The 1,075,616-nt window shown below is 50.8% G+C and overlaps 373 protein-coding genes across 373 annotated transcripts in view; 190 read left to right on the forward strand and 183 right to left on the reverse strand.

Moving 5' to 3' along the window:
* Positions 1-1,506: 1,506 nt before the first annotated feature.
* Positions 1,507-2,050, forward strand: TRIVIDRAFT_60996 (uncharacterized protein; the record flags this gene model as incomplete). Its single annotated transcript, XM_014102927.1, has 2 exons — positions 1,507-1,695; positions 1,760-2,050. 2 exons carry the CDS (start codon positions 1,507-1,509, stop codon positions 2,048-2,050), a joined length of 480 nt encoding a protein of 159 aa, XP_013958402.1.
* Positions 2,051-2,203: 153 nt separating this feature from the next.
* TRIVIDRAFT_229769 (uncharacterized protein) lies at positions 2,204-6,065 on the reverse strand (the record flags this gene model as incomplete). Its single annotated transcript, XM_014102928.1, has 9 exons — positions 2,204-2,636; positions 2,713-3,121; positions 3,180-3,541; positions 4,531-4,730; positions 4,800-4,901; positions 4,963-5,334; positions 5,390-5,728; positions 5,789-5,853; positions 5,962-6,065. 3 exons carry the CDS (start codon positions 3,514-3,516, stop codon positions 2,204-2,206), a joined length of 1,179 nt encoding a protein of 392 aa, XP_013958403.1.
* Positions 4,527-5,872, reverse strand: TRIVIDRAFT_189583 (uncharacterized protein; the record flags this gene model as incomplete). Its single annotated transcript, XM_014102929.1, has 5 exons — positions 4,527-4,730; positions 4,800-4,901; positions 4,963-5,334; positions 5,390-5,728; positions 5,789-5,872. The coding sequence occupies 5 exons, from the start codon at positions 5,870-5,872 to the stop codon at positions 4,527-4,529; spliced, it is 1,101 nt and encodes a 366-aa protein (XP_013958404.1).
* Positions 6,066-9,327: 3,262 nt separating the features above from the next.
* On the forward strand, positions 9,328-10,363 carry TRIVIDRAFT_110629 (uncharacterized protein; the record flags this gene model as incomplete). The annotated part of the gene is made up of 2 exons (XM_014102930.1): positions 9,328-9,703; positions 9,773-10,363. 2 exons carry the CDS (start codon positions 9,384-9,386, stop codon positions 10,251-10,253), a joined length of 801 nt encoding a protein of 266 aa, XP_013958405.1.
* A 2,247-nt stretch (positions 10,364-12,610) lies between these two features.
* TRIVIDRAFT_71600 (glycoside hydrolase family 92 protein) lies at positions 12,611-15,444 on the forward strand (the record flags this gene model as incomplete). The annotated part of the gene is made up of 7 exons (XM_014102931.1): positions 12,611-12,734; positions 12,792-12,821; positions 12,895-12,966; positions 13,026-13,066; positions 13,126-13,921; positions 13,976-14,284; positions 14,346-15,444. The coding sequence occupies 7 exons, from the start codon at positions 12,611-12,613 to the stop codon at positions 15,392-15,394; spliced, it is 2,421 nt and encodes an 806-aa protein (XP_013958406.1).
* Positions 15,445-16,172: 728 nt separating this feature from the next.
* TRIVIDRAFT_31415 (uncharacterized protein) lies at positions 16,173-17,255 on the reverse strand (the record flags this gene model as incomplete). Its single annotated transcript, XM_014102932.1, has 1 exon — positions 16,173-17,255. The coding sequence occupies one exon, from the start codon at positions 17,253-17,255 to the stop codon at positions 16,173-16,175; it is 1,083 nt and encodes a 360-aa protein (XP_013958407.1).
* A 2,142-nt stretch (positions 17,256-19,397) lies between these two features.
* TRIVIDRAFT_31390 (uncharacterized protein) lies at positions 19,398-20,773 on the forward strand (the record flags this gene model as incomplete). Its single annotated transcript, XM_014102933.1, has 3 exons — positions 19,398-20,249; positions 20,330-20,662; positions 20,729-20,773. The coding sequence occupies 3 exons, from the start codon at positions 19,398-19,400 to the stop codon at positions 20,771-20,773; spliced, it is 1,230 nt and encodes a 409-aa protein (XP_013958408.1).
* Positions 20,774-21,387: 614 nt separating this feature from the next.
* On the forward strand, positions 21,388-22,978 carry TRIVIDRAFT_78959 (uncharacterized protein; the record flags this gene model as incomplete). Its single annotated transcript, XM_014102934.1, has 5 exons — positions 21,388-21,526; positions 21,583-21,818; positions 21,880-22,073; positions 22,135-22,477; positions 22,571-22,978. The coding sequence occupies 5 exons, from the start codon at positions 21,388-21,390 to the stop codon at positions 22,883-22,885; spliced, it is 1,227 nt and encodes a 408-aa protein (XP_013958409.1).
* A 91-nt stretch (positions 22,979-23,069) lies between these two features.
* On the reverse strand, positions 23,070-24,679 carry TRIVIDRAFT_71604 (glycoside hydrolase family 79 protein; the record flags this gene model as incomplete). Its single annotated transcript, XM_014102935.1, has 3 exons — positions 23,070-24,318; positions 24,384-24,483; positions 24,562-24,679. The coding sequence occupies 3 exons, from the start codon at positions 24,677-24,679 to the stop codon at positions 23,070-23,072; spliced, it is 1,467 nt and encodes a 488-aa protein (XP_013958410.1).
* A 1,304-nt stretch (positions 24,680-25,983) lies between these two features.
* Positions 25,984-28,301, reverse strand: TRIVIDRAFT_30358 (uncharacterized protein; the record flags this gene model as incomplete). The annotated part of the gene is made up of 5 exons (XM_014102936.1): positions 25,984-26,187; positions 26,251-26,563; positions 26,623-26,691; positions 26,797-27,863; positions 27,987-28,301. The coding sequence occupies 5 exons, from the start codon at positions 28,299-28,301 to the stop codon at positions 25,984-25,986; spliced, it is 1,968 nt and encodes a 655-aa protein (XP_013958411.1).
* An 821-nt stretch (positions 28,302-29,122) lies between these two features.
* Positions 29,123-32,418, reverse strand: TRIVIDRAFT_146529 (uncharacterized protein; the record flags this gene model as incomplete). Its single annotated transcript, XM_014102937.1, has 4 exons — positions 29,123-32,048; positions 32,114-32,233; positions 32,289-32,336; positions 32,378-32,418. 4 exons carry the CDS (start codon positions 32,416-32,418, stop codon positions 29,123-29,125), a joined length of 3,135 nt encoding a protein of 1,044 aa, XP_013958412.1.
* Positions 32,419-33,616: 1,198 nt separating this feature from the next.
* Positions 33,617-35,020, reverse strand: TRIVIDRAFT_71606 (uncharacterized protein; the record flags this gene model as incomplete). The annotated part of the gene is made up of 3 exons (XM_014102938.1): positions 33,617-34,618; positions 34,713-34,811; positions 34,885-35,020. The coding sequence occupies 3 exons, from the start codon at positions 34,949-34,951 to the stop codon at positions 33,873-33,875; spliced, it is 912 nt and encodes a 303-aa protein (XP_013958413.1).
* A 1,288-nt stretch (positions 35,021-36,308) lies between these two features.
* TRIVIDRAFT_146135 (uncharacterized protein) lies at positions 36,309-37,390 on the reverse strand (the record flags this gene model as incomplete). The annotated part of the gene is made up of 3 exons (XM_014102939.1): positions 36,309-36,746; positions 36,804-36,911; positions 36,971-37,390. 3 exons carry the CDS (start codon positions 37,388-37,390, stop codon positions 36,309-36,311), a joined length of 966 nt encoding a protein of 321 aa, XP_013958414.1.
* Positions 37,391-38,571: 1,181 nt separating this feature from the next.
* On the forward strand, positions 38,572-39,924 carry TRIVIDRAFT_61007 (uncharacterized protein; the record flags this gene model as incomplete). The annotated part of the gene is made up of 1 exon (XM_014102940.1): positions 38,572-39,924. The coding sequence occupies one exon, from the start codon at positions 38,572-38,574 to the stop codon at positions 39,922-39,924; it is 1,353 nt and encodes a 450-aa protein (XP_013958415.1).
* A 638-nt stretch (positions 39,925-40,562) lies between these two features.
* On the reverse strand, positions 40,563-42,412 carry TRIVIDRAFT_219660 (uncharacterized protein; the record flags this gene model as incomplete). The annotated part of the gene is made up of 5 exons (XM_014102941.1): positions 40,563-40,635; positions 40,700-41,392; positions 41,451-41,559; positions 41,622-41,756; positions 42,154-42,412. 5 exons carry the CDS (start codon positions 42,410-42,412, stop codon positions 40,563-40,565), a joined length of 1,269 nt encoding a protein of 422 aa, XP_013958416.1.
* A 1,923-nt stretch (positions 42,413-44,335) lies between these two features.
* TRIVIDRAFT_118304 (uncharacterized protein) lies at positions 44,336-45,503 on the reverse strand (the record flags this gene model as incomplete). Its single annotated transcript, XM_014102942.1, has 3 exons — positions 44,336-44,471; positions 44,547-44,869; positions 44,940-45,503. Coding segments are annotated over 3 exons (1,023 nt in total), but the record flags the coding sequence as incomplete, so codon positions are not given.
* Positions 45,504-47,515: 2,012 nt separating this feature from the next.
* Positions 47,516-48,905, forward strand: TRIVIDRAFT_61010 (uncharacterized protein; the record flags this gene model as incomplete). Its single annotated transcript, XM_014102943.1, has 4 exons — positions 47,516-47,689; positions 47,763-47,887; positions 47,949-48,336; positions 48,411-48,905. 4 exons carry the CDS (start codon positions 47,516-47,518, stop codon positions 48,903-48,905), a joined length of 1,182 nt encoding a protein of 393 aa, XP_013958418.1.
* A 651-nt stretch (positions 48,906-49,556) lies between these two features.
* Positions 49,557-50,203, reverse strand: TRIVIDRAFT_61011 (uncharacterized protein; the record flags this gene model as incomplete). Its single annotated transcript, XM_014102944.1, has 2 exons — positions 49,557-49,991; positions 50,183-50,203. The coding sequence occupies 2 exons, from the start codon at positions 50,201-50,203 to the stop codon at positions 49,557-49,559; spliced, it is 456 nt and encodes a 151-aa protein (XP_013958419.1).
* A 196-nt stretch (positions 50,204-50,399) lies between these two features.
* On the forward strand, positions 50,400-52,068 carry TRIVIDRAFT_110631 (uncharacterized protein; the record flags this gene model as incomplete). Its single annotated transcript, XM_014102945.1, has 2 exons — positions 50,400-50,994; positions 51,339-52,068. The coding sequence occupies 2 exons, from the start codon at positions 50,547-50,549 to the stop codon at positions 51,515-51,517; spliced, it is 627 nt and encodes a 208-aa protein (XP_013958420.1).
* Positions 52,069-52,939: 871 nt separating this feature from the next.
* TRIVIDRAFT_177836 (uncharacterized protein) lies at positions 52,940-55,058 on the forward strand (the record flags this gene model as incomplete). The annotated part of the gene is made up of 2 exons (XM_014102946.1): positions 52,940-53,914; positions 53,975-55,058. 2 exons carry the CDS (start codon positions 53,214-53,216, stop codon positions 54,789-54,791), a joined length of 1,518 nt encoding a protein of 505 aa, XP_013958421.1.
* Positions 55,059-55,203: 145 nt separating this feature from the next.
* On the reverse strand, positions 55,204-55,987 carry TRIVIDRAFT_29946 (uncharacterized protein; the record flags this gene model as incomplete). Its single annotated transcript, XM_014102947.1, has 3 exons — positions 55,204-55,521; positions 55,592-55,714; positions 55,835-55,987. 3 exons carry the CDS (start codon positions 55,985-55,987, stop codon positions 55,204-55,206), a joined length of 594 nt encoding a protein of 197 aa, XP_013958422.1.
* Positions 55,988-57,145: 1,158 nt separating this feature from the next.
* TRIVIDRAFT_219667 (uncharacterized protein) lies at positions 57,146-57,915 on the reverse strand (the record flags this gene model as incomplete). The annotated part of the gene is made up of 2 exons (XM_014102948.1): positions 57,146-57,391; positions 57,454-57,915. The coding sequence occupies 2 exons, from the start codon at positions 57,913-57,915 to the stop codon at positions 57,146-57,148; spliced, it is 708 nt and encodes a 235-aa protein (XP_013958423.1).
* Positions 57,916-62,291: 4,376 nt separating this feature from the next.
* On the forward strand, positions 62,292-63,385 carry TRIVIDRAFT_146143 (uncharacterized protein; the record flags this gene model as incomplete). The annotated part of the gene is made up of 2 exons (XM_014102949.1): positions 62,292-62,403; positions 62,469-63,385. Coding segments are annotated over 2 exons (1,029 nt in total), but the record flags the coding sequence as incomplete, so codon positions are not given.
* Positions 63,386-64,027: 642 nt separating this feature from the next.
* On the forward strand, positions 64,028-64,849 carry TRIVIDRAFT_30440 (uncharacterized protein; the record flags this gene model as incomplete). The annotated part of the gene is made up of 1 exon (XM_014102950.1): positions 64,028-64,849. The coding sequence occupies one exon, from the start codon at positions 64,028-64,030 to the stop codon at positions 64,847-64,849; it is 822 nt and encodes a 273-aa protein (XP_013958425.1).
* Positions 64,850-65,128: 279 nt separating this feature from the next.
* TRIVIDRAFT_229777 (uncharacterized protein) lies at positions 65,129-68,643 on the reverse strand (the record flags this gene model as incomplete). Its single annotated transcript, XM_014102951.1, has 1 exon — positions 65,129-68,643. The coding sequence occupies one exon, from the start codon at positions 68,641-68,643 to the stop codon at positions 65,380-65,382; it is 3,264 nt and encodes a 1,087-aa protein (XP_013958426.1).
* A 610-nt stretch (positions 68,644-69,253) lies between these two features.
* On the reverse strand, positions 69,254-72,689 carry TRIVIDRAFT_61018 (uncharacterized protein; the record flags this gene model as incomplete). Its single annotated transcript, XM_014102952.1, has 4 exons — positions 69,254-70,129; positions 70,203-72,147; positions 72,210-72,570; positions 72,641-72,689. The coding sequence occupies 4 exons, from the start codon at positions 72,687-72,689 to the stop codon at positions 69,254-69,256; spliced, it is 3,231 nt and encodes a 1,076-aa protein (XP_013958427.1).
* Positions 72,690-74,405: 1,716 nt separating this feature from the next.
* TRIVIDRAFT_30124 (uncharacterized protein) lies at positions 74,406-76,338 on the forward strand (the record flags this gene model as incomplete). The annotated part of the gene is made up of 4 exons (XM_014102953.1): positions 74,406-74,961; positions 75,018-75,146; positions 75,194-75,452; positions 75,528-76,338. The coding sequence occupies 4 exons, from the start codon at positions 74,406-74,408 to the stop codon at positions 76,336-76,338; spliced, it is 1,755 nt and encodes a 584-aa protein (XP_013958428.1).
* Positions 76,339-79,427: 3,089 nt separating this feature from the next.
* Positions 79,428-81,050, forward strand: TRIVIDRAFT_61020 (uncharacterized protein; the record flags this gene model as incomplete). Its single annotated transcript, XM_014102954.1, has 1 exon — positions 79,428-81,050. The coding sequence occupies one exon, from the start codon at positions 79,428-79,430 to the stop codon at positions 81,048-81,050; it is 1,623 nt and encodes a 540-aa protein (XP_013958429.1).
* A 239-nt stretch (positions 81,051-81,289) lies between these two features.
* Positions 81,290-82,810, reverse strand: TRIVIDRAFT_215538 (uncharacterized protein; the record flags this gene model as incomplete). Its single annotated transcript, XM_014102955.1, has 1 exon — positions 81,290-82,810. The coding sequence occupies one exon, from the start codon at positions 82,750-82,752 to the stop codon at positions 81,397-81,399; it is 1,356 nt and encodes a 451-aa protein (XP_013958430.1).
* Positions 82,811-83,360: 550 nt separating this feature from the next.
* TRIVIDRAFT_145979 (uncharacterized protein) lies at positions 83,361-85,176 on the reverse strand (the record flags this gene model as incomplete). The annotated part of the gene is made up of 4 exons (XM_014102956.1): positions 83,361-84,302; positions 84,355-84,524; positions 84,584-84,684; positions 84,764-85,176. 4 exons carry the CDS (start codon positions 85,174-85,176, stop codon positions 83,361-83,363), a joined length of 1,626 nt encoding a protein of 541 aa, XP_013958431.1.
* A 2,429-nt stretch (positions 85,177-87,605) lies between these two features.
* Positions 87,606-88,555, forward strand: TRIVIDRAFT_61023 (uncharacterized protein; the record flags this gene model as incomplete). The annotated part of the gene is made up of 2 exons (XM_014102957.1): positions 87,606-87,744; positions 87,834-88,555. 2 exons carry the CDS (start codon positions 87,606-87,608, stop codon positions 88,553-88,555), a joined length of 861 nt encoding a protein of 286 aa, XP_013958432.1.
* Positions 88,556-90,531: 1,976 nt separating this feature from the next.
* TRIVIDRAFT_212123 (uncharacterized protein) lies at positions 90,532-90,947 on the reverse strand (the record flags this gene model as incomplete). The annotated part of the gene is made up of 1 exon (XM_014102958.1): positions 90,532-90,947. One exon carries the CDS (start codon positions 90,938-90,940, stop codon positions 90,746-90,748), a length of 195 nt encoding a protein of 64 aa, XP_013958433.1.
* Positions 90,948-96,286: 5,339 nt separating this feature from the next.
* TRIVIDRAFT_219677 (uncharacterized protein) lies at positions 96,287-97,192 on the reverse strand (the record flags this gene model as incomplete). The annotated part of the gene is made up of 2 exons (XM_014102959.1): positions 96,287-96,374; positions 97,128-97,192. 2 exons carry the CDS (start codon positions 97,190-97,192, stop codon positions 96,287-96,289), a joined length of 153 nt encoding a protein of 50 aa, XP_013958434.1.
* A 1,280-nt stretch (positions 97,193-98,472) lies between these two features.
* Positions 98,473-100,350, forward strand: TRIVIDRAFT_208410 (uncharacterized protein; the record flags this gene model as incomplete). The annotated part of the gene is made up of 1 exon (XM_014102960.1): positions 98,473-100,350. The coding sequence occupies one exon, from the start codon at positions 98,734-98,736 to the stop codon at positions 100,348-100,350; it is 1,617 nt and encodes a 538-aa protein (XP_013958435.1).
* Positions 100,351-108,671: 8,321 nt separating this feature from the next.
* On the reverse strand, positions 108,672-109,238 carry TRIVIDRAFT_30183 (uncharacterized protein; the record flags this gene model as incomplete). Its single annotated transcript, XM_014102961.1, has 1 exon — positions 108,672-109,238. One exon carries the CDS (start codon positions 109,236-109,238, stop codon positions 108,672-108,674), a length of 567 nt encoding a protein of 188 aa, XP_013958436.1.
* A 1,635-nt stretch (positions 109,239-110,873) lies between these two features.
* TRIVIDRAFT_29842 (expansin-like protein) lies at positions 110,874-111,254 on the forward strand (the record flags this gene model as incomplete). The annotated part of the gene is made up of 1 exon (XM_014103767.1): positions 110,874-111,254. The coding sequence occupies one exon, from the start codon at positions 110,874-110,876 to the stop codon at positions 111,252-111,254; it is 381 nt and encodes a 126-aa protein (XP_013959242.1).
* Positions 111,255-113,892: 2,638 nt separating this feature from the next.
* PRP4 (serine/threonine protein kinase, PRP4 pre-messenger RNA processing 4) lies at positions 113,893-116,532 on the reverse strand (the record flags this gene model as incomplete). The annotated part of the gene is made up of 3 exons (XM_014102906.2): positions 113,893-114,483; positions 114,553-115,454; positions 115,503-116,532. The coding sequence occupies 3 exons, from the start codon at positions 116,530-116,532 to the stop codon at positions 113,893-113,895; spliced, it is 2,523 nt and encodes an 840-aa protein (XP_013958381.1).
* A 492-nt stretch (positions 116,533-117,024) lies between these two features.
* Positions 117,025-117,698, forward strand: TRIVIDRAFT_81772 (uncharacterized protein; the record flags this gene model as incomplete). Its single annotated transcript, XM_014102962.1, has 3 exons — positions 117,025-117,148; positions 117,232-117,321; positions 117,397-117,698. The coding sequence occupies 3 exons, from the start codon at positions 117,127-117,129 to the stop codon at positions 117,489-117,491; spliced, it is 207 nt and encodes a 68-aa protein (XP_013958437.1).
* A 701-nt stretch (positions 117,699-118,399) lies between these two features.
* On the forward strand, positions 118,400-119,463 carry TRIVIDRAFT_30459 (mPR-like GPCR protein; the record flags this gene model as incomplete). The annotated part of the gene is made up of 3 exons (XM_014102963.1): positions 118,400-118,945; positions 119,004-119,234; positions 119,302-119,463. The coding sequence occupies 3 exons, from the start codon at positions 118,400-118,402 to the stop codon at positions 119,461-119,463; spliced, it is 939 nt and encodes a 312-aa protein (XP_013958438.1).
* Positions 119,464-119,626: 163 nt separating this feature from the next.
* On the reverse strand, positions 119,627-121,844 carry TRIVIDRAFT_124124 (uncharacterized protein; the record flags this gene model as incomplete). Its single annotated transcript, XM_014102964.1, has 2 exons — positions 119,627-120,591; positions 120,674-121,844. Coding segments are annotated over 2 exons (2,136 nt in total), but the record flags the coding sequence as incomplete, so codon positions are not given.
* A 445-nt stretch (positions 121,845-122,289) lies between these two features.
* Positions 122,290-123,869, forward strand: TRIVIDRAFT_146019 (uncharacterized protein; the record flags this gene model as incomplete). The annotated part of the gene is made up of 4 exons (XM_014102965.1): positions 122,290-122,359; positions 122,492-122,541; positions 122,626-123,609; positions 123,678-123,869. 4 exons carry the CDS (start codon positions 122,290-122,292, stop codon positions 123,867-123,869), a joined length of 1,296 nt encoding a protein of 431 aa, XP_013958440.1.
* A 521-nt stretch (positions 123,870-124,390) lies between these two features.
* On the forward strand, positions 124,391-125,455 carry TRIVIDRAFT_78965 (uncharacterized protein; the record flags this gene model as incomplete). The annotated part of the gene is made up of 2 exons (XM_014102966.1): positions 124,391-124,609; positions 124,710-125,455. 2 exons carry the CDS (start codon positions 124,444-124,446, stop codon positions 125,402-125,404), a joined length of 861 nt encoding a protein of 286 aa, XP_013958441.1.
* Positions 125,456-125,460: 5 nt separating this feature from the next.
* Positions 125,461-126,509, reverse strand: TRIVIDRAFT_84289 (glycosyltransferase family 2 protein; the record flags this gene model as incomplete). The annotated part of the gene is made up of 2 exons (XM_014102967.1): positions 125,461-126,249; positions 126,314-126,509. The coding sequence occupies 2 exons, from the start codon at positions 126,424-126,426 to the stop codon at positions 125,631-125,633; spliced, it is 732 nt and encodes a 243-aa protein (XP_013958442.1).
* Positions 126,510-127,915: 1,406 nt separating this feature from the next.
* Positions 127,916-129,031, forward strand: TRIVIDRAFT_78967 (uncharacterized protein; the record flags this gene model as incomplete). Its single annotated transcript, XM_014102968.1, has 2 exons — positions 127,916-128,097; positions 128,253-129,031. The coding sequence occupies 2 exons, from the start codon at positions 128,064-128,066 to the stop codon at positions 129,029-129,031; spliced, it is 813 nt and encodes a 270-aa protein (XP_013958443.1).
* A 4,913-nt stretch (positions 129,032-133,944) lies between these two features.
* On the forward strand, positions 133,945-137,165 carry TRIVIDRAFT_30589 (uncharacterized protein; the record flags this gene model as incomplete). The annotated part of the gene is made up of 5 exons (XM_014102969.1): positions 133,945-134,070; positions 134,134-134,691; positions 134,754-136,463; positions 136,506-136,895; positions 136,980-137,165. 5 exons carry the CDS (start codon positions 133,945-133,947, stop codon positions 137,163-137,165), a joined length of 2,970 nt encoding a protein of 989 aa, XP_013958444.1.
* Positions 137,166-137,446: 281 nt separating this feature from the next.
* On the reverse strand, positions 137,447-139,131 carry TRIVIDRAFT_177862 (uncharacterized protein; the record flags this gene model as incomplete). The annotated part of the gene is made up of 1 exon (XM_014102970.1): positions 137,447-139,131. The coding sequence occupies one exon, from the start codon at positions 138,961-138,963 to the stop codon at positions 137,671-137,673; it is 1,293 nt and encodes a 430-aa protein (XP_013958445.1).
* Positions 139,132-141,716: 2,585 nt separating this feature from the next.
* Positions 141,717-145,430, forward strand: TRIVIDRAFT_31324 (uncharacterized protein; the record flags this gene model as incomplete). The annotated part of the gene is made up of 3 exons (XM_014102971.1): positions 141,717-142,405; positions 142,454-144,599; positions 144,681-145,430. The coding sequence occupies 3 exons, from the start codon at positions 141,717-141,719 to the stop codon at positions 145,428-145,430; spliced, it is 3,585 nt and encodes a 1,194-aa protein (XP_013958446.1).
* A 514-nt stretch (positions 145,431-145,944) lies between these two features.
* On the reverse strand, positions 145,945-146,802 carry TRIVIDRAFT_30292 (uncharacterized protein; the record flags this gene model as incomplete). Its single annotated transcript, XM_014102972.1, has 2 exons — positions 145,945-146,645; positions 146,730-146,802. 2 exons carry the CDS (start codon positions 146,800-146,802, stop codon positions 145,945-145,947), a joined length of 774 nt encoding a protein of 257 aa, XP_013958447.1.
* A 984-nt stretch (positions 146,803-147,786) lies between these two features.
* Positions 147,787-148,355, forward strand: TRIVIDRAFT_29990 (uncharacterized protein; the record flags this gene model as incomplete). The annotated part of the gene is made up of 2 exons (XM_014102973.1): positions 147,787-147,810; positions 147,900-148,355. 2 exons carry the CDS (start codon positions 147,787-147,789, stop codon positions 148,353-148,355), a joined length of 480 nt encoding a protein of 159 aa, XP_013958448.1.
* A 1,434-nt stretch (positions 148,356-149,789) lies between these two features.
* TRIVIDRAFT_61039 (uncharacterized protein) lies at positions 149,790-153,017 on the reverse strand (the record flags this gene model as incomplete). The annotated part of the gene is made up of 1 exon (XM_014102974.1): positions 149,790-153,017. One exon carries the CDS (start codon positions 153,015-153,017, stop codon positions 149,790-149,792), a length of 3,228 nt encoding a protein of 1,075 aa, XP_013958449.1.
* Positions 153,018-162,724: 9,707 nt separating this feature from the next.
* Positions 162,725-163,258, reverse strand: TRIVIDRAFT_26811 (uncharacterized protein; the record flags this gene model as incomplete). The annotated part of the gene is made up of 1 exon (XM_014102975.1): positions 162,725-163,258. A coding segment is annotated over one exon (534 nt), but the record flags the coding sequence as incomplete, so codon positions are not given.
* A 958-nt stretch (positions 163,259-164,216) lies between these two features.
* On the forward strand, positions 164,217-164,527 carry TRIVIDRAFT_54347 (uncharacterized protein; the record flags this gene model as incomplete). The annotated part of the gene is made up of 2 exons (XM_014102976.1): positions 164,217-164,434; positions 164,503-164,527. 2 exons carry the CDS (start codon positions 164,217-164,219, stop codon positions 164,525-164,527), a joined length of 243 nt encoding a protein of 80 aa, XP_013958451.1.
* Positions 164,528-164,704: 177 nt separating this feature from the next.
* On the reverse strand, positions 164,705-166,189 carry TRIVIDRAFT_185925 (uncharacterized protein; the record flags this gene model as incomplete). Its single annotated transcript, XM_014102977.1, has 1 exon — positions 164,705-166,189. One exon carries the CDS (start codon positions 165,959-165,961, stop codon positions 164,876-164,878), a length of 1,086 nt encoding a protein of 361 aa, XP_013958452.1.
* Positions 166,190-166,580: 391 nt separating this feature from the next.
* TRIVIDRAFT_145919 (uncharacterized protein) lies at positions 166,581-168,975 on the reverse strand (the record flags this gene model as incomplete). Its single annotated transcript, XM_014102978.1, has 6 exons — positions 166,581-167,123; positions 167,252-168,168; positions 168,226-168,506; positions 168,576-168,706; positions 168,770-168,896; positions 168,953-168,975. 6 exons carry the CDS (start codon positions 168,973-168,975, stop codon positions 166,581-166,583), a joined length of 2,022 nt encoding a protein of 673 aa, XP_013958453.1.
* A 601-nt stretch (positions 168,976-169,576) lies between these two features.
* On the forward strand, positions 169,577-175,801 carry TRIVIDRAFT_61044 (uncharacterized protein; the record flags this gene model as incomplete). The annotated part of the gene is made up of 4 exons (XM_014102979.1): positions 169,577-169,579; positions 169,642-169,716; positions 169,780-173,807; positions 173,875-175,801. 4 exons carry the CDS (start codon positions 169,577-169,579, stop codon positions 175,799-175,801), a joined length of 6,033 nt encoding a protein of 2,010 aa, XP_013958454.1.
* A 549-nt stretch (positions 175,802-176,350) lies between these two features.
* TRIVIDRAFT_31450 (uncharacterized protein) lies at positions 176,351-177,862 on the reverse strand (the record flags this gene model as incomplete). Its single annotated transcript, XM_014102980.1, has 2 exons — positions 176,351-177,607; positions 177,680-177,862. 2 exons carry the CDS (start codon positions 177,860-177,862, stop codon positions 176,351-176,353), a joined length of 1,440 nt encoding a protein of 479 aa, XP_013958455.1.
* A 508-nt stretch (positions 177,863-178,370) lies between these two features.
* On the forward strand, positions 178,371-179,812 carry TRIVIDRAFT_30695 (uncharacterized protein; the record flags this gene model as incomplete). The annotated part of the gene is made up of 2 exons (XM_014102981.1): positions 178,371-178,802; positions 178,853-179,812. 2 exons carry the CDS (start codon positions 178,371-178,373, stop codon positions 179,810-179,812), a joined length of 1,392 nt encoding a protein of 463 aa, XP_013958456.1.
* A 255-nt stretch (positions 179,813-180,067) lies between these two features.
* On the reverse strand, positions 180,068-181,617 carry TRIVIDRAFT_126561 (uncharacterized protein; the record flags this gene model as incomplete). The annotated part of the gene is made up of 2 exons (XM_014102982.1): positions 180,068-181,365; positions 181,434-181,617. Coding segments are annotated over 2 exons (1,482 nt in total), but the record flags the coding sequence as incomplete, so codon positions are not given.
* Positions 181,618-182,324: 707 nt separating this feature from the next.
* On the reverse strand, positions 182,325-182,855 carry TRIVIDRAFT_8848 (uncharacterized protein; the record flags this gene model as incomplete). The annotated part of the gene is made up of 1 exon (XM_014102912.1): positions 182,325-182,855. A coding segment is annotated over one exon (531 nt), but the record flags the coding sequence as incomplete, so codon positions are not given.
* Positions 182,856-184,296: 1,441 nt separating this feature from the next.
* Positions 184,297-186,980, forward strand: TRIVIDRAFT_61048 (uncharacterized protein; the record flags this gene model as incomplete). Its single annotated transcript, XM_014102983.1, has 8 exons — positions 184,297-184,671; positions 184,727-184,793; positions 184,987-185,162; positions 185,236-185,392; positions 185,454-186,553; positions 186,592-186,741; positions 186,872-186,884; positions 186,955-186,980. The coding sequence occupies 8 exons, from the start codon at positions 184,297-184,299 to the stop codon at positions 186,978-186,980; spliced, it is 2,064 nt and encodes a 687-aa protein (XP_013958458.1).
* Positions 186,981-187,550: 570 nt separating this feature from the next.
* Positions 187,551-188,708, reverse strand: TRIVIDRAFT_31141 (uncharacterized protein; the record flags this gene model as incomplete). The annotated part of the gene is made up of 1 exon (XM_014102984.1): positions 187,551-188,708. The coding sequence occupies one exon, from the start codon at positions 188,706-188,708 to the stop codon at positions 187,551-187,553; it is 1,158 nt and encodes a 385-aa protein (XP_013958459.1).
* A 791-nt stretch (positions 188,709-189,499) lies between these two features.
* TRIVIDRAFT_84300 (uncharacterized protein) lies at positions 189,500-191,335 on the reverse strand (the record flags this gene model as incomplete). The annotated part of the gene is made up of 2 exons (XM_014102985.1): positions 189,500-190,505; positions 190,575-191,335. 2 exons carry the CDS (start codon positions 190,680-190,682, stop codon positions 189,597-189,599), a joined length of 1,017 nt encoding a protein of 338 aa, XP_013958460.1.
* A 1,053-nt stretch (positions 191,336-192,388) lies between these two features.
* Positions 192,389-192,709, forward strand: TRIVIDRAFT_219707 (uncharacterized protein; the record flags this gene model as incomplete). Its single annotated transcript, XM_014102986.1, has 2 exons — positions 192,389-192,470; positions 192,540-192,709. 2 exons carry the CDS (start codon positions 192,389-192,391, stop codon positions 192,707-192,709), a joined length of 252 nt encoding a protein of 83 aa, XP_013958461.1.
* An 818-nt stretch (positions 192,710-193,527) lies between these two features.
* Positions 193,528-194,130, reverse strand: TRIVIDRAFT_219708 (uncharacterized protein; the record flags this gene model as incomplete). The annotated part of the gene is made up of 1 exon (XM_014102987.1): positions 193,528-194,130. The coding sequence occupies one exon, from the start codon at positions 194,128-194,130 to the stop codon at positions 193,528-193,530; it is 603 nt and encodes a 200-aa protein (XP_013958462.1).
* An 810-nt stretch (positions 194,131-194,940) lies between these two features.
* On the reverse strand, positions 194,941-195,822 carry TRIVIDRAFT_61051 (uncharacterized protein; the record flags this gene model as incomplete). Its single annotated transcript, XM_014102988.1, has 2 exons — positions 194,941-195,353; positions 195,423-195,822. 2 exons carry the CDS (start codon positions 195,820-195,822, stop codon positions 194,941-194,943), a joined length of 813 nt encoding a protein of 270 aa, XP_013958463.1.
* Positions 195,823-196,458: 636 nt separating this feature from the next.
* TRIVIDRAFT_219710 (uncharacterized protein) lies at positions 196,459-196,928 on the forward strand (the record flags this gene model as incomplete). Its single annotated transcript, XM_014102989.1, has 2 exons — positions 196,459-196,614; positions 196,674-196,928. The coding sequence occupies 2 exons, from the start codon at positions 196,459-196,461 to the stop codon at positions 196,926-196,928; spliced, it is 411 nt and encodes a 136-aa protein (XP_013958464.1).
* A 2,664-nt stretch (positions 196,929-199,592) lies between these two features.
* Positions 199,593-200,193, forward strand: TRIVIDRAFT_219711 (uncharacterized protein; the record flags this gene model as incomplete). The annotated part of the gene is made up of 3 exons (XM_014102990.1): positions 199,593-199,811; positions 199,872-200,060; positions 200,158-200,193. 3 exons carry the CDS (start codon positions 199,593-199,595, stop codon positions 200,191-200,193), a joined length of 444 nt encoding a protein of 147 aa, XP_013958465.1.
* A 146-nt stretch (positions 200,194-200,339) lies between these two features.
* Positions 200,340-201,873, reverse strand: TRIVIDRAFT_81777 (uncharacterized protein; the record flags this gene model as incomplete). Its single annotated transcript, XM_014102991.1, has 2 exons — positions 200,340-201,019; positions 201,097-201,873. The coding sequence occupies 2 exons, from the start codon at positions 201,815-201,817 to the stop codon at positions 200,526-200,528; spliced, it is 1,215 nt and encodes a 404-aa protein (XP_013958466.1).
* Positions 201,874-203,243: 1,370 nt separating this feature from the next.
* TRIVIDRAFT_61055 (uncharacterized protein) lies at positions 203,244-205,283 on the forward strand (the record flags this gene model as incomplete). The annotated part of the gene is made up of 7 exons (XM_014102992.1): positions 203,244-203,427; positions 203,496-203,625; positions 203,742-203,927; positions 203,983-204,372; positions 204,695-204,758; positions 205,004-205,119; positions 205,265-205,283. 7 exons carry the CDS (start codon positions 203,244-203,246, stop codon positions 205,281-205,283), a joined length of 1,089 nt encoding a protein of 362 aa, XP_013958467.1.
* A 360-nt stretch (positions 205,284-205,643) lies between these two features.
* Positions 205,644-206,166, forward strand: TRIVIDRAFT_61056 (uncharacterized protein; the record flags this gene model as incomplete). Its single annotated transcript, XM_014102993.1, has 3 exons — positions 205,644-205,654; positions 205,773-205,929; positions 206,017-206,166. The coding sequence occupies 3 exons, from the start codon at positions 205,644-205,646 to the stop codon at positions 206,164-206,166; spliced, it is 318 nt and encodes a 105-aa protein (XP_013958468.1).
* A 173-nt stretch (positions 206,167-206,339) lies between these two features.
* TRIVIDRAFT_124308 (uncharacterized protein) lies at positions 206,340-208,382 on the reverse strand (the record flags this gene model as incomplete). The annotated part of the gene is made up of 2 exons (XM_014102994.1): positions 206,340-207,259; positions 207,326-208,382. Coding segments are annotated over 2 exons (1,977 nt in total), but the record flags the coding sequence as incomplete, so codon positions are not given.
* Positions 208,383-209,784: 1,402 nt separating this feature from the next.
* On the forward strand, positions 209,785-210,439 carry TRIVIDRAFT_31329 (uncharacterized protein; the record flags this gene model as incomplete). The annotated part of the gene is made up of 2 exons (XM_014102995.1): positions 209,785-209,866; positions 209,940-210,439. 2 exons carry the CDS (start codon positions 209,785-209,787, stop codon positions 210,437-210,439), a joined length of 582 nt encoding a protein of 193 aa, XP_013958470.1.
* Positions 210,440-210,542: 103 nt separating this feature from the next.
* On the reverse strand, positions 210,543-211,237 carry TRIVIDRAFT_215549 (uncharacterized protein; the record flags this gene model as incomplete). The annotated part of the gene is made up of 1 exon (XM_014102996.1): positions 210,543-211,237. The coding sequence occupies one exon, from the start codon at positions 210,930-210,932 to the stop codon at positions 210,690-210,692; it is 243 nt and encodes an 80-aa protein (XP_013958471.1).
* Positions 211,238-211,316: 79 nt separating this feature from the next.
* Positions 211,317-212,485, reverse strand: TRIVIDRAFT_229793 (uncharacterized protein; the record flags this gene model as incomplete). The annotated part of the gene is made up of 1 exon (XM_014102997.1): positions 211,317-212,485. One exon carries the CDS (start codon positions 212,241-212,243, stop codon positions 211,317-211,319), a length of 927 nt encoding a protein of 308 aa, XP_013958472.1.
* Positions 212,486-214,124: 1,639 nt separating this feature from the next.
* Positions 214,125-215,351, reverse strand: TRIVIDRAFT_219716 (uncharacterized protein; the record flags this gene model as incomplete). The annotated part of the gene is made up of 6 exons (XM_014102998.1): positions 214,125-214,213; positions 214,266-214,443; positions 214,501-214,619; positions 214,676-214,937; positions 215,003-215,221; positions 215,286-215,351. 6 exons carry the CDS (start codon positions 215,349-215,351, stop codon positions 214,125-214,127), a joined length of 933 nt encoding a protein of 310 aa, XP_013958473.1.
* A 468-nt stretch (positions 215,352-215,819) lies between these two features.
* TRIVIDRAFT_61061 (uncharacterized protein) lies at positions 215,820-216,207 on the reverse strand (the record flags this gene model as incomplete). Its single annotated transcript, XM_014102999.1, has 2 exons — positions 215,820-216,029; positions 216,112-216,207. 2 exons carry the CDS (start codon positions 216,205-216,207, stop codon positions 215,820-215,822), a joined length of 306 nt encoding a protein of 101 aa, XP_013958474.1.
* Positions 216,208-216,782: 575 nt separating this feature from the next.
* TRIVIDRAFT_61062 (catalytic subunit SEC11 of the signal peptidase complex) lies at positions 216,783-217,435 on the forward strand (the record flags this gene model as incomplete). Its single annotated transcript, XM_014103000.1, has 3 exons — positions 216,783-216,863; positions 216,947-217,161; positions 217,213-217,435. The coding sequence occupies 3 exons, from the start codon at positions 216,783-216,785 to the stop codon at positions 217,433-217,435; spliced, it is 519 nt and encodes a 172-aa protein (XP_013958475.1).
* A 696-nt stretch (positions 217,436-218,131) lies between these two features.
* On the forward strand, positions 218,132-219,482 carry TRIVIDRAFT_215551 (uncharacterized protein; the record flags this gene model as incomplete). The annotated part of the gene is made up of 2 exons (XM_014103001.1): positions 218,132-218,686; positions 218,752-219,482. 2 exons carry the CDS (start codon positions 218,378-218,380, stop codon positions 219,289-219,291), a joined length of 849 nt encoding a protein of 282 aa, XP_013958476.1.
* An 838-nt stretch (positions 219,483-220,320) lies between these two features.
* TRIVIDRAFT_54358 (uncharacterized protein) lies at positions 220,321-221,382 on the forward strand (the record flags this gene model as incomplete). The annotated part of the gene is made up of 2 exons (XM_014103002.1): positions 220,321-220,668; positions 220,738-221,382. The coding sequence occupies 2 exons, from the start codon at positions 220,321-220,323 to the stop codon at positions 221,380-221,382; spliced, it is 993 nt and encodes a 330-aa protein (XP_013958477.1).
* Positions 221,383-221,533: 151 nt separating this feature from the next.
* On the reverse strand, positions 221,534-224,465 carry TRIVIDRAFT_177878 (uncharacterized protein; the record flags this gene model as incomplete). Its single annotated transcript, XM_014103003.1, has 4 exons — positions 221,534-222,829; positions 222,901-223,486; positions 223,733-224,070; positions 224,133-224,465. The coding sequence occupies 4 exons, from the start codon at positions 224,463-224,465 to the stop codon at positions 221,867-221,869; spliced, it is 2,220 nt and encodes a 739-aa protein (XP_013958478.1).
* Positions 224,466-225,079: 614 nt separating this feature from the next.
* Positions 225,080-226,256, reverse strand: TRIVIDRAFT_198888 (uncharacterized protein; the record flags this gene model as incomplete). The annotated part of the gene is made up of 2 exons (XM_014103004.1): positions 225,080-225,258; positions 225,551-226,256. 2 exons carry the CDS (start codon positions 226,254-226,256, stop codon positions 225,080-225,082), a joined length of 885 nt encoding a protein of 294 aa, XP_013958479.1.
* Positions 226,257-228,044: 1,788 nt separating this feature from the next.
* TRIVIDRAFT_229796 (uncharacterized protein) lies at positions 228,045-229,522 on the forward strand (the record flags this gene model as incomplete). The annotated part of the gene is made up of 3 exons (XM_014103005.1): positions 228,045-228,688; positions 228,748-228,882; positions 228,967-229,522. 3 exons carry the CDS (start codon positions 228,151-228,153, stop codon positions 229,260-229,262), a joined length of 969 nt encoding a protein of 322 aa, XP_013958480.1.
* Positions 229,523-231,979: 2,457 nt separating this feature from the next.
* Positions 231,980-233,367, forward strand: TRIVIDRAFT_219724 (uncharacterized protein; the record flags this gene model as incomplete). The annotated part of the gene is made up of 4 exons (XM_014103006.1): positions 231,980-232,638; positions 232,708-232,814; positions 232,872-233,003; positions 233,063-233,367. 4 exons carry the CDS (start codon positions 231,980-231,982, stop codon positions 233,365-233,367), a joined length of 1,203 nt encoding a protein of 400 aa, XP_013958481.1.
* A 2,330-nt stretch (positions 233,368-235,697) lies between these two features.
* TRIVIDRAFT_71643 (uncharacterized protein) lies at positions 235,698-239,538 on the forward strand (the record flags this gene model as incomplete). Its single annotated transcript, XM_014103007.1, has 2 exons — positions 235,698-238,801; positions 238,864-239,538. The coding sequence occupies 2 exons, from the start codon at positions 235,698-235,700 to the stop codon at positions 239,213-239,215; spliced, it is 3,456 nt and encodes a 1,151-aa protein (XP_013958482.1).
* Positions 239,539-239,784: 246 nt separating this feature from the next.
* On the forward strand, positions 239,785-240,604 carry TRIVIDRAFT_31580 (uncharacterized protein; the record flags this gene model as incomplete). Its single annotated transcript, XM_014103008.1, has 2 exons — positions 239,785-239,853; positions 239,987-240,604. The coding sequence occupies 2 exons, from the start codon at positions 239,785-239,787 to the stop codon at positions 240,602-240,604; spliced, it is 687 nt and encodes a 228-aa protein (XP_013958483.1).
* A 307-nt stretch (positions 240,605-240,911) lies between these two features.
* Positions 240,912-241,865, reverse strand: TRIVIDRAFT_219728 (uncharacterized protein; the record flags this gene model as incomplete). The annotated part of the gene is made up of 3 exons (XM_014103009.1): positions 240,912-241,029; positions 241,085-241,705; positions 241,783-241,865. The coding sequence occupies 3 exons, from the start codon at positions 241,863-241,865 to the stop codon at positions 240,912-240,914; spliced, it is 822 nt and encodes a 273-aa protein (XP_013958484.1).
* A 2,919-nt stretch (positions 241,866-244,784) lies between these two features.
* TRIVIDRAFT_71646 (uncharacterized protein) lies at positions 244,785-246,364 on the forward strand (the record flags this gene model as incomplete). Its single annotated transcript, XM_014103010.1, has 2 exons — positions 244,785-245,286; positions 245,427-246,364. The coding sequence occupies 2 exons, from the start codon at positions 244,947-244,949 to the stop codon at positions 246,275-246,277; spliced, it is 1,191 nt and encodes a 396-aa protein (XP_013958485.1).
* An 84-nt stretch (positions 246,365-246,448) lies between these two features.
* TRIVIDRAFT_71648 (uncharacterized protein) lies at positions 246,449-248,560 on the reverse strand (the record flags this gene model as incomplete). Its single annotated transcript, XM_014103011.1, has 3 exons — positions 246,449-246,709; positions 246,763-247,805; positions 247,860-248,560. 3 exons carry the CDS (start codon positions 248,311-248,313, stop codon positions 246,449-246,451), a joined length of 1,758 nt encoding a protein of 585 aa, XP_013958486.1.
* A 2,561-nt stretch (positions 248,561-251,121) lies between these two features.
* TRIVIDRAFT_30335 (uncharacterized protein) lies at positions 251,122-251,779 on the forward strand (the record flags this gene model as incomplete). Its single annotated transcript, XM_014103012.1, has 2 exons — positions 251,122-251,380; positions 251,466-251,779. Coding segments are annotated over 2 exons (573 nt in total), but the record flags the coding sequence as incomplete, so codon positions are not given.
* Positions 251,780-252,418: 639 nt separating this feature from the next.
* Positions 252,419-254,021, forward strand: TRIVIDRAFT_31549 (uncharacterized protein; the record flags this gene model as incomplete). The annotated part of the gene is made up of 3 exons (XM_014103013.1): positions 252,419-252,719; positions 252,906-253,067; positions 253,141-254,021. The coding sequence occupies 3 exons, from the start codon at positions 252,419-252,421 to the stop codon at positions 254,019-254,021; spliced, it is 1,344 nt and encodes a 447-aa protein (XP_013958488.1).
* A 2,854-nt stretch (positions 254,022-256,875) lies between these two features.
* Positions 256,876-257,502, reverse strand: TRIVIDRAFT_61076 (uncharacterized protein; the record flags this gene model as incomplete). Its single annotated transcript, XM_014103014.1, has 3 exons — positions 256,876-257,051; positions 257,187-257,421; positions 257,455-257,502. 3 exons carry the CDS (start codon positions 257,500-257,502, stop codon positions 256,876-256,878), a joined length of 459 nt encoding a protein of 152 aa, XP_013958489.1.
* A 146-nt stretch (positions 257,503-257,648) lies between these two features.
* TRIVIDRAFT_110650 (uncharacterized protein) lies at positions 257,649-258,984 on the forward strand (the record flags this gene model as incomplete). Its single annotated transcript, XM_014103015.1, has 2 exons — positions 257,649-258,051; positions 258,120-258,984. 2 exons carry the CDS (start codon positions 257,788-257,790, stop codon positions 258,552-258,554), a joined length of 699 nt encoding a protein of 232 aa, XP_013958490.1.
* Positions 258,985-259,120: 136 nt separating this feature from the next.
* TRIVIDRAFT_121357 (uncharacterized protein) lies at positions 259,121-259,681 on the reverse strand (the record flags this gene model as incomplete). Its single annotated transcript, XM_014103016.1, has 2 exons — positions 259,121-259,295; positions 259,386-259,681. Coding segments are annotated over 2 exons (471 nt in total), but the record flags the coding sequence as incomplete, so codon positions are not given.
* Positions 259,682-262,096: 2,415 nt separating this feature from the next.
* On the reverse strand, positions 262,097-263,174 carry TRIVIDRAFT_110651 (uncharacterized protein; the record flags this gene model as incomplete). The annotated part of the gene is made up of 2 exons (XM_014103017.1): positions 262,097-263,062; positions 263,131-263,174. One exon carries the CDS (start codon positions 262,840-262,842, stop codon positions 262,189-262,191), a length of 654 nt encoding a protein of 217 aa, XP_013958492.1.
* A 729-nt stretch (positions 263,175-263,903) lies between these two features.
* Positions 263,904-264,941, forward strand: TRIVIDRAFT_54366 (uncharacterized protein; the record flags this gene model as incomplete). The annotated part of the gene is made up of 4 exons (XM_014103018.1): positions 263,904-264,029; positions 264,079-264,196; positions 264,379-264,696; positions 264,733-264,941. The coding sequence occupies 4 exons, from the start codon at positions 263,904-263,906 to the stop codon at positions 264,939-264,941; spliced, it is 771 nt and encodes a 256-aa protein (XP_013958493.1).
* A 957-nt stretch (positions 264,942-265,898) lies between these two features.
* On the forward strand, positions 265,899-266,295 carry TRIVIDRAFT_30418 (uncharacterized protein; the record flags this gene model as incomplete). The annotated part of the gene is made up of 3 exons (XM_014103019.1): positions 265,899-266,006; positions 266,072-266,163; positions 266,223-266,295. The coding sequence occupies 3 exons, from the start codon at positions 265,899-265,901 to the stop codon at positions 266,293-266,295; spliced, it is 273 nt and encodes a 90-aa protein (XP_013958494.1).
* Positions 266,296-267,683: 1,388 nt separating this feature from the next.
* On the forward strand, positions 267,684-269,596 carry TRIVIDRAFT_215557 (uncharacterized protein; the record flags this gene model as incomplete). The annotated part of the gene is made up of 1 exon (XM_014103020.1): positions 267,684-269,596. One exon carries the CDS (start codon positions 268,055-268,057, stop codon positions 268,910-268,912), a length of 858 nt encoding a protein of 285 aa, XP_013958495.1.
* Positions 269,597-270,346: 750 nt separating this feature from the next.
* Positions 270,347-270,992, forward strand: TRIVIDRAFT_61082 (uncharacterized protein; the record flags this gene model as incomplete). The annotated part of the gene is made up of 3 exons (XM_014103021.1): positions 270,347-270,513; positions 270,572-270,708; positions 270,826-270,992. 3 exons carry the CDS (start codon positions 270,347-270,349, stop codon positions 270,990-270,992), a joined length of 471 nt encoding a protein of 156 aa, XP_013958496.1.
* Positions 270,993-273,398: 2,406 nt separating this feature from the next.
* Positions 273,399-276,986, forward strand: TRIVIDRAFT_219740 (uncharacterized protein; the record flags this gene model as incomplete). Its single annotated transcript, XM_014103022.1, has 6 exons — positions 273,399-273,437; positions 273,635-273,852; positions 273,948-274,243; positions 274,303-275,472; positions 275,536-275,931; positions 276,001-276,986. 6 exons carry the CDS (start codon positions 273,399-273,401, stop codon positions 276,984-276,986), a joined length of 3,105 nt encoding a protein of 1,034 aa, XP_013958497.1.
* A 420-nt stretch (positions 276,987-277,406) lies between these two features.
* On the forward strand, positions 277,407-278,293 carry TRIVIDRAFT_31322 (uncharacterized protein; the record flags this gene model as incomplete). Its single annotated transcript, XM_014103023.1, has 2 exons — positions 277,407-277,720; positions 277,780-278,293. The coding sequence occupies 2 exons, from the start codon at positions 277,407-277,409 to the stop codon at positions 278,291-278,293; spliced, it is 828 nt and encodes a 275-aa protein (XP_013958498.1).
* Positions 278,294-278,474: 181 nt separating this feature from the next.
* On the reverse strand, positions 278,475-279,984 carry TRIVIDRAFT_134787 (disulfide isomerase related protein; the record flags this gene model as incomplete). The annotated part of the gene is made up of 2 exons (XM_014103024.1): positions 278,475-279,680; positions 279,835-279,984. Coding segments are annotated over 2 exons (1,356 nt in total), but the record flags the coding sequence as incomplete, so codon positions are not given.
* An 840-nt stretch (positions 279,985-280,824) lies between these two features.
* On the forward strand, positions 280,825-282,040 carry TRIVIDRAFT_31101 (uncharacterized protein; the record flags this gene model as incomplete). The annotated part of the gene is made up of 3 exons (XM_014103025.1): positions 280,825-280,927; positions 280,981-281,209; positions 281,278-282,040. The coding sequence occupies 3 exons, from the start codon at positions 280,825-280,827 to the stop codon at positions 282,038-282,040; spliced, it is 1,095 nt and encodes a 364-aa protein (XP_013958500.1).
* Positions 282,041-282,132: 92 nt separating this feature from the next.
* Positions 282,133-283,974, reverse strand: TRIVIDRAFT_177900 (uncharacterized protein; the record flags this gene model as incomplete). The annotated part of the gene is made up of 1 exon (XM_014103026.1): positions 282,133-283,974. The coding sequence occupies one exon, from the start codon at positions 283,510-283,512 to the stop codon at positions 282,415-282,417; it is 1,098 nt and encodes a 365-aa protein (XP_013958501.1).
* A 517-nt stretch (positions 283,975-284,491) lies between these two features.
* Positions 284,492-286,131, forward strand: TRIVIDRAFT_30939 (uncharacterized protein; the record flags this gene model as incomplete). The annotated part of the gene is made up of 2 exons (XM_014103027.1): positions 284,492-285,451; positions 285,511-286,131. 2 exons carry the CDS (start codon positions 284,492-284,494, stop codon positions 286,129-286,131), a joined length of 1,581 nt encoding a protein of 526 aa, XP_013958502.1.
* Positions 286,132-286,887: 756 nt separating this feature from the next.
* Positions 286,888-287,716, reverse strand: TRIVIDRAFT_61089 (uncharacterized protein; the record flags this gene model as incomplete). Its single annotated transcript, XM_014103028.1, has 3 exons — positions 286,888-287,140; positions 287,206-287,656; positions 287,710-287,716. 3 exons carry the CDS (start codon positions 287,714-287,716, stop codon positions 286,888-286,890), a joined length of 711 nt encoding a protein of 236 aa, XP_013958503.1.
* Positions 287,717-288,157: 441 nt separating this feature from the next.
* Positions 288,158-290,240, reverse strand: TRIVIDRAFT_81786 (uncharacterized protein; the record flags this gene model as incomplete). The annotated part of the gene is made up of 1 exon (XM_014103029.1): positions 288,158-290,240. One exon carries the CDS (start codon positions 290,132-290,134, stop codon positions 288,389-288,391), a length of 1,746 nt encoding a protein of 581 aa, XP_013958504.1.
* Positions 290,241-291,253: 1,013 nt separating this feature from the next.
* Positions 291,254-291,679, reverse strand: TRIVIDRAFT_219748 (uncharacterized protein; the record flags this gene model as incomplete). Its single annotated transcript, XM_014103030.1, has 1 exon — positions 291,254-291,679. One exon carries the CDS (start codon positions 291,677-291,679, stop codon positions 291,254-291,256), a length of 426 nt encoding a protein of 141 aa, XP_013958505.1.
* A 5,638-nt stretch (positions 291,680-297,317) lies between these two features.
* Positions 297,318-297,737, reverse strand: TRIVIDRAFT_14853 (uncharacterized protein; the record flags this gene model as incomplete). The annotated part of the gene is made up of 1 exon (XM_014102916.1): positions 297,318-297,737. A coding segment is annotated over one exon (420 nt), but the record flags the coding sequence as incomplete, so codon positions are not given.
* A 2,051-nt stretch (positions 297,738-299,788) lies between these two features.
* On the forward strand, positions 299,789-300,546 carry TRIVIDRAFT_145240 (uncharacterized protein; the record flags this gene model as incomplete). The annotated part of the gene is made up of 2 exons (XM_014103031.1): positions 299,789-300,078; positions 300,147-300,546. The coding sequence occupies 2 exons, from the start codon at positions 299,789-299,791 to the stop codon at positions 300,544-300,546; spliced, it is 690 nt and encodes a 229-aa protein (XP_013958506.1).
* A 573-nt stretch (positions 300,547-301,119) lies between these two features.
* TRIVIDRAFT_198914 (uncharacterized protein) lies at positions 301,120-302,129 on the reverse strand (the record flags this gene model as incomplete). The annotated part of the gene is made up of 3 exons (XM_014103032.1): positions 301,120-301,427; positions 301,476-301,740; positions 301,800-302,129. 3 exons carry the CDS (start codon positions 302,127-302,129, stop codon positions 301,120-301,122), a joined length of 903 nt encoding a protein of 300 aa, XP_013958507.1.
* Positions 302,130-303,745: 1,616 nt separating this feature from the next.
* On the forward strand, positions 303,746-304,404 carry TRIVIDRAFT_219752 (uncharacterized protein; the record flags this gene model as incomplete). Its single annotated transcript, XM_014103033.1, has 2 exons — positions 303,746-304,041; positions 304,152-304,404. 2 exons carry the CDS (start codon positions 303,746-303,748, stop codon positions 304,402-304,404), a joined length of 549 nt encoding a protein of 182 aa, XP_013958508.1.
* Positions 304,405-305,593: 1,189 nt separating this feature from the next.
* Positions 305,594-306,502, forward strand: TRIVIDRAFT_146879 (uncharacterized protein; the record flags this gene model as incomplete). The annotated part of the gene is made up of 3 exons (XM_014103034.1): positions 305,594-305,897; positions 305,958-306,203; positions 306,267-306,502. 3 exons carry the CDS (start codon positions 305,594-305,596, stop codon positions 306,500-306,502), a joined length of 786 nt encoding a protein of 261 aa, XP_013958509.1.
* A 354-nt stretch (positions 306,503-306,856) lies between these two features.
* On the forward strand, positions 306,857-308,415 carry TRIVIDRAFT_219754 (uncharacterized protein; the record flags this gene model as incomplete). The annotated part of the gene is made up of 4 exons (XM_014103035.1): positions 306,857-307,148; positions 307,202-307,491; positions 307,547-307,662; positions 307,719-308,415. The coding sequence occupies 4 exons, from the start codon at positions 306,857-306,859 to the stop codon at positions 308,413-308,415; spliced, it is 1,395 nt and encodes a 464-aa protein (XP_013958510.1).
* A 692-nt stretch (positions 308,416-309,107) lies between these two features.
* On the forward strand, positions 309,108-309,991 carry TRIVIDRAFT_215558 (uncharacterized protein; the record flags this gene model as incomplete). Its single annotated transcript, XM_014103036.1, has 1 exon — positions 309,108-309,991. The coding sequence occupies one exon, from the start codon at positions 309,350-309,352 to the stop codon at positions 309,896-309,898; it is 549 nt and encodes a 182-aa protein (XP_013958511.1).
* On the reverse strand, positions 309,984-311,958 carry TRIVIDRAFT_71661 (ras-related GTPase, Rho2 subfamily; the record flags this gene model as incomplete). Its single annotated transcript, XM_014103783.1, has 5 exons — positions 309,984-311,063; positions 311,128-311,319; positions 311,376-311,381; positions 311,442-311,520; positions 311,663-311,958. The coding sequence occupies 5 exons, from the start codon at positions 311,695-311,697 to the stop codon at positions 310,773-310,775; spliced, it is 603 nt and encodes a 200-aa protein (XP_013959258.1).
* Positions 311,959-312,630: 672 nt separating this feature from the next.
* Positions 312,631-313,699, reverse strand: TRIVIDRAFT_61099 (uncharacterized protein; the record flags this gene model as incomplete). Its single annotated transcript, XM_014103778.1, has 3 exons — positions 312,631-313,218; positions 313,452-313,472; positions 313,628-313,699. 3 exons carry the CDS (start codon positions 313,697-313,699, stop codon positions 312,631-312,633), a joined length of 681 nt encoding a protein of 226 aa, XP_013959253.1.
* Positions 313,700-315,446: 1,747 nt separating this feature from the next.
* On the forward strand, positions 315,447-319,202 carry TRIVIDRAFT_30653 (uncharacterized protein; the record flags this gene model as incomplete). The annotated part of the gene is made up of 2 exons (XM_014103037.1): positions 315,447-315,960; positions 316,018-319,202. The coding sequence occupies 2 exons, from the start codon at positions 315,447-315,449 to the stop codon at positions 319,200-319,202; spliced, it is 3,699 nt and encodes a 1,232-aa protein (XP_013958512.1).
* An 857-nt stretch (positions 319,203-320,059) lies between these two features.
* Positions 320,060-321,483, reverse strand: TRIVIDRAFT_78984 (uncharacterized protein; the record flags this gene model as incomplete). Its single annotated transcript, XM_014103771.1, has 1 exon — positions 320,060-321,483. One exon carries the CDS (start codon positions 321,316-321,318, stop codon positions 320,524-320,526), a length of 795 nt encoding a protein of 264 aa, XP_013959246.1.
* Positions 321,484-323,245: 1,762 nt separating this feature from the next.
* Positions 323,246-323,836, forward strand: TRIVIDRAFT_84335 (uncharacterized protein; the record flags this gene model as incomplete). Its single annotated transcript, XM_014103038.1, has 2 exons — positions 323,246-323,408; positions 323,558-323,836. The coding sequence occupies 2 exons, from the start codon at positions 323,301-323,303 to the stop codon at positions 323,693-323,695; spliced, it is 246 nt and encodes an 81-aa protein (XP_013958513.1).
* A 362-nt stretch (positions 323,837-324,198) lies between these two features.
* Positions 324,199-324,925, forward strand: TRIVIDRAFT_54377 (uncharacterized protein; the record flags this gene model as incomplete). Its single annotated transcript, XM_014103039.1, has 2 exons — positions 324,199-324,212; positions 324,334-324,925. 2 exons carry the CDS (start codon positions 324,199-324,201, stop codon positions 324,923-324,925), a joined length of 606 nt encoding a protein of 201 aa, XP_013958514.1.
* Positions 324,926-325,624: 699 nt separating this feature from the next.
* TRIVIDRAFT_30536 (uncharacterized protein) lies at positions 325,625-326,845 on the reverse strand (the record flags this gene model as incomplete). Its single annotated transcript, XM_014103040.1, has 1 exon — positions 325,625-326,845. One exon carries the CDS (start codon positions 326,843-326,845, stop codon positions 325,625-325,627), a length of 1,221 nt encoding a protein of 406 aa, XP_013958515.1.
* A 1,867-nt stretch (positions 326,846-328,712) lies between these two features.
* Positions 328,713-330,844, forward strand: TRIVIDRAFT_189668 (uncharacterized protein; the record flags this gene model as incomplete). The annotated part of the gene is made up of 3 exons (XM_014103041.1): positions 328,713-329,031; positions 329,098-329,701; positions 329,803-330,844. The coding sequence occupies 3 exons, from the start codon at positions 328,713-328,715 to the stop codon at positions 330,842-330,844; spliced, it is 1,965 nt and encodes a 654-aa protein (XP_013958516.1).
* A 1,165-nt stretch (positions 330,845-332,009) lies between these two features.
* Positions 332,010-332,547, forward strand: TRIVIDRAFT_219763 (uncharacterized protein; the record flags this gene model as incomplete). Its single annotated transcript, XM_014103042.1, has 4 exons — positions 332,010-332,096; positions 332,159-332,244; positions 332,302-332,361; positions 332,418-332,547. 4 exons carry the CDS (start codon positions 332,010-332,012, stop codon positions 332,545-332,547), a joined length of 363 nt encoding a protein of 120 aa, XP_013958517.1.
* A 2,562-nt stretch (positions 332,548-335,109) lies between these two features.
* On the forward strand, positions 335,110-336,057 carry TRIVIDRAFT_129988 (carbohydrate esterase family 5 protein; the record flags this gene model as incomplete). Its single annotated transcript, XM_014103043.1, has 4 exons — positions 335,110-335,433; positions 335,523-335,613; positions 335,710-335,789; positions 335,863-336,057. Coding segments are annotated over 4 exons (690 nt in total), but the record flags the coding sequence as incomplete, so codon positions are not given.
* A 1,918-nt stretch (positions 336,058-337,975) lies between these two features.
* On the forward strand, positions 337,976-339,650 carry TRIVIDRAFT_61106 (uncharacterized protein; the record flags this gene model as incomplete). Its single annotated transcript, XM_014103044.1, has 2 exons — positions 337,976-338,982; positions 339,050-339,650. The coding sequence occupies 2 exons, from the start codon at positions 337,976-337,978 to the stop codon at positions 339,648-339,650; spliced, it is 1,608 nt and encodes a 535-aa protein (XP_013958519.1).
* A 638-nt stretch (positions 339,651-340,288) lies between these two features.
* Positions 340,289-342,954, reverse strand: TRIVIDRAFT_198928 (uncharacterized protein; the record flags this gene model as incomplete). The annotated part of the gene is made up of 7 exons (XM_014103045.1): positions 340,289-340,561; positions 340,669-340,824; positions 340,969-341,315; positions 341,382-341,549; positions 341,597-342,598; positions 342,737-342,767; positions 342,865-342,954. 7 exons carry the CDS (start codon positions 342,952-342,954, stop codon positions 340,289-340,291), a joined length of 2,067 nt encoding a protein of 688 aa, XP_013958520.1.
* An 819-nt stretch (positions 342,955-343,773) lies between these two features.
* Positions 343,774-348,685, forward strand: TRIVIDRAFT_219767 (uncharacterized protein; the record flags this gene model as incomplete). The annotated part of the gene is made up of 4 exons (XM_014103046.1): positions 343,774-344,140; positions 344,221-344,418; positions 344,476-347,003; positions 347,084-348,685. The coding sequence occupies 4 exons, from the start codon at positions 343,774-343,776 to the stop codon at positions 348,683-348,685; spliced, it is 4,695 nt and encodes a 1,564-aa protein (XP_013958521.1).
* A 1,769-nt stretch (positions 348,686-350,454) lies between these two features.
* On the forward strand, positions 350,455-351,936 carry TRIVIDRAFT_31570 (uncharacterized protein; the record flags this gene model as incomplete). Its single annotated transcript, XM_014103047.1, has 1 exon — positions 350,455-351,936. One exon carries the CDS (start codon positions 350,455-350,457, stop codon positions 351,934-351,936), a length of 1,482 nt encoding a protein of 493 aa, XP_013958522.1.
* Positions 351,937-351,987: 51 nt separating this feature from the next.
* On the reverse strand, positions 351,988-353,032 carry TRIVIDRAFT_61110 (uncharacterized protein; the record flags this gene model as incomplete). Its single annotated transcript, XM_014103048.1, has 3 exons — positions 351,988-352,014; positions 352,216-352,622; positions 352,690-353,032. The coding sequence occupies 3 exons, from the start codon at positions 353,030-353,032 to the stop codon at positions 351,988-351,990; spliced, it is 777 nt and encodes a 258-aa protein (XP_013958523.1).
* A 692-nt stretch (positions 353,033-353,724) lies between these two features.
* On the reverse strand, positions 353,725-354,751 carry TRIVIDRAFT_61111 (uncharacterized protein; the record flags this gene model as incomplete). The annotated part of the gene is made up of 4 exons (XM_014103049.1): positions 353,725-353,760; positions 353,968-354,323; positions 354,415-354,559; positions 354,677-354,751. 4 exons carry the CDS (start codon positions 354,749-354,751, stop codon positions 353,725-353,727), a joined length of 612 nt encoding a protein of 203 aa, XP_013958524.1.
* Positions 354,752-354,945: 194 nt separating this feature from the next.
* Positions 354,946-357,576, reverse strand: TRIVIDRAFT_71670 (uncharacterized protein; the record flags this gene model as incomplete). The annotated part of the gene is made up of 4 exons (XM_014103050.1): positions 354,946-355,383; positions 355,443-357,134; positions 357,224-357,291; positions 357,409-357,576. 4 exons carry the CDS (start codon positions 357,417-357,419, stop codon positions 355,325-355,327), a joined length of 1,830 nt encoding a protein of 609 aa, XP_013958525.1.
* A 3,650-nt stretch (positions 357,577-361,226) lies between these two features.
* On the reverse strand, positions 361,227-363,115 carry TRIVIDRAFT_30573 (uncharacterized protein; the record flags this gene model as incomplete). The annotated part of the gene is made up of 3 exons (XM_014103051.1): positions 361,227-361,368; positions 361,510-362,917; positions 362,974-363,115. The coding sequence occupies 3 exons, from the start codon at positions 363,113-363,115 to the stop codon at positions 361,227-361,229; spliced, it is 1,692 nt and encodes a 563-aa protein (XP_013958526.1).
* Positions 363,116-366,085: 2,970 nt separating this feature from the next.
* TRIVIDRAFT_61114 (uncharacterized protein) lies at positions 366,086-367,221 on the reverse strand (the record flags this gene model as incomplete). Its single annotated transcript, XM_014103052.1, has 2 exons — positions 366,086-366,214; positions 366,559-367,221. 2 exons carry the CDS (start codon positions 367,219-367,221, stop codon positions 366,086-366,088), a joined length of 792 nt encoding a protein of 263 aa, XP_013958527.1.
* Positions 367,222-372,548: 5,327 nt separating this feature from the next.
* Positions 372,549-373,886, reverse strand: TRIVIDRAFT_125918 (uncharacterized protein; the record flags this gene model as incomplete). The annotated part of the gene is made up of 2 exons (XM_014103053.1): positions 372,549-373,615; positions 373,718-373,886. Coding segments are annotated over 2 exons (1,236 nt in total), but the record flags the coding sequence as incomplete, so codon positions are not given.
* A 4,267-nt stretch (positions 373,887-378,153) lies between these two features.
* TRIVIDRAFT_110657 (uncharacterized protein) lies at positions 378,154-379,148 on the forward strand (the record flags this gene model as incomplete). Its single annotated transcript, XM_014103054.1, has 3 exons — positions 378,154-378,494; positions 378,554-378,808; positions 379,006-379,148. One exon carries the CDS (start codon positions 378,305-378,307, stop codon positions 378,461-378,463), a length of 159 nt encoding a protein of 52 aa, XP_013958529.1.
* A 4,163-nt stretch (positions 379,149-383,311) lies between these two features.
* TRIVIDRAFT_229813 (uncharacterized protein) lies at positions 383,312-385,416 on the reverse strand (the record flags this gene model as incomplete). The annotated part of the gene is made up of 2 exons (XM_014103055.1): positions 383,312-384,494; positions 384,782-385,416. The coding sequence occupies 2 exons, from the start codon at positions 385,414-385,416 to the stop codon at positions 383,549-383,551; spliced, it is 1,581 nt and encodes a 526-aa protein (XP_013958530.1).
* Positions 385,417-386,770: 1,354 nt separating this feature from the next.
* Positions 386,771-387,745, forward strand: TRIVIDRAFT_61117 (uncharacterized protein; the record flags this gene model as incomplete). Its single annotated transcript, XM_014103056.1, has 1 exon — positions 386,771-387,745. The coding sequence occupies one exon, from the start codon at positions 386,771-386,773 to the stop codon at positions 387,743-387,745; it is 975 nt and encodes a 324-aa protein (XP_013958531.1).
* Positions 387,746-391,220: 3,475 nt separating this feature from the next.
* On the forward strand, positions 391,221-392,782 carry TRIVIDRAFT_3339 (uncharacterized protein; the record flags this gene model as incomplete). Its single annotated transcript, XM_014102907.2, has 2 exons — positions 391,221-391,757; positions 391,895-392,782. Coding segments are annotated over 2 exons (1,425 nt in total), but the record flags the coding sequence as incomplete, so codon positions are not given.
* A 586-nt stretch (positions 392,783-393,368) lies between these two features.
* On the forward strand, positions 393,369-395,146 carry TRIVIDRAFT_215566 (uncharacterized protein; the record flags this gene model as incomplete). The annotated part of the gene is made up of 3 exons (XM_014103057.1): positions 393,369-393,539; positions 393,730-394,739; positions 394,823-395,146. The coding sequence occupies 3 exons, from the start codon at positions 393,537-393,539 to the stop codon at positions 394,890-394,892; spliced, it is 1,083 nt and encodes a 360-aa protein (XP_013958532.1).
* Positions 395,147-396,014: 868 nt separating this feature from the next.
* TRIVIDRAFT_122868 (uncharacterized protein) lies at positions 396,015-399,714 on the reverse strand (the record flags this gene model as incomplete). Its single annotated transcript, XM_014103058.1, has 9 exons — positions 396,015-396,112; positions 396,287-396,548; positions 396,618-396,970; positions 397,025-397,167; positions 397,237-397,267; positions 397,330-397,490; positions 397,557-398,776; positions 398,944-399,159; positions 399,304-399,714. Coding segments are annotated over 9 exons (2,895 nt in total), but the record flags the coding sequence as incomplete, so codon positions are not given.
* A 4,372-nt stretch (positions 399,715-404,086) lies between these two features.
* TRIVIDRAFT_189679 (uncharacterized protein) lies at positions 404,087-405,592 on the forward strand (the record flags this gene model as incomplete). The annotated part of the gene is made up of 2 exons (XM_014103059.1): positions 404,087-404,123; positions 404,793-405,592. 2 exons carry the CDS (start codon positions 404,087-404,089, stop codon positions 405,590-405,592), a joined length of 837 nt encoding a protein of 278 aa, XP_013958534.1.
* A 3,403-nt stretch (positions 405,593-408,995) lies between these two features.
* TRIVIDRAFT_215567 (uncharacterized protein) lies at positions 408,996-410,371 on the forward strand (the record flags this gene model as incomplete). The annotated part of the gene is made up of 1 exon (XM_014103060.1): positions 408,996-410,371. The coding sequence occupies one exon, from the start codon at positions 409,216-409,218 to the stop codon at positions 410,146-410,148; it is 933 nt and encodes a 310-aa protein (XP_013958535.1).
* Positions 410,372-410,983: 612 nt separating this feature from the next.
* On the forward strand, positions 410,984-413,911 carry TRIVIDRAFT_31438 (uncharacterized protein; the record flags this gene model as incomplete). The annotated part of the gene is made up of 4 exons (XM_014103061.1): positions 410,984-411,117; positions 411,221-413,465; positions 413,532-413,678; positions 413,747-413,911. 4 exons carry the CDS (start codon positions 410,984-410,986, stop codon positions 413,909-413,911), a joined length of 2,691 nt encoding a protein of 896 aa, XP_013958536.1.
* Positions 413,912-415,281: 1,370 nt separating this feature from the next.
* Positions 415,282-418,451, forward strand: TRIVIDRAFT_78989 (uncharacterized protein; the record flags this gene model as incomplete). The annotated part of the gene is made up of 2 exons (XM_014103062.1): positions 415,282-418,177; positions 418,269-418,451. 2 exons carry the CDS (start codon positions 415,646-415,648, stop codon positions 418,449-418,451), a joined length of 2,715 nt encoding a protein of 904 aa, XP_013958537.1.
* A 602-nt stretch (positions 418,452-419,053) lies between these two features.
* Positions 419,054-419,977, reverse strand: TRIVIDRAFT_177937 (uncharacterized protein; the record flags this gene model as incomplete). Its single annotated transcript, XM_014103063.1, has 2 exons — positions 419,054-419,716; positions 419,780-419,977. The coding sequence occupies 2 exons, from the start codon at positions 419,830-419,832 to the stop codon at positions 419,239-419,241; spliced, it is 531 nt and encodes a 176-aa protein (XP_013958538.1).
* Positions 419,978-420,449: 472 nt separating this feature from the next.
* TRIVIDRAFT_212164 (uncharacterized protein) lies at positions 420,450-421,591 on the reverse strand (the record flags this gene model as incomplete). The annotated part of the gene is made up of 2 exons (XM_014103064.1): positions 420,450-421,394; positions 421,449-421,591. The coding sequence occupies 2 exons, from the start codon at positions 421,560-421,562 to the stop codon at positions 420,765-420,767; spliced, it is 744 nt and encodes a 247-aa protein (XP_013958539.1).
* Positions 421,592-421,935: 344 nt separating this feature from the next.
* TRIVIDRAFT_146683 (uncharacterized protein) lies at positions 421,936-423,906 on the forward strand (the record flags this gene model as incomplete). The annotated part of the gene is made up of 3 exons (XM_014103065.1): positions 421,936-423,035; positions 423,096-423,583; positions 423,653-423,906. The coding sequence occupies 3 exons, from the start codon at positions 421,936-421,938 to the stop codon at positions 423,904-423,906; spliced, it is 1,842 nt and encodes a 613-aa protein (XP_013958540.1).
* A 752-nt stretch (positions 423,907-424,658) lies between these two features.
* TRIVIDRAFT_78991 (glycoside hydrolase family 2 protein) lies at positions 424,659-427,057 on the reverse strand (the record flags this gene model as incomplete). The annotated part of the gene is made up of 3 exons (XM_014103066.1): positions 424,659-424,955; positions 425,011-425,406; positions 425,481-427,057. 3 exons carry the CDS (start codon positions 427,055-427,057, stop codon positions 424,829-424,831), a joined length of 2,100 nt encoding a protein of 699 aa, XP_013958541.1.
* Positions 427,058-429,733: 2,676 nt separating this feature from the next.
* On the forward strand, positions 429,734-430,773 carry TRIVIDRAFT_71692 (uncharacterized protein; the record flags this gene model as incomplete). Its single annotated transcript, XM_014103784.1, has 1 exon — positions 429,734-430,773. One exon carries the CDS (start codon positions 429,864-429,866, stop codon positions 430,449-430,451), a length of 588 nt encoding a protein of 195 aa, XP_013959259.1.
* Positions 430,774-433,138: 2,365 nt separating this feature from the next.
* On the forward strand, positions 433,139-434,769 carry TRIVIDRAFT_177947 (uncharacterized protein; the record flags this gene model as incomplete). Its single annotated transcript, XM_014103067.1, has 2 exons — positions 433,139-434,217; positions 434,280-434,769. The coding sequence occupies 2 exons, from the start codon at positions 433,181-433,183 to the stop codon at positions 434,656-434,658; spliced, it is 1,416 nt and encodes a 471-aa protein (XP_013958542.1).
* Positions 434,770-435,333: 564 nt separating this feature from the next.
* On the reverse strand, positions 435,334-437,310 carry TRIVIDRAFT_198948 (uncharacterized protein; the record flags this gene model as incomplete). Its single annotated transcript, XM_014103068.1, has 5 exons — positions 435,334-435,450; positions 435,534-435,620; positions 435,679-435,708; positions 435,892-437,023; positions 437,075-437,310. 5 exons carry the CDS (start codon positions 437,308-437,310, stop codon positions 435,334-435,336), a joined length of 1,602 nt encoding a protein of 533 aa, XP_013958543.1.
* Positions 437,311-440,062: 2,752 nt separating this feature from the next.
* On the forward strand, positions 440,063-441,919 carry TRIVIDRAFT_84367 (uncharacterized protein; the record flags this gene model as incomplete). Its single annotated transcript, XM_014103069.1, has 3 exons — positions 440,063-440,390; positions 440,458-440,745; positions 440,817-441,919. The coding sequence occupies 3 exons, from the start codon at positions 440,204-440,206 to the stop codon at positions 441,824-441,826; spliced, it is 1,485 nt and encodes a 494-aa protein (XP_013958544.1).
* A 1,276-nt stretch (positions 441,920-443,195) lies between these two features.
* Positions 443,196-444,547, reverse strand: TRIVIDRAFT_198950 (uncharacterized protein; the record flags this gene model as incomplete). Its single annotated transcript, XM_014103070.1, has 2 exons — positions 443,196-443,387; positions 443,420-444,547. The coding sequence occupies 2 exons, from the start codon at positions 444,545-444,547 to the stop codon at positions 443,196-443,198; spliced, it is 1,320 nt and encodes a 439-aa protein (XP_013958545.1).
* A 1,280-nt stretch (positions 444,548-445,827) lies between these two features.
* On the forward strand, positions 445,828-447,591 carry TRIVIDRAFT_146090 (uncharacterized protein; the record flags this gene model as incomplete). Its single annotated transcript, XM_014103071.1, has 6 exons — positions 445,828-446,460; positions 446,519-446,590; positions 446,697-446,831; positions 446,890-447,216; positions 447,294-447,385; positions 447,462-447,591. 6 exons carry the CDS (start codon positions 445,828-445,830, stop codon positions 447,589-447,591), a joined length of 1,389 nt encoding a protein of 462 aa, XP_013958546.1.
* A 467-nt stretch (positions 447,592-448,058) lies between these two features.
* Positions 448,059-448,772, forward strand: TRIVIDRAFT_215571 (uncharacterized protein; the record flags this gene model as incomplete). Its single annotated transcript, XM_014103072.1, has 2 exons — positions 448,059-448,130; positions 448,207-448,772. 2 exons carry the CDS (start codon positions 448,100-448,102, stop codon positions 448,716-448,718), a joined length of 543 nt encoding a protein of 180 aa, XP_013958547.1.
* TRIVIDRAFT_177956 (uncharacterized protein) lies at positions 448,771-449,968 on the reverse strand (the record flags this gene model as incomplete). Its single annotated transcript, XM_014103073.1, has 1 exon — positions 448,771-449,968. The coding sequence occupies one exon, from the start codon at positions 449,905-449,907 to the stop codon at positions 448,771-448,773; it is 1,137 nt and encodes a 378-aa protein (XP_013958548.1).
* Positions 449,969-450,171: 203 nt separating this feature from the next.
* TRIVIDRAFT_71705 (uncharacterized protein) lies at positions 450,172-451,741 on the reverse strand (the record flags this gene model as incomplete). The annotated part of the gene is made up of 4 exons (XM_014103074.1): positions 450,172-450,650; positions 450,708-450,844; positions 450,898-451,550; positions 451,610-451,741. The coding sequence occupies 4 exons, from the start codon at positions 451,665-451,667 to the stop codon at positions 450,392-450,394; spliced, it is 1,107 nt and encodes a 368-aa protein (XP_013958549.1).
* Positions 451,742-453,475: 1,734 nt separating this feature from the next.
* Positions 453,476-456,363, forward strand: TRIVIDRAFT_71706 (uncharacterized protein; the record flags this gene model as incomplete). The annotated part of the gene is made up of 4 exons (XM_014103075.1): positions 453,476-453,559; positions 453,666-454,283; positions 454,341-455,406; positions 455,465-456,363. The coding sequence occupies 4 exons, from the start codon at positions 453,476-453,478 to the stop codon at positions 456,082-456,084; spliced, it is 2,388 nt and encodes a 795-aa protein (XP_013958550.1).
* A 338-nt stretch (positions 456,364-456,701) lies between these two features.
* On the reverse strand, positions 456,702-459,172 carry TRIVIDRAFT_229827 (uncharacterized protein; the record flags this gene model as incomplete). Its single annotated transcript, XM_014103076.1, has 3 exons — positions 456,702-457,871; positions 457,933-458,830; positions 458,903-459,172. 3 exons carry the CDS (start codon positions 459,170-459,172, stop codon positions 457,015-457,017), a joined length of 2,025 nt encoding a protein of 674 aa, XP_013958551.1.
* Positions 459,173-459,775: 603 nt separating this feature from the next.
* Positions 459,776-460,711, forward strand: TRIVIDRAFT_30624 (uncharacterized protein; the record flags this gene model as incomplete). The annotated part of the gene is made up of 3 exons (XM_014103077.1): positions 459,776-459,871; positions 459,962-460,443; positions 460,513-460,711. The coding sequence occupies 3 exons, from the start codon at positions 459,776-459,778 to the stop codon at positions 460,709-460,711; spliced, it is 777 nt and encodes a 258-aa protein (XP_013958552.1).
* Positions 460,712-461,282: 571 nt separating this feature from the next.
* Positions 461,283-462,745, forward strand: TRIVIDRAFT_29989 (uncharacterized protein; the record flags this gene model as incomplete). The annotated part of the gene is made up of 4 exons (XM_014103078.1): positions 461,283-461,434; positions 461,501-461,909; positions 461,977-462,371; positions 462,436-462,745. 4 exons carry the CDS (start codon positions 461,283-461,285, stop codon positions 462,743-462,745), a joined length of 1,266 nt encoding a protein of 421 aa, XP_013958553.1.
* A 388-nt stretch (positions 462,746-463,133) lies between these two features.
* On the forward strand, positions 463,134-466,293 carry TRIVIDRAFT_229828 (uncharacterized protein; the record flags this gene model as incomplete). The annotated part of the gene is made up of 3 exons (XM_014103079.1): positions 463,134-464,089; positions 464,148-464,270; positions 464,343-466,293. 3 exons carry the CDS (start codon positions 463,134-463,136, stop codon positions 465,451-465,453), a joined length of 2,190 nt encoding a protein of 729 aa, XP_013958554.1.
* Positions 465,729-467,446, reverse strand: TRIVIDRAFT_125179 (uncharacterized protein; the record flags this gene model as incomplete). Its single annotated transcript, XM_014103080.1, has 4 exons — positions 465,729-465,860; positions 465,909-466,469; positions 466,537-466,905; positions 466,964-467,446. Coding segments are annotated over 4 exons (1,545 nt in total), but the record flags the coding sequence as incomplete, so codon positions are not given.
* Positions 467,447-468,622: 1,176 nt separating this feature from the next.
* Positions 468,623-469,459, forward strand: TRIVIDRAFT_29941 (uncharacterized protein; the record flags this gene model as incomplete). The annotated part of the gene is made up of 1 exon (XM_014103081.1): positions 468,623-469,459. One exon carries the CDS (start codon positions 468,623-468,625, stop codon positions 469,457-469,459), a length of 837 nt encoding a protein of 278 aa, XP_013958556.1.
* A 245-nt stretch (positions 469,460-469,704) lies between these two features.
* TRIVIDRAFT_31206 (uncharacterized protein) lies at positions 469,705-470,911 on the forward strand (the record flags this gene model as incomplete). The annotated part of the gene is made up of 3 exons (XM_014103082.1): positions 469,705-470,457; positions 470,546-470,672; positions 470,715-470,911. 3 exons carry the CDS (start codon positions 469,705-469,707, stop codon positions 470,909-470,911), a joined length of 1,077 nt encoding a protein of 358 aa, XP_013958557.1.
* A 183-nt stretch (positions 470,912-471,094) lies between these two features.
* TRIVIDRAFT_30212 (uncharacterized protein) lies at positions 471,095-471,532 on the reverse strand (the record flags this gene model as incomplete). Its single annotated transcript, XM_014103083.1, has 1 exon — positions 471,095-471,532. One exon carries the CDS (start codon positions 471,530-471,532, stop codon positions 471,095-471,097), a length of 438 nt encoding a protein of 145 aa, XP_013958558.1.
* Positions 471,533-472,766: 1,234 nt separating this feature from the next.
* On the reverse strand, positions 472,767-473,672 carry TRIVIDRAFT_31055 (uncharacterized protein; the record flags this gene model as incomplete). The annotated part of the gene is made up of 1 exon (XM_014103084.1): positions 472,767-473,672. The coding sequence occupies one exon, from the start codon at positions 473,670-473,672 to the stop codon at positions 472,767-472,769; it is 906 nt and encodes a 301-aa protein (XP_013958559.1).
* Positions 473,673-474,322: 650 nt separating this feature from the next.
* TRIVIDRAFT_61145 (uncharacterized protein) lies at positions 474,323-474,979 on the forward strand (the record flags this gene model as incomplete). The annotated part of the gene is made up of 1 exon (XM_014103085.1): positions 474,323-474,979. One exon carries the CDS (start codon positions 474,323-474,325, stop codon positions 474,977-474,979), a length of 657 nt encoding a protein of 218 aa, XP_013958560.1.
* A 153-nt stretch (positions 474,980-475,132) lies between these two features.
* On the reverse strand, positions 475,133-476,721 carry TRIVIDRAFT_29905 (uncharacterized protein; the record flags this gene model as incomplete). The annotated part of the gene is made up of 4 exons (XM_014103086.1): positions 475,133-476,073; positions 476,154-476,319; positions 476,463-476,495; positions 476,563-476,721. The coding sequence occupies 4 exons, from the start codon at positions 476,719-476,721 to the stop codon at positions 475,133-475,135; spliced, it is 1,299 nt and encodes a 432-aa protein (XP_013958561.1).
* Positions 476,722-476,817: 96 nt separating this feature from the next.
* TRIVIDRAFT_168222 (uncharacterized protein) lies at positions 476,818-477,848 on the reverse strand (the record flags this gene model as incomplete). Its single annotated transcript, XM_014103087.1, has 2 exons — positions 476,818-477,388; positions 477,443-477,848. 2 exons carry the CDS (start codon positions 477,718-477,720, stop codon positions 477,049-477,051), a joined length of 618 nt encoding a protein of 205 aa, XP_013958562.1.
* Positions 477,849-479,798: 1,950 nt separating this feature from the next.
* Positions 479,799-482,500, forward strand: TRIVIDRAFT_168226 (uncharacterized protein; the record flags this gene model as incomplete). Its single annotated transcript, XM_014103088.1, has 2 exons — positions 479,799-480,045; positions 480,110-482,500. The coding sequence occupies 2 exons, from the start codon at positions 479,905-479,907 to the stop codon at positions 482,276-482,278; spliced, it is 2,310 nt and encodes a 769-aa protein (XP_013958563.1).
* Positions 482,501-484,635: 2,135 nt separating this feature from the next.
* Positions 484,636-486,084, reverse strand: TRIVIDRAFT_61148 (uncharacterized protein; the record flags this gene model as incomplete). The annotated part of the gene is made up of 3 exons (XM_014103089.1): positions 484,636-485,163; positions 485,614-485,780; positions 485,973-486,084. The coding sequence occupies 3 exons, from the start codon at positions 486,082-486,084 to the stop codon at positions 484,636-484,638; spliced, it is 807 nt and encodes a 268-aa protein (XP_013958564.1).
* Positions 486,085-487,900: 1,816 nt separating this feature from the next.
* Positions 487,901-490,595, forward strand: TRIVIDRAFT_145407 (uncharacterized protein; the record flags this gene model as incomplete). Its single annotated transcript, XM_014103090.1, has 3 exons — positions 487,901-488,085; positions 488,544-488,696; positions 488,975-490,595. 3 exons carry the CDS (start codon positions 487,901-487,903, stop codon positions 490,593-490,595), a joined length of 1,959 nt encoding a protein of 652 aa, XP_013958565.1.
* Positions 490,596-494,504: 3,909 nt separating this feature from the next.
* Positions 494,505-496,680, forward strand: TRIVIDRAFT_177974 (uncharacterized protein; the record flags this gene model as incomplete). The annotated part of the gene is made up of 3 exons (XM_014103091.1): positions 494,505-494,963; positions 495,229-495,384; positions 495,468-496,680. The coding sequence occupies 3 exons, from the start codon at positions 494,565-494,567 to the stop codon at positions 496,443-496,445; spliced, it is 1,533 nt and encodes a 510-aa protein (XP_013958566.1).
* Positions 496,681-496,932: 252 nt separating this feature from the next.
* On the reverse strand, positions 496,933-497,873 carry TRIVIDRAFT_215543 (uncharacterized protein; the record flags this gene model as incomplete). Its single annotated transcript, XM_014103092.1, has 3 exons — positions 496,933-497,134; positions 497,198-497,580; positions 497,651-497,873. 3 exons carry the CDS (start codon positions 497,771-497,773, stop codon positions 497,056-497,058), a joined length of 585 nt encoding a protein of 194 aa, XP_013958567.1.
* A 1,574-nt stretch (positions 497,874-499,447) lies between these two features.
* TRIVIDRAFT_146702 (uncharacterized protein) lies at positions 499,448-500,260 on the reverse strand (the record flags this gene model as incomplete). Its single annotated transcript, XM_014103093.1, has 1 exon — positions 499,448-500,260. One exon carries the CDS (start codon positions 500,258-500,260, stop codon positions 499,448-499,450), a length of 813 nt encoding a protein of 270 aa, XP_013958568.1.
* Positions 500,261-500,585: 325 nt separating this feature from the next.
* Positions 500,586-501,977, reverse strand: TRIVIDRAFT_229834 (uncharacterized protein; the record flags this gene model as incomplete). Its single annotated transcript, XM_014103094.1, has 2 exons — positions 500,586-501,774; positions 501,830-501,977. 2 exons carry the CDS (start codon positions 501,844-501,846, stop codon positions 500,952-500,954), a joined length of 840 nt encoding a protein of 279 aa, XP_013958569.1.
* Positions 501,978-502,486: 509 nt separating this feature from the next.
* TRIVIDRAFT_145502 (uncharacterized protein) lies at positions 502,487-503,705 on the forward strand (the record flags this gene model as incomplete). The annotated part of the gene is made up of 2 exons (XM_014103095.1): positions 502,487-502,591; positions 502,956-503,705. 2 exons carry the CDS (start codon positions 502,487-502,489, stop codon positions 503,703-503,705), a joined length of 855 nt encoding a protein of 284 aa, XP_013958570.1.
* A 264-nt stretch (positions 503,706-503,969) lies between these two features.
* TRIVIDRAFT_133401 (uncharacterized protein) lies at positions 503,970-505,734 on the reverse strand (the record flags this gene model as incomplete). Its single annotated transcript, XM_014103096.1, has 4 exons — positions 503,970-504,228; positions 504,293-505,103; positions 505,245-505,469; positions 505,527-505,734. Coding segments are annotated over 4 exons (1,503 nt in total), but the record flags the coding sequence as incomplete, so codon positions are not given.
* Positions 505,735-508,343: 2,609 nt separating this feature from the next.
* On the forward strand, positions 508,344-509,842 carry TRIVIDRAFT_145760 (uncharacterized protein; the record flags this gene model as incomplete). The annotated part of the gene is made up of 4 exons (XM_014103097.1): positions 508,344-508,564; positions 508,624-508,879; positions 508,940-509,248; positions 509,384-509,842. The coding sequence occupies 4 exons, from the start codon at positions 508,344-508,346 to the stop codon at positions 509,840-509,842; spliced, it is 1,245 nt and encodes a 414-aa protein (XP_013958572.1).
* Positions 509,843-510,009: 167 nt separating this feature from the next.
* TRIVIDRAFT_61157 (uncharacterized protein) lies at positions 510,010-510,681 on the reverse strand (the record flags this gene model as incomplete). The annotated part of the gene is made up of 1 exon (XM_014103098.1): positions 510,010-510,681. One exon carries the CDS (start codon positions 510,679-510,681, stop codon positions 510,010-510,012), a length of 672 nt encoding a protein of 223 aa, XP_013958573.1.
* A 1,165-nt stretch (positions 510,682-511,846) lies between these two features.
* TRIVIDRAFT_112473 (uncharacterized protein) lies at positions 511,847-517,507 on the reverse strand (the record flags this gene model as incomplete). Its single annotated transcript, XM_014103099.1, has 7 exons — positions 511,847-512,065; positions 513,445-513,752; positions 514,047-514,229; positions 514,473-515,569; positions 515,617-516,439; positions 516,493-516,890; positions 516,921-517,507. Coding segments are annotated over 7 exons (3,615 nt in total), but the record flags the coding sequence as incomplete, so codon positions are not given.
* Positions 517,508-519,495: 1,988 nt separating this feature from the next.
* On the forward strand, positions 519,496-520,420 carry TRIVIDRAFT_30927 (uncharacterized protein; the record flags this gene model as incomplete). Its single annotated transcript, XM_014103100.1, has 2 exons — positions 519,496-520,049; positions 520,144-520,420. The coding sequence occupies 2 exons, from the start codon at positions 519,496-519,498 to the stop codon at positions 520,418-520,420; spliced, it is 831 nt and encodes a 276-aa protein (XP_013958575.1).
* Positions 520,421-520,482: 62 nt separating this feature from the next.
* TRIVIDRAFT_219820 (uncharacterized protein) lies at positions 520,483-521,562 on the reverse strand (the record flags this gene model as incomplete). Its single annotated transcript, XM_014103101.1, has 3 exons — positions 520,483-521,100; positions 521,172-521,496; positions 521,552-521,562. The coding sequence occupies 3 exons, from the start codon at positions 521,560-521,562 to the stop codon at positions 520,483-520,485; spliced, it is 954 nt and encodes a 317-aa protein (XP_013958576.1).
* Positions 521,563-524,676: 3,114 nt separating this feature from the next.
* On the forward strand, positions 524,677-526,569 carry TRIVIDRAFT_31219 (uncharacterized protein; the record flags this gene model as incomplete). Its single annotated transcript, XM_014103102.1, has 3 exons — positions 524,677-524,985; positions 525,053-525,164; positions 525,224-526,569. The coding sequence occupies 3 exons, from the start codon at positions 524,677-524,679 to the stop codon at positions 526,567-526,569; spliced, it is 1,767 nt and encodes a 588-aa protein (XP_013958577.1).
* Positions 526,570-527,750: 1,181 nt separating this feature from the next.
* On the forward strand, positions 527,751-528,851 carry TRIVIDRAFT_31331 (uncharacterized protein; the record flags this gene model as incomplete). Its single annotated transcript, XM_014103103.1, has 1 exon — positions 527,751-528,851. One exon carries the CDS (start codon positions 527,751-527,753, stop codon positions 528,849-528,851), a length of 1,101 nt encoding a protein of 366 aa, XP_013958578.1.
* A 112-nt stretch (positions 528,852-528,963) lies between these two features.
* On the reverse strand, positions 528,964-531,765 carry TRIVIDRAFT_71725 (uncharacterized protein; the record flags this gene model as incomplete). Its single annotated transcript, XM_014103104.1, has 3 exons — positions 528,964-529,588; positions 529,669-531,523; positions 531,587-531,765. 3 exons carry the CDS (start codon positions 531,763-531,765, stop codon positions 529,121-529,123), a joined length of 2,502 nt encoding a protein of 833 aa, XP_013958579.1.
* Positions 531,766-532,322: 557 nt separating this feature from the next.
* Positions 532,323-533,003, forward strand: TRIVIDRAFT_31286 (uncharacterized protein; the record flags this gene model as incomplete). Its single annotated transcript, XM_014103105.1, has 1 exon — positions 532,323-533,003. The coding sequence occupies one exon, from the start codon at positions 532,323-532,325 to the stop codon at positions 533,001-533,003; it is 681 nt and encodes a 226-aa protein (XP_013958580.1).
* Positions 533,004-533,378: 375 nt separating this feature from the next.
* TRIVIDRAFT_198983 (uncharacterized protein) lies at positions 533,379-534,204 on the forward strand (the record flags this gene model as incomplete). Its single annotated transcript, XM_014103106.1, has 4 exons — positions 533,379-533,549; positions 533,623-533,939; positions 533,996-534,082; positions 534,201-534,204. The coding sequence occupies 4 exons, from the start codon at positions 533,379-533,381 to the stop codon at positions 534,202-534,204; spliced, it is 579 nt and encodes a 192-aa protein (XP_013958581.1).
* A 1,183-nt stretch (positions 534,205-535,387) lies between these two features.
* Positions 535,388-540,363, forward strand: TRIVIDRAFT_229836 (uncharacterized protein; the record flags this gene model as incomplete). Its single annotated transcript, XM_014103107.1, has 4 exons — positions 535,388-535,497; positions 535,753-536,152; positions 536,219-539,813; positions 539,879-540,363. 4 exons carry the CDS (start codon positions 535,388-535,390, stop codon positions 540,184-540,186), a joined length of 4,413 nt encoding a protein of 1,470 aa, XP_013958582.1.
* Positions 540,364-540,606: 243 nt separating this feature from the next.
* Positions 540,607-543,588, reverse strand: TRIVIDRAFT_113044 (uncharacterized protein; the record flags this gene model as incomplete). The annotated part of the gene is made up of 2 exons (XM_014103108.1): positions 540,607-541,493; positions 541,563-543,588. Coding segments are annotated over 2 exons (2,913 nt in total), but the record flags the coding sequence as incomplete, so codon positions are not given.
* Positions 543,589-547,879: 4,291 nt separating this feature from the next.
* On the forward strand, positions 547,880-549,921 carry TRIVIDRAFT_81799 (uncharacterized protein; the record flags this gene model as incomplete). Its single annotated transcript, XM_014103109.1, has 2 exons — positions 547,880-548,373; positions 548,489-549,921. 2 exons carry the CDS (start codon positions 547,880-547,882, stop codon positions 549,669-549,671), a joined length of 1,677 nt encoding a protein of 558 aa, XP_013958584.1.
* A 2,331-nt stretch (positions 549,922-552,252) lies between these two features.
* Positions 552,253-553,616, forward strand: TRIVIDRAFT_61168 (uncharacterized protein; the record flags this gene model as incomplete). Its single annotated transcript, XM_014103110.1, has 3 exons — positions 552,253-552,870; positions 552,906-552,990; positions 553,282-553,616. The coding sequence occupies 3 exons, from the start codon at positions 552,253-552,255 to the stop codon at positions 553,614-553,616; spliced, it is 1,038 nt and encodes a 345-aa protein (XP_013958585.1).
* Positions 553,617-554,091: 475 nt separating this feature from the next.
* TRIVIDRAFT_84401 (uncharacterized protein) lies at positions 554,092-558,115 on the reverse strand (the record flags this gene model as incomplete). Its single annotated transcript, XM_014103111.1, has 3 exons — positions 554,092-554,484; positions 554,556-557,512; positions 557,770-558,115. 3 exons carry the CDS (start codon positions 557,919-557,921, stop codon positions 554,426-554,428), a joined length of 3,168 nt encoding a protein of 1,055 aa, XP_013958586.1.
* Positions 558,116-561,131: 3,016 nt separating this feature from the next.
* Positions 561,132-562,879, forward strand: TRIVIDRAFT_219831 (uncharacterized protein; the record flags this gene model as incomplete). Its single annotated transcript, XM_014103112.1, has 2 exons — positions 561,132-561,831; positions 562,728-562,879. 2 exons carry the CDS (start codon positions 561,132-561,134, stop codon positions 562,877-562,879), a joined length of 852 nt encoding a protein of 283 aa, XP_013958587.1.
* A 1,899-nt stretch (positions 562,880-564,778) lies between these two features.
* Positions 564,779-565,544, forward strand: TRIVIDRAFT_61171 (uncharacterized protein; the record flags this gene model as incomplete). Its single annotated transcript, XM_014103113.1, has 2 exons — positions 564,779-565,410; positions 565,484-565,544. 2 exons carry the CDS (start codon positions 564,779-564,781, stop codon positions 565,542-565,544), a joined length of 693 nt encoding a protein of 230 aa, XP_013958588.1.
* Positions 565,545-566,017: 473 nt separating this feature from the next.
* TRIVIDRAFT_198991 (calcium permeable channel) lies at positions 566,018-569,060 on the reverse strand (the record flags this gene model as incomplete). Its single annotated transcript, XM_014103775.1, has 5 exons — positions 566,018-567,433; positions 567,491-568,418; positions 568,475-568,590; positions 568,654-568,865; positions 568,958-569,060. The coding sequence occupies 5 exons, from the start codon at positions 569,058-569,060 to the stop codon at positions 566,018-566,020; spliced, it is 2,775 nt and encodes a 924-aa protein (XP_013959250.1).
* Positions 569,061-570,222: 1,162 nt separating this feature from the next.
* TRIVIDRAFT_61173 (uncharacterized protein) lies at positions 570,223-573,639 on the forward strand (the record flags this gene model as incomplete). Its single annotated transcript, XM_014103114.1, has 9 exons — positions 570,223-570,265; positions 570,325-570,418; positions 570,516-570,550; positions 570,724-570,732; positions 571,059-571,734; positions 571,807-572,515; positions 572,687-572,813; positions 572,944-573,236; positions 573,295-573,639. The coding sequence occupies 9 exons, from the start codon at positions 570,223-570,225 to the stop codon at positions 573,637-573,639; spliced, it is 2,331 nt and encodes a 776-aa protein (XP_013958589.1).
* A 2,685-nt stretch (positions 573,640-576,324) lies between these two features.
* TRIVIDRAFT_71735 (uncharacterized protein) lies at positions 576,325-577,676 on the forward strand (the record flags this gene model as incomplete). Its single annotated transcript, XM_014103770.1, has 1 exon — positions 576,325-577,676. The coding sequence occupies one exon, from the start codon at positions 576,541-576,543 to the stop codon at positions 577,420-577,422; it is 882 nt and encodes a 293-aa protein (XP_013959245.1).
* Positions 577,677-579,432: 1,756 nt separating this feature from the next.
* Positions 579,433-580,992, forward strand: TRIVIDRAFT_30063 (uncharacterized protein; the record flags this gene model as incomplete). The annotated part of the gene is made up of 1 exon (XM_014103115.1): positions 579,433-580,992. One exon carries the CDS (start codon positions 579,433-579,435, stop codon positions 580,990-580,992), a length of 1,560 nt encoding a protein of 519 aa, XP_013958590.1.
* A 216-nt stretch (positions 580,993-581,208) lies between these two features.
* On the reverse strand, positions 581,209-582,329 carry TRIVIDRAFT_61176 (uncharacterized protein; the record flags this gene model as incomplete). The annotated part of the gene is made up of 2 exons (XM_014103116.1): positions 581,209-582,147; positions 582,204-582,329. The coding sequence occupies 2 exons, from the start codon at positions 582,327-582,329 to the stop codon at positions 581,209-581,211; spliced, it is 1,065 nt and encodes a 354-aa protein (XP_013958591.1).
* Positions 582,330-583,261: 932 nt separating this feature from the next.
* On the reverse strand, positions 583,262-583,573 carry TRIVIDRAFT_31265 (uncharacterized protein; the record flags this gene model as incomplete). Its single annotated transcript, XM_014103117.1, has 1 exon — positions 583,262-583,573. The coding sequence occupies one exon, from the start codon at positions 583,571-583,573 to the stop codon at positions 583,262-583,264; it is 312 nt and encodes a 103-aa protein (XP_013958592.1).
* Positions 583,574-584,098: 525 nt separating this feature from the next.
* Positions 584,099-586,537, reverse strand: TRIVIDRAFT_168247 (uncharacterized protein; the record flags this gene model as incomplete). Its single annotated transcript, XM_014103118.1, has 3 exons — positions 584,099-585,912; positions 585,971-586,232; positions 586,323-586,537. The coding sequence occupies 3 exons, from the start codon at positions 586,370-586,372 to the stop codon at positions 584,173-584,175; spliced, it is 2,052 nt and encodes a 683-aa protein (XP_013958593.1).
* A 2,944-nt stretch (positions 586,538-589,481) lies between these two features.
* On the reverse strand, positions 589,482-590,135 carry TRIVIDRAFT_185961 (uncharacterized protein; the record flags this gene model as incomplete). Its single annotated transcript, XM_014103119.1, has 1 exon — positions 589,482-590,135. The coding sequence occupies one exon, from the start codon at positions 589,715-589,717 to the stop codon at positions 589,559-589,561; it is 159 nt and encodes a 52-aa protein (XP_013958594.1).
* TRIVIDRAFT_71742 (uncharacterized protein) lies at positions 590,128-591,310 on the reverse strand (the record flags this gene model as incomplete). The annotated part of the gene is made up of 2 exons (XM_014103120.1): positions 590,128-590,616; positions 591,016-591,310. 2 exons carry the CDS (start codon positions 591,253-591,255, stop codon positions 590,128-590,130), a joined length of 729 nt encoding a protein of 242 aa, XP_013958595.1.
* A 4,616-nt stretch (positions 591,311-595,926) lies between these two features.
* On the forward strand, positions 595,927-597,590 carry TRIVIDRAFT_61180 (uncharacterized protein; the record flags this gene model as incomplete). Its single annotated transcript, XM_014103121.1, has 5 exons — positions 595,927-596,021; positions 596,061-596,259; positions 596,826-596,909; positions 596,952-597,043; positions 597,116-597,590. The coding sequence occupies 5 exons, from the start codon at positions 595,927-595,929 to the stop codon at positions 597,588-597,590; spliced, it is 945 nt and encodes a 314-aa protein (XP_013958596.1).
* A 3,901-nt stretch (positions 597,591-601,491) lies between these two features.
* Positions 601,492-601,770, forward strand: TRIVIDRAFT_9220 (uncharacterized protein; the record flags this gene model as incomplete). The annotated part of the gene is made up of 1 exon (XM_014102913.1): positions 601,492-601,770. A coding segment is annotated over one exon (279 nt), but the record flags the coding sequence as incomplete, so codon positions are not given.
* Positions 601,771-603,553: 1,783 nt separating this feature from the next.
* On the reverse strand, positions 603,554-604,216 carry TRIVIDRAFT_145960 (uncharacterized protein; the record flags this gene model as incomplete). The annotated part of the gene is made up of 1 exon (XM_014103122.1): positions 603,554-604,216. One exon carries the CDS (start codon positions 604,214-604,216, stop codon positions 603,554-603,556), a length of 663 nt encoding a protein of 220 aa, XP_013958597.1.
* A 1,039-nt stretch (positions 604,217-605,255) lies between these two features.
* Positions 605,256-606,737, reverse strand: TRIVIDRAFT_79012 (uncharacterized protein; the record flags this gene model as incomplete). Its single annotated transcript, XM_014103123.1, has 3 exons — positions 605,256-606,008; positions 606,082-606,519; positions 606,585-606,737. The coding sequence occupies 3 exons, from the start codon at positions 606,646-606,648 to the stop codon at positions 605,338-605,340; spliced, it is 1,173 nt and encodes a 390-aa protein (XP_013958598.1).
* Positions 606,738-607,544: 807 nt separating this feature from the next.
* TRIVIDRAFT_54409 (uncharacterized protein) lies at positions 607,545-608,550 on the forward strand (the record flags this gene model as incomplete). Its single annotated transcript, XM_014103124.1, has 2 exons — positions 607,545-607,814; positions 607,888-608,550. The coding sequence occupies 2 exons, from the start codon at positions 607,545-607,547 to the stop codon at positions 608,548-608,550; spliced, it is 933 nt and encodes a 310-aa protein (XP_013958599.1).
* Positions 608,551-608,703: 153 nt separating this feature from the next.
* Positions 608,704-609,884, reverse strand: TRIVIDRAFT_30687 (uncharacterized protein; the record flags this gene model as incomplete). The annotated part of the gene is made up of 3 exons (XM_014103125.1): positions 608,704-608,769; positions 608,834-609,613; positions 609,669-609,884. 3 exons carry the CDS (start codon positions 609,882-609,884, stop codon positions 608,704-608,706), a joined length of 1,062 nt encoding a protein of 353 aa, XP_013958600.1.
* Positions 609,885-610,701: 817 nt separating this feature from the next.
* Positions 610,702-617,376, forward strand: TRIVIDRAFT_189731 (uncharacterized protein; the record flags this gene model as incomplete). The annotated part of the gene is made up of 4 exons (XM_014103126.1): positions 610,702-610,754; positions 610,841-612,797; positions 612,828-614,807; positions 614,869-617,376. The coding sequence occupies 4 exons, from the start codon at positions 610,702-610,704 to the stop codon at positions 617,374-617,376; spliced, it is 6,498 nt and encodes a 2,165-aa protein (XP_013958601.1).
* Positions 617,377-618,149: 773 nt separating this feature from the next.
* Positions 618,150-618,582, forward strand: TRIVIDRAFT_30851 (uncharacterized protein; the record flags this gene model as incomplete). The annotated part of the gene is made up of 3 exons (XM_014103127.1): positions 618,150-618,239; positions 618,309-618,371; positions 618,439-618,582. 3 exons carry the CDS (start codon positions 618,150-618,152, stop codon positions 618,580-618,582), a joined length of 297 nt encoding a protein of 98 aa, XP_013958602.1.
* An 847-nt stretch (positions 618,583-619,429) lies between these two features.
* TRIVIDRAFT_31417 (uncharacterized protein) lies at positions 619,430-620,437 on the reverse strand (the record flags this gene model as incomplete). The annotated part of the gene is made up of 3 exons (XM_014103128.1): positions 619,430-619,792; positions 619,875-620,078; positions 620,195-620,437. 3 exons carry the CDS (start codon positions 620,435-620,437, stop codon positions 619,430-619,432), a joined length of 810 nt encoding a protein of 269 aa, XP_013958603.1.
* Positions 620,438-621,137: 700 nt separating this feature from the next.
* On the forward strand, positions 621,138-621,819 carry TRIVIDRAFT_61187 (uncharacterized protein; the record flags this gene model as incomplete). Its single annotated transcript, XM_014103129.1, has 4 exons — positions 621,138-621,258; positions 621,329-621,377; positions 621,607-621,747; positions 621,798-621,819. The coding sequence occupies 4 exons, from the start codon at positions 621,138-621,140 to the stop codon at positions 621,817-621,819; spliced, it is 333 nt and encodes a 110-aa protein (XP_013958604.1).
* Positions 621,820-622,629: 810 nt separating this feature from the next.
* TRIVIDRAFT_212189 (uncharacterized protein) lies at positions 622,630-624,578 on the forward strand (the record flags this gene model as incomplete). Its single annotated transcript, XM_014103130.1, has 3 exons — positions 622,630-622,688; positions 622,759-622,860; positions 622,919-624,578. 3 exons carry the CDS (start codon positions 622,641-622,643, stop codon positions 624,455-624,457), a joined length of 1,689 nt encoding a protein of 562 aa, XP_013958605.1.
* An 854-nt stretch (positions 624,579-625,432) lies between these two features.
* TRIVIDRAFT_168260 (uncharacterized protein) lies at positions 625,433-626,797 on the forward strand (the record flags this gene model as incomplete). Its single annotated transcript, XM_014103131.1, has 2 exons — positions 625,433-625,534; positions 625,597-626,797. 2 exons carry the CDS (start codon positions 625,436-625,438, stop codon positions 626,608-626,610), a joined length of 1,113 nt encoding a protein of 370 aa, XP_013958606.1.
* A 144-nt stretch (positions 626,798-626,941) lies between these two features.
* Positions 626,942-627,568, reverse strand: TRIVIDRAFT_30704 (uncharacterized protein; the record flags this gene model as incomplete). The annotated part of the gene is made up of 1 exon (XM_014103132.1): positions 626,942-627,568. The coding sequence occupies one exon, from the start codon at positions 627,566-627,568 to the stop codon at positions 626,942-626,944; it is 627 nt and encodes a 208-aa protein (XP_013958607.1).
* A 710-nt stretch (positions 627,569-628,278) lies between these two features.
* Positions 628,279-631,853, reverse strand: TRIVIDRAFT_10464 (uncharacterized protein; the record flags this gene model as incomplete). The annotated part of the gene is made up of 4 exons (XM_014102914.1): positions 628,279-629,944; positions 630,040-630,643; positions 630,697-631,330; positions 631,407-631,853. Coding segments are annotated over 4 exons (3,351 nt in total), but the record flags the coding sequence as incomplete, so codon positions are not given.
* Positions 631,854-632,682: 829 nt separating this feature from the next.
* On the reverse strand, positions 632,683-633,146 carry TRIVIDRAFT_61191 (uncharacterized protein; the record flags this gene model as incomplete). Its single annotated transcript, XM_014103779.1, has 2 exons — positions 632,683-633,072; positions 633,126-633,146. The coding sequence occupies 2 exons, from the start codon at positions 633,144-633,146 to the stop codon at positions 632,683-632,685; spliced, it is 411 nt and encodes a 136-aa protein (XP_013959254.1).
* A 1,437-nt stretch (positions 633,147-634,583) lies between these two features.
* TRIVIDRAFT_115816 (uncharacterized protein) lies at positions 634,584-636,282 on the reverse strand (the record flags this gene model as incomplete). The annotated part of the gene is made up of 3 exons (XM_014103133.2): positions 634,584-634,974; positions 635,035-635,993; positions 636,055-636,282. Coding segments are annotated over 3 exons (1,578 nt in total), but the record flags the coding sequence as incomplete, so codon positions are not given.
* Positions 636,283-638,895: 2,613 nt separating this feature from the next.
* TRIVIDRAFT_30676 (uncharacterized protein) lies at positions 638,896-644,494 on the forward strand (the record flags this gene model as incomplete). The annotated part of the gene is made up of 2 exons (XM_014103134.1): positions 638,896-640,149; positions 640,211-644,494. 2 exons carry the CDS (start codon positions 638,896-638,898, stop codon positions 644,492-644,494), a joined length of 5,538 nt encoding a protein of 1,845 aa, XP_013958609.1.
* A 324-nt stretch (positions 644,495-644,818) lies between these two features.
* TRIVIDRAFT_118220 (uncharacterized protein) lies at positions 644,819-646,018 on the reverse strand (the record flags this gene model as incomplete). Its single annotated transcript, XM_014103135.2, has 2 exons — positions 644,819-645,786; positions 645,868-646,018. 2 exons carry the CDS (start codon positions 646,016-646,018, stop codon positions 644,819-644,821), a joined length of 1,119 nt encoding a protein of 372 aa, XP_013958610.1.
* A 360-nt stretch (positions 646,019-646,378) lies between these two features.
* Positions 646,379-647,608, forward strand: TRIVIDRAFT_71751 (uncharacterized protein; the record flags this gene model as incomplete). Its single annotated transcript, XM_014103136.1, has 2 exons — positions 646,379-646,663; positions 646,747-647,608. 2 exons carry the CDS (start codon positions 646,535-646,537, stop codon positions 647,422-647,424), a joined length of 807 nt encoding a protein of 268 aa, XP_013958611.1.
* A 371-nt stretch (positions 647,609-647,979) lies between these two features.
* Positions 647,980-649,704, reverse strand: TRIVIDRAFT_212193 (uncharacterized protein; the record flags this gene model as incomplete). The annotated part of the gene is made up of 4 exons (XM_014103137.1): positions 647,980-648,160; positions 648,248-648,757; positions 648,814-649,383; positions 649,550-649,704. The coding sequence occupies 4 exons, from the start codon at positions 649,615-649,617 to the stop codon at positions 647,980-647,982; spliced, it is 1,329 nt and encodes a 442-aa protein (XP_013958612.1).
* A 265-nt stretch (positions 649,705-649,969) lies between these two features.
* On the forward strand, positions 649,970-651,124 carry TRIVIDRAFT_71755 (uncharacterized protein; the record flags this gene model as incomplete). The annotated part of the gene is made up of 4 exons (XM_014103138.1): positions 649,970-650,125; positions 650,177-650,229; positions 650,290-650,531; positions 650,589-651,124. 4 exons carry the CDS (start codon positions 649,970-649,972, stop codon positions 651,122-651,124), a joined length of 987 nt encoding a protein of 328 aa, XP_013958613.1.
* A 2,885-nt stretch (positions 651,125-654,009) lies between these two features.
* Positions 654,010-655,344, forward strand: TRIVIDRAFT_178019 (glycoside hydrolase family 18 protein; the record flags this gene model as incomplete). The annotated part of the gene is made up of 4 exons (XM_014103139.1): positions 654,010-654,109; positions 654,176-654,232; positions 654,310-654,442; positions 654,503-655,344. 4 exons carry the CDS (start codon positions 654,010-654,012, stop codon positions 655,176-655,178), a joined length of 966 nt encoding a protein of 321 aa, XP_013958614.1.
* Positions 655,345-655,510: 166 nt separating this feature from the next.
* Positions 655,511-656,437, reverse strand: TRIVIDRAFT_30959 (uncharacterized protein; the record flags this gene model as incomplete). Its single annotated transcript, XM_014103140.1, has 2 exons — positions 655,511-656,125; positions 656,237-656,437. 2 exons carry the CDS (start codon positions 656,435-656,437, stop codon positions 655,511-655,513), a joined length of 816 nt encoding a protein of 271 aa, XP_013958615.1.
* A 2,364-nt stretch (positions 656,438-658,801) lies between these two features.
* TRIVIDRAFT_134886 (uncharacterized protein) lies at positions 658,802-660,159 on the forward strand (the record flags this gene model as incomplete). The annotated part of the gene is made up of 9 exons (XM_014103141.1): positions 658,802-658,871; positions 658,950-659,003; positions 659,073-659,212; positions 659,331-659,360; positions 659,419-659,528; positions 659,581-659,708; positions 659,764-659,872; positions 659,936-660,006; positions 660,068-660,159. Coding segments are annotated over 9 exons (804 nt in total), but the record flags the coding sequence as incomplete, so codon positions are not given.
* A 603-nt stretch (positions 660,160-660,762) lies between these two features.
* TRIVIDRAFT_208476 (uncharacterized protein) lies at positions 660,763-662,812 on the reverse strand (the record flags this gene model as incomplete). The annotated part of the gene is made up of 1 exon (XM_014103142.1): positions 660,763-662,812. The coding sequence occupies one exon, from the start codon at positions 662,542-662,544 to the stop codon at positions 661,204-661,206; it is 1,341 nt and encodes a 446-aa protein (XP_013958617.1).
* Positions 662,813-668,381: 5,569 nt separating this feature from the next.
* Positions 668,382-670,473, forward strand: TRIVIDRAFT_208477 (uncharacterized protein; the record flags this gene model as incomplete). The annotated part of the gene is made up of 6 exons (XM_014103143.1): positions 668,382-668,695; positions 668,767-668,853; positions 668,929-669,063; positions 669,136-669,640; positions 669,696-669,978; positions 670,296-670,473. 6 exons carry the CDS (start codon positions 668,399-668,401, stop codon positions 670,471-670,473), a joined length of 1,485 nt encoding a protein of 494 aa, XP_013958618.1.
* An 898-nt stretch (positions 670,474-671,371) lies between these two features.
* On the forward strand, positions 671,372-672,277 carry TRIVIDRAFT_61203 (uncharacterized protein; the record flags this gene model as incomplete). The annotated part of the gene is made up of 1 exon (XM_014103144.1): positions 671,372-672,277. The coding sequence occupies one exon, from the start codon at positions 671,372-671,374 to the stop codon at positions 672,275-672,277; it is 906 nt and encodes a 301-aa protein (XP_013958619.1).
* A 202-nt stretch (positions 672,278-672,479) lies between these two features.
* TRIVIDRAFT_29877 (uncharacterized protein) lies at positions 672,480-674,578 on the reverse strand (the record flags this gene model as incomplete). The annotated part of the gene is made up of 4 exons (XM_014103145.1): positions 672,480-673,048; positions 673,104-673,696; positions 673,749-673,938; positions 674,002-674,578. 4 exons carry the CDS (start codon positions 674,576-674,578, stop codon positions 672,480-672,482), a joined length of 1,929 nt encoding a protein of 642 aa, XP_013958620.1.
* A 666-nt stretch (positions 674,579-675,244) lies between these two features.
* On the forward strand, positions 675,245-675,871 carry TRIVIDRAFT_71761 (uncharacterized protein; the record flags this gene model as incomplete). The annotated part of the gene is made up of 3 exons (XM_014103146.1): positions 675,245-675,322; positions 675,453-675,567; positions 675,624-675,871. The coding sequence occupies 3 exons, from the start codon at positions 675,291-675,293 to the stop codon at positions 675,696-675,698; spliced, it is 222 nt and encodes a 73-aa protein (XP_013958621.1).
* A 473-nt stretch (positions 675,872-676,344) lies between these two features.
* Positions 676,345-679,013, forward strand: TRIVIDRAFT_229853 (uncharacterized protein; the record flags this gene model as incomplete). The annotated part of the gene is made up of 7 exons (XM_014103147.1): positions 676,345-676,375; positions 676,450-676,569; positions 676,621-676,688; positions 676,746-676,874; positions 676,930-677,160; positions 677,216-677,677; positions 677,733-679,013. 7 exons carry the CDS (start codon positions 676,345-676,347, stop codon positions 678,969-678,971), a joined length of 2,280 nt encoding a protein of 759 aa, XP_013958622.1.
* Positions 679,006-680,618, reverse strand: TRIVIDRAFT_71765 (uncharacterized protein; the record flags this gene model as incomplete). The annotated part of the gene is made up of 3 exons (XM_014103148.1): positions 679,006-679,477; positions 679,549-680,279; positions 680,385-680,618. The coding sequence occupies 3 exons, from the start codon at positions 680,471-680,473 to the stop codon at positions 679,365-679,367; spliced, it is 933 nt and encodes a 310-aa protein (XP_013958623.1).
* A 6,283-nt stretch (positions 680,619-686,901) lies between these two features.
* Positions 686,902-688,590, reverse strand: TRIVIDRAFT_84438 (uncharacterized protein; the record flags this gene model as incomplete). The annotated part of the gene is made up of 3 exons (XM_014103149.1): positions 686,902-688,028; positions 688,114-688,196; positions 688,249-688,590. 3 exons carry the CDS (start codon positions 688,428-688,430, stop codon positions 687,022-687,024), a joined length of 1,272 nt encoding a protein of 423 aa, XP_013958624.1.
* Positions 688,591-688,969: 379 nt separating this feature from the next.
* TRIVIDRAFT_71772 (uncharacterized protein) lies at positions 688,970-690,345 on the forward strand (the record flags this gene model as incomplete). Its single annotated transcript, XM_014103150.1, has 2 exons — positions 688,970-689,314; positions 689,398-690,345. The coding sequence occupies 2 exons, from the start codon at positions 689,012-689,014 to the stop codon at positions 689,839-689,841; spliced, it is 747 nt and encodes a 248-aa protein (XP_013958625.1).
* A 24-nt stretch (positions 690,346-690,369) lies between these two features.
* Positions 690,370-694,148, reverse strand: TRIVIDRAFT_168290 (uncharacterized protein; the record flags this gene model as incomplete). The annotated part of the gene is made up of 5 exons (XM_014103151.1): positions 690,370-690,955; positions 691,032-693,665; positions 693,737-693,775; positions 693,828-693,870; positions 693,921-694,148. The coding sequence occupies 5 exons, from the start codon at positions 694,018-694,020 to the stop codon at positions 690,634-690,636; spliced, it is 3,138 nt and encodes a 1,045-aa protein (XP_013958626.1).
* Positions 694,149-694,418: 270 nt separating this feature from the next.
* TRIVIDRAFT_84445 (uncharacterized protein) lies at positions 694,419-695,382 on the forward strand (the record flags this gene model as incomplete). The annotated part of the gene is made up of 3 exons (XM_014103152.1): positions 694,419-694,850; positions 694,909-695,050; positions 695,106-695,382. The coding sequence occupies 3 exons, from the start codon at positions 694,419-694,421 to the stop codon at positions 695,288-695,290; spliced, it is 759 nt and encodes a 252-aa protein (XP_013958627.1).
* Positions 695,383-695,741: 359 nt separating this feature from the next.
* Positions 695,742-697,087, forward strand: TRIVIDRAFT_178042 (uncharacterized protein; the record flags this gene model as incomplete). The annotated part of the gene is made up of 3 exons (XM_014103153.1): positions 695,742-695,867; positions 695,921-696,543; positions 696,607-697,087. The coding sequence occupies 3 exons, from the start codon at positions 695,781-695,783 to the stop codon at positions 696,953-696,955; spliced, it is 1,059 nt and encodes a 352-aa protein (XP_013958628.1).
* A 269-nt stretch (positions 697,088-697,356) lies between these two features.
* Positions 697,357-698,581, forward strand: TRIVIDRAFT_219877 (uncharacterized protein; the record flags this gene model as incomplete). The annotated part of the gene is made up of 2 exons (XM_014103154.1): positions 697,357-697,854; positions 697,904-698,581. The coding sequence occupies 2 exons, from the start codon at positions 697,357-697,359 to the stop codon at positions 698,579-698,581; spliced, it is 1,176 nt and encodes a 391-aa protein (XP_013958629.1).
* A 2,842-nt stretch (positions 698,582-701,423) lies between these two features.
* TRIVIDRAFT_84449 (uncharacterized protein) lies at positions 701,424-704,598 on the forward strand (the record flags this gene model as incomplete). The annotated part of the gene is made up of 7 exons (XM_014103155.1): positions 701,424-701,807; positions 701,888-701,911; positions 702,028-702,054; positions 702,267-703,429; positions 703,520-703,780; positions 703,848-704,252; positions 704,323-704,598. The coding sequence occupies 7 exons, from the start codon at positions 701,756-701,758 to the stop codon at positions 704,383-704,385; spliced, it is 1,995 nt and encodes a 664-aa protein (XP_013958630.1).
* Positions 704,599-706,908: 2,310 nt separating this feature from the next.
* TRIVIDRAFT_219879 (uncharacterized protein) lies at positions 706,909-709,407 on the forward strand (the record flags this gene model as incomplete). Its single annotated transcript, XM_014103156.1, has 2 exons — positions 706,909-706,975; positions 707,066-709,407. The coding sequence occupies 2 exons, from the start codon at positions 706,909-706,911 to the stop codon at positions 709,405-709,407; spliced, it is 2,409 nt and encodes an 802-aa protein (XP_013958631.1).
* Positions 709,408-709,961: 554 nt separating this feature from the next.
* On the reverse strand, positions 709,962-710,806 carry TRIVIDRAFT_219880 (uncharacterized protein; the record flags this gene model as incomplete). Its single annotated transcript, XM_014103157.1, has 3 exons — positions 709,962-710,123; positions 710,219-710,378; positions 710,460-710,806. The coding sequence occupies 3 exons, from the start codon at positions 710,804-710,806 to the stop codon at positions 709,962-709,964; spliced, it is 669 nt and encodes a 222-aa protein (XP_013958632.1).
* A 783-nt stretch (positions 710,807-711,589) lies between these two features.
* Positions 711,590-712,496, reverse strand: TRIVIDRAFT_215589 (uncharacterized protein; the record flags this gene model as incomplete). Its single annotated transcript, XM_014103158.1, has 2 exons — positions 711,590-712,349; positions 712,427-712,496. The coding sequence occupies one exon, from the start codon at positions 712,207-712,209 to the stop codon at positions 711,829-711,831; it is 381 nt and encodes a 126-aa protein (XP_013958633.1).
* TRIVIDRAFT_212206 (uncharacterized protein) lies at positions 711,590-714,758 on the reverse strand (the record flags this gene model as incomplete). The annotated part of the gene is made up of 6 exons (XM_014103159.1): positions 711,590-712,349; positions 712,427-712,861; positions 712,921-713,779; positions 713,810-714,066; positions 714,239-714,399; positions 714,680-714,758. 6 exons carry the CDS (start codon positions 714,756-714,758, stop codon positions 712,311-712,313), a joined length of 1,830 nt encoding a protein of 609 aa, XP_013958634.1.
* A 2,843-nt stretch (positions 714,759-717,601) lies between these two features.
* On the forward strand, positions 717,602-718,711 carry TRIVIDRAFT_61218 (uncharacterized protein; the record flags this gene model as incomplete). The annotated part of the gene is made up of 3 exons (XM_014103160.1): positions 717,602-717,648; positions 717,812-718,054; positions 718,222-718,711. 3 exons carry the CDS (start codon positions 717,602-717,604, stop codon positions 718,709-718,711), a joined length of 780 nt encoding a protein of 259 aa, XP_013958635.1.
* Positions 718,712-719,253: 542 nt separating this feature from the next.
* Positions 719,254-721,171, forward strand: TRIVIDRAFT_84455 (uncharacterized protein; the record flags this gene model as incomplete). Its single annotated transcript, XM_014103161.1, has 2 exons — positions 719,254-719,801; positions 719,882-721,171. The coding sequence occupies 2 exons, from the start codon at positions 719,425-719,427 to the stop codon at positions 720,591-720,593; spliced, it is 1,089 nt and encodes a 362-aa protein (XP_013958636.1).
* A 6,072-nt stretch (positions 721,172-727,243) lies between these two features.
* On the forward strand, positions 727,244-730,499 carry TRIVIDRAFT_208488 (uncharacterized protein; the record flags this gene model as incomplete). Its single annotated transcript, XM_014103162.1, has 7 exons — positions 727,244-727,391; positions 727,458-727,661; positions 727,721-727,803; positions 727,872-728,051; positions 728,110-728,202; positions 728,257-728,658; positions 728,730-730,499. 7 exons carry the CDS (start codon positions 727,244-727,246, stop codon positions 730,221-730,223), a joined length of 2,604 nt encoding a protein of 867 aa, XP_013958637.1.
* Positions 730,500-730,795: 296 nt separating this feature from the next.
* TRIVIDRAFT_79029 (uncharacterized protein) lies at positions 730,796-732,511 on the forward strand (the record flags this gene model as incomplete). Its single annotated transcript, XM_014103163.1, has 5 exons — positions 730,796-730,844; positions 730,906-730,991; positions 731,081-731,237; positions 731,292-731,965; positions 732,028-732,511. The coding sequence occupies 5 exons, from the start codon at positions 730,839-730,841 to the stop codon at positions 732,278-732,280; spliced, it is 1,176 nt and encodes a 391-aa protein (XP_013958638.1).
* A 436-nt stretch (positions 732,512-732,947) lies between these two features.
* TRIVIDRAFT_8643 (uncharacterized protein) lies at positions 732,948-733,639 on the forward strand (the record flags this gene model as incomplete). The annotated part of the gene is made up of 2 exons (XM_014102911.2): positions 732,948-733,263; positions 733,389-733,639. Coding segments are annotated over 2 exons (567 nt in total), but the record flags the coding sequence as incomplete, so codon positions are not given.
* A 631-nt stretch (positions 733,640-734,270) lies between these two features.
* TRIVIDRAFT_61223 (uncharacterized protein) lies at positions 734,271-735,319 on the forward strand (the record flags this gene model as incomplete). Its single annotated transcript, XM_014103164.1, has 2 exons — positions 734,271-734,360; positions 734,420-735,319. The coding sequence occupies 2 exons, from the start codon at positions 734,271-734,273 to the stop codon at positions 735,317-735,319; spliced, it is 990 nt and encodes a 329-aa protein (XP_013958639.1).
* Positions 735,320-736,382: 1,063 nt separating this feature from the next.
* TRIVIDRAFT_30731 (uncharacterized protein) lies at positions 736,383-740,264 on the forward strand (the record flags this gene model as incomplete). Its single annotated transcript, XM_014103165.1, has 4 exons — positions 736,383-736,462; positions 736,540-737,343; positions 737,449-739,494; positions 739,688-740,264. 4 exons carry the CDS (start codon positions 736,383-736,385, stop codon positions 740,262-740,264), a joined length of 3,507 nt encoding a protein of 1,168 aa, XP_013958640.1.
* A 3,771-nt stretch (positions 740,265-744,035) lies between these two features.
* On the forward strand, positions 744,036-745,424 carry TRIVIDRAFT_30657 (uncharacterized protein; the record flags this gene model as incomplete). The annotated part of the gene is made up of 1 exon (XM_014103166.1): positions 744,036-745,424. The coding sequence occupies one exon, from the start codon at positions 744,036-744,038 to the stop codon at positions 745,422-745,424; it is 1,389 nt and encodes a 462-aa protein (XP_013958641.1).
* Positions 745,425-745,937: 513 nt separating this feature from the next.
* Positions 745,938-747,942, reverse strand: TRIVIDRAFT_84460 (uncharacterized protein; the record flags this gene model as incomplete). Its single annotated transcript, XM_014103167.1, has 3 exons — positions 745,938-746,132; positions 746,204-747,635; positions 747,772-747,942. 3 exons carry the CDS (start codon positions 747,781-747,783, stop codon positions 745,996-745,998), a joined length of 1,581 nt encoding a protein of 526 aa, XP_013958642.1.
* A 422-nt stretch (positions 747,943-748,364) lies between these two features.
* TRIVIDRAFT_54429 (uncharacterized protein) lies at positions 748,365-750,193 on the forward strand (the record flags this gene model as incomplete). The annotated part of the gene is made up of 3 exons (XM_014103168.1): positions 748,365-748,427; positions 748,518-748,815; positions 748,866-750,193. The coding sequence occupies 3 exons, from the start codon at positions 748,365-748,367 to the stop codon at positions 750,191-750,193; spliced, it is 1,689 nt and encodes a 562-aa protein (XP_013958643.1).
* Positions 750,194-752,470: 2,277 nt separating this feature from the next.
* On the forward strand, positions 752,471-754,581 carry TRIVIDRAFT_29880 (uncharacterized protein; the record flags this gene model as incomplete). The annotated part of the gene is made up of 3 exons (XM_014103169.1): positions 752,471-753,026; positions 753,137-753,961; positions 754,022-754,581. The coding sequence occupies 3 exons, from the start codon at positions 752,471-752,473 to the stop codon at positions 754,579-754,581; spliced, it is 1,941 nt and encodes a 646-aa protein (XP_013958644.1).
* Positions 754,582-755,431: 850 nt separating this feature from the next.
* On the reverse strand, positions 755,432-758,992 carry TRIVIDRAFT_29820 (uncharacterized protein; the record flags this gene model as incomplete). Its single annotated transcript, XM_014103170.1, has 3 exons — positions 755,432-755,898; positions 755,957-758,257; positions 758,320-758,992. 3 exons carry the CDS (start codon positions 758,990-758,992, stop codon positions 755,432-755,434), a joined length of 3,441 nt encoding a protein of 1,146 aa, XP_013958645.1.
* Positions 758,993-764,832: 5,840 nt separating this feature from the next.
* On the reverse strand, positions 764,833-765,851 carry TRIVIDRAFT_219893 (uncharacterized protein; the record flags this gene model as incomplete). The annotated part of the gene is made up of 2 exons (XM_014103171.1): positions 764,833-765,721; positions 765,781-765,851. The coding sequence occupies 2 exons, from the start codon at positions 765,849-765,851 to the stop codon at positions 764,833-764,835; spliced, it is 960 nt and encodes a 319-aa protein (XP_013958646.1).
* Positions 765,852-766,349: 498 nt separating this feature from the next.
* Positions 766,350-767,588, forward strand: TRIVIDRAFT_168316 (uncharacterized protein; the record flags this gene model as incomplete). The annotated part of the gene is made up of 3 exons (XM_014103172.1): positions 766,350-766,739; positions 766,793-767,035; positions 767,090-767,588. The coding sequence occupies 3 exons, from the start codon at positions 766,476-766,478 to the stop codon at positions 767,468-767,470; spliced, it is 888 nt and encodes a 295-aa protein (XP_013958647.1).
* Positions 767,589-768,151: 563 nt separating this feature from the next.
* TRIVIDRAFT_219895 (uncharacterized protein) lies at positions 768,152-770,204 on the reverse strand (the record flags this gene model as incomplete). Its single annotated transcript, XM_014103173.1, has 9 exons — positions 768,152-768,175; positions 768,238-768,445; positions 768,498-768,839; positions 768,904-769,112; positions 769,171-769,344; positions 769,424-769,476; positions 769,540-769,561; positions 769,710-769,930; positions 770,009-770,204. The coding sequence occupies 9 exons, from the start codon at positions 770,202-770,204 to the stop codon at positions 768,152-768,154; spliced, it is 1,449 nt and encodes a 482-aa protein (XP_013958648.1).
* A 1,249-nt stretch (positions 770,205-771,453) lies between these two features.
* Positions 771,454-772,452, forward strand: TRIVIDRAFT_30402 (uncharacterized protein; the record flags this gene model as incomplete). The annotated part of the gene is made up of 2 exons (XM_014103174.1): positions 771,454-772,208; positions 772,272-772,452. 2 exons carry the CDS (start codon positions 771,454-771,456, stop codon positions 772,450-772,452), a joined length of 936 nt encoding a protein of 311 aa, XP_013958649.1.
* A 90-nt stretch (positions 772,453-772,542) lies between these two features.
* Positions 772,543-773,834, reverse strand: TRIVIDRAFT_84464 (uncharacterized protein; the record flags this gene model as incomplete). The annotated part of the gene is made up of 4 exons (XM_014103175.1): positions 772,543-772,685; positions 772,763-773,450; positions 773,508-773,624; positions 773,673-773,834. The coding sequence occupies 4 exons, from the start codon at positions 773,832-773,834 to the stop codon at positions 772,642-772,644; spliced, it is 1,011 nt and encodes a 336-aa protein (XP_013958650.1).
* A 612-nt stretch (positions 773,835-774,446) lies between these two features.
* On the reverse strand, positions 774,447-775,495 carry TRIVIDRAFT_215593 (uncharacterized protein; the record flags this gene model as incomplete). The annotated part of the gene is made up of 1 exon (XM_014103176.1): positions 774,447-775,495. The coding sequence occupies one exon, from the start codon at positions 775,426-775,428 to the stop codon at positions 774,652-774,654; it is 777 nt and encodes a 258-aa protein (XP_013958651.1).
* A 2,572-nt stretch (positions 775,496-778,067) lies between these two features.
* On the forward strand, positions 778,068-781,298 carry TRIVIDRAFT_178072 (uncharacterized protein; the record flags this gene model as incomplete). The annotated part of the gene is made up of 3 exons (XM_014103177.1): positions 778,068-779,117; positions 779,230-780,192; positions 780,330-781,298. 3 exons carry the CDS (start codon positions 778,310-778,312, stop codon positions 781,157-781,159), a joined length of 2,601 nt encoding a protein of 866 aa, XP_013958652.1.
* A 529-nt stretch (positions 781,299-781,827) lies between these two features.
* TRIVIDRAFT_219900 (uncharacterized protein) lies at positions 781,828-783,884 on the reverse strand (the record flags this gene model as incomplete). The annotated part of the gene is made up of 2 exons (XM_014103178.1): positions 781,828-783,005; positions 783,077-783,884. 2 exons carry the CDS (start codon positions 783,882-783,884, stop codon positions 781,828-781,830), a joined length of 1,986 nt encoding a protein of 661 aa, XP_013958653.1.
* A 2,508-nt stretch (positions 783,885-786,392) lies between these two features.
* TRIVIDRAFT_54436 (glycoside hydrolase family 15 protein) lies at positions 786,393-788,541 on the forward strand (the record flags this gene model as incomplete). The annotated part of the gene is made up of 5 exons (XM_014103777.1): positions 786,393-786,630; positions 786,701-787,070; positions 787,133-787,206; positions 787,271-787,399; positions 787,457-788,541. 5 exons carry the CDS (start codon positions 786,393-786,395, stop codon positions 788,539-788,541), a joined length of 1,896 nt encoding a protein of 631 aa, XP_013959252.1.
* On the reverse strand, positions 787,994-790,257 carry TRIVIDRAFT_178078 (uncharacterized protein; the record flags this gene model as incomplete). Its single annotated transcript, XM_014103179.1, has 4 exons — positions 787,994-789,478; positions 789,557-789,869; positions 789,985-790,108; positions 790,180-790,257. The coding sequence occupies 4 exons, from the start codon at positions 790,207-790,209 to the stop codon at positions 789,064-789,066; spliced, it is 882 nt and encodes a 293-aa protein (XP_013958654.1).
* A 395-nt stretch (positions 790,258-790,652) lies between these two features.
* Positions 790,653-791,231, forward strand: TRIVIDRAFT_31613 (uncharacterized protein; the record flags this gene model as incomplete). The annotated part of the gene is made up of 1 exon (XM_014103180.1): positions 790,653-791,231. The coding sequence occupies one exon, from the start codon at positions 790,653-790,655 to the stop codon at positions 791,229-791,231; it is 579 nt and encodes a 192-aa protein (XP_013958655.1).
* A 307-nt stretch (positions 791,232-791,538) lies between these two features.
* Positions 791,539-792,142, reverse strand: TRIVIDRAFT_19035 (uncharacterized protein; the record flags this gene model as incomplete). Its single annotated transcript, XM_014102923.2, has 2 exons — positions 791,539-791,819; positions 791,944-792,142. The coding sequence occupies 2 exons, from the start codon at positions 792,140-792,142 to the stop codon at positions 791,539-791,541; spliced, it is 480 nt and encodes a 159-aa protein (XP_013958398.1).
* Positions 792,143-792,676: 534 nt separating this feature from the next.
* Positions 792,677-794,896, reverse strand: TRIVIDRAFT_31454 (uncharacterized protein; the record flags this gene model as incomplete). The annotated part of the gene is made up of 2 exons (XM_014103181.1): positions 792,677-794,310; positions 794,386-794,896. 2 exons carry the CDS (start codon positions 794,894-794,896, stop codon positions 792,677-792,679), a joined length of 2,145 nt encoding a protein of 714 aa, XP_013958656.1.
* Positions 794,897-795,571: 675 nt separating this feature from the next.
* On the forward strand, positions 795,572-796,051 carry TRIVIDRAFT_29850 (uncharacterized protein; the record flags this gene model as incomplete). The annotated part of the gene is made up of 1 exon (XM_014103182.1): positions 795,572-796,051. A coding segment is annotated over one exon (480 nt), but the record flags the coding sequence as incomplete, so codon positions are not given.
* Positions 796,052-796,390: 339 nt separating this feature from the next.
* TRIVIDRAFT_122664 (uncharacterized protein) lies at positions 796,391-800,034 on the reverse strand (the record flags this gene model as incomplete). The annotated part of the gene is made up of 3 exons (XM_014103183.2): positions 796,391-797,310; positions 797,364-798,797; positions 798,834-800,034. Coding segments are annotated over 3 exons (3,555 nt in total), but the record flags the coding sequence as incomplete, so codon positions are not given.
* An 874-nt stretch (positions 800,035-800,908) lies between these two features.
* TRIVIDRAFT_110679 (uncharacterized protein) lies at positions 800,909-802,738 on the reverse strand (the record flags this gene model as incomplete). Its single annotated transcript, XM_014103184.1, has 2 exons — positions 800,909-802,187; positions 802,256-802,738. The coding sequence occupies 2 exons, from the start codon at positions 802,571-802,573 to the stop codon at positions 801,129-801,131; spliced, it is 1,377 nt and encodes a 458-aa protein (XP_013958659.1).
* Positions 802,739-805,887: 3,149 nt separating this feature from the next.
* TRIVIDRAFT_61246 (uncharacterized protein) lies at positions 805,888-806,566 on the forward strand (the record flags this gene model as incomplete). Its single annotated transcript, XM_014103185.1, has 3 exons — positions 805,888-806,145; positions 806,401-806,429; positions 806,488-806,566. 3 exons carry the CDS (start codon positions 805,888-805,890, stop codon positions 806,564-806,566), a joined length of 366 nt encoding a protein of 121 aa, XP_013958660.1.
* Positions 806,567-807,115: 549 nt separating this feature from the next.
* TRIVIDRAFT_61247 (uncharacterized protein) lies at positions 807,116-807,991 on the forward strand (the record flags this gene model as incomplete). The annotated part of the gene is made up of 1 exon (XM_014103186.1): positions 807,116-807,991. The coding sequence occupies one exon, from the start codon at positions 807,116-807,118 to the stop codon at positions 807,989-807,991; it is 876 nt and encodes a 291-aa protein (XP_013958661.1).
* Positions 807,992-808,293: 302 nt separating this feature from the next.
* Positions 808,294-811,105, reverse strand: TRIVIDRAFT_84484 (uncharacterized protein; the record flags this gene model as incomplete). The annotated part of the gene is made up of 6 exons (XM_014103187.1): positions 808,294-808,548; positions 808,662-810,566; positions 810,636-810,650; positions 810,719-810,770; positions 810,841-810,864; positions 810,926-811,105. 6 exons carry the CDS (start codon positions 811,038-811,040, stop codon positions 808,431-808,433), a joined length of 2,229 nt encoding a protein of 742 aa, XP_013958662.1.
* Positions 811,106-811,563: 458 nt separating this feature from the next.
* TRIVIDRAFT_178086 (uncharacterized protein) lies at positions 811,564-813,575 on the reverse strand (the record flags this gene model as incomplete). Its single annotated transcript, XM_014103188.1, has 2 exons — positions 811,564-812,542; positions 812,601-813,575. 2 exons carry the CDS (start codon positions 813,573-813,575, stop codon positions 811,613-811,615), a joined length of 1,905 nt encoding a protein of 634 aa, XP_013958663.1.
* A 1,252-nt stretch (positions 813,576-814,827) lies between these two features.
* Positions 814,828-815,849, forward strand: TRIVIDRAFT_54441 (uncharacterized protein; the record flags this gene model as incomplete). The annotated part of the gene is made up of 3 exons (XM_014103189.1): positions 814,828-814,878; positions 814,952-815,072; positions 815,140-815,849. The coding sequence occupies 3 exons, from the start codon at positions 814,828-814,830 to the stop codon at positions 815,847-815,849; spliced, it is 882 nt and encodes a 293-aa protein (XP_013958664.1).
* Positions 815,850-816,378: 529 nt separating this feature from the next.
* TRIVIDRAFT_30389 (uncharacterized protein) lies at positions 816,379-817,555 on the reverse strand (the record flags this gene model as incomplete). Its single annotated transcript, XM_014103190.1, has 3 exons — positions 816,379-817,116; positions 817,182-817,363; positions 817,414-817,555. The coding sequence occupies 3 exons, from the start codon at positions 817,553-817,555 to the stop codon at positions 816,379-816,381; spliced, it is 1,062 nt and encodes a 353-aa protein (XP_013958665.1).
* A 2,933-nt stretch (positions 817,556-820,488) lies between these two features.
* On the forward strand, positions 820,489-823,738 carry TRIVIDRAFT_189787 (uncharacterized protein; the record flags this gene model as incomplete). Its single annotated transcript, XM_014103191.1, has 3 exons — positions 820,489-820,495; positions 821,015-823,090; positions 823,149-823,738. 3 exons carry the CDS (start codon positions 820,489-820,491, stop codon positions 823,736-823,738), a joined length of 2,673 nt encoding a protein of 890 aa, XP_013958666.1.
* Positions 823,739-824,838: 1,100 nt separating this feature from the next.
* TRIVIDRAFT_8634 (uncharacterized protein) lies at positions 824,839-825,567 on the forward strand (the record flags this gene model as incomplete). The annotated part of the gene is made up of 2 exons (XM_014102910.1): positions 824,839-824,949; positions 825,031-825,567. Coding segments are annotated over 2 exons (648 nt in total), but the record flags the coding sequence as incomplete, so codon positions are not given.
* A 48-nt stretch (positions 825,568-825,615) lies between these two features.
* On the reverse strand, positions 825,616-827,217 carry TRIVIDRAFT_84490 (uncharacterized protein; the record flags this gene model as incomplete). The annotated part of the gene is made up of 7 exons (XM_014103192.1): positions 825,616-826,039; positions 826,103-826,151; positions 826,214-826,281; positions 826,360-826,555; positions 826,781-826,791; positions 826,875-826,942; positions 827,105-827,217. 6 exons carry the CDS (start codon positions 826,875-826,877, stop codon positions 825,899-825,901), a joined length of 468 nt encoding a protein of 155 aa, XP_013958667.1.
* A 673-nt stretch (positions 827,218-827,890) lies between these two features.
* TRIVIDRAFT_79041 (uncharacterized protein) lies at positions 827,891-830,218 on the reverse strand (the record flags this gene model as incomplete). Its single annotated transcript, XM_014103193.1, has 3 exons — positions 827,891-829,702; positions 829,775-829,916; positions 829,974-830,218. The coding sequence occupies 3 exons, from the start codon at positions 830,076-830,078 to the stop codon at positions 828,198-828,200; spliced, it is 1,752 nt and encodes a 583-aa protein (XP_013958668.1).
* Positions 830,219-831,058: 840 nt separating this feature from the next.
* Positions 831,059-834,552, reverse strand: TRIVIDRAFT_199076 (uncharacterized protein; the record flags this gene model as incomplete). The annotated part of the gene is made up of 6 exons (XM_014103194.1): positions 831,059-831,127; positions 831,197-831,694; positions 831,752-832,365; positions 832,438-832,706; positions 833,370-833,378; positions 833,576-834,552. The coding sequence occupies 6 exons, from the start codon at positions 834,550-834,552 to the stop codon at positions 831,059-831,061; spliced, it is 2,436 nt and encodes an 811-aa protein (XP_013958669.1).
* Positions 834,553-835,668: 1,116 nt separating this feature from the next.
* Positions 835,669-836,228, reverse strand: TRIVIDRAFT_29950 (uncharacterized protein; the record flags this gene model as incomplete). Its single annotated transcript, XM_014103195.1, has 3 exons — positions 835,669-835,981; positions 836,045-836,097; positions 836,157-836,228. 3 exons carry the CDS (start codon positions 836,226-836,228, stop codon positions 835,669-835,671), a joined length of 438 nt encoding a protein of 145 aa, XP_013958670.1.
* Positions 836,229-837,537: 1,309 nt separating this feature from the next.
* TRIVIDRAFT_31507 (uncharacterized protein) lies at positions 837,538-837,960 on the reverse strand (the record flags this gene model as incomplete). Its single annotated transcript, XM_014103196.1, has 1 exon — positions 837,538-837,960. One exon carries the CDS (start codon positions 837,958-837,960, stop codon positions 837,538-837,540), a length of 423 nt encoding a protein of 140 aa, XP_013958671.1.
* A 760-nt stretch (positions 837,961-838,720) lies between these two features.
* On the reverse strand, positions 838,721-839,226 carry TRIVIDRAFT_61259 (uncharacterized protein; the record flags this gene model as incomplete). Its single annotated transcript, XM_014103197.1, has 2 exons — positions 838,721-839,017; positions 839,089-839,226. 2 exons carry the CDS (start codon positions 839,224-839,226, stop codon positions 838,721-838,723), a joined length of 435 nt encoding a protein of 144 aa, XP_013958672.1.
* Positions 839,227-839,946: 720 nt separating this feature from the next.
* Positions 839,947-841,138, reverse strand: TRIVIDRAFT_84494 (uncharacterized protein; the record flags this gene model as incomplete). The annotated part of the gene is made up of 3 exons (XM_014103198.1): positions 839,947-840,713; positions 840,771-841,007; positions 841,067-841,138. 3 exons carry the CDS (start codon positions 841,136-841,138, stop codon positions 840,363-840,365), a joined length of 660 nt encoding a protein of 219 aa, XP_013958673.1.
* A 3,259-nt stretch (positions 841,139-844,397) lies between these two features.
* On the forward strand, positions 844,398-845,746 carry TRIVIDRAFT_219923 (uncharacterized protein; the record flags this gene model as incomplete). Its single annotated transcript, XM_014103199.1, has 3 exons — positions 844,398-844,549; positions 844,929-845,663; positions 845,719-845,746. 3 exons carry the CDS (start codon positions 844,398-844,400, stop codon positions 845,744-845,746), a joined length of 915 nt encoding a protein of 304 aa, XP_013958674.1.
* Positions 845,747-846,687: 941 nt separating this feature from the next.
* On the forward strand, positions 846,688-848,453 carry TRIVIDRAFT_30862 (uncharacterized protein; the record flags this gene model as incomplete). The annotated part of the gene is made up of 3 exons (XM_014103200.1): positions 846,688-846,883; positions 847,907-848,132; positions 848,198-848,453. The coding sequence occupies 3 exons, from the start codon at positions 846,688-846,690 to the stop codon at positions 848,451-848,453; spliced, it is 678 nt and encodes a 225-aa protein (XP_013958675.1).
* A 347-nt stretch (positions 848,454-848,800) lies between these two features.
* TRIVIDRAFT_61263 (uncharacterized protein) lies at positions 848,801-850,438 on the forward strand (the record flags this gene model as incomplete). Its single annotated transcript, XM_014103201.1, has 8 exons — positions 848,801-848,830; positions 849,023-849,069; positions 849,212-849,334; positions 849,461-849,592; positions 849,709-849,768; positions 849,828-849,986; positions 850,052-850,177; positions 850,218-850,438. Coding segments are annotated over 8 exons (898 nt in total), but the record flags the coding sequence as incomplete, so codon positions are not given.
* A 1,098-nt stretch (positions 850,439-851,536) lies between these two features.
* On the forward strand, positions 851,537-852,249 carry TRIVIDRAFT_219926 (uncharacterized protein; the record flags this gene model as incomplete). Its single annotated transcript, XM_014103202.1, has 3 exons — positions 851,537-851,697; positions 851,785-852,060; positions 852,177-852,249. The coding sequence occupies 3 exons, from the start codon at positions 851,537-851,539 to the stop codon at positions 852,247-852,249; spliced, it is 510 nt and encodes a 169-aa protein (XP_013958677.1).
* A 454-nt stretch (positions 852,250-852,703) lies between these two features.
* Positions 852,704-854,272, reverse strand: TRIVIDRAFT_71825 (uncharacterized protein; the record flags this gene model as incomplete). Its single annotated transcript, XM_014103203.1, has 3 exons — positions 852,704-853,636; positions 853,698-854,012; positions 854,072-854,272. 3 exons carry the CDS (start codon positions 854,072-854,074, stop codon positions 852,824-852,826), a joined length of 1,131 nt encoding a protein of 376 aa, XP_013958678.1.
* Positions 854,273-854,569: 297 nt separating this feature from the next.
* Positions 854,570-857,016, forward strand: TRIVIDRAFT_208503 (uncharacterized protein; the record flags this gene model as incomplete). The annotated part of the gene is made up of 2 exons (XM_014103204.1): positions 854,570-855,965; positions 856,129-857,016. The coding sequence occupies 2 exons, from the start codon at positions 854,570-854,572 to the stop codon at positions 856,842-856,844; spliced, it is 2,112 nt and encodes a 703-aa protein (XP_013958679.1).
* Positions 857,017-857,932: 916 nt separating this feature from the next.
* Positions 857,933-859,802, forward strand: TRIVIDRAFT_79043 (uncharacterized protein; the record flags this gene model as incomplete). Its single annotated transcript, XM_014103205.1, has 4 exons — positions 857,933-857,971; positions 858,221-858,365; positions 858,724-859,408; positions 859,476-859,802. The coding sequence occupies 3 exons, from the start codon at positions 858,237-858,239 to the stop codon at positions 859,676-859,678; spliced, it is 1,017 nt and encodes a 338-aa protein (XP_013958680.1).
* Positions 859,803-861,088: 1,286 nt separating this feature from the next.
* Positions 861,089-863,555, reverse strand: TRIVIDRAFT_113752 (uncharacterized protein; the record flags this gene model as incomplete). Its single annotated transcript, XM_014103206.1, has 2 exons — positions 861,089-862,934; positions 863,011-863,555. Coding segments are annotated over 2 exons (2,391 nt in total), but the record flags the coding sequence as incomplete, so codon positions are not given.
* Positions 863,556-865,872: 2,317 nt separating this feature from the next.
* Positions 865,873-868,515, reverse strand: TRIVIDRAFT_11899 (uncharacterized protein; the record flags this gene model as incomplete). The annotated part of the gene is made up of 3 exons (XM_014102915.1): positions 865,873-866,836; positions 867,458-868,229; positions 868,308-868,515. Coding segments are annotated over 3 exons (1,944 nt in total), but the record flags the coding sequence as incomplete, so codon positions are not given.
* A 1,427-nt stretch (positions 868,516-869,942) lies between these two features.
* TRIVIDRAFT_212224 (uncharacterized protein) lies at positions 869,943-871,725 on the forward strand (the record flags this gene model as incomplete). Its single annotated transcript, XM_014103207.1, has 3 exons — positions 869,943-869,951; positions 870,045-870,244; positions 870,333-871,725. The coding sequence occupies 3 exons, from the start codon at positions 869,943-869,945 to the stop codon at positions 871,531-871,533; spliced, it is 1,410 nt and encodes a 469-aa protein (XP_013958682.1).
* Positions 871,726-871,815: 90 nt separating this feature from the next.
* On the reverse strand, positions 871,816-872,352 carry TRIVIDRAFT_219933 (uncharacterized protein; the record flags this gene model as incomplete). Its single annotated transcript, XM_014103208.1, has 2 exons — positions 871,816-872,146; positions 872,312-872,352. The coding sequence occupies 2 exons, from the start codon at positions 872,350-872,352 to the stop codon at positions 871,816-871,818; spliced, it is 372 nt and encodes a 123-aa protein (XP_013958683.1).
* Positions 872,353-872,956: 604 nt separating this feature from the next.
* TRIVIDRAFT_61271 (uncharacterized protein) lies at positions 872,957-874,045 on the forward strand (the record flags this gene model as incomplete). Its single annotated transcript, XM_014103209.1, has 6 exons — positions 872,957-872,967; positions 873,005-873,019; positions 873,334-873,343; positions 873,463-873,878; positions 873,933-873,945; positions 873,980-874,045. The coding sequence occupies 6 exons, from the start codon at positions 872,957-872,959 to the stop codon at positions 874,043-874,045; spliced, it is 531 nt and encodes a 176-aa protein (XP_013958684.1).
* A 444-nt stretch (positions 874,046-874,489) lies between these two features.
* TRIVIDRAFT_61272 (uncharacterized protein) lies at positions 874,490-876,084 on the forward strand (the record flags this gene model as incomplete). Its single annotated transcript, XM_014103210.1, has 8 exons — positions 874,490-874,515; positions 874,788-874,848; positions 875,062-875,158; positions 875,220-875,275; positions 875,481-875,539; positions 875,674-875,765; positions 875,839-875,853; positions 876,017-876,084. The coding sequence occupies 8 exons, from the start codon at positions 874,490-874,492 to the stop codon at positions 876,082-876,084; spliced, it is 474 nt and encodes a 157-aa protein (XP_013958685.1).
* A 439-nt stretch (positions 876,085-876,523) lies between these two features.
* TRIVIDRAFT_30516 (uncharacterized protein) lies at positions 876,524-877,501 on the reverse strand (the record flags this gene model as incomplete). The annotated part of the gene is made up of 2 exons (XM_014103211.1): positions 876,524-877,346; positions 877,398-877,501. The coding sequence occupies 2 exons, from the start codon at positions 877,499-877,501 to the stop codon at positions 876,524-876,526; spliced, it is 927 nt and encodes a 308-aa protein (XP_013958686.1).
* Positions 877,502-877,961: 460 nt separating this feature from the next.
* Positions 877,962-878,752, reverse strand: TRIVIDRAFT_61274 (uncharacterized protein; the record flags this gene model as incomplete). Its single annotated transcript, XM_014103212.1, has 2 exons — positions 877,962-878,625; positions 878,703-878,752. The coding sequence occupies 2 exons, from the start codon at positions 878,750-878,752 to the stop codon at positions 877,962-877,964; spliced, it is 714 nt and encodes a 237-aa protein (XP_013958687.1).
* A 514-nt stretch (positions 878,753-879,266) lies between these two features.
* TRIVIDRAFT_61275 (uncharacterized protein) lies at positions 879,267-880,116 on the reverse strand (the record flags this gene model as incomplete). Its single annotated transcript, XM_014103213.1, has 2 exons — positions 879,267-879,978; positions 880,046-880,116. The coding sequence occupies 2 exons, from the start codon at positions 880,114-880,116 to the stop codon at positions 879,267-879,269; spliced, it is 783 nt and encodes a 260-aa protein (XP_013958688.1).
* Positions 880,117-881,376: 1,260 nt separating this feature from the next.
* On the forward strand, positions 881,377-882,225 carry TRIVIDRAFT_199094 (uncharacterized protein; the record flags this gene model as incomplete). Its single annotated transcript, XM_014103214.1, has 2 exons — positions 881,377-881,489; positions 881,544-882,225. The coding sequence occupies 2 exons, from the start codon at positions 881,377-881,379 to the stop codon at positions 882,223-882,225; spliced, it is 795 nt and encodes a 264-aa protein (XP_013958689.1).
* Positions 882,226-883,018: 793 nt separating this feature from the next.
* On the reverse strand, positions 883,019-883,560 carry TRIVIDRAFT_54449 (uncharacterized protein; the record flags this gene model as incomplete). The annotated part of the gene is made up of 2 exons (XM_014103215.1): positions 883,019-883,435; positions 883,522-883,560. 2 exons carry the CDS (start codon positions 883,558-883,560, stop codon positions 883,019-883,021), a joined length of 456 nt encoding a protein of 151 aa, XP_013958690.1.
* A 308-nt stretch (positions 883,561-883,868) lies between these two features.
* Positions 883,869-885,053, forward strand: TRIVIDRAFT_215604 (uncharacterized protein; the record flags this gene model as incomplete). Its single annotated transcript, XM_014103216.1, has 1 exon — positions 883,869-885,053. One exon carries the CDS (start codon positions 884,069-884,071, stop codon positions 884,918-884,920), a length of 852 nt encoding a protein of 283 aa, XP_013958691.1.
* Positions 885,054-885,159: 106 nt separating this feature from the next.
* Positions 885,160-886,032, reverse strand: TRIVIDRAFT_185984 (uncharacterized protein; the record flags this gene model as incomplete). Its single annotated transcript, XM_014103217.1, has 4 exons — positions 885,160-885,319; positions 885,375-885,438; positions 885,502-885,615; positions 885,919-886,032. 4 exons carry the CDS (start codon positions 885,973-885,975, stop codon positions 885,285-885,287), a joined length of 270 nt encoding a protein of 89 aa, XP_013958692.1.
* Positions 886,033-886,205: 173 nt separating this feature from the next.
* TRIVIDRAFT_84510 (uncharacterized protein) lies at positions 886,206-887,051 on the forward strand (the record flags this gene model as incomplete). Its single annotated transcript, XM_014103218.1, has 4 exons — positions 886,206-886,359; positions 886,422-886,437; positions 886,511-886,573; positions 886,644-887,051. 4 exons carry the CDS (start codon positions 886,297-886,299, stop codon positions 886,781-886,783), a joined length of 282 nt encoding a protein of 93 aa, XP_013958693.1.
* A 36-nt stretch (positions 887,052-887,087) lies between these two features.
* Positions 887,088-887,599, reverse strand: TRIVIDRAFT_30906 (uncharacterized protein; the record flags this gene model as incomplete). Its single annotated transcript, XM_014103219.1, has 2 exons — positions 887,088-887,213; positions 887,279-887,599. 2 exons carry the CDS (start codon positions 887,597-887,599, stop codon positions 887,088-887,090), a joined length of 447 nt encoding a protein of 148 aa, XP_013958694.1.
* Positions 887,600-888,229: 630 nt separating this feature from the next.
* Positions 888,230-888,696, reverse strand: TRIVIDRAFT_61281 (uncharacterized protein; the record flags this gene model as incomplete). The annotated part of the gene is made up of 2 exons (XM_014103220.1): positions 888,230-888,302; positions 888,362-888,696. 2 exons carry the CDS (start codon positions 888,694-888,696, stop codon positions 888,230-888,232), a joined length of 408 nt encoding a protein of 135 aa, XP_013958695.1.
* Positions 888,697-889,071: 375 nt separating this feature from the next.
* On the reverse strand, positions 889,072-893,115 carry TRIVIDRAFT_84515 (COPII component protein; the record flags this gene model as incomplete). Its single annotated transcript, XM_014103221.1, has 3 exons — positions 889,072-889,266; positions 889,333-892,852; positions 892,907-893,115. The coding sequence occupies 3 exons, from the start codon at positions 893,113-893,115 to the stop codon at positions 889,222-889,224; spliced, it is 3,774 nt and encodes a 1,257-aa protein (XP_013958696.1).
* A 987-nt stretch (positions 893,116-894,102) lies between these two features.
* Positions 894,103-895,872, forward strand: TRIVIDRAFT_31465 (uncharacterized protein; the record flags this gene model as incomplete). The annotated part of the gene is made up of 5 exons (XM_014103222.1): positions 894,103-894,162; positions 894,226-894,329; positions 894,402-894,789; positions 894,854-895,000; positions 895,075-895,872. 5 exons carry the CDS (start codon positions 894,103-894,105, stop codon positions 895,870-895,872), a joined length of 1,497 nt encoding a protein of 498 aa, XP_013958697.1.
* A 535-nt stretch (positions 895,873-896,407) lies between these two features.
* On the reverse strand, positions 896,408-897,416 carry TRIVIDRAFT_189800 (uncharacterized protein; the record flags this gene model as incomplete). The annotated part of the gene is made up of 3 exons (XM_014103223.1): positions 896,408-896,972; positions 897,028-897,325; positions 897,401-897,416. 3 exons carry the CDS (start codon positions 897,414-897,416, stop codon positions 896,408-896,410), a joined length of 879 nt encoding a protein of 292 aa, XP_013958698.1.
* A 1,134-nt stretch (positions 897,417-898,550) lies between these two features.
* Positions 898,551-899,378, reverse strand: TRIVIDRAFT_119111 (uncharacterized protein; the record flags this gene model as incomplete). The annotated part of the gene is made up of 1 exon (XM_014103224.1): positions 898,551-899,378. A coding segment is annotated over one exon (828 nt), but the record flags the coding sequence as incomplete, so codon positions are not given.
* A 710-nt stretch (positions 899,379-900,088) lies between these two features.
* TRIVIDRAFT_139570 (uncharacterized protein) lies at positions 900,089-900,489 on the forward strand (the record flags this gene model as incomplete). The annotated part of the gene is made up of 3 exons (XM_014103225.1): positions 900,089-900,127; positions 900,183-900,388; positions 900,444-900,489. Coding segments are annotated over 3 exons (291 nt in total), but the record flags the coding sequence as incomplete, so codon positions are not given.
* A 1,503-nt stretch (positions 900,490-901,992) lies between these two features.
* On the forward strand, positions 901,993-904,611 carry TRIVIDRAFT_189802 (uncharacterized protein; the record flags this gene model as incomplete). Its single annotated transcript, XM_014103226.1, has 4 exons — positions 901,993-902,055; positions 902,114-903,748; positions 903,810-904,290; positions 904,574-904,611. 4 exons carry the CDS (start codon positions 901,993-901,995, stop codon positions 904,609-904,611), a joined length of 2,217 nt encoding a protein of 738 aa, XP_013958701.1.
* Positions 904,612-905,279: 668 nt separating this feature from the next.
* On the reverse strand, positions 905,280-906,270 carry TRIVIDRAFT_229887 (uncharacterized protein; the record flags this gene model as incomplete). Its single annotated transcript, XM_014103227.1, has 3 exons — positions 905,280-905,444; positions 905,516-905,926; positions 906,020-906,270. 3 exons carry the CDS (start codon positions 906,134-906,136, stop codon positions 905,280-905,282), a joined length of 693 nt encoding a protein of 230 aa, XP_013958702.1.
* A 657-nt stretch (positions 906,271-906,927) lies between these two features.
* On the reverse strand, positions 906,928-908,348 carry TRIVIDRAFT_30070 (uncharacterized protein; the record flags this gene model as incomplete). Its single annotated transcript, XM_014103228.1, has 2 exons — positions 906,928-908,225; positions 908,300-908,348. The coding sequence occupies 2 exons, from the start codon at positions 908,346-908,348 to the stop codon at positions 906,928-906,930; spliced, it is 1,347 nt and encodes a 448-aa protein (XP_013958703.1).
* Positions 908,349-911,503: 3,155 nt separating this feature from the next.
* On the forward strand, positions 911,504-913,377 carry TRIVIDRAFT_145130 (uncharacterized protein; the record flags this gene model as incomplete). Its single annotated transcript, XM_014103229.1, has 4 exons — positions 911,504-911,809; positions 912,051-912,112; positions 912,213-912,483; positions 912,532-913,377. 4 exons carry the CDS (start codon positions 911,504-911,506, stop codon positions 913,375-913,377), a joined length of 1,485 nt encoding a protein of 494 aa, XP_013958704.1.
* Positions 913,378-913,607: 230 nt separating this feature from the next.
* On the reverse strand, positions 913,608-914,676 carry TRIVIDRAFT_118868 (uncharacterized protein; the record flags this gene model as incomplete). The annotated part of the gene is made up of 2 exons (XM_014103230.1): positions 913,608-914,413; positions 914,517-914,676. Coding segments are annotated over 2 exons (966 nt in total), but the record flags the coding sequence as incomplete, so codon positions are not given.
* A 1,256-nt stretch (positions 914,677-915,932) lies between these two features.
* On the forward strand, positions 915,933-918,325 carry TRIVIDRAFT_84520 (uncharacterized protein; the record flags this gene model as incomplete). Its single annotated transcript, XM_014103231.1, has 3 exons — positions 915,933-916,598; positions 916,675-917,682; positions 917,748-918,325. The coding sequence occupies 3 exons, from the start codon at positions 915,988-915,990 to the stop codon at positions 917,866-917,868; spliced, it is 1,740 nt and encodes a 579-aa protein (XP_013958706.1).
* Positions 918,326-919,195: 870 nt separating this feature from the next.
* TRIVIDRAFT_30913 (uncharacterized protein) lies at positions 919,196-920,894 on the reverse strand (the record flags this gene model as incomplete). The annotated part of the gene is made up of 8 exons (XM_014103232.1): positions 919,196-919,360; positions 919,440-919,669; positions 919,733-919,775; positions 919,836-920,094; positions 920,165-920,314; positions 920,459-920,612; positions 920,664-920,703; positions 920,769-920,894. 8 exons carry the CDS (start codon positions 920,892-920,894, stop codon positions 919,196-919,198), a joined length of 1,167 nt encoding a protein of 388 aa, XP_013958707.1.
* Positions 920,895-923,035: 2,141 nt separating this feature from the next.
* TRIVIDRAFT_31493 (uncharacterized protein) lies at positions 923,036-923,931 on the forward strand (the record flags this gene model as incomplete). Its single annotated transcript, XM_014103233.1, has 2 exons — positions 923,036-923,290; positions 923,368-923,931. The coding sequence occupies 2 exons, from the start codon at positions 923,036-923,038 to the stop codon at positions 923,929-923,931; spliced, it is 819 nt and encodes a 272-aa protein (XP_013958708.1).
* A 1,462-nt stretch (positions 923,932-925,393) lies between these two features.
* TRIVIDRAFT_145582 (uncharacterized protein) lies at positions 925,394-928,375 on the forward strand (the record flags this gene model as incomplete). The annotated part of the gene is made up of 3 exons (XM_014103234.1): positions 925,394-925,546; positions 925,603-928,212; positions 928,283-928,375. 3 exons carry the CDS (start codon positions 925,394-925,396, stop codon positions 928,373-928,375), a joined length of 2,856 nt encoding a protein of 951 aa, XP_013958709.1.
* Positions 928,376-930,189: 1,814 nt separating this feature from the next.
* Positions 930,190-932,166, reverse strand: TRIVIDRAFT_31170 (cAMP-mediated signaling protein SOK1; the record flags this gene model as incomplete). Its single annotated transcript, XM_014103235.1, has 1 exon — positions 930,190-932,166. A coding segment is annotated over one exon (1,977 nt), but the record flags the coding sequence as incomplete, so codon positions are not given.
* Positions 932,167-943,746: 11,580 nt separating this feature from the next.
* TRIVIDRAFT_84522 (uncharacterized protein) lies at positions 943,747-944,686 on the reverse strand (the record flags this gene model as incomplete). The annotated part of the gene is made up of 4 exons (XM_014103236.1): positions 943,747-944,257; positions 944,313-944,394; positions 944,460-944,569; positions 944,650-944,686. 4 exons carry the CDS (start codon positions 944,650-944,652, stop codon positions 944,237-944,239), a joined length of 216 nt encoding a protein of 71 aa, XP_013958711.1.
* Positions 944,687-944,921: 235 nt separating this feature from the next.
* TRIVIDRAFT_84525 (uncharacterized protein) lies at positions 944,922-945,822 on the forward strand (the record flags this gene model as incomplete). Its single annotated transcript, XM_014103237.1, has 2 exons — positions 944,922-945,092; positions 945,195-945,822. 2 exons carry the CDS (start codon positions 945,032-945,034, stop codon positions 945,599-945,601), a joined length of 468 nt encoding a protein of 155 aa, XP_013958712.1.
* A 1,074-nt stretch (positions 945,823-946,896) lies between these two features.
* Positions 946,897-947,931, forward strand: TRIVIDRAFT_23701 (uncharacterized protein; the record flags this gene model as incomplete). Its single annotated transcript, XM_014102926.1, has 1 exon — positions 946,897-947,931. A coding segment is annotated over one exon (1,035 nt), but the record flags the coding sequence as incomplete, so codon positions are not given.
* Positions 947,932-948,444: 513 nt separating this feature from the next.
* TRIVIDRAFT_84527 (uncharacterized protein) lies at positions 948,445-950,494 on the forward strand (the record flags this gene model as incomplete). The annotated part of the gene is made up of 4 exons (XM_014103238.1): positions 948,445-948,725; positions 948,804-949,571; positions 949,650-949,981; positions 950,057-950,494. The coding sequence occupies 4 exons, from the start codon at positions 948,582-948,584 to the stop codon at positions 950,184-950,186; spliced, it is 1,374 nt and encodes a 457-aa protein (XP_013958713.1).
* Positions 950,495-952,962: 2,468 nt separating this feature from the next.
* On the forward strand, positions 952,963-953,184 carry TRIVIDRAFT_19877 (uncharacterized protein; the record flags this gene model as incomplete). Its single annotated transcript, XM_014102924.1, has 1 exon — positions 952,963-953,184. A coding segment is annotated over one exon (222 nt), but the record flags the coding sequence as incomplete, so codon positions are not given.
* Positions 953,185-955,196: 2,012 nt separating this feature from the next.
* Positions 955,197-959,309, forward strand: TRIVIDRAFT_30893 (uncharacterized protein; the record flags this gene model as incomplete). The annotated part of the gene is made up of 2 exons (XM_014103239.1): positions 955,197-955,610; positions 955,662-959,309. 2 exons carry the CDS (start codon positions 955,197-955,199, stop codon positions 959,307-959,309), a joined length of 4,062 nt encoding a protein of 1,353 aa, XP_013958714.1.
* A 695-nt stretch (positions 959,310-960,004) lies between these two features.
* TRIVIDRAFT_30854 (signal recognition particle, Sec65/Srp19 subunit) lies at positions 960,005-960,862 on the reverse strand (the record flags this gene model as incomplete). The annotated part of the gene is made up of 1 exon (XM_014103240.1): positions 960,005-960,862. One exon carries the CDS (start codon positions 960,860-960,862, stop codon positions 960,005-960,007), a length of 858 nt encoding a protein of 285 aa, XP_013958715.1.
* A 390-nt stretch (positions 960,863-961,252) lies between these two features.
* TRIVIDRAFT_215613 (uncharacterized protein) lies at positions 961,253-961,981 on the reverse strand (the record flags this gene model as incomplete). The annotated part of the gene is made up of 2 exons (XM_014103241.1): positions 961,253-961,731; positions 961,802-961,981. A coding segment is annotated over one exon (234 nt), but the record flags the coding sequence as incomplete, so codon positions are not given.
* On the reverse strand, positions 961,624-963,651 carry TRIVIDRAFT_146317 (uncharacterized protein; the record flags this gene model as incomplete). Its single annotated transcript, XM_014103242.1, has 7 exons — positions 961,624-961,731; positions 961,802-962,122; positions 962,156-962,619; positions 962,698-962,983; positions 963,038-963,082; positions 963,150-963,338; positions 963,559-963,651. 7 exons carry the CDS (start codon positions 963,649-963,651, stop codon positions 961,624-961,626), a joined length of 1,506 nt encoding a protein of 501 aa, XP_013958717.1.
* A 1,256-nt stretch (positions 963,652-964,907) lies between these two features.
* Positions 964,908-967,691, reverse strand: TRIVIDRAFT_229893 (uncharacterized protein; the record flags this gene model as incomplete). Its single annotated transcript, XM_014103243.1, has 5 exons — positions 964,908-965,829; positions 965,913-966,449; positions 966,525-966,682; positions 966,755-967,522; positions 967,584-967,691. 5 exons carry the CDS (start codon positions 967,689-967,691, stop codon positions 965,157-965,159), a joined length of 2,244 nt encoding a protein of 747 aa, XP_013958718.1.
* Positions 967,692-968,714: 1,023 nt separating this feature from the next.
* Positions 968,715-970,304, reverse strand: TRIVIDRAFT_178135 (uncharacterized protein; the record flags this gene model as incomplete). The annotated part of the gene is made up of 1 exon (XM_014103244.1): positions 968,715-970,304. The coding sequence occupies one exon, from the start codon at positions 970,201-970,203 to the stop codon at positions 969,055-969,057; it is 1,149 nt and encodes a 382-aa protein (XP_013958719.1).
* Positions 970,305-975,003: 4,699 nt separating this feature from the next.
* Positions 975,004-978,298, reverse strand: TRIVIDRAFT_229895 (uncharacterized protein; the record flags this gene model as incomplete). Its single annotated transcript, XM_014103245.1, has 15 exons — positions 975,004-975,223; positions 975,283-975,419; positions 975,476-975,516; positions 975,575-975,625; positions 975,682-975,752; positions 975,890-975,956; positions 976,018-976,161; positions 976,233-976,640; positions 976,733-976,766; positions 976,868-977,163; positions 977,219-977,355; positions 977,468-977,668; positions 977,790-977,993; positions 978,081-978,193; positions 978,254-978,298. The coding sequence occupies 15 exons, from the start codon at positions 978,296-978,298 to the stop codon at positions 975,040-975,042; spliced, it is 2,133 nt and encodes a 710-aa protein (XP_013958720.1).
* A 1,887-nt stretch (positions 978,299-980,185) lies between these two features.
* Positions 980,186-981,529, forward strand: TRIVIDRAFT_71870 (uncharacterized protein; the record flags this gene model as incomplete). Its single annotated transcript, XM_014103246.1, has 3 exons — positions 980,186-980,608; positions 980,691-981,067; positions 981,140-981,529. The coding sequence occupies 3 exons, from the start codon at positions 980,437-980,439 to the stop codon at positions 981,527-981,529; spliced, it is 939 nt and encodes a 312-aa protein (XP_013958721.1).
* A 933-nt stretch (positions 981,530-982,462) lies between these two features.
* On the reverse strand, positions 982,463-984,589 carry TRIVIDRAFT_30456 (uncharacterized protein; the record flags this gene model as incomplete). The annotated part of the gene is made up of 5 exons (XM_014103247.1): positions 982,463-982,700; positions 982,760-982,985; positions 983,054-983,630; positions 983,692-984,186; positions 984,248-984,589. 5 exons carry the CDS (start codon positions 984,587-984,589, stop codon positions 982,463-982,465), a joined length of 1,878 nt encoding a protein of 625 aa, XP_013958722.1.
* A 1,856-nt stretch (positions 984,590-986,445) lies between these two features.
* On the forward strand, positions 986,446-987,759 carry TRIVIDRAFT_30803 (uncharacterized protein; the record flags this gene model as incomplete). Its single annotated transcript, XM_014103248.1, has 4 exons — positions 986,446-986,601; positions 986,691-987,105; positions 987,207-987,400; positions 987,472-987,759. 4 exons carry the CDS (start codon positions 986,446-986,448, stop codon positions 987,757-987,759), a joined length of 1,053 nt encoding a protein of 350 aa, XP_013958723.1.
* A 29-nt stretch (positions 987,760-987,788) lies between these two features.
* On the reverse strand, positions 987,789-989,717 carry TRIVIDRAFT_229897 (uncharacterized protein; the record flags this gene model as incomplete). Its single annotated transcript, XM_014103249.1, has 3 exons — positions 987,789-988,642; positions 988,707-989,545; positions 989,641-989,717. 3 exons carry the CDS (start codon positions 989,715-989,717, stop codon positions 988,047-988,049), a joined length of 1,512 nt encoding a protein of 503 aa, XP_013958724.1.
* Positions 989,718-990,907: 1,190 nt separating this feature from the next.
* Positions 990,908-992,733, forward strand: TRIVIDRAFT_189826 (uncharacterized protein; the record flags this gene model as incomplete). The annotated part of the gene is made up of 2 exons (XM_014103250.1): positions 990,908-991,020; positions 991,062-992,733. 2 exons carry the CDS (start codon positions 990,908-990,910, stop codon positions 992,731-992,733), a joined length of 1,785 nt encoding a protein of 594 aa, XP_013958725.1.
* A 457-nt stretch (positions 992,734-993,190) lies between these two features.
* On the reverse strand, positions 993,191-995,961 carry TRIVIDRAFT_71874 (uncharacterized protein; the record flags this gene model as incomplete). The annotated part of the gene is made up of 5 exons (XM_014103251.1): positions 993,191-994,198; positions 994,256-995,472; positions 995,536-995,696; positions 995,758-995,785; positions 995,845-995,961. The coding sequence occupies 5 exons, from the start codon at positions 995,959-995,961 to the stop codon at positions 993,424-993,426; spliced, it is 2,298 nt and encodes a 765-aa protein (XP_013958726.1).
* Positions 995,962-997,219: 1,258 nt separating this feature from the next.
* On the forward strand, positions 997,220-999,009 carry TRIVIDRAFT_110700 (uncharacterized protein; the record flags this gene model as incomplete). Its single annotated transcript, XM_014103252.1, has 2 exons — positions 997,220-998,158; positions 998,218-999,009. The coding sequence occupies 2 exons, from the start codon at positions 997,419-997,421 to the stop codon at positions 998,609-998,611; spliced, it is 1,134 nt and encodes a 377-aa protein (XP_013958727.1).
* Positions 999,010-999,239: 230 nt separating this feature from the next.
* On the forward strand, positions 999,240-1,001,756 carry TRIVIDRAFT_71881 (uncharacterized protein; the record flags this gene model as incomplete). The annotated part of the gene is made up of 5 exons (XM_014103253.1): positions 999,240-1,000,063; positions 1,000,125-1,000,433; positions 1,000,510-1,000,977; positions 1,001,036-1,001,339; positions 1,001,397-1,001,756. 4 exons carry the CDS (start codon positions 999,384-999,386, stop codon positions 1,001,292-1,001,294), a joined length of 1,716 nt encoding a protein of 571 aa, XP_013958728.1.
* A 1,317-nt stretch (positions 1,001,757-1,003,073) lies between these two features.
* TRIVIDRAFT_31597 (uncharacterized protein) lies at positions 1,003,074-1,005,328 on the forward strand (the record flags this gene model as incomplete). Its single annotated transcript, XM_014103254.1, has 4 exons — positions 1,003,074-1,003,151; positions 1,003,209-1,003,673; positions 1,003,735-1,004,806; positions 1,004,874-1,005,328. 4 exons carry the CDS (start codon positions 1,003,074-1,003,076, stop codon positions 1,005,326-1,005,328), a joined length of 2,070 nt encoding a protein of 689 aa, XP_013958729.1.
* Positions 1,005,329-1,006,148: 820 nt separating this feature from the next.
* On the reverse strand, positions 1,006,149-1,006,943 carry TRIVIDRAFT_30642 (uncharacterized protein; the record flags this gene model as incomplete). Its single annotated transcript, XM_014103255.1, has 1 exon — positions 1,006,149-1,006,943. One exon carries the CDS (start codon positions 1,006,941-1,006,943, stop codon positions 1,006,149-1,006,151), a length of 795 nt encoding a protein of 264 aa, XP_013958730.1.
* A 1,677-nt stretch (positions 1,006,944-1,008,620) lies between these two features.
* Positions 1,008,621-1,011,055, reverse strand: TRIVIDRAFT_71882 (uncharacterized protein; the record flags this gene model as incomplete). The annotated part of the gene is made up of 8 exons (XM_014103256.1): positions 1,008,621-1,008,910; positions 1,008,971-1,009,201; positions 1,009,267-1,009,346; positions 1,009,400-1,009,523; positions 1,009,586-1,009,598; positions 1,009,662-1,010,025; positions 1,010,089-1,010,564; positions 1,010,962-1,011,055. The coding sequence occupies 8 exons, from the start codon at positions 1,011,053-1,011,055 to the stop codon at positions 1,008,892-1,008,894; spliced, it is 1,401 nt and encodes a 466-aa protein (XP_013958731.1).
* Positions 1,011,056-1,013,367: 2,312 nt separating this feature from the next.
* TRIVIDRAFT_208525 (uncharacterized protein) lies at positions 1,013,368-1,014,897 on the forward strand (the record flags this gene model as incomplete). The annotated part of the gene is made up of 1 exon (XM_014103257.1): positions 1,013,368-1,014,897. One exon carries the CDS (start codon positions 1,013,632-1,013,634, stop codon positions 1,014,085-1,014,087), a length of 456 nt encoding a protein of 151 aa, XP_013958732.1.
* On the reverse strand, positions 1,014,542-1,015,895 carry TRIVIDRAFT_119501 (uncharacterized protein; the record flags this gene model as incomplete). Its single annotated transcript, XM_014103258.1, has 2 exons — positions 1,014,542-1,014,972; positions 1,015,598-1,015,895. Coding segments are annotated over 2 exons (729 nt in total), but the record flags the coding sequence as incomplete, so codon positions are not given.
* Positions 1,015,896-1,020,767: 4,872 nt separating this feature from the next.
* TRIVIDRAFT_178163 (uncharacterized protein) lies at positions 1,020,768-1,022,560 on the forward strand (the record flags this gene model as incomplete). The annotated part of the gene is made up of 1 exon (XM_014103259.1): positions 1,020,768-1,022,560. One exon carries the CDS (start codon positions 1,020,844-1,020,846, stop codon positions 1,022,509-1,022,511), a length of 1,668 nt encoding a protein of 555 aa, XP_013958734.1.
* A 1,299-nt stretch (positions 1,022,561-1,023,859) lies between these two features.
* On the forward strand, positions 1,023,860-1,026,268 carry TRIVIDRAFT_168419 (uncharacterized protein; the record flags this gene model as incomplete). Its single annotated transcript, XM_014103260.1, has 1 exon — positions 1,023,860-1,026,268. The coding sequence occupies one exon, from the start codon at positions 1,024,101-1,024,103 to the stop codon at positions 1,025,907-1,025,909; it is 1,809 nt and encodes a 602-aa protein (XP_013958735.1).
* A 94-nt stretch (positions 1,026,269-1,026,362) lies between these two features.
* TRIVIDRAFT_199137 (uncharacterized protein) lies at positions 1,026,363-1,027,820 on the reverse strand (the record flags this gene model as incomplete). Its single annotated transcript, XM_014103261.1, has 1 exon — positions 1,026,363-1,027,820. One exon carries the CDS (start codon positions 1,027,818-1,027,820, stop codon positions 1,026,363-1,026,365), a length of 1,458 nt encoding a protein of 485 aa, XP_013958736.1.
* Positions 1,027,821-1,028,804: 984 nt separating this feature from the next.
* On the reverse strand, positions 1,028,805-1,029,569 carry TRIVIDRAFT_54471 (uncharacterized protein; the record flags this gene model as incomplete). The annotated part of the gene is made up of 2 exons (XM_014103262.1): positions 1,028,805-1,029,491; positions 1,029,558-1,029,569. 2 exons carry the CDS (start codon positions 1,029,567-1,029,569, stop codon positions 1,028,805-1,028,807), a joined length of 699 nt encoding a protein of 232 aa, XP_013958737.1.
* An 885-nt stretch (positions 1,029,570-1,030,454) lies between these two features.
* TRIVIDRAFT_145722 (uncharacterized protein) lies at positions 1,030,455-1,032,350 on the reverse strand (the record flags this gene model as incomplete). Its single annotated transcript, XM_014103263.1, has 1 exon — positions 1,030,455-1,032,350. The coding sequence occupies one exon, from the start codon at positions 1,032,348-1,032,350 to the stop codon at positions 1,030,455-1,030,457; it is 1,896 nt and encodes a 631-aa protein (XP_013958738.1).
* A 1,075-nt stretch (positions 1,032,351-1,033,425) lies between these two features.
* TRIVIDRAFT_30581 (uncharacterized protein) lies at positions 1,033,426-1,034,822 on the reverse strand (the record flags this gene model as incomplete). Its single annotated transcript, XM_014103264.1, has 4 exons — positions 1,033,426-1,034,230; positions 1,034,280-1,034,388; positions 1,034,436-1,034,574; positions 1,034,631-1,034,822. The coding sequence occupies 4 exons, from the start codon at positions 1,034,820-1,034,822 to the stop codon at positions 1,033,426-1,033,428; spliced, it is 1,245 nt and encodes a 414-aa protein (XP_013958739.1).
* Positions 1,034,823-1,035,226: 404 nt separating this feature from the next.
* TRIVIDRAFT_30174 (uncharacterized protein) lies at positions 1,035,227-1,036,318 on the reverse strand (the record flags this gene model as incomplete). The annotated part of the gene is made up of 1 exon (XM_014103265.1): positions 1,035,227-1,036,318. The coding sequence occupies one exon, from the start codon at positions 1,036,316-1,036,318 to the stop codon at positions 1,035,227-1,035,229; it is 1,092 nt and encodes a 363-aa protein (XP_013958740.1).
* Positions 1,036,319-1,037,498: 1,180 nt separating this feature from the next.
* TRIVIDRAFT_61324 (uncharacterized protein) lies at positions 1,037,499-1,038,683 on the forward strand (the record flags this gene model as incomplete). Its single annotated transcript, XM_014103266.1, has 1 exon — positions 1,037,499-1,038,683. One exon carries the CDS (start codon positions 1,037,499-1,037,501, stop codon positions 1,038,681-1,038,683), a length of 1,185 nt encoding a protein of 394 aa, XP_013958741.1.
* A 240-nt stretch (positions 1,038,684-1,038,923) lies between these two features.
* Positions 1,038,924-1,040,372, reverse strand: TRIVIDRAFT_30436 (uncharacterized protein; the record flags this gene model as incomplete). The annotated part of the gene is made up of 1 exon (XM_014103267.1): positions 1,038,924-1,040,372. One exon carries the CDS (start codon positions 1,040,370-1,040,372, stop codon positions 1,038,924-1,038,926), a length of 1,449 nt encoding a protein of 482 aa, XP_013958742.1.
* Positions 1,040,373-1,042,249: 1,877 nt separating this feature from the next.
* On the forward strand, positions 1,042,250-1,044,036 carry TRIVIDRAFT_189843 (uncharacterized protein; the record flags this gene model as incomplete). Its single annotated transcript, XM_014103268.1, has 5 exons — positions 1,042,250-1,042,327; positions 1,042,450-1,042,869; positions 1,043,131-1,043,381; positions 1,043,469-1,043,683; positions 1,043,768-1,044,036. The coding sequence occupies 5 exons, from the start codon at positions 1,042,250-1,042,252 to the stop codon at positions 1,044,034-1,044,036; spliced, it is 1,233 nt and encodes a 410-aa protein (XP_013958743.1).
* A 1,692-nt stretch (positions 1,044,037-1,045,728) lies between these two features.
* On the forward strand, positions 1,045,729-1,047,172 carry TRIVIDRAFT_61327 (uncharacterized protein; the record flags this gene model as incomplete). Its single annotated transcript, XM_014103269.1, has 2 exons — positions 1,045,729-1,046,091; positions 1,046,162-1,047,172. The coding sequence occupies 2 exons, from the start codon at positions 1,045,729-1,045,731 to the stop codon at positions 1,047,170-1,047,172; spliced, it is 1,374 nt and encodes a 457-aa protein (XP_013958744.1).
* Positions 1,047,173-1,047,818: 646 nt separating this feature from the next.
* On the forward strand, positions 1,047,819-1,049,939 carry TRIVIDRAFT_61328 (uncharacterized protein; the record flags this gene model as incomplete). Its single annotated transcript, XM_014103270.1, has 4 exons — positions 1,047,819-1,048,072; positions 1,048,138-1,048,552; positions 1,048,645-1,049,066; positions 1,049,120-1,049,939. The coding sequence occupies 4 exons, from the start codon at positions 1,047,819-1,047,821 to the stop codon at positions 1,049,937-1,049,939; spliced, it is 1,911 nt and encodes a 636-aa protein (XP_013958745.1).
* Positions 1,049,940-1,050,145: 206 nt separating this feature from the next.
* TRIVIDRAFT_219995 (uncharacterized protein) lies at positions 1,050,146-1,051,285 on the reverse strand (the record flags this gene model as incomplete). Its single annotated transcript, XM_014103271.1, has 2 exons — positions 1,050,146-1,050,933; positions 1,050,994-1,051,285. The coding sequence occupies 2 exons, from the start codon at positions 1,051,283-1,051,285 to the stop codon at positions 1,050,146-1,050,148; spliced, it is 1,080 nt and encodes a 359-aa protein (XP_013958746.1).
* Positions 1,051,286-1,051,316: 31 nt separating this feature from the next.
* TRIVIDRAFT_219996 (uncharacterized protein) lies at positions 1,051,317-1,051,724 on the reverse strand (the record flags this gene model as incomplete). The annotated part of the gene is made up of 1 exon (XM_014103272.1): positions 1,051,317-1,051,724. The coding sequence occupies one exon, from the start codon at positions 1,051,722-1,051,724 to the stop codon at positions 1,051,317-1,051,319; it is 408 nt and encodes a 135-aa protein (XP_013958747.1).
* Positions 1,051,725-1,052,276: 552 nt separating this feature from the next.
* On the forward strand, positions 1,052,277-1,053,375 carry TRIVIDRAFT_31354 (uncharacterized protein; the record flags this gene model as incomplete). The annotated part of the gene is made up of 3 exons (XM_014103273.1): positions 1,052,277-1,052,674; positions 1,052,735-1,053,062; positions 1,053,133-1,053,375. The coding sequence occupies 3 exons, from the start codon at positions 1,052,277-1,052,279 to the stop codon at positions 1,053,373-1,053,375; spliced, it is 969 nt and encodes a 322-aa protein (XP_013958748.1).
* Positions 1,053,376-1,057,083: 3,708 nt separating this feature from the next.
* Positions 1,057,084-1,059,489, reverse strand: TRIVIDRAFT_219998 (uncharacterized protein; the record flags this gene model as incomplete). Its single annotated transcript, XM_014103274.1, has 3 exons — positions 1,057,084-1,058,098; positions 1,058,157-1,059,370; positions 1,059,439-1,059,489. The coding sequence occupies 3 exons, from the start codon at positions 1,059,487-1,059,489 to the stop codon at positions 1,057,084-1,057,086; spliced, it is 2,280 nt and encodes a 759-aa protein (XP_013958749.1).
* A 195-nt stretch (positions 1,059,490-1,059,684) lies between these two features.
* TRIVIDRAFT_219999 (uncharacterized protein) lies at positions 1,059,685-1,061,418 on the forward strand (the record flags this gene model as incomplete). The annotated part of the gene is made up of 4 exons (XM_014103275.1): positions 1,059,685-1,060,005; positions 1,060,305-1,061,166; positions 1,061,225-1,061,337; positions 1,061,404-1,061,418. 4 exons carry the CDS (start codon positions 1,059,685-1,059,687, stop codon positions 1,061,416-1,061,418), a joined length of 1,311 nt encoding a protein of 436 aa, XP_013958750.1.
* An 863-nt stretch (positions 1,061,419-1,062,281) lies between these two features.
* On the forward strand, positions 1,062,282-1,063,811 carry TRIVIDRAFT_31506 (uncharacterized protein; the record flags this gene model as incomplete). The annotated part of the gene is made up of 4 exons (XM_014103276.1): positions 1,062,282-1,062,476; positions 1,062,550-1,063,422; positions 1,063,487-1,063,580; positions 1,063,651-1,063,811. 4 exons carry the CDS (start codon positions 1,062,282-1,062,284, stop codon positions 1,063,809-1,063,811), a joined length of 1,323 nt encoding a protein of 440 aa, XP_013958751.1.
* A 3,039-nt stretch (positions 1,063,812-1,066,850) lies between these two features.
* On the reverse strand, positions 1,066,851-1,068,138 carry TRIVIDRAFT_215619 (uncharacterized protein; the record flags this gene model as incomplete). Its single annotated transcript, XM_014103277.1, has 1 exon — positions 1,066,851-1,068,138. One exon carries the CDS (start codon positions 1,067,952-1,067,954, stop codon positions 1,067,265-1,067,267), a length of 690 nt encoding a protein of 229 aa, XP_013958752.1.
* A 6,810-nt stretch (positions 1,068,139-1,074,948) lies between these two features.
* Positions 1,074,949-1,075,616, reverse strand: part of TRIVIDRAFT_30234 (uncharacterized protein) — a gene marked incomplete at both ends in the record, with an annotated part of 1,635 nt that continues 967 nt past the window's right edge. Inside the window, one exon of the mRNA XM_014103278.1 lies at positions 1,074,949-1,075,616. This exon is cut by the window's right edge and continues 967 nt beyond it. Coding sequence (XP_013958753.1) covers positions 1,074,949-1,075,616 — 668 coding nt within the window.

Here is a 1,075,616-nt window from a genome sequence, read left to right on the forward strand (position 1 = left end):
AATAATATTTTTTTTAATTTTTAATAAATATTTTTATATAACTTAAATAATATAAAAAATATTTAAAAATTATATAAATATTTTATTATAAATTATTTTAAAATATAATAAAAAATTTTAAAATTTTTTATTTTTTTAATATTATATATAATTTAATTTTATAATAATATTTAATATTTTAATAATTATATTATTAATATTATTTTTATATTATTTAATATATTTTTTATATATTAAATTATTATAAATTTAATTATATTTTTTAAATTAATATTAAATTTATTATTATTTTATATCATTTTTTAAATAATTATTTATATATTAAATTTTTAAAAAATTTACTTTAAATTAATCAAATTTTATATTAAATTATATACTTAAATATATAAAATATATTTATAATTTTATTTAAAAAATTTTTTTTAAAAAAAATATAAAAAATTATATTTTTTTTTAAATATTAATATATTAATATTTTAAAAAAAAATTTTATATATTATTTTTTTATAAAATAATTAAATTAAAAATTAATTTTTTTTTTAATATTAATATTTTATAAATATTTAATTATTTTATATTTCTTTTATAATTTTATAATAAATAAAATATATTTTTTTAATTTTTTAATAATTAAATTATTTTATTTTATAATAATAAAAAAATACTTTAATATTAAAATATTTTTTAATAATTAAATTTTATTTTTTTATATTTTTAAAATTATTTAATTTTTATTAATAAAATATAGGTTTTTTAAAATAAATTTATTTTATATTTTTATTTTTATTTTATTAATTTTTTTATTTTTTTTAAAAAAAAAAAATTTATTAAAAAGTTAAAGTATAAAAAAAAAATAATAAAATTAAAGAAAGGAATAAATAGTAAATTAACTACTATATTATAGCTAAATATTTAATAATAATTATATTTATCTCTAAACCTCTGTTTAACAAAAAGGGAAACCTCTCCTTTTATAATTTCCTTTTAAGCCACAGAGCTTTAGCTGGGAACTAGGCGCTTTTTTTCAGCGTTCTAGCTTCTAGGCGCCTAACACTAATACACTGTCAAGAGACCGTTACACTATGTCAGAGCCCCTCATTTTCCCGCTCAACGCTCATAGTCTAACGGTCTATCTGGTTCTGTTCTCCTAGCTGCATAGCGTCAATATTACTTCACAAAGCTTTATAAGACCGATACTATACCCAGCATTTCGCTGTAAGGTTTCGCTAATTTTGATTGGCAGCTACTAATTTGATTATTTGTTCTATCTAACCCACTCGACCTCTGGTCCATTTCGTGACTCCTATTACTCGTATAAACTAAGCCATAGTACTGGCCCTGCGCTCACGTCGGCTTAATCCCAACATCGGACTAACCCTTGTGTCAGCACTCTTAGTTCTTGACAAACGCCTTGGATTAGACTTTTTCATTCCAACCTCAACTCCGACTGAACATATACCGAAGTTTCTGGCTTAACGTGAACAGCTACAACAATAGCCGGGCAAAATGAACACACTCTCCGTGCCAGAGCTGAACCGACAAGTCATCACTCGGTATTTCCAGGAGTTCTGGACCAATGGGAATCTAGACATCATTGATGAGCTTTGTGATGACAACGTGACAATTTTCTATCCCATGCATGGGCGAATGGTGGGAAAAGCGGCTGCCAAAGAGACCCTAGCCAAGTTCAAACAAGTTCGTTTAAGCATAACCCCAATCCTAGGCGACTTGACATGCTGACAATATGTGGCTCATCTAGGCGTTTCCGGACGTATCGTTTAGATTGCTATCTCCTTTCCCATTAATTGCTGAAGAAAATTACGTGGTGGCGCGCTGGTTTGGTGGTGGTAAACATACCGGACCGGCGTTTTACGAGCTTCCTGTTGGAAACTTACCCGAGCCTAACAGCGGTAAAGAAATGAGATTTTCTGGCACAACAATCTATAAGCTGGAGAACGGCAAAATCTTGGAAGAGACTGGAGAGGAATCTGGTTTGGTGGCGATGCAGCAGCTGGGATTCATCAAATTAAATGATGGCTTTGCTCCATGAGCTCAATGTACATAGCTATATAGCCCTTCACCAATTTCAGGAGAATGTGTTACATCTGCAAAATACACCCCACTACGCTATTGTGCGGAGATCTAGGTCATCGTATCATTAAAAAGATGTTATATCATTAAATTTACAAATTCTTTCCCCTCATCATATTAGTCCAGCTAATAGCTCATTCACTTTGTCATGTCCAATGCGCTGTAGCAATTCTGCAAACCTAGCGACGAAGAAGGCGCTGTGATCGATTCGTCGGCTCCTTGAGGCTGCAACGAAGTACACCCACGTCAAAGAGTTCTCTCCCAAGGAAAATGGAGGAATCTTGCGCACAGTGATCTGAAGTTTGTCCAACAATCTGTTGAGATCGTCGGATGAATCCGAATCCGAGCCGCTGCTTTCATGCGGACTGCTGGTAGTCGGTAGTGTGTATATATGGCATGCTTGTGCCATGGCACTTTCCATTGAGTAGAAGACTTCGTATAAATCTTTTTGGCTGAGAGACAGTGCTTGTTTACCATCCGTGGCTTGGCGGTCTTTGCTCAGGAGCTTGTTGAATTGGTAAAGAGGACAAACGACCGCTTTCAATCTATCGCCGTGGAATGATGTGTTAGCAAAAGCTGCATAAATTGAGGAATATATGTATAGCGCAGGTTGCTACATACAGTTGCACTTGGTCTAATAGGAATCGACGCGTTGCCTTCTCAACAGGGTCAGTGCTAAAGGGACAGTCTTTTCGAACCCAGAATTCGGCAAGCTTAAGCAAAGCAGGGCACTCTCTGTGGCCGCATATCATATCGTCAATCATCAGTCCTAGGATTGTGGCAAGTGGTGCACAAGAATCCGTTTCTGGTCGTGCTGAAATTTGTCTCAGCTCAGCAATTGCTGTTGACCTGTAGTTGAGTCTGTCGACCATGGATTTTGAGCCTTGAGTAATTTGTATATGGCTCGCAGATGCTGCCAGTAAGGAACTTCGAACCATCTGATGCTTGAAGGCAAGTGGAATAATGTGTTTAGAATAGCCTTGGTTGGTTGACTCCGTCACGTCCAGCGTGGGAATGACATTCTCATAGACTGAACAGACAGTCAGCGAACAATTTCGACACTGGAAAGCAAAGAATTTCCAACATACAATTCCTCAAGAGAAACTCTTCCGAGGCATCTTCAATATTAATATGTGGTATCATATCCATACTAGGATATATCATTGCCTGCTGTTGATATGCTTGCCACTGGTACTCGTGGCTCATAAAGAGTGCCGGATCACCGATCGTCATATCGGTGTCAGAGCTTGATACCGACCAGAGGAATATGCCAGGCCCAAACTGCGATATTTGGTTTATGTTCAATATCGGCGTGTTACCTGATTTAACTAAGGCCATGGCACATTTCTTCCAGTTGCTAGCTATTTGGTTCAGGCGATCACCCTCTGCTCGGAGACGTAAGACCTCTTGCTCAAGAGCATCCATGTAATCCTTTGTCCTTTTTCGATGACTTCTGTAACAGAATTAGCTTTTTGCAACATGATTTAGCAAAAATCAAGGCCAACATGCCTCTGTGCTCGCAAGATCTGCTGTTTCCTCTTTTTGGGGGGCTGACCCTTTTCGGGCGCCGCGGTATTAGCCACAATTCCATCATCAGGCACCAATGGAGGCAAGAATGAAAAGGTGCCTAAGATGTTTCTCTGGCGACTTTTGATAGAATTATATGAGTTTGTATTCTCCATCTTGACAACAGCAGGTTCTAGTCTGAAGCTGTCACTGCTTGGCGTTCCTTCGTAGATGAACATCGGACAATCGGCTTATTTGCTCTTCTGGGACTGATCATGTGACTTGGGCGCGCGAGAAGCTTGCTATTGTCAGCTTTACCAAAGCAAGTATATCTCGGCAGTTGTAACGTTCGATAGCCCTGGTAATCGCATACGGAGTGCAGCAAAAGTGCGTGAGGAATATCACTAGATAGAGCTATACATTGCAGATATTCTTTGAGATAATGACCAGGGAGTTAGACTCAAGATAGGTTGTGTGGATAACGCAGCTTGTACTGTGAAACTGACTCAGGGAACCCAGGCAAGCTTATACCAGGATCCGAGTCACACTGTGCCAATTCGCAGCAATTCAGATGACAAATGCGTATTTCCTAAATGAGAACCTGTACTAGGATAGCATTTGACGCAAAACATTGCGGCAGCGCATCCGGATGGTGGCTGCATTAATCAGCTCCTATGGAGTATGGTGGTGTATTGCGGAGTACTCCGTAGCTCGTGTGGGATTTGAAATCGGGACGTTTAGCAGTTTACGTCCATCCTGAATACAGAGTGGCATTTCACGAGGACTTCTGCCTAAAGGGTCGACCGACACGAAAGAGAAAATCCGTTTTCCACCATGCAGTCTCGGAAATATGTTCCCATTCTTCCTACAGACACTACAGTATATCTAGTCGTATTCTAGCCAATCATCTCAACTCTACTCTGTAACTCTCACCACACCGACTCAAGTCCATTAATGCCTGATGGCTTGTCCGCCTGAGTTGTTAGTCGGACTCCATGGCGGAGCCCCTCCTGCGGGTTATGAATGTCGAAGTCCGAGATAGCAGTATGGGCAGTAACGCGGTTATCCCATAGCGCAACCGTGCCCTCCTCCCATTTGACGCGAACCTGGAAATCTTGGCCAAGTGCGATATGCTGTGTTTGAAGGGGAAAAGTCAGCCACATGAATATAATGTGTCGGCAGATTTTGTATCCGATGCTTACGTTGAACAGCAGCTGCAAAAGAGCGTCCGACTCTTCATGCTGGAGGCCAATGATGCGCTTTGTAAAGCCCTTGTTGACAAAGAGAGCCTTTTCACCCGTCGCCTGTTAACCGATAATTAGTACAATCACGTATGTCGCATCTTAGTCTATATGATGTACTTACTGGATGGACCCTCACAATGGGGTGCTCCGACTTCACTGGCTCTCGGCGGACATATTTTCCATCACGGCGGGCATTCTCTGCCTGGTTGAAGCCGCTGTGTTCAGCACGCAGACCCTCGAGCAGTGTCTTGATGGGCTGTGACAAGCGGGCGTATGCTGCAGTTTGCGATGCCCATGCGGTATCTCCACCGGTTGGAGGGACGGACAGAAGGGTGAGAATCGTAATGCCAGGCGGCTGATGTTCGTATGAAACGTCGGAATGATATCCGGTGGTCGTCAGTCTTTCCCTTCGCTGCCTTGCTCGATATTCATTATCGGGACCAAGGTAGATGTTGTGATACTCGAGGTGGTCCTTAACATGAGCTCCAACGGGCTGAGAAGTCAGTCAATATGTGCACTGTTACATCTGTATGTTTGAGGCTACTGACATGAACGTGCAGTGGTCCGAAATATCTCGCGAATTCCTTCTGTTTCTCCGGTCCGATATCCTTGAAGTCTTGCCCACGGAATATGACCACACCTCTCTCTGCAATCAGCAGCGCAAGTTCATTCTTCTGCGTGTCATTTAATTGAGAGAGTTGAAGACCTCTGATTTCGGTGCCAATAACTGGGGTGAGTTTGGAGACCTTGAGATCTGGATTGGTACTAGACAGCAGAGCAGGCTTGGCTTTGTCCGCTGCCAGTCCCCGATCCGTGAACTCAAATGGTTGGATCGGGTCAAAGTGAGTCTCTTCGTCATAAACGGGGAGATACTCATGATATTTGTACTGTGGACAATTGGGTTAGAACTTGTAATGCCATCAAGGATACGCAGTCATAGAGCCTACCTTTTGGTGGATTGCATCATCATATGCAAGCGTGAGCTTCCCGATAGCAGTATCTGACTGCGTCACTGTCTTTGTTGCTGACATCTTGAGTTAGAACTGATTCTATGGACGTACAGGTTGACGAATGTATGGTGGCCAAAGTGCTCTATGCAACAATGATCCAAATATCCTACATTCTCGAATGGACGGCGTCGCTCATTATATAGTTCCGACAAGCCATGAAAATGATTTCTTCTGATGTTCTGTGTTCGGCACGTCGGCACCATACATCAACATTTCTCCCGATGGCGGCACATCAAGTCTTAATCGTGATCCATCTCCAATATGATGAGCTGCGGGGTTTTTCAAGTGCGGAAGGTCTGTGAAAGCTCGCAACATACGTCTTGTGTGTGTGATGATCACGCCTTACACCTACCAAAGATAGCAATCGTGGGGGCCTAAGGTGTCAACCCCGGATTCCGATAACGCTCAAAGTGGGTTTTATTTGAGCATCATATTAAAAAAACGGATATCTTTGATCTTATCAAGTAGTGCTGAACATTTACGATACCATGGACTATCGGGGCTGTTGCAGAAATATGAATATCGGCTAAAGCTGATTCGCGAGTCGTGATTTAGACCAAGATGACGACAGCGGGATGCTTCAGGGAGTAATCGAACCAATTGGCCAGATGCTTAGTAATGAATGATACAATTAACAAACGATATTGCATGCGACATATTGAAATGGCACACGATATTTTACTCTTCCATTATGTCCGAAATAAATAAAAACGCAGCCATGCTGCTGAGTATGAGAAGCTGTACTTTACTCTGCTAGTATCTCATATACTGTGCCACTCAAGCAAGGAAGTAGAACGCCGACGTATAAAGCGTCTTTAAACAAGTGAAAGTGAATTTTATATATGCCTATTTTCCAATACTGATTCTTTTCTTCGCATAATTGAGTTGCCGCGTTCGCTACTCCGTACCAGCTCGAGAACTACTGATATGGCCATCTCCAGCTGGGTGTCTCCATAATTCATCGTCTTGCTGTTCTAATATATCCTTTTAGTCAACTTCATGTGATTATATTTTTGCTAGGAAAATTTCAGATATCATACTAAATTGAAATGCTCTCTTGACACCCCCCCGCCTACATCTCAGCAACTCTTGGGACGTCTGTCATAGCTGACCGTCGAATCATCTCAGATTGAGTCTACTATTCACTTCATATCTAAACATTGTCCCTCGTCGCCATCTTTTCCTTGACTTAATGTTCACATATAATTAAGGTAAGTTATCTGCTATGCATGTGATTCCAAATGTTTCTAGTACAAAGCATAAGCTTAACCCAGGTAGGACTGTAGCCAAGCAAGAAAGATACCGTTATAACATTGTGGGATGAGCACACGAAAATACCATCAATAAAATATCTGTTAAGCTTGATCTAAACAGTACGATACGTGTAGGTGATTATGTGAACAACACAACCCAAGATTGGAAGGCAGAGGATTAAACTGACCTGAAATAAATGAAGGGCAACATGGTAACAGATGGGAACGAGGTGGATGTGAGCTACTATGCACAAATACTCATTGACAAGTTCATAATATTAATATACCCATGTCTGAGATAAGTTACAGGCTTGTAAAGGTCAATTCAATGAAAGTTCTTGTCATAATTCAATCGAGTATTCACCTTTATACCCACCTTAGGAATCGTTCATTTGTAGTTTGAGTATAGAAGTTAAATTTAATATCAGCATGAGAGGCTCAAAAATGCTGTAACAGCTAGTTCAAGGAAAGGCTATTCCCCAGCCTTTGGTTCAAAGTTCATAATCAATCCATAGCTCAATCCAATCAGTAACAGCCGATCAAGTAATTTGAGTATTTTTAATTTTTTCAGAATATATTTGCATTTATCCTGACTTATTTGGAAGCTTCTTCCTGATTGGCTCGATACCCCCGATATTGATTGCGCATTGGGCTTCCTAGAGAGTACAGCTCTAGACTTGCAACAACCGGTCGCTGATAATACGATACGGGGTGTAGCCACGGTGTCTGCTTAATTTGTTCTCTGACGCCGATCTCTGAAAGGGAGTTCAATAGTCTAGATTGTGTCAAGAATGAAAGGCGACGGAACTCAAGTGAGTGGTTAATATTTCTGCAGGCGTTCGTTATATCATCCATACGTCGCTGATGATTTGGATTGTCCAGATAGAGTGCCATTTTTTAAGGACGTTCCGGTGCCTCCGTATTGCTTAACTGACTTTTGTATCATCACTTCTAGAGAACATTATTCATTGCCATTGCCATTGCCATTGCCATTTCCCTACTTCTTGATTCCTTTATTTAGCCAGACTACCCTTCAACATCTTGGAGAATGCGCTGCTCTTTCTGTTTTCATAGAGGCGGATAGATACGTACGATAAACAACTATACAATGACTTATGTTGATATAAGTTTGCTGCTCTGGCGGCCGATGGTTAGAAAATACAGAACTGGAGACAAGATCAGGTCATATCTATATTTACACACAATTGGTTAGGGAGTGGATCGTTCTACGGAGTAGTGGCGCGATATAATGGGCATTTGCAAATCTTGCCTATTGCAGCGAACACGAAATGCTGTGAGCACTACTAACTAGGTGGGCAACTGATCGCCCACAACGGGACTTTTGGGGAGATGTCTCTGGGCAATCTAACGGGACATCGACAAAGCGACGACTATTGTGACGGTATGCGATGACACAAATGCATCACAAAGCATAGAACCGTCCTTTTCAATGCTTATTCAATTGCTGGTAAGCAACTCAAACTTCGGCAATTAATCCAAGGTGAGGGACATGTTTGGAGCCAAGCCCGACAAATGTGGGCATACGGATCCGGGAGGTGGGGTAAATGGAGACGATAACGGAGCGAGGGAATGATGACGTTGTGGTGGTGACATGCATCACGAGAATGTGGACGAAGCAATTTATTGCTGGTATGACATGGAGATTCCAGATCGTCTGAGCGATTGAGCAATGATTGCAAGGAAGAGGGTGAAAGGTAAGGAATCAAACCCAAATAGTTGGGAGTTTATGCTGGTTTGTTGCCTATCCTCTTAGCACATCTAAGTCTGAGTCCAGTCCTTAGTCCCTGCTACACGTTTGTCCAGCTCTCAAGGTGCTTGTATCGAAGAGAGGAAGCTCCCGTTCTCCGCATGAACCATGACATCATGGCTTCCTCATGCCACAGCCTATCCGGCTACCTCCTGATTGCCCTGCGAAGCCACACTGGATGCTATCCAGTCATTCTCTGCAACCGGGCATCCTGGATATGAGACACGTACCCACACGGGCAACGCCACTTGCTTCCAACGAATCCCATGGCGTGCCTTGCTGAGGGACCAAGATGAGGAGAAAGAAACTCAATCTCTTCGCATGCAACGGGTTATCTTATTTTTTTTGTTTCATAATTCAAGCTCCATTTGTATCCCGTCATCATATAAATAAAGTAAGGATATCCCGTCAGCAGCCGCTCCCTTCTTATCCCGTCTCACCACCATCCATTGAGATCGATCGACTCTTCTGAAAACACCCAACCCAACATACCACACAAGTGCTGCCCGTCATGCTTCAAACTATCCCCACAGCCAGTCGTCTCAGCGACCTCTTCAGCTTGAAAGGCAAGGTAGTTGTCGTCACCGGAGCTTCCGGGCCCCGAGGCATGGGAATTGAAGCTGCGCGCGGCTGCGCCGAGATGGGCGCTGACCTGGCCATCACCTATTCGTCTCGCAAGGAGGGCGCAGAGAAGAATGCTGTGGAACTGGCCAAAGAATATGGCGTCAAGGTCAAGGTGTACAAGATCAATGTGAGCGAGTACAACGACGTTGAACGCTTTGTGAATCAGGTGGTTTCCGATTTTGGCAAGATTGATGCTTTTATTGCCAAGTACGTCTCCCTTCATTCCCAACAGCTATGATCCATATTGCTAACATTTTTTTCCCTTTCTCCTACCAGCGCCGGTGCTACAGCCAACAGCGGTGTTGTTGATGGCAGTTCTAGCGATTGGGATCATGTCATCCAGATCGATCTGAACGGCACTGCGTATTGTGCAAAGGCCGTCGGTGCTCACTTCAGGAAGCAGGGCCATGGATCATTTGTCATAACAGCCTCAATGTCTGGCCACGTTGCAAATTTCCCTCAGGAACAGACCTCATACAACGTTGCCAAGGCGGGCTGCATCCATCTTGCGCGCTCCCTGGCCAACGAATGGCGCGATTTTGCTCGAGTCAATAGCATCTCACCTGGCTATATCGATACAGGTCTGTCCGACTTTATCGATCCCAAAACACAAGAGCTATGGAGAAGCATGATCCCAATGGGACGCAATGGCGATGCCAAAGAACTCAAAGGCGCGTATGTTTATTTAGTCAGCGATGCTAGTTCATATACAACCGGAGCCGACATTGTAATCGACGGAGGTTATACTACCCGATAGAGAAACATTCTTCTTCCTTTTAACGCGAACTGTACTGTTCGAAACTTCTCTGTACTATAATTATGGCCTTATCGTATCAACAGAGATGAGAAACTTTGAGCAAGGGATCTTAAACTCCCTGTATTCAATTCCCTGATGTGAGATAAACAACGATGAGCTCCACCAGTGAGACCATCGCCCTGTAATGCTTCCTAGACTGCCCTTTTTTTCTCCTTTTTTTTTCTTTACCTCTCTTCTTCTTCTCTTGGACATCTTGCTCTCACATTGGTACGTCGCGCCATTCAAGGCTCTGTGATGAACCCTTGTAGCTGCTTCTACTATGCGGATATGACCCGATGCCGGGGTTTGGCATTTAGCCGTCGCTGAAGTGCCGTTGGCAAATTGCAATAACATCCATCCACAGCATTACAGGGAACAGAAGCACATGCGATGAGGTAACACAATTAATGGTCTAAAGTAAGCAATAAGCAGTATGTTGCAAGAAGAATGGATATCATCATCTCGTGTCTTAGCTGCATTAGACAAGTCCAGCTCTAGACTCCGAAAACTCCGACCGATTTCTCTTTCGCCCTTCGCCAAAAAAAAAAAACCCTTGCCGCTGCGCAATTTCTCATCACTGTTTCCCCGCGATCTGGGCCGTCGTTCCCCCACCGATGGATCTAATCCCAAACATGGGTCACTGACAGAAGTACCCGACAGTAGTGCGATCGCCCCTTCGGCTTCACTGTGGCGTCGGTTCATCGGAATTTAGGACAAGTGCCGAGTAGTCCTTTGGCAGTTCGCGACAATATTACTGTGTTGTAAATGTGCCTCATGAGGGGGCCATGGAATAGTTGTGTGAGGGAACAAACAATGCTAGATACATATATAGAGAATTGAGATGTTCTTGGAAGACGGAGATGAGTGTTGGTCGACGACGCCGATCAGCTATACCAAAAAAAAAAAAAAAAAAAAACCCCATGCCAACTGAATGTATGCATACTATACCTCATGCTAGGGCAATTGGCTTTCAAGCTTCTTCAATAGCCTATATGGGATCTCGCCCCATCTCTTTCCAATTTATCCTGCTTCCAAATTCTGTTTCTCTTCCCTGGAACAGCTTTCCTGGAATAGCCCTTAGACATGCTCTTTCCCCCCGAAGTCCGACGGCTCGAAACATAGTTCGTACGCATCTCGCAACTGCAGATCTTACCGGCGGCATTAAACATTATTCACATGTACTTTACGAAGCACAGACAAGCATTTCTACCCTGAAAACTCCACGGGCCCCTTGTACTCAAGGCGAGCTCGAATGAGCTTCCCTCGCCAAGATACCGTCCACCTACCTAAATGATCGAGACATTAATGTCCCATACGTGATGGCATGGCTATTGGGTAGCATTGGCTGCGGATAGTTGCTGATTGTCTTCCGTCTCTTCCCCCTAAGGCCACGGAAACTCATGATGGGGCCATCGGATAACATAACTATTGGCCTAGGCAGACGTGGTTACCGTCCTTTCTTTACGTGTACGGAGTACAACTATGCATATCGTATGAGCATCGCGATCCACAAATGAGGGGGAGTTACATTCAGATGTAACCATCGTCAAGCTGCGGCACAAGCAATTGGCATACTAGGCACTTTAGACAGGGGTTCATCCATGTGGGTCCGGAACATTGGCCATTAATATTAAAAGCTGCTGAAGGATGATATCAGAGACCTCAAACTTCCATGTCAGCTGGCTTTATCCTGGTAACGGACATCTCCGCCAGCCTCATCATGGTGACTAGGAGCTCTTATTTTCCTGGAATAACAATAATTTTTGGAAGGAATACCGACGGATATTTGAAGCGAATTCCATCTACCCAATCATGGCAAAGATGGAATCACCAGGAACCAACAACCTTGATCGCCTGCTGTGTTTAAGGTGACATAGTGTCTTGAACCTGCAGCAGGCGTTTCCACTTCAAGAAATGATCACTGACAAAGTGGTATTACCCGGAGCTTCCCCCGCCATCTCTACGCTTTGTGAGACCATGAAGCTGCGGGGATGGATAGTAATCTAGGCGGAGCGCTCCTCTGCGAGATCGCTGTCTTAGAATTATCCAACCATGTGAAGATGGCCACGAGATGCCCAACAAAGGAGGTCGGACGATACTACATAAATGGCAATCTCCGCAACATGAATCACCATTGCTACTCACAGGGCGAGCCTCTTCACGTGAAATCCTCCGGGGTGGTACGAGAGCTACCTGCCTTGCTTCCAAGTCCCCTCAGTCGCAGCTTCTTCTGGTGTTAGTGCTCTGTTTCCTCCCATAAATGAAAAGCACATGCATTCTCACAGAGAGTTCAGGCGCTTCGACACCTTGACAACAGTATGCATATTCAACGATTGGCGGCCTCCTGGCCACTGTTGCTTGGATTGAGCCAAGCAGCGGATCAGCACTCATCTTTCGATGTCCTGGATTATATCGATCCATTAATCGGTACTGCCAATGGAGGTACGAGATTTCTTTTTCTAAAATAACCAGAAGCCGGGCTAATGAATTGCATTATAGGCCATGTCTTCCCTGGCGCGAGCCTTCCGTGTTAGTATTCCTCGATGAACATCCTGTCCATCCAGTGCGTGCGGAAAGCTGATTTCGATTGAAAACACAACAGATGGTATGGCAAAGAGTGTAGCAGATGGCAATAAGGAGATTCAAGGAGGCTATGCCTCAAACGATGGTCTGAGTATGCGGCTCCGTAATATATTGTCCTTGTAACAAACGACGGCTGACCAATTTCAATAGTCACTGGATTCTCTCACATGCATGACAGTGGAACGGGTGGTGTAAGTTTTATTCGAATTGCTCACAGAATGCCAGAGATTCTAATTTCCACGCGGCGCAGGGCGCATCTTTGGGAAATTTTCCTCTCTTTGCTCAGACGGGCTGTGTCAATGACGATATCAATCGCTGCTACTTTCCTTCAGCCCTAAGAGCATCAGAGAAGATTAACAGCACAGTTGTGGCGAAGCCAGGCTACTTTGCTTTACAGCTTAACACTTCAGTCAAGGCTGAAATGACCGTCACCAACCACACTGCCTTATACCGATTCTCATTCCCAACTGATGGCACCCCAACTAAACTTCCAGCTGATGGGAAGACGCCCTACAGTCCCCTAATTTTGGCTGATCTAGCTGATCTCTCTGGTTCGCGAAGTGATGCGATTATCTCAGTTGATGCTCACACTGGTCGTATCTCAGGTAATGGTACCTTTAGGCCCTCCTTTGGCATTGGCACCTACAAGCTCTATTTCTGCACGGATTTCCACGGTGCCCAACTCCGCAACACAGGCATATTCATCAACAATCGAGCCGGGAGCGACCGCAAGAGCTTCCGTGCTTATGATGACGGCCAAAACCCAATTCTGCCAGCAGGTGCTTGGGCTCAGTTCCATCCTCCAGCCAATAATCAGATTCTGGCTCGAGTTGGTCTCTCATTCATCAGCACTGATCAGGCCTGCCACAATGCCGAGAAAGAAATCCCCAACTTCAACTTCGAGTCCGTCAGATCTGATGCTGAGGATGCATGGCGCAAGAAGCTTAGCGTCATCAAGGTCGATAACACAGGTGTAAGCGACTCGCTTCAGAGAACATTCTGGAGTGGCATTTATCGTACTCTTCTTTCGCCTCAGGACTATACAGGTAAGATAATTGATGTGCCAATAATTATAGAGTAATTTCTCACCGTGATTGTAGGCGAAAATCCCCTGTGGAAGAGCAACGAACCCTACTTCGACTCGTATTACTGCATCTGGGATAGCTTCCGAAGCACACATCCCCTTCTTACCTTGGTCGACCCTCACGCTCAAGCTATGATGGTTCGCAGTCTCATCGACATATATCGCCATGAGGGCAAGCTACCGGATTGCCGCATGTCGCTCTGCAAGGGATTTACCCAAGGTGGCAGCAACGCTGACAATCTATTGGCGGATTCGTACTTGAAGGGCTTGAAAGACGGTATTGATTGGGATACCGGTTATAAGGCAGTTGTATCTGATGCTGAAGGTAACATTCTTACCCAATTTCACTTTCAATGGCCAGTTGCTGACGCCTATTATTAAAATAGAGGAAGGTCAAATTTGGACTGTCGAAGGTCGTGGAGGATTGCAAAGCTGGAAGACTCTGGGCTACATCCCAACCGATGATTGGGATCCCAATGGCTATGGTCTTTTCACTCGGTCCATCTCCAGAACCATTGAGTACTCATACAACGACTTTTGCATTGCCGAGATGGCTCGTGACCTTGGAAAGCACGCCGATGCGGAGAAGTATCTGAAGCGCTCCGGCAACTGGAAGAACATGTTTGATCCACAATCGCGATCTAAGCTGAACCTAACTGGAACTAAGGACTACAACCAGTTTACCGACAGTGGATTCTCTGGTTTCTTGCAGCCTCGTTACCTTAATGGCACTTTTGGCTTTCAGGAGCCAGCCATCTGTACTGACTTGTACAACTTTGAGGGCTGTTATCTCAACCCAGGCGGACATGAGACCTACGAAGCAGGCTCTTGGCTTTACACCTTTTACGTACCTCACGACCAGGCGACTCTAATCACCACGTTGGGTGGCCCAGATCAGTTTGTCCGTCGCCTTGAGTATATGCACGATACCCCTGGCTTATTCTACATCGGCGATGAGCAAGCTTATCTTCTTCTCTTCATCTTCCACTATGCTGGACGCCCCGGCCTCTCCTCTAAATACGCGCACAAGTATATCCCCAGTGCCTTCAACGACACTACGAGTGGCCTTCCAGGAAACGATGACTCAGGCGCAATGGGCAGCTTCACAGCCCTTACCATGATGGGCCTGTACCCCATGAGCGGACAAGATGTCTACATCATCATTCCACCTTTCTTCCCCGAAGTTAAGTTCACTGATCCACGGTCCGGAAAAACAGCTACCATTCGAAACATCAATTTTGATGCTTCGTACAACAACATCTACATCCAGAGCGCCAAATTAAATGGCAAGCCATACAACAAGGGCTGGGTGACGCATAGTTTCTTTGTCGATGGCGGGGTTCTGGAATTAACTCTTGGACCTAAGGAGAATACGAAGTTCGGAACTGCCAAGGCAGATTTCCCACCGAGCGCGTCAACACATTTCTGGGAATAGACAGGGCGAAGAGATAAGTGAAGTATGATTAGTAAATGCTGAAAGATTTAATCAGTTGATACCAATAGCTGCAACCTAGCAGTGCTGCCTGATCTGTATTCTATTGTACGTGACTTGCTCAGCAACTTGTTGTTAGGATTGAATGGCCAGCGACTATTTGGGAACTCACATGGCAAGCTTGACATTCTTACAGCATTCATGTGCCCAGGCTTATAACGCCATATTTCTTCCAGAATATCACCCCTGGTTGTACTTTACCCAAGACTTCATCTATCTCTGCTTTCAGCACCGAGCTGATTCATTTATATCTCATCTTCTCTTGCCTTTCGAGTAGAAGCTTTTGGACTGTGTAGTTATCTCGTAATTTGGTCCATGTTGGAGGAAGATCAGCCGCGCGTTTGCGATTATATGACACAATTACATCTCCGCATGTAATCCTCGTCTCAAGCAAACCCAGCTTGGTGGGGCGATGGGCCTTTCAGTTCATCATCTATTTTGGGTGCTGACGGACGCCAAGCCGCGATGATCGTCACTAAGCCCACATCCTATCTATATATTACGACGAATTCACATAAGCCTCAAGGAAGGCCCGCAGTGCTACGGAGACTAGACTGTGATATACGTGTATTTATCTCGTGGATGGGGCCTGGACTTTCCATTTATGAGCGAGTCAAGTTTACTTAGCAAGGGAGATGTAAACGTTTATCCATTTCATTAATGCATCGCTGAATGGCTACCAGAGCGTCTATAATATCTAAATGAATCCATGCTGAACTACCTATGCCTTTGCCTTTAATAGAGTGAATTGCTCGCTAAAAGGGAAATCATGGAAGCCCTTATCCAACTTGGGAGTGAAAAACGTCTCACGTTGATACGGCGTGAGCTCAATTCCCTCCTTGAAGCGAAACGGAAGGTCTGGATTAGAGGTGTAAGGACGGCCGATGCCAACAACGACATCGTACTCGCTGTAATCCTCATCGACAGCTTTCTTGCTTGACTCCAGCTGAAAGCCTCCAGCCACAATGACAGGACCAGCGTTGCCATAGGCCTTGATGATTGGCGACAGGTCGTTGCCCTTCTCACGGGACTCAACGAATGAGATGTATGCCAGGTTGAGCAGCTTCAGCTGCTCAACAAGGTACAGATACTGGGGAACGGGATCGTACTTGAGCTCGGCCAGCATATCTGCAAATGGACTGAAGCGGATTCCGGTACGGTCAGCTCCGACAGCTGCAACAACAGACTTAGTCACCTCGAGGGCGAAGCGAGCGCGGTTCTCAATGCTTCCGCCCCAGGCATCTGTTCGCTTGTTGGAGGCTTCCTGGATGAATTGCTCAAGCAAGTAGCCATTAGCAGCGTGAATCTCAACACCGTCAAAGCCGGCGGCAATGGCATTTTTGGCGGCCTGTGTATAGTCCTGGATGTATTGATGAATCTCTTCCTCAGTAAGGGGGCGCGGCTTTCCGCCATTGGCTTCGGGAATATCGCTGGCAGAGACCAAATCGGCACCGCTCTCCTCCTTCAAAACCTCAGCTTTGGCAGCTCGTCCCAGCGCCCACAGCTGGAGATAGATGTATGAACCCTGCTCGTGGACAGCATCGACAGTGTTCTTCCAAGCATCGATTTGCTCTTGTGTGTAAATTCCGGGAACATTGCTGTAGCCACCAGCCTTCTGGGTGATGAAGGTGGCCTCGGAGATGGCCAAAGAGCCAGGAACAGCAGTTCTCTGTGCATAATATTCCTTTACTGTAGGTAGAGGCACATGGTTATCGTCGGCCCTGAAACGGGTCATAGGTGCCATAGCGATTCGGTGGGCGAGTTCGATGCGGCCCACCTTGAGAGGAGTGAAGAGTTTAGACATGATGAGTTGATTACTTATGTCTCTGTGCTTTAGTTGCTACTCAAAGAAAGAACAGTTGATGCTAGTAGCACAACAAGACGAAACACTCTCTTCTTATTGTCCTTTATATATTTCATAATTCCCGCCCTCCGAGCGTGTACCACACATTGCACCATAGTGCAGATTAGAAATCCAAAACCCAGACACAAACCCCACAGCTGCTGTGTAAGTGCTGCACTAGGACTCCATTAGTCAACCCTCGGCATTGTTCCCCCTTGAGTCAACTGGTGTGACAAAGTATGCTGAGATTGAGATATAGCAAGCCACGTGAAGTGAGGTGTTCGATTTAGCTAACTGGGCGAAATATGGTTACATTCATAGCCAATTGAGGTACAGACAAGATGCTGAGGGCTATTGCACGACTCGTAACTATCCTGCGACAGAGTCTCTGATATTGTCACTCTGTGTTCATCTCTATTAGGTGACAAAAATATCTGCTCAATTCCACTTTTTTACGGAATTAGAGGGTTGTTTGGGGTATTGTTTAAGTTTGTCACACTGTTGAAACTTTCTAGATCTATCAGATACGAGTCTGTGCCGAGATAGGGGTTACAGGTGTCCCGCGCCTGAAGGAGTCTCCTCTCATAAAACATCCCATGTACCACTTCTTTTGTCACCCCATATTTACTTGATGAGATGACAAAATAAGCTGTGCAGGCCTCCCTGTCGAGCCTTGGCGCCAAAGTGGAAAGTGGGATTCCATGTGGAGGTAATTTTGTCACTCAGAGTCATAGTTTGGCTATACGTATGAGGTGACAAAAGGATCTGCTCAGATCCACTTTCACTAGCGCTTGGAAAGTAACAGGGATAAGCGCACGACTTAGTACGAGTATTCTGTCTTCTAATTGATTCCATATGACCAAGAAAAAAGAAGCAGAAACAAGTACGCAATTATTCCACCACTCCATCATAATTGGTACAAGCATTGGCAAGGAGCAAGGCAGCGATAAATGCTTCACCATCTTGTCCCTCCGTTGCCATATCTGTTACGAAAAACCCCGGGTTTTTGCTTTTACCTCTCTTACAATGAGGTGGTCTGTCACCGAATCAACCCATGGAGCAAAAAGTCTTCTATTTTAGTCAGTTATCAGCGCCGGTCTAGCTGGCAACTATGAGCGACACTCTTAGTAATGAGCTAATACGCTAACAGCCACAAGCGCCCATCCCAAAATGATAGGATTGAGAAAGAGAGAGAGAAAGAAAAACGAACGTTCCTTGACACCTTTTGAAGATTGTAAAGAGTAGGAACGGAGAGCTGCATACTCGTACAAGTCCTGCGGATCGTTGTTTATCCGTCTTGCAAAAGAGCGCTGTAAGTTAGCACCGATCTCATGAATCTGAAAAGACCATTTATCTGCCAGACGGAAACGGAGCGGAGTGCATTAAGTCATAGCCTCCTGTTGTGGACAACTTTACAATGCCGAATTCCGTATCCACGCACAATACTTAGATACACTAGCTTACAAATTTGATCTTCTCTCATGCGGAGAAGAAAACATGGACTTTTCAAAAGAACAAACAACAATGAGTAATCCGTGGACCAACCTAACGGCTATCAACGAAATGTGTCGCCGACGACCCATCTCAAAAAGAAGGATCAAAAGGTAGTGGGTGAATAGCCTAAAGCAGACTGTCTAGCCAACGATGTAGTGCCTATCCTGCGCCAATTTTTGTTTCATTTTACCCAATGGGAGAACATAGACCGCGCATACCTCGTAATTCACATCAGTAAGATTTAGTTATTAGGTATACTTGATAAATCCTCTCAAAATAATTTGGTTAATGGAAATTTCACCTTCCAGAGATCTCTTGCTAGACTTCACTCGCGTCTTGCATTTCTTTCAAAATTGGAGGTCCAAACTCCGCCGAGCGATCTCCGCGCGCTACGGAGCACACCGACTCGGCATTGTAAATTGAGCCGAGGCTGCGATCATATCGATCAGGGGTGGATAGAAGGCAAAAAAAAAAAAAAAAAAATTAAGAAAAAAGTTCAGTTGTTATTTGTTTATAAAGACGGCAGTTTCGAGACATTGGTTAGTCTATATGCGTCGAATAGATCAAGAGAAAGTCAGCCAGAACTCCAAATCACCATAAATAGTCATCATGACAGTTTCGGAACTCAAACTCCAAGAGCCCATCACGCTCCCATGTGGTCTCACACTCCCCAATCGACTGTCCAAAGCCGCCATGGCTGAAAGCTGGGCAGATAAAGACTATTTGCCTGGCCAGAGAATATTCAAGATTTATGAAAACTGGGCTGATGGCGGATGGGGATCGGTCCTCACAGGCAATGTGCAAGTCGATGTCAGATATCTGGGCAGTCCTGCCGATATGAGCCCCAACGAGAACGTTGATAGAGGGAAAATCCTGGATTCATGGAAAAAATGGGCAGAGGCGAGCTCCAAAAACGGCACTCCTGTGATTATGCAAATCAACCACCCAGGACGACAAAGCCCTGCCGGCGCCGGCACCAGGGGGTACTTTGAGAAATCAATTGCTCCAAGTGCAATTCCATTGCACCTAGGCAATGGCATTCTAGCCAGGCTTGCCAGAGCATTCGTCTTCGGATCACCCAGGGAGATGAGTGTTGAGGACATCCAGCGCGTCGTTACTCAATTTGCAGAGACCGCCAAGCTGGCCGCGGAGGCCGGTTTTGCTGGTGTTGAGCTCCACGGAGCGCACGGCTACTTACTGTCTCAGTTTTTGAACCCTGCGTCTAACCAACGCCAGGATCAATATGGTGGATCTGCCAAAGCTCGCGCAAAGATTGTCGTCGACATCATCAAGGCCGTGAGAGAGGCTGTTCCAAAGGGTTTCTGTGTCGGCATCAAACTGAACAGCGCAGACTTCAAAGACAAAGAGCAGCTTGCCGCTTGTATCGAACAGCTCAAGGAAATCACAGACGCCGGCGTCGACTTCCTTGAGATCAGTGGTGGTTCCTATGAAGACCCTTCAGTAAGCTTATACAGCTCTGCGCTCCAAGCCCCCGTGCATGGATAGTACAGAATAACATAACTGACTTGTTCTCCGCCTAGATGATGCAGGCATCCAGGTCCGCAAGTACTCTGGCCCGCGAGGCCTTTTTCCTCGACTTTGCAAAAGAGATCCGTGACAGGTTCAGGCACGTTCCCTTGATGGTGACAGGCGGCTTCCGGACACGCGAAGGCATGGAGGCAGCGCTTCGTGAGGATGCTTGCGATATTGTCGGCATTGGCCGACCTGCCGCTCTTAATCCTTCATTGCCTAAGAATTTGATCTTCAACAAAGAAATCAAGAACGAAGATGCTAGGGCGTTTACGAGAAAGGCGCCGGACTTGTTGCTGCCAAAGTTGCTCGGCATCAAGGTCATGGCCGGTGGAGCAGAGACTGTAAGTGGTTCCTTTGAAATGATTCATACACTGCGCAGAAAAGGTTTGACTGACTAAAAATTACAGTCTTGGTACATGAAGCAAATGCGGTCGATGCCAACCTCAGTTTAGTGCTACTATCAATGCGGCGCGCGTATTGTTTTTCATCATATTATCATTTCGGAAGGGGTGCCTTCGATACCCCAAAACCTACTTAATCTATAGGTACTCATGTATTACCTCCATCTCCAGCCATACATCACTAGACAGAACATATAATATAACCATGATCGTGTATAATGGCGTCATTTTATCTGCAACCTTCTCATGCGGAGTAGTCCGAATGCAGCCTCCAATGCAACAGTGCTGCTCTATAATCGCCAGGGATATTCCAATTCAGTCAGCACTCGCCTCCCTCTGGATTCTATGCCATTAAACTCTTGTGACCAACGCCTGAACAGTATAACAATGCCGCCATTTTAGCGTTGATGTTGGAAAACTAGGATGGCCACAGGCGACTTGACCTTCACGCGGCTTGAGCTTTATGCATGATCATGGGCCATTGCACCATCGGTAGACTTGGAGGCGCAGTGTTGCATTTTTGATCGGGTACCCGTGTCTATTCACAAGTTGTCTATATGCTTGCTTGTGTAATAAGCTTAAAAGATGTCTGAGCCTACAAATTCTCTGTCGGCATTTCTTTTTCTTTCTCTCCATTTCGTCGCTCATTGTTAGCTCTTCCAATCATGAAAGCCTCTCTATTATCAACGTGGGCACTCTGCCTCATCGGCGCATCTGCAGCACCTCAAATTCAGAAGCGGAGTGACGGGGGATTCTCTGACGGGCAGCCCATCAGCCCAGATGGGAAAGGAGGACCCTTTTCAGGTATACCCTTTAGATTTTACAAAAAAGAAATGAAATTCTCTAACACGAGATGTAAGGCGGCACAAACCACCAGCTGGACTTGCAAAATCCCAATAACCTGGGCGAGCAATCCACCGATAATGGAGTCGTTCCAAATCTCAAATGGAGCTTCTCCGACTCTAGGACACGAATCTTGAAAGGTGGTTGGGTTCGGGAGCAAGTAGTTACAGATCTGCCTGCAAGTCACGACATTGCTGCTGCCCAGCTGCATTTAAAGAAAGGGGCCATTCGAGAACTACACTGGCACCGAGTAGTAAGCATTGGCTTCTTTTATTCCCCAATTTATCTTCGTTGTTATTAATCTCATATGATAGGCCGAATGGGGCATCGTCTATGCTGGCCGTATTACCGTGTCTGCCGTCGATGAGAACGGCCACTATGAAGTCTCAGAGCTCGGTTACGGCGATATTTGGTATTTTCCCAAGGGAGTTCCTCATACAATGCAAGGTCTTGAGGACGAAAACGAATTGCTTCTAGTTTTCGACGACGCAGACTTTGACAAGATCGGGTAAGAGGAACAGCATCCACCCATTTAAATGGAGGAACTCTTCAAAAGCTAACCGTCTAAGCACCACTTTCAACGTTGACGACTGGATCGCTCACACCCCCCGCTCCGTTCTCGCCAAGAATTTTGGGGTCGATGAATCCGTTTTCGATTCCATCCCTCCCGCTGATCCATACATCATCAATGGGACGGTTAGCACGCATAATGTCACGGGAAATGCCCCTTCGCTTTCTGGGGACAGCTCCTTCGTCTACCGCACGCTGCAGCATCCGCCCGAGAAGATTGGCGGAACTGGCGGCGAATTTCGCAAGATTGACTCGACCAATTTCCCAATCAGCAAGACAATTGCTGCGACGTTCGTGACACTGAAGCCTGGTGCTTTGAGGGAGCTGCACTGGCATCCAAACGTGAGTGTCTCGCTCTACCTTTGCCTCACATTATTGTGTCTATGTACAACATCTGCGGTATGATGGACTGCAAACTAACAGCCAGATACATAGGCTGAGGAATGGCTCTACTTCCACAAGGGCACTGCCCAAGCCACCGTCTTTATCGGTAGTGCTGCCGCCCGAACCTTCAATTTCCGCGCCGGCGACACGGCCGTCTTCCCGGACAATTCGGGACATTACATTGAAAATACTTCAGAGACAGAAGATCTCGTGTGGGTGGAGATATACAAATCGGATCGTGTAGCGGATATTCCTCTTACGCAATGGCTTGCGCTTACACCGCCAGATATCGTTGCACAGACGCTGAGAGTGCCGCTGGAGTTTGTGGAGAAATTGAAGAAAGAAAAGCAAGTTTTGATTCAATAGATGCCCAGAACAATTAATCCGTCACGTATTGGATAGCATCGGAGAGAAATATAGATGCATCATCATCAATATCATAATTATTCATTTGCCTCTATCTCATATATACAATGTACACCGCAATTGGGTACCGAGATTGATCCCGCAAAAAAATCCATACCATTTCATTGTACAACTACATTTTTCTTTAGTTCTTCAGCAGAACAATTGCCTCAGAATCCTGGACAGTAAATGTAATGTTACCGCTGCGGTCAGCCTTGATGACCTTGCCCGATTCCTGGCCGTTAACACGCTTTGCTAAACCGTTAGAGTTAGCATCGTAAGAATATCCGTTAAAAGTGACACCAGTCTTGTCGGTGGCACCAGCTGCAGTAAGGCGCTGAGATCTCCAAGAAGATCCAGGGGCAACCTTGACGGTGTAGGTCTGGCTTCCACGGGTACCAGAGCCAGAGTTGTACTGCCTCAAGTTAAGAACCGCGACGCGGCGCAAATCACCGTTCACGTAAGCGCCATATCCAGAGTCCTTGTCAGCATCCTTGTTCAAGGCAATAGTCTTGACGTCAATGGTGTGGGAGTGAGCCAAGAACGTGCTTGCTGCAAGCTTTCCGTAGTACGGAGCATTAGTCGCAAGAGTTCCCGAGGGAACCCAGGCGGCATAAGGTGAGCCCACCGACTGGTGGAAGTGAATTCGCTTGATAACGCCGGTGGAAGCAGCATAGAGGGAGAATTCCATGGCCCAGAGAGCAGCTCCAAAGACGTCAGAGAGACCTGCAGCACCACCTCCGTACAAGCTGTTGTGCTCGCCGATGATGTAGTCGGCATCGAGAATAGAAGTCTTGGCGTAGTTGACGTGGTTGGTAATCGAGTTAACAACGGCAGTGTGGCTCATCAGGGTGTTTTGCAGGGTAACACCAGGAACACTGGCACCATTCATGTAGTTGTGCACAGAGACTTGGGTAATCTTCTCTGTGGCGTTGCCCTCGTCGGGGAATATGTCGGCAATGTGCAGCCTAGCACCAGGAGAACTCAAAGACGGGGCAATATACTTGACGTCGCGAGCAAGCTCGGGGCAGGCTTTGTGGAGGTAGCTCTCAAAGTGCTCCGTTGTGTTCAGCCACTCGTTGGCGTACTGAGAAGCATTGTACGTGCTGGGACGTCTGCTTCCGGTAAACAGATCGGGCTCGTTTCCAACTTCCCAGTACTCAAGCTGGCCTGCAAGCGCCTTGCAGGCAAGTGGCACCGTAGCCTCGAGAGTGTTCCATCCGGATGAATTGTATGCACCGAGGTTGAATTGATGAGAGTAGCGGGTGCCAGCGGGAAAGCCGCCATATGATTCGAAGTAAGTCTTGCCAATGCATTGCCACGCACCGGGATCGGCGTTGGGGCACGCGCTGGCTGTAGAGGTGGTCAAGGTTGAATCGTAAATGGCACGATCACTGTTGAAAAGATTAGTTACGCCAAACAAGGTAAGGAATCTCATCGTAATGTAATCGGTACTCACCCAGAGTTTCCACCAACTCGCACAACGATGCCGCTGCCTTGAAGCTCGGCCAAGTTGTGCATCAGGTTGTGGGAGAAGGCATTAGGCTGGCTCCTTGTTCCTAAAATCAGAAGCAAGATTGTGTCAGTTTACTTAAACATCGCCAACACGATTCAGAAACTCGAGTCCCGGAACTTACCCGCAAATGTAGGAAAGCCAATGAGCTCGAATGACAAGCTCACATACGAGTCAAACAGACTCGCGGCCGCAATCGACTGCGACAGCAGCACAGACGCCGGAACCAAGTACTTTACCATTGTAGCTTGCCTCTTTGTTTAACCAGAATCTACAAAGAAAAAACTGAGTCCAACAATCCTTCACGGGGAGCTCCTGAAAACAAGAAATGTTCGTCCCAGCCCCATATATACAAGTATCTGTCATGTCGTCATGCGATGTTACGTTGTCCAGGCACCCCAACTCCTGAGTCCCTGGATCTAATGCAGGCCCTTCATCTGATGACATGACCAAAGGCTCGCCGGACCCAAGATCAGTTAATCCATCTATAGGAACAATTTTCTTGTGACCGCCGTCAAACGGCCTTGCCTGTTTCAGCAGGAGAAGCTGCTGCCGAGCTTGTTCTATGCGCAGGGATTATCGGTCCTACCCTTGTCCTTTCCCCCACAATCTCGAGGCGTATACCCCGTAGTGCTGATGCGGCCGTGTTCGGATAGAATTTCCCGGCATTGTTGTCAGTAAGGAGGAGTACGCACGAGCTGCCATTGTGTACGAGTCTTACTATATTATTACTATTACTATTTTTGTAAGATGACCAAGTACTCCGTACTCCCAGTGATATTTCGGGGTCAAGAGCAGGATCTGCCTTACAGCTGAGGTATTCGTAAGACGAGGCCCATAAAGGATCGACGACCGGATATTCGGATCGGCTTTCTCTGCCCTAATAGTATCCCTTGCCTCCTTATTCAAATCTAACCATAACAAATCTTCTATTCCCCCGCATTCAAGGCGGCCGTAACTGAGGAGCCTTGGAGCCGTCAATGCTAGGAGCTAGCATGAAATATGGGGTACCATTCCGGGCCGACTAGTGTTGCTCCATGTACCTGATTTGGTTCAACGAGGAAAGCAACAGTATCCAATAATGTCAAGTTCGCTGCAGCTTCAGGCATCGATGGAGGCTTCATCGGGACTGAACTAGACCGTTCGACCGCTGATTGCCCAGAAATTCCGTAATTAGTCCTTAGTTAGTATGGAGCATCCACCCCGCCCATCATACCATCAGATAGGTTGTTGCTCCTCCGGCTAGAGAATTCCATCCCTTGCTTCTACTAGTACCAGACCGCAACTACATCCGAGATGTCAACATAACTAGACTATTGAATCCGGAGACCATCACTCCGGGCACCGTTCGAATTTTGTTTATTCCACTCCAGGCAAAAAGCCGTGAAACCGAGGGAGAACACTGAGTGAAGCCGCCCCTTCCATTCCCATGAACAATATTCGACAAAGAACCCCGGCCATCACGTCTATCATTACGCCGTTGACGACACCAATCCTAGTGCCATACCTTCTAATAATTTTTTCTAACGGAACCTGAAGCATGCCGTCAAACCCAGTGCGCCAAATCAATACCGCCTCCCGCCTCCATCAATGGAAACAAATTTAGAGCAGAATTCGGATCGCTGTCGTTGCCGACGATCCCATCCCAGAATGTAGTGTCAGGTGTATGCAGCATCGACTCCGACAGTCCCAGGAACACGGAATCCATCTCGCCCAATCGTGGAGATGGCCCACTCGGTAAGCCTTGGTGCTGTAGAAGCGATCTATCCATCGAACTGCGGCTCCTAGTCATGGTCGTATCCGGTGTGCTGACTCGCAAATCAATATCCCTCAGCGGTGCCGGAGATTTATTTAAAGGAGATCTTGCATCAGGTGCCACCAAACCGAACAACTGACTCGAATTTTCTGTGCGTCGCATCCGTTCTTGAAGATCCTGCCGTTCCAAATGCTCCAATGCTGTCGTGAGCAATGACTGAGCAATCAAGGAGTATTGCCGGGCATGGGCGTCGTTCTTGGCAAAGTGATCCATTGTTTGTATGGACATTCGAGTATACTTTTCCAGTATACGGCCGAATCCGCCCAAGAGACCAACTCCAAGAACCAACGAAGCGGCAAAAAGCCACGATCTACAAACTATTAGTCCATAATTCTGTGCCCGAAATACACTGAGATTTATATTACTCACACAAGTAGAGGAGCCTTCCCCTTCAACACACCCCTCTCGATCAAATCCAAGACCGGATCCACCATCAAACTTGCGGCGTCGATGCATGCGTCTGCCAACTTTGATCTTCCTGATGCCAATACCGGTCTGCTAGGTGCAGCCGAGCCATCGACGAGCCGCTGAAATAGCTCATACATCAAGAATGGCCGTGAAACAAGCATCACCGCATAGTAGTACGATGATAGCACCTGGCAGGCTCCTGTGACCTGAGCTTCGTTGCGAGCGGCGGGCTGTGCAATGACTTCTTTCAGTAGACTGAGCCATCTCCCAGACCACTCACGCAGCTTAAGGGATATCCCTTCAGTCAACTGCATAGAAATCTTCTTACGCCCGTATACTTCCAAGATGATGTATTCTAGTATAAGGAGGATCTGAACAGAGGCATTGAGCAGGTCAAGCACCTCATTTCCATCAGTGCCTACCGCGCGGTAAGGAACCGTGCAATCTACATCCGAAGTGGCGGGAGGGCGCCCCATGGAGCTGCTGAGAAACAGGTCCAGCACCCGTAGACTTTTCCACAGTCGGTCTCTCTGCTGGTGAATTTCGTGACCAAATCGGGCGTTTACCTCAGTTCGATGGAGGCCAATTGAGTAAGCGGCTCTCGCAGCAATGCCAAAGAAGAGAAAGGCTCCATTGATCTGACAGGAACACAGCATGTAAACCGTAACCAAGATGAACGCTTGCACCGTCTCAACACCAAGACTGTCGCTCAGATCCGTGTACGCCAAATCGCGAGCATACTCGAAATACTGCTGAGACAGCACGTCGTCATCCGCCTGTAGCCCGATGGCAAGAACAAGAAAGTGAATAATAGTCGTCACATTATCTGGCTTGTGGGTCAGATTCGCCCATATCATCAAATCATCCAGCAGCTTCGCGCGGTCAAACAAGTCCACTAAACTCGCCGTTGTCGATAGATACGCCGAAACCGCAGGCGTAACGTCCTCAGGCCGGACTTCGGGCATCCTTGGATCTCTTAATGACCTCTTGGATTGCCGTGCCGGCGCATTTTCCAGGACTGAGAATCGACTCGTTTGCGGTGCAAAGGCATTCTGGCCTACTCGATTGGTCACAAGCCTGCGCACCGATTGGAAGAAGGACAGTGGCGCACAATCCCCGATAAAGGTCAGTTTTCCATGAGCGTCACACAGCAACCGAGCCTCTCGCGGCACTTCGGTCTCGTCCTCAGCCACGGACGACTCCTGAGCCTGGTTCAACGCGGATGCCGACGATAGCAGCCGGTGCCGCCTCTCGCTCCCCATTGCCGGAGACGACACAGAAGCAGGCGCAGACGCAGACGCAGACGACACACCCATCCCAACCACCGAAGACACGCGCCTCGAAGTCGGCGTCTGAGTCGGCGACGGCGACCTCACCGACGAAGCGTCCCTGGTAGACCGATCCCTATCCCGATCCCGCGACTCCCGCACAGACGGCGGCGGCGACCTCGGCAGCTTCTGCGACTGTCTCCGTCTCCTCTGCGGCGAGTAATGGCACATTTGTGCCCTCTGCCGCGCAACACAGAAGCCGCACGGCAGCTTCCCGTCGCACTTGACCTTGCGCGCCTTGCACCCGTCGCAGGCATTGGCGATGCGGCTGCGGATGTAGCGAACGGGCTCTGATCCCGAGCCATGGTCCATGTCCATCTGATAGCAAGGGAGGCGATTGATGCTCGTAGCAGTCTGGATTGGCCAATGCGACGCTGCGGATGCACGGCCGACAAAAAACCCAGTCGCCAGTGGTTTGTTCTACTTCTTCAAGGTGTAAAAGGAGCGGGACGGCGGATGACGGAAGTGCGGATGTCAGAGTTGCTAAATTCTGAGGTTATACGAAGTTGATGGACGGTGGACACAAACCAAAAAGCGGAAGCACTGTGCTAAGACAGACAAGTTAGACAATTTTATACCGTGTGTATATCATCAAAAGCATACTGTAATGCTCAAGGAAGCCCCTCGCCAAAACTGTCTCTTCAATTGCCAAACATGAAGCAGGGCATAGCTACGGCATATATACAAGTAGATTAACATACAAGATTATTACTTACCTAGGCGAGACAAACTCAATCACAGGTATCAGATAAATCGTACAGTATTCATATCATCATCATCAATCTCAACGTGGGCAAAAGAGGAACGCCTAAAAGGAAGAAACACAAAAAGGAATCAGATTTCTAAGCCAGCTCTATGCCACTCATATGCATACAACAAGTCATACACAAAACTTTCGGGCCCATACGCCAGTTCCATGGCCCAGTTGTTCTCCCAGACGCCAATACTCATATATGTCATGTCGTGACCAGAGAAAATGCAGCATACCGTAACGCCGTTTGTTGCTTTATCGGGTGAAAACACAAAAGAAAGAGAAAAGACCAACCCTTGAAGCAGAATATAGAGCGCTGAAGAATATTAAGGAACAGGCAATATATAAAAAGAAAAGAAAGCGATCGCCATCAGTATAGCCGTCATCTTATCGGCATACCTCCTCGGCTATCCAATCTTCGGTGTGCAGAAATACCTGCGGCGGCAGCGCCCGTCGCGACGTTAATTGTGACATGGCGAGGACCCTCCAGGCCAACTCCGTCACGTTGGGCCGCACCGAGATTCTCCAGTCGCAGGTTACCCCCCATGTTCATCCGCCTCGCCTGGCCGGCAGTGAGGTGATTGTCTGACATTAGTTCTGGCGGTGAGCACAACAGCGGCGGGCTCTTTCGGAGCTCCAAGCTTCCCCTGCGAATGCGTGAGATCCCGTGGGTGGTTCTGGCCAATATGGGCATACTGGATCGTGAAGGTGGTCTCTCGGTGGCAGCAGGGGCGATCGAAGTCACCCGTCTGGCAACAGGGACTGAAGTTTGGCCCACGAGGCTCATTCGCCGGGGCTTCTTCGAAGCAATCACGCTACGAAGCTTGCGCATATCAATCGCGCTAGACTCAGAGTCGGATCCAGAGGCTTCCGGTGGGTTGTTCTCATCCATGACCGACTGCAGTTGGTGATATTGGGGACTCGGCCGGGGAACTTTACTAAAGGACAGCGGAGATGAATTGTCGGTCTTGGTGCCATCTACAGATCTCAAAGGTGGCGTTCTGGCCACATCGGGAGAACTCGAGGAGCGGAGATGCATGCTCAAAGTAGGGGGTGACGAGGACACAGGCAGGCCACTACCTACAGATGAGAATCGCGTACCTCTTGAGAGGAAGCCGGCTTGAAACCTACCGGGCTTAGCGATTGAAAGGCTCGGCGCGTCTGACATCTCTAGGCTTATCGAGGAGTCATCGTTTGAAGCATCATCCTTAGTGGCGCTGCTGAACTGCGGCGGGGAGGGAATCTTGCTCTTAGCTACTGGCGATGGCTGCGTAGGAGGAGAGCTGAAAAGTTTCTGTGGTGTCTTCTCAAAGTCCTCCAGCGTTCCGTCCTCCGTCTCATCGTCCCTCCACCTGACCCCTCGGGACTTGACTGCCCGTTTGACCGGCGTAAAACTGACACCCTTCTTTGGCATGCCGAGGGCCTTACGCCGTCTCGGTGATGACTTCATGGGGCTTGCAAACACATGTTCGTTTTGTACGGCCACAATGGCCGGAGGCACAAGTGGTCTGTAGCCAGGCAAGGACTTCCTTTTTCTTAGCGTTCGCCGTGTTGACGGAAGAGCGTCGGGCATAGCAGCCAGAGAACCATCTGGCTTGACCACTTGGGATGCGGCGGTGAGGCCAGTCTGGAGCAGGCGAGAAATGGCCTCTTTGGCGTGCGCCACAGCGCTGTCTTCGCCCATCATCATGACTCCAGAAAGGGAGGAAATCATTTCAAACTGGGCGGTGAGAAGCATCTGCATCATCGCAGCATCACCCGCCTTCTCCTGTTCCAAAACTTCGCGATAGGCCTCGCGATTGAAATCGGACTTGAGAAGTTCAGCCTCGCGTGTCAGGCTTTCAATTTCGCCAGTATCAGCACCCTCGGCAAGCTCAAGTTGTCTGATGCCGTGAGCCAAAGCTGTATCCAGATGGCGCTCCCAGGCCGATTTATCCAGCTTTTGATGAATATGGTGTCTGCTGTTCTCCAGCTCCAGAAGAATCCCCTGCGCAGTTTTTCTAATGGCCGCGAGACTTTGCGGCACTTCTGCCCCGTCCTCCCTCTGGCTGTCAACAGCATCAAAGGCTGCAATCCACGCAGACAGCAGACTGATGCGCCTCTCAAAATGCTTCAGTTTTCTCATAGAGGTGATTCGCTCCTGACGCTCGGCACCTGCATTATCATATGCAGCCCGAAGCCTCTGGGCGGCCTCTCTTGCAATGCCGTCGCGCTTTTCGTACTGCTTTCGGAACTTGGCGAAGCTAGCCTTCTCAGACTCTCTCTGCTGCGCTCTCAGCTCGTTGATCAACGCCATTTGCTCGTCAATCTTGATCAAAAAGTCTTTCACGTGGCGGTTAACATTGAAAACATTGCGAGTGACCTTGGTCTGGATGTTCTTGGCCCTGTTGGCATAACGCAAGGTGTTTTGGGTCTCATCGTAGTGAGCACTCGATGGTGAGACGCAAACAATCATGACAGTCTTGCAGTTGCCGCCCAGAGAGAATTTGAGGAGTCGGGTAAGCTTGCTGTTGCGGTACGGCACGTGTGTCTTTCCTCGTGGATCGCAGAGAGCGTTGATGCAGCCTCCCAGAGCGAGAAGCGACTTGTTGATGTTGGCACCCTCCGTCAGGCGCTCACCCCGATTTTTTGTGACGGAAGCACGTTCGGAGCCCGCTAGGTCGATAATGCTGAGAGTCGCCATCGTATGAGGCTCGTTGACGTCAGCATTCCTGTCCTTTTGCGCAATGTTAATCTGGAGCACGGCATGGGATCGTGACGAGGTTGCGTTTGCTTCTGTTGGTGATACGGTTCGATACTCGTTGCCCTGGACAATCATGTCCATGACCTCTTGGACATCTCGAGGACGATGGCTGGTCAGGCCAGGCACAGCAACTGCCTGGTTGCTGTCCTCGCGAAGAGGCAGGCCAGCCTTGCTGCCACCGGGCACCAGCAAATCTCGGATCGTTTCGTTGTAGATCTCCAGGTAGCTCAGCGACAACTCTGTCGACTTCTCTTGGCTACGTTCCTCGATTTTCTCAAACAGCTCTTGCATCGTCAGGAAGATAATGCCTGGATGCTGTGCTGTGCCGGTGATTGTATGTGTCTTGCCGCATCCAGTTGCGCCGTAGGCAAAAACAGTCGCATTATATCCATCCAAGACGCTATCAAGCAAGCCTCGAGTCGTGCCTTCGTACACCTCGGCCTGCGTTGTGTTGTCGTCAAACACTCGATCAAAGGCAAACACTTGATCTTTTACTTTTTTCGAGCAGGGAACGACGGTTCGGGAGAATTTCTGGACGGGGCTTTCCTCTGGTGGATCGAATATTCTGTGGCAGAAACAAGAGTCAGTCGATGGAAACCCCCACCAATGGCGTTCGGTAAGGATGCATACAGGCAACGATCATCGATTACTTTGATCACATTTCGGATGCCTCGCTGGTGAAGTTTGGGAGTCGGTGCCGAGGCGAAGGAGCCGTCGCCGAGAAAAATCGTGCCATCGTCGTTCCGCTGCCTAGAGTGGGAGTCAGGTTAGCATCGATTCAATCGCCAGGAGTACCAAGCCCTACAATTGAGCAGCTTCCCGGATGGTAAAGGGTCGGACTCGGACTGAGACACTGTCAGTAAGCCGTTGTCTCTGATGGAATGGGCCATGCACATACCGGCCACTGTGATGGACGACTGCCCCGAGTCGGCCATGGTTCACCGCTTCCCTTGCTTGACTTCCTTACTGTCTCAACTCAAGGCTGCCCTGTTTTTTGAGGTCGTGCAAACTGTTGGATTGTTCGACAGAGGTTCAATTCCCAATCTCAACAGGTCGTCAGTGCGCACGATGTCTGGCCAAATCGGTGCCGAGCGATCTAGAAAATCGGTGACCAGGGGAGGGGGGGCTGGCAGAGCTGAGATGGAGAAATGCTAGCAGGACAAGAACAAAGACACAACCAGCCCCGGGATCAGATTAATACGAGCAGTAGTCGCAGTATTTCGTATGAGATGTCGAATAGTCAAACACAATGGCTGCAAGCAAAAATGCAAAAATGCAAAACGGAGAGAGCGAATGGCCCGGTTGATATCCCGTGGAAGCTCAACATGTACGAATAGGACAGGTCTAGCTGGAAAGTGACGTGCCAATCAATCGGGTTTATTTGTTGACCCTTGTCAGGAGGGAAAATGGCAGTGTTGTCGTGACAACGTCTAGCGTCACGGGAAGCTCCACCCGCACCAGCCTAGGAACAAAGTTTCGCTGCAAGCTACCCTGTAAACTCTGGAGATTTGCCGGGATTAGCTTCAAGAAGCGCCAAATCAACAGCCAAGTGCTCATGAGAAAGGCGGTCAGATGGATTACGTAGTATAACAGATATATCATCTTCAGTTGATGAAGTGAAGGTGAGGGCTGGCGGCGAGTCGGTGACGAGTAACGTGAGGAGTGATTGGACGCAGAGACGATGTACGTACTCCCTCTGCCGCCTTTTTACTCTCCTATAGCCTATCAGCTCGAAAATGACTGGCACACGTGGGGTGAGGCAACAGGACAGCATCGCACCCATGACATGGTCAGAACAGGGAATATGTAGATCGATTCGAACAGTAACGCGGCTACAGTACATCGACTTGAATATCTGGTATCTACCCCCCCTCCCCCCCCCCCCCCCCCCCTTTTTTTTTTTTGTACAGAATAAGCTTCATTGTTCCATTGCTTAAGTTCTTCGTCGATGCTGAATCAGTATGGGATGGGCACAACCTGAATATCATTTCCAGCACCAAACAACTGGCGCCTGATACTGGAACGCCGTCATCACACGCACAACGTCAAGAATCTTGATCGTCTAATCTACCCGTATAAAGCCAGACCTCGCCCAAGCCACCTATCCACTCGATACAAAGAGCAAGGAGCATTCGAAAGCTTATGGTTATTATCGTGACGTGGGAATCATCCTAATATCTCCACATCAGATCTACCCACATCAAAGTCTGCAGAAGAATGAAAAAAAATTCCGTTGTAGTATTATACACAATCCCTGACGCCTACCCTTGTGAAAGTGCCTTCAACCAGCATTTGTAAAGCAAGTTCTGCAGCTCGTGTACCCGTTCCCCATCTGAGAGGAGCTCTCCTTTTGCTGCTCAAAGTACCCAATAGCCTTCATGCACAGATATTAAGTTCCAACTGGCGGTATGTACGCATAGCGAGGCAGAGCTGCCATCTTTTCCTCGGGACTGAATTCCGCATCATCGTAGACCATCCGACCCTTTTTGTCCTTGTCTTTTTTGCCCTTGCCATCACCTGCCTCCTCACCCTCTTCCGGCCTCTTCTGCGGCTTGACACCAGCTTCAGCCATACGGATTAATTGATCAATCTCATCGCCAGAAGCGGTAGCTTGAGCTGAGCTACCCCAGAATCCGGCCTGTGTGGGCCGTTGGGGCAAGCCCGGTGCTCCAACCAAACCTGAAGAAGGTCGCGCCGGAAGAGAGTCTGCGGAGAATCCGTAAGCAGCTTGTCCATGCGGTTGTTGTCCAGGGAAGCCGGGCTGGTTGAATGTTTGCTGAGGGAAAGCTGTGCCTGTCTGCACGACGCCGTCCATACTCCCACCACTTGCTAACACCGCTTTTCGCTGAGCGCGATACTCGGCAAATCTCTTTAGGAGCTCCTCCGCTGTCTCAATCTTGATCTTCTTTCTTGGGTTCTTCGATTGGCCGGGCGGGGGATTGCCAGTGGCAATTCTGCGGTCCTCCTGCGCCTGGTAGAAGTTTTGGATGATGCGATTCCGATGCTGTTCGAGCACTTCTTGTGGAATACCCTCCATGCCGAAAATTTCGACCTCGAGTCCTTGTCTATTGGGCAGCGCATTTTCAACCTGGCTGAGCGTCTCTTTGTGAACCTGGTTCAAGTGGACGGAGAGACCTATGAGCGTGCCAATTGTTAGCCAGTCTCCTCTCCCTCGCTAGCGAAGCCGAATCAATTCTATCCGGTAAGAGTCGCACGATTAGAGACGTACCTCCCGCAGTGTTTAGTCGTCGGCCACAACGGTCGCATTTGAAGTGCTTGGCCTTTTGGTGGGAAATGAGGAGCTTCAGATCTTCGAAATCACGCTCGCCTGTGGAGGAGACAACGGTTAGAGGTGTGAAAGACGAGACGCCTCGGAGCAGAGGGATGGATTGTGCACACACAGTAATAACACCATGGTCGCGAGAGGATTTCCTCGACATCGGGATGGCCGCGCTTCTTTTTGCCCATCTTGGTGCACTGCTCTTGAAGCGGAAAACAAACAACGGATGCGGCGCGTGGATTGCCGGCTGCAGAACTGATAGCCCGGAGTTTGGACGGGAGCAAACGCGACCGAGAGAGAGTGCAATGCTGAGGATGGACTTTGTGCTGTAGCGGTTTGGATGTTGGAGCTTAGTGGTTGTGAGCTCACTGTTGGCTGCGGTGGATAATGGGCCGGTTGAATTTCGGGTACAGGTAGGCACATATCATGGGTGACTTACAGTGAGGTGCTCTAGCCTTGGGCACTGTACTGTAATTCCCCAAAGTGCCCAAGACATTACAGTTGAGGTAGAGGGAATACACCAAATATTTCAGTATGGACCTACCTTATCAATGGAAGCTGAGTTGTTCATGTTCGGACGGAGTGCAATTGCATGCATGGGCTCTTCAAGAGAGGCCACAGGTACCTGGCACCAGACTCCAGCGATTCCAGTTCAAGTGTCAGTGAGATGGATGGAGAGGAAGCACTGCTACTACCTATCTGCTACCCACTACATGTACATGTGCCTTTTCTGACGACCTCGCTTTACACGAAGAAAGTCCATGGAGACATCTTAGCATTTTAAGCATGATCGAAACTTGGGAGGAGGGTTTTAAAGCATTTTCTCGTATTTTCTGCGTACCGCAGGAAATTCACCTCGAGACCTACAAGAGACCAAAGGATCTGGGAGTAACCCACGACTTGATGACGATAACGAATACTTTACTTAAGATACCCGTGCACATGTTTCATCCATCTTGTATTGCTAATGCCCTAGCAACATCCATATTTGCTCAATTCCAACAGTATTGATCCCACTGCAAGCCTTCACCAGGCCCTAATCTTCCAGAGACAGCCTCAAGATGCTCTTCTACCGTTAGCAATAATTGGGTCAGACAGAGACAGACAAAGAGCGTTACCACTTGATGGCTCTCACATGAGAGTACATATGAAGCGACTATTTTGTTCATTCTTATGAGTTCTTGCAGCTTGCATCATCAATATCGCCAGAAAGCAAATTCCTTCGCGCATTATTATATGTGGCGTCCAAATCATCGGCCCAGATCCATCGCATTCGATCCTGCAGAGTTTGTTTTAGACGTTCCTGAAACATCGAATCTTCAAATGTACCTGATTTAATGTGTAAGTTATTTCCGTTCTCTCTCGATGTTGCCTGTACTCTCTGTGCCCGGGGAAGTCGAACTAATTGGTAGACATTTGTCAACCAATCATCTAGAGTGCGAGAGCTTGGGTCATTCAGATAGTCCTTCAAGCATTGCCCGAGGATATACCCATCTTCTATGGCTTGACCAACGCCAGCACCTCCTAACTGTCAGTAGATGATGCTCAATATGTCTTACAACGCATACCTTGATGGGGGACCATAGCGTGGGCTGCGTCCCCAAGCAGTGCTACTTTACCATTCGCAAATACCCACTTGTCACAAAGAGGTCGATCATACAGGATCCATTTGAGTGGATTTTCGTCCAAATGTTGAATAAGACGTTTAACCGTAGGGTCGAAATCCGAGTAATCTTTCTCCAGATCGAATCTGTCCCCTCTCAATGTCCAGCTTTCCGTCTTTCTCTTAAGTGATTTGCCATCAGTCGCGACGAATGCTCCAATATTCAACAAAGCTCCATCGCTAACAGGGTAGACAATAAAGTATCTGTTGGGACCAACCCAGATGGGTGAGTATGTGTCTAGGGGCCACCAGTCCTTGACAGCAGTCGTTGGAACCAAGCCTCGATATACAACCATCTCTCCCAGTTGGGCATTATCGTTCTAGTAGAATTAGTTCTCAATGTAGTGTTGCATGCGGCTTTGGTAAATGTAGCGTACATGGTAGTTTTGGCGTATACGAGAGTGAATGCCATCAGCTGCAACCACAAAGCCTGCCGTAGCCATTGTGCCGTCTGCAAAATTCAGGACGATGGCATCATTATTATCCTAGCGCTGTAGTATTAGATACAATTTACAGCAGTCTTCGGCGCGTTAAACGGTCTTACCTCTATTGTCATGCATTTTTTGTTGGGATGAAGAGTTGCAGCTGCTCTGTCTTTAATCGCACGTACGAGGAGAGCCAATAACTCGGCTCTGTGTACCGGAAGATGTGATGGTTCGTCACCATCTGCCTTGATTCTCACAATCTCTTCACCATTGTCGTAGCGCCGAGCCGACAACCAGATATCAGTCTTGCCCGCTATCGCAAGGATTTGTTCATAGAGTCCAATTTGTTTGATGACTCTCAGAGTATTTCTGCCAAGGCTGACACCTGCACCAATCTCTTTATACTCTAGAGCCTGCTCATAGACATCAACTTGAAGTTCACCTTGATCGCAGAATGAATGAATGCAGAGGGCTGCCATCAGACCACCAAGTCCTCCCCCGACGATGGCAACTCTCAAAGTCTTGGAGGGTGCAGACATTGTTGTAAATTGAGATACTTGTCACTTCAGTTAAGGGTTGTTCTTATTTGCCTGATGGTCGATGGTAGCACAAATAACGTCTGTGAGTTTTGAAGAGAGAGGGGCCTTTTATTACAGAAATACATAGTTGTAGTGTAAGGTACCATACTGGTCCTCGAAGGGTCTTTCCAAGCTCACTGTATCCTAGAAGCATCCTCTTTGACACCCAATTCGGCTTCCACGGCGCTACCATATCCATATTTACCTCGTATACCCCCTGTAAGTCTTATTACAATCATGAACGGCTTCTTCGGCATCTGAGAATACTCGTTTATATGGTGGTTGGACTCGTCATCATTTCATGAGCCCGATGTCCACAGTGCTAATGTACGATTCTGCCTTACAAGTACTATAATTGCATTACTTGCTCTGATAATCATCTGCAACTACGATTAGAAATGCACACTTGAACTAGCGCTCCATCGAAAATACCGATCATTGACGTATCTCTGCAGCAAGGACAGCCGCTCCAACAGGAAAGACAGCCGATAATTCTGCCCGCTACAAGAACTGTAATAACTACGTTGCTCTCTCTAGCAGTAGGTCGATCAATAGTATGGAAGGCGTATCAACTCTTACAAAACACTCAACACTGTGGTTACACTGGCTGTAATACTCATTATAAACCGCAATTAAGACATATTTATTTACAACAATAGCCATCTAAAGGTCAATCCTATAGAATAAATGTTTCAGGTCGTTCTTTAGGTTGTAGTCGAAAGAAAGCCTTCGTAATTAATCCTGGGAAGCCAGAGTTGTGCTGACCCATAATTATCTCCGTGTGGATTGCGATAGCCTTCGAATCCGGTACCCATGGTTGTGTGAATAGACTCACGTGTAAGCTGTAAACCTCGCAGCGGGCGGAGCTTCGATTAGAAAAGAGCATGTGTTCGGATTCATGTATGTAGGGGGCTAATTGTGTTCAGAGGCGAGACGTAGCCCAAGACCACCCTGTTGACAGATCACCTGAGACACATTATGCAGCTATGCTAGGATTGCTCACCAACGTATTAGCCTTTAAATGAACCAGGAGGCGAAATAGCACTCTTTGGAAGTATAAAGAGGATGGTGATCACCATTGAGACTTGACTTGTCATGGTCTCTTCACTGCCTTATTCTGGCTATCATAATATTCTCACAAAATGGAAAAACAACTTCGTCAGCCTGGGATTTTTGGGCAGCTCGGCTGGGATACCTACACTGTAGTTGTTCTCGGGTTTCCAAACCAGCCTGGAGTGCAGCAAGATGAGGTCATGACGGCACTTGACAAGGCTGCCATGAAGCTTCTGGAGGCTTTTCCATTCCTCGCCGGTCAGGTCGTCAAAAGAGGGCAGTCAGCTACGAGATCCGGTAGATATGAAATCATTCCGTATCCGCCTCATGATGGAAAATCTCCCGTACGCCGAAAAGACTGTACCGAATTATGCCCTTCTTACGAACAGATCCTCAGCGCGAATGCACCTTTTGCCATGCTAGACGGCGATGTCCTATGCCCCAAGAAAGGCATGGGCTATCAGTATTCTGAAGAAAGCGAGCGACCAGTCTTCATTATACAAGCCAATTTTATAAAAGGAGGACTGCTTCTATGCTTCGCGTCTATGCACAACGCTCTTGATATGAACGGACAGGGCATTGTCCTCAAGATGTTCGCTACCGCTGCACGTGGGGAAGAGCTGGATGTGGAGCTGGTAAAGGCAGGGAATCGAGACGCTGACACCATTGTGCCGCTGCTGAAACCAGATGAGATTGGCCTTGATCACAGTGACCTGAGAAAGCCATCATCCTTGGGGCAGTCAGGCCATCACGGCGCACCGGGTAAAGCTCCGTGGAATTACTGGCGCTTCCCGGCCGATAAACTTGCAAAGCTCAAGGAAATTGCTTCGACTGGGCGTACTTGGATCTCTACAAATGATGCTATTACGGCTTTCTACATCCAGCGACTTACTGCGGTCCGCTTGGCTGCGAACCGCGTGGCAGCAAGCGAAGATGTTCACTGCCTTCGAGCAGTTGACGGGAGACGAAAGCTAGATCCACCAGTCAGCGAAGGATATCTTGGCCATCTATGTGGCCTCTCTGATACAGCTTGGCCTACGGCTCGTGAGCTTGTTGATGGTTCGCTTGCCGATGCTGCTATCAGTATTAGAGAATCACTCAACCGGATTGACGACCTCTATATGCGCAGTCTCGCGACGCTCATTAACAACACAGAGTATAAGACTACAATCTTTTATGGAGCCAAGAAGAGACTTGGAAAGGATATATTAATCTCATCGTGGGTGCAGCTGCATTGGCTAGCGAGCTGCAGCTTTGGTGCGGCGATTGGCGTGCCCGATTTTGTCCGTAGAGCTAGGTTACCGGAACTTCCAGATCTAGTGTACATGATGCCGAAGAATAAAGAAGGGCACATGGATCTTGGTATGAGCTTGTTTCACGAGGATTTTGTTGGTCTAGCGAATGATGCAATTTGGAGAGATTTCACTGAGTTGATCGGCTAGGATGTGGGCAACAAGACAAAAAGCATACAAGAAAACTAAACCGCTGTAGTGCATGTTTAGATAGATTGAGAATGCTAAACTATACGCTTTAAAAAAGATTGTTGAAACCTAAACGAGAAACCGCTTCGCGGCCATCTTTTGCCATAGCTCTGTTGGGTGAAAGAAAGCTTTGCTGTAACCGTAGTATACGGGCTGACGATGCACTGAATGGACACAGCCGCGGAACAAATACGGCGCATGTAATAGCCTGGGAAACCGAGGTTGAAGAGCGTCTCAGACAACGAGAAAGACACAGAGCCTGTTTCACGGAGTGTCATGAGAACCTGAGTGTCAAGCTGTCAAAGGGAGATGTTCTTTGAGAGTTCACCATCGTAGGCTGGAGTATTCTAGAAGGCGGCCTCCATGCGGCGAAGATCGAGAGACAATTGTTGAGCGGCGAGCAAGCCATTACAGCTTGAATCCTAATCTCCACCATGTCGTAGAAACATCGCCGACGTACGAGCGTCACGTTCGAAGCGGAATGCCCGCTTTGTATGGCGGCACATGCCTGCAGTAATCGAGTATAGATCAAAGTATAATGTTCGCAGCTGTCCTTCCAGACAGATATACAGACGGTCGTTGGTATACTTGGAACAGGGTCAAGTCTCCGCCTCAGTCGCGTGAGCCACCTCATTCTTTTGCATCTCCAACTCCCGAGCATATTCACCCAGCCTGTGAGCTGACAATCAATATTCGTTATAAACTATAAAAATGGTAACAGTGCTGTTATTTATACATTTTGTGCTTATCGATGATGTCCCCAAGTAGTCGGAGGGCATTTGCGTATGGGGGTATATTATGACAAATCATGCTCTCCGCCAAAGCAACAAGGAACTGCTTAAGAACGACTTTATCCGACTTCAGTTCTCTGACGTCTGCGGAGACTCCTAAGCACAATGCACAGCTAAGCGCAACGTGAATGAAGATCCACGACCGTCTAATAGGGCAGTTCAAGCTGAGAAGCTCGAGGTATGTACGCAAAACAGAGCGGCAACGGCTCATATGAAGATTGTTAAGTTCTTGATCATATTCATGATGGCCTGACAATATAGCGGGACGACACAAACATAGCATGATCGAATCTGAGAACATTCGAAAGAAGAAGTGCTGGAAATAATCAGCCTTGTTCTGACATTTCGTCACATCTTGTATGTGAGGAAGTGAGCGGGTCTCAATTTGGTTGATCAGGTTCTTGAAATCGAGTATGTTTAATAGTGGTAGACGCTCTTTTGCAATTTTTGCACCGTGAAGAGCCTGGCCGATCTTATTCGCAACCATAAAGAGATTATGGCAACTGTCCAAAAAAGAGTCGAAGCGTTTTTCGTTTAGACCAGCCGGAGCAGTTATTGCTATATCTTCGAGGATAGTAATTCCCAATGGTCGGGCATAACACAATGAAATTAGTGTATCTTGCCACATTAATGAGCGCCTATATCATAATTGTTGATGTTAGTGAGGAGTTTGAGCACATTAATGATACATCTCACCAGATATGTTTGTGAACAAGGGTCTCATCTCGCTCGTTCTTGTCGGATAAACCTTCTGGGTCCGACGAACAATGGATCCCAATGGTCTGAGCAAGTCGTATAGCCAGCCCTAAGAGCACGTTTTGTGTAAGCATGTTATATAAAACGTGAAGATGCAACTAATACACGTACCGAGTAGTGACCAAGAAGCACCTGCATCCGCCTGGTTTCTGAGAAAGTTGACCAACAATATCAGTGTCTGGATAGTCTCAGTATTAGGAAAAGAGAGAAAATTGCTGAATCGCAGGCATTGGAATGCGCAGCAGGCTAAAAGCAAGTTAGACTCGCTCTATATAAAAGGCAGAAGGTTCTTAGTCTTCAATATGCGTCTCACCGAAAACACGAGCTTTCAGTATTTCAGAATCTATGTCCGAAGAGGCAAGTTGTACCCCACATGCTAATATGCTAAACAGAAGGGCAAACCACGAGGGTGTACAGTCTAATGGAGGATTCGACAACGCATCTGATCTTGACTTTGTTCTTTCACAGAGAAACTGCGAAAGTGTGGCTTCGAATTGCGGGAATTGTATTATTGGTGGCAAGAGACTGAACAAAGATTCCTGGCAAAACCGAAGATGACTTCGAAATCATTAGCTGTAATAAATGCTGAACTAAGAAAAAAAGGTCACTTGCCTCAATAAAGCCTCGTCTTCAGGCAATGCACCATAAACTTTGTCCGGGCCATCTTCAGGTGCCCAAATATTCGTGAAAGGAAACATTGTGCTCGAATCTTGAAGGCACAAGAGCTCAAAGACAGTCTGCGGGCTTGTTGTTGGCCCAAGAGTCCACTTCTTTTGAACCGGCTGTGGCTGGTCCGCACTTGTGGTTTGGTAAATGGAGACAAGACTGGGAAGGGACTCATAGCCCAGATGCACCCTAGTCTTGTAGGCCGAAAGAGGGTCCAGATAGAGCCCTTGATCCATATTGACACTTTCTGTCCTTTCATCAGTGACACTAGATGCCTGCTCTCCGTCGCGGGTGTTCTGAGATTGGCCAAGTCGCTCTCCACCAAGACTTTGGACGCTATAATCGCAAAGATCTGGGTGGCCCCGGATATTACAACTACCACAAGGTTGCTTGAGATTACATTTGACTTTTCGTCGCCTACAGGGATAGCACGCTTTGGCTGCACGGAGACGACGTCTTGAATAGAGTAGCATATCAAGGTCACGCGCCGGCATGTTCTTGGTCCCTTCGCCGTTTGTTATTCTTGTAGAAGGTTGTGTTAGACGCGCTAATAATGATGATGAGTTTTGAATAACATACTTCTCTCCCATTCTCAAATTAGTGTGTTTATCCTCTAACGAGCCGATATAAAGGGAGATGCGTTTCAAGCTTATCCGCAAACACTGCTCAGGCGGCATAAAACAACGAGACGCGGTCAACTCCGAGCTCCTTCGCCAGGATATCAATAAAAACACTAAAAATAAGAAAAATATGAAGCGTTTCCTGATTAATATGCAGTATGAGCATGTTTGAGAAACAGCAATGAGGTTGTTCCTTATTTGGCAAAATCTAGATGATAACGTGTCACCACGTAGGTTAGTAGCCGGCAAAGTAAAGGATCAGCAAGCCCAGACAGGAATAAGCATTATAGAGAAAGCGGGATAGTGCGACTTTTTTCTCAAAACGCAGACAAGTATTGGCAAATGGTCATGTGGCTGCTGTTTCATATTGTCAGACTGAATACAAGCCAAAGTTGACGCGGAAGCTAGGTCAAAAGAATAGAACTGTTTCTGAGTCGCTGCCAATTCACCCCCTCTAGCACGCCGTAGTTTCCGCGGTTGGCGCTGATATTGAACTCGTTGACAAAGGTGAACCTACACACTCTCCCATTAATGCGTGTGCCGTAGCTCCTCCCTAAGCTAAGCTCTGTTCCGCTATTCTAAGTTAACCCCAGTATCCTGAGCTTCTACTATCATTGTTGATTATTCTAACTTGTAGGAATACAAGGAGCTTATGTGGAATCCTTGCGAATGGCGATTGCGGCCCGCACGGGCTGATCACAATCTTAGCGTTATGTGCTGCGTAGCGAGCTGGATCTACTCCTCGTACTCCGTATTAGCCTGCCTACCTGTACATATGCGACGCATCTAACACGGGGTTAATTGTGGAACATCTGACAGCATGTGTTGGCCCCACGCCATAATGGCACAGTCGGTGAATACAGCGGGCAACCTTCCGGTAATGAGGCTACATGGATGTATTTTACAAGAGTAAGAGGATTTCTATAGAATTCGAGGACACTAACGCGACAATCTGTTTTGTCGAATTCGTCATTGCGGGTACGGGACTCTGGCACAGCAAATAATGCAGGGGCATCCCTAAGCGATGTTCCGGTCAAGATTTGAAAGCAGTGAATCACCATGTCAAGGGGTTGGGAATCAACTTGAACGATTTATAAGCATCATATGTGAATCTATGGTTGAGTTCCGTGTAAGCATCTCCTTCGGTGGACTCCCGGCATATCGTCCTTTCGACATTCGTCATGTAGTATCATCGTAGAGTGGCATGCGGAGCTCGCCGTTGAACAAGAACGTACAAGTACAAAATCCAAGTTCGTATTTGCCCCAAGCATAACCCGATGTATGCCATGCCAATCTTACCTTGGCTCTACAAACGTCCCCCCAGCGCCAGACACAGATGTTGTAGGGTGACAAGTGCTCTTATACCAATGCAGACCGAAATGCCGATGGCTCGCAGCACGATATACACATATATACCAACAACTATGAAAGCGTGTATCCATAGTTACTTGACAGACGGCGGGTGCTGCACTTCTTTGCAAACACTCCCTAATACCAAAGTCTTCATTTCATACCGTAACCAGCTTTTTACATATGACCTCTCAACTCAGACTGCGCTATCATCCATTCAATACCTTCTCGTAAATCATTATCCCAAGCTTTATTGGCCGGACAATTCGGAAATCGACGAAAGAAGTGAGGATATCCTGGATATATATGGAGCTTGGTCGGGATACTAGAGGTGGGAAGCGAGTCAGCAACAGGCGTTCACAAAAGAATCCCTATTGAGTAGACAGACAACTTTACTTACTGCAAACGATCAAGTTTCTGTTTCATGAGCATGCCATGGTCGCGGAGAGGATCCTCACCGCAGACCATTATATGAGAGGGCGGCAGATTTGTAACAGCCTGTTCGTCAAACAAGAGGGGATTGATCACTGGGCAGTCCCTATGCGACTCCGGTGTATCCAGCATATCCCCGTATTTTATAACCCAGCTATATGGAAGTAATGCCGCATCTTTGCATTGAATTGGTGAAGCTTTGTCTGGGAGAATCTGTTCGAAAGGAAATTTTTCAGGTAGGCACAGCCATGGTACACAGAGGCTTTGGCCCTTGATAATTTCCTCACCTGCCTAGATGGGACATTAGAATGCTGCTCAAGTCTTGATAGCATGTTGCAAATGAACAGGATACGAGACATACCATCCTCTCACGAATAACAAGGCTTGCAGCCAAACACGCACCAGCGCTGATCCCCATTACATAGAGATTGAAGGTGGGAGAGAGCCCAAGAGCTTCTGCATTCTGTATTACCCAACAACGGACATCCCAGGCATCTTGAAACTGCGTTGGTGCCTTCCATTCTGGTGTCAGTCGATAACCAACACTGACCACAGTAAGTCCACAGCTCCGAGCCAAATTCATGCACGCAGCGTCGTCTGTAGACAGCGATCCGGAGAAAAACCCGCCACCATAAAAGTATAGCAGGACTGACGCAGGACTTCTCGGCTTGGGCGGATTATACAGTCGAACAGGTATTTCGAGATAGTCTTGGGTGATAACCATCATAGTTTCGCATTTGACACCATGGCCCTCCATCGCTTTCAACTCTTCATTCCTTGAGAGGAACCTCTGAGAATTGATAGTTTGGCGAATGGCTTTCATATCGAGGTTGGCTGTAATATTTGGCCGGGGCGGTAGAGACAACTGCTTCGAGAATTCTAGCCATTCTGCAGAGGGACCGCCAAGTTGACTGAAATCCGCCATCCTGAGATGTTGGTGCAAAGTGGGAACAAACCAAGAAGATGTAATACTCAGGGTTATCCCCTGGGGTTTGGTATATTTGAGAAAGAAGATGGGACAGTGACGCTCTTAGTGACGAATATGCAGCTATATGTCCGAGACAAACACCCTGGAGTAGACAGCGTGAATTGGACGACTGCCATTCTTCCAATTCCGGTAATATTATCTCCGGACTTACTCGTGAATGGAGACAGGTTGATTCCAGTCACCGACAAAGCCGGAATACGATTATTTAAGTCCGTCATGCATAGTTAGGGTAATTCTTTCACTAGTCTAGTGTGTGTTGGCAATTCACATGCATCGGCGTGAATGCAGGGTACATGTATTCGCAGTAGATGACATGGACAATCACGGTCGCCAGTCAAGTGACTCGCACTGCATACCCTAAGCCAAATGCCACCCCTCCAAGTAGAAATTCTTCATTTAGTACAAACTGAGCTTAAGTGAAGTTAAAGAGGCGTGAATACTTTAGATTGCCAGAAATCAGGTTGTGTGCTAACAGATATCGCATCACCACACGGCCCGTAACAACTCAAAGCCGCACCCTCGCATATAGGCTTGAATCCAGCGGCAATAAGACGCCCGCCTCTCTCATAGAGCGATAAATGCCAAGAGTTCAACGGTAACGCTAGACAAAATTGCCTGTTTGAGTTGTTGGAGGGGTGTGCCAACTGAGCTGAAAATCAGGCCGTGAAGCCACCTTACATGCAAGGGAGATATTCCTTCCCGCAAGTATTCAGATTCTTTGGCTGCTGAACGAAAGGAGTGACCAGCTCATTTAACTGCGACTACTTTGCACATTTGAGAAAAAATGACGGGCGAGGACGTACGTGGCCATTATGTTTATACATGGTACCACTGCTGTTGCGCGACAATAAGGATAACTGCGTGTATGTAGTGAAGAATAACTCCAGCTGCCTTGGCATATACATGATTTAATAATGCAATAATCTGAGCAGCTTCCGATAGATGGGCTTCCTTGTAATAGCCACGATACCCGTTAGTAGCCATGGGGTCTTACACTCAGCCCCCACAAACTTGGTATAACGAAATGCCCGACTCACAGCACTGGTTGATCACTCCCTTGATAAAACGAGATCTCAATCTCATTCAGAAAATTGGGAGATCGGAGCGCCATTACTGGTGGCCTTGCGTCTGGAAGCATCCACGATCCGAGCCGAACCGAAATGACAGCTGCCTATTCCAACCCGACTTGTGCCACGCAAGCCATAGTCTCAGACACAGAAATTCAGGACGGCCCTTTCTTGATACATTCAGGCTACGGGCCTTCCCTGCAGATACGGGATGTTTCTAATTGGATAAACCTCCGTTGCGCTCGATATGCGAGACATTTGCGCCCCCTTCTCGCATCCACTTATGATGCCCAAACTCGTCGACCACTTACAAAAGAACAAGGCCTTTCTCCGAGGGAATACTATTCAGATGAGATTTGTTCCAGTACAGGGTCATCGGGAGGATCCTAGCGTGTCTTTCATCATCTTGGCACAATCACGCCTTTACCGACGCTTTGCGAGACCGGAACTGTCATGTTACGACTTCTTGTATGTCCTCATTTGGCAGGTTTCATTTGCTCCACGCATCCGAAAGTACGGATTTTGGGCCTCAATGGCATAAAATGGAGTTTTTATTAATCTCGAATCAGCATATCCCTTACATACATGCGGAGGGGCGGTGTATCAAGCAGTTTTCTTTTTTACGTGTTGTTCATGACGCAAATGTGTCAATATCAGGCGGATGACTAGCCCTTTTTCGTGTTCATACTTGTAGCCACTCATAACATTGCTATCCAGGGATATACCACGAATAGACGAGTAATAGGAGAGAGTAAATATGAGAGAAAGAGAGGGAGAAGAAAAACTATATAATGCCAGGCTATAGACCGAGTTAAAGCCCGTCTAGTTCCTCACCAACCTTTATCCTTCATCCACGAACCCAAGAGTTCCAGAGTTGACATCATGAAGCATTCATTCTCTTCACTGACCGCGTTGGTCTTAACATTATCCACATCAGTTGCTGCCTCTCCAACGCCTCAACTGGTACCTGGTATCGTCGATACTACCACTTGCCTTGCTGTAAATGTCATCGCCGAACTTCTTCTTGGAGACCCCTTGGCTATTGCCTTTTGCGCTGTAAGTGATCACCTAGCACGTTAAATTCCAAATGAATCGGACTGAAATAACTAACACGAAGCCTCATACATAGGCCGTAGTTCCCCTTCCCTCAGTCATCAGGTCAAAAACCACTACCGTCGTGCGGCCAACTACCGTGACTGTGACGACGACCATCCCCAACGCAGTCCGTCCTACCATTACAAGCCACACCACTGTGTATGTATGCGCCCTTCGTGTATATCTTCCACTACATCAATCTAATATCACACAATCACAGGACTACCACCATCAGCTCTTGCACAGCCAGTGCCACGCCATTCAAGCGACACTTTGCACCCGGCGATGGATACATTCCGCCAATCCCAGACTGCGTCACCCAATACCCGACTCCAGACATCACCGAGGCGTGTAGCTGCATCAGCCTACCAACTCCTACATTCACATCCACCAGGACAGTCACCATTTCTCCCACAATCACTATAACCAAGACTACTGGTGGCCGTGTCGGAGGTGTCCCAGTTGTAACGACGTCCACAGCTACGCGGACCATTACAACAAGAGCTTGTCCCGCACCCTCTCCTTGCGGAAACCAGGGCATCGAATTCGCCTACTATGAAAGAACCGCCGGTGGTGAATTTGCAGACTTCCATCCCGAAGAATATAAGGTATGTTACCAAACACAGCGATTATTCGCCTCCCTCTCGATTCCATCAGCGCTAATACGGGCTTCACTACATAGACAATCCAGCCCGATTACCAAAACGTCACCAACGTCATCGGCGGCATCAGCTTCCAAGACAGCGCCCCAAAGAGCATCTACGGCTCTCCTCCGCTCCCCGAGTCTGACTTTGTCCTTAACCACCGCGGCTACATTTACGCTCGCGAGACAGGCACCTACACATTTACCCTTAACCTGGTTGACGATGCCGCTTTCATTTGGGTCGGCGCCGCGGCCTACTCTGGCTGGACTGCCGCAAATGCGGATGCAAAGGCCGTCTATGATAACGGACCTGCAACGGGCACTTACACGGTCAACCTTCAAGAAGGCCAGTACTATCCCTTCCGTATTTTTTACGGCCAGGGACCTCGTATTGCCGAGTTCGACATCACAGTCAGCGCACCAGATGGCACCACTTTCCTGTCGTCTTCCACATCTGGGTCGCCGTATCTCGTCCGGTTCTCTTGTGACCGATCTACCGCACCTCGATTCAGTGCCTTTGGATTTGAGTTTTAGATGCGCAAGATTCTCTTTTCTCCAGTTCTTCATGAGGAGGAAGCGTGGATGTGGCCATGAAACTTGGACGTATAACTAGTAAATGATGGGGTGGATATACCGGGACTGGCTAACGTTTTTTTAATTTGTTTCGTTCCTCCTGTCTCAGCCATGTAGGTTTGTGGCGGAGGCCCCTTTTACCGTAGATGCCGATTATGATTCCGCGGCTGAATATAATGTCGTTCTGCTTTAGCTTTTCTTGTTTCCACTGTTGAGTCAATTCGCCGTATCATTCAAAGTCTAGCAGTAAACAAACATGTAAAGCCAACTCATTTGACCGAAGAGGGGGCGCATCTCCCACGGCAACGGCGGCCAGGCGCACCCGCCGAATCATGAAAACAAACGGTCAACGTCTTGTTATGAACTCAAATAGTCCCTAAGTAGTAGGTATTGTCATTTCCTCCTCCACTCCAAGCGCCATGAAAAGCTTGCGAGAGGCCCCCGCGCGTATTCCCAACTTTAAGTAAGAGCTCTTTCGTAACGACGAGGTGGCTGATGTAGCTCAAGCTCAAAGGCACACAGTGCTATTGGAGGTTGAGCGCGATGATTCGAGAGATATCTCGAGCATTCCGTGTAATACAGTTCTTCGATACAGGTAATCCAACCATCCTCTCAAGGCCTTTGCTCGTAGAGCTCTTCGTCCTCCTGCGGCCACTCGACTTCAAACACAGCATCTCCCTCTTCGGCGTCCATATCGTCCTCATCATCGGGTGCAAACGCAAAGGCAACGATGCTATTATCCTTGATGCCACACTTGCTAGGAGTGTTTGTAGCGTCCTCTCCAAGTTTCAGGGGCTTCCATCCCTTAGAGGGATCGGTAGGTACACGGAGAACGCCATAGGTGAGATTTGCCGCATCCGGCACAGGCGTCCTCTCATCTGGTGTTGCGCTTGACTTGGTGAGGCCGTCAGGGTACCTATCCTTGAGAACCTCGAGCAGATCTTGCGTGACGGATGAGAAGGGAGCTAGTGCGTCGATGAAGAGGAAGATGGTGTGGATGCCGTACTTGAAGCGCACGGATATGTGTGCATCGTCGACATCGGTTGGCTGCTGCACTTAGTATTTCGTCACAGATGCCCGCGAGGAGGTTGATTCACCATCTTGGTGCGATTTTGGCTTTTCGCCCTTCTGTTTACCTATAGAATTGATTGACACCTCTGTAAAATCTCCTTTTTGAGCCGTTGGAGTCAGGACTCTCTTCTCTTCTCAGTCGATTAAAGTGTTGTGTATGTACTTACTAAGGCAAGGCCAGGCAGCATGTGGATGAGACTGGAGACGTGCAAAGTGCAGCGCTGCCCCGCGATTTTAGTGAGCGCGAGACCACGTGAGCTCGCGTTAAGTGATTTAGCTGGCCACCAGCATCCGGAAAAACATGCGATACGGAGTGGCAGAGGCTACGGATAAGGGACTTGAGTATAGCTTCATGTTCACCACAGCTGCGATTCAACGACAGGATGCAACCCCTGTAGCACATCAGATCCAGCAAATCTATTGAGCGGATAACTCCAATTCCTCCAGAGATCCCTTTTGCGCCTGGGGAGCGGGCTTGTGCTTGCAAGCTACGAATACGCCTCCCAAGATACAGACTCTTGACTCTTCATCATGGCGAGAACCTCAAGCAGCGATGGGCTTTTCCTCAGCGCGCCTCGGTCGGACCCCGTCAACCATCCCGTCTTCCCGGCCGACTCGCATCCCCGGCTGGCCATCATGACTCCCACGAGGCTGCTGCTCGGCTCCGTAGCCTCCAGCCTGGTCGGAGCCTCTCTCGGAGCTGTTCAAGGTGGCCAGATGGCGCAGCTGCGCTTCCGGGCTGAGCACGCGCACAAGATGCCCGACACAACGGCGGGCTGGTATCTGTATCACAAGTCCAAGAACTACCACGCCATGCAGGGGGGCATCCGCGAAGGCTTCCGCATGGGCTTCAAGACGGGCTTCTGGAGTCTGATGGCCTTGTCCTTGGAGAGCACCGTCGACCGCTATCGGGGGAGCAGCGACATGTTTTCGACTGTGGTGGCGACGCTTACCGTCGCAGGCGCATTTTCGCTCTGGCGTGAGTTGATTTTCATTTTCATTTCATTGTCTCGACTATTATTATTATTTTATTATTATTTCATTTTTTCTATTTTCTCTTCTTTCACTGGCTCTTCTTTGGCTTTCGCAAATTCTTCATCGTCTGCCGTTTGTCCAAAACAGGTGAAGGGAATCAGGCTAGCCAGGTCTGGCTTTCACCGGCTTTGAGCTTGTGCTTGTCATGTCTCTCTGCTTCCCCACGCCCCTACTGGCAAGTGTCGGATCAAGATGGCGAGACTCCCCAAAAGGGCAAAAAAAAACATTAAGACGGTGGGAACCATTAGCTAACAGAAAGCCGATCTTCGGCCGGCACTGGGCTTATAGATCGATTCTCGCTTTCCACCGCCGCGCGCACTGCAAAGTACGGGCTGGTCTTTGGCCTGGCCTACGGAGGCGTCCAGGATCTGGTGGGCTTAGCCCGTGGCAGACCGATTGGGTATGTGGAGATGATCCGACGTCGGTTTGGCTCTGGCGCTCGGTCACGCGAAGGCGACGACGTCTAGAGGCAAACCTGCGCCGTCAGCAGCCGCTTTCGTTTGCATCTCAGCACAAGGCAGTGGAGATGGTCTCATTTCCTCTTGGCGGTATCAGCCAACGGAGCACGGAGCATTGCTTGGGATAGATGCATTACTAAAGCCCTGAAAGAAGTAAAGAAGGGAAGGGGGTGGGAGATGAGCAAACAAGAGACGACCAAAGTCGACGGCCGCGTCCTCTAGACGGACGAGCCAAGAACCCCCCACGGTAACATGTAAGCTCAACCTCACGACACTTGAGTCGGGCCTCACTTATTCCGACATCATATGGCTACATATACTGCTAGCTACAGGATGGATGAAACCAGACCAGATTGGAACAAGAAGAAGAAGAAGAAGAAGCCAAGAGGAAAAGAGAAGGCTCAACTTGTTGTATATACAAACACTAGTGCAACGCGCTACTCTCGCATCATATTATGATCATGATATCATTCCAGAGAGAGGGGAAAGAGGGCAAGAATTGGCGATTGGACGCTCCCCCTCGATTCATGCATAATCAAAATCCAACGCGAGTTCACCTGACAATGCCGTGCATGTCCTCATGATGCACATGACAAGAGGCCGTATCGGAGCCCGCCCTCAGCTCGAGCGCAGCACAGCATATTATCGTAACGTACAGACGAAGCAAGCCGGGGGAAGCGGCGTGGGGGGCCACAACACCAGCATTGCTCGAGCCACATGCAATTTACTTGCCCACGACGGGACCAGGGCCGTTGAATCCAAACTCAGTCAATTTTCCTAGTGTCATCGTAATCTACGGAGTACATACAGTAGCGCAGCTTGCGTAGCTCCAAATCCTAGTCTGCGGCTACTCTCGGCTGCTCCATCGTCAAAAATCCCCCATGAGGGGCGCCACGTGATGCCATATCGCCCCTCTCCCTCCAACCAAACTCGCAGCTTATCAATGAATCTCGCCTACTGCCAGCCAGCATCGCCAGATTACCAGCACTCGTTCAATGGCTGGCGCATTCCAGCTCCCCTCTGCAGCGGCCTGATACGGAGTTTTGCGGAGAAGCAAAAGCCTCTCTTCCCACCCCCCGGTTCTCTGGGCCCGTACTTGCATTGATGTCTTGAGGTCACGTACTATGTACATTTCCATGCTTTTTGTTAGACGCAGTACTTCCCGAGCCTGCGACGATATGGTGGCAGCACCGGCAACGGAGGTGTAATCGCATCCCATCGTATCAAGTTCCGTGTCCCTGAACAATTAGATCTCGCCTCTCTTCGGCCCTCCGTAGCTGCCGGGTGGCTCCATGTCCGGGCTCATAGATAGCGTCCTTTCCATTGTGCCTGTCCTGATGGAAGATTAATAAATTCATTCTCTTCCCCCTGGTGTCAACCCTCTCTGCCATCTGTTCACATTCACACCCTTTCCTCTCTGCAGATCTTTTGCAAGATAACTTCCCCATCATCATCATCCAACTTACGTATCATCCCCGTTATCTAATATTCGGCTTCAATCGCTTTTACAAGCCACACGGGTAGATAGGCAGTGGACGCCACTTTTGTCTGTTTGTGTCGCGCTACCAAAGCAAGCAAGCCTCGTCTTACACAAATCTCGTCTGATCTGACCAAGATCTTTATACAACCATCAGAAGCATCCATCCATTGTAGTTCATTATTCACCTATAGCACTACCCGTCTGTTTCTGCGTGCTCAGCCAAAGATGCTTTCCGTCCCAGGTCGACAGGCAATGCGCCTGCCCGGCCACCGGACTCCCCTTTCCTCGCCTCTCTATCTCTCTCATCTCCGAACCTCATCAGCATCATGCTCTTCATCACGACTTCTCGCCACACAAAGCTCCGTCAGCCTAAATTCACGGCACCAGCGCCGCAGCATACACTCCTCCGAGCGGCGAACCTCGACAGTGGCAGACCTGCCCGGTTCCATGCCGCCTGTGCCACCGCAAAACATGGACGCAAACCGTGCGCCTCTCTCAGTCCTGCCGCTCAGCATGATCCTCCGCTCGCTGGCAACGACAGTGGTCTCTTCTTCCCCCATCCTGCTGCCGCCCTCACTGCGCATCATGGTGGCGCTGGCTCATGCCAAGTCCCCCATTCTCAACCCCGACAGGAATCCCCTTTTGCGGTTCTTCTTGAAAAAGTCCTTTTACGCCCAGTTCTGCGCCGGTGAGAATGCGGCCGAGGTGCGGCAAACAGTTGGCCGGTTGAAGAACATTGGCTTCACCGGCGTCATTCTGGGTTACGCCAAGGAGGTTGTCTTGGACAAGTCAGATGCCAAGGACATGACCATGGCCAATCTGGGCAAGGAAACGGCACGCGACATCGAGAAGGAGATCAACCCCTGGAGAGACGGCACCTTGGAGACTGTTCGATTGGCTGATCCTGGTGATTTTGTTGCACTCAAGTACGTTTTGGTCCCTTTGAGCCCTTCCTTAATGAAGAATCATCGCTAATCATCGTCTAGATTCACTGGTGCCGGTAGCCTAGCCCTCAATCAGCTCAAGAACGGCCTTCCACCCTCTCAACATCTGAGTGAATCGATTGACGCCATCTGCCAGCTCGCTCGTGATCGCGGCGTGCGCCTCCTCTTCGATGCCGAACAGGACATGCTGCAAGACGGCATCGACGACTGGACCATGCAATTCGCTCGCAAGTACAACGACTCTCCGGACACCGCCACCATCTATGGTACGTACCAGGCATACAAGAAGAACTGTCCTGCGGTGGTATCACGGCACCTGGCCGACGCCCAGAGAGAGGGCTTCACCCTCGGCATTAAGCTGGTGCGCGGTGCCTACCTGGGCTCAGATCCGCGAGAGTGCTTCCACGATACCAAGGAGGGTACAGATGCGTGCTACAACAGCATTGCAGCCAGTGTCTTGACTAGGCAATGGTCCGCTGCTGTTCAGGGCCAGGGCGAATTCCCCAATGCTCACATCGTGCTGGCAACTCACAACGTCGAATCCGTACGCCGCGCCAGAGCCATTTGCGACGCTGGCGGCGCCAAGTCGGACATCGCATTCGCCCAACTCCAGGGCATGGCAGACGAGGTGAGCTGCGAGCTTGTCGAGGCCAGCCAGTCGGCCCAAAAGGACAATGCCAACGCCCGCCCACTACCAGTTTACAAGTACCTTGTCTGGGGCACTACTGGAGAGTGCATGAAGTATCTCTTACGCCGCGCTCAGGAGAACAAGGATGCCGTTCAGCGAACGAGAAACGGAAGAGATGCTATGTGGGCAGAGCTGGTCAGGCGGTGCAAGACCGTTGTTGGCATGGCCTGAACAAACAAGTAAAGAGATGATGAGATGATGAGGTCAGAGGAAGAGAGCAGGGGAGAAACTGCGTTGGTTTACACCTATGAATGTGCTTAAATAGCTGGCCAAGGCCTGTCTTTCGGATACCTGCGACACTGCACGGTTTGGAGTTTTGCAAGTTTAGTTTTGAGAAATTGATGATAGAAACGGTTCTTAGAGTATCTAGCATTGGATGTGAATAACTGGCGGGAGATGACGGGAAATTTACAGAGTATTTGACTTACTGGTTCACCCAAACTAAATTCTGACGCATTATGTGCCTTTGATGCGCTTCTTTTTCTTCTCTGTTCTCTTTCTTCTTCTTGAGCATGATTACATGCACATTTGTAGCCGAATTATATCGACTCCTAGCCACGCCGAGTAGTGAACCCTTCTTGCCTCATACGCCCCGTAGTGCCATGCCCCCAAGAACAAGCCTTTCAATTTCTTTGCGCTTCACCAATTCGTCCTTGATATTGTCCAACCACGCCAGACCGTTGAGCTTATAGCTCTTGCGAACAGTGCGAACGTCTGTAATCGTCTCGATAGTGTCGTCGGTAGCGGGTACGGCATCTCCCTCGACGTTGTCTGTGAGATGCTGCGAAATAGCGTCGGCGGATGGAGGTACGGGGTTGCTGTCGCTCGGAAACGCAATCTTGACGACGAATAGATCGGTGGTGGACGGCGAAACGCCGAAGCGTCGATATGCGTCGGCAATCTGGATGCCCATGATCAATTCTCTGGAAGCATAGTTGGCGCAGCTTTTGAGTGAGAGACTTCACACTCACATTACTTGAGGAACTTAGCGATACGACTGTTTCTGAATGGACGTTTGGCGTTCGTAGCGCCCCGTTCACTGAGCTGTTCACTGCCTTGAAGACGGCCGAAAGAAGATGGATGCGCGAGACGATCTGCGAGCACACAACGGTCAGCAACGGGTCAAACCATCGCCTCATCCGATCATATCAGGCTCTTCGCTAATCTCGGCGAGATAAATGCAGCAAGCCGTGCAGCGGTCGATTTCAGCATACCGTCGAAGCATCGATAAAGGCATATTCGAACCCGGCGTTGCGCGCGAGGAGCTGCTGATGCAAGAAGGCGGCGTTTTTCACATTGCGGAAGAGGGCGAGGTAGATTCGGTACGACGACGGCACATGCTCGAGCTCTACGGTTTCGACGGCCATGGTGAGAAAATGGGACGTAGTAGGTAAGGGAATCTATAGGATTATGTGGGCAATGATGTCGAAGCTGCTGCGCCGTGGTGGGATAAAGTTCCAATCTTATCGCTCTCCGTGCGTATAATCTTTTGAATGGATATTAGCACTGTATTTCGCTCTGCCAGCTGCGGCCAGCTGTTGGAGACAACATCAATTCCAAAGATTGATACTACAAAGATCATCGCAGCAAGACGAAGAGGAATGTCCAGCTGTACTTAATTTTCCAAGAACCCATAAAATACCTAGTAGCTACTTTTAAGTACGTCAGGTTAGTAGAATAAGTATCGTGCTAGTATTTAGAAGGTAGCTACCCCTTAGGGGCTCTCAACAAGCAGAGCTACGACGAAAGTCTTGCAAAGTTGTAACCTGAGCGAGGAGCTTCTAGATTTGCTTCATTAATCGGCAAATCTGTATTTACAAACTACATATTCAATACTGCCTTTCAATGAATCTTTCTTTTCTCTCTTTTTCTTTTTCTCTCTTCTTTCTTTCTTTCTTTACTTTTTTGGCCGCTCACACCACCCGTAATGTAACACCGTTGGCGTTGCTTTTCTGGTGTTGCTACACCATCAAGGTCACTATCGCAATGTTCCTACGTATCAAGAACTCCGTGGGGAAAAGCCTGCTGTTAGTGCTTCCCAAAGGGCAGAATTAAAGTCCCCTTTTTTAGTCAATTTAGGTGGCCACGATCAATCCAAGTGATCGCGTTCCATCGACGCGTCAGCTTTGCTTGCCCCTCTGAAAGCCTAATCCAGAATGAGATGTGTAAACAGCTACAAATATTTAATGTAATCAGTAGATAATTTGGGACCTGAAATACCGAACCTTGGTGATTGAAATAATAGATACTTTTTGAATAATAATAGCTGAATTACCTATCTAATAATGAGGTGAAGATCCATGCATCCTCATCAAAAATTATGATCCAAAATCACCCAAACTCCGGGTATAAGCACCACCGCTATGAGATGAATATAATGAAAGAAAAGAAAAAGAATCCAAAATACCAAATAAACCAGAGACAAAATCTGCGGGTGTCGTGTCTCAAGCACAGACGCTTATACTGCCGAGGCGCTGATTGGACCAATCCAAAACCAAAATGACTATCAACCAAGATAGATGCGCTCATCGCCTGTTCACCAACTCTGCAAGCTCTGCTGGTATTCCTGGGAGGCCCACCCCAAGAGCCTTACACCTATCTTCTAGGAGTTTGCACCAAGTCAGGAGCGCCGTATTTCGATCCACCAAACTGTTTGCCTCCGCTCGAAGCATTCTCCCCCTGATGTGTGGATCTTTTTCCCAGCACTCTTCTCCTACAGTTGCGCAGCGTTGACAACCATTAAGGTTATCATCACACTTGAGCTTGTGAATCTATGAAAAAGTTAGTGATCCAATGTCTATCAAGCTGGGGGTATCTCGGACTATTTACGAACCGTGCACCGCTCACAAGACTTCACTGACCGCCTGTAGCCTCGGGGATTTCTAACCACACGACGAGGCGGTGTCAGGGGCGGCGATGGTTCGATTCGCCAGTTGGTACCTGTTTGAGCCGGAACAGGGAGTGCCACATTGGTGGAAGTGGCTATTTGTCCCATGGGAACAGTGTGAAAGACATCCCCTTGTTGGAATGTATTAGGAGCCACGATATCTTGCCCCATCGGTTGAGGGGCATTGGTTCCTGTTTGCTGGGGGCTAAGAGGAGGAATGGTGGCCAAGAACTCCATTTGTAGTTGCTGGTACTCTGGAGCAGACAACGTTGACTGCGGATCCGGGAACTCTGGAGCATAAAACATTGACTCCCAATCCGGCAACTCATTGGTCTCTGTTGGTATGTTTGTCTGGCCAGGATAGTTCTCAAACCAGTCGTTTTGCTGGTAAGGAATAAAATTATCCATTGTTGGCAAAGATGAGACAACGGAGAGGAATATCTGGAGTGGTAATGGGGTATGATCGAAGTAGTGGTTCTCTTTGATAGATAGTGGCAGAGTTTGTGAGCGTTGTGTGTGGGATGTGCGAGTGTTGTGATGGAGGGAGAGAAGGAGAGAAGGGGATAAACATAGGCAAGGCCTGCCATATATAGCAGCCCATAAACATAGCCGCGTGTTAAGGTTGAAAGGAGAAAACCATAATTCAGTCTTTTTCTTTGATCACGATGAAACTCAGTCTACATAGAAACGTTAAACGGTCCGACTTTTGACTATACCTCGGCGCCATTTTTTATCCCAAAGTCAAGAAGGTGATACCGACACGATACCTGGTAGATATGTTAAATATGAAACGCAGAATCGGCACAGAAACAATGGTATCCAGCTTTTAAAAGCCTTCTTCCAAAGCAGCGTCCCTCACTATGGCGATTTCCTCGGTGACGCTGATACGGATGCAGAGAGATATTACAGCTTCGGTAACCTACTAAAGATACAAAAAAGGGTAGGTGGCCTACATTGCCCTCCTGATGGCAGTGTAATACAAAGGTTTACTAGAAGGTTTCCCGCCGTTCAATAACTGTTTATTGTGAACCATAAATAAAACTCCCTCGGTGGCAGAAGATGTGCGGCGAGATAACGACTGAGTGATAGCGTCACATTCTATCTCTTAACTCATAGCCACAAAGTCAGTGCCGAATGCATATTTGAATACTTGGGTTCTATTCGTATTTGGGACTCGTAATTTACATCCACCTTCCGCCAAAGATGGAATATGGTAGAAGGGTGTCCCTTGAGAAAGCAGATGAGAGGATTCTGGAAATACGTGTCTTCCTCTAGCCTTGAATTTTGTTCTCAAGGGTCATTTGATATCATTCATCCAAGATCCATTACAATTCACCATCTTTATCATTGTTATATGAGTTCGTTGCGTATAGAAGCGCGTGACTTGACAATATAGAAGCTCAAAGTTTTCCTGCTGCTAATAGTCCGGCGGCGACGAAGAGAAGAAACCTTGATTAGCGCGGAAAAAATATTTTGCCTAATAGATAAAGAATTGCGCTTACATTGCAAGCACAGTATCTGTAGTACTCTTATTGTATTGATATACATTTGCGGACGTAGTTCCCTGCCCCCTTGCCTCCCACAACCCGGGAGATATATGGTGGAGCTACCTGCATATTCACCCGCGATCTCGGCCTTATGAGATTGCGCACCAAAACTCTGTACTAAAAAAGTCTTTATTAAGTCTCTCTATTCAGAGTTGTTTCCATTGCTCAGGATCCAAATTTGTTGCTCTGGGCATTTCGTGGTGTATTGTAGTCATTTTATGGTTGCTCCACTGCACGGTTACCCGCCACAACGGCTTTAATTTGAGCATAAAGGAGCGCATTTACCTCGCCCTTTTGCGACTCATTTACGACCATTCCAGTTTCTGCGTGACCACTCGGGCCTAGGCAGACAATCGATCTATTGTATATGTGATTTTAAAATATACGCTACCTTTGCAGCTCGAAACGATCATCCTGTTCGTTTCTAACCCGTTGCCGTTGAGACGGGTGACTAGTTTAGAGCCCGTTTCCATGCCATTTCACTCTAGGTTTTCCACAGTTCAAAGTTTGACAGTGGCAGGTCCGGGGAAGTGTGATCTCGCAAAATACCGAATGGGCCTCCGACTCTCGTGACAGAATAGGACTGTGCAAGATTGGCAAGCAATTAATATCGATCATGTTGTCCAGCACAAGTCGCGCAGATCCGATTCTCACTTCACACGAGATGCCTACGCGGATAAGTATGAGATGAGTGCATCGAGCAAGTAAATAGGTATGGTATCTAGGTACCTAGACATAGAACTGGGTACCTATCCACTTGGTTGAGTATTTCCAAATTGAGAATATTGGCCAATGAGAAAGCAAGTACAAATGCCGATGAAGTGGCGCTTCTCAAAGGCAATCAAGCAAGCCTCTTGAACTCTGCTTCTCTCTGGGCAACACACGTTATTATTCTTCATCGGGCCCATCTGGTATCAACAGGAGCTGGAACTTTCGAGGTTTGAATCGGAGCGAGATGTTGCATGGACAGTGCGTATTAGACCGAGATGGGTAGCTTTCGGATTTACGCTCGCCATCTGCCGATCCGTAGATACACATACTTTGATCTGTAAACTGATTATGAAACGGCTGAAAATGATGTATGTTGTATTACAGCTCACAAGATCTCTAGGAAGGCGACGCTTGGCTGATGAAAGGTAACAGTATGCCGCGTAGATGATTAAGGAAGAATAGAAATGAGCTTCTCGTGGGTACATATGGATTGTAAGGCAATGGCTACTTCCATCTATAACAATAATTATATTGACTGTCTAATTTGAGGTCGAGATGAATGTATTAATACACAGTCTCAATTAATATCTCTAGTTTTCTTTATTAAACTATCTTAATCAGCCACATTGATAGCGTCGACGAAACTAAACGCAAAACAATGAAGAGCAGGTACATATACTCGTGCTATCAGACACTACCGCGACGCCAATCTTTTGTTTACTTTGTTGACCTTGAAAGGTAGGACGCGAGCGTTACGTGGACGCTTCTTATTTTTGCCGGCGTTCGCCTATAGATCGTAGCTTTCTTAGCTCGATGGCTCTACTTGGCCCTGATCAATGTGATGTTTTGTAGAGCAGTGACTAGATCTCGCGCGATCCACCGCTCAAGTCCTATCCCAGATGCTACAGCTGACTACATGTACCTGGTAGCATCATAGCAAAAAATGCAGGCGAATATACATTTGATTAATGCATGCATGCATTAATTTTTCTCCTTGTGCCGAGCGGCAGTTGAGTCACCGGCCAGAGCAAATCCAGCGCTCTGGTTGGACGACGCCTCGCAGGCAGCCACAAGGCATTTTCAAGGCAGAAACCAAACACATGCATATAAGCCATCGGAACATTGTGTCCTACGTAGCACGGTGTATATAAGCTGCATGTTTAGGCGTTTGCAAAATAAACAAGTGAAAAAATTCTGACTCTGTCTTTCGTGTTTGTCGCCGAGACGCGAGAATCCAAGGCCATTCATTTACAAGACTACAAACACTCATTTGCCGCCATGCGTCTTCGCGACATCAAAGACATTGACCGCGAGGCCATTTCCGACTTTGCCTGGAAATGGCGCTGCAAAATCTTTCCCGTAAAAGAGGCAACCTTCTCTAAAGAAGCCGCAAATGGCAAGGACGCGGCCGTCTTGGAGGGCGATGACTCCAAGGCTGGCGCTGCTGCGAACAACGACAAAGACGCCAACTTTGGCTCAAGCCCAATCATCAAAACGCTCTACGACAAGAACACTTCCGACACGTACTCGCCTCACGAATGGGTGGATTATCCGCCCAAGCAAATGTCCAAATCGGCGGCTCGTGCCCAGGACCGAGTCGCCATCAAGGTGTACAAGGTCAGAGACCATCGCAAGCCTTGCATCTCGGGACGAATCCCTCTCAAATACCACAAGATTGAGGTGCAGAATCTTACTCTGGTAGCCGCACTGGCGCCAATTGTGAAGAAGGAGAATCTTCATCTCGATGTCAACGAGGCCGCCACCTTTGAGGAGCCCTTTCGCAGCCTTTGGTTCTGTCAGGATGATATCAGGGAGCTGCACAAGAAGACGGAATCATCCGACCCATTGAAGTCCTATGTGAAGCTTTTCATCCAAGTTTTGGATGATATGTTCCGCGAGATGATCGTCAAGCGACGAAATATCCAGACCAGTCGTCTGGTCGACTTTAGGACGGCCTGGACCCTGTTCCCACGAGGTTCGACCGTATACAGTTTTGGCATTAATGCAGAATTCTTTGCCAAGGTCGACAGCACAGTCTACGTGAACAAAAACTCTGGCAATGCGCTACACGTCAAGACCAAGGTTCTCAAGTTCAACGGCGAAAAATTTGTCTGGCAAGAGCACCTACTCTTGATTGAGGAGTTTGAGGGGAATAAACCCATCCTCGAGTTGGGACATTACCCGCTCGAATTTCATCAAGATCCAGAAGCTGTCAAGCAACGCCTGACGGTCCGTGGCCGCAAAGTTCTCGATCTTCAGGGCCTTCAATATCGCCTGTATAACGGAATTGCTCTCCACGACACCGGGAAAGACTGCATCGAGAAGCACAACGTCGAAGGCCGCATTCTCCTCGATGCCGTTGGCTACAACAAGTATCACTTGGCCAAAGGCAAGCGAGAAAACGACAAGAAAGATGACGAGTCGTTGGGTGGCTGGAGGCTGTTTGACTCGGACTCTAGCTCGAGTTCGGATTCTGACACGGATTCTCTAAACGAGACTTCAGCCAAGCGGACTGTGGTGCGCCGACTGGGAGAAAAGGACTTTTTGCAAAACAAGCAGCACATGGAGTCCCGAGAAGAGGATCTGTGCTTTATTTCTGGAATGTTGGGCGGATACGCTTTGAAGAACAAGATATGGAGTAAGTCTCGATCCATCTCTTGCCTTGGTTTGATCGAACCAATACTAACTACGCAATTTACATAGTGGAATTTTACGTTGAGGACGTCGAGCCAATGATTTGGAACGACACAGCCTATTCTCATCTTGTCTATGACGATCAGCAAAAGGATCTTGTTCTCTCCTTTGTTCAAAACCACAATCCTCACCGCGTCGCTTCAGCAGCACCAACCGCATCATCCTCAGCTTCAACAACATCGGCCTCTGGAACTCCCGCACCAATGGAAGATGTCATCGTCGGCAAAGGTCAAGGACTCATCATTCTGCTCTCAGGCCCTCCCGGCACTGGCAAGACGCTCACAGCAGAAGCCGTTGCGGACCGTACCCACCGACCGCTCTTCTATCTCCAGGCTGAAGATCTCGGAATCAACGCAGCTTCTCTCGGCGCCAACGTCAAGCGCGTGTTCGAAATGGCCACTGAATGGAACGCCGTCATCCTACTGGACGAGGCCGACGTGTTCATGGCCGAACGCAATCCCAACGACATCCATCGAAACGAGCTGGTCAGCATCTTCCTCCGAGAGCTAGAATATTTCCGCGGCATCATCTTCCTCACCACAAATCTATATCACACCATCGACGCAGCTTTCCGCAGCAGAGTCAGCTTACATCTTCTCTTCCAGTCGCTGAGCAGGGAGGCGCGCGAGACTGTCTGGCGAAAGTTCTTGCAGCGACTGCCGGAGCAAAAGGGACTTGAGCTACCGCCTAATGAAGGCACGGAGGAAGTTGTAGAGGCTAAAACACCCCTTGGAGATGCCGAGATCCGCCAGCTGTCACTATGGCAGCTGAATGGGCGAGAGATCAAGAACGCAGTCCGCATGGTGAAGAGCTGGTGCGATCACAAGGGCTATGTCATGACGCTGGAGAGGCTGGAGAGCGGAATCAAAGTAACGAGCCCTCATGCGACCAAAGAAGGTGACATTGACAAAGATTTGTACGAGTAGATGGGATATTGGGGCATCAGAGGGGACCTCGGGTTTTCGGGCTACCATGGATCTTCTTGTTAGTTTTCGGAGGAGCAACAAAGCGGGTTTGCGCCGTGAGAGGGTTTTCGTTTTTAATTCCGGAATATTTCCTAGGCATACATCTCTGTAGTAATAATTTCATTTGTTTTCCATTTCCCTTTTTTTAAATGATGTTGTCAGTCGTTACAGCCAGGGGATCACTTCGGGTTTCACTCGACCTTTGATCTCAACTGCCGCACTTGATCCCTCCTTTTGCAACTCAACCATCCCGCATGCAGTAACAAACTCCGATTCATTACCAAATTGGAAATGGATGCATGGATACGTCCCTTTGTAATGAAACGAAGATATCAACAGATGTTCATCATGTCCAACTTGAGGGCGTCGCATCTCCGATATCGGCCCCCTGTCCAGTATAAGTACTTCGTACCGTGAGGCTGAAGAGCAGCATGTAAGAGCCAAATCTCCAAATCCCAAGCGGCCAAAAAGTATATCTCATATTGGTCAGCACCATCTAGCTAGCCTAGATCTATATAGCATCATCGCCTGCTATCCTGTTCTTTGCCTCCTCATCCGTTCACTTCCCTTGCGTCGCTTCACACACTTCAAAAAACCACCATCATGTCCAAGACTGAAGGCGCCACTTACACGCATGGCCACCATGCCTCTGTTCTGCGCTCTCACACCTGGCGCACTGCGGCCAACTCGGCAGCCTATCTCCTGCCCCATCTCAAGCCCGACATGAAGATTCTTGACGTTGGCTGTGGCCCTGGAACAATCACCGTTGATCTGGCCGCAAACTATGTGCCGCAGGGCCACATCACGGGGCTCGAGAATGCTGCCGGAGTGCTGGTGCAAGCTCGCGACCTGGCCAAGGAGAAGGGCGTGACGAATGTAGATTTCGTCGATGGCGATGCCAATGCGCTCGAGTTTGCAGACGAGACATTTGACGTCGTCGTTTGCCACCAGGTGCTGCAGCACGTCAAGGATCCTGTGGGCATCTTGCGGGAGATGCGACGAGTGGCCAAGACGGGCGGCATCGTTGCTGCCAGAGAGTCCGACTTTGGCGGCTTCATCTGGTATCCCGAGGTCGACGGCATGGACGACTGGCTGGCGTTTTACTCGGCCAACGCGCGATCTAACGGCGGCGAGCCCAATGCCGGCCGCCGCCTCCATACCTGGGCCAAGCAGGCGGGCTTCTCGCCTGCGGCCGTGACCAGCGGCTCGAGCACTTGGTGCTACAGCACAGAGACGGAGATTGCGTGGTGGAGCGGATTGTGGGCAGAGCGGACGGTAGCCTCGTCGTTTGCGAAGACGGCGATTGAGAACGGCACAGGAACCAAGGAGAGGCTGGATAAGGCGGCTGAGGCGTGGAAGCGATGGGGCAAGGAGGAGGAGGCGTGGTTTTCGGTTCTGCATGGAGAGGTGATATGCCGCAAGTAATGGGGTACTGGTAGATGAGCTGATGAATTAGGATGGATGAAGTAACGAAGTCTATGTTTTCATAGGTGGCGATATGCTGCAAGTAACGGGGAATATACTCGTATATGAGTTGATCGGACAGAATGGATATAGGAATGGACACGAGGCAGAATGAATCAAGTCATGGAAATCATCTCTCTCTGTTGATGATGGGCTGGAAATTATGGAGGAATAGAGATGATGTGACGTGAGAACAGCGTAGAAAATTCACCAAGACAAAGGATAAATGAATGCATATGACACAGAATGAATCTAGTCTCGAAAGCCCTTCTTTTCTTTGTTTTCCCCCGTCTATATATAATGTCGTCACCATTGACATCAAGTAGAACACACGATATCCACTCTCTTAAAAGAAAACCGTTTGCGCCATAGTGAGAGCAAATAATACATGTTAACCCGGGCAGCTAGCCTTTTGAAGGATGGAGTTCATCCATATCATGCATGCTATGCCCAAACCCATTTCAAGCATCCAAACATATCGAGTATCCTGGTCATCTCTTAGAGCGTTTACCGTATGTTTTTTGCCGTACCGTCCTTCTTCCATCGGATATCATATCAAAAAGAGTTTTTGGTGCAGGGGGAGGCTGCTCCACTTGCTTCGCCCTTGTGCTCTCATCTAGCGCCTCTCCTGAAAGCCGTGGGTGTCTATGAAGCTGGGGAGATGGTTCAGTAACCGTCTTTGGTTCCGTTAATGTAGAACTAAGCGGCATCGCCCAGGTCACGGATAATCGCTTGCGCGCAGTGTCATTCGCTGCCACTGCGTCTCCCAGTTCCTCCACGCTAGGCAATTCATCTTCCCGAGTGTCTCCACGTGTTTCGTCTTCGCCAACAACATCTTCCATCGTCGTGCTGTTATCCGTGCGTTTTCTTTTAGCAGCTGGCTCTTCTTCCTCTTCCTGAGCTTCCGACTGAACATTTCGCCCATGCTCCTCAGCTAAGTCAACAGTAGCAATGGCCTTTGGTGGCCTGCCACGTTTCTTTGCTGAGGCTGTGACAAGAATATCCATCACAGAGGGAGCTTTGTCCACAGCTGCTGCCTTCGGCCTTCCCCGTTTCTTTGCAGGTGCTACCTCTATATCCTCCTGTGCCGGTGTTGAGACTGTTTCGCCCACGGCATAGTCTTCCCAGACGTCAACTGTAGGTTTTGATGGCTTGTGTGGCTCGGCTTCTTCCTGAGAATCCGTACCAAGACCTGGCTCTACAGTTGTATTGGGCAAATCTGCAGGTAACAATGTTTCGCTCTTGGGAGGTCTACCCCTGCCCCGTTTCTTGGTAGATTGCGGAGTTGGAGAGACAGCTCGTTCTTCTAATGTATCAGCTTGTCGAGGAGGTCGACCTCGCCGACCAATAGATTTCACGGTAGGCGAGTCCGTTGTCTGGGGTGCCTCTGCTATTGGCAAAATTCCATTTTCTATAGGCATTAATGGCCCGGCGTTCTTTGGAGGTCTTCCGCGCTTGCCGGGCGTAGTCGTCGGGATTGAGGTATTCGGGATTGCGTTCAGTGGTGGTCGTCTTTCGCCTGAAGCCGGAGTTGTGGCGACTGATGCTTCAACCACAGGTAACTGAGCTTCGTAGATGGATGCTTGCATAGGTGTAGCGCCCATCATGTCGCTCTTCCCAGGTCTCCCTCTTTTACCCGAAGCCGGTGTTGCAGTTACCGGTGCCTCAACTGAGGATAGTTGAGACTCTTCATTAGAGACTTGGGTTGCGTCGATAGTATCACTTTTCCGAGGCCGTCCTCTTTTGCTCAAGCTTCGTGCTGGAGTTGTTGCTGTTTCCTGAGCTGCATTGCTCGAGGATGGCGCTGCATCCAACACATCACTCTTTCGGGGCCGCCCTCTCTTGCCCGACGAAACTTCAGTTTCTGCTACCTCAACTGCGAGTAAGTCAACTTCGGTGGAGGCCTGTGCTGCGTCTGTCACATCACTTTTCCGAGGCCGTCCTCTTTTGCTCGAGCTTCGTGCTGGAGTTGTTGCTGTTTCCTGAACTGCATTGCTCGAGGATGGTGCTGCATCCAATACATCACTCTTTCGGGGCCGCCCTCTTTTGCCCGACGACATTCCTGTTTCTGCTACTCCAACTACAGGCAGCCGAGCTGAGCTGGCAGGGGTCTGCGCGGCGTCCATCGCATCGCTTTTCCGTGGTCGCCCTCGTTTGCTTGGAACCGGTGTTCCGACTGTAGACAATTCGGGGGCGACTGCGGGCCTTTGTGTTGCATCTGCAATGCTACTCTTCCGGGGTCGCCCTCGTTTGCCTGGAGCTGGTATTGCGGCTGGTGCTTCGACTGCAGACAATTCGAGGGTGACTGCGGACATTTGCGCTGCGTCTGCCATACTATTTTTCCGTGGCCGCCCTCGTTTCCCAGCAGCAGGCGTCGATTCCTGAATTAACTGGAGATCTGTCACTTTTGGTGGTCGACCAGGCCCTCGCTTTGCTGGGGTTGGTGCTGCCGGTGTCACCGGCTCTGAAATCTCACTTTTGCGCGGCCTTCCACGTTTTCTCTCAGTCGGCACTTCCTCCGCTCTGTCAATATCAGCGTCATCCGTCGCAGCTGGTTCCACGGCTTCATTTTCGCCACGGCTGTCCTTCTCGTGTACAGCTATCTGATCGGGTATAGGTCGTTCTGTTGCTGGAGCTGGTGGCGCTTCCTCCGCATCGCTCCTCCGCGGGCGCCCTCGTTTTCTCGGTGTTTGCTGAAGAAGCGGCAATTCCCTCTCATCATCGTCTATTATCGATCGTTCATTGGACTCCATTATGAGCTGCTGTTGCGCTCCGGTATCCGGTGTAGGTTCCTCCTCGTCTGTTTCGTCTCTTTCCATCCCTTCCCTTTCGCCTTCTTCCATTTCTCCTCTTTCGTCTCCTTCCATTTGTCCTTGTTCCCTTTCGTCTTTTTCTCCTTGTTCCCTTTCATCTTCTTCTATTTCTTCCATTTCGTCTTCTTCCATTCCTTCCCTTTCTCCTCCTTCGCCTTCTTCTGCTGTGCGGGCGTTTTTAGGTTCGTCGTCAAAACGCTGCGCATCAGCCTCCATCGATGGCTCTTTCTCTTGTTCTGCATGATCAGACCTTTCCACGCTGACAGAACGGGACTCAGATTGGGGCGGCGTCAGCTGAGGTGCCTGTGATTGTAGCGCTTGCAGATTCACGGCCTCTTCAGTCGGCGTCCCCGCATATGAGCGACTTAGCACTCCGTTCACCACGCGGCTAGCCGTCATTGCCGCACTCATCTCAATCTCATGAGTGTATGAGCTTTGGTGAGTAGCCTCCACTTCCACAGGCACGTTCAGCATAGAGCTGAAGTCTTCAGGCACGTAGTGCTCTCTTGATAGCGCAGTCGGTTCTTCGATCCCAGCCATACCACTTGATGCCTGTCCCTGGGCTTCTGGCTCAAAGTCGTACTCCGATGCGGCGCTTTCCTCCAACATCTGAGCGCCGCGGTCATGATCCTCCATCAGGCCCCGAAACGACTCTGCTGGCTCCATCGGATGGGTGGTTGAGTACTGAGACTGGGGCGACGATCGGCTCTCACTGTACATGTAATTTGCCACCATGGCCGGCTCATTCACTTCGATGCCCTCTCCGTAGTCATAGCCGGACTTGGCCTGCAGCACCTGAGTGGCCAAGCTCGCAATCGTGGCGGCATCCTCGTTGTCCAGGTCATCGGTTGTCTGCCAGTAGTCCCTGAGCGGAGTGTCTTCGTCCATGGGGTTGAAGTCCATCATGTAAGTGTAGCGGGGGAAATCATCGCCCCTAGACATTGGGAATAAGGTGCAGCCGTCATAAAGACAGCGGTTCTGGGCGTGAGAGCTGCAGCAGATGCTGGCGGCAGATGACAAAGACACGGATATGCATGCGCCCAGCTCTGAAACATGGAGTTGCCCTCGTGGTGTAAATTTAATATGAACGCGTGTTTTGATGATACGGGGCCAAAGGGAGGACGCGCTCATTTGGTGAGCTGGTCACGTGATGCACAAATGACGTCGGGGCCGTTGATTGTGACCATGAAATGGCTTCCTTCACTTTTCACTTTTGCGTGACAAGCTGTTTTTTTTTTCCCATTGCGTGACTCCGGTTATTGCCACTACCTAGACTATCCATTGATTCAGTCACTTGTTGACCGTTTCATGGGTTTATTCTCCTTTACACAGCAATGCTTCATCTTGACGAGGCTGACTCCCCGAGGCTGCAGGTACAGGCAACTGCTTGCAACAATCCAAATTGGTATTATATTTCTTTAAACTACGGAGTACCAAGCACCGAATATCAGGATTACATGCCCGCTAACTAGAAATTAAATCACAAAAGAAAACTGAAGAACAGAAGCTGCTTCACAACTCTTCCCAAGCTAGTGTCAAGCCGTCGCAGCAACTAGGTGAAAATCTCAGCAGCGTACCGCGTCTTCTCAAAGCGCTTGAACCACTCCTGCGGCGTGAATTCCTTTTGCGCGTCCATCGGCTCAGCCGTGTACACAAGATTTGCTACCAAGTCCTTCACCTGAGAAGCCATTTTCACACTTCCGCAGACATAAACCTTTGCTCCAGCATTCCACAGCTGGACGAACACATCTTTTTCTGCCTGCAAACTATCCTGGACGTATCCCTTCCTGGTGTTGGACTTGGAGCCCACGTCTTCTCTGCTGTAGGCGCGGAACACGCGAATGACTCCTGACGATTCAAAAGCATCAAGCTCGCTGCGATACAAATCATCATGTGACGATCTACATCCGAAAAACAGAGCGGCGGGTGCCAGCTGAACTCCATTTTGCTGCTGGTAAGCTCGCTCTTGGATGAATCCCCTAAACGGCGCGAGACCAGCCCCTGCTGCAATCATGATGGTTGGTGCTTTGGACAAATCGGCGGGCATCTGGAAAATCCCTTTCACTGGGCGTGTGGCCACGTGGATCAGATCCCCTGGCGTCAAACCGGCAAGATGATTAGAAGCTACACCTAAATAGCGTTTAGATCCGGGTGTAGTTGCCGGCTCGTCCAGAACTGAGAGCGTCAACGTAGCACGACTCGAGTTCCAGGATGGCGATGATGAAATAGAGTATGTGCGTAGACGAAGAGATGGCAAAAGGGTCAAATAGGTTCCAAACGCGATGGAAATCTCTGGAAACTTCTCTAGAAGATCGAGTAAAGAAGTTTTCTTTTCTTGGATGTCCTCAAGGTAGGATGTGGTTGCCAGGTTGTTCAACACCTGCTTAGTCGCTTCATCCTCAGCCGCAGCCGCAAGGACCCGGATGTCCTGCACGTAGTCAGCATAAAGGGCTCTAGAAGTGGAGGATTCGATTAACGATAGAGAAAGAGAAGCAACTTACCCTCGGGGTCGCCGGCTGAGCCAGCTCAAAGTATGAACTCAGCAACTCGTGTACTGTCATGGCTGTTTCGATCGGTATGCGAACAGATTCGTTTCCAGATGCTCGCACAATGGTGTCCCACGTCAAGTGGAAGCGCGATAGAACACGCTTAACATTTCTTATTGGATTTACAGGCAGCACAAGAAGATGGTCGCCAGGATGATATGATACTCCTGAAGGAAGCTGGATATCAACGTGCATCTTCTTGCCAATAGCAGAAGGTGTTGTCAGACTCCGTGATTCCATCACTGTTGCCTCTACGAGGTGGGAATACTGCTGCAGTTGGCGCGGCTGAGAAAACTCGACTTTGAGCAGCGAGCTGATCAATTTGCCTTCTCCATCGTTATCCTGTTTTCCATCCGTCTGCGAAATAGCTGGCCAAACGGAATCGGTGGTCCATTTTTCGAGTTCCACAAAGAGGTCCATCACTGCTGAGTCTGCAAGGCCCCTATTCGCAAATCGTTCGGCACCGGCCCTCTGCAGAAGATCGTCTATGAGAATGGGAACTCGTTGAAATGTTGCGACCCAGTCGCGATGTCCACAGCCAAACACTGAGTACGAAACTCCTTTCAAGGAGTCCTTTTCAGCCGTGTTCAGCCAGTCAAAGAACTCTTCGGCGTTGTCTGACGGCAAACCATCATAAGATGCAGCAAGAATGATGACGGGTTCTGATTTGGGGAGGCTGTTACGGGCTGCGTTCAAGGGTGCAATCTTCCGAGCGTAGAATCCGTGGAGAGTGGCATCAGATGCCAGCCTGTATGCCAAAGCCTCGCATGTGCCACTGTTCGACCCGTAAAGAATTGTGAGCGGCTTCTTATCGCCTCCGCCAGTCTGTGCTGAAGTAACTGAGGGAGTAGAGCTCAGTTTGGCACCCACCGAGCCCAGGGACTGTAATTCGCGCTGAAAATCCGTGGCAGTGCCCCCTCTCCTGAGCTTAGCTTTCATGCGAAAGTTGTCTGGCTTGACTGTCAGGGTCTCTTTAATTTTGAGCTTGTATCCAGGATCCGCCATCTCAAATGTGAAGCTCTGCAGCAGCATCGCCACAATCAACAGTGCCTCTTGGGTTGCAAAGGCTCTACCTATGCATCCCCTCATTCCATTGCCGAACGGCTTCCAGGAATTAGGAGGCAGCTTATTGAAGTTTTCGTCCAGCATTCTCTCCGGCTTAAACTCGGCGGCGTCCTCGCCGTAAACGGCCTTATCCAGATGAACCATATGAAGTAGAACCCCAATAGGGATATTCGCTGGGATGAGATACTTTCCACCAATAATCTCATCCTTAGGTGAGCTTAAGATGAAGCCAGGAGCTGTGGGCTGAAGACGGAGCGTCTCCTTGAGAACCGCGTTGAGATACGGCAGTTTGGAGAGGTGCTCAACCGCAATTGGGGAGCCTTGGCTAACTTCGTCAACCTCTTGGCGTGCCTTTTCCATCGTCTGTGGGTTTGCCAGCAAGTAGTACATGGCAAATGATAGGAGTCCCGAAGTGGTCTCGTGGCCAGCGATAAGAAACGTGAGCATATTGTCGATGATGGAATCGTCAGACAGTCCCTCGCCAGTCTTGGGGTCACGGCCCCGCAGGAGTGCTGCCAACAGGTCGTGAGAATCTGTGTCCGTCTGACTTTTTCTTTTATCAATGATGTCTTGACACAATTTTCTCATAAAGGCCGTATCTTTCTCGTACCGGCGCCAGGACTTCTTTCGGAGGGAGTTGATGAAGTTTGGCAAAGCCGCTTGAACACTGGCCTCTTTCAATGTCCTCACCATGCTGTCGACGAAGGGATGCAGGACTGTTCCGTTGTGGAAACTGTTGAATCTGAAGCCCATGGTGCACAGCGCAAGCGTATCGAGGGTGAGCCGAGTGAAATCGGCTGTGACATCAATCACGTACTCTTCGCCATAGCGAGCCCTGTTTCTCATCCGGTCAGCGCAACCAAAGCAAACACAGCATCGAGTCCAGGAAAAGCGAACCATTTTAGACACAGTTGCTGCGCCAGATCTTTCATTTCAGGAAACATTTCACGAATCTTGATCGTGCCAAAAACCGGCATCAGGATCCTGTGAGCAATTTCCCAATTGCGCTCCTCATTCCTCGCGGTGAACAGCCCATCGTGGACAACATGGCGCAGCTTCTCGAGCTCTGCTGTTACGATTTTTTGGAATCTTGACTCGTCGCAAAGCTCATTCAAGAGCTCAATACTTGACACGAAGATGTTGAGCTCGCTTCCAAATGTGAGCTGGCAGATGGGCCCCAATGGCTGAATCAACTCTATCAATGAGAACAGCGGCGACTCGAGATCGATATGGTGTAGACTGCCAATCACCGGGAGGCCTTATTGGCGAATCCAGATCAGCATTTTCCGCCCGCACTATCCGCGAAGAAATGATTTGGCTGTACTTACCTTTGGGCTTTGGAATCTCAACCAAGTTTGGGTTTTTGGCGGGCTTCATTTTGCGTTCGCTATCGCGCTTCTTTGGTGGCTCAATCGCCTTATCCAGGCCGTTTTCCCCTCCATCTTGACCTCCCAACTTCGTCTTGAGTGTTTTTATATATCTCATTTTCGGTGATGAAGCAATACTATCGCGCAAACGGAGCTGGATGGTTTCTCCGTCGACTCCGCGACATCCTTACAGATGAAATGAATTGCAAGTCAAGAGATGAATCTGACAGCTGTTGTATCAATACGAGGTAAGGTTTCCATCCCGAATAACCCATGTTTCGTCATCAGCACTTGTTTCAGCCACATGTGAATATGCATCGAACTATGCCTTGCTACAGCGAATAGAGCTGACGCCAACCACGCGATCACCCACGCGGCGTAGTTGTCATTAGTGGAACCCGCGGATTCCGCCTAAATGAGCCAATCCAACGGCAACAATGTTAAGTGATGTGTAAGATGGATTGCTCGTAGGATGTGCCAAGATAATACCCTGTAAGATCACCCAACTGCCCACAGAATTGTTGCTTTCAAAGGATGGAGCCTAAGTTCCGTTCTATCTCTTCCTGGAGCTATTTCAAATGCCGTCTCCGCGGATACCGTTGCCGAATGGTGACACCGCGCTTCTCGGATAGTGGCGTCACCACGTAATCCTGTATAAACGCGCAAAACATATGTAGGCTGCCGTATTGACGACTTTCGTCTCTACACTGTATAATCTTTTCTGATATATAGCGTCCGATCAGGCGTTTTCCCAGGATTACTATCCAGAAGTCTGTCGCTCTAATAAGGAGAACATCCATGTGTGCCGACCTCCTTTTTAAAGTTGCGCGCCTATGTCTGATGTCAGACTCCATCGTGTCTCTAGTACCAACAATATCTCAAACCTAGTGTTATCATCTTGCTCATTGCGATTTAGCCTGACCAGACCCATCTCAAGTCTCTTGAGTTGGTAATATGTCATTACTAAGAGTGGAAGATCCGGTGATCTTTGCGGACCAGTTACCATTGTTATGCCAGGGGCGGTTGGCGCATCGGATTTCTCAAAAGCAAAAAGGAGTATGCCATCGCCTTTGTTTGCGTATTCAAATGATATAGGCGTAGAAAACAATTATTCACGTTACTTGATACAATCACCTAGATGAACGAATGAAGTTTTTGTTGTAATAGAGACTCGTGTTAAAGAATGGCTGCAGGTACCCTAGAGAGAATACGTGAATTTGCATTGCTACATGGTACACGTGCGCGGGTAGTTAGTTCTTCAGGTCTCTTTGTTAATTATTTCCCTTTTCATATCTTTGATACACATAATGTAGTTTCGTAGCTTTTCTTTATGCTTTTAAGATATATTATGCTCAATCTCTTTATTGCTAGAAGCGTCAACAAGCTCCGTCTAGAGGCCGTCACAAAACTAGTGGAGATCAGATCCTACGATCAGATATACCAGGATCGAATACTACAATCCATATTCTATCATATAATATGTTCAATCACGGTAATTTTACTCTTGAATGGCCATCTCAACACAATCCGTGATCGCCAAACAAATGTCCGTCGACGGAATAACATCTCCAGCGGACAATCTACGGCGACAACAATGTCCGCTTAATCGCCGTCATGAGTCCAACACCTGAGCAACTGCTATATAAAAGCCCTGGATAGAGAGTTATTCTACCGCACATATTCTCTAGAAACCAGCATCTTTCTATAACAGCTACAACTCATTCAAATGTGGACCTTACAGTCGTTTCTAGTCGTAATTGCGGCACTGGGCTCCGGCTCACTTGCGCAAACGGACCAGGTGCGACTAGGGCCTCCTCTCGAGCCACCAACTCATCTTTCAACTCAAGCAGTGGTTCGAGAGGCTGTTTTGAACATTACAAACTTACTCAACAATGCCATTCTCACTGGAGAAAGCCAATATGGCAGCTTCAACAGCTGCACGACATCTTTTTCCTTGACTGCTGTTGCGCAGCAAGACTCTGCCCCCATAATTGACTTCCATCACACATCTGGCTTTCTCAATGTATCTGCCGGAAGCACGTCGAGGGTGACGGCTGATACAGTCTATCGAATCGGCAGCGTGTCAAAACTCTTTACCGTTTACTCCCTGCTCCTGAACAACGGTACCAGCTACTGGAATCGCCCTGTCACCGATTTTGTACCAGAACTGCGCCAAGCTGTTCAACACTCATCACGCAAATTGTCGGTTATCGATTCTGTTCAATGGGATCAAGTCACGGTTGGTGCTCTTGCATCGCAGCTTTCTGGCATGGGACGAGATTGTACGTTTTCCGCTTCACTATCATCGCAGTTTGTACTCATACCAATGGAATTACAGATGGTTCAGCAGATTTATCGGTTCAAGATTTCCCCGTGACAGAGCTCGGGCTTCCTATTCTCCCTCCTCAAGATATTCCTACTTGTGGTATAAATGATGGCCAATTACCATGTGCGCGCAATGGTAAGAGTATGCACTGAGAATGTCTACTGTCTTAGATTAACAATGGGTTCCAGAATACTTTTCAGGTTTGATCCAGAGACACCCCGTTTTCCCATCATACTCAAAGCCTTTGTATTCCAATGCGGCCTTCAGGATTCTCGCATACGTACTTGAAGAAATTACTGGGAAGTCGTACGATGAAGTAGTCATGAATGAGGTTTTTGAGCCGCTAGGCATGAAGCATTCAAGTTCACTGCCACCATCTGGCAAAGGGGCTGGTGTAATTCCTGACGGAGATGCAGGATGGAATAGAAATTATGGTGATGAGGTTGCGTAAGTCAAACAACAATTGTCACCGAACACAGTATTGTTCACAGCTCAAGTTCCGTATCTAATTAAATACCACAGCACTGGCGGCCTCCTTTCTTCAACAAACGATCTGGTTAAATTCGGACGCGCAATATTCGCCAACAAACAACTCAGCTTCATGGAGACACTTCGCTGGATGAAGCCCGCTTCGTTCACAACTTCGCCATCTCTCTCCATAGGCGCGCCATGGGAAATTGTGCGAACTCGAAGCGGCATCACGACTGGCCGCCTCGTTGATCTCTATACCAAGTCTGGTAGCGTCGGTGTCTACAACTCGCTACTTATTCTTATCCCCGATTATCAAGTTACCTTGGCCATTCTCGCTGCTGGACCTGACAGTGGTGCAGCATTGCAAGTTGCCACCGAGATCGCGATTCAAACACTTGTCCCTGCGCTGGAAAAGGCGGCGAAAGAAGAGACATGCAACAAGCGCTGTGGAAAATACGCACCGGCAGGCGCTGAGAACACTTCATCCCTTGTCATCACTGTCGACGACGGACCTGGTCTGCTACTCAAAGAGTGGACTCATCAGGGCCACGACATCATTGCCGCCGGACAGGCTTACGCGAACGCCACACGCAGCGGCATTATCAATTCTGTGAGACTGTTTCCTACAGGTTTGCAGACAGAGAATCAGGCTGCGTATCGGGCGCTATTCGAGACGGTTCCGAGCCAATACAATCCATCAGTCCATATGGTGTTTGATCCAGCGGCAGGGATCTGGGGGACGCCGGATTCGCTCATGTATGGGGAGATCGCGGTAGACGAATTTGTGTTTCATCTTAACGCCGGGGGCAGTTCAGCTGCAGTTGAGCCGCGGGTGCTGAGAGAGGTCTATAACAAAGTATAGACAATGAACCTAGAGCGCAAGGATTAAGCGCTGTTGGGAGGCTCGTACTTGAACAGTTAGTAGTTGAGATTGTTCTGTTTCTATTCGTGTATTCGCAGGAAATCATTTTTTTAGACAGCCCAATTTACAAGGGAGGCGTAGCATCCCGATACCCCTACCATCTAGCTTGACGCCGACGACATGCATTGTAGCTGGTATTGACAGGGCAATGTGAGTGTAGCGAAGTGTCAGGCCAAGAATTAGAATGGTTCGCTTGTTGCAAAAGCAAAAAGAGAAAACAATTTTGCTTCAGTCTAGGGTCGTTTATGATATATCAACTTCAAGCAATACCTATATATAGCCGGGAGTGCAAGGGACTACAATGATGCCCCAGCTTCGTATCGGGGGAGCGGATACATGTATCTTGCAATCTTGCAGCGGCTCGGATTTATTCTCCGCAACGGGGCCGTCGGGAGAAGGATCCCCAGAGCTGACATGCCAGGATTTGGAATTGCGCCAGTCTCTCTCTCGAGGCCCGATGTCACCCGTCCTAGCGCGTTCAGGTATGGAACATTGTGACGAAGTGAAGCAGGGAGAAGGGCTTGTTCGGTGTTCTATGGGGTCGCTACTGTGTTCTTGCCGCCGTCTGAGATCATGATAATCTTGGTATCTTGCCTTTTACGGAGTAGTCTGCGCTTTGTTCTGGAGAGGAGCACAGACAGAATGCCACCTTCAGAGGGACATGGCTTGAGACTCGGGTGCTTTGACACGTCGTCCACCTTGCATTCGCTCCCAGGAACAATCCGAGTCTCAGAGAAATTCCATCGTGAGTGGAGTTGCCAACGTGGTAGAAGCAAACACAGCGCCACCTAATAATAGCAGCCCCCAGACAGCCCGTACGAGCGGCCATACAGGCGTCTTTACATCGATGTGTGCCTGTCCACCACTGCCAGCAGACGAGAGACATTCAAACGAGACCAGCCACCGCACTAAGGCACACGTCAAGGAGCACGTAGCGCGGAAATTGCTGGAAGAGGGCCGATTGAGATGCGGCTGAGTGCATCCCCGGACGGACTCTAATGGCAGCTACAGGGGCTCTCCATGTCGTGAGGCTGTTCCGCGGAAACATTTTTGGGCTTTTTTTTTTATGCTTTTTGTCTCTAGGGTTTTTTTTTTTTTTTTTTTTTTTCTTTTTGTCTTGAGCAAAATTGTACCATGCATCCGGCCCTCATCCGGTCAGATTTTCTTTCCGCTTCGCTTTGTTCCCGGGCCATGCAACGTTGGAGGGGGAACAACAACTGCGTCCAATAGGGCCTTGTTCAGTCAATTGATACCTCACATCATGTCATTTATCACAAAGCAAAAAGAAAAGCAAAAGAGGGCTGCAAAGCATGCCAGGGATGACAGGTAAGACATCCACGGCTTAGCGTCTGACTTGGCAATCCTCCGGAGCAAGAAGCAGTTTGCCGCAGGCCGGATGCACGCGACGCTCTGCTTGTACTTGGCATATTGTTAAAGTTGTGTTTCTCAGATCGGGTACGATATATGTAACAAAAGACAGATCCGTTGCCGCCGATTTGAAGTTGCATCTTCCCCGGGTTGGACTCGGATCCCTGGCAGCGACGACGCTCCAATCGGAGCCCATGCAGGAGATGAGATGCCCGTTCTCGTGCATACATACATGTATCAAGCAAGGCTCTGGACGCGCTCAACACGTCTTGGACTGAGGAAGAAAAGAAAGAGATACGTGGGCAAGCATCCGTCTGTTCCCACACAGCTCACGCTTCTACCAATCCTGAGACTCCCGGTTTCCATCTTGCCTCCCCCTTACATGTTTCTCATGGGACCTTGCCGGTGTGGCTGTTTTTTCCCGCCTTCTCCTCCCATTGACCTCAACTGCTCACACAGGACCCCCCCAGCTTGTGAGACCTGCCTGTTATGCAGGGAGACTCCCAACCCAACCGGATGGGGTTCCGGACAGCCCCCAAGCCCACTCTCACTCTGCTGCTGCTTGGAGATTGCGCAAGAATCGTCCACTGTACCGCAACTGTCCAAGGAGACATGTAAAAGATAGAGGAGAAAAGCCGCGGCAATGCTTCGTACGTCTTCCGGTAGTTTTCGTCCTCGCCCTGGGGCCCATTTATCCTGGGATCGACGAGACAGGCACCGGCTTGCCCACATGGTTGCACCAAGCATGGGGATGTCTCTGCTGGCCGAATCCATCGGGGGCCAGCTCCGCGGCCGCTCGTGGCCGAATCAGAGGCCCGTCCATGTCAGGTTTCGTCGAATAGGCATTCACGATTCTCTATCAATACCCTATTTGGACGGCTTGTTTTCTCGCAGACTCGTATTCAAAGTCATATGCAGGCACTGGTGCTGAAGCGAAGACCGAACAACTCCAGCCAAGCTGCAAAGGCAAAGGCCACAGTGAAAAAAGCAGCAGGCAACATGCATGAAGAGCCACTTTCACAAGAGCAAACTCAACTGGACGATTCTGTCATGTTGCAGCCTCTCAGTAGCCGAAGTCTCTGCTGAGGGTTCCCCTCTTCTCCCCTTTTCCTTTTCCTCCTCGTCTCCAGTCCAGCCATCAGGGCTACGTATTCACTCCCTGTGCCGGAGTTTGGAATTGGCGTTTGTGTGGTCCTCGACTTGGGACGAAAACGACTATTCACCCACCTGGACCCAGCTATTCAACTGCCTGGCAGTCCCCCGGTTTCTCGAGAGTGAATGATTTGTGAATTTTCTCTCAAACACCGCTCGTCTATTTAATCACCTCGCACCCCCGTCCTTCTTTTTTTGCTGATTCTTCCACTTGGCAACATTCATCAGCGATCATATCAGCAGTTGCACATTTGTCTTTGCTTCATTCTCTTCTCACTCGCTGCCTTTGGCTTGCTTGCTTTAGCTCTTGTCACTAAAAGTTTGTGCTCTTCTCTCTGCTCACAGCTCCGTTTGCCATTCCGCATCATTCACTGAGGTCGTCTTCTAGAGCCTTCTAGGGCTCAATAGGGCTTGTTGCATCCCACATGCCGGTTTGATAGCTATTCTTGCTCAGCACAACCGTCCTTGACGCCGACGCATCCTGCTTTTCCAAGCCATCAGACTTCACCATGGGTTCTGCAGCCTATCACGACTTCAACGCCGACGGCTGCGGCGTCGACGAAGTCCCCAGGTTCAGTCTCTCTCACTCTCCCGAGAGTCTCAGGACAGCCACCACTCCAGGCACCCCAGACGACATCCAAAGCGAGTTTGGCGAGGCAGTTAATGCTGCCCAAGCCTCCTCTTCTTCCGCCGCCAGAGCCACTTCGGCTCTCAGGGTATTCACCCACCAGCCCAACGACTCCATCTCGTCAATCAGCGACTTTGTCATGGCCACCAACGGCCCCAAGCCCATCTTGGGCGCCGATATTCCTCGCTTTGGCAACAACCTTGGCGCTGGAAGCCGTGCTGCTCAGATCTGGGCACCGCCGTCGGTGCCTCTCGACCGCAGCGCTGCCGTTGAGAGACAGAATGCTGCACACTTCCGTTGGGGCTCGTTGGACACCCGCAGGAGCTTGGTTGCTGGTCATGAGAACCCATTGGCGCGTTTGCCGCCTTTCTTGACCAACCAGCGCCAGCTTTCTGCTGTGGTTGACAACCCCAACGTAGGTCGTCCATTCAGCTCTGAAACTGTTGCTTCTGAGCAACCGTTTCCCCGCCAGCCATTCACGCAGCCCAATGTCAATGTGCCTCGCCAGTATCACCATGACGACCAAGGGCTCCCCGTGAGACGATATATCCCTCCATCCAGCAACAGCAACTCTTCTTTCGACCTCTCGGGTCTCCACGGCGCCTTGCTGAGCTCGACTGCCTCCGCCTCCGAAGCTGACGATACTCAGCCTCTTGGAATCGACATCCTGCGTCTGTCCCCTCCCAGGATTCAGCCTGTCCGACAGCCTATCCCTCCTCCTGCTCCGGTCCAGGTTCCTCCCAATGGGCAGCCTCATGGCTTCTTGCCCATGCAGGCTGTGATGCAGCAAACTCCCCCTGGAGTCTTTGCCCACGAATCCTGCATCGACGCCTTTGGTTCGTCCAAGTTCTCGACTCGATATCACGGTATGCACACCGAGACCAATGCCAGCGCCGAGCATCTAACTCCAGAGCAAAACTGTGCTCTCTGGCTCACGAACCTCCCCCCTGGAGTGTCTACCCACGAGCTTCTCTCCGCCATCCGCAACGTTGGCCGCGTCTGGTGCAGCTACGTCAACTATCCCGACTACGTGACCCATCAAACCGCCGCCGCAAAGGTCGTCTTCTTCACTGCCGAAGCCGCCCAGCAGCTCCTCAGTGTCTCCTGGACCCGTGGCCTCTTCATTCAAGGCTACCGCGTCAAGGTCTCGCACAACCGAATCAAATACGGCAGCCATGCCATCACTGGCAAAATGTCACGATGCCTCATCATCACGGGCCATGCCGACTTTGTCAACGAGGCCAGTCTCACCAAGTTCTTCAAAGATCGCTTCATCTTCCAGGTCGACGAGGTGGTCGAGCTGATCAAGGCGGGAGGCCGGGCTGTTGTGGAGTTCAAGTTTGGAAGTTATCGCTGCCAGTCGCAGATGGGCAAGATGTCCCTGGAAAAGGATCGCCCCGCTGGCTTCGAGAAGGTTGAGTTTGGAGACGATCCTTGCGAGGTTGGCGATACCATGGCGTCGTATGGGATTGCTGCAGAGAGAATCCAAGGCAGAGGTCTTTGACTGACCAAATGAGGTTGGCCCGCTTGGGTATGAATGGAAGATTTGAAGGGATATGGTTTGGAATGATTCATCATGGAAATATTTTCTCTTGTTTTCTTTTTCTGTTTAGCACCGACAACTTTCTCAGGGTGGACATTGCTCTAAATTGCAAATGCTTTTTGTTGGTTCACAGGTTGGATGTTGATGGATTTATCTTGCTCGACAGGAATTCAGGCATCAGTTCGTAAGGACATATCAGGGACAAGAAACTCGGATGATTTATTAGCTTGCTCCGACGCTATTTAGCACACAACTCGTCAGATTACATTACTCAGTGTATGAAAACAATTTAATTCGCAGACCTCATTTACCGTCGTCCACCAAACCCTCCCAGCCATGACGCTCTCTTTGCCCTTCGTCTCCTATCAATCCCCTCTTGTTGATCTCTTTCTTGCGCCCTCTTGACCATGTCAGCCTGTAGCAGCATCACCTTCTCCTCAATCTGGCTTTCCGTTAACCAGCCTCTGCCTCCATCCGGCGCTGTGTCCTTGTCTTGTACACCGCTATAGCTGCCTTGACTGACTCCCAGCAAAACACTCAGCCCCTCTGACTTTTTCATTAGCCACTCGCCATGGACCAGCCCATCCCTCCAGTGTGGCGGCAAGACTTTGTAGCCCAAATACGCGCCAAGCAGAGCACCAGCAAAGCATGCATTCGTATCAGCGTCGCCGCCTTGCATAATGAGATCGGTAATGAGTCGTTCGAAGATGGTTCTCTGTGTTGAAAGACGGCCCTCAGGAGCAGCAAGCGCTCTCATAGCGAGGCGGAGAAGATAAACGCCGGACCCAAAAGTCTTGTATGTGTATCCGATTTTGTACATGTCGTCGAGCTCAAGTTCAGAGATATCGCTTACTTTGACATGCCTGTTGAGCTCTTCCAGATCCAGCTCTGGCTCGTCTTTGCAACTGGCGTCTTTTTCTATCTGGCGCAGCCGGTAAGTGGAATACCATGCGATTGCCTTGCTGACGATGTCGTCAATGTGTTCTTCGTTGTATATCTCCTGCCGCACAAGTCCTCTAATGAGCGCTGTTCCGATGGCGCATGAAATAATGCATCGTGGGTCGACGTGTGTAACGACGGAGTAGTCAGCAGCAATCTGGAATGTTTCGTCGAGCGACTTGTGAATGCACATGAGACCCAGCGGATGTGTTCTCATGATGCTTCCATTAGGTGCAATCTTGCAGTTGGAATTCCGCCAGTGTGTTCTCGCAGTTCCTTCTGGATCGTCGAGGTATGTCTTACTCCTCACAATGGCACCAACAGTTCGGCCCAAGCCTAACGGCAAGGTATCCAACGCGCGAAGGCCCATTCTAACCCAGATGTGCAGGCGAGAGGCAAAGTCACGAGGGTCCATTTCTTTGCCGTCTTTATGGAGATATGATAGCAAGATGCACATGGCGTGATCTGTGTCGTCAGTCCATTCTCCAGGCACGTTGGGGTCGCGATGCGCGTCTCGACGAAAGGGAGTGGCTTCAGATCGAGGACAGAGAGTAAATTTTTGGGATAAATATGCGAGTCGTGCCGTGTCTCCGGAGAGAAACTCGGTATATAGTCCTATAGCATCGCCCAGGGCTGATCCGAAGAGACAGCCAACGATGCGATCATGCATCGCCTCTCTAGCCAAAGCTTCGAGAGCATGTTGTGAGAGTGGTAACGTCGTCATTGTAAGAGCTGTGAATAGGTGCAAGAGACAGGACAAGATAATGATCGTTTTTTTAATGAGAATATGAACTTCTTTAATAATTAAACAAAGGATAGAGTTCCAAAGCTGTCTTCACAGAGTCACAACGGGAGAGCCCAACCAACGTAGCACAGCCTCTTTCAGCCGAGACACTAAGACGCCAATCATTGCCCTTTGATTCGCAGGCAGACAAATAGTCACCCAAATGCCGGTAAGGTTAAACATTAGGCAGACCTGCTAAAAGTACAGCTGAGATTCTGACATCTCGTGAGCGGCTTGTGGTGGCAATTGCTGTTTGCTCAAGTCCCTGCGCCGGGTGCCTGGATCCGTATGACCAGGGTTCTCTCCGAAGGCCCACCTCAGCACCAGGCAGCCAGGGGCTCGCTGATGCACTCGATCTCATTCAATGAATCAATAGGAGATTAAGATGATCTCTATGTATTAGATTAATTGTTCTTCTCAATCGCTCTTGATGAAATCGCAAATCGAGAAGCAAACCAGCTATGCAAATGGTACCTGATCTGTAATATCAACAGCTCATAACCCCAGCGCAAAGTGAAACATCAAAGATGAAACCAAATCTCGCACTACTACTCCATGTCATCCAATTCTCCCTCCAAGAACACCTCATGCCCGCTGCCATCATGCATTCCCATCGCGGTCCCACACGCCAGAGCTGACATGGCCGCAACTCCCCACCAGCCCCATGCCACCATGCCGATATCCAGCCCGTAGCCGTACCACCAGCCTCCAATCACGGGCCCAACTGTCCGGAAGAGTGCAGATACGCTCTGCCCTAAGCCGTGGATCGTGCCAAGCACGCTCGGATGCGGGCTGCAGTTGTTGAGCAGGATGATGCTCGCTGGAAGGGTGAATGTGCGAGCCATTACCTGGAGAAACAAGACGCCAATAATTCCCACCCAGATGAAGCCTCCCGACGCTGGCTCGGGAGGTGGCGACCAAGACGGCAGTATTGAGAGATAGGGGGCGGCAAAATATGCAACTGGGAAGAGAAACAGAAACCACTGAAAGGACCTCATCGTGCCGAGACGGGCTTGAACGGGAGGATACAGAGTCACTTGTAGTAGCATCCCCAGGGATCCTAGAAAAGACGTCGCAAAGCCGACCGTCGACGCAGGCATGCCCATTCCACCAGTAAACAGGAGAGGAAGATATCGGCGCAGAGGTTCGGATGCCTCTAAGCTTCTCTTCGTCGGAACAAGATACCGAGGAGTTGATAAGAATAGCGACCACATATTGCCAAAGGCACCGAGATGGAAGTCATAAAAGGCTCCAGTCAATAGTGTAAACAAGACGTTTCGTGTCCAAAGTCGGCGGAAGGGGAGCTGGCTCAGCGATGGGGTAGGCGTTTCTGCCGGGATATGCTTGTCTTCAAAATTATCCATGGCACGGTCCTCCCAGGCAGGAACCCGAGCGTAGTCATCAGTTTGCTTGTCACCAAACATGGTGGCTTTAAGCCGAGACCCAAGATGGAGACCAAAGTCAAATTTGTGTTGTCGTGATCTTGATGTCTGTATTTGAATGTCAGCCAAACCATCTTGTCAAGAAAAGGGCAACTCTCACCTCCTCCAAGAAGAGAAACACTATCACTGTTACAATGGATAAGCTAACAGCATTGATGAGACTCGGTAAGGCGTACGGATAGTCTCGTATCCACTGAAATCCAAAGACAGCCTTGTCTCCAAACAAACCAGGAAGTGTCTTGCTCGAGTCGGCCAACATGCCTCCCATGACTGTACAAAACCATCTTGTCAGCGAGCCAGCTCAGGGCATCCCGTTTAGTCTTGCTCACTTGGGCCCAAGATTCCCGCAACGTTGAAACTCATGGGAAGAATTAGAAACGCTCGAGATTGGTACTTTTTCTCTTTCGTGATTTCGGCAATCATAGTACGACTATCGTTTCCGTCTTCTTCGTCAGCCGTCTTTTCTTGTTCAGCTTCTCACTTCTTTCCCGGCATAGGGAGCAACTCACATAATGCCTACAGTCCCATTAATTGCACCACCAAAGGCCCTCCAAAACGCCGCCCAAAAGAAAGTCGTCGCAAACCCATAACCCAGACACGATATCGCCGTCCCCGCGAGTCCAATCACCAGCACCCATTTGCGACCACACCAGCTTGCATCAGCGGCTTTACCCCATAAAATGGCCGTCATCACCTGGGCGCCCGTGAAGCAACCCTGCAGGATCCCGGCCTGCTGAGAAATATGGGCATCTGAAAGAGAGTCGTCGAAGGTCTTGAGTTGGTAGAAGACATATGCCTGGAGAGACGCGACCTGCAAGAAGTCGACAAATCGCGAGAGAAAAAGAATGAAGAGCTGGTCTTTTCGAGGAAGAGACATCCATGTGACTGGGCCTGAAGCAGTTTTGGCTTGTGTCTTTTCCATCAGCGTCACCAGAGCGAGCGGCCGCTGCGACTCGCAATCATGACTGGAGTGGCTATTAGCATCATCTACCTCGTCGAGAGTTGGAATCGACCGCTCATTCGGGAGCCATGTTGCATCTGGTTGATCTTGGGTCTTTCGCGGTCGCAGGGGATCTAACAGCACGCTCGAGGTAAAGTCGTTGCTGGAGGATCTGGCATGTGAAGGCGCCATGACAAGGTGGACGACGCCAACTCAAGGGACAAAGAAAAAGAAACCAAAAAATGAGCGGCGTACAACAAAGTGCTGTATCATGAACACAGAAAGAACAGAAAGAATGCAAAAATAATTATAAAGTTGAAATGAAGCGATGAACAAGAAGTGGTTGTGACACTAGGAAGAGAACTGGGTGAGCGCATGATGCATGGAAAGAGGTGACGACACTGCATCGGGTCCGAAAGTTCCGACTTCCACTCAGTTTAGTTTATTCATTTCCGTTTTTTCCTTCATCTTCTAATCGGAAAAGGTAGGCCCGCAAGAGTTTTACTCGCCAGAATTGGTGCGTGTGACGCGCAACTTGCTGTGTATGGGAACCAGGCGGAAGATCACTTGCGACGCATGGATAATATGGATACATGATTTGAAGATAGAGGCAATTCCGCTTTGCAGTTCAAAAAGAAAGCGGCAGCTGGGATGGGTTTAAAAGTCTTGGCATTCAAGCTTAAGAAATTGAGGTTCCGATTGTGCGGTTATTAACATGGTATCAAGGAGATGGTAGGGAGTATCTACAGTACTTGGTTGCGTGCTGATCATTTCGTCTTCGGACTATCGGTGATTCCCAAGTGTCCAGTATCTCTTGTAACAGTATTTTTGTGTAATAAACTCTTCTTCTTTGCTCACGAGTTACATAGGCGACGATCCGAAATCCCATGGGCGTGTGTGACGTTGAAATGGGGCGTTTCTGCATCCAGTGCTGCACAGTTTAGGAAAATGATGATCAGGGGCACCACGTGTGGATAAGAACAGGGCGCTTTATCCATGTAGTTAAGAGAGATGAAAATTGTTATTAACAATGAAAAAACTTAGCAGCCAACTATACTTTATTCACTCATGCATAATTGGGCTGGTTGCCACAAAAAGAATCACGACCTATTGCGCAAGATCGCAAAAACCGCAGAGAGAGTTCTGGTATGTTTAACCAAAGCTAGCAAATGTATTACGATGCACTTTAATAGATATTAGTTGACTTGTTATTTTCGTTATATATCTTCAGTGTCCAGTTTATTCGATTCATAACTCCTTTACCGCGTAAACGGTGACGCAAGCGGGCAGACGCAATGGCTCACAGCCCATGTTCTATATCAAGGCACCGACATGTGGGCCAGCAACAGATGCAAGCCAGCTTGCCAGCTTCATGCGCAAACGTTTTCGAAAATATCTCATCATCTCTCCTATTTTATGAAACAAGTCCAACTAAAATATCCATTCGGCCACGTAAGCTGTCGTTGTATAAATGCCGATCTCTTTGTGGCGATGTATAGTGTGGAACTTGGTGGCCGACGAACCGACGGTGTTTCTTGACGGTGGATCATCTTGATATAGTAGAACAACGAAACTAGAAGAGATTTTTGGCTTGTAATCAACTGCATTATACCCTTCTATTCCCGTCCCTGATGATCGTTCTTGGCCTCAACGATCAACATCAATCGCTGCCCATGAGCATGCTAATGTCTAATGGACCGGTGGGCATTGTGCTTAGGTCTCCAGAGAAGATCGCCCGAATTCAATTTCCAGGAGCATATGCAAAGGAATAGCTGTATCTAATTCGCTTCCAACTCTTGTTTAACCACTGCTCGCAACGTCTTAAACTAGAGGCCATATGTTATTATGGATAACTTCCCTGTAACATAGCCCCCATAATGTGGGCATGAGGAGCACCCAAATCCAGGAGCATCCTACCTGGGTTGAAACTTCTCAAACTGTGCGATACGGTCAAATGTATAACGTGATTAGAAGAACCCTTCGTACTATGGCTAATGAGTCGACACTGGGTTCTATGATTAGCAGACGGTAGTTTGAGTTCGATGCCAACTTACTACACAACTCGGTTATACTGCTTTGTCTAGATCCCCCCTAATACTTGGATCTGCAAAATGCAATATCCATTTCCTGAAAGATAGCCTGCGGCTTTCCCCATTTGACATAGATCCTTGTTGAAAGCGGTTTAAACATGCCATCCTATCATTCAGTGCTGAGGCATAAAGTTTGCTACATCCCTTGATATCTTGAGCAACTTCGTCGTCGTTCACTCATTACAGATTCATCATTCAGTTGTCGTTCCTTTATTTTTTTGAACAACCGTCCTTCATTATAGCATCTGCATCTTTTTCAAACAACATTCTCTTATAATACATTAGATTCACAAGGACTCTGCATAATATACAACGACCAAGATGGCGTATTCTTCCAAGTACACGTCTCGTCCTCGGACCGACATTTTTACCAGCGACACTGATATCAACCGCCGCAAACTTGGCCGCGTGGTGCCCATGAAAGTCCTCATTCTGGGCCTAGGACGCACTGGTACTGCCTGTACGTGTATCCCACTTGAGCCAAGTCTCCCATACCGAGATCCTCTTCCACGATTTGTAATGTGATCCAGATATCTAACTCCCAAGAAGCCATGCGAGCGGCCATGAAACAGCTCGGTTATGTAGATACATACCACATGATGAACTGCTCCATTGAAAACCCTCCCGATGCCCTCATGTGGATGGATGCTCTCTGCGCCAAATATGACAAGCAAGGCAAACCTTTCACCCGCGAGGACTGGGACCAGCTTCTCGGTACTTCACAGGCCGTGTGCGATTGGCCAGCCATTGCTTTCGCTAAAGAGCTCATCGAGGCCTATCCGGAAGCAAAAGTCGTCTTGACCAATCGAGACGTCGACTCGTGGCACGCTTCAACCATGAAGACGGTATACTGGCGAGCGACAGACCAAGAGTTGCGCTGGCTCTCCAATTTCGACTGGGCAGCCAGCATGTACTATCCCATGCTGAAGAAGTTTTTCGACACCTTTTTTGAAGGCGACTTTCCCAACCGTGGCAAAGATGTGTTCCAGAAGCACTATGAAGAGGTCAGAAGCCTTGTGCCGAAGGATCGGCTGCTGGAGTATAAAGTCACCGATGGATGGGGGCCTCTCTGCAAGTTCTTGGGCGAGGCCATCCCCAAGGATTCTCCGTTCCCTAATGTCAACGACAACTCAGACTTTGTAACCCGATCTCGGCGTCGCAACCGTAACCAGATGAAGAATGTCGCATTCCGATACTTGGTCAACTTCATCATCGTCATCGTCTCTACAGTCGCGCTGCATCGACTGGCAGTGGCGTTGGGACCTTTCTAAAACTATAGTTGAGCATATTCAAGTATTTCTTTTTTGATTATTTATCCACAAATGGGATGGGAGTTTAGGTTTGTCCAATAGGTCCAAGGAACTCTGAATATCTGTTGTATACTTAATATGAGGTGCCATACTTATGGTTCCACGGGAGTTGGGAGTTCTCTCTATTCACCTCATAGATAGTATATTAGATATTATATCATGGTCTTTTTACTCATATTTCTGATGTCATTTCCATCTTCGCGATTTTCTAGAAGACAAAACAAGACGTGATGAGTGAAAGCCGACGAGTTATGGCAAATAGATCAGCTTTCATGATTTCGTGTCTTACTCTAGGCTAATGTAGTTCTACCAAGGTCATATTAATACCAAGGTCATATTAATACCAAGGTCATATTAATACCAAGGTCATATTAATACCAAGGTCATATTAATACCAAGGTCATATAACCAGAACAGACAAGTATAGTAATGGCAATTATGTATGCAAAGACGAAAAGAGTCGATGTATAAATCTACAAGATATCGGCAGAATACTCTCGGAGAGCCAAGCAGCTGCATAGTCAAAGATCCGGCTGTCTTATTGCCATACTTTCCGCATGAAGTTTGTTTGTAATGTCTTGACATTCAAGTGGTTAATATTGTATAAGATTATATACAAAATAATAGATATTTCAATAACTGAGGATATACGATGCCTCATTTAAGTCATGACTTCACTTTACAGGTAGGTATGTATCATTCATTATTCTCAAGGGTTTCAAGAATAAGTATTTAATAAACAAAATGACTTAATGCATATATAGCAAGCTTAAATTATATATTTACAGATCATTAGCTATTACACAATCGGTAGGATACCCCCCGTCCAATTGCCAAGATCCCTCTCATCAATCTCTCTACGTTGTTCACTTTAGAAATGCTGATATCCCTGCTATACGGTGGGTTCTTTACACATATCCATGTCAACCATGAAAACTCTAATACATCAAAATTCTGGCATCTGCATCAGTCACAAGCTATTCGTGAATGACAGGCCATCAGGTTTAGCATTACTTTCGAACTCGGCCCGGCTGCCGGCGTCCCCCGGTTACGATTCCGAGGATATGTCACAAAGCATCCGGTTGGCAAGGATATCGATTCATCTCTCATATGATCAATACCTTTGACTTTTTACAAACGATACCATCGTCAAAACGCTGCGGTTTTGGTAGATGGCCTCGGACATGCTGAGAAATTTTGCTTACACGTGAACGAGCCGGGGCCCCCCGCGTCGTATGACTTCCCTTTCGGACAATATCTGCTTCGGAGCGAGCCTAGTTCTCGAGATCTGACACCTTTTTTGCAAGGCTTACCATCATACGATCAAGGTCAAGGCCCTGAGCGGAGCAGAGGGATCGGTTACTACCGGGCCGGTAAGGGATGTGCCAGATCACCTCACTCATCATGCGATCTCCCTACCAGGATAAGAATGTCAGTGCAACAGCAATTCCCGGATCCGGCCGGCATCACTATCTTGCCTAATCAAGGCCTTTGCATTAATGGAGTAGAAGTTCCAATTAATTAATGTGGGATTCCCCGTGGGAAAGAAAAATTCTCTCGCGTGGAGGCCCTCCTCTCTGACAACGTGGGTATCACCTCACCTCACCGTCAAAACAGGTTTCCAGTTGTAGGCGTCAATCGCTAGCTTTCTATTGGATTTACGTTCGAATAGGCCGTGTGACTACCGATGTTCAGCTTGCAGATTCTTGAATGATTTTCAGACCGTGATGCGGAGATGCCGACGAACAGCTCTTTGCCCAGACCTTGGGTACCTTCCCTCGCACCTCAGATGATCTGAAATCATGCCATTCCCAGTATTGATGCTCTTCAATGCTACCATACTAACAGCAATGACAATGGCCCTTATTTCAAGCTAGCACTGACGCATGGACTCAATAATGGAGTGGATAAGCAGACTATTGTGCCATCACTGCTTCCACACCAAACTATTGATGAATGCTAAAGTAGCATCGACAGCCACTCGGATCACGGATACCGTATCATTAATCGCAAATTTGGCCGTGGGATCTCCTGAGATGTGGTTTCAAGCGGTGTTAGAGAATTAGCCCATGAATCATTAAGCGCTTCTAGTTAATTATGCCGTATAGTGCAACATTAATCCGATATCACAGCACCATTTATGTTTCATTACTATTGGATAAATGTTAATGCGAAGCCAATTATCCATCCTTCTACATTGGCTAGGCACAGGCTTGTTAAAACCGAGGGTATTGGGTTTGCCATACGTGATGAATAGACGAGCACTGATGGTTTCATCGCCATCAATGCGTTGCTAACGAGCCCTGTCCGGACTCCATCAGACCACACTCCACGGAAGTAGCCCATGAGCGGGATTTCGTCATGGGCCGTCGCAAGTGTTTTATTCATGTATCACCAAACAAGTGAGGTTTTATCATAGCTATTGCTTTGTGATGGGCATTGGATCGTCCCACCGGGGTAATAGATAAGCGAACTCTTCACAGCTAGTCTTTGGTTGGTTCCCACATCTTTGAAGCACAACAGAGTTCAGGCCACTCGGGTCTTTTCTATACCAAGAGAAGCCACAACTCAATTGGTAATGGCTGGTTTGTTTTACAAAGGGGGATCTGTAAGCAAGAGAGCGTTATGTCATGTTAGAACAGAGTAATCCATTCACCGACAGCCGTTGGGTTGCCACAACCAACAACTAGCTTCCTCTCAGGACCACAGCTCTTAACGTCTAACGCCTCTAATCAGGAACTAGGCTCTTGGATAACAAAGCATTGGTATTTGTACGGAGCAATTCTCCATCTAAATCGCGATCTGCCATCTACCCCGCCGTCGCCGTCTGGTCCTTTTACTTCAGTGGCGTTCGAGTTCGACCCGGACCTGGGAAGTCTACTGCCACCGCTCTGGCATTCGGTATCTCCAGGTTATGGCCCATCAACCGATGAGCAGAATTAGGTTTAAGCGAGGGGAGCTCAGGCCAACTCTTGATTGTCCCGAGGGAGCTCTCCTCGTACAGCCCTGAAAGGCTGATCGGGCTGTGGCTTTCTCATTGCCGGCGTGCGCCATCGCAAAGCTCCAGTAGCTCTCGGTGAACCCTCAGCTGTTCCATAGTTGCCAAGCATTGGCTATAGCTAAGCCTCTTTTCGAGTTATTCCGTAATGGATTGGAGGCGTGGGATGAATCATCCGACTTATTCCAGGGTAGGTCATTGTCTCATGAACGGCGTCATGTGGATTCTCGAACTTGATATCAGCTTCCATGTCAGCAGCCTGTTTGGCATTACCCGAAAGTTAAACCCAAGTAGCGCTTCAAGAGGGATGTTCTTATCAATGACTTGCCAACAGAGTGCCCTCTCAGCTCTAACCAATCTGATACAAAGTTGTCCAGAACCGAAAATTGCGCACGTAGTTCAGTCGCAATCCAAATGCTTCGACGTCATTTGCTGTTGGATCCTACAAGCTAACACCCACGAGCCAGCAAGTAAAGTTATTTCCCTCCCTTTCTTTGTTTATACATGGTACGTCTCCCTTTACGTGCTTGAGCATCGCCCGGCCCGATAGAATCATGGCAAACACATTCCAGAGGTTCAATCCAGACGCATATCGGATTCTCCGGCCCCGCATTCCCGGTCTCCGCCGTCCGTGTTCGTGGTATTCCGAGACGGACAACAGTTGGAGCTAGGGAGCAGCGCAGACCGCGGCAAAGCCATGTCGAGTGAGCAAGGGCAAATGCCACCCCAGGAGATGAAAATCTCGGCAGCAAAAAAAGAAAAGAAAAAAACTGGCTGGGTCATGCACACTCGAAACAATGGACAGCTGAGCTATCGACAGGGCGGATGCACTAAGGCAGCTAGTGGAAACTGTGATTTCCATCCTGCACCTAGCGGCCGCTATGGAGTTGTAAAAACGGCATTACCGGTGCGGCTCATGAAGAAGAGGTGACGCCGTCACAGAGGCTGTAAGCAGTCTAAAGGCAGAGCGCTTGCTCGTGCTGCTCAGTGAGACTGTGGCCCCGGCGAGATGCCGAGAGGAGTGGCGTGCCTGGATGACTTGCAGGCAGCCGCAGAGACTAGCTATGCATGAGCCTCCTCCTCCGCATTGCCTTTTTGCCTCCTGGGCGTTTCTCCAGGCGCCGAGCCATATTGAGTAGCAGTGTTGGATGCTCAATATTGATCCCTTGGGCTTTATTGGCCATCAGACATTCCTAAAAAAAAACACGAGTTTGTGACTGTGGATGCCTGCTTGTAGCCCTGTTTATGCAGTGCCGCCATGTGGTTGTCTCACTTTTTGGTAGCGGCATGGAGGCAAAACGAAAATTTGGATCGAGGGCATGACCCTGTGCACATGTACTGAAGTGTGATAGCACTGGCAGCATGCAGGGTTGCTGCAGGCAGCGGACTAGCAGTGGTAAAACTCTGCATGTAGATTAAACGGCTTGATGAGCAAGACTGCTGGCGGCTGGAGAGCTGCATGTCTGTGTAATGGTGGTTAGTCTGCTTGTCTGCCCAGTTGGACAAGGCGGACTCCCGACTCCGCATCGGCTCATCCGCCACCGGTCTCTATCGAGTCTTGCAGACGGTTGAGAAGAAGGACAGAGAAAGACGAAGAAAAAAACAAGCTCTGTATCAGGTATGTGGATCACTCACAGGAGCCTTTCATCACCCGCAATGATCGATCGGCCTGTTTGAAGATCCATGCTTGCTGTTTCGCCTCAAGTAAACTACTGTACCCTGATGAGAGATGTGATAGTCTAGATGGCGAGACAATCATCAGTCGATCTACTTGGTAGCGCACAATGAGAAACCTGCTGACAAAGGCCGGCTGGAGAGTTGGTCGCCGGATCCCTAGCCGCCGTCATCTCTCCCGAAACTTGGACCTGGGATGGTGCGCAGATGGCGTTGCTCAGCTGAGAGCCGGTTTGCCACGATATGTGCAAAGCCACCATTTGAAAGAGATAGTGGGCGGCATCTCATTGGATCCCCAAGCCGCCTTCCCAACTCGCCTTGTGTTGCTCCCGGTTTTACCAGATCCAATCATCCAACACTTGTTTGGCTCTAGTACGTGTGGTTGCAAGAGGCAGCAAAAGCTGCTGGGATGGGATATTGTGTTTCCCCCTTTCTTTGATATCGGGACCAGGCAGGGGCAGGACAGACACTGTGTCTCTGAGCAGGTTTGGCCTCAGGCCACCCCCAAAAAAACCAATCTTGATGTCACATTGATGGATTCGAGCCAGGGCCATGTCATGTCCGAACCATCCTAAGCGGAATATGCTCCGTGGACCCAGGCGAAAAGGGCTGGTAGGCAATCTATTGAATGTGCACACATGGGCTCGTAATGCTGCTAGCAGCTGGGTAGACTCCGTTCTAGTTGCTTCCAGTACCTTGTAAAATAGAAGCTGGACCAAGCCAGCCCGGAGAGATGGAGCATGTGAGCATGTATAGTGGCAGTCAATGGCAAATTACGTGGTGGTATAGGGTATGCCGGCAGAGCGAAACATGGATCCGAGTTTGGTATCGTATGAGTCTGGTATGAGTCCAACGAAATGGCCACCTTCGCACCAAGTGCTGTACACGTAATGAGTCGCACGAAGATGCTGGAGTAGTCTTGTTAAGCGCCCTGCCTGTTTCACTCTTCAAGACAGCAAACATGGCCACATAGCCCTGCATAATTGTACAGTATTCGACATGCCACTCCCACTGCTCTCCGTACCGCACCGTACGAAGAAGGGCGATCGAAAAAAACCATGAAACCATCGGCTATCAGTGTCCTCTAGAGTGATGGATCGCCGTGCGGATCGCAATGCAAGCTCAAAGGCCCGTGTTCGCTGGCCAGGGATCCGCTAGGCGAGCAGCAAAGCCGAGAGCCCGTGCTCTGTCGTCCATGCAAGTAGACACACTGCTGCCAACTTCAAGAGTGTCATGGCCAGTGGCACGGCAGGATGAGATCGGCGGATCCCAGCAGAGAACAGCAAGTCAAAGGATTCAGGCCGAGTCAAAAGGAAGCACAGGCCACGCAACAAGGACAGCCCTTGCACCAGAGGCCAGATCCAGGTCTTGCGTTGCCAGGGATGCTATACCGAAGCCGGCTAGGAGCGGGCCATCCGCTGTGACATGGCGCAGAGACAAGAAAATCCTGGTCCAGAGGGTCCAGAGGGTCGAGAGGCAGGGCGAATGTCGTAGACTAGAAGAAAAAAAAAGGGGACTGAGACGAGTTGATTTCAGAAGATGCAGAACAAACACCAGACCGCCTGTTTGCGCTGGCCCGTACTGGGTACCTATGCTACGTGCGGATTGCGGATTAGCCGCACGGACCGTAGTCTGGACTCGCAGCGGAGAATCAACGGCCGCAAACTGTGTACGTGGCCAGCACGTGTACAAGTACCTCGTATCCCTTGCACCAGGCAGTGGCACTCAGGCCGTAGCGAGCCAATCAGGGCGCCTGGACGGCCCGTCCTTTGGCCCAGGGTTCTATCAAGATCTAGACAAACTCTATCGAGTCACGACGTGCACAAGGACTATTGACAACAACACCGGCCACCTCGATGAATGTGTGCATGTGTGAATGTGTGCTTGGAGGCATCACGCGGGCGTTCATCTCCGAGACAAGAGGCCACCGCGAGGGAAGCGGCGCCGGGGAGCTTTGAGGCCTTGCCGTGGAGATGGATGGAACGATGACTGGTGGATGGATGGATGAATGGATGGGTGGGTTGGTGGATGGATGAGAGACGGATGGATGGCCGACGCAACAACGGCAGAAGTAAACAACAGAAACAAAAACAGCAACGACGAAAAACAACAGCGACTATCAATCAATCACACCCCCTTGCTTCTCTCTGCTCCAACACAATCGAATCATCACGGCCATTGGACCGCCTTGGCCTCACTGACGGACAAGCCACCAGCCCTCCATCTCTGCCGCTTTGCTGCACCAATCCTGCTTGGAAGTGCTTGGAAGGGCGTCGTGAAATCTGCAGGCTAGTACCAACCGCGGCTGCCAAGTGCATCAGGTTGACTGCGCAATATCCCACTTCTGCTTCTGACGGCGCTTCCATTGGACGCCTCCTTCTTCATCTCCATATCGTGGACGCAGCACAAGCAAATGCAACGCAACGGGCCCGGAGAACAGCCTCACTGCTCGGCTTAGGGGTGGGACCTCTGCTCCCTTGTCCTCTTGAGATTGCCATTGCTCCAACGGAAAACAAGGCTGGGCCAGGCATTGCATAATGGCTCCAAGCCAGACTCGGGTGGGGACCTGTTGTGACAGTGGCGGGTGATTGGTCTGGTGCAGCTCTGCTTCTCTGTGTCTTTGCGGTGCCTCATCACGTCCCAATCAGACGACGACGCCACAAGCGGATGCAAGCCTCCGCTTTTGGCCCAGCGCCCGTGCGGTCCATCATCGGCTGAGCAGTTGGCTCATCTCTGCTGCGGGCGATATTGGCCACGTTTACTCCGTGCTCACACGGGCTCTGTTGCCGCTGGTTTTCTTCCTAATGTGCGGCCCCGGGGTGTTTAGTTCAGCACGGCATGTATGATGTATGGTGGACAGCCGACTGAGCGAGTAAACGACAGGACGGTGGCGACACTTCTACGGCTCTCATGCTCGTTGTACGGAGTACAGTGTATGCACACTCCAGCGGATTCTGGCCATGCTCGCTTCCCCCAAACACCAGTTGTTGATGCTTATCCCCCTTTGGCTCGTCTTGCCTTCATCCAACTGTGTCTACGTCCACTAGACTGCCAGCGCAGAGGGACATCGTGATGCCAACACCGGCCGAGTTGTCGACCACATGGCGCCTAAGTATTATTAGCAGCTGCATTGCATTCCTCAGAATTGCCATTGGCCAACTCTTCGCTGTGTTTCCGACCAGACAAACGCTGCTCAGGTTAATCCAGAAACCTCAGGCCCCCTGAATCCTACTGTCTGACCGGCAGAGTCTGCACACAAACACTCCCAACGTGGCGATTCATACTGTGCTGGCAGACCACTGCGGCACCGTGCCAGGGTATGGACTTGGGTCCGCATAACAACTTGGCCAGTCACGTAGCAGCAGCCATCACCATCCGTTTCCTGCATAACTTCTCAAGGCTGGCTTTGCTATTGGCTTGCGGTGGCCTCAATATCACCAACGATGGGGAATGTAATGCACAGATGCATTGCACAGCGGAGAAGACACAGTGCCAACTGAGAATTACGCACCCACGGGCTGTTCTTCTCGTCCATGTTACTGTTTTGGTTGCAGGTGGCAGAGAGCTGCAATGCAGCTTTCCTGCCCATTGAACTGATACTGGCCCAATCTCCTGCAACGCTTGCTGTCAACTTGAAATGGCCGCTTGCAGTCATTGATCTGCACAAGCAGCCGTCCCCGCTCCAGCCAAGTAGCAGATGGCGAAATGGCTACGCGAGGTACAGGTAGCCTCTGTGTCAGAATGACTATTGATCACCAGCCAGACAGAACGATGGGCATGCAGAGGTGGCCTGGGCAGGTTGGCAGGCAGGCGGGCAGGCAGCATTGCTTCATGCATTTCGGTCTGGCTTGCTGCCTATACCCACCAGACGCCCAGATGAGGGTCAGCGTGTTGTTGTGCGTGCTTCGCTGGAAGACACCAGACATGGAGAACGAGTAGACGGGGGCCCGGCCAGTGATCGAGCGCATTGACTGTTGCCATTGCTCCAGCAGCCTGAAGTGGGAGCGAGGTACAGACTACTCAACAGAAAACAGCTGCTAGCAGCAAGCAGCGGAGTACACCGTACTAAGTCGCCCACCCGTTTCTTTCAACCAGCATTTGCCTCCGCCACAGAAACTTTGGTCGGTGGCCTGACAGATCCGTCCCCGTTCCAGCAGTCACCCAAGTCGCCTTAGAGCGCGGGCGAGTCAAGCCTTTCCTTATTGACTTTCGCACATAACGGAAATGTCATGTCAGTCACGCGGCCGACCATGACGCTTTTGCCAGGCAGTGAGCGAGTGGGTGGTGGGAAGCACGCCAGCCAGTCAAGTCGAGCTGTGCAAGTGGCACGGCTTGGTTGATGAAAGGGTGTTGACCTGCTGTGGCCCGCCGCAGATCCGACGTCCTCGCCCCATTACGGCGGTTCAACCTTTCACTGTGACACCGTCGAAGCCGACTGGATCGGGGGGGCTGGAATCGCCTAGGTGTTTTCCTTTGGCCACTATGTTGACGTTGTGAGTGGGACCAAGGGTCGCTAGTGCAAGCCGAGCAGAAGGGGTGTGTTGTGTGAGGGAGGGCGAGCAGCGGATGACACACAAGTCACAGCGAACCGCTTCATTTGGTGTGTCAGAGTATGCTCGCTCTCGTATATTGCTCAGCGTCGCGCTACGATCCCTGCTTCGCTAGTCCGGTGCCCACCCAAGGCTGTCGACGAACCTTGCAGCGCTGGTTAAGAATAGCTGGCACATTAGCCCCCCCACCCCTGGCCGCCTAAGACAACGCCCATGCCATTCATCTCTTCCAACAGGACCAGGGTCTGATGAGCTTTCCACCAGTGGGTCTCTTGGGTGTGGATGCTCCGCGCAATTCGCAGGCCCCCGAGACGAAAGAGACGGGGTACGTATTCACTGGGTCTGAAGAGTCGCCCGCCTCGCTCTCCAAGGTCTAGTCAGAGATCCACGCCGTGGCCAAGGTCCGGTTTGATATCTACCTCTTGTTGCCCACTCTCGGCCGAGGGTCAATTACACGCATCACCACGTTCACGACATTCCTTCAACGTCCATCTTCCTCTCTCCCATCAATTCAAGTTTTCTTTCTGGATTCCAGGATTCCAGGCCCCGTCTCACCTCTCTCATACTATTCTCCATTATTAGTCCGGTACCCTCGACACCCCGAAGCCGTTGACAATTCAACGCCGTTCTTGACCCGTTCGTTCGGCCGTTCGAGAACTTTTTCTTTGCTTTATGCGGCTGCTTCTGGTATCCCATTGGAACTTCGGCCTGTGATTTATACGGGACCCTCCACACACGTCGACAACTTCCAAAGGAAAACACCCCCAATCAACTCACTCCGCCCAAAGGATCCTTTTCTTTTTTTTCTTTATTCTTTTTTGTTAATCTAATTCTCCTGTCTCCTTCGGATCTGGTACTTGACCTGAACCCTTGAGGACCACCGAACTTTTGGAGAGCCCCCCTACAAGTCGCTTAACATGCAGCACCATGCCCCGTACGGATATCCCACTCCCCCGGCCTCTCCCGCGTACGACAACCCCAAGTGCAACGTCCAACAGCCCTTTGCGACACGCACTTTCCAGCCCCGATGTGTACCCCTTGCCCCAGAGCAGCGTTTAGGACGTCTTCTCGAGGGTAAGCTTCAGCTCACTGATATCCTGGGTACCGGCGCATATGGTGTCGTCTACACTGCCCTGGATATCAACACTGGAGTTAGGTATGCTGTCAAGTGCCTGAGCAAGTACAATGCCGACGGAACACCACTGGAACGCCGCCAGATTGCCTACCAGCAGCGAGAGATTCGCCTGCACTACCATGCATCGGCACACCCAAATGTGGTGTCCATGTTGAAGATTGTCGATGATCCTGACTGCATCTATGTTATTCTAGAGTACTGCCCTGAGGGTGATCTATTCTTGAATATCACTGAGCGCGGCCAGTACGTTGGTAAGGATGAACTCTCTAAGAAGGTGTTCCTTCAGATTCTGGATGCCGTTGAGCACTGCCACAACTTGGGTATCTACCACCGGGACCTTAAGCCTGAAAACATTCTGGTCACCGACAATGGAGAGACCGTCAAGCTGGCCGACTTTGGACTGGCCACCAGCGAGGACCGCTCCGAGGACTACGGATGCGGCTCAACTTTTTACATGAGCCCAGGTAAATATAATCAACCATTTCACCAAGACGACAACACGCAATTGGCTAACGGAGACGACTTTGCAGAGTGCTTGGACCCTTCCGCGAGAAAGCCCTACTACATGTGTGCCCCCAATGACGTCTGGAGTCTAGGAGTCATCCTAGTTAACCTGACTTGCGGACGCAACCCATGGAAGCAGGCTTCCTTTCAAGACTCCACCTACCGCGCATATGTTCGCTCACAGGACTTTCTCAAGACAATTCTCCCCTTGACTGATGAGCTCAATGACATTTTGGGACGCATCTTCAACCCCAACCCCGAGCACCGGGTGACTCTCTCTGAGCTGCGCAACAGGATCATTGCTTGTTCCCAGTTCACCGTGCCAGCAGTGCCCACCATGACCCTGCCCACACCCACTTCCACCCAAGACCAATACGTTTCCAACGAGGACGCCATAGTCGATGACTATGACTGCGACTCGGCCCTCTCGCCTGTTTCGACGTCGTCTAACGAAGGCTCACTCATCTCGAGTGTGTCGACCCTTGATGACCTTGATGAGGATGATGAGGATGAAGACTGCATGGCAGATCAGCAGGACTTGCCTCGGGAATACATTCCCCAAACATACGAGCCAGAGGACTTTGGCGAGCAGCAACCCGTGTACCACGGCCACGAGTACGTCCCACAGCAGTACACTGGCCCTGTGCCCGTCCCTGTTCTGCATGCTCCCATTGTTCCCGTCCCTGTGGTGGCAGCGCCCATACAGCACATGCCCTGCCAGCAAGTCCCGATTCCCATTCAGGCACCCATTCCTGTACAACCTGCTTGCCAACCCAAGTCCTTCTTCCCACTATGGGAAGTGGTCAAATACGTTCAGCAGGTGCCAATGATGCAGCATCCTGTACCTTTCCACCAACAGGTGTCTTTCTTATCATCCCTCCCTGGCTGCTACTAAAGACTTACACTTTGGCGAGGCCGTATCGACATTGTAATACTTGTCGGCCTTGCCATTCAACTTTCTTTTCAAGAAATTTTTCTGGCTTCATTGAACATAATGTTACCGCTACCTTTTCATCGGCCTCAACGACCAAAGGCTTGAAGCCAAAGAGCCGATCTTACATCTTTTTTTAATGCTATACGCATCCGGAACAAACGGGAAAAAAAGGCGTCTTGACAAATTTTACAGCGACAAAATTGGATACCTCATTTTGAGGTGTCACGGCTTAATATTCGATTCACAAATTGTATCTATCCAACTTTTTTTTTTTCTACTATTCGCCTTTGCCGCACTGGATCTTTCCTTTTTAGCGGGGAGTTTTTTGTTCTTTTTTTAATCTAAAGGATGAGGAGTTTGGGAAGCGTGTCCTTCGTACCCGAGGCATCAGTACCGGCGCAAAGAAATTTGTATGGGGAGAAAGAACGCATACAATGCAGTGGCTTTTTGATTTGTTTTTGGAGAACGAAAGATGGGGAGTTATTTGCGAACTTTTTTTATGGAAATGAGATGGAAACGACGTTTGACGAAGAAAAACAACCTGATTATGAGAAGGCTCGCTTCGGAGCTGGATCTACGCATTCATTCGTTATGGGACGGCAAAGGAACAAATCCGCATTGCCTTTTTTTTTTTTTTTTTTTTTTTTTTTGGGAAAGATTTTGGACTGGGGAATTGTAAGACTCGGCTCCTGGTTTTGGTGTTCTGCTTGTGAGAGATCACACAAAGATAGAAGATTTTGGGCTCAATAGCCCTCGCGGACTTGCTAAAATTGCTACCGCAACACGTTTTAACTAAGAAGAGAGGAAGGCCGGCTAATAGCCACTGCTTTCAAAACCAAATATACGTTTTATCAGACACCAGAATAACATATGTTTCCAACCTTTGTGCCTTTGTGTTTTGACTTCTTCACTCTTCAGTTCTACTCGACATTCATTGTCGCAGGGGACCAGAGCAGCCTCCTCGACACGCAGGGTCTACTACGAGTACGTCTACTACGATCTACTTGGAAACTGAAACGGGGACGAGATACTAGCCATGGGTGGTATCTCGGAGGACACTGAGCATCGATGATGAAGCGAACGATGGGTAGCCAATTTTACTACCTGACCAACCTACCATGACTCTTGAATGGGTAACATGTGGTGCCAACGCCAGCGAGCCAGTTCATCCCCTGAGCTAGTGGCCGCAGGTTCCGGGATCCAGTCACAGATTGACAAGATACAGGTATAGAAAGAACGCGCCATTTTTGGAGTGGGCAAGGGGTGTGAGGAGCAAACACGCATTAGTCAACTTTTTTTTTTGTCTCATGAGTCTATCGGCAGTCCTACGACTGGGACTGCGTGCTCATGAGATGGAAGTAGTGGGGACGGGCGAAGAAGAAAGAGGGGAACGTGTTGATTCTAATCGTGGACTTGCGTGGCGCCAGTCTATTCTTTCTCATTCTATCTCAGTCCCTTTGGAAGGGATGGAAGATGTGGATGACGCCAAGGCAATGAAGCTACGATAAACGAATACTAGCGCATCAATGATGTGGAGGCTGACGGGATTCTAGGTGCTTTGTTTGGGAGAACGTGACGGTTAGTGGATGGGGGCCACTGCCACTAGCAAGTTGTCTGAAGCAAAAGGGAAAAGGCAAAAAGAGGAGAAGTTCTAGCAGGATTGGCTAGCCCAAGGTTAGGTAGGAAAGGCAGAAATTGGCTTTCTCGGTTCTTCCTGGCTCGATGTGACGCTGTGGGGTGGGAGGAGCCGAAATTCGACATGGATTGGTGATGAAATGCACTTGGACGAGGCGGGATTAGCCCAAGAGGGTGGGCAGAGACGACGCTTGGGAGGGGATGGGAAGGATTAGATGGGCTGCTATTAGAGGAGATTGCAGATGATGATGATGATGTGAGCGAGGAGCCAATGGCTTGGATAGGCGTCGATGCGTGTGGAGATGGCCCAAGAGGCCAAGCAACTTGGTATCCGGGCAGTGTTGGATGGATCATTGAAGGGGGTCTCGACTGGAAGCAAGACCTTCTACTGGTTAGACGGAACGCCTGTTTCGGGCATAGACTTGGAGAAGCTGCTTCATGCTTGATGAGGTGGTGTGGTGAGGTGGTATTTTGGCTGCGGGCAGGGGTTGGGGGATGCAGACGAGCAATCAACGGCATCTTGTTTCGTACTAGCATTAGGTAGCGTCGATGCGGGAAACGAATGGGATTGGAGCAACGACTTGCAGGAATCGAGGCAGAGCCGGAGATTGCGAGCTTTGCCCGCACAAGTTAACGGGAAAATGGCATGAGAATGGGAAGAAAAAGGTGTGGCGAAGACTGTGCCTAGCGTTTGAGGAGCACATGCATTAGATGAGAGGGGCGGTTGGTCTCTTGTGTTTGTTATCCCGAACCTGACAAATGAATGTGAGGAGAGATTTGGGTGTGAGGCGGCAGACGATGATTGGGGCGATTTGGTAGCTCTGCCAAGGGTCGGGTTCATAAGGATGGGCGCGAATACGTGTTAGTGATGAAGCTCATGATGCTCGGAAAGGCGGCGGATGCGGTCATGGGCGTTTGGAGATTGCAATTTGGTGGGCCGAGACGGCATCTAACTGGAGATGATGAGGCCCGGATTTGGGCAACGAAGATGCCGGAGGACTGATTCTGATTTGATGGCCGAGACGAAACTTGTCTGGAAACTTGATTCGGGAGCAGAGGCATTGCCCAACGATCGAGCGTGTCTTTCCTCTAAGACGTGTGAGGCAGGGCGAAGTAGAAGCAAGGGGACGTTGACGCAGGCAGAACAAGATGCAGGGAAGCGTCATCCATCGCAAAAGGTCACAGACATGATCCTGGGAACCGGCCTTTCTGTTTTTTTTTGCCCCAGAATATTGGGATCAAGGCTGAATGCTCCGTCCCGAATATCTGAGCTGCCCTGGCCATCCCATTAAGGCGTCATCAGACAAGAATAGTAAGCCCGAACTAGCAGTTATCAAGCCTGGCCTGGAATCTTAGTGGCAGAGGGGAATAACAAGGCAACGCGAGTTGTGTTAGACGCAGGGCGAAGGAGGATTTTAGTGGCTGGGGGGAAAACTAGCAGGCATTGAATGGTTATTCTCGAGCCGCTGTCGGGTCATCTTGCATGGGGTTTCCTTTGCTTGGTATGGGATGATACTGTAAAGGAAGCAATGAATCCTCGTACTGTGGCATGTAAGAGGAGCGAGGATCGGGGCTGTGGTTGATTCTTTTTCTGGCTGCCAGGGCTATCCTGGAGAACCCTTGGCAAGCAGTCTTTTCTGCCTCGATATGGATATGCCTTGATTGCAGGGTAACGGGACTAACAGACACCACATGTGGCTGCGAAGAGAAACAAGAGGCGTCATGATGGGAATCTCCCTTGGCCGGGTGTCATCCAAAGCTGCAAGGTGTAAGCCGGCTCTGTTCCGGTAGCGCCATCTCTCTCCTCTCCTCTTTACTGGCCAGTCACTCAGCCGTTTTACGCCAAGGCATGATTATCACGGCACGAAAAAAAAAACACATCACAGAAGCCAAACAAAGAGAAACACACCCCCGTTTTGTGATAGAACCTCACGGGACCATGAGACACGGCAGCATGGGTGACTAGCAAGGTCGGTCTCTGCATCGGTCTACTTCTGACCGGGGTGAACTGAGATTTTTGGCTGAGATGATGACTGCTGAACTTTTCTTTTTTTCCTCCTCCCTTTTGTCGTTGGTCACACCCCTGTCGCGCCGCTTCATGCCTCATGGCAGCCTAGTAGAATAAGAAAAAGCACGGACTCGAACAAGCAAGACAGAATGTCCAATCATAGCATGGCGTCGAGCTATTCCTGGGCACTCGGCAGAAAAAAGGGCAATGGTTCCATGTCAATTGTCATCTGTCTTACTCGATGATGGGCTAGAGTAGCTTGATCACACCGCTTTTGCTCGCGAGCTGAAAAAAAAAAGAGAGAAAGGATAGAATAGAAACTACAATGGCCGGGATGATGCTAGTACGAGCAGCCTAGGAAGCGGATATTCTTGGTGGCAGCCCAGCTGAAAGCGCCAGGAATGACGGGCTGACAATAATGCTGGGCGCCATGAGCAATAAGCGTCGTGCCTCGCTCACCGAAATCGCGGGGCGACTGAGTCCCGGCTGGTCAGGATTTGCTGAGGCTTGAGAGAGGCTTACCGCTGTGTTGTATTTTTGCTGAGCAGGATTCATTTCAGTTGGGCATTGGATCCTTGCTTGCTTGTGTATGAGCCCAGGTACGGAGTTGAAATCATGCCGTGCCGCCTGTAAGATACCGAGCGACACTGCATGATACAATATTATGTAGGTCTACGGAATAGCTGCTTGAGAGACGCGGCATAGGGCCGAGAGCGTTGGTCAAGGCTCAGATCGAGGCAGAAAGATGCGGAGACAGAGGCCGAGGGCGAGGAGGAATGGGCAGCAGACTCGTTCACTCACTCAACTCTCCCATCCCACACTCTGAGTCTCGACTCAAGCTCACGCACACGGCCGAGTCCATTTCCGTCCTTGCAGGAAATTTGCATGAATCCAATGCAACTCCTCCCCACTGTCGGTCCTCAGGCAACAGAGCGAAAAAAAGGGCTCATGGCCACCATTCGCTTGCGTCTGGCTTCTCTGCCACCGCCACGTATCGCATGTATGCGCATGTCCCAATAGCGCCACTGCCAGCATGCATGTCTCTCCAGAAGCGGGAGGCTAAAATCCGCCATGTGCGAAGAGGCAGACGAAGCTGGATGGCCCTTATCCTTGCCGGGTTACTTCGTCTGGACTGTACTACCCGTAGGTGGCATCAGGGCTGCTGCTGCTAGCATGTATGAGTACCACAATGCATGCAGAGAACCTCGGCCATGTACAAGTACAGTATCGTATGGCCTTCTGAATAAGATGAGTGGACGAAGACGAGCAACAAGAGGGTCAGGCGGCATTTGGGCTTGCGCTACTGCTGGTGACACGAAAGAGCACACAGTCACATGCGGTGCTTACTGCTTGTGGGAAATAGTGGACTGTTTCTCTGTCTTGTCCTTTTTCCTTTTGTGAGCTCTCATATTGGCTGTTGCTGTGGTGAGAGGGAACAAAAAGGTGAGAGTTGATAGGGTCGACAGGTTCGCTTGGGGCCCTTTTTTTGCTTGGGCTGCTGTGCATGCCAAGTTTGGGCTACGACTCAATAACTTGTTTTTGTTCGTGCTTTGTATTTACCCATGCTTATTTTTTGTTTGTTTGTTTTCAGGGCACCGTCGTGATGATTGGTTTGCCATCTGCCAGGGCCAAGACGGAATGACTCTCACTTGCAGTATCAGGCACAAGTGTCATTTCTATTCTTCGTGATTTGCCGTTAGATGAAGCTCACGCCTGCATCGATGCAGTGAGAAGACGGCTCGGAGAGCGCCTGAAAGGGGGGTATCACGGAGGACTCCGTACGGAGTACAACCAACATGCCGTCCACTCTGGGGGGTTGCATCCAAAACACGGCAAGCATGCGGTCAGAAAGATCTCATGTTACAGGTAATTTTTCTCCTTGTTCTTGGACATGCAACCTGAGTCCCCTTAGCAGCAAGGAACGAAATCAAGAAATATGAACTACTATCTGCAACTGCCGGGACTCTCCACAATTCGCGGAAGGATGTCGGTCTCTATGTTACATTTACATGCCATGACCCTGAACTAGTTAAAGCAATGAGAAAAGCCGTAGGTTATTTGACTGCTGACTGCCTTTCGTTTTGTGCTTGTGCCGCCGAGATCGACGCGCTCCACCGGCAGTTGATCGTGTAGTTCGTTTACAGAGCACTGTATGATAGTAGCCGAGTTTGTAATCCTAGATGGGCCGGGATTTCGTGAGATTGAAAGGGACGACGCGATTTTAGGCCTGTCTGAAGCTCAGCTGGCAGAATGACACTAGTACGCCCATTGGTAGGTTTACACGTAGCTAATCGTTGTTTCGTCCGCCGACGACGACAAGCGCCGATGCCCTTTAGCGTTGGTATCGGCGATACTGTTTTCTGTAATACTCCGTTTGATGTACTTGTCTCTTGGCCTAGACTTGGGCATCGTGCCGGCGTTGGGCTGCAAAACACGGTACACGGCCGGTGTCTGATACAAAGCAAGGGCGGTTTGCTTTTTGGCTCTCGGCATCTGATTCCATTGGCACAGTTTCGGCCGTCGGGCACGGAGGATCAGCGGGCCCCCAAAACGCCAAAGTTGTTGTGTGGGATTGGCAAACGCAAAAGGTTCAAGCCTGACCCGATGCCATTGCGTTGGAATGGAGCCAAGAGGGGGTTGGTGATGGCAACACAATTTGCCTACTCCGTGCTGTATCTACTAAGCTGGCATTGGTCTAGGTCCCCAAGCCACTTGTGAGATTGTGTGATTGATCGGGAGACGATCCAGCTGGTGTTTCAGTGGTGGCAGTGTATCAGATGTAAGGATACTGTCCATGTACCGCAAGAAGCAAACAAACAGCGCCGGCTATCGCTCAAAAGTCAAACTGCCTTGCCAAGCACGGGATGGCGTTTGACCTTGCGTGTCAAGTTGGGCCGAGAAGCTGAAATGAGCCCATTTTCATTGTATCTTCTCGCACGGAGGCTCCAGAGCCAAGCGGTGGCAAGGTTTATTGTTGGATCGGTCACGGGGATTTTGGTGGAATGGCCGACGCCGCTCCGGGATGCGGGCGGCCGACCCGGTATTGCCGGGAGTTGCGTAAGCAATGTTTCGCCGCGGAGGAAGCAAGAGTATACGTAGTAGGAGCAAAAGCAGTAACAGACTTGCAATCCCGGAGCTATGGAATGTGGATTGAGACTTGCGAGATCCGACGAGGGTATACCGGACGGGATGGGATTTAGCATAGTGGTATGACATGACTTGCGAGACTGGATCGGGTTGACTAAGTTTGAAAGAAGATCTGATGCTCCGCGGCCGGAAACTTTTACCATCTCAGCTGAAATCTGACAAGGTATTCTGCTTACACTTTGACGGCGATAGATACCTACGACACTTGTTTGCCACTGTGGGAATCTTGGGGAATGTTTCCATCGGTCAACTGTCAAAGAACCGCTGATGCTAGATGGTGGAGATCAAACTAGTATACCTGCCGAGGCTCAAACAACTCATGAGTTTCTACTCCGTAAACCTCATCTACTGCCATCGGCCATCCGCTCATTGACTCGCCGACACAGTTTCTGCGCATTCCATCTACAAGAAAGGGGGAAAAAACTCATTACGGAACCAAACGGATCCCGATGAACATCCAACATGCCGTCCCCTTTCCGCGTAACCGGAGTAAACGGAGCAAAAAGTTTTTTCAAGGCAGCATTGCCGTAGCTCGAAACTGAACCGCCGCCCCAACGTTGCGTAATCCTGAAATGACACTCCACGACATTCCGCGGGCAACGGGATCTGTCACCTTGGTTCCTATTTTGGATTGAGCAGTTTCCCATCACGGTATCTACGGCCCACGTCTTATGCCAAAATCTCGGCCTCTTCGGAATCCGATGGCAAAAGAGGCCTCGATATGCTTAATCAGGAGGAATGGCTGCCTGGATGATGTGTAACCATAAGTCTTCGGAACCAGTGAACTATCCGATGCCACTGGGGAAGGACGGAAGCCAAGGGTTCTAGGCATCCCGTGTGGTAGAGGAGAAAGTGATGAGGCATGCTGAGGGTCAAGCAAGATACCTTTTTGCTATTGCCACGGCTCAACACTAGGCTTTACCGGAATGTGCTGCTTGAGGAGTGATGATGACGAGGCAAGCAACATGTGATGGATTTGGAAGAAGAATGTTTTGTCATGATACATGCCGCCTTACAAACGCCATTGTGTTGAGGCTGGATCGCCAAAGACTTGGGTCAGCGGCTTCTGATCATGTGGGTTCTCGAGGTTTGCAAGACCCAAACTCCGATGACGAGAAATCATTCGTTTATGTAATCATCAGCTTATTAAATATTGAAGCCTCGGGACTCTCAGCCACCGGAAGCTGTGATGGTTCGGCGCCGGAGAGAATCGGCGCTGAAAACCGGGGTGGGGCCGGGTCTTAGTGCCAGTGTAATGGTTGAGATATCGGGCAGTGGTGGTTGAATGTTGAATAGATGACTATGTGAAGCTGTTTGTAGATTGAGGGAAAAGATGATTTGCATTCGCCAGAATGACCATCTAGCCCCTTATAACGGTGAGGAATGAGTGGCATGTCTTTGCTCATGTTGCCAATTCCGAAATGGAAGTTGACGTAATTTTAATCCATCTACCTTTATTCGCTCAATATACACACATCATCTTCTGTCAACCTTATACCAGACTCTTGACAAAGAAGGAACAGTCATGCTTGGTTCCGCTTGACGACTTTGCATACTCAGGGCAAATACCCCATTCCGTCCATCCATTCCGCAAGTAAAACTGCCTCGCCGGGGTCTCCTTCGATGTGTCCAGCAACAACAACTCTAGCGCAAACTCCTCTCGCGCGACTCTTTCAACCTCGTCCATCATCCGTCGTCCCAGGCCATGCCGTCGATAATCGGGATGTACCATCAGCTTCCTGATCTCGCCCTTGTAAGAATGTGTCTCCTTGGCCATCCTTGCGAGCTGCACCGTGGCAACGACCTCGTTGCTGCCGGGAGCCGTCGCTATCAACAGCGTTGTTGTTGCGCCAGGCCCAATGACTGAAGGCAGGAGTTCAAGCCAGTAGCTGATGGCCGTGTGGTCCGTCAACGGCGCCAGGAAGCCGAGCGACGAAATTTCCGGCTCATCGTTGATGCAATGCTGGAGGAGCTCTCGCAGCGATGTGAGGTGTTTCTCCACAGCTGAAGCGTCTGTCACTGGGGAGATGACGAATGCAGGGTCCTTGTTGCTGCCCATGTTTGGTGCTTGAGAAGGCTTTAAAGACCTCTTGATGCTGATGTTGTTGGACCTTGTCAGAGGCGCCGTGTGAGGCTATCGATGATGTGTATATGGATTAATTCGCTGCGGTTGAATCAAACTTGTCTTGGAGCTGTCGTCGGCCCGAAATTTTGACTCATTCAGCCGTTGCCCGGTATACCATGTATGTCATTTCAATATCGAGTCATCACAGATATTTTCATCTCCGGGTTTGATAAGAGATATGTCAATATTTTATTATTAAATCGACGTTATCAAACCCATAAAGAAGCATAAAAAAATGAAAAAGACTCATGACTGACGATAAGAGACCCGTTGCCAGCACTTATTCGGGGTCCCGAAAAATCGGCCGGACCAAGTGGAGGCGGCTGGTCCCTAGACGGCATCAAAAGCCGCATTGATGCGGGGATCGTTATCGGAGACTGTTCATTTGCTGAAATGCACATGTATCGACTTATTCGGCAGGAAGGGCGTGTTTGACTGCTGTAGCTGTAGAATATGGGAGTTCCCTTGTAACACAAGCACACGATGAGTTGCTGTAGGCGGAAGTAGCGGCAGTCTCGCCATCACTATCACCGTCATTATCAACCCTGAATATCAACAATAGCTGTTTGATCAAGCAAAGCACGGCTGCCAAGATCCGCCTCCAACTTGATCCATCGTAGCAAACTCTCCACCTTGAAGACCGCTGGTTCTGCAAACCGCTCTGCAACGCTGATGCTGTCTCATATCTGCATTATATCACCACACGGGCTTTCGTATAGAATGAATATTTGCTTAACAGGGCATTTTAGTAGCTCTCTAAAGATGCCTTGTTTGCTAAATTGACCTGCTGGGAGTCCGTGCCTGTCGATTTTGATCCTGGTGCACATGGTTTACCGACATGTGGTGTCTTGAAAGTAGAGCTTGGACTCGGTATTAATGCTCTCCGTTTCCAGTACGTACAGTGATATTCGATACTTTATATGCTAACTTGAAAACTTTTCCACAGATTCGGTGTGACTTATAGATCTAAAGGCATCAGACACCGGCATTGAGCATCGCCGTACCGACTTGGCATTCATTAAGAATAGAGTCGACATCACCGCTTTGACTCACATACACCCATCTCTCATATAATTGCCAGTGACAATGGAAAACATGGCAAACTCAATGGCAAAGCCTAGCTCTTACAATCATGGAGGCAGCGCTGTCTGTATTTGCTACCCACCCCAACAGCCAATTTCCTAAAATCTCAAAGTAATCACTCAGTGTGAAACAGTGTCTCATCCTCATTTTGAGGCTCCTGAATAGAGACAAAACCCACAAACACCACATCTAGATGTTGGAAACCCCAGTTCGTTCGTGATGGCCAACAGAACCAAGCTTTCTACTACACCGCTGTGAGGCCCAAACATGGGATCAAGACTCAACACACCGCTCACGAAGCAACACTGCAAGCAAACATGAGAGAGAAAGCCAGCTACAGAGTACTCAGTTTGACTATAAAGCTTCCTTGAAATCCTACGAGAACTTTTCTTTTCTCCTCACCAAGTTCTCTCGCACACCAGCACTGCAGAATTCACCATTCTTCTCTCAGCAATTCTAAATACTTCCATTTGCAAATCTTTCGAAATGGTTTCCTTCATTGCGACCGCTCTCTCTGCCATTTGCATGGCCCTCACTACTTCCGCTGCTCCCACTGAAGCTGAGGCTCGCGAGGCTTCTGCCCACAGCGGCTCCATCACCTGGTACAACACCGGCCTCGGCGCCTGCGGTCACGTCAACAACGACAACGAGCTCGTTGCCGCCGTCTCGCACTCTCTCTACGACCGCGAGCACCCCTGTGGCCGCCAGATCCGCGTCAATTACAAGGGGCGATCTGAAGTCGTCACTGTTGTCGACCGCTGCGAGGGATGCGCCGAGAACGACCTTGATCTCTCGCCGGCTGCTTTCCGAGGCGTCGTTGGCGATCTTGGAGTTGGCCGTACCACTGCTACTTGGGACTGGGCTTAAATTGGCTCGAGTATTTGCTAGGCAAGCTGGGTTTCCTTGTTGAAAGGGTTTGGTGCATGGGGAGGATTCAGCACAAGGGAAGATAGCAAGGAAACAATCATCATGGCGTTATGAAAGCTATGAACTTCGATATATATTAGCATGAATTGAGCGAATTGAAACACACTTGAATCCATACAACTCGTAGGCCAATTTAATCATTGTAGTTCTCTGTGCCCTGAGGATTTGCGGCACTTCCTACTGTTTTGCTTCAAACAGCCATTGACAGCCTCGTCTTGTAGGATGGCTTACATTTATTACTCTACTTTAACAAATTGTATAACACCCACTCATATCATTCCTGTGAGAACTGCATAAACCGTCGTCCAACGCCCGACGCTTCGGCCCGTCCAACCCCACCACCGAGCCCCTGAGCCGGACACACCCGGGACCAATGGCATGCCGGAAGAGAGTGACAACAATAGAGTAGGCACCAAGCTTTATTTGGTAGGATTCATCGTATCGCTATACTGAGAAATGTACAACAGTTGAGGATCTCATCTTGCCCAATCAATCAGCTATCCTGTGGAAGAATCGCAACAATGGCGTCCTTGGCGATAACGCAATTGACTACGTGTAATTCTGACGCTGAGTATTAATTTATATGGTATTACTTGAATATATACTATGATTCCGACTGGGAGACTCTCTCTTTCTAGTGCCCATTTAGAAAATCTCTTGGCACGGCAGCATCATCCTCGTTGTCAGCCTATTCATGCATATACAGCACCACGATTCACCACCAACTTCTAGACACTCACTGAACTTGGCTGCTGCAAGTTAGCAAGCTGGCAAGATCCCTTTACGTGAAGCACCGGGATTATACTGGCTTCCATGTTTGCCGGTTACAGGGTTTTAGGAAGCCCCGTTCGAATCCATTCTCAACTCTAGGCATTACTTTGGGATCTAATGTACACCATCATACTTCATTATCTGCGTAGAAATCAAATGAATGGGACACTCTACTCTTCTATGTCATGCCCTTGTCACCGAGAACAAGTTTACCCTTGTGGTCTACCAGCTCCATGACATACCCAACCTGAAACCCTAACGTCATTTCCTGAGAAACAACCACGATGATACCAGAGGCAGCAAAGATCAGACCATGTCACATAGTGTTAATATTGCTACCACACCCAGAATTTGAAGTGGCAAGCAAGTGGCAAGACAAAAGCACCAGCTAGCTCCCCTCGCTTCCACACAGGCCCCGGCACTAAACCCATGATCAGCGCTGCTCCATGACATCAACCATATAAGCTCCCCTGCACATATCCATGACGACGAATTGTATCATAATCATCTTCAAGAATGTACTGCACTGTAAATGCAAAGATCTCATCTTCTAGTCTAATCGATCGAAAATCACAAATCACAAAATGACTACAGACCTAGTAGATAGTTACCACTTAACCCGGCTATCATTCCTTACACACACAAAACTTCAATCCTACACCCACTCCCCATCAAACACCAAAGCCTCTTGCCTCTCGCAATTCTCAAGACTTACCCTCCCACTCCCACCCCCTTTCACGATATCACCTCGTCCCGTCCCCCCTTCTTCCATCTCATCTCCATCTCACACTCCCCTATCACAAGCGAACCCCCCAAGCCTTGCTTTTCCACCATCAAAACCCATCCCATTAATCCCTCAATACAACACAACACAAACCTCCCCCTAGTGGAACACCAAAGCAAACCCTCCCATCGGAATAAAAATCCCCAATCCTACTTCTCAGCTCCCCCACCTCAAAAACGATACAGCCCCCAGTCGCCTCTGCCGTCACACAAAACACAACGACTTGCTAAAGCCTAACGCGACCCAAGACATTTACCGAAAAGGATCAACGAAAAAGAAAAAAAGGCCCTCCCGGAAAGCGGCGAGGTTGACAACGTGTCACTTCTCACATGGGACCAGCTGTGAGGCGTGTTGCACAAAGAATGCCCGTTTTATGCCGCTCTGCAGGCTTACGTCGTACAAACAATCTCATCCTCGACATTCCTCATATGCGCCATCGCATGCATCTTCTCGTAGTACAGATTTCCGTATGATTTATCATGTACTACATTATGGTAGTCTATGGAGCAATCGTACACACACCGGCGGAAACTATACATGGCCGCCACACGTAAGCAAGAGAGATGTATCTTATATGCCTCTCAATCTTTGCAACAAAGCGTAATTGAGTAATCCGTATATCCACGAGGCTTATGAAGAAGAAATTAGAGAAATTATAGCCACCATCAGCCAAGGTGAAGCATCATGGGCCTTGATATCAATCGATGGCAGGAAGCCCGTCCGGTATCCATATGAATCCCCAGCCTTTTTGGTATAACGAAAACAAAGGTATCCTCTCATTAGGTCACAAAATGGCACATAACACACGCGGGCAGCCTAGTTACATTTAATGTTAGCGACAAGATGCCATTGGAGTTCGCCATGAAGCAGCTGGACAGTGTATAAAACGTACAGTTCAAACGTAGGTAGGCAAAGCAATATGAACAGCCATCAAAAGGAGCAAGAAACTTGAGAAATTAAACCATGTGGAAGAACAGTAACATGCTTTATGCCCTCTTCACTCAACACCTACACCCGTTGGCCCTACCGCCGCGGTGCTCCAGAGCGAGTGGTGAAGAAGGGGTGCTTGAGCGCGTCCGCCGGTTTGATTCTCTTGTCAGGATTCAAGGCCAGGCAATGATCCAACAGGTCGATGAAGTGATTGAGCTCCCTGCTTTCTGCGTCGTTCATACCGCCCGAGGCAGCGAGGAGTCGTGTGCGTAGATCCCGTGTCGGCTTAACAATGTTGAGCGTCCGTAGTGCCGTCTTGCCAAGTACCTTGTCGCGCTCGACGCTGACAAACTGCCCCTGGTCGTCAAAATGGACACCTGATAGCTGACCTCGTTTATAGAGCTTCGGCGTGATTCGACCGCGAATCTCCATGATGGCCTTGAGCATCTGGTTGTTACTGTCTCCGGCGAATAGAATCTTGCCCGTGTAGAGCTCGTACAGGGTACAGCCTATAGACCACATGTCCACGCCGTAGTCATATGGCATGCCTAGAATGATCTCGGGGGCTCTGTAGAAACGGCTCACAAGGTACGGAGTGATCTCCGTATGTGCGGTTGCAGCATCAGAACGGTCGATTGCCGTTCCCAGATCGCATATCTTGAGAATGCTTCGAGTCTCATTGACCTAGTGTGTCCCAAGTCAGTCATGAATCACTGGAGAAGGAGGAAGAAAAAAAAAAGAAATCACACTCACCAAGATATTGTCAGGCTTCAGATCGGCATGAATGATGCTGCATTTGCGCATGTGAGCCAGCGCGACAAAGGATTGGTACGCATATGCTTTTGTCGCTTTCAAGTTGATGCCCACGTTGTTGCCAAATTTACGCAAGACTTCGCGCAAGTTCATACTCAGATTCTCAAAGGCCATACAAAGATGTCCTCGGTGGTCAAAGGAACGCTCAAACTTGACAATATGCCGCTTGTTTTCAGGATCAGCGTCGTTGAGTTTCTGAAGGATGGCGATTTCCGTATAACCTCCCTTGCGCAGGGCGTCATTGTTCCGCATCATCTTGATGGCGACAAGCTGTTTGGTAGTGATGTCAACGGCGCGTGCAACTCCTGAGAACATACCCCTGCCAAGCGTGGCCTGGACCTGATAACGACCGTTGAGGACTTCACCAATACGGATCTTGTAATATCCGTCCTTATCATCGCCTTCGAGAATGCCTCCCTTATCAACGGCTTCTACCGCCTCTGTTGCTTCATCGGGCGCTGCCGTTTCGGTGACCTGGGCTTTGCTTGCGTACTTTTCCTCGTTGAAATCCTCTGCAAACATGTCAAAGTCGTCATCTTCGTCTCCGTCGCCTGCAGGCGGCTTCTGTGGCGACGCACTGGGTGCTTCTTTGGCAGGGTTCTGCTCAATCGCCGCCGCAGGTTCAGGCTCGCCGTGGATGACGACTTGTCCATGACGCAGTTCGTCTCTACGTCCATCTTCCATCATGTCGACGGTCGGATCATAATCAGCAGCAGAGGGGCCATCTTCGTCGTTGGCTTTGACTGCTCCATGTGAGTTTACGAGATCTTTGCCATCAAAGACATCCATTGCTCCGGGAGACGGCGCGTCGTGTGACAGAGGCGATCCAGGTGAGGCAAAGTCTATCAAGTTAGTCGTTGTCGATAAGTGAGGATCAGAACGAGACTTACTTGACCGCGGAGACTGGGACATTTTGCTGTCTGACCGTTGAGATACTTGCGGCGTGTCGGATTGAAAAGAGGCAGGCGACAGTGCTTGTGCTTTGGATGTGGCAGCTCCGACAGCGTGAAGGAGGAGGGGCGTTGCTGAGCTGGATTTCGCCATGAGCTCCTCACGCCTCTTGCGGCGGCGTTCGATCTCTGCTTCCTCGTCAAATTCTTCCGGCTCTTCGTAGTCATCCATTGGAACATCTCTGGCCTCTGTGTTAGCTTTTATTTTTTTGATTGTCTTTACAAAAGAGAGAAAGTGTTCAACCCACCTCGACGTAGCTGTAGCAGCTGAATCGCCGTTTTCAGTAGTATCCTTGTCAGATTTAGCATGACCTTTCAGTGCCTGGTTTGAATCTCCTACGGAGGCTTTCCTAGCTGCAAAATTGTTGCCTCGAGCGCCTACATCGGCGTCATCGTACCGCAGTTCCCTTGAATCGCGCCGGTCAGAGTAGCCTTCCCGGACAAATCGATCGCCAGCTCGCTTGTCTCCCCGACGGTATTGGCGAGGGGAAGGGCTTCGAGGGCGAGGCGATGAACGTTCAGAATATCGGTCTCGGCCGCGGTGGTATCGATCCCGTTCGCGACTCCGATCGCGCTCTCGGTCCCTACGACTGCGCCAGTCGTAGCCTTGGTTCGAAGTGCGTGGCGCTGGGCGGTCGAGATCGTCATATGCGAGGCGCGATCTTTTGTGCTCATCCCTCCTATAGTCGTCGTAGGCGCCGCGATCATGGCGAGAATCTTGATCTCGGGCTCTGGCAGGAGGGAACTGATCCCTATCATCGCGCGACCGCTTGTATCCTCGTGGGGGCGAGCGGCTTCGTCGAGACGAGTTGCTGTATCTGGATGTCGTATCGAAGTCGGGCGAGGAATATCTATTCCGCTGTCTATCCTGACGGTCAACACCGTTTCTCTCTGCGTGCGACAGTGAAGTTGCCTTCAAATCCCCAGCTCTCTGCTCAACAATTTCACCCTCATCAGAGCTCGCCGTCATCTTGATGCCCTTTATTTATTTCTTCCGCCTCAGGACCTCTTATGTGCTCCCTTTCAGTGTCGACAGAAAAAGTGTCAGTAATGGACCAAGGCAATGGATGTGTGTGGCAGGCAAAGAGTCCAACCAGGTCAACGTTTTGACTCGCCCAAAGTGCAGGCAGCACGATAGCTTCGGGGGGGGGGGGGATCTGCCGGGAGTTTGAGAAGATTGGAAGAGTGAAATGGAAGAGAAAAAGTCACTGGAATGACGAGATCAAAGAGAAAACACGGAGCGTCAGCCAGTCGATGGTGAGATGCAGAGTGACGGCGATGGTCTCGAGATGATGGCAAATGGGTTTCAGATTCGCTCCAGACCGGATTTTGGAGTAGCAGGCAGGGGTCTGTTCGCCTCCAGCCTAGCGCTGGCGGGTGACTAAGCAAATCTGCAGCCTGACCCTGGACAAAGAACTCAGCCTTGGAGGCCTTTTCTGCCAGCCACCACCGACTTTTGTCAAACAAAGTCTCGCTCTTTGTCGAGTGTCGTCTGCAATCAACTCTGCATCTTATATCTTACTTTTCATTTCTCTCTACAACAAAGCTCTACAGCAAATTCACTATGGGTGGTTCTAACCGAGAAGGTGATTTTCCTCCCATTCTGCCATCTACGGCCCCGCCAAACCACCCCTCTACGAGTGTCGAGACTGACGGATGAGATTTCTAGGCGGCAAGGCCAAGCCCTTGAAGGCCCCGAAGAAGCAGAACAAGGATCTTGACGATGATGACTTGGCTTACCTCGAGAAGAAGAAGGCCGGTACGACTCTCCCGACGCTCGATTAAACGCTGCGAAAGCGAAGCCGACAACGACTGACTGACTGACCGTTTGTAGATGAGAAGGCGCGCAAGGAGATGGCCGCCAAGGCCGGCGGCAAGGGACCTCTGAATACCGGCGCCCAGGGCATCAAGAAGAGCGGCAAGAAATAGACGAAAGACGACGAAGCGATGCGCTATTGGGAACATGACACAAGACTACTGCTTCTTGTAGGCGATAATAGGGAAAGCCAGGGCGGTTGATTTCGGTGGCGACGTCTGTTGGATCAGGCTGAAAGGCTACATCTGCTCTTTGGGACAAGGTCTGTAGACTGCACGGCGAATATCACTAGGCGTTAGGAAATATATCTTTTTACTTGTACCATCTGGACATGTATTGGGGATTTGCCGTATGCTCATGATGGCATATGGTGTAAGCGAAGCACGTTGCGCTTATACCTGACATATTGTGTGCCAGCCATTCAAATATAGAAGCGATATCAAGGATCTGAATGCCGTATTTGCCTCAGAGAATAGCAAGCCATGATGGATGTACGTGTATTTTTATTTTTATTTTTTATTGACAGGTGGGTATCCAAGATTTTATGTCATCTTGCGTCTAGTGCTAAATATGAGGATATTTTAACGGGGCCGGCACTTCAGCAGCGAAAAGCGGCATCACATGTCTGCAACAGCGACCATCCCAACACCTAGACCAGCGTCCATCCCGCATGCTTAAAACAGCATATTGAACCTACGGAATCAGAACAGTCCCCCAAACAAATAAAATATTTCTCCTCCTAGCGCATGCGCTACCAGTCTCAGGACCCTGAACTTGATCTGTCATTCGAGTCCAGCAGTGCCGAGCCCCAACCATTCCACCAAAACAGGTCCACTCCAAGCTGGAGCATCTCACAGTTGAAGACGAACCCCAACAACTTACACAGGCTCTCTCGCCCAACATGAGAATGAATAAATATATTGAATGAATCATATTTCCCCCATGAAAATCACTTGCCTTGTAAACTAGAAGCAAACATAAAATAATAAGAAGAAGAAAACAAAGAAAACAAAGAGCCACCATGGCCGCAGACTCGTCTCTCCGCAACCGCCGCCTCTCCGTCTCAGACTCCCTCCTCACAGCCGTCAAACAAGCCGAGCGCAAAGTCGAGCAAAAGCTCCTCCTCCTCTGGGACGACCTCCCCTCCTGGCGCCGCGACAACGCCTTCATCCGCTCCGGCTACCGCCCCATCCGCCCGTCCTACGCCGAGTCCGCCCGCTCGCTCTTCTACCTGCACAACGAGTTCGTCAACATCTGGTCGCATCTCGCCGGCGCCGTCGTCGCCATTCTCACCGCGCTGTACGTCTATGTCGTGGTCCGCCCGCGCTATGAGGCCGCCAATTCGTCCGATGTGCTCGTCTTCGCGTGCTTCTTTGGAAGTGCCGTCACATGTCTGGGCATGAGCGCCACGTATCATGCCTTGACGGATCACAGCCAGGAGGTCGCCAAGTGGGGGAACAAGCTTGATTACACAGGCATCGTGGCCTTGATCGTGGGAAGCTATGTGCCGGCTCTGTATTACGGGTTCTTCTGCCATCCCGTCTTAATGGCCGAGTATCTAAACCTGGTGAGTTTGATCTGAGAGAGGGCTTGCATGTGATAGAGGGTCTAACAACAACTGTCAGATATGTCTCCTTGGCCTTGGATGCATCATCGTCTCCTGGGTCGAAAGGTTTAGAACGCCCGCTTGGAGGCCCTACCGCGCTCTCATGTTTGTCAGCCTGGGCCTCTCTGGCATCATTCCAATAGGCCATGGGCTGCTCAAGTTCGGCTACCAGGCCCTCGAGGACAGGATGAGCCTCAGCTGGGTCGTTTTGCACGGCATCATGTACATATTCGGTGCATTTCTCTATGCGGTTTGTTCCCTCATCTAACCCACGACGAGAGCAGCTTACACGTTTTCTAACACATGGATTCACACAGATTCGCTGGCCAGAGAGAAGCAATCCCGGCGCATTTGACATCTGGGGCCATTCCCATCAGATATTCCACATGTTTGTTGTACTTGCGGCGGCAACCCATTTCTACGGCATGGCCAAGGCCTTTGATCATCACCATCAAGGCATGGGCTCGCAGTGCTTATAATAGACGATATCCATAGAATAGGCAGAGCACTGGTACTTGCCTGTGCATAGGTATATACATAAATTACATACAGTTTTTAGACGGAACCACTGCTACATTTAGAGTGGGCTTTCTTGTCGCCTAATACAATGCCGAATCACGCCGTGCCCTCGGGATATTTCTCCAGTCCTAAATCAATTACTCTTACAAGACCCGACCCCATGGCTACCGCTGCCCAGCACCCATAGTCCTGATTTGGATTCCACTCAATGGTGGTAATTCTCGTCAGCGCCTCATGCAGAGTAGCTCGGGATGGGTCTGTCAAATCGCCAGCTTCATCATCGTCCTCTTCCCCTTCCCCTTCTCGCCCTCCCTCCGCAGCCTCGGCCGGTTCCTTGGCTCGCAGCTTCTTGCCCTTCTTTGCAGCAGGCTTGGCCTCGGGCTTCGAGTTTCGATTCCGGTCTACTGCAAAACCGTGCAAGATGCGACAGACACCTCGAGCAGCCACAGGAGAATCGGGAGGGAACAGACGCCCTGGCCGATGCTCATGTTGCAAGACCCGTATCTTGTCTGTCGATTCGTGCCGGTTGCTAAACACCTCAGTCTGGGAGTTGAGACACCACAGCGAGCCATCAGTTGCGCCAATGAGCAGAAAAGGGTGAAGCCGCCCGACAGCCAAGGACGTGAGAAAACTATCCCCAGTGAATACTCTCCTGCAAACGGGGAAATGTGCATGGTGTAAAAACCCAATAATCGTATTCAGCGCACTAGCAGAAGGATATATGGATAAGAAACCAAGAAGATGGTCACTGTACGTCAAGAGACCCGGCTGTGTATGCACCAAAGGTCTCTGGGCTTCGGTAGTTTCGTAGCTCGGAGCTTGAAGATCAATAACTCGGGCGGTGCCACCTACGGGGATTGAAGCAATAATGGTTGGCATAGTCGGATATCCCGATACCATATCGATGATGTCGTTGTGATGAACGGGGTGTCGAGACAAGAGACGCTGCGGATAGAGGGACCAAAGAGCAATGGATCCATCTGAATAGCCAACAGCCATTCGATTGCAGTTGATCCATGCTACTGCTGTCGCTTTGATGCCGTACTCATCGAGCAAGCTGAGTACTGCAAGCGGTCTCTGCAGTTTATCTGTTGTTTCATTAGCCAAAAGAGAGTCGCAAACAAATGCAAATGTCCTGGCCGAGCTTACAGTAAATGCCCTGTTCTTCACCGTCGAGATCCCCAGCGTCAGCGACGTATACGTTGCCATCACCACAAAGAAGTGCAATGTGATTGCAGGATGGGCTCCATCTAACTCTTCTGATCCTTCCGTAGTCCACGCAAAGGGTTTTGCGCAGGGTTGCAGGCTCACTTGACGGCCGAATGAACTGCTCGTCTGTTTTGGTGCTTCGAAATTCCCAAATCTGAATGATTCCTTGCTTCTGGAAATCCGGTTTCACTGATTCTTCCTCGTAATTATACATTTCCTGATCGAATTGGGGTATGATTGACAGAGCAAGCAGCTGTTTGGGGTTCTTGTCTCGCCGAGGCGCCCAGTCCATGCCCAACACGATGCCGCCCACGTCCAGCATCCATCCGCTCTGCACCTTGTCTTCATCCTTGTCTTGGTCAAACGGTAGATTACTCTGTGACATAGAATAGCAGTGTCCGGGCTCCATTGACACCTCCTGCTGCTTCTCGTGCGGGCCCGTCAAGACAGGCATACTTAGCTGCGGAAATCGATACATTTCAGACTCTGGGAAAGAAATTTCTGACCAGGCATCGTCGGATGGCAGCGCCCTGCTCAATTGCGCATGCCACTGTTTGGCAAGCCGAGCTTCTTTTTCGAAACCGCCAGGAGACCAAAAGCCCTTGTCCGTCGGTTCGTCCTCGTCTTGCGGCACCTTTGGGGGAAATATCGTCCACCCGCTCCACCTCTCCAGCAGCTCGTGAGCCATGGCTATGCGCTCAGCATTGGGGCCATACAAGGTCCTCACAAGAGCTTTGCCGCGCATGCCTCGTTCATAAGGCCCGACATAGCCCTTGTGCTGGCCCTCCGGGGGGATGAGTTCAATATCCAGATACCCCGTCACCACCATATCACCCACATCAGATGGCTTCGCAGGCTTCGTCTGCTTTGGCTGCTTCGTCTGCCTGGAGCGCTGGCGAGAAGGCTTCTCCGCTACATTTGTGTCGCTTGCGCTGTCGTTCATCTGCACATCCTCCTCGTCCTCATCTTCTTCCTCTCCAGCGCTCCGCTCCTCAGCGGCTGCGTCGAAGTTGTCGTCATTGTCATCAGCAGTTTTGCGACGCTTTCGAGACTGGTCTTCGTCTCCAGAACTCAGGAAATCGTACTTGTCGAGAGTATATTGTTTTGTACGATTCGCCCTTCTGGTTCTCATGGTGCGTCGCGAGTGAGAGAGCGGTTCATGCAAGTTTTGAGTCTGCGTCTGAGTACCACGACTTGGTGGAGCCTGGAGTGCAGAAAGTATACATTCCTTTTGGTAGCCAGCTGGCAGGCGAGCATCGGCCTCGTCAGGTATCCGGGAATTTGCACGTTATGTGTTCATCAATGATTATTTTTTTTTCTCCTACTTTTTTGATACAGTCATTATAATTCTGGATCAAGACATGCAAGGTGCATCATTACATGCAGGTTGATGAATTTGGTCTCTGTTTCTAGTCTCTTAGAATGAAAGAGGGTTGGCCGAGGATTATCCGGCGATCCCTACGACCACCATGCGCCTCTAACTCATCACATACCAGACACATGTGCTGACCCTCTGCGATAAACTAAACCCAGCAACATTTAATCCCCAATAAATATTTCAGCATCAGCCATATATAATGAGTGAACCACTGAGTGTCCCTACACAGGATCAAGGCCACAAAAGAAACAAACCGTCCATAACTCGGTGTATGTGCTCCTTATGATGAGTCAAGTTCCGGGCAAATACCCCCAACTTTATAGGCAGTGGCCCCTCCATCACTGTCGATGATGCACAAGTATATGAGAATCTGAATTACATATGCTGACATTCACACCCAGCAACGAGACCGAGGTCCTCTACCAAGGGGCCTCTAGACGCCGATAAGTCAGTATACAATTTGGACATGACCAAACCCTCTGTCTAACCAGCTGTCAGTGGACTGTTGACATCTCCAACGGCTTCAACCCCTCAGCTCAGCCCGTCTCTCCAGCCGCCATCACGATCTCCCTCAGCCACCAACACATCACAGCCTCGGCCTCCGCCGTCTCCGACACCTCAGCTGGGAGAGGCGAGACCCAAGGACTTCTCATTCCTCTTGCAGCCCGAGATTTACCATCCCCTGAATGTTCAAAACATCCCTCCTGCGTTCCGAAACTCATCAAAGCAGCCCAATTCGGAGACACCCATAGATGAGCTGTTAGCCAAGGGTCACTTCCGAGCGGCAGCCATTGCAGCAGCTCAAGAACTAACAGGCTCAACCATAAACGGCAGCAGCGTCGATCCTCAAGATGCCAATAGGATCTTTAGGCTTCTCTATACTCGGCTTGCGTGCCTTACCCTGATCGACGCCACCTCACTTGCAGCGCAGGAAGCCAAAGCGCTGGAAGACCTGAATGACGCCCGTAGATACATTGATGACAGTACAAACGAACATCTTGTGCCGTGGGAGTTGCGCGTGCTGCACGTCCGTCTACAGGCCCTGGGCTTTGGAGATCCTCGCCGTGCTGTCATGAGCTATCATGATCTGGCCAGAGAGGCTAGAGATCGCATCAGAAAAGCATCTCTGTCACATGACAACTCTGCTAGAGAGCTGTGGAAGTCGCGTCTCCATGAGTTGGGCATCAAAGTCGCTGGGGCTTTGATTGAGATGGACGATCTCTCTGGCGCGGCGCACCATCTTGCCAGTCTAAGAGATCGGGGCGATGGTAAGCTGGCGCTATCTAAAGCGCTACTTTGGCTGCATCTTGGCGATACAGGGAATGCAAAGTCTTGCGCAAGCCAGTGCTCCGAGGATGCTGAGAACGTTGAGAAGATCATTCTTGCCTTGTGTGACATGGCAGATTCCAACTATGAGACTGCATTGCAGAAATGGCAAGAGTTTGACATTACATTACCGGATGAGATGATTGGTGTGAACCAGGCCGTGTGTCTAATCTATCTTGGACGCATTCAAGAGGTGAATATTGCTATATACCATTCATGGGTTGCTGATATGGCAAAACAGTTTATTGACATGTTCTGCAGGGACGAAATATTTTAGAGAAGTTGGTCGATTCGGGCTTCTCGTCACATACCTTGCTATTCAATCTCTCGACGACATACGAACTATGCTCGGAAAGGAACCGGATTTTGAAGGCAAGGCTTACGGAAAAGGTGGCTAGCATGGAGCAATCGCCATTTGGATGGGAGAAGACGAACGCCGACTTTAAGCTCTGAAGAATAGGCAATTGCATTTGATAGAAGACTACATCAGCCAAGAATAGGTTTACAATTAAAGCACTAATAAATGGTTCTGATGAATGGAAAGTAATTTGTATGTATATGATGGACCTATTTTAGAAAAGAAGCATAATTAATGTTCTTCTAGATTTAACATGAAGCCATCAATTTACATACTTTATTCTGTTGAAGAACAATGTCTTTACAACATAGGAAACAGCACCGATCTAAAAGCCCCATATAATACAAACAACAGCAATACTCTGAAATGATATGGGGTGAACGAGGAAAAATAATATGGAAGTCATCTTCCTTCCATCGAAGCTACCGGGTATTCCAACGCTACCAACCCCACACTTTAGGTACCTACTAGGTACGTGTAGCGCCGTCCCCCGTTTTCCTAATCCAGCGACCCGCGAACCGAACCTCGGTATATATCCAAGCGGTAGTATATCAACGACACTGATATACTCTCTCTACTTCTCTTCAATCCTCTACACAAATCTCATCCTCTTACTCAAAAAAAGCACGTTTCAAATTCCCAATTCCCAATTCCAGTATACTGCCCAAAATGTCAGACAGAGTCTCCCAAGTCGTAGGCCACCTCAACTACCCCAAGGGCCTCCTCGCCAACCAGACCGCCATCATCACCGGCGCTGGCCAGGGCATCGGCGCGGAAACAGCCATTCTCTTTGCCAACGAAGGCGCAAAAGTCGTCGTCGCAGACATTGACGCCAGTACGTTACACCCCAAAGCCAAAAAAAAAAAAAAAAAAAAAAAAAAAAAAAAAAAAAAATAGCCCTCATATGTTAATGTTGAAATTTCGAATCCCCGTAGAAAAGTCCAATGAGGTAGTTGAATCCATCCGCAGCAACGGCGGCCAAGCAATCGCCGTGCCAGGCGATGTCCTTGACCCGGCCTACATCAAAACCCTCATCGCCAAAGCCGCCGAGTTTGGCAACGGCAAGATCCACATCATCGTGGCCTCAGCAGGCTACACCTACGACGGCGTCATCCATAAGATGACCGACAAGCAGTGGGAGACCATGATCGCCCTCCACTGCACCGCGCCCTTCAACATGGTGCGCGAGGCCGCGCCGTACTTCCGCGTCAAGGACGGCGAGCCGCGCAACATCATCACCGTCTCGTCCACGTCTGGCATCCATGGAAACGCCGGCCAGATCAACTACGCGCTGGCAAAGTCTGGCCTCGTCGGCTTCACAAAGACCATTGCAAAGGAATGGGGCCCTGCGTTTGGCGTCCGGGCTAACGCCGTTGCCTTTGGCTACATCCAGACTCGTCTGACGGCAGCCAAGGAGGACGGCGGCTTCGTGATTGGGCCGGATGGCGAAAAGATTGCCATTGGCGTCCCGGGTAGAAAGCCTGGTGCTGCTACTGGTCCTTCTGATATTCCTCTGGGTCGGCCGGGAACTGCCAAGGAGGCTGCAAGCTCTATCCTGGCCGTGGCGAGTCCGCTGTTCTCATACGTAACAGGCCAGACCATTATGGTAACCGGAGGTAGGAACATGTAGTCTGCGAAAAGACAGATATAATGTATGATGATGATGATGTTATGCTGCAAGAACATGACAAAAAAAATGGCAATGGTATATTGAATTAATTGTGAGGCGGAACTTTGTACTCTTCTCCGCCATATCAACGCCGGTCCACCCCAGTTCTGAACAGTTTCTTATAAATTCATCCATGATCTCGTCCCTTTTTACCTAGCACCCCTCTCCCTTGTGCCTGCCTGCTTGCTTAAACCTTGAGCCACAGAGAAAACACTCCCTTGGCGTACTCGACAATCTCGTCACCACCCAGCTTGCTCTCGCCGTACACTCGGTCCACGAAAGAAATGGGCACCTCAGCGACGGTGCATCCCATGGCTTTGGCGCGAACCATCATCTCCATCTGGAACGTGTATCCCTTGCTCTCGGTGCTCGCAATGACCTTCTCCAGCACGCTCTTCTTATACAAGCGGAAGCTTCCCGTGAGGTCGCTGACGCCCGGTCGCAGAACGGTATCGGCAAACAGGTTGGCGCCGCGGCTGACAAACTTGCGCTTCAGGTCCCAGCCAAAGACGCCGCCGTTGCCAGCGTAGCGCGTGCCGGTGACGATGTCGTAGCCGCCCTTCTTCTGCAGGGCGATCATCTGCGGGATGAACTTGGGGTGGTGGCTAAAGTCGGCGTCCATGATGATGACAAAGTTGCCTGTGACAAACTGCAGGCCGTGGACATAGGCCGTTCCGAGGCCCAGCTTGCCAGTGCGAGTCTTGAGGACGACGTGGGGAGCGTAGGCCTTGACGAGCTGGTTGGCCACCTCTTGTGTTCCGTCGGGCGAGCCGTCGTCGACGATGATGAGTTCCCAATCCAGCTGGCTACAAACAAAGCAAGAGCTGTCAGCTTGACTGGGCATGATTTTGGAGGAGAAGAAAGGCCTACTTCTCTGTAAAGGTGCGGTTCAGCAGCCAGGCCACAATGGGGAGGTTCTTCCTCTCATTGTACGTCGGCAGAATGACCGAGAATTTGTCCTTGGAGCTCTTTGCAGGGGCCATGGTGTAAGTTGTTGTGCTGGAAAGAAACGCGTAATTGGAGATAAAGGAGTGTGCTGAAGTTGGGTTTTCGCGTCTTTGCAGCTTCAATGATAGTTGTCCTTCGGAAAGCTGGCGTTTGGCCGAAAAGTGGCAGTTTAGGGGGTCGCTGGCGGTGGATGACTAAGCATGGCAGTGCTATTAATCTGGGAGCATTGAGCGGTTCAACGCATCACCTTCTGAGGTGCGAGAGTGGCTGAAAACTGAGGACATTTTGGGATTATTGATAATGGGGAGATTCTGTGAAATAGAACAAGAGTAAATAATGGGACACAAGGAGTTGGAAGGCCGGGGCCGGGACGGGGGTAGGAATTGAATATGTACATGTACTATCGGGACAGGATCCGGAGGGCCGGTCCGGAATCATAGGGCAAAGGACCTCGTCAGGAGACATATCGGGTTTTGTTGTGAGATTATATATAAGTATACAAGTAGCCAATGGGTTATTCCATGTAAAGTGATGGTATACAGATGGTAACCGGGAAAAGGGAGATGGTAGATGCAGACAATGCACGCGCATGATGCCTCGACACAGCATTCATCAACATGTAGCGACATGTAGATGATGATACATGTATGCATGCAAGCAAGCTGCCGTACTGCAGCCCTTGATTCTCACGGGAGCATGATATAAAGCGAGTAATAGGCTCGTAATTACGACACTCCAGTTCATCGTAGCTCCAGGTCGGGCTTCCTCACTAAGATACGAGGGCGAGTTCTGTAGCCCCCCCCAGCCCCCTCCTCCAAATGCACCCATTCCAGGCACGCTCCAATAAGCATTTCCACCCAACCACCTCCAGAAAGGCAAAAGCAAACAGAAGCCAAACAGACGTGCATTGCATCGGTACATGATCGGTGCCGCCCCGCCGTCGATGTCGTGACTGGACGAATCCGGAGCTGAAGGGCCTCTTGGTGGCGTCTGTCCATGTAACCGGGGATTGCTAGCCAATGCTTGCTGCAGCTTAATGCTTCTTCCCCGCAAGAGTTGCTCGTTTCAACCCACGGTCCCGATGGCGACAATTCACACCGTCCTGGGCCTCAACGCGGCTCGAACGCTGCGGTCCTCGGCCAGCGTCCCCAGCACTGTGCCGCCTCGCGTTCATGACGAATCTGCTTGTCTGACTGCTTCCTTACGAGAACTGTACTGTACAGAACGCAGACGTACCCACACGGCGCCGCCGGCATGGCCTTTCCTTGCTCTCCCCCCATGCCATAACCATCCATGGCTTGCTTCAACGGCAAAACGCAACAGGTTCCCTGCCACGGTAAACTGGCGGGCGCGCGACTTCATCTCGGAACAATTAGATATTACCAGCGTGCTCCTACATGTAGTAATCGCCCGTCTGTGGAACCACTGCTTCTGCTTCTGCTTCTGCGTCTGCTTCTGCGTCTGACCCTTCCTCTGCTTCCTCCTCCCTCTCAATCTCAAGCATCGTCCTTTGCCGCCCTTCACCACCACCAGTCCATGTTCCTGTTCTCTGCTTGCCAGCGCGCATCTCCTCCACCAGCTTCACCTGCGTCTTGCCCGCGCTTCTGATCCAGCCCCAAGCTGCCATTGCGCGCGACACCCGCCTCGATTCTTACGTCATCAACACTGTATCATGTCTGACGGCATTGCTCCAGCTGTTGACAAAGGTACTGCTGCCAGCTGTTGTGCGCGACTCTCCAATTGATGCTATCCGTGCCATTGAAAGCAACACATGCTCCTCCCTTGACTGTGCTTCTCAAAGACCCCATCGCTTCCCAGAGTGTTGAGAAAGCATCCTGCTGACTTGGACCTCCAACAACAGTCGGTCCGCCCGTGTCGACAGCTCCCGAAGCTCAAGCTGGAGCTCCGACTGTGGACATGGACCCGGACACTGCCAAACCAGAAGCCTCTGTGAATCTCCCAACTGCTCTTGAAAAGCCCAAAGAGCCTCCCATCATCGCTGAAACCAAGGCTCCCGAGGAGGCAAAGCCGACAGAGGAGCCCCTCAAGATCAGTGAGGCCTTCAAGCTAGTCCATAAAATCCCACGGCCCGTCGAAGTCCAATCCGTCCCCGAGACTCCCGTCAACCTGGCGACTCCTGTAAATGGGTCACCACGGCCGGAGCTGAACATTCCCATTGAGCCAGAAGAGCCTGAGAAGCCACAGGAAGACCCCGTCATCATCACCGAGGTCGAGGAGCCGCTGCCAACTCCTACGGCTTCCGCTCCTGGTAGTGACGTTGGGCCCGACTCCATTGTTGACAAGCCCGTGACTCCTAATGGCGAATCAAAGCCCGCTGAGTTAATGGCGGGTGCTCTTCAGACCAGCACCGCAGACGCCAAGTCCGAGACGTCGGAAACGGCCACTGGCGAGAAGCGCAAGGCCGATGCTGCCGCTGCGACCGCGACTGACGAGCCAGCAGCCGAAAAAGAAGACTCTGAAGAGAGCGAGCCCGCAGACAAAAAGGCCAAAATTGACAATGGCAAAACGACCAACGGCGGAGCTCGGAAGCCGGGCCGCCCCAAGAAGGACAAGAAGGCTGCTCCAGTCGTTGGCAAAACCTTGCGCAAGACTCGGAGTCAGGGACCTGTGGAGATTTAAGGCAGAACCGGGTTAAAAAAAAAAAAGCGACTCTGTTGCCAATGCCTTTCTTTTTTTTTTTTTTTTTCCCCTTCCTCTTCATTCTTATCAATTCTTTCCTTAAGGCGAAATGGCTCGCTTGGATTGATGGGAGTGTTTGGTTTTCTGGGTCATCGCTGTATATTGTTCCCACGCAAAAATCTTGTGCCAAAATGGATGAATGGTATGACTTGCCTGTTGGGTATACCTATATCATTGGCATGTTTTGTTGTATTTCATTTTATTTTAGTTTCTTTTTCTTGGTAGTTTTCGATTACAATGGAAAGCTATATGACATAAACTTGCACAGGACGTGACATAACATCGTCTTAGTCCCCGTGAACCCGTAAAGAGCTGCGCAAGCAGTTTGTGTCGTCGCAACCCAAAAATAGAACATATCAAAGCAGGGGAGAATACGCAATTACCCATATCATCCCTTAATACCACGACTCCAATGCCTCAGCCACTCATATCTCCACAAGAAGTGTTGACATATGACTCTTGAAGGCCGGTCTCGCCGTAGATAACCCATCAAACTTCAACATATTCCAGAAGTCAAAGTCAACTTTTTACAAGACCATACGGGAATATCGCCAATTATTGTGGCTCGCTGGTATAATACCCAGCACCAGTCCATATTTGCTACGATCAACTGAACGTTCCCTATGTGCAACACTGTGGATATCCTGTAGGTATGGCAATTTTCAGGAATGATACTAAATCTCTTATTCTAAAAGGAACACTGCTCTAACGTGTCGGTGAATAGTCCTTCGGAAAGATAGGTGTAAGGGCATATATTGGTTGTGTCTGCCACGGACCTTTGATGCCTCAGCTCTAGTTGGGCTTTTTAGAGACGGTTTCGTTGTTACCGCAGAGAGCATGAGGCATCAATAGCTCAGGATGGTATCCTTGTATTTGGGAGAGGACTATACAGAGACTAACAAACATGTAGAGGACTTCGAGGTCCATTCTGACTGCGAGCTTGGAGAAACCCTGTGTTTCGGGGTGCAGTACACGATCTTCGGTAACAGCAGGTTGGAACTGCGAATTTACAGTTTTTGTTTCCGATGTATTCTGAGCCGACATTTAATATTTCGGCCCATGTTGCTAAGATTCTTACGGCTCAAGGGCTTGTATCGTACGGCGAGCTTAACTCATCCGAATGAAGGTTGGCTCCATATATCGAATCGTTCCGTTACTAATTTGGCTATATGGCATGGTGTTGCATTGATATTTTTACTTTGCGGTATCCCTAAACTCTCTATCTCCTAACACGGCGACTACCAACATACACGTACATGGGCATGTGCAAGTACAGGTATCACAGCGCTGGTAATGAGGCCCATTGCCGCGAGGAGTCACTCGGAACACTTTGCAACGAGAGTAGGTCAAAGGTCAAAATATGTGGAACTCTGGGAATGCTCTATTCAAAGGCTATACAAAATAAGATACCTTAAAAGAAAGACACATCATCCGATGGGCTATTCTTGTCCTCATCCTTTCTTATCTCATACAGGATGTGGATGGACCAGGTAGGTCAGATAAGGTACATGTACCTAAAGGCTCAACAAGCACGCCTCAGCTGCCTGCTTAGATACATGCAGGAAAGATGAATATAGATAGGTACACTACATGCAGAATATGCTTATCAGCCCGTATTCTTTCTATATAAAGCCTCAACCCAAGCTGACGTGCATCAAATATTATCGCCAGCTCCCGGAACAGACTCTCCCGTATCCATACGAGTGAGTACGGAGTACTTGCACTTGGACTGTCCAGGGCACGACAATTTCAGCATCTCAGGTCCCCTGTTCTCCCCGGATAACCGGGCATTCCAGCACTCCGTAGTGGAGTGATTGGGTCTTGGCCTCCACTAAACGCAATGCACGGGCTTGGCTGCACGCTGTGGCCAGGATCACAGATTCAGGGGGAAGAATTCGCCGTGCCTGGAGTCTCGTCCCATGGAGCGACCGTTGCTTTCCATTGGATCTGGGCATGGATTTGATGCGAATAAACGATTGCATCACTAATGTTCGCCGTGGCAGACGATGCTCGTATATAGTTTGCCGTCCTAAGCCTACCTACGAAAATGGAGGCCTCTCCATCTACCTATTCTGCACATGTACAAATCGCAGCGAGAGATTGAATTGCAATGCGTTGATGTCGCGTGACAGGAGAGCAGACTTTGTTGCCCGGAAGTTTCCTAAATAGATATTACTAAGACGATGAGATGAGGTCCTCCAACTGCATGACCACATTAACCGTGCAAGGATTGTAAGCCCCAATTTGAGCTCGAAACCCGCGATTACAGGCCAGGTACGAGTGCTCGTACTGATGATGCATTCACCAGTCGCGGAGTTGAGGTTCAACTTGTGCTTTGTGCTTGTGCTTGTGCTTCTCTCTTTTTCGAGACTCTATCTAGTACGAAACTGGCATCAAGATTCAATTGGAATGCAGCGATGGCCCCGGCACATCCAGGGATCGTCGCTGTCTGTGGCGAAGCACAGATCGGCTATAGCCGTCCAACTCTTGGCCCTACCGCTAGACCCGAGTCTTTTGCGGTACGTGCTTAATCCAGCATTTAGAGCCCGGCCCGTGTGTGTGCGTGTGTGTGTATTTTAAGCATTCTTTAATTTACAAAGTACGGAGTACGAAGTGCGCTGATGGAAGACGTGGAAATACCCCGATCGTGATCACGATGTTGGTGTCTAGTGTCAACCAGAACCCGCTGGTGGCAAAAATAGCAACTTGGGCACTCATCCCAGCGAGGATCACTCAAAAGATCCCCGCAGCGACGATGATCATTACTGCTTGAATTGGTTTTGTCAGCAGATCGCAGAGAGGGCATGTCCATACATACAGTACTCGTACAGTCATAGACTAGACATTTTCGTGTTTGAGGCGAGAGTCGAAATGAGCTACGGAGTACGAAGCTGCATGCATGAAAGAAGCAAATACGACGGATGCACAAGAACGGCTAAGGTACTCCGTAGGGCACCTAAGGTAGGTAGGTGTATGCATGCATGCATGTATGGCGCGAGGATAAAAATACCAAAGATGGACAGTGGTTGGCGTGAGAAGCTGCTCCAGATGATTGAATGGGTGTTGTAATACTCACTCATTTACTCACTCACTCGATCACACATTCTCTTTGTTGAGTAGTAGTTTTTTTTCATCATCTCGACTCAACTCACTTCATACATGTATAGTGCCTGACACACAGCAATAAATGTTCTCTCTAGTGCTTATAAGGCTCTGCTTAGCAGCTTCGCTCGCCGTGTCAAGTTGCCCTGCTGCCAGTGTTTTGGCTGCTGCCATGGCTCGTATTCTCTCACTTCCTCCACCGCCAATGGCCCACTCCGCCGGTTCCTGGCATCAAGCAGCCACCACTCAGGTTCCGCGTGCTAACAGCCGCTAACGCTGCAGTGGCTTTAAGGGGTTGCAAAAATAGCAGTCGAGCTTCTTGGGGACAAAGGCAAAGAGCCACTCCGCGACTTAGTGGCCACTGAGGCCTCTTGAAGCGTCTTGGGGCCCAGCCTTTGCAAGCCTTTGCCAGCCCACAAGGGGCAACGCCGACAGGGGGTCGGGCCAATGGGAAGCGCGGCGGCGAAGCAGGTTGAGCGTTTGAGCGCTGGGCGAAGAAAAAACCTGGAAGGAAAAAGAAAAAAATTGCCTGCTGAAACACAGGTCCCCAGTTATCTGTGTCTGGAGTTGAGGCCACTAGACTGGGTAGGGCATACTGTATATACAAGGCTGGGAAAGACGGAGTGGCACTGTAAGTAGGAAGATTGAAGATTGAAGATTGAGATTGATGAACGGATGCTTTTCATGTTATGGGAAGCCTGAAATCTTTTTGGGGGGAAATGCTACCAACGTGTAGTAGAGTACATGTAGTCATTTGATAGAGGCTGCATCACTACATGCGGAATACAGGCACTGATCACCAGATGCCCGCGTCGCCCTGTGGTACTCGGCAGGTCAAGAACTAACTACCTATGTACCTACCTAACCGCATCTCCGTGCTGCTATCGATTACTGTACGAGTACCGCGCTCTGGCATGTGCGCATCACTCATTCACACCCATCTACAGTACTCACCACTCACTCCAAGATGCTCCCATTTCTCCATTCTTGTCCAGCGGCCTCTTTTAGGCCCGGATACGGCGTCAGATGCATCCATTTTAACGGCCCTGGACCCTCCCTGGCGTGTCTCGCTTCTCCATCCGAGCTTGGGCCCCGATGCCATCTGTGATCCTCGACGCAACACTGGCAGCACACGCGGGCACACCATCCCCATCCAGGCATCGCCCTGGTTCCCTCTTTTCCTGCTCACCTGGCCACTCCAATCCCCATCTGATGACCCCTGGTCGACTCGAGCCTTTCCTCTTCTTCCTTCTTTTTTCTCTCTTCTTCCCTCCAAAAGCCCTGCTCGTCTGCGATTCTCTAGCAGACAGCGTCCCTCGTTTGTGCGTCTCGATTTTTGCTTGGGGTTTCGTCCACGCTCGTTTTTGTTTTCCCGCCCTTCGCTCGCTGCTCCATCTGGCGACTTGGACTTGGCACCGACAGGCATCATCCGAAGCGACATTGCCCCTGACATCACGCTGGTGACGCAACACTCGGATTGCGGATTGCGGATTGCGGATTGCGGATTCGTCCTGGGGACGCGTTCCTTGGCCAGCCTTGAAAACTCTTGATTGAGCCACGACCGGCCCTGTATCCGCTGCTCGGCGCAAAAAGTCACCACGCTACCCGTCTCGAGCGCTCTCGTTGTCTGGTAGAAATTCACCCATTGCCGGAATTGCGCCCTGCTTTTCTTCTTCTTGCCTCTTTCCTTTTTTAATTTTCAGTGGACAAGTAACAGGCCTTCTGCCCTCGGTGGGCGCCCAATCTGCATAATGACCTTTCAAGAGCCTATTATACAATGGCTGCGGGCGCGCGACGACAGCAACACCCCCAGCTCCGATAGCAACAATCCTGCGAACCAGCTGCTAAATCTACTCAAAGATCCTTTCTCAGGCACGGTCAGTCAACGTCGCTTAGTCGGCACAACGTCCCTTCATAATTCTAACTTGGCAACCTTGTAGCTTGCGTCCGCCTCCGTCTTCTCTGCCTTGGGCATTTCTCTCGGCATCACAGCCTTTGTCGCCCTCGTCTTCTCCTTCATCAGACCGTACAACCAGTCGGTGTACGCCCCGAAACTGAAACATGTCGACGACAGGCACGCTCCGCCCCCCTTGGGCAAGAAGCCGTGGTCATGGATCTTGCCCTTGATGCGCACCCAAGAAGAGGAGTTGATTCAACAGATCGGCATGGACGCCACCGTCTTCTTGCGCGTGATGCGCATGTGTCGCAACATGTTCTTGGTCCTCGCCATCATTGGCATTAGTGTCCTCGTCCCGGTCCACTACACCAAGTCTGTCAAGTTCCCAGGCGAATCATCCGACTCCAACGGCTGGATTCAGAACATTACTCCATTGAATGTCTATGGCAAGTTCATATGGCCACAGGTAGTTATTGCCTGGCTCTTTGACATCATCGTCTGCGGCTTTCTTTGGTGGAACTATCGCAGGATTATGCAGCTTCGTCGCAAGTACTTTGAGGGTGAAGACTATCAAACCAGTCTGCACTCGCGAACGCTAATGGTAAGTTCTCCGCCGCTTTCTTTTCCTAGATGACAAAACCAGCTAACTGGTCATGAAATCAGCTATACGACATTCCCAAGCAAGGCTGCTCTGATGAGGGCATTGCGCGCATCATTGACGGCGTCGCTCCTAACTCGTCTTTCGCGCGAACCGCTATTGCTCGAAACGTCAAAGACCTCCCCGACCTTATTGCGCAGCACGATCGAGCGGTTCGGAAACTGGAAAAGGTCCTAGCCATCTATCTCAAGAATCCCCAAAACCTACCGCCGCGACCAACCTGCAAGCCTTCCAGAAAGGACCGCTCATACGGTACTTATCCGAAAGGCCAGCGACTGGATGCCATTGAGTATTACACCCAACGCATTCGAGAACTCGAGGTGGAGATCAAAGAGGTCAGGGCCAGTGTCGACAAGCGGAGCTCCATGCCTTTCGGATTTGCCAGTTACTCGGACGTTTCTGAGGCGCACGAGATTGCCTACCTCACTCGCGGGAAGAAGCCCCATGGCACAACTATCAAGTTGGCGCCAAAGCCACTCGACATCATCTGGCAAAACATGCCGCTGTCCAGCGCTACACGAAGCCGCAGGCGGTGGATCAACAGTTTCTGGATTGTCCTTTTGACCTTTCTTTGGATTGCGCCCAACGCCATGATTGCTATCTTCCTCGTCAACTTGGGAAACCTGGGCAAGGTTTGGCACGGATTTCAAGTGTCCCTGGAAAGGGAAACCACCTTTTGGGGCATTGTACAGGGTATTGCTTCTCCCGCCATCACATCGGGCGTCTATCTGGCTCTCCCCATCATTTTCCGTCGCCTGTCCATCAGGGCAGGAGACAAGACAAAGACTGGACGTGAGAGACACGTCATGGCCAAGCTCTACTCCTTCTTCGTCTTCAACAACCTCATCGTCTTCTCCTTCTTCAGCGTCATCTGGTCCTTTGTTGCTGCCGTCATCACCGACGCCGACTCCGGTCTCAACGCGTGGGATGCTATCGTCAAGGAAAACATTGCACTCGGTATCTTCACTGCCTTTTGCAAAAACAGCCCCTTTTGGATTACGTATCTTCTGCAGCGACAGCTCGGTGCCGCCATTGATCTCGCCCAGCTCTGGCCGCTCATCAGCGCTTTTTTCCTCAAGAGATTCTCCAGCCCCACGCCGCGAGAGCTCATTGACTTGACGGCCCCGCCGGCGTTTGATTATGCCAGTTACTACTGCTACTTCCTCTACTACTCGACCGTCACGCTTTGCTTTGCCGGTATTCAGCCCCTCGTCCTTCTGGCGACGGCACTGTACTTTTGCATCGATTCCTTCTTGAAGAAGTACTTGATCTTGTACCGCTTTGTTACCAAGACGGAGTCTGGTGGCTTGTTCTGGCGCGTTATTTTTAACCGCTTCATCTTCGGCACCATCTTGTCCAATGGTGTTGTGTTGCTGACGTGCTGGGTGCGCGGAGACGGCAATCACTATCAGTTCTATGCCGTGTGCCCCTTGCCTATTCTCCTGATCCTCTTCAAGATTTACTGTGGAAGAACCTTTGACGACAGGATCCGATACTACAGAATATCTGCTTCCAAAAAGCAAGGTCCCGGTGCTATGCAGAAGGAGAGCCGCCTCCGAAGTGAGAAGCTGGCCAGTCGCTTTGGCCATCCAGCTCTGTATAAGCCGCTCATTACTCCCATGGTTCACCAGAAGGCGCAGAACCTGCTTCCATCCGTTTACTCGGGACGGCTGACTGATGGTAGAGATGGTGGGAACAATGCAGACCTGATGACCGTCAGCGGCTATTCGGACGTGTACGCCCTCAACGCCATGCAGGGTGGTAAGCCTGGCAAGGCTGCTGATGGGGTGCCTGGATTCGAGTACGTCTCGGAGGCGCACATGGACTTTGAGTATTACAAGAACCGGGCAGAGTTTACTGAAGAGCACGGAGGCGGTGAAATGTATGGCAAGGAAACTGATAGCTACCGGCCCGGAACGCCCGGTTCACTCGACAGCGGCTCCAGACCAGGAACACCGTCCAACCGCCACGCCACGCCGTTTTCCCCCGGAAACGTGAGGCTGCCGCCGCCGCAAGAAACAAGCTATCAGTCCTACAGGCCCAGCCCCTATGCAGACGACTCCATCGGCCGCCATCGCAGTCCACTCTATGCCCAGGACAATGGCAGCTCGTCCGGCCTAGTAAGCAACGCTGCAGGTCCAGCCATGGTGCCACCCGCGTCGTATCGGGACGTGTCTCAAGAACGGTCACGGAGCCCTGCATTGGGCATGCCTCTGGCAGGCTATCAGGAGGTGCCACTTGATCGGACCCGGAGTCCAGCAGTCGGTTCGCCAGCCACAACGCCTGGCGCGGGGATGGGCGGACCGCGGGGATACAGTGGCCTCCCCCAACAAGAGGAACAAGATGCCGACCCAATGCAGTATAACTATTTCAGGGGAGGATCTCGACCAACCAAGCCTCCCGGACAGGGCTGGTAAGGAGACGAGGGACATGTGACGAGAAACAATGGCTAACCGCTGTCCCAAACAAGAGGAGGACTCGGATGATGAGGCGGCATATATTTTGTGTTTGACAAGGGGGCAATGCAAGGCGTTAACGGGTTTTAGACTAGATGGCTGAGACCATTGGACATTGAGATGAGAGGCATGGCACCTTTTGACATTTTTTGAATACTTTTGAGTTGTTTGGACAAGATGTCCGATCCTTGTCTTTTTTTTTTCTTGGATAGGATATGAAAGAAATATTACGAAGCTTTGTTGTATATGGAACTTTTTTTTTCTTGGCTAAAGTATATATCATATTATTATTATTATTATCATAGTGTCGAGTGTTGAAATTTTGTATTTTCTGATCCTTTGCCCTATCCAGTATTTCATGGTCCAAGCTGTAAGATGTAATTATTAGTAGTCTTTAGAAATAACATTGCCATTTTCTTCTCCTTCTTTCTTTCCTTTTTGTTATTTAAATGAAAATAATGCCAATCTAGACAAATGACTTGCCAGTCTCATGGAACTTTGCAGCATATGAAGTCAGATCTTTGGCCAACTGGTCCATCAGCTCCTCTTTCACCACGGCATCTTGCCACGACAGGCCAATTGTGAGCTTGGACCCGGCCACGCTCGCAACGTTGATGCCCATCGCCGGACCGGCAGCCATGGCTCCATTCGTGAAGAGCATGCGCGTTGCACGAGGAACCTCCGCCTGTACGTCTGGGTTCTTGAGCACGCCAATGTTGCTAATCTCCCACGATTCTGTGCGCGGCCTGCCGTCCCTGCCACGCCAGAAGGAGACCCAGTCGCTGATGAATTTGAGCATAGCCATGATGTCATCCTTGGGCATGGAGTTGAGCTTGGTGGTGAGTTCGCCCTTGACTTGCTGGGCGTTTTGCCAGATCAGGGCAGTGGTGTCGGCATTTGGGGCGCGCAGGGCGGACACAGACTCGGGCGAGAAGTGATGTGTCGTGGCGGCGACGAGGCAACGGAGAGACGACACATAGGCGGGATCCATGGAGGGAGAAGTGAAGGGCCGGAGGTTGATGGGCGTGGAGGATGCAAAGGCGGGCGCTTCAGTTGGGGAGGGGATGCGGGATGCCAGAGAGGCGAGGACGAAGGAGTGCAGGAGAGCCGTGATGGTGACGGAGTGGCTTCTGCAGGCGGAGAGAAGCGTCGACAGGGCCTCGGGCGAGATGTCGACGGGCTTGACGCGCGTCTTGTAGGGCAGCGAGAGGTCGATGGGGATGGCGCCCCAGATGGGCTGCTTGGGGGCTTGGAGGAACCTTGGGCCGAGGGCAGTCCACAGCGTGCGAACGGTGTAGCCGACGGAGAGGGTGAAGTTGACGACTTGCTCCTGGGCTTCGGGGAGTGACGATGGCGGCTCTGGAAAGGAGAGGACGTGCTCTGGCTCGGCTGGTACTTGCTGGCCCTGGTAAGCAGGCGTTGCGAGAAGCATCTCGTGGAAGCGGCGACCACTGGTTCCGTCCAGAAGAGAGTGATGGAACGCAAAGAAGACGTCTTCCTGCCCCCTGAGCTGCTCCACGACATCGGCATTGTCGCTGCTGGGCCTCAAGATGGTGATTCTCCAGGGAGGCCGCACAGCCAAGTCCTGGTACTTCTGGTCATGCTCCCAGCCCTGGTGCTCAGCGATTTTGTCCTCGTACTCCTGGACGGACTGGCAGGGGACGGCAATGACGGAGACGTGGCTGCGCAGGTCGATGGAGGGGATATGCGTGAAGTGGGCGTTGTTTGTCTCGTCGCCTGTGATGCCGACACGCAGCATGGGCTGGTCCTTGACGACGGCTGCGAGAGCGGCGAAGAACAAGGGGCTGATGGAGGTGCCGTCTGGGTGAGAGGATGGAGGGTGGATGTAGCGACATGATACGGTGACGCAGCGGTAGATACCGAGATGGTGACGGGAGGTGGAGAAGTGTTCGCTGGAAGAGAGAGGTGAGTATTTTGATGTGTGTAGCTGTAGCTTTGGATGATGTTGAGATGAGAAGAGGTGAAGGGAGGTGAGTGAGAGGCTTACTTGTCTCCGAGTTTGCGGAGGATGTGGGGAGTTGTGGCAGAGGCCATTGTGATTGCCGTTCTATGATTGAATGATTGATTGCTTGATGAATTGGGCTGAGATAGAGGGACAGCGGTGGTCAATGGGAGATGCAATTGTATGTGGTTGTTGCCAGGTGGTTTTGATTGATGCCTAGGGTGGTGATGAGTGGCAGCCTCGTAGAACACGTTACTTATTGCTCCCGACGTATGTATATTATTATATGATGGGATAATATGAATCAAATCCGTAATGGAAGAAGCAGAAGAGAGAACAGAGAAATACTCCGTTTAAAGGGAATGGCAAGACGGGAGGATGAATAATATAAATACCAAATGCCCAAGTATCGTACTCCGGACTAGAGGCTGTTTCAAGGGCGCCCTTGTCTATTGGCTTCCATGTCTATTGGCTCACCAGCGGAGGATGCCATGTGCTAAAGAGGTAACCAATCGAACTAATAATAGGGAAACGCGTCACACTCTTCGGGGCTAATCCTCGGGCCTCGCAAATAATTCCATCGTCCGAGCCCGAAGACAGCACGTTAGGCCTTTAGAGGGCAATCCACGGAGGTTTCATTGGCATTGATGTAGCATTCGCGGCCTTTTGGGGCTAGGATGTGTCTTCCTTCCATTGTCTGATGGACCGTGCTACGGCGATACTGTACGATTCATTGCAGGCAGTGAACGCTAAATGTCTGGAACGAGTTAGTTAATGCGATGGTGGGAAAAACTATGATGGTATGGGCAAGGGGAAGAGACAATGCCCGTAAATGGCGATGGATTCGAGGAGAATAATCAGGTCGAATGACAATGGCAGTTTAGCGAAGAAAAGATGCCGCCTCCATTCCATAGGTAGCTTGATTAGTAGTATTTGGCTGATTCTAGTGAGGAGCTTGGATGGCAGTGCGCAAGCCCCAATTACGTATTTACTCTACATAGAGGCTTCAAGCCCAAGAGCAAAACAATGATGAACGCATTCAGAAGCTGAATCTTCCCCAGATATAACACTGGGCTGAAGATTTCTCTAGAGCCAACACCAACAACAATGCTAAAACGGGCGATTGTAGTGTGGTGGCTGCTGTCTCATTGGCTGCGGACAAGCTGACTTGGAGGTGGCACTATATTTGATGGTTCGGATTTTAAGTTTGCAGTAAGCTGGCCATTGATGATTTAAAGAGGTGTACTTTGTTGGTACGATGAGTGTCATATGGGCAATTTCATCCAATTGTATTGTGTATTGTATCTGTAGTATTATCGTGTTGTTATTGGTTAACAAAACATTGGTAGATTCGTGTATTGCCTTACTGAGTCGCTGAGAGATGCTGTTGCTGCTTTGATGCTTGCTGAGAGCCTCGGTAATCTCACCTCTCCACGTATTACCCAGGACGGGCCTGGAATACAAATCAAATATACCAAATACGGCTGTAATGCATAACCCAATGGATATCACCACCAGCCTTGCAAATGCGTACCTTTTATTCCAAGTGATGTGGTCAAAAGTCGGCACATGTGCTCCGTCGAAGCTACACCGACTGATAAGATGCGATGCAGGCTTAGCATCAAGTTAGTCACGTATGCTAAAACTCATGGACCCTATTTGAATGAGTTTACAGATGAGACAGCTTCTATACAGGCTCGTACTCATATGCCCAAGAAAATCCATCATAGCTTTCTTTTTACTTCGTCATAGTATCAATATTGTACAACTCAACTCGACCTCATCTCGGACTGAAAGGACCGAAACTCCGTCCACCCTGGTCATAGTCAAGGCTCGTGAAATCGGCAAACCCTGTCCGTGCATCTGACGACACTTACAGCACAGCACACACGGGCCACGGCGACTTTCTCAAGCTCAGCCAAACAGCCAAAAAGACAGCAAACATGTTCACTCTGTCTAGCTGTGTATCTACCTAGTAGTATTGCTTAAACCAAATTATAGACCTAATCAAGTGCATCTTCACTTCCAATTGACTTCCAACTACCGCTCCATCAAGTACCATCAAGTACCGCCCACAGCCAAAAACTACCCGCTAGTATACCCCGACGCACAGACCAGTGACAGCAAGCACATGTCCCAAAAAAGTCACAGAATCGCCCCCTGTCGAATCGACCGCTAGTCGCCAGAACGCGCCTCTCCTTCAAATCTTCTTCCCTTTTGCCTTTTGCCCTTTGCGTTTCCTTTTGCTTTTCGCTTCTCCAGCGCCCGACTTATCGATTCCAGGCAGACGGAATAGCTTCGCCTCGCACGGGCAATTGCGATTCATTCCCTACAGATACTCGTTACATCTCCATCTTCATCTTCCACAGCTTCTCGCCAGCTCTTCATCTTGATACTCCCGTCGCAAACAAAGGGCCATGACGCGCCTCGACTGAATCACGATTCACCGGCAAAAGAACCACCGCCTGCTGCAGTAACCATGCGCCTTTCCACCGCTGCATTCAATTCCGTCGATTCGTCTTTATTACAATAGTCAGAAAGAGCTTGCAATGCAAGAACCCCACGCAATTGGCGTCCGCCCAAATGGACGTCCCCAATCATTCCATGTGAATCACGACAGCCGGAAGCCGTTATTCGGACGGCCAGAGGACAACAATGAAAATGGATTACATCTATACACGGCGAGGACACCGGGCTTTTCGAGGATAGGAATGGGAGCGTCTGCGAACGTGGGCGGCGACAACAACGCGACGGCGCTGCGGAAGCCGAGGCCCATCTCCGAGAACTTCACCTCGACCCGAGACCAGGCAAATGCTAATGCCAATTCCAGCGTGCTCTCTTCTGGAGGCACCCGAATCCCCCGACTCAACAGCCTGTCGCAGACGCGCCGAAAGCCCATATCTCTGCGCAAGGCCATGGAGCTCGCAGAAGGCGAGGAAGAAGCAGCAAAGCTGATGCTCGAGGCGGGCCTCGATGATCCAGTTGCTGTCGAAGGCTCGCCCAGTCCAGCGCCGAGGCCTTGGAGGATGAGGACCGCCTCAGAAGTATCGGAGATGCAGCGAGTGCTCGGGGCCGACCATCTGGACACTAAGGGGCGCAGCAAGATTCCGTCGGCGCGCAACTCCAACCTCAGCGCAACACTTGTGGGAGGCAGGGAAGGAGCAATATCGCCAGCCAGGGCCTCAGGAGCCACCCGCCTCAACGGCAGCGACGGCCTCATGCGACAACGATCCACCGAGTTTGTCAGCCCTGCCATCCGCAATGCTCTGCGGTCCGGAGCAAACAGAGACGCCACCGCTACCACCGCCAGCGGCACCAGCGGGCTTCCTGAACTGGTCCCCGGCATCGAGGATATCCCACTAACTTCGATCGATCCTGCCCTCTCCGCGGCAACGCTCGTCCAGCGATCTTCCCCGGATAAGAGCTTCGCCTGGCAGATGGATGAAGATTTCACCGAAGGCGAGTTGCAAATATCCGACAGTCCACGCGTTAGGGTCGGGACTCGGCCATTTGCAAGTCGCCTCGGATTCCGCGAGGATGGAAAGCAAGACTTTGATAGCCTGCCCCGTCTCGCCAACCCGGGGTCTCGCAACAACAAACTCGACGAAATCAGGTCGCTCGAGCTCCGCACAAACGGTAGCCAGATACCGCTGGCAAGCCCAGCACGACTGAGACCACCAAATACAAAACTAGACGACATACGCACAAGGGAAAGCCAGGTAGAGCGGCAGATCCCGCTCGCCAGCCGACACCTTGACGGACTAAGAAACAACACCAAAATAGACGACATCCGCCAGCGAGAGGCCGACGGGGTGTCGAAGCGGGCATTTGCAGCCGCCCGCCTCCAGGAAATCAAGGAGCAGAATTCCATGGCACGTCCTCGCTCCCCCGACGAAGAGTCCAAGCCTCGCCCAACTTTTGGACTGGCGCGACGACGTCTGGCAAGGCAAGAGGCAGTTGACGAGGTAAAGAAGGAGGAATTGCCACCACTGTTGCGCCCAAGGACGTCTTTTGGAGGGGCTGAGGCTGGCCGGCAGATACGAGATACACCCGTGACAATCTTTAGCCGGGATGTGAGGCGCGTAGAAGAGGAGGTGGGCAGGGATAACGCAGCATTACGATTCCAGGAGCCAGAGAAAAAGCTGGACAGCTGGGAGCAGAAATGGGAGAGTCTGCTGGCAAAGCCCAAAGCCTATGAAAGGCAGCCTGATGACCGAGAGCTGCTGCGCCGGCTGGCAAGGGCTGCCAGCGCCAGCCCGCCACCTGAAGACGAGCCCAGAACAAAACAGCTACCCACTCCTCCGCCAGGCGACGAAGAAGTCAAACAAACCACCACCAAATCAATCGCCGACAGGATCGCGTCTCGCCTGTTTTCGAGACGTGCTTCTACCGGTGATAAATCCGCTGCTGAGACAACAACTACTACTACGGCGACAACGACCGACATCAAGGATTCCGAAAAGTCAAAGCCTACCGTGGGATTCACTGGCCTGCAGCGCTCGCGATCAGTTGAATCCGCTAAGAGCAAACGATCCAGCATGCAGTCAGAACCAGACCCGACGGCTAGGATAGAGGCGGAGATGAAGTTGTTTGCGCCATCAGACAACCAATCTGAACGAGGCTCGATACGTGCGCCATCTCCGCCTCCTGACGACTCGGACGAGGGCGACAATGGGCTAAGCAAGGCTCCAGCGTTGGAACTGACTCCAAAGCCCTCCAAACCTGACCCCTTGTCCATGCCGACCCCGAGAGTCACGGGCGCCTATGTCGAAACGCCGGTGTCGATCAAGACCGAAAAGCTAGAGCTGAAGCCCGAACTGCCTGCTCCAAAGCTGCAATTAGAGGGCAAGGCACCTGTAAAGACATCTGCAGAGCCTCCCGCTCCGCTCTTCCGGGACAGGAAGCCAAGCTTCTCCTCATGGAGGAGCAAGGAGAGAAGCCAAGATCAGGACACGGCTTCAGATCCTGGCACGACTGACGATGGCGGCGATATTGCGTTGGCGTTGGCGGCAGCAAAGAAACCGCGGGCGAAATCGCTGCCTCGGCGCAGGCCGCCCATGAAGAATTCGGCCAGGCCTCCCTCTGCCAAAGATGATCTGATGGAGCTGCGCCGCGAATACGACATGGAGGACTCGACATTTGACGACCTGGACGAGTTTATTGCCAACGCCAAAAGGGCAGCCCAGCTGGCCGTGCCAAAGAGCGATCCCCTTCCTCTATCCACAGCAACCGACGACCTTGATCTGGAACTTGAATCAGAGTCTGACCCCTCTGATGCGATTAAGAGCGAGGACCAAAAGGACGGCGAGATGGCTGCCTTTGAGAGAATGAACAAGTCTCTGCAAACAGGCCTCTTGAGGATCCGTTCGGCCAAGCAGGGCATAGAGCGCTTCGAGGATCGCTTCGATCGCTACTCCCGAGCTCAGTCGGCGGTGCAAGAGAAGAAAGATGCAAAGACACTGCCTCAGGAGAAGGAGAAGGAGACAAAAGCACTGCCTCAACCTCAACAGAAGGACACAAAACCCGTGGCGCCACAGAAGAAAATTACAAGAACCTTGACCCAAGCACCCAAGGGCCACGCGCATCACAACCACAAGAGTCCCACAGAAGGTTGTCCGTACTGTAAATCATCGTCATCAACGGGCTCTTCCACCGCCGTCACGTATCTTCATCTCGCATTGCCGCGGCTGTTCCACCGAACTCCTACCTTTCATCTTACTTGGCTGGGCGTGTTCACCCTGATCCTCTCCATGTGGTATGCTGCCGAGTCAACCATGTGCTCCATGTACTGCCGCCCAACAACCTGTCCCGCCTCCAAGTCGCCCTGCGTCTGGTCCTTTGACGACCCGACGGATTTCGGAACGGCCTTGCCCATTAAGCTCGACCAATGGATCACTGGCGGACAAGGACGTCAGCTGGCATCATTCGCATACGAGGAAACGTACGACTGGATTGCCGACATGCAGGACCTCGCTCTGGGACGCGACGCCACCAAGGTGGACATGGAGACGCTCTCTCCTGAGCAGAAGCGCCGACATAGACGTCGTCTCCGGAAGAAGGGCCTCGTGGCTTCTGCCAGAGAACCACTGCCGGAGGAGAAGGCGAAGTGGGACGAGTGGCGAGCGGCACGGCTGGCGAAGCAAAAGGCTGAGGAGACGAGGCAGAAGGGCCATGTAGTGAATGACGAGAAGCCCAAGTCCAAGCCTAAACCTGCGGACCAAGAGGAGGAGCAGGGATGGGTGAAGATCAAGGGATGGAGGTGAAGAGGAGAATTCACGACGAGATTCCGGTGGCAGTTTTGGTGGGAGTTTCTCTTTCATTACTTGCTTTCTTTCTTTCCTTCTTTTTCTTTTTCCTTTTTGATATATATTACATATAATAATCGTTACCGACGAGATAATGATGAGGAGCAGGGAAACTGAAAAATGGAGTATGGAGCATAATACAGTCATGATGCATTAGCTTTGGTGTACCTTGGTAGGGTAGCATGGGTGGCCGATATTGAACATTGAATATAGGTAGTAATGAAGAAGGCGGGTTTGTTTCATCACATTGGATATCGTGTTTTTGTGAATTAAGGTTTGAGTGTTGATGGACTTTGTACGATTGTGTATGTATGTATATACTCTTCTTTTTTGGGGATGCAATATCTGAAATTGAACCAAGATTTCTTGTAAACGCCAGACACCTTTTTTTCGTATCATCCACCGCAATGGTATACACAGAAACAGAAAACCAAAAAAAGCAAGCCAAAACGACGCCCTCCCTCTCTCGTCATTAATTGTCTATGCCACCCCATTCGTCGTCCTCATCGTCCTCGGCACCATCCATCTCTTCATCTTCATCCTCCTCCTTCTTCTCCACCCACGGCAATCTCTCGTCGTCGTAGCTGTCCAGCGCACGCTGTCGCACCGACTTGACAGGACACTTCTTGAGACTCTCCACCAGCGCTCCAATCTCCTTCACAAACGCCTTTGCATGCTCGTCCTCAGCCGCAGCCGCAAGCGCTCCCTCACGCTCCAGCTCATCCACCCAAACATCCAGCACGTGCAACCGAAGTCCCAGCGCAACCTTGTTCTCGTCCTCGGCGTCAAAGCACCACTGCGCAAACACACGCACCACCTGCGCCGCCAAGTCGCCCTGAAAACCCTTCTCGCGAACAAGCTTCACGTGCGCGGCAAACACCCTTCTGACGAGCAGCAGGAACTTGTCGAGGCGCAGGGCCTCGATGTGCGGCCACTGGACGCCGAGGACGGACCAGAAGGCCGCCAGCCAGGGCTCGACGCAGGCGGGCTGCAGGTCGAAGACGAGGTTGGCGAGGTCTGCGGCGAGGGCCTGCTGCGGGCGCGGGCGGTCGGTCATCCAGAGGGCGTAGTAGAGGCCTGTCCAGAGCTTGCGGGCGTCGAGGGGGGTGATGGAGCGGCGGGAGGAGAGGAATGCTTGGAGGGAGGAGAGGGATTGGGTGCGGAGTTTGCGGTCTTGAAGAGGGAGGGTTAGTAATGGTTATGTCTTGGGGGACGTTTATAATTGAGTAAATGAGAGAGAGAAAGAGAGAGACGGACCGCTTGAGGCGAGGTTCTTGATAAAGGGCATCTGCTGCGCTTCTTGCGCAGAGACGGCAGCGGAGGCAGCCATGGCTGATATGAGATTTGTATCTGCGTATGTATATGTGTGTATATGTATAAATATATATTCGTCTGGAATTAAGTCGAGAATTGGGCTATAAGAGGAGCGTAAATGGCGTGTGTATGTCGCCAATGAATGATGCAGTCCAGTGGTTGCTGGTAAAAAGTTGGGAAATTTTGAAAGCGCTTGGAAAAAATCGAGGTGAAGCTTCGGTGTGTGTCTCGGTGAAGGGAAGAGGGTGCCCCACCTGGAGAGCGCTGTTGACCGAGATTTTAGTACCTGGTGCTGCTGCTTTTGCTGCCTTGCAGCGGGTTGGTACTTGTTGGTACTTGTTACTAAGGTATTACCTGCTGCCCTGCACTTGGACTTTTAACCATATCAACACATACGAGTATAGCGTGGATGAGTTAACGATAATCATTTTGGGATATATAAAAGTTAGAGGCACTTCCCGTTGACACCAGCAATACTGCAGCCTCGTACCTGTACCTGCCATCATTCCGCCTGCCCCGCCATCTGGTACGTACCCGGTACCTGAGCTTGTAACAAAACCCCACATCCGTCATTACTGTCAGAGTCACAGGCGCTCAGCAGGGAAAGCACAGCGATTCTTCATTTCCACATCCTTCACTCTTCCGCATCGTCTGGTTTTCTTCTTTTTCTTTTTCTGCTTCTTCCTCTTGTCGACGCTCGGCCATCCCGCCCTTGATTCACCCGCAAATACGAAGAAACGGAGCTCTGCTTTCCCCATCTTTTGTTGCTGTTGTGCCAACGACGTCACGGCTGCTGCCCCCTTCGACTATTGCCCGTACCAACGAGCGAGCGAAACAGAAGAAGAAGACAGAAGAACAGTTTCAGTCTGCTGCATCGTGGCGGGATAGAATTTGACGCCGTTCTTGTTGTCATCCATCTAGAGAAGAGGAATCCGAACCCGTCCATCCTGAGCTTCAGCAACTTTGTGCACTCCATACAACAACAAATACAACCACCATCATGTCGACCAAACGCATCTCCAAGGTAAGCTGCCACTCTCCCATCCGCCCTCACCGCCATCCTCCTCCTCCTCCTCCTCTTCTTCTCCAATACTCACATCTCCCTCCACCCAGGAATTCGCCGAAGTCTCCCAGCAACCCCCCGAGGGCTTCATCGTCACGCTCCCCCCCAACGACTCCGTCCACACCTGGCACATCACCCTCCAGCCTCCCCCCTCAACCACCTTCTACCCGGGCCGCTTCGGCATCGTCCTCAGCCTCCCCACCGACTACCCCTTCAAGCCTCCCGTCGTCAAGTTCATCACCCGCGTCTACCACCCAAACATCACAAACGACTCCCTCGGCAACGTCTGCCTCGCCATCCTCAAGCCCGAGAACTGGAAGCCCAGCACAAAGATCGCCTCCGTCCTCGAGGCCCTGCGTAATCTGCTCATCGAGCCCCAGCCCGACGACCCCCTCGAGGAGCGCATCGCAGACGAGTACCGCAACGACAGGGCCTCGTGGGAGGCAAAGGCAAAGGCCGCCGTCACTAAGTATGCCCTTGAAGACCCAATCTTTCCGGCATCATAAAACGCTTTTTTTTTTTTTTTTTTCGTATTATTACAAGGATAAGAGAGGAGATGCGGACAGCAAAGTCGCAAGTCGGCGTACTCCTACTGGTAGAGGTACATACATAGGCGCATGTATAGCATGGAATAAACTCTGGGTCGCGGGCGAGTCTTGTCGGGATGTTGCGGCCGTTTAGTGCTTTGCAGGATGAAGAAGATGCGTAACAGGCGTTTACAAGATTGCAAGAGCAACGACATAGCTAGGAATATGGTATCCGTTATCAAGTTGGAACGAAAGCAAGAGTTGATGCCGGGCTGAGTGTTAGGAGTACCAAAAACATTTTCATCTTATTCTTCCCAAGTCTTTTTACATTATCCATACTTTAAAAAAGAAAAAAAGTGATACAGCATTAAACCTTACCCTTTCTTTCACAGCATAAACAAGACACTCGGCTTAAAGGAATATGCTTAATTACTATTACCTAGGATTGGCCAAGAAAGATACAGCAAATGGAACAATTCATCACAATCACGCTCAAAGCACACACACGCACACAAGCACACAAGTCAAAAAAGGCTTTCGTTTCAAGAATTCATCATTGGCCGCGCCACAAAAACAAATTGTGTACACGCCAGTGGGTGTTTGCCAATTACTCCCTCGTTCCCCCCCAAGATTTTGTGTCCTATTCTATCCAAGTCGAGTCAAAAACAAACAAAGAGATTTTTGTACATGCCCATCCTTCTATGCTGCGCACCACAGATGTAGAAATAAAAGGAAAAAAACAAGGTAAAAAAAGATGTAAAAACAAAAAAAAAAAAAAAAAAAAAACAAGGATAGAAAAGAAAAAGAAAAAGAACAGCACGTATCCTTCTTTTTTTTTCTTCCCCGGCGCTTTCTTTGGCCAAAAAGCACACCCTTTTCTTTTTTTTTTGTTCGCAACAAGCATTCCGTCTCTAGTTCCTCTAACAAGGGACCTGCCACAGGTTGCAGCCGTAACCGTCGTCATGGTATTTTGAAACAAAGGGGGATAAATAAAGCGCCCATTTTGTAATCCGCGCACCCCATATGAAGAAGTTTTAAAAAAAAAAGTAATAAGCAAAAAAGAAGAAGGGAAAAAAGCGGGATAAAGAGAGTTAAAAGTAGGGGACAAAGGAGAAAGTGTGTAGTAGTTGGAGAAATAGTTGGCGAGAAAAGAAGAGAAAAAAAGGGGGGTTGAATGAAAATGCTAATGCTTCATGCAGATGCATCGTGGCCATTCTCCCAGGCCACTACCTGACATCTCCCTCAAACGCCTGCCGTGCTATGAATCGAAATGATGAAAATGGGAAAAAGAGAATTATAGCATATGAGAATAGAAGGTGATGAAAATGAAGAAGGAAGAAGAAGAAGAAGAAAAAGAAAGACACAAGTGGTATCAATGCAAACTCAAACCACCACCCCTGGTATTAACGCTGTTTATTTCTTCAGCCCAAACAGGCTGCCGCCCTTTCGCTCTCCGTCGGCTTCCCTGCCAGTCGCCCCGGTTGTCGCAGCTTTACTGCGCGATCGTAGGAGAAGGTCTTGTTGGGCCTTGTCTCGCCTCTCTTGCCGGCGTTCCTCAATCACCTCTTGGCTGAGATGGTTGAAGCCGTTACGCCTCTTGAAACACGTCTCCAAGACTTTGTTCGCGTCGAGCATCTTCCTAGGCAGCGACTGGACCACGCCAAACATCTCCATCGGGTCTCCAATCGCCTTGATCTCGTTCTCTCCCAGCTTGAAGATGGCCAGGGCGACGCGGAAAAGCGTCTTGGATCCTTCGTAGAAGAAGACGTCCCACACGCGCAGCGTCGTCTCAATGGGGAGCGTACCGATGTAGCAACTCATGAACCACGCCGTCATGCAGAGGGTGATTGGAGGAAGCCGCTCAGACGACAGTGCTGCGTGAATCTCCTTTCGCTTCAGTCGAGGCGTCAGCGGGTTCAGCGGGTTTCGCACAGACTTGCTAGTCATTGGTCGCGACAGCGGCTCGCCGCTATCCAGCTCTCCCCCAATCTTGTCCCACACAGCAGGCATTGTATCGCGGAGCTCCGTCATCAAAACGCCAAGGTCAACCTTGGAGCCCTCAAGGCTCATTTCGTGCGTGCCGGGAAGATAGATGTGTGTAATCACGTTGAGCAGCCAAAACGCCTGTTCCTCCGTGTCCACAAAGAGGAGCAAGAGGCCGGCAATAAAGTTGAGGCTTTGGCAGTATCCGATGCGAGGGTTGTAGACGGCGAATGCGAGCAAGACGCGGCGAAGAGATGCAATCAGCGGCGGCTCGCCTTCCAGCCCAACGGGGCCAGGTCCGCTGCCGTCTAAGGCCGCTCCCCTTACCGTGGATTGGCTTGCCCGCTCGCTGCTAGTGGTGGTGTCGAGCATGTCGGCCGTAGCTTGTGAGGGCTTGAACTGGATGTTGTCGGGGAAAGTTCGGTGCAGGTCACGCTCGATAGCCTCGATATCGACATGCTTGGCTTGTCTCAGCAACAGCTTGTCGTAGAGACCTCCATGCTTGGCCAGAATAGCAGGTCCGCCTGCGTAGTAGAACCATGCAGCACCGCGCCAATCCGGCGGAATGCCTTTGCGCACAAACCGCTTCGTCTTAGCATTGGGGGCGGGGAATCGTTGCGGACGGTCAGTCATCAGGGCACTGTCCTTGAGGTACGAGGTCCACTTCTTGCGCCGGCGCGCGAGGTATTGAGAGTATGTTTTATCCCAGGCATCGTACTGTTGTCGGGTGATGAACTGGTTTTCCTTCTTGAAACCATACCGATCGCGCGCACCTGGCTTCTCAGGCTCGGGAGCGGGGAGGTGCACTGATGGGGAAGGCGATACTGATCGAGACTCAAGCATCGAGGGGGGTGAAATGCGCGAGGGACTCGGGCTGGGCGTGGCTCTTCTCGCGTCGGGTCGGACACCGTCCGAGTCCACAGAAGGCGCAGATTCCACTGTCCTGGACGAGTCGCGCTTTTCCGGAAACTCCAGGTCGTGTTCTGGGTCGTGGTCGAGATCATGGTCGTGGGTGAGGGCAGGCACCGTTGACGTGAAGGCAGCGCTGGAAAAGAGCATTTTGGATTGCCTGATTTCCATGTCGAGAGCGGAATGGGTGGCGGGCACCGGAGGCACCGGGTCGGCATCGAAATCGTCGTTGTGAGTGCGCTCAGGGCCCGGCTCGGACCTGGCGGTCACAGGACGGTGCATGACGCTAATCATGTTGTCGGGGACAGTGTCGTCTTCGGCAGATTCTTCTTCTTCTACTTCTTCGTCATGAGTAGGCAGAGGCGCGCGTCCGTGCTCAAGGCTGCGTCCGTGCTCCTGCTTGTGCTCCTGATCCTGATCCTGTTGGCGCTCCTGTTGGCGCTCCTGCTCCTGCTCACGCACGCGCTCTGGTTCCTGCTCTAGCTCTGGCTCTGGCTCTAGCTCTAGCTCCGACTCTGGGATGCGTGGATACGAATCGTCGTATGGAGCAGCGCCGTAGCCAACGTTGTATTGGTCGTCGTATGGGTAGTGGTGGTGGTCGTATGGGTGTTGGTGGTGTTCTTCGTTGTAATTGTTGTTGTAGGGATCAGGGTATTCGTTTTCAGGGAATTGGTCGTCGTCGTCGTCACAGAAGCCTCTTTCGTACATGCCCATAACATCTTCCAGACTCGGCTCGTCGGCGTCGTCTGCCTCTGCCTGAGCCTCTGCCTCGTTCTCGTTTTCGTTGCCGTAGAGCGACAGGACGCTGCTGTCCTTGGTCAGGACGCTGCTTCGCTCGGTGATGGCAGTGCCAAACGCGGACGATGATGTAAGCTGGGACCTGTAACTTGATCGCAGTTCGTCGTCGCTCATCCAAGGAGCTGGCCCACCGGGCGTGGGAGCAAAGGCCGGACTGTCAATGCGGTTGTGGTAGCCCAGCTGGGGGCGATGGCCAGCAATTGGAGGTTGTGCGCTCGCGCTTCTCGACGCTCTCGATTCGAGGTACTCGGCAGTAGGGGGGAAAGATGGAGAGGCAGCATAGGAGAGTGAAGATTTTGAGGAGACGGAAGGACGTCGGGGGCGCTGCCAGGAGGGCGTGGAAGAAGGTGAAACGCTGGTCATCTCCGGCATGCGATCCGAGGGAGGGAGGGAGGCCAGCCGGAGGTTACCTGGGCCGACAGGGGGCGACCTAATACTGGTACTTTGCTTCCGGGGTCTAGAAAAGTTCTCGACGGCAGGGGTCTCTGGCGTGCGTACTTGTACTTCGGTGCGCATGGACTTTGTCATCAGGGCGCTCGCCGAGTCCAGCTGCAGAGGCTCTGGAGGTCGTCTCTTGCCCGTCGACGCTGGAAACGGACGATATGGGCTGGCGGCTGGCGGCTGCTGCTGTGGCTGGTGTTGTGGCGACGCCGCCTCGTCCAGCTGGCCGTACCGCTCATACCAGCTGTTCTGCGAGGGCGATTGCGGAGGGAGAGGGGACACTGGGCTACGCAGCAGCATGTTGGAGCCATTTGAGAGCGAGTCCCAGCGAGGGGACACGGGCATGGGCGAGAGCTGAGGAGGTCGATGGCGGCCGTCGTTTGCTGCAGCGAGCGAGGTGAGAGGCGGAGGAGGAGGTTTCATGCGGGATGCGTAGAGCGACGTCTGCTTGGTGATGCTCGGCTGGCGGCCGTGTTCGCCGCCGGTCTGAGAGACGGTCATTGAATTCATGATATGATGGGGCTTTGATTAGTTCTTTTTGCCTGGTTCCGCGAGCCCAGCAGCGAGCGGCCGGGCTCTATGAAGCACGTGAGGCCGTGTGCTGGATGCCGTGAACGAGCGAGCTGAAGCCAGGCCGTGACAGCGACATTCGCGGATTGGAGTCGTCAATACTGGGGGTGAAGAGGGCGCCGCCCCGTGCCATTGCCGCCTGCGCACGCAAACTTGGGATCCTTTACGGATGATGAATCGGAAGATGAATCGGAACCAGAATCCAGGCCGTTCGTTGGAAAGACGGTGTTCGGCTCCAAATGCACCCAGCCTAGCTAGTCTCAGAAGAGCATGCAGCTGGGAGGCGACCGGCAGGCTTGCTTGCAGGCTGGAAAAAAAAAAAAAAAGAGTGAATCTAGACCTGTCACGAAAACAATCCCCACCAGACAAACAGAGAATGGAAAGGATCGATCAACGAGGCGGTCGTGCTATACAGGACGGAGCTTCCCCAGACAAAAAGAGCGGTAGCGGACAAGCAGCTACAGAGACGACTCCAGAGTCGAGGCGGAAACGCCGAGTTTCCCCCACAGCAGCTGAACGGGAATCCCGTATGGAATGCAAAAGACGCAGCTCGCTGCAGTCTGTCAGTCTGTCAGTACGGGCAGCGGCAGAAACGCTGGTGTTGCGGCGGGTGGTTTGTCGTTGTTCGGCGAGCTGTGTCGAGCTTCCAGTCCAGTGCAGGGATGACGAAAGGATCCGTCATCGAAAGTCTACAACCCCGGCCGACAAGAGAAGGAAAAAAATTGGAACACTATTAGGGAGCCCGCTGTCAGGCAATCAGGGACCCGACAGCGTCCGCAGCGCCTCAGACCGCGATGGGCAGTCTATGAGGAGGATTTGGAGAAGCAGAGGGAGTTGGCGAGCAGAAGAGCGTCTTGCTTTTGAGGGGTTCTGGTCTGATGTGGTGTGCTCAGGGCAGAATGCAGGCTGAAGGGCAATTCCGTCCAATATCGCCGCCCATTCGCTGAGGAGGGCCCAACTACGTACATACATGCGCCGAGAAAAAGGAATGCCACACCTGCAGGCTGCATCTGGTAGCGGGTGGCGGCTCCCTACAGCAAGCAAGCAGCTCCCTAGGGAGGCGGGCTGGCTGGCTGGCTGGGGGGGCCAGGGCCAGGTACCACTGAGAGTGCACGTACTAAGTGACGGGCTGAATGCGATGGCTTGCTTGGGCACTGGCTTGGGCACTATTCTACTACGCCACCACTACTCCAGCTCCCTCCAGCTACATAGCCTACTAACGTATTACAGCAACAATCCAGAACATTGATTGATCAATGCAATCACAGGTGGTGCGCAGTTCAGCAGCACAGGTTTGCATTCTGCTAGTATTAGGCGAGATCAATGCTGGCCCCCCCTGGAGAAGGAACCCACAGTAAAAAAAAAAAAAAAGAGAGGCCCCGGCCCCAGTCAAAAACGGTGGACCACAAAAAGGATCAAATGGAAGATTGGAACACTTGACCGAGTTTGCAGCGTGCATGAATAGCCGCTGATGCCTGTAAGCTCTAGCGCATCGGACCCCTCCCATCCGGCCATCCGACCGCTGCGGCCCTTCTGAGAGATCCTGGGACCTGCATTGGGCTGCCACTACAAGCAGTATAACCATAACTGCTAGCCAGGGCCGTGACACCGGCACCTCTGCCATGTTGCCGCCTAGCGTGGCCACGCAAATTGAGGCCAGCCGTCGTCCCATGGAATACGAAGGCGGAGCACACGGGATATGGAGAAGTGTCAAGGGCAGAGACAACATTAATGTAAAAGAAGGAAAAAATTGCTTCCAATGACTCCTCCACTGGTTAGTACTGTCTCAACTCCGTACAAGTACTACAGTACTGAATAAATCCGCACGAGAACAGCAACATAATCATGACGCAAAGTTCCTCCGTTCTGCCCACCCACTTCCTGCTCAATGCAAACGCATCCGCCTCGGCACTTGCAACTTGCATCTGCCAGCATTGCTCTCACTCGTGCTAGCCACGGAGCAAGGCCACGTTTCGAAACAAAAAATCTCCGCCTGATCTCCAGAAAGCTCATGCGTCAACCTCAGCTGAGGGCGATTGGCGCGCATTCCGCCTCAGCTGCGTTATCACTACAGTAGCAGCAGCTTTTTCCACGCTGTCTCCGTCGTCGCCGTCGGCGGTACCCAGCTGGCTGGCTTCTATGTCGATCCCAGGACTCTCTCCTTTCGGATGTCGTTGAGTCCTTCGGCCATGCCTTGAGAGGAGACCAGACAAGGGACCAAAGCATTGATCCTATAGGTACATAAGCAAAGTACCGTTCTGTGCAGTACATCACCTGAAAGCTGCTTGTTGGTCTCTCGACGCAGCCTTACGGGGGTCCGTTGGTTTGTCTCGTCTCGTCTCTCTTGTCTGGCACCTCTTCGGTTTGAGGCGCGGTTTGAAGACCAGAAATGGGAAGACGAAACACAACGTCTTATTCTCTCGTAACCATTATCTCATCATTTTGATAATTGGTCTGGGAGTCAGTAGGAAAGAAGAAGAAAAGTTCCAGCAAGCCTCTGCCGACTCCTGGCCCGTCTCATTTGCCCGGCTTGCGTGGGCCCCTGTCCGGGCTCAATTTGCTTGTGATGATTCCCGGCCGTGTTCCCCATACCCAGCTCCTCCGTACAGTACAAGCGCAACCAGTACCAGGCATATGGGTGAATTGTCATCAAGGAGCTTAAAAACATCTGGAATCGCAAATGGTAGCACATGTATGCAAGGCACAGACTCCCTGCATGCACGTCCGATGCAGCATTGTCGTGTCAGAACTCGAGGCCGTGCGTTGCGGGAGCTGTCATCGGCCCATTGTTTACAAGTAGTACATGCCCGTAGTTTACTTGCCCTCCCCAAGGAAAAGAAAGACCTGAGATGCGTTCCAGAGGCCAAGACAGCGGCCACCACGGGTAACCGCATTCCTGTTTTGTCTTATTGTCTTATGTCTAGTCTTTGGAGTTTGTCAGCTTCACCCTGGCCTGCTCATGGCTACATTATATTACCTTCCTGTAAGCCGTCTCGGCACAACCGCAAGTTGGGTGAGTACTCGTACATGTATCAGGTCAATACTATATGCACCAGCTGTATGCGGAAAATTGCCGAGTTGGCGTACAAAGCGCCCCGCAGCCTCATGGCCCTTTTCCAGTCTTTTTTTTTTTTTTTTTCCTTTCCATTCCCTTCCCCTGTTGAGATTTCCTCCCCCTTCCCTTCACACTACTGCAGCATCCTTGACAGGGAAATTTCCTGCCCAGGTGAGCTGCAGGTACGCGGAGAATCTCATCTCAAGAGTATGTACTTGTACCTACCTAGGTACGTATGGGTATCCAAATCACGGGCAATTCCCTTTTCATCTTTCCTCGTCCCAGGTACTTTATACTGTGCTCCAGTGATGTGATACCTCTAGTACCCAGGCCGTATGTAAGATCCAAAGCGAGACCAGGATCCGGCTGTCGCTGCCAGCAATCGGCTAAGGCACCGCTACCTCACGGTATTTACCTAAAGCGTCCACAACCTGAAGTAGGAACCCGTCTCATATGCTCGCTCTGCAAGCTCCTTTCTGCATGCGTTGTTCCTTTTTTGTTTTCTCACCAAGCCGCCTGAGGCAACACCTGACTCGTACTCGTACCTTGGCTGCAAAGTGAGGGCAATTTCTTCTCCCTCGCATCGTTAGGGGCTTTTGCACTTTTGCAGAATAGAGGCAGTCAGCCACCGCGGCTCCATTGACACTTTTTCCATAGGTACACGTATTACTGCTTATAGCATTGAGCTTGAATACCTCTGTGGACAGGCAGCTTCGCACATGCACTTACATGAAGTGCCAAGCAGGTAGTACGAGGCGGTACATCTGCCTACATGTGCTTGGTTAGGTAATATGCGACGGATGCGCGAAATTCATTTCCATTCAACAAGGTAATTGTTTGTTTCTCAGCCCACCGCTTCTCTGAATGGCAACTAGCCGCAACAAGACGATGAGTCGAGCCGCAGAGCATGAACATGCAATCTGGGGTCACCAGATTGTAATTTGTGCTCGACACCACCATTATAGCCCCAGACGAGGCTTCAATTCCTTTCCTTCCCCTCCCCCACCTCCTTGAGAGACATCAATGCTGCGTGTCTCATCTCGGCTGGCGTCGCCTCTCGTCGCCCAGATTTCGGCCCAATTTGACACAAGAGAAAACGCATAATAAAAGCAATAATGCTCCTCAGGTTACTCTGATGCCACGGCTCTTATCCCGCCGCCTGCTCTGATGCTGCCATTCAAAATGGCTTGGGAAACCCCCCTCCCTCACAGTCTCTACCTAGCGGTGCGGCTCTCCCTTGCATATTAGAGCTCCCAATCACCGCGTCCAAGTGCTTCAACCCCGCCTCGGCTCCTTTTCGATCGTGTCCAGTCGTCGACACCGTCCTTGTTCTGCAGCCGCATCAGGCCATGGGCAGGATCTCTGGCGAATGGCCGGCGAGGCCCCTTAAGGCCGGTCCTGCTTGGCTCTGACATGATTGGGCAAACAAGTTGCCATTGCCACCGGGATAGGTGCCGCGGTGTCTGAGCGTTTCATTTTTAACGAGCGGGCTGCTTTTATATGCATGTTTCACTTGTTGGGCGCAAATAAAGAGACAAGAGAGAAAGCAAAAAGCAAACAGTGAAGCCACAATCCCTCTGCCTCTCAATGACACGCCAATTACAAAGGCATACGCCGTCACGTTGCCAATCCGTGTTTCCACGACGTTGCTTTGGCTGCCCCCCCAAAAAAGCAATATCACGACGGGAGCCTCTGCGGAATACTACTCGAGGGGAGTAGCGCATTGTTCATGCCACCCGAAATTCATCACAATCTTCTTTTAGTATTGTCACTGGGAACTTGCCACGGTTATGCGATCAAAGGAGTGTCTGCCAATTGTCTAGTTGACAGCCCTTTGTGATTTTCGTTGACGAGCGCTCAGGCAGTTTTTGGTAGTGGGCTACTGTAGCGACAGGAGGCCAATTTCCGTCTGGTGACTACATAGTAATTTGCGACTTCTACTTCACAGGGACGTGATTTGTTCAATGCTCAATCTAACATGATTTGCAAAGGAAACTCGAAAGTGTGGTATTTAATCGATTCGCAGCATCCAGCAGGTGTGATGTGGCTGCGGTCGCGTGCTATGGCCAACTTGAACCGCGATGGCATAATTTCACACTTGCAAAAATGAGATCACACCGGAACAAAGACGCTCGTCTTGAGATCTTTGGACTTAATCGCCTTGTTTCGAACTCGTCTGTTAGGCGGTACACTGTATAATCCACCTGTCAAAGGCTTCATGACGATTTTGGTACTTTTTTCTTTATCCAGTTTTGGACGAAGCAGTTGTACATTTCTCACCAACGCATTCCATCACGCTCAAGGTAAACGTAGCATGTACTGCCGTGGGGTAGATTGACTTTCCGCTCTCCCCCTCTCTCTTTTTTCCCCCTTTTGTTGTGAAGGGCCGTAGGGTCGTGATTGCGTATTGTTATCATCTGCGAGAGGATCCAAAATGAGAGGCTCAAGGCATCTGGTAAGCCTAGCACCGCCAAGATATTGCGCCTTGGCAATTCGGCATATTCATCCACTTGTATCAGGAGCCTTACAACTAAAATACCCGATGCGTTCTATTCATGATGTGCGCCTATCAACTCACAGCGGCAATCTCAACTTGCCACACATGTGCCACGATATAAGAGCGTAAACATCAAAGATTGCAGTAGAAGAATCCTACCTGTCTATTAGCGCGCGAGTCTCGCGTTTTTACTAAACTTTTCATTTTCCGGGGCATTGCGTTGACACAGTTTGCCTTTTTCTTCCGACAAAGGAGCAAAAAGGCGTCAAACGAATTCATTCACACAATGCAAATCAGAACCAGGAACATGGTTTAGAATAAATAAAGATATCCAAATGAATCAATTCGCCAAGTCGCAGCACATTCCAGTAGCCAAACAAGAGGAAATCCGCGAGCGATTACCCCAGAATGTATGGCAGACCGTGTTGCAAGTGGATCTCTTTATAGTGTCGCTGACGGCCGAATCGCAGAGAATGTGGTGTCTAGAAGGGGAAATCGGCCAGGACAACGTGCATTGGTGCGGCCCGACGATAGGCGACCCATTTTGCGCTTCGATCAGGGGTGCGACGAAAGAGAGAGAAGAAGAGAGCGAGAGAGAGAGAAAGAGAGAGGCCCCCCCCACAAGAGATTTGTTTCTGGGGGACAGATATGCCGCCCACTCACTCCATCACGCCCCTCTCACTCATCGGTGCTTTTTCTTTCTTTCTTCGCTTGTCCCGTCCCGTCTTTGACCCTGTTGTTTGTGCTGTTGGATGTCGGCGAATGGGATCAGATGGCGGTTGAGATGGACTGAGGCTGAGGCTGGGCGTTGCGGGCGAGGAATTAGCAGTTGGGAGGAGAGGCTGATCTGCTCAATGATCTGCATCTCCCACGCTCAAAGCTTCAAGGCAACAAAGAGGGAGATGAGGGAGAGTTTGCGGGCGTCACGTGTGGATGATACAATCCGTTGATCGATGACGCCCGGCCATGACAAACCTGGGAAGACACGCGGGCTGCTGGTACGTACTCACGTACTGAAGCGAAGCTGTCCCGTCTCTAGAACGTCAAGTTACATAGTACATCAGCTGCCGTACCTCTGCGAAGCCGGAGCTTACCTGTACGCTGCTGGATGGGGATGGGGCCTGAGCTGCTGAGAAGAGCAGCACCGCGAGGTACCTGTACAGTACCAGATGGCTCCCAAGCACAGGACTGACGGCACTGACCCCATCCGCGATGGACGCATGCCTCGCCGCGAGTTCCAAAAGGTTCAGACGCTTTGGGCCTAGAGCTGGAGCGCACGGGGCGTGGCTGTATCTCCCACGCACCTCTTAGCCTACGCGGAGCTCACCCTAGACTGCCTGCATCGATCTTGATTGGCCTCGATAGCTTGCTGGCTACTGTCCCCGAGCTCCAGCCACACTATTCGCACGCCCCCTTGAGAGGGCCGCAGGATTTTGTTTGCTCCGGGCCTCAGCCAGAGTTTCTCGCTGTGCGGTCGCATCGCAGTACAGGTACATGCCGTAAAAACGAAGGCTGGGCTGGGCTGGGCTTGGCTGGGCGACTTGGGCGACTCCCCTCGGCCTGCTCACGCCTCTTGCGCGCCTCTCGCTCATCTTTGTCTCTGCCTTGTCCACCCTAAGCATCGGGCAAGTCACCGGAGATGCTGAGCTGCCGTTGCCGACGCCCGTCTCGCTGCGCAATGCCGCTGCAGCGACCCCCAGCGGTACCTCGCCTCCGTTATGGCGGTACATGGAGGCTCGCTGGCAAGCTATGGCGACAGAGCTGCAACTGACGGTTGTAGCTCCCCTACCTAACTGTACCTTAGTTCAGTACCTACAGTACAGTAGCAGTAGGCCCAGTTGGAGTAAGACTGGATGGACTGGCCTCCCCCTCCCTCTAGCTGTCGCGCGCGCGGGCTCTCTCTCTCTCTCGCTCTCGCAGTCTGTCACTCCCCTACCTTGTCTTTCTTTTTCCTCCCCTTCCTCTTTCTCTTACTCTCTTTCTCTCTTTCTCTCTTGTCCCTCCTCACATATAAAAGGCATCCATTCCCCCCTCCAGGACTGCCCAGCGTCCCTCGACCAAGACCTGCCCTCTCCAATTGCGAGTCCACAGCACCTGTCCGTCTTACACACAGCCCACACCATGTCCAGCCGAAAGCGCACCCGTGACGAGGAGGACGAGGAGGAGCTCGTCTCCCTCCCCGAAGAGGACGATGGAGAAGAGGAAGAAGAGTAAGTGATGACAAGACTCTGCTTTAGCTGCTGGCCATGCTTTGGCCAATGTGCGAGATGCGCCCGGTGCCAATTGAACGTTGCTGCCGCTGGAGTTTCGCACACCCCACGTCGCACTCTGGCACCCGCTGGAGAGCTGCGAGACACTGCACTCTAGTCGCAAGACTGCAAAACACCCGGTGGATGGACTGTGCTAACATTTTTCTGCAAGATACATCTCCACTGGAGACGAAGAAGAGAACGAAGATGACGATGGAGAAGAAGAGGAGGAGGAGGAAGGTGACGAGGAAGAGGAAGAAGGAGACGCCGAAGAGGGAGCTGAAGCTGCGGATGCTCCAGTGAACGGTGAGTTGAAGCCACTCCAATATCCAATATCCATCATCAAAGTCGCCCCCCTTCTCCCGGTAGCAGCAGAGTGCTTTTTCAGGGTTGTCACAAGACGTCGCATTGCCCCAGGTCACTGCTGCTACCTCACACTCCCCCAAGATGAAGATGATGAAGCAAACGTTGCCATTACTAACAAAACAAACAGGCGCCCAGCCACCTCACAAGAAGCGCAAGACGGTTGAGGAAGAGGTTGCTAATGGCGAGGGCGCCGATGAGGAAGATGCAGAGGAGCAAGAGGAAGAAGAAGCAGCAGAGGACGATGCTGAAGAGGCCGACGAAGATGAGGCTGAAGAAGAGGCTACCGAAGCCGCCGAAGCTGCCGCAGCCAAGCCTGTCAAGGCTGCCGAGGTGTCTCAGGCCACAGACACACCAGAGCCCAAGGCGGTAACTGCTGGAGGCGATGAGTAAAGAGACTTTTGATTATTGTTTTGGTCCTTAAAGCTGCTCGCACTAGGCAGACAGAATGGGAGTACCTCGGTGTCCTACGTTTGGCAATATCGGGGGAGTACATCTGGATATGGATGGGTTTGGACGGGCACAACAGGGCCCTAGTCAATAATGTGATTCTCATCCCACACGGTGCCTCGCCACACCTGGTATAATGTCATGGCTTTTGCTTTGGGCGTGCGCATTGCCTCTGCAAGTAGTGAATGCAAATCCTTCGGCGTTTGAGTTTCATAGGATATCTTTTGCCGCGTATCCGTCGAGCGCGCGTTGCTACTACCTGCCTGGTATAGTAGTGATGCCCAGCTGCCTTGTCGCGTATGATTTCGGGCCGTTCCGTGCAAATGTCCGGGCGTCGGGACGAGGATTGGCGAAAATACGTGTTGATGCCGTATTTGTGTCTCCATACCTACTGAATTAAATACGTTTTTTTTTTTTTACCTGAACAATGGAAGCTTGGACGGTGCTGAAGGTCGTGTAGTACCAAATCGCAGTTTGTCAACAGCCGGTCGCTCGAAAGATGGCCCGAAGCTCTCGGCTTTATTATTGCAGGTTATTTCCATTTTCTTTGCGCAGTCAGTCTCCCTCGATGTAACCCGCATTGCGAAGGGGACCAGCAACGTTTATGAGAGAGATCCGAATAGTAATTTGATTGAGATTTGTTTGTTTGGGTTGGTTGTTTATTGGCGTTGATGATGGTGTTTGCCGTTTACTGCTACCTACTGGTACCTTATTGTGCGCGGCGAGTAAAAGCAAGACATTGATTGGCTTCTTATTCGAAAAAAAAAAAAAAAAAAAAAAAAAAGACATTTATATACCACTGTTTAAAGTACATTCGATAGAAACTCCATCTAGCTCGGCGCCCAGCGTTGACGAGAACATGGTCTAGTCTTAAATGCAGCGCAGTTCTAATCGCTCTCTAGGCTCTGCCGTCAAATGTATGCCGCTCTCAAGACGAAAGAAATACAGAAACCAAAAACCAAAAATAATCAATGGGAATAAATCGCACAGAGTCCTCGTTTTATAGCTTTTGCTTCGGCGGCTTGCTCTCCGACTCTTCCTGCTCCTCCCTCAGAATATCGGCAATCTGCTGCCGCAGCTCCTCGGCCAGATGCTCCGCCTCGTCCTCGTCCAGCTCTTCCCTCTGGCCCCGGCCAAACATGGTGAAGCTCTCGCGGAAGCGCCCGCTGGCACGAATCTCGGGCCGCGGGATCAAATGGTAGTGCATATGCGGTACGACCTGCGCCGCGGCCGCGCCGTTGTTCTGCACCACGTTCCAGTCGGCGATGCCCGTGGCGCGCACCAGCGCCGCGGACAGCAGGCGGACGTAGCCGCCGAGGTCGCGCGCCTCGGGGTTCGTCACGTCCGTCAGCTTGGGCCGGTGGGCGCGCGTGCACAGCAGCAGGTGGCCGTGGCTGAGAGGCAGGATGTCGAGGAAGGCGATGAGCGCGGGCGTGGACAGGACGACAAACGACGACGGCTCCGTCCGATTCGAAGGGAACGGGTGCGGAGGCTCGATGGGGCTGAAGGGAGGGTGGGCGGCGGCGATTGCGCAGAAGGGACAGTCTTCTTCGCGGATCGTGGGAGGGGGGAGCGACGGGTCGAACGAGGTGTGCATTTTCGTTGAGATTCTTTGTTCTTGTCTTGTCTGTTGTCTCTCGTAGCTTATGGTGGTGATACAGAGCGTGGGTAGGGGGTATATAGAATTGAACGAATTCGCACACGAGAAAAAAAAGAAGAAGGAATTGAGTCGTCTAATTCCTTCTGCTGCTCTGCTTTCTTCGCTTGGGTCCAAGACAACGGTCAGCTAGAATCACAGGGCATGGTATCCGAACCGGCGGAAAACGAAGCCGTAATCGACTGATCCCAGCAAAAAGATCAAAACCCGCTAATTTGACTGCGGCTAAATCACCAGAATGGATCTCGCAAGGCCTCGGTCTGCAGCTAGAAATGCCGGATTTCTCACAAGCCAATGATGATGATTTGTTCAAAGGACCATATGCGCTGCAGTAGCCAATCGGTTGTAGGAAATAATCATAAGATTGGCGTGAGAGTGAGAATGTATGGGCTTGTCCAGGCAAGTAAATCAGTTACCGAGGTATGTTTGAGCGTTCGTGGAAGAGCTGTGATTACTTAATACTTGAAGGCTGCTGGTGCAAGACCTGGAACTAACCTGGACAGACAATTCGCGAAAAAATTGTGAGACTACGAGTAGGTAGTAAGAATTGACAGTAAAGAAATTAATTTTCAATTGTCTTGGATTATTATCACTGTGATGGCCTTGTGTCATGAATTCAGTCAGTTGCTTTGAAAATCTCCAAGACGGAAAAGGTCGCTGTTCGCCTTGGAAGCGTAAAGCTCACCCATTAACTCATCATCGCTCCTCCACCGCCCAATTCTGCCGGACAAAATTCTCCTCCACCGCCACTATTTTCTCTCCCCTTCCATCTCCCATCATCCACTCTCGCAACCACACAATCCGCCCTTACAACTCACTCCCACATCCCCCCCGGCCTCAAAACCACCGTCGATATCGAACAGCAGCCATGCCTCGCGAAGAGTACCAGGTCCCCACCGCTTCTGGCGCCGGCACCTCGGCCGGAGGCATCTCGCGCGGCGCGACAGGCGGCGAGCGTCACGAGAGCCGGTCCGTCATGACGTACATCTGCGGCGACTGCGGCGGCAACGTCACCCTTAGCAAGGATGCGCTGGTTGCCTGCCCGCATTGCGCTGGCAGAGTTCTGTACAAGGAGCGTACCAAGCGGTGAGTTGCCGACTCTCGTTGCGCGGCTTGTGCTGGGAGCGAGGTTTTGCTGACGTTTTGTGGTGTAGAATGGTGCAGTTCGAGGCCCGATAGGCGCGTGAATGAGCAGAATAACTCTCGGCGAGATGAGGGGATGAAAGGACCACAATAAAGAACAAAGTCAAAAGCAACATATCATAGACCACACTCGAGGAGTTTTGGGAGACAATCAGGGATCATCAAGAGTACAAAGGGAGTCAGATGTTATTACCAAAGGGGAAATTTTTGATATTACTTGTTATGCATTGCGCGCCCCAAAGGCCGCATGGATTTTTCTTATCTTTTAAGCACCTCAAATGATTAAAACTTCGCATAGCCAAGTTCCTTTGCACCCATGTGTTCACCTGGTTTCCAAAACGCCTAAACTACCTGTACGCCTCCAAAAGCCCACACACGTTGCGTTTACCGCTGCATGTGCAGGTATTTCGCAAAGCTCGCGTCGCCTAAGATGCCTTCGTCCTTGCCTTCCATGGCAGCGGCATATCTCGCCTGTAGGCCCTCCCTGGTTGTTTCGTCATCCTCATCGTCATCATCGTCGTTATCGCTTGGGACATCCACATCGTCATCATCATTGGTGACTTTGATGGGTCGCTTTTCGGCCACGTTGTTGACGTCAACCGACATACCCTGCATCATCTTGTCCAACTCCTGCTCACGAGTCTTCTTCTTCCGCTCTTCCCTCTCTTCCCTTCGTCGCTCCAGCTCGGGTAGATAGTCTTCCAAGAACTCTTTCCTCTTTTCTTCAACGGCCTCAAAGAACTCATCGATACCCGTTCCAACCCGCGAGCTAACACCCACCATACTCAGATGCGAGTAGAACTCCTCCAGCACCAGACTCATTGAGTTGAGCAGGCTACCCATGTAACCACTTCCGCCGCTTCCAAAACCTTCTTGGCCTCCAAATGTGTCGGAATTCTCGTCGCGTCGCAGAGCATCTTGGAATGCTTCGAAATCCGTCATCCACTCCTTGGCGAATGAGGCATCCTTGACGTCGGTCTTATTGAAGACCAGGATCATGGGAAGCTTCGTCTTGTAGAGAATGGAGCAGGCATAAAGCATGTTGGACATGAATGTAGATGTCGAGGCAGTCCGTGGTGTATCGATGATGTAGGCAATAATAGTGGGAAAGGATGATGCGAGAGATTCCAGCAAGATAGTTCCCGAAGCGGACCATACAAAGGCCTCGATTTGTCCAGGCGTGTCGACCAAAATTCGGTCGATGGGCTTGCGATCGGGGTTTTCGGGATCGGGCTTTGAGCGCTTCTCCAGTAGATTGACAATCTGGTCGACCTTTGTGGCAAAGAGGTTGAGCGACGTTAGAATTCCTCCGTTGGGCCCTAGGTTGTACTGCTTCATGACCTCCTCATAATTGACCGAGTCCCGAATATCGATGTTGCTTTCGAAGGGAACGTTGAGAACCGCGGGGTCGAGGTTGATGACATAGGGAGGCGTGTTCTTTGAATGGAGATGGGCGTTGATTCTCTGCATAAAAGTCGTCTTGCCCGAGCCTACAATTTGGCACAGCAGGCGTCAGATAGTTGTAGCATGAGTGAGGGCTCACCGTTACGGAAGCTTACCAGCCATGCCAACGCAGACGATGGCGGGGGGCGACGACGCCGATATCGAAGGGGCGCCGCCAGTAGATGATGAGGCCATTTTGAAAAGCAACACAGCTGTAGTGTATCGTATAAAGACGCCGAAAGAAACGAGAATTTGCAGTCAGGGGTGCAGATGCTTAGAAATGAAGTTGAGAGAAAGGGCGAAAAGCTACTGGTAGGTTGCGGGTCGAAATTTTGGATAGCGGAAAGTTTCAGCACCTTCAGCGATAAAGAGCTGCCCCGCCTGCTAACAAAATCCCTACACGGAACAGCCCCGCGGTGACGTGAATAAAGTTGATGCAGGAAAGCTCCTTGTAATTATATAAGCAGCCTCAACTTCTACTACCACCACTCAGTCAAGGCATTATTGCATGCTGTTTATAATATCATACGAAATGCTGCCCTCTGCTAATCGCCAGGTTTCAATATGCCCCCCTTTTAAATCCTCCAGATTCCCCTTCCAAATTGACCCCAGCCACTTCCCCCTTTTGCAGCAACCCCTCTCCATATTAACCATCTGTGCCGCTGCTGCGGAATGTTGCGCAAAGAGCCGCGTAGTGGTGCGTCAGATCAAGCACATGTTGTGGGAGGCTTGTTGCCTGAATGATGCTCCTGACTTTGACGGCACCTTCGTCCTCAATCAAGGTCCGGATAGTGTGCAGCAGCTCCGGACTGAACTCGCTGTACCACCTGTACTGCCAGGTAACCAGTCGAATCACTGCCGCCACCGTCTCTCTAGTGCTCTTGGTCTTCTCAAAGACGCGCAGCACGCCAGCCAGGGCCTTGGGGCTGAAGCGCAGGGACAGGCAGGCCCGGTATGCCTCAGCGGCTTCGTCAAAGTGCTGCAGACGTTCCGCAAGCGAGCCGAGAATCTCCCACTCCTCCGCTGACTTCTTGTATTGTATCTGCTGGGCACGGTACTGGGCCATCTGCGTGCGCCAGATTGTGTAGACCCGTAAATCTTCATATAGAACCATGAACAGGCTATCCAGCCAACGCTCACACAGCCGCTTGGTGTTCAATTTGGAGAGATGGTCATCGGCATTGGTACCCTACACCCTCGATGTGTCAATAAACAGCAATGACTCACGACTTGCACAAGGGAGATTTCATCTCGACTCACATTCTCATTATCGGCTTTGACCTCATCTGGGTCCGCTGTACTGGAAGGCTTCTCAACTCCGCTGTTCTCCCCATTGGGGGCCAATTTCGATGCAGCTGGTTCTGAGGGCTTCTCATTCTCATCGTCTGAGCCCTCCTCTCCATTCGTGGTGGGGTCTGGTGTGCCACGGAGGCCATCCATGCTTGGACTCCGCATCGGCTGGGCAGCCTGGGTAGCTTCTTGCTTCTCGGTACGGTACTCATCCTCCATGACGAAGACATTGCTGCGGATCTTTAAAAGTTGATCCCAACCAATCTTGGCCGTCATTTCCGTCAATATGCTGTACGCCTTCTTGAATGTGCCACGATAAGATGCTGCCCTCAGGCTCAGCAAACTCGGGTCGACTTGTTCCGCATATCTTGACTCTGGCTCGCTGTCAATCTCATCAAGGCGCGTTTCGGGAAGGGTGGGAAGGTGAACGTCTCTCGGCTCGGGCATCAAGGGAGAATCCTTGTCCTGGTACGTGAACATGGGGCACGAGTTGAGGATTGTCAAAGCATTCTCCCAGTCCTCCATGGCGACATATACCTGAGCCAATCTAGCCCAAGTGCTAAACTCGCTTGGCGCAGCAATGGTGCTGCGGTCTGCACAACCGAGAGCCATCTTTAGTCTCTCTTCCTTCAATTCCGGCGTTTCGGCTTTCGTGGCCTTCTTCAAGAGGAAGTCTGCCTGTGTGTCGAGCATGACATAGTCCATTGGGGTTTGTTGAAGCGATTGATACAGCACTTTTACTCCCGACACTTCTTCATGGCCCATGAACAATACTTTTGCTAGCAGCGAGGCAACCTCGACGCTCTGGGTGCGAAGCTTCTCGAAGAGGTTGATACCGGATGTATAGCGGCCTGTAGTCTCGAGATACTTGAGCAGTCCAGTGGTGAGATGATTTGACACGTTGGTAGGGACCTGAACAATCGAATCGGATCCTAGCTGCCACCCTGCAATGGAGTTAGCCTGCTGTCATAATTAATTACAACTTTTTTGAATCCCCATACCCCTGAAGAAGAGCTGTTCGGCCGCATTCAGGAAGCGATGCTCAGTCTCTGTGTTAGTGACAGGGTTGAATCTTCGGACGCCGACAATCTTGCGGATGCTATCGCCACTACCATCGTCGGCGTACGAGTACGCTCTTAGGACGCTGCAAAGATATGTCTCTAGCCACAGATCGTCCGATGCCTTTCGCTTTTCGCCTCGCTCGTCAACACAGTAGCTCTCGACGGTTCCGGGAATGGACACATGCACCCGCATGTCTAATCGTGAGAAAGCATTGTAGCAACTTTGCCACCGTTAGCACATCCTCTTGTTTCGCGAACAGCGGTCGCATATAGTAGTCTCTGCCACCTACCAGTATACACCCTCGACGATCCTGGTAGTTGTGTTTGGGTCATGGTCTCTGTACGTCAATGTGTTGATGTAGGCCGCCAGGCTTGCCGAAGACGACGCATCGACGCCGGTAACGTGATGGTAGACGCCGGCCTGTTATTCCACCTGACTTTTAGCTGTCTTGTCTCGTGCTCCGGGATTGTCGCTATCGCTAACCTGCTTTCCTGGATTGCGCACTGCTTGCTTCACCAGATGCACAAGATCCGGTGGGCCCAGCTCTCGCAATGCTGCAAGTGATTCTGTCCTGGCATCGATCGACTCGTGGAGGACGTCCTCGGATAATCTGATGAATAGTTAGACGGCGTCGTCTGAAGCTGTCCGTCATGGCGGGAGGCTCACTCAGGCACTGCTGGCGCAACCATGGCGGCGAGCAGGCGCACGTAATTGCGCGGTCAATGGGATGGAGCTGAATTCGAGAGATTGAGGCTTCTATCAGGCATGCAAAGCAGCCGTGCAGAGTAGGAATCGTTGCGCAAACAGTGGGATTGGAGGAGCTATCGAGCTTCGAACAAGGATTCGTGACCACGTATGACCAGCCTCGCTGCGCCTGCACGTGGAGCCAGCCACAAGGTACCGGGCATGTACCAAGGTACGGGTACGGGGGGTTCCGGAGATTCTACAGGCCTGATAGCGATCCGCAACAGGTCTTGACATGCCTAAATTTGGCCCCTGGCTGCGGGTCTTAGTCAGCTACTGGGAGCGCCACCTCCCGTTTACAGCGACCGCTCAGCGCTGAGCTTGACGCAGTGCAGTGCTGTGCTGCAGGTCACTTGGATACAGGACACGACAGGCATTGATGGCTTAATCTTATCGCCTCGGGCCAATTGAATTAACGCGACGCGCCAGGTTGAGTGAGCGTCGAAACGTCATTCAAGGGCCAGATGAAGCCTCAGCTTCCACCATCCCACAACACAAAACACCGCGAATGCTGGTCCCATCAGCGCTCGCATATCGCTTGCGATCATGGTGCGTCCAATTGCTTTGCTCCCCTGATTAGCCACATGCTAACCCTTAACCCTTTGCCGCAGCCCGCCTTCCAGGCCATCAACCTTGAGCCGGAGGAAAACAACGAGGAGCAGATCGATACCACCAAGGAGCTTCACGTGAGTTGCACACATGAATGAGATTAATACCACGGGGCTTTTGGATGCTGACGTCTGCTGCAGGTCGACGAAGCCCTCAAGCGCTTTCAGAATGCGTTAAAGCTCCACGCGCAAGGCATACGGTCCCGCGAGGCGGCCAGTGCAGCCTACGACGAGCTTTTTGAGTCAGAGATATTCAAGTATCGAGAAGCGAGAACCGACTACGAGCGAGCGGAGCTACAGACCGATAGCCAGGCAGCAACCTCAGCACCCGAATCGTTTGCCGATGGACTCGATGTGGCCGCAGGCGGTGCCGATGGAGTGGCTGCTAGTCTTGCACTTGCGCTTTACCTCTCATACAAGAACTATGGGCAATTTTATCTGGATAAGCTGAAAGATGAACGAATTTTAAACCCTGAATGGAGCAACAAGCTCCAGATATACTATCGCAGCGACCAGGGAAAGAATGTTCTTGACAGCTGGACTGCTGCGCTGGATCAAGACCCCTCAGATCCAGAGCTATGGAGAAAAATGGCGAGATTTGCTGGCGCATTGAATAGCGGAAGAATCAAACGATACTGTCTGGAGGCTGCAATAGAGCTAGATGATGATCCGGCTGTAATGGAGGTTGAACCCCCCTCTCTCGCAGAGAGCTTGGCTGGGGAGCAGCTCAAGATGTACTTGAATCTCCTCGGCGACGACATGGCATTGTCACACCCTGCCATGGCGCCCTGGTTAAAGAAAAATTTACCGTCAATCTTGAAACGTCATCTTGACCCCATCCCGTTCTTGCCAGACCCGACTTCGACTCTCTCAGTTCCACCTGAGCTGCAGATTAGCAAACAGCTGCTGCAAATCGACAATGTTGATGAAACTATATCCGTGTTGAGCGATGCGGAATCGTCGAGCAAGAATGTTGGGTCGTGGTCCGATCTTGGGTTTGAGCTCATGAAATGTGTTGAGAGCACAAAGGATGCTTTGGAAGTTTGCAGACTAATCTTGCAAACAGCCAAGCAGGATACGGAAATGGATGAATTGCGAGATGAGGCTGCCAATGAGGGCGAGAATGGTATTCTTTCCGAGGGCAAAAACACTGCAGATACAAATGGCCACGACGAGAAAGCATCTGCATCGCCGCCACTCGAGTCGAAAGGGAGCCGGGCATCCGAGACTGCGGATGACGCTGCCAAAGGCTCTGACGGGACACAAAAGGAGTCCAACGTGCCGCAATCAGCTAGAAAGCGATCACAATCTACCGCGGGACTACCAGACGGCGCCGACGAAGAGAATGTGACTGAAAAGAGAAGCAAAAGAGTCCGCAGGAGAGCAGAAACCTCTCAGGTCGAAGAAGCCCCTGATCCGAATACTCTTATAGCTAATCAACTTCGCCCGTTTCAAGAAGCTGATCAGCACCTCTTTACCATGACAAAGAACTTACTCGAGACCATTGGAGTTGAGGATAAAGCAACGTTTGAGTACCTCGACGAGGTTCTAAACCTGTGCGTCGCAGAAGATCGGTCGTCCAAATTTACTCGTGTTGGGGCCAAAGACTTGCGCACGCTGATAGCCGACTTCAAAGAGGACGTTGCCATGGTTTTTCTTAACAAGAAAGAGCAAGCAACTTTGGGGCTCTCTTCTTTCTTGGAGCATGCCAAGACAGGGTCTGAGGATCAAGCCGTGAATATTCCTTTCAACGAAGCCAAAGGTTTGAGAGATTTCGCAGAGAGAGTGGAGAAGAGGCATGAGCATATGACAAGTGATGATATTGTTTTTGAGTGGATGAAAACGATAAGCTCCAGCTATACTTCCTTTAAGTGGTCAGATATTATGAAGACTGCGGTGGTCCAGATGCTGAACACGACCGACTCATCGTTATACAAACTGGTCTCGGAGGAGCTGCAGAAGTATTCTTCTCCCGAAGAACTCGCTCATCTGGAAGCCCTAATCCCTATGATATTTGAACTCTACATTGACATTTACGAGCGGATCACAAACCCTAGCAGCGCCGTTGATTATGCAACCCGCATGGAGACCAAATATCGACTTCAGCGATGGCTGGATTTAGCATCAGCCTATGTGCGCCTGATGGACCGGCCACCAACCGACCCCCTATGTGTCAGGTTCTTGTGGGCGTCTGTCTTGGTGTCATCGCTCTCGGACAATCCAGTTAGAGAGCATATTCTCTTGTTGTGGACATCACTTCGTGATTTTCTGTCGGAGTCGGAAGTAGACACATTGGCTCTACCAAACAATGTGGTCATGCCAACCATCTCTCCGGCGGCCGCAGATCGAGAGATATCTAAACTTACAACCATGGACTTTTTCCTCAGCCTTTTCCAAGAAGGGATGGAGAGTCCGGTTCACGTTATTGAAACCTTGGAGCCTGTTCTTAACCCTTCATCCGTTTGTATATCCGTGGAGAAGCCGGACGATTCGGCGGACTCGGATGCATCTTCCTCGGCCGATCTGGACCAGCAGAAAAACAAGCAGAGTATCTCGGATTGTGCAACCCAAGGCATGCGCGACCTGTGGAAATTTCTGCGTAGCAGCAGCACTGAGCTGAGGCTGTTTCTGTGGTCACGACTTGGAGATGCATATGAAGCGATAAAGTACACAACCAAGAAGTTCTCATGTCACCTCAGAAGCATTGAACTTATTGTTGCGGATCTGGAGAGCGAAAAGTACGCCAAGCTGCCTGACGAGTCTCGCCTGCTCCTTTATATGAGGACTTTGAAGTCACTCGACGAATTACTGATCCAGGCGCTAACATTGGCCTTGAATGACCCCTCTGCATTTGACATTATCGACGATGATCACCTCAAGTCAAGCTGCAGTGCTCTTGCCAAGGTGAATTCTATTCTTCACGTTGCATTCTTGTGCGAAGACGAGGTCAAGATAGGAGCCAAGACGGCACCGTCTTCAAATTCCACTTTCCAGTCTCTCATCACCAAATTGCGGGAAATGCAAGTACGCACTTGGTGTCTTCAGTTCACCATGTTTAGAGCAGGGCTGCCTCTCCAAGAGTCCATTGCTCCGGAAAAGGATCTGGCCGACTTCCTCGCCGCCATCCACCAGGTTATTGGTCTTCGAAAATGCTGTAAGGCGTCCAACAAGATCTTTCTTAAAGTCATGCGCATGGAGCTGCTCAAGAATAAAAATATTGAAAATTGGGAAGACTATCTGGGGCAGGTGGTCTATGATTTGTATGGACTTAAACTGGGGGTTGGAGTGTGGGAAGTCCAAGATCATGGCTGTCCGCATGAGAAGCTCGAGAAGCGCCAGACGATGCAACTGGTTGAAAAGGTTATGATTCTAGCAAACCGCATGCCGATGAAGGATCTTTTGAAGTCGGATCTCAAGACAGCCATTGACCATATGCAACAAACTATTGGACAGCCAAAGTCTACACCACAAATGATTCACAACCTGCGCAACTTCACAGAACTCGTCAAAAAGCCCATTCATCCCCTTCGACTCTATCAAGCGTTGGTTGGAGAAGTGTCAGTTGATGCAGTATCGACAAACACGCCGGAAGCTGCACTAGCAAAACACGGCTGGTTTTTCTTGCTTGGAATGATAGCACTGACCAAGTTTAAGGCCGTTGATTTGAACCGACGTCAGACGCCGGGTGCAACAGATGACCTTCGCATTGGAGCAACCTTCCTGAGGCTACAATTACAATTCAGTTCAGATAGCTGGGAGTCGTGGTTCCGGCTGGCCGAATGCTTTGATTACGATCTAGACGAAGCAGTGCTATGGACTGCCGACAAAATGAACAAGGATCGAGCAGAACTGGTCAAGTTTCAGAGAAATGCAATCCACTGTTACACGTTGGCCTTGTCGCATTCAAGGTATCAAGAGATAGAAGCCACCGACGAAGATCCGCTACATGACTTGTACCATAAGTTTGGAATGCGTCTGTACGCTTCGAGTCGAGAGCCATTTGCCATGGAGCCATTTCAACATTCCGACCAGGAACGGTTCTTTATCCAGAACATGGGCGCTGGAACGTTCAAAAGGATTCTACATGAGCAGATGACGGAGTACAAAGTATGGAAGTTTGCTGCCAAGCTGTTCAGAATGGCCATAGAGCGCAAGCCTGGGAACTGGAAGTGAGTATCTTGTCTGGCAGATTGTATGAGGTTTGAGATTGTGAAATGATGCTAATTGTTGGTATAGGAACCCATACATGCTGGCCAAGTGTTATTGGAAGATGTACCAGACGCCAGATGAAGATCTCGACAGCTCAGATAGGGACACCAAGATCGGGGTCCAAACGGTGCTCAAGGCGCTGAAAGACGCCGTCAATGTGGCCCATAAAGCGAGAAAATCTCGCAACAGTGACCCTATTCTCGAGCCGCATTACAAGATTGTGTCTATAGTGCACAAACTTGTGATGCGAGGGGATCTACCTGCCAAAGAAGCAGCCGAACTTTTGTCGGAGCAACCCTTTGGCGTGCAAGTTAAACCGGATGATCACTTTGCCGCGTTCACCGAACCTGAAGACTGGGAGGAGTACATTATTCCGACGTTGGTGAAGCTCAAGGAGAAAGATAAGTCTAACTGGCAGCACCGGATTGTGGCACGCCATGCCAAGATTCTGTTTGATGAGAGCAGCTTGGAACAAGCTACTGACCTCAAGGTGGCGGCACAGGCTGCTTTTGCGATCTTGAGAGAAAATATGTTTACCAAGACAATGGTTATGAATGTGTGGAAATGTGACGCTGAGCGCCCGGGTCGTCACCATGTCTTCACCGAACAATATGTGCGGTTTATGACCAATCTTCTTGTGATAATGTCCGACAAGACCAATTTGGAGCAGCTGCTTCGCCGTCTCCGGAAGAAAGGCGCAGATTTCTATCACTTTGTCGACTTGTGGCAGTCTTGTTGCATGGCTTATCTGAAGCTGTTGAGAGACGCACACAATATCCCGCATCCTACCGATGATGCATTCAAGGCGCTGTCTACCGAGGAGTTTGAAATCATCAGCGAAAGGATCACTGAGTGGGCTGCTCGCGACGAGGCAAACATTCCAGCTTTCATCTGCATGAAGGAGGCTATCGAATTGAAGAAGCTTAATGCCAATCTGATGAAGGCTGCCGGAATTGATGACTTGATCAATGATTGCTACTCGAAGATTTATGTCGATGTGGCTGGAACGTTACCAGGACAGGAACCAAGCAAGATTATCGAAGAGCGCAACCAAGCCAAAGAGATTGCAGCCAAGCTTGAGGCTGCGGCTGCGGCTGCGGCTCAAGCTGATGCCAAACCAACCAATTCCCTCAGCAATATACTCAACCCCCCAAGCACTCATGAGAGCCTCCCCGGCACTGCGACGCCGCTAGAGGGAGAGAAGTCTGAGGCAGCACCGCGGACTCGAAAGACTGGAGTCCGTAGGCCGGACGTCCTTCGTAAGGCGGAACAGGCTGTCACTCGCTCTCTGGAAATTCCCAAGTTGGCTCTCCCAAGAAGCCGGGTTGGAAGTATGTCAAGTGCAAAACGCGAAAGCCAAACGCCTAATGCGGGTGCCAGTGACGCCGACAGCGACGACGAAGGGCCTGATGCACAAGTTAGAAGAGAAGCTGGGGAAGATACTGATATGCCAGACACGCATGCATACGAGGAAGATGGCCATGATGGCCACGACGACTCCAAACTGGAGGACAAGGAAGAGCTTGAGAGCGATGACGCGCATAGTCTTGACGATTCCGCTGAGGAGAGCGACCTAAGCGATGTTCCGGATGACTATGAAGAGGACGTCCCACCGAGCCTGATGTTCCCACACCTGGGACGCACTATTCAGAGCGGCGAAACTAGTGGTGAAGACGCTGATAGTGAAAGCGAAGGTGATGAAGATGAGGACGAGGACGAGGAAGAAGAAGATGATGAGGAGCACGGAGACGATGAGGCTGAAGAAGCTGAAGAGGGCGAGGAGGAGCATGATGAAGGTGATCACAGCAAAGAGATGCACGAAGATGGTGAAGAGGAAGAAGAGGAAGATGAAGAAGAAGGCCATGGAAATGAACACGACGAGGACGCTGAGATGGCAGATCCACATACGCCGGCTCGAGCAGATGGGGATGAATCGGTAGATATGGGAACGTAAGCTTGACTTTTGTGGAAAACCTTGATATCCTTTTTTGGGATGGGCGAGAAGAAGAAGGATTTTCTTTACAATTTAGCATCACTATTGTCATAAGGGCTTTCTGAGAATAAGATGGGAGGTTGACGCATTTGCTATTGGATTGGGTAGTTGGAAGGGGTATGGTTCAGGATGCGTCTTTCTTGGCTTGGACAATTCTGGCGTACTTGTTTAGTAAAACATGTGGACTATTGCATTATTACAAGTCGTAATTATTGAAGACAATGGTGATGCTATATGTGCTTATTTCGAATACTTTTCATCTTCCTGCTTGAGCCGAGTAGATCCTACAATCTCACTTTCATGTTTGAGCTTTATTGGTTGGAGAAAATTGTCAAATCAATTAAGAAAAAATAACGTACTCCATCCCCCAAAGTTGACACTAATGAGATAAAATTGCACCTTGAAACACCCGTTCTGTTTGCCTTTTTAAACACCCATTGTTCCGCACAAACTTTTAATATCTTGTCTTTTTTTTTTCCGATTTTTCCTTCTAAAGAAAATCAAGTCTCTTTAACCCTCCTCCTCGTCCATGTTATCTCGTCTTCTCTTAGGTCCGGCCGTCTTTCCTTTTCCTTTGCCCTTCTTATCTTTACTTTCAAGGAAAGCCTTCATCTCCACTCTGGTTTCCCTCTGAGCCTCCTCGACTCTGCTCTGGAAAGCCATGACCTCCTCCTTTTCGGTTGGGTAGGTTTCAAGCTGCTTGCCTAGCGCAGCCTCGATGCGCTGGTAGATTTCAACATCGTACTGCGTAACGATGCTGATGGCGATACCGGATTTACCGGCACGGGCCGTTCGACCGACACGATGGATGTATGTCTTAGAGTCCTGAGGAAGGTCAAGGTTGAGCACCACATCGACGGCAGGAATATCCAGACCACGAGCAGCGACGTCGGTGGCTACGAGGATTTCGCGTGATCCTCCCTTGAACTTGTTCAGGGCACCGAGACGAGATGACTGCGACAGCTGTCCGTGGAGTGGGATGGCGCCGAAACCAAGGGTTCGCAGCAGGATGGCTATTCTCTGTGTTTCAAACACTGTGCGAGTGAAGATGATGATGGACTTTCCGGCAAACTCGTTGACCAGATAGATGAGATATGTGTCCTTCCGCTTGTGGGGCACAAAGATGTAGTGCTGAAGCAAGGTTGACACTGTCTGGTACTTGCTTGAGCTGACGCTGACACGAACAGGGTCTCGTAAACTGGCTCTCTGGAGACTCTCTACCTTGGAGCTTAGGGTTGCGGAGAAGAGGTATGTGCGGCGCTCACGAGGGATGAACTTGAGGATCTTGTCGATACTAGGACCAAAGTCCATGTCCAGCAAACGATCGGCTTCGTCCATGACCAAGTACTTGAGGGATCTCAGGGAGAAGCCCTTTGTCTTTTCCAGGTGGTCTACCAGTCTACCGGGCGTTGCAACGATGATATGGGGCTTCTTTCCGAGGGCAATGGCTTGGGGAACCATGTCCAGACCTCCAACGATGACGGCACATCTCAGCGAGATGAGGGCTCCTAGAGCTTCGAACGACTGTCCGATCTGGGCAGCGAGTTCTCGAGTGGGGGCGAGGACGAGTCCGAATAGAGGCTGGGGCTTCTCGAGAAGTGCTTGCAATATGGGCAGAGCAAATGCGGCTGTCTTTCCGCTACCCGTCTCGGCGAGGCCAATGACGTCGCGGCCTTGGAGGGCAACGGGAATGGATTTTGCTTGGATGGATGTGGGGTGCTTGTAGTTGAGAGACTCGCAGGCTTCGCATAATGAATCGACAATACCCTAAAAAGAGAAGAAAACTGGTAAGCCTTGCGGGGTTCTGTTTCAATATTTGAGCCACGTCTTGTCTCTTACCAGCTCTTTGAACGTCTTGGGCTCCTCTGGTGCATCTGCAGCGTCAGCAGAGGAAGCGACATCGAGAGTCGCGGATTCTTCTTCAGTGGGAGGATCAGGAGATGCCTGAGAGGCACTGGCTTCTGCTTTCTGGCGCTTGGCCGGCGCATCGTGCGCGGTCTTTTGCCTCTTTGCGCCGCTCATTGTTGCTTTGATTTTGCTTTGATTTTGCTAGACGTAGAAAGGACGAAGCCTTGCCAGTAACTTTTTTTTTGGAGTCGACTTCCCAGCAGCAAATCAGGACGCAGTGAGATGAACCCCTGTCGAAGTCGATGTTGGAGAGTGGAGGCTTGCAGGGATGTTGAAAAATTACGTATATATCAGGTTCTGTGCGCAAAAAAGGGTTTCGAATTGGTTGCATATCTCTATCAAGAATGTTTTCAATTGTTGCATCTATCTGCGTATTGCAGTAAGAAATTGCGTAATGCTCTTAAAGCGAATGCTCGGAACAATCTTTCTCCCCTCGAGAGCTGCCTATGTGCATAAGTGGGCTGCTCTAGAAAAAGTTGGTGGGGCGTTGTATCTGCGATAAGCTCTTATCGCCCAAGCCTGGCCGAACTTTTTTTTCCTCTTGTTATTGGCATACTCAATTGGACTTGCAACAAAACGTGGTGATTCTTGGATTCTCGATCAACTACAAAATCAATCAGCCATGGCGAAACGAAGAGTCAAGAAGCGAACCCATATGGGCGCAAACAACCCTCAGCCTGCGTCTGCTGGTCATGCCTCCGCTCGTGATCCCAAGAGCATGGTTATCAGAATCGGCGCTGGAGAAGTTGGTTCAAGCATCAGCCAGCTCGCAGCAGATGTCCGGAAAGTCATGGAGCCTGGGACTGCTAGCAGGCTGAAAGAGCGAAGGGGAAACCGGTTGAAGGACTACGTTGTCATGTGCGGTCCTCTGGGAGTGACGCATCTGCTGCTGTTTTCGCGATCAGAGGGAGGCAACACTAACATGAGAGTTGCGCTGGCACCTCGAGGACCGACGCTGAACTTTCGAGTCGAGAAGTATTCGCTGTGCAAGGATATACAGAAGATTCAGAGACATCCCAAGGGCATGGGCAAGGAATTTCTTGCTGCTCCTCTGGTAAGGACACCGCTACAGCTTAAGCTCAGCTGCGTGCTAACAATTATCAGCTGGTCATGAACGGATTCTCTCGGCCCGGCTCGACTGCCAAATCAAAGGTTCCCAAGCATCTCGAATCATTAGCCACCACCGTCTTCTCATCCATGTTCCCCCCGATTAACCCCCAAACTACACCGATCAAGACGATTCGCAGAGTGCTACTCCTGAACCGAGAGCAGTCAAAGGAGGACGACGGCACCTTTATTCTCAACTTTAGGCACTATGCCATCACCACTAGACGCTCAGGTGTTTCAAAGCAGCTGCGTCGGATTAACGCGGCTGAGCAGTTCCTGAACACCAAGACCAGCCGACGCAGCAACATGCCCAATTTGGGCAAGCTTGAAGATATCGCAGACTACATGATTGGCGGCGAGGGTGGCGATGGTTATGTCTCTGACGCAACGAGCGGCAGCGAGGTCGACACAGATGCCGAAGTTGAAGTCCAGGACACAGCCTCTCGGAAAGTTCTGTCCGCTAAGGCCCGAGCTGCTGCTGCAGAGAATGGTGAAGATGAGGAACTGGAAGAAGCAAACGTGGAAAAGCACGTGGTCAAACTTGTTGAGCTCGGACCGCGCATGCGACTCCGTTTGACCAAGGTCGAGGAGGGAATGTGCTCGGGCAAGGTCATGTGGCACGAGTACATACACAAGTCAGCCGGTGAAATCAAGGAGCTGGAGAAGCGATGGGAGAAGCGAATGCAGGAGAAGGAAGCTCGACGACGCGAGCAGAAGGCCAATGTGGAGAAGAAGAAGGCGGCTAAGGAGGCTCAGAAGGCATCCCAGAAGGGTGGAAAGGGCAATGACGAGGAGGAGGAGGAGGAGGAGGAGGATGACTACGAATACTACAGCGATATGGATGTGGACGAGTTTGATAGCGAAGGATTGGCCGGAGACGCTGAGTTCAAGGTGAACGAGAAGAAGGAAGAGGATGGCGAATGGGAAGACCAGGAAGAGGAGATTGGTAATAACTGAGTTGGATGATGTCAAGGATATCCTTGTTTCGGGGGAGGGACATTTGTATGACACATATATGGCGCATGGGTGTTTATCTTGAAAGTCAAAATGGCTACAGTTTATAATGTACATGTTGATATGCCATTCTTTGTTTACATGAGATTATGATGTGAAATGATTGTGAAGACTCTACAAGTGTATAGGCATTTTATCTTTGTCTAGGATCGATAGGTAATACTGTGTAGCAGTCTCGTGTGTAATGGAATATTAAATAGATACCAATGGAATATTTCTCAATGCTCGATGTCCCTCGCTGCCCTCCATCAACTTATTGATAGGCTCGTCACCGTCTTTCAATGCTCTCCATTTCCATGCCTTGATAGCAGGACGTTCCAATCCAACACCCTCAATAACATCAACAACCCATTTGCCTATGCTGGGGAGAAACTTGAATGCATGTCCACTTCCCCCCGTGGCGCACACGAGGCCCTCATATCCAGGGACATGGTCGATCACGTAGTGGTTATCAAAGGAATCTGTGTACCAACAGAGGCGACTTTCTGAGATGTGAATTCCGGAGTTTCCCAACTCAGGGAGATATTCATCCAGGAACTTGGTGACCACTTTGTGGGCCTGTTGGGGAACTTGGTTTATTATCGGGGTTGAAGTTGAGGCTAAGCTGCCGCTCCATCTAGTCACGGGTACGCTGCGCTCTTGTCCATCGGATTGCTGCTGAGGATTTGTATACTTGGTTCCCCTGTATCCAATCTTGAGGATGCCGTCTTCATCGATGGGGAAACCGTAAAGACCTCCGTCAGCACCATGTTCACGCATATTGAACGACCATGAAGGAAAACGGGAATGGTGTAAGCGCTGGCGAAGAGGTGACGATTCCGGAATACGAAGCATGAAGACGGAACCTGCGGTCGTTTCGCAAAGAGAGTCGAGTGACGGGAGAAGCGACGGTGTCCAACTGCCGCAGCAGATGAAGACAAGAGCTGCTACATGAGATTTGCCGTCCGCAGTGGTGATGCCGGTAATGTGTTTGGTAGCAGAATCCGATACTGGATTGTAGGTGAAGGAGGTGAATAGCCCTGATGTGGGATCCAGGATGAAGCGGACGCCGAGTTTCTTTGCTTTGTGAAGAGCAAAAAGACAGGCTTTGTCGGCAAGGGCGTGACCGCCTGTGGTATCGAGAACGCCAAGGACGTCTTTGCTGAATGGTTGGAGAGAAGATTGAAGGCCCTTTTGAGAGGCGAGCTGGATATCGGTTTCCTTGTTATTGATGAGCTGCGTGCCGTAAAGTCCGGCCCTCTCCATGTTTTCAATAGTTGCAATCTCAAAGTCTGGGAGTATTGTGGAATCGCTGCAATTAAGGTAGCCGTTTTGAATGAAGAGCTGGTCGGTGGTAGTTATCTTGGAGGCTAAGGAGGCTTCATCTCCACCTTGTTTACCATCATTAAAATCCTTGAATTCTGCATTCCAGGCGGCCCAAGCAGAGAGAGCTTCGGTGCTGAGATCCTGGTATTCTGTTTGAGACCCATAAGCTGAGCGAATAATCTTATTTATGTCTATAAGGAGTGTTAGTCGGAGAACAGTTGACTTGGCAATGTTTTCGCAAAGGAGTGGAGTGACCGACCAGAGGATGCAGAGTCACAGCCCTGGAAGTATGAGTATAGCGTCTCATGATAGGGCTTCTTGTCAAAGACTGTGATGTTTTTGTAACCTCTTTGGGCAAGATGGATGGATGTGCTGAGACCAAATACGCCTGCCCCAATAATGATGATGGGAGAGTCTTTAGAGGGTGGTGAATGTTGAGTCATTGTTGGAGATTTATTTGGAATGAGATGAATGAAATGAGATGAATGAAATGAGATGTGTGAGAGATTGAGATTGTAGTTGATTGTTGATGATGATTGGAAGAATTGATCTACAGTCTGTTGGTTCCACAGTAGCGCAGCATTGCAACATCGAGATAAGTGCGTGTAAGTCGCATTGGATTGGCTGCATTAGTTTGAGGGATTAGCCTAATTACCATCGATCTCAATTCGTTGTCACCACTAAGATTACTCATTTTACCAGATTTCTGAGTTAATTATATTTCTTCATTACATTAATGGTATACTAGAAGCGTTTTCGAGAGGTGAGCTAAATATCGGCTTACTCAGTATTGGCGAGCCGTGTGTTGCCATCCGGTAAACACCACGGGTACATGTTAATGAATAAATGTAAAGTCGTTGGGATTACTCCTGGGGAGTAGATAATTAATGCTGCTTCCGTCTTGATTACTGATATTAGACGCCTTGAGTTGTGTTCGAGGTGGCTCAGACAAAGCATTTTCGATGAGATCCTAGTGTTCACCTAGTTCAGGGATCGCTATATGAGCGAATACATGCAACCTTGTTTACCTCTATCTACCTAGTAGAGCATAAGACACCATATTTCAACGACACCTAGACAGTAGGAATAATACGTTACCAGTACTCTCAGCCATATTGAGGTTGGATCAAACAGGTGAATTAACTCCCGACTTGTTCTTATGTCGAAGTGCCCATATAAGCTGCCAAATTAATACAAAGGACGGAATCGCCAATAATAACACCCATATTGAAGCAGATATAAAAATCACACCAAGTGAAAATACCAAGAAGATATTCCCAATTACTTTACCAACTGGCTCTGGTATACCCACATCGCTCAGATCGGTAGAGAGAATGACCTGCATCGCCGACAAGGCCAGCGAGAGTATTGCGAATGAGAAAAGCAAAGGCGCGGTTGCAGCTTGCACATGTCTTGATATTGACGATTCAGAAAGAGCATAAAACCATCTTGTTTCAGTACCCCGAGGATTGAATATACGGACAGCCCAGTTTAGTCTTGAAAGCCGCAACTGGCCATGTTTGTATCGATTTGCAACACCGGAGTCTTCTAAGTATCGGAATGGGGTAATGAATTTGTCCCATTGTTCCCATCCTAGTGTATTTGGAAGGAGAAACGACTCTTGGGCAAGGATAAGGTCCAGCGGATGCCGAACCAGAAGAGCGTAAGACCGAAGAAACCCGCTTATAATGCCAGATGTAGTGATTTGTATACCAGAAGACTGTTTATGATCGAGAATTGACCTGAGAAGTGACTCGAACATTCGTTTTACAAAAACACAGTCGTATCTCCATACCAGATGGAGATGTGCTTCTTCCGTGGCCATGATTTGCCTCCCATTTGATCGATGATGGTTGAGACTGTTAATGTGACTACCTTGTCCCCGAGAAAAAATAAAGAGCTTGGGATATAATTCATCTAAAACATGTGTCGCGAGATCCTCTTCGAGCTCGCTATATTCCTCGGGTGGAAGAGCGACGTAAGGGAGCTGCGATATCCCATTTTCAGCTTGCCCGGCATTTGACTGATACGAGTCAAGACTAATTCTTGGGTGGGCAGGGCCATGAATATTATATGACGGTCGCATGGTAGTTTTGTTTTGTTGCACAATGAGGATTGAGATGTAGAGATCACAGGGATCACAGGGATCACAGGGATTGATTATCTCGTCGAGCAATTTTGAGATTCGATAGAGGCGTGGCTAAGATTGGGAGCAAGGCAATTTAAGTTATATAATGATGAAATATAAATTAAGTTGACGCAATCCCAGCTCCTGGGTAATTATTTATTCATATACCAAGATAGATTTTGTTTGTCATTGTGCAAACAATTCATGAGTTTATCTCGCGGAGAGCCGCTCGCTATTTAACATGTCTGGGAACCTCATTCCGTGTAATTGATAGAAATGATTGGGCCATGCAATAAATGACGTGGCATGTTCTGTGTTGTCATTATGCATTGCTATTTGTATAGGCAGCCTTGTATACCTATATAAGGCTACCTATAGGTACATGTGCATATCATAAGGAACATGAGGCTCTGCTTGTACTGGCCTAAGCCTGCATAGCTGCCCGAGCAAACCATGTACCCCTCCAGAACTGCCTGCATTCATGTTGTTTTATCCCAGATTTAACACTGTCAAATCATCGATTTCTTCCCCATCACCTTAGTAGCCGATCTCCTATATTCCAATATTATTCAAGCATATCAATTACTTCTGGGCAGAAAGTATAGAAAAACGCCACTATAAACCCAATTGCAGGATTTCGCATGTACTTCAATTGCTTTTATCGCCGCTGGTTACCTAGAAGTGCGCCATAAGCCATATGGAAAGGCAAGAGAGGCTAAGCAATCAGGCTGATCGTAACGATCGAAATGGCTTGCTCATCACTGATGCACTTGTAGCCATCTTTATCTTCATGTCACCTTGGATCGACTTCTGCTGGAGACTGATTGTCATTAGTTTCTATTTCACCTATCGTTATTTTATCTTCTTCGAAGAACAATTTCTTCGAGAGCAGCACCCAAGCCGTCCTGTTTCAGCTCTCTTGCATACTGTTATTTTGGCAGTATCAACCTTGTGGTGCATATCGATCACACATGTACATGTGTTTGTGCCAAATATGATGGACTTCTTAACTCCGCATGTTATGCGCCCTACTTTCAAGGCTTCTGAAATTATGTACGATAATGGAAAAGACGCAGCCTTTGAGTACGTTGAATTTCAAACTGGAAGCTTTGTTATGAAGGGACTGCTAATGAGAAGAAGTATTTTTGCAATTCATGGACTCGGCTCAAATCCTGAAACCGCTTGGGCTTATCAGAGGAATGATTCTAGGGTGTATTGGCTAAGAGACTTTTTGCCCAAGGCACGGGGACTCTCGGACATCAGAGTCATCATGGTCAATCATCAAACACGATGGGACTCAAATACTGCTTATTTGGGATTTCATGATCATGCATCTGAACTTCTAGAAGAAATCCAAAACTTGCACAGGGTGGGTTGCCTGAACCGATAATCTGATGCTCGTGACTAAGAAAAGGGGTATCTAGGCCAATCCTGAGCGCCCAATCATCTTTATAGCACATAGCTTTGGTGGAATATTGCTGAAGAAGGCAAGTAATTACATATTCTCCATCATCAGAAGGCCCTATTCAGTCAAGCTAATCGAGCAAGGCTTTACTTCTTGCGAAAGGCCGCTCAGAGGATGTAGCGGCAATAACTAAAGGGATTATGTTTCTCGGAGTCCCTCATCTGGGTAGTCATGCTGCATTTATTGCATCTTGCTTATCCTGTATGACTTTCTTTCGAGGATCGTCCTCAGAGTTGCTGGAGCTCCTGATGATAGATGGTCCCGCCCTTCTAGACCTTGAATCGGAATTTTACGACGCATATGTAGACCGATATCGCTTTCGAGGGTTCCAGCCGTTTATTTGCGATTTCTATGAAATGAGACCAGAAAGGATCGGCAAACTTGTTCTGGGCTCAGTAAGTGAAGACTTTTCCCTCTACACTGGGATACAATATACATTTACTAAGCTCTCCAATTTACTCAACACAGATGGTCGGGAAAAGTAACAGGCAGCCGCGTCATGGTTTAGTCAAGTATCTTGACACTGATCATCGTGGACTGAACAAATTCCAATCTCACGACGACCCAAATTTCCAGACATTTGTGACAGTTCTGCGTTGGGTGTTGGATTACGCACTACTAGCCAGTAAGTTTTCAGTTGCGACTGAATTCTCTCAAGTACATGTACTAATTGGCTACTCATCCAGATAATTCACCAGGGGACTTATGCCCACATCCATCTATTCCTGTTACCAACTCCGTACCTGTCACCGACTCTGTTCCTGTTACCAACAACGTACCAGTTGTCGATGCTGTTTCTATTACTGACTCGGTGTCTATTATTGAGGCGGTGCCCGTTGTTGATGATCTACCTGGAGACGATGTCGTGCCTGTTACCGATTCAGCGCCTGTTAACAAGACTATACCTATTGCCGGCACCGTGCTCGTTTCTCCGGCGCTGCCTGTTCCAAATGCCGTGCCTATTGCCGGCGTTCTACTACTTGTCGCTGATGCCGTGCCTCCTGGCGCTGTACCTATTGCTGGGATTATGCCTGTTACCAATGCCGTTCCTGCCACCGAGGCTGCATCTATCTCTGGCACTGTACCTGTTACTAAGACTATGCCTGTTGCTGACACGGTGTTTATTGCCCCGGCAGTGCCTGTACCAAGCGTCGTACCAGTTGCCGGCTCCGTGGTTGTCACTGAGGTTATACCCGCTGCTGCTATACCCGCTGCTGCTATACCTGTTGCCGGCGTTATGCTTATTGCTGATGCCGTGCCTCCTACTGAGGCTGTGTCTACTTCCAGCTCCGTGCTTATCCCCAACGCCATACCTGTTGCCAGTTTCATGCCAGCTACCAAGACTGAACCTGTTGCTGCGACTGTGCCTGTTGCCGCCGCTATGCCTGTTGCCGGCGCTGTGCCTATTGCTGTCAACTTGTCTGTGTTTGTGGCCATACCTGCTACTGCGGCCAAGTCTATTGCCAAGGCCGTGCCTGTTCTTCAACCAGTTGGCCTTCTTGAAAGATTAGCAACAACGCTGCTCTATATAGTGTGGATGGCACCGAATGTAGTTTTTGTTGGAGCTCTTGCTGGCTTGCGAGAACTGTATGTCTCTTGGCTGGATGAGTACTACGAAAGTCACCGAAGCAGCAGTGCAACCTTACGGTTGGTTATGATAGCTGCCTATGACACTCTCATTAATTTACCCCTTGGACATTTCTTGATCTGGGTTATTGAGAAAACACCCAGTGGCCACACGAGTCTGTGGGTTAAGATCTTACAGATAATTGTTAGCAATATAGTTGTGAGCGAAATCTTCATGCGTATTAATTTACTCCTTAGATTAACCTATGTCAGATCACCCCTATCCAAAACTTTGTCTACCTGGCCGGTATGGCCTACATTGCTGGTGCACGGAACTACGACCAGTTCTACGGGATAATTCAGTCTCGCTTCTTTAAGCTTACATGGATAAACTGGTTCACATTATCTGTGTGCATTGTCTATGCACAAAAACTCTTTCTAGGGCGTGGCTGGTTCTTATTTTTTATTTTCATTGGTTTCATTATCAGAGTCAATGATATTATTGTAAAACGAGTGTGTAATATAGCGGGAGCGGTAGGGTTATAAGTCAGGTATGACTTATAAGTAAAATAACTCATCCTGAGCAAACTATCAGAGCAAGTACTACTATATAGAAAATAGATGATGTCAAATTTTACATATCATAGTTGTTAGAGAATACATGTTGTTGCTGTAGCATGTTTCGTAAGACGGATGTATGCACTCCAAACTAAGGCTACAAAAGCCTGCTCCAATGATAATGAGGGGATCTTGGCAGAGCAGCGGAACTGAGTCATTGTTTCATGGATATAATTGATGAGATGGATGAAATGGAATCGTAATCTATTGTTTGATTGGAAGACGTGATTGGCAATCTACTGGACCTATAGTGTCACGATCTCGCCAATGACAGACATTCCTTTATAGCTATGGTCCTGCCATATTGGTTGCTAAAATCGGATCATTCGCCCAATTATTTGCCTAAGGGCGCGTTTGGTTACATATAATAGTTTAGCATCAAGACGCAAGTGTGCATGAGTCTCATTGGATTGGCTGCATTAGTTTGGAGAATTCGCTTAAATACCGTTCACTGTAATTCATGGGGACAGCTGAGACTGTTTATCCACGGGATTCTGGCATAGGCATATACATTTCCTCGGCACATTAACACATATCTTGTAGCGTAAATAGCTTAATTATTGGTCATATTCGTCGTATACTCTCTAACATACACATCTCTACTCGGGATAGGCGGGGAAATCCCACGGCACCGCGTTTGCCAACAGCTCGTAATCCAATCCCTTTGCTCCACCATTCAAATACAAAAACTTTGTAAACGGTACTGTAGCATAATATTCGAATCGAGTACCAGAAGGAATAAATGCCACGTCTCCCGGGAGCAGATACTCTGTCTTGTAGCCTTGGATGGTCAGAGCAAGCTGGCCTTCGTCCATCTGAATCGCAAAGTGGTGAGGCAGCTTGGCGACGTTCGTCTTGTCGCCCTCGAGCTTTGGAGACAGCGTGAGAGTGCCAATAGTAAAGTTCTTGTTGGGCGTCTGCTCGGCCGTGAGGAGCGGCTGGATGACCTTGTAGCCATTTTCGCTATTGAGATACTTTGGCCCGTAGTCTTTGGCGACGTAGTACGGATCTGTAGGATCGCTGGACAGCGAGTTGTTGCCATTGTGCCAATTGTTGCTGTTGTGCCAGTTGATGCTGGGATCGCCAGCAGTGCCGTTGACAAAGTCTCGTCGCGGCACATAGACGTCAGCCTTGGCCACGTACAAGTCAAGAGAGTTGAGCAGGGCTTCCTGTTCAGGTGTGACATCGCCAAAAGGCTGCTGGTCGTCCCCTATAAGCTGATATGGTGACCCATGGGGAGAAACAAAGTCTCCGATGCTGAAGACGTTGTACAGCTCCTCGAACCCGGCTGGGTTGTAGATGTGCGTAAGCTGACTGTCTGGATCTGTGTGCTGAAAGGTGTGAATCGTGCCTGGCGGAGCAGTACCGAAATCACCCAAAGTGAGCACTCGAGCCTCATCGATGGCGCCCGTCACGTTCTTCTTGGTCCAGAGCTCGACTCTCCCCTTGGAGCAGTAGAAATGCTCGTGGGCCTCCTGATGAGTGTGAGGGCGCGCAGAGGTCCAGCCGGTCCATTTGCTCGTGTGTTGGACAACGGCAAAGGCGCCATCAGAAGAGTTTGTGGTGATGGAGAAGCGGATGATTTGGCCAGAAGTGGTGAGCTTGATGGCATGGCCCTTGTAACGAGGGAGGATATAGGGGCGGAGATGGTCGGGAGCTACATCGACGACAAGGGGAGGAGGAGAATAAGAAGCCGCCGTTGATGAGGCGGTTGAGAGGAGGGAGAGTGATAGCGAGGTGAGAGTAGAGGCCTTCATCGTGGAAGGAGTTGACAGAATTGACTATGCTTCAACTTGGGGATACACAATTGATTCAAATCTTGGAATCTATATATACATACAGGTTTGGTGAGATGTATGATCTATCATATCAAATAGAACAATTAAAGAAGTAGCCAGCAACGGCGGTTTGCCAAAACAAGAAGTTCATCTTCATCTGCTGCATATTGACGGTCAAGACCCAATCAACAAGCCCACTAATCAAGCAAGATTTGAACATTATCTTCCATTTTAGTTCTCTCACCTTCTCTCTACTACCCTTTCACCGACTAGTTTTCGCAAGCACCCGTATCCCGCAAACTACTTCTTCCTGTCCTGCCTATTTCGTCCATTGTACATATGGAATGCAACCCTCCAAGGCGCCAAAAACTCGCCCATTGACGCAATGACTTGATCGGTTTCTCTCCGAGCGCTAAGCAGAGGGTCCAGGGCCGGCAAGAGTTGAAACAAATCCCCTGTGGAAACAAGCTTGTCCGGGGGGTGGCATGGGTTTAACGTTGAATGGGGCTAGCTTTGGCTGGGGTGATTGACTGGGGTTGGATTGTCGAAGATGATTCATGGGCTCTACAAGTGGTAGATAAGAGGCTTACTGTTTTGATTGGATGGTCGCAAACGGCAATTAGATAGAAACAGGATGTTGTATTCGGCATTGTAAGAAGGGTTTGGAGCTACATATACTCACATTAGAGATTTGAAGGAAAGATACAGGTACATAGCATTGACACTGCACATTGCAGACTTGTGCTTTTTATAGGTAAGGCAACCGTAGTGATTGATGAGTCTTCAATGTTGTATTTGACCTCAGTACGACTGTCCTATCTAGGCATCACCATCCTGTTCCTATCAGCACTCTCAGACCTCCCTCGTTCACACTTCATTCACTGGTGCTGCCGGCCTCCCCTCCCTCTTCCACCTCAAGACATTTTCAAAACACTCTTTCTCGGCCCTACGAATCGCCTCCTCCGTCCAGCCCCCCATATGCGGCTGCAAAACCACTTTGTCACACGTCCTAAAGTACGGATTGATGTTGGGCTCGTTATTGAACACATCCAATCCCGCCCTTTCAACTTTTCCGCTCTCCAATGCCTCAATCAGGGCCTCTTCATCGACAATGGGCCCTCGTGCCGTGTTTATGAGAAAGACGCCGTCCTTCATCATTTTGAACTCGGCGTGCGAAATGAGATTCCGCGTAGCCGGTGTAAGAGGGCAATTTATCGATACGACATCTGCTTGAGATAGCAGCTCCTCCAGCGAAGAGCAGTATTCAGCATGGCACGCCTCTTCAATCTCGGAGCTGAGCCTCGTCCGGTTGTAGTACTTGACCTTCATCTTGAACGTCTGCGCTTTGACGGACAGATACCGGCCAATACTCCCCATGCCCACGATGCCCAGCGTCATTCCCGTCGGATCTCTAGTTGGCACAATACCGTCATACCACTTGCCCTCACGGATTCTCTTCTCCGCAACATACGCGTTCCTCACCACCGCCAGAGTCAAAAAGATGGCCATATCAGCCGTTGCTTCAGCCACAGCATCGACAGTGTTGCAGAACCAGATGCCTTGGCTGGTCATCCATGAGACGTCAAACTCGTTGTAGCCCGCCCATGCAGAGGCAATGACGCGACAGTGAGGAGTAAGAGCGGAAAGCAGCTCTCCATTGAGAGGCTTGAAGGGAGGCGTATCTGTGATGGAGATGAAGGCGTCTATTGGGCCTGACTGGGCGATGAGACGAGGCAGCTCCTCTTGAAGCTGCTGTCGGTTGGAGGATTGAAGAAACTAACACAAACGATCGTTCCCAAGTCATTTAAAAGATCAATGAGAGATTTTGATAGTTTCAAAACTCACCTCGACATCCAGCTCCGCTTTGACGCCCTCCAAGTACTCGTCACTAACATATTTGACATCCCCCAGAACTGCCACACGGGGCTTCTTATTCAGTGTCACAGAGCTCATTGATTCTTCCGGATAGCACAAAAGAGAGTAGAATCAGCAGTAAAGACGGGATTCTGAACAAGCAGAAGGCGAGAACATGGGCAGCGCCTCATCTTATTGCCGTGTTAGAGGGGCAACAAGGCCCAAGCCTTGAAAATACCCCAACTTTCCATTATTATGACAAGCTGGGCATTATGTCAGCCCCCACCATCCCACTATCCTGCGGATCTGCGGCCGTAAAATGCCCCAGAATACTCCGTAGATGAATGAATCATACGGAGAACAAGACCGACTGCAGGTAACAACCGCCGTCCGAAGTGGTCCTCAACTCATCCACCGTCTTTGCCTTGGCGGACAGCCGCGCGGCGTCTCTTCGGCCTCGGTAAAGACGTCGAGCATCTCCAAGTCGGCGCGATCCTACTCGGGCAGGGCGGTGCTGCACTCAGCCATGATGATGCGGAGGAGGTCGCCGAAGCTGTTGCCGGTCCTGAAGTTGGGCCGCCATGAGGGCGCGCAGGGCCGGGGCGTAGTTCAAGCTGTCATGATTCAGGTTGAATGTTGAAGCGCATCTTTTACAGACGTGTGTCAAAGATTGTCTTCTGCTTGTTCGCTTTCTAGATGAAAGCAGGTGATTGATGACGGAAATACTGAGTGTGCAACTAAATGAATATTTGAGGCCTTCAGGTAGGTACTCTCACTAGAAAACTGGCGGGGTTGATTGCAGGAGTTGTACCAACTGCCGTGCTACATATGGATAGGTATTATTAGATTAATTAATGAACATGTCTGGAAATTATTTGCACCGAATAATAGAAACCCCCTGGGCGATAAATTCCTGTTGCGGCTGTGAAAGGCTCAATCCGTCCACACGCGAGCGCCGGTAGCCTCCGAAATCTCCTGACTGAGCGAAATCACGACTCCCGTTTTTACTGCTTGGAGAGTGCCGGCCCCCACGAGCAACAACACCAGGGACGAAAGGATTCCAAAAATGGCGTGAGCGGATGCTATATCTGGCCCAATACGGTTTCTCGCATTACGTCGTTCATCAGCCAGGTCAACCCATTTTCGGCAAAGTCCTATTAGCCTCCGTCAAATCTACGCTGGCTCCCGACCAAGATGGCCATTTGATCTGCTGAAAGAAGAGAGAGAGCCTAATCCAGTCGCAAATGGCGCTGCTTACACTACGGACCAGTTCGCTATATCCCGGACAGGAATCATTCGACAGGCCGGGCGATGTAGCACCCAAAATCCCAATCTGCCCCAATCCCTGCACGTGTTCCAATGATTCTTCACAAGGCGAACCAATGGGGCGTCGCACGAAGAGAGAAAACGGCCTAATAGGGTCAGATCTTATTCCTTATACGAGCAAAACAGGGGTTCTGGGCGCTGCAAGATCAAATTTGACAGCTTTGCAGCAGCGCTGTTTGGGTGGTGAGAAGTGAGCAGACGGCGCCGCCAAATCACACCACTGCGGCTGAACACCGCACCACCCTCGAACTATCGACAGACAACTTGACGAAACCAAGACACCACGCTCGGGAGAAGCAGGCAAGACGTGTTTTATAAATGCTAAAGATGGAATCTCAGATGCGCTCCAGTCTGCATCGCCATCAGCGCACAAAAGCAACATCTTGTCCAGTCTTGAGTGTTTCAATTACAACAGCTCGGCTCAGCTCAAATCAAACCTCCAAGCTCAATATCATCAACACAACACAAAACCCGCCAAAATGGTCACTCAGCCAGTTAAGATCCCCACCACCAACCCGGCCGTTGCCAGGGTTCTCCCCGTCGTCATGACCGTCGGCATTGGTAAGTCATCCATCAACTCAACTTCAGCCTGACTATACCCTACAGTCCACTAACACCACGACCCTTCAGTCTCTGCCATCGCAATGAACGTCCGCTCGCAACTCAAGACCCATTCCGCAACCCAAGACCGCTTCTTCGCCCAGTACAAGAACCCCCAGAGCGAAGCCGTTCGCCAAAAGGTGTTCGATGGCGCTGTGGAGGACCCCCGCAAGAGCTGGTTCAATGTTCTGGGCTGGTGACTATTTGAGGATTAATTGGGGATTGGGGATTCAGATACAATCACATTTCTGGGCGTTTACTTTTTTTCCGGAGGAGTTGGAAGGGATATTTGTTTGTTGGTGAAGGCGTCATGCATCAGTCTGTTGCAATGCGGCCACCCGGTGTAAATTGAGAGGAAGTCGTCGAGGGTCCCGAGCATTGATACCAGTCTTATTTAGATCGCACTTTTAATCACTGAAAAGATTCATGAGTCTTTGAATATTCTCCTACTTGCATTGCTACCTCTGTTGTTCCCAAATGCTGAAGCTGGGTATGCGTTTTAATTCTTAAGACAGTCGACTACTGTGTCCGTCTGATCCTCATTCCGTATTTCTTCATTCACCGGCCGTCTGATCATCATTGCTTGCTAGCAAGACCAAAGGTCCGAAAGAGCTCTTATTTTCTCATCTGACTCTGCGAAACCGCCCTTTTTTGTTGGTTCCACCGAGATACACAAGTATTCGCTCTTCCAGTGCACTTGAAACATCCCCCCTTGAAGGCGCCAGCTCGGCCCTGCGTCTGAGCAACCATGTCGTAACATGATCAAGAGGAACCATCTTTTATTTACAAGTAGGCACCTGGATTTTTTAGCACGTGCTACTCTCGCTAGGTAGACCAAAATGCTTCATACACGTGACTAAAAAATACCGACAACTCCATCATCGGGTGGTTTCTCTTATTTATGAATGGAATCCGGCTGTTGAGCTCCGGGAAACAGCAACCTAAACAACCGACGCCCTTGCTCCTCGGCGTTTTGCTTCCGTCGTTCACGGTTTTTCCATAAACAGCTGCCTAGTTCCTAATCTGTAGGATCGTACTGGTCAAGGGGTGCAGCAGGTTGTGTCTCCGGTATGAGAGTGCAGATTTGAGCCGCACGCAGATGAGTAAGTAGATCGTCCCTGCTCCAAAATCTCTTTTTGCAACGTGGACAACGAATGCGACCCTCGTGGGACTGGCGAATATGACGTTTCAGACGCGGGATGATAGTAAATCGCTCTGTAGAGCACGCAAGGCCAGTTGGGTTCAGTTTAAAAAATGGACATGCCAGCGGGGGTTTACGGTTCCGTCTCCGATGTGGCATATTGTCAGGGCTGTCGATGTTGGAATCAACGGAACCACTATCGTCATCATTAACGGAGGCAGTGGTATCTGCTACATTACCGTCATCTCTGTTAAGAATACTCGACAACGCCATGGAGAAGGCTGAGCGTGGAGAGCCATCGGATAGTGGTGAGCTCAACACTTGCTTTGCATTCGAACTAAGCGTGTTCACAGTATACCGTGGAGTCAAATTCGGCAGTTGGCCATTGGATTCTCGAGGATTTCGAGCATCTTTCTGGTAAGGAGAAGACAGGTTTGTGCTGTCGGCCGCAGAGGCATCTCGATTTTTGTCCTTGGCCATGCTGAGAATGCCAGCTAAGTGATATGTATGGGTAGTTTGGTGCGTAGAAATGCAAGAGCAGAGGCTCGCATTTATGATAAACGCATGTTGTTGATGGTGCAGCTCTGGGCAGAGGCGTAAACGAGAGGAGATGTAGCTTTGGGTGGAATGGGAGGTACAGATGACTTGACTCCAAGTACAGAGGTATAAAAATGGAAGGGCTATCTAGCACCCCAGCGAATAAGAATAGTTTTGAATGTCGTAACAACGTAGGTATAAATTATAATGAAGATCTTTGATCACCATTGCTTAAATGTGTAGATACACAGGTCCTGGAGTATCTGCTACTATGGCTACTATCCATACTGTATATTCCTCTAGTATCTGCCATCATTACTACGTGTACCCAGGCCGCTTTAAATTTAAGAAATGGGATGGATGGGTGCTGAATAGCGAATGTGGGATGCTGAATCCAGGCAGTCACTCACTATTAAAAACCCTCCAGCTAGATTGATGGTACGCCAGGCTGCATGCATGTATGTATGTGTGCACGGATTTCAATCCAGTAAATAATACTATCTCAGGTAGAGGTAAAGAGACGACTTAATCATAACTATCTATATAAACATAGGAAATACAAAAATTTCAAAGTAGGCAGTAATGACTGTAAAATACATAAGAGATCCATCGCTCTATTCTGGTATATGCGCTTCCAATTGAGACCATCGCAGTTGTCCTTCTCTTTGAACCTTTAAAGCTGTTAGGCAAATCATCGATCCATGTGTCGATATACATCTGTGTAATTCAACATAAACACATTAGGTATATATTCTAAGCCGCGTAAATGGAATCTGGAGGCAGGTAGCCCGGAAAGACGGCCTTGAACAATTCCATCCAGCGTTCTTCCTCGGATTTTCCCGGGTTGGCCCGCTGCCCAATGATGACGTTCTGCTCCTTGTTTTCAGGATTGTAACCATTCATCTCCTTGAATTCCCGGAGATGGCAGATGATGGGTTGGCGAAGATGAGCATCAAATTCCCGTCGCGTGCGGAATCTCGTCAAGTAGCAGCGGGGGCAGTAGATTGGGTTGCAGTGCTTTTTGCGAACATGCTCTTTTACTCGTGAAAAGTTTTCAAAGTCTTTGTCAAGGCACGTAGGCGGCTGTCCTTCTGGGCTGCATTTGGAGAATATACACGCCAGACGTCGCGGAGCCCCATTAGAAGCTGGTGGTCGTACTACCGGCGCTGCATAACAAAAATGGGCGCCGTTAGTATGAACAAATGGGGAGCGCCAAAGACATCAGGTATACATACTGCTCATGTTAGGGGCGCCAATAATATCAAGGCTGTCATCAGGGCTGCTCGCCTGTGTTGGATGCGGGTTGACGAATGGGGGAACCTGGCTGAATGCGGCACAGTCTCTTGCGGGTGCAACCCCAAGATTGGAGGGATCTAAATCCACGGGCAGTTGGTTGCTCGAGTGCATGCTGTTGTTACACACGGGATGGTCTGGAGCCGGATGCTGAGATTGGACAAAAGTTGTACCATTCAAGAAGTCCAACATGCCCTTTTCAGAGAAGTCAGGGAAGTCCAACGGGGCCAAGTCAGAGAAGTCCAACGGGGCCTCGTCAGGCACACCAGTCACTTGCATGCTGTCGCTCATTGGGGAGGCCGCATAGGAGCTGCTGTCGCGGTGCAAGTTCGTCTTATCCATGCTGTGGAATGTTCTATAAAATTGATGGGTGTTTTTTCTATGAGAGTGCGTTGTCAGAACCGACTCTGCCAGGTTACTCAAGCAGGTATTTATAATTGCAGCCAACTATTCAGTAACCCAATTTCCTGGCCTGCATAGCTGTGCTTTACCGCCGTTTAAAGAAAGCACCTGCACCGTTGGGCCGGAATTGTCATTTCATGGAAGCTATTCCCATGGCCCAATATGAAAACCTTGAATGCTGCCTATTTCATAGTGCAAACGCCCACAGAGCTCCTGAAGAGTGAACTGCTTTGTGTAACGCAAAATCAACCTCGAGAATCGCCACGCTCATTTAGGAATATCCACAGTGGGCCGGCAGATGCTGGAAAGACAATGTCGCAGGTTGTTGATATTTACAATGCATTTGCATTGGTGTGCGTCTGGGTTGTGGCAGGGGGGCCTGGTTGGTTTGCGGCAACATCCATGTACATATGCACTATTTAGATGCTGACAGGCACTGAGAGTTGCTTCGCTTCTGCGTGTAAACACTATGCCATGTGCCAGCTCATGGATATTATTTCAAGAAAGCAGGATTTAATATAAATCACTGGCCTTCAATCGCCTTCGATTATGCAGCTGTGAACCTCTGCACACACAATGCCTGCTACAAACATGTGCACGATCAATCCTGAGAGCACTGTCATTCAGCCTACAGCTCTAGCTCCCGTTCATCACTATAATCCGGAAGCCGGGATATCCTTGGATCCCCCTCAACTCAACCACCAGACTGCGGTCTGCACTCGTGACATTCTTGTAAGGAGCACTCTTCCGGCAATGCCACACACGGGTAGCACGCTAAATATTACTTCAAGACACAAGCCAGAGCCCAGACGGCAAAAGTCTGCCGACGGGAATGGCAATTCTTTGTCCGCGTTACGGTGGCTCTTCTTTCCATTGCGTCTGCGTATCTCGGAGGGTTTCTCTGTCACGATGCTAACTTGGGCATCAAAATCGGGGCTGTGCTGGCGCTTTCGACGGCCATCTTTGAAGTCCTAGAGAAGATGCTGTATCGAGGACCGGCACGAGATTCCGACTCAAGGGATCAGATATTAGCCCGCCTCTGTTAATATAGCATCACAGCCATCATCAGTATCCACTGTTCCCATATATCTGTAAAACTAGGAGGTTTTAGGTAGACTAGGTTCTCTAGCGCAAGGAAATATTAACCTTAATACTACGATCACTCAAAATAGAGAAAACATCAGCACGTAATCCCGATCCATGCCATCACAATCGACAATCGAGTAAATACGCAGGATAAATGAGCTGGCATGGTGCTAGTATCATCTGACTGTCTCGACTGGGATTCATTGCCGAGCCGTCAAATGCAGTGCCCTTGATGAAGCGCCATGTTCACTCACAGTCTCACACGGGCTCTGGGATTGTATAACCAGCTGATTGAGGGCAGCAAACAATGCGCATGGCTTGTAGGCTTAGCAATAACCGTGGCAGAAGCCAGAGGCGCAGCAGAACTTACACTTTTGATGGAAATTCTCCGTGGAGGTACCCATATTTGCCTTGAACGTCACGGATTGAACCGCAGCACGTGGCGGGTAGCCCGGATCTCCTTCCGGCCGGGAGAGGGAACCACACGAGTCGTGGCTGGGGAGAGGAGCCGGCATGCAAGCCGCTGTACAGGCCATCTTCGAGATTCTCAGGCAGAAAACTCATCCACGACGACGACTGCTCAACTAGCCCTGGTGGGCCTCTATAGGCTAAAACCGGAGGGAGCCGGTCTTCTGAACTTCTACCTTGTAAATCAGGCATCTTTAATCTGCTGTGAAGGCTAGTGAGGATAGCGTTTAAACAAATATCTCCTAATGCTAAAGCGAGATGTGTTATGTTAAACACAACAATGTTAAGAAAATATGACGAATTTACAAACAAGTATAATACATCTCACATTAGCTGTTACAACTCTGCTTTACTCAATAAGCTCAAAAAGTGTTATAATCTGAATAAAATCTTCATGTTCAGTCTTACCAACGGACTAGATATGCGTCTTTTCAATTCCTCATAATTGTTGATACCTTCATGTATGTACTCATATCCAACCTACATAAGCGTGGATGTATATCTGCCAGCGCCCAGAGACATAATCTGACGTCTGTCTTCTAACCGGGACACTGAATTGCGCAGTCTCCAGTTTGTTACAGATAACTTAGAGAATCGGTCTTGCATATCGCCACGCTTACAAGAACATTACTGCGCATCCACAGCGAGCGTATGAGGTATGTTAAACAATGTACATGCCAGGGAATCTCGTCGATTCATACGTTAATGCGAGTGCGCTTTATTACCCAAGATGTTGCATGTGCCACACCAAATTACCGTTTCAGTCCCGATGAACAGACTAAATATACGAGGTCCCAAGCTGGTAGATCTGTGCTAGATTTCGACAAACGCAGAGACAGTGCCCAAACTGCGCATGGATCAAGGACGCGTCATGCTCCTAGCCGTGCACTAAATCAGGCTCATGTCAAGCGTTTCTCTTCGTCCAAACTGCACAGAAGATTGGAACCCACTCCAGCTCAAGTCTCCAGCAGTTATCCGTTGAAGTGGGCTCTTTTGGACAGGACTCTAATTGGATATTTCACTACTTAGGTACATAGGTAGGCAAGTAATAGGCTCCATCTCTTTTCAAATGAACCATTTCCACTGGGTAGTAACCATGACATGTGTAGCAGCTTGCTGGTTTTCATCGTATAACACAGGACGGAGGCCGGGAATGGGAGAGTAACAAAGACACGGCCTAAAAACACACAGTTGGCGAAGGTAGCCATCTTTTCACGCATAGTGGTAAAAGTACTTCTTATTCAGTGATAACCACCAATCCAACAACGTCTCTCAGATCCTGGCATAGATGTGCGAAAAGGCAAGCTAATACCATGCCGCGTTTGCCAATATCCGCCTCCTAATATCATCCATAACCGCTCAGGTGTGCCTTTAAGTGTTTGTTTGTTTTTTCTCTACCCACCAAAGCACTTACAAGTGTATGCAACGAGCCGGTGCCGTTTCTTTGCTCGAATTAGGGGAGTTCTATTCGGCAGTTGGCACTGCTATGGCGCATTTTAGCGGCCGTGAGGGCTTGTGTACCACACTATGTTACTGTTTTGATGGATTACGATTTCAGACTGATCCAACCCCAAGTTACGATAATCGGTCAAGAGACATCAAATACACTCCAAGCTTCTCTCTTGCAGCAAAATGGAAATTAGCTCAGCAGAAAGCTGGCAGAGAGATGACTGGCAGTAAGAATTGGTATTCTACTCCATATATTTCTGTTTATAACCCGTCTACCTGAAGCTCTCACATGACAAAAAAAGAAATCCGATGTTTGCCGTTGCTTGGGAGAACCACGAGCATCATTTGTGTAAATTCAGAATATTCCATCAGACGTCGTTTGACTCTGGGATAAGCCGTGATTTGTAGCTCCACTTCTCTCCGTGGACGACGGAACGGGGAATAGCCAGCCGTAGGAGTAGTAGCCAGCCCTGGGGTGGCTAACAGAGGCGTGTCTCCATGAAGATGCCCATCAAGCCCATTCTGATGTCCTCAGAGTTCCAAAGTCCTTTCATGTTAAACGACTATAAATCACCCGTCTGTCCCGGTCAGTTACTCAATTTGCCTGTCCTTATCCATGGTTTACTCGATCTACTTTCTATTCACCTTCTTTATTAATCTACGTTTCCATCTTGGTTGAACCATTCTTTGTTCAACCAATCCTCATTATGGCCACTATTACAACCGTTGCCAAGAGTCTTCGTACCAAAGACTCTTCTTCCACAGAGGACGCCATACTACCATCCGAACCAGCCCCCGCCCAACTTTCTCGCATTGAGGCAGTTCCTGCTCAGGCATATCTTGCTGAGGCACCTCCTGCTCAAACCCTTTCCAGCCAACCACCGGCCAACCCTCAAACTACAATGGGTCCGAACAACTCAATCACAGTAAGTACTACCCCTCTAATAAATACTCAAGTAAAACAGCATGCTAAACCCAAATATCAGGTCATGCTCAAATACATCAAACTCACTGGCGCCTTCATCCGGGAGGAGTGGCATTATTACATCAACCTCGAAATTCTACTCCTAGCCGTTGGCGCCGGCTGCCTTGCAGGTTTCCTTCGCCACGATGCAAACTTAGGCGGGGGAGTAGGCGCGGCTGTGTTGGCTGTACTGATGGCCATCCTCTACATCGTGAAGAAGAAGAGACTATGCTGTCCACGACGACGGCGGTCCTCCTGGCCAGATTCCATGGCCTAAAGCAAAGAGACCCGTCGTTAAGCTTCTATAGAAGTATCGGGCAACCCACTTTGCTAGCAAAGGGTAGTGATGGTGATGGATTCTATGCTGATTTCTTTCAATTATTATGCGAGATGAGCTACGTTAATAACCATGATACCAAAGCCTATAATTCATCTCGCATTTTACAATTCCATTTCAATTCATCAATTTAAGCTCAAAGTGTTCCAAGTTAAATAAAAACTTCTTTGTTTTGTTTCGCTATGTGCTAAATTCCCAAGGCTACGAGTATATACAACATGATGTCGTATTTACAAATCATGAGAGCCATATATAGTCTCCCCCATTTTTTTGTTTCATCCCTTCAATTCATAAACCTTCATAAGAAAAAGAAAACCCAATCATTCCTTCATTCCCAGCTTATTTCTGAGCCCAGCCCAGACGCTCGTTGCCGAGGTCAAAGACAACCAGGGCAGCCTTGAGGGCGACATCACCGAAGATGTTGATGCCGATATCAGCGCTGCTCTGGAGACCACCGAAGCAGGTGGAGCTGCCGTCAGAGACGGGGGTGAGGTTGATCAGGCTACCGGGGATGGTGATGGTAGTGCCACCAACGCCGAAGCTGAATGAGGGGAGATCCTCAGAGCAGTCAAAGACAACACCCTGCTGAGAGTCGTCATACTGAGCAGACTCGACGTTGTTGTAGTAGGCGTTGACAACGTCGTCGTCGAGGAGGAGCAGGGTGGTGCCAGTGTCGGCAATACCAGTGATGGAGTTGCGGTTGAGCTTGGCACCGCCAACGGAGTAACCGGTGGCAGTGAAGCCCCAGTAACCCTCGCTGCCGTCAGCGGGAGTGTAGCCAATGGGGCCCTTGGCGAGAGTGGTGTCAATGAAGCCAAAGTTGTAGCTTCCGGCTATTTGTTTGGCTCACGTTAGTTTACTAATATCATATATAGAAGAAAAGGGGGAACTCCAAGTATTGGTTACTTACTTTGCTGGTGCTTCAAGTCGGCAGTGAAGAGGGGCTGGGCCAGGCTGTTGGCAGCGTTGGAGAACCAAGTCTTCTGGGCACGGGGCTTGACAGTGTTGCCAACGTCGAAACCGAGACCAAGGAGGCCAGAGATGACGGTGTCCTGGACGAACTGGGTGGAAACCTTGGTGGCAGACTCGACGGCCTGGGAGCTGACGCTGAAGCCGCCAACGGTGACCTTGTCGGTGTAAACATCACCGCTGGAGCTGCTGTGGTCACCGTAGGTGATGGACCAGGAAGCGCCAGAGAGCTTCTTGGCAGTGGAAGACTTGGAAGGGCTGTAGGTAACGTGTCCAGAGGCCGAAGACTTGGGAGTCTCGGAGCTGAAGACCCAAAGGTCGGAGGAACCGGTATCAAAGTCCAGGGGGAGGACCTGGGCGGGAGTGCCAATGGAGACGTTGGTGATGTACTCATCATCGGCGCTGTCGCTGGGGTTGGTGTTGGCAGAGCCGGTCTGGCGCTTGGTCAGGGCCTTCTTGGCAGCCACGGCAGCGTGGAGCTTCTCGCTGATGGGAGCGTTGTACTTTCTCTTGGCCTTGAAGAGAGCGGTAGGACCGTGGGGAACGTAGTGCTTGTTGTAAGAGACCTCAATGGAAGCGGTCTTCTGTCCCTCAGCAGGGAGAGCCGCAGCCAAGCCGCTGGCGGCGAGGAAGGAAACGAGGAAAGCACCAAAGGTCTGCATTTTGAAGGATGACTTGTCGAAGAAAGCTGCTCAGGAGTAGACTAGATTTGTTGTCTTGAAGGCTGATGAGACAAAGCTCCAACATCAGATCGAGGGAAGATGGATGCCTTTATATCCATCAACTCTTGTGCCGGTCCGCCTTTGAAGATAAAGATGATGTCGATGTTGCCCAGCTCTAAGACATTGTTGACGGCTTCAACTGTATGGTTTAGGAAGGTCATTTTTTGCGCCATCATCCCGGGTCTTCGCACACCTGCTGGGGCATGGTGATGGGAAGAGGAGTCACGATGGTGGAATTGACATCAGTATCCAGCCTTGATAGCTGGCGCCTCGTGGAAACGGGCGAATCAAAGACTCACGTCCAGGTGTGGAGAGGGCGCCTGGTTTCCTAGCCCAGAGAGAGAGGCCAGCCGAGAGTGTATTGCCATTTCTGCCTTGCTTCAATGGAGACACTGGGAACCTTTGTCGATCACGTATCGTCCTTGATCCCAAGATAGAAGTCCAGAGTATTAGTTCATGGCCGCAGTTACTGGTTTGGGGCCGGCGCAACATGGCGGTCTCCAGAGGGGCGTAGCACAGGTAGTCCTTTGGACAATAGTTCTCGCCACTACAGCCGCCCCGTCCAATCCGGGGTTATTGCTGTCTGTGCGGCTTTAACGATGGGGAATCTGGGTAGAACGGTCCTTGAAACGAGCATTGGCCAACGCCGATCTTGGTCTATCAGGCGCCTGTCTGCCTGGCACTTGAATCGTAGTCCGTGCTTCGTATCATGACTTGAGCGTGGGAGAGAAGCGGGCCGTCGCGACTTCGGCGACAATGCTGCGCCGCAGACTTTGCTGCGATGAAAGCTGATCCGGAAACAGATGAAGCAGCTAGCCCAACTCCCCCAGGTGATGTTGCAATCATGATCATGTTCCACTGTTTCCCGCAGCCAGCGGGCTGCTCAGTCCCCCATCGGTCAGCCATCCAGCCATAAACACACGCAGCAATTCCCATAACAAACTCACTTCAGCATCCAGCCAAGCCAGCCAAGACGTGTCATGCCGTGCTTCGTGCCTCGGATCTGTCCCGTGCTCCGTACTCCGTACAGAACAAAGCACCGCACTAGCGGAATCCGCCAGGGATCAACCGCCAAGCAACCTCATTAAGTTTAATCCCTTAGTTAATGTTAAACCGCCAACCCATCAATCAGAGAGGCCTGGTGACCGGGAAATAACAGCCCAATCTGCTGTAAGCTCCGATCCGGGGGGTCGCTTGAGGGCCTCGCACCTCTTGGCTCAGGCACTAGGCACTACTGGCCAAGGGCATCGACTTGGCATCCGGCAGTCAGGGGTGGGAACTTGTGCCAGAATCGCCATCTGCAATCTCCTCCGCTCCAGCCACTGCGCGCAGAAGTTCGTTACAGCCAGCTCAAGCCCAGAGCGGCATGTCCAAAAGGCCCAACGGCGCCTTTGTAGCTGCCGGACAGGGGCCAGAATCCGCCCCAAGAGTCGCCGTTGGCTCTTGGAGGCTCTGGGCCCTTGTCTGCGGCCGGGTATTCGGCATGGAGCTGACGGGTCCTGGAATCGCAAGAGGGATCGCTGCCGGGCGTCACGGCCATGATTGGCTATGTGTTGCGGCCTTCTGTCCAGCTGCTGCTAGCAGACTTGTGCCTGCACGAGTAATTGGGAGTGATTAGGCTCTCGGAGCGAAGAGGCATGCGGAACCGGCCGAAGTAGGAGGCTGTCATGTCACGGAAGTTGGACGAAGTACGGAGCAGCAATAACTGTTTTGTCTCTCGTGAATGCGACGCTGCAATACGAGTTGAGGTTTGTATGTACAGTATCGCCCACGGCACGTGATGGCTGCGATAAGACTTGGTCCGTGAATCTGGCGTCATCTTGCTCTGTATCGTCTCAATGCCAGTGCTTCTCCCATTCTACAGGTTTCCAGGCACGCAACCATCACGGCCAGTAGCTTCTAGATGCCGTGCTGCCCTGACAGAAATCACGTCCCTGCCCAGACCATCCAAGCCGACAGCCGATCCCGTCACACGCATCGCCAAGAAAATGTGCCATAATGCCGGCAGTACAGCAAAATGCAACTGGCAGGTCTTGGCCTACATCGCTGTGTGAGTAGGGACTCGATGCTGGAAGGCTTGGAAAGCTTAAACATACAGCATCCAGCCCAACCCCATGCCGCCAATCTGCTTCAGCGCTGGCGTCTTCCTTGTTGAGCCCGACCCCGGCCCCTGTCCACACGACGCCACCCGGAGACCAAGACAGCTCTGGAAGGTGGCTCATGAGGCATCAACAAGCTCAGCTCGCGTTTCAACGCAGACAAGAACGATCAGCGAAATGGCTCCCGGTGGCAGCGTCAAAAGGCCCCGGGCTTCGGGCTGTTATCAACGTCGCTCCTCGAGAGCCAATAGACATCCTTACCGACCTCCCAAAACGGGAAGCATTTGGCAAAGGGCCCTCTCTTGCGGCCGCTTGTTTATTGCGTTTACTTCAGCCTCTGCTCTCGTGCCTCGTATCTCTTCAGCCCCATCCCCCGCGAGACCGGCAGGGACAAGGGTACGCTAGCCGTTCCGAATTAGATCGCATGTGATAGACCTTATTTGAGACTGCCGCGCCTGTCACGACCAATGATGCAATCGTCAACTACCACCAGACTCATGGGCGCCTTCTGAGTGGAAGATGACCGAGCTGTTCGGTGGGAAAGGCGGACAATCATCCGGCGTAATACCAGATTAGAAGTTACCAGGCAATATGAAGCAACACATCCGGCTGACTGTCAGGCGTCACTCAGCATATAGAGAGGAACACGAGTCGGCGATAAGAGCATGTCTCAATGCCGTGGTGTAGTAGAGGATAAGATACGAGGCACCATAGACAGCAGAATCGGGGCATTCAAAGACACACCATACACATCGATAGATTTGCAACTTGTTGCGGACGAGGTAAGCTACCGCGAGGCTAAATGCACCATATCCTCTAGGTACGCAAAGGTACCCCGATTTCCTTACTTTGGCAAATTCGGAAGCGCCTTTTGAGCGTACAAACGCGCCTTTGATCTACACGCTAAAGTAATCGACGCCAGAGCGTGTTCTAGCGCCCATTATGGCCGAGGAGAGTGAAGCGGCTCATTGTACGGATGCGGAATGTGAAAGTGTTTCAAGAATAAACAAGCTATGCTGTCAACTAGGGCACACTAAGCTCCCAACTCCGCGGACGTGCATGGCAAGATTACTCGTACAAGATTACACTCATAGCATTAGCAAATCGTCTTGTTCTTGATTACAGCGAAATATTGCCTGTAAGGTGAGTTTATCAAGGTGTTTTCTTCTTGTCCATGTTCATGTGGAGCTTATTGACTTCCACCTGCTCTCCGCTCCCGGAATCCACAAGATAGATAGCACCGTGACACATTCGTATTTCAAATCGATATTATTGATTTACAAAATAGTGTCAAAAAGATTATCTAAACTATACTAAAAAATTCTACTTCTTAATATAGGGTAGGTTGCATCGAGTGCTACGCAGCTACTGCAAAATATGTTGCATTTTGAGATCTAGTGCGGCCTTTTCCCTCCTAATATGGAATTGACAGAGTACTGGGTAGGTAAGGTATGATTATGATGTGCATTCTTAACAAGCATCAGCATGTCCGAGCGCTGATTTATATGGCATCACCCATATCTTGGTCGTCTTTACCTCTTTACTAAATACCACGACATCTCCTTCTGTTGGACTGCTGTCTGCTTTTCCCTCAATCCATTTTCCCCTGGCCCCATTTTGCTTGGTAGGTAATACGTATCAAAGGTTATATGAGCTAGACCTCCAAAATGTCTTACCCGTTAGACATACGGAGTACATTTCATTGTGACCATGTCTCACATCCGTCCCTCCATGTCTTAGAACTGCATACGGAGCATTTATTTTGCTCTGACTGCACACCCTCTTCTCGCGATTAGTTCAAACCACCCTATCAACGCAGTTAGTCTTCTCCAAAGAGATACCCCTTTCGGAAACATCCTCTTCTTAGCCGCTGCTTCGGAAGCTTCCGTATTTTACCTAAAAAGAGTGAGGGCGCTGAAAAGTGCAAAGGTCAGCTTGAATGACGACATCCGTGTAAGTGCTGTGATGATGAGCTAGTGATGATACGCCAGTGTTTACAAAGTACGACATGATACTTATTACATAATAATATATTAATAGACAAGGACAGGCGTGTACCATAAGATCATGGAGACCATATATTCCCCTGCTCAAGTGTATCAATACCAGTTACCACCTGTTACTTGCAAATGGTGCATATATGTCCCCCAAAAAACGCCGCGAACAAGCGTGGCCAAATCTAAACGCTAAATGCCTCCAAATATCCGCTGATCCTCCAAATATATCGATCCCCCCAAAGGTATTGAACTTCCACGCTCAATGCATGCCTCTTAGTCATCCTCCAATCCATATTCATTGTCCATCTCAGGATCATCCTCATCGTACCCTCCCTCGTATTCACCACCCCCTCCAAATTCCTCGCCATCGCCAAACTCCTCCGGCTCCTCATAGTCTTCCTCCTCAACATGCTCCTGCACATCATCGCCGGCGACACTCTCATCAAGTGCCTCACTCGCGTCGTCGTCGGCACCAAAGGTACTGCCAGCTATGCTAGTCTTCCTGCTGGTTGCCGCAGATCCAAGGCCAGCGTTTGGTATGTCGAAAATACTGCGGATAGCATCGTAGTTAATCCTCTTGGACCAAGCTCGGTCCTTGGCCACGCCGATTGCGGCTTCGGCTGCAGAGCTAGCGGGACTTGTTTGGCCCTCTCCCATTCTAGCACGCTTTCTCCTCTTGCGAGTTTGTTTGGGTCGCTCCGCCTCCATCTTCCGTCGGAACACCTTCTCTTGGTGTTTCCTGAGCCAATCCTTGTTCTGGTTCACCCAGATAATCTCTTTGATACGTGCTTCTTCCGGTGATAATAGACAATTAATGACCTCTGGGTCGTCAGCAAACTCATCCTCGGTAACATCGGCCGCCATAGACACCTCTTTTTGAGGCTGCTGTTGACGAGCCCAGAGGGAGTGGATTCGAGCTCGCTGCTCGGCATTCGAATATGCAAGCGCGTGTTCATAAGTAAGAGGATCATTGAAAATCTCTTCAATGACTCCTTCGAGTTCCTGCTCATCCTGCTCCCATTCTTCGTTGATCGGAAGCTGAGGCTTGGCCCGTTTGCCTTTGCCCCGGCCATCAGTTTCTTGGTCAGCAGTTTCTTCATCTAATGCATCGCCAAATTCCTCGGCAAGATCCTCCAAGCCTTGAACTTCGTCTTTGTTTTCATTCTTTGATGGATTAAGATTGATGTTTCCTTGGGGAATCTGTGAGGGTAATGGGGGGATGATGAAACCATCAGCATCTCGGCGATAGTTGACCTCGGGCGCTTTGGAAAGATCTGCCCCTCCCTCTACATGTCGCTTGGCTGGTACATGTTCTAGGCTGGGTTGCTCAGGATCTTCGCCAGTAATCCCACGCTTGCGTTTTCGTGATCTCTCTTCCGCCTTCTTTCTATATTCATCCGATTTTCGGTAGAATGAAGGTGGATCATGTGAACTCTCCAGGAAATCCTGTTTCAAAAAGTCTTCTACTGACATGCGACTTGACTCGGTGTTGTTGAATTCTTGTAATCGGTTCTGGATAGTATGGTTCGTCACCTTGACGATGTAGACGACTTCGCGAATTGTCCGTCGGAAGTTGTGCATACGTGCAGCCATGAGCAGACAGGCGCCGCAGATGCCAGAGGGTCGACGGCCCATGACCATCCAATCCCTGCTCATCCGCTTGACCAGTCGAACTGCATCTTCGGCGACCTTGGCTGTGTCTTGGTGGAACTCCATCTTTGTGGCAAATCGCCAAATGAGATCCTCGGGGTATACCGGGATCAGTCCATCGGTTCCAATTGGTACCACTTCATTCAGCTTCTTGAAGATTCGTCCCAGCTTAAACACATTGAGCTGAACCAAATCGGCCAAATCGATAAGCATGACCTTACAAGGTGGCTCGGCACGGCAAGCAGCATAAAGGCAGACAGCCGCAACGCTCGCCAGCGTGCGTCCCTGAATGAAGTTGGCGCTAGATGCAAGCTTGAAGACTTGTGTGCCTGCAGTAACGAGACTGTCGCTAATGTTGAGCTGCTGGGCATAACCTTGCATGAGACCTCGCGCCTCCCTGATGCTCTTTTCTCTGTCTTCGCTGCCACCTACTCTCCTAAAAGCAGGGCCCATGCCCCTAACACCAGCCTGATCAGCGCCGACAAAGGTTCCCTGAACCATGGCAGCACCGGATGACGTCTCGCCGAATTGTACCTCGGACACGATGTTGCTATCATCAGCGACACGACCGCAAGTCTGGCAAGTTCCGTCAACAACATTGGGTTTGGGACAGGCCTTGTTGGCGCACTGCTGGTGAGCGGGAGTGACAACGCCTGGCCTCTGCGTCGATGAAAGCCGTGTTGCTGTTGCGGCCGCATGACGGCGTTCCTCACGTTCACGGAGGGCCCGGACGGGATTTGGTCTAGCAAAGCGAGGTTTTGAAGGGCCACCGCCGGGGGCCACTGGCCGTTTTGTTGGCAGTGGTGTGAGAAACGACATGGCGGCTGTCGCGATGCTGGTGAAAGCCGTGTCTCAATATAAAGCGATGCGTAGATGAGATGATGGATGAGTCGCGATAAGAAAAAAAGTTGTAAGTGAGCAGCGAATATCGATAAACAAAAAAATTCCGGTCCACAGCAGAAATTGCTCTTCTCCCGTCCACCGCGCAAAGTCTCTTCTCACGGTAAACTGTCTATCCTCTGGAGGAATCGTCCTGTCTGTTCATCAAGGAACATGAGCGCAAGCGATAGAAGCAATTCCAGAGACCAAAAAAAATGCTGCGTCGTGAATCCCGATGATAATAGTAGAAAAAATCCGTATGCGCGCTCTGGTGGGTAGAAGAAAATGAAGAAAAAAAAAGTTGGGCGGGGCCTCGCGGGATTGTGGTTATGGCGGGATTAGTGGCCGAGTGGGGAAGAGGCACGAAAAAATTAATTTTCTGGATTTCGCAGCAGAGTTCCAGTCGTGGCAGTGGACGTGGTTCGAGGCAGCCGCCGGTTCGAATCTCGGAGCCTCAAAGTTTTTTTCAAGATCGCAAAAAACCGTAAACTGCGCTATTCGAGGTTCGAGAAAGCATCAAACAATAGCTGTCACAATTTTGTTGCGCAGAATCTCGCAGCAGCAGCCTCTTGGCAGAGGAAAAGGCGAAATCCTCTCAGCCCAAGGCAAAGTTTTGACTCTTTGCTCAGAGACTTTGGTCGGTCCGACCGCTTAATCGTCGGCTGAATCATCTTGCCATGACTCCCATCTCACGGCCTCTGTCCCCCGCATGCGTCATTCGCGCTGCTGTTTTTGCCGGTTTGGGGCATGTCTGCTGAGGTTTTTGCCAGTTTGGGCATGTTCGCTGTGGCTGTGTTCCGAAATGACAAGACACATTGCAGCGAAAGACATGTCGCAACGTTGCCAGAAGTCGAAATTACGAGCGGCTGCAAATTAGAGGATGATGTTCTCCAGCTGCTCGGCTGCTCCCCGACATTCCCCGTCGAAACGTGATTCGTATACTCCATGCTCCCCCACCTTATCCATTTTCCCGATCATGAGCTGCGAGGTGCCCAGAAGCTAAAGAGGACCTAAATGTTGAAGAGCAACAGTGTAGAGTTGCGGAGTATTTGTCAATGAATTGGCATTAGAGGCCGGTGAAATAATATCTGGCACATGGATCTAGCCTTACGAAATATCCCGGGCTATAGGCTGCAGATATGAGGCAACTCCATCAGCTCGTGTTATAAAAGCTCATAATCCATCCCCTCTTGGTCTCTCTACTCCTGCACACTAAATCCTCTGTAATTCTACCTTGTTCATCATCGTATCGCTCATAACCAACTCAGCGTAAATCCTCATCATGGCTGCCTCTGCTTTTACCTTTTCCGCCCCGGCAGACACCGACGTCTGGAAGAAGCCCCCTTCTCATGACGTCTTCACCGGTAACCTCTCCACCACAATGTCCATCCCACATATGTCCAGTATACAGATAGCTAACTCAACCTCTCCATCCAGCCCCCTACAAATCCCTCTCCAAAAATGCCTTCCCCCAGTTCAAATCCGCTTCCATCACCTTCACATCAACCTACACCCACCAGTTCGACCAAGCCGGCATCGTCCTCGTCTTCACCAAGCCATCCCTCCCCCGCAAGTGGATAAAGGCCGGCGTCGAGCTCTTCAACGGTCAGCCTCGCCTGTCCACCGTCTGCTGCGACAACTGGGCCGACTGGAGCGTCGCCAACGCCAACTCGGCTGAGGAGATCCAGGCAGGACGCAAGGCCGTGACCATCTTGGTCGAGAGGCTTGATGCTCACGATGGTTCGTGCTTGTGGGTTTATCGCGTCGATGGCGAGGAAAAGATTCCCATGAGGGAGATTTGCTGGCCTTATGGAGACAATGGCGGCCAGGGCTGGGAGCTGGAGATCGGTGCTCTGGTTGCTAGACCGACCAAGGATACGACCGACGACTTGGAGGCCAAGTTCCAAGATTTCCAGGTCAAATGGGATTCTGCCTAAACTATTACAGCCTACATGTAGCTATATTATACAAATACTAAGCGTGATTTTACAATTTTTCATATCAGAAACATGACAGTCACGTTGGCAAGGAACAGAACATGTGAGGTGCAAAATTGTCTCATTAACCTCGACCCTGACGCGGAGCTCAAAGTCAGGGAGGACCGCTAGCGACCCTGTAAAATAAATTTTCTCTTTTTTTTGGCCTGCGTTGCGCCCCCAGGGCTGTGCAGCGTTTCTCATGTCTTCGTCAAAAGGAAAAAAGAAGAAAGAAGCAAAAGCCAGAAGCACGCTCTGATTTCCAATCTTGTCCGAGATGTAATACCAACAATACTCGATCCGTAAGCAAATGCCTTGTGTCCAGGTAATCTTCCATTTTATCCATTTCGTAAATTGTATCCAAAGCCCAAAAAGAAACCGTAATGCTGAAGCAAACCAAGTAGACCCCGTTCTGAAAAGCCTCCCGGGCTGTCATTTCCCCATCTTTTTCCATGGTGCTGTAGATTTATCAAATCCGACTTGGCATAAACACCAGGACGCGATCTAGCGCCGTAGAAATGAAAGCAGAGTGGAGTTCCGAGACTTGGAATAAAGCCAAGAAAATGTGCAAAACACACTCAATGCAAGCAGTCCGTACAAAAAAAGATTGCGGCCCGTAGATGAAGCAATTATAAGACTCCCGTAATTCGCACTCATCAGAACACCGAACAACAAAAAGCGGTAAAGAGCAATGAAAAAGCAACCAAATGCTTGCTCGCGCTAATATTGATCTGATTTATTATTTTGATTCTTTGATTTGTTGTTTGTTTTTGTTTTTTTCATCCTCCGCTTTCCAACGGCGGGATTACTCAGCCCGTGCCGAAAGCTGAAGTTGTTCTTATACCGTCTTGGGTGAACGGTTATTGGTGACATCAATGACGTCGTCCAAGTGGTTGCACATGGCGACGAACAGGTCGAAGAACAATTTGCTGCCGCCAGCCTCCATCTCAGCTTGCATGGTGCCGCTACGCTTGAACGTCTTGCGGCAGCGGATGATTAGAGCAAGGTAATGAGCACGGAGGCGGCTGTCCGTGTCGGGCGTGTTGGCGTAGGCGTACTGGGCGGACCGCAGGATGGTGCCGACGTCAATGCCGGCATGCAGCCCTTGCTTGCGCAAAGCCAGACGCTTAAGCTCCTCGAGGCCGTACCTGTCCGCGGCGCAGTAGATGACTGTGTCACGCAGGATCTCGGCCCCCACGCTGGAGAGATAGACGGCGGCATCGGAGCCCGTGCCGGCGCTGTCAGGGGTTGGTGGTGGCTTTTGAGGAGTCCTCATGCGGTCCTCGAGCTCCCAGGAATTACGGTGCCTGTTGTGAACCAGGCGCGGGTAGTAATCCCCCTTGTAGAGATACTCGAGCACGGCCGAGAAGATCTCGGGCTCCTCGTCAGGAAGGGAGATTCTCTTGTTGAGGGCATCAGACGAGTCCTTGCTGCAGGCCGCCTCAAAGAAAGGCGACTGGCTGAGGACGTCCTCATGTGCCGCAAACAGACGCCCCTCACGGCCAATAGTAAGAGTGACAATCGGCGAGGGCGTGATGTTGATGGGCTGAGTAGGTGCCGCTTCGTGCTCTATGATAGAGCTCTGCAGCTTAGACACCTTTGCTTTGACATGCTCCTTGGCGGAGCCTGGCTTCTTTAGTCTTTGCGACTTGTCCACCCGGTTCTGGTCCTGGGACCGGAATGCGCGCTTGAACATTTTGGCGGGTATGTATTTGAAGTGACTAAAGAATGAGGTATCTTTGTGGGAGTTGTGATGGCTGTGCATAAGATGAGGCACGGCAAGACGCTCTCTCACGGTCTGCAGAAGACTAGCATATATATTGACTAAGAGAGCGACGAATAAAGGAATGAGCGGAAGGATTGAGAGCTGTTGAGCTGTTGAGAATGATGAGATGAATGAGTGAATGACGCACAAAAGAAAAACGATTGTCGGGGTCCGGGCGCGGAAAGACCACCTTCTTATAATCAAGAAGATGATCTCTTCGCGAGAGCTTTGCGACCCTATTTGGCTTGCGTGTGGGGAGGAGAGGAAGCGGAACAGAAACAGAGCAGCGCAGAACGGGCACGGCTCCACTATTTGTACCTCTGCAGGCCCCCAACAGGTACCGATTGACCGTGAATCTCGCTGCCAGAATGGGTGTCTCAGCCACGGCGGCAGCCAGCAGCAGAGCAGGTACTGAGTACCTGAAGCGCCGTGGGAAAGCTACCAGCGGGCGGGTTGCCGACACCTGGGCGTGGCCATGCATGTCGACATCATCCAATGGGCAGGGCTGGCCAGATGACTGGACGGCAGCTCGAGGCATCGCCCCCCTCACGGATGAATACAGTACACTACAGTGCAGTACAGCAGACGGCAGAGATAAGTGAACCTAGTTGCTGCTCACCAATCGGGGAACCGGAGGCGCTGAATAAGACGGCAAGTCAAATCAGTGGGCAACAAGTGTCGTGAACAAGAGCACGCCCAATCTGAGCACCGAATCAGGGGAATGTCTCGCCCTCTTCTCTCCTTGCATTCATTACATTACAAGTACATTGGTGGTATCTCGGGTCACCTACAGGTCACATTGGGGGACTCGGTCATTTGTCGCTCCGAATAACGCTCTCCTTTCTTCTTTTTTTTTTTTTTTTTTTTTTTTTTTTTTTTTTTTTGTTGCATCATTTATTCCCTATTTTGGATGTGTACCATACTCTTCTCCTCTTCGTGACCACGAATCATCTGCCACCTTAAGACTCGAAGCGTTTCTTTTTTCCAAGCCTAATTATAGGCAAATTGCAACTCGCTCTCCCATCGAAGCGACCCACTACAACAGCCTTCCAAGGTTGTTTACTTCTTCCGTAGTATAGTGGTCAGTATGCAAGCTTGTCACGCTTGAGACCCGGGTTCAATTCCCGGCGGGAGAGAAGAAACCGCCAGCTTCGAAATCTTTTTTGGCCTTTTTTCTTATTTTTGCTCATCAAAGCCATAGCATTCAGTGTTATTCCGTCTCATTTTTGGCCGTTATTCCCCCTCCTTGATTTGGAAATGGCACGCGCTACATTGGGCGGAATCTTGCTGGTACCGCTACCACGTGGTTCCGCCAAACCCCTCTTTCAACAAGGTAGAGGCAAAGTACCTGTGACGTGTTCCATGGAGGGGTTCAGCTCCAGAGGCCTCAACCTCCTATCGCCTCACTCTGAATCGCCCATGGCAACGTTTCGTCCCCTGCGATCCAAACGCCATCTGCCACGCAGACACCCATCTCGACGTGACCAAACAGATGACCAGATGCAATGGGCGTGTCGACGTGTACCCGTCATCTCCACAAACTGTTTCAACTCCCATCCCCATCTCCTACGGGGAACCCCTTACAAGGAGCACAACATGTCAGCAGTAGAAGATTGTGGATTGGTTCTAGTCAGGAACGCAAGCACTTCTAAAATTGGTTCTAGGTTAAAGAGAATACTCTAGAGCTGCTCTCCCCACACTGACAACTCATCAATGAGGCTTTTTCATAGGGCGAAACCATTACCGCCGAGTATCGGTCAAGACCCTTGATGCGTCACACTACCAAAGGATGCCTCCGATTCATCCAGACTCGAGGAGTCACGATCGTTACCCCTCCATCCAGTGTTGCCATCATCATTACCCCTCCATCGATCTCTGCATCTAGGCCCCAAGAGGGGCTTCTTGAATGATGACGTGGGGTCGAACGAGCGTCTCTCGCACGCCAACGAAGCCCTGCATGAAGATGAACACTGTAACCATTGTTAATCTCTCAACGCAGAGGCGGCAGTTGCAAGGCCTTACTAATTGGGGCCAGAAGGACGAAGCCGATGCAGTATGCCGTTACCGCTTCTTGGGAGCCAACCTCTGCTTCATCAAGCCAGAAGAAGGGGTACACGCCAGTGGCGGCATGCCCAATGATGGCCCAACCGAGGTAGAGGCCAGCTAACACAACAAGGGCGAAGAGATAGGCGCCAATGGTCTATAGAGTCACGTCAGTTGGGCATCTGACAGCAGTGCCTCTCATTTTCCAACTCACAAAGGGGCGTTTGATACTGTTGAGAAAGAGTATCTCAATCACCATGATGATTGACGTGATCCCATACAAGTTGACAATGGCAAAGGCTTTGAGCCACCCTTGTCCAAAAAGATCACTGACTAGAAGGCTATGTTAGCAGAGCCTTGTGCCCGAGGTCATGAAAAAATCTTCCTACATGGTGCTGCCGCTACTGCAAGCAGTCTTCCATCGTTGCCGTCGTCATCGTTCACCAAGTCGTGCGGCCGCGTGATGAACCAGTAAATTGCCGTATTCATAAAAGAGAAGACGACAGTAGTAAAGTAAAACAGGGTAAAGTAAAACTGCTTGCGCAAGCTGGCCAGGTTTCTGGGCAGAGACATGAGACTAACGACCCACCATTCAATACCTCCATCGATTTCATCGGCATCTGGATAGTACAAGTGGGTGAAAGTCCACGACTGATGTCAAAAAGCCCAACGTTAGACGTTTGTGACAACTCGAAGGGGCTGTGCATTTGACCTACAAACGTGATTAAAAAGTACAAGAGAACCAAGGCGCCGCTGATGATGGCAAAATCGAAGAAGAGTCGAACGTTTGTCTCAGTTGTAGCCTGCGTAGTCTCGTAGTTCAAAACCAAGATGGCAGCGGCGATGAGATAGGCAAGGATGAGGCCGCGGAAGAAGACGAGCACGTTTTGCGGTATGAAGCACCACGGAGAATGGCTGGCGCGTAGAAAAACGGGCTGCTCACAACGGCTCATTAGCAGAGAGCCGATACTGTGTGAATGCTGCGCTGCGTGTACTCACATGGTCCTGTAGAAGAGCTGGGCCTGCGAGGCCGTTGCTGCCAGCGAGTAAAGGCGTGGAGTCCATTGTTTTATTGCAATAGTATACCGACAAATATGGAATATATGCGTGAACACGGTAATGCCGTAATGATGCTTCAGAGAATAAGCTCCGTTTTGGTCAATTCGTGGAGCTGAGGAGGTGAATAAGAGGAGATTGTATGCGATAGGTTGAGCTCCAACAGCGCGAGAAGGGGGAGATGCTATGTGTTGTTACGGGTGAAGTTGCAAAGTGGCTTTCATCTCCGATTGAAATACGACAGTACACATAAACAAAGCTGGTTTGGACTGGGAAAGAGAGCTGCGATACCTTGTAGATGGGAAGGCTCAAAGGCAAATAATATCTTCCACCAACCACCAAAATGGAAAGCGAGCTTCAACTCTTCAGCCATTGTTTTTTATTGCATTTGTTTTCCTTGTTTACATTTGTTATACATTCAGTAGCATCGTAACTGGTCGGTCCAGATGGTTCAGCGGCAGGTCAAGTCCGTTGCCTTCAGTCATTCCTCTTATGCGAACTTGCCGCGCCCTCCTTCTGCATGCCCTCACACCCAGTCAACTTCCCAGCCCACTCTTCGGCCTTTCCATATCCTTGATTTGGGTCTCTCTTCTCGCCAGCCTTTCTCATGGCGTCGAGGGCAGCCGCTTTGTCATGTGCTCCTGAAGCTGACCAAGACTGCGAGCCGCTGATGCTGCCAATGGTAGCCTGTAAGTGCATGAATGGTTAGCAGATGATGAGAATGATGGGGAGGATCAATGCAGCATCTTGGGGAGCATTGACTCCATACCTCTCCGACACCTTTGAGATACTGAGCATGAGCGCCCATCAGGCCCGTTTCCGGCTGCTGCGGCTGCTGGTTACTGTTGTTGCCGCTGCCCTCCATGATTGCAATTGGAATATCCGGGTCTAGGGTAGGTATGCAATTGAACTGGTATACTTTGGTTTTGATGTGACGGAATTCGTTGCAATTCTCTGTTCCGCGGTTGAAGATGGTATCTTAGCAGCGACCGGAGCAGCTGGAAGAACCACAGATGCCTCCCCTTAATTTATACCATCCTCCCAACCTCTAGATTACAAGCGATGACATACAAGCTTTCAATGGCTTCCTTGTCCATGACATCAGATCGGCCCCCGCAGATCGAACTTGACAAGCTTGAATCCCGAAGCCTCCCAAAAACAGCCCGAGGTACGTACCGACCAGAAGCTCCAAGCACTGGTGGGGCTGATGGCCCAGCTCGGCGTCTGATTGGCTTGGGAGCTTCCAAAGAGCCACCATGTCCATATCGTGTCCATCGATTTTGGGCCCATCAAATGCCTGCAATTGCCATCTGGCCATCACATAAACAACCAAATAAACAAACAAACAACCGCCTTGTCTGCATCTTGGCCCGTCTGGCGACTCTCCCTCCGAATCGGCAATCAGAATCTCCAACCCGAATCACTGCGAATAGAGGCGCAATGTTTGCAGGTCTCCAGAACCCGCGGAATTTTGCCGCCCAGCTCATGAACTTTGGGCTGGTGCTGTCCACGGCATTCATGGTGCGTTGCTCTATTCTATTCTGTTGTATTCTATACCATTACAGACGTGGAAGATGAGATGAATCTGACTGCTTGCATAATAGATGTGGAAAGGTCTCTCCATTATCTCCGATTCTCCCTCTCCCATCGTCGTCGTCCTCAGTGGCAGCATGGAGCCGGCATTCCAACGAGGCGATCTGCTCTTACTATGGAACCGCGAACTGATTAGCGAAACCTCTGTCGGCGAGATTGTTGTTTATAATGTCAAGGATAAGGAGATTCCAATTGTTCATCGAGTCGTGCGGAAATTCGGTCATGGGTTGGTAATGCCTTGCTTCGACAGGGTGACATTTGCTAACCCTTTTTCTAGTGACAAGGCAAAGTTTCTCACAAAAGGAGACAACAACGTAGCAGACGATACTGAACTCTTTGCCAAGGGCCAGGACTACCTGGAGCGCTCCGATATTATCGGCAGTGTGGTTGCATATGTACCTTTTGTGGGCTATGTCACCATCCTGCTCTCGGAGTACCCATGGCTGAAGACGGTAATGCTGGGCATAATGGGCCTCATGGTAGTGTTACAACGGGAATAAAAATATTATGCCAAGTATATGGCGAATTTGAAGAAGAAGAAATATTGGACCGCAGTCAAGACAGGGAAGATGACCGGTATGCCCGCCATTTTCGATATTCTCGTGACAGGTGCTAAAGATTTCCCAGGTGGCTCCGGGTCTAAAGTGGCAATGAGTAAAAGGATAGATTTTGAGGCTATGCTGTGATGATCCGGAAATGGAAATGGCCGAGTCAAATGGCAAAGCCGCTCTCCAACCCTTTGAGACTCTCCTTTATACCCCAAACCCGGTATGGGCCATGAAGGAGAATCTCAGACATTTGGGTAGTGGTTTTGGTATTTGAAGTGGTGCTTCTATTTTCTGCACTGCTGTTGCTCAGACTTGATACTGATTGCAGTATTGCCCCGAGCTGTGTCAGTTGGTGACACTGGCCTATTCTTTTTTTACTCCCAGTTCTCCATAATTGCTGGATGCCGCCTCTTAGCTGCACATGCACAGACTAGAATCACATTAGCTGCGGCTAAGAGCTGCGGTTGGCGACAGGAGGCGCATCATGGATGTGGATCCTCCTCGCCACCATTCTCGTGCACTTTTTGCTAGCTCTAACAGAAAACACATGGGGGTGGCCTTGGCCAATTTCCCCGTTTTGCTGTGATGTCGCTGCCTTTATTAGCCTGGGCGCCAACCCTCTCTTGAATGTTGATTGCTTTTCTCTCCCGTAGTCATTCGCTTTGTCGTTCGTTTTCGCAGCGCAAACATACACACTCGCTTTTGTGCCACTTTTGGTTACAGTCCGTCGTTTTGAATACCCTTCGTTTCTCTACGCATTTTCTCGATAGTTAATTTTACCGTCTGAGGAGATTAGCGCAGCTTCTACACACCAGCACACATTCGTTTTTTCTTCGCGACTCTTTGCCAATTTAACTCATAATTTCGTCGACAAACCCGAGACATTTTGTCGTTATGGCTTCCCAGGAGACCCCCCAAGTCACCGAAAAGACGGTTCAGAACACTGCAGTCCCCGTTGTTGCAATGCCCGTTCCGGCGCATTCGCTTCCCCAGGAGCTGGTTGCTACTGGATACCAGCCTTACTACCAACCTTATCCAGGCCAGCAGCCCGTGTCACAACCGCCAGTTGAGTCGCGAATGGATGGGTTCACGAGACTGGGATTCCATGGCGCTGGTGTTCTTTTAGGCGCCATCGGCTTGGGCCTCTCTTTGGGGTCTCTGCAGGGTGGCAACATCAGTGGTGCTATTGCCGCAGCCCCTCCTGTATGTTTGGCCCTCTCGATTATCTCACACGATTTGTATGAATGATGCTGACTTGGATACCCTAGGCTGGTATTGCTATGGTATGGAGTCTTGCAGAGGTGATCACTAGGGCCGTTCGGAAATTTAAGTCTGGTATTCACCCTGGTGCACATGTCGGCGTGTGCCTCATCCTCTGGATGCTTTCCAGCGTCATGGGCGGCATTCTCTGCACATACGTCGCCCTGAATCCCTACCGAGATGACCAAGACTGCGGCACCTATACTTATACGGACAGCTACGGAAACCGGCACACATCCAGCAGCTACTGTGATGAGTATTCGGATCCCTATCCTCGGGGCAAACTCCTCGGCGCAGCCGTCATCACTTGCCTCATCTTTGGGCTGTACTTTGGCCTCTTCATCGACGCCTGCATCAACACGCACAGACGCAATGTCGCCGCCAAGCGCCCCATCATGATGATTGCACAGCCGCAGAACTGGCCTGCTGCTGCTCAGGGATGGCAGCCGATGCAGAACGTTGCGTCTACGGAGGCTGTTCAGATGCAGACTCCTGCTGCTGCCGCCACACAGGCCCCAGTGATTAGGGAGTATTATGCCCCGGCTTAAAGGAAGAGAATCTATCTAGGCTGAGAAGCGAGACAAGAGATGGAAATGGTCATGTAATGGAGACTTTTTTGTTTTTCGAGTTTATTGGCGATATGATTCTACGAAGTGCTTGGCCTGGGCTGGCTACAACTTAGACCACGTACACCACTATAATGATACCTAATACCTTGCAACGAGCCTGAAACTGAATCAGCCTTTCAACAGTGTCTCTTTTCGTAACTATCTGCCGAGTCGCTATCTATCCCATTTTTTTTCTCTTCAGCCCGATGGGGCCTCTTGCTGCCTATTCACCGGGCACCCTGCAACACGACTCCATCCAGACCCTCTCTCAGACCATTGGAAAATTAAGCTACCCCTGGCTCCTTTCCAAAACAGGAAATAGCCGAATCAAGGTTGTCTCTCAATCTGGATATTACCCAGCCAATGGGCGCTCAAGCAGCGCCATTCGCACCAATCACGTCAATTGTAGCGATAGAACGACACAACCCTTGATGGACAGGGGTTCGTCTTGGGTCTTACACAGATGTTACCGCACGTACTTGTACGGAGCAGTTCCTCTTTTTTATTATTTAGCGAAGTGCCGGTCTGGAGGGCTGAGTCGGCTTTAGTGTCTTGGGAGAAGAAGTTCGATACGAGACACCTCGTGAGTCAACCAAGTTTTATTTCCCTTGTTTAATGCTTGGGGTTGTCATCACTGGCTTCTTTTTCTCTTGGCACGATTCGTATTGGAAGGGTTTACGTGGTGTTTTTTTGTGTTGGCTTTGGCGCATTGTTGCTTGTTGCCTGTTGCATTGGTTTAAACGCCGATGGCGATATAACTCGGTGAATATTTATTCTGTTTGGAAAGGGCGCTTTCGCTTTGTCCCGCCGCTGTTCGAAGGCGACACATTCGCTCATTTCAACCCATTCCGCCTTTTTCGCTCCTTCGAATCGAGGAGCAGGAGTTGACCTAAGGAGAACAACCTCATCCGACTCAATCTCCCGCATCAAACCTTCGGAATTCCATCCTCAATTCCAACTACCGCAACAATGTCTTCCGCCTCCTCCTCCCAGCAGGCTCCTCCTCCTCCTCCCCCAGAGCCGCAGACGCTCCCTCCCCCTCCCGCGCAGCCACCCGTCGCGATGCCGCCCTTTGGCCAGATGCCTTTGCCGCAGGGCTTCCAGCCGTACGTGTACGCCGCGACCAACGCAGTGTCGTATGTGCCGCAGCAGGCCTTTGAGACGCCGAAGCCGAAGCCGAACAAGGCCTGGGAGATTATCAAGATGGCGCTCCATATTTTGTCCGCTGCTCTCGGGGCGGCGGGAGTGGGATTGGGCTTTAGCAGTCTCAACTTTACGTATTTCACTTACACCGTCGTCATAGCCACCGCTCCTCCTGTAAGTTTCAATTCATCTCTCTCTTTTCAAATTCCTCATAACAAAACTAACTCAATTCGAAAACAACAGTGCATCATCGCTCTCGTCTGGAGCATCTCAGAACTCATCACCCGCGTAGCCCGCAAACTCAAAAGCGGTATCCATCCCGCCGCCCACATCGCCCTCTGCCTCATCATCTTCCTCGTCGCAACGATCCTCACCTCCCTCTTCGGCCCCTGGTTCCAGAGCTCATGGGGCAGCTACGACGACCCCAGCTCCAGCTCCCAGAGCTGCGGCTACCGCTACAACGCCACGCTCGACACAATGGTCTACTCGTGCACCGGCGATAGCAGCGACGATGAGGCTGCGCAGCGCGTGTTTGACCATGAGAGGAGCGTTTCGATTGCTGCGGCGGTTGTCACGTATCTTATTGCTGCAATCAATTTCGCGCTGTTTGTGGGCGCTTGTGTGGATACGTCGAGGGCGAATACTGTTGCGTCGCGACCTATCTATGTTATTGCGCAGCCGCAGATGATGCAGGGATGGCAGCCGATTCCACAGGTTCCTATCCAGTATCCGCCTGCTGTTCAGCAGCCTCCAGCTCGGGATGTGGCCCCTACAGAGAGCGAGAGCGAGAGCGAGAGCCAAAACAAGAGCAAGAACAAGGGCAAGGGCAAGGAGCCTGCGCTGAATGATATCGTGGAGCAGAATGAACCCAGCGGTTCGCAAGCATGAAGAAGTGGTCAAGGAGAGGGATGTAAAGTTGGATAATAATGGTGAGGACGAGTGAATTTCTTGGAGAAATAATAAGGCGTTGGTTGTGCTCAGCATGTTGAATATACCCGTAAGTTCATAAAGTACAAGTCTCTTACATATAGAAACCCATGATAGATACTAGTAATTAATACAATAATGTCCTGCAAGTCAATAATAAACAGGAATACTATGTCCATGCGATCAATCCATACAATTTAAATCAACAAAAACAAAAACCATAAGAAATAAGAAACACCCAATAAACCTTGCACTCCCACATCGCCAAAATCCTGAATCATGGGTATCTCATCCCTTTCCCCCCAAACCCATATTTCTTTTTCTTTTATACCTAGGTCGTGGCATCGTCATTTTTCCAATTATACTGCAAAGCAGTTTGTGTTCAAGAACATGTATGTCCAGAAGAAAGTAGAAGCAGCGCAAGAACAAGCCTGCATCGATCCATTTATACATCATCCGGGTCATCCCAGCGCCTCGCCACCAGTCTTCGCACCTTCTTAGGACTGCTAGGCCCGTTACGAGCTCCGTCGGCGCTGATCTTTATGCGTTCAAACTTGCGGCTGATGCTCGACACACTGTCGGGCTTGGATGGGCCGCCGTTGTTACCGGGCATGGCAAAGTCCTCGCGCTCCTCCAGGGGCTTCCGCTTGCTGGGACTGCGGTTTGCGAGCTCCCTCTTAAGGATGATGTTTTCACGCCGCAGACGCTCGACTTCCTGTGTGAGATTCTCCACCAGCACGTTTTCTTTGTCGAAATCTTCCTCAAAGCCCGTGTCCAGGCCGCGCTCCAAGATGTCAACCTTGCGGTCCCAGTGCTCCTCATGGCGTTCCTTTTCGATCTGCATAGATGCTTTGAATCGAGCCAGCTCGGTGGCAAGGCGCTGCTCGAATTCAAGCGCACATTCCTCTCGGACGGCTGCTTCCATGTCAATCATGCGATCCTCCATACTAAGGAGGTGAGCCTCGGCCACAATACGGGCTTCACTCTGCATTTCGCTTTCTTGGCGCAGCTGCTCAATCTCTTCGCTCATCCTCGCGATTTCCAACGCGGCGATCTCCATGGTTACTCTCTCGTCGGTGGCATTAAAGGGCGAAACGTGGCTTCTCATAGATCCAAAGCCAGCGTTACCAAACGGCCGGTTGTGGTGCGTAGAATTCGTGGGACTCGGCGCTAGCATATTGCCAGTAAATGATGGCGCACGGGGAACAGTGACGTCCCGAGCAAGAGCGCTGTAGCGAAGGATCTGGGATGTTGCGTTGAAGTCGCCCAGAGGATCAGCCGTAACAATCATGATACCTCGTTGGGGGTTTCGGCGAGGGTGAGAGTAAGAACCCGCTGTGGATGGGAACGAGTTGGAGAAGAGGATCTCGGTAAGCTTGCATTGTCTGTAAGGGACAACATTGGCCTGCTGCAGAGTTAGAAACTTCCTCTTGGGTTTCATGTCTATAAGGGGGGAACCATAGAAGTAGAAAAACCTACCCTGCCAGCGCTGATCTCACTTTGGCTTTGAAGACACTGGCCAAGGTACATGAGACTCTCGTTAATCTTTCCCGCTTCCACCAATGTCGCGCCTTGAGTCTTTGCATCCCTCGCCCTCTCACTTCCTGCGAGATCGACAATGGTAAGCTTGCTTCCACTCCACGAGTTGTTCTTCCAGCCAAAGGTCCTCTTCTTGACTTCGAAGCAGAAGAAGCCATGGCTCCTGCTCGAGACACTATTGCTCCCCGTACCAGCCACTCGTCTTTCCTGCAGACCAGCCTCAAGCACCAGGAGGGCTTCTCGAACATCGGTACAGACCACCTTGCGAAGACCGGCAACTACCTTGCGATCAGGGGACAGCTCAGTAGGTTTGAACAAAAGAGGTCGGCGGCGGTAGTCTTTGTTGGACCCGGATTGGCTGGACGGGGTGAGGAGGTCGTAGATGCGGTCGTTGTGAACTTCGTACATTGATACAATGACAACGTATTCGGCGGCGGTATCGCAAGGCACAACGAAGTCGCTAACGTCGGGAGAATAGGGAAGCGAATTGAGTAGGGTTGAATTTCGGCGCAGGGTTCGTCGTTGACTCGAGACAAACGTCGTACTTTCGCCCTTTATGTTTTGTTTAGCTGTTGTCTTGAGACGACTGGCGGCTGTCAATGACATGAATGGCCGCTCCAACGCCCGCTTGGGCGACGGAATACGGGCAGTTGTGCTGGATCTGCTTATTCCCAGAGACTGCTGCGCCGAGCAATCCTACTGCCCCTTGGCATGCAGCGTCTCCTCAGCCTCGCTGACAGGCCTGACACTTTTCGGGCTTGTCATTACCGACTCGGGAAAGGATCCAGGCATTTGCTGTATTCTTCGCGGAACTTTACTGGGAGTGGACGTCTTGGCAGACGAAAGGGTTGACTGGGTTCGTACCATCATGGGCGTGGTTGATCTGGAGCCGGAGCCACGATATGTCGTCTGTCCCGCATCCCCGTTCATCCCATCGAGAAAGTACGGTGCCGTGATGAGGGTAGATTCGGACGCATCACATGCTTGCAGAGAGTCGAGGGTTGGCGACTGGGCAGACTCGACCATGTTGTCGCTGATTGATCGGAAGACGACGTCCACGGCCAGCTGAGTGAGGCCTCGCTGGTTGCGGCTGCCAAGGATCGTATGCGTCTGCCACGAGGTTAGATGGACAAGGACGCATAGCGTTGCATCTCCCGCCGCTCTCTGCGTACCTTGCCTGAGCCCGTGACACCAAGCGTGGCCACGACAGCATCTGTCCCATCGCCGCCCTGGGGCGCCAGCACGCCCTCAATCAGCGACGATGTATCCGTGTCGTGGAAGACATCGAGCTGGCCGGCGTCCTCTTCAAAGACCTGCGTGAAGCCAAACCGTTCGATGGCCCTCCGTCGATCCGGTGGTGGGTTGAGCGTGATGTGGGACGGATGCAGATTGTCTCCAGCGGGCTCAACGTCAAGGATGCGCTCTGTCTGCGGCGCCCCTGGATACGGCGGGCGAAGTCGAAGATAGACCTGGAACAGGTTTTGGGATCTGGATGCTGGGTCCATACCGATGCCTCGCGTCGAAAGGAAAAGCAAAGAGAAAATGATGCTGCAGGCGCTGATAGCGGGAGACTCGTTTGACGAGGTTCTGATGATGCACCCCCCTGGGCCCGGATTATTCTTGTATGCGATGCTCCACTGTTTATTATGCTGTCAACCGCTTTTAGGGGACCGCTGGCCCGGCAACGCCGCCAAGCGCCACTCCGCTTAGACGCGCGGGTGAGGCGCACGCTGCCGGACTTTAGCCTGCTGCCACCAGCCCCAAAGTTCAAGCCTCAGGCCGTCTTTCTAGGCCTAGAGTGGCCTGTGCCTCTCGGTCCCGAAGCGGCGCAGCAGGACAGGCAAAGCAGCGGGAGCTTCCACCTGGCAGCCTGACTCCACCCCCTCATTTCACAATCTAGGACTTTCATCTCTCATGCACATGCATGTGCTTCAACTCGGCCGTCAACTCAACTCAACAGCGTCGCTGTGCTTCGCGCCTCATCATCGACCAGACGGAAGATGCTGGAATCTTCTCTCTCTCATCAAATGCCTCATTTCTGCGCTCTACGCTCTCCTGAAACGATCCTTCAAAGGGCGCGCGACTTGTCCAGTCGGCTTGTCGTTCATGATGCTCGTCATTAGGCAGACTCAGCAGCGGCTGGCTTGGATTGGATAATGGTGCCTAGCGTTTGAGGAACCATGTCCTCCCAAGACACCTGACCACCAAAGTTGGCGGACTGCAACTCATTTGAGCGAGCCTTTCCATGCTTTTCGCCACTCTTCCAATTCAACAAGGGCTGAGAAGATGCGTTCATTACTATTACTCAAGTCTGAAAGTGGTTACAGGTCGCTGCGCGAAACACAAAAGATTCCCTGCAATCAACTCGGTCACGTCACTCAACAAAAAACGCCATACACCATACGCCGTTCCCATTGTCGTCACAGATAGCCATCTGCCCACCTTTTCTTCTTCTCTCTTTACGGGTCAACGCTGTCACTTGTCTACTACTTGAATTTCATTCGCTCAATGTATGCCATCGCATACTCCACTATCGAGAGTCAGTATGCACCACTCAAGTGATTGGGCTCACCCCCTAGAAGTGGCTTACATTGTGTGTCCATCTTCTCATGTCCTGCCATATGCCACGTTTCATTGATTCTGCCCTCCTCATCAACGCAGCAGGGACAGAACTCGAAGTGGGTTGGCATTGGTGAGAGCTCGGGCATCGGCAACAGCCGGTCCCGTGGTGTGCTGGGTGCATTGGATCTGTTTGATCTCCTGCTCTGTGCAAACTCTTCATCGTCATAGGGAGTTTCGGCAAGAAGTTCTTGCTGAGGCACTGCGATTGGATCACACCAAGCGCCAAATCCTCGAAGATCGCGACTTCTCTCTGTTCTGGTGGCGCTGGGGAAGGGCTCAACTTGGCCACGGCGATATCGTTGAGACTCATCAGGGGGAGGGGAGGGCAGATGATGTTTCCTGGACTTTCTGGGCTCTCTAGCCAACTCCTGACTTCTAACTCCCCTTGAGCTTGAAGACACTGACGGCTGTACTAGGACGGAATCGAGTTCACGTGACGAGCGATGTGATGAGGAGTACTGGTCAGCAGCTTCATACTCTTCTGAGTAGCGACGACGCTTCGTTGAATGAGCTGAGCGATAATCTCTGTGGCTCTTATGCGGCATGAGATCATCAATGGCGGCGTTGTGGATTCGAGACTCCATATGGCTGTCTCGGGTCCTCCTGGGGTCGGCCCTGTGATAGTCAAGGCTCATGACAAGGTCCCTAGGGGAACACAGCGACATCCTGTCCATGTTGATGGAGCTCATGGTTCTATCGATGGTTCGAGTTGCTATGCTGGCAGCTTCTTGGAGTTGGACCTATCCTTGGTTGCATCGGCAGGCAGTGGTAGGCAAGGGGGGAGGCGACGGCGAGGTGTTGTCCGAGAACTAATAGGAGGAAGATGTATAGGGGGATGCAACAGCAAGACTCTGTGAGATGAAAGTCTGAAAGATGTTTTGATGTTGGATTCTGTTGAGATTGGAGTTGTCGAGTGTGAAGAGGGGAGAGTAACGGGGAGGAGGGTAGTCGGGAGGGGACGGCTTTTATACCCTGGGACCCCGAGGAGGCCCCTCGCTGTCAGCCAATGAGGGCTCCCTATCTGACACTACCTCCCCCGACCTGCCTCATCCTCCTGACATCTCTGCACATGCTACCCTTTGTCATCACCATCATTTACTTGCATCAACTCCCCAGACATGCTGGCTCTCCATTATTTGGACTATTCCCATCGTCGGCCGTCATATCCCCCCTGATGCATACACACACACACACACACACACACATACATGGCACACTCTTGGGCAGCTGGCCGTCGCTGGCATCAAGACTCAGTTCATCAAGGATGAAGATGCCGAAAGAGGATTCTGCTGTTGCAAGTGTTGATTTACTTGCTTTTACATTCCGTGCAGGCATGCAAACCTTTTTTTCCTCGTCACAGTCGTGCCGTTCTGCCAGGGGCATCTCCTACCATCTCCCCCAAAGTCCTAGACACTTTCTTGTGCTACGACGTTTGGTTTACAATGTAGCCTTGCAATTTCCTTGCTCTATTGGCCAATTGGGGTCGAGTTTCGGCCATGCCAGTGTCGCGTGCTGCCAAACGTGCCAAACGCATTCCCCGGAAGCCTGGCATCGCTTAGATGCAATGAGGCCTTTTCTCCCTCATGCATAACACATCATACCCTGACACCACCCATTTGGCTATTCCCATGCCGTCGGCTTCAACCCAATCAAATAATTGCCTCTGTTGTCATTGCTCACAATTCATGTTCTGGATTCTCTTCCATTGTCGTCGCCTTGCTCAGTCAATGGCAACCGTAGGCTTGTCGTACCAGGACAGCATCATCGAATTGGACGATTCCCGTCTTTTACAGTACTTCATAGTAAACAAGTATCTAAATCAATTAAATCAATTGACATTGACTATATACAAACTAAGTGAAGTATCTCTGTGAAAACAGTTGGGCGTCGTCCATGGTCAAGTGTCATGAGGTCCTCCAGCTCGCTGAGTCATCCATGCAGGTCGCCCTGTGACTTAGTCAGCGCCCTCTAGTGCGACCCGCATACGACGCATCCACGCAATCATTGACCTTTTCAATGCAGACGCGACACGGCATTTGTCCTAAAATAGAGAGAAAGGATTCTCCTGCCCTCCATCCGAAGCTTCCAGCCGAAACAGAAACAGCTGGCGCGAATAAATGGGCGCTTAAAAGAACAAAAAAACAAGTTTGGTTGAAAAGTGAGGCTCTTTTAAGCGGAGGCCGCAGCGCAGCGCAGAACGGAGAGAGAAAAAACCGGGGAAGAAGAAAAAAAGACGGCAGTTCGAATGCGCCCCGGCTAATTCAGGGAACGCCTGTGCTAGCAAATTTCAATCAATTTCAATTGCATGGGGGAGTGCTTGAGTGGGTTGGGAAGAGCCACAGTGTGGCTGGAGTGAGCACAGAGATGGGCGCGTGCCTGAATTGGTTTGATGAATGGCTGACGCGCCGGAGATTTTTGTGAGAGAAGAGGCAGCTTGGATTTGCTGCTCTTGTTAACGGCTGGCTGTGATTTGGATGGATCTTGAGTGGTAGATTTGCTTTTCACTTTTCACTTTCTTCTTTTTATCAGCTTCTTTTTTTATTTATTTATTTTTACGACAGATTAAACATGCCTCCTCGGAAGCGCACCAGAGACGACGGCGATGCTGCTGAGCCTGTTGCTAAGCGACGCTCGTCACGACAGGCGGCTGCATCAATCAAAAAAGCCGAGCAAGAGGAGCAGGTTGAGACAGAAGTGAAGAAAGCCGCGCCAGCAAAGAAGCGTGCCGTCACTGCAAAGGAATCCAAGAGCAAGAGTGACAAGGTCAACAAGACTGCAGCTACAGCGAAATCTTCTGACACAACAGAGGAAAAGAAGAAGAAGAAGCCTGCTAAAAAGAGTGCAAAGGAACAAGATGATGATGAAAAGGAAGCGAAACCATCAGCAGGTGGTGACAAAGCCAAGAGCGACGCCCAAACCTCGCGTGCCGTGTCCGAAGACCCAGACATTGACTCCATCCCGGCAGTCAACCCAGATGCGCCGCGCCATGACGGCGAGTGGTACTGGCTGATGAAGGCTGAGCCGGAGACGCGCTATGAGAACGGCATTGACGTCAGGTTCTCAATTGACGATTTGCGGGCCAAGGAGAAGCCCGAAGGATGGGATGGTGAGTTTCTTCTATGCTCTAGTAGTTGGATGATGGCAAGATGCTGATTGAGAGCTTAGGAATAAGAGCGTATGCGGCGCGCAATCACATGAGGAACATGAACCAGGGCGATAAAGCATTCTTCTACCATTCCAACTGCAAGGAGCCCGGCATCGCGGGCATCATGGAGATTGTCAAGGAGTATTCCGAAGACAGCAAGTTTCCCTCCCTCTATCACATACTCATCTTTTTGTCATCACACCCCCTCATAAGAAGCTAACACCAATCCTTCCTCACAGAAAACGCTCGTCGCCCAGGAACGCCTTACTACGACCCGCAATCCTCAAAGGACAATGTCCGCTGGAGCCTGGTCCACGTCGAGTTCAGAAAGAAGTTCGCCGTGCCGATTGGTCTCAAGGAGCTGCGCGAGTTGGGCAAGCCGGGTGGCCCGTTGGAGAACATGCAGATGCTGAAGCAGAGCCGGTTGAGCGTGAGCAGGGTCAGTGCAGAGGAGTGGAAGGCCCTTTGTGAGATTGCAGATAAAAAGGCCGAGGAAGCCGGACTTGAGCATGAGACAACCAAGTTGGTCAAATGAGCTTTGGGCTTGGATTTTGAGTTTTTGATGGAATGATGATTGTGAAAGGAGTTGAGTTGAGCGTCTAATAGAGGATGAACCATGAGGACAAAAAAGTACGGTGAAGTGAAAACTTTTGACCGTCTTTTCAGGTTGCTCATGGGCAATATCGTGTGTTCTAGCAAGTGGATTTTGATATGCTGAGCGACACGTTGGCAGTTTTTTTTTTTCTTTCTTTCTTTACAGCTGTAACATTACCTTAATACGAAGAGAACTTCACGAAACACTACGGCCTGCATATCTCTCTCAAGACAGGAGGCGAGCACGCCTATTACGCACTTTTGCTGACTCACATCTCATCATTTGCCGCAATTTTTCGTCTTCAGACCGCCAAAGTGAAAAAAAAAAAAAAAAAAAAAAAAAAGCCTTTGCATGGTGCATATCCCGTTGACAATGCGTGTCCTCTCAGACTCAGCCCCTCTTTCAGACGCAGTCGTACAGATTCGTTTTAACCCCTCCAGAAACCAGTCATACGCATCAAATATTAGACTGCCTCGGATTAAGCTAGATGGAATTGCGTTTGGTAGCACGGAGTCGGGTGTAGTCGGCTTCTCCTTCGTTGCATAGAGGCAGAGCTTGGGAGATGGCAAAAAGAGAGGCGAGAGTAGTCTGGTGGATGGTCTGAATAGCTTCATCCGACGGCTCTTTGCGTGGAGTCCCGGAGATTCTCATGGAAAGGTGTGCTTTGTGCATTTGTTTGACTTGAATAGTTGATGGGTCGCACGCACGGTAGTCAGTCCAGTGTGAATGGCCAACGGCTTCACGAGATAATCCATCACGTCATGCTGCTTCATGCGTTGTCCGAAGTTGGCTGTGATGGGGGAAGAGTATGAACATCCCGATAGGAGGAGTCATGTCCAGTTTGAAGTGAGGGGGCGAACTTGTATGGCGAGTGAGCCTGAAGAGGTCAAATGATGAAGGCGTGTTGAGAATCGGTGCTATCATTGGGTGACCAGTTGCCTTCAGCAATGTAGCCGTTGAGTGTCTCATGGTCTCGCGATATGGCTCAGCCCATTGGTTCAGAGGCACTCATGATCCAACATTCGACCATTGGATAGTCATGTAAGCGTTAGGGAACATCAGGTTATCGTCCCTTGCGTATGCTTTGGAAGGCCGGCCCCTTTGCTTAGGGGTATGAAATGCAATCGAGATCCAAGGTTGGTTTTAGCTGAAAATCTGCGAGATCTTGCTTTAGATATAGTCCACTAGATCTGTCATCGAGCAGCAAGGGCAGATCCCGCGATGATAGCCAAAATAGCCGATGAAGCTTCCCGTCATCCCTCATCACCAGCATCGGCCTTTGGCGTAGGGATCGATCATCCCTGGTGTCGGTATGTACATAGACACTTTCCTTTCACCCCAACCTTGTCTAACATCAGTTCGAGTAGCACGTCTCTTATCTTTCATTCGTTCTCCATTTCGGTTAGTCCTTGGGTTGCTCAAACGCTAAATTTTGACATCAGGTTGGATCATCCAAAGCCCATCTTTTATTGTTTAAGCGGCCAATGAACACTCACCACATCGGCGCCTATTGTACACCGCAGCCAACTTCATTGCAGCTTGTGTCTCCTGGGCACTCAGCTTCGCCTGCCCCAGTCCCAGTCCCAGTCCCAGTCCCAGCGCAAGCTTGCAGGGGAATAAAAACAATAGATGTAGCTGTATCATGACGTCCGTGTGGCATGGACTGCTGCGGAAAAGAGAGCAGATAGTGGAGACTTGATAATTCAACACCATTCCATGATTAGCCCGGCAGAGCAAGTCGATACCTCTAAAGAGAAGTGGTCTGATGCTAGGTAGCTCACCGAGACTTGGGCTGTGAATGGCTGCATATCCATCACGGTGGAAGCCCTATAGTTGGGTGTGACAGCATGACAGAGTAGACTAGGAGATGGGCAAATTGAATACCGTCCTGAAAACGGATATGGGATTCATCCTTCGCCACTGACACAGCTTAACCGGACATGACCGGCCCTCTAGCTTCATACGCAAGACAGTTGAATATCGAGGCGGTCAGTGGATATGAGTTGCTAAGAATTATATCAATAATTATTCTTGACATTTTGGCAATGGGAGCGTTACTGTTTCAATGTTGCGCTGAGAAGCGCATAGATTAAGCAACTTATCTGTTTGTCCCGCCTTTTGTCTCTTTTCATCTCTCCTTATGTGATTTAGGTGTGATATCTTCCTTGTCGACTTATCACTTCACGCATTGCTATCTCAGACCGCCCCCAAGCTCGTTTAACAGAAGGTGATACAGCCCCATCCACGAGGCCCCGCAATGCTTAAAACCACAAGAGATTTATTGTTGCACAGATTTTTGAGTGAGCATACCTGGTTGGGAATTGCCTCTTCAGAAGGCAGAGCTGTGGCCACCGCATTCAACGAAGGATAACTGCGCCTGAGAAGGCTTGGTGAGCTTGGTGCCACTTTGGGTAACCTCGCGCGGAGATGCGTAAATGGCGGTCGGGTGTTGGGTTGAAGAATTTGAGGAGGCATGTGAAGCTCTCGCAGCTTATATTGATGCTTCAAATGGTTTATATTCGCCCCATACTCCCTCCGAAGCCTTTATGTTGTAGTCGAGCAGATAATTCAGCCGCCTACCTCATATAAACTTACCCAGAACAAGACAGCCGGCTTCTCACATAACCTCTCACACACTTCCCCTTCAAAGAGAGAAGATGGCCGTCGTCAAGGTCGCAAACAAGTCTATAGACGTAGCCCGTCACCTCATTCCCAAGGCGCGTGCTGCCTCAACATCAGCGTTGATTGCGCAGACAGCCTCAAGTCCTAACATGCCCCCAGGCTTCACAGCCAAGGTCGGAAGGCTAGAGACTTTTATCCTGCCTGAAAAGGTTTCAGGGTCTGTGTCCGACAAGGCCATCGCAGATGCCATGATTGGCGCCTGGCGCAGGGACGGCATTCTGCAGATTGGCATGTCCAAGTCACAGCAGAGACTCTACCAAGCCGCCAACGCAGCAAGCAGGCGCTTCTTCGCTCAGCCACATGCGTCGAAACAGGCCTGTGTAGACGACATGAGCTACTCAGGATACATTGCCTCCGGTGAGGAGATCACTGACGGAATTGCCGACTACTCAGAGATCTTCACCGTGACCAAGGATCTTCCACACACTGACCAGAGAGTCGCTCAAGGCTGGCCTTGCCATGGCCCTTGCCCCTGGCTGGATCAGGATATGAAAGCCATCATGAGCAATTACATGGATGACTTGGCTGTATCAGGAGAGAAACTCCTTCAGCTGATCGAAATGGGACTGGATGTCCCCACAGGATCTCTTACGAGATACACAAAGGATGGGTGGCACCACATGCGTGTCCTAAGGTAGGTAGCCATACAGTCCCTCATCTTGATTGAGATGGTGTAGCCGTAACTGATTGGGCAACCAAATAGGTTTCCGCAGAACAATAGAACCAATGGCAAAGGCAAAAAGGGACGAGGTATTGGCTCCCACACAGACTACGGCTTGCTTGTCATTGCGGCTCAGGATGACGTTGGAGGTATGTAGCTCTCACCACACACCTGTCGATCTGCAGATCTAACGAGACATGCTCCAGGACTTTTTGTGCGGCCACCTCATGAAAATGAACAGTTCTCCAATTGGGAAAAGAGTTCAGCTGGACTACGGGAAAATGAGGCAGGATGGGTGTATGTGCCTCCCGTTGATGGGACGTTTACAGTCTTTCCAGGTGAGCTACCTTGACGAATCCTCTTCGAGAGAAGTCGTAGCTCACGAATTCCGTCTCAGGTGATATGATGCAGTACATGACCAATAATCTTCTGCAGTCAACACCACATAAAGTTGGGCTCAACGTTCGTGAACGATTCGCATTTGCGTACTTTCATGAGCCCAACTTTCGTTCCGTAGTACGGCCGCTGCCAGGTTACAATGCTGGACAATCGCCAATCGAGGGAATCCATTACGGCACGCATTTCACCAACATGTTTCTAAGGAATTATCCCGACCGCGTCACCACCGCTCGGCTTCGAGAGGAGGGCCGATATCAGCTACTTGGGTTGGAGGAGCTGCGGGATGATGATGGCGTACTATGAGATGGTGTGTGTCACGGTAGCTAGATGGTTGGTCGGCGCAGCTGCTTTTCTTTGTTTTGGTAGCAATTGATACCTCTTGTGATTTTATTGCAGATGAAAACAAACATGAGCCTTTGAAAATACATGTAGAGTAGCAATCGGCGGCGCGTACTCGGATGTGTATCTCGGCTTTATGCCGCCAAGTTGCATCAGATGCGGCAGACGATCCAGTGAATGTAACCTGGCCCCATATTAGTGCGCCAAAAGCTACGAGATATCAGATGCAGGATAAGATCCGCATTTTAGTTGGATAGATGGCCTCGTCGAATTCTTATCAGAAGATTCCAGACATCAATACTATAACCAGATACTCTAGGATGAGTGTCGGATAAATGAGAAATAAGCATGACGTTGTATCAGCAATCCTACGCCAGCGGATTATGTTGCATCAAGGATCTAACATCCTCCGGGTTAACGGCCGAGAAGGCTCGGAGTTTTGCGTTAAGTAAGCGGTAATTTGTATGAGGCATAGCGGCGTAATCATTGCTCCAAGGAATGCTGTAATTGCTTACCTAGGTACTAGGCAGTCAGTTGCGAGCATCGTTAACCGTTGAAGATCAACAAGCCACGATTTGCCAACGGTTGTCAGCGGCAAGCACGAACCAATGATGGAATGAATATGATATCCTTCGACGTATCGCAAGCAATACAGTAGTCAAACGCCTTGCCACCTCACCGCATGTTGAATTCGGACAAATCTTGGCGATAATTGGTGCGCTGACACTGCCAACATCGTTTTCTCCTCAGAGTAGACACATAACATTGGTGCTCGTAATACTGTCACTTTCTGCAAGGTGGCAATGCAACATACCACTCTAGCTATGCAACTGTCATGCCAGGCCCGCATCAACGAGTTACTATTACTCGTACTGTTTGCGCAGAGGAGGAGGTGCTGCATGAAGCGGCATCGCGGATGCTCGTGCCTGTTCTCGTGCAGCTTTCGCCCGGCCGGTGGGGGATGAGACCTTCTGTTCAAGGCTGAGCAAACTGATGAGTCGGTTCACAACAATTGACTTCTCGTCCATCGCTCACGTCTTCTTTGCATCTCCAGCCTGGTAAAATGCTACAGTAGGATCCCAGCGGAATCCACCGAGCCTATCCGTCCATGCTTAGGTATAGACCAGGGAGGCCGTGCGGGTCTCGGGCCCGCCGTTGGGCGTAGACGAAGGGCTAGCAGCGACTTAAGTAGAAGGCTATGAGCCGTCGATATAAAACTGAGCTTCCAGGACGAACAAAAGATGCGCTTCTCTCGGGCTGTTCGTTTGGCCGGTCGAGCTGTAAGTCGTGTCTCTCGGTGCATCTGGCGGTACAAGTTGAAGCCAGCAATCACAGAGTTCGGGCGATCTCAAGCAGCCCAGAAACGCCACGTGCCGCCAACCTTGTGCCTGCGTGCCTTATCGGGTTCGTACTCGTATATCGTTCGGTCGCTCGGTCCTAGGACCAAAAAAAAAGGGCCCCGCAAAAAAAGAAACACCACCCGACTACGAGTACTACTCGTACACTAATAATTTCAATTTCATCATCCACCATTTTTCGAGCCAACCGCAACTGTAACACTGGACAAATCAGATCTCACGATTGGGCTGCCGCTTTGCTCTGATTTGGCAACGTCGTGTCGAGCGCCCCACGATCAACCGACTGGATTCGCTTTAGGCCAAGCGCAGACCCCAAATTTATTACCTGATTAGGTGGCCCGTTTTGGAGAATTAATTTGCACTGGTTCCTATCAGCATTCTCTGGGGCTCTTTTGCTCTTTGCCATCAGGGGAGCTTCAGTGGCCGATATTTTCCCTGCTCGCCGCTACTTATTTCTCTCGACGTTAAAGAAAGGGGAACGCTGCCCGCTTCGTTCTTTTCCTCTCACCATCTGCTGAGTCCTGGAGGCAGACTAGGTGCTGTGGCTGAGCGCTTCCCACGCCCTCGTCATTCTTAGTCGAACCTGATCATCATCAATTGCTGTCAGCATCCTATTGTTCTTGAGGCGCCGCCCACCACACCGAATACGGCAATCCCCTCAACGAGGCTGGCTCTGTGCTTTCAACAGCAGGCCAAACGTCCGTGAGTCCAATCCCCCGGCTTTCCCCAGGCCTCCTGTCCCTATATATCTGTGCCCATGCCGCCCAGCTTCCCCTCCCGTCACTGCGAGATCTTGATAACTGTTCTACCGTACTGCGAGATGCTAACAAGATCTTGTGGGTCACAGACCGCACAAAGGTAGTCGACATCGTACGATAGACCTGCCAATGGAATAGCTGCAAGTCGACAACGAAAGTACCTCTTCTATCCATCGACATGAATCCCTCCACGTTGCTCCCCCGCCGCTTTCGCGGGGAGCCTGCTCCAAGCCAAGCTGCTGCCCCCTCGCGCCTCAACAAGAGGCTCACGCCGCTGATCCAGTTCCTGGCCAAGCTCGCTACCTCTCATCCTATACAAACCATTAGTGTCATTGCTCTCTTGGCCAGCACCTCCTACGTTGGCCTGCTGCAAGAGACTCTGATGGGTGGTGCTGCCAGTGTGAGCAAGGCAGAATGGACATCGCTAGCGGAAGGCAGCAGAGATTTGATAGCTGGTCCCCAGACCGGCTGGGAATGGCAAAACGTAGAGCAGAGCTCTGGTCTCTCTGATGAAGCTGACCACCTTGCCCTCCTGACACTTGTCTTCCCCGAGATCGTCTCTACGGATGCGGTTGTTGCTGCTCCTGATTCTCATGCTGTGCCCACTCCCTCAAACCTCTCCATCAATGCCCTTCCAGCCACGATCAATTCCTTTGCTGCATATGCGCGTGACAGTGTTTTGGCTTATTCTGTTCCTTACGAGCAGGCACCAGAGTTCATCGCCGCTGCGCAAGAGATTCCTCTCGAGAATGCCCAGGAGGTTGAGACTCAGCATGGCCGTGAGAAGAAGATGTGGATCATGAAGGCTGCCAAGGTCAATGCCGGAAACAACCTCGTGCTGTGGGTTCGCAATTCTTGGTCCAAGTTCCTCGACCTGTTGAAGAACGCTGGCGCACTGGACATTACCATCATGGTCCTTGGCTACCTGGCCATGCATATCACTTTTGTTTCTCTCTTCTTGTCTATGCGTCGCCTTGGTTCCAACTTTTGGCTGGGCACCACCACGCTCTTCTCCTCTATTTTTGCTTTCCTTTTCGGCTTGGCCGTTACCACCAGCCTTGGTATTCCCATTAGCGTTCTTCTCCTCTCCGAAGGTCTCCCCTTCTTGGTCGTTACCATTGGTTTTGAGAAGAACATTGTCCTCACCAAGGCTGTGCTGAGCCACGCTATCGAGCACCGAGCCCAGGAGACGAAGAAGGGAAAGCAGGTCGAGCAGGAAAATGTCATCTCATATGCCGTTCAGGCTGCCATCAAGGAAAAGGGCTACGATATCATCTGTGACTATGCCATTGAGATTTCCATCCTTAGTCTTGGTGCTGCCTCTGGCGTTCAGGGTGGTCTCCAGCAGTTCTGTTTCCTGGCCGCCTGGATTCTCTTCTTCGACTGCATTCTGCTCTTCACTTTCTACACCGCCATCCTGAGCATCAAGCTCGTCATCAACCGCATCAAGCGACACGTTGAGATGCGCATGGTCTTGGAAGCTGATGGCGTTAGCCGCCGTGTCGCGGAGAATGCCGCCACAAGTGCTGATGGAACCAACTCCAAGGAGGCTTCGCTATTTGGCGGAAGTGTCAAGAGCAGCAGTGTTCCCAAGTTCAAGGGCCTGATGGTTTCCGGTTTCATTTTGGTCAACCTCATCAACGTCGTCACCATTCTGTTCCGTAACGGCGCTTCCTTTTCCAACATTCGTTTAATGGTTGGCGGGCTCAGCGGTGTTGTTACTACGCCTGCCATTGATCCGTTCAAGGTCGCATCCAACGGTCTCGATGCCATTTTGGAGATTGCCAAGGCCAAGGGCTCTGCCGTTCTTGTTAGCATCGTCACACCCATCAAGTATGAGCTCGAGTACCCTTCGGTCCACTACGCCCTGCCTTCAGCTACTGCACCATCTGAGGACAAACTCTTTGGTGTCGGTGGCCGCGTTGTTGGAGGTCTTCTCAGCAGCTTGGAGGACCCTGTGCTCTCAAAGTGGATCGTGGCCGCTCTCGCCCTCAGCGTCGGTCTCAATGGCTACCTCTTCAATGCGGCCAGGTGGACCATCAAGGACCCCAACACTCCAGACCACCAAATTGACCGCAATGACCTTGCTCGTGCCCAGCGCTTCAACGATACTCCTACCGCTACTTTGCCTCTTGGCGAATACGTGCCACCAACCCCTCAGCAGACTCAGCCGGCTACTCCTGCCATTACGGATGACGAGAGTGATACCGAGGAGAAGGCGAAGCCCAAGGTCGAGGTTGAGAACCGTAGCATGGCCGTCTTGGAGAAGATGCTTGCTGAGAAGCGCATCACCGAAATGACGGACGAAGAGGTTGTCGAGCTGTCGATGCGCGGCAAGATCCCTGGTTATGCTCTCGAAAAGACTCTCAAGAACTTCACTCGTGCCGTCAAGGTTCGCAGGACCATCATCTCTCGCACCCGCGCCACCTCTGAGATCACCAGTGTTTTGGAGAACTCTAAGCTACCCTACAGGCACTATGACTGGGAGCGTGTGTTTGGCGCTTGCTGCGAGAACGTCATCGGTTATATGCCCATCCCTGTCGGTGTTGCTGGTCCTCTTGTCATTGATGGACAGAGCTTCTTCATCCCCATGGCCACCACTGAGGGTGTCCTTGTCGCCAGCACTAGCCGAGGCTGCAAGGCCATCAACTCTGGAGGCGGTGCTGTAACTGTTCTGACTGCTGATGGTATGACCCGTGGACCCGTTGTTAGCTTCGACACTCTGGACCGTGCCGGTGCCGCCAAGCTGTGGCTTGACTCTGAAGAGGGTCAGAACACGATGAAGGCCGCTTTCAACTCGACCAGCCGATTTGCCCGACTACAGACGATGAAGACTGCCATTGCCGGCACCAACCTGTACATCCGCTTCAAGACTACCACTGGTGACGCCATGGGCATGAACATGATCTCCAAGGGCTGCGAGCACGCTCTCAACGTAATGCAAAACGAGGCAGGCTTTGATGACATGATTATTGTCTCTCTCTCTGGTAACTACTGTATGGATAAGAAGCCGGCTGCTATCAACTGGATTGAGGGCCGTGGCAAGAGCGTTGTTGCTGAGGCCATCATCCCTGGCGAAGTTGTCCGAAGTGTCCTTAAGACGGATGTCGATTCTCTGGTTGAGCTCAACACGGCCAAGAACATGATTGGATCTGCCATGGCTGGTTCGATGGGTGGTTTCAACGCCCACGCCGCCAACATTGTTGCTGCTATGTTCCTCGCCACTGGTCAGGATCCCGCCCAAGTCGTCGAGAGCGCCAACTGTATCACCATTATGAAGAAGTAAGTGTCTTACTTTTATGTCTTCCTCTTCCATTTTAACAGGTATGCTAACCATCATCCAGTCTCCGTGGCTCTCTCCAAATCTCCGTCTCCATGCCTTCTCTGGAAGTCGGCACTCTCGGCGGTGGCACCATTCTGGACCCGCAAGGCTCCATGCTTGAGCTGCTCGGCGTTCGAGGATCTCATCCCACCAACCCTGGAGACAACGCCCGCCGACTTGCCCGCATCATTGCCGCGGCTGTCCTGGCTGGTGAACTGTCCCTCTGCAGTGCTCTCGCTGCCGGCCACTTGGTCAAGGCTCACATGGCGCACAACCGAAGTGCCGCGCCTTCAGGGGCCCCCTCAAGGGCTATGACCCCCGCCCCATCGTCAGTATCCTTGGCCATGTCCAACGGATCTGCGACCCGGAGGTGAATGATGATGAATGGTTTTTTCATGTTGGGTAATGTCAAAGAAATCAAGCGCAGTAAAAAAAAAAAAGGTCGCGCGGCCAGGTGTTGGTATTAACGGAGTTTCTTTTTTTGGGAAGATATGGGCTCAGGGCAATGCAAACGGCATGGCTCTATAGACGATATATGTGCGAGATATATAGTTGCGAAGGGGGGGCGAATAGCATTGCTTCGATATCCACGGATAGCCGACTGTTTAATCAATCTGTACTCTGTATCGTTTTGAAGGTTTATACTTGGGTTAGCAAAGAAAGTAATACGCATCATTGATGGCGACTTTGTAAGACGAATAATCTGGTGGCTTCTTCTTCTGTGTAATTACCTTGATCGCTGATTGTAGCATTTGGCTTATTAGCCGATGTCAGTGAGATAAGCCACTGATCGCCGAGGTGGGGCCGATCCAGGCACCGTGATTAAAGCATCACTGAATATGTAACTCAGAGTTGCTTTACCTCATTTCTCTCTCTCAACGCAGCTCCAGCTTCATTTCGGCATTCCGTTTTATTTCTGATATTAATTGGTTCGCGCGTCACCATGACTGTCGATTTGGAGTTCAAACCCGCGCTCATTATCGTTGATTTCCAGGAGGATTTCTGCCCGCCAGTGAGTTGGTCTTTTCATTAGCTTCACATGCCATCTCGAGTGAGAGCATCATCTCTCTATCAGATCTGTCATGAAATTCTCCCAATACAATACCTGTTTTAGTATCTTTACTTTTACTCATTCATCTTCACAGAATGGCTCTCTCGCAGTCCCCGAAGGCCGCGACATCGCCCCCGTCGTAAACTCCCTCCTCTCACTCCCCTTCACCATCAAAATCGCCACCCGCGACAGCCATCCCCAGAACCACATCTCCTTCGCCGAAAACCATCCTGGCGCCGTCCCTCTGAAATCGTACCACACCATCGTCCACCCCACAGATCCAACAAAGAGCGACACCACGCTCCTGTGGCCAACGCACTGCGTTCAAGGGACCACGGGTTCAGCCCTCGTACCCGAGCTGGACGCTGCAAAGGTTGATGTCGTGGTGGACAAGGGAATAGATGCAAGGGTGGAAATGTACTCTGCGTTTTACGATCCCATGAGGGTGAGTGTGAGTGAGCTGGGGGAGAAGCTGAGGGAGAAGGGCGTGACGGATGTCTTTGTGGTTGGGCTGGCGGCGGATTTTTGCGTGCGGGCGACGGCGGAGTCGGCGGTGGAGGAAGGGTATAGGACATATATCGTAGAGGAGGGCACGAGGGCTGTGATGCGGGAGACGTGGGAGGCGGAGGGGAAGAAGGCGGTTGAAGGGAAGGGCGTGAGGATTGTGAGCGTGGATGGGGAGGAGGTTGCGAGGGTGCGGGAGTTGGCATGATGCTGGAGTTGGTGAGAGTGTGAGGGTTCATCTTCGTCTCGATCTCGTTGTGATCGAGCTGGACAATGAATGACGTTTAATGATATGAGGCAACAAGGTACAGCCGCGAGTTATTTTGAACCGAAGCAGAGGATTCTTACATAGGTAATACAATCTAGTCTTGAGAAAATCATCCATCGCTTTCCATTATCATATTCATGCACAGCCTCTAATGCAACGCCTTGCATAACAATAAGTAGAGTTACAATTCTCATCGTTTTGCTAACGAAATGGCCCATGAGACAGACATCATCCTGCCATCTCTACATCACTTCGACTCCGGCAGCTCTGGTGTCCTCTTCCGCCGACGGACAGTCTTGTGAATGCGCGGCTGCTTCCCCACGCGCCACTTGCTATGCCTGTCGCAACCTCTCACCCTACGACGCCTACATCGTTGCCTGTTAGTGATGGATCGGTGTCGACGAGCCTGTTAATACATACATCAGGATGTGTCCCATTTCAAGGTCCTCATCAAAAGCTTCTGAATTTATGGGATGGGATTCATTGCTAGCCGGGGCGTCTTTTGGCTTGACGAGAGCCACGTCAGTCTGGCTTAATCCCGCCAAACTAGGAGCCATGTCATGGCTTGAGAAAGACGTCATGGTAAGCAGTGCTGAGGCAGCGTCGTTGATATCATGTGCTCTAATGGGTTCCGGCGACGCGTCGGAAGGTGTAGATGTCGCTGTTGTCGTCGTCGATCCCTGACAGCCTCTATCGTCGCAGTCTGTCACTGTGCCGCGAGTGGCTTCCGCCTGGGACACATCGCTTTCAACGTTCTGTATAATGCCTGGGAGGTATCTCCTGACAGTCGCCTTATTTATTCCCAAGGGATGCATGCCAAGGGGAAAGCGCTCGTGATAGTGCTCTTCCGCCAAATAGCGTTCTAGGCGAAGTACCGAGAGCGATGAAGATTCAGCACCATCATCCGAGGGAAGTGTGCCAGCAAATGGGTCCTCTACAGTGTACGTGTTAGGCAAATCGAGAGGCATCATTAAGAATAGCCCTGAAGTCACCGGGCCGTACACCTCTCTCTGTGGATGGCGTGTAGTGTAAAGATCGGACCTGCTTATGCCAATTACCAGAATTGCAGTTAGAAAATGACTTCTAGAGAAAACGGAACGTCAGAGACACAAACTTACCTTGAAATCAGTCCGATCTCATCATCCAAGCTAATGCTGCTGCCACGGCTTGGTTGGCCATCTTGCGGTATCTGGTTCTCCATGCTAAACAAAGTGTAGATGGACGGCTCAAAAGTCGAAAACCAGTCTTCAGCTCGAAAACCCCGGATGAAATAGAGATAGAACTTGGGAAGTGACTCTTGCAGGGCCTTCGGTCTCCTATTTTAAATAAATCACTGGGCTACCCGAACAAAACGCGGCAGAGAGACAATGTCTAGCACATTGTATGCCCATACCATGCAGCACGGCCCGCGAACCACCCACACGCCTTACCCAGGAACCTGGAACTGATACAACATCAACCAGCATCGAAAATCACGGCGTTGCATTGACATGCCAATGTACACGCCCCCTCTTTGTTCACCGGTCTCGTAGAAATGCTGCAAAGTTCCTATTTTCCAGTGTTGACACCCCCCAGTTTCCAGCTACTAAGAAGCAGCCACAAGGGGCCCCGGGAGAAAGCAAACCGGGCGTGGGGGGTGCGGAAATCATCCAATCCGGAATCGACTCATTAATATTTCTTTTTCCTTTCTTTTTCTCATATTGTTTCTTTTCTTTTTGCCCCTCTCCTTTTCTTTTTCTCCTTTTGCTTTAGTATTCCTCTTTTTTTTCCCTCATCGCAATTTTCTCATGGTCCTGTTTCCCCGATCCTTTTCTCGCTCGACAAGAGGCGTACACTAGCCCGTCGTGTTTTCTATCGGCAGGGAGAGAGTGGTTGGGAGTCTGTTTGTTACTCGGGGAAACGGCAGGCGGACGCGAAGAAGAGAGCCGAAACGGGGATAGTAATTTCGCCATGCCCTATAGAGGCCAGGCACTGCAGAGAGCCGAGAGGTATGGGCGAGTCCAGGTCTGTCCATAGGATCGAGCGCGTAACTGCAGCTGATCTCGAGCATGTCGGCGGTTGCTCATCCGCAGCGTCGCCCGACATCCCAATCATGCTCATTTTGCCGGTGTCCCAGGGCGATGGATGCACTAATGCATCTCTTGTTTCCAACGGCTGCAACCCGCAAAGCGTCGAGGGGTTATAAAGGAAACCGGTCTACCGGTTCCGTCGTGTTTTGCAGGTAACAACACGTCTGTATGGATGGACGCCTTGACTATATCCCATATTAGAAATAGCTGCAGGACGCTAATACCAATGGTTGCTGGCAGCTGAGGAACGGAACGAGGTCCGATGACCATGCAAAGATATAAATGGGTCGAGGGGCGGTTTCGCATTTAAACACAACCCGGACTCTACTGTACAGCATTTAATATCCGTTTTGGCGTGTACTCGCATCTCTCGGTCCCTGCTGCAAGATCTCTGCCCTGGCTGAGGAGGGAGGGACGGATGCTGGACCGCTGGCTCCGCGGACACATGGATGGCATTTTGGCAGGCTGAGAAGGTTTCGAAGCGGAGGAACTTGGCGCCAAGATTGGAGCATCGCATCGCATCATCCATCTGTATCTGTATCTTCATGACGATTTGTGTGGCCAACCGAGAAGCTGTGCTGTTGTTTGCCGGGAGACTCTCTCTATACTAGCTTACTCGTCGCTCTGGTCGGGTTACCTGTGCGCTCACTCACCTCGTAAAGCCGACGATAAAATGAATCCGCGCCGAGAGGGGAAAGACGGAGACGACTCCGTACTAACAACCAACAAAAACTTCCGGGAAGCTGATTTGACGGATCGGTCCAGGGTCGCGTTACCCGTGGCTGCTTAAGATCCCGGCCGCTTGGTCGGCTCCAAGCTGGCGGTATTCACCGTTGGACATCATCTTGAGTTTGTGGCAGTGGCATTGCTATCAGGCTGCGGGCCGTTATTACTATCGCCACCCTCCCCTGGGATGTCTGCTCTACCGTAAATGAAATGTGAAATGTGATTTCCAAGTAGGCGAGTGCCAATCCAATGCCATAAGTAGACGGGTGCAGCTCGGCCAAATGATCCTGGACGTCGGCTGAAGTTGAACAAATACTGTAGCTGAGGAAAAAGAAAAGAAGAAAAAACAAAGAGACAGAATCTTCAGACAGACACAGGGAACAGACGGCCCCCAATCACCGAATGTAGAGAATATAGACGACTCGGCCAATTACACCATCATCAACTGGCGACGATATCACATCTCAAAGACTCTGGCATCGTGGGGGAACCGCACGTGCTGTGTATACGGTGCACCCATATCTGCGACTGCTCTGAGGCGGCCAGCTATGTTGCAGGTCACATAATTCCTGTCTCAAGCCACATTGATGCCTGACCTGCTGGGGATGTGATGCTTGCGAAGCTGAATTGACGGATTTGATGACGTTGGTGGCCCATCCAGTTGGGACAGGCGACAGGATTCATGCCATCTGCATGGCAATAAGGTTCTTGGAAGAATCCGCGAAGGATCTATGCATGTATGGAAAGATTGGAGTTGGTGTGGCTGGAACTCGGGATATTCTCGACGGTCTGATATTGGGCCTGGCTCATTCTAGGCGCCCATTGTCCAGGTGAGGAAAGGATGTGCGTCAACCACGCTTGTACACGTACGTTAGTTGCTGCAGGCAGAAATGGAAGAAGGATAGCCTGTGCGGATTCATATGCCTTTGTTTCACTATCAATAAATTAGCATTCTAGAAGCAAAAATGTCGACGCCTTGTTTAGTATGTGGGCGTGACCATAACGAATGAGGCAAAAGTTCCGACACAAGAACCCCTTCAACCTGATTAGTGACCGCTTTTTCAGGTTGCTGAGCCACATCAGCATGGTGACAATCTCCAGAATCTCACAGGTGGAGATATTTGTGCTGAGAGTTGCTGTGTGTCAGAATAAAGTCTGGGGAAGGCAGAGAAAAGAGGCTTCTAGAACAGTTTCACTACGCCTGTTACCCTAGAGCCCGTTTGGGAGCTTAGCGGGCAGGGGTCTCCACACCTTTTGATCACCACAAGGCGCGGGAAGCATTTTGACGCCATCGAGAAGTGTGATGAGATAAGCTTGTCAAGGCAGCAGCAAGGCAGCAGTTTTGTTGCCGAGTTTCTTCTGTTTGCTGTGCTTTTAGAATAAAAAGGGTGGCATTGTCTGTCTTCAATTGTATTGTTGTTGAGCAGTCGAGACTCAATTCAACCCCGCAGATAGAGAGAGAGAGAGGGAAACATCACCCCCCAAAAATGGCCGCCTTATCGACAACCCTCCCCCTGACCCGCGACTCCGTCTTCTGGGCGCACAAAGTCGTCAAGAATCATGTGCATCGCACCCCAGTGGTGACCAATCAGACGCTTTCCGAGCTTGCATCGACTCCAAGGACGGCTGAAGACCTACAGGGCACTCGATTCGCCGGCCGCACGCCTGCAAAGCCCGTGCTGAGGCTGTGGTTCAAGTGCGAGAACTTGCAGCGCATCGGAGCCTTCAAGGTGCGCGGAGCGTTTTATGCGCTTCACAAACTGGCTGAGGAGCCGGGATGGCTGGAGGGAGGTGGAAAGGAAAAGGGCGTGGTGACGCATAGCTCTGGTAAGATGATCTCCTGTCTTGGTCTCATTACGATCGATCCTTGTGTCGAGCATGGGTATTATCTGGGGCGGAACTCGAGATTCACTTTTATTAGCATCTATTATCTCAGATTAAGACAGTCACTTACATACAAACTACAGGCAATCATGCACAGGCTCTCGCTCTCGCAGCCAGGGAAAACGGCATCAAGGCTCACATCGTGATGCCCGAAATCTCCATCCCGGCCAAGATTGCCGCCACAAAGGGCTATGGCGCCAACGTAGTCTTCAGTGGCAGCACCAGTGTTGAGCGTGAGGCTGTCACCGAAAAGGTCATTGCTGAGACCGGCGCACGGCTAGTTCCACCTTATGACCACCCCGATATCATGCTTGGCCAGGGTACCCTCGGGCTGGAATTGCAAGACCAAGTAGAGAGCAGCATTGCCTCGTCGGTCAATTCTGCTGGGCAGGCCCTTAGGGGTGTGTATGCGGCCGCGGCGAACAAGACAAAGGGAAATGTGCAAGGGCTCGATGCCATCATCACTCCATGCGGCGGCGGAGGCATGCTCTCCGGTGTGGCGCTGAGCTGCGAGGGCACAGGCATCCGTGTCTTTGGAGCTGAGCCTTCGTTTCAGGGAGCTGACGATGCCAAGCGGGGATATGAGTCGGGCGAACGCATCCCAGCCGTGTCTTCGCTCACTGTTGCCGACGGACTACGAACTCCAGTGGGTGTGCACCCCTGGAGTGTCATCTACGAACGACGTTTAGTGAGCGGCATGTTTAGCGTAACGGATGAAGAGATTCTCAAGACAATGAAGCTTGTATATGAGCGGATGAAGCTGGTGGTCGAGCCGAGCGCATGTGTTCCGCTGGCGGTTGCGCTGTTCGATGAGGATTTCAGAAGCCTCGTGGAGAAGGAGGCTGGCGAAGAGGGATGGGACTTGGGCCTTGTGTTTAGCGGTGGAAACGTTGCTGTTGAATCACTTGGGAAACTCCTCTCTAGAGAGAAATGAGAGGCGAGATTGATGATTTATAGACAAGTTCAATGATGAAGTAGAGTAGTATGGCTTCAAAGTTGTGCTGAATGACGTCTCCCTTTACACATATACATGTACTTGGAATCCAGAGATCATGGCAGAGCGTTTAAAATGAAAATACATAACTGCTAGGGTATCACAAACTCATTATATCTTCTTCAACGCCTCGTCCATCTCCTTCCTCCACCGAGGCGCATTCCTCCTTAACGTCCAAATGCCAATATAACCGGCAACCATACAAAACAAAGCCACGGTGGTAAATACCCAGCCTACACCGATAGCGTTAATCCAGGGCGCCGCGACGATGACGCCGACACAGCTGAGAATATTGCGAACGAAATTGTTGACGGCAACACCAGCAGAGCTCTTCTTGCGTACGAATTCTGTGAGCATGGTGGTGGCAGCAGACTAATATGAGGTTAGTATGTCGACTTGACAGTAGGTGAAAAGAGGAAGCTTACAAAGACAAGCATGGATGACGCGCCAAAGATGAAGCTGCCGATGGCAGGGACAATGAAAATGACACCATAGTTGAGCGTCCATCCGTAAATCAGCAATCCAATAGGGTACATGGTATTCGCCAGCCACATGTTCTCCCTGAAGCGATCCTCAGGTAAGAGGATGAGCTTGCCATTTTCGTCGTATCGATTTGCCTTAATGGCCTGTCTGGCCATAATCTTGTCGATCCATCTGCCTCCAAAGAGGGAGGCGATAAAGTAGCCCAGGCCCGCGGGGAGATAGAGCAGCCCGACGATAATCTCGCTGTAGTTGTAAGGGGGTTGTGAGAACTTTTGCTGGATGGAAATGTTGGAGATGAAGAGCGCGCCAAAGGCAATCGCAGCGGTGAAGACGGTGATGAAGACTGGGGGGAAGCGGAGGAAGAGGAGTACACTAAGGGGATCAATGAATACTCGTTTGGCACTTGCAGCGAGTTTCCTGGTCTGAACCTTGGCGGACTCGGCGGTTGTCATGCGACGAATCGATTCAGGGGCAGGTTCTTCAACGGGTTCCTCAGCCTTCTTTCGCGCCAGCGTCTCGGGTAAGAAGAAGATCAACATGGCCAAGATGATGAACCCGTAAATTGCAAGAAACCACATGGTAGATTTCCATCCGAATCCCTGAGCCAAAGCTCCTCCCACGATGGGCGCAATCAGGGGCGCAAGCAGCGGTCCGAGGTAAAACATGCTCATGGCACGGCCTCGCTCATGAGACTCCCAGATGTCGGCAATGGTGCCGGCGCCAACCGCCTGGACGGAGGCGGAAGCTCCACCAGTGAAGATGCGGAAGACGATGAGCATGGCGATGTTGGTGGAGACTGCGGAGAGGATGGCGAAGATGAGGAAGAGGGCGAAGGAGATGATGTAGATGGAGCGGCGGCCGAATTGCTCCGAAAAGGACGACCACCAGAGGGGGAAGATGGACATGGAGATCATGTATAGGGCGACGGAGAGGTTGGCAATGTCTTCGGTGGTGTTGAGACTTTTGGTCATTTCGGGAAGAGCAGCTATAAGTCGTTAGTACAGATTTCTGTTAATCTTGGGTATTAATGTTTGCGTACGGTAAAAGATGGAGGAGCCGAGAGGAGCAGCAGCAGTTGCGAGAGCAATAGTCAAGGTGATGCCCCATTTCGTCGAGTTCTTGTAATCATAGGGACGGTCAACCTCAGGAACAACGGCGAGACGGCCCAAAAGCCCACGGCGCTGAGAGCGAGGAACGACATTGAGAGTCTTGGATCGAGTAGTTGAAGCACGGGATCTGGAGCGGCCAGCTTCTTGCCCGGTTGCGTCGCTTATGGGCTGCGCTGCCGTTGCTAAGCTGACGGTTGGGACAAGGGCGTCATGATGAGGCTCAGATTCATCCTCGAGGGTTTGATTGCGGATCGTTTTCTTTTCGTGGCTAATGTCTTGTTCTTCTGATTGCGCTGTGGTAATGGTGTCGTTGGAGGAACGAATAGACGGAGGGGAGGATGATGGGGAGCCCTCTCCCTTTTCGGGATCGGGTATTGAAGCCATCGTGAATGATATAATGTGAGAGTGATGCTGTGATGAGTATCTGGTGTTGTGACGAACAAATCGGTGTGAGACAGAGACCCCCGAGCCTTAGTCGGCGATACGAGAAAGGGGAGCACGTTATGAATAATACGTCGTCTTTCTTCTATGAAATCATATCACATGTACGATCGTGACAGCATAAAATAAACCAATCCTTAGTAAAAAGAAGAATAAAGAAAGAAAGGAGCCATCAGAATGGTTCTCATCGCCATGCATTAATACACCAAGGAAAGGAGAAGAAGAGAGCAACCTGAGCGCAGGACGGTGAGCAGCACCAGGGTATTTGAATACCAACACACGGCCAAACTTTTTTTTCCTGCAATCCCTCCTTCGATCCTACCCCATGTCGATTTCCACTTTGTTACGGCAGAAATTGCCCTTCTCCGTAACAAGTGGGCCTTTCCGGATAGGCACCGGCTCAGATTCGATGGCCGAGGTCCGCGACCCGGGACCGGGAGCTGATTAGGGGATATAGCTTAGAAGGGGAGTTGTAAGTTGTTGATGCTTGTATCACTGTCGTGTTGTCAAGATCACTTACTGCTCTGTGTTACTGTGAAACACAGCAACTTGAAGCCGGTCAGAATCATCATTATTGTCCAACAGTATACGTACTGCCATGTATACTCATATAGCCGATCTAAACAAGCCGTGAATGATGCATTCAACATGCAGGCCACCGCCGCCAAGCAGGGGCACCGGCTCGATCCTCCCGCTGGGAATTAGCCGGGCAACGAACGAGTTCTTGCAAAGATTTACCAAGTATGTGTGGGGCGAGACATGGAAATCAGACTGACGATTGGTGGAAACGACAGCAACGCCCTATTAGTCATAAACTATTGGGGTAAATAACAAGGTTTGGGGTAAATTGAATTGGGGTGAAATGGAAGTTGTTTGTGTTATTGAGCTGGGTTGAGTTGGAGGCTTTGTGGCGATTGAGTGGTTGAGGTGAGTCAGTGGTGGATTGGATCGGATATTGGTGCCTTATTGCAACGTGATTATGAGCGGATACGGATATGATAGGCGTGGTGCATGGATGCTGAGTTGTTTAACTGCAGGGCGTCGGTGACTACTGACGCCAGGATGGTTGCATTTTGGGAATCTCGGATGACTAGATTGGTGTAAGTGGGTGAACCAAACATTAACAGCAGTAACCAATTTCTAGCCAACTACAATATAACTACATGTTGTGCATGTTCATGATTTGGTTTTCAGCTAAGTCGACATTACCTCAATACCAGGAATGATGCATGATGTACTGCTCTCTCATATTATCTTCACTTAAGATACCATGGGCAAGTTACAACGCAAGCATGCACGTTCACGCATGTGGAGCCATCGCCCCCTTACGGCTAGAATTACTGCCTTTGGCAGTTCATCCCAGTATTGACTAACACTACAGCTCAGAAGAGCCGGCCTTTTGTTCGAGTTTCACATCGATTATGGACTAGACAGGTTATCTTGATGCATGATGCTATGGATCTACTGCTTTTGAGAATCCTCCGGGGTGCTTGTGAGGTGGTGCGCCGACATCGGACTTATAAGTGATGCATAGATCTCTATCTTGAATAGTCTTGTTCGTATTCTATTCAGATGTTGAACTAATGCAATCCTACTGCAGCCACCGCTGCCGTGGTTGTACCAATCTGTAACCTGCGTAGCGCTTCCATATGTCATAATTAAATCTTGGAAGGTATGTGGTATATATCCACCTACAAGGTAATGTACGCATTGTGAAAGTACATTTGTCAAAACACGGGGATGATCGAGAAGTTGTACGGTACAGGGAGGTATTCTAGAGAAGAAGACTCAATTGAACGCTACCATAGTTACGATTCATTTCTAGTGTTTCCTTGAGCAAGCTAAGGCGAGAAATGGCATTGCCTGATAGATGATAGCCGTGGAAATGGCGACTTTTGACACCAGTCAAGAATATTTCGACACGATCGATTAGAGTCATGGGCACCAAGATGAAGCTCAAAAAGGAATTAACAGGTCCTTCAACGACGGGAAAAGACGATTAAGAGGCGGTGAATGAGGCTGGCCATGTCAAACCTCCGCTCAACTATCACCAGCTAGAAAATCTCCTTCTCCCAGCTGCTACGCGGTGTCATGGACGCGATAATCAGAGAAATGGAAAACTGCAGAAATCGAGGCCCAAACGGCACAATGTCTATCCTTCATTTGTGTTTTCCGTTTGTTCGGTAGCTGGAGCAACAGGGTACATCACGTAGGTACCTTCACCATTCCCGGAAGAAAGGAGGGAAGAAGACTTGATGGCAGCTCCTCGAGCTTCGGACCGTATGTATTTCCAAGTCCCGTGATGCAGTGAATATGTGCTGCACATTGACTTTTCTTTGTCATTTGATTATCAACCTCACCATACCTTGGGTATAATTACCACCTACGCAAGCGATTATAGGCAGTTTGATACCCTTCTTCTTCTTCTTCTTCTTCTTCTTCTTCTTCTTCTTCTTCTTCTTCTTCTTCTTCTTCTTCTTCTTCTTCTTCTTCTTCTTCTTCTTCTTCTTCTTCTTCTTCTTCTTCTTCTTCTTCTTCTTCTTCTTCTTCTTCTTCTTCTTCTTCTCCTTCTCCTTCTCCTTCTCCTTCTCCTTCTCTCCAAATTGGAGCTGTGATCCACAAAGCGACTTCGGGGACAACACGATGGGTGATATCTACGACGAAGATCAACACTCCGATACTCTCGACTGGGCTATTCACGGGTGTGCCACCTGCTCTATTTGTCTGTTTGCGGATGGATCGCGAGGCTAACACTGGCACAGGTCCTTCAATACCAAGCTGCATGCAGATGTCAGTATCCGTCTTGGCGATATTGAACTTCCGGCACATGGCATCGTGCTCGCCTCCCAGAGTGAATATTTCAAGAAGGCTTTGCAGTCTTCTATGAAAGAGGGCATCGAGAAGAAGTTTGAGTTTAGCGAGGGTAGCATGCATGCGCACTGGAGGATGTTTGAGTACATCTACAGAGGACGATACTGTCACGACGCCGAACCACTGCTGGGCTCGATAGGTTAGCATCTACCATGCGTACCTTGCACAGCACTCACTATGCCTTTGTACATGACTGATTTCGGATTTTCTAGCCGACGACGAAGACCTCTTAAAAGACATCCGCGTTTACCAGCTAGCAGATTACTTTCAAATCCCGAATTTGAAGAATTACGCAATGCGAAGCCTCAAGTTGAGATTGAAGAAACTATACGTCAGCGAGAACTTTGTTGGTTGCATACGAGAGGTGTATGGGATGTCGATCGAGGTAAGCCACGACATGAGGAAGGAGATTTCGGATATTGCGCGAACTCATTTGACGGAGCTTTGGGACAAGAAGTCTTTCCGCGCACTCCTTCGTGAGGGAGGAGATTTTGTAATGGACATACTGAAAGTCGTAGCCGCTGATGGTTATCAATAACGGAGCAATTCTGCAGGCGTTGCGGAAGAGGTGCCAGAGGTTTGGCTGAAGAAGGACAAAATTTGCATGGGTGGCAATGTGCCTTGACTATGGGCGGTTTCCCCAGATGATTGATATGCAAAATCATAAAGATAGATGAATAAGATCAAGAGAAAAATTGAAGGCCATCTAATTGCAAGAGTACCTTTGGTTGGAACTGTAAGTATGCAAGGTTGCAGAGATTGTTAGGCGTCGAATTCTGCAGACTATCAAGGGTGCGATATCGGAAACTCTGTGTTGTATGTATCAGCCAAGAAAAACAGGAGCATCAAGCAAACGTGGCCAAGCAAAATTCAATTTGATTTCAAAAAGATGTTTAAAATGCAATTGATATTTACAAGATGAATCAGATATTTTGTTTGTAATCCAGTGGCGCTTTCGGTGACGGTCGCCACAGCGATTACTGGACTAGGCAATGCGTGGGCCCCGATCGGAGCAGAAAATCAGATCTGACTGTACCTGACTCGGCTGATCTCATAATCAGAATCTCATACCTCAACGCCCATTTCATCCAGACAATTCATCTCAAGCAACGGCATCCAGTGACAGAGAAAAAAGAGAAAAGAGTACAACGTCGAGCAAAAGCAAATCACCAGGACAATGTCCCTCACAAACGGCTCCCCCGAGGCCGCCGCCACGGCCGCCAAAACCGCCTCCTTCACCCTCGCCTCACTCCCGGCATCAGCCCGCAACGAGGCTCTCGAGGCCATCCACGCGGCTCTGACGGCTTCCAAGGACGAGATCTTGGCAGCCAATGCTCGCGATCTGGAGCTTGCGCGGAAGGCGGCGGCAGACGGAACGCTGACGCAGGCGCTTGTGTCGAGGCTGGATCTGGGCAAGAAGGGCAAGTGGGATGACATGCTGCAGGGGATATTGGATGTGAGAGACTTGGAAGATCCGGGTATGTGGATGCCTATTTTTTGGATGATTTTATTGTTTTCGTATATGCGTGGCCATTGTCTTGTTCTTGTTGCCCTGTCTCTCTGCTGCTGCTCGAGAACTAGCCATCTCAAGTGAGATGTTCCTCTTGGCTATACAACTTACAAATCAACTCAAATGCTAACCTATACTCTTTTTTCGCCACCAGTTGGCAAGGTACAGCTGCGAACAAAGCTCGATGACGGCCTCATTCTCGAGCGGGTGTCATGCCCCATTGGCGTCCTCCTCATCATTTTTGAGGCACGTCCCGAGGTCATTGCCAATATTGCCAGTTTGGCGATTAAATCCGGCAATGCTGCTATTCTCAAGGGTAGGCCTCTATCTATCTATCTCACACTACCCTATAAGACCCGATTACTTACTCAGATATCATCTCGCAATAGGAGGTAAAGAGTCCACAGAATCTTTCATCGCCATCTCACAAGTCATCTCCTCCGCCCTCTCCAAAACTCAGGTCCCCAACTCGGCCATCCAGCTTGTCACCACCCGCGATGTGATTCTCCAGCTTCTGAGCCAGGATCGCAGCATCGATCTGGTCATCCCCCGTGGCTCCAACGACCTTGTTCGCTACATCAAGGAAAACACAAAGATTCCCGTCCTGGGCCATGCCGATGGCCTCTGCAGCATCTATCTCACTGCCACAGCAGACAAGGAGAAGGCCGCCGTCGCCATCGTCGACTCCAAGACGAGTTATCCTGCCGCTTGTAACAGCTTGGAGACGCTACTCGTCCAGGACAAAGCCCTCGACACCATCTTCCCTGGTGTGGCTGCTGCTCTGGCTGAGAAAGGTGTGACACTCCGCCTTGATGCTGCCAGCAAGGCTGCCCTCTCATCCACCTCTCTCCCAGAGGGCACCATTCTGGATGCTACTCCCGAAGACTACGATACGGAGCACCTTAATCTCACCTTGGCCGTCAAGACTGTATCCTCCGTCGACGAGGCCATTACCCACATCAACACCCACGGCTCTCACCACACAGACTCCATTCTCACCTCAGACGAGACCGAAGCCGAGCACTTCATGAACCAAGTGGACTCGGCCGGCGTGTACTGGAACGCCTCAACGCGACTGGCCGACGGTATGCGCTACGGCTTCGGAACAGAGGTCGGCATCAGCACCAACAAGATCCACTCGCGCGGACCGGTGGGCCTGGACGGGCTCACGATTTACAAATACAAGATTAGGGGAAATTACCAGCCGACGACGGGATACGGCGAGGGCGAGGGAAAGAGGCCGTGGAAGCACGAGAAGCTGTCTTTCTAAGGAGGGTCGATATAGGGCTAGCGAGCATGACGGGGGGAATAAGGAAGCGAGGCACTCTCCCCGAGAAAGGAAAGATAAAGAACGACGTGGAATACAAAAAAGAACGGGGTATCGGATCCTGCCAGGGGCAACCAAAAAAAAAAGGCTATCGAGTGGATGAGTGTTTGTTTGTTTGTTTTTGCCTCTCCCTGTTGGCCAGATCGCGGTGAAGTAGATCGGCGAAGAAAGACGACGCGGAGAGAAATCTCCTTGACTAGGGATGCCCGAAAGACATAGTATGGGGTAGCATGTAGCATCTGTATAGGTACAGATAGATGTCTATGAGCATTATGGTCTGATTATAATAGTCGTTCCCCCTTATTCAGACAGGAAGGAAGGTGATTGCTCATCATGCCCGAGTCAGGAAAAGAAGAAGAAGCAGAAGCCTGCTAAGCTGATGCCCCCCTTGTTCTGCGGACAAGGGCCCTGTCGCGACGGCGACACCCGGGAGTCCGTTTTGGTTGGCGGAATAGGATATCGGTCTGCATTGCTCGTACAGCACGAGTACCTGTACTTGTCCAATGGCACCATCGACATGTTGGAAAAAAAAAAAAAAAAAAAACTGATGCTGCATGGCTTAGCTCGCCGACCTTGTGATCTTTTTTCTCATCTGGTGATTTTTCCCACGATGCCCTCATCCGACCCGGGGTCCTTTTCTCCAGACTCAAAACTTGTGCCTCGGGCCTACGGCTTCTTCTATTTTTATCATATGATGTTTTTCCGGCGCCGTAGCTACTGTAATAAGCCAAATCTATTTTAAAAATTAAAGCATAAAGTAGTATTGCATGAAGCAGCGTGCATAGCCAGAGTCGCATCTGCATCTTGACATTACTCGGACGTGCCGCCGCATCGTATCACACCAAAAAAAGGAAGAAAAAAAAAAAAGTACCCGTTACCTACGGGCGAGTGCTGGCACCCCGCCTTTTCGCAGTACTAGTAACAGCGGAGCTAGTGAAAAGCCAAGCCCAAGCTCAATCTAATAAATTGCCCTTGCTTGCAAATGTACGATAGTCCCCTATTATTTTTGGAATACGAGGGGGAGAGAAGATAGCAAAATAAAGAGAGAGAGAGAGAAAAAAAAAACCACAAGGCCCAATATCCCGGCCTGGTATGCTCCTTCGTGTCAAATAGTCTTCACCTGACTATTCTAGCTGGGCGCGTCCGTATTTTAGCGATTGGGAGCACTATATTTTCTGTGTGTGTGTGTGTGTCGTGTGTGTGTGTCTTTTCTTTTACGAGTGCTCGTATAATACCACTTAGTCCTGACTCACTCTATCTTGTCTTATCGGTCTCTTGTTCCTGGGCAAATGTCTTAGACGCATGTTATGTATGTCGATGGAGCTGGACTTGCACACCGTTTTTGTTTTTCCGTCAAAGAGTGGACCCGGCGCTGTGATATCACATCACCGCCTCTTGACAGCCCGTCCTGCAGAATCCGCGAAAAGACAAAGAAAAAAGAAAAGAGCGATAGAAACAAACAAACAAACAAACAAACAATGGAAAACCCTATTTAGATGCTGGGGTCGATCTTTTCCGCATAATAATAGCAACATACGAGCACAAGGTGACATGGTCAATGCAAATTAATAAAGAGGGCGGCGGCATGTCGGGGGGAATTCAAGCTGCTGTAAGCGGGATCCATGCCCGCAACCCCCATTAAGGCCATACGCTGGATGCCTCAGAAAGACAGCTTTTTCGGCCCTAGCAGGCTTAAGAGTCTGACTGGCGATCAAAGAAGGGAAGGCGATTACCAGTGATATGGCCGATGTGATCTTATGGCGTGTATACATACCTAGTAGTAGTCCTCGTACTGCACTGTACAAGTCAATGGACATTACCCAAGGCATGGTAGCTATCCTCATGTACTCGTACTTGCACATGCTGCCTCAATACACTCGTATGCTCGTATACCTACAGCTAAATGAGTGATTCAAACAACGCATTGCATTGCCGCCTTACAGCAAGGTGACAGCTAGACCCATGTGATCGTATCATCTTTTTTTTCCCTCTCGCCCAGGCCAATTCCTGTCCCAACACTGCCGCGCTATTGATACGGATGCATCATAGTCGAAAGCTCGCCTTGCTCGAAATGGAACGATACGAGGGCACGTTTGCGCCTTGCTTGGGCTCGACTTGCCACTGGATTCGGCTTGGGCTCGTCTGTATGTTGGCAGTTAGTGGGCGGGAATGGCAATGTCTTTTTTTGGAAAGCCATGGCGTCACCATTTGTCGTTGTGGAATGAGCTTTTTTTGTTCGTCCACCTTGGTTTGTGTAAATCTTGTAACCTTTTTGCCATCTCGCCCAGTTATTCCATGGAACACAGTGCGTAGGGCTTGCGGTTTAGTGGAGGGATCATCGGGCAGAGATGGGACTTACGGGTGGAAAAACAGTGTGTGGCTGTGCCTCGCCTCGCGCACTGTACGGCGAAACGTTGCGTCGTGAGTGTGATGAGCCCAGCGCCGAACAGATTCTCCGGGGCGGCTTGCCGGTACGTACCAACCACCTGCCTGGAGACCCGACAAAACGTGGAGTTGCGAATGGGGGCATTGCGGCGCTATGACGTATTTTTGGCCAATGACAGCCCGCCATTGCAGTCATCCTTCCAGAAGAGGCTTAGCCCGCTCTGTCTCAGAACCAGTCAGCTGTGAGGGGAAAAGAAGAAAAAAAAACGGGGGAAGCACAACCACCGCGCTTTTTCGCTGCTACTAGCCACACTTGATCCTCGTCCAGCGAATCGAGCGCCAGGAAAGCTCGTATTGCTTGGTGTCTCGCCATTTTTTTTTTCTGCTCTTCTCACTCTTTTTCCCTCTTCGATTAGAATTGTGTGGCGCCGGCCGCTGCACCACGTTGCCGCAGTAGCCACACCTGTATTCTTGTTCGTCCTTGGCGCCTGTTATCGCTGGCTGGGCCTCGAGCCACGCGTGGCTGGCTGGGTACCGCTACCTCCGAGTACAGCCCGCCGCCAGTGGACGCGGACTGTCGGCCAAGTACTTGTACAGACCAGGTACCGCTACTCAGCTACGGGTGGGACGACGCCAGACAGGACCCCTGGTTAGCACCGTCATGGTTGGGCCCGACGGTGCTGCAAGCTCCCTTTCCGCTGGCTCTGCGGTGCGTGGACATACATAGTAGAATACGAAGAGCTACTGCTTCTGCGTCTGGACCTCCCCGGCTCTGATAGTCACGCCTGAGCTGCTGTTCTGCTCCTCCGGGGGTCCATCTCGACGGGCTAGCAGTGATACGAGTGAGCAATGGCCGGTACCGAGTACGCGCGCAGTACATCCGGCCACCACAACGAGACACAATGAGACCGGGCCAGGAGGGATCGGCCTGCGCCAACGGCTTGTCACTCGGCGGCCGCTATCCCCAAAGCGCAGGTACCAGCACTCGTACCTGTACTTGGTACTCGGCAGTCGAGGGACCCTGGCCGCCTCCCTGCATGTTGCCTTGTTTGGGTTGCTGGGACAAGAACAACCTCGTATCAAAGGCTCTTCCAGCTTGCAGTGCTCCGTAGACGGGCTGCATGTATATAATCGTGTCGTGTCCGCCGCACTCCTCTTTCTTCTGTTTCTGGCCCATCCCAACAACTACTACACTCGCTAGTTTTTACGCTCAGCTTCAGCTGTACTCTCGTTCAACGACCCAAATATCTACATCCGCCTAATATCTAATACCACCCTCACACCCGTTTTTACACCTATAAAAACAGAAAAACCAAATTTCAAAATGAAGACCTCTGCCATCATCGTCGCCGTCACCGCCGCTCTTGTCAGCGCTCAGGCTCCCCCCGAGGGCACCAACAAGGTGTCCTGCGCCAAGCCCAACGCCAACTACTGCCTGGGCGGCGACATCATCATCCGCTGCGATGCCAACAGCGTCGGTGTTGCCGGCCGCTGCTCCGACAACGTTGCCGGATACCCTCCTCTGGGCGGTGTTGCTGAGTGCTACCAGAGCTCTGAGACCGCTGGTGACGCTGCTTGCCAGAAGAACGTAAGTGAAGCTCTATACTATACAACACTGCCACAAGATGATCATGAAAAGCTAACAACCACCACCAGTGCGTCGTCTATGCTCAGCCTTCTTTCACCCTGCCTGCTTCTCAGTGCACTCCCAGCTTCACTGCCTCTGCCACCGCCTCTGTTGCCACTACCCTGAGCAGCTCTGTTGTTGAGAGCAGCAGCGTCAGCGTCATCTACACCACCGTTGTCAACGGAACCGTCACCACCACTGTTCCTTGCACCACCGTCCCCGTTGTTCCCTCCACCACCCCTGCTGGTCCTGTCAAGACCACCACTCCCGCCGGCCCTGCTGGTACTGGTGTCCCTCCTCCTCCTCCTGCTGGCGGCAACAACGGCACTGCTCCCTCCGGCACCAACACCCCCGTTGGCCCTACCTCTGCCGGCCCCAGCACCATCCCTACCAACGCTGCCGTTGCCAACCGCGCCACCGGCGCTCTGGCCGTCATGGGTCTCGTTGCCGCTGCTTTCCTCTAAGCGAGTGGCTTTTCTTCCTTGATCTGTCAAGTGGAATAACGTTTACGACTGATTTCAAAAAATCTCATGAGTTTGAGCATGATTATATATGAAATGTCTGGCGCCGACAGGGAAAAACGAGAACTTTAATGTTGATGGTTATGAAGGGGGGAAATTGGGATGTCACTCACGTCTGACTCGGTCATGCTCTTTTTCATTATTCCTTTGCGAAAGGTTGTATATAACGTGGTAGCAAAAGAAGAAAGAAAGAAAACAAGCCATGATTGGAGGGGAGATTTATTATACCTTGGGAAGTTAATCTTTTGGATCTCGGGAGTTTGCTTTTTTATTTTATTAGATATTGAAGTATGATGGGGGGGATATACGCATTATACCTTTTAGCATGTGCGATGTCATGCCTTGGCAACGGAATACTATTACTTTCATTAAATCATTTTGTGTCTTCGTCTTGCTTGTGTCTTAATTGATGTGATATTATAAAATGTATCTATGTAATGGTATATGTGAATGTATGTCTGTCGCTTTAAAGTACCCAAAAGTCATCGCTGCTGTGCCCATCGCTTCGAATTCATAACCCACAACTGCGGCGCCTCGCCTTCTCCGCTATAGATATAACTCAAATACAATGAATAGCGAAACAGCGCCTGCCGTAGCGTCTCCTCTGTGAGCTCATCCATACCAATACTACGTCCAAAGTCCCTAGCCGTGACGCTCATCTCGGAGCCCACGTCGCTCTCTTCACTATCGCTCCAGGCCCCACTAGCCGACGACACGGACGAGGCTCTGGACGAGGCTCTGGACGAGGCTCTTGATGTAGCCGGACTGGGACACGGCGTGCCGCGGAGCGCAACGTGCATTGCGAAGAGGAAGCTTTCCGGGACGGGAAGGCCCTTGGGGACGGAGCAGCCGGGGGACCAGATTGCCTTGGGGCGGCGGCTGAGGTCGGCGGCCATCTTCTCGATGGTTTCCTGGGCGATGGCGGGGTCGATGAATGTGGCGAGGGTTGTGAATGTTGGTTTTGCGAGGGCGGCGTTGAAGGCTTGGCAGGTGAGGCGGGCGGATTTGTAGTCGCCTTGGGGGAGGTTCTGGAGGATTTGGGAGACGAGCTCGAAAGGAAGAGAGTCCATTGTTGCTATTGATGTTGCGAGGTTGGATTGAGATGTATGGGTATCAAGTTTGGTGTTGTATGTATATGTGTGTAGTATCTATTATAACAAAGGGTATCGTGAATTGAGCAGGTGAGATGATGTATGTGTATGTGAGATGTCGTCCGTGTAGGATTGAGTGGGTATCGTGAATATCGTGAATGCCGTGGGTGGGTAGGAGAGAATGGTGATGTGCTTTAATACGTTGTTCGTGCAAGGCTGACAAGAGTCTATTGGAAATATTAAGTATTGGTGATTCACGACATCATAAGAGGCATAAGATCGTCAAAGGGGGAGAGAAATGAAACAGATCAGACCCAACAGCGAGAAACACGGTCAGATATATACCTGTGCTGCCAAAGCCAAAGCCACCTCGTGAGCCTTACCCTCAAGGTTCACACCCTCAAGGTTCGCACCCCCAACGGCACACAGCACGACCGGGAATCGGATCCGAGGGCAGATCCATTCATTCTTTGCGGAGAGCATCCAGGCTGGCTGACTGTTATCTGGCCAAGCCTGAGCGCCCCCCCCTATTGCTACCTGTCGCCCCTGAAACTACCTCGGGGCTGCACATTGGGAATCCTGACGTGAGACGAGACTGCCCTACCTTTAGTCCGCCTTGGTGTTATTACTAGCAAAGGGACGAATCCTAACGTCGTTCCAATCCACTGATTCATGCCCGCTCCCGCTCCCGCAAGCGGACTCGGACTCGGATTTGCTGAGTCAGTGCCTGTCATTTCAAGCCTCCTTAGGGCTGACCGGATTCCCTTTAGGAAAACAAGTCGTTGCTCGACTCCGTAATGGTTCCGAGGTTTTGCTGACCGGGAGATTTTAGCTAATGGGCGTGGGTCTGGCTGACGCGAGGAACTGCTGAGAGGCTTTTGGGGCATTTTCTATTTGTATTAAGCTCCGATAAAGCCAAAACGCGCATGCCACGCACCTGTAATTGGATCCCGATAAACCAAAAAAAGCAGTTAGAGGGAGGGGCGTGCGAATAAGCGAATGCGAATTGGGCTGTGTTTGAATGGTTCTTCTCCCAAAGCTCATCTATTTGCGGCATCTTGCGGGCTGGAACTAAAAAATAACACGGCTAATCGTTTTCTCCGCGGCTATCCAACAGGCCATCACGAGAACGCTTTATTTTATTGTTATTCCAAATAGAACCACTGTACAATAGGAATTCCAAAGAAGAGTGGCCCTGCTAGAAAAGTGCCGACGTCGCCGGTTCTCGGGTCAAAGCGCGCGTGGCTTGAGAGGCACGAGGGGGGAACAAGGGCTAGGATTCCAACCCATTCATGTTTGTATGAAGGGGCCAGATCCGGAAGGTTTTCGCGAATTGGAACGGCTAGAATCGCATCTTGTTTCCTTTCCCTTTTTTTTTTTTTTTTGGTCTTTTGTTTGACTGGTGGTAGATCATCGCTACGTGGCAGACGGATGCAATGACTCGTAAAGTGTCTGCTGGCCTGGACACGCGCGAATGGTGCCAAGCCTGCAGGAATCTCGAGGCGATTATAATCAAACTGATGGCTTTGCCTCTCCTTGCTTTTAGCACAGTATACGTGGCAGTAGTCGCTCCAGTTGATTTGATATGATCTCGCCTCTGACCAAGCTGAACATGCATATGTCAAACAAAGCACATTGGACATTCAAGTAGGGCTTAGCCACGCAACCACGCTCTGGATTCGCCATCTCTCTTTACTCAATCGAGGCGCATGGGGGCGAGTTGCATCGAGAACGTCCGTCAATCAAATGACGATTCCGCCCCCAGACAATGGCAAGATCCACTACTCCGCAGAATCTGGAAAACCCGTTAGTGGGTAATTCGAGCCCGGCTATGTCGCGTCCGGCTAAGTGGGAACTGGGAACTTTGGACGGCTCAATTTGTTAGCTGAGTGCCGGGCTGATGGCTGCTTTATCTGTCGAGGCTTAATCAGATGGTGTTGTGCAGCAGTTGCCACGGCAGGCGGTCATGAGTAGTAGAAGTCGGCTGTTATTATACCGGAACCGGAGTTGATAGAGAAAGGCTCATGTGCTCGCTGGAACCCACCTGTTGGAATCAGATTGTATTGACGGCGTTACTTGAGTCGAACATCTTACCGACCTAGCAATGAACCGTCGGATATCTTCTCATTCGTGCTGTAGAAGTGAGTCATCCACTAGAGCAGTTCAAGAAAATCCCTTAGTTAGCCTATACCTGTCGAGATGTGAATAATTCATGAGTTCACGTAAAGTCATTTCATTAATCTGCCTGTAGGGGAAGATCTGGTAGTCGTCCTCAAAAATAGAGAAGGCGAATCCCTTTGAGGAGACATGATTCACATTCAGTCGATGCAAGATCAAATGTAGGCAGATGGTCTAATTCACTACCTAGTACCTAGACAATTTGAAGTATATAATGTCATCAAGAGATTCGAATTCATCATCATTGACATATAATCTAACGTAAACTCTATACAGCAACAATTGTTATATCCCCCCATCTATTTCACTCACAATGTCCATGTTCCCAGTCCCTCTTCCTCAACTCCTTCCGTCTCCTGTCGCCACCACTCCTGCATCAGCCTCATCCTCTCCGTCCTCTCTCGCGCCATCTCCCTCCCCACATCCGTCTTCATCATCGTCTCCAGCTTGAGCAGCTTCTCCTCAAAGTGTCCGATCGAATCCCCCAAGCCCCTGCCCTTGGCTCCACCAAACGTAAATGCTCGTCCAATGCCCACCGCTCCAATGGCATCCAGCCGATCAGCATCCTGTACAACAGCAAGTTCCGGGTGTTGCTTAATAAGATTCTGCACGCGTGCCAGGTCCTTGATCTCGCTCGAGTAGCTCACGCCGAGACAAATCGTCTGAATCTTCTCCGCCAAATCCTCCTCCGCGCCGAGAGACGTGAGGGCCGTAAAGATCATGCGCGAGGCGTCTTCTCCAGGCTTGAGGTACTTCCTGTCGCCTACGTCGTGCATCAGGGCCGCAAGGGTGACGATGTCGCGGTTCGTGTTCGGCACTTTGGCCTGAATCGTCTGTGCAAGATGCACCACGCGCTTGATATGGCTGTAGTCGTGCGAAGGGTCATAGTTGGCCATGTAGGCCTTGATGTAGTCGGTCACTTTGGCAATGAGCGCCGGGTCCACGGTGATGGGGGAGCTCATGATTGACACTGGCAATGATGGAGATTGTGAAATCTATATGTGTGTGGCTTCTGAATTCCCTCTGCCAGTGGTAGAGGATGTGTCTTTTTTTTGTTCTTGTTCTTTTTATTTAGATAACACGATGTTTCCGCAGCCAAAGTCTTTGTCCTTGCTTTTTGCCAATATGGACTTGTCCAATTTACTAGCTTGGTCTGTCACAGCCGACCAAACCGTCCAATGTCTGTCAACTTAATGTTAGAATATCTTCACTTTCTAGAGCTAGGGGCGGATGACTGCTGCATTATATACATGGAGGGTTGATGCCTGTGTAAATCCTGATGAGGTGCGTTTTGCTTGTTTGGGCTCGCCGAGAGAAAGATAAGGTAGGCATTTATCAGCAGCCAAGGCTGGTACCTAGCGGTGAGTCAGCCGGCGTTGGCCCACGTGACTTCGTGTCTTCCGTATTGACTACTAGTATTTCGGTTTGGAGTTGCAGTGAAGATAACGCTGCACGTATTTTCGAGAGATGCAACCTAGGTATGTAATATCATCGTGTAATCAAGAAAAAATTTGTATTTTACGGCTGGCTCAGTTGTGATGGAGGGAAAGATGATTCATATGATGCAACATGGGGCCTATTGGTTCACGCATGCTTAGGTAGGTTGGCTTGCCTTTATATTGCCAATCAATCTACGCGGTGAAATGATCAAAGGAACATCTCGCAATTTTTACTCAATTACATGAAGAGAAACTTTCCTCAAGTAATCAAACTTCCAATATGCTCCAAATATTTGGGGAAAACCACTCTTTACCGTTGTTTCCAGCTCCATGTCAAAGAGCAGCCCGGAATAACTCCGGCCATCACACAGGATCTCCACTTTTGTGCTTAGTCACCACGAAAGATACTCTCTTCTTGGATCCCGATCTCGGTGGAGAAAAAACTCGAGTTGCAGGCAATATTCATCTCCACCCGTGCCACCATCCACGAGCCGTCTTCGATCTAGCGTCAAGCCAATCGCCTAACCCGCTAAAGCCTGCAAGCCATCATGGTGGTAGTACATGCCGGTGTCGACTTCAAGAGCATGCTGCGCTCTGGGCAGTTTTCTGACCTGACGTTGGTATGCCAGGGCAAAGAATTCAAGATTCACAAAGTGGTTGCATGCCCACAGTCGCCTGTGTTTTCCGCTGCCGTCAGTGGAGAGTTCAAGGTAAGCAGGGAGGCATTCTTCGTAGAACAGGCGCTGAATCTGGACGCAGGAGAGCCAGACAGGTGTGATCGAGATTGAGCTCTTCGATAGCGAGACGGTGAGGCGTATGGTCGAATTCTTGTACACTGGAAATTATGACTGCAACCAACCTCAAGAACAGAATACAGGTTTGTTCATGTCATAGACTGGAACAAATGTACCCGCTGGTGATTCTAATCTGTACCTGTACTAGCTGCTACTACAGATGCTGCGACACCCGCTACCGTGAAGAGCACAAGCAGCTCATCTTCAACGACAACGGATGTAGCCCTCCCAGTCCCTACTGCTGCTACTACTACAAGCACTCAAGACACGCTGACTCATGTGCGAGTAAATGCAATTGCCGACTACTACGGTATTCACCGTCTCACGCTGCTTGCCAATCAAAAGATCCAGCAAGTATACCAGGACAAGTGGAATGCCAAGGCTTTTCTAGCGTCAACGAGAGAGGCTCTCGACAACACTGGCGACAAAAAGCTGCATAGCGTGATGGCACTTCTAGCGGCGCAGCATCTGGAAGAGCTGATGGCATCCTCCAAGATGGCTGACTTGGTTGGCGACTTTGCTGCCGAAGTCCTGCGTTACCACGCCCTCAAGTTTGAAGCGACTAAACAAGAGCAACACCAAAGTATCCAATTGGAGCAAGCCGCTGCCCAGCAGCGAGAGGCGGCTGTTCTGGCCACAACCCAGGCTGCCGAGGCCAAGACTGCCCGCGTCATTGCGAACATCGACAGACTTGTCACTACAATGTGTGATAGGGAGTACTGTCGGAATACTGCTTGTGAAATGGAGTTTGGCTGCCATATTGAGAAACTTGCGGGCGACGAGCCCAACTACGTTCTTCGGTGTTCTTACTGTCGATGCAGGCACTAACTGCCTATCTTCTCCGAGGTGGAGAGGGATCGAGTGGGCCATTGAAACATGTTTTGTACATTTCCAAGTACCATAGAAAGTCAGTCTGTCATATACAAGTAGTAGGCCATTTGCCGCCGACGCTAGAGACATGTCACACCTACCTAGTTCTACATAGCACCTATGCATCCGATTAATGGAAATTACAGTATGACCATCAAATTACCAGCGTTGGAACGGAAATTGAATGAATCATCATCCTGGGTAGGACACCGAAGAAGAGGGGAATATGCAAGGGAGATGCTGCACGGGAGCACAAGACATGAGCAAAGCCACTTTACTTTAGTCTGGCGGTCGCCATGATGGGCCGCAGGAGGATGCCGTGATGCCCTTCTATCCGTGAGGATGGTGCGGAGTCTTTCGCCCGTGTCATGCCTTGGTAGACAAACTAAACGCCGTCAACCGCAAACTAGTTGATTCTAGCAGTGGGCAATGCGACGGAGGCCATGAGAATCAGAACATGATCCATGTTATCGTGCCGTCATGGGCCATCACAACTTTGTAAATCCTATCACGCTTACTCTACAGGTTGGTCGCTTCTCATGCGGCCTCGACGGGGAGATGCGGATGATGCCGTGGTTGGTCTGGTTAAGCGGCCGCTGGAGGCCCGTCTGATGGCCGAGCCATGAGGTGGAAGCCTGCTTTTACCGGGTGTTGAGTGTGATGTGACCAGGTGCGGCTGGAGACAGACAGGGATCAACGTAGTTTGGGGATTTGGAGATATATGCTGTTATCGAGGGTATAGCAATATCGGCCATATGCATTTTTCAGTCGTAGCAGCTTAGCTCTAGCAGCCGAGAATCAGCCGTCGAGCTTGGTGGGGCGGTCTGGTCTTGTCTGGCATCTCGTCACGAAACTTTCAGCCTCGTGATAGCGTGCCTCTCTTCGAAACCCTACGCATCGACACCAGCAGACAAGATGAGCTTCGTGCCGGTCAACCCGCGGCCTATGCTGCAAGATCTCGTCGACAAGACGGTCCTCGTCCGCCTGAAGTGGGGAGAGACAGAGTACAAGGGCAGACTGGTGGTGAGTAGAGCATGGGCGAGGAGGCGGTCCGCTGGATTATGCTAATTGCGCTTTGCTATCTCTAGTCCATCGACAGCTACATGAACCTGCAGCTATCCAACACCGAGGAGTACCTAAACGACAAGCTTACCGGCGAGCTGGGTCAGGTTCTGATCAGGTAGGACGCGCTTTTCAGGCTCTACTTTGTTCCATGGGGTTTTAACGATTACGGCACAGGTGCAACAACGTTCTTTACATTCGCGGAGCCGATCAAAAGGAAAGTGGTGGAGATACTAGAATGGAGGACTGAAGAGGGGATACATAAGAGCAAGACGCAGACTCTTCCGCTGAGCATTGGAACAAGGCGTTGAGGGCTGATTCGCTGCTGGGATGAGGGATGGGAAGCTGTACAGACTATCACACGGAACATTATTCAGGGAAAGAAAGCTTCACGATGGGAACGAATCAGATCGGCCTCGATGTCGACCTGCAGTCGAAAGAATGATACACCGGGGCGTACAACAGACGGGATAGGGAAGCCGCGAATTGTAAATGGCGACATCTTTCGAAATATTTAGCTATCCATTAATCAGCATCAGACTTTTTATTCTCGGCCTGAGTTTTTTCAAACGTTGTCGCTACATGAAGATTTGGGTTATCGGCAGTTGGAATATTGGCCTCGCCGTGGTCTTGCGAGGTTGTTCTAGGCGACTGCACTGGTATCGACTGGACGGCACTGGTGATACCCTGGAGTCGATTTTGGAGCCGGAGATGTGATGTCAGCTCACGAGGCTACCAATTAATCAACCAACTATGTACATCTATGCTATGGTACCTATCATATCATACTACGGAGCAGTATCACTCAACCTGCCTTCTAGCTGATCCACATTGACTCCAACAACAGGGCCATCACCAAGCAGAGCATACGGCCGGTTAGATGCATACTGACTTCCGTCGCACAGACGGTATGAACCAAGTGAGGCTTTGCAGCTCGGCGCCGTTACTGTATCCACCGCCATTGTGTGATCAAAAAACTGCTTCTGCAGTTTTAGTCTGTTTGTTTGTTTGTTTGTTCGCCTATATGCACTTGTCGATACTACCTTGGTCCACCCGCAAGCGCTTCGACGAATCACGGACGGCTCGGCCGGGCACCAAGAGGGCACCATGAGGGTACCAAGAGGTTACTATGAGGGTACCAAAAGGGCACCGGCGTGCGTAATTACGGCTGCAATCAGACGACGAGCCAGTGAGAGCGAGCAGAGGCCCCGCGTCCTGATCTGCAGGTGACGAGACTTGCGGGCGGCAGTCCAATCAAGCGCCGCATCTAGACGCCGGCAGCGCTGTGGATGGGCGCCACACATGAGTGGTTAACTGAGTGCTTAACCGCCCGACCCCTGCCGGGTGAGGAGACGGACGCCGAGATGCATGCAGAAGCGGCCTTGGTGTGTGCCTTTGCCGCGTTATTGGCCCGCCGTCATGGCACATTCATGGCTCATCCATGGCAGCAGGCCGAAGAGGTTGCAGTGGTTGCAGACACGGCTCACTTCCCTTGCCTCTTGGGGCCTGGTCTAGGCAATGGCTGGATCAAGTGTCATGACGGCCTCTCCCTTGGGCCCGCGCCTGGCAAAACGTATATCAAGGCGACCAACACCCGTCTGATGTTTTTCTTTTTTTCTTGTTCCTCAGCAAGTTCTGCCAACCTCAAATCCACCTTTCTGTTTTTTCCCCCTTGTTTGTTTTTGTTTTTTTGTTCTGGAGCTGGTCTCCCTTTTATCTTCTAATACACAATCTCGTCTTCACTTACACAATCCCCCAACACGTCAACTACACCATCAAACATCTCAGTTGCCGGTCAGCTTGAGACGAGATAATTTTTACATTGAATTTTTTGCATTTTTTTTTTTTTTTTTACGCATCACGACATCTTAATTGATACCCCCCTTAATAACAGAATTGTGGATTTCACTTGCTCGCTGGCGATCACCATTTTTACACTTTTGCCCAAGAATCACTAAAACTTCTACAAGCATCTCCCTAATCACAACAACTTAATCACACTAATCAACATGTCTGCTATCCAACTCTCTTTCTCTCTTCGCGTCTCTTCTGGCGTCAAGACCGTCCACCTTCTCGGCTCTTGGGACAACTACGTCGGTCAGCTCCCCCTTGCCAAGGACAAGTCCTCCAAGTCCGGCACCTGGAAGGGTACCTTCAGATTCCAGAACTCTACCCTTGAGGCTGGCAAGCGATACTGGTACTACTACATCATCGACGGCTACCACATCGCCCACAACCCTTCCGTTGAGTCCACCACCGAGCCCACCACCGGCCGAGAGCTGAACATCCTCGATGTCACCGAGGACGGTTCCAAGTCATCACACAAGTCAAGCAGCAAGAGCTCCCGACACTCTTCATCCAAGGACAAGGACGGCAAGTCTTCTCGCCACCGTGCTTCCCTGACGGTCGACATCCCCAAGGGTCGACCCCTCTCCATCTCTCAGATCAAGGCCCCCAAGCCCATGTCTCCTCATGCCACCAAGCACATCCTCGAGTCCGACTTCTACGGCAACGAGGAACTTGAGGAGCTCACTGCCCGCTTTGGCAGCGCCGGCCTTGATGATGATGTCCTCACCGACTTCAGCACCTCTCCCGTCTCCTCCAACGGCTCCAGCCTCTCGTACCGCTCCGACAGCTCATCCCCCAGCTCCTCGCTCTCCGGCTACAGCACCCCCAGCTCCGACTGCAGCTCCTGCACTTGCGAGCGCTACGGAATCACCCGCAAGGGCGAGCGTGTCAAGATCGACTGTGGTGGATCCCGATGCGGCTACGATGAGTCTAGCTCCGACTGCGCTAGCGACGTCAGTGATGACGAGGAGGCCGACTACGAGGTCTCTACCCGCCGCAACGGCATCATTGTTGGTTGAGAGACTTGGTCAATGCCTGATGATAATGATGGATGAAAAGCCTGTTTCGAAGAGAACAAGGCCAGCATGTTTTTTCCCCACGACAGGCGGACGCATTGCATAATGAACCTGCAACGTCTGTGCCTGCTCGGTGACACACATTAATGTTGTTGTGTGGTAATGTATATACAAGCACACTCGCTTTTATACAATCATTCCCCACCGTGCCCCATAGGGCGGATCACACAGCACTCCAAGCTGGTCTTGGATAACGGTGCTATGATCTCGCATCCGAGGGCGCGAGTGATGACCATTGGGTCGATGCTACGGCCCCTCGTGGAGTGGTCCCTCCCGCTCCGCGAGCAGTTTGTTTTGTTGATTCTTGAGCATCTTTTGAAAGAGTCGGATATGCACCACTCTTGACATTCAGCCAAGACCGGAGTATCATTCCTTTCGCTTCTCTCGTAGAAGATACAGAGAAGGAAAGGGATTGTCCAGCTCCGGACAACATTTTGCGACAAGGTCATGGATGTGGCTTTCGGATCAGGTTATGTACAATGATTCCGGGGGCTAGCCAGGAAAAAAAAAGGATCCGTGGATGAGGGGGAGGATTATGGCAGATGGTTAAGGATTACTGCCGCGTTAGATACTAGATAGATGACTATACTGAATCTACAAGTACTGACTGATGAGGGAAATACTTTGAACTTTGTCTTGATATTGTGACAATGATGAATTTGCTGTGTATCTGTGGAATTGTAGACGCCCCTGACATAAAAGCTATCCTGAGTGGATAGTATTAGCTGAAGCATACGATGAACTTGATGCTTCTGTGGATGCAAATTGAGATCCGCTGTATCCATTCGGTGACTCAACCTGAAAAATCCTCCAGCTTTGAGGCGCCAGATGTAGCCTCCGAAAAGGAGCCTCAATCACTTGGATCGAGTTTTTCACTTAGCAGAGCCTTGTACCTCTTCCTGAAGTATTCCTCCTGGCAGAGCTAGCAACGCCAAACAGGAGATCGGCGTGGATGTGGCTGGATATAAAGTGAATATAAAAGCTTATTTGGCCGTATTCGAAAAGGACTGGACAATATTCGATGCAGAATTTTGCCCAAATAATATTCCACATGCAATAGCTGAATACCACAATCCTGTATAGCCTAGTGCACGGGAAACAATCTGATGCCTAGAAAGATGAGTTTGCCATGAGGTAGGCAAATTTGACAATGCTTGCGCGGCTGCTTTTTTCGACGAGGCGATTTTCTTCATTTAAACTTCACTTTTTTTCGTGGTCCCAATAAAACGACTTTTACATATATCTTATACTTTCTTTCTCCTTCCCTTCTCTCTCTCTCTCCCTCTCTCGTTTTCTTCAATTTTCCTCTGCACTCTTCTCCAAGGACGAACGTCATAGATTCCATCACTCTCCGCGTTAACGGCAGAGGCCTTCATTATGGAGGACCCGAAGAGAGGAAAAGCTCCCGCGTACGAGACTTGGCCACAGAGAAAAGAGCAGAAGAAGATGCTCTGTTCGCGACGAGAGGCTACCTTGCGGGCAACTAGGCTGCTGTGCGAAAAGGAAGGGGAGAGCAGCAAGGAGAGAAAGGAGAAAGCGAATATGTTGGTCTCTCTATTTTCTTGCATTTGAGGACTGCGCTCATTGACTCGGGGGGTTTAGGCAGCAGAATGCTCTGGATACACCGCCTGCGGCGAATGAGGCTGGCAAGGCAGAGTCAGATTGGCGGAAGAAGAAGGCAATCGAGGTAGATATCCTCGTGTTAAATCAGTGGAAAGTGCTTTATGACCAGAAGTATAGTAAGTGGCTGCATATAACTACAGAGACCTATGTATTCTGCATCCACTCCGGGATCGTCGAAAGCGAACGCGTGCTCTAACATAAGAAAGGGCCATCTCAAACTCCATATTACTCAGATATCCCTGACGCGATGGAGCAGCTCGAGCTCGAAGAGAAGCAAGGCCAAGACGAGGAGAGGGAAAGGGAGAGCCAAAAAGTGCCAGAGGACGACTGGGTTGTTGTCGCGGATGATTTTGGCATATTGGTCTTTAAGGATGATGGTCCAGACGAGCTAAAGATTTAGAGGGATGATTTCGCGGTGGATATTTTTTTCTCCTTCTCTTTCCTTTCCAAGGGTTACTACAGAAGTAGTTTCGAGGGTTTTTCTTTTCTTTGGAGTACTGGATATTGGGTTGAGCGATGGGCTTTGACGGCGTACGGAATATCTGGGTTGGTGGAATTGAAGGATGTTTATTCAAAGCAGCAATTAAGCTACTACGGAGGGCAAACTACAGCTAGCTGAATTGAGGATCTTCTTTTTCTTCTTCCTTTCTTTTTGGCCTCTTTTCCCCCACTGCCTGTAGTTGTAATACTTGATCACAGCCTAGGGCTGAAGCTGACTCGAGCTGCATACCCAAATCTGACTAGGTGCAAGGATTATACGCGGTAGGATCAGAGACAGCCTCATGCAAATCAGCCAGTATCATGCAGAATATGATCTGTACATGTATACTCCGTAGACCGACAGCTGAATGGCCAAGAAACCCATATAAACAGCATGTCACCAGTCATGAATCGTCTCCTCCATTGGCATCCCTTCGTATCCATGACAAGGCCGTCCCTACCCTGGTCGCCCTCCCTCCTCGACGGTGTAGCGCCGGGTGACGATGGGGCCTTGAGTTCAGCTCGCCACTTTTCAAGGGACTAGACCGGATGAAGCAGAGCCTTGCCCTGGGCTCAGGAACGGCCGTGTATTTGGGAGGAGAAGTTCGCTAACCGTTGGATGAGAGGCGTTTGTGTCTCCACGCCGCTATTCGGTGTCTCGGCAATACTGCATTAATGTATCAATAAATACGGAGTAGATAAGGGTAAAGCGCGAAGATGCAGGAAAAAGGAAAAGGAAAAAAAAAAGGACCAAAAGTTGAGGACATACTGTACAGATACTTGCATCTCAGATCCGCGATTGGGGGAGACGAGGAGACGGACGCGCTTTGTCTTTTGGGGACGCAAGGAGGGGGAGGCCGTCTGACACGTCATTTTCGAGTTGAGATGGACAAGACCCAAGGGCAGTTCTAGATCCATTAGTTACAGGTGCGGTCTGACGACAGATGGTGTCACTGCATCTTGTGCGAGGCCCAGACTGGGCATAAGATTTCCATGTTCCATGGTGTTTTCTGGGCAAGAGGCTGATAATCAACTGGATGGAGGTTGTACAATACGAGTGCAGGCATCAGTGCTGAATCATGCCTGCATTTAGGCGCCTGTAAGTGCTGTAAACTGCCCGTAAATTCCCCGTTGCCAACCACTGCGCCCTGTAACCAAAGGCTGTACAGTATGAGCACCTGAGCATATTGAGATTCTGTTAATATTCCAAGGTTCAGAAAAAAACAATCTCCCCTCGCCCTCTCTCGACTTTCCCACTTCCTGTCACCGCATCATTCAACGTCTTCCCTGAGACAATTCCCCTCTAGCGCTGCATCGCCATTCGCTACCCCGAACCGAACAAATCATCCCAGCAGGCATCATTGCCTCTTGTCTTGCAGCTGTCCAGTAGCGGCCCGCCAACATCATCCGGACTGATTCTCGCCTCACCTCTCTCCACCAGACCCGCCATCGCTACGAACCGTCAGAGCCCACTTGCACGAGTAGTAGTAGTATTACTGCTAGTACTGCTAGTACCTGATGCCTTCGTCTCCTACTAACAGCACAAGCACATGTTCCTGTAGCCCTGCGATGGGGCTGGACGCTGGCTGGAATTAGCCCGAGCCCTGTCGCTGTCGCTGGGCCACGCCGACGAGAAAATGTGCCGATCGCTTGCTGAATCCGGCTGCCCATTGGCCCTCTCCTCATAATGGCACCCAAGACACTGAGCCGTATCTGCATTTCCGATTGGCGATAGCCAACAGGGGGGATCCTGGAGGCCGTGGTGGCCACGTACGGGTCGAAGAGCCTCGCCTGCGCTGTCGCTGCTGCTGTTAGCACCAAATATTATTGCCCCCTTTGATTACCATCCACTTCCGAAAGTGCAAAATGGGGCAACTCTGGCGGCCTTGTGAGGTTGTGAGGGGGCGGAAGAGGCTGACTTCCATCCATCGCTCCTCTCCCCTCTTGTCAAAGACTGCCAGCCTGCCCCCGGCACGTCCCAGCTCGGACCCTGCTCCGTGTCCCCAGTTGGCAGCCCTGGCTAAAAGCAATTTTTGCGTGGTTGCTCATGACGGCGTTGTGCAGAAGACGACGAGTACTTGTACAAGTCCAACGCCAACTGGGCTTGTGTGCGGTCGGCTCGTCTTGACTTTGCTGCCGCATTGGCTGGTTGACAGTTCGATTTGATTCCGTTGCTGTGCCTCGCCCGCATTGAATCCCTTGCCAACGGCACGCGGACAAGATACACAAGATCCGCCTGTTGACTTCTTCTCAGCGGTGAAGATGTCTTGCCCCTGCGATGCCTGAGCTTCAGTCTCGTTCCCATCGCCAGCTTGTCGATATCGCCATGTCATGGCACGAGCTCCTTGTGAGGGGCATTACACTGGTACGTCACATTAAATAGTCCCGGCTGATTTGCTATTATCGCGCCTCCAGTCTCGCTTCTATCCACCGCATTGCAGGCGGCGCTGCACCTGAAGAGCTGAAGCGGGACGCGGCAGCAATGGATCCAGCCACAACTTGAATCGTGCTGTGTACCGTTTACTCTTGTCTAATCATTTGATCTGATTCCCTTTGCCATAGCCCGATGACTCTCGAGTTGGGTCTGGCCGCGATGGCTCTGACGGTGGCACTCTAAGCACGGCAAATGGCAACAAGTCGAATTCTCTGTCTAAACTTGGTGCTACCTTTGCGCCTGTCGCCATATACCTGGGCCTGTGCTTGACCTGCTTCCTTTTGCTGCGGCCTCGTTCCAGACGAGTTTATGCCCCAAGAACTATTCCCGGCCTTCGGTATCCAGAGTATGTATCTCTCCATCTCTCCACCATTTCCCGTTTGTTCTCAAAACCATTAAACTTGCAATACCGGAACCACTATCTCATATAAGATATTATAGGAATCCCACTCCCGAACTACCTTCTGGCCTCTTTAATTGGTTCATTCCCTTTCTCAAGATTCCAGACACTTACATTCTCAACAATGGCTCCCTTGATGCCTACTTTTTCCTCCGCTATCTCAAGGTCCTACGAAACATTAGCCTTGTTGGTTGCTGCATTGTGTGGCCAATCCTCCTTCCAGTACACGGCACTGGCGGTCATGACCTCGGGCAGCTGGAACAATTGACTATTGGTAACATCACCTCCGGATCCTCGAGGCTATGGGCCCATGCCGTGGTTGCTTGGCTGTTCTTTGGTAAGATTATATTGGCCCATGTCCAATGCTACACCACCCCTATTAACATGCAGTTGAAGGATTCGTGCTCTTTACAGTTGTTCGAGAGTGTATTTACTTCGTCAACCTGCGCCAAGCATATCTATCATCGCCTTATTATGCTGATCGACTGTCGTCTAAAACACTGCTCTTGCTGTGTATCCCCAAGCCTTATCGCGATGAAGCTAGACTTCGAAAACTCTACGGCGATTCCGCAAAGCGCATCTTCATTCCTCGCACAAGTAAAGATCTTGCGAATCTGGTCAAGGAGAGAGAGCAAACCGCTATGCGACTGGAAAAGGCTGAGATTGCTCTTATTAAGAAGGCCAACGTCGCTCGCAACAAATACCTCCGCAAGCACCCACAAGCTATCAATGCCTTTAATCAAATTCCTAAACAAGCGACCGAGACGTCATCACATAACGATGTTACCACTCTAGATAGTGGCGAAACCGTCCAGCAATCTAACGGCCCGCTCGAGGTGACCTTGCCAGGGTCTCAACTTGAAGTGGATATTGAAAATCAGGCAGGCTATAGCAGCGTTGAAGGGGGCACCAAGCAGGTCAACCTTGAGGAAGAGGAAGAAATCAAAGCAGAGGACTTGGACTACGTGCATCCATATGGCCTCAGACCCAACTTGCCAGATGTCAGAGGCTCCGTCGCAGCCCAATGGATACCAGCAGAAGCCCGGCCACATCATCGGCCCATTGGTAACTTTGGCCGTCGAGTCGATACAATCAGGTGGACTCGCATGCGGCTCAAGGAGCTGAACCTCCAAATTTACAAATTGCGACGTCAAATCAAGAGGGGCGATGCCGAACCACTTCCGGCTGCCTTTATCGAATTTGATACTCAGGAGGCTGCCCATGCCGCACAGCAAGTTGTTGTGCATCACTTACCGCTGCAGATGGCTCCCGGGCTACTTGGTATTCGCCCGGATGAGGTTATTTGGGAATCTTTGAGGATGAAATGGTGGGAACGCATTATTCGACGCCTCTTGATTCTCAGCGGCATCACCGCCGCCATCATCTTCTGGTCTATCCCCTCCGCTCTTATCGGCATAGTGTCCCAAGTAGACTTTTTAACGGAGAAAGTTCCATTTCTCCACTGGATCAACAAGTTGCCCGACTTTATCATAGGCATTATTAGCGGTCTTCTTCCACCATTTGCTTTGTCCGTACTCATGGCGTTGGTGCCAATCTTATTGAGAAGTAAGATATCCCTTCATTTACAAATTCTGTCAAGTATATGGTAGACTGACGCTCCTTTCTCAGTTTGCGCTGCGCAAGCCGGTATCCCCTCGCTCATCATTGGAGAGCTCTTTACGCAAAATGCATATTTTGCGTTCCAAGTTGTCCAAGTCTTCTTGGTCACCACCATCACTTCGGCCGCCTCGAGTGCTCTGGAGAGCATTATCCAAAACCCCCTCGGCATCCAATCGCTTCTCGCACAGAACTTACCCAAAGCGTCAAATTTTTACTTGTCTTACATCTTGATCCAGTGCTTGGCTTCTGGTGGAACTCAGTTGCTGCAAGTGTTTTCCGTGATCCGCCACCACATCGTGGCAAAAACGTCTGATATACCAAGGAGACGATTCGAAACCTGGCGTAAGCTTCGTCCAGCTCGATGGGGTGGCATCTTCCCTGTGTTTACAAACATGGGAGTAATCGGTACGTTTCGCATTCAATTCATTCCCTTTGGAAGAGGAAATATTGTACTAATGGAGATGAGTTTTGTAGCGCTTTCATATGCCTGCATTGCGCCATTGATCCTCATATTTTGCGCTGGAGGCATGGCATTTATGGGACTTGTTTGGAAGTACAATTTGATCTATGTTTTCGACACCACAACGGACAGCAAGGGACTCTTCTATCCGCGCGCCCTACAGCAACTGATTATTGGACTTTACCTGGCAGAGATCTGTCTGATTGGTCTCTTAATTTTGAATCATGCATTCGGGCCCATGGGCTTTGTCATCACCCTCCTTCTCCTGACGGGCTTGGTTCATTTCCTTCTTAGAGACGCCATTTCGCGCCTCATGTGGAGCTTGCCGCAGACGTTGGCGGTGGAAGAACAGATCCAAGAAGAGGAAAAAGCAAAGCTCGCAGATCACAACGATGGAGAAGCACCCGGAAATGATGCCGGCGGCGCAGCTGCAAGCTACTTTGACGTGGAACAAGCATTCGGTGACGAAGAGATCGAAATAGAAGAGATTGACGAAGACGATCACCACGTTGTCTCCAATAGGGCCCTCGAAGGCGCCAGCAGTATCCGGCTTGCCATGACAGCGTGGATTAAGTCCGCTGCCATAGCAAAAGTCAAGGAGGAGATGGAAAGGTCCGGGCTTAACGCGATGCTGGACAGAGTATTCGCATTTGCGAAGAGCGGAGATGGAGAAGGGCCACCCGGCTTTCTTGCCCGGTGGCTGCACCCAGAGGAGCACGAAGACTTTGTGGCATTACGCAAAATGATTCCCACGGAGGACCGGCCGCCTATTTCGTACACGGATGGAGACAAATATGCTACTTATCAACCCCCAGAGCTCTGGATGCCGAAGCCAATACTCTGGATACCGAGGGACGAAGCTAGAGTGAGTAGGCAGGAGGTGGCACATACTCGGCTTTCCACGCCGATATCTGATCTGGGTGCAACATTAAACGAAAAGGGACGGATTAGTGTTGATCTTGACGCGGCCCCGTTTGAAGAGCATAGAATGTTATTGTAGCGAGCGTGTTATCGTTGTGTCTTTTGCGTTACCTACTAGGTACCTAGTAGTATTTACTATACCCGGCTACGGTTGAATATACGTGGCCACTATGGAAATAATATAATGATTGAATTTATGATAAAATCAGTCCATGTTTCTTATTCTCTTGTTAACGAAGTTTGGGTTATTTGCTTCCTTGTTTATGCCTGTATAGGTAGGTAGTCTACTATATATGCTGTAGGTCAACGCCACACAATTGGCCAGTCAGCCACACCCGTAGCTCACACTAACCCCACTACACTACAAAGCTCCAAAATTTCTTGGTCTCTTGCAGACCTTGAACTGCCATCTTGAACTGGGATTTGTCGCATGACAAGCTATTATTTCCTCGGTACTTTTCTGTCATAACTGCTCAATTCACATCTTCGAGCAACCGCAATGCCTCTCGACACTTCAACATACTCCCTGGCGCTTCTGCGCATTGACGGCCGACGATGGAACGACCTCCGCCGCCTGCACGCCCAGATTCACACCCAAGACGCGGCAGACGGATCGTCATACCTTGAGATGGGCCACACAAAGGTCATGTGCGTGGTGACTGGCCCGGCAGAGCCGCAGGCAGGTCAGCAGAAGAGGGGGACTGGCGGTGGCGGCCAGGCTGGTGGACAAAAGGACGGAGCGAGCATCGTGGTGAACGTGGTGGTGGCTGGCTTTTCAAGCGTGGATCGCAAGAGGAGGGGGAGAAATGATAGGTGAGAGGCGATTGATGGCACAAAACAGGAGATGCGGAGACTGACTGAAGAGCTTGTAGGCGCATCCAAGAGATGGAGATTACGATTCAGAAAGCGCTGGCGGCCAACTTACACGTCCATCTTTTCCCACACTCGACGATTACGGTGTCTTTGCATGTTCTGTCTCAGGACGGCTCGCTTCTGGCCGCGTTGATCAATGCGACGACCCTTGCGCTCATCGATGCTGGTATCCCTATGACAGACTACATTACGGCTTGTACCGCGGGCTCAACGTCATCCTATGCCGCTGGCGACGATTCAGCCGACCCTCTGCTCGACCTGAACACCCAAGAGGAGCAAGAGCTGCCTTATTTGACGGTTGCCACTCTGGGAGACTCTGACAAGGTTGCGGTGCTGGTGTGCGAGAGCCGTGTTCAGGTGAGTCGGCTGGAGGGTATGCTGGTGGTGGGCGTTGATGGGTGTAGACAAGTGAGGAAGCTGTTGGATGGAATCGTGAGGCAGAAAGGCAGCAAGATGATTAAGGAAGGCGCGGTGCAGAGGAGCGACATGATGGCTGTGAGCTTGGAGGATTAAGTGGTGGGTGTTTTGGACTGCGAGTTTGTATGGGCAAAACGATAATTGTTTTTTTTCTGAATGATACCAGGTACGTTTGCGCGAAAGTTTTTATAATGACTATATTCAATCTTGTTTGTTATTCTGTCTTACTAATTTGGTTGTATTTACTATATAGCTGGCAAATTTGCTTCCTCTAGAGCTCATCGTGAGCAGACTCTTCGGCTGCCTCCTCAGCTGCCGGGGCTTCAGTCTCAGCCTTTGCCTCTTCGGTAGTCTCGGGCTTCTCAACAATAACTCCCTTGGGAAGCTTCTGCTTCTCGCCCTCGCCCATTCGGACGGAGTCGATCCAGGACTCGACGCTGTGGACGTTGAACTCGCCTTCCTCGTAACGCCTCCACCAGCCGCGGCGGGCGTTGAGGGCGATGAGCTCGATTTTGCCCGAGAGACCGAGGGCTTCCTTCAGAGCAGCAGAGCCTTCGACATTGCTGTCGACGGAGAAGAAGGGGAAGTGGCGCTTTCCGTGGACGTACTTGGTGTGGAGCTGGGAGACGGACGAGAGGATCTTGTTGCGCATCTCCGAGGGGGGTGCGGGGACAAGCGCAAGGACACATGTGTGAGACTTGGACTGGAGGCAGTGCTCTTCGAGTTCGGCCTTGGAAGCAAGGGCGGGGATATCGATGAGGGTGGGTTCCGACGCGGCGGTCTCAGAGGAAGCGGTGGACGGCTCGGCCTTGGGGGCTTCTTTGCTGGCCTTATCCTTGGAGGAAGACGCCGCCTTCTTGCCAGGCTTGGCACTAGAGGGAGCTGTTTCGGGGTTGGGCTCGGCGACTTGCTTCAGGAACTCGACCATGTCCTTCTTGTTGAGCTCTCCGCTGTAAGTGATGGGCTCCTTGCCACTTCCGGGAATGAGAACGAAGGATGGGAATGAAGAGATGCCAAACTTTTCCACGGTGGCTGTTTCCTTGTCCCTGACCTGGCCGACTGTGATGGCGTCGAGGAAATCAATGGCAATGCTCCTGAGCAGCGCACTCGTAGTTCCTTTCTCCGTGAACAAGATGGCCTTTGGCTTCTCCTCATCCTTCTCCAAGAAGCCGTCAATCTCCTTGTCCGTCAGCTTGACAACGTGGTTGTTGATCTTGGCCACCACGGCGTCGACAATGGCTCCGGCGGTGCGCTGGCCCTGGTAATCCTCGACAACAGGGCGGCCAAACTTCTTGCCGGGGCGGACAATCTTGAGGGTGGGGAAGCCCTTGACGCCCATGTTGCCGCAGAAGGCCTTGTTGGCGTCATCGTCGCAGTCGACGGCGGCGACCTTGGCGAGGCCATCGAGGTTCTTGGCTGCCTTTTCGTAGGCGGGCTTGAGGTTTTGGCAGTGGCCGCACCAGGGGGCGTAGAATTCGACAATCTGGGGAAGGGCAGACGGTTAGTTCTAAGTGTATGTATGTAGGTATTTCATTTCATTTTGGTCCCATTTGCTCTTGTATATGATATGCTTGTTTTACATGATGGAAATCTTGACAGTGTTTGATGAGATGTGAGGTTGTGTTGGGCAAACTTACAGACGTGTGATTGGACTTTGCGATGAGGCGGTCGTATGATTTGGCGTCTACCTGCAGGACCGGAGAGTTTTGGGTGTAGAGGCCAGCCTGGGCGACGGGAAGGGCCGCAAGGACGGCTGAGAGGGTGGCAAGGAGAGTTTGTTGATGCATGGCTACTGATTTTTTCGTGTAAGTTGATAGGATGAAAGCCTTTGAGTACCTAAGTGGAGTGAGACTGAGAAAAAGGCCTGATATCTCCAAAAGGCGCTTCTCACGAACTCTTCCCTTTGAATGATGATTGATGCTATACAAGGAGAAAGAAAGGTGGTGTGAGCAAGAGGGTGAGGATTTAGCCAAAAGGAAATGTTGCAATGTGGCTGCGAATGCTGGTCCTTGAGATTTTTATAGCTGGGTTTATTGGGCTTATGACGATGGTCTGGGCTTGGGATTTTTGGAAAAGGCCACGCTGGAGAGAGATGCACAGTGTGAGGTGTGGCTTATGGTGTGTCGTGGTGGGTTGGTGGATGTGTTTTTCTTTATTTATTTATTTTTCTTTTTTTTGGTTAGATGAATGAAGTTATGTAGTATGTATCAATGATTTATTTCTGCTGTTGAGAATGCAGACTTAACATTGTGAAAGAACAAAAACTCTTGAGAGAGTATCGGCTAGTAACATCATTCATTCAGCGTGGTGACAAATTCAATACCTACACAGTGCTATATCAGCATCCACCATTTCCAGCTTCCAAATCAGTCTCGTTGTGGCGCGACCTTGGGCGGGGCAGTCGCTGTGGTGGCTTGTGCATGGAGCATGTATCATGTATCGTCTAGTCAAGGCCGCAGCTTCATGTGGGGGAAGCAATCGTCACCTGCGATTACGTCGATGCGCCCATTTGGATAAAGCGCTTCTTCCAATCCGCCTCTTCTTTTCTTCCTTCGTTTCACTCTGCTGCTAATCTACCCAGCATCAAACAACATAAACTAGGCGGATAAATTCATTGCTGAATCGCAATGGCCGAGCCAATCCCCGCTCCGCTCAAGATCCCCGAAGTCAGTCGGTTTCTCAACCGCGCGAACCAGCTGCGCGCCTTCAAGCCTGCCATCTCATACTGGTGTATGTGGGATCCTACGAGCTGAAAAATCACATCTCTTACCAAATATGTATAGGCGAATACCATGCCGTCAACCAGATTGTGGGAAAGAACCTGCACACCACCGACGATGAGTGCTTCAACTTCACAAAGACGCTGCTGGAGCGTCTCGAGGCAACAAAGGTCGAGCGTCCGGACGACGATGCCATCATGGATAATACCGCGGGTCAGGCCTATGTCGAGCAGTTTGCGCAGGAGACGTTTGATCGTGCAGAGCGCACCATGAAGGCGAACAAAGTGACGAGGTAAGGAGGGACAAACACCAAGACATGTCCGTCTCTGAACCGGATGCTGACTCTTATGTCGCGGCTAGACAAACTGCCGACACATTTGATGCCGCAGCCACCTTTTTCGATCTCACCCACGAATGGGGAACTCCCGAGCCAGACGTCCTCCAAAAGATCAAGTTCGCAAAATGGAACGCCGCCCGCATCCTAAAGGCCATCCGCGAGGGCAACGACCCCAATGAATCCAACCCCAAGCCCCGCGAAGTCGAAGACGAACCAGCCCTCGACGCCCTCGATCCCGCCGTCCAGCAATTCACCAGCCCCTTCTCGCCGCCGCAAGCTGCCTACGCCGAAGACGTCCCCGATGGAGGCGAGCCGTCGCGCCAGGAGCCCGTGCAGGAAGGGTATTTCCCCCCTACTCAGGCGGCCGAACCCGACAATGAGCCATTCGTCCCTTCGCCCATGAGCGCCAGCCCTCCACCGGCGGAGTCGCTTCCGACACAACCCCCGCACTCTACGCCTCAGCTTCCACCGCAGTTTACTTCCTATGCGCCTCCTCCCCAGCATCCCCAACCCGTCAATCCCTCTGTTCCTCCCAGCTGGACCGCTCCCTCGGTTGCTGTCCCTCCTGCTGTCGCATCACCAGCTGACGCCCCAATTCCCGTCGCAGCGCCCATCGTACCACCGGTTACAAACGTCAGCGGTGGCGGGCGGATAGTGGCCGATCAGAAGAGCATGGCGCAGGCTCAGAAACATGCCAAGTGGGCGATATCGGCTCTGAATTTCGACGACGTGCCCACCGCCGTGCAGGAACTAAGGAATGCGCTCGCTACTCTTGGGGCGCTGTGAGAGGAATTACTGGGATATTTTACGTTGTACATGAGATACCTAATGAGAATGAAACGAGTGTCAAAAGATGAAAGGGCTTCGGTTTTTCTTTTGTTTCAGGAGTAGTAATTTGCCTATAGAAAGAGCGGCATGTTTGAGCTACCTATGCAGAGATAGAGAAAAGGAGTGCTGACATTGGAGCTCTGAAGTTGTAAAACAAGAGCCAACATGAAATAAGGGTTGAAGAAAAAAAAAAATTTAACAAAAATAAAAATAAGAGTTAAAAAAAAAGCGCCAAGTCCAATCAGTCGGATCCATCGTCAAAGTCATTCCACAAGGTGTCGTACACAAAAAATCCCATTCCCATTGCTCCATGCCAATCCATGCTGTATGTATTACGCCACAACCATGATGTTGTGCGAGTTTCCGAACCCCTGGATCGGAACGCTCTCAAGAGGTCTATTCGGATCAGGCCCGGCAACAGTCGCCGTTAATTCCTCTTCCTCATCCGCGTCAGTCCAGCCACGCTCGGGCCCCCATCGGATCGTCACGCCATTGGCTTCGGCAGCGACCTTGATGAGGCCGGACATCATGTTGCCCTTCTTCTTGACGCTGGACCAGGCGTCGAACTCGACCGTGCTTACGGCCGGCAACGAAGCAATGACGTTGCCAAGAAGAGTGCGACTAAAGGCCTCGTAGAAGCCCTCGGAGCGACGGAAACCCTTGAAGATGCCGTCGCTGGGGTCGCATTCCACAAGGACCTTGAGCTTGTGCACATTGATGCAGTCCTTTAGCCCGAGCGCATCGTTGACAGCCCACCCTTTGGGTGGCGCATTCCACCCAGGCCCGAGGCGCAATTCCAGGGTCGTGAGGCATTCGCGCTGGCGGGGCTTGAGGCGGGCGAGCAAGGGCCGCTTGCTCTTAAAGTACTTGCCCGGATACGTGGGGAAGAGGCGAAAGGTCCGGGTGCCGTAGTAGTAGTACGTTGCCTCTTCATGGAGCAGCCTGCAGACGCGCATGAGGCCGAGCTTCTTGTGGATGCGCTTGTAGTTTTCGGGAGACAGGTCCAGGACCTCGCCGTCGTCTTCGAAGTAGTATTCGTATATCTTGACGCGCAGCTCCGAGGGCAAGGAAAGGAAGTGGAACGGCGTTGCAGGAACACGCGGCGCCTTCTTCCGGAGCGGGATCAATGGGGTGTCGAGAGTAAGAGAAGCAATTGATATATTGTTGATTTCATCGTCGATGCTGCCGGGAGCAGGCGCTTGTGGCTCTTGCTCCGGCGGTTGAAGATCCTGTTCTGGCGACTGGGGGCTTGTTGCCAGCGCCTGAGGCTTCTGCATCGTAGCTTGCGGCTTGCCCATTATAACGTGCGACTTATGCGCCGCTACTTGCGACTTCTTGGCCGTGGCCTGGGCCTTTCTCGGCGCTGCCGGCGGAGGAGGCTTGGTAAGAGATGGTCGTCGACCAGTACTCTTGGAAGGATGCTCGGACATGGTGAAATGATGAAACGAGGAGATGTTATGTCGGTTTCCAATCTCGAGGAGCGAAGAACAGTGGTGCAAACAGAGTCGTTATTCTGTAGTATTTCCCAATCTTGGTCTTGCGCGCATGCCACACCGGCGGTTAAATAGGACGGGTAGAGTCAGTCAATCAATCACAAAGGAACGAGGAGCCTCGTCGAGGGTGGTTCCATGGCGAGGTGACAGTACTCGAGATGAACCACCCTCTAGATTGCACCAAACGCAAAGGCCATGATATTGATTGGACTGATTGGCGGACCGGTTTCGCTTGGGGAGATCAGCCGATGTCGAAGGAATGGCGACTGTTCCAGAGCGGAGTGAAACAGGGACAGGGTTGAATGTGACGAGAGTCTCAGGAACAGTAAGATTAATGACAGCGGCAATAGGAGGAGGAGTGAAACAAGGGTTTGCTCGCGTGAGGGGGAGAGACAAAAGACGGGAGAAAAGCTGGGGAAAGGCAACTCTGGTGTCTATGACAAACCGGGAATCTACTTGAGAGGCAAAGTACTCGGTACAAGCCGGAGGTTTTGGAGATTTGACATTCCCCAATTGGCACTTTCACGTGAGCCGCTCGATTGCGCGCTAGTCCGCAGACGGCAGTGAGGGGCCCAAACGGGGCAAATGCAACGGACCCCACCACGGAAGAAGAACATGCCAGAATCGTGTAAACTTCGGCTGAAACAATCCCGGCAAAAAAATTCTGGATGACGGTGGCGGGTCAATAACTCGTATGCAAGAGGAGAGAAGACGACTTGACTTTGCGTTGAGCCACTAAACGTATCGTTCCATGAACTATTTCCTGACGTCGACCGTCTGAACCAGCCAACCAAGAGCCTTGGATCCGGCGGCATCGAGATCAACGTCGAGCGACCGGGACATGCGCAATTGAAGCGTCTCGCATCTGTCTTGAGGCCTTTGCACCGTCCATCCCACTTGCAGTCGCATCTCCACGATGCTCTCCAGAGTAGCTCAAGCCTCGCGGCTGGGGCTGGCGGCCAGCCGGCTACCACGAACAGCCGTGCGTCAGCCGATCCGATTCCCGGCAGCTGCTTCTCCGGCCTCGCAATTCCTCCGTACCTATGCGAACAAGAAGTCCAGCCCCGAAGAGACTCCCCGACCAGCTCCGAAGCAGCCCTCACCCGGACCAAAGGACCCCGCCGCAGAAAGCTCACCAGCGCAAGAGCCAGCCGAGCAGAAGCCCGCCGAGTCTGCTGAGCCGGAACCCATACCCTTCCACAAGCTTCCCGATCTCACCCAGGGCATTCCCTCGACATTGGAGGCCGAGCTCGAGCAGAGAGCCGGCAAGTCGCCCTCGTCTCTGACGCTCGGCGAAGAGGAGGCCGCTGCTGGCGGAGGAGGAGGCCGAAGCCGAGGACCAAGGGAAGAGTATGTCTCTACCAGCGAGCGCAACCGCAAGTGGTGGACTCGCTTCATGTTGGCCGTCGCGGGTTCGGGATCGCTGGTGGGCATCGCATACATGGGTCGCAACTGGGAAGACACCATCGAGGCAGAGCGCCACCCCGATATTCCCAATGGCTGGAGCCCTGCGCTGTGGTGGCAGCGCACCAGAGCTCGATGGGGAGAGTCTGTGTCGTACTACCAGGACCCTGCCTTTGAGAAGCTACTACCTGACCCCGACCCGAGCTTCGAGCGCCCGTACACCCTCTGTATCAGTCTGGACGACATGCTCATCCACAGCGAATGGACCCGAGAGCATGGTTGGAGAGTGGCCAAGCGCCCTGGAATGGACTATTTCGTCCGATACCTGAGTCAATACTACGAGCTTGTGCTCTTCACCACTTCCCCCTATGGCATGGCAGAACCAGTGGTTCGGAAATTGGATCCTTTCCGCTTCATCATGTGGCCCCTCTATCGCGAGGCGACTAAATATGAGGATGGAGAAATTGTCAAGGTAAGCCTTTAGCACTAGTCAAGCTCAACACAGCGTAACTAAACTCGTGCTCAAAATAGGATCTCTCCTACCTCAACCGTGACCTTTCCAAGGTCATCATCCTCGACACCAATGCATCCCATGTCCGCAAGCAGCCTGAAAACGCCGTCATTCTAGAGCCTTGGAAGGGTGATGCAAACGATAAGGAGCTTGTCGCCCTGATTCCTTTCCTCGAGTATATCCACACCATGCAATACTCGGACGTTCGAAAAGTTCTCAAGTCTTTCGAAGGAAAGCACATTCCTACCGAGTTTGCCCGCCGAGAAGCTATTGCTCGAAGAGAGTTCAACAAGCAGCGAGCTGAAAAGTCGAAGCATGGAAAGCCTTCCGGCATGGGTGCTCTTGGCAACCTCCTTGGCCTGAAGCCTAGCAAGATGAGCATGACGGTGCCCATTGACGGAGAGCAGGATCCTACCGAAGCTTATGCTCAGGGCAAGATGCTTCAGGACATTGCCCGCGAGAGAGGCCAGCGTAACTACATGGTTCTTGAGAAGGAGATTCGCGAGAACGGTGAGAAGTGGCTCAAGGAGGAGCAGCAAGCTATGGAGAAGGCCCAGCAGGAAATGATGAGCAGCATGATGGGTTCCTTTTCCGGCATGTTTGGCCCCAAGAAGGAGGGCGGCGACGGCACCAAGGCATGAGTCGCCTTACCAGAATGAAGAAAGGTAAAAAGAACAAAAAAAAAATGGTGATGGATACGACGTTTCTCTCTCTCTCTCTCCGCTACATAATTGCTTCAACCACATAATAATTGTAAAAACACCAAAAGGGGGAAACGAACGTGGCAAGGTTATGGTCCTCGGATTCGTCCACCGAGAACGGGATTATTTGCATATAGAAATTTTTCGGCATCATCGGCAGGGGGGCCAACGAGCCTTTTTTTGGCTGAGAGGGCGATTAAAGGGAGGGGAGGGGCGCGAGGTGATCTCTTTGATCATGTTTTGTATTTGCTACGAACAAGAAGGATGAAAAAATACTTCTGTGTAACTTGACTTGTATACTAGAGGATGTATGAGACGACGATGGATTATGTTGAACAGGAGCAAATGTAAGAGAGTGTCTGAGTGCAGAGCCGTGATGTGATTGATGTGAGGACTTGGTATTATTAGTAGGTATTAATTGTGTGTATCTAGCCTCCTGTTTCTCCTTTTGGTTCTGGTAATCCAAACAAACAGAGTGTAAAGAATGCTTGCTTCTGACTTGCGAATACCTCACAAGGTAGAGGCGAGTCTTGTTAACAAGCCGTTTTCAAATCATCCTGAAGCAGAATTAAGCCCTTCGGATTTCACCACACACCATCATCCCATTAAGTGCCAATTCTCCTAAACTTTCCAAACACGCCTCATCACTCGGTCGTAACTCCACCGCCGCCCAACTACCTCATGGAAAAAGACATATCACATAGGCGTTACGGAAACAGTCACCAAGCTCGTCCGCGTCAAAGTAACGAACCTCGTCGTCGTTATCTGAGAAGGCTCCACGACCACGACATGCATCGTGCCGTCCGAGGAAGTAAAATACGTTCCTGGCAGAAGCGTCATGTAGTCTGTGCTGAAGAGCTTCGTCGCGGGAGGAATTGGGTGGGTTGTTGTGGTGGTGATGTTGATCCAGCAGTGGTCGCAGCGGGGGTTGGTGACGCATTGGAAGTATCTGTAATGATGAATTTTTTATTAGAAGAATGTTTATTGAGGTAGTATGTGAAGGTGTTATCTTACTCTTCGCCGTTTTTGTCTTGGATGCGTGTGCAGTCGCATTCAGCACCGGGTTTACACATGTCTTTCCAGGGATCTGAAGTCGTTGTGGGTGTTGGGAACGACGTTGTTGGAGGCAGTGGTAGAGGAATTGGATGAATGGTAGTTGGAGGAGGATCAATTTCCACACTTCGGTTGTGATAATGAGTATGTGTGAGAATTTGGGGGAATGAAAGGGCCACAGGGAAGTGGAAGAAGATGGCGATGAGAACGCGTAGGAGCATCATTTTGACCGAGAGAATAGCGCGGTAGGAGAAGATCGTTGGTATCGAAGCATCCATTGTCTGTATGAAGGCTTTGAGAAGAGAGGAGAAAGAGAAGGATAACGACATATAAGAGGGAGCCCGTAGAGTTTTTATCGCCTTAGTTACAGTGGGAGAAATGGAAAGAACAAGATGGCCTTGTGGCACAAGATCTAGCCATCCGTCAAGCTTCTCGGGAACTATATCAAAGTGTTTGTTTGCTCACGGGCCATTTTCTAACGGATGATTGCATCTCAGCTATATCGAATCTTGCAACACCACGATTCAACATTACACCAAGCCATACTCCACCAACTCGTACTCCCTCAATGGAAGAGACAAGTTTGCTCACACATAATCAAAATAATGACATATAACTCGGTCCACCTCAACGGCTACAAAATCCCGGGCTTTAGTGTAACTCGGTAGAGACATGCTTGAATATCGTATACGTTACTCGGCAGCGGCAAACACTGGATCGGCATCTTGTGCATGGCTCCTGCAGATGAAGTCGCACAACAGAATGATGAGATGATCAAACTCAAACCCTAATGTCTTTGAACAATTTTCCAGAAGGCTATGCTTCAGAAGTTCATTGGCAGTGGTTCTAGCACAAGGCTTAACCTCATCCACATTCGTAAACTCCCCTGGCCAATATAAAGAATGGCATAGATCAAAGCAACAAACTCATTTTCATAAAGTACCCAAAAGAAATCCATATCATCCTAAATTTGTAAAGATAACAGCCCCCGGCTATGCATTCACAAGCCATGCGTTCCTTGACCATTACAAAGAGAAGCCCAGCAAACACGTAACAAGAATCCCCACCCCCAATTCATGCGTATGCTACATAAACACGTCTATTATCGTACAAGAAAACGTTGGGTATTCGCTACCATATCCAATCACCCCTTTATCCTAGCATGTCCGTTCTGTGACGCCGCGTCATCTCTCTTCTGATACCACCAGGGAGCAATCTTGCGTCCTCCCCAGGCAACCCCCTGAAAGAAGCGTGCATCCACATCAACTCCCACGAATCCCAAAATGCTCACCAGGATGTACACCACAAAGGCGACGACGACTCCTAAATCCAGAAAGTGAACGAACCACCAAAAGTGCTGTGTGCCCAGACGACAGTTGACAAACTCGTACTCCCACTCCCACGTCTCCTGGTTGAACCACATGCTGAGAAGGCCGGCATTGCCGCTAAAGTCGCCCATCATGCTACGCACGGTAATCTCTCGGCGGCCTGGGACACCTGAAGAGGTCAGGTTTGGCAGTCCTCGAGCCTGGGCATCACGCCATCTTGCCACTTCCCAGAAGCGCTCACTTGGGTCTGTGCCGTTTGTCTGGTTGATGAAATGGTATGTATCACAACCCTCGTGATCGTGTCCGTTGAGAATCAAGCCTTTGCGGCCTCGTCCGCCAGCGGCTGCGTTGGGGTCTTTGTTCATGCCGTAGAATCCCTCGAGGAAGCCTTTGCTTGCGTCCGCACTCAACAGATACTGCTCCTTCACACCACCTCCATCCTCTGGGCCGTGGAAGTCGAAAAAGGGTGCATCGACGCAGATGCCTTCGGGTTTGTACAGAGGAATATGGGTCAAGACGAGGGTGAAGATGCCTGAGTATTCGACAGCGGCCGAGGTTCCAATGACAGTGTTGATGAACTTGTACGTCGCATCTTGCAGGTCTGTGTCCTTCGCAGGAGTGTCGAGGTTCATATCATTGAGAACGACGATGCGGATCTCGGGCTCCAATCGATTCGACTCGGGGTTCCTTTGGTCGTGGTGAATAGTAGCTAACACATCTGTGTCGTTGATTGGAATTCCGAATCGAAGCTCGTAATTGACTTTACCAAAGACACGCTCGAACCGCTCTAGGCGCTCCGGCGTCAAGTCTCCGGCATATCCAATATCGTGGTTGCCAGCAACGTTGATAATTCGCTTTGTCCAAATCTCTTCCGCCTCGGATCCATCCAACATGCCCGTCAAATCATATTCGTGTGCCGGCCACGTGGCGACATCATCGGGAACTCTCTCTCCGCCGCGGAAAGCTCTCTGCCAGAACCTCTGACCTCTCTCCTCGAATTCATCGTCTTCTATCCATTGACTGCCCAAGAGATCTCCAAGAACACTAACGTGTGTTGGACGTGACCACCAGTGTAGGGTTCTGTAGATGTGGGCGAGGTAGAAGTCGTTGCCGAAGAGGTCCAATCGCTTGCGCCAGGAGTCGAGATAATATGGAATGTCTTCGAAGATGACGTCGACGATATCGTGCACCGTCCAGCGGATGCGCTCTCGGAACGACCAGTGCGGCGTCTGAAAGGTGAGATGCTTGTAGATGCTGATTACGTGGGGGAACGTGCCCAAGAGGACCGTCGGAATCGAAGTGTCGCCCTCGAGCTGGGGATCGCCCAGAGCAAGCAGTCGGAAGGGAGCCAATTGAGTTGGCACATGGTCTGGATCGGATTCGGTCTCGTTGAAGGGCCAATGCAGCCGTTTCGTTGCTTCAAAGGCTTCGTGGGCGTCTCTCGAGGGCAGGGGAAACGCGCAGCCGCCGAACAGGGGATAAAGATACAGGTAGATCGTGCAGGCTATCGCCAGAGGCACCAAGAGGCCCAAGCCATTGCGCAAGAAAGCCGCGACTAACATGTAGCCAGCCTCATGTGCAAAGAGCACGCCAGAAAGGAACAAGTAGAAGAGCAAGGAGGAAAGGAGAGATGATGTTTTGGCCAGAGGTTTCAGTTGGCGATGTGCTGCCAAACTACGGGTTATTTGGGCGTAGGCTTTTCAGGGGTCCAACTCGCCTTAACAGCAGGAGCCACGAGTACTTGCGTTTGCGCTAAAGTAGCGTGCAATCTTGAGTATCTGCTAGTGCCCCGCATTAGTGCCTGACCATCCCCTAATTGTTCCACGTGAAGAATCCATGGACGCATCTTGTAGTCTAGATGTCAATGGTTTGGAGTGAGATCTACATGTATTCAAGCCGGTGGAAAGCATACCGTACAGAGTATCTATCTTGAGGGCCGTGTATTCTATTAGGTATTTATTCAGTCTGTTGGGTAATGCAGAATTTATGGACATAAGCACTTGCACTAGTGCTGAATCGGTTGACGGAAAACAGATGAACAGTTACAAATTCAGTTCGTACTAAGAAAGACTGCTTCAACGTGTACTGAAACAAAACAAAACCAAAAAAAAACATCAAATCCATATCCATTTCCAGCCATTCCATTATTCCGTCATAGTCATTTCGTCGTAACCCAAACAAATGCAATGAATCGTCAATGAGGGTCCAAACGCTGCACAACTTCGGCTGATCCGAAAGAGTTGGACATTTCACCATCGATCAAAATGGCAACATCTCCCAGACCAAGGCCTCTCCATATTCGTTAAAAGCAATGATTTGGCTCAGGGGCATCATGTGAATCCATTTCTGCAACCATCTCTTCAAATCATTTGCCAATTCCGATACAGAGACTGTGATCTGCCACTTGTTGTCTCAGTCTGCCGGGACTCCCTCGAGTTTCCATAGTATGCTTGGTTGTAGCCTCACCTGAGGACTGTGCAATAAGAACAATCAACAAATTCTCGTTTTTTCTTGTTTTTCCTTTTAATTTTTTTTCTTTTCTTTTCTTCGTATCATAAAAAAGGTGGCTCAACCCCCGCTCCCATTCTAATCATTCTGAAACTCTTTCCTTCGGCAAATCTCCATCAGAATCAAGGCGGCTAACACATATAAAAACAAAGCCTGGCGAAACCCGGCAATCCTCAAGGGGCTTGAGGGGGGGTCTCAAAAAGGAGATATCTCAAATAAGCGGCAGCGGTGGCTGCTGCATTTTTATGCCAATCGTCATTCTTGTGCGAGTCTGCATAGTCGCAGATTCCTCGAATGACCAAGCAGCCTTTGGTCACCATCACACCAGTAGCCTCCATCTCAATGCAGATCGCTCCCGTTTCAGCTCCTATGCTGTCTCTGAGGGCAGCGTTCTTTACAACCTGACTTCCGGTGGCAATAGTACCGTAATGAATATGTGGCGTTCGGGTCCGAGGTTTTCTATTGATCTCAGGACCTCTACAGTCTTGACACCCAGAAGTGACTGTTTGAATACTGGAATCGGCCGATGAGTGCGAGCTTGACTGATGACTACCTGAAGCTCCTTTGTAACATGGCAAGGCGAAGTAGCCCGAAGCCATGGTGTCATCAAAAGTCGAGTACCCAAGCCTGAAATCTGGGTAATTGGCCATAATTCCGTTTTGGACAACCAAATCAAGTATCTCTTGGCAGGCGACGTCATCTTTTGACACAAACATGACAGTGGGGTATGCCCGCTTAGCCCGCTTTCCAACCATATGCAGTCTTATTAAAATAGGAAAAGTTGTCGGGGGGCGATGTTCGTCCAAGAGCTTGCAAATAGACTGCTTGAGGTTGTTTTCGTATACTTCTCTAACCTCCCCTATGGCTTCCCAATAAAATATACTACCCCGCTGCCTTACTTCTAAAGTTCCTAATAGCTTTCCAACGGAATCTAGGGCTGAGTTCTGTGCGTATGGAGAAATATATCGTTGCGGTGGATTATTATTCATCGTGGCGCTTTTTTTTTTTTTAGCTGCATTCACTGGGATAGCCAAGTTTGCTGATTTGCTGTTGGAAAATTTAGGGATGGCGAAGCTTTGAAGAGCAACAGAAGAGAAAAGCCTAGCAAGTAAGGCTTTCGGCGTGTAATAATTATGTTATTAAAAAAAGGTGTTTAATATTGAGCACACCAACTTGGGTGTTATATTGAATCGGTGAAAGTTTTTGGTTATATCGTTAAAATATGGCTGCAAGAGCTCTTATATATATACAATCTACGAGATTCGCAAATAGATATTTGTCAGGGACAATCCTAGTAAACATTAAATCGGGCTTAGATATGAAGAGTCGGGGGAAAGAGAAGGATGGCAAGGTCTTGGCAATGCTTGTGATGCCTAATATCCGCATCAACTATTGGACGAGAGATTTTTGTGCACTGCCTCGATATGCATATGCGGACAAGGTAAAGCAACAAGGCTCACAAGCGGTTTCACATGCTGCAACTCGGGATATATTAGCCGCCGATAGTCTCATCTCGGCCATGAGCGGGCTGGGTACATGTAACAATGCGTCAATGCCTCTTGAAACTATGCGTAATACTGCTAAAGATGGATTGAATTCTTGAACATGAATGCACGTAGCATCAAGGCAACTCAGGCATCACATAGCAATCCCATTTTCTAACTAAATTAATCCCATTCTAGAAGTATACTTCGCCCTTGATATGAGGCTTTTAATTCCAACTGTAACTAGGCGGTCGTACAAAGTGCCGAGATTGGATGGTTGCACAACTGATGGATAGTAAACACTCGTATGGAGTATACGCGCCCGGCTTGCTACAGTAAGCTATAAGGTCTATTTTAATCGAATACGAAGTCTATGTGAAAACCTCCCTTTCAATAATGCTTAATGAAAGATGGTATTTGCCCAAAATTTCTAGCTCATTATCCATACCGATACACCTAGATGCGATGAACATCCTAGGCACCGAGAATTCTCCTCGAAGACCTGGCGTATCAGATTTTGCCACGTCTTATATAAATATTAACTTGACTATTTTGTAAACATGAGTAGAAAAGTCGAGTCGTGGCCGCCGTTGACTCACGCAGTGAGCTTGAATTTAGAGATGGCATCGCTTTCAAGATAGCTGCGGAGCGTAGAGAGACCCGTCACGTGCGATATCCCACAAGTACCTAGAACCTCATGTTTAAATAAGAGCCAAGTTGACTTTAACAAGTGCCCACAAGCGCATGCTTAGATTCTTGATAGCATCATCTACTGTTGAGCGTCCATTCTCCCCATATGCGTCCACAGACAATGTTGATAGGCTCCCAAGGAAGGTCAAATGCTGCAGTTTGGAGTATTTTTGCCACCAAAGTTTCATCAGAGAGATATTTAAACAGTATTTCACTTGCGTAACGGCACAAACCTGCATGCTGCCGCCTAAATCTGCGGATGTGTGCATAAGCGCCTTGATAATGAGTTTATGCTAACACCGGCTGCCTCTCAATTTGGGGGCCATATCTTCTCTTTGGCTTTTTCCACGTGAAATCTAGGTACTCCTAGCTCCTGTTGTGAGACTTTTGATTGCTATACTTGATTGAAGTACCTGCTAGTGCCTGACCATCCCCCTAAGTGTTCCATGGATGTTGTAGGATGTAGCAGTACCTATGCAGTATGCCGGTTCAAGTCGCTGTGATGCTCTAGAAGAAGCAAGATATTAAGTCATTTTTCGCCTTGAGTGTTTTGGCCGGCCGTTGTATACATCACTTTTATTGTTTATCTAGTTATAAAGGACATGCAAAGTTCGTAGATATTCGCACTTATTAAACTAGCGCTGAAGCGTGACATAGACCAAGTTCAATAACTATTATATAGTTCAATTTATCCAAGATAGACCACCTGCACGGACGAAGAATATTTCTTTATTGATTACCGAACCAAAAAACAACGCCTAGCTACTATTCCATATCCAGCCGGTTCAATCATTCCGTCGTATCCCAAGTATATATCATGAATCATTAACCTTCGCCAACGTTGGTTGATCTGAAGAACAAGGTGTTGCCGAGTAAATGAGCATAGCGCCAAACTAAGGAGATGTGGAAATTCATCTCTCAAAAGTGTTCTGGGGTCGGCCGTTGTGCTGTTTAGTCTGTCAGGACACCTTCAATTTACCATAGTATCCGTGTCTACAACCTTCCGATCTAAAGAATGAGGTTTTCCAGGAGACATTGCTGCCAAAACAAACTACTTTGAGTGGAGCTGTTTGAGCAAAACATTGGACGACCGTTAGTGCCGACAATTGTTAAGCAATGATGTCGTTTTCAGGTATGCTTGTCGTTCGATCCAATAGTTTCTGATTTTTTTTTTCCCCTTTTTTTCTTTTTATTTTTTGCTCAGGTTATTGATTTGATCTTCGTCCCAGTGCCCCATGTGGGCTATCTCGCAATCGACGATGGGGGCATTGGCTGTGCCATACGAAGACGGATCAGCCTTGTAGTACGAAGCGTCCATGCTAGAATGGCTGCCCTCAACCGTGAGCGAGATAGTAGTGGAAGTGTTATTGGCGGCGGGGGTCCTGTCAAATATAGAGGCTAAGCGAGTAGCGAATTCTTGCTTGGCTGTGGTTGAGTGTTGTTCGTTAATAATAATATTGTTGGTATCGTTGGTGCTTTCGCTACCAATAGTATGAAGGCCGGTGGCAGAAGTGGTGGTTGTAGTCTGACTATAACCGCCTTCGATGCCCGGTCCATCTCTATTCCAGACGTGGTCCCACTCACGCTGAGCTGGTAAGAACAAGAGAGAATCTTTGACAGTGTCGGTGACGACTGAGAATGGCTCACGGATGGCATGCTCATTGTTTTCAGTGTTGGAGCTTTGTGGGTTTCGGGCTGCGGCGGAAGTAGAGGAGAGGTCGACTGCCTTCGGGTACGACGGCTGAGCAGAGCCATGAGAGGTAGTCAGATTGCTGCAATCCATGCATAGAGGTTTTTCCGCGAGACTTTGAGAATACAAACCCAAACTACTTTGGGTGGAGCAGTTGGAGCAAATGATCTGGTGGATATCAGAACTGTCATCAACCGTTTGCGTAGAGCTTGAAGACTCCGGTATATCTGAATTCATTACCGTGTCTTCCTTGTCGTCACATTCCATGTCTGAGGAGCCGCCATTTGTGTCTGCACTTGTGCCACCGGCTTCAGGGACAACTCGCCCATGTTTGCCAACTCGCACCTCACAACACCAGTCTTTGAGCTTTTCTGTCAGCGGTGTTCCGCTGTCACCGGTATGTGATTTCCCGGTGGCCGGGTCTCTGATATGCCTAAGATATAAGTGGGCTATTGCCCGATTCAAAGAGGTGTATTGTTTCTGTGCTAGGCAGGGTTCACACTTGAATAGTGGATTGATGGCCTGGACATCAGATCTGATACCAACGGAGGCGGGGTCGCGGCATATGAATGTCTTGGATATCTTTTGATCATCATGTCGAAGCATATGACGATCGAGCTCGTGAGGCCCTCGGAAGCCATCTGGGTGGTCGTTACAGACAGTGCAAAAGACCCTAGATGCTTTGCGCCTCTGGTATGAGTTTGAACGTCCGCTTGAATGGCTAGCGGTCGCTTTCCGTGGCTTGGTGATAGGGGCCACTGTTGGGCTATCTTCATCAATATTCATCTCTGTGACTGGAACTGAGGATAAGTTGGTTGAAGTGAGCGCTGGGGATGTTAATGGGGAGAAATATGCCCCTTGAACCGAATCAAAGCCAACAAATGGAACGAGTGATGGTGATACTAATGGTGTAAAACACGTATCATAAGACGAACCAGAAGCGACTGATATCTCTGGTGCGTACCCAGTTGACGGGACAGAAGAAGATGCCCACGGCTCCAGAAGTGGTTGATATGTTGCCATTAGGGGATCGCGACGGTCTATTTCATACGCGCTCCTCGCTAGTTCCCCCCGCCTCTCAGGAACGATATGCCATTTCATCTCCTTCATAGGCTCTTTAGTAGAACCGGCAACTTCTTCAAAAGAATTGTCAAGTTGAAGTCTGAGCCGAACAAAATTCTACCGCTCAAGGTCAGCGCGTATAAAAAATAAATTGCCGAAATGATGAAGCCAATTACTAACCTGCCAACCATCAGCCTCATGCAGGAGGCGATAGTAAGGATGACTATTCTTAATAAAGGTAAAGATGCCATCTATATCAAGCTCGCCGTTAGGCGCATTAAGAATGGCTTGCGTTATCAGCTGAGTATAGCTGTACTGTGGATTGATGTGTTGGTTGTTGTAGAGAGCAAAGTCGTCGTCACTGACTTCAGGAAGAGCCCCTGGAGTGCTCGCTGTTACAGGAGACTTTGCAATCGTCGATGTACTCGGCCCCTTCATATCTGCCTTAACCAGAGAACTGGGAGCTAAACTGGAAACCTCGGTAATGAATGTGGATAGCGCGCCCGTTTCATTCAAAAAGTAAAGAAAGTCAATATCCCAAGATTGGGATGGTGATACATGAGAATTGACGTTAATTAGCTGATAAGGGGAGTCGGAAGATGAACTGGGAGTCATAGTCGACAATGAATTTGGCGAGAAACTGAATCCGAGTGGCGATGTATTCAAGGATTGGGGTAGAGGTGCCAAGAGGCCGACAGTCTCCTTGCTAGAATTGGAGAGAATCCGATCTTTTAGAGGATGAAATGATGGCGCAGAGGGGTCGGTGTTGGAATCAGGAAGATATTCATTGGTTGAAAGGAAGTCTTCGACCGGGGTGTCATTGTCCGCACCAATTGAACCAGGAGATTCATCGGCCTCAACCTCTTCAAACCATAACCGAAGTTGAGACATAAGTGGCCAATTACCATTTGTCTTACCTCTACTTTTATTCATGTGGCCTGAAATCCCTAGTGGCCGCCGTTGCCTGAAATGTATCCGCCGAAGATGAGCTGCCGCGTTATAATATGCACCATATTTCTTCTTAGATGAACAGGCTCGGCAACGGGAGAGAGGATAATCAGGCTTTAGCTCGGAATAAAGACCTGCAGTAGCTGGATCCCGGCAGACGTATTTTTTGATGGGTTTAGACTGCGTGGGCTCTTTATCGTTTCCTGGTCCAAAAATGCCCGGGATGATATTTGGAAGGTGTTGTGAAATTTTGGTCATTGAAGGTTTTGCCGAGCCATATGTGCTGTCGTGATCATCCTCTACACTCTGCAATACCAGGTTTTCGAGTTCTTGATCAGACTCTAGGGACTCTACCAATGGAAATTGTTGATCCAACTGAGTCCGAGCGTGTTCAAAAACAAGCTTGGCGGGCATGATGGCAGTCAAGCCATTGGGGAGATTGCCCGCAAAGACATGCCCAAAAAGACGACCAGTCACTTCGTCTCTAACCCAGCTTCCGCAGTCTCCGGGGCCGAGGGATCCAAAGAATCTCGCGGTATATACCTCGACGAACTCTGTAAACTGAGGAAGCCGTACGGTGAGAGTATCCTCTGACATGACTCCACGAACGGTATCACCATTTGAAGTCATTGCCTTCACATCTGTCTTCCGGGGACCAGACTCGACCTTGTCGAGATCAGTAAGTGAAATGGCGTTGTTGAATAAGGCGGCGGAAGGGGAGATTATATCCACTTCAAAGAGGGCATAGTCAAGCGATTCTTCGCAGAGAACGGGACTGACTTTGCCGACTAACCGCCTTTCCGATAAAAAGGATTCTTGTGGAGAGATGGGGGATCTCCGTTGAGAATTTCCATCGCTTTCTGAGGCTGAGATGGGGGTATCTGAGTCGCCAATCTCGGATTCCTTACTCTCGTCCACATCAGAAATGCTACCTTGTCTTACTGTTTCAACAAATTCTGTGTCTGTATCATCGTCATCGTCATCGTCGAAATCGCCTAGACCTGTGATTTCGCAATCGCTGATCTGGTTCGCCTCGGCAATGTGCACTGGCAACTCGATAGTTGGTGGATCTTTGAGGAAATGGCTAACGGTGAGCAGCATATGTCTCCTTCCATAGCTTACAACACCACCAGCAGTAGCCAGTCGAAGCGGCTTTTCGGAATCGGAAGACGGGCGATATGCCAATTGGCAGCAGTCTGAAGCATCTTCGCGCTGAGCCGTAAAGGCGAAGACCGTCTCGTCTGCCCAAGCCATGAGCTTTTCAAAGTCTGAGTGCCCAAGTTCGAAGCCTGGGTATTTAGTCATAATGTCGCTTTTAATAATTAAATCATATGCTTCCTTGCGGGCGACTTTATCGTCTGACACGAACATGACAACAGGCTTTGCTCGCTTTGCCCGCTTTCCAACCATAAAAAGCGGTATAGAAAGGTAGCTGCCAGACTCTTGCGCCTTGTCGCTGTGTTCAATCAAATATTCGAGAATAGTCTTTTTAAGGTCGCTTTCGAATAACCTTCGAGCCTCCCCCTTGGCCTCCCAACAAAGAATGTCACCTAGCAGCCCTGGATGTAGAGTTCCTAATAACTTTCCAACTGAGTCCTGTGCCGAACTTTGCGCGTATGGCCACGTCTTTGGACTTCGCGAAACGATATTCATCGCGGCGCTCTTTAGTGGCTGTTTTTACCAGGACAGTCAAGCAGAGTTGTTGGCCGTTGACTCATTTGGTGTATTTAGAGATGGCGGAGCTTTGAAGTGTAATAGAAGGGAGATGCCTGGCAAGTGCACATGTAATTTTCGGTAGGCATGGATGGCATTGTTTAAAAAGGGTGTTAGCTAGACTTGGGTTTGAAACGCGGGAAAGGAGAAGGATGGTAACATTTTGGCCATGTTTATGATTCCTGATGTCATCCGCGTCAACTATTGGACGCGAGATATTCGTGCACTGCCTCGATATGCGTATGCAGACAAGGTTGATAGAGCGGCAGGGCTCACAACTAGGCTCACATGCTGCATTTTGGAGCATTTTAGCCGCCGATAGTCCTACCAGCTATTTGTAGAGGGTTGCGGGCAGTAAACAATGCATCTATGAGACCGTGGGCCTATGTGGAATACGGCAGAAGATGGATCAAGCTCTGAAATCCAAAAATGAATTCGCATGACATAGAAGTGGCTCCCCATGCATCACTTGGTGATTATATTTTCTTTCTGGATTTCTTCAATTCTAGGTGTGCTTTTCGCCCTTCTTGTGAGGCCTTATTTCCAATATTTTGTTCTTAGTGGCTTTTTGAAGGCTGTGTCCGCCTTACCTATTCCGCCACGAATCCTGGTATAAGTGAGGGTGACATTCAAAAGCCCCAGCAATGAACCTCTCAAATCGCCCCATAGGTAGGAGAATGAACAAAATTCAATGATTCTATCTATCCCTAAGTCCCTGTAACCTATAAATCTCATCTATTTCTGATGCTATCGCGATGAACCCCAACGTCACTCAAATTTCGCAGGTGGAGGCTTTGAACGAGCCGCTGCAGAAATTCCCTATCTCATCGTCAATACAGGAGGGGCTACTCGAGGCACTATGGCAGGCCTCAGACCGTCATGGTAGCATGTCGCCTTATTTCAAATATTATTCTAAGCGTATCCAACGTCTACGACTCGATGGCTGTGACGGATTTTGTGCCGACTCTCACGCAGACATTACCTCGATTGCTAAAAGAATCCTGTCTGGGGCTCCCAGGGATGATATATTTCAGCAAGTGGCCTTTGAAGCCAAATGCACATCTGAATCTGCAGCTGTGGATGTCAACCATGGCATAGACATGTGCGCGAGCTTGCTTGTCATGACGGAGATTGAACTTAATGGGAGCTCAGCTGGCCTATCCGGATTGACTGCTGTACCATGGAAGAATGGGTCGTTGAATGAAGCTTTGGCATGTTATTTCTGTCCTCAAAAGACGCTGCAAGCGGATCGGCCTAAACTTGGCAAAGTATTCACAGCTCGAAATTTGAGTCGCATAGCAGGCATTGAGATTCGTTGGACAACAAATTTGGCCGACCATCTTCGTCTTGTAGACGATGACCAGGTTGTCTTTATTTTTCACTGCGCGAGTTTTCTTCAGCTGCAAAAGAGGTAAGAAAACAACCAGAAAAAATACAGCAAAACGTAGATGAGAGGCGCCAAACTAACCGACCGCACAGTCTCGATAAGAGCCCATTTCCGGATTCATTTCTCCAAGAAACGCTAGACACTCTCGCGCTTCTCTTCCCTTCCTCAGATAATGAGACTACAAACTGGCTAAAGAGCCTTACAAAGATTGATCCACGACTAGCAAGATGTGGTTCTCTTCGTACTCGCGAGCGCAGGCTTGAGAACTTCAATTACTGGCATGATCAGCTAGTCATTTTGAAGCAGGCGTTTGATGAATCTAGCCCTCGAAATATATCACAATGGTGGTTTGACAGGAGGAATGGCGTTCAATGGTATACATTTTGGATAGCAATACTCGTTTTTGTGGTTACAATATTCTTTGGTATTGTGCAGAGCATTGAAGGTGCATTGCAGGTGTACCTTTCTTATAAGAGCATCCAATCCGGTTAGTGATGCACATCGGATTTGGAGAGAAATTTATGAGCAAATGTCTACACGATATATTTATCTACTACGTAATATAATTTAGATACTTACCGGAGGTTTTTTTATATTATAATTGAGGACAGAAAGGTTCTATTCTACATATGAAGAATAAGTAATGAGTATAATCGTAAAAACGATTTTTATTAATTTCTGCTACCTGAAAGAGATGTATTCAATATATGTTAAATTGTTAATCTTGATGGGTGGTTTTTTTTTTTTTTTTTAATTATAACTGTTATCTTTTCCCAAAAAATGAAGATGTGTTTATCAAGGAGAGGTGCGTTAGTTGTACAAGTTGCTAGGATTGGATGCACATATATAAAGATATGTTGGTTTACTATCCTAAGCTGCAATTGACGGTCTGATGTGGTTGAACATAAAGTCTGTGTGAAACCCCCTATTGAAAGAGCATATGGTGAAATGGTGTTTAAAAGAAACGCTGCCTCGTCGTCCATGCTGATACTCCTTAGGACTTGGGTGAATTCAGAGGCGTTGAACATCTTGGTTCACCTGAAGGTTCCGGTATATCGGACTTCATCACTTGTTGCCACAGTCCATACCCACCGAGCCGCCCTCAGAGCCCGCACTTGCGCCCCCAACCTTAATGAGGATTTGCCCGTCTTTGCCAGCTTGCACTTCATGCAACTGATTCTTGTGCTTTCTTTCCTGTAACTTGGTGAGAGCATGTTCGAAGACATCTTTAGCGGGCATAATGAGAGTATTGGCAGAGAGATTAGAGCATTGACCTATTATATGTCCGAAGAGGCGGCCGGTCGTTCTGTCTCTGACCCAACATCCGCCGTCTCCAAAGATGATAGGGTTGGCGAATTCCGCGGCATACAACTCTATATTAAGGGTATCTCCATCATCTATTACTGTAGTTGCTGACATACGCCCGTAAACAACCCCACCGTTTGGAGTTACAGTCATAACATCTGTTTCCCGGGCACCAGGCTCAATTCGACTAAGATCGTCCAGCGGAATTGCATCATTGTATAACGAGTCTGAGCAGGAAACTAAATCCATTTCGAAAAGGGCGTACCAAAGTCTATGATCCCGAAGAACTGGCTTAGTTTTGCCAATTAATAGCCCACGGAGTTCTCCTCTTGCGTAAAGTTGATCGACCGCTTTTGAAGATTTCCGTCGCCTCTCTTGCGACTATCTGAGTTGTTAATGTCGGATACCTTAGCCACATCCACGTCGTGGATACCACCCACCCTCATCGATTTAAAAAGTCTTATAGCAGTATCGTCATTATCGTCGCCATCGTTGCGTTCATAATTATCACTATCACTCTCGTCATTTTCGTTATCGTTTGAACAATCCTTTAGGAGCAGTAGTTCAGATTCTCTTTCTTTGGGCGCCCTCAAGAAATTGTCAGAGCCGAGTAACATAACTTTCCCATTGAAAATTATGGCGCCACCAGCAGCACCGCTTTGCGGCTGTTGTTTGGAATCGAGCGATGAGTGCCTAGTAAATCGGTAGCACTCCGAGCCAAATTCATGCTTGGCCAGAAAGACGGAGATTTCTTCATCGACCCATGCCATATTTTTTCGAATTATGAGTAAATGATTTAGAGCTTTGGGTGTTTTGCTGCGATGGTGTGTCTAAAAATCAGATCAAGTGCTTTTATGTGGGCGCCTTTATAATCGGCATAATATGACTAGAGGCTTTGCTCACTTTATTCGCTTTGCCCGGTTCCTAATTTTAAACAAAGAGATAAAAAATTAATTAGCCGCTTCTCGCGCTTGTCGTTTTGTTCTCGTAGGTACTTAAAAAGTTTCCCTTTGAGCTTACTTCTAAACAATGTCCGGGTCTCCCCATTGGTCTCCTAACAAAGAACTTGCCTACCAACCTTTGATAATAGGTTGCTGATGGATTCCCCATAAAATCCTTTGTGGCATCTTATTTGCATGGCAACCACATACTTAAGATTCGCAACAAAGTCACCCTGGTGCTTATGGGTTTTCGGGGGTTGTAATTCTTAGAACGCCTAAGCCGAATTGCTGACCGTTTCGTTTAGAGAACATGTATCCATCTATGGAAGGATATGAAAGAGATAAGACGATGAATTTGGGCAGATGCTTAGTAGTAAAGATGATCCACAATAAATACCTAAGGATTTCATTATTTAAAAAAAAGGGTTAGTTAGACTTGAGATAAGCGCTCCGGAAAGGCGAGTAGCACTTGGCATTCTCGGACTTGCCGACATCTGCGGCCTGGGTGTATTTGTCTAAGCAAATCCCATCTCTGTCGATTCTAGAAATTTTAATAAATGTGGCAAAACCCACATGGCCAGTGAATCAATCTCGGAGTCACAAAGGACAGAGTCAGAAGCAGGCTCATAACGTATAGTTCGGTACGAGGCATCAATGCAGGCACCGGTTTTTTTTTTGCTTTGTTTGTTTTCTCTTTGTTCAGCAAATGAGAAACCTAGCCAATAGTTGACCAAGGAAACATGTCTTCCATCGGTAGAGGATTCTAATCCTTGTATTATTGCCGCCGTCATCAACTGTTGAATGCTAGATATTCTTTCACTATCCTGGTGTACATGTATGAATAGAAGAATGATAGGTTCACAGGCCAGCACAAATATTGCAGTTGGGAGTAGAGGAGGGAGTAGTTACACTCGAGGCCCCCTTGAATCTTTCCATGAACGGGAGCACCTGGATAAGGAAATGCATAAAAGGGCGTGATTTTGCCTTCCAGATTCCTCCAGCCTCTTCCAGCCTCTTCCAACGGCTTGTAACTCAAATTTCCACCCAAATCTGATAATACCACAATGAGCCTCACTCTTTTTGGCAGTTATCATCTCAATTCGCTGAAGGCGTTGCTGGGAGGCCTCCCGTCTGAGACAGCGCAGGCGGTGATACTCGACAAGCTATGGACGGCCTCAGACCGTCAAGACAGCATGCGTGCGTATTTTAATTATTACGAATCGCGCACTAATCAGCTGGTAGGTCCATTGAGGTATTCGTGGGGTGCCACTTTTAGCCCCCGTAAATTCTACTCTCTCAATCATTCAGATGTTGTCAAATGCGTCGAACATATCTTGTCTGGGGATTCGAGGCACGTGGTATTTCAGCATGTTGCCCAGAATATGTCTAGGTCGAGTAAAGCTCAAAAAAATCGATTCATAGACATGTGCGCATGCTTGGTTGCCATGGCGGAGATTGAGCTCAATGAAAATAACCCCAGACATGGAAGCAATCTTGCAATTATATCGTGGAACGATGGAGCCTTAAAGAAGACTCTTGAAGACTACTTCCGTCCCCAGGATGCACTATCAGCGAGAAACCTTGAGCTCGATACATTGTTTATGGCTCGAAACTTGAAGGCAGCGGGCATCAATATCAAATGGACGCATAATTTGGTAAGCCATCTTAATCTTGGCTGTTATTATGGTGTCCCGACCGTCGAAATTTTTTATTGCATGAGCTTTCTCGAGATTCAGAAAAGGTGAGAAGAAGAAAAAGAAGGGAGGTAGGAGAAGGAGATGATGATAATGGAGGGAAATGAGCTACAAATGGGAAATGCGAATGACAAACGGCAGACTAACGATCAAACAGTTCAGTTAAAAAGCTGTACCCTGCATCTCTTATTCAGGAAACCCTAGACGCCCTCCATCTTCTCTTTCCCGCATCAGACAAGGAGACCAAAGATTGGTTACAAGACTATAGACCTATTGGGAAACTTGATCCGCGACTTGCATGCAATGATCTGAAAGATCAGGATCGCAAATTTGAGCATTTTAGGTATTGGCATGATCGACTAGTCCTCTTGAAGCGGGCGTTTGATGAGAACTATCAAGAAGTCAATTAAAAAGTCCGGCAGGATGGCGAATGATTGTCCTATCGAGAAGAGGAATGATTATCCTATCGAGAAGGCGATTGGCAAGTACTAGCCCCAGAATTATTTCTTAATGTGCTGTGACAGAGGGAATATCTTTCAATTGGTCAACTTCTGGGTATGAGTACCTCTTTTGGCGGCGATCAAAGTCTTTGGCATTAACTGAAGTATTCAGGGTGCAGTGTGGGGTGTATCTGTCATTTGGGAAGTCATGTATGAGAGAATAATTGCGCTTCATCTCCATTAGGGTCTGTTAAAATTTGTTATAGGATCTTTTACTGTATGTTTGAGCAAATGAAAGAGAATTTTGTATTACAGACATAGTACACAACCAACGAGTATACTTTGGGGAACAATTCTTTACTTTTCTGCGAAGAAAACTTCTACATTTACGATATAATCCATATAGAGGCCCTTTATTTCTTCTCATTATATTTTAATTGATCATTTGATGCGCTTGCAATACAGGAAGAGTTTTCTTACATGATGCCGGCATTAGAGACCGTGTTGATTATATTCGCGTATTGGCACCTGCACTATGTAAGCTGTATTCAAAGCTTAATTTTATCGAAAAGAATCCCCTGTTTTAAGAGACTGTGATGAAATGGGATGTTCAAAGGATTCTGGTTCGTTCCCCAAGTTGACACTCGTCAACAACAAACACTCGGACGAACTCGGATATCGTGAAGACCTGATTCTAGGCTTGATGCAGACAAGGATGTCCTTTTTCCATTCTTGGAATAGCATGTGGATCTGATCTCTGGCATCGGGTCCACATAATGCTAGTGCAGACATGGTTCTCTTATTTCCATTTTCGTCGAAGGCAGTCTGCTAGCTCGGAGATTGAAGTCATTTACACCTTGTGAACCGTTCATTATGGGCTTCGAGTATCTCAAGCATTTCGTGATGATTCGATTTGCGAAAGAGTAGCTGTCATATTAGCCCATTTATTGCCTATATTACAAATCAGCAAGCGTACGTACGACTGACTCATGTGGCTATGGAAAATGGAGTCTGTCAAGAACAAAGGAAAGAGCAACCAGACCTCTCCCTGGGAACGAATATAAATACAACCTTCATCTCTTCTTATAAGCTCCTCATCTTGAACATTCAATCTCAAAAATACAGTCTCTTCATTACTCTTCTCTCATAACTACCTACAATGTCAACTGCAGACTCCCTTTCCCTCGCTGGCAAGACAGCCATCGTCACTGGTTCCGGCAAGGAGAACGGCATCGGAGCCGCAATCGCCCTTGCTCTCGCCCGGAATGGTGCTCGCGTTGTTATCAATTACGTTTCAGAAGCTACTACTCCTCGAGCTGCAAAAGTTGTAGAGAGTATTGAACAAGTTGCCGGCAAGGGCAGCGTTATAGTCGTTCAGCAGGATGTAACTACTCCCGAGGGAACGAAGAAACTAGTCGATGAAGCTATCAAGGGATTTGGGGTTGAGCGTATCGATATCCTCGGTAAGGATTTGCTCTTTATGGCAGTATCGAGGTCTTGGGCTAACAATCTTCCTCGTCTAGTTAACAATGCTGCATGGGCTTCGCAAGAGCCTGTCTTGACTGCGAGCCGCGAAAATGTTGAACGGACATTTAATACTTGTGTTTTAGGGCCATTCTATCTCATTCAAGCTACAGTTCCATACATGCCACAAGGTGGAAGGATCATCAACGTTGGCAGCGTAGCTTCAAAGCTTGGAATCGAGCCCGTTTACGGAGCTGCAAAGGCAGCCATGGACGCTCTGACGTACAGTCTCGCAAGAGATGTAAGTACACGTATAAGCTCCATGAGAGTCGTTCACAGAATGCTAACAACAAATAAGCTGGGACAAGACGGCAAACGCATCACCATCAACACCGTGATGCCCGGCCCTGTGCTCACAGACTCACTGCCGCCAACCCCCGAGGTTGAGGTGCTGAAGGAGCGACTACTCCACCTGACACGGGCGGAGAGGCGATTTGGAAACGTTGAGGATATCGCAGACTCGGTGTTGCTTCTTGTAAATGAGAAGAGCCGATGGATTACGGGAGAGTGCATCTCCGTTAGTGGCGGCATCACAGGCAATTAGACAATTACTCCTGGCAACTCGGGCAAATTCATCTCCCGCAAGGAAAGGGCATCGATCCAAGATGTATTTAGCAATTCCATCCTAAATTAGTTTCTACGATCTTACAAAACCCTTATTCCGTATTTCCTACGGTGACGTTTCCTCCGCATTGGTCCGGGTTCCGATCTGTGGAGCGGCAAGCCCACCGACTAGGATTGGTGCTAGTAACAAGGAGACATTTCCCGGCTAGCCAGCCGGGGATTTATTAATGCATGCTCCATCTTCGAACCCGTGTGATTAAGCTTCTTCTCTTTAAGTTGCCATCTTGCATACAAGCCCATCTTGTTTCAGTAAAACTCGTCAATAATTATCGCTATGGGATCCAGACAATTCTCCTTCGTCAACATCTCACACCCAGAAGAGGGCCGAAGCCGCCACAACTTGGCCTCTGTTCGCCGCCATGTCATGGCAGATGTCGGCCGTTCCAGGCGCAAAAAGCCAAAGTATAGGGTCGTTCCCCTTCAAATCGTTACTAGGGAAGATGACTCTAGTGTGAAGACAGTGAATACCGCGACGGCTGAGTCAACTCCTCTTGGGAGAATGCCGCCGTCCTTTCAGACCCATCTCATCGACACTAATGCTCGTGCTTGCGAACTGATAAGCTACAGTAAGTGTCCAGTCCGCATGTGTTGGAAGAACTATTCTTACTTAATGTTGCAGTGGCTGCTGAGGCCGACTATGTATATCGACCGTTTCGCACCTCATGGGTTCAAATTGGCCTCTCCGATGCAACAGCGTTTGATCTATGGCTTGCACAGACCATTGTGATTCGAGATAGCGTCGTACATAAAGGTGTTGCAACGTGCTCCAATGCAGAGTATTTAAATAATTCCGAGGCGAATAAATACTACAGCAAATCACTCAGTCGTCTGTCTCGTCGGCTGAGCAATCGCGAAGAATGCGTAAGCAGCAGCGTTATAGCGATCATTATGGGATTTATATGTATCGACGTAAGGAATCCTTAGTGGCTGTTTCTCTTCGACCTAAGAACTCACCCAAGTCTAGACACGCGTTGGAAATTGGGATCGATATTCTATGCATATGAATGGTTTGGAGCGAATATTTCATCTCCGTAAGGGGTTCGATGAATTGGACGCCGATATTCCATTGATGGCATTTTTGTGAGTATTCTGTCATATTGGATTCGATATTTCCATGTCTGCTAACAAAGAAGTAGAGTTGATTTAATGGGTGCCTCCATGCTCAATCGTTATCCGCGATTTCCCATCCCAAAGCAATTCAATAATCCTTATTCAAAGGATTGTGAAGACGATATACCTCACATATTACGCAATTTGCTTCATAGCGCTGAAAGACTAGTTCCTCAAGGAAAACGGATATACGCCATGTTGAGAGTGGTGGCATCTGTCATTGCGTGGGTAAATCACGCCGATGATCCTCAATTTTGGACTCGAGATGCGACTCTGGTCAAAAAACTGGGACTTGCGAGCCATTTCATACTATCAGTACCCAAATCTCCAGAAGATGATCCGCATGTGGATGACTCCGTCTTCTTGGTACAGAGAATGGTACAGCTCGCGTGCTTGATGATCATGTCAAAGTTGAAGCAATTGGCATCTTTCCATTGGGCCGATATGGATCCTCTTGGAGACCGCTTCAGAGAACTGTTAAAGGAACCTTATTACGAGATTCCCGTGCATCTCAAAGAACTACGCCTCTGGGCGATCATGACTGCTTGTTCATTGGTGGACGCAGAAGTACAAGGCCCGTTTCTTGTTGAAGTGAAGCGGTCAATAGGAATACTGGGCTATCACACGGCTGAACAGGCAATTGACTATGTCAAAAGCCTTCTTTGGCTTGACAGCATAGACATAGTTTCAGCGGAGAGTCTATATGGATGCTGCAATGTATGACCTCTGCCTCGACTGGAGAAGCAAAAAGCGCCACAAGGGGGGACAGACTGTTTTTTTCGGTATCCTTTGGGACAATAACCTATAATATTGCATCTAGCCGAAAGGATAGAACAGAAGTATCACCAAACTTCAATAGAGCCATTATGTATACTTTACGCAACTCAGGTACCCTTTAGCAACAATCCTCTTAACAGAGAAGCAATGGAAACGGTTTGGTCATTACAATTGGAGAGAGAGGGTATATAACTCAAATAATAGACGATTTACGGAGAATTCATGACAGTAATAGATTACGAGCGAATTGCTTTTAATTTCGCTCTAAATAATGTTGAAAGCATTGTGTATACATGTACTTTGTGTTGCGTTGAAGAGACGGCCAATATGTTGGACGGAATAGCCAAAAGCCATTCACAGTTGGGTCGGCTTCACAACAACAATGAGAGCATCAATTAAAAATAAGTAAAATAAAAGATCTTTGAATCCTTTAATAAAAAAGAGAAAAATTAATAAAACAGAATTAATAAACGCATTCTTTCGCAGAAAATCCTTTGCTGCGTCGCTCATCGGGAGACTTCCAGCAGAATGGTTTGGTCGGATTTATGTTTATCCGTGTGCGCACTTCTCGTTCGCACCATCATCGCATTTTCTCTGGCGATAGGATCAAGTAAAGCTTCGGCAGACCCCCGAGCAAACGACAAACAGCTCCGTTCCCGCTGTCTCTTCCCATCCCAACCCGATAAATAGAAGGAGGGAGGAATTGAGTCGAGCCTCATTCTAGACGCCCCCAATTCGGATTCAAGGAGCGAACGTCCAACTATCTTCACCTCGATCATCCCGCGAAGATTCGGAACACCAAGCCGATATTCGATCGCCTCACTCTCTCGAGAGATAACAACGATTAAATTACGAGTTACATATTACCACCGTCTTCAAAATGGCCTCCTCCTCCATCACAGGGCTCTTCAGCCGCCTCTCCCTCCTCTCACGAACCACACCCTCAACCACCACCATGACAACCCCACGCCTCTTCTCGACAACCTCATCCTCCCTCGCCCGCAAGGTTCCCACCCCAGCCGGCCCCCCCAAAGCCGCCCGTCGCAACCGCGCCGCCCCCAAATCCGAAAACTTCAACCGCATCCGCACCCTGCGCCGCAACATGTTCTCGCCCGCTCCCCCCCCCCTGCGCATGGCTCGTCAGCGATACCTGCGCCACTGGACCATCCACCGCGCCTGGATGCTCTTCCGCCGCAAGCAGCACGAGGCCATTGCCAAAGAGAGGAGCAGGATGTATGCCGGCATGTACAATGCCTGCGAGGAGCTGCGCAAGACAGTTGGGCCTGGATCTAGGGACGAGGGATACCTGTACAGAGTTGCCATGGAGAAGAAGGGCGTCTATGGGCTTGAGGGCGTGCCGATAGAGTATGCTAGATTCCAGACAGACAGCCCGGCGAAAGAGCCCTGGAATCACGATTGGAAGAGGTAGAGAAGGGAATTCATGACGGAGAACTTGTGGAGAAAAATAAAAAGAGGAAACGAGATAGACGTTATGTATGAATATGAAGAATTGTATAATACCACCCATGAACTGTTCAAAATCGATTCCGTGGTTTAAACTCAATTCAAGAAAAGTGCGCATAATGAAAACAATAAGTCACAAGCGATATAAAGAGCACATAATTGGGAGACTCGACATTCTTATTGCCAAACAGCAGAGTATAAAAATCGTCCTCTCCATCATTCACCCTTTTCCGTCCAAAAAAAAGACCCATATACCACAAAGAGGGGACAAAAAAACCACAATATACCAGTTATTGATCTATGCCATCCACCATATTAGTACAGAGGTTGAAACCGCTTCGCTTTGAAGCGTTTTTTCTCCGCTGCGACAGAATACGCTTGCCAAACATTTGCGACAAAAAAAGGAACATTCAAAAAAACAAGAGTAAAAAGTAAATAGAGCTTTCCAACAAGGTAAACCAAAACAACGGTGAAAAGATTGCTGGCACCTCGACTCTCCCTGGTCGAGATTATGTTCTCATAATGGTTGTATGCTTTTATGCAATACTTGATGTGATGAAATCAGCTGCAATATCAAAGAACATCCGATGAGCTTCCGCGGAAGGAAGAAAAACATTGGTTTCGAAGTCGTGTGATGGCGAGAAAAACATTGCGCTTATGCTCTTCTCAGTAGAGATGGGGGGCTGAACTGTACTTCGTCAAGCAGCAACTGGCTTTGAAGGCGCAAGCATCATGTCATGACCTCATTCGTCAAGATGTAGGCTCGTAACGGTGCGTTTCTGGCCGCTTTCCTTTGGCCAAGTATTTCATGTCGACTTTCGCTCGACCAGACCAAAGTCTTACAGAACAACGCAGCAGCCGGTACTTTCTCCCTTCTCGAATGTGAGGAGGGCGGCTCGGGTGGCAGCCTCAAACACATCATCGACACCCTCTCCGCTCAAACTAGAGCATTCGAGATATCTCTTGGCTCCAATCTCTCGAGCGACAACCTCGCCGTCGTGTGCAGTAACGAATCGCAGCGACTTTTTGCGCATCTCCTCGATGGCGACAGGGTCGTCGCGCAAATCCTTTTTCAGACCAACGAGAATGATGGGTACACCCTCGCAAAGACGAGTAGCTTCCTCGATCCACTAGAATAGCAACAGTATGTCAGCATACATGCCTTCCATCGCATGCGAATGGGCGCCATCGAACCTTGTGCTTAACATTGTCAAGAGAATCGGGTGTATCGACGGAAAAGCCTATTAGGATGACGTGCGCCTTGGAGTAGGCAAGGGGTCGTAAGCGCTCGTAATCTTCTTGACCGGCCGTATCCCACAGAGCAAGCTGCACGGACTTGCCATCTACTCTGCAGTCGGTTACGTAGTTTTCGAAGACAGTGGGAATCTGCATCGGAGCGTTAATCTCGGATCTGCGGATGCGCAATCGCGATGGGAACTCACATAATGCTATACAGAGGTTAGCGACCGCATACACTTGTCTAGAGTGGAGAGCTTGGGACAACATACTGTAGGGAAATAACCGAGTGTGAAGACGCTGAGCAGACTTGTCTTGCCGCAGGCACCATCTCCAATAATGACGAGCTTCCTACAGGTTCGCTATAGTTAGCAAATAAGTCCCTTGCCTGGGTTTTGCCATGGCTCAAGCCGAAACAGTAGCTTGGTGCTCGACATCGGACGAATAGAAAGCCACAAAGAGACGGCAGCAAAGGCGCTGGTGTCGATCGTACCTGCGGATGACATTTTGCGGATTCCCACTAGCCATGTTGAAGCGATGTGATGAGCAGCAGCAGCTGGATGGATATGGATATGGATATGGATATGGATATGGATATGGATAGTATGCAGTTGTCAGGTGGTAAACAGACAGCCAGGGCCAGGCGTTGGTTCTTGTGCCAAACGGAACTCCCCCAGTCCCAACGGCCTTGTTCGCCGAAGATCTGTGGATGACAGGACCAGTTTAAAGCAGTGGCTCCCGGGAAAATCTTGCTCGATTATCGACTTTTTGTATCTTGGTTCGGGAACGCCGCTCTTGTGCTGCCTCTCAGAATCGTACTGTCGCGTCTAGGGGATACGGGTTGGCCAGGGCGGTGGAACGGATTGGTTGGTCGCCAGGCGATTTATCGGAATACGAGCTGGACGAGTCTCCAGTTATTCCCTGCGGCGCTGCTGCGGTCGGCTATGAAGGACTATGGCCGCGCCAATGGAACCAGGCAGGCTAGGGGCAGGATCACACAATGCAATGGCAATGCAATTGAAGCGAGGCGAGAGACGAGAGACGAGAGAAAAAAGAATGGAGGGAAAAAAGAAGGAAACGAAACAGCAGGGTTTAAGGGGAAAGAGGCTGCTCACGGCGCTATCGTTGCTAGAGGATAGCAGTCATTAGCAAATGCAGCCGGCAACGTTTCACCAACAAGATGGGCCGCTAGGTGCTGGTGGATCGAGGCCGAGTTGAGGCTTGCGTCTGACGCTGAGGCCGGAGTTTACGACTCAAGAGAGAGAGGAGTTCGCGCCAGATTACATAAAAGCGCGAGCTGGCCAACCAGCGGCTCAGCTGGGCTCGGCCATCCCAAAGTGTCTTGATTTGGGCAAGGTTGGAGACGGGCTGTACCTTGGCCGGAAGCATTGCGGGCACAGTAGCGTTGACTGCTAGTACCTGGCCGGCCGATTGAGCTGTCTTACAGAGACGGGGATGTTTTTAAGAAAAAGTGATCAATGTGTTTGGGATTACCACAGACCACAGAGGGGGTTTAGGGGTTGTCAGAGCATACATGAAGATGGCAACATGCCGCTGCTGTGCTGGATCAAGCTCGCGACTGCTGGCCTGTCCATCCGTCAGTCTTGTCTCCAGTCTTCTCGTCTCGTCTCTTTTCTGCAATTCTTTCTCCTCGGAGCCGTCCTGATCTTCGTCGGTCGGCGGAATACTACCGATCGTCCCGCCCTCCAAGCGAGGCTGAGCCTGGAGCGAATGAGCGAGCGGCGTCAAAGCCATGGTGTAACCGCACGCATATGAGCGAGGCGCTAGCAAAGCAAACAAAGTCTGGCTTCGCAAGTCGATTGGGCGCTCGTCTGGTTGCGCTGTACGAGAACGCCATGGTGCATTGCAACGCGTCTCGTTTTCTGGTTTTTCATGCAGGGACTCGGGCTGATGGCAGGACAGGACCGTGGATGTTGTGATAGTGCCTCCGTAGTATATCAGCCTGAGACAAGACGGAGAGTGGTCTAATACGGGGGCTATCGCGTTTGATGCCTGACAAACACCAAGGAAGGATTCGCTACGGGCCAGCTAGGGCTGAAAGAGTGCAAGCTTTGCGGGAAATGAAGCTTCTCGGGGCATTCTGGCGAATGACGAGCCGCCAATGTCAATAGTCCACCTTGTTGATTCATGGCTTGCATCAGGCACTTTGCGTGTAAAATGTCACCACTGCCCTACGAGCACCAACTACCCAAGCAGGCTACCGTGCTTGCTAGCAAGCCGCGATGGAAATGGTGGGGTTCAGCCCTCTGCAGGATTCTTACCTTGCATGGACGCCAGACAAACTACGCGGACCTGGTGCAGATGGGCTTATTTTTCAGCTGCCAGAGGGCGGCAAGGCAGAACCAGAGGCCATTGTGAAGCATCGTGTGCAGCGAGTCTAGAGATGCTGCGAGAGCCTCCTGACCAGCTTGCTGCCTACAGTGCGTCAGCCGCTTACAGACATTGGTCCATATCTACAGATCAGGAGACAGAACAGCCATGCTGCATCACCGAAGGCCGTCCAAGGCATTTCTGGGTGCTCTTGTCCGAAAGTGGTAGGTTGACTACATAGCTTGACGTAGAGCACGAGGGTCTCTTCTCAATGCGGAAAACAATCATAAGGTACCTATCGATAGCTAAGCTGCATCCTGAGGTGCATTTGTAGACCGATACTATGTCCAAATTGTGGTTCCTGCTTGATACTAGGTACTAAGTGGTCAACATCTGAGTACATGTAATCAATCCTTATACGTAGCAACTGCCTAGTAGAGTAGCATCCGTCCGTCATCTGCCAAAGGTGATGTGCTGCCTACTACCTACTAGGTACTGCCTATGACGCAGACTCGGGATGAATTCTATATGCTGATACTACCTCAGAGAGCCTTGCCGGAGCTGCAGCAAAACACCATCCACTACTCTCTAGCATCATACCATGGGTAGCCTCGTTATGCAAACGGCAACGTGGTATCACTTTGCATTATATAGCAGGTACCGTGACAAATTACAGCCACATTAGACGAGGGGAGCTTGTACTTGTATGACATTGATGCCCAACAAATTCGCTACTCCTTGCGTCTCTACGACGTGCTGATCATAGGACTATCACTCAGCTCAGCACTTCATCCTTGCCCTTGCACGGCAGGGACCCAGCGCTGAGCATAGGGAGAGTTCGCCCGCTATAAATAGGAAACAGTGCATCTGGCTCTAATTAGACGCCGCTTCCAAGCAATGACTAAGTTCTGCTGCTTTATGTAAGTCGGAAGGGGTCTGGTGTCTTAGCTCGGGCGCGGAACAAGGGCAGGGAAAGCATCAATGCCTCTACCAGTGATATGTACATGGGCTGTGATGTGATGGATGTGATGTGCGCTGTCCTTGCACGAAACGAAGCAGGTTAGGCAGGGCAGCGGCGCCGATGCCAATCACGGCCCGGGTACAGGCAAACGCATTCCAGTGACAAAGGCGGTGCTGCGCACGATGCACGGCGCCGAGTACCCATACCTCGCCTCTTTGTACTTCCATGTTTGCAGGCAGGCCATAAAGGTCCACGCCGATGCCCTGGTGGAAGCACCTGGAAGGGCCCCTACAAGTACAAGTATGTGCAGCGCCTGTTAGCTCTGTGCTCTGCACCCGGTAGGCCCGCCAACCCCCGCGCCTCAGGCACAAAGCCAGATTTCGGGTCGGATCTGGGAGCGAAAAAAGGGCATCACGTGCCTTTTCACAGGGTGGCCTTTCACATCCAGCGCGAAATCTGATGGACGGCTTTCAGCCCCGGTTTTCGCCAGCCTCAACAGGGACAGACATTCTTGCATAACAGAAGTACATGCCGCTATGTAACTACACCACACGGTGACTTCCATCGATTTCTGGCCGACCAAAGCATCGCCTACGACTCTCCCAATCGCCCTCCCCACGCAATCGACGCGAGCCTCACGACGCGCCGCATCTCGCAGGCCCAGGCACTCAACCGGGGCTCTTGGAAACCCCCACTGGCGTCATTGCTGACCTAACCCTGAATTGGCTTTGCGGATTGTGAGTGCCTCATTTTGAGTCGCTGGCAACCTCCACCAGCAAACCCAGCCATCGCCATCGACCACGACGCCTTGCCTTGCCACCCGCCGCTGGCCCTGTCCTTGACCGTCTGCACGCCCTTCCTGCTGCTGCTCTGCCCCGTGCCCCGACGACTGACTTGCTCGTTTTCTTGTTGCTGCAGGCTGCGTCGTTTTGAGTCCCGAGCCGAGACTTGATGCTCTCAACTGCCCTGCTTCCGTAGACTCACGATGCCGGCCCATCACCAGAAACCGGCCCCCCTCGCGCCGGCATCGCCTCGAAACACTGCCAAATACACTAACAAGGACGGCTCCAAGTTCATCACCGTCCCCAAGGCCAGCCCGTCAGACTCGTCCCGGCCCTCGACGCCCACCGTCGCCAAATCCAACAAGGCCCTGCCGCCAGCAGCAGCAGACTCGACAGGCCTCGACACGTCGGCGCCCACCGTAAATCGCAAGAAGCAGAAGCGGCGGCAAAAGGCCGCGGCCAAGGCTGCCGCTGCGCAGGCTGCCAATGGCCATCCCAGCCCCGCTCTCAGCTCCGACAAACAGATGCCCGCGGACTATGAGCTTGTCGCAAGTGACGAGGATGAAGATGACGCTTATGATCTAGTTGACGACGCGGAGCCCAGGTCGACGTCGAATGGCCACACAATAGATCCTAAAACTAATAAAAAGAACAAGAAAAAGAAGAAAAAGAACGGCGCTGGCGCCCACGCCGAGGAGATTGAGCCGGAGCAGCATCGTCATAACCATCACCACCATCACAATCATCACTATCACGGGGACGGCTCGGTGCCAGCGGCTCCGGCGCCGCGGGGCTCTGGAATGTCTAGGGATAAAATATGGAGTACTAGCAATCACGAGGAGCGCGAGCGTATCAAGGAGTTCTGGCTTGGCTTGGGCGAGGATGACCGGAAATCCTTGGTCAAGGTGGAAAAGGACGCCGTACTAAAGAAGATGAAGGAGCAGCAGAAGCATACGTGTAGCTGTACCGTCTGCGGGAGGAAGCGCACCGCCATCGAAGAGGAGCTGGAAGGTCTGTATGATGCATACTATCTCGAACTCGAGCAGTTTGCAAATCAAGGCGAGGGCCCCCCCATGCTGCCTCCTCCTCCCCGAGACTTTTCGATTCGCCCATCACGAGGTTTGCCCGGGGGATACCCTCGACCTCCCCCGGCCCGCGGTCGAATAGTGGAACACGTGGGCGACGATGACGAAGAGTTAGAAGAAGCATACAGTGAAGACGAGGCGGAGGACGACGAGTATAGCGACGACGAACCTCCCGAAGAATTTCACGGCTCTCCTGACCGAGACGTAGCTGATTTCTTGACGTTTGGTAACAGCCTCCAAGTCAAGGGTACGCAACTTCTTGAATCACTTCTGCACAGATATGGTAACATGGACTTAGGCGGCATTCTCACCGTGGCGGATGACCTACTCAAAAACGACGGCAGACGCTTCATCGAAATGATGGAGCAGCTTGCGGAACGTCGAATGGCCCGAGAAGAGGACGCGCGAGAGCACTTCGCTCGCGGCTACGGTCATCCCAACGGCTCATACTCCTCCGCTCCTCACAACCACGCTCCTCCTGAAGACGAAGACTACGAGGACGAAGAGGAGGAGGAGGAAGAAGACTACGACGATAGTCAAGACGAGGAGTATGAGGATGAAGAGGTATACTACAACCCCTCTGTGATGCCGTCCAAGTTCCATACTGAGTGCTGTTGCCAGGACCCGATGACGGAAGAGCAGCGAATGGAAGAAGGCCGTCGCATGTTCCAGATATTCGCCGCCCGCATGTTCGAACAACGAGTACTATCCGCGTACAAAGAAAAAGTGGCCAAGGAGCGCCAAGAAAAATTACTGGAAGAGCTGGAAGAGGAAAGTCGAGCGGTGGACGAGCAAAAAGCCAAAAAGGCCAAGAATGCTCAGAAGAAGAAGGACAAAGCAGCCCAACGAAAGCAAGCGCTTGCCGATGAAAAGGCTCGTAAAGAAGCCGAGAAAGCTGCCGAGGAAACTGCCCGAATCGAAGCTGAGAAGAAGAAGATTGCTGAGCAGAAACAGAAAGCCGAAGAGAAACGCAAGCAGAAGGAAGCCCAAAAGAAAGCCGAAGAGGACGCGCGGCTAAAGAAGGAGGCCGAACGACTGCGACGGATCCACGAGCAGAAAGAGAAGCAGGCCGAATCCGAGCGAAAAGCGCGTGAGGCTAAAGAGCGAGAAAAGAAGCTCAAGGACGAGCAGCGCACCAGAGAACGGGAGGCCCGAGAGCAGAAAGAGCGAGAGGCTCAGGAGCGCAAGGAGAAACAGGAGCGTGACAAGCGGGAAAAGGAGGCCAGGGCTGCAAAGGCCCAGAAGGAGTCCCAAGAAGCCGCAGAGGCTGCCAGAGAACAGCAGCTACAGCTGCAACGAGCCAAGGAAGAAAAAGCTGCACCAAAGGTTTCCTCTGTACAGGTAACCCAGACTCAACCCTCGCAGCCTGCCAAGCGTGGAAGCCAGCAGCAGCAACAGCCGCCAGCACCACCGCCGCAGCAGCCTCCTGTCTCTTTGCCCGCCGTCTTACCTCAACATCCTCCTAATCCAGCAAGCTTCATTTCACCAAAGATCCCCGTAGCCACGCCGGCAATCCCCAAGGCGCCAACTCCCATACGGCCGAGGACGACGTCCCAGCAACAAGGGACCGGTCCGGCAAGCTCATCTGACTCTCAGACAGCATCCGTTCCCAGCCAGAGCGCTTCACCACATTCTGTCACGCCAGTGTATACTAGCCCTAGCTCGACAGGGCCAGAGAGGAGAATCAGCGCAGGCACTCCGGTCACGATACAGCCAACTACGATATCAGGTACACCGCCTGGGCTGCCACTGCCCAAGGGCCCAAGCCCATCTGCTCCGTTCCAGCTACCTATGATGGGCATGCAGCCTCCTCCAGGGCTGAGTCCCCATCCTCCTCTGCCACCTCCAGGATTCTCCAGCAGACCAGGCCACGATCCTATTTTCCCAGTAGGGTTTCGACCAAGTCCTGGGCATAACATGATGATTCCACCTCCTGGCATCAATAGCTCAACGGTTCGCGGGTATCCACCCGTCACAATGCCTCCCCCCGGGTTCCCACAGCCGACTGGTGACTTCCCCATCGGCCAGGGCTATCCCATGCCTACCAGAGACGGCCCCGCCATGACACACGGGCGCCAAGGTTCTATAGGCTTCGAGAGCGCGCCCGGTACTCCTGGACAACCGATTGGACGACCAGCACCGATAGGCCGGCCTGGCAGTGTCAGTCATGGATATTCGCGTGACAAGGAAGAGGATACGCAACATCTCGGAAGCCGTGTTCTTGTTGAAGACGATGAGCCATTGGGTACAGATGCCGGCCTCGGTGGCATGCGTCATCACCATCCACCAGGACCTCGAGGCGGCTTTGCGGCAGGCCCTTTTATCGATTCGGGATTCCCAATGGGCCACAACCCTTGGGGCCCCATCAACAGCCCTCCGCAACCTTTTCCCCCTACCACTGCCCAGCAGCCGTTTGCCCTACCAACATTTGGCAATCCGGGCTGGGGTCCTCCAAGTGGTCCGCCGGGATTTCATGTTGGTTCCCCCAGTGGACTGGGATCCATTCGATCTCACGCTCAGCCTCGCCATGTAACAGTGCGATTGCTACTCTCCCAGGCGTGCAAAGAGCTGACGAATACGGCCTCTGCCGATAAGGAGGGATATGTCGATCTGATAGACATTAAGTCGCATGTCAGCTTAGTGTCTGGTGACCCCAGCATCTCAGAACAAGACCTGCTGAACCTCTGCGATACTGTCGGCAGTCTGTCGAATGGTGGAGGGTCTTTTGACGTGAAGCAAGATGCACACGGCCTCAAGAAAATACGATGGGTTCCTGACACAGACGAGGGACTAAATCCCCACTTTCGGGCTGTTGGAGCTCCCGGTGAGATTGGCAGTCCTTTGGTAGGCCATGCCTCTTTGCGCGGGATTTAGGAAAGTCCCGGTCAGGCGCAGCGCATGGGAACTGAAGAGAGCCCTTCTAGGCGGATGAATCTACTTGAACGGATCGGTGTCACCCGCCCATCTGCTACGGCTGAAGGCCGAGTAGGCCGCCTTGCGACGAATACCAACGATACTGCGCAGGTGTCGGCATATGCGTCCACTGGCGGCTTGACTAGAACACGCAATCACAGAGACGGTGTTTCCCCCTGGCAGAATGCTCAGAGCACTATGAGAGGAATGCACAAAAAGGGTATCAGCGAAAACATTACACACAGCGGTTTACATGAGGATGCTACGGATGAGAGCAGTAAAGTGGACACGTGGGTGGGCTTTTACAACCCCCGCAAGAATGGCAGAAGATCTTTGGGCCCTTGATGCTGGATGAAGACAGCAGCACTTGAGCTTTTTGAAGGCAGGGGAAGATATGAAAGGAGGACCAAACATTGTCGTTGCCGGACGTGACGACGGAGCTGTGAGATAGGCTACTATCAAAGTATCAATCAGCATGGCGCTTGCGCGTGTTCTTTGTGTGATTTTAGACATGTGTGGGTTATTATTGGGAGGGGAGACTCGAGAGTAGCAACTAGGTGCGAAAGCGTGTCGACATAAATACCCCCCGGAATAGTGTATTCAATCATAACTTTTTGTCAAGCCATTGCCTCTTTTTTTTCTTTTTCTGCTGAGATGTTGTATACGCGTTTCTAAGTGATTGATGCCGTTTTGGTCGAGGTAGATTTTGGGAGCACATGGTATTATTATTCACAGCATTAGGTATTATATGCCATTCGAGCACTTACACCAGATGACAAGGTCAACTAGGTATTTTCCAATGCGAAGCTGCAATATTTCCAAGTCACAAATGTCCGTCCAATTCAAGTGCCTTATCTAAATCAATGCTGCTTCTTTAAATAACATCAAGTCCCCCCCAATTTCCTACCCGAGGCTCGCCTCAAATCTCTAGCTGAATCTTTTTTTCAATGTTGCGTGCCTGCTTATCTTCTCGACAAGAAGAAGAAGAAGAAAGCGGCAAAGTCGCTGCCCACCCTACCATGAACCTTTGACCTTGATTGCTTTCTAAGGTACATAATTTGCCACACCCCTTAAGTCTTTGTCCCTTGTTACCCACGGCTCGAAGAGCAACATGATTGCGCCGAAAAACAAAAATATGAAAAGCAAGACATCAAAAATGTGCTGGTCCGATCCTCCGCCTTTAATGCCGTGGTGTCACAACCCACTCGTGGCCGGTTTCGTGCTCCCTGACCACCTCAAGCCTGCTTGGTGCTGGGCCAGCGCCACGACCTCTCCTCGCTCTCTAAGACTGGTGTCGGTCGGCAAAGGGATCAGGGCCCTCCTGGCGCATCAGGGGCGCGCGCGTCTCGGCAGCGCGGGCCTTTTTGGTCTGGGCTCGGGCGAGGGCGGTGGCCTCGGCGCGGGCCTCGAGGGCCTTTTGGTGGCGGCTCTCGCGGCAGCAGGCAAAGGTCAGGAAAGTGATGGCGACGACAATGGCGGTGCCGAAGATGATGGCGATGATGATGCCGCCGACGTCGAGGTTGTTCCTCTTCTTCATGCAGACGGTCTGGCCGAGGGAGTCGAGGGAGCACATGAGGCCAGGGGCGCAGTTGGCCTTGGCCACCTGGGTGGGAACACACGAATGCGTCACCAAGACACCCTTGTTGGTGGAAATATCGCAAGACGACGTCGACACGGTGGATGTGACCATGCACTGGAGGGTGCCGTCGCGGACCCAGTGGGTTGGGAGCGGTGCCTTCTGGGGGTTTCGGGCCTCGAGCGTCTGGACGGGGCTGCCGAGGACGCCGCGGTATCGCTTCTTCAGGTCTCCCATGTTGGAGAGCTCATCGCATCGCTTCAGAGCGTTCTTGGCCTCGGAGACGGCCTCGTCGATGGAGCATCCGGCGTTTGTGTAGCAGGCCTCGAGGTCGTCGTTGGTGTCGGAGTAGGAGAGGGTTGACAGGCAGTACTCGAGGGAGACGTGCTGGCCGCACTCGGAGTACTCGGCGAGCTGCTGGCTGTGCTGGGAGAAGCATCCTGCTTGTAGGGCGAGTGCACCGCCGCTGAGGGCGAGGGCAGCAGTACAGGAGAACTTCATTGTGAGAAGCTGTGTTGTTTTAGAGAGAGAGAGAGAGAGAGAGAGGAGGGGGGTTGAGTTATGAGCCGCAGCAGCTACTAATATGGTGTGCAAAGATACGGCGGGGTCTTCGTCGCGGCGGAGAAACGGAGGGCCGTGTGGGAAAACGAAGGTATTCCGACAATGAGGTGACAAGGCAAGGCTCGCGGAGAAGGAGAGATGAGGGATGAAACAAAAGTGGAAGAGCTGGAGCAAAATAGAAAAAGAAGCGGCTTCTGGCTAACATGAAAAAGGAGTCGAGAGAACTGGTTTGACGGGGAGTGGCACTTGTCCCCTTTCAGTTTAGGGGTCTACAGTCAGACCCAAGGCTGACTGGGGCTGTTCCCAAACAAGGGGAGGGGGGGCAGATTGGCCCCAAATTTGTGCGTGCCAGCGCTGCAGTTGGTGTTAGTTAGGGGACAGCAAAGCCGCTGATGAGACGCTTACAGGGCGCCGCCATCAAGGCTGTGCAGCGAGCAGGTTTGAGCCACAGCCGCAATGACAAGTTGGGATTTCACATGGACATGATGGCGCGGGCGGGTGACTTTGACTCTGATTCCAGTGTAGTGTACATGTAGTGAGGTGAACAAGCTCGGACTGGGCTGGCCTCGTTCATTTCCGTATACAGCATATGGGAGCTGAAGCTGAATCTACGATTGATTCCATTTTTAGCGACATGGGTGGGCAGCCATTGCCGGCCATCGTGAGAAGCATGTGTCGACCTCAAATCACTCACTCGGATGATAACAACACGTATGGATGAGATGGGGAGAATTTATTCCTTTTTTTTTTTTTTTTGTTTCATTTTCTTCTTGCTCTTGTACCCTTCTTCCTCTTTGCTATTCTTTTCTTTGCCTCTTCTTATTTTTTTGGTGTGCCCTTTTGACAGTGAGGCATCCATCTGCATGTGCCGTCTCAATCTAAGCGGCCCATCCTCCTGACTCCATCTGAATCAGCGCTACCTGTGGCTCGCTAATAATAAACCACCCTTTCCCTTGGCCTAATGCGCATCAATCCTGGTCTGGCCATTTTGCGCTTTGCACTTTGCGCAGGACATTCTCTCTCTCTCCACTGCCATACTGCTGATAAACAGAGAGAGCGTTTGCATCGACCTACCTCGTTCTATTACAAAGACGTGCACAGAATGATGCTGTTGGTATAACAGTTGGCATCAGAGCTCCCAAACTGGCAGAACCGAGAGCGTTCTTTTCTGGCTCTGGCGATACGTGAATGATGACAAGATGTCAAGTCAATATGAATAATCGGCATTCGCTCAATCTGTAAGAAAGCCCAACCGGGCGTGAAATGGGCAGAGCTGCAGCAATCAGGCGGAGACCACAAGCCGCTGCGTGAGTGGCTGGCCCAGCTCAAAAGTCACCGCTAGCAAATTGCGTGCAAACACTGCAGCAAGCGATATTAACACTGCTGTACTCCGTACTAATCTTGCTTTTCCATGACGGGACCCTTTTTCAGGTTGTCTTTCATTACTGTAGAATTGCCTGGCGATGGCGAAAGGGGCTCCGTGATTTGCTAAGCAGAGTGCATTACGTAGTACCTAGGTAGCGAGGTGCAGTACGTACCTATTTTATCTGAGACCCCTACGAGCTATGAGATCAAGCAAATCGGATAGCGATGCTGTGTCGACGTCATCGTCCGCGAGGCCTCGGACGCTATACAGCTTCGTCGTCCGGAACAGGAAGGAAATAACATCATTATAAGAATCTACAGCACAACCTTCTTTTCTACCTTCTTTTTTTTTTTCCTTTTCTCCTTTAAACATATCATCTCCCTTCCATTGCCAGCACAAATTTACTTCTGTAAGTCTAATCGCTTAGCACTATATCGCTTTGACATACGATAGGCATCTAACTAAAACAACCAGGCGATCCTACGAAGCAGAACTTGCATCTACCAACTCAACCACCCTTTTCTTGCTGCTTTCCTGCCACGCAATCAAATCCATCATGCCTCTCGTCGTGCCCGGCATCATGACCAATTCCGACGACAAGACCCAAGACTGGGCCAACAAGCTCGTCGGAAAGACCTTTTCAGAAACCGAATCCAATGAGACGGTACGTTTCACTTTGCCTCTCTATTTTTTTCCTACGCCCACGTCCTTGCTTGCGTAACCATATCTCCATCATCATGCCACCGCGTTTGTTTCGAGGAGCGGGGGAGGCGAAAACAAAGGGTCTAGCTAGCTAACGAATGTGACGGACAGATGTTTTGCAAAAAGGACCTGCCAGAGTTTCACCGCATCATCAAGCCGGGCTCGATTGTCACCAAGGATTTCCGGCCGGAGCGGTTGAATGTGCATTTGAAGGAGGACGGCACCGTGTCGCATGTTGTTCATGGATAGAGAGAGGAAGCTCCTGTTACTTAGCTATAGTAGCTCTGCTACGAGGAGTCGAGCAATCGTGCACACGCGACAAGATTCCTTAGTTATACCAAAAAAAAATTAAATTATTACGTCTTACTATTGAAAGAGGATGACGACTTTAAATTGGTCTATTTTTTTCTTTTTCTCTAATTGCTCCATCTCTTAGGCCAAAAGCAACACAAACAAACAGCGTTCATCTCCAGCACATTCTCGACGCTCTCTTTCCCCCGCCTGATTGCATGTTTTTGCCCCGCCATTTCTCCCGTCTTATCGATGGCGGGGCTGCTCCGATAAACCTGCACCTGCTTGTCTTGAAGCTGCGATTCCTTTCCCGCCAATGCAACCGTCACATTCCACCACGGCGAGAAACGCAGCGATTCCCCTTTCTGACGCGTCTTGGTTCTGGGCAATTCCCTCGTTATAATAAACATATATCAATTTATTTTCTATTCCGTCATAGTCTCGCCCAATCAGCTGCCAAAATGTTCAAAAAAGAGTGCGTCGATATAGTCCCCTTCTTCCCCCCTCCATCCAAGCAAAAAAAACCCACGAGAAAAGCAGCAGCAAGAAGAACCTCTCCCCCCAGCTAACTGACAATCTCCCTCCAAATCCAACAGCCTCCCCACCGCTCCCAAGCAAAAGCTCAAATCCTCCGTCCAGCGCTCGCTCCGAAACTCGCTCCTCGCCACGTACCCCCTGCTGACGCCCTACATCGACGAGATCATGCCCAAGAAGGGCTCCCTCGAGAGCATGAAGCTGCCCGACCGCAACACGCTCTACGTGCTCGACTCCGTGCCGCTGTTCTACCAGCAGGACGGCTCGGACCTGCTGCCGCACCTCAAGCTCGTGCACCGCTTCCCGCAGGCGTTTCCCAGCATCCGCATAGATCGCGGGGCGATTCGCTTTGTGCTTTCCGGCGCGACGCTCATGGCGCCGGGGTTGACGTCCAAGGGCGGCAGGTTGCCTGTGGACGGCGCGAAGCCGTTGGAGGAGGGCAAGGAGATGGAGCAGGGGATTGTGGAGGACGGGCGGTGGAGCCGGGAGTTGGCCAAGGGCGAGCCGGTCGTGATTATGGCGGAGGGCAAGGAGGAGGCGTGTGCGGTTGGAATCTTGGTTGCTGGTACGGATGAGGTCAAGGCCAAGGGCAAGGGGCCCGTGGTCGAAGATGCGCATTTCTTGGGAGATGGGCTGTGGTATTTGAATGCGTAGAGTGGGTTATGATATCGTGGTGTTTATACTGGATTTTGTGTTTTTGGGATTGTACAGAATAAGATGGCATATGTATAAATTTCTCAGTTGCTGCCATCCTTGCTTCTTGGTTATATTTATTCCAGGATCCCGATGAGAGAGCCAACGTCAACAAAGCGAGTGGGCAAGTAAAATGCCCTCGCTTTGGCTTCAGTTATCGACACCCAACTTTGGCTGGCTTTTATTTCGAAGAATCATCATTATTAGGTCAATTTTTGTGAAGCGTTTCAATTATTCAAATACTATTCCTCAGTTCCTAAGTGCTATAGTCCAAATGAAGTTTCCATTCTCAGCATTCTATGAAAGCTCATGCCTCTTTAGCGTGTTGAGCATTCCATGTACTTTTCCTCCCTATTGCCTGTTGAAATAAAAATGCTAGCGTTCATAGTAATAAGAATAGCGTGCTTCAACTCGTTTCTGCAAGAAACCACATCTTTGGTTGCATCTACTACACCCTCTCGCCCCTATACATGAAGAGGAGAGGAGTTGTTTCATCTGCTACACGCCATACAGGGCAAACTGGTCAACGGAAGAGAAGATGATGATGGCGATATTATGACTTGCGATTCGAAAACTGTTCGTCTAGCCGCCGGGACGGGACGTTGTATCGGAGCCAGCTTCTAAAGTCAACCTCGACCCCAAAATTGTTTGGTACACGTTTTAGGATGATTCTTGTTTTGTTTTAATCTTCTTTGTGGCTCTGCGTTGGGTGTAATGATCATTGTGGCGACTCATGGCTGCCTTCCCAACATCTTCATGATGATTTGCAACAAAGGCTTGAACATCTTCCATGTTGTAAGTACCGTCAGGATTCTTGAGGCTCTTTTCCGGCACAATGCCATAGCTCGTATCATCCTCGAGAATAATCCTCTTCAGGGCTTTGGCAAGACACGATCTATAAAGAATGTCTTGTGGTTCTGAGGATTTAAGCTCCGGGATGCCGCCTTTTATGGATGTATTCCAGATAAGGTCTCTTTGTCGCTCGGCTAGAAACGCCTTGCGTCGAGTGTTGAACTCCTCTTCAACGCCAAATGTAGAGAAGGCCTCTTTGGTCACTTGCTCCCTCGTAAATTTCTGCTCCGGGAACTTTCCAAGGCGGCGGCATTCGGGAAGGAATTCGTCGACCCATTTCTTGAAAACAGGCCGATAGGTCATGCGCCGGCGATCGTTTGCTTTGAGTTTCTTTGCATCGGGCTCTGGTGCAACCGGGGGAACGTACATGAATCGACAAAGAGTAGCGTAATCAAACATTTCTTCGACGCTGGGGAAAGACTTGTCCCAGTATCCGTCCATTGGCATATCAAGAAAGTCCATGACCTTGGCTGGATCAGACGTGAGATAGATCCTGGCTCGCTTTCTATCAGACTCTTCAATCTCGGGGACTCTGAGCCACATGGCACTGTCATCAACGGTCAACCCGTAAGGTCTGATTGTTGAACCCATAAGATTCCACAGGTCTCCATGGCCGTGTTTGAAAAGCATCCAGCGTAGCTTACGCTCTGTTTCGCATACTCGGACGTCAATTTGGATGTGCTTTTTATCGGACCCTTCCTTGGCATCCTGTTCATCTGTCGGCCAAGGAATGGCTAGACTGCCCGCAGGTTCATTGCCTCCTGCGATAATTGATTTCTCTGCCCCAAGAGCTTTGGATATGGTTTGGATCGCGTAAGCACCTTCAGAAGCCTCTGGTTTCGGTGAGGCGAGCAGAAAATCGATGTCCCCAAAGTCCGTTTTGCCTGGGCCCTCAAGAGGAGACTCCACGCAAGAGTACAAAGTGCGGAGAATCTCTTCGCATCTGCCTTTGGTGGCTTCGTAGACTCTTTTCGGCATTCGGGGAGTTAAGAGTGGATTGCATCCTGACGAGAAAGCTGAGCCACCCATGTTGAGAACCTGTCGGCAACGGCTTTATTGGGGGATTCTGTTGTCTAGCTTTGAGCAAATTCCGAGCGTGATCCAGTGTAAATTACACTATTGTATGCCTCTAAAGCGAGGAGAAGTGTTGAATGGGAGTCTGTTCTTGAGCAATTAGCAGGTCCTCTGTCAGGTCCAACGCGTAGTACAATAGCCAAAAGCAGAGCTCGGCAGGCGCTTTATAGCTCGGAAATCATATCATGAAGCTTCCCAACAGCTGATCTCTGATTGAGGGTATTCTTTGCACTGCTACTCACCAGCGATCACCTCGAAAGGGTTCGTTCGATGTGATTATCCAAAAGATATGAGATTCTCGGTGTGCGATGGCGGGTTGAAGCCAGATGACTCTACTCTGTAAAAGGACAGCAAATGAGCAAAAAGTTGTCACGAGTTGTAGACCCGGAGAATGAAGCCAAGAAGAAATGTTTGAGCGAATAAGTTGAAATTATCGTGCGATGAAAACTGCAGAATGCAGTGGCGCCTTTGTGAAAGAAGGAGAAGAAGTAGAAGTAGAGGCCGGAAGGCTCAACTGTTTAAGACGTAGAACGATAAGCGCGGGCACTGACATGGATTTACAGCGACGCCCCCGCAGCCACCTGGCGCTTACCCTGTATTTGATGGAGGCTTCCAATGTTTATTGAGACAAAGTCTAAGATTTACGACATCAGGAAAGGAGGCCTGAGTCAGTGACTTTTACGAAGAAACTGGAGAAGGAATCATCCATCAATTGCACCGATCTAGGAGAAATCAACCAAGGCATGAATCACTTGCCGGGATGCAAATCTAGCTGCGAGCAACTGAGTCACGTCGTTCAGGCTGCATGACTGCAACCACCAGCTGTAGCCATTCCGAACACGACCATTTCTTCTTCTTCCAATGGCCTTCTTCTTCTTCTTTTAGTTAGATGAAGGACTGAAACGCGGGTAGTACGAAGAAGAAATAAATAGCAAGGCGCAGCAGTTCACACCAGCCTCATCATGCCACTAGGCGTAATCCCAGCTCTCTAGCGGCTATCCACAGATTGGACTACTACTTGAATAAATGCGAAAACGCAAATAGCAAAACATGTTGCTTATAACTAGAAGCTAGGTACTGGTATATAATGAGAAGCGAATTTCACACCTGTAGATGGTTGCTGAAAAAGAAAGGAACGTTCTCTTGGTCTGCCACCGAGTTTAAATAGAGAAACGCTAGGGAATCGAATATCACGACGCTGCTATTGCGAAACAGGGATATTGGTATTTCAGACGATGTCTCAAAGAGGAACTATATGGTTTTTCTTTAAAGATAGAGCCAAATAGACCAAATCTGTTAGCCCGCCTATATTAATTAATGTCGCAGTGTTTCTTGTTTCGTCGGTGATTCCATTACCATCGGACTTATACAATGTGTTGTTGTGCAACGAGGACTAGGCTGGCGACAGGGGAAAGTTTCGAGGTCGGTACTACCTAGCACTGCACTTTGGTGGTTGATTCCTAATGTCTTCCCCATAATTGGTGATATTTGAAATAGTAAGGCGCCGAAGAATATTGAATCTTTGATTACCTCAATTCGCACGACTGATGGATTAGACACCTTGTTTTAATGGACTTGACTGGCTTATAGGGATGCAATATCTTGAATACATGTACCTTGCTATCGCCAAAAACCGCTCCGCTGCAGCTGACAATTTGATAACCCTGGCGGGGTTGGACCTGATGTCTTCGCCATTACCCCACTGCAGCCTTGCGCTCAACACCTCTTCTTCTCCTTACTCTGTCTTATATCTGGTGACCGAGATCAGTCCTCCAAGGTTGACGTTGACTGCATATTGTAGGAGTAGCTAGTATCTTACAGGATGTCGTCGTCCTTGGCTTCACTCTGCGAGTACTGCTCAGTCATCCCACTCTCTCACGATCCAGAGTCAACCGAGCTGAAAGAGGTGTCATGGAATCTGGGCTCTTGGGGGAGAATCAAGCATAGTGACTGTCCTTTCTGCAAGCTCGTCGTGCGTGCGGTACAGGCTTTCCACCAGACTCAATCGGCCTGGTTCCAATTGGAGCCAGTCTCAACGAATAATGATATGGAGCTCCAATGGTTCTCAGCAATCGGGCCCGGAGGCAGGGGTGCTTTTACAATCGACCCTGCCCTACAGCAGGTCTTTATTTGCGCTTCTAGTAAGCTCAGGCCGTCGCTAGACAGTATTTCACCGTCATCTATCCATGTTAGGCCGACCATTGAAGCTGCTTTTGACGTCGATAGGCTTTCGCAATGGATCTCCACATGTACCCAAACCCACCACGATACATGCACCGTAGAAGTAGCCGGCTTTGAACAGGCTTTCCCAGGGCTTGAAGTCTTACGTTTTATCGACACCGAAAAGGAATCGATTGTTAGTCTCCGCAGCATCCCGAAATATGTGGCTCTCAGCTACGTATGGGGTCAAGCAGCGAGCGCCACTCTCACGACTACCAACAAGGATGTGCTCCAGAGGACGGGAGGGCTTCAGAAGGCTTGGCATATGATTCCCCTGACCGTCAAGGATGCAATTGATCTGGTAAGAAGGCTGGGAGCGCGGTATCTCTGGGTGGACGCCCTCTGCCTGGTGCAGAATGACGCCGCAGATCTGTCGAGGGGTGTACAGGTCATGGACGCAATATATGAGAGATCCTGGCTGACTATTGTTGCTGCTTCTGGACACGATGCTAATGCAGGTCTACCGGGAATACAGGATAGAAGCAGGTTTGCCACCTATCCCACAAGGATAACGAATGAGTTATACATGGATATTTTCGTCCCACTCGATCGCCTTTTAAAGCGTTCAGTCTACTCTTCTAGAGCATGGACGTAAGTTTGCTGAGCTGTTCCATCTGTCGTTTCACAACAAAATTAGGGATACCTTGCATCCTGGTACACATGCTGTGCAAGCTCCTGACCAAAGTCGACAGATTCCAAGAGCAGTTGCTTGCACGTCGTGCTGTATACTTCGTTGAAAACCAGATATTTTTTCGATGTAGGGAAAGGATATACAGCGAGCATGTCTTTGATCAGCCCTCGCCAGGTGGAGACTACCTCTTCAACTGGGCCTCTATGCTGCAGATCACAGCTGCTATGGAAACCCCATTGACTGATTTCGAAATCATGCTCTTGTACTACACACCAAGAGCACTAACGGACCAGAACGATGTTTTGCGTGCCCTGACGGGGATCATCCGGCGCGTATCCGAGAGGGCGAGGTGCCAATTCTTGCAAGGCATTCCCACGGCCGCGTTCGACGCCTTTCTAACTTTCCAGGCCCACAATGGCCTTACACGGCGGCGCAGGGGCTTCCCGAGTTACTCTTGGACGGGATGGAAGGGCGGTATTTGTATCGACTACAGCCACAGCATGTTTCAAGATGTGAGCAGATGGCTAGAGGAAGAGACATGGATTATATGGTATAAAAGAAGCCCCTCTGGAATTGTAAGCCTCGTTTGGGATCCTGCTGCTAGCGATTCGTTTCCACCGGATGATCGGACGTATGCTGGGTATCGTCAGCGACGGCGCTTCCGGCCACCCCAGACTTCCACAGGACCTGTAATTGCATCGACTAGGACATATCCAACGGAGCACCTCCCTTCCGAATTGAGTCCCTCTCCGTATCCTCTACTACAGTTCTGGAGCCTATCTGTCTATTTCAAGCTCTGCCCAGACGATATTTTTATGGGAAGTGCATTCATCATCAACCGTTCCGGGATGCGCATCGGCACGATCACCCTTGACGGACTTGACGAAGGCACGTTCTTCAACTGGCAAACCGTTTTCGAATTTGCTCTTCTCTCCGGTGTCGCAATTAGCGAAGCCCGCGACAAGACACCCAAGTACTGGGTCATGTTACTGGAATGGAAAGACCAGGTTGCAGAGAGGAGGGGAATGGGAAAAATAGAGAGGGATTTCCTTTACAGTGGGTGGGCGCCTGGCCCGGTGTGGAAAGAATTCATACTTGGATAAGAAGATGTATACTGTGTCATCTCTAAGCAACCAGTATTCCACGGCGAACAATTTGAAACAAGCGGATAGGATACAAGTGACTCTTCAAATCACTGGGAAAGGCCATTTGGGCAACTTGAAGGATTGGTAACGATGTGATTATTCTTGGATGAGAGAATGCAAATTATGGCATTTGGACGATTTGCCTTGATATGGATAGAGGATGACTTAGCGTTGCAAAAAATTTATCGAGATCAGATACCTGCCATTGATTAGCCACTCGAGATACAAGTATTAAACAGTCAATCACTCGATTCACAGGTACAGAATGAGAAAGAACCATATGTGAATAATGTAATGAGGGATACGCTGAGAAGAGGATAGAGAAGACAAGCATTGGCCTTGTTTTGCCTACAAATTCAAGAAGTTTGTTCACACTAAACTAAGCGCAGGATCTATCCAACGGGCCAATCGCCTTATGGTAGAATAGAACTGCCCAGGTTTATTGACATTAAATTACTCTCCTAATGGGCCCATCCTATATAGCCTGTACAGAGCAAACGTCAGTCTGTCACGGACATTGTTCAATTAGGCCATCAGGGCTAGTATTTTTTTTAAGAATGGCATGGCGTTAAACCTCCAACCTACCAGCAATGCCAGAGTAAGTGCTCCTTCAGCCCATGCGCTTTTTTAGGCACAGTGAGCTCCATTGGTGGCCGTTTGCCCATTACTGGGGTGGAGAGTAAAGGACGGCAGGAGGCGAGACGGGGGGGGGGACATTATCTAGTAATATAGTCTTAGTCTATAAACAATCCTTGCTTCAATAAGCCAAAGTAAGACCTCTCTGATTCTGCTATAGTACGTTTGTCTCACTATACGAGTGCTAATATGCCCTACACCGCCAAGTACTTATTAATAAGAAGCCATATTCTTAAATAAGAAGCCGTAGAGACATGCATTAGTATAAGAATCATTCAAGACATATGAGATCATAAATAAGACATGCGAAATATATCAATTAATAAGACTTGACACTTTAATTTTATATATAAGCGTCCTTTCTCCTCTTGGTACTCCTGTTCACTCCCCAATAGGCCATCGCTCAATCCCACCATATCCCTCAGTCACTTGGAAACTCAACATTTGGTTATTTAATTAGCCTCAGCTATCAAATTTACCATTCAACATGCAAATTTTAACTCTAGTTACTGCTGCAATTGCTTCTGTAGTGTCCGCAACTCAGGCTGCAGACGATGGCGCGCAAGCCACCGGTGTAAATAATCCCCAACCAATCAGCAGGCAGTGTTGACTCAATGCTAAATGTCAGTGTTCTAGGTTATATTCTATGAGCACACCAACTATGGTGGATTATCTTATCAAATTCCTTCTACAAACCGATGCTGGCCACTTCCACAGCCACTGTAAGTAGTAAACATAGTCTTGTCAGGCCTACAAGCAGATTCTAATGCTGGAAACAGGTTTCAGAAGGCATCTTCCATTCAGTTTATTAGTGATGGAGTAACTTGTGCTCTTTTCCGGTAAGTGACGACCTGGCCATGAGGCAATTTCACTGGCCGCAGCTGACAAGCACCAGCAATCGTTACTGCTTTCCTCCTGTGCTCTATGCAGGATTACAACAGTCTGTACCCGATCTTCATGATCTTGGGATCGGTGATGAGGTTGGCAGCGTTCATTGCACTGATTTCAATAACGACAATCAGTAAATTGATCAAGAAGGCATCAATATTGGGTCGCCACTATGTAATTAGGTTTACCCATAATGTTGGGGCTTTTGGTCTTTTAGGTTAAATGGTCTTGTGTCGGCTAGTAGCCATATCATTTAGTTCTCTTGTATCCTTTCGCTACCCCATAGTCTTGTTGCCAGTGAATGATGGCATGATTAGGATATCCGAGGTTCCATTACTACCATACACATTCATGAATCACACTTCACATCCCAAAAGCACTACATAAGTTTATTGACCTTGACAATGACGAAAGTAGAAAGAATCCCAAGCAGCCCCGGATAAAAGAAAAACCACGCCAGGGTATAAAAAGCAGGTCCAAGAATGTCCAATAGCCATGCGAGATGATGGAAAAGCTGCGCCAGAATATAGCTAAAGCTCCCCAAGGTAGAAAAGATTGCCGCAGCAGCAAGAACACATATAGTGCCCGTCGTGAGTGCCACAATTCTCGGGTCGTTCCCAAGTCGCTCCCAAGTTTTCCTCTTTAACTCGGCGGGGTCAGTCGGTGGTTCCCGGTCCCCATTGTGAAGTTGAGAGCGATGGGCTTTCTTCTTATTAATTCCTTTTCTCGGCACGACCCTGGTCTTTTCAACGAGTTTGCCGTACCTGTGTACATATTTTCCAGGCCACAATCACGTCTTACAGAAAATTCATCAAGGGAGGATCGTTTTCTTGCTTGGCTAGAGATTCGGTCCATATACAGACAGCAGTGATGAGGTTGGCATCTTGCTGTCGAACCCCCGCTGCTGCTGTTGGGCTGAGCGGTCGCGATCATTGCTGATTGGATGTTCGGTCCGTACTTCGTCCGCAGTACGTACCTGTTACTATCGCGATGTATTTTTGGTTGCCTGCATCCAACACAGCAAATGACATTACATTCTTTTCCAGCCCCTGCGTTCTACTCTGAGATAAGGAATGGCACTGAATGGCACTGAATGGCAACTGCATATTTGCGGTCTATGGTATACACAATATCTAGGCTTTGCTATTGTTGTATGGCAGCCCCTGGTTCCTGAGTTGGGCATTTGCATTCTGTTATGCCGTTTTCAGCGTTGGATAGGCAAGTTGCGGTAATTGAGGTTATCTCTAAGGTCAAAGCTTCTTTACTATTATAAGATTGTTCTATTTACCCAAGCTCTTAAAGCTTTACAGGCTCTCCAAGCACCCAACAGCCGGTGACTTTGCGATGATTGTTGGCCCCAACTTGCAATCGAAAGTCTATGCTGTTGACTCTTGGTAACGCCAAGTACATAGTAATTTCCGTGTGAGTAACAAAGGCCCTTATACGAACAGGAACGAAACTATCAAAAGTTCATGGGTCCAATCAGATGAACAGTGCGTCAGCACACTATCTGTCTAGCGTATGACAGATCGCTGTGTGGCTTGGAGCAATGTTCTGGACGACGGCTTCTAGTGCATTTTCAGCTGGCGAAAAGAGAATTTCAGCAACATGAAAGTATAAGCAGAGTTTCCTAGCGGTAACTTCAATGACCATCTGGGCTATATGCGTCTTCAAGATAGACCAAGCCAAGGGAACATTAGTCCTCTTCCTAGGAGGGTGTGATAGATGATAGATGCTAGTAAGAGGGCCTAGCCGATGGAGAAGAAGAAGAAAAAAAAAAGACTCGGCGAGACCCCAACGGCCCCGCAATCAATCGTGTCCATGGAACGGCGTTGGAAGCCGAGTCTGACGACGACCTTCCCAACTGGACCGGATCCGTTTAACAGGCGGAGGATATTGTGCCGAGCATTGTGATGGTTTCTTCGCCGTGTGTCAGGTGTGCTTCATGCTGGGAGACGCACAGACTGGGCTTGCTTGACCCGCCAAGACGGGAGCGGTTTGGCAGCAATTTCGTTCTGCCATCTTGGCCGAGGCAGCGTAGGATCGTCCAGGCACAGCACATGCAAAGCCCATTTCCCCAACTCTCAGCCGTGCCCATTTCGAGAAGCTTGCATTCAAGTCCCACAGAAAGCCGCCTATCCGGACTCGGGCTTCTAGACTTGTCCAGCCTAGCGATTGAGGCGCAGGACGTGGACGAACAGAGTTGGTAACGCGCCGCCGCCACACCGATCGAGGGCTGTTGTTGTCCGTCCTGGAGATGCCGAGCAGGAATACGGAATACGGAATGGGCCCGAGTCGCGCGCCAACGACGCATTGATGGATTGGACGTGCTAGCTCGTTTGAGCATGGCAAAGGGCCGTGACAAGAGAAACTATTGATACTATTGATGCAACTGCTGGATGTGGAGGCGAAAACCCCAGACGCGGATCCTCAGCCTCCCTTCCGCCACGGCTGCGACGCTGGGCTGCTACGTAATGGAATTTTTATTTGTTCATGGATTCAAGGGAATGATAAATAAGCATCGTCGTCGGCTTCTTCCATCTCCGCTTTTTTTCCTCTTCTCTTTTTCTTTCTCGTTTGTTGTTGTTGCCTCTAATCATCGCTGCAGTACGGACAGAGTCAGAGTAGGTGCATAAGACCATCACCACCAAGCGCAAGACCTCCCAATCCCAAGCAATAAGCAGAAAAACACCGCCAAAATGCGTGGTCTCGCCCTGTCCCTGTCCCTGCTCGCCGCCAGCTCAACGGCCGCGGCAGCTACCAAGCCCGCGTGCGCAAAGGGCCTCTACATGGTTGTCGCCCGAGGCAGCGAAGAGCCTGCGGGAACCGGTGTGACGGGCAATCTCACCAGCCAGATTGCCGCAAAGGTGCCCAACAGCCAGGTTGTGGCCGTCGACTATCCGGCCACGCTCACCGACTACGAGGACTCCGAGGGCGATGGCGTCAAGGCGATGCAGCAGCTGCTCAACAACTACGGCCAGGCCTGTCCGGGAAGCAAGATTGCAGTTCTGGGCTACTCTCAGGTGTGTACTGCAGTGATTTACGACAGGAGGAGCGGTGACGGCTTCACTGGCGAACATGAGCATGGGCTGACCTGATTCATCTTGCACAGGGCGCGCAAGTCTCGACTGACTCCATCTGCGGTGGTGCCGGCGAGCCTTTCATCGACGACAAGGCCATGTCAGACGAGGTCATGAACAGCGGTGAGTTTTCCGTCTTGGGCTGGGCGCCAAGCAGCCCGTGAGGGGAAAGTAAGGAAGAAGAGAGAAGAAAAAAAGCTAACGAGAAGACTGCCCTAGTCGTGGCCGTTGCCATTTTCGGAGACCCAACCCATGTCGCCAACCTGACGTACGACCGAGGCACCAGCGTGAACGACGGCGTAAGTGTAGCTGATTCTGAACCAAGATTGAGAAGCAGGCAGCTGACTCTGTGATCTGTGATTCTTGTTGTAGCTCTTCAACCGAAGCGCGGCCAGTGTCGACGTGTGCAAGAAGTACGCCAGCCGCATCATCTCGTACTGCGACAAGGGCGACATCTACTGCGACGCCGGCGGCAACCAGACCGTCCACCACCTGTACATTGAGCGCTACGGCGACGAGATTGTCGACTTTGTCGTCAGCCAGTACGAGAAGAGCACCAGCACCGGCTCCGGCTCCAACACAACCTCCAAGCCTCCCGTTCCCACCATGTCTCCCACCCACGGCCCTGGTGGCAGCAGCAACACCAGCAGCCCGACCAAGACCGGCGCTCCTACAACTGGCCCGACTAAGGGATCTGACGCCAATATGTTGACGAGCAGCCTGATGCTGGGAGGTCTGTTGACGGTTCTGACGGCCGTGTCTCAGATGCTGTAAGCGCGCGCGGACGGATGATGCTATAATGCAATATGGAGCAGTCAGTAATGCGGAGTTAATTGATGCGGGAGTCTTTCGCGGGTTTCTCTTTGATGCAATTGTAGAAGATTATATATGCGATAGAGCCCACTAATGATGAGACATTTGACAATGTGTGTAATGCAACATTATGCTGTGTTCTGTTCCAGCCTGTGTCTCTGTCGAGCGAGTACCTGTACTTGTCTGTGCTCTGTGTGTTGTGATTTGTGATTCGAGTTGCGAGCTGTTAATGCCCATGAAGAAACAATGTTGCAGAAGTGGCCATTATTAATTCCAATGGAGATGAAGAGACAAGATTCCATCTTAGTCAACAAGCCTCAGCCTTGATGACATGACTAGACCACGCGCTACTTGCCCTACGGAGATCGGCCGAAGATATCCGAGCAAACAATGAAGCCACAAATAGCAATGACAAGGAAGAATTAGAGTAATTGCACGTACTCGTAATCGTTTATCGCAGGAGACAGAATCACGATCCGCCCGGCTCGGCATTCGGAAGCCAAACGTCAACTGTCAAATCTCAGCCCAGCATCTGGAATCTGGAATCTAGCAGAAAGATACCATTCAACTTCCTCATCTGGCCTCATATGTCCTATCCAGTCCGTCCGCTCCGCACCGGCCTCCGCGGCGAAACGGCTGCTTCGTCGGGAGATGCATTGCAGTGCCAATCACGACTCGATGCAGAGCCACACCGATCGAAACAGATCATTCTAGCGCTCCTTTCTATTATCAATCAGCTCGATGAGTCTTACGCCCTTGCTGAATCTGCATAGAATGCCCTGCTTTGCACCCAAAAGGAAAAAAACAAAAAAGCCATGACGGGGAAAAAAAAAGTTTAGCGGCCGCTCGCCATGCCCGCAAGGCCAGGCTTTTGCCTCGAAAAGGCAGCCAAGACGCAACTCGGGCGCCGCAGTAAACCGAACAGAGATCGAGAGCCCCCCACAGTTCCCAAGAAATTGGGCGTCTACTCTTCTATTTTCCTGATTATTTTTTGTATTAACGCCTAGTTTTTCTTTGCAAATACTGTTACTTACTAGCATCAGCTGGCTAATAGGAAGCCGGTGAGATCCTCCTTCTCACGGCTTCTCGGTGTGCTATCGACCTATCGGGAAACTCCCATCATCAGTTCATCCAGCCCAACGAATGGCAAGTTGTCGCCTCCCCCCTTTTTGGATGGTCTAAACCCTCCCCCTCTCCCATGATTATTCCCGGCCGCAGAAGAAAAGAAGACAACAATGGAGATTATGATTCATCCATTGGCGTCTTTGTTGCCATCTTTTGCCCCGATCCGGCCTCGACACCGGAAAAGCCAAGGCTCCACAACCCGCAAAGGCCCATGGCTAAGTCAACACGCCTCCGTACGAAGCGGAGGAGCCCACTAATCTGACGACCCGTATCCGATTTTTTCTTTTTTTCTGCTGTGCATTTTTGCCTTGGTCGTGGAGAAAGGGCAGAAGCTATGTGAGGGCGTGAGAAGCTTAAAATAAGACGAGAGGAACATCTAGAGAGGGCGAGAATGCCGCTGGGAAAAGACTGTCTGTCAACCACTTGACTCTAAATCAACCATCAACAGGAGTAGAGAAGCTCTTGTTCCGCCCTCTCACCCCGATTGGGAACACACCGAGTGAGGACACCAGAAAGGAGTACAAGACAAGAAAAAAGACAGTTCGAAATGGGCCAGCCAGAGCCTCTCGCCGCCCTGGAATCCGGCGTCCTCCCCTCTGGCCGGACATCCTCGGACAACAGCCAGTTTCCTGATAAGGCCGAGGTCGAACGCCTGGGTCGAGCCCGTCCGGCAGTGCTCACCTCATGGCTGAACGAGGTCCTCTTCGTCGCCACCATTGTGCTGTCCATGACCATGAGCGAGTACTTCATCGGCGGCTTCAACATCATCCTGCCCCCCGTGGCCGATGACCTCAACATCCCCGAAAACACACGAACATGGCCCGCCGGCGTCATCAACCTGACAACAGCAGCCTTCCTGATGCCCTTTTCCCGCCTGTGCGACATCTACGGCGCCCGCTCCGTCTTCCTGTTTGGCCACATCTGGTTCATGATCTGGTCTCTCGTCTGCGGCTTCAGCACAAACACCATCATGCTCATCATCTGCCGCGCCCTGCAAGGAATCGGAACATCGGCCTTTACGCCCGCCGGCCTCGCCCTCCTGGGCCAGACGTACCGCCCGGGCCCGCGCAAGAACCTCGTCTTCGCCATCTGGGGTGCCTTTGCCTGCCTGGGCTTCTACTTTGGCATCTTCATGGGCGCCGTGTGCGCAAACTTCTTGACTTGGCGTTGGTACTTCTGGATCGGCACCATCATCGTCTTTTGCATCGCCTTCACGGGCTTCCTTACCATCCCGCGCAATCTGCATGAGCAGGACGAGTCTATTCGCATGGACTGGTGGGGTCTCTGCACGGTTGTGCCGGGCCTGATCCTCGTCGTCTTTGCCTTTACGGACGGAGGCCATGCGCCGCGCGGTTGGCAGACGCCAGACATTTATGTGACATTCATCATTGGCATCTTGTTCCTCATTGCGGGTGTCTACACTCAAGGCTGGGTATCTGCTCAGCCTCTGCTCCCTTCGGACCTGTTTAGGCCCAAGTACATGAAGCGGTTGTCTTTGGCCCTGTTTTGCTTGTACGGTGTATTCGGCTTGTATCTGTTTTACTCAAGCTACTAGTGAGTTGAACCCCTTTTCCTTTTGCTTCATTTTGCTCAGGACCATCTCACTAACACGCACAATTAGCATCGAAACCGTACTCCACACGACCCCCATCCTCACCGCGGCCTGGTTCACTCCCCTGGCTATTGGCGGCGTATGCCTCGCTGTCTGCGGCGGCTTCGTCATGCACATGATTTCGAACCGCATCTTGATGATGATCTCCAGCGTGGGCTTCCTCTTGTCGGTGCTCCTGTTCGCCATCATCCCCAACCGCGTCGACGGCCACCCCTCGACCGGCTTCCTCTACTGGGCGTACATCTTCCCGGCCATGCTGTGTGGCACCATCGGCGTCGACATTACATACAACGTCACCAACGTCTTCATCACCACGTCGATGCCACGGCGCCTCCAGGCCACTGCTGGCGGGCTTATCAACACCCTGCTGTATCTCGGCATGGCGTTTTGGCTAGGTATTGCCGAGATGGCCGTGTCTGAGGCGAACAGGCGGAAACTGCCCGAAGGCCTCAGCCTGCGGGAGCAGTACAAGATTGGCTTCTGGATCGGCGTTGCCATGGCTGGGCTGTCGCTGATACTTGTGCTGACCATTAAAATTGACAAGGCGGCGGCTGAGTTGACGGCTGATGAAAAGGCTGCTCAAGCCGAGCGCGAAATAGCATCGAACTAAGTCAACATCGTTGTCTTGGTTGTGAAGTCTCCTCTCTAATGAATATTTAATCTAGGAAGAAGATCGGTGGACGCATTAATGATTTATGGAAAGCGATTGTTTATTTCATATACGGGTTCGAGCTGCATCAAAGGGGCATTTGTTGGGTTCTTGTTATACTCTATAAACTTTAAGGAACTCCTAATAAAGGATATCATATAGAAAACTATAGAATTTAATATAAAAAATATACCTTTACTATAGTCTTAAAGATTAAAATTAAAAAAACTATATAGTAAAATAAAAGTTAAACTTATTAATAAAATAAAATAAAAAATTAATTTAAAAAAAATAAAAAAAATTAAAGCGGAAAGACCAACTGTGTTTTGGTTCTCGATTGACTAAATTAAGCAGCATAGAACCATATATTTGTGACATCGAAGTCCAACATAGTATGGTAGTCAAACCCACAATGAGTCAAAACCACTTCACAGTGGTTTAAGAGCATCCATTACGGCATACTCGATTACATATATTACTTCTTTTAACCCCAGTCGACGGTTATATTAGTCGAGTAAACTATGAACTCGAGGCACTCCATGAAGGTTCACCATTCCGGTTTGCATTCTCCCGGAATTGCTTGTTGAAGAGTTGGTTGGTCAAGTAATCTCTTCCCACTCATCCTGGCTCCATATCTCCCTCATGTGGCCGTTCGTATCCTTGTAGAACAGGATTGAACCCCTGGCAACATCCTTTTCGGTGTTCCCTCTCGACTTTAGCTTGTACGCCTTGTAATATCGGGGCTTCTCCGCCACGATAGGACACAATTCCGGTGATTTTAGCACTCTCCAGATTGCGCTCTCGTTGCCGTTTTGTTCCTGGTCCGCATTGGGATCCGAGAAGAATAGACGGAACGGTTCGTTACTCGGTCTCTAGAGATTGTGTGATTGTCTTGTGAGTCATGTCCATCGCAGATGCAGAAGTGGGTTGAATCATCCAGTTCACTGAGCAGCCAGAGGGGGAGCAAGGTTAAACCCACCGTTTTACCTTTAAATCCCTGGACAATGGCCTTGATGCTGGAGTATCTGGGGTTGGCACTGCTATGCTTGTGCGATCCGCAGATGAGATACACATCTGCGCGGAATTGTTGGTAGAAATCGCTATTCGCCGTCACGTTGGAGCCGTGGTGCGGGATCTGACATAAAAAAGGAAGAAGATTATCAGTAAGAGTAGAGAGAATAATGGGTAAATGATTCCAAATACACGTCCCCACGTAGATAGTGCCCTACAACGAGGGGTAAATGGCACACCCTCTTCGGCTTGACAGGGGTTGAACCACCTTAAGCACATCAAAGTGATGGATCTTCTCCGGTCGCGGGTCGCTCCAGGCGGCCGTGGTTCGTCTGAGATCGCAGGGCTGATCATACGCGTCGCCCGTGAAGAGCATCCGCATTCTGAGGTCCGAACGAGAGAATACGGTGACGACAGAGGCGCGATTAATCAAAGCGTCCTTGAGCTCCAAGTCGGAGGAATCTTTGTCCGCTTTCTTGACTTTCTTGACTTTCTCAGCGTATACCTTGTAGAGCATGAGTTTGACCACTTCCCTCTGGATATCATCTTGGGGAGATGTTGTGTATTGGATTGCACATTCGGCCGGCTTTTGAGTCCCCGGCTCCGGACGGGGACCTATACACGTAAACAGGAGTTGATCAGAACGAATGTCGATAGTGAATTCTGGATGACAGAATGTACCAATTTTCGGCTCGATGTGTCTCACCAGTTCATAATCTACTTCCGAGTTGATCTCTTGGACCGCTGTCATCAACTTGAAAAGCGTGGGCTTGTGAGTCTTGTTTCTCGGCGGTGCGACCTCAACACTCGCGGGGTTTTTCAAATACTGGCGGGGAACAGCTGAAGCATCTTGTGAGTTGTAACAATTTGAGTTGGAAATTCTCTGTCAGGCGTACCTGTCGCTCCCTTATACCATTTCGTATCCTTTATCGTCTTGAACTGTCCAAGCTGGGCTATCATAACCGACGTAATTGCATTGTAGTCGAATTCAAACTTGTACGGCAGTCTGCTATTCACCGGCAGCTTGTCAAAGAGCGGGAGTTCGAAAGACCAGTCCTCTTGTGAGATTATATGGATCCCCAGCAAGAACTGACAATGTTTATTGGTGTCATCGTTGGTGACGTTCTCAAACAGAAGCTGAATCTGGGCGAGAGTCAGGCCAAGTTTAACGAGGTATGACCGATCTCCCTCATTGTCCGTAAACGTAGCAGGCTTGCCCGGGAGAGCTTCTGAGAAGACTTGGAACGCAGTGTCGATTTCCCCTGAATCAGATGCCTGTTTTTCGAGGCAGTCCGAATTAACACCCTTCCTCGTGCGCTCGTCCGGTTTCTTAAACTTCGCTGTGCTAGATCCCGATTCATTGGGTCCCCGTTTCTTCTGGCCATTAACAATGGTATCTAGAAACCTGACTACAATGTCCACAGAATAGGATGCTTCTTCCACGGCTCTCATCCACTCGTAGAGTCCGTCGACGCGAAACAAGAGGTTGAACCCCCCCGGCGGGCTTGACTCCTCGACCTTCCAGAACGCCATCGTCAACGTTGGCCAGGCGTGGGGGACTTTGTTCATGACAAGATCACACTTGTAGTTGCGGTCGCTCTTGCGCCATTCTTTGAATGAGGACTTCAGCCCGGTCATGATGGAGCCTGCGTTGCCGATGTGGTCATCGTCAAAGTGTGTGATCTGCATCTCCCGGAGTCTAGGTGTGTCGACCATTCCCTCGGGCAAGAGAGGCACAGCACGACTCTTAATCTCTTTCACGACAGCATCGGCGATGACTTTGCCGGCTCGGTTGTAACCGGTATCGATGAGAACGCGGCGCCATTGTGCAGCGTTTCGGCCACCCTGTCCAATCTTCGTGGGCTCATACAAGTCAATGAGGTTGCAGTCACCATGGTCTGCGTTTCACTCCGGGGCATATCAGCCATTTTCACCATCATATATTCATCGGCATGAACGGAGAGAACCATGGTAGATGGGGTTTGGAAAAATTGTACATGTTGTAAAAGCACTGGGAAACGAACAAAATCACCTACCACCGTCGAAAACAGTCACTTGGGCAAAAATCTATACGTGGTCAGGCAAAATAAGCACAACAGGAGAGGAGTAGAAGATTTGGAAAAGTCTATCATGAAACAGTTGGTGTAAGGGGACTTATACGTACGTTCTCCTCCTTCAGGCCCAGGTCAGAACCAATCGACAGGTAAGACTGTCCACCCGTGGAGACTATTTTGGCGTAGACGTCTTTTTCCATCGTTGGCCCTATTGAGCGTCTAGAGCAACGCTGCCAATAATTAAGGGTAGTTAATGATGACAATCCAGGTTTTGTCACGCCAGTCCAGGAAACAAAGATGCTATCAAAATGATTTATGGCCGTCTTTCAGCGCGAGACATTAGCTTCGATAATAGGAAATTCTACGTTGTAATTGGTACGGAGTGCGTAATGGTTGGTCTGGGTTGAACTTTCAGCCCAATTGTCCATTGCTTCGTGTCCAGTCTCGCATGCCCAGAAGAGGCCCAACTTTGGGTCATCCCATTTTGCCCTATCAGTTGAGCTGAGACATGCCGAATTGTGGGATCGACAACCTCCCCCGCATGGCTGTAGTCAATTACCTCGCCTTTGCCCAACTCGAGCGGGGGATACGAATATGATCAAAGGACGTGGTGGGCTGAAATAAACGTACACTGGATGTTTCCCCGACCTAATCAGGCCACTCATAGGTATAAACGTGGACTTTGGGCAGATGTACATATGCGCCTAACCGGAAGAGGCAGAAGAGTGCCATCAGATACTCTCTGTGATGGAGGGCGAGGAAAAGAGTTGATTCACCGTTGGAGATGAAGAGCAAATCAGACGGTTAACAGAGACGCCGATCACTGTTCGTCTCCAGCTGGACCATGTACTTTGAACTTCGCCATGCAAAGCTGGGAGACGGCAAACACGCCGCGTGTGTAGGCGACCGGGATTAAAGTGATAGAATAGAAGAAGGCCAGCAAATTATCAAAATACATCATCGTTGTTTATCTTTGATACTTCTCTTCATCCACTTAACCAGCACTAGTGTTGATCCCCATGGCTAGCACACAGCTCCCAACGTCTGAAGTTAAAGAAGTCAGAAAGGTCTCTAACGATGACGATGACGAGCAGGGTGGCTCCAGCCAAGCAGAGGAGACCAGCACTGGCGATACAGAGTCTGATACCTCCGTTATCAGTGATGAGGCTGAAGCCATGAGCAAGGCCATGGGCCGCATCACGGATAAATTACAAAGCCAGCTAAACATTCCCAAAGTCGAATCAGGCAAGTCTTCTGTAGGTCTTTACTATAATGTCGCAGCGCAAGCAACAGTGGAGCTGCAGACAGATTGGGAAATCATCCCAGGACTTAATCTTCAAGGGGTGAAGCTGAGGACCAAAATCGCAAAGACGAGCAAGCAACCAGGTACGCCGATATCTCAAAGCGCTTTCTTCTTCGACAACTGTTGTGCAATAACCAATTAACTCCTGCTGCCTTTGATGTAGTCACGCTGGGTGTCGAGCTCAATGCCTTTCTATTGATCAAGGATTATACGGTTATCGTGTCTGGAACCATTCCCCGGATACAAAAGGGACGCGATATCGAGTTTACCTTGAAGCTCAAGGCGAGCAGCTGCTTGGGTTCAATCGACACAGATGGGATCATTGAGGCCTGTACAAAGGACAACGGGAATGGCCCAACTCGTGAGTGTTGGTCCCTGCCACCATCTGCTGCGACAAAAGGTTCTGACGGTCCCCCAGATACAAAGGCGTGTTACCAAGACTTGCTCCAGAAGACAGGTCTACAAAATGACATGGGAGATGCTGCTATGGCAGAGCTAACTATCGTTCGTGAAGCGCAATCAGAAGAGATGTATCTGAAGAAGTTTGAGATCCACATTGCTGCAAACATCGATTGGCAAATCATCCCCGGGAAGCTGCGACTCCAGAAAGCCGCAGCACTACTTCGATTCTCTAAGAAGAAACGTGAGGATTCTCTCTTGACGCGATTGGAATTAGCTGGCAGCATTATCCTAGAAGACCCTCCCGAGACCACAATCGGCCTGCAAGCCTTTCTCTCTCTCAAGGATGGCGACGTCCGTCTTGCCCTGGCATGTAACGTGGCAGCCATGCAGGCTATCCAGCCATCGCACCTTGTGAATCTGATCACAGAGCAAGAGAACACTGACATGTCCCTTGACTCAGTTGGTGCTCCTCCTGACCTTGGCCTACCGCATGATAACTTCTGGTCATTCGATCTGTTTGCCGCCTTGGAAAGGAAACAAGCGGAATGGAGTCTGCAATACGTCCGCGTGGCTGTCGAGATTAACCAAGTGTGGGCCCCTTTGCCTGAGTTGGTTATCGGAGACCTGAAGGGCTTCTTGATGGGTTTCCGTCCGGACTTGGATGTCAAGGATTTCAAGGACGACACGAGCCTCGACCGTCCCGGGAACCGCGAACGATTAGCTACTCTTCCGAAGGAAATCAAGACGGAATCAAACTCAGCATTGCCCAGCTTAGAAGTTTCAGGGTGGATCATAGGCACCGTCTATCTTGGTAGCACTTGGCTTCAGGCAACGGTCCAACATGACGCCATCACCAAAGTCACTCAGGTCCATTGCTACATCGATGATACCCAGATTTGTTCCTTGACCCAGATTGTCTCGAATCCCCGACTTCACAGTCTGCAGTCGGGGCAGAGTGCACCCAGTGAGGAGGACTTTACTAAAGCCCTGGCCTTAATGGCCACTCCGGCAACCTGTCCAGTGGACTTCTGGCTGGTCTCGGCTCTTGGCTATGGAACGCAACGGCAGTGCTCCATCTCCATTGAGGGCTCGAAGCTGCAACGGCTCACGTTCTCTGTGATGTCGGCTGGCGACGCAAATGCATGGCAGCCTACCGATACCATTCATCTGCAGGATATGGGTCTGTCGATTTCGTATGAGCCATCAAAGAGTTCTACCGCCGGATTCGGGAACTTGAAGGGGTATGCGTATGGACACCTGAAGCTATCTAACGGATTGACACTATTTGGACTCGTGGTCGGTCGGAAGGAGAGCAAAATCGGAGAATTCATGGTCCATCTCTCCACTTCGCTTCAACCCAATGCTGGTCTTGGAGTAACGCCCGAAAATCTCTTCGCGGACCCCATTCTCGGCAGCTTGACTCCCAAAACTGAAGGTTGGGAGCTTCCATCTTCGTTTCTCGCTGATGAACAAGTCAGTTTCTCACGGATATTCCAATCAGCAGAGGCAGGGGTCACCCTCAAGTTCTCCCGAGACGAGATCCCCTCCACTGATGAAGGAACCCCGAGTTACCAGACCGCACTGCGCCTCGTCCACGTTTACCTGGATCTCCAGGGTAACTGGGAGATATTCAGTGGGCTAAAGCTGCAGGATGTGCGGTTACTTGCAATTATAAGCCCCAAAGCTACGGCACAAGGGTATATCGCACGAATAGAGGTGACAGGCGTGTTCCACGCCACAACTCCCGGTGTCTCTCTAGCTGTCTCGGCGAGATTCGGTACCCAAGGCCCCGTATCTCTCCTCACAGCTCGCCTGACCGGAGCCGTGAATGCTAGTACGAGGGAGAACCACAGCAGCGCGGCATTGCCATTGATGCCCACTAGGATTCTGGAGCTGTCAGCCTTCCAAGATTTCAGATCCACCAGCATGGACGAAATCTCCGTTCCAGATGACTTCCCCGTCACTGCCACACGTGTCATGTCGTCAACTCAGACAGAGTGCGAGATGAAGATTGACAAGGACCCATCAAACAATAGTTGGAAGCTCACTCGTATAACCTTCTCCCTCACCTCGGATGCGGAATGGACTGTAATACCTGATCTGCTACGCATTAGGCTCCAACTACTTGCCCTGCAGCTGCCGCGCTCAACAGAGAATCCCTGCGGAGCTTTAGCACTCGCGGCGGCCAATATTTGGATTGGTAATTTAGAGCTGACTAGCAAACTGATATTTTGCAGGAATAATGGGAGGAGTGATCTCATTTTTACTATCAGCGCGGGTCGTAGTGAAATGAAAGAGATGGTTTCAAAATTCACAGAAGAATCATTCTCGACTATGACTCCGTCTAAGATATCACATCTTGCTGACAGCGCATGTTTCGACGTGCAGGCTCTCTGTGTGTGGGAAAAGAGGAATTCTGTGGATAGTTCTCGTCCTTGGTTCCGGGAACTCACGGTCAAGTTTGGCTCTACGGCGTCGATTGACCTTGAATTCATGCAGCTCGGAGAGCTTTCCCTGTCCATCGAGAGAGACGAGGGAACGAAGGTGAGCGCCTCACAATGAACCGCCAGTGAATCTCCGGCAAGGAAAAGAGGGCTCGGTCACTAACACCTCCGGTTTGCTAGCGATTCTCTATAAACAGCTGTGTAGTATTTTTCGGAGAGTTACACCTCAAGCTCTCCCTGGCATACCGGCCGGCTACAGCAGGGAAATCATCGTGTTACAGCGGCAGCCTGACCCTCCCATCGCAGCCCAAGCCATTCGTCACCATTACCCATCAAAACGGCCACTGGGGCTTGAAGGACTGGTACATCAGCGAGAAGGAGCTCAAGACTGGGATCCAGTTTGACGAGGCCATCGAGAAGGCAACTCAAAAATACCCGTCGAAGTGCGAGTGTAAGAAGCTCGTCGGCTTTTTCTTGAAGGAGATAATCATGCTACGTTTTTCATGGAAGATCACCAAACCAGAAAGCAGTGAGCCCATGTTCAAGGATAATCAGTTGCATCTCCGTATTGTTTGGAGCTTCAAAATTTCCTTCTCCGCCTTGGAGCATGATCTCTCAGATTTTGACATGCCAGACTTGCCTCTTCACGTTCCTGGGCCATTCAGGCTCAGTGAGTTCCACAAGCTGCTGGTGAATACCATCAGGGAAACGGTCGCCGATATAGGCCAGAAGATACTAGAGCGGCCTGTAGACTTTGCCAAAATTATGGCTGCAGTATCTGTGAAGCACTTTGGCCACCAAATAATCTCATCCCTGATCTGTCGTCTGAATGGGAATGGGCAGGAGGTTAGTTCCAACTTGAAAGAGCGCGATGAAGAGCTCACTCAGGAAGAGGCCAGGGCTGCCGAAGAGGAGCCCGTAGAGGATGAGAACCCGTTGGAGCAGGGGGAGGGCACTGAAGAGCCATCTACTGAACCACCCACAGAACCACCTACCGGCCCGGCTAGCCCCAGTGTTTTGGATGCTGCCAAAATAGCCGGAAGTGCTGCTGGAAGTGCTGCCGCTGCTGGTGCTGGGGGTGCTTCTGATCTCGCTGTTGCTCTCGTGCTGGGAGCGACCGCATCTGTATTGCTCGGCTGGCTGGGAACGACCTCGACGGACCATAACATCGACGAGTCGGGTGAGCCTGGGAAGAGGACGCTCCTCGTGAATCTCAATAGGAAAATCGAAAGGGGTCTGACCATGCGTGGCACACCGCACTGCCAGCTCCACACTGGTCGACAAGTGCTCGAGATCGGCTGGAGAGCCTGTACCCCAGCAATCGTAGATGACAGCAGCGCAGAGATCACAGACACTGTGATTTGGACCGTTCGAATCCAAGATAGCACTGGACAGGAGGTTTACGCGACCACAATCCCCGCCGCTCAAAGGTCTGTTAGATACCAAATACCGGGGCAAGTATGTGGTGAAAAACTCCGTGTCCAAGTCCGAGCCTCCTTGACCTACAAAGGCCAGGCTCAGAACGTCCAGTTCAACGGACCATGGTCACCACAGGTGGAAGTCACCTGGACGGCCCCAGGCGCGGCCCCTACAGCGCCTGCTAGACAACAGGAATCTGCACTGGAGATCCCTTCAGCGAACATGCCTCCATCTGACCAACACATAAATACAGCTACTAACGTATGTCAGGGTCAAACTCTTGCTAACAGAACATACAAAATCACAACAGAGATCGGCACATCAGAAAGGACGTCCATAACTCTGAAAATTGGGCAAGTCTAGACCCCTGTTAATGTTACTTGACCAATATTTACAGCTCTAACGATGTCCAGGGAAATTGATCAATGGCGAATTTTGTACATTGGTGAGGACAACAACGGAGTAAAAAAATGTTATATCACACCAAACGATGGGGAATTTACCAAAAGGCTGCGTAGTGAGTGTGATTCACTGTCTGACTTTGTCATCCACTCAAGCCACTGACCGTAAATTTTAGCGCCGACGACCGATGGCTATCTTATAGTGGATAGCGAGATCGGAGGATCAGAATGGGAGCTCAACCCAACTGAAAATGGCGAAAACCACTACATGTATATAACCCCTTATTTTTCGACTCCAGGAGATATTAGATACCTAGATAACTTTGCTAACTTTATATACAGTATCACCCAATGCCATGGTTATTGGACACTTGGACTTGACGAAAGCAATGAGCCTAGATCTTTTATAAGCTCATTTCAAAGAAGCCCACCACCACAATGGCACTTTGCGCGAGTAGTATGATAGGATCCTACCAAGCAGCGCCCCGGAATCCCGCAAATCGTCACAATCTCACTGGTTGACTCTAGGAATGTGCTGTCACGGCTAAGGATTGCTGTGTTGATTGCTACACTTGCAGATTCTTGAATATAACCCCGACCCCCCTTTTTCCTCTTCTCTTTTTCTCTTTTTCTCTCATGCTTAGTTTTCTAATATGCCAGGACGTGCTGTGCGACGACGTCGACTATCTGCACTGCCGGTTCTGTCGGAACGGGAAGTATCATTGGTTCTGCCTGCAGTCCTGGAGCACGACCCAGCAAGGACTCCAAAAGGGCAACTATAAACCTATGCGAGGGTGTGCACCACACAACTCAATCCACGAAATGCTCCAGTTGCGTTGAGTTGACCTGGTCAACGAGACACCGCCGTGTAGTTGATAAATTATGTGCTTAATGGACATTTACTGATGTCCATCAGTTGATGTATTAGTCACCCACTCCGTTCGCATTTCTTACCTCCATTTCACAAATTGTACTTCTAATTTTGCAATCGCACGATTTCATCCACCTCATCACCGAAACTCTCCACCCCATCAGTACCTTCTGCAGGCCCCTCACCAGTAATAGCCTCAAGTGTCCCAGGTGTTGCCTTAAGGAAGAGCCTTTCGTTCCCCCTGAATGGCAACATCCAACTAGCCACAGCTCAGATTATTACGGATAGAATTGCATGATTCGGGAGATACCAGGGCAAAGCATATTAGAGGGATAAGGAGGGGTGGATTACGCAGCATTTTACGACAGAGCGTGCGGGCATGGCGAGATTTGGATTTGGTCCTTTTGGATAGAGTATATATCTGCATATAAATCGGCATGAAGATGAAGCTGACGATTGTTCAATCCCTCAGTGAATGAGCGTTCTTTGCTGAATAAACAGAAACAAGCCTCGGCTGATGGCGGCCGAAGCCAGAAAAGGCTTCTAAACCCGGGCATTTCCATCTCCACATTTCGCCTCGACGAGCCGTTTTGACGGCACTTGCAAGCCGGTTCCTGTCGCCCGAACTGATCGTCACAAGGGCGCATCTCAAGTAGCCTATAAGATCTGGTCTAATCGAGTTGATAAAGAGTTGTGGTTTCGGCTTCATGTTGACGACTGCCGTGACAGGAGTTGCTGAGACGTCTTATAAACCCCGCCAAGACTCCGAAACCACCACACTCACATGAAAGAGACTCCCAACATTATAAGAAGCTTCTCATAAAAGCATCTCATAAGAAGCACATGTAAGAAACAGAATCATGACCATCTCAAGCAACCTCGTCAACCGCACCTCCTTCTCCGCGGCCGACATCGTCAAGGATATCTGGACCAGCCTCCATCTCCCTCCCCACGCCCTCTCATCCCTCAGTCTCCCCGGCCATCAAACCGCACCAGCTACGCCCTCATCTTTCAAGATTGGGCATCTCGCGCAGAGTTCCATTGCGCTATCCGCTCTCACAGCCTCTCTCGTCCACAGCGGACGGTCCTCCTCCTCTCCAACATCAACATCTCCAGTCTCCCCCATTCCCCGCGTCAGCGTCCCCCTCGACCACGCCCTGATAGAATTCAAATCAGAGCACCTCTACAACATCGACAACCAGCCCCTGGAATCCGTCTGGGGCACAATCGGCGGCCTTCACAAGACAGCAGACGGCTACGTCCGCATCCACGACAACTTCCCCAACCACGCACTAGGAACTCTCCAGCTCCTCGGCCTGCCGCCAACCGCCAACCGCCAAGATGTCGCCGCCAAGGTAGCCCAGTGGAAGAGCATCGACCTCGAAACAGAGGGTACTGAGAAAGGAAAGCTCGCCATCTACGCTCTGCGCTCATATGCCGAATGGGACGCCCACCCCCAAGCATCAGCAATCGACGACAACCCCATTCTCATCAAACAGCTCGCCCCTGGACCGCCAAAGACGCTGCCCGAGACCAGCTCCAGCCGCTGTCTGCAGGGCATCCGTGTCCTCGAAATGAGCCGTGTCATCGCCGCCCCCGTAGCAGGCAAAACTCTCGCTGCCCATGGAGCCGACGTCTTATGGGTGACGAGCCCCAACCTGCCGAACCAGCCCGTGCTGGACAGAGACCTGGGCCGCGGCAAACGCACCATCCGGCTGGATATCCACAACCCGGACGACAAGCAGCGTCTGCTCGAGCTGTTGCGTTCATGCGACGTCTTCATCCAGGGATACCGCCCGGGCAGCCTCGCCGCATACGGCCTCTCGCAGGAGGAGCTGCAAAAGGCAAACCCGGACATCATCTGCGCCAATCTCTCCGCGTTTGGTCCGACCGGCCCGTGGTCTCAGCGCCGGGGCTTCGACTCCCTCGTGCAGACATGCTCCGGCATGAACGACTCGGAAGCGGCACATTTCGGGGCCGGCGAGCCCGCGCGCGCCATGCCCTGCCAGGCACTCGACCACGCCGCGGGCTACCTGCTCGCCACGGGAATCACCGCCGCGCTGCACCGACGGGCTCAGATTGGAGGGTCGTGGGTCGTAGATGTTTCGCTGGCGGGGGTGATGAAGTATCTGCGTAGCTTGGGACAGTATCCCGGGAAGACGGGGTTCGAGGGCCGAGATGTTGAGGCGCAGGCGGATGTGCCGGCGGACTATCTCGAGACGAGGGAGACGGTGTTTGGGAGCATGAGGGCGGTTAAGCATAGTGCGAGTGTTGAAGGGTGTGAGGTTGGCTGGGAGGAAATGCCGAAGCCACTGGGGTCTGACGAGGCGAGATGGTTGTAGAATGAGATGGATGTGTGAATTATGTATTTGTATTGTATACCCGTCTCTCCATTACATAGCTTTTCCGTTCACTAGATACTAACGCTGAAAGTACACAAGTGTTTAAAGCAGACAAAAAGTCTGTACCACGTCCTACCCCAACTCATGGACGCCCCTTGAATCCATTTCCATCACCGCCGGCTGCCCTTCCACCTCCGCCAACGGCGTATACGCAGTCTCCAAACCAGGGACATACGCCTGCTTCATCCCGAGAGATTCCACCGTCCCATGATTACTCACCTCTTGGCCGTCCTTCTCAACCCCTCTCATCTTCTGCTGCTGCTTCTTCTTCTTCCTCAACACCAGCCATACACCAATCACAGCGCCAATCACCGCAATCCCACCCAAAGAACCCCCTACCGCAGCTCCAATCTTGACCGAGTTATTGCTCTTATCCGTCCCACCATCCGTTTTCTTGTCCGTTCCAGTATCCGTTTGCGTTGGACTACTACCCCCTATTATTCCACCAGAAGTATTCGTCCCGGTCGTCTTCGCCGGAGTATCATCGCCCTTGGCATCAGGATTCCGATCGAGCAATCCAAAGCGCCGACTTCCATCTCTACAGCAATCGCCATGATCAAAGTCCGGATTGCAGCAGTACTCCCCCGAAGCGCACTGCTTCACCTGAAGCCACGAATTGGACAGGACTAAAACAAAACATCTCAGCTTCCAACTCTCCTCACATCCACATCAAAAAAAGAGAAAGAAACTCACCGTCAAGGCAAACTTGCGGACATCCCGACCAATCTGCGTTCGTGCATCCGCCTCTGTAATCATACGCGCCGACAGCATTCGTCAGATGCGTGCACAGGCCGTTGGGCGTGCAAATGTCTTCGCCTGGGATACAGCACTGGCTCCAAGTGGTGTTTTGGCCGCCGCAGGGCTGGTAGTTGTATGAAAAGTTTTGTTCGGGCTTGCCGTTGGGGTAGAAGCATTTCGACGATGACGATGGTTTGGGCGTCTTTGTCGGGGTTTTTGATGGAGATGTCGAAGATGTTGATGCGTTGGAGAGTGTCGCGAGCCAGATTGCTGCGAAGAACAAAGAGCATCGAGCCATGGCTAGCTTGTGCTTTCGGTCTGATAATGATCTTCAACAACTTTGATAACCTCTCCCCCCGTCACTGAGAAGAAAAAGGAGAAAAGTTCACAGTCCCAACAGAATCAAAACAAGGCTTCCCATCCTCCGCCTGGTGTCACCCTGGTGTCACCCTCCGCCTCCCCTTGTATCCATCCCACCTGTCTCAACTGTTCATCACCTATAAGTAACCCATGCCATGCTTTGAATCCTACAAAGGATCCCAACCGCGCAAAAAACAAGGCTAGCAACCGCAGAACCAACCAGTCGCAGGCCAGAGAGGCAGGGAAGGCTGCATCTTGTTCCACAATTGCTCGGCCTCTTGGCGGCCAGCCGCTCTCAAGGACGATCCTTTTCCCATCTAATTTTATTTATCACATCATCCCATTTTTATAAAAAGAAAAGACACTCTAATTTTGTCTCTTAGAGCTCTTCTTGTATCTATTGGAAAGACAAATTCCCAAACAAGTTTAAACTTCATATCCCAGCATAGATCTCTTCCCTCAGCAAAAAGGCCATCGTACGACGTACCTTTATGAAAATAACAAAAGTCCCCTGTCAGCAGCCGAAAAAAGCAAAAAAAGATTGTCATCCTTGGCAAGCCAGTGCAGATCCTCGCACCTTGATTGCTCCACAAATAAACTCGTTCCATCTCGATCCCACCTCCGCAAAGCCTAAAGCCTAAATCCAGCATCATACTCGTATGCCGCCTAATACAAAAATAAGAGTAGCAGTGGATAAGACAGACAACAAGGCACTTAAAGTGAATGTATTCCGTAAATTCCATATAATAGTAACAACTGCTGCGTAACATCAATTTCGTTTCTCATGTCGCATATAGTCCATATCCATAATCCTCAAAAAAACACGCTCAGTCCCAATCATCAAAATGTAAAAAAAAGCCATCAACAACTCACCAACTGCCCCCTCAACTCCCTCTTATTCACCAAAATGCACATCACCATCATCAAACCCCCTCCCGCAAGCAGCCCCGGCGAAAACTTGCCCTTCAGCGCCCTCACCACCGTCAATCCCACCACCGCCACCGTCGCCACCAACATGCCCACCCTCAGCATCTCCTCGCATAGGAGCCTCCTCCGGGAACTCTCTCGTCGTCGTCGTCGTGGTCCTTGTCCTTGCTCTCCTCCCTCTTCGTCTCGGTTTCTGCCTCCGTCTTCGACATGGGCGAGAGATGATGGTCGGCGACTTGTAGGTAATAATGTGCTCGTCTCACTGACATTTTCATTTCCATCGCCATCGCTATCAAGAATCGCTAAAACTCCACAAGCCATCATCAGCAAACCCCAAATCCAACAAAACGCTCTTCACCATAAAAGATCATATGGAAAAGAAATATCACATACAGCCAAACATCCACTGCCTCACCAAAAAATCATCCCCAGAACCACGTCGTTCATCGCCTCCTTCGCTCATCAAGCTATCATCGAACGATAACTCGCGAATCAAGCTTCTCAAAAACGCTTCGCTTTTATTCTCAACCTCCTCAGACTAGGAGATTTAAAGAGAGAAGAGCATCTCCCTTTCTTATAGATGATGCTTTTTCTTCTTTCAAGGTCGTCATGCAGAGATCGTCGAGGCGGGGAAACCCGCCATCCAAGAACTAACAAGTGCTAGGCCGGGCACTCGTTTAGCCTCGCCCTGGTGAAGTGAGGCTGAATTCACCAGTCCACTTTGGGGCATTTCGCACTTACAGACAGTACACGATACTTGGTGCCAAATCTCAGTAATAATTACGCTTATTCTTTGCGCTATACACAGGCACATGCTGGCATCAAAACTTTCCAATTTGGCCAGTTCCAGTTCAAACATGGAAGTATTTCTTCCTCTGTCATTAAAACAAAGTCATCACTTTAGAAAAAAAAGTTCAGTTGTATGCAGGCCAAAACTGTGATTTGTATCATTCAGCCCATCCCGCCATGCCCAACATACTACATGCATTTTTTTTTACCATTTCTTCATCCTATCCAAGCACCTTTTTTTGACTATAGGGCTGCTCTCTCTCTTCCTTGAACCCATCCGTCGCACTCTTCCCAACAAACTTTTTCAAGTGGCACAACTCTGATGAAAAAAAAAAATTGGTCTCGCCACCTATGAGAACCAAAACATGATAAAAAGAAAACTCCAAACGGAAACAGCATTGTGTGTAAATGACACAAAAATGATATAAACCCGAAGGGTGAAAAGAGACGGGGAATTGAACAAAAATCAGGGTCGAATAGGAAAGTAGACTCCTCCAATGATTACATTAATCGCTCAGGAATGCACACCCTTTGTTCTCTCCTTCATCAGCTCACGTCGCTCCTTATCCTTTTCTGTAAGCTTGTTAGTATGTCTTGATTCACGGTTCCACAGGGAAAAAAAAGAAACTCACCAGGGTCAAAGACGAGGAACTCGTGCAGAGCCGATCCAGCCGGCACCATGGGCAAGACGGGCACCTTCTTGTCTGTTACAACCTCCAAGAGAGCGGGGCCATCAGTGTTGATCAGCCACTTCAGAGCATCAACCAACTTGTCGGGCTCCGTGACACGCTGGTGCTGCACGCCCATTGCGTCGGCCAGCTTCATGAAGTCAGGATTCCTCTGGTGGGTGTGTGCGTAGCGGTCCTCGTAAAAGAGGTTCTGCCACTGAGTCACCATACCCTGCTCCTCGTTGTTAAGGACAACAACCTTGACGCCAATGTTAAACTGCGCAGCAGTGGACAGCTCCGTCAGGGTCATGTTGAAGGAAGCATCGCCATCAACGTCAATGACGAGAGCGTCAGGCTGAGCCACCTTGGCGCCAATGGCGGCGGGAAGACCGTAGCCCATGGTGCCCAGACCACCGGAGGTGATCATGGATCGAGGATGTCTCCAGCGGAAGTGCTGGGCAACCCACATCTGATGCTGGCCTACACCAGTGGCAATATATGTCTTGTCCTTTCGGTCTGCCGTCAGGTTGCTAATCTCCTCCATGACAGTCTGCGGCTTGATCAGACCAGTCCGCTCAGCTCGCTGGTAGTGCGACAGAGGGTACTTCTTCTTCCAGCCGTTAATCTGGTCGAACCAGTCTTTTCGGTCCGCCATGGTCTTGGCGTTAACCTGGGGAATGAGGAGCTTCATGTTGGTGCCGACGTCACCTTCCACGGCCTCGGTGGCCTGGACGACCTTGTTGATGTTCTTGGGCATGATCTCAAAGTGGACAATACCACCACGGCCCTCAGCAGCAGCTTGCCTGGCCGCAGGGGCGAATTTTGAGACAACACCAGTGACACGGTCATCAAATCGACTGCCGAGGGCGATGATAACATCAGCATGCTGCATGGCCATGTTGGCATATGCCGAGCCGTGCATGCCCAGCATGTGCAGCGACTTCTCGTCCAGCTCGTCAAAGGCACCCAGGCCTTGGAGAGTTGTGGTGACGGGGATGGAAGCCTTCTCCGCCAGCTCCTTCAAAAGCTCAGTACCGCCCTCAGACTGGATGACACCCTGGCCTGCATAGATGACAGGCTTCTTGCCCATGTTGATGAGATCGGCGGCACGCTTGATGGCAGCATTGAGCTGCTTCGTGCTCAGCTCCATGGCGGCGCGGGAGGCAGCACTAGGCAGAGACGGCAGAGCAGTCTCAGTAGGGATGGCTCTTCTCAGGATACCAGCAGTGACATCCTTGGGCAGGTCGACAAGGACGGGGCCAGGACGGCCGCTGGTAGCAATCTCGAAAGCTTCATTGATTCTCCTGGGCAGCTCAGCAATGCTCTTGACCATGACATTCCACTTGGTACAAGCTCTTGAGATGCCCACAACGTCTGCCTCTTGAAACGCATCGCTGCCGATTGCTGAAGTTGGGACCTGGCCGCAAAAGACGACCATGGGGGTTCCGTCTGACAGGGCATCGGTCAATGGAGTAATGACATTAGTAGCGCCAGGACCGGAAGTCACCAAGACGACACCGGGTTTGCCCGAGGCACGGGCATAGCCCTCGGCCATATGGCCAGCTCCCTGCTCATGACGGGGCAGGATAAAGTCGAAATGTTTTGAATTGTAAATGGCGTCGAAAACTGGGAGAATAGCGCCGCCAGGGTATCCAACTGGAAGTGACTCAAGGTTAGCGAGATTTGCTTTAGCTGGAGTTATGGAGTAGATGGAGCCCATGTGGGCGGCCGGCATCGGAACCTACAAATGTGCTTGACACCTTGTCGCAGCATCATCTCGTGGAAGATTTCGCCTCCGGTTTTGCCAATGAATCTAAAGAGTAGGAAAAAAGAGTCAGAATAAGCTCAATTGACTTTTGTGACTGTTTGTTTGTTGTGATTTTTGGTCCGTGTATGTATTCGTAGTGGTGGAGAGTGTGTTTTGACGTACGATTCATCCATATCAGGCCTCTGCGGTTTGACAAGAGGCTGCACATGGCTTCGATCTTTGTCTTCTCTGTTGAAGGCAGGGCTCGGCACGGGACGAACTTGTCTGTTTTGCGCGACCAATTGTCATCTTGTTAGCAAATGCCACTCAATGCGAATAAAAAAAACTTTTACAATGCGCGCGCCAGCTTGAGGCAGCAGCATTGAAAAAATGCAACCATCTCGTCCACATTTTGGCCCCCCGGTCATCGGCGACAAAAATCAAGACGTAAGAACACCTAGTCCTTGACGCGCACAAACCAGAGAAAGCCACAAATGCAAAGCACACAGAACCAATTTGCAACTTACGGAGCAGCGCTGGCAGTCGCCTGATTCCTCTGGCCAGAGGGAATCTTCTTCTGAGCGGCGACCTTGATGGGCGTCGTCGTCGACGTAAAGGCACGAGCCTGTCCCAGAGCCCGGACGGCCCTGGTTGTCGCCTGGCGACTTCGGAGCATCGTGAACAGAGCTATAGTGGGTAACAGGCAACAAAGGAAAAAAAGAAGACGACGACGACGAGTCGAGGAAAACTTTTGCCTTCAACGAAGAAAGATTGAGGATTGGAAAATAAAAGAGAGAGAGCGCAGAGATGCTTGCACGTGAGCGGATTGACTGCCCTTGTTCCTTTTGCAAAGTGCAACAATCGAGGGTATCGCGGGGGAGGAGTGGCGAGGAAGAATAACTGGATGGGGAAAAAGAGAAATAAGAGATGGAATTGTAGCTAGGAAAAGGCGTAAAAGAACCAAGGAATAAAAAAAAAAGGTAAAGAAATAAGCCAACCATGTCATCTCAGCCCAGCCGAAAGCTCGAATCCCCTCCCCATAATTCCCATCTATATGTTAGCCTGGGCCAGGTTAGAGTCAGAGGGTCCTCTAAGGGCGATGCCGGGCAGATCTACTAATATTTGGCAGTGATCACAGTCAGACAGGAAAGGTACATATACTTGGCGCCAGGTAGTGCTGCGGCAGCGGCACGCAGACAGGGTACGGAGCCGGCTGGTATTGCAATAGCTGTCCTTACTGTGCTTCACTGTGCTCTACTATGGGGTAAGATTTTTCTTTTTCCTTTTTTCTTTTTTTTTCCTTTGTATTTTTTGGTCTCCTACGCAATAGAAGAATTCTCATCCTTCTCATTGGGCCCTAAAACGCCAGAGCAGACAGAGGGGCGTGGCAACCAGCCAATCAGCAGGCGATTGCGCGCCTTAAAAGTGCGGGGCTTGGGCATTTGTCTGCGTGCTGCCACGGAGTACTCCGTATAGGTACTTGGAGCAGCACATGTGCGCGGCTCCGGCCAGGTACCCCATACTTGTGCAATCGCCGTAAGCTGTCGGATATCGTAATATCAATCTTGATCAATCCCAATTCTCATGTAAGATTTGCCCTGCTTAAAGCTACTTTTTACCTTCGCCTTGCCCCCTACATATTCGACTGCCACTTGTCCCAGTCTCAGCACAGCAGAGACCTCCAGGCTTACGTCTTCCCCCTGCGCTGTGCAAGTCTAGCGCGGCGACGATGCCCATCTCCAAGCCTCTACTACAGTAGCTTGCCAGGCCACTGCAACATTGAACCTCGGCGTCAAACAACTGAATCCGATCCAATTCCATCCGTCCAGCCAGCCAGCCATCCATCCATCCAGTATAACTCTCTCCAGTTTAGCCGCATACCAACTGCGATATACGGAGCGGCAATCCAACGCCCTCCGTTGACTCACAAATCGCAAAAAAAGTCATCCTGCTCCCTCAAATCCCTTATTCCCGGAAAGCCTTCGTCCACAGTACACGGCCTCGCTCGTGTTTAGCCTAGAGCACATGTCAAACGCGGCTTCCGGTGGCGCCTCTCACGACCAGACTACTGTCACGCAAGGGCAAGCTAATGCCAGGCTACTTCGTCTATTGGACACCGGAGTTTGCGGGATGCAGACAGCTTGTTTCTTGGATACCAGCGAGATCCCGATGATCAGACCCCGACTACGGATCCCGAAACAGTCCCCGAATCAGAGCCAATCAAGGGGAATGAATTAGTCTGCCCAGTATGTCTCGTTTACAGTACAAGTATAAGCAAATGACTGCTTTAAGCAGCACTACTGTAAACGGCCCTGGACTGACTTGCATCCAACCGAGGCAGACGCAAAACAGACCCGGCTTCATATAAGTAAGTCCCCTCCCTCAGCGCCTCACCACGTCGACAGATCTTCCTCCTGCATCACGCATGCTACTGTAATGCCAGCATGTGCTGTACGACCGCACCCCTCCAGCAAAACAATTCATCTCAAACGCCATGGCATCCCAATTGCCCAATAAAGAATCCCTGCAGCCCGCCTAAACCCAGCGCACATCCATCGCCAAAGCGTCTAGCCCTCACCGAGAAACGCCTTCTCGTGTATGTCGCACCACCATCTCCACCTCCCCTACAGCGCGAAAAAGCAAGGGCAAAGCAATGAAAGAAACCGACACACAGAGGCCCCTCGCTTCTACCAACCCTCGTGCGCTCGTGCGCCAATAGCAACATCGCTTGAAGAACCATCACACATGTGCCCCGGCCATCCGTCGATTTGCATTAATTCTGGGTGCATGTAGTGTAACCACAAACATCTTACGACATTCCATTCCCCCCTCTCCTAGAGTGCCCGTGCCTGGATTTTTCTGTAAATATCCCGCCCCTCACTTCAGCACACCCTCAGAAGAGAAAAAAGAAAGAAAATCCTCTCATCCCTCTCATCCTTTCCCATGTCGCCTTATCATCTCGTAGCACCAACCTCCCCCGTGTCGCCTTATCATCTCGTAGCACCAACCTCCCTCGTGTCGCATCCCCTAAAGCACGCCATTTATCTCATCTCTCCCGAAACCCTCAACTACCTACCCACTCATATGTACAAGTACTCGTACCAGACCACCCGCTTCAAAAATCCACCCAGAGGCACTTGATCATAAACTCCAGTCCTGACCCTCTCCATCTCCGCCATTTCCCCGTGTCACTCGCCCTACCTCTCTAATACTAGTTGCAGCCAAACAGGTGGGCCCCCAAAAGGCGGGTAAGCTGACGGCCCGATACGCAAATCCATAGTTGTATCTGTAGTCATAGAAAGAAGCATATTGGGCCGTGTATGCACGCGGAATAGCATCACGTTATTCATTCACGTCATATCGCAACGGGTCGTTTTCCCTTCCAAAAGCACGCGGCATTAACACAACTACACTGAGGAGAGAGAGCGCGAGAATTTAAAACATGGTAAATTGTACAAAATTTGTTTGCCTCCAATGCAAATGTCATATTCACCAGACATCACTACATGTATTCGTGTGTATCTTGGCTGGCTTTTCCAACAACTTCTCCCTTCGTCCATTGTAGCGTAACAGAAATAAAAAGAACGATTCGCTCCACATAAATGCCACAAATGACCTATCCCACCCTGTCTATATATGTGTGATTCGTGAACGACGCCGGTTCATCACATAACAGCAAAGAGAAAAAAGAAAAGAAAAAGAAAGAAAATGGTATCTCGGTGTCAGCAAAGTGACAAAATTGAATGCGATTTGATCCGCCTCCCCCTTTCCCCCCAAGTTGGTTCCCCCAATTAAGCGTACATTGCCGTCCCGGTCCGTTTGGTATAAGTAGTGGTATATATGTTTGAGAATACAGGAAATCAATCGCGGCAAGGGATATATGCAGAAGACATATGAGAAATCGATAAAAGAGTGGAGCCATTCGCTAGCAGAGCGTCCATCTAGTCCGTGCTGGCAACGAAGAAACAAGGCTAATGGTCATATAAATTCCACCTAGTCGTTTACATACCCATAATCATTCCCGGTGGTGTGTCAGGTGTCGACTTCTTGTTCGGTCGCAGGTTCTCCATGCTAATCATTCGACTCCATGAAGCCGGTCGTTTATGAGGGGTCGGAGTTCCTGGCCGCACCGTTGACGTCTGGCTGGTGTTCATCGAATAGTCGTACAGTCCATTCATCATGTCCGCCTGCTCCGGGAATACCTGGGGTGTCTGGTACGCTGGAATCTGCTGGTTCATCACCATCCATGCCTGCTGTGAGTTATCTTGTGGCGGCATAGAGTACATCAGCTGTTGCTGCTCCTGCTGATGCTGGTGTGAGAGTTGCGGCTGCGGTTGTTGATGCTGCTGCAGTTGCTGTGGTTGCTGCTGGTGGTGATCAAAGATGGGTGTATCCGCAGGGGTATTCATCTGTTTTGGCATAGAGGTTGGAATGTCGGGGGCAAATTTCGGAGCATCCGCCGGCCAAACCGTCTCGTTGGGGATAGGGAACGGTGTTCCCGGGTGCGGGCCAGCCGCCGAGTCGTCTCCCATGATTGTATCGGCGCCATTGCTCATGACGCTCGCAGGTGTTGTCGGCCGAGTACCCTTTTTCAATGAGCGGCCGGAAAACTTGAGCATGGTTTGGGGGATGCTGGTGATGCCCGAGCGGCTCTTGGGGAGGCTAAATGCAGGCGAGCCCTCTTCCATTTTCATCGAGGTGCTTTCCAAGGACGCATGGCCGGATGATTCCAACAGGCACTGGCTCCGGTATGGAAGCTGAAAGTAGATATCGATCTCGTTGGGTGGCGGAGTGGAGGTTACTGTGAATGGAGCAGTTCCGAGAATGAATGCCAGCCTAACAAGACTGGAGATGTTGGTGCCTAGATGGCGGCACTCAAGCATGCGTTTCAAGTCGCCAGATGAGCGTGCTCGCCAGTGAAGTTGCTGTCGCTTTTCCTTGGGCCATATGCACGTCTTCCAGATTTGCTTCACCTGCTTCTGGCGCATGAGGTTCTGCATCTGGACCTTGTACTCCCAGTTGCTGACATCGAAGCCATCCTCAAAGTGCTTAGCAATGTGTTCAAAGTGCTTATCGCGTGTTGCGGAGGCGTCATCCGAGTTGTGGGCCTCAAATAACCGGTCGCGACAGTTGCCGAAGCCGCAGGCGAAGACGAGCTGAGGGCACATTTCTGTCCGAGCAGCGCTGTTGGGGAGAGCCTTCATCCTGTGAGCCTCCTTGGCGTGTGTGCTGTATGCACGCTCGGTCGAGAATGACAAATGGCATCCCTTGGTTCGGCAAATCCAGACAACGTCGGCTCCGTGGAAGTTGTGCAGATGCTTCTTAAAATCGCTCTTTCTGCCAAATCCAACGGGGCTGTTGTCCAAATAGCACATCGGGCACTGGTACTTCTTGGAAGTTGGCGTGACAAGGCGCGGAGAGGGGTGTGACGTGACGTCGTGAGGCTGAATCATCGGGGATGGCACTGCTGCTACAGGTGAATCGAGCCATGACCGCTCAGTCGTCGTCATCTTGTTAGCCTCTCCGTCGTGCACAGGTGGCATGTCATTCTGAACGTCAGGCCACGTGTAGGAAGTGTGAATAGACGCCTCATCAGACCGGCATTGTGAGGCAGCCTCTGAGTTAGTCCATGCTACTGAAGACGCGCTCGCACTGCTAAGAAGGGTATTTGCAGAGAAGGCAGACGCCCGAGCTGAAATCATGTCAGAACTCAAAATCGAACTCGAGTTGAGATATTTGATAACCTACATGGTTCACCATAGCCAGTCAAGGCAAACAATAGGCTCGAGGCTCCGTACTTGTGAACGAGCCCGAGGAGCAACTGTTGGTCCTCGTCCGCCAATGGCCGCACGGTGGACGACTCATCGGGCGCGGCCCCGTAAGGAAACATGATGGAAGAAGGGTTGTTGTGATTCGACAATTAACCGCGCTTCGTCCTCCTGATGGAAATCAATGGCCAGCTGTCGCCGCAGCCACACAACGGCGGTATCGATAATGAAAAAATCGTTACCCACGGACACGTCCAAAAAGCAACGCGGTTCGATATCCTATCTGCACAAAATGGAGAGATGGGCAAGTCGGTAGCACGACTCGTCGTCAAACTCGCATAACCGCCGCGCAATGCGGCGATGGGAAAATCGACAGGAAAGAGGGGGAAAAGAAACAAAAGAGAAAGGAAGAAGAAAATCTAGCGCTCGGTATGCCGCTGGTATGAACGCTCAAGAAATTTCAGCTCAGTCTCGCTCTCGCGTGCCGCTCACGATCAAAGAGAGTTATTAACTGGTCAGTACGGCCTCAATCGAAGGAATCGATCTTCAGATTTGGATTAATATTAGCGTCGCCTCAACGTTGAGTCGCTGGGCTGAGAAGTCCGCCAAGGCACTGCCTATCAAGAAAAGGACGACTTTTTTCTGTAAGAATGAGAAGCCAAAGTTGGGGTGAACGAGCGACAGAGAGGAAAAGACGCAGTCGCCAGGGCCGGGCAAGGGGAGAAGGACAAATGGCGAGGGGAGAAACGGTCGAAAAGCCGGGGAAGGCTTCTAGAAGATCTGTCGGAGAAAAGCCTGACAAAGTGGCAGCGTGTGCAATCAAGCCCACTGGGTCGAGCGCTGGCTGGTTGGCTTGCTGGCTTGCGAGCTGGCTGGCTGGCTGGCTGATGATGGCAATGTGCAATGTGTGGTAGGGCCACATCTGGGACCCAACTCTTGGAAGCATGAATGCGCCCCCCCTAATCCCAAATCCTTTCTCGCCCAGCGACTGGCATAACCCGGTCGAGTCGTGGAATCCGACGAATTGGTGTCACGCATTCCCCTGTCGAGCAAGACGCACCAAGCCCCGTTTCAGGAACAGTGTCATTTCTCACAGCGGCCCCCATGCCGTCCTGAAACGCAAGTCGCCTCTGGCTAGTCAAAAGCCGCAAGCAAAAGTCTGTCGACTTGTGTAAAGTTTTCGATGGTGGTGTGGAACCAGGCAATGGCCAAACTGGCTGTCCGCTGTCGAAGGGCGCCCCCATCCGGAGAAGCCACGGCCAACCACAGGGCGAGCAGCCTCGTCGCCTGACCGTCGTAAATTACCAGCTCTTGGGCCCCCTGCATTTCTTACCAAGGATGCGGGAACCGGGCTGGGAGACCCCTGGCAGGTGGCTTCTGCCGTCCTTCTAGAAGGGAAAAGCGAGACATCCGGGGAGGGACCAGCTGGGCAGCCAGGCCAATCAGACGGCGGCCGAGCGACGAGGCGTCATGGACTGGCGACCATTGAAAAGCAGTGGCATAATGGCGGGTGTTGCAGCAGCGCATAGTGGCCATGGAAAATCGGCGGATTGAAGTCGGCGCCGATGGAGGGCGAAGGCGAGAAAAGTCAAAAAAAAGAGGCTCCAAGAGAGGGCGCGGAATGTATCTAGCGCAGCCGCTTGGCAGGCACTCGTACTAACATTGTAGGGTTCAGGGCAGCGGGCAGGCGAACACGTGCCTTTTTTGGCTGTGGTACTTGTACTTGTACATGCTATGTGCATTGATAGATTGATGCGCTCTGCTCTCTCCGTCTAAATCCCACTTTTGACAGAAATTATATCAATCCTACAATCCAATCCAGGGGTCATGCGATGCGATGCAATGCAATGCAATGCATCATCCTCAGTCGGTCGGTCGACTGGGTGAGCAGCAGCAGCCTCAGCCACCATTCCATTCCTGCAGCCAGCAACCACAGCAGATCCTCCGCCATGGATGGCCAAAATATAACGAGTCCCGAGCCTAATTGCCTAAGAATATGTACCTTGGAGTGCGAGCAGCGCAAGTGCTGACGCTTGGCCGCGCATCCAAGGTATCTGTACCCAGCTAGCGTAGCTCCCGATAACAACAGCACAGGCTACTGTACAGTAGTGTACTCGTACTTACAGGGCACCCGCGCCAATGCGTGCCGTCAAATACCGGCTAACCACCACATGCAGAACGCTGAAGATTGTGTGTCGCCACGGCTCGTCACATCCTCGTATGCTTGATACAGGTACATATTACGAATTGCCGGTGGAGAGCAGAGGCCCGCGCTTCTGAACCGTCTCGTACTATCCAAGGTGCGAGGGCTATCAAACGCCAGGAACCCGGCTAGGCCGATCAGCCAGCGGACTCGTTTTGGGCGCAAACAGGCCGGGCTCGACATGGTAGGCTGACGCCAAACACGGGACGATGAGCATGGCCCGCTGGGATTGGCTGGTTGCCAATAACGCCTAATGGGACATCCAGACTCGAGCCGACCAGGGTGCCAAATATCAAATAATAACTTACTCGTGGCCATGCATCCATCAGCTTCTACTGTGTGGTACAAATACCGGGCGTGGACCGACGGCAATCAAACTGAGACCTCTGGGCAACACAAGGCTGAGGCAAACGAGCAGCAAATGCGGAAGCTGAGGGGATTTGTTTCTGCGGGCAACGAGTAATAATAGTAAATGGCCGCCCTGTTACTAATTTCTTCCATGGTACGAGTAATTACAGTACTGCGTCTATAATGTACTCGTACCCGTAGCAGGCCGGCAGATCGCCTACTGTAGCAGCATCGACAAGACAGGATGGAGCAAAAGCAGAGAATCAATGCGAAACGGCAACTCGCACAGGCCTCTCCATGCTGTACATAGTATTGTGCCGTGTTGTGCTGTAAATACGCCACGCAGTAGTAATGCTCGGTAATCCAAAGGGTCTCGCGTGCGCATGGTCCCGGGCTTTAGTAGATATAAACGGCGAATCCAACGTCTTCAGCTCGCTTTTTGATGCTATTAATGTCAAGATGCCCTCCGCTAATGCACAGGCGGCTGCAGCCTGCAAACACCAGCCCATCGCCAGACCACTTGCTTGAATCGCCACCGCCTCTATTGGGCATCCCAGCCCGACTGGTAGGATTTTGCCTGCTCCAGCTCCTGCTCGATACGGCCATATGCCAAGCGACGGCAGACGACAAAGCAAGAGGGAAAAATCAGCTGCTGAGGCCCAAAGCGGCGCTGTGCTCCGTTTATGTCAGCTCGCCTGGGCTCCCTCCAGCCTCTCGTCGGCGAGCTCTCCACACGTCTGGACACGCACGTGGGCAGCAGGCGGGAAGGCGATCCTGACGGTGATACGGATTCACGGGAGGCCGGAGTACGGAGTACGGATTATATCCTATCCTGTCCTGTCCCGTGCTGTGCTATCCTATCCTATCCAAGCCATGCCAGGCCATGCCAGGTTCAGGCCAGGTCAGGCCAGCACGGGTACACATACAAGTATATCGTCGTCGGTCAGGGCATGGATATTGGTGGCGGCTATCACGGTTATCACACTTATTTCAACTACGGGCACAGATACGGACCTCGCGGCATTGATGCCTCTTCAGAACATGACCTGGTCCAGCGCGCACAAGCCCATCGCTGCCCCAGCCCTGCTTCACCGAGCCCTCAGTGACAGCTTCGTGCAGATATGCTAGCCAGGCAGGCCAAGCAGGCCAAGCAGACTCTGCCCCGTCCCGGCAACGCCGCTCTCCGGGCTCATCTGCCCATCTCTCGGTGAAGACCGTCGTCTTTGGGGCCGCGGTTGCTTGGTGTTTGCTGTCATCTGCTGAGCCTCCATGTTTGCCACATTCCTCTCTCGCGCGGTCTCGTTCTCTTTCTCTCGGCGTCTCCTTTCGCGCGCCTCCACGGCCACTAGACCGCATGCCATGTCTAGGCACCACTGCCCGGGGCATTCGTTCCTCGGCGATGCTGGGCGATGCTGCTGCCGCTACCCCATACAGACCAGGACAGCGTGACAAGATGTGTGTTGGGATCGGATTTCGGAGTAATGATGACCACAGAACCCAATCGCCAGGACCAGCTCCATGGACACCTCGATCCCTCAACGCACGGTCCCCCGCCCACTTTGTCGCTGACGCCGTCTCCGTTTGTGAAAATTGATAGCAGCAGGCGATGAGGGAGGAAGAAGAAGAAGAAAAAAGTGAGAGAGACAGAGAAAATCTTCGCAGGCAATCTTTAGACATGGCTCCGAATCCCTGGCCCTCCGCACAAGTGCCTTTTCTGAGGCCCGCGGGTGCCACCTGATGCAGGCTCACGAGTAATGAGACTCGGACGGCATCCCTCTTTTGCGCAACGCTCGAATCGCAACCCAAGAGAAAACGCTGGCCATGCGGAAATGAGAGTGGGCTACGAGCTGAGCCATACAAGTCAGCTACAGCAGCCAAGAGAATGGGCATCCAGAGCAGCTACTGCAGCAGTGCCAGCCCTGCGGACGATACTATCCTGGTTTGGTTGAATCCTTCTCAGTTCATCTCAGCCCTAACAAAGATCCAGGCCCATCTGCATCGATGGAACCAACAACATTCGGCCCAAAGAGCCAGAAAGAGCAATTCTCGTATACGGCCGTTGACGATCTGCATTTCATCGAGGGCCGGTTCTTCCACCAGTCGATCTCATTACCGCCGCACTGCTGCACTGCTTTTGCTGTTGCCATCGCTTCTCAGCAACCACATGCGACCACTATTTAGTACCCCTTCGGCCCAGCACCACACCACCACCCAGCCAGGCGCCTTTGATATGCCGTTGGAACGTCCAGAACTCGTAGGCGAAGCATCCAACAGCACCAATATCAACTGACGGCATTGGCGGGAATGGAGACACGACAGACCAACCCGAGGAAATTGGCGCCCACACCAGCTAACCTTGTTTCTGCCAACCACAAGCCGTGGCGTGATTCCTTCACAGTCCTTTCTTCACCACCCTTCCAACAGCCTCCGCCACGTGGTGCCCCGGAGCTGTGCTCCCTTTTCACTTCCAGAAATCTTCTTCCCGCAGTGGTTGCACGAGAGAGCCCAGCCGAGCCTCCGAATGTTAGCGACCATCGGCTTCTTGTCACTTCTGCCCTACACAAGTACGATTCCAGTGCCGGCATCACAATCACAATCACACGCGCACGCACACGCACACGCACAGGTACACCCCTTTGCAGACTGATTAGTTTACTTGACACATTTGGCCCCCTTCTGCCCACCCAAATGCTACGCCGGTTGACTCGCTCCATGGGTGTGCGCAGTTACAAACACTCGTAATATGTACAAGAAGCAGGGACAAGCAAGAGTCTTCACGTCGGGCTTTGCTTGATAATAGACTGTAATATGATGTTTCTTTCCGTGCTCCAGATGGATTCCAGACCCTTCAGCCACAAACCTAAAGTCCAATTTACCCTATCTAGCGCGCCATCGTCCAAGCAAGTAGCGTCTTGTCTCGCTCCTTGGCTGCCATATCATTCCCATGGGCTGCCGGGCAAACACTCATCGTAACCGTACATTCTCAGCTGATTAATTGCATGGATCAATCAACCTGTCACTGCCCATCTCATTCCTGCGTACTCGTATACTACTTAGCATATGGGGGCAAACCCCACGAATAGCCACAGCTGTACTGTGCTGTATACCGTTCTGGTTTGTGCCATGTCTTTCCTGACACCAATTTTGGCAACATTGAAAGGGAACCCCCCCGCCGGCAGGGCACATCTCGACGCCAGTCAGCTGAGCGGCTTGTCCTGTGGTACCCCATTGCCGCGGATCTCGTCTCTCTTGTCCGCCAGGCGTGTCACAGCCTGTCAAAAGTTGCCGCCGGCCGTTGGGGCCCAAGACGCAGTCCGTCCCCCCCTCCCATTTGCGGCATCTAGAACCTGCTGTTATTGTTTGCTGTTGGCAGCTTTCTCCGGAACGATTGTAGCCTTGTCATACGGCCTCTCCGCGAATTTTCACTCGCTCAGTCAGTCCATCATGTCTCATTCTCACCTGCACGTGGACTGGGACAAGACTCGTTACATACATAGTACATAAGACATGCCTTACATCAAGGGCCACCGCCTTTAGCCGCGCCTTCTACCTACACGGGCGAGTATGGAGGTGTTAATTTGTCCGTAATGAAGTGCTTACGCACTCCCCCCGCCAGCCCTCTCACCTCCCATCTGCTTGCCTATTCCCGGGGATTCCAAATTCGAAAGGCTTGCCCCAAACAAAAGAGAGAGAGGGAGAGAAAGCCATCATTCCCCCCAGACCCCGACTATCCGTTCCCGCCAGCCCTGTCGGCCCCATGGCAAGTCTCGGAGACGGCTCCGCCACTTGGACATCTTTCTCTCTCTCTCTCTCTCTCTCTCTCTCTCTCTCTCTCTCTCTCTCTCTCTCTCTCTCTCTTTTTTTTTTTTTTTTTTTTCTTATCACACGCCCCCCTCGGCTGTGTTAATTGAAGCTAAATACCTGCTTGTCAGTGCTGTCTGTAGCCTGGATTAGTTTCACCACTAGTTCTCTAGACAGCATGTTGGCAGGTTTTGCCCAAGTTGCCGTAGAGCCGCTCGCCAGGCTGCCATCTCCAACTCTCTTTATGCTTCCCGTCTAACTGTGTACGTAGAGTTAAGCGGGTAGAGAACAGAAAGAACCGCCTTCTCGCCCGTCATTCCCCTTTGCCGAGATACAGTGCCACGACTCCCAAAAGGGAAAATGTAGAAACAACTCTTCATCAGCACTCTATTAATACACGCATGTCAGCATCCGGGCATTCGGTACCTGCTCACGCACCCCCAAAATCAAATCAAAATCGAAACCAGGTGTCAATCTCGTCCCCCTCTGGTCTAGCTGCGTCCCAAACCTCGCCCAACTCTCTCACTTCCTTCTCCCCTCGTTGGCCAATTTATTTGCTTCTCTCACACGCAGTATTACTCACACGAAAAGCATTACTCGTTTGCCGAAATTCCATCTCACTTGGACAAATACGTGCTGTAACTCCGGATTCGCGTTATTGCTACTGCCACTACCACCTCCTCCTAGCCTTAATGCCACCCTTTTCCCGGCACATGCAACGCCCAAATATGATCAATCACTATTCATCAGCAGATAATCATGCAACAGCAGGATCAACACACAATAACAAAGCAAAACAGAATAAACAAGTTTTCAGCAATGAAAAAAAAAAAAGCATATCCCCCTCCTCCTTCTTTTTCTCCCCCCTCCAAAAAACGCCTTCACCTTTCCGCACACCCCCCTGTGCTAAACTTCTCACTTTGCCCATCCATTCCCAATACCACCCTCTTGCTTTTCTTTGCATGTCTCCTCCTTTTGATACCTGTAACTTTTCCCTCTCTTTTCTGTCTGTCTGTCTGTCTTTTCGTAGGGCTTGTCTTTTTGCGCCTTGCAGCTTTATGCAGTCTTAGCTCCGTGCTCCCGTAAGATGTGCCGCCTCACCCTTTCACAAGACCAGCCCCAAATCAGATGGGAGCCGAAAAAAAAAAACGACCAATAATCCACACCCGTAAAATCCTCCCGAGATAAAACGGAAAAGGATGCGCAGAGCCGCTTAAAAGCCTTCGCAAAAACGGATAATGATGTTAAAAAAAAAAAAAAAAGCCTAAGATGCCTGATTCAGGATTCTACCACCTTACAGGGTTCTCAATCCGTCAAAAAGAACTTCGTAGCATCGACAAAACAAGAAGAGAAAAAAGAAAAAGAAAGGAAAGAGAATAAGACTGAATGATTAGCACATGGGGAAAAAGGCTTCAACTTCGTATTTACTCGTAAAAATTTGTCATTGCTTAAGTGGTTCAACGATGAATCACCCCCCTTGTCTCACTCCGGCTTGTTTTCCTCCTCCATGCCCAAGGATCTGTTCTCTTTCAAGCAATTCTTACGGCGCATTGCACTACATGCGCGCTTGCAACACGAACAAATAATCATCCATCACATTTCTGAAGGATGACGAGGCCCACCTAAACCGCATGCAGAAGACCACAGATACAGAAAATAAGAGAAATCAGAAGTAAGTAAGCAAAAAAAGGGCCCCTCCCTGTAACAAGGGAAAAAATCAAATCAAAAACAGGAATCCCAGGACACAGAGAAAGCAGGCAGAAGCAAAACAAACTTTTTATTTGCTTGTCCAACTCCCCGAAGCCCCAGTCTCAACGAGCACTCGCAGCAAGTCTAATGCCCGTCATCACATCCAGCAAAAAGGGCTCTCTCGGCTTTATGCCCCATCTTCTACCAAGTATTATGTCGCATTTCGTCGGGATATTCCGTCCTCGGCGCTTTTTCTACTTGCTGATGGATTTCATTTCATTTCATTTCATCATTGGCATCTGCTGTGATGTTGGTAAACAAACATGATGCGTCACATTACCTAAACGCTGTAGCAATACTGATACTAGGGAGGGGGGTATTGATACGTGCATTGCTGCATCCACGATGGAATAACCACTCGTCTAATAGGTCCACACATCCTGGGTCTAGGTAATCTTGCACACAGTAATCCATTTTTGTTGCTCCTACTCCCGCAAATAATGATTCATTCCGTTGAAACACTTTCCCAAATGAATAAGCCAAGACCAAGACACAGAGAGAAAACGTTGCCCCGTTAATTCGCCTACACCGTAGTCGCAGATATCCCCTTGACCTTTACCACATCCATAGTCGTGTGCCAGACCCAGAACAAAGGAAAAGGGAAAGAAAAGAATCCCCGATGCTCTCTCGTGTATATTTGAGCCAAAAAGAAGGAAAAAAACAAGTCGTAATGTGAAACCACAATGAACGTCGCTCTTCCGCTTGACTCTCATCTCTGAATCAATCTTACTGTCGAAATAAATGCGTGCCGAGGGTATATATATATATATAATGAAAAGAAAAAAGAGGGACGGAGAATTAGAAGAGTTGGGGAAATGAAAAAAATAGATAAAGCAGAAAGAAGAGGGAAATAATGTGTATATCGGCCGTTAATGTGTCATCATCTACCCCCCAGGAGCTCTGAGAAAACCCTTCCCCTCTGCCCGAACCGGTGCCGTTGTAATATATGCATATCCGTCCGTGCCGATACTGTCTGGGCACATGCCTTCCGTATCAAAACAAAAATAAAATGTTCGATCTGCTATGCCGCGAGGCCAGTAACCACTAGGGGAGAGTGGTTACATTGGTATTGTGTATGTAACTCTAAGTAGTCTTGAGGTACGAGGTGCTGCTACCCTCGTGATTTAGTATGCATACGGAGAAGAGTTGTATGCGTACGTATTAGTTCGCTGCTCCATGCTCGAGCCCGGACTTGCGGTACCGCAAATATCCGTGGGTGCGGGACTATGCATGCCATTGGTGCCATAAGCAGCGGGCATGGTCTGGAGACTGCCATTCGCATGTGGTACGTAATCCGACCCAACCATCGGGGTGTCGGACATGCCCATGTACTGTGTATGCTGCTGTTGCTGCTGCTGCTGCTGTTGCTGTTGCAAAGCTTGTTGAGCGTCGTATCCCGGAGAGGGGGGCGCATTATGAAAGGTGTAGCCTGATGAGTGCATCTGCGGCTGCGCCGGCTGAGGCATGTATGCCTGTCGCTGGTAGTATGCGACCATGGCTGGGTTGGGACCATTTGTCGACATGCCGTACTGAACCATGTGATCTGGCTCTGGAGTGGTCGTCGCGGCTGGAACACCTGCTCGATTGTTGCCGTGGATCGCCATGCGGCACTCACTGCGGATTGGGGTCACAAAGTCCGCACGGAAGTTCTGAATGGCGCCATTGGGGCTCGAGCCAAGCGCAATAGCGTATTGGACGAGGAACTGAAGGTCGCCAAGATGTCGGGTTTCTAGGCGCTTTCTCAAAACACTGCTAGTTTGGGAATTCCACCGCAGGCGACTCGGGTCAGCATCTGGCCACAATGACTGTGACCAGGTACTCAAGACACTGGATTGACGGAGAAGGTTGCGCATTCTCGCCGAGTAGCTCCACTGGCCGCTGCTTGCACCCTCGTCAAAATGCTTGACAACATGGCTCACGTACTCCTTGAAGGTAGGCCCCGCATGCGCGTCGCTTGGCGCCTCGAAAACTTGGAGACAGTTCTCGAAACCGCACGCAAACACCGTCTGGGGGCACAGCGGAACCTTGGCATCGTCAAGATTCATTCTCGAACCGCCGTGAGAGTTCTTGAGATGAGCCTTGTAAGCCGTTTGCCAATCAAAGACCATCTGGCAGCCCCGATGCCGGCAGAACCATTGTGCGTTTGTGTGGTGGAAATCTTCCATGTGGCGCTTCAGGTCGTTTTTGCGTGTACATGTTTTCTGAATGCCCTCCTCAAGACAGAATCCGCAGGTAAATGAGCCCTTTTGCTTGGGAGCTGCTGTTGTGGGTGTGGCGTCCTCGGCATCCCAGGATGATTCGTCGGTAAGGGCTATGCTCGCTCGAGTCGTTGACGGGCTTGCGTTGCGCTTGCGACTGGTACTCGCTCGAGGTGAAACGTTGGAAGTGACGCTGCCACATGTGGACGACGTATCTGAAAATGCGTTGTTGCTGCTCGTTGAGTCGCACATATTTGATGAATCATCGTGCGAGCTTCCGCTGGACATGTTGCTGCTGGATAACATAAAAGATCTTTCCTCATCTGTGGTAAAGTATACATGTTAGAGGCGCTGATACAGAAGTCTCCAGCTACAACATATCAAAGTCGTGCATGTCGATCAATAAGAGTATATGAATAACTCACATGATGAAGATGGTGACTGGCGCCCTTCTTCCTGTAGCAGTCGTCCCAGTTCCTCTCGTGAATATTTACCAAGCAGGTGTCGAATCATTTGACGATCGACACGCTCTTGCTGGGGTAGATTGAGTTCGGGCGACATGCCCTCCTGATCCGGCCAAAGTCCCTGCGCCATGTCTGTCGTAAAAACCAGTCAAGCAGAAGAAATTGGCTATTCCAAGACCATATACGGAAGGGGGGTGAATATTCCTTAGAATTGAATAGAGCAAGGGGTTCTTGATGCCAAGCCACAGAATTATTTTGATGCGGCGTTGAGCCCAAGTTTAAGAAAAAAAGACAGGGCCAAAGGTTGAGCTGGCAATGGGTATATCGAGAGACGTGGGGGACGTTGCACGTTATCTCGATCGGTTATTATAAGCAAAGGTCGGAAAGACGACTTCAAGGCGGTGAGGAAGTTGTCAGATATAAGTAGCAGTATCCGTGAGAGTTCAAGACGCGGAGAAGAGATCCATATACTCGTCAGAAGGAGGCGGGCAGGGTATGGTAAGAATTAAGTGGGATGCCGGTTGGCGATGGGAGGGGATCGCTCAACACGTGCTGACCGAGGCGTTCGTGTAGGCCCGTGGTCTAGCTTCCGTTTTGTCAGACGATGCGAACAAGCACTGAGTATGACGATCACGAATTTTGAGTTGCTAGAAAAGGTCTTGAAGCTTGTTTTGCAGCAACAGGAAGAAAGAGTCGGTTAAAGAATTAAGATGCGCCGGAGGCGTCTGTCTTTATGGAGTCGTGATCTGAGGGAGGGCTCCGCCTCGGTCGACACGGCACCTCCTCTAGTGCGGGCGTGCAAGCAGGAACAAGGACGAAAATCAATGCCACGCAGAAAACACAAGGCCTTCGATTCCACCCGGCTAGATGGCGATGAGATAGCAGCAGTAGCAGCGTGTGCGGAGCGTCGCCGAGCGGCCTCAAGGCAAACGCCCCCCAATATGGGTGCGCTCTTCCTTGGAAACCAGACGAGCCGAAGTGCTAGTACATACGAGCAATCGACCCGTGTGCCACTGACAGCACGAGGGAGCGCATGCGTAGGACGCTAATAACAGCTGGGGGGGTGTGGGAGAATCAGAACGACGAGATGGAACGGCTTTTCGACAGGCGGGTGACAATGGGCAGCAAGATTCCCACCGGCCACAAGCTGGCAGCTGCGGATATCGCTCGCTCTTGCTGGTATAGGATAGGTCGAATGGATACCTTCTTTTCCCTTCTCCCATGTCCAAGGGAGTTAGTTTTGCGGCATCCAGAGACCTACTAGCCTTTTCCACCTTAGTGGTTTCTGATGCTGATTGTACTTAGTCCCCTTTATCTCGCCTATGGCTGCAGTCTTTCCGTGGTGCAAGCAACTTTGGACTTGTATGTAGGGCGTGGTGATAGCGCCAGCAGTAGGCTACTACTAACATGACGGCTTGCTACCGTACCGACGGTTCGGGGGTCCACCTACAAGGCAGTCCATGCCCGGGCCAACTTGATGAGTGAGCAGGTGAGGGGTGTGCGGCATGAGACGGTATGGGTCGAGTGGCTGTCCATGCACCATCGATGGATCCAGATACAAGGCCGGGTAGCGGTCACCAAGCCAGCGGACTGGAACCGCGGGTTCCACCCAAGAATCCAGGGATTGAACCATCGAGACGAAACATAGGTTCCCAAAGGCTTTGGAACACAGAAGCAGGCGGTCCATATCCCCAGACAAGGGGCACCAGTTTGGAAGCACGTATAATATAATACGGCCTCATTGGGAACGAGAAGGGAGCTGCAGGGTCAGTTGTCCCATGCTGTTAGTGCTCGTGCCATCTCTTCCCTTGGCTTTGCAGTTTATTCAATGCATCGTTAGCTTGCATCCTTTCCATTTCATCAGAGTATTGGGCTGAGAAGGTTGGGCAGAAGTCCCAATGCAACGTCAGTACCAAGCAGAAAGCACTTGAGCTGCGCTGTGAAGAGACACTGGCTGCCCTCCATGTTGCATCACATCAATACGGGGAGCCAAGAAACGGATAAATTTTATGCCCGAGTTTCTAGATGCCAGATGCAGGCTGCCAGCCACCGAGATGTGTGGAGATGCAGCCGTTGGGTTGGACCAAGAACTTTCGTAGGCAGCGAAATACCTGAGCAGCAACGGCGTGGCTAGACGACATGGTGAATTACCTAGACGAGCAATTCCCAACCGGAGAGATGCCAGAGTTGAGTAAAATTGAGTGCCACGACGTCAGTCTTCTCCACGCTGCTGTAGGGCAGAGCTACATGAAAAAAGGACCGAGTATTGCGACTTTGTGTGAGAACAAAGAGAACTTAATGAGGCGCCAAGTATCCGCCGTCAGCCGTAGTTGTGCGGAGTACTGTACAATGCCCTGGTCCTCGAGGAACAAGTACGAGTAACTCATATCCTCTCCACCCTGGTAGGGCCGGCGTGCGGCCTAAGAAGCATTCCCGCATTCCCTCCACGCACGCCTCTCACACGACCCGACAGCAGGGCTGAGTACGACTGGGATATCCCAGGAGCATTAGTGAACGACAGGGCGGAGGGGCCGTGCTCTCGGGACCAGATTGCGATGTGATTTGGGAATCGCATGGGCCTCTCGGCAGCCACCCCTCCCCCCCTTTTTTTTCCCTGGCTAAAGCGTCTGGCGAGACAAAAGAACCCATCGCAAGATGCCATTACTCACCTGCCAGCGGGCTGAAGTAGACAGAGACTCGTGGCTTGACTCTGTAGTTATCATGAATTTGTGCGCGTCAGATACACCAAATTGATTGCACGTCAAGCATATCGCCTAGATATCTCCATGACCTTACCTCTCCTCCAACGCTCTCAATGGCAGCATGCATGCTTTTCTTAGCTGCTTTGTTATAAGCTACAGCCTCCGTGGTATTGTTAGCCCGTATTAAGGTCGAGATGATCAGCTTCATGAAACATATGTATGCAGGGAAAAGGGTGACGATGGTGGTGATATGCTCTCCGAAACGTGTCAGCCATGTTTTCGGCATGGCTTACCGCCGGAGATTGTTGCGGATATGAGGGGAGAAAAGAGTCATTTACCTGTTCGTCGGTAACGCTTTGAGAGGTTGTAATTGAACATGCATGAACGACCGCATTGGCACACAGCTAGAGTTTGATATCCGAGTCAAGAACGCAGAGATGCCGGCCCATTCGACAACTAGCGACAGCCGGACGGACGAACTCGGATTGGCAAATCCTGGCAATCTCTTGTGACCAAGGCGGGCGTGCGGTAATCCATTGAGCCCTGCTCGCTTTCGAAGACAGTAGCAGTTCTCCGTACTTAGACTAGCAATCGTCTGCTGCAAGTAATGTATCGTTGGAGAGCTAACCGTAAGGCTGCCCGGTGAAAACATGACGACGGCCCCTCCCCCCTTTTTAGGATACTAGGCTCCTCGTTACTCCCTTACCGATCAGACTACTGCTCCGTTCCATGAGCAGGGCCCTCGGAGGTGTTTGGTGGAGAGCGTACCTGTCCTGTATCGTACAATTGCCCGCGCGGCATGGGCGCAAGTATCAAGTAGACTATATTCGTACCCGTACGGTAGCAGATGCAAGCGCTTGAGTGCATTGACGACAGGCTGAGGCCGTCGCATCCTACAACAGCTAACTTGAGCCGGTCAACGTTCGTCTTTGTATCCGGACGCTATGGTGCCATGTATTCCGTCAGCTACCTTAGTTCGCATAGTATGCCACACTTGTACAAGCATCGGATTAGGGCCGTCCTCAGTGCGGATATAACGGTTTCCGGCGCAGTGACATCCGCCTGCGAGACATGGCTTGCAAACCGCGCCGCAGGTATCGAGTGCCATTGGCCGGCACGAGTTGCCAGCAATCGGGTCGGGGATAACGTTGACGTGAGGGGGATGGGAGATGGGGGATGGGGAATCAAATCAAAAATGCATCGTCGGTCCTTAGTCATCAGGCAGCAGACAAAACAAAGATCCAGCTTCCGAAATTGGGGCGATCGTTGAGCAGCAGCATGGATGCCAGCCGGACTAAATGGCAAAACGGCGGGTGCGTCAGAACGGCGGTGATGCGGTGCGACGGACACGCGCTCAGTTGGACGACCAACAGCTCCTGCACACGACGGCATGAGATGAGATGCGATGAGTGCAGTGCAGTGCAATACAATGCGAAGAAGCCGAAGCAATGCAACGTGATCGGTCACAGCTCGGGATCAAAGGGAGGGACGCAAATAAATCCGAACAGTACTCCGTACTCGTAAGACCGACGACCCCAATGCATCTCGGAATAATACAAGCACCGACTGGGCATCAGGAAGATGGAAGGAGGGCCTCTGATCTACTTGGTACCTCTGCTGCATCACAGCCTTCCCCCTAATTCCCCCGCCTCGTCGTCTTCCTCCCATCGTGCCTTTTACCCTTTCCCTTTTTCCCTTTTTTTTCCTCATCGGATATAATGGTGTTGGTGCTGATGTTGCAGACAAAAAAAATTGGGTGAGTTTCACCCCTGGCCAACGATCGTCCCGGGCTTCCCGTCAGCCAACAAAAAGACCCTGACGGTGACGGACCCGAGAAAATCAAATCATGATCTTCTGGCCTGATTCGAATGCCATTGCTCAGCGCTCAATATGGACCCCAGCAAGGTGCTCCAGCCGTGCTAACCCCTTTCCCGTGATTGCTATTGTAATCACTGGCCAAGCGACAGAGCCGTTGCAAGGTCAACCACCTGCCCATGTGGTGTAGGGTATACGAGGACTCTCTCTGTCCATCTCCGGTCAGTCTCTTCGGACTTGCTCCCTAGCCCCTCGCTGTTGCTGACCTGAATCGAATAAGGCCCTGAGCCCACACCACACAGAGGAAAAGTTCAAGAGGCGCTAGGCGGCCTTCTCGATTATGGATCCGCGTCTGATTCCAGATCCCGAACATGTTCATTACTCGTACGCAACGTTGTCCGCAAATCATGGACCTCCTGGGCGAGTAAGCACCTACTCTGCACTAGTGGTATGGAGGGTATTTGTTGCGCCACCAAAAGCATCTGAATGAATGGTTTCCCATTGCTCGGAGGATATCAGAGCAGATACTTGGCATGTATGTACATCATCTGAGCATCTCTGGGGAGAGGGACACCGAAATAGCTGGACCCATCTATGTGGGTTAATCTTCTATTACGAGTACTAGTACTGAATCTGTAGTACAAGTACGAGTGCCGTACAAGTACTGCGGCTGGTGGTAGTGTTATGACTAGCAATGTTCTTGATAAGTGCTCCAGACTGACTAGCAAATAGGGATAAACACCAGTTGACAGGGGTTCAAGCCCAGTCAGATCGCTTAAGACCTGAGGTCTCCATCCTCATCATCTTCAAGTGGCAGCTAGGTCCACTCATAGGGCGGAGCTTTGGTCACCACCTGGCCGTGCTTGTTCTGTACGAATGAGCCACAACTGCCACCTCCGCAAAAAGCGCAACCATTCCGTCTTTGCCCTCGATATCTGCAGTACCACCTTACTTCGCTCAATTAGAGTGTTAGCATGAACATAAGCATGCCTAGACATGCCTAGACATGCAAGTACTCGTACTACCAGGCATGCTACCCGCAAAAGCTGCCAACGGCAAGTTGTCGAAAGCTTGGCCTCTTGCATGACATCCGGCACCACTCGGCGGCTTTGCAACCTACCCCAAATTGTGCCTCAGGTTGCCAGCACTAGTGCTAATAATTATCAGATGCTTGCGCCAGAAGCGATCGACTAGACTTGCTTCGATGCAACTACTGGAAGCGGTACTAGGCACGGAAAACTTCCGTAGCCATAAGCATTTCTAATCCGACAAAGCACCACTACTAGCCCTCCTGATTCACATGGAGCAAGAGCAAATTCCGCACTACTCAGGTGTTTGTGTAGGTGCCTGGCCTTGAGATGATCAACCCTTGGGCGCTAACGAGCTCCTTGCTGATGAAGTCACCGCTTATCCATCAAGAATCCGCGCCAGACGTTGTTTTAGCCCGTCCCGTGGCGTCGAATGCTCAGAGAAGGCGAGGCGGCATAATTAGCCCACTTTACCACAACGTGGCAGATGCTAGCCAGCCTCACCAATCTTACATACAGCAGTAGCTGCCTCGGCATCTTGTACTTCCGCCAAAGATGGGCGTCTTTTAATCAGTGCTCAAGTATGAGAAAGTATACACTGTTACTATCAAAAGGGAAGGGGAAATAGGGCGCTTCTATGTTCTATGTCCGGTGGTAATGCCCTGACCCCAGTATGCTGCTTTCTCATGCAGACACTGCGGTGTTCCAGCATTGCAGGTACAAGCAGTACGAGCATTCATGCTGCAATCACAGAGCAATAGGATCATACAGTTGTTGCCCACTTGGCGCCTTTTCAATCCTTGCTTCACTTTGGCCCGTCACTCTGGTCTGAGAATTTCTCCGTTCCGTGAATGGCGCCTTGATTCTGATAGCCTTACCGGGAGGGCGCAAGCGTCGACATGTTTGCCATGGCTGTTCTATTTTTGGGATAAGGGGGCAGCTTGATGACATTCGGGACGAGTGCTAGTCAACAGCCTATTGATCCTCATCGATCAAGGGTAACAGGGTGTCGGCTTCTACTTTTGTCTAGCATGGACACTGCGCCAGTTATTCTAGTAGGATGTGCGGACGACACCCTTGATCAAGACTCGGGTAAGGTGAGGCTGCATTTACGCACTGACGTTGAAATACAGCTATGCGATTGACTAAGACGGAAGATACGTGAAATGTTCTAGCATCTACTGGCCTGGAGAGGACAAAGACCCTGTGTCTACTGAGTGCTCGTCCGGCAGATGCCATTAACCACGATTATGACTCTTGTTGGTGCTAGTGTGGGTGACAGGGACTGTGTGTCTCGTCTCCGGAGCACGTACGGATCTGGAATACGCCCCCCTTCCGATTGAGAACTAGCCGGACCAATGATACGAGAGGCCACTGGCAAACCCTCGTCCGAGATGAAAGGAGGTAGTCCAACATGGATGCGAGCACAAATTCCCACTGCCGCCGTTGACGGGCGAGCTGATACAGAGTAAGTCATTGCGAGCGAGCCTGGCGTCTTGGTTTGGTGGTTGGATCTGCTGCCCCTAAACCGTTTAGTAACATACGGAATGGAGAACGGAGCACTAGAGAAACAGGCGAGAACCGTCACAAACCAGCACGCCCCGGGGTGTCTTGTGAATGTTAATGCGATGAGTGCCGTTTTCCGAACAAGAGAAACCCGTTGACCTGGAGGGGCCGCATTGTGCGCCGTTGTGTGATGCCGCTCCAGGCCCACGACGGGCGAATCAGGAAACCACTGGCGGCACTCGGCGCTGCTCGGCGGCTTGGACATGTGGCATAGATGCTGCAGTCTGTGGCTAAAGGAAAACGACATTGAGATTCTCCTACAGCTTTGGCCGGCAGTTGAATCATATGTGGTATAGCTCCTCAATGATGACTGATTCGTGTCCAATCCTGGCAACGACTCAAGCCAAGCACCTTTGTTTCATGGCTACAGAGTACAGGTAGGAAACAATCTATTACCTGACACAGCTAGTTTACCGTATTCCAACAGAAGAAGGGAGACGCCTTTGTTAGTGATTACTCTTCTCCATACCAGCCGCTTCCCACTCCCTACTTTTCCCAACACACTGGTCTGGTGGTGCCACCTGAACATCCTCCGCATTACCGACCACAAGGTCCGCTAAACAGGCGGCAAAACCATTTCGGCCCAATGACGGAAGTTGGAATTCCTTAATGAGCTTGCTAAGCCTTACAGGTCCTCACCCTCCTTTGACAAAAGGTTAGCCTAAACAGTCATTAGTCGAAACGGGAAAGACATCCAGATAATGGTTGGTTCCAAACGACACCCCCCTTAATGTTGAGAGAAGGGGAAAAAAAACTGACCTATCCCCTACATGTCGAATGCTCAGTCTGCCGACTAATATCTTACACTGTTTTCGTTCGCTTCTCGTTGGCCATCTCCGGGCCATACCCGGCAAATAGAGCGTCATACGGAGTATGCCTAATAACACGGAGTACAACTAGCAGCCATTTTTTCTTGCTGGCCATCCCCACCTTTCGGCGCTGGTGACACCGCGCTATTCCCGCATCCTTGCTGGTTGCCTTGTGCCGACAAGTCATCTGGCCCTTGATGATTCCTTTTGAGAGGGCTTCAAATTTGGTAGAATATGACTGATGAGGCGTCTCCGTGTGCGAAACCCAGATGGGCTGTATATCCGAATGCAAGAAATTCCTCCAATGGGCACACAACACAACCTCAGTGACAGGATCGGCAGTTAATTGCCACGGATGAACTGATTTGCTTTCCAGGAACACCCTTTTATCATTGGGCTACACTCCGTGGTGGTTGCGATGTTTACTAATTTGGTGGCTGGCCACAAGTCTATCATTTGTTGGAATCACGCCACAAAACAGCCTAAGCACCGGGCAAAGATGACGAACAATAGCAGAATGGAAGAAACATGGTAACATGATAGGAAGCCAAAAGTGTCTCCGCCTTGTAAGCTTCGACAGTGGCCGTGCGCCATCCGAGGCATTTACTCTTTCCCTCTCTCTCCTTCTTTTCGACTGTGGTTTGTATCAGTCTCTCAATATGTTTTTGCCGACGCTTGCGCCCTTTCGGCAGTTGTAATCTCGGTATCCTCATGACGCGCCATCACTCTCACGCCAAGGGCAGCAAGGACGGAAAAAGGACGTACGCTCGGCTACTCCTCGATGCTAATTGGGTACCGACTGCTCCCCCCTTCCCTTTTGCTTTTTTTGCCCTTTTCCCGTTTTCCAACCTCTCATAAGGCTTGGCTATGAGATAGACTTTTGTGTGTGGGGGGGTGCCAGGCGGCCAATCAATCGTCGATCCTCTCTCTCTTTCACACCTTTTACACACCCCCTTTCGATATCTCACCAGACGGTGTGCTTTTTTTTTTCTTTTCTTCTCTTCTCCTGTCTTTTTCTGTTTTCCGATTGGCGTGGGGGACAAGGGGTGTAAGAAAAAAGTGAGCATCAGTGGAACGGACTTTTTGTTCATTCGGCCGGGATGAAACTGAACAGGTGTAAGACGAAAAAAAAGTGCCCCAACGATCAACTTGTTTTGTTTTTGGCAACTACCCGAAGGAGCTGGTTGCAAGGCCATGCGAAACAGAGTCTTGGGAAATAAATTCTCCTTTGGTCCGTAGAAGCGAATTAGGCTTTTGTCCGGGGGAGGGCGATTTGGGCATGGGAAAAGATGAATGGGAAAAAAGAATCCGGGTTAATCTTCATGGGTAGGGTATTTTTTTGCTGAGGGACTCCTTTTTTTTCGGTTCGTTCTTTTTCCTGCCGTGTCTCACTGAGACAACTACCGAACTGTGAACCGAGTTTCACAGGGATTATACATCATATTTGCTCATTCACCGGCTCATGATGCGGATGAACGCTCTGTTGCCTGCGATACCAGGACTTGTAAGTGTAGGGTTCAATGTAAATCAAAACATGGTGGAGGAATTCCAAATTCTTTTTTGCTCCACATACATACATACATACATGTACGAGTATGTTTATGTCCGGGGTGTATATATGCTTTCTTTTTTTTTGTATTCCAAATTGTACTTGTCCCATGTCAAGATTCTTCTTCTTATCCCTGTATTAAAAAAAAAAAAAAAAACAAAAAGAGGTTAAAAGAAGAAGAAGAAAAATGGCAGGCTATCATCTATCCAAAATACATAGGCGAAGAACAAATAGATGACAGAGAAGGGGGGAGAGGAGGACACAGCCTCGCATCGCAAACTCGTCACATTACCTTTTTTTTTTAACTTCTTGACCTGTCCCATTCACCTGACCTGTCCTCCCTCGACTATATAGACGGCGCTCCCTCGAGCGGGCCGGCTCACCACGACAGCCTGTTCCTTCTGCTCGTCGGTCAGGTCCATCTTGGCGTAGTACTGCTGCTCCAGCGCCTCCTTGACGGCCTGCACCTTGTCGACGGGCACGAGGTGCACGCTGCATCCTCCCCACCCAGCTCCCGTCAGCCTGCTGCTATAAGCCCCGGCGCCACGTGAGATGCGGCATATGTCGTCTAGCTCTGGGCAGCTGCATTCGTACAGGTCCCTGCACGAGTCCTGCGTCTCGTTCATGAGCCGGCCCAGCTCCTGGTTGAACCGGGTCGTGTCCGTGGCCCCAGTGTGCAGGGGACGCTCCAGCAGAGTCAGGAACTCGAGGACTCGCAGCGCCTCGGTGAAGACATGCAGGGCTCGCTGCCTGAGCTTGAACCGGTCAGCGCGGACGGGGAATCTGGACATGAAGCGCTTCTCTAGCTCCGGCACGGACATCTGGAGGACGGCGGCGATTTCCTCCCGCGTGTAGCCGTCCTCCCGGGTCAGCGTCTCCTTGGTCACCTCTACGAGCTTGCGCAACTCCTCCTCCTTACTAAGGCTCTTAGCAGCGGCATAGTCAGATCCGCCGTTGTGGTAGAAAAAGGTGTCATGGAATCCCTGGAGACTAATGCCGAGAGGACCTGCGTCTTCTGGCAACTGCGTACCAGGTGGGTTGAGCACCGCGTGAAGGTAAGCAGCCGCAAAGCTGACCTCAACAACACGAAGGTTGTAGTGGATGGGTCCTGTGACGTGTTTGTTGGACGTGACAAAGGATTGTGCGATAACAAAGCACAGCTCAGGTCTGGTAGGGGGGAACTTGACGGCTCGGGCAGACAAGCCGGGGGTGAAGGACACGAATGTGGCGGATCCTTGCTCTGAGAAGACTGATGCAGATTGATCCATGCTGTGGCGGTGATTGTCAGCAATTGTACGATTCACAACGAGGATCTGTACGAGAGTCTATGCGGTAAGGCAGGGGGGCAAGGGCGAGGGGGAGGGGGGGAGGTGTGGATTTGCTTCAGGGCAAGCATGTAAGAGTAGAGTTACGTGCTACTCGGCAACTCAGCCAGATGCGTGTCCACCTGCTGCGAGGAAAATCATCGAGGACGGTACCAGAATACGGGAACATGGGAGAGGCAGCTCAACGGAGTAAAACGGAGTAAAATGGGGCCACAGTCACCAAAAACTTACCCTCCAGAGTTGACCCCAACGGCTCGCTCGCTGACGATGGCGAGTTCTGTTAGCTCCTTCTTGTCCACCGTACTCTCGCCATTGGCAGCCATGACGGCCAGAGCACTGGCTGTGACAAAGGCGGCGCTTGAGCTCAGCCCTCCGCCAACGGGAACGTTGCCGTCCATAAGCACCTCCATGTCGCAGGGGCGGAAGTCGGCCCCTTTCTTCTTGTACAGGAGGCCCAGGGCGCCGCGGAGACCGCTCTTGAAGTAGTTTGTCCACTCAAACTTGGTGGAATCAATCTCGACATCGCCTCCGATCGGCACGTCAAACTCCCTGGGAGCAAACTTTGCATCCTGGACGTTGCGCACGTGGATCTTGAACGTCGTTGCGTCTGCGGCGACAGGCTTGGTCGAGACGGCGATGATGGCATCGGCAGTGATGGCCATGGGCAACACCGAATAGAGCGAGTAGTCGATGTGCTCGCCGATGATGTTGACTCGGCCAGGCGATCGCGCAATGAATTGTGCCGGGTGGCCAAACTCCTTTTCAAACTTGGAGAGCAAGTTGTTCCATCGTGGCGTCTCTACCTCAACCGCAGTTGGGGGGTAGATGTCTGCCAGAGAGCTTGCGACTGGGACCGGGCCAGACATTTTGCACTCCCTTGATGTGATTTTTTTTCTTTTCTTCTCCTTTTTTTCTTTCTTGATTTTTTGATTTAGAATTGTCTGGTAATGCAGCCGGACTTGGTTGCAGCCAGTGTCAGGAGACGAAGATAATAAAGACCCCGCGATCAAAGCTTCGCTCTCCAAAAAACAGTACCCCGCAGTGGTTTTCGCAGGGAAATCAGGGGTTCTTTTTTTCGCCCTCTATGACGTATGCAGATCTGGAGCTTCAAAAAAAGAAGAGAAAATAAGCAAGTTCAAAGCCTCGTCGATCGCTTATAGCCGGGTATGACCAAACAGGATCAAGTGCAAACAAAGATGGACAACTTGACACGTTGCACAAAGACGGTCAGGAGGAGGGAGATGGTGACGAGAAGAAAACCCGGCACAAAAGTCTATAGAGGTATCCAAGTATCGCAGACAATCCGGATGACACGCGATAGATATTGTCAAGGTGGCGATCCTTTTGGCGTGACCGTGACCTTGAGGACCCCGCTAATATCGTCGGCGGTTTTGCGGGTACTACGGAGAATGTACGAACGGCTTCGTGGAGCCCAGGCCGTTAAGCGCACGAGTGATGTTGCGTCAAACGAAGCTGAAAATCTCGTGGCGCGATAGCAATGGAGAGCTCTGTGTCGTGTTTGCTGCTAGAGTTGCGAAGCTAAATAGTCGAGACCAGCGCAATCCCGCGGGAAATCCATCGGGTTTCGATCCTGGGCCGAAAGTAATGGCGAGATTTTGCTTGTGGACAGCACCACAATTTCAATTTAGGTGAATACTAATGCATCAAGCCGCGAAAGGATCCAAGCCGGAAAATTATTCGGGAATGACTGTGTCAAAAGACCAGCAAAAAAAAAAGCGCTGTTAGGTAGGTGGTATAATGCTGTTGACAAGCGCGGTTAGTGACAACGCAATAGAGCATCACGCATCACGCATCACGCATCACGGACTGGATCTTTGAAAATCTTCAGACAGATTCTGATGAGTTTTTGCGCCCCAGTTAACAGCTGCATGCTGAGAAAGATGTATCGCTCTGAAAGCACAGGCGAGCTGTTTGGAGTATGCCGTTCAACAGAAACGACTGGCTGGCATCTGTCAACCAGCTGGTATTGATTAAAGGCTTTGGCGAGTTGTGTCTCAACCTGGCCAACCAAGAAGAACTCCAACTTTACCCAAGTCAAAATAGAGAGGAAGAGGAATAGAGAAAATCCAAACATTCCAACCTCGGCCTCTCCATCATTCAACGCATCTGATCGATGAACATTGGCCACACGCGCCCATCTCATTGCTCTTGCAGACACGTGCCCGCCATCAACTTCAACATACAACAGGCTTGACACCCATGGAGCTCAAAGAGAAGCGCTCAGTCATTAGCCGTGAGCTGAAAACCCTTGAACCTGGCTCTCTCTACATTACAATCTCTGTTCCTCGATCCAAATCTCACCAGCATTACGGCCTCGGTTCGGATGTCAGCTATCCGACATCCCTCTCGGAGGATCTGGACTTGGCGTTGTATGAAGTTTCTTGTGCCAAGGGCATCGATAGAGAAGAATTCGACTGGGGCGTTTATTTTCATCGAGATTATGGCAACGGCACCTGGTACGGACTCCGCAGGCTAAGCAGCACGATCGACACCGGCATGGACGGTACTCGGGGTTCCAGCATGTCAAGCATGGGTACGACAAATATGGGCGATGGCGCCAGCGTCCCGTGTTCCTTGCCCTTCTACACTCTCTCCAGGCAGGAGATGCGTCTGTCGCCACGTCTGCAAACCCGAGTGGCTGCCCTTATCAGGGTCTTGCGCGTGCCTGATTGCTTCGCAGACGGCCTGACACCCTACCTGGATTGGCTGGCAGTGCAGACGGCACCCAGTGCCATGAGGTCTTTTATCTGGGCGACATCCATGTATCTTCGCACGCGTCATCACTTTTCGACATATCTCAATGGCACAGCTGGCGATGTGGCAGCGACGGGCTTCACCACGACAGGGTTTCTTCAGGAGGCACTTGACTTGGCGTACAAGGAGGTCTGGTATGGGTTGGGAGGCCAGCTGCCACGGCCGATGATAGCATCGGCGTTTGGGGTTGAGATTGTCCTGGGGGAGGCTAAAACCGCAAACATGCAGCAGCAGCAGAATGCCGACCAAAATGCCGACCAAGATGCCGACCAAGATGCCGATGGTGAATCAACCCAATATCTATTGGGGTATATATATCAGCACGCAGAGACAGGGCTTTATGACACCCCTTGGTGGAGTAGCATTACCTATACGGGGGTGGTTGTTTTCAAAGCCATCTCGATCGACTCATCGATTTAAGCATTCAAACACCGGTTCCCCCTCGATGCTCATCGCCAAGGATTCTGGGGCAAGAAGTCAGGGGAGAGGGTGAAACGGGGGTGTGATTTTTTTTTTTTACAAATCATTCAGGATGGACTACTCTCCTGCAGGCCCATGCAAAGAAAATGGAATTCCCGGTGATAAAGCACAGCGACAGATAGCCAGGGATAGGGGATAATGCTTGCAAACAGGAGTACAAGTGCCTGCTCCGTGCTTCTCAAGGGGTACGTGTAACCGGTGAAGGCTCCGTAGCTGCGCATGGGTTCGATAATTGACAGCTTCACACCCCTCCCTGACCGATGCTTGGCCCATTCATGGTGGAAACGAAACTGGCAGGTCTGCAAGGGCCTCGGATGCTTCCCCAGTCTCTGTCTACCGGAAATAAGTCCGCAATTATGCCACAATGTTAATGCCCGTTATCTCCAGAGACGAAAATGCGGAGTTATCTGCTTGTAGCAGGTAGCCGTGGGTTGTAAGAGTTAAGAGCCAGTGCTTTTCAATGTAACTACAGTATGCAGAGCAAGTCAGACCGCTGCAAGCATCATCCCCGTGGCATATGCCGTCTCCTGATGGGCGTTGTAACCGTCTCTGAGCATCGAAATGTTGGCTTACTTGCAGCCCAGCCTGACGAGGCGTTTCACGGAGTGGCGGTTATCCTTGAATTAACCATGATAACTGCTGGAAGGTCGGCGATTTTGCTGGCCATCCCTGCTTTCGGGCTGCTGACATCCATGAGACACTTGGATTTTTTGGGCAACTTCGGCGAGGGTTGAGCTGATGCTAAATTAAGGCGTCCCATGTGAGATTTGTAAGAGCTTATCGAGACAGTTGATGGTTTATTTTGTCGTGTATTCCGACAAAATACCTATTATTTCAAATACCCATTTGGGGGCGTCATAATGAGACATGAAGCGAATGCGAGGGGTGTACAGCATTATGCTATACTTGGCAAAACTGATTAGTATTCCAGGTTTGCATTAATACTTGCTAGGCACAAGCGAGGATTGCGCCAGCAAGATTAGTACCTACCTACTATACCACGAATATGTAGGTACGGCACACTTGTAAAGCAATCATGGCGTGTCATGTTGTGTAACGTCGAGGAGAGCCGGGAGCTGCAACTGTCAGTGGACAAGGCGGCCGGGTGTCGATCATTCCGATCCGTCCAAGCCGTCTTGCCGTCGATGATATCTGACGTGCGGCTTGGCTGGAGACTGGCCGGCGAAAACTATACCCAAATGGGTCCAAGGGAAAAGGAGGGGAGATTGATTGGACATAGGGTGGCAAGCAATGACGAATGAGACACCCAAAACAACTTGAAGTCTCGCGTCGTCGCCACTCAGGTCTGTACTGTAAGACGATACTGTACTGTCCTGTAGGTAAAACGCCCATGTGCCTCGTCGCACAGAATACCTACGCCTCTCTCCCAACGCCGTTTGCGACGTCAAAACCTGCTGCGAGAGGCTTGGGTCGCACAGTACGGCCCAATGAGTGGCCACGTTGGCTGGGCTGGCGATGCTCCGATGGGATTCCGCGCTAAACGCTGTTCTCGTCCCACCCGCGTTCTGCGCCAGACTGGACTGGACTGGCAATCGAATCTTCCATCTCCACACGTATCGCGCAGACCCATCAGATCTCCTCAGCCAGGACAAGGGAGCCGCTGATGTGAAGAGAGGGGAAGAGAGAGGGGTAGAGGAAGGGAGAATAGAAGAATAGAAGAAGAAGCAGCAGAAGAAGAAAAGGAAGAGAAGAGGAAGAGAAGAATAGAGCAGATGCCCGTACTCAGCTTAGCTCCTCCCTCGTCTGACTTCTCTGTGCTTCTCTCTCGTGTGGGATCCCACGCGTGGGAGGCATAAAAAGGCAAGATGAGGGGTGGGCAGCTGATGAGGGGCAAGTGATGCACTGTGCAATAAGATTGCCTTAGCACCACCTCTTACCACCTATTACCGTCAATGTTAGCAGTGCCTAGCGTAGCTCAAACTCAACTGTCCTTGGCTATATAAACCTGACCGCCCATTCCCCTCGCTGGCTAGAGCTTGATCTGTTAACCACCCTGCAAGCAAATCCAAATCTTGGAAATCTCAAACCACCAGCCTACCAATCTTTCTCTTCACCACTTATCAACCAATACCAACATCATGGGCGGTTGCGGCTGTGCTGAAACTGGCGCCTGTGGCTGCGGCACTAGCTGCACCTGTGACGGCTGCCCTGTGAGAAAATAACATGCCGCCGCCGAGATGAAGACGGTGTTGGAGGAGTCGCTAACTGATCGGTACATAGCACAAATAAACTGGGCAATGCTCTGTACTCGATCTAACGTTTCCTCTACGACATCGTGTGAGCGACGAGTTGCCATCGCAAGGCCGATAAGACTGCACGATCAACATGGATTATGACGACTGGGACAAGTACGTGGAGGAACAGCAGACGAAACAAGGGGGAAATGAAATAAATAGCTAAAATCAAATAACAGAGATTGATTTTTTTTAATGAAGCCCTTGATATCTGACTTGGTGATGAATATCGTAGCGCGACCTAATTATTCTAACCTATGTTGAACTACTCTAGATGCTCTCTCGTAATGTTGGATGCGTACTGAGTACCAAACGACCTGTATCAGCATGTTGGGGTAGGTAGATACGAATCTCTCCATAGAGGGGATCTATCCACAGAGTTGGTGGCTGGCCCAGGTTTCATCCACTGCATCTACGTTGTATATCTGATGCAGTCCAGAACATCCCCATCCAAAGTGTTTGTAGGGTAGAGGCTGTACGTAGAGGTGGATGTCGACATGTTTTGCCCGTGCCTGTACTTCCAAGCCCTGAGGAAAATACAAGTACCTGTAACCAACTCATATAAACCTACCTAATCCATATATATCTTTGCCACTATCAAGAGCCCAACAGCTCAACCTTGGAGCTCTATTCTATTTCCTCCACTATCTTTAAATAGCCTGTCAGTGCTGTATCTGCCGAGTGCTAATGCAGCGCTCCCTGGAAGCGGTACGTATCCACGGAATGCTGCCGAGAGCACTAAGGAATATCTGGAGTCTTTGATTGGGCCAGGCCGCCCCAGGTGGGTCGCTCTGACATCAATCCTCAGGTTGGACAAGCTCGTCACGCCTCGAGCGGCTTTTGCTCATAACGACCAAACGACGATACGCCTCTTCCGCCATACGCCGCTGCCAGCACACGCCATATCCTGCTCGACCACTGCCTTGATACGCCTTGTCATATAGACTTATTTCTTCACATCCCGAAACCGCTTTCCTCTGACCCAGCGCCATCCCGTCGCGTGTCCAGCCAGCGCAGAAGATGCTACGAACCGAAATCTAGCGTTCGAATAGTCCTACAACAGCTTCGATAAGACCTGAGAGAGCGTCGACAACATGGACTCGTCGGCCAAGGCCGAACCTCGCACGTCGTCCTCGGCCATCCAAGCCGCCACCGACGATCGCCCATCGGATGCGCCGCGACGATGCTTCATCTGCCTGACGGACGAGGAGCCCTCGGATCCCCCAGGCTCGTGGGTTGACCCATGCCCATGCACGCTGGAAGCGCATCAGGACTGCATGCTCTCCTGGGTGACGGACTGCGAGCGGTCTAACAAGCCACTCAAGTGCCCAGTGTGCAAGGCCGACATCGAGATGGACGGCCCGTGGGACCCCATCGCCTCTCTACACAACGCCATACAGCGCAAATTCACCCGCGCAAGCCCCTTCATCCTCCTGACTGGAGTGTCGGTGGGAGTTCAGTTTAGCCTGCAAATGTACGGCGCCGTGGCGTTGTGGACATTTGCTGGCAAGGAGGCGCTGCTTCAGTTTGCCCTGGGACCTGATATGCTCATCGACGGGCGATCACCCGGAGCGCTGAGATTTGCCAAGGAGCGCATAGTCAACGCTCTGATTCTGATGAACGTTGCGCCGACATTGCTCATTAGCCAGCTGCTGCCAGGTCTTACTAACAGATACTTTATGCAGTCTGCATCTATTGTGAGTTTATTTCATTCACGATGACATTCTTGATAGTGCACTGTAGATAAGGAGGACAAAGAGAGAGGACAAGAAAGAATGCACGCCTAGTTTGCGAAAACGTTCTCGACATATGCTGACATTCGGATCTTCACCAGTACGGAATCTATAGCATGATTCGAAATGACAACTTTTTGGAGTGGCCGCCATCACCCCGTATGGCCATGGTGGCGCTGCCCATCATTCGCAAGGTGTACTACAGCTTCTGGAGGGACTTTGTTATGCCGTATGAAGTGAAACTCAACCGACAAATCTCGGGCCTACCGCCACTCGATCCGCAGCAAGTGGCTGATGGTGTTCTCAATCGGCAGGATGTTGAGCGCAACGGAGAGGGTGGATTTATTGGCCTTCTCCAGAACATTCTTGATGTCCTGGATCCCGATGAAGAGGAACCAGCTGCTGGGGCTAATAATGGTGGGCGCGAGGCACGACCAGGGGCTCAGCATGAGATACGTCTGGAACAGCGGGAAGAGGGAGACGAAATCAGGGTTGAGCTTCTCATTGAAGAGGTGATTGAGGATGCAGTTGACTTGAACGGGGTGGCCAACGATGAGCAAGATGGCCATGCGCGCTGGGATCAAGCCCAGGATGACGCTGCCAACGAACACGCTCAGGAAAACCAGCGCGAAGCACCCCAGGCGCCACCCGCAAGGAGGATGGGGCTCGGCGGTCTCCTGTCAAACGTGTCCAACTCAATCGTCGGGGCGCTCCTTTTGCCAGGCATCTCCTTTGCAATGGGCGAGGCTTTACGACTGATACTCCCACGGTCTTGGACAACAGTCCCGCCTAGGAACCACTGGCTGTTTGGACCATCACCGTCGGGTCGGCCTGGCCTGTTGCAGCAACAATGGGGGCGCAGTCTGGTGGGCGGGTGCCTCTACGTCGTCTTGAACGATGCCATCCGGGTGTACAGCAAGTCTCGCCAGGTGGCAGCCATGCAGAACCGGAAGGTGAAGAACGTAGACCGACCACGACGGAGAAAGTAAAGGTGGAGCATTTGGAAGCGACTTGTTATTGCGATTCGTTGTGCGTCAGGGCTGCAGCGAGCATGGGAAACATGGGCATGGAATGGAGTTTTGGGCGGAATCAAGGCAGGGCTGCTATTCAATCTGCGGAACCGCATCTTCGTATTAGACTGGGACTGTCTACTGAGGGATGGGTGGAAAGGCTTCTTTTTCTTTGAGCATGGCCGATATATTATTACATACCTTAGCTAGTCGTAATGGTAGAACGGCTACGTGTATGTTATGCCGGCCACAGGCTGCGGAATTCATTTTGCTTCTCTTGGTAAACGCCGAAGACGCTCGTTGCCAATAGTTGGCGCATGTGATATTGATGCTGTACCTTAGCAGCATGTCAGGTAGGTACCTGTATACAAGCCAGTACGTACCAAAAATAAAATAAAATAAAACAGTCGAAAATACAGGAATATTCCAGCGCCCCCTCGGCACAAGCGCTTTGCCACTTTGGGCGCCCCTCCCAAAATCTATGACAGCCTAAACCAGAACAAACCAACCGGCGCCGCGGGGTCCTTTTTTGCTTCTCTCGCCAGAACTCCCTTTTCCGCCCATCATCGTTTTTTTCTCCCATTTCCTCGCCGTCTGGATTTAGAAGAAAAAGTATCCCTTTGTTTCTTTCTTTTTCTCGTTTCTTCACGTTTTTCGCGCCTCTCTTCTTGTCTCCTGCGCCGAAAGCTCACGCAGCTCTCGCGCCACAGAAAAGAACAATCAAGCCGCAGCCATGGTACGAAATCCAGCGATTCTCATCAGCCCCCCCTCCTCCTCCCCTCCATTCTCATAACACCCCGCTTGAAGCCCAGATTCCGGTCCGGAGCGAGCAGAGAAATCATGCGGAAAACAAGAAAAAAAAAGAAATCGCGCCGTTGTGATGATTCAGGACAAACTCGGCTGACCGTCGTAAAAAAATAAAACAGGCCGCTCAACAGACTCCCAAGCAGCGCCTCGCGCTCGCCATCTGCGACTTCCTGACCACGTCAACGACGGACGGCACCCTTACCGCCGAGGACAAGGACTCCATCGACGTGGCCATCAACTGCATCGCCGAGTCCTTCAAGGTCGACCCCAGCGACGATGCCGCCGTAAAAGCCGCCATTGGCCCCCAGAAGCTGCTCGACGTCTTCGCCGTCTACGAGAAGCTCCAGGCCAAGGACAAGGCCGCCTCAGCCCCGGCCGCCGCCGCCGCCGCATCCTCCTCAACCCCCGCCTCCTCCTCCTCCTCCGTCCCTGAACCCTCCGAAGCCCAGAAGAAGGAGGCCGAGTCGCTCAAGTCAAAGGGCAACGCCGCTATGGCCCAGAAGGACTACGCCGGCGCCATCGACCTCTACACCCAGGCCCTCGGCCTGCACCCCTCCAACGCCGTCTTCCTGTCCAACCGCGCCGCAGCCCACTCCGCCGCAAAGGACCACGCCTCCGCCCGCATCGACGCCGAAGCCGCCGTCGCCATCGACCCCTCGTACACAAAGGCCTGGTCCCGCCTGGGCCTCGCCCGCTTCGCCCTGGGTGACCCCAAGGGCGCCATGGACGCCTACCGCCAGGGCATCGAATACGAGGGCAACGGCGGCTCCGACGCCATGAAGAAGGGCTTCGAGACGGCCAAGCGCCGCGTTGAGGAGCTCGAGTCCGACCAGGCCCAGGACAACCTCTCCCGCGCCGGCCCCGGCGCCGGAGCCGGCGGCATGCCCGACCTCAGCAACCTCGCCTCCATGTTCGGCGGCGGCGGCGGTGGCGGCGGCATGCCCGACCTGGGCTCCATCATGAGCAACCCCATGTTCGCCAACATGGCCCAGAGCCTGATGAGCAACCCCGACCTGATGAACAACCTGATGAGCAACCCTCGCCTGCGCGACATGGCCAACCAGTTCAGCAGCGGAGGTGGCATGCCCGACCTCGGCTCTCTAATGTCCGACCCTAGCATTGCCGAGATGTAAGTATTTTCTTCTTTTTTCTCTCCATTCATTCATTCTTCAGAAATAAAAAAAAAGGTGCTAATGGTGAAAAACCTTACAGGGCACGGAATATGATGGGTGGCGCTGGAGGCGCTGGAGGCGCTCCTGGCTCTGGTGGTGCAGGACGGTAAAGCGACTCTTGTTTTATATTGAGTACGACATCCCAAGAGAAGGACGAGTAGTCGCGACGAGGGTTGGCTGCGTGGTATCATGGTTATGGGCTCTAAAAAAGAGAGAAACAAGAAAAAGAGAGACAAAGGGGCCTACGTCTTCATTTAGATATGACTGAGCAACAGGCGCAATGACCGAAGCGTGGTTAATGATTGTAAATAGAGACAGCTGTAAACGAAGCACTCGATTTCCATTATGATTATGCTCGCCCTTGATTCTATCTATACCGGCACCAGACAAAGTGCCCCCTGTGTCAACCGCTAGTATATACATATATAAAACTGGTAATGTCGTCTCCTTGACGCTCCCCCCTTCGTTAACTTTTGTCTCCAAGTATGAGGCTTCACTGAGCCATCCCATGTTCCATTTTATTCATACAAGACGTCCCCCTAAAACATATACGTCGTAAAAACTTGTCTAGGCATGCTAAACGAGTATGCATATGATAATGTCTATACAAACCAAAATGATATTGCGTCGGAAAGCGCCTACGCAGCCCTAGGCATCTTTTGCTTTCGCCCCCTATTTTCTATTCTTGGCTGCTGGGTGCCTCAGGGCCTCGAGAAACGCGGCCTCGGCGTCCACGAAGAGATCCGGTTCGTACGCGTCGGACGCTTCGACCACCTCGGCTGGAAGTGGTCATAATTGTCTGATTTTCGCCCGTCTTTGGGGGTGGTTGATTTTCGGGTTTGGCAGTGGTGATTGCCGGAGCTCTGGCCGTTTCTTTCACGTCTTTTCTGACCACCAGGCTCCTCTCCAGTGTTTCCTCGGAGTTGCCTTTGGGCGTTGGGGTTGGATATGTGCCGCATTTGCCGTCACTAGAGTTCCGTGGAGGAATCGGCAGTTGCCTCACAGCAGGCGAGCCTCTGTTGCCAGGCTTCGGAATCATGGACGGTGCCGGGCTGCTGCTTTGGGCCATTGGGATAGACACACGACGCTGCTCCTATCAAATGAGTTAATGAGTTAGTCACGTTCACACTTCCACCACTGAAATTGTCGGTTATACATACGACAGTGTCGTCTGGTTCCTTTGCAGATGGCTCGCTGCATTTTACAGACCCTGATTCAGGGGACTTGTGAACGGGCTCGCTCTTTGACTGGACGCGACGAGAGTAGCGCGGTCGCATGAAAACCACATTGCTAATCTTGGGAGGGATATCTGTGGCCTCTGTGATGGAATCTGTGGAGCTACTTGCCAGTGACTGCAATGCAGGCTGCCTAGAAAGCTCGATGCTCCTCGGTTTGGATTTTCCGCCGACTGGGAGTGGCTCGACGCCTGGGCCTTGGGTGGCAACCACTGTGGGCATAATTCCCGATGCGCGGAGTTCTGATACGGCAAAACTGCTCTCTGAACTGCCTTTTGCCTCGAATCGGCGGCTTGACTCAGTCGAAAGGCTCTTGGGTGTACTGCTCATCCCACGTTCGTCCATAATTGACACCTCATCGGACCACCGGAGTTTGCTGGGGTGGCCGGTGACTGCCCAAGTCCCAGTCTTGCCAATGGCTGAAGATGTAGTCGGTTGAGCTTCAGATGCCGGTTTGGGTCCAGAGTTCGTTGCTGTTGCCGCCATTGACCGAGGTGTAAACTCAGGGGCCACAGGATTCAATCGGGACCCCTAACAGGATCCGTCAGTATTCTCTGAAGCGCTCGAGTTTGTTTCAAAATCTATCATGTCAGAATCTACCTCCTTCTGACACCTCTTTCCTGTTGCTAATTTGCCATCGCTTTCTTGTGTCGCGTTGGCCTGACCGTTTTCGTCTTGTGGCTTGTCCGTCTCAGTGGTGGTTCTCTCGGAGCAAGAATCGTTGGCAAGAGTGTTTGCATCATCGAGCACTTTGGCTGCGTCGTTGCTATCCTGAGGTTTCACGAATGTTTGCTTTGACCACAGATCCGCATATCGACCGGCCTTGGCAATGAGCTCATTATGAGTACCTTGCTCGATGATCTTACCGTGTTCTACAACTACGATACGATCTGCGTTCATAACGGTAGAAAGTCGATGACTGGGCGCACAACAATTCATTAGTAAATACAAGGCTTGGTGAGCACAAGAAGGAACCTACGCCACGATGAATGTTGTGCGGCCTTGACAGAGGTTCTTGAGCGAGGCCTGAATCTGCTGCTCAGTATCGGTATCAACAGAGCTTGTAGCCTCGTCTAAAAGAACAATGTCAGGTTGCTTCAAGATCGCCCGGGCAATCGCTACACGTTGAAGCTCTCCACCAGAAATTTTACTGCCATGGTCAGCTTAAAAACTCCAATAAAGAGAGAGAAGAACGGCAAGTGAGATGTCTGATACTTACACTCCGCGCTCACCAACCCGCGTTTCATAGCCTGGTCACACACAAGGTTAGCAGGGACGACACGACAGCGAGGTTCATTGCAGTATTACATACCGTTTGTGAAACTCAAAATCTTATCATGGATACTAGCAGCTTTGCACGCTTCAAACACTTCGTCGTCGCTTGCGGTGATTCTACTGTAGCGTACGTTGTTCACAACGGTGTCATCGAAAAGAATTGGAGCTTGAGGGACGATGCCAATGCGATCACGGAGGCTAGAGATTATGAGTTAGCGTTGTTGTAGGAGCGATGAGGCCAATGCCCTAGGATCAATAACTTACCTATAGAGGTCAACATCGCGAATGTCTTGGCCATCTATTCGGATGCTGCCCGATGTGACATCGTAGAACCTGTGAAGAAGTTTGAGCAGTGTCGATTTGCCCGCTCCAGTTGTCCCCACAAAGGCAACTGTCGTTCCCGCCGGAACGTGTAGGCTGATTTCGTTGATAATGTTCTTCTGCTTATCATAGCTAAAGCAAATGTCATCGAAATCAACCTCCCCCCGGACAAACTTGAGAGGTCGTGCGCCCTTTTTATTCTCAATCGAAGGCTTCGTCTTCATAACAGCCAAGAGACGTTCCGCGTCAATGAAGTCATCGCTCATGCTCTTACCAAGGGAGGCGAAAAACTGCAGTGGCGCAGTGAGTTGAGTCCAATACATGAGAAGCATTGCAAACTGTCCCGCTGATGCTTGCCCACTGTGAATACGGTAGACGGCGAGAAATGCACTTGCCATGAGGCCTGTAATGAGAACGATGGTTTGAAACGCAATTGACACATGCCAACTCATGAGATATTGCTGCTCATTAAGCCATCGAGTCGTCACTGCATTAGCGTGTCTGTTGTCCTCATAGCCGATCTGGTTAAAGGCGCTGACGGTCGGCCATGCAGTCAATCCAGAGGTACGAATGTAATGCTCTTGGTACCAAGCATTTGTGCGTTTGCGGCTAGACGATTTGGAGTCAGCTACGAGGCGGGTGGCAAGTGTTATAAATACGATCCCGGTAGCCACTGTTATCAAGCCTTCGTATGGGCCGAATGTGATGGAGAGGTAGACGACGGCAACACACATGTCGACCAGCATAGGGACTGCCTGAAGCAGTACGCTTTCAATTGCGCTCGAGATAGCGCTGCCGCCTTGGATAGCCACTAGCATGTCTGATGAGCTTTTGGAGTCATGGAAATCAGCAGATAGGTTCATGACATGTGAATAAGAAGCCCGAGACAAGGCATCCCGTGAGTAGTATTTGACAGGTATCCACAACCACTGGCGGATAAGCTCGATACCAGACTCTGAAGCCACCAGTCGGAGAAGCGCGAATGTGATGACGGCTGTCCATGGATTGCCGGATTTCTCACCACTGAGTGTGTCCATGATTATGCCCGTTTGCCGGGGAATAAGCAGATGCAGCGCGTTCGAAACCAGCAGGCAGACCATGACGGCCGCTGCTCGCAGCTGTAGGCTGGGGTTTCCCATAGGCCAAATGTGCGGGAACAGAATCTAGAAGAAAATCAAAGAGTCAGCTAAAACAAACTCAATCGTTATTTAGTGGTCTAGAGCACCACAGGGAGAGGAGCCCTGTGGCGAGTAACCCATGGCCGTTGGGTGAACATTGGAAAAGATGTAGTGGTGGTAGGCCTGAATCGTCAAGATCTAGGATTGCATACCTTGAAGCCTTTGGCATATTCAAACCAGTTCCCGTTTTCTTCGAGTCTCTTGGCCATTTCCTCTCGAGCTTCTCTTTCTCTTCTTTCCCAGTTGAACTCCTCAGTGTTGTCAGAAGCGGTTTCGCTTTGCGCTGTCGACCCGTAGCTGGAGCCGTTGGCGGGCTTCCCAGCGGTTGCTTGAGCCTCATTATCAGGAGACAGAAGTGGTTGTGTTTCCTCATCCAGCCCGGAAGGTTTGGTTTTTGTCAATAGACCAAGGCAAGTCCAAGCCACCAGAACGAGGAGTGAAGCAAGCCTCAGGCAGAGGAACGTGCTATGAAGCATGTCATAGGGGGTTAGTACAGCTTGCCTTTGGCTGACGGCCGTCAAGATGGCAATGGCAAGCTCAAAGGGTAGCGCGATGAACCATGATCCACGGAATGGATACCATACGACATTGTCCGACTCAATGAGTTGAGTGCACAGAATGCCGAAGACGAGTGTGCACGACAAGTAGTTGATGACCTGGTGTTCAAGGGGAGCAGTCCTTTCGATTATCGACTGCGTGCCGAGTATGATGAGTTGGGCCCCGTACGTCGAAAGAAAGAATCCAAGTATATAGACGACGGCCCGTCGGCCGGGACGATCCGGCTGCGCATTTTGGGTCTTTTTCAGAGCCTGTAGAGTGCAAGTGGCCAGGAGGGACGAGGCCAGGAAGTAGATGAAGACAACAGCCGGATACAAGTACTTGAGAGTCACCAGGACTGCGCCCTCGCTGGCAGCAACAGCCATGTTGGCCAACAGCCAGATGCCGAAACCCTTGACGGATGGAAATGGCCTAGCGCTGTCGCAGATGCAGATCGTGGGTGGGACGTAGATCAGGGCCAAAGTCGAGATTGAAGAACCGAGTTTGGGATAACCAGGCGTGGGAAAGACAGGGATCTAGTGTCTTCCAGCTGCCGTTGATATGGCCGTGGCAGGACGCAGGAGCTTGGTCTGGCGAGAAAGGGAGAGAAAGGCTTGCCGCACAACGAAGCTCCGGCGAGAAGGCCTACCTGCAGTAGCGTGCCAGTATGAGGCGGACTAGAGCGCGGGAAGACAAGAGCTGAGATTTCGAACGACAAGATGCAGCGACAGATGGATGTGGTTTTGGTTTTGGTTTTGGCGTGCGCCGTTGCAGGGTGCAAAACAACGGGATTGATGGGCAAGAGGATGAAGAAGGAAGCAGAAACAGAAAACGAGGCTCGACAGCCGCAGAAGCAGCGTTGCTTTATTCGCAGCTGAAAACGAGGGAAAACGAGGGCTGAGGCAGGAATCCGGCAGTCCGTCAGAATCAGTCAGGTGTGAGGCCAGGCACTCTTGCTAGAGCGATGCAGCAGCACAATTGGCGATGCAGGAAGCGATACCCGGAAAGCAATGCGATGCGAAAACAACCATGGAGAGACCGGGCAGGAAAAGATGGATGGATCCCGATGCTGATTCTTATAGCTGGACCTGCCTCTTTCATACGCAGCCCTGGCGCCTGAACAGAACAGGTGAACATCCAGGTTCTCTGCTGTGTTCCTCTGTTGTTTTTTGTTCGCGGCTCGAGCTTTTTTTTTTTCTTTTGTCCGTCAAGGTTTACCTCTTGCCCCTGTCCGCCGCACGACACGGCAACCGGACCCGGCGCGGAGAAATGAAGCTGCTGCTCTGCTCTGCTCGAAGCTCGGAGCTGCCTGTGGTTTGTTTTTGTACGAGCACTCCATGTACCTGTACCTGGCGAGGTTCAATGGAGGCGCATACAGGTAGCTCGGGCAATACGACGCCACGTCCGGCACCCCTGCCATGGCATCTCATGCGGCGGGTATGGAGTACATGTACTTGGACCCAGCACCTTATGCATGCCTCGCCCGGGGTCTATTCCAGGTACCGTGCTGTATCTACCCACCAAGGTGCCTCTTGGGTAATGCCGGGTCCTAATCTTACCGACCTACCTTAGTACCTACCTACCTGGGTAGTACCAATTGAAGGTGTTCAGGGCTTCCTTTGTACGGTAGGCGCTCGTATACGATTCATTGCTTTGCACCACCAAGAGGACGTAGTTTGATTGATGCCTGCTGCATGCTTATGGCAATTGACTTTGTTGCTGCTTTGTCATTCAAGTTAAATTCGTACCACGGTGTAATACTGGGCTGATGGATGGCGTTTTTCTTTTTGTTTTTGCAGAAGCCCCTGTCGTCAGTCATTACGGAATGCATCGAGTCCCTGGCCTGGACACGTGCAGATCACGTTGAGACTCTTGTCTCCTCAGGCACCGAGCTGTCATGGTACTTTGAGGCTTCTGCCGCTTCTACACTCAACGGCATTCATTCACGCTATTGAACAACCTTCATCCCCTTGCTAAGACAAGCACAGCCAAGGAAATAGCTCAACTGACAGCCGTGTGCCATCGTGAACAGCCATCGAAACTCTAAACAGCTGCGGCCGCCATCACCATAGAGCCTACTCCTCTAGCTCAGGTTAGGCCGGCCTTAGCACCAGGCGATGGTCCATGAGACCACCCAGCGGTCAGTGAGGAGCTCCCAAAGGCTAACGGAGACCCTTGTCCAGGTGAACGATATCGTCCTTTTAAGCAGATGGCGAAACAAGGTGGTCCTGGAGACATGGGACTCGTACACTGGCATGATGAGATGCTGGGAGGGATGCCCATCAGAATGACGATGACGGCCACGAAGCAATGTCGTGCAGCCACCGTTACGGCCCGAAACCCTTTTGCCGTGGCCCTGCCCATCATCCTCACAGCAGCCAGACTGCAACAGCTGACGGATTACGCTTCGCCGGCATAAACACGGACGACTACGGGCCAAGAGAGGATAGCCAGAGCTGACCCATCCACTCGGAGCCGACCAAACGCTGTCGGATGTGACATCAAGATCTCTGCTCCATACTTGGTCGGCTCGCCTGCATATGCATGGCCTCTCCAGTCGTGTCTGATAGGCGGCAGCAGAGCGGCAGGTGCACATGTAAGATGATGTCTGCATCCTCATCCAGCAAGGGAAAACACCCAAGTCAATGTGTTGATGCCACGTGAAGGGACAAGGCTTGGGCTATTGGCAAGCCCGCCTCGGCCCACCACTTATCACTCTGCTGCTGAGCCTTCCACTGCGAGCCACGTCTAACGGTCTAGTAGGCAATGCTGATTGTTTTGGCTCTCCATTCCCGCGAATTATGGCCATGTGGAGTGGGAGGGGCGCCATGGCCCCATCTGCCAACACCACCGAGGAGAGTCGAGCTGTGGATTGCATGTTCTCCTGAGACGACGACCAATTTCTGGTCAAGGTCTACACCAACTTACACATTGAAAATGCCAATGCAAGTACCGCTGCCAAGGGACGGGGCAAAAAAGGCTACAGTATTCCCACTATATCGTCGATGCCCAAGCTACGAGTACTGCCGGCAAAGCGGCCACTAGCTGCAATGCTTTTCTACGGTACGAGTTTCTTGGATATTAACGAGCCACCAATTCTCTCCTATTCGACAAGAGTTTCACACACCAGTTCTAGGTACTTCTACATGGGCTGTTAGTGCCTCACATTCGGACTCACCGGCTGGTCTGCGGGCGGCCACGACAATTTCCGCGTCAATTCAGTCCTTCTTATTAGTGGTGACGGGTCTGACAACTCACCCAACTCCGGGTGCATGAATAAAGAGGTTCTGGGCAGCGTGCCTCTAACACACCATGCATGCTTGAACCTCCCCCCAAAGTAAGGCAGCAATGCTCGATGCTCCGTCAATCGACAGCGACGGTGACGGAGAGGCAACTTGTGCGGCTACGCGGCGAATGACCCGAGTGGCTGGCTGGCAATGTGTTTCCACGATTTGGTGGGTTCCAGCCCCCAGCTGCCACCTCGGGAAAGGGACCACGATTGCGTTGATACTGCATTACCCGCCGTTTATTTTGTTTCTTCTTTACTTTTACAGGCAAATATGGAAACATGGACCCTTGTCTCTGCATATTCGGGCTGATGCAAGCTGCTTTCATCCAAGACGATCCTCCATTGTCAGCAGGATGCAAAACTACCATGGGAAATGCAAACTGTCCTAACCAAACTAGCCACGCCGTGCAGCTGCCGACGCACGACGACGTATTAGTATAGTAAAGATTGGCATTAGCCATCTTCCCTGCTCTCGTGAACCGAATAGTCGAGGCTACCTGCTTTACATGATTCATACAGCGCAACGCCAACCCTTGCATTTCGAGTGCGAACATAGACCAGACTCCAGAGACGCTGAATCATCACCCCATTCATCAATGGGTAATATGAGTAATACTCACCGCTGAATGATTCGGTCCCGGAGGATCAAGGTGGGTAGGACACAGATATCGCCGCATTTGACACCCACTCTCCATCATGGTAGCGCCGCCTGTATTCATTGAACACGCCCCATGTGACGGCTTCGGCAGCACTAAGAGGCATGGTATAGTATAGCCATTGTCCCCGAGACCGAAAACTCGTCCAGTCGCACTACAGCCGCCACGTCGGTGCTACAGTACCAGTGCTTTGATGTATAGTGATTTAATTTCCACCTCTTCATTGGCGCCGAGCCTCTCGAGGGAATCGAGGGAGCCACTTTGATGAATTGCCGGGGGCCAGCAATGCAGTTGACCCCCTTGCAGGCCAACATCCTTGAATAGTCTCCATCTCCACCAGAAAGCAGATCTGGTCTCATTTCAGCTGATCCGGATTTGCAAAATGCCAGCTGCCGTTGGCGAAAGACTTGGGTCTGTTTTCAACGAGGAGATTGACGCCTTTTAGTGACGGATTTTACGTGATGATGGTCGCCACGAGGGGTTCTTAAGATGAACGTTTCTATTAAAATACTGTGAAGTAAACAGTTGAATCTTACAATGGGTCATACATGGCAATATTTCGCGTGACAAGAGGGGTCACGCCGACATGATGAGAACGGAAAAGAATCCGAGCTTATGAAGTAAAAAATATCCATGCATCAAATACCTGGTGCCTGGTGAGCTTCAAGGATTTGGAATACTGGGAACTGACCACATTCCCATCATTAGGAGGACACACCAATGATGTAACTAAGATGGGGCCGCGTTTCAGGCTTAAATAGACGTTCGTCTACCACCATCAGTCCTTCATATCGCATACGGCAACTTTGAGCCATGGTTCATGTCAGTTGTCGCTCACTGGCGTACTGCAGTGAGTGGATTGTGCTTGAAGGACGATCCAAGAGTCCACTTGGTTTCAGTACATAATATGCTCACATGCAATCTGCGCAAGTTCGGTACTAACCATGACCAAAAGCTACAAGGTATAATATCGCATCGTATAGCAATATTTTCATCCTAATATATGTTTTGATGGTAGTATTTGCTAGGTTATGTGGCATACCTCTGGCGAGAACGACGCCAAGTCCGGGCTTGTGCAGACTTAATCTAACACCATTCTCAACACCCAACTATTACATGCAGATGGCAGAAAGTTACTTGAACGAGGGCCAACGAATAATATCGACTGTTTTAAAATCCAGTCAAGATGGTAAGAGACGAGTACTCGTATGCGGTACTTGAGAAAGTGGAGTCTCTCCAACCGGGACGACAGTCCAAGACCAACAGAATCGAACTAAACCCAACAAACATTGAAGGATGCGCGTCTCCCAGCACATTCTCCCAACAATCAAATTCCCATTGGACCATTAACTAACACGCGGTGTCATTTCTTCTACCGTGTTTTACTGTTGGAATGAAGAGTATCGAACCTATGACAACTTACATCACTTCAACGTTGGCTTTTCAATGTCCCCCTCAACAGAATTCTGGCCTTTCGAGACAATAGGACAGGATATTTACTACGCCTCTCGATGTCCAGATCCAATAAGCACAAACAACAGCCCGCGACTCATTATTATATGCACTTGGCTGGGCGGTGCAACGCCGCATCGTATCAGGAAATATCTAGACGGATACTCGTCTTTGTATCCTAGCTCATCAATCTTGCTAATCACCGCACGGTTCCTCGAAATAGCTGCTCTCCCATTTAGCGTATTGCATGCACGTCTAGCCCCAGCTCGAAATGCCGTGATAAAACATATCGAGACAGAGACAGAACAGCCTTCGATTCTGTGGCACATCTTCTCGCATGGGGGATGCAACACTGCTATACAGATGGCTCTTAGCTTACACCACCAGCGTAGCGATATAGATCTTTCCAAGCATATCGGACTGTTGGTCTTGGATTGTTGTCCGGGAGACGCTTCATTCGAGAATGCGTACAGGGCCGCAGCTTATTCTCTGCCAAGTGCCTTTCCCGCTCGCGTTGTGGGCCAAACCCTGCTTTATCCAACCGTGGCGATAATCAATGGCCTTCAAAGCGCGGGTCTGATGAGATCGGTGAAGCACTTGCGGGCTCATCTAAACGACACAGCTGTACTGGGAACCGCAAGGAGGCTTTACCTGTATTCCAAAGCAGACCAAGTAGTGAGATGGGAGGACGTGGAGGCTCACATTGAGAACGCAAGGACGCAACGAAGCCTCCGTGCGCAAGGAGTTGCATTTCACGGCAGTCCTCATTGTGCCCTGGTACGGGATCATAGTCATGAGTACTGGCAAACGATTGCCTCACACTGGGATGCTCCAGAAGCTGGGAAGTCTCCGGGGCCCAAGCTTTGAGTGATGGATGAGTGGATTGCGGGTATCATAAAACTATTCCAACTGAGATTATGCGGCTTGCCGGCTCTAGTTGTTGGATATCGGTGATTGCGAGATATCAAGTACCGGTTGAGCATGGGATATCAACCAACGTCGCTGCACCACTCCACGAGCAGTACGGTGAATGACTCACTGCTGCTATGGGGCTTAAAAATACATGCTTGTACTTGTACTTTGTGCAAATGGGAGATTGGAATGTGTACTTGTACTGACAAACCTTGGAGTATCACATATCGCCAAGAGACATCCATTGGAAGAAGTGGCTGTTTTAGAGAACACCAATTCATTTCTGTGGCAATTGTCTGACTTTGTTACATATCTAAATATAAAACTTAATCTGGGTCTATGAAACTGACTGCATGCCGACCAGCCGACCAACCCCAAATCTAATGTGCATGGTGAGCTCTGAGCTTGTTGCAACGCGACAAATGCTAAAGATGACAAAGAGTTTATGGAGTTGCTCTACCGGCATGACTCAAGATTTCTAGCCGGAGCTCTGGAACTGTCTCTTTGAGTCTTGTGCGTGACGCATTGTCCTGTGGAAGTTACGGAGACCTTTCACACGCGAGACGACTGTTCTGCGACTGTTACTTTTGTTAGGCCACTCATGCCTTTGAGCAGAAATGTTTGTTCCAATTGATGTTTTTGGTTCATATCATACTATTTTGTCAAGAAGTTCAACAGGAGGCTGAGCCTGGCAAAGGCGCACATGACAGTCTATATTTACGTGGGACGGCTTGGGCAGTGCATGACGAATTTGCAAAGGCTCTGGGTCATCTGCCGGCAATTGATGAAGCTTCTCAATCAATGCCACAACATTCGGAGGCGCGTTCTAAATACTGTTTCCGAGATTGCTTCGAAGTCGGTCGTTGAATATAGTACCGCCAATAGCAACTCCCAAAGCTTGACCCATCGAATGAAAGAAGAGGATCAAGGTTGCCGCAATTCCAGCCCCATGTTGAGGCACAGAGGCCTGAATGGAAAGATTGGTGGAGGGAGATAAAAAACCAAGGCCCAATTCAGAAGCTACACATGCGTCGTAGCCGCACCGCTTCTATTGTTTCCATAGATAACGTGTCATGTCTTGGTACATGCGTTTTCAGCCATTTAAAAATAGCTATGGCTGTAGACATCCTGGGACATAATCAGGGAAAATTGCCTAGTCCACGAGTGTTGCTTTGAACTCTTTTTCAACTTGCCGAGGCTCGACAGCACAGACCGGTATCTGGACACGTTTTGGAAAGGGACTTCGGCACATTGAAACAGCCTTTGTTCCAAGCCTCGATTATGTCGTCTTCGAGAATGACCTTAGCCATCTTTGAAGAGTACCAGTTGCAAAGATTGGGGAGTGGGGAGTTTGTGATTGGGCAGCCGCATCATAATAGCATTGGAGCTGCTTGAAATTGGAGTCTTTTTTGTAGATGAGCAGGGCAGGGTGGGATGATATTCACATACTGATCCATAAAAGCATATTTATTAGATGGGAGGACGGAGTATCCAATTGAATTGGCGGAATTTTTTTGGGTTGAATTTAACTGTCGAGATACTGGTTGGTCGGATATTAGCAAGCAGAGCTTAGAAATCGTATTAGAGTGTCTTATATGAGTTTAAAAATCTGTAATCCCATTACAATTTTTATTCTTAGGGCTATATTTTTCATAGAACCAGGTCTCGCATCGTACTGACAAAATAAAAGCTTCGATCAAAGGGTCACAGTTCTTAAATATCATATCAATAAATCATAAAATATATGGACTGTACAATTCTGAGCTACCATTCCTATTGGATTTAACAGTAAAGTCAAATATAATGCAGTCCCTGTTGTTACTTGAGGATTAAACAATATCAGTCCCTATCAATCGAGGAGTGTGATATTAATACCAGTGCATTATCGTCGAAAGCCAGCATAGTCATTCATGATTATGAGCCCTACACTACGTCAGATGACAGAGAGACAAATCTATTTAATCCCAATGACAAATATACAGCTAGAGTACTTTTTGGCTAAAGGGGGGTTTGACTAAAGATCAAGCTGTTCAGCGTCTTGCTAACTTGATAGCAATATTTGTAAGGATTGTTCAAGTACTATAGCAATAACGCCGGTTTGAAAGTGGCATGATGTCGAATTACACGGGAAATAGATCATCCGTATTAAAAAGCATTGGAAAATGATGAACGTTTACTGGAGCCATGTCTCTCTCGGAGGTAGGGCGGTAGTGTCGGCAAGAGGTCCAAGTTAACCCCCACAGACGTCAGATGCCCTAGTCTACGGTAGGGTCGAGATACACCATACAGGTTTTCGGATTTTGATAATTTGAAAACAGCCCCGTGTCTCAAAGCGGCGAGGTAAGCCGACTGTTGCCATATCTGGATCTATTCGGGGGCTGTTGACTTTGAGCAGAAAGGAGGCACAGGAGAAAGTTGTTCACTGGCTCTATTCTTGAATAAGATTTCAAATCGTATGATGGATGAAAATTTTATTCTCATCAGGGATAAGACATGGGCTAAGTTTGCCTGTGCAACCTCAGCAGGCATACGGAGTACTCCGTCCCAGCATCTGAGCTTCGAGACATTTCAAGGCGACACCGGCGGCAAAATGTGGATCTTGCAGTCAGCCGACCAGCGGTCCACGGTCTTCATGTCCGATTTTAGAGCAAAGGAGAAGAAGGTCTCGAACTCTGAGCGGCCGGGAACGTTGCCTGTGGGAGCCTGCCTTGTTCCGATGCAGGCAGGTATGATGGAATCCAGGTCCAGTGAGGAGGAGAGCGTGCGGATACTACATGATGACATGAGAATGGAGCTCTTTCATCACGGTGAATTACTGGGCATGGAAAAGATGGGGGTTCGGGCTTTTGATTGGCGAGGTTCGGTCGGATAAAACACGAAGTTAACAAGCGATGCTAGATTCAAGGGCAGATCTGAGATGAACTGCTAGCTTGAGCACCAGTAAAAGTTTCCCCTCTGGTTTCCCCTCTGGCACGATCAGCGTCAATGTGTTCATCTGCCTGAACGAGCAATGGCGCCCGCCATCTAAGATTTAGATTCGCTCGCATTTGGGACGAGATCTGGGGATCTCCTATTTTGGAAATTTACGGCGGCGCTAGCCTCCCATCTGACGCCAAAGATGGAAATGCCGCCGCCGAAAAGTTCCACCAGGGTCCAGGTTCGTGTCTAACAATTGACCCATCGTGCAACCTACGAGCAGCACATGGCGATGTTTTTTTGAGGGGGTGGAGGATCTCGTTAAATGACGTAAAAAGGCAATTCGGTAAAATAGGCAAAGTCGACCATGGGACGTGGAGGGATACTTAAGGCCTGCGATGTCCTGGCTCGCAGAACTGGCTTTCTTCATCCAGGAGACGACTGTTGAGAGAGACATACAGCAGAGCGTCAGGAATATCACAATTATCATCAGTGCAATATTAGGTTTATATAACAGTCTTTCTTGAAACACTGCATTTATTTTTTCTTCTCGATTGACTTGTCCATTTGACGACACTTTCTCACTATATTGACGGTCGATTTTTGTGCCCGTCAACTACATCACCACATCACACTACTACGCACACATATTTTCTCTCGCCATGGCACCAACCGCTATCGCTGATCTCGGCGAGACCATCGCCTATTCTACTGGCCAGAAGCTGGAGGATGTCTCCGACGCCATCGACGACGTAAACTGCATCAAGTACGATTCCGAGTCCAAGTTTGACGCCAACAAAGACAAGGCCAATTTCCGCCAGTACGAGGACGCCTGCGACCGGGTCAAGAACTTTTACAAGGAGCAGCACGAGAAGCAGACGGTCGCTTACAATCTCGCTGCTCGCAACCGCTTCCACAGCGCTTCGCGGGTGCGCCCGGAGATGACCATCTGGGAGGCCATGGAGAAGCTCAACACTCTCATTGACGAATCTGACCCGGACACGTCGCTGTCTCAGATTGAGCACTTGCTTCAGTCCGCCGAGGCGATTCGGCGTGATGGCAAGCCGCGATGGATGCAGGTCACAGGTCTGATCCATGACCTCGGCAAGCTGATGCTCTTCTTCGACGAGCTCGGCACTCAGGGCCAGTGGGATGTGGTTGGCGATACATTCCCCGTTGGATGTGCCTTTGACAAGCGCATCATCCTGCCTGATACCTTTGTCAACAACCCCGACTCAAAGGATCCCATCTACTCGACCAAGTATGGCATCTACTCTCCAGGCTGTGGTCTTGACAACATCATGCTCAGCTGGGGCCACGATGAGTATCTCTACCACGTCGTCCGCGACCAATCCACTCTGCCGGATGAGGCGCTCGCCATGATCCGCTACCACTCGTTCTACCCCTGGCACCGCGAGGGAGCCTACAGGGAGTTTATGTGTGAGAAGGACTGGGCTATGATGAAGGCTGTGCAGGCCTTTAACCCGTACGACTTGTACAGCAAGAGTGATGATGTTCCTAGCGTGGAGGAGCTTAAGCCCTACTATATGGAGCTGATTGATGAGTTTTTCCCTCAAAAGGTTGTCAAGTGGTAAAAGGAAGGGAAAGGAAACTGGGGATCTATTGATTGAAGCGGGCGTTTTTAAGGGTTCTTATTTTCAGCGTTTTTTTTTTTTTTTTTTTGTTGTATGATGTTAGATAAGAGAATAGGGGATTGGATAGAGATGGCACAGCATGGATGAATAAACATGCGACTTGGCTCATAACACTTGCGGATGTACTTATGTGAAATTAATGACATAACGTACTTGTTCTCCCATTTTTTTTTTATTTTTTTTTTTATTTTTTTTTTTTAATTATGATTGTTCTTCCGAACCCAAGCTTTGTCGTATTGGTGAGTCTGCGAGTGCTTTGGGTAAGCATACAGTAAACGTTACTGGGGACAAATACCTTATCAGGAGACAGGCAGGTTTCAAGTTGCTGTTAAAGCGCATCGGCATGAAATAGTGAGATGCGAAATTCTGATGGTATCTAGAAGATAAGTACATGTTTAAACAGAGATGTAGTTCAATGCTCATTGTCATTGTTGAAATCCCCTCGTCTTACTTAGGATGAAGATAAGGTAGGTAGGTAGAGAGAACTCACTGAAATCACGTGGCCGCCCACCTTGGGTACGAGACCCAGTGAAAGTACCTGCTAGCTCCTCTGGCAGCTCCAGTTTCCAATATCCATAATAACCAAAGCTGTCGTCACTGGCAGCCAAGCCACTTCGCGCTGGCCTTTTGCCTTGTCTCGCCGCCTCGAGGCTAATCATACATCACCAACCCGGCGCAATCGCCCTCGCCCAGCCCGTCAATGCGTAACTGAGGGCTCGTTTCTGGTCTCACCGTCCCTGCAAGCTACCCCGCCGCCTGCTAGAAACCCGCGACAATGGCCACGCCCGCCCCCCCGGAGGATCAGGCTCGGCTGCTGGAGGATGCCCTGGTTGCAGTGCGCCAGCAGACGTCGCTCATGCGGAAATGCCTCGACACGCCGGGAAAACTCATGGATGCCCTGAAATGCTGGTAGGTGCCGCTGCGACGTTGAAGGAGGCGGGAACAAGACTGTGTTTGTGAGAGTGAGAGAGAGAGGGGCTGACGCATTCATTTTCGCCTCCTGGCTTTATAGCTCGACACTCGTCTCCGAGCTCCGCACGAGCAGCCTTGGTCCCAAGCAGTACTACGAGCTCTACATGGCCATTTTCGACGCCCTGCGCTTCCTGGCGGTCCATCTTCGAGAAAACCACCCTGTTAACCACCTGGCCGATCTCTACGAATTGGTTCAATATGCCGGAAACATCATCCCAAGGCTGTATCTCATGGTCACGGTGGGCACGGCCTACATGTCCATACCTGATGCGCCCGTCAAGGAGCTGATGAAGGATATGATGGACATGAGCCGCGGTGTCCAGCACCCAATCAGGGGGCTGTTTCTCCGTTACTACATGTCTGGCCAGGCCCGGGATTTCCTCCCTACTGGCAGCGGCGATGGCCCCGAAGGCAACCTCAGCGACTCGATCAATTTCATCCTGACCAACTTTGTGGAGATGAACAAGTTGTGGGTTCGCCTACAGCATCAAGGGCACTCGCGAGAGAGAGAACAGAGGATTCGTGAAAGAAAAGAGCTCCAGCTGCTGGTGGGAAGCAACATTGTGCGCCTAAGCCAGCTGGTTGATCTTGAAACGTACAAGACAGGCATTCTTGCACCTCTGCTAGAGCAAGTTGTGCAATGCCGAGACGTTCTAGCCCAGGAGTATCTCCTTGAAGTCATCACCCAGGTGTTCCCCGACGAGTTCCACCTCCACACTCTGGATCAATTCCTTGGCGCCGTATCAAGGCTAAACCCCCACGTCAACGTCAAGGCCATTGTCAGTGGTCTCATGGACCGTCTTTCGGAGTATGCCGAACGCGAAGGCGCGAACGAGAGGGGCCCTGATCAAGAGAAAGCCGAAGCCGAAGCCCTCGCCAATCTGCTTGAGAAAGTGAAGCTCCAGAAAGAGGCCGAGCCGCCCGTTGCTCAACCAGCAGCCGCCTCCGAACAGCCTCCGGCAGAGGATGCCGGCGACAACAAGGTCAGCACCGAAGCTGAACAACAGCAACCAGAAGAGGGCGAGGCATCGGCACCGCCTACAGCTAGCGAGGCAGATGCTACCGCCGTGGCAGATGAGCCGGCCCCCTCAGTTGCTGAAACAGAGACAACGGCCGTCAATGGACAGGAAGGGACTGGCGACGCTAAAGATGTACCACTCTATGAAGTCTTTTTCACACAGGTCAAAAACCTTGTTGAAGCCCAGCACCTCCCGATTCAAGACACTATTGCGCTGCTGGTATCCCTCTGTAACCTCGCGCTGAACAACTATCCCGACCGACTGGACTACGTCGATCAGATCTTGGCATACGCCACCACGAAGACCAAGGAGAATATCAACAATGCTGATCTCCACTCCGCTCAAGCTCAGCAGAGCCTCCTCGCGCTGCTGCAGGCACCCCTCAACCGCTACGTATCCATATTTACCGCCCTTTCTCTTCCGACATACGTGCCTCTCTTCCAAGCTCAATCATACCCAACCCGCCGTGCCGTTGCTGGCGGCATCATCCGCAACCTCCTGAAAGACCAAATCAAGATTTCCAAGACGGACCAATTAGAGCATGTCCTCGATGTTCTGTCAGTGCTCATCAAGGAGGGAACGCAGGCGCCGCAAGGATACCCAGGAGCCACGCAGCGCCGAGCCGTAGAGACAGACGAGACCTTGGAGGAGCAAGGGTGGCTAGCAAGAATGGTGCATCTGCTTCAGGCTGAGGACAACGACACGCAGTTCAAGCTGCTGCAGCTGACGCGAAAAGCATTCGCGGAGGGCAACGACCGCATCCGAACAACCACGCCGCCACTAATCACTGCATGCCTAAAGCTGGCCAGGAAGTTCAAATCTAGAGAGCATTTCGATGACAACTGGGAGTCGCAGATCAACGCCCTGTACAAGTTTATCCACTCTGCAATTAGTACGCTGTACACTCGCGTAAACGGCGCGGGGGTGGCTGAGCTGGCCTTGCGTCTGTTTTGCTCGGCAGGGCAGACGGCAGACCTGACCGGGTTTGAGGAGGTGGCATATGAGTTTTATGCGCAGGCCTTTACTGCGTATGAGGAGTCCATCTCGGATTCTAAAGCCCAGTTCCAGGCCGTTTGTGTCATTGCAAGCTCGCTTCATCAGACTCGCAGCTTTGGCAAGGAGAATTACGACACGCTCATCACCAAGTGCGCCCAGCACGGCAGCAAGCTTTTGCGGAAACCGGATCAATGCCGAGCAGTTTACCTGGCGAGTCACTTGTGGTGGGCGACACCTGTCGCTATCAATGGCGAAACAGAAGAGACTGAGGTAAGATATCCAAATAAAAGGAGGAAAGAAGTAATGCAGCTTCCGCTGACAATCTCTAATCAACAGCTCTATCGTGATGGCAAACGAGTACTCGAGTGCTTGCAGCGGGCTCTTCGTGTGGCCGATTCATGCATGGAAACGGCGACTTCAATCGAATTGTTTGTTGAGATTTTGGACCGCTATGTCTACTATTTTGACCAACAGAACGAATCGGTATGTTTCTGTCATCAAGAGATATTTGTTGAATAGCTTACTGACATTTCCCTTTTTTCTTCAATCAGGTAACTACCAAATACCTCAACGGGCTCATTGAGCTGATTCACTCAAATCTGGCGGGTAACCAGCAGGACTCGGCTTCGATAGAGTCCAGCAAAAAGCACTTTCACCAGACACTGGAGAATATCAAGTCTAGGCAGTATGAAGGGGTCGTGCTGTATCCAAGCTAGGAGAATGGACACTTTGTCGTTCGGCCAGGGGGGTTGAAAGTCGAATTCTGCGGTACAACAAAGAAACTATATTAAGAATAAGCTCTTGGGAAGGGGGTTTAGTAAAGGTGAGATGGAATGAGAGCATTTAGATGTATAATTCACCACTAAGACGCAGCCGGAGCAAACAAGGACATGGCATGACTTGATGTATTTTTATTCTTATATATAGCTTTGGTCGCAAGAGGCACGTTGATTGTTGAAAAGCTGGGTGTTGAGCGAGGGTTTATACATGTCTTGTACTGACTGACTGACTGATATGAGCTGTATCTGCTTCGCAACATCGAGTATTACCTGTAATCTCGCAAGTATCCTCTCAGTACTAAGTGAGTGGTATGTACCTATTTTCGCAGCGCACGAATACGATGTGGAGCTGAAAGATGGGCTTCGTGTCGCCTTATTTACCCCGATCAAGCCCGACATGCCGTATTTCCTTTTATTGCTGCTAGGGTACTAGTTTGGGTGGCTAGTCTGGCTGTGCTATTGACAGATCATTGGCAGATTTGGCATGGATGCTGATCAGCGCGAACGAAGGACGGCAAGCTGGCGTTTCCAAGGGTCCAGTCAGCTGGAACATGGACAGTATCAAAAGGGTGTGTTGGCAAGGGACTTGTAGAGTTATTTTTTATTTTATTCTAATTTTTATTCTAAGTTTTTATTTTATATCATTCCTACCTCTTTAATAGAAATTGATTCTTCCATATTGTTTCAATGTTTTGAAATCGCTGCGAACGGAAAACAAACCAGCTCAATTCGGCGCATCTCTCAACATGAGGAAAAAAGTTACATGCAAAAGTCCGCTGGGCTGGTGGCGTTATAATAAGACTTAGCCAAATGAGGTGCAGCTGCCAAGCGCGGATTTTAATGTAACCCGTCACGTTTCGAAGGGCCTAGGAGGCGATTTCAATTTATAGGGGCGGAGTCGGCAACTTTGTCTTGGCTAGGCTGGGCTGGGGGGGCAATTCATTCCAGGGAGGGAGAATGCCAATGGCAGTGTATTTTGTCTACGATGTAAAATACCGAATGTGGCCTGCAGGATGAGCAATAATAAATATTGGACAGCTGTAATATTGCTGTACTGTAGCTTCTATATTCCTGCTATTGCTGCTGCTGCTGCTGTGCTTTCGTATTGATGTATTATTCATCAAGCATCAATCATCAAACCAAAATTACTCCGCATTAGGCTCTCGCTGGCGATATCGATCCAAAGTGGGCGGTGCACAGAAGCCCAAGTGCTGGCGGCCCCCCCGGCTTTCTCTGTAGCATCGTCATCCCTTATCTTTTCGACGGCCTCGTAAGCCTCTTTGTTCTTCCATCTCCAGCGAACTCGACCGGCTGCGTAACGCTCATCAGCCCTTTCTTGGATATGTGGCGCTCGTAATCGGCCTCGAACCTCTTCTTGTTCCTCTTCTTCGTACTGACTTTGCATTCCTCTTCTAAACTTTGGTTCCTCGTCTTGCTTTTTCCCTCTCTCATTTCTCGACGCTCGTTTGATTAGCCCGCCTTGGCTTGTTTCTAGACGGAAAAAAAGACACCCCTTCGATCTGAATGGCCGCCTCGACATCGCGTGCTCTTCCATACCAGTTCGCCCGCCGACGAGTTCCCGTATAGACGACCCTCTGCGGATGATTGCGCGACCGTGCTTGTACACTACACTTTTTTGCTTTTGCTTTTCTTTTCTAAACACAGCCCACCATGCCTTCGGAAAAGGTGCCGTTTTACGACCCGGTGCCGCCGACCTACGATGAGGCATTGGCCGGCAGCAGTCGTGCCTGGGCACCACCCACAAGAGACCCCGTTGACGAGCGCAACGCGACCGAGACCGAATCGCGATCACTGCTGCCTCGAGCCGGCGACAGCTCACAGGGCTCCAGACGGCCTGATGGCTACCGGGCGCCGACGGTGGAAACCGATGATGAGGACAGCCTGTGGGACAGCGACAGCGATGCCGACGAGACGAACCAGGTGCGCCGGGAGATGGAGGAGCTGGAGATTGAGGAGCCCGGCCGCACGGGAGGCACACTATGGGGGAAGAGGATAGGCTTCAACCTGTCGCTGCCGACGTGGAAATGGTCGTGGCGCCCAAGATTGCCGCGGATACGCATCCAGCTGCCGTCGCGGCCGTCGGCGCCAGCGGACAATTCGACCGCAGAGGAGGCTGTTGACCGGGAGGATCCCGACAACATGAGGTCGTGGCTGCAGGACTTTGCCTTCCCCAAGGTCAATAGCATGATGGTGATTGTCACGGTTGCGCGACTGCTGGCGCTTGGCATTGTCATCGGCTTCATGTACTTTCTCTTTGCGAGCGGCATGCTGACCGGCCTGACTAACGGCATGAACAATGGAGGCATGCGCTTCGACCCGGAGGATCTTCGAGTCCACTTGCAGAAGAGCGTCGATCCCAGGAGAATGCGCGCCGCGGTCAAGATCTTTTCGAGCTACGCACACATTGCCGGCACCGAGGGCGACTATGCGACAGCGCTAGACGTCGAGGCCATGTTCAACAAGGCAGGAATGGACGTTGTGGAGATGGACGACTATTACGTCTACCTCAACTACCCGCGCGAAAACGGCCGGACCGTGCAGATTCTGGATGAGACTGGAGACAGTGCGATTTGGACTGCCGCTCTCGAGGAGGTTGAGCGCGGCGGCGAGTCGGCTGGAAAGCAGACTTTGGCGTTCCATGGACACTCCAAGTCTGGCGATGTCCGAGGGCCCTTGATCTACGCCAACTATGGAGCAAGAGAAGACTATCAGAAGATTAAGGACATGGGCATCAATACTACTGGGGCAATCGCTCTTGTTAAATACTACGGCACGCAGACAGACCGCGCTCTCAAAGTCAAGGGAGCTGAGCTGGCAGGCTTTGCGGGATGCATCATCTACAGCGACCCTGCCGACGATGGCTTCCTCAAAGGTGACGTCGCCCCTAACGGGCGGTTTATGCCGGAGGACGGTGTTCAGAGAGGCTCCGTCAGTCTGATGAGCTGGGTTGTCGGCGATGTCCTGACACCGGGATGGGAAAGCAAAAAGGAAGTGCCCCGCATGAAGGTCAGCGAAAGTCAGGGACTGGTCAAAATCCCTAGTCTCCCCCTTGCTTGGAGAGATGCGCAAGTCTTGCTACAGAATCTCAAGGGCTTTGGACAAAAGGTGCCGGATGCTTGGAAAGGAGGCGTGCCCGAGGTGGGCGAGTGGTGGACCGGAAACGAGTCTTCGCCTGTTGTTCGTCTGCAGAACGAGCAGGATGAGAATGAGAAGCAGCCCATCTGGAACGTGTACGGCAAGATTATAGGCATGGAGCAGTCGGCCAAAAGCATCATCCTCGGCAACCACCGAGATGCGTGGGCATTTGGTGCGACCGACCCGCACACCGGCACGGCCATCATGATTGAGTTGGCACGCATCTTTGGAGACCTGGTCGACCGCGGCTGGAGGCCTCTCCGCTCCATTGAGTTTATGTCCTGGGATGCCGAGGAGTACAACCTCATTGGATCTACCGAGTTTGTGGAGAAGAACGTGGATGCCCTGCGCGAGAATGCATTTGCCTACATCAACCTGGATACTGTAGTATCTGGGCAGAACTTCCGCGCCGCCGGTTCGCCTCCCCTCCGAAAGAGCCTGTTCCACGCCATGGAGCGAGTCGTCGATCCAAACTTCAACACTACCCTCAAGGAACTCTGGGATCGCCGCAATAATAAGCTGGAGGGCTTGGGTGCGGGCAGCGATTACGTCGCTTTCCAGGATATCGCCGGGACAAGCTCGCTGGATCTCGAGTTTGCCGGCGAGGCGTTCCCGTACCACTCCAGCTACGACAACTTTGACCTGATGGAGCAGGTCATCGACCCCGGCTTTACGTATCACGGCATACTGGCCCAAGTCGTCGGCCTCATCATCCTCGACCTGGCAGACCGGCCCATTATGCCCTTTGACATGGTCAACTACGGCCGCAGCCTCGAGACCTGGGTCGGCGATTTGGAGTCGTGGGCAAACAAGGAGGCGGAGAAGAAGAACCACAAGGGGGTTCTCAAATTCGAGGGCCTCAAGGACGCGGCTGCGACGGTCTCTATGCAGGCACAGCAGTTTTCGAAGTGGGAGATGGAGTGGGACCGGTTGGTCATTCGAAGCGGTGGCTGGGAGACGCAGGAGCTGGGCACGGCGCGAATTGCGTATAACGACAAGATGGCCGCGTTTGAGACGGCTTTGTTGGATTTGGAGCTTGGCGGTGGTGTAAGTCTCCTTTTTTCACCTCCCCTCACTAATGATGAGCTTCTCAGGGGAAGCGATTGTTGCTGATACTGATCTTTTCTTTTCTTGCTAGATTCCCAACCGTACACAATTCAAGCACGTCGTTTTCGGTCCACAGCTGTGGTCAGGCTACGACGAAGCTTTCTTCCCTGCCGTCCGCGATCTCGTCGATGCAGAGGCTTGGGATGACGCCAACAAGTACATTGCCAAGACGGCGGCGATAATGAAGCAAGCGGCAGCGATTTTGGAGATATAGCGAAACGATTTCCTCCTTCTTCTTTTGCCTCTTTTTTTTTTTCGAATCGTGATTTTTCAGACGCCAGGCGATGTGCAGCACCGTCAGGCACCGTATCGAAACCCAACGTCAACGCATCCTTTTTCATCTCTCTCTCTCTTATACATATATATATATATCCGAACTTCTCGCCATACATAATCCAATTTTCTTTTATTAACGACGACAGAACCCAAGAGGAGTCAATGGGGGGATAAGATGTGTTTTGGGAGACGATGGATGGCTTTTTTTTTCTGGAGGGCATGCTGCTTTGTTTTTCAAACACCCTTTCTTTGTTTCCTCCCCCTTCCCTCCGTGGCTACTTCACCGGCCAATTTTTTTCCTCCTTTTTTCTTTGTCAATCTACTCTGCGTCTTTGCGTGGAAAGAGTGCGTTTTTACTGCTGTAAAAGGGATGATGGGTATTTGGGGCTGGGGGAGCTATCACGCGATGTGTGTACGTGGGATTCCCGGTCCAGTGTTTTTTTTTTTTTTTTTGTTTTTTATTTTTGTGTGAAAGATCCTTTCTCGTATCTGAGAAACGGCATGGCATTGGAGTTTTTTAGGTCGCCGTTGTTTTTTTTTACTTTGTCATTTTACCCTTATTTCTCTTTGAATCAAAGCAAAAAAAGGCTCAGCTGTTCCCGAAAAACAAAATCCATCTTTGAATGAAAATCCCATTGCTCGCTCATTTCTTCATGCTTATGTATTTCCCGTGAAAACCCAAACCCCATATATCTCAGCTTTTTCCGCATTTACGTGACTGAAAATCACTCCTTCTTGCCGAGCTCCTCGAAATCCTTCATCGACACAAACTTGCCAATGATATTATACTTCTCCGTAAATCGCTCCTCCCAGCCCCTCAGCGCATCCATCTCATCCGGTCCCAAATCCGCCAACGTGTCCAGCGGGCCATCCAAATCCTTGGTCAGCATGCTCTCATCGAAGCTCCCGCACGCAAGGCCACGAGTGGCATCTCTGCCCGCAAAGTTTGCGTAGGGACCGCCGGGGCCGTAGAAGTTGCGGCCGGGGGTGACGTCGAAGACGACGCCGCGGACGGCGAAGAAGATGGGGGCGCCGTTCTCGCCGTTGAAGGGCAGGAGGGTGTGCGGGTTGTAGGTCTTGAAGACGACGGGCGGCGGGGGCTTGGGGAGCTGCGGGTAGGAGGTTTTGGCGAAGAAGGTGGAGTAGCCTGTGTAGAGGATGATGGAGAGGAGGAGGATGTTGAGGGGCGAGACGAGGCCGGCGCTGGTGAGTTATTGGTGAGCTTTGAGATGTATAAGAATAGAGGAGGAGGGGATGTGTCGTTACCTGGCGGCTGCTTTGACGGCCTCGTCGTTCATGCGGTGCTCGACGTACTCCATCTTGTAGAGGCGGGCACAAGTAACAGCTCGGTGCAGAAGCTTACTGGCGCAGTGATTGAGGTGCCCAACGAAAGAGCCCGAGTCGGGGAGAAAGCAAGTTTATACAAGAGCGATAAGCACCAAGTCTTGCTCTAGCTCGGCGGTACGTCCGGAGGGTGGAGATGGGCAGAGATGGGAGATGGAAGATGCCCCGCCGTTGATGGTGATTCGAAGCAGCGCTCAACGTCGCATTGCAGCTGGGGCGGCAAAAGCTCGGGAGCTCAGATGCCGCGGGTTGTGGGCATTCCAGACACTTCTATTTGCTATTCCATGGTCTTATCTGTTGTGCTGACAGGATTTCTGCAAATGCCCAGTATTCGTATTCGTGGTTGTCGTATTGCGTAATACCCCGAGGTTGTGGTTATGATTCATTCTATTTGCCGTGTTGAGTCGAGAGGCCATACAAACAACCTCGGGAGCTAGTATCGATTGAATCATTACCAAGGCAGATGGATCTATCTGCTTGGTACGGAGTAGATGCAAGCTGGTTTATATATACAAGGCGCCTCTAGCAGCAAATTCTTGTATTTCATGACGACTATCACTTTTTTTATAATACCGGAATGAAGCACATATATATAAATCTGTCATATTGCTACAAGATTAGAGTGCTGAATAGCAACCCACTAACAAGAATGAACACACTGAACTAAACTAAACTAAATTAAACGCCGTTTCCAGGGTATCTGCTTGAGCCGTATGACTGGCTCCCAATGTCTAAATCTATAGTACCTGCCTGCTAAATTGTATCAAGTTGGACTTCGTCGCTAACGATGGTCTGGGTATGTTAAAACGATTTTGATTGCTTGATCTCTCCGCAAGTCAATCTTATAGAGCTTATAAGAATGACTTGGGGAGAGATCAAGCGATCAGAACGGGAAATGTAAGCTCTCTTATAATACTTTGGTTTTCTTTGGGGAGGGAGTGATTGGTGTTGGTGGTGCTTTGCGTTTCTTGCATGGCAGGTCCATCATGGCGTGAATAACCGGCTGCTCTGGAAGATCTTTAGCATCATGTTTTGGTGAGAGCTGCGCCTGAGGTTGAGATCCGATCTGAAGTTGAGGCGGAATTTGAGGTTGATCTTGAACTTGAACTGAAGCCTTGGCCGGAGCCTGAGGTTGTACCTCTGACTCTACTTGCGCCTTAGCCTGTGCCTTTGCTTGTCTCCTGGCCTGGCGCCTCTTTTCTCGTACTTCGCGAATTCTCCTTCTCCACGGTGGCTCGTACTCAGAATCTGACGTGGATGGTGAGTCCAGATGCAGCAGCGCGTCGCGGGCCTTTCTTCGGGCTATCCGGATCTCGTTCGCCAAGGCGCGCGGTGTCCTCGAGATGGGCCACTCGTTGGCAAACTCTTCGCCATAGATATTCTCGCGTATCGACTGTCGCAAGACAAGTCGGCGTAAGCGGTTCGACAGCTCTACGCAAAACGACGAGGCGTCGTGGCGAGACTCTACCGCATTCGGGGATGATGGAGCGGAGATGAGGTGGGCGCCTTGCGTTTCAACTGGGCAAGGGAGGTATTCCTGCAAGACGGTTAATCGAGGAGAGGCGATATTGGAGGTGATGGGAGGTTGTACATATTCGTTAAGCTCGGTGAACCTAGCGTACCAATATGTCCATGTATAGCTAAGCTTGGGTTCTATCATCTCCTCCTGGTCAACGCCCGCCATTTGGTGCGTGGGCGGTAGCATGGTCGTGGTTGCGCTCGTCAAAGTTGTATTGCCATCGCTAAGTTTCTCGCGCCCTCTGGAAGAGGTCATTAATCCGGCGAGCAAGGCTGGTCAAATCGCGGTGGTGAAATGGTAATGCCTGGTCGTGAATTTTGCGGTCGCAGTATCTGACGTGAACTTTCAAGGAAAGATCATGTGACATCCAGTGACACATTTTCCCCGTGTAACATCAACAGCCTGGGCAACTGATGCCTACTAGTACGGATTTGCGCAGTTTTGTATTGAATTGGTGATTTGGTTTTGTTTTTGTGTTCGATCTATTCTTTATGCATATTTATGTTATTTTGTTTTTTAGCATTTGTTTGTTCGATACCATTTCAACCGTTGGGTCAATATGGCGTCTCCAAGCCTGAGCGAAGCCACCGTTTGGGACCCGTTGGGAATGAATAGTCCTGCTGGACGAGCCCTCGTCATCCTCCGTCCAGAGAATGAAGCCGCCAAGTTGGCCTTTTCCGACGTTGTCGATTTCATTAAAGAACAAGGAGATGCCAAAAGCGAGGGCGATTCGACCGACGTCCGGAGTCACTACGCTAAATTCATGTGGTTCTCCGACGACCAGATCTTTGATAGTGCAGTGTCTCGATTTTCCAATCAAATGTCTCTTCTTGAGAGCTCCTCTTCGTCTGTATCCAGTAGTGGTGAATCGCATCCGACAATGATCTGGACAGGATTCTTCTTTCTTGACGCAAATAAAAAACCAATTCATTCCGACTTGGGATGGTTGGTCGGTCGTCTCAGCAAAAAGAGTGTCTCGTTTGCCCAACCCACCGTTGACCTGGTGCTCACGGTCAAACGGTTCGGCAATGTTGCCAGAAGACACGCCGTCATTAGCTTCTCCAAAGAGACACACCTGGCGACTGTATCTCTTGAATCAGGAAGCTCTGCTATTGTTAATACCCAAACTCTGACGTCTAGGCGCAGTGTTGCAGGCTGTACTGTCGCTGTAAATCGTGTCAATTTTGGAGATTTGCTGTACTCCCTCGAATACACCTCGTTCTGTCGCCTACCTCACGGCCAAGAAGACCTAGAAGACATCATTACAGCAATCCACGGTGATGACCGGCCTACCAAGGAAGTATTACAAGCAACCCCCACCCCCCAAACGACAAATGCACAGAGTATAGGGAAATATACAATCACGGGTGGCTTGACGGGACGGGGCGCTTTTGGTCGTGTTCGTCCGGCCGTTGGTCCAGATGGACAAAAGACTGTCGTCATAAAGACGATAGAAGCCAGGCCTAACAGAGTGCAGTATACTCGAGACAAAATTGAGCTGATGGAATTCATTGGACAACGTTCCAAAGTCGAAAATCAACATAATGTTTTATCATTGATCGAAAGTATTTATATACAAGGACGACAAGTAGATGAGTTCCACATTGTTCTGGAGCCTTATGTCGGGTTCACGCTGTCCGAAATACCCAAGGACACACAGTAAGCAAGCAGCCCGCGTCTTGTTCTTATTGGTGTATACTTAATGCTAATTCCGCATAGCTCTACAAAGTACGAACTCATCTTACACGACTGTCTCCGAGGGCTTGCTTTTCTACATTCACACAGCGTAGTACATACGGACATGAAACCACCAAATATCGGACTCGTGGATTTTCACAGGGATGAAATGCACAAGCCGGCCCAGCTAGCGTCTTATTCACGTCCTCCACGTACCGTTATCCTTGATATTGACTCCATGGAACAGATTCCCAATGGTCAAACTGCCATTAAAGCAAGACCTGGAGCGAATGGGACAGTTGGTTTCCATTCTCCAGAGCATGAAATGTCAGAGTATGATGGCAGAACAGATATCTGGGCTTTAGGAGTCAGCCTTTTTCGAGCGATCTTCGGTGCGCTGCCATGGTCATATGGCCCGGAAGGCAATCCATGGAGAGAGGATTGCAAAGTCTTTGAAGCCCGAGACAAATTCCATGCTCGATACGGCAAATCCGTGAACAAGGTTGCTAACCACTATCACGTCCTAGGCGGTGAGTTCACCCTGGCTGCCCGTACTGACCTTTTTTACATGCTTATTTGTGTGCATGCCTTTTTATAAGAGCCCATATGCGATTTCTTGATTGCTGCCTTTCGTTTTCCAGACTCGGAAATAGCTGCGCAGAGGAGAATCCGACCAACGAGCGCTGAGTGCGTTGACCTTGTAGAAAAGTCCGAATTATTGAAGGAAAGATTGAAAAGAGAAGCAAAGATAGCTACTGGGGCTACTGAAGCTATTAACGACACTTGGGGAAATAAACGCCCGGCATCAGACTCCTATGAGCAGATTAACAAGAGGGAAACTGACTTTAGATAGCAAAGGCGATGTAACAGTGCAGACAGTAGGACGGAACGGTATATGGAGTAGAGGAGGTAGCTGGAGTTGCTGTAATTAGCTGGAGTAGCTGGAGTAATAGCTGGAGTAGCTGAAGTAGCCAGAATTAGCGAGTAGCCGGAATTCCCTGGAGTAGCAGGGACCAGACAAAGGAGATAGGACTAGATGAAGTAGACGGATCTAGCTGGAGTAGATATAAACGGAGTACGGAGTATATGGAGTAGATTGGAAAGATAAAGAGAACAAAAGAAAATAAATGGATGGGTATTTAAAGACAGACATTACAGGGCCACGGCCAGCATACCAAGGATGTGTTGCAAGCAAACTTCTACCCCTCAGACAAGGAATGCGCAATCCATCAGGAAGTATAGGTGGCAGAAACTGGAACAGAAATGAGGAAAATGAAAATAACACAAAAAGAGAGAAAAAAAAAAAAAAAGACAGCGCATCCTACTCAACAGCAATAAATATGCATCGATGTGAAAAAGGCGCAAAAAAAGAAGAAACACGTGGAGACAGAGGGATTTGAACCCCCGACCTTTTACAGGCTTGTATTGAATGAACAATGCAAAGCAAACGTGATACCCCTACACCATATCCCCCGTTGGAAATAAGGTCCTTTCATTAGTCATTATAAGGCTGTGCAGGGACTAATGCCACCTAGCTTTAGCCCACGCAGGGACTCTAAACGACGTTGGTCTACCCGGAAGGAAATCACGATGTGAGAATAATCTAAGAGAGATTCCATCATAGGAATGATAAATACAAGTAAATAGCAGTTCTTTGGTTCATACATACAAGACCAGAGAAACTCCATTCGTGGCCATCCAGAGACAAAGTTTGGTGGTTCGCATCTCTTCACCGGTAGTATACGACTATCCTGTATTCATACATGTTCAGTCAATCACCCGTTTACCCTCTTATAAAACATTTGCGCCGCCTCCTCCATAACGGCCTTTACCTTTGCCGCATCCAACTTCTCCTGCCGCATATACGTATACAGCCCATTCGTCTCCTGCTCAATATCCGTCCTACTAACATTAGCTAAAAACAATATCAAGTAAACATGAGACCCTCAAAACTTACAGCTGTGTGTATACAAATCCGCAGCAATGCCCCCCGCCAGCAACGCCCTTGACGACCCTCTCGATCCTCTTCAACAAATCCTCGGGATCCGTCGCAGTGGTATAGCCCCAATCTCGCGATTCCTCGCTGTTGTCTTTCTTGGCTAGTGCAATATTGATGCCGCCACACTCGGTGCAGATGATGGGCGCTCCCGGGTTGTGGCGAGTGCCCTTGTCGACGTTGGCGATTTCGCCTACGAAAAAGTCTCGTCCGGCTTTGGGGCCGAAAATGGCCTCTAAATCTGCGCAGGTCTTTTCCAGTGCTGGGCCGTCGCTATAATCGTGAAAGGTGGAGAGGTCGGTGCAAACATGTTCCCAGCCACAGTTGTCGTTGATGCTCCGGGTGGGATCCAATGTCCTGGGAATTTTGTGAGCATTCATGAATCCCATCATGCTACAAATCAAAAATATGAACAAGGTGAAGATACTAACTTGGTCAGGTAATACAGAGAGCGTATGTGATTGCGCTGCTCAGTGTTATCATTGAGCGATGGATACCCCCAGCTCTCATTAACCGGCGTCCAAGTCACCACCGAGGGATGGTTGATTGCCAGTTTGACAGATTCAGTCCACTCCTGGTTGAAACGGTCGACGTATTCTCGGCTGAACTGGTAGGCGTTGGCCATTTCACCCCAGACTAAGTATCCCTTTCGATCTGCCCAATAGTAGAACCGCGGGTCTTCAACTTTTTGATGCTTCCGACAGCCGTTGAAGCCCATTTTCTTTGCGCACTCAATGTCTACCTCTAGGCTGTAAATGAATTCTGGAGTTAGGAACGAGTTTGGCCAGTAGCCTTGATCCAGATTCAGCATCTGAAAGTAAGGAGCATCGTTCAGTCTCCACAGGCCGTCGCTGCTGGACCATTGTATCGAGCGCATGCCCGTCGTTGTTTTAATTTCGTCCACTTCCCTGCCGGAAAATGAATCAAAAAGCCTCACTGTCAAATCGTACAGCTGAGGATGCTCTGGTGACCAGAGAGCAACGACATCTCGCCAGCAGGAAGCGTCACTCAATGGGGCATTCCCAAGTGTTGACTCGGGAAGAGCAGAAATACTCTCCTTTGAGAGACGGGCGCTCAAGCTGAACCTACCCGATCCTTCTTTGACATCAACCTTGGGGGATTTGGAGACTAACTGGCCCCCAAAACTAACCTCTGCCTCGACAACATATCTTCGGCTTGCTTGCAAACCCTGTGTTGCAATCTCGAAATGAATATCTCCAGAATGGATATCATTCGATCTGATTACAGTTCCATAACTGCTATCAGCTATTCTAGCTGCAGGCACAACTTCTAGCCATACGGATTGCCAAATCCCCCCAGAGGGAGTGTAGAAGATGCTCTCCGGCTGCGCGCCCCAATATTGCTTCCCCCGCGGCTGAGTCAAATCATGGGCTGAATCGAAGACACGGACCGTCACCCGATGGTCACCACGGGTATTTGCATCCAGAGCATCCGTGATGTCAAACTGGAACGGGACGTGGCCTCCCCGGTGGCTGCCGACGAAGCTTCCGTTGACCCAAACAGAGGCTTCGTAATCCACGGCGCCAAACCTAAGCAGAAGACGGCGACCCTCTTGTCGTTCGCTTTTGTCGCGCAGGTCCGAGATAGTTCGCTCATACCAGAGAACTTCGTGAATGCCACGTTCATTAATGCCTGACGCAGGGCACTGGAAGACAAAGGGGACAGCAATTGGGCGCTTGTGGTTGATTTTGCCCGAGGAATCCCGTGTAAAGATGTTATCCTTGAGTAGGTTCTGAGTCCCGGCGGCAATGCGCTGAGTGATGGTATCGTTTTCAGACTGGTTGCCAGCCTCGCTCTTCTTCAGCGTCTTTTTGACGGCAATTTGAGCTGGCAAGCCAGATTGCTGCCATCGCAGGCTCAAGCCGACGTCATCATCGTCAAAAAGAAAGTCCCAAGGGCCGTTGAGAGACAGCCAGCGTGACCCCGTGCGTTGGAAATCCGGACGAGGATACTCTGACGAGTCGTGATACTGAGGGTGACCTTGCATCTTTGCTAATCCAACAATCTGTCAACGAATTATTGCCAATTTGTAAACGCCGTGCGTCTGTTGCGAGTGTGTTCAAGTATGTTATAGACACAGAACACAGGTGTGCACATAGTTGGACCCCCGCTATTTCCTACCTTCAGCTCCGCCAGCTCATGTAAGTGAGCGTCTATCACCAGTTATTCGGGTCGCCGCGCGTCGTTATGAGGGGATTTGCATCTTTGCCCATTTTTGGATCGTCAAACTGCGTTTCGCAGCGCACATCATTGCTTCAAAGATGGTTGCCAGGCCCAGTATTTACATCTTATGTGTGCCAATCATGACGTCGCTGGCGGCTACAAAGCATTAGAACGAATCTAAAAATCCGTCCACCGGCTCAGGGTCCGTATTATTTCTCCATATTGCATAAATGGTTCCTGGTTCCTGGTCAGGTATTCACATGACTCATTAGGTGAGTTGACCTTTTTGCAATATCCATTCTCTGTTCTCCCCGGACTAGATTTTGGGCAACTTTCCCATTCGCATATTCAATCGCGGCATCAGAGATGTTCAGATAGTTGCATCATAGGGTCGAGCGAGGTGGACAATGGAGAGTCCCGAGTCTCGGTACTGGTGGCAAATCCTCGCGATACACAATTACACAGCTCCTGCAGGCTGTGCCCTTTGCCCAAGGAATTGGCGACGGTTGATTCTATTTAGAGAATTGCACAGTAAGAGCGGTCAGTAGCCTGGCTGGATGTCGTATAACACCAGCCACGTTCAGCCTCCCATTTGGGGAGCACAGCATAGAAAAAAAGAAGCACGCGACTCTCAGCAAAACCCAACAGTCGAGATTGTGTTGTGAGTCAAGGTTGCCTTGGGTCGGGGATCCCGGCTACAGACAGTTGACCGGCAGATCGCACGTTGTAGTAAGATCCGCACGTCCTACCAATATGGGTGCAATGGATGACGGGGGCTCTGAGGAGCATTGTTTTTGTGTACGGTTACCGCCATCAAGGTTGTTATATGAACACCGAGGAGAGTATGGAGCTGGGCTTCTGCCTTAGTCACATGTTTGCGGTGCTATTCACAACGGTCCGTCTGTCAAGGGAGTTTGCCGTTGCTAGTGCCGATGCATGACGTATCCGAGGTCCGAAGAGGCCGATGAGATGGAGACCGGATGGCATTGATGACACCGTCGAGGCAATGGCTGCTGGATGTTTGTTGAGCTGGAAAGATGCGAGATACGACAGTGTTACTCTGTGTGAGCTGATGTACGACATTGGGTCAAAGTCGAACGAGTTCCGCGCCACCTTTTTACCAGACAAGAACTCGCATGCTCGGCAATTTTTGGTTGTCGTCGGTCAGAGCAAATCATTCTTGGGCTCTGTGCTTGTTACTCTGCAGAGTTTCCGCCCTTGAACGTGGCAATGCAATGCAAGGGATCCATAGTTGCTCCCCCTCAAAGCCCAACCAGAGCTGTGCTTGTTGTTTTCGTGTAATGCTACTACGGCTACTAGTAAGCATAAAGATTCGACCCTCGGGCTCCGGTATACTTGCAGAAGCCGCTGACTAGAGGGAGAGCTGAATGGACCCCAACCAGGATCAGCTGTTGGAGCCTCGCACGACGTGGCAAGTGTACCTGGAAGGGATGGCTGAGCAATGTCTCTGCCCTGTGACTCTGAATAATATATCTTGCCACGTTGGCAAGGGCATTGCGGGTTATTTTTGATCATTGTTCAGGCGTTGCGAGGCGTCGAGGGTGCTGTGATACAGAGAGGGAAGAGAGGAAGTTGAAGGATCTGCATCAGAGTAAATTGAATGTCTTGGTCAAATTTCCTTCCATTGTTTTTATAGTGCCTGTTTAGTACCAAAGCGTTGTAGGAAGGTACAGCACATGGCCTGGATGTTATTGTACATATCATGTACTCATCCATCTTCTACACAATTGATGAAAGTAAACAAAACTGCTCACCGCATCTACTAGTAGCTGCTAATTGCGGTCTGGCGATTCTTTTCTCAGCTAAAAAAAGAAAAGAAAAAAGAGAAGAAGCATGAATAGGGCGATGCTACTTGACTGGTACCGTTCAAGTTACATTCATGCAAGCACAAAATACGAGGTTGCGGCTGTCGATCACTGCAGCTAAAAGAGCCCACCTTATTCTTTAGCGTCCGCGAGCCGCTAATGGCCGTGCGGCTCGCCCATCAATCCCTTGTGGCCACCGCTACAGCCCGCTATAAGCACAGTGCAGAGCCCGCAAACCAGCACCCAGGACCCTTCAGGTTCCGCCGATGGCCCTTCACTGCCCCCTTACAGATGCATCTGCCGGGGACACTAGACTAATAGCACTTTGTGGTCTGGTCACTAAACCAGGTATAGAGTACCTCTGGTGTAGCCAAGACAGCGCCCCGTAGCTCGTACAAGATACCCGCCCTCATGACCTGACACCGACTTGCCGACGGCATCCAGCAAAGTCTCGATCCGCCACGCCGATTCCTTTTTTCTCCGCGCAAACGACGGGATACGAGATTCGTGCTACGTCATGAAGAATGGCTGGGCCGGTGTTCACTTTCCAGCCTCTTGTGCACCGCTAGTCGAGCCTGCCGGACGTGATCGGAGCTCAGCGTTACTCTGACTACGAGGTTAGCTGTATATAAGAGAAGCGATGATCCCGAGTTGGAGAGTCAAGATGGTATAAGGACATCAGCATTAACCAGCACTCTTGAGACTCCCACAACACAACCTTGTCCATTGCGCTGCCTTGTCTTGATATAATACACAACTTTCATCAATATTCCTCCCCAAACATCACCACATAATCCCGCCACCATGCTAAGCATCTTGTCTTCATGTCTCCTCCTCGCCAGCTCGGCTCTGGCGCTGCCCTCTACTATCCCTCGAGCCGACTCGAATTATCCCTATCCAGTGCCGCCAGCAGCACCAGGATGCACAGACAAGTCGACAAACCTCACAGAATGGACCGTCGGCAGCTTTGACTTCCACGCTTCATACACCTTCACAACGCCTGCCCACCAAAACTCGTGGGGCTACGTCAACTTCACCTTGATCAACCCGGCCGTCAGCTACACACCAATCTGCAGTGCCGCCTCCAACCAGCTCTCCGACTTCTTCTATGGCACCGTCATCTACGACTGCACCGTGCCTGTCGCTTCCGACAAGGCCACCTTCACCTTTTCACGGCCCGGGTCGGAGTTGCGCATCAACCAGACGTGGAACTGCGCCGGCGAAGGCAGCCGATTCACGGCCATTGGAGGCGTCAAGCTCAACCTCACCTGCGACGATACGACCTGGCAGAACCCCAACTGGACGACCGGCCAGATTTACTCGTCTCGTACGATTACCTGTGGCAAGGTGACGGTCCCTGCGCCCATTGAAGAGATGAGTGCTGTCCTGTAGTACAGAAACAGCACCGTATTCCTTCCTGTGCAGAAGATGAGGCATGTTCGTCACGTTGTCCGTCACGTGGAATAAAAGGGATGCATAAACGTGAATAATTGGGAGTGGATGCTCCCGGGAATTGGACTGTACGCCTTGCTGCGAGGAGTGTTTTTTTTTTTTTTTCTTTTATCGGTTTTTACGGCTTGTCGACTACAAGTTTTGATGATCAACGACGTTCTTTATGATGATGAAAATATGTCTTAGAGGGGACTCTTGGGTTGAATGAGACGGTTCCTAATGATTAATAGTACACTGCATAATACAAATAATGTTAACTCTGCAATTTGTTGGCCACCATCTCGTATTCCATTTCTCATACTACCTACTCGGTTGTACCTGATGGCAGCAGATATCAGAAGAAATAGCGATAGCAGCAGGTACCGGGTAGAAGAAACAGAACAAAGCAGACTCAAGGTAGCTTCTTCTTATTCTTCTCTATCTTGCTGGCTAGTCACTCCCTCACATCATTCAAAACCTTCCATGTGATGGACCGGGATGACACGACACAGACACGTGCGCCTTAGTCTATAAGGCATCTGGTCTCGACTCCAGCTTGCTCCCAACATCTTGCTCATTTCTTTTCAGCTGTCGTCAGAACTAACAAACGCAAGCAAGCCTCTGCATGAGGCAATGGGTCTAGAGCTTGGCAACGGCTTCACATCACCAAGCCTCCAAAGTAAAACCACCAAACTCCAGTCCAGCAGCTAGGAAGCCAAGCTTTTCCCGCCGTCAGCCATCGAGTCATGCCACATCCATAGAACGAGGCATTATCCCCCTCGCTTGCAAAGGCGTCATGAACCATCCCCATCCCCATGATCCCCATGGGCGGTGCGCGGCCCCCTCGACCCTCATTAGCGGTTCTGGTATAAAACGAGTCACCCTCGTGTCTTGACAGCCCATATCCATCACGTAAAGGAAACCATCACGGACTGCCAAACTAAGCCTTAACCAAGAAACTAGACGCAGCATCCACCTTTCTTATAGTAGTACCCATATTCCGCACCGCGGCCCTTTTATTCAATTCGGGACTTGCCTCGCCAATGGGGAGGCTGAGTTTGTCGCGGCGTGGTTTGCCGCCCGCTCCAGCTCAGCTCCTCTGGAGTTCCCATCTCCTGACCGAGAGCCAGGGGACGGACGGGAAGCAGCTTCTCCTCTGCTTCTAGCTTCTACGCCTTTTGCTTCGATATTCTTTTTCTCTTAAGCTTCTTCAGCGCCACAGAATGATATTCCTCCGTAGCGGCGGGTTTGCCCTCCCCCCCCCCTTGTCCGCCAAAAGGGCGCGAACTATACTCGACCTACCTGTAATACCTGTTTAAAGCCAAAACCCGGCATTGCTAAAAATCTCAGAATTCAACATCAGGCGGCCAAATTTGCAGCGCCGGCAGACGTGATTGGAAGAGCTCCGATCGCGTCATCGGCCCACGCCGGGTCCGGGCGCGACAGAATCGGGAAAGGCCCCGATGTCGTGCTCGGAGCGGATCCATTCTTTTTTTTTTCTTCACCTTTTTTTTTTTCTTCCATACGGAAGAGAGGCCGCCTTTTTTGCTTTTTCGAGAACGATTCTAAGCGTATTTTGGCTTTGCTTGCTGCTTCTTAGTTGTTTCCTGTATTGGAGTTAGTTTGGCATGTGAAGGGCAGTGGATAGCATCGGCTTCTGTTCGTTGGGTGATGCTTGGTTGGATGGCACCATTGTGTCTCATGTTTGGTTTCTTTTTTCGACTTACATGACGGTGAATTGTATGTTATGCTATACCTGTAATCTTGTTACGTGCTATTTCGTGCCTGACTACACGTACCATAGAGGAGCGACTTACTCGCCGCTCCATATTACTAGGCATGTGCTTTGGTTCACGACTCATGGCCCGCTCTTGGGGCATCAGCCTATCTACACACGAACAAACTCCAAGAAATACCTGTAAATGGAATCAAGGCAGAGACAGCATCCCTTGTCTTAAAGGCCTCGAATTCAATCCTCCTCTCTTGGCGTGACACGGCCTGCGCCTCTTACCAAGCCTAGGTAAAATCATCGCCAAGTCCATCAACCCTCCCAGCCCGTTTTCCCAGTATCACACACCTCGATGCTACCCAAAAAGGGGGCCCTGGAGCTCCTTTGCGTACGTTTAGCACCCGATGGCACCATGCGGGCCTGCCCCGCCCCAAGAACAAGCTTTTCGTCTTTCTTCTGCTTCCCTGACAGCTGTTTCGTTCTGGTGGCTTTCTAGCCTTGATCCAGTTTTTGCCTTTCCCGGGTTGTGTGACTCGATCCAACATGTGCCTGGGTCGTTCGTATAAGTCTATAATAGAACGGATCCCTTCACCTCCTTCTCTTGCCTTTTATGAGTCATCATTGCTTCGGCCTCTTGTTTAATAGGCTTTGTTTTGCATATTTGCCCTTGGTCTTTTATACACCTGGAAGACTGGGCTTGTTTGTTTTGTGTTTCTCTGTTAACCGACAGAAACCATGTCGGGAATCAAGGGCTTCTTCTCGCCTAACAGCGAAGATGTCACAAAGTTGACTCAACAGTCTGGCAGCGACGCTGCTTCAGTGCAAAATGGAACTGAGAGTATGTTGAACCTCTTTTCAAAAGAGGCCAAGAATAACAACATATACTGACTCTTCTTTCTTTGAAGCCCAGTTCGAACAGGCCCGCGAGGCCAAACGCCAGATCGGCATCCCCTCAGCCTCCATGCTCATCTTCAACCGCATCATCGGTACCGGTATCTTTGCAACTCCCGGCTCCATCCTCGCCCTGTCAGGCAGCACCGGTCTCGCTCTGTTCCTGTGGGTTGCCGGTAGTCTCATCGCATGGGCCGGCACGGCTGTCTACATGGAATTCGGCACAGGTCTCCCCAAGAACGGCGGCGAGAAGAATTACCTGGAATACGTCTACCGCAAGCCGCGCTTCCTCGTCACGGGCATGTACACCACCTATGTCATCCTCTTGGGTTGGGCGGCTGGTAACTCGGTCGTCTTTGGAGAATACATCCTCAACGCCGCGAGGGTCGAGGTTACGGATTGGAACCAGCGAGGAATTGCTGTGGCCTGTATCACAACTGCCTTTTTGATCCACGGCACCGCGCTGAAATGGGGTATTCGACTCCAGAACTTCCTCGGTGTCATCAAGATTTGCATTGTCATCATCGTCATCATCGCACCGCTGGCCAATATCAAGAAGGTCAAGGAGATTAACTGCCTCCACAACGCCTTCGAGGGCACCACCGGAAGCGCATATGGTGTCGTCACTTCTCTGTACAACGTCATCTGGAGTTTCATCGGCTACAGCAACGCAAACTACGCCCTCAGCGAGACCAAGAACCCCGCGCGAACCCTCAAGGTCGCTGCGCCCCTGGCTGTCGGCACCGTCACTATCCTGTACATGCTGGCCAACGTTTCCTACTTTGCTGGTGTGTCCAAGGCTGAGATTCTCGAGGCCAAGAGACTTGTTGCCGCTTCACTCTTCCGAAACATGTTTGGCGAGCGCGCCGAGAGAGCTCTCTCCGTCTTTGTGGCGCTGTCTGCCTTTGGTAACGTCTTGAGTGTCATCTTCTCTCAGGGTCGTCTCGTCCAGGAGCTCGGCAGAGAGGGTGTCTTGCCCTTCTCTCGACTCTGGGCCAGCAACCGTCCCTTCAACGCTCCCCTGGCTGGTCTGTTTGAGCACTGGCTCATCACCATGATCACCATCCTTGCACCCCCTGCAGGTGATGCTTATAACTTTGTTCTCAAGTAAGTCCACTACACTTTCCAAAAAGAAAAAGAAAATGGATGCTAACTTGTTTCTGCAACAGCCTCATCTCATACCCCCTCGCCATCATCAACGTCTTCGTCGCCGGAGCCCTTGTTCACCTCTACCGCAACCGTGCCAGCTGGAACTGGAACCCCCCGATCAAGGCCACCTACCCAGTCATCATCTTCTTCCTTCTCAGCAACATTTACCTCGTTATCGCGCCATTTGTGCCCCCCGAAGACGGCCAGAGTGTTTACGAACACCTCCCTTACTGGATCCACTGCGTTGTTGGTTTTGGCGTCCTTTTCCTTGGAGCCATCTACTGGTTGCTCTGGACCAAGATCATGCCCTGGGTCGGCAACTATGAGCTGGTGGAAGAAATCACCGTGGATCCGATTGACGGATGGGAGAGGTCTACCTTCACCACCAAGAAGAAATAAAGGGAAGGGCCATGAGTACATAAACAGGGCAGTGTTGGTAATGAGGTTGTGTTGAAAGCGTTTGGATACCCCAATAGATCAAAATAATGTTAATGAATTTATCTCTTCTCGAATTCCCGCAAGAAAGCCATCAAAGTGACAAGTACGCGTAAACTATGTAATTGAGTAAATGAAATCGCCTTGTCATTGATACAAAAGTAAAGTTAGAAGGGCACCGCCACTGTGAAGTGACACTAATGTCCCAACTCATAGATATCTATCCAAAGTCGTAAATTCCTGGCCCAACCCATATGATAATCCTAAGAAAATGACACAATCTGAAAGAAAATCAGGGGAAAAAAATATCCTGGCCTATTGCAACCTGAAAACAATCTGAGAGTCATAGCCTGAAAGAGAAATAGATGCCTCCGGTAGTTCATAAAGGGAAAGGATAATAAAAGCATATCAAAAGGAGGGGGTCCGGCCACATGTATAGAATGGAAGAATACCCTCCAGTAGTATTCGTTTATATGTCCGTTTCGTGATTAGATGCAAAAGTAGAAACAAAATAGGGGAAATGAAAGGGAGGTTCCATGTCAACACGCCTCCTCTTTCTCTCCCCTAAATGGAATGAATGTAATGAGTAAATCGATGAGGCTATTTTCCAGTCTGATTTCATCAAATTTTCGTGTCTGGTTATTTCTGTGATTGCTTGGGTGCGGATTTCTGGCGGGGAGCCGTTCGTGTGCCCTGTGTGATTTGGCGCAGTTTGCGGTTCTTGTTCATGTTGACCTTCATATTGTTGCCCTTGTGCTGTGTTTGCACCGAGTTTATTAGTACCCGAGTTGTAGGTCAGGAAGAAAACAGAGAGGGATGAAAGGATCGAAGAGACTCACGCCAAGCTCTCCTTGGGGATTGTTGGCGATGCGGAGCTTCCAGCCGTCGCCTGCGGAGAGGAGAGATTTGACGAGTTGTTTTGATTTCTAGGGGGTCTATTAGTTTGGAAGAGGGCGGGATGTAGGTGGTTTGTCCATGACTCACCCTTAGAGCATAACACATTGCCTCCACACGCTGCGCAAACGAGTCGTAAGCCTCCTAAGCTCCGTCGGCGCCGCACCAGTGCGGTATCTGGGTGATTCCCTGCTGGGACTGGACGGCGGCCTCCTATAATTTGCAAACGAAGTGTCAGCCCGTTTCCCGTTTTCCCGATTGCCTGCTCACTGGCGTGTCCGCGTGTTTGTCAAGGTTACTTACAATGAGCTCCCAACAAAGCCACTCGATCGTCTGATCGCTAAGCAAGCGTCCCAAGATCCTCTTCTGCTGGTCCTGGAGGGGCGGAAGGATGGATTCGAGCTCTTCTTGGCTGGGGCGCATGTCGTCGAGCGAAACATCCGCTCCCGCATCGCCATTGCCGGCCTGTTTGCGGCGTATGTTGTCCATGATTCGGTTGCGCTCCTCCGTCTTGAGAGCCTGCGGCCACTCTCTGAAATTAGACCAGTCGTTGATGGCATCAAATAGGTTCCTGATATAAGTCATCTTGTCCTCGCCGCTGGTGGGAAACGTGTCATCGGTGGAGGGAAAACTACAGCTCTCCCTGGGCTTCCGATACAGCTCGAGAAGCCGCTGCAGCTTCTTCCTGGCCACATCGACGGTATGAAAGTACGCCTTGTAGGTGCCCGTGGGTGGTAATTCGCTGTCCTTTTGGATCTCAAAATCCTCGCTGTTGTTGACTTTTGCTGTCAGCTGGGGTTTGATGACGCGTTTCTTAGGGGCCACAGGGCTCTTTTCGAGTCCGGCCACGGAGATGTTGCGTTTGCGGGTTGACGATGTGAGGGAAACCGGGGGCGAAATGACGGATAGAGGAGACGGCGGGTTTAGCGACTGGTCGAGTGGTTGTAGCATCATGGATGTCGGCATTGATGCTTCTGCTTCGCGCATTGTCACCATTACCGGAGCTGTCTGCCCTGGGAAACCCAGTCTGTTGAAGCTTCGGAAAGGGATGACGTTGGGCGACGCTTCAGAAACCGATTGTTGAGCTGAACGGTTTGACGTGCTTCTTCCGGCTGCAGTCAGATTTGGGTCGCAAATAGAGTCTGGGGCACCATCTACACCACGGGGAGTATAGTAGGTGACTCCAAACGGATCAACATCATCGTCAAAGTTGGCCATGTCCGCACGAGGGGGAAAGGGTTCTGATTCTGGCCAGGGTAACTGGGCTTCATATTCGCTGCTGATGTTGTCGGCACCGTACCCCATCAGGAAGGCTGGCGCGCCTCCGTATTCGCTGTTGAGGAGGAGACTGGGAGATGGCTCTGAAGGACACCAGGCGGGTGCGGAGGTCGAATTAGGAGACCAGGGATTGTAGTGGACATCTCCGGCTAGCTCACTACATGGTATCAACATCCAGCCTCTCAGGCTGCTCAGCGTGAATACTTACAAAGGAAATTGGTCTTCATAGCACTCTTTGATAAGCGGAGAACGGCGAGCACAGAGAAGGGACGTGCTGTCATGGAAGTGTCCTGGACGAGACTCATACGAAGAGCCTGAGAACCCGCTGGTGTCGCGCTGGCGGAGAGGGGAGAGACCGGTTGCTGTCGTGTCATTGTAGGTCTCCATAAATCCCCTATTGCCGTCAGCAGAAGCCAGTTTGTAGCTGGTCTCTCGGGCGTCCATCATGCTCAGGGGGGATTTCAGGGGAGCGATGGTATCTTTGTCGCCGCTGTCGTTGTCTTAACACACCCAACACACCCAACAGATATCAGGGGGGAAGGACGAGGATCCAAAAAGGGGGATGAGACGCTCTAAATATTGAAGTGGGAGGAGAAGTGGAAGTAGGAGTTGAGATGGAAGACGGAAATGGAAATGGATTTGGCGACGGGCGACGGGAGCGGTAGCTGCAGAAACGCGATGTTAAGCCGTCGGCTGAGTCTCTTCATATACCGTGTCTTCGTTTGTTCTGGCAGGTGAATCAAGGAGCTGCAGACTGTTCATGAATCGGTGAGTTAGCGACGGGACGCAAACATGCATGTTCAGTTGAAGCCTCGCGCTGAAGATGCAGACGCGAACCATGTCCATGAGTGTCATCATCTAAACCAGCTGTCTCAAGACTGACAACAGTGTCCACTCATTTTCCCGTTATCCATATCTTCTATCTGGGCCCCCAGTTGTATGCATTTTGCGCGACTCTCTTGCAGCTGTCACTTGGGAGTGACGGCTGTCGGCATCCCGCCATGTAAGAAGAAGGCGGTTGGCCGCATGATAAGGCTTCCATGGCATGCCGCTGTTGAGGCGCTGTAACTTGCACAGAACATATGGGTATCAACCAGCAGACGTTTGGAGGGGAGAAGAGAATGCTGCCTGTCTGGTTTCCACACTCAACGCTTGACACTCAACACTTGCTCCAATCTCCCTCCTCTTTGCATCTCCCCCCTTCTCTCCCTCCCTCTGTGTCCTCCTTTTCTCTCTGCCTCTGAAGTTCCTCTGCGGAAACGGCTACATTGAAGCCACCGATCAATCTCCCATCTCCCTGGCGGTCCGTTTGCAAAGTCAAATCAGCGGAAGCATTTCTGGCTTACCCCCACGACAGGCTTGGCAACGAAGCCGTATCACCGGCCATTTGATGCCGACAATAGCATCAACAATCAGTAATTGGGCCACTTGCGAATATGACTATCGAGTATGACTATCGAATTCACCACTATCTCTCGCCAGTACGGCTTGGGTCGGTCCTCAAAGCACTCAAAGCCGCGGCTAACCTCTGATTCTGATTGCAAAGGCCTAGAGGGTAAGCTTTGGCGTTTCACCTGGACGAGCCTTAGCCTCGGCCGGGATCTAAACATGGCAACGGAGACATTGATAGATTGCCTGCTCGAACTATTTGCCTACCGCGTGTGTCATTGGAGAAGCGGCTGAACTAGAAACCGACCCACCTCTCGTTTCCACGACAAACAGCAGGTGACAGTGTCATTGAGTCGTGATAATCCAGCTCAACTCTGCAGATTGGCTGTTAACAGGCGCCACTCCCACGTGTCGGAGGGGTAGAAATGCAACCCTGGGCCAGAGAGACGGTGTCTGAATCGAATCTGTACCTGCGTTTCTTGGAAACAACTGGTATGGTATGGGGGTATGGTGGTATCCAGAAGTTGTTTGACTCGTGGCATCCGGGGTGTGGAGATGCGGGGAGGTGCTCTGGGGAAGCGAAGTAGCACGTCCACAACGAAGCTCTCTCTCTTGTGTTGTTTAGGTTTGAGCCAATCTTGATCCCACAAGGTAAACCACGAGACGCATGAGTCGTCAGTCGATTTTTCCATATCGCAGCAACACGGAAGATGCCCCACTTGGACGCCATCCAGACAAAAATCACGGATTTATTGATTTCTCATCTGACCAAAGAGCGGAGGAGTGGCCGCTAACTCCAGAGCTGTGGATAAGACGGGGGAGGAAATCCGGACCGCTCGAACAGCTTCTCCAATTCCCCAACCACGAGGGAGGCGTTGCGGAGAGAGAGTTAGAGTAGGGAATAGGGAATAGGGAGGAGGGATGGGGGATGAGGGATGCTAGAACAAGGCCTAGGATGGCTAGACCAGCTGCTAAAAGGCGTCCGTCAACACCATGTTGAAGCCCGTCAAGACCAATCTGGGAGCCAAAACCCGGGGAAACGGGGCATAGAAGGGCGATGGATTCATGCTGAGGTTCTTTTTCTGTGGCGGGGGATGGTTTGGGTTCGGCCTTGGCACGCAGAGCCAATGACAGAAGATGCCTCGGGAAATTCATGTGCCGCCCGACTTGTTCTGGCGCAAGTCGTTCGTCGCCATGGGGAGATTCATCCCCGGCTACTGCTGCCAATAACATGGACAAGCACGCGCATTAGCCGCTCTTCTTCAGCTCAGCTCAGCTCCCTATCAGAGTCTCCCAACGCATCCGACTTGTCGCGCTTCTCCACACAACAAGGACGGACGGCAGTCGGTGAATCTGGGGCACCGCGACCGCAACGACTCTGTGCGTGGGGATCCCTGGTCGGAGACAAGGATTCGAGAGCAAAGCGGCTCCACAGACGCCACGATCTGCCAGGATGCCTTACGAGTACGCAGCTTGACTAATGTGGCCCGGATGGCGAAGACGGCATGGAGTGAGTCGTACTGCATACTGCATAGCACAGCAAGGTCCGTGGACGGTCCGGACGACAGTAGTCGACTTGCTGCTCTTGGAAAACGAAAAGCTGGTGGCCCCCCCGTCGCTCGCTTGTTGGACGATCCCAGTGGCTCCGACTAGGCCCTAGCCTGGCGACCTGTGTTGATGACAATGCGACGGTATCCTGGAGAATCCTCAGCACGAGCGCTCAGCTGCCGAGTACAAATAGGGTCCGGCAGATCCCTCTTGTCTCAGTGTTCCACTCGCTTGTTTCCTCGTCCTGCCAACGCCGAAGCCTGTGCTTCCTCTCCCTCCACTATTTCACGTGGGCTTTGCCCTTGTTCTTAGAGTTCAGCAGCAGAAGGAAGAAGAATTCTTTCGTTTTGACAAGTGGGAGGCGTTAGTTCTTCAATTCGTCTTAATTACAGACGTAGCAATGGCCGTCTTGGACGAAAAGCACAGCGGCTCGGGTCGCAACTCGAAAGATGTTCGCGATACCGAAGTTGCTTATGCTGCCGAAGAGGTTGTTTGCCCGTCGCACACAACCGAGCGTCGCCTGATGACAAAGGTCGACATGCGAGTCGTGCCGTTCCTCTGCATCATGTACTTGCTTGCATTCTTGGGTGAGTTGATGCGCATCTACTACATTCATATACCATGTCAAGCTAATCACCCACCACCATCTACTAGATCGTGTCAACATTGCCAATGCAAAGCTGTTTGGCCTGGCCCAGGACCTGGACCTTGGCACCGGCGACAAGTACAACACGGCTCTGGTCATCTTCTTCGTCCCCTACTGCATCTTCGAGGTGCCGTCCAACATCCTGCTCAAGAAGTTTAAGCCCCATGTTTGGCTTTCTATCAACATGTTCCTTTTTGGCTTTACCACTATGATGCAAGGCCTTGTCAAGAACTACAGCGGCTTGCTCGCCACGCGTTTCTTCCTCGGCCTATTCGAGACGGGCATGTTTCCGGGAGGTGAGTTTCTCAATCAAGCTTTGGTGTCCCTTTATTCATTCGGCGAGCTAATCGGTGTAACTTTCACTTAGCCTTCTACCTCATTGGCATGTGGTATAAGCGATCCGAAGCCCAACGACGCTACTCCTTCTTCTTCAACAGCACGACTCTCGCCGGTGCCTTTGGTGGTCTCCTTGCCGCCGCCATCGGCAAGATGGACGGCCTCCGTGGCTACAGCGGCTGGCGCTGGATCTTCCTCATCGAGGGTGGCCTCACCGTCTTCGTCAGCTTCTTCTTCTACTTCCTGCTGCCCGACTTCCCCGAGGAGGCCAAGTGGCTCAAGGAGGACGAGCGCGTCTACGTTGCGGCGCGCCTCCGCGCTGATCAGGGCACCGGTTCTGGCCTTGCGCGATCAATGACGGTCAAGGATGTCCTGAACGTGTTCAAGGACTGGAAGATTATCGCCGGTGGCTTCATGTACTTTGGCCTTATTGTCCCCGCCTACGGCTATGCCTACTTTGCCCCCACGATCATCTCGACCTTCCACTACAGCCCCATTGAAACTCAGTTGCGCAGTGTCCCACCGTGGGCCGCCGCTTTCGGCTTCTCTCTTCTCATCGCTACCTTGTCGGATAGAGTGCGCCACCGATTTACTTTTGCCATTGTTAGCATGTTCATTGCCATTGCTGGCTTTGCGATTCTTCTTGCTGAGCATAACAACAAGAACGTCCAGTATGGCGCGCTGTTCCTCATCACGTCTGGCGCATACACGGCTATGCCCATTATTGTTTGCTGGTTCAACATGAATCTGGGAAGCCACACTCGCCGTGCCGTTGGCAGCGCGTGGCAGGTTGGCTATGGTAACCTCGGCGGTATCATCGCCGTCTTCATCTTCCTGACCAAGGATGCGCCCAAGTTCACTACGGGTTACAGCGTGTGCCTTGCCTTTACTGTCCTCTCCATGATTGCATCCACCATTTACGGAATCGGCTGCATGATGGCCAATAGGCAGAGGGATAACATGACAGAAGTCCCCGACCTGACGGAGGAGGAGAAGACAACCCTGGGCGACTTGTCTCCCGAATATCGGTATCTGCTGTAATTTTTTATTGTGTCATGAGTCATGACGGGGGCTGCGAACAGAATATGATTGTAATTTAATGACTACCTAGTTTCAAATATTCAAAAAGATTGGATAATAGCATCTCTTCCATGTCTTGGCCTGCACTCCGTTGCTCGCACACTAACAACTGCCTGATCGCCGAGCCGCTGTGCGCATATCCTTGTCCCGCCACGGAGTCCTCCGAAGACGGATCTAGCTCTTAGCTGCTTCTTCGCTCCCAGCCCAGAGATGAATAGGCTAGCTGTGCTGTTGTGAGACGGAGGGCATGCCAAGAGCGGGATTGAGATGCCGGCATGGTCCTCTCTGCGGACATGTTTCCGCTCCTCTCTTCAAGTCTCTTTTGAGCATCAGAGCATGTTTTTGCGAAAGAGAATCAATAGTAGCTTTGGAGATAAACCGGACATTCTCGTACCGTGGCGTATTCAAGCCACAACTGGGAAAGTTTTACTAGGGAAGAAGCTTCTTTGGTGGTTTATCTCTTTTGCTTGAGTCAGGTTTCCCGCCGTGCGGAGAAAATATGGGACCCTTTCTTTGGGGACCTCGGGTTTGGTCATCTTTCGCATTGTTGATGCTTTTTTTTTTCTTTTCCTCGGTGGAGACTGGGCCGAAGAGGAGTCATGACTCTTTTTTGGGAGTTGGGGGAAAGGATGAGGTATCGTGATTCCTGATGGGGAGTAGGCGTTTTGGTTTCTAATTTCCGTGTTTGAGCTATGGATGAAGAGATTTGAGGTACTTTATGGAGACGCAATGCCCTTTTTCTTTCTTTTTTTCTTTTTTCTAATTTTTTAATTTTTTTATTCTTTTTTATTTGTTTGTTTGTGTGTATTTTGAATGTCGTGATAGAAGCTTATTTTACGGAGAACTTGCATGAAAGATGGGCCTGTATCTGCACCCCTATGTCGAGAAACGGAAAGGATAAGCAAAGCGCATACTTCGTATACATGAGGATGAAAATGCCTGTCCATGTCAAGATAGCATCGTATTACTATTGACCCGCGTGTTACTGTCATCCCGAGCTTTCTGTCCTTACTGAGCCTATCTTGGAGTGAGATTTTTGATTGTGTAACATGGCCGTACCTGGCAACGGTTGCATAGGTCGCTGTAATCCACTTTCGCTGCTACGGGAGCATGCAAGTAGCCAGCTGAAAACAAAAAAAAAAAAATTGTCGAATGAAAATGAGAAGAATCATCTTGTGGTGGTTGGGGGCAAGATGACGAACTCCTGGTTTGGCATGTAGCGTTTATACGATCGTAGACTCACCTACTCGAATAGCAGCCTGCAAACTTTCCGGGTATGTCCAAGTCGATTGATCTGATACCGTTTGAAAGACAAGCATGGCTAACACTGTTAGAGGCGGAAATGGCCCTTCACTTCCTGTCCTGCACCGCCAGATAGCCCACCCAGAACTGCTCGCTGCTCCGCGCATGCCAATTGACCGGCGCAAAGTCGTTGAGCACCCTGAGCAATGTCTTCCACGCATCCTCGGGACAAGCTGTCGTTCGCACCGTCTCCTAGAGCATGGCCACGACGAGCTTGAACCTCTCGACAGGTAGAAAGGCCACTTTGCATACCGTCAGCACCAGCCGTACCCAGTTGTCCACGAAGCCCTGGTTAAAAGCGACCTGCGCATGCCGGAACTCGAGCATGTGCGTGATGCTATCGTCTTCGTGCGTATGGGTGTTGATTTGTAGGGCTGTGAGGTGAGGATCGCGGGTCTTGGGGTGGCGTGAGAGCATTTGGCGCACCTGGTCGAGGTCAGATGCGGTCCAAAGAAGCTTGATGGCCTTTTCGATTGTGCCGTTGCCAATGAGGATGTTTGGTGGTAAGTTTGCTTCTGCAAGAGGAGTAGCTGGGGAGTTTGAAGCGTAAGCCAGACCTGAAGCAGCGGTGAGCTGGTGATGGGTTTGACGACGGATCTGCGAGCACAGGTGGAAGAGCAGGCTGTTTTCGAGAATGACCACCAGTGTGGCGACACGTTGAACCTGGAGAACGGTCAGATCCTGTCTCTGTCCATGGTGTTGTCCCTGATTCAGCCCCTGAGTTACTCCCTGAGTAAGAGATGGAACGAGAGCAGGGCCGACATGGACATGCAATCCGCAGCTGTCGTTGACATGCACCCTCGCCGGATGCGCCGTCCAGATAGTGTAGACGGCCGTGTTGAGGCCTGGGAACAGATTGTTCGCCTCTGATTCTCGCAGGATCGGGCTGCTGAGCTTGGTAGGCTGCCAGGGTGCATGTTTGCCGTGCCCGCTGATGTCGCTATCGGGCTTGATCAACCAGTATCTAAAGAGCGGGTTTTCTTTGGCGCCGGCCTTGATCCAGGGGATGGACGATTGGGGGCTCATGATGAACATGTCGGGGTTGTGCTTGGTCTTGACGATACTTCTCTTGGATACCTGGACGCGGAGCTGATTTTCTGTCTCTAGGCTTTCCGTGTCTTGGCTATCATTACCGTTGCTGCTTTGATCTTTGGTTTCAAGATAATTCTCGTTCTTTTCCTTGTCGAGGAGAAACGCAGCTTGGAGTCCAGCGTTTTGGAGTGCAGAGGCAAAGAAGTGGAAGATGCGGTCGCGATCGGACAACGTCTGCAAGACTTGCGATGCTGACAAGGGAGGAGTGAAAAATTCGAGCTGGACGCCGAATTGGATCTCTGTGACGAGCGATAGTGCCGACTGCGGCTTGGGGAGGGAAACGCGCATCGTTTGGAGGCCGTTCGATTTGATTTGATTTGATTTGATTCGATATGATCCTTTGGAGAAGGAAGGATTGTCTGTTGTATTGCCTTGTGTGTGATGGTTGAAACGAAAGAGATGGAAGTGATTGAGAAGCAGACAAATCGATATTGCTTCGTACAGTCTTTGAGATGCAACAGGTGAAGAGGGGGAGAGTTGGTTAGGTGAGATGCTGCTGAAACCCAGCTGGTCCTCTTTGGCAATAGAAGGTGAATTGAAACTGACCAGTGTCGAATAGCACACAGCTGCCAAGTTTATCCAATGATTCACGCCCTGAAAAAGGAGACAGGCAAACAGCAAAAGCCGGAAAAATCAGCGAAAGCTGAGTATCAAGCGCAGAATACAACTGAACCGACAAATACAATCAAAGGCAACTATTACAACATACAGGCAGACTGCGCACCAAGCAAGTCCGCATCTTGGAAATGGTACGTTACGAGAGTTGGTTTGTTTCACACTGACCAATCTTACACCAGTTAGTGGGCAGATGGTCATTTGCCATCGCAATGGATGACGAGCAACTCGCCAAACAACGAAATGCACATCGCAATCTCCCATGAAGACAGCACAACACTTGCCAACAAGAGAAATCAAGTGAATGCTTATCCTTGAATAGCACGCATCCACAAATTTCTCACATGTCAAGCTTTGAAACTCTCAATTCAACCGCATGAAGTCTTGTGATGATCTTTCGTCATCTCAAACTTCACCCGGTCACAAGCACCTTGTCAAAAACGATCCATCACCATCAGCATCACCTCAATTTTTCCAAAGAAAAAAAAGGACCAATCACCAATTCCCCTACATCATCTCGTTTCTCCGATTTCTCACACACTCACCCATGCTTTTCGTAATACTTTCGTAATATTCACCCGTACCAACGCCCATGGTCACCTAGTAAGTATATCATGATCCAAACTAGTGCAAGCCAAAGAGTATCAAAGTCCTTTCGGGGAGTGTCGGCTTCTCGAAACACATGCAGGGCAGTTCCCCGATGCCGGAGAATCGGAAGTGCCGCATCGAGTGAAAGCTGCTGGATTGGGTAATACGACGGATAAATTGCAGGCCGGTAGCTGGAGCCTGGAGCTTTAAAATGGGCTGCTGCGTCTCGTGGTTCATGTAGTTTGGCTCGTCTGGACTTTGTCAACTGTAGATAATTCTATCGAAAGAAAAAGAGTGTTATTAAAAAAATTCAGTATACAGGCTGTGGGAATATATGTACTAACCTGGAACTTACCATACAAATCATGTCCAAGACGACCGTCACCACAACAGAGACGATCCTCCTCCAGCCACTCTCCCCTCCGGCCCCCATAGCTTCCATCTCGCGCCGATCTTCCGATCCAGATCTTTTAGCTCCCATCACTGAGCATTCGGTTCATGATGCCGAATCAGCCTTACCGCCTGAAACTGCCGTCTCCACGGCCCAGAGATGGAATGATCCACCCAGGAACAAGTATCGTGTACTGTCGTGCTTCTTTGCGTTTCTCGTCTATGGCATGAATGACGGCGCGCCAGGTGCCATGGTACCTCTCTTTGGAGAATACTACCGTCTGTCGCATTCAATTGTCTCGCTCATCTTCCTCAGTCCCATGGTAGGCTGTGTGCTTGCCTCTTTCACTTCCAACCGTCTCCATGCCGTAGCTGGAAGACGGGGCGTCGCGGCAACGGCAACAGGCGCATATATCCTGGCGTACCTGGGCCTCACGCAGCATCCCCCCTTTCCAGTTGTCGTCTGCCTCCTTGTTTTGACGGGGTTTGGAAGCGGATTGATGAACGGAAGTTGGAATAGTTGGGTTGGGGGCCTGGTTCAAGGAAGTACCCTGTTGGGGTTCCTGCATGGGTTTTGGGGTGCGGGTGCAACGCTGGCTCCAATCGTGGTATGTTGTGCACTTTATTGCATATTGTGATTTGTTGTACTCATGCATGATGTTGCAGATATCGAGAATTGCGACAAAGGTGGAAGATTGGTGGATCTTCTATTGTAAGTGGCATCTGAGAATCAGCATCGTCTTTGCAGCTGCATTCAACTGACACAACCTAGGTTTGATGGTTCGTTGAATCTCTTCCGCTTCTTGTAGAATAACCGTCAACTCACATGCTCGCATCTATTTAGACAGGTTTGGCTTGCCTTGCCTGTGTGGGTGTCACTTCATCTTTCTGGGATGATACTGGGTCGGGATTCCATCGACAACATGCCTCCCCATCGCCCAATGCACAAGAAGGGACTATCAAAATCTTGAAAAATCGGGTATTGTCTCACTTCGATTGTAAAACCAAGTGTTTGACGCTAAACTGATCATGACTAGGTGACTTTGACGCTCTCTGCGTTCATGGTTCTCTATGCGGGATCTGAAGTAACCATTGGCGGTTGGCTTCTGACTTTTATGATGAGCGTACGCAACGGCTCGCCAACCGCCTCATCCCTGGCTACTTCGGGCTACTGGGTCGGCCTCACGGCTGGTCGCTTCGGCTTGGGCTGGATCACTGGATATGTGGGAGAAAAGGTCATGGTGACAGTATATTTGCTCAGCGCAATAGGCCTGGAGATTGGATTCTGGCTCGGCAAGGAGTTTGCAGTCAGCGCCGTCATGGCCGCGCTTATTGGCGTGTCAACGGGAATGATTATGCCATCGGTGAGTTGCCTGACACATGTCCAGAACGGAATGGGATTCTTTTGACTCAAGGACGATGATTAACGACTTTATGATAGGGAATCCGGGTCATGACCAAGCTGTTGCCTCCAGAAAAGCACCTTGTTTCCGTGGGCTTTGCGACAGCGTTTGCCGTGTCTGGGTCTTCCGTGTATGCTTTCCCCATCTTAATTCACCTCATCATCACGGGCGTGAGAGTTAGAGCTAACATTCTTTTCATCATCCAGTTTTCCCTTTGCAGTCGGTGCACTTGCTGAGGCGTATGGTGTACAAGTTCTTCAGCCCGTCGCCCTAGCATTGTTTGGATCGCAGCTGGCGCTATGGCTGTTCATCTCGCGAGGAAAGCTCAAGGTCTAGATGGCCAGATCTGTCGGACCGTCGCCGCTGTGGACTGAGAACACTTGTATGTAAATGCCAGCCCTCCTAGCGGAACTCGGCAGCCCCTTGACCAGCCACTGCATGGTAAATGGTTTGAATGGATCGGAGATGGACTTTAAATATGACCGCCCAAATTCCGTCCAGATATATTAGTAGTGGATCAGGTAAGCCCACCAGAAGGGCGATTTTGACGACAGCAAAGGCGCAACAGAATGGAGGCCAAAAGAATCCGCGGCCGCTGACTCGTTGCGACTTGCGGCGACCCCGCCATGTGCCCCTCTTGAGATCCGAGACGCTTCTACTTTGTTCTCCGGTTTGGGCAAATTGATTTTGCATTTGTCTTGCCCCACTGTATTTCTTCGACTTTACTTAAGAGCCGCATTTCGCGTTTGTAGATGTAATTGAAGTCCCTCAAGTCCGAATCAACTCAGAATTCAACAGCGTCTTCGGTAGATCTCATTTCTCAAGAACTCATAAATCAAACAAGATGGCAACTGTTCGGCACGCATACCGCGAGGGTAGGCTCATTCCTCCTGCGCAATGGCTGGGGAAGCATGTGAGGGACATGATCCGCTAACTTGAGTGCATTCGCAGATGTCCCCACCATCCTGGGCTTCATTCAGGCTCTGGCCGACTATGAGAAGGAGTCCGATGCTGTCAAGGCGACTGTCGAGTCTCTGGAGAACACAATTGCGTTTGCGCCTTCTGGTGCCACCAGCCCTCAGAACTCCCTGCCCGTGACCGAGAGCATCTCATCAACTCGGCCTTCACGCTGTCTCCTTCTCTTCAATGAGGAAGGCAAAGCCGCTGGAATGGCCATCTATTTCTACAACTATAGTACATGGCGGGCCAAGTCTGGTATCTACCTGGAAGACCTTTACGTTGACCCCTCACAACGCGGCAAAGGATACGGCAAGACGCTGCTGTCCGCGCTGGCAAAGGAAGTTGTCGCCATGGACGGCGGCCGTCTGGATTGGTCCGTGCTGAAGTGGAATGAGCCGAGCATCAAGTTCTATGAGCTCATCGGAGCCACCGCAATGAACGAGTGGGTGGGAATGCGCGTTGACGGACCGACGCTGAACAAGTTGGCCAATCTGACCGACTAAATACCGTATATATTCTGCATTTGAAAGTCAAAAATAAAGAAAGTTCCTGTCTTCATGATGATGGTGTCTTGTGCTGTTTACGACCGTTCTCATCCACGCCTTCGAATATCTCGCGCTGATGCTTGGCCGCAGGGGGGAGCCGTGACTGGATGCTACCCCACGTAAATGAGTATTTGAGAGTGTTGGGATCCTGTGCCATTGTTGGTGTAAGTTGCCATGCTCGGGTGTAGGCTCTTTGAAACCATCTTGTTGACAGGTTGCGGTCGCGATCCTTGACGCTATATGGGCCGCTATCTTTTTGGCCAGTTCGCCGTTGTTGCTTTAGGGCCTTTGGCTTTTCAACAATAGCTGCCGGCTTTGTAGCATAGTCTTTCCAGTTCCATTGTGTCTGTGCCGCCCTCTCTTCTGTCGCTGCCAAAGAGTTTGCAAGTGGGCGCCTTTCCGGTATCTTCCACTCGCCTCTCTCCTGACCTCCATTGCTTAGCTGCTTGAGCATCTCCCATTCACCCTTGCCCAAAGGAGGCATAATCTTTTCGGCGTTTCGTCGCCACCAATTAGCTCTCTTTGTCTGCTTCAGGCTTTCTCCGGGCGGTTTTCCCCATATGGTCTCTTTAGGAATGAATTGGTCTGGGTCAAGCGTCTTGACCGGAGTCCCAGGCCAGCTGGCGGTCCCCTTTGTGTCTCTTTGCTGCTGTCGCTGTGAATGTAGAATTCGCATAAGCTTTTCTTGGTCCCATTTCTCGAAAAAGGCCTTTTTGACTTTCGCAGCGCCGTCTGCCGTGGCATGTGTCGCTGAAGAGGGACCCTTTGAAGCCTCGTTGCTTCTACCTGCTAAATCAAGAGCTTCTTTGAGAGCACTTGAATCCTTTGGGCCTTGTGGAATCACAAACTGTGCCATTAACTCTCGTCGCCTGCTTCCTGATCTCCCAAAGCCTTTGGATATCAAGCTCTCCATTGCTGCCTTTTCGCCGCTGTTGGCAGCTCGTAGCGTTCGCAGAGCCGTGTGGGCTCGGGCAAGATGAGCTTTTGCACGCGTGTCATATTTGCGATGACGGTGGAAGCGATCTTGAATCGTAGACGCAATCTCAGCTCGGAATGCTGGAGGGAGGTAAGAGCATTCTCGAAGTAGATGACGGTAGAGCTGGACTGGGGATGGAGAGGTGGGAAGGGGATATGCTGGGGCAGGCATATTGAATAGCTGAGGTTAAGGCTCACATGAGCTAGACAGAACTAATAGGGCTATCCCAGAGGAGAATTGGAGAAGTACAAGCTGCTTTGTAGACGGCAGAATTGTGAATGGATGGAGCTTCTATGAATGCACTATCTTATCGCAAGCTTTGGGAAAGATTCTATCGTAATTGGTTAAACCCCGGTTGATCTTTGAATTGTAGTCGCTGTGTACAATACTCACTTGAGATCAGCAGTCAGTTTTACATGCCAAAAGACAAGGCTTGACGTTATTAATGCAATTAGTTATTTTTTGTACATGATTTTACTATATTGTACTTTTTCTAGAAACTGGCTAGTAGTTTCCAATGCCCATCTATTTTTCGATACTGTATCAACTATAGCTGATATCTTCAAAGTTCATCTCTTGAAGATTGCTTTTTTGATCTTGTGATTATATATATGTCGTGAAAAAGTTGCAAACAATGCGAAGCCGGTAGGCTACTCTAAGGTAACTCGCTTACTCTGTCCTTGTAAGTCTTCTCTGCTCTCGTCCAGACACCCTCGGTGTCACGGCGGTCCAAAGTGAGCAAAGCTGGCAGCAACAGGCCAGAATACTCATCACTGGATTCACGTGGAATCATGGTTGGAAGGTGATCGATAGCGATGACTCTCAATTCTGGGTCAGTGACAGGCTTGGAGGTTGCAATCGTAGGCTTGTCGAATGTGGACCAGGTAGAATAAACGGGGACGGGGTTGTTCACGCTGCGTAACTGTTAGCATTACTAGAGCCAGGATTTGGGCAACAAAAGGGCAGCTGACCTATTCGGATCACATGAAACATCGCAGATTACTCTTAGTCGTCTTTCAGGGATCGCAAGAGACTCGAAAGTGACGAAGGGAGGTGTAGGGTTGGGACCCAAGTAGACGCAGTTAACAAAGATGTCTGACTCCGCGACCTATAAGAAGTTAATATATGCAATATTAGATCATTCAGAGAGAGAGAAAATACCTCTTTGAACGGTCCACCCTTGGCCGTCTCGGCGAGATCAAATTTCAGGACGGAATCTTCGCTAAGACCAATCTCACGGCAGAAGTCTACCGCGCCGCTACCACATCGACCCAAGGCTCCAATAACGATAACACGAGGAGCTTGGCCGTTGTTTGCACGAATGGCAGGTTCGAGCGCAGACTTGACATGCTGAACCAGAGCAGGTGCGTTCTCAAAAAGAGGCACTTCACCTTGGGTGACGCCGGGGTTGAGGACTTGGTGAGCCCATGAGATGAAAGCAACTGCAGCACCGGCATAACCGGCGAAATAGCCAAATGCGGCGATTCTGCGACCCTCCGCCGTAGTTAAAAATTCGAGATCGTAGAGGGTGCCACCGGCGCGCGCGAAGCGAGAAAGTGAAGGAGCCCATCCAGTCTGCTTCTTGAAGATGTGTTGGAAGTGTATGTATGTATGGGGCAGGTCAATGTCATCCTCAGGGAGCTCCTTGAGACCCAAGATGATGTCCTCCTTTGGGGCCTTGATCCATGATCCAGCAGGCACCAATTCAGCACCAATTTCCGCGAACTCTTCGTCCTTGTAGATACGTTCCGTAGATCTCTCGACACGGACAATGTAGCCAGCGTCGAGGAGTGCCTTGGCAGTCTTGGGAGAAACTGATCCAATTGTTAGACATGTGATGCAACGCAAAAGTGAGCCTGTATGGGCAACGTACGGGGCGAGCGGCGCTCGAATGGCTTGGTATCAGCTCTTAGATGGATGACGGTAGGCATATTGGGCGCGAATTGGTCGTCGTGCTGTGTGATGATGTGGAGGAGAGTGATTGAATGAAGAAATTGAAGACTTTACAAAGGCAAAAGAGGTCAATATCTACTAGGCGAAAATCGACATCATCGGCCTTCTTGAGTCACAATCGCAGCGATGGTGGGGTAGCAAAAGTGAAATGGCGGGGCCAACCATGCCATATCATCACGTGAATCGCCAATTGAGTGTTTGACAGCTCCGACAACGCTTCGATCTGTTTGTTAGTGGGAGGGTCTTTCGATGCGCTTTTTAGCATCAGCCATTGGGCTGCAAACAAGCCGTATTGACTCGTTGGGTCGGCTATTGCCCGATGATGTGCGGCATTTCCATGATGAACCTTATTCTATCCAATGGATCTGACCGGCTGCAACCGATGCAAACCATAGGATATAAAAGTACAGTACATATGTCTATTGGGGTACCTCCATACAGTATCGAAAGTCTAGGTATGCCAGTTGTTGAATCAACTTTCGCAGCTTATACGCCATGCCCGTATTAAGAAATGCTTATGTAGGATCATGATAACGAAGAGCTGCCGTGAACAGAAAAAGGCCCCCAAATGTAAGAGCCGATGATGACATCCCGCTCTTGGCTGTATCATTGTATCGGCTGTATGGTATTACCTAGGTAGTATGGCTCAGCTGTCAACAACACTCAGCAGCACACCGCAACCTCCAGCTTCTCGCCGTGATTGGCAGAGAGGCTAAATGTTGACAGTAAACAAACACTTTGAATGGCCCTCTTAACAGCGCCACGCAAACCATCTTCAACAAACAAACAGTCTCACATCAAGTCAGAGCAAGCCCAGGGCTGTTTAACCCCACCATGGTCCACCTCACCGGCATTAAAGCGAAAAAAAAGGGTCACTTTGTCGCGTGGCGCGACACGCACGACACGAAATCACGAAACAGACACGTCGGCGGCGATTCAATTAATTGAGTTGCAATGTCAACGCGCACCGCATCGAAATTGACCAAGTACCTGTGCTAGTGTTCGTACCTCGCACAGGCAATATTTCCTGCAGTGCAGGTCTGATGTACATACGGGGAAGCATTGTGCATATGCCTCTCTGCTCTGTTCCTTTCCAGGCCCCCACACGTCATTTTCATTGCATCACGGCCTGATCCTTTTTCGTGGCTCCTTGATCCGTGCAAAGTAGTACCGTTCCAGAGTCCCTGTGAGGTTTCGGAACTCTCCACTGTAGCCCTCTGTTCTAAACACCAAAGCCTCACCTCACCTCGCGTTTCTTTTCCCTCCACAACTACGAGTACATCGTTTCCTTTTATTATTATCCTCTCGGTCGCTGCATCTGTGGCCGTGATTCCGCCGTTTCATTCGTTACAATCCTGCAAAGCGGAGCCATCGCCGAGCCCCCTCTCGGCAGAAGTAGTAATAGTTACATACCTGACCTTGCACACAATCTTTGCTGCAGATTTGCTCCTTGTTCCCCTGCCAGCAACCCACGCGGCCCGAATCTCATTTCGCTTCCACCACAGGCCTCGCTCAAACCCTCCGAGAGAGCAGAAGCTTTGCGACAAGCAGCAAAGAGAGAGAAGAAGGAAAAGGCGGCGACGCACTTTGGATCCGGCGCGCATCGACTTTTTTCGTGAGCCAAGTATATGGATTAGACTTTTGGGTTGGGAGAGCTCGCTAGTGCCGCCATTTGTCGTGTCCAATCTCGTGCGACAACCGCTGACCGGCATCAACTCCAACCTTTCCTCGACACTCACCTTCCGCCATGCCATCCGCGTCGCAATCGTCGCAACAGTCCTTCACAATGAGCCAGCAGTCACAAACGGGGCGTGCGGCCTCATTTAACCGCGGCTACAATGGCGGCGTCGACGGGCCTCAAATCTACTCGGTATGCATTCCCGCCATGTGCCGACGCAGCGCTTCGGGGCAAGAGATGGCCTGTTCCCGCCATATCGAGCTATCGGGGAGCCACTGACTGACATTTTATGAAATAGGCATCGTATTCGGGTGTCGATGTGTACGAGATGGAAGTGAACAACGTGGCTGTCATGCGCCGTCGCCACGATTCCTGGCTGAATGCCACGCAGATTCTAAAGGTCGCCGGCGTCGACAAGGGGAAGCGCACCAAGATTCTCGAAAAGGAGATCCAGATTGGCGAGCACGAAAAGGTGCAGGGAGGCTATGGCAAATATCAGGGCACTTGGATAAAATTCGAGCGAGGAGTCGAAGTTTGCCGCCAGTACGGTGTGGAAGAGCTGCTGCGACCATTGTTAACCTACGACATGGGCCAGGATGGTGGTGTTGCAGGCCGAGGCGATTTCAACACCCCTACCAAGGAGCAAGCCATGGCGGCGCAGAGGAAACGCATGTATAATGCTGGGGGGGATGGAAGACCCAATGGTCTGTCGGGCACCTTTTTCAAGAACATTTCTAGCACGGCCTCACACGCAGTTGCTGCTATCAGCAAAGCTCGTTTTGGCTCCCCTGGACCCCGAAACCGAAATGCCCCGTCAAGAGCCCCCAGCTTCAGCCGCCAACCCTCGATGCAGAATGGCGACGATTTTCCCGGAAACTCGCAGCAAAGTTACACCTCCGACTACACTAACCAAGGCGTTGACTCTGCTTACTCCACACAACAACAGCAGCAGCAACAACAACAGCATCAACAGCAGTCGCAGCACCAACAACAGCAACCGAATGGTAGTGTGAGCATGCCTGACAACGAGCCGCCTAGAAAACGCGCACGGGTTACCATGACTCCCGCCGACAGCTTTGGGGCCTATGGACAGAACATGGAGGTCTACGCCAACGCCTTTCCGGGATCACCCACGGAACCAAACGAGTCCTTCGTATATACTCAGCAGAGCGCAATTAACGATCGCGACGCCGTCGACGAAGGCAAGGGCCCGTCACCCCCGCTTCCCTACGAGATGTCTCCCGACGTTGAGATGAAACGCAGCATGCTGATGGGGCTCTTCATGGACTCAGCTACGGAGGAACTATCACATGATATGCTTCAGACATTTACGCCTCTGGAACTCGATATGCCCATTGATCCTCAAAGCCACACTGCACTTCACTGGGCAGCCACACTGGCACGAATGCCTCTTTTGCGGGCTCTCATCACCGCTGGAGCCTCGCCGCGACGGGTGAATGCTTCGGGAGAGACTGCCCTTATGCGGGCATGCCTCGTCACAAACTCCATGGACCAGGGCTCATTCCCAGACCTTCTTGAGGTTTTGGGTGGTACTATTGAGTTCCGTGATCACAAGGGACGAACCGTTTTGCATCATATTGCCGTGACAAGTGCGGTCAAAGGCCGCAACGCCGCCAGCCGATATTATCTCGAGAGCTTATTGGAGTGGGTAGTTCGACAGGGCAGCGTCCCCAACAGCCAAGCAACACAGTTGAATGGTAACGGTATCAATGGCTCACAATCCATTCCCAAAATGGGCATCGCACGATTCATGTCCGAGATTGTCAATGCCCAGGACAGCTCAGGAGATACAGCACTCAACATTGCAGCTCGAATTGGAAACAGGAGTATAATATCTCAGCTTCTCGAGGTCGGAGCCGATCCAGAGATTGCCAACCGCGTCGGTCTACGGCCACTGGATTTTGGTATTGGTGGTGAAAATGCTGAAGGAAAGCAAAATGGGGATGCAACTGCTGAGAAGAATGGCGCCCCGGGATCCAGCCAGCGAAGTCGTGAAAGTAGCGATGAGATTATTGATTGTGAGTTTTATTCCTGGCTCATATTCTCCCCCTTGCGCATACTAATATTATATAACAGCCATTACCCATCTCCTGAATGAAACTGGCGCCACTTTCCAGCAGGAAATGAAGAGCAAACAGGCTTCTCTAGACAACCTACATTCTACCCTCCGAACTACCTCCACCCAGCTAGGAGAGGCCCGCCGAAGCGTCGAGCAAATCACGGCCACCCTCAAGAAGCAACAACTAGCCCGCCAAAAGGTCGCCAACCTCACCCATGCTCGAGAAGACGACCAATTCAGAATCATGAACGAGCAATCCAACGCAGCTCAGTCCAACCCATCATCATCATGGGAGACCGAACTCGCCGCCATGCTGGAGGCTGCAGAGGAGGCCTCAACGTCAGGTGGTTTCGCCAGCGAGGGAATGCTGCCCTCTGCGACAATATTGCGGGCACGAATCCGCGCCATCGAAAGCCGCAGAGAAGTCACCCGCAAAATGGTCTTGGCCCTCAAGGGGCGAAGCCGCGACGTCGAAGTTAAGTATCGTCGTGTCGTTGCGCTGTGCACAGGCGTCCCGGAGACGGAAGTAGATGCCGTCGTGGACGGTCTCCTCAAGGCCGTTGAAAGCGAGAAGGACGAGCTGGAGATAGGAAGGGTAAGGAGATTCCTCGGAGGAGTCGAGGGTGTTGTGCACTAGTGATCGCGCTCACCTCGTTGGATCTTCTTATTCCGCTCCCTTTTTCGCTTTTACTTTTGCTTTGGTCTCTTGAAAAGTAGCGCTTTTTGTTTTTGTTTTATTCCCGTCGAATTCGTTGTATATTGTACACTGCATATGTGGGACAATTTTCCGGCATGGGCATATCGGACATTATTCTGGCCTCTTTTTTTCTCGACCTTCTTCATGACGGTCCTCATTTCACCCCCCTTTTTGTGGCGGTACATCACATTACTTTATATATATATACATACATACATATATTCATATATGCGTGTGGCATTTTTCCGGCTTGCTTTTTTCCTGTACACTCGGATATCAAAGGAGGTGGGGAGAGGTGTTTGGTTCGGTTGAGGGTCTGGCATCGTTGGATGTATATCACCTTTTTTTTTTTTGGACGTTTTCAAGGTCCTACGATGGTGTCTCTTTTTTATTCCTTAGTTTGTGTTCATTGTATACCGGAGTTTTCATCTTGATGTTTATTTTTATTGCATGTAATGTAATGAACGCATGTTTACGTGAGGGCTTCGAAGGAGAACAATGTCTTTATTACTACTCAAAATTTGATGGGATGCTCAATACGGTTGATAATAATGTGTCGAGAACAAGTGATTGACTAATATCTGCTACCTATATTACTTCGACGTTACTCTAGAGATATCGTAGATTATTGCTCTAATCAAAATTCTCAAATAACACCCTCCCTAACATGGCTTCGAAGCAGTGAGAGACCCAACTTGCCTTGGCCCCCCTTGAAAAGCAAACACTCAGATAGCTTCCGGTCCGCCGTAAACGCCATACAATGCCAGTAACACCAAGAACCACGCAATAGTCCCGTCTTCAGCTCGATAAATATTCGCCTCGGGAGGATGGTGCAAAAAACGAAAGAACGAAAGAAAGGTTATTTTCCACCTAGGCACCATTCCGATATGCCACCTCCCACTTCTTCTCCACATCCCCAATCTTCTTTCTCAGCCCCTGGATCTCGCTAGTGAGCTCGTCCAAATTCCTGGACAGGGCACTGACTTCTTCGAATCTCCTTGCGCCATGGGCCGACTTGACCATTTCCTCAACCATAAACTTTTGCTCCTCGAGGACGGCAAGGCGCTCTTTCAGGTCCTTTTCTTCCGTCTCCAACAGGCTGACCACCGTACTAGTTTCGCTAGGCGCCTGGGAAGCGTTCTCGGACTCGGCAAGTTCTGAATGACGCAGACTTGACGTCGAATGATTTGTTGAAGGAAGGAAATGTGAGTGTGATGAGGATGTCGACGGAGTAGATCGGTGGCGCAGCAACTGTGGTAGGTTTTTCAGCGGTAGCATATTGGTATGTAGAAATGAGCTCGCGTAAGCGTAGACTGCTATTTGCAATCTTTGCTGAGTCGGGTTATCTGTGTTCAAGTCGCGCAACCTCTTGGCTGCGGATCCATACTTGGAGAAGCTGTCTATTAGACGCTTCCGTATCTTGCTAGCCTCTTGGATTTGCGCGTGCGTAGGCGGAGGTTTGTTTAGATCGACCTCCCCGTTTTCTTTAACCTCTGGCTGCAGGGCCAGAAGCGCTCGATGGAAACTTGGTAGAAGCTGCCGTATGCCTCGCTCAAACTGGCGAAGCGTTTCATAGGCTCGCTGATCTGGAGGTCTATACGCCAAGGATGCTGCAAAGTCGCGACTGGAGAAGATAGTATCGTTACATTCCTTGCACATTCTAATATCCACGGCCATATGGCCATTAGCGGTAGAGGAGGGCGGCTTCTCTGTGCCGGGGCCGGTTGCTATATGTGGGTTAGTCTGGAGAAGAGGTGAGGAGTATACAAAAGGCCAGGTTATACGTACGTCCAGCGATGCTTAAACTGACTTCCGATGAGCAGCCAGTTTGAGGGTCTCCGCACACTACGCGGCCACAGATTCGGCAGTGATGTCGCCTAAATGTCCAGGAGCCGAACTCCTGGCGGCAAAAGGGGCAGTCCGGCACCTTGTCATCCTCCTCCCATGTCACCACTGACTGCTCGATTAATTTCCGAGGATTCTTTTGGCCTGTCAAAGATTGAACAGGACCTAACAATGATCCGTTCGATGCGTTGGTAAGCGCCTCAGGTGAATTCGCAAGTAGTCTCGTAAGCTTGGTTAGTCGCTTCTCTAGTCGCGAAACCTCCAAGGTGTGTCTCTCGACTTTATTCCTCCTAATAGCCTTAAACATGTCCGTATGGTCGACCGAAGTCCCGTTGTGATCGTTGTATCCTTCCCTAGATTTGTAGCATGTCTCGCAGACTCGTGCCCAGAAACCGCGAACAGGTTCATGGCTTGCACTCCTACTGAGCTTCATCTGGTACATGGTGTGCTGTTCGCAAAAGAGTCGCCCGCATTTCCTGCAGTTGACGCTTCCGTTTATAGGACCAAGGCCCTTTCCACATGTTGGATCCGTACACATATCGTAGCCCGTTGAACGTTGCCAATGACTTCTGGTTATGAATTCTTCTGGGTCGACGGGCGTCTCTATGGGGAGTTTGCCGGAAGAGCTGGTTCCTGTCGGCAGCGGTGGCGTGATGGGGTTGGATTCGTTGGATTCGAAAACCTCGAGGCCGCGCAGTTTCATATTGATCATGGACAGCGGCTGGAAGCGCTTCGCTTTGAGGACCTGCTTGTCGAACCATGTCTTGACCTCGTTTTGTTCTTCGGCAGGGAGTTCTTGGTGGGTGTCGTCGATGTGGCGGTTGAGCTGGAGCAGCGTCACCTTGAAAATGCCATCAGCGTTAGCATGCGTCACGGTAAAGAGTTCCTCTCTCATAGCATCACGGCATCATACCATTTCCTCGCTGCAGATGGGGCACACAAGGCTCGACGCATCGGCTGCGCCGCCCTTTGGTTGTGCCCCAACGCTGATGCTGGAGCCGATATCCTGGCTCAAGTCGGCCAAACTCCCGCTGGCAGGCGGCGATATCGAAGAGGAAGCGATAGAAACGGTGCTCTCAGACGGGGCAAACGGACTGGATGCTCGAGGCACAGCCGGAGGGGTCGGACCAAGGCCCTTGCCGCTCCCCAGGATCCTGCCGCCGCCGAGCCTGCGTCCAGACATGGCGGTTTGCGGTGTTGAGCGAGAAAGAAGTAGAATAAGGCGACGCACAGGAAAGGGGAAAAGGAGCAACAGAGGCCAGAAATTACAGAGGCAACCCGGAACGACGAGACGACCAGACAAGGCCGATCCGTGCCTGGAGCTGCATAGCTGGAGAGCAAGGCAAGGCTAAGAGGCTGAGGGGGCTGTGGACGCATGTATATGCGGCTTGTTACGTCGCTGCCGCAGGGTGGCCCCCCGCTAATGATTTAATGATTCGATGATTAGCGCACTTGGCTGCTACTGCACAGCGCCCTCACAGCGCGCTTGACGCTTCCCGCCCGCTGTAATGGCGTCCGCGCGTGCCCGTTTTAGCGCCCTTGCACGTCAAGCTGATCCCTGTAGCAGCAACATGGAAACAACTTGCAGTGGGTCGGCTCCCCAGGGCTGCTTATCGGCTCACCTTATCGGGCTGCGAAAAGGCCCCGTCCCCAATTCCGCCGTAAGACTTGCACCGAGACCTTGTCTTTGACTCCGAATCCAAAACCGTGTCGCGTGGGCACCCAATATTCGCTTTCAACCCTTTGCAATTGATCAAAATCCTTACTTGAGTACAATATTTGGACAATGGGCAAGCCGTTTCCGCAAGTTCAGCCTGGAGGAAGCCTGATTCTGGCATACCGCGTCAAGGACAAGAATGTCCTGGTGGTAGGCGGTGGTGAGGTAGGTCTGGTCTGGTCTCTGTGTCTGGAGCCCATCTATATCTTGACACCCCTTCGAGTTCACGGCCAACTAACAGGATCATCCCGGCAGGTCGCGGCTGGCCGCATCCTCAACTGCCTCAATGCCGATGCCCAGGTCACCGTCGTCTGCCCTGCGTCGGGCCTCAACGAAGAGGTCGCCTTCCGAATTGCCGAGAAGCAGGTGACACACATCGACCGCCTGTTCGAGCCGTCCGATCTAGACAAAGCAGACATGGTGCTGGTGGCCATCGACGACCCGGCAGCCTCTACGACTATATGGAAACTGTGCAAGGAAAAGAGAATCCCGGCCAACATTGCAGACGTCCCCCCTGAGTGCGACTTTTACTTTGGCAGCGTCCATCGTGACGGGCCTCTGCAAGTCATGGTCAGCACCAACGGCAAGGGACCTCGGCTGGCGGCATCACTGCGGCGACACATTGCCAACCAATTACCACAAAATGTCGGGAACGCTATTGAGACAATTGGAGAGCTGAGGACGCGGCTACGCAAGGTTGCCCCCAATCCTGAAGACAGCCAGAAGCGAATGCGATGGTGAGTTTGGACACGCCCTTGGGGTCGACACCTAGCAATTGCACATGGAGACACTGACAGAAATAATAGGATGTCAAAAGTCAGCGATACCTACAAGTGGGAGGAGATGAGTGAGATCACGGAAGAGGATATGGACAACCTCTTGCTCTTCTACCCGGTGAACAAGGTTCCGGATATCGATATTTTGAAATCTCTACGCGGCCCGGACAACGACGTGAAGAAGCTCGACATCTTTGACGGGTCGTTTGGATTCAGCGTGGGGTCATGACGATGGTGAAAGTGAAAGAGCCGGCCATACGGGGTTGTCTTTTTTTGTTTGGCCAAGTTAAAATGGGAATCTCCTAATCATGTGTTTTTGGTGTTGATGTACTATAAGGAGCAAGCGCAGAGCTTTTTTGAATACCAGATATAGAATGACGTGTTCCTATTTTCTCATTTCTTTGCCAATTCGGACATCAATTCGGCTCCTCTTCTAGAAGAACAAAAAGAAGAAAAAATGAAAGAAAAAATAGATTCCAAGGTCTCAGCCCAGGTGTAACTTTTCCGCCCATCACGGGAATTCCGAAATGTGGGATGACGTCGTACGGCGACCGGAGTTGAAGCCCATTCTCCGGCCATGTTCTTCGGATATGCTCTCAACCACAACACCGGGCATCTAATATGCAGTGGCTCGCCGGTTGACTCAGACGGCGAGTGAATTTAACTTTAGATGTTATTGTTCATCGAACTTCTTTATATATAGATACAGAGAGGATGGAGTATGGCTGAAGAAAGCATCCTCACTCACCATTAAACAGCAACACATTACTGCTCCCCTACGAGGATTTTTTCATACGAAGATGGCTCCCCCCACCGTTCTCATTATTGGCTGTGGCGTAGCCGGGCCGGTCCTTGCAATTCTTCTCAAGAGCAAGGGCTATCATCCGATTGTCTTTGAAAAGGTCCGAGAACTTGGCACTGCCGGCGCATCGTTGATGGTAATGTCGAACGGGTAAGCGCTATGCTAAGGAGCAATACATCAATCATGATACAAAAATATTAATTTCGGAATTTACAGGCTCAAAGTCTTTGACTTGATTGGAGTTGCAGATGCCATCAAAGCTGATTCCCTTCCACTAACAGCCCTTTGGGATGCCAAAGCATCAGGAGAGGTTTTAGGACAATCCAGTCTACCGAGCACCTTTGCCGAGAAATACCAACAGCCCGCCACTGGTATCAGGCGAACGAACCTTAACCTGCTCCTGAAGAACAAGGTGTTGGAAGCGGGCATTGAGGTCAGAGAAGGATGGGGGCTTGTCGATATACAGGAACACGAAGACTCGGTGACGGCGACTTTCAGCAATGGAGAAACAGTAACGGGATCTTTCCTCGTCGGATGCGATGGCATCAAGTCGGCATCAAGAGCCGTCTTGCAAAAGCAAAAGGGGGTTGAAGAAGGCGCTCCTTCATTCACAGGTCTCACACAGGTTCGTCTGACGATAACCTGGTCAAGATGATGCCAGATTACGGAGTGGCTAACAAAGAGATGCAAAGACGGCCTTCTTATCAGAGACACCGGAAGCCCTTCGAGACACAGCAGCGATGCGCAATTGGTACGGCGATGGAGTTCACGTCATTTCCTACCCAGTTGGCCCAAGGACCATGTCATGGGCCCTCACGCAGCGAGAGACTCAGGAGAGGGAGGAGACATGGCGCCCCTTCACAGCCGACGAGATGGAAGCTCAACGAGATACCCTTTGCAAGCTCCTCGATGGTTGGGATGCCAACATCGCCCTGGGAGTGAGATCTGCTGAGCGAATCATCAAGTTCGGCCTGTTTGATCGCGATGAGCTGAAGCCGGAGCAATGGTACTCGAGGCGTTGTGTGTTGGTCGGAGATGCTGCCCATCCCACAAGCCCCCATCTCGGTCAGGGAGCGAACCAGGCCATGTAAGTGATAATGGTATTCATCGTATTACCGCGTGTATTCTAACAATTTGGCTTTGCAATACAGGGAAGATTGCTACCACCTGAGCAGCGCGCTCCCGAACCTCTCCCCCGACGCCCAAACCGAAGATTACGCCAAGAACCTCGAGGCCCTGGGAAGCAGTCTCTCGGAATCCATATTCCGCCCCTTTGCAGAGAAGCGCCAGCCACGGACGTCTATTCTCGTCAAGGGCGCTCGCGCTCTGGGCGAAAAACGAGTTGCCTTGGGTCCCGAAAAGGGCAGAGAGCGAGACGAGTCCGTTGCGCAGTCTTACGAGGGCAAAGCCGAAGCCATTGTCGCCAAGTTTGAGGGGCTGCTGAGCCAGCCGTTTAATTAGATGTTTCGGAGTAGATCATGAGGTTAATTTGTCAAAGCGTAATGACTCTACCACTTCTACAGAAATAAATGTACATATTATCTGGAGCTATCAAAAGGGAATAGCCGGGGTGTATGTGTCTGTTCGGGGTTCGCCCGGCGAATGACTGTCATATATCGATTCTTGAGTCCAGAACCAGCCAAAACTAGGTCAAGCCGCTGAAAACCTTCCAACAAAATCTTAACCCAAGGCGTCCAATTAGTTTCTCTAGCCTCCAGTTCTTAATTCTAGTTTCTTCTTTAATTCTTCTCGATATCTTTTAAGCTTTTATTCCTATTTCTCTGCAGTTAGTTGTGTCCCGTGTTGAAAATTGTCCGACCGGGGAACCGTCTTTCTCCGAATAGCCTTCATGTCCGAATCTCCGGTCAACAACCAGGCCGGCATCGAGAGCCAAAAGAGGCCCCAGCGCGGTGGCCGCAAGCCCCTGAGCTGCCTTGCTTGTCGCCGGCACAAGCTGAAATGCGACCGCAAGGTGCCCTGCGGCACTTGCATCCGCTATCGTCGGGAGGCCCTCTGCCGCCAGAATCCCGCGCCTCCGAAGCGAGGCCGGGCCAAGAAGGCAGCTCGGGATACCGATATTGATGTTGGATCGGAGCTGGCAGATGCTGATCTTGCCGAGTCGGATGCCGTTGGCGAAGTTCTGCAAGCCCCGGACCAAAATCCTATTGTTGCCGGATCTACCGGCCTGGGCCTGGTTCGTCTTCGGAATAGCTTCAGAACTCCCGGAGCTGAGATCAAGGACACTCCCTTCTTTCTCCGGGCCCTCGGCTTAGATGCCAACACCACGGCCATCCCCGTGTCTTCACTTTCACAGCTTCTGGCTGAAATTCAGAGTGCTGGCCAACCGTCTCTCTTGTGGCACATGATGGAGGGAGCTACCAGGAGGCGATACTGGGAGACGCAGCTGCGATCTGCCCTGCCCTCACGGACCATGTGTGATCTACTGCTCAACTATTACATCGATCACATCAATTGGATCTTCCAGATCACGCACGTTCCGTCGTTCCGTCGCGAGTACGAAGAATTTTGGGATGCCGGGGATGACCACGAGCTGGACTTTATTTTTACGGCCCTCGTTTTCACCATCATCTCAGTCAGCGCCCTATATATTCCGCCAGGAACAGTTGAGATATTCGGATGTCCGAAGGAGTCGATCCGAGACCTTGCGCATGTGTGGCATAGGGCGTCTCATCAGGCGTTAATGGCTGGAGACTTTGAGTCGAAGCCGTGTATTGTGCAGCTTCAGACGTTTTCAATTACGCAGTTTTACTGGTACGCCACGAATGGGATTGATGCATTGAATTCGTAAGTCGTTGGCACGGCGATACATGAAACGCATTCATTCGCTAACTGAACTATATAGACGGCTGGGGCAGGCTGTGCGAACTGCCCAGAATCTTGGTTTAGACAAAGATTTGACTCCCTCTCAAACATTACAGGATGAGATGAGGCACCGCATCTGGTGGGATCTCGTTGATTCAGATACGTATGGGTCCGATACTATGACGTCTGATTCTTCAATCACAATTTCATTCAACTAACTTAATTACTTAAAAAGATTCCAGTCCATCTGCCTAGATCGCCCTCCGCTAATCCGCTTGGACTCTCCGGGAGTCCCCTTTCCACTCAACTGCAACGACAGCGACATGACCGATTCACTCTTACAACCACGTCCGCATGATGAGCCTACCATTATGATGCTCAACATCTACAGAGCCCGGTTCTTCAAACTAATGAATCGCCATCTGTGTCAGAGCAATGCCGATGACCCTCACTCATACGACGCCATCTGTCAGTTGGACGAAGAGGTACTTAAAATCACCAGAACTTACCCCTGGTTCTATCAACTTGACCAGGACGGCCGACCTCCTCCGCTGCCGCAGCCCGTTGGAGAAATACTCACTTGGCAAAATCACATCATCCGTACATGCATCAGCACGCAGCGCATCCGAATGTATCGTCCGTTCCTGTCTCCCCGCATCGGAGACTCTTGGGCGAAATGCATCGAGGCAGCGGAGGATGCAATGGTCGTCTATAGAACCATCCGGACCAACAGGTCGATCACTTCGCTGCAAAAATTCCTTCCTCAGGCATATCAGATCTTTTCTGTTGCTGTGACGGTCACGGCGCTTCTTCTGGTTGAGGGCTCGCTGCCTATATTGCATGTGCGGCAGCAGATCAGGGACCTGGCGGAAGATCTTCAGATCCTGGAAGTCCAAGGTTGCGTGTCTCCTGTTGCTAGTCGCGGGAGACAGGTCTTGCTGAAGATGTTGAGCCTGGTGGACATGGGTAATAATGGGCCATCGCCATCAGACCAAGACACTGATAGCCTGGTGTCAAGCATAGGCTTCATCTTTGGGGGGGAGCAAGCCGCGCGGACATACATGCAGCGACTAGCATCGCGAAACCAGCGGCTCAAGGAGTCAGCAACGAAGCAGCAACCCACGCCCAATTCGACGGAGAACTCGTCGTTTTATCAGGGTCAGTTCAGAGGGGTTATTGACGATAGCACGGCGAATGCATCTGCCGTGGAGACGCCGATGGAGTATATGGGAGAGACGCAGCCTATGGGAGTGCATCAGATGAATTTGGTCATGGATGATGTGGTGTTGCAGAATTTGCTTAATTTCGATATGACGGCGCTGATGACTGATTCTCAATACGGCTGATGGATGGCTTGTCCTTGATGATATCTTGAATATGCTTCGCTTCTTCTTAGATGACTATTTAGAAGATATACCTTGATGAGTCGAAACTGGGGATTATAGTGATCCGATATACCGCGAAATACATGCGAGGTTTATCAATGAAGAGGCAGCCTACCCTCACCCCAACTCTATCTCAGTCTCACTACTATATATATTGCTCTGTTCTCTTATCTCAATAGAGAACCAATCTGATAGTCTGCTCCATCCAACATCTAGTTCACTCAACAGACTTATGTGGCAAGAATACTTCGCCCTCCATCCTGAGTGATCCTTCCCCGGACCCGAATCTTCAAGTGTCCATAAGACAGCTTGATGAGCTGCGGCCTTGCTTTTCCTGCACTCTTCTCCCCCTCCGTATCCGCCAAGTTCTTGTTTGCGGAAGATCCGTTTTGCGATGTCATGGCCGTTGTGCGCACGCCAACTATACCCGATGGGCAAAACAAGAGAGCTTCTCCGCGCCGCAGAGCAACAATCTTGCTGAAGAGCTCTGCTGCAACCTCATTGGGATTGATACGGAGGCGTGCAACGCCTTCAACTTTGCCATCACCATTGGAATCACCATTGGAATCACCATTGGAATCACCATTGCTGGTGTGTTGATTCCTGGTCAGTAGCGCGGCCGATGCGCCAGCTAGGTGTTTATTCAAGCTCTGTAGCCAGTCTGGCGAAGTGAATCGATGCACGATAGTCACAGAGCAGAGATCCAAAAGTTTCGGGGAAATTGTGGGCTCTTGAGTCGATATGATGACTCGAAGGCCTAAATGGCGTTGCAGTCGAATATTGGAGAGAAGTGCTTCCGTCAGCACTTGGCATTCGGCTGTATCCGTCATATACTTGTGCGCTTCATCTAAAGCAACCACGCGGCCGACTTGAGGACTCTGCTCCAGGAATAGACTGAGGCAGATATTGAATAGGGAACACGCAGTCTCCTCTGTCACGCACGGGCAGGACAGGTCGACGATGGTGAGTTGGCCGGTCTACATGAGATTTCCATATACTTAGCGTTGTACAAGAGAGATATGCTAAGAGGGTAGAACAACTTACTTTGGGCTCCCAATCGGTTCCTTTACCTTGGCTTTGTATGGCTTTCTTTTTGGAAATATGAACAACTTGCTCCTTGACCATGAAGCTCTCTAGAGTTTCAAGTCGTAGCTGGAGAGGTTGGAGCTGGGCAGGAGTCAGGGCGGCGTCCAACAAGCTCTGTTTAAACTCGCGATAATTGAATGTTGTTTCCTTTTCCTGCTGTTCGATGCGCAAATCTTTCAGAATACGCTGAACTACATGCATGTACAATGGCATGCCGCCCTGGACGGAGCTAACAGCCATCAAGTCCATCATTCTCTTCGTGTTCAGATCCGATTGATTTATCCGAAGAGTCTCGACTCGGACGTTCGGAAGTTGCGAGTAAATCTTCTAGAAAAGTGTTAACAGGATAATTGTTACCATTCTTGAGTTCTTTGTCTTGACGCACCTCAATTTGCTTCACGTTTGTTGGCGGACAGAGCACTCGCACCGAGATCCCTTTGCCAGAAGCCAGATAGGCGGCTTCACAAGGCGAGAGCCTAGAAGCAGATACCCAAGGATCGTAATGAAACACGATTCCCGTCAATGGATGAGGCAAGAAGTTTGCCTTTGACTGCATTAGAAAGTTTTCCAAAAGGCAGCTCAAAGTGTGACTCTTTCCAGAGCCCTGACTGCCGCAGATGAATACGCTCGAGGGAGCGGACGTGTTGAAAAACAGTCTAGGGTCATCTGCGGCAAATTTGGGACTACTGCGAGCTTCGGATGTATCTTCAATGACACCGGCAAGCAGTCCGTATTGAGTGGGCGGCTTCTTCTTCCCTTTTTTTAGAAATGAGCCATATTCGCGAACAGCCTGAGTGAAGATGGGCGTTGCGGCGAGTTCTTCGGCATCCTCATCGTCGTCATCCAAGGACAAGAGAGACAGGTGAGCCGCGAGGTGTGGATCCTTGGTTGATGGATTACTCGAAGAAAACGAGGCACTGCTCGAAACTGAGAATGAAGGCATCATCCACTTTCTTCTGGAGGCGTAGTTAAGGAGTGTCCTGTATGAGGAATAGCGAAGAAAAGAAGATGGCGACGCAGACTTAGAAAAGTCTTGTTTCTGAGATAGTGTGAGAGCAAAGAGAAAATAAGGAGGGCGGCAATCAGTCACTTAAATACTGCGGGAATTGATGGCATTCACTCAAGGGATGAGTTGTTAGACCTCTAATGTGGGAGGCCTACAATATGTCTCGACTCGATGCCGTGTATGAACTTTAATTCGCTGTAATATACATGGCAGGCAAACTAATCATGCAGGAAGCTCGTCTAATCTCATGTTGTGATATTTTGTCTCGCAAGTGGGAGTCGGTGAGTTTGATCGTAGTCACTCGTCCCTCTCCCGGACAGTAACCATCACCATATGGTAGATGCAATTCACTGTAGTCACCCGGTATCTATGACTCGGCTAATTGGACAGCCAATCTCCCAGGTATCGAGTGCGCCTTGAAGAGGATCCTGCAGCTTGCCGATAGCTATCAGTATTCCGACTCGAAGACTGTATCTTACTTACTTGTTGGCCATATTCGGCACTCTGCGTGTGCCAGGTAGCCAATCTCATCTTGTTAGTAGAACGGATGCCTGGCCATATTTTGAGGTGACTTAGGTAAACTGAGACAATTTTTTGGTCGGACAAGGCTGTTGGTGTCAGGTACTTGTATATACAAGGTACACGAATATTTGTGGCTTTGCAAAAAGTTGAGGAACACAGCGCTTTTCCAGAGGCGCCTCAGGCTTAGACGGTGTAAGCCGAGATAAGTAGGGAAAAGCTTCAAGGCGTTTCGCAATTCTGCATGGACAATTCAGCTCGCTGGAAGCGATGTTGGCTTCGTATATACATATATGCCAATAATTACCCCTCCATTGTCACAGTAGGTTGCATACATCAATTACTGAGATGGTGGGATCCTCACGCGGGGCGCGAGCGAATAACGTCATTGGATCTGGCGAGAATATGCGTGGATCGTATTTTGGCTCAATCATCCTGTCTGCTGTCAATATCAACCAAAACTCTCATCTCAGATCTTCTCATATTCATTCCCGTGGCGATAGAGGGAAAGGAAGAAAAATGCCCAGTATCGATACTTCCATTCACTCAGCACCAAGCGGTGCCGCTGCTCAGCTGGCAGCTCGCCATGCAGAGGAGCAACCTCTCAAATTATACGGGGGATGGTTTTGCCCCTTTGTCCAACGGGCTTGGATCACCCTGGAAGAGAAGAATATCCCCCATCAATACGTGGAGATCAATCCGTACAAGAAGGAACCAGAGTTTCTCAAGCTGAACCCCCGTGGTCTGGTGCCAATTCTCGCTGTGCCCGTCGATGCGGCTGGGACGGAGCAGAGGCCGCTCTTTGAAAGCTCCATCATCATCGAGTATCTCGAAGATGCATATTCGGATGAGTCCAAGCACGGCCCTCGCCTGCTGCCGTCGGATCCGTATCAGAGAGCCAGGGCTCGGCTTTGGATAGACCACATCAGCACGAGAATCATTCCGGCATTTTACAAGTTTCTGCAGCACACCCCGGATAAAGAGTTCACTGCTGATCAAGCACGAGAAGAGCTTCACGGCCACATCAAGACCCTTGTGGCGCAGATGGATCCCGAGGGTCCTTGGTTCTTGGGAGAGAATATCAGCTTGGTGGACATTAGCTTGATTCCATGGGCGAAACGGCTCTTTTTGCTAGATCACTATAAGCCAGGCGGGCTCCAGATACCACAGGAAGGAGGCGAAAATAACGTGTGGACAAGATGGAGCTCGTGGACGACGGCTGTTGAGAATCGTGAAAGTGTGAAGAATACTTGGAGCGAGAAAGAGAAGTATATCGACGTCTACAAGAGATATGCAGACGATACAACAAATTCGCTGGTGGGACAGGCAACGAGGAAGGGCACAAGGCTTCCCTGATGGATATCAAGGGAAATTTCATGAGCATTATTATTCAACTTGAGATAAATGCAATATTGAAATTAAATCCTTTGACTGTTTCTCTTCTTACATTCGAGGTCTAGGGTATCAGCATGCTGGAGTGTATACAGTACGAAATCGTTTATTAACACTATATCCATCAGATAGCAGATAGCAGTAGACAGCTCCAAAACCTCATCTTCTCTCATAACCAACTCCTCGATCCCAGCATCGGCATTGCAGTCATGTCGAACCAACAGGCCTCCCGCTTTACGCCCCAAAACAAAACAACAAACGAGCGACTATCGACAAACACTGTCGGCCTCGTCGCTCTCTCAGACTTCCGCAAGCGGCGCGCAGAAGTTCGCGAGCAGCAGGAGCGCGAGGCCCGCGAGGCTGCGCTCTCAGGCACGTCAAAACCGGACCGCTCGCTGACAGGCACTCCTGACAACGCTGGCAGTGATTCCGCCGGCAGCGCTGGCCCGGGGCCGCTGAAGAAGAAGCTCAAGAAGAAGACGAAGAACCCAGGCAAGAAGCTTCTGTCCTTTGACGACGACGACGATGACGGTGGCGATTCCGAAAACGTGAGCGCGAGCGCTGTTTCTGAGCCGCCGAGCGATAGAGACGGACCTCAAGGCGAGAAAAAATCCAAGATAAAGGCGAACGCTGCGGTTGGGCTGGCCCCCAAAGCAGTGACGAAGGCGGCGCTGCGCAAGGAAGCTGCCGAGAGAGAGGCTCTTCGACGTGAATTTGTTGCCCTACAAGAATCCGTCAAGGCAACCGAAATTGCGATACCGTTTGTGTTTTACGATGGCGCCAATATCCCCGGCGGGACAGTCCGCATGAAGAAGGGCGACTTCATATGGGTATTTTTGGATAAAAGCCGAAAGGTTGGTGCGGAGCTTGGAGTTGGAGAGCAGGCAAATGCACAGAGGGCATGGGCTAGAGTTGGCGTGGACGATTTGATGCTAGTGAGAGGGACTGTTATTATTCCTCACGTAAGTGTTGTCTATTTCATGCTCTCGTCTATCTATCATTCTATCCTTTCTATCGCTTTGTATGCAGAGATGCTAATTCTGATGCTAGCATTACGACTTTTATTATTTCGTCGTCAACAACAGCATTGGTCCTGGCGGCAAGCGCCTCTTCGATTACAGCGCCGAAGCGCCGATCCAGACATCTTCGACCGACTCCGACGACGACCTTTCCTCGGGTGTTTTGGTGACTGCGGCTGCCAAGGCGGCTGCGGCTAAAGCGCGACAACCAGATGTCTCGACGCTGGAAGGATTCGGCGAGGACCCAACTCTGACAAAGGTGGTGGATCGTAGATGGTATGAGAGGCACAAGCATATATACCCGGCCAGCACGTGGCAAGAATTTGATCCGGAGATGGATTATTCGACGCAGATTCGGAAAGACACCGGTGGAAACACGTTTTTCTTTTCGAAATGAAGAGGTCGAATGCGAGTGTGAAGCCCGAATTAAAGAATCGAGCAACCAAGAATCGGCCTAGTAACTGTTCGACTAGTCGCTGATACAAGGAGCCGGAATCGTGTCGGTGGGAGTTGTTGTTTCCTTTGATTGGACATTTCAGAAATATGGCAATTCAATCAATCAATCAATCAATCGAGTCAGTCAGCCAGTCAATTGCCACAGGGCGAAGCAGGCACCGCCGAGGATCAGCCAGCCGGGCCAAAAGACGACGAGGAAGAGGGCGTTTCCGCAGCCCAGGATGAAGACTGCAAATTCGTAAAAGATTCTAGCGCGGACTTTCTGGACGCTCTTGGAGTCCCAGACGTCGACAATTGCTTTGGTGGACATGGCGAATCCGTGCTTGAGGATGAAGGCAGAGGCGACAAACGCATAGAAGCAGGCATATCGTGTGCCGACGAGGAGAGCATAGGAAATGAAATAGGATTGCAGGCAGATGAATAGGGAAATGTGCTTGAAACGATGATGTAATTGAAGGGGAATCGCAAAGGCTCTGCCAAGGCGGGCAACGATGGTCGAGTGGGGCCGGATGGCGACTGTGGGCTCGAGCCGAGATGCCGTCAACAGGGTGACTTTGTCCATTTTGATTTGGCTGGGATGAGATGCGATTCACGAGGGAAAAGGGGGAGATTTGGATGCTACCACGTCCCGAGCAGTGGACGGAGACGCCTGGTGATGGTGTTGTTTATATGAATGGCCACCACCACTACGAGACACCAGCATTTCCGGCTTGGGACGTCCCATGCACTGCTCCGTTGCTATTCCATGCGCAGTTCAGTCGATAGATTAAATTGCCTTCCCGGTCTGTCCAAGGGTGGTCTGAGACCCCAACTCAGATCCGCCATTTGGAGCCAACCAAAGCCCGTTACTGAGGCAGATGCCGGTTCCCCAGGTCCGATTTCTCGCAGCCAAGAATGCAGCACCACCGAAGCGAGACACGCCTAGCCAGCACATTTTCTCTTTCCGGCGCGTTACTCGCTGCAAACTGGGCGTGCGAGTAGAGAGAATACGGAAGCGTGGAGTGGTGCAGCAGCCGATTAAACCCCTCAATGGAGCATCTCGGTGAGGTTTGTGAAGCCCACGTGGGGAGGTGATTCGTTGGGTGGATGAGCAGGCTTGGGGGTTTGAAAGATGGATGGGCGGGATGGAAAGATGCTGGCGGCAAAGACTATTCTTGGTAATTAAATAAATGTATGCTGATTCAACAACGTGCATTCGTGAAGAATGGATTATTGTAGATGAGCACCGTGTCCGAGATGTTCATCGAGGTTGAACGCCAGGAGAATTACGCGGAAAGACGACATACTGAGAGTACTATCCTACATAGAGACCTTTACAAGCTACAAACTAACGCACGATTTAAGCGCCTGGAGGAGCTGCATCTCGCGTACCAGGGCCCTACATGCATGAATCAGACGCGATCAATGTTTAAACGGCAATTAATCGACCGTGGGACAAGGTGTGAGAAAGAGGCGGGTTTGGCCTAGCCTGAGCGCCACAAGGGAGCCCACGTGGTGGTGGCCTGGACCGGCGTTGGTGGGATTTTGCTGGAGGGAGGAATTTGGGTGAGTAGAGATGAGAGACATGGTTGAAGATAAGTTATTGATTTGGCTGGTCATGGGGTTTCAGATAGGCCGTTTTCAATGATTATGTTGTTGTTGTTGTCTTACATTTCCGGGTGTAGCTGCTCTGCTGTGACTTAGACATGGTGTATTGCGCCATTGATGAATGGTCTAATCGTAGGTAAACATAGACAGACACCTTACAATGCCGAATATATGACAAGTAATCCATCTAAACAAAAGATATCAGCTGCTCAAAACACATGTCCTCCCCCATCCACAACAACATCCGCTCCGTTCATATAAGACCCAGCCCTACTCAACATCATCACCACAACCCCAGCCAGCTCCTCCGGCAACCCCATCCTGCCGGACGGATTCCTTTCGTTCCAAATCTTTCGTGCGGCAGCCAGTCCCTCTCCCTCATTCAGCACCGTATCCATGTATCCCGGACTGATGCTGTTCACCGTGATGCCGTATTGCGCCCACTCCGCCGCCAGCGAGCTCTTGAGCATCAGCAACGCCCCCTTGCTGGCATTGTAAGCAACCTGCGGCTGCGGGAAGTTCACTCTGTGCGCGGATATCGACGCCGTGAAGATGATTCTGCCGCCGTTGCCTCGTAAAACCATTGTTCGTGCTGCTGCGCGGGCGCAGATAAAGGCTCCTGTGGTGTTGACGTCGAGGACTCGTCGCCATTGCGAGATGGGCATGTCTAGGGCGTGTGCGCATCCCACGATGCCGGCGAGACAGACTAGCATGTCGACTGAGCCCAGCGTTTCGACTGTTTGGTCGATGGCCTTTGTTACGGCTTCTTCATCCGTGACATCAACTTCACGAGCCTCGATCTTTGCGTCCGGGAACTCGTCCTGTAGAGCCTGTATGGCCGCCCGCGATGCATCGACATTGAGATCGAACAGCATCAGGCCTGAAGCCCCATGCTGGAGCACCGCTCTGGACACAACCATGGCAATGGCGCCGGTACCGCCCGTGATAACGGCGTTGCCGGCGATGCTGAAGCGGCCGGCTGCGGAGGCGCGGGCGGCGGGGTGGAGAGAGTCGATGCGGGCTTCGGAGGCGGGGGAGCGGCCCTGGGAGAGGGTCATTTCGGGGAGGATGCGCTTTGTGAGGGCGCTGCGGTCGGAAGCGTGGGAGGCGGCCATGGTTTTGATTTGGTTTATGTGAGATTGTAATGAGAGGTGATGTGAAGGGACGTGAATGTTGCAGATGGTGTTGATGAGATGGGGAGGCTTGTATGTCGATCGGCTAAATGAGTAGCATGTTATGTAACGATGCAGCTTGCTTGGTTCCATCCAAGCATTTGTATCTCACTTAACGTGAGCAAATCATGGACATAGTCAATGACTTTTTGCATATGAATTATTCAGACCCTGTTAACAGGCATTGCAATTGAAGGCCCCACGCTCGGCTCCCAGAATGAAGCCCATAAGAGGGAGTCTGAGAGAGGCTCCCTCCACCACTCATTACCAATTCTCAGTCACAAGTATCACTGCGCCTTCAGACATTGGCCAGAATACTCGTGTACGTAAAAATGAAGCCATTACAATAACAGCTCGACCGCATCATACGCCTCTTCAACAGTTCCCGTTTAGGATACTCCGTCAACTGCTTCGCCCGTCGCAGGGCGTGCTTAAACAAACCCCACTCTCGTATAGCGGGCTGAAGCCTCACTCCAGCCGCCTCTCATCTCATATATATAGATGCCATAGAGCCCTCACTTACACTCCACGCTCACTCACTCACCCTCAGTCACAAAACAAAACAAAAACGAAACAGCAAATAAACCTTCACCATGACTGCTGACAGCGATCAAACCCACAAAGATGCCACCGTCGTCTACAACTACCACCGCATGAACATGCCCCTCCTCCTCGCAGACGCAATCTTCTGCCTCTGCAGCCTCGACACCCGCATCGCCGCCCACGCAGCCCAGCTCTACCTCGACGGCCTCGCCCCCTACCTCATCTTCTCCGGCGACTCGGGCGCCCTCACAAAGGGCCTCTTCACCGAGCCCGAGGCCGTCGTCTTCGCCGCCATTGCCCGCGAAATGGGCGTCCCCGACGACCGCATCATCGTCGAGCCCAAGGCGCGCAACACGGGCGAGAATGTTCGCTTCACGCACGCCCTGCTGCGGGAAAAGGGATACTTCTTCAAGAGCCTCGTGTTGGTGCAGAAGCCGTACATGGAGAGGAGGACGTATGCGACGTTTCGGAAGCAGTGGCCTGACGAGGCGACGATTTTCGCCGTGTCGTCGCCGGCGCTGAGCTTTGATGAGTACCCTGATGCGAACAACCCGCGGGAGCTCGTCACGAGCATCATGGTGGGTGATTTGATTCGCATTAAGGAGTATCCTGCACGCGGGTTTCAGGTTGAGCAGGAGATTCCTGATGAGGTGTGGGAGGCTGGACAGAGGCTTGTGAAGGCGGGTTATGATAAGCATTTGCCGTGAGGAATTGTGTGATGTGGTAATGTAATCAAGTTTCATAAAGACATTTTCATCTAGAAATAGTAGAACTAGTAGAATTAGATAAGACAGTATCAGCTAAATCGAGCTCTTCTTAGAGAGCTCGCCATGAAATATGAAATAAGGATCAAACATCTCCTAAGCTCCCTTCTTCGCATCCTCCGCAGCCTTCTCTGACGCCGACTTCAAGAACCCCCTAAAACTCTCCAGTGCCGTCTCATCATGCCCTTCCACCCACCGCGCTTCAACTGAAACGTGTTCTCTGCTTACCCTCACAGAAACTTTGAAGCCAAATGCGCAAATCTGCTCCTCAGTGGCTTTACTTTTCTCCTCCGTCTCTGTCCCCAGCTCCATCTCTCGCTTCTTTCGCCGCCGCCACGGCCGTCCCCATACTTTGTCAACGGCCCTTCCAATCCCTTCGAGCTTCTCCTTATCCCAGTTCCAGGAGATGAGATCCAGCGCTGCAATAGCGTTGCTCAGGTTCTCAGCAAAGCCACCCACGCTTCCTCCCAACGGCATCCTGTACGCCAAAACCTCCGTCACGGCCGGTAAGATGCCCCTCGATAAAGCCGCCTTGGTCCCTCTCGCAACACTCTGCGCAGGCCGTAGAGGTCGGAAGCTCCACGCAATCGCCCACCGCCTCGTCTTGTTGCCCTGGTGAAATTCGGTGATGGCATAGTTGTCTATTTTGTGCTCCCGCAGCTTGTCCACGATACGTGTGAGACTTGATAGGAAGCCCACCATGGCTGTGTACCATTGGACGCGTTCGCGCAGAACGAGAGATTCTTCAAAGATGCGGTTGATGAAGCCGACCTCGCCGCCTTGCGTCACCATCTCTACTTTAGCGCCGGTGCAGGCCGTAAAGGGCGGGCGGGATTTCTCCTGTGCGCTCTTGACCATTGCTTCCTCGGATTCGTAAAAGGGGGGGTTCGTCATGGTGAAGTCGATGGAATCCATTTTGAGATCTTCCAGCGGAATGAGGGCATCGTCGGGTTTGCGGCCAATAAGCTGAATCCGGCCGTCCAAGTCGTTGAGCTTGACATTCTTTTTCGCCCACTCCAAGCTTTTATCATCGATATCTTTTTATATCCAGATCTGTTAGTATCGCTTGCAGTGGTGATAACTTGAACAAAGAAAACAACAATAGGAGAGAACGCACCAGTTGCGACAAACGACCACGGCCGTTGGGCACATCCAAGCAGCGGGTATATGCAGCTTGCCCCGGTGCCGATATCCAGCCCAACAACTTTCCTGCCAGGCTCATCATACGATGTCGTGTCCAGCAGATCCTTCAGCCACAGGATGTAATTGTGTCTGTTCGCGACCTAGTCTCACGCGTTTAGATCCTTCGCCACAACGAAGAGCAAAACAACCTGGTCCAACTCACTGGAGGGCACAATCGATCATCTGGCAGCTCAACATGGAGATCAAAATCCACCTTGAGCAGCGTTTTGGTCAATTGCATGACAGCTTTGGGGTCGTTGAAGTTTAGGTCGCGTCCCTTGATGCTGTGTCTCATATTAACTTGGCCATCCAGGATACGAGTCACATCAAGGAAAGAGAAAAACAAACACGGTAGCAAAGTCCGGATCCAGGAGGGCGATGGCTTTGAAATCGGGTGCTTTCGTGTACAAGTTGCGAAAGTAGGCATCTTTAGACTCCTTGGCCAGTGGTTTATGAGATCCCCCAGCTTTGGCGTGCTGAGGGCGGCCCAAGGCATCTTCCATGCTCTCCATTGGAGCTAAAAGAAATCAAGCACCTTAAACTCGATTCCTCATCTGTGGTGTAGCGACAAGATAAAATAAAAAAAATTATGATGAAATTAAATAATGCTCAATGTTATCGACATGGTATGTAATAGATAGGAAATACATCAAAAAGCAACTTGGGCAACCCAAAAGCTGGGTTGCGGTTTGTGCACATGCTTCGTTACAATCATGCACCTTTAGTAGGATATGTATCGTCATCATCATTCTCGCAGCCAATTCACCATTCCAAAGCCGCCATTAGTAGAAAAGCGGCAAACTCTACTGCAGGCTCCATGCAAGCTTGTTTCACCACAGAATTACTCTCCACCTCCATCCGTCCAGAAGCTTCAGGTCCTTTTCGTCAATCTCCTGGTTGCCGTACTCGAGTCGCTGGGAAAGCTTCTTTAGGCGCTTCTGCATCGTCTTGGCCACGCGCAAAGTCACCTCGTTCTGGAACACATACATAACGGAAAAGACAAAGAATGCAATGCTGGCAAGGCGATGATGGCCGAGAACCGAGTCCTTGATTCGCTGGAGGAGGCCCTTTGACTTGCGGAATGCGTACTCGGTGTTGTTGGAAGAAGCCAGCGACTCTTTATCGTTGCCTCGGCGAAACAGCTTGCGCACAACAGGGACAAATGTCGCGCTGGAGATTTCAACTTAGCCAAGAGGTTCTCAAAATAGGAGGCACGGATCTTACAGGAATCCTCCAAACAACCATCGTCGCCATCGGTGATTCTTGGCGTTCTTGACAAGCGTCCGGACCTCGTCTTGAAGCGTCCGCAGCTCGCCGATCAAAAGGCCGGTCTGGCTGCGGATCTGCCACTCCAGATCCACAGCCTGCGATGAGTAGCCAAATGCGCGCCGCTGGTTCTGGAGGTAGATGAGGTGCTTGAGGTTGCGCTGGCAGTTGGACTTGATGTCGGCTAACTCGAGCTGGGGCATCGTGGGTTTGTACGGGGACTGGAGCTGCTGCATCGGCCTGACCGGGTACTCATACGGCCTAGGGGGAAACTCGTGAGGCTTCGGATAGCTGTTGTCCTTGGGATAGTCGTTGGTCTTGGGGTAATCGCTGGCCTTTGGCGGGAAGTCGCTGGCCTTGAATTCGGCCGCGCGTGAAACCGGTGTCGCCCTGGGCAGGTCCATGTCGTTCGCGCGCTCCGGTTGCTGGTCCATGGCCGGTCGCATAGGCAGAGGTCCGGATGATGTCGTGATGCCAAAAGGTCTACTGGACACGGGCGAATCAATGGGCTCGGGGTCGAGCGTCTTCAAGGGCGAGCGAGAATCCATGGCTGGCAGTCTATGGTCACGCAGAGCAGAGCAGAGCAGGGCAGAGGAACAGAAGATGTCAAGAATCACGGCTTTGGGGATGCAAAAGCTTTCCCTGGACAGACCTGATGAGCGCCAAATTGGAGGTGGCTGGTAAGGCTATGATAACACTATTGCATTTTATTACTCGTACATGGCCATGGCCCCTTCGAAGCTGAGGACGGTTAAAAGTGGGGGTTTGGCATCATCCCGTACCGCCAGTATGCAATGAGCCGAGGCGAGGACGAATTTATGCGTATAGACGGAGGGATTGACACCAGGTGGGGGCGCTGAATTGTGCATGACTTCTGCATGTACCAATGCACGTACCTAGGTAGGTAGTACTTAATTGGTAGCTTACCAGCACGGAGGAATTGATTGGAGGCAAATGCTTCTTCATTCGAATGCTACTCTTCAGTCAGCTTTTCATTCTCAATGGCAAAATTGTTATCCGTTACTCTCCATTTCTGTTAGTTACCTAGCTATAGTGGATTATCCGTCCCGCGACATCCACTATATGCAATCCAGAGCCTCTCCACGACCCTGAGCACAAGGCCTCACCGACATGTTGATGTGAATGAATCCCACATCTCCTTGCCAAGGTTCTTTCACAGTCTGTGCAGCTTATTAAGAGCTGTGTTACCCCTAAACCCCTTTGTCAGTTTTCTTCAATTTCCATCCATTCTTTTCATGCTATCCACTACTTCCTTTGTCTGTATCTTGTCCGTTCCGAAAACCAATTGCACCTATACTACTCCGTACGGGCTAATGAAATCTCCAAATACACTGCCGGAGCAACCCAAGTACTAATTTACTACACTGCCACAACCTGCTTACACATTACCGGACTTGCCTCTATGCTCAGTATAGTCGCGTTCATTTTTCCAGAATTCCTCGTATTGAAAAGCATGTCGTGTTGACTTTAACATGAAGATTCTCTCATCCTTGCAACAGAGGAGTACACTGGCTTGTTCTAGACAGTCCGGAGTAGAGCTTGTCATGTACATAATAGTAATTCTGGTAGCCTAGAGCGCAATCTATTTTCTGGTAGTTGGCTTTCAAGGTAGAAAAAATGTAGTATACGTGTAGTACAACTCTAGCATCTCCTAAAACCACGTAGCAGTAACACAAACCATGTCCCTCAGTCTCATCAACCAGGTAGGCATCAAATAACTATCATCATTCTCTGAAGCTCAGCCACTTCAGCTCTTTCGGTTGCCCGGGCCAGACCAAAGCGGAACCCCAGCCGTCGTCTCATTGGCAGCCAGCAAACAAAGACTATTCCTCGAGCTGTCTTAGCGCCAGGTAGCCACTTTAGAGTCAACGGCAATGACGCACCCAGAATCCCCCGCGGCCAGGAGGGAGCCAATAATGGGCAACGTGGAAATGGCCAGATGCCAGCATCGCGTCATGTTGTTAGCTGGAACTCAAAGACGACGTGGCAGATGCAATCTCGGGCGAATCAGACAGCAGCCAAACACGACAAATGCGACTCTGATATGCAATTACACGCATCTGCCCCGCGTCTGCCTACGCTTCAGCCTACCGATCTAGGTAATTACCAGGTGTGCCGTAGTTCAAGCCGGCTTGTTTAGCGTAAGGTAGATGGTGTAAAACGCCTTACATTCAATGTTTTATCGTATGGTTCCTTGGCAAGTACTGTATTCTGCGTGCTTATAAAAAGACTCAGGCATCCCTCTTTCAATCTCCTTCATTCTTGATCAAACATCATCATCTTCATTGTATTGCAAGGCATCTAGTATTGCCGTTCAATTTGTAGCCCTGCTAGACAACTGTCTCCAGCTCAACCAAGTTATTGTGTCAGCTGTTTGTTTGAGTGAAGAATAGTGCACAATGGGTGTCTCAACCGCCATCAGTGATCTGGAATCAGTCCACAAGATTGAATATGTTGCCAGCGATCTCAATACCTCCTCAGTGACCCTCTTTCCCTCTAGGGCGCAAGTATATCGAGAGATTAAAGGCGTCCAGCTCAAGGTAAGCTACCACATTAGCTCATGTTACTTCTACCAAGTTCCTATTAGCTAACAGTTCACTTTAGCGAGGCACAAACGAAGTAACCATTGTTGGGCTCAGCCAAACCATTGATTCGGACTCAATCAAAGTCGAGAGCAATGGCGGCGCCACCATTACCAACTTGGAGGTCGAGGCTGTGACTAACCGCCAGCTATTCCACGAGGTGTATCCCGAGTCAGAATCCGAATCCGAGTCAGATGAGGAAGAATTCTCAGATGATGAGGTAAGGATAGAATACTCGCAACTGACGTCCGCCCGGGCTTCTCTTCACAAGCTTCGGGATGAGTTGGCCGCTGCCCGCGACGGCGCAGGCAACGCACAGAGACGGCTGGACATGTTGGAGGATTTTGGCAGACTTGGCGAGCGCAAGAACGAGGACTTCATCAAGTCCACCCTCGAGCAGTACAGGAGTGAGCGCTCAAAGGCCTTCCAAGACCTGACGGAGAGTAACAACCTCCAGAAGGAGGTCATCAAGCAGCTGGAAAAGGTCGAAAAGCAGTACAACAAGCTGCAGCGAGCTGAAGACAAAAAGTATGCCAAGCAGGACAAGGCCAAGGCCCAAGCAAAGAAGGAAAAGGAAAAGAAGAAGGCGCTTAAGGACCGACTCAAGGGAGAGGCCAAGAGAGAGAGGCAGCGCCTACGCGACGAACAGCAACAATTCTGGCCAATCGAGGTATATAGCGTGCGCATCACGCTCGAGGTTGCGGCCTTTACGCCCATGACTTCACGTCGGGGCTCCACGTCCAGCGACGCCGACATTGCCAAGGTCACAGTGGCTGAAGCTGAAGGCGACGAGGATGCTGGCCCTGTCGAGGTCGATCTGGCCTTTTCGTACGTCACGTCGTCGGCATACTGGACGCCAAGCTACGACCTTCAGCTGTCGACCACAAACGCCTCGGCGACGCTCTACTTTGACGCCATGCTCACCAACCAGACCAGCGAGGCCTGGAAGAGCTGCAAGGTCACTCTTTCGACGTCGCAGGCGACATTCTCCAGCCTCTACGACACGATCCCGACGCTGGTTCCCTGGCGCATCAAGCTCGCCAAGGCCACGCAGTTTTTGGGAAACAACCCCGACATCACTCGCAGCACTGAGGAGCTGACACATTCGAGCAACCGTGCCCATACTCCGATGGTGCTCCATCAACAAAACGCCAAGCGGAAAATGATGGTACGGTCAGCCGCAGCGATGAAGTCAGCCGCAGTAAACGACATGATACAGCACGAGTCCCTCAGGTCGGCGCCACGAGGCCTCTTCGGCAGCGCTCCCGGTGCTCCTCCGCCCCCGCCTGCGCCGATAGCACCGGCTCCGGCGGCCTTTGGCGGAGCGTATGGGTCTGCGGCCCCGGCTGCTGCGGCAAACCAGTTCGTAGGACAGCAGGCACAGCTGCAATCACACGACGTCCTCAACGACTTCGACTTTGACTCTTTCCTCCAGCAGGGCGACGAGGGCGGCCACGATAGCTACGACGCCTCGCTCGTGGAAGAGACGGGCCTGACGACGACCTACGACCTCCCTGGCCTCAAGACGCTCGTGCCCAAGCACAACGGCTCCAAGCAGCGCGTGGCCCGCATCCCCTTCTCCAACGTCGTCTTCAGCCACACCGTCGTCGCAAAGTACAAGCCCATGGCCTACCTCAAGGCCAAGCTCAAGAACAGCAGCAAGATGGCGCTGCTCAAGGGCAGCGCCAGCCTCACCCTCGACGGCACCTTCATGGGCAAGACGTCGCTGCCGCGCTGCAGCTCCGGCGAGTCCTTCAGCCTCAGCCTGGGCGTCGATCCCGCCATCAAGGTCACGTACCCCAAGCCCGAGGTGCGCCGCACCTCCGTCGGGCTCTTCACCAAGGAGGACAGCGCCGTGTACATTCGCACCATTGAGATCAACAATACGCGCGCTGTGGGCGGCAGGGCGGTCAACTTGCTTGTGCTGGACCAGGTGCCTGTTTCCGAGGACGAGCGGCTACGCGTGGAACTCGCGTACCCGCGAGGCCTGGCGATCGACAACGCAAACGGAGTTGCAGTGGGCGAGCCTGGCAAGGCTGGCAAGGACGAGGGCTGGGGCAAGGCTTCGGCGAAGCTCAAGAAGGACGGCCAGGTGACTTGGGACGTGAACTTGAATGCGGGCAAGACGGTCAAGCTTTCGCTGGAGTATGCTGTGTCTATGCCGAGTGGAGAACTGGCTTATCAGGTTTGACGGGTTGTGACAACGTGGTTTGTGGTGATTTTTGTTCATGTAACAGGCTTCCTGTTGGCCGGGTTTTTGTGGTTCTGGTATAAGTGAGGGTTCTATTCTGGTATTGTCTGCCCCCCTGCACAGTTTATATGCATGCCAATCGCTATTGATGGGCGGATAGTACAGCGCAGTATTAAAAGTTAGCACGTTATATATGACATGGAACAGTATCTTATTATTGCTACTATTGGTTCTCAAATCATGTAGGCCACTATAGAAAATGCGAGTGGTATTAATCCCCCTACATCTAGGTACCCCTAACTCTCATGCAAGTGACTACACATGGCCGACAACCACCTGCAAGGCTCAAATACCCAACACAATCTCACAAGGTACATGTTATCCACTTGTATAAAATGAACTGCTGCTCCATCCATATTCACCTTGTACAACGCCGCGGATGCGGATGCCGCACTGCAAGACAAAGGTGTCTGGAACCCGGCCCGGTCTCGGATTAATTTCCCGCATGTTTATGCTTAATAAAGCGAGCAAAGCTGGGGACTGTTCAGACAAAGAAAGATTGCCGTAGAATACTGCATAATACCGAAGTGCCTACAGTACTCCAGATCTGTCGCCTCAAAGCCGATCACGGCTGGAACTGAGATAGCCGAGGCTGGTCAGTGGCTATCAAGGGTGCTGTGGATTCGCCTTGCCGCCCACAGAGCGCCCAAGCGTGCTCCGTCCAAAAGGACAGTAGCACAACAATGTACTCCGTACTCCATACTGTACCACCTGTTCATTTCGCACTCCAGGCCATGACTCTCCCTCCGCAAAGTCGAGACAAATTTCAAAATCCTCGGACATGTCTCGGATTCATCTACCAAAGCGGCAATCCCGTCTGGTCCCTTTTCGGCCCTCCCAGGTGGAGCCCCAAATTCCGGAACAAAGACACAAAAAGGAACATCACGTGATCCCTCTTCCCGGAGCCGGCCTACAATTCTCGTCTCCATCCCTCTGCCGAGAATAAGCCGCCGCTGGGGCCCGGGTAACGTTTCGCGGCGGCGCCCCATTTTTGTCGTACATACGAATTAGGCCTCGAATTTTTCCCTTCTCTGCTCTCTTGTTGGTGCAAATCCCTTCTCCCCGTAGCACAAGGACCTGCTCCACCCCGGACAGCAGATGCCGCTAGCCGTTGCGTGAGAGCCATCGGCTGTTCCGAGTATTGCGATGGAACTGGAACTGGCCGCCAGGGAAGCTGTGGGCACAGACCGGATTCATTCTTTCTTTCACTGCTGCCTACGGCACCCCCGTGCCAAAAGAGGGAAAAGAAATCCCCCAGAGAAAAAGGATTGCATCGTGGAAACGGAGCAGCACGTGGTCCGGGGCAGACACCCACGATTCATCTGTCGCGGCACTCTAAAATGGCTCATCCCCCACAGGTACCTTTGTCTGCTTTGCTTTAAATCCGCCGTTGGCACGGGGTAGGAAACCGTTTGGACAGTTCGAGACGTAGTGCGGAGAGGTGGCATGCCCATCTTGGTATAATGCTTACTTGCTAGGACTCCGAAAGAAAGGAAGCAGGAGGGAGAAAAGGGGTTTGATTATCTCATGCGCGTAGCACACCGGTAGGGACCGGAAGATGCGGAGCTTAGGGGACGCGCTTGCGAACAGTTGGATCTCAGATCTGCCAGCCGCCGACACGTCACGGCCCGAATCGCGCTGCCTTGTCTTTGTCTTTGCCGCGGCGGTTTTCTTTTTCTGTCCCTGACAAAAAGTCGTCTATCCTGTACCATAGTAAGCTTGCGAATACTGGAGGGCGTAGCAAGTACAAGGCACGGCGAAAAAGGAATCTGCCATTCTACCTAATCAGACGACCGTCGTCTGAATAACACATGTCAACGGCGTCTTAGTCCCCTGCGTGGTATGATCCTTGCCCAGGCTGGCGAGAATGATCTGACGCAAAGGGACGTGGTGCGAGGATCGACTGGACTCACAAGCCAGGACCTCTGAATCAAAAGGGCGAAATTAAAATTGTCAGAACTTGCATAATGCTAGCCGCAAACTGCAGCGGGGGATGAGCGGAAGCGTCGCCGCACAGACAAGCACACAAACTGATGCTCGCTCCGATCCGGCTAGGGCTGCAAGTGGTTGCGGGAGAAAGCATAACAACACGAGATAAGGTAATTATTAATAATGAGCACCAATCGCCAAGTAAAACTCCTTTGGGGGGTCGCGCGAAACCGAATGAGAACAGAACTATGGATCAAGGATGTCTATCGGTGAGCAGTACAGTAGGTGCTTGGTACTAAGCGATCCGTTGAATGGTACCTCAGCATCACCAGCACGGACAACCGGTGCGACATGGAGACCCGAGAATTTCAGTCCTCGCAGCAGGCGAGCTCGGCGTCATTGGATACACTCGCATGCAAAACCCAACACAGGAACGGCGTCTTGTTTACAATTCGGGGGCTCAAGTCGCCGTAACTGGCATATCCGCGATTGCGTTGATCAAAGGCGGGACCAAGGTGGACCAGAAATTGGACAAATATCGGAGCACACGGAGGGTCCACCGAGTGCGTCGTGAGGTGGTATTTCTCGGATTTACTCGCACCACTTGTTTGCCCATGGGTACCCCAGAGAGGCCGGAACCAGTTCCATCTGGATGGCTGATGTCCCGGAGATAGCACCCATAGTGAGGCCGACGTTGTTAGCCAACGGCGTGGCCAGCCAGTGTGATGCATGCTGCAACAGAGATCAGCGGCTGACGCCCAGACGATGGTGGCTTCTGGGCCTCTCCTCTCCTGCGTCTCGCATTTCCTTGCTTTCCGCTTTGGCGGAATCTCGCGGTGGCTTTGCGCCTTTGCGCCTCTGCGCCGTTGCGCCTGTGGCTGGCGATGACCCCGTTGCTATAAGGCAAGGACAAGGCGACGAGACACGTAGCATGTTTTGTGCTTGCCAGCAGGAGGCAGGCGACGAGAGGCAAGGGCCAAGGCAAGGCGCGTCCTCAGTGGCTCACTGGCGGCACCGTCCGGCTGCGGACATGATCAAGCTGTTCCGTGGATAATTGGGTTCCACCCCACCGACTGCGACTCTACTCGCGCGCGCGTCTTCTCACTGGTCGCCTCCTTTTCCCCCCTTCTCTCTTTATATCGCCATCAAGCTTCGACACCCAGGCCCACAGCCATTGGCAAATCTGGCAACAGTGAGTTTTGGGCCCCCAGTTTTGACTTTTCTTTTCCAATGTTGCCATGTGTCCTGCAGCCTGCGCAGAACAAGGACGCGACGACTGCAGGCGTCGGTCCCGGAGAGCGAAACTGGCTGTTCTGTGAAACCGGGACGGCGCTACAGTCACCCACCTGCATATTCCGTACTAGCCGGCGCAGACCGTGCTCCGAGAGTACATCGACCTCCGCACAGAAAGTGGGTTGGCCCTCGGATTGGTGCGCGCTGCGTCGTTGCTTGTGAAAGAATGGATGTCCCATTTCCCACGGCGCCAAGCTCAGGTGCTTGCATACGAATACGTCTGTTGGTAGTAGTAGTAGAAGAAGATGGGCTTTCTATTGTTGCAAAGCGCGTATGAGGACCCATACAGGTCCCAGTACAGTAGAGTACTCGTACGGCAGGATGAGGCTCTGGAGACTTTGAGGGACAGCGCCGGCCCCACCCATGCCTTTTTTTTCCCTTTGCCTTATTCCCTTGGTTCTCGTGGCCACACCCTCGGCCCTCCAATGGCTAAACAGGATCAAATGCGCCTTGGACGTGCGTGCCCGCCGAAGCTGTGCCGCCGTCGGAGAGCCACGGTGCACGGAGTACTCGTACATGTACATGGATGGACTCGAAGATAGTTGACACTGGCGCCGTGTGCGTACATGATCGGACGGGCAAAGTCGCAAATCACCAGATCGGGTGCTGCAATTTCAGCAGCCAGCCGAAGCGTCTTTTTCTGCCTCCCTCGACGACTCAACGAGGACCTGGGGGTAATCGGACGATGGAGCTTTTTCGGTTCCGGCGCGGCTCACGGAGAGCTTTTCCAGGTGCACCACGCGCCGCGTCAGTCAGCCCATCTGCTGGGGCACGGCGTAAAGGGACTGGCTGATTGGCCGCATCTCAGCAAGCTCGTCGTCATTGGTCCCCCGGACCAAAGTGGGCGAGCCCGGCTGTGGGAAGAGCAATCGGCGCTTGCTGGTAAAATGAGAACCAAGGTCGGGGATGAGAAATGGGGGAAAGGGGGCGAGGGTCGCTCACCCATCGGCAGACGTGGGCATCCTGTAGTGCGGACGCGCGATGACAAGAGCTCGAATTGCCTTTGGACGGGTTAATGCACCTACTTAGCTGAGCTGCATACAGTGCACGTTGACGGGAACCTGCGGGCCCTCGACTCTGCTGTCACCAGAGAGGATTGATGATTGATGGATGCTTGACTGAGTCGCGAGAGCAAATCGTGCCTCGATGGGCATGGATCAAGTACAGCAAGTACAAAGCAAGTACAAAGCAAGCACCAGCTGTTGGACGCTTGCTGGTCCAGGCCTCGAGTACTGTGGCTGTATCGGGGAGAAGCACGGCAGGCGACAAAACTCCGATCTGTCCTGGGCTGGCTGCGTCATTGTGGGATACCTGACTGGATGTACCAAGGGCACTGGCACTAGCCCGGCCGGAAGAGCGCGACACTCGCTTTCGCACACCCCAGGAAAAGAGCGCAGGCGTCTGTGACTTGGGCCAACGCTGGGTGGTAAAGAGGACGGGAGGCCACATTCCGGGGCTTTGCGAAGGCCAATGCCTCAACTGTTTCTGCTGGAAGTAGAAGGCTTTCTGATGCCGAGTAGACTTGGATAGCAGAGCGCTTGCTTGCTATATTGAGATGATATGACGATGATGAAGAAGAAGAAGAACAAACGAGATCCAAGTCGAACCGAGTACTGCTACAGCACTGTGCCGCTGGAGGAACTCGCTGGGCGCACTGAAAAAACGGCTGTCCAGAACCCTGTGGGTGGGGCCTCGAGGCCGGCAGGACAACGCCTCAAGCCGATCCGCCCGTGGGGCTTCTCAAGCTGTGGCCGCTGCCCGCTGTCCGCTGGAACACACACTCTCTCGACACGCCCCCCGCCTTTCGTCCCCCAAAGACCCTCGCGCCCGTCTCCTGTTCCATCTCTTCCTCCTTCACCCATCGCCAGACTCATTTTTTCTCTCTTCTTCTATCCCTTCACTCACCTGCGCTGTGCAGACCTGCCATCCTCATCCCCTCCATTGCCCCTTTCCCGCGGCGTCCACCATCTTGCCTGCTTCTTTGCTCACGCAATCTCTGCCGAGACGAGCCAGTCGCCAGCGCGCGCACCGTCTTGATCCCGGACCTGCGGTGTCGCCAACTCCGGGCCTCTGCCAACTTGCCCGTCACCATCGCGACGCAGCAAAAGCCCGGTGCCGACCAAGTCGTCTCTGTGACGGCCACGCGCCTCGCCTCGCATCGTGCAGTTTTTCCCTCGTCAATCCCCTCTCCTCTGACCCGAAGCTTCGCCCACAATGTCCTCCGGCGTGGTGCGCTCCACTGCCCTCAGAGCCGGCGGCGCTTGTGTGCGCTGCCGCAAGGGCAAAACCAAGTGCGTCTACGAAAACGGCCGCGCGCCTTGCAAAAACTGCGCAAAAGGCATGCACGAGTGCTATCTGCCCTCGGAGAGCATGGCCCATCACCACGGCCAGAGCCCAGCTCGCCATACCGCTGCCCATCGTCCTGCTCGCGACGCTTTGCCGGCCTCCGGGCCCGGTGCCTCTGACGCCAGGCAGCCCGTTGTGGGCTCAGGCGGAGCCAGACATGTTCAGGCCACCTCCGAAAAGTGAGTGCTTTGTTTCCTTACGCGCCCCCCTCTTTTACCCTCTGTCGCCGCCCGTCACAAGGAAAAAAAGGAAAAAAGATAATTATTATTATCTATCCTTTCCTTCTCCTCATTCCCCCTCCTTGCATCGACGCCATCGTTGCCTTGGCCTCTCTTCGAACGGTGTCAATCCCGTCTCGTCCCCTGGCCCTAGCCCTTGGCCCTCGGTACAGCCTCTGCCCCCGACTATTCCCCCCGAGTGGCCCGGCCGCCCTTTTAGCCTCGTGCACACGTTGCTATGCTACTTGTTTCTGGTCCCCACTCGCCCATTTCCGTTCGGATGGCAGAAGGCCCGATTTTTTTCTTTTTACCGCCGCCCTATGCGCAGCCTGTCAAATCCCTCCAGTCTCGCTATTGGCCGCTAAAGCCGCTGAAGCCGCCGGAACCCGAAGCGGAATATTTTGCTAACGCTGCCTCAGGCTTACACCGGAGCTCCTCGCTGAGTGTGAGCGTGTTGTGTCAAAGACATTCCCGGCCTGCGTGGCCTTTCACAAGCCGACGTTTGTGCAGCAGCTCAAGAACGGCACGCTGGAATCAAGCCTCGTCTACGGTCTTTTGACATGCGCCGCGCGGTAAGTGTCTCTTTTTTTTCTTTTCTTTTCTGCTCCAAGGCATGTGCTGCCGTCATGCAGCAAGGCCACATGTTTCAGCCGCGGCCGGCTCCAGTGGATCAAAAATGCCCGATCCGACGCCGCATGTCAGGCTGCAAGCCTTGTCCGTTGTGGCTTGGCGTCCAGGAACGCGCATTGGTCTGGGCCGGGGAATGGTGTTTTTGGCCATTTCTATGCCTGTTTCTTGTTTCATGTTTCTTGTCTCTGGAATACTGGAACATGTGCTGATGCATCTCCAGGAGCTCTCCCAACCTCATCCGTCGCTATGGCGGCAATCCCACGGCGGCGGCCGACACCTTTGCCGGCAAGACAATCTCCCTAATCAATGCCAACCTGGACCAGCCCAATCTCGCCGACATCCAGGCTCTCTGCCTCGTCATCATTCACGAATGGGGTAGCCGGAATGCCGTCCGTGCCTACGTCTACCTTGGCCAGGCCACGCGGCTGTTGCAGATGTACCGGATTCTTAACAGCCATCACACATCTGACAATGCCGACCAGTTCCTGCGTGACGAGTCTTTTCGCCGCACCCTCTGGCTGACTTACATCCTCGACTGCCTCCTCACCTGTACGCCTGGCCGCTACCCCGCCCTGGCTCTCCAGGACACTGCTGATGTGGCCCTGCCTTGCTCGGACATCAACTTCGCCTTTGGTAACACCGTATATGTGAAGACGCTTCCGCAGCAGCTCGCCCAGCACAACGCCCATGCGTCGCCTGGCCATGTGCCCACCGGCGAGATTGGCGAGTATGGATACATCGTCTTGGCTGCCACTATCTGGCGCGATGTTGTTGGCATGCTCGCCGTGTCCACCTTTCGCGAGGATGACTGCACGGACCTCATCATCAAGATCGAGAGGCTCCGAGCCACCCTCCCCATGCAGTTTGTCGACAAACCTGGCCAGATCAACCTTCATATGACGATGGGGTCTGGCTATACTTTTGCCATGCTGCACTGCCTGATTCACTGCGCCACCATTTTCGTCCATCGCCGACGTCTTTTAGAGGATGTCACGTCTCCCACGTTCAACTTGGAGACATACCGCATGACCCCTCGATGCCACGATATCGTGGACCGTCTCTTCACTTCGTGCCACGGCACCCTGTCTCTCCTGACTGCGGTCGAGTCTGGCGCTGAGAAGGATCATGTCACCTGCTTCCCCATTTTCATGCTCTTCTCCGCATTCACTGCTGGCGCAACCATTGCCTACCTTTCACTCAAGGGGTTGACGCCTCCCAATGCGGTCGAGACGGCGGCGCACATTGTCAAGGACGGGCTGCGCTTCATGCATGATGGCAACGAGAATTGGCCTCTCATGACTAGTTGGCTTAGGCACCTGACCGTTATGCAGCGTGTCCTTCACAACGATGCCGCGGCCATCATGGGCGGGCCTACTGGCCACGGAGGCCATCCTCACATGCCCCCAGCCGCCATCAAGGATGAGATGTCATCAAATGCAGATACCAATCCAGACGCCATGGAGTATGATCAGCAACCCCCTGGTGCCGCGCCTGGCCAGCACGCTGCTGAGCCACGCTCAGTATCCGGCTCTGCCCGAGGGGAGAGCGAGCCGCCCATTTCTCTTCCGCGACGGCCCGGGGTCACAACTATCAACGGGGGTTCTAACAACGTCTCCACCCCAGACACCGTATCCCCGCCGCCCGCCGGTGCACCGCAAGCAAATATGCAGGTGCATGACATTAAGCGGCAAAGCCCCGAGATGGTTCAAAACGGCATGGTCTCAGTCCACGACGGCCAGACCACGAGTCAAGACATGACTGCCCCAGAGCTGTGCGAGGCTTTTGAGCGCCAGCTTCTCGACCTCGACGACCTTGCTGCCTTTATGGGTGGCGGAGTTTGACTCGAGGCAGCGGGTGAGGCATCACAAACGGCAATTACGGACGGAGCCATGATGCTAATGACCCTCGCTGGACGCGCAATCTAGAGAGGGTGAGCTAGCTTTGCTAGCATCTCCTTCTCCCGTTTCTCTTCTCTCTCTTTTTATTTTTCAAGAGCGTACAAGATGGGATCTGCAAGACAATGAAGGGCTATACAAAATTACGGCATCGTCAAGACGCATATAATGACACGAGACGGAGACTGAAATCTTTACGGGTTGAATTAATATCGGGGTTTGTACGTGTGTAGGACTATTAAACGGGCAAGTCTCCTTTTTTTTTTTTTTTTGGTTTTGGTTTTCCGATACCCCGGAGGGAGGGCGGCAGGAGAGGCGTTGAGGCAATATAGTGATGAGGAATAGTCGACCTGAGTAGTTTTGATAGTTTTGGTTCAAGCTGGACTGAATTAAGATTATGCAATTCGGAAACTAAGTCTTGTTTTTGAGCTTTGAAGCTTTAACCAGTCGTGAGCATGACTCGCAGTAGTAGATAAGTAAGGAAGAGTTCGGAAGTGGCGCGGGAAGTGGGAGTAAGTGGAAGAGAATGCTTGACAGGCTTATCAGAAACACCACGAATATCTCTGTATGTTGAAGCGATGACTTGTGAGAATGATTAATGTAATTGCTTGGTCTATGCTTGATTACGATTGACGCGGCCCTCCTCCCGTATCATTCCGAACCCCCCTTTTCTCCGCATCGCTGAGAGTTTCGTAAGGTTGAAAAGTCGAACGGGCGTTGGAGAAGCGCCGTGATGAGACGAGAATTTTTGGGGTCGAGATGTGGGGAAACAGAAAAGAATGGGACGGACGTGGGGAAACCGGGGGAGAAAAAATCAATGGTCTTGGTTGGGGCGGCAGTTGGAGAGGGCTTAGTGCGCGGAAAGGGACCGAGCATGAATAGTGGATTTTTTTGGGGCCGCCGGTGGTTCGAGGCGAGGTTTTACTGTATATGATTCTCTGGCGACATGCCTGTTGCGAGCGAGAGAGGAGATTTTCGTCTGCGTGGAGACGAGAAAAGTTTGGGGTAAAGGGGATTTGATTTGACGTTCCGGAGATGTGGTGTTACATGGAGTACGAGAAAAAACCGGATCTTAGATTTGGAGATGAGATTTGCGGAGGAGAAGGCGTTGCAATGGTGGATGAATCCGGAGAGCTGTCGGAGACGTTGCAGGGATTTGACTTTTTTTTCCTCTTCTCCATTGCTAATCAGAACTTTTCAAAGGCCGAGGAATGGAGGCTGAGACTAGTATTCGGTGTTTGAAGCTCACATCGTGTTCACCCGCACAGGGCATGGTGACGCTCCGTGAGCTGAAAATGAAAGGATTGCTATTCCTGGCTACACTAGGGAGCTCTCGCGTGGCCAACGTCGCATTCTGGAGTCTATCTATTGTCCTGTGGGTTGCATCTGTCGTCTAGTGCTTAGATTTTGCAACAGACGAAAACGCCGCTGTTCGATCTTGGGCTCCGGAGCCTCGTGCTGTTCGCGTGGGAAGACATGCCAACTCTAACGCCCTGGGCTCTAGGTTCTAGATTGTTGGCTTTTGGGGCTGGACTAGTATTTTCCATGTCAATTGGGCGGGACTAAATCCTATTGTTGCCCATGAGCTGGAGCCCTATTGTCAAGAGAAGTAATCACGTGTGTGTCGTCTGTGCTTTTTTTTTCTTCTTTTTTTTTCCACTTTGGCCGTTTTCAGATTTTGGTGCATCTCATTATGTCCGTATTCGCATGCCCTGGCCTGGACGAGCTGGGAAGCCGCTTACGTTTTGCCTCTGTCAAGGTCGCATCCAGACACCAGCTGTGCTGCAGGGAACTAGGATCTGTGAACTGAGTCAAAAAAAGCAGACTACCTATATCTGGGACTGTTCGGACTTCCTCCGGAAGAGCCTGCATGTGAGCTGGCTTCGGCCTCGCGTCGCACTTGTACATAGTACGAGCCAGCAAAACTGCTAGTGTCTTCTTTTCTGCTTCTCTAAGCCTTCCCTCGTCTAGTTGGTGGGCTTTTCCTCAAGCCTTCATGCTTGTTTTTCCTCCTTTCAAGCGAAGAGGTGCGGTGCAGCGCCGGCAATCAGAAGTAATAGCCGAATCAACCGAATTTGCCAGCCAATGGAAGGGCACCAAAATGCGCGTACTAACTTATGTAATACCGCTAGTCAAAGCTGTGGCTTGCAAAAAAAGAAAAAAAAAGAGAAAAAAAGAAATAGAAAAAAAAGAAATACTGGTGCCTGCTGCTGAGGCAAGCGGACAGAGTTTCCTTGCCCTGGCCTTGCCTTGCATTAAGCGGCAGCGCCAAAAAAGCAAAAAGGCTAACCCCATGCGAGCGGGGAAGCAATCTCGAGAGCCTCATTGGCCTGTGCTCGCCAGAGATGCCACGCCAAGACCGCATACCGGCAATCTCGTGCCGAGAAGGCTGTCATTGCTGCCAAGACGGGATTAGGCTTGGCATCTAGTGCTGCAGATCCTAGTCCAAAGACAAACTATTCGTGACTTCGTTTTGGCGGGGAACAACACACCTCGAGGCAAAGGGCCTGGGGAAAGCAAAATCCGATATGCGATGATGGCGCCAAGTACGAGCAAGTGTGCCATGTTTGTAGATCCGTGGAATTGCCACTGAATCTGGAGAAGCTGCTCTGTGATTTTGGCTGTTGTTAGCTTACTAGCAGCTCTGGCAAATGGCTCATTGTCACGAGTTGGAGACGGGCTGCTTTCGCGATTTCCGAATCATGTTATGCTTGAATGGCGGAGAAAGAGGGCTGACCACGGCTTGCATCATGGTCAAGTTTCTCGGCTAGGCATCTCGAATCAGGGCTCTGGCCAGCCATAGAGGCGTTATTCCGGTCGGTTGGCGTTTTATCGAACTTGGTTTTTAGGTTTATCTCCAACTCGCAAAGATATCGAGACGAGTCAAGCAACGACGATGATCGAGTAAATGCGGCTGCTTCTACATTGTTGCAAGCATCGTACTTTGTAATACATGACCCTTCTTCGGCATGGCCGCCGTTCTTTTCCGAAATTGGAGACTTCTTCGCCGTCATCCGATGTGTGCCCGCTAAACAGACTTGAGGTCACAGAGTTTGGCCGCTTCCGGCTGTCAAAGCAAAGGCAGGCAAAGCAAGGGTAGGAGTATGCATTACGAATTCCCACGAAGATGCGTTTGAACGGCAAACCATGATTTGGGATGTTGCTCCGTTGGTTTGTGACATCCATGTAAGTCACTTGCGATGGGCTCCATCTCATGGTGTGTGACTGGCCGGCAGACGCTGTCATGGTGGTTCCAACCCGGGTGGATCACGCTTTGCTTTTCTCTGATTCTACCTCTCTTCGCCCCGACCCCGGTTGTTGCTTCGTATTCTCATTCATTGCACAGGTACAGCTACCCAGGCCATGGCTGGCAGATCCTACAATAGCCAGGCTGCTGGTACGCGCACCGGGCATGACGATGGGTCTCAGCCCACCTCAACAGCAACAGAGAATAAGCTTGTGTTGCCGTGATGTCTGTGGAGGCAAGGCTAGAGAATAACTAGGCTTGATTTCTAGCCCCATCCTGGCCCCATCCCCGAGCCAGTGCCAGTATCACACACTGGCATGTACTCGTGCTTGTATTGTTGCGATTTCGCCGTTCTAGACTGGCTCGTGGGCCGGCCCCAGGAAGCGTGGAGATGGGCTAGGAGCACAGGCACAGGTAAGCCTCAACCCTGGATGATTCCCGCTTTTGTACATGATCATTCTGGGGTTCCCCAACTTCGTCTGTGTCTGCGAGTACGTATCGCCCCTCGCCCTCTTCCCTTGCTCCGCATTTTCTATATATCATCTCCTCCTCCCCCTCCTCCTCCAGATTTTGGAGCTCATTCCTCTTTACGGCCCTTTTCCTCTTCTTCTTTCTCCCCTCCCTTGACCTTGTCTCATAACATCGTCATTTCAGCAAACACCGCCATCATGGTTGGGAATCAAGAGGAGTACTGGGTTCCCGAGAACTACGACAACATGTCGGCTGGCCGCTACTTGGCCACGCGGTTCTCGTCGCTCAAGCCTCCCATGCTCAACGTGCCCAATCCATGGAAGCTTCTGCGCATGCTCAACCGCCAGCAATGGTCCTTTTTCGCCATTGCCTTCTGGGCCTGGACGTGGGACGCCTTTGACTTCTTCACCGTGTCCCTGACCGTGGCGGACCTGGCCAAGCAGTTTGACAAGACCACCACAGACATCACCTGGGGCATCACGCTGGTGCTCATGTTCCGATCCGTCGGCTCAATTGCCTTTGGTGTTGCCGCCGATCGCTACGGTCGCAAGTGGCCGTTTATCGTCAACAACCTGTTATTTATCGCCCTGGAACTGGTAAGAAAACCCCTCGAATCCTATTTTCGCGATTTTGAAGCATGGCGTCCAATTGCAAACTGGGACTTGGCGAGATGCCGCCAAGATTGAGCCGGCGGTGCCACCCGCCTTGGCTACAGACCCCCAAACCCCGCCAGTGGTAGCGGCACTGCACGCACTCAATCAACTGCCGGGGCTATTGATTCTGCTTCGCAATCATGGCTATTAAAATCTCGGAGAATAATTTCATTGAGGAAAAACCGCTAACTATGGCTGGCATTTGTAGGGAACCGGCTTCTGCAACACATACAAGCAATTCCTCGCCTGCCGTGCCCTGTTTGGCGTTGCCATGGGAGGTCTGTACGGAAATGCGGCTGCCACAGCTCTGGAAGACTGCCCGGAAGAGGCTCGCGGTATCATTAGCGGTATCCTCCAGCAAGGTGTAAGTTGGCGTCAATATTCCCTCTGTTTAGAAGCGCGAAACAATAGGAATTCCTAGTTTGCTAATCATTTTGACCTTAACAGTATGCCTTTGGATATCTTCTCGCCACTGCTTTCGCTCGTGGTCTCGTCAACACCACCTCTCACGGATGGCGCCCTCTGTTCTGGTTCGGCGCCTGTCCTCCCGTTCTCTTCATCATCTTCCGTCTGATGATGCCCGAGACCCAGACATACCGCGAGCGCGAGCGTATGCGTATCGAGGCTGGTCAGAGCAGAAGCGGGGACGAGTCTGTTGGCAAGGTTTTCATCAAGGAGGGCAAGGTGGCCATCAAGCGCCACTGGCTCCTGTTGACCTACCTTGTTTTGCTCATGGCAGGCTTTAACTTTATGAGCCACGGCAGCCAGGATCTGTACCCTACCATGTTGACGAACCAGCTGCAATTCAGCCCCAACAAGGTCACCGTGACACAAGTCGTTGCTAACCTGGGCGCCATGACGGGCGGTACTGTTGTTGGCTTCATGAGCCAGTCTCTTGGCCGTCGTTTCAGCATCTGCTGCTGCTGCATTGTCGGCGGCGCTCTGCTCTACCCCTACACCTTTGTGCACGACACGTCCGTCATGGCCGCTGCTTTCTTCCAGCAGTTCTGCGTCCAGGGCGCCTGGGGAGTCATCCCCATCCACCTGATGGAGCTGTCTCCCGGCGCCTTCAGAACCTTTGTCGTTGGTACCGCCTACCAGCTGGGTAACCTAGTGTCATCCGCCTCTTCCACCATCGAGGCGCGCATTGGCGAGCGCTTCCCTCTGCCGCCCACAGCTTCCGGCACAAAGCGCTACGATTACGGCAAAGTCATTTGCATCTTCATGGGCTGCGTCTACGCTTATGTCCTGGTCTTGACGTTCTTGGGCCCTGAGCAGCTCCGCAAGAGCTTCGATGTGGCCTACGACCACGACGCCGCCGAGGTCGCCGGCTGGGACGACAAGCCCAAGGCTGTGCACGACGAGGATTACGATGCCAAGACGCGGGATTCCACCGCGGAGAAGCGAGCTACTGAGGAGGTTTAATCTGGATACCCGTAGTTTTGGATGTGTTGTTTTAGTTTATTTTGGGTATGGGAAATGGAGGCCAAATCACGAACACATTTGCATTGGCCCAATGGTTTTGATATGATGCTTTGGGAGCTCCAGGCAGTGGAACCAGCCACTGTACGTGGATTATGATGTGACGCAACCTGCGGTTTATATATAACACGCAAATACCAAATTATATGAAGCCCACCAGTTGGGAAATGAATTATTGAATATTCTATTGATATCGGGTGATAAGAACTTGAGGTTAAGAATGTGACGAAACAATATGATTGAAGATACCTTGTCGAGCGACAAGTAAGACAGTGGATTTCAAATACAAGTGAGTACTATATGTGACATGTAGATGCATCCTATGTGGGTTCAAAGTATTTGTGTCCAAGTCCGTATTGTAGTCTATGGACTCTGCAACAAACGCCAGTACATCAGAAACCAAAAGTATTGCAAGCAACCAACGGGACATGTACAGTCGTCATGATTCTTATTTCATATAAAACACAAGACATTAAACGCCCCTCATATATCATGAAATGCTAACAATATAAAAAGCAACTAAAAAGTCCTCATCGCGTTCGATACGCCCCGTTTAATCACGGTGGTGGTGGTGTCCCTGTTGTTGGCCTCCATAGTACATGTTCTCTGCCTCCTTCTTCTCCTTGTGCTTCCTATAACAACTCTGTTAGCATACACATCCCCCTTCTGGCCAGATTTTTTGGAACACAACGCACTCGAAGGCATTCTCAATCAAGTTGGCGCCAATGGCACCGGCAACAGCCGCGAGGCCGCTGCCAATCAGACCGCCACCGGCCTTCTTGGCGGCGAAACCAGCGACGCCGCCGCCGATGAGGGTTGCGCCGAGGCCGCGGTCGCCGTCCTGACCCTCAGCGCCGGGGGCACCGCCGGGGTACTGCTGCTCGGAGCCGGGGTACTGGCTGTAGCCGGGCTGGCCGTACTGCTGCTGCTGCTGGTGCTGCTGGTACTGGTGCTGTTGCTGCTGGTCGTACTGGGGCTGGCCGTAGGGGGAGGCGCTGCGGTTGTTGTCGTAGCCCTGGGGCTGGCCGTACTGCTGCTGGTGCTGCTGGTATTGCTGCTGAGGCTGGCCGTACTGCTGCTGTTTTTTGGGGGGGAAATGTGTAAGTCGAGAGAGCTGGGATGTTTTATCGGAGGAGTCGAAGACGAACCTGTTGAGGGTAGCCCTGCTGCTGCTGGGGATAACCGCCGTACTGCTGCTGCTGCTGGCCGTATTGCTGCTGCTGAGGGTAGCCGCTACCGCCGGCGGAGTTGTAGTAGTCGTTGGCAGACATGATGGCGGGGTATCTGAGGTTTTAGAAGAGGCGGTTTAGAAAAATGTCGCGCGAAACACGAGCTGGAAGGGAAGAAGAAAAAGCGAGAAGGGAAAAAAAGACAAGACTAGATAGAAAAATAAAAACAAGAGTGTCAGAAGCAGTCCGGGCAAGCTTATTTATTTCGCTTTTATAATCATGCGGGCAAGGGGATCTGGGCTTGGTGGGGGGGGAAACGCCGGACATGGACACTTGATCCTTTCTCCGCGCGTCTGTCTGTCTGTCTTGTCTTCTCAGCTGGACGGTTAGCCTTAGCGGCTGTCGATGGCCCTGTGCCACGAATCAGCATGGCTGGTGGAGGCGTGTGGATTTTGCCTCGGATTACATGCTGCTGTGGTTCGTGCCGGTTGCATGCAAGGTACATACAGTAGAGGGAGAGTGGCGCAGTCACTGCGGCTCTTGGGCGGCGTTGGTGGAATCCAGCAGAAACAATGACGATGATGACGAGGAGTAAGTTGATACTACTACCTTTGCTGGGACTACTTTATGTATGGAAACATGTTTGAAGATTACGGTGCCTTCATAGAGTATGCATTCATTTTGTGACACTGGTTTGGTGTCTATGTTGCGGTGAAATGTAGGTGAGCGGTTACTACTGTTGACAGAACCGTCTTACAGGGACACCCCAGACTACGGCTTTCCCGGCACATTCTGGAGCTGTCGACAGACTTTCGGCCTTTGAACCTTGAACCCATCAGGCTAGAGGTTTTGGTGAATGGGAAGAGGAGGGATTGCAGAAGGATTATACGAGGGGTATGTGCGTGCAGCAGGAGAGTATCTAGACGTATTGTAGTATGCCGCGATACATGGGTCGACATTAACTGTAGGTGCCTGTATTCAAGAGAAGTTGGCTTCGTACAATACCTACCTAGATGGCACATGAAGTGCACTGACGTCAAAAAAAGTAATTTTACGCAAACAATATTCAGCGCATTTCAGTCATGATGGAGCCCAGCTCTGACGAAAAAAAGAGGGGGAAGATGGAAAGCTTTCCCAAAGCCCGAAACAAAAGTGGCGGCGGACTACTCCGTCCTACTACAGCAGATTTCGCAGCCATCCGCTCAGCCACGTCTATTTCTTCTTCTTTGTTCCAGGGGCAATCATGTGCAAACAAGCCACAACTATTTTATTTTGGTAGTTCCGGCCAGAATCAGCCGACCCGCATCTTTTTTTGCTAGACGCCAAGGCTGATTTTCTGTTATGTCTCGATTTCTGGTGAGGGGCCGGGCGGTTACAGATTGCAGGGTCCATGTCCCTTACCTACCCAGACGGGACATTTGGGGGCGGCGCATCTCGCGTCTTTTGTCCTGTTTCGAGGGTCTGTTTCGAGGGCCGTTGAATTGCCGGTCGCTATCGTTTACCTCCATGTTCACGGTCGATGTTCAGGGTGTCTCTGGATATCACTGATATTTCTTTTTGTCTCTTGTTGATATTCACAGGCGATGGTGCTGTCTGCTCCGTGCAGAGGCTTAGCTCTGGACCACCTATTTCTTGGCGACCTCAGCGGCGGTCGAGCCACGGCCAAGAACTCTTGGCTGGCATTCATTCTCTATCCAGCGTAGCATCTAGTTGCCGGTGATTATGACAAAGTAAAAAGAGACAGCTCAGTCGAATCAGGTGCTCGTACGCTCAAAGTCACGCCTCCATCGCCGGCCAAAACGCATTCTCCGCCGCCAACACCTCGTGCCACTTTGCCAATGCTCTGTCCAACAACACCGTCTTGACAACCTCGTCCGCGTCCCGACGCAGCTCCATCTCCCGCTGCACCGCAGAGTCGATGATCTCGCCCAGCTGGTCGACAAACTGCGCAAACTCCTTGGAGCTCCAGTTCGGAATGAATTCCCGCCTGAGAGCCCCGCCATCGGCGTCTTCTTCGCTGTCTGAGGGAGTGGAGAGCCGGGCTGCGGCACCGGACCAGGCGTCAAGGTAGCATTTTTCCGTTGCCCAGAAGATGATGGCGGCTTCGAGCCAGGGAAGAAGCACGCCCTCGTCGCTGTTGGGAGAGATGCCGTCGAAGAGGGCTTCGAAACGGCGCAGGCCCTCGAGCTTGGAGCTGGCGGCAACACAGCCGTCAGCGCCAGCAGGTAGATTCACGTCGATGCCGTACTTGCCCGCGGTGCGGACGAAGAAATCCTCTTCTCGACGGATGTTGACCAGTGCGTCAATCATCCAGTGAAGCAGCTTTTCGTTTGGCGAATATTTCCTCTCGGCAGCTTCATCACGAGGAGGGATCACCACCTCAGGCAGCTGCAGAAAGCTCAGCAGACGGCCCACGCCACGGATGTATGCATGAATATACAGCCGGTCATTGGCGAGCCATTGGCCAAGAACGCTTTTGGAGAGGCGGCCTTGAGCAGCGTGGGCGAGGAACGGGGACTGAGTGGCTGATTTGTAGGCGAGGGGATCGGAGATGAGGATTGCTTGCGTGAGGGAAAAGGGAGTAGCCATTTTATTTTTAGTTGTTCTACTTTCTTTTTGTGGTGAGTTTATTTAGATGTAATATTGATGTCAGTGATGCGTAGTTGAATGACAGCAAGAAGAGGCTTTTTTGGAGGATTGAGGTGTAAATGCGTAGTAGACGAATTCCTGCGCATGTGTTGATGTAGATGCCGTGGTATATTACGTCACGCAGGTGACTTCCTCTTTACTCAATATGCCAAGTATTTTGCCAATGTCTCACCGAGATCGCTGGCTACGCTCTATTTGGAAAAATTGCTCTTGTTTATAGCAGCACTTGATTAAAGATTCGTTAGAGAAAAGCACCAAGGAGGCTAATAGAGTTGAATATCCTCTTATTTGTACTAGGTACCCTATGGTTTTGGTGTTCTATGTTGAGTGCTCAGCGGCTATTGAGAAGAACTTTCTATCTCGCAATCTGGATATTGGAAACCCATTTCTTCAAGTCTATTTCACCGGCATCTCTCGTTACTTGTTTCCTCCAAGCTGTTTCTCGTCATGTCATTGGTTTATATCTTGCAGTCGCCATAATTTGGAAAGTAGTTGTATCTTCGTTCTAGGAACAAGGCGGCTCGTTTGTCCATTTTAAAAAGTTGAAAAAATTCGAAAAAAGAAAAGCAAAAGGAAAAAGGATGTTGCAGCATCTCAGCTGCCAAATAGATCATCCATATAGATCCCCTCTTTACGCTTTAACAGGCGGAATCACCATGCCATACTTCTCATACGGGAAGTTCTCCAGGCTGACAAGGTACTCAGCCCAGCCGTCGCCCAACTCACCAACCTGGTGCAGATCGACCTGTCCAGCCTCACCAGTTCGGCCAGCAAGGACTTCCTCCTCGCGGCCGGCGTACTCCTTCTTCAGCATCGGGTGGGGGCACCAGATGACACGCATGCCAGCACGGCGGCCAGCTTCGACGCCGGGGACGGAATCTTCAAAGACGAGGCATTCCTCAGGCTTGATGGGAGCTTCTCCCTCGGGCAGCGAATCATTGATGGTCTTAAGAGCGAGGAGGAAGATATCTGGGAGAGGCTTTCCGCGACCAGGCGTGAGGCGGGTGTCATCGCCCACAACGCGGCGATTAGCAGGGAAGACGGAGAAAAGATCGGAGAGATGGTTCGTCTTGAGCTTGAAGTTGCCCAGGTGCGAGCTCGTGGCCAGAGCAATGTGCACGGGGGGTGTCTCAATACCAGCCTCCTGCGTGCGGACCAGGCTGGTGAGCAGCTCAGGGACGCCAGGCAGAGGCTTGGTGCCAGGGAAGAGCTTCTGATGCAGGGCAGCGTTTTCAGCTGCGAATTCGTCTGACGAGATGGGGAGCTGAGCCCAGTCCAAGAAGATCTTGTTGGCGGAGGGACCAGGGCGGCCCTGAAGCTGGGCCTTGATGGACCAGGGCAGAGAAGGGCGAGAGTACTTGTCCAGGATGAGATTGACGCAGAGAGTGTAAATGTCCTCGGTGTCGAGAAGGAGGCCGTCCATGTCGAAGAGACAGGCTCTCACGGGGGGGAAGCTGGCCGTGGTTTAGCATTCAGTCGATCCGATGAGAACGAGAGATGGAGACATACTCAGTTCGAGGCGCCATTTTCAGAGAGGGGCAGAAGCTGGATCTTGGAGTTCCAAAGGGTTTAAAAATGAGGGTGAGGGTGATTAGACACGAGGTAGGTGTAGGTGAAAGAGGTTTGTTGAGCGAGGCTGAGAGATCGAAAGATGCTCTTTATCCTCGCCACCTTTTTTTTTTCTTCTCCTGCGCGTTGGCGAGTGGCCGCGGTTTTATGTATCGATCAAAGCCTCTGATCTTCGCTGGCCGAAGTGGGGGCGGGGCGCTTTCAGTATCGGGACTCGCCGAATGACTCCTTCTGCAGCCCGTCTTTTCATGAATTGATGGGGGGCATCGTCTCATAACTAAGAGTTGGCTCTTTAGCCTATTGTTGATTGACATGCTCTCAGTTTATGATGAGCTTATACAAGGTGAATCTGCCAATGGAGAAGTCTTGATAGCCAATGATACCTCCCTTAGCAACTTAGGTACCTCCTAACCAAGTACATTGTATTGCACTCCGGAAAAGTTCACTGAAAATTCTCCTCCAGCTCGCTGACGTAATCACATACATGCCACTTCCCCCACTAGCCACGCCTCATCCCGTAGCCTCCATGTTCAATATTCATAATCTCATCCATTCCTCGCTGCCATTCAACACATTAAAGCCATACGCCGCCCAAACATGAGTGACAAAGACAAAGCCCCAACAAATACAAAAGAAGTGTCTCAGAAAGAGAAGCCCGACGATGAGCCGGAAGTGGTGAAATTCTCCCCTGAAGAGGAAGCAGTAAGTACAGACTAGTGTCGTTTATGTCATGGTTAGGCTCAGATATCGCATCTCACCTCCTTATATCGGGCTTTTGTTTCTAATGTTGAGCTGTATTTTATTTTCTCCATCACATTTGGAGAAGCCTATGAACTACCTGTATCATTTCATCGCGCATGCATACAAAAATACAACCAGTTCCTATTTCTTCCCGATTTAATCTCAGAGCTTGCCTCACACCATCTACGCTCACCCTATCCGGAATGCCCTTCACAACATGAGCCATCTCTCTTTCAAATGGATCTCATATCATCCTAAAACTATCAAAATGCTCATTCAATCTCTTTCATTCTAGGCACTCCTCAAAGAATCTCACGCCATCAAGGCTGACGCCAATTCCCTTTTCACCTCCAAAGACTACCACAATGCTCTCTCCAGATACGACGATGCCATTGCATCATGTCCCAACTACCTCCACTATGAGCGTGCCGTTCTACAGAGCAACATTGCCGCATGCCACTTGAAAATCGAACAGTGGAAAGAAGCAATAAAGGCCGCATCAGATGCCCTCGACGGCTTGGCAAAGCTTGAAACCGAGTCAAGTCCAAATGATCCAAAGGCCGACACCAAAGAAGACGACACATCAAACAAGCCAGAGACAAAAGCCACCGAAGAAGACGACGAGGTCGAAGAAGAAATCGTCAGCTCAGGTGCAGCTCGCTCCGCACCCATGCCCGCCCCCGAACCAACCCCCGAGCAGGTAGCCCTAGAGAATCGCAAAGCAGACATCCTCCGCATCCGCACCAAGGCGCTGCTTCGACGTGCTCGAGCCCGTTCTGAAGCCGGCGGGTGGTCGAACCTAGCTGGCGCGGAAGAAGACTACCGCACGCTCTCTCAAATGCCTGGGCTGACACCGGCTGATCAGCGCACCGTTCGGACGCAGCTCAAGGCGTTGCCGCCGCGAACAAAGGCTGCTCAGGAGGCCGAAATGTCGGAAATGTGGGGGAAGCTGCGTAGTCTTGGCGATGGTATCCTCAAGCCATTTGGACTGAGCACAAACAATTTCCAAATGGTCAAGGATGAGAAGACTGGAGGCTATAGCATGAACTTTACGCAGGGAGGCTCATCGTCATGACAGAGCGAGATAAAACTGTGTATTGGCAAAGTGCTACGTGGATTACTACTGGTTCTGCTTGGATGATATCTGGTCATATTTCTAGCGATGTAGATGATAGAGCCGTTATTCAAACAATCTCGAGGCATAAAACTTTGTAGATTTGTAATTTATCAGAGCTCGTACCACCTATGCCCACTACCTCAGCGAAGCCAAGTACCATCCAAGCCCAAGGTAGTCCTCAACATCTCACTGCGGATATTCGACTTGGGCCTTCATTTTCTGCAAGACATTCACAACTTCCATCCGCTCTTTGTCTTCCGTCAAGGCGCCCAAAGCAATCAAAAGCGACTGTACGGATATCGGGCCCAGACAGCGATCCTCGGTGTGTGCTACAATCCCACATGCTTCACGAGCATGATGCAGCTGAAGCGCAATCATTTCCTCCGACAGCATGGTTTGCTCCATGGGATGTGTCTGGGTGAGTATCGACTGTGCGGTGTGGTATAGAAGACGACAAAAAACTGCCTCTCGTTTGGGAAGCCTAGTCAAAAGGAGATCAGCTCTCAAGTTCCCATCATCGTATAAGAGATTCACGTCAAACTTACCATGCTTTCGGAAAGGCAGAATTATTTTCTGTCTGATCGGGGTACATGTATCCCAATGGACGCATGTTCCTCGGGCATGCGTCGTTCCATTGATCGCAGAGCTGCTTCAGACGCTTCCATTCCGGCAAAAGATTCTCCAGGGTCCTGTTCTCCAGCAAATCTATATCCGTAAATGACAAAACACACAGTCTGTAGCTTATAACCTTGGCTAATATGAAGAGTATCCTTTGCACCCACAAATCTTCGCCACCATGTGTCATAACTTCGCTGCTGTCGCTAGGCATGTCCATATTAACACTCCATGAGTCAACAAAGAGACAGTAGCCTGCCTCCAGGCTGCCCACAATGTCTAAATAAGCATTTAACCAGAAGCATGCTGATCCGATGCCATCGCTCTCTGCATTCCACTGGCTCTCGCTGATGATAGAGTTGAGTACGGCAGGACTATGCCCCCCACTCTGCGGCCCTTCTCTGAACATGATGTTGTAAAGTTTGAGAATGACCGCTACAATCGAGCACTCTTCTATGTTGCGCTCTGGATTCTCGTGATAGCGAAATAGCTGCATATTCGCTGTGCTGTAATATGCTGCAGCTGTGTCACCCATGTTGGGGTGGCGTTGTGACAAGCGTCGAATCCCACAGGCCAAGAGGGAATAGAGCAGCAGAGGAGAGTCGAGTGCTCTGTACGGAAGACACTCGCTAAAGTATTTCCCTTTGTTGAATGAATCCATCCATATCGCAACTTCTTCCACGTAAATTTGCATATATCGAACGTGCTCGGGCATGTCAAGGAACTCGCGCTCAGAGGTAGCTGGCGTAGTTGTTGGACAGACGACGCTGTCATCCTCAATTGGCTCACTAACATTCGATCTGTCTTCAACTTCGGACAAGCTCATTGGCCCTGATTCGACTTCGCCTTCTTTTCGCCATTCAGTAGCTTGTAGTATCAAACTGTCGCTATATATGCTCCTCGTTGTGTTTGAGCCTTCTGGTGAGATATAGACGTGCCATATATGCCCTTGAAGAACATGGTCGGATGGTCCTGGATCTGGACTTGGGGATTGCGTCTGGGCCATCATGTTGTGACTAGTGGCTTGGCTATGGGCAGTATCTGCGTATCTGTTCGACCCCCCTTCATACTCCGAAGCGATACGTCGAGAATCATCTTGAAATAGGACTAGATGTATATATCAGCCTAGAATCAAAGACAATAGTTGAGTAGACTCGACCATACAATTACAGGGACCAAATGGGACCAAGTAAGATGAATCATGGATCGTGACATTTGAGAAATTGAGTCGAATGCCACGTATACATTTCCGGCCACCCTTTTCACAATTTCGGCAAGCCGGTACTGACTCGTCGCATTTGAGATGCCGATCTCGACATGTTAGGCAGCCGGTGCGCACTCTCTTTGGCTTGGACGCGGGCTTGGAATCGGGCAAAACAGGTGGGTAGATGCCTTTCATTGCAGACTTTACCGTTGGCATCGGTCTGTGGTATGGATATATGCCGGAATATTCAGCGTGCATAGCTAGCTTTGTCGAAGGGAATGGAATCGAGGCTGCTGATTTGGTGATGCTCCCAAGATTGAAAGCCCGTATTAGCAGAATCTCCTGGCAGGTTAGTTCTTAGAGGACTAGTGGCAAGTCAGTCTTTGCATTGCCCTCCAGAGGGTATTCTGCCATACCTGTTAGTAATCTCCGGCTCGAATAAGTCGAAGGACGAAGTTATACTGCTTCCCAAAGAAAGAAGGGTTGGTGTACGTTTGATGCTATTACTGCTGCAATTTTAAGTTTGAAACCATGCTTCATGAGCAGTATCGGTGTGATTAGCTGATCCAAAGTGTAGGAGAAAGTTTCAAGCAGTAAATAATCCCAAGGTGATCAAGTTCATCCAAGTCAAGTGCTGCTCTGCGTCTTGCGGTGAACAATCTCGTCTATAGAATGCTTGTGCAGAGACTTGCTGCCAGCGTAGTATTCGGACGCTACCTCTTTGATAGCGGGTTGGAGCAGGTAGCCGTTGGTATAGGACCGCCTCTATCAACAACGGATGAATCGTCATTGAATGCTGTGCAAAAAGAGTTTGGAGGTTATGACATGTTGCTGCTGTTTAACCCAGGCCAGATTGCATTAGCGTTTGTGACGGTGATACGAGATGTTTTGGCGTCTGTCTTGCCGAGTAGAGGCTACAACAATTGAGGAGAATGTGCAGATGGAACCACAGAGCAAGGGTGTAAGCCAGTGCGTGAAAGATTTACACCACCAAGTCTTCGTAGCACCAACATTGACAATTTAGGACTACGGGGACCTCGAGATACCGAATTTGGAATATAAACAGTCTGATGACTACAATCCGGAGAGAACCTTGTTTATAATGCGGCCGATATTAACCAGAGCGTGGCGTCTAGGGACACCGGGCCGTATCCTTGGCGAGGTCGAGGGAAGTGGCAAGTTCGTGTGGGATGGGTATGAGCCCCCCAGCATTGCAGCAGTAGCATCTGCCTTGGACTCGTACAGAACACAAAGAGCATATGTCCAGGAGGCCTGAGAGACTGTCAAAGCATGATGCATACTCAAGAAGTGGCTAGTCTTATCCACTTCTGGCTGGCAGCAATCTAGTCCCCTCATATTGCGGTAAAACATGAATGATTAAAGGCGGTAATTGCTAACTCGAGTGAGACCATCGAAATTGCACACAATGAAGCATTTGGGTAATACCTCTCGGTCTGAATTCAAGGCCGTCTGCATATTTGATGTTTCTGCCAACCTGCCGATACGAGTGCACACAGCCGTGTTGACCCGCAGCATTGAGCAATGATAAACGCCCCTTCAAAACAACAGATGGCGTATTCTGCATACGTCCAGCTGGTGAAGGCCCCGTGGCCTTGGAGATGCGGGCTGACCGAAGGACTACGACCTCAGCTCTCGCAGCAGGGTGCACTGGAGATGCTAGTTCCCAATACCGCTTCCGAAGTGTGTTTTGAGACACGCGGGGGTTAAGGCCGCAACGCAGCATCTTCGGCTGATCCATCACCTTCCAAGACATCTCTCCTTGCTGCCCGACTTATTGTGAGTTGCTGCCAGTAGGATTTCATATCTTGGAGAATGTGAGCTAGTAGGATGTATAAAGCAGATGCGACGTTTGCCGAGCCTGCGCAAGGCGTTCAGGCATCCGTCTTGAATTGCCCAGTGGACTGACTTGCTGAAAAACCGTGGCGGTGGCTTGCTCCAAAATCAGACGAGCTACTAGCCCACGAGGTCTTTTTGGATCAGGAAGAGCCATGCCAATTAAACATGGAGGTGACCAGCATACATAGATTTGCCCTATGAGAGGTGTCGGCGTTCCCCTCTTTCCCATCCATGCGGAGGCCTCGAGGCAAAAAGAGTAGTCTTATCGGCAGAGTCTGACGAAGCTGGCTCGTGGCATAGACCAATCCGGAATCACCAAGGCTGGTACTCAGCTCCCAAGGTTCGCATGCATGTCTCAGAAGGGGCAGGCAGAAATGAAGTAATTTCATGAGATGCTTTGTGATAGTGGTACCTCCCGGGATAAGGATCATCGCTTGCTGTGGCCAAAGAGATGAAAGATGGCTTATTGAGGTAGCAAGAGTCTGAGACTTGGGAGGTGACGCAGCATGGGAGCAGCCTGTAGGTTGCCGGTCACGGGCCCTGGATGACGTTCATTTAACCTCTGCTCATTTCCCCCACGCGTTGGAGCATTTTAATCACATCTTAGTGTCACTTGCGTGCCTGGAGGGATAAATAGGTAGTTGAGAGGGGGAGTTTGTGAAGTGTAGAGAAGCGGAAGGTTGCTTAAGAGAACTGGTGGGAGATGTACGACGGCTATGCACGTGACTGATAACAACTTGCTCTGTATCACTCGGCGCCTCTTCGACTTGTGTTCTTCGTCCTCTGCCATAATCCAACGCATCATGGCCGACTTTTAAACAGACGCTCTTTTCGTACTCATGGAGTGTCCTGTTTTTCTAGGGTAGCAATGTTTCAGCTGATGAGCAGTGATCAACTGGCTGAAAAGGCGGGGAAAAAACATGGCTGAATCAACGCCGTCGCCAAAAGCGATATTACGAGGGCACAAGGCCCAGATCCATGCTGCCGCCTTCGTGAGACACAACGAGCGCCTTGCGACGGGCGATGCGGAGGGCTGGGTTGTGCTATGGGACCTCACCATTATGCGGCCAAGGGCCGTTTGGAGGGCTCATGAGAAAGCAATTCTCGGGATAAAAGGGTGGGGTCGCGACAAGATCATCACGTATGTTTTTGCTCTTAGCGGGCATGAAATCAGATTTGTTACTGATCAGATTCCCATAGCCATGGCCGCGACCACAAGCTTATTGTGTGGAAGATTAGAGAGGAGGACGAGGGTCGGCTCAGCGTTTGTCTGCCCCTGGAGGACACCCCCACGCCACGCCCCCAGCCATGGGTGCTTCATCTATTGGAGGTGAACACAATGAACTTTTGCTCATTTGCCGCCTGTCTCAGTGACGCTGCGCAGGGCTCTCTCGAAGAGGCCGCACCAACAGCAGAAGTCACCATCGCCGTACCCAATACGCTGGCGTCTGAAGCCGTAAGTAGCCGCGGTATTTGGCATGGCGTTGCGTCTGCGTCTGACTGACGAAATTTGAAGATTGACATCTACACCCTCCCAAGCCAAGACAGGATTCACACTATCAAATCGAGTCAAAAAAATGGCATGGCCATGAGTCTGTCGCTTTTTCATCACCATGGGTGTCTGACACTAGCGGCGGCTTTTGAAAACGGGTTTGTTTCTGTACACCGTCTGGGCTCTGATGGGTCTTGGACGATGACCTATCGATCTCAGGCACATACACAACCGATTCTATCTATAGATGTTCATCCGAATCGAGAATACTTCTTCACATCAGCAGCAGACGCACTGATAGCGAAGCATCCTATCCCGATCTCCCAGCAAGAGGTGGATGCTGACTTTGAGCCTGATCAAAGGGTTACAGAGGTAATTGAGCCTCATCAAAGTAATACGGGAAACTCCCTCCTCTCGGCGGGGTTAAGAGCTGCTTCTGCTTCAGAAACTAGCTCAAGGCGCAAGAAGCTGAAAGAATGGGAGCATCCGCTCAAAGTGATTAATACAAAGCACTCTGGCCAACAAAACCTCAAAGTCAGATCTGATGGCAAGTTGTTTGCCACCGCTGGATGGGATTCCAAGATACGTATATATTCGGCCAAGACTCTCAAGGAGCTGGCCGTGCTAAGTTGGCATAAAGTCGGGGCGTATGCCGTCGCTTTTGCCACTGTTGATGATGCAAGTCCTTCATCAAATCCCCCCGAAATCGCCAAGCCTACTCCGTCCGAGCAACCAACGGAGAGTATTGTTAAAGAGGCCACTGGTGCGTCACCGCAAACATCATCCAATAATGCGCAAGAAGCAACGAGCCTGATAAAGGGACCCGGAATGAGCGTCAAAGACCGTAGACTCCAACTTGCAAAGACAGCACACTGGATTGCAGCAGGTGCCAAGGATGGGAAAGTGAGCTTATGGGATATATACTAAGATTGCCTATCATACATCAAATTCATAACATCATGATCGCGTTGGCCCATCTGATCGTGTCAATACCGCCGCTCCACGGCTTTGAAGTCGCTGAGAGAAAGCTTACCTCAAAGCCGCTGGTTACTTCTCAAACTTCATTCTGGTTCACTACCCTTAATACAGCCCTCTTAGCCAAATGGGTCGGTCTTCTTCGCAAGCTCTGCCCACACTCTCGACATCCACGCTGAAACGAGCGCGTCTCTCTCACCAGTGCCCATCATGGCACTGACAACCAGTGTCATCACATTGCTTCCATTCACCTCTCGTGCCACAAGCTGACCGTCCGCATCGCTCCATTCGTATCGAACGGCCTTGTCCTTGGTGGGGACAGCCGAAAAGAGAATATCCCGACGCACTAATTGTTGATGGTCATGCGAGTGCGTTGCGCGCCGAATGCGATAGCCTTTTGTGGGTGACAGTTTCTTTGGCCGAAACTTTTCTAATCCAAAAGCGCATAGGCTCTGCCGCGAAGTAGGTTCCGCATGATAAGCAAATGTCGGACCCGTGACCAGCAGGGGATGCTTCAAGTCATAGATGTGCCTCTTCCGCGCTGCCAGCTGGGCCACGCCGTCTCGTCGCTTTATGGAGTAGTCGAGCCTCTCGATGCGCACGCTGCGATCCGTGTCCTTGAGGAAGCCGACCGAATGTGAGAGTTCGTACAGAGGCGGCGCCCAGGGATCCGTAGAGTGGATGAAGCGGCCGGCGACGTACAGCGTTGTCGGTGAGTGAACATCGTCTTGCGTGCCAGGCCCAAGGCCGTAGACCTCGCTGGAGTCGTTATACGGAGGCGGATCGTCCATGGATACATATGCGACTGGAACTCAGGTCCCGAGTTTGTACAGGGGAGAATGCGAAATGCGAGGTGACTCTTACGGGATTCGTGAAGTCGATGCTATCGGTGGCTGTGCGTGCCAAGAGAGCGAGGATTCAGCTTGGACCGTGTGAATATGCTTTTGCCGCGAAGCATGACCGGAAGTGACGTGATGCCAGGGTTCGTTCACGATGGTTGATTCGCGGTCCCGAGCTTGAGATTGTCCGTGCGAATTCCCCGTCCAATAGGCTCAGAGATAACGCTCTCTTTCGCCAATCTGATGATGATATAGCTCATTGAGCTATGGATGACATCAAGACACTAATGCTAGCTGGCGACTAATTCCGGCTAGTCGTGGCTTGTTCGGAATATTGGCGGCAGACTAGGGTTGCTGTCACAGAAAGCGGGAACACCAGTTCATCCGTCGACTGCTTTCACTCATGCCGATCTGGGTTGGGGGCTCGGCATTGACCAGCCGTGGTGAGATTTAGAGGCAGATGGGCATGTGGTTTATCTAAGATCGGCGCTGCATTGCATCCGTAGCATAAACAGGTGGTCAGGTAAGCTTATTCTCAGCACGGGACGGGGATAAGTTCTTATAAATCCTCTGTGCGTGCTATCGCTGGGACAAAGTATATTCTAGAAACCGCTTCCTCTTTGCTGGGTTAATACTGTCTATCTCTGCTAGAAACCACTTCCTCTTTGCTTGGTTAATACTGTCTATTTCTGCGCATCTCTCGTAACCACCTTAGTCTGGAACGATACAAATCCCTGTGAATTAAATGAGGTATGACCTCGATGTTGTTCATCTGTTCAGCAAAGTCGAGCGGCGTCATGCCCTTTGCATCTGGGCTGGTGAAATCCACCCCGTCCATTTCCATGATCATCTGGAACGCAGCTTCACCATCGGTCCGGGCCCCAATGGCATGAAACAAGACTGATCGCCCATTCGCATCTCTGGCGTTGACATCGGCGCCTCCATCTACCAATGCTTTGAAAATCCCAGGCCGATTACACGTCGCTGCTGTAGTCAAGAGCGATTCCCCACGGTATATGGCGTTTACATTCGCGCCTCTCCGAACCAACAGCTTCAAGTAATTAACATCGTTGAAAAGAGTAGCAGAAACAATGGGCGATTCTCCGTCATCGTTTGTGGCATTGACATCTGCACCTCTCTCAATCAACAGCCTCGCGGTATCGAAATGTCGACGAGAGCTAGCTAAAACCAAGGGTGTGTTTCCTAGGTCATTCTGGACGTTAACATCAGCGCCTCTCTCTAATAGCAGTTTTATGATATCGCCATTCCCAGAGGCCATAGCTTGGAGTAATGGTGATTGGCCGTAATCGCTTATGGCGTTGATGTCGGCACCTCTCTCGATCAACAGTCTTGTGGTTTCCATAGTTCCAAAGAGACAAGAGTTGAATATGGGTGTATATCCAAGAAGACATCTAGCATTCACGTCGGCTCCTCTGTCCAATAATAGTTGAGTTATCGCCAGGTTGGTCTCGGAAGTAGCAGCGAAAAGAGGCGTTTGGCCGCAGCGATCTCTCGTGTGTACGCTGGCGCCCTTCAACAGTAAGAGATCAACCGCGCTGGTGCAGCCGTTATAAATCGCCGTTTGAAGAGGTGTCTGCTCGGTGTCCTCATCCTTTTGCTCCACGTCGGCTTTGGCATCGATCATTGCCCGCAAACGGGTGAGATCCCCTTTCTTTGCGGCCGAATGTATTGGTGCCATGCTAGTTTTGCTGTCTGTCGCATAAGTATTCTGAAAGCGATGTCGGGATTTGGCGGCTGATAGAGAACTGTGATGATTTAAATGCAGAGGGTGATGGACGCCGTTCACTAGATTCAGGAGACACCGAAGATGGCTGCTGGACTTTATTAAACTGCTTATCTGAGCGGGAAAGTTTGGCTTAATTTAAATGAGGGAAGTAATTGTATTTGAGCCGAATTGTCGCAGCGGTGGAAACACCGCTGCTCTTGAATAGAAGTTTAGTAGACGTCTTGTCTTCGGAAAGTGCAGCTGCAGGGAACGGTGTTTGGCCAGCACGATCTCGTGAATTCATACCACTTCCCTTTTCAAGCAGCTTGATCACCGCTTCGTGCCTGCTTTGATAGCCTACATGATGGGTGTAGGACATATGAACACCCCGGGATAAGCATGAATCAGTCTCTGAATGCTTACTTAGGATGAAGAGGAGGAGAGGAGTGATGAGCCAAATACCGGTACACCAGTACTACCATCCTTCGTTGATGAAAAAGGCCATCTGGTTTGAATTGGTTTAGGTTGGTTGGAGACCTGCTCAGACGCTGGACTGATGGCGTCCAGTTGATGATACAGATGGCGTTACAGAGATATCACCCTGGCACATATTTTCCTTCCATCAGATCTAGCATAAGCCCTGAGGGTGCGTTTTCAAATGAAGCACCACTGTGTCAAAGCGATAACTGATCTGAGATATAAGAAACTCGGCCCATTAAAGAATGAAGCTCAAGATACATACCATGTCTGCCCAAACCACTATAACACCGCTGTAATTAGACATCGTGATATTTATTAGGCTAGGCTGTCTTTTGCTATTTAATATTCTTATTCGCACAATATTCTACGGCCAATTGTAAATCCCCACCGTGGTGCGTACATGCAATCTTGCCTGTTCGAAGTAAAATATGCATGATACTCGTGTTCTTTAAGCTTATCGCTAGAGAGATCGGCGACATACCCTTCGCATTTCGTGTGTTGAGGTCAACTTCGTCCATATCTGCCATTAGCCGTACGACAACTTCACGGCCGCCTTGAACGGCAATAGATAACGCTGAATCACCGACTGTATTTCTCGCGTTGATGTCGGCGCCATTATCTATTAATATTTGGATAATAGTGGCCTGTCCCCCTAGCGCAGCATAGTGCAGGACTGTTCGACCATTGCTATCTCTGGCATTAATATCAGCACCCTTTTCCACCAACAGTTTTACTATATCAATTTTTCCATAGAGGGCAGCGTCCATTATAGGCGTCTTCGTTCCATCGCCGCCGTCTCTAGTATTGACATCTGCCCCTCTTTCAGCTAATAGCCTTACGGCATCGGTTCTTCCAAACATGACAGTTAAGTTAAAAATTGAGGACAGCCAAGCAGATCTGACATGAATATCGGCGCCTCTTTCAACTAACAGGATGAAGGCATCAAAATTTCCAACGAACGCAGCTGAATAGAGAGTTGTCATTCCCCCGGCTCCCCTAACGTTAACATTGGCGCCTTTGTCCAGCAATTGTTGAACTGCCCAAGTGTTTCTACAGGCAGCAGAGAATAATGGGGTCATGTTGCGATTATCCACCGCGTGTATGTTGGCACCTCTCCGCAATAGAAGTTCAACCACATCATTCTGCTGTTCCTGAATGGCTAATACTAAAGGAGTATGTCCATATTGGGACTCTTTAGCGTCGAGATCAGCTCCAGCATTAGCCAAACGTTCGACAATGGATAGATGCCCTTTCTTCGCAGCCCAATGCAATGCGGTCATGCCTATTTGGGGGTCTTCCTTGTTCAGATTGGCCATCCCAGTCCAGATAAGCAGTTTGATAAAGCTCTGTTGATCGTTTTCAGCGGCTAACGAAAGCAGCGGACGGAGAGAGCTACCCTTCGCAGACAAATTGTGGCCATTCTCTCTCTGCTGCTGAGTATTGGAACCGTTGGAAAAGGAATTAGAAAGGTCCTCAAGTGATATACTGCAGGCAAGTAATTTTCCTACTATCACCGAACTGCAGTCCTCAATACCACCACCACTCCGGAGCAGCAACTTGACAATCGTCTCTTGGTCATAAAATGCAGCTAAAGCTAGCGGCGTTAGGCCGCTGCGATCTTGTGAATTAACGTTACTTCCCCTATCGAGGAGGAGCTCGACCACCGCAATATGCCCCCCTTTGATAGCCCATATGAGTGGTGTGCTTCCAGTTCTCGCATCCTTTGCCTCAAGAGCTGCTCCAGCATCAATCAATAGCCTAGCTGTAGCTTCTTGTCCATAATAGGAGGCCCGGATTAAAGGGGACCACCCAGAACTATCTTCTGAGTCTGGGTCATAGCCTCGTTCAAGCAGCGATTTCATGACTTGTACCAGCCTAAAATAAATAGTTAAGTGGAGTATCGGCATGTTCCATGGAAATTCTTGACTGTAATTTTTATGGAAGGAGTGTTGTTTCACGGCATTCATTGCTTGAAGTGATGCCTCGACTTTGGTTTGGCTTTGAAGGAAACACATGACCTCCTTGATTGGCTCTTCGTCATGAGAAATATGATGCATCCAGCAATTAGCGGCATAATCATACAATGGAAAAGACTTGACTCTGTCTTCAAATTCCTCATCTGATAGGCAGGCCCCAGATCCAAAGGCGTTGAATGAAAGATAGGTAAGACAGCATCTAGCGATGGTGGCATTTGCGGTGGAAGACCAACGATTTTGCGTTCGCTCTAAATATTGCTGTGCTGTATAGTGTGCTAGTCGAATTATGTGGCTGTATTCATCAACAGTGACTAGTCCCAAGCAAACATAGCTTATATCCTTGAGGTCTGGCAAGCAGTCATGGTTTAGAGTAGGCGTTCCAACTTCCGTTGCGAGGGCATGTTGAAGCTCCAGTATGGTAATTTCCCTTTTAACAAACGTAACCCAAGTTAGAACTCGCATTGCGAGGAATCTAAGCCCTTCCTTTTGACTATTGATTCTCTCGATTGCTTGCTCGTACGCTTCTCGGAGTATTTCTCTTTTTTGGTTGTCCTGCTTGCCTTGAGTCTGTGATTTGAAGCCCCCTAATTGCTCTCGTATCTCATTCACTGTCATCTTATCTTGAAGCAGGGTAAGGTAAATCTTTGCCAATAAAAACCTAGACTACATCAGTAAGGCACATTTCGCTCAAAGTTCTGCACGTACATTCCATCGGCAGCTTCTGAAATGACGACCTTAATCTCTTCTGCTAGAGGTAGGTTTCTTTGGGCAACATTGGGCAACAACCCTATATGGCCTTCTATATACTTCGTAATGTCACTCGTTTCGGAGCGAATCTCAAGTTTGGTGCTATTGACATTGCTGAACCAATCCACAATTATCGGAATAGGTCTCGAGGTTGCCAAAATGTTGACGACGTGGTCCTTTTGAAGATTAGAGAGTTTAGATAAAAATTGAACTAAATCGGAGGATTGGCATTCGTCGAGAGCATCAAGGACGATAAACAATTTTGAGTATTGCGATATAATGTACTCAAATTCCGTTATAAGCTCCGCAAGCGATGGTCGCGTCCTTGTGATGGAATGCTGTCTGTACAGTTCCTTTGTACTCTCAGGGAGGTAAGGTAGACTTCCCGCAAGCTGTTTCAACAAACTTGCAAGTAGCTTCTCAAGTTTCTGTTCTTCCACTCGCTTGTAATCGAAGTAGATATAAGCCATGCCCACCTCATGACCTCCTCGAAACTTGGAGAAGAGGTGGTTAATGGTTAGAGAAGTTAAAATAGTTTTGCCTGATCCCGGAATGCCGTGACAAAACAGTATATGATTGTTACCCGTAATCCAATGTTGGAATTCTTTCAAGTCAAGGAACCATTGTCCCGTTCCACTTTGGTGTGTCTTTAAATGGTTACTTTGCAATGGGCCATAGTCCATTGACGTAAGCCAGTCAAGTATTTCTTTGTCTTCATCTCTGTCTAATTTCGATTTAAGCTGGGCTACACCTGTTCGTGTAGCAACAATTTCTTCATGAACTGTATATGCTATTAATTCCTCTCTTGTAAATAGACGAGGTATAGAGACTAACCTTTATTTAAAACATCTCCCACTGAAGGTTCTTTCTCAATTACAGCAGGCGGTATTATCTGCAGAAACTCCTTCGCAAATGCTGCAGCTATTGCTGCAGCATATCCCCGCCACTGATCATTCTTTTTTGAGTCTGCATAGTCGGATATTCCTCGAATGACAAGACATGGGAAATTATTCATCAGTCCTGCTGCTTCCATTTCAAGACAGAGAACTTGGCCGCCCAATCTCCTGTTGATTTCATCTCTAGTGAAACTGTCTTTAATAACTTGGTTTCCGGATGCAATCAATCCGTAATGAATTTTTGGATCACCGGGCAATCTTTGGTCATCAATCACAACTGTGTTGACATCAATGGTCCTTTTGGCTCGCCCAGGCTCTTCACCATCCGTTAAATAACTAATCTGGGCTGCTATTGTGTGACGCAACCTGGTGGATATTGCTTGCAATCCATCATCGATGGGTTCCGTATTTTCTGGTTCGAACAGGGTATCTTTGAGCCGATAATTCCAAGTATACTTGGAGGCCAACCTAAGCCATTTTTTTGCAAGTTCCTCTAGGAATTGAGATATTTTGTGTCCCTCCATTTCATGGTTGGTCTTCATCGTCGTCAAAGCTGACAGTAGTACCTTGGGAGGGCGGTCCAACGACCCAGTTCGCACGAAGCCGTTCTCAGTAGCCTTGCCGAGATCCCATTGAACGACTCCCGGGTATTGCCCAACGGGTTTGCTGACAACAATATCGCCCAGTCGGACGTGTGGTGGGATACCGCCGCCGATTCCAACCATGAGACCGAACTTGATTGATGGGAAAGTACTGACCAACTGCATAGCTACGCTCGCAGCAGAGTTGGTCCCTATCTCGCCTTCGGGCAGACAGGCCAAGACAACATTATGCTTGCCGATAGTCCCCAGGGTATATGAGTTGTTGTCGTTCGGATTGGATACCGGAACTGGGTCATGCTTCTCATCCAGCATTGCTGTTGCGGCTGTTCGCTCCTCTGATAAGGCGCAGATTCATCCAACACTGTAATCATTATGACTCAAGCTTTTAGATGCCATGATGTATTCCTGGACGAGTCTGCAATGGAAAGCTGATAAGTTGAAGAGAGTTTGCTTGTGAGTATGCTCAAGATCAATTGTTGCCAGGGTATGGCTTGTCGGGCTCTTCTCTTGCCTGCCTTGCTGCCTAACCAAGCAATAGCCAATCGAATATCGACATGTTCTATTGGCGACACTATTGGCGCAGCCTCGTCTGACAAAATGTTACGTGCTACCCTATTAGCTCGTCTAGTCACATTAGCTTTGGCTTTTTCAATTGCATCTTTTTAAACCCCCATGTTCAAAAGATGCTGTGCATTGCTTGAAATCCATATTCGTTACAAATCCTCTGTCAGAAAACCTAGGGGTGGCTGTCTATGTAAAGGACAAACAAAGGTTTATCACTGTATATGGAAGCTTTCTGACTATATGTATTCATTCAATCTTTCGCATACAATAGTAACTTTGCATGGCTGCACAAATAATAACGATAGTATCACAGTTGAAGGAATAAATTCTTTGAGAAGATTGAAGGAAGAAAGTATACTACGCCAAGATTGTCTGATAGGACTGTATTCAATTGAAGGAAGGGGTACGGGCTCCCGCAAGGGTGGGCACTTTCATATCACGGCCACTCCGTATGATATAAGATGGCGAGTAATGATCCTACGACATCATCGGCCAACTGCTTTACTCGCTATTAATCTAGTAGATATTGTAGTCCTGTCTGGGTACATGTAAAAGGACGTGCACGTCGCTGATGGATGTTGGTTGGATTATTATTCTTGCCAGATAAGAATCTGTATGGGGCGGGCTTACCATTATTCGATCCAACAAATCACATACGAATAATATGCTATGGATAATGACAAGGGTAAGAAGAGATGGAGCAATACTGGCCATTTCCTTTACCGCCCCCTTTTGTTAGATATCTATGTCAGTCCAATCGCACGTTTTACGCCTTATACAACGACAACCGGCTCATGCACCACAGAGAATCTGAATCTGAATCAATATTTTCAAACCACAATTTACATGGTGCGACGGAAATAGCCATGATGTGACACAGGGATAGAACATTGCAAGGGAGGGGGGGTGGGTGATTTGTTGGTTGTTGGCCTTCATCTGTTGGCTGCTCCGCCGCCACTGAACGATATCAATAGAGACCCCTTGATCTACAAGGAAAGGTGCAATGGAGCTTTAAATGCAAGGAGCCACATAAGCTGGTGGCAAATAGCGTTCTAGCCAGCCGTATCCTAAAGCACATCGTTCACATCTCCAGTAGCATTGGCACACCGGATTCACTACATCAGTGACACCCTTCACTGAGACGATGGGATATCCTGGTCAGGTTATCGTATGCGCAGGCAAAAGTATATGACAGTGCGTATTTCGCGCGATGAAGTAGTGCGCTTAACAGTGGCCAGTTTCAACCCCGCAACATGTATGGAACATTGAATATTGCAACTTTGAAGCAACCAAGACGGGCTTAAACTACATATAGGTGCCCCAGCTTGTCGAAATCCCAGCACTAACAGACCCTTTCATTGATCATTTGAGGGTTCTCGACAATATATCCGAATTTGTGTCTTGCATTCTCTGTGAATCGACGTACAGTACACGATATGGCACGACAGTATAAGCCCAAGCTAGGTGTGGATGTTGGCCTCTGGGCATGTTAGTCGAATCTAATATTGGATGGTATTAGTGACTTTCTCGCTCTTGGCCAACCCAATGTAGCCCTGCATTGAAAACTTTCTACCTCGGTTACCTGCACTGAGTGAAAGTGTGCGGTCACGGTCAGTGTCCCATGTAAATAGCTTCAATTGTGACCGAACATTATGTAGCAATGACGTATGATACCTGCTCGAAGAAAGCTCCCTCTCAGTATCAGCTACTCCTTTGGAACTTCAAGTCCACATTCTTCCACAAGTCAAGAGCCTGCCCAGAATACCGTCATTAAAATGGACAAGTGTTGGTTCGTCCTCCGTCAGACCCACTACCCGGCGCCCAAATACACGGACCGGAACATGGCGTACGGAGAAGCCAAAGGGCCTCTCCGCCTGGGTCATCTCATCCCGGGTCCTAAAGCGGTCGATGAGGTGATCAACTCGGACGCAATAACCCCCTTCCCAAGCAATATGCACATCTTCTCCACGACAACGGTCAACTTTTGGCTCTCTAACAAGACGGAGAAAGAAACTGAGGCCGCCGCCCAGGGCGAGATCCCGATCGCCGCTGCGGCCGGCGTGACGGTCAAAGTCGAAGCTGGGGTTGTGTTCCGGAAAATGATGGGCGACACCTGGGCAATTGACAGGCTGGAAACGCAGATTGTGCAGCCGACGTTGACCTACCTTGACGCTTGTCGGAAGTCTGCGCAGGTGGCGGCTTGGATAGATAAGAACAAAACGTTTGGCTCATGGAAGGTCTACATGATCAGCGGGCTGATGATTGCTCGCGGCGCCAAGAGTGAGAGGACGAAGACAAGCACATCTGGAGCACATGGGGGAGCTGGCGGGTGAGTACACAGACTAGTTCCCCCATTGGTGGTCAATCTTTCCAAGTTAACAACCTGTTAGGAGCGCAGCGGGTGCAGGGGGAGCAATGGCGAGAGTCGGGTTTACGGCTAATATAGCGATTGAGACCTCGGGGCAGCATGCGGATGATTTCGTCTGGGCAATTCGCCTCACAGAGGTGTCAAAGGGACCTTTTCATTCCGATCTGTCGCGAAAGCCTGTGATGAGGGGGGCTGTGTTTGCGCCAGGTGTGAATAAGGTCGATGTTAACGCTGTCTTTGCTGAAGAGGGCTTAGACGGGGATGATGTGCATGTAACTGAAATGTTCGATGGAGATAAACAACAATTTCTTGTCACTATGGATGGGTATTAATTGCTCAATGTTGCTCCGCTCGTTGGAGCAATTGTAAAGGTGAATATTTTAAACATTTAAGTTTAATCCCAACAGCCTAGTGAGATCATTTGCCAGATACGTTTTCTTGCCCCCCTTTTTTCCTCGTCAGAAGGTAGGTCTGACATCGTAAATGGAATCCTATTTCGCAGTTCCTCCGGTAATAGCTTCCAAGGCTTTATGCAGTAGTACGGATCGTCCCACTCGTGTATATGCAACAAGACTTGAATCATAGAAGACTTATTCTTCATCTTTTCAGCGTTCTGTATGTGACACTTGGCGTCGTGGTGTCTTGAAAAGTCCATCAACCGGCCTGTAAATCCGGCAGCAATGGCGGTCGAGAAGGACGTCCCGCAATTCAACTCGCCTCTGGGGGTTTTTATATCTTCCCCAAGAATGGCGAGGTTATACTTTTCCGGTGGATTGGATGGATTAAAACGGGATTTTCTAACTGCACCATTAGTCGAAAACATGGATAACACCTCCCCGTAAGCAGCTGGATAGGCAATCTCGCTTGCGTTGCCATCGTTGGTCGGCGCTGCAATAATCAGCATCTTTTCGGAAGCCCGGCGGACTTTTTCGTGCAATGTGTCGTAGTTACTAAAGAAACCGCATGCCATGCAGATGATATCCATTTCCTCGGTCATGCACCAGTCGATAGCCTGCGTGTAGGCACACAACGTCAATAATAAGTCTATAGCTTCCTAAATAGCCATCAGTTCAAACAACGTACCTCGGCGGCTAGCTCACGAGTATTCTCGTTTGCCTTGTCATTTTCGAAGATCCTGACGGCGTATATGTCGGCTGACTCACATATACTAAAGACCAGGTTTACTGAGGTCGTCCCGTGTCCTGTATTGTCGCACATTATGCTGTCATTCCTGCTCACGTAGTCTTTATAACTTTTAATGTACCTAGCGGCAGCGTTACTTGGATCAACGCCGGTATCGAGAACCGCAATCTTGACTCTGGTATAGTCATCTCCCTCTTCTGCGTTGAGAATATAATTAAGACTATTCATCCGGTCCAACCAGTCTTCTGTTGACGTCGAGTTTGCACTAGAGACTGTAAGTGTCTGAAGGAATATCCCTTAGAACTTAGAGGGATGTATACATTCGCGCCATGGTACCTCCCGGCCATATCTTTGTCTCCGAGTCCGAACATCCTGGTCGTGCAGAGTTTGTTGCAGATGGCGTAACGTGTCCCACACATCCTGCATCTAATTGGGCTATGGGCGGTCTATTGCTTGTACTTGATCGCGGGTCCGGCAAGCCGTATGAGGCCTCCGTCTGCCGCATACGCTCTTGCCGCCTGGCATCTTGGCCTCTATCAAACTCGCCCTCTCTTTGTAGTAGCGAGTCTAGGAATTGCCTGGCTCTATCAAGATCTCCCACTCCTTGTAGTTGAGAGTCTGGGTGTCGCCTGACACCCCGGTGTCTATCAAATTCCCTCTGTTGAGGACAAACATCGAGATACTCATCCCGTGGTCCTCCATAGAAATTACTAACCGTCAGTCCCATTCCCAGATGGGAGAGAAGCTCTTAAAACGGGTTGGAAGATGAGAGTATGGTGGGCTTCTAAAGATGAGACTAATAGTGGCCCAGATAAGGAAGCGTCGAGGACAACGGGCCAATTCACCCTCCGGAGATAAGGGAGGAAGGGAACAATAGTTCGAAAGCGAGGTAAGGTGATCAAGGTCAGGATATGAAGTGCCTAGGCTATTTTATCTCAGTGTTCGAGGGCTGTCGATCATCCACGAAATAATATGTTCATGCTGAGATTTCGGTAACCTTATAGCCACGAGGAATTTCGAGACTTTTCTTCTGGTTCGATGCAGAATTGCAAGAGTGCACAGAAAGGGGCATTCGGGGGTTGGGGAAAAGGGGGTATGAGGCATACTTTGCGTCACAATTCCGTTAAGCAAGGGATGGCAGCGGTACTTTGCTGCACGAACTACACACTGTCCTTGAACACCACTGCGACTTGTTCAGACATTTCATAACGCTAAAATGTGGACGCTGAACCTAAATTCTACTGTACCAATATCACAAAATCGCATCAAGCCAGTTGGCACCTTGAGCCATCTGGCACCACCATAGTGGAAGACCTAAATGTCCAGTGGGTGATAATTCTCTGGAGTATCAAACTCCAGATTTAAAAGGCTTCTATAGCCCCTGTGCCATTCCAGTGATTGGATATTTTTATAATACAAAATCTGCGGATGTAATCTGGTATAATGCTTTAAGAGCTTACTGATCGAATATGGTGGATAGCTACCTCGAGGAGCTTGGTGTTTAATTTGTTGCATATTATAGAGAAGTATAATTCAGAGACACCGATTTCGCCTTCTACTGCACTGCCTTGGCAAACACTTGTCTCATGGCAATATCCATCAAGGTGCCACCTCGAGATTGTAACACAACAGTCGCCATTGTGCAGTTTGTCTCACCCGACATGCCAACACACGACCTTGGCGCTGCAGCGTCCATGTCATTCAGAGGAGTACTTCTCCGGGATCGATTCCCTCGCAGCTCGGACTTCATTATTAATGTATTGATGCCTGGCGGAAATACCCTCGCGGATTTCATGCTTTAGGTCGGGAGAGCTTGCTGCGCATGTCTTCAGCTCCAAATCCTCAAGCTGTCGGAGTTGCTGGCCTCAACACCATCTCGACCCTATTTCCACGTTGTCGTCATGATAGCCTCTCTTTGTTTGGCGGACATTACAAAACTCCGCCAGACGGAGGCTTACAAACAACTCCAACACTACGGCGTACTATAGCCATAGCGTGCCAAAAATACCTGCTCCTCAGTTCGAGATTCGCTACAACTCCGTTAGCCTCAAAGGGCCATGGAATTAGCTACTAAACGCGGCAGTGGCTTTGTCGCAGTCCGGCGTAATATTTCATCCGCTTGCTTCCGTTTGGTCGAGACGAAAAGGCTGGGCAGCAAGTCGTTCGAGTGCTCCGAGTCCTAATTCCGTATCCGAAGGCTGTCGGAGAAATCAGGATGGGGCTTCAGCTGCACTTTGATGCATCTCTACAAGTAGAGGCGGACAGGGGTCCCGACGGGAATATACACGGTTTTGTGTGCAAAAAGTGTGCGACACAGAACAAGCTTCTCACTGTCGTTCGTAGAGCTGACAGGGGGGTCACGCCGTGGTGATTCGGCAAACCTTCATGGATCAAGGTGTGGTTGAGCAGAGATTTCCTGCGGCTAGTTGAGTCACCGGGGCCTTGCGGCGATGCCCGTTTGAGTCAAAGCTGGATCCTGCTAGAAGCTTAGCGGTCGGTAGTGTAGCTCCATGGTTGGGCGTTATGCTGCTTATGTCGTGTTAGTCTGTGATCTCACGTTAAGCTGTTATGTCGTTGCCCGTTGCTTCAACCGACTTCTGACTCGCACGGCTTTGTTTTAATCTCGTAGCACGGGCTACCAACAGATCAATGTAAAAAAAATTTACGGATTCACCGTCTCGTGATTGTCGTGAGTTGGGTATGTGCGCATATCTTTGACGCAAGGGGCCGGATTGCCACTTGGACATGCTCTGAATAGCTGCAAACATGGCCTGTTTCTAGATGGGTTACTTGCAGACGCAGCATCACTGATGCTTCGGTCTTTGATCATGTCCGGGTTCCAGAGCAATTGTAAACATCAAGAGTCTCATGCATGCCGCTTTGGGCCACATTACGCTTGCGGTACGCAGTTCCACCCCGTCACTCCGTCTCCGTTTCGCACAACGCAAAACATGATTTGAAAAGCTAAACATGCAGAAGGCGGCCAACCAGGCTCGACAATCTGCCTCACACGCCGTGATTCTGAGCTTAATTGAGTCAGCATTGATGATGTCCCAATCACCCCTGCGGACTTTGGAGATTAAGTGTCCGAGAGAATGGGCTGCAACGCACTTACACCAAAGAGCGGGTCGACGAGGCTGCTAGCCGTGACTTCGTTTGCGCATAACGCCCATACGGGGGCGTGTGAGTACCAAAGTGCGAGATACGAGTGACGACGACCCCTAGCGGACTTGTTGGTTTCCGCCTTGATGGAGACCTTTTTTTTTTATTCTTGATAGTGACCCATTGATGTGTTGTGTTTGTTTTGGCATATATATAGAATGAGCGAGGGCCAGGATGTTGCGATGGATCATTCTTCGACTCCTTGTCAGCCCAGCTGCTTATTGCTCCTCAATACTACCCTGATCTCGATCCTTCACCCAAGAGACAAGGCCCCCTAGTCGCAATGGCAGACTTACACCCAAATTCGCAGACCCCTAGTCGGCTGCATGCAGCTGTAGCGTCGACGGCCACGACCCTAAACGGCGAGGATTTTGACAGCAAAACTCCAGTGCCTAGCATTGGAGACGAGGACGAGGCTATCGACCTTGGCCTCAATGACGAAAAGCGAGATGAAAAGCAAGAGGGAAAACAGGAGGAAATTGCTTCAGTCCAGAATGATGAACTTTCAGAAGATGAATATCCTTCGGGTATCAAGATGTTCTTCATCGTGCTCGCCCTGGTGCTGAGTGTCTTCCTTCTGAGTCTCGACATGGTTAGTTGGAGCTCTAGTCTTTATTATGCGACAACACATGAGTGCTAACGCCTTTGGCTTCTTTCAGACAATCGTTGCTACGGCCATTCCCAAAATCACCGATGAATTCCAAGGTCTCGACAAGGCCGGCTGGTATGGCGCTGCTTTCTTCATGACCGTCGGGGCATTTCAATCTACATGTAAGTAATCCAGCAACGTCCACCCTAAAAGATATATCACCGTAGTAACAGCATCGTAGGGGGAAAGGTATACAAGTACTTTCCGCTCAAGATCAGCTTTCTCATCGCCATCTTCATCTTCGAACTCGGCTCTGTCATCTGCGGCGCCGCCCCCAACGCCGAAGCCCTCATCACCGGCCGAGCCATCGCTGGTCTCGGAGCCGCTGGCCTCGGTGCCGGCGCCTACACCATCATTGCCTTCTCCGCGCCGCCTAAGAAGCGTCCTGCGTTTACGGGCATCATTGGTGCTTCGTATGGTTTCGCCAGTGTCATCGGACCGCTGCTAGGAGGCGCTTTCACCGATCATGTCAGCTGGAGATGGTGCTTCTACATCAACTTGCCCATTGGTGGTGTCTCTGCCGCCATCATCTTCATCTTCTTCCAGACTCCTCGAAATGCAGTTCCCGTCAAGGCGCCTCTGATGGAAAAGATCCGACAGATGGACCCTCTCGGTGTGATTCTGATGATGGGAGCCACCATCACCTTCATCCTGGCTGTCCAGTACGGCGGTATTGCACACCCTTGGAACTCTTCCGTCGTCATTGGCCTCCTCGTTGGATTCGTCCTCATCATGGGCACTTGGGCGTTTGTCCAGTGGTACCAGGGCGACTACTCCATGGTGCCGCCTAAGCTGTTTGGCAAGCGCACCAACTTTGTCATGTCTCTGGTCGCCTTCATCCAGGCTGGTGGCTTCTTCGCCGCTATTTACTACATTCCTATCTACTTCCAGTCTGTCCACGGCACCAACCCAACCATGAGCGGTGTCCGCAACCTGCCCTTCATCATTGCCGTCTCCTTCTCTACCGTCGCAAGCGGTGTCCTGGTCACTGCCACTGGCTGGTACCAGCCTCTCCTCCTTGGAGGCACATCCGTTGCCACCATCGGAGCCGGCCTCTTGTACACGATGGGCGTCAACACCTCGACTGGCAAGTGGATTGGCTACCAAATCATCGCAGGAGCTGGCTGGGGCTGCGCCTTTCAGATTCCCATGATTGCGGTTCAGGCATTGGCCGAGCCCGCGGACCTCGCCAACTCCACTGGAATGCTTCTCTTCTTCCAGGGCCTTGGCGGAGCTTTCCTCGTATCTGGAGCTCAGTCTGCCTTTGTCAACACCATGATTAGAAACGTTCTCAAGAACGCTCCTCAGGTCAGCGAGGCGATGCTCGTCTTGACCGGTGCAACTGAGATCCGCAACAGATTTCCCTTGGACCAGCAGCCATTTGTCATTGATGGCTACATGTCTGGCATCAAGGTTGTATTTGCCATGTGTGTCGCTTGCACAGGAATCGCAACCCTTGTCGGCCTCGGAATGAGGTGGCAGAGACTCAACCAGGACGCCCTCAAGAACGCGGGAGGAGCGGCATAGATGGCCTCATTTCGTACGTGTCATATTTGGGATATATGAGACAGCCTGTTGAGTCCAGGCTTGGGGATATAGCATGTTCTAGAAAATTGCATCGCCGGCGTTACTTTGCATCAATGTTTGATGAAACGGAATCGATTATACATGTACGACTTGGGTAATAATAGGTGGAGTGGGATGATATCATGACGCTCTAGGCTAGCACTTTTTTTCTTCTTTTTTCTTTTTTGTATACCATATAGATAATACTTCGCAAACAGAAATCACAACTTACGTACGATTATACGCTTGGGCGCTGCTTTACGAGAGAGCTTTTGGACCGTGATGCATAAAGTGGGTAGACAGTCAGCTTACTCGAATGAGAGAAAATGATGGCAAACTGCAAGGTGCAATGAGAGGTCGAGTAATGGTGACCCCAACAACAGACGAGGCTGCAGCTGCATGTACTTTGGTCTTTTGGTGGGATAAGGGCTTGATATTCAGTCCGCTCTTTTCTCATCACTATGATTTGCATTGACAACAACTAAGCATCTTGTACCCAATGCAGTAGAAGAAGCTCTATTAATGCAGTAGCTCCAGTATGACATCTTACGCGACGCAATCCCCAGCAGCAAATCTCCCTCCAAGCATCTCACGTGGGACAAGACACAGCTCCTTCGGCAGTCATCCAATCCAGCCGCAGCTCCTTCACGGCCAACGCAACACACCCATTTTCCCTTGAATCCCCCCCAAAAGCGCAAGGCAATGGAGGGGCAGAAACCCAGCAGCCTGGTTCCAGCACCAAATCATGGCCTGTCATTGATGACATAGCCCGCCAAAAACAGAAACTTGCAACACCAAAAAAAAATTACGGCAGCCAAAGTAGCCGTAGCCGCACCCCTCACTCGTCCCCAAAACTCCGCGGCAGAAACCATCACGAAAAAAAACTTGACTCAGCCATTGCGCGTCGGCGATGGCGGCCGAGGCTTCGATTCCTACCTGATTGCTTCGGCTGAGCGAGGAGCTTCACCGCGACGTATTTAATTGCTTTGCATCCGGCCTCGTCAGGACGCTGTTTCTCGTGAAACCTCGGCCTGCGTTATACAGACACGATACGATAACCTCCAAGAATCCAGCGATCCACGACCAAATCAATCCCACTCTTCGAAACTAAAAAAAAAACAACCCCCAAAAATCCTCCCACAATGCTGCCTCAAGCCTCCCTCTCGCGCCTCGTCTCCCGCGCCGCCGTCCGCTCGCTGCGCACCGCCGCCGCCGAAACCATCCCGTCAACGTCCATCAAGGTCCTCCGGGTCGTCGACGCCGTGCGCCAATGGCGAAAGCCTCACATGACAAACTTCCGCTCTGTCGGCCTCGTGCCCACCATGGGCGCCCTGCACGAGGGCCACTTCTCGCTCATCCGCGCCGCCGCCCGCGAGAACCACCACGTGGTCGTCAGCATCTACGTCAACCCGGCCCAGTTCGGCATCAAGGAGGACCTCGCCTCGTATCCCGTCACCTGGGACGCTGACGTCGCCGCGCTGGCCCGTCTCGACCGCGAGTTCGCCGACGATGGAGCAAACCTGGGCCGCATCTCGGCCGTCTTTGCGCCCTCCACCGCCGAAATCTATCCCTCCGGCTTCCCCGGCCAGGAGATTGACAGCAAGGGCAGCTTTGTCACCATCACGCCCGTGGGCGAGGTTCTCGAGGGCGCCAGCAGGCCGACCTTCTTCCGCGGCGTCGCCACCATCTGCATGAAGCTCTTCAACATCGTCCAGCCCGACCGCGTCTACTTTGGCCAAAAGGATGTCCAGCAGACCGTCGTCATCAAGCGCATGGTCAAGGACTTCATGCTGCCCACCGAAGTCGTCGTCTGCCCGACCACGCGCGAATCTGACGGCCTCGCCCTGAGCTCGCGAAACGTCTATCTCGGCACGCGCCGCCGTCATGTCGCCATCGTGCTAAGCAAGGCCTTGCGTGCGGCCCAGGAAACGTACGACTGCGGTAAGCTGGACCGCAACGACGTCCTCGGGGCTGCAAATACTGTCGCCGACACCATGCTGCAGGCTCAGATGGAGCTCCCGCCTAACCAGCGGGTTACTTGGGAGGTCGACTACATCTCCCTGGCCGACCCGGACACGCTGCAAGAGGTCGATGCCGTGGACCCGGCAAAGGGAGCCGTCCTCAGTGGCGCCATCAAGATGCTGCCAGTGGAGGAGGCGCAAAATGGAGAGGATCTGGGACACTCTGGAGGACCGGCGGTAAGGCTGATTGATAACATCATCTTGCCACCCAAGGCCCAGTAGAAAGGGGATGCTGCGACGGCATGGATTACGATTGATGATGAACAAGTACGGCTAATGGGAGTTTATGAGAAGAAGAGGGAAAGAAATAGAGATCAGGGATGTTATGGCGGGTAGAATTGGAATATCTCGCTCCTTCTTCAGCGGCTGCTAGTCTGCGCGCTCTTGTTGGGTCTTTTTTCTTTTATTTACATAGCATCATTATATGGGTATAATACAAAACAAGACGAGATAGGGGAAGAAGAAAAGAAAGAAAAACAACCCCAAAATTCTTACAAGTGCGCCCTACCCTCCAGCTTCCTCTTCCTTCGTGCACTCTCCACGTTGTGATCCAGCGCCTCCTGCTCCTCCTTGCTCAGCCTGCTCGGCACCTTTCCGCCCTTCCTCTCCGCCTCTTCAGCTTCAGCAAAGAGCCGGCTGCCAAGCTCATCCGTCAGGCGAAGCACACGGCTGCTAACTGTGGCTCCATCACGTCGATTCTTGCCTTCACGACGGGAGCTCGCAATCTTTTCCGTAAAGTCCCATAGCTTTCCCTCAGCCAGCAAAGCGCCCGTCTCGGGATCGCGGCTAGGCCGCCAAGAAGGATCGAGTTGAAGGCGGGGAGGGATCTTTGAGTCTTTGGATTTGACGACGTTGATGATTTGCTCTTGCTGGAAGCGTGCATAAGAGTTCTTGAGCGTTTCTTTGTTGACGGCCTCGAAGTAGGAGAGGTCGCCCTGGTGATAGAGAGTCTTGCCGAGCTATAATATCGAAGTGTGAGCTGAGGTTTACACAAACAGAAAACAAAAACTAAAAGACCACGAGCAGAATTGTTCCTTACCAGTTGTGCACTATTCTGAGCCTTCGCCTCCTCGACCCATACATGGCCGTTTTTACCTGCGGGAGGAGTGAGGCCCATCAACGAGACCGCAGCCAACCAACTAGCCTCAATAAAAGGCCAGATGAGGAAGCAGTAAAAGTCGTAGTTTTCTCGCCCCGCCTTGCGCTCCTCATCCGACAATCCAATGGTTGCAATGTTCCCATTCTCGTCTCTATCCAAACGAACCACGTGGTCAGCTTCCAAGCCACGCAGAGTGGTATCCAAGTTTGCAGCAAGACCGGCGCCTGAGAAGATGAACTCTCCACGGAACAGCGAAGACAAGAACCCTACTTGTGTCCTGAGTTCCTCGTAGGGGATATCTTGGTTCGACGGGCCGCCTCCGCGCTTGATGCGCGTGTACATGGCTGCGCTAACAAGAGCTTCGTAAATGAAGAGATGGATCGTCATGTTGCGGTAAAAGGAGAGCTGGAAGCGGTCGACAGCGTAATAAGTTGGTTCCGCCAATCCCTCAACCACTCCGACCAAATCCTTGCCCAAGACTTCCAGTCCTCGGTCGACAATCTCAGAAAGGGGTGCGTTTCCAAAATGTGCCACTCGCCCACCCTTGGCTCGGATACGACAAGTCAACCACTCGACACGACGGACCAATTCCTCTTTGCCGACACCGCGACCACGCAGAGTGAGAAGAACAGTACCAATGAGGGCAGTGGGCATCACGACCGATACCGCGTTGATGTCGCCGAGTACTTTGTAGCCAAGGGCACGTAGAAGCTTCTCCCGGACTGCTCGCACTTCAGGGTTGTGATGATCCGTATCTAGGCTTGGCGGAATGCTAGATAGCTTTGAGAGGTGATTGTCAACAAACTTTCTCAAACTCCACGGCTCATGGAATCGGACGTCGACTCTGCCCAGCTTTAGAGAGAGAACAGAGGGCCCGTTGGAGAGAAAATCGGCCAGATTTTCTTTCTTCTTGGGCATACCAAGCAGCTCAGTGACATAGCCCTCTGTCTCAATAACCTTGTCGTATTGAGTGCTGACAGGGCATACAATGCAGTCCTTAACTCGGCCTGAGAGAATGCTGTCGAGAACGAAGCTCAGGATGCCGAATTTCGGGGGGAGCAGCTTGCCCGTACGTGATCTGCCTCCCTCAATAAAGCATTCAAAATTGTAGCCTCCTTGTAATAGCGTGTCGATATATGACTGCACGAGTGTTGTGTACAAGGCATCATCTCCAAACGATCGCCTGATCCACATGGCACCTGCATGCTGCAAGAAAGCTCCTACAACCGGAAAGTTGAGGTTATCTCCAGCCACGACGACCGGCAATGTCAGGCCAAGGCGATAGCAGATCAACTGCAGGGAAACGTAATCGATGTGTGATCGGTGACTAGGCAGGAATACAATGCTCTGCTTGTTCTTGGCCGCCAGCTCTGCCACTTTTCGTATTCGCAGGACCTCTTCGCTGGAAACATGGATTCCCTGGTGGTAGGCGCGCGTCACCAGCTGCATACAAAGGTAGTATGCACCGCGGATAAATGCGTTGCTCTCCATCTTGCAAATCATGTTATCTGTAAGCTTCTCTGCGACCTCTAGGAGGGAGTTTTCTAGTGTATTGCGTCGCTGCGCACGCTTCGTGATGTAGTCTTTGTCATCTTTATTCAACAATCCCTCCTTCTCCTCCACCGCCAGGCGATCGTTGGCGAGCTGTGAAATCCGCTTCTGCAGCAACGGCGCCGACAGGACCATGGAGGTCATGTTCTCCGAGAAACCGGAATAGAAGACCGGCTGGCCGATGACGCGGTCGTAGGCTCGCCATCCTTGGCCAGACACATAGAGTGAGACTTCGCGAAGAAACCTGTTGCCAGCGGGATTAGCGGGAATGAAATGAGGGAAACCGGCCAGCCTCGGCAATACTCACTGGAGCGGCTCGCTGCGAAACCTGGGCGATTGATTCATCAAGGCCTCTTCTTTCTCATCATGGACTATCCCCTTGGGCTCAACGAAGCCGCTGGGCTGCAGAGTGATTTCATCGCCCAAGATTTGGAGGTCGGGAGCCGAGCTATTGGCATCGTCAACTGCGTCGCCATCGTGGGACATGGCTGAAGGTCGCGAGCCGAGGGATGGGATTGTTGTGGTGTGGAATTGATTTTAGGGACGACAGAGGGGCGTTGGCATAAATAGCAGCAAGGCCATGCTATAAAAGACGGCGCTTCAGCTGATACCGCGGTTGATGCATACGATATGCAGGATAATCAAGGCTGGTGAAGAGGAATAACAAATAGCCAGACAGGAGGAGTCTGATGATTATCCGGGGTACCGCAATAGTGCTGTGGGGCGACAGCGCGAGTGCTAGCAGTTGGATTTCCAGCGGTTCCTTGGCCCGAGGACATGTGAAGCAAAGCTGTGGTAGCATCGAGACGGCTGAGAACGCTAACAGCCAGCCCGTACCCAGTACGGCTTAGGCGCGCTGACAGGCCGCAAAGCTGCCCGTATCGACGACTTTGCTCCACCTGCAAGGCTGCCAAGCTGTAACATCCAAAAAATTGCCGATTGGGAATTTTCATCAACATTCGATCTCACAGCCGCATCTGCCTCCTGGTTCCTTCACAATCGATTTCAAAGGCGCCCGAGGTCCAAGACCGCGCATCGCCGTCATGGCATCTTCCGAGCAGATCAAGGTGACGCAAGACTTGCTGTCAAGGGCACACTCTCCCGACAGCGCAAACCGCATCTACAGTGACAAGATTCAATATCGAACTCTCCAGCTCAAGCCAACATCGCCTCCGCCTGCCGCTCTCAATGCCAGGGCAGCACGCCAGAGAGCTCGCATACAGGGAAAACTCCGTGGGAAGCAGAGGCCAAAGCCGCTGTCTGCTCGGGAGCGCCGCCAGCTGGGCCTCTATGACATTCCCAAGGAAGGCCAGAAGTATGAAATTTACGAAGGGCTCAATAAGCTATGGATGGGATATGTCTTGGAAATATTGGGCAACGACATATACACTGGTGGCCCATTGGCTGCTGCCAAGCTGGCAAGCGCCGAGTTTCACGGGGCGGAAGCTGAAGTGGTGAGGAGCCGGTGTCCAGGACGAGTGGGCATCAAGGGCATCATTGTGAGGGACCGCAAGTTTGTTGTTGAGCTGATTACGAGGAAGAGGGGGCTCAAAGTTGTTCCCAAGGAGGGAACCACCTTTCGTGTGGAGGTCTCTGCGCCCCAGCCAGCCAACGATACCACGGAGAAGAGATTCGCCTTTGAGGTCCTTGGCGACCAGATGATGCTGCGATCCGCAGATCGGGCCAACAGGAAGTTCAAAGCGCATTTCCTAAAGAATGTGTAGCGATCGAGTGTTGCAGCTGCTTCGATCTCTGATTACCTCCTTCACGGCCTGTAAGAGCTGCGGGAATATCTACCTAGGTAGGTAGCCACTACGAGCTCCACGACCAAGGCTGGTTTGCCTATTTTAAGTTTCAATACTGGTATCATATGGTCGTCATCCTCAGCTCGTATTCCAGGTGTTGTTGGGGCGATATTAATATCCGGGTTTGTCCCCAATGCTCTTGAGACGCACAGCAAACTCGTCAGTCATCTCATTACCTACTGGGTAGCTCACGACCACCGATCAAAGAAAAAGGTGCGTAAAAGGCTGGATACCTGAAATTGGCGGCTTCAAACGATTTATCCCTCTGCAAGCGAAAGGGAAGCGGCTATCACAATGTTTTTTTGCGAACCGCTCCCATGGAAGATTCCCGTGCCCTTTGTTGGCCCTGCGTTGAGGACTTTTGCGGCTCTGATCCTGCTGGCCAACGTGAATGCCCTCTACGATAAGATGGAAATCTTTGGCGCCGACATATCTCTACCCATTTACGTTGCAAATCTTGGGCTGGTAGGTCTACCCGGCAAGTGTGTACATTGTCTCTAGAAGCACATAGCTAATTGTTGCCATAACGGTTGTTTAGATTGGAGTCATCTTTTTAGCAGTGTGTATATTTGCTGCCCTGAAGCAGCGCAACTACACCTTCGATCTCAACACTCTCTTGGCTACCATTACACTGACCGTCCTTTGGGGTGCGACCTGTTGTTTCAATATCGGCATTGTCATCGGTGCTTTTGTAAAATGCCATCTTCCTCGCTTTAAACATGACAAGGGAATGAAGTATTGCCACTTCTTTGGCAACGAAGTTGTGGCTAAATCAAGCGGGTGGGAGGGAAAGAGTTGGCCCGTATACTACTGGATCAGCCTGGTTTCAGCTCTGATAATGGCATTTTGGCAGATGTGCGTAATATCTCCCGCGAGCTCTATGGATAGGGTGCTGACTTGTGATTTCCTAGGCTCAACTGGATGGGCTGGATCAAGGATATACGCCGTGCCCTTTCATTCAGACGGAGACGGCAACAGAATCAACTGAATGAATGGGCGTAGGTGCCTCCTAGTTGGGACCTTTTTGCATGAATAAGGAGCAAAACTACCAAAGCTAGCAGGCGGTATTTGGCTGTGAAATGTATATATGACATGGACTTCCTGAACGGCATACAGGTAGATAGAGTACTTTAGACAGCGGATAAATGGCAATAATTAAGATGGCAGCAGCGACATTGATCTGGATACGTGTACAATTTTATGATTTATGCAAAAGCCAGCCTTTGTCGATCCTCTTTTGCGCCCTCAATGATACCTCCCTTATTGGGCACCTAACTTATGCAATTGGGCTCCATATGCGGCCAAAGGTTGATCGGCCTGTGATTTAAAAGTCGGCCCATTGTGAAGTTAACATTTGCCGTATCTCTCCGGATACTAGGTTTGCATAATTAACTTTTTTTTTTTCTATATATAGTAGGTAGGTGCCTATCTAGGCGGAGCATGGCAGAACCATAAAGGCCAATATATACAGTACCTGTCGTTGGTGGCCGTTGCTGCGTACAACAGTCGCCAAAGCCAATAGCACGGAACCAGACGTCCAATGCGTACTATGTAATACAGACTGCCGAGTTGGGCCGTTACCCCAAACAAAGACGGCTGCATAGCATTAGTAGTGCAGTGCCATTACTCCGGAGATGCTACCCATCCTTTCAGCTGCCGCATGACCCGTATTAGGGCAAATATCACGCAGTCGGCCTCAGGGCTCACATGGTCAGATGCAACTCATTCCGGGCCGTTGTCGTATTGTATGATTTGATTTTTCTTGACCTAATTATTTTGCGCTATTCGGCTCTCCTCAAAGCCCCCCGCCCCAGTGCGTTGCCGCACTTATCGCAGCATGTCGTAATACGGCTCTGGTCGCCCTGCCGGTTTTCTCGATTAGGATTTAGCCCTCGCACAGTAGGCTCGGTTAAGGTTCGGGCCTACCCTGTTGCGGAATAGCGGCGCCCAGCCTCGCTGTACATACAGCCTGGGGAATAGAATGGAACCAATTTTATCTTTCCCAAACCTCAGGTTTTTAACGCCAGCAAAGCCTTGGTAGCATTAGTTTCTCATTCAAGCATTCTGTCCTCTCGCGACCTAGCCTCCTGCTATAACTACGACTCAGACGACTTTTTACACGCGCAATTGTATCACCATCCATATTGCTAATCCTAGCAGACGTCGGAATTTTTCCACCTTACCAGACATTACCCACCCGTGTCTGCATTCTCACTCTTCAGTCGTCGACCCACGACTGACCTCAACTCGACCAACACCCCGCGCCTCGGTACACGATCACGATCCGTGGGATAAGTTCAACTATGCCGTCCAATCTCCCGTCAAGCTTTGCCTCGGCCGCCGCTGGCCAGAATGCAAACCGCGATGCGAGAGGTGGTAGGAGTGATGGAAGGGGATCCGCTGGAGGCGAATGGTGAGTCCTTGCCCCTCGCCAGAAACTGCGTTGGACGCGAGTTCTGGAGACGACGGAGATTTTGTGTCATGCATGCAATTTGTCCTGCTTCCGTGCACTAGTGTGCGCCGTATGAAATATGATTATTTTTTTATTTTTTTTATTTTTTATTTTTTTTTGGCGGGGATGGCCGCTCACGACACAGTGCCCCTCTGTTGTTTTCCGAAAACGGTCATGACCTCTTTTCCTTTCGTCGAAGCTAACTTGGATGCTTAGGTCTAGGAGAGACGGCCGCTCAGCTAACGGTACCCTGACTTTCCGTCGTTCCTCTACCACGCCCCTGAGCCAGTCCTCAAACCCTCCCCCTGCGAGCGACAATGCCGTCCAGCTACCAACCGTCGAGGCCCCCATCGCACAGCCCACAACCTACGAAGTTGGCCCCTCACGTTATACCAAGGACGATCTGCTGGAGATGTATCAGTCCCAGCGGCCTGGTGGTAACCCCTCTCATTTGTTCATCTCAGGCTGGGATCCGAGCAATGTCAGTGGCAGTGGCGTAAGGGGCTGGGGGAAGAGCAACGAGAACCACGTGCCACAGGATCCTGGCACCTGCTGGGATTTCAACGGCGACACGGCGCCCATAGGATTGTCCGGATTTTCCCAAGACGAAAAAGAGGTTCGAGATCCCAACTTGTCCGATCAAATTGCTCCATGGACGCTAAATAACTAACGTTTGGGCCAGGCTTTTTCTACTGATATCAACTCGCCACTCAAGCCTCCTACGCAAGCCAAAGAAGGTCACCAAGCTGCGGTCAACGGCCGGAAACCATCTCTTTCCCATGCTCCAGGAAGCACCTTTGGAGTGAGCTCTCCATCATCCGCTGTCCGACCTACCACCCGCCGACGAGAAACCGTCGATTCCAATCCGTTCAGCCCCACCAACATTTCGTCGCCGACTGCCAGTCGGTTTTCGCGAGATGACCCCATGTGGTTTTCGAGAAAGCCCGGTGAATTGAGAGAGTCAGAAAATGATGATCCCGACAACACCGAACAGGCCCCGCGTGATGCCCCAAAGCCGCCGATTCCTGGTTTAATGCGAGCCAACACGTCGACCGGTGTGAGCATGACGTCAATGTGGCCATCATCTACCGTGTCTAGCGCTGGTGCGTTTGGCAGTTTTGCCTTGCCCACTTCACCAGCCGTTGGCGACAAGCGACCGGGCGGTGCTCCGGGGGGGAGTCGACTGGTTCATCTAATCCCCAAGGACAATGCCGAAAGCGCGGCCAGCAAATCGTCCGAGAATCCCCTGGGGCAGCAGTCTTGGAGAACTAGACCGCGAACTGACACCGATCCTTTCGGCGGCAGTGAGGAGGTGTCTGGCATGTCCGGCATGTCTGGCAGTGCTGCACTCCAAGGTGAGCAGGATATCGCTCCGGGGAACCAGCAACCACCAAGCCGAGGGATGCCCTTTGGCACTCCAATTAAAGGATCTACTGGAGACTTTGGAATGTCCAATTTACATTTGGGTGGTTCATCTTCCGGTGATGGTGGTCCTGCTAGTCCTTCGGAGACAAACCCGTACCGAAGCCCCCCGACTGAACGCCACGACCACGATGGGCCCCCTGATCAAGGTGCTGGGGATAAGATTCACAGCACCGGCCATGAGCAACCGCACTCCAACTATAGTACGCTTTCTCGAAGCTTTGCTGCTGCCTTTGATGGGAGCGACCGTAGTCAGACCTCTAGCGTAGGTGCCAAGGCGGCCTATTTGTCGTCTGGTTGGCCCGCGCCGGCTGGCCCGTCCACCGGAACTCCCGACCGTGAGCGGTCCAATTTTGGAGGAGCCTTCGGCAGCTCTCTATTCAGCCCTATTGGCGACATCCAATCCCCTGGCTTGGGTAACCTAGGAGGCGTGTTTGGACCATCCAATACCGGTAGCATCGGCCGGCAGAGCAAGCTGGGATCCCTGTTCCCTCCTGCTATGCAGGCCCAGATGCATGCGCATGAACACGAAAGCAGCCTCTCCGACTCTCTTGGCGACCTCCGACAGAGCAACCCACTTGGTGCCATTGGCCGAGGCAACTTCACCGTGCCTACTCGAGACACAGACAGCCCCATGAGATCTAATCGCGGGGTCTTCGAGGAACTCTTTCCCTCTAGCGATAGCTCGAGGAACCTCGCCGCATTTGGAACCACAGATGCTGGACAGCCCGGCATCGCTGCCGCAGCGCCCCAGTCGTTCACGCCGGTCAGTGGCGGAATGCCATTCGGGAATGCCCAGGCTGGCGTTGAGCCCCCATCTGCCCAAGTTCGCCAAATGGTAATGCCTGATCGGATGCGATGGGTCTATCTCGACCCTCAGGGGCAAATCCAGGGTCCGTTTACAGGTCTGGAGATGAACGACTGGTACAAGGCCAACTTCTTTACCCCTGATCTCCGAGTGAAGAAGGTAGAGGACCCCGAGTTTGAGCCTCTTGGCCAGCTCATCAGGAGAATTGGAAACTCTCGCGAGCCATTTTTGGTTCCCCAGATCGGCATTGCTCATGGACCTCCTATGCAGAGCGGCCCATTTGCACCTGGAAGCGGAAGTGGAATCATTCCTCCTCTTAGTGGCGTTTTCCCAACCTTTGGAAGGACTCTCACTGCCGAAGAGCAAAACAACCTGGAGCGCCGCAAACAAGAAGAGCAATTCCTCATGGCTCAACAACGAGACTTTATGATGCGACAGCAGGCCATGGCCAAGTTTCAAATACAGCCAAGCCTCCAGCATCATTCCAGTGCTCATAGCCTCCAGAGCCAACCAAGCTTTGGCAGCATGACGTCGCCGCTGGGGGTTCCCCAGCAGCAGCATCACCAGTTGCAGCATCAACAACCCATTGGAGGCTTGGGCCCGGCCACTGTTTTTGACACCCACCCCGGTGCCGCCAATCCCGCTGCTGTTCGCGCCGCTATGGGAAACGGGGAGCTTTTCCGACCAGAAGACCTGGTTAACCTCTCGGCCAATGAACGCCAAATGCTCGTATCCTTGCAGGGTGAGCCTGCCGGTACTGAATCTGGTGCGCCTCAGCCCATTGGGACTCCGGGCGACGCAAGTCTACGGTACGGTCTGCCAGAAGCTAACGAGCTCAAGGAGGACGATGAAGGTTTCAAAGATCGTTTGAAAGAATTTGAAGATCTACGCGCCGAGCATGACGCCGAGCAAGCTGCCGCGATCGAGGAACCCCAAGAGAGCTCCGTAAAGCAAGAAGAAGCGACCGTAGCAACGACGACACCGCCCTCCGTCGAGCCGCGAAGCGAACCTGCTCCCGCAGCCAGCAAGCCTAGCAAAGTATCCAAGAAGAAGGCCGCCAGTGAAGAGACATCGTCGCTTTCTCTAACTCAGCAGGTGCAAAAGACCCAAGCCTCTGCGGCTGCTTCAGCAGTCACCCCTCCTGCTCCTCAGCCGACTGAGCCAGGCATGCCGATGCCATTCCCTCCGCCAGCTTCGATGACCCCCCTTCCGGCCCCTACGGCACAGAGAGCCAGATCTAATTTGCCAGAGCAATTCAACCGATCTCAAACCGCGACTCCCGATGCCATCGCCCAGCCTCCTCCATTGGCCCCGTGGGCCAAAGATCCCGGTCAGGAGGGGCAGAAGGGCCCAAGCCTGAAGGAAATTCAAGAGGCGGAAGCGCGCAAAGCTGCAAAGGCCGAAGAAGCTGCTGCTGCACTCCGTAAGGCTGCTATGGAACAAGAGGCTGCCCTGCTCAGAGAGAGAGAAAAGTCTGCGGCTGCGGCTGCTGCCGCCGCCAACGCTGGCCTCCCAGCGACTAGCACTTGGGGCCAAAGTTCGCCCGTGTCATCTGCCAGCCCCTGGGCTAAGCCGGGAGCTACCAAGGCCAAGGGAACCACACCTAGTGTAGCATCTGGAGCGGCTGGAGCCAAGAAGACTTTGGCCGAAATCCAGCGCGAGGAAGAAGCACGAAAGCAGAAGGCCAAGGAAGTCGCTATCCAGACGGGTGTTGGCGCCCCTGTTAGCACCGCCAAAAGCTATGCCAACCTCGCTGGTAAGCCCAATCACGGCTCCACTCCGACGGCGCCCTCTCCCATCTTGACTAGTGGTAGTGGCTGGGCCACTGTCGGTGCTGGTGGCAAGGTGAAGAGCCCATCTACCGTCCCATCTCAGATCCAAAGCCGGTCGGTTAGCACAAGCAGTGCCAAGCCTGCTTTAGCCACTCCCGTGAAATTGGCACCCAAGTCCATCGTGAGCAATGCCAGCTCTACCAACACCGCCATGGATGAGTTCAATAAGTGGGCCTATAGAGAGCTCTCTAGGGGAATAACTGGCGTTAACGATAGTAAGTCGTCTTTATACAGTTCAAATATTTCATGTTTCTGGAATTTTCTAACACGTATATTGCAGTTACGAGCTTCCAAGCAGATCTTGCTGTCTTGCCCCTTGACACCGGCTTGATTGCAGATGCTGTGTATGCCAACTCTACCACTATGGATGGGCGACACTTCGCTGAAGAATACGTTCGACGCAAGAAGCTGGCTGAAAAGGGTGTAGTTGAGAAGCAGACCCAGGCCGAAAGCAAGGCGTCGAGCTCTGGCGGCGGATGGAGCGAGGTTGCTAAGAAGAGCGGTGCCACCCAGTCCAGGGAAAGCGAGGCATCAATCCAGAGTGCCGACTTCAAGGTTGTTCCCGGCCGAAAGAAGAGCAAGAAATGAAGCTTTCTGTAAATGTGCTGTTGCTTATAGTTACATGGTTGAGCTTTGGAGTTTTGTTGCTGATTTGGATGACTGGAAGATGAGATAGTGAGCGGAAGAAAAGCGACCTGTGTATAAGCGAAGATGACAGCTATTTAGTGTAGTTTCATGTAACATGCCTACCTGGTGTTGACAATGATAAATTAAGCGCTGCAATGTAAATCAGTTTCTGCTGCCATGGGTAATGATGATTACGCGGTTGAATATTGTTGCTGGTCAACTTGGGGTTCACGAGGCGACGTCATTGCTTCGCTCTATCGACGCCCATTTATAACATGGATGCTCCCTACTCAGACCAAGGTATTGTTTGAAGCTCTTGAAGATCAATTTGCTTTTTTTACATTCATTCATCTTATTCTAATCTATTCAATTCCTATCTATTTTCAACCCCTCCATGAGATTTTCCAATGTTCGCCACCCCTGGCTATCCTCCCACGTCGCCTTCGCCCGTCCCATGACGCTGCGCACGGCACTCCGCGCCTTACCCTTCCACTTCTGTCCAATGGCCTCGACGTCGGGCCCCCAGTTCTCCAGCACCGAGACCAGCTCGTCGGTGCGCTTGACGACTTCCGCCCAGGCTGTCTCGTCGGACGTCCAGTCAGCGCTGCCCGAGGCCGATTCACCGGGCAGCAGGCCGCTTCCGGAGCCACCTGAGGAACCGACGGCGGCACGCCAGGCACGTTCTGCGGCGTCGATTGCGCCGGCGTAGTCGTTGCGCCAGGCGCGGAGGCGCGAGACGAGGGTCCAGAGCTCGGAGCGGGTGGTGATGAGGGGTGTGATCTCCTCTTCGATGAGGCGGATGACGGCGCGCTCGACGGAGCCGCGGGCGGGCTCGTAGATGCCGCTGCTGGCGGGGGATTTCTCCTTTGACAGGATGGCGTCCTGGAGGAGGGCGGAGAGGATGTCGATGTCGAGGGCGGATTCCGACTTGCGGATCCGGATGGTGTTTGAGATTGCGATGACGATGTCGGAGATTGGGGTCGGGTGGATGCGCGAGGCGAGGGTAACGACGTTGTCCCAGATGCGCCAGTTGTCGTGCGCGATGGAGGCTCCCTTTTTGTAAGCTGCGAGGGACTGGGAGAGGAGCTTGTTGGGGTCGCGAGACGTAATCTTTTCTTCTGAAGCTGTGGCGATGCCATCTTCATCGTCCTCGCCCACGGGGGCGTTTCCATTTGTAGCCTTGTCCTCCTCTTTGTCCTTCCCTGGGGCTGTCAACTCGCAGTAAAGGCTGTACAGGGCACTGCCAAGGTTACTCCATGTTCTGGCGCCTTCACCTCCTTCGGTGTCGTTTGCGCTGCTGATTGATCGACTGTATGCCTCTGCCGCGTCTTCAAAACGTCCCAGGCGCAGGCTGATATCGCCGAGGCGACCCCACATGTCGGGACTGAGTCTGTTGACGCTGGTGGCCTTTTTATACGCCTCGAGAGCCTTGACCAAATCCTTTTGGCCGAGATAGTATTCTCCCAGGGATCTCTGGGCACGGGCGAAGCGCTGCTTGGAGATTTCCCATGCGCGCTCATAGTGAGCCGGATCGTTTTCCAAATCACCGAGAATGCACCACAGACGGGCGGCATTAGGAGGGGAAGGCTGTCGCTCCGGTCCCGAAAAGTCGGCTGCTTTGAGTAAGCCGACGTCTTGGCCCACAACTTCGTCCTCCGGCTCGGAGGAGGAGTCCGCTGCGGCTCCAGTCTTGTTGAAAAGTCTCCAGCGGATGATTGCCTTGGCCTTGTCTTCTCCTCCGCTGCCTCGGCCATCTTCGTCCTCGGCAGCTGCGCTGCTGGCATAGCAGAGAGCTACTTCTGCCCAAAGCTTCAGGCGCTTGAAGATTTCCAGGGCTGATGTCATGGAGCCAACGCCAGCCCAGGCGTAAGCAAGTTCGGATTCGAGATGCCATCGCGGAGGAGTAGATAGAGCGTGGATATAACGGAGACGAACGTGGGCAGGGGCAGATTCTGAGTTTGTTGCGGCGGGCAGGAAAGTCGTGGGCTTGGAATCATCGACAGGGGCAGCGGCTTGACCCGGGGCAGTAACTTGAATAGCGGGAACATCCGATTCGTTTGCCTCCTGGGCTTCTTTGCTTGGAGTAGAAAAGGTGGTGTCAGTGAGGACTTGATCCGCCACAGCCTGTAATTGGAGGACACCACGCTCGACGGTTCTGCTCCTGTGGATTTCTATCCTTGAACGGACGAGCAATGCTTGTGTATAAATCTGCCAGTTAACAGACTTGTCGGTCAAAACACGGACTGCAAAAGGTAGAATCTGCTCAGAAGTGAGACTGTCGACGGGTGAAAAGGCATCTTTAATTGTTGCCTCGGTAAGAAGAATGATTTCATCGAGGGCGGACAGCTGCGGCTGGTCATCTGGTGCCAGCTCAGCCAGCGCAGGTGGCAGAGTCTCAACAGTTGTTGTGCTCTTCACGGGTTCCTTTGCGTAATGAATCTCTTCCAATAGGGTATCGTCGTTGAGTTTGAGGGCATCTGGCTTGGTTTCATCATCTTCATTACCCGCAGTTGCCGCAATATCTTGTTCGGTGGCGCTCTTTGCAAAGACAACAAGCTGACTGAGGTTGTTCTCCTGGAATTTTGTCCTCTTTCCAAGGGCTCCGGACAGAGCGTAGGTAACTCCGGTAGCCTGTGCGGCTTCATCCAGGGCCTCCTTTGCCTTGTCATTACGACCAAGTAGAATGTAGTTGTTAGCAGCTTCGATGAGGAACAAGGCTTTCTCTTCCCTGGCCCAAGTCTCCTCCGTGGCCCAGACTTCAGTGTTGAAGAGTTTTCCTCTAATAGCATCTATTTCATTGCTGATTTGTGTTGCTAGTGTAGGCACATCACTCCACTGCGAGCTCTTGTTGAAGTTGGATGATGAGCCCAGGCTTGGCTGCGTGATAATCTTATAGTGCCAGACGTTGACACGCAGTCTTTCCCAGGCAAGGCTACGCTTTGTTGCAGCCCCTTCAGCTGATGGCAACTCAAAAACATCCTTTGTTTCGGATGCCAGGGAGTCAACCAAGATGTACTTGGCGAGAGAGAAGAGTTCTAAATAAGGAATGTAGGCATAGGGAACAACGCCGTCAACTTCGAAATATCTCAGACAAGCCCTCCGAAGCTGGTGCAGAGCAACGGCTGAGTCATGAGATTCTGATTTGCTTGAGTTCCAAGCACTGACAAACAGCTTCTCGACATGAGTTGACTCCTTCGCTGGCAGAACAGGACCAGTAACGGTTGCTTGGAGGAAGGCATCGAGAGCCGCCAGACCTATAGCGAGGAGTTCCGGAGCCGAGTGATTTGTGGGTGCAGCCGAGGTTGTCTCATCTGATAAGGACACTAGATGAGATACATGTGCCGTTATGAGTTGCTCCGCTACAGCGCTGCCAACCAGGGCGGCCAGGGTGTTAACGTTTTCAGATGCTGAATCCATGGTGGGGTTGACGCTGATATTTGGAGTTGGTGGTGGTGACCAGCAGCCCTGGCGATCACAGAGCCGCCACGACCGAGGAGCAGATGGAGATGGGTATCAAAGAATGTTACTTCTGTGATCCTGAGGTAGACGCAAGCTGCCATGGGATTCCTTGATACAGGATCTTGCGGTTCTTCCACAGGCTTCCTTTTTTTGTGGTTTTCTTATCGATAACGACGATGAGGTGGGATGGCGGTTTTCACCAAGAAAATTTTAGCGTCCAAGAACCCTTTACCCCACCTATCAGAACTGACAGCCCAGCGATTTACTACTACTACTTGAATGAGAGGGAGCTTTCTCTACTGTTCAGTCTATATTTTCAGTAAATGTCGAAGTAATTTCTGGAGTAACATAGCATGATCGTTACGACTACGGATACTAGATGAGTATAGGAGAGGAAGCTCCGGTCCATCAGCGGTGAGATCCAATTAGTTCTGCTTTAATGTGCCTTGCCTGCTTCACAGCTTCAATCACTAGCCTATTAACATCCTCACCGCTAGCACATATAGACGATGCTCACCAAATTCAACAATTTCATCAGCTTCAGAAATGCCATCTCTTTGGCATGTGATTTCCCCAAATTGGCAATCGGAATCCGGGGCTGCATCTACTCAGTTCTAGACCATGCCTCGCTTAGCAGAAAGCCTTATCGCAACGTTACGCTATGATTTGTTGAGCTTCGCCTTTACACGTTGAGATGGCTTCATCCAAGAGAGATAATCCATCTTCACATGCTTCATTCATCAATGAAGAATGCTCTGACAATTTTTCCGTTCAACTTTTTTTTTTCCCTCTCTTTGCCCCATCTCAAGCCTGTTGGTTTTATTCGACACGCACCGTCTCGAAACAGACCCACAGGCTCACCAAGTTGAGTGTGAGTGGACTTGGCAGATTTTTTTCTGACCTGTGCGGGTTTTAGTGACGATTCCATACTAATTTGTATACCTGCGAGCATTGAGGCTTCAGGCTGTGGTGGCAAAGGCCGAGTTATGGCAACAAGTTCGTTCAGATGCAACAGGGTATCGATCACAGCAGTGAAAATCAATGTTGAACATACATTTGGTGTTTACACGAGGCCAATAACCTCTTTGGGCCCGGATAAACCAGAGGTCACGCGACAGCCGCAGCAGAGATGCGATACGAGGCATATGCGAGCATACTCGTACAGATGGAAGGCCAAAAAAGCCCGAGAAGAGAAAGAACTTGCGCTGTAATTTACCGTGAGCGTCCGTTTCTTACGGCACTCTGGACGCTCATTGGCGACTTGCCACCAAAACCCTGGCGCTGCTGAGGCCCTGAAACGACGTCGGCGCCGTCTAATACGTCTTTACAATGCCCCAGGACCAAGCCAACCAAGGCATTTCTCATTGCGTACTCGTACGAGTAGTACAAGTAGCACCTACAGTAGAACAAGACACTAACTAGTACGGAGTCGTCCATTCACATCGAGGGCGGAGGGACTTTTTGCCGCACGAGCGCTGCACCCAAGAGTCCTGTACTCCTGTACTCTGCCACAGTGCGAGGGCGCAGACTCCACCGCCTATCCAGGTCAGCATGCAAGTACGAGCAAGAAACCTGAATACCGTCAGAAACTAGCAAGCACAAGCGGTCTCTGCGAGGTAGACACCCCATGCTCGGGGTTAGCCACTTGGGGTGTGCCGTATTAACAGGAGCCCACACAAAAAGTACGGCGAACTGCTAATCCAATCTAATCACTCCGTATAATAAGCCCCCACTCCAAACGGTGGAGAAAGGCTGGTCCACAAAATGGCTGGCGACGTTTCATTCCCTGCTTCTCGCCTCAACAAACCACCGGTTGCCCGTTTGATTCGCATTGGCTAGCCTTGGCCCTTGGGACTCGCCGTCGCCTTCAGCTAAGGGCAAAAGATGACGAGCATGGCTTTGGTGATGTACGACTTTGATGATGTTCTGACTCGCGTGGTCTAGCCTGCCGCATGCAGCGCATCTAATACCTGTACGGCCTCTTATGGGAATGTATTCAGCCGACAGCCTCGCCTCCTCTTCGCTGGCACTCGAGACAAGGATCGGGGTAACCACCAATCTCCCGCTGCGGCTTTCGGCTGGGTGTACTGTTCTTATCTCGTCTTGCTTATTATCAAGTGGTGTTGCAATGCCGGGTTATCAAGCGGTGTCGCCATCAAAAGAAACCATACGAGTGTTTATAACGCAGCTCACGCACACACATCATGAGCCGTCGCAACTATCATTCCGATTGCTACTCAGAATGGTGTTTGCGTCTCGCTATCGCACACTGTCTCAAAACTGTGCGACCAGGAACATCGTCGACTGAGCCACGGATCGGCGATGCCCTCTAGTCCGGTACGAGTTAGTAGTGGGACAAGGCTTAGGCGGGGTGACGTCAGTGTTTGGTGCAGGGGATTCACTCCTTCGACGAAAGCAGCTGGATCATGCCGCTTTCAAGCGTTTGCTGAGGAGTGTTACTCGCATCTCCATGGAGTAATATGCACTTTATACATCCAACTGGGATGGGAAAGTTACCAAAAGAAGCGACTTTGGCGTAAGCCTAAAACCTTTGGCTGAGCAGCTAAAGGTCTTCCGGCGACTTGCAGCGAAAAGGCCGATTTGCACAGTGCTCATCTGAGCTGGACAACTCCGTGAAGGTGACGAAAAGAAACAATGAAGATGGCCTCTTTTTCAATGGCAAGCGAGTAAAAGATTATGGGAACAATGATTCCGGAAATATCGTCATGCAGTGAAAAATGCACGAGATTCAAGACTGAGGCGCATCTCAGGCTTAATGGAAGGCTCAATGATCGATACCGAGCGCATTCTCTCTGATCAACTTAGGTAGTTGAACGGCCGATCTCGAGATTCTAGAACCGTTCTTCACTGAATATGCATTATTGAGATCGATTTGACTTGGCAAAAAATACCTAGCCTTGTTTCCGGTTATATCACAAGATTAATAACCAGATTTCGGAACTCAGTGGACAATCGCAGCTATCACATCACACAGCGACTTCAGCCCCCTAGAGTTGGTACAGGATCAAGGATATCCAGCCAGGGATTAAATGCGAATCCAGATTCATACAAGTTATCGGCCACTGAAGCTAATAAAGATAACCAGATATCTGACTTTGAAATCTCGCTAAACCATCGATTGTTTGTCTAGGAGACACCCTACTTTGCTTCATGGAGCAGCCAAGATCCCGGATGCGTCAAGCATCGCTGGCCAGTTTATGGCCCAGACTTTGAGGGATCCTATATTGAAAAGCTTGCCAGGTACTCTCGTGACCGCATAGTACCACTACCCGCGTCTACTCCTTTATTCGATACTAATCACTCTACCAGACGTGCTGTACCTCCTTTTTGGCGACACCGTCTGTCGGCTGCAGGCTTCTACCCCAGCATCGCCGACGAGTATTACAGAATGTCCGGAAAGAAGTACAGGGACACACAGAAAGGTTGAGAAATCTGACACTGTGCCCTCCCCCCTGCTCGCCTCTCTGGGTCCCTGGCCCTCGTGCTCTGTGTGGGTGGCTGCTCATCCCGTTCGTTCTAAGCAGGGCCTAATGCGCTAGCTCTCCGCTGGCGTCCTCCTTGGCTGCTCCACCATGAACGACAATGGCAGGGTATGCGCGCAGAATAGAGAGCGACTCGCCAGTTGTAGGACAAGAGCAGCCTTGGGACAGTGTGCCAAGACGAATACAGTCGGCTGCGCAGCATCAAGCGCAAAAAATGGCCTGAGAGCATGCTGGAAGTGTCTCCAGTTCGGCCTTCCCCCCACATAAGATTCGGCGTCACAGTGATGCTGTCCAATCTAATTGCGATTCTAAGTGCTCAGTGTTGTCTTTGCTCCTCCCTCGGCCCCTAGTTGAGGTTCGTTCATTCTTTCAGCCAGCCGCAGTCGTATGTACTCTCGGACGTCCCTGGCCCGTCTGATTCGCCGCCTTTTTCAACAATTGCTACAAATACTCTTCCATCGCCCATCACTCCTCCCATGTGGAACTTCATTCCTCTTCCTCTCATCCTTTTTTGTCCTTGGGTGTTTTCCTATTGGTTTTCCCCACAGCAATCATTCACATAAAGGATCAGCATTCTGACAACACTGTCTGTCAATGCTCATCAATTAAGCATCTGTCTATCGTCGCACTCTCTCATGACGACAACAAAACACGAGACAATACTGTCGTTGCGTTACTGATTGACCTCCAAAATGGCCACTACAGATGATGAAAAGCAGCCCAAGTTCGAGGCTCCAGGATCCCCAGACGTGGGATCCCAAGAGTTCATCGAGAATGCGGATGGCCTTCAGCGACGACTTAACAATCGTCAAATCCAGCTAATCGCCATCGGCGGCTCGATTGGTACTGCTCTGTTCGTCAGCATCGGAAGTGGACTTTCCACAGCCGGGCCGGCCAGTCTTTTCTTGGCCTATACTCTGTATTCCATGGTTCTCGGATTGGTAAACAACTCTCTCGCTGAGATGACCGTCCTTATGCCTGTGTCCGGAGGTTTCATTCGTCTCGCAGGTCACTGGGTCGATGATGCTTTGGGATTTATGGCTGGCTGGAACTTCTTCTTGTACGAGGCTCTGCTGATTCCCTTCGAAATCACGGCACTCAACCTCGTCATCTCCTTTTGGGACGAGAACATTACCAAGCCTGGTCCGACTGCCGGTATTTGTGCTGCCGTTATCGTTTGCTATGCGTAAGATTCCCAACCTTCATCGGGAGTGACAAAGAACGCGCAGGGATTCCCACGCTTCTAAATTTCGCCACCTTGTTCTTACTACCAAATTACCCTTGCTAACCATTACATGTAGTCTGCTAAACGTTCTCGCTGTAAAGGCCTATGGTGAAGCGGAATTTTACCTATCCGGCGGAAAAGTTATTCTCATCTTTATGCTCTTCTCCTTCACATTCGTGACCATGGTCGGGGGCAATCCGAACCACGACGCCTATGGCTTTCGATACTGGAACGACCCCGGAGCCTTCGCCGAGTACCATTCGCAGGGCGCCCTTGGCCGCTTCGAAGGCTTTCTGTCAGCCCTCTGGAGTGCAGCTTTCGCCGTCGTCGGTCCCGAGTATATTTCCATGGTAGCGGCCGAAGCCCAGCGCCCTCGCACATATATCAAGACTGCCTTTAAGACCATTTACTTCCGCTTTGGCATTTTCTTTATTGGCAGCGCCTTGGCAGTCGGCATCATTCTTCCGTACAACGACAAGACACTGGCTGATCTTGTCAGTGGCGGAGAGGGCAGCGGCACTGCAGCGGCTTCGCCGTACGTCATTGCCATGCAAAACATGGGCGTCTCCGTGCTGCCTCATATCGTCAATGCTCTTATGATGACATCCATTTTCTCTGCTGGAAACACATATACCTACTGTGCAACCCGATCACTGTATGGTTTGGCTCTTGAGGGCCGTGCCCCTCGATTCCTGCGCAAGTGCACGAGCAAGGGTGTGCCCATCAATGCCTTTTTGGTCGTCATGTGCTTCCCATTCCTGTCCTTCCTTCAAGTCGGCAACGGCTCTGCTGTCGTGCTCGACTGGTTGGTAAGCTTGATCACCGCCGGCGGAATCATCGACTACCTCGTCATGTCCATCACATATCTCTGGTTCTACAGAGCTTGCAAGGTCCAGGGTGTTGACCGGAAGACATTGCCTTATTTTGGCTGGGGACAGCCCTACTGCGCCATTATTGCGCTTGTCATTCAGCTTCTCGTCGTTGGAGGATATGGGTACGAGGCATTCATGCCTTGGGACGTCAAGGCCTTCTTCCGCAGCTACACCATGCAGCTTTTGGCCCCTGTCCTATTCATATTCTGGAAAGTGGTGAAGCGGACCCGGTTTGTCCGTCCCAGTGAGCTTGACCTTGTCTGGCAACGACCAACGATTGATGCCTACGAGTCACACTTTGTCGAACCTCCGGTTGGATTCTGGACCGAGATGCTGCAGTTGGTTGGAATCAAGCGCAATAAGAACGCAGCTTTCCTGGTGGCGTAAGGCGGGAAATTAAGAGCCTATCCTGCGTTCTCCCTCACGGCTTAAGCCGTATTATGAGCACATGTCTTCATTACGTCCCCTTTTTCGTTTCTATGTTATTGCTTTTTATATATACCCATCACGTTTTGTGGAATTAGAGATTCTACATGGGATATACGGGACTAGACGTGTAAGATGAATGAGCTATAGAGATGATATACCCAGGACATATGATGAGAAGAATAGAAAATACATTTCATACTTTGACCAGCACTTGCAACACACGAGAGCAGACGAGGGATGCCATCATCACCACGGCGAAGCGGCCCCACCAGAGTTCATCATGCCTCCACAAGCATCTTCAACCCACAACCACAAAACACAAAACCACCAAGAGCAAAAAAAGAAATCTCAATGCGTAATCTGGGAATCGAACCCAGGGCTCCCCGACGCTGCTCGGATGGCAACGGAGAATTTTACCACTAAACCAATTACGCTGGAAGAGGAAGAACCCGTTATTCTCTGTGGTTGAGGCAGAGAACGGGGCTCAGAATGCGTGAACTGGGAATCGAACCCAGGGCTCCCCGACGTTGCGGATGGCAACGGAGAATTTTACCACTAAACCATTCACGCTTTCTTGGTATTTGTTGGAGGATTGGCGGACTAGAATCGGATCTTCTTGGTTTGAGAGTGGGAATTGGAAGGAGTTGGAAAGAGGGTGAGGATGAGATACCCTAGAGGATGGAAGATTTTCTGAATTAATGGGGTGGGAGATTTTTGTTTGGGGAGAGATTGTGGAATGCCAATTGACTTTTGCCCATGATTAATTCCACAGAGTCAGAACCCTGTCCCATGTTCTTGGAGATGCCGACATTGTCTCATCCGAGTGCGAATCAAATTCGGAACACTTTTAAGGTTGAAGGTAATGAACTATTTTGCCTGCTAGAGTCAGTCCCTTAATTCTGGAATGAGATGTTATGAATGCCCATTATTTATCATGATGTTGTTCAATCGGCGATAAACCACACTAAGTCGCAATTTTCCATTCTTGGTGATGAACAGGACCGAATATCCTGCTGGTGAGGTAGAAGGGCGAATACAACCCCTTCCTCAGGTTTTCGCCCATATATTCACCGAGCGCTTCCTGTTGTACCAGGTTGAGCCTATATACCTTTTGAGGTTCGGATTGGGTTCTCTCTTTCAAATTAGTGGTCCCATTGTATATGCTGCGGAAGGCAAGCCATTTTTTTTCTCTTCGACTGGCGTGAGGTTTCTCAGATATGAATCTCGTCCGGCTTTATCGTCGAGGAACTTCTGGATTAACTCGTCCGGTTTCTGCTCTCCAGGGCTTGCCAATGTGGGCAAGTTTCCTCTGCCAAGTCCAACATAGTAGTAATAAAAGTAAAATTACCGGTAGGGGGTTATCCTTCTAGGGTAGTGATTCTCCAGCAAGCTTCTTTTGGTGTTTCAGGATACCTTGGTGATCCATCATTGTCAGACGTCGTCATGACATCCGGTCCAACTTAGACGGGCATGTTCCGGAGCCTTGGTTAAGGTGCTTACTTGTCGTTCGGGAACCTTTTGCCACCTCCTCTATCGGCAGTCGCGGGCAAAATGCCCTTCTTTCCCACAGCTGAAGTATTTGCCTTTCTTAATTGGCTTTTTTTAAGTGGCATCCAATTCCATGGAGCTGGAATGGCTAGTGTTAGAAGATTGGTGCCTGGCGTAAAGCCGCGACGCGAGGTACTGAAAGGGTGCTTCCCTTTGTTTTTACTATTGAAGTGTCTATTCTTTTCTCGTCAACGTTCACATAGCCGATTTGGCAGTCAATAGACACAGCCATAGCAACATAAGTAGCAGATTTATCTAAACGATCCTCCTTGATGAGTTCGTCCTTGATCTTGTCTAGTGTTTCAAACAAATCAAATAGGACCTATATTTTAATTGAATTGAGTTTAAAACTGAATTGAATTCAGTCCTCTCTTTTCAAATCGTTAGCACAAACTACAACACCCAGGTCCCGCTATCAACTTCCGGTCAAGTGTCAAATAACTTACACAGCTCAAGACCCCAGTTTACGAACCAATCCCATGTCCAATCCAAGACTTTAAACATTCAAGCTGCATTAGGCTTTGACGTATGTTGATGGTTGGTGCGGGAAGCCGGGTAACTCAGGCGGGAAAGGTGGGCCTCATCGCCTTGGTGCCATCTGTCACTGTCTGTCACTTTTTTCGCTTTGCCGAAAGTATCTTTCTCGATGTCATTTCCGATTCGTAACAAGATGGTAGCGGTAGCTGCTGAACTGTCTGATCACGACGAAACAGTTTCAGATGACGTCCAGATGATGGAGGCTCTCTGAGGTGCCATATCTGAGGCGAGTTATCGTCATAGGGCGAATAAATCAGGTATCCAACCCAGCCTCTTCTCTTTCCGGTTCACACACCATGTCTCAAACCAGAATCCCAAACCCAGCGCCAAGAAATGTTTCTATTCGGTCTCCTTATCCTTACCACGGGGATTTCAGCGTCCCTTGACCCTAGGCAGGGAACCACTCAATGTCCTTCCTCTCAGATATTATGCAGTGGGAAGTGTGTTCCTATCAATGACCAGAACTGCGGAAGCTGTGGCAAGGTATGCAACAGTCCACAAACCTGCCAGACTCAGAGCGGGACATGCGGGTGTCCATCCGGAAAGACTTTCTGCCCTGGAGCCGGCACAAGTCCTGGGACTTGCACAAACACCAGCACCGATAACAACAACTGTGGTGGTTGTGGAACAACTTGTACTGGCGGACAAACTTGTCAGAGCGGGAAATGCGCGAGCCCATGCCAATCCGGACAGACTCTCTGTCCCAGTACCGGCACAAACCCCTGGATCTGCACAAACACTAATACCGACAATAACAACTGTGGAAGCTGTGGCAAGACATGCACTAGTCCAGCAACCTGTCAGAGCGGGACATGCACGAGCCCATGCCAATCCGGACAGACGCTCTGTTCCGGGAACTGCACAAACACCGGGACCGACAACAGCAACTGCGGTAGTTGCGGAACAGCCTGTGCCGGTGGACAAACCTGTCAAAGCGGGAAATGCGCGTGCCCATCCGGCCAGACTCTCTGCTCTGGAACCTGCACAAACACTGCAACTGACAACAACAACTGCGGTGGTTGCGGAACAGCCTGTACCAATGGACAGACCTGCGGCGGCGGGAAATGCGCATGTCCATACGGTAACTGTGACTACAGCGCCTGTCAGTACCTCGGCTCCTGCGACTCAGGCTGTGTGAACGAGTGTGTTCGCGCGTACGCGTGTAGGAACTGCTGTCAGATCCATCCCTCTTGTATGTATAGCGAGGTCTGTATTGGCGGCGAGAACTGTGGCCCGACCTGCTGTGTCTACTGTTCACAGCTCAACTGTTGTGCGAACTGTTAATTATCTTTATTCACATCAAATCACATGTGGGAGGATTGGTAGTGGCATGGCTTATCAGGCTGAAACAAGCTGAACAACCATCAAACGGATTCAGGGGGTCTCTGGAAAACCCCTGAATGGCCAGGTTGTATGGGGGTATTATGGAGATGAATATGGCTGGAACTCGCTCTCTTGGATCATGTGTTTTGATTCTATTCAGTTCAATACGGTCTATTGAGATTCATGCCATCAGCTTCTGGCCCGTGTCGGATGTACGTGGAAAAGGAGTCACTCCTGGAATTCGGCGACAAACCACTCGAGCGATCCAACTCCGAGCTCGTTCGCGTCCTCCGGCATATCCTTGAATATGTTCTTCCCATGCAAATCGAGTGCTGGACGAAGCTGATGGAAGAGCTCGAGTATCTGCACGATATTCAAGCTCATCTGGCTTTGAGCAGAATTTATGAGGCTTCACATGAATACTTGATTGCAGAGGCGAAGAGCGATAGCCAGGTCAAAATCATGGAGACTAAGGATGAAGATAAGAAGTTCTAATATCAATAAGGACTATATCCATATTCGTAAAAAAAGAGCTAAGGAATACGGGTACCGTGACACTTCAACTTTTGCACCACCAAAATTATGGCACGCACGGAATTGTACATATATCATGATGGTGATGTGTGGACTACTTTATACCAAGTAGGTACGATGCCAAAAGTCCCGAACAACGCTACCTGTCATGGGTTATTTTGAGCTTGTGTTTGAACCATCTCCCGTAGATTACATAGACCCGCTATATTCTTGCAACCGAATTCTCCATTAATCAGGGCGAACTGTCATTGATGAGAGTGCTTGTATTTTATAGCTAAAGTCAAGAGTCTCCTGATGATATTCATATCCAACCAGAGAAGCAATAATGACCACCTTGTGACAGGAAACTGAGTTTAAACGGTTGACGCTCGCTCCACTAGAGCATACGTACTTCCAACTGCTCAACATTCACGGCAAAAAGAGGCACACAAATGTTAAATTCAAGAGGTTTTTACTACTTAAGTCTATTCGGGCTTCTATCTACCCTCTACCTCCTCTATAGCCCAAGGTGCGAGAGCTTGTGACAACATGGGGGTCCTCCTTCCCCAGGTCGTGTGTCCCACACTCATCCAGGCCATCAATCTATTGAGAAGGCCCTCTCTATCGGCAGCCCGAGCATACAATCATCGCAAGAACGCATCGCAACTTTTCCTTTACCAATCCGTATTTTTCATCAATTAAAAACAAAAGGAACATGTGAAAAAATATCCTCTAACTTGTCAGGGACAAGGCGTCATCGAAATGCCGTGATGTGGGGTATGTTGAATCGTTTACAGGTCATCCTCGTCGCTGAACACCTCCTCACCACGCTTTCGGCGGGCCATACGGTCTGTAAAGAGACAAACATGTTAGTAAATAGCTTCATTATTAGATCGTGAGATGCTTTCGCGATTGACATACCCTTCTTCTTCTTTCGCAGCTCAGAAGAGGTCAGCTTGGCCTTCTTCTTGGTGCTAACAATCTTGTTGCCCATGGCATCGAACTTGTCCTCCTCATCGTCATCGTCCTGCTTGAGACGAGGACCAGCACCCTGGCCCTGGACCCAGTTGTGGCCGGAAGGAGTCATCTTGCCGTCCATGACAGCCCAGACTTCCTCAGTCAAGTCCTTGGTGAACTCGGCAGAGTGAGTGATGATGATAACACCACCCTCGAACTTCTTCAGGGCCTTGGACAGAGCACCCAGAGAGTCACGATCCAGATAGTTGGTAGGCTCGTCAAGGACGATCAAGTGGGGTCGCTGCCAAGAGCAAGCAGCCAGGACAGTCTTGACACGCTGGCCACCAGACAGACCACGCATACGGGAGTGAGAAACCAGCTCAGCATCGAGACCGAAGTTGGCGCAGTGGGCCTCAATCTCCTTTCGGACCAGAGGTCGGAACTGACCAGAGGCAAGGGCCTCCTTCATATCGACATCAGCGACCATCTTCTGGTGAGAGGCCAGCAGCTCGTTACGGGGCAGCCAAACGTTGTCAGCGGTCATCATGGGAACCCATCGCTCGCCCTTCATGCCAACGTTCTCACCCAGAGCGAATGAACACTCGTACTCGTAGCTGTTCTTGAACTTTCTACGGGCGTTGATGCCAATGACACGACGCAGAGTACCCTCGATCTTGAAGACCTTGTCCATGGCCTTCTCATCAGCCTCGGTGATGATCTTGTTGGCTCGGTCCATGGTCTCACGATCCTCACCAGTCTGGAAACGCCACTGGATGTACTCGGAAGGAGTCTTGTCAAGGTGGTTATCAATGTGGGCAAAGGCGTGCTGCTTGATGTAGGCGATACGGATGTTCTCGTGCTGGTAGATCTCACCACCGGTGGGGATGAGCTCACCGCAGAGAACGTTGATCAGAGTAGACTTGCCAGCACCGTTGGGACCAATGACGGCAATACGAGAGCCCAGAGAGCACTGGAAGCTGATGTCGGTGATCTGAGGCTTGGAGGTACCGGGGTACTGGAAGGACATCTTGGTGGCACGCAGGATAGCCTTGGCCTTGGTCTTGACACCCTCAAGGAAACCGGGCTCAGGGAAGGTGAACTCCATCTCGGAGGCACCGAGCTCGTAGTAGGACTTGGCGGAAGGAACACGCTTGACGAACTCCTTCAGGTTACCACGGTAACGCTTGAGCTTGAATCGCTCGTAGTGAACGATGTGCTGGCAGACGTTGTCAAGGAAGCCAGAGTCGTGAGAGACAATGATGGAAGTGCAGGGGGAGCTGGTGAGGTAATCCTCGAGCCACTTGACGTTCTTCACGTCCAAGTGGTTAGTAGGCTCGTCGAGAAGCAGGATATCGGGGGCCTCGAAGACGGCACGGCACAGAGCCAGCTTCATCTTCCAACCACCGGACAGAGCGGAAATCTCGCCCTTGACCATCTGCTCGGTGAAGCCGAACTCATCCAGACGCTTCTCGACATCAGCCTGAGCGACGTCGACCTTGGCCTCGCCAAGCTTCTTCATGGTCCAGTCAATGGTAGTCATCTCAGTATCAGCGGAGTCAAGGTCGTGCTCGACGAAGACGGTCTTGACCTCGCTCTGCTTGGGGAAACCCTCGACCTGCTCGTTGTTGATGGCACGCATGAGAGTAGACTTGCCGGAACCGTTGGGACCGCAAAGACCGTAACGCTGACCACGCTTGAGGCGGAGGTGGGTCTGGTTGAGCAGAATCTTGGCACCGTAGGCAAGAGAGAAAGTGCAGTTGCAAAGGTCCTCACCCTCCTCCTCATCGGCCTCGCCCTCCTCCTCCTCAGCAGCGCCGGGAGAAGCACGCTTGCGCAGAGTGTCGATGGTGCTCTCAGCGTTGTCGATGCCGGTGACGACAGCGACGTAGGGCTTAAGGCTCTCGACCCAGACGGCAGACTCAGTCTCCTTCATGTCGATGAGCTGACCAGCAATGGCGGAAATGTACTCAGAGACGGGCTCCATCTTCTCAAGGAGGGAAGCATAGCGGGTGGAGGCAATCTCCTTGAACTTGGCAAGGACGACGGAGATATCGCCGTCGTTGCGAACCTCGGGGATCTTGCCGTCGACAACGTTACCGACACGGTACAGGGTGTCAAGGGCCTGCTTGGTCTTCTCACGAGCCTCGGGATCAGCAAGGTTGTCGTAGTTCTTCTGGAGACCTGGCATCATCTTGGGCAAGAAAGGAGCGACAATGTTGGGGTCGTCGACAAGCTTGCACATGTTGTCAACAATGACAGCAGACTTTCGCTTGATGGCAGTCTCACGCTCGGCAAGACCACGGTCCAGAAGAGGGACCATGAGAGCGAGGGTGGGCTCCTGAACCTCAGTAACGAAGGTGGTGGCACCGAGAAGGTGGACAGTCTCGGGGACGTTCTCGGGCTTGGCGATACACTTGATGAGCTCAGGAATGAATCGCTCAATATCCTTGTTGACAATGAGCTGGCAGATGGTCTCCATGACCTTGTAGGCGTGCTCCTTGACCTCCTTCTTGGTGTCCCACATAGCCTCAGAGACGACGGGGATCAAGTCGGGAACACGGTAGGAGAGCTGAGCAGGGGCGGTCTTGACAAGGGCAAGGATGAAGTCCAGAGCAGCCATCTTTTCAGGCCACTTCTGGGCAGTGCGGATAGACTCCATCAGGTAAGGGAGAGCGCTCTTGACAGCGTTGCCGTTGATGGCGCTGGCAACAGCCAGGACAGCAGCGGTAGCGGCATTCTTGACAGCGGTGATCTTGTCGCCAACGGCGGCAAGAAGGGTGGGCAGAAGAACGATGAGGTAGGGCTCGACGTTAGCGGCGACCTCAGAGTGAGAGGCAATGGCCTCAACGGCGAGAGCACCCTTCTCACGGGCGGTGGCGTCCTTCTTGTTGACGAGGGACTTCTTGATGTCTCCAATGATCCTAGCAAAATGTGCGTTAATACCCTTGTACACTAAAAATTGACGTCGTAGCGCTGAAAGAAAAACTTTTCAGGGAGTTTGGTAGCTAACGTAGCCACTGATGGAGGGGTAGACAGCCAACCCCGCTGTGAGTGGCGGGGCAACTGTCGCAGGCGAGATAGGAGGCAAAAAAAAAAAAAAAGTTTTCCCCGCCTAAATAAACCCAAAGGGAAAAAAAAAGGGACAATCGATCCGAAGATGTTGCAAAGGTCGACTTACTTCTCAGGGACAGCCTGGTCGTCAATGCGGCCGTTGAGGAAACCGGCGAGCTCAGCAGCGGACTGCTTAATGTCGGCGGCGTCCTTGGACACGGTGAGCTTCTGGAAAAGCTCGTCCAGGACCTTGATAGACTCGGCACCTTCGCTAGGCATGTTGGCGGTGATGTAGAGGATGTAGAAGAATTATAAGAGTCGGACGACGAAAGGGAGAATCGAAATCGATGAGAATCGTTCGATTACTACTGAAGCCAACAGAGCCGATGGAGGAATCGACTCTCGTATCGAGGCTTTTTTGTGTAGATTCGAGGTGGCGGGGCTGTTCGATGGGGAGGAGCCAAAGAACAACTCGTCAAAGAAGGCGGATGGACTATCTGGATAGACAAGTCCAAGGTCGAAATCAGTGACGACCAAAGTAGATGAAGAAAAATAATGAAAGGAGATGGAGGTGAGATCGAAGGAGAAAAAGAAAGTGGGTGGGAGGGAGACAAGATTTTAAAAGGCTGCGGCCCAAGAGCCAGCAAGTCCACAACTTTTTTTTTCTCGCGGGGTGTGTGGCTAAAATCGGGCAGCCCAGAAAGATTTTTTTGCTGCCCCTCCATTGGGCGTCCTGGAGGCTTATCAGCTTTATCAGCGCGCGCTACGCCTGAAGGGGGCAAACCACCACTGGAGCAAAGGCGGTGAGGCGTCTGAGTGCTGAGAATTTTTAGTGGGCAAAAGACGCTGTGGCGGCCAAAGAGAAGGAATTCGATGCGCAGCGAATGTCTGCTCAACAGAAAATTTCACTAGTGGCTACGGAATCTCTAACTATCGAGGAGAGATCTCGGTGTTTTGCACTGTCCAATTTGCATGTGGTCGGCTTCTGCCTTCTGCCATCACAAGCCCCTTGCGTTAGGTTTCTACTTTTAGCAGCCGAGTTGGAGATATGCTTTGCGTGTACTCTGTATCAATGCATGAAAAAGATGATTTGATTGGGAGGTTCCTCCTACCAAGTAACCCCCAACGTGGAGGCAAGCAAGCTCTTGATACCTCTTGTCCGTGGAAAGCTTTGTTATAGTGGACATTGAAGCTCAACCGTACTCGTCAGCTCTCGCAGTCTTGCTCGCCAAAGACCTCTGGATGCATCGTCTACTAGTCATGTACAGCGCAAAGGCTGGTGGGGGACACCCTCACCCATACTCCTGTGATCTGCCGCCACGCATTAATATAAGATAGATTGCCTGGCTGATGGCAGTCTCACACACTTCCCCCAGCCGAGTCCGCCCCTGCAGATGGAGTAGCACTGCTACTCCAGCTTATACCAGTACCCATTGGTCCCGTAGTCGCTGCTAAGGTCTTCGCAAGCTGGCCCTGCATATGAACCGAGGCGGTGTCAGAAGCTCTCACACCTTACCGGCTTAGCCGGCCTGTCTGGTATGAATTTCTGCGTCCAGTCTCTCCTCAGAGGAATGAGACAGTCAGGCTGCTGCGTTGTCAGCGCATCCTGCCTCATCTCACATCCTCAGACCTGGATGCTCCCTATTGTCCGCACATGCTCAGGCTTAGCAGGCAGCTCATACGCTTGTATCATCCTCACGGCAACGGTGGGGCTGGCAGAAAAAAAAAGACCGTTCCAAATAAACTTGGCCTGCCATTCCTGTCCAGCTTTGGCGCCACGTTGTCACATCAAGTCCGTCTCAGTGGTTGGCTTTGGGACGACGTGGAGCAGCGCCCGAGACTAGCAGCCACTCGATGTCGTCCTGCTCTGCTGAACTCAACTCCCCTCGCTGGTTCGAAGAGGCGCTGTTGATGTCGAGATCGAGGCTTCGCTTTGGGCCAGTCCGAACTGACATTCAGCAACCAGATAATTGCATCGCCAATTCACTAGATCCATCGCCCTGATCCACCACCATCGCGGGGCCCCAGAGTCCAGTCTGCAGTCTCTGCTCCATGGCGCATTAGCTGGGGACGGACTCACCGACTTTCAGATGCGGCATGGACGGAGCTTGTTCATCAGGCCCGTCTGTATTTGTACTTGAAGTTGGGCGTTTATTGGAGCACTGTGATATGCTGTAGAACCTCTGTTGGCACGTCTCGTATCAAAGAAGAGAATCATGGGCATTGATTGATTGGTAGGATATTGTTACTCAGTGGTTACAACGAAGGAAGGCAGGTTTAAGAATGCAGGTTCTGAGGTGCCTCCTGAAGCTCCATGCTGACTCATCTGGACATCGATATCGCCTTGATCTTTGCCTCCTCTCAGAGCACTGCTGCGTTCACTGACTCACCCTCTCAGCCCCTCAAACGAACAGTTCTAGGATATGAAACCAAGATTTGTTGATTGAGACAAGCGCCTCTGTAACGCCAAGGCCAATTTGTCTTTGGATGGATCCACAGCAGGCCGTTTATCTTTGTTGACTCCTCCTCGAATAGCTCCCCAGCTTCCGTTCTGTAGGCTCCTAACATTGAAATGGCTGATGTCATTTTCTGCAGTCTCAATATCCTACTCCCGGAGCATACCACTAGTCTACACTTGGTCCTTATTGAGTTGCGTTTCAACAAGTGGATGACGACCTTGTGCCCGATGGTTTGCGAGAGTCTATATAATAATTGCACGCCAGAGCCATCTCGAGACTACTTTGCGTCCTCAAGGGCAGCATATTTTAAGAAGGAATGGGTTCAACTACAAGCAGATGGGAGCATTATGCTCAGTTAATTCAGGAGTTCCTAGAAGTTCTGACAGTAGTGTTAGGGTGGATCCGGCAAAACGCAAGTGATGCTCTGTTTCCAACAGGGAATATCACATGCTACGCTAATTTGCATGTCGCAGCTCTTCTAATGGGGTGAAGAGAGTGGTAGGATTGAAAGTGATATTTGGATGCAGTAATAACTGCAAATAATGGGTTTTGGAAACCATAAATGAACTTAACTTTAGCCCTATTCAATTATATCTGAGTCCTCTTAGGTGGTGTTGATATTTTGAGTTGACATGTTGTGGTCGATAAAAGGTTGACTGAGAAACGCCAATTAACAGCTATGATAAGAGGCCATGGCTCGTCTTACGTTATCACTAGAATACGGTAAGCCGTTTGGCCGTTAGTTAGGCTGGCTGTATTCGTTCAAAAGGTTCTTTGTTGCGGCCCTCTGTTGCCGCCTCCCGCTTTAAATCCGAAGAAACACGCGTACTCGTGGAGGAGACATTGAAGTCTGTATGACGGTGGGTCAATCACGGACCCAAGGGGCCTCGTAAAGCCACGAATTGCAACGTAAGTTGCGTAGATAACGTACCTATATAATGCAACACTTTTCCGTCAAGGAATAAACCTCCATTTGTCGTAATTCTGTTAGACCTTAGTACACATTACGATAACGCTTACTCTAAACAAAATGAATGCTGAAAAGCACCCCGCGCAAGATGTTGCAGAGGCTTATGTGTCGTCATTGTTCGTGCCCGCAGCACCGATACGGCTCGACTGCATTCTACCATCGTCATTTGGCGTCATTCAACACCAAAGCCAAGTTATCATCACAACACTCGAAGGCCTAGCTTCTAAATCTATTGGCATAGTAGAGGCTATGCCTAGCTATAAAAACAACAGCACCGTCGAGACTGTTATTAAACCTGGCCCCATGACTTGGATGTACGATGACATTGCCGCCATATTACTCGAATTCGTCATTATTATCGACGGTGAAGAAGTGCTTGGTGGGGCGGGCGCCTTTGGAATGCTCAAGACAGACAGTGGTTGGATGATATCCGGCATTGAGAGTGCTCTACAGCCATCAACACAAGAATTACATTCAACATCCCAAACTCCAGAGGGAGCGTTGCACCGGGTTGAATCCTTTATTGAACATTTGAAACAACACGATTGGAGTGGAATGATAGCAGATTGCCTCCCAGGTGGAGGAATCACTCTTTCTCGTGTAAGCGGCTACAAGACCTTACCGTTCCCCGACTTAATCGAGCAGTTAAAGAGGATTCTCAGTCAAAGGGGGGACTTGGTCGAGGAGTTACATGACGTGGAAATCAAAGTTTTGGGTAACTTGGCTCTGGCTTGGACTCCATTTACTGTATCCTTGGAGGGTAAGATTGACTCGAAGGGAGTAAATATAATTACGCTCCTTTGGGATGGTGACAGATGGGATATCTCGGGTATTCAAGACACAAATAGGCCAGTATAACAACATTGATAGCTTGCAAGGTTATGCATCAGCGACAAATAGAAATATCAGGCATATGCATTCAAGTCTATCAGGTATCGATACGCCACACCAACACACTACAGTGGAATGATGAGGTGTGGGATTGCCTTCAGCCGGCTCTTCGGATGGCGACGAGGCTGTTTTGTCCAGATGATCCTTTCTTCAAAGCAATACTCATCGTGGGCAACTGGTATGAGATCACGGACATCGCCGACTCAAATTCGCAGAGGACGAAATCATTAAGTTTCAAGATTGAGCATCAATACTGTGGAATTCGAACAAGACGAGAGTAGGTTGATGGAAGATCTTGGACGGAAAGAGTCGCATGCGCTTGTATACACACAAGAGACTACCGATCTTGCTGCAACACTAGATCCCAACCTTGTAGGGAACTATCAAGCACGGCGGCCTCGTCATGCACTGGAAGCTGGCAAATGAAACAAAACGATAATTCAATGACAGCGTGCAGATTTGTACCGCCAAGGGACCTATAATCAACCCTCCTCCAGGAGTATTAGTTGGCGATACTAGCTGCAGGATGTACAGCGCTTCAACAGTGCTCATTCAGATCTCATCCAGATCTCAAAGTCACCGAGCCGCAGATCACATGAGTTTTCATGGAAGATCGCACAGTCCATTCGTCAGCCCAAGGATCAAGAAAAAGAGAAAGTGGGATCTTTACACCAGTAGATTCGACATCCTTGAAGGTCCCATGACAAAGAAGCGATCGGCTGACAGATTCTCTCCAAACGTTCAATAGCCTATCAGACCTATTAGCAGAGATCAACATGGATACCAACGATAATTCCCCTGTTCCAGCAGGGCGCTCCCCGCAGCTGAATCCCCCAGTGATCCAAATCTCTGGTGATGTCATCCATGAGCTTGCTGAATCTGTCCAGCGAGACGTGGACATGATGGATATTGACTGACGAAGAGTTTAAAAGACAACAGACAAGCCGGATGTTTGTAGGCGAGATACAAAACGCAATAAAAGGACACAAGGAAACTCTGGCCAAGGCGAAGGAGCACCAAGCACTGGCTCACCAGCTTGCTCAGCAGGAACTAGACAAGGCAGCGCAAATGCAGCACACCGAGGGAGATGGAGCTTGAGGAGTATCATTACGTGAGTTTGACTAATGTATTTCATGGGATATTGTCTCATAATTCGCTTCTTGGCTCTCAGCTGAGATCATTGTGTCGAATGGGAGGGACGCGGAGCTGTTCCCCTGCTCAGAGCTAGCCCAGCCTCGTCACAAATGTGAAGGGATAGGGAGGAGAGCTGAACTGGAAGAAAAAGGAAATATAAAGTTGAGGCACTTAAATATTGGAGCTGACCTACTAAATCCACCCAATTCTTTTCAACTCACCCGACACCACAGTCTATAACCAATACTTACTTACCTATATGCCTACCAAACTCGGCTAACGCTTGAGAGAATATATTTGATACCAATTATATACATCAAAATGAACATGAAACTTCTCATTCTCGCAGGCATCTTCACTACCGGCGCTTTTGCTTCCATTCCTTGCAGTGGTAACCAAAACACACCGTTGTGTTGTGCAGTCGATGTCCTCGGAGTCGCTAGTCTCGACTGCCAGCCCCGTAAGCATAGCCCTATAGTCGAGGCTTCTCACACAAACAATATATGTATTGACCTATAATAATTACAGCACCGGGTCCCGTTAATAGTTCCGAAGATTTGCAACAACAGTGCCGTAGTGTCGGCCTCGAATCTAAATGCTGTGCGCTTTCTCTGGTAAGCACCTCCCGAATCACGCCTTAATGATGCGAGTGTTAACATACCCCTACGTAGCTTGGGCAAGCAATTGGCTGCACCAACCCCGGGAATTAATAAGTAGAAAAATATGTGGTGTATTTCATATAGATACTTGATGATTGAAATCACGGGTCAAGGCATGAATGGACAAGGCGAGATGAGGTGTCAACGGAATTTGCTGGTAGTCTGTGTATGTCAATGAAGCGGAGCATGATATGAATGTAGGGATACGTCTACCCAAGTTTAAATAGCAGTGAATAGGCAGTTCGTATTCTATCTCAAAAGCAGTTCTCTGAGGGGAGCATATGAATAGTGAAGTAGGAAAGCAATGGAAGGATATAAGCTTTATACGGTACCCGCCTGTCCAACAAGCACACAGCAGTAGCAAAACAACCATTTTAGAACAAGAACATATGATTTTTTTTATTTTGTATGGAGTCCTTGGTCTCAGGCATTTCTGCACATGAATGTAGAAAAAAGATATGGCGGCAAGCTGAGAATGAGAGCCAATGAGACCAATGAGATGGATGGATTTCTCACTGCGGGGATGGCGCAGCAGCTCTATACCGATTGGAGGCTTGATGAGGGGATCAAGCACATTCATTCCGTTCAAATCCTAACTTTATAGTGTTGGTAAACTTGAAGGATTTGTGTTTTAGTTGGGAGAGGAATTATCAGGCACATGCGTTGAGGTCTATCAGGTACCCATACGCCACACCAACACGTGCCAGCAAACCTTCCATCAGACCTACGTGTGCGTGCATCGACAAACTGCATTGTCCTTTTACACTCATCTTGCTTGTGCCTCAACTTGACTTCTCGCTTTTCTGTCATCCCGGCGGAGAAGCAAACAAAATAAAGAGTGTGCGCATTTCAGCTGGCCTAGGCAAAAGATCTGAAGCCTAAAAAATTAAAGTATCCTAGGACTTTTAGGTATGCAGCATTCACCTACTCAAAACACCAAAATACTGACCATCACGACTCCCAGCTAAATCTCACCCTCACACCACGTCTTCTCACAAAGCAAAAACCATCATCTCCACCACCATGCCGTCCGCAGTCCTCCGCAACGTCGCCGACATCCCCACCATCGCCCGCCTCTACGCAGCAGGCCGCCTCTCACCACCCGCCGCAGCCCCAGCCCTGCGCAACCCCTCCGCGGCACTCAACCGCCGCATCAGCCTCCTCCGCGCAGACATCACCACCCTGCCCGTCGACGCCATCGTCAACGCCGCCAAGAACTCCCTCCGCGGCGGCGGCGGCGTCGACGGCGCAATCCACTCCGCCGCCGGCCGCGCCCTCGTCGCCGAGTGCCTCGCCATGTACCCCGACGGCTGCGACACCGGCGACGCCGTCATCACCGCCGGCCACAAGCTCCCCGCCAAGCACGTCATCCACACCGTCGGCCCCGTCTACCAGAGCCAAGCCGCCAGCGAGCCCCTGCTCAAGAGCTGCTACGAGTCCTGCCTCGACGTCGCCGTCGAAAACGGCTGCGCTACCATTGCCTTCAGCGGCGTCAGCACTGGTATCTACGGCTATCCCAGCGAGAAGGCGGCTCACGTGGCCTGCAGAACCGTCAGGGACTTTCTCGAGGAGGGGGACGACGAGGGCAAGATTGAGCGTGTCATCTTTGTTACGTTTCTGGACAAGGATGTGAATGCCTACAATGCCGTGTTACCGTAAGGAATTCTGTTTTGCTTCGACTCAGTACCCATTCTCTTCTCAAAGACAACCGCTAATGCTGCTGTATAGCCTATATTTCCCCCCCGATGAAAGTGAGATGAATCAGCCAAGTCAGCCTAGTAGCAACTAAGGGCTATTGAAAGGAGAGAGGGAAATTGGATGGTTGTCAATTCGGCGTTTACGGTTAAGAAAAGAAATAGCAACATGAACTTTGATTTCACACACATGCGCACACCTGCAGAGGCTGCCCAACAAGACAGTGATCAACACACACACCCATAGAACTTCTGCTCGTATATGTGAATAAAATGAGATAAATGCAACCCACAATTTTCCGTGCTATGTAAAACGTAAATACAACCATTTCCCAAATCGCAACAAGCAAAGTCATTCATACATTGAGCATCACCTATTCGTCCAAAGTCCCCATGTCTTGGCTCAGTCCACGACATACAAGAAAACGCCGCCCTGCTTGAGCAGCATTTTATCAAAACAGAACCATTAGGGGTATATACGCCGTCCTTAGACCAAAGATAAAACACACAATCTTCACTCCTTTGCCGCGCTGTCGTGTCCAGCCTTGGCGTCTTGAGCCTCATTTGCTCAGCTGCCACCGCTCGGGCCAGCTTGTGACTGCTTGTTCTTGTTCTTCCTTCTTCTTCTCTTGGCCTTTGGCTGGGGAGCCTGTTCGCCCTCGGCCTTGGCTTCACCAGATGGACTCTCAGGGCCGGCATCATCGCCTTCGACTTCCTCAGACTCGACACGTTCGACGCGTTCAGGTGCAGCCTCTTCGGGAGCCTTGGACGATGTGGCTTCAGATGTCTCAAGAGGAGCGCCTTCAGATGTGTCGAGAGGAACGCCTTCTGCAGCCTCTGATGGCAGGTCTTCGGGGGCCATAAACGGAATATATGTGGAAGTCTCAAGTGGAGCACCTTCAGGAGCCTTGAATGGAATATCTTCAGGGGCCTCGGACACAGGAGTCTTCGCCGGGACATCTTCAGAGGATTCGAACGCTGCATCTTCAGATGCCTTGAACGGTGCGTCTTCGGGTGCCTTGGATGATGCATCTTCAGGCGCCTTGGACGGTGTGTCTTCAGGCGCCTTGGACGGTGCGTCTTCGGGTGCCTTGGATGGCGTGTCTTCGGGTGCCTTGGATGGTGTGTCTTCAGTTTCTGGTGCCGCTTCGAAAGGATGAGTAGATTCTTCAGCTGGTTCGGCCGACTCGTCAGACGGTTTGACGGGCTCCGCAGAATCATCAACAGGCTTTACAGAATCGTGCACTGGCACTTCGTAGGTCGGCTTAGCAGAATCGTCAACCAGTTCAATTAGCTCTTCCAAGCTGCTCCCCGCCTTGGCTTTTCCCGATGTGCTTCCTGACTCGTGTGCAACGTCTTTGCCAGTGCCCACGATATGATCCGTTTCTTCATGGGTTGTTTCCGACGACGGCTTGAATTCATAGGCGCTACCGTCTCCAATCTTGGTATCCTGGCTAGTCGGAAAATGGACATGGTCGCTAATGTCCGCCAGCATAGACTTCAATCCAGCAAGCTCAGCTCGCAGTTTCTTAATCTCAAGAACAGCCGGGTCATCTTCCATGTTTGGCTTGACAGACTCGCATGTCTTGGCCCATCCTTCAGCGCCGAAATCGATTTCGTGCGCAAGCTGCTCCCATTCTTCAATGATATCATCGTCTGCTTCCCCACGAGCCCGATTGCGGCGAATTGCATGTGCCGTGCGAGTCTCGAAGATTGCCGTGATCAAAAGGAGCGGTGAGTAAAAAAAGCCCATGATACAGTCATTGATGAACGCGTACGACTTCTTGGGCATCCACCACTCAAATAGAGCAGAGATGATAATCTCGATCAGGTTGAGCGGAGCAATGTAGACATTCTCATCTGGCGCGCGAATGAATTGCATCGTCTTTTGGGCGAATAGTGCCAAATATTCGTCATCTGCATTATCATAGATATCCTGGTAGGCAGAGTTGTACAGAGCAATGAGAATGTTGAGGAGGATAACCTGGCATCATTCATTAGCTTGGGATTCGCCCCCGCACATATAATAATCAAGACATACCATGACAATAAATGTAAAGCAGTAATACAGGATCCCACCCCAGGGCGGTCCGAATCCATCAAATCCGTCAAATTCCGGGCTTCCGAGGATGGCTCTTATCATAGACTCGATAATGAACCACACGTCATCGGCAACGTTGTCCTCAGTGAGGTCAAGACCAATGAAGGCCTGTAGGAAGCCGACAATGATGACAACGAGCAGAGCGAAGAATATCACAGACTCCTTCATCATGACCTTGAGCACCACAAGCATGGCGCCAAAGAACCTGAAGCTATCCAGGTAGAGCAAGAGACGACACCAGAACAACGGAGCGGTAAAAGCCAGGATGTTGTATCCCAACGCGCTGTAATGGGCACGTCCATCGGTGTCTTCTGCAAAAGTCAGGCCGACGACGCGGAACACAAACGAGGCCGTCAAAAACGCGTACAAGATACCGTTGAAAGCATTCCAGAAGCCCAAGATTTGATAACCTGCCTTGTAGACCTTGAGCAGCTCATCGCAAATGTAGCCGAGTGTAAAGACATAGAGGGCTCCTTCAGCGATGTCAATCACACCGCTAGCGTTGACTGAGTTGATGGCAATGGTAAAGAGGGCAAGATAGAGGAGCGATAACAAAAGCTGGGCGAGGTTTTGGTTTCTAGGAGTTCGCATCCGATCTGGATCCATATGAACCAGAAAATTCGGATTGTCTTTGTCATTGTAGTCAACAAAGACAGATGGGTCGTTTTCATCCTGCACCAGCCAGCCACGCCAGAGATAGCTGATACATTTTTGGTATCCTGACGAGCCAATGACTCGAACAGCATGCAGATCGACAGCCTTCTCGATGACATTGACGGGAGGTGTCGGGATGCCATTTGCAATGTACGAATATCGACGCAGGAGCACCGAGTGTAGCAGATACGCCGTGTCTTCCTCTTCCTCAATACTAGTAGTCCTCTGGTCAGTATATATCGATGCGGCATTTGCAACTGGGCCACGTACAGGGCTTTGGCTATAACACCGCAAGCTTCGGCTCGGAGCTTGTGCAGACCAGCATCCCAGAGCTCGACATTCGCCTCATGCGTGAACCAACGTTGATTGACGAGTAAAGCGTAGACCTGAGTGTTGTTAGTGAACAGTTACCTCATTAATGGTCGGCGTATATTCAACCCGCCACGTACCACACAACCCTTGTACTCTTGACCGCCTGCTTCCTTGGCGGCCCGGATAACGTGCGGCGTAATGATGCGGCTATGAGGCGTCGTGATTCGGCTCTCTTCCATTTCGCATGGCACGCATTCTTGAACCAGGTGTCGTAGCCTGAGGCATACTTTTGTAACGTCGGCGGGCGGAATGGCAGAGTCTATCTCCTCATTACGCAGCTGTGGAAGCACTGGAGCCGGGGTGCAAAGCCCTCCGTTAGCAAGATGGACTCAAGAGGCACGTGGCGAGGGTGCGGAGGGCATTGGATGCTCCACGACTTACAAGCGCGCTCCTCTTCATGAATCCATTGGTGACGAGAGCGATGGCCATGTCTATCGAAGCCAAGCAGGCGATCAATGTTGCGCCAGCGGTTGGATCGAGGCATGGCGGCGGCGATTTTCGAGACGGTGAGAAAACAACAGGTCCAGCAAGCGCAGCAGGCCCAAAAGCCTCACGTCCTCGGTCAATGGACCTATAGACCAAAAAAAAAATTCCAAAGAAGCCAGAGACAATGGTGGATTACGACAAGTCTGCGAAAAATCGCGTGGCGGCGAAAGGGAGAGCTGCTGGGTAGGGCAACTGGCCAGCTGCATGAAAGGACGAGGTTGAAGTTCCAACGCAGAGCCCTGGAGGAAGTACTATGTAATACCATCAGGTCACTTTGCTGGCAGAGAGATGGATGCCTTAGCCAGGGAACAGCGTCTAGCCTTGCTTAAGCTTCCTGCCATGGCGAGGTCGTGCATTAGCTGATAAGACAGCTGTCACGGCCCCAAAGGGCGTTATCGGCGTTAGGGAGCTACAGCTCTGTGCACTAGCACCCCGCATGACGCAACATGACGGCCAGCTGCCTTTCCCGTCGCAGCTTAGCAGCGACCATCCTCCAGCCTCCAGACGTTAGCGCTTCTTCAGTGCCTCTAGTGAATCGGCGCGACCAGCGGAAGACGCGAAGATGCAGCGGACTAGGCGGCTGGCAGCTCGTAGCTTCCATGTACCGAGTCTTGAGGTCATCTCGGGCAATTGTTGGGCCGTAATGAAGCAGTTGAAGAAATCTCAAGCATCAATTGGTATTTTGCCTGCTGCCCGGTGATGAAAATGGCGCGACGTTGCATGGATTGATACCCAACATTGGGCCGTAAAGCAGATACGAGGGCAAGGCACCCAATGCCGTGCGGCTCTCTGTCGGGTATTTCCTCATACAATATCGGATCCGGACTGAAATCCTCCTTCAATACGCCCAGCTACAGCACATTTTCCCAGAAATGCAAGCTCTCAACGTACGAATGGCGGGCCAAGACATGCATTACACGCACATACATGAATTGCAGAATTTTACGGTGCAGCCTGGGAGTCGCAGCCTATGAGACAGACCGGGCATGGCACATGGCCTTTGTGACTGGACAAAGCAAGGAAAGATAACGGCCAGGTTGATTGGATGCGAGGCAAAATTACATGCATCCCGAAGCCGCTGTTTTGTCGTACATACAGGAAGAAGCTGCATATGTGGACGGATCCAGCGAGGAAATACCCATCAAATGTGATATCACGCCATGGAAGTGCGGACGAATGCCAATGTCGATGCGGCCGCTATCTGTGATTCGCTTGCAGAGGCCAGGGTCATTGTTAGTACATACATGCATCCGTATCTACAGCTTCGTTTATCTTGACAGCGTCGATCCTGCATGTGCTTGTCAGAAGGGGCCGTCTTCACCTTAGTCTGTACAGTGGATTCAGCACGCCAACCCAGTAGGTACATGTACACGGCATCACCTGCGAGACCATGGCTCCTCTTGACATGGAGGTACTTTAGTTAGGTACTAAGGCATTTGTCAGATTGTTATAGGCATCCAGCGCATATTGGTGTTTTGCTCGAGAAAGGTGTGTATGATCTTATCAAGATCGAAATATGGTAGGAATATTCTGAATGGGAAATAACGTACCTGCTTTCCATCTTCGACTCATATAGATCTGATGCCAGTGAAGATCTAGTCTTTCATGAGCAAGGCACAGATATTCTATAGCAACTATAGATATACCACTATTGAAGATAGTTAAGTTAGGTAGGTAGGTAGTTTACATCGTTGGCAAGTGACGTGCTTGACGAAGCCCAAACTCAGCCGTGCCTTCTCCTTTTCTACGCAAATGTCCATAGCGTTATCTCTTCATCATATCCAACTCAGTCTTGTTCACTTCTCTCGCATCTGCTTCATCTTGCTCCCCAAACAGTGAATCTTGCATCAACACTCATCAGCATTGTCTATATTCATCAGACACATTAACCTTCATCGATTACTCTACTGTTCACTTGCTGACTACGAACCTCGAGTCTGTCAACTACTTATCATCTTAACCATGCAAACCAATAACAATGCCGACAATTCTACAGAGCACCAGTCAAGCCCCGGGAAAGAAAGTGCTGTGGAGGAGGATGGTGATAGTTCCATTGACGGCTTGGATTCTTCCGAGATCCTCTCATTGTCTCCAAAGAAGCGTAGATACTCAGAAACAACCGAGTGCATAGGAGCACGTCGAAAAGCCCCAATCGAATGCCGGGGTTCTGTACCCGCCTCCAAGTCGGCTCAGTCGTCACCCACAAGCACCTCCAGCTGCTCCTCAATGACGCTTTCTCTCCCCGAACTGCTGCTACAGCATGAACTTGAGAATGATCAAGGCAATTCATGCCCTCAATCACCGGCTGGTGAACGCACCACGACTCCAGTCACGACTGAAGACTCGCAACCACCCCTGAATCCGCATCTCAACACCACAGCTGCAGTGAGAGTCCAATACTTCACCCGCCGCTGGGATGATAATGGGGGTTACACTGTATCTGAATTCGAAGTGGATGAGCAAGTTCCCGATATTTCAACTCTGAGAAAAGACGACACTGTCTTCGCCATTATCCTTGAAATCAATCGCAATGACCTCTCTCACCACAAAAATGAACGATTAGAAATTTGGAACAATCGTTTGAGAATTTATCTCCAGAAAATTTTCAACAACAAACTTGACGCTGACCTAGCAGTAGCAAATCCCTCTCTGTGCCCCCAAGCGTTGTTTCGGTGAGTACAATTGACTTGACGAAGACGTGTCGTCTGATGTCATCCTCAGTTAACGGTATCCTCATTTGATAGCTATTTGGGCGTTCTCGAAAACCAATTCGACTCATTTCTCGAACAAGAAGCTCAGGGCGAATATCCAGGTCCGCATTGGGTTGAAAAAGAAGGTTTGAGGCTCCTTATCGTTTACCTCAAAACCAAGTTCGCCTCCACTATCAGTGACCTTGAGCTACTGCAAGGCCGCGGGCTAATAACCTTTGAGCATTTATGGGTACTATGGAAGCCCGATATATTACTTTTCTCACCGACTACCCAGGGAGTGGATGTCCCAATGGTAACAATGCTAAGACGATCAGCCCTACTCAATGACGAAACAAGATCGTGCATTATACACAGCGATTACCTCGTTCTAGACGGTAATACCACGCATTTGAAGGGCACGTATCATACCATCAGTCATTTCAAAGGGGCCGTCAAAATTACCAGCCTTCCTATCTATCCACTCCACTTGCACAAGAATCAGGCCCTTATTCGCACTCAGTTAATGGAACGCGGCGCGAAATACATGGCTCTGCAGGGGGGGAGCATGCAACAAAAGGTATTCACCGGCAGGGCGATAAAGGAGCTCACACAGAATGGGAAGACTTCCATTGTCGATATGCGGCAGGAGAGGATAGTCATAGATGCTGTGGCCTACAAAAGGGGGACTTTGCTCTGCGGAAAACCACCACCAGCGAAAGCGCCGACTTTTGTCGAGGATGACGAGATGCACTTTCGGATGCTTGTAGATAAGATTTTGGCCGACAAGGCCAAAGATACAGCACAAGATAACCAAGATGGTAGGCAAAGCTATGATGACGGCGAAAGGGCAAATGATGCACTACTAGAGGAGGCGAAAACCACTGCCCTGCTGCTGTGCTGTCCCTTAGTATACGGATATTCCTTGGCTCATTAGGAATGGCATTCGTTCCCTGTCTCTGGCATTGAAGATGTCAACTGGGATGGCGACGCCTGGGATTCTCTGGTTCTTGAGCAGGAGACAAAGGATTTGATTCTGACAAAAGCGGCATCAGTTGACTTCGGTGGCATTGAACCAGCGTAGGGGCAAGGGTTAACGAGTAAGTGGGCCAATCTGCGCAGTCTGGCGCGAGAGCTCTGCGGTAATCTTCATTGAACTAACATTTGACCAAGTGATGCTATACGGCCCTCCAGGTACGGGAAAGACTTTTGCGGTGGAAGCACTCGCCGAACATCTCCAGCGTCCTTTGATGAAACTATCTCCCGCTAGCCTCGAGATTCACCCACAAATAATCGACATAGCACTGCACGAAGAGAAGATGCTAGACATTTGCCAGCGCTGGGGTGCCATTGTGCTTATTGACGATGCCAGCGAGCTTTTGGAGTTATTGGACGGCAAGCGTTCTGTAGCCTTTTATATTGTTCTTCGCCACCTCAAATATCCCAAGACTGTCATCTTCCTCACAAGCCACAACGTCGGAATAGATGTAAGTTGAGACGATCACTGCCATGGCGGCGAATGTACTACACTAATACTCGGCATAGGTGTGTAACGATATGTATAAAATGAGAATAAGCCTCCCCATATTAGTGAGCAATCCAAGCCGTAAAGGCAGAATGGAATTGTTTCAAAGATGCCTCAATCGAGCGAAAGCGCTTGGCCGATGGGAGATTGGGCAACTCACGGAAGAGGAGGCGCATGAGCTGGCACGCCGCAACCTCAATGGCCGAGAGATTCAGATTGTAGTCAAAATGGCTTTGGATTGGGCGTCTACGAAGAAAGAGGAGGTTGGTGTGAAACTATTGGAGAAAATGGCGTGTACATTTGACCGATACAATCGGGATTTCAAGGGGATACACTGGCAGAGTGGTGAAACATTCTACTCGTAGTCTTGTGTGAGCGGGCGATGGAGATGTTGTCATATCGCTCTGTTTGCAGCGGCAGTGCTTTGTTTTACAGCGGCTAGAAGTCTTTGATCTTTGTTCTGATTGCAGGGGATGAGAGGCAGCGCTTAGGCAATCGTGTATATGGATGCTCGTCTTTGGCACGACACATACCCTACATGTCCATATTACGTGCTCTATGGGACTTTGTCTGGAGCGGTTTGATGCTTGGAATAGGTTGTATAGATGGCAATCATTACAGCGCTGTTACTCGACATATCTTCATGTATTCTGTGCAACTGGAGTAGTATGTGGCCATACGTGTGCAGCAGAGAGCTATCTCTGTTGCCAGAGCCGTCGGCATTTTGCATTCCTTGAAACGCACCCGGCATGATATCTCAGCCATAAAGCGGGGAGCAAGAATCGAACGATGCTGAGTTGTTCGTGCATACCTAGCACATACGGCACATGGATTACTGCACTTGCCACCACTAGGCATGTGCTTGTGCTTGTGCCCTGTACAAGTATACCTGTATGTATATAATATAATTCACGGCTACGAGCATCAAGTATAACGTCCAAACCACTGCGTACGTATGCAGTGGCAGTGCTCCTCGGAAGCTGAGCTTTTGAGATTAGTATTTCCAAGGATCAGAGGCTTCCATAGGGGGTTTCGAAGCAGACGAGCCGTCGAATGATGGGTCTGTTAGGAGAATGCCGAGAGAGGGGGTGAGGAGCTGACGCGGATCCGAAGCTGCGGCTGGGGGATGTGGAGAGCCGGAGAGTCGGGATATGCACTCGTACGGAGAATAGGATGGATCCCAAGGGGCGGTGCCTGTGTCAACGAGGATTATAGGAGAGAAAAAAAAAAAAAACAGGGAAGAATCGGGTAGACGGGACAAGAATAGCAGCGGTGGATATTGCTGGCAATGGTCTGTGTGAGAATGCGTGCGAGTACTTTGGATGGTTGGATGGATCAGCGTTGCTTTGTGGATAAAGTCAATGCTATATGTAGTTATGCATGCAGAGACGATTGACGTGTCTGTGACGCGCGAAAAGGGCGGTTGGAATGGAATATTTTTTGGCGTCCTCGACAGGAGTTGCTCTAGTATTGGCTGCATGTGATGTGGTGAATCAAATGGGGCGTGAAGTATTGAATCCATAGACGCCCTGCATTGCACTTGGCTTCAGGATTGTTAGTGCATGGCGTTGAGTTTGCAAGCTATTGGACGAGCACAAAGCCGACGAGACAAATCACTGGTGCAGCTGAAGCGCTGTGCTGTCCAGACCGCCAAACGCCGTACGAGCTAGGCCTGGAGTCAAAATACGATGGGCGAATGGACGAGATTGGACGCGCAATAGGCGAAACACTGGGAAAGCTTCCAAGACGTCGACTCGTATTCGACGACAGCTTCTCGTCACAGCAACGACTCAGTTAGGTAAGCCTAGCATGCTACCCATGAGAGAACGAAAAATGGAGGAGAAAACTGCCGGCTTTGACCGCCCATGGCCAGGATTTGTTTTAGCCGTTGGGCTTGGCTTCACGAGCCGGTAACCCGATGCAGAAAAGCCCCGATTTCGCGCGAAATTACCTCCCAGGGGGGTCTCATTTCCCTCCCAGCCGGTCGAAAATCTATTCCTCATTCCAGAAGGCGTGGGCGGCGGACTGCTGTGTTCATTTGCGGCCAGCGAGATTGATGGGCTGTGGCGGCGGTGGGAGAAGGGGGGGAGGAGAAAGTGTAAAAATAGGAAAAAAGGAAAAAAAGGGAAGAGGGGAGAGGTTGGGAGAACAAAGAAACGTGTCTGTCTCATGCTTGGCGATTGAGCACATTAGGTAACGGTTGAGAGAAGGGACTTTGCCGAGAGCAACTTGGGGGGAAACGAGGTGGTGAATTTACTGCTGCAGCGGAGGTGACTGATTCAATTTCTGGAGGAGATTATGCAAGTACACCCTGATGGACGGGTACTTGCGATGACCCATGCCAGACACCGCCTAGCACTGCTCTCCACGGTATCTTTGTTGAAATTGGTACGAATGCGTTCGACATGGAGGACGCAAACCCATGCGTGGATCGCGCGTGGATCATCGACAAAGAGGATTGCGTGCGTGAACTGCAGCGTTTCTGAAGGTCTGGATGTCCGGACGGCTGGACGTCTGGATTGGCTGTCAGTTCTGTCATTGACGCATCATCAGCGTGTCAAAGTAAACCTTGTTTTGAGTTGTGCATGGCAGCGCGGAACAAGCTTTGAACAAACCACAAAGTTTCCCATCGTCCACTGAATTCTCCGTTAACCTCCAGCTCAGCTCCGGTTGCAGAACAGAAACAGAACAAAAGGTTTGTGCATGTGGGCTGACGCGACAACAGCTCCAACCCCAATCCGGGCCCTCTGGCCAATGACAGGCAGCGGGTACCTGGTGGTTCCTGGGCTAGCTCGCGACAGGGGTCTCCTAGCCAGGTTTCCAGGTTTCATGGGGGGGCAGCATTGAGTCTTTAGGGGCAGCGCCGTTACGAGCCAGGCGTTGCCACCCACTAAGGAGCCCCGAAGCACGGTTCGCTTGCAGAAGTTGGCATCGTGCACCTCCCCCCCCTGGCTCAATCCAATGTTTGTCCCCTGGCATGCTGGGCCTTAATAACGGCCGCTGCCCTCCCGCTCCCTTTGTTCCTCTCTCCTCCTCCTCACCGTCTACACCAGGCCTGCAAGTCATTCCTTAAAGACAAGACATCGTCGCGTTGCCAACCACTCTCTTTTCGCACTCCTACAAACAAGGCTCTCGCCGCGCATCTAGTCGCCTCGCTCTTTCGGCCTCAACCCTCAAACCTCCAGCACGGTATTCTGGAAATACTTAGACGATCGCTCACTCCTTTGGATATACAACTACATCAGCATCTTTTATATATCGCCAACATGAAGTTCTCCACCGCCTCCATCTTCCTCGCCGCCCTCGGCGCCTCTGCTCACCCCAGCGGCCACGCTCACAAGCGCGCCCACAACTCTCTCGATGCCCGTGGTGACTTTGTCATTGCCAACAAGCCTGCTGATCCCAGCCCAACCTCTACCCCCGTCGCCTCTCCCACCCCTTCGCCTGCCGCTCCTCCTGCCCAGAAGGCTGCCAGCAGCTCTTCCAACTCTGCTGCCGGCCAGGGCTCTGGTCCCTCCGTCTACACTCCCTTCTGCCGTGGCAACAGCAAGCGTGCTACCGCCCAGGAGATTGCTTACAAGGGCAATGTCGGTGGCAGCGGCCCTTACGGATGCAACCTCATGGCTGTCAAGAGCAACCTCCTTGATCAGTACCAGTACACCGTGGTTTTCGAAAACGCCGGTGACGACTCGACCTGCTTCTGCTGGAACAAGATTGGACCCGATGGTGGAATTAACGGTTTCTTCAACGGTAACGAGGCTCTGAAGTTCGACCTGCCCGCCGGTGGCAAGCAGGTCCTCGCTGTCGACTCCAACTCTCAGTTCGGCTGTGCTTGCGGCAAGGGCGGTCCTGAGCTGACCCCCATCGGCCAGTTCGCCTCTACCTGGGTCGAGGGTGATGTCGGCAACCTTTCCAATGCTGGCTGGTCCGGCTTCGACGCCTCTTCCATCGTCGCCGCTGCTGCTGGCATGGACATTCCCGGCCTCAAGGTCTGCGGCACCGGTGCCCAGGCCAACACTTGCTCTACCATCTGGCCCGGCGGCAAGGGTGACAACGCCTTCGTTGGCGGCACCGAGGCTCTCGACGGCCTAGGCCTCAACATCCCCGCCGGCAAGACTTCCGTCATCGTTACCGTCAACTACTCGTAAGAAAGTATCGATTGATTTCACCGGAGGGGGTATAGAGAAAAATGTTGGGATGGGATTTGGGATTTGATACATGTGTTTCGGCTTTAAGAATTCTTACGTGGAGAATATCTACGGTGTTTGGTGTGTGGCTTTTACGGATTCCCCCGATGTCCATTCGAGACTATGGACATCCCAACGCAAGTTACTTTTGAATCCGTTTATATATATATTACGGTTCTCTTATATATATAATTTGAAATGTTTATTGCTCTTACAACAAGTTTCGCCTCTTGACGTCTGTGGTTGGAGCTTAACTCTAACTTTCTTTCAAAGCATTGTAAAAGGTGTTGTATGGCGTTACACCATCCCACCCACAAAAGTCCATCCAGATGTGTCGTCCTCGTCTGTGAGTCGTTGGCAAAACCTGGGCAAAATGCGCCATGGCGTTATCCTTTCCGTAGCTATTGTCGCGACCCAGCGTATTCCCAATGGTTCGGGTCTACGAGTACTATCCAACGCCTAGTCTATGTTCTAAAGCGCCTCGGAGCTTTTCTATTTCAACGAAGCAGCGGCCTCATAGCATGAGTTCTTTTTTTTTTTTCCCCCGTCTCAAAGGCCAGCATCAACGGAGATTTTTATGCGGAGTGGTCGCCGATTTGGTCGCAACTAATGCACGTTACAGTTTTTTCTCTCATCCAACGCTTCCGATTGCACCGGATGTTGGAATTCCCTTTGCCAGAAAGCCTTTTCCCCTCTTTTTTTTCTCCTCCTTCCTAGATTGTCACGTCTGTGTGGATGAGGATCCGAGTGGTTGAGGTACGAGTACACTGCATCTTACATATCACATGAAACAACGCACATAAACCAAGGCAAGGTAAGCCGAGCTGCAGCGGGCTGATCGGAAGCCGGCTCGAGTCATTGATGAGCTGGCAAAAGGTACGGTGGGTTTGTCCGCCACGTGGAAAATGGATTGTGGTTGGCTTGTCAGTCGTGCTAGCGGGCGACGGACAATGATTTCAGTAGTCTTTTCTTGTTAGAGGAGATGGGCACATTCGGGTTACGGCCGATATGCAAGGAACGCACTTTTTTCTTTTCCTTGGTTACGCCGTTTGTGATGGTGGGGGGGTATGGAGATGAGGTATTATTTTTTTTACAGTAACACCTTGGGACGATTGCCGAGCAGTGGCAAAAACGATGGACGTGAAGCTAGTATGATGGATGGGGTGCGTGAGAGTTCATGTAAGTGGTTGGATATTGTTTGGAGGTGGATGGAAGATGGAGACGTGCTGCAGAGGAAAAAGTCTGAGGGGTGTTCGGGTGAGTAGTCCACATATATTTCATAAATATTTATGAATTTCATGTATACTTGTGAAATGAAAGTCGACCTACTTATAGGTACGAAGCGTTATATACGTTTGAAGGTACTGTACATGATGTTCATGAGAAGACTGGGGTGAATGTAAAATAGGTGGTAGTTATTGCGAACGCTGCCTGAAAGGCTGTGATAGCGTCTTTGCTAGTGCAAGCTGGGCCTAATCTAGACGAACTGAGCACCGAGGTTGGACTCGTTCCTGGTTTGATTGTGCACCCAAGGAAATCATTGTGCGTAGGAAAAAATAATGTTGACTAAATCCGTCCGATTTCTGAAACCATACAGCCCACGTCTTTTTATGATTGCTACGAACAATTGTTCAACCACTCAATAATGCCAGTCCTTGGTGAAGGGCTTCACACAAGCATCTTCTAAATGAAAGAGCCTCGGAGCCGGTAGAAATATGATCCGTAGCACAGTACGAATTAGGCACCCACAAGTTCCCACGAAGGCTTCATGCTGTAAGGCTGTGTAATTTTTAGGCTGTAAAATCACCGTAATGGCGCGAGATCAGCGGCCATGAAATACCCGAATTTGGGTAATCACTATTGCCTCTTCTTCCACTGAATACAACCATCATGGGCTCAAGAACCATCGAGGAGCCAGAGCCTCACCTCCTCCCAGGCAGTCAAGATGATCTTGCTGCCACAAGGGAGTTGATGCTGCAAGAGACTCGTAAGAACATCCTTGCGTGTGACTCATACATCCCCGAGATTGAAAGCTTTCTCAAGACCATCGAATCAAAGGTTAAAAACCTGCGTGTGACCGGTCTGCCTGCTTTTATCCGTAAAATAAGCAAAGAGCATGATATCCTGAAGCGAGTCGAATCTGAACTCGTCGACGATGAGCAGGATGAAACTGGACTGAGTCTATTAAACAGAAAGCTGGTAGCGAGTGCTACAATTGTACAGCATGGGGCTGTTCATTGGGAGATTCTCAAGCGGTGCCGCTCCTTTCTCGTCATCGATCAGACATTTCAGGGGTCAGCCAAAGAAGACCGGAAGAAGCAAGTCTCCCAGATCGTCGGCAATGGGAGAGAAAAGCAGCAGCTGAATCGAACGCTCAAAGAGCAGGCCAAGGTGGAAGTCGACGTGGTTGAAGGAGGAAATGAATGGCTCGACATTAGATGGCTCCAGGCGGACAGGTTGGCTCGACAAATGACCGACTGCGGCTGGGGATGGGGAGACTATCATTTGGGAGATACTGTCGACCCGGAGGAGTGGGAGGATACGCCTCTTGCTAAGCAAGTCAGGCGGCTCGTTGCTGCGACCAAAATAAACCGTCACGAGTATCGTATTCCCCGACTGCGCATCGTCTTTCCTAACCTGAAGAGAGGAGAAAATGAGGATATCGATGTGCTGTTGGATCAGATATGCCGTCTCGACCCCCTGGTTGACATTGTTGTGGAGGACTCCAGCAGCGTCTTCATGCAGACACCACCTCCGCCCCTCAAGGATGCCATAAGAAACCTTATAGGAGACGAGTTTGACGGTCTAACGGATACCTTGAATATGGATCACACTATCCTCATCGACCTCATCTCCGACATCACCCACCTCCAACTCGAGCCCCAGCCCTGGCAAGCCCAGACAACGCGGCTACAAATCGAAGAAGAGCGCCAACATGGCGGTGTCATGGTGCGCGCCCTATATCCAATCCTACAAAACCGCACCCTCTTCTGCACGCAAGAAGCCGCAGAGCACTTCCACGAAGTCCTCCGCACCGTCGGCACGCCTACTGAAAGGGAACGCGGAAGGCTCTTGGTTCCCTTTGACGATGATACCCGCGATATGCCGGTGGAGGAAATTCGCAGACGCTTCGAAGAGCTGTCTGTCCATCCTCTTCCTGATAATGTGCAAATTCCTATCAAAATCCTCGATGAGACGTGGACTATGACTACTGTTAACCAGGCAGTGGCTGATGGACGACTGCCAAAGGTTGCTCTCGATGTTGCCAAGTGCGGTGCTTTCAAAAGTTCCAAGCTGAGCATCTACATGTACGGCTGGGCGACGGGCAATGTCACAATCACATCGAACAAAGAAGTCCGCGGCCAGATTCGCACATGGGTCGAGACCAACAGACGCCATGACGAGGAGCGCGGCCCAATTATTTGGCGTATCGATGTTACGAGAAATCTACTGGCCAAGAGCGCTACGCCGCCGCCAGCAATGCGGACAGAGAACGGTCTAGATGGCATCACGCTGAAGAGACAGAGATGAAAAAGGATTATATGAATTTCAATTATATTTCAACTACCTAACTGCCGACATTACTATTCCTCTCAAGTTTTCCAGCGAAACAAGCCAAGAAATGATTCGCCTTCCCCAAAGAATAGTAATTAGTAAAAACATCACAATCAAATCAACACGCCATTCAACTCCCAACGCATGGCCCAACCTATTTTCCCGCAAAATCATTCCATTGTCATCAATCCTTTAAAACCGGGTCTTGCAAACCATGGCGGTTACAGTCGACTTCCCCTTCTTGGTCACAGTGGTTGGCAAAGGCCCGACGGGAACAGGATACTCACCCGTCGCCCAAATCAGTGCACAGTCACCGCAATCCTTGTGCGCAGTCGAGGTGTGAGTGGCAGTATAGATCTTCCGTGTTCTGCCCAGACGAGACGGGAAGAGATGATAGATTCTGGCGCAAGTCGCAACGGTAGCCCCGGCAGGGTAGTCCGTGTACGATGTAATAGCCGGAGGCCAAGGGTCGATCTTGGTGATGAGTGTCGGTATAGCAGGAGGGAACATGCCGGGGACGCCAAAATCTCTCTCGAGAAACTCATCTGCACGAGTAGCTCGGGGCTCGCACTCGAGGACAGTCGTCGTGAAGGGCTGGATGGCCGTGACGGTTGTGCTGAATTTGACGACGGGTTCGATGCCCGGGGAGTAGTAAGGGATGGGCGAGACGTTGGTGCAGGGGCCGCAGTTGACATAGCGGGAGACGGTCGTGGTGGTGGTGTGCATGGTCAAGGTAGGCCAAATGGTGATGCTGGGGCCTTCCATCACTTGAGCTGTACAGTCTTCACTAAGACGTGGTTCGAGATGAGAGTCATCATCCTCATCATCCTCATCCTCATCATCATCATCCTCGTCGATATCTTCCTCATCATCCTCTTCCTCATTGTCCTCTTCCTCATTTTCATGTTCAAATTCGCGTCCTCTAGGAGGCAAATCAACATGGCCACCACAGTATTGCCGAGTACTAGTCACCGGCCGAAGAAGATTGTTCATATCGCAAGTCGGTTTCGGGGGCGGCGTGGGAATCGGGCCATGGATGCAGTCAACGGCGACATTGCTAACAACAATAGTCAACTGCTTGGTTATTGTCACAACCGAGGGCATGGGGAGGCCCAATCCCTGATAAGCGGCCTTGATGAAAGTTAGTTTTTTGCGCAGTGTGAGGCACTTTTAATTGAAGAACTCACCGGTATAGAGATAGTGGGCCGATGGAAAATGGGTTGAGAGACATTGGCTGTTGATAGGGGGCCTGCGGCAGTGACGCCGGCAAGAGCGCCAACTGCAAAGGCGGATTTAAGTGCAGAGAACACCATCGTCTTGACTATTGTCTGGTTCTCTGTTCGTGTTGCGCGTTCTCTGCTTTGTATAGGCAGGTGAAGGGTACGACACTGGCGTTGAGATTAAAAAGGAGGAAAGGAGAAACCAAGGAAGAGATGGGACAGAGGACCATTATATAGAGCAGCTCCTAAACTATCATGTTTGAAAATCTTGTTCTAAGCCTCAATAGATAACCAGAAACTATAAGAATTAGAAAAGAGAAGCAGAAGAAGAAGAAAGCAAAGTATAGGCTCAGGTTAGAGTTTATATCGCCGCCTTCACGCTATTCTCCACAGCCTCAACGTGTACCTCGTCCTAGGCATTTACTATATTCGAGACATTGCGTGTAAAAACCGTTTACGATAGGCTCAAGCTTCGTAAAAGGAAGAAGCCGAAAGCTAAACGTGTGGACGATAGTAGATCTTGGGGTTGGCGGTAGAATCCATTGATCCGGTGGCGTTTTCGCAGTCGGCCCTATGAGGCATATGGATACATCTACTTGAAGCTTGAGAAAGCATCGTGGGTTGTGTACACGCGATAACTAGTGAGATATATATTATGGAGATGTACACTCCCCATGAAGTTGAGAAATAAAGTTCATAATCATGTAAATTTATGAATTGCACAGGATGAATCCCAAGAAGCTGATCATCTCATAGAGAAACATAGAATCATAGTAAATTTCGCAAGGGAAGCCATGTAATTCTTTGCATTTTACCGAGCCATCCATGGTGCATGATTTGATAAAGAGCCAAATCTGAATATGGTTCAAACAAAAGTCCCCGTCCAAAAGCCAATCAATCAACAGCCACCCCAAACTATCATGCCCATTCCCATCTCTCCTCCATGTGCTCCCAGCTTCTCCATGCCGCTCTTTAAACACTAAACAGCCACCACATACCCTCCCCCCCCACTTGCAACGATACTTTCACGCATCAACTTCAGGTGTAGGCGTCGCCGAGCAGACCGTACGATACAAGGTCGAAGGTGTCGACACACGTATGACCGTCGAAATGATCATGACCGGGCAATGAACGATTGGGACTTGCACAATCCGGACATCTGTGCAGCCATCGCAATCCACCGAGCCAGTAACCGTGACGGTAGACGGGTATGCGGTGACAGTCCCGTTCCAGGAGCACTGCGGCCAGAAGGGTGGAGTAGGGAGGCGAGATTGTGTAAATGTCATGGTGGACGTGCAGCCAGACTTGGTGGGAATGACAATGTCCTCGTCAGCCATGGCCAGCTTTGCGCAGAGCGTGGCGAGGAGTAGGATGTTGGTCTTGAGAGCAATCATTTTGCTGCTAGATGAATAGTCGGGTTTGGAAGCAAGGGTCTTGGAAGAATGGGGATGCGAATTCGTCTAGTATTGGGAACAGTCGAAATCAGCAACTTCGGAGAGAGAACCTTTTCGCTCACTGTCACTTGGCTCTTCTTAGATGATTCTTTTTTCTCCTCTTTGAGTATGTAAGATGAAGAGAAGACGAAAGCTAAATATGGCGGTGTCACCTAAAGGGAGGATCAGTGTCAACGGCTCGGCAAAAACGGAACTGTATGCAGGAGCAAAAGAGAGACAGTTGACGTATCCGATGCCTCCTCCACCTATTAATTAACAGTATTTTGTATGGAGTCAATAAGTGCTGCTATTTTGGGCAAGTGGTAGGAGCGTGTGAGTGAAAGTGCCAGAGACAATGTCTTGCCCGCTTCTAAAGAGGCAACTAGAAGTCAAAGAACATCACGGAAAAGGATCCTCGGCACTATATATAGGTATTGAAGAGAGATTTTTATTTTCCAGTAGTGTACAGGCCCTCACCTCCCCCTCTCTCAAACTCAACCAACCTAAAACTGACCAATGTCAAACCCTAATTCCTCCATAAAATCACCTGCATCGAAATCAGGATCCCACTGCGGAAACGAAATCCCCTGTGTGTCATCCCACGCCCAATCCTGCATCCAGTCCATGGGAATGTCCCCCAGAGAACTGCCATCAAGACTCGTTGTCTCATCCTCCCACTTAGACCTAGGTAATCCTTCCCGCTCGGCAACCTCCTTAAGAATCTCAAAGCACTGCTGGCCAACCTCCGTCGCCGCTTGAAACATCATGCGCGTCCTTTGCTTACAATCGACGCCCTGTTCCAGGGCCTTGACGTGCGCGAGACAGGCCGCCGTGAAGATAATGCCCTTGACGTTCGTCTCTCCGGAACGCACCCTCTCGAGCTTCCACGTCCGCGTGGCTTCGAGGCGGGCGCTCAAGTTGGCGCTGCCTACCGTTGGGAGATAGCCTAGGCTCGTAGGCTGGCCAGCCTTGGCGTGGAGGAGCTCTATCTGGACGATGATCATGGCCTGCGATGCGACATTATGAAACATGCCCGTTCCGTTAGTGACTAGCCTCTTGAGATCAGGATCCATGGCTCCTGTTGCGGTAGCTTTATCTTCGGACCAAGCATCTGGAAACCCCCAAATGTGTGATATCTTCATGGCACTGTCCAGACACATTTGTCGCGAAAAGTAGAATCTGGCGTCGTTTATATATTTGACAATGACGGGCTGGTGAAGTGCGTGGAAGCAACGGTAGAGAAAAATCTCCGTCACCAGGACGTGAAACTGGGTGATCGGTGAATTCGCTACGGCCTGGAGAGATTGGAGGGCCTCCGAGATGGCTCGGCAGGCCTTTGTCAGATCTGAATTCAGTCGTAATGTTTCCTCATAGTGGTCGCCTGGCCTTGTGTTGTTGACGTGGTTGATGAGATTCATGCGCAGTGGTATCGTAGCCAGCAGAGCCCTCAGAATGGACGTCTGAGTCGGCACCTTGGGGCCTTTAGCGTTCAGTCTTCCATTGTCCTTTTCGTCTGTGAGCTCATCGTCGTTTAGATTCGCGGGAGGAAGAGTATCGTAGTGCGCTGTAGACAGCAGTGGCGAACCGCCTCCTTCAAAGGAAAATTGCATATTCAGCTCCAAAACAGTCGCCCACAAACGACGCCGCATCTCGGCCCGATATATAGTCAAGTCTCCGAGATATTGAGGATCTCGATGCAGGCCCACAAACATGGCGTTCCTTACCAAATTGCCAGCCATCATCCACACCATGTCTACACCGACGTTGCACGTAGACTTGGCCAGAAGCAAAAGACACTGTATCTGAATGCCCTCCATGTTGATTCTTTTCTTCTCTGGCGGAATCATGAGCCACATTTGGGCTTCGAAAATCCATTGCGTTACCATTGGCCTCAGGGAGAAATGCTCATCGTACAAAGCCGCCCCAAGTGCCATGGCGAGCTGCATTAGAATCACAAAGGACTCATTGGGCGGATGGTTATTCTCCCAGAATTTCGCGTAATCAGCCCGGAATGTAGGGATGTGAACAACGCGGAAGACACCTTCAAAAGTGCGGAGATAGTTTTCGACAAGCACATCAGCCAGCTCTCGGTCAGGTATTTGGGCTCCTAGGTTAGTTGAAGAGAGTGGCTTAAGGCGGTTCTTCTTGATCTTGCGGCCAATTGTCTTGCATTTCAGGAGTGAAGCATATAATTCACCCTGATTGATGTTATCTTGACCAACAAGATCATGCTCAACCTTGAGCTAGGAAAGGGTATAGATTAGCCAAACACTCACGAATATCAAAGAAGAGAAAACCCACAATGTTGACGCCATATATCCAGTGGCTGTGAGCGTAGTACCGGGACTTGGCCACAAATCCATCTCCAGGTTCCGCCGTCTCCGGTGTGGTTTGGTGCCTTTTTGGCCCATCTTGAGCATCATTAATACGTAGAGCTTTGGCGAGCTTTTCCTCCAGCTGATGAACCCGGGCAACTAGCCAATCGACATTAGGAGACGATGAAGTAGAAGAACCAGCGTTAGGGCTGATTCCTTTTGACGAAGATGCGCTGATAGAGTCTATGCTGGTGGACGGCAGGCTCGAATGGATGGCGTCTATTGCATCTGAACCCGAAGTCTCGGGTCTCGGTTCCGCTGCTTTGATGGTTCTCAACGAAGGCCTTGCCGCATTATCGGTAGCCGAATTGCCATTGCCGTTCATCATCAGATCCAGCTTCTTGGTCCGCCATGCCGGAATGTGAACCGGCGCATATGTGCAGCTGGGGGCGTTGGATTCGACGCATTTGTTGCACGGCTGCGTGCGGTCGCAGCGAATTTTGCGTCTCCGGCATTGCTCACAAGACAGCGGCGGTCGACGGCGTTTCTTCTCAGCAAAGCTTGGTGGAGGGACCTTTGGAAGGTCTTGATGAGATACCGAGTCCATATTTACCTCTTGGCTGTGAATGTGGAGCTGGTTGCGGGACTTGGTGCTTGTCTTGCTTCTCTTGCTTGTCCTCTTTAGAGCGCCTCTCTACGACTCACGCGATGCAGCCCAGCACCGGCAATAGCGGCATCTGGCAGTATTTTCTCCAAGAAGAATTGCGTCGTCAAGAATGCCGCGCAAATCCTGAATCAAAGAGAGATTGGCGATGACGACAATTGCTTAGCCAACAGCTTGAAGCTCGGAAAGCGGCATCTTGGAAAGCAAGCCGCCCGGTGTTTTGACGACTGCTCATTGGCCAGCCTCGGCCAATTCACCGAAGCAGCCTTGGACAACTCTCGCAGCCTCGAGATGCTATGTAATGGACTCTCAAAACGCTTCGTTGGTGGGACTTTTCTTGAATGGGGAAAGCTGCACTAGCCAAACTAGCAGCGCAGAGAATGATTACATGGACTCCGTAATTATGGCCGCTCATCCATCTTCAACTAGGATTACTTGCAAATCCCCGGCGGCCGCGCATTTTGTGAGCACTGTAAGACGACTTAGCACCGGAGGGGCTTTCCGGTGCTCCATGTCCTGTCGTTTGAGTGAGTGCCGCGGAAAACAGGTAAAAGGGCTAATTAAAACATGTCCAGAATGAAGAGAGTATTGTTTTGGAAGTCGCGCTGTTTCTCTTCTCGTCCATGCATTTCCGTGGATTCAGTCCTTTTCACAAGACGAATTGCAGGAAAAGGAGTTTCGCTACAGGTTAGACCTTACGTCAGCACGATGGCGTCTAAAAATAGGCGCCTTGAGGAGAGGATCTCCGTTAGGCGAACACATGCATAGGTGAGTATCTGATAAATTGCTCCGAGTGATATCGCACTCAATGCTTTCCACTTGAGTGTTGGGCTTCTTCTCCCACAACCATCAACCGAGGCATCGGCGACTTTATTGCTTTCAACTCAGCGTATTCTGTTAGCATCAAAAAAAATAGAAGAAGAAACTGAAAATAAAAGGAAAAAGCAAAGATCCCCTCGGAGAAATGCGACGGTCGACAGGGCCCGCCATCACCGTTCAATCCTTTCATCTACCTACACTTCGTACCTTGGTTAGACCCTTTCCGACGCAGGTTTACCGGGTCAAATACGACCGACACAGGAATTTGCAGCGCCTGCAAACTGATACTAGTCCTCACCAAACCGTGACTAGCACTGCTCACAAGGGTTAGTAGAACTGACATAGTCCTGGTAGCTGCAGGGACCAAATCATCTGGTCCCTGAGCCGTGTGGACTCACCAACTTCCAAGAACCCAGGGCCCTATTGATCCTGCCTTGCTGCTCTCTCCATATACTCCCCTCTTAGTATTACCCCAAACAGAGCCTGTCATCGTATTTCCTCTAGAATGTTAGTATGAAACCTATACGAGCGCACACGGATCGTCTCAGCAAAGTCGCGCGTTGTCCGCCCGCCTTAGCGATTCCACCGCTTCTACAGCATATTCCAACAAGGAACAACATCGAGTGCCCTCGGCCAACTTTTCCCTTCTTTGGAAAGGTCATCAATATTAAAGTTTCGACTGATGCCCGTGCGCCAACTCCCGGCGACTCCTCTTGTCGTTTGGGGTAAAGCTCACGTAGGGATTTGCATGCGTTCCCCCTTGCCCTCTGGAGGGTTTATCAAACGGTGCTAGCCAGACGGTATAATGCGATGCTAGTCGAGTTACTCCGTGCTAGGGCTGATCGGTGGAATATTTCTTTCCCTGTCTGTCCGAGATCCCTTGCTTAGAGGCAAGGTGGTTTGTATGTAAAAGTCGTAATTCAAGCAGCAGTACTCATCACGCTTGGCTGGAGGGTAAACGTATCAAGGCAAATCATTGCCGGGTTGGAGCCATCTAGATCGAAACCCGAGGTCCGTGTATAATCTAGGCACGGCCACGAGCTATTGCTATTTGGCCATACTAGCATATCCCCCGTAAACCCCGTTGCATCTCATCGCATGAGACGGACGTCTTATCATATTCAATCTGGTTAGTATGCCGAGTTGCTGGCCGCACTCCTAACCCAGATTGAGGTTGAAGCGCCCATCCGTCTCATAGCAAAAAGCTGGCTCACCTATCATGACCGACGGCCCGGCCGTGACCGAGGCGCCGGGCGTTGCGAGCTGCCACAAATGAAAGCTCCCGAGGCTATTTGTCACAATAATAGCGTTGAACTTACTGCAGCTTGGATCAGCATCCGTAATAGTCTCAAAGGGAACGTTGCTTACCCGTCCGTTCCGCACCGTTTTTGGCGCTTAACAAAGTGAAGCTAGCATCACAACAGGGCTTACGAGATTCCTTCTTAGCGATGCGTTGCTTACGGCTTACCAGCAAACAAGTCGGAGAAGCAAAGGAACGTGCTAGTGGTAGTATATGGTCCATCACGAGGCCGGCGTCGTCCGAGTTGCACCCTTACATTGTTTCGGTTCCTTGGCATCCCTGAGAGAGGCTCTCGACGCTCTTCTTCATATGGACACAGCTCCAGTAGTCGTGGTCTGGATAGCCTACCAGTAAAGAAAACGGGAAAACAGAGGACACGAATCGCAGAAGATATCGGCGGTATATCGCATCACATCGTGTCCATCTATTGGGTTGTGTCCTGATGTCATTCCGAGTCCTTGGCATCCCATGTAATCACTCAGTAGGGCCGCTTCTTGGCTAGGACCGCGGTGCTAGTACCGGTACTCGTATGCTCAATGCCACGTTCCAAAACGGATGCCGAATAGGGAACAAGGTCGACAGCAAGCGGTGATAAATAAGTGCGGCGCAAGGGACGGTCACCAGTCCAAGTGCAGACTGGCTGGCCACTTGGCTAAGTCCGCACTGTAAATCCGCTCGGAAATATGTAATAAGCGCAAGAAAGTTCCATCAATCATCATGCCGTATCGGTCTTGTTCTCTTTTGTCTTCCAGGTTCCTTTGTTTTTTCAATTTGGGGAATAACGTAGAATCTCAATAAGGTTCACGGGCCGAAAGGGGAGTTCCAACAGGCCCACAGATGCCGGGATACGATGCAGAGACAAAAGAGACAAGAGACAACGGATAGAAATTTTCCAAATCGCCGGCCAGCATCCATCTGGCAGCCCTCCTCGTACTTTTCCGTGTTCGCATGATCTGCAGAAGTTTCAAGATGCATTAACTATGATATCAGTCAACGCATATGCAGTGCAAGTATAAGGCCACCACGAAGTTACAGGGCTCCGTCTTGATGCAAGTTCCGTGGCAGCATCTGATTAGAGAGGGCCTTGCCCTCCGCATTAGTGCGCCCAGGATCACGTCGGGAAGAAGAGCCTTCTTAGCATAGCTCTTGTTTCTAGAATGGCGTTCACTCCGAGCTAATTCGATACATGTAGTCAGCCCTGCATACCACTTGGAAGATGAGCATACCTCATATCTCTCTGTAGCTTCATTCTGGTCGTTCTCGTTTATCATGTGTGAAGCAGATCAATCGTTATTCATTCCTCAGATGCTCAATCTGCTCTTGTTGGGGTTTTTTTTCCCCTTAACACCAGGTAGTATCTTTAGATCTCCTCCATATCCTCCAAATCATCGAGAGCCGGATAATCTCCAATCTCCACCCTCTCTGGCCTCACAAAAACCCCATGCTTTAGTTCTGAGGGTTGTCCCCAGTAACGCTTGCCTGAGATGCTGCCGTCATTCTTCCCCACAGGCTCGTCCAGATGAACCCCCACCCATGGTCCAGCACCGTTAGGAATCTCTTCAACGTCACCAACGTACTTGACCTCACCTCGACGAGTGTCCTCTCCACCGACGCGGCATCTCTTACCAACTTCAACGCCACGCTGGGCAATTTCCTCCTTGAGGGCAGCCACCCTAGCCTCCTCACGGCTTGGCGCTGTAGGGTCAAAACGGCCAAGCTTTTCCGTCTTCTTCCAGGCTAGTACGGAATCTGTCTTCTTCTCGTACTCCTCATCGGGCATCACATACTTGTCCACGCCTGAAGTATCGGTGAAGTTGGGCCTGGCTGTTGGTGGGCGGGTGTCAATGACCTACGAAATCATGGCGTGTTAGCTTCGTCTCCATCTAGGCCCCCCTCTTCTCTGCCGTCCATGTCCCCAGCAAATGCATAGAGGCGCTCCATTACAGATAGCAGGGGGCACGCGCCCAGAAGAAAAGCGTTTGGCTGCCCAAAGCCTCCATGAGAGGCCCGCTTTGGGATTTCACCCGTTCTCTTTCAGGCGCCGAGTTGATTGCAAAGCAGCCCCCCCACGCATACACATAGAGAGTAAAAAAAAAAAAAAAAACAAGCAAAAAGAGGCAGAGGGGGAAGGAGAGAGAGACAAGCAAACCGAGACGTCTGCGCTGCAGAGCAGGGTATGAAGCAAAACGCTGCATCCCTGACCAGCAGCACTCTCGGCGGCTAATGAAATCAACAATGGCTGACTTACATGCAGCTCTGCATACGGAGCCAGGGGAAAGCTGGACAACCGGACAGCGTCCTCATCTGCTGCCACCAGGGGGATTTTTTCCGCGCCAGCTGACGTTTTGAGACTGAGAATCTGGCACGAGGGGGGAATGCCCGTGACGGGCTCGAGTTTGGTCTTGAGCTGGAAGATTGTCCACGAAGGCGTGATGCGCCGCTCGGAAGCAGCGTACTCCGAAATGACCAGCAGAGGGACGTCCGCCATGGCGTTGTTGGGGTGAGTTTTTAGCTCGGCAAAGGGACCTTTTGGTTTGGGATCTGTGACGTTTGTCGCTAAGGACTCAACGTGATGGTGGTTGGTATCAATCCGGTAGGTTTTTTGAGGACCAAGAAGCCGCTGCCTTCCCACCGTCACTTCGGACAAACTAGCGGGGTTTGACCCCCTAGGATATCGACGCAGTATGGAGCACGGAGTAACTTGGTCGAGGCACCTCGCTAGTGGCCCAACAACAGACCCTAGAAGGCAATGGATTTGAAGTCGAGGCAAGGGATACGATACGATAGCGAGGCAAAAGGTGAGAGAAAAGTGCACGGCAAATTTCTCATGCACAGTTATATGCTGGTTTTTCAGGCTCTTATGACTAATTACTAACGCTGTAGCCAGGCGGAAAGAGCGAAAGGCAGCAACGAAGCAGTTATTTCCTTGCCAAGCCAAGTACCTATTTGACGCCACAGGGGATATCGGTTAGTAATGATGTTGCTTAGCAGTGGGCGAACACAGTACCTAGACTTGCGTAGGCAACCGAAATACAAGGTAATCCGCTGTATCAAGGCGCCAAGCGAAGTACTCAGCGTCCAGCAAATGTCCGCAGCTACCTCGAAAGACCGTAAGCCACACTTGCTGCCCGCCACCTTTTTACGGCACTACAGCGGAGTACCTCTCGTACGGGGTCAAGAATATACAGGCTGCCTACAACTTCAATAGTACTAACCTACCTACCCACCTACCCACCTAATGCCTAATAGGTAGGTATGTAGTCGGTTGCGGCGTATTAAATACGGAGCACCTGGACTCAAATCGGTACCTAACCATTTTCTCGCTGGACCCTCAACCGCGTAAAGATGGAGCACGGTTTTCCGTGGGACAGCGGCTAGCGATTGGCTTCATCAGAACTGCCTTGGGTTCGGGTATCCAGCAGATAGATTGGTGTCTAAAACCTTACTGTACACGGATATCATGCTAATCTAGCTAGCAAGCCTACAACCGAGCGGTCTCGTTAGAAGAGATTAGCCCGTCATAGCATGTTTGGGACGGGAACACACAACACTCTTCAGCAAGTCGTGGGAATGAATACATCTGTGTGTACTCTGTAGAGGACCAAGTCGACTCGGCACTTGGGCATCAGTTCGGGGCCCTGCAGAACCCTTACCCACATGGCAGATGGCAAGCAAACAGACACGACACCGAGACCCTTGCTCAACGGGTGTATCACCCGCCTCGGGGGTATCCGCCGACGGCTGCCTGTATACATACTACTTCGAGGTGGTATACAGGCCATGTCATAAATGACTAGATTGATTGGGTGACCCTGTGTTTGCATCGGAGCATTGCCGCAGAGCCCATCTTGAATGGGTGGGTGGATGCGTCAAAAAGGCAGGATGTAAGTGCCCAAGTACTAGACCCAATCGATGCATGGCGATGCTACGGCACAGTGCCGTACTCGTCCACACTTGTACTCTGCATTATCTTGCCTATGCGGACAGAATACGGGTATGCCGACTATGTGCATGGTAGGTAACGGTTTACATACGGAGGCAAGGAGGATACCAAGAGATGACACGAAACGTTTCAAAAATCGCCCTTAGAGCAGAGATCAACAAATAAAAGCAGCTACTACCTATCTAGTAAGAGCTTTACCAGCAGACATCGCATTCCTTAGTAGGATCTGCGTACCCTAGAACAGCCAGAACCAAAAAGAAAGTCGCTTGCGGTTTGGTCTTGACTAAAAGATTTAGTCATTTCTGACTTAAATCGCTCTTTTTGAGCGGTGATGAGATCTAGATAGCACGTCGAGTTCGCAGAGGTACCTGTGTATTGATTAGGCCAATTGGCTGACGGCGACTCCATCGGCTCCATTCAATTGGTGTGCAGAAACTTTCACGTCACACAGCATACTATGTACGGCAGCCTTGCCCACATCTAGATCGGAAAGTGCTCCGTCCGAGTAATCAAGACAATAGTGCAACTATGTACTTCAATCCCGTACCGTGATGTTGGACAGAGAGGAACAAAGGGTGAGAGAGACGGCTCATGTCTATGAGAAATCGTCGTCAATCCTTTCATTCTCTCCCCATAATAAATGGGCATCCTGAACTCTTTATGCAATGGATAAGCCCAAAATATATGCATTACCCTTTGTGTCAAGTTGGAAGGCGTTTCATCAATGTGCAAAATTTTGTCCTAGTATGTCATCGAAGGACTCGGCTCTCTCACTGCCACGCTTCATTGATTGATAGACGACGTCTTACCCTTGATGACTGTTAAATTACCCCGTAGGCTGCTTAGGACGAAGCAGCACCCCGGACCCCTGGTGGGATGACCCTGGCCAGGCATGAAGAGGGAGGCAATGCTACCCTAACTACGTATCACTCAACCTCCTCCCAACCTTCGGTGATCCCCCCGTCCTTTTTGGGGGGGCCATCATGGCGCCTGGCGCCTGACCCAATACTCACCGCCGCCACGTCACGACTTTCTATTGCTTGGATCACGTACAGCCTGCGTGTTGTACATCGGGGAGGGGGAGAAGGAGGTAAAAGAGGAGAAAACTGAGGAGGCCCAGTAGCCGCAGCCGCATATTATAGCTGTGGCAGCAGTTCTGTAAAGCGGAGCTTCTCGAGCGGCGTGGAGTCAATACCTCTCCTCAGGTTGCGCTACCATGTGTGTAAGAAGACGCTTTGCATGCGGAGGATAGCATTAGATTGGCTGGTGGGCTCGCTGGTAGGGTGTTGGAATTGGTCCTCCCGGGCTCGCTGCCCACGCGATTGGTAACGGGCAAAACTTGCTGCACGTCCCGCGATGACAGACAGATGTGAGATATGATGTCCCGACCGGGGAACGGCTGCTGGAGCGACGTCGTCTGACAGGGATGTCTCTGGGGATGGCGTGTCGAGCCAACAAAGCCTCTTGTGGGTTCATCCATCCGTACTTGTACAGTACAGTAGCATCTACGGAGTCGGCCTGCCGGCTGATACAGTAGACTCTGATGATGAAAGTCTTGGTTCACACAAGTGACCGATAACATCTATAGTGCCTTGAGCTGAGGGATGCAGCGAGTGGCTTTGTCGTCATCGTTTTATTTTTGGCAGCATGGAGTTGGCACATTTGTGCCACGTTAATGTACTCGTATGCACCAGCAATACTAGGAGCTAGTAGCACAGCTGTACGAGGGAGTACCTGGTAGTTAGTACTGCAATAGTTGTTGATGGCTCTCCCGAAGGGCACCGCGGCAGATGGAGGGGCGGGATGTGTGCTCCGTACGGAGCATTGAGGCACGGAGTAATATTCGCAATGCTAGCCAGGGAGGGCTGGTTCATGAGTAAATCGACCAGGGCGGTCGCGGGCTGAGAAAATGGCTCTGGTGATCTGTATCCTTGTCTGCCCTTTCAATAAAATGCACTGTAGCACTTTGTACATACAAGGCACCGTATTGATGCCACTAAGTACGGAGTAACTGTGCCTTGTTCCATTAGCCCTACTAGGTAGTATTAACATGGAGGAATGAAGTGCCCGTGGGAAGCGAAAGCGGATCAGCCAGGGAGGATGCTGGCGGTTTTCGGTTCTCGCTGCTCAGGCATCAACAACGGAGCTCGGTACTTGCAGGTTGCGTAGTATGTACAATTACGTGCTCCTATAATATTAGTGGCAATAGGTGCGGAATACCTATTTGGTTGCTGTTCACACGATGACCTCAAGCGCCCTCTGTCCGTGGGGGAGAGCTGTCTGCTGTTCGTCTGCAGGAGCGTGGTGTGCGCAGAGTGGACGTCGGAAGGGCCGCCTGTGACATTGCCGATAAAAGCGGCTTGCTTTGTTCACCGCAGATCTTTGAGTGCTTCATCAAGCTCGTCTTGTGTCCTGGAGATGTTTGGTCGCGATTAAGCGTGCGCCTCTTGGTGTCTTGGTCCAGTAGCAGGTCGTATATAGCGACTAATAGAGGTGTGGTGGACCTGAGACACAAAGGACATGGGGCATAGCAAGCAAACGGCGGCGCACCATGATTCAATCTCTCAAGCGGCTCGGATGACAGTGCAGCTGAGGCGCAGACCGCCGGCGGAACAGACAGCAAGCAAAGGGCCACGAGGGGCGTACGAACAGGATCTCGACGAGGTGGCAGTCTCATGCGGCTTTGGACTGGGCGATCATGGTTCGCAGTCAGTTCGAACGATGGTGCCCTGACCCTGGCCCAGCTCCTGAAGCCAACTCACTCACACACGCACACGAGCTTGGGCGAGATGTGCCCATACCCACGCCTCCACGCTTCTCCCACGCCTCTTGCATCCTTAGTTCTCGTAGGTGCAGCCAAGTGAGTACACAAACTGGCGGCTGGAGTTTCACGCACCGCAATCGACGACGTCCTGAGCACCTTGGGCTGCCTGAGCAGAGTCTAGAGTACTCGTAGCTTGTAGTTGACCGCCAATTCATCGGCAGCCCCGGACAGGTTCCCTGGAAGTGCTGATGGTGCTGAAAGTCAGCTTGCCTGGCCTGATGATCCCTTTGATCCGCCATGGCCTGTTTAGGCTGGGGCGGCGACGCAAGTCGAGGTCTGGACATTAGACCATTAGGTATGAAGTTGTACAAAGTCCAGAATGACTGTGGCGAAGATGAAATTCATGGGGGCCTGGAGCCCTGGATGAAGTGGCTGGGGCTGGCATGACCGACATGAGTGCTGGAAGATTACAGGCGGAGGTACCTGTACCGATAGCTGCACTGGTACCTGTGCCGGTACCTAAAGGAGGCCGTAACCAGGCACTTGTGTGCGTTTTAACCTGTTGCAACCAACACTCACGCGATAGGCACCCTGAAACAGCTCAATATTACAGCCCGGTCTACTTCATTTCATACCCTATTGGTGGATGCACTGTTGGACTGGGCGACTTGATAACCACGGATGTGCAAGTACCTATTGATGCTATTTTTAAAGACGTCGCTCATGGAGTGCCAAGGCGGTACTCCATGAAGCATCATCCAAAACTGCTAAACAAGGACAGTCTCGTAAGCATAATCATAATAGTAGCGAAGAGCCCAGCGAGTAATCAGAATAATTCAAAAGGTGCTAAATTGCTACTAACTGCGGACCAACACATTTAGGCGCAGGCCGGCATTCCTTAATTACTTAGTAGGCAATAGATTAGGGTGCGGCTTGAGGCGCTGATGGCTGACCAAGGAGCTGTCCGCAGCAGCTCTTTAGAGTACCTGTACGGAGTACCTATTGGACAAGTTACGGGTATACGCACCTTGTTTGAATCTTTCCATCCTGTCAGCTTCTCTCTTCTCTCCCTGTTTCGACCTTTGGACTTGAAAGCCCGCTTAACCCCCTTTCTAGCCTCTGGCGGACGGTTTTTTGCCTTTTTTTTTTTTTTTTTTTTGCCAGAGCAACACTATGCAACCACACCTTCTCTTCTCCCTGCATTGACTTCTGCCTACCAGTATGGAACCCTGCACCTGGACTGGTAGGGCTTGCGAAAAGTGCCGAACGACAAGCTCTGACAGGGGGGTTCGTTCGTTCAGTTGGACACTTCCCTGAATCTGACTTGCAAGTGCTGTGTGTGGTATTACAGAGTACGCCCGTCGAAAAGAGCCGGCAGCCTGGTTACGACGTCAGCCTGATCATCTTGGTAGTTTTTAAGCTCGGCTCCCGCAATGTAACATCGCTCTTGGATTTTTTTGTATTACTATTGGACCAGGTCCAGGCTATGCCTGCTCAGACGCATGTGGCTAATCAGGTTATAGATGTGATAGATCTAGCAGAAAGCTCTAGCGTGTGGCCGCGAACAGGGTATACCAGGCACTCTGTGCGAGTACCTTGATGGGCGACATAAAGAAAATACTACTACTACTAAATTGGTAGGAAGGAGCAAAAGGAGCAAAAAACCACTAAGATGAACCAGTTACGGAACGAGTGCCTCCAGATATGTGAGGGCGCTGATATCATTTGGTACCATGTACCGCGTCCCACTCCGTCTCCCCGGACCAGCCACGGCACGGGACGCCAAGATGTTGGACGGAACGCACATCCGGGAAGCGATATATATTACTATGTACACAGATGGAGACTGGCGCTTCTCAGTGCTTCTATGCCATACGAACTCACAGGTGACGGCATGCAGCAGCCGCGGACGTGGCAGCCCAGGAGGCATGGTGTTTACGAAGAATACACGTATGGAATGCACTTGATATTCTCCGTGCAACCCCGAGCGAACACGTTCTTATCCAAAGGCACAGAATGCTCACCGCGGTTTGGGCTTGGCGAACTAGGACAAAGGTTGCTTGGCCTGCTGACAACGATTATAAGTTTCACCTTGAACCCTGCTGTGGCGTCCTAAGACACGTTCTAGAGGAGCCAGGGAAAAGGCAAGAATAAAGGTGAGACATGGCAAAGACAAATGAGAACAGAAGCCGCCGAGATGCCTTAAATTAAAAGCACTGCAGGGTTTTCTCGGCGACAGAGGAGCTGACACGGCGGACTGAAGGCAGCTTTGCCAATTTGACATACGAGTACTCGTAGAGGTTGAGCGCGACTTTAGCTTGATTACAACTAGTCTCCAGAGTGCCATCCTGATCCAGGGATTGCTAGCCGACCCAAGCAGACACTAGGTATTACTACTGCTCGCAAGCTAAAGATAAGGAGATTGACGGGTGTCATTCCCGTAAGATGATCGATACTGTATATCCACTCTGGTAAGCGTGCTGCTAATACGGAGTACACCACGACACTTACAAGTGCTGCTACGTCCTTTGGCGTTGTACTCTGTCCAAGCACGGCCATAGCCTAAAAAGGCCTGCATTATTAGCCATTGTTTCACCATTTGAATAATTCCGGAAACTCTCGTGCGCCGCCGTGTGATGACAGCCTCTCGTCGGCTTGTGGTGTCCCAATGCTTCCGCCCGAGAAGTCTATTCTTGGCAAACGCCGTGCGTGAGGCGGCGCCATCCTGCCAAACACGGTGGTGGTGATGGCGCTAGGGAGGAGCTCCAGAAAGCTGGACCGTGGCCACAACTGCAACTGCAACTGCTCCCATACGAAGATGGCTGCGGCTGGCCGAGTCACAACATTTGGGGGCGGCCAGCTCGCCAACATTGAGCACGAGGCCCAGCCCAGCGAGGCCCGACGGAAAAGGCACGAGCAAGCACGAGCTGTCCCAACAGCACAGCAAGCGGGAAGCGGGATTGCATGTGTTGTGCTCCTAACCCAGCGCGTATGCCCAGCAACAGCAACTCACAACACGCCGGGCACCGTGCTAAAGCAAGCATCTAATGATTAGTACCTGACGATGCATGAATGCGTGGTCAGGTCATGTGCTACACTGCATATATGAAGTCCCAGGCAAGTTGCGGCGGTGGCCTCAGATGTGAAGCAGCTCGGAAAGAGGAAGACGAGACAGACAGACAGACAGCAGATACCTTGGAAGTCAGGCCGCAGCCTATTGGCGGGCTATTTGAAGCGACATTGATGCACAGAAATACAAGGGGGGAATGGAGCTACCACTTGGAAGGAGCTGGAGGGGGGCGTGCGCTGAAGATCTGGACCAGTTGAGACGGTGGGCAGCGCTACCGGGGAGTACCTTGGAGCTATTGGCGGCGGCCGTGGCGGAGCCAGTACCACCGAGGTACATACTACTATACGCACAGTGCCTTGAGTGCTTTGTGCCACATCCCATCAGTGCATTTGCTGTTCAAAGTTACCTAGTAGTGGAGGACCTGGCACAGCTCAAACCAAAGCACCACGCCCCCCCTTCTCCCAAACCCTTGAACTTGCTACCTAGCACTAGCACTATGGATCGCAAGACGGGTTCCCGACCAGCTGCATGGTAGCATCAATGCTGCCAAGATATGTAATACTACTAATCTATCTTTATACCCAAATGCAAGGCCGTAAGGCGCGATGCACCGGGACCCGTCCTTGCTTTTCTTGAGACGGCACAGCACAGTACAGGTATGAGGTATGCACGCACACGCACAAAACGAAGCCATCCATCCATCCATCCAGTGCTGATGCGTGTCTGGGGCCAGCGCGAATTTCGGATGCCTCTGGATTGATCTGATGCTGATGCTGATGCTGATGCCAGTGTCAGTGTCAGTGTCAGTGCCAAGGCTCGTGTATGAGATGGGCTTGGGCGAACAAGACAAAGCAGAGGGCTTGGCTCGACGAACCATGACAACACAACGACGACAAACCGTGGCGGCGATGCATGGACAGGACGGAATGGCATGGAAACTCGGTGATTCAATGACGCACTGCCCGGCACTTGAACCCACGCGGGCCCGCCACTGTCTCTCTTCAGCCACTGGACGAACGACGTGGAATGGCTGAAACAATGCAAACGAGAGGCCACGACGCTGCCAGATTTCCCAACCCGACCCAGCATCCTCCACCCTGCAACAGCCCAAGACGAGCGAGCCTCTGATTAGCTACCAATGGACGTCTTCATGCAATTCGCCTGACGGCTTCTGGACGACCAGACAGCCACCGCCATGCTCTTGCTCACCGACTTGAGCAGCAGCAGCTGGAGAGTGCCTTGAGCAAGCTGGGTTCTTCGTTGCTTTTTTGGTTTTGGAACTATTTGCTGGTCTTGTCTTCAGCCGCACCCCTCCCCTGTCCTGTGTGCTGGTTTGTATTTTCTCTCTTTTCTTTCTTTTCTTTTTTCCTTCTTTTTTCCTTTTTCTTCTTCCCCATTTCTGCCGTCTTTCCTGGTCTACCTCTTCTTTCCTGGAACTGACCTAGCTTGTCCTGGCCTGGTCTGCTCCAGTCAGCCCGTCAGTAATGTTCCGGACACTGTCCACAGCGAGCCGTGCTGTTCTTTTCCATCAGCCGCCTCCCTCCTCAATCTCCCGCCTCACTACCGGGCCATTCTTTTTACTCTAGCGCCAGTGTTAATTAATTGATTCATTATTTACCGGGAGCTAGCCCTATGTTGCTCGGGCCCGTCCTAGCTTCACAACCCCAGGCTCAATCATGCTGCTTGCTTCTCCATGCATGCAAACCAGTCCAGGGCCAGCACCAACATGCCATCTTTTTTTGGCCCCCCTTGGACGCTCTTGTTCCCAATTCACACTCCCCACCGTTCTCTGCTTCCCCCAGTCCAGCTGGCGTCGACAGGCCAATCAGATTTTCTAGTGCTCTACTTGCTTTCCTTTCGACACCCCTGGGCTGCTCAATTGCTTGCCCGCTTCCTTCGTCTGCACCAGCGAAGTGGCTTCCCGACTGGCGTCCGCCCTGTCCCCAGCGCTGGGTCCTCGCCACCCCTGCCTAGCCCATCTGACGTTTCCTCTCCCATGGGACTGTCGAGATGGAACTTGTGACTCCCAAGGCCTCTTTCCTTCCTACAGGCACGGCAACCCGATCTAGTGACAAGGTCCTGGTCTGGCCTTGACGTAGTGGCCCGGCGGCAACGGGCCATGCTCTGCTTCATCTCCCCCCATTGGCCCCATGAACCCCCCCGGGCACGCCAATCATGTTGGCATTCTGTCTTCATAAACTCGTTCCCAGAAGCCCATTGTACTTCCTGAGACACCACCGTCCTTCTCTTTTCCTCGTGCTCTTCCCCCCCTTTCGCGGTACCTAAAGGTTGGCACATTCGGGCCTCGACTCTTCTGCTCATCCTCAACTCTTGATGCCTGCCATTGTATCCTCTCAACACTAGGAAACACAAGTCGTACCATCCTGTTCCTTGCAGTTCTTGCCTCTGGTGCCGTGGTTCCTCCTTCACACAACGCCAGCTCGCCTAGTCTCGTTTGCTGCCTTCTCTGGCCCTTCTCGTAGCAGCAACCTTATCAAGCCGGGAACATCGACGATCCTCGAACTGCGTGTCTGCCACATTTGCTGACACAGCTTTGCCACCTCACTGGGTCCTGCTACGCCGGGCCTCTTTCATCGCCTCATTTGCATAGCCCACGCCGGGGCTTAATCAGGCAGTCGCTGAGCTGGCTCAACTCCAGAGCCAGTCGCCGCTCTGCCTCCTGCAGGCAGGGCCACCAACGTCGTTCAACGTGGTCGCACACGGCAGTTTCGACCTTATCCGCGGTCCTGGCGCCCCTGCTGACCGACCCCGTATGGGCGGCAGAGGCTTGACAGCCAGCACCGTGGATATCGCCTCCTTGCTTCGGTTTTCCTCAAACGCCTCAAACGAGTCCCCCGTGCCGTCCCCCACAAGACAGCTTCGACCTGCCTCTGTGCCATCAACACCCACGACTACTCCTCATGATCACCTACCTCCACGTGTAGGGCCTCCGGCTGTAGCTCCAGCGCTCATCCCGAGCAACAGGCGCAGTATGACGCCTCACGTCCCGGATCAGCCAGTCAAGAAGCAAAGCAAGTGGTCTCCTGAAGAAGATGCCATCATCATTGAGTTGCGGGGCAGAGGAATGAAATGGGAAGATGTTTCAAAGCGGCTCCCAGGACGCAGTGCCATTAGCTGCCGGCTTCACTACCAGAACTACCTCGAGAGACGAAGTGAGTGGGATGAGGAGCGCAAGAATAAGCTTGCCAGGCTGTATGAGAGGTATGTGCGAGAGCGTCATGGGAGCAAGAAGTTTACTTGGACCTCTTGATCCCCTTTCTCCTTCTCCCCATCCATCTCCATCACTATAAGGTCGACTAACATTCCCATCTCCTAGATTCAAGTCTGATATGTGGGCTAAGGTGGCTGAAGAGCTGGCAGTTCCCTGGCGGGCGGCCGAGGCCATGCACTGGCAGCTTGGGGAGGCAGACATGGCTCGCCGGGCCGGCGTAGTTCCTTTCTCTCTCGCCGCTGTCAACACCAGTGAGGCGTCAAGCAACAGGACCTTGGCCAGTCGGGCCCAGGCTCCGATTCAGCCGCAGGACAACAGCGCTCTCCGTGAAATGAGGCCACCGTCTCCTCCCACGAGCTACAGCCGCACCCAGCTCATGCCCCCCATGACCTCGGCACGAACTCCTCGGCGAGGACCTATCAACTCGCAACCGCCTCCCCCACAGCAAACGCGACCAATGCTACATCCGCAACACATGCATCAGACACCCCATCCCTCACCCCACACAGTAGTACCAGGACCGCCGGCTCCGCAGCAGCCGCCGCCGCCACCGGCGCCTGCTGCCGCTCTTGCACACCCTCTCAGTGACTACCGCCGCAGCCCAGGTCCTGGACTCGCCCCGATTCAACCTCACCCTCCCTCCCACAACACCGGCCCCCTACCAAGTGTTGCACAGTTGACTACGGGGATGAGTCCATATGGTCCACCAAGCGGACCACCGACGCCAACCTCTCTGCCTGCGATTGCCACTCCCTCGATGCCCCGTTACATGCCTCTTGAACAGGCAGGAACAAAACGGCGAGCAAGCCCCGATATGGCGCGACTCGATGGTGCTCAGAGGCGAAGACTCGCATAAGACTGTCTTGCCCTCATATTATCTATCAAACGAATCTACATGCATGATGAAAAGAAAAAGAAAATCCATACAAAAAAAAAAAAAAAAGAGGGGGGAGTGGTTGAAGAAAGCTTATGATAAGCGAAGTTGATGGATACTGGCAATACATTCATTCTTTACTTGGGCTAAAGGACATACGCTCATACTCTCACACTCTCATATATGAATGGATTCAATGAGGTAATGCAAATGGCATGCATTGGATCAGACATTCACTCTGACATCGATAGACGGGGCATACGGAACGCGTTTCAAAGCAGGAAACGCTCACTGATACGGACGGATGGTATCAACAGCACAATACGCTCGATCACGGACACTTAGACAGCTGCTATTTGTTTTGTTTTGTTTTGTTTTGTTTTTGACCTGGTTTTGATTTTTTTGATCTTGATTTAATGTTGTTGATTTTGAATCTGTCTTATGTTGGTTTTGTTTTACCTCTTTTGCCATTTTTGGCACTCTTTTCGGGATATGGCTAGAGGCGCTTCTTGGATTAAAGAAAAGGCTTTGAACTTTTTAAGGGGTCTGGTACATGATGGGCATTCTAATATGGCTTAGAGGTACATGAGACGAACCGACAGGAGCTGATGACGGGACATATTGGGCATCCATGTTGAGGCATTCACGGAGTAGACGCGGAAGAGTAGGGAACAGGAGCGGACGGGCGTTTTATTATTTTGGAATGATGGAATGGTATTGGCATACACTGGGCACACAGCCATTCTTATTTTGTCTCTTTATCTAGCTAGTACACACACAGCATATCTGCAGCGTTTACTATGTATCAATCAATGAATTTGGTATCATCAAGATGTTATGGTTTGGTAAATTAGGCTGCTGCCCAGGTATCATTTGCAAGTACTATTTAGTGTAACGGCATTCTCAGGCTTCGTTGCTACATATCACCCACCAGTTGTCCTTCTCATAGCCGCTCTCCAAAACCACTCCCCCGGCTGCCACCACATCCTCTTCTAGTTCCCCCTGGCGATACAGGTGATAGTACCGCTGGAAAGTCTCATCCGGCTTGCCCTTTGAGCGCATCACCCACGGCACCAGCGTATCCTGCTCTGATCCCTCGTCCCAACCCCTGCGGCTCGAGCTCTGCTCCAAGGCCCAGGCATACACGAGCACTCTCCCGCCCTTGTGGACACACTTCAACAGAGCCTGGATGCACTCCTGGCGCCTCTCCCTGGTAGACAAGTGGTGGATGACGGCAATGCAGATGACGAAGTCGACGGAGCGCTCGCGAAAGGGCAGGCTCAGGGCATCAGCAACAACGACCTCGCCGTTGCGCTCGGTGCGGGCGAGGCGCACGAGGGCGTCGCTGCGGTCGGAGCCGAAGATGTGCAGGCTCGGGTTGACGGGGAGATACTTGCCGTTGCCACAGCCGACGTCGAGGCCGACTGCGCCGGGGGCCTGGGAGGTGAGGAACGAGGAGATGAGGGGCCAGGGCTTGTGGCGGGTGGACGAGAAGTGTGGCGCGATGGCGTTGTAGACGGAGTGGACGTGGGTGGCCTCGTAGGCTTCGGGGGAGGAGGATTGCATGATGGGGGGGGGGGGCCAGATGTGAGGGGTGAGGGTGAGGATGAGGGTGAAGATGAGTTGTGATGGTGTGGTTTTTGGTGTTTTTGAGGTTTGTGGTTTGCTGAGGATTCCCTGAGATGTGGGGAATGAATGAAAAGTAATCGTAATTACTATGTCTGCATAAACACAAATATGAAACAAAAAAAGAAGAGTGAATCAGAATATCCAATCTGTGCTGCCGGCCGTTATCTGATACTGTATTAAACGCCCCCGTCGTTGAAAATATCCAAGATATCAAAAAAACGTCGTTCAAAAGCCGGAAAGTGGGGTCGCTACTACGGTGGTGGTAAGAGAGGGAAAAAAAAAAAAAATAAACAAAAAATTGGTGGGCGTGCACCTAACAAAAAGAGGCCTTGTTGGCGGAACAATATTTTTTCGCTACGGGTATCTCGCGTGGGGGAAGAGAAGCTAATCTGGGTCGATTTTCTGTGTTGTTGTGCGTTGTCGAATCGATGGAGGGGCCCTTGTTGGTTTTGCTTCTTTTTGAGAAGGAAAAAAGATACTTGTGATGAGGTCCTTTTTTTTTTTCATCTGTTATATGCTGGGACACCCTTGTGGTGCATGTACAGGTACAGGAGGACGGAGGACATGGGCGGATGTGGGCATTTGCTCCGGAAAGGGCATGGATATAGGTACTTTGGATGAAGCAGTATCAGTACTCCATAGACTCCATCGCACCTGGACGTTGCAGGTACCTACCTGGTAGGTGGGTGGTATATCGTGGATGGCACTTTTTGGTGCTTTGTGGGACAAAATGTAAGATAATAGTAGCAAGATGAAGTATCGGATGGAGATTGTCTTTCCCAAAAGGAGCTACACATACAAGGGATATGCGGTGGCTCGTAGCCCATGGCCGGGCTCTGTCTGTCTTGTATACGAACTTCTTCGCTACAAAACACTACGCCAATGTCGTGTGGGATTGATCAATCCATCGGGTCAGGGATATCTGCCGGATCTAACAGTATGCCTGTCACTTGTCACATACATCAAGACGCACATTCTCGAAGCTAGTACGGCAGCCAGCTTTCTGGCGTTTTCCAATTTACCAAGTTTTACTATTATTCACGTCTCCACTCTCCTTTTCACTGGTTCCCCGTGTTCAGAGGGCTCTTGGGGTCGTAGACATCCGTGGTAATCAGTTCTGGATACGTGATGCCACCCTGCTTCAACGCCTCCTCCATCGTCTCCATGATGACGATGCTCTCCTTCCAGGGCAACGTGGCGCTCTCCAACTTGCCATCACGCAAGCACCGAGCGCACTCGTCCGCCTCCCAGAACATGCCGTGGCCCCAGTTCTTGCGCGCAGGGTCCGCGGGTTGGGGATAGTCGAATGTCTGAGCCTCGCCATTCCTCTTCACCACCTTGTACTTGAGCGGTCGGTAGGCTGGGGCGAAGACTTGGATCTCTCCCTCTGATCCTTGGATTCGCACCGCCGGGATGAGGTTCTCGGGGTCGGTATCCGCTCGGATGGTCGTCGAGGCAATGCCAATGGTGTTGTGGCCGGGAAAGCTGCAGATGATAGCTGTGTTTTCATCTGCACCGGTGGTATACTTGTTGCTGGAAGCAATCACCGTTGGAGCCTCCTTATCTTGCTCTGGCTGTAAGTGATACAAGGTCTGGAACACCCAGGTTAGGGGGTAGACTCCGAGATCCAGAGTTGCTCCGCCTGCGAGATCAGGGTTGACCATCCGATGAGAGTCCGAGAACTGCAGGCCGCTACCCTCCTTTGCATGCAAGTTGATTGACAAATCACCTAGTTGCAAGTTAGTCTGCTTCTTCTCTTCTATATGCCTCTGAATCCTCAGCCTTTTTGAATCATGACTTACCAATTGTTCTGAAGACAGTGCCAATCTCGCCAGAGGTAATGAGTTCTCGGACCTTGATGCTCAGTGGGAAATACCGCGTCCACACAGCCTCCATCAAGAACAGGTTCTTTGCCTTGGCCGTCTCAACCAGCTTTCGGGTCTGAGCAGCGGTCACGGTGAACGCCTTTTCACACAAGACATGCTTGCCGGCCTCCAATGCCAGCATGGTGTTCTGGAAGTGGTGGCTGTGAGGAGTTGCTACGTAAATGATGTCGACGTTGGGGTCGACAACCAGTTCTGCGTACGATCCATACGTCTTGGCGTCAAAGGCACCGTCAATTCTCTGGAGAAACTCTGCCGCCCTCTGGCTGCTGCTAGAAGAGGACACGGCAACAATTTCGTGACGCACATCGTTGGCGCCTCGAACCGCGGGATCGCACAAAAGATCCTTGCAGAAGGCTGATTGATCATGTCAGTTCGAGTGGCTTAGTTAGCCTATACAGGCTCAGGAGACAAATACTGACTCTCTGCGATTCCGCCAGTGGCCATGATGCCCCATTTCAGGGTGTAAGGGTTTCCAGTCGCCATTGTGGATGAGAATGTGTGGTTGGAGCTGCTAGATGAAACTGTCACAATGGCCTTCCTAGCCCAGGCTTGAGGTAGGAGGCTCTGCCGTCCTTTATATCCACGGCCACTAGCTCTCAGCCGTCTTTTACGAGGCCCGCGATCGTTTGCAAGTTCGCCGTTAATGAAGAGCCAAGGCTAAGCGCTCCACACCCAAGTAGCTGATCCTCCCCCCTCGCCAATCAACGGCCTCGTAAGTCCGGTGCGTGGTGGAGGGGATCCCGGAATCAGCAGCCAATTCTGCGGACAAAGTTGCCCCGCGGCAACAATTTCTCTCTCTCTTTTCCCTCATGGACGCATCCGTTATAGCTCACCAACCATCGTTCGTTCCTCATGGCAATGCTCTTAGCGGCGGGGAGACAAACTCGGCCATGGTGGGGTTGGAGGCTTGCGATCCAATTAGGCTCAATGGACGGCGTCATTTTCCAAGTCCATTACCCCGAATATCTGGAGAGCAAGCACTTGGTAACGTAACATGGGTAGATACGATAGACTGCGCTGATACAGTGTTTGGGCAAGAAATTGATGAAGAAATATTGGCTCTGTAGCAGCCGTGTAGTTGTAATGGTCAGATGTAAGATGCAAAATAAAATCAACCTTGATAGATTGAAGATTACGTTGATAGCGATTTGAGAGAAGGAACCCTGGCGTGACCTCGCCGTATCTTTGCCCCGCGTCTTGAGCTCCGCTGATGTCTACGTGGGAATCGATGCTTACCTACAATAGCCAGCTCCCAGTTAACTTTACAATGCAAACCTACAGCTTTTATCATCCGCCTCACTATGATAAGGGTCGAATAGACAAATAAGTCACTAGCCAGCCAGCCATTTGTCCCACATCAGCCACTCGAACCATCCATCATGGCACGGCCAGCTATCGGAGCACAAGCATCACGGCTTGCGCGAGATCTTCCTCTTGGATTATCGACAACCTCCGCTCGGATCCCGAAACTCATCTATGGCACTGCATGGAAGAAGGACCAGACCGCGGATCTTGTCTACTTGGCTTTAAAAACTGGCTTTCGCGCCATCGACACTGCGGCCCAGCCGAAGCACTATGACGAGCGTGGTGTTAGTGCTGCTGTCAAACGAGCTGTGGGGGAAGGCCTCATTAAACGGGAGGACTTGTTCGTATGCACGGCCCGATCCTAGTGGTTTCATAAAGAGCCTCCTTCTGCAGCATTCCAGTTGACGCATTTATTAGATCCAGACTAAGTTTACCTCCCCAGCAGGGCACAATCACATCACTCCATATGACTTGAATGCTCCGCTGGCCGAAAAAGTTCATCAGTCTGTGCAGTCTTCTCTGGCCAACTTTACGATTGACGGCCAAGAGCCATATCTGGATAGCCTTGTGCTTCATTCTCCTATGGACACCATGCAAGAGACAATAACTGTGTGGAAGACTCTCGAGACCTATACGCCGCACAAGATTCGGAACCTTGGGATATCCAACACCACTCTCCCCATCTTACAAGCTTTGTTCAATGACATGAGTGTTAAGCCGGCTGTCGTGCAGAATCGTTTTCACAACAGAACTGGCTATGAGACCGACCTTAGAGCATTTTGTCGCGAACAGAAGATAGTCTTTCAATCTTTCTGGACTATTACAGCGAATAGACATCTTCTTCAATGCAGTCCTGTGCGAGAGGTGGCTCACAGGGCCGGAGTAGGGGCGGTTGCAGCGTTTTACTCAATGGTATTAGGACTGGAGGATACCACCATCTTGGACGGCACAACAAGCCAGACACACATGGAAGAAGACTTGGAGGGCATAGAAACTGTAGGCGTCTGGGCGGAGGGAGATGGGGCTGCTGACTGGGCTTCTACTCTTAGTAGCTTCAGACATCTAATTGGGGAATCATAGGCCACTTAAAAGTCTTGAAAGCAATATAGAATCCTTGGATATGGCTGTAATTGCGAAGCATGGCGAACTTGCACGTCTTCAGTGGTGCACCATCTGCTTTGAACAGCTCAAGGGAACAATTGAGAATTCCTTTATAACATCACAAGTCTATGTCTAGATATCTTTCGCAAAAGTATTCGCCACTATAAATGGGAAGCACGCCGTCGCCTCGAGATACACCTATCACTTCATTTCAGCTCATATTCGCGAGACCAGAGGCCAGGGGTAGCGGGAGAATACTAACCTTCACGTTATCTGCCCCAATTTTAATCTTTCCCCAAGATACTGCTTCGTCCGGACGCGCACCGGCGTCGCTGCCGTCAAATTCCTGGGCTGTGTTGATGTAGACGGCTGATTCCGCACCGTTTCTCATGAGGCATGCGTTTGCAATATGGTGCTTGACGACACCGCCTCCCAGGATAATCATTCCTGCTCTTTTGGCTCGAACAGCGATTGTGTTGATGCGTCGAATATCTTCCACTAGATCGACCCGGAGCTGCTGTGGTGAGCTCTTGAATGTGTGGAAATAAAGCATGTCTCCTATGCTGCCATCTGTCAGGGCAGGGCAGAAAACTGGAATGTCATTTTTGTAAGCCCAGTAGTATACCGAGCGCTCGTCGTTGATCTCCTTGCCCAATCGGTGAATAACCTTTGAAGGCGTCCAGTGAATCTCGTTTTCAGTTCCTTTGCTGGCTTCTTGCTCTTCCAGCATCTTATCAAAGATGGGCACCACCCAGTCCTCAAACGCACAATAGTTGGCGTTAGGAACGACGAGGTTTCCGATGCGGTTAAGGCCCCTTTTTCGCAGGTCTGCGCCATCGGCACTGAAGGAACTCATGTATGTCTCGCCGAGACACTTGATGAAATCTTCCTCTACTCCTCCAGCTGTGGTGACAATGCATGAGACATGCTTGTGCTCCACCAACCATCGGAAGACACCCCTTAGACCGGATGAGATAAGGTTCGAAGTGTATCCCAGGAAAATTGTCGTCTTGTCTCCAGTTTCAGGGTCTCTCCAAGCTCTCTTTGTTACGTCATTAGTCGTGCTGGATCCTCCATGAAGAATCTCTCATACTTACCATATCGTTGATGATCCTTATGGCCTCGCTCATTGAAGTTGCCTGGAATCCCATATTTCTCATCCCAAGGAATAAATCTTCTGCGGTAATAGGCCCTTTCAACTTATTGAAGTCGAGCTCCTCTACCTTTGGGGCGTCTTTTGGCATTTCTTCTGACTTGACGAGCACTGCATTGGTGACCTCCACTGGAGGCGCACCTGAACCATTTTCTGCCATTTTAAGCTTTGTGGATGCTGCGTATAAGATATGAGCTTCTTAAAGTGTGTCTCAAGGAGAATAGAAGAGCCTCATCCAATCAAGGATGAGTGAGGCGAAGAAGGAATACAGCTCCCTTAATTACAGGCTTGCTTAATCCAGTATGAGTAAAGCAGGTACTTGATGTCTTCTCTCAATTTGCACAGCTCGCGGGTAGCCTCATCCACTAGCAAAAGATTAGATTTTTTCTTTTCTTCTTGAGAGTTTCCATTAATGTCAGAACGGGGCTAGTCCCTCAAGTCCTCCCAGCGCCACTAACCGACTAGGGTAGCATATTAGTAATTTTCCATCTGGACAGCGCCAAGCCCCCGCCGAGTGCCGGGGGACAAATAACAGTCTGGCCCAGAACGGACTAGCGTCTCGCGGCAAAGAGGCTGCCTGTACTGTCCAAGCGCCACGCGATCTGGATGTATTTTGAAGTCTCTCGGTGGACCTTGAGATCTTCAGCTCCTTCATCATTCCAGCCTCTGACGGCGATTTGCATCGATACCTTGGGATAGTCCGCAGCGCCTTAATCCGATATCGTCGCTAGAATTTTCTTTTGTTTTTTTGGGGGCCGCTGCCTGCTGATTTGGACTTCCCCAGCCACCCCCTGCGCTGCATCGAGGCAGAGACGCACGTTAGCCGAGGAAGTGAGCGATTGAGATTCTCGTGACCAACACCACAGCAGCCGACTTCGATACGCATCTCGTGTGCCGGTTTCTCGACGCCGCCGGCCTCTGGATGGGACCTGCGGGATCTCTGCACGGTCTCATCCGGCACTGGCCCGCCATATACCATGTACGTACCGCGCTTGATTCGTAGCAAGATCCGTTGTTTTAACTTCCGCTGGTGACATCAACTGCACCCTGAGATGAGCCGCGATTGTCTTGTAAATCCATCGCTTGATACTTTACTCACACTGCTTCCTTTTACAGGGCGTCCAGGTATCGATATGACGCGGATCGGCGGTCGAGATCTCCTCGAGATCGCTCCCCGGACCGCTTTGATCGGGCATCGCACTACGGCGATACTGATAGACGCCGCTCGTCTGCAGAAGCCAGAACAAACTCAGCGCCATTTCCTCCGGGTAGAGACGTATTCGCTGAGCAACTGCGGCGAGAGCCTCCGCGCGGCCCCAAGGCGCTGATAGACCCCCCCGCCGGACCCAGGGGAGGAGGGTTTGTTGGCGAGTTTAGAGGTGGAAGGGGGCGAGGGCGAGGCGGGCGAGGATGGCCTGGAAGAGACGACAGCCGTGATAGAGGAAGGGATAGAGACCTCGACTTTCGAGACCGATACCGAGAGGAGAGAAGCCGGGAGCGGGAGCGAGAGCGAGAGCGGGACTGGCGAGAGCAAAGAGACTTTAGGCTGCGCAGATCCCCAATTGGACGAGCACGATCGCCGACGCGAGATTTTCGTGATCGGGATATTCCCCCGGGGCTAGACGCAGACAGGTCTCGTCGTGGTTCTCGTGATGGCGGCCCTCCATCAGCTGGTTCTTCATCGTCGGAGCCTGTGTTCAACGCGCCGCCCTTTTCTCGAGGTGGAAGCTTTCGCGGACGGGGAAGCCGTGGCAGAGGCGACTGGTCTATGGAACGAGGACGAGGACGAGTCCCGTATGGCGACCGCGACGACCGCTACCAGCGCAGTCGCTCTCAGGAAGGCCGCTGGGCGCGTGAGCGCGACGAGCGTGAGCGTCCTGACAGATACCCAGAAGCTCGTGACCCACGCGATGAAAGGGATCGAGGAGAAAATCGTGAGCTCTTCCGTGCCAAAGTGGAAGCGCGAGCGGCTCAGGAATCCGCTGCGCAAGTCAAAGATGTTTCACCCCCTCCTGTAGCGCCGTCGGCCCCGGCATTTGGATCTGTGCCAACCCGGGCTCCGAGTACTGGCGATGCGCAGCCTGCCCCGGCGGTGGCCCCAGCCAAGCCGCCACCAACTGCTCCACGGGCTTTTGGAGAGCGTCCCGTTTCTGCAGGACAAGCTTCTGGAACTCCCGAGACTCCTCAGCCACCTACTGGACCCTCCAAAGTTTTACCACACGACAGTCCTCCTATCCCTCTTGGGCCCAGACTACAACAAGCCAAGCCCCCTCGCCCATCGAGCAAGCAATGGATCAACCCGAGCTTAAAGAAACAACCACCAGAGTCGCCCAAGGTAATGAGGTCGCAAAGCTTTGTCCATCAACGGCCGATCCCGGTTCAACCTCCCCTGCAACGGGGCATCTCCCAAGCTGAGCCATCTGACCCAAGACGACCGCGTAGTAGCGATGAAAAGTCAGAGCCTTACTTGGGGGTAGAGAATAGGATGCGAGCTCATCATAGTGAGGAGCCGGGAGAGATAACTACACGAACCGAAATCCAAAAGCCACTGGAGAAAGAAGTGGCTGATTACGAGCCGCCAGAGACAATGGATCACGATGCAAAGCTTCCAGAATCCCCGCAGAACTCTGTTGGGCAACCTTCTACTTCTCCGAAGCTAGACTCACTTCCTAAGCCGCAAGAAAACGGAACGACTGAGGAGACGAAAGGCCCTACTGAAGCAGCACCTACGAAACCAAACCACAGACCGCTCAGGGTGCGTGCCGTTCGATTTGCTTTACCTCCGAAGAAAACTCAACCGGAAGAACTCTCCGAATCCGACGACGAAGATATGGGCGATTATTTCGACATGGAAATCAACAAGACTGAAGCCGAATTGAGCAGGCTGCAAAAATCAAAGGTGCCACTGGAAATAATTAAGCGTTACATGGCTATATCGCATGGGTCAATGGTGCAAATACTGAATGAGGGAGAAGGGCTTTCAGAGATGTTGGGCGACATTCCAACGAGCCCCGAGCCTGTGATTGAAACAATGGAGGTGGAGCCTGCTCCTATACAAAACGAAGAGCCCCCTGTTACTCGCGATGAGCCTCATGCGCCAAAGGAGACCGGGGAAGCCGATCATGTCAAGGCGCCTGCCAGTGATCAACTTGTGCCAACCCCGGCCGAAGAGGAGAAGGAAAAGGCTGAAGAGACTGTCTCGCAAGAGCAAGAAGACCGTCAACCCAAAGCGGAAGAAATGGACATCGATGACGAACCTAAGCTTCTACCCCCTGAGCCTGATAATGAACCAGAACCGATGATCGAAACCACGATAGACGGCCCTACCGAAGACGATAAAGAAGCTGAAATTGCTCCGGTCGTCGAAGACATCTTGGCACCTATTGATGACACTACTGCCTCCCCGAAACCCGCCGAAATCGAAACCAAGCCTCCAAGCACTCCATCCCAAGTAGCAGATGAAGATGATGAGACCGAAACCGAAGACGAGGCGTACATGGAGGCACAGGCTGCCGCTGCCGCTGCCACGGTCCGTCGTTATATGTCGACACCGCCTATAGACAGTCTTCCGCATGAATACAGCGATCATCCACTCTGGTACCAAGATAGAGAGTTCTTGGCAACGTTAGACTCGGATCCAGTTGTTGATAATTTCGTTGCCATGTATCTTGAGAAGGTGCATCTGGATAGATCGACCGAACAACGGCGCGCACAGGACGAGTATGCTGATAATTACATGCAATACCTGGAGTACACCATGTCGGACGACCCCGTGGCTACAAAGAGTAGAGACAAGTTTTCAGTCTCGGCTCCCTCAGATACTACAGGCACCCCGACGCCCGAACAGAAACCGGAAGGCAGGGGAACAGGTAGAAGATTTGCCACGGAGCGTGATCTCGAACGCGTGCTTCAAGCCTCTATGCGGGAAGATGAAGAAAGGAAAGAACGTGAATTGCGAATCCAGCAGGAGAAGTATCGCAGTGATAAGGAAGCTGTTATTCCGGACATGTACTGGGACGATTTGGAAAAGCAGCGAGTTCAGTACATTGATCGCTCGGGATATACTCCTACAGAAAAGCTTGTTTCTGCATGGCATGTTTTTCAACCCGTCAATAACTTCACGGAAGAGGAAGCTCAGCTCTTCGAGAAGCGCTACCTGGAATGTCCCAAGCAATGGGGTAAGATCGCTGAGGCTCTTCCAAATCGTGACTTCCGCGCCTGTATTCAGTATTACTATCTGATGAAGGGAGAGCTCAACCTCAAAGAGAAGTTAAAGAAGCAGCCAAAGAGGCGGAAGAAGGGTGGTCGGGGCAAACAGAGATCCAGCGCCTTGGTCTCGGAGCTCGGTAACGGCGAGCCCGAAGGAGAGGAGACGCCTCAGGAGAACGGCGAGAATGGTGAAAGGCGAAGGCCACGACGAGCTGCTGCTCCTACATGGAACTTTGAACAGCCTCAGACGGACGGCGAAAGCACCCCTGCTGCCACCCCTGGGCGCCGCGGAGCATCTGCTGCTTCTAGGGGTGATCAACCCGAAAAGGTTGATGGAAGGAAGGGAAGACGAAAGGCCAAGGACAAGGACAAAGACAAGGAAAAGGAAAAGGACAAAGAGGTCAAGGCGTCTAAGCCAAACCAAACCCTCGCAGCCGCTCCCGGACCTGCAGCAGGGAAAGGAAGAGGCCGAGCCGATTCTCGCCCGGTGGCTGCGGAATACCTGCCGGGCCCTCCTCCGTCCGACCCTCATCGTTTGCCGGTGCAGTACGAACAGCCCTTGCAAGCGGGTATCCAGCCGCCGTTTGCCGTGCCACAGCCACAGCTTATTGAGAGGCCAAAGCCTGTAGCCGTCCCTGGATCCATCACAGAAGTTATGGCAGCGCCTTCACTTCGACCAGAGCCACCCCCACCTCCGTCATCCTCTATAACTACCTTTAACTTGACACAGACCATTCCTGAACGGAAGCAATTATCTCAGGCATCGAGCTATTGGAGCGTGTCTGAAGCTAATGACTTCCCACACCTGCTAAGAGCATTCGGTACTGATTGGTCAGCAATTGCGAAATACATGGGATCAAAAACAACTGTCATGGTATATATGCATGCTCCTGTTTACCTTGAGAATATTTACTAATATGGAGTCAAATCAATAGGTGAAGAACTATTACGTTCGACAGAAGGATTCAGGGAAACCAGAGTGGGAGGCAATTGCTCAAGAGGCTGATGCGAAGCGGGCGAGAGGAGAGAAAAGACCTGATCCTCCCGTACCCACTACGGGTGGCCGTGGTAGGAGATTTGAGGGCACGGCATCTGGCACCTCGAGACCTATTGCGGTGGCTCCAGGAGCTGCCGACGCTCATGTCGATCTTCCACAGCCCAAGGTTGAGCCCGCGCCTCCTCAACCATTGAGGCAAACGCAGCATATACCTAGCTACGGTGTGCCGATTGCCCAGGCTCCGGTCCAAGCTCCTCTAGCACAGCCTACCCAGGCACCTCTTGCTGTACCGGCTCATTCAGTACCCCAGGCAACGCAGCAAGCCATATCCCCCAATACGCGCTCCTTGCACCAACCGTTACCACCTTTTGGCTTTCCAGAACGCGAGCAGCGCGAGCCTTCTCAACCCCAGCGAGTGCCGCTGCCACAGAAGCCTTCTGCTAGCCAGGTTCCAGAACTCCGAGACCCGCGGCCCTTGTCGGTGGCACAACCTCTGCAGCCAGCACACGCCGAGGTCCTTGCTGAGCGTGAACGCACTGCTCAGCTAGAACGGATAAACATGGAGAAGCGATACAGGGAGCAGCAGCAAAGAGAACAACAGCACCGGGAGCAGCAACACAGGGAGCAGCAACATAGGGAGCAACAACACAGAGAGCAACAGCAGCAGCAACAACAGCAGCAGCAGCAGCAGCAGCAGCTCATGCGAGAAAGAGAAATGGAAATAGAGCGTGAGCGTGAGCGTGAGCGCGAGAGGGAGAGGGAGAGGGAACTCCGACAAGCAGAGCAGCAATCGATGAGAATGAAGCAGGAATCTGAAGCTCCACTCAACCGTTACGAACCGTATGGCGGCCATCGGCAGCAGCTCAGCCACGGCGGAGGCCCTCGTGAACCATTCTCACTCACGAGACCGACGTCCCAAGAACCCTCTCGCTCTGTCGCTCCTCAACCATATCCCACGACGGTTCCGCAGCAGCAGCCAATGCGGTCATTGCTTTCTGACCCCGTAGCGGTACAGTCGCCTCCGCTGGCGCCTCCGTCCTCTAGACCGGCCCAGGTTCCTCCTCCACAAAGGATCTCATCAGGCCCTCCACATGAGCCCTACGGTGCAGTTGCCCCTCCTCCTCAGCACACTTCTTCAATGCCGGCCCTTACACCTGCTCGGCCGCCTGAGCCCCGAAAGTCAAACATCATGTCGCTTTTGAACGATGATCCTCCACCCCCTAAGCGTGTCGCTGAGGTTACGCAAAGTCACACGCCTGGGCCGTCTTCAACACCACCTTCCCAGGGCATCGGTCGGCCTCCACCACCCCCGGCGGCGACTACACAGGCTCCTCCGATTCGCCGGGAAACAGAGTCTCACTATTCTCCTTATGGACGAGCGCCATCTAGTGGAGCATCAGCCATGCCTTCTCTAAAGCCTCCTTATTCCGCCTCACCTGCTTCCTCACAACATATTAGTGGACACCGGAGCATGCCATCTGATTCCGCGGTGGAGGTTGATTATTATGGACGCCATGCATACCCACAGAGCCATCCAGCAAGTGGAACAAACTCTCCCCAGACATCACAGCGCTACCCTCCACCTCCGCAGTCAAGCCAGCCCCAGTATCAGTCACAGACAGGCTATCCCACATCCTATGGAGGAGGTCCTCAGTCAGCACATATTACCTCGCCGCCAACACAGCAATACGCAACTCACTCCTCGTCAAGGAGCCGTGAGATTCCGCCAAGTAGCCGCGATAACGTATGGCCATCGTCTGGACACCAAGCTCAGCCGTCTGATATTCGATCACAAGGCAACAGCTGGCCATCTCAGCCTCCCAAAGCAACACAGGCCCCTCCTCCGCACTCCCAACCGGCTTGGGGATCCCAGCATCCTTCGACAAAACCAGGGACTCCAGCACCGGCATGGCCAGCAGCAGCGCCGCCTCCCCAGCAACATTTGCCTCTGAGAGATGATCGGCCGCCTTCAATATATGGACAGGGCGCCTCGAGTTTGTCGCAGCAGCACTCATTACAGTCTCGCTACCCGCAGACAACACGAGCACCGGAACCTATGTCTTCTGGTGCTCCGCCGTACCCGCGTTATTCGTCAACTCCGGGCCCGGCGCCGCCGCGAGATCCTCGAGACCCTCGAGACCCACGAGACCCACGAGATGTTCCATCAAGCCGAAGCTATACCCCAAGTGTTTATGACAGTCGCGGGCCGCCGCCTGCTCAGCCGCAAGTACATGGCTACCCAGCACCGGACCCAAGAGAGATGCAACTACGGGATTCGAGAGACCCGAGAGATCAAAGAGATCCACGAGATCGGGACCCAAGAGACCTACGAGACCCCAGAGATCCCAGAGACCCCAGAGACCCTAGAGACCCGCGTGACATAATGAACCGGGGTAGCCTTCGACCTCACGAGTATGACCGACACCCAGATAGGTTCGGACGCTAAGAGCACCAGTTGAGGATTTTTGGGTGAGCGAGGGTAAACAAGCTCCTCGTTCCAATCCATGTGTTTTCCTTGCTATTGCTCATTGTTTTTCCAAGTTTTGTACACGCGTCTTTACTGTCATCAATCTTGACGAATTTGGTGTAAATCTATAGAGGGCACTTTGGGGTACTGGGGGGATTATATATGCAGACTCGGATGGGTTTATGCAACCCGACGTTGACGGAGACAAACTGTGAACTGGAGGAGGCAGGTCTGATGTGTTGGTTCTTTGTTTACAAAAGTGTTGTTTATGAACTTGCGAGTTATAGGCTGTTCTGAGTTTGGACAGGACTGCAAATACATGATTGCGGGTGCTAGTTGTCGGGAGATTAGCTCTTGGGCGATATTGTATGATATTTATCTCGAATAATGAAGTATATTTTCAGTATATGAATATTGATTGAGCTCTGTTTGTGTGAGACTCTGCATAAAAGCTAGAAGAGTCTAGTGAACAGCTTCCATTTGTATTTGGTGTATATCCAGATGGCATCGAATCCGATGATTGAATCATTGGCGGGGCAAGTTGTGGTAAGAGACAACTAACCCCACTATTTAGCTGCCAAGGTAGAGAAGCTACAGAATAACGTCCAACCAGTCGCGCGTCGCGCAACCGCAAAGCTTCCTTCCACACTCCAACAAATCAACCATAACCAAACCACCCACCTATCCCGAAGAAAAGAAAGGGGGAAAAGCATACGATAACAAACAGCAGCAGCAGTAGCAGGTCTCCTGCAATGGACACCCGCAACAGCGGCACCGGCACCGCAAGCAGCAGAGCGTATTTCGAGCAACAACGAGAAGCCCTCATTGGCGACATTGCTGGCGTATGCTCTTGTTTTATTATCCCAAGAGTTGGATACGCTTTTTTTTTTTTACTGACGTTACGGAAATAGAGCTTTGAACAGGTCCTCGCGAATATCAATAAATTGAATCGATCGCTCGAGGCCATCATTGCTGTTCGTCACAATTCCAGATAGACAGGATTAACGATGACGAAAGGCTAACATATGGGGGACATTCTAGGTCGGCAATGAATTCTCCTCCGTAGAAGCCCTCTGGTCACAATTCGAAAACGTCATGGCCAAGGACGAAGAATCCAATAAACCAACCGACCAACAACAAGTCGCCGTAAAGCAGGAGGACGAAGACGAGACAATGCAAGAGTGAAGATAATAATACCCCAAAGAGAGAGAGAGAGACAGAGAAACAGAGGATAAGACAACAAACGAGAGATTATATTGCTACAGCACGCGTAGGCGAAAGATACCCCTCCTCCATCGAGTAACCAGCCAATCTACGCTTTGTATAATCTACACTATCACTATCACTACAACTCGATCGCTGGATCGGAAATGAAATGGGGAGGAAGTAGAAGTAAGAGACTGCCGGTAGGGGTGTGAATATGATGATTTTTTAATCTCCCAATCCCAAACCTGATTGAACTCAACAGTATCATGCTACATAAGAGAAGACGCAAAGTGGATAGAAAAGAAAACGAGACAAAAGAGAATAATAAAAAAAGGAGTACTAAAAGACCACACAAAGTTCGCAAAAAAAACGTCACCACCGCCGTTTCCTAGTTGCGTTCAAAAGTTCGTGGCTCCCACATCCGCCATTCCCTTCCATGCGTCAAAGGCTAGCAGGACCTGAAGCGCAAATCCAAAAAAAGAGGCCGGCTCGAATATGTTAAAATCAACCACGCGGACTCCCGCTTATATACCAGGCTGTACCTTTCTTTCGAAGAGAGAGATGCACCAGCAGCTCGTCTCCACCACCACCTTGCTTTCATCGTCTTGAATCGTGGACCATAGCCGTTGGACGTCGTTCGTAAAGGGCGCAAATCGTCGTAAAAGATCGTCTGATGGTCGTTACAATTTCGGTATCAGCTTTCCGCATCCGCCTCGGCACCCTCCAACCCGCTCTCCTTGCCCATACAAATCCACCCTCGATGGCTTGCTGCCTTCTGCCGTTGGCACAGAAACGATGAGCACTCGGAGATTTCGCGGCGAGTCGCTTAGAGAAATTGACACTTTCTCTTCTTCCTCTTAGGACCTCCCACCACGGGAGCTGGTGTCTTCCCATCGATTGCGGCCGCAGCTAATGCGGAAGGCGCCTCCAAGTTCCTCCGATCGTTGGCCACGACGGTGACGATGGCCTGCTCGAAAATTTCGTCGACACCTCGCATTTCCTTACTGCTGCACTCCATATACTGGGCTCCCATCTTCTTGGCAACAGCCATTCCCTGCTCTGCGGTGACAGGCGTGAGTCCCTGGGTCTTGAGCATGTCGATACAGGATTTCTTGTGCCGGAGATCTGATTTCAGGCCGACCAGAATCAGGGGGGTGTAAGGGCAGAAATGCAAAACTTCGGGGTACCACTGTGGCCGGAGTTAGCAGATTTCAAGTCGCCAGCGAGTGACGTATGTCGGTTCAGATTCAGGGGGGAAAGGGGGGAAGTACCTTATCCATGACATTGTCCAAAGAGTTGGGGCAGTCGATGGCGAAGCAAACGAAGATGAGGTCGGTTTCCGGGTACGACAGGGGACGGAGGCGATCGTACTCTTCTTGGCCGGCGGTATCCCATAGGGCGAGCTCGACGGTCTTGCCGGTGGGCGGGTGCGTCGGGTAGGTGATGTAGTTTTCGAATACTGTAGGAACATATTTCTGCCAGCGACGGAGGGGATCGTCAGCAATCGTCTCTTGAAATGAATTGGAAGAAAAAGAGAAGCTAGGACAAAGGCGACAAGGCTGCGCGGCTGAAGGCTAGGGTTGTTGCTTACCTCTGGAAAATAGCCCTGGCTGTAGCTAATGAGCAGACATGTTTTGCCGCATCCACCGTCTCCTACAACGACAATCTTCTTCGAATATGTCGGGGCCTCCGTTACGTGAGTCGCTGCTGATTCGCGGCCTGACGATGAGCTCATGGTTGTACTGACAGTTCCCTCGCTGGAGCGGGTGCGCTGGCCGCGCCTCTCGTTGCTGCCCGTCGCATACTGCGAGTTGCGGTTTTGATACGCCGCCATGGTGGGAGCGGGTGCTGGGAGAGAGCTTGTCTCAGGTAGCCAACGGTCTCTCCTCTCCGACTGGAATGCTGAAGGCGTTCAACAAAGAATAGGAGTGGGCACCGCGGCAGAAGCAAAGATTCCGGCCGGCATGCAGGTAAAGAAAGGAACAATGCGGTGTAAGGGCAAAGATGAAAAAAAAAAAAAAGAGATGAAAACACAGCTGCGGCGGTGTGGGATTCGATGCGGCGACGAGTCGATTGTAGCGCAGCCCCCGTAGCTGAAGGTTTGCAAAAACCAAACGGACGGGATGCAGAGGCTGGGGGGGATGACGATGTTGTACTTGGCTCTGCTGTTGCTGTTCGCTCCGGGCAACGAGACAGTTGGTGGGACAGGACCGTTGCTGCAGCTGGTGCAGACGGGGGACGTGGAAACCGGAGCCCAAAGGGCTGAGTAAACAGTTGGCCGGGCAACGGATGGCGGTGCACTGACGTGACAGCATTGGCGAGTGGCTGGGGCGGGTTGTTCCGGCTCCGAGAATGGTCCGTGCATTAGCCGCTCGCGAAAATTCTCCAAGCTAGACGCAAGCACAGGCGAGTCGTAAATTGCACGTATAAAGCTCTCTTTTCTTTTACCACCGGCGAATTATTCCCCTTTCTTTTACTCCCTTTTTTTCTCTCGCCGTCGCTTTTGCTTTTGTGCAAAAAAAAAGGAAATCACCATGGATCTCGCTCCGCCCAGCAAATACGTCACGCTCGTCTCCGGCGACGGCTTCGAGTTTGTCGTGCTGCGCGAGGCGGCCATGGTGAGCCCTATCATCAAGGGCATGCTGGACCCGAGGAGTGCGTGAAGAACAGCCCGGGAGCCACCAATATCTACCAAGTCTCTTTGCCTGCTCACATCTTTGTGCAGGTCAATTCGTCGAGGCCAAGGACGCTAGATGCGTATTCCAAGAGATGAGGTGAGATTGACTGCGTATAGCAGCCGAAATGTCTGCGTGGGATGACGACAATTCACGAGCATTACTTGACAGAACGCTGCTATCTCAACCAAGACTCTTGTCTCGGGGGAGTGTGCTCGCTGGTCTGACTGATGCTGCAACTACACTTGAACCGACCAAGAACCACCTTGGAATGGCCTGCTGTCATGACGTCCATCGTGTCTGGGACTGGCTGACTGACTCCCGACAGCGGAATGGTGCTCGACAAAGTGGTCGAGTACTTCCACTACTGGTATCGTTACAGAAACAGCGAGGACGTGCCCGACATGGATATTCCTGTAGAGCTCTGCCTTGAGCTGCTGGCCGCAGCCGATTACCTGGGCTTGGATCAGTAAGCCATGTGGGAGTCGAGCTAAGGGCGCTTCTAACATTGTTCGACAGGGCCAATATGAGTACGAAATGATGGTCCACTGACTGCCGTGGACATTCTATGAAGAAGACTATGATACGAAGACATGATACCACATCGATAACAGAACTAGAAGAGGAAACAGTGCGCCTCGTCCTTAATACTAAGAATAACGAACCAGAGCAGCGTTTCTCGTCCACCGTGATGCCTACTTACTCTATGATGATCCTTGGTGACATCCATCTCAGCATATGCGTTCCTCTCTCACTCCTCCGTGGGTTGAACGTCTATTAGATTTGGAAGATTGATTGCATCCCTCTCACTCTGCTTGACTCAAAGTTTCTACACTGAGATCTCGCTTTTTTTGTAGGGGCACATGCCTAGCCAAATGCATCACTCTTTTGTAGTCGTTTGTACAGCTTTTTGCATTACTTCGTACTGATGAGTATACCCTGTGAATACTCTGTTTCATTTAAATTGCCGAGTAAAACTCTATTCGACATGAACAAGGAAGGATGACTCCTTCATTCCTTGTATATGCATGCATGCATATAGATGCAGGACCTCTGACTCTTACAAGCCACAGTGGCTGCATAAGGTACTAGATCAGTTCTGTGACTCAACTCTAATCCTGGCTGGTGCAGAATAATCCCAGTTCCAATGTGCCGTCCATTCAAAATTGTAGGCGCTGGCCCTTCTTATTGTGGCGAACGGATTGATAGCGGTGATTCTGGCCTGGAGGCTACATGTACTTGAGGCTGTCTGGCAAACATATCAGACGCACTTTTCGCCCAGTCCCATTGGCGTGGACGCGCGCTAAGCCCAACTCATTCACCTTTCTTTTCCGACAACACTTTGGGCATTCAACCTCGAAAATGGCAGCTTTCGAGTCCCAAGGTGTTCGCATTGCTGTTGAGGGCTGTGTGAGTCTCTTTATACTGTGTCTCTATTACCTTTTGGTGGCAGCTCCAATTGACCAGCTTTTCTTTTCAGGGCCATGCCAAGCTCAACGCGATCTATGCTTCCGTCGAGCAGTCTGCCCAGGAACGCGGCTGGGATGGCGTTGACGTGCTTATCATCGGAGGAGATTTCCAGGTACTTTGAATCTTTATAGGCATATTCACGATTTTGTGCAAGTTGCTGATACGCGTAGGCTGTGCGCAATGCAGCCGACTTGACTGTCATGTCCTGCCCCGTCAAGTATCGCAAACTCGGCGACTTTCAAGACTACTACGCTGGCAGAAAGAAGGCTCCCTACCTGACCATTTTCATTGGCGGGAATCATGAAGCTGCCTCGCATGCTTGGGAACTCTACTATGGCGGCTGGGTGGCTCCCAATATTTACTATCTTGGGGCTGCCAACGTTATCCGACTCGGGCCAATTCGCATTGCTGGCATGTCTGGAATCTGGAGAGGCGTCAACTACCGCAAGCCACATCATGAACGGCTTCCTTTTAATGGCGGCGATGTCAAATCATTCTATTCCGTTAGAGAGATTGATGTCCGGAAGTTGCTGCTACTACAGACGCAGGTTGACGTCGGCCTGAGCCACGACTGGCCACGGCAAGTCGAGACTCATGGAGATCTTGACGCACTGTTCAGAATCAAGCCATTTCTTCGGCGCGAATCTATGGATGGGTCTCTGGGCAGTGTGGCTGCTGAATATGTCATGGACCGTCTACGACCACCATATTGGTTCTCTGCACATCTACACGTGAAGTTCGCTGCTCTCAAGAAGTACGATGCACCAGGTACGAAAGAGGTTGTTCAAGCGGATAAACCCCTTGAAGCGGCACCTCCCGTCCAAGATAATCCTGACGAGATTGACTTGGACATGGACGACGAAGATGGAGACAAGCCTGATGATACCACCAAAGATGTGACTACAGAAGTTCCAGAGGCTGCAGCTGGAGAGGAAGCTAAGGCAACTACCAGTGATGTTCCCGAAGATTTGAGAGCTCAGTTGCCAGCATCATTTGCCAGTCCCACAGCAAGGCCGAGGCGCACACCTGGCCAACCAGTCCCCCCCGGCATCGAAAATCGAGAAGTCCGCTTTCTATCATTGGACAAGTGCCTGCCCGGACGACATTTCCTTCAGCTATGCGAGGTTCAACCATTCAAAAAGGAGCAGCTATCGCTATATCCACCGCAAACCTCGGGCCCTCGATATCGACTTCAATACGATGCTGAGTGGCTAGCCATTACACGTGCCTTTCACAAGTTCAATATCTTTGGCGATTTCAAAGCCCAGGTGCCTGAAGATTTAGGCGAGGAGAACTATCTCCCCCTGATTGAGGCAGAGAGGGCATGGGTTGAAGAGAACATTGTACAAAAGGGGAAGATGGATGTGCCGGAGAACTTTGAGCTAACTGCGCCTCCATATGTTCTCGGCACACCTGAGATTGTTGATGAGCAGCCTGAGGAGTACACCAACCCGCAGACTACAGCATTCTGTGAACTTCTGGGTATCGATAACCTGTGGGATGCTAGTGCCCAGGAGAGGAAGCAGAGGAGAGCTAAGGGGCCTCAAGAATATCACGTGGGCCAGGGTAGTGGAGGCGGAAGAGGGAGAGGGGGGCATGATTTCGGACGGGGAAGGGGAAGGGGCAGAGGAGGCGGACGAGGAGGCGGACGAGGAGGCGGAAGAGGAGGCGGCAGAGGAGGCGGCAGAGGAGGATTCCAGAGGGGCTAGATGGAGAAGTCGTGATGGAGAAATTGTGAGCTGAAAAGTGCCAATATTGCTGCCTCGAGCTGGATGGGGCCAATTAGCCCGGTATACAGAGTACCGAATATACGAGCATGGGGCAAATTAGCATGTGCTGTTACTGTACTCCGTGCTGCAGCGCTGAGATGATACACGGGTTGCCCCTATAAGCCAATGTTTACCAGAAATGACTGTGGGTGCCGTGGGGATAGGAGTCTTGGTGTTTGTTTACCCACTCCTGCATGTATGTGCTAATGCACGTCTTACGCACGAACTTTTCAGCAATCGACATGCCGTAAACGGTGGATAACAATCAATGCGCATCTGCACAATGAACGAATAGAATCGACGGGCTTTGATGTTGTCGTTGCGGCCCACATGCGTCAAATAGATTAAACTGACGAGTTGTGAATGGAGCTTTATGTATGAGTATACAGATTCGTATTATAGTATTGTACTGTACGAGTATGTAAACATCCACCTACCTAGGCAGCTATTGTTGTTGTTATTGTCACCGCCAGTTTCTATGGAGAATGGATGAAAGGATGGATGCAATGTTAGTCATTCGGCATGTCGGCGGGATGATTTTCCGAGATGGATTCCAGTCGCGCAAACGCGAAAAAGAGTTGGCTAATAGTAAAGGGCAAGACGGGCATCGTTCGCTCGCTCGTGCCTTTTGGCGGCCATGGTTCCGTTGCTTATAGAGCGGAACGATGACTGTTATCCGGGTAATCGGATATACCTCGAATCTGCGCCACATCGGAGGGATATCGCGATGGAGGCTTAACAGCGCCCGAACTAAAGGGGGATTCCCAACGTCGTTGGCTTGTTTGTCTTTCGCATTCAATGCTGGTGACGCACTCTTTTTTTCTGCCAATATGACCTATATTGTGCTCAATTAGATTTCTTTTGTGTCTTGGAACTTGAATTATTCCTTCTTTCGTCATGGGGCATCTGCAGAATCTCATGTCATGGGCCAAAACCCAAGGCGTAGTCACCAACGGGATCGAGCCCAGGAAGATCCCCGGCCGAGGCACAGGGATTCTGGCTACGCGCAAAATCAAGGTAACTGGGGGTGCGCTTGCTCTTACTTGAAGGGGCGGGATCTAACAATTTCTTGCCAATAGGCTGAAGAAGAGATCCTGAGAGTGCCTGCCCGGGTTCTGCGCTGCTTGGCATCGGTGCCGTCGAGGGTGCGAGAGAGATTGCCTGCGGACACGACGATCCTAGCGTTGCTGGCAGCGGATCTAGCGCTTGATAAAAGTGCTAATTCTGGGCCTTGGAAAGCTGTGTTGCCCAAGATGAGTGATTTCGATGCCGGTATGCCCATGTTATGGCCGAGGGAGTTGAGTGATCTTTTGCCGCTGGAGTCTAGAGAACACCTCCGGAAGCGAGAAAAGGAGTTTCAGGGCAACTGGAACGCTTTCAAGGATGCCTTTCCGGACGTTCCGTATGAAGAGTATACGTATGCCTGGATGATTGTCAATACGCGGTCGTTTTACAACGAGACGCCGGAGACGTTAAAGTACCCCTGGGAAGATAGGCTGGCGCTAATTCCCGTGGCCGACTTGTTTAACCATTCAGATGACGGCTGTAAGGTATATTATTCGGCAGACGGATATCACATTGTTGCGGATCGAGAGTACAAGAAGGGTGAGGAGCTGTTCATCTCATACAGTAGTCATTCAAATGACTACATCCTGCTGGAATATGGCTTCATCCCTGATGAGAGCCTAGATGATGACGTCTATATTGACGATGCGGTATTTCCTAAGCTGAGCGAGGGCCAGAAGGAAGAACTCGAGAAACGAGATTTGCTGGGAGAGTATCCTCTGGAATCATCTGCTGAGGAATTTCGCCGCACACAGGGGGTCTTGCGTCTACTTTCTTGTACTACCAAGGAGTTTTATGACTTTCTTGATGGTAAGGAAAAGGGGCAACTTGTTCAAGAGCGGGTTGACAGGTTTCTTGTGGGTTTGCTTGAGGAATTTTTGAATGGCATTATTGCGAAGCGGCTGCGAGAGATTGAAGAGCTGAAAGTTGGTCGGGCAGATCAGAGGGCGCTTCTGGCTAAACGATGGATGCAAATTGAGGGGCTGATAAGAAATAAGGTTGGAAGTTATCAAAATGGCTCGAATTAGAGCGGTTGCTGTTGGGATAATGAGATAGAAGGGGGAATGGAAAGATATAGACATACACGACATGGGACGATATAATTATAGAATGGCGCATTTGATGGGGATGGAGTTGCTTCTTAAAAGCTGGATATAATACACGATCCATTTTTGCCTTGGTTCCTTTTAAGTATTACTTCTAATTGATCTATATACAAATGCCTCGTATATCTCACTACTCCTATACGTAAATGAACTTGGCCGTGGCTAATTGCTTCTGCCGAATAACTAATATTGTGAAGTCTCTCTCTCACTCAAATTTGAAGTTAACGTTGTTTTGCCACCCAAAAGAAAGCTTCTATTTCGGCCGCAGCAGGTAACACCAGTGAAATATATCCGGATCCGTCGCATTATTTTTCGGCGTCGGAACCTTGGCCAAAACTTCAACATCAAAAGGCAGCTCGCCAATGTCAAATCGTGACGCAGAGTAACTCATTGAAACCCAAACGGCGTGATCTGCGAGACATTCCCTTACGCAGTGAGCCATGCGACGAACCTGTTCGTCTCCGCCACATGAAACGGCATCTGCGGTGCTCTTGTCGACGACAAGGTCGAATTTGTTGTCGTTGTGTGGACTTTGAGCATTGCTTCCGTTTGGGAGTGGTAGTGATTTTGTGGCGTCTGCTACTGCGTACTTCATCTTCACATCACCAAAGACTTGCTGCTCTAGCTGTCGTCCACGTTCCACTGCTAAGGGCTCATAATCAACATTTGTGACGTCTAGAAAGTCGAGTTGCCGAAGGTGATTTTGCAAGTCGCTAGTCCCGGAACCAAGATGGAGGATACGAGTCGATGAGGGTTCAAGAATTGCAAGAAGAGGCTTGAGGATGGCGATGAATTCGGTGGAACTGAGTAGCCATTCGAAAGAGGTTTCGGTGGAGAAACGGTGATGCCAGTATGCTCGTTTGTCAAAGTCTGTGGGCATGATCTGTATTATCCAAGGCGATTTGTGAACAAGCAAGAATACAAGATATGTCGAAATTCTTAAGTGGAGGGTTAATTAGGGGAGGTTTAGTGCCGAGATCATGACGTGAGGCGATGCTAAATAGAGACGGAGACGGGGCCGGGTGGGGCCGTTGAGGACTTACAAACCCGAGAATTTAACAAGAAAATGAGAGAAGATTCGATTTGAGGTTATGCTAGAGTTTGTTTTATGAAAGCCTTCATAGCGCTGAAGAAAAAGTGCAGTAGAAGGAGGCAACCGTTTCGAGTCAGTGAAAGCTTGCAATGGATTTTGGAAGATGTTGTTGTTTACATCGGTATGGGTGAATACAGGTAGAGAAGAATACCTGCATCATATACAATATGGGCTGAGATAAGGGTTGATATTTCGTTATGTGCAACCTCTTTTCATTTGTGAGCCTTCCATGGTGACTACATGTAAACATTTTTTATACTCGTAAGCTCAATTCCCTTAGCAAGCATTCATCAATACTTGGAACCAATCCCGGTTACAATCGAAATATATTTTCATCGATAGAGATTGAATGAAAATAAAAGTAAGCGTTAATAATATATAAACGAGTTACCGTCAACTGTACCAACTTCCTCCGGTTCAAATTGCCACAAACCAATTTTGTAGAGAGTTTCCTTGTCCACTCCTATCTGGTCGGTAAGATACGCTATTGTGTCGTGCGCGAATTGCTTCCATTTCTCGAAATTCTCCACTGCAGAAAGATGTTTTATCTTCGGATGTCTGCTCTGCTCGAGGCATTTGATTGCCCGATCCTTTCCGGTGACATCAATCATCATCGCCAGCAGGTCTTTCAACCCCCAATATGCGGCGGCGGCGAGCGCGCTGCCATGCTCTCCCCGATCCAACATTATGGCAGGATCAACACCAGGTCTAAGCATGATTTCCAGCACATCTTTGTACCGTGCCATATGCTCGAACGGAAAATTGATTCTATTAACGGTCATCATCCTCTCCAGTGCGCTGCCATAATCACCAACTTTCAAGGGCAGGCTGGGGTCCGCACCATTGTCAACAAGCAGCTGGATGATTTCTGTGGTTTTTGCAGTCCAATCATTATGAACTAGAATGGCTGCAACTAGGGCGCTCCCAGCGTAGCCACACTCGACAGCAGCATTCGCATCGGCCCCAGCCTTGAGCAGAATCTCGACCGATCGCGGATTTTTGGAGCCTGCTGCTACGATCAAGACGTTGCCTGCGTAACCTCCTTCACTGATGATGTCGACCCATTTTTGGTCCACAAGCCACTGCAGCACATCGGGCCTCCTCATCATTAACGCCGGAATTGGAGGGTCCATATTGTCGGCAACGTAATAAGAGTTGACATCTGCCTTCCCTTCCATCACCAAGAGTGAGATGATATCCTTGTTGCTTGTGCCTATGGCCAAAAACAATGCCTTATTAATATGTTCTTCGGTGAGGTGGTTGGTTTTATCCAGCGCACTCAGTAAAGACCGGCACATCGGCATATGTTGATTGCAAGCCGCAAGGGAAAGCGCATTATTGCCCCATGCAGTTCTTTTGGTCACCATCTCCGCAGTGATCTTATCCTTCTCCCACCAGTCACGCAAGACGTGGTAAAACCCATATAGACAATTGGCGTACACCGGCATGCTACTAGGCATCAGAAATTTTCTGTCAATCCAACTTGGATTTAGTTTATCGACCCATGTTCTGTAGTAGTCACTGCTCTCGTCTGGTAACCCGAGAAAGCGCTTAAGGGTGGCCACGAGTTTTGCATCTGGATCTGCACCCCCCCGTAAGCCCAGCCACTTCTCGTATCGCTCAACATGCTTGAACCATGTATAGGCAACATACTCTTCGAAATCCGCCGACAACACCTCCATGTCGTATCTGGGTTGGGAGATGTTCCATTCAAATCGCATGAGAAAATTGAGGCATGTCTTGGCGACAAGCATATCACATATTCCTAGAGGCATACCTTTGGACTCGAAATATTCAGCAACTGAAGCATGGGGTATCATCCACACTTGTCTCTCTGAGTCAATTGTTAAAAGATCTTGGCAAAGGGACAAGATTTGCTGCTCGGATTGTTTTTCTTTCTTTTCAAGCGTATCCCCTTCAAAAGTATATCGGATTGCTTCTAGAAGAGTTTCGGATTTCAATGGCTCGAAAGAGCATAATACCCATTGTATAGCGCGCTCAGCTAAGGCGATATCATGTTCACCATGCTGCTCTTTTATGCTGTTCCATATTTGATCGTATGCCCCTTTTAGATCAGGGGGTAGTCTCGTAGCCCACAGTTTTATCTCAATATCCAAGATGCATTTCAAAAGCCATTGGACTTGTAAGTGAACCCATCGGAACCTATGACGATATATTATGTTAATTTAACACACACAAGAAAAAAAAAACCCTTAATAGGAATATAGCAGAGAGTAATGAGAGTGAGCATTTCTTACATTCCACCGTTTCGAGATGCAAAGGTTTCCCTAATCAATTTCTGGATTTCTCCGTTCTGATTTGTAAAGAATGGTCTAGAATAGAGTTCTTTGTCCAGGAATTTTTCAATATCACCTTGTTGATTGCTGCTGTCAACTGTGATGGTAGACTCGGTTTTAAATGCTTCCAGGTATTCTCGGTCTGGACGACTCGATATAAAGACTTTGACCGGCTTACTGGCCTTTTCCATCAGACCAATGAGAGTCTCTGCTAGATTATATTTCGTAATATCCGATTCATCCAATGCGTCAAGAATTATAATAGTCCTTGAATAGGAATTCAGCGAGCGTAAGATCAGCTCTTCGTACTCCTCGTAGCCTGGGTCCCAGCCTTCCCTTGCTGATTGGCAAATCTGAACAACCTGTTTCCGAACTTGGTCGTCATTGTATGCTTTGTAAGACAGCTGGCGAGCAAGGCTTCTGAGAACTTTGAAAGGGTCTTGCATCAAGGATCCAGCTCGGTCACAATAGCAGAACGCAAATCCTCTATCCTGAGCCGATGTTTCCGTATTCTCCTTCACATAGTCAATTACTCGAGATGCGAGAAAAGTTTTGCCAGTGCCAACTAATCTGAGTTAGACATCAAATGCTTGAAAAAATTCTCATGGAGAAGCTTACCAGTTCCTTTAAGGCAAAGCAGGGTAGAAGATGAAGGTATCGCCTGCCAATCACGAAAGTCTTCATGATTTATCAACCAATCGCCAGTATTCTTTGTTCTTGAACGTCTAATCTCGGCGTGACTTTTTCCAGTTTGCCCTGAGCTAATAATATTCATAAAAGAGTCCAGTCGATTAATCTCAGCTTCTTCTAGAAGCTTAGTGACGCCTTCGTCAATTCGTGTAACATGCGTCGACATCTCATCAAGCAATTTTAACGCATCCTCTATTCTCTGATCAAGCTTCTTGCCAGCTCTGGCATTTCGTGAAGCTTCGCAACCCTGCACTTCCAGTAGAACCTTTTGTTCTTTCTTTAATAAGTCCGAGATGAGGCCTGAGACCTGCTCGGGCCTAAGAACAGCATTCAATGTTTGATGAACCTTTCCCATCTCGAATAGTTCGTCAGAGCGCGCCAATAGCTCCACTGCCGCAATGTATAAGTCTCGGAGCGCATCGTTCAAGTTGGAAACGATTTGTTCATCTGTCGTTGTTGTATTGTAGAGGAACTCGTACAGCTGACCTCTGCGAACAGTACGTGTAAACCATTGGATTGTTCCAGCAAGGGCTGCCATTTGATCAACTTGCATGAGCGGAATCTATTCTAAATTAGTATCATCGATACTAGTAGATCAAATGAATATAATGAGTTGTGAACCTTACTTTTAACAATACTTTTGCGGCAGCCCAAGGCGCACTGGCCTGTGGCGGTGCGAAGGCTATAGCGACATCACCAGCCAGAGTGAGAAATTTGACGACTTGGGTGAAATACGTGCGAAAAAATATCTTATGTTTTCCAGATTGGATTTTTGCAGTCATATATTTGCCTTCGTTTGGAGCTTTGGTCTCGAGAAGGGTGATCAGCTCTTTGATTTGATCACCCGGTTGTGATAGCTCCATCCATGTAGATTTAAGACCATGATTTTCAATCCATCTTCGGGTCTCATCGTTAGCTCTGTCGAAGACTTCGTTCCACAGATTCAAGGGTAGAACTGGAGTATAAGAAATTTCTTCAGGAGCTGGAGTAGAAGGTAACGTTTCAGAGGATGTTATTTCAACAACCGGAGAAGGAGTCGATGCAGATGATTCAGCGGGGCTAAGAGAGGTAGATGGCCGAGAGGCCAATGGAGGTGATAAAGATTGAAGATTTGACAGATGCTCAGAAGTTTTGGAGGCTAAATTATTTATCGACGCTTTAGAGCGCAAAGAGGGCGACGGTGCTTTGATTTGAAGAGGACGGGCTGGATGGAGATTCGGCACGTCGGGGTGCAAGCTGGTATGTAGGGATGTGAAGGACGGATTCGCAGTTGATGAAGAGCTTTCTCCAGGAGACTTGGATCTCCCTTTGAAGAATTTTTTGAATCTCCCTTTTAAGCTGGTGCCGTCCATATTTCACAATTTTGCTGTAGAAATTGAGGCGATGAGAACTGGCGCGGGGTTCTCCAGCCTCAACAAGAATATGTATGATAATCCAGACATGTATGGATGGATTCGCGTGACAGACGTGGGGAGCATACGTGGGCGGTCTCCAATAGCGGTTGCAGCTACAGCCAGCCTTGTTGCATCCATTTATAGGAGCTGAACCCGAGAGAGCCAATGATTGATCTTACATATTAATAGCCTGGGCGCCAACACGCCCATTCAGGCGAAAACCGCTTCACCGCAGACTCGCCATTTGGGCGGCAAGGCTATTGGGTTTCATCACGGCGGTAAGTGTTTCATATCGCATCTTGGATATAGCCTGGCAGCAAAGACCTATCGAGATTGTGTGTTTTGTATTACAGCCCAGGATATTTCAATGCACTGAAAATAGCAAGAGAATAAACGGCGTGCAAGTACATCAAACGGTTAATGGAGATACAAGCTAACATATCATCTCACAGTAACATCCTGTGCGATTCATCACTCCCAACAAGACAACGATACAACACATATCAGCCAGCCCGTTCACTCAAATCTTTGCACACACAATGTTCAGCCCATATGTTCCCGGAGGCGCAACATAGCACTCATCAGTCAAATCCGCCGTCGTCCCCAAAACGACATCTGTGCAATGCCTCGAAGGCGCATCTCCCGCCTGCTGAACATAATAGATCGTGCACGTCTGCTCAGCATTGGTCTGCAGAGACTTCGGAATGGTCTGTCCAGGCGTCAACTTGACGGCATCTCCAAACTGGAATGCCCATGATTGACATCCGCCATTGGTCACTGTCTCGGTGAGAGTTTGGACGCCGTTGGGTGTGCAGTGTTGGGTGGTGGGGACGCTGCCGGGGGTGAAGAAGATTTCGAAGGTGAGTCCGTCGGTGGCAGCCGCGGGGGCGATCGCCACTGCGAGGAGTGTCTATCATACGTTTATTATTGAAGATATTTCATGGCTGGATTTAATAAACTTACACCAATGATGGATAGCTGCATGATGGAAGGATGTCAAGAGGGATGGCTGCTTCGATTGATGCTGTGGGAAAACATCTAGCTAATGCTGCAACACCAGGTAGTTATAAGCTTCAATTATATGTTCCGAGCCCCAGACTCAAACCTAGATTTAACCACCGGACGGAGATGCAATTCTCCGTCGCATATTCTTTGTCAGGCTTAGGCAATGATTCCAAACCATCTTCCTCTCTAGGCCCGCGGCATCATCACCCGTCGGCTTATAAAGCTCCTGGTGCCACCTACTATCTGCTGTTTATGGATTGTATGCCTACGTATTTCACGTTACTATGAAATGGTTCTGGCATTATTATCTTGTCAAATTCAGTCAAACGTCACGATTGCTTAGCATCTGATCGGACGTTGGATCATATCATTGCCTGTCGAGATTCTGTGACCTGGATACCCTCAATCTCCCTTTGTCTGTCAGCTCAAGCTCTTTCCCATTGGGGATTATCTACTTCAAAGAAGTAAATCGGCAATTAAATTCCTCTTACTAATAGATCAAAAAGCTCACGACCAAACTTGCTTTCAACATCATGCAGACGCAGAGCTCAATTAGCGTTAAAATGGTTACATTTTCATATAGGATTTATGCATGCTCACGTTATCAAGGTCTCATCAACCACTTGTTTCCGCCCTAGTGAGCAGAATGAAACGACATAGGATTGCCGTCAAAGGTGGACCATACCATCTTTCGCCGAAGGCTTTTGCCGACTCCCAATCATATTCGCCATGTGGAATACAATTTTCCACCAAGTATCATTCGAGATGTAGCATAAAGAATTCAAATCTAATCGACCGAGAGAGACGAGGTTATCGATAGGCTTGCAGAAAGTTTTGTCAAGTGTTTTCCTATTTCGATTCTCAACGAATGCAACGGCTGAATCGCCTACAACAATGAGCGACCTAAGCGATGCAGACGGCGGCATTTATACATCCATTCGGTATTTCACACGACTACTAACTTATCAAGCTCAAATTATGTCTCTTCGTGCTTTCGATATCCTAAACGCAGCTTTGTATTGGGTCCTGCGTCAGCACGGCTCACGTAGATAGATACGGAAGTGAGTTTAATGAATTTATGTCTTTAAGCAATTTGTAGTCTTGTTTATACGATCTACAGCTTGCTCCAATGAAACGAATCAGCTTCTCCCCCCAACTCCGGTATAAATCCTTTCGCCCCGGGAAGCACAAGCACATTGAATACCACCAACTCGAAACATTTACAGATACCAAAAAACGCCGGCCGATGCTTCCCTGTGTCCTCGAACGCCAATGTAGCGATTGAAACATATATAACTGCGAAAAGTGCAAGGCACTGTATGCAGAATAGCACAAAATAATAACTGAAAAAGATCAAGTCCAGTGGGTAGCATATACACATAAAGAATGAGTAACAATGGCCAAACCCGCCACGTCTTAGTCTTGTCGACGATCAGGAGACCGAGCTCTGGTTCGAATTCGGAACTTCTCCTTTAGTTTGGCTGTTAGGTGGGCCCTCTGTCCTCTTTCGCGCTCTGCATCATGGACGGCGCCCGCTTCGGGGGCCTCTGTATCGTTGTGGCGAGTCGATCGCATCTGTCGAAGAGCTTCGATTTGCTCTTCTGCTGTAGCTTGTCTCAACCTGTTGACATCGAAAAAGCGAGAAATCCTATGGCGATGGTGGGCATGGCTGCCCTCTCCATCCTCGCCCTCCAGAGCCAAAGGAGGCGGTAGTGTAGAGTTTCTGTCACCAGGGCCCCTGTTGAGGGCGGTAGCCAGGCCGATGTCACCCTCATGAGTCTCAGCCTCAGGGCGAAGGTCAAGCCGGCTATTTCGGATTCGTTAGTCACAAAACATTAAACATCACCGATTCAGAGATCCAACTTACCACAAGGGACATGTTCCAGATACGTTAATAAGCCAAGGGTCGATACAGTTTGGATGGAACGTGTGGTTGCAAGGCAGAACTCTCATGTCCTCGCCTTCCGTGAAATCTTCGGTACAGATAGAGCAACCCACGTTCACGACTGGAGGGGGGGCAGGAGTTTCGACAGCGCCATGAGCCTCGGCAACTGGAGCTGCATCACGGGTCTTGCTATCACCTGTGGCTGCCGCGGCTGTGGCTGGTGTAGCTGTAGCCACCTCATGCTGTACTTCCTGGGTGAGGATTGACGATGACCTCTGAGTTCTAGCATCGCGGCCGTCGGTAGTAGCTGCGTCTAGCTCAAGATCAGGATCCGGCTTAATGGGTTCCTGATTGTTGTTGAACTTGACAATGGGGAGTGTTTCGAGAACCGCACGAGCCAATCCCTTTGCTCGACTCTGCCGAGGTCGGCCCCCAAGAGCACGCCGAGGTCCATACCTTTCCGGGTATCGATGGGCCCTTACAGCGCCGGTGGCGATGATGACGAGAAACAAGAGAGTGATGAGAGCTGTGATGGTGTAAAGAATGCTCATGGCGACGGTCGAGTTGCTGCTTCCACCTCCAGAATTGTTGTTAGGGTCTGTGTTCGAGGCGTTTCCTGTGATGGAAACATTGACCACGCGCCCAGTAGCAGTACCGTTGAGGGAGTTCAAAACCCCCTGTGCTTCGCCACTGTCAGCCATAGAGAGGATGTTGGAAAATGAGGGTGGGTTTGCAAAATCCAGACTGCACCAAGTGCCCCCAAGAGAATAGAGAACGATGGCCTTGGGGTTAGCATCAATGAGATCGTTGAGCATCCTGTTGGTGCTGATGAAGGTATTGGATTGAGGGTCACATGATAGGTATGCGACATCGTTGGAACTTGTGATCTTGTTAAAGTTGGATACGTCGGCGGCAATCATGACGCCGTTGATGTTTACTGTCTTTTTCTACATGTCAGCATCAAGGCCGGAACAAATAAGCATTGCTTGATAATAGCCGTACTTGTACTTGAGTGCCATTACTTGACCCGTTCACACCAGCATTTGGCAGAACAGGAATAACAGTATATTGAATGGGGTCGGACTCCCCGTTGGGGGTTGACAGGTTCATTTGCAGCGCATTGTTGGTGGCCCAGTCTGGAGGCTGGTCGGACTGAGGCGAGGTCGAAACGTTGTTGTCCTGGGCAGACACCGCAGCGACCAAGAGGCCAAGAATGGCTACTAGTATTGACTGCATTTTTGCGTGTATATGTAATGATGATATTGCTTGATTATCTTGGACCCCGGCCAGAAGCGATGGTCCACTTGGGTGCCCTGGGAGAGTGGCCAAATAAATAGGTGCTGCGCCTCGATATGGCTGGTTCGGTACGTCGCTTCTTCAGAGATAGATCGGAATGCCGCACGCGCGAGACGAGGAGTGGGTGTTGAGGCAGGGTCGGTTGCTTGGCTGAATCGCTCTGAGTCTTCAACCCAGCGCTTCAAAGTTGTAAATACTCGCTCCGAGATAGGCGGTCGTCGCCTGGCTCGTTTCTTGTCGCATCTACAGGGGCGACATCTGGCGATGCAACCGGTGCAGGCCGTCGAGTTCGCCGTTGGCAGGCGATGGCGGGTTGAGGCACGAGAGGATGCGAGAGGCAGGTTTTGGCGGCAGTTTCGAGGTGAGACGCCAGACCTGTGTCTTTGGCAGGCCAGGATATCGGCCGCGGTGGATTTGCCCCGATAGCCATGGCCGTATCAGCAGGCGCTACAAGTGGATGGATTGATGGCCCGTCCTGTCCGGAGCGGCGGAAAATAGCTCCAGCGGATTGCGGCTCAGAGGCTCCATCAGCCCTTTCAAGTCACCAGTTGGCGGTCGCTGTCCAGTGGAAAGGCGATCTGGATGGCTGTTTGCAGCAGGGAGGGCGGGGTTTGGCATCTGCCAAGTGCCCGCCTAATAGACTTTTGGCTTTAGCGGTGGAGGAGGTAAGCTGGAAGTTGAGCCGTAGATTGAGCACGATGATAGGTAATACGCGGGAGGAAGGGAATAGATCTGGATTTTATTGCCAGTGTATCCTACATACGTATTACATATTACTACAAAATATGCTGCATCTGATTTTTTCTGAGATTAGCGACGGTATCACAGATGGGCTTTTTAACATGACACGATCCACAGACAACTCACCATCCAGAAAAACAACTTTCAGGGCTCTTCACCCTTGATAGCCCCAACAAACTAGTCGGCAAAGCAAGCCACCACTCTTTATCTCTATGCACTCACGCTTTCGGCACTTCACTTGCCCCTGTCTTCTGATTGGCAGTCCCAGCTCGCTGTCAGCGGATCTTCATCAGAACATCACCAGCCAGACCGGATTACGCACCCTTCCCGGAGTCCGTACGGCACAGACGGGACGGGATAGAGCAACCTCTGGGCCGATATTGCCTGCACTTCCAGGTGTTCCGTGCCCACTACAGCCATTGAGTTTATCACGAGGTGCTACAGTTTGTCTTTGTTTCCAAAGCTCCTAAATATAGGTAACTCAGCGCAACCAACGAGAAGACTATAGGATGTCTCTATTCCAAATCACCTAGTGGCTGCTTGAGCGAGGAAGAGCACGTTATTTCGTTACTATCGCGGGACCATCATTGCTCCTAGCCGCGGAAGTGGTTCAATACAATTCCACATAACCAAACGAGTACGTCATCCAGTCGGTCTCTCAGGCCTTAGTACTCTTTAGTTGAGAATTCAGCGGGCGCAGTCGCGAGAGAAGACCGGCTCCGATGGCGTTGACCTACGGATTACGGGATGCAAATCCGCCATATACCGTGCTGCGCTAATTAATGCAGCGAAGTGGCTACTATATATATTTGCGGCAAAGCGCTTCGTATCGTCTCATTATCTGAGAGTGTTTGGTGAAAGGAGGTACTACTGTAGCAGCATAGCCTCTGGAGATTCGGCACGGACAGCCTGAGCACTGCAAGGAGGCAGACAAAGCTCTCCAGTGATGCCGCGGGAGGAGAATGCAACTGTCTACAGGTGGGTACTTCATCAGTGCAGCTGCACGAATGCAGTGCTCCCGATTGCGCCCATAAGGAAAAAGGTGATGTCGTAAACGCCAAAACCTAAAATTGTCCAACAGGCAGATATATAAATCCAATGCCCGTGCTAAGTAGATGCCTGGTAGGTTGGATTCTGCCTACAGTACCTGGTACTATACGCAGTTTGACGGTTGGCTGCGGAAAAAAGAACTCAAACTTGCGCCAAAATGCCTTCAATACAATGCTCAATGCTTTCGGCTGGACCCTTAAACTCCCCTCCAGCTGTGGCTTGAATTGCAGTGGCTTGACGCCCAATAGCACAGAACCCCAATTGGAAAAGATTGAAAAAAATACCGAGTACCAGATACCTGGTTCCTAGATCCCTCCCATGGCATCTGCCACCTGCCGCGCCGCAATGCCTGGAGTACTCTGTACCTCAGCGCTAGGCGGCGATGATTACCGGCAACGCGTTCTTCCCATCTTGGTACGTACAGCTAAGAGGCTAAGGCGGCGTAACGGGTCCCGCTCTGGCTCCCTCATATTACTGTACTCGTACTACCTACCTAGCAGTATTACTTTTGGAAATGTTGTCCCCTTGAGACATCAAATCTGCCTTGATACCATCGCACATCCTCCGGCCGCGGGACCAGCTGTCGGCCTCTCTAATTAGCTGGCCTGCTTGCGAAGCCCTTTGTCCCGCATTTCCGCCTTGACCACCGCCCTCGCCTCCGAACCGCAGACTCAATCGATGGACCACGCCCAAGGTCCCTAACCTCCGCGTCTGTCCTCCGGCGATTGTCTGTCCTGTGCTTCTTCGGTGCGCCTCATGAGCTCCTTAAAATTCGTGGTGTCCTCGCTGGACGCCATTGCGACTTCCAAAGATGCCCAGCGAAATAAGCAGCTGGCAGATTTGACCAAGACAGCGCTCGATGCCATCAAAGAGCAGGATCAGCTGCCTGATCCCGAGATCGTTTTCGCGCCGCTTCAGCTCGCTACCAAGACCAACAGCACGCAGCTGACAACGACAGCCCTCGACTGCATTGGGAAGCTGATATCGTACTCATACTTCTCTCTCCCTAACAAAGACGATGCACCCAAAGAGGGCGCCGAGCCGGCTCCCCCGCTGATTGAACGAGCCATCGATACTATATGCGACTGTTTCCAAGGCGAGACCACGGCCGTCGAGATCCAGCTGCAGATTGTCAAGTCGCTTCTGGCAGCCGTCTTGAATGATAAAATCGTTGTCCACGGTGCAGGTCTGCTCAAAGCTGTGCGCCAAGTCTACAATGTCTTCCTGCTCTCTCGAAGCACGGCCAACCAGCAGGTTGCGCAAGGAACTCTGACACAAATGGTTGGCACCGTCTTTGAGCGAGTCAAGACCAGGCTTCACATGAAGGAAACCAGACTGAGCCTCAACAATCTTAACCATGGCGCAAGCAATATTACTTTTGAGCAGTCCGAAGTTGCCAACGGCACCCAGCACAGCGACGACGGCGAAGAGGCTTCAACTGCACCGCCTGAAAGCAGCGATGCCCCGGAAGAGCCGGTCAGTGCTGCCAAACTTACTCTCAAAGATCTTGAGCATCGCAAGAGTTTCGACGATTCCACCCTCGGCGATGGTCCTACAATGGTTACGCGACTCAAGTCGGACAAGAAAGACGAGAGTGACGTGTCCGTGTCGGGGCAGTCTCTTCCACAAGAGGACAGCGATGCACTAGATGCTGAAGACGAGGTGTACATCCGAGATGCCTACCTCGTATTCCGGTCTTTCTGCAATTTATCGACCAAAATCCTGCCACCTGACCAACTCTTCGACTTGCGAGGTCAACCAATGCGCTCCAAGCTGGTCTCTCTACATCTCATCCACACCCTCCTTAATAACAACATTGCCGTCTTCACTTCGCCTCTCTGTACTATTACGAGCTCCAAGAGCAACGAGCCCACGACTTTCCTTCAAGCCATCAAGTTCTATCTTTGCCTTAGCATTACACGCAATGGAGCCAGTTCGGTGGATAGAATCTTTGATATCTGCTGTGAGATATTTTGGCTCATGCTCAAGTACATGCGCCCCTCGTTCAAGGTAGGCCAGGTTCCCCTGATATACATCGATGCATATGCATCAGAGGCTCACCCAATTCTAGAAAGAAATCGAGGTTATTCTAAACGAGATTTATTTGGCCCTCTTGTCCCAAAAGAATGCCCCGCTCACACAGAAGTTGTATTTCGTTTCCATTCTGAACCGCCTTTGCGCTGATCCTCGAGCGTTGGTTGAAACCTATCTCAACTACGATTGCGATCAGTCTGTAGAGAACATCTTCCAGACCGTCATTGAAGACTTGTCCAAATTTGCAACGGCGCCCGTTGCGATCACCTCCATTCATGAGCAGGCGTACGAGGAGCAAAGGGCGAAAACTACACCAGCCAGCGAGTGGCAGCTCAAGGGTATCCTACCCCCTTCTCTCACTGTTGCGCAGATTATCCCAGCACAGGAAAATGAGGCCGACTATCCCAAGGAGTACGCAATCAAGCGTCTATCACTAGAGGCCCTTGTCGAGACCCTTCGCTCTCTGGTCAACTGGTCCGCTTCCGTACGCTCGGATAGCGAAAATCTCCGTACGGATGGAGATACCAGGGTCTCTTTTGACGAGCTGCGGCCGTCGATCGACCCCACCACAAGCGAGAATGCATCTCGGCTCGACACCCCTCTGCCACCTTCGACCCCTGTGCTAGAAGATGACCCGGATCATCTCAGCAAAGAAAAGGCCAGGAAAACGGCCCTCATGAAGGGAATCAGGCAGTTCAACTTCAAGCCTAAAAGGGGTATTGAAATGCTAATCCGCGATGGCTTCATTTTAAGCGACACGCCTCAGGACATCGCCACTTTCTTGTTGAATGAGGACAAGCTGGATAAAGCACAGATTGGCGAGTATCTTGGTGAAGGAGATCAGAAGAACATTGATACCATGCACGCGTTTGTGGATTCTATGGACTTCACCAAAAAGCGATTCGTCGATGCCCTTCGCCAGTTCTTGCAGTCGTTCCGTCTGCCGGGAGAGGCGCAGAAAATTGATCGATTCATGCTCAAGTTTGCCGAACGCTATGTCCTCGGTAACCCCAACGCCTTCGCCAACGCCGATACGGCATATGTGCTGGCATACTCTGTCATCTTGCTGAATACAGATTTGCACAGCAGCAAGATCGCCAAGAGAATGACCAAGGAAGAGTTCATCCGAAACAACGCGGGCATCAATGACAATGCCGATTTACCTCATGAATACCAGATCACCATTTATGAGGAAATCGCCAGTAATGAAATTGTTTTGAAGAGTGAGCGCGACATTGCAGCAGCTGCCGGCAATCTTCCTCCCCAGCCAAGTGGCCTGGCCGCAGGCTTGGGACAGGCTTTCTCAAATGTTGGACGTGACCTGCAACGAGAAGCCTACATGCAGCAGTCAGAAGAGATTGCATTGCGTTCAGAACAGCTCTTCAAGAACTTGTTCAAGAGTCAGCGACGAAACGCCTCCAAGACAGCACCAAAATACATTGAGGCCACGTCTTTCAAGCACGTAGAGGCCATGTTTGACATCACATGGATGTCCATCTTCTCTGCGCTTTCAGGGCAGATGCAAAAGGCACACAACCTCGAGGTCAACAAGTTGTGCCTGGAAGGCATGCGACTGGCAACCCAAATTGCTTGCCTCTTCCATCAGTCAACACCTCGAGAAGCGTTCATCTCCGCACTTCGAAATGCCACAAACCTCAACAATCCTCAAGAGATGCAGGCTAAGAATATCGAGGCGCTAAAGGTGATACTGGATCTCGCCCAGACAGAGGGCAATGTTCTCCAAGAGTCATGGAAGGATATTCTCATGTGTATCAGCCAATTGGACCGCCTGCAGCTGATCTCTGGCGGCGTTGACGAGAGCGCCATTCCAGACGTTTCTCAGGCGCGCTTTATTCCCCCCTCGCGAGCTGGGACATCAGAGTCACGTTCGTCCATGCAGTTGAAATCCCGACCGCGACAGAGGTCTGCTACTGGATCCCGAGGCTTTTCTAGCGAGATTGCACTTGAAAGCCGCTCGGACGAGCTTGTCCGAAGCGTGGACCGAATCTTCTCCAACACAGCGAACCTTTCGGGTGAAGCTATGGTTTACTTTGCCAAAGCCCTGACCGAGGTTAGCTGGGATGAGATCAAGGTATCTGGTTCAAACGATTCTCCTCGCACATACAGTCTGCAAAAGATTGTCGAGATTAGCTACTACAACATGAACCGTGTGAGGTTTGAATGGAGCAACATCTGGGTCGTTCTCGGCGAGCACTTCAACCAGGTTGGCTGCCACAACAACATGAACATTGTGTTCTTTGCTTTGGACTCTCTGCGCCAGCTGTCTATGCGATTCATGGAAATTGAGGAGCTTGCCGGATTCAAGTTCCAAAAGGACTTCTTGAAGCCGTTTGAGCATGTCTTGTCCAACTCTCACAACATCACCGTCAAAGACATGGTGCTGCGATGCCTCATTCAAATGATTCAAGCTCGAGGGGACAACATCCGCTCTGGTTGGAGGACCATGTTTGGCGTTTTCACAGTTGCCGCACGAGAGCCGTACGAGAGCATTGTTAACCTTGCTTATGAAAACGTCAATCAAGTCTACAAGGAAAAATTCGGCGTGGTTATTTCTCAGGGAGCATTTACGGATCTCATTGTTTGCTTAACAGAGTTTTCGAAGAATCTGAAGTTCCAGAAAAAGAGCCTAGGTGCTCTAGAGCTGCTCAAGTCGATTATTCCAACAATGCTCAAAACTCCAGAATGCCCGCTATCGCATGAGCCGTGGACCACTTCCAAGTCTGAAAACGGTGATGCTCCTCCGAGTGTCAAGAAGGTGCAGACAAAGACATCGATGGAAGAGGGCTACTGGTTCCCCGTACTCTTTGCTTTCCATGACGTACTGATGACCGGTGAAGACCTCGAGGTTCGTTCAAACGCTCTCGAGTACTTCTTTGCCGCACTCCTCAAGTACGGAGGCGGCTTTACCCAAGCATTCTGGGATATCCTCTGGAGACAGCAACTCTACCCCATCTTTATGGTCTTGCGTTCAAGGCCAGAGATGACCAACGTTCTGAACCACGAGGAGCTTTCGGTCTGGTTGTCAACCACTATGATCCAAGCCTTGCGCAACATGATTACGCTATTTACGCACTATTTCGACGCTCTCGAATACATGTTGGACAGATTCCTAGAGCTGCTGGCTCTGTGCATATGCCAAGAAAATGATACGATATCCCGAATTGGCAGCAACTGTTTACAACAGCTGATTTTGAAAAATGTGACGAAATTTAACCTGGTGCATTGGACAAAGATTGTTGGAGCGTTCTGCGAGCTTTTCGACCGAACAACAGCCTATCAACTATTTACCGCGGCAAATATGGAGGCATCTACTTCTTTGTCGATGGCAGCGTCTAATGGACTGGAGTTTACTTCGCCTCTCAGCCCAACTACTGCCGAGACTCCTGCCACGGATGAAAAGTCTCTCAAGATCAATGGTGGTGATGAGAATGGTGCTACATCCGATACTGAATCTATTCACCACCCGACAATACACAAGCTGGATGATGATGAGTCACGGACGCCGACGGCAAACACTAATGGACAGCAGCTAGAAGAATTCAAGCCAACTTCCACTCTTCAGCAGCAACCTGTCGTGGTTACTGCAGCCCGCAGGCGGTTCTTCAACCGCATCATTTCACGCTGTGTCTTGCAGCTACTCATGATTGAGACAGTTAATGAGCTCTTCAGCAATGACACCGTGTACACCAACATCCCCTCCACTGAGCTCCTACGACTCATGGCTCTTTTGAAGCGCTCCTTCCAGTTCGCACGCCGCTTCAACGAAGATAAAGAGCTTCGGATGAGGCTGTGGCGCGAGGGCTTTATGAAGCAGCCGCCCAACTTGTTGAAGCAAGAGAGCGGTGCTGCGGCGACGTACGTGTCTATCCTGTTCAGGATGTTTATAGACGATGCGCCGGAGCGACTGAAGAGCCGACCCGACATTGAAGCTGCCCTCGTGCCACTGTGCGAGGACATCATCACGGGATACTCCTTGTTGGTGGAAGAGAGCCAGCAGAGAAACATCATCGCATGGAGACCAGTCGTTGTTGACGTGCTGGAGGGATACGCCACTTTCCCCGAAGAAGCTTTCAAGGCCCACCTGGCTTCCTTTTACCCGCTGGCCATTGACCTGCTTCAGAAGGACTTGACTGCAGATCTGCGTGGCGCTCTGCTTGTTGTCTTGCGGAGAGTGGGCGAGGTGTCTCTTGGTATTGAGGGAATGACAAGGGCTGGGGACAAGAGGCGAGATAGCATTGGCAGTGCCAATGCTGAGGAGGGTATGGGCGGATCGGAAGCTGCTGCGCGAAAGATGCTATGAGCATGACTGCGAGCGGGCAACGATATTTGGCGTTGAGGCGGGCATTAGAGAGTCTTTTCGCTTATTTCTTCCTTTTTTCTTCCAAAAAAGTCACTATCTGTGTGTGTATGTTAGGAAAGGTTTGCCTATCCTGTCGTTAAGGTGGGAGATAAAAATGTTCTAATGGTATGATATGTTATATTTAGCTTCGTGTAGTATATATGGCTGTCTATCTGGCCGGCCATCTTCACTTGATCTCCTTGAAAGCACATCCCATTGCTGTTGGATGTCGATTTGTGATTCGGTACACCATTTTAAATGCGAATAAGCAAAAAGGGATTTTATTCAGTCTAATATCTCGCTGATATATGCGCGTAAAGGCTCGGCTTCTTCCTCCACAGTCCGGTTCGGCAATCCTCGCAACGCCTCCCTCAACTGCTCGTCATCTTGAGCCGCTACCTTAACTAGTGCTTTCACAATGGCGGTCTCTTCAGTAGTGAGACGAGATACGCGCATTACACTAACAAAAGTCTCGAAGAAATCGATGAGGTTGAGATGCATAAGAATGTCTTCTGACTTGGAGACCATGGTCAACGCTGCCCACTGTAAGATACCCTGACCAGCAGCTTGGATGGCAGCAGCAGAGAGAGGGAATAGGTTCGGGAAAGCAGTTTGACTTATTGCCCGGATATTGAGCGTTGCGAGGCGAGTAAGGAGGCGCAGGAGACGGCCCTGTGAGAGAGAGGTCTGATGTCGAGGCCGGGTGGGAGGCTGTACTGTCTCAGGGGAGCACAGCGTCGTGATAAGTTCCAGCATGGGCCGCTGGAGGAGAATCAAACGCCAGAGACGGCCATGACCCGGAATTCGGCGCTTGACAACTTCGAAGCCATTGATGTTGCTTTGGCTCCCCACTCCGTTGACGCCTTCCCCACGGATGGTTTCGCAGTCTGTCTCGAGGAGGTCACCGAGGACTTTGGCAGCGCGCTCGCTGACGCCGACGTCTGGGCTCACTAACCAGCGTGTGATGAGAGCCTCGACAACATCAGTAAGAGTACTGAGAAGAGCAGCTTCGGTTGGGGTTTTGGCGGCCTTGTGGATGATGGCGAGGGCGAGGAGGTTGGCGCCGGGTAAAGGAGATTCCAAAGCTGCGAGGATGGAGGGAGGATCGGCGATAGTGAGGGTGCGGGTGAAAGTCAAGGGAGAGAGAAGCTTGATGGTGAGAGAGAGGAGAGGAGAGGGGTCTTGGGTGGTTGATTTGAGGATTTGGGTTAGAGGGGGGAGAACGGTTGGGAGGAGAGGAGGGATGTTGGATTCTAGAGGTTGATTAGCAATCTTGTTATGCTACGTATGAGAGGTGAAGAGGGGTGTGTTTTGGGTGTGTAGAGATGACTTACCTGTCAGCTGAAGCTCGATATCATCAAGGAGCTTGAGGTTGAAGGGTACGGAAGGATCATTCTCGAGATCTCGTAGGTGAGCATGGAACTCATCGATGCCAGAGATGGGATGGGCGTCTGAGGTGCCGTTGGGGACGATTCGTTCAGACATTGTGAATCTCGTCACAAATTGTCTCGCCGATCTCTGAGGGGTTTGTCGTCTCCAATATTATGTAGAAAGATGAACCAAGAGATATGAAGGTGCTGAAGCTTGACAAGTAATTATATAGAATGTTGTTATTAATGTGATGGAAGATGCTCGACGCAAAGCTTCAAATTGCATCTATAATAATTTACAGGGTAAGCCGCCAATGCCTTTAGCAGGCAGATGCGCTGACGGCAAGAAGCACCAGGCAGGGCGGGGCAGCGTCATAGCGGAGGGAATTCCGCCCTCCCCACCATAACTTTTTTCTCGGCCGCTGAAAGTTTGGCGCTTCAATTGAGCCCCGGATTCTTCCTCTTGCAATCCAAGTCTAGCAGGTCGCATTCCTTGCTCGGAAAAATTCAGCAGACCAGCCGCGCGCTTTGCAGTAATCTCTTCTCGCCTATATTCACACGATACAGCTTATGAGAGTCGCGTTCACTGAGGAATTGGGTTTATAGTCGGCGGAACTGAGCTGAGTTGGAAATGTCAAGAGGCGGCGGTGGTGGACGAGGAGGTGGACGAGGTGGTCGAGGAGGAGGCAGAGGAGGACGGCCAGCTCTTCCGTGGGATGACACAGATGAACCCGATGCCCGACCCTCTGAGCTGTTCCCGGTGAGTCAGATTCCGAAGGAGGAAGCTTCAAATGATCCTATGAGAGGGAGCTCTAGCTAACAGCCATGTTTTTGTTTTGCCAGCCCTGCGTCGTTCCCTCTCCTCGCGACCTCACCACTACAGAATACAACAGCGTCCAGTGCTTCCTCCTCCTTCGCCACCAAATCCACTCATCGCCTCTCTACACATCTAAGCGAACCTCCCTCATCGACCCAGCTGCTCCCCGAAAAGTCTACGGCCGCGACCAAATGAACGCCCTCTATGATGTTAAAAGCAAAGCCTCCGTCGACCCCTTCAATGCCATGCCCACCTACTCTCAGCGCTTCTCTCGTCCAGAGCGCGCCCTCCCAGAATGGTCTTCCCGGCCGGTATGCAGGGAGATGTTCCCTCCCGAGCTGCTCGACACGATTGACTCGGCGGATGCCAGTGGGATGAGAAAGAGGCGCAAGCTGGAGCTGAGTAAAGTGAATGCTCTGCCGAACGCGGAGGAGGCGTTTGGTATGCCTGCTATTGAAGGCGAGGAAGATGAAGGTGTGCCAGTGGATGGGAAGAATATCCTGGAAAGATTGGATGCTCTGCGGGATGACGAAGGCGACGATGCTGCTGATGTGGATGACGACGAAGGCCTGGAAGAGGAGGAGGAGGATGAAGTCTACGATGATGAAGATGCCGGTGACTACGATGCTGAAACGTACTTTGACAATGGCGATGAAGGTGGAGATGACTATGGAGACGGAGACGATGGCGAAGGGACATATTAACGGGTTCTTATCCAATCTCCTACTTTTTTTTCGGAATTATCGAAGAGTTCTTGGCTAATGGGACGGATTCTTCGAAAAGAAGCCATCATTTTGGGCATTTTTGTTACTACTACTCATTCATACATGTATATAGACCCAAAGTACTTATACCCATCGCTTGTACCATGACTCCAAAATGAGTCACACACTTTATGCTCACTGAGCGACGCGATTACTGCTCTCTCTTCAGATGTCGTAATTTTGTTTCACATTACCTGGGGGGTATCTCGGTGACTACACTCGTAGCCATATCTACACCAATCGCCCCTACATTTATCATCTAGATACTCTTGTGCTTGCTGCCCCCATAGTCATACATTTCCCAGCATCGACCACGACCAAGGGAAAAGAACGACAGCCTGTCTTATGCTCAGCCACAAATGGGCTCTTTGTACAGCAAGCGCCGCCTAATGAATAAACCCAAAAAGCGCATCTCCCTTTCACCTCAAAGGGGAAAACCCCCATATACCCAGACCCGAAAAAAAAAAAAAATACCTAAAATCAAAAGCAATCGCTTCATGAAGAAACCCCAGAATACAGCCCGCTATCCAAGAACCCTGCCTGTAGCCGTGATAATCTCTCCCGCGTGTCTGCAATCTGTCCGGCCTGAGCAATGACCGCGCTGCCCATCTCCCGCAACGCCGAGAGCACCTGGCTGAGCTGGTCCTGGACGGGTGCGCTGCTGTGGTCGCGCAGGCTGCGGATCTGTTCGTAGAGCCCGTTTTCCACGCCGGGCATGTCCCGCTCGATCTGGGACCGGTACTCATCCAAGCGATTCTTGTACTTTTCAACGTCGTCGCAGATGCGGTTAAAGTAAGTAATGAGATCCTGAGCGCTGGCATGGGCCGATGAGGCGTCCGTTGAGTTGGAGTCGCTTGCAGGAGGAGGACCGGCGAAAAGGCCAGTTTGGTGGTAGTGAGTAGGTAGCTTGAGGTTATCGGCGGCCTTGAAGGAGAGCTGGGCGTCGGCAACGTCTTTCTTGGTCATGTCTTGGAGAGCCTTGACGGTTAAGATATCGCGGTTAAGGGCGTCCTGGACCGTCTTGAATTTGGACTCGACAAACTGGACGTCTCGTCCGAGCTGGTCGATATCTTTTTCATGCTGGGGCATGAATTCTCCAATCTCATCCCTCATCTTGATGACGCGCTGGATGCCCTTGTCGATAAGAGCAATTTCGTTTTGAATCGGTTGGGCAAGGTCATCGAAGCGCGATCGCGGTCGCAGGTTGTCATAGTTGACTTGGGCGGCCGCAACTTGGGCTGTAGCAGGAGCGGCAGCAGTTGTAGTTGATCCACTATAATGAGGTTAGCAATCATGAATTTCTGTAGGACCAAGTGCAACATTGCGTACAATAAACCGCCAGAGGGCTTTGCTTGTGTTTGGCCCAGCAATCCACCTCCTGTGGTAGCTGCGGCCGGAGTTGAGCCAAAGAGACCTCCTCCTGGCTGCTGGGTGGTTGCAGTGCTTCCAAACAATCCTCCGCCGGTCGTAGCAGTAGCTGGTTTGGCTGTAGCGGCACTTCCAAACAGGCCTCCTCCAGTCGTAGCAGTGCTTGGCTGGGCTGTGGTGTTTCCAAAGAGTCCTCCGCCTGTCGTCGTTGATGCCGCAGGTTTGGCTCCAAACAGGCCGCCAGTGGTCGCACCGGAGGCTTGAGCTGGCTGGGCAGTTGCCGTTGACCCAAACAAACCACCAGTAGTTGTGCCTGTCGAGGGCGTGGGTGTGGCAGCGCCAAAGAGACCTCCGCCAGTAGCCGCCTGGGGAGTCGTCGTAGCCGGAGATCCAAAGAGGCCACCTGTCGCTGCTGGCTTGGCGCCAAAAAGACCGCCCGTGGTCGCCATGCTGCTGGTCGTTGATGGACTTGCCGACGCGTTACCAGAACCAAACAGTCCTCGAGTCGCCGCTGGCTGCGAGGTAGTGCCTCTGAGGCGCGTTTAGTCAGCGACAACGATGAATAAGAATCAGCCCGAAGCTAATTGGAAAGTATGTGAGGTGTTGGATGGCGGAGAGGTGGTGGCGAGGCACTTGGTGGATGTGGTGATTTGATATCAAGGTTAAGGCGTGGTGTTGAAGATTTAGCAAAGCTTACAGGGTATTTGCAGCCGAAGTGTTGATGCTAAGACCCGCTGGGCCACTGGCAGACCGCGCCAGAGACATCAAATCACACCTGAGGAAAAAAAAGCTTCGCAAGGCCAACTGACTTTTTTCCGAGCAGGCGAGTCAAGGGCCCAATTCGTGTGGAGCTCTTGACTTGGGATATGCCAAAGCTTGGACTTGCGGGTCTGAGAATGAAGGGATACGGGAAAACTCCGGGGCTGTGATGCGTGGTGGCTGGATCCAGATGGAGGATCAATTCCACAAGGCTAGCCTTAGTTGACTTCAGCCTGCAGAAGAGCTTCCCAGAGCTTTAACCTTTAACATAGACGCGCCCGTTTCCGTGACTTATTTCGATCCAATTCATATTTCATTTACCCTACACTCAGTCTCTTACCTTTGAATAGCTATCAAGATGGACATGGACGAAGATGACGATCTCTACCAGCCAGAGGAGCCAAAGATTGAACAGGACGACGAGAAGAAGCCCAAAGTGGAAGAGCTAGAAGAGGGCGAGGAGGAAGATGAAAGCGGCGCCATGGATGAAGACGACGATGACGACTCAGTACGGGTTCATTGCCGAAGCGACCCGTTGGCAATATGCTAATCACACGAACTGCAGGATATCGACATCATCACAGAGCGGAAAGATGGCACAAAAGCAGCACCACCACCGTATGTCAGCCTCGTGCGCGCCCCTGCGCGATTGTCCTATAACTGACAGAGCGGTAATAGACAGGCCAAATATAGCGACATCAGAAATATTCCTCAGCGATCAGCCTCCAACGACATCTCAGGGAAGGCATCAGCGCCCGTCAAGAGGGACGAAGACTCAAAAACAACGAGCGCCTTGAACATTGCCGCTCCCAGCGCGGACCAAACATCGGCTGCTGCCTCAAAATCAACAATCGATATTAATGCTAACCCAGTCCACCCCGCAGCTGGCAAGCCTATAACACAAGTCAACATAGACGAAGGTACGTTCACCGTTATTGCTCTTGGCGGCGGTTGTGACGACTAACCAATCTTTTTAGATCTACCAGACAGCGATAAACCGTGGCGTAAGCCAGGCACAGACATCAGCGACTACTTCAACTACGGCTTCGACGAGTTCACATGGGCTTTATACGCTGCTAAGCAGGAGTCGATCCGTGGCGAATTTGGCGCCGATGCTTTTGCTGCTAATAATAAGAAGATGATGGAAGACTTTAACATGATGATGATGGGCGGCATGGGCATGCAGGGTGGAGGAGGTGCAGGCGCTGGCGCTGGCGGAGCTGCTGGTGGCATGCCGGGAATGGATGGAATCCCACCCGAGATGCAAGCCATGATGCAACAGATGATGGCTTCGGGCATGGACCCATCTCAGATGGACCCAAGCCAGATGGCCGCCATGTTCTCCGGGATGCAAAACGCCGGTGGGAATGCGGGCGCGCAAGGCAATCAGGGCCAAAACTTTGGCGGCGGCTTTGGTGGAAACCAAGGTGGCTTCGGCTATGATCAAGGCATGGCGGGAGGCGGCAGTGGAAGAGGAGGATTTGGAGGCCGTGGCCGCCGTGGCCGATGGTAGTGCGGTCATGAGTCCGAGGGCTCTGGGTCTACTACTGAGCAGTCAAGTGTTTTGGAAAACTCGGTGTCGAACAAACGTCGTCGACGGCGTCGAGGGTGTCGAGCGGGCCGCCGCCGCCGAGAGAAGCGGCAGCGACTTTGCGAGAGGCTTTGACTGGCATGTGCATCTCCTCGGATGCCACCTACTGTTATGAATGGGATAGAAATACGCCTCGCTGGTGCGGAAAAGTGACGATGCATATGATAGGAGATATCATATTTGCTACAATACGCCGCTAGAATATACGATATCTTGCGATTACGGACAGGAGGCGGGCTATCATGGACACGAAAAGCATCAGAGAACGAGGAGATAACGGACTCCTATCAACGTTGATCTTCGAAGCTAGTTTCGCAGGAGCAATGACGGCACATCACTCACGCTCCCACCCACCTATCACGGTAGAAGATGGGGGGTTGATGGACATGATGATATAGATAGGTGGCCTACATAGTATCTCAGGTATGTATGTGAATATACAACCTTAAGAGCTTCCAATGAGAAGAGCAATCGAAGAGCAATCTCTGCTTGTCTGCTTGAATGATAACTGTGTAGCCCGACATCAGGTAACGTTACCTAGCTGTGGCAGACACGGGCCTAGTTGGGAGCTTCGAGGCTCGAACTTCCTAAGAGAGGAGGGCGGCCGCTCTTTTATGGCCTGCCAAGAGGCTAGAGGATTGGGTTGAGAGATGCCAGGAACGCCCGCATGCAGCATCACACGACGTAAGAGGTGTGTTGGGGTCAGTTCTTGTTTGTTCTCTTTTTCTTTTGCAGTGAGGAGAAAAGATATAAGCAATGTTGGGGTTGCTGGGGTTGGATGTAGAGAAAGATGGTTAGGTGGGGGAACGTGGAGTGGGAGAAGGATCAGGTTGAGTGTACGGAGTATGCGAGTGATATTATAGCTGCTGGATAGTTCGATAGAAGCAAGTAATGATATAATAGTATTCATCTTGGTAAGCTGCTTGATTAGATCAGCAAGATCTGGAGAGATGAATCACTATCAGGCATATCACTTCTTTCAACTACCAACCCCGGTTAGCCGCCCATCACCACCACCAGCGAGCTGCCGGATCTCCAGCCTTGAATCTCTCCGAGGCCGACTCATTCACCCCGCAGCATATTTTGAACGATGCTTGATGTATCTATCATCTTAATTCTCATATAATTTACTTGAGCGAGCAGAGAAGGAATACTGCAAGCGGTAAATATTCATCATGCCTTGCTCTCCCACCCGAGCGCCGATGGCAACCGATAACTGCAGCTATACATACTTCTTTCTCCATGAATTTGCAGGATACATGCATTGAAGAGCTGCAAGTCCAGAGTTTATCCTAACTAGAGGGGAATCCCTGCGGCGGCAATCCTGCAAGGGGGGGTCCTTCATCCACTCATGAAGCATCTCCATGCTTTCTATGCCGAAGCGGGAAGCTCATATGCCAAGGGAGGGCTAACCATAGCGATACGCTTCTTGAGCCTTTTCCCCGACTGGCGGTGCCCTCTTTAGATGCTTACGATGCGCTTAATGGTGGAATAGCAGAGAGCACGTTTTTCTTATTTGCTGAGCCTCTTTGTGTCTATCATCTTGCCCATGTTACCGTTGCAGAGCTGGTTATGGAGCATCGCGTGGAGATGCCATGAGAAAGATGTGGAATCAGCCGCAAGCATCTTGTTTGCGAGCCCACGGCTGTTGTGGCAGCCGACCAGATACACGCTGACGACGTGTATGTGCAACTCACCTCGCCGAGCCAAGTTGATCATCTCAGGCCATTTCAGCCTTGTACATGGACACCGGATTTGACGATTTTTGAGCTCAACGGTGCTTGCATGCACCCTGTCCAAGCCTCAATAAAGCTGTTTCCATATTGCTCAACTCCATTTGTAGGATTCTAACTCAAAATTGGGTGTTTGGATGCTGCCTAAGTAGGTAGGAGGTCTCACACCCCGGTTTCCCCCGCAAACCTTACATATACCTACCTACATGATGAAGACAGGCCATGATCCTCAATCCTCCAATCACAGCTTCATCTCTATGTTTCTCCCGCGGAATGGCCCGGTTTATTCATCTTTCCCACGATATCTTACGTATCATCATGTACATGTACACATACATTAGTATGCAAACACATGTAATCGTCACCTTCGGCAGGTCGGCCATCTACCGCCAATGTCTCTAGAAAGAGTGATATAGGTTGGAACCATCAAATTACCAAGACGGAACTTATACCGAGGCAGGATAGGCGGAAATGGGTACAGAGCGGTAAAACCTTGGCGACCTTGGTTGTGTCACTGAGTACATCACCGCCAAACGGGGCATCTGAGTACATGTATGTCATGTCAAAACCCCTGATGTTTCGGAGCGTTGACCAACCTAGGCTCGACACGCACGTCCAGATGCCACCAACCCTCCTTTTTGCTACCTTGAGTATCAATCATGTCACCTAGCAGAGGCATTATAACCATCACTGCATGGATCTCAACTGATAACGTCCTCTAAATCTAAAGGCCGGTATAACGAGCCGATGGAGCTATTATGGATGCCGATGCCTTCGAGGCTTCCCATTAAAGGTAGCATGGCTCCATCACGAGTTCATCATGACCCCCGTCTCGCCTCGTCCCTTCGCCCGGCGGCAAGGCGCAAAAGGATCCAATGCCACGTATGCTCAGGAAGTCTGATGTAGCATCGTGGTAAGACAGCGGGGAGCAATTCAGCCCATTCTTCTAGCATGTTGGGCTGGAGAGAGGATATAAAGGCTCTTCGTCCAACCTTTTGAGGTGGCACGCTACTTCTTCATCATCAAGAGCATCTTCTTTACGGATCCGGTATCCTCAGCTCTTCTTTAGCCACGATGCCTTCGTTGACTGCTCTCGCGAGCTTGCTCGCTCTTGTTCCTTCTGCCCTGGCTGGCTGGAATGCGAACTCAAAACAGAACATTGCTGTATACTGGGGTAAGTACTTGTTGATGATCTTCCTTTTCTTGCTTGGAGAGAATCTATCGTCTAACATGCGAATAGGCCAGAACTCAGCCAACTCACAAAGCACACAGCAGCGTCTTTCCTTCTATTGCAACGGTATGTCTCTATTTTATTACCCTCCAGAGAATCCAGTCAGAAAATGCAGAAAGAGAGAGCTGATACTTTTCATTAAGACGCCAACATCAATGTCATTGACATTGCTTTCTTGAACGGAATTACTCCCCCCATGACCAACTTCGCTAATGCTGGTGACCGATGCACGCCCTTTTCCGACAACCCTTGGCTCCTGAGCTGCCCAGAAATTGAGTAGGTTCTGGATCTCGCCTATAACATAGACATATATACTGATGATAACTTGCTATCAAGGGCGGACATCAAGACTTGCCAGGCTAATGGCAAGACCATCATCCTCTCTCTCGGCGGCGATTCCTACACGCAAGGTGGCTGGAGCTCTGCCAGCGCTGCTCAATCGGCTGCCAATCAGGTTTGGGCCATGTTCGGCCCCGTTCAATCCGGAAGCACTGTTCACCGTCCCTTTGGCAGCGCTGTCGTGGATGGCTTCGACTTCGACTTTGAAGCAACAACCAACAACCTCGCGGCCTTTGGTACTCAGCTCAAGAGCCGAACCAACGCTGCAGGCGGCAAGAAGTACTACTTCTCTGCTGCTCCGCAGTGCTTCTTCCCCGACGCTGCTGTCGGCGCCCTGATCAACGCCGTGCCCATGGACTGGATCCAGATTCAGTTCTATAACAACCCCTGCGGTGTGAGCGGTTTCACTCCCGGCACCTCCACCCAGAACAACTACAACTACCAGACCTGGGAGAACTGGGCAAAGACCAGCCCTAACCCCAATGTGAAGCTTCTCGTCGGCATTCCTGCTGGCCCGACTGCTGGCCGTGGCTACGTCTCTGGCTCCCAGCTTACGTCAGTCTTCCAGTACTCGAAGCAATTCAGCACCTTTGCTGGTGCCATGATGTGGGATATGTCCCAGCTTTTCCAGAACACTGGTTTTGAGGCACAGGTCGTCAATGCTCTGAAATAAAGAGTTACATTATGAGATACGGAGAAGCTGCAAAAATGTGGGAGAATGAGGGTGGCCCGACGAGTGCACCCGATGATATGATCGTATATATGTATATATGTTTGGCGAACATCTACTGTATATAGCGCCGATTTCAGCACATATTGAATTGATTGCACATGATTTCATTTAACTGCCGAATATGCTTTAGCATAATCGATTTCATCGCTTCTAACGTTGGGTATCATAAAAAAGTCATCACGAGTCCTAAAAACCACCTGTTGCCGCCGACATTTCGCCCCTTTCCTCCACCTTTTCTATGGCCATGTTTGAATAAGCTGAAAATCATGCATCTACGTGGGGATGAAGTGCTTAGAATCTTCTTCCTGCTGCGCAAACGATTGCGAAAAAGCGGCCAAGCCAACGATGATGCCCACAGCCATGAAGAGCACCGAAATGATGGACCAGATGACGCCCCAGCACTGCGACGAGCCACCATATCTCTTGGCAAAGACGCTCGCATCCGACTCATTGACCTTTCGAAGGATCAAGTCGTCACAAATGTCCCACACGCTGTACAATGAACTCATGACGCCAATGAACAGAACCACGAAACGCAATGCCTCAGCATGAACGATAAACCAGCATCCAATAAGCAGTCCAACCGCAAGCAAGATGGTCAAGACAGTCAGCCAATCGCGCTTCCCCCACCAGAGCGTCAGCAGAAAACATACGCCGAGGACGATGCTGGCGACTTTGCTGGCGACAATGTCGAAGCCGCACATGGTGAGCAGGGCGCCAATGATGGAGGAGCCGAGGTAGCCTGCTGGCAGGGTGATGGCGCTGATGCCGCCGGTGAGGTGCGTGACGCCGCCTTCGTGGGGGTCGAGAGAGATTGATTTGACGTGGCCGCCGGTGAGGATGGCGGTGATGGCGTGGCCGAATTCGTGGAAGGCGATGACGAGCATCTGGTGAGAATCTGTTAGTGTATGCATTGTATTTTGGGGGCTGTATGTGTATAGATGGCGAGATTTCTGCATCAGGTTGATGGAGGTTTTGAGGTGAAGTTGTCATCATACCTTGAACGGCCACAATATCATGCGCAGGTAAGGGACATTCCAGAGGATGGCGATTGCGACGACATATCCTGCAATGACGCCCAACGTGACGGCCTGAGTGTGAGTTGGGTGCTGGAGGTTTCGAGAGAGGAGGGCATGATATTGAGGCTGAGGGCTGGAGTATATGTTGGAGGCGCTTTCAAGAGGCTGCCATGGTGCCATTTTCACAGATGAGGGTGTTGACGATGGATTTGGTTTGATGTTTCAGAGGAGAAGCAACTTCAGATTGTAGGTGGTGATTTTGGTACATGTACTGTATTCCAATTGAAGTCAGGTGGGATGAATCATGTGCTTAGATTAAGATCAACAAAACGATTGACCCCGCTGCTTGGATAACAGAAAACCGGGCGATTTTTATTTTGATGAAAAGTGAGTGTCATAGGATGCAAGATGAAAAAATAGACTAGGTAGAGAAAAGATGCAGAAAGCAGATGAGAAATATTACAATCTATCCTCAAAAAGAGCCCAGCAAATGCCGAATTCCAAAGCGTTGACGCGGCATGTGAGAAGAAAGTGGAACCACGAATTGCGTGGCTGGGGGGCGCTGCACAGCACTCTATTTTTAGGCGATGCTGGGGTTTTTTGGCGGTTAAACTCCAAGTAGCTGGCTGAGATCGCCAGGGCGGGCGTTGCCACATTGAAGCCACTGCCACGAATTTGGTATGTGGGCTGTCATTACTAAGGCATGTTGGATTTGTAAGGAAGAGGATATGGGAGTCTTTAACTGACTGGATAAGCGACACAAGTCTGTCTGAATCACAATGTGGGAGGAGAAGAGATGGGATGAACCTCCGTCTCAATGAGCCAATACTTCTATGTAGTTACATAGTTAAAGCTTGATGATATAAATGATATGGTTGCTGTGGATATGGCATAGTCTCACATTTTTTGACCCAGTGCATCAATACAATCATTACAGCTGCCGGGGTCGTTGGCAGTAAGGCCAAGAGGATAATCTGGTGTATGATGTGCACCTTGCTTATTTATACGAGGTAAGTATCTACCTGTATATATGGAGAAAGAAGCGATAGTAGAATGAAGTAGCAATGGTATGGTAGAAGAAAGTGGCAATACTAGAAGATATAGAAGAAGATGGCGATAGTAGCGGATACTCAAATAACAGGTACATAGGTAGTGGATAGTAAATGTATTCCCTCTATATCTCCTTACAGACATGTGAATAAAACAAGGTGGAGTGAGTTTTTACTTCATTAGATCTGCGATTTAAACCCTTCAAAAATACGATGCAAGACGGCTGATTCTGCCGACAGTGCATGGGCTTGACTGGAATACCAACAGGCATAAAGTCGCCTAGGCATGGAGATTCAGCTGATTCAGTTCATATGTTGAGGAAAAGTATTGTGCCATCACCGCCGAATCATTGTCTCGGACATGGCTCGCTGAGATGCAGCAACGTATGACTAGACTATTTACCTCTGGTAAACCTGTAGTATGCCTGACTCAAGTCAATCTGCCTGCGTAACGAGACGCGATGCTCAATAATGGCGATGATAGGTTCATCTTGTGAGAGAGATGAGATTTTGTGCAAGCTGAGGTGTACAGTAATTTATAAGCTGGGGTAGCGGCCGGCCGTGCTTAATAGATGATGAAGTACAACACGTGCATCGAGTTTTTGTTGCAAGTAAAACGAATATTACTCTCAATTCATTCTGCCTGCACAAATTCTCCAAATACCAGATTGCATTTGTGGCCCAATAGCCGCTTCCACTTCAATAACGCCATCTCAGACTGCTCCTGCATGTACTCTCGCCGTCGCATAAAGCACGTTACACCTACCAAATACATGGCAAACCAAGCGATGGCTTTTCAGCCTCTCTGTAACACCGTCATACAGCACTAATGTGACTTAGAATCGAACTACTCTTCGAGGGGCAAAGCGGTTCATTCGGCATAGCGCCGATAGTTGTGATGGTATCCAGCTGACAAAGAGATTATGGGATCTGTTCTCTCAGGAGAGGGAAGATGGCAGCTGAAATCACGTTGATCCCCTGTACTACAATCATATGCAAATATGCTCAATAGGACTAATTTTAATTACCTTGATTCTTTCTGCAGAGATATCTATTGGTTACTCCGAGACAGTGTTTCTCCATAAATATTGAAGGAGAAACCCAACCGCTCTCTCCTGCCTTTGGTGCTCTGGAAAAACACCTTCTTATCTCCCTATTATCTCTCCTCAGGCACCAATCACGCCTAAATATCCCACGCTATGATCTCTTCACCCTTTCATTCCTTCACAGCTTCTGACCTAACGCTCACACAACGACTTCCTATCAGCAAAGGGGCCGCTACAAATCCTCGAGTCCAGCCCATCTACACCGCCTCCCACAGAATGATTCGCTCTCGCTTTGTTTTCTGAGAGGCTCTGCCCTCTCTCCGACACGATAGGCTTCTTGGATAAGAAACGCGAGAAGAGCCTTCGGGTCTGTATCAACTCCCATGGAGGCTTTTCTCCACGTCACTATGGCCCCGAAGATCACGTCGCAGGGTGCAGGGGCTAGAGTACCGCTTCCGGGACAAATCATCAGCGTCATGTTGTCTTTGACGGCTACAACTGTTCTTACACTATTCTTGAGTGAGACTGCCCATTGCCTACTTCCTCTCCAACTGTCTTATCCAGAATGGAAGAAGCTAAACGCGGTGAGCATATCAGCACAGAGGGTTCTTGTCATTAAAGCTTGGAACCGGTTGCCACCTGTGGTTTGGTGTAAGTCATGTTTCTCTTTACCAATATTTCTCTCGCATCTGTGAAGAGGTACTAATTCTGGATGTCAAGTGGTATTCGCCATCTATATAGATTCGTACATATTCGTCATTGCTACAGCGGTTCTCCAGCACTCGCTAGGTGTTAACTCAAGCTACGGCATCTGCGAAGCTGCGATTATTTTGTGCCTCGTGTGCTACGTTACTACCAAGGTGATGAGAATGTTCTCATAATCCCAAATGATTCATTGCTGACTTGATATTCGTTGCCAGATTGTGAGCAGATCGTTCCGCTCTTTATTAAATGTGTGCTTTACGTTGACCACCGCAGTTCATTTATTTGTTTCTCGCCGAAAAAGCCGTGAGTATTAAAACGGAACAACTCCCCAATAATTTCAATTCCTAACTCAATATGGCAGTGGATCATTCGCGGTGCAACAACGCCACGCCTAAAGTCCACGCTGTATCTGGTAAACTCTCTAGGCATGCTCACCATATATATTGCAGTCGTCATCCTAAATTTCGTCTTGTAAGTTCTACAGGTATATGATAGCATCTAGACTTTAATAACATTTAGGAAGTCGCATCACAGAGATGAACAACGGGGAATGCATAATCGGCATGCGTAGTGCCGCCATGATCCCCCTCATCTCCTTTGATACGGTGATCAACGTGTACCTCACGATCATGTTTCTCATACCTCTGAAGAGTAAACTTCATTAGCAACTACATAATTGAAGCAACCCAGACTGATTCTTTGGTAGAGCTCTACTCCTATACCAACATGGCTCGAACGCGGGCCAATATTCGACTTCGCATGGTGGCATTCCGAACCTTCTGCGGAGCAGTCTGCACACTTGTGAGCAGTATTGTGTATGAGTCGTAGTCAAAAAAACAGAGTGCTGGGATAATACTTTAACTGACCACAGTTTCTAGCAACCTTTCTGTCCTAATGGCCCTTAATGGTGAGCCGGGATGGGTATGCCTGATGTGTTGCAATTGTGATAGTCTGTTACTCCGGCACCTTTTCTGCACAGTGGGCCTCAACTAATTCGTTACTATTGATAGTCCTCTTCTCGGCGATCGTCATCCAATGGGTCACATCCAGGGACAACGCCGGGACCGTGAGCAGCACCTCTTCTGGGGAAGCTCGACGATCCCGAGATCTCGGCTCTGGGATGAATCGCATATCCACTCCAAGCGAGCTCCATGAGACGCCATCATCCACTCTTGCCGATATCTCGCTCGTGCCAACCAGGCGTCGATCCCGCGGAGCCGATGATGTTGATCTTCATGACCACGGCACCCCTGAGACCGGCGCCGCCAAGATTGTTAACAAGCCAGCCAGTACAGTCATAGTGACTACGACAATTGAGAGTGAGACTAGACCTCGTTCTGATAGCTTTGCTGGACCGGCCAAAGCGTCTTCCAAGGCGTGTGGGTGCGGGTGTCTGATGTCCCGAAGGTCGGGCTTGACGGACGATGGCTTCTTTTCACCGCAGACCAAGATCACGGCGGGGGGTTCCCATTTTTTGGAGGACTTTGGTCAGAAAGCGGATGCGTGTTACTGCCAACCTTTTGTTTTGAGAGAGACGCACAATGTTGCTTAGTTTGCTGATAGAGTTTGTCAATAGTTTTACCTTTACAGCTTACATGGGTCTTGTGAGAGTGACATCTGAAACGACCATTTTACGCCCGCTGCCATTATCAAAAGTGACGGAAGTCAAAAGAAGTGATTACTACTGGTTGGGCGCAAGAAGAGTGAAATCGCAAGACCTTTTAAATTTAATTCGTAGCTCGTAGATCTATGCTAAAGTCTTGTCCACGACCCCATTCTATACGTAGATACATACTGGATCTTCATGTTTCCGTGAACATCTCTCTCCTTTGTCTCATAGATATTTGAAGTAAAATGTAGACGGAAGGCCGAGATGACCACCAAAAGTGACTATGGCAGAATATCTGGAGCACACCCCCTCACAAAAATCAGTGTACCGATACTGTGGATGAAACATCCAAGAACCAGATGGTCAAAAATATGTACAATTGAACTTGAATTGCGCCTATCCCCTTATACCCTCTTTTTTTTGTTAAATGATTCCTCCTTCAATAAAAGCTTAGTGTCCGAAAAAATGGCTAAAGATGCATCGAGATGTCCCTAGCTGGTACTGTACAGGAAGCGAAAGATGCTCTTATAAGCCGATTTAAACGGTGGCATAGGTGTTGCCGAAGTCGCTGGGAGCGTTACCGGCAGCATTCATCAAGCTGTTGGCGCCAACCATGAAGTAGCTGTAGCCCATGACATAGTCAAGAGAGTCGAGCTTAGGGAGGGCCTGCTCCAAGAAAGCGCTAATCTCGGCATCGGTGCCAGAAGGAGCAAACTCGGTAATGATGACAGGCTTGCCACCGCAGATCTTGTTGGCTCCCTCAATGTGGGAGAAGAAAGTGTCAATGGCAGAGGCGGGGGAGTACCAGTGGACGTTGCAGAAGTCGAAAGCGCAACCACCGGATTGAGCGTTGCAGGCACTGACGAACTGCTGGAGCCAGTCGAGACCCTGGTTGGCAGCACCGGAGTTGGAGACAGAGGGAGCACCAATGAGAGCCTTGCCAGAGTACTTGTTCAAGAACTGGGCATGGGCAGAGGCGGCAGCAGCAGGAGGCAGGTTGCACTGGCTGGCAATATCACACTCGTTGAAGCTGAAGATGGCCTTGGAGCCAGAGGCAAGAGCAGCCTCAGCCTGGGCATCGAAGCCATTGGAGTGTTCAGGCTGAGGGCCCCAGAGAGTAGGAACATAGCTGTACTTGCTAGTGTCGATGCCGGAAGGCCAGAAGCCCCAGTTGTAAGCCCAGTGGCACTTCTCGCAGCTCCCACCGAAGGTGTTGGCCATGTTACCGTCGTTGTAAGCCATACCACGCTTGCCGGGGAAACCGCCAACGGAAGCAGGGGGGGAGGCCGGCTGGCTGGGAGTAGCAGCCTTGGAGGAGGTGCTGGGAGGAGGAGCAGCCTTGGAGCTGGAAGAGGGCGTAGGGGTGGGGGTGGGAGTGGGAGTCTCCGAGCTGGTGGGGGGAGCCGGAGTGCTGGAAGCGGCCGGCTTCGAGGACGCAGGAGCGGAAGAGACCGGGGCAGCAGGCTCGCTGCTGCTGCTGCTGCTCTTGACGGGAGCGGCAGCAGAGGACTGACGGACAGCGGTAACCAAGGTGGTAGAGTGCTTGGCGGGAGCCGCTGCGGACGAAGCAGCATGGGTGGAAGTAGGAACAACAATGGTAGAGGTCGAAGTCACGGTTGGGGCAGCTCCGGCATTGTTGTTTCCAGCACCGGTAGGGTTGGGAACATCCTTAGCACCGAAGCCGGAAGAGGTAGCGGAGGCGGCGGCGGCGGGAGTAGACGCAACAGGGTCAACGGTGACATAGACGGTCTCCCAAACAGTGCACCAGGTGGTTTCCATGGCGCGCTTGTCCATCTGATGCTGGTGGCGATGGGCGTTGAGAGCCATGGTCTGACCCGCGAGGGCAGCGATGGAGGTGAGGGCAACGGCCTTGTACATTTTGTCTAGATTTTTGACGGGGTTTTGGTTTTGATTTCTTTTCAGATGGCGAAATTCAAGTAAATAAGGACTGTGAAATGAAGTCGAGTCGACTTTGTGAAACTTTTGCAGAGCGAGGCAATGGTGGGTTCGGCGCGGCCGGTAATGAGTGCGAATGGTCTATCAAAGACACAGTTGAAAGGAGTGAAACAGCCTGGCTGATTTCAAAAGAAGTCGAACTGGCGACGGTGAAGATAAAGGAAAGACGAGCTGACGAGATGCCAGGGAAAAGAAATGTTTGAATGGTGAAAGAAGGAGAAAGAAGAGATGAGCTGGGGATGAGAGGGGCGAGGGGCCTGAAGTACCCGGCAAGTGGAAGCCGCCAGGTGCATGGGCAAGCTGCAAGGTACAGAAGCAGGGCAGCGGGGCCCCTGTAGGGCGAGGGTGTTTTAGTGCTGTGGCAAAGGGAAGCCAGCGCCGGTGAGGACGCGATTCAGGGCCCCGAACGGTGCCTGGCTGGGCTCGATTCAGCCATTGCACTCGATGGCTGGGATCAGTTGATGTAAGTGCGTGTGCACTGTAGCACACGGAGCACGGAGGAACTTTGCTGTGCTTGAGGTACACGGATGGAGAAGCACTGACAGGTACCCTCTGGAACGCAAACAGCACAAGAAACGTGCACTTGCGGTTCGTCATCCGCAATCTGATACAAGGCGTGCCTTGGTTTGCCATGTACATGTCAGAGCTGGCCCAGAACGGGTCCACACAGTAGGTGACTGGTGTAGCTGTAGGGAATATATTGATGGCAGTGTCACTCGGTGAATTGGACCGATCACATAATTGAAATTGATGATTGATATTGAATGCCTGCCTTTTGAAGGGATGCACAGCAGCATCTGCAACACTGCATTTCATCATCGTCATCCATCTGCTGTGCACCCCAATTCTACACTACGTGGCACAACGACAACATATAGACAAAGCACATCACAGCATCCCACGAACAAAGCAAGCCCGAGGTCAACATTGAAAAAAAAACCACCCATGTGGGAAAAATCAAGACAAGAACGCCCTCAGTCAGCCAGTCTGTCCCGTTAACCGACATGGCTCCAGTCCAGCGCCTCTAGCGCCGGCCCAAGCCTTCTAGCGCCAGGGGGTTTTGGGGGCGCCAGGCACAGCGCCAGTTGAGGCTGCTAAACCCACCAAGCAGCACCAAGCAGCACCCCTCCCCCTGCTGATTGGCCGCTGTCTGCCAGGCACGGGCTTCCGGTTGGCTCCCAGCAGCAGCGGCGGGCGAGTCCGGCCCGTCTGTGCCCAATCGCTATCCACGGCGCCCCGTCTCCTAGTCAAGGTGAAACAGCCCTCGCATGTCAAGCCGTGCGTGGCCCAGATCCGGTCTGCTTAGGGGGGATGACGAGTGCGTTGATTTCAAGGCTTTTTTGTTGATGGAACTGATTGATTACGGAATACGGAGTACAGCGTCTTTTCTTTCTTTCCTCGGTCTGCCTCTAGCGATTACAGGTGGCTTTCAGCGGCGGGCTTGGCTTTTGCTTGGGCATGCGTATTCTCGTAGTCGTAGTCGAGGTCGAGGTCGATATTAGCAACGGAGAAAGAAGGTTGAGGCTTTGGCCATGTGGGCTCGGCCACGCCATCGGCGGTTGTCTTGTTTCTGTCACTTTCGTTCCATGCCATACGATGCCACAATATCGTGCTTCCTCCACACTCCCATCCTCTCCTGATACACGCACTATTAAACGGATCAACGCCGATGAGGCCTTTACCCTTTTCACCTCGGACAAATTAAAAACAAGCAATGGCAAGCAAACCCCCCAAATTACTCTTTCTCGTAGCTGCGTGGATACTTTGGATCTGGGAAGTGGGCTGCGAGGGCTCATGTAAGACGACAAACACACTGTACTGTATGTACACGCATGCGCAGAACGATCGACAGAATACGAGTGTGTGTCACGCATTGCTCTTCGTATTCCCTCTTGCCTAGACCCTAGAGTTCATCTTGGCGCTGCATTCGATCCTACCGTTGAGATCGAGTTGGAAACTTTACTTGATGGGCTGTAAACTTGTTTCCAGGTATCCGTAGGGAGGTCTAGTATGGAACTGACACCGCATCTACTGCACACGAACAAGGATAGGGCCTCATCCACACCCCCGGCAGGCAACGCGTTCACCCCTTGTCGGTGCCAGGGTCGTCGATGCTAGGCTATTTGTTTCATGCTCACCAGAATGGAAGGGGCCTGGAACTTGGCCACAATGAACGAGGCAAACAAATCGGAGACCGGCATCGAAGGATGATTCCCTCAATGGAATGTATACGGAATACGGAGCACGGAGTACGCCGGACACATATAACGGTATGGAGTCTCATTCTCCGCACACAATATAATTGATTTTGCCAGGCCCTTTTGTGTGCGATTGTCTCACGGAGCACACCTTTTTTTTTTTTTTATTCCACGGGGCAGTGAGACAGTTCCATCTTAAACTTTGCTTCGGATAGCTGCAGCATTTGCATTCTGCATTCTGCATCCGCCAACGTGGCTCCAATCGAGCTGCTTCACATGTTTATCTGCGCACATTAACTTTTACGCCACTAACGTGAAACAAAAAAGAAAAAGACAGAAAAAGGCCGCGAGATCAAAACAGCCTAGATCGCATCCAAGCCTTGACTAACGGCACCGGTCGATTTTTTCAGCCGTTGTGCTTCACTTGGCGAACAAGCTCCACCCCTGGCCACGTTGGCTCGGCCTCAAAGCTAAGACCTGCCAATCGCTAGGCTATCCGGAACACAAAGATAGCGGTTGGGTTTTTCCCATTTTTTTTTCCTTTTGCGCTCTTGGCAGTCCAGAACTACTCCAAAGGACAGGGGTTTGGCAGACGACTTCTCGAATTTTCAAGTCCTGTGCGCTCAGCTTGGGCTCAGCTTGGGCTCTAGGCTTTCAGCCATCACAGAAGCTGAGGCAGCGGGGAGTGTCTGCTATTATTACCGTCTTTGTCAGAATTTAATATTTGTAGTATGAGCATATTAGTAGAAGATTACTCGTAGTGGGTACATCTATGCTGCTATATGCAAACACGTGGGTACAAGTACTCGTACACCTTTTGTGGCTCGGACCAAGAGCCCGTTTGGAGAGTGTTTGCGATTCTCCCTACAGTAACAGAAACAGTAGTCCATTTTCCGATTCCACACAGACTCGCAGGATTACTAATATGAGGGCGTCGTTGCTGAGCGCGAAAAGGAGGTGGGCAGACAATCTCTTGGAATGCGTTGGCCCTGTATAAAGAACAGCCTCCATGCACTCCGTTAACCGAATGGCGCGATATGTCAAATTGCTCTCCCCTTTTCCTCTTCTCCAGTTCCTATTCTAGACCTTTGGCCAAGATGTCAACAGCCTGGTGCCCCCATGTCGCTGCTGTATACCTTGATTCTTGTTCAGGCAGTGTCCAGTGACAGGGGCCGGGGATACCCGGCACAGGAAACATGAACCATGAGCCAATCATGGCATCCCAGAGCTTCTACTCATACAAGTATATTGGTACTTAATATATACGGGTACCTCATACGGAGTACACGCATATTCTGTCACCGTTGTCCGGCTTGTTGACCAATGGGTCGACTCGGCCCCAGTGGAGCGGCTGCTCCTGGCATAGTTCTTGTAAATTGTCGGCCTGACCTCTGTTATCTGTCCATCTCATCGAACATTCTTGGGCGTTTCAGTTGGAGCTTCAATCTATATACGTTCCCTGGTAATCTTGGTGACATTGCTACCCGCCGCATCTACTAGGACGAGCGTGTATTTGGTCGAGCCATCACCTGTAGCTTGCCTGCTGTATATACTTGTAACCGCCAGGCCCGGAAATTGCGTACTGTACCAGTAAGCGCTGGCAGGGCGCCAGAGCTTGGCCTGAGTCTTGTTCGCAACAAGCTCAAATCATGGGGAATGGCATCACCACCATCAAATGGCATGGCACGGTGATGTGACAGTTTGATTCGAGTTGCGGCGAGGCGCCACTGTATCCAGTTTATTAGCACCATGCCTGCTGGGCCTGGACCTGATCGAGTTGTTGGCCACGTTCTCATTTGCTTCGTCGACCAACCGGTAATGGAAGGTCTGTCAGGCCGATTCGCGTTGGGCGCTACTGAGATTCTAGCCGACTGTTACCTCCTGACCCCTACGATCGGCTGCTACCGAACGTTGAAAATGGATACAGGAGATATGGAGTTTTCGGCCCCCAATGATGACCTGAGATGACCTGAGCTGCGCTTTCTATCATCGTCAAGGCCTATATGCAGTGCTTTGTGCATTGTGAAGAGGTGCTTTGCGGTAGAGCATTGAGAAGCGATATCTATACGTTTCGAGCAGAAGGGCTAGGGTTCATCACTTGATATTGAAATAGTTTTAGTTACTTAGTTCAACTAATCGGTCTGTTGAGCTCTCTATTTTTGCAGCATGTTAACACCCAATCACTCACCGAGTATGTCTGTGGAAACACGCATACAACAAAGCTTCTGTGCCGATTACCCACAAGCGCAAGAGGAATGTCGAATAGTAGCAGTCGATACTATATATATCGTCATCATCATGAGGAAGAAAGACGCCAACAATCACCGACAAACGCCACGATTCATGCAGCATTGCTTTCATGACGTTGAAGCTCAATTGCTTCACCGAGCTCGTGGGGGGATTCCTGCCAATATCAATGCCTACCCTAGAGTTGGGGAAGTAACGCGGGGTTGTGGGTGAGGCGAGTGCCGAGGCCGAGATGCGCAGTACAGTACCAAGTACGAATAACGAACTGACCTACCTACCCTAGGTAATACAAACCTTAATTGCTGCATTCGAGGAATATCACGGATATGGCATTCAAGTTGTTGCCAGATGAGCGGAATTATTCAGGCCTGTAGCCCGTTTGATTTAGAAATAGAAGACCAGTTGCGGGGGGAAGAACAGTTGCTGGCACATCACCACCATCACTTACAGCAAGACTCAGCTACTTCTATCTCCCATGGTTCTTATCTAGTCAACTACCTCATGCGTTGGACCCCTTCTCATCTGCGCCAAACATATCATCCCTACACCTCCAAGCTTGCATCAAGATGCACGACCCTGTACTTGAAGTCAAATGACGCTGCGGCTTGGCCCCTTCGGTCATCAAATCTACCAAGCCTCGTAAAGCAAAATGGATGCAACATCTCGGTGCAGAGCAGCCACGAAATCGTCAGCGTGCTATACTAAAAGGAACCAAGCTGGAGAAAGTCAGAAGCACGCCAACCAAGAATGGACCAGCTGATCGACTGGAAGCATGTGTGGAAGCCATCGTGGAAATACTGGTGCCTTGTGCTAAGGCATTGCTGCGCCGCATTTCGCCTTGGCTCAAGCTCGCCCTGAGAAATTCATTGGTGGCATCAAGAGTTATATATTTGCACGGAGTACGTGGGTACGGAGTAAAGCCGCTCCGTTCCCATGCGGCTAAAAGTACTAAACAACTACACTGCCATCCCACTGCCGGTTGTTAGGCGAACAGCTTCTACTTCCATTTCCGGCAGCCAAGCTGTACTCGTATGTCGACAATATTCGCGACTCTGGGGAGCTCCATCTACGAATATTTAACCCACTCGGCATTGCGCATTTAGTTGCCGTGTTTCTTGCGACATCCAGGCGATTTCTGACTGCATCTACACCCGCGCACCAATCAGGCTTCTGTGGATGTTGCAATAAACCCGAACGAAGCGCGCGTGGGGCTGTCGAGAGTCACCGGCGAACCGAATTCGTGCAGACGTGCGCATAGTCTGCCAAGAGAAAGGCGCGCATGTTTCTTTCTGTCGCCTAGCATGGACCTACAGCCCTTCGACAACGACATCATGTCGTACCCCGATCCCTCTGAGTTCGACTATGCCGCCTTTCTGCAGACGGATGACATGGGCTTCGTGGATGCGATGCAGGGCCAGTCGACGGGCTCGCTCTCTGGGTCGTCAGGAGGAATGCACACGCCCCCGTATTCCAGCGCCCGGAGCCTGTCCAACAGCAGTAACAGCAACCAAAACGCCGTTGACCTGAGCCTCCGCCGACTTCCGGCGCATCAGAGGCAGCGGCTGGAGCGGAGAGGCCATACCAAGAGCCGTCGGGGATGCTACAACTGCAAGAGGCGACGCATCAAGGTAAACTCGTAAAGCCCTCGTTGCGATTGGTGAAAGAGAAAGATGCTGATTGCACATATGCTTTACTGTAGTGTCAAGAGACACACCCAGCCTGCGGTCACTGTCTCAAGACAGGCCTGAAGTGCGAGTACCCTGCTTCGCCTCAGATCACGCACCAGGTATGTCTCAGCGAGGGGTTTATCACGCCACACAGCCAACAGCCAGCTTTGGGACTTGGCTGACACTGCCCATAGCCTCACAATCAGATTCCCCTGTTCAGCTTGCAGGATATGCGATGCTTCCAGTACTTTTTGACACAGTGCTACCCCCACCATCCTCTGAAGCAGGAAGAGATTTGGACTCACGAGATTCCAAGCATTGCGCACAACGTATGTTTGAAGCATGCCTAGCAGATGTACCTTGCCTATTTTCCCATTAGTGTACTGACGCGCGCTTTCCAGCATGAGTTTCTTATGCATGCCATCCTGGGGTATGCGGCCTCGGAGCTGATGCACACAGACCCTAACCTTGCGCCGGTGGCCATGGGGCATCGCATCAAAGCCGTCAAGGCAATCAAGAAGCGATTAACAGATACGTCAAGGATAGAGACGACTTACGAGGAGGCCAACGCCCTAGTAGCCACCTGCTTTGCATTGACTTTCCAGTCCGTCAGCCTTGAAGACGGCTTGGCCGAGTACATGACGTTCATTCGCGGCATTGTCATTGTGGGGATGCAAATGATGTTTAAGAGCATCAAGCCTCTTTTTAGTAACCTGTTTGAGTCGAACCAAGATGAAGTCCTTGCACCATACATGGAGGGGCTGCCGCTGATTCAGAGGGGGTGGGCGGAGATGGCTATTGAATCCATTACGAACCTGCTTCCGCTCTGTACGCACCAGGTTGAAATCGAATATCACGAACAGCTGATGACGATTTCATCCCAACTACTGACCAACTCATTCGAAGGTAGGCTGAAGGCCACATCTGATAACCAACATTGTGCTGACATGGATCGTTGTAGCGTACAAGGCCAATTCGAGACAATACGCGTGGTGGATGCTGTTGCCGCATGCCTCTTTCCAGGAGCTCATCAACGGCAACAACCAAGTCGTCATTCTGTTGCACACCCATTGGATAGCGCTGTCGCAAATCATGGCTTTCATCAACGAACAAGAATACGAGGTGCGAGAGAAGCACCCTGTTCGACAAGAGAGTAGCCGCATCGACCCCGGATTCATTCGTTGGCTCAAGCATCTCAACGCGCGTGTGGACCAAGGGCACCAGACGTTTAACCAATGGCCCAGGTGGGTGGATGAGCAGTTGGACAATGACATTACATTTTTTGGAAGGCGTCGGTAGCGAAGCAGATTTTTGTATTTGAGCAAGTTGACATATTGGCAGCGTTCGTTTGCAGTGGATTTATTCGACACTATTTTGATGATGGATATGAAATCGGAGATGGACCGGCGTATGATTCAACATGACGAGATGGCGATGATTAGTGTGTAGGGGTCGTTGAAAGTCGACTTTGTTGGTGTATGTGGTTTTGCTTTTATCATTTGAATAGATAATAATCTATGCAATGCTGTAAGAAGAGGTCACATTTGTGAATGTTAATTAGCCCAGGCAGTGGGCGAGAGGAGAGTCGGGAAGAGAGGACACAGAAGGAGAGCGGCTGCAGACATACACACGGCAATACTGCGTACGGGCTGATGAATAGAGCGTGTAGTCAACAGTCACACATGGAAAGAATCGGGCTGGGAGAATCCCCTGATATGGCAGATGACACCCCATCCTAGAGGTTGCTTACACGTATACAAAATAGAGGTGCCGTGTAATATTAGTGCCTTGCCGTTGCATCTACTGCAGCTACAACACATCCGCTGCCTTTCGGATCGGGAGTGAATGTTACGAGGAATACGGCAGTTGGTCAGCCGTGCCTGGCGTGGAATATTCAACATTTCCTCGATGCTAAACCTCAATAGTACTGATACCGTCAGCAAGTTTACTAGCTCTGTTCATTAAAAACAGAGAATTTACGTCAATTCTCCAAGTTTCAGGACTGATCTCATCCCAAGCATCAGTCTCAGCAAGCTTCTCGAAGCCCCCCCGCACAGCCACTCAAGGCTTCCCACGAGGCACGAGACAGCGAGACTTGCGGAAGGTGCGATTATGCTTTCGGCAGGGTCCACAGAAGGATCCTCCCAGCAGCATCGCGCTAGCCGGTGTCCACTTTGAGGAGAGTGATTGGTCCGCGTTCATCGTATTCTGCGTATTTGGACAGAGTGGAGACTGACAGCTCCGCTTTTGACCCAGCCACATGCACGAGAGTGGCGCTAGAGGGCAGGAGCTGAGAGGTGAAAGGTGCTGGAATGGGGGATTGTTGCGTGGCAGTGAGGCTGCGTATTGGTCGGTTTGGTCGGTTTGCTGGGCTTTGATGATTCACGGCTTCGGGTGATGAGCGCCCAAGGGGATGGGATTTGGGTTACTGCCTTGGTAGTAGTGCCCATGAGAGAGTATAAGTAGCGACGTGGAGATGGAGACATCTGGAGCTTGATATCAGAGGCTTACAAGCAAAACAGCAACAACAGCACAGTCTACAATATTTAACCTTTTATATTCAACTTGTGTTTCATTAGTTTACGTCTTATTTCCACTGCTTTTAATACGCAGATATCTTCATCGCCATCAGATACAATGTCTGCTACTCAAACAGAGGTGCTCTTCCTCAACCGAAGATCCTCCCGATCCTCCACAATAGCCTCCTCTCTCCCCCCTGCCTACGAATCCGGCAGCTACGAGCTCAGAGCCCTCTCCACCACATCCTCACGCTCCAGCGCTTCTCTTCCCCAATATGACTTCATCGATGCCTCGGGCTCATCGTCTTCATCACAACCAACATTCCGCTGCACCAAGGCCTTCCAGATTGAAACTCTCGGCCGCCCACTCATCGCTCTTCCCCTCCCGCCTCGACCGGATCCCATCCCCGTATACAACGTAGATCTGTCTTCAGGAACCACTACAGATCTTGCCTACGAGTCTCTGCGTCCACTTCGATACTCCGGCAGCTGCATTCTTATCCGTGCTGGTGACTCGGAGGAGAATCCCGTTTGTCGGACTACATATCGATTTGGGCCTGGCAAGCCGCCTAAGATGGAGCTTGCCGGGGTCTTGGCCCATGATGAGGAATTTGAGGTTGTTAATAAGGGGCTTACTACGCGATCGCAAGTGTTCCGCACGCATCTCGGTACGTTTCAGTGGCGATATGCGGGACGCGATGAGAGGAAAGCTGCTGGAGCCAACAGTTTGATGGTTCTGGATCGGATTATCATGGTGGCTCTTGAGGGCGGCGGTCAAGAAGAGAAGAGGATTCCGGTGGCGCAATTCCTGAGGAATGAACAAGTGAGGACACAGGGGTCGAGGGCGTCGACGGCAGGGAATGGAGGCAGGCTGATGATGAATCTGAGGGAGTGGGAGGGGGCCAAGGGGGAAGCAGAGCAGCTGGAGGTGTTGGTGGTGGCAAGCTGCTTGATGATGCTGAAGAAGGAGGTTGATAGGAGGAGGATGCATCAAGCTATTGCTACGGCATCTCTTGTCTGCTGAGTGGGATTTATTCGTTGGCGAATGGTTTTGTGAGGGGATTACGTGAAGGAGAAGATTGAAGAATACCCGTTGACCGATAGAATTTCCTTTTTAATTTGATATGATAATGATGTATATTATTAGTTTACTAATGTATTTGCTTGTTATGTCACCTCATCTCTTCTTCTGCACGGTATTGATTGCTGTTTGATAGCGAGTCAATCTAAATTGCCGTCTTCTCCCCTCTTCCCAATTCCAATATCTCACCGCTTGGCCGTCGTTCATGCGAAGAAGTTATCTTCTTGAGATCCTTCTTCTTGCATTTTGCATAGTATGTCACACAGCAGCCATCCTTTTCGCCGATAAAGGGGTCATCTGTACACGATTTCCCCCATAGCTCCACAATGAGTACCCATATCGACAAGCTCAGTGTGACAGAAATGAGACTAAGAGACCGAAGTGAGTGCGCCAGCGGCAAGAAGAACATAACAATGCAGACAGCAATGCGATTTGCGAGCCTGACATTCTTGGATAGCCGAAGCATGGGGAGCTTTTTATGCTCATGGGAAAAGGAAATAGCTCCCATGGAAAGAAGAGCGATGGCGAGGCCGTGGCAGTAAAAGAAACGGACGCCTGCGTTGAAGTGATCTTCAGCGCTGTCTCGGTAAGGCTCTGCGAGCTGTTCCGGATTGGTGTCTGGCACGTCTGTAGCCAAGACGAGCCTTGACAGAGCTGATGTGGCGACAATATAGCCCATTACGAACATAAGATGAGCAAATTCCCAAATTCCAGCTGTTTCGTTGTTAGCAGTGTACCAATAAAAGGGAGAGTATGCGCAAAATCTAACCGGAAATCCGAGAACGACGAATTGCATGCAAATTTAAGTTGCTGGCGTCAATATCAAAGTAAATCCAGTTGAAAGTAAAGGCTTGCATCAGACCCAGAATGGCTTTCCCTAGAAACGCATTGATATTATAGCCGCCGTCGCTCTGGAAGAGAATCGCAACAACCGAATACCCGAGAACCAGGGATACGAATGCGTTCATCCTTTCGACTCGGTGTTCGATGCTTATAGCGGGATAAAACTCAAACATGCTGCTTAGACGCTTCTTCCATATACCCTCAGGGGCTTTTCCTTGGATATATAGGAATAGTCCAAGGAAGAAGACGTGTCCGTACATGTCGAGGACCAGTGCTGGAACGATGAATCCCAGACGACCGGGCATGTCGACGTAGATGCTGGCGATCCATAGAGCTGTTGGGATGGCAGTGCCGAATATTTGGCAAATCATGATGCCTTTGATCATGGGTAGGAGATAGGCGGTCATCCCATAGAATATTGCAGTAAATACTCGCGCGGCGAGATAGAAAGACACAAGTTGTACATAAGTATTGTGTGCTGGGTCTTCGTCAAAGATATGGGTCATATTTGTAGTATAGCTATCGTCAGTCAGCTAAAATCTTGCATCCACTTGATGTTTAGTATGCTTACCCAATGAGACAAGAGATGCAGAATAAAATCTCCAGCCTGGTGACAACATCGTCTGACTCAAACCAGCTGAGTGTAAGAGTAATGCTTGTCCATATCCTCCACGTCATGACGAATGTGATGACGAAACGGAGTAGCTCGTATCCGGTCGCTTCTTCTGCCATATGCTCACCATTGGAATGAATGATGCCAACTGTTTAGTTGTTATTATCTCTGGCCAAATTTTACCCGATTTATATGGCAAGCGTCAACATACCATACACAAGATCCAAGAAGAGCTCAATGGCCATGATTTCCGTCTGCTCGGACGCTCTCCATAGCAAACCTTGATGAAACCATTGCCTAATCACAGGTCGCTTAAAAAGCTTGGTGGTTTCTCCGTGACGCTCACCCCCTTGCTCACGGGATTTCTCCGAGATGGATGTGTGCGAAGAAGCAATGGGCGGCTCCTCGTCATTGTAGGTCCGCACGGCAGCATCGTAGCCAAACTTGTTAAAGTTGCCATATAGTCCTGATGCCTGATTCTCCAGACGTTCCAGCTCTGTAGTCACCGAGGAAAGTTGGTTCTGAATGTCTTCCCATTCTTCAAATGCAGGCCCGTGTTGTTCTCGCAGCAATTGCCGGCGCTCTTCGTGGTGATCTCTGGACTGGCGAAGGTATTGGCTGTGCTCTATGGAGCCGTGAACCACTACTTCCACTTGGGTATCACGGTCATTCTGGTATTTGCGGCGAATGTCCTCGAGATCCTCAGGCAGCGTTACGATTATCTTCTTGCCATTGGGAAGGAGCAGTTCTTGTGGTCGGCGTCGTCTTCCCGGCAGGGTAGAAGACATTTTTTCTTTGGAGTCGACAAAATACAAGCACGCCTAAACAAAGAAGGGGTATGAGGGTAGCGGCAGATTAATAAAGATCAATGCCTTTTACGCATGAGATTAAGCAACTCAATTGCCAAGAAGAGCTCTGGTGAGCAGAGGCGGAAAAGGAGTCTTGGTCAAGGCTTCAATGTCTCAGAGTCTGGGATTCCATTGGCGCTACCAAGTTCTTCCGTCATGGACCGACTTTATGTTTTAACTATTCTGCCTGCATGTTCTCCTTGTTCGGGCCATCACTAAGATCATCTCAGCAAAAGGAGAGGTGCCGAACCAAAGCAAGTCTGCTTACCTCATCATCCTAGCTTATACTGAGCTTGCTGATGCAATCCTGATTAGACCCTGGCACAAGCACCTTTTCGTCGAGCAGGCAGGCAAGTCTTCAGATCTGATCCAATCCTGGCCAGCACAAGCTTCGACAATAAGTAACCGAGCTTCAATTGGTAGGAGTTGGTGGAAGTACAGGTAAGAACTTCAGTATAGCTTGGGTATGCGAATTCTATTGGTCGGAGCTGAGGAAGATGCCGACAACAGTCGCTGAGTCAGCAGCTCCAAAGCACGTGACTCCTTGAAGCCTCAGGTGTTAGTGCAGGTCAAGCGCTCGATTCTGGCAAAGATTCAATCGGCAATCATTAACAACGCCTATTTTCGCCGTTCAACCCATCCATTCGCCAAGATGACTGCTGCGTGGAAAGCCGCCGGTTTGACGTATGTCAATTGATCCCCTGCCGAATCGGCCTCGCCCTCACCGTCCCGAATACCCCCACGACCGCTGCGTTGCGACTTTTTTCTGCCGAACTCTGCGAGCCCATAAACTGACTGACTTGTCATGAAATAGCTACAACCGCTACCTGGCCGTTGCCTCCCGTGCTATCCGCCGAAGCCTCAAGGAGGACAAGAGAATTGTTGCCGAGCGACGTGCTGTTTCCGAGCTGCGATTTGCTTCGTGGAAGGTATGTGAATTGGACGATGAGCAAGAGCCGGAACCAGGTTGTTAATGCCTCAGTAGGACGGCAAGGCTGGTGAGCCCAAGGATCTTGCCGCCGCAAACGCCGCCGCTATGGCCGAGAGCGCCTCTTCTTAAACCGTACACATGGGTGTATGGGAAGAAGAGTGTGGATGAGAAGGCGAAATGATGTTGTTATAGACGCTGGGAAGCGACAATGAGAAAAGCCATGCGAATGGGGCTAGAGTTCCAAATTGCTGGCGTTGTAAAATAAATAATTGCTGCAATACATCAATATATTAAGGCAAATGAAGCATCCATCGTGGGCTGTTCGGGCGCTTTGAGCAGGCCATGCGTCACATTGTGAACCGATATAAATTTGGGAGGGGAATACGGAATACTTTATGTATGGTGGGGAATGCGACTGAAGCCTCACATGAAGCTATTGGTCTTATGCAAAGTCGCAATCCGGGTAAATCTCCTAAAAGGAAACTGAATTTATGCCTCTTATCATTCATGTAAACTGACAGTCGAAAACCGGGCTCGCAAAGGAGGGGCGTTGCTCAGCATCTGGCGCTGTCTTTCATCCGTCCCGTCTTAGGTCTGTGTCTCGGCCCGCGAAACAGTGCCTGCCTCTAGTAGTCGCCAAAATCACACCCCATTTCAAGCCACCGCAAGGGAGCATCGAACTCTACATCTTCCCTTTCTTTTCTCGTTGAAGCAAGGAAATATCCCGCGCAATAATGCCAAGCTAATCCTCCCTGAGCGTGAACCATTTATAACCATGGCTGACTTTGGCGTTGGGGTGCCAGACGGTGCGAAAAAGATGCTCCAGCCATCACAATCTCCCCTCACCATCAGCAAAATTTCTAATCTCGAGGCAGCGCAGAAATCGCGAGATTATCGCTGGGCCAGGGCTCTGCTCCTCAGGATACGCTGCCGCCCAACATCAGGAGCGAGGGTGTAGTCGCCGTGGACATAACGGCAAAATTTTCAGATGCTGTCAAGAGTGAGCAATCGCATTCCCGCGCAGTGCGCGTAAGCTAACTCCGAACTACAGCCCTTGAGCCTGGGGCCATCGTCAAGGATGGCTTCTTTACGCTGTTTGACTCTGTCTCAGCTCTGGAGGTTCGTGTTCGGCAGGACTGCCTTGTGCGAGGTTATTCTCTTCTCACATGGCGATAGATCATGGATCCCAAGATGGACAGCGGGTGCTCCACCACAGACGCTGAAGTGGAACATCTTTATGACGTCTCCAGACCACTGCTGCCAGAGGAGGTCCTCGGCATCATAGACCAGCTCTTATGTCATGAGGTTAGTGTGGAAAGGATCGCGCCAGGTCATATTTCAAGAGCTCATGGTTGATTAGATGTCATGGCACCTGGGATACCCTCTCTCTCAAACACTCTTCACAAGCTTCTACATCGAAGCCCTCTCAATGCCGGATCCCCGAAGCATCCAGGAAGCCACATTTATCCGCAACGGTGGCCATGATCCAGACGAACAGCCCATGCTCCAGGTCCTGCGGGCATATTGTCTAAGCATGCTCAAGAGCTGTGGTTACGTGAATGAGAGAATCAAGTCGGAGCACTATTACGAGGTGAGTGTCTATGTTCAGGCGATACTGGTGATTCTGTTATTCGAGCAACATATAGGAAGAGGATTTCGTTACCAACACATATAACCGCACACTTATGGCAAACCTACCAACAAGTGCGATCCGGGACGTCCTAATCGAGGCAATGGCAGCTCTCAAGTCACAACGCGGCTCTGTCCCTGACAATCTCGTTGACGCCCTGGTGCTTCGGCTAGAGCTGAGGCACATATTCCTGGATGCAGTAGAATGCCCAAAACACATGAAAGAGCCTGATTTGGCGAAGAAGCCCTGGAGGGAAGGCCTCGCCATCTTACCGGCCTTGAACAAATCTCACTCTCTCGCCTCACCGGTAGATGAAGCCTTCAGCGCCAAGCTACAGAGGAAGCTGGCCAGCACTATGCCTCCACGGCCCATCGTTCAGCTGGAGTTTGACGTCGCTTTCGGCCACCTAAAGGGTCTGTTTGAAGACGGCCTAGAGCTCATCGATGTTTTACATTATAGGGACTCGCAGTGCTTGCTCGTAAGTGGCCATCTTCCAGCGGATGGCCCATCTATGCTGACAAACAAAAATACAGACGTTTGTATCTACATTTCAAGCGAAGAAACCGCAGCCTATAGTATATGTACGAACACTGCTACAGACATTCCTGTTTGACGCCATGGAAGTTCTAGGGTCTATGAGTATCCGCCAACTTCTTGACGATGACTTTGCCATTCTTACAATGCCGGCACATCAGTATCTTGATAGACTTAACGATGAGGTCGAGGCTGTTCAAGATCCACGGTACGCCATGGCGCAGCAGATGGAGCTCTTCAGGACAAGAGCAGCTCAGCCGTTTTTAGATATCCTACGCACGACTTGCCAGAATCGATGTCGCGTGAGAAGGACTCTGTGTCATCTTCTTCGTGATTGGGAGAGCCTCCAGGTAGATGCGGAAGAAATCGACCAGATCCTCCAGGTCAAGGTAAAGGAGCAGCCGACCATGCACTGGCCATCAATGAGCAGTGGTGGCGTGGAGTCTTATTCGCTGCCCTTATCATCATGGACATATTTATACAAGCTACGGCAGATGGAGCAGATTATCCAGCTAGGCTTTGAGCTGGAGGTTTACCAATCCGATGAACTTGCCGGCATGTACTGGTACCTCAACTACATCTCCAAGTCCCGCCTCCACCACACCGAACGGATCAAATCGTTTGTTATCAAGAGAGTCGAGGAGACACACGGGCAGCCCGGAAATTCAGACCCCACCATCGCCGCACAGCTGCAGCGATCGCTCATGTATACTCGCCTCTCGTTGCTAGACGCCGCCGTCACTTGGGAGTTGTCTGACTCGCTGTCTTGTCTGTACACTGTTCTGAATCGCCTCAAGCTTATCAAGGCGCCGCCTAGGCCGTATGGCACCGACGAACTCCGGTACGAGATTCGGATGAGGCCGTTTGCGCCGGTTGGTCTTCCCGTCTTGCCTACCTTTGAGGAGTTTACGGCCGGAACGCTGCAACCCGACACGGGCATCGATGAGCTCTTTGAGTATGCAGAGAGAGCAGTGGAGGGCGCTAAGAGAGGTTTCGAGGCCCTGAGTAAGATGACAGCCGAGGAGTCCTTCTCCGTCGGCTCTCACCAACGATGGGCCTCGGCTACCAAGAATGGACTCAAGTCATGCATTGCCACGAAAATCGCCATTTCAGCAGTGCAAAAGGCGATGGAAAAGTCAAAGGATCTGGATAATTTGAAGATCAAGGTCGAGATTCCAACTCCGCAAAAGGCATATCATGAATCATGGATTGTTCCAAAGATACTGCCATTAGCATGAAGCAGGCATTTGTAAATATTTAATAAAGAAAAATGACTTATTAAAATCCCATCTCTTATTTTCTTTGCTCCCGGAGCCTATGTAAGAGATGCTAAGAAGAAGAGAAAGAAAGAAGAGGTCCCAAGGTATCCATTCGTGACATACATCCATCAACCTAAAATTCGTTTGAACTCGTTCCAGAAACCCACTCTATACCTCCAGGGATATCAACTGCCCTTACGTAAATTCACCTTGCCTATGGTGATGGTACACTAATGGTACAGCCGAAGAAAATTGCGGCCCCTATCTATTGACCCCCCAAGCCAGCGTCTGATACTGTGATACAAGCTGTTGGAAGAAGAGAGTGCATGCTTTTGTGTGGTAGAAGCGACCACTAATTGCAGTAGGAGTAGCTTACGCCTTCTTGCGGCCCATCCTGAGCCTCACCATCTGCTCATAGAGAACATCCTTGAAGGCAAAGAGGAAGGCCGCTGTTAGGACGCTCTGAGTAACCTTCGGGCCAATGCCTGTCATTTGCTTTTTGTTAGTCGCTCATGCTCCTATTTAACTTGCTCTACTTGCATATGGATTGACTCACCCTTGTATAGACCAGAATAGCCTTCCTCTTTAACGACACGACTCAAAGTCTGAGACATGCCCTCCTTCTTTTCGCTATGGGCAGCGACGTGCATCTGGCTCTTTACAGTGATGTAGGGATATGTCACTGAAGTTGCAAAGAGCTTGCCCAAAGCTCCTAGCACGAACGCCATTGTGGGCGTGATCTTCCTCTTCTTCTCCACGGTATTCTTCATTTGCTCAAAGAGCGTGTACTGAAGAATAGGGTTGATGACCAGCACCAGCGCTGGAATGACTCCGGCAAACAAGGCCCGGGGTCCCTCGTTCTTCAAGAGGGCCATGAGGGTTCCCAGCGTGGTGGGAGCCTTGCTTGGCTTGCCGCCAGCACCGGCCTCGAGATCTGGGTCCTGTCGGCGCGTGGTGATGCGCGTGTTGACAACCCAGATGGGGTTGGTGATGATGACGGTCGCGGAGCCGGCAATGGCACCGGCGATCATGGACTCGATCGTGGTGAGCTTCTTGCTGGCACGGCCGGCGCGGGCGGCGGCCTTTTCAAAGAAGGCCCGGGTCCATTCGTACCAGTAGTAGTAGATGAAGTTGGTGACGCTGATGCCAAACAGAGCCGAGTTGATGCCCGAGTAGAGGCCCGAGACGCCCTCGCGCGCGATGATTTTCTGGATGGCCTCGGTGAACTTGCTCTCGGCTTTTTTCGACTCGACCTGGGCTCTGGTAGAGAGGGTGATGAGGGGGTAGCTACACGAGGGCAGATGTTAGCCAAGGACATCGCTGTCGTGATGCGATATCGCAATCCCGGAACAAGACGGTGGGCGACAAAGACACGAGATGGAGACATCTTACGTCAAAATCATGGACAAAATGCCGCCGCCAGCGCCGGCCAGGGCATGTGCGACATTGTCGTTCTGGGGAATCGGAGACTTGGAAGCCATAGTGCTGAACTGTCGAGGAACTGAATCGGCGGCTTGGATGACTTTGTCGATGTTGCAGTGCTGCGAGGCCTCTGTGACCAGTGACTTTGCTATCGAATTGATACCCGGCGATAAGACGACGCAAGAGTAAAACGGCGTTTCTCGGGTCGCATGCGGTTGTGCGAAAGGCCCGATTCTATATCGTCGAGGGAAACAGAAAACTATTCCGGACGTCTGACCGTCGTCGATGGGCCCCTGACAGATGCAAGCCGAGGTCCCTGTTGGATGTTTGAAGCCGGCGACTTGTCTGTAACCGCATTGTTCCGCCTTAGCGCGGCAGAGAGCGCTGGAATGAAGTCATGTCTCCCCCGTGGGAGCCCGCTAGTGCGCTGAAGCTTGGGGGCATTGCATGTGACTTTGGCGGGGTGTTTTTGGCGGCTTCGGGGGCGACAAGATCGCCCAGTGTTTGTGATTGTGATTACAGAAATGCGGGTGCCGAGGTAGGTGCTGTATCGGGGATGGCGGCAATCACTAAGGCGCAAGCGTGTGTTTTAAAATGCTGGAGGTTGTTAGTGCGAGCAAGCACGAGACTTGCGTTTGGATTGAGAGATGCTTCCGAGAGCCTGGGAATGAGCCCTGGCAAGTCTGGGGAAATGAAGAGGAATGTCACTGAGCACCCTTCCGTACAGTGCTTCGTATAGTAGCTTAGTAGGCACAAATCACTTCAATGCGGGCATGCGTGTAAAGAGGTACATCAAACAGTGACAATTGACCGGCGGCACCGGAGTAACGATACTGCGGCCAAAAAAAGAAGGTTTCGCAGAAAATGTTAAAATCGTAAAAACAGAGCAGAGCTCAGATCGGCTAAACCACTGTAGGCAATATCCGAAAAAGCCAGACTGATGTAGCTTTCCTCGTCTCCGTCGGTGACGAATACCTCCAACCCTTCGCAAGCTCTTCACGCCGTGGCTGGCCCTGCGGCTCTGGTTCATGTAATCTGCGACAACAGATCTGGAATGAAACACCTGCTTGCTGCAGATGCCCCGGCGCAAAAAGTCCGGATCCAAACCCGCCTCGTTCAACCTCCGCTGGCACAGCATCGCGGACCCCAACACGCCTAGTGTTGATATTATGTCCTCGCCTGACCCGCTGAATGAACCCACTATATCATTTCCTAGCTTTGCGCCCGAGTCCGCGTCACGTCGCGTGTCGCGCAGCCCGCAACGAAGAATCTCGCTAGCCTCGCCCAGGAAGCAGACGTTTGAGCCGCAAGCCGGGGATTCATTGTCGCCGCAGCGGTTACCGGTCACGGTCGAGACGGAGGGCGACGACGAGATGGCCACTGCATCCAGCGGCACGAGGAGGAAGCTCTTCAAGTCGCCGGTCCAGTCGCCCACAGTGCGGCGCAGGGCGGATGACACAATCACGACTACGGTCCCGCTGAGGGAATCCGCCGAAGATGAGCTCACAACTGCGATAACTCCTAGTAGGAGACGGAGCCGCACTCGACTTTCCAATGGAACGCCTCTCCCGACGGCTGGGGTAAAGAGGAGAGCAGGGTCACCAATCAGCAGAAACCCACGTCGTGTACGTGAAGAGAGATTCACAGGAGAAAACACCGCGGAGCTGCATTTTGAAGAAAAAGAGAATGTTCAGGCCACGCCGGCAACCGTAAAGCGAGGGCGTCCGCCCAAAACCCAGGTTAACCAACCGTCCAGCGAGCTAGGACCTGCGAAACGAGGGCGAAGACGACAGGCAATGGCCCCCGATGAGCTGGTTGGAATAGCGGAAGAAGCAGCAGCAGAGAGAAGTTTGCAAAATATTCGCCGACCAAGCGAAACCGACGCTGTGGATCTCATACGGCCTCCCTCGGGGCAACGTGCCAATGGCAATGCTCCAGGTGCCGATGCCGCATCCAATGCAGATACGGAATCTGATGATGAACCGACGCCTAAAGCTTCAGCGCAGCCTTCGACGACAATACGATTGCCTTCCAAAAATAGGCCGTTGGAAGTTGCTGGTACTAGAAACACTGACCGTGCTCCAGAAGCAAGCGACCATTCTACTGTGGACGAGCACCATGACTTTAGCTCTCAGACCAACGATACGATCGCTCAGGGTGAAGATTTTAGTATGATCTTCATGGATTCCATTCCTTCTTTCCAAGGGAGTCACCACGGTAATAGCACCTTTATGTCTGCTGCCCATGATGACGAGGAGCTGGGTGAAGAAACACATCTGATAATCAACAACACTCTGGCGTCACTAAGACAGGAGGTTGCTCAAACTAGCGATCCAGTGGATATCACAGAAGCAATCGAGATCCCTGAGTTGCCCGAGATCGAAGAAGAGCCAGAAAAAGAGGTGGAGTTTATTCCCATCATAAGGGAAGCTGCCAGAAAGGCGCGTCTGAGCGAGAGTCCGTGGTGGTCTCGCAAACCTAGGAAGATGGGATCATCGCCACCAAGACATCAGACGCTGTTGAGGTCCGCTGCAAAGAGGTCGGGAAGGCTGTTCAAGTTTGACCAACGGGAGGAAGAGCCGACGCCCACTAAGGCTGGTAGACGGCCGGCATCCGCACAGTCCCGAGAGGGCCGCTCGAACATTTACGAAGACTCCTTCTCTGAGATTCCTCAGAACTACCTTGATGCTGCTAACCCTAAGCCCTTGAATTTTGCCGCCACTCGAACCGAACGAGAAGTCGATTTGATGGAGTACGGATTGCAAGGAGAGGAAGAAGAGCCAGCCGAGGAGGAGGAGGAGGAGGAGGAGGAGGAGGAGGAGGAGGAGGAGGAGGAGGAGGAGCCAGCCGAGGATAATGACGAGCCCGTGGAAGACAACGTTGAAAATGATGTGGAAGAATATGCTGAAGAATATGCGGATGAAGTTGCAGATGAGGGACCATTGACTGCGCAAATCCAGAGAACGGCTGGACCAAGTGCGGTTAGGTTACCAACACCACCATCACCCGATATAATAAGCTCCCCCGTACGGGATGTCGAAGAAGAGAGTGAGCACGAAGCACACGAAGAATTTGAAGAGCACGAAGGACAAGAAGAAGAATATGAAGATCATGCTGAGCATGCAGAACAAGAGGAATTTGAAGAGCACGAAGGGCAAGAGGAAGAGTATGAGGAACAAGCAGAACACGGGGATTTTGAAGAACACGACGAGCATGAGGGAGAGCTGGAGCACGAAATGGAGCTGCTGGAGGAGGAGGAGGAGGAGGAAGAAGAAAGAGAAGAAGAGTTAGCAGGCCATGAGGAGCAGCAACAAGAAATGGAGGAGGAGGAGAAGGCTGGAGTGGAAGAGTTTGAAGAGCATGGACTGCATGAAGAGGAAGGGGAAGAGGAAGTGGCGGAACATCTGGAACAAGAACTGGAAGAGGATGAGGAGCAACAGGAGGAAGAGGGAGAATATGCTGAGCAGGAAGAAATCGAGGAGCACGAGGAGCACGAGCACGAGGAGCATGAGGAGCACGAAGTCCCTCTATACGAACCTTTGGATCGCTTGAGAGCAAGCCTTTTTGGGCGCCGTCAGCCTACGCACAAGGACGATTATGCCGACGAAGAAATACGCTCCGACCCTCTAGAGCAACCCGAGCAGCTAGAGCCTACACCCGAGTACGAAGCACAGCCAGTAAAGGCCACACCACTCCATCAAATGTCATCGCCGCTCCAGGAACCCCAATCCGTCCCCCCGGAACCCGCGCAGTATCAGGCAGTACGACCTGTCCTTTCTTCAATAATGCGAGCGGGCCGCGTTTTACAAAACGTCACATCCGATCCCCCTTCACCAGGAGACCGAGAGAAACATCTGGGAAGCCCATTCAGGAGCTCCGCGAGCAAAGAGTCGTCACAAGGGCTTCCGAGTAAAAGCCCGCCACAATTGTTTCATTTTAGTCGCGACCAGTCGAATATCAACAAGGCGCCTGTGAATTATAGGGTGACTGCTAATACTGAGGCTTTTGGTATGAGTTTTAGCGGAGCACGCCAGGCACTTGATATGGGACCAAATGACCCCCTACATAGGAGGCGACCTCCATCGAGAGAATCCATTGCAAGCTCTCTGGGCAACACGCCTCCGAGTGGCGGTGCTACGGGTTGGCTCGATAGGGAGGGACCTATAAGTCCCCTTGTAAAGGGGGTTAACTCATTGCTGCGAGCAACGCGCTTCTCGAGCATTAGGAATGCTTTCCCCTTTGGTCAAGTTGATGGCGCTGGAGAAGAGCCTGAGAGGGCTGAGGAGGAGGATGAGGAGGAGCAAGATCTCGAGGAAGACGAGGAAGAGGAGCAGGAGGAAGAAGAGGAGCAAGAGAATGAGGACGAAGTGGAAGAGGAAGAACAGGCGGAAGAACAAGAAGAACAGGAGCTGGAAGAACAGGAGCAGGAAGAAGATCAGGATGAGGATGAAGAAGACGACGACGATGATGATATTGATATCTGGGAATACGAAGCACGGCGAGAAGTGCCACCTCGCCAAGAACCCCAGCAGTCGATGATGCCCTTGGTACAAGATCGTGGCACGGCACCGGGCCCATCAAGCTCCTGGAGAGACGCACAACGAGCACCAGCTGCAACTCTTGTTGCTCCGAATGACCTGCCAAAGTCATCTCGCATCAGACAGTCGATTAGCCGGCAAGCCGATAGAAGTTTTGGAGGCGAGGAGCATTCCCTGATTGCACGGAATCAACAAGAACAGGAACCCGCGACTTCATCCAAGTCCAAGCGGTTTGACTTATCATCCTTTTTCTCCTCGCCGGCTGCTATTCCGGGGCTATTGGCTGAAAAATTCATGCCGGCCAAAACCAAAGCCCCTGCCGAGCCAACCGTTCAACAAACAGAGCCTGCTAGACCTCGACAAGAACCTCCAGCGATGCCCACGACATCAAAGTTTTCAAGAATCTCTCAAAATGGAAATGGTCCGCGAAATCTTCGTCGCACAGATCCTATTCCTTCAACTGTTCGACCTGATCCACCGGCTGATGAGCAAATGGCTGAGCAATCCTCATCCCCTGGCACTCCTGCTGAGAAAGCTTCTCTCCCCGTCATTGCTCAGAAGCAAAACTTTACGCCACATCCAGGACATGGCAGCGATTCCTTCTTTCAGCCCTCGTCTTCACTCGCAGCCGCGACTCCCCCAAGGATGCAGCTGACCCACGAAGACATTCACAGGTGGCAAGTGGCAACGTCGAATGCTAGTGGAAGTTCGCCCACCCTTCCGTCTTTATTAAGGCCGCTGCCGTCAAAGCACGCCTCGCCAAAGAAATCAAGTCTTCGTTCTCCTTTGAAGCCCCATACGCCAGGGCGAGTGGTTGAGTTTACAAGCAGCGTGTTATCACCTCAGGAGCAAGCTCAAATTCGCGAACAACGCGGCCGAGCTAACGAAGATGTATCCCAAGAGGATATCATCACCGCCGCCCCCATACCAACCCATGTAGAGCCGCGGGCAGGCAAAGGAAGCATGGGTAGGCAGCAGCAGCAACCGCCACAAAAACTCGCACCAAGGATCATTAAGCCCTCAGGAGTGACGAAAAAACGGGCATCAAAGAAGCGAGGGAGACGAGAACCTCCTTCCCAGACGGTCTGGACTCGTCGGCACTGGATTTTCCTCGATACACTCCTGCAGATGCGGCGGCAGAGCCCCTTCAGCGAAGAGTACGAGCCTGTCTCCCGACGCTACCTCGGAAAAGTCGTCACTAGCATGGGCGAGTCTTTGGTGCTGGAGAAGTGGCATCTCGAATGCGTCGACGCCTTTAAATCCCAGATAGGTGGCTGGGATGAAGGAGAGCTCGCCAAGAGACTGTTTGCGCTTATTCTCGGAGAAGCACAGCGGCGTCGAACCTCCGTGGGCCCGTCTCCTGGAGTAATGTTTCATTGAATGAGACGAACAACAGGAAAAGGTCTACCTTTTTTTTTATTCATATTAACCTGAAACTTGTTCTGCCGGTACAATTGTATTTTTGTTGGATTCATGGCCGGCAGAAACGGAACAAATCGCCTTGTAGATTTTTTGATATAGCATTTCATCGGTGTTGGGCAGAGTCAAGGTACTTGAAGCAAAAATAACAACTATATGCATGAGTTGGCGTTGGAAAGGGATCCGGTTTGATTTACTTTTGGCTCTGGCTTGGCTTGGTTCCCGGTTCGGGTTTGACTTTTTTTTTATTACAACTGTATTTAGGGAAAAGATACCACTTGAGCGGTTGGATTGTTCGGTTTGGTTTAAGGAGGGAAATATGATTTACCTTTTTGCTCATGCTAGGATGTACTACCAGAGCTTCTTGTATGTACGGATTCGTGGAATACGGGACGGTTGGCTTTTCGGTTACCCTTTTGTCTCCACGAAGAGAATGAATTACGCCATGATGGAATGAGAAAAGATTCACACTTGGGTTACAGAACTGTACCTTTCTTTCATCACATATGCGAAAGTACAATGGACAATTTCAGTAGGGACGGCAAGTCTTTTGGATGAACAAGCGCCTCATCTACCGTGACTAACACATTACAATACAAGATCCGTTCTCTAACCATCATCCTCATCTCAATGCCCGTTGTATTTTTCCTCTACTCAAGCATGGAGGCCTGGTTCGTGTACAGCACATCCACCACGTTGCTCAGCTTCTCAATTGTCGCCAGAGCAGAGTCATACGACTCGTCCCGCTGTGTCTCGTCGTAAATAATAAGGCAACCAGCACCCTGATCCAACACGCCAATGATGACCTTGTCGAGAATCATCTGTGACAGCTTCCTCTCCACCTGCTGGGTGTCGAGACCCACCATCTTGGCAATGTGATCAATCTCGACTCGTGAGAAGGGCTCAATAACCTTGATGAGGTTCTGCTCCAACAGGGCATCGTACAGGCGGCGAAGGTGGTTGCGGATGAAGGTGTCGCTGCCAAGCTCGTATCGGTAGGCAGACAGTGCTCGTTCGTACTCTTCCAAGGATCGGTTTGCGTGGGCTCGGGCAATGGCCTTCATGGCCTCGAGGTTCTTTCCGGCGTATTTGACGGCCTGCTTGGATGCCATGAGCTGGTTGACATCGTCGACCAGGTTCAACATGATCTTGCAGAGGAGCATGTACTGCAATGCAGCCTGGGCTTTGGGGGCCTCTTCCTGAGTGTGATATCCGTCCAACGCCTCGATGAAGTACGAGAACGCCGTGTTGAAGTCCTTATCTTCAGCGTGAAGCATTCCGCTCTGCATGTCAAGGTTGGCCTGCAGCAGTGGAGGGGTGTAAACACTGGCAGCGCTTGTCCTCGCGCTCGTCAAAGCCGCGCGGGCCTTGGGAATGTTGCCCAGGGCATGGTAGACTCGGGATTCGAGGAGCTGGACTTCGACGAGGCGGAGCTTGTCGTCGAGGCGCTTGAGCTCACGGAGAAGGCCGTTGATGAGGGTGAGGGCGTCGTAGTAGGTCTGCTTGGACATATAGAGGGTGACCAGGCGGACTTGGAGGTCCTGGCGCTGGAAGGCACGGCGCTCGGAGGTGGCCCATTCTATGCAATCTTTTGTGACGGCAACTTCGACGTCGACGCTGTTGGGGATATCTTTGAACAGGTCCAGGAGCTGGCGGACTGTATGTTGCCAAGGCATCAATCAGTCAGCAATCATTGCCCAAAGGCGAGCTTTGGTTCGGAGCATCAAAGAGACGAGACATACCCAGCTTCGAGGACTTGGCCTTGGCAAAGGATGAAAACACCGTCCGGCTTTCCTGCACCAAGGTGACGAGTTCCTGAGTCTTCCTGTTGGAGAGATTAGCTCCGCAAACGCAATGCCGCTGCCATCACAACTGACTTCTCATCCCGGTAGAGTTCTCCCAAGCTTATCAAAGCAGCTTCGTACTCGCGCGTGGCAGCATCTGAGGTTGCCGCGGGGGCCTTGGATATGATTTCTTTGAAAGCAGCCTCTGCCTTTCTCGGGTCCGTCTTGACGAGGTCTTGGGCTTCTTTGACCCGGCTCGAGTCGCCGGCGGCCATGGTGGGAGGGGAGTGGGTTGGGTCGAGTTCGAGAAGCTTCTAGGTGAGGTATTCTAGAGGAGAGGGTGGTGGTAACGGCGGCAGAATCGTGAATTCGATTTGTTTTTCTCGTTTGTTGCAAGGTCGAAGATGCTCGTCTCCGGCTGGAATGGCGAAATGCTGGTATTGAATGAAGCTGGAGTTGCTGATCTGAGCTTCACTTGTCCCTCCAGGTAGCCACAGCGCGACGTAGCCCAGCCTCCAAAGTACCGGCTACTTAGTAAGCAGCATCCTGCTCCCTGCATCCAGAGGTAGCGTGTACCTAAGCGCACTAGCCCTCCCACCTTCTGCCTTGCTGCTGCCGGCACAATTACGGAGCACAGAAGAAACGCCGGGCCGTCAATGATCCGCCCGGCTGGAGGTGGGCTGAACCGGCGCAGGCCGGAGGCGGGCCAAGTCATTGGAATTTTTATGGCCTCCCCTCATACAAATCCAGTCTATGTAATAGCACATATAACCGAGCTTCTTCACCATCAGCGCCGCCCAATTGGCCATATTCACGCATTTTCACCAGCCTCACTCTTCCCCGCAATACATTCATCATGCTTCGACAAGCCCTCGCCACTTCTTCCAGAGCTCTGCGCTCAACACCCATCGCCGCCAGCCGCGCAATTCTGCGGCCTCAAATCCAGACTGCTGCCCCCGCCATCTCAATAAGATCATTCCAGCCTATCGCTAGCCGGTGGTACAGCGAGGCTAAGGAGGCTTCAGAGACCAAGGAGGCTCCGGCTGCTGAGGAGAAGGCCGACGCCAAGGATGGGGAGAAGAAGAATGGCGAGACCGACGAGGTTGCTCAGCTGAAGAAGGACCTTGAGGCCAAGGACAAGGAGGCCCGTGACTGGAAGGTTTGTATTATCTCTCTCTCCTCTGCTTGGCCAACAAAGACCCAAAACTTGCTTTGATGTATTGTCGCTAACTCCCCTCCCAGGATAAATGCCTCCGCACCGTCGCCGATTTCCGCAACCTCCAGGACCGCACCGCACGTGAGGTCAAGTCCGCCCGCGACTTTGCCATCCAAAAGTTCGCCAAGGACCTCGTCGACAGCGTCGACAACCTTGACCGCGCCCTCTCCACCGTCCCTGCGGAAAAGCTCAAGGCCGAGGAGAAGAGCGAGGACCTCCAGGAGCTCGCTAACCTCTACGAGGGCCTCAAGATGACCGAGGGCATCCTCATCCAGACGCTTGCCAAGCACGGCCTGGAGCGCCTGGAGCCAGATGGCATCAAGTTCAACCCCAACGAGCACGAGGCTACTTTCATGGCTCCCCAGCCGGACAAGGAGGACAACACTGTCTTCTTTGTCCAGCAGAAGGGCTTCAAGCTCAATGGTCGTGTCCTGCGTGCCGCCAAGGTCGGCGTCGTCAAGAACGCCTAAAGAAATTACAAAAAAAATCTCAACTCATTCGCTTGCTCATTCCTTTCTTAACTCCCCTTTCTATAACGCAAAGAAAGAAGATGAGAATCGAATGAAGAAAGAAAACTATACCTAAAGAAGCGTGGATGTCATGATTCAAAACAGTCATACAACACCTCTTACATGTACTACTACCGGATTTTGCGTTGGCTTGGCGTTAGGTCAAAAAGTGTATAATGCTCCTCTCACGATGACGGCTTTGAAAAGAAAAACATCATTTATTATATTTGCATAGTGGTTCGGGAAACCTGAGCAAGGGCGGTGAAAAAAAGGCGAAAAGGGTAACGCACTTAAAGTTGGACACATGAATGTGAAGATGGAAAGAGAGAAAAAAGAAGAGAGAGAAGAGAAAATCTTTGGTATGAGCGGATATCCATACATGTACATACGACTTTGCGTCCTCTGAGCGGCGATCAGATGAGCCGCCCTTTAATCAACCGCTTCAAGCGGAACGATACACACTTCATCAGCCTGACACTCTTATGAATACTGTTTGTGAAATGATTTGCCATGATTTTATCTAGCACTGCCACTCCGCCATGAAGAAATCCACCAGCCATCCATCTCTAACATTAATAGTCATAAATTCAATGCTGCAATGACATAAAAGCAAGCTGTACCGCGTCCAATTCTTGTTTTCTCTCTTTTTACATTTGACAACCACCAGTCAACATTATACAGTAGCCTCCAAGGTAGGTAGCTCCAATCCTGTTCGTCATAATAAGTCATACATTGAAAGGTGATGTGCAGCAGTTATTTCTTTGCTTTTCCTTTTGCTGCGGATGCCTTGGCCTTGGAACGACCTTTTGGCTTGGAGTCTGCAGTGTCGTCATCATCTCCAGTGTCGACTTTCGCCGCCTTTTTTGCTGGCTTCTTGGCCTTGGGTTGTTTGATATATTTATCCTTCTTGAGGTCGATTTCGTCGTCCTCGTCAACATCTGGCGCCTCCAGCAGCTCGGCGTCATCCTCCTCCTCGATAGCTTCTTCAAGGTCTGGTGCTTCTTTAGTCACCGCCTTCGGTGCTAAAACATTGGTGGCCTTGATGAATGGCAACGGGTGGTTCATGCCATTGTATCTATATTCAGTTAGCATCATTGAAGAAGAAAACCAGTATAGAAAAGGGAGAAACAAGTGTGATGCAAATTACTTACATTCGAGTGAAAGCAGCCTTTGTCTTGGTTTCGATGTTGACATTCTCGTCACTCATGGGACCAAGCCCTAGCTCTTGAATTGCATCAAAGTCATCGCGAGTGAGATAGTAGCTGTCCATCAGGTCGATTACTTCTCCCACAGCTTCATTCCCTTCCTTCTGTAGTCGATCAACTGTTTGGGACCACAGGAGGGGCAAATACTCTTGTCGAACTTCGTTGTGGTCTCCTGATGACTTGAGCCGCATGTGAGAGTGAATTTCTCGAATATATCGGCCCAGTTTTCCAGCTTTACTGTTATTTCCAAGCCAAGAGGTAAAGTTAGATCCCATTAGCTGGCCAGCAATGAAGCTGGCAGGGCGCACAGTACTGAAAACGGCGTGTGTAGGCATCAGACTCCAGTGTTGCTGTGGTCCGTGAATCATGCGATCCACCAGGTCGCCGTCGCTAATGCTTTCTGCTGCTTGATCAAAGAGCTCAAGCGCCTTCAAAGTAGCTTCTCGGCCACTGTATCCTGAGCCGCTCATGGCCATGGGCTTGGTGCGAAGGTAATTCTCCTGGATCATGAGGAAACTGAACTCGTGGTCATTGAAATAAAGCTCAATTTTGTCATTGAGCGTCGCTTTGCTTGCTGGTGCAAACAGTCCACCGCCAAGCATCTTCTGGCAGATGTCCCAAGGCTTCAAGACAACATGTTTTTCCCATGCTTTTGACATGGCCTTGGTTTGGTCAAAGCTCATGGAAGACTGGTCAAGCTTTGCTGTGGAAATCATGTTGATAATCTGGCGAATATCTTTGTTACTTCCCTCAATGAGAGCATCAACAACTGGAGGGGGCAGTTTCAGGCCTTCTCGATGGCAAATTGTCATGATTCGGGAGCGGACTTGGTCGACCGTCGGACGGTTGAATCTTATATCAAACGCAGCGTGGTCGAAAGGCTTCATCTTTGGCAGTTTTCGCTCGTTGCAGATCAGGATCAACGGCACCTCCGTTTTCCTGCAGAACTTAGCCAGGGCGCCAACTCCTCCGCGATCACCAGCCGACATGCCATCAACTTCGTCCATGATGAGCACAATCTTCTTCTTGGTGGCATCCACAGATTTTCCGTCTCCGGCAAAAAATCCCAGCAGGGACGTGTTGTTCATAACGTCGCTTACACCAGCTTCCACCAGCTTCTTGCTACGTGTGTCACTAGCATTGCTCTCCAATACATCGTAGCCTTCGAGCTTGGCCGCCAGGTGTGCTGCTGTAGTCTTTCCAATACCAGGAGGGCCAGAGATGATGATGGCGCGCTCCCCTCCCATACCATCGGCGCCACGCCGCTGAAAGTTGTACTTCTTAGACTTTGGCCAGTTTCGAAGCCAATTTTGGATCTTTTCAACCTGTGCCTTGTTGCCGCATATGTGGTTCAGTTGCGTCGGCGCGTATTTAGACGTAAGAAGCACATCTGGTGCCCTTGCAGGCTCAGCGGGTGCACTGCTTGTTGGCCCTCGGGATGCAGCCAATTTCTTCGCTGCTTTCTCGGCTTCCAGCTTCTTTGCCTTTTCTTCTGCCTCCATCTCAGCAACCTGCTTCTTCACCTTTTCCTCTTCTGCCTTCTTCTTTTCTTGCGCCTTCTGAGCACCCTTGCCGGTCCCTCCAAACGCTGGAAGCTTGCGAATCAGGTCAAAGAGGCCATTCTCATCAATTGTCTTGATGCCGTTTGCCTTGATCTTGGCTAGCTTGGAGGGCCCAGCATCTCCTCCAAGCACGACGAAGCTTGTTTTGCTACTGGGCTGGCCAGTAACTTTGCCACCATATCGCTTGACTAGTGCCTGAGCTTCATCGCGGCCAATGGTTTGCAACACGCCAGTGAAGACGAAAGTCAATCCGCTGAGGCACTCTTCTTCGCCTTCTGGAAGTTCGCCGGCTGGAAGGGACGGTGCAGCTGCAGCATTGCCACCCCCTGAGGCGGCTTTTCTCCAGTCGAATTTCGCATTGGGATCTTTGGGCGGCGGCGTTGGCGCTCTAACAGTAGCTACGCTATCGAGAATGTTCTGGATTTCCTCGTCTTCGGGTTCGTCTGCTTTCTTGACCCTTGGTGCGCGTGGTTTGCTCGCAGCTGCAGGCTTCTTCCTCGGCAGCTCTTCTTCTTCGTCATCTGATTCCTGCTCTGGTGACTTTCGCTTCTTGCTGGCTGATGCAGCCTTGGGTGCTGGCTTCTCTTCAGTGTTCTTGCCAGAAGCAGGTCGCCCTCGTGTAGCAAGTCGTTTGGATTGTGGGAGTACTTCTTCTTCTGATTCTTCCTCTTCATAATCGTCGTTTTTGCGCTTATTACGGCCCTTAGCGTCAGCAGCAAAGATGTCATCTCCATCCTCATCTCCGTCATCCATATATACGTCGTTATCATCGTCGACAGGAAGGGCCGTATACGAGGTTCTGGCCCTTTTCGATCGAGGAGCTACCTCCTCATCCTCTGGAGCAGCCGATTTTGCGACGGTTTTCTTCCGTGGGCTTAATCTGACGGGTACTTCAGTCTCGATAATGGCTTTGCTGTTATTCTTCTTGGGCGACTGAGATGCCTTGACCGCTTTAGAATCTTTCGAAGAAGCAAAGTAGTCGTCGGCGGATATTGCTACACCTTTAGGCTCCGTCTCCCTATTTTGGAGTTAGAAGGATAAATTATAATAACAAAGTAAACAAAGAATAGAGAGTGTCGCAGTGCGTACTTTTTCTTCGCCGCCGGTTTTGGTGCAGGTTTCTTTTCTCTGTAAGTTCGGTTAGAGGCGGAGCGTGAACCAGGAATCGGGGCGACAGTACTCTACAGCTTCATCATCGCTATCTTCAACAACTTTGCGACCCTCTATACACTAATCAGCATCAATTGGTGACCTGTAGATTAGAAATACTCACTTCCTCGCTTGCTTTTGGCTGCCGGAGGCTCTGGTTTGGCGGCCACGGGCTTGGGGTGGGCACCACCCTTTGGCGCGAAGAATGATCGAATATCAGGCATTGTGTCCCTCTTTTCAGCTCAGATGAATAGCTGGGAGGCAATAGAATTAACGGAGGTGACACGACAAGATATAGCCTTCCCAGGGCCGTCTCCAACCGCAATCCGGTGCTGTTGCCTGACCAATCGCGGGTCCGGCGTGAGAGTGAAGATGCAGCCTAGAAATTGTTCAGTGACGTGCACTAAGATCCCACTTGCAGCGCAACGCGAAGCTGACGCGAGGTGCGTGACCTGGGCTTAATTGCCTGATCGCTGTGAGATGAGGTAAGCAGCCGCTTTGGGCCTGAGATCTCAGGCCCCACCTTGGGACGGACCCATGCCATGGTGGGATTCTTTTCAAGATATCAGAGCAGTCGTGCGATATCTCGAGACAAGCCCCGACAAGCGGCCAAACCGACGCCATGAGGTCCAATGGCGCTTCCGCATTGCTGAACGCCTTCCAGGGGCTGAAGATTTCCGCATGCACCCCTTTGCGACAGCTGAGGGCCCCGATTCAGCCCCAGTCCAAGGTCCTAAGCGCCGCTCAGCTGCTCCAGAATGGCAGAGCCTTTTCCACAAGCCCGGCCATGATGGGCACATGGCTCGAGCCTAGCTTGAACCGAAAGAAGAAGATGGCAAAGGGACGGCCGCGAGTAGCGACGGGAGGGTCTACGAAGGGCACAACCGTGATTTGGGGCGACTACGGACTGCGAATGGTTGACCACCACCGAAGAATCAGCGCCAAGTCGCTAAAGATGGCCGAGGATACGATTAAAGTGCGGCTTCGAGGAGAAAAATATCGACTTTACAAGAGGAAGTGCTGCAATGTCGGTGTCTACGTCAGCGGTAACGAGGTGCGGACTTATTTTCGGACTGTTTGAGCGGGCAATGGCAAGCTAAATGTTGAAATAGATGCGAATGGGTAAAGGAAAGGGTTCCTTCGACCACTGGGCTACCAGAATGGCAGTCAGCCAAGTCTTGTTTGAGATCAAGGGCCGAATTCACGAGCAGATCGTCCGAGACGCGTTCCGGTTGGCTGGCAATAAGCTGCCAGGTAAAACATAATCCCTACCATTTCCCCTTTCAGACCATCGCTAACTGAACTACAGGCCAGTGGGAATTTGTGAAGAAGGGGGATGCTCCCGTCGTTGGAATTACAAAGCTGGACGGTGTCACACTGGAGGATCTGAAGAGACCAAGAAGGCAGATTGCCCCTTCAGAGCTTGTTGAGGTATCAACTTCTACAACTACCGCTGAAGCTGGAAACACATCTGCGCCGTCTGGGTCATCATAAGCATCAAGTTAAATGCTGTGTACCATAAGAATATTTGTATATAAAATAAAAGCCTCCTGACGAAGAAAGAAAAATAGAAAGAAATAACGAACATGCAAGCATAGGTCTCAAGCAAGGACCGTCTCGGCATTGTATGTAACTGCGATTAATTTTTAGCAGGAATTATTTTAACAGAAAAAGAAATAATTCCCGAAAGAGACAAGATAAAAATTGAGAGGGATAATAAAGAAAATAGATATAAAGACGATGGTGGCTTCGTAACACAAATGAGTTCCAATGCATCTTAGTAGAGTCGCACAGCCAAGTCAGTAGCTTACAGCCGCAAACCCAACTTCGTCCAGTGGCTGCAGTGAACAGAAACAGGCACCTAAACTTCCCCACTCTGAGTTCATCGCACAGCACTTTACGCGACGACGCGTCTTCCGACCCTCAAATTCTTAGCTGGAGAGCTTTCAATTCAATAAGCACCCCAATCTCAACAGCCAACGCAATGGCTCTCATCGTCGACAAGCATCGCCCGCGGTCCCTCGAGGCTCTGTCATATCACCATGAGCTTTCTGAGAGACTCCAATCTCTCGTACGATGCGACTCTTTCCATTCACGGCTGCAACAGCTAACCCCCCGTCACAGGCGCAAAGCGGTGACTTCCCCCATCTCCTAGTCTACGGCCCTTCAGGAGCCGGAAAGAAGACAAGAATAGTGGCAACGCTGAAGGAACTGTACGGCCCCGGCGTGGAGAAGATCAAGATCGACGCACGAGTGTTCCAGACGTCTAGCAACCGAAAGCTCGAGTTCAACATTGTCGCCTCAAACTACCACTTGGAAATCACACCATCCGACGTAGGGCAATATGATCGAGTTGTCGTGCAGGATCTTTTGAAAGAGGTGGCACAGACGCAGCAGGTGGACCAGTCAGCGAAGCAGCGATTCAAAGTCGTCGTCATCAATGAAGCAGACCACCTCACCAGAGACGCCCAGGCTGCCCTTCGTCGCACCATGGAAAAATACTCTCCAAACCTGCGTCTAATTCTGTTGGCCAACTCAACAGCCAACATCATCGCGCCTATTCGTTCAAGAACTTTGCTTGTCAGAGTTGCCGCCCCAACACATGCGGAAATCTGCGACGTCCTGGCGCAATCGGCAAAGAAAGAGAATTGGGAAGTTGTCAAAGGACTCCATCAGCGCATAGCCGAGGAGAGTGGAAGAAATCTTCGCCGCGCGCTACTGATGTATGAAGCGGTTCACGCTCAGAAGTAAGTGAAATCAAATCAGTCGGCAGTTCTGCCGCCAGTTGCTAATTATAATTTGCGCCACAGCGAGAAAGTAACAGACAGCACACCGATTCCACCAGCAGATTGGGAAGCGCTCGTCGGACAGATCGCCAAGGAGATCATAGAAGAACACACGCCAGCGAGGATCTTGCAAGTGCGCGCCAAACTGTATGATCTCCTAACACATTGCATCCCACCAACAACAATTCTCAAGACCCTTACCTTCAAGCTATTGGGTCTCATTGACGATGGGCTAAAGGGGGAGGTTATAAAGTGGTCCGCCTTTTACGAGCACCGAATCAAGACTGGCACCAAGGTTATCTTTCACCTGGAAGCGTTTGTGGCGAAATTTATGCGCATTTTGGAAATGTACCTCATGAGCATGGACATGTAGGCAGTTGCACTGATTGGTCATGACGGCGTCTGGAGTATTCCAAAAAATAATCGAAAGGAAGCTTTGTTCTTAGGGCCCTTTAATTTTACCAATGTGTTATTCGTTGGCTCGGGATGTTCCCCGGTCAAAGCTACCATGGCATTCCATCCGCGTCTGTGAATGTTGATACAAACAAAGAAGCTACCACCTGGGAATATATATATCCTCTCGTGCCGTCGGAAAACAATACACGATTCAAGACATCGTTCCACAACATTCAATAAGGAACTGACTACATTTTACAAAATTTACTGTAAGGACCCCTTAGAAACACGCATCTGCCACACCTTTCGCACGAGTTATACTAACTCAATTGAGTCGAACAGAACACTTAAAGACAATCAATTCTCGCGACAGCAGCAATGGCCTCAAAGCAGGAGGACATTGTTGCCCCAGCAAACGAAGAGGCTGGTCCTCTTGATAGAAAACGCATCGTGAGAGTTGATACCAAACTCGAAAGCGGTACCAGCGATGGCGATACACATGGCTGCGGAATCCTTGAAAAGATTGTCACAACCATTGTCTTCGTCGGCGAGAACATGCCTGGCAGATATAAATCCGAGGCCGCTATGGAGGCGAGCCGCAAGTTTGTTTACGAGCACGTTGTCCGTCGGGTCTACGGAGACAACAAAGTCATTGACGAGAAGATTGACGAGACTGTCACCGCCAAAGTCGATGAAGGGCGTATAAGCCGTTTCAACGCCAAGTTTAGTGAGGCTATACATGGTATTCATGACGACCATACCATTAGAAAGCGTTTCAAGGAATATGTCAACAAGCACTTGTTGGACAAGGGCGAATATGATGATGAAGACGTCGATGAATATGACGAAGACTTCATTGATGAGACTTCCGCCGAGGTGAGTAATTAGACGGCAGACGAATGCGCTGCCATTTCTGATAACAAAGCCATTAGTAGCGGTGAAGGTTGACGAAGCTATCGGGAAGGCCACTAGGAGGTTGATTCTCTATGTATCCGCCACCATATGTATTTATTCTCAAAATGACATTGCCAAAAGGGAAGAGAGGAGGAAGACGAAAGAACGGAACAAAGTATTCGAAATAGATTACACGAATATTACAAAGCTATGGATAGAGCCAAAATCACACCCCGAATTCGATTTCGTGGGCTTCAGAGAACTCTTTCGTGAACCCAAATCTTACCCCGAGTTCGATTTTGTGGGCTTCAGAGAACTCTTTCGTGAGCCCAAACCACAGCCCGAATTCGATTTTGTGGGCTTCAAAGAGCTCTTTATGGAGCCCAAACCATATCCCGAATTCGATTTCGTGGGCTTTGTCAACCTTTTCAAGTACTATGAAAATGCCTTCACCATTGAGGCTATCAACAAAAGGGAAGAGAGGGCAGAAAGAGAATATACCGAATTTGATTTTGAGGGCTTTATCGAGCTCTTTGAAGACGCTTTGACACCCAACGACGAGGTCGACGAGGGCTATGTCATGGTTGGCCACAGCGCATCTGGCGCAGATGAGCTCGTGCTGGTCGCTGATGAGACGATCGACAAATATAGCACCGAGTCTGAGAACTCAAAGAGGACTGGAAAGCGTTGGTTCTTTTGGAGCAGCTAGAACAGGGCTAAAAAAGTTTCTTTATATATCAACAGCGTGGTGATTCGTTGGATGCGGGTTCATCCGAGGCATCATGACCTCAGGTAGGAAGGGAAAGGGAGCGAAATTTATCGAAATAGGTGACTAAATGCCATATATATATACCCCGGTTTGAATAATAAAAATAAGTTAAATAACGTTTTGTTGCCTGGTTCGTGATTCACAACATGCTTCTTCCTCGGTTATTCATGGCGCCTTATTTTATAGCGCATCAACCGCTCCATACCTTAATGTAAGGCGGGAAAAGAATCACTGCTGTTTTGCGCGTAGAGCAACGATCAGTAAGCGCTCTTGGATTTGTTAGTGAAACATGGACAAATGCATTGGGTTCATTGTTGCAGTTTTTCTAGTGATGCCTTTATTATGTGAGTCGATGCCCTTTGTTTCAGTCCTTCAAGAGGGAGGGGAACATGAGAGAACCTGCTCAAGCTATTACAAAGACATTGTCACGCCTTTGCAACGAAAACGGCAATGCAGCAGTAGCTTAAACACGGGCGAGACAAGACCAACGCTAGGTCGCAACGAGTGATTTTCATGAGAAATGCTGCCCTGGCATGGATGGCTTTGATACTGCACGGTGCCTGTGCGAGGAGGAGGCACATGCCATGTTATTCGATTTTTTGACGCAGTGCTAAGGTTAAAGTGCGCCTGAGGTCTCCATTCGGGCCGCTACGGAGGTGCTAATTAGAGCACAGTTTCCCCATGAAGCCGATGCCATTCGTCGAGATGGTTGTGAGATGCGTCCGATCCATGCAGGCATTGGTTGGTACCTCGGACAGGGCTGCAGAGCCTTGACGCAGAGTCAACCAAGTGACGGTTGTCCGCTTATACCCGTCCATCACTGAGGCCATCCAGGTACGGCATTTAACCGGCAGGATGCAAAGCGAATCAACGTATTCGTATATCATCACTGCTTACTGCCTAATAAGTATGTAGCCTTGGCCCTCTTATCAGCCATCACGAAGAAGGAGGCGTAAGCAGAGTCTGGCAGTTTCAGGGCCTCGTAACCAGGTAGCTGCTGGGCCAATCTCAATTTAATAACGCATCATCCGTCCCGGTTGGTTGGGTACGTTGGGGGATCCTTTTAACGTCGCTTTTGTTTTCTGTAGGGTAACCGTTCGCTGCAACATTAGAGTGGGCTGAAGAAAAATGGATGGATGGAAGGGAGGGTAAAAGAGGGGCAGCGCATGGACACGGCAAAGTGCCTGGAGCAGTGTCGCATTTGGAGGATGTACATTAGCAGCAAGGCCAACCAACCACCAACAGCAGCCAGGCCCCCTTTTTGCCTATTTTACCATTTGCCCATTTCTTCTTCTTCGTCTTCTTACTGTAGTCTAGTTTCTTCCCTCTCCTTTTCCATTCCAATGCCCTGTCATGGTGCGGATATCTCGGTAACAGGCAGAGGAAAAAAAGACGTCCAAGCACCTACCTATACCTAGTACATGCACGCAGTGGATCTGGTATTATGGATTTCAAAAGCCGGGATCCGGACCACAATTTTCCATGATAAATGATGAGAAACGAACCCATGGCACTGTAGCAGCCCGGAATGAAACTCCATACTGTAGCTCTGGTGTTAGATGGGGGCATCGCTTATTCACCGTGTCCGGGATGCATGCAGCTAGCATGTGCACATCGTGGGTAGGCAATTTCAGCGCTCACGGCCATTGGCGGCCGCTGCCTGATAGACAGCATGCGTCTGCAAGGAGCTGCAAACTCTTATGCTTTAGCAGCTTTACTGCGGAGGCAGCGGCCAGCACGAAAATTACGTATTCACATGTACGAGTATGTACCTATGAGCGTGAATACCAATGTCTTGGTATGAGCAGATATCCATCAGCGCGTGAGCACGAGAACGCAGCGGGAAAACCAGGACAACAGACCCGAGGATAAGAGTCGAATATGTCTCGTGGCCGCTTCGGACGACAGGCTCCGGCAACATGGCAAATGACGAGAGACGCACTCATCAGGACGACCGAGCCCTTCCAGACTGGTTTCATATGACTCGTGGGTCTCTGGACGCGGAAATGCTGTGTGTTGCTGGCGCTTCGGGGCAACGGAGGACTGGATACCCCACCCGGTCCATCGGGATATGCGCCGCTTGTAGGGCAAAGGCTTCGCAGCAGAAACGGTGCTTGACCCGTTGCAGAAGCGCAGTGCGTGGCGATGGTTTCCCAAAAGCGCATAGGAGTGGCAGGACAAGCCGCTAGGGATTAGGGATTCTGGGGGATTTGGGGGAGAGCGAGCGAGCCTGGGGAAAAAGACGGGGTGAAAGAAAGTGGCGGCTTAGTATGGGTTACCGACCTGTACCGTGATACTTTGGCCTCATCGTCTTCGTCCCGTCTCCTCAACAGCCTCGTCTTGAGACTGAGCACTCCATAGGAGGTAAGTACTAAGCAAATACTGTCTAGTACTAGGTACTCGAGCTACGAGTGCTAACATACCAGCTAGGCAAGGTACCTGGACATAATACCTGCTAGGTAGCTACTCGCACAGCATTGCCGTTGTCGCGATCCACTATTAATGGCAGGTTCCTAGGTGCAACGCCGTGTCGAGATGGAGAATGGTGGTGGTATTAGTATGGGCGGCTCCATACCAGAGAGGTAAGGGTAGCAAGGTAGGTCGACAACACTAAAGTAGTGAGCGACAATGGAGTAGCAGAGCTATCCCCAATATCTCCCTTGGGCAGCACAGAAGGATCGCCTCCACCATCTTATAAAGTCATCCAAACCCCCTCCGTCCTCTGCCGCCTGGCCTCTCCTCTCCTCTCCTTGTTGCTCTTGCTCTTGACCAATCTCACCCTACGTCACCACGAGGCAAACACCAAGGACCAGCTTCTCTCTGCTTTTTGCTTCTCGTTGCTCCCCCATCCTCGAGCCCTCGCGACTCGGACAGGGACAACTCCTCTCTACCAACCGACTGCTGTTTGCATCGCATCGCATCGCAACAGCCTCTCGCTTTGTTGGGGGAAAATCTCAAATACACCCACCGCAACGTAGCACCAAGTACTCTGGACTTGAAAAGCTACCCCGCACTCGGCCGCACTTGTACAGCGCTTCCTTGTGCTCTGCCCCTCCAAACCTTTCTGCATCTTTTTTGCACACACAAATCACAAACTCTTCAACAACCGCAGCCATGGCCGACAACCAGGGAGTAGTCGTGGAGGCCCACGAGATTGAGACCTTCCGTAAGGACATCTTTGCGCCCTGTGCTTTCATCTTCATTTTTAGCCATTCCGAGCCGATGCTAACCTCCCGCGCCCAACAGAGCCTCCTCAGAAGATGTTCGCAAGTATGTTGCCCGCTAGCCGCTCCTCGAAATCTCCGATAGACAGCCCCCCTACCCTTTTTAGTCGCGTTTGGCACCAGATCCAGCTGACATCTTTTTCTCTCTCACCCATTTGACAGAGCACCCTAGCAAACCCCACATTGCCAGTAAGTAAACCGTTTTCCTAAACACCTCAAAGGAGCTGCCCCGTATCTGCACCGGTCTCGGCGCATTCCGCGGGGGGCAACCCGGACGTCCGGAATTGCGTCAAATCAACGGCGCGTTTTTTCCGCCTGTCCGGTCGGCCGGTGCAGCTCGTTGCGGTCACGCAATCTAAGCTATAGAGATGATGATTGCTGACAGCGCGTGAAAACTATAGACCTTGAGGAGTACCAGAAGCTCTACAAGGAGTCCATCACCGAGCCCAACAAGTTCTGGGGCCGAACTGCTCGCGAGCTGCTTAGCTGGACTCGCGACTTTGAGACCGTCTCTGCCGGCAGCCTCACCGACGGCGATATCAAGTGGTTCGTAGAGGGCCAGCTGAACGCCTGCTACAACGCCGTCGACCGCCATGCTTACAAGGACCCCAACCGCGTTGCCATCATCTACGAGGCCGACGAGGTCGACGATGGCCGCAACGTCACCTACGGCGAACTTCTTCGCGAGGTTTCCAAGGTTGCCTGGGTCCTGAAGCAGGCCGGCATCAAGAAGGGTGACACCGTCGCCATCTACATGCCCATGATTCCCGAGGCCGTCGTTGCCATCCTGGCCTGTGTCCGTATCGGTGCCGTCCATTCCGTTGTTTTCGCCGGCTTCTCCGCCGACGCTCTCCGGGATCGTGTCATTGATGCCAAGTCCAGATTTGTCATTACTTCTGACGAGGGCAAGCGAGGTGGCAAGTTCATTGGCACCAAGAAGATTGTCGATGATGCCCTGAAGCAGTGCCCCGACGTTAGCAACGTTCTCGTCTACCGCCGCACCGGCGCCGATATCAACATGGTTCCCGGCCGTGATCTGTGGTGGCACGAGGAGGTGGAGAAGTGGCCCAGCTACATCGCTCCCGAGCCCATGAACTCCGAAGATCCCCTCTTCCTTCTCTACACCTCTGGCTCTACCGGAAAGCCAAAGGGTGTCATGCACACCACCGCCGGCTACCTGCTCGGTGCCGCCCTGACCGGCAAGTACGTCTTCGATATCCACGACGGTGACCGTTACTTCTGCGGTGGTGATGTCGGTTGGATTACTGGCCACACCTATGTCGTCTACTCTCCCCTGCTCTTGGGTGTCTCAACAGTCGTCTTCGAGGGTACACCTGCCTACCCCAACTTCTCAAGATACTGGGATATCATTGAGAAGCACAACATTACTCAGTTCTACGTTGCTCCCACCGCCCTGAGACTGCTCAAGCGAGCTGGTGATGAGCACGTCCGCGGCAACTTCAAGTACCTGCGAACTCTCGGTTCCGTCGGTGAGCCCATCGCTGCCGAGGTCTGGAAGTGGTACTATGAGATTGTTGGCAAGGAGAGCGCCCACGTCGTCGATGTAAGTCCCACCAACTCCTATCATCTAGATTCCTACCAGTCTGGGAGATGAGATATTTCAAAAAGGAAAACAAACTGACAAGATTTATAGACCTACTGGCAAACCGAGACCGGTTCCAACGTCATCACACCTCTCGCCGGTATTACCCCCATGAAGCCCGGCAGTGCTTCACTACCATTCTTCGGTATTGAGCCCGCCATCGTTGACCCCGTCTCTGGTGAGGAGCTCCACGGCAACAACGTTGAGGGTGTCCTTGCCTTCAAGCAGTCATGGCCCAGCATTGCTCGTACCGTCTACGGTAGCCACAAGCGATACCTGGACACCTACCTGCACGTCTACAAGGGCTACTACGTAAGAAACCCCCATCTTTTTCAACTTTTCTAAGAGGAAATATATATCTAACGTGGAGACGTAATAGTTCACTGGCGATGGTGCCGCTCGTGACCACGAGGGATTCTACTGGATCCGAGGACGTGTCGATGATGTCGTCAACGTCAGTGGTCACCGTCTCTCTACCGCTGAGATTGAGGCTGCCCTGATTGAGCACCACTCCGTTGCTGAGGCCGCTGTCGTTGGTGTTTCCGATGAGCTGACTGGCCAGGCTGTCAACGCCTTCGTCGCTCTGAAGGATGGTAACGACGCCACAGATGCGCTCCGCAAGGAGCTCGTCCTACAAGTCCGAAAGAGCATCGGCCCCTTCGCCGCCCCCAAGGCTGTCTTCATCATTGGAGATCTCCCTAAGACTCGAAGTGGCAAGATTATGCGTCGTATTCTGAGAAAGGTGCTGGCAGGTGAGGAGGATCAGCTTGGTGATGTTTCAACGGTAGGTTTCCCCCCCTCTTCTCCTTTAACTAGGGTAGAACTCAGTGTAACTGATCATCTTCTTTCTTCAGCTGTCCGATCCTTCAGTTGTGGACAAGATCATCGCGACTGTCCATGAGGCTAGAGGAAAATAAACAAGAAAAAGAGCAATTTGGGAGTCAGCAGGGTTTTTTTTTTTTTTTTTCTTCGCATATAGCTTGTCAGTCGATACAATTGGGTTAAGAGACAATGTCCGTCGGAGGTTTAAAACCAGGGTAATTTCGGAGGGGGAACTCTTTTTGGATGAAGATACGATATGGGATAGCATTTTGATATCTAAGACGACGAATCCAAATTTTTTTAACGTTACACTGATGGCGGATTATCTTGTGTGATAGCAATGGAACTCTGCTTAGAGGATGCTGACAAGGCGAGAGTTGAAGGCTGTACGAGTTCCACAGGCTGAGGAATCAGAAGAGGACGCGCGTACTTGTCGGCTAGTACCTATGACGTTAAAGTAGCTTGCAATTAAGGTTCGATGCATGCATGGCAGTTGAGTTGTTCGACGGGGTTTCTGCCGAGGAGATTGGTAAACGGATCCAAAAGTACAGCTTGTACGGGGCATGTATGGATCAGGTACATGCCCGCGTGTCCAAGCGGATGTAAGGGGTAGCGTTGGGCGCACATCTGACACTTCATCCGATATTCGTGCTCGATGTCAATGTATATGTCGATGCGCGCCACCGATTTGGGATGGAGTCGAGCCAAGACATGGCAATGCAGCACAGCCCAGACAGACCCACGCCGACGATGCCGGAGACTGCAACACTAGCAGGCTCAAGTCTGTGTATGCAAAGTAGTACGAAACAAAAAAAGGGCTTGTGTGTGTGTATACCTGTAGTGGTGATGGGCGGGATTAGTGGCAGAGTAGAACTTGGATACATCCGGCGCAAATCAGAGCTCCGGGGGGCGGCGGCGGCGGCGGCCTCACAGCGATCGGAGTAAAGAAGCGGGAAGGGGAGTTTTGGGCCAAAAGCCGAAAGATGGGCAGCAGCAGCAGCAGAAAACGATGCCGTCGATGGTCAGCGCCAAGACAGGGCGTCGTCATGGGACTCCGAGGGCGCTGGTATTCTGGGGATGCTGTTGGCTGGATCGGGGTGATTGCTGCAAGTCTCATCGGGTGAAGCGTGATGAGAACATACTGCAGATACAGGTAGTTGAAAGAGGGCTTGCAGCAGTCAGAGATAGGATCAATCTTGTTTGCTGTCAATGCTACTCGTATCGCGAGAGTGGTTTAATACCGTGTGCAATCAATATCTCTGGCGGTGAAGAGCCGCAAGGGGCGATTTGCTTGGCTAAGAGTGGCTCAGCCTGGCCCATTCTTTATACGAGTATGAGGGTGAGAAATGGGGTGACAGGACGTGGGTTGCGATGTCGAGACGAGATGAGTTTATTTTAATTCTTAATCTTCTTTTTTCTCGGTTGACGATGATGTAATTAAAGGGTGTGGATCGTCGATATCACTGAACCCGGTTCTTTAAAGATACCTTAGTCACAGAGAAGTATAATCCGTCCGCATCGAACAGTTTTGCACGTTTCCAATGTCTCGGTCCGCTATTAACAGTGCTGCACAGCAGTAGACGCTTGTCTAATACGAAACAAGCGCTAAGGGTTCCATTGCCGCAGTGTTTCCAGCTCTGGCAACACGGACTCTATTCTTGGGTCAGCAGGGATTCGTCGTCAGAAAGGCGAGTGACACGAGCGGAGCTGCAGGGGTCCCCCAGGGAAGTTTCAGGGTATCTCAGTATGCATAACAGAGTCGAGCCAGTGGACGTCAAAGGCTGGAGGCCTGGCGAAAAGGTAAACAAGTCGCCAAAACAAACAAGACACGCAGCCTCAGCAACAATGACGTTTGGACTGAACTAAGAGCATTTACCGGGTATTGACTATGGAATACTTGTAATCACTGATGATGCATCATCGCGACCGAGTTGACACAAGACAAAATAATAACCGGCCCTAGTCTTGCATAGCCACGCTGCGAAACAGACTTGAAATCCAGCAAATCCCCCATGCCAAGCAGCCCCCTCCTGGAGGCATCGAATCTGCATGTGCCCTGCTGTCATCAACCACTAATTTGCACAAGTCTAGCGCTGCTCAGTGGAGGCTTAGTGGGCCCCTCGAGCTGCCAAGCTGCCGTTGCCAGCGACCGTCCACAGCGCTGGCTGAGCTGTTCCAGCTGTGCACGCTCTAAAGTTCAACCACCTACCATCGATACTTTCCACGCTTATGAGGCTGCTTCTCATCGTCCCTCTTTTCCCTCCGTCTTCATCCACACTCGCCCTCATTGTCCTCTTTTCATTGTCCCGGCCTCCGTCCGCGGCGCGCGCTTCCCCACCCCTGGGGCTTCGTTTTGCTTTCCTTTTCGTCTCGTCGGCTTTTTCTTTGTGCTTTCTTTTGCTGCGTCTCTATCTCCGAGCGTTCTGCGCCACGCTGACAGACGCAATCCCTTCTTGGCTTTGCCCTTGGTCTTGGCCTTGGCCTTGCTTAAGTTAAGAGAGAGCCCGGTCCAGTCATTTGGATGGCCTGTTTGCGATAATACAGCTTGCCTCTTGCTTCTACTACTACGTGCCGCCTTATTTCACTGGGGGCCGTATAGATACATTCACCCCGCAACTATGGTTGCGCTCCGGTCTCTTGTGGCCACTTTTGCTAGCACTGCATTGTTAGCCCACTCCGCGATTGGTATTATTGCTCCTCCACCTTGGCCTTTTACTCCCTTGACTTTGTTGGTTCCCCTTTACTGACGTTGTATTCCTTCGCTCTCGGCTGTAGCGCATTCTGTGAAGAGAAGTCCTCTCAACTACGTCTCTGTCATTGACAATGTCAAGATCCACACACCATCTGGTCGAGTTCATTCGCATTCCGACTTCGACCTGACCTTTTCGCTTAACGGGGGAGAAGAGAGAGTCCGACTATCGCTTCACCCGAACAACGACATCCTCCATGATGACTTCGAAGTCACGTTTCTCGACTCGGAAGGAAGGGTCAAATCGAGAGAAAAGGTGGAACGTGCCGAGCACAAGGTCTTTCGAGGTGACGCCTTCGTTGAACGCCCAGGTGAAGATGGCTGGTCTCTGGGTGGATGGGCGAGGATAACGATGCACCGCGATGGAAAACATCCGGTATTTGACGGCTCTTTCCGCATTGACGGCGATAACCACCACATCCACACCGGCTCCAAGTACAGCAACCTCAAGCACGAAGATGATCCTCTACCTGTAGACTGGGAGGAGATACAAGATCATGATGAAGTCATGGTAGTTTGGCGTGACTCTGATGTTCAAGACTTTCAGAGTCGTGGAGAGCTGAAGCGCGACGTCTCGAAGCCGTCCGAATGCATTTCAGACTCGTTAAATTTTAACAACCAGTTTGACCTCGAGCTGAAGCGATCAAGTGGGCTCCGAGGAATCGATCCGAGAAGTCTGTTCGGCCGCCAAATTGATGGAGGGTCGGGTGGTAGCGGTCAGGATCTCATTGCGACCATTGGAGACACAGCTGGATGCCCTACCACCAAGAAGGTTGCGCTGGTCGGGATTGCTACTGACTGCACATATTGGAACGGCTTCAACTCTTCCGAGGATCTCAGGAGGAACGTCATCGGCATAGTTAACCAAGCCTCCCAAGTCTATGAAAATGCCTTCAAGATCTCCCTGGGTCTCAGAAACTTGACCGTCCTCGACCGTGGCTGCCCAGGCGCACCCTCCGCCGCCACTCCCTGGAACGTCGACTGCCAGTCCAACACTACCATTAGCGATCGACTAAATCTCTTTTCTGCCTGGCGTGGTAGATCTCTCGATGGAAATGCCTACTGGACTTTGTTGACTACGTGCCCTACAGACTCGGCTGTTGGGCTGGCCTGGAGGAGCCAGGTTTGCCGTCAGGGGTCGGGAACCAGTTCGGATGGGCAAGGGAACAACGAGACCGTCGCCGGCGCCAACGTCGTTGTGCGAACCTCGACAGAATGGCAGGTGTTTGCTCACGAGACGGGACACACTTTTGGAGCCGTCCATGACTGTACAAGCTCTACTTGCCCTGTTAGCGCCTCCTCACAATCGTGCTGTCCGCTCAGTACCAGCAGTTGCGATGCTGGGGGCCGGTACATCATGAATCCTTCAACTGGCACCGGTATCACCCAGTTTTCCCCGTGCAGTGTGGGCAACATTTGCTCCAGCCTCAAGGCCGCCTCTCTCTCAAGCTGCCTAACTGACAACAAGAACGTACCAACCATTACAGGTAGCCAGTGTGGCAACGGCATTGTCGAAGAAGGCGAAGAATGCGACTGCGGCGGTACTCAGGGCTGCCAGAACAACACATGCTGCAACGCCACAACTTGCAAGTTTAGGAACAACGCCGTATGCGACCCGTCCAACGAAGACTGCTGCAACGACCAGTGCCAGTTTGCATCCTCGTCAACGGTATGCCGCCCCAGTACTGGCGAGTGCGACATTCAGGAGACGTGCCCCGGCAACGCAGCTAGGTGCCCTGATGACCAGCACAAGGCAGATGGCGACACTTGCGGCAGCGGCAATGGGCTCCAGTGCGCTTCGGGCCAGTGTACATCTCGCGATAGACAGTGCCAGGCCGCCGTTGGTACCCAGGCCGACAACAGCTCGACTACGGCCTGCCCTGATACCCGAGACAGCTGCACTGTTTCCTGCACTTCCGGACAAACTGCTTTTGGGCAGCGTCAGTGTCTCTTGTTTGGCCAGAACTTTATCGACGGAACTCCCTGCGGTGCCGGCGGACACTGCTCGAACGGATCATGCGAAGGCACCTCGACGTCTCGAGAGATTAGGGACTGGATCGATGACCACAAGGCGATTGTCATCCCCATCGCCGTCGTCGTCGGAATCCTGCTCATCATCATAGTGGTGAGCGGCATCATCAGCTGCTGCCGCCGAGCGCGAAGACGCGCAGTGCCCAAGACTTCGCCCACGACGGCAGCATGGGCGCAGTGGGGAGGCAACCAGAGCCGTGCACCAGGGCAACAGTATGGCCTGGCCCAGCCTCAGTACGATCCGCCGCCGCCGGCCTATGGTCAACAGCAGCAGCCTCCGGATTACGGACAGCCGCCGAATCAGGGGTGGAGGCCAAGGGTAGAACGGTATGCCTAAAAGTGTTGCGTATACCAGTTGTCTTGTCTTTCTTATTCATTTGATTGGCTGTCTGTTTGTCTTATTATCGAACATGGAGGGCTTTGTGTTTTTGTATAGGATTCGGAACCGTTTGGGATAAGACTCTCGTTCTGGTGTGGCTTGAAAAGACTACGCACATGCTTGGAGATTTTTGTTTGTTGACGGCGTTTTCTGTGGCGCGGGATCCTTTTTAATGATGACTTATGAAAGAAAGGAAACATGGTTGTTTTGTCTTTTTGGAATACATACAGCTGATACACACATACCCATCGTTACAAAGATGTTTGAGGTTTGAGGTTTTGTTGTCCATAGCAGGTGGCTCAGTTTGAGTAGTAGGACATTGCAAATATGAAATGATTTTGATTAGTTCTCCAAAGAAGGTAGAAGAGTTCATTCTGGTGATATAAGATCCGAAGCCATGGTCATGAAAAAAGAAAGAAAGAAAGAAAGTCGTACATTCATAATAATCCTCCAAGAGAAAGGAAGAAGAAAACAAGCAAAAGAAGAAGCAAAAGCACAAAGCAAAAGGCCCATCAAACCTCGCTCCTGGAGTTCTTACCAAGCTTGCGCGGCTTCTTGACCCTCTCCCGCGCCACCGTCAGGGTACTTTTGTAATGCGTGTGATTCCGCCAGTCCGACTCCTCCTCAAAGCCGCACATCATGGCCGTGAAGCGAAGCCTCTGGCTCGCGAGGCTCTGTCCATTGTATTTAGCATCAGCAATGGTTTCCATTGGGATGAGTAAAGAGAAAAAATGAAGCGAGGGGGAGTTGGGGATTGGGAAATACGCACGTCGTGTGTGGTGTTGGCGTACATCATGAGCAGTTCGGGGCGATCCAGCACTGCGATGGCATAGGCTCTGCGCTCGCGCGTCTCGAAGGCTTCTGATTTGCAGCTGAAGATGGAGGAAGTAGTTGTTTTGCTCGCATCGTCAAAATCATCATCATCATACCTATCAAAGTCAGTCAGTACACCAAAAGAAGAAACACAGCCCATAAAAAGAAAACAAGAAAATCAAAAAGACAGCACGTACTCATCGTCATCATCATCATCGTCATCTTCCTCTTCCATCTCCTCCTCCATCTCCTCCAACGGCTCCACATCCGGGTCGTCGTCCGGATCTTCATCCGTAAGGTCGTCCTCATGCTTCTTGTACGCGTTCTTCCCGCGCGCCTGCCGGTCCCGCATCGTTGCCGAGATGATGGACGGAAACGTCTTCTTCAAGGGCCCCGCGCGCCTCCGCATCGGCAGCTCCTCGGCCTGCTGCTGCTGATGGTAGTGATGGTGCAGCTGTTGCATCAGGTGCTGCTCCGCCAGCTGCTGCTGGTATTGCTGGTTGATGTTTGCCTGTTGGGCACTTGCCTGTTGGGCACCAGACATTTTGGGTTGGGCTGTGGGTGGTTTTGCTTCTTGTGTTATCCGATACGCGCTTTGCCCCTTTGAATGCTCTTCTCCTTTTGTGACGCCTCTTTTCCTTCTTCTAGTGCTCCGTTTTGGAAATGCCAATTGTTACGCCTGCTGTGGACTGTCGTTGATCGCAAGAGGTTGGGGGGAGGATGAATGAGGTTAGCAGTATCATGTTTGCCGCGCCTAGTGGCGATTTGCTCCATGTCTTTAGGCGATCCGCCGAGCCTCACGACAGAACCCCGCCTTTCTTCATAAAGGGAATGACTATTCAGCACCCCACGTTCCCTATTCAGCATCCCGTTCTTAAATTTAAAGCGGCATAGGTAGTAATAATGGCAGATAGTAGAGGAAAATATGAATAGTAGCGGTAGTAGCGGTAGTAGCAGAAAGTAGCGACAGTAGCAGAAAGTAGCGACAGTAGCAGAAAGTAGCGACAGTAGCAGAAAGTAGCGACAGTAGCAGGATATAGCGAGAGTTGCAGAAAGTAGCGAGAATAGTAGACACTTCAGGAACCGTATATTTATTTGAGTAATACTGATAAAAAAAAGGCCTTTATTTTGCGTCGTTACGATATTCATAACTCTTTTGAATCGCTGTGGTGCTGGATAGCCAGCTTGGGGTGCTGAATAGCCCTTCCCTTCATAAAAGTCACTTAATACAAGCAAATCCCGATATATCTGCTATCTAATCAAATCTCACAGCCTCAACAAGCAAAGCGCATTGATTAATAACCGGGACTCTGTCCCTTGATAGATTGATAGTACTCTGCAGATTTTATTGTACAAGAAGCAGTCGCACTATTCCCCGACCTGTTCAAACAAAGTGTAGACACAAAGTAGAAATGCCTTGACTTCCCCTTTCTCCGTCCTCACCTCCCCCCTTGCCTTGGACCCGAAAGAGACAGCAAAGCAAAATAAAGCAAATAAAGCAAACATGAAAGAGATAAAATAAAATAACACCACTCGTACTCCGTACGTCCGTTTTATCCCTGTCCTTCATTCGAGTGTATCCGCGTAGTCAAGATGATTAGCATAGTCCAGTCCAGCTCCCCTCTCGCTGTCCAGATATATCGTGGTTCGTGACCAAAAAGAAAGCCCATCGGGGAATGCTGGTAAACAAAAGGGATTGAAGCGCAGGGCTGTTTGAGCCCCAGCGATTTGATTCCGCGGCACCTCGCCTCCCCCCACATCCATTTGACCATCTTTTGTTCCAAAAAAAGAAGAATAGAGAGAGAGAGAGAGAGAGAGAGAGAGCAAAAAAAAGAGAGAGTAGGATCCGCCGTCGAGATGAACTCGGTCATGTCGCAGCCCCGCTGTCATGTCGCGCCGTCCGCCCGATACCATTTTGTTTTCTAGAGTCTGCCGCGTCGTGTTCATGGCTTCTTCTAGAGTCGCCCGATCCACCCAACGTCAGTAAATATATTATATGCGTTCGCCGTAATGCGCCTGTGTTTTCGTATCCTCAGCGGGAGTGGTTTCTATCCACTATTATTACCACTGAAGCTGATGATGGCGAGCTGTTCAAGAATGGTTAGCATGGCTTGTCCACCAATCATCCTTCCCCTCTCCCCTGTTTGGTACATGTCACACTTACACGACTGTTTGCGCCGTAAGCAAGCTTCTGGCCGTCCTTGTCCCAGCACAGGCAGTGCTCGTCCTCTTCTTCAGAGTCTTGGTTGCTCTTTAGGTTCTCTAGCTCGTCTTTGGACGGCCTCCAGATGGCCCGGGGCACGGAATGGCTGTCGACCTTCCATATCAGGACGCTTCTAGGCGTGGCTCCTGCGATGAAGGCTCCGTCAGGCGTAAAGGCAAGCCGCACGACCGGCAGGTCCATTGTGAAGAAGCATTTCGGTTTGCTCTCGGGTTTTCTAGCATTCCAAATCAGAATAGCGCCGTCCTCTCCTCCAGTAGCGATTAACCGCTCGTCTTCCGGACCAGATTGATCTGGCAGCAGTGGCTGCCAGGCCATCGTTGTAATTGACCCTTGGTGGGCTGATATTGACCGACGCTGTCCCGATTCATCCCATAGCTGCACGTACATGATTAGTACCCTGGTACCAGCGCTCATACTGGTTGGGGCCAACTTACATCCAAAACACCCTTGTCACTCGAGGTGGCGACGAGCTGGGATCGTGGGTCAAACAAAACCTGGGCAAAGTGATCATCCTCCTTCGTCTCAAATTTCCGGGTCCTCTGGATTGCCGTCTCGCCCAAGCTCAGGCATTCGAAAATGCCGCCGCCGCAAATCAAAAACTCGGAGTCGCCCGTCCATGTTGCGTCCAGGCCCGTATCGAGACTATGGCCCGGGAGGGGATACCGCAAGGACTTGTTGGAGCCTATCGAGTGCACCGTCACCAGTGTATCGACCTTGTTCTCTGGGGAAATGGCGAGCAGCGCCGTATTGCTAGGATTCCACAGCAGCTTGACAATGGGCGGCTCCGACACGTCCAGGGCCTGGACAAGCTCACCGCCGGCGGACCACAGATGGATGGCGGCCCGAGCTCCTCCACAGTCACTGGCCACGGCAATGGAGGCACCGTCCGACGTCCAGGCCAGCGCCGTCACCGTCGTCGTCTTTGGAGATTCGGGATCCAGCAAGGCATGGGCGTGGGGTGACACGTGATGCTGGCTGTGGTCAGTTGCTGTGGCACGCGAAACGGTCCAAACACGGGCTAGCGCATCGGTCCCAGCAGCCGCGAGGATTGATGGGTCTTTCGGGTTCCACTCGCACTGCAGCAGAATGGGAGTGTTTTCAGAGCCAGCTGGGGAGGGCGAAGGCGCTGTTTCAGTGGCGCAGTCGTCCATGAGGCGGATGAAGGTGGTGCCGGCAAACAGCTGCTCAACCTTGTCGACTTGCGTGCCTTGCTCGGGCCCCTCCGTCCGCACAATCGGCAGAGGAACCTGCTCTCCTTCCAGCGGAGATGGATAGGCGTGGTTATCGTGCAGGCTCTGGTCGTCGTCGTGGTGGCTGTCCTGCTGGTCCACATCCATGGGGGTGCTGACGGTGGCTGCATCGGATTTGCTCTCGCAGCCGTTGCTGAGCCGTGGGCGCTTGGAAGGCGACCCATTGGGCAGAGAATTGTGATTCCGTTTTCGCGACAGCTCTGCTTCGTCGTCCTCCTCTCCCGGTGCATCCTCGTCGTCGTCCTCCATCTTTGCTGGCGGCTGCACCTCCAACGGTCCAAAGATGCCGTTGCGCAGCGCCTCGGCTTGTGCGGCCGCATCTTCTGGCATCTGCAGCCGAATTGGATGGTTAGCCAAAGGGGGGAAAAAAGGGAAGCCGGAAAAGCGACCCGCGATTGGCGCACAGGCAGCCCCCAAGCCCAATCGCGAACGGCCAAGGAAATGAAACAAACGCAACAAGCGGGCATGAGAAATCGTAGCAAAGGGCAAATGCATGGCGTACCTGACGGCGTGAGTGCTCTCGCTCGAGAGCATAGTAGATGAGGCCGCTGTTGACCACGGACACTAGAGCACGGCCCTTGACATGGCGCGCAAAATCAAAGTCCCGTTGCGGCTCCTTGACGTGCCATTCTTTCTGGAACTTGGCGGCTGTTTCTCTGTAGTCTGAAGGAGAAAAAAAAAATCACGGGTTAGAATCTAGCCTTGATCCAGTCCTACGAGAGTAGACGGGGGAGAATGCTATGCGGTTTCCACGTACTGCCTTCAAGCAAATACCTGCGCAAAAAGGGTCAGCAAAAAGCGTGAGTGGCAACGAGGCCTCTTTGGGACCGAAAAACGCCTGGGCAAACGGGAAACTGGAAGCAAGGATTGGGGCTACGGCGGACGTTCCTGGGGGGGTCGCTGGGCTGGGGGAAAAAACGAAGACAAGGCTGGCAGAGACGACGGGATTTCGAGGGCGTTGGGACGAACCTCCAGATGAGAAAGTTGACTCGGTCTGAGTCGAGAAATTCCTTGAGGACCATGGTTTCCGGGGGGTCCAGATTCCGAGGGGGAAGCGCGCCAGCGAGGTGGCGGCAGTGTCACGGCTCGTCGTCGCAGGTGAGTCTGATTGTGCAGCTATCGAGCAGCGCAGAGGCCTTGATGGGGAGCCGCCAGAGGGAAAGCCAAATGGCAGGCTGGTGGTGAGGATGAAGTGAGTGAGTGAAGATTCCACGGAAGATGAATCGAATCCACAACTCGCCCACGGTCGGCAGAGACAAGGTACCTCTGCGTGCCTCTGTCGGTACATTGGCCCTGCCATGCCGCGCATGGAGTACGCAGTACTTGCGGGCGGCGCTGCGAGTACCTGCACGCCCGCCACAGCCAGCGCCACCGCCCAGGTAGCCGCCAAGTACCGCATACTTTGCACCGGCCCTTCAGCCCACGCCAGACTAAACGGGCCTTGTTTGGAGCGCCCAGAAAGGCGAGGCGCCAAAGGAGAAACCCAGCCGGTGGACTGCGCTATAGCCGGCGCCAGACATCAATTAAAGGCTGCCAATTACAAGGTACCCAAGGTCGCGCCCAAGGCATTCCCAAACCTAATGTACAGTAATGCTGGAGAGATCTCCCCCCAATCCAATCTGCCTCCCTACTGGTGCTGGTACTGCCTGGTACTGTACGCGGACTAAGGTACCTGCCTAGTACCTAGCCTTGCCATGGGGGCGCAAATGCACACAAACGAGCATCTGCAGCATGACGCTCTCCTCGCGTCGGCACCCCATGAGCCCAGAGTGCGGATGTTGCACAGCCTGGGCGTAGCAGGGCATGGCATGGCATGGCATGGTGATGCTTCCATTGGCGGCGACATGAATTCTAGCTTTGCTCTGCGCCGTCCAAAATTCGCTGCGGCGTTCCGGCTTATTTAGCACCCAGGCAGCCCTTGAAGCCAAAACTGTCCCATCCGGCCATGGCAACGGCTTACCTAACGCATTGTCATGTTGCCAGAGTACGGAGAGGTACCGAGCCGACGCCGTGGCAGGTGTGCGACGTCCATGTACTGCTCCGTATTGGCACTACTGCATCTAGTCGGACACCAAAGTGGACTGGTCTGGCGCTAGATTGAGCATTCAAATCGCTGTGGAACGAGATAGCATGGCGGTAGGGCAACGGGAGAAACGGGGATTGGGGAGAACCCTAGGCCTTGGCCAAGCTACCAAGACTTTGACGGAACCATCTGGACAATGAACCAAGGTACCCGTCACGGGGCTTCAAGTACGAGGGAGGAATCAGAGACAAACAGGCCGAGCGGCAGCCGTGCGGTACTCGCAAGGTCCAAGTACAAAGGCTGTCAAAGAGGAACTGGTCCTTGCGGGGGACCAGTAGAATCATCCGTGTCTGACGAGTGCGTGCATTATCGGCAACGACAAGAGGTACAAGCCATTAGTGGTAGTACTATGCTGTCACGTAACCCGGCATCGACATGCGTGGCAGCGCCGCGTGCCATCTCCAAGAGGCGAATAAGGGCACCACGATGGAGAGGGAGACGAGGAAAATTACGCCCAGTTGTCAGCGTCGGTGGCGCCAACCGCTGTCCTTTCGTCAATCGCACCTCTTGCGTGCTTTCGCAGTCCCGTCGCCTCTCTGCGCGATGCTCTCCATCACCTCCATCGCCGTGTCTCACTCCCTTGTCTCCGCGAGCCAAGAAAGCTTCTCCGTATCCAGAACATGGACAGTCTCAGCAAGGGAGCCGCTCGGAAACGTTTCTATCCCGTAAAACCCGCTCCAGTAAGATTCGGCAAACCCCGTTTGGTCATGTCGTCACGGACTCGGTTAAAAAAACGATAGCCCAAACCATTCGAACGAGTCCCTGCAAAGGGGGGACCAATTCCTTTTGTAGAGTGGACGAGTACAGATTGCTGAGGGTCCCCCCAGGATTACTAAGGCGGCAGCCAAGAGAGAACGGAAGCCCCAAAAGCCTCAATTCATGCGGTGGCAAAGTGCGAAAGTCGGTTGGTCTTTTGTGCAGCAGCTCCGGACTATCCCCCATCAGCAATCGAGATTCCGATCCAGGGCCAAAAAAAGAAGGTTCGCTGCTCGTTTCCCATCAGTTCGACGTGCGCCTCGCTTCCTTTCGCTCGTTTTCGTCTGCGTCTCTCCTCCGGGCATTTCTGCCATCACGACACTCGAGCAGACCCCAGAGCGCGCCAGGGCTGCACAAACAAGCTGTGTTGCTGCAAGCTCAGGAATCTGAGACTGATTGCAGATCGGTTGGGCGCTACTCCGGAAATGGAGACAAGGTCTCGTACTCTCCAGTAGTACCTGGACATCCCGCGCCCCGCAGGCTGTCCTTGGTCGTCCAATTGTCCGTACTGGTACGTGCTCTCTCAAGAGGCCACGGGATCCCCTCGAATGGATCTGGGCGGCCAGAGGAAAGGTGCCGACTCTGCTTGTGCTCTGTGCGAGGAGGGGAGCAGCATCTCCGACCAATGCTTTGCTCAAGGCGCGAGTATCCTTTTATTCCCGACGCAAGAAGCTTCCTGGTCGTGTTTCTCTTGCTCTTCGATTACCTAACCTCCGAAAAGTGGTCCTGAATTTTAAGATTCAGTCTCACGCGCGGCGCACTGACGGCTCACCCTTGGAAGCGTTTCGAGTGTGCAATTGGCAGCCCAAAAAGCTTCCGCAGCGGCCAAGGATGCCAGCGTCCTCCGATTCTTGACCAGTCTCGTCTCCTCACAGCAACCTTCCGGACAGAATCAACGTGCTGGAGGGTGAGGTGACTTTATCGTCAGACTACGTGGCACTGGTCACAGGCGACAAAGGGGGCGGGCGGCGACGTTGTGTGTGGTCCTTCTGGGAGGTGGCGCCGCCAGCTTGCCCGTTCTCCTTCATGCCTAGGAAATGCATCTGCACAGGGGTCGAGGTGACGGCCGCGATGTGCGTGCCGGGGACAGGGGTGCAATGAGATGGCTGCCATGGCTTATTATAGCCCGGGAGACGGTGGATGAGACGAGGGGGATGACGGAGCCAAGCCCGGCCAGCGCATTAGCATTAGCATTTGGCGATGCGCTCTACATAGTATTGTACCGTATGAGTACAGACAGGGAGGAAAGGAGAGACCAGAAGCAAAGAGACAGCCCAGCTGCACCGAATTTCGCTTCGTCTGGCCGCAGAGACGTGTCGCGGCAACACAACCCAAAACGCTGCATCCACAATCCGCAGCCCCCCGAAAAAACTCCATCCAAGGGATTCCAAAGTCAGCATCTTTGGTGATTGATGGGGCCCTTAAGCTCGCCCCACCCGACACCCGCCCCAAAGGACCAGCCAGGGATTTGCAGGCGAGGTACGTACCGATTACGCGACCCAGGCTTGCCAGAACTCCTCGAGGAACAAGAATCGTGAGGCAGGCTAATAAAAGTCGCGGTTTCGGTCGTGCATGTACGTCAAATGGCACAGATGGAGCACATGCAACTCGTACTCTGCACATGAGCCTGCATTGGCCTGCCACAGGTACAACCTGCAAAGCTTGCAAGGGACACAGCCCACGAACCCACCAGCCTTCACACGGTACTGTAGAGGCACTGCGAGCGAGTGCCTTATGCTTAACCATGGTACCTTGCCTGGGCCAAAGGGTCGTCCCTTTTCAACATTTTATCCCCGAGTAATACCAAGGGCTTGTGCAGACATCCAGACGATGCAAGATCGGCTATTCCGACACAGTCTCTGGCCATCGTTCACCAGGTTCTCGTTCGGGATGGCTTCTCCGCCTGTCTCTTGTGCCCCCGTGTTCCGTGACACATGTAACGTGTACCTGTCCCTGTACCCGTACCTGTACAGAGCGGGAGCTTCGCACAAGGTCCCCCAATTGCGGGCTTTTGCACATGCGGAACCCCACATGATGGTCAACTCAGTTGCAGGCTGCCGAATCAAGCTGACGGACCCGATAGGAGGAAAGCCCGGTGGACTTGCCGAGGTTCTGCCACCATCCACGTCTGGCTGAGTCATGGCTTGGGAATGTCTTGACACAGCACATGGGCGGTGGTGAAGAAGAAAAAAAAAAAAAATGGGCAAGCAACTAGGACGAGACGACTATCTTTGCGAATTGCAGGATAGAAAACTACACAGTACACACTCTTTGCCATGGTAAAGATAAAATAGAGTTGACGCCGACCCTTTGCGAGGTCTATCAGTTCACAAGCCAAATCCATGGATCCTAGCCGTGATTTGGCATACCGTCACTCGCTTCAAGGCCGCTCCCGCGCCAGCCACAAGAACTAGGAACTGCACCTGCAGCCCTCAGTATGATGCAATATGATGAAACAAACGCCAAGTGCATGGCAGTTTTCAGATGATACGCAACTGTGACAATGCCAAATGCGAAGGAAATCAGCATCCCATCTCCCTAGTAGTTATTGCAAGAAAGGATGCCAGTATCATCAGTTGATGCCTGAGGCCAACGCTTCAGCAGCCAGTCGGTAGCTCCCGATTCAGATCCCTTTGCACACATAATCACAATGCTAGCATCCCTAGCATGGAAGCTCTCGCTTTGACCACAAGCTGCGAGAAAGAAGATCCGAGCACACGCAAAGAGGACAGCAAGCCTTGCGCCCGTCTTGCCGTGCAGCTTCGCCTTGCAAACCACCCCCGGTTCAAATGACATCTGAGAAATCCCCGCGATAAACCCCCCCATCCCGCATCCCGCATCCCGTCGCCATGCCCCCGCGAATAAACATCCCGCCAGTCACACGAGCCCTGCTCGGCACTCTGCTGTTCCAGTCTGTCCTGAGCGCCGCGATTAGATATCGCCAGTGGTCCGAGGATACGGACATCGTCATCCCATACTTGACGCTCATCCCTCAGCTGTCCATTACATACCCCTGGACCTTTCTGACGGCGTCCCTGGTGGAGGGCAACATCTTTACGTTTGGCATAGGCGCTACGACTCTGTATCATGGCGGCAGGTATCTGGAGAGGGCTTGGTCGTCGGCAGACCTGGCCAAGTTTATTGTGGTTGTTTCCCTGATCCCAAATGTCCTGACGTTTTTTACCATGGTCTTCTTCTATACCCTGACCAGGAATCCTGACTGGACGTGAGTACACACCCATATACATACTTATTGCCAGATACTTTATGCGAGATGACTGCTAACACCCAACTTTTTTTTACAAGACTTACGGTCATCGGCGGTACCATTCCCTTCCAGATCGCTTTCCTAGTTGCCTTCAGCCAGCTCATCCCCGCACATACGGTAACGCTCTTCCGTGGAGTTGTCTCTCTCCGAGTCCCGAGAATCCCAATGATCTACATCGGCATCGTCACCGTGCTCTCGTTCACACCATTGCTGTCGCGAGCCGCTCTGTGGTTGGCCAACTTCAGCTTCATCACCAGCTGGACATACCTGCGGTTTTTCAAGGTTGTCTTTCCCGACCTTGATACAGCTCAGCCATCATCGCTGCGTGGGGACGCCAGCGAAACGTTTGCCTTTGCCGAGTTCTTCCCAGGACCTATCAAGCCCTTTGTGGCTGCCGTCGCAGATCAGATATACGGTATCCTTGTGATGATTCGGCTCTGCAAGCCTTCAGGACAGCGGGGCATAGCCACACGTCATGACAGCATTTCGCAGAGGGGGGCGCCGGGAAGTGCTCGTGCCGAAGCGGAGAGGAGGAGAGCCATCGCACTGAAGGCGCTGGATCAGAGACTGAATGCAGCCACCGCTGCTGCTCGAACACAGCCGGCCCCAGCTCCGCCACCAGCTGCTGCTCAGTCGAGCGGCCCACCTGTACAGGTTCAGCCCCAAACAAGTGCTCAGACAGCGATGAAGTCTGAGCCAGGACCGATGCTTGGCGAGACCAAGTTTGAACCAGAGGAAGATGATTCATAGGAGATTCTTGAGGATGGGCCGCAGATTCGTATGATGTAATGATACAAGTGATATTGGCGGCGCCTCGTAGTTGGGGCAAGGGAACCAGGGGCGGTAACGTCACGAATCAAATGATAATAATGATGCAAGCGGGTAGCGGATTGGATCGATGGACAGTAAGTTGGCGCCTTGGTGTTGTCCTGGATCATGGGGTTAATTGTCTAGCCAGCACGTCAAGAATGAATCATGCCTTGTTTGCCGTGTCGACACAATACAGTATGCCCGTTTTAAAGTTGTACTTTTGATGAGCACCACACTCTGTACTTGTCTTGGAATAGACATGAGACATGGGCGTTTTGTGTTGGCAAGGCGCTTTGCACAGACGGCAGCAGACTCAAGCTTTGGGGGAGGAGGGAAGCAGATAGAAGAGCAGCGAATACTTGTTAATCAAATGGAAGCTGAGCGACGATCAGTCGAGCTGATTGGATTAGAGCAGGGAGGTAGCCTTGTTCGTCTCACGATGGCATGGTACGTAGCACAATATACATTGGCAGCTAAGCGGCTGCATGTGAGAAATAAGAGTCTCTCATGACACCTGGAGACACTGGTGCTTGCAAGCGTGGGTCAAAGTCAGATATCACAAACAACATGTACATGAAGACGAAAATGCAGACATGGCAGTTTGAAGCACATTGTATTGCATCGCACGGCATCATGTGGCGTGGTAGGGCCACGAGATCTGAACACGCCGGTGATTTACTGTAGAAGATTGGGAGAAACCTCTGTCTTTTTTTTCTCTCTCCTACGAGGGCAGGGATCCAGCATCCCAAGTTATATACATACAGTCGACGACCTAACACACACTCCCAGATCCTCGAGGAATATGTAAGATGGTGATAGCGCAAGATACCTAGTCGTAGAGATACACTTCCAAGAGTCGCCGGGATGTCGGCTCGCCACTCCCTATTTCACCCCCCCTAGTCCTTGTTCATGGCAGTATCGGATGGTGATTCAATCCTGCGGACTAGCAAAAGTGATTATTGACAGAATTCACAGTCCTCGAGAACAAATCGTAAACGCGCCCAACCAGAGGCAGCCAAGCGTGACTTAAAAAAAAAGCAAAAAAAGGCATGGCGTCCTTGAAACCAAAGGGGGGGGGGGGAATCCCCCGCGGCAAACCTCAGCTACCCGGAGCCTACATACTTGTACACCAAAACAGCCTGCATATACAGGCCAATGTCCTAAAGCCGGGGCTGCATGTAGGGCATGAAGTATTGTACAGTAGCACCCCCGGATGGAGTAAGGGGGTGAAATTGTGGCTTGCTTGTTACCTGTGCCTACTATATTCCAGCATCGAGGGGGGCAGTGATGGTGGTATTCTCGTCCAAGGAGGGTGTGTGTGAGTGTGTGAGTGTCCAGCTTCTTGTTCGACGATGTGGAAGGGAGGGAAGGGAGGGAAGGGGGGCAGCAGAATACAATGTTACCAAACCAAAAGCGTGCCATCGCAGCTTGTGCGACCCGGCAAAGTCGAGGTGTCGACTTGGGTCAGGCTATACTGCAGCCGCTCAAGCCAGGCAGAAGCAAATGTTTCACCCATCCTCTTTTTCGTCTCTTCTCAAGGTTGCTTGTAGAGCGTAGCCCCCCTGGGTGCCCATTTTGGGGGAGTGGAGCTGCGGCAGAGGCTATGAATGCTTGTTTGGCGTTGAGCATAGATTGCAACGCAGGCCAGGCTACCAGGAGGAGAGCTAGAGTTGCTTCTTCTCAGCTTCACCCAGCTCGAGCCGCGCACCATGGTTAAATGACAACGCCCTCCCCAACTACTATAGCAGAGACCAAGCCAAAAAATGGCTCCATGGACAGCATCAGACGGGCAGATAACAGGCAGCCAGCCTGCCCCGGAGTTCGCGGCGCCATCTAGGGTAGCAACGACGAACCGGCCAGCAGCTCGCGCGCTGTTGGTGATACTTGGCCCGCCTGCCGCTCTTCGCCTCACCTCGCGCAAGGGAGGGGGGAAGGGGGGGCGTGCGGGCTGGAATCGCCGTGACACAAAGTGTCAACCATGGTCCAATGGCGAAAACCGAAGCACTGGGCCGCTGCCGGAGTCCAAAGAGGACGTGAAGCTGCAAAGGCAGGACAACGTTGCCGCTGCGTGCATTGAATCCAGCATGGACGGAAGACGGAGCAAGCCCGAGGCTACAGGCAGGTCGCACAGGCACGACAGATGCTGCCTTGGTACCACAAGTACCACAAGTGCCACTAGAGGTACCTGGATTAGCACGAACCTCGCTGTCTGGCCGGCGGCGAAACCTGGCAAGTCGGGCGTGCGGGAATCTGGCTGGGCGGCTCGCCTTTGTTCGATGCGATGGGCGATGGGGGGGAGCGATGAAACTGGCAAGGCCATAGCTTGTCCAGCCAGCTAGTCCGGAAGAGTGCTAGGCCGGGCTGGCTGTTCTGGATGGCTCTGAGTAATACAAGCCGCCCAGGAGCAGAGCATCGCGATCGTGCGGTTACGGGGGATGTGCGGTTACTATTGGAATCTACAGTATCCTGGCAGTACTGTACTTCGTAGTGGTAGGTACCATAGGAGCAGCCCCCCCCCCCCCCCCAAAAAAAAAAGCAAGTACGCGGAAAAAGTGGTTGATTCTCGCGGCGAGCCAACGCCTTTGCTGTCGCATTAAGCCGTAGAGGGAGGGGGGAGGCCAGGAATGTGCCGCGGCCAGCTGCTTCGCATTAGCCCGCGAGATTCATCGGATGCCAGTCCAGTCCAGCCCAGGTTCCAGTCCAAGTAGAGCGAGACGAGAGAGCACTACGGAGTAGCAGTAGCAGCCATCGGGGTCACCTTGGCAACTCGGAGCCAATCTCGTGCTGGCTCTGGGCTAGCGGTCATGGCGCTGCTCGTTTCTGCTTGCCGCCCTCCTGCCGGGCCTCGGGGCTTCTGGGCCTCTGGGGTTGGAGCCCACACGCATCGCGTCCGTTGCTGAGCGAAGCAAGGGGCCGAGCTAGGAGAGCTGGGAAGAGCCCCAGATGGCCAGATCCGCCGGCGGCTGGCCGTGGCACGTCAGTGTGTTGAGCAGCTCAGGAGTGTGTGGGCTCATCCACCTATCCACTTATCCACTTGGTGGCAGAACTTCTTTTTTCCCTCTCTTTTCCAATGACATGTGGGCGGGTTGCTGAGAAAGGTGGGACCCCTTGCGAACGCGACACGGTAGGGGTGTGCGCGAGCTGAGAGGAGAGGTGAGAGGGTCCAGGCTTAGAGGGCACAGGCTTAGAGGGCACAGGCTTAGAGGGCAAAGGGAGTTGGCGTCCACAGGCCCCCCAGCGTGTGCGCAGCGTGCTGTGCGTGTACATAGCACTGTACCTGTACGAGTACGTACCGTAGGTACTTGTGCCTGCGAGTGCCTGAGCGGTACTACTCAGACCGCATCGCGAACACGCGGCTAGTGTCCGAGCATTTTCTCACCACCGACGCAATTCGTCGTCAGCGAGCATGCTCCCTACATATAACGTGTACTCGTCAGGTAAGGCACCTTTGCTCGTGCAGGCGCATGTACTTGTACCTGCTGGCGCGCACGCCGCGTGGAGCGCAGCTGCATGCTACAGCACTTAGCATCAATGCAGCAGCAAGTCATGTACCAGTACAAGACGGCACTGTTGATACTGAGGTACCTACCTTTCAGTCCCCTTTCCCGTGAAGCCATGCCATGCTATGCACCCCAATGCTCCGTGTAGCATCGCTGGCTGTCGTTTCTCCACCAAACGCGGCCAGCGCAGACATGCTGCCGGTAGTACTCGTACCAATACTACCACGACCGCCATAACCGGGCAGTGTGCATTGTGCATTGTGCAGTAGCAGCACGCAGCCTCGGCGGGTGCAGCAGTGGCGAGGCACCTAATGGATTCTTACCTATGGAATGGACACATGGATGCAAGCAGTTTGCTGTCCTAAAACAATGTTCAGGGTGGCTCGTGGGTTTGCATCAATTAGCCTACACGGCTCCTCTCCAAACGGGGGGTTGGGTTTGGCTGGGCACAGAAACACATCCCATGCGTGGCGCCTGCTTATGTAACAAAGGTTGCCTGCAGAAAAAAGGCCGAATGCAAGATACGGCTTGTAGTAATCTTGATCCTGAGGCTCCCAAAAAAGGCCGCCCAACCCTCCCGCGCCACCCTGACCTTATATTTTAGGCGCTGCAGCCCCGGTCACATGACCGCTGTTCCTTTTTTCGTAGCGCCCCTGGCCTTATCCCCGACATGGAGCAAAAAGCTAAGACCTGGGCCCCGGTGCCGCTCTTTTTTTCTCTGCTCTTCCGTTCACGTCTCTTTTGTGGGGTCCCTCGCTAGCGCCCCCTTCGAGTACTTCCTCTAAGGTACTAGCCCCGTCCGATGCTTCCAATTCTCTGCTAGCAGCCACTCTAACGTGTGCGGCACTCCGTAGCAGCCGTCATCTCTTTTGCGAGCGTTGTTATCACGGCGTCTGCTGTCTTGGGCCGGCAATGGGAAATGAGGTGCCACCTACGTGTGTCTAGTCAGAGCGCCTGATCTGGATGGAGAGCTCCGTTCTTACGAGTCCAGCTACTGACTGACAGTTGCTGTACTATGTACCAGTGCCCAACATAGAGCGGATACTATGTACCTCCATCACCGGCTCCTTTTTGCTTTTGAATTTTTCTCTTCTTCAGCCGGCAGAATGGAAGCATTTATCTTTAGCAGCACGGCCAACAGCACGGCCATTTGTCCAAACCTTGCTGCAGCTGTTCCTCTCCAAGTTCGCGTGGCTTGCAGGCATCTCGGGCTGGCTTTTGTCACCTTGGCTTCACGCCACCATCCTTTGGCGTCGTTCTAGTTTGGCTTGAGTGCCACCTGTCGACAAGTACACCATAGCATGTCAAATGAGGGAGCGCCGTTGTACCTGAGGTGTGTCACTGCCATCATCTCCATGTGCAACTTCTGGTGCCACCTTATTACCGCCATCTGCTGCAACTAGCGCCACGGTCATTTCGCCCACCAAGACTCGGGCCAGCCAGAGCGCTGCTGACAATGCATGCCCACGAGCCAACCAACGCATCATGTCTCCCCCCCGGCAAATACCGGGGGCCTAAACTACCATCGCTGCATTGATTCGTATCGAGGGCCGGTGTCGCCAATGATGAGTGAAGATCCCCGAGAGCTAGGAGAGCTCCTGCTGCCGGTCGTCTTACCCGCTGGATCAGCGCACCATGCTTGTCAACTTGTTTTGCCTCGATGCGCCCATGGGTCCCTCATAAACTGAGACCGGGACGCGGACCCTTTCCTGGCCCTGCGTTGCGATGCATCGATGCAGCGACTCTGCTTGAATGCTGTACCCGTGCAAGTAAAGGACGGAATGCCTCGAGCACTGTGACAATCAATTAATACATGGCACAGCCACTGCCCTGACAGCCTCAAACTCTGACGATATACCCGATCTCCATCTTGTCAGGCCCGCAGCAAGCGACAGCAGCAACAGACTTTGGCGAGGCATCCGCCGTTGCTACTGTACCAACAAGGAAATTGCCTGTATTCAGCCTGTAATAGTAGGTAGATGCTGCGTTGCCAAGACATGGCCACACCAGCCTGTGCGCCGCAAATCGACAGCCTCGCCGTCAGATAAGACTGATCTCATTTTTGCTGCTTCCTATGCATCCTCTCAGGTGATGAGCGTCTCCGTACAGGGACGTCAGCGCGCGCTCGCCATGGTTCCTCTCAGCCGCCTGGGCCTAGCCCCTCGCCTATGTACTTGGCCGTAGCACGGAGTAGTACCTAGTGCTTTATGCATACGAGTATACATGACCTGCAATGGCCAGCCACGGCAACTGCGTCAACTCGGGAGCCCAGGCTCTCAAGTCTCCGTACCCCCCAGCTTTTTGCCCTTCGCAGCTCAGAGTGTGTGTGGGCTTGCTGGCAGTGGTAGCCTCGGGCACTACAACGGTACGTACCTGAGGGCCAGCTGCTAAGGTACCTGGGTACTTCGTACTGGCACACCATCTCTCGCAGAACCCTGCCCACACCCCCACTTTACCTACTCGGCAAGGAAGAGCCAAAGCCGCCAAGCAGCCAAAGGCCCCACTTGGCCAGGGTAGCCCCGCTCCAGTAAACGCCACGCCCCCGTACCTGTAGTCCGTCCTTTCCCTCCCATTTTCATCATTTTCATGGGTAAGGTAAGTTTGTCGGTTCAGCAGCGCAGGTCCGTCCTCCACAAGACCAGCCTTTTCTCTCCCCATTACCCGTTCTCTTTTTCTCCCCTCCATCACATCTCGCAGCCATAGCCAGCAGCGTCGGGGGCTCGTGGACCTTGACGTGCCTCCACGATCCCAACTATTCAACTATCCTTCTGTATAGAATTTCAGCCTCGTCGGCCTTTGGTTTCGCTTGCCTTTCTACTACTTTGCCTATCCTTTTATTCTTTTCTTCTTCTGTCGGGCCGAGCGTCGTTGTCGGCATAAGTTAAGTGTCTGTTCTGCGCGGGTGCTTTTTCAACGGTGCCTGCATCCGAGCCATTGGGTCGTTCCCACAACCATCGCCCTTCAATCGACACGGCCATCGCCAGCTCGGAGATTTTCGCGCCGTCGCGTCGAGATTCATCTGCCCAGGCCCGCGCTACTCACCCTACACCGCCAGCCTTGTCGCGATAATCCGCTGCCGAGTGCGTCGCGATGGCGAACCACCACCCATCGCCCACGATGATGCAGATGCAGCATCAAGCGCCCCCTCCCGTGGCACCGCCTCAGAATGTCCAGCCGAACCACTTCAACCCTTCGCACCAGATTGCGGCCATGAACGAGGCTGTCTGGTTGCAGATTGGTATGGAACCCCCCCTTTGCTTGCCAGCTCGTTTAGGCCGGGCTTTTGGATTGACAATCTGAATAGGAAGCTTTTCTGAATTGCTGCGCGTGCCTGACGAGGCCATGCATGCCTATGAGCGCGCTCTGCAGGCCAATCCGAACTCCACAGCCGCAATGAACGCGATTGGTATGCTTCTCAAGGGCCGCGAGGCCTTCGACAAGGCTCTCGAGTTCTTCCGAGCCATCGTCCAGCTCGACCAGAACAATGGTGAAGCTTGGGGAAATCTTGGTATACCACGCCGCCGCCGTACTGATTCTTTAGATTAATGCTCATTGAATGCTCAACAGGCCACTGCTACTTGATGACCGAGAATTTACAAAAGGCATACGACGCTTACCAGCAGGCGCTCGTCAACCTTAGAGATCCCAAGGTATGTGGATTACGCACTTGACAGCTTGGCCTTTGCTTGCGCATCTGAGTAACCCTTGGCATATATAGGATCCCATGCTGTGGTATGGCATTGGCATCTTGTACGATCGCTACGGTAGCTATGACTACGCTGAGGAGGCATTCTCTCAGGTCATGACTATCCAACCCGACTTCGAAAAGGCCAACGAAATCTACTTCCGACTGGGCATAATATACAAGCAACAGTCGAAATTCAACCAGAGCTTGGATGTAAGGCAACACCTTTACTCGGCAACGCATTATCCGTCTTTACTAACAGCCTTTTCAGTGCTTCAAATACATTGTCAATTCTCCTCCCGGGCCTCTTACCCAAGAAGACATCTGGTTCCAGATCGGACATGTTCACGAGCAACAGAAAGATGTAGGCTTCTAAATTTTCGTCATGGCCGTGTGATATGCTAACCTCGTTTCACAGTTTGACGGCGCCAAATCCGCCTACCAGCGCGTACTGGATCAGTCGCCCAACCACGCCAAAGTTCTACAGCAGTTGGGCTGGCTCTACCACCAACAGAGTCCAGCATATGATTCCCAGGAACGGGGTATTCAGTACCTGGAGAAGTCTGTTGCGGCAGACAACCAGGATGCGCAAAGCTGGTATCTCTTGGGCCGTTGCTACATGTCGCAGCAAAAGTATCCCAAAGCATACGAGGCCTACCAACAGGCCGTGTACCGCGATGGAAAGAATCCCACCTTCTGGTGCTCGATAGGCGTGCTGTACTATCAAATCAATCAATATAGAGATGCGCTTGATGCGTACTCACGCGCTATTCGCCTCAACCCATACATTTCTGAGGTTTGGTATGACCTTGGCACTCTTGTAAGTTCCGTCGCTGTCTTCTGTTTTATACACACTCTCCTTAAATGGCCAATTACTGACTCTGCGAACAGTACGAGTCTTGCAACAACCAGATTGCCGACGCACTGGACGCCTATCAAAGGGCCGCAGAATTGGATCCGGGTAATCCACACATTAAAGCTCGCCTTCAGCTTCTTCGCTCCGGCGGCACAAATGGCGGACCGCCACCTGCTGCTCCTCAGCCTGCCGATATGCATCCCTCAACGTACCAGACGGGTCCCACAGGCCCCCCTCAATGGGGAGGATCTGCACAGCAGCAATCCGCTGGCCCTCCTGCTGCCACTCAGGCGGCCGGTGAGAGCTGGGCTGGCAGGCTGTCTAACGTTAACCCGCCTCCCCAGCCGCCCAATCCTTACGAGAGCAGGGGCGGCGAGCCTTTCCGTGGTCCAGCACCACCTCTTCGACAGCCCAGCCCTCCTCCGCAAGAGCAGCCGGCTCGTCAGCCATATCCCGAGCTTAATAGGCCTGGTCCGTCGCGTCGTGGCCCGTCACCACCGCCCCAGAGTCACCAATATGCCCAGCCTCTTCCTCCGCCACCACCCCAGTCTCAACCTCCGGCTCCCGCGCCGGCTGAGCGACGTGTTGTCAATCCTAACTGGGGTGGCTCGACGCCATCGGCCTCGGCTCCGCCTCCCAATAACCCAAACAATGCTAACAACCCACCTCCGAATGGAATGACTCCGTTCCGGCCGGCCAGCAGCCCTCGCACTGCCGACGGCCGCCCTCCAATTCATGACAACCGCATGCCATCTCCCAAGTCGGCTTATCCCCAACACCCGGCTCCTCCACCACCGCACTACCCTCATCATCCAGAGATGCCACCTCAGAGTGCTCCTGAAAACAACGCACAGCCGCCGCCTCCCCCCCCTGCGGCGATTTCTGAGCCTCCTGCCCAGCGTATGGAAGATCGGCCTTCGTCTGTAGGACCTAAGAGACATCGCGAGTGGGAGGAGGAGTCTGTGGCTAAGAAGCCGGCTAACGAGGAGACTCGTGCACGACTGGGAGATCTGGCACACCGCAGACCCTCTCCAACACCTCCCCGCGACGCATATCGTCGCAATTCGTCTGAGGCTCGCCGTACAGAAGAACAACGTCGCCCCGAAGAGCCCAGGAGGTCCGATGAACCACGTCACAAGACGGAGAACTATCACCCGTCCGAGGCTGCTCATCACACGCAAAGCCACAGTGTGAGCTCAAACCACCTGCCGCCGATGCAGCCGGGAGCAGGTCCCATGACTGGCGTCGTCCACGAAAAGCCCCAGCCCCCTGTTGTTCCCAAGGAAGAGCCCCGTGCCGAACAGGCGCCCCCAGCTCGCCCAGCTCCCCCGCCTGCTTCTGAACCCGAGCGTGCTGCTAGAAAAATGGACGTGGATGAGGATTATGATGACAGCGGAGAGGACGAGAAGAAGGCAGTGGTCCTCACTAATGGCTCTGGGCCCCCTGCAGCATCAAGTGACTTGAAGGCTCCGGCCTCTTCTACCAGCAGCGTCAATGTTGCTTCTGGCCCTGTGCCCAAAACCGAATGAGAGGTGCCCATCTATACGTATACCAAGAGAGGATGGGGTTTATGAGTCAGGTTTTTTACGTGGCGATTTATTTGGGTGTCCCTTTCCCCCTTCTTTTCTTTATTATATATCATACTTTTCATCCCAGTATTACTACTTAGTTTTCTTATGTTACGGGACGATTTGACGGACGGCAATGGGGGACAAATCATTGGTTTTGGCTAAAACAAACTGTCGCCAGGGAGCGTTTACCGTACCATAGGTGTAGTCCATTTTAAATCTCAATGACTTTTGACCAATTCTCAGCAAACTTTTGATGTACCTGTATTTGCCTCCCAACTTCTCCTTTCTGCTCTCGATATCTTTCAGAATTCTAAGTTACCTAGTAGGTAGTACTGAAAATATGGAGTCACGTGAGCGATCGCCTTTGGGCTTGTGCCTAGCTTTTGGTGGTGGCTGATTGGCTGAAACGACCCATCATCCTTAAACGGCTAGCGCGGAAATTTGGACCTCCCATCAGGTCTCGCTTAAAATTTCGCCCACAAATTATTTCCTGAAAGCCCTTTTCTCTTTTCTGCTCTGCGCAGGCTTCGTCAATTTTTCATACTAAACTCATCACCACACAACCGGCCCAAAATGAGTGTATGTGAACATACTGAAAAGAAACTCTAGATATCCCTCGACGATGCTAACATTATAATAGCACCGCAAGTACGAGGCTCCCCGTCACGGCTCCTTGGCTTATCTGCCTCGGAAGCGCGCTGCCCGCCACCGCGGAAAGGTCAAGTCGTAAGTGTTGAGAAAAAAAAAAAATCTTTTTGAGATGCCTTCAATTTGAGGATATCTGAGGAACAGTGCTAATCAATTGGAGCTGGCAGCTTCCCCAAGGATGACCCCAAGAAGCCCGTCCACCTGACCGCCGCCATGGGCTACAAGGCCGGTATGACCACGATCGTTCGTGACCTCGACCGACCCGGCGCGAAGGCGAACAAGAAGGAAGTTGTGGAGGCTGTTTCGATCATTGATACCCCCCCTGTACGAACAATGCAGCCCGCTTGGCTATGTGCCTATGGCTAACATCTAATTTAGATGATCGTTGTTGGTCTTGTGGGCTACATCGAGACTCCCCGTGGTCTGCGCTCCCTCACCACCGTGTGGGCTGAGCACTTGAGCGACGAAGTTAAGCGACGATTCTACAAGAACTGGTACAAGAGCAAGAAGAAGGCTTTCACCAAGTACGCCAAGAAGCACTCCGACAACAGCGGTGCCTCCATCAACCGCGAGCTCGAGCGCATCAAGAAGTACTGCACTGTCGTCCGTATCCTGGCTCACACCCAGATCCGCAAGACCCCCCTCAAGCAGAAGAAGGCCCACCTTATGGAGATCCAGGTCAACGGTGGCTCCGTTGCCGAGAAGGTCGACTTCGGCAAGGACCTCTTCGAGAAGCCCGTCTCCATCGACAGCATCTTCGAGCAGGATGAGGTCATTGACGTTATCGCCGTCACCAAGGGTCACGGATTCAGCGGTGTTACCGCCCGTTGGGGTACCAAGAAGCTCCCCCGTAAGACTCACAAGGGTCTCCGAAAGGTTGCTTGTATCGGTGCTTGGCATCCTTCCCACGTCCAGTGGACTGTTGCCCGTGCCGGTCAGGAGGGTTACCACCACCGTACCTCTGTCAACCACAAGGTTTACAGAATCGGCAAGGGTGATGCTGACGACAACGCCTCCACTGACATTGATGTCACCAAGAAGAAGATCACTCCGTATGTTTCTCCCCCCTTTGTGACCGTTTACCAGTGTATAAATGCTAACATTGTTTTTGCAGTCTCGGTGGCTTTGTCCGCTATGGTGAGATCAACAACGACTTCGTCATGGTCAAGGGCTCTATCCCTGGTACCAAGAAGCGTGTTGTGACTCTCCGTAAGTCCATGTGGACTCACACCTCAAGAAAGGCTCTGGAGAAGATCAACCTCAAGTGGATCGACACCTCATCCGAGTTCGGTCACGGTGCTTTCCAGACCCCTGCGGAGAAGAAGCAGTACCAGGGTACCCTCAAGAAGGATCTGGCTTCCGCATAAAAAGCTTATTTCCTTTTTGCTCGTCGGTCATTGCATTGGTGTCGGATTTGGTTTGCCTTGCTTTTTGGGCTGGGTTTGGGGCTTCATAATGGGATGAGCACGAAAAAAGATGAATTTCAGCTAGAGATCTGAAAAATTCGAAATGAGATTTCCTGTTATGATCATGGAAATCCCACGCATGTGCATGCCAAGTAGCGACGCCAATAGACAAGAAACTGACCATTTATACACAAGTTTTGATGTGAATCCACTGTAGAAGCACGGAGCTTGGTACTTGTTCGTGCAATTGCACGATTATAATTGTAAACAGTGGAAGAAAACAAAAACAACTGCCATTGAAGCTTCCATCCACAATTCTGAGGTGACTACCTGTATCTTGAGTGATGTGATTGTTGCAGTGTTTTAGTGGTTTAGTGATTCGTCTGCGTTGACGTCACCCCACCACAAAAGCTGACGGGACCTCCAGCTTTGATTGCACAAAGAATCATCATTACTTGCGTAACGTTTTTCATCACTCTCACTCATGCCACCCAGTCAACAAAGCCTCTTTGCTGCGTTTTCTTTCCCATCTAGAAGAGCCCTGCATACCAACAAGCGAATAGCATACCACGTTCCCCAGCGCTCACAAGCTATCCGTCTCCAGCGCCCAGCCCAAGACAGCTCGAGCATCCCCGCGTCGAGTTTCCGCAGCTTCACACAGCGTCGCACCCTATCGAACACCGCGTCCCGAAAAATGGCGAGCGACGAGGATTACATGGCCTTCCTCAACAAGGCGAACCAGGATGCGGATGAGGGGAGGGCAGCGGCGCAAAGCTCGCGGGGAGCGGGGGCGCAGCGGGAGTTTAAGACGGCGGATGAGGGCAGCGAGCTTCCCAAGAGCATTGCTGAGGTTTGCCGAGATGCATTTTACGTGAGTGAGGCGGACGAGCCGTTTAAGGGGGTGTCGTTGAAGTGGAAGGGCGAGGGAGGGTTGCCGGATGAAGGTCAGTTTTTGTTTGTCCATGCTTTGTGAACTTGGTTTCAAGACGACCTCTTGAGGGGGTTATTGTGACAGATGCGGTTGAAAGAGAAAGCTTCCAGAAGTGCTAATTAAAGTCTATTGTTACAGTTGAATTCGCAAAGCTGATCAACCACTGGGACGCCGAGAATGCGCAAATCGACATCATGGATCCTATCGAGTGGGATTCGCAGGGAGAATACGGCAATATCATTGATGCCGTGAGAGAGGCGACGCGAGGAAACGATGTGAGAGTCTACAGGGTTGCGAGGGATCTAACGAGGGCTGAGTACTGGGTTATTTCACGGGATGATGAGGGTGGTAGGATTGTTGGAGTGAAGGCGCTGGGAATTGAGTCGTGAGAGACGGGATTGGGATATCATATTGAAGAATAATGCATTTATATTTATGCGTTCTTGTGTCTTTACATATGCTATTTATTGGAACCTAAGCTGTGGCAGCTACTCGTCTTACTATCGTGCAGCTCATAACTTGAAGTTGGTTTTGGCTCATTCAGTGCTGGGGGCATATAGATGATATCTCAGGCTGTTTGTCTATTGAACCTGTTGAATTCTTTTGAGACGGGATAGTTTTAATAGTGGTTAATAGTGGTTAGCCAGGTCAGTCCAACATCAGCTACAGCATCCCGCGTCTCAAATCTAAAGCTACCTCAGCAGGTAGTGAAAATAGTATATGTTAAAGGAATAAAGACGTAACCATCTTTACAAGTGCAGCTGACTGCATACCTGGTATGTCGCCTTCACTGCCAACTGCCCTTTGTGATACGAGCGGATGGTTTGTGTGCCATTGATCAAAATGGGCGTTCAGGAGGCAATTTATCTCTAGCCTCACTCATTGGCCGCCTGTTGACGATCTCTTACTTAGTCGGGGAGCTTCCCCCCTCGTGCCGACCTAGATATAAAAAGCCACCGATGGATACTAACCATTAAGACGCACACATATAATTTAGCTCCAGTGGTGACGCGAACAAACATGCAGACATGCGGATATGCTTACAGCTGGTGTCTGGAGAATGACGTTTGGCAGATGCTGCAATCAGCATTGCGATGCGGTTTTGAAAAAGTCGATACACGTGTCTGCCCCACCCTTCTATTTGTGTGTGCACTTACCTGGTAGTAAAGCTCACATCGCCTCTTGTTCCCAGCCTTATTGTCAATCATACACAAACAACCTTTCTTTATACATTTTTAATGACCCCTTTCCTTATTATCGCCAATTCCGAAATACATAGCAATACACAATCCACAAGCGTTCAAATGACAAAGAGAGTCCGATCTGATCGCCGGCCGTATGATATCCGGCCCGTGTCGCTTATACGACCCGGCCAAGCCAAGAGCCAAGATGCTCTGGATAATCTCTCTCGGTATGAAGAAGTCAGTCGTCAATTTGCACAAGAGTTCCCGCAACTTGCTCGGAGCCTTGAGCAGCACCACTGGATACCATGTTTTCTCTCACCGAATACAGGACGACAAGAAAACAGCACGACTGCTCTAGCGGATGATGCAACAGCTGCGGATTCCTCAGCCTGTCCCATTCGTGGGATGGTTGATGATTCCGAGTTTGCGACTTCAGCAGGTTACGATATTTCGATGCACAGTGACGAAGACTACTGCGTTGGCGCACTGCCTCTTGCGATGATCACAGCGACATCCTCTCCGTTCGAGCGGTTGGGCAACGCAGACTCTTTCACCCCTCCTGATTCTGAGGTCGATTCCGACCCGTCATATGATCCCGAAACATTAACTTCGCAGCTTCTCTGGCACAATCAAGTCAAAGAATCGAGATACAACTGCGCACAACAGGGCAAGAATGGAAGGAAGATGGAGAAGCAGTCCCTCGTCACCCCGCCGGTCGAGCAGAGAGATTCTAATGATTTTGACAACAAAGCTCTAGCTGAAGCTTCTTGTGTAGATAGAGATAAGATGAATCAAATTATAATGGATTTGAATCAGCTGGGGACTCGGTTGCACCAGGATGCGAGGCGGCAGCTGGATGTTATCAATGGTGATGCGTGTTTGTGAAGGCCAAGCGCATTTGCTTGTCTTGACACTGGTGCAAGGCCAGGCTGGGTTCATATACGGATATATCAAGCGGGATTGGAATGATCATCGACGATCTATACTAAATACCAAGTGCACAGAAATTTATCTGTCAAAAGGAAGGAAATCGCGCAGTCGCTGAAAAAGAAAGGCGCATTAGATATCATACCTAGTAGCTATCGTCAAAGCAGGGTTGTTAAACGACTTCCCATTGAGGACGTCGGTAAGCCTTATCACCACGTACTAAGGTACTAGATACCTGTAGTGTCTCTCTCTCTTATCGACATGTACCTTGTTTCCACCATCACAGACATCATTTTCCATCTTCGCAGATATCTTTCTCTACCATCTCAACCATCTCGACCTTCATGTGCTATCATCGCTCTACTAAGAAAAGATGTCACGGGCGCACTGCTGGATTTCACCTAGTACATAGACAAGGGCACTAACAGGTGCTAAAAGCCGGTTGAAGGATGGGTGCTGTAACCTCAGATAGATTAGCAGCACGGTAGCTAATTTGGGGCCACACAAAGAATCAGCTAATTGCCCATGAAACGGGAGCAAAGACTCCGATGGGAAGTGGGCACATGCTCCGGAGCGACGTGCGACACTAGCATTCAAGGTTTAGCTCTTTGAATCTGGCGTTGGCGGCTGGGCGATTCGGACGGAGAGTTTTTGGGGCATTTTGAGTTTCCTGGCGACGTGCTAGCAGTTGGTTGTTTCAAGCCCTTCAGCTTGTGCTGAGCTGCGCTGCGCTGTGCGATAAGGTTAAGGTGCAGGTTAATGGAGTGGCAACTGGAGTATCGGGAGGCAGCGCAGCTTAGGCATCAAATGGCCTGTCCTCTTTGGTTCTGCAGCCTTCGAGGGGGCTGCTGCAGCTGCGGATTCCGCTACAACAGGCAAGGTGCTGAAAACATGCCAGGGTACCCTCCAATATATACCTTGCATAGTGCCTCTGAGAGTCGTTGGTGATCGGCGCCCCCATGGTTTTTTCTAATCCCGAGCGACAGCGATCCGTGCACCTTGTGGCGGCTGTGGAACGGTGATGGCAGCAATTCCGGACCGGGCCCAGGTGAAGGCTGCCAAGCTGGTGTCCGAGTCGGCCAGAGAGCGGGAGACGTTTGAGTAGGGCCTTGTTTTTCTTTTCTTCTTCTTCTTCTACTTGCCGGTATTCTGTTGACCCGTGGCAAATCGTCTGTTAGGTACTCTTCGTCTCTGCTCAGCGCCGTCAGGCTCAACGAGACCGGGAAGCCGACGCCTTCGTCCGAGCTCGCAACCGCCGACGACGTTATCCTCACCGGCCTCGCCCAGCTGGGAGCTTTGCAGACGGGTACCGACCGGGCCCTCATCTCGCTGTTTGACGCCCACCGCCAGTGTATCGTCGCCGAAGCAACACCCACGCAGCGCCTGTACCCATCGCTCAGGAGTGACGACTGTGACCGCCCGCTCTGGCTATGCGGCACTGCCATCCCTCGTAGCCATGGAGTCTGCGAGCTGAGTCTCCTCGGCGACAAGGCTCTCGACGCCGCCGATGGCGAGATGCCCAACCAGCTCCCTCTGACCATCGCCCACGACCTTGTCATTGACCCTCGGTTCTCGTCCAAGCCGTTCTGCCAGCCGGGCAGCTTGGCTCGTTTCTACGCCGCTGTCCCAATTCGAACTCGGCGTGGAATCAACATCGGCGTGTACTGCGTCATCAACGAGACTCCAAACAAGACCTGGAGTGACGACCACTCGCAGCGGCTACGAGATATATCCTGGGCCATCATGGACCATCTCGAGGCGCAGAGACTAAAGGTTGTTCACAAGCGGGATTTGCGAATGAACAGGGGCTTGGGGTCGTTTATCGAGGGCAAACCCACCATATTTGGCTCGCAGAAGACCTCAAATGATACTGCCTTGGAGACACAACCTAACAGCCCTACACACCGGCAACAATTTTTCCAACAGCAACAGCAGGACAGGCCCGAAGATGACCTCGTGACCGACCTATCGCCGACGACCAGGTTGACTGACCCAATTTCCGTTCCAAGGCGGCCAAGAAATGAAGCAAATCTAAGCCCAAACGACGCCTTCTCTGGCCTTGGACGGCGTACATTCTCCGTTGGCAGCGCAGGAGCCACACGGCCCGAATTCAAATCCATGGCTACTCTAACGGAGGATGAAAGCTCAATGGTAATTTTATCGAAAGCTGCCAACATTGTCAGGGAGTCCATCGAGGTAGAGGGCTGCCTGTTTTTCGAAGCCCCGATTCAGCCATATCTGTCTCCGGCGGCGCAGAACAACACTACGACTGACGAGGGAAGCCAATCATCCGCCACGAGCAGTAGTGACGAGGATCTAGAAGCTAGGCGTCCAAGCAAGACTGCGTCACACTGCAGGCTCCTTGGCTATTCCACAGCCACATCATCGAGCATCAATGGAGCCATTCCGAGTCGGCCTTGCATTTCACTAACAGAGAACTTTCTATCCAAGCTTCTTCGGCGTCATCCCAGGGGCCAGATTTTCAACTTTGGACCTGACGGAGAGTTGCAATCGGATTCGTCAGAAGACGAGCAGCCGTATCAGGAGGCATCCCCGAACAACTCCCCGCTACTCATTAGAGACACGGAAACTATTCCAATTTTGCCTCGTGAAGGGGTGCCAATGAAAAACTCGGCGCGGCAGCTCGAGGGAAAGGCTCTACTCAAGGCCTTTCCTGGTTCTCGGAGTATAGGCTTCGTCCCTATCTGGGACCCCAGGAAAGATCGATGGCATGCTGGCGGATTTATCTGCACCAAGGATGTAGCCCGAAGTTTTTCTCTTGAACAGGAATTAAGCTACCTGAGAGCTCTGGGAATGCTTGCCATGTCTGAAATCCTGCGATTCAAGGACTTGCGAGCTGATAAAGCAAAAACGGATGCTCTTGGGTCGCTCTCACACGAGCTCCGTTCTCCATTACACGGAATTCTGCTCAACGCTGAATTGCTAATTGATACCAAGCTCGACATCTTTCAGGGCAATGTTGCCCATACTATTGAAACTTGCTCCCGCACACTCCTCGACACAGTGGACCATCTCCTCGAATACTCTAGAATCAATCATCTATCCGGACGAGATGACAGGGCTCTCAGCTTAGCATCAAATGGTCTCGATCTGGGGCAGTTTGGCAAGAAATCTTTACTGCGTGACTCTCAGATCGACCATATTGTCGAGGAAGTTGTTGAGAGTGTCTTTGCTGGCTTCAACTTCTTACACTTGTCCGTCAAGCAACTCTCTGACCAACACAAAGGGTCAATCAACAGCGATGTGAATGCAAATCATCACTCAGATTCGCTGCAAGCGATGGATCAGCTCGAACCTTGGATGACGAAAAACGGGGAGCTCAGGTGGAGCTTTGATGACGTCTTGATAATTCTGTCAATGGATGCCAAGTGCAATTGGGCGTATTGCGTTGATGTTGGAGCCATCCGTCGAATAGTCATGAATATCTTTGGCAATGCTTTGAAGCATACCAAACGGGGCACAATCACAGTTTCACTTACGCAGGAAATGGCTCGGCTCAGGAGCCGCAAGAAAGAGCGCGTCGTTAGGTTCACAGTACAGGATACTGGCAAAGGCATCGGCCCTGATTTCCTCAAGCACGGGCTCTTCCGCCCATTTTGCCAGGAGGATCCATTATCACCTGGCGCCGGGCTAGGGCTCAGCCTCGTGCAACAGATAACATCTCATTTACAAGGTGATGTCTCGATACGGAGCGAGCTTGGCGTTGGCACGACAGCTTGTGTAACACTGCCGTTGGAGCAGCTGCCGCGACCTGTAGAAGTGGCCCCTACAATCTCGGATGCAGAAGACAAGGCGTTTAAGGAACAAGTTGCCGACTTAAAAGGCCTGCGTGTGCGGATTATCATGGCAGATTCTGAGTGGCAAAGGGCTGTTGTAACCATCTGCCGCGAATGGCTACACATGGAAATCATCCCCAACACACGAAGTACAAGCGTCACCCCAGATCTCGTGTTGTGGTCTTATATGGACTTGGCGAGATTGAGCGAGAATTTTGAATCATTTGACAAAACGCCCAACGTCGTCGTGTGCTCAAACGCACTAGTGGCCTATCGCCAGTCACATATGTTCAAGAAGGCTGAATCCCCCGCCATTTTTGAGTTTATATCTCAACCGTGAGTCTTTCCATCTTTGATACTGCTGTTATTATTCTTCGGGTGACTCATGCAGTGTAATTCTTAGGACCGGCCCTCGTAAACTTGCCAGAACACTGCATTCGGCGTACATGCGATGGATGAGCAGTTTCAATTCTCCGTCAGGACCCATGTCGGTTCCAATGGTGGCCAAGCGACCAAAGGGGCCTAAAAGAACGCCAAGTACATATTCTCCCTCCAGTGTCGGTAGGCCGTCTTTGAGCAGACCAACAACTGCTGTATCCCGAAGCAGCGGTTCAACATGGACGAGCGACGGCACTTGGATATCTGGTTCTCAAACCGAAACGACTCCAAAGTCCCCTGAAGAGTCTTTGACTCTGCGGGATAAACCTGAGGCACCGCAAATTAGCTTCTTGCTCGTTGATGACAACTACATCAACTTAAAAGTGTTGTCCACGTATATGAAAAAGCGTAACATTGGCTTCAAGGAAGCAAAGAATGGCAAGGAAGCGGTGGACTGCTTCCTCGCGCACCCTGATGCATACGCTTGCATCCTGATGGACATATCCATGCCGGTCATGGATGGCTTTGAGGCCACGAGGCAAATTCGAGCCCATGAAGCTCAGATGGGATTGACTCCTGTCCCCATCATTGCGCTTTCGGGATTAGCAACGGAAGATGCCCAGCAAGAGGCGTTTGGCAGTGGAATGGATGTGTTCCTCACTAAGCCGGTTAAGCTTGGGGCTTTGGGCAACTTGCTTGAGTCTCATGGGATTCTTAATAGCGGTTGAAAAGCAAAGTTGTATTTTTATAATACTTGACTCATACGTTCTGCATGGATATACATGGAATGGCCGACTAAAGGCCGAAACGATGAACGTTGGTACGAAGGCACTTGCCTATGAAGAGTATCATCAGTTCTAGGACGAGGGAATTACTAGGATGCGTCCAGCACCAGGCTCGCCGATTTCTGGTACACTGAAGTGTTCTATTTCTGACTTTTATTATCTTCCACCCCGGTTGAAGCCAGATGACGAATCCACCAGCCTCAGTGGCCGCGAGGCTAGTGTTCTCGTCGTCGGCCTTCGTGGGTAGGAGAAGGATTTTGGAGTTAAATAACCAAATGTTGCAATGATGGATGAACGAGGATTGATGTCCGCCATGTGAAATGAGATTCATGGATGGAGCTGAAGGAAGGCCTTTACCGGCCTAGTACCAAAACTAGCATAAATACGAAGCACGATGGCATATTGGCAGAGAGAGCATATTTGGTATCCATGGACGGACTGATTCTGTGAAGGATTACCCGGACAGTGGATTCCACTAATAAAGATACTCCATATGATCTCGCTGCAGCGAACGAGGACGAGCCTGTTGGGAAAGAGGCATGCCTGGGCGTTATGGACGGGGATATTTTCCAGATCCCCTTGCCAGTGGAATCGCAAAACATGCGGGGAGAGAGAAGAGACATTGGTCATATTGCTGATGAAGCCTTTTGTTGCCATGTATGTGTGCACGTATAATCATTTGGGAGCAAACAATAATAAAGGGGTTAGCCTATAGCTAAATTGTGGGAGCACCGTAAGAAAATAGCGTGAAAAGGGGGGGGGGCTATGAATGATCTACCGGGCGTGTAGTTGCGTGCGCAAATGCTCTCCAGTGGTAATTTTTCCCCTCTAAGAACATTGTTCCATGCTTACGTTTGGCGCACTGTAGATCCGGGTTACGACGTTAGATCGGGATTGAGCGACCCCCCATAAATAGGCATTGATCATGTTGCAGTTTTTGAGGGGCTGGAGTAGTAGTAATGATTCTTACTTGGCAAGATCGAGTAGGGGTAATTTCGAGATGGGGCTGGGGAAGAGAGCGGTTGGTGGTGTTGGGTAGGTATGCTGACGGTGAGACAGGTCCTTGCGTCTCTTTCTTTTTCTTTTCTTTGACATTTATTTATATAACAAAGAGCCTTGACGGGGTTACGTGTGTCATCGTGTATCTGATGCGGAATATGCGTGACCTCCTTCTTTGTCGGGAACGGTGTAGATGGGATGCGGTACATGTATTATGCTGTGCGCAAGGGAGGATGACGAGTAATACTGGCGATGCTAAATATAGGCTGGGTGAGCTTCCTGAAGAGTGAATGCTGATTCAGATTGACTCCGTGTTATGGTGATGAGTATATACATGTAGCAATATTTAGCTGTGTAATCCGTGGGCATGTTTCATGTTGTGCTATATTTATCCTAACTTGGCATGGGCCTTGATGAGTTGGTGATGGAGTTTTTTAGTACTAGGTGCTTGCTTTGACAGCATGAAAGTTCCATGAATAAGCGGGGAAGGATGTGTAGTTCGTGGATTCTGGCGATGGTGTCAGATTTTACTTGGTAAAAGTGAGGGAAAGGAGGTGGATGTGGTTAAATTACTTGATCCGGAAATAGGTAGACGAAGTAGCGATGCGCAAATCGAATGATGACAAGTTTTGAACAGTGTAGGAAAGCCTTTGCATCTCTTGGCTATCCATCGTCTCAACAATTACAGCCAATGTTAAGCAGTCAGCGTCGTGGAGAGAGATGCAGAGGAAGCACCATTCGCCCATCTTATTCTTGAAGTGTGTGCTACTATAACTAAAATCACCACTTCTTGTATAGCACGTAATGCTCTCACGACCCTCTTCTAGTATCTGGTATAAAGTAAAGAGTAGTCAAGTAGTTTAGCAACTCCAATTTCCATCTTTATGCCCCTCGCCTTGATCCAACAACGAAGCTCGTGTAGGGGATCCCCATCATCTCCACTTCGTTGGCTCTGCAGACCAGGGATCTAGACAATTGTCACTGCCAACACGTCGCTATTCTCGTTTTGAAGAATAACCTACTGCTACTGCATATGCTAGTGAAGGTCTAAGCTAATTGCGAAATTGCATGTTCCTAACTGGGGCATCTCGAATCATCCCTGGAGTCCATCCTGCTGACAGCCTCGATAGTAATCCACGACCATGCTTTAGTGGATAAACACTCTAAATGGAATCTTTAAAAGGTCGCCCTGGCTGGTATAGAAATGTGGGCTTGACGGCGAAGCAATCTTGGAGCAAGGATTCTTCATTGAGTCTGGCAGGGGAGGAATGAGGTGCCATTGATCTCGAAGCGGTGGAGAGACCGAGGCGTTGATGAGATCGTGTTGTATGTGGAGTATTAGAGCTTGGAACCACGGCAGATGGAATGGACAAGGTTGATTCATTTATTTGATTCCGCCACATTGGTGTAGCATTTCCGACATATTGATAAGACTTCAAGAAAGTAAAGTAAAGCCAAGTTCACACTTCAATTCTCAGGATGATGATTTCTAGAAGCAGGTGTCTTAGAATTGACTGACAGCCAGGTAGGTACGAAGGTACATGCGGACCGCTGTCATCTGCAATTGGTGCATCGGTCCGCCGTTTATTCCGCAACCCAGCACATCTTGGCCTTTGCCCCACCGCCCAGCGCCACTAAACATGGACGTCCAACGTCTCCCCAGAACATGACGTGGAGCTTGAAATTGTGCCAATTCTATTCTATATTTAGGCTGCCATGCCCTGCAATTCCCACCGACACTGACTCTTTACGGAGCCGAAACGGAGTTGCTGCGAACGGTCTTTTGCAGTGGCAAAATCAACTTGATTCATGGTGAATGTATGTATCATTGTCTTGAATCTGTAGGTACTGTAGTACTCTGTGTGCGGAGTGACTGACGTTACTGCAGAAAAACGCCACCAGCTGTGATAACGCCATGCTGCGATAGCCGGAAATCTGCTCGCTGGGCCGAGACAGCAGGAGGATGCATCCCAAGACGCCTCGCCATTGGCACAGCTGTGTGACAGCGGTCGAGGTCGTGCATCGGTTTCACAACTTTTGTGCCCGATTAGACGCCATTGGCCCTTTGAGCCGGCGGGCGATTGGCGGGATGCCTCAGGGCGCTGCAGCAGGGGCCGGGGCTCAGCGCTTACCCGCAGGCTAGAAATAGCAACAGGGCCACTCACGGGCATATTCGACCCTCCACCTCCTCTTTTGCGCTCTACTCGCGTCTATCCCGACGACGCAGCGGATGTGATTTGGCTCGCTGCCGTTAGCATCATGCAGCTGCGTCGGCTGAACAAGGACGGGCGGTCCACTTTGTCGCTGGTGGCGTAACGACTGGGGGGGAGAGGGAAGAAGAGAAGGTCGGAGAAGAGGTGGAGGAATGAGCACGAGGAGACGAGACGAACACACTGCCATGGACGATGCAAAACATGCGCGGTTGTTTCGTCGTATATAGCCGCCGACGATCCCGCCATCTGGCCGTTGGCTCTGTTCTGCGGCATTTCTATTCTCGTCTCACGGCGTTTATAATACAACCCCAAGGTTTGCATTTCGTATTCATACATACGCTCTTGGGTCGATAATACGACTTGGTTGGGTCCGGGATCTCATTGACTCACCCCACTCACTCCCCATCTTTCTTTCTTTCTCTATTTCTCTCCCTCCAACTTGGTCATCTCCGTCATCTCTCATCAGTCTCTGTTTATACATCCATCCTCTGAGTCAACCACGATGGCTTCTCAACCGCTCCAGCAGACCTCCAAGAGGCCACGCCTATCACTCAAGATCAACACCTCCACACCCTCTGTCTCCAGCAGGCCCGTAAGAGGCTTCCAAGTCGACCCTACCGATCGCACCGCCTGCAACACCTTGTCCAATGTATATGCCACGGCCATCGAGAGATCTACGCCAGTTCAAGCAGAACCCCTCACAGCCATCAACACCCTGCAAAACTTCTCTCTCAAGACACCAGTCGAGCCTCGAGGCCCCAAGTTGAGAATCAAGACGCCATATGTCGCCGCATTTCCAGAGACACCAACGACAGAGACTTCGGGCTCGCCGCCGCAGCAGATGGAAATTGCCTTCCCGAGTACCATGACACCGACGCCTCCCATGTCAGCTGGCGCCGTCGATCCCAACGGGCCAAAAGCCTTTTCTTTCTCTCCCATGGATCTCTCTTCCAAGGCCAGGGCATATACCGTGACCTCACCTTGCTCGCCTGTCGAGCCTCTTCTCTCAAGACGGTTTACTGCCCTCTATACTACTGTTACTCCGGCTCCCTATACGCACCCTCACTCTCTCCACAGCATTCTACGCAACTCGCCTCTCCCTCCTAGGACGGCAATTCCAGCCTCCCCGAGGCGGCAGTCCTTGAGATTGCAGGAAAAAGCTGCCAAGAGGGTAGGCTACAACAACCCTCTCACTCAAACCATCATCACCAACAAGTACACCAAATCACACATTGACCTCCTGGTTGAAGAGGCTTCGCCCGCCTCGCCATCGTTTTCGCCTATTGGGGGCGACAGGGCAATCAACATCAAGCAAGCATTCTCGCCCAACGAAATCGAAAATGGGGGCCAAACGCCAGGCCCATTTGAGGACATGCGACGCAAGCTTGCGGCTTTGGGTGGCGGTGCAGCAGCTTTGTCTCCATGCGAGACGGGTGGTATTCGCAAGCGCAAGCGTAAGGAGAAGAAGCGTCAGTGGGTCTGGACAATCGGTGTGGCGGACGAGGAAGAAGAGGATGACGAACGCATTGGCGGCGCAATCGCGGCCTCGAGGGCTGAAGCGGCCTCTGCAAGGGCCAGGGCCATGGCCAAGACGCCTCGTGGTGGTGAGGCAGTGTCGACGACTGTTGTTCCAGATATCCAGATGGTGCCCGACACCCCAACAGCAAGCATCGAGAGCAGCGCCGACTCGGCTATCGACATTGACATGTCCGATGCCAGCAGCGTCGTCTCGGAAGATTCTCAGAGCCTCCTAGGCCGCCCTTGGGCTTTCGCTGAGCTGGACATGAAGACGCCGACGGAGCCTAGGGCGCAGTACAATAAGCGGAAGCGGGATACGCCTATCCCAGAGCTAGCTGAGGCGCAGGACGCACCCGTAAGCGGGCAGAGCTGAGTGGCCCCTGGCGAAATGAATCGACCAAGGGGTACTCTAGCACATGAAAAAAAGGAAAAAAGAAAAAGAAAAGACCAAAAAAAACAACATTTTCTGTATTTGTAGAACAACAGGGATGGGGATGGGGTGGTACGGACCAGGACTTCCTGGCCGCTGCATTTTTTTTTTTTTCGCTTTATTTATTCATGGCGATCAACAACAAAAAGGGTACATTTTTATTTTGATGAGAAATGAACTGAACTTTTATGGTAGCGAATTGCCTGAAGAACAGGCCTGGCGTTTTTGATGCTCTGAGAGTAGGGATGGGTTTCTTCATTGCTATTATACCATGTTGTATTATTATTCTTTCAATACTATCACCGCGCTTTGATCAGCCGAGACAAACATCATCTTTCAAATCTGTGCAGCATATTATCTCATGTGACAAACTTCACTATTTCTTATGCAGAGGGACGCGGGAATGGATCTATGCAAAGAAAACCCAATGTTGCTACTGTGTCAATTAAATCACATACACACACAACACCTATATACTCTTGTTTATTTGTCTTTCCTATTTTTTATAACTTTTTCATGCCGTCTTTGCACCTTGTTGCTGGTCGTAATATATTTCCTCGGCTTGAGTGATGCACTGCATGTTGGCACCCAGCTTGTTAATGGTTTCTTGCCACTCTTCATATTCATCCGAGTCGAAAACAATGCCGCCACCTGTCAAAGATCCAAAGTTAGTCTTGCTCATTATTTTCACCGTAAAAAACGTTACAAGGGAATAAACGAACCTGCTTGGAGATATGCCACACCCTCCTTGACCATCATGGTCCGCAGAGCAATGCAAGTGTCCATGGCACCCTCAACGTCTTGGCCGTTCTCATCCACCCCGCCGTAACCAAAGTATCCCACCGCACCGGCATACACACCACGCTTCTCCTTCTCCAGCTCGGCAATGAGCTCCATTGCCTTTACCTTTGGCGCACCGGAGACGGTGCCTGCGGGGAAGATGGACCGGAAGGCGTCGAACCGGGTCTGGCCTGGACGCAGAACGCCCGAGACCTGGGAGACGAGATGCTGGACGTGGCTGAACCTTTCCACGACCATGAGGCGGTCGACACGGACGGTGAATGGGTCACCTACGCGGTTGACGTCGTTGCGGGCGAGGTCGACAAGCATAACGTGCTCGGCTCGGTCCTTGAGTGAGTTGCGCAGCTCGTTGGCCAGGCGTTCGTCCTCCTCTGGGGTAGGGCCTCGCTTGACGGTTCCGGCAATAGGGTGGGTGATTATCCTGCCAGCTTCTGACTTGACCAGCAGCTCGGGGGATGCACCGACAATCTGGAAGTCCTCGCAGTCAATGTAGAACATGTACGGTGATGGGTTGACGGTTCGCAGGTGTCGGTAGATGTTGAAGGGGTGTAGGTTGGTAGGGCGGGCGAAGCGCTGCGAGGGGACAGCTTGAATGATGTCGCCACTGACGATGTGCTCTTTTAGCTTGGTGACATGGCCCTCATAGCCTTCGCGGCCAATGTTGGACTTGTACTCCTGGCCCAGCGTGATGGGGCCCTGCTCCGGCAGGGGAATCTCGGGGCTGTTGAGGACGGTTATCAATTCGTCGATCGTCTTCTTTGCCTCGTCGTACGCCGCTTCTAGGCCAGTCTGTCCATCCGCTGGAACATTGACGTAGCTAATGACCTTGATGATGCCGTAAAACCTGTCAAAGGCTACAATCGTATCGTACAACATAAACAGGGACTCGGGAATCTTCAACACATCCTCCATGGGTCGGGCCGTTTTGGGCTCAAAGTATCGTACGCAGTCGTAGCCAACATAGCCAACAGCTCCTCCCGCCATGGGAGGCAGTCTCAGTCCTGGAACATGCGCAACGACATGAGCCGCCAGCTCCTCTTCAAGTGCTGGTAGCGGATCCTTCTCTTCGCCATATCCGGGGCCAGTGGTAATGATCTTGCGCGGGCCGGCGCCAACAAAGCTGTATCGGCCGACTTGCTCGGTAGCGGCCGATTCGAATAGAAATGAGTATGTGGAGGAGGCGGAAGAAGTAGACTTGGCATGTGCCGAGACTTTGAGGTAGGCGGCGGAGGGGGTGATAAGGTCGGAGCTGATTTGGCGATAGACGGGTACCAACGTGGGCTTCTTTGCGCCGCTCTTGACGGGCTTGTTCAACAGCGCCTTGACGTCGTCGAGAGACGGAACGAAGCTTCTCTATGGCCGCAACAAAGAAGGAGGAAGTACGTTAGCGCATTGAGGCTATGCAAAAGGTAGTGAGCCGAGCTGGCAGCTCTTGGGCGAATAGAGGAAAATTGATCAGCATCCAGCAAAAAAAAGATGACTAGCTTACCACATGTGCCATAGCGAGGGTGTGTATGGTATCGTTGTGAAAAAGACTGGGAAAAGAACAGAGGAGAGCAGAAGAGGAGCGTCTACAGGAAGAGCGCCGGATCTCGTGCTGAGAATCTCAAAGGCGTTGAAGATGTGCACATATATCTGCTGTGATGGGGAGATGTAAGTCAGACAGAAGTTGAGAATCTTGGCTGTGACTCGACGACCCCACGGCAATTGAAGGCTTCTGGACCTCTGGCGGATGGAGGGGCAACTTCTGTGCCGGCACCGGCGTGCTGTTGGGCCGACTCTGATAGTGCTAGTGAGAGGCCAAGCAGCGGCCTAGCAGCGGCCTTCCAGCGCTGGTTTGGCGGCGGAAGGGCGCTGAAGCCAGCCCTGTATCGCTGCGAGGCTTTGATTGGGTGCAGACCCCTACCGGGTTTTGTCAGGGTGGGCCGAGAGCTGGTACTTGACAGACGCCTTCAGTTTGCCGTGCTTTTCTGTGCTATTTCCATCATCGCCAACAGCTTCTATTCGGAGGCTATCTAGCACTTCAGCTACTGCTTGAGGCTTGAGAGGGCCAACGTCCTTTCTTGCTTTCGCGATGATGCCATGGACGGCACGGGGGTCAAGAAGCCGCCCAAACGCCAAGAAGGCCGCATCATTTTGCAGTTTGTTCGTCTTACTCCTTACTCTCAGTCTTAACGTGGCTGAAATTATTGTGCATAGGCATTGGTATGACTTGCTAAACTCGGATCGTATTAGGACTATGACTGCTTCTACGCTCAAGTATTTGAGCAGAAGAACCCGGCTCTGAAATCAAAGCCGGTTGGCGTCAAGCAGAAGAACATCTTGGCTACGTGCAACTACAACGCAAGGCGTCACAATGTCAAGAAGCTCATGCTCATCTCAGAGGCAAAGAAGATATGCCCGGACCTCGTTCTTGTGGACGGCGAGGACTTGACGCCGTTCCGGGACATGAGCAAAATCCTATTCAATTTCCTAAGATCTCACTCCTGGAACGGCAAAGCTGAACGCCTTGGTTTTGACGAGGTCTTCTTGGGTGCGTCTAAGAGTGCACGGCCTATCCACATGTACTAACACGCCCACCAGACGTAACGGACATTATCGAGTACAACATGTTCTGTCTCAACCGGGCTTCAATGGCTGAGTCATTCTTCTATCTATCCAAAAAAGACCCCGAGTTGGGCTTTGCATGCGATTTAACCTCCGTTGCAGGCTGCGTTGTCGGTGTAACCCCTGATAGTGTGGATTTGGAGAACCCCATCTATTTGAGGCACCTCCTGGGATCGCACCTTGCCCAATTCTTGCGACTCAAGCTGGAGCAAGACTTTGGCTACACGTCAACTTGTGGCATCTCTACAAACAAGCTGCTGAGCAAACTTGTCGGTAGCAAGAACAAGCCGCAGAATCAGACAACGCTGCTTGCATTCAATGATGAGGATATCATCAATTTTGTCGACGGACACAAGCTTCGCACTATCCCGGGGATGGGCTCCAAGATCACGCACCTTTTGGAATCCCATATCTTGTCCAAGGAACTTGACAAGGATTCCGGCCCGTTCGATTCTCTCGTGACCGCACGAGAAGCCCGTCTTCATCCAACCATCTCGCCATCGTTTCTAGAGACCCTTTTGGGCGGCCCTGGGGCGGAAAGAGGTATCGGATCTCGAGTCTGGGGTTTTCTTCACGGCGTGGATCCTACTGAAGTTAAAGAAGCCAGCGATGTACCGTCGCAGATTAGCATCGAAGACACCTACAAGGGCCTTGAAACGGTGCCCAAAATAACAGAAGAGCTTCACAAGCTGTCCTGTTCTCTCATCCGAAGAATGAGGGTAGATCTCGTCATCTTGGACGACGGTTCGGATATCCCAGGCAGTCGCAAGTGGATTGCCCGGCCAAGGACGCTTCGCCTCTCGATACGATCATGGCCGAAGGCAGATGCTACCCAACCTCAAAATTTTGGTCGCGTGTCTCGGTCAGGGCCGTTACCAAACTTTGTGTTTGATCTCAAGACTGATATTGAAGAAATTGCCCAACAGCTAGTCGCGGAAGCGCTGCTGCCATTGCTTCGCCGCTTGCAAAATGAAAAGGGTCAGACGTGGAACCTGCAGCTGATTAATATCTGTGCTGCAAACATGGTTACCGGAGCTACTGGTGACAAGACGGGGGCAGGACGGGACATTGCCACCATGTTCAAGAAGCAGGACGAAGTGCTTGCTCCATGGAGAATCACATCTGACGATACTGACGAAGATGAGAAAATTATTGGAAATGAATTGGAGAACCCCTTGTCTGAAGATTCTGATTCTGACATTTCTTGGGAAGCCACAGACAATTCTATTTGCACTACTTGTGGCCATTCTATACCTTCGTTTGCCCTCTCCGCGCACTCGAGATATCATGAGCTAGGGGAATGAGCCACGTCATCTGCAAGCTCTATTTCGTCGAGTAAGACGCCCAGACATTTCGAGGCAAAATTCTACACTAGAAGTGGCTACTCTCGTGCGAGGGTATTGCATACAATAGTTGACTGCTTGCGGATCACAGAGCCCATGTGCTTGACTGCGCTATGGGTTGCGGCGGACTATATTGCTCTTGATATACATACCCAGAGAATATTCCATGGAGTCTCATACTCTTACGAGGGAGCCTTATTGAGTTAAAACTTGAAAGTCGACTCTGATTGTACCAGTTAATCAGACTTTACGACACCATCTCTTTTGTAACAGCTGGGATCACGGGCCAAGGCGTAGGTCGATGGGGGTTTCCGCGCGGCACATGCCAATAAGAGCTCCGTAAATGAAGCGGCTTGAGCCGTGTAACACAGGGGTATCTACAGATGGATGCGGACGCTGGGAAGGGATACTGCTTGGAAGATATTGTTGGATCAAATCTTGTGCACGCGCGCAAGGTTTGAGCGTCTTGAGCAAGCTTTTGTAGATTAAGTGTACATGTGATCTATCCCGCTACCCAAGAACTCGGGTTAGAAAACAATGATGAGGGGACAAATTCGTCTCCGCCATGTTTGTGGACGGATAGATGTCGTGTCTGTGCTACGTTTGAGGTGCTCCGTTGTCAAACCAAAGCTTGATTGCCTTGTCAGTTTGCCGCATCCGCAACGAGATGTTTGCCAGGGAAAGCGAAAGATGCCAATGCGGCGACAATGGCAGCGGCACATCTCTCAAAGACGGCTGGTCGCGAGTAAGCTTAACTTGATGCTGTGGCCGGCAGCATGGCATTGTTGGGGCGGCGATGTTCTGTGCGGCGGACATGCACATATTCGACGGACAAGGAATACTGCTTTGTTTGCTATGCGCCACGTCTTGTCGCTTTTGGAAATGCAACTGCTTCTTTGGCTTTGCTTCAGGAAGCTGGTTAGGATGCTCCGTCTTAGCCTCACTTTAAATCTATTTCTTTGTCCATATCTTTCTCTTCTTTGTCCTCTTTTCTTCCATTCCATTTAATCCACCTTTCCCTCTCCTTCACTTGCTCATCATTTCCAGACGGCGTCATAGCACAATAGCGACCGGCTGCTCAGCCACGCAGATCAAAACGACGGCTCCCAACATGGCACGACACGCGGAGCCGTTGCAGATGCCATGCGGATGCTTAGACAAGTGCTGCTCTGCTCTGCTCTGCTCTGGCAGCTTCACCTTATCGCTATTGCGCTATTGCGCCATTGCGCCCTTGTGATCTTTTGCCTTTGTCCCCCCGTCTGCAGCTGGATTGCTGTTGTCTTGGTGAGCCCTGTCTCTTGTCTGTCCTCTTCTTTGTTGTGCTGTAGCTGTACTGCTGCTGTTTAGTTTGCCGGCCGGAGTACGAGAGAAGTAATGCCGTTCCATGGTCTTCAACATCCCGCTCCCGTACGTGATGCGGTGACTTTGCCTTTGTTTGCCTCTTACCCTCCCATATTTCCCTTCCTCTGTGTTTATTTGCTGCCTCCTGCTATTTCGACTGTAGACTGGCGTTGATCTCCTGTATTACAGTGCATGAGAAGCCAATTACTTCCCCAGTTGTAACTCTTTTCCTTCTCTTTTTCTCTCATTCCTTTTTCCTTTGTGCCTCTACCTCCTTCCCATTCTCTCTCCTCCTTGCTGCTCCTTCCCTCCATGTCTTGCATGCATGAATCTGCTCCTGCCCTCCGTTTCGGAAGCAACGACTGGCAGCCACCTGGCAGCCAACCTGTCCTCAATTCACCAGCGTTCTTTCCCACCAGTGCCATTTCGGTTCACCTTATCCTCAGATTCTGTTTGTTTCACCTTTCTATTCCTCTTTTTTCTCTTCTCTCTCTACTATTCTTCTCGTAACTTGCCAAACCTTCCAACCTCGTTCCCCCTTCCTTTATCACGAGGTTGATATGCCAGCTATTTCTTCAAACACATGACAGCCTCATCGCCTCTCGCAGAACTCGACCTCGTTGATCGCTAGTTTCACGTCGTCACGACGCAATATTTTGTCCGATCATCCTCAGTGGCAGTTGCCCCGAACTTCGACATCCACTACTCAACTACTCAGGAGTTTGCTTGCCAGACGTCAACATCCCACCTCTCAGACCTTCGTCACTCGAAATACGGGCCTCTGGAAGGTCCAATTTCTCAAGATCGATCTCAATATTTAGATACTGCCTCTCACTACGGCGGGGCACTTGATTCTCCTGAGGAAAGGTCTTGTGCAGACAAGCCAAAACGTTGACCATGGCCAGGGGACGCGGAGGCAGCAGTCATAGCCAACGCCGCCCAGTTGACTTGACTGGCATTATCTCGGTAGCCGAGAAGAACGACTTGGCTACTCTGGTCAATGCCATTACGGAGAGAATGGCGAGAGATATTAGTAACATCTTCGACTCTCCTCCCGTTACCCCAATTCAAAGCGACCATGGCCATCACAACTGGCTTTTGCTCCCCCTGTTACATCACAAACCGACTAAGCCGGCATCCCATTCTATGATGGGAATGAGACATATTAATCCGCCAAATACATATGACAACGCTCGAGAAATCATCGAAAAGGAAGAAAAGGAAGTCATGACCCCGCAACTACGCGAGTTGAAAAAGGAGGCAATGATCTTCTTTCGTAAATGGCAAACCACCGTTTTGCAACGAGTTCGAGATATCGCTGTCAATGATCAACAGTGCCCTCAGGGAAGCGCTCGTGGTCGGGGACGTGGACTGAGAGGAGCACCTCGCGGTCGAGGCGGAGGAGGAGTTGGTCGTGGTGGGGGAATAACACGCCCCCTTACTCTAGCAACAGGTTTGATGAATCCCTCTCAGCTTCTTCTTTGCTCTTCAGCTATGCACGAGGAGCAGTCTTGATAATTTTCATTTCCATATGAAGGCCCTCACAAGCTAACGATCTGGTAGGACCGCCACGCGCGCCCTCAAACTACGTAGATCGTGGTTTGGCCGCTCGCTATCCTCCCATTCCGAATACCCTATGGACCCTCGATATAGACAAGCGCAAATTGTTGTTGCATATCGTCTTCTTAATCATGCTATCTATGCAAGAGTACACAGCGAATTCGAGACAACTCCTCCTCTGCCTCACAACTTCGTTGAACCTCCCATCCAAGGTGTATCGAGAGGAAGAACTGCGCCTTGCTCAAGGATTGGCCAAGACCGCTCTTGATCTTTCGCCTGAGGATGCTATCAACCAAAAGTCCGAAGAATCAAAGAGCGCACGGCGCTGGAAAGTTGGATTAGGGGGCAATTCGGGAAAGCTGGCTGCTCCTCTTATTGGCGTCGGTATCGGTACCGCACATGAGGGCCATGGTCTCACTTTATATGCCGCTGCAAACCTTTTGGGCACAATGGCAGAGAATGCAGTTGTAATAGGTGGCCTTTTCGGTATAAATTCTTCGAAGCCAACGGCCAAGATGATGGAAAGCTTTGCTCGCGAGATTCAAGATTTTGCATTCATCCCTATCCACGGTGTGGAAGGATCTGAATATCGCGATGCCCGAGAGATCCCGGCGGAGTCCCGTAGACTCTGCCTTACGATTGCTCTAAGCGGATTTCTTCTCGAAGATGAAGACGTTGCAAAGAATTGGCGTTGTCTGGGCCACCTCACGGAGTCTTTTGCCACACGATGGGAAGTTGCAGCCCTTACAAACCTTGGTACCTCACTTGAGACTGTCATAAAGAGTAGTGCTTGGAGCAGTGGACAAGCGGAGATTAAAGCTCGCACAAGTAAGTGGAATTGGTCTGATTTATCGGAGCAAAATCCCCCATATTGACTTTATTGCATAGTCTTCTCAAGCCTCATTGAATCCATCTGGCCAGTTGCGCTGCTCAAGATAAGCAAGATTATGGACAATCCTTGGAGTGTCGGAATGGTAAGAGCGGAGAAAGCCGGTGCTGTTCTTGCTGATGCCATCATGCGACAAAAGTTCCAGGGAGACCGGCCAGTTTCGTTAGTTGGATACAGCCTTGGGGCCCGAGCCATATACGCTTGTCTCATGGTGTTAGCAGAGCGCCGGCAGTTTGGCATCGTCGACTCTGTCATCTTGATGGGTACCCCAGCACCCTCGGAAAGTCGAGTGTGGTTGACGCTCAAGAGCGTTGTGTGCGGTCGCTTGATCAACGTCTACTCAGAGCACGACTATATACTGGGGTTCGTATATCGCACCTCTAATATCCAATTCGGTGTCGCTGGCTTGCAGGAGATACAGGGGGCAGATGGTGTCGAAAACTACAGAGTGCGCAGCCTTCCCCGAGGCCATCTAAGCTACCAAAGCCAGGTGAGTCAGATTCTGAAGAATGTCGGCTGGGAGGATGTCAATACGGATGTTGTCAAGGTGGGGAAATGAAGGGTGTCCAAATACGTCAAGTTGTAGCTTGTTGCTTGTTGAGCCACGTACTTTTACCAGATTGTCCATAGGCACGCGCGGAGAGTTGTGTTTTCAGAGTTTGGGAGAAGGACTCTACATTGTTTTGGACTTGAACCCTGAGCTCTCTTCCAGTCAGATGCGGTGAATAGCATTCTGGCCGACTGTTCTTGTATCTATTTAGCTATTATGATTCAGCTAATTTCGCTACTGTCTATACGATTTATCTTCTCTTGAGCGACGGAATCAATTCTCCCCATTTTCTATTCCACAGCATGATCTATCTATAGCTAAATATCAGAAGGTAAGCAAGTTGAGTGCAGAGACAAACACAACACAAATACATGAATCAAGATTAAGAAGAACGAAGAATCGAAATAGTCCAATTAACAAAGAGCTCCCTTGCCAGAAAAAAAAATTGTTTGTTCTAAAATAAAAAACACGAGCGTCCCGTCCCGTTTAGGTCAAACCAGTTTCAAAAACCAAAACAAAATTTGGTTTTTTTTATATGCCATCGTATGCCTCTCCTTCACCTAGTATGAAAAATTCCATGCATGCCCGTTGTTTCTTTTTTTTTACAATAAGAAAAGAAAAAAAAAATGTATCTCTCTTGGTTTCCACCCTCCCCCCTCCCCCTCCCATCCGCGAGTATGTTGCGACTTTCGACAAATAGATTACATCGATGCGTATTGATTTTATTATACATTTGAACTTTATCTTGCTTTCATCCACATCGCCTTTTTTTCACACACACTCTCTCTCCTTTTCAATGCAAAGTTCGTCCACTCTTCTGTCACTTTTTTAAAAAAAAAAAGCCTAGAAAAGGGGTTTCTCATGGAGGTGTTCCGCCCAGCATGTTCGGAACTTGCTTTCGAGCAACTCCCCTCGGGCCACGCGGCTCGACACGGGGGACCCCCTGGATGGTGCGAGGCTCACGCATGAGCGACCTGTCGAGGCGAGCTGGCATCCGGGTCACGATGCTGTTATATTCGCCGGGGAAGTTGCCCTTGGGTAGAGGCACAGAGGCCGTGCGCCATATGTGCTCTGAAGTATCGCTAAGATAAGGGGGAATCTTGCCGTTTGCGCCGCTGCTGGTGCCGCTGGTGCCGCTACGGCTAGACGGCGAGAGCCCCCATGAGTTGGTACTGCCGTTTCCACGAAGCGTAGACAGCCGGGACAAGCTTGAAGGCAGGCCGGTGCGTCCACGGGCCTTCTTGGCCATAATGATCTCGTCAAAGAGTCGGATTTCGGGCTCAGAGCCAAGCTTGATTTCTCTGTCATGGATAAATTCATTGAATGCTGTAGAAAAAGGTAATTAGCAGCCGCGATGAACATGTGAAGTAAAACGAAAACATACCTTGCGTCTCCCGCATCATCGTCACATACTCCTGCTGATCGTAAGGGAGACTCTTGATGAACCCATCCATGTCAAAGGCATACAGCTGGCCACTATTCTTCTGCTGCTTTGAGGGCTTGCCCAGATATTTGCGGTATGTATACAACAAGCTGGCGAGGCATCGCACAAACGCCGCTCGGACACGGTCGGCGTGGAAAGCCTCGGTACAAACCAGGGATACGAAGCCCAGGCATCTACCGTGAGCCACAGTCTTGCAGGCGCCGCACTTGTAGAATCCATCACCTTCAGATCTCTCTTCGCAGATGGTGCAGACCGATGTCGTGTCCTTGGGGTTCCAGTTGAAGCAGTGCCCCTCCACCCAGACCGTGGTATCAGTGTTACTGACAGGTTGAATCTGCATGTTGGGCATGATAGTCGAGGCCGCCAGAGTCGAAGCCGCATACGTTGATGGAGCATAGCCTCCTCCAAGAGATGACTGAGAATCCAAAGTCGAGATGGATAGGTTTGTCTGGTGGCCGTTGAGGAAGGGGAGGCTTGGCCGGTGGACGGGCTGGTATTTGTCGACGCCGAAGGATGAGCTTCGTCGGCCCTTGTCTTCTCCAAAATGCCCAGATCGCTTCTCCCTTAGTGTCGCAGTCAAAGCGAAACCCGAATCACTGCGTGAGACCGGAGTGGATGGCATGGGAGGGAATTTCATGGATACTGGGGATACGGAGGATTGAGGACTAGTCTGATTCGATTTGCTAGTCCCTGGTCGATCGGATTTGCCATTATCAACCAATGACAGAGAAAATCCATTAAAGACAGGGGGGAGCAGCTCATTCTGGGGGTCAGGATCCGCGAAGCTAGAGGAATTCTGAGACACCCATTTGCCGAGAGTTGACGGCGGAGCAACACTTGTGAACAGAGATGCGTTTTCCGACGAGAAGGAATCGTACGGGAAGGCCTCCATTGCGTAAGGTGGAGGTCCTGTGGTAACACCATATCGAAGCTTGTGCGGAGCCGCAACCTGCAGCAAAGACATCAGCTTCCTACGATGTTGTCGTGGTAAGCGATTGGGCTGCGACGTAGCATCGATAGTGTCCTTGTCGAGATCGACCAGGACATAGTCATCATCAGGGAGATCGATTCGCTCATAACGGCGCTCAACGCCAACGATATATGGGCAAGGCGCGTCAAGAGCAGAAATCAACCTAGCGGGCAGGATGGGGATAAATATGCTTGCCCACTTTAGAGGGTATAGAAGGCTTGCGAGAGCATGGCAGGCCAGGTGCAGCATGCTAGTGTGAGAGGAGAGGAAGATGATGCGAGATTCGGACATGGCGTATTCAAACAGAGCGACGATGTTCTCAAGAGAGAGACATCTGAATAGAGCGTATATATCAATGGTTCTGGAGCCGGGAATCTCGTTGGCCGCCTCCTTGCGGGAGAAGAGGCGCAGTTCCCGTACGCCAATCTCGACCTGAGTCTTGGAGCCCAAGGGGCTAAATGCCTCTGTACACAGATTGACAACATATTGCTCCAAAGGCTGCCATCGACCAACTTTGGGAGAGCTTTGGGGGATCCTGAGGACGGCGCCATCGGTCATGGGAACAACAATCGCCTTGAGCCATTCTTTCCAGAATGCCATGTTTGCAGGGTCTCTGCCCAGAATACCATACGCACGTGGAGCCCAGAGCCCAGTCTCGCCAGTTGTAAGGCCCTCGATTCTAGAGGCTGCACCATGTCTCAGGGGCCTAAGCATATCTGTCATGAGGGTAATCTTTTCCTCGACAGTGCCAATCTCATCCTCGAGTTTATCGCGGGCTGAGGTACCTGAGGGAATTGTTCCAAGCTTAGACAAGAGTTGCGACAAATGCGATCGCTCGTGGGCGAGGCGCACTCCCAGGCTTGCGGCCAGCTCTCGCTCCTCCTCAGACATGTGACTCTGTCGCCAGTCCTCACATTTATTCTCCACAACCTCTGCCACATCGGCAGGGAGTGCTGTCCACACAATGAGTGTAATGCCATACAACTTGGAATTGTCGTCGGATGTCATTGTGAAGCCATGCCAGGTCGATCTCGGCCGATCATCGGACGAGACAATCTGAACATCATTGGGGAATGCGAACATGGGCACATAGTCGGGAAATTTCCCTCGTCGAGCGACTTCGTCAGTCGCAGTCTTGGGCGGGTACCGATCCAGGAGCATAGGCTCGAATCGTCTCTTGAGGGGATGCATATCGGGATCGGTATTCAAAGGCTCGGGGGGAGGGATCACAGAGTTGTAGTTACTAAGACGTCTCGTGGTCCGTATTGAAGCTATGACAAGGTCCAGTTAGATACGGCATTCACAAGGAGAAGAGATGGGAAAGGACACTCACGAGCTCTTTGTGACATGGGTCTGGCAACACTGGGCTGCTTCCGCAGGCTGTTCATATCCCTAAAGCTGATCTTGCGGCGGATGCTACCCTTAATGCTCCTCAGGGGGCTGACCCTTCCACTGGGTTCAGCCTCGTCGGCGCGAATGCGCTCGGCTCGAGGGTTTACCATGGGCTGCCGTGCCTGTGTTTTCGCGCCAGCACTGAAGGAAAGATCCTCGAGGAAGTTCTCCCTCTCTGCGGCGAATTTCAGAAGCGCCTTGTCGAAATCAAAGTCTCCCATAAGGCTGAAAAATTCGCCCATCGAACCGCCATTGCTGATGCCATCGCCATTAGGGATGCCGTTGCCATTGCCAATGGCTGGCTTGGCTTTGATAGTGGCACTGCTCCTGTTGCTTCTTGTGTTGCCATCATCCTCCTCGATGGTCTGAACGGAATTTCGGCCGTCCAGAGAGAGCTTGGAGAAACGGTTGGCAGAATTCTGGCGAGAGTGGCGAGCGGCGCCTGGCTTAGTATGGTTGCTAGCAGCGTCTTCCTCGTCCTCGGGCTCTCCATCCTCGACGATGGTAGTCGTCTCGGTGGAATGGGTTACTGGCGGCAAGGACTCATCGTAAACCACCGCCTCTATGCCGGCGATCCAGAAGTATTCCGCCAGGGGAGTCGATGAGCCCTCCATGTCATGTCAATAGTTCAACCCCTTACCGTCAGACACGGCGATTGCTGCTTCAACAAATGTGCAGTTGCAGCCCCTCAGTGGCCTTGCACTTTGGCTTGGTTTATCTTCGTCTCCTGTGCCAACGCCCAATATTGTGTTCTCCTTCTTTCTTTTCGTCTCGGCCAAGGAACGTGCAGTCGGTGAACGGCGTGTGGCACGTTGGATGCTGCAAGAATGTCAGTAGGGGCACGCAGGACAGGGGCATGGAGCCTGTTTGACGGTAGGTGGCATCGCTGCCGTCGCCACCAGAGGCTGTGAAACAGCTACGCACCAAGACACAGGCAAGGACGCTGCCTCCTATTTCTAGTGATTGTATAGCGTATTCCAGGGAGAAGGGAAATGGCAAAAGGGCGAAGTCGGTCTTGAGAAGAATTGTCGTGAAATTGGACTGGGGGAAAAAGGCGCCGTGGGAGGGGGAGTTTCGTGAGCCCCTTTGGTGCTGCTGAGCTCGATGCCTCGACCTCGATTCTTTTCCAGGATGCTCCTGGTCCGGCAAGCGATTCAAACGCCACAGCTCAGCACTGGATTGCCAGCTCTGGTCGACCCGGCGAACGAATGCATTCGCAGCGCAACAGAAGGACCTGCTGGAACAGTGCGCGGTGCAGAGAGCGGACTGCGGAATGCGAACAGCGAAGACACGAGGGGATTAAGGTGGTCGAAAGGGGAGGAAAAGGGTCGCGCAGAGCCCCCCGGCTTGGCTACGCTACGGAGCACAGGTACAGGTACGGGGACGGGTACAGGCACTACCTTACAGTGGGCTTGTAGGGACTGGGCTGGGGGAGTTTGGGGGCGCCAGCCGGTTTGGCACCGATCTGCGCCGGCGCTTGTTGCAGCCATCGACAAGCGAAAAAAGGTGCAGCCCAGGGAATTGCAGGTACCGCTACCTTGCCCTGTGTCCAGTGCAGTGCAGCAACTGCCCCGTGCAAGCCATCAATCAACAGCAGAACTTTTCAAGCTCCCTTCGTTATGGCTGTGTTCTGCCCAGTTGCCTATTAATATCGCATCCCACCCGTTTCAAGCCAGAGCCAATGGCATGGCTGCGACTGGATATCGCGGGCTTTAGCTGCATCAATGGCTGCCATCCTTTCCATGATCCCAAACGACGAGATTCTTCAAGCACCTGTAATTGTAATTGAAGGCACCAGGCTTGCAGGGGTCCGGACTAAGGTACAGGTACAGTTAGGGAACTGGATCAAAATGGTACTAAAATGGCCAAACCTGTAAGGTACCAGGTACTAGCAGTAGCGTGTGAGTTGCGGAAGCAAGCCACCCCGTCGAGCCGTACAGTGTTGATGGCAGCCAACGCCCTGCCTATGGGAATGGACGGCTCTGCGGTACATGTAGGTACTAGGTAGTTTCTACATCGGCGACAAGTACAAGAGACTGCACTGGAAAGGCATCATGGCTGCGTCCATGGCACCAAACTCCAGCCCGGCTTGATAAAACGGTACTTGCGTGCAAAGTGTTCATGTACCACTACAAATGGAATGCTTGCAGGTCGCGTTCCGCTGCCCTCGCTCACCTACTAGTAGTAGTTTGGGCTTCCACGCACGGGTCATGCATCTTGCAGAAGCAGCGGCAGAAATAGCATGGAGCAGCCACAGGGATTAAGCAAACATACTCGTACTTGTAAGCATTATAATTGGGCACTGCCAGGTTAGTTAAAGGTACCTACTATACCTGTACGAGAGGCCGATGGCCGTTGCTTGTAGGGGTCTGTTCGTTTCTGTACAAGTACTCCCAACTCCGTTATTCGTACTGGTGCTGATGGCAAACCTCCACGGACTGCGGAAGCAGGGATTCAAATCAGTCTCCGTGCAGCGTCTTCCGGACCTGTTGGTCAGTCAAATCAGCCGCGGCCTGGCCGTCTTTGCATCAGGTGCAGGCGATGACGTTGTCTCGTACTCACAGTGCGTACCTTGGAAATCGGGGCATTAAGACAAGTGTTGTCGTCGCAAGGTCCATTCTCATCTCATGTCTTGATACTGTTGCAGGAGATCACAAAAAGTTGAAGGCTACCTAGGTACCCTACCGGTTCGGAGCAGACACCAGCATTCATGAACGCAAACCACTACCTACCTCTACCTAGGTAGGTACGGACCAATTTCAGGCATTTCTTGTAGGCAAGTACCCAAAAGTACATTTACAGGACATCTTCCTTGGGTACAAGTCAGGCACCGAGGAGGTGTGCTAATAATGCATGAGCGGCATAGGGAGAAGAATGAGCAAAACTACAAGTCACCCAGGACCTCGAGGTTTCTGCTCCAACAACCACTGCATCCGGTACCCTGTACCAACACCTGCTGAGACACCCTACAACCTACAGTTGAGGTCAAGGTAGAGGTGCCGCTAAGAGGCAAGCATCATTCTTGCTTTTCCACCATCTCCAACCGCCCCAAAACAAACAACCGGCATTGATCTTTCTTCACCCGCACAAGGCAACGGAAACATTGCCGGCCCTAAGCCCATACTTGCTTGCCTTGCTTAGCACCAGGTCGGGTAGCTTGTGCTAGGCCGATTTAGAGGTGCTGCTAGGTCAGTAGTTGGCGCATTATGCTAATAATCCCCAAGCGCAATCCTCAAAAGGGTGTGCTGCAGAACTGAATACAGAATCGGACGGCCAGTCGTTGGGCAGTCCCTGGTCAACGAAGTGACGGCTATCGGGAGGTGTGTCTACAGCCACAGTACTCGTAAACACTAGTTGACTGGTAAGCAGCAAACCTCCCGTACAGTCGCCCCCCAGACTTGAAAGGGTGATCCGAGAGCCAATCTCGAGCTCCATAATCGATGCTCCATGACTTGCATGCCTCATGTATGCGCATGTACAAGTACGGAGTAAGCTGCTGTGGACACTCCGAAGACTACTAGTACTACTCCGCCTCCAGCTTAGAACAAGAGCCAGAACGACCACATCAATCGAGCGGCAGAATACGAGTATATACTCGTACAAGCACGAGGACTGGGTACAGCACAATCATCTTTTCCCGCGCCCTACGCTGCCTCCCCCGTGCCTCCGAGAGATGCAGGCGAGCTTCCAGAATTCGAGCCGGAATTTCTGTTGCAACCACCAGGCACCAAAACCAGTAACCCAAGGGATCAGGGATACCCCTGGCACGTCTAGGGCGGTAGGCGCGCCTCGCGTCAACTGGCTGCTCCTCGCCGACCTTGTCCTCTAGCGGCGGCTGATGACTCCTGGGGGTGCTTGTAATACTTCGTACTTGTACGGTATTATGATTGATCGATAATGAGATGGGCTCTCACCGCAATCGCTCTTCGTTGCAGCCGTCGTGGCTGTGGGCAGCGCTCCCCCCTGTGCCCGATATTTGCGCACTGTCTCGAAGTACATGGAAAGACCAAAAGGCCTCCAGTTGACCAAATGCTACTACCTACCCAGTGCCTTGATCAGTTACGAGTACATATCCGTACCTACGTGACTGAGACCTCCTGTGGCCACAGAGATGCAGGTACAGCCACGCACGCGAGCGACAGCACCAAGCACTCGGACGCACATGGGAGCAATCAACTCAAAGTCCAACTTTAGCGGTCTCCAACTAGCCCCTGGACAAGGTTGTTGGCTCCAGCTGGGAAGCAGAAGCACGGGCCTTGGAAGCAAGCGCTGCTCAAGTTCGCACTAAGGAGAACTAATATGGGCGGAGGACTTCGTATACGGGACAAGATTCGTCTCCATGCTCCGTAACCCGTGGGATTTGGAGTTGGATACGGAGCACTTTGACCTATGAGGGAGGGCCCCTTTCTCCTTGAACTGGCTAAATTACTGGATATAGCTAGCTTTTGGCTTGAACCGTCTTTCCGTCTTCGCCGCTCGAATCTTGTTTCCCCCTTGGTTATCCTCATCACCGACCCTCTGAGGCTTGACGAACTCCAGACCGAGCAGAGGCGGCGGCGGTATGTTGCAGCCCACCTTCTGCAGCTTCCGTCTGCGAGTACATTTGGGAATCTTTTTGAGTGCAAGGACGGGAAATTGCCTTACTTTGCAGATGCAGCAGCCTGCCTGTTCAAATTGGTACAGGACAACTGGAAGAAAGCAGATGCAGGCCGTTTCAGGACACCCCACATATGATGTGTCACGATCTTAGCCAGCCACCCACTTGGACTGCTCAACCCAAATTGATCCTTGCTACGTGATCAACCTGGATCACGAAATGTTATCAACGGGGACTGCAATCACGGGCCATTGCGGATGCCACTTTGATTATCAGCACGCGAGTCCAACTACCAGTTTGATTCGGGGCATCATGAGGAGTAACGAGCATACTGTTTCTATCTGCTGATTAATATAGGCTGCCCCAGGAGGAACTACATGTTCGTCCTTGTGCATACAAACGGCCCCTCTGATTCATCCAACCAACGTGGGCAAGGGATCAAGCAATCATGTAACGCCACGCCTCTCAGCAGCTACTACGTCAAAGTCTTCAACCGACCAAATTCGGCCGACCGCCGATCACATTTAATATTTCTGTCGATCGCCTTCTTCAACTCGGCGCATTTATACCCGATTGGCGGCTTCTTATCACTCCGATCTGAACGGTGCTCCCGGTTCACTCTGCGAGTCTCCCTAATAACTATCGTCACTCCTTGTTACTCTGCCGCTACCAATTGCTCTCTGTTATGACCCCAGATCGACATCTGACTCCCATCCGGCTTCATTAAACTCTTCTGATTACCATCCTGAAGTTCCACCCCATGCTCATCCATCGACTTCAACTCAGCTGTGACAATGATTCGTACCCAGTAACAGTAGAAAATACTCCGAACTCCATATACATTACTACCTACCTATCGTGTTACTAGCCTCTCCTTGTAAGGTACTATTCACCCCCTTAAATGTTGCAAGGGGGAGAAGACTGAGATGTGATACTACTACTTCGTACACATGAAGTCTCAGGCAAAAAAATGGTTTGCGGTCGTCATTGTTTACTCGTATGAACTCGTATGATATGCGTCGTCAGCATCGGGCCACATACCTAGTCTTGCATACACGACGTCTTGCCTATTAATAGATGGCTCGTGGTGAGGACACTGGCAGGTGTATCCCTGAAATTATCAATAGGTGGTTTTAGGTTGGCAGCTAGCGTTGGGTTGGAGTGGCACGGAAAACGCCAGTAATAACAGACCCTGCTTGACGATGTCAAGCTGCATGAGTGTGCATACATGCAATCGTGGTCGATTTATTTTTAAAATAACTCCTATAAAAGTGAAATTTATTTAAAGATACTCTAGATTTATTGCTGTAAACACCGCCGCCTACGCCCCAGACCGCCGTATACGGGATATCTGACATTCTCCCCTATACATCTGCAGGATACGTCGTTCTGCTGGTATGGTAGTACAAAATTCTGAGCGATACTCATGCAACATCCATCCATTACAGTCGTACTTGTGCGAAATCAGAGCGGGCACGTATTGATGCATATGCTGTGCTCTGTAACCCATCGGCTCTTGACTTCCTGTGAGCCGGTGTCCTCGAATCCCAGCACGGCAGATGGCCGTCAGACCGGGCCATCGGGCTTCTATCCCCCTGTGCTTGGCCGTGGCTTGGCCCCCTCCTTCGTGAATCGTGAATCGTGTATCGTGATGCCTTTCCCCCCTTGCTCTAGTACATGTCTATGAAACGCCATGCATTCGCCCAGCCGCACTATCAACTCAAGTTCGGTAGCCGAGTTGACGCTGGTCTGGTCCGTATTTGGAGCGTTTAGACAAACGCTCTGTAGTAGTCATTGGCTCGGCTTCCTTAACCCGCCTCTGTATCAATGAACAGCTCTTCCAACTCTCCTCGCTTCTCATCGAACGGGAACACGGGCACCAAGTTTGCCTGTTGACAAGAACCCTCGACATCCCATCTCGCCTCTCCACCCAATGCCCAAGACACCAAAGATCATCCTTCCATCCGCCGTCAGCCGCAGGCCGCTGTCTGCACCCTTCTCCTGCACCAGGAAGCAAACCTGCTCAATCTCGCCCGGGTGCAACACCGGCTTCTTGTCCCCGTCGGAGCTCCAATTGCAGTCGTGATAGCCCAGGCCTTCCTCTGCGTCCAGCACCACCTTTTCAAGCTGTATCACATCCTCGCTGCAGTTCTCCAGCTGCGCCTCGAGAATCCATTTCCCGATGCTGCTGGCATCCGTGTTCAGACTGCTTACCTTAGTCCGCACGATCAAGGACGCCTTGCATATAAATTGATATAGCTTTCTAAACGTCCGCGTTCGCCCACTCGTCTCCGTAGCCTCAGAGTAGCTCACCGTCACAGCCAGCACATGGTTGCCCTCCTCCTTTAAATCAAAGCCAACAATCTTCTGCAGCGTCCCTCCCGGCTCAAGATCTACCCCTCCTGCGGCCGCCGCGCCGTGCATGTTCGCAGGCCCGAGTTCGAGCTTCTGGGTGCCTCCCAGGCCAGGGGTCTTCATCTCAGCCTCGATACGAACATCGCGTATGCGCTTTGCTGCATCGGGGGGTAGATCGTTGTTGGCGCAGAGGGTACAGCTAAACGTTTCGCCCACGTAGGCTGAGCCGAACGATACCGGAAGGTTGAGGACCGGACTGAGTAGGAAAGGATCGGGGTTCGTATTGGAGCCAGAGTAGGCAAGTGAGGCGGGCGCTGGCTGTGATTTGGTGTTGGGAGGAGAGAATGGAGGATCTATCGGATACTGCGTCACGAGCGATGGCTGAGAGAGCCTGGATAATTGACCTAGGTGAGGAGCGATCCACTCAATTGACTAGTGTTTGATGCGTACCTGAGCACTTTGACAGAGACCGAATGCGGCTCCTTTATAGGATCGTGAGAAGGATACGCTTGATGGCTCATTTCTCCTCTGGTTGCTTTCTACTGGCCGGTTTATGAATGTTTAGGACGTCAGATTGTTGGCGGACGACCAAGGATGCGGGACACCTTGACGCTGCTGGCGCTGAGCTCCTTATCGATAAGCAGCGAACTCGCTATTCTTAGCACTCTAGCGTCCGTAACTTACAGCGGGGTCCTCCGTATTACCTTTCGACCATCTCTGTTGGACCTGGGCAAACCTTGGGAGCCTCTGTATCTGGATTCTTCATTGCGCTTTGTAGACTCTCGTAAACCATCAAAGAAAGCTATTTTGGGTACATTTGCCTTATGCATTACCTGATATGCGCTATCAAATATTGTTGCAGAATGGCCAGCAAAAACGTATACCTAGAAGTGTTGTGGCGTGCCTGAGCAGCAGGTCGTGTCTCTCCAACCTCCGTCCCCAACCTCCGATAGCCGGCCATGCGAGATTTCCTCTCTCCTTCCACCTCTCCATATTCAATGATTTATGCGTGCTAATTACGGATATGAAATCTTTCGTGTAAAAGTTACTCATTGCAAAGGTCTAGTACTTTGCTCAGCGAAAAGGGAGTCGTTCTTCCTCTTGTCATTCCTGTATCGTTCGCTCATTGGGGCGAGATCGCGCCCATGATATCCTCCGCATCGTCAAGGCCCTTTTTAAAAATGGCAAAGCCAAATCTACTGCTGTGCTTTGATGCATTCGGCACATTATTCAGCCCCAAAGGCGCAGTCGCCCAGCAATACGCTGAAGTGGCTCGACAATGCGGCATCACCGGGTTTAGCGACAATGAGCTTTCATCTCGGTTATTGGCAGCCATCAAAGAGGAAAGGGAGCAGAACCCCAATTACGGCAAAGCAACTGGACTGGGCGCTACAAAGTGGTGGACAAATGCGAGCAAAACCCATGTTATTCTTTGAAACAACCCATTCTAACATTTGGCTAGGTGATTCACAAGACATTTACGCCTCTCATCCCTAGCGACGAGGCTCTCCCCCTTACTCTGGTGCCGAGGCTGATGCACCGGTTCTCTTCAAGCGAAGGCTACGAAGCTCAGCGCGATCTTGTCCCTGCGTTAAGGGCACTGCGACAGCAGAAATCGCTGCATGGCTTCGACAAGGTTGTCATTGGAGTAGTCACCAATTCCGACGACCGGGTTCCAAGCATCCTTTCTTCCTTTGGGCTCAATGTTAGCCCAGCGCGGTACGGCTCAGAAGAACAAATAGATGCGATTCCAGGGGAGCAATATGACATTGACTTTCATTGTATGTCATACGATGTTGGTGTTGAGAAGCCGGACACACGGATTTTCAATGCCGCTGAGCTCATGCTGTCTCGAATCATCACCACTCGACACGGAGAGACTCCTTCTGAAGCCGACTTGCAGAGCTGGCAGAAAGTGTATGTCGGTGATGAATACGCCAAGGATGTCGTCGGCTCAACCGATGCAGGGTGGAATCCTGTGCTACTCGATGTTGAGGGGGCTTCTACTCAAGTGGCTAGCCTAGAAGATTGTCCACCGCAGGCTCTCCAAGATCTTTTCAAAGAACATGCCGTTGTAAGGGTGCGCTCGATACGAGAACTAGCCGCATGGCTCACTGGGGCAGAATGGGGAGCAAAATAGAAGGTCGCAGGTATACATCAATCGGATCCCTACTCACATAGTACAGTCACTACCTTCATGGATGGCATCACAATGCCCTGCAAGGAAGTAATTTACACGGCAATAGAATCCGGATGCCATTTGATCGAGCAGTTTGCCGATAGAGTCAACTAGGGGATTTACAACCCTTCACTGTACGCATCACATCTAAAATTATATCAACTACAGAGGCCAAGCGCGTATAATCTGCTATAAGCTATGGGATCGAGCTTAGCTTCATACAATCAAGGTTGCTACTTGACCCGTCACGTCAAACATATTTCGTAAAAACCACTGCTATTTACTCTGGTCCTGGTTGATGTCTACAACCTGTGCTTGTCAGCAGTCAAGACTTCTCACACAAGACCAAACACTTTTCCTGTTTGCACAATAGTTATCAACAACGAAGATAATGGCCTCGTTCAGACCATCTCCCTACCACTGGATTATGTCTAAATTCAAATTCTGGCTGGACTTGTCAGTTAAATCCTTGTTACCAAACCTAAGAAATTTGTTCGGCGCGTTTGAACTAGCAGTTCTGCGCTTCCCCCAAGCCTTTCGTGTACGAGATCTGTAGCCCCCTGTTGTCAACCATGCATAATACAAAGTCAGCATAACAAAACGAGTAGCAAGCTCTTATGTCAGTCATGGAGACGTATTCCCCTAAAGCCCAGGAGGAGGTGGAACCTAAATTGTTTAGTTAGTAATTAGTGCCGGGGTTGGGGGTGACGGGAGATGAGTGTACTTACAGCGCTGAAGCTTCCGCCAGGAGGAGGCGGCCCAGATGGTGGTGGAGGGGGTGGTGCAGAGCTTGGGGGAGGGGGAGGGGGAGGAGCCGCTTCGGCAGGGGGAGGAGGCGGCGGCGGAGAACCGGATTGACCTGGGGCTGCAGCATGTGAGCTCTGACCTGGTGCTTGAGTCTGACCTCCATAATACTGTTGATACAAGGCGACATAGCTGCAAAGCGTTAGCCATTTGCGGGAACTCGCTTCAGGGAGGGCTCACTTACTTAGCATATCCTCCCCAGGCAGCGTAGGGATCAGCTCCGTTGTAATATTGAGCATATTGAGCGGCATAGTCGGCGGCATTTGGAGTGGCATTGGCTGCAGGGGCAGGGCTGTTGGTTGCACCACTATCCGAGTTGTATCTGTTGTACGAAGAATATGAGTTGTTGTGAGAGCCACCATGCGACCTGTCGTGGGATCCCCGGTGGTGATGATCGCCATATCCACCACGGTCATTATTGTAGCGAGGCGGCCGGGCCTTGAATTCCTCGTACTGTTCCTTGACGTTTGCAATCAAGTCCTCGCAGAGCTCCTTGGCCTTGGTGACCATATTTGGATCGGGTCCGCTGCGATTATCAAGTCAGTAAGGCAAATCAAAACAGAGAGACGGTTTCGTTTTTGGGTACATACGTGACGTGGAGGAACATGGCTTCATCGCTTTCATGGTTAGTGGAGGCCTCAAGGTAGCCTGAGCCTCGGCCTTTGATCTGAACACGGCACCCAGTTTCTTGCTGGATATGCTTCACATAGGCACCACCGTGGCCGACTACCTGAGCACGGAGATTGAAGCCATGAACGGGCTCAAGGGTGATGGGAATCTTCTCCTCGGGCCATTTGCGCTAGAGCACAGTGTTAGCTGCAAAAGGGGGTAATCAATAGTTTCGGGGCACCCCATACTCGTCCATATTCATCTCGTTCAACTTGCGGCTGCTGCTCCTGGTCTCGACGTCGAAATCGCCGCTCGTCGACCAGTTGAGGGAGCTCCTGCTTGATTAGATCGTTGATTTTTTCCACGGCAGCTTCAAGCCCAGCCTTGGATGTACTAGTGATGTGGAGATATAAAGGAGGGTTCTATTTGCCGACATTAAGGCAAGCAATGGGTTAGAAATGAACATTGAGCAGAGTAGCAATCAAGGGCATGTCGTCTTACCGCTGCGGTCGCCATGCTCTTGTTAGGGTAGTAGCTGCCACGGGTCGTAACATCTGGCAAATACAAAGTCAACACCGCCATTCTACGTTCTAGTTTAGTCAAGGATGAATGCATACCGGCGCCAGTTTCATTTCGGATCTAGCACGACATTTTGTTAGCGAGAGCGGAAAGGGGGAGAGGGCATTTGCAAGCCGGCAGTTTCGTGACTTTAGTGTCCTCGACTGTGGTGTCGTGGATGTTAAGCTGACAAACGTAGCGGTGCAAAAGTGTTTTGAGGGTTGGTTACCATTTCCTGAGTAGAGCCCTTGGTCAACAGGTATCGATTTCGCAAGTCGTTGACCTCGATGTCTTGGATGTAGTCGCCATCAGCAACATACATCTCGGCCTTCATTTCATGGTCGCCTGATTCGGCAGACTGTCCGCCTGCAGACTTGATCGGGGGAACGTCAACATGCTGAGGAGCCTTTCGTGCTTGCAGCTGGGCGTTGATCTTGGCAGCAGCAGCGGCTATTTACAAGATTAGCTGGATGCAGTCGCAACGGCACGCGCATTTGCGCCTCGGCGGATTGGGGTCTCAGGACGTACCAGCAGCCGCGGCGGCGTCCACCGGGGGCTTTTTTGTCTCGGAACTCTCCTCCTTGGAAAGGGGACTGCGATCTCTCCCCTCGTGGCGGCGCGTGGGTGGAGATCGAGAGCGCCGGTCAAATCTCGATGCTCGCCTGGGCTCGGGCTCCGTTTGGTCGAAGCGGGAGCGCTTGGGTCGTCGCTCGGAGTCCTCCATCGTGTCGCGCACAAAGAAGTCCGTTTGCAGGTCAATGGCGGTTATGATTCGGCCGCTAGGTTGAGAGGCTGCGGGAAGCTGCAGTGCGGCCGGGGTTGTGTCGTATTGCGGTTAAAAAAATCAGTCGAGCGATGCAAGGCTGCAAGGCGCGAGAGCTCGCGACGTGCGTGGATAGCACCAGTTTTAATTTCAGATAAGATACTTGGGTACTTGTACAACCCAGCGTGGTTAGCCTCGTGGGCACTGCGGCTCGTGCGACCGCATCGGAAAAATATACTCGCGAGCTTGGGACGGCTACTATGTATGTGACTTATGTAATACAGGCTGAGTTAAAGTTGAACCCATGGGGAAAGCACTCTGTGAGATGGCCGTGAAGGCTGCGGTGTCGGAGCTTTGCTGATCAAGGGTCTCTAAAGTGGCACTCCAACACAGAGCGAGCCCTGCTGTGAGGGAAGTTACAGCTGGGTACTGGAAGTGCAGTGTAGTGGGAGTCGTTGGTGAATGTATCCAGAAGTAGTGCACGTGTCACTCGAATCCAAGAGTCGTAGCATGTCAAAGGACGGCATAGGATGAATTCAAGCCACGGATTTGAAGTAGCAATGTATGTAGTCACCCAGCAGGCGCTCTTACGTGAGGCTGCAGGGCAGCCGTCTGCTCCTATGGGGGCCATCACAAGCCCGACTAATACTGCGGAACCAAGAGCCCCCAGAAAGCCAATGGGGCTGCAAAATGCTCAATTGGATAGTAGATGAAAAGACCTGATGATGAACACCAGATAAAGATCATCATGAAAATATCCGGTGTTTCCATGAATATTGAGGCGGAATCTGACTCTTCCATCCAGATCGCGGGGAACGGACAGATTACGCGGGGCAGCATCTGCCTTCAATTGGTACCATTGCGACGGATTGCCACAGCAATGCAGAGCTGCGACGGCAGGTGTCTCTACCGTATATGCAAGTCCCTTGCCTGGAGTCATCCACGGGAATTATCGTAGCGTCCATAGATGAATTACACGTGCAAAGTACAAGTACCGGAGTCGACAACGCAGCCCGACCTGATCCGTGCTAAGCCGCTGCGTCAGTCAACCTCCGGTTTATCGGAGCGCGCCTCCAACTTTCGAGGCCACTAACTTTTCGACTTTCCCTTCCTCTCCTTCCCCATCGACTCAACACCACGGACCAGTCTGTCATCAACTCCATCGCCCGAACTTGCTATCCTGCAGAGATTGCCCTGTAATCGCTACAGCATGGCTTCGCTTCGGCCGTTGGGCGCGTCTTTGCGCCTCGCCGCTGTTGCGAGGACGACGGTGCGACACAGCTCGTCGAGCAGCTCAACCTCTGCCATCGCCTACAAGGCCCTGCGACGCCGCTCGGCTCCTCTGCCCATCACTGATGCTCCTCCGGCATGGTCAGCTCAAGCTGCCGTCTCCAACATCCTGTATGAGACGCCCACGCCGTCCATGGCGCCTCCGAAGCGCCACATCCTCAACTGTCTGGTCCAGAACGAGCCTGGTGTGCTGTCTCGTCTGTCGGGTATTCTCGCTGCTCGAGGCTTCAACATTGACTCACTAGTTGTGTGCAACACCGAGGTGGAGGACCTGTCTCGCATGACCATTGTCCTGACTGGTCAGGACGGCGTTGTCGAGCAGGCTAGACGTCAATTGGAAGATTTGGTGCCTGTCTGGGCTGTCTTGGACTACAGCAATTCTGCCTTGGTCCAGCGTGAGCTGCTCCTTGCCAAGGTCAACATTCTTGGACCCGAATACTTTGAGGAGCTGCTGGCCCACCACCGCGAGGTGAGCAACGGCGAGCAAGACGGCGAGCCTGGCAACGGGCTTGAGCGCACCCTCGAGGAGTCGGCCAATGACTTCCACCCTATCAAGCTGGCTGCCAGTGAGGCTCTCCGACACAAGCACGAGCACTTGAAGAACATCACCTACTTCACGCACCAGTTTGGAGGCAAGGTGTTGGATATTAGCACTACGAGCTGCATCGTTGAAGTGTAAGTCCTGCATACCCTCGGAACGCCTTGGAGTATCGTACTTTTTTACTGACTTGATAACAGTTCTGCCAAGCCGTCGAGAATCGATTCATTTTTGAAGCTCGTTGCTCCCTTTGGAATTCTCGAGTCTGCCCGTACTGGTCTGATGGCCCTGCCTAGATCACCCCTGCATAAGCACAACGAAGAGCCTATTATCAAAGATGCCGACGAGGTTGTTGATGCCAGCCAGCTTCCTCCTGGTTAAAAGCAATTTTTTCCTAATAATTCTTGCGAGTTTGTATGTAGCTAGGGTCTTTGGACACTTGGCGTCTAGCGGGGAAAGGATCGTTGGTTTAGGAATTTCACGAATTCAATTTTACTACTTGTGTGTTACACGCATACATCCAAATTCTCCATTTTAATAACTCCTCGTAAATCACACAGGTTGAACTTGCTACTCGAGAACACCCTTGTTTACAACAAATCCTTCCAACGCCGCTATGAAAAGAAAAGAAAAAAAAAAGAGTCAGCCCCATGTCGTTATGTATGAGTAGTTGATGCAGAAGCAAACTTACCAACGGCAGCCCAAAGCCGGTTCTCTGCCTCAGGGAAGACTAGAGACCTGGGGCTGTAAAACACTTCGTCTGCAACTTCCTCCGGGTGTCGGGGCAAGCAGTGCATAAATTTCCAGTTATCCTTGGCGCCACCTCGCTTCGCCAATTCGTTTGTGATCTGGTATCCAGCGAAAGCCTGCAGCCTCTTCTGCTTCTCAGCCTCCTGTCCCATGGAGATCCACGTGTCAGTCACCAGAATGTCGGCATTCTTAATGGCCTCTTCCGGAACGGTCGTCTCTGAGAGCTTGCCAGGCGATTGCACGCCGTGGGCGGCCGAGTTGATGAGCTGCCTCATGTGATCGGGGATACCGTAGCCTTGGGGCGAGGCGACAGCGATGTCGACTCCTGTCTTGACGCAGCCAATGGCAAGATCGAAGAGCACGTTGTTGGAGTCCCCAACCCAAGCTACTTTCAGGCCGTTGAGGTCGAGGGTGTTGTTGCTTGACAGAGAGGATGGGAAGGCCTCGTAGATGGTGAGAAAGTCAGCAATAGTCTGCAGCGGGTGGAAATCGTCTGAAAGCGCATTGATAACAGGCACAGCCGAGTGCTCCGCCAACCCGGTAACATCTGAATGGGGGCCAACTCGGGCCACCATGCAGGATGTCATTGATGAAATGACAACAGAGGTATCATACAACGACTCATTGACCTGTACACCGTATTTAGCGATGAGTTGCCATATGAAGGACCATCAAGAAGTACTGACACCAAGCTGAATGTCGTCTTTACCTAGAAACATGGGATGACCGCCAAGCATAGTCACCGCCGCCTCGGTTGAGACTCGCGTCCTCGTGCTCCGTTTGCTAAACATCATGGCCACTGTCTCGCCGGCCAGGCCGCCGCTTAACCGGGGCACGCGACCGGACTTGACGTCCTGTTTCCGAGCAGCGGCATTGCGCACCAGAGAAGAGAATTCCGAGGGCGTGAGGTCACTGATGGACATGAGATGCCTGGGCTTGGCGACCTGTGAGTAGGCACGGCTCTGAAAGCCATTGACCGCGCCCCGGAATGCTCGCGCTGCTACCGTCTTCATGATTTTTTTTATTGTGGTTTGTAGCAGCTTGAACAAGGTTTGCTTAGCATCCGAAGCCGCAACTGTGATTGTGGGGTAGGGAAAATACCAATTGGACTTGCTGAGGTAGAAAAGAGCTAATCACACGAGTTCAATGTCGTTATCGAATTTATAGCTACTCGAGTGGGCAGATGAAATGTACCTAGGGAGAGTCATAAAAGAGCTTAAAAGAGCTGTTTGAAGAGTCATCGAGCCGATTGAGGTTGGCGAAGACGGAAATGTGGGGTCGCTGGCTGTAGCTATCAAGCTCCACGTTACATGTACCCTAGCGGTTTTGGGGGCAATCAATATGCAACCACTTTAAAGATTTACAAGGTCTGGAAAAGGATGTAGCTATACAATACCCAATATCAATAAACAATGAGATGCTCTATGTAGCATCATGTGCCACATATTTAATAGCGGTAATGGCAATTATAGAAGAAGTAGCAATAGCAACAGACAAGGTCATACTTTAATAGGTGTCGGGTAGCTCTCGTGGGGTGCTGGTGACATGGACTCACGCCAGTCCCTCCAATCATTGTACACATGAAATCATCGTCAGCCATCTTAAAATTTAGGGCACAACTAGAGAGTAAATATAATCAAAACTAAAAGTTTTATTGTCAATGTATGTATCAGCAACAAATGGTTGCGTTATGAACTATATACATGTCCTTGCAGAGCCGTAAAGCTATGTACTTGGGTATAACAGGCACTCTGCAAGGCATTGGGATGTAAATCTCATGATGCTAGCACTCATCTAGCGTCTCACAAGAAGCTCATCGCCATCAATAATTTAGTGCAGGTCGGGGTCGACATCGGCAAAAGTGGTGCCGACGGAGATCTCATCGTACCAGACCTGGCGGAAGCTCTGGGTGCCAACCATCTTGCCATCATCGTGCCAGCTGTTAGCATACAGACCGACACGGAACTGGAAGACGCTGTCATCATCAACGGTGGTGGCAACGTTGTACTCCTCGTGGACCTTGACGCCGTCGAACCAGACCTTGAAGTAACCGGTGTTGTCGGACTTCCAGTTGATCTGGAGCACGACCCTGTGCCACACTCCAGCACTGACTGTGGCAAGGTTGCCGCGGGTGACGATGTTGCGGCCGCAGTTGGGCTGGCGGTAGTGGCCGTTGACGTAGCGGCCGTAGAGCTGGTTGTTCTGGATCCAGAACATGCTGGAGGGCATCCAGTCGTCGCCACCGCAGCCGGCACCGGGGCGGTTGGCAATGAACTGGGCAATGTTGTAAGACTGAGACTGGAACTGCCAGTCCTCGGAGAGACGGAAAGCGAAGCCGTAGAACTGCTCCTCGCCACGGACGTAGCCGCGGTTGTGGTCGACCTCGGAGTGGTAGCGGTCCTTGTAGCCAGGAGTGTAGGTCTGGGTCATCTTGAGGGCAGAGTTACCCTTGAAGACAACGTTGGAGACCTCGGAGACGGTTCCCTGGTTCTCCTTGCGGACGTAGTCCCAGCCGTTGAGGTGGCCATCGTTGTAGAAGCTTCGGGTGGCGCTGGCCGCAGGCAGGATAGCCAAGACGGCGGCGAAGATGGACTGGATAGCAACCATTTTGGCGGTGGTTCTCTCTTTTGCTGGTCTTGTAGTGATGAATTGAAACTGAGACCCGTGTAGATCGCTTTGGAGGGAGATGGTTCTCGAGGAAACTACCGATGGACTTGAGGTTACTTATACTTGTGCTTGACTATATGGCTTACTGAAAGGGACAAGGGGTGTGGCATCATTTGCGTACGGCCACAAGTATAGACGCCAGGGTGCCTAGCTATGATCATGTCTACTTACCCAAATAGTTAATTCGATAACAACAATCCTGTAAGTTCTACACCTCGAGGCGTGGATGATTCGGAATGGTAGTAATTACTAGTTTGAGGGACTTGTCATCTCATCGGAGAAAAATCCGCCGTTCCTAAACGACGTTCCATAAACAAGCTAACCAATATGCTTGTGCCATGTCCCCGGTAGTGGAGTGTCAAACGAGAGAGTTGCCATGATATTCGTCGGTTGGATCTCGGCGGATCAGCGAGCCAAGCCAGCTGTATGCATCGCGAATGCCAGATTAGGTAGGAGATTTCTGAGTGATGTGGGTTGGATCGGGGTTGGATTCAGCTGTGACTGGTGGATTAAATTCTAGAGCAATCCTGGAAATCAGATCTAAATGCAACGACATGTTCGGTTTATCACAAGGCTGAGCAGTTCATAGTACGGATCTCACATGTAAACTGTCCATCTTGTCGTGTGGAAAGGGACCGGAGTCGCCGGTCACTACCGGTTGAGAATCCACTCGTGAAACATAGTATATCTAACTCTGCATGGTTGTATATTTAAGTTTAATGCTAACAATAGTGGTGATAGGACTGGAAATAGCATCTTTGCAAGGTTGATACTATTTCATCAGCCTCACCTTGCAGTCTAGTGCTTCGACGATTCCATACCAGTGGGTTTAGTGTAGCTTGGTGTCTTGACACCATCCACTCGATTCCTATACTCGTATTGCCCGAGCAGAATCTGGAAGGTCATATGGAAGTCGTATTCGCTGGGGTATCTTGCAAGTTCCGCCTTGGTACTAGCTGGTGCTCATTAGGAGGCCTCGGGTATAGGCTGACGTGCTCCTCACCCATTCCGGGAAACGAGTTGCCTTCTCTATTACCCTAGACAGAGATGCCTGTTTGTAAAGTGATTAGATCCACTAGTGTAACCATGAAAGTAGAGTAATTTTTAAGTTTAGTTTAATACTACGCGGCCAGAGTAGTAGGGTATCATCGTGGAAGCCGCGCGGTTCACGATTCCATGAGCATGTTATTGATGACACAAAACACCATCTTTTGGAAGCAGCGCGGGACGACAGAAGTGCCCTTTCTTGAGCACTGTTGATGAGACGTTTTGTATAAGAGCATATTAAAGCATAACAGCCAGGGTTACAAGAGTATCCCCCAGTCTTATTGATCAGTCCTAAAGTTGGGGGGGCACTCTCCAACCTGGGATTCGGTGTTGTGACTATAATGCGAGCAAAGACCGAACATATTATGGTTGCCTGCGGAGTACATGCTTGCAAGCAATGGTGTCACCCAATAATCGGCAACCATGCAGCTACTGTTTTTACTCATACACGAACAAAAGATGTGGTTATGGACTCAATTCCAGGGGTTGGCGCTAGTCAAGATTGCCGAAAAAGGAAGCTCACGATATCTTGGCACGGGGTCGGGTGTCGGAGATATTCCTATGGTCAACGAGAGAGGAGAATGGCTTGACAATGCCAAGGCTCTCTCTACCCCATTTGCAAGGTCCTGCATTTATACGCAACGAATGATTCCTCCAATCGCATCATGAGGAGCTTCAAATGAGGAGAGTGGCTTTGGCATGTAGCCTACTGAGTGGCCCTCGCCGTGGGCTAATGCCTTCATCAAAAGAATAGTCCCGGAGGATCTCGGCTCGCGTCCATGAGAAAGCACGCATAGCATCGGTGGCTTGCGAAGATGTGAGAATTAGAAGGAGAACGGGTACAGTAAGGTGAGTCAAATAGATACATCTTTGAGACTCTTGACTTAGAGAGCTTGATTCATCTGGCAGCACTACTACTAGGTACTAAAAGTCGATGACACATGAGCCCCACTGTTGTTCTACGAAGATGCAAGTGACGTCTTTATGCTACACAGTACATGTGTACTCTCAAATACGCCAATAGTAGAACACTATAGCTACACTGATATCTTCGTAATCGTACTGACTATCTGCCTTTGTTTCTCAAATCTATTTGGTCTTCTCACACGCTCATACATCAATGAAGATAGCAGCAAGAACAGGAAGCTGCACTGTCACTGCTAAGCTAGCCCGGCTTGGTCTAGCACCACCACCAGCAGAAGCATTTGGAGCGTGACCACACTCCACAAAGCGATTGACAGGTACCTGATGGCGCTGTTCCGTACCTTGCGGAACGCTAGCCCCTGCACTAAGTTTAGCAGGCAGCCTCTGCGAGCGCTAACAGCGACATCTGTTGGGTGAAACACCAGCAAGGAGGCACCAATCTGGCGATTTCGGGGGTTGAAGAAGCGTGACTAAGCGCGCGTGCTGGTCGCCACCCAATGAGATCAGCCATCCACGTGCGCCGTCTCCGTACTGATCCGTTCCTATGCCCGTCCAAACGCTGCTCCACTCCTATCGCTCAATCGTGACGACAACAACAGCCGCCCTAACCTCTGTGTATCTTAACTGCTACCTTTGGGCATCGACTCATCCCAACGCATCGAGGCTCGTCTCAGCAGTCATTATCCCTGCACGCTCATCCAAACCTCCACTCACTGCAGTTATCCGCCTGGGGCCACCCTTGACGCTGCAGAGCTCTCCAAACTGCCTCCAGTGAGAGGTGACGCATCGCCAGGGGACGCATCATCCAGTGGCCTACTGTGCTCGATCTGACCCAACGCCCGGGCTCGCCATGCCTAATTTCATACCTGATTTCCGGGTAGCAGTTAGCTTCAAGAAACCGTTGTCCCGCTCTGCCGATGGCTCGACACTAGACAACGAGACGCCAGAGGCATCCGAGACGTCTCCCCTGCTCTCGTCGGAAACCGAACACAGGCCGGCAACTGAGTCTTCGCCGTTGCTTTCCGATGCCGAGCATCAAGATAGTGAAGAGGACGAAAGCGATAGCTTGAACAGGTCTCCGTCAAAGTCAGAGAGTCGTTTGCGATGGCCCTCCATTATTGCGATTGCAGTCCTGGCCGCCCTCACCGTGGTGGTCATGGTCCTTGGCTTCCTTGTTCCTCCGGCCGTCAAGTCTTACGCTGAGAATGCTGCTGTCCTCGAGCCAACCGGCTTGTCTCTCGAATCTCTCACTCCGGATGGAGTTCGCGCACGAATCCAAGCCAGCTTCAGGCTAGATGGCTCACGAGTCAAGGATGATACAGCAAGACGCCTCGGCAGGCTGGCTACTAGCATTGTCAGGACGCTCGATACCGACGAGACAAAGGTTCGCGTGCATCTGCCAACCTATGATAATGCTCTCTTGGGATCTGCCGTTGTGCCCCCATTGAGTATCAACCTGGTTGATGGGCAGACAACCGTGCTGGATTTTGTTGCTGATCTCAGCCCTGGAGATGCCGAGAGCCTGCGCCAGATAGCCAACGACTGGTTAGATGGCAAGCTCCAGCAAGTCAAGGTGACCGGCTCGGCAGCACTGAGTCTCAAAACTGGCATTCTCCCTCTTGGAACTCACGATATTGTCGAGTCAATGGTCTTTGAAGGTCAATCTCTCTACCGCTCCTTTGCCTTGTTATATTTTGGAGAAAAAACAATATCATGAACAATCATTGACGTATATTTTATTTTATGCACTATTTGCTAATTCCATTATAGCCAAACAAATTCCTTCTATCCCCGAGTATAAGATTGACCGCCTTAACATCCACGATGTTCCTACTGGTGATGGTGGACGGATGGCCGTTGGTGCGAATGCTTCAATCGTCGCATACAACGACTACCCAATTGGCCTCACTGTTCCGCAACTTGCTTTTGATCTCCTCGTCCCCAACTGTGACCCATCTGAGCCCCATATTATGGTGGCTACTGCTATTACTGAACCAATTGATGTGGAGCCGCATGCTAATGTTACTGTTGATGCCATTGGTCTCATCAATGACATTCCCGATACGCTTACTCGAGCCTGTCCTCTTACCAACATGTCGCCGCTGGATAACTTTTTTAAGCGGTACATGCACGGTGAAGACGCTCAGATTTTCGTCCGGGGCCAGGATTCAGACAAGTCGGACATCCCAGAGTGGATCAGATCCTTCCTCAGCAGTGTCACTGTCCCAATCAGCTTTCCGGGACAGTCGTTTAATGATGCCATTCGAAACCTCTCGCTCACAGATGTCGACTTCAAGCTTCCCAGTCCATTTGCGGATCCCAGTGATCCGGACTCGAAGGCTCGCGTGTCCGGAACGGTCGAGATTCTAGCCGAACTTCCTTCTGAACTGAATGTGGATATTGGCGTCAACAGTCTCCGTGCCAGTGGCGATCTTTATTATAAAGGCAAGAAATTTGGCGAGCTAAACGTGGAACATTGGCAAAAGGCCAATTCGAGCAAGACTGTCGACCCCGAGGATGAGAAATCGCTGCTCCAAATCACTTCAAGGATCACCAACGTTCCCCTTGACATTACTGATGGCGACGTCTTCAGTGATGTCATGGGAGAGCTTCTGCTCGGTGACAAGGATATCCTTCTTGATGTCGAGGCTCGTGTCGACATCAAAGTCTCAACTGTGCTTGGAAACCTCGTTCTCAGAGATGTTCCCGCAAAGGGCAAGATTCCAGTAAAACGTCTGTCTTCGCCTTGGTAATCTTCATGCGCGGCTCCCTTGTGTTGGTAGCATAACGTGTCTTCCCAATTGCTGAATGAACGATTATGGCTACCTCGCAAGGCGCCCAAGGACAGCTCTGCTAACAAAATGGAACAGAGCTTCCTGGTAAATCGCTTACGGAAATTGAACCACGCGTCTCCAATTTGGTCATTCTTAATACAACGAAGCATGCTGTTCACATGCAAGCGTCGGTCAACATAACGAACCCTACGCCTTATACGGCCTCTATACCATTTGCAAACGTCCACGTTTACCACGAGGGGCTGTTAATCGGAGAAGTTGTCGCCAATCATCTAGACGTACATCTGGGCAACAACTCAAACTTGGCCGTCTTCGCCACCTGGGATCCAGTATCTTTGGGTGGAGAGAAAAGCCACAAGGCTGCCGCTCAACTCCTTTCCGACTATCTTTCGGGCAAGAACACAACACTTACATTCAAAACTCATAAAGGTAGCATCCCTGGGATGCCTATCATTGGTGATGCTCTCTCCAAGTTCAACATCACACTGCCAACGCCACGGATCAAGCTTCCTGGCGACAAGAGCGGCAAGAATCAGGGCAAGAACTTTGTGAGAGATGCCATCTTCCACGTTTTCTCCTCCACTGCCACTTTTAGTCTCGCATCACCGCTAAAGCAAAACGTTATACACATTGAGAAGATAAACGCTACTGCATTTTACAACCATACAGAACCTGTCGGCCACATCCTCTACGATGAGCCGTTTGATGCGCCTCCAGGGGTGACGGAGACTCCCCGACTCCCTGTCATCTGGTCAGCCGATAGTATCGGTTACGACAAACTGATTGACGCAATGGACGGCTCATTGAAGCTGGATGCCAAGGCAGAGGCAACATTAAGGATAGGAAATTGGATAGAGACTGTCCATTACGAAGGGCGAGGTATTGGAGCTAGGGTCCGGATATAGACATTACATTTTCATTTCTTTCACTTTCATTTACGGTATTGATTTGGGAGCAGCGTTTGGGAATTTTGGTTCAAAGAATGATTGGTATTTTCCTTTAGCATACAGGTTGATATTTGAGCAATTTATACGTGAAATATACAATGATATACGCTTGATTTAATCAATAAATTCACCATGTCCAGATCCATATTGACTGCAATGATTTGTGCTAATAGTCTTGGTGCTGGATAGCCAACTTGGGGTACTGACTAGCAAGTCCTTTCAAAATGCAAATGTACGTTCTACGAGGGCCGCCTATTTACGACAACACTCATGATACAATTAAGGGTGGATTACTGGAGAAGAGCATGGACATGCACATCACGCTACGATGCATTTGGTAGGCCGGCATCATGACGCTTAATGGAAAAGGGGGATATCAAGTGACGAACCTGGAGTAGGCACACCATGTCGATACCGCTCTAACAGTGTCAGCAAGGGATGAAATACATAGAGCGAGAGAGAGAAAGCATATAACAAGAAAAGGAGTATGCACCTTTGGTTTTTATAAAATATCCCTAACAAAGAGTCCCAACAAGCGGTATAATTAGTAAATGGATGCAGGTATTCCGGCAAAAGGAGTCCAAAAAAAGAAAAATTCCCATGCAGCCCGTCTTGCTGGTGGGCTTTTAACCGAGCCGAACTCCCGCTTCCCTACGCTTCTTCAGCTGCTGAGCCGTCGCCAGATTCATACCGGCATTTTGGCTTGCGTCGAACATGCTCTGAGCCTCGCGCCGCTTCTCGTCGTCAATTTTCTTGAGGCGCTTCTCCGTCTTGCCCTTGCCGCTGCCCTTTCCGTGGAACTGGTGGCTGAGATGCTTGAACGCCTCCTTTTGATCCAATCTCCGGCCATGATCGTCGACGTATTTCAGCTCGACGTTTGGCTTGTAGCCAGCATTAAAGAGCTCAGCCATCCGTTTAGACTGTTGGTGATCTCTGTGAGTGTTTTGCTGACGAGCCCATTCCTCCCTTTCCCTGACGGACATGCGGTCTAGTCTGCCGCTCATCCTATCACGCTCTCTCTGTTGTCGTGTTTGTTCATCCAGCTCGCCTTCCAAAACTCGCTTCTTTGCAAGAAAGTCCTCGCGAGCTTTGAAGTCTTCATAATTTCCGCCTCTGGAAGATTCAAGAAGTCCTCGCTCTCGAAGTAATGCGAGAGCTGCACCCATGCCCTCGCCAACAACCTTTTCATCTTCGATGCCTGCATCTTCTTCCTCGTCTTGTTCCCTTTTGATCCTCTCTTCTTCATCTTTCTGGGCCGCCAGGAGGGCTTCTTGGTGTTCTGCTGCGTAATCGTCCATTTCTGCATCTTCATCTTCACCACCCATATGGCGATCCTCTTCCACTTCGGGACTTTTAGTGACTTGCTTCTGCCTCCTTGACTGGCGGTCCTCATCGTCTGGCTTGCTCAAGCCGGCGACAAATTCGGAAATCTCCCCAATTACCAGACCACCGCCTTGTGCTTCCTCGGGCTCCTCTTCGTCCTCCTTGAGCTGTCTTGCGATATCTTCAGGACGTGTCCTTTTGCGCTTTTTCAGAGCATTCTTCCGTTGGATTGCTAGTGATGCTTGGAGGTCCTCGTCATCAGCAAAGACATCCGAAGCAGTAGCCTTCCGCTTCTTAGCTATGGAAGAATCTTTAGAATCGATGTCCATAGCGCCAGTATCCGCTGGGGCCGCATCTAGAGGGAAAATGTCATCCTCATCATGCTGTTTCTGCCTGGTACCCTTGCTCCCCTTCTTCTTCTTGGGCTTTTTTACTTTGATCTCTGATGGAGCAAGATAGTCGGATGAAGGTACGGCGTCATCTGGTATAAATTGTTAGCGGTGATCTTAATGGGGAAGAGTAGAAAGAAAGATGGGGGGGGGTTGTACGCACCTATAACGTCATCAAGGCTTACTGATTGGATTTTCTTTCCCTTTCGCTCTGGCTGATCAAGGATATCTGATAGCTCGGCAATAGCTCCATCGTCATCAAGAGTGAACTTTTTTGCCTTTTTGCCGTTAATCTCCTCATCGTATTGTGCCAGAATAGTGCCTTCGCCGTCGTCATAATCATTAGGGTTGTAGCCTTTTAGCTTCTTTTTGAGATCCAGTCTCTCAGTGAGCTTCTCTTGTTCTCTGATGTTTAGGTTCTCAAGCTCGTCTCCCTCTTCCTCATTCTCGTCAATCGTTGTATCCTTCAAAGTAAGGACCTGTTCGTCTCCGTCTAGGAAGGCTGTCGAGTCGTGTGCAACCTTGATGCCAGCAAGGTCTTTGGAAGTGTATTGTATGGCAGCGGCAGCGGCAGCTTCTGATGCAGCAAGATCCTCCTCCAGCTTCCTTGCTTTATCGATCTTCTTTTGCCTCTTCTTTTGGCCTATCAACCATGCCTTGGCATCCATGTCGCCACCTTCATCTTCATCGCCGAGCCCCTTCCCTTCGAGAAGCGCAAATCGCTGGGCCTTTTCACGGGCTTTTCGTACGGCAGCGGCCTTCTCTTCGCGTCGTTTCTTGGCAGCTTCGTCATCCTGGACCTTTTTATAATTGTCGTAAGCCTGCGCCTGGCGAGTCTCGACTGTGCTCGCTGGTTCCTCGCCATCTGACGCCTCGGCTTGAGGCGATGCTGCAGCTCCGGGCACCGGCAAGGGCTTCATGCCCAGCGATATCCGGATGCGGTTCGTCTCCTCGATCGTTGCTGCGTCCATTGTTGCTATTCGATATTCTGGTCAGACAAGATGGGGTGAGTCAGGTTGTCGCGAATATGAAAGAATGACTACTGGTAGCATTGATATTGATATGTCGGCGCTCCATAATTTCAAGTTAGTGGTAGCCTACTGCCAAGGCTTATCGCCCGCGAAATCAGTTTTGCCGCTATATTTCCGCTCACGTGACCATCTCCACCACCCCAATCTTATCGCAATGCCATATAATGCCGTATCGTGAAATTTTCTTCGAGATTTTCTCTCCTTCTCAACAAACCACGGATCTGTGCTCAGCGGTCCTCTGCGTTCACGCGCTAGGGTCGACTGCTGTGCAGCTCGATAACTCTATGGAGCCATCAACTTGCTATGGTGTCAATCATCCTATCGACAGGTCCAAGAACAACTCGGCCTCTGGCTGCCTCATTCGCTGTCGCAAGATGGCTTGAGTGTTGTGGCTGGAGGATTCGGGGGCCCCATATTCCAACCCTTTTTTCCAAGGCCGTCGGCCGATGAGGTTGAGGAAAACCATGGGTTGCCTACATCTCGATGCTGGTACTAGCATTTCTGTCTCTGCAGCGGCCGTTGAGCCTCACGTTAGCCTTCTGACCCGATGATGCCATCTGACTAGCTTCACGGAGTAAAAATGATTAATTGTACAACTCGGACGATAAAATAATCCACGAAGTAACCCCGATGAGCCGGCCATGTAAGAAAGGATCCCCTTGTTGGTGGGGCAGTTGGGAGACCGCTTACATGCCTCGTGACATATTTTGAGGGCCGCGGCAAGCCTGTTTGGATTCTGTCAATGATGATAGCTGCTGTACAGTATGATGACGGTATGTTGGCAAGTTGGCTACGCGTTGAGGAAAACGCATCGAACACCTCATCCAGCCTAGCCTAGAACGTGCTTGGATTGGTTTGATTACTTACCTCATGCGTGTTTCAATGCATGTGAAGATCTACATAGTACACCAGAGGGGAGGGAAGCTTGTCTACGATGCATTACCTCATATCAGTACTCGAACTGAGCTACGGCCCTTTTCTTGTCCCCTTTCTGCCGCTTCACACCATGTTGCAGTTTTCTCCTTTCCCCAGCACGTGCGAAGCAGCTCGGGCTTGGCACAAAGATCCAGACGCATAGGCGAAGATCTTAGTCCACATCTAGGCTGTCATCACGAGTCCTCGGTTGCTTGTGAAACCTAGCTCAGCTCCAGGGCTCTCGTAGTAACGCCGACTCGGCGACGCCACCCAGAGAAACTTGCATGATGCTAGAAGCTGAAAATTTTTCTAATTGCTGCCGTCTTGTCGCTTCTGGTAAGTACGCGACACGTGCTGTCAATGCACAACACACAAAAGTTCCGGCCGTTGTGATGGGATTTGCAATTTCGATGCCGTAGATTCTAGGGTAGGGCGACTAGTACCGGAGGCTAGAGGCGGTAGTGGACGGGAACCTGGGCAAGCCTGGCAACTGCGAACTGAGAACAGACATGAGCCGGGATGATGCCCCACGGGGGAAGTTGGAGATGCGGAGCAACCCCTTGGAGCTTCTACTCTCCAAGTTCTGCTGACTATGATGGTTCGTTTTCGCTTTCGTCTTCACCGTGCTTTTCTTGGAGGCTAGCCGAGGGTCTGCCTGGCTCCTTGCTTCGCCTCCCCTCCCTCTCCTTAGCTGCGCATGTTCTCCTGACAGCGTGACTAATGACGCGTTGCCAGCCCATTCGCCTGACGCATCCTGGCATCTGAGTCTAGCTCGTCACGCTGGCCAGGCAGAGCAGCAAACCGCAGGCATGATTGGGCCGTGCCCTTGTTGGCATCAGCTGGCCATCCGCTGCCACCCGAGACCGCATCACCGACTCGTCGGATCTCTCCGAGACGGAGCTGATCCTGGGCGGCGAGACGATTGAAAAAGGCCGTCAGATCCCGTAGTCAGAGCGAGAAAGAGAGAGTGAGGCTCGTCTGTCTTACCTTCAGCCAGCCCGCGTCAAGAGGAGAAGTCCAAGGATAGAAGAGCCGAGAATAGAAGAGAGCCGAAGATCCTTGCAATCGTTGAACTATTGTTGCTGCTATCGCCGCTGCCTGCTTTTTTTGCTTCTATCCCGCAGCCGCTGGGTGCCACCCGCCATATTCGGTCGGCTATTCTTTCGCAAGTCTGCACCGCCCGTCGCGGCACTTGGGCCCGGAGAATCGGCCCTTTCACAGAGTTGCGGCCCTCAGTTCCCCATGGGGACGATCCGCACATCCACTCTTGGCCTGTAGACCTTTTGTTGTCGGTCCGAGTCGGACGGGACTGAGCGTTGAGAGTAGCATCTACGCACGACTTTGCGGGCAACGGCCGATCCCATTGGACCAAGTCGGCAAAACGAAAGCCGTTGTTGTTATTGCGAGAAGTGCTTTGACTCGCGGCGCTGGATCATAAAGATGCCTGCCTTCGCCATGGACCTGGCCGGCCACTCGGCATCGGCTCTGTCTCTCAACGTTTCCTCTCATACATCCTCCTTCATTCCGCCCATCATGCACGTGTTGTCGACTGCTGTGTTGCTTGGCTCAGTTGCCGTCCAGAAGGTTCTGGGAAGACCAGGATCAAACGGCCTGTCCGACATCACAAAACGTTCCGTTGATAGCTTCATCAGCGCAGAAACTCCTATTGCGTTAAACAACCTCCTTTGCAATGTTGGCCCTGATGGATGCCGTGCGTTTGGCACATCGGCTGGTGCTGTGATTGCTTCTCCCAGCACAGTTGACCCAGACTGTAAGTTTGGCTTATACCGCTATATCTTGGATATGTGGATCGTATACTAAGACAAGTGAAATTGATACAGACTACTACATGTGGACGCGAGACAGTGCCCTTGTCTTCAAGAACATTGTCGACCGCTTCACCCAGAAGTATGATGCCGGCCTGCAGCGCCGCATCGAGCAGTACATTTCTGCTCAGGTTACTCTTCAGGGGATTTCGAACCCGTCTGGCTCCCTCTCGGACGGTTCCGGACTTGGTGAACCCAAGTTTGAGTTGACGTTGAACCAGTTTACTGGCAACTGGGGTCGCCCGCAGCGTGACGGCCCAGCTCTTCGGGCTATTGCCTTGATTGGCTATTCGAAGTGGCTCATCAACAACAACTATCAGTCGACGGTGTCGAGCGTCATCTGGCCCATCGTTAAGAATGATCTCAACTATGTTGCCCAATACTGGTTAGTACTAGCTTGCTGTCTTCTCCTCTTGTTTATGAACATTTCTAACTCTTTCACTACAGGAACCAAACCGGTTTTGACTTGTGGGAGGAAGTTAATGGCAGCTCATTCTTTACCGTTGCCAACCAGCACCGAGGTATGTAGCAACAACTCACGGCTCGTCACATTTAACCGGAAACAATTGCTAACCAATTCCTTAGCACTTGTTGAGGGCGCCACACTTGCTACAACCCTTGGCCAGTCAGGAAGCACCTATTCCTCTGTTGCTCCCCAGATCCTGTGCTTCCTCCAGAGATTCTGGGTTTCTGGTTCATACATTGACTCCAACAGTATGTCTATCAGCACTATCAACTTTGATGAAATGGAATACTAATCACTCGTTGTAGTCAACGTCAATGAGGGCAGGACTGGAAAGGATGCCAACTCTCTTCTCGCATCTATCCACACATTCGATCCTAGCCTTGGCTGCGATGCCTCTACCTTCCAGCCCTGCAGTGACAAAGCTCTCTCCAACCTCAAGGTCGTTGTCGACTCCTTCCGCTCCATCTACGGCGTCAACAGTGGAATTTCTGCCAGCTCTGCCGTTGCTATCGGCAGATACCCCGAAGACGTGTACTTTAACGGAAACCCTTGGTATCTTGCCACGTTCGCTGCTGCCGAACAACTGTACGACGCTCTCTATGTCTGGAAGCAGGCCGGCTCCATCACAGTGACCTCCACCTCTCTGGCCTTCTTCCAGCAGCTTGTTCCCGGTGTCGCGGCTGGAACTTACTCCAGCAGCCAGTCTACCTACACAAGCATCATCAACGCCGTCTCGGCATATGCTGATGGATTCATGAACGAGGCTGCCAAGTACGTCCCTGCTGATGGCTCGCTCGCCGAGCAGTTCGACAAGAACAGCGGCACGCCTCTGTCTGCCGTTCACCTGACCTGGTCGTACGCCTCTTTCCTGACAGCCGCGGACCGTCGGGCTGGCATTGTTCCCTCATCGTGGGCCAGCAGCGGCGCTAACACTGTCCCTTCATCCTGCTCCGGAGCGTCTGTGGTTGGATCGTACTCGCGTCCCACAGCCACGTCATTCCCACCATCGCAGACCCCTAAGCCTGGCGTTCCTTCTGGTACTCCCTTCACACCTATTCCCTGCGCTACCCCGACCTCCGTTGCCGTCACTTTCCACGAGCTTGCCACGACGCAGTTTGGCCAGACGATCAAGGTCGTTGGCAGCGTTCCCGAGCTGGGCAACTGGAGCACGAACGCAGCCGTGGCTCTTAATGCCGTCAACTACGCTTCTAACCATCCTCTGTGGCTTGGATCGATTAACCTCGCGGCCGGAGAAGTCGTCCAGTACAAGTACATCAACGTGGGCTCGGATGGCTCCGTGACCTGGGAGAGTGACCCCAACCACACCTACACTGTTCCTGCGGTGGCCTGTGTTACCCAGGTGGTTAAGGAGGATACCTGGCAGTCATAATAAGTGGATGGACTGGGATTACAGATTGAAGATGGCAGATGGGAGATTGAAAAATTGCCAATAGAATCAGTGGGATATATGAAGCAGCCACTGGGGAGGGATACCTACCACAATTATGCGTTACAGCGTGTATATTAATTTTAGCCGTTACGAATCAAGATATGAATATATGATATGGATATGGAATAGTCTTTCGAAAAGTGATGAGCCCGACTGCTTGGCCTATGTGTAGTGACCTACATTGAAACACGCCGCCAAGTGAAGCCTGTTTTCATTTCGAAGCCGACGTGATGAAGAATATGCCAATAATCAACCACCCTAGCATGTGTAACACTGTAACACTCTCATTTGCCTGACGGCTGACAAAACAGCAACAACGTTTACATTCCGATGAACCAGACAGTGCCCAAGAAAAGAAATAGACCCCTTTGCATCCTAATTTCACTCAGTAGCACATCATCCTCTTGTATTCCATCGACCCCCAATCCCTTTCCGTTTGCATTTATTTTATCTTTCTGTTCTTTACGCAAACTCATCATCTGGAGCCTCAATCGAATTCTTGACCTTGACCAGAATGGCGGTCATCCAGGGCTCCAGCCTGCTCGTGCGATCAAACTGGAACAGCAGCTCAGTGAACTTATCCTGGCTGTGTTCGTCAATGGCGTCGCACAGGTCGGCGATCAGCTTGTACTTGTACTGGGAGGAGAATTCGCCATCCTTTTGCTGGTAGGACTCGAGGGCACGGCGGGTGCCGACCATGTCGCCGGTAGCCAGATGGCAGATGCATGCCTTGAAGCAGTAAGTCGAGAGACTCCATTTCATGGAGCCGTTGCCGAGCATGGTCTTGATGATGGAGTCGTAGGATTCGATGGCGGCGTAGTAATCCTCGTCCAGAGCGGCGAGGTCGGCATATTGGGTTAATAGCTTGTTGGCATTCCTAAAAGCTCGCGCGCATTAGCAATCAATCAACAGCAGGGCTCTTTGGCTGAGTGCTTAACACCGGGGGAATACGTACAGCTCTCTCTCCGGGCGTATGCGGTCAGCAGCCTCCTTGTAGGCCTCGCGCGCCTTCTTCTTGTCATCTTTCTCAACCTCGTAAATCTGACCGAGATTTTCTTTGATTCTCGACAATCTATTCGCCTTGTTCTCGCTGGTGGACTGCTGGATCAAGGCAAAGGCCTTTTCTCGGCATCGGATCGCCGCATCGGGATCTTCTTTTCGGTAGGCGTCAGAGGCATTGACGTAGCTGTCGGCAGCATCGGTGAGTTCCTTGAGGTTCTTCTCTCGTACTTCGGCCGCTCTTTCGTGTGTCTTGCCGGCTAGGATATCTATTCAAATAGTCAGCCACTATGATGCGCTAGACAAGTTGCTCTGAAGCTCCCTATGATCTCATCATGGAGCTCCAAGGAGAGCGGAGAAGCAAAGAGCAGAGAAGATGCGTACTCTCTCCCTTCATCTGGTATGCCTGAGCTGCCTCCTTGAATAATCGGGCAGCATCCCAGAACTTCTCGTCCGAGCCGCCAAACAGGCTCCAGCCGCCGCTGCCCTTAGACACGAGCTTCTCGGCCTATCCTCGACGGTTAGCCAAGTCCTGCCGCATTTCCCCAGCCCCAAGCAAGAGACAGAAGAGAGGCGCACCTGTTGAATAAGAGCCCGAGGATCATCCATGGTATCGAAGTTGTGAGTGAGGTGTATCAAAGAGGTGTATGGGAGAAGTGCTGGATGCGTAAAGATGGAATCGCTGGCAAGAAGACGGGCGCCTGGCGCTGAAGCGATGCTGTCTCTGGGGGTGTTTCAGAGCAAGTACCCAGTAACAGATGGCCGGTGGCCGCTGGCGGTACAAGTGGCGGAAGCATGTTAGGTGTGACTTGGACCTATGACGATGCTGAGGTGGCTAGTGGGGGTGGGGCGCAGCTACAGACTTCAGAGGCTGGTGCTTGAGTTCTGGATACTGCCGGATCTAGACTAAGCCGCCTCTGCTATCGTTCAGTATTTTGTACTGTCTTTTGCATGGTCAAAAATCATTGAGTGGATATCATTTACATTGAAGGTATCACCAGTCTCTCATTCACCTCTCGGAAAATCTCTACATTCAAGCCAATCACTACAAAATGTCGCTCTGCGCCAGGTGTCGTCTATCATGCCTCAGGCAAAACCTTCGCCCAAGGCAAATAATGGCCACTGCCTCTCTATCAACCAAATACTCGCCATCCTCAACAGCCCATGATATCCTCTCAAAACCAACCTGGTCTGTCAGCTCTCTACTTCCATCTGAGTCACATTCCGCACCAGAAATCATCACTCCAGCCCAGCTGCATCATCTTCTGCGTCTATCTGCTCTCCCCTTGCCCAAATCTCCAGCCGAGGAGCAGTCCATGATTGCAACGCTCCAGAGTCAGTTGCAGTTTGCGCGAGCTGTACAAAGAGTCGATACCAAAGGAGTGGAGCCACTTCGGGCTATTAGAGATGAGACAGAAGCTGCAATCAAAGAGATTACTATTGGATTGGAAGATCTAAAAGACGTGTTGGCAAAAGAGACCCTCGTAGGGCACTATCAACGGCCTAGGAAGACCAAGGAGCGTATTGAGTCTGATGCCGAGAACTGGGATGCTTTGGCAACGGCATCAAGGAAAGCCGGGAAGTATTTCATTGTTGAGAGTGGGAAGAAGGCTGAAGCGGGGGAACCCTAAATAACATTTCCCTCTTGTTGGACAGGGCCTCCTGTAGCCCTAGGATATATATATCGGTATATGCCTAGCTATAGGTTCCCCCATGCCCATCTGTTTTTTCTGTACGATACCCTTGATGACAAGTAATAAACCGATATTTCCCACCAAAAAAAACCTGTTAGAATAGTCTCGCCGTATGCTCCGCATCTCCGTCCTAGCATCCAAAAGCTAGGATAATGAATAAACGTGTACATTGAACCCTTTTAAGCAAACCCAAACAATATGTTCAACTCCAGCTGTGAGGTCTCTTCCCAGGAAGTCGATTGTGCTACTTGGGGACCTCTTTACCCGTATCCTTCGGCTTGGGTTTTGGTATCTTCTCGTAGGCATTTGGGCTCGGTGCCCTCTTCTTGCCGTTCGTTCTTTTGCCCCGTCCATGATGATGTCTATGTCCATGCTCATGGGAGTGGCCGCAGTCGTCCTTGTCACCGCTAGCCTTCTTCTTGCGTCTAGGTTCAGCGTCTGAATCCGAATCGGACGATGAGGAATCGGATGAAGACTCGTCGCTGGACTCGTCGACTCCCTTGGGTCGATGATATATGCAGCACACTATCCAAACACTGTCAGCTGCGTCTCCAGCTTTGCCCGTCGCGCCGTCGCGTAGTAGCCAGATCATCAAAGAGATGATATGATGATCCCCTTGCACCTCCTTGCAAGGCTTCCGCAAACATACCTTTTGAGCTTTTGCGACCCAATCCCTCGTTGTCCACCACGTCCTCAGCCCACTGCACCGATCTCCCGTTCGAAGTATGCCCTCCCCTCAAGCGCAGTATTACTCTGGGCGAACCCTCCTCTGTCTCTGACTGGATGGTATCTGTCGTCGTTTGTGACGCTGTGGGCGGTTGCGCGCTGCGCTCTTGCTGCTGCGACATGGTGGCAACGGCGTTTGATGTGTACGGACTCTCGGTGGGATGATTATTTGTTTTGCTTTGTCTGGGGCGTGCCTGTTGATCGCGCAGCGAATGAAAAGGAAGATTGAAAGCTTTTTTGCGTCGGTATCCGGAAGAAGGAAGGTTTTGTGTGGGTTTCGGAGGGGAAATGGATAAGGAATGATTGACAAGAGGGCTGTTGTTTTTTGTAGATGTCATCGATAGGCCAAAAAACGGCCAGGAACAGGTATTGGCCCCGCGGCTCCCCCAACAGGCATTTACTAAGTCAGGTGGCGTCATGCTGAAAGCATTGCCCATGATTTAATTTATAGTAATCTGCCCATCAGTGATAATGGAATATTTTGCTGCAACTTGCTTTTTTCTTCTTCTTGACTTTCAACCTTGATTTAATAGGTGCTACCTGATTTTATCGATAACTATACAAAATATATGGCATTTGGGTGTGGTAATAATATACATATCATACAGTCATCATTATAGTAGTATTGTACAAGGTCTTTGACATGTGACACCAAATTATGCGTCCCGGTGCTCCCCCCTTCGCTGCTTTTCAAGCTTCTTCGCCCCCTTCATGCTTCTTCTCGGGCGGCTCTTCTTGTGTTCCGCCAGCTCGCGTGGCTTGTTGTTCAGCCACCCGTTAATCGGCTTTCTCGACCCTATAAATTTGCCTTCAGGGGAGTAGATGTCAATGGCCGGCCAGTCTGGCGATTCCTGAGGCTGCAGCTGCGCCTTGGGCTCTGTGGCCTTGTCATATGCGGCTGTATCCCTCCTCATGCTGTACATGTCGGAAAACGGGTCACTCGTATCCTGAGGCGCCTCTCTTGGTCTTGTTTCCTGCTTCATTTCTCTGGGCGTATTCTGAGACTCTAGAATGCGCTCCAAGGTTCGTCTGCGAACTTGAGCCACAATCTCAACGTACCCGACGCCTTCGATGAGGATATCCACAGACAGCACACGGAATGGTAGCTGATCGACGCTCAACCCAATAGCATTCTTTCTGGTTAATGGCCCAGATCTCTTTTTGGTTACGTCGTGTTCAAGTTTGAATGTGCCAGCATGCTTCATCTTGTCTCCGGCTCCTGGCAAAGTGATATTTTCAAGGCCAATGGATTGGTGGCTTTGGTTTTGGAATGCAACAGCCTTCTCCGTTGAAGTCAGATGCTCGTGAAGTGGGGTAAAATTGTACATTAGAAAGATCATGTCTGGTGTTCGAGGCGTGATTCGAATCAACCCTCCACCGAGGAGCAGCGACGATCCGGGCTTGACAGTAACCTGCTCAGGAATGATACGCTTTTTCATAATGAGCGACTGTCTATGCTCTTCCTTCACATAAAGCTCAAGATCACTGCGCGCCAACCCGGGCAGATCGATGAGTTCTCCCTTGCCATTGCCAAAGGGAATGCGGATGGGAGATGCAGTTGTCCCCGGAAGTGACGAAACGATGGGCATGTCTGGATAATTCTGGGCCGGCTGGGGAGGGGGGAGGAGAGATCCGAAATTGACAGTCGCCAAGCTGTCGTCGTCCTCATCTGTCGTTGATTTGCCAGTAGATGAGCCTCCTGGATGTGTCGAAACGCTGGTCCGTTCAGGCTTTTCGATCATTCTGCCCTTTGGATAGATGGCCTCAAAAAGTTGACTCTTCCCTACGTTGACTTTACCCACCATCCATCCAGCGCCTCCACGGTTCCAGACATCTTCCTTGACAGTCTTGGTCCACCATCCCCGTCTCGCACTGACACACCTGACATTGCCAAGACGAACTCGCTGGCCAAGTCTTCCCAAAGCGTCGCGCAAAACGTCCTTCAAATAGGGCATCATGGCATCCACCATCTCCTTGGTAGGGCCAAGGAGATCGCCCCTCGTAATAATGAAGCTCATCTCGGTCTTGCGATCGTTCTGGTACTTGCCCGCTCGGGAGCGTCGATTGCGCGTGCGCAAGGGAACGTCGCCCAGCAGCACATTGAGTCGCGGGATGAGAGACATGGGGAAATCGGCAGCATCGATGACGTGGTAGATGTGGTTGTATTTGTGAGGCGACTCCTCAATTGTCTCGCGCAGAGACTCGACGCTTGGATGGTACATGGTGAGCTTTGCGGTGTCGCCTTTTGTGCTATGATGCAGCAAGTCATGACAGCGATCGCAAACAGGTGCTTTCTGATGTGATGTTACTGCGGGAAAATTAGCATGAAACTATATTCGAAATTGAAAGTGAAGATGTATCGTACAGGTCATGGCATCGTTGCTTGGCTCATCACCTTCAATAAGCATTGCGGGATCCAAGCCAAGCTCTTTCAGCTTGTTCTGGTCTAACGATCCGAGCGTAGCGTTGACAATCTTATCCTCATCCCCTTCAAGAGGATTTGAACGTCGTGCAACAGGGTGCAGCCATTCTCTCACCCTCCTCTTGCTCACATCAAAGTATCCAAGTTGGTCTGGATCCTCAGTCTGCGTGAATGCGCCACACCCAGAACAGGTCAACGGCAATCTTCGTGCCGGCTTCTGTGATGGTTCAGGCAATGGCGACGTCGTAGTCGATTCATTATTGCTGGAGACAGCTTCTGTGTGGTTTGCTCGTCGCTGGGAAATGCTCGTTGCCGCTCTTAGACTTATACTTGAGAGCCTGCTTGATAGTCCTACAACAGCAGGACACAGATATAGCGGCACTCCCGTTGAAGACCCAGCTTCGCCTACTCTCAGGGCCTGCCTAAGCAGCCGTGCTGTCAACGCCCTATGCATCCTCGTCAAAAGAATTGCGTTGGATCACAGTTCATGAAGCACGATAGAAATTATGTCATAAGAAAAAAAAAAAAAGACCCTTCAGAAAATGAACCTCTAGAAAATCAGCGGCAGTTGACATCCCCCACTGTCGCGTGGTTCACCCCACCATAAAAAAAAAGTCCCGGATGATTAGCCGGCCCGCCAAACTCCAACGGGTTCGCAGTCTGATTTTCTGAATTGGATTTCCTGGGACGACTTTTGTATGGTGATTGAAAGCCCGTTGCGATAATTGCTGCGCATCACACCCAGTCAGTAATTGGACCCTCGCCACAGCCGAGGCGCAAAGACACAGGCCAAGATGAGGTCATTAGGAGAGCGGTTAAACCTCCTTCGAAAGGTAACGTCTTGAAATCTACCGTGTATCTGCCATGGTGTGACAATCGCTAACCAAGAACCACTATAGAAAGTAAGAAGATAAATGTCCATGCCACTCTCGTCACGAACTCGACTTATACAGCCCTCTCACAGCTCATTAACATCAAATGCGGCCCCGGCGCAGCTATCCTCCCCGCGGAGGTCACCCGGATACACATGGACTTTGCCATCCGTCTAAAAGGCGGCCACATGGGAGCTAGGTTCGTTACCCACGGCCTCTCACGATGCCCCTCAAGACCGCCCCTCTAATGCAAGCTGCTTCGCAACAGGAAATTCTGGAAAGAATACCTCCCCCGCCTGAAATACCACAACCCTTCCATCCCCATGATCGTCAACCGCCACGACCAGAACCAGCTCCCCCCGACCATGTCCATCTACCTCCGCAAGGCCGGCTCCTCAGCCCCAGCTTCTTCCGAACCCCTCGCCCAACCTTCATCATCTCGCACCAACCTCTCCAAGGCGCAGCCTCCCACCGCGGATGAGCGCGTTGTCCACATCGACATGACCAACAAGCATTCATCACATATCCTCGAATTCTTCATGGCCGAGACCCGTGCCGTTCCCTTGCAGCCTACAAACGAGGAGATTGCCGAGATGCAGGCCCTCGAAACACTACGCAAGAACGCAGACGTCGACCGCGAGCGGGTACGACTTCTGAGACTAGAGAAGAAGAAGGAAGAGGATATGCTGAAGCGAGCAAGAGCCGCGGGTGGCATGGCAGAGCAAGAGGAGGCATAAAAAAAAGGAAGCTAGATATTTGTACGATAAGCGGTTATTGTTTGAGTATATGGCAACGTATCGTCCAAAAAGAAAAAGACGTATGGGCTGGATGCTAAATATATGACATGTGCTAAAATCCCCTAAGTATCGCAGACGCTTAACGGCGAGTACCTCGCATGCAAATCCAATCCAGGGGTATCGTGTGATAGTCAACTGCTCTAGTCCATGATAACAATGTCCAAATATGCTATATGCTGAAAAAGTTAAGTTATTGAATGGCGACTGCGATGTGAGAGATGCTGATTTAAATATACGGGCTATCGTAGCTACGCTGAGCCGATAATGGCTGCTAACCCTTTATTTGAGACCGAATCCTTCGCTTTCATGAACTGCTCTCCACAGCATTGACTCCAGTCTTTGCTTTGAAGTGTAACGCCAGAGGGACAGCATATTGAAGCACGTTCTGGCGATGGGGTACCTCCCACAGTCATCGCCCAAACAAGACAGCTTGATTGTTAGCGACGCAGCCCCCATCGCCGGTATGCGGTCACTTCCAGTAACAAATGTGAGTAGCTTGCGTTGGTCGCTTGGAGTAGCTTGTTGAAACGTCTCCCAGAACCAGCCAACGACCGGCTCTGTTTCATCTGGTTGCTTATTCTCCCAGTTATCATACTCTGCCACGGCTCTTAGAGACGCGATGTCCAGGGGCTCATCAGAACCTCTGATAAGGAGCTCAATCTCTTCAGGTCGGAAGAGGGAAAAGGCATTACCACCGCAGACTGTATAAAAGCCCCTCTTGAAGGGCTCAAACTGTCTCTTGACTGCTACGTCAAGGACGTGACGTACATAAAGATCGACATACTCGCGCCGGTTCTCATTTGTCACTGGCTTGCTTTCGCCACCAGGGCAGAGAGGGACTTGTACCTTGGAGCCATATTTATCAGTTTCAATGACAAAGTCCAAGCAAAACGTTTCTTCGACGTCTCCGTCAAAGGCCAACAGTTGTCTTAATCCATTCGCAAGTCGTGGAAGGTATTCAGCCAAATCATCTAGCGTATATCTCATAGGGGATCGATGTGTTATGATTGACCCAGGGGGGGAAGGAGCTGAAGCGAGGAGTTTTCGGAAAGCAAATGGAGGCAAGGCAACATCCAAAATGGTAGAATTGTAGATAGCCAAGCCCATAACAACACCAACCAAAAAGAACTGGTCAGAAGGCTCGAACGAGTTTGGATTGAAGTAGCAATATTGCGAATCGTCATCATAGATGAACATTCCTATACTTGAATTAGATTGACGGGTTTAGTAGTTGATAGGGTGATCATCATACCATAGTCGGGATTGAACACTTCACGGATGAGGAGCAAAAACCATTCTTTGCGCAGACCGCCTGCATCGATTCCCTCCTCTCCTTGGAATGAAATGCGAAGACCTTTCTTCAAATCTTCTCCGCCACTACCAATGACGCTGCTCACTGCTGTTAAACTGTCATCGACAAGGCAGTCTCGGCGTACATCAAGGACTAGATATTGGTTGATGTTCCTTCGGGTCATGATGCTATCGAAAAAGGCATCTCGAGCTTTGCTTTGCATCTGTCGACGGGCATCGTGCTCAAGGATGTGTGTTTTTGCCCATATGCTCAGGAGAAACGGATACTGGCAAAAGGAGAATTTGCCCCTCTTGGATTCCCAAGATTCAAAATCGTCAATGAGGTCGGCGTAGTCTATCATGGAATTATAGAAATCGGTAGGCGGAAGAAAGTATCCGGCAACACGCGCTGCTCCGTTCCAAGTGACTTGACCATTTGGATGAGCATCCTCGCTGCGACGAGTTGGCATCATGTTGTTTGCAAAGAATAAGAGAGATAGCACACGAGAAGCAGCTTTGATTTGCCAGTCATCTGAGTAGCATATCTTCTTGGTTGGTTCCTTGGTCTTCTTGGTAGGCCTAGGCCCGCCTATTGCATCGTGGAGAGACGCACCGCCGTGCCGACCAGCTCGCATCTGTGGTATCAATCCAGCTGTTGGGTCTACTGCTTGCTCAGTTTGCTTCTTCTCACTTTGTCGGATCATCCTATACGTCAAAAACCCTGATGCCAGCTCTTTCAGTTTGATGAAGCGCGCGGCATGGTACCTAGCCAGCCAAGTTATCAATTGGTTTTGGCACTCTGCCGATGCATTTGAGATCAAGCCCAGTATTCGTTTGATGACCCCGGAGTACTGGCCAGATAGGGGGCCTGAATTTCCAGCAGGGTTATTTGCATTCGTGTGCCTCGAACGCATGGACTTGGTCATCTCTAGCTGAAGTAGCCCATGGAAATTTTCATTCTCCGAATGAAGAGATGGATTTTCCATGATTATCAGCAGGAATCGAAGATCCATCGGGTCCTTAATTGGGCGGCCAGGTCTTTTCAGCAAGTTTTCCGTGACTTTTAACAGCAACCGCTGAGTATGAGCCTGCCCCTTGAGCACATCCTGCTCGATGGCACGAAGCTCTTGCTCAGCAAGATGGCCCAGAGACAGATCCGCCGAGACCTCTTCGTAGATTTTGAACCAGCCTTCCGCTGCATTGTTCACGACCGAGTACCATTCGTCGATATCGGCCCAATTCAGCTGCGGCGACCTTGTTAGTGGAGGTGGTCTGTGAACATGAACCGGCTCCTCCTTGTTGGGAGCTCTTTTCGGTGCCATAGTATCCTGCCCGGTCCACCACAGCCCATTTTCCGCAACATCGCCCAACAGTAACAATTTCGGGTCCAAGTCAACTATGGGAGAGTCAACTTCCATCTGAGATGGCCTACGAGGCGCACTCTTTAACTGTGCGGGCTGCCGCACGTCCTTTGAGGGGACTGAAGGACGTCGAGGGGTATCACTTGCGGATCTCGATGTATATCGAGGATGCTGTGTGGAAAAGGAAGAGTTGATACATTCAAAGTTATTGAAACAATTTGTAATGTAGTCTTCTAATTGCTTGAATATCTTTCTAGGATCATCAGGCTGGCCAGCAGACCGATCGCGGGGGCGCGAGCTGGTATGATTATTGTTGCTGTTGGGCGATGAACCTCTTAATCCTGGTTGCTCATTTGAAGACGAAGGATACGACCTAGACATTGCGATTGGAGGGTTGGCATTTGAGGTATTGGGATGTAGTGTTGGCTCCTCGTTCAAGGTATACTTGGTGAAGGAGCCCTTTCTTTGTGGAGTGATATCCAGTGGTCCATGAGTCCGTATGACAAGATCAGGGTGTAGTCGATCTTGCTGCAACGGCCAGTCGTCGCCAGTCTGCTCAGCCCGGGCCTCGGCTGACAAGCCGCGGAGTCTCCTGAGAACATATGATCGCAGATTTTGCCGGACCAGATACTTGGTCTGGTCGAGGGAGATGGGCAGATTGAGTTGACCAAAAGGGCTTGCTCTAGGACCTTGTCCTGGTGCCATACCTGGAGAAAGCGGCGGCTGCTTTGATGACGATGGACCTGGGCTTGTATCATGGCGCTGCTTGGAGCCGTGGCTATCAACACTAATTGGAACCAAGTCATTGATGGTCATACAAATGGTACACTTGAAGACCTTTAACTCCCTGGGCCACTTTACGAGCGAGGCGCATGTCATACAGTTGCCAGTAGCAAAGTCCTTGCTCATAGAGGGGCTTCCTCGCTTGTGCGTATTCACAGGCCTATTACTGGGAGCAGAGCCACCGTTTGCTTTATCCACGTCGACAGAGGGCTTTGAGGCCGAGCCCTGCCTCCTCCGGCCGGCGAAGAGCGATGGGAATGGATTGCTCATGGAGCGTGAGTGATTCGGTTGGCGGCCGCGATTCTGCTGCGAAGACGCTTCGGCGTCGGAGTCGGAAGAGCTGAGGTCGGGATTCACACGCGCATGGCTCGTCTTGGATTTAGCAAGTTGTCGTGTGAGCGACATGGGCGTATCTAGAGCATCTGAATGAAGTCGGCTGATGAGGTCGGTCTCGTCTCGCGGCGTAAACTCAGACCCGCGTCGGGCAGTGGGAGCAGGATTCGGAGGCGCCATCTCTGCGGTTGCCCAGGCGGCTATGATACGATGCTCCTACTTGCGGCTGTTGCGATCGACAGTGGCAGCAGCATCTGTGTATGAAGAAGGCAGAAGGCGTCGATGGCTGGAAGAACGGACATACGAGTACGATCTACTACTAGGTACAAGTAGCGCTCCAGGCATACGAGCACAAGCAGCAGCGCTTCACACGAGGCACAAGGCGCAGGCAGGCCGCCGGCGCACAGGGATGGCTGGTGATGAAGACCAGGGGCCCCAGGGAGGCTCTGCCCCCTTTGGTTTGATGAAGCGATTTATGGAGACGTCACTGGCTAGACGTCGAATAAGTAGTGGACTCTGTCGAGAGGGAACCGTGAGTACGAGCAGTCATACGGACTGGTGGCAGCGGGCAGTTGGCTGATCGGCAGGGGCTTTGGAAGTCTATCTTTTCAGTTGGACGAGGTTGTATCGAAACGCTGGGCTTGGATGGTATCAGCGCACGTGCAGACGAGGATCGGTAATTGGCACTGGAATCAAGAGGACATTCGTCACCAGTAGGAATCCCTGCCGCAGAAACGAGGAAATTGGACAAAGAAGAGAAGAGACGGGACAAGGACAAGCGCGGGCTGAGGCATTGCTTTGCACATCATGGGGCTGTTCCCACGGGTTTGTTCCCCTCCAATGTTCCATCAAATGCCGGTCGACCCCTGACGCCACAGACCGGACGCTTGGAAGTGGTTGGCTCTAGCGCCTGCAGTCTTACCTAAAACATTATGCAACATCTTATACGGCATCGTATTTTTGGAATCATCTGGGTGCAATAATTATGATGAGAATCAATCATGAGGAGAATCAAGCTGTGAATGTTTTTGAACTTTAATATTTTTAATTTTTCTATGTAGGACTAGCAAACACCATTAATTATTCTTTTCTAGTTATGAACTGCACAACCACAACAGCCCGGCCTTTTTTTTTCAAGATGCAAATTACTCTACAAGGGACACTTGATCAGCCATCCCTATTTGTAACACATCCCAGACGCCATCTTCTGCTCAGATATGTAGAAAGTTCCCTTTTTAGACTGCTTCCGCTTACAGAAGGAGTTCCAAGGGGTTCTCGAGAACCTTCTTGAGCTCACGCATCCACTCAGCACCAACGGCACCGTCGACGACCTTGTGGTCGAAGCTGCCAGTGACAGTAATCTGGTCATCCCACTCAACAACGGTCTCACCATCCTCATCCTTGGCGGGCACGGCGACCTTGCGGGTGGTGCCAACAGCCAGGATAGCGGCCTGGGGAGGGTTGATGACGGCAGTGAAGTGCTCGACAGCATCGTTCATGCCCATGTTGGAGATGGAGATGGTGCCCCCCTGGTACTCCTCGGGCTTGAGCTTGCCATCTCGTGCCTTCTTGGCGAGCTCCTTGACCTTGGCGGAGATGGACTCCAGGCCACGGCCCTCGACACCGGTGACAATGGGGGTGATGAGGCCAGTGGGGGTGGAGACGGCGACGGAGACGTCGACAGTAGAGAACTGACGGATAACATCACCGCGCCAGCTAGCATTGGCGGCGGGGACCTTCTTGGAGGCGATACCCATGGCCTTGATGAGGAAATCGTTGACCGACAGCTTGTACTTGCCCTCGCCGGACGTGTTCAGAGCCTGTCGCAGCTTCAGGAGCTTGCTCACGGAGATGGAGCTGGTGACGTAGAAGTGAGGGTTGGTCTGGGTCGACTCCTGCAGTCGGTTGGCAATGGTCTTTCGCATTCCGCTGATGGGAATGTCCTCAAAGGTAGCGCCGGGGGCGGCAACAGCCGGGCTGGCGACCAGCTTCTTGACGTCCTCCTCAGTGATCTTGCCTCCCTTGCCAGTGCCCTTGACGCCATCCAGGCTGATGCCCGAAGATCGGGCAAGTCGGACAGCGGCGGGGACAGCATTGGGCTCACGGTCGAGAGAGGTCTGGATTCTGCCCTGGGAAGCGTACTGCTCAGGAGCAGAGGAGGACTGAGGGGTAGAGGCGGGGGTGGATTGGGGAGCAGGCTCAGAGTCCTTCTTGGCCGCGGGGGCCGGGGCGCTGCCGCCGGCATCCTCCAGAGAGAAGCTTTCGAAAGCGGCGATGTCGGTTCCCTCCTCGACAAGGACAGCGATGGGCTATAGAGCGAATATGCTTAGTATCGGAAAGAGACGGAGGGGAATGGAAGCGCGAGAAAATCACTTACGGTGCCAACAGAGACATCCTTCTCGCCAGCATCCTTGAGGATCTTGGCAATAACACCCTCCTCCTGGAATTCAAAGTCCATCTGGGCCTTGTCCGTCTCGATCTCGACCAGAACCTCACCGGGGGCGATGGTATCGCCGGGCTTCTTCTGCCAGGCACCGATGTTGCCAGCCTGCATTGTGGGCGACAATGCCGGCATCTTGATCACCTGGTGGCTCGGGAAGGACGCATAGTAGCGGACTACGTGCGCGGTGAAGCCAGATCGCAGGGCCTGGTGAGTAGGCGCGAGGATACGCCTCCGAAGAGCGGCGCTGAGCATCTCGGAAAAATGTCTCTCACAGATATGCCGGGGCAGGCGGGCAAGTAGACGGGCGGCGAAAAACGGGCGGGCGACGTGAGGCACTAGGAGATGCTCACGGAATGATCGCAATTGACGCTGTATCCAAGGGTGAAGGAGGGACAAGCGAGGGCCCGAGGGTTGTTGTTAACACAATGGTCAAGGTGACGGACAAGTCGTTCAAAATCCCTTGGGGCTAGATTTTTGCGTTGAGCTCTTGCGCCTGGAAGCTTTGGGACCTAGCCCTCATTGGGGCTAGCGCCATTGGCCATTTCAACGTTTCTGGTCCATAATAGGCCCTGTTTCGTATCATATCTCTGAGTTGCTACTCCGTAGTAAGCGGGACGATTCCATGTCCATCAAGGGCGCTATTTTTTATTCACTCGCGGGATGGATTCCGGATTTTGTCAAATGGGTGGGATGAAGGTGGTGAAGAGGGTATTATTTTCCCTCTCCTCAATCGCATCAATTGGGCTCCATGGTTGAGTGAATTGGCATTGTCCTCTTCATCTTTTTTTCCCCCACCCCGGCCCGTGGCTTTTTTGGGTCCAAGGCACATGTACGAAATACGCAAATAAACCTAGCTGAGACTAACCAATAGTAGATGCAGCAATAAGAGCGCTGACTTGCTTCAACTCCAAGAGAATCATCACGATTATTTTCGAATTCTTGATACCTGCCCTAATGATAGATTCCATACTTTTACTAGCCGAAAAACTATCTCCTCACTTGGATAATCTCCTTATCGCACATCCCATCTTCTCCCTTTTTATTCGCTTTTAGCAGGCCAGTAGGTATTACAGAGTGAAAGCCAACAATACCCAGACGCGAAACAGCTACAGCAAAAAGAATATACCACACCTGGCTCAGCCATTCCACTCGATTGTGCCTACTACTTGATGCTTACATCAGTCAAGCCTCGGCTATACGAGCCTGAAGCTGATGAGCCTGATAGGAAACGATTTCTTGAATTTCTCGGATATCACGAGGCTGTTGTTGAATAGAGATCTCTCGGTAAACTGGGCTCCTTTCCCTGGTGATTACCTATCACTATTCTTTTAGGGGATATCAGTGATACTACTAAGTACCTTGGTACGTAGAGACCATAGAATTCCATTCATTGACATTGTTTCTCCCAATGACGTTCTGAACTCAAAAACTGCGCGTGCTCGATGTCCAGTGGTTGTCAAAATCGAAAAGTCTCATCACAGAAACCGCTGGAACGAACTCCAAGCCCACGAGATTGAGTAAACAATGTCAATTGGAGTCTTTAGTACCTGCTAGGTAGTTCCATTCGTCATCTCTAGGTATCTGTTCCCCTTGTGATCCATCCCCTGGATTGGACTGAACTACTGCCTATATGCACCATCCAAGGCTTTGATGCCCTCTCCTCGGGTGCCGGTATCCCCCAATTTGCAATTACAATGGATCTAGAGGAGATTCTTCCATAAGCAGGCACTTGCCATTCCATCACCGTGGCCATAGTGCCTCAGGCAGCAGAAGCTTCCTTGACCGCCCCTCGCACGCTCTTGCACGCTCTTGCACGCTCAATCAGAAGCTCCGTGAGTCATAGCGAACTTGTTCAGGAAAGAGCACAGCTCTATCGTAGGCGGCAGCGGTGCGCGACAACCAGTCCCTTCCTCAGTTCAGTTCACAGTTCACAGTTTACGTGCGCCTGGCGGTGAATCCCCGTCTATAAATCCTCCTCTTCTGCTCGTTTCCCTACTCCCTCTTTTCCCTCTCTTCACATCCTCTACAATTTTGACCATTTGCATTTTGGTCGCTGTACAATTTGCTGCCTCTTCTTTTCTCGGTGCCTCACACTCTTTTCTCGTTGCGCCATCTTTGGTCGCTGCATCATTTCAACTACGCTCGGTGCAACATCCTCTCTACTCTTCTCTACTACACATCATCTCTACTCTGTGTCTCTGCCTGGGCCACACGCGCTCGTGAGTTTGTCTTTGCATTCCATCCGGTCACACTGGACAGAAGCTAATATGATGCAAGTTGTTTCTTGCGAAATTTGCGGTGTCTTCTGGTGGTTGTTGTCTGGGTCTTCGTGTCGGTGTCGGTGTCGGTGTCGGTCGTCAGGGTCTTGTTGTCAATGTTGTCAGCCTCACTTCGTCGGTGGTCAGGGTTTTGTTGTCAGTGTTGTTAGTCTCGCTTCGTCGGTGGTCAGGGTTTTCTTGTCTGGGTCGCTTTGTCTGTGGGTAGCAGTATGAGATCGAAGTAGAGATGATGCAATACATTACATTCTTTGGCGAAAACATGTCCGTCACTCTCGTTCATGGTGAATTGTAATTGGCAAAATAAAAGTGGACTTTTTATCGGCATCATTAAAATGAAACCCTGATCTCTCCAAGTCATTCCAATTTTTGCATTGAGTCAAGGAATACATACCGACCTCGAAATACAACAAGATGGTTGGTTGGATGTGAGCCACGCCGAATGTACCTGTATGCACCGTTAAATGCCTGTCAATTTGGCATAATTGATGCACGTGGCAGTTGTTTTTATCTACCTAGGTACTTATAGTAGGGAGTGACTATTCAGCACCCCAAGTTCGCTATTCAGCACCCCATTCTTAGTAATAATGGCAACTATTAGAGGAATATATGGATAGTAGCAGATGGTAGCCATAGTAGCAGATGGTAGCCATAGTAGCAGATGGTAGCCATAGTAGCAGATGGTAGCCAGAGTAGCAGATACTAGCCATAGTAGCAGATACTTTAGGAACTGTGCAATATCTATTTAAGTAACGGTGATAAAAAATCTTTATTATACGTTGTTACTCCATTCGGAACTCCTCTTAGCCGCTGGGGTGTTGGATAGCCAGCTTGGGGTGCTGAATAGCCCTTCCCTTATAATATTCCTTGTGCTCCAATATGGATGGCTCTTGGATCAGAATGACTCAGTAGGAATCTCACCCCTTGCAAAGTCGTAAGGCACGACTATGGCATCAACCTCTAACTGGCCAAACAGGATCCTGATAAACAAGAAAATGCTACAAAGCAAGATCAAAAGCCAATGTGCAGGTCCGAACAAGAAATTGAGCTTTGATGCCTCCGTGCCTACCTCTAACATTGATAGAGTTATCGCCCCTCTGCCTCTCGGCCACCTTGTGTTTCTACTCCCCCCTATTCCCATTTATGTTGTTCTTCTTTCAACTCTCTTCGCCCTCTTCGTCCGCTTTTCGCAACGACTCTTGTTGTCATATACCGTCTTGATCCAATCTATTTCATCAGTCCCACTCTCTGACATTTTCCATCCATGTTCTCTCCCCCAGTAATAACAAAATGTCTGAAAACTCCAAACATGAGGAGCAGCCAAACGATACTCTTGAAGAGCTCCGGCAAGGGTTTCAAGAGCTCCGACAGCAGTGTTCAGCATTCGAACACAAACTACAAATAATGAAAGAGAATAACGAGAGGTTCGGTCGAGAATTAGAGGCGGCGCGTGACCAGATGCGGATAGTTGTTGAGGAGGTTCAAACATTGCGTCTGGAGAGAATGGAAAGGGAGAGGAGTGAGAAGACCCAACCAGAGTCTGAGGAAGTGGGTGAGGCGTCGCAGCCATGGCCCGAGGAGAGGGGATAAAAAAACGTAAGGAAATTGAAGCGCGTTCATTAATATGGGGGGGGGGGCGCTTCACACGACAAATACGCACGTTTTGGATTCCCCAGTCATTTGCAGCTACATATCGAGGAGGTCAACAAGATCTAGGACGAGATCCTTGCGCAAGAAAGCTTCCCTCGCCGCGGTTTACTATCTTAATATAACGGCCCGTCCGCTTATTCCAACACTTTTCAGGTCAATATCGTTCTGGCGGACGATGAAGAGTAAGCACAAGTCTTGTCTCCTTCGTCTGACAAGCAGTCTACTGACTCTTAGTGCCAGCCTTGGAGCTGTACGAAGTCTTAATATGCATCGGTTACTTCAAGTAGTGTCTGACAAGGCCGAACTTGGCAGCAGATAGATATATGGTGCTGGTAGAAGCCCTTTTGCAACAAAGCTCATTGCTATATATTCGGCTCTCCCTCGCTAGTGTTCATGCCAGGTTTCTGTCGATATCTGCCACGGTTCATCTCCACTCTCAGCTATATTATCGTCCCCCTCCAGTTCATGGAGAGACATCGGGATATGGGTAAGAGAATTGACCAGCAATTCGATGATATGAGCGAAAAATTAATGCCGTAAAAATTACAATGCCGCTGTGTCCCAGTTTTTTCATATGCTGTTCGCTTAGCCGTCTGCAGCACCTTGATTGGCCATTTCTGCGTTGGGCTATCCGCAGCGCCATGCCGTGAACATAAACAAATGTCGATACCCGAAAAGAAATAGCAGCTCAGACGTCGACCCGATTCACAGGACCAACAACAATTGCCAAGTCCAGAGATGCCGTGGTTTTAACCGACATGCATAACGTAATCCGAATCCCGCATCGCTTGCTTGCACGACCCAAGTTTGCTCAACAGGGGGGAGAAAAATCAAGCAAACAAACAGACGTATAAAGCAAGCCGGCGCCATGGCCGAGTATGCATGTAGCAGCCAGTCGTCTGAATCAACGTCGGAGCTGCCGCCGCTGGAGGAGCTGCTTCGTGACGTGCCCATCAAGCCCATCAGCAGGAGCGAACAAGCGATCAGCAAACAGAGGGATTGTGGTGATGGCGAGAACACCAGGGAGAGCAGCATCGATAAGGACATCACCAATAAGCGCAGCATCAGCAGCAGCAGCAGGACCAGCAGCAGCAGGACCAGCAGCGATAGGATCAGCATCGACATGGCCTGCGCAACCGGCAATAGGGAAACCAACAGCCCCGAGTTCGATCCCATCCCTCCCCTGACAGACACCTCCAGCGCCATCTTCGTCCCCATCGCAGAATCTACCAAGCTTCTCTCGCCTCCCCAGTTCGTCCCCGGATCCTTTGACTATCACCGTGCCGCCCTCAACATTCTCACCAATCATGAGGCCACTGTCCGCAACAACATCCAATCATATTACCAGCGCGAGATGCTGCGCATCAACCGCGAAGCAGAGGCCCGCGACCCGTCCTTTGACTATTTCACCGCCGTCGCAAATGTTCGAAAGGAGCACGAGGCCGCGCTGAAGCAAGACATGGACACCATGATTGCGAACATGCGCGAGCGCGACAATCCCGCCATTGACTACAACATCAAAAGCATGCCTTATCCCGACATGGACAAAGTCCCCGTGACATACGTGCTGGTCAACTCGCCGCGGGAATCCGCCGCCCGGGACGTCATGAGGGTCATTGCGGCCGCTACAAAGGAAATCTCCTCCTTCGACAACCATGTGCGTTGCATGAGCGACGCCATCAAGATGCAGATGCAGGCTGCGGCCTTGCGAGAGAAGCAGCAGGGTCGGATGAACATCGACTAGAAGCCGGTGCGCCGATCCAGCCTTCGCTCTCCTTCTGCAAACAAGCCCAAGAAGACGGTCCGCTTTGAGGACCCCGTCGTGCAGCCTGAACGCGGCGAGAGTGGCTTCGCTGGAAGAAGATACTGAGCTCCTGCAAAAGAAAGGAGAAGAAGGGAGCAACGACGTTACGCTTGCATGCCTGCTGTCCTACCCGTGTGGATGCTTTTGGGGTTACACCGCATATACGCAAAACAATGTGGCCATACTTCATCTTCACCCCTCATAATTGGCATCAACACAAGGGCAGGAGAAAAGGGAGGGAGTGAAGAGACAAAAGCCAACTTTTTGGTCAACATATTTACCACACTCTTTCTAGCCCCAACGTCCTATATATGTACAAATTGACATACCGCTCCGGATCTGCAAGGGAAATTCTTCTATTTTAATACATTCACCTATCTTAAGCACCATACGCAATCTGGCCCATGGGCCTGTCCTCCTCGACACCCGGAGCCATGAAATTCGTCCTGGGGTCGCCAGTGGCCTTGGCCGCCGAGCAGCGTGCCATTGTCGGTGAGCTAGGAAGAGGTTAGCGTGGGTTAATACACCTTGCGTTCGCGTTTGTTTTGATATAGAACATAGCATAGAGCATACGACGTAGAGCAATATATACAAGGGGGAAAGCACATACCTTCTAGAGATGACATCTGTGAAGTAGAAGTTCTCGATAACCTTCTTCAGAGGCTGGTTGCTAGCCTTAGCACCCTTGTTCTGCTCCACAAGCTGAACCTTGCTCAACTCCTTCAGGGCAACAGGCTCAACAACGTCGTAGGCAGCCAGGGCAGGGCTGATCTCGACCATGCGGTCTCGCACAGCGGCGACATCGTCGTAGGGAAGAGGAGCGCCAAGGAACTCGGAGGCAGCTCGGAGAATCTTCCAGTCAGTGCGGGCAGCACCGGGCAGCGAGGTGGCAGCACGGGTCATCTGCACACGTCCCTCGGTGTTGATGTAAGTTCCAGCCTTCTCGGTGTAAGCAGCGCCAGGAAGGACAATGTCGGCAATCTGAGCGCCGCGGTCACCGTGGTGGCCCTGGTAGACGACAAAGGCGTCCTTGGGGATATCGGCCTCGTTGACCTCGTCAGCGCCGAGGAGCCAGACAAACTTGGGCTTGGTCTGAGCAACCTCTGCGGACGGGGTGACGAAGCCAACCTCAAAGGCACCAGCCCTTGAGGCTTCCCTCTGGAGAACGTTGTAGCCGTCCCACTCAGCGGTCCTGAAGTTGGCAGCGTTCTGGTTAACAAAGGTGCCGACGGTCTCGTAGAAAGCCTTGGCGTCAACGTGGTCGGTGACACCGGATCCGACGATGATCATGGGCTTCTTGGCGGCCTGGAGCTTCTTGCCAAAGGGACCAGCCAGAGCCTTCTTCAGGGCGGCGTGGTCGGCTCCCAGGTGCTCGAACTCGAAAGTGGATTCCCAGGTCTCGCCAACGACACCAATCTCAAGGTCGGAGCGCAGCCACTGCTTACGGATGCGAGCGTTCAGGACAGCGGCCTCGTGTCGGGGGTTGCTTCCGACGATGAGAATGCAGTCAGCCTCCTCAATACCCCAGATCTTGGAGTTGAAAAGGTAGTTTGATCGCACGTCAACACCGTGAGCAAGAGGCTGGCTGCCAGTGGGGGTGTCGAGAGCAAGGTTCTCAGATCCCAGCTTGTTGGCCATGTCCTTGGCAACGACGAGGGACTCTACTTCGGTCAGTGCACCGGCAATGATCTTGAACTCATTGCCCTGGGGGTTGGTCTGCTGGTAGGCCTTGGCAATCACGGTCAAAGCCTCCTCCCAATCAGCAGTCTCGAATTTTCCTTCTCGTCGAATCAAGGGAACAGTAAGGCGCTGGGTCTTGAGACCATCGCAGGCGAAACGAGTCTTGTCGTTGATCCACTCTTCGTTGACGTCGTCGTTGAGTCGGGGAAGAACACGCATAACTTCTAGGCCACGAGAGTCGACACGGATGTTTGAACCCAGGCCGTCGAGAACGTCAATTGACTCGGTGTGCTTCAGCTCCCAGGGACGAGCTCGGAAAGCATAGGGCTTAGAGGTCAGGGCACCAACGGGGCAGAGGTCGATGATGTTTCCAGACATTTCCGAGTCCAGATTCTTCTCCAGGTAGGTACCGATTTGCAGGTCGTTGCCACGGCCAGTCGAGCCCATTTCAGGAGCACCAGCAATGTCGTTAGCAAATCGAACACATCGGGTGCAGTGAATGCATCGGTTCATGGACGTCTTGATCAGGGGTCCAATGTTCTTGTCCTCAACAGCTCGCTTGCCTCCAATCTCGTGGAATCGTCCTCGGTCGGCACCATATCGCATAGATTGATCCTGGAGATCACACTCGCCTCCCTGGTCGCAGATGGGGCAGTCGAGGGGGTGGTTGGCCAGCAGGAATTCCATAACACCCTCGCGGGCCTTGTGTGTAAGAGGCGAATTGGTCTTGACAACCATTCCGGGCTGCACGGGCCAGGCGCACGAGGCCACGGGCTTGGGGGCCTTTTCAACCTCAACCAAGCACATACGGCAGTTACCGGCAATCATGAGTTTTCTATGAGGTGGTATGGTTAGGGATTCGGAATCGCTTCAAGAGGGGCGAGGAGGGGTAAATCATTCGTACTCGTGGTAGCAGTATCTGAATCATGTTAGCATGTGTATTTCTTGCAAGTTTTATACGTTTTTTTCTCCTGTTTAGCAACTGACCTAGGAACAGTAGCTCCGGCCTTTTCGCAAGCCTGGATCAGAGCAGATCCGGCTAACAATCCATGTCAGCATCTATGCCCTCTTCTCCCGCAACGCAGCACCCCTCCATTGCAGAGCCATACCTTCGATCGAGACCTTCTTTCCATCTGCACCGCCGTTAGCAACTCGCCCCAGCTCCAATTGCCCGCTGCGAAAAAGAATGCTTACCAATGGTGAGCTCCACCTCTGCTGCTCGTCTGGGCGTTGTCGCGAAAGCCCGCGAGGCGGCGGCGGCCCGCCTGCCGGTCCGCCAAGCCGAACGTGCCAGAGACTGTCGGAGCATCGTGTCGCCTTGACGGATTGAACGTGATGGACGTTGCGGCGAGTTGAAAAAGGGCTCAGTTCGAGTGGGATGGGCGTCGTCGAAACGGATCTGCTGTCTGGATGGTTGGAAAGCCCATTTCCAGCGCTAGTGGGTTTCCCTTACGGATCCATTTAGGAGCACGCTCATTGGCTGCAGCTGGCCATGCCGCTGCCTGAGGCACCGCTGTCCCGCATTGCCAGCGACCTTTAATTTGCTGAGCTTGGCTCAACTTTTTTTCTTCTTTTTCTCTTTTGCTTCCATAATTGTACACGGGCACATTTTATTGTAGGTGAGCTTGGGCATCGCGGTCTACAGCTGTAGGCCCGTTGCTTCTGTCGAGTCCTCCTCTATCTTGTGCTCCAGAAAAACTCTACGCCGATTATGGAAGCATGGGAGAGAATTTTCATCTCGATGAACGCTGCCTCTTACCGCCGGTCGTTACATTTCACCAAGTAAAAGATGCCGTAGAATTCACAGTCATGACTGCTTTGTAAATTGATGTGAAAGATGAACCTCATGGGGGCGCAATTGGACTGTATTCGGCTTGCTATCTATGAACTGCAGCTACACTGCAGCGCTCGCTCAAATCTTGGCACATCGCCAACCCATCTCTGTTCCTCTGCTTGGTCGCCCTTGTACTCAACACCGTCGATTGCGACTCCATCCCATGAGTCTTCAAAGGGGTGAAGAGCCATATGCATGATGCGATCCAAGACTTTCCTCTCGCCTTCTTTCTCGACACGCCGTATCACTTCATCCAAGATCCAGCCTCTGGGGACGAAGTTGGGGTTGGCTTGCTTCATGGCCTGTCTTCTTTCGGCATCTCTATCCTCAGACAGGACATCGGAAGATTCTTGTCCCCAGTCTTCCAAGACACGTGCCCGCCATTGGTCTAGCCATTTGGCGATCCTCTCCTTTGCATCGTCTTCACTCACTGCCTGAGGCGGTCCTTCTTTGTGAAAGAAAATGGCCGCCTTTTCTTTTCTACCGGCTGAGTCTGCAATATCCGCCAGCTTAATAGTACTCAAGCGGCGGAAGAAGTGGTTGAAATCCAACTCTAAAGCTTCCATAGTATCAAGCGCTTCACTAAAGAGCTCATTGAAATCTGTCTCTTTGAAGTGGCGCAGGCCAACTCTCGCTGTCATTAGTCGCTTGTATTCATCCAGGAAGACAGCTTTGTATTCCTCTCCGGTTTGCGCGATTAGTCTTTCTGCTCGCTCAACCAATTCTTTTTCCTGCTCTTCTTTGATGCCTTTGTTGACAAAAGTCTCGTCATCAACTTGAGACCCTATGCCGATAAGCTCTCCAAGATCCACGCCGAGCCTCACAAGATTCCACCATATAATGGTAGGTTGATTCCTATAGTTGTAACGCAACATGTGATCGTCGTGGTTTGGAGTATATGATGGATCAAAGTTGTCCATAAACGCAAAAGGCCCATAGTCCATCGACAGGCCATATATTGACGTGTTATCAGTGTTCTGCAACACAGGTTAGTAACTGGTTTTCCCAGAAAATCTTTCGCGATGCGGTACATACCAAAACACCGTTCATAAACCCATAAGCCTGCCAGTGGGCTACAGTCACGGCATTTCGCCTCACAATCTCTCGATACAGTCGTTGAAATCTATTCTCGGCCGCATTGCTAGGCCCTTCAACCTCAGAAGCCGGTATACCACGCTTGGGAGGTGGTGATTTGGCAGGCACTTCAGGCGACTCTAGTCGTCCGGGAAGCGTTTCCCATCCGCCAAAGACGTCCTCCGCGATATATGTTGCAAGCTTTCTGGTGAGAGCGCGATCTCCTCTTGCCCGTAGTATATCAAAAGTGCCAATCCGCAGCCACGATTGGGCGAATCGGAGCACTATGGCCCCAGGTTCTGTTGTCTCTCTCATAACCTTAGAATGAGGGAGCAAAGTAAGAGACAACGCTCTAGTTGTGGGTATCCTTAAAGCATTGAGTGCTTCGGAAACAACAAACTCTCGGATACTGGATCTAAGCACGGCCTTTCCATCTGCAAATCGAGAATATGGGGTCAGGCCAGCTCCTTTGAGCTGTAGCTCATATCGCACATTAGAGACTGGGTTAGTTGTCTCAAACAGCGAAATGGCTCTTCCATCTCCGAGCTGTCCCGCCCACTGGCCAAACTGGAAGCCGCCGTAACATTGCGCCCAAGGATATCCGCCTTCCAGCTTTGTCTCATCCCAGCCGTATAGCTTGTTACCAGCTACCAGCTGCCGGAAATCTTCGGTTTTCTCTTCGCCCTCTTTGATTCCAATATCCCGCAATGCGACAGGGCTCACAGCCAACAGTTCGGGATCTTCCTGTTGGCTTGGCCGCACCCAAGTAAAGAGGGCATCGCGGACTTGCCGGGGTGTGATTTGGTCTCGGGGAGTCTTATGAGAGTCTGCCGGAGTTGGAAAGGCTTGATCCGCGGGCAGTGAGGCAGTGAAGTTCCATGATTTGGGCAACTCGTCTAGTGAACGGCCCTCGTATGGCTTTTCCGATGAGGCCATGGTTCGCGCACTTCCACTATGCCGGATGAAAGATCGTGCTGATGGCGCGCCGAGGATCCTCAGCGACAGAGTCCCTCTTATGAAACGGCTTGCATGGAGTTGTCTTTGCAGCATGAGCGACGACTGGCAGCTGTGTTACTTGGCCGGATTAAGGCGATTACAATCGGATAATGCGCGGGAACAGTTGGGAGCTGCTCTGTGACATCACCGAACTGGCTGCATGTTGCCCCACCATGTAAGCAGCAGCTAAAGCGACACGGAATAACCATGCCGCGGCATCGGACCTCCGAGATAGCAACTGCTGGAGGCAAAAGGCCCCGTATAAGATGATGCAAGGGCTAGTAATAATTACTTGATACCGAAGAAGAAATTCTTGGCCGATTTTCAGGTAGACCATACAGGTATACTTATACCGAGCAAGTAGATAAAGCAGACAGGTTATTGAAGGGAGGCGCTATTCAGCACCCCGAGTTGGTTACTCAACACCCCAGGGATTACGTCGAGTATCATAACGAAGCACCGCTACTTTCTTCTAGTATATATTACTACAATTTTTTAAATATCCCTTTAGTATCTGATATTACTACTACTTACCAGTTAGTACTCCGTATATATCTCGAAATTTAGAGACACGGGGTGCTGGATAGGTAGCCAGTCCCTATTAAAATACATGTACAGATTCAGCTTCATCCTCACTGCCCGGCTAATATCACTTAGCATCAAGCTAATCATATGGCGTGACGCACATCTGCTTCCACCTCATCACGTCTACTAATCCATGCTGTCTATCCCAATACGTAGAAGTTAAGAGAGTGCAAACAAGGCGTGCTCTTTGACCTGTGTAATCTTAACGTGACCCCCGACAAACCACCATCTCGCATCTCAGCTTGTTAGATGCAGGCCACTAAGAGACTTAACCTGTAGCCGCATCCATGCAACAACATAAGCGACATAATAGGCGGCTGGCAAATCGGGCCGCGCCCGATTTTCTTGTAAAGCCTCAGCTGAAACATTCAAACCACCACTCTGTAATTCTATCCTTATCCCCACGAAGTAGCCGCAACTGCATTTATCATCATCAGTGGGGTAATTGCACGCCATGCGCCAAAGCGTCTTGAGCCTTGCCCCTCCACTTATAAATAGGTCCAGCTACTCATGGACTCGCTCAACCCCCTCTCTTTGTTCATTCAAATCTCCTCGACAACAAACAGTGTATCTTGGTCAGAGACTGTTCAACTCTACCGCCGTCAAGATGTCGTTCCCACCTACTCTTAAACTCAACGACGGTAACGAGATTCCACAGGTATGACCCCTCCTCATATTAATTTCCAACTTCTCTCGGTATTAAGTTGAGCCGATACTGACCGGGTTTCCAGCTCGGATATGGTCTTGGAACTGCCCGATTCAAGCGCAGTGGAGGGCCACTAGATGCCGACCTCGTTGAGCTCACAAGAAAAGCCATCGATATTGGCTACTACCACCTTGACGGTGCCGAAGGTATGCCGGGGACGTGAACAAAGTCAGGATTAATTGCAACGTTTCTAATCACAAGTCTTACTAATAGTATATGGAAATGAGGAGGAACTCGGCGCTGCCATCAAGGCGTCAGGCGTTCCCCGAGAGAAGCTCTTCGTTACCACCAAGATTACTGCCCTAGAGAAGAAGAACACTGAAGAGGCTTTCGCCCTCTCACTGAAGAAGCTGGGTCTGGATTACGTCGACCTGTATCTGATCCACGGTCCTTACTTCGCCGAGAACGACGAGGATTTGCAGCAAAAATGGGCTGACCTGGAGGCCATCAAGGCTTCTGGCCGAGCAAAGTCCATTGGTGTCTCCAACTTCCTCCAGGAGCATCTGGAAGCCATCCTCAAGACAGCCAAGGTGGTGCCTGCGATTAACCAGATCGAGTACCACCCTTACCTCCAGCATGGCGATCTCGTTGCGTTCCACAAGAAGCACAACATTGCCATTGCCTCATATGGCCCCTTGGTACCAATCACCACCGTCAAGGGCGGCCCGGTGGTGCCCGTCTACAACAAGCTAGCGGAGAAGTACGGTGTTACTGACTCCGACGTTGGTCTCCGATGGGTTCTTGATCAAGGCATTGTCACACTCACAACCAGCTCCAAGGAGTCACGGTTGACTGGCTACCTCGAGAGGCTGCCCAAGTTCAAGCTGGCGGACGAGGAGGTTGCCGAGATTTCGACGGAAGGAAACAAGAACCACTACCGGTCATTCTGGAAGAACAAGTTTGCTGAGGACGACAGGAGGTAGACAATGACGACCACCTCAGCTAGTTATTCCTTTTAGACATAATAATAAGGTTATAGATTGGTAGGTGTAAACACTAGCCTTGCTTGTAAGCTGACGTGACGTGTTGGCGGAATTGTTATGTTGTGTAGGTACATGTATTGTATGTATCAGCCCCGTGATTACAGGTACTATTCGAATACTACAGTACCTCATTCCATACTCTAATGGACGAGCCTCAGTTATTCTCACATACACAAGTCCTTGAAGGAGAAAAAAAAAAGATTGCTTTCCTGCGAATGTACAATGCGTATATAACAGAGATTTTTATTTGTCGCCCAAAAGCAAATCTGTACAAATCGCCATCAAAGAATACACAAGTAGTTTATCTGTTCCAGCAAGTCTCTCTATCCTAAACTGTATACGGCGTCTGCATGCCTTAACGTCTCACTACAACCTCCTGATCTAGCATTATTAAAGGCCCGCAGTATCCATTATTATTCATGTTTAATGTTTGAGCAAATATTTCCCTGTCTCGTCATGGCTATCCGCTTCACAGTTCATCATCAGAGTCTGTCTCCCCCTCTGCCGCTGGTGCTTTGGCCGGCGCCGCCTTCTTTGCAAAAGGCAGACTCCTCGGAGCCGGGGGTTGTTCAACTGCTTTCTTGGGAGGAGGCGGCGGTGCTCTAGGCGCAGGTCCGGCGCTGCTATCAACTCCTGACCCAGAATTATCATCGTGGGTATCACCGTCATCGTCGTCGTCGTCATTACCGTCGTCGTCGCTACCACCAGACGCTGTGTCCTCTGCGGTATCCTCTTGCTCGCTGTCTTGAGGCTCAATTTTTATCTTGTCCACCTCCATTTCATCATCTTCTGGCTCTTTTGATGGGGCTTCCACCGCCTGGACTTTCCGTTTTCTAGGCCGAGAAGGGGCAGGCGAGCGAGATGGCTTAGAGTCCAGCGGTTGCAATCCTTGAGATGCTGGCTGACTGCTTTGGAAAGGGCCAGCGGCAAGGACCTTTCGCTGTTCACGGATTTTTACCTTCTTTTCATTAAGGAGATCCCGGAATTTCAGAAGTAGGGCTGTTTCATCGTCTTGTTTTGACGTTATAAGTTCGTCCAGTTGTGTCTTTAGCTCCTTCACGGTGGTTTCAAGCTCCTTCGCATGGGCGGCGGCTTCAGCCAAGGCCACGTTGCTTTGTGTCAGAGCATCGGTGGCCTCGGCGCACCATTTAAAAAGCTCTATGCCTTCATTTTCGTCATGCTTCAACTCTATGGAGCCGAGTCGTTGCTATATTGAAAGCTCAAGTTAGGCTCGTCAACTTCCGAATGCGCAGATTAGCAAGAGATTCCTACTGTAATTCCTTGAACTCGCTTTCGGACTGTGATTGAGAGAGAGGTCTCGCTCTCGATGCCGACCGTTGCTTGTATATCCGCAGTTGGCTGTAGTGCGAACAGAGACTGCAATATGGCCTGCCATTCAGACTCAGAGACAGGGCAATTCGGGACCTGTAGTGAAGCTACGCGATCATGTTTCACTAGTACGTGTTAATATGCGGCGTGATGACTTGATTGATAGGGGCCGTACAAGAAGTCACGTATGGCGCTTCGCCTTCTGTTCCAACAAGCTTTACATCCAAGGGTTTGGAACCATTCTGGATGACTTGAATGAGGGCATAGGTGGATTCATCATCATCTCGGGGGAGCTTGATGACTCGTGACGCCGCCATGATTATCTGCACGCGTCGGCTCTGGAGTCAATCAATTTGAATTGGATGGAAGTCTGCAGAGGCACGGCTTGATGAGTGCGGTCGTGTGAGCAGATAAACTGAGAGGCGTTGAATAGGCAGCTAAGGAGAAGTGATGTAACTATTGTTTCAGCGTGCTTCGGGGCCGAGAGAGGGAGAAACTAAGATTATTTTCGTTTGGTGCTCTGTTCAGTTTGTTCCTTGTAATGTGGAGTGTTTATTTTTAAAGGTGCAGGTCGATGTGATGTTGTTGTGTCTTACAAGCCAACGGCTGTGAATCTTCATCGAGGTGGAGGCTCATGGCAGCCTTGCGCCTAGCGTGCTTGAACCCGCTGGAAGCAGGCAGAGAGTCCACTGCAGGCAGCTCCGGCCAGGGAACTGAGCTTCTGCTGCAGGTACGGCTACAAGCTAGGTTGACGGTGGCTTGCTGTGGCGCAGGCGCCTCCACAGGTACATGACCAGAACCAGGTTGTCAAGTGCGGAGGTTTGCTCCGTACCTGGTGAGGTAATGGACTACCCGCTGTCCAGTCTCTCAGGCGTCATCCCTCCACCCACAGCAGAATTATACAGGTTGCACATAATGTGCACGAAGAAAGAATAAAATAAAATAAAAATGAAAAAAAATCTACAATGCTCTTCGTATTCGCAATACGAAGTACAGGTATTCCAACTCGTACCTGTGCCCGTACGGAGCAGTTGGGTAGTAATATCGCCCAGGCCTAACCGTTTCTTGTTGGTTTCGAATCGTGTCAGGCATCTGCTCAGAAATCATTCCGAGAACTTTGCGCCGTACGGGGGTCCGGGGCGCGTTTACACACGTGGGAAATTAATCCAATGTCCACCCGCCGGCCGAGAGGGTCCGGGTAATGAGATTTTGGGAAGAAGCACCGCTATTATGCCCAACAAAGCGGCTACGCACTGTAAATTATTATCAAGCAAGTACTTTTATGTTATTAGCAGAGGATGTTATACAGTACTAGAGGTGATTTCTAAAATCCAGAAGAAGCAGATAGATCAAGAAGATGGATGTGAATCTATAGTAGCAAATAATTTCACATACGCAGTACCTTAGTACTAAGGCATATGGAAGATACACCTAGATATTTGAAAGCACAAAATACAGAAATACTAAAAAACACCCATAATAATCTCTTCTCATGCCTCAGAGTACAAGTAGGTAGCCATACAGTATGAGAAGCCATTGTTGTTTGGCTTGGCAATTTGTGGTCCCGCTTATGTTGTCCGCGGCTTGCCAACTACAGCCCAATACGGCTAGGCCACGTTCGCCTGGAGGACGAGATGCCCACTCGCCTCAATCTTATGAGTGCGAATGGCGTGTCTTGGTGCTGAGCGCGGCTTGTGAAATGATTCAAACGGCTCAGGTAACGCTAATAAGAGTAGGTTCAGTACAGGCTAAAAAAGCTATGAAGCTACTATGTGCTAGCAGTTAGTATTGGATGTACAAAATCGAGCTCTACCTCTATACAGTATAGGTAGGTACCTTGGACTGCTAATATAATGCTGTGTTTGCAAAACATCTCCAGACGCGGCCTAATCAAAAACAGAGCCCAGTTCAGGATCGTCCTTCTCCATGCTCTGTGCTCTGTGCTTCCCGCGCTCCGGGCTCGCTTCGCAGCGCCTGTGCCTGTAGCATATGCATAGGTTGGCATATGCACGAGACACACCAGCCAAGGGCCCTGTCCGATCTCTCTCTCCACCCAGCAAAATCTGACAATTGATGGGGCCTGCGCGCATGATTGGCAGCTTGTTGGGTTGGTAAGGATAGGGGGCCGGGATGAGCGCTGGGGGCCTGCCGTGGTTGTCGTGGTAGCAGGAATCAACTGCAGGTGAGGCGTCATCAGGAGACGAAACGCTCAGGCACAGAGTGGGCGGATGGACAGATACGGAGTAGCCTTCCAGCCAATTTCATGCACAGCACCACGGCGAGATTAGGATGAGGATCGTGAGTCCGGAAGCGACTCCACCTTCAATATGAACAGATCATGGGTTAGCGAGCCGGCTACGCAGCGTGAGTAGGGGTTATCCATGAGGGTAGTAGAGAAAAATTCAAAGCGAGAAAAAAAAGCACATGCAACAACGCGAGATCACGTAGTCACGCCGAGACGAGAGAGTACTCCGTACGAGAAAAAAAAAAGGGGGGAATATAAAACCGGAAGAGCATCCCCAAACCCTTTGGCCCAATTTCCCACCTACTAGGGAATCCACGCTCAGCATAACAAATTGTGAGCGCTCACCTGCTGCACTTGTGCTCGTGCAGTGCAAAGTACGAGTACTTGTACGGAATCTCGGTGGTCCAGGGTAGCAACTGAGAGGAAGACGGGACGGCAGTCAAATTCCTTGCTCAGCTGTGGATTGAGTGGCCCAGGCGCTGCTTGTCGCTGCTCTGCCACTGAAATCTCTATGCAGGCTGCCCCCACCACCTGATCCTCGCCAATCCGACAGGTTACAGGCAGTCCAGCCACTGTCCACAACGGACCCCCAGCCTTTCTGTTTCGCCTTCGCATCATCAGCTGCGCCCAATCAATTGCCGCTGACAACATCAACAACAACGTCGACGCCTTATCGCGCGCCCATCTAAAAAAAGCATCTCAGGGCCCCAATAATCGAAATCGCCGTGCTGCATCATCAGAATCCAAAGGAGCGTCTTTGCATCGTATTGCCTGCCATCTGCCGCTGAGCGTCGGGCGCCTTTTGTTTTGTTTTGCTGTGTTGTTATTGCCTTGGGAGCGGGAGCGCATCACCAGCGCAGCGCAGCGCTGCTAGAGGAACGAGTCGATTTGTGCGCACCGTAGCGACGACGAACCCCGACCTTTTCTGCCCACCTTGGAGGAATAAGCCGACTGCCACGTCATAATCCAGGAGCGGCCTTGTGAATTTTGGGAAAAAATCCAGCGATGGACGGCTGCTATTGAACGGTTATGCCTCCGCCCAATTGCTGTCGCGACCGGCCACGACGAACCTATCCGAGAGACTGAAAGTCAATTTACCCACGCTACCCGAGCGGCCCTGCTGCATGCCGCTTTGTTTACGACACGCGATTACATTACAACCCAAACACCTTGCACAGCACAGTAGACGCATCAGAACAACAGTTGACGAAAATTATGGAGCCGCTGCGGCTAAAGCCCAGACAGCCAGTGGAGGCTGAGATAGAGAACTGGGATGATGACGATTTTATTGTAGACGGCGACGAGTTGAGCCTTCGGCCTACCGCTGTCACTACCAATGCACAACCACGTCGACGCGATTCCACCTCGTCCCACATTTCGCTGCGCTCCGATCTGGACTCGGCGTATGGGGAAGAACAACACGTCCACCTCCCGGCGGACGATGAGCGATCAACAATGGCTGCCATAGCCGCCGCCGAGAGGGCAGGAATACCCTTGCCCAAGAATGTGCCGTCGTCTGCATTGACAGGAGGCACTATCAAGAGGCTCGGCGGCAAGAAGATGCGGAGAGTTATCGACGACGACTGGGAAAACGACCTGGAGCTGCCCGAGGGGCTCCAAGGGCTCCAGATGAAGCCGCGAACCCAGACCGATTTTCCAGAGACCCTGCGCCAGGTCAGCGGAGGCTCGCTGCAGAACTCGCTGCAGAACAGCCCCAGGAAGACGCCCAAGTCTACCAGAGACAGCCGGCGGAGCTCTATCATGTCCAATTCCAGCATCTTGTCCGCTGCACTCAGTCTTGACAAGTTTAGAGACACGGATGATGAGGACGACGACTTCTTTGGCGACGGGTTTGACACAATCAAGATCCCTAAGAAGCGACCACCTCGCCTGGCTCCCTTCGTCACCCCTCCAACACCCCTCGAAACCGAAGCATCAAAGGAGCCGCTGGACGACGACTTTGAGGGGGACTTTGAGCTCCCATCCGACGGCAAGTTAAAGCTCTCCGCTAGAAGGGACATACCCAGAGTACCCTTTTCATCATCAGATGATATAGACTGGGGTGAGGGCAGCAGCCTCGGCACTAGGTATGGCGGCACTCGACGTGATGCAAGATCAACTCGAAGCTCGTCGGTCTCGGCTATGAGCCCTAGTCTCTCCAGCACATTCACGTTGGAGAGCGAGGACGAGACGTTTGACGGCCTCGTGCTGCCCCCCGGCCATCTCAATTTTCAGGAGAGGCTGCAGCTGCGGAAGACAAACCCGCCGCCGGAAGACATACCGGAGGAGCCACCCGCCGAAGCAGCACCCCCGAAGAAGCTACTTCCTGCGGCAGAAGTGGAGCAGCAGGACTTTCTCGAGGGGCTTGATATTGGCGATGGGAACGTGTTTGACGCTGGGAAACTCACCATGCATCGGAATATCAAGATCAAGGACAGCCGGCTCGCCAACCCTGCTCGCCCAAAGACGTCTGTGACGTTGACGTTTAGCAACAAACCCATGCCTCCACAGACAAGGATCCCTCGCCTCAACCATGAGAGGTCCCATTCTACGGTTCTTGAGCCCGTCTCTGAGAGTGGCGGTCCGATCCCGCATCGGGTTCGTCGACCACAATCCCGTCTTGGCCATTCCAACCAGTTGTCTGTCGCGAGTCTCCCAACTCCTACTAGCATTTCCACCTTTTCAATTACCCCAGCCCCTCGCAGGGCAGACCTATCCCGAAACACCTTTTCTTCTAGTAGAAACGAGCCTCCCTCGACAAATTCTCAGCTCCTCAGGCAGAAGCGCTCTCTGACAGCAGCGCGAGCTCGGAACCCTCCCACCAAGCCCATCGCCAGTCGGTCGGAGAGGCCAACTTCACGCACAGAGCCAGTCCAGCCCCGACCCAAGACGCCCCAGGAGCGTCAGAAGTCTATCAGCGAGAGTCCTGGACAGACAAGAAAGGTCTCCATACCATTTATTCCTGCGGGGGCTTCGCACTTGCAATCGCAGCACGCCGCTTCCAAGACCCTGAGACAATTCCGTCGCCATGACTCCGATAATTCCATTGATGCCCGCCCTATATCCCGGTCGTTTTCAAGGCCAGGCTTGCGGTCGCCTAGCCCACACCGCTACAAGGCAGCTGCTGCCGAGACGTGGGATCGCCTAAGCAGGCCTAAGAGTATACGACAGTTTGGTGATGGCCATGAGCTAGACGCCTTTGACGATCTGCCAACTTCGAAGGAGACGGAAAGCCGTTTCTTGAAGCAGCCTTCCGCCGGCGGATCCAAAGCAACCCTGCGCAAATCACCACAGGCACCACGACCACCGGTAGTAGATAGAAACAAGACGCCTTCACCATGGAACGCGGCACCAGTGCCGGCCATACGAAGCAACTACACTCCTAGCTTTGCGCGTGACACCGCAGCTAGCCGTATTGCACGAGAGACAGCTCTAGCCCACCGAACGCCAAGCGGCGGGCCGTTGGCTTCAGTTTCTGCTCAGAGAGCGCCAACTCGAAGCAATGCCCAGCAGCCGTCTTCTACAAACCGAACTAAGAAGTTGAAACGACCCCCGCAGTTAAAGCCCCATCTCATCTCCAACTTGAGCGGTGGCAAAGAATCCAAAGGTATGTCTCTAAACTTGCTCTATTATTGTCATCATGTCTAACTGTATCGCCTCTCTAGTCGTCAAAGGGATGTTCTACAACGCGGAGACGTACCGCTGGGAAGGGAATGAGAATGTTCTGAATGCGTTTGATGGGTCGACTTCGACGCCATCATCAAATTCAGCCCCCTTGCATTTGGCTAGGGATAAGGAGACTCCGGCACCTCGGCCGGCTCTCATTACCAACATCAGCACCACTCAAGGTGTGCAGGTGGTTGGCGGCATGGTGTTTGATCCTCAAAACATGTGCTGGCTGAAGCTTGGCCCTCAGAGCATGACAAGATCCGAGGCCACCGACAGCTTAGACAACTTCAACGGCTTCGAAGAGGAAGAGGACCCCTTTAAGGATATTCCAGACCTCGAAGACAATACCATCACTGATGAGCGCGAAGGCCACTCCAGCGACATTAAAGATGACTGGCTGGTGGGAGAGGAATTCGACGTCGGCCCTGAATTCATCCGAAGACAGCGCGAAGAGGAGGAGAGGTGGCGGAAGAAGTGTGAGAAATGGACAAGTCACGCTCCGCGGGACCGAGACGCCTGGCGATGGACCATTCGCGAACTCGTCTCTCAATTTGATGACTTTGCGATGCCAAGCGTGGCTAGGTGAAGCCAGATGCAGTGAGAGGCTCTCTCGCCCAGCGGCTTGTCGGCTAAACCTCATCTTGGGCTATCTGATTTTGTTGTTGTTCTTGTTATTCTTTCTGCTTCTTCTTTCTATTCTGCCGTTGCATTGCTTGCTGCTACTTGTTAGCACTGCATTACATGTTTTTTTTTAATACGATATGATTTTAACAGTCAGCGTGGACACGTTAGGGAGAGGGAAGGTATCAGGACAAGGCATATAGTGTGTCTGTTTGTTTTTGCGTTGCGCGTGTGGTATCGTGTTTTTTGTTTTGCTTTTTCTTTGGGCGTTGGCAGGAAACTGTTTGGTTCACGACCATATCGGCCAACCGCACGCAGGGCTGTTGTTGATTTATGACTGGGCACATACTATGGGATATCGCGATAGAGAAAAACGGCTACGGTGCGCAAATCACCGGTAGAGTTTGTTACGACGAAATGACATTTAACGAAGGCAACATGGATGAGTTTTCTGGTATGAAAATGGGAGGCAAAGGGGGGGGGGGAATGGTTTTATGTATCATTATCAGGAGGTGGCTGGAGGGAGTTTTGTCGTTAGTTTTGTAAATTTTAAGTTTTGTTGTTCTTCCGCCAAAGATTTACTTTTGAAGCTAAAGACCCGTGATGATATGATACCATGTTCTGGGGGAAGCTGTTTCAGGGAGCTTTGGGAGTTGAGAGTTTGGCGGGGTTTTTTCCAATGCGACCCCCCCACGTGATTCTCCAACTCCAAGCTTGTCACCAAACGTAACTTGGCTCAAGCTCCACGAAACCAGCAAGGCCTCCGTCTTGGAAAGAAGAACTTTGACGGGAATATTCGAAGAACTTTTGATTCCTTTAGGAGAGCATTCTTTGTCGCGTAGTGATCCTCATACCTCTCATCTTCGTCTTCAAAACAGCAGCGCGAAACTCACATCGCCAGGTGCCTCTTTCACCCCGCCTCCCCTCTTTTCCATCGCGAACTGGAACTTGCATCTCGACGACAACACAAAAGCTATAACCACCGCCTCATTATACCTATCGCGCATATCGATACTTAATACGCCATATAGAGGCAGCTGGAAAGAACAAGAAAACACCGTCACAATGGCCGAAGTCGTATTCGCAAAGACGTTCCTTACGTCTCTCGACTCCCGTCCTATCAAGCTCTCCCCAGACCACATCGAGGACCCCAAGACGTTCCCTCCTCGCCCTCCCGTACGTCCCAAATGCCCAAACCTCAATCAAAAATATAACACTGTTCACCTTGGAAACTAACCAAATCAAACAAATAAATAGTACATCCTCCCCCGCATGCCAACCGCCATGTCCAAACCAACCTCCCGCCTCCCCCCCGGCCAGGAGCGCAGCATCAGCATCACCCTCAAATCCCTACGCAACCCGCCCCTCGACATCACCCTCCCCGCCCTCCCCCTCAGCACCTCCGTCCTCGACGTCAAAGCCGCCGTCAACGCCCAGACCCGCATCCCCGTCGACAAGATGAAGCTGCTGCTCAACAAGCGGCCCGTCGCAGACACAAAGGTCCTCAAGGAGCTGCTCGCCAAGGAGTCGGACAAGGCGATTGATTTCTCCGTCATGGTCATTGGTGGCGCGGCCGTTATTCCGCCAGCGGAGAAGCCCGCCGAGGAGGCTATGGAGACGGACGAGCCGGTTCCGACGGCTCAGGCTGACGCGGCGACGGTCGAGGCTGAGCTCGAGTCCGATGCCTTCTGGGCGGATCTCAGCGGCTTCCTGCAGCAGCGGCTCAAGGCTCAAGCCCAAGCCGAGGAGCTGTCCAGCTTATTCCGGTCTAGTTGGCAGGCAAGCAGGTCAAGTTCGTGATATATACATGCAAACACATGATGGGCGTCTTCCTTTCTCCTTCTAATAGAGCATACTTTCAATTTTTTTCTTCATGCAAGCAACTAGTCACCGGTGAAACGTAACATGCAGTATAAGAAACGAGTCCGATTTTCCCTTGGTACGGTGTACATCGTCATCTGCAGCGCTAGCACATCTGAAATAATTACCTATGCCTATCCGTCGAATAAACACAGCCCTCCAGCACGCCCAATCTAAACGAGGACGCGGCAGTGCCTCCCTTCTTTTGCTTCTCCCACGCAGCTGTCCTCCCCTTGCATCATATTATCATTTGGGGCGGTTTCGCTTATGCGTTCACCTTGGCCAGGACGGCGTTGAGAATTGAAGCGTACTCGAGGTCGTCAGAGTCGTTGGCCTGGATCTCATAGGCAAATCCTTCCAGGGATCGCTTGAGAGCCTCCTTGGAGGCGGCGTAGATCATCTTGGGCTGTGGCTTTCTGTCAGCAAAAAAAAGGTCAATTGTTGCGTATGAGTGACATGGTTAACGCACGTGGACACCGGCATCATCGGGAGACCAGGCGATGAGGATGATCTTGTTGCTGTATCACGTTGTCAGTAACTATGGCAGCTCAATAATTGGGGTTGCGTTGGGCCGACATACATGTCTCGGCCGTCGAACTTGAAGCCAAAGTCGTAGACAGCGTAGCGGGGACCCTTGCCAACAGCACCCTAGGGAAGTCTCAAGTCAGCTCTATTCCGGTATGCACGCTATTTTCATGCTCGGATTTGTTCGGTGGTGAGACAAACAGTCTTGCTCTTGGAGGTGGCGTTGAGGAGCTTCTCACGGAAGTTGTCCCAGTCGCTATCGGCCTCAGCGTGCTCGACCTCGATTTCAGAGTAGTCGTCGGACAGCTTGAAGACAATGTATCTCAGGAGTCGGTTCCTGTCGCTGCTTCGCTTGAGCTTCTGGAACTCCTCTCCGACCTGGGCGGAAACCCTCGCTCTAGAACAGGGATAATATTAGCTCTGCCAATTCCCGCCAAGTGTTGCATCATCTTGTTCATTTTTAATTTTAATTTTGCTTCTCCTCTCTGCTACAATTCCGGTCCTACGTCCACATCTGCACCGTAATGGTCGTGGTGAAGAGAGTGGCGGCGGGCGGGCGGATCGCGTAGAGGGGCGGCTATAAATAGCGGAAGAGATAACGGCAAAGGGGGAGAATACGCACCCTGATTGAGACTGGAGCAACGCAACGCGGTCAGTACTGGAAATATACAATCTATACACGCTTCCAAGCTCTCGTGTCATCGGAAACAACTCACCATATTTGCGATTCGGTCGTTGTCGAAAGACGGACTGCGGTGTAGAAAAAAAAAGGAGGGGTGATGAGCTGACGAGGTTTCTCCTGTTAGCGATGAGGGGGTTCCTTGAATATATGCGGGAGATACGTCAAAGCGCCCGTGTATCGTTGCCCAAACCAGAGTCCAGAGCAACAGCAGACACGACACAAGAGAAATGACACGGGGGGAATCGGGAAGGAGCAGCAACACACAGGAAAAAAGAGACACGAAAAACGGCGAGACTGGCGTCGGGTTGACGATGATGCCAAATTGGTGTGACAGCGGGATGGTCTGGGAACTGCGCAGGTAAGTATAAGACAAGCAGCAGAAAGAGGCGGGGTGCTAAAAAGGGCGAAAAGCTGCTGGTCCCACGAGTGGGGTTTTGCTTTTGGCCGAGTTGCTCGAGGGAGCTGCACGTGACTCGCGACTGGGGAGATGAGAAGACGCGGCGAGAGATTGGAGGGCTTTTTTTTATATGGGGAATTACGTATTGCATGGAGTCGGGATGTGCAGTTACCTGGAGCCTAGGAGCAGGGGGAAGTGGCCGAGATTGGTGGACAAAATGGGAGGATGACCTGATGTGGGTGATTTGGCTGGAATATACGTACGTATGTAGTACCTAGTCTATGTGTGTGTTTGTTCAGGTTGCCATTGGAAGCAGAGCTGCGAGTGTAGAGTGTTGACAAGAGCTCGATAGGTATCTCTCTCTGGCTCTCCTCTTCTTTCTCCCAGTCTGCCTTGCTCCAACAGGGGCGATCCAATCAATATATAATTACCCATATACACATAGCAATTGGTCCCATTCCAACTAAAACAAGAAACAAGCCCAGGCACCAAGAAGCTCCATCCCTTATCATTCCCGGCTGCCTTAAGGCAACCGCAATTCCTTCCACACTACCCGGTACTTCGTCCCTACTATACTCTACGTCTATCATCTACTCGACATCACTTCATTTCCCGTTTCCGGTTGCCTAAATTTTTCATCGTGCAAACCTCGTCTCGTTAAAAACATTTCATTCGTTATTATCCCTTTTTTTGGTAGTGGTACATGGCCAGGAGCGCTACAATACAATACATAGACAGCAAGACCCGGCTCGCCCGCTCATCATGGAGACGGGACAAGCTCAAAGCTCAGCTGTAATAGATGGACAGGCAGATCGAGAGGAAGATGGAGTGAGGGGAGATGGGTAGTAGGCCACTTGAACCGTCCTTCTAGTATAACACCGGAAACCATGCCCCGTCATAGAATAGTTTTTATACATCATTTCCTGTTCCGTTTTTTTCTTTTCTTCTTGTAGTGACATCTTACATCATGCCACCCATTCCTCCCATGCCGCCCATGCCGCCCATGGGAGGACCAGCAGGTCGCTCCTCAGGGGCCTCGACGATGGCAACCTCAGTGGTACCCAGCAGAGAAGCAACACCGCTGGCATCAATGAGACCAGTGCGGACAACCTTGAGGGGATCAAGGATACCGGCCTGGATCATGTCGACGTACTCACCCTTGGCGCTGTCGAAACCGCGGTTGAAGTCGCTGCCGTACTCGTCGGTGAGCTTGCCAACGACGACGGAGCCCTCCAGACCGGCGTTCTCGATGATGGTTCGGGCGGGTCGGGTGATGGCGTTCTTGACAATGGTAATGCCGAGCTGCTGGTCAAAGTTGGCAGCCTTGACGTCGTTCAGGGCCTGGGAAGAGGCCTTGATCAAGGCAGTGCCACCACCAGGCAGGATACCCTCCTCAACGGCAGCGCGGGTGGCGTTCAGGGCATCGACGAATCGGTCCTTCTTCTCACCGACCTCAACCTCGGAGGAGCCACCAACCTTGATGACGGCAACACCGCCAGACAGCTTGGCCAGACGCTCCTGGAGCTTCTCCTTCTCGTACTCAGAGGTGGTGGGGTCAGCAATGACACCACGGATCTGCTCGCATCGCTGAGAGATGGCATCCTTGCTGCCCTCACCGTTGAGAAGGATGGTGTCCTCCTTGGTGATGGTGATGGAGCCGGTGGAACCCAGCATGTCGGGGGTGGCCTTCTCAAGCTTGATGTCAAGCTCGTCAGAGAAGACAGTTCCGTTGGTCAGGACGGCAAGATCGCCAAGGATGGACTTGCGGTTGTCACCGAAGCCGGGGGCCTTGACGGCGGCGACCTGGAGCTGGCCACGGAGCTTGTTCAGAATGCAGACGGCCAGAGCCTCGCCGTCAATATCCTCGGCAACGATGACAAGGGGGCGGCGGAGCTGGGTAGAGGCCTCGAGAGCGGGGATGATGTCCTGGACAGCAGAGATCTTCTTCTCGGAGAGGAGGATCAGAGGGTTCTCAAACTCAACCTTGCCAGACTTGGCGTCGGTGATGAAGTAGGGGGAAACATAACCGCGGTCGAATCGCATACCCTCAGTGACCTCAAGCTCGTCCTGCAGGGTCTTGCCCTCCTTGACGGTGATGACACCCTCCTTGCCAACCTTCTCCATGGCATTGGCAATCAGCTTGCCAACGTGGTGGTCACCGTTGGCACTGATAGTGGCGACCTGAGCAACCTCCTCGCTGGTGGTGATGTCACGGGTGTTCTTCTGCAGGAAGTCGACGACGGAGTCGACAGCAGCCTGGATACCACGGCGCAGGTCCATGGGGTTGCAGCCAGCAGCAACGTTCTTGACGGTCTCGGAGAAGATGGCACGGGCTAGGACGGTGGCACTGGTGGTGCCGTCACCAGCAGTCTCGTTGGTCTTGGAAGCAACATCTTGTATCAGCTTGGCGCCGAGGTTCTCAAACTTGTCCTTGAGGCTGATGGCCTTGGCGACAGTAACACCGTCTGGAATTATAGATTGTTAGCTAAGAGGTCCTCGAAAGAATAAGTGAAACAAAGAGAATTTGTCAGTCATACCCTTGGTAATCTTGGGGGAGCCGAAGCTGGACTCGATCAGGACGTTTCGGCCCTTGGGACCAAGAGTGGTAGCAACAGCCTTGGCCAGAGTATCGGCACCAGCCAGGAGAGCAGCACGGCCCTCGACACCGAACTTGAGTTCCTATTCCATCCAAGTTAGTCCCGTCTGCAACATCTCATCCCAATTGCCTTGTCCCACCTTGTGAGCAAACCGAAGTTGCTGACCCAGGCTACCTCCAGATCGGTACTTGTAAGCGCCGGACAGGGCCGAGGCGCGGGCACGGGAAGTCAATGCGCGCTGCATCTTGCTTCGATTTTTGCAATGGACGAGGGAAAAAGGAAACAAAGAAATGGGGTATCACAAGCCGGAACCAAGACGAGCCAGCCTTCACAGGAACAGCAGGTTGGAGGAAGAGGAAGAGGGTCTGCAAAGCGCTTTCGGTGTTATTGGAGAGCTCGCACGCCCCAAAAAAATTGTCACGGAGCATCGGCAAAACATGGATCCTGAGCCGAGCCAGCACCCAAACGAGTTTAGCGGCATAGCCTGAGCCTTTCTACCCTCTTCCAGCCGAATCTGTGGGGGAATTTTTAAGCCGAGAGAGATGATATTCAGCCAATATGTAGTGGTAATGGTGAATACTAGAGGAATACGAGTATATCGATAATAGTAGAAAGTATTGATAGGAGTGGAATGTAGTAATGGTGGCAGAATGTAACAATAGTGGCAGATACTTGACGCTTAATCTCTACCTAGGACAGCCAACTTTGGGTGCTGAATAATAGCCCTTCCCTTGTTACGCCGAGAGCGACAATTAAAGCTTGAGATGCGTTGCGTTCATGCTAGGTGATTTTCGATAGAATTCAATTCAGAACGGTTGCGACTAAAAAGCTAACTTTGGAAGTGCTTGAAAGAAAAGAGTAACCTCCATTGTGCCATTCCCTCAACTCCAAACTACAGTAAACTCGCCCCTCCATGCCTTTTATTTTTTTTTTTTTTTTTTGTTTTTTTGCGTCGTTTTTTTGTTTTCTGAGTTTTTTTGGTTGTTTTTTTTAATTCTTGTTGCAATGTCCCTTGGACGGGTATCTCTCTACAGAAAAGGAAAAAAAAAAAAGAAAGGCAAGAAACAATATTGTAAAGAAACAATGGAACTGTGTGTCTTTGGGACACACAGTTCCAACCGCGAGTCAGTCTATTTTTTTTTTTTTTTTTGTTTTTATTTTTTATGGTGATCAGCCTCTTGAGCTTGGTCGAAGACCAGACGTCGCTGTTGTGCGACGTCTGGTTTACTCCGAGGCCAGGAATTCGAGCAGCAGCTCGTGGCCGGCGAAGTCGTCGGCGTATGGGTTCTCGGCCTTCAATCATCAGTATAACTCTTGCTTGATGAGGTAAGGTGATGTAGTAGAAGAAGTGTTATTACTCACGGTGACCTCGTTCTGCTCTGGGCTCTCAATCACTGGTTGGAGCGTCTCTGGCTGGAAAGGTGGGAGCTGCGCCGCAATTGGCGACGAGACAGGCGAGACAGAGATGCCTCTGTCATTGTTGGCAACTGGGGCACTGAGTGGTTCTTCCTTCTGCTCAGTCTTGAAGAGAGTGGGAGTAGTTGGCGGCATGGTAAAGCCGTAAGGGGGATGAGGCATGAAGCTAGACTGGACGAGATTGGAATAGCCAGCTAATTGAGCACTAAAAGGGTTTCCCATGAAGAAAGGTTGCTGGACTTGATCAAGGGGCATCTGACCAAGGGGCATCTGTGCAAGAGGCATCTGTGCAAGAGACATCTGGCCACTAGGGCTGATTTGTCCATGGCTGGGCTTGATGAGAGGCTGGGTGATAAAAGGATCAAACAAGTTGTCTCCGCCCATCAGAAGCTGAGATTCATTTGCAAAAGTAGCAGGGGTCTGAATGCCCATAGGCTGGAATCCCTGTTCGTTGTTAGCATTTGAAGTCAATTGATGATCATCGTAGGAGAGAGAACTTACCTCGATGCTGTCAAGCAAAAAGTTGGGAGGGGAAATATTAGCGAACAGGTTAGGGTCAAAGAGCTGTTGAGTAGCTTCTGTGTTGACTTGTTGGAGGCTCTGTGGCTTCATGCTGTAGTGTGGAGTAGACACGGGGCGTCGTGGAGCTGCATGACGGACAGGAGTCGGCGTGACTGGAAACTGGATGTCGTCTTCAAGGACAGTGAAATCGGCATTGGCCTCAGCAGAGACCTCACCAATTGCTTCAGTGAAGAAGTCGCCGTCGTCTTCCTCCAATGCGTCAAGGGCATCAGGGAGGTTGATCTTGGCATCATCCAGTTTCTCGTCAAAACCCACTGAGCGAGTAGCAAGCTTGTCATCGCTAGTAAGGTCACGGACGTAACCTCGGATGGTGGGATCATACGGGGCAGAAGGAGATGTTTTGTGGGCAAGAGGGGGAACCATGTGGCCTTCAGAGAGGAGTTCCTTGCGAAGGCGATTGACATGCTGAAGGACTGCCTGGCCAGACGAGCCGGGGTGGAGACGATGAGCAATGGCATCCCAAGGAACATTGACCTTGTGGCGAGCGCATTCATAGTGAATGTGGAGAAGGAGCTTCTCTGCCATGCGAGGACCTGTAGAAGAGTTAGTATAAATGTTCTGAAGAGACCAATTGAGGAATGGGACTTGATGTGCAATTGGCTTACGGTTCCACATGATGAGGCTGCGTCCCGTGACTCGGCCATTACCCTTCTTCTGCTCATCGGTGGGAAGATTGTGCGTATAAGCAGTCTCTCTAGGAGTGGAAGAAGGTGTCTTGAGCTTGTCGAGATTGGGAGTCTGTTCAGCTTTCAAGGCCTTGGAAGGAGAGCGGCGGTTGTGAGCTGCAGTCTGTCCCTTCTTGGGGGTAGTCTTCTTTCCTTGAGGAGTTCCCATCTTGGCAGGAAGAAGAGTGAAAGCAGCAATGAATTGAAGTCTAATTAGAAGTGAAAAGGGTTGTTAGTACTGTATTAGAAGCCATTTGCGTGTTGGAGATGGGGAATTGGAGGAGAGGAAGAGATGGGAAAACCGAAGGAAATGTGCTGCTCAAGGCCCAATTGCTGCGCAAAGCAGCGTAAAAAAGGCCAATTGAAGCATGAAAAGCAGGAAATAGTCACTTACACTCAATTGATATGCCGTATGAGTTGTCTCGAAAGATGAATTGGTTGTAAACGTTGGTGCTGCTGTGGTTAGTAAACTCGCGATGTTGGGGGGGAAGAAAGAAGAGTAGCGAGGAACAAGAAAAAGTGGGAGAAAGGATAAAAGTGAGAAAACATTCCCAAAAGGGAAATCAAAAATTCTACTTTTCAGAATTTCTGAAATTTCTGAAATTTCCCCCCATCTGGGTGGATTGTCTGTCTGGCAGCTGGCAGCGAAAATGGGAGTGGCAGGGGCTCTTGGGAGTTGCCAGATGGACGTGACATCTTTCTCGCCCATGCCAGCTAGCGGCAGTGCAGTTGGACGGAGTATTAGCGATGGGAAAGGCACGGAATTCACAAATACAGTGTTTGATGCTTGGTGTTGCTCATGAGGGTTCGCATCTTGGAGGTGTTGATTATGGACTTGCATACTTGTACTTGTATGTAAACATCATCCTCACTGGAAGCACCTGTAAACCAAGTAGAGAGAACATGTGAGCTAGATTGAATTGCAGACATAATCTACATCAGTACCCTTCCAAAGCAACCCCTTTACGCCAAGTCCCAGGAAATAACAGTCCTCTACCCATTTGAACCCAAGATCGATGTCTTTTTTGCCGTACCAAGAAACTCTCAGTTCAATCCGACACCACAGCACTGGTGTTACCTGTTAGACTTGAACAGCTTCCTCAATGCATATCTGAAGCCGCGGCTTGAGTTGGATGAAGCATTGGGAGAAATCTGCTTGAGAGAGCCACTGCCATGCTGCGATGATACCATAGACTCAATCTCCAAGCAATGGTGGTTGCAAGTGCATTGACTGGAGTTGCCATCGCTGGACATAGACTGTCGAGTTCCAGAGACATCAGAAACAGAAAACATAGCTTGTTGCTGAGCAAACATGATGTCTCGAATAGCCAATTGAGTCTGTTGTTGGACTGCATTGTGGACAACTTGGTTGATAGCGAGAGGTAGATTGGTGACAACTTGGGAGAGGTGGTTGACCATATTAATGGTAGCGGCAAAGTTATCGGCTTGAGCTCCGATCATGGTGTTCATAGTCTTGGATTGAGATCTGAATTCCTCGACGTGTTGTTCAACAGTGCGATAGTGAAGGTCAAGCTGACGGCTCATTGTGTCGTTTTGATCGTGTATGTCAGTGTGCTCGCGACGAAGAGATTCGACAGAGTCGTCCAACTTGTTGATATTCAGTCGTAGAGGACCCATTGCATTGGCCATCTTCTCCTCTACTGCCTGTTCGATGATGGAATGAATAATCTCGCTGGCATGATTGAAGTCGATAGGAGTTACAGGGGTCGACACTGCTTCGGACAAGTTGGCATGTTGATCAACTTTCTCCTCATTTGCGATTCTGATAGCAGCAGACAAAGCCTCCATGGCTTTTTGGACTTCATTTGTAGAGCTAAATCTTGGAGTCGACTCCGAAGTTGAGAGAGCTGGTGACTGGGGTGCATTCGGCTCAAGAGACTCCCGCTGCACATATCGAACTGGAGATTCAGGGGGTGTAATAAGACCGGCAAAGATGGGATTCATCTTTTGCGTGTAAGGCGAGCGTGGGATAGCTGATTTGTTGAGATATTGTATCTCGATGCCTGCATTGGAGAAGGGAGTTGTTCCAGACATGATGGATGGGTAAGATGTGAGGATTGGAAGCTCTTGAGGTGATATATCGCTCTTGTGTGAGAGTATCAACGAAAAGCTTGCACTTGGGAGAGGATACTCGAGGTTAGAAAAGATGATATCAAGTCGTGGTTTGGAAGCTTTGATGTTGTGAAGAGATACTAGAAAAGCAATGGTGGCGAGCAGAGAAAGGTCTTGATATCAGCAGTATCACGAGGTATTCTGAATGCTTGAATACAGCAAACATATAATTGTGGTGATAGTGGACTGAATGCAGTCTTCCAGTTGTATTGTCTTCAATGCCATCTTACTGGTGACAATAGCTTCAAATTCCATTCTACAGCAGCTGCATTTTGTTTGCGGGGCTCCCCCCTCTCCAGAAAATGGGTACGTACCTCGATGTCAGCTGCTATCAATTGTGCAGAGTGACCACTTGAGGCGGTATGAATACAATGGGACCTCAATAAGATTACTACTGCGCTTATGGAAGCCTGAGAGTTTGTGCTCAATTTGTTGGCACCGTCTGAACTGACAGTGAATCACGAGTGGACTTGGCAAGCTGTCAGTGGGGAGAAGTGGATGCCGATATGGCCATAAATACAAGCCTAGTATTAGGCATTCAATAAATCTGGTAGTCACTTGATCTGAAAATGAATTGCCATAGTCATGGATGGAGTCAAACAAGAGCGCATGAGAGCATCGTTAGTATCCGTCTGGCTATTTCCGCCGTAGATCTCGCATTAAACTAAGTTAAGTGAATCTGCAGAATATCTGAGTTGCTATAATTGCCATCTCGAATGAAGACTTAGTATCCCTAGCATGTCCATATCGGACCAAATGTTCAGGCAAATATCCTGCCTCATATCCCATATTCCGAATTACGCACTCATAATCTCTCCATCAACTCAGAAGTGTGTCCAAATCTCCAGAGCCACCCATATACTTCTGAGGAAGAGAACATCGTATTAAAACGTTCATCCATAACTTGAAGTATAGCTGGAAAGCGTGGCTCAAGAGCTTAGACAGAGTCAAAGCTTGTGCCTGCATCGGAACTCACGCCGGAATCGGGAGCATCTAAGAATTGTGGTCAGATACATCGATGTGTCTGTATTAACAAGATCATAGGAGCAACGTACCAGAGAGGGAAGAGTCGTACTCTTCCTTTGGCTCCTTCTTGGGCTCCTTCTTGACAGCCTTGTCAGCCCTGGAAGCGCGAGTCTTGGGAGCCAGCTTCGTGTCCTTGATGTCATCGTCGCTTTCTTCCTTCTTGGTAGCCTTGGCCTTCTTCTTGGCGCTGCCGCCATCACCTCCAGCAGGCTTGCGCTTCACCGGGGTGGAAACGGGGGTATTTTCATCATCAGCGCCGGATTTAGCAGCCGGCTTGGAAGCGTTCACCCCATTGGCTTTGAGCATTCGCTCATATCTCTTCTGGCTGTTCGGATACAACAAACAAACTGTCAGATAATTTCATGAAGCTGGGAAACGTACAACTTACGCAGCAGCCTTGGAAACAATTCCGAGCTCTTGGGCAACAAGAGTAAAATCAGGCTATAAAATGGTGTCAGAAGGTGATTCAACAGGTTTTCCAGGGCTGTTTTGTGACTTACTCGACCATTGGTGGTATGGCCAATGCAGGACACAAGGAAGCGAACCTGCTCAGCGGGATCTTGCTTCGACATGATGACGTTGAAAGGTAGCGTGTACTGTTTGGAACTGCAGGCAAGTTAGGATCAAGTGTCATGTTTGGATGGAAGAGGTATAGCGATGAAATGATAATAGGCGGAGGATGAATGGGTGGCTATGGACGAAAAGGTTTGAGGATGGACATGGCCAAAGGACACTGGACCGAGGGTAAACAAGATGAAAGATGATGAAAAGAAAGAAAAACACAAACAAAAATAAAACCGAAAAGGTATAATAAGTTGAGTATTGCAGGAGGTCAAGTGAGAAGACGATGGCTATAGAAAAGCTCAAGGGTGTGGTGGGACAAAGAGAGAGGTGAAGCGAAAACTTGGGTTGCGGGAGAGGTGAGCAGGTGGGAAAGGGACGCCTCAGGTTTCCAGCTGGGCACTGTCTACCAAGAGACAAGTAAATTCAGGAAAAGTGTGTGCAGGATAAGAAGAGAACCTAGCTAGGAAAGAGAGGTGAATATTGGACAAGTGATTCGCCTTACTGCTCGTTCAAAGTGATAGACGGGGAAGTGAACAGAACCAACACAACCAAGGAACAAAACAAACCAAGAAACAAAACAAAACAACACTGAGAGAGAGAATGAAAATAGAATTACCAAAGCAGAGAATGTCAGGAGTGCTGGAGATTTACAATCGAGCACTGCAGGCAAGCGTGTGTAGGGCGTTGAAATGGGACGGGAGATGTGTTGTGTGGAAGAAGCTGTCCTCGACACACAGCCTTATCTCTCTGAGAAAAATAAAAAGAGATGAAGCGCCCAGGGTTTTCAGAGCAGAGCAGCGAAAAATAAAAACAAAGAAGTTTGCCAGTTGCAAGTCGGGGCAACCGACCTGGCCCCTGACACCTGGCAGCAGAGTGTCAAGTCTACATGTACTCGGTACTTGTGCGTGACTGGAGATCCTCCACTGGCTTTCTCTCCTAAGAGAGCTGTACTTTTGTGTAACATATTTTAGTGAGAAATGTAATGAAGTTGGAATAGAATGGCTGTCAATGTTGCCTCCTGAATTTAGATAGTAGTTATACGCAATCACACAATGGAATAGAAGTTATGTTAGGCCTACTAGTTCAAGAAGACAACAACTGGCACCAACTTCTTTACAAGAGACGGATTGATGATGTTGGAACTATGCCATTTTGTCAATATAACCTCATAAATGTGACTGCTATAAAGCGTGCAAATAGACTGTCCTATCCGACCCAGCCTCAAGATATCAATGGCATATTCACTAGTCCCCAGATCAAACGTCTTTCAGTTGGTAGCAGCATCAATAGCAACCAAGTCTTGTCTCATTCATGCGCTCAGAAGAAGGGACCGTCTTCCACTTCCTCCTCCTTAAAATCATCGTCCTCATCCTTGATATCTTCGTCCTCGCTCTCTTCCTTCTTAGCCACCGCCTTCTTTGGCGTTCTCGCCTTCGGCTTCTTCGTAACCTTGCCATCTCCAGAGGGACCAGTGACATCGTTCTTCTTGGTCTTGCCGCCGGGGCTGCTGCCGGGAGTGGCTTGAGTGTTGGAACGCCAGCCATGACGGACAGACATCTGTCGAAAGCGCTCCTTGGCACATTTGGCGTCTTTGAGGCCCAAGTCAGTTGCGACCTGGGCCCAGTTGGCATCGGGCTTTTGAGTCATGTTGTCGAAGACTGCCTTGATGAAGCGAAGTTCATTGTCGCGCAAACCATTGACAGAAGGAGTGTCGGAACTGTCTGTTTTCTTGGCAGGCATGATGATGGATGGTCTGCTGGGTGCATGTGGTTAGATGGTATCAGCGGGTGAGGTTGAAAGGAATGCGTCTTACAATTTGTTTGGGAAATGAAAAATCTGTTGTCAAATAGCAATAAATCTGGATCAAGAAATCCTGATTGAAGTCTTACCAGACGAACAAGTATTGTGTGGGAAGAGATGTGGAGGGTAGATGCAGATGCAAACGAGGAGAGGAGCGAGGCTTTGGTTGTGGGGGAAACAGCGTCGTCTTTTATAGGTGAGGCCCTGGATTGTTATGGCTGCTGGCACCTGTAGCTTGCCAGGTGGCTGCAATGACACGTTGACAGAGCAATGCGTGAAATAAAGAGGTCAAATAACTCATAAGAGATTTTAAATGAAAATATTTACGCATCCAGACAAAAGAGATATCGCAATAGCTTGGCGATGGGTTGACAGTGGGAGTCCAAATATCGTGATATGTGATTCTGGATGCAAACATACACGACAAGTTAAGGTATACGAGTGATGAACCGTAGAGTCAAGGTCTGCAAACTTCTTCATTCAACTGTCGCCTCATATCGGCTAGATGCTCTCTTGCTCAATCCCATAGTAATCCTTCGATTTCCATACCTGTCTCAGTCCCTATCCTTGCAGCTAGTCTCCCAGATAAATCGTTGCTGAACCTTGATGAAAGTATTTCTAGCCCAGATAGCAAAACGAATCCTATCAGCAATAGATACTACTCTCTTGAAGAATGTCCAAAGAAGGGCCAACTTGGAGCCTAGAAAGGATCTTCCCGATCTTCCGCCTTGAGGTCGATGCCACCAACTTCTCCTTTGATGGGAGACGAAAAAGGATTGATGTCATCTCCAGCATCTGCGCCGGCTTCAGCACCAGCTCCGATCTCTTCTTCCTTCTTGACTCCACCGCGGCCCTTGCCTTTTCCTTTGCCGCGGCTGGTTGGGGTCTTGCGGACCTTGCTTGGAGTCGAGGTGGTAGAAGTAGCGCTGGCCTTCTTTGGAGTAGTAGCTGTCTCAGTGTTGATACCGAGCTTGCGCTTGACTTGTCCAAAACGCACCTGTATGCGATTTATTCGTCAAAAATGGAAACGCAGAATGAAGAGAAGATTTGAAGTATGGGAGGACAAACCTTGGCGACCTCGGCATTCTTGAAACCTTGCTCTTGAGCAACGGCATCCCAGTCAATATCCGCCTTATTGCGGGTATGCTTGACGATGGCAAAGAAGAACATGGCTTCGGAAGCCGTGGGTTCTCGTCTGTCTGCCATATTGGTCTGTTCTTTTGATGATGCAAAGAATGCTAGAACTGCCAGCGGATGGTCATCAATATCGATCCGATACAAAGCGAGGTATCCCAGACAAGGCATAGGTTGAAGATGTTACTAGAGGTTAGTGTGAAAGAAATAAAATGTTTGCTTACTTGATTTGTGGTGATGAGAAGGTGATTTTTGCAAAAGGTGTGGTGTGAAAATCTGGATGCGTTTGTGTGGGAGTTGAAAGGGAAAAGAAGAAGGGGGTGTGAAAAAGATGCGAAACGCAACAAGGGCTGATTGCAAAAATAGAATTCTTTTATTCCTAATTTTTTTTCTTTGGAATGCTTTCGAAGGAGGCTTGAGTGGCAGGTGAATTGGCAGCCTGGTGACAGCTGTTGCAACTGGCAGGACAATTTCCTCTTGTAAATGGATATATCTGCCCTCTTTTTAGTGAATGATTTGAAAATAGTTAAACGAAGATATTAAATCCTCCGTGTTGGTAGATTATTAAACATTATTCAGTCTCGATGAGCTAGATATGGCTATTTGCATGAAAGAGAGACGGAACTAGGTCGCAAGTTGATGTAGTTATGATGCCGGAGAAACTCACACCATGTCTGCCGATACAACTGCTCCATGTAATAAAATACTCTGTAGATCAGTGTAACCCGAGAGTCAACTGCGATCTCACCCATCTTGCATTATGATAAATCACGGGCGTGTGAGAGGTGTGTTCAGCGCTGCAACAATCAGTCTTGGTTGCTACCAACATAGGTATCTAAATAGCTGAAAAAGAAAGGTAGCAAGTAGTAAAAAGCAGGAGATAGTGAAGAAGAAGGAAAGAAAGAGATAGAAAGAGAACGAGAAAAGACAGGAAAAAATAGAGACGGATATGCTCATCCACCTCGTCCTCACTATTATACACATGCTATTATGAACCCCCGTAGTAATTTTGGATTTCCTTAATTCCCAACCGATCCGATCTTCTCCTTGGAGATGAAAGCGATTTGCCCAAACCAATTAACCACTAACTGTGGCCAGTATCATCAAGTCATAAAAGAAATTTCGTCGCTCTCTGCGCTTCCCTCGTCTTTTTTTTAGAGGTTTTCTTTCTCGTATTCGTAGTGTATCATCTCAAGATTAAAACCAGCTTAGTATTGCTGGTCGTTCAATCGGTCATCCCAGTCACCAAGAGGTTGGGAGCCGCCAGAGTGAGACAGGCCCTGGCTGTGAAGATCTCCTGAGGCAAAGTTCAGGTCGTAGGCGACGTCAAAGGCAGATGTCGAGGTATGGTCATGGCCAGCATGGCTCATAAAGTCTGAGCTGCCACTCAGAGGAGGAAACATCAGCCCGCTCGAATGTCGGATGTCTTCGAGAGCAGAGGGAGGGATGGACAGTCCCTGTGTCATGTCGTCGCTGCAAGGGGTAAGGAAGCGAGCGTCGAAGTCATCGCACTCTCCCATGTAAGGTGACGTGAGCGATGCAAGAGATTCGGGAGAGAACTGGCAATGAGGTGTTAGCCACACACATCAACAACTTTGACCGAGGAGTCATCTCACCTGAGCGAACGATGATATGTTTGCTGAGACCGGCTCTTGCTTGATGGGCTTTTCCTTCTTTGCCTGAACGCCCTTCTTCACCTTGCCCGACTTTGTTTTCTCTGATGGCCGACCTCTCTTTGATGGTGTATGGCCAGTTACTGTGGCTCGGAAGCGGGAGTAACGCATTCTGGCGGCATGGCCGTTGGTGATGGGCTCTATGAGGACGGGATCGGCGGCCACTTGATTCCAATCAATCTAGAGACGAATGAGTTAGAGAGGATCGGTCAGACGTAGGCAGAGAAGAGTAGACCTACGTCTTTGAGGTTCTTCTGCTTCAAGATGGCGAACAAGAAGCGGGCCATGGCATTATCGCTGTTAGGAGACATGATGGCGAGCTAGTTGGATCTGAAGGTGATGTCGGGCGGATACGTCGGAGTGATGGCGATGTTGCCGAGGGTAGATGTGTGGTATGGAATACAGAGATGGAAAATACTGGATATAGAACAATGCCGGACTTATTCACGGCTACCAACTTCTAGGTAGACGAATGCAGTGATGGATTGGCGAGCCACGAATAGAGAATGGAAGAATAAAAGGTGGAATGAAATGGTCGTCAAGTCTGAATGCTAGACGACCAATTTATAAGACGATAGACCGATCGAGAGAGGTTGAGGTCATGGGAGGAGAAAGGAGACAGACTCGAGGTTCCGTGAATCAAAGTGGAAGTGACGCAGAAGTGAGGCTTGGATATAGCCGCTTCTTGGTATTGTTCCTTAGGCACGAAGGAAAAATGAAGAGAAGAATACCAAGGCTTCAACCTTACACTCACATATGACTAAATCTTGAAAAGAGAGAGAAGAAGAGATCAGGAACAAGGAGGCAAGGCCTCTCTTATGAACGACCTTGGCCTCAGCCTGATAAGTTAGCGGCACAAGCACGATAAACTCACTCCTGCAAGGATCCAGGAACCAGGCAAGGGCCCCATCCATCTGTGTTACATTCGTTCATTTTTTGCTTTCCTTTTCCTTCCCAATGCCCACCGGGCTGAGAAATCCGCATGCCGAATGGACGCCGCCCGAGCGCTGTCTAAGACCAAACCAGATATCATCTGGTTAGAGCCTGTTGTTGCCTGGATCTGGCGCCGTTCCGGCTCGAGGGATAGCGATGGAGCTGTGGGTTTAACGGGGGCTGCAGCGTCTAGAGTGGACGCCGCCCGCTAACAGGGATTGGGGGGTGTGCTGAAGCGGCGCTGTCAGTGGAGTGGCTCCCTGTAAGCCACCACTAGAGGTCGGGGTTGACATGCATCATATTATACATGGCTCAATGGTTCTTGCAGCTAAAATCAATGAGAGGAAAAAAAGGAAAGATGTCGGTATATGAGCTTTGTTTGTTTTCTTTTAATTCGTTTTCCCCCGCAGCATTACTTCTCATTGTGTGCGGCTGCATGGATCGGATGCTAGAGGGATGTGCCACCACCACCACAAGCCTATGCAGGTGCCAAATGACCCGTCCGCCAAATTCCAATGGCTGCAACACCAGGAAAAAGCAAACCTCAAGGGCCAAGCAAATGATAGACAGCTCAGAAAAAGAAAGAAAAGTAAAAAATAGGAAGCAGGGATCCCTCATCCGGCATCAGACTGAAACCCCGTGTGACTCATCTAATTCCCACAGCAGAGGCAAACACTAATGCGCAGCCGGTAAAATTGCTCAGGAGGGGCGTTGCGATAGAAGAAGAAGCTTTCGGCGAGCCAACCAAACAGCCGGCCATTTAATTCCCTGGTAAGAATTAGAGCTGCATACTATGTACGGTATGATTATCAGATGAGAAGAGATAAAAGGCCCCTTTCTTCCTCACTGCTTGATATTGATGCGATATGACGTGCTTGTCGACTTGGAATATACTGTATTACTGCAGCCGTTCAATTCTGCGTCTACCGACTTGCTCTGCGTTTGCATCATCTCGCTCGCTCCCTTTGCCCCAATCGAGATGGCTAAAGACCCAGGTTGCAGCCGTGTGTGTAGTGAAATATTACGAACAACCCATTCCCATCCTCACCGATCATTTTCTTCTGGCCGCCCTTGTGCTGGTCGGAGCTAGCGGGTGTCATGCAGAGAGGGGCGAACTTTTGAGGTCTGGCCGACGACGGATTTTTTTGCAACTTGATTTCACGACCAGAAGTCGAGGAGAAACGCGGAAAATTTGCTTTATAACAAATGACATGATTTAAAACGCATTGGAAACGGTTCCAGAAGTGTCCATGGTCGCATCCAGGCGTCGCAGCCGTCGCGGGCGTCGTGGAGGGGATTCGGATGAGGTGCGTCGGGGAGACGCGATGGGGCGCGAATTTTTGGGGATGCGACGATGCTGAGCCACCAGGAGCGTCGCCAGGTTTCCGCGAAAGCACGTGAGACCTGGCCGCGCTAGATGGAGGGCCCCATATTTCTGTGGCCAACCAGAGGCGGGGAGGGGCGGCTTACCAACCAGGGATGACGTACTCGTATCGTTGGCTGTGATGGCTTTTTCTGGCTTGTCATTTGCCTTTTTGCTGTTCGGCTTGGCTTGGAGGGGATGGACTCGGCTGCTGCGCTCGTTCGGACTCAGGCGCGTAACTACTCGTAGGCCTCAGTCACATTATATACAAGTTCCCCAGTGATGGATTGCATGGATTGCTTGTACGTACTTGTGCGGAATAATATCTCGCTCGTCCAAGGTGTTGCTGCATTTTCCCTCGTCCATTCTTACTCATCCCTCGAACTCTCGTCCGAGCAATATCCACTCTGTACCCCATACTTTGTAATTGTACCTGCTCAAAGCTGCTACTGTACGAGTATGCTCGTATGTACGAAGTAGCCCTTTTCGAGACAAAAGAACCGCTACGGCAGCTCCCAGTCAGGCGCACGCAGATCTATCTCGGTTTAATTAGTAATGTCGCTGCGACTTTGACTCATCCTCCCGTTCCCATCCGTGGCCAATTGCAGCAAAGACGAGCTATCACTCACGTTCGTCCGACGCTTTCGTATCGCTCGACAGCTGATTGCTGGCCTGCTAACCTTAACCTGTATGTACCGTACCTCAGCTCTCCTCTCGTTACCCGCTAAAAACGAAACTTTGGCGGGTAAACCCCGTGTCAACGTCGGCTAAGTCGCTGCATCGCCGTCTTCAACATTGCTACAATCCTCCCTCACGCCTCACTGGAGCTCGTAATTGCAGTAGATAAGCTGGAAGCCGTCTCGTAGACATTGTTAAAAGGGAAATATTGACCTTGCAGCCGTACCACCGCCGCATTGCTCGTGTTTCAGCGCCATGGTACGACATGCCCAGCAGCGCCAGCTCAGCTCATGCCCAGCTCCAAACCGCCGGACTAACCGTTGATCCGCCCTCCGGCGCACGGCACAAGAATGCACGGGCCCCTTTACTCCACGGCTCCCCAACCTCTTTCTCTGCTATACCTCCGTACCCCATTCTCCCACTACCAATTTTGCCATTGATTGCCCTCTGCTCTTAACAGCTTCTATCTCACCGCAGGTCACCAAGACAATCCGGCCTAGAGGCTCATCGACCCACCGCCTTCCCGGCACGCCTGTTTATTGTTTGCCATTTGGCTGTTGACTTTCGGGTTATTTCATATTCATCGTATTTCTAGCATGAATAAGAACTGGAATGACAGGGCAGACAAAGATCTGTTCTTCACCATTTTGTCCGTCAAGAACATCGGTGTTATCAGCGGCGCGGAATGGACAACCATCGGTAATCATATGCGCAGCCTCGGCTACGGCTTCACCAATGAAGGATGTCGGTAGGTGTCTCTCATGTTCTTATACTCTTATACCCAGCGTCATTTCGATGGTGCCCGTGTTTTGTATTCCCGACCGCGAGTACTTGAGCTTGGATTGGATGGGAATGGAGACAGCATGCGCAATCACCATCGTCGGTCAGCTTCAAATGCATGCAAATGGTCCCCGTTCTCGATAGACACCACAATGTTTTCCCCGCCATATTGTCTACTGTACCCATACCATCCAAGTATAATTATTCCCACTTACACTTGACTCCGCCGCTTACACTGGTATATATACATTTACATAATATATACCCCCTTCACCTAAACCTCGTCCATCAGCAACACCGCAGTTTTTCTTCCCAACGTGATTTACCCTTTGCTGACAGAAACGTAGGCAACACTTTCAAGGCCTAAGGAGGGCCCAAAACAAGGCGGAGGTGGATGGAAGTCACTCTGAGAGCGCTAGGAGAGCTGATCCAACCTTGAATCCCATCACAAGGAGACCAGGGCCTGGCAGGGGCCGTCCTCGAAAGTCGCAGGTCCAGGAGCCTGACGTTGATACCGCAGATGGCTCTCCAACTAATCTTCCCGCCGGCGTTCCTACCACTGTTCCTGCTGTCGTCCCGGCGGTGCTTCCTGGGGCCATGATATCTACCTCTATGCCGGGTCACGGCCCAGTCATGACTTCTCCTGTTGTACCGCTTCAGCAGCAACAGCAGCTTCAACAACTTCAGACTCAACAGCTTCAATCCCAACATCAGCACCAGTTCCAACAGCAACAACAGCACCAATTCCAGCAACAACTTCAGCAGCATCAGTCACAGCTTCAGCCGCAGCTCAAAACAGAGCTTGCTGATGCCGATGGCATCTCTGTCTCTGCTCAAACACCAAATGATATCGCCTCTAATCATCTAATTGAATCGGAACCCGGGTCGACAACCTCTCAAGAACAGCTGCAACTTGACGCTGTACAGAGTGGTGATGACGACGACGATGCAGACGAACATCCTTCCAAACGACAACGATTAGATCCTCACGACCTTGGTCAAGACTCTGCTCTCGATGACGAAGCTGTGTTGGCCCTAGCTGCCCATAACGGCACGGATGGCACAGATCCATATCCCCCAGAGTAAGTTTCACGAATTTGTTCAATGATTGCGGCCGATGCTAATAGAGCGCGTTAGTTTTGGGTATAGAGAAGGTCAGATCTGAAGCCGGACGTTGAATGGAGTATCTGTTGAGTGGAGTGATTCGACACAGGAAGGTAGCATATTTGCACAATTCGGGCGTGTTTAGCGGGTTGGTTTAATATTTCTGTTCCCCTTTTTTTCAGATTATATCTCTCTTCTTGGAGACTCTGTTGAAAAGGTGTCTCCTGGTTTACGATGTCGATATACAAGGATGCTGGGTCTTTTTCCTCTTTGTCTACTTTTCCCCCTTGGTGGGTGTCTTAGCGTTTTCTTGTGGAGTTGGCTCATTGGGATTATAGCTTCATCTCTAGGTAGAGACACAACGGAAGTGGCATGATGGCATGATGAGCGGTACGGCAAGCAACTGGAGGTGTAGATGGGTAAATAATGCTGGGCTGGGTGTTCTAGGAGTGTTTGGGTGCATGGAGCTCAAACGGCTTTCGCATATTCTCTCCCCCGTATCTTAGCTAGCGGTATGCCTTAGATATTACAATAATAGATGGAATTGACTAGCTAGAACTTCGACTTCAGTATTCCGGCGTCTCAAACTAAGCATGCCTGTAGAGAAGCAAAGGATTGACAGGGACACCGGGTTCGTATACGTACCAAGAAGTAAATGCTACCATGCGTTGGGAGTACTGGGAATGGGGGGATTTGTACTTTGCACGTCGTCCTTACACACCAAAGATTGTTACTAGGTATTGCTGGATATAGGTAGCCAATCCCAAATGAGTGCTGCATGTATTGGGTGCGAGCATAATGTGAGCTTCCATTGAAACCAATTCACCGCCTCCACTTGCCTATCGCCTGTCTGCTTCCAACCGCCATATAAGCAGGTAGCATCAGGTAGCATCTGGCAGCCGTCAAACATCGCATCCTCCCGCTCAACTCACCACCTCCAACCTCGAAATCAATCCAGAAAAAGAAAAGAGATTCCCATCATCAACCCAACAAGGACGCATCATGCCTCCCAAAGCTGCTTCCGCGTCGACTCCAGGCTCAGCCACTAAATCGTCTGGAACTTGGGACAATGTTGAGTTCCTCAACGATCTCCTCGTCGCCTTCTATCAGGTGGGCAACCAAGCGGGCAGCTTCAACCAGCAGAGCAATGCCGCGATCGTGGAGTTTTTGACTGCCCAGGGCCATGAGACCTCATGGAGTGCCATACGGTAAGAGGATGTTTCTTTTGACTCGATATGTCGATGCTATACTTTTGGCTTTCTGTGCTTGATGGATTTTTTCTCCCACCCTCTTGAGAGGACAGATTCACTTTTTCACCCCCGTCTATTTCCTGACCCCGTTTCCTTTCTCTTTTTCCTGCCAACGATCGCCACATTCACATTTTGTTCTGGAGAAATAGCTGTGCCTGATGAATAAGACACAACCTGTCACTTATGGACATGTTCGCCCACCCCCTTTACCTTCTCCTCTCTGCTTATCTGGGCAGTCTAAGTCCAGACTGCTCATCTACAGACTTCAATTATACACCGTATTCCTTTCTGCAGAGTTTTTAATCCCATCTTCAAACTTCATTCACTTTTGCAAGCCTTATTATTTCATGCTCCTCTACTCCCTCTACTTCCTCTACTATCTTTCCTTCTTTCACCACCTTCACCACTTACCGTCATTATCTTCACCACCCTCATAGCCTTCTATAAAATTTCGTCACCTCTTGCAAGCTTTTTTCTCGTTCCCAACATCATCATCCTCCAGAATCATCATCAAAAACGCCAAAAATGGCTTCTTCTCGCCAGTTGATGAAGTGGAGTCCTCAAGTTCACGAAGATATCCTCGTATCCGTGTTTCACAACGTGACTTTGTCCACTGAGGATTGGACAAAGGTGATGACAGATCTCAAGGAGATGGGTTATACCTTTTCTGAGAGCGCACTTCGGTATGACAAGTTTACATGGTGCTTCCTCATGTACTTTTAGTACAAAGTCCGCATTGAATCTCTCCAACACTTGCACTTCACTTCACTTCGCTTCACTTCACTGCCAGTTGGCGGGGAGCCAGAAGCCGGCAGAATTTCCACTTACCGCACATCCATACCTTATATTCTTGCCCGTTCTTTTCTGCTTTCCCTCTTCCATCTCTACACTCCATCCTCACTCTACAACCGTCTATTCCAACCCACACATCCCAAGTCTATTCATTCTTCACTTGCTCTATCCCCTTTCAGAATATCCTACCACTCCGTCGTCTTATTTGCTATTCATCATGGGTGCCCCGAAGTCTGCCGATGCTACTCTTTCTGGTAACAAGCCCACCCGTGGCTGGGATGCCGCAGCACATGAAGCTCTCCTGTTGTGCGTCATTGATGAAGTCAAGGGCGGCAAGGCTTTCTTGACCGAGGTCACCCGAAAGATGCAGGCTCGAGGCTACACCTACAGCTACGACGCCATCAAGTACACAGTTTCTCTTGTTCAGTTCTTTGAAGTCTTCGCCTGCTAACGCGTCTTGCCTTTTCTAGCCAGCATGTTCAGAAATTGCGCAAGAACCGCGATACCACTGGCCTTGCCACTACCGCTGACTCTGGTGCTGGAAGTGCCAAAGGTGCTACTCCTCGCAAGACGGCCACTCCTCGCAAGCGCCGCACTCCCAAGAAAGAGATTGTCGCGGATGACGATGACGACATGAATCTCAAGCTGGAGGAGGCTATTGAAGACGAGGAAATGCGCAGTCCATCGATCAGGCCTTCTAAGCGCGCCAAATCCGTCGCCTCGTGAGTACCTCTCAGCTATTTATCCTCCCCGACACCTCAAATAACACGAGACTAATTTTGTCTTCTCTCTATAGGACCAATGGTGACGATATGGATGAAGAACCCAAGCTCGAGATGGACTACTAAGCTTATCTGAAAGCTATTCAGATGGATGCCACTCTTTTTGGGGGTTTACATACCGATGGAAACCAGTGGATACTCTTTGGGCTATGGGACATGGATTGAAGAAAGGGTTAGCTGGTTGAGTGGTATCTACATTGGGAGGGCAAGATATTCGCATTTAAACGCAAGCATATACCGTCTTCGATAGACAGGAAATATCTGCAACGCAAGACTTTGATCTTTGACCACATGACTCTTTGCATTCGTAACCAGCGGACTGTATGTCGCTGAGGGTGCATAAGCGCTCTGACTACAAGACATCTAACTGCTCATATGAATTAACGTGCCATCATGACATTCTATTTATGCGAGCATGACTACTTTGATATGAGATATCTATTCAATATTGGAGATGGAGCGTCTCCATCCAGTATTCTTGCAGCTATTTAGCATGCTTCTACATTTTGCAAGGTAGAGACTGGAAAAGAAATATTAACCGAGCTGCTATGGGATGCCTAGTAGGTTGATATATCATCACGTAGTGGCAACTTCATTTCTGCCTGCCATTTTATTTTCCCTCTGCCACATTCTTTCCACGTTACTCTTTTCTTATTTTATGAGGCGTTTATTTCGTTCGGTTACTCTCTTTTCTAATTCTAGCGGTTTTCCTCCTGTTCCTCTTTTATCCCTCTCCTCCAGATCTCTCAGACGACGCAAGGCACGACGCAAGGCGCAACGCAGAGGGCACCTAATACTTCAAGTACCATTGTACCAGCAACACCTGTAAGCAGTGCACCTCTATGCCGACTATGCTGCAGAGATGAAGAGAGCTTTTAAGGACTGGCAAGCAGGATTTTAAGTAAGTATTCTTCTATTGTTATATTACTTTAATAGCCAATAATTTCACAGCCAACAGTTGGCTGAAATGTTTTACAAGAAGATATCCGAAAGTTTCTGGGAATTCCAGATCTATCGAGATCATGCGAGGCAAAGGACAAAGACTGGAAAGATGAGATTAAAGTTCTTTTTGGCGAGTTTAAAGTGAGTTGTCGAGTTTTATACTTGGCCACGCTCAGTCGCACCTAGGAAGAGGCTGCACTGCCATTCCATTTCGAAACTCTCCCAGATGAATGGAGAGAATACTGTTTTGTGTATAGCCATAAGAAATTTCAACGGCTAGCAAACTCTTGGAAGAACAGAACCTTGAACAGACTTAGGTAAGTAGCCCCCATCCCTCGCCGCAATACTTTACTTTTACAGTACTGACCTATCGAAGGATTTTCATTGACCAAACGGCCGAAGCAGACAAGAGATCTCGCAAACTGGACAAACCGTCTACTTGCCAATCGTGGTTCGAGCAGAGGTATTCGGTGGATAACTTTGTGAACATATTCGACTTCTGTAACAAGTATATCAACATCAACCGATCCTCCAAGTCTGTTCGCCGATGGTGCAAGTGTACCTGTGATCGCCCCATGTCTGTGAAATCATTATTACTAGCCTCATGGCGCCAGTGATTTGGATAGACCTGGGTACCTGCCTCAAGATGGAGTGGAATCTCTCTAATAAGATCGAGAACCATGAAATGAAGGGTATACCATACGGGACCGGCTTTACTCATGCGAGGTATCACCAATACGGAAAGGCTGCGGCGTATGTTCTACAGAATGGCGCCTGCTACTGAATATGTGACTCGCACCGACGCGCTTTGCCGCGCTTTTCAACAAACCTGCAAGAATGGCGTCGCAGATGCTACCAAGGGCCTCAAGCTCCACGAGTTCATGGGAGCTCTGATGTGCTGCCCTGGTTATACCGAAGCAAAGCTCCCCAGAGCTTGGACAACTTTCGCAAACGCCCATCCAGATTTGGCAAACTTCCTCCGAGTAAGCTGCCAGGGTTTCGCTATGCCTGATGGAGAACGATTCCATCCAGTTACGGTTCAAGGATACAAGAAGTTAAAAGTTTTGCTTCACGTTCCAATCCAGCTTACCTCAATCATTATTATGCTGTCACATATTAATTTTCTGTAGTAATTACCACTGTCCAGAATAACTATTATTTCTCTAAATCCTTCTTTTAATGAAACCTCACTATCTTGAAGTTGAAAATATCTTCGTTAAAGTGTGCATCTTATGGAATAGGAATAGTAGCGACAGTATTGACGGATTTCTCATTCCTGCTACTACCGCTCTCTTCTTCTACTATCGCCATCATATACATATTAATATTCCATTTTAACGTAAGACTGGACTGGTTGAGAGTAACTCCTTGGAGGTAGTCATGATTTACTGCAGTACAAACCATGAAATGCTTTACATAGGGAGACACATTGTCTCGACCGGAGTACCGCTGGTAGGTACAAGTCACCAGGCCTCCAGTTAAGACGTACCTATTAGGTGGATATACCTTATAAACAAGAGAGTTGACGGTGATTGAATATGACAGAATTCATGCCAGGTTCCGGATACAATTAGTACAGCCTCTTGCTGTCACCAGTCAATCCGCATCCTATAACATGTAATATGCATCTCCCACCCAAACAACATAACATTCACCAGGATGTATAACTCAAACTCGGCTCACATATGAATTACTAAAGCTTCACTACACAGAAAAACAGGCTTAGTCACTCCATGAGAAAATCCAATTTAAAGGGACTATAAGCAGCAAGCCATCAATGTTTCATCGTCACGTCAAAGTGAAGAGCGAGAGAGAAACCAAGACTCTGCACTCTAGAGAATCCCGTTTACAAGCCTTGAACAATCCATCCACACCGCCCTGCTTTCTGCTGCTCAAACTTGACCACCTACCCAGTACTTATACCCCGTATATTTTCCTTGGCTCTTGTATGAGCACTCTTCTACTCACTCCTCACTCCGCTCTCTTCTTCTCTCCACGCCATACCAGCACCCGAAGCAATACTTTGCTGCATTGGAAAGAAAAATATCACCACTGCTTTCTACTAGATCACAACTCATATCCATCATGGCCCCTCAGGAAAAGAAGTGGGATGACGCCGCCGAGCGTGACCTCTGCGTCGCCATCATCCAGGGAAACCAAGAAGGCACCAAAGTTCGCTACAACTGGCCACGCGTCGAGGAGATCATGACCAGCCTCGGTCACTCGTTTACCAGGGACGCCATGTCGTACGTCTAACTCTCCCTCAGCTTCGCTATAGGCCCCCCCGTACCTTGAGTAACAGGAGCTAACAAAGACATCTTTCACAAATATAGTCAGCACTTCTCCAAGACTATCATGAAGGAGTTCCATGCTCGCCACCCCAAGGACGATACCACTGAAACTCCTCCCGCCAGCGCCACCAAGCCCAAGACTCCTCGCAAGACTGCCACTCCCTCCAAGAAGCGAGGCAAGAAGGGTGCCAAGGCCCAGGCGCCGGAGGTTGACGATCAAACGGACGACGATCTCGAACTAGACGCTACCCCAAGCAAGAAAGTCAAGAAGGAAGACAAGTCCGCCACCTTGAAGAAGGAAGAGGCTGACACTCAGAGGTATGTAAAGTTACACTCATAATCGAGGCCTACACAGAACCAATTCCAAGCTCCTCTCGCTCCCTTCAAGGGAAATATCTTCAATCACTCCAGCTGACTCGTGACCTTTGCTTCAGCGCTGCCGCCAACGATGACAACGACAAGAAATTCCAATCCTGGGTCGCGGAGGGCTCTGACACGAAGCCGTAGCCATTCTAAACCCTGGTTATTATTTTCTATTCATTTCTCTAGGCTCGGGCACCATTTGCATTTTGCTTCACTATTTAGCCTAGTTGGAGACGAGAATATGGGCCATTATGGATGCTATTTACATTTGAGGATTTCGGGGGAAAGTGGCCATTTAACGAATATCATGCGGTAGTCATGGATCTGGATGAGATTGCAGTGAACTTGCTTTAAGCCAGTGCTGGAAATTTAAATCATTCAAAACATCTTCTGTATCCTCTTCTCCTAAGTGAATACTCCTGTTGTAAATTCGCCCAACAACGGTGACTTCAGCTCTGCCAGGTGCAGTTACATGTACGCAGTCGTCAGTGCATGCCCATCTCTTCAGCAGAATCTAAATGAAGGCAAATCTAAGTGAAGGTGGACACCTTTCATTATCCAGCCCAGTGAACGGAAAGTAAATCAGGGTACAGATTATGCGAAAGAAAACGTAGAGCTATGATTTCTATGCTATGAATTCATCAAACCATCCTATGTCACAATTTCCCAGCCCCAAACGCCGCACTGCAAGATGAATAATACCAACAATGAGGCCCATTTACCGTGGTCGTCGGCCATCTAGTCTGTTTCCATCATTTGGTCCCTTCTTATCTGGGGCTTTTGACTTGTCGTCGGCGTCTCCCTTTCTCTTCGTGGTCCCACGCAGACTCTGTCCTTGACCAGCAAAGTGGGGCTTGGATGAGTTCTCTTTGTCCTGGTCCTTCTCGGTATCCGTCTTCAGTGGCTTCAGTTCGTATCCGAAGAAAAGCTTGTTGGGAGGAAGGCGAAGAGGTGCGGGGGCGCCGTTTCGTCGTCTTGGGGCGCCGGTCGTGTCGACCGGTACTGGCGTTGCGGGTTTTGGCGTTGCAGTCTTGCTCCCCTTCTTGGTCAATCGCTGGCCTTCTCCAAGGAAATTGGTCGGCACGCTGGTCACTGATGGAGCAATAGAGCTGTAGTTTATGGCTTGAGCCATGGTCCCCTGACTGTGTAAAACACCGCCAGCAGGCACGCCGCCCATGGTGCTCCTTGGTGTGCTGGTTCCGCTCTTCCTCTCAGGTTCGACGTAGCCAACCGGTGCCGCAAACTCAACCGACACATCAGTTTCAATCATGCTGACACCCATCTTTTCTGTCTCTGGCTTGACGTCCAGGACCGCGACCTCGTAGACCTCGTCGTTGTACTCAAAGTTGAAAATATCGCCTTTTGTAAGGGTTGCAAAATTTCTGAATGCTTTTTCCAAAACTGCCTTTGGATCGCTAATATCGAGGAAGTTGACGGATTGTGGCTGAAGCTTGACCATTCTGGCCAGCTCAAGCGAAGTCGTTCGAATCTGGATCATGTCACCCACATCCAAGCCCAGGGTCACCATCATCTGTCAACAGTTAGCCAACGCTGCATCAAAGGGGACTGGTCTAGAGTATTCGGCAACTCACCCACTGGGGGATATATGCCCGACCTTCTTCAGCAATGAACTCTAGAACACCAGCATGCGAGTGTTTGCCTTTTTCGCCGTTAATCATTTCCATCAGCAAGGGCCACTGAACATGAAGTTTAGAAACTTTGTCCAGCGCCGACGGCGGAAGAATGATCTTGGATCCAAAGTTCAGCTCTGGCCGTTCACTGCCCGGCGCCATGATGAGGGGGTAACATCTGTAATACTCGTCGAACCGCTGGATTATGGGTCGTCGGCCATGGCGTGCCATGTTGTAGAGGTGTTCCGGATTTCCGGGATCGAAGGCACCAAAAGACTTGCGAGATGTTAGCAGACAGTAGCAGACAGCTCTGGGAGGCGATGTGTCAAACTCACCATCTTGACGAAGTAGTAGTAGGCAGCAGGCGAATATGACGGGGCTTCCTGGCAACTAGATTATGAAATGGTCCAAGGGAGATCGAGATTAACGCAGTCAAATCAACCTCTCCCGATATTTCTCGATAGCAACTCTTTCAGCGTTACAGAGATTCCTGCTGTGTTTTCACTGTCTTGGTGAAGTACAAGTCAAAAGTTGAGAAAGGCGGAAGACGTGGGGTTCGCAGTGGAGGCAGCTGTTGAGTGACGCAGGTACCTCTTATCGTAGAGCTGCGACCAACGCCAAAAAGTTAATCCCGGTCTCGAGCTTCCCTGCGCTAAACACGCGCCACTCATTGCCTTCTCAACACGTCATCTCTGATTATTTTGTTTGAAGTATTCATTAACAATTGTTTAGGGAGGCATACTGTTATTGGCTGGTTCTTTTGACCTGCTTCTCTGCCCACCACTCGAGCACAAGAGGCCATCGGCCGAGCCATTCTGTCCTCCCACAGCGCCATGTCTTCTCGATACTCTGCGGCGCGCCCCAAGCGAGCGGGCGAGAACTTTGCCCGAACGCACTACAGCAACGAGGAGGACACAAAGCGAGTCAAGTTTGATGTTCGCAATCCATCCATCTTGGCGCCAGACGCGCGGGAAGACGATGCGGTTCTCGACGCCGACGTCATCGGCGGCAGCGGCGCCACGAAACGAGGTGCCGTGAATCTCGATGGCTACGACAGTGATTCGGACAATGAGAATTTCAACGCGCGGGCAGGGACCCGCAAGAAGGGAAACGTCAATATCCTGGAGCAGCTGGACAACTACGATGCAAAAGGAAGCAGCAACCAGGAACAGTCGGGCGGAGCGATCAACGAAGATGATGACGACGACGACATGTTCGCGGCCGAAAACGATGACGAGAAAGGAAAAGAAGAAGTGAATGGCGAGGATGAAAACTTTGAAAAGTCTGGCAGGAAGAAGAAGGATGTCAAGTTTCTCGATGATGCCCAGATTCAAGGCGAAGAAAAAAAGAGTAAAAGTCGTGGTGCTATCCGCCTGGACGAGCGTGAAAGCAGCGATGATGAGGATGATCTGGAGCTTGCGATCCAGGAAGAAGGAGTGGATGAAGAGGTGGGAGCGGGCGGCCTAAAACGCAACGCACCAAAAGTCGAAGCCTTCAACCTCAGAGAGGAGATGGAGGAGGGACGCTTTGATCAAGACGGCAACTACGTTCGAAAGGCTAATGATCCCGATGCTATGCATGATAGCTGGCTCGAAGGCTTCAGCAAGAAGGAAATGAAAAAGGCGGCGGCAGCGCACGAAAAGCGCGAGGCCGAAGCTCGGGAGAGACGCATCCAGGAAGATGAAGTCTTGGTCTCGGAGCTGCTGGCAACGTTGATCCGGAGGCTAGAGAAAACCGAGACACCCTTGGAAGCCCTGGCACGATTGGGCAAAGACAAGACGAAGACCAAAAAGATCCCCAAGTGGAAGCTCAAGAAGATGAACAAGGGTGCAGAAGCTATGGAAACAGATCAAGAGGCGGCAGTCGACCCAAAACAAGCCGAGGTTAAGCAAGCAATCGACGCCATTACGGATGCGGCCGACAAACTACTAAGCCGTGGACGCGAGGAAATCTACGATCAAGAGAGAGAGCTGCTGGTTCGTGAATATCGACGTGAGACTGGAGAAGATTGGGTCGATACCAAGGTGGAAGAAGCCCCGTCGTCTGCCACCGCTGATGCTGAATCTGTTCCGGCTAGTGACACCATGTGGGAGTTTAGGTGGACGGATGGTCGAGACGATGCTGCAAAGCAAGGTCCTTTTGATGGCCCCACGATGAAAGCTTGGCAGGATGCTGGATACTTTGGCCAAGGCGTCGAGTTCCGGGCTGTTGGCGGAGCTGGAGGTGAGGGTGTGTGGACAGCATCGGCTGACTTTTCATGACGATTCTAAGCAGGCAAGCAAGCAAAGAGAAAAGAAAGTGTGTGAGAGCCGAGCGAGCAGACAAGCGAGCGGGTAGAGCCGCTCCCTCGCGTTCCTGTGGCTTATTTTCGTGCCGGGCAGACTTGTGAAAGTGGGAACATGGAACGTCGACAAGCAGCATCTCGTTGGTCCCCTTAGGGCAGTCAACGCTCTGCACGTCCGTCCCGGCGCCTCTGCCGCGGCTAAAGAAGGGCACGGTACTGGGCAGACGAGAATGCAACCGCAGATGGTTCCTGGAACTCCCGATCTCAACGGGGCCGGACGGGCTGCCCATGGGGCGATCTGGGGTCGCAGGCTTCTCCAAGATCCCACAAGCCGTAACGCTCCGGCGCTTGTATTCCGCAACGGCCCTAGGGAAGCGCGATGGCAGCCGAGCTTTGCCGCCTGGATGCAGCAGAATGCAGGGGCCGTTGCGTTTACGGTTGGGCATGTACGAGTAGCACATAGCAGACCTGTAGATGTAAAGGTTAAGAAAATGAGGGCATCGCCAACTTCCCGCGTGAACTCGACACCCGACCGCATCAACAGGCATTTAGTTCCTTACAAATGCCAATTACGAGACGTGACTACTGTTTTGGGAAACGGCGCAATGAGCGATTTCCATTATTCACCACTTGCAATTCGCACACGCCACCGTTGCCCTTATCATGCCGTATCAAGTCTATATCCGCGTACCCACGGGGGAAAAAAATTGCGTATCACTGAGCCAGGCGCGGCCACGGGGTGCGGCAGCCTCTGTTCAAAGGGCGACGTTGGATCATTCTCCCACAGCCGCCGTGGCCGCTGCCCGAGAGCGGCCTCGCTGTGACATAGTGATCCGTGTTGAGTCCTTGGCTTGTTGATGGATTTGGCCCCCCTCTGGCAGTCTAACAGCCAACAAAAAAAATAATACGGCCGCGGCAGCACCGGTGAAACGTGGGATGGGCTCAGCTCTGGGCCGTGGCCATGAGCATGAGCGGATGGCGGCATCATGTCAGATGGTGTTTTCCTCGCTCGGGGTTTCCAAGAACATCTGCCATGACCTCATATTCCTGATAGACGGCGGATGGCGAGCCCTTGCTTCTGACACGTCCCTTTTTTTGCACTTCGCCTTCTTCTTTCCGCTCCCTTTGTTCGAACTCGGCCGGCGTTGGCCGGTGGAGTCGACAATTGAGGCGGCCGGGCGTTTGTTGGGAGGCGAATTCCCGTTCCTGGAAGCAAAAACGCCCCGCCGGTTCCGTAAAAAACAGCGCAGCGCCTTCGCTAGGAGCAGCTTGGCTGTGGCCCTAGCCTTACGGCGGCGGATTAGACAAACGGATGTGGAATCGTTGAGATCGAATGTTTGAAATCTTGGGAGCTGCTAGTTCGAGGCTGTCGGTGAGCTGGTTTGCAGGGCGTTGCATGATGGGAAAGGGCATGGACGGGCTGATGATACGGGTGTCGTGGGCGATATAGGCTATCAATGCTACGATTATCAATGATTGACTGCTAACCGGGTGGAAGCTGCTTGCCTGCCTTATCAAACAAGCACCGCCCGGCATTGTACGTCAAGGTCACGTCAAAGCTACCGCGCCGTACCTGGTTGTAGCTGCTAGGTAGCTCCTCGCCGTCGCGCGCAAGGGCAGCAACTCGGCGATACTCGCACCCCCCCAAGGCGATACCACCCGGCAGCTGGAGGGCTACCACACAGCTACTGCTGAGCTGTTAGTTGCTCGTTACCTACTATGATTTGCAATGGATGCCATGCCATGCCATGCCCTGTAGCAGTAGCGGGGCCCAGTGTTTAGACGCGTCCCAGCCCAGGCATTAATGTCGCTCATCCGATGCCGCATCACCGTTGTGTCAGAAACACTATTAATCTTTCCACCTCCCTCCTGATCTCTTCCTCCTTTTCTCTTCCTCTCCATACCCAGCCCCAGCAAGCATCGTATCTCCCTCGTATCAACTCCAGCCCAGGTTAGTATACCATTCGATTCGATTCGATTCGATACCACTACCACTACCACTACCACTGCCATGTTCATGTTGCGGCCAACGCTACGACTGCTGTTCGCCTGCCCCTCCTCTCCCTCGTCGCCTTGCCCAGTAGCTACCCCGCCAGTCCTGCGTCACCAATTTTTTTTTTCCTCCTTACTTATTTACCCCTCCTCCCTCCCGCCCTGAAGCAGAGATTTGAAGCTTACCACGCAAACTCATCAATCGCAGTCACAAATCAGCTACAATGGCTCCCATCAAGGTCGGCATCAACGGCTTCGGTCGAATTGGACGTATCGTCTTCCGCAACGCTGTTGAGCACCCCGATATCGAGGTCGTCGCCGTCAACGACCCTTTCATCGAGACCACCTATGCTGTGAGCCGCGTCCCCCCTCTTTTCTAGAACTGCCCCTCCTCAGCCCAACGCAATGCCCCTCGGATTCTCACCCAATTGAGGGTGAGAAAGAGACGATAACAAGATTAAACTGCTTCAATGTCGCTCTTGATGCCATGAGATTGGAGGTTCCCTACCATCTACTGTTATGATGGCGAGAAATCTTCTCAGCAATGGCAGAAGCTGCGAATGGCATTGTCGACAGATGGCCGCATAATGTCTCAAAAAAAAAAAAAAAAAGGCCATCAAGGTCGAGCAATGCTCAGCTCCCTCATTGCACCACTACCCCTCACTTCATGCACAGCTCCATTGTTCATCCGCTAACCCGAGACATTACTAGGCCTACATGCTCAAGTATGATTCCTCCCACGGTCTCTTCAAGGGCGATGTTGAGGTCGATGGCAAGGACCTCGTTGTGAACGGCAAGAAGGTCCGCTTCTACACCGAGCGTGACCCTGCCAACATCAAGTGGAGCGAGACTGGCGCCGACTACATTGTCGAGTCCACCGGTGTCTTCACCACCACCGAGAAGGCCAAGGCTCACTTGGTTGGCGGTGCCAAGAAGGTCATCATCTCTGCCCCCTCTGCCGATGCCCCCATGTACGTGATGGGTGTCAACGAGAACGACTACAACGGCTCTGCCGATGTCATCTCCAACGCTTCTTGCACCACCAACTGCCTGGCTCCCCTCGCCAAGGTCATCAACGACAACTACGGCATCGTTGAGGGTCTCATGACCACCGTCCACTCCTACACTGCCACCCAGAAGACCGTTGACGGTCCCTCCGCCAAGGACTGGCGTGGTGGCCGTGGTGCTGCCCAGAACATCATCCCCAGCAGCACTGGTGCCGCCAAGGCTGTCGGCAAGGTCATCCCTTCCCTTAACGGCAAGCTGACCGGCATGTCCATCCGTGTCCCCACCGCCAACGTCTCCGTTGTCGACTTGACCGTCCGCCTCGAGAAGGGCGCTACCTACGCTGAGATCACCGAGACCATCAAGAAGGCTGCCGATGGTCCCCTCAAGGGTACGTAGCAACGATATCATAAAGATTTCCTGTCCATTTACAGCAGAGTGCTAACTATATGCAACAGGCGTTTTGGCCTACACCAACGACGATGTCGTCTCCAGCGACATGCTCGGCAACACCAACTCCTCCATCTTCGATATCAAGGCCGGTATCTCCCTGAACGACAACTTCGTCAAGCTGGTCTCCTGGTACGACAACGAGTGGGGCTACTCCCGCCGTGTCCTCGACCTTTTGGCCCACGTCGCCAAGGTCGATGCCTCCAAATAAGTGTTTGATCTGATCAGATGAGCCCAGGCTGGGGGGCATGAATCATTGTCTGTAGAAACACCAAAAAAATTAAAAAAAATTAATAGTGACCTTGAGTTTCTCCGCGTACAAAGTGAACCTTGACATTGATTATCTCGATAAATACGACCAATCCGTTCAAATACTGGTGTCCTCATTTGTGAACTGATAAAGCGGTAATTATGCAAGTCCAAAAATCGTATGTACGACCCATCTTCAACGTGCCAATGAGAAGAAGGATGCCCACTTTGTAAATACAACACCAAGACTGGGAGATTAATTAACCATCACGTATGCAAATTCGCTTTCAATCATGAACAGGGTTTTATTCCATCTAATTAATGGGACCTCTGCAAGGCTCTCCATCACAGATATAGCCATCATCATGCAATGCAAACCCGAAAAGGGGGGAATTGCATAAAGCACATTGTATAAAACGCAGGATCCGCCCCAACTTTTATTGTTCAGCAAAAATAAGAGAAACAAATAGTAACAGTTCGCAGAGCACATAGACTTGTCTGCCCAGGTCGTTCCGCTCCGTCGATCCATCCTCCCTCTTTTTCTCTTCACCCTCGATCCCCCTGTTTGTCAAGTAAACTGCTGCCGTAGGTTGATGCCATCCGACGTTTAGTCATATCTTGAGGTCCAAGGATAATCAAGTTTGTAGAGAGAGAAAGCGGAGATAAATCTTGAAGGGAATGAGGTAGATGAAAAAGGAGAAACTCATCAATATTACATTGTTCCTCTTCCAGCCATTCTCCCAAACCCACACGCCACGAAATAGGAATGATTCCCATTTCCTGCTGTGTGCTTGTTCGCAAACAGGGTTGTTGCTTCCAGCACAAAACATAGTGACACGCGAAAAGAGAGAAGCGGCGACAAAGAGAAAACAGTGTTGAGCACAGGGGATATCATAAGAACGTCAAGCAAAAAGAAAAGAAGAAGTATTTTTGCTAACAAACAAAAGGTCAAACGATAACTGATGCAGCCCCCCGTCTCGCGGTGGCGCAATGGTGAAATCTTCGTCTTCATCGACCAGGTAAACCCGACATCTCCTCTCGGCTTGTATGAAGCCAGACGACAAAGAGGAAGAATCGAAAAGGTTCATTGTTCGTGACCAACGCCAAAATGCAGAATCTCTCTCTCTTAATGTAAAAACAAAAAAAGGTCTTTTGTTCGCCCGTTTTGCCTGCATATAAAACCAGTTAGGTCATTGTGGCGAAGATAAGCCCGCAGGCTCTGAAACGGCCACCCACCCAACTCCATCCATCAGCCATGCCGATTATCGTAAAGTGTATATAGGTAGTTTAAATAAGAGGTTACCAGACAAGAGGTTTTCCTCTGCCCCTTTTTAATGTCATCCAATTCACTTCAGTGGCCACGAGGTGCAACGGACTCTTCGAGGTTAGCATCAGGAGCCCAGTCGACATCCTCGTGGTGACACCAGTGCCTGAGGGTTCGAAGAGTTGCCGACATCATATCATCAAGTGATTCGTGCGGCTGAACATGAAGACGCAGAGAAGGATTCTCAATGTTGTTGAGAGCCTCATTGATCTGGGAGTACAGTCGGAGTCGTGACCGCTCAAGCCGGACCCAATCTGGGGGTGGATGAACAGGATTTTCAGACGCCACATGGCACCGAATCAGCTCAGTGATGGCCATGACATGAAGGTTCAGAACCAGCACATAGAGAGGGAGGAATCGTCGAGTGTGCGCTTCCTGCCTCTTCATTTGGCCCTGGATGAATTCGAGCAGGGGGAACAGGCTAGACCATCCAGTCGGGTCGCTCCTCTTATTGCACAACCCGCGATAGATGTTTTGCGCCTGGAAGCCGGCCATAAAGGCCAGTAAACTTTCCAAACTAATCACGTAGCCCCTCTTTAGATCAGGCTCGCGCGAGCTACCACTGGCACCACCTCTCATTGCCGTGTCTGCCTCATGCTTGAGGCGGCGTCCAAGAGTAGAGAACCGAGCTTCTTTCTCTCGCATAGACTTAGCCTCGGAGGATTCTGAGCGATTTGCATCTTGGCCATTAACCCGACGGTCAGATGAGGCAGAGGCGGACGGTGTAGCGTTGACAGTGTCTCCAGGTGTCTGGGCCAACGAGTTGCTGGAGCTGACGCGTGACATCGAGGTAGCACCCTTTTTGGACGGTGTAGTTGGAGCGGGAAGACGGGACGAGTTGGGGATCTCAGGGACTTTGGGTTTCTTTTGTGAGGTGCTTTCTGACGATACCGCCGTGTCGGGGACAACAGGCCGTTTCCTTGCGGGTGGAGGCTGAATAGTGTCTTCCGATACAGTGGTATGTTCTTGGTTTTGCGCTTGCAGCTCCTTACGGGCAGCAGTAGATGATGACAAGGCCAGGATGCGTTTAAAGTCTCGCCGTAATTTCTTGGGCACTTTAAGCTTGACCATGAGCGTCTTCCGTAACTTTTGCTGAAGGGGTTCGTCCTCGTCGTCGGAGTAATCAACCACAGGCTTCTTCTTCTTGGCTGGTAGCTCCTTCTCTCTCTCATCTTTACTCTTGAGGGGCTTGCTTTCCAACGACTCCATCGATGCTTTCTTTCTCAGCAACAATGCAGCCTCCACTACCGGCGGCAAGGTTGGCGATAGCAACGGCGGGATTCTCGCTGGTGACCTTTGTCTCTTGAGCTCAGATATGGACTCGGACTTTCTATGCGCTCGGTTAGGCGACTTGGTCCGTTCACGGGACTCTTCCCGAGGTTTCTTTTTGTTTTGTTTCGCCAACGATCTGTCTTCGGCATCGCGATCCTGAAAGGTGAGGTGGAGGGGGGATAATAGAGGAGGCACAGTTGATCTTAGTGCCTCAGGTTTGGTGGGTGTGACTCGGTTACTTCCTGTGCCGGCAGGTCTCACGCCATTCATGGAATCGCCTCGTGGACGATGTGCAGGTGAGGTATTGTTGCGACTGGAGCCCACGGCGCCTTTGAGAAGGGCTCTGCCATTGGGGAGAGAGGAGGAGTTGGCGGCTGAAACAGATAGCCTATCGTCTTTGTGCGACGGCGCATCTCTGGAAGCCGCCGAGGAGACTTTATCCTTGCGTTTCTGCGCGTCATCGCGGGAGTGCTGTACCCGGTCATCGACGTGCTTGCTGCTGTCGGACTTGGATCGCTTCTGAGGTCGCGATTCGTCATCCGGGTCAGCCACGCGTTTCTTGGAATTGGGAGAAGGCGGTCGGGGTGGTAATGGGTGTTTGGTAGGAGGTTTAAGAGGTAATCTGGATCAATGTTAGCTGCTGCTGATCCCTCAATGCTACCGTTGCTCCGATCTGTTGCGGAGCTGCAAGTACCCACCTCATATCAGCGGCTTGTTCGCGACCCTGTCGCTGTTTGGCGTCGACGTGCGGATCTGATTCTCGCGGCCTGGGTTTGTCCATCTTCCTCGCTTCCGGGGCCGACTTGGATTCTGATGCGGATTTGGGGTCCGAGGTGGCCCCCGTGCTTGCTGACAGCTCGCCAGCGCGTTCGCTTTCCTTTTTCTTGGCGATTGATGGTTCTGGCGGCGACGTGGACGACGTGGCCCCCGTCTTTTTGTTCTTGTAGTCGCTCAGCGACAGCTTCTTCTTCTCGCCCCCCTTGGCCAGCGCGTTGACCTCGCGTGGAAGCGGTTTGACCGGTTCCTCACGCATGTCATAGTCGGACTTGGTGAAGAGGACGCCGCGATCGGCTTCGGACAACAGCGTCAGGTATTGCAGGCGGGGATGATGCCATTCCTCAAAGGAATTGCTGTCACCGTGGCTTGGGCGAAACCGCCATTCGGGGTGGAAGGCTAGGTGATGGGGTCGTTCTGGCAGGATGCGCTGGCTGAGCACCTCGATCGTCTTCCGCGCCGCTTCCATCGTGCTTGGGCGTGATCATGCCGCAGGCACGAGTGAGCGGCGGAGCGCGACCGACGAGACGGGCGGCAGCGAGAGGCGGAGAGCGCGACAATGGAGGCGGCTTTGATGGTGATGCAGACGCAAGTGCCGCACGGCTGGGGGCTGCAGCACAGAGGCAAAAGCGAGACAAAAAGACGGCCAGGACAAAGGACCGAGCCAGAGGCGATCGTGGTCGGGGCGCTCAGCAGAGCTCGGGGCCGCAGCCGCTGCTCTCTGGTATCTCGCACAAGGCGCTTGTCTCGCGAGCAGAAGCGAATCGACGGAGCGCGACAGGCGGCCGAATCGCAGCAGGGCGAGGCGGAGCGGCAATGGATTGGATGTTCGTGGAGGGACGTGATGCAGATGCCCACGAGATGGTGTTTGGCGATCGGTACCAGGAAGAGCGGCCGGCGGTGGGTGGAGGCGCATGTACTCTTGACTGGCGCTGCTCAGGCCACCCGAACGGCTACCTAAAAGGCTGGGCTTCTATTAGTCCGCTAGTCTGCTAATACTACGTACCTGTATTACTGGTGCTCCCCTGGGCCTTGGGGGCCTGTGCGTTTTGTATGGACGGGCACCAGAGAGCGCTGTGCGAGCTCACTTGTAGGTCACTTCAGCAGCTTAAGGTTTCGGGCTTAGTGGTGCATGCACGCTATAATGCGATACGCGCCGCCAAGCAGGGAAATTCCGAAGTGGCGTCGACGTTTTTGATATCGATGCTTGGATCTGAGAGAAAAGTCGCACACAATCAATGCGTAGGGCACTTTGTAGCTTATAGAAGAAGAAGGGGTCAAAAACACAGCCATTGTTTGTGATTGACTACATGTCTACAGTATGCATCTTGCAATGCATTGACTTTTTTGATTGGCTGATGGACTTGTTTCGGATGTTCTCTAATAGGTTCCTGTACCCTTTTAACAGTCCACATTACTTTGGTGCATTGCTGTCCTCAAGTTTTCAGTTCTCCATCAAAATGTAGATAGCAAGGCGGCTCTGACTTTGCTTTGTTTTGCTTTTCCTGCACTATAGATAAGCTCACGAGCTTGTATCCTCTCTCCAAGCTTTCAGAGGCGGCGGCATGGCGTTTATTTAAGGGAAGGGCTATTTAGCACCCCAGCGGCTAAGAGGAGTTCCGAATGGAGTAACAACGAGATGATCTCTTATCACCGTTACTGAAATAGATATTACACAGTTCCTAGAGTATCTGCTACTATCACTACTCTCTGCTACTATCACTACTCTCTGCTACTATCACTACTCTCTGCTACTATCACTACTCTCTGCTACTATCACTACTCTCTGCTACTATCACTACTCTCTGCTACTATCACTACTCTCTGCTACTATCACTACTCTCTGCTACTATCACTACTCTCTGCTACTATCTATATATACCTCTAATATCTGCTATAATTATTACCCAGGCTGCTTTAAAGTTAAGAATGGGTTGCTGAATAGCGAACTTGGGGTGCTGAATAGTCACTCCCTTATTTAATTGCTTGATATATACGCAATCATATCATGTAACGAGTCCCAGTAGATATCAGACAGGTCTCTTATTACGTTGTTTCGCTGTTGAAAGCTGTTCACAGAGGGCAAGTCAGGTGCTCTTGAGAATACACTCGTCCTATCCTATTGACCTGATTTCATGCCTCCCGTCTCCCCTTTTCAAGATATTGAGCAAACATTCTCTATTCTCACCTTTTCGTCACACGGCTTGTGCTACTCTCTTTACAACATTCTCTTGTGGGTAGCTTTTGTTATGCAGCGAAATGTCCATTACACAGAAGTAGCCTGTAATAGTATAGGAACATCACCACCACCATCACCATCACCAAATCTCATCACCAACATGTCACAAACAGAAACTAATCACAAGTGCAAATCTCTTGTTAAACCATGTCTACAGATCAACCTGCCTCCTTAGTGGCCCTTGGCAATTCAAATCTCATACATCATGGATCTTACTCAATCCTCCAGATCGCCCATGTGTGCGCAACCAAGGGAGTTACCGCCTCGCCGGTAAAAGTCATTCTGACGGAACACTCCGTACCACACGCGTTTCCCATTGCGCCAAGCTGTCGAAGCAAACATTGGCCCTTGAATCCTGGCGCGCGATTTCCGAGACTCAGACTGACCGGTCTCTTGGCCTCATCAATCCCGGAGAGATAAAGAATTCATTCCACCACCTCAACCAAGAAAAAAAAAACACTCTCTGACCTTATTGTTCCCTGGCGCCATGCAAATCTCTCAAAGCCCAGTGCGAGAGATAATAACAACGGTAAAGATTCCATTACATGTCTGTTTGGTGGCCATTAACCACCCTTGCGTTGCCGCTTACAAGCTTTCGCTTCTTGTTGCTTGTGCTCTCCCAGGCCGCGATACGCGTCTCAATACCGCTCACCTGCTGCTTGAGGAGCTTTATTTGTGGTACTGCTGCTGGTCCTTCCGGGATCGTTCTGTTGATGTGATTCACCATGTCTCTGTAAAGGCCTTGGGTACTAAAGTTAGTTTGCCATGAGTTGAGGGTTTGCACCTGAATGTAAACCGATTCCATTTGAGATCTGAATTCATCCATGATCAAGCCGATACGGATATTTGTTGATTCTTCAAGCCGCTTCACTTCATCAGTTTGTCCGTCCAGTTTCTCCGTCAGCCCAGAGTAGTCTGTCTTTGTTGTGGCACTCTCTTTTTGGATCTCAGTTATCTGGCGAGCGACATCGCCGACTTGCTCTTCCAGAGTCTCTCTCTTGTGTCTCTCTTGCTCAAGAAAAGGTCGAAGCTTGTGCTGGATTTGCATAATCATCTCTCTTGTGTCTTTGGTATTCTTTGCCATCTCGGGCTTGATGACCTCTAATATCTGATCATTAGAGACAGATACCGGCTTGGTCGAACTGAGCTTTTGTACACGCTCTTTTATTTCTTCTCCTTCCTCCAGGAAGTTAGTCAAAGTAGATTCCAGGGAATCGAGGCGCAAATTAGCTTCGTCTTGCATCTGCTCTTTGTCCTTGATGAGTTTCGAATGGTCGCATATTTGTTCCGCCAACTCCTCGATTCTGGGGGAATGGTCAGGCAATAGGTTCACCTGAGCCTCAAGCTTCCCCAACTTTTTGTCTTGAGAGAGTGAGAGCTGCTGCAACTGCTCAGCAAGTTGCGCCTTGTTGATCCACGATTCCGATAGTATTCGTTGGTCGGAGATTGTCATTCTAAGTTCGGCGTCTATCATTGCAATCTTGTCGTCCAAAGAAGTAAGCTGCGACTTGCTTATCAATGAGTCCACCAGCAGTTTCTGATCTGCCTCCGCCCTGTCAGCTCTGAACTCTAGCTTTAGCACCCTTTTGCCAAGTCCAGCGTTCCTTTCGCTTTCCTTTGACAAATTCTTTTCGAGCGCCGCAGCTCTGGTTTTGTGGTTTGCTTCTTCGGACAGAATCTTTTCTAGTTCTGCAATTCTGTCTTTATTTTGTATTTCCTCAGACAGAGTCGTTTCGAGAGCTGCAATTCTATCCCTGTTCTTTGCTTCTTCAGACAAGGCCTTCTCCAGGGCTGCAATTCTGGCCTTGTTACTTGCTTCTTCAGACAAGGTCTTCTCCAGAGCTGCAATTCTGGCCTTGTTACGTGCTTCTTCAGATAAGGCTTTCTCGAGATCTGCAATCCTGTCCTTATTTCTTGCTTCTTCAAACATGGCCTTTTCGAGAACCGCGATTCTATCCTTGTTCTTTGTTTCTTCATACATGGCCCTCTCAAGAGCCGAAATCCTGTCCTTGTTCCTTGCTTCTTCAAACAAGGCCTTCTCGAGAACCGCAATCCTGTCCTTGTTCTTTGTTTCTTCATACACGGCCCGCTCAAGAGCTGCAATCCTGTCCTTGCTCTTTACTTCTTCTGACAATGCATTTTCGAGCGCGGCGATTCTGGCTTTGTTCTTTGCTTCTTCTGACAATGCATTTTCGAGCGCGATGATTCTGGCTTTGTGTTCTCGATTGATGGAATCCTTCATCTCTGCAACTCGCTTCTCATTGTCTTGCATTAGTGTCTTTCTGAGAGAGGTTGCCCTGTCTTCCGCCTCTTGGGCCAGCGTCTTCTGAAGAGAGTGCAGTTTCTGCTCGTTTTCTTGAGTTAGCGCCTCCTTGAGCTTGGCCATTTGCGATCCGATGAGGTCTTTCATCAATTGCTGTGACTCTGTCGCTTCTTTCTTGAACGATTCCTCCATCTCCTTTTGTATGGTATTTTGGATGGTGTTCATCTTGGCCTCCGATGCCTCCCGATCCTCCGAAGCATTTGATGCATCAGGGCTCTTGGACCAGGCTTCCGACATGTGCTGCAAAAGTTGCTGCATAGCTGCTGCGATTCTGTCGTCGAATTCTCCCAAGTTTTTTTCGGCCTTGCGCATTTCTTCGAGAGTTTGCCTTTGCTGAGTAGCCAACAACTCAGGTGAGCTTGCATAGTCTGATGGGCGGTAATGGCTTTGCTCTTGATTTGCCATTGCCCTTTTGTGAGACTTGGACGCCTCGTTTCTGGCTCTGAACCATGTCATTCTCTCAGCGATGAGATCTAGCACTGGTTTGAGGGGGACGCTAGATACATGGCTGGTGGACGACTTGGAGGATTGACTTGAAGGATGCGGTCTGGCGTTATCGGGAGGGCGCTGTCTATTGGCTCCTGTACCAGAATATTGTTAGTTGGTTCACAGTCTGTGCTTAACAAAGCTTTTCGAGCAAGGCTTTGGGGTGTCACTACCTAACGCTGTTGGACTGGATCCTTCGAGACGATCGCGTTGGCCAACCGGACTCCGCTCATCACGCCGATCGATATTGCGAGTGCGCTTAAGATTCGACGCAGTATCACCTGATGGTCGCTGACTATCTCCTTGAATCAAGTCTCGCTTGATACTACGACCCTGCCCAAAGGTTTTATGGAATCCTTGCTGCGAAGGCCGCCGAGGAAGATCGTGACCCATGATGGCGGTGGAATAGGATATGGATAATGACGGTGATATAAGCAGAATCTCTGAGAAGATACTCTGAGAGACAAAACTTCAGTTTACTACTGAGTCACCGATAATCATCTTCTTCCCACCCATTTAGCGAGCTCTGGGCGAGCTTCTTGCTCGGGGAGATATCCCAAGCTGTATAAAGCGGTAGGCGCCGAAAGAATATCCGAGAAGCGGGTACAGAATATTATAAATGAAGGCAGATATTTTGTCAATACAAAGCAGACACAGTGTTGTTGGGTTGAGAGCCGGTGGGAAAAAAACAGACGAGGCAGGTTGGCAGAGAATGGTGGATGCGGTAAGTGTGCGGGTCGGGGCCCTCGTTTGTTTGAATAGGTTTTGGCAGAAGCTGCCAAAAACAACCTTGGAATTATATGTAGTCTTGGAGAGTTAAGGCACTAACATGGATGGGCCTGTCACGGTCTTAAAGGGCTGCTGTGCTAGGGGGGGATCTCTGTCTACAAGGCGCTGGTTTTCACGGCAGACTGTTACTGCAGTAGCTATTAGCTGCAAGAATTAGGGGGAACCACTGCTAGAGGAGATCCAAACGATTCCTTCCTATTCCACCCACACGCAGAGCCGCGAATAGGAAGCATTTCCGTGGACTTGGTCAATTATCTGAACACAGATGGCAAACAAAAACTCGGGTTGCAGGGATTAAATAACAAGAACCAGAGCCAGGTGGCTTTCAGCTAATGTTCTGGGGTGGGGATTCGATGCTGGTAGAACAGGGTTTCGGTTGGTCAGAGGGCAGCCAGCAAACAACCTAGCAATTTCAGCAAACAAAAGCAAATATGGGGGAAGATTGATGAGAGGGGGAAGAGTGCTGTACATGTACCTGGAGCAGGTCAGGCTGTGGCCTGCAGGATTGCTGCCTAGCATTAATGTATCGTGCATAGGGGGCATAAACTAATGTAGCATAATATGGGTTATTGCTTGGGCAGCAAGGCAGCACCAGAGATGCCCAAAAACACTGCTTGTCCTTGATGCTCGTGCAAGTTCTCAATATCATAGAACCTAATGCATCTCAAATCCCGGTGTAGGTCAGCGATCACCGCTATTAACTTTGCTCCGCCCCTTGTTCCCGATCACCCTTAGCCTCCATAGGCAGATGCTAAAGCGATCAAATGCGCCCCACTGCCCGTCCACTGTATTTGAGGCTTCCTACCTAGTAGGTTCTGTTTAGCTGCCCAGCCCAGCACGTAAGCGCCAGACGCGCGCTTCTCCGGAACCGTAATTTTTCCTGGGTGCTGAGAAAATGGAACAGCCATAGCTCGAGCAGCCATTCCAATTCGCCTGGTTTGTTTGGAGCAGGCAAGCATCCTTCGCTACCAATCCTGTCGTGACCAACTGCTGCGCCAACGACATCATCGCTCTTCACAATGGCTGCTGTGAGTTTGCCCTTCTCTCTCCCAAGAATTTCCCCGGTTCTCAACTAATTCATCGCCTCGAATCAGCCCATAGTAACCGTTTCCGAATCCAAGGACCTTCGCGGTCTGAACCTCATCGCCGCGCATTCTCACATCCGTGGACTCGGTGTCGATGCCACCAGTCTCGAGCCCAGAGCCGCGTCTCAGGGCCTTGTCGGCCAGGAAAAGGCTCGAAAGGCTGCGGCAGTTATCCTTCAGATGATCAAGGATGGCAAGATTGCTGGTCGCGCCGTCCTGATTGCTGGTCCGCCAAGGCACGTCCAGTGTAGCGCTCTTCAATCTTTAATTTTTCTTCTTTTCTTTCTCTGTATTGGCATCTAGCTGACACATCTCACTTAATAGCACGGGAAAAACTGCCATTGCTACTGGAATGGCACAGTCACTCGGCGCCGACGTTCCCTTCACGACACTCGCGTCCTCCGAAATCTTCTCCCTCGAAATGTCGAAAACCGAGGCCCTCACCCAAGCCTTCCGCAAGTCAATCGGCGTTCGCATCAAGGAGGAGAGCGAGATCATGGAGGGAGAGGTTGTCGAGATCCAGATCGACCGAAGCGTCACCGGCAGTGCCAAGCAGGGCAAGCTGACGATCAAGACCACCGATATGGAGGCCGTCTATGACATGGGCGCAAAGATGATTGATGCCATGACCAAGGAGCGCGTCATGGCCGGCGATATCATTTCTATCGACAAGTCCTCTGGAAAGATTACTAAACTCGGCCGATCATACGCTCGATCTCGCGATTACGATGCCATGGGGGTTGATACCAAATTTTTGCAGTGCCCTGACGGCGAGCTGCAAAGACGCAAGGAGGTGATCCACACGGTGACGCTGCACGAAATCGATGTTATCAACTCGCGAACACAGGGATTCCTTGCTCTTTTCTCTGGCGACACCGGCGAGATTCGCAGTGAGATCCGCGATCAGATTAACACCAAGGTTGGCGAGTGGAAAGAGGAGGGCAAGGCTGAGATTGTTCCCGGTGTGCTGTTCATCGACGAGGTGCACATGCTTGACATCGAATGCTTTTCTTACATCAACCGAGCCCTTGAGGACGATTTGGCGCCAGTCGTCATCATGGCCAGCAACCGAGGCCAGTCTCGCATTCGAGGCACCGACTACAAGAGCCCACACGGTCTACCCCTCGATTTCTTGGATCGCGTTGTCATCATCAACACGCATCCTTATAACTCAGAAGAAATCCAACAGATCCTGTCCATTCGAGCACAGGAGGAGGAGATTGACGTTTCAGCAGACGCTCTGGCCCTGCTTACCAAGATTGGCCAAGAAGCCGGTCTTCGATACGCCAGCAACCTCATCACCACATCGCAGCTGGTCTCAGCGAAGAGAAAATCCAAGCAAGTTGGCATTGATGATGTCAAGCGATGCTTCCAGCTCTTCTACGACCCTGCCAGGAGTATCGAGTTTGTAAACAAATCCGAGAAGCGATTGATTGGCAACGATGGTGGCGTCGACCTGTCTGTCCAGAATGGTGGCAATAATGCTGCTGCCGCTGCCGGCTCTGAGACTATGGATTTGAGCTAGATTTAGAAGAGGGGTGCTGAAAGGGATTTTCAGATGGCTGGCGTTTTTTTGGCAAATCGTAAGATGAAAACAAAGATGGGGGAGGGAACGTAATGGAAACTGTATGTACCATAAAGCAATATTCGGGCGCACGAGGGTCACAGCAGAAAGACCTCTTTGATTAGTTTTTGCAATAAACAAGTGACTTCAAACACCTCCATTTTGTGTCATTTCTAGTCTGTCTCCATACCCATCATGTATCCATTCCTCCTCACCGATGTCTATCTTGGTAGCACAATAACATTACAGCGACCCAACCCAGTAGTTATTTCTGCGACATCGCATACAAATTTTTATCTTACAATCACGGACACAGATCCACACCACCTTGGGAAGATAGTATCGGCATAGTTCACACTGCCTCTCATCCCGGGTGTTACCACAAAACTCAGACCAGTAGTGTCGACAACCCATGATAATATCATTCCTGTCCGGGTCACGGATAGCAGGCACCGACATGGGAGAGTCGGGGAGGGCAGGGACAGGAGCAGGGACACCGACACTGGGATTCATGTCTCCCAATACATCATGCTGCTGTCCAACGTTTGGTTGATTGGCATCATGGTCGTTAGGCCTGTGTCAAAGTTAGTACCAAGCGCGAATGGAAGAGTACGTTGGGGAGACGACAGTACTTGGTGCAGTTGTCTGTTTCAGACGCCAGAGAGATGAGATTGGTATCCTCACTTTGTCTGTCGGATGCCTCTGAAGGACAAGGCACAGAATCACCGAGATTTCTCACAGCGATACCATCAGGAAGATTTTGGTACGCACGGAGCCCATCTTGACAAGGGAGGCTCGCAGCGATGACACGATTCTGCCCAATACACTGGTGGCATATCCAGTGAGATCTGTGAGTTGAACAGAACGCCTGATCTAAAACGTGGGCACGTTCCAAATGGATGGAACACACAGGGAACTGTCGGTTGAAAGACTGCACGCCGGTTAACGGAATCCATCGGCAAAATGGGCGGAAGTATGGATGGCTTACCATAAGTAAATTCACGAGCTCTCGGCAACCCTATTCACCGATCTGCCCCGACTATAAAACAAGCATCAGAAAAACGTTGACAAAAAAAAAAAAAAGTACCCTGGGAGAGGTAATGTATACTTACATTGAGAGCTTGGCTGATTGCCTGTACTGCCTCGTCTAGGAAGGCCATCACCGACGGAAGGGAGAGAAACTTGTGTGAGGGCTTTGGCGGGCAGCGAGAAGAGATGGAGAAGAAAAATTTTCATAGAAGCAAGATGAAGGAGGAGAAACAAATATAAGATAGCCAGGTAGGCTGTCAGTAGTTTACGTAAGGCGACAATGAGAAAATTGCAGATGGCATGTAGGGGGATGGCAGTTGGTAGAAGGAGTGATCAGCTGCCTAGCACTACCAGAATGCTGCAAAGGTACTTCCCAGCATATCCCTCTTAATGTCAGATACAGATACTGGAAGTGCAGGTAGGAGGTAGAATACCTATCAGGTATTACCTGAGCCAAACCTATCTAGCAGCCCGGGGGGGGGGGGGGTTGGTAAGGGGTGTAGTTATGATTTTTGGCGTTAATTAAGGTGATAGAAGTATTGTAGAGCGTGGTAAGACTACCTAGGTAACTTGCACCTTCGATAGCAGCTCTCACAGCCATATCGAAAGTTAACAAAGGCCGCCAGCTTAAAGATAAAACTAAACTGCCAAACATTCACATTAAGCTACACTACGCAGAAGTTATAGAAGAATATAAAGACTGCCGAATAGCATTTACACTCGCTGGTAAAGGCAAACACAAGTAAGCCGATTTAGACTTAAGTGTAAAAGGTATTCCCTAAAGCTAATCTCAAACGTAGGGAATACAAGTCCGATATCCTCTCCACAAACTTTCGAAATGCTGCTGCAACATGAATAAAGCGAGAAAACACACACCTTACCATCTCCCTCCTCCTAGAGAACTGCTTCCCAAACCATCCCAAGACCAAGATCTATTTCTCACGCTACGAGAAAAAGTGTCCGACGCTCGCCAAAAGCATGATTTCAACAGCTAAAGAAGAAGCAGAGAATGAGGATCAGAACAAATCGCTTCAGGAACTCCTGGAGGACGAGAACCGTCGCTCTCCAAACGCGCTACATCGCATACAACCGAAAGAAACCACAACAAACAATAACTACAACTTTCTCTCCGTCAGAAAAATTCAGCAGCTCCCCAAAGAGCATGATTTCATAACACAATTAGAGAAGGCATACTGTAACGACTACAAGCAACCGGTGGTGCATGGCATACAAAACTCTACAATCCAGTGGTGCCAGAAACTTGCCTTCACACCCAGGTCAGTTGGCCACAAAACTGCACCCATGATTTCTACACTGCTAATATGATACAGGAACCAGGATCGAGTATGTTTCACAGTGGGTGACTTTATACACCTAGGCTACCATGGCAGCACAACCAGATACGCCAAGCTACTCGGCCCCTTTACACACCCACGCTACATAAAGAAATATTTATTTGCAGTGGTAGATCTTGTATCGGAGAGGACACAAGGGGAAACGAAAGAGCTGATACTTGGGTGCCCAATCTTCGAGATGCTTGGTAAACAGATGATTGTCGGTTTGCCGCAAATCCAGAGCAGTAGAGTATGGATGGTGCCTCGGTATGACAACAGTCTGCTATTCATCGATTTCAATATTTATTTTATGTAGTATAGACAGAATATTTCACATTAGGGTCTGGCTCTATAGAAAATAAATCCAGTGCCAGCATATGAAAAAGAACTACAATCCATAAAACCAGCCTCTCGAAACCTAGATAATTTTTATTTTATTTTATGTTCACAGTCAAAATAAAAGAACCATATGTCATATCCATGGCCAATAATATATTTACCATATTTATTACTGGGAATGCGCCTTGTATTCAGTGATACAATATTCGACCACAATGTTGGCCTATGCTGCCTCCAGGGAGTAGGTGCACCTTCCAGGGGATGAATGCCCTGTTCACATCAACCACCGCCCCAGCATCTTTGCGCATGCAGCCTACCATCCTTTGCCCAGAAATTTCTCTTTCCCCATACCATCTTCCAATGTTCCCGTGTCCAGCCGTCCATCCTACCACGTATCCCACTGTCTGCGCGTCATCTATCAACTTGGTCCTCACCGTGAAGATGGGCATTTTATTTCCCTTTCTTTTCTAGCAGCTGGACACGCACCGTCCTGCTAACTCCTGTTCCAATTAGTGCTGGAATGAAGATTGGATTTGTGCCAGGCTACACGCGTCTGGCGCAGATGGCGCGTCTGGTAAGTTCATACCACCACCTCAGGAGAAGGACACATACTAATATTTTTCTTGTTCGCCTCTCTCCATTATTCTCTTACCTCAATCCATATATGTGTCTCCCCTCCAGTGTGAAAACGGAGTGCTGGACACCATGTTGTGATTTCGAGTTTGCTGACGCGAGAGCAGATCTGCTCTTTGTTTTGGAATCGCCCACCAGAAATGACAGCGCCCAGCAACTCCAGAAATGCGCAGTTATTCTCCGTCCGGCCTCTGTATTTTCACATTTATGGTCGTCTAGAGAGGCAGATCGGGCTCTATGCAAAAATAGAGGTAAGAATGCGCATCGCCATTCTTTCATTACGCGATTGTTTTCTCTCACCCCTGAAATTAGATCGGCGTCAGTTTCCCAATGGAAGAAGTGTTTCGTTGCTGCTCTTTGTGATGATGGTAAGTAGAAGAGAGAGAGAGGAGAGGAGAGAAACTTTCTAACAATGGTCTGTGCTGAAAATTTGCGTTGAGGCAGTGAAATCAAGGCTTGACACTACCATGCAAGGGAGGTTGGTCAACTGTCGGTACCCCTGAGATTGTGAATATTTTGCTAATTTTTATTTTTTTTCTTTTTTAGGGAATACATATAAACATCGTCCATTAGTGTCCGCTTATCCTGGTACTCACTGGTGTTTCACATCCATATCAAAATCGGCAAGCCGGGTAATATCCCCTTTCTCCTGTCGAGGTTGACCAAACCCAGGTCGACTGATGATTGCACACACAGCACAGGTGAAGATCTTACAATCTCTCTCTCACTAGTCCAAGAAACATAGCACATGCTACTAAAGCTCAAGGCAAGTGTCCATCTGCGCCCATTCGCTCGCCAGTGTCTCTAAGCAGCTCATTCCAGATTATGCATCGCAATTTGGCGTATATTGCCTCTCAGGTTGGTCATACGCCTTATAAAACATTTCATTGCATTTTTCACGTCGCGGCTAATCGATTGAGCTATTTTACAGATGTTCTTGATGAAGGTATGACAATTACTGCGAAAGCATGGCGCTACCATTGCGTAACGATTTCACTTACCAGCCCTATTATTATTACGACGCCGATATTATCGCAGGCCTGCGACACCACTTCAATTAGAAGATGATGGCGATGCAAAAAATACACACGCAAACACAACTGTCACAGGGTACCACAAGCAAGACCACATTGGGACTTTACTACGTACGAATTATGAGATGGGCGCTTACTACTAAATCACTATTTTCACGTCCAGAAATGATAACTACACCCCTTACCATAAAAAAAAACCCCGGCGCCCGAAGGTAGTGATAATAGGTAGGTATGCAACAAACAGATAGGTACTTGAAGAAAAACCATGCGGATAAAGGGAGTTTTAGGATAGATTTGATCTACCTAGAAGGTCCTCTTGACAGTTCAGCAAATCACTGAAACTGTCGCAGCTAAAAAGGCCGGCCAGTTGCTCGCAACAAGAAAACTCATGGAAGAGATCAAAACCCGCTCAGCTCTCCATCTAGTTGTGTTCCAAACCGAACCTCTCCATCTCCAACGGCAAAACATCCAATGGAGACGACGATGACCATTCCAAGAGCTTCCATACGCTACTCCCTCTCTGCTTCTGCCAGGCGAAGAAGATTGATCTTCATATGAGCATAGTGAGAGAAGAAATAGCGTCTATTCGCTCTCACTCTCACTCTCATCTTCATCATCTTCACCGGCTTCGTCCCAATTATCATCACCTTCTTTTTCATCTTCAATGTCAATGACGGTTCCATCCAAATCGACTTCGATTTCAAATTGTCGGATAGCATATTGCAGCCAAGTGCTGTGTTCCTCACAGCAAGAGTCTCCTTTTAAGACTGCCGTCCCGTTGAGCTTGTCAACTTCGATTTCTTCATCACATTCCCCTTCTAAAACCACTTCAAATTCTCCAGGGACGATGTTGAACTCCCCCGAGACCATTCCAATAGTCTTGTTTCCCTGCTTGAGTATGAAGTAGGCTGTCTTGAAACGAAGATGCAGCGGGCCCGGATTCATCATCGTGATGACTACATCGATCGCAGCCCCTGTCATTTCGAGGGTCTTTGTAGTGGCTTTTATATTTGCCACATTACTCAAGTCGATCGCCATTGTAAGATTATGGCCGGTCGAGTCAATACTGAAAGCAGCAGTGGCACGTTTATCACTACTGGGCTCGTGGCTGACTCCGTTCTCAGGCATAATGCTTGTAATAAAGGATTTAAACCCCACCATAGTCTTGATTTTCATTTCATGATCAATACCGTCCTCCAGTTCGGGATAATCATTGTAATGAAAAGGATCATAATTGCTGTCTGTTGTGATTTCCACGTAGTTGTCGGCATCGGGTATCATTAGTGTATCTGGGACGGTGATTTCCCCAAGCAAGATACGGTCGTAGTATAGGCAAATCTTGACACAACTGACCCAGCCAAGCTTTTCAGGGCAAACTGTACCTCCTACTTTGAGGTAGAGAGATCTATAGCTCCAGTCAGTCATTTGTAGTCACAGAATCGGCAAGTTGGCGTACGTCAGAGAGCGGCTTGAAATCATGAGCTCTGCAATATCCATTTCTCCGGACATTGTGATGCTCCCTTCATCGGGCGCTTTGCTGAAATTTTCCGTTTGAGGCATGGAATTTACTCGACGCAGGCTGTTTGGAAGAGTTGTGGAAGCGCGGATTCGGAGTGCGATGCAAGAAGGAGGGAAACGAACTAGTTTCTGCCTCGTTTGCACTCAGCTGTTAAGTAAATATGCTTTTGTAAATAATATTCACTATAGTAATTCACGCTCAATAGGAAAGGTAAATGTGAAGAACAGATATGACGTTCATCTGGCCACTGTCGGGATACTTCTGTCCGCTCCCTGCCAGCTGCCATATCACCGCTAACGTTTCTGCATTTTGTTCCCTGCAAATATGCCTAGTCTTATTTTATTGCACGCATTTGCATTTGTTTGACTCTATCAAGAGCTGTTTTCTATCTCTAGGTATGTATTCCGGAACAATTAATGCCCATGATTCTTTGTCATCGATTTCCTTTTGGTAAAAAGGAAAAGGACAATTGCCTTCGTTCATTCTGAGCAGATGCCCAATCTAACCTAATTTAACCTCCATTTCAAACAATCGAATAGCATGAGCAAGCCAATTATGCTCATTGTCAAGTGCACAGACCCCCTTCAGAATTGCCGTTCCAGAGAGTTCGAGGTTGTCAGTTTCGGTATCTCCCTCCAACGTGACATCAGAGGAATCGGGCAAAATGTCAAAATAACCTTCCAATGAAACCAAATGCGCTCCATCTTTTTTCAATGAAAATCGACAGTATCCAAAAGGCAGGTCAACCGGATTCGAGCTGGATGCTCTGAATCTGAGTGTAACCGTCCGGTCAACCCGCTGCAAGTCCACATCGGAAATTGAGATACTCGATGTGTCGTTCAGATCTATCGCCACATAAAGTTTATGACCACTCTCATCGCTGTCTAGTGTTGCGGTAATAGATGTTTGATCTTTGTTCTGGGGGATGATTCCAGTCTTGGGCATCAGGCGTTGGATGAAATCCTTGAATCCAAGCATATTCAGAATTTTGAGATTTTCGAGGTGTATTTCAACATTGCCTTCCTCGTCGGGATTAATGTATTTGTTGCGAAGAGTCTTTTTGCCAATGAGAACTCGACGGTAAAAGATGGACACTGTTACGCAACTAATCCAGCCAATATCAACTCCTGGGCCAATGACGGCGGAGATGTCGAGGTTGAAGGACCTATGACAAGAATAAGTATCTTCGAATGGAATTATAACGCTAATGTTGTGTATTGGCAAGTAGCTAGATGGCCATACCTCATCGAGGGATTGGTGAAATGAAGGCACTCAATCTCTAATTCTGCCATGATCGTGGGGTTTCGCGAAGGGCGTCGATGTGAAGTATGTCGCAGGTAAAATATTTGAAGGCTTTCCGCGTAAAGAGCAGTAGAAATATTCACGCTTCCAATATATAGAAGTCAAAAAGAAAGGTCTGGAGTATTCTCTAACCCTGACGCGGATGGATTTAGGCACCCTAATGCATTCACGGGCTGGTACCACTACCAATTCCCGAAGAAGTCTGTTGAAAGGAGAAAAGGAAACAGGCTTGGGCAATTCACGATGGAAAATTATATTGCATTCACCTGACAGCTGGCTGGACACTTCCGTCAGCTGGCTCCTCACCGTCCGAGCTTTTGCATCTTGCCTTCTGCATATATGACTGATCCCATTCAATTCGAGCTACTAGAGCTACCATAACTGCATACCAAGAGCCCTTTTTTACTTCCATAGATATCCCCCTCCGTGCGTAGTAGCTCAATAAGCGTTATTTCCCTCCAAGGCAGATCCTTCCCGTCAGGAAGAGGAGAAAGACTGGTCTGCCTATTCATCCTTACAAACGATCACTTCGTCGAGATCGACTTCCATTTCGAATTCCCGGATAGCATGGCAAAACCACGTGTCGCTATCACTTCCCAAATCAACGCCTCTTAATTTTCCTTTTCCGAAAAATTTGCAGTTTGAACTTTGCTTCCAGTACGAACTTAGTTCTCCCTCACACTGATAATTGACGGGACTACCACCGTCTGCTTCAATTTCAAGGCTGCCAGTTAAACGAGCCAAGGTTTCTCCATCTTTCTCAAGTATATATTTGGCATTCTCAAACCACAGTTCGACGTGAGGCTGGTTTGAAATTGAGAAAGTTATAAGGATTGAGTCGCCAGTTAATTGAACTCTAGGTGCCGTGGTTTTGAAGACACCAGTTCCATAGAGATTTACAACCACCGCGAGTTTGTGGCCTTTCTCAAGAACTTCTAGTTCAGCAATAGGCTTTCTATAGCCTGGCTGATATCTGTTCTTTGTGTTGGGCATTATATTTCGAATGAGACTTTTGAATGCAGTCATGTCTTGAATTTCGAAATTCTGCAACTTCATATCATATGTGTTATCATACTCTGGGCTCTCGAGAAATGTATCTTCTTGAGTTGCCTCTCCGATGAGAGCGTTGCCATAGAAGATAGAGGCAGTTATGGAGCTGACCCAACCAATATCGACTTCTGGTCCAATGGAAACGCGGATGTCAAGATTCGTGGTCCTGTACCATATTAGAATTAAGATGGAAAGATGCTAATGAGGATTATATGAGTAAAAAACTTGCGAACCTCATAGATGGTTTAGTAAACCAAACCCATCCAACATCTGCAATCACCTTTGGGCAAGATAAGTTGCTCATGGTGATCGAGGTACCTAGTCCCGTGAGGATTAATTCGGTAACCCGTTACCGGTGAGACAATACAAGGTGGATGTTGCTGACGGCTTGAGAAATCTCAAGTTTCCTGTATTCACGAATGAAGGAGAAGCTTGCGATGTATGGTTAGGTCATTTACGCATGAGATACAAGTAACCTTGCGCGTCAAACCTTTGCCATCTCCAACTGCTCTCGAGAAGGATGTAAGAGATGAGAGGAAAGGGCGAGAATGTCTGAACTCGCGCGGAGAGTTTATGTAGCTCACTTGGGACAGTTGGCAGCAAAACTCGCCAGCTATTGGCCTTCTCAACAGCTGGCAGGCGTCCACAGCTCGGTCTCTACTTCTGCTACAAACTCATGTTCCGGGGGCGAAAACAAAACCGAGGGTCTCCTCTGTTTCGCCCGCGAGAGCCTCGTTCATTATTACATTATAGTAAGTATATGCCATGAATCATGTAGTATCCAGTTCGGAGACTGACGGAAGTTTCATCAACTATGGTGGAGCAGGAAATCTCGTGGCTGATGGAGGCAGTTGCATCGAGTGAACTTGAGTTCCATAATTAGAAACATATCCATAGACGGCTACTAGGCAGCCAACGGAGTGACCAGCCATGCATCACTGCGGCACAATAAGAGTACTTAGGTGTTGGACAACTGTTCGCCTGATATATACGCAACAAGGGAATGACTACATGTAATCATCATCCTGAGTTGGTTGTCCAGCATCTCATGGATAGACCGCTACCTCCTCATGGCACTTCAAGCTTCTGCTCCAGCGCTACTATCACTAAGGTACTATCGCCACTTTCTGCTTCTATCGCTACTTTCTGCTTCTATCGCTACTCTTTTCAGGTAAGGTAGTGTCTACAAAATTTGTCACACGGGATACCATATATCCAAACTGCTGCGCTGGCTAGCAAACCTCTACAACTACGCTGAATAACTTGCATTGTAGAGGGGCAGATGCCGAACTCAAGCAGTGACGAGCCAACCGGCAGAAGTGGCCTGCCAGCTGCCAGGTGAATGCTATATTATTTCGCTTCGTGATTCACTCAAGTCGCGTTCTTTCTCTTCCTTTCATCTCCTTCCTCCGAAAGCGTGCACCGTTAAAGCGACTATCAACACGCAAGAATACTTGAATCTGAAAGCACGGCGAGTCAGAGGTTATCCTGATCAACCTCTTCTCTCATCACCCTTCCAAATTCAACCTCTCTCGAATCATCTGATCAACCTGCGGCGAGAATCATGTCTGAAGCAGGAAGTTCCTGCGACGCCTCCGATCGGGAGAGCATCGCTTTGTCTGAGATGGGAGGAGAAATGGATATTAACCACTTCTTGATTTCAACCCGTGGCTATAGGTGAGTTGGATATTCTCTAATTCAACAATTACTCATCACTAATTCGAGTTGTAGAGGCTTCTATCTTGAAGTTGGAGGCACAGTCCGCCCTGGATTCGAAATTGGTTGGGTCAATTCTCTCAGAATTCGCCTTTACCATCGTAACATTCTAGTTGGAGAGATGACTTGCCAGGACCAGCCAATGATACCCGACAGCAACAACTACGTGATAACCGAATGGGATGAGTCAGACGAACCGGAAATGCGCATCAAGAGTATGGTGGGACTCAAGAATTTCTTTGGCGACGTTCTACCTAATTCAAGTGCCAACAACAAGCGGGATGCTCAGAAACAGCCCACAGCTGCTCTCAGAGTTTCCTCAAGTGGCCATTGGCTCGCAATGTCCATTGATTTGGCGAACATGCCGAGAATGAGTGCCACTGTAGATGAATTCACGACCTTCGGAGACAAGATCGAAATCACCATGACGATAACAAACCCAAGCCCGCTTACACTTCGCTTTGATGGCAGCAGTGAGTTTGTCCTCAAGAAAGGCAAAGATATCATTGGAGAATTGTGGGCCTCCTTCCAAATTCTTCCTGGAGAAAAAGAATGCGTTTTCAAAGGGACCTTCAAACCTGAGGTTTCAGGAATGGTAACTTTAGAAGGAAGCAATTTCGAGGACATGGACAGGACTTGGCAGCAATATGTTATTAAGCTATTCAAAGTCGAAATCGATTTGGGCCCGTCAATCTGATTGTCCGTAAGGGGAGTCGGATCTAGCTATTGATTTGCTAAATATGCTCTGCTTTTGATTGCGGCCATGGCAAGGAATATGCACTGCGGTGAGACAGGCTCGGAGGGTTGCCTACTTGATAATTGCTGAGGTATTGGGTAGGCCGCCAATTTGGCGTGATAGAGAGCAACTCTCGATAGGCATAGCATAATTGAATGAGGGCAGTATTCGATCACTTGAATCGTTTCATCATTTCACTTTGCATCATAGGCCCGGGTAATTGGAACAGGGAAGGATATCAATTGAGCCAATTCATCTCCTCCATCAGTCTCCTGCAAACTGCGCAGACACTCCCGGCCGGACCAGTCAAGCATCCCGCTCTCCAGATTTTTCACTCGTCATATTTCAATGGTCCCTTTCACCAGGTGCACGTTCTCACATGTAGGCATAAAGGAAAATTATCTCGTTGATGGCAAACATTGACCCTGATGCAAATGATTTCCGAGGATCTAACCTCCAAGAACTCCCACGATATCCCCCCTCACTTCCCATTTCTTCATGAGTGGACTCATGGTGAGGATTGCCTCACGTTTTTTAGACTACATGCCGTTGTCTTATTGCGCCATGCATCATAAGATTTGTTAACCCCGAAAGAGACAGAATCGTTTAGGAAGGAGGAGCAGCACCACGTCCACGGCCAAATCCACCACGGCTGTAAGAGACAAAAGTTAGCAAAAAGATGCCCAAACCATTGGACGATAAGTTCTGGCCGCAGCAAAACCATCATCTCCAAAGAAAAGAGGAAAGAAAATTCTCACAATTGAGGAGCAAACTCGCCGGGAGCACCACCCTCCTTGCCCTCGCCAGCATCCCTCCTTCGGTATCCACCCTCACGGTCACCACGGTCGCCGCCACGTCCACGGCCGAAAGGTCGTCGCTCACGCTCGCCCTCGCCGAGCATGCCACGGGGAGGAGCGTGTGATCGCTGCTGCTTGATGTGAGTAGCAGGAACGATCTCGGCAGGCAGGTGAAGCCATTCCCGGAGGTAGTCGAGACCCTCGGGGGTCAGGGTGTAGTAATAGTATTGCCAAGAGAACTGGGTCTTGACATAGCCGCGGGAGTTGAGGGACTGAGCAGCCTTGATGACGAACAGGTTCTTGGTGTCAATATCGGGGTGCTTGGGGAGGTTGAAGTCCTTCTGCGCGACGAGGACACCCTCGCGGAAGAGGTACTACCAGACAACTGTCAGTGACACCTGGGACTATTTTCAATTCCTCGAGCTCGCGCTCGCGGTTTCGTTCAATAGTCGAAAAATACCTCGTGAATCTTCTTGCGGTCGGCCTTGGGAATCAACATCGTGGCGGTTTGCTGCTCGGAGGGTCGATGTTGGAAAGTTGACGGTTTTTCGGGAACAGGCGTACAACCAGAGATCTCGAATTGGATAACTTTTGTGGGCGGAAGCCCTACATGAAATTCCACCCTAGCGAAGTGGGGGGTCTCGAAAGTGTGCGTTGTGGCTTGGGATCACGTGTCGATAAGCGATTCTCTGATAATGGCTGCTAGCGCGGCTGGCAGTGTGGCGCAGGTCGCGACCTCACATGACAAACTTTCCGCTCGTCATCGCAGCCAATCCCCCAAACTCCATGATCGTGGCGCCGTTGCATCGCAACCTATTTGTTTTCGCTTTGCCACGACAACGGCAAAGTTAAGGGCCCGTAATTCGACACTTTAAGCGCAGCGGTTGTTATATAAACAACCCGATCCCCAACTTACGCGCTCGCACCATCCATCCACGCTCTTCAATCTTCACAGTTCTTCGCTGCAGCCATCGCATCACCGCATCTATTACAAAGCATTCATCACAATGGCGAAACCTCTCAACGTCCTCATCTCGACCTTCAATGGTCTCGGTCTTCCACCAACCTTGGTTCTGCGCACACCTCCGACTACTACAGTCACCTCTCTACGGGAGCAGATCGACGGGAAACTGCCTCCCGGGGCCACCGAAGCCAAATTCATCATCACAACACTCTCAAACCGCCTGCTGCCCCAAGTATCAGAGGCACCCATTTTGACCTATCTAACATCTGATGAAGATGACTTCCTCTCTTTGCGCCTCGCTATTCCCCTATGCGGTGGAAAAGGTGGTTTCGGATCTCAGCTCCGAGCTGCTGGTGGTCGCATGTCATCGCGCAAGAAGCAGAAGCAAGATGACGGTGGCTCAAGCCGAAACCTGGATGGAAGACGACTGCGCACTATTAACGAGGCCAAGGCTCTCGCCGAGTACCTCGCTATCAAACCAGAGATGGAGAAGAAGGAGAAAGAGAAGCGGCGCCAACGATGGGAAGAGATTGTTGACATGGCTGAGAGGAGAGAGGCAGAGATCAAGTCTGGCGGTAGGGGCAAGCTGGACGGCCAGTGGGTTGAAGATAAAGAAGAGAGCAACGAGCGAACTCGCGAAGCCGTACTGGCTGCTATGAAGTCCGGAAACTACAAGGACAACCTACTTAGCTCATCTCACGATTCTGCGTCAACTGAGCAAAGCAATAGCAAATCCGTGAGTGACGGAGAGGATTCGGAGAGCTCCAAAGAATCACCTCCTCCAACAGAAGCTGGTCCATCAAAGGCCAAGCCAAGAACATTCTTTGGCTTTGATGAGGACGACGAATTCATGAGTTCTGATTCGGAGGATGAGGGTGAAAAGAAATCTTCATAATGGGAGCTGGAGCGCAATTATGATTTCCTTTTTTTTTCTTCAAAAAGCAATGAAAGGAGTTTTGGTCATTGGATGCATTTGGGACAGGAATATTATTCGAGCTTGATACGATACCAATAAAGCTAATGTGTATACGGAGCATCTCTCCGTGCGATTCCTGTGATGTTGGCGATATACGCGTGATGTACGTCATACATAGCTGCAGCTTCATCAACGAAGGCGGTAGCTCACGAGGTCATAGTAAAATATTGAGCCTATTTGCTTGCGATTGACTACTTCATTTTCTTGCAGTACATGCGGAGCCTGGCTGCTTAATCTATGTGAACACCCATGCTTATGTACCCCGCCGTGTTAAATATGAAATTTAAGCATCGAGCTTCACGGGGAAGTTACCACCCTCTGTTGGACACACAATCAGCTTCAAACCTCAAACAATCGTGTAAAGGAAACATACCGCGCTGCTCGTCCCATCGCTGGTACCATCCAGAGGGGCACAGTGATCGGTAGGCCAACCAGAACTACACAATGGTTCAGTATACTCAGATGCGCGCATAAGTCACAGCTCCTTCCAGTCCCCGTACCTGACGGCAAGGCGCAAAGTCCTCTCCCTTGGCGATGATGCACTTGTGGTAGTCGACGTAGTTTTGCCAGCAGTGCTTGGTCTGGTTCACGTTGGGGAAACGGGCATCAGTGCCTGCGCAAGCACTCGAGTTAGCGACATTGCGTGCATATAACGAAGGTATATCTGCGAAGCGGGTCCTCCGGCGACGGGCAAAGTTCAAGCTATTCCAAGCTGCGGGTAAGCAGCTCGCAGTCAATGGCAACGCATTGATCGAGCTGCCCGCGCCGGTCGGTCGTCGTTCACGTAGAAGGGGCGCCTTGTTGGACGGTCTCACCAGCTGCAAAAACGCCGTTGTTAGCCTCGGGTCACTCAAGATCAGACCACTTTTTTTGGAGAGAGAGAGAGAGGGGATATTTTATCTCAGGCGGCAGGCCGTACCAGTGACAAACTTGAAGGGCTTGGTGACAAGCTCCTGGCCTTCCTCGTCGGACATGATGAATGATTCGGATTCGGCGACGGTGCAGGCGATGTGCGGGCGACAATTGCAGCGATGCAAGGGGAGGTTTGGGGTGGGAGATTTCGCTATGCGTCGAATGTTGGCAGCTTTCCGAATCAGATGTTCCGGATTGAAAATGTGTGCCTCAGGCGCCACCGGGCCAATGGGGCCATTCGGTGGGCGGAAGTGGGCCATTTGCTGATGTGGGAATTGCACCAGCCCATGAGATACTCTTGAACCAAACAATTCCTCTCACCAGCAGCAATTCTTTTGCGCCCGCCCTGAAGCCTCTCGGTCGAACCCTCTCCGCTCATCACAATGCGTCCTACTCTTGCTCTTCGGGCCTTCCGCCCTACGGCCCGCATGATGCGACCCGTCCCCGTAAGTGCAGCCGAGCTGAAGCTCCCGGTTCGAGAATCCCGGCTAACCTCGCGGCTATACAGAAGGAGGACCAGGCCGGTATGTGACGGCATTGATGCTCGCCGAGCAGCTCGGCAACCTTCAGCGACGCTTATTGACATGATTACCAAAGGCCACACCGTCTCCCAGCGCCTCCGCAAGCTCAAGCAGATCCCTGCTGAGCTGTACCCCCTCTGTACGAAAAGACTCACCCTCTCTCGCGCCCATTAAAGATGCGATGTTCTAACATGAGCAAACTCTCCTAGTCATCGTCGTTGGTTTCGCTCTGGGCGCCGCTGCCTACTCCAGCTCCCGCAAGTTCTTCGTCGACAAGAACCTGCGACTCGGCCGCCAGGGTGCCGCTGCCCGCGCCGCTCAGAACGAGGGCGGACACGGCGAGCACTAAATTGTCTAAGCTTTCGAGAAGCAAAGTCGTTGGTGGGATAATCTTTGACATGCGGCTGCTTGAAACAATGGATGGGGGATCAAGTTCTGTATATGTCGAGAAGCATTAGGGCGGAGTGCCGAGGAGAAACACAGCTTGCAAGTTGTTCCAAAATCTTCGGATCCCCATTCATGTAAAAAGGAATACAGTATGCCATGATATGGTCCTTCCAAAACACCGTCGCTATGCAAAAAAAATAATTCAAGTACTCCGTAAACCCATTGCAACCATCCCTTGTTCCAACCAACAGTCTCCTTTTTGAGCATCACTCCGGCTTTGGCCCCGCAACATCCAGCCCCTCGAGACCTTGCATGGGATCCGAGGCTGGTTCCTCCAGCTTTGCCTGATTCGCGACGTCATCTTCCGCCGCATGCTCAGCGAGCCAGCTCTCCTATACAGTGGCAATATTAACATCAATTCACAAAAGACCGAAATCGTAACAATTTCAAAACGTACCTGCTCCCAAACAGCCTTTTTACTGCCCAATCCCTCATCGGCACTCTTTGGCGCCCTTGCCTGAGACACCTTGATCACCCTGCCAAAGAACTCGGACTGGTCCATGTTGTCGATGGCCTCTTTCGCATCCGCACTGTCCTCAAACTCGACGTATGCAAAGCCCTTGTGAGGATCCGTAGAGTTTGGCGCGTCTGACTTGGGGAGCTGCACCTCGACGATATCGCCAAACGGGATGAAGGCGTCGAAAACGTGCGTGTTGGTGACGAGGGGTGAGAGCCCGCCGACGTAGACCGTGGCTTTCCAGCGAGCAGAGTCGGTCATTTTGTCAATTGGCTTTTGGCGGTTATAGCGATGAAGAATGGAAGAAAAATGGGCAGAGGGATGTGCCACGGGTTTTGGTGTTTTTATGAGTGAGTGTAAGCGTCTCAAAACTTGAATATGTTGGTGTCTGAAGTGAGGATAGCTTTCGTGCCGAGGTTTCGCCGATAAGGCATGGCAGCTTGAGTGAGGAGAGAGGCAATAGCCAGCTGCTTTGAACTATGGGTTACTGTTACAATTCAGAAGAAACTCCATTTCCAAGCTCCTCAGCCTGTTGTAAGAGATTTAAATAGAAAATTGCAAAACGCCGTGGATATGAATGCCTTAAAGTGCATCAAATGCAAGGCGCAAGCATCTAATCAAGCTCCACTACTTCGTGCCTTGCAGCTCCTTCATGTGACGGTCGTACCCTACACATGAACAACCGAATTCTCTTTCCAGCGAAATATAACACAAATAATCTCGTTTACACAACTGTTTGGCATTGTGATATGAGGTAATTGAAATTAAATAAAATTACAAGCCGAGTACTGGGAAAGACAAACATGGACCCTGATAGATTTACAAACCGACAAAACACCTGAGTGGAGAGACATGAGCATCGTATTTTACAACACGGAATCAAACCACGCATCAGTCAAAGTAACCCTTCAGACCGAAACCTATGGCGGCCCAAATACCCGCACCCACGGCAAACATGGCAGTCCTTTGCCATCACATCAGCATATAAAATCATTCGGCATCACTGTGTTCAGGACCACTTACTCAGCCCATTTCTTTCCTTTCCACACGATATAAACATCCGCCGCACAGATAATCATCGAGCTCAGGATAACCGTGCCCATAGCGTCCGTCTGTCCAGCACGATGCAGTGCAAACAACGTAGTAGCCATCGTGATATCGCGACTCCCAACTAACAAGCCCACAAGGCTCGAGCTAGCGCCAGCATCTGTAGTCTTCTCATCGCCTGTCGATGGCTGAAGGCTGAAGAGCTTAGCAGTGCGCTTGGTGTCGAACAGAGCGCCCGAGCCGAGGAGGGCGAAAGTGGCCGCAACGCTGAGCCCGAGGGTGTTCCAGGTGGATGGAGAGATGAGAGGCATCGTGGGATTAATTGGAAGGCGTTTCACAAGTTTAATGGTGTTTGCGGGGGAGATGGAGCAGTTGATTGACAGCCTGGAAGCACTCAAGATTAAGCCTTGTTCTTATACTGCCTAGCAGATAATAGGCAGCGCCACAGACTAAGTCTTGGCCGCTGTATGGCAGGCATTGTGAGCATTTTTGTGTTGAAAGGGCTTCTCCAAATCCAAAGGACGAATCAAAGGAGGGGAGTTTTCCCAATACAGACAGCTATGCGAGTTCAGCTGACTTTGCGGGGCGTAATCATGGGCTTGATTTGAGTCCGTGTATTTGGACAACTGGTGAGACGAAACCGTACCTGAGCCGGTCAAAATCACTGCGCATTCGGGGTCGGATCACTTGGTATCGCCAATCATCATTTATGTATAATCTAACTAATCGTGCCGCCCGCGGTTTTTAATCAATGCCTTGCATGACTTCGTGCCGCCAATAAAGCGTGTCAAATAAAACACCACAACTCTCCATGTACAGACAACATTAATGACTTATCAAGGAGTTGCCTTGCTCATGCTGATAAGTCGCTTAACTCCAACCTATAAACCGAGTTAGTAAAAAAGGACCTGGACCACAATTGTATTTTCTCAAGTCTTTCAACTTACCATCCAGTTACCGCATTCTTCAGTCTTATCTCGGTTAATTTCCATCTGCAGCTTTTGGGCTGTAGCGTAGTCCTTGGTTTGAATTGCGACGGCTAGCTGTGAAAGCTGCTCAATAGTTGAGGGCTGGACAAGCTCCTCGTTATTCAGGTGGTCGAACAAAATGTTCAGTCGCTTCTGCGTGTCCTTGACTTGAGGGGCAAATGTCGGAGGTGCCTTGGATGCTACCCGCTGCATATCTTGGCTCAGAATGTCCACCAACGCCTGAGCGTGAGCTGGGATGTGTGATCGGTCGCCGGGAGGATACTTTGCCGCCGGGGGTGGTGCGGTCTGCTGTGGTGGTGGAGGAGGAGCAGACGCGGCGGAAGGCGGAGGACCGGGACGACCCATCGGAGGGGGGCCAGTTGGCGGTGGCTGAGAGGCCGGTACCTGACCAGGAGCAGGGGCATATGGCGATGGGGCATATGGGCTGGGTGCTGCCGGTTGCTGTTGAACTGGTGGCGCATAAGGGTTTGCAGGGGGCGGAGGCCTGCTTGCCGGGCCGGGAGGTGGCGGCATAGAGGCAGTATACTGTCCAGGTTGCTGCTGAGTTGTCGTCACTGGCGCGTACCTGTTGGAAGCCGGAGGCCCGGCAGGAGGAGCGTTATAAGGGGAAGCTGTGCGTGGCATAACTGGAGGAGCCGCATGAGTTGGGATCGCTCCTGCTATGGGGGTTGGCGGAGCATATTGGTTGGCTGCCGCAGAAGAGGTTCGAGGTGGTCCAGTTACCGGTGGTCCGGCTAACGGGGACTGTACTCGAGGAGGAGCTGGTCCCTTGGGTGGTGGAGGAGGACTAGCCCTGGCACCGGGCCCATAAGGCGACGTTGATGATGGAGGAGGGGGAGGCATAGCTTGGCCCTGTTGAGCTCCGAAGGGCGACGCAATGGGCGTTACGCTGGGCGTTGACCTTCGCGGTGCAACCTTCGTCACCATAGGGACATCGTTCCAGTTCTCCATATTTTTGGCCTTTGATGGTGGAGGGCCCGATGATGGCGTTGTGTTTCTCGGGGGCCCACTGATAGGCGGTGGTGCAATGGGCGCTCCAGTGTATCCAAACTGATTCTGAGGCTGATAGCCCTGGGGTTGATAGCCCTGGGGTTGATAGCCTTGTGGTTGATAGGGGTTGACTGGAGGCTTGTACTGCTGAGTTGTGGAGACTGCTGGTGAAGTCTGCTGGAGCCCACCATATGGGTTCGTGGGAGCTGGAATAGGGGCAGGCTGAGGAGGCTGGTAGCCTACCACAGACGGCTGCTTTCCTGCAGAAGGGATCGATGGCGTTCGGCGACTTGTTGAAACCGGTGCAGCGGCAGGCTTCTTTTGTGTGGCCAGCTTCACGCGGCTCCTGGTCAGTTCGGCAGCTGGATAAGTGGCTGGCAGCAGATCGAGATACTTCTGCGCAACTTCCAATTTGCCCTGGCCAGCGAGGATCTCTGCGTATTCGGTGTACTTGTCGTATAGGGTCGCCAACTTCCAATCGTCTGTCTGTGCCAACTCTTTGTCCTGGAATTTGGCGACGTGGCGGAAGACAGTCACCTTTTCAATGAAACTCTGCAGCGACCGGGTATGGACTGAGAAGGTTGAATCGCCGGATTCCTCCTTCATTCCAGCTTGCTCTGATTCATTGAGCTCATCCACCCAGATGGTAACAACCTTCTCAAGCTTTGAACCCACAAGGTAGCAGAATGAGGCGTCCTTTCGTTGGCCCTGCTCGTTAATTCGGTCTCCTAGAGCCTCACAAAGATCTGGGAATTCAGAAGGATCCGAGAAAGTGCAGATAATGGCCATGGTCTCTTTCCAGTTCTCCAGATCTGCGTTGTATACAATATCCCATAGATTCTTGTCGACGACAGAGCTGATGAGACGCAGGTAGCTAGGGGTACCACTCTTGCGAGAGAGATAGGTAGACTGAACCTTTTCGACAAGTTCCTGGCCGCCACAGTTGGCAATGAGGAAAGCATCTGCAATACGATCCTCCTTTAAGCAGATATCAGTGGCCCTAGCAAAATTGCCGAGCATAAGAGCTCTTGTGATATCTTTCTCGACAGACGTATCGCCGTCACTGAAGAGGTGGAAAGGCTTATCGGTCTTGGCGCCCTTGTTGGCAGCCAGTCCAGAAAGGAAATCATCGCCATCGCCCTCGCCATCTCCAAACATGTTGGATAGGCGTCTGGGCTTGCCCTCCGCGTCCACAGGTTCCTCCTCTTTTGCAGGCGCCTCCTTCTCCTCTCCCTCTGGCGCGTCAGTCGAGGCTCCGTTTGTTAGGTCTTCTTGTTTGAAACCGAGATGCTCGACAATCTTGGAACGAGGATTTTCGCCAACAAGTGTCTCGATAACTGTCCAATCTGCCTTCTCCTCGTCGGTTTGAGCTTGGTCTTTCCTCTCTTGGCAAAGGGTGGCCACATCATTGGAGTTAAGAGCCTCTTGGAATTTTTCAATTGCAGATGAGACATCTGAATCGGCGGAGAACTGTGAGATTGCGAGCTTGGACGAGCGTTTCTGGCCAGCCTGAGTTGGAGATTCCCTGAAAACGACGAGCTTACCACCAAAGCCAAAAGAAGCACCAATGGGTCGCTCAAACCACTTGGGCGCCTTGGCCAATGACCAAGAGGCTCCCTGGGGTTGAGTCTGGGCAGCCCTGAAGAACTCCTCATCATCTAGGGGCTTTTCGTTGACAGCTTGAGACTTATCAGGGTTGGTGTTTTGAAGTGTTTGAATAGTAATTTTGCCGTCGAAGCTTGCTGTGGCGGAAAGATTGGGGTTGTGAGGGTGGAAGCGTGTCTGAAAGGTCCAGTTGGTAACCTCAGGCAATTCTCCGTAGCGCTCTGCCGTGTGTGGGTTCCACACAATCGTCTTGTTATCCTTGCCAGAAGAAAGCAACAGGTCGGGATCCTGTTGGCACCACGACAATGACAAGACGCCCTGCTCGTGTCCCTGAAGCGTCTTTTCCGGGGCATTAGAGTTGCGCAGGTCCCACAAGAAGATGACAGGAGTGTTGTCATCAGGGGTTGCCGTGAGAAGCTTTGTTGAGTTATTAGGGTCCCAAGCGATGGCGCTGACGGCTTTGCGGCTGTTGTTCAAGGTCAAAGATGCCTTCTTTGTCTTCAAATCCCAGACGGTCACGAAGCCACCAGGCCCTCCGGTGGCGAGAATGTGAGAAACCTTGCGGTTCCAGGCCAAGCAATCGATGTCATCGGATCGGGCCGCTGCGTTTCCTAGACGGAAGGGGTTCTCGATGTCGCCGATGTCGTAGATGAACAACTCGCCCTTGGCGCCAGCTGTGGCCAAGATTTGGGGCTTCAGAGGGTTGAACTGGAGTGCCTTGATAGCACCGGTGTGTTTCGTCGTCTTGGAGATGGAGGCGTCGGAAGCCCCAGTTTCGAGCTTCTCGACATCCCATAGTTCAAGGGTACCGTTCTCTAGAGCACCTGCAATGATTCCCTTGGGATGATCGGCGTCGGCAGGTCCCCAGGCAATATCGTAGAACCTAACACCCTTAGTAACCAGGCCAAACTGGTAGGGGAGAATGCTAAAACCCTACCTGGAGTCTGTGGTGATGCTGACAACGGGCTGCAGCTCGATGCCCTGCTCTTGGTTGTCGAGAGAGAGATCCCATATTTCTAGCTTGCTCTCGTCAGAGAAATCAGCGTCGACGGCACCGGCCTTTGTTCCGGTGACAACCATGGGCTTTCCGGAGCCGGGCGACCACGCAAAGGTGGCCGTTCGGGGGATATCTCGTAGGCGCACCATGGCGGCGGGGTTGCGGACGAAAGCAGAACTGGAAGAGGCGAATTGGAAAGGAAAGGGGAGATGGATGCCCAATCAAAGGCCTTGATGCAGCATTGATGGCTGGAGTTGCACAGCTCCCAGAATTTCTCTGAGCAGAGAGACAATCGTGGTGCTGGGAGGCTGACTTGGACAGATTCAAGGCCAGCTATGATGCCAGATTGCAGGCCACATGTTCGCATAGCTCCTCCCTGCCCAAAATCCGCGTCTGTGCTTTGCGACTAGCTGGCGACCGGTTCCTGCACGTGACGCCACTGCAGCTGCTGCGACTACTATTATCTGACGGTAGTAGGTACTGAAGCATCCAATGGATCTGTCATTGCTTCCTACAAGTAAATTACTATTGACAGCCCCATGGTAAGCTGAGAAACGTGAATTACATGAACAATGAGAAGAATTTAAAAATCTCCTCTAGTTGAATATCCAAGTTTGACGCAGCTTAATCCGCATGCCCAACAACATCAGGATGTACCTAGTAGATATGAGGCAATAAGACGGGGTTGTTTCGTGTGGGGGATCCAGATTGGGCTACCAGCTGCGACTCTGTATAGATAACAAGCCTACAAGACAGACAAAGTATCACACAAGATTGTGTATTATTAGGTATGATGATAGTTTTGTAATTATTTACTAGACTATACATTTTGATTAGCAGATACGTTGTTACGCAATTTTAGTCATTGAAGATCTGGACATAGAAACCGCCATTTAGCAGGGACGGAAGAAACCTCGGCAACAAGTCCTGATCTCTTCTCAAGTCATCCCCATACCTTTTGTCGTCAACGCTGCTTACATATCGCGCCCCCCCGGATTCTACAGGTAAATGTCCAAGATCTTGTTGTACATAATTCTCAACCGCGCCACTTCCTAGATTAATGAGCTACGCCTTTGGATTCTGCATCCTCACATTTTAGGTTGCCCTGTAACAGATCGAGTAAATTACTGCTCAGTATGGTTGGTGTCCCAGGACGATCGCGAGGTTGCATTACCTGCCGTAAAAGGAAGAAAGGAGTGAGTGCATCGTCACTTTCGCGCAATATTCGCCTTCAGATTTGTTAACCAGCGTCACCGCAGTGCGATAGGCGCACTCCTGCGTGCGATCGATGTGTTCGCGCGCAGCTATCCTGTGAAGGCTACGAGACGGATATGATCTGGCTCAACTCTACTGCAAGCACAGCGTCTAATCAGAAATGCTGTACACCGCCCCGGTTGGAAGAAGCAGTTTCAGGCATTCGACCGTGGTTGGTTAGCTATGCAAAGAAGAGACAAAGCGGTTCTCATGTTATTCTGCCAGATTCTTTCGCGAGATCGGCGAGAGAGCAGTTGTACTTTGGACTCTTCTGGAGTATTATGATACCTGACGGACCTCACTTTTCGCCCGAGTCTTCAGACTTATCTTCAGTTGGCTGGACAAGATTCATCGGGGACCTTTATAACACCGAGACTGCTCTTCGCTATGCAACAGTCGCCACGGCGACTTCCATTCTTGGAAGGATCAATAACGATGAACAACTACGACTGAAGGGTTTACAAGTGTACAATTGGACGGTTCAGGAGATGATCAAGGCCGTTAAGCAGCCGAGCCGAGCAAGGAGTGATAGCTTGGTTGTGGCGGCTCGAGTCATGGCGCTCTATGAGGTAGGTTTCTCTTGCAGAAAAACATGTCGTTCACTAGTTGATGCTGATAAATCATCTGCTTTAGCTTTTCTTTGGTCCCGACGGTGATCCGGGGGTGGCCGGATGGCAAAGACATAGCGAGGGACAGCTCGCCATGTTTCTTGCCCGAGGGCCAGAGTCATTTATATCAGGAGCGTCTCATCAGTTGTTCGTTGATAGTCGCATAAACATAGTAAGTTACGACTAACAGATCTCCATACTATAAACGAAACAAATTTACGAATGCCAACAATTACGGTCATACAGATTCGGTTAGCTATCAGACAGAGATGTTCATCTCCATTCAGCTCCGATGACTGGAAAACAATCCCCTGGACCATTACCGAGAAATCTACCAAAGACAAACTAATTGATATTATGAGCAGAATTCCAGATATACTAGCTCAGGTAGATTTACTATCTGAGGTTGGTACTCAAAACTCTGCGGATGAAATTCGAGAAAAGATCCTGCAGCAGTGTGGAGAGGTAGAGGTAGCCTTGGCAGGTTGGAGAGTTCATGTTGATCTATCCATCTATGACTATGCAATCACAGGTCTGCCCCTATATATACCGCAAGTCGACAGCGAGTTTTCATTACTTCACCTGAGCTGTGTCTACTGGAGCATCTGTCTAATGCTGTCATGCATCATAGAGTCCATATCTGAAGACTTGATGGTAGAAGATGTATCAGAAGACATGACAGACTCACCATATCTGAAGCGGCAACATCAAACATGTATAGGCAGCCCGGAACAATACGCTTCAAAAATTGTCAATTGCGTCCATCTCTTTTTTGAGCCAATGGCTGGTGCCGTTCAGGGCGGCTCAGGGCTCTTTCCTATGGTGTGCGCCTGGCGGTTCTATGAGCTGGCTGCTGAATCATCAGGTAAAAGAAGTGCTGAATTGCAGACTCTGTATGACCTATTTGGAAGGTCGTTTATGGGCAATCAGGTAGGGCGGTATCTAGCTCATCTACGAAAAAGCATGTGGAGGCATGATTTAGAAGCCCGTTGTACTAGAAGAGCTGGATTATCTAGATTGAAATACTGGATGGCCTGGGTTTAAAGAAGTTGCGAGCAGTGGGAAAATGCAAGAATGCAAATCGAGAAACAAATTGACAGCGTTACGAATTTTTAGAATACTTATCATCACTTCTTTAACTACCTATATAGTAGATGTAGCAGACGTTAGCAGATGTAGTAGCAATCTACGCATTTAGAACTACCTAGGTAGGTAGTGATAATAGGATCTCACAGTAATACTTTACAGCTGCTAAATATATTATGGAAGGATGTAAAAGGATATGAACGGAAAAGCAAAAGCAGTAATACAATATTATGTTATTCAGAACCTAGATATATATTAACCTCTATAGTCTAGATAATGTTGCCTATATACTAGCTTGAGCAGTGATAAACAGAGACAGGTGAATTGGTCAGGTTATTTATTCAATAGATAGATATGACATTCGTGAAAGGTGTACATGGTATTTCGTGACGGGGCATTGGATAGTTGCGAACCTGATCCGCATTAGGACGGTATGATGATTCTCTCTGGACGCCGGCCAGAGAATTATGTACAGTCGACTGTTGTTCCTGTTTCATCTAGAAGGGAGCACCTTTCTGACGTATTCCCTAACCAGCCGCAGCGCCGCCCTCACGAGATCTTCTAGCCGCCGGTCCTTTCGACTCCGCATCCAGAGGAGTATTATGCACAAGACGACGCAGTCGATCAGCAGGTGCTTCATGACGACGAAGATGAACCATCTTATCCAAGAGGGGAAACTCTTCTCCTTCTTCGACTTCCACTCCCGCCCCGTGGCAATCTGTTCGCGAAGAGCGGCGACTTCTGCCGTCAGCTTGGTGATGGCTCGCTCCATCTTCTTGGACCACCGGCTGTTTTGGAGGCTGATGGCACGTTCCTCTTCATCCCTTGCCACGGCATCTTCGTCGTCCTCGTCAATGTGCCGGCGGGAGCGCAGCTCGACGACATCCTGCTCACTCATAGGGCTTAGGATCTTCATAGGTCCATCGCTGCCACTCCTTGGCTGATGGAAGCTGTGTGTGGGGTCACTTGGATTGGCAGATGAGGAATCGGAACTGGGGACGTTGTCCTTGATCTGGTTCCAGACAAACTCGAGCTCAGCGACGAGCTCTCTCCCATCCCTGCTTAAAGGAGTTAGTTTCATATGCCAACATCAGGGAGGGTATCCAAGCTTACGATGTATTTGCGTATTTGTGCATTGTCTCGATGAGCGCCTCGACATATCGTCTCTTGGACTCAGTCCGGGTCAAGCCCTTTTGTGAATTCCACGCATCCCACTTGTCCCGCTCCTTCTGCAGCTCGTCCGGAGGCAAACCCGACGCGGCCGTAGGCATCTCCATGACACCATCCACGTCCCCCTCCATGGCCTGCTTGTAGAGGCCATAGAGCCGTAGCCGCTCGGAAGGGGGCGGCCGCGATGCTCCAGTCTTGGGTATCTTCTTGACGGTGTTTAGGGCATGGACAAAGACTCGATCTGCAGCATTGGGCGGTCAGCATGTACCATTGCGGGCTCGTGGGGGAGCAGATGCATCTGCCATTCTATACCCACCCACGGAGTCCGCCATCGGGGCGGCTATGACGGGGAGCCGTGCTGCTCCCAACGAGCCTGAAGCAACCTGGTGGAATCGCCCGGGAAACCCTCTTGCTTGGAATTGGTGTAAATCCCCGTCTTACTCTGCTTCTTCCGGAATGTTCTTTCTCGTGACCGCCAGATGGCAATTGTTGGGCGGAATAGGGCGTCGGTTGCGGATGGATTTGTTGACCCGGAAAGGCTGATTGATTGGCGATAAGGGCCGACGACGATTCGAGACACTGCAGTTGCAGGACAAATCGTCGAGGCTCAGCGCTGCGACAGGCTCTTAATCCGCAACGATGACGCAAGGCGAGTGGCAGGATGAGGATTCCGGTGATTACTTAGTCGTGGCAGGATAGTGGATGTCGAGATTATGTCTGCGGGCGTTCGTTGGCGATTGAGGCTCGGTCTGTCGTCCGGCTCGCAATTGAACCTCGGCGCGCTCGCGCTCCATAGCTCGGAAATGCTTTGACGCTACCGGCCAGGGGGCTTCGGCTGCTGAAAAGAGGGTGGCACAACCGCCTGCGCTGGGCCTCGCGTCATCGACTCGGGTATGCGATACCTGCCGCAGCACGTGAAAGTCGCCTGGGTGCTTAGTAAAAGGTACCTCAAGTGCAGACGGCGCCGGTTCTGCTTTAGTTAGGTCCAGTTTACCCCGGATTAGCTGCCCAACACATGAGAGGGCCTTGCATTGATTGCCGACAAAAGAAGTGGCATGCAACTCTGATCCAGTTAGATCTATATTTTAGATTTGCCTAGGTATCCAACGCTGCCTTACTGAAATTTGCAGGCTAAGGCAGCACATATCGGAAGATATCGAGTCCCCCCAAAACGTACCTATGATGCGACAAGTGCTCACCATAGCGAGACATTTCGCTAATAGTCACTCGATACATCGTCCCATTCCCCCATTCAGCTTCCACATCATAGCATTGGCGGTAGCATTTTGATGTACTCTATTCATTACAGCAGTCTGTTGTATGTATCTCTAACAGTAATAATCCAGCTCCAGGTTCGAGACCAAATCCACTCATTATTCTTAATCATGTAATGCACCCCAGATCGTATAGCCGTAACCGTAAAATGCATCACCTCATAGAAGGCTATTCACAAACGCATTCTCGTCTTTGGCTTTCATATACTGCCTCTTCTTTTCCTCATACGCCTGTATCAGTCGCTTGTTCTGCAATGCCGTCTCAGCTGCTTTCTGACCAGCATCCTTCTTGCTCAGGGCCGTGCCGACTGCCAATAGTCTCCCAACCTCGCCGTAGCCGGTAAGGTATGCTCCAACAGTAAACAGAGGCAGTCCAAGATTCTTGTCTCTCTTCTCGCCAGGTAGATCTTTGTAGTCAATCGTAACACCTTTGGTTACGATTTTCACGCTCAGCCGCTGCTTGGCACTTGAATCTGGTGCCTCTGACGCTGTCGGTTGAGATTCTGATCGTTTCTTTGCTGCCTCTGCTTTGTAGATGTCTTCCTTGATAGTCCTACCCCAGAGGGCCTTCAACCACTCCACGACTTTGGTCAGCCCATGTTGGGAATCCGAGAGAATTACTGCCGCTACATAAGCTTCGAACATGTCGGCTTGCGTCTTTAGTAAATCCTTGTCCTTTGATCTGCCTCGCCCTTGGCCTCTGTTATCACCAAAGCCATCTGGAAGCTTAGCCCACCGAGACATATCGTAGTGCCGAAAGTATTCGGCGAGAGTGACGTTTCGAATCAACCTCTCGCGGAGTTGGGAGCAAGCCCCTGAACGCAGCTGCGTGAACGTTTGATGAATGAGAGAGCTTGCGATTAGCTCCAGATATGCGTCACCTAGCCATTCTAGGCGCTCGTAGCTGTACTTTAGTCCAAGTCCTGGGTGTGTGAATACCTCATCCGCAAGTTTGGGGTCAAGAATAGGGGGTAGAGATGGCCATTCTTGATGGATTTCCGATGAGGACCAGGGTGTTACTCTGATATTAGATAACAAGGGTATGCTGGAAGTGTCTTGGGTGACTACCGAAACCTGTATTCTTCTATGTTAGTTTCTAACTGGCTGGTTGGATGATAAAAGAGCTGGAAAAGCCAAATGCATACCGTTGGTGTCGCATCAGTTACGGGTTGGGGAGTCTCAGATTCGGACACATCAAGAGATCCAATAATCTCAAATGAAGGAAGCAGCTGCTTGGTTAATCTAGATAGTCGTGATTTTACGCTCCCAAGCTGGAGCTCTGCAGGGTTCTTGCTCTGTGAAAACTGGCGCTTCAAAGACTGGAGACAATCTACTAGCTCATCTGCCTGTTCCGCAAGCAAAGTCAACGCTTGATTTGATGCCTCGGCGCTATTGACAAATTCATCATTTTGTCTGGGATCCCCAGTCTGCTGCCGCTTTGCCCAGTGATCCCCTTGGGATGCATTTGGTCGTTTAGGCATTTTATCTCTGACACCAACGCCGAAGATTATATGATGAAATTCCTCGCGTTTGATGTGAAGAATCCAAGATGAATTGACAGCGATTTTTGGGGCGAGTCGACTGACAGCCCAAACAGCAAGGCCCACATTTTGAGCGCGCAGAAGAGACTAGGCCTAACACGGCTTAGCCTATTTTCTTTTGATGTGCGCATTCAAACTTCAATTCAACGTCAAAAGCCGATGCCATCATTGGAGATCAAGCATGTAAAGATGAGTGTCCCTCGTGCGCGGTTGTTAGACTTGATGAAGGTAAATTCTCCCCCGAAATTGAATTGCTTAGCAATGGCCAGCTGACTTGCTACAGGCGCAATGCCAAGTATTCGCCACAACGTTCAACCCTGAGGGGGTTCGCATGGGCAACAAGGTCTTGCGACAGCGACTCAAAGGCCCAGCGCTCGCCGCTTACTACCCCCGGAAGCTGGCGTCGATTAAGGATGTGAAGAAAGAATTTGGTCCAGTGCTTGCCACGTGGGATGACGCCGAGGAGGATCGATTCGAGTACATTGAAGAGTAGGTGCATCAGGACGAGACTTGAAGAGACGGTCGACTAAAACTGCAATTTTAGACTCAAGCAACGTGGAAAGAGTGCACCGAAGAAGAAGAAGGGACCTCCTGGTATGTTGTAGCCACCATATCATTGTTTGTTTTTTCCTTGGAATATCTATCAGCTAATGATTCTGCAGCTCCCACCCCAGGAAAGAAGCGATAATCGACGCACTATCAGTTGTGTGGTGGCACCTCCGCTATTATCCATGTCCGATTCACATGAATGCAGATTTATGTTATCATAGTGGATGGATATTAAAGAGAGGGAAAAAGGCGTTGAAGGATATGGTGACTCAAGGTTTTGTGATGCCACTTGAGCTTGTAAAATCGACTGTACTGTACAATTACCCCCTTAGCTCGGGTCAGACGGCCTGACTCCGTTGCGAGATGAAAAAAAGAATTTTGTCTTAGACAATATGGATATGAATAGAGGCTTTGTGTCGACTAGAGACCGTCGCCGAATGGAATGAGAAACGTCTGTTGAGAACATTCAAGGTTTCTAGTGTCAGGCCCAACTACGCAGTGACTCTGATGCCAACCGAGGCGGTATTAACCTTGGAAATTCCACTTCTCATGAGTCATCTGGTGACTGGATTTGTAGTCGGATAGATTGCACTTCGTCGTCGACGCCTTAACGAAACAAAGCGCCGAGGGCAAACAAAAAAGGGAACAATATCGGTGTATAATGGCGCTCTTTGGAAGCTCGCTGTGATTCACAGAGGATTTTGCTGCCCACAGTTCTCAATCCACCAGTTCTCGAAGCGCTAAACATGTCCGCGAAATAACTGATGCATCTTCTTTCGCTCTCTCTTTTTCTTTTTAATGCATTTCTCGAAACCTGGTACCTTAAATACGTCTATCTACACTCACCAAAAGGCCATAATGAACGCAGCCTAATATCACATATATGTGCCTGACCTTGGCTGACGTATAAATCCTGCCTTGTCTTTTGGCCTTAGCGAGTAGCAGACAAGGCGGTGGCCCTTTTTGGCGATAAAAAACTGGCAGCCGCCGCCAGCTCCTTCCTCAAGCTGCCTGACAGGCCGTTCTTTCACCTGCGACTATAACCGACCACTAACATCTACTTCTGCAATCTCTGTCCCGTTAATTTCTCCTTCGTCTACACCACATCTCAGAATCGTCCACAAAATTTCCTTCTCCTTTCACTCTTTCAACTTTGGCACATAAGCTGCGCCTAGTCTAGCCCTCTCAGGGGAGCTTTTCTATCCCAACATAACTCGCCGCCGTTTCCTCTCTGCCCGTTATCTTGCCAATCCCTTCCGAGTATTTCCTGCGGATGAAATGTCGACTTCCGGCTCCTCTGGATCTACTCCTCAGCGCTCCGTTACATTGTCAGCAGGCACACCTCAGAAAGACATGTTGGTGCAGGCAGGAAATGTACTCCCAACCACTGCAGCTTCCAGTGTAAGTTTCTTACCGTCCAATGATCTGAAGTTTGCAACAATACTACAAGCGCCGAGGCCTTCGATTCTAGTTGGGAGTATGACAAACATGATGGCGTATCTCTGCTTACTTCCTTATTCTAGGACACTGGAACTGGCAGTACAATGAAAGAAAGGGGTATTTCGCCATTGACTACATCAAAATTGGCAAATCAAGGTTACCCAAAGGTAAGCGCTTCTATCACCTGATTTCGTGGCTTTCTTCATACTCACTGTTTGCGTAAAGGCCGCCCATAATCTGCCCACTAACAACTCCTATCATATGGAAAAGACGTTCGCGAGAATTCCAGAGCAGCAAATTTCCATCAATCAACAGAACCAGACCGTCAAACCGGTGGAAGACGAAGGCTCCTTCTTGAGAGTCTGTGACCAAACCCCTCCAAGCACTTCGCTTCCCATCACTCCAGTGACCGAAGGTTTCTCTGGCACAGCCCCGACTACGCGACCGGCCAGTGTTACACTTGAAGATCCTCGTCCAGATGCTGAGGAAGTTTTCCGCTTGAAACTTCAGCTGGCGCAAGCCCGGAACCACATCTCCAAGCTAGACCAGGAGCTTGCCCAGTCGCGGTCTGCCAAGGAATCTGACGCGGCAATCCCTCGCACCGAAGCAGCTCCTCGGGAGAATATTTGGAGCAGAGGCACCCCAGATGACACTCAGTCCGACACTAGTGATTCTGCCTCAATTGCCGCACTTAATCGTGCCCGCGGAATTTGGGGATCTACAAAGGCGTCCTTTGCCAACAACAACCCTCTTCATCCACCTGCTTCTGAGCCGTCTCCCGCTCACTGGTTTGGCGGTCGAGGATATAACCAGAGCTGCTTGGACCCAAACTCGCCCTACGTGCTAGTTGACAACCATCACTCTGAGCGTCAAGCCCCTGAGCACGACATCACCATGAGACCCCCATCGAATCGCCGTGGTGCTCGCTTCGACAGCCGAATGAATTCGAATCATCAGTTTGGAGGTTCTTTTGTCAATCTCAGCGGCCCAGCTCATCAAGTTGACTCGGTCGGAGGCCCAGTACCCTTCCCAGTCCCAGGCGCTCACGTTAGTGTTGGGCCAGCAATGGCTCCGATGGGCATAAACATGTATCCTCCGTTTCACCAACAAGCAATTGGCACTCCTCTTTCTCCCCATGCCTCAGAGTTCACCTCAAAGGCTGGCTGGAAGAATGAGGTACCCAGCAGTTCGATGGAGATCACTCACTATCATCCACATGCTGATGAAAAGCAGGTTGTTCCATCAGAGGGACCAACCTATCTCCCACCAACGGAGCCTCTCAATTACCGCCGGCTCCTCGATCGAAACGTGAACTGCAACTGGAAGTACATAGTTGATAAGATTGTTTGCAACAACGACCAACAAGCTTCCATCTTTTTGCAACAGAAGCTTAAGGTGGGCACGCCCGAGCAGAAGTATGAGATTGTCGAAGCCATTGTAGCCCAGGCGTACCCCTTGATGGTCAACAGGTTTGGCAACTTCCTTGTCCAACGCTGCTTTGAGCACGGAACCCCTGAACAGGTCATTAAGATTGCCGAAGCCATTCGTGGCAACACTCTAAACCTTTCCATGGATCCCTTTGGATGTCACGTTGTGCAAAAGGCATTCGATTCGGTCCCAGAAGAATACAAAGCAATCATGGTCCACGAGCTCCTCCGTCGAATCCCCGAGACTGTGATTCACAGATATGCCTGCCACGTCTGGCAGAAGCTATTCGAGCTGCGATGGACCGAATCTCCTCCTCAAATTATGAAATTTGTCAATGAATCTCTTAGAGGAATGTGGCATGAAGTTGCCCTTGGAGAGACTGGCAGTCTTGTTGTTCAGAACATTTTTGAGAACTGCCTCGAAGAGGACAAGGTCAGTGAGATCAGGAATTTCTTCGAAGGTGGCCGTAACCATCTAACAAATGCTCAATTAGCGTCCCTGCATCGAAGAAGTCCTCGCCAATATCGACATTGTGGCTCACGGTCAATTTGGGAACTGGTGCATCCAGCATATATGCGAGCACGGAGCTCCCCCAGACCGCAGCCGCGCCATCGACCACGTCATCCGATACGCCGCGGAGTATAGCACTGACCAATTTGCTTCCAAGGTGGTGGAAAAGTGTCTCAAGATTGGTAGTGCCGAGTTTCTCGGTCGATATCTTGATCGGGTTTGCGAAGGGCGCCGCGATCGCACTCGCATTCCTTTGATTGACATTGCCAGCGACCAATACGGAAATTACCTTATTCAGTGGATTCTTAACAACGCTTCTCCTCAACATCGTGAGATGGTTGCTGCCCATATTCGAAAGCACATGGTCTCTCTCAGGGGGTCCAAGTTTGGATCTCGTGTGGGGATGCTGTGCACCAACCACGCGGTGACGACTCGCCCCGGCCCAGGCGTTGGACCCGGCATGGGTAGCAGCCGCATCGGAGGACCGGGACCAGCCAGGTTCGGGACCTCTTACCGTTGATACGGTATTGGAATCGATGGTCTATAAGTGTGCGGGATGCTACCTACGACCTAGCAAGCCTTCCCCTAGGCGACTCTCGCAGCATCGTTTGTTTTTCTTATAGCCCATCTTGCCGGTTCGCATCATATCTAATTTCCACCCTTGTTGTTCTCGCCCAGATCACAAGATGACACAAAGAATTTGTCGACTTCTTCTTATGAACATTTTCCCATGCAATCAATTTACAGATCACCCGTCATCCTACGCTCAGCTGGCTACTGCCTGACTGGGTGCATTGGACACATTATGGTTATGCATTTTGAAATATGCAGGAGACTACATCTGCTAACCGTAAGGACAACATTCTCTTTGACAAGAGCTCAGATTGCATCTCGACATGTAAAGGCGATAGCATATTCACTTAGGACGGTTCGTACCCCCTGCATTTGAAGACGAGGCTGAGCTAACTGATGGCTTGGTAGAAGAAGCCCGATGGTCATTAGAATATTTTAATTGAGAGAAGGAAAAAAAAGAAAGAAATGGGGGTAGCGGGAGTGTATCACTTTGATGAAAACTGCATTTTGTTTTGCGCGGCGGAGAGAATGGAGGGATGTTATACGGAGAAGACTTAATTGTGTTAATAGTTGCAACGCTCTTTATTACAGGATTTCTCTTTTTGTTTTGACTGCGGCGCCTGCGTGCCTCAAGCAGATGGGGGCCGTAATTTCGAATAATGATGCTAGGACGTTTAATCAAGACAGAATTTCAGGTTGAAAGGGGTATGCGTATTAATTCGTGACCAGATATTTTCAGCTTGACATCAAAATGCCACACTTGAACAGGGAACGTGGGCTATCTTCATCCACCAGTAGACGCCATGAATGCATTTCGATATTAAGAGCCAGATGGATCTTTTGTCTCCATCGCCTTTGAGCAGTCGTGACACTGCCAGCATCATGAAGTCTCTGTTGTGGCTGCTGCCGTGTTCTGTGGCTCTACAGGAGGGAACTCGAGATCAAGAGTGTTCTCAACACCACCGGCAGCTGCCTCGGCATTTGCAGAAGCCTCCTTTTCCCAAGGCTTCCTGGGAACGGGCCGTGATCCAACAGGCTTCACCGTCTATAGGGGGTTCATGCGTGAGTATAGGAGTAATACACAAAGATAAACTGAAGATAGAGTTTGGTACTTACAGCATCTCGTTCAATAGTGTTGGGAATCTGTCTGATACCGGGAATTGGCTTGCCCTCCTGGAGGAGCTTGATCATTTCGGCGAAGCCAAGGGGATAAGACGGTTCACCCTCGCCGGAATGAGGCTGCGCGCTGCGATCAACGTAGAGATCGGCCTTGGGGGCAGCTTGTTGCCATGGGGTTGCGGAAGAAGAAGACGGCGACGGCGACGATGGCTGCTCGTATTCTTGGGGGATGATGTGCGGGGGTTGGTGGTCCGGGTTCTGGGCGAGCCAGGCGTGGTAGGCGGAGAAGTCGATTTGGACGCCGATGCGCTGGGCGTAGTAGAAGATGCGGGCGTGGGTGGCGATGTCGCGGAGGGAGCCTTGCGGGTTTGAGGAGTTTGGGGCGCCTAGGATGGCGCGGAGGCCGGACTTTGATGAGGATGTAAGTGAGATGAGGATGAGGATGATGAGAGGAGGAAGTGGGGATTATGAGAGAGGGTGGATTGGGGGTTTTGGGCGTACGAGAAAGGCAGCGTCTTTGGTCCAGGGATAGGCGTCAAAGGCTTTGAAGACGGCGTCTTGGTCTGTTAGTGAGCGGATGCGGTCTGCGCCTGGATATGGTTCCTGCGGCTCTGCCATTGTCTTGTTGTTTCTGGGTGTGGGTTTGTGAGGGGTTTCGGTTTGGCTGCTTTATGAAGGGCTGTCTTTATCTAACAGCCGAGTGAGACGTCATGCACTGAATATCGTACAAGAACAGCGGAAAGAAGGCAGAGTCAAGGCGAGTCAAAAGTTCTATGAAGTTTAGTTTCAAGGGACTCATGAAAATGGGCTTATAGCAAAGTAGTTGGCTCACCCTCTCACTGCATGTGAAGTGGGTGAATGGCGGGAGGTGGGCAAACCTCGGCCCCGGTTTTGGTAATGGGTTTGGCTGATGCCATTGGCTACTTTAAGTGAATGGCTGGGGAATTGCTAACCACCAAGAGAAGAACAGTTATTCGTCGAGGTACCAAGAACATCAACTTACTGTGTCTACTCATGCTTATTCACAAGGCATCTGTAGAGGGTAAACCAAATCATGTGCTACATCGCTCTTTTTGATGTCCATCTATCTAGCATTGCGTCCTATGGATGCCCACTTAACATCTCATATCGGGAATCATAGGTAGTACTAATAATAATGATAATAATCACCCACACAAAGCCCCCTCACTCTGCGTTTCCTTTTTCCAGCCAGAAATACACCAGATGGGCCACACATTATGCCTCCACAACCTTTTTATCTCTCCGAGTATATGAGTATACAACGCCTCGCAATCGTCCCATGAAATAGTAATGTCCCGCCAAATATTCGAAACGCTGGTTTTGACAAAGGAAAAAAAAAAGACAAAAGGGGAAAATGCACGTAAAACCTTGGCCGTCCCATCGCGAGCTCAACGTCCTTCGAGGGCAGCAAGCTGGGCAGCCAGGTCCCTATTCCCCACCAGGAGTTCTTCCAACCAATCTGCTGTCATGGTCAACATGGTGCTTTTGCTGAAGCCGCCCCCGCTGAGTCCAGGAACAATTTCGCACAAATCATCAAACCCTTCTTTTATAAGGGTTCGGCGCTTCTGTTCGCTGCGGATATGATTTTCTCGCTTCTGCTCCTCTGATAAGTTTTCGCGCGGCGGCTTGACTCCGTTCAAGGCTGACTTCCGTCGCTTGCCTGCCATACCGGCTTCCATGGGTGGCGATGAAATGGACCCGTTGCGATCGCCCTTAGCTTTCCTTCGCTTGGCGGCAGCAGACTTGTTTCCGTTGGCACCTTGATCCTCGCCTTCTTCTGTGCTATCCTTCTTGATCTTGCTCTTCCGTCTCTTGCGAGGGGGTGCGTCATCGTCGTCGTCTGGTCTCTCCACGGACTCCGATTTATCTCTATGTAAGCCCAACGAGAAAGTGGATTGGCCGTTGGTCGGACTATTAGGACGGGTTGTTGCAGCGCTCTTGTTGGGTTCCAAGCACTCGAGGCACTTGAGCTGCTCCTGATGCTGAGTCTCGACCGTTTCCTTATTCGCTTCGGGTGTATAGCCCTGGGTAAGGTTAAAGTTGGAATCGGAGCCCCATTGATAATCCGCGGGGATGGCTCGGGTGGTGGAATTCTGGCGTCCTTTGGATCCCCACATCCACTCTGTAAAGGTATTATCAATCTCGGTGTGCGCCATGCCTTTGCGGCTCTCCTCTCTGAACTCTTCCAGACCCTGGTGGCGGAGGTGGCCAACTGGAGGGCCAAGGGGCCGCCGCGGGGCAGATGAGTCGTTGTTCTTGTGAGCTCCACGCATACCAGATCCGTTTTGCATCAGGGTGGCCGCGGCGTTCAAAACATCGTCCGAGGGGTGTTGCTGGTAAGTATTTGGCTGAGAAGGGGGAGGTGGTGGTGGTGGCATTAGATGTGATCCAGACATGGCCATATGAGAGCCATGGGAGTCGTTGCTATAATTTAAATGTGATTCTTGGCCGAGAGGCGCGGCTGATTGAGATCCATAGGAAGTGGCCGTTCCCATCAACTGTGGAGGCAGGTCGAACCACGCATTGTAATTCAGGCCTTCTCCGAAAGAGGGCATGTTGTACTGGTTTGCTGTCATGTCGTCGAAAAAATCACTGAGGAACTTGCTATCGGTTTCGCTCAGCAAGGGAGCGCCGGGGGCCGGCTCGGGGGCATCGAATAGAGGTTCCTGATTGCCATCGACGGAATCTGGAGGGGACAGCGTCAGCATGGCTCTAAAGCTAAAGTCCTACGCACAGCAGGCGGTTGGGGACAAAACACACATCCGAAGGGCATCTGGAAAGGATCGGAATCGGGCTGCGACGAACCCATCCTGCTGGGAGGCTGCCGGACGGCGAGCATGGGTGCGCCTTTGCAAGAGAGATGGAGACGGGACGAGGCCGTGAAGCTTTGCGCTGGACTTAGGCGAGGAGCAGTGGCAAGAAACTGGCGCTACGAAAGCCTTGGCCTCGGATGGACATTTGCGATAGACGGCTGATTCTATAGGGCGCACGCGATCTTAGTTCGAGAAGCACATGAAAGAAGCTGGGGGGAAATCCGGGGTAGCGGAAAAACGACGACGGGGGGGATCGAGGTTTAAAGGTCGAAGCAGAATATGAGGTGAGGCCAAGTTGGAGTGGGGCGCAGGTCTGTCTGTTCAGCGGCTGGGTCACGGTTTCGGTGCTTGTCCAGGTAGTGTCCAGGTGGTGTCGTGGTGGTGTCCAGGGGGGGTTGGAGGGCCCAGCAGCGCGCTGGTTTTGGCTGGTGCACCGCTAAAACGGGTCGCGGTTTGCGGCACAAGGGAAGTGGGAGTGGATCCGTCTGGTGCTGTCACAGCCAAGTCTGCTGAGCGTTGAAGCACCTTGTGTTGACAGCTCAGCTCTCAGACAGAGCACGACGACTCAGCTCGGCAGGGCTTTACAGAAGCAAGAACAACTGGCAGTCAAGGGCGGCCAACGGGATGGGAAAAGCTGGCAGCGTACGAGTACTGTACCAGCCGGTTGAGGCGTCACTCCACTCAACAGGCGACCCCACGAGGGGCACGAGGACATGAAAGGAATCCAAGTTCCTGTACGAGTACTTTGCCTGTAAGCAACAAGGAAAGGAACCTGGAGCAAAGCAGGCAATCTAGGTGCAGAGGCGGTAGCGGAGCCCTCGGGCTGCGGCTGGGAGCCTGTACTTGTACTGGCGCATAAATGAACGTTGTTGCAATATTGCTAGCGCTCGGGAGGCTAGGGTCGTATTCATTGATTGATTGATCGATTGACTGTTGGATGCTAAGGAACTACCCAAGGTACTAGGCAGTTGAGGCTGCTCTTCTCCACGCGCTTCATGCAACACCAGCGGTGGCGGTGGGCATGAATCCGCTTGCTTGTCGGTTGCGGCTGTGTGTCAATGGTACTAGGTATGAAGGAATCGCCATTGCGGTCGTATTATTGTCTGGACCTGTACGAGTACAACCGTCTGCCGTCTTGGGGGATGAACCAGGGAAAAAACCAAGCACCCCTGTCCCGTCAGGCCCGCTCTCTTCAAGTCACCTGGTGGGTTTGGGTTTGGCAGAGGCGTATGGAGTGGCCCTAGCTGCAGCCAAAAGTCTTGAGTTGTCTGGTGCAGGAGTACTAGCATGGAACACTGATTGCCTAGTAGCACCTAGTAGATAGGGCGCTTTACCTCTTTATCGAGGGCTTTCCAGCGAAATCGGTACTTACAGGCACTTGACATCATTCCTGGTCATCCCTTCTAATTTGCAGCGCAAGCTGGTCCCCCCAATACTTTATCTTGTACCTCCAACCCAGTTACTCAATACCCCCCGTTTTATTCAACCAGCTGCCTTTCTTCGGCTTTGCCCACTATGCTTCAAAGCGAGCATCACATGCCATTTCGTCATTCCCTTTCTCGGCTCACCCAAGGGCACAAGACACAATAATGATGAGCAGCAACGAACATATGACGGAACGCTGAGATGCATCTAGGAACAGGCCTGCCGCCAAAATGTTCCGTACGGAGATATGCACCCCCTCCGTTGCACTGCTTCCTACCGACCTGCTCAACTCGGACGTGCCCGTAAAAGTCTTGTCTCAGATGGGGGTATTATTAGATTTGTTGACGAACTTTGGTTGGCGTTGCAATCGAATCAATAAGGGCCCCCATGCAATGCCGTTCAATGATCACCATTATGCCGAAGAATTATAGTTACACCGTTCAGTTACAGTCATCTTAATGTCCTTTTTTTAGGGCGAGGCGTTCATGTAGTCTGCAATTGGTTTGCCGTGTTTCCCCCCCTGGCCCTGGTTGCCAGATCAGAACATCGGTCTGTGCCTCCTGTGCCTCGGCCGAGGTTCACGAAATAGCTACTAGTCATGGCTCCAGCGTCGCAAAGATGCTTCGCCTCCCCCCCTGGCATTTCGATCTCGAAAAGAAGGAAATAGAAGGAGAAAAACATAAGTTCCCGCGTTCGGTGGAGCTCGGGTTCGTGGCATGTCGCCTTGCAGTAACATCGTCTGAGGTTAGCGGTTGATTGATCTGAGGAGCCGGTGCCCCAGCAGAGATGCATCCCTCCCTGATTATGCTTGTGCATTGTAGCATGCAGATAGCAGTGATGTGAATAATATGAAGAGCTAATGAATAGGGATATGCACCCCAAATTGGTTACCACCATCCCGTGTTCCAAAACAAAATAGTGATACCAATATCAGATGCCAAACGTAGCCATAATAGCAAGGTTCGTAGATAACGAGCAAATGGTACGGTAGGTATCTGGCAGAGATCAATCTACTAAAAAAAAGTACCCAGCAATCGTAGCAGATATTATACAAAAGTACCCGGGAATAGCATCGGGTACTGCATTTGAAGAACCGGTAGAGCAAAATGCAAAAGAGTCGCATCCGGCAGCTGCTGGCTACTCTGCCGAGGCTCCAGATTCGAGATTCACACCCTACCCGTATGAGGTTGAGGTTTCGCTACAAGTACTCGTACCTGCTCTACGGCCCTAGTGCGCAATGCTTAAAAAAAGGTCCCCTTTAAACGTTCAACGCCAGAAGCCAACGAAACAATCGGCTTTCTCCTAGCTTGCCAATTAGCAAATTCTATGCTTTGCGTGTATTCCAATCTTGGTTCTTCTTCGAGACCGTTGTCGATTGTCCCCCTTTTTTCTCTTCCCTGCCACCAATAGCCGTGATACGATAGTTCGCACCTACATCATCGCGCTGAGAGGCGGTCGCGTCACACTCCCGCATCAAGCTATCAAAGCCGCGGCAGCGCCAGCAGATCCGTTACAGGCATCCCCCAATCATCCAAAGCGAGCGGCGCGTTACACCTTACGAAACGCCATTCGTCTGCCCTGAATCTTTTGGCCCGGGCACTGCTTCAGGCAGAGGTCCCTGCGGCCACTCCGTTAGGCGTCTCGTCTCTGCCCAGCTGAACTCGCCCAAAACAGCGTTTGCCGGCTCTCCAACTCCATCATGGCCTTGACACTGGAGATGCAGCCCATGGCATCAGCCCTGCGATCTGCCCGGTCCAAGGGGCCGCTGAGCTTCAAGTCTCTGCCCGCAGCCCTGCGGCCGCTGATCCGGGCCTATCTCCTGGGCTATGCCTCGGCCGTTGCACCTCGGCTGTTGACGCTGATGCTGCAGTTCATCTCCAAGAAACGCAAAAGCGCAAAGAAGTATCTCTCTTCAGACAGAGACGAGCGGTCATTCAAAGAATCGGCTTTCCGGATCCTGAGAACCGGCCTGGATCCACGACGATTCCCCACGTTTTGTGCCGCCCTGGTGGGAGGCTCGACTTTGCTGCAGGTAAGAAGATGACTAGAAGTCGGCGTTGGGCGATGCTTGATGACCAACCCGAGATGGATGGTTTGGGGAGCATCCCACCCTCACCCTCGGCCAGCTTCCGCTTGTCCGTCCCACGACAAACAGAATACGACCGTGTAGTCCCGAGTTCGTAATAGTCTGGGCTCAACAGTGGCCAATGCTAGCCAGCTGTAGTATCATTGCCAAGTAATGCGCTGACGATCAACTTGTAACATCCATATAGGAACCTCTACTCAAAATCATCAGCCGCGTTGCCACCCAGCTCAGTGCGGGATCACAACTCAGGTGAGCCTCCGAATATAGACACACTAGCATTACCATCTTGTGCAACATTTATATTGGCCGAAAGCTGACAGGTGGTTTACTCCTGCTTGGTTTGACACAGACTAGCACGATGGCTGTCTACATTCATATCGGGATGGCTCAGCCTCCAGCTTCTCCAGTCTAAGCAGACAAAGACATCCCCTTCGTCTTCGTGGACAGATTCCGGTCTGGCTGCAGTGCAGCAAGGCTTGTCTGAAGCCTCAACCGGCGCCTATGGCGGTCGAACGCTCGATCTTACTCTCTTTGCTGTCACCCGCGCCGCCGACGTCCTCGTCGGTGAGCTGTGGTCTCAACGTCGCTCCCGTCGCAAGGCTACGGGAAAGTGGACTGCGGTTAGTAGCCTCTCTTCACTGTGCTCTCTTCTCGAGCTAATTATTTAGATCGAGCAACTCATGTCTCGTCTCATGGACCCCGTCGTATTTGCCGCCTCCTCCGGCCTCATCATGTGGGCATGGTTTTACTCTCCAGACAGCTTGCCTCGCAGCTACAACAAGTGGATCACGTCTGCCGCCTCTGTCGACCTACGTCTCATTGAAGCTCTACGACGTTGCAGAAAGGGGGAGCTTGTCTACGGCAAGGAAACCGGCCAAGCGCCGCTACTGGGTTCCATGTGCGACGACTACGGCCTGCCTACAGAATGGGGTGACCCTGCCAAGAACATCCCGTTTCCCTGCGACCTCGTCCACATGGGGTGTAGCCCATCCTGCGAATATCATGCTATTAGCCGCTTCCTTCGTTCTTGGAGATGGTCCATGCTGACCTACCTGCCCCTTGCCCTGGCTCTCCAGTTACGCAATCCCAAACGCATCAATCTTGCTAAAGCCATCACCGGCTCTACCCGATCATCCACTTTCCTTGCTACCTTTATAACTCTCTTTTACTATGGTGTGTGTCTGGCCCGCACTCGCATCGGTCCCCGCGTTCTCGGCAAAGATATACCGAGCCGCCAGCGAATCGACGAGGGCGTATGTGTCGGTACCGGATGCTGCCTCTGCGGATGGAGCGTGTTCATCGAGACGGCGGGCAGAAGGAAAGACATGGCTCTGTTTGTGGCGCCGCGGGCGTTGGCAACTTTGGTCCCTCGGCGGTATCCCCTGGAGAAGCAGTGGCGGGAGAAGTTGATATTCGCAGCGAGCACAGCCGTTGTATTTACTTGCGCCCTCGAGAATCCAAAGAGAGTCAGGGGCGTGTTGGGAGGTATTCTGGGCATGGTGTTGAAGAAATAAAAAAAGGGTGTAGGGGGCATATACGGGTTTCCTCTTTGGGTTCTGTAACGTGGACATGAATCTCCTTTTCTTTTTCTTTGAATCTCTTAGAATAAGCCCCTTTTTTAGAGGATATACACAGACAACCCTGATATTACAATTGGTAAATAAATACATAATATTAATTGTTTATTCTGTATGATCCATTCCTATTACACGATGCTCATAAAAACTATGGGGGTACTTTACCCTAGCCAAGAAACAACTCCAAGCACAAAGATACACGTCAAAATATCGGTTCTCACAGTGGAGAAGATTTGGAAATACCGCTGTCCAATCTCGATGTAGCCTCGATACGGCTGCGGCAGGTACGAAATAGCGGTCGCAACAAATCCCGTGGCGTTAGTACTCCTCTTGTCGAGGAACATCCTCGTCGATAACAGCAAGACCTCGGCAGTGGCAAACGTCCAGAAGAACAAATTCTTCCGCCTTTCCGCCTCCACGTCCACCTCTTGCTCGAATGCCAGGGCGGTGCGCTCGCGCTCGACTTTGCTGCCGGAGAAGTTTGTCGTGAGGACGAAGAATAGACCCAGGCCAAGAGCGACTAGGGCATGGATGAGGCGCCAGAAAGATACTGACGAGGATTTGGGTAGCTGGACTGCAGCTTGCTGCTGTGGAAGATTCATGTTGGCGAAAGGGTTGGAAGCTCCATCTGCGCCACCGAAGCCTGGTATCGAGCCCGAGGACATCATCTGGGACATCATCTTCATGATGGGGTCGTCCTCCATGCCAGGCGGCAGAGCTGGACCCGTCGCGCCGGGAACGGGACTGGGTTGATCAGAACGATCGAGACCGAGCATCATCTGGCGCAGCTGTGCCTCAGAGAGCGATGGCTCGGGACTGGGGGAGAAGACGCCATCGAGGGGCTTGCGAGATGTCTTTTTCGGGACGAAGAAGTGCTCTGAGATGTCGACCTCGGCAGGATCCGTGGCGTGCTCGTCTGATGTAGACGCCTTCGATAAGGTGGCCGGAGCGGACGGGGCTGTAGGCTGTGAGTCTTGATTGATCATTCCCATTAGCACACACTTCACACAGGAGAAAAGAGAGCTTTCAACGGGCTCCTTGAACAAAAAAGAAGAAACATCAAGTGATGTACGAACCTCCAGTGACACGACCGCCGACGCCGGTGATTCTCTCCAGTCTCGCGGATCCTCCAGCTTTGATCTTTGCTTCTCTGCGCTCCTTGCGAAGCCGCGCCTGCTCTGCAGCTCGCTGGGCGGCGGCGTCGGAGTCGTTGGAAGTCGCGGTGCTGTCTGCCATGTTTGCGCGGGCAGCGGATTATCTGAAACCGGCGAAGAGTTGCGTGGGAGGTTTTGTTCGAGCCTGTGGCGGAAAAGAAAAATGTCGGAATGGCAAATAAGTGGCCTGAAGGTGGACAGCTAATGACAGCACACGAGACCCCACGCACTGCATGCACATGATACATGGGCCTACCTATGGAGGGGTCCAGTAGGAGGTGCATATAGAGGTAGGTATGCTGTAATTCAGCCTCTAATTCTACGTCATGAACTCTGTATGATGTTCACAAATTGCATTAGATAGGATTAAGAATTATATGAAAAAAGGCACACAACAACCAAAATTACATTTTATTCTATCTTGTTATCCATTTGAACGATACCGCCAATTGTGTAGATAGATATTGGAGCTACCATATCGGATGAGTGCGCACTACATGGCCAATTGAGACAGCGCAGCTGAGCTGAGAACAAAATAACCAACAGTCCTACTAATTGACAGCATATAGCTACTAAGTAGGTAATAGGCATGCGCAACCTTCAGCAGCAACAGACACAAAATAAGATAGGTTCGATCGAGATGAGGTTGTAGTGGTTTCCATCGAGGTGGGAATGTAAATAAAGTCAAGGCATTGGCAAAATTAACACCATGCGGGGATCTTTCAACATCAGATGGAACTTGCTTCTTAACAAGAAGGCTGCCAGATTGAATTCAACCCGTGGCTATGGGATAAGATGATTCACAACTACCAAACTCATAAAGGGGGCAGAGCAACAATCATCTGGTGGCACCTATACAAGTCTCACAGCGCTATGGCCCTTTTTGCCAGCACATACAGGTATTACAGGCATGCAGCTCACATTCCCTCGTATTAACACCAGTGCATACTTGTACGAGGACTTGCAAGATACTGTATCGCGAAATCACCCCCTCGCCTCCTAAAAGTAAACAACCACATGTCCGGGGGTTACCTGTAACTGCCAACGAGCAAGGATCAAAGCGCAGTCCCGAAATGAGCTTGTTGCTGTTCCTAGGCCCGATATGTTCATCAGAGCACGCGCCACCAGTGATGACGCACTGTGCCAGTCGACAGCCGTGGACGTGTGACGGTTGAAACTGGTCCCCTGACTTGCCTGATCACTCACGGGCTGGGGGCATCGCACAGTGCAAAAACAACATCCTGTCGCACACCCCGGCACCTTGCACTAGACCCAAAAGTAGCACTCCAGATTGTCCCGCGGCCTTGCCAGCTCCATCACCCGAGGCAAGAAGAGAGACGGACAATCTTAACCAAGCATCGCCGTTCCCACAAGTCAGCTCGTCGCCGCCCAGATGCATCGTGCCGCTGTCAGGGCGTTCCGGACAAGTCACCGCCCCAGCGTGCGAAGCCAAGTGCGGAACCAAGGACGACATCACCTCAATCAGATTCGCCAGTCCAGCACCTCCCATGTGCCTCTGAGATCGTCCATGTACTTCCGTCGTCTGCCCGTCGCGCTGGCCTCTGGTCTGATCCTTGGATACGGCGCCTGGCACTACAACGGCGCCGACTTTGTCCCCGGCAGCGCCGTCACTCGAAGCTTCACCAACACGCAGGCGGCCGATGCCGCGCCGACGCGCACCGTCTTGGTTGTCGGAGCCGACGAGCTGAGACAGGGCACCATCGTTGGCGAGGGGCCGCTGTACAAGTCGTCGACCGAGGACGGCCGCAGGATCGTCGAGATGCTGACGCCCGACCAGGCCACGGCCAAGCTGCGCCGCCAGGAACAGTCTTTTTATGTCAATCGCGGCCAGGGCGTCACGCGCTACGACCTTGTCCAGCTGGGGAGCAACGATCCCATTGAGGACGACCACGCCGAGAAGATTGTCGAGGTGCCCAACCGGGCCGCCGAGGAGCAAGTTAGCAGCAGCGACTGGATGTTCTGGGGAGTTTTCGATGGTCACTCGTAAGTATTATACGTTGAACCTTTGTCTTGTCATCGTGGTACAAAGGCATGCTGACATTGGCACTCTCTCTTCTAGCGGCTGGACGACATCAGCGACGTTGCGAGAAAGCCTCATTAGCTACGTGGCTCGAGAATTAAACAGTACCTACAAGGCCGCCTCCAACGCGGCACCGGCCCCCGAAGCCATTGACTCGGCTATCAAGGCCGGCTTCACCCGCCTCGACAATGAGATTGTCCATAAAAGCGTCGAAAAGGTCTTCAAGGCTAGCTCCAAGGCCGTGGCTGCTGAGCTGCTGCAGCCTGCCTTGTCTGGCTCTTGCGCCTTGCTATCCTTCTATGACAGCAGGAGTAAATTGCTGCGTGTTGCATGCACAGGCGACTCTCGTGCCGTCTTAGGACGTCGAACAAAATCCGGCAAATGGATAGCCACGGCTCTCTCCGAGGACCAGACAGGAGGCAACCCTAGTGAAGTTGCTCGCATGCGCATGGAGCATCCCGGCGAGGAGCACGTCATCCGAAATGGCCGTGTCTTGGGTGGCCTGGAGCCAACCCGTGCCTTTGGTGATGCCGTCTACAAATGGAGCCGCGATGTCGCTGGAAGACTCCGCGAGAACTTTTTCGGCCGGAGTCCCTCTCCCTTGCTAAAAACCCCTCCCTACGTCACAGCGGAACCCATTGTCACAACGACCAAGATCGAGCCTGAGAACGGCGACTTTGTTGTGCTTGCTACAGATGGACTATGGGAAATGTTGACCAACGAGGAGGTTGTGGGCCTTGTGGGCCAGTGGATCGAGACACAGAAGACGGGGAGGCCAAGCTCGCAGTTTGATAGGGCATGGTCCAAAGTCTTTGGCTCGCAGAGCAAGCCGCTTCCCGTAGAACAAGGCAGAGAAGCAATTGGGTTTGATGGAAAGACACCAATTCGCGTTCAGCAGTGGGGAATCGACCCCGAAGCAAGAGACCGCTTTGTCGTCAGAGACAAGAACGTTGCCACTCATCTTGTCCGCAACGCTCTTGGCGGAGCCAATGACGAGCAAGTTTGTGCTCTCCTAACTTTGCCATCGCCCTTTTCAAGGCGATATCGGTTAGTCCCCTCTATATTTACCTCCTCTCTGTCCTCACCAGGGACACGTGCTAATCCCATTCCAGCGATGATTTGACTGTTCAGGTCATTTTCTTTGGTCAAGGTGACAAGACAAGCGACAAGACCGGTGATGTCACAGTCAACTTAGATGCAACAACAGATCAAGACCCTAGAGCTAGGCTTTAGAAGTATTGGCTTAAGTTTCTACCATGAGCGGCGGTAACGGCATTGCTAGCTGTACAAATATTTGGACGATTGAATGAACTAAGGTTGATTTTCAATTTCTTCGGTGCTCGGTGGCAGCAGCGAATGAGATAAACTTCATCCGGCAAAGAAGACTACGAAGACATTGAGCCCAGGGGAAGTACTTTCCACCAAAGGATATGTGTGCTCCCCCCATTTGCTGCATTCTTTTGCTACTTTTTTCTCGCAAACCGTTTGCTGCGGTGTATTTGAGTAGGGCAGCGTTGTTGTAAGGCATGGCGTACGGTTTCTAGAGAAGGGGGCAGGGTGAGGTGGTAAAGGGAATGGAAAACTTGACGGTGTAGGAAGGGACGATTTATTGCTGGCGATCCGAGACACGGTGTTGGGGAGTGTATTATTTGTTTGCTATAGTATCTAATTGTTTAGTGATTTTTCATCGACACGACACCCTGGAATGGCGGACAGTTTTTGACGAATGACAGCTCCTATTCATCTGCCTTTTTTAACCTCTCATCTGTAATTGTAGTGTTTTGTCGTGTATAATGGGCTATAATTTAACAGTGATTTCTGTGGTTGCGGTCCCAAGATGGGGCCCCCGTTGTACGACCCTTGCAAGTTAGGAAAAGGAACGAGTTGCCACAAAGAAACAAGCACCTCTAGGGTAGTTTGATTTTTGTCGATTTGTCCCATCAGAATCAGGAATTATTTCGGGAGCGGCGATAAGAGGATGACTGTGATAGAATATTAAAAGAGGGTGGATGATAGCGGATAGGGCTAGAGCAAATTTTTACTTGAACAGCCTGGTGGGTGGACAAAGGCAGTTGCTCTGCATCTTATAATGACACGATGATATAGAAATCCTTGAATGTTCACGGGCAATTCCCATGACTTTTACAGACTGCAGTCCATAGCAAAGGTCTATGATCATCTTTAGCGCGCAGCGATCCAACAACATCTACGGTCTGGTGGTCTAGTGGTATGATTCTCGCTTAGGGTACACCCTGAAGCTTGCTTGCGAGAGGTCCCGGGTTCAATCCCCGGCCAGACCCGTTGAAATGCTCTCTCGGCGTTCCTACTTTCTTTTTGGCAATTTCCATATTTGTCTGGATCAATTAGATCTTTTTTTTGACGAAAGCCTCCTTGGATTTGTTTGTTAAGTTGTCGTTACAATGCGAAGTATTTTTTTGCGCCTCGGTCAGCCAATAATAGGCTTCAGATCTATAACAGCAACGCTAAGAGACATAGATGATGTATATACACAGGGGTATCATGAAGTTCCAACACACATAACCGTCTATACAATGAATCATTAGGACTTGGATTTCGGCCAGAGCAGTTTCCTCTGCTTGATGCAAGTAATCATTGTTGCAAAAATGCTAACCCACGCAATGACGAGGGCAATCGTCATGGCGCATCCGCAAAGCTGCAGCCCCCTGCTCTCAAAGATATTCCCCATGATTTCGGTTGTGGTGACCTAAAACAGGAGGAAACAAATGAGCGAAACAAGGTTTGTTAAATAAGCCATGGGGCATGAACATGGGGTTGGTGCTTACGAGAGCCGTATTTGGAAATACGAACGACCACCATGTCATCTGGAATGGCATGCCCTTTCGCGTCCGTAGATACTTCCAGAGTGATCCAATAGAGACGAGGAAGAACCACATGGAAAGGCCCCAGAACCAAAGGGCCACAAGAATGGAAATAATCTTGATAATGTCGGCGCTGTTTTCCGTACCGAGGAAATCGGGCGGCAAAATCTCACGGGCTTCGCTCCCGAGTTGTGCTTTAAAGAAAGTTAGAATTGCCTTGACTTTCTTTCTCTTTGAAATCTGAATCTTAAACTGACCAATGGATCCAGCAGTGAAAGCATATGGTCCAATTGAAATGAACTGTGTCATATGATTAATTCATGACCTAGGAGCCTGTTCAAAAGCCCGGAAAACACTTACAACACCAGGCCGTTGAAAATCCCTGGGCAATTTCTGCGTCATCAGCCGGTATATGAAGGCGGCAGATATCATGAGAGAGATCAAGCATCCTGTGCCTTGGGTTGCGACAGCTGATAGAGCAATGGCTGGGGAATATAGCACGTCAAGACGGCCAGTGGCGGAAGCTGCCGAGATGAGGTTGCAGGCAAACGGCGCTGTGAGCATGAGCGGGTATGCAGGAAACACCCAGGTCGGAGTCATCATATGAATTGGGAATATTCTGTTGATGCATGTAAGACATGGCAACTCGAAACATAAGACCAACCCAGATCAAGAAGAGACAAACTTACAGTGTGGACCATAAGATGAGATACAACCCAGCACTAGCAACGGCGCTCAGCCCGGTGTATATCCAGAACAAGATCTGCAAAGTTTTAAGGAGCCAGACACCGCAATGCGGAACGCCAAACTGGCATATGTTGATGAGAATGACGGCGATACTAACGATAGATGGTAAGAACACTGATACACTTCTATAACTAGCCGACTACTCACGAAACAAACTGTCAAACGAAGTGTCAGTTATTGAGAGATTGGAACGATGACGGGAGCTTGAGCTGAGGCTTACAAAGGCGGGTATGAACAAGGATTCTACTTGATCTGTAAACGACTTGGTGAGACTTCCGGGGCGCAAGTAAAACCGCATGGACAGCAAGACGCAGTTGGTGAGGAAGAGCACAATGTTAAGGAGGCAGAAGAAGACTCCAAAGCCATTCACCCACCCGGCTTGATAAACCACTTGTATTCAGGTCAGTCAAAAATCGCGGGTCGGGGCAGCAGAATCCATACATCCATGAAGGGCGCTGGACACTCCTCCGGTCGCCATTGTCTAGTGGTAAGAGTGAGCTGGTTGCCTCACTACATATATATAGACCAGAATCTCCCTCAACGTACCATGGTGAAGAAGGTCCATTGATAACAAGCAATGCGGTCTTTAAGACCAACTTGGCGAGATGAGCCGCCTTTCTCTCCATCCAACACAGAATCGAGATTGGACGGCCCAATCGAAGATTGATACATATCGGGACTAACATCGCGACTTGGGGGATGCCGGGCAAGTTGCATTCGTTGCAACCGTTGCAAGCGCGGGTGAGCCCGCTCCAGAAACGTGACGCCACCGGCAGTTGGTGTGGCAGCCGATATCGAGATCCTGGCCGGCGTCGTGGCTCCAGAAGCCGTCGGCGTTGGTCCAAAGAAGAAGCCGGGCAGATTGTCCTCCGTGGGCGACTCATAGCCGTCCGGCACGGCGAAGCCTACAGAGGCACCACGCTGCGAGGCGGCCATTGCGGGGAGTCGAGGCTGTCGGCACGGCGGTTGCCGAGGCTGGACAGCAGATGGATGAGGAAGATATGGCTGGGCTCGGCGTGGGTGAGGGCAATCTGCACATAAATAAGGTGCAGCAGGAAGACGACGCTGTCCAGCACCAGCGACCCCAGATTGGCCAGAGGCATTTCGGGCCGGTCCTGACGTCGGATATGTAGCCCAAGGCCCAAGGAGTCTAAAGGCCCAAGGAGTCTAAAGAGCCTAGGGGGTCTAAACAGCGGCCGGGATCGCGGCAAGTTGAGCGGCGAACTCAGCGGATCGATTCCGATGGCTCAGCAAATGATTCCTAATCGGCCCTTGGTGGGGTAAAGAAAGTGCGACGGCGAGGAAAAAAAAACGAGCGTTTTCCCCTTCAGTTTAGTCGTCAGGTTTTGCAGCTTGGCTGCAGCGGTCGTGTGTCGGTAAAGATGCAGCAATTGGACGGATCAATGTTTGTCGGTCAGTCTTGGCTGGGGAATAGCATCTGCAGGGGTTTGGATCCAAAGCCAGCCCTAGCAAGAGAGTGTACGAGTACCGTACGAAGTATTCGATGCTGTGTTTTTCTTGTTCGTTTGTTTACTGCGCTTGACTGGCTCGGCGATGAAAACGACGGTTATTGAAGTTATCGCTGACGGCGACTATTAATCATTTTCTGGCGGCTGGAGATGACTTGAGGATTGTCTTGGGCGCGAGAGGCAGGCGGAAAATAATACTGTTACTGTGCCTCATTGTCTCAGTAGCCCAGCTTGGCTAGCAAACACCACGGCAACACCATCCGTGATTAATATCTATATACTTTTCATACAATTTTACTACCAAGAATCATGCAGCCAGCATCCCAGCGGGCATCCTCGAGGATGCTTCTTGAGTAGCAAAGTTGATGAGGCATGAATCGGAGCATCTGGTTGTCACGACGGAGTACTACCTCGGTAATACGTAATGGTATGAATACATGTAGGGCCCTATCAAATCACATATTGTAGCCGTGTGAATGTTTATATCTGCTGCTACTATTGATGGCTTAGAAGCTCTATATATGTTCTGCAAACTCGAGATGCTCGGTACATGTACCCTGGCACTCTCTGAATCAACGCTCTCGTACGAATACAGAGGCAGACACTGTACCGGTCTAGCTGCAAGGTGGACCAAGAACACCAGGTAGCCTATCATTCTGCTATTCGCATACGTAAAAGGGAATGTGACACAACATCCCGCACTGTACGCAGATATGACCTGTTCCTCGCCTTGACACATCCTGGTGGGAACCTCAGCCTGTGTCAGTTTTCTTTCCAATCGTCATATTGTTACAAATAACCTGGGCCAAAAAAGAAGCAGAGACCTTCTGACTGTAACTGAAAAAAATCCCTTGTAGACTGGAGCTTGACACTTCTCCACATTCCCCAGACACTATTCTGTCTCTTGCTTTACAAATGTCAACAGAAGCTCCACCAGGAGCAAAACGCCGATGCATTTTCTTGATGCCAAAGCTGCGCACGTGACCTCGAAAGTGACACATGTTAGCTGCCGTCACTACTACCGCAACCGTTGAATGTCGTATTGGACTTCATCTCATCCAATTCCCAAGTCCACGAGGCTGCGCCTTTTGGACGATAACTCTTCTCCGTGGTAATGCGCCTCTGTATGCATCTCCCATAGCAATACCCCGACCGCCACTATCGAAGCTCCTATATTTCAGGCGCATCTCCTCTCCAAACTTGTGCTTCTTCCCTATCGACGAGGCGCATTGCGCATCCGCTGTCCAGCTTCGGTCCCGTGAATATAGACAACCTCATTGCACCCAAACTTCCAGCATGAAGGCCTAAGATTACACGGGATATTAAAAGCGCGACAACATAGCCATGACGTTCACAAATGCCCCAGTAACCAGGCTCACTGTCTTGGGCTTGGTCTCGACCTCAATAGCCGCTAGCCTCTTCGATGCGAAACACTACTTTTACATCTTGATAGACACGCACATTTTTCGCTATCGACAATTCTGGCGGCTCTTAGCTTACCAATTATGCTATACCAATTCAACAGAGGTGCTCTTCGCAGCAATCTCGCTGTATAATCTCAGATCTATTGAGCGGATGTGGGGATCAAGGAAATATGCAGTAAGGCCTCTCTTCTAATCCATTTCGCTGTTGTTATTGCGATGCGATGCGATTTACTGACAAGGAGAAACCTACAGTCATTCCTTCTCATCTCATCTCTACTCACGGCCATATTCCCGCCACTCATCCTTGCCATATTCCGACCCATAGCTCCGAGTTTGTTCAACTACATGCCGGCCGGGCCAACACCGATCATCTTTGCAATTCTTGCGCAGTTTCACGCCATGGTCCCTCAAATGTACAAGTACCGCATAGCAACGTCTCAGGCGCCACCTACAAACGAGCAGTTTTCCGGCGTAACGCTATCAGACAAGTCTTACCAGTATGGTATTGCCTTTCACCTGGCTCTACTGCAGTGGCCGGGCTCCGTTCTTGGAGCTATGATTGGTTGGGTTGTAGGATATTCTTGGAGAGCAGGAATGCTACCCACATCCTTTACTACGTGGAGGCTACCAGGTTGGATGGTGGGCTCAAGCTCCTACAAGAGAAGCGCAGAGTTTGAAGGATTAAGGCGAAGATTAGAAGGGGAAGCCCCGGCAACGGCTGTGGCAACTGGTGCTCAAAGTCAAGCCGACGGCCAAGCCGATCGACGGCGCACGATGGGCCAGCAGATTATGGACCAGTTTCGAGAAGCGTTATAGTATATACGTATAGTTGGCACCGGTTTGACTGTAATTACAAGCCTCGAGATCACGACGATCACACGATACAAAACAATAAGCTAAATGTTTCAGATCCCGATTGAGGGTTATATGATTGCTTCATTTTCGAAAAAAGCATGTGCTGATGGTGTATGGAATTGTACATATGTGACTCTCGCAGCCGAGATAATCAGGGTCACAGGTAAGGCTTGGCCCCTCGACTCTATGCAGAGACTCGGGTACGAGTACTCATATATCTTTTTTAATAAAATGTCTTTACTGCTGTGGGCATACGAGTACGCAACGGAGCCCTAGGATCTTCTAATGAGGGTGGATAGGGCCATTTCGGGGATCTGACAAACGTGGGAAATTAATTGTACCCGCATCTACTCGGAGTGGCTACTGGGAGTACCCGGTCAGAGGTACGGAGTACATGGAAGTAGAGCCATCTGGCTGCGAGGGGGTGGCAACGCGCGCAAAGGTGCTCATACCAAGGCTGCAAGGGAAGATTTTTCTTTTTCTTATTTCTTTTTTCGTTTGCGCTGCTGCTACTGCTTCTGCTGCACGAAGCCTGCTAGGTGCATATGTGGAAATGAGGAGGATTGTTGGCTTGCAGAAGCTGAACGTGCTCAGCGCAAAATGCAAAAGGCAGCAGCACGCCGTCATCCAACGCAATCCGATAGCTCGGCAGCCGGAGCCACAGGCCTTGCTAGGATAGGCCTAGCGGCGGGATGGCAGAGGACGAGCTTTCAGGGGTAAAGACGCCTCAACGAGCCTAACAGCACTCGCTGCCAATGATGGCCCTGGGATGTCGTCTGATGGCCGCGAAAAGGGCACGGCGTTTTCCCTTGCATGAGGTACGCAGCTGAGGGGCGGGTTCCAGTGGCTGCAGCTCCCCCAGGGCACAGGCGCTGGCCCTTTAGTGGTGCCGGGGCCGCAAAATAAGACACAGAGCCTGTCGTGCAGCGCCTCCGCCTGCTGTGCCTGGCCTCCCTCGTCCACCGTAATCTGCGATTGGGCCCTGTAATTGTGGCCACCAGCTCCTTTCCCGTCCGTCTTTTCTATCCCCCTCCCTGCCTGCGGACCAACATTGAACTTCCAACTCCCAACTACTGACTGTTGACTCGGGCTAATCACGGCTGTCCCGTCGTCCTAGACGCTGCCGCTGCGCCATTGTGCCTTTTGCCTTTTCCTTTTTCTTCTTGTTCCTTTTTGGTCTCGGCTGCGATTTTGGGTCTGGCTTTGGACTTGGGCTTGTCCGTTCCTTGGAGTGCGACTTTGCGCCAGCGACTCTCTTCACATTCGCTCCTCACGACCTCGGCTTTGGCTTCGACTACACCTCACCGTCTGCTCTACGAATTTGATGCCGAGCCGCACGAACCTCTTGCAGCCAATTTGATCTCGAAATCCACCATCTAATGTACTAATACGAACCAACGCGTGACGAACTCGAACGCCCAACATGAACGGATATCAAACGGAGCGAAGCTCCTACGACGACGAGACGTCCAGCGTAACGACGCCAATTTCAAGCAACGGCGACCATGCTATAGTGGACGGATTTGAAAAGGATGGGGTCAATGGATATGAACAGACCGGCCACCAGCTCGAACCGGTAGGTTATGCGCCAGTCACACCCACCAAACTGGCTACAGTGTTGACGCGTTCTAGATGGATCCCAACGATGCGCCGAATGGATCGCTTGCCGACCTCAAGGACCCGATTCAAGTACACCTGCTCACCGAAACTGCGCTCTCCGACAGCAAAGAATATGAAATACTATCTCAAGAAGAGGTTGATAGGCTGAAGAAACAGTGTCAGTTGCTGAGCCAGCGGGTAGAGTCCACCAGGTCCAACCTAGCGATCCAATCGAAATATCGAGATGCGGCGGTGTCCATGGCCAAACTCTACGCGGCCGGCAAATCCGAAGAAGAGCTTCTAGACGATCCCAGAGCTAAGGAAGTGGAGCTAGAGAGGGAGACGACGGAGAAGAAATGCGAGGAATTGTCGCGCGAGCTTTTCAACCTTGAGAAGAACCTCATTGGGCCTCAGAGGCGCCTACTTCAGCATACGGCTGGTATCCTCCAGCTAACCCACAAGGCATCCAAAAGGGCGGCAGCACGAGCTTTGCAAAACAACAATGAGGTTCCTGGCAGCCCCGAGAGCTTGTACACCTATTCTCAAAGCCGAGATAGTCTAGCGCAAGTTGTGGACGAAGACTATTTTGAAGACCCAAGCCTTTACCAGCTCGATTCACTCCATGGGCTGCAGACTGGGCATCTAAAATCGGCAATCGATATCCCCTTGAAGTCACCGGTCCGAGAACAGGCTACTCATCTTCGGGGGGAGATCGACAAAGCTCGGGAGGAAAATGCCTTGTTGGTGAATCTTGTTGCCGATATGGAGCAAAAGCTGGAGAGTCTAAGCCTCTCCCTTCGAGAAACCATCGTCAAGTTCAACCCCGAAGTGAACGGCGACTACCTAGACCCTCCCAGAGAACTAGCCACGGGTGATTCAAAGCCTGGTGATATGCTCAGGAAACAGATTGACTACCTCGAGAGTGGCCTTGTCGCTGTGCAAGCAGAACAGGAGTCTTTTATCAGTAGCGGCGGCGGCAACAACCACAACAACGCTGGCAGCAGTAATTATCTCCTAGATGATGGTGCTGAGCAGATTGAGTCCGTTTTGGTTGGTCTTTGGAACAGGATGCAATCTGGTTTCGCCGCAAAGAAGCAGCAAAATGAGGAGCGCCGAAAACAACGGGCAGAAAAAGGATTGGTTGATGATGATGACACATCCGACGATGATGCGTTTGATGCAGATGAAACTTACAGCCTGATTGCCTTCTCATCCAAGGTTGAGTGGCTTTATTCTCGAGCCTCAACGTTGAAGGACCAGAAATCTGTGCTCAAGAGACAGATTAAACAGCAGCGTGAGCTCAACAACAAGACCGACGCCGAAAAAGATGAGGAGATTGAGAGAAGGCAGGATGAACTGGACCAGACTCGCTTCTTACTCGAACGAGCCGAGAAGGATGCCATGGACGCCCAGACTATGTTGGCCGATGCTCTACAGGATCTTGAAAAGGCTCAGGGATCATCATCTGGCATTAGTGAAGAAGAGCTACACAAGCATACTGTCAAGATAGAGTCCCTGGAAGCCGAGATTGCCACGCTACACAAAAAGATCGAATCCTTTGAATCCGAAATCGAGGACCGAGACGCAAAACTAGACGCCCTAGATTCTGAGGTTGAAGCAAGCAATGCAAGGGCAGACGCCTTGGAGACTGAGACCCAAGCACACAAAGCTCGGGTTGATTCTCTTGAGGCAGAAATCCAGGCTCGTAATGATCGTATCGAGGCTCTTGAGGCGGAAATTCATACGCGCAGCACACGGGCGGAATCGCTAGAGGCTGAAATTCTCGCACACGGCATCCGCGTTGAGTCGCTAGAGGCTGAAGTTCAAGCACGCAGCACTCACATTGATTCCCTTGAGGATAAGATTCAAGGTCACAATTCGAACATTGCATCTCTTGAGGCAGAGATCCAGTCACGAGACGCGCAAATCAGATCTCTGGGGGCTGATCTTCAAGCACACAGTGAAAGAGGTGGATCGTTTGAGGCCCAAATTGCTGCGCTGGAAGCCGAGAACAAGAAATTTGTCGAGTTAAGCTCGCAGCTCGATGGCGCCTCCAAGGAGAAGGCAGCAGCCGAAGAAATGGCCAGAGCTCTGCAACAAGAGGTGGAGAATATCAAGGCAAGCCACGCCAACAAGGACAAGGAAATTGCTCAAAAGGATGCGGATCTAGAGCAGTTGAATATGACACTGGTGGAAATCAAGACGGAGCTCACATTCGCTAGGGCGGAGCTGGACGGCGCGTATGGTTCTCGCGCCGAGCGTGCGGCGGATGCGGCAGCACTGAGCAACCAAGAAGAAGTCGTCAAGCTGACAGGCCAGGTTGAAAGACTCAAGAAGGAGTTGGCAGGAACCGTGCAAGATCTAGAGGCGATTACCAAGGAGACGATTGGAGCGGAGCGCGAGAAGATTGACCTTGAACAAAAGGTCGATGAGGCCCTCTCTGCCAAGAACAGCTTGGAGGCAGATCTCGAGAAGTCTCGACATCTGATCGCGAAGTTGCAGGAGGACCTTGATAGCGAACGGTTCAAGGTCGGTGTCTCACAGGGAGGTGTAACAAAGGTTGGCGCTGGTGCAGCTCTGCTCAGCGAACAGTTCAGGATATCAATGAGAGAGGAGCGGAAGAGGTTCCACGAGGATATCAAGGTACGTGCACTGACAGAAATCTAGTATACTCCGACGTTTGATACAGTACTAACGATGATGTTGCTTGTAGGAGGAACGCGCCAAGTACCGAAAGCTAGAAGAGGAGTACATTCGGCTGAAAAAGAGCAACGCAGCGAGCAATGCTCCTCCAAGTCCACGATAATCCTCCACCGGCCTTGGTCGAGTAACTTTTCCTCCCTTTTTTCACCCACACACTTCATGTCCCATCAAGCGTCGCTCGCCATGCCATTTTACCCATCATCACCTTTTAATCTTCTTGTATATGAATACCAACTCGAGTTGGCTTTTGCTTCGATTTGCTTCTTGGCTCTATATGGATGGTTTAGGCCGCTGTTTTTGAAAACTCGACTCTGAGTTGCGGCGGTTACGCTGCTCCCAAGGTTGATGTTGACCTGGAAAAGCCCGCGCGCGTCTGGTTCCTAGAGAGCCACAGCTGTTATCTTGGGTTTTTATCTGTTGTCTTAGGATAGATTTGTTCACGGCATACAGGGAGCCTGTGATTTTGGATAACGATTATATTTGAAAAAAGAAGGTGGTTGGATGATTAAACTAAACTAACTAGATCAATTGTGTATTTAAATAATTGAAAAAAAGCTTCTTCATTTCTTTTTGGACCGACGATGTAGAAGTCGTCTGAGATGATTCCACCAACATCTGTGGTCATTTACTGAAAAGGCCCTCCCTTAATTTCCGGCTCCTGTACACGACCTCAGATTAATCCCAACTGTGCAATATTCACCTTTTTATTCAAATCACCGACTCTCCAAATGCCTATCCTTGGAATATGATAATAAAAAGACCTCTCCCGTACACAATAACGCAAGTAAGTCTCCAAGAAGTACCTCCCCACTGTATTTCCTTACCAAACGTACAAGAAACCCTCCTTCTTTTTATCTGCATTAGGAAACGCCCTTGCACGCTATTGGTCGAAAAAAAAAAAACCACAAAGAGCGAGACAAGGCTGCCCACTGGTTTTAACCCGGGGAAACGTGAGAGCGAGGTGGTATTCGTACCAGGTAGTGTTTGGGGAAAGGTTTAAAAAAAGAAAGTTGCGTTTTCCCTGATAGGGAATTGACTTAAATAGGTAGGTTACATGCCCTTTACAGTCATTCAAATAAATACTAAAAGGAAGAAACATCTGGGGAATAGTGCTGGCTAACGATGGGGGAGAGAAAAGAAGCGTATTGTAGTAAGTTGTTCTAGTAGGTACCTACCAATGATTCACATTCACTTTATGCCAAAAGACTTTGAGAATTAGGTATTTGATAAGATTCAACGGTCTAGTGTACTGATCTAACACTTTTGCTATCTTGTCTCTGTATTACTCTTCCGCGTGTGCAACAAAAAGAAAAAAAAGCATTCTCCTCCTCCTTCCTTTTCCTTCCTCTCTCTCTCATATTCTATGAGGAGGATCCCCCGCTCTATGTAAACAGATTCTAGCTGCCGGTAAACAAGCACGCGTCCTCTCAACCAAACACCAAAGTAAATAAAAAAAGGTAAGAAAATCATGATCTTGAACATGAATTAAAAAAAAAAAAAAAAAAAAAACAGCCGAAACAAAAGATGAACATAAAACAGCCCCTTTGGTATCGAGCAAAACGTAAAATACTAGTGGACCAAAAGAACTCAATCCACCGTTGAGCCTCCTCCCCGGTTCCAGTAAACGCCATATTCATAAACAAAAGAGTAGAAAAACAATCCAAAGTTCCGAGATTTAAGAGGGCAAGCAAGTGCGAATTAAATAGGGATAAGATGATAATGTAGTGTGTCTGGAGAGTAAAGCATGCGCAAAAAAACTGCTTTGAGAGTCGCGAGTCTAGCGCAAAAGGGGGGGGGGGGGGGAATCTGTAGAAAATGCTCAAATGGGCTGTACATGTCGTGTATGCGTATCAGGAGGAGTGTGTGTTCTAGTGTATAAGCAAGGGCGTGACGCCTCTTTCAAAGCAAAGAGCAAGCTCAGATTTGCATCGACTCGTCGTCTACCGTCATTTGGTCGACATCGTCAGCATATGCCAACTGAGACCAAACGCGCCAGTGAAGGATGCCAAGGTGTGCCAGTCTGGTCGCAATGTCATCGAGACTAGCCTCGTCGTAGGGCTCCCGCAAATGGCCGTCGGCCTCGCGATCCGCTGAGCCAGGGCGGCGGCTAGGGACACGGACACCAGTTGCAACGGAAAATAGGGAAACTCCAGAGAGCCCCTTGAACTCGCGCACACGATGGCCGAGATCAGCCATCAGGCGGCCAAGGAAGTTCTCCTCGATGTCTCGGTAGAAGCAGGCATCGACATCACCGAGGGCGGCAGAGAGCCTAGCCTCCAGCTCCGGTAGGGCAGTGGATGGCAGGTTGACAAACCGGAAGATTTGCAACGCCATTGACGGAGCCATCATCTGCCATCGCGCAGAGGGCTGGCTTGAGGGCGGCGATGTCTGTAGCAGTGCGACCAGTGTGGAGAAAAGCTCGCGGGCCTTGGTCTGGGAGTCCTGTCTAGGCGCAACATAGGAGGGAACGACAAATGAGGATCGAGGAGATGAGGAAGCAGATCCGGCCACGCTGTGGACGACGCTTGACGGCCGAGAAACGGACGGCGGGGTGTTGAAGTCGAATCGATCCATAATGTCCTCGACGTGGGAAGCTCCGTCGGATGACGGCGCTGCGGGACTAGATCGGCGGCTCATCTTGTCAAAGTCCTCGTAGACACGCATGCACACCTCCAGGTTGATGGCATCCAGAACATCAGACCTCAGCTTCATCAGACGCTCCTCGTCAAAGAGGAAGGTGTTGGGCAGGCGTTCGTCCCAAGCCGACGGCAGCATCAGTCTCGACAGGGCCTCGAAGAAGACACCCATGTCGCCAAAGGATTGTGAAGGATGTGATCGGCTGTCGGTGTACGCCTGCTCCGCCTCCTTATACCACTGCCTTGACATGCTGATGTCTGTCTTGCCGGATTCCATTCTCTTAATGAAGAACTTCTGCTCGAAGTGGGTGGTGTCCTCGATCAAGACAGGTCGCAGGCAACGAATCTGATGATTGGCCACGTCCAACTTCATAGCCTCGAGAACACTAAGCAGGCTGCGCATGCCAGTTACAAGCTCGTCGAGATCCATGTTCCGGTTTCCATTGCTCAGCTGGTTATACATGGTGTCAACCCACTCATCGCGCATGGGTGCGCAGTGCGATTTCAGCACACGCGAGAGCCACAGGGCAAGCTTTTCCAGATCAGCAACACCCTTATGGAACTGCTGCATGAGAAGCTCGACGTTGAGGCCCTCGTCTAGGAACTGGCGGTCTCGCTGGGGAACCAGCGTCTGGATGATGTCCTTAACAGCCTTGAGCAGGATGGGCAGCGTCCACTCGTCGCTGTCGCCATGCTTGTAGATGAATGTAGGTCTGTCGATTATGAACTCTGACAGCTCCTGCTTTAGCGTCCTCCAGAACTGATTGGCCTTGTCCTGCTTTCTGCGGCCCTTTTCTCCATCCAGATTGGGACGGAAGTGAAGCTCTGGGTCGAAGTTGATGTCGTGGCGAAGCTTGGGGTTGTGGATGATTTTTGAAACGTCCAGCTCGCTCAGGGTAGACCTTGTGACGGGAGGTTCCAGAGGTAGTGTGTGCAGGGAGGATGGAAGGCTGGGCTCTGGGCTGGCAGCGGCTGAGGCCGCCGCAGAGATGGCAGAGTCAGACGAGGGATTGCGGGTTAAGGGCGCAGACTCAGGCGCCGAGGCACGGGGGTCGGCCTGACACTGTCGAGGCGAGACCTGTGATGATTGTGCCATCTCCTGCGCCGTCTCCTCCTGGCTCACTGGAGGGACTTCGGACTCCTTTATAGGCTCTGCGTCGGTCTTGGGCGGGCATGGGGCCGAGGTTGACAATTGCCTTCGGGATCGCTCTATCGATCCTCCTGTCTCCTGCTCCGGTAGCATCTTTGCGGGTGTGGAAATGTCGAAATCGAGAGTCTTCTATATTCTATGAGAGTGATGTGGTCTCCGTAGCCGCTAGTATCAGCGTAGTGTGAATGAAGCCGCTTCTAGTTCGGTAAAGGCGAGAAGAGCTGGTGATAGTGAGTGTGTGTGTGTCACCTCGACTGCAGAGAGCTGATGATTAGCATTTAACTTGTACAAGATCTTACGCAAAGCCTCTCCAACAAAACAAAAGTGTAGCCAATTCAATGAAAGAGACGGTTCTCAGCAGACACAATCGGCTGCTCCAATGTCACCACGCCCTGGCTCTTGCGTTTCCAACAAGCCCACAATGAAAGGACGTCTCTTTCAGGGGCGGGGCGCCGTCCAAGTGCCGGAGATGGTACAGGTCGAGCTGAATGCCGATTGGGCTGGAGGTGGCTTTGTTGAACGTGTGTATATACGTACTTTGGTGTATAAAGAAAGGTGGATATGCGGTTGAGGATATATCCGGAATTCGGTCTTTTTCCTTTCGTCTCTTTGATTCTAAGATTGGTCCGCCAGGTCTGAGTGTGAAGCCCTGTTCAATTCAAGACGAATTCGCTGGGAGGCAATTCTCGCTAACAAGACAAAGCCGGATTCGCAGAAAGGAGCTGTGGTGAATGACAAGCACAAGCACAAGCACAAGGATACGCCAAGTGAAGGTGGTGTAGATGCAGCAAGCAGTAAAGAAAGGTATGGTATGGTATGGAGGCGAGAGATGAGAGATGGAAGATGAGAGGAAGAGAGGAAGAGACGAGGGGGGGGGGGAGGGTAGAATAAGAGAAGGGAAAAAGAAGGAAGAGGAAAAGTATGGAGGACAATTAGTCAAGTCTTGTACTTGTAGGAGGCGTCTTGCAGCAGGACTAGTTGCTAGCAAAAAGAAAAAGGAGCGGAAAGACGGGACCCTGGGAAACGGAGATGGCACGAGGATAGCAGGGACATATATCCAGGATCCGGAGGTACGAGTACAGGTCAGGTCAGGTATGGGGGAGAGGCATGGCCGGTACCTGCACCGGTACCTGTACTCGGGCCTAACAACACAAGTACATGTACGAGGTCACCCAGCACTGGCGCATGCAGGCCCAAGAGACCTCCTGAAGGGCTAGCGCTTTAGTGGTCTCGCGGAGGGAGGACTGCAATCTTAGGTGTGCCTGAAGTACCGCATACCTGGCGGTGGGCGCCCAAGAGTTGGCGTTGCAGCGTGGCAATGCGGGCTTGGGGCCGGGGAGAGCGAGGTAGCGGGTACCTGGGCTGGCAAATTTCTGACGGTGCAAAAGCGGCAGCAGCCAGGGCGCTACCGGTAGGGGCCATGATCCAGTGCACAGCGAGGACGGTACTCCGTGCATGTGGGCGCATGTACCGGTACACGCCTCTCCGGTGCAGCGCCGAGGGAGGGTTGGAGGGAGCAACTGCTGCGACAACTCGATGTTATGTTCCATGGATGACATTGATTTGAATTTGATGCCGAGTATGCGAGTTTCGTGCAGAGCGAGTGGCGCTACGGAGACGGAATACGGAATACGGTACTAACAAGGACGGGAGGTAAATTGCCCGGCAGGAGTAACATACGGTACCTAAGGTACTCCGTACATAAGGTAGGCTATTGTTGGGCACTTGCATGTACGTGCGAAGCATGGAGGTACCTTAGTAAGGAACCGACATGGCACCCGCGGCAGGGCAAAAAAAGAAACCATCAATCCATAAAAAAAAAAAAAAAAAAAAAGTTCAAAGGAAGGGGGTGGGTACGGCATCACACGGTGCTCGACGGGCTGGCAAAAAGCCCAAGGCAAGGCCGCTGAAGGCGCTATCGGCGCTGACGAATGGCCTCAACTCAACCCCAAAGGCGAGCAACCACGCCGCTGGGGCTTCCGGAGGGGGGCGACATACTCGCTGGTTCACCTCAAGCCACCGCACAGGGGGCCGGCTTAGCACCAGGTCACGGTACTTGCTGGCACATGTACGAGTACCTGAACATCCCGGCCATGCGCTGGTGCTGGTGCTGGTGCTGGTGCTGGTGAGGGTGAGGGCGAGGGTGAGGGTGAGGCGTGGGGGAAGACGGAGGCCCTTTTGGGACACCACACTGTGCGTCGTCGCGGCTGCTGGCATGCTCACGCTCACCCTTTGGTGCTGAGAGGTGTGGACAGTGCTGATACTCGTACAGACCAGTGGGTACACCGTAAGTTGCTCTCCGTAGCGACCAGCCCTTGCATGGTCTCTATGCAAGCCCGAGGCCAGACGCCGCGCCTCAAAACACAAAGGGCGGATTTCGGGCCATGACTAAGGGGAGCAGGAGGTGATGGAAGACCTCTGGAAGGGAGGCGGATGGCTGGCCAATCACTCGCTCACCCAAAACCGCCCAAGCTGAGCAACGGCAGAGGAACGGCAGAGCATCGCATCAGGCGTGAAACGGCTGAGGGGCCATTTCCCGTCCAGTGTCCAGCAGCCGGCCTGTGCAGCATACGAGTAGTCGTATGTTCTATTTCATCACCGTCGTATTGTTCTGCCCGACTAGTCGTCTCGTCTTGCCACGTCTGTCGCCCGGCTCGATGCCCTGCAGCGGCCACTACTAGGTAGGTCGGCCTGAGATATCGCAATCGAATGGCGTGCAAGAGGGGGGTCTGTCGCTTGGTGGTTTCTTATTAATCACCTTGGACTTTTCGGCGCTGGTGGCGGACAGTCCTCGTATTGGTCATTCCAGTTGCACCCGACCAAGTTGAGGGCCCAATGTTTGTCTGCAGCAAACTGTCCACTGTGAAGCCAGCCAGTGCAAAAAGCCCGGCCTCTGCACTGCTGCCGCTAGATGCCACAGTGCACTAGTAGGACCTCAGCGGCGCAACATGACAGCCTGTCACGCAGCCAAGTGCCACATCGCAGCGCCACTAGGGACAATGGAATCGGAAAACTTTTTTTCTTCTGCTCTCCTTGTCCTGCCCAATAGAGCATTTCCTCGGCCATTGAATAAGCACGGCCCTGTTACCGGTATATCTCCGTTTCATTTGCCATCCCATCGGCTCCGACCAACGAGCGAGCCGGTGCCGCGCCCACGTTGTGTCAACCGCGACGACGACGAACAACCGCAGCGTCTTTTGCCACCGGCTGACAATCTGGTATACCACACAGCACTCGTACCTGTACAAGTCCACACCCAACGTTGCCTTGGCGCGGCTGGCCACTGTGGAAAAGAAAAGAGGACGGCAAACGACCAAGCTAACAGGGTAGCCCCTTGTAGTGCGGGATGACACGTTCGATAAGATACCAGTAGTGGATGAGGTTAATGCTACTCACTCCATACACCTTCTATAATTAATTATTCATGGGGCCACGTAGTGGTCCTGCATCTTGGGGAATCCGAGCATTGCCTTGCCCTGTTTCTCGACCTCCTTGATTGGTAGTGAGATTGTCGGAAGGAAATGAAAGAGAGGAGGGAGAATGGCTAGGTACCTACTCCGTACCTACCCAGCATCCCATGCACCAGATCTTACATTTATAGCAGATCCTACCAGAATGTGGTGATAGGACCTACATATCTACCTCGGTAACAAGGTACCTAGTAGCAACGATATTAGAGGTACTGGAACAAGTAGCTGTAGCAGCAGATACAAGAACCATGTGGTGAATGGTAATTCCTGTGCATCTCGTTGCGGCATTTGAACTGCTTAGTTGCTGGGTTGTTCGATAGCCACTCCCAATGAAAAGGGAGGAAGCAGCAGCAAGCAAGAGTCGAGTTGAGCTGCCCGCATACGAGCAATCATCTAGTATCAAAGACACGGCATGGAACGGAGTCCAACAGATGGACGTACTTTCCGTACTCCGTACTCGGAACACCATTCCGTAGCCTGCTAGTATTCGCTCCGTTTGCTCGCTTGGAGAAAAGGCGGCACTTGGGCAACAATACAGCACCACGGCTATTTTGCTCTGCTTGCCTAGACGAGACATGCTCCAGGGGTCGCCGCCAATTGGATGGCGCCCCTGGGGTTGGAGAAGACCCCTGCTCCTCGACGCCGCACCAGACAGCTGGTACCGGTACTCAGTACCCCAACCCCAGAGGTACAAGATGCCACCAGCGCTAAGGGCGAGGAGACTGAGAGAGAAAGAAAAAAACGGAGAGCAGTTTCAAACGGTTCAAAGACCAGAGTCATTTCTCCGGTTAGGCATGGTGGCATCGAATGTCGTTGTCAAGGCTGCCAGGGGCGAGCGGATGGCTCCGTGATCCATGCGTAGCTTTGCGGACCGCTGCGTGGCCAGGTCGAAAAAGAAAAGTTAGAAATAGCACAAAGAGTTCAAAGGAAAGGACACCAAAGCACCAATCTCACAAAAAAGAAAAGAAAGACTGTAATTACCACTGCCTGGTACTCGTAGTTGGTGGGAGGTCATCGGGGCCGCATGCGGTGTTGGGTTAGTCGCGGCTTGCGAGGTAGCGACGGAGGTCACAAAGGGGGTGGGCAGGGCCAAAGAGGAAAAAGAAACGAGGTGAGAGTCGGTCGCTGGCTCACCTCCGCCTTGCCTCCGTCCCACCAGCTCCTAATGCAGTCCGTGTGCGCTACTGCGTGAAAGTGACGGTGGAATATGACAGGTGGTTTGGCTGCTGTGCTGGTCCATCCTCCCTTTGAGCGATAATCCTCTGTGCTGTGCTGTGCTGTGCTGTGCTGTGCTGTGCTGTAATCCTGCTGCTGCCCACCCCCAGCACCGTGTAATGGATTGGATGGATGGATGGAAGCAATACAGGTAAGGTATGGATGGATTGCTACATCCAGGTCCAGAGGTAAGGTGGTACTGCTAGCTGTAGCGCTCATGAGGCACTAACCCAACTCAGCCGCTACCCTGATACCGCCTAGTACGGGGACGGTCAAGTGTACAGCGCAGCGCCATGGGAGCGAATTCCGTCCCCTTGGCCTTCATTTAGCACGGGCCGCAGACTCGCGCACAGTCTAAAACGGAAGTCCCTCGAACCCCCACTGGAATGGCGTAGTCTCGTCTCGAAATCCCCCGAATCCAGGCACGAGATTCATCACTCGCTAGGGGCGATGGTTAATGTTCAAAGTGGATGGATCCATCCATGGATTGATCTTTTTTTCCCAAGACCCCGGATATGGTACATGGGCCAAGTACCGCCGCGGCAGGCCTGCCCAACCTACACGCCAAAAGGGCCCGACTTGACTCCAAGTCCAGTCGTCGCTTTGGCAGATGCATCTTTCTTTGTCCTGTCCGGTGCTGTCCTGTGCTGTCCTGCACTGCACACGAGCGAATTTCTTCATTCGCCGCCGTCCACGTCCATTCAGCCGGCACCGGCCTCGCGCGCATTGCAACGAGGCGCAATTCTTCCTCTGACTCCTGCTCCAACTCCGTGCCCCTCTATCTCGGGCCTCACCGATGCACGTTAGTCGTACTGCTACCTCGCCTTTCCCGCCGCTTCTGCCGCTGCCACAAAGTACACCGACCGCCAGCGAGGCGTGAAACGCACCAGCTATGCGCTTACAACAGCCATCATCTCCTGCCTCGCCCATCACTCTCGTTTCCCTCGACACCATCTCGACATCCCTCTTATGCAGACCCGCCTCTTGACTGCTGCCCTTCCCCGCCCCTCTGCTGACTTTGGCTTACCGACCCCTCCAAAGGGCAAAACGCACGAACACACAGCAACCATGATGGCAACGAGGTGTTCGAAACACAAGCAAGCTCCCTTGCCGTACAGTAGACTCGCCAGATCCAAGTGGATAGCATGACTTCATCGACAGCCACGGCGTCCCGAGATGGGCCTTGGTACTAGTACTAGTCCTACCGAGCGGACCGCATCACCTTGGGAGGTACAGCTACTTGGCGCCTTACTCAGGTCCCAGACATCCCATCTGCGCCCTGCTTGACTCAACGCCTCGGCAGCCAGAAAACACGCGCTGTTGCTACAGCTCGCCTTGCCTGTTCGTATCTTGACTTGTATTGGATCTGACTCCAATGTTTCTCCTGCTCCCTTGCAAGCCCGTCATCGTGCATACGGCTCGACAAAACACGTCCCTCCGGCTGTCGCCCTGAAGAGGGATTATGCAGTGCTGCAGCCGCCGCTACCGACTGCTACAGACAAACTGAGTCTGTCACCCTACTGCCTACATACAGTACGCACGAACGCACCAAATACAGTAGACGCTGCTAAGGCAGACGTGCACCAGGAGAAGCGCAGCTGGGCGCTGGTGCAGATGGACAAACAGGCCAAATCCACTTGGTGGTCACGGGGGCATTGTCAGACTGCCACGGCTAGGACGAGACGGAGCCTGTTGGGCTATTCTTGACCCATCCAAGCACATACGAGTATTCACGTCTGGTCGTCGCTGCAGCACTCGTGGCCGCTAGGCAGCATGAGATGCAAATGAACTGCTCAACTGCTCTCGGGGGATGCGCACTTTGTCCGCCCTCTCCACTCATTCAATGCACCACGCGCCGTGCAACACCAAGCCGCTGGCTAGGGATAGCGCCTAAGCCATCGTCGCTTTTTTTCTACCCGTCAACCTCAGGCTTGCGTTGTGCGCCCAGCAGCAGAACCCGTAGATGCACCACACCCAAAAGAGCTGTCCCTGGTGGTCCCGTGATGGCGAGCTGCAATAGCACTGGACGACCCAGGATAACGCATGCGGACGCTTTCAAGGTCATCCATCTGACAGGTTCAGTCTGATCAAGGTGACTCAAACCAGATGACGACAGCCCAAATTCACATCTTCTGCGCCCCACCTGGAGCATGTTTCCAGTTACAGGCTGGAAGCTCAGTAACAAATCGTTCCCTCACCTTGGCCCCTACAACGGCAAAGGGAAATACTAGAACAAAACGGCTTGTGTGGGGATATCCGTGTCAGAAATACAGGGACGAATACCAGCCATTGTCGCGACGATGCCGGAGAGGCCAAGGGAATAATAAACACATCTGCCGTCGGCCGTAAGTTTGTACCAATGGGCGCCGGTGGTCCGTTAATGCACGCACGGTCTCTGCGTAACGATCACAAGTCGATGGCGAGCCGAAGCCGTCTTCAGCAACCGCTATGGAGTCGGCATCGGGAAGATACCATGGCCAGCGAGCCAATTATTCGTTAGCTGTTGCTGCATTGCGCCCAAAATGGCAATGCTGTCGCCGTATTTAGCTTCGACAACGTCGGTTTCTGTTTGTTGCTTGGGCGGGTTGTGCTTGTGCTACACGACTTGTGTCACCACACTTGTCTCAAGTTCAGCCTTCTGTAGGAGTTTGCAGCCGTGCTCTGCTATTGGCCAATAATTTGGAGCCGTACCTCATTCTCTTGCTCTCATCAGACATGTGGGAAAGGTTACAGGATTCATCAACATAGGTCATTGCTGTCTCTCTGTGTTCCTACAGAGTGACTACCTATCCCAGACCCAGCGACTACAGCTCAATTGTTGTAGCGAGATGTAGAGGAAGCACCTCTTATCTTCTGGCTCGTCTAGCATCTGCTACCGTCATTATCTTCTTCTAGCAGTCAGGTTTTGTACCGAGGCAAGTGTTTTCTATTATCACAGAATTGGATACCTTGGTGAGCTCTTCGCAAGCTATACCAAGCAATGGCAACCCTAGCACCTATTGAACCTATCCCTCACATCACTCTGGATATTCTCGGAAGACATGCCGCATAGAGTGTGGCAGCACGTCCCCTCCCCTTATCCATCATCACCCGAAAGCGTTACATTTCCCGGCCTCTTTGCTGCACTGATCGCTGGCTCAGGGTCGCAGCATCGTTGCGCCGCGGGGCCTGTCTGACGGCGAACGACTTTCAACTCGGGAGATTGGTTGGCACTTACACCTTGACGCCACTGTCCTACAGGTACATGCCGAATACCGTGATTTTCATAGTATCTGTACCTCGGCGTCGATTCTCAAACACCTTCCCAAGCCAGCTTACCGAAAACGCAGGGCGGAAGCCGTGGCTGCACCTTTCCGAAGCTTCCAGGCCAAGCCAATGCTCCAGACGGGCACCCACTGCGATGATATACGGGTTGCATATTTTGCGCCCTTGAGTCGTGAGTATGGAACTCGACCATGACTCGGCGCTCTACGGAGTTCGGTTCACATTAAGAACGATGGAATGGCTGAAAAAATTATCAGTGGCGCCATGGTTTTTCTCTCTCCTTTCTGGAACTTTGCCATGTGGGAGTGGATCTGCGAGCCGCCTTCGCTCCCATCTGACGTGTTTATTTTTCTCTCCTGTTGTAAAAACGGTGTGGACGGCTAATCAGTCGGCTTGCTGGGCACACGGTAAGGGATGCTTGACAAGAATTCCGCTGATTGATAAAGGTGTCTAGCTCGGTACGAGACACGGCAAAACCACCGTCGACGCCATCTGCCTAGCCTAGCAGTAGTAGATGGAGGAAGTGTTGTTAGCCTGCTCTTGGACATGAAAGACATCCCTTGGGCCCCGAAAAGGCTAGGACCAATGGCTGAGTTGGTATGGCATGCCGATCATCATGGCATGATCAGACTATCGCAATTAATGCTCAAGGGACGGAAGTACCGCTCCGTAGTATGCGGGAGTGCCTGAATTTACCACCCGAGCAACACTTTAACCATACGTCGGGCGTTGGAGATGAAGATCATTCGTCTCCCATCACTGGTGGAGGAGCATCCTATTGTGCCGACTTATTCGCACAAGATCTCATCCCTGGGTTCCAAACAAGGTACCAGAGCGGCTTTGGAAATTTGTCCACCAGCTACAGGTACGAAGTAAAGCTGCGGCTAAAAGCTCAGGCACGGGGGATATCCTTGCCCTAGATCAACGATGTCGGGAGGCCGGTACGAAACACGCCGTACTACAGTACCGTCAGCACTGAACAGCGATACTTGTACAAGTATTAGGCAATGACATGCATGCAGATTCCTGGGTAGCCCTCTCGCCTCTCCACCTGTTAGTTCCACTTCTCCTGCTTTTTGCCTCTTTCCTCGAGTTGCAGGTTGCCTTTGTCAGGAGAAGCTTCACACGAGTGGTAGTACTGGAGAATGACCCCCCGTTGAAACGAGAAGTACATATACACGGGTCTTGTTCGTCGGATCTTCAGGCTGTTCGATGAAGCCACCGGAAAGCCGCGTTGCTCCTCTTGTTTCGGGGACGGGGCTGGTGGCCTTGCCGATCCCGCTAGTACGAGTATGATACGGTTGATGCATCAGCACCACAGCAAACGCCAAAACGATTTCCACTCAGCCAAGGAGAAAGTGGGAGAAAGTAAGAGAGGGAACGAGGCGTCGGTTTTACTAATTGGCGCCAATTGAGAGAAAATTTGACATGGGGGAAGGCGCTGAACTTTGTCGTAATCTGTTTGGGCCAAAGCAATGGCCGGCCAGGCCCCCAATTGGGTTCCACCGCTTTCAGGCTCAGCGGCGCGCTCAACGCATTTTCCGCATGTAAGTTAGAAATGACCGTCCAGTTGGGAAACTTCGCTTCTGCATACCCGAGGCCACCGCGGCGGTGGAGTCGCTGCAAAAGGAGCGGACAGGTACTGTGCCATGCTGTTCTGTTCTGTGCTGTGCTGTACAATAAGGGGAGAGACTGGGGGAGGGAATGGACAGAGACTCGTCGTGTGCTTGGATACATGTAGGTAGAATGGGGGATTCTGATCGCCGCGACCTTGTGCAGCTCCAGCCGTTATCTCGTCCTCGCAAAGCTGCGGCTGGGCCTTTTTGGGGGTTTTGGTTACAGTAGCTCACTGGCGCCATAAAACCGGAGAGTTGTTTCGTCCAGCTCACTCGTGCTTTGGGGGGTTGGACAATCGAGCTTCCTCTTCTGCTCAAGGGAAGCCCTCAATTGAGCTTTCTAGCAGCGATACCCCGGCGCCGCGGCTATGCACTTAGTCAGATTGGCAATATCGAGGATCTCGGAGATGACCTTCTGGAATGCTTCGAAAAATAGCCCGACCAGTCATGCCACTGACGTCAAGGGGCAGTATGTCGGTGAGCAGGTACAGAGACTAAACACTTTAGATGACACAGGGTTCGAGATTGAGCTTTGGAGCTATTCATGCTGGCTACTGCTGGCTACTGCTACTACTGGTAAGGCAGCGTAGTAGCGCCGACAGCTTTATACGGCTTGCCAATGCTACGCTGCCGTATTGGAGCTGGGCCATGTGATGCTCGTCAAGGGCGGTAAGAGGTCGAGATTCGAGCCGTGCGCCATGGTGATAGTCTGATGCAAGGAAGAAATGAGCTTGATGCTGCTTCTGGGGGGTGGTCGAGGCCGTGCGGAATTTGTCCTAGCGGCTATTTTCCAATTGCGAGCCCTGTGAGTTGCGTAATCCTTTCTTGCATGTGAAAAGCCCAAGAAAAAAAAAAAAAAAAATCGTGAGCCTCGTATTCGAGATGACTGATGCTATTCCGGTCACTAATGCGGGCGCCCAAATGAAAGGTTGCTATAAAAGTAACAATTTGTGATTGACTTTAGCTTTGTCTCTTCTCTCCTGCTGCCGCCAAGAAAGTCAACGAGGCTGCTTGGGCTGCAGGCACAAAAGTCAAAAAAATGAAACTATTTCCAGGAGCCAGCCTAGCACAAGGCACATGATGATATAAGATAGGTAGCTTTGGTGAATGAGAGTGGCAGGTATCCAGGGTCCCAGCTCAGCTATCCAACAGCTCAGCGACTACGTGTTGTTGAACCTTCGTAGCAAGAGGCAGAGAAGGCACCTCTAGTATTTGTTACCTACCAAGATGCTATTACATGAATCAGGAAGCAATATATACACAGCGTGAATGTGTAATGAATATTTTATTTGATACCACAGTTATATATTTGGCTTGATTCTGTAAAATATTCTCAACAACTGCCTAAACATCACCACGAGAGGGCCGTCGCTCTTAATTGTCCTCCTCGTCTGGGGAAGAAGATGACTTAGGAGACCTCAAATCTTCATCAGGGCATTCTTTCGATTAGGAGGCGCCCATAAGTAGTATCTGCTGTTATCACCACAATTAAGTATTGGATAAGGCATGCAGAACAGCCGAATTGGAGTGCTGGATAGTCACTTCCTACTCCGTAGAACATATGTATCGCTCATGAATGATACTAACCCAATCACGTATTAATAAGGGTAACCATGAAAGGAATTTTGACAAGTAGTCACAGTATGATATTGATTAGCTTATGATTCGGGGTGCTGGATAGTTACTCCCTTATATTGTCCGTCTCATCTCCTTCAGTCGCGATAAACGGATGACAGTAGAATAGTTCCATTAATCCCAGTTGGCGTGTCATCGCTCTTTGCTACACGGAATCATAAAAGTATCCTCATTGGTAGATTGGGTTTGTAATAATGTAGACATGCTCTCCGAGGGCCTTGTTCCGAGCAGTCCATCACCAGGGATAGCCAAACACTTTGCGCCAAGTCTTGGGAATGCTGTAACCTCGGGGCGTCTCTCGCGAAATTCGAACTGGCTCTCTAATAGGCGTGATCCTACTTATCCTGGCAATATGAGGAGTTGCATGGTGAGCATCACCATGGGTTGTCCTGGGGCAACATTCTCCCAGCATATATCTGCGCTACAGTCATAGAAATTTGGGATGCTAAGGCGAAAAGTGGCATTTGAAATCTACATTGTGTAGCATTCAATTGAGCAGCGGTTCTGTGCTATGGATATTTGGACTATGGTATATTTGGGCAAAGATATTTCTATCTCTTGGGGGCAATTAATCGGTGCGCTTGACACATTATCCAGGAGCCCTTCATGTGCTTTCCGCTCCAGGGCTATGTGATGCAATAGACAGAATCCATGTCTATAGCGAATGCGCCATGACTCTTTATGCTAGCAGCTAGACGCCATGCGGAATATCAGAAGCCGCCGGCATAGCACTGTTCGAGTCCTTCTTGGCTTCGTCCGTGGGTCATCGTACAACTTCTCCATCATTAGTTTTTTTCCCCTTCCATTTGAGGTGGCGCCATTGCATGTCTATCGAGTAATGTCGGGATGAAAATCCTCCCTAGACAGGCTCATCCATTCGCCTGAAACTTCCAGGGTTGAACAGTCTAATATGCATGTTTCCAAGTAACGATTCGAGGTTTCTTTTTCTCTTCTTATTGTAGCATGTAGAGAGGAGGTTTAGCTGAGCAGGATGGACACCTAGCCTCTTCTATTAGCACCCTAGGCAATGGAGGGACTTGAGAGGTATACGTACGGCCATGACAACACAGCAGATACTTATATACGGACTTAGTCGTTCTCCTATCCTTGCACACTTCCAGAAGATACCCATGACACTTTAGGCGTTGATTAGCATTTGGCACGGTAACGAAGCCTGCGATTGTATAATATTGCACCGTACCCGTTCTTGTTTCGGTCCATGATGCCGGGCGTAAAGTGGTGGACATATGTGCTCGTACAGATTAAGAGCAGGATGACGAGCAGCAGGGACTTGAAGTTGAAAAGCGCAGACTAAATATTAGAATGTCAGTAACCCAATCTCGCTTTTAGTTTATGCATCTTCACAACCCATCAATCGCAGGGAACCCTACCATTTTGGCGATCTGGAATTAATGCTGTTCAAACAAGCAATTGTCTTTGTCCACAAGCTGTCCAGATGCTCGGCGCGGTCTCATCATCCTTGGAGCTAGAAGGGGCCAGATGTGGATAGGAGGAAAGATTTACCGATCCGATTGCACGCGCGAGCCCCACATCAGCTGCAATGACATGCATGTCCCCACCAACCAGAAGTTGCGATTTCGACGCAGCTTGGCGAGACAGTTTGTGAAGTTGGAGCCGCCTCAACTTTCAATTCATCCATATCACGACATTTGACTAGGCACCTTTGTATAACCACGAGCCCTTGAAAGTTCGATCTCTACACAATTTCACAAAAGAATAGAAGTCGAGGATCAGCAAGCAAAGCCGTTCAAGATGGAGCCTCGTGCGCGTGCCGGCAAGAATGTCGGCAAAATGAACTTTTCCCACGCCGAACGTACGCCATCCACCCACCCTTTTCATCACAATATAGGAGAGGAGAAGTGAAGTGAATTACAGGAAAGGGAGCAAAGTTTCTAACCCGCGTTGCTCTCTACAGTGGCCCAGCTTCTCTACGCCCACGGCGACATCAAAAACCCCATGCCCGAAACAGTCCGCGTCCTCGACGAGATCCTCACCGACTTCATGCAGTCCATTGCCTTTGAAGCCAACCGCGCAGCAAACTACTCGGGCCGACAGAAGATCAAGTACGAGGACTTTGAGTTTGCGTTTCGGAAGAACCCTTCGTTTCTAGGAAAGGTGCAAGAGGTGTTTGAGAAGCAGAAGGAGATTAAGAAGGCAAGAGAGATTCTGAGGGATGGAGAGGATGAGATTATGAAGGATGCGGCCGAGGAAGAGAAGAGGAAGGAAAAGGCGGCGCCGAAGACCAATAAGGTCGAGGAGGAGTTGGGTGAGGCGGACGATGATGCGGAGGCAGAGGCTGATGCTCTGGGAAAAAGGAGGTGATGGTGATGGCTCTGGTAGGATACACGGTCTCTTTCTTTGTTTGGGTTCGCAAAGCATTGCTCTGGAGTTGGGGAAAGCATGGACTGGCGTTTGGGGAATTTTGGCAAGGCTATGCCAGTTTTTTTTCCTCCTTTTTCTCTAGACACAGGTCTCTTCTACATATAACTAGATGCGGTAATCAGAGGCATCCATTTTCACGATCCTTCCGCAACTCCCTTCGATCTATTGGCAGCAGCTTGTTTGTGGTTTTCAGCTACGGCTGAACAGCCTGGTCTACCCCGTGTCCCTCGCATATGATATATCATGCCACTACGGCTGATAGTCCTTGTGCGGGGTTGGCTCCAGAAGCTTAGAAGCCTTCAAGTTTATAATCGCTTCTTACGCTATCAAAGGACTACTATTCTCTGACCAATATATACAGAAAAAGCCAGGGATCCATTTCAGCGCCTTTGGGAATAGAGCGGAGACAGCGATATCCGCTCGCTACCACCCACACCATGCCGCCGGCCCGGCCGTAGATAGCGATATCGGGTTATCGCGTTGACCCGACTCCTGCAGTTTATCTAGCTATTCGCACTTGGATGTTTAGTTTCGTTGTTTCGTGCAATGACGAGCGCCGATTCCGTAAGCCGCGCAGTAACCGCTCCGGCCATGGGCGAGATCGCGGGGGCGAGTTCGCAAAGGCGGCTAGAAGAATGACGAGGATATCAGATCCACCCCCCAGAAGCCAATAGGGTGCCATGGGAGAGGGTCGCCAAGCAGCGTAGGAGCAGTTTCTGCGCTGCTGATGGTGGTGTTGAGGAGAGACGGTCACCAGGCGGTTTTTTTTCCCAAGCTAGAGCTCGTAGGAGATGGACCATTCGTAATAGCACATCATTGTTTCCTGAGCCTACCAGAGCTTTGGAATCCTGCGTCTGCTTGGTGTTGCTTGTACCTGGTTGCCGCTATCAGCTTTGTTGATCTGGATGCAACATCATCCTCTTGTTTCTTCAAAGTGATTCAAGAGGACGATCATGGAGGTCAGCCGAAGACCTCGCTCTCCGCCAGTCGCGGCAGAGATTGAGCTGCACCTCACGCTGGACAAAACCCATCAGGACGAGACAGACGATTCCCTAGTTGCGCCGCAAAGCACTCTTGCACCAAACGATTATCAGACGAAATCGAAACCATCTCTATTTGCCGATGACTTTCGTCGCTTATCAATAAGCCCAGCTCCGAGTGGACGACTATCGCCAGTTCCTCATGGACCGTATAATCCAGCAGGAGTTTATCAGCCTCCCCCCGAAGCGTCGTCGTCTCGTCTAAAGCAGTTCTGGATAAGAAACAAACCTTCTATACTGGTAGCCGTCTCCCAGTTTTTTGGAGCTTTGATGAATCTCAGTGCTCGACTGCTGGAGTTAGATGGCGACGGTATCCATCCGGTGCAAGTCCTCCTCCTCCGACAAGGACTCACGGTCGTCTGCTGCTTCGTTTATATGTGGTGGAAGAATATTCCCGATTTCCCATTTGGAAAAAAAGAAATTAGAGGGCTCTTGTTGATTCGCGGCTTCTCGGGATTCTTTGGCATATACGGCATGTGGTACTCTATGATGTATTTACCACTTGCTGATGCCACGGTTATTACCTTTCTCGCCCCTGGAGTTGCTGGCCTGTTATGTTACTTTGCCTTGCATGAACCCTTTACAAGACCGGAGCAAATTGCCACGGCCGTGGCCCTTTTGGGAGTGGTCCTTATTGCGCGACCGGTTTCTTTGTTCACGGCCCTCTCTCCATCCGACGAACAGGTGGTAGACTCTCCCGAGCAAGTGGACGGAGCCTTCCCCAGCCTCGAGCATGAACCAACAGCCGAGGAACGATTAATGGCCGTTGGCGTTGCGCTTCTCGGTGTGTTGGGAGCTGCAGGTGCATTTACATGCATTCGTACGATTGGAAAACGTGCTCATCCCTTGATCTCGGTCAACTTCTTTGGCATGGCATGTACCATCATCTGCGTCCTCGCACTGACACTGGCACCAACTCTGGACGTTAGCCAGCCTCACTTGAGGTGGATCACACCAAAGTCATGGAAGGGATGGTTTCTCCTTTTATGGATAGCAGTGCCCGGCTTCATAATGCAGTATCTTCTGACTTCGGGACTCGCAGCCGACACGTCCAACAGAGCAAATGCCATGATATATACACACATGCTGTTCGCAGTCAGCTTTGACCGATGGATTTTTGGCCACAGCATGAGCATGATGAGCTTCGCTGGTTGTGCACTCATCCTGGGCAGTGCCATTACAGTCGTTTTGACAAAGAACCCGCCAGCTAGGACGGCCAATGACATCGAAAGACAGGGGAATGTAGAAGGGGAAGCGGAAGGCTCTCCTATGCTCATCGATACAGGAGGAAATGTTGAAGGGATAAATCTGAGGAGGACCTGATCTTGTAGAATTCATAATTTTGATGTTATAAAGAATGGATGGATTATGTGCAATCTGAGTAGACGTATAAATTAGTATAGTTTCATAGCATTTAACACAGTTTACACTCTTTTTGTTAAGTACCTGCCTAGTACCTATTTGATACTACCACTACGTCCTTCTGACATCTGCTACTATCGCTATTAAGTTAAAGGGTACAAATCCATAGCAAAATGCAGAATGTGAATAACAAGTGTTGCAAATGCTCAAAATTGCTGAGCAATCTCGAAGCTTCAGGGTAGGCAGGTTGCGGGATCTGGGCATCTGGGATCACGTGCTAAGAGCTGAGCTAAGAGTCGCGACGCCGCGCTTGGTAACTTCGATAGCTGCAGGGTTGCGATCCAATCGCAAAAAATCAAGATCATCGATTCTGGCCTTTGGCAATTCCGCTTGTTTCCTCGGATATGCTATAAATCCACAAACCTAGCCATATTCCATTCTAGGTCAAGGGTCAAACTTCTCTTTTTCACCTCTCTCTTTCTTATCATCGACGTCGAAACCCGGGAAGCATAGCCAAGATGGTTCAAATCAGCGAAGTCAAGGGCAACAAACGCGATAACCGCACCGCAGCCCATACGCACATCAAAGGCTTGGGGCTGAAGTCTGATGGATATGCGGATACACAGGCTGCTGGCTTTGTCGGCCAGGTTCCTGCACGAGAGGTAAGTGGCCTCTACACATGGCATTCTCTTTTCTTACTGCAGCCTGCTGATGATTTTTTTTCTTGTTCGCCAATCTAGTCATGCGGCGTCGTTGTCGATCTGATTCGAGCTCACAAGATGGCCGGCCGAGGCGTTCTGTTAGCCGGTGGCCCAGGAACCGGAAAGACAGCTCTGGCGCTTGCGATTAGCCAGGAATTGGGTACAAAGATTCCCTTTTGCCCAATCGTCGGCAGCGAGATCTACTCGTCCGAAGTCAAGAAGACCGAAGTCTTGATGGAGAACTTCCGGAGAGCGATTGGCCTCAAGGTCCGAGAAACGAAGGAGGTCTACGAGGGTGAAGTTACCGAACTTACACCAGAGGAGGCGGAGAACCCATTGGGTGGCTACGGAAAGACCATCAGCACGCTGCTGATTGGATTGAAGAGTGCCAAGGGTCAGAAGAAGCTTCGGCTGGACCCCAGCATCTACGAGGCTATCCAGAAGGAGAGGGTCACTGTTGGCGACGTCATCTACATTGAGGCGAACACTGGTGCTTGCAAGAGAGTGGGACGATCCGATGCGTATGCCACCGAGTTCGATCTCGAGGCCGAAGAATACGTGCCTATCCCCAAGGGCGAGGTGCACAAGAAGAAGGAAATCGTGCAGGATGTCACATTGCATGACCTTGACGTTGCAAACGCCCGGCCGCAGGGTGGCCAGGATATCATGAGCATGATGGGCCAACTGATGAAGCCCAAGATGACGGAAATCACCGACAAACTACGTGCCGAGATCAACAAGGTTGTTGGAAAGTATATTGATCAAGGCGTAGCCGAATTAGTTCCGGGCGTCCTGTTCATCGATGAGGTAAATACCTGCCCGATTTCATTATGATGGGGGGACAGAGGTATACTGGTAACAGATACTGACATTGGATTACAATAGGCTCACATGCTCGATGTGGAGTGCTTCACCTATTTAAACCGGGCTCTGGAATCACATCTTGCCCCCATTGTGGTTCTGGCATCCAACCGTGGAATGTCCACAATAAGAGGTACCGACGACGTTGTCGCGGCCCATGGCATTCCTCCCGACTTTCTGGCCCGGATGCTCATCATCCCCACCTCCCCATATTCGGCAGACGAGATCAAGAAGATTGTCAAGCTCCGCGCCACGACAGAGGGTGTATCTATTACGGACGCTGCCATTGACAAAATTTCCGAGCACGGTGTCCGTGTCAGCTTAAGATACTGCCTACAACTGCTGACACCCTCAAGGTGAGTCTCATGGCTGTGAATGAATGAATAGGTTCCTCGCATGAGACACAGAGAGCTGACGTGTGATGCCAACAGCATTCTTGCCAAGGCGAATGGCCGTACTCAGATTGACGTCCAGGATGTGTCCGAGTGCGAAGATCTCTTCCTAGACGCCCGCCGTAGCGCCTCGCTACTTGCTAGCGAAGCGGGACGGGGCTATCTGTAACCTTGATTTTGAGAAGCTGTAGACGAGCAGGGCTAGATGGGGTGAAGGGGAGGGATCTCATTGTGAAGGATGACGCTGGGCGGTGTGCCGATAGCGCCACTGTTTTATAGGTCACGACGGATTCAACAGAAATCCCAGACGCTTGTGTGTTTCTTTTTCTTTTTTTGGCTTGGCTGTTTTCTGCGCGATGTACGGAGTATGAGTACGGGGCTAGACAGCCCTGATAAACTATTGGGCTTGGATGAAAGTTTCTGAAATGGCGGGCGAGCCGTGTTTCTTAGGCGGCCAATGTAACAAGATTGTCCTGCATATTTCTACAACAGTGTCGGCCTCCCTTACGCCGCACGCCCAACTCCCCGAGACATCGTGGACCTTTAGGGAGAGGGAAGCAGACCGAGCCAGTGTGGAGAAAAACGTTGAAGACCGAGAGCCATGATTCGTGCTCCACCCGTCCTCTTTGTTTTCGCTCCGTTGTCCAGAAGGATGGGCGTGAAGATTTGACAAGGTTAGCATTGGTGCTATAGGACGCCTCGTGGCTGAAGATGGATGGTGATATGCCTACGGATTCGCACTAGACGGGGAACAGAGGCGGCGGAATCGGAGGCAACGACGAAGAAGGTCCATCATCACGTGTAGTAGAAACTTTTGCTTGGCCCTCGCTTGTGAATCGTCGACTTTGTCTCAGAGAGTAGCATTCCAGAGGACAGATGGCGCGCATTCCAAAGACGGCATTGTCCGTCTTTGGACGAGGTCGGAAGGGGGGGAGGGGTGGCAGTATAGCCCAGAGGAAGAGACGAACCTGAACTCGGCCTGGCGCATTATGGAGTCGTGTCTTTGAGAAGCGAATCAGAAGGCCATTGTGAGAGGAAGAATGTTTTGGCCGAGAACCAGAGAAGGAAGAAGAGGTGAAGAGACAAGGTGACGATCACTCGAAACAATTGCTCAGCTGCCTAGCCGGGGCTTTTTGTCGCGACCACCGTGTGCGGACGTGCGCGCATCTTGCTGGGAGCAGCGATCAAGCAGAGGCACACTCCCGTGTCTTTTACTTCCTCTTTCCCCCCTTTTTTCGACGTCGTCGATTGTCGGCTGGTCGGAATCCTGCGCTTTTGCGAAGGAGGTGGGTAGGAGAACGAAGGGAACAAACGAACCGCAATATTCCGAGAAGCTTATATCAACCGCGAATCTTTTTATTTTCCACCGCTACTGTGCCCAAATTTCATCTCCCAACGTTTGTACCCGTATTTGTTTGATTCCACTGTCCATCTCGATCAACAGTTCAAACATCTCCCTTGCCTCCATCTTCTCTCAAACCATCCGGACACACTGCTCCTCGTGTTGTCCTCGACATAGGCGGAGCCATCAAGTGGCCTTACGGCCTTCTCCAGTCGAGACATTTACTGAGACATGCAGGGTGTCCTTGTCCACTCATCAGAGAGCATCAAGTGGCGGCTGTCGACGGGAAAGAGCAGCGCTATTGTGAATGGCATCCTCCGACATTCACAACCCCCCCGGACTTGTTAACCTTTCCACCCTTTCTCACAGTCCTTCTGTTCCCGCCTATCGTTTTCCGAATCCTCAAAGCCTCGATAGGCCAGCTTCCTACCATTCAACGCAGCCCTCAGTTTGAGTCTTTATTGCTCTGATTGTTTCCTTGCCATTTGCTTGACTCCCCTGGGGTCTCTGCATGCTCCCTTGTTGTCCTATTGTTGCTCGGGAACAATAAACTCAGATCCCTTAAACATAGCTTGCGAGCTCTTTGACCCGTCTTAGAACTTTCTACCTAACATACTTTCCGTCATATTTTTACTACAATACGTCTCATGTTCTGTCTTTGGCACCCCGACGTATAGGCATGATTACGTTCCATGATCGCAGCTATCTTAACGAGATGGCCAAGAGCAGCAGGTCACAACCAGTGTTTGAGGGCTCACAGAACTCTCCGAGTCCAACAGGACGATATCTACCTGCTGTTCCAGCCCGATCTCCCTGGGAACACAGGGACCAGCCGAGCCGGTTAAGCCAGCCTGATCCATCCCCTCTCCATTATCGCAGCCATCTACATGAAATGGACCAGAGAGGCAGATCTCGGGAAGAGGTTAGAGGCTGGCAGACATCTATACTTCCCACACAGTTTCAGGCAGAGCCTGAATACGCAGTCGAGTGGAGAAGGGCTGAAAGGCCACTGGCTTCGCCTTTCCACGACAGAAGCCATCTTGATGAGAGGACTCAGAGAGGCATGCCCCATGCAGCTTTTCAAAGCCTACAGAGCTCTCCAAGCTTTGCGGGACGGCGTATGGAAATGGGTATGGCCCAACCTCATATGAGTACGGATTTTGTCTGGAGAGGAAGCTCTGAGGAAATGGCTAGAGATTCGCAGAACTCCTCAAGTCCTACAGGACGGTATATGAATATGCGTCCAACCCGATCCCACATGAATCATTTTGATGAAATGTCCCGGAGAGGCAGCTCCGACGCAGTAGTCAGAGGCTTTCAGGAATCTTCAAGCCCTGTCAATAGGAGGCTACCTGCGCCTCAGGGCACACCCAGCACGAACCACGAAGACCGGAGGTTCAGTATCTCATCCTCATTGCAAACTGACGGTGGGGAGGACTTTGAATGCAAATGCCCAAAGGAGCCCCCTAGGCCCCGAAATAGTAAGTTGAGGCCTTTCTAGTTGACTCTTTGTTGTGGTAAAGATGCCCAGGAGTATCAGCCACCATCTTCAGCGTACTATCACTGAACGGAGCTGCTGAGAATCATCGCTGACTGAGATTTTCCTATCACAGGTTTCATGTTGTATCGACAGCATCACCAAAGTTCGGTGGCGAAGGATAACAAGGGTTCATCCAACCCTGAGATATCCAAAATAATTGGAAACATGTGGAAGCGCTTGACGGAGCACGAGCGTGAAATCTGGACGCAACTCGCTGAAGAAGAGAAGAAACACCACGCACTCAAATATCCAGGCTATCGATATAAGCCGAACCGCAGACCCAAGTCTCAGGGGAAGCAAAACTGGCGGTGCTCCAAGTGCGGTGGTCGGCAGAATAAAACCACACGATCCGCAGAGTCACCAGGGTCACCACGTTCCCCAGAATCTGTTGGATCTTCACAATCTTCACCATCCTCTCAAACACCACGGGCACAACGGGGGCCTCGCGGACCACAGGGGTACCAAGGGCCACGAACACCGCAGACCCCAATCACTCCTTTTACAGCCTCGTCTGAAATCCCGTTCGCAACTCCGGTGTCATCAAATGGCTATAGGAATCCAGAGTCACATCCTTGGCCACCTCTCAGTGCGCCGAACTCCAACGTTCGTCGCCATACTGGAAATACGCCATCTCTCCATAGGATCATTGAGCAAAGGGAGCCTCGAAGCCCCAGAGATTATGGCTCAGCATCACCGGACAGGAGACGACGCAGAACAAATGACGCCGGAGATTATTGCTCAATAGGTCATGGTTTTGACACTGGAAGACGACCAGAACGGGCAGACCTGGCGTTCCATGGGAGGCCAGTGACGCCTGTTATGTCTGAGCCTGCGTCTTTTACTAGGTCACAAAGCCTTTCTACTCTACCGCCGCTTACGGATCCACGACAGAACTCACTTTTGGGAGATCCTCCGCGTCTTGCTCCTCTTGAGCCCCCGCTGCCACAAACTCTATCGGGGACATCCCTGGGGAATTACAGTATACACAGGCGTTTTGAGGAAAAGCCTTAGAGGCTTACTGCCCTCGGGCGGATGCTTTGTTTGTAACGAGAATGAGAAATATAGGACGATATGATTAAAAGATATGAACCAGATGATTCTATAAGTCCGACATACACTACCTATTGTGCGAGATGAATCAAAGGCATCTACATGAAGTTTGGAGGTAGCCTTGGTAGCTTGATTAGAGCTTTGGAGCTACCGATACAGGCCGGGGACAGTTTATTTTCTAAGCTCAGAGGAATTGGGATTTTTTGTCTTTTTGTCTTGGTAATGATTTAGCGAGGATGTAGTTGGAGTGAGGGACTACCTACATACACACAACTGTGTTTGTACTATGCATTTACCTCAAGTACATAGAAAGGTCTAATTATGCTGAATCCACGAAGCCTTCCTGGCTTATGTCGGTCCTCGCGTTGTTGCTAATGTCTCTGGTAGTGACTATTATTGTGGTGATCCATCTGGCTAGAGTCTTCTGCTCTTTCGGCACCAATAGGATCTGGTATATCCCTGTCATTGATATGGACGTAAGCATCTGTTCTTATGATCGCCACGAGAACAAAGTGCCGCTTTCGAATAAAGAGGTAGCTGCTAAGGAATCGACATTGAACATATTCATTGTATTGTTCATTTTGTAGAGCAATAAACGGTGACTATGTTCTTTTATCAAGTCAAGTTTCTTCTTTCTCAGTCCACTTTAGTGCTTTAATAGTTCAGAGGGCTTAAAGAATTGTGTTTGCAAGTTGTGCATGAAATTGAACAACTTCCGGGTTCTATCCAGCTGGCTTCATGAACAAGTTGGCAGTGATCAAAAGCGCCTTTGTACTCCGTAGAAGCAACGGGGTTTATTAGCACATTATTGCAAGCCAGTACAAGTACCCGATACTTTTGCCGAGCTCCCTTGCATCTTAGTGGGAGCCAATAGCGGGTGTATATGCAGCCCTTTAGCGGCTTAGTTGTTCACGGAGCTCCCTGAATGCTGCGCAAGCGAAGGGGCAGTTCCTCCAGGCATGTACCCAGTACACACCACACCTTTGAATCCTCCCTGCCCTTGTCCCTCGCGCACAGCAATCCAACGCGACTTTGGCCTGCCTCCACTTTAACCTCCATACAAGTATTGCTTAATACCTCTGCTTCTAGTCCCCTCGCTAGCTCATCCATACCTACAGCTTCCGAACACCCCTTGGACGTCAATCTCGACGGCGGCAAGCAAATATTTCGAAACCGGACAAGCAGGCGCCCACCTCCACCGCCGCGAGCCTCATGATGCAACATCTCCCCTCTGACCTGTCGACATAATGCCGGACTTCAAGCCTGGGCAGACCGTCTTGCTCAACGATGGCCGCAAGGCTATTGTGCGGTTTGCGGGCCCGACTCACTTCCAGGTGGGCGAATGGATCGGTGTCGAGCTCGAGGAGAAGACGGGGAAGAACGATGGAAGCGTCCAGGGCGAGCGATACTTTGATTGCCCCATGGGCTACGGCATGTTTGTCAAGCCCATGATGGCCACCATCATCGCGCAGCCCGCCGCTCCCAAGCCAGCAGCAGCAGCTCGCAAACCGGCCGCCAGACCGCCTGGGTTCCATCCCACTGTGGGCAGAGCTTCGGTTTCTGGAGGCGACGCCAATCTCAATAGGAGGAGGAGCATCAACGCGCCGAGCCCCAGCCCGGTCCCTCACCACAAGCCGTCGCAATCGTCGACCAACCTGCGGGTAAGTTGAAGCGCCCTTGATCTAGCATGTCTGTATTAACCGAGAACTAAGTCGCCTTCTAAATCTCCTACCAAACAGCTCAGCAGTTCGTCGAGTGCTAGCGCGTCTCGAACGGGGACACCCTCAACCGTCCGAGTGCCGTCTGCCGCGGGCAAACCTCGCACCGCCCTGCCAGCGTCGCGCACGTCCATGGGACCCCCCCCAGCTCCTCAGCCTGGCCAGCGATCGTCCGTGCGACAGTCGTCAGTATCGTCAGTCCATTCGCGATCCGGCAGTGCCCCAACGAGGCCTATCAGCGGGCGCGGCGGCATTACAGCTCCAAAGGCGGTGTCGCGTCCCGAATCCGGCCGCCGGACTTCTGCCAGCTCTCAAGGGGGACGAGATTCGAGTTCAGCCACGAGATCCGATGAGCTTCTAAGCTCCCCAATTGAAGCCGAGGAGGATGAGATACTCTCACCGCAACCAACGAGCCCAGCCGCTGGGAGGGCCAATGCGCTGGAGAGGATTGCGGCCGAGTCTTCAGCCGTACTTTCTATAGCGGCCCCATTAAAGAAGCCTGCAGCGGCTGGTTCATCACGATCCTCCATTGGAAGCACTGCTGCGAGCAGAGAAATTGAAGATCTCAAGGCGAAGCTCAAGGTTCTGGAGCGGAAACGGGTTGAAGACCGGGACAAACTGAAGCAGCTGGACACAATTCAAGGAGAAAGAGACAAATTCGAAGGCATCATTCAAAAGCTACAGCAGAAATATCAACCTATCCAACAAGAGAATACAGACTTAAGAAAGGCCCTCAAGGAGGCCGAGACGAGATTTGAGTCAGTCGAGGCTCTTCAAGCAGAGCATGACACTGCCCTGGAACTGGCCACCCTGGATCGAGAAATGGCCGAAGAGACGTCTGAAGTTCTGAAAATGGAGGTGGATGCTTTGAAGGAAAAGGCTGAGGAGCTGCAATTGGAACTCGATATCCTGAGAGAAGAAAACGCTGAGTATAGCAAGGGCATGACTCCGGAAGAGCGTGCTAGCACGGGCTGGCTCCAAATGGAACGCACCAATGAGCGATTGCGAGAGGCGCTGCTACGACTGCGGGATCTCACGCAAGAGCAGGAACAGGAGCTCAGAGACCAGATTGCGAGCATGGAGGAGGAGGTTAAGGAGCTCAACGCCCTGAAGGAGGATCACACCACGGCTAAGGAGAAGCTGGCACAGTCGGAGTCAGCCGTGGAGGACTTGCGCCAGCAGCTAGACACCGCACTGGGCGCTGAAGACATGATTGAAGACTTAACGGAGAGGAACATGAGCATGTCTGAGCAAATCGAGGAGCTCAAGGCAGTCATTGAAGACCTGGAGAACCTCAAGGAGATCAACGATGAGCTCGAGATTAACCATGTCCAAAACGAAAAGGAGATGCAAGAAGAGCTTGATTTCAGAGACAGCGTCATCGCCGAGCAAGCTAGACGAGCACAGCAACAGGATGCTAACCTGGGCGATATGGAATACACTCTATCACGATTCCGAGAGCTCGTTACCAACCTGCAAAGCGATCTAGATGACATGCGGGCCTCCCAGGCCGTCACCGAGGGCGAGTCTGAGAAGCTCAACGACCGCTCGAGGGCCATGATGGACCTGAACATGAAACTCCAGATTTCTGCCTCCAAGGCCCAAGTCAAAACGATCGACCTCGAGCTGCGACGGCTCGAAGCTCAAGAGGCTGAACAACACCTGGAGATTGTCAAACTATTCCTTCCTGATAGCTACCGAGATGATCAGGACTCTGTTCTTGCTCTCCTTCGATTCCGCCGACTGGCATTCAAGGCAAACCTTCTCAACGGGTTTATTCGAGAGCGGGTCAACGCGCAGCCTGAACCAGGCCATGAGGATGATGTTCTTGCCGGATGTGACGCCATCGACAAGCTTGTTTGGGTTGCCGCCATGTGCGATCGCTTTGTCAACGACATTAGCCACTGCACTATTGAGCAATTCACCAAGTACCAGAACTCTCTGCTGGAGCTAGAGCCCGTCGAACGTGCGCTAAACAGCTGGATTGATGGCCTGCGACGAGATGAGCTGAAGGAGCAGAAGTGCGCTGACGAACTGCAGCGCACCATTTCGCTCATGTCTCACCTTGGAGAGGTACACATTTCTAGTGATATTGCTGCCTTTGCTGATGACATTCACATGAGAGCTCTGATTGTTCAAAGCCACCTTGATTCTGCAACTGTCGCCTTTAATGTGATCCGGAGCATGGTCCAGCGTGCCATCCCGGCTGCAGGCGAAGAGGAAGAGCTGGCGCAACATTTCTCCAAGAAGATTGAGCTCGCCATCACGCAGACCAGAAGCACCAAGGTCTTTGCCGGAAAGGCTGTTCGTGCTCTGGAGGACCTGAAGGCACGATCCCTCTCGCTGGGCGAGGATACAAAGGGCGCGTTTGAACAATGCGAGACTTTGACTCAAGAGCTTGCGCGCCTTACTCGTGATATTGGCCTCGGTATCCACAAGCTCCTCACCCATGATGAGGGACGAAACGAACCCTTCACCTACGGAGAGATTAACGAAGCCGTCCGCCAGGCGGTTCTCGAGTCCACCCAGACCAATGAGTCGGACCTCTTCTCCAGCTATCTTAACAAGCTCAAGGTTGCCACCGGACAGATTTCTGATCTGGCTTCACTCGCCGTCGACTTGGACCAAACTCATGACTATGATGTTAGCCCGTCTCCCTGGCGTCTTCGTGCTCAAGAACTCAGGATACTCAAGACAGTCCCCGTGGACACTGAGGAGGAGCTCAGAAGGCTCAAGGCTGAGCACAACGAAGTTCGTCGGACGATTGCGCAGCGGGATGAACATCTTAGCACCGCTGTCCTCAAGATTGAGACGCTCGAGTCTCGGATGCGTGATGCCCAGGCGAATGTCGAGCGCATCGGTAGCTTGCAATCTGAGCTTGAGGATGTCAATGGTCATGTGGCCAGCCTCAAGGAAGATATTGAGAAGCAAGACCGAGAACTCAAGAACCTGGAGTCGGAGCGAGACAAGTGGAAGAAGATTGCTAGCGATAGTAGGGCGTATGCTGACGGCGCTGATGCTGCGGACATGAAGGCCGGCCAGGAGCGGGCTGTTGCCACAGCACGCGAAATGGATGCGCTGAAGAAGGATATTGAAAGTCTGCAAGCTGCAGTCCGTTATCTGCGTGATGACAACCGCCGTGCGCGCATGAAGGAGCAGCAAGACTACGAGTGGCTCTCTGAGCCTTTGAAGAAGGAGGCCAGCCCCGAGCAACAGCGCAAGGCTTTGGTGGTTGCTGAGGGCAGAGATGTGCTTGGAGAGCTCATCAAAATGGCAACGTCGGCCACCATCTTCGACCTCGGTGCCGCGCCCAAGCAGAAGCTGGCCTGGCGCCCTGCCAGAACTACACCACAGTATCATGCCGCTAAGCAGACAGAAGAGCTCGAGGCCTGGAGGACATGGCAGGAGTCGGTGCTCAAAAAGACAGACATGCTCTTCGCTCAGGACCGCAGCGTCAACCTCGGCAGAGAGAAGCTACAGGCTGGTACCAAGCGAGAAGCTGCGGCCCGGCTGAGAATCAGACTGCCTCGGGATGCCACGCAGGGCAAGTTGACGACGTTCGCGGGAGACAATGTGCAGATTGTCGGGTCGCAGGAGTGGGATGCTTTGCAAGCTGCTACGAGAAAGTTCGCCGCTGTATAATGAGCCTCTGAGAACATATGTGTATGAACGCAAAGTAACGACTCTTGCATTTTTTGTTGTTGTTTTGAGCCCCTTTTATTTTCCCCGGTTCTTTCTTTTTTCCTTTTTGTATTTGGTGTGAGTGGTGTAGACAATGGGAAATGAAGCTTCTGTATACCCCCTGTTTGCTTAGCCGACCTCCCGAGGTGTCCTGTGTGTACCTTAGCTTATGTACCGTTACGATGATTCTTGTATGTGTCAAGACTTTGAGATTCTGATGCTTGTTGTGTGGAGCGAGCGAGCGAGCGAGCAATGCAAAGATAGAAAAAAAAAGGGGGATTGGTGATGATGAATAGATGTGATGACATGGAATTCTTGCGTGTTTTAGATTGTGTATGTTGAGTTGGTTCTTGTGTGTGCAATATGTGTGAGAAGGAGGTTTATAATGCTCATAGATTCACATTCACATGGGCTCCAAGGGGTCATACAAGTAAACATACATCTTCCGCTTCTCACATTTCTGGCCCGTGTTCACTGAATCATTACGAATTCGTCATTATTGAAAGTCGTATAACATCGCCATCATCACAGAACCTCTCTTGACTCTGGACGAAACCATGGATAAAATAAATTGTACAAAACCCCCTCCTTTTCTTTTCCCCGGTCAGGGTATTAACGAAACGCCTCCCTCTCATCAGTGTTGTCCATCAAATTCATCAAGCTTTCCCCTTGCCCTTCTTGTCCTTCTTCTTCTTCTTCGTGCTCTCCTCAGAACCGCTCATGGCACCGCCCGCCTGGCTGGCCATGAGCGCAGCCATGGGATCAGCACCTCCCTGCATCTCCTTCATCATATCCTTGAACAGATTCTCCGAGACGCCTCCGCCCGTCATGGCAGCGCTCAAGTACGGCAGATACTCGCCCATCTTCCACCCGCGCGGCACCGCGGGCTTGGGATACGGCTTGCCCTCGGGCGGCTGGATCTGGCCGCCGAAGCGCAGCCTCAGGCCGGGTGAGTTCTCCGTCGTCGGGTTCTCGCGCAGGTGCCGCGCGACGAGGACGTAGAGGTGGTGCTTGTTGGTGATGGCGGACGAGCCGGGGCTCTTCTTGAGCCCGACCTTGACGCGGCCCGGGTTGGCCCAGTCCTTGGGGTGGATCTTCTCGGGCTCGAGCAGCGTCTGCAGGCGCAGGCGGGAGCAGGCGTTTGCGATCTCGCGGGCCAGCGGGTTCTTGACGGCCAGGGCGGAGCTGACGCGGCGGCCCTCGGCGCGGGACCGCGAGGCGTCGAAGTAGACGGGGTAGAGGCACTGGTAGCTGTTGTAGACGGAGCGATCGGCCGTGGGGGGCAGCGTCGACGTCTGGGGGCCGGACAGCGGGTTCAGGAACTGGGCGGGGACGCTGGCGTTGATGTCCTCCTCGTCCTCGTCATCTGAGGACTCGACGATGCGCTGCTGCTGGGCGCTGGGGCGGGCGCGGAGGATGTCTGATTCGGCAAAGTCGTCAAGGTCGACTTCTTCCGGGTCCGAGATCATGTCGGGGTCGCTGTCGGACACTTCTTCTACCCGTGGGTGAGACATTGCGGGCGAGACTGGGGGATATGCGCTGAGTCGGTAGGAGGAGGAGGATGAGATGATGCGGAAGAAGGAGGGGAGAGAGGTAGAGAAGAGGGAAAGTGAGTGGTGATGCGAAGAAGACGAAAAGAGGTGGAGGATTGGGAGGTTTAGGTGGGAGGTTGAAGTTGGAATTTTGATATTGACAGTTGCCAGATTCAATGGTGGGGTCGCTGCTGGAAGTGGTTGGTGGGGTCCAAGGCTGTACTTGGAGAATACCTGGGGTACCTGCTGCCATTTGGTGGGACATAATGTCCTCCAGAGGTACCGTTACTGCTCAATATAAAGAGAGCACATGCTCTCATACTGGAGTCTAACAATAGAAAAAGCAATAGAATTAAACGGGGGAAAAGACTTGTGCACTCGCTGTATAATTACTACGTACAAAGTAATCGTACTTGACTTAGGTAGAGAACATTCTGAGCCTAATGCCAGCGCTCCAAATTCACAAAAAGCCGTGCCATGCGCAGATAAAACAAAAAAAAAAGTCGCCTCCAAACTCCCAAAGTTTCGTGTAAGCAACGTCTCTCCCAACGAGGTCATTCTGGTCTCAAGCTCTTGCATTAATTTCGTATCGCAATATAGAACCATATGTTATTGTTTCTACAGTTCCAAAAAATTTCAGTGGGCATCAACAGAGGCCCCCAAGCAAGGTGTCGAACTCTCTCTCATTATTCTCGTATCGTAAATATTGGGTCGTATGCCATTGGTTCTGTACTTCCGAACTTCTAGTTGGCAGTAATAAAGGTGTTTTTGAACTTTGTCCCGGGAGGATGAGCTTCTTCTGAAAATTTGCAATACGGGTGCTGGCAGACCCCATCTCGGATGCTGGGACACTGTCAAGATGAATGTGAGCATGCTGCGGAACAGCTTGTGTTGAGAGTTAGAAGAGGAGCCATCACTTACATGGTGACCGTATATGCAATCATCGAGTTCGCAAAACTGGCCAGACGAGCATGGGTTCTGGCGGGCCAGAATAGCAACTGCCTTCATTTCCTCGTCGCTGATCTTATAGTCGTGAGCAAACGGGCAAATATCCCTCTTAGCGCAAGGCCCTCGGAGATAGTGATTGTTGCATAGCTTGTCGCCGTCTTTTCGCCTCTTGATAACATCCAGAATCTGGGTGTTGACTCTGATGGGCTCGTCTAAGCCGCGAGCGCCAGGGTACCAGTCCTCGGGCGTGCTCGGAGGGATCAACATGTAATGTGACTCTGATTGAGTACGGGCCTGAAGCTTATCCCGCAAAGATGCCGTCTGCACTGGCTTTCGTGGTGCCAAGGGGAGCGTGATTTGCGGGGGTGGGCTGGCACTCGATACGATGTTGGCATAGGAAATGATCGGAGTGCGAGTTTGACTAGAGCTGGCACTGATAGCTGGGCTTGCCGTCCTAGATGCCGCGTTTGCAATCGTCGGTGTCGAAATGGTTGAGCCCGTCACAAAGGTTGTGCCCGTTGATTGACTGGATGCCGGATCTGGCTGCGAAAACAAGGGAAATTTGTCAAGGAGTTTGTCGTCGCGGAAGAGACCGTCGCCTAGTTTGGTTATGCCGATTTTAGTGGCGAAAAGTTCAGGCACCGTCGTGATACCCTCGATGATGCTGATCCTCTGCCGAGTGGCCTCGTTCTGAACGGTTTCGTCCAGGAAGGGAGCATAGCCGGCATCGTGTGAGATGCCCAACAGAATATGTCGACAGTTGTAATTTCTCAGGTGCCACCTCGCCGTTTCTGAGTTGACACAAAACAATGTTAGCCCCTATGGTCACAAGTGTTTCTTGCTCAGGCCGAGCTTCATCTTCATCATACCTTTGACTTTCAGGTCTGCCCTTTCCTTTCCAAAGCCAACATCAATATAGTCGAAAGTGGCCTTGGCTTGAGTGAAGCCGAGTGTAAAGTCTTTCAGGAGGCTTGGATTGTCTATGCAACCATCCCGCTGCATTGCCTTGCTCAGGCCGGCGAGATTGGCGACGACTTTGACGACAACTTCCAAATCTCCAGCCTCGTCGCCAAATTTCTCCAGTACAGCGGATAGCAAGGCATTGGCGGCCTTTTTGCCACCTTCAAGACCTTGTTTGATCCATGTGTTTCGGAACTATCAAAAGTTAGTTGCAGCCTTTGGAGAAAAGCATTCAACACCTCAACGTACCACAAGACCATCGCCATCTATCAGGACCATGACGTAAGGATTATGCTTCTGTCAGGGATGTCCGTTAGTATCTGCCCTCAGTGGGAAAAAGAAGAAGAGGGGTTTCACATACCTTTGCTTTATCCAGTTCCCTGCTCATCTTTTCCTGTGCATTTTCTTCCCGATCTTCACACTGCCTAATGCGCTGGAGCAGCTCCCTTTGGGCATTGACAGCATCTGCAAGGTTCATTTGAGTGTTGACCAGTCTCTGGCTTTCCTTGCGGAGTTCATTTTCGACATTGTTGCAGTGATATATGAGTTCCTGAGGATGAGAGAATGGTCAGATGATGAATAAGAGTATTTTGCACTGAAAATTCGTGATAAAAAAAAAAACCCCCCGTGATGACCAGAAGTGAAGAGAAATGAGGCACACATGACTGCATCTCTTTTCATTCATACTCCCGTGTCCGACCTGGGGGAGGAACAGCTGGTTGAAAAAAAAAGAGGCATCGTCAAATATCAGGGAGGGAAAAAAAACCTACCGTGATTAATTTCTCTGCACTATCATTCTGATCATGCAAAGCGTGGTAGCGGCTGACAAAATTCTGAATCTCCGGTCCAATGTATGAAATCATCTTATCCGCCATGGTTGAACAGCTCGGTGATAAATAGTTCTGTTTTTGTTTCTTTTGCTTTTTTATATTTTCTTTTGGCCTGTCGTCACAGTGCTTGATATCGAATTTTTCTGCTTTTTGCCTAGTGAGAGACAGAGAGAGGGAGCGCTAGGCAGATATGGAAGCCTGCCAAAGAAAAAAAAAAAGAAGTCCAAGTAGAAGAACCTCTTCGTTATTATATTTGGCTTTTGACTTTCTGTCGAAAATAGGCAAGAATGAAACGAATAGCGAAGAAGAAAAAAGATTATGCAGAGTGATTGATTGTTATTGTTATTGTTGAGACCAAGGTGGTGTGGCGATTCAGTCCAGAATTTTTTTAACCCTCTAAAAAATCCAGCTCAGTGATTGTTTCACAGTCAACTGCAGCCAGCCGTTTGGCGGTTCGCAACGCTGGTATTGCTCTTGGCGTGTTTGCACCGTTAGCCAAGCCACTTTGTTCCGAATCCGAAATGCAAGCAAGCAAGCAAGCAAATAAATGACTGAGGCTGAATTTATTGCAGTCTCAGCTCTTGTTGCCGGTTGTCTGCCGTAGTGTACTATTGAATAGAAGTAGAAGGATTTGGTTCAGGTTCTTTGCTTGCGCTGTGTCCACCAAGTAGATTGCGGTACAGCACGAGCCAGAGGACGGTCCCTGTCCCGCCCATTTATGCCCATCTTGAGGATTAAATTTAAACATGGCGTCGTAAATTGATCCCGAGGCCCGTCTTAAAATTAAATCTGAGCACTTAAATTGAATTTAGAGTCTTAAAATTGACCTCGAGGCCTTTAAATTAAGCATGTCACCACCCAACCACATTGTATTAAAACTAACCTCTGATGCTTCCATCACCAGGCGCAAAAGCTGGGGTTTGCAGCCACTAGAAATCGCCCGATGCCCGCTACAACGACAGCGGTAAAACAAGGCCCAGAGCAGACTAGCGCAGGCGTTTACCGCTCTGTTGATTGGGGCCCCAGAGACTTGAGACGTTGGGCGATTTTGCCTTCCGTCTTGTGCTTCGTGGGCAGAGCAAGGCGCTTCTTGGGGCAGACATTCTCTGTGCTCGTACGACTAGGAATGCAGTACTAATAATAAGCCGTGGCGTTGGTCCTTTGCAGGTGTGTAGCGGCAACTTGGTGGTATTCGCATGTACAAGTAGGGAGTCAGTCTGTGGCTTCAGCAGGGGAGGCACAGCTGGAAGCCAGGGGGTGTGTCTGCTTCTCGTCAAACACATTTTGGGCTCGTTTGTCGGCCTTGGAGCCAATCATCACTGCTCCTATTGACTCCGCCACTTGACTTCTTTCCCTGTGTCTCAGAAAAACGAGCAGAGGCGTCCAGCTTAGTTGGTAGTGTCTCACAGAATCAAGCCACCTCATCAAACCCTCTTTCGCCTCCCTCCTGGTCTGTACAAACCACGCCGTCACCGCCAGTTCCTCCAGTTGAATCAGACGGCACGGCGCATCACGCTACCCTCAGAAAATCTCCCGTCTCAGCCGGTTTCGTTGGTTCCTGGCTGATGCTGGTTGAAGATCTGCCACACTGTATCTTGTCCAAAACCTCCTTCAAATTGCCACATGAATGAATCTCCTCCAAGAATTTCCGCGTCAGTCTGCAGTGTGACATCTTCGTCCTGGTCTACCGTCAGGTCTTTGTATATGAGATCTCCCATCGCGAAGAAGGGCGCAACGCCGGGAAAACCACTCCCATCTTGTGGCATCTCCCATCCGCCAGGCATCATTGCCGAAAAAGCTGACGACTCATCCTCTCCGGTAGACTGGGCCGTCGCCGCCGACGACACCGGCTCCGAGGATACTTTGAGGCTTCCTTCCACTGAACTCCTGCCGATCGAGCCCTTGCCGATCGAACTTGCTGGGGTTGATCCCAGGGTCCTCGTGGTCGATAAAGGTGTATCGGAGGCGTTGCGTTGAGAAGAGGGTGCACAATTTCCAATGGCTTTGACAAGTCTGGCCACGACTGCGCGGAGAACCCCTATTGCCGACTTGGCCAAGGGATTCATGTCCTTCATAGTTGCGAACCGCTCAACCGTCCAGTGGCAATGCTGCAGCGCAATTTCTCGATACTCGGCATTCTCGTAAGGGAACAATATGTAGATGGTTGCAATCAGCGTAACTGCGTCGAAACTACCGTAGAACAAATGCCAGCTAGACGAAGAGAGAGAGGAAAAGTTAGCCAGTATTTCTCAACGAGTGTGTGTGTTCAGTTTCAGAACTTGGGCGAGACGTACTTCCTCCACGATTTGGGCGGCAGCCCCGCAAACAGCTGCCTCTGCATTTCGAGCATGCCGAGACTGCCCTTGATCACCTCAACCCGACTGTCTTCCCGATGGAAGATGTAGGGCCGATGAAGCGCCACCAATGTGAAGTAGAACATTTGTTCAGACAAGCACCTTGCCTGCGGAAGCCAATACATATCGGACCTTTGATCCCATTGTCTGTCGGGGTTCTCCACTCGGAAGACGGCCGGCGTGCTGTCATGGATCTCCATGATGTTCTGTTGTACCTTGAGCACCTTTGAAAAATCTCTGGGGCACGGCCCTTCCGACTCCAAGTCTAGAACATCCCGCAATGGTATCATGACTTTGTACAGGAATAAGTTTCTCGTCAGTGGCGTAGGGGGATCGATGCCTTCTTCCCTGGGGATGACTGGCGTCTTGGATCGATCCGAGGCCATCGTAAACCGTGCATCAATGGGAAGCGACGGCATGCCATGCCTCCAATCTAGAGAGCCTGGGCGGCCCAAGATGAGACACATGTGAATGTCCCTTTACGCAGATTTCGTATGCATCGTCAGCAAACTCCGAGTTTTCTCGTGTAGGTGGTAAATGAAAGGTACTTACCATGTTGCCAGCATCATGTACAGATGCCTCCTCTTCTCTACCTGCCACTGATTTAACAAGACGCTTTCTACATCGTTGGACGTCGGCTTGGGATCGAGTGCATCTCGGTGCATGCCAAGCTCTTGCGCGTCTCTTATCGTTTTGCCAATCTGGTGCCACTAATCCACACAACCACTTGTCAGTCAAATCATTACAGCTACGTGATAAGAGTCCCATGGGTATCAACAAACCGATTCAGTAACGTTAGCGGTATACTTGAGGAAGGCCGCTCGCATGAATCCAACCTGGATTGACGTCGAAGATAGCATCTTGGGGCCAAAGAGGTCGATGATGGCAACCCCAGACTCGCTGTAATCGGCCGCCAGATCCTCAAATGTCATGTTGGCAGCGTATTTGAGCGATTCAAACGACTCGTGTAGAGACTTGGGGAGAACAAGCATTGCTGTTGCAATTATTTCGAACAGCAGTGCTGGAAAGACTCTCAGATCTGGTGACAAGGCTTCCGGGCCGCGTGAAGAGAGGACTTTGAAGGGCAAGTTGCTCCATTGATCAAGCAGCTCGTGAAAGATCTGGGGCTCGACAAGGTAATACTGCCAGTTGAAGTCCTTGAAGAAGATTTCGGCCAGCTGGTCAATGTACATCCTGGCGGGCAGCAGTCGGATCAGCCCCTTGTATTTCTCCTTGACGGCAAAGGTGTCTTGGTATGATGCCTGACCCGAGGCGCTGGACAGCGCGTCCTCGCCATCTGCCGTGCTGGCCCTCTCAATCTTCTGGAGGAAGCAGAGTGTGGATGCTCCCGACTGAGCATATCCCCAGGACGAGGCTATGGACGACAGCGGCTCGGCCTTTGAAGTTGGCGGGACGCCATCGTTGTGCTTGGAGGAGTAGAGGCCAGCCTGCGTCTCCTGCTCGCGGGCGGTGGGCGCGCCGGCCTCATAGGCGCAGTGGGCTTCCTTGTTCCTGGACCTGCAGTTGCCGCATGGCAGCTCGCGATCGCACTGCTGCTACGTTAGCATTCCATTCCGCCTCGACCACCGCACGGCTTCACCCGGTCCCGACCTTTTGCTTCCGTCGATGGCACTCGGTACACGAAATGACAACCCGTCTCCGCTTCTTGGTCGGGCCCCGCTCGGACCGCACGTTGACAGCCACCTCAATGTCGGCCATGTTTCGCTCGCTCGTGGAATTGCGTCCGTCGCTGCAGATGAGGCGGTTCGAGAGTCGAGAGAGCGGCAACGGTGAGGAGTGAGAAAATGGACGGACGAAAATGCCCCAATACGGAATTGCGCAAGCTTGGGAAGGCTTGACTGAGAGCTGCACCGAAGAATGGCAGCAGGTGGGGCCACCGGCGACCGCGGAGAATCATGGCATGGCCGTAGCAGGCTCCGCGTTAAATCCGGCCCGCCGGTGATTAGATAGATGCAACTTGCTCCGATGCGCTTTGCTTGCTAATGCCATCTTCTCTCTACTGTATTTGCCAAGACGGCCATGGGAGAGATACTGTACAGCGGATGCTGATCCTCCTGCGATGCCCTGTAATACTAAGTAGGTGCATGTATGTATTAGATAGGTACCCATGATTCATGCAAACATCTCCAGCGTAAGTAATGCCTGTCTGGGCGACTCGGGCACCTGCTCCCTGTCATTATTGCTTGAACCATCCCATCTACCTATGAGCTTAAAACAAGGTACAAGCCAAGCGTATTCGAACGAGATGTTAGTGGTCGAATCACAACGCCCAAGCGATGTGTAGTCATCAAGGCGGCCTCTTCTAGGGGCCAAGCAGCAGCTCCAGCTTGGCTATATATATAGCGAATGAATAAAGCAAAATCGTGCCATTGGCGCATACTCTGTATGGTAGCAGCCCTTGTCGCGGATCAGGAAATAGTGCGTCGGCGGACAGTGTTGCTCCGTGCTTTACTAATCCCGGATATGAGCAGCCTTATTACCAGCATTAGCACCCTCTACGCAGCTGTACCTAACCCGGTTCGGTGCTTTTTAGACTTGGATGGTTCCTATCAGCGTGCGGTTGGTTTTATTTTTGGCATAGATGGGCCTCTTCTCCAGAGCTAGCAGATAGTGCTGGGGAATACTGTGTATAATCACACAGATGCGATGCTGCAGCGGTTAAAGTGTTTATATCCTGGCAGCAGAGCAGCAGAAGCCTCTGCAGGCTCCAATACTAGCATTGACATGAAACTGCCGTCATATACTACCTAAGATGATCAAAATAAACTTTGAATAAAATCATCGACTTTGATCCTAAATGTCCCTACAAAATCCCAACGTTTGCCTTAAACTCGCGAGCATACCGAATTCCAAATTCCAGATCCACCAATATTCAGTTCGCCTCCACCTTTGTGCATGCAATGATATCAACGCAGCCGGACAACGTCCCAGCTAGACCACAAAAAGGAAGAAAAAGAAGAAGATAGAGTTCGCCTAAATACATTGCATTCTATGATGCGGGCATTGGACAAGAGCTTCTCCCAGCTCCGCACTCCTCCCCTCGCCTGTTTTTTCCACCCTTTTATCTCAGTAGCCTCTCTGTGTAGGCTTTCCACGCCGCTGACCGATATCGTTCTGCCTCTTCTACGGGATCTGAGGCCTTGAGGATACCTCTGCCCACAATGGCAATGTCGCTGCCGCAGAGGCCAATGATCTTATGCGGCGTATTGTACTGCTGGCCTTGGCCATCTCCTCCAACGGTTCCGTTCGCCTGCTGGTCTTCATCTTCGGGGGGGAGCTGGCAGCCAGGCGTCATGTGAACAAAGGCATCATCAGCCTCCGTGTTCAGCGTCTCCTGAGAGATGAAGCCCATGACAAAATCCTTGTGCTCCCTAGCCGCCTCCACACAAGCTTGAGTGTACTCCTTGTTCATGAAGTTGCCCTGACTGGACATCTGGGCGAGAATCAAGAGGCCACGGTTTAGCGGCGCCTCCTCAATGCCGGGAAATAGTGACTCGTCTCCCTCGGCGATTGCCTTTGCCAACCGGGGCGAAGCGACAGACTCGTACTGCTGGGTGACGGTAGTGATGGAGACGATGCTTCCCTTGCGGCCGTCTCCGGTTCGGCCAGAGTAAATGGGCTTTTCCATCATGTTGGAGGAGCCATTGCCATTACCATTGACGGTGACGGGCTCGCCGTCCTTGGTCTCTTCGATATCGTCAAAGGAATCCATGGTGGGCGTGCCAACAGTGACCGACGTCTTGACCTCGCAGGGATAACGCTCCAGCCATCTCTTGGCTCCTTGTGCCAGCGAGGCCACAGACGCCTTGCCCGGGACCATGTTGACGTTGACAATGTGGGCCCAGTCGATGATGCGCGCCGACCCGCCGGTGTACTGCAGCTCGACTGTGTGGCCAATATCCCCGAACTTGCGATCCTCGAAAATGAGGAAGCCATGCTTTCGAGCTAGCGTGGCCAGCTGGGCACCGGTGCCGGTTTCTGGGTGGAAATCCCAGCCAGAGACCATGTCATAGTGTGTCTTGAGCACGACAATGGAGGGGCCGATTTTGTCAGCAAGGTAGAGGAGCTCCCGCGCTGTCGGTACATCGGCGCTCAGGCAAAGGTTAGAGGCTTTGAGGTCCATGAGCTTAAATAGATAGGCGGTTAGAGGGTGCGTCGCCGTTTCGCTCCTCGCGGCGAAGGTCGTCTTGAGAGTTGGGTGTGGTGCCATGGCTGCGGCTGCTGGAAACTCAATCTTTAGGGTGCTGCGGTGGCGGAAATAAGGGAACGATGCTGGCGCAGAGCTGTGGGAGAGATGACGTTGAGTGTGCAAGCCGTGCGAGGGGAGAAGAGGCGATTGAATTGATGGCCCTGAGCAGATGTTGCTTTAATATCGGATTCGTCCCCTGGCAAGATTGTAATAGGGAGGAGTCTGAGCAAGAAGCAAGTAGATGCTAGCGGAGCAGGCGAATCAATGCCGGCGGCGATACCCGATATTGCGAGGTTGGAAAAGGGCAGGCCGGCGACCACCGAATGGTTTTAGCAAAGAAAAAAAAAAGTGGCTGCGTGAATTCGGTGGACCAGAGGAGACGAGAGGTAACGGGGGGATGATACAGAAGAAACGAGAAAGGAAAAAGAAAGGAAAGGAAGTTGAAACAGCTGCAACACCGGGAGAGATGATGCCGGGTCACTCAGCGGCCAGATGTAAAGCCCACCGGTCCAGAAAGGGAGCTCGGTCAGTTGAGGAGCCCTAGATATGAACAACAGCTGGTAAACGTGACAAACGCCACAAAAAGAGACAGATAAGCAACTACCCAGTCAGATCTTTGACAGCCAAAGCGAGAGAAGAGCAGAGAAGAGAAGAGAGGAAGAGAAAAGATGAGATGAGAGAATAGAGACCCGGAGAGCACAGCTGGTGCTTGGCATGCGCCGTTCCGATTGCCGCAGACGACAAGCAGTCTCGAACGGGATCCCACAAGGGCTTTTGGTGACCGTGCCTGGAAGTGCCTGCAGCAGTAGGATCAACGAGCCAGAATTGCTGGGGTGGTTCGAGCAGGGGTTGTTGTGGACGGGATGAGCGCCAACGGGGGGGGGGGGGGGGGTTCAGTCGATGGGCGAAGGAGGTTTTTTTTTTTCTCGGCTTGTTTGGTTTTGGTTTTGGTTTGTTTTGGCTTGGTTTGGCCTGGGCTGGGGAGCGCAGCAGAAGGGGCTTCGCTCGACGCTCGACCAGGGGCTGATGGAGATGCTGATGGAGTTGCTGATGGAGCTGGAGATGGAGATGGAGATGCAAGAATGAATCTACTGGCTGGCAATAGTGCTTCGTACATGCACTGATCAATGTGTTCGCACGCCGGAGGTCCAAGCGCAGGCCCCAGCTGGGCTTAAAAAGGAGAGCCAAAGGCTAGCAAGATCCGAGTCAATCCAGTCCACTAGCAGCTCACTGGCGCCTTGTTGATAATGCATGCATGCGAGTTCGATGCTGGCGGCAAAAACTTTTTTCTTATTTTTTGTGCTCCTGGTCGGCTTTTTGCCCGTTCTGGTGCTTTTTGTGTGCGGCCAACTAGTTTAGAAGCTGGAGTCGTGCGAGCAGCTCCCCCGTAGGCTGAGGCCCAGCCCAGCTTCCGCTGCTAATGCTAAGCAACCCTAGCAGTCGGTGCCAAACGGTAGTGGCTCTAATAATGGGTTGGGGGGATGGGGATTGATGGCATGGCAGAAGGGGCTTGCCCGACCATGTACCGGTACTCGGCGCGTTGGTGGGGACCGGCTTTAGGAGATGGCGGGGCGCTGCCTCTCAGACAAAGGCAGCGCTGGACGTGCAGCCTGGGCCGCAGGTGGCCAGCATCATGCTACGGATCCAGCCCCGGCCAGGTACCGGTACATGCGCAAGTCCCTTGGCGCTGGAAAAGCGGCGTGTCCAGCCAACTGGAAGTGGGCAAGAGCCACTGCCCTCAGCTGCGTCAGGGCATGTGCCTGTCCTCGACCTGGATGTGATGGATGGCTGAATCTCCAGCTGTCATCGGCTCATGTGCGAGTGCTGTACTGCTGTACTCGTATACGAGCACGACAAAAAACCAGCGCAGTCAATAGGTACGAGTACCTGGCATTACTCCAATACGAGGCCGTGCATGGCAACAGCGAATGGCTGTGCAGGCAGAGACACGACGACGACGACTGACGACGGCAGCGACACCGGCCAAGACTTGAGGCGTCTCTGTCTCGCTGGCTCTCGGCACCACAGACCCGCCTTGGGACATCTAAGCATCAAGAGACCCAACATCTGGACCGGACTAACAGGCGCCATCAATGCCTCTGGATCAACTACGAGCAGATACTCTAGTACGAGTACTCGGACTAGGAGAGAGTCCTACAGCACTAGGTGGCAGGTAGGTAGCACCACCTGCTTGGACTATGAACTTGTACATGCACCTACGACATAATCATGCTACTTCCCAAAGTCTATGTGTGCTGGTGGCGCACAACTAGAAGGCCCGGGCATCTCCAAGCACAAGATATACTACACGTCGGACCAGAGGTTATTTGGACCAATGTCTGTGCGGAGCTCGACTAGTGCTGTCCGCAGCCCTGCTCCGTGCAGATGGACGGCGATCCCCCTTCAGACGTCGGCAGTAAACATGCGTGTGCGGTGCTAGGTAAGTACTCGTACTAATAAACATCGTTGATCCATCCTCCGGTACTGTGCCGTACCGTACGAGAGAGTACAAGTATACGCCCGAGCAGCATCCCTTGGAGCCAAGAGATGCCGTTGGTAGTGCTTCGTACATACCGCTTTCTTGCCTGGATGTTACAGTAATATCTGTGCTGACCTGACCTAGTCTGGCCTGACCTGAGCTTGCGTCTAAAAGAGCAAAGTTTCCGTCTTGATGCTCCTGCATTGCCGTCGTCGTAACGCATCACATCGCAACGTCCAAAGAAAGGCAGGTCGCGTTGCGCTAATGCTCGAGCCTACATAGCGTCTTATCCCGGCCGAGATAGATGCGTTGGGGGCCAGAGCGGGAACAAAAAAAAAAGACAGAGAGAGAAAGAAAGAGGCGTCAGCACTCCCTCTAGTCAAAATGTCATTGCTGATGCGCTACTACCTGATGCATGTTCGCGCGAGCCTAGCCACTCGAGCCCATCTCCAAGTTGTCATCCGATCACTCACAAAGACAGAACGAGGGGGGGGGAGGATTCTCTTTGCACTAGCATAACGAACAAACAAAACAGTCCAAGCGAACAACAGACAAGTCGGCTAACGCACGAAAAAAAAAAAAATGGACTCAAGCATGACGGGCCAAGTCGGCTTTTCTTCCGCATCCCAACTATCACCAAGCCCCTGCTCGCCCTAGCATAGCGTTGTCCTGGAGCCCCCAGAGTCGATAAACGAAACCCAAGCGCCTTTGGCATCTTCGTCCACGAGCAGTGTGTTTGAGACTTGTCGCGGGCTCGAAACTTGGCCCTTTGCGCATCTTGTGTGTGTGGACTTCCATGTTTTTCATCGAGATGGTCCAACGACCATTTTTCTTCTTCTTCGGATCCGCGCCTGTCAAACGGCCAACTCCTAACGCCACAACGCCATCGACAAGGTCCCCATCTCGCCAACCCCATCTTCTCCTTTTGTTTCCGGCAACTAGTGACCGAGCCCTGTGCTAATTGCCTGACAGAAAGGAGAAGGAGACACATCTTTCCTTGGCCGATCTGACCCCAAGCATAACACCGGCAAATTAACAACCCAGTATTACGGAATACAAACGCAGAATACGGGGGTATACGGAACACGGATAGCACAGATAGTAAACGACCGTCCCCTTTGCCTGGCACCGCCGAAACAACTCACAATCCCAGTCCCTCGCTACCGCCAGCTTAAAAATCTCCGCTTTAATACGGAGCGGTACGGGCTGCTAGCATACAGTACTGGCTGGCACTTGCTATGCTCATCACATCACTCGATATCTATTATGTAGGGAGTGTACAGTATTCGTATTTATGATATATTGATAAGGAAAGACGAAACCTCGCGGGGCATAATGAGCACAACCAACAGCAAACAACGAACCTACAATCCCGTAAAGTTCCCAAGCCGACTAGCAGAGTTTGGATTAGGCCTCGCCCTCACTCCCGTAACGACCCTAGCCAATATATCTCATACAAAAGTCGGGCTTGTGGTTCGCGCCAGCGGCTCACTTAGACTGTGATCGACGGGCATCCCGAGATCTAGATGAGCAAGCGGTTGTGCTGACGAGAACGTTTCTGGTCAATGGGAAGAGAGTGAGACGGGCGAACTTGGTCCAGCTGGGCTGACGGCAGGAGAGAAAGAAAAGATGACGAATGATGCCACACGCAACCCCCCGCCTGCCTGTTTCTTCGTCCAAGCAAAGGTCGTCGGAGGGTTGCATTAGAAATCGTCGCATTTTTCTCTCCGTACTAATGCCCGGGGACCCATGGCTGTTTGCGCTGCTGTGGTTTCGTTTCGTTCTGCATCTCTGCGAAGGCGTCTTCGAGTCCTCAAGTCTCCGCAATAAGACCGGGAGTTTCCCCCTCTTCCTTCTGTCTTCCCGCAGTAGTAGTACTGTAGTAGTAGTAGTTAGTATGATGAGTGCCCTCAATGCCGGCAAGCATTCCCCGGAAGCTCGCCAAAATGATACATCACCCGTCCTAGGGGGGACCCTAATGCTCAATGGATGTGTACTTGTACAGAGTGTCACTCTGTTGCTCCTTCCAAGCACGGGGCTGCAGGACTAACACATGTTTGTTGGTAAGTAACGGCTTTAAGACCCAATAATGATGCTTGTCCTGTCGGCGCCAGTTGGCGTGTGGCTTCATCCAGAAGCGATATGCTGTTGGCAGCGCCAAATAGCCTAATTGGTAATTTTGAAACCGGGATCCTTTGTAAAGATAACACTCTGCACCCGATAAAGTTTGTCAAGAGTCACTGCGGCCCGGAGCCGATATCCGGAGTCAGTTGTAACATATGAGTTGCGCCACGTACGGAGATGATCAGTCAATAATGGGTAATGGTCCGGACAGCAGGAATCCGTGTATCTGTCTATTCCTTTTGATGAAATTCTTTCTATGCTTTAGTCTGTTTCCGTTCTAGAGCCTTTTCCAAGGCCGCTACCCTCTCATCAATCTTCTTGAACGACCAGCTCTCAAACGCAGGGGGGTAAAGGAAAGGACGGAGATCAAATCGGTGATCATCCTGAGAGTAGGCCAGAGCGTGATATGCAGGTGTCGAGACGGTTGACTTGTGGCGACTTTTGGTTCGTTAGTTCTCTTATCTTCACGTTATGTTGCAATGGAGGTTATATCATACTTGATCTGGTGATAGAAAAAGAAACGCTGCACTTTGTCGGCGATCTGGCGCGGGCTCAGCTTTCCTTGGCCGCCCCACTCGTTGAGCAGCCTCAGGAACATTCCATACGGTCCTAATTTGTGCTCCTTGCGCAGTGACTGTTGTTGACAGCTGGTTAGCTCAATTTGGGCTGTGATGGAATTGCTCTACTTACGCCAAAGCGGGACAACTCATCGTATGTCATGCCCATGTCGGCTGCGGTTGTCTCGTCAGCTTATAATCTTCCTCATTATCAAATTTTAAATTCGTTTACCTTCATCGCTCTGAACGTAGTTTTCAGTGATGGGTTCAAGTTCGGCCGTAGCTGTTTTGCGACATCAGTGACGATGATAGTACACGAGTTGTCGACTATTGACTCACGGATAGCGTGAATAAATTCCTCCAAAATGGGCATATCGAAATCCTTGCTTGCCCAGGCAATGAACCGTTTGCTTTGAAGGGAAATATTAGTAATCTCTTGCTTTGCATCGCTGGGACGTGTTTTGTAGGTCTTGGGGGTAATTTTTTGAGAGGTGATCTCCCGTCCAGCATTCTCTCCACTGAGATCTCGCATTGGGCATTTACTTACAGATCGGTCTTGCTGATTGATCCAATGGGATTGAGATCAGCGGAGCTACAGTCGTACTTGGTGAGATCTATAGCACAATACTGTCAGCACATATATGGTCAGGATGCCAAGGTTCCGAAGCTACTCACATCCTCGAAGGCATTCATCAACATTGCTTGATCCAAGGACCAGGAGACCGCCTCCACCTGGCCGTTGCCGAACCATCGGAAGCATCTGTGCATAGTAGTACGCGATGACCATGCGGGAGCGGCTCTGGATGTTTTGCAAAGCCACTGCAGTAGTTAACGAAGCGTGTTAGCAACTATACGTAGTCGTGGACTGGCACTGATAAGAAAAGACGTACAGTTTTCGGTGGCCGATCCTCCGTGAACCTTGAACTTGGGCTCAAATCCAGTGCCCTGCGTAAGCAAGTTCTTAGTGGCGTGATAGGTATCATCAATGTTCATATCCGTGTGGTAGCTGCCGATACGGTCGGCAAGATCCTTGGCACGCTGGCGAGTCTCCTTGCTGCTTTGGTTAGCCATGCCCATGTAGACGGTATGGAAGATTTGGTTGCAAAACTCCTCGGGGGTTTCGGGCAATTTGTCGGAGAAGGCAGCGAGTCTTTTGACATCGGCAATTACTTCCGGGTTACCGGCTTTCACGGCCTGGACGACCAGCCGGCACATGCTATAGACAATGGTAGCCGTGGCACATGAGTCAATACCTCCGGATAGGGGGACCAGATAGCCCGCCAGTTTACTTCGTCGCACTTTGGGTTCACGGTTAGTAGACTATATAAACAACTCGATGCTGGAGCCCATGTATGACATCGTAAATAAAGGGGTGGGCCTGAAAACTTACAGTAATCCCACAGCCAGCACGCTGGACCGAGAGCCTACTCGGTATCCATGGTTAGCAATAATTCCTTTGCGTTGTCGGGAGGACTAGGATGAAATATTGATGCTGTTGTATAAACATCAAGTTGAGAACACATACAATTTCTTCCTCTGGAAGGTGATATCTCGCTGGTCTAGTTGGCGTTGGGACTTCAAGGATTCGGAGGGTATCATGTGAGAGTCGAAAGTCGACTTCGATTCTCTCATACACTGGCGCTTGCGTGGCTTGGAAACCACGAGACGGAGCAAAGCGATATGATCGCACTTCCTCGAGATCGACTGTTGCAGTCACCACCTCAACATCGTCCAAGCTAAACTGTGAGCCCTGGGCGACGATTTCGCCGTTGACCATTATCATCGAGCAGCCATCATAGAGTAGACGATCGCCGTCACAGCCTGTATCTGGTCAGCAGAGGGATGGTTAACAAAACTACACAGGCATTGGACGCACCTGATTGGTTTGCGTAGAGATAGATGCCGCCATTCTTTCGGGTGGCCTCTTGGATCAAGGCAATTCGCTCATTGAGCTTCCGCAAGCTGTGGTGCGATCCTGAGCTGTTTGTGAAGATTTCGACGCCGTTCAAAGCCCTTGAGCAGAGTTTAGTAAATGCAAGTGACGGGGTAGCCTTTATAAGTGACTCGCAAATCAGGCTTAAGACAACTGCGATGCGCTGCTGTTGTCGTTAAAGACAGCACTTACATGTTGATGTGTGGCGCCTGAGGAGTGAAAAGTTCTTCGCAGGTCTCGGCAGCAACCGTCGTATCATTAAGAGACAAGATAATATCACCGAAAGGCACCTGTCGAACTCCCTGGTGTTCTTGGATTTGTGGTGGAAGGTTATACTTCTCAACATATCTAGGGCGATTCCAGGGAGTGAAGAAGCGGTTTTCTCTAAAGTTTCTATAGCAAAGGGGTTAGTCATTGCTCTCACCAGTGCGCCAAATTGGTGAATTTTGAACCCCGATGGGCTCTGGACACTGATATTGGCAAGCCCAAGTCAAAGATAGTCATATGAACTCACCCATCGTTGGCCAGGAATATCTTGGGACGAAGACATAGCAGCTTGCCATCAAGGATAATCGCACGACAATTATATCTGCAACCTCTATGCATAACTGGTAGACCAACATCAATAAGAATGCCATGGAGGGAAGTATCCGTTAGAATTTTGGATAGCATGTCCATGGAATGGTCATAGACATCAGCCTCGAGGAAGTGATCGAGACTATTAGTCACAGTTAATACTCGGCCATTTCATCAACTCAAGGTACTATCCCTGCAGCGGCCCTGTTGATGGCATTTAAAGACTTACCAGCCATAGCCAGTGATTTCCAGCTCAGGGCCTGTTCGTAGCGTAGCTCCAGCCTCTTTAGCTTTCAGGATACTCTGGCGAATTCTTTCTAAATTGCCGGTATAGTCAAGCGCCTGGAACCAGTTAACCCATTGCACAGAGCTCACTGTGGAATATCTTAAACCTAAACATACCCACTGGTTGAGAGAGCACGTGGCTAGAGTGATTAGCTGAGACATTGTGGACCATCAACAAGGAATGACGAATTGGTGATGCTCAAGATATTGCAAGGGAATATATCCACAAGATGCAAAGGAAAAGAAAGGAAAGTCTTTTGAGTTGATAGCTTTGACGATAGCGGGGCCTGGTAGAGAGGGGTGTGACTCTTAGGTAGATCGGGCTTGCTTAAGTAAGTTCAAGATCCCGAACAACGCCGACGCATATGATCGGAGTCATGTTACTTTTTTTTCAAGCTCAAAATAAAGAGAGAAATGTCTAGGTGCAAGAGATACTAGAGGCAATTGCATTTTTTATGGCAAGGAGATCTATTTGCTAAACATATGCGAGTAGACGAAGGAAAATCTGCTTTGAGAGAAAGGATGTACTTGCTCATTCGAAAGTTTGAATGAAGTCCGCACAAGGGAAAATCCCGGCGGAGAGAGTTTCGAAATAGCTGGTTCTCAAGGCAGAAAAGACTAACTCATGGAAGCAACTACATCAGTTTATGGGAAGTGTGGCGATCGTAAACTTGGGCGCCGTATCTGCACTTGTATCCTTGTATCATTGACTACGGCATACATGCGGCTATGTGAGACTCCAGCCAAACGGAGATTGAGAGCGGAGCCGTAAAGGGCATATGAAAGTATGTTTCATAAAAGAAATACAAGTAAAGATAGTAGTAAATATAGCAAATATCTAAGTATATGTAGAAGGAAAAGAAAAGTAAAAAGTGAAAAGGTGCTCATTCTTACCAATCATGCGATTACAAAGGCAATAATGTTTTAATTGCCAAGTTAAAGTCCCGCTTATTTTGTCAATTAAACGCATTCGTACGCGCGTTGCCTGTAACTTTTGGGGCACGACAAGACCAAATCTAGCACAGATATTGTGATGAGCAGTATTCACAGAATCTTCCGTATGGGCATGCCTGTAGTACTACCTACGTAAGTACCTGCGATGGATGGAATTAGGCGCTGTGTCGCGTGTCGCGAATACATGTACATGCCGGCTCTTCTCCCTAGCAGTGCGGAGGGAACCTTGTCTCTGGCCCGGGACCAAGGAGATGGGATCCTGGATTGGCACGGATTGCAAGAATAGTCCGCCGCCCTGGACTCCGGAGTTGCAGGCATCAATACAAACACCCATGCCTGTCCGCTCGGCCCGCTGTGGACTTGGGTGGTGTACACTTTGAGTATTTTCGCACGCAGGCCTCACTCGGTGACGTCTACAGGTCCTCCCGAGATTGCTGCTGACTGGGGCAGTAGCATCAAATTGGCTTGCGCACATCAAAAGCCTCAAAGTCGAAGAAATGGTCATGATGAGCTGGCAGGGAGGCTGAGGAAACAGCAAATTTGAGCCTTCAGCCTGGATCCCCAACGATCTGCTGCGTTTGATTCGGTGATGATGTGGCTGAGGAGCATATGGATCTGCTATCACAGGAGAAGCCCCCTAGCCTAACCCAAAGGCTGCCTCCCACCATCCAATCCACCTGATGAATGAGAGTTTCTGAGATACCCAAAGTCAAACTGCGGTATCCAGTCACGCCTCAAATGCAGAATCATGCCCTTTGTGGTGTGAGAGCGGAACGGAGATTGGGCAACGCATGAAATGATTCTAGACGCCGCCTAATAAATAATCTTCAAGGATCAATAATACGAATCCACACACAGCCACTAACCGCCCTCGGCGCATCACCACGTGCAGCCACCGCCGAGCAGGGCTGAGCGGCGACTTTCGCACCGCCCCAACTGCGTCCACGGCAAATTGCGACACCGTGTCCGCCACTATGGACTGCTAGTAGCGTACCCAAGCTTGGCTTTTTCCAAGCAAGCTCTCCTTAACTTTTGTCTGCAACATCTTCCTTTCGCATCCGTTCTTTCGCCCAGATTTTCCCTCTTGTGCCATCCCACGACGGCCGTTATATCTCGCTGCAGGTCCCCCGTATTTTTCTGCCGTTGCCCGCCGCGCGTGCAGCTTCCAAACCCGACCCCTCCCTCCCGCGAACTCCCGCCTGTGCCCTCAAGCTCAGGCATATACTATAAAGAAACTCCGAGCACACCCATCCTTCGGTCGTTAATCACGCGAGCTTGCTGGCACTTCGGCTACCCCTCGTACCTTTGCGGTTCAGCTTCGTGATAGAATATCGCACTGCATCACCATGTCGGCACCTCGGACTCGACGGCGAGCTGCCCAAGAAAAGCTCGGGCATGGCTCCGACGACGACCGCACCGCTGCTGTTGTTGACGGCAACGGCTCAACTCGCGATGCGCCGGAAGCCTCGGACTCTGACGGCGACGAGAACATCTTTCTGTTCTGGCCCAACATTATAGGTACGCGTCCAAACTTAGCGGATCGGCTCTTTGACGGGAGACAGAATCCGGCGAGCATTGCTAACATTTGCTGGGCTTCCAGGCTACTGCCGAATCGTCCTTGCCATTGCGTCCCTCTACTATATGCCGCTACACCCTCGCACGTGCTCCCTGCTCTACAGCGTCTCTTGCTTGCTCGACGCTCTCGACGGATATGCTGCCAGATTCTTCAACCAGTCGACTCGCTTCGGCGCCGTCCTGGACATGGTCACGGACCGCTGCACCACCTCGTGCTTGCTGGTCTTCCTGTCTTCGGCCTTCCCGCGATGGGCCATTGTCTTCCAGGGCTTGATTGCGCTCGACTTCTCTAGCCACTACATGCACATGTACGCCACTCTGGTTGTTGGAGGTTCCGACTCGAGCCACAAGAACATCGACAAGAGCCAGAGCTGGCTGCTGAACCTGTACTACACCAACAAGGTTCGCATGCCCCCGTACCACTAACTCCCCCGCCGTCAAAGCTTGGCTGTGCTGACCAAAGTGCTACTCTAGATTGTTCTTTTCGTCTTCTGCATGTTCAACGAAGTTTTCTTCATTGCGCTCTACCTCCTGTCCTTCTCCTCGCCCCTCCTTTCACCCCACCTCATCAAGAGCGTGGAGGAGACCAGCGGTGGCCAGATTCAGCCCGGCGTCCCAGTCAACACCTCTCTGCTCCGACAAATGTTCCCCGATCCCTTCAGCGCCGCTGCCCTTGAGATTGCCCGAGCAAACAAGATGGACTCTACCCTCCCCTGGATCATCACTGGTATCAGCTTCCCAATCATGTTGGCCAAGCAGATCATCAATGTGGTCCAGCTGGTCAAGGCGAGCAGGTGGCTCGCTGAGGTTGATATCAAATCGCGAAAGGCAAAGGGTCTGAACAAGAAGGCCAGAAAGGCTTAAATCGAACCGCGATAAGAAACAGACAATCAATAATACAGATGGACAGGCGACAAGCTACCAACACATTATCGTGAGGGAATGGGTGTTAGTAATGGGAGCTGATGAGCCATACTTTGTAAAGATGTCAATCTTTGTATTGAAAGGATGGAGGTCAACTGTTTTGTCATCTTGGGTAGAAACCAAGTAGAACAGTCTGCCTCCCTCGGCTCTTTTTCGCAACAAATGGGTGTTGTCTTGGTGGATCTCACACAGCGCTGGCCTTTTCGTGATGGCTCTTTCACGACAAGCAGCTGTTAATATTGCATGGCTTGGCGCAAACGGAGGCTCAACAACAGAGGTGGGTGGGCTGTGAACTGCCTCATCCGTATGGGTATGGGCAGATGGGTTGAAAGGTATTAAAAAATATTCAAAATTGGGGGGATATTTGGGAAGGGAGAGCTATGCTGTCCTTTTTTTTACTTTTTTTATTTATTTTGTTCACCTTTTCCCTAGCGTCGGATGCTATGGCTCCTATCTGAGTGGACTTGGGCTCGACCAACTCTGTGTCTCCCCCTTCTTTCTTTTCCCTTTTCTTTTCCTTTTTTTCTCTCTTCTGTTTTCGCTGTATATACATATCTTCTCCTTTTCTTTTCTTTTGGTTATTATGGTTTTTCTTAATCTTGGTAGATCAATGGTACTATCCCAATAGCTAAAATACGAAGAAGAAAATTATTGTTGTGTGGACAAGACAAGTCTGCAAAGTTCACCCAAAAAAAAAAAAAAAAAACGACTCAAAGTGAGGGACTAAAGTTTGGGGTATCTCAAAATTTCTTCCTTTTAGCAAAAATCATTATACGGCGTGAGATTATATAACTTCATATTTTGTACTCCTTCCACATTCATGCACATCATACTCCCATCTCTTTCGCACACATTGCAAAAGTCCTCCTCTTCTCAACTCCTCGAAATGGCGCCCCCGGAAGCATCATTGCTGGACGAGATTGCGCCTCTGGACTCATCGCCGTTGGCAGCGTTGGACGTCTCAGCGACCTCTGAGTTTTCGATGATGCGAGTGACTTCAAGGGGGACGAGTTCTAGAGGGGTGGACAGACCGTACCAGGCGACGACGATGACGCCGAGGATACCAGTAATGCAGCTGAAGACGAGGGCAACAATACCGCGGGGAGTGAAGCTGAAAGATGTATGTCAGACTATGGTATTTAAACAAAGGGGATATAGTAGTAGACTTACCCGCCGGGGATGGTTCCAGGAGGCTTGTTCTCGCCGGTCAGATCAAGGAAGTCGACGGTGTTGGCTGCAGCATTGCCCTTGGTGGGGCTGCCAGAGGCGTCGCAGACCGCGAGATGGTCGTCAGGAATAGTGAACTGCTTCTGGATCTCAAGAGGGGCCTCGACGAACGTGGCGAGAAGGCCGGAAGCAACGTGCCACTCAATGTGGCAGTGGAACAACCAGACACCTAACAAACACGATTAGTAACAAGAAACGCGAGATGATGTTGTGAAACGGCATTTGAGAAGCACGTACCAGGGTTGTCAGCCTTGAAGCGCATGACAATGTTGCCATTGGGCCAGATGACGAGGGTGTCACGTCGCATGGGCACGCTAGGATAGTCGCTCTCAGAGAGGTTCTCATCTTCAAAGGTACCAGCCTCCTCTTCGGAGCGGTGAATGGCCTGGAAGGCGTGGCCGTGAAGATGGAAGGGATGGCGGCCGGAGTCGAGGTTGTTGACGACAATCTGGACGATTTCGTCCTTCTTCAGGACAAAAGGATGGGTGAACTCGCCGTAGACGGCCGCGTTGTCGGCGAGATTGCCGGCGGACATGGCAGTGTACAGGGAGGGAACCTTGGGCTTAGTGTAGGTGATGTTGTTGAAGAAGGCGTAGTTCTTTCCATCGCGAAGGTTGTCCATGATGACATCGAGCTCGACAACTTGGTCTGGCTCGGGCAGCAGCTCCATCTTGTCATATGGCACAAGTTCCATGTCATCAAAGGGGTTGAGCTCATCGATGAGGACAGGCTCGGGGAGAGTGGCCTTGGCATCGTATTCCAACCAACCAGTGACATTGTAGTTGAGGTCATCCGGCAGGGTGTCAAAAAGGGTCTATAGACTGATTAGCATCATGACGCGCCGTTGGAGTTCTCCTCGTGGGGCAATCGCTTACAGTATCCATGCTAGAGACAATGGGGAAGTTGGCAGAAGTGTCGTTCTTGGTGGTGAGGAGGAAGCTGACTCTCTGAGCAGCAGAGATGTAGACCATGTCAGCCTCAGCAGCCTCGGTGTAGATACCGTCAACCTCAACGATGCGCATGGTGTGTCCCTCGATCCAGAGGTACTGGCCGGCAAAGGCACCAATGTTGATGACTCGGAACAGGTAGGTCTTGTTGGGCAAGACAGGGACACTCAAGTTCTGCGTTTCATTCATGAGCGCCGCCTTGGGCACCGGCTCAGCACCAGTCGGGTTGGTCTTTGTCAGGAAAGCTGGGAGAAGGGTGGCCATCTGGTCGTGGTACCAGTCCGAGAGGGTCAGGACAAGTTCGTGGTCAACTTCCTTCTGGTAGGGGAACTTGGGGTCGTGGATGATGAGGGGACCGCGAAGACCATCAGGGTACTGCGCATTGTGGTGAGAGTGGTACCAGTATGTGCCGGGTTGGTTGATCTATCGCTTTCAGTCAGAATACTGTTTATCAAGAGCAACAATAGGACGTCTCAAGTCTTACAGTGAAGTCGTATTTGAAGGAGTGGCCAGGAGGAATATCGCACTGGGACACACCCACAGGGCCGTCCATGTGCGTGGTGCCGTTCATGAAGAGACCGTGGAAGTGCAGCGACGTCGACTGGTTGCCAAGCTGGTTGTTGACATTGACGACAACGCGATCACCGACATTGGCCTCAATGCGAGGAATGGGCCACTGGTTGTTGATGCCAATGACGGGACGCGCGAAGGCTCCGTCCGGGTTGGCCGTGACCCAAGTGATGTTGAAGTCATAGTTGACAGTGGCCGCACTGGCAAGGCCCAGAGAGGCAGCGAGCAACGCCGCCGCTCGCGTGAAGCTATTCATGTCTGCTGAATCGTTCCGCTTGCTGGTTGTCTGGAGAAGCCAGCTCTCTCTCTCTCGTCTCCGGGACAGAGCAGACGGTTAAGAAGAGGTGAGGGGGGGAGGGATGAGGAGCGAGGGGACCACGGGGAGAAGAGAGAGGAGAAGAGGAAGAGGAGGGTAGCGGCTTCACACTCGATAGCCTTCAAATTCCGGGACGTCGCCGAGAGTCAGCTGGTGGAAATGTTGAGGCGCTTCCGATTATCGCATCAGAGATTGATAAAGCAATTGGGTGGGCTCGGCGCAAAAATCGCAAAGCCGCAATGACATGCAAGCCCGCAACTTGCTCCACTAGAAAAAAACAAGGGACCAGCCACCACGCAAATCCAAGCTAATAATAGTCGAATGTGGCCGAATGTTTCGTTTCTTGTCGATTTCTGGGCAGTGGATGCATGGATCGGGCGCTGCAGTTCCTCCGGCTGGCGGCACATGGACCCATTGGGAAAGACAAAAAAAAGAGCAGGAGCTTGCAAAAACAAGGATCATGCATAGAAATAAGCTACATAACTTTGCGTGCGGTGTTTATTTGCCTAGTGGGTAGCAGCCCTCGGCTCAAAGCAGCAAGTTTACGGGCATTCGACATGAATAGGATGCATGTGGTCACAACCGCCAGAGGAGCTGCTAGTATAGCACGAGTAGCGGTAGCTGGAGCTGCCACTAGCAAAAAAAAAAAATGCAAAGAGCCGGGACAAGCATAAAAACCTTGCTTTAATTGGCGCCTGTCATTGGACGATGAAGATCGCTAAGGGATCACGGCAATCCACCCATGGCCTCATCTGGCCAATGAATGAGTCAGACGGGGCGGGGCAGAGCTGATGGTGGACTGATTGATAATCTCTAGTGTGATCAGATAAGATGATCAGAAGCCGCAAGCTGGAAAGTCCCGGGTCTTTTTGCTGGGTAAAACGGGGGCCACATGGCAAAATGGCGCGCAAAGAATTGTCTGTCCACTGTCCACTGTCCACTGAAAAATGGAGAGCAGCCGCAATGGGGCTACGAGGTTTTGGTGGTTCGTTTTTGGGTGCTGCAAGGGGGGAGGCTCGGAGATACGGGCTGCCAAGCGAGCTGTCCGCGTATCCGCATCCTGTCCGTTAGTGCTAATATATACGAGTACAGGACGGGCACCATCACTACTAGATAATATAGATACATGTGTATTTGCACCAACGAAACAGATAAAACTCCAAGAAAAATCGACCAAGAAATGGCCAAGAGATAGAGCAGACGATCACATCACGGATCAGATAACTCCGCTTGGCGCCCAGCACAGCTTCTCTCTCCACATCCAACTCGGTCTTCTTTCTGCCGACGGTTTCCTGCGCTGTCACCCACGAGGCTCCATCGTCCATCCCAGTTTCAGCCTCGGCGCTTTGCTTTGCCCTTAGCCCATACGCGGGTTTTTTTTTTCCCTCTCCTCTTTAGCCGTGCTATTTCCTCTGCGATGACGGAAACCGAATAATCCCAGGAACCCCCCCTGCAAGCCATAGGAAATTTTTTTCGTTTCGTTTTGCTTTATTGGGGTCGACCCATCCCATGATCACGACTAGTGAAGGGAGTGGAGCCACACGCAGCCTTCAAAAACTAAACTTCTTGACAAACTTCCCCATCAAGCTTATCTGATCCGAGTCGGACCAAGAGCCCGGCTGTTGAATTGGGCCGGCTGAGACCCTTCACCATTTCTTTGGTCTTATTGCTGCCGACACCGCCGACCTCCCCGTCTGTCCATATCCTTTGTATGAGTCGATATCCCCTCGTCTCTCCTCTCTCTCTTCCCCCGTGCTCTCCATCCTCTCGTCTCTGCTCGCGATAGTGCTTCCGCAATGGCCAAGGACGTCTTCTCAGTCCCCGTCTTCCTCGTCGTCTTCCGAGAGACGCTGGAGACGGTCATCATCGTTTCCGTCCTGCTCGCCTTTCTGAAGCAGACGCTCGACGGCCCCAATGCCGACCGCAAAGTCTACAAGAAACTGCGAGCGCAGGTAAGGAGGCGCTTTCTGCTTGTTTCTCCTCTTCTGTTTGGGGGAGAGGCACCTTTTGGAATCCTTTCCCGCTAATGCGCCGGCTATAGATCTGGGTCGGCGTCGCAACTGGCTTCCTGCTATGTATGATCATCGCCGCTGCCCTCATCGGCGTCTTCTACACCGTCGGCAGAAACACCTGGGACAAGAGCGAGCAGTACTATGAAGGCGCCTTTTCCCTCGTCGCCTCCATCATCATCACCATCATGGGCGCTGCGCTGCTCCGCATCGGTAAGATGCAGGACAAGTGGCGCGTCAAGCTCGCCAAGGCCATTGAGTCGCCCATCAAGTTCAAGTCGAACCGCGGATGGTTTGCCCAGGCCATGGAAAAGTACGCCATGTTTTTCCTGCCCTTCATCACCGTCTTGCGTGAAGGTATCGAGGCAGTCGTGTTTATCGCTGGTGTGACTTTCTCGGCTCCGGCGTACGCTGTGCCTCTTCCCGTTGTCATTGGTCTCCTTGTCGGTGCTGTCGTCGGATATCTCCTGTACAAGTAAGTGAAGCCTTTTGTTCCTCTCCCATTGGGCAATGGGCGGTGCCGTGTCTAATACATGCTTATAGGGGAGGCTCATCGGCCAAGTTGCAATACTTCCTTGTCGCGTCTACTTGCTTGCTGTACCTCGTTGGTGCCGGTCTGTTCTCGCGTGCCGTTTGGTCCCTTGAACAAGGAAAGTGGAACAAGGCTGTCGGCAGCGACGCCTCCGAGCTTGGCTCTGGCCCTGGATCATACGACATTGCCAAGACTGTGTGGCACGTTAACGTAAGTAGCGCACTTAATAGATACATAGGCAAACATGAAGGACAGGAAGGCTAACAGTGGCTCTCAAATAGTGCTGCAACCCCAACGTTCCCAACAACGGCGGCTGGGGCATCTTCCAGGCCATCCTCGGCTGGACCAACTCTGCCACCTATGGTTCCGTCATTTCATACAACCTCTACTGGATCTTCGTCATGGCCTCGTTTATTCTCATTAGGTTCCACGAGACCAAGGGACGATGGCCCTTCCAGAAGGCCAAGCCTGCCGTGCCCTTGGACACAGAGGCCCGCAGTGGAAGTGAAAGCAACGATGGCGTTGTTGAGTCCAAGAACGTGTCGGAAAAGACGACAGCTGTTAACTAAAAAGGAGAAAAGTTGTAGCCGGGGATGGTATAAGAGGAACACGCTGCTGTGATATAAATGATCTGTCCTCCGATAAAGTTATCCGTAATGAACATGATAAATATACCCTCATTCAAACATTCTATGGATTCGTTGTGCTTAAAAGGGAAAATAAAACCAAAAAAAAAAGTCCTTGCGACATTGTCCATTGCCGGCATACCTATACAGGTTCAATCCCAAATCTGCCAAGTGGTCAATACACGTACCAGACGCCAAAACGTAAGACCTTGTTCCTGCTCAATCACCTGCTAGGCCTCAGGCGTCCAATCCCACGAGTTCGCCGTAAACAGGCTTTTGGACACTCTGTCAGTATACATGGCGCCTTCGTAACGAAGCCGCTGGTCGTTCGCCACCGCCCTGGTAAAGACGAACTTTGAGCCTTCATAGTCATACTCTGACTCTCGGCTGTCTCTGAGAATTGTCCACGACACATCGGAACGGCGCTTCTTCCAGTCAGCATGCGCGATGGAAGTGCCACTTGCGGACAGCATGGCCCGGATGTAGTCGATGATTGGCTCTATGCGAATTCTCAGCCCGCAGTTTGTGTGGTGCTTATCGACCTGGTAACTGGGGCATTGTTTCAGGGTAGCAAGGAGCTCGTCGATGTTAATCATGGCGCCATCGGGTACTGCATTCAGAGACGATGGGGTGAAGTCAACCAGGAATAACAAGTTCTTGGAAGTCAAGAACTTGAGCATCTGGCCGAGCTGGAATGAGTCACACGCAGCGCTAGAGTCGTATCCAAGCTTGCATTGCCGCTCCTTGGAGCAGTATAAATCGAGAAAGTGGCGTTGGACAGATGCAATGGTATTCAAGACGCACTCTCTCCTATATTGCAATTCCTCTGTAGTTTGTTAGTCAGCTCTTTTTATTCTCAATACTTGATATCTGAACCGTCCATCACTCACCCTCGATGCCATCAGGCAAATACCACCATGCAGCTGTAAGCTCCTCGCGCTCTTCACTGTACTCGCTCCATAGGCGAGATCCTCGAGAAATCAGCTCTCGTGCTGCCTGGTGCAGCTTCATGCCGTTTCCAAGAAGCCAGGAGACGAGAATCTTCTCGCGAAGCGTCTGCTCGACGTCGGTATGGCGGCCACTCTCGTCAGTATAGTTCCTCGTAGTTGTGACTGGCCAACGGATTCCGTTAAGAGACCGGGCCACGATGGTGATGCAGTCGAAGCGGTCTGCAAGAATGGCCATTGTAGCCACCTCTGGCATGGCCGCCCTCGCCACCTTGGGCGGCTTCTGGTGGATGATCCTCAGGATGTCCTCGAATGCGTGCTCGCGGCCCGCCGCCCTGGTGGCCTCGTCGTCATCCGTGATGGTGATCCATGGCAGATCTGCGGCGTCTGCGTCCGCCGGCTTCACCTTCCTGGTCGCAAGCTTCTTGTGCGCCTCCTTGATGAGGCCGGCCTCTCGAAACTGCGAGTTGGACAGCAGGTTGGCAAAGTACTGCGAGTGCTTCTTGAGGGCGTCCTGGTTGACCCGGTACGCAACCCGGACCTTTGTCTTGAGCACGGCCTGGGGGGCGACGCCAGGCTTCTTGGGCGCATAGGCCGAGGCTTTACGAGACTTCCTGAGCGTCTCCTTTGACGTTTCGAAGGTCACGTCTAGCACGATATCGCCGGCATCGGCGACGACGATGACATCTGGGCGCTCTACTTTGGGGCTTGCCGCCGCCGCCGCCGCTGCTGCTGCTGCTTCTCCCTCTGGCTCTGCGGGTGCTGCCGCAGACTCGCCCATGCTTCAAACAGAAACGACACTATCGACATACAATACAGAACAAAACAACAGTCAAGGACAGGACAGGACAGGACAGGACAGGAAACAAATTCTGACGGGCCAGCCGGTCGAGATTTGCTGAAGCAGCGGACGAGGACCTGCAGGTACAAGCGACGGCTGTCGTCCAGTAGCATATCAGCAAGTCCCTATCCGGCCAGTCCCTGATGCCTAAGCCGCAATGCTGGGTACGAGTACATGCGTTCCATTTTTATTTTTAATTTTTTAATTTTTTTTAAATGCCAGCAATTTTCAGTTAAATCACTGACTCGATGCCTGGGTCAGATCCAAAAGGCGGCTAGTGCCATCTCGCCGCTGGAGGCTAAGCACCGCAAGGCATCAATCATGGACAGGATTACTCATTGGTGTTAGGGGACGGAGGTTTATTCAGGCTGGCGCTTGTAAGAGTACCTGATGTAATAGTGGACAGGCACCAAAGTTACAGCGGTCGAGCTCCATTCACGATGCACTGTTTGAGAGCCTGCAGGGGCCCCCGGCAGATCAGTCGGAAATGATATCAGTCCTGTGCTGTTGATCTGGCTGCCTCTGCTCGGGTGTCGATGCAGATGGCTGTTTGGGCTGTGAATGTACGAGTATACTATGTATGTACTTCTGCGCACATACACTTGCCTCCAATTAAATGCCATCCATCATAATGATTCACCAAATGCATGCACAAAAAGCGCATTTAGAGGAACTATGTGTATAGGTCATGTAGGTTCTTGGCTGTAGCATTTTAAACTCAATGGCTCTCACTGAAGGGTGGATTCAATTCAGCCCAACAACAGCACTGCCAAGCGCCCTGTTATGTAAACTTCCGAGCAGAACACTGTTAGCAGCAACTCATTCCCTCAACTACATGCCGCCTCTCAAGTGATTCTCCTCTTGCACTCGTTTATAGATATTTCCCTATTATTATAAATTTCCCTCGCAGCCCGACCACAGCTCTCTTCTTTCTCCTTTCCCAAGTCCTCCAACAACAGCAGACCTTCCTTGTTGAGCCGAGTACAACCGTTGGACTATCCGACGACTAACCTCTCTGGCCTGAGACGACCATCTTCCTCTGCTTCTCCAACAGCGAGCCCATGGCTCTGAGCAGCAGCAACTTGACAGCGATTCGACTTCGAAAGCGACACCGAATGCCTGGGCTTGCGGATCTCGAGCATCGGCCAGCGCACACAGTCAACAATGGCCAACCTGGCAAATAAAGCGCTGTGCTCAGCATCGAGAGTTGCCGCACACATCTCGCCCGACACTGTCGCGATCCAGACGATACCGGCCACACTGCGAGCCGCCTGCCCAGGGGCCCCCCAGAACCCACTAGATGATGCCAGTCGGCTTGGGAACGAGAGCACAGTTAACCGTCGACGGCCATGTTCGACCTCAGCAGCGCGCGCAATTCTGCATCCCGCTCTGCCTTGGCGATGCGGAGCCCGCGGGGTATCTCGCGACACCCTCCTAAACCTGCCTCCAAGAATCAGATATGGCCAACCAGCTACCAGACGAGGCTTCCATACGTACTTCGTCACCCATCTTCCGTCTTCCTCACTACATCCAGACTCCGGCCGATTTCATGGGCCTGGCCACAAGCTGCCGCGCGATGCCTCGGAGCCACACACCCAGAGCCCTGGATCTGCTCCTGCTGTGTCGATACCAAACATGCCCATTCGAGATATGACAGTCGTTCGAATCCCCTTGCGGCGAGCCAAGCACCACTTTGGCACAGCGACTGCACGAGGAAATCGACCATACAATGAGGATGCGGACCAGGCGGGGATAGTGAACATGCCTGCTTTTGCAAAGAGGGCACCGACGAGTGTCAAGCAGAAGCCCGGAGAGCCGACCGTGGCAGGCAGCACTCTTGGAGATCCACAGATATTCTACTTTGGGGTTTTTGATGGGCACGGGGGAGTTCAATGCTCTCATTTTCTGCGTGATGAGCTCCACGGATACATTGAAGAAGCAGCAGCGGAGTTTGGCCTGCAAAGCAGCTTGCGCAAAAAGAACCCTTGGGAGGTCACCAGCCGGATGGTGACCCGAAGACAGGCTCTCGATAACGTAAGAATGAAAGGGCCCAACGAGGTGAAAGAGGATGCCGAGCTTCCCAGTCGCGAGGGCGATACAGGATTTGTCAAAGCTCCACGGCATGGAGATCCTCTTCCCAGTGCCAAGTCGGAGCCGGTTGAGGTATCAGATTATAAAAAGGCCATCAGTCTGAAGAAGGGCCTTGTGCAAGACTATAGGGCCTCGATTGGAGGATACTTCCGCCGGTTTCAACCAGAGCACTTTAATCTCTCGGATGATGGTGACAACAATACCATCTCAATTGAAGAAGCCCTCGAGTACGCATTTCTCCGCGCCGACTTGGATTTCGTCTCCGCCCAGGCCCGAAAAGTTGATCCGGATGATTCGAGAGTTAGTGACAGGCCTGTGAATAACGACGAGATATTGGGCAAGCCTCATGCAACGCCGTCGGGCCACTCCATTGGTGGCACTACGCGGTTCAAGGGAGGCTCCACCGCATCCATTGTACTCATCTCGACGCCTACTCCCGCACCGTTCTGGCATCCTGGTGCCCATTCGTCAATCATTGTGGCGCATGTCGGTGATACCCGTGTGCTGCTGTGCGATACCGCGACGGGCCTCGCTCAGCCCCTGACATCGGATCACCATCCCACCACGCCTGGTGAAAGCAGACGCTTGCGTAGGTACGCCCCAGCTGGCTCCATGGTTTCTGGCGATAGTTTCGGAGAGGAACGCATTGCAGGGCTAGCCAACAGCCGGGCTTTCGGCGACATCAAGAGCAAGCGCATAGGCGTCTCTGCAGAGCCGGAAATCACCAGGGTAGAGCTTGGCCCCGCTCAGTATTCCTTCATCGTCCTCATGAGCGACGGCATCTCTGGCACTCTTAGCGACCAGGAGATTGTGGACGTCATCAAGGAAGCCAAGACCCCTGAGGAGGGCGCTCGCCGTGTTGTCGATTACGCAACCGAGGTTTCTGATGATGGCGACAATGCGACGTGCCAGGTCGTGCGGCTGGGGGGCTGGGAGCGTCGGTCTGAAGGCGGCCTGGGCAGTCTTGGGACCAAGGAGTTTAGAGATGCTCGTCGTGCGGAGGCTCAAGACCCGCGACGACGACGCGGGAAGCTATAGGAATAAGACGAGGACGGAGGTTACGTTATTTGCTGTTAGATGCATACAGGGAGTGGATTTTTCTTTCTTTCTTTTGTCTCTTTCTTTCCCCCTTTTCTTCTCCTTTTTTTCCTTTCTTCCTTTCTTCCTTCTTTTTTTTTTCTTTTCTTTCTTTTCGTTCTGCGGCTGCATAAAGAACAGCGAGTCCTTGCTTGAGATTTTTTAAGCATATACAGGCGTATATACACTGTATAGCGTGGATTAAGGCCGGACGGAGTTTAAAGGCTTGCATCGAGGGTTTGGAATGGCGGCTGTGTGATATGTATACTCTGATTTTTATTTGTCTTATAGTTTCTTTTGTAACCTTTCTATAATCTAAAGGATCAGTTTCGGATAAGATAGCAGAGCAAAGAGTGGCCACCGGGGAAAATCAAGTCATAAATATGCTTCTTATATGAAAGGCAAGGTTTAAGAAAATGCAATGCAAGAACGTATATTCATGAGCTCCTCATTCAATGTAGACAATGTGGTATTTCATATCCCCGACACCTCCAACTTGTACTACTTGGCCATCCTCTTTATGTTTACTAGACGGATAGCGACAAAAACCTCCGGAAACGTACACGGTTCAGACAAAAGCTTCCAATATCCAACATACAAATCCCTCGGCTCTAGAAACATTCTGAAATCCCAAAGTAAGGAATGCTACACTTAGTAGCCGTGTCGATGTTCATGTTGAGAGCCCCAGGAAGGCGGTTGGTCCTGGTGGCCTTGACCCTGATAGGGAGCATACTGCGGCTGAGCTGGGCCACCGTATCCATGATGAGACTGGCCCTGTGCCCATTGATCCCCGCCGCCGTATTGCGGTTGCTGTTGGTGGTGATACTGCTGTTGTTGATACTGCGGCTGATGAGAACCATATTCCTGCTGCGAATGCTGTGAATGCTGCGATTGGCTGTGATAGCCTTGGTGATAGCCAGAGGACTGACTATGAGATGATTCCGTCTGAGACTGTGAATGGTACGAAGAGCTCTCTCCATAACCATAGCCTCCTTGAGCCGGTGGTGAGTAGCGAGAAGGAGGAGCTGGAGAATTGGAAGTATAATTCAAAGCTGGGTTTCCATCACGGCCCTCCATGGAGTTCAAGTCTCGAGTCTTGACTTGCTCCCAGAGAGACCCAGACACTTTACCATGACCAAGCTGCGTCACTGTATTCCATGCGTCATGAGCGTGGCCGCTCATACCACCCTTCGTCTTCTGGTTGAGAATGTGGTTCTTGCCCTGCTTGACAGAATCTGAGGAGAGCAGATGGTCGAGTTCATGGCGACGAGGATGCTCGTTGGCCCAGGTCTGAACGGTGCGGAACATGTCTCGTTGGATCTGAATGTGCTCATCACGAAGGGCGGGATGGTGAAATGCCCTTAGAACGTCATTGACAACTTCATCGACGGGTACATTGGTGTTCTCCCATGCGTAGAGAACGCGACTTTGACAATGATTGTTAGAAAACGGAATCCTGTATACGGAGGAATACGATACTTACGGAACGGTGTACTGGAGAATTGTAGCTGCAATCCGCCCAGCACAGGAGTTTAGGACATTGGTGAAATGGTCCTTTGACAACATCGAGTGTGTTGGGTCCGAGCTTCTTGGGTTATCCCACGGCTCGAATTGGGAATTGGCACTGGCACTGATGACGCCGGAGGAGCCATCCTTTAGCACCTTTGAGACCTGGTTGATGATGGGCCGAATAAAGGGTGCGAGAAGGCCGAGAATAAACGCAGTCAGCGTCTCGCTAATATGCTCGAGGAGTTTCTCGAGGCCAGGGATCTTTTCGATTCCACGGCTAATGGCTTTCACAATCCTATCGCGAAACTGCAAGATGGGATAGATTTGTCTTGCAGTCTTGACCGGATCGAAATTTGGGCTCATACCGGGAACCACGTTAGTGTTCCCCCCAGCACGAGATCGTGACTCATTTTCTCGCTCCTGGGCATCAGACATGGCCTTGAGCTCCCTAGCTTGAGCAGCGAAACCTGTTCCATCGCCAGGGATCTTGGCGATGAGCGAGATGAAATCCTTCGGGGCGGCGATATCCAAAAAGCCCCTGGAAGCGCCTCCACCGCTACCGGAGGTAGAGGCTCCAGCGTTCAGGAGAGCAACGTCGACCTCGTCGACCTCAGATTGGGTGAAGTGGTCATTTGCCTCGCCGATGACGGAATGTAAGAAGTCAACACCGCCAAACGTACCGGTCACCAGGGGATAGATGCGTTTTCCTCGGACTGTGATTTCGGCTTGGGTGCCGCAGTGTGGGAAAACGCTTCTATGTCCTAACTCACGGAGGGCCAGCTCGCAGTAGTTGCTGTGGGCACTGAAGTCCTCCATGCAGTGAAGGGCCTGACCAAGGCATCTGAGCGCTTCACACAGGTCTGCCTCCTTGCCGCTCTGTGATCCACTGGTGTAGAGACGGCCAAAGTGAATGCTTCGAGCGAAGCTGTATCGGAGATAGCCGGCACTGGTAGCCCATCGTCCGTTCTCATTAGCAATGTAGTTCTTCATACCAGTGTGTGGATCGATGTCAATCTCTATGGGATCAACCGGACCACGGAGGCGAGGGTCGAGTGTTCGAGCGTCAATGCCATCTGCATAGCCCTTAGGGTTGTCAATGTGCTCCTCCGGGCGGTAGCAACCCAAGCGTTCTTCGGTTACCTCAAATTCCTCCGTGGCGTAGCCAAAGGACATGAATGAGAGGATCCAAACCTTTGACCCGGATTATTATTAACAAAGAATTTTCGTCTCATCATCGGGAGTGCAGTTTCCTACCAAAATGCGAATTGTGGGAGCGTTGACGCCCTTGAGGGAGCCGACATCGACAGCTTGTGAGTAGTCACGGAGCCAATTACCAAAGTACGTTCTCTTGACAAGCATAGATGTCCATTTCTTGCCGTGTAGGAAGGCAATGCTTGTCAGCATGTCCTCAATATCTAAGACCGGAGAGTCAGTTTGCCCATAGAGATATACCACATGACATGTTGTGTCACCCACCTCCATGGCGCCAGTTGTGTCCCTCAACCTGAAACTCGTGAGCTTCTAGATGCCATATACACTTCCACAGTGAATCCAAGTACAAACCTGTGCAATCGACGGAATATTACCCGCTCCAAACGCAGCTGCTTTTGATGGTAGCAGCACGAGACAAATGCACAACACCAGCAACCAGGTGCCCCGCGGAGGTGAAAATGACGCCATGATGCAGCCGAGATGGCGGGGCAATGTCAAAGAAAAAAACGGTCGACTCAGCTTTGGACTGTCTCGAAGGTCGATGCCGAGAACGATAATGGAGGCTCTTTTATTTCCTTCTTTTACCAAATCAAGCTGTCGTCATTCGTATGCTGCAGGTCGGACTGGCTGCCTCCTCTGTTTGTTTTTGTTTGGAGCTACCTGTTAGGTAAGGTAGCGTGAGCTTCAGCAAGCCACGATTTGTGGGAGCCACACTTGCACATGATAATTTTGACTGGCTCAATGAGAAAGTGGCGTCGCACAGCCACATGTCTATGATAAAGTCTCACGTCAAAGCGCGCGAATCCTGTGCCTTGGCAGGGAGACTAATGTGCCTCCTACTAAATGCCGTGTGGTAAGCTTGATTTTTTTTTTTCTCTTTGCGGTGAGATTCAATTATGCGCGCGACAAGTGTTGGCTTACAGTGTGTGAGAGTGTGACGGTACTCCATACTCCATTCAGTAAACAATCATCCATGAAATCAACAGTCATGGTTCGGATACTTCGGTATCACAAGCAAAAGGGAAAAATGTAGCGCGATGCCCCTGATATTGATATTGACATTTATGGGCACTTGCTTCCACGCACGGGATTTCCAGGTGCCGAAAGCTGCCATGGCTAAAAGAGGAAATTCGGATAGGCTATATAATATCCTATGCGGAGTTATCGTCAAACGTTGGGAAACAGACACAATGTACTTGTACCTCTGCTACTCCACTGGAAACGGTACCCTGATGACGAAGCAGTACTAAAGAGGTACCTACCTATCCATCTGTCAAGTACATACCTCAAGGCCATCTCATCAATGGATCTTCTTTGTCACCGTAACCGTTCTATACCTAAGGTACCTAGGTACCTAGGTATCCAAGTATTATAGGTACTCCGTACTGTATGTACAAACTCGTCTCTGGGTCGTCGGTATTCGGAGACTGCAAGCTACATCCACTTTGCGATTTTAAATTGGATAAAATTTGTTTATGGAATACAGAGCAATAAAAAACGGATAAAGTATAGTGGTGTGACTTTTGGTGTGCTCTCTGCTGAGGTTCCGTGGTAACGCCACTCTCAGCGCTCGGACTTGTTGCGGGACATCAGTAGCGTGTCAGGGACCCTCAAAAATTAATCATCGGGGCTCCTAGAAACCCGCCGCCCATCCGATCTTCAGTAAATCTCCCGGCCCCTAATAAATCCTGCACTTCGTTTCCATTGCTTTTTCTCGACAGCGTGGTGACAGGTGCTTTGCCTTCACATTCAAATCCCTTTTCCTTCTTTTAGGTTTAAGCCTTAGATCTGGCTTGCTGTCAGATGCGCCAATCCTTCTTCTCTTAACTTTCAATCGCAGTGTCGCTTTTGGTCTGCCCCATTTGTCTTCATTAACGCCACCTCATCCCTGCCCGCCTTTTCGAGCTTCGCAACAGCACGACAAAATGCCTTCCAAAAAGCTCCCTACATTTACGCTCGCCGAAGTCGAGGCACACAACACGGGGAAATCCTGCTATGTCACTATCGGCACCAAGGTCTACGATGTCACCGAATTCCTGCCCGACCACCCCGGTGGTGACCAGCTCATCGTCGACTACGCTGGCAAGGACATCGAGGACATTATGAAGGACAGTGTTTCGCACACACACACTGAGGCTGCGTACGAGATTCTTGACGAGGATTTTCTTGTTGGCCTTGTCGTTTCTGAGAAGAACGAGGCCGCCGATGAAAATGACACAGCCAATGGCACGGCCAATGGTACGGCAAATGGCCAGCCGTATGTGCACCCAAGAACGGGCATGGCTACCGAAGAGGATCTCAGTAAAGACACGGACTATTCACAGGATTACAAGAAACACAAGTTTTTGGACCTAGGCAAGCCCCTGTTTCCCCAGCTCTGGTACGGAAACTTCTCCAAGAGGTTTTATCTCGATCAAGTGCACCGTCCACGCCACTACAAGGGTGGCCAGTCTGCTCCCCTCTTTGGAAACTTCCTGGAACCTCTTTCGAAAACCCCGTGGTGGGTGATTCCAATGCTCTGGCTTCCCTGTGACGCATACGGTTCATTTGTGGCCTTCCAAGGTTTCGAAAACCCCATCTTTTTTGCCGCATACTGGATCCTTGGCTTCTTTATTTGGAGCCTCGTGGAATACGGTCTGCATAGATTCTTGTTCCATCTTGACGAGTATGCTATCTCTCCCTATCCTAAGCTATCCTGGTGGCCTATTGCTGACTATAACACAGCTACCTTCCTGACAACCGATATGGCATTATTGCGCACTTCTTGCTCCACGGCATTCACCACTACCTGCCAATGGACAAGTACAGACTGGTCATGCCCCCAACCATGTTCTTGATCCTTGCAACTCCCTTTTGGTATCTCGCTCATACCATTTTCGCCTACAACTGGTTTGCCGCAACCTCAGTCTACTGCGGCGGAATTTTCGGTTACATCTGCTACGACATGACCCACTACTTCCTTCACCACGAGAATCTGCCTCTCTGGTATAAGGAGCTCAAGAAGTACCACCTGGAGCACCACTTCCTCGAATACGAGCTTGGCTTCGGTGTTACCACCAAGTTCTGGGACAATGTCTTTGGCACAACGCTGAAGCCCAACGTTGTCAAGACCCAGTAAATTCTAAGTGAGGCACGTACATATGTACCTACTTTTGCGAGCCCCTTTCATGAGGGTTCATGCTACAAAATCCGTTCTTTTCTCCAATCCTTTTGGCTCTGTTTCGTATGGGATGGGGCAGGCTTTGGTTAACATGAAATTTGAGAGTATTCATTATTACGAACATGGGCAGATGTTTTCACGAGGTTGCTATGAGCATGGGGAGAGGCAAAGTTTCTAATGGCTGCTGATACGGGTTACGGATGAATATGGAGATTCACGAAGATGGGGTCTAATGGCGACACTAAAAATAACGAATGTGGACTTGTAGATATCATTACACACTTTTAATTCCATGACTACATAATACTGTTACTATGAAAATGTTAGTTATCACTAATACATATCGTCTAATATGTAACACAGAGGATTGAAAACTTCTAACCCCAAGCCCATTATCCATTGGCTCCTGAAGCAGGCTATAATAAGGTAGGCCTGCAAATTGAATGAATCCCTTTTCAGGGTTTATGTAATCAAAGACAACGCAAGCGGCGAAGCCACTCACGTGACTCTGTCTCAGCCAGATGCCCAAGGAGAAACTCTCCGTGCTGAAACCTGAAATCCCAACTCGCTGGGGGCTTTCTAGTCATTGATCTCAACCACGACGTCGTCGGCTTGAGGAACCGCAGTTACAAACACTTTTATACTCGCAAGCTACTGTTGGTGATATATTTCCTCAAACGCTAGCAATTCCTCCTTTTTCAACCATTGATCGCCAGGGCAGTTCATCGTCATGTCTAATCTAGATGTTGAGGCGCTGCTCGACGCCACGGCTAAGAATTCAGAGAAAAAGCCGAAGAGCCCTGATGCTGAACGTTCCAAAGATGATGGTAAATCTGATAGGCGAGATAGAGACTCCGACCGCGATCATGGCCGAGAACGTGATGGCAGCCGTGTGAGAGACAGAGATCGAGACTACGACCGTCGCCGCCGAGATCGTCGAGACTACAGCCTTACTCGAAGCCGTCGAGAAACGCCTGATGCGGGCACTCCCCGTAGCGACACTGGTAGCCACAAAAGTAGGCGGAGAAGCAGGAGTCGTGATGATGACCGCCGTCACTCACGCCGTCACAGAGACGGCGACTATTATCGAGGTGGACGACGCTCGCGTTCCCGTTCGCCCCCTCGACACTATCGCCCTCGCGATGATCGCGATCGCCGAGACCGACGAGATCGATCCGACCGTTATTCCAATAATGACTACGGCCGTGGCCGAGATGATGAGCGCAATGATGCCCGCAATGAGGGAGGTAATGCCCCGCTCACGGAAGACGAGCGAGATCGGCGCACCGTCTTTGTCCAGCAGCTTGCTGCTCGGTTGCGGACTCGTGAACTGAAAGAGTTTTTCGAAAAGGTCGGAGCTGTTAATGAGGCTCAGATCGTGAAAGATCGAATCAGCGGACGCTCTAAAGGGTAAGTCGCTTTGAATACGTCTTCGCTGACCCTCTTGCATACATTGCTAACATGTTGCCAGCGTCGGCTACGTTGAGTTCAAAAATGAAGATTCGGTTCAGCTAGCCCTCCAACTTACCGGACAGAAACTCCTAGGCATCCCTGTCATCGTACAGCACACGGAGGCCGAGAAGAATCGCCAAGCTCGCAACCCAGACGCATCGAATGGCCATCCCAATTCCATTCCATTCCACCGCCTCTATGTAGGCAACATTCATTTCAACGTCACGGAGCAAGATTTGCAAGCTGTATTTGAGCCATTCGGAGAACTTGAGTTCGTTCAGCTCCAAAAAGACGACAATGGACGCAGCCGTGGCTATGGATTTGTTCAGTGAGTCATCTAACCCCTTTTCCAAATTTGCCGTCACAACAAAAGAAAGCCAACTAATGTTGATTTCCTCTCTTAGATTCCGAGATGCTGGGCAAGCTCGCGAGGCCCTGGAAAAGATGAACGGCTTTGACTTGGCTGGTCGTCCTATTCGTGTTGGCCTTGGCAACGATAAGTTTACCCCTGAGAGCACTGCCAACCTAATGCACAAATTTTCCGGTAATAACCAGGGCTTCCAAGGCTCTGCGTTCTCCGGAGCAGGTGGCCGTGGTCAGCAGTCTGCATTCGATCGAGCTGGTGGCCGCGATAGCGAAAAGACTGGTGGTGCTAGCGCTTTGGATGATACAGACGTTGCTGGCGTCAACTTTAACAACTATAGTCGCGATGCATTGATGAGAAAGCTTGCCAGGACAGACGAAGCCCCGACCAACGGCAACGACGAACGCCAGCAGATTCTCAAGCCCAAGACGGAGACGAAACCCCTTCCTGTCAACGTAAACATGGCGAGCCGCTGTGTCGTGTTGCACAACATGTTTGACCCCACAGAGTAAGTATTTGATTCGTTATCTCGATGCAATTTGCACTCGCTAACGGTGAAACAACAGAGAGGAGGGCGACGACTGGGTCAAAGAGCTCGAAGACGAAGTTCGCCAGGAAGCCGAAGAGCGGTATGGACATGTCGTCCATATCTCGGTCGATCCGAACTCCAAGGGAGATATTTATCTCAAGTTTGACAAAGTCCAAGGCGGCGAAAATGCCATCAAGGGTCTCAACGGTAGATACTTTGGCGGCCGAATGATCGACGCGTCACCTGTTGTAGACGCCGTCTACAGCAGTTTGTTCTCTCGCACCCGGGCAATCTGAAGCTAATGCTCTCCTATTCACATTGTGCAATCTAGGAACTTGGAGGTTGGTAACTAGTCTCATGAATAGAATCCCCAGAGTCTCTTATTAACCCACTGGCAGTCGTCCCTACGCCACCTGTGCAAGCTTTCCAGAACGATTCCCGCTATCGCAGAATAGCATCGAGAAGCAGGTTACACCTTTTGTCCAACCGAATACTAAAACAGCCAAGCTCTTTTGGTGCAGCAGATTTCTTGAATCACGGGGCGCCTTGGTCGCCAACTTTTGTCCATTTAATAATGCGTTTTAGCACCTCTTCACATGGCAATGTCCCAAACTGATGTTTGTGTGCCTAGGACGGTCATCGGTAGTCGTTTTGGCCTTGAAAATCGTTTTCCAAAATCGTGTAGGATTAGTTCTGATACCGTAGCAAATAGTAACAACAAAACTTTTTAGAGTATACAATACATCTGAATCACGATGAATCTTCTGATTAACCAGCTTGGAATGGGCATTGTGCGCAACGAGAAAGACACTGCTGCTGTTGACGCTCGCGGGTATGAATATCCACGTCCATCATATCCATCTTGCTACGGTGCTTCACTTGCTTCACCTGCACTCTCTTTACTCATTTTTGTCTCCTATCTTTGAACCATCTACTAGATGCCTCATTCCTTGGGCTTCGGGGGCTGTGAAGGCGTTTAAGCAGCACCGCGTGCATGTGTGTGTCATGACACGTGATGGCAGTTGACTCTCTCCCTCCTCACTTTTTGGCTCTGTTTGCTTCTTCACTTCTCCCTCACTTCTGGGGCGAGCCACCTAATATTAATATCTAATCTATTAATTCACTGTGCAGCCAATCACGGCACTGTTACTCTCAAAGTACCATCTTCTCTACCATCTCCCCAATTCTTCTCAATGAGGCACCTCCTTCTCGGCTTCTTGCAGGCTCCTTGGTGGCGGTTCAGGAGAAGCCCCACGGCCGGCAGAAAACTTGCCGGAGTTGCAGCACTCGACATTGACGGCCTCACATCTTCACTTTGGACTCACTTCGCACTCGGCACTTGGCCTGCTGGTCGCATTTTTATGGCGTGATTCTTTGGGGTGCCAGAAGTTTCGCGTTTGCTTTCCTTCACCTTCTACCTTCTTTCTCCTCCCTGCCTCGACACCCCGGCTGGAGATATTCCACATCCTCAGCATTTCCTTAGGAAAGGATTCACATACTTTTCAAGAGTATCGACATTCAAAGTCAGGGTTCTCTTTCAGTGGGCATTTTCCTTTTTTCACTTTCGCATCTACGCGGCCCTTTTCGTTTTGGCGTACTTGGACAGGTTCTACGGGGTTGGTGTCCACAGCTCAAGGGGCATAATTCTCAGGTCTGTTTTCTCCCAAATCGCATTGCTGATGTGTTTTCTTCGAGATATCATTCACTCAGCTGGGCCCTTTCGTCTGTTCCCTGGTCAAAAGCACACTACCATTCTAGCTGCTATCGTCATTGCCATTTTGCGTTGCAATTTGCATTCACTGGGCAACCATCCATAATACTAACGCGATAACAGTACAAACGAACGTCTCTTTGTTTATTGCAGACCTGCTCATCAATCATTTTCTTTTGGATTTCCCCTCTACTCTCGCACTCCACGTTGATAGTGACGGATCCCTTTTCACTCTTCCTCTTCGAAGAGAATGATCTGGGGAGATATCGGAACCCTTGCAGTAGAAAAAGGCTTCAATACCCGCGACTCATCGATCAGCTCAGCTGATTCAAGTATTCAGGGAGCTGCAGAAGTGATTGGAAACATGTTGTCAGTCAACTTTTCCACTCCGCTCACTGGGCCTGCCCGGTCCGAGAGGATTAAACAAATGTCTAATAACCACGTAAGTGTTTTTGCTCATCTCACAGTGGCCAGTAGCTAACCAGCTGTTGTTATGAAGCCCGCATACGAGAAATCGCGTATAACGCAGGAGATCTTAGTCAAGATACAGCACTCGCTGAGGCGAATGCCTGGTGTTTCAGCAAAGGAATCGGCCGAAATCATTCAAAGTCTAATAGAAGTTGGCCAGGTCATCAGTCAGGAAACGAGCGCACTCGTTGAAGCCGTGATGAACCTTCATCTCGATCAAGAAGATACAGATAAGGCGATTGCTAGGATGAGCATCGAAGCCAACCTTGCCAAGGCCAGAACGGATGACCAGAGCCAGACAATCAACAGCCTCCGCGAAGACCTCAAGGTCGAAAAGGAAAAAAGGGAACAGGCTGAGTCTACCCTCAAAAATACGATGGAGGGCATCGCGGACATCGCCGCCGAGTTTAAGCAGTTGAGAGACAAGGCTGACAGGCAGAAAACTGACTCTCTCGATAACAATTCACCATCTGCTACCGGCGATTTCATCCTAAAGGTAGGGCCCTCCCAACCCGATGGTGAACAGCTGAGTTGGGCTAACTGACTATTCCACGCAGGCTCTCGATAACACGATCCAAATTTTGGAAGACCAAGTCAATAAGCATCCTTTGCCTTGGGTTGGTCCTGTGACCCGAGCCATCGAGCCTGTCACCGAAACTGGCCAGGTTAGAAATGGCTATCATAGACCTCTGTTGCCTCTTCAGGAAGAGACTTCAGGAGACGGCAGCGTCTTCAATGATGCTCCGCCACCTCCCCGGGTTGCTTCGGCCTTTCAGCCCGTTCATCGCCCTCCTCCTACGGGACCACCACCGCCAAAGTTTGGCCAGTTCCAGGGCATGCCACCACGGCCTCCTACAGCCTTGTCTCATGAGCGTCGAAGCGCCAACGCATGGAATCTAGTCGCTCCTATCCAGGGTGGCAGGCCAGGCTCCTTCAACAAGCCCCAGCTCCCGGGCCCTCCTTATGGCCGAGCTCCCTCTCGCCAAGGATTCCAGAATAATCATCGCTTTCGGAGTGATAACTTCCCTCACTCTGCATTTGCTCTGCCTGAGAACCCGCCTCCTAGGCCCAACAGCGCATTTGCATACGGCCGTGACTATTTCCCTAACACCCCAACAGGTCCAGGCCGTGGCAGATACGGCGGCCGCCTGCGCGAGAATAATGCACCGCCGCCCCCTGCACTAGATTTCGGTGCCTCCTCATCAAGCGGCTCAACTTCTGGGCCTCCTAGTACCGTCGTCAACCGCAGTCCTTACACTAGTCAGCCAATCACCATCACGGAACAAACCGTCCAGGCCTGGCATGGGTATATGATGCATTTCTATGCGGCGATTCGCAACTTTGTCGAGCGTCATGCTAACAATCCCGATGTCACGGGAGAGACGAAACTGAGCCAGACTCATCTGTGGCCGATCCTGCTCGCCACGTACTTTCCCCTGTCTGAGCAGGAGGCCGAATCTTATCTCGAGTATCATGTTCGCAGCGAGAACTCCAAATCATGCATCGTCACTCGGGTCATTATAGATTTCGTTGTGAACCGTGTCTGGAATGCCAGCGCCTGGGCTGGCGCTGATGCTGACTCTACATTTGGTATCATGGAGATAGAGAGAGACTTGGATCGAACAGCAGGTAGATATCTCCCCTCATTTCCCCCTTTTAAACCTATATATAAGGAAAGTAAACTAACGCTCGATAGGTCAACCATCGGCTCTTCGCCAACCAATCCTCGACCGCATGGCCACCGTCATCGACGCCGTCATCAAGAAGGAGCAGGGCGGCCCCTTTGTGAAGAATAAAATCGAGGAAGCTACCCACACACTCCTCGCCAGCCTGCAACCCCTCATGAACAAGTTCTACAACTCTGCCGAGGCCTTCCGTGACCTGGAGCAGGTCATCGACAGCGCCTACGAGATTTCGTGCAAGATCCTCACCAGCCGCCTGACGTTCGACTTCCGCTTCCCTGAGATCGGCAGCCGATTCTCGTCCCAGTCAATGCTGCCCATTTGGCCAAATAGCGATCCGCTGGAGCTGCAGGCGAAGCACTGGCGCGTGGCCCTGGTGACTACCCCTGTGGTGACTTGCCGTAATGATACGGGCTCCAACATCTCTGCCCACTCTGTGTCTCTGGCAGACGTGTTTTGCATGCAGTGAGAAGACGTTTTGGTTGAGTGTCCGGAGGGAATAGAGGAGAGAGTGGCTATTTTAAGGTTATGAAACAAACAAAGGGATTCATTCAAAGAACCACAGGGAGAAACGGGAACCGAATTGGGTTATGGCGTTCTCTGACTTATCTGATTTCAGGTTTTACTTACTTTTAATTCTTCTCAAGAATACTTCAACGCCACTCGTCCAGCAGTCAAGCCCTTGGAGAGGCTTCATCGTTCTATTCCGTCTTCTTCTCTTGTTTTTCACAGAGAACATGGAGAATCATCTAAACACTTGCCGAAAAGGCACCGAATTGAGAATAACAATGCCACTGGATGATGGCCTTTTCTGAACGTCACGATCTGGGCACTGCGGGATATGAACCTAGTCTAAGAAGGTAGTCTCTTTTTCAGTATTAATAAGAGCATTTATGTTGATAGGCACACTCAAAAATATTCAGATATGGTGAACTTTCATTCTAAACATTGGCTGCTAAGGTTGCCACGGATTACCCTTTGGGTTAAACCTTTCCATCCACCCTTTTCCCTAGTCCAGAGTGATAACCGGAACACCCATGTTATTTTTTGGAGCCTGTAAGCCATAGTTTTTGGCACCAAATATAACCAGCCTTGTCAACCATCAATCAGAAACCCTCCCGCCGAATTCCTTCTATCTCAAATTCTCCGAAAGCCCTCATGAAAGCATAAAAGAAGAAGAATATCTGCCAAACAGATTGCCGCGTTCATTCAGTTTAAGAAGAGAAATCTTTCAACCCACTTGGCGATTTCACCAGCGAGACAATGTCTATCGTCTGCAAGAGGAGCCATCAAGTGGTAGGCCTCTGAGTAGGTAATTTGTCCAGGCGGCGAATGACCGCGCCGAGAACAATCTTAAGGATGGTGTCTCCAGAAAGGGTTTTGGGGAGAGTAGGGTCAAGCTTTCGGTCATGTTCTTGCTCGTCCCAGGTCACCGAGTCCACCATGTCGCGTTTGCCGCTCTCGGATCCAAATAGATCATCCAGCATTTTCAGATCATCTCCAGCATCCTTATCCTCCCCGACTTGGAAGAACTGGATGCCAACTTGATGCGGCGGTGCGTTCAGTCTATCGAGTTCACCAACGAATTGTGCAATGATTGAATCTGGATCGTCAGAAGCAACTCCGTCCGTGATGACGATGATGTTGATAGGCTTGACATTCTCGACGCCATCGGCTGAACATCTCCTGACATAAGGACTAAGGATGTTCGACAGCGTTATGCCCGTGGGTGTACCTGAGTGTGGATAAACGGAATTGAATAATGCCGTTATCTCTTGGGGTCTGTCGATACCATAGTATCCATGTGGCCCTTTACCAGCAGGTGCCCTGTTCCGTGATCTATGGTTCAAGAAATACAAGTCGATGCCGTCCTTATCGTGTGAGGTGCAAATAGGCGTGATAGCACGAAGCACATCGGCAGCCTCTTTCCATAACTTGCCCTTCATGGAACCGGAGTCGTCAATGACGAAAATGGTGTCAAAATATGTCAGAAAGGCATATTTATCTTCGGCATGTGAGTATTTCACCAAGTGGTCAGGAATTTCCTTGGGGGGGCCTCGAACACGTGGGAAGATGCCTGGCATTTTTGAGGAAGAGTCTTGGTTGGTTGAATAAGGGGCTGGATTGGCAGAAGAGGAGACTGGACTGATTGCGGAGGAAGCTGGATGGTGTGAGGAGTAAGCAGGAGGCGCCTCTTCTAGTAGCAAATTGTCAGCATCCATCCATACATAAGGCCTTGTTCCCCAGGAGTAGCATTTGCATCTTCTCCTGTAATAGTGGCTCAGAAGTTACAGAGGGCATCGACACTCACTGCGGTCTTCCCATGATTCATGCCAGCTCGGTTCGGCATACGAACTGCTTGAAGGCCATTGGGGGCGGTTGTCTCTGGGTTGTTTTCGAGAAAACAATCCCTTGACGCCTTCTGTGAATTTCCCCATTATTGTTGAATAGAAGAAGATGGATCGATTTCTGTGGCGTGACGGAAGGGCGATGATGAAGAGGAGGAGGAGGAGGAGGAATGCGGCTGCTTGATGGGAGTGCTGAGTGGCTGCGAGTTAAATATCTCGCTGCGTTTGTGGCTTTGTTTGATTGATGTTGACGGTGAATCCAAGTTTCACAAAGACAAAGACTGCACGGTGAATTATAGGCGCCAAGTCGTAAAGAGGCAGCAATGCCGGCAGCCGTGGCTTCCCTTTGTTGGCAACCCAGACGCTGCCTAAGCGAATGGACTCTGGGCTCTTCAAGTTTGAAAATGGAAAGTGTCCAAACCAATCAAGGGGGATATCAGCTTCCGTTTCGTGGTTTGCTTTGTGCCTTCGCCTCGTTTCTTTGATCCCTTGCGTGGGTGTTGCGTGTTGGGTGTTATCAGCCACTCAGATGCAGACTCGTGTATCAAACCGGATGCTTCCCCCCAGCTTATTATACCTATGCGTTGTTCATCAATCACTGTCCTACGGAGCACATGAGTCGAAAAGTCGCCAATAAACGCCATGACCTCCACAGCCCATTAAACTGGCCTCCATTTCCGAAGTTTATTAAACTCCAAGTATGCGCAGCACTCCATTCCCTATCTTAGGCGTATTCATGACTTGTCTCCTGACGTATCCAAGGGGTCATGTTTCTAGAGAGTTTAGAGCCTCGGCGGCAGGGACCCAACGCAGCGCTAACTCCAATCGGTACATAGGTAGCCACAGTACGGAGTACAGTAGGTAAGATCCAACGCCTCCCCAGTCAAACAGCGAACAGATCTCGGCCGTGAGGCTGTGCGTGGCTGTGCTGCCCAAGTGGCACATGGTGGTAACGCGCCTGCATCGTTGCCCCCCACACAATTTGCGAAGGGCCCAAGGCCGCTTGCAAGGCCGCTTTGGCTGCTCTTTGAGGCAGCCCTGAGATGCGCAAACAACCAGTAAGAGACACAGTTGGAGAATGTGGGTGAAGCCATCGAAGTCTTCGAGACGACCTCGCCCCTGTCTGCCTAGTACTCATGCGTCTTAGACCTCCCTCTCATGCATTTCGCTTGTCGGGCCCAAGGAACCGGTTGTATGTAGTTGGTTCGTGTTCCTACATAGCCCTATGGAGAGCTATGGCTATGGAGAGCTACTAGGTACGGAGACATGTCTGCTTACTCCGGGTTCTGGGTCGGCAGGTAGCAATTTCAGGTACGCGAGCGGTAAAGGAGCGATACCAAGGCAAGGCAGATCGGCTGGCGGCTACAGAGCACAGAGCACAGAGCACAGAGCACAGAGCACACAGGTTCGCCTATCCATGCAAAATCGGCGTTATTCATTCCAGGCATAACATTATGCTAATCCGCGGCCGTCAATACAGCCCTGTGACGGCCATCCATTCCTCTCGAGGTCATTCAATCTCCACACATGCTCTCAGCCTCATGTGTTCCACCTAACATGCCTCCACTAGTGTCATTGCTTTTGGAACCTTCACCTTCGCCCCCTTCCGGTCCGCGGTGAAAAGGTCGGTCAAATTGTCAAATTACGGCTGCCTTGAATTTGAGCAGGTTTCTTCCTCGTATCCTTAGTTGGATCGCTTGAATCTAGACCGCAAGTGTTAGTGGCCGATAGGCTATACATCAGCTGCTTGGGGCAAACCATACTTGTTGACAACCCTCTCAATTCCGTCCAGGCCTTGCTTGAGCACTTCCATTTTGGGTCCATATGAGAGACGCACGAAGTGGTGGCACGGGCTATCGAACAGGTCACGTCGTCGAGAGGGGTTGAGATCGAAAAAGATACCTGGAACGACAATGACCTTCTCTTCCAAACAGGCCTGGAAGAAGTTGAGGCCGTCGGAAATGGCCTCAGGAAGGCCCTCGAGGTTCAGCCAACTTGAAAGTATAAATAGTCAGCTCATTTATGTACAAATCACTCTTGGGGTTGAAATAGTCCATACAGGTAGAAGGTAGAGTCAGGGACGTATTTGATGGAGAAGCCCATCTCGCGCAGGCGTCGGACTGTGTAGTCACGCTTGTCCTATTCACCAGTCAGGCTCTTTATTCTCTCATTGTTTTCATGGATAGACAAACTCGGAAGTGTCGCTGGAGGTGGATCATCTCAGTCTGAACCAAGCTTGGCTCAAGCATGGGGATAGCAGCCTCCTGGAGGGCGTGCACAGCACCACCATCCAAGTAGCTACCGCAGGAGCCAATACTAGATAATCTGTCAGCAAAGTCGCGAAAATTATAAAAACAGCGTGATAGGACGAAACGTACGCGCTGATGTACTCTAGAAAGGAACGAGGGTTAGCATTCTTAGGCTACAACGTTATAAGAGAAGCTTGAGGCTTACCCTTGGGACCAATGATCCACGCAATTCGCCATCCAGGAAGTCGGAAGCGCTTAGTGAGGCCATCGATAATCAGGACATCGTCCTCATCGACGTCCTCGACGTTCTCGGCAGCCGAAATGGTGGTACCATCGCAGTTGCTAGTATAGTTGTATCCAGAGTAGAATTCGTCACTGATAAAGGTGGCACGGCCTCGGCAAAGGTCCTGGATCTCAGCCAGCTCGGGGTTGGCAACGACTCGGCCGGTAGGGTTGCGCGGGTTTGAGGTAAGAATGACAGAGGTACCACGGGCAATTTCCTCAGCAATCTTGTCGGGGTGGATGTGGTAGCCGTCCTCTTCAGAAAGGGGGACGGGGATAGCTGCAAACTATAGCACACGTGTAAGTCAAATTTGCTTAGCCTCTCATATTCAAACCATGGCAAGACTCACGTTCTTGAACAAACTCAGCATCTCATTGTACGCCGTGTAGTCGGGCAAGAAGAAGGACAGATATGAGCTGCCCAGAACAGCGGCAATTCGGATCAGACCAGCACGACCACCGGGAACAATGGCAACGTTCTCCCAAGTGTACTGGCTCTCCTTGCCCTGACGGTGCATCTCGTTGTAGAGCTTGGCAACAGCTTCTCTCAGGGGCTTGATACCCGCTGTAGGGCCGTACTCTCGCGCGCCCATGCTCATGTTGATAGTCTCGGGTCGCTTGAAGCAGCCGGCAATGTCGTCTTCGACTTCGGGAGCACCCTGGCCAAGGTTGGCCCACGCATCGGGCTCATCCAAGAAGCCATACTCGCTGGCGCGCTCAGTGCACCAGATAACACCGGTGGACGATCGGCTGGCGTCCAGGCCGGCGTGGGGCATGTGGCCTTCGTGCGCATTGCGGAATTGCCTGTGGACCTTGGAATGAAGCTCTATAGGGACAAGACACGGTCAGTTTCGTCTCGAGGGTTTGAGTATTCGCGGAGAATTGATATCAATGACAATTCGGATAATGAATCGCCGACTCGATTTGGCGGTGGCCGCGCTGGGCCAAGAGCTGCGGGGGAGGGGTAATTGGGCTTTGGAGTTGGGGTTGGGTTTTATGGCGGGGTCTGGACAAAAGAATAGAACAATCAAGCCCAGTTCGTGCGCCACCGCTGCTTCTGACGGCCGCCACCATCGCGAAGCTGTTGTGTGTGCGAGTGAGAGAATAGCGACGGTGGCGAATATTTTCTGATGATATGGATGACAGGAAGAGGGCATATTGAAAGCTACAGCTGTAGTCTCTGTGCGCATCCCGGTATGAGATAGTGTAGAAACATCACTAACCATTCATCGACGGCTCGACATTGCTGAAACGACGCAGCAACGGCTTCAGCGCGCCAGTGTGGCGATTGATGGAGAACTTACGTCCGGAAAACATGTTGGCAATTCGTTAGACTAAAGAGACGGCCGGATTGATCAGTATTCTGCTCGAATGGTGAGAAAGAAAAGGTGGGAGCTGCAGCAACAAACCGGAGAGGAAGTGGGAAAAGAGATGCGCTGTCCAGAGAAACCCAGAGGTAGGACGGCCTTCGGAAGAACGGCACGGTATAACGTCACTCAGCTACGCAGCGTGAGGAACAAGTCAGAAATGTCTGAGCTCCAGGGGCGATGCGGGAAAAAGGAGCTGAAGCTTCTGGTCAAGATGCAGCAAGCAATGAAGCTGAGCAAGGAAAATTACGTCCCGGATTCTCTGGGGGCGTCACCGCGAAGCTCAACCTATATACGGAGCAATTCGAGAGGCCCAGAGGGGGCCGCTAACAAACGGATCCGTAGAGACCAGAGCGCTAGACTCTTCAGATGACCCTCCTGGAAGGGCCCCCCAAAGCCACAGGGACGTTAGCAGGCGACAGAGCGCGACCCGGCAGGTTCTTTCAGGTGGAGAGGCCGCTGTTCGGCTGCCAATCCGGGACGCTGTCTGGACACCAAGTGTGACCAAACGGGGGGAGAGGCTTGTGCATCTTGTAACTAAAATCGGCATGTACCAACCGATTTAAGTGACGGCATGGCCGATGGCAAGAGGATCGTGCAAAGGAGTGAAATAAAACAAGAGGCTTCAGGTTTGTAAATGCAAAAAAAAAAGAGAGATGAAATATGGCTTTCAAAATTGATTTAAACAGGCTATTTTTAACAGAGAGTAGCCGTTAATTGGCATCACGATAAGACGCAGGGGAAGCAAAAAATAGGCAGCCAGGTCTCAATGAGGCTATTCCCACCACCACTTTACTCCTCATCCCCCTTCTCCTCTTCCTCCTCCACAGCTGCATGTTAGTTGATCACTTTCACTCCAAAATCCTGCTAAAATCTCCAGCAGTGGAGCTTGCATAGCTGACCCTGCAGCAGATGCAGAAAAGAGAACCGGGAAAAAAAGGAGGCGGTGTCCAGGGCCAGCTTCTGCTCGGTAACACGTTCGAGCAGACTAGCAAAAGGCCTCATGCTCGACGTCTGGGGGATGTCGCAAATAGAGGGCTCGACAGGTATAAATCGAGCAGTTGCCTTGGTGTGTTTTTTCGGTGTGCCCGCCTATTGTAACATGCAGCGGGCGGCGACAGTGTCTCACTTTGTGATGTCTGTCGTAATACGAAGCACAGCAAGTAGGAGAGCTGTCGCTTGTCCTCCACACGCATGGACGAGTGCAATGCAGCCGAGCGTGTCGATCACGGCCTGCAAAACCCGAAACAAACGCAACCTGCTAAGCCATCAACACCTCCAGGGCTACGAGAATGCAAATATCCTGCCGGCCATCGGCCCCCCCTAAATGAATCCTTCTTCCTTCACGCCTGATATGCTTGTAGACTCCAAGCTCGAGACAGGAGGCCACTTGTCTTGCGTCCCGGAATCTACCGCCCGACCCCGTATCGCCCCTCATTCCCGCCGCGATGCCCTACTATTGTATGGAGTTGCGTCTGATTCAGGCGCTCCAGCACGCTCCACGCTGGAGGTCCATCGGCTAGAGAGCCCAACATCAGCAGTAAAACAAACATGGAAAACACGGTAGTATTCGCTAGCTTGACGCGTTGGACACGACAAATTCGAAAAATCACCGGGGTTTCCAGCCTCCAACAAGGTAACAGTAAAAAGACGAGTCGGGAGAATGAGGGGGGGGACAATGCTTGGCATCACTTATCTGAGCCTCAACCAACATCAAGTCAAGGATGCTCCCGGTGCGAGTTCAGACGAATTTGTTTTCTTTCGTGTTACTCTAACGGCATCCACTGCCGAACCCCGACTAACGGAGCCGATTCTTTTTAATTCGTGCGTAGGACAGGCAAGACTAGGAACTTGCTTAGAAAACCGGTGCTCCCCCGGCGTAGTTATCGGACGCATTTCTCCGTATTTAAATGGGGTGGTTTAGTTTCCAGTATCCCATATTACGTACATGTATGGGGACGGGAGCTATCGAAATTTTGTTAGATGCCTTAGTATAGTGCTTTATGCCAGATACCAGAAGAGGATAGCAACTGCGGCAGATATTATGTACTTGAAAGAGTAGGTTAGATAGAAAGTTGGTCAAGGTTCTCTGCATCTCGCCAAGGCAATGTTGTAAGTTGGGGGTGCTAGCGAGGCTAGACCACCCCATCCTTGGTGTTGTAATTGGTTGATTTGCCTGGGAGTGGCTCGATAAGAAAAAATCCATCCACCACAATTCTAGAACTATACTATGTATTGAAATCTACCTTCGACATCCATCAGCTTCAAGTCCCATAAAAAAAGGTCCCAGATTCCTTGGGGAACACCTGATCCTGATCCTACACACTTACATCGGCACTTTAGGCGGCGCGGCAGCCGATCGGATTCCATCTTACCCCAGCCTTCTAGCTGCATCTCCTGCACCCACCACGACTGCAGTCAGAGCAACTACACGTCAAAGGACAGCAAGACTAATAAAAGCTTTGCAAAGGCATACGGCTCATCCTTCTTATATCACACCATTTCATCGATATATATCCCAGGCCAATGCTCCGCCGCAGTATCTTCACCTTCCGTCCCTCTCGTCTCAACCCTTCCGTATCTCAACATCTCATCTCGCCCTTTTCATCCTCATCTTCCAAGATGAACTCACCTCAAGACGATTCATCCTCTTCAACTCCCTCAACGGAACCATCGCCTCGTAATGCTCTTCCCGCTCCAGGTTCCAACAGCGAAAACGTCACAACCCTCGACGTCAGTGGCTCAGGCACAACCGTCAAGCTAGACGCTCTCGGCCCAATGGTCGTCAACGTGGACGGCACCATGTCCCGCATCTCCAACTGGGATAAGATGGCAGACATCGAAAAGGAGAACACGCTTCGCATCATCGGCAAGCGGAACCAGCAACGCTTGGCAACCTTGAGAAAGGCCCGTGGCATCAGTCAAGGGAGCAATGACAGCATAGGCGCTAGTGGCAATCACGGCATTTCTGGCAAACAATAGAGCATAATCATGACCTGACTCGGAGAAAAAAAAAAATGGAACATTTCATATATATATATAAATAAACGTCATTCCACATAGAGCCCAGTTCTTTTACTTTGGCTCTCTATTTTCACCACTTTGGATATATGCTACATAAAAAAAATGATTGCCAAACGGATTTCCGCCGCCCCGACCTTGTTCAACTCAGCCCCAGATTGGATCGGGTATCCCATGATCCAAATCTTCCCAGGGCAAGACAAAGCACCCATCCAGGTAACAGTATAAACGCCAATAACCAAAACAACGCCCCCTCACCCCTTCCAATCAAAGCAGTATTATGGAGGTTGGAAACACCAGGATGAATTGTGATTTATCAGAAGCTCGATTTCTTTCTTCAACTCTCATCCTTGAGCTTTTCGCCGCTACTTGACTCGGCAGTTGTGGTTTTGGCCTTCTGGCTGGCGTGCTTGGTGAATTCCTTCCACAGCGCGACAATGTCTTCACTGCCCTCGTTCTTCTCGACCAAGAGGTTCTTCAGCCACTTGTTCTCGGTCTCAAGCTGGGCAACCTTGCTCTCCAGGTTAGAGACCTTGTCAGACATCTCCTTAGCAGACTTCTCGAGAGCCTGTTCGCGTTGCTTCTTCTTGATACGGAAACGAGCGCTGGCAGCGGTGTTCCTCCTCCGCTTGTCCTCCTCGGCAGCCATTCGGGCAGCCTCCTCCTGGTTCAGGGACTCAGACTTGCGCTTGTCGCCAACCTGCGGGGGTGCCTGATGGAACCGCGCATGGTGAGGAGGAACCGGTACGTGGCCGTGGTTTGGCTGCAGGGGCTGGAAGCTCTGTTCCGGGAAGTTGTTCATGTGGGGCGCAGCATATGTGTTATTGTTATAGTCAAAGGCAAACTCTGATATCACCATGGATGATTAGCTCGGGAACGCCAAGTATGTATCTCACACCAATGGATTATGGGTGAGCAGTAAAAGACGAGACAAAACAAAACAAGACGGCATCATGACAGGTATAGAGAACGGGGATATAGGCCCCAAAGCGTCCATGGCCAGTAGCAACGCCTCGCTGAGCCATGGTTGCATTTGGGGATGAGTGTCAAAATCACCAGGTATTGCACCATCGCCCCGAGATTTGTCAGCGCATGGGAAGTGTGGGATGCCCCACTCGGTAGGCGCACTCAAGCAGCACTTTTGCTGCATCGCATCCATCTCTGAGACAGCTCGTCCCAATGGCAGCGGCGGAATAGACGAGAGGAGTATGGGGGAGCAGAGCAGCAAAAGGCCCAAAAGATGCAAGGGCCCGTTGGATGGGCCGCGAGTCTGCGAGGTGATTGCGGAGATGGTTGACGAAGTGTGCCCGTCACGCTAGGTGCGCGGGTTTGGCTGGAAATGGAAAAAGGCAGGGTCTCATTTCTTCCAGGAATGGAGAAAATGCAATGCAGAAAAGAAAAGAAGAGAAAAGACCAAGAAAAAACATCGACAAACAGAACATATGTGAAAGTAGAATCAAAAAATACTCACCAGACATGAAATCCAGGTTGGGCATCTCGCCAATAACAGATGGCGCTGCGCTGACATCCTCAGATGTGGTGCCACTGTGGGGTGTCTTGCCCTCAGTCTTGACAGGTTGAGATTGAGCCTGGAAGTCGGTGTTCTGGCCAGAGTCAAAGTCGAAGAACTGTGTGTTGGTGAAGAGAGCCAAGTCGTCCTCCATGTTGAAGGGCTCTTCGACGGCTGTGGTATCCGTGGGGCTGATGGTGTTGAGGTCGCGGAGGTACTGCGACACGTTGGGACCGTGTCGGCCGTTGTAAGTCGACATGGCAGTCTTCCTCAAAAAGTCTCAGGCGAGGACTCCGTCACCGATTGATCGTGTATCGTATCGTAGTCTTGTGCTCGTCGTAATCGATGTCGCCGCTGCGAGACGGTGTGGCGTCGAGATGCAATGTGGTGTTTGATATTACGGAAAATGAACAATGCAGGTAGTGTCGCTTCGATGACTGATGAGAAGCCGTTCGTCTATAGTTGGTGTCTTTCGAAGGAAGAAGAGTGACGTCGATCCGGCGACAACGTTGATGGTTGAAGAAAAAGGGATGCTAACACGAGTCTGTAGCGAGATCGCAGGGAGCCATGAATTGCTCTAGGATCGGGGTTATGACTCTCCAGCCCTCCAGTGGAGTTTTTCCTGGCAGCGAAAATGCGTGCAACGTGCCAGTAACCGACCGGTGGCCGAAGGGCTCCGACAGCAGTGGGCCAGAAAGGCCCTTTTAGCGCTTGCACAGGCCGTGCTGAGAAATCAATCAGCTGAAGCCCCACCGCCGTGACATCCATTTTGCTGGCCGCCAGTCTGGGGTTCCAAGTACCACAGCCAAGCACAGCCAAACACAGCGCAGAATAGGCCACCCTGACCATGTTTAGTGCCACTTGCAACGCCTTTGACGCCTGTCGAGCCCAATTCCCCACCTCCGCTCGAGCGCCGTGGCCAATGAGAGCGGCCGCAGCGACCGTATCGCCGCATCAATTTGCTCATTCGTTTTGTTAAAGAATTCGTGCTTGGCCAGGCTAGCGGGAATCGCCATGTGCGTTCGCATCCTTATCTCTGATACTGTACTCGTACCTGGACTTGTTTTGCCCATCCGAAATACTGCTCCATCGCCCTGCTTCCATGTTGCCTCTAAACCAGGCGCAGTGAATACTTTGCCCTGAGCTGATACCGATATGTACAAGCATTTGCCTCTCTTGTACGGGCTAGTTACGTAGGTGCTTCAGCACTGCGGTCCGCATCCCCAATCACAGCCTGTTTTCGCCTTTTGCCTCTGCTGATCAGACTGGTGATTGCCTCCACCTTCCCATGCCGTCGAACCACCACGCTCTGTCTTGCACTGTGCCTCAATTACTCGCACAGCTGCAATTAAGCCCTCACCTTGCTCAATGCCTAGCTCCAGTCCTCCCGCAAGTCACGCGCGTGCGTCTCTTCTTTCAATGTCCGATTCCACACACAGCCGCGAACGTGCGTGGGGGGCACTGCCCAGGCCGTCGTCAATAGCCTCCAGGCCCGGCCAACCAGCCGCCGCGATTCACGGACTTGCAGATGACGCTGCCTTGCCCCCCGCTGCTCTGTACAAGTAACTCTGCAACACCAGGCTCGGGATTCTCGCACTGGTTCCAGAGTGTTGGACTCGCCCTGCTTGCCAGGACTCCGCTACTCCCAGGCATCCGTTGGTTTCGCATTACTGTCTAGCCGAGGGCTTCGGCATGGTGATTACATGCAGGTACTCCTTTTTTATTCCGTATGATCCGCTCTACAGTACAAGTACGATATCGGATCACCTTGGGCGGACCCGTCACGGCTGACAATGACAAAACGCCACTTTCACACATCACGGTGGTTGAAAAAAGGAAAAATAAAATGATTACCGTCGCTTCGTGCGCTTCAAGATTTTCAGGATCTGCTCCCGGCAATCCCTGTCTCGGCTAATGGAATAGCCCTCAGAACTGCCAGGGTGCCAAATCCCTTGCTGAGCAGCTTGCAGCCGGCCTGCATTACCACATGCTGCCGGGCTCCTTCGATTGGTGCGTTCGTGCATGCCTACGGAGAAAATATCGCCATGTGATCCATTTTTGGCCGTCCGATGCACATATAAGGGTGCGTCGCATCCTCAAGACGCAATCACGCAATGAACGCTGTTAGGTCTTTTGGCCGAGTGAAGCTTCACCGAAGCCTAGACTGCTCAGAATGTGGCTTGGACCGCCAGCCAACATGCTCCGTATCACATTCAAGTCCTAGCTGTAGTTTGTACCAGGTCCAGTCTGGAATAGTTGAAAGTAAAATCGGCGCATGCCACGAAAGAGCACCAATTGGATGTCTACATCTAGCCCTACCATCTCATAAGCGTATATATTAGCCACGCCACATTTTGTGCTACAATCAGCTGTCTGTGTAAATAACTCTGGGCTTTCCCGATCTATTGTTACATGCACGGATATTGCATGTGATAGGCGTTGGTCAATGACGCCTTCGATGTGTACTTCGTATCCATCAAGCTGTTAACCAATTCAATCATAGTAGTAATTGAAGGGGACAAACATGGCATACCTTCTTCTACCTGCAAACGGCATCATCCTAATCAGTGTTGGCATTCGATAGTCCAAACGCCAAGTCTTGATGGGCAGATGCCATTGGTTTCCGCTGAGCGGCTCTCCCCGATAGACATCGCCATTCCAAAGTCAAAGAAGCACGGCGCCTCGATCATGGGCATAAGTAAAATTAACATTAAATGGTTTGAGATCATTGTGTACGTAGGGAGGATGTGTTAATCAGCCAGGTATTCGACCGTGAACGGAATATCATTCAATATTTCATGTGCGTCAGATAGCCGGTGAAAAGGATGAAGGGAGGCGAATAGGCTACAGGTCGTCTGCAATCACAGAAGGGAAATATTGATCATCCGTGCATCCTTGAAGGCTGCCGGGTTCAATAATCACGTCTACGATATCGACAACCAACAGTCAATCTTCAAATTGTAAGATCAAGATATAACGAGTAGATACGGCCATCAACGGTCTTCAGCCATATCACATTGCTCTGTTTAAAGATAGAAAGGTAGGGCTTCAAAGTAATATTGGAGGAAGGCTATTCGGTGTCCTAGTTTAGCTACCTGGTATCCTATGTCCGAAATTTAGAGGTAGAAAAATAGCAGATTCAACAGGAATATAGCAATAATAGTAGAAAACAGCGATAGCAGCAAATAGTCAAGGAACCGGGCATTTGCTCAGGTAGTAAGTAAAAGGCATTCCTTCATCTTGTTACGACCACTGAACTCCACGTATTTGCTGGATATTGGATAACCACTCCCAGCATTAAGAGGCAAAGTAGCGACATGCATACTTTAGTTTTCAAAAATTTCCTCTCATGATTACAATTGTTTGGAATACTCCTTAGAACAAAATCACTTACCATAATCACTGACCTTGGCGTTATAATGAAGAAGTTTCATGACCACTTTCTCTTGAGGTTCTACAGAGTGCTGGCTGGTAAAACATTCCTCTTGTTTGTGTGACCAACCTACATGGCTCAACACTTTGGCATTTTGCTGCTGCTGCTCCTGCTGGAGCAGTGACATGAATACAGTCATCTCCCTATTCACAAGATAAAGGATTGTTATGGCATCTTTATCAATAATCTCGCGGGGGAATTTGGATGCCAGGTGGTGGCCAGAAACAATGACTTCCGATTCTTCGGTCGGCGGGTTACAAAGTGAGAGACCATAGCTTCTATTCCACTGTCATCTAGCTTCTGTCTTTTATATGACGTCTCATCGTCATTGACGGCTCATGAGGCGGTTATATCTTTAACCTCTCCGAGCTCTTGGTCAATTTCTAAAGATCCAGCCGATTTTGAGAAGGTTGGACGAGTGAATAAGCGGCGGCGGGAGGTGCGATAGCTCTTGATAGGCATCGCTACGTGGAAGACATGTAAGAGACAGGGTTCCCCCCCCCCCCCCCCCCCCCCCCCCCCCCCCAAGTTGTTCGTCACCCGATAATCTGTGCCTGTGAATCCGGGTGTCCAGTTATTTTCACAGCTTTTAAATGGCATTGTCTATGGTTAGGGTGCAAACAGAGCAGAAAATGTGGACGAAGAGGATAAAAACTAGCGAGGAGATATCGCATGCAGTGCTATTTTTGTGGTTAGGCTCCCAAGAAATACCGAATTGGTGCTGAACCACAGAAGTATTACAAAAACGTTTCGTTCACAGCGCTGTTCCCTAAAAGTAGGCGACGCAGAAATTCAACAAATGAGATGAGGATTATGAAAGATCTTCGAAAACTTAAAGAGAGGGGAAAATAGGGGAAAAGAATACATCGGGATAGTTGTTTCTATAGATACTACCAGAGAACATCTGGAGCTGAATTGAAGAGTGCTCTCGAGCCATTGACTCAGATCCCAGAATCCTGACGAACCAGAATCTAAGTGAGAACAGGGGCATTGCCAATGAGAACACAGATGAGAAGAAATCCAGGCCCAGGGATGCTCATCCAAAGGCAAAGTCATCTATTGCACAAGCTCAACCAGCAAGTGACCCTGGATGGGTGTCGTTTAGCAAGGATAAGACTTGGTAGATGCCCAGATGCTTGGAGGCAACATCCTAGGGTAGCACTAGTACTCACTTATACCGAGAGATCATATGGCTAGACTTCGGCCAGTATTGTTAAAGTATGGGCGACATTGAGAGAAATGGCGGTACAGGTGATTGCAACGGATCTTTATTGAAAACAGTTACATCTTATATTCACGTTAAATAGTAGGCTGGGGTTTGGAAATTTGCTAGAAAAACGAAGGTAGCCTTTGGCATAATTTGTTCCATTTCACCTGTTTTTGGTTTGTTACAAGGTATATCTACTCAAAGCACCAAATAATTCTAAGCCATTGGCAATGAGACCCTGAAATGCATTTATTCTTATACAATTGCTTGACTCTATCCTTCCCAATCGAATCAAGCCCTTCCCGACCCTGCCTGGCAGTAGAGGATCGTGATGAAAGCCGATATGTACCCATGTACCCATCAATGACCAGAGCGTACCCACCCCTGCCAGCCTAAATCCGTGAGTGGCGCAACAAACCGATTCGGCAAGGAAATTCTTCGTAGTGGGCAACTCCAGTATCTCTCTCAACTCCTTCGATTTTGGGGGCAGGCCATTTCGGCACCTCGGCGCGCAGTTGGCGCATTGGAAAGAAACCAGCGACTGACTGAAAAGCATTCTCCGGCAGAATGAATGGGCTCAGCTATTCGAATGCTTCCCGGTCGCTGCTGAGGGCCGCGCGGGGCATCTCGAGACAGGCTGCGACGTGCTCGATAACGACGAACGGAGCGAACACTACAGCCTCGCGATGGATGTCGTGCTGCTCTTTTCAAGGCTCCGGCAGAAGAGCGCTGAGGCGGACCGAGTGGACAGGCTTGAAGGCATGCCGACGGCTTGACGGCGGTCACCGAACCTTCTTTGCGCCCAAGACCATTCGCGACTACGAAGAACTACCGAAAGACTACCGTGACCAGACCGGCCTTGCTTTCGGCGGCAGGGATCTCTCTGAGGCCGAAGTGGACAGGATATTCAGCACAGGTATCGGTGGCAAAAGGGCAAACCACTTGCTACGGGTTTTACATGGCAGAAGGGTGGCCGGAACACTGGAGGATCCTGCATTTGCGATACACACGGCGCAGTATACGGACGAGGAGATTGCCAGAGCATTAGCGTACCTACGGAAAACCGTACCTGTGGAGGAGATTAGGAATGCAGGCCTCCGAGCAGAGGACGAGCTGGAACAGATGGAGCAGGAGATGGAACAGGCGGCTGAGAAGAAGGCCAGGGCGAGCAAGGGAGACGGCAAGGAAGAGGAGGATGCCGCCGATGTGTACAAGCCCGATCCCATCTACGGCCGCAGCAAAATTGACGAGATGCGAGCGCGGAACAAAGCGAGGAACAAGGCCAGAGAGAAGGCACTGGAAGAGGAGCTCAAGGCTAAGGAAGCTGTCGAGGGCGTTTCGGGTCCATTGGCGAAGCGAGATGATCAAGTCCGAGAAATTACCAACCCTCGTGTGGCGGAATACTACAAGGCTGCGCAGTCTGATATGGAGGCGCCGCCAGAGCTGAAGCCTTGGGAACGGATTCTGCCTTCTGCTACCGTAGTGGCCTTGGTGCTAGGCTTCATCGCCGCTGTGGCCATGGTGTACGAGGAGCCGGCGCCGCGGTACAGACTGTTCCGAGAGGTGTCGACTTCGCATGCTACGGTGGGTGCCCTGATTGGAATCAATGCCCTGGTGTACTTGGGATGGAGGATACCGCCTCTATGGGCTCTCTTCAACCGATACATGATCTTCGTGGTGGCGACGGTGAGGCCCGTCACGCTGTTCACCGCGGCCTTTTCACACACCAAGCTCAGTCACTTGCTGGTCAACATGGTGCCGCTTTGGTTCGTCGGAACGTGTTTGCATGATGAGATAGGGCGTGCGGATTTCCTTGCGCTGTATCTCGGCTGTGGCTCTATGGGTTTCCTGGGTAGTTTGGTCACGTACACGCTCAGGGGCTGGTTGACTGTCACATCCCTTGGTGCGTCAGGTGCAACACTGGGACTATGCTCGGCCTACTTTTGGGAGCATCGTTCGGATGGCTTCAAGATCTTTGGGCTGCCACAAGACGGCGTCCACGGCATCGTCTTTCTGGCGCTCATCACGGCCGTTCAACTGGCTGGCCTGGGAAAGACGGTGAAGCTCAAGGTGGATATTGCGTCTCATATTGCTGGCATCATCGCGGGTATACTGGGAATCGAGCTCCTGAATAGGACGGAGAGGAGGAAGACACCCCTGGGGGAAGACAAGGCCGTGATAGATATCTTGTCTGGGGAGACGGAGAGCCGCGGGGTGGCTGATGAGAAGAAATAGACGGCTCTGGATATAGAACTTTATTTATGTAACAACACTACTTTTTTGCATAGCATGAGAATTCCTGGGAAAGGGGTTTGTGATGCTGAGACATTTGAGACATGGCGGGGAACTGCACTGATGTGAGACTCTGCTACAGCACTCAATCAGCTACACTATCACTGCTGCTTGGATTCTTTGATTTGGAATTTCCAGACAATCAATGCCCAGTCAATTGATATGCATCTCCAATACCACGTAGATGCGTCATTCTAGAATTGCACTCTGCACGTTGCCGAACACGCATTGCAGATGATATACTATGCGTATGCGGTACGTACCTACCGATTTCTGGCCTTGCTGCAGCCCATCGTCATCGTTTGGGAGCCGAATGCAAAACGGAAAGCGCCCCACTAGAGAATGCTACCCTAGCTAGTTAGCGCGGCAGGTGTTTCCGGGCAACGGCAGCGTCATAACAGACCACCTTGGCAGGAACAAAGCCGGGGCCCCACTTGGAGTGCTGTGATGAGCTGGCAGGAAGCTGGGCTTCAATTTTTGGGTGTGGGAAGGTAATATGGAGGTGAAGAAAATGACGATATCTTGCTGCTCCCTTTTCTTCATCTTTTTTGGTAGATGCAGGGCGTGCATTAGCAGCTTCAGTTTTGGAATTTTGGAATTTTTACTTTTTCTTTTCAATTTTCCACTCCATCTCTTCCCTCTTCTCTCCCTTTCACTTCGTTGGGTTCCGTGGATGCGGATCTACCACCTTTACATACAGCGTATCAACAGCCACACCACGGCACAAAACTGGAACACAATGGGCTGGATGGCCATTGGCTCCCAACCTCAGTCCTAAAAAATCTGCGTTCCAGGGCTTCGCGTTTCCGTTCCACGCTCCTGGGCTTTGACACGGTACACGAACGCGCTTGGCGCCACCGATTCAACCATCTTCCGTGTGCCAGTCAAGCCTCACCTTGACAAGGCTTTTTTCGACAGAAGCTACCTAGCTCCGGACGAGGCTGCAAAGGCGACTCGACTTTGCCCGTGACTGGCATAAGCCTCAGCCCACTTGCGTCGTGCCTCTTCTTTCGCGAAAAGGGAACTCTAAACGCAAGCCCCCTTACGCCTGCAACGCCCCACGCTGCGCTAAGATTGTCGCTGCACGTTCGCGTGCCGGGCTTTAAAACAGCAGCTGGAGATTTGGCTGCAGGTTGGGGTACTGGCGGTGGCCCTCTTCTGGCTACTGGCTCGGGTCTTCACTCGTCTGCCCACACCCCCGAAACTCCGCATCTGGACCTGCAAAACCTTGGGACGCAAGCCGCCTCAAATTCGCTCTTTGATTCTGCACCACCGCGTTTGCTCAAGACTGGATGTAGCTGGAAGACAGCAGGAGTCACAGCTGAAGAGAAGGAACAACTAAAGACCGAGAAAAAAAAGGAAGTCGGAATTTTATCAGCTGCGAGATGGTCTAGTCTGGGGTCGCGGTGCACCTGAATTTTCTCTTTTTGGACGACCTTGCGCGTTCTTGCTACCACCCTCTCTCCCTTTCCCCTTCCCCTTCCCTCTCTTTTCACCACAAAAGATCGATCGACTTCAGTTCCAACTACACCATGGATGACCCTTCAAGCCCTCTATCTTCGCCTCGCGGCTCCATGCGCGAGTCGCCATCGTCGCCCCTCTCGACTCTCTCAAATACGCCCTCCCTGCCCGATATCTCAGTTTCTGCCGTTGACCTTTCAAGGCGCTATCCCTCGCCCATGTCTACGACTGCCTCGGGAGCTCAATCCCCTATGAGAATAACGGCCACCATCAGTCTTGGTCAGCCTATATATGACAATGATTCCTCGAAGAGCGCGGATGACGAGCAACCCCCAGCAAAAAGACGCAAGGTCTACCAGCCTAAAGAACGTACAACAGAATACTTAAACTACATGAACAAGGAGGACAAGGACATGACAGAGGCAGAAAAGGCTCAGGAAAAGAGACTGATTGCAGCCTTGCGGAAAAAGAAGAAGATTGTCGTCATTGCTGGCGCGGGTATTTCCGTGTCAGCGGGTATTCCTGATTTTCGATCATCCTCAGGTCTTTTTGCGCGTGCGAAAAACCAGCATAATATGAAGGGCTCAGGCAAACACCTATTTGACGCGTCTGTCTACCGGCACGATTCGTCGACTCAGTCTTTCCACACCATGGTCCGAGAAATGGATGAAATGTCCAAGAAGGCGAACCCTACTGCGTTTCACCGCCTGCTGGCATCACTGGCCCAAGAAGGACGGCTGCTGCGACTCTACTCCCAGAATATTGACTGTCTCGACGTGAGCATGAAACCGCTTGCTACCGAGATCCCGTTGCCCCTCAAGGCCCCCTGGCCGGCCACCATCCAGCTACACGGTGGATTGCAGAACATGGTTTGCAGCAAATGTGGCCACTTGGATAAATTCAACAGGGAACTGTTTGATGGCCCGGAGGCTCCATTGTGCGCGGCATGCACAGTCGACGACCAAGTTAGAACAAGGCACGCAGGAAAGCGAAGCCACGGCATTGGGCGTCTGAGGCCTCGATTTGTTCTCTACAACGAATACAACCCGGACGAAGAGGCTATTGGAAACGTTTCTAGTGCCGACTTGAAGGCTCGGCCGGATTGTGTCATTGTCGTTGGAACGACTCTCAAGGTTCCGGGCACGAGGAGACTGGTCAGGGAGATGTGCCAGGTTGCGAGAGGCCGAAGAGATGGTCTCACAATCTGGATCAATACCGACGCGGAGCCCAAGGACGCGTTATTCAAAGACTGTTGGGATCTTGTTGTGCGCTCTCCGTGCGATAAAGTGGCTTACATGGCGGCTCTACCCCCGTGGGATTGCGACATTGGCAACGATTATCTTGTGTCTACAGAGCAGCATAGCCAAAACCAGGAACGTCTCAAGAACACCAAACTTGAGGTTGCACTGCCTCTCAGCCAACCCAATGCTGAGCATGATCCTGGCCTGGACGCTATTCCCACGCCACGACCTAGCCCCAAGCTTGCGGCGAAGAAGCAGATCAAGCTCGCCCTCGGGAGAGAACCACCACAGAACGGCAAACAAGCCAAGGCAGCGAAGCCGCGTTCACGAAAGGCGAAGGCGCCCCCCAAGCCCAAGGCGCCTCCCAAAAACGCAGTCACGGAGACGTTCAAAGCCGTCAAGAATGTCTCCAAGGGAAAGACGGCAAAGAAGCTCGATGAACGCCCTCAGCCATTGTCGCTGCCGCCTCTGAAAATAGATCCTCTGAGAGTAGAACTTGACTTCTCCTCTGATGCTCCATTGAACAATTTGAACTCTCTACCTCCCTCCACACCCGTTGGAACCTCAGATCCGTATAAGAGGGAGACGATATCTCCCAAGTCTATTCCTCACAACATGCGAAATTTAATTGATTGCTGAGCTAAGGCTACGCAACGTTAGTTAGGTTGTATAAATGGCATTGGTAAAATGGCGTTTTCCCCATGGGGGGATGAAGAAAGAGCGGTTTGAAGCTATACAGCAGGGGATTCCGGATTTGGGTATATACATGATTAGGCTGGGGTTATGGCTGGGTCAAGGGGCCAAAGCATACAAATAATGGTAAACTTATGCTCATGATAAAGTATCAGGCATCTACTTGACGTAGAGGAAAGCCAAGGTTTATGCAGAGTTGGTTTTGACAAAGCACAATTAGGCGGGAAAAGAAGTACAGCAACAATGACAGATTTAATACCAATTATATTCATTCAGAGACGGGTGGCTACACCGTCTTGGAAGCTATAAAGAAGAAGAAAGAGATCCACCCTTACAATTCAATCATTTTGACCAACAATACAGATCATTGGGTTTGCTTTATCCCTCGGTTGGATTTCATCATACCTTATATGGACTCCAAAACAATTCATCACCATTCCACTTCCTGTGAAGTCGATCCAACTCGGCTAATTTCTCCTCAGGGAGTAGATCCCGTCGTCCAGGGAGGAACTTCATTGTGCCCGGGAATACTCTCGGAGCAAGACCATCCTCTTCATCGTCCTTTTGCAAAATAGCCGTGGCCTCTTCAAAGAATGTCACCAAGGCATCTCTTGTGGCGGGTTCAGAGCACCACAATACCCCAACAGTGCAAAACCCTCTGTCCCTGGCCTCGACAAATTTCCCCCTGCCTTCGGGGGTGGTGCCGAACTGGGCAAGCTTGGAAGAGTTGAAGCTTTGGAACATGAAGGCAGTGCGAGCAGCGTCGGGATATTTTTCTGTCACGGCGAGATATTTGGCAAAGGCGGTCTTGATGGCTTGGGGCGAGAGGCGGGAGATGCGAGCGGCGGACATGGATTTGAGGCCACCGTGGGCATTGAGCGGCTCGACGCCGTTGTTGATGTTGGGGAAAGGGATCTGGACTGTGTCTGCCTTGAGGGCCTTTTCGACCAGGGATGGATGAAGGAGGCTTGCTCCGGCTGGTGAGGCTTCTGCTTCGCTGGTTGGGCCGTAGTATGTACCTGTGAGGACTATGATGGGCTTTCCAGCAAGTGGGGTTCCAGGGGGCCCTCGAGAGAACCCAAAGATGATATTCATGGGCTCTGGAGGTGGGGCAAAGGCGAGAAATGCATCGACTGCGGTGTCTATGGCGGTTTGAGGGAATATCATGGTGCGGCTCCAGATGCTGGGAGTAGCATCATCTTTGCTTGTGGGCGAGAGATTCAAGCTGCTCAGGGGGTATACTCGCAAGGTGGCAGCAACGACAACACAAAGACCGTGGCCAGCACCGCAGAGGGCGTTGAACAGGGCGAGATCTTCTCCCGTGGAAGATGGCCCGACTTGGAGTATTTCTCCTGCAGCAGTGACAACTCGAAGGGACACGACGCTGTCGGCGATCCAGCCCACGATGCCGTTTACAGATGTGTTGCCGCCGCCTAGAAGGCTTCCGACGACGCCGACTGAGTTTGAGTTGACGACAGCGGTGAAGTAGCCTTGCTCAAAGAGATGCCTCAGCAGGGTACCGGTCAGGACGCCTCCCCCGAGATGAACTTGTTCCTTTTGCTTGTTTAAGATGATGGATTGGAGATTCTTGAGGTCCAGGTACAGCACCTTTGAATGGATGGGGATAGCTGAGCCATGACGGCCTCCTATGGGGATGATGGTGAGATTGTTAAGGCGGGCGAAGTTGACGGCTGAGACGACATCTTGTTCTGTGTTTGGAGAGATGATAATTGCTGGGGGGCTTTCAATAAAGGTGTCTGACCAACGTGAGAGGAGCTCGGGGCGGGAAGATTTGGGGTCTGAGATGGTGAAGGGACAGGCGAGGAGGTTTGTTCCCTTGAATTGAGGTTCTGCCATGATGAGCTTTTGCTTATTTGTAGATGAGATATTACGGAGGGGAGAGTGACTGGTGATGGGTGTTGGATGGCTGGAATGAGGTGCAGAAAAAGCGACGGTGATGGCTCTTTAATACATGCAGCAGGATGGGTGGCTTCGTTAGAGTTAACCATTAGATCATCGGGCTAGGGGTGTAGGTGAGACCGCGCAGACAACAGTTTGACAAGAATGTATATTGGTAAGTGACAAATGGAGCAGTGGTACTTTGAGGGTTTGCATAATAAAACCGTTAACAACCGTGATGATAAGCACTTGTTTCGGGCATCAGCAACTACTGTGCGTAGTCTATTCCCGAATACGGCTGATGGCCTTGTAGAACGAATCCACAGTCGATATGACTGCATAGGGGTATATTCCTTGTGATTAGGAATCACGCGATGGAGTTGCAGGGGTTATTAAATATCAAATGGAAAGGAGAGATGGCCGTGTAGTTGTCGTGGTATGAGGCTACATTGTTGGTGTAAGTGTATATGTGAAGCTAGGAAACCACTGGTGAAGCTACCAGAGCGGTGAGACGAGTGACATGAAACGGAATAATCTGTAAAACTAAATAAAAGGTGTGCTTATGAGTAAGCACAAGCAGGAGAAAAAATGGACAGAAAAAAGGTTACGGATAGGAACCGGAATAACAGTCTCACTCAGCGTGGATAGAATGCATAGTATCCAGACATTTTCCATGCTATGTACATATGTTTTAGCTATCAAATGAATGTGCAGGCTGACTTTCAAACAATACAGCAGCGAGATTCAGCCCTACAATTTGGAATACAGTCTTTTTGGGCTTAATCTGACAGATAGCCTGCAGGTCAGTGCGCTAACATTTGGAATTTCCAGCCACCGCATCACATGCCGTCAGCGGCAGAACAACACGGTAAAGAGAGACTGCAACCCATTCACGTCCCAATCGCCGTTAGTTTCGGCCATCAAGATCACAATCTTGAGATCTCAATACTCATCTCGCAGCTTGAAATCTCCTGGCGAATCTAGTCGTCTTCCCAACGGTGTCATATCCAGCAGCGTCATCGTTGGCTGTACCTTTTCGCCTCCCCTCATAAAGGTCGAGTACGTATGGTAGATTTCACCATCCTTCTTCAAAAAGATGCTGAAGCCAGGAATGTCGCCCTTAAAATCCGGCTTGAACCTCTCATCGTCCTCAGTGAGGTCCTCAAAGTTGTACTGCTTTGGGGCCACGGCTTCGTCCAGCGTGGCGTGGAAGTCGTAGTTGAAGTCGGATTTGCCGCTGGAATACCAGGGAAACGTCCAGCCGGCTTTGTTCTTGTACGCCTCAATCTTGTCGATGGGGGCGCGGGAGATTGCAACGAGGTTGGTGTTCTTTGACCTGAGGTGGCGCACGTCGGGCAGAGATTCGCCCATGTGCGTGCAGCCGGGGCAGCCGCGGTCGTCTTCGGGCTTGAACATGAAGTGGTAGACGATGAGTTGGTCTTGGCCCTCGAAGAGGTCACTGAGAGACACCGTCTTGTTGCCGGGTCCCTGGAAGAGATATTCCTTGTCTATCTTGACCATGGGCAGCTCGCGGCGTTCCGCGGCGAGAGCATCGCCCTTGTGCGTGTACTCTTTTTCTTTCTTGAGAAGAGCTCTGCGGGCAGTCTCCCATTCTTCACGACTAACAACCTTTTTGATGGTAAATCGTCAGTGCATATATGAACTTTTGAGGCTTGCCTATCCATAACTACTCACTTTGCCAGGCATATTGGTTAATGATAACCGCGAATAGTTAAACTTGATTTACTTGAGACCGTAGTAGGCACTGTATTGAATTCGATTCAAAGTGACGATTGAAGAGCTCTCCAACTCAAGAAGCTTCCCATTCACCCCTTTTGTATTCGCTGAGAGAAAGAATATTGCCATCACCAGCAATTACATGTTCACTAATCACATTATCTTGCGAATTCTGTTTGCCATTCTGCCTGTATAACTTGGCATCAGTTCGACGCCCGTGGCGTCCGGGGCAGGCAGACACACCACCCGCCTCAACGAGAAGGTGCGTAAGATGGAGGAACTCTTCAGGCTCCAGAAGAGGGGCTGCCAATTTGGTTTCATGGTGGCGCCATCTCCGACGATCAAAGAGGCGCCATGCAAAGATGGTGATTGGATGTTGGGGAAATCCTGTTTATAAGTGCATCTGTGAGGGGAACGCAAGCTGAAATCTGCACAACGCTGAACTTGGAGCGCCGTGATAATTGCCACAGTTCACAGCGTGAGAATTCACGGCAGGCTGCATATTCGTGTTGTGTTTGTTGTTGATGGTGAAAAAGCTATTCCGTGAACTTATTTGTAATATGACTTCAACCCAATGTGTCTCCGACATTTCTGTTTCGAAAGAGCATTTTGGGCGGGTCTCCTTCTTCATATGTGTCGTATGCTTTAATACCAAAGCTGTTGTAAAATATTATGAGGACTTCTTGGCCTACTTACGCTGTTTGTTCATAGTAGTACTAAGTCACTATATGCGACTTGCACTAAAAGCTAGCATCACCTACCACTCATCATGAAACCCAATTCCATGTTTTGACAACCCGAAACTCTCAGTTTCACAAGGAGAATAATATTAAGTTATATAGAGTCGGCGATAGACTATTCCACCTGCTTCCAAATAGACTCTAACTGTGCGATACGCATCCAGTCCTCAGGTCTATTCGAATCCGAGAGCCCATTCGTAAATTCATTGAAATATTCCCGTGACTGAGCGCCATAACTCGTGTTGAACCACCCAATGCTGCTATTCCCATATTTGTGCCCATCTGTATTACCGAATATACTCGACCTTGCATCCATGCCGCTGTACTGGATACTGAGTAACGCGCTGTTGAAGGCGGTCTGCTTCTTGATATTCTGCATGGTACGAATCACTTCAATCTGCGAAACTGTTTTTAGGTAAATCTGGACCCTCTGCACACAAAATGTCCTGAACTGCTCTAGGGCGGCGTCTGATTCTTTAGAGCCTGGCTCGCCGGCACTGCAAACCTCGAGCCACATCTCACGCAATCGCGGCGACCATATCTGGCAGAGCGTAGTCTCATCAATGTACCTTCCATTCAGAGGAAGCGAATTCCCTAATGGCGTGTGTGCTACAAAGTCAAGGTAGCATTCCTGACAGAATTGAGCTTCCGGGTATCCCCACCACCTCTTTTTGCTGTATCCCTTGATCTTAGGACACGCAGGCACTCCCGCAAAGGTCGTGACGAAATCTGAAAAGTAAGAAAACACTCCTCGGTCAAGCATCTCCGCAAACTGGACAATATACTGGCCAAAGCGCGGGGTCGAAGGGCAAAAGTCGCACACGTAGGCACTGGAAGTATCTCGATCTGACGGCTGGAAGAAACTATCCAGGCCCTTTGCCTGGATAAACCCTGCATAGCATGCCTCGCATATATTGAACTTTTCGCAACCACCCTTCAGAGTCCACCAGTTGCCGTAGAGGATGCCATCTGATGTGCAAGGGACGAGACTACAGATGACCCGCGCCGCCTTTACAAACACTTCAAAGTCGCGTCTGTCCTCGGCTTCCCCTAATGCCATTAGTGTTGACAGGTTCCTATCCGCCAGTCCACAACTCCACAGCTCCGGATCGAAGTCGTTATCGATGCATTGGAACTCTCGTTTGAAAGGAGTAAGTGCCAGCTTGTCTAAATAGCACGTCTCGCAAACCTGGAAATTCTCAATAGCGTGGTTCTTTGATAGATACCATTCACCGGCATCAGTTCGTATCTGCTCCCCTTTGCATGCCGGAAGTTGAAAACGTCGGCTAGCGGTATTTATAAAGCCGTTCCAGTTATTGTGCTTGGACATGGGAGCAACAGAGCCCGCAATGTATGAGATGCTCAAATCGCAACTGAATGTCGAGACTCCTTCGGGATAAGTACCAAACTTGGGCTCAAAGCTAGTCCCAACAATGTAATCCTCGTAACAGGCCTCACATGCGACAAATCCCTCAATATCATTGTCCATCATGCCATAGAGGACTCTGCCCTCGGCGGCCTTTGTCATAGTCAGCCCGGGACAGGGCTTGAACTGCAGACGTCTGGTCATATATTCACGCAGAGCATTCAAGTTGTTTGTCCGAATAGCTTCGGGCCAGAGAACCTCTTTGATACGAGGAAACCGAAACCCGCAGACGGCAACTTCGCCATCGGGCCACTCTATCTGTTTGAACTGAGCTTCAAGGGCGGTTCCTTTGATATGGTCGGCATGACATCTGGTGCATATCAAATAATCTGCCGTGTCGTCGAACACATTTGGGAGGTAATACCAGTTCAGAGAGTACTTGATGGCCACCCCCCCGGGGCATTTTGACACAGTTTCTAGTGGATCTCCAGTCTTTCGAACTGAATCGGCCGGTCGCGGGCCATCGTTTTCATATTCATTTGACGTGTGCGAGAGTAAGTCCTGTTTTCCCGAGTCAAGATTTAGATCGCTCAACTCTGCAACGAGATCGTCAAAGGGATTTTGCAAAGCCTCAGATTCCGCCATAGTTTCCTTATTTTGTAGCTTATCAATAGTATGAGCGCAATGCAGCCAACTATATAGTATTTGATGATAGTTTGGAAATTCACAAGAGGAGTGAACTGCGATATTTACTGGCTATAGCGCTAAGCCTCGAAATGAAGAGTCTCGTGCGGCTGAATTCATCCGATGATAGCAAGGCAGATTCTCCATGGTGCCGCAAGGCAGTGCCTGTAATGTTCCACATGCGCGCATACACGCGTACAGATATGTGACAGGCAGGGAATAATACTTGTATCTATGACAGGGTGAATAAACGTGCTCGACTATTGGTCGCTGTTGCTCCCATTTAGCCGAGAGATGTAATAAGATCCAATAGTTCCGAATCCCTTGTAAACATGTAGGATTATTATTACAAAGCATCGTAGAGTTATGAATGCATCACTACACAAGGCACATACCTCATTGTGATGCCTGGGTTAAAGATGCCGTAATCTCAGCCCATCACGGCAGAACGCTGCCGGGGTTCATTGAAGATATTTGCTAGCCAGCACCCCAAGTTGGCTGCCCAACATCCAGTGTCAAAATTTAATTGCAATGATATCAAATACAAAAAGAATATAGCGATAGTAGCAGACGATGTGTCCCAAATCATCCAAATGCATTTGAGGACGAATGATCATTGACCACGACAAGAGGCTGAGGTGACTCGAATCAGCCAATTAGGAAGTTGCTGAACATCGCTGGAGCAGTTCATGATTAGAGCCTGAGATAGCATGGATATATAAAAGCCGCGACGTTTTTATGTGTAGGCACCTCGAATTCGGACGTTGTAACACTGGTTAATTGTATGTCCTTCTCCACCCAGGCAAAACGGGCTTGCTCTAACAATGTGATTATATTTTCAACAACGATATGTATGCCGTGGAGTAACTGTGATCAATGGTGGCATGTATGTTGAGGATTCAGTGAAATTTGTACTCTTTCAAGACCATATTGGAGATGATATATGGCCATTTGATCTAACATCTCTATTAATTCTATTGTGGATTGCAACATCTCATCCATTCATGTGGTTATTGTGATGCAATTTGTTCTTCCATCAAAGCCTTGTCTTGCCAGCCGGTGTAGCATTTGGATTCACTTTTTGAGCCCATTCTTCGTCAATAGTAATCTGCTCTGTTCTTGACTTCTTGTTCCAATATTGCTCGAATTCGGCTTTCTCCCGTCGCCATCGCTCGAGCTCGTCTCCGAGAAACGCAGTGATGGCGTCCGCACACTCGGAAACCTTCTCCATCGCCACCAGATGACCACAGTCAAGAGTCACCTCCTTAACTCGACCTGCAGCAGCACCGCCGCTGCCTCCAACTCCAGTTCCTGTTCGTGCCATTTTCGCCTGTCGCTCTGCTAGCGGCGATAGGTTTGACTTCTCTCCAAAGATGTATAGAACGCTTGGACGCAATTCTGGCAAGCGACGAAAGACGTGAAGTGGTTCAGGGCGATAGAAAGGGTATCCAGGATACTCTTCGTCTGCGATGGGATCTTTGTCAACATATTCCTCCCCTGGGATTTTCGGGTATGTAGGTCGGAGGAAGGTGAATAGTTCTTGGTGTTTTGAGGTTGTAAGCGTGAAACGCTCGTTCTTTTCCGCACCTTCGGCAGGGTAGAGCTCCGTCGGAGCCTGGCGGAGGCCATACTCTATCCAGCGGTCAAGAACTCGCGGATCCCAGGACTGGAAGAACTTGCTTCCTTTGAATCTTGAAGTAGCTGCATCCTTTGACGGCCAGATATCTTGACGGGAAGTCGAGGACACGGCAGGGGAAATGCTGCCATTTGGGACTTGAATAACGGGATCAATAAGAACAAGGGACCTGAGTAAGCGTGGATGTCCTAGAGACAAGAGCGATCTTTTCTTGTGTCAGTATATAGGATAAAAGAAGATTGGACGTCTCCTACAATTGTGTACCGCCCATGCTGTGGCCTATACCAACGATCGGATGAGGCATAGAATCTTGTTTCTGGTTGATGAGGTTCATTAGGTCTCTGGCATGGTCGGACCAGCTCGCTACCACCAGTCAATAGCTGAAACAACATCGCAAAATGGTCACTAACGCTCATTTCCAAGAATCTTCTCATTAAGAATACCCGATTGACCCTGGTTCCAGATATCCGCTATAAAAATTGACCGGATGCGAAAGCCTGCTCGAGATGACCGTTGATATATCTCTTCCCAGAGGGGCTCATACATTTCCTGTTGTGCCGTTCAGCACATATATCAAATGCAGGGAGAATTTTCATGAAACTAACCTTTGGGAAACCGTTCGCATGGGCGCCAATGATTGTCACATCACCGGGCTTTGGTGTAGGGTTGTCCAGCGGAATGTACTGCTTTACTGACAACTTCGGCGTATCTGCATCACCATTGGCAGTCGCCGCGATGTAGTCTCTTGTATGGCACCCCTTGATAGTATGTTGAACCACACGAAATGACGATGCCATTCTAATAGCTATATTTCGCTGTCCAAGTTGAAGAACGAGACTTCGTCGGTTGGTCTTACCAAGACGGAAGAGTGTACTGGTTCGCCTTAACATGGCTATCGGCGATACAGTACTCTAAATGGAACTATTGGGCACCTACAACTACTATAAGAAGCCTCGGCTTCGACGGGAATAATGCTGAAGCTTATATGGATTAACACCGCTGGCCGACCTCGGGCTGGCCAACTGGATATTGGGGATATTGATGGCGACCGCTTTGTAGCGGGCCGCGGACTGCATGGGTCTGGCTACGGAAATAAACCGGTGGAATGTTTGGCGTCTCCATTGTGTTCAGATAGTTCCCTTTTCACTTCTTCTCCGTCACATGTGAAAGCTTTATTCACTGGCCCATTAAGTCTTTCTAATTAATACGCTTTCGCTAGCTCTTTGTCTCCTTGCCTTTCCAGAATCTGTCGCACTAGACTATCGTTGATGGGTGTCGGTACTCCAACCTCCCTTCCTCTTCGACACCAATATCCATTAATAAACTCTATCTCTGTCTTCTGCCTCCGGCGCAAATCCACCACCATCGAACAAGTCGTCTCTGATGTTTTAAGAATGATATCGTTCACTGTTTTCTCCAATTTGTCAACTGAGAACCGCTCCGAGATGCCAGACATCCCCTGTAACTCTGGAAGTGCTTGTATAACTTGAGAGATCTCAGTGAGAAGGGCTCGGCGAGTGTCGGGAATGGTGAACAAGAACTTGTTTTTGGCATCGTTGAGAGCACAGAGAGGATTGCAGAAGGCATTGACAGTGAGCTTTTCCAATTGGATCTGAAGAACGTCCAAAGTTGAGTACCTCGTAGCGTTGAACCTTGGGACAAGAGGAAGAGCTTCCAGAAGATACGATGGCGCAGTTTCTTCTGTGTCAGATTCTGATCGAAGAACAGGACCTAGTGATGTCGCAGAAAATCCAGTGTGCTTAATATCGAAGGGATCATTTAGTGTGATGCCGTGTGAGATGACACCGGTGAGATACTTTGGTCTTGTAGATTGTTCGGTGAAAACCTCTTCGTTGGCGGCTTCAACCATTCCAGATCCGTTCTGTAGAAATAGAATGTGCGAGGATGCGTTGAGCCTATGCTTTAGTGGTTTGAGTGCTGCTGTTGTTTGCGCATCCTTGACTGAAACAATGAGGTTGTCGATGATATCGTCCTGTACCGTTGCACTTAATCTTCCACGCGCTGTATCTGTCTGAACGCGGTGCCATCCACCTTTTTCCAAGACTTCGACATTGTATTTATCGTGGTGGTCCACAACTCCTCCTTCTATTGTTTCCAACCGTACTTTGCAACCTCTCTTAATAAATTCGTCGACGAGAGATGGGCGATGCAGTAACAAGGTGACGGACGGCGTCAGAGGAGCTGGCACCTCTGCGAGGCAATGCGCTGCAAAGGTACCAATGCTACCAAGTCCTAAGACATGCACTCTGGGTTGGCTAGTTTTTGCAGTCATCGTGTTCAATGTTCTCATCCAAATTGCGACCTTGGATATATACGTTTGGAGGGTGTTTGGCCAGCACTTTCTGTATGGTGCCATGAGGAATCTATCAATTTTAAAGAGAGAGGCTGCGATCATACGTTGCACATTTTGGCTTATTTACAGCTTTCTTACACAGTCGATTCGAGGCAGAGCATGCATAAATCTTCCTCACGCCCTGTGCATCGCAAAGTTTGAAGGTGATATGATATCAGGCCCACCATGGGTGCTTTTGCAACTCATTTCAAAGAGTCGTAGAGCGTGCATTTTTTTTTCAACTCTTAATGTAGGTCCGATTCTGTTAAACATTCAGAAAGGGCTATTTACATCCACGCCTATCTACTCGTTGGGCGTGGCAAGTTGCCCCTTCAGCGAAGATTCATGTTCCGAAAAGCCACATCTCAAGATAGATTTGCGCCTCTTTTACGGCGGCATGGAGTTGATAACACCAAAATCATCTTCTTTACTAGTTGCTACCGAGTCAGCCGACTGGTCATGTTTATACTGAAGCCAACGGGGCTATGCGATGGGCGCAGGGCGCGAAATCAGAATATCTCGGAACCCAGACCGGAGTGGAGCTTCCGGCGGCAATATCTCGAGCTAGGGTATCTCGGCAGGGATACCGATAATACCGATTCGAGCGTTGAGCTGCTCGGGATCCAGAATTCACGCCCTACGCCCTACGCCCTTCGCCCTACGCTTTGCCCTCGGGCGTGGCCCGGATTAGCAACCTGGGATGAAAATACAGTAGCATCTCCTCAGGTCCGGGTATCTCATGCGACTGCGACACTGTGTCCCGAAAACGGCTGAGAGGCCCAGAAGCAAACTTGGTTGGCAACTCTTAGGGGAGGCCGTGGGAGCGTGCTCGGCCAGGATGAGTTCAACAATACGCCTTATCTGGCTGCTCCAAGAGGCACGCCCTACTCCCTGGCTGCTTAATGCTTGGGTACGCCAGCGCTTTATTGGCTCCCATGACTTCGATGTCCAGATAGATCATAAGTAGCAAGCTGATGAGCCGATATGAATCAATGCATTGTTCATGTTTTTAAGTACAGGCCTCTCCTCGCATGCCGATGTGACCAACCCCAAGGCTATCAGCTGAAGCATTCCCAACTACGGCATCACTTGTACTTCCCTTGTATATAACCTTCGCAAAATGGCAGTTGAATCTTCCCCTGGGCCTCTGGACGCGTCCAGGCTCGAGATAAAAGCCGTTCCCAATCCAAAGGCCACTCCTGATGCCGATAACCCAGACCTTATGAGTCTCAAGACATCCACGGACCGAATGATAACGGCGTCCTGGAATGAGGAACGAGGATGGACAAATCCTCAGGTGGTTCCCTATGGACCTATCTCCCTGATGCCCTCAGCAAGCGCCTTACAGTACGCGACACAATGCTTCGAAGGTATGAAGGTATTCCGCGGTTATGACGGCCGTCTCCGCCTCTTCCGGCCTCTGTATAACTGTGAGAGGATGCTTAAATCGGCGACGCGCATCTGCCTCCCGGCATTTGACCCGCAGGAGTTACTCAAGCTTATCCACAAGCTTTGCGAGCTTGAGGCGCCGAAGTGGCTGCCCAAGGATAAGCCAGGGTCGGCATTGTATCTGAGGCCAACCCTGATCGGCTCTGATTCAAGCCTGGGCTTCAAGGTGCCGGACGAGGCGCAGCTGTACATCTTTATGGTGTACTGGCCAGCCCCCAAATCAGTCACTATAAATGGCGGAACTGCGCCTCAGGCGGGAACAAGACTGTTAGCGAGCAGAACATCGGCCGTTAGGGCATGGCCTGGAGGTACTGGAGCAGCCAAGGTCGGAGGAAACTATGGAACGGCGCTTATGGAACATGGTATAGCCAAGAAGCAGGGCTATGACCAAGTGCTTTGGTTGTACGGGCCAGACCGCCAGATCACTGAGGCGGGGGCAACAAATATCTTTGTGATATGGAAGACTTCTTCCGGCGCTCTTCAAATCGCCACTCCTCCGTTAGACAAGGACGGCCTGATCCTGGCTGGCAACATACGACGCAGCATCATAGAGTTGGCGCGGGATATGTTTTCCACAGTCACTGTAAACAAAGAATTGCAGTGTGAGGTACTGGAAAGAAAGATTACTATGGGTGAGGTCGAGGAGTCATCTCGCAGTGGTAGGCTAATGGGCGTTTTTGTGGTCGGAACGGCCTTCTGGATCCAGGAGGTCAGTGAAATCGGCTTCAATGGTGAGAGCATTAAGGTGAACATCGGTGCGACGACACATGTTCTATTGCTGAGGGAGAGAATGACAGAGATCATGTTCGGGAAGAGGGAGAGTGATTGGGTGGATATTGTTCAGGAGTCAGGATAGAATTCACCGACCTATGGATAAACTCCACTACTTGTTAGAGAACTTTGAGTCAGGGTGTGACAGTAGATAGTTGCACTTATAAACTGTCATCTGACAGACCGTATATGTTCAAGGGTCCTGCAATCAAACCGCGCAAGCCTTCCATCAATCCTATCCTGTGTTCCGCCGTGCTAGACGATCCATGGCGGTGACCATAGGGCCAAAAGCCACCATATAACCAAGCAACTCGTACACAGAAACCTAAGATGAATCTTGCTTTCTCATCGGTGTATTTTTGAGATGACGGTCGCGAAACATCGAGAGCCAGTCATCATTGTCGGCAATAGTCTGGTCCCATGGATCAACTGAGTCAAACATAATCCGTCTGGCCTCGTCTTGAAACATCCTATCCGTGGGAATAATGCCGAGTCTCATCTGTTCTTGAGCATAACGGCCCAGGTGCAATGCTAGGACTTCGGGAAAGGTCATGGAACTAGTTTCCTCACTGAGCGACTCCAATGGCGCCGGCTGCGTCGTCGACTCGGCTGAAGGCTCGGAGCCACTAATGGGCGAGGCCGTGTGCCCGCCATCCCATATTCCTAGGCTCTGCTCCGTTGCATGCTGGATCTGGGAGAGATGATCCTTGGTCCCGTGGCTGTTGACCAAGAACGGAATTATAGCTCTGGACTCTGCCCCAATGAGATATGGGGGCATTGCATGTGTGACCTTGACTGGGACGGAGGACTCAAAGCAATGTTCTCCTTTCCAGCTGTCCATCGTTGCACCCTTGCGGAAGTGTTTTGCTAAATGGTCGACACGTTCTTGCCAGGTCTTCATGCGGATGTTGCAGAAGCCGCATCTCGATGACACTGGGGGGCCTTCGTCTTTCCAGGAGTCAATGATGGGTAGAGTTTCAACATGGTGCGCAAGCCGTAGGTGCTGAACAAGGTGATCTTTCCGGCTGAAAGCGGGCGTCTGTCCCTGACTCTCGCAGGTACCGTGATTATGAGACTCGAGATGTTTGGCGTTAGGATCAAGTATACTGCAATATGCGCAATGCGCTCTCCCAGTTTCGGGGGAAATAACCGCGCCGCCAAATGGAGTGCATCGCCAACGCTCAAGATTAAGATGAAGTGACTTTTCATGCCTGGACCAGTCATATTTGCTCTTGAACGAATCACAACAGAATGTACATGGAAATATCCTCTTATCTTTGTCTTTCTCCTTCATCTTTGTTGCATTTGCTCGAGTTCGTTTCGCCACCCGGCCACGAGAAATGTTATTTGAACTTCGAAAGGCTGCTGAGCTAGTCGAGGCATTCGAAGCCGAGGAACAGCTAGTGCCGCTTCCGAAGCTAATGGTTGAAGCTGCGCGGGTGCCAACTCGTTGGCTATCGAAGCTGCCAGCTGAGGAACGGGATCGTAGGGGTGTATGTTTCAAGGCATCGGCAATAGCGGACAAAGATGCTGGCTCTGTTTCAGGTGGTGATTCTCGCCATCGTTGCATTGGATCCAAAGCATCACCAACCAATGTCGAGCTTGCGATGTCTATTGGTGCTGGAAGGGTTGGTTGATATTGTTGGCTGCGGAAGTACCTGCTCCGTCGTCTTGGGAGGCCAGGTTGCTGGTTCTCAACTACTGGGAAGTACTGAAACATCCCAGGAGGGCCATGGGTAGGTGTCCATGTAGCCGACGTCTCGCTTCTGCCCATTTCTTCGGTCTGTGATGCATCGTTCGGCGCTGAGCTTGGTTGTGGAGAGAATGACGGCGCCTTCCAGTAAGGCTCGTGGCTCAGGCTAGGATCTATCGTGTATGGCGGTGGAATGACATTTGATTCTATCGAACCGGCGAAAACTGATTCTTGCCCAAAAAAGAGTCCTTGATCTGACGAGCTCTCGTTCATCGCTTCTTCATAATGTGATAGCTGAAGGGGAAGGAAGTGATTTCCTGACAGGCTCGGATTCTGTGCGCTGGTTGTTTCATGATCGGTTTCAGTAGCTAAGTTAAGGCAAGTGAAGTCTAGTTGCGAAAATCTCATGACTGCTCTATTAGCATTAGGCTATAACGGCTATTTAATTAGAGAAGAAGGCTTACTAGCATCATCGAGATTCTCTGCCGAGTATCGTTGCTCTACGCCCGTGTTATCACCGATTTGCGCCATTGGGAGTTAATGCAAGATTCTCCAAGATCAAAGAGCTTCTGAAACAATAAATCCAATCCCCGAAAAGGCAAAATAACTGGTGCAACTGATACGGTGATGCAAGCTCAGTGAGATTAGGGTTGTTTAGTAAAAAGAGAAGATGTCGAAGATCTTCGGTCACAGGGAGCCTAGCCCCTCGTTGGTTTCCGGGAGTCGGACATGGCTGGCCCCATTTGGTTTAACATGACTTAGTAAAGCCATGATCAAGTGGGACACTGCTGCCACCTTGAAGATGCAGTAAAACCCGAAATAAGTGTCCGGCTTTATTTATGTCGAATCTCTTTCCCCATGGGCCACGCTATGGGGCTTGTGGCTTATACAGTGTGAGGTACAATTTTATAGTACGTACTGTGTCATTACGAGCCTTACAATCCTTGTCTAGTTGTTAGTTTGGCTGAATGCATTTGTGACTAATGTTCTTAATCCCACTTACTTAAAGCTGCTGGTATTCAAGGAGAATTTATTCTTTTTTCGTTCAGTCTCTTAACTTCTCCTTTGTTCTACATCATTCTGCAGTTTATACAAAGCCAGCTCTCAGGAAAGGGGAAGCTATCCGAATCCTTTCCTCTTTATGCACTATTAAGACTCAATAATCCCTAGCGGAGAGACTAGCTGCCAGGGCGGAAGAATACTTCTAGAGAAGAGTTGAGCTTATTGCTGTTGGTATGTACATACCAGACTCAATGTATATAATGTAACAGAAGGCCAAGAATCTGCAATTGTTTGCATTACCAATTCCCAAGTGCAAAATATCTACACATCGCTTGAGTTCTTTCGCCGCTTGTTTGACGAGAATGGCTCTTTGGACCCCGGACGTTTCTGAACACGGCGAGTATATAGTACATATGTATGTTGAAGAAATATATTGGCGCAATTAACTATATAAAAACGTATAGGTAGTTCTTACAGCCCGTTGGAATATACACAGCTTCCTAACACCACTTATCAAATGCAAAACTTGTTCTAGCAATTCATTGTTATATCTTTGTATAGTAAGCAGATCCATAATCATCCATCTCCCTACCAAGTCTGGCCGAAGCGGGGCCTTCAACTGGTATTACCACCGACCGTTTGCCGTTTTCCCGGAGCTATAGTTAACAGTAATCCTTCCAACTCCACGCGAACCACTGAAACTGGAGAGAGGCCGAATATTTTCGGGCTAAACACACCTCGCGGGCCGAATGTCCCTTGTCTACGGAGTACAATCATGCCAAAGCCGCGGACGACCGCGTTAGGGCCGCAAAAGCGACTGACGCGTTCGAGAGCGATGACGAAATTCGCGAGGATGGCACAGCAGTTATATAGTGTGTGCATGAGAGGGTAACAGAATTGTGTTCCTTTCCCTGAGTCTTGTATGAGTCTCGTACAGAGCGTCGACACTGGGCATCATGAGACTCGCAGAATCGTCTACGGCCACTGCGCTGGCAGCGGCTGCTGCTGTATCAGCAGCTTCATATGACACATGCGTAAGGCCAGCCTGTTTTCCCCTCTCTCATTACCTTACTTGTAACACGATACTGACCTGCCGCAGTGCGCTCGTCTCGCCTCAGCGCTGGGCGATGTAGTCACCACCACGCCGTTCGCCGAGAGTGACTACTTCTCCCTACAGGAGTCGACCCTCGTGCCGGCCTGCATCGTCCGGCCACGTTCCGCACAGGATGTTAGCAAGGCGGTGACAATCCTCACCACATCACGGCTACCAGGGTGTCAGTTTGCTGTGAAAGGTGGCGGTCACACACCGGCCGGAGGCTTCGCCAACATTCAGGGCGGCGTGACCATCGACATGACGAGCCTGAACGCGACAGTGCTGAGCGAGGATAAGACCTCGGTAGCCGTCGGGGCAGGCGCTGTCTGGAACGATGTATACGGCTACTTGGACGGTTTCCATCTTGCTGCCGCTGGTGGGAGGAACGGTCTCGTCGGAGTTGGTGGCCTGCTCCTGGGCGGTGGCATCTCGCATTTCTCGCCGCGTGTTGGATGGGCGTGTGATGGTGTTGTTGAGTACGAGGTATGTATACTTGTTGCTCCCTCTTCTTTGCTATGCTTCATCGCTCTCCCTCCCATATTCCAATCTCCCGCATTCTGACTTCCTAAACAGGTCGTCCTCGCAAACGGCGCCCTCGTCAACGTCTCCGCGGCTAGTCATCCCGACTTGTATCGCGCGCTCAAAGGCGGTGGAAACAACTTTGGCGTTGTAACGCGCTATGAGTTGACGACGTTTCCGCAGGGGAACATGTCAGTGAATACCATCTCATACGACGTATCCCAGGCTGGTGCCGTGTTCGACGCTTTCACCGGCATCGCTGCCTCGCCAAACTTCGACCCTTACGTGTCCGTCCAGACGGGCCTGCTCTACGCCTCGGCAGCGAAGGCGTGGTCGTTAAGCAGCTCGGCCGTCTACACGAAGCCCGTGCTTCACCCGGAGGTATTCAGCGGCCTCGAGGCCGTGCCAAGCATCTCTAACACCTCCGAGATCACGACCGTGGCTTCACTGGCTGCGGAGAATCCCACTCCGCCACTGTGAGTTAACCACCACCCCAAGATATATATGCCGACGAATTCCCTATGAAGAGGACGAATGTACCTAATGCAGAATTTGGTGGATAGGAACTGGCTTTTCGCCACGCTAACGTTCGGGACGTCGAGCGAGACCATGCTAGACATCTTCAATACCCTAAACGGATCGTTGTACAACTTCAATCCTGCCGGTGGTGTCACATGGAACTTTGCCTTCGAGCCCTTGCCATCTGTGATGCTTTCACATGCCGCTGCCACCGGAGGGAACGTTCTCGGGTTAGAACCCGAGGATGGCAATAGTGTCAGTAAGTTGCTCTGCCCCGGAATCTTCTCGCGCCAGGATGTATATGCACGATACTTGTCCATAGGTCTGACTCTGACATGAACAGTCCTACTCTTCTCTGCCCTCTGGCCGAACTCGAGCTCTAACGATTCTATCTACCGGCAAGGCCGAGACACCTTTACGGCTATCAAGGCGGTCGCTGAGCGAAAAGGGGTGCTGCGGAAGTTTGAGTATCTGAACTATGCAGGCCCGCACCAGTCACCGCTAGCTTCTTACGGGGCGAGTAGCCTGGACTTCCTCCGCCAGGTCAGCAAGAAGTATGACCCTATCGGAGTGTTTCAGTCCAAGGTGCCTGGTGGCTTCAAGTTGTGGTGAAAGTATACGTGTCACAGGACAAATGGCTTGACTGTTAACGCAGCTAATTGAAGCCATCAACGCCACGGATATCGCTGTATAGACTGCTCAGTAAACCGTAGAGCCCATATCGCGTATATTAATTGACCTGGAAGCCCCCATTGATGGGTTGAGGGGTCAGTGATCAGTTTAATTGAATACGGACCCTATAATTGGAGCCTTGAAAGAGGGTCCTCCTCAGGGTACGCACTCTGCCTTGTAACGCCCCTAATAATACATGTACGTGACTACAGCTGGGAAATGTTCGGGGATGGTCCACACAGATACGCATACTGTGAGGGACTACAGCCAAATGCAATGGTACCGGAACCTTCCTTGGTTGATCATCCTATTTCGGTTTCTACTGTACCGACAGTGACTAAAACGGGGGGAAATCACAGGTGATATTCTACATGTTAGATACTCCGCGAAACGGGCTACAGTATGAAGTTGTTTCGAAAAATATGATTCTTGTGGTAATTCTCTACGGTATATAACTAACTCTTGACCCCGATAATAGCTCCTATCCATCAACAAACGTGTTTGCTACTTTGTCTCTCCTTTCCCGCCTGGCGTTTGCACATTACGCTTACATATAGTTTAGGAACTGGTTGAGTTGTGAGCTATGGCTATGGATATCAATTTTGATTTTCAATACATTGCAACTTCGAAGTGGTGATGAATTCAATGTTCCTAGTGGGACGTGTCAAACAAGAGGGGACCTGTGGTCAGAATAATGAGGCCAGGCTTGCTCTCCATTGGCTGATGGCTGGGCGAAGTTGGGTTGCCAACTGGCTAACTTATTCAGATATGGGCTCTGGACTGATCGACAGGGATAATAAGCTTGCGTACATCCGCATTTCCCGTATTACTGGCCAGATTCCTCAGTCCCCAAACACCAAACCAACTCGGCATTTTCGGTACCCACATGCCGGCAAAGAAGCATCATCACAAGCGAGTACGACGTTCGACCCATTCTCGGCAGTTCTAGTTTTGTCGTGGGTGATAACTCCTGTGGCCGCTGGTTCCCTCATACAATAACTCTGTTACCTGAGACATGATAACCATGTTGCCATTAGTGAATGCAATTCCATCTTCTAGGTTTAGTGCTGCCACCATAGCTGGCAGGGGCAAAAGTTTGTTGTATATGAATAAAGTGTGCCGCTGGCGAAGAAAATCATGGCTACCGGCTCCCGTACATAACTACATTGCGGCTGAGGTATAGTAGGGTGGCGCAATGAAGCTTATCTTCTATGATTGGTAAGGAAAGCTTCCTCAGCAGAAGGATTTTCACAGTACAGGATTGTGTCACGTATGCGGAGTAATGAAATATCTCCCCTCCCCACAGGGCTGTTCGGGTATCATACCGAAATTGCCGGATCTGTGCGGCAGATGTTGCTGTCGATCCTGATGGGATGGAGCTGCATCAGGACGTTCGGACATCGCGATAGTCTTGTAGAGACGAAGCTGAGAAATCAAGCTTAGTCTCTGACCTCAATTTCGTCATCATGCCAGATGATGTGGGCGGAAAGAATCCTTCCAAAGGACCACTTGCACATATTTAAACCACCCGATTACCACGAACAATTCAATTGATTTGCATCTACATCTTCATCTCAGTACATTTGAGTTAGTTTACACTCATCCTAAGTAACAAAACAGTAGCCGTACAACATGGCCGCATACCTCACGCAACGCATTTCTCACCCTCACATTTCTCATCCTCACCACGGCATCATCGTCTCACGAGCTGGAACACCCGCCCCTGAGAAGACTGCGAAATGCTCAGCGGCAATTCCAAACGTCGCTGCCAAGGGCGTCCCATTCTTTACACCTGAGCAAGATCCGGTGGCTGGCAGCGCGACCGCTGTCCAACCGTCTGGCAATCCCATCCCCAAACTCTTCACGCCTCTCAAAATCCGTGGCCTTGAAATGCCAAACCGTATCTGGGTCAGCCCCATGTGCCAGTATAGTGCACACGAGGGCTTCCACACGCCTTGGCATATAACTCACTATGGTGGTATGGCCCAGCGAGGTGTAAGTGATGCCTTTCATTCAAGCTCCTCTCCCCATCTATTTCTATAGTGAACTAATGCAAGTGACTTAGCCGGGCCTCATCATGCTTGAAGCAACTGCCGTGCAGGCCAATGGCCGCATCACTCCGGAAGACTCAGGCATCTGGCTTGACGCACACGTCGATACTTTGAAGAAGCATGTCGACTTTGCCCATAGCCAAAATGCTCTCATCGGAATCCAACTTGCCCATGCTGGTCGCAAGGCTTCAACAGTCGCACCCTGGCTTAGCTCTGGAGCCACAGCCACCGAGGCGGTTGGCGGCTGGCCATCAAACGTGGTGGGACCAAGTGATGAAGCATTCAACGAGCATTACCCCAAGCCCCGAGCTATAAGCCTAGCTGAGATTGCACAACTCAAGAGCGACTTCCTTTCCGGCGCGCGTCGAGCTCTCCTGGCCGGATTTGATGTAATCGATTTGCACTTTGCCCATGGTTACCTTGTCTCCAGTTTCCTCTCTCCTGCGGTAAACAATCGCACAGATCAGTACGGAGGAAGCTTTGAAAATCGTACGCGCCTTGCGCTTGAAATTGTTGACGCAATAAGGGAGATTATTCCAAAGGATATGCCCTTGTTTGTGCGCATTAGCGCCACTGACTGGCTGGACACAAATTCAGACTGGAATGGTCCAAGCTGGACCGTGGAGGAGAGCATCAAGTTTGCCAAGATCCTGGCCCAGCGTGGAGTTGATGTACTGGATGTGTCAAGCGGCGGTAACCACGCACAACAGAAAGTCGTCGGCGGACCTGGTTATCAGGCGCCATTTGCGAAGGCCATCAAGGCAGCAGTTGGCGATGCTATGCTAGTGAGCTCTGTGGGAAGCATCAAAACGGGACTCGTGGCGCAGGAGATTATCGAAGGAAAAGACGCAGACGACACTCCGTTGGATTTGATTGCCGCAGGACGAATGTTCCAGAAAAATCCAGGTTTAGTGTGGGCATGGGCGGATGAGTTGGGTGTTACCATCAACGTCGCCCACCAGATCGGATGGGGCTTTGGTGGGAGAGCGTCTAAGAAGACGGCGAAGAAACTCACAGTTCCTTGAATAGCTATATAGAATACTTCCTATCTTGGTGTAAGACCGAAGAAAGTGCTGGGACAGAGATTGTCCAGAGCCCAGGTATACTACGAATAGAGCAATGATGAAATTATTTGATGACTATTATAACAAAAAAAGAGTATATTTGTCATTTCTTCAGTTCAATAGAGTACTCCAATCCATTTCACAGTTATAAACGGTTTGTACTAAACTTTTCATCATAAAGTGAAATGCGTGTTACGTGTAGGCACAACAAAGGGCCTTACAACGCCTAAGAGCTACATGTATGCTCTACTTGCTATAATCCAGGAAAGATAATATGAGAAATCCAGATGTTTCAATAATTTAATAATTTCCACTCCTAGACATGTGGGCAAATCCGAGAATAATATTGGAGAACCAACTCTCGGGCCTATGACAGTTCCATCTCCATTAAGCTGGGATATTTATTGTGGCGCAATACGCGCGTTGCCACTATGTGTCTTCGGTAACGTCGGCTCCGTTCCCGCGGCCTAGACAAGCGACCAAAACGGGACCGGCTGAGGTCGTCGGAGATGTCGGTCTTGCCGCCGTGACAGACGAGGGTTTTCTCTCATTCATCATCTCATCCTGCATATATCCACGTCATTCCGAACGAGATTCAGACTCCGAAATGGACCGACAACGCAATAATGCTAGCTGGTCCTCCCGGCGGAGAGACGGCACTAGTCCATCCCTCCTTGCAAGTGCCAACAATGATAGGACCGACAATATCGGACCGGCCCGTCGCCAGCGTGCCATAACAGCATGTTTGGTGTGCCGCGCTCGTAAAGTCAGGTGTTCAAATGGCAAGCCTTCTTGCTCCGGGTGTGTCCGGCTCGGTTGTGAATGCGTGTATCCTGAGCCGCCAAGATATGGGCCACAATCGTATGTGATATACCTTAGTGTTAGGACTTGACGTAGTAACGGATGAGTAGCAACACCTCCCCTAGCTCTAACCAGAGCAATTCCGAAGTCCTCGATATTCTGCACGAATTACTGAGGAGGCTACCGCCAGCCACTGAATCAAGGCGTGAGATTCAAGCTACCAGCTCGGTTACTACCATTTCGCTTGCATTTACAGCTATGGGTCATGTTTTTGAATGGCCGGTATTCGGCATCAATAGACCATCCCATGGGGTGGCCTTTGACGTTTTAGGTACTAGTCATGTGCAAGATTCCAACCACGGGACGAGCCCGGCTTTTGGGATGCCACGTCTAGATGGCGAGGAAATCTCTGCATTATTAACAAGATTCTTGAGGATGGTCCACATAATGAATCCAATCTTGGACTGCACCACTCTGATGAATTATGGGAGAGCCGTTGCTGAACTTGGTCCACAGTGGGATCCCCGCACCTGTCTTGTGGTAAGCCAGCATAACCTATTTTGAGGTCAAGCAGCACGTCGATTCTGCATATCTCCATGCAATTGGTGAATGAGAAGAATAACCTTGGACAGCTTGTTGCTGCGGCACTGGGCGCGATAGCCGATCCATTCAATTCGTCCACGGATACAATAGAGACTCTCTCCAGCTCTTCATCACGGCAAGACGGAGCTCAATCTCGTCTAAGAGCCGAGTCGTATTATCAATCTGCCAGAAGGCGATTTGGCCTGCTAGGCATAAGCCTTATGGCATGTCATTGTCATTTATTGTCCGGCATATACCTTTTGTATACCTTACGTCCAGTAGAAGCCTGGCAGGCGTTCTTTCAGGCTTCATCGCTGTACACTGTATATCTCAAGACTCAAGCTGCGGTGCGTATTACTAATGATTCAGACGGTGGTGATATAGAGATGCTGCCCGACGAGCATGACTGCCATGACCAGCTGAGGCAGTGCCTTGAGCAGCGAATGTATTGGAGTTGCATCAAGTCCGAAAGGTGAGCCCTGTGCAAGATATGGCAAAGTAAATACGATGCTGATAACAATCAAGTGAAGTTTGCGCTGAGGTCGAGTTACCCAGATCTGCTCTATACACCATAGACTACCCCTACCAGTTCCCTTCACCTCCGACACCAAAGAGCGTGGAAGGCTTAGATGATAGCCAATACCACAGCACATCAGCATCCTCCGCCGCGAATATTTCGCCATCATCCAGCCACACTGCTGATATCCAAGATTTTAAGGAGCTTCATGAGAGTACATGGTTCAACTACCTCTCTGAGATTTCTCTCTCCAGGCTCTCAAATAGCGTCGACCAGGCGTTTTATACGATGCCTCCATCTTCCTGGGCGAGCATGAATTTACTCGACATGATAACAACGGCATGTGACTTTGAGAGGCAGATAGAGCGATGGCAAGAGACCCTTCCTCTCGCCATTTCTTGTTTTGACAAGTCCTTGGATTTGTCGACAGTTAGTGAGCTCCAGCTAGCTCCTTGGTTGCGTTCAGCCAATATCAAGCTGCGTATCTACCGCCCATTCTTATACTGCCTTGCACACAGGAGAGATCAATGCTGGCCGGTTGATGACGCTCTACGGCAACTGGCTCAAAAGGCGGTACTATTATGCCTTGACCCCTTGTTCAACTTCGGATTGAGGCATAGAGATGCTAGAACATGGTTCAAGTGCCGCGAGACAGCTTGTCGTGCACTGATACTTATTTGTGCAGGGAAAATTGGGCTTCTGCAGAGGATGTCTCTTGAGCAAGCCGCGCATGAAGCATTGAAAGTGTGCCTTGCACACTTGCGGTATTGGGAGGCAGAGTCAGACGATATCAGATTAACCCGTCAGGCTCTTGAGAAGGCCATTTGAAGATAGTATATTGCGCAAGTCAGTAAATCACTATTCTTGGGAGAATTGGCTGCAACCATTACTTTTATTGTTTCAGCTGAATAACCGGCGATTCGCTCCAAATTTGAGTGCTCCATATGCTTCTGCAATCCTTAACAGATGAATCTTCCCGTGAATACATATTATCGTTAAATACCGCTTGAGCCAACCACTCATTTCGAGTCAGATTAAATATGATCCTTACCGACCGTCACACCTAGGTCTGTTGAATCCTCCTCCTCTTGCATTGATGTTCTCAGTGGTTCCCATTTAGGCAGGACGGCCAGGACTGCACTGACAGCCAGCATGGCTGTAGCTAACGCATAGGCACCCTTCAATGCTTTCATATAGGCAGCAAAAATCGCAGGCAGCTGGTTAGCTGAAAACATTTTGCGAAGCTCAAACGCTCCAACCGAGAGGATTGCTGTATTAGACAAGCCTACGTCGCTTGCTTTGATACTGTCAAGCAGTATATTCGTAAAGATGGACTGTGCCGCAGAGACGGAGAATGACCCACCAACCAGCTGGAAGAACAGTGTCATGGCCGATATGGTACTCATGTCCGCCATTTCAACAGCTGCAGTGTTGGCCATGATAGGAATCTGTGATAGAAAGCCCGTTGATACACCTCCGAGGATCTGATACCCAATCCATTTGCTTACTTCAGTGTTCATGTCTAGGGTATAGAGAAGGCCGCCTCCAACAGCACTAAGAGCGGCACCGATGGCCATGAAAGGAACCCATTGATTGGTGACACTCAGTAAAATCCCAGATAGCATGGAGAACAGACCAGCAACCAGGAAGGGGAGATTGTGCACACCAGACTCTAGAGGACCGTCGCCCTTGATAGACTGGAAGTATATAGGGAGATAATAGATAAGGATGAAAAAGCCACCCGAGTTGAAGAAGACAACAAGCAGGGTGATAAACATTCGTCGTTTCTTCAAAAGCCGTGGAACTATAGATGCTCTTTCGGCTATCTAGGCTTCGTTGGCGGCAAAAAGAGCTGACAAGAGCACAGCGCCGACGAGCGTACCGATGACGGTGCTGTCAGACCACGACTTCTGCACACCGCCCCATTGCAGCGCCAGGAGGTAGCACACAACTGCACTCAGAATGAGACCACAGCCAACCAGATCAAGCCGTGAAAGCTTCTCCAGCAGCGGGATAGCTGCGGGTCTCGCAGCTTCTGGAAGGCGCAGAAAAACAATGATGATGAGGGCAGCAAGCCCGCCAATGGGGAGGTTTATCCAGAAACACCAACGCCAGGAAACGGTCTGGGCAAATACGCCGCCAACGATAGGACCGACAAAACTCGCCAGGGGCATATGTTGCGCCCATAATACCCATGAAAGCGGGCTAGCGCCGGGGCGGTACCGTATGACCGATCACAACGAAAGTACCGGTGGTGAGGCCGGCTCCTCCAACGCCGGCAACCGCGCGGCCGGCGATTAGTGCCGTGCTGTTCGGGGCTGCGGCACATATAAGGCTACCCATCTCGAACACGAGGAGGGAGACCAGGTAAGACCATTTGATGTCGATGTGCTTGTACACCTTACCCCAGCTCGTTTGGAAGGCGGCAAAAGTTAGGAAGGCGGAAGAGCCATACCAACCAATGTCATCGATGCTTTGGAACTCGGTAGTTATCTTGGGCACGGCCGTGGCCAGAATCGTGGCGTCGAGGTTGGCGGTAAACATGCCCAGGAACAGGGCTAGCATTATAAGGACCATACGGCCGGGAAGAAGTGGTGCTGTCTCCCCAGTCATTCTTTGGCTAGAGACTGTTCTCGAGGTCTTGGTTGATTGGTAAGAATAGGCCACTAAGAGGCAAGTGTTGGTCTGGCTTTAGTCGGTGCTAAATACGTCTCGATATATGCCGTTCTGGTGCAAATATTATGGTAGATGAGATAAACTTAGGTTGCCGTAGATCTGAGGAAACAAAGCAACGAAGCGGCGTGCCACTTGAACTTTTTCAGTCTGGCTATATATTGCCGAAATCTCAATTCTAGTTCTTGTATCCACAGAGGCTCAAGTATCATCGATATCTTCCCGCCAGACATTTTGCAGGGTGGTCTTATGCACATTGATGATTCGATATAATCCCCCGGTTACTTTTGAGAAAGCCAGGGGATAGGGGGTAGGCAAGTATATAACTAGTATCTAAGCACACTGCACATGGCGTAACTTCTTGAGCTGGTTAATTTCCGTCCTGTACCATTATCCGCAGACAGATAACATACGAAACTCAGCACCGAATAAAATCTGTTACCAAGCAGTCATTATACCGCGAATATACCAGAACATCCTTCAACAATGGCTATGATCCCCCAGCTTCTGGATGTACTCATTATTGGCGGCGGCCCTGCTGGGCTCGCAGTAGCTACGGGCCTCGCACGACAGTTATACACTGCGATTGTATTCGATAATGCCATCTATCGCAATGAGCGGGCTACCCATATGCATAATTACCTCGGCTGGGATCATACGCCCCCCAGCGTCTTCCGTGCTAAAGCCAGGGAGGATATACTGGCAAGATACCAGACTATCCAATTTGAGAAGACAGATATTGTGAGAGCCAGAAGAAATGAAAAGGGGCATTTTGAACTAGAGGATGCTCAGGGATGTTCTTGGACTGGAGGAAAGCTTGTCATAGCTACTGGTTCTAAGGACTCATATCCTGACATCCCGGGATATCAAGACTGTTGGGCATACGGCATGTAAGTAACTTCATCTGATGAAATAAGCGAAACGACATGACGGTGCTAACATGCTGTAAGATACGCATGCCTGTTTTGTGAAGGCTATGAAGACCGCAATGTCCAATCCCCTGGGGTCTTGGCTATGAATCACACCGCAAATCTTTCCGTAGCCCTGCACATGTCACGGATGGCTCATCGCTTAAGTGCTCATGTCACAATTTATACCAATGGATCTGAGGACCTAGCCATCACCTTAAGATCACTCTTAGAGACCGATAAGGATGCCAAGGAAGGGCGTGTTCATGTCGATAGCCGGCAGATTGTGCAGCTGAATCGAGGGAAAGAGCGGAGCTCAGAGGTTATCATTACTTTTGCAGATGGCGAGATAGCCAGTGAGGGCTTCATAGTAAGTACGCTTTCTATTATAAATCAGTGTCTCTTTACTGGAGAATGTTTCCTAAGCTCATCGATTGTAGGTACACCAACCGATGAACCAGATTAATGGGCCTTTTGCTCAGCAGCTGGGATTAGAGCTTACTCCTTCAGGGGATATAAAAACATCCCAGCCCTTTGGAGAGGCGAGCATGCCAGGAGTGTTTGCAGTAGGAGATTGCGCCACGCAAATGAAGGCAGTTTCTCAAGCTGCAGCTATGGGTGCTCTGGCGGCTGGTGGCCTATCTTTCCAGTTGGGAGCCGAATTGGCCACAATTGGAAATTAAGGTGTTTATAGTATTGAATGCGATGTGTTCTCCTCAACTTAGGTGACACAGACACAGCGAGATTACCACCACCGTAGCTAGCCTCGGTGAAACTTAGAGAGTGAATCCTGTAAAATAAAATGACATAGGAGTTGGATTATAAGAGTACTCGAAAAAAGAAAGTTCAGATTATCCAAATGAAAGTGAGGGGTCAGGGCGAGTGATCGCCGACCACCACGACACCACAAGGAGGAGGGCCCAAACGACCAATCAGTAAACTTCTAATACGAGCTGCAAAAGTGTAATAGCCAATTTGTACATAACTTGCACGGTTTAGAAACTGTATGTTTCTCTAAATCGATTAAGTCTCTCTATAGACCAAATTTGTTTATTGTCTGTACACCGAAGGGGTATCACGAGGTGGGGAAAGGATATTCTGCTCTCAGATGGGTATCGACTTTTCACTATCCCAAAAAAGGCATTTGTAGAAAAGAGTATAAACTCTTACTTAAAGAGGCCTCCATGAAGTTATCCAACATAGCAGCCAAACCTTAAAGTCAAGTTAGACTCCAAAGCACGAGGCTTGGTACACTCGCTTGGTATCTGACAGATGCACTAGAGAGACTTTAGGCAAAGCCCAACACGCCTTATCATAATAAGAGCTATCCTCATAAGGCATATGCTGGTCAAATCTTAACTTTGCCGAAGCGAATAGCCGCGGTCGCTTAACCGTCATTTAGACTTCCAATCCCCGCGTGTAAGTGCTGCCGCTGTATGAGCTTGGCGACCTTGGCGACCTCAAAATAGTCTTGAGGCATCTTAGTCTGAGTAAGCGGCTTGTCGAAACTCCGAACGGTAAATGGTCATTCTAGGAGGCTGATTGGCTGAGTCTTGCCTCCAGAAGATGGGAAGCCGGTGAACCACCGGTTATGGGATGGCAGCCTATTGCTAAGCGCGGGCCCTTGTAAGCTTAATCAACTCCTCTTCAGTAATCAGATCAATGGCATTGAGTTTGAATCACCGCCCTAAACCCAAAGGACAGCCGGAAGTCTCACCCTCCTCTACCTCCGCTAAGGCTGACAGGCGAGCAGTGTTGTGCTATTTCCGGTTCCAACTTGACGGGTGCTTAAGTCCACACCTCCGCACCACCCGGCACCACATTAGTCACGGGTTGGAGCGAGGATGTGACAAACTCCGTGGCTGCCACATGAGGCTGCTGAACCTCCGTCCCCTCTTCCGCGATTGAGGGTGCCAGTAAGACCTAAGTCGCGGTCGCGGCGATTAACCAGTACCGGCGCTAATCGGGAGTCAAAGCCTGACAAATGCTTGTGCATCGGTTCACACCCCCTCCACCTCACGGATCGCGATAGACTCTATGACGATCATGAGGGAGTGAGCCGAGACTTCTCAGTGATTGGTTCTTTCGGCCTTGTGGGCATGGCCGATAGTTTGGATGGACGGGATTTATTCAGCTTCAAGGTTGGATGCTGTCGGCATCAATCTATCGGAAACCAAACTGTAATGTAGACTCAGAAGATGGCCGCCGAGAGAAAGCTCACAGCTCGTTAGGCAAGCTACCATCGTTTACCTCGTACTCAGGGTTTTGGGCGTTGTGCCATTAACAGAGGCGTTGCTGGCGATACTTGATCCAGTCTTGATCCGACAGCCACCGACAGCCCTATCAGCCATGGGCGTTACCTAGGACCGACAAAGTCCGTGGTGCTCCAGCAAACAGCATTATGCGGGGGAAAGCCAAATAGCCGCTGACAGAACGAAAGCGAGGGACCCGAGTCCATGGACTTTTCGATTTGCCACCGGGCTGGCCAATGAACACCCTCCGAGCACGCAAATGATCGATTTCGTCCGAACCGAAACCCAATGCAAGCTGCAAGCTAACAAGCCTGTAAAAACCGTTCGAATCGCCTTTATTGCTTCCGATGTTGCCCGTGCAACTGAGGAGCTCAATGCCGGCGAAGTGGGGCATCCTCGGTCTTGTGATGGACAGAATGGATACCGGACGCCGGAATTTCGCGACTAAAGGACTGAGTCGATCGTCCACGCCCTTCACACCCCTCCGACTTTTTGTCTTTTTTGTTCCTGAAAGTGGACAGGTGTAGACGTAGAAGAGGGTAGAGCTCTGGTTAAGGCCGGCACACCTGACCCGATCACGCAGGCACCGCGATCGGAGCGGTATTCACGCAAAGCAGACTCATCGGTGGATCGGATTCACGAAACACCACGGCTCGAAGGCGTGTTCATCGTGATCAAAGTACACGGGACTGGCGGCACCCAAGACAAGAGTCACGCGATCAGATTGCAGATTGAGGCTCAAGGTGACTTCTTTCGGCCCTCGAGAAACTTTCCGGTTGGTCTTCGGACATGTAGAAGCAGCCAGGATAACGAAACCAAGCGTAGCTAAGCATTTCTTGTCGCCACTGAGGTTGACGGTTCAACTGCTGGGAGATTGTACCCCAGCTTTTGGTCTCAGATCGAGGATCGAGGAGAAGGAAGATATGATGCCATTCATCTCATCTTCAGATCTGATAGGCCTTATAAAAATAGATTATCCATCGAAGGATTCGATTTCGATCCCAGAGGCGTTCATGGCGTATCAATGGTATAGACGAAGGATTCGTAACGACGTAACCGATGATTCAGAGGATGAAGCCATTCAGCCTTAGTAATCAGTCGGCAGGAAGTTGCCGCAAAGCCACAACATGGGGCGCCACAACATGGCACTGAGTTACATAAGCAGAGTTTCTGTTCACTCAAATTAGGCTTAGTGCTGTTGCTGTCTTCTCAAGGCCATCCCATCTGTGGCGTTTCGTTTTATGCAAGCTATGCACAACATGCAAATGGGCGAAAACCTCTTGAAAACGATATAAGATTGCGGATATCTACGTCGTCTACTGCTCCTTTTTGCAGGCCTAAGGCATTTGTGACTACTACTAATAGTAATCCTCTGATATATATGCTAACCCAATTGAACTTCCTCTAGAAAGCAATCGGTAAACGGGATCCGAAGAACAGAGAATGAGATACACATTTCACTTCCTGTGAGTTGCAATGCATTGCTTCATTTCTTTCATCATGGCCTATGTATTTTGTTGACATTAAATCATAAGATATCCCCAAAACAATATTAGTATGTCCTACTTCAACTTGACCCTGAACCCTCATAAACGGAGCACCTCAGACTACGTATATAATGTGTTGGCTTGAAACGAATGATACGTCAAGATTAGTAGATGTCCAGCAGCCACTCACTAAATGACAGATTTCCTCCTACAATTCATTTGACTAGTCCATTGATGTCTTTCTTGAGTATTACGTATACCTACCTATATAGGAAGCATATAATTCGTCTTCTTCAAATGAGTCTTGAAACTCAATGCCAAAAGCTAACGGTTCGCTGACAATTGCCTTTCCTAGAATAGCGCCGACAGCTGGTAACGTCTACTGTACCTTCATGTTAAGTGAGATGCCGTAATATTCATGGCTCAAGCTAAGTCATAACAACTACGGGAACTATGTACACAACAAGACAAATAACCCAAAGTACATGTAGATGAATTGTTTCAAATCACTGCCATTTTGTGTTATATACTAGAGCCGTTAACTTTGTGATCAAGCTTTCATCTGCAGCAAATCCTTTTGCAACTTCTCACGCGTCTGTGCATCTGGATATGCTAATTGTTCATTCATTTTCCAAGTATCTGTAGCATGATTTTATGATACATCAAGTGCTGGAGGAGTACTGTCCCACCCCCATTGCTGCTGTAGATTTGCAACTCTCTCCGCGGTTGAATACCCAGTTTCCCGCTGTATAGTCGCAAGAAGTTGGGCCAACGCCGTCCTCTGCTCATGTGCTTCGAAGCAAAGCCCAGCTATATACAAGGGCTGTACCATGTGCAGTCGAACAGGATCATCTGGCCGTCCTAGGGATATTGCACATATCTCATTGGCATGCCCTTCAATCTGAGCCGAAAGTTGGCGATATGCATTGAGGCGTTTAGCCACAAACTCCGCATGTGACTCTGAATACTTTTGATTCAGAGGTTTGTGCAACAAGAGGAGAAGCTGTACAAAATGATACAAGACTGCAGCTGTTGCGCACATGGCATTAGCGTAGAAGAGTTCCTGGAACGCGCTTTGAAATTCCGATCTCGGCGGCATATTGTCCGAAGGCGTAGGTATATTATTATATCGTTGTGCTATCCTTGCACAAGGCTCAAAGGTGTCTGGCAACGCAGCACACCAGTTGTCGAGATGTTGGGAGATATCATCCCAGCTTTGAATTTTATGGAGTGAGCTTCGATCTGTCTTTCCAGCATCTGGCGAGATGCTGTCTGATATTTTGTTGCTGCCCTTTTCAGCAGCCACAAACGCAAGTGTCTTCAAAATGACCCATATTAGGCTTCTGCAGGCCATCGTCTCCGTCATTTGCATTTGGTGGCCCGAGGTTTCATCATTGCAGAGCGAGACGGGTAGATGAATGCCATTGACAACACACATTGGTAGACCCGCTGCTTTCCACAACTCGAGATTTTCTATGTCAATGCGTGGTGGGGTCTCTCCAGTGTAAGATGTAACCCAGTCGATGCAGACAATATTCCAAAAAGACGCTTGCCAGGCTCTTCGAGTCTGTAGTCCGGAGGAAGCTCCGCCGCGAGGATTAAATTCGGTACTATCGAAGATTTGCTTTAGGTTGAAGGTAAGCAGATATTGTGCGCCGGACATGTGTCTAATTCAGGATATCATTAGCCAATAGGGTTCCTGGGGATAGAAGAAATGAACTATACCGGGAGACTTCTGCAAATCGATTATCAAGAGATTCGTAGAGAAGAAATACGGATATTGCCGCCAGGAGATCGTCCACAACATTATGAGAACTCTGACTGCTTTCGATCCGGCGCCTCTTGAACGATGGTGACACTGCTGAATGAAGGTTGAGTGTCAAATCCATCGACGATGGTGTTCCAGGTGGTGGAGAAGGGCTGCCGTCACGTAGTGTTTGTAGCAATCTCATCATATGACCAATAGCCTTGTCATAGAAACTTGCTGCCTTGTAAAACCAGTCGATATGAGCTACTTCAGAGTACTGCTCTAGCATCGACCTGCCAGGTGTTTGATGATTCGCCGAGTACGTCTCTCGCTTCGTCTTTCCAAATTGCTTTGCCGCAATGGCAGCCAATGCATTCTGTAAAAGCGGGCTTCGTATTGCCTTTATAGGAACAATGTGTCCAAAGAATCGCTCAATATCAAATACGTCCAGGCATGGACTGATTCGTTCGGCAAAATATCTTATCAGATATGCAGTTTCGTGGTCTGCCTCATTCGAAGAGTCTGGCATTGGAGATGAGAACTCGGTCTCTGGTCTCTCTGATCGCTCTGATCGCTCTGCGTCCGCTTCATATCCAGGCTGTGAATATCCTTCCAAATTAACGTCACCAAGCCAGGAGAGAGATGGCCCTTGCGGGCCATTGGCATCATTTATCAAGGAGAGAGATGGTATGAATCCACAACAGTTGTTCCCGTCAGCAAAGTAAATCTGGGGATCAATGTCGAAAAATCTGGCGTCAAAGTCTGAGTCAGAGATACTCTCAGTCGTGATAAAGGACGTGTCGTGAACCCCTTGGTTGGTAGAAAAGCTGTCATGGTCAGCCCCCTCCAGGCTAGAGCCATGCAGAGCATCATCTTGAGACGGAAGCTGAGCGTCGGCTGAAGTTGGAGTTGTTGCCTGGGTCTGAGCAACATCAATGCTACCTGAGGCCGCCGTGGGTAGCAAGGATGAATCGAGTGAACCAGAAAATGACGAGACAGTGGAAGCAGCTTCAGCCACCAGCTGCGAGTCTACGGGCTTGACAAGGCCACTCGCCTGCGGGCTAGCACCAGCCGAAGAGAACTTCTTTCGAAGGTTCTGGCTCTCATCGAGGAACCTGCGTAGATGGTTGTATCCGGGGCATGAGCGAGATGCCTTTTCACACCGCGCACAGCCCGGCAAGCGCTTGTCACACTAGGAAGACGTGAGATCACCGCACACTCCGAATAGGCGTAGCTGCTCGCCATGAACACGACACATACCTTGACCCGCCGTTTCCTGCACAGAGTACAAGGCACGGTGGAAACCTCCATTGCGTCGGCTCAATCAAACACGACGGGCCAGACTCTCAATGCTCGCTCCCTTGATCCTAATACAGAACGAGTGTGGTTGCGATTGAATGATGAAAGAATCCCTGGGCCGAGTCACCGAGCGCCCCGCGTGAGTGGCTCAACGGGCTGATGAGAGTTCAGTCCAGTATTGGGTTTATCGAGAGACAGAGCCAGCAAATGACTGGTCACGGCGAAGGTGAGCAGAATGCCGACAATGCCCATGTTGGGAATAGCGGCTTCCGACGAGGCTATTCCACACAAGGCAAGGCATGCTATCATAGTGACAAGGGTCCGATGAGCACGCACACTGTCATCCATCTTGAATATCTCCCGTCAATTGAATTCCAGCACTTGTGGCTACTGCTGCTGCTCAAACGGCCGCTAGAGCTTTGGCTTCCGCTGTTCCCTCTCATTCCTTCTCATTCCTCCCAGCTGCAGCTCATTGTCTTGTTCCGTGCACTCTTTTGCGGCCCACGAGGAACGCTATTAACGGCTTTGGTGGACGGATAACTTCGCGAGAGAGCAGCGAATGGTGACGGCCTCCCTGCAGTCTGCGCTATCCAAAATAGTGGTGATGAGGCCGAGCGCCGAGCGATGCTGAGCGCAAAACTACGTGTAGATGCGGCAACTCTGACCGACAGCAGTCAGGCAGCAAGATGAAAATCCAAAGGGTACCGAGTTCGTCCCATTACTGTCTCATCTCAAGTCTGCGGTCCAGGGTCTAGCGATTCTTGTCCTGCCCTTTGGCCCGCAGTCTTATAAGCCACAAGACACTTGCTAACACCACACCTAATTAGCTGTTCATCTATCCCGTCAAGTCACTCCTTCCAATTGAGGTCTCGATTGCAGAGATTACGAGCGAAGGCTTTCGCTTTGACCGGCAGTACATTCTAGTCAGAGATCCTCGGAGTCACCCGACTATACGGCCTCATCTGGCCGAACACCTTACCGTCAAGCGGGTATATAAGCTGGTGCTCTTCCAGCCGTCAATCAACGATGATTGGTCGGAACTGACCATCAAACACACGATAGCCAGACCAGAATCTTCAATCACTATCCCACTCACGCCGTCACCGCTGTCATGTCTGGACGCGCCGTCATATCAAGTGAGTGTATTCGGCACCGAGGCCTCGGCTGTCGATATGGGAGACGGCCCAGCCGAGTTCTTTAGCAAACATCTCGATATCCCCACGAGATTACTGTTTATCTCCGGATCAGGCAGCCGCGAGATCCCTGGAGCGGCGTACATCCCTAAACACCGGCTGCCATTAACAATTAAGGCCGCCGGTGACCATTTCCAACCGCAACGAATCCGTTTCGCAGATGCTGCTCCGTTTTTGGTTACATCAACAGCATCCGAAGAAGACGTCAGATCCCGCTTGCCACCAGATGATCGGCAAGAAGATGTCTTGCTCCGCTTCCGTACTAATATCCACGTCGACGTGGGATCTGTTGCGCCGTGGGACGAAGACCACTGGAGAGAACTTACTGTATTTTCAGAAGACGGAACTACGCCAAAAGCAGTTGTCCGCTGTGTCTTCAAGACCCCTCGCTGCCTGAGTGTCAACGCCGACATCAAGACGGGAACTGGATCCCCACGAAGCAAACAAGTCTATGGCTTGATAGCTAGAGATAGACGTGTAAACAAGGCATACCCTCGTAAGATTTCTTTTTCCCATCTTCTTCATAGAATGGTAGGGCTAACATATCTGTCCAGTCAAACCAGTTTTTGGACAGTGGTCTTTTGCAGGCCCCAATGGAGCTTTACTTCGAGTTGGTGACGAAATTCGGGTTACGGAGAGGGGAGCAAATGACAACTTGAGTGACCATGTAAGTCAGATTACAATAGCAATTGTTCATTTACCGGGTCAGCATCAATTCTAACGATTTCTCAAGGTTGTCAAAGCTTAGCACAGTCAAAGATGATGATACTGTACAGGTATAAAGTGAAAGGACATGGTGAACGGTCCAAGATCCTATTTTAATAGTGTAAGTTGGCATGTGTCCATATAAACATACGCCATTTCAAATTATTCACATGATGTGTGATATGCCCGGTATGTACATATGTGTGTATATGTCTCGAAACACATACATATATGAGCGGTTACCAGCCGTGTCACGATGACATAATGAAGAACAGAGGGGGCCATATCATAGTTAGCAAACAAAGGCTCATTTCTCAGCAAGACATACTCCGAATAGTTCAATCAAATGCCCACATGTAAGAATATTCAACAGTCAGCTACCCGCAGCAAATGATGTGAATTTGCTTCTGCCTGGCAATTCGCTTTCTCCGAGCCAGCGTCGTAGAACCTTTGAAAGATGATGTCTTGGGGTCTCAGGCACTAGTCCGAGATAGGCAAGCCTCAGCGAGCGTGCCGGAGATGCAACAGCAGCTGTGGGTATATCCGCCAAAACGTCAGAATAGCCAAGTTAAACGAGGTACTAAACGAATACAATCAAGATTTTGGTTAATCTAGCTTGCATCGATCGGAAACGGCTCGGTAGTAGAATATCTATGCGGAACAGATTATTCCGAGGGCGATCTTATGAGCTGATGCTAATTTTTATAAGTGCAAGGGAAGATATATGGATACATGTACTTGTATGCAGGAGGTGAAAGGAATAGTACATAAATAAAATATCAAGAACATTGCAATTTGATATTAAGTCCTCGTATTTCGATTGCATCCTGAGTCTTGTTTCTTCTACAGACCCCCAAAACACACATTTTTGCCTTTTGACTTTTTCTCCCTTGTATAGGAAGTACCATGACGGTTGTACAAAATCATTCCAGCGATGACGACGCAGCAGATTATGTTGGGACCCCTATTTCAGAAGAAACACTTGAAAACACCAGTGTACAGGAACAGCAACTGCGAGCGGATGAGCACGATGGCGGATACGGCTGGGTGTGTGTTGTGTGCCAATTGATGATTACGGCAAGCACATGGGGAGTCAACGGTGTAAGTAGATCAACAAGAACACGGCTTCTCCTCAAATCAATAGAAAGGAATCTAACAAGTCTATCTATGGCAGGCCTTCGGTGTATATCTCACTCACTACATCTCGACAAACGCCTTCCCCGGGACATCGGAAATCGCCTACTCCTTTATTGGTGGTCTCTCTCAGTCTCAGATCCTCCTCATCGCCCCCCTCGTCACGCACGCCACCAGAGTTTTCGGGACCAAGCCCCCTCTACTCATCGGAGCTGTCATGGAGACAGCTGCTCTGGTTGGGGCAAGTTTTGCCAAGCAGTCATGGCATCTCTTTCTTTCCCAGGGATTACTATTCGGCTGGGGCTGTTCGTTCTTATATATCGGTACCATTGGCATCATTCCCCAGTGGTTCTCCCGGAGAAAGGGCATTGCAAATGGAATTGCTGCTGCAGGAAGTGGTATTGGAGGTCTCATTTACAGTTTGTCCACGGAAGCCATGATTTCCAACATTAGCGTTGCCTGGGCCTTTCGCATCACAGCCATCTGCACCGCTGCAGTCAACGTTATTTGCATCATCCTGATTAAAGATAGGAACAAGCACATTCAGCCCACTCAAAACGCTTTTGACTTTACTCTCCTCAAGCGCCCTGAGCTTCTGCTAATTTTGGCATGGATTTTCCTTAGCACTATTGGATACACATGCGTCTTGTTCTCGCTTCCGGACAATGCCGTCCGGATTGGCCTCACTGCTCACCAAGGCTCTATCCTGGGAGCATTGGCTAACCTTGGAATGGCCATCGGTAGACCCATCGTGGGTTACTTTAGCGACCGAGTGGGAAGATTGAACATGGTGATCTCGGCAACAACTCTGGCAGGGATATGGTGTTTATGCCTCTGGACGTCTGGCACATCATATCCTATCCTGCTTGCGTTTTCTATTCTTGGAGGGACAACGATTGGCACATGTTGGGCTGTAAGTTGTCTGCCCCCCGTTTTTGGTAGGGTATTAAATTAAAAGCTAACACAAGGCTTCACAGACCATCGGACCTATGCTAGCTGATGCTTTCGGAATGAAGCTTCTCCCCTCTGCATTGTCCATAGTCTGGACAATTTCTGCCATCCCATCAGCATGTATGTTATCTTGCACATGTATCCCTAGAGTACAGTATGTCAACCGAACTTGATGCTGACGGTTTTACAGTTGCCGAAGCCATGGCCTTGGGGCTTCGACGATCGCACTCCCCAGTATACCTGGATGTCCAAATCTTCTCCGGTTGCATGTTTCTTGGAGCGGCGCTATTTTTGCTACCGCTGAGATTCAAAAAGAGGATCGAGAGCATAATGGTATCGGAGAAGCAATAAGACAACGCGCACTAATACCCAATCACCGCTGTCACGAAGAGCAATTCAGAGTTGAGCTACACCAACATCGACAGAAGTTATTATACAATATAGATTAAGACGACACAAGACGAGGAAAACATAGAGAAATACGAAATGGAGAATAGAAGGACTGAAGCGATGATTTCCACGAGGGTTATTAGAGACATGCATTATGTGGGCATTCAATTAGAGACTTAATAGAGACGTCTTATTTATTACAGCCATAATTAGCATAGATTAGTTACCATACAATTTCAGTTAACATGAGCATATATTCAACTAACCATTGCATCGTAAAACAACCTCTCTTTACAGCGAGTCTAAAACCATCGTACAAACCACTGACCTCGACACTCCAAAACTTGCATAAATCAAAGCTATGCACAAAAAGAAGACGCTAGCCCACGACATGTGGCTTGACACACTTAAAGCAGCACTGGCATGTGGCGCACTGTCAGATCTAGCAGGGCCCCGCCTCTTGTCAAGATAATCGTGCCGCAAAATCCACGGCGAATATCCGCGCGGGGTCCGCAGCAGAACCGCAAAGTTGATGGTCGACTCCGCTTCACATCTCACACAGACGGAGCTTGAAATGAGGATCTCCGCGACACCTCCGCCATCCCGCCTCTCACAATGGGTGTGTAGCTGGATAAACGGATAGACAAGAACTGGAGAAGCCGCTCGTGCTTATTCTCTTCAAGCTTTCGGCTTCAAGCCTTGTAGGGCTCATTTTGTAGCTCTTATTCCCAAGCGCAGATTACACTAACACCAAAACACCAAATGAAGCACAAACTAAGATATTACTTGAGCGCCCCCTAGAGCTCGCCTCAGCACGGCATGGCACAGCCAATAGCAGCGCCTAGATGGCCCCCAAAAGCAAATCAGCCAAAAACCGAACATTGGCCAAGTAAGCGCGAAAAGGATGGACGTTGTCCGAGGAGGACCAAATTGCCTCGGAGCGGGCGCTTAAATTCGTGAGCTCTTTTAAACTTCCAAGCCTTCCTAGGCATTATTGCCAAAATGAGGTCAAGGTATATTCTTCAACATCTAATCTTTGCTAAATGATCTATTTTCTGTCTCCCTCGGCGAAGCGCGTGCCGCCTTTTGTTGATCTTGTCAGCCTATCTTGTGAGGATGGTGGGCGGGGTCAAATAAAGAGCCGCCTGAGGCGGGAGTCATCAGACGAGCCGAGATTTGATATGGGGGTTGTAATTGCTTACATACGATAAGGCCAGATGCAATGCGGAGCAATCGTACCATTTCACATCTTAAGATGAATGGCGACACCACATGCACAAGACTAAACAAGGTCGAACGAGCCAAGTAAAAACGATAGTGCTGAAAAAATAAGCAAGGGTCGAGCTTAACCACCAGAAGCAGAGCTCTGCACGGAAATGGCAAATATCGCAACACCAAAAACGGGGGTCAGGAGGAAGAGGGATTGGGGGGGGGGGCGTGTGGTTCAATCCCGCCCGACACATGGCCTGATAAGCTGATGCGTTTTTTCCTTATTCTGAGTGTCCTCCAGATCCAATATACGCCCTTGAATTTGCTTTTTTTCTCCCTCCCTTCTCTCTCCTTCCAAGCTGGGAATTTCACGTGGGGTGGCGAGAGGGAAGGGTGATATTTCGTCGTTTTTACTCTACCCTTCTACCTTGTCCTCATACACTCGCGTAATTAAGCCGCTACGCCCATGTCTGATGCGTTGGTCACGCCTTAGAGGGGCGAAAGCAAAAGAAGGCAACGGAATAATACATAGTGAAGGGGTGATAATGCGCGGCGTGCACCTGGCTTACAAAACAACGGCAACATTTTCACGTTAAGCGGGATTACGCTCTGATTTGTTATTCCTCGACTTCTAGCTCTCTTTGCTAGTCATGGCCTAAGAAACATCCTAGGTATGCCAAGGTTTTTCGGTCAAGCAAGGGAAGACGGACAAAACAAGCCCGGATTTACAAGCCCGAGCTTCTGGCCAGATGGAGGGGGGGAGGGCAAAAGCAGGTGAAAGGGCGGGCTTTAGCAGTAAACCCATTCGGCATGTACCGTGGCTGTTGGTGCCGGATCTCATAAGCATCACGACGGCAAGCAAAACACACTCACACCGTCACTCCGGCTCTATCTAGTCCCCCTCCTTTTTTTCGTGCGATTGGGCCGTTATGCCCAATATCCAGCTGCGCTGGCGAATCACCAGCCGCCAGCAACTTCGCAAATCCTCACCCTCCCGTTATGGTTTTGCTGGCACAAGGGAATCGCTGCCCTTTCGCCAATTTTAAAGCAAGGGGGTGTGGTGGGGGGGGAAAAGCAAAGATCTGGATTGTCGGACGGCAATGCATCTCGTAAGGGTTTCTCTCTGCTCATCGTGCATCCTCCCGCCAGCTCATACCTTTTTTTTTCTTCTTTCTTTTTTTTCAATACACGCCCCTCGGTCTTAGTCCGCGGAAACAAAGCGGATAGCCGTAAAGTCGTAGTTTACAAAGCAACGCAGGCTAATCGCCGCAGCAAAATTTTCCTTTTTTCCTCTTGGTATCGGACTTGAGTCGTGTCCAGCTCTCCATCGTCCACGGGACCCAGGCAAGGGACCGAGCGCCCGAAGCATTAGAGTAATAGCAGATCCATTCGTAGCTGGGTTTTTCACGCTTCTTTTTTTTTCAATCGATTTTTCTTTTTTTTCTGCTGGGTCGGGCGGATCTTGCGGGCCTGGAATTTTTAGCTTTCACTGATTTTCTTTCCGTTTGATTCTGGGCAATTATTAAGGCTGGCGGTAAGCTTGAGCCGGCAATGTCGTAGCGCACCAGTACGTACCTTAACTCCTCGGGCCATCTGACCTGCGATTTGAAATGCAAAGCTGCGGTACGTATATCGCTGCTGCTGCTGCTTATCGGCTGCCACTCCCACCGATGCCGCTTCGCCCGAGCGGCGTTTTTTAGTGCCGCTCGGCCCATCCGCCATTACCGCGGATTTTCGGCTGTCAACTGCCAAATTGTCAATCAGGGTTCAGTCACAGTTCAGTCACAGTCACAGAGTAGAGAAGAGGCAATGTAGATGAGTTTGTAACAGTTTTTTTATTCTGTAATTGGGAAATCGCTATTCGATTTTTCCCATTGCTACTAACTCGTGGTCCACTCGACCAAAGGAAGACCAGTTCCAGGGAGCGGCCCACCAATGTGTACCCATGTACCTTGTCATTCCTCCACATGAAAAAAACCCATCCTCGCATTGCCATGACATTGTATGAAATAAGACGTTGAGCTGTGATCTCTAATGGTGTATAGTGGTAGTAGAACAAATGAAAGAAAGTAAACGCCGTGTGCCTTTTTATATTCCCTCTTGGGGTATCATGATGAATAAATCAGAACGCCTTGCCAAAGCCATGCCATCGCTAATGCTAAAGAATCAATTACATAGTAGTACAAGAAGAAGGATCGATGTCGATCAGTAGACTGAGATTGCCGACACCAGGCCCGCGGGTGTTCGCTGGCCCAGGTAGAAATCCTCTTCTTGGTAATATGATTCTTCGCTCTCTTCTGTCTTGGCGGGCAGAGGCAGCTCGGCATCGGCAGGCGATGGAGGCATAGCCTCGTCATCTGAAGATTCGGAGTCGTGGTCGATCAGCTCCGGAGGGGAGTTTGAGTGTGAAGGAGTGCGGACAAGCTCGAGCTGAGCGTAGTCCTCCTCGAGATCGTCGTCTCCCATGATCTCATCCTCGACAACCTTGACTGTGGAGGTGGGGATGATGGTGGTTCGGGTGTTGGTCATCTCCATCTCGTCGTAGTCGGACTCGTCGTCAGAATCGGAAGAGGAGTCGGAGTCGTACTCTTCGTCGACGGCCTCCTCCTCGATCCGGTCGGCCCACTGGATGTGTCGGTTGTTGTTGGATCCGGAGGTCTTGGTGTTGCGGACAGACTGGTTGAACCACCGCTCCTGCTCCCGCTCGGCCTCGGCAAGCTCAAGCATCAGAGAGTCGAGGAGGTTGGCGTGTCCGACCAAGAGACGGAGATCGTGATCGGGTTGAGCAGCCTCGCGAGAGAGCTTTGCTCGGGCCTTGTGGGCCAGGTAGTAGGTCTGAGTGATAGACATGCTCTTCTTGGTAGCTTGTCGGAGGAGTGATGCTGAGGCAGACATTTTGATGTGTGGTGGGGAGGAAGATGGATATATAGTGTAGGTGTGACTCAAGGCAGCCAGATCGGTTGCAGGGATGGTTTGAGTTGCCTAGTGGACTAGTATTTCTGCTGTGTATCTATGCGAGCACTGGTTGGATGGATTGTTTGTAGATCGAGTGGTTTGCTTGTTCTTGTAGTTGTATTGATGCTCGCTTGATTGTTGTGCTGAATGATATCGAGGCTCAAGGTCGGGGGAGTCGGCATTCTTTTAACTCGGAACCTCCCAGCCGGGTCCAGAGAAAAATCCATCGGCGTTGAGGTACGTACTCGGCACGCCCTTGGGTCCCGGTCCAAGCGGACTTTGCTTCGCGGGCCCGAAAGATCAATGCGAGGGGGGGAGGGGTGAGACAGTCATGATCATTCAGCAGAGGCGTGGATGCGAAGGGGGGGAGGGGGGTGCAAGCCATGGGCAACCATGGGTTTTGGCGCTGACTAAATCCGAAAGCCCAGCGTCTCCGGCACGGACGTAGCAGCGAGTCGCTCGTCCGCGAAGGGTACCCGACGCCTGGCTGCGACTGCGCCCCGCGCGAAGGTACCTCGCGTCCTGAGGTACACGGCACCGCACGACTTGGAGCGAGGAAAAACTGGGCGTACGCCACGGACGGCTTCGGCATTTTGGATGACTCCTACGAGCTCGCCCGTTGCTTTGCAATGGGATTACCGTGCTATCCCCCATTAGGTATTCGCACTCGCATACGAGTAGCCGATTAGTCACAGCCCGTCAGAAATTTTCCCTCCTGCTGTTCCTCGTTAGGGACTGGGACGGCAGCTTAGCTGGAAGCTTCCTTCTGGCACCTCTGGCAGGCGACGCTCGCTCGCTACGGGCTTAACGAGCACCCCTCGCCATTACTGATCACGATTGGCCCAGCAGCGTGCACGACACCGCTGATTCGTCGTGAGCACCAGCCGAAACAGTGGATTATGAATCAGTGAATCAGAAAAGGCCCCACTCCTGCTCTTCTCCCTCGAGGCGCCGCTTATTAACAGCCTGAGCCTGCATAACTAGCACAATGTCCGACCAAAGACCGTAGTCCGAGGCCTAATTGCTCCGTCCGTCCTATTTCTCAGCATCGCAGTCATTGCGTAGTAATACACGTAGATGCGGCACAGTCATCAATAGATCAGACTTTGCGCTAGGTGGAATCAAATCAATCTGCTGCATCCACTCCCCTTTCCAATGCATGCGTTATGCTTGATGTCGTCGTTGTCTTGTCTTAGTAACTAGTGCCGCCCAGCTCATGAGCAAAGCCACTCGCAATCGCAATCGCATCGCATCGCACTCCCCCATTTGTCACCACGCTGGATGGATTTGCCGTTTTAGGCAGTGCTATTCGAAACGGAAGCCATCGCGACGGGAGAACGTTGCCCATTGCAGCAATTGTCGTTGCGATCATTGTTACTCGGGCCAGGTACGCGTACGTGCGAAGCTACGCAAACCAGAAGCTGCTGCGCATTGCGCATCCGTGCACGAGGCTTTGTTCAGGGACACGCATTTGACATCCATAATTTAATCGCAATTAACAGCCGTCAATCTCAGCCGCCCGTGATCTGGCCTTTTTTGTCGCAGCCTGGGTGGCTTGCCAGTCAGCGTGACCCCAGGTTTCAGATCCTTTTGCGCACATTCAGTCCAAATGCGGTGGCCGCGGATATCCTATTCGGCAATGTTAATCTACGTGTCTCTCTTTTCTTTTTTTCTCTTATTACAGTACAGTACAAGGTACCTAGCATAACAGCAATAGTGCAAATACCTGCTCCATAGTGCGTCGCACGTCGTAATACGTCGTATACGAATCTGCCAAGCAGGCCGCGACAGCTTCTAGCACAGCCCTAAACGGCATTTCGGACTTGACTGCCTGACACCATTTTTCTTTTTTTACTCGCACACGTCCCAACGTATTCGTCGCTTCCCCTTGGTTTAGTCCAGGCGCCGCGTTGCGCTTGCGTCTCCCTGCTTCACTAGCAACAGCGATGCTCGCCGTTCATTTCTCGTGCCTACTAGGTAACCGGATGCCTGCAACACGTAGTAATACTGAGTGCCCGCAGCCGTTCCGTTTGCCGAGCCGTCTCACAAACTGTCGCTGCCAGCGTCAAGACAATACAGGAGGGTACGGTATTTAGCCCGGCTAATCGGTGCTCGGGGGACGGGACGTGGAGACGAGAGCGACGCATCTCCGAGACGTGTCTTGTCGGCCGTAAATAACCTGTGCAGAGCTGCCTATCTTGCCTATGTCCTATGTCCGCAGGCGTGCATGAGAGTCCAACAATGTGTGACTGCCTGCCTGCCTGGATGCAGGCCCTGATGCCCTGTCGCAGTCATCGCCGTGAATTGAATTGATGCAAATCTCAGCCCGGCCAATCAGACGCATCAATTGGAATTGGAATTGAGATTGGACCGGGGGTGTCGATATTCTGTTTTCCTCCTGTTGCTCCCAAGCTGGAAGCGAGGGTAGCGAGTTACATAGTAGGGCTGAGTCGATAGAGGCCCAGTTTTGATGACTCCGACGGTGGGTATCGTGGGTATCGTGGGTATCGCGGCCCTCGGCAGGACACCACTTGATTTTGAAGCCTCAGGGTACTTGGGTACATAGTACGTACCACCACCCGCACCTTAGAGGGCATCCTTAATGGGAGGGGCTCGGCACAGACCACGTCAATCAAAAGCAACGCCAGAACCCGCCATCAGCACAGCAAGGCTGATGATAAGGCCCAACCCACGATCTCAGGCGGAAAAGGGGGCTTGCAGACACTTTGCGACGTGGCGCAGGGAGGAAGGAATGCGCTGGTCGTACGAGGCCATCTGGCCAATGATGCGCACCGGAATCGGGAAGCGGCAAGATTTGTGTTTCGTCCGGCACTCTTTGGTCCGCCCGTCCAGAATGGCAGCCGATGTGGCCAATCACAGGTGCAGATGCCGCCTGTGTCTGAGAGTGCTGACAGAGCCTGAGGGGATACGCGCATCGCTCGCGCCCGAATGCCGAGTTGGGCTGTCGGAGATGTGGCTTTTGCACAAACAAAACCCCACGCGGCCAGACAGCGTCTGCGCTCATTCATTGCCGCATCGAGCCATAGCAGCGTCATCAAGTCTAGCTCAACTGCGGAATTCCGTAGCAACGCAACGAGCAGCCACAGCGGCGCGACTATCGTCCGCTCGATCTCGCTTTCGCTCACGTTCAAGCGTGGCAGCCATCGCGAAACGGCTCCAGCTACCATAACGGCAGCCATAACGGCTACACTTACGACTACCCTTACGGCAACCCTGATGGCGCAGTGCTAATACAATTCAAATTGTTATCTCAGCTACAGCAACAGGCGTCTTCTGGTGGCCGCTTATTTTTAGCCCAGGATCTTCTTTTCTTTCCCTCTCGCTTGATTCACTTGGTCGCCGAGACACTCCCCTCAGCCCTGCAGGCCACATACGAGCAGTCGTACGAGTTCCCTCCTCAGCACAGGCCTCGTTTCCGTCTAATTTCGCGGTAAGATCTCTCCCTGCAATTAGTGTCATCTACAATTATGTTTCAGCCCAGGCACGGGCACGAACCAGCGGGCGAAGGATGCCATCACGAACGAAAACATGGGCGCCATTCCCAAAGCGGCTCCGTCGCTCCAGGGCTGAATCAAACGAAGAGCCGGGGCTTCGGGGCTTGCGAAGGTGATGATTAATGGCGTCTGTCAGCAGCGGGTATTTCAAATCGCCGCATTGAGCCTGGCGCCAACTTTAAGAGACGCCCAGCAACTCCCGTCCGCTTGGGTCTGAAGGTTCCACCAGGGCACATGGCGCGGGAATCCACAAATCCGCGATGGAGACAACTTCCGCGCAGCTTTGCCGGATCATGATAAACTTCAGTGTTTTGAGTTTGTGCTTTGCCGCTGGGGACAATGCTTGGCATTTAAGCATTGCACGTGCCGCGATTCTGGGGACCAACTGCTTGTTCGACTCAGTCAGGCACCGCCCCCGTGACAAGGCCTTGTGCTCGCAACCCCAGATTTCATGAATCGACGTTTTGGCCATTCCACAATTCGATCATCGCCAGCGAGGTACAGTAATCAAACGGTAATCCCCACTGATTTTCTGCTTGCACCTTATCAATCACCGCTTGTTCTGTATCCTCTTTCCCTTTCCGAGTTGCTGTCAAATTGCACGCCATTAGACTTATCGCCTGGGGTATTCGGCAACGTCATCGGACGTGCGGCACAAATTGCGGCAATCCATCTGCTGAATAAGAGATTAGAGAAAAAAAGGGTCCAAGCGGTACATGCCGCCATATGTCCGCCACAATGCCGAAAGATGGACATTGCCCTATCACCATGCAAGCTCCCTAGTCCGTCTCCATCCAAATGCCGTCATTTTTTTTTTTTTTTTCTTTACGGAGTACTGCAGCCGGGGCTCGACTGAAAAAAAGAAGCACGAAAGAACATGCAGAGAAGACCCAGTCGTCCGATAGCCGACCCTTTGCAGCCAATCACCAGCACCATGACGCCTTCCTTCGCCCGGGTGAATCTTGCTTTTCCGGACGAGCGACGCATAAACAGCTCAGAGTGCCGATTGATGCCGCATCCCCTATTTCGTCAAAGTGCAGATACGGATGCAGAGGCGGTCCGCTTTGTTCTCATGGTCTTCTTCCCGTGATGCATGGAAGCACTCGGGCGTCCTTCTCCCATTCTTCTGTGCATTCCGACCATGCCGCTTTCGAGGCATATTGTTGTCGACACACCACAGGAATCTCGTGACTTCGCTCTCCGGTGGTTTGGCAGACTCCGTTGCCGCGGACATGCGCTCTCCCGTTGTTATGTAAGGCTCACCAATAGGCAGTCTTGCTTCCGGCCCCTGATCGAGTCGAGCCTTGCTCTGCGGGCGTCCGCGAAACCCGGCTCCATGGAAAACGGCGTCTTCTTGGGAACCGTTTGTATTTTTTTCTCTCACACGAGCCTGTATTACCGTAAACGGAGACATGCCAGCGTGATTTCTCTGCCGCGGCCTGCAAAGGTGCAAAGAGTGCATATCCGGTTCAGATATTCCCGGATAGTGTCCATACAGGACATGGAAATAGCAATGACAGCGACCCAGTGATCCACAAGTTTGGGACGGCCCGCCAGCGATCGCATTGCAATTCAGAGTACGTGTAAATCAGGAGTAAATACAAGTACACACGTACCCCATTCTTACCCACAAGGCCATGGAACCTGGTAATCCATTCGCTAACCGACAACCAACCGGCTGGTAGCGATCACTTGCTCGAAAGAACAATTATTCCCAGTTAGAGAAACGGAGTCGTCGACGCAGCCCTGTCTGATAAATTCGCTCTACCTCGGATCGCGTTTGTCCGTAACGTACGGCGTGTACCGGTTATTTGCGTGATTAGTCAAGCGGCCCCAATCACACGAGTATATTCCTCGGCTCTCCTCGTCGCACCCCTCGAACAAGGAGAGGAAAGAACCTCATGGGTGAAATGACTTTGGTTGCACTGCCGCTGGATCCGTCATTTGGAGGCATGAGATCTCAGCCTTGCTGCTTCCAATTGGCTTGATGATTCGATCATCTGGCTCGGTCAACTCAGTTGCCATGCCGCGTGCCGACTCGACCATGTCACTGATAGGGTAGGTAATTTTTGATGACCTTCTATCTATTTACTAATACAGGTCTCAATTCGATATTCGAAACCTCACTCGTGGCTAATGTTTCTTGTCACATCAAGAAAATACGGCCATGTGACTGGCCCCGAGCTTGATACAAGCCCAACTCCGCGTCAACCTTCACATCACCCATCCCGCGCATAGGGCAGAGCGAAAGCAAAGAGGCGGAGGAAGAGAAAAGGAGAAACTCCGCCGTAAACCAAATCAAGGATCGCCCATCCCGCAGCTTTGGTAATGAGATCGGCAAGGTCGTCCATCCCACCGGTCCCAAAGCTGATTGGAAGAGCAAAGCAGCACCCTGATCTTGGCACGCAACGCCCCCTTGCCGGTATGTAGAGAAGCCCGACAGCCCTGCTCATTGCAAGATAACTATCACGTCTTTGTAATTCCTAAAGCTATACGAGTACTTGGATGTAATATCCCCTGTTGGTTGCTGGGTTTGTGTGACAGCCGTGAAAAGCATCCGGGAACCTTTGAAGACAGCCCGTCATCCACATTTAACCCATCCAAAACATGGCCCCCCTGCCATAAGGCAGAACCTCATCTCTCATCCCCTCCATATCAAATACAAATACGGAGCACATTTACATACTCCGCATTCCGCGCCGTGCTTCGTAAGCTGGGGGAGAGGCGGGCCAACAAATCAGTCATGCCATCGCGGCGTAAGATGGGGCCTCCTCCCCCCCAAATTCCAACAACCCCTGGTCGTATTTTTGGCTCCCGTCCCAGCGCAATGGGCCGCCCGGGGACCTGTCAAATCCGTGCTATCTGACGGGAAGCTTCCACCCTCCCCTGATTATCATCTCCTCGTGATTCCGCTTTGGGGAAAGACAGCTTACCCAGCAGTCTGGAACCGGGACCTGAAGTGCGCCGTCGCTAGCTCTTCCCTCGTGGTCACTGCTTACTTTTTGGTACGAGTTGTTGAGCGTGGTGGAGGTGGGATGCTATTTCGCGCTGTTGCCGACGCTCAAACTCGTGCCCAGGTCCCTCTTGTACTGTACCCCAGCCCTGTGCTGACATCTTCCCCTGATCGACAAGTTGCCAGGCCATGGTACTGGATACCAACAGAGCGGTATCACGAAACGTGGCCCAGTTTGCGGGCGAGGCTTCTCTCCCACACCCCCTCCGAGAGAATGGGAAACAAATGGCCCGTGAGCCCCCTAAAGAAAGCAAGGAGAATGGCAATAACAGCAGTTGTATCTTGTAATTGCAGCAATAATGGCGATGAGACCCACACGCCCACAAAATGAACTATTGGGGAAGATGAAGAAAGATGTCGCTTGGAAATTGATGATGCTCTTGTAATGGTGAGATTATGCCCACGTCTATGTCTGAAGTTTCTGTTTCGTCCTTTTCCTCTTGCCGCCAACTTCCCTGCCCTCTTCCATCTCCAGCAACGCCTCCCGTTTCTTCTCGCCGACCACCTTTAGGGCGTCTCGAATCACCCTCGTCTCCAGGTTGACGCCCTCCTCTTCCCAGGCCTCCATCTGCCTGCCCACTCGCTCCTCGATGGCCAAGACTAATTCCACATCCCGTTGGCCCACAAGTGTCACGGCCTCACCTTTGCGGCCCGCACGGGCGGTACGTCCCACTCGATGGATATAGTCATCTGGGTCCCGAGGGATATCATAGTTGACTACCAAGCTAACTTCTTGGATATCGAGACCACGAGCCGCTACGTCTGTAGCCACCAAAATCCTGGCCGCTGAGGCCCGGAAGCGAGCCAAGTTATCTGTTCGCTGTCTTTGGGGAAGCTTGGAGTGCAAAGAGGTGACTCGGTGGTCTAGTAATCGCAGCAAGTGATGAAGGTACTCGGCCGTTGATGTGCGGTTGCAAAAGATGATGACCGTCTTGTTGATGTTGGCCTCAGTGAGCAAGAAAACGTGCAGATAGTGTTCTTTGTGAGTGATTGGGATCTGCACATGCTTCTGACTGAGAGTTGCCGGGATGGCAAGCATCTGTGTGTCCACCTCACAGACAAAGACGGGCAGCT

The sequence above is a fragment of the Trichoderma virens genome, assembly GCF_000170995.1.
Source record: "Trichoderma virens Gv29-8 chromosome Unknown TRIVIscaffold_4, whole genome shotgun sequence".
NCBI lineage: Eukaryota > Fungi > Ascomycota > Sordariomycetes > Hypocreales > Hypocreaceae > Trichoderma > Trichoderma virens.